The following is a 947,133-nucleotide window of genomic DNA, read 5'->3' as shown; positions in this document are numbered from 1 at the left end:
CTATTTTAATGATCCAGATAGTCTCAAGTGAATAGTATGTGTGCCTGTAATTATGATGCATAAGGTAGTATTTTTAAAAATGCCATTGCTTTGTAAATAAATCTCTTCAAGTATGGCAACACGGAAATTACAACAACAATAGATATACTTAATAGTGAAAAGATTGGGAACCACTACAGAGGTAATCCTGGAGTCTATATGAAGGTAAGTAAGGAATACAACTTTTATTCCCAGTTCACATAAGGCATTGATCTCTTATAACCAAAGCTGGGTTATTCCACATTGTAAAAAAAAATTATTTTCCACTTATCTTTCATATAATAGGACTCTTAACTTACCTTAAGGATTTAGACATATTTTATGCCATCATAGCACCAGTTCCATATTGAAAAACATCAACACCAAAAGAAAGAACTGCAATGAAAATCTTCTACCTGTGGAGGATACCTCATCACATGCTATAAAGTCCTGAATAAATAAAAATAATGGATAAGATAAAATTAAGACTGCATATCTAGACACTAATCTTTAGCCAGGGTAATTGTAAGGCCAGTTTCCTTCCTAACTCCTATTTCAGGAATTAGAATCTTGTTATAGTCTAGTGTTTAAAAACATTTGTTTCATATATTTTGTTGTCTGATTGCTTACTGCAGGAAGCTAAAGACAATTCCAGTTCTTTCCTCATGCACAGAAGTGAAGTTAGTGTTTAATATTCTTTTTGATTCCAAAGCAGTGAAACCGTTTCTAATAAACTAGAATGCATTCATCTCTCATCTGGATATTATTCCATAGTGCTGCCAATGTTCTAATTAGTTTTAGAATATTTTGGTGGGAAAAATGTAATTAAATAATGTTCAAAGTAGTCAAGAAAATCAGTCTTATCAAGTTCTGAGGAATTTTGTTTGAAGGCCAAAGAGAAGTGAGTTCCAACTGAAGTCTAAGTTTAGTGCCAATGAGTAAATCACTCGACTTACTTGGTACTGCTTTTCTCATCTGTAAAATGTGTTTGTGTGTGTGTTAGTCACTCAGTCGTGTCTGACTGTTTGCAACCCCATGGACTGTAGCCTGCCAGGCTCCTTTGTCCATGGAATTCTCTAGGCAAGAATACTAGAGTGGGTTGTCATTCTCTTCTCCAGAGGATCTTCCGGACCCAGGAATTGAACCTGGAACTCCTGCATTGCAGGCAGATTCTTTACCATCTGAGCTACCAGGGAAGCCCCAAATGGGCTATATCCTGGTCTATATGAATGGAATCAAGTACATTAGATATATTTTTAACAGAATTACTATACATTCTATACTATAGTCAGCCTTTTCACTTAATTTACCAATATTAACATAGATTTCCAGGATAATTTTTACTGGCTGAATAGAATCTTTTTTTTTTTTAAATCACTTCTATACTCAAAACAATTGAGACTTACTATAATGAAATTACTCAGAAAGCAACATTGAAAAAGGAGTTGTAAACATGTTTGGAGAACTATAAGAATCACTAGAATGAGTACAAACCTTTCAAAGCCTTCCAGTCTCCTTTGTGATCCTGCCATGTAAATGTCTCATTAGCCTTTGGTCACCTAATGACCTTGCTGAGTTTTTCTTTCATCTCAGCACAAGATTTATTCCCAACTGGCTGTAAGCCTTAGGTCTCTCATTCACCACTGATTTCCACCACATTCTTTGATATCCATTACCATGACTATTAGGGCTATTTTTAAAATTAAAGGAGAAGTATGGAGTTTGCTCAGGGAGAATAGGGCACTCTTAGAAGTCCACTTAACAGGTAAAAAAACTTTTTTTTAAATTTCAAGAATGGACTATGTACACCTGATAGTATATCCCACAATGCTTTTATTTGGCCATCCAAATGAGAACAAGCCAAATGATCTTCATGTGTATGGTCAGGGTAGAGAAAGTACAAATAGATCTCAGATATTAATTTTGCTACTACCGCTCTGCAGATATAATGGTAAGGTGCAAACTTCTCTTCTAGTGAATGTTCAAAGGATCCAAATCACTTTTTCTTTTAATCCTGCATTTAGCCAATTCATTACCCATTATACTACCAAGGACTGCTTTTGCTACAGTAACTCAAGTCTATATAAGCCCCCCAAATACCTGAGAACTCTAGATATTTTCTACTTACCTCCATTTAGGTGAGCTTTTGCCTGCTCATCTCCTGAATGTTCGGTCTCCTGAATATCACTGGCTGAAAATAAAATGTAGGGCAGTTTTATAGTCCCTTAAAAGCTGAGAGTTAGATATGGCATCTACATAAGACAAAAACTACAAAAAGTCAAGTAAAAGTTGAAGCTGCTAATCAGATTAGAGAAACTGCTCCATACTCAAAATACGGTATTCAGATTAAAAATCTATATTAAACTTTTAGTGAAAAATGAGTGCTGAAGAATTGATGCTTTTGAACTGTGGTGTTGGAGAAGACTCTTGAGAGTCCCTTGGACTACAAGGAGATCCAACCAGTCCATTCTGAAGGAGATCAGCCCTGGGATTTCTTTGGAAGGAATGATGCTAAAGCTGAAGCTCCAGTACTTTGGCCACCTCATGCGAAGAGTTGACTCATTGGAAAAGACTCTGATGCTGGGAGGGATTGGGGGCAGGAGGAGAAGGGGACGACAGAGGTGAGATGGCTGGATGGCATCACTGACTCGATGGACGTGAGTCTGAGTGAACTCTGGGAGTTGGTGATGGACAGGGAGGCCTGGCGTGCTGCAATTCATGGAGTCGCAAAGAGTCGGACATGACTGAGCGACTGAATCCAAACAAACAAATACTGAATACTGGGTGAGAAGTGTGGGAAGAATTTTTTTCTACTGCTAGGGAAGTAAACTGGCACAGTCATCTGGAGGGTGGTATGCCAACAGCATGGAAAGTAAGTGTGCACCTACCTAACAACTCGGGCATTCTCCCCTACGTACAGATCCTAAAGAAACTCTCACAGTCTGTTAATTTTTGTTGTTGTTGTTGTTATCTATTGCTGTGTAACAAATTACTTTAAACTCTGTGGCTTAAAACAATAATAAACATTTATTATTCCACAGTTGCTATGGGTCAGGAATTCAGGAGGGTATCAGGGTCTCTTGTGAAGCTGCAGTCCAAAAGCTGGCTGGGGCTCCTGTCATTTGTTTAACTGGAGCTGAAGGATCCTTCTAAGAAACTGTTGTCAAATGGGTCTCACGTTGGCATTAGTTGTTCGCTGTCCCAAAGGGCTGCTACGGTGTCCTCACAATACAGTAGATGGCTTTACCAGAAGTAAGTGATCCGAGAGAACAAGGTGGAAACAGCAGGGTATTTATGACCTAGTCTGGGAATTCACACATCACTCTGCCATATTATGTTGGTCACGCAGGTGAAACCTGATACAGCGTGGGAAGGGATTACACGAGGGCATGAATCATTTAGGACTGCCTAGTTAACAGGCCTGCACACATGGGTCCACAAAAGGCATGTATGACAACATTCACTGTAGTATTATTTGCAATGACAAGAACTGCAGGCAACTTGTGTTTTCATTCTAAGAGAAATCTTAAAGTGAAATGTGTTATATGCCTTGTGATGGAATAGCAATCAAATGTAATGAACTAGATTTATGTCTTTTTACAACTCAAAAGAAACAAAATTAGAGAAAAAAGAATGAGATGTATAGCATAATGCAACTGATACAAGTTTAAAAAACACTGTATATATTTATTTCTTTCCACATTATATATTTTTTACAGATGTGTGTGTTGCTAAATACATATAAAAAAGGCTGACTGGAAAGACATGTGGTTGCATATAGGAGAGAAGGAAATTGAAGAGGAGCTGAAGGAATAAGTAAAATCAAACAAAAGAGGGGGCTTTGCAAGAAAAATGTGAACAGTGTCTCATGAATCGAGGAGAGGAATTATCTCATTCTATGTAGTTGAGGTTTTAAAAAAATTTTTGTTAAGGTAGAGTTGTAACGTGGTTCAAGTGGGCCTAAGAGACCTAACTGAGGCAAAATCCCTAATGGGTAAGGTTCTACTAGTTTCCTTGTGTTGTATTTTTTATGTCATATTCCTGTGGAAGAAAAATTTCAATTCTCTTAAAATACCTCTCTTACCTCCTTGTTGGAATGAAATTCGCCCCCCCCCCACCCCCTTTTCTTTTGTTGGCCTTGCTGTGCAGCATTTAGGATCTTAGTTTCTCAACCAGGATCAAAGTCTTAACCACTTGGACTACCAGAGCAGTTCCTGGAATGAAATTCTCTTAACAGAACACAAACTTCTTTCATTTCTCAAATGCAAATAACCTTGAGAGATACCCTTTAACAATACAATTTATACAAAAGAGTAAGTCATTGACATCAGATTTCTTTGTTAAGGATGTGTTTCATGGGAGACTAAATGAACAGGATTTTAAATTTCTTGAAAAGGTATCGAAGTGGAGAAATGGAAAAGAGAAGGAGCACTGCTGCTGCTGCTAAGTCACTTCAGTCGTGTCGACTCTGTGGGACCCCATAGAGGGCAGCCCACCAGGCTCCCCCGTCCCTGGGATTCTCCAGGCAAGAACACTGGAGTGGGTTGCCATTTCCTCCTCCAATGCAGGCAAGTGAAAAGTGAAAGTGAAGGTGAAGTCGTGTCCAACTCTTAGCGACCCCATGGACTGCAGCCTACCAGGCTTCTCCGTCCACGGGATTTTCCAGGCAAGAGTACCTGAGTGGGTTGCCATTGCCTTCTATGAGAAGGAGCACAGAGGGTGCATTTAAGTATCGATGACAGATCAAATCCCTCATAATTTTGATTAAAACTAGTGCTTTTAACAAAGTTCCTTTTAGGATTGAAGTAAGAAAAAGAGATCACCTTCCATTTATGGTAATCTAGTTTATTTTTAGTTCAAGGTACACTGATAAATACATTTTCAATTTTGTTTAATTTTCACCATGGTTAACAACTAAATATATTAATTTACTCTCTAGGTGTTGTTTCAAACTGATGACTACTTTTGGGGTTTAGCAGTAGTGGATTGATTGGTTTATCCTTAGGATAAATCAAAATCTAAACTTGAGGGCAGGTCAGTTTTTTATCATTTATAGAGCAATCAGGACTAAAATGGAGAAGGTTCAGGTTAAAGCCTAATTTATCTTAGTGAAAGACGTGTGTACTGTAACAATTTTTCCAGAGATCAATTGTGGCCCTTTGGGGAACACAGCCACTACTGCTGGTATTACAGAACAGCTGTTTCTTCTGAGTAACAACAGAAGCTACCAGTCCAAAGTAGACAATATTCACCAAGCTTTCTTTTTTATAGGAATATCTTATTTTTAAAAGAATATTACCACTCTTGAAAAATTCTTCTTTGTGTGAGTGTATTTTATTTTTCATTTGTCCCTCGGACATCAGACGCATTAATATCAAGCCCTTATATGCCATCTAATATAAAGTAATATAAGCACATATGATCTTTAAGCATGTATGATCCCTTAGGCAAAACACTCCCATGAAGACAACTCCCCATGGAGCATCTTGGCAGCCAATTCTATAAACACAAAAACCACACACTTAATTCAAAGCCCCACCTTGTTCTGTTCCACATGGTATTTTTGATTGAGCACCAACTCCTTAAGGCATCATTGTAATATTTGGTTAACAGTAACTGACATATTTACATAATAACAGCTGATTTTCATATAAGCCTTCACAAACAATCTAGGAATTTTAGAAAATACTCTGTGGCTATGAAGCATTTTAAAGTTTAATATTTCTTCAAAACTCTTCTATTCTCCCTGCACTATTTATTAAAGGCCCTGTACTGAGGACATTATCTAAGGATCACTTCTCCGCTAGACTGTAAGCTCCATGAAAGCAGGGCCTATGCCTATCTTGTTCATTGATGATTCCTAAGACCCCAGTAAGGCATTTAATCATATTTCATAAACACTTGAACTTGTACCTCATGACTTATTAGATGAATTTATATGATCAGTTTTTCTTGACAACTGGATTGTATGTTTACAGTAGAGACATTTCACCTATCAGAACAAGACCTTAAAAAATATTCTAACCTTTTCATATGGCAAGTGTGAAATAAACAATAAAACGTGGTCCAGAGAGGTTCATAGACTAATGAAAGTCACATTACATAAGACCACCTTCCTCCACCCCACCCAATGTTCTGCTGCTCCTCCTTTATGATTCCGTAAAAAACATTACATTAACTAGTTTTTTTCAAATATTTCCAAGTTCATTAAGAAAAACTAAAAAAGCTAGTTTGTAAAAGTTTTTATTGTATCCGTGCCACACATAGTAGTGAAAAATAACACTCCTAAAAAAAAGAATGCTACCTTTTCCACAACATTTTATTTTAAATAAAACTTCAAGTACTCTTACATAGGTACAAAAAAATTCTGATCTATTTGCCTCCAACAGGCCACCACAACACACAGTAGATAAAACACAGTGGTTACAAATGTCTTGTAAATTTATTTCTGAGGCAAGGCAAATGGGAGGGAAATGTTTCTATGAAAAAATACTGTGTGTATAGGAAATTGTCACAATTTTATTCCACATGGATACAAATGATTATACTTTAATTTAGGCCCTGGTGGCTTAAAATTATATAACAAAATAGAAAAAATGGAAAACTAATATCCCCTACACCCTGTTTCAAAGGCAGGCACTACCAAGATCCAGGAGACGCCACAGTGTTGGTAGAGGATAATTACTGTACAAGCTGTATAGCTATAATTACCTTCAGACTAAAATAAAATGCTACAATCCTTCTAAGGCATAAACAATAATGTCTGCAAACAATATATACACATAATACATATTTAAAACAAGACTTAATATAAACAATAATGAACAGTATATACATGGCAATTTTTCTTCACTGTTTTGAAATACAATTTAACTACACAAGAGATGCAGCAACATATATATATATATATACGTATATATATATAAATGTACTTGTAACTCTACAGCAAAGTTTATTTTTGGTGCTTTTATAGCACATCAGTGTAAACAGTTTAACTTGGCTTTGTTTTATATTTTAAAACATTCCTTGTTGTATTTTCAAGATTTAAAGCAATTTTTCTAGTTCTTCCTTTTCACAGAAAACGAAGATTCTGGATGTGGTTTAATCATAAATAATTCATAAAATTAAATACATTCACTAAAAAATAAACTACAAAGTAAAAAAATGAAAAATAGATATTTATTGAGAGGGAAAGAACCATTTCCCATGTTAGAGCTCTGGTGTTGAATATTCAGTGCGATTTGATATATTTTAATTGCTATTGCACTATAACACCCTTTCCTTTGAAAATTCTTTGGGTGTGCTTCCCTGTTCTACCTAAATTAGCTGATAAATCACACAAACCCATAACCAAGGGCCTTGGTTGTTGTAGGAGTGAAGCCTTTAAAAATGGTATCATTCTTCTGATACTTTTTTTTTTTGTGATACTTATTTTAAGGGAAAAGAAGTCATTATGTATGTGCCTTGCACATGTGTGTAAATACAGTTCACATTGCTGGTCTCATTCATCCTTATTTAAAAGGGAAAAAAAAGAAAAGATTATTATAACTTCAGCTCACTTTGAAAGTATCTGTCCACTTTTTTTCAAAATACTTTCTCATACTGTGGCCAGCTCTGCCTATATCAGAATCATCTTCATTAAATGTTTCACAGTTGTCAAAAACAAGCCTGACATCTAGAGCAAAAGTTTCAAGGTTTGGATACCTGGAAGAAAACACACGATTAGAGATTGCTTTTGTAGGCTGGCTTCACTCTGCAGACAAAGAAAGAGGTAATAAAAGATAAAATGTAAAACTGAAAGCAAAAAGAAAAAAGTAGGGTAACTGCTTTTAAACTGTTATAAAACAAATTATACCATCTTATAAATGGGACATTTAAAAAACTGCATGTATTCTGAATGTATAGAATTTAAGCCAGGTTAAATGCAGAACAGACTTCTCTTGAAGATCACGATATATTTCAACAAACTAACATTTTTCTTACATCCAAATTCCTGTTCAACCTGTATCACAATTCTGTTACTGGATTCATTCCAACTGATGTATTAACTCTGACCAACTGTATCACGTGCAGTGCCCTACTATTCACGTTCAAAAACATTTAGCTGCAGTAAAAATAACATAAATGCTTCCGATGCACTACGAACATGACACCTGCCCGGTAGCTTTTACATGCATCTCAGGGTTGGTCCCTCTGTTTAAACCTTGCTCCTTTCCCATTTTTCTTCTCTCTTCAGATACAAAACAAGCAAAAAAAGCACGTGCTATCTCTTCACTGGAGATAACATTAGGAACTGCCTTTCAATGAAAAGCACTCAGTGCTTTCTTTGGTAGGATAACCCCAGTTCTCTTTCCCTGTAAGAACCCAGAGAAGAGAACTGAAAGGTGCATGAATATGCCTAAACTTATTAGTAAAGGAGTAGTGCCTTTCAAGCCAACCCAAGCCAAAGCAATAGTATACTAATTGGATACTAAAATAATTTACCCATTAGAAATACATATGGAGCACACACTGAAGCTCTGAGACCTGGTAAAAGTGGAATTATTTATTTGATGAAATACCTTGTACAGTCTTTTCACTTCTACCTTCTAATTAGTGCAACAATGAAAGAGAAAAATTTCTTTATCTGTAATGAGTTCACAGAGCTGTCAGCCCTATGTAACCTCATCTATTTTCCAGTTCTTCTAGGAATTATTATTTTTTAAATTGAGGTGAAATTCACATAACATCAAATTAACCATTTAAAGTAGATACTTCAGGGATTTCGCACACTCAAAACATTGTACTACCTAGGTTCCAGAACACTGTCATCGCCCCAAAAGGAACCTCTTAATACTCTATCCCTTCCTATCCCTAGACCCTGGCAACCATCAACCCTTCCTTTTGTCTCTATACATTTACCTATTCTGGATATTTTACATAAATGCAATCAGATAACATGTGTGGGAATAATTTTTATAAAATATTTTAAAGTTACCTTGAGAAATATTTCTCTCTTTATACTGTTCCTTACTATAAGAAAAGGTTAATGATTAATACTAGGGAGACATATCCAGGAGAAAATTCTAGGTGAGATTCAAGAGAAATAAGTGCAATTCCCACATCTGGGCCCTTCTTTTCTGAAAGGAAGGGGCAGCCTATGGAACCCAGAAAGATTCATTACAGTAAGGCACTTACTTCCTCCCCTCTGTTCTCTAAGTTTTTTTAGTTTAAAAATTGAAATATATATTATATGAGTTTGAGTCCCCACTCATTAATTTGGGTTTAATAAAACAACTCAAAGTTGGAAGAGCCTGCATTCTCTGAATTTTCCCTCCCTATGGCTGACATCACAAACAAGATTATAAAGAACGGCTTCTCTCTGCTTGCCTCTGCTTTGACCTCCTGCATTCACCAGGACCCATTCTCAAGAAGGAGCTTTGATTTTGCAGATCTTCTGGTAATTCTGTGTTAATATATAAGCCTATTTATTTTGAGGTTTAGGTTCATCCTCTATCCAGGAACTGGAGAATTATGGAAGGTAAAGTCAGGAATTAAACATGGGAAGGTTTTCCTGCATAAGTTTCTGTCCTGGTCATGATGACTATAAAGTCCATGCTACCCTTCTTAAAGTCTGAGTATTTTGATAGAGAAAGCAAAAGAACTAGTTCATATATAGATAGAAGTTTCTGCTATTTGGATTGTCTTAGAATCAATAGTTTTAATGTTTTCTGAGTCAGAGCTGGTCCCTTTGGAAATAAAAAAAAATAATAAAGTGAAATGGATATAATTCTTTAAAAAATGGAAAGTTCAGCCTCCAGAGAAATAAACTAGTCATTTGGTCAATCTTGTAAATAATTTGATACGTATAAGACAGTCACTGATCTTTATGAGTTAAGTTCTATGCAACTCTTCTAAATTGAGTGTAGATTATAGGCTATAGAGATTTTAACCAAAAGCACATCTAGGAAGAATATGATAATGCAATTGAATATATTTTATCGTTTTTTAAAATATAAATTTCCTTCTTTCTCCATATTTTTTAATGACTTTGCTTGAAGTGATGGGCATAGCCTATATACTAAGCTAAATTGGTATGGAGGATTAAAGGGAGCAGGCAGCATGGAGAATGTAGACGCACAGCTCCTGGCCATTGATACGAAGAGTGCTTTTGTGTGGGCTTGTTTTGCAAGTGAACAGCCTTACTCTTATGGCTCCAAAATGTCTAGAACTAGTGTCCAATGTCCAGACCAACTAAATGCCACTATCTAACAGCTGCTACTCTGGCAGAAGTCTGAGGCAATCTAGCAAAGATCATTAACTGTGGCCAGAAGTCATTTTGCTCTTTGGATAGGATCACAAAGATAACAGGGTAGAGAAGGGCAGATGATAATATTCTTCCACATTTAATAAACACATTTTCAGTGTTCTCCAACAACCCACAATAAGGCTTTTAATATTTAACATTTCCAGTGATCTTCTATCTCTCCACTGTAATAATCTGAAAATTATTACAGGGTAAATTTTCATTAAAGCCACACGAGATAGTGTCAATGTTCCACTGATATACAATACAAGCTCTAGGTAACATGTTATTTACTTTGGAGGTTTTCTTGATACTTTTCCTTACCTTCCAGGCTGGGTTTAGTGCCCTTCCAATGTCAGAAAGCTTTATTGCACAGCTTTTAAAATATTTTAATAATTTTAATTGATTTGTCTTACATACTCTGCTACCCTGCCCAAACATACATACCCCTCCAAAGGCAGAGCCTATGTCTTTGTTGTTAATTAATGTATTTTTGGCTCACTAGAAAAGTACCCAGCATATACCAAGCATTCAATGGATATTGAACTGAAATGATTTACTTACTGTCCACTACTTAATTTCTCTCTAATTGTGGAAAAATCCATAGGCTTCTTAATAACTTTCTTATAACCAGGAACAAGTTTCAAGTTTACAGGAAGTAGAAAAGGCCATGCATCCTCATGAGTTTCCATTTCAGTAAGGATCATACTAAAGAAAATAATGTCTGAAATCAGTATCTATGCTTTAGAAACATCTGTTTTTATTAAAAATTTAGCTTTCCAATCTTTCAAGTAAAAAATACAAATTAATTTCTTTAAAAATATACACTATAGACTTTGATTTCCTATTTATACAAACTGTCAAAAAGTTGTCTTACTATAGTAGGTGATTTCTAAGCAAATAAAATGGGAAGCTGCAAATATATAATACATGAGAACTGAAATAATACCTGCAAAGAGCTAGGTCCTTGGAGTCCTCTCTTTTGGGTTTCTTAACAGAAGTAAAACTTTCTTGCTGTGGTACATTAATAGAGCTGTTTTCCTCCATTTTTCTTTTTTTCAGGTCTTTGACTCCTCTTTTCAGTGAACTGCTTGTTGATGCAGAGTCTTCATCTTCAGTATCCCCTGTTAAAGTCACTTTCTTGCCTTTCTTTGACTCACTTTTTTTTCCTTTGACATGCAGTTTTTTGATTTTTAGGGTCTGACCACTTGCCTTTAATTTAAAAAATAAGGAAATGAGGTGTAAGAAAAATAACTGTTGAGAGGCCTTTTATTATTTTATGTTATGAAAGTGTGACAGGGCAAACAAAAAGAATATTATCTGATCTAGAAGGTTGATAATTTCAAGAGGATCTATGAATTTTTTTTCTCCTATGAGGCAAAAAATCTAATAAAGCATGAACAATGTATTTTAGGAGTTCGTAAAATCTGATGATGTTGATCCCATGGTAATCAATCTTTGGTACTACAGAACTTAGCACTGTTTCTTAGTCTAGGTCACTAACAGCATGACTTTAAAGATACAAAGTACTACTTTTTTGAGTACAATATAATTAACAACAAAGATGATTATAAACAAAAATACAGATCTTATTTATTAATAAGCAAGTTAAAGAGATAATTTAAAAGCTAGACCAAAACAAGGAAAATAGCTCATGAAGTGTTAAACAGAGAAGTCCTTTGTAAGTAATCAAATACACTGGAAATTGATACTTCTTTCTACTAATAGATAAAGAAAAAAGGCATTTTCTACAAGGATAGAGTTCCACAAAGTTGTGGTTACCAGGTGTGAACAAAGCAGAGGCGAAGGAGGAGAAAAAAATGTTGATATTTGAGGAAAACAATACAGAATTAGTATAAAAGAGATTATATTAGGAATCAAACAACATGAATTGTAGCTATGGCTCTGTCAGTTACTAGCTATGGAACTTCGCACAAAAATATCTTTGAGTCCCCATTGTCTCACTTGTGAAATAAAAAAGACATGCCACACAATTGGTAAAGTCATTCTAGCTCTAAAATTGTATGAAAACAAAACAAAGGTCAACATGACCTTATGCAGTCTAACCACAATTTGCAGGCAGCACACTGATATAATGATTAAGTTCCTTCCTACCCCTCAATTTAGAAATAGGGAAATAAATCTGTATTTTCAGACTTAACTGTTACAATAAATATAATAGATCATTGACGAATATTAGTGCAAAGATACTGGTAATGTATGGCTTTAGTTTTAATTTTCCAGGATAGTTTGTCCTCTTTTAGAAAACGATATCCTCTCTTAACCAGAAAATTAAGAAATCATAGACTTAAAACTTTAGATCAGATATCAATCTAGTGATAGTTCAAAGCTAGATGTATTCTTGGAATGAATTTGGCTAAAAAACATTTTTGTGGATTATTTCGTATCAATTTCTTTGAGATTTTCAGGACCTCTTCTACCATTATTTTGAAAAATAGCTTTTAATCAAGCAATTAAAAGTATCTGGTTCTCTATTGGTAAGATAAAAGTATAATTAAAGAGATATTTTAATTGGCTAAAATAATAAGACAAACCATAAATCTAACACCTTTCCCATACCATATCAAAGAATCACTACCTCTTGAAACTGGAATAAAATTAAAATGTTTTACTAAGTCTCTTCTGCATTTAGTTTATTAATTTTTATTCACTAAAATCTGATTATTTTGAGTTTTAACATTATGCCCTGAAAGTTTTCAGCACTAGAAAAACAGAACGAGAAAGCTTTAATTCATGAGGAAAAGATCTGTTTAATGAAGATTAAGTTAGACTGAGTAACTGTGTTACTTAAAAAGAGAAAAAGGTCAGGAATAATTTCTAGTTCCTATGTGAACTAAAATATTACTTGGGATCATATTCTAACAAATTAATACTCATAGTAAGAAAACATGAAATTTAAATCCACAGAAATAAAAGACTCTTGTGATGTTTTAAAAAGACAATGGAGCCTCTCTATTTCTTTGATAAATGATGTTTATCACGCTTACCTCGCTGGATTATGCACACACATATACTTTTACAAGCAGCTTTTATACAGAGCCTCTATTTACCAGATGTCTGTGTTCTTGCACAGACTCCCCACCTTCCCCACCCTTTCTATCTTATTGGAGTCCAAATCTAAAGAGAAACTTTAGTAAGTCTTAATTAATCAGAATCTATCAGATTACATACATACAAGGGCTTATTTCTGTTATGTTTGTGTAATTATATATCAGAAGTTGTGAACTGGTGGTTCACAGACTATAAACAGCCCACAGAATGTGTTGCGGTTTGGCTCATAATGCTTATATAAATTCTGAATTTGTTGCCAATATTTAATATTTGCGAGAATATGCATAAAATCCATAATCTTAAAATACTAGTCGATCCTGGAACACTGGGCCCACATGTCTACATGATAACAATTTGCCAGAGTTGAGTGATGACTGTTACATAAAAATAGGGGCACGACTTGACTTTCCTATTTGCTATAGTCCTGCCTGACGCTTTTGTGTTATTTGGCTTTTTAGGCACTGGAATTTAGAATTTCTTATTTGTGTATGTGATTGTGTATAAATACGTATATATACACATACAAGTCTCTAATTCTGTGACAGAGAGAATATATATATATATATCTTTAATATAGTGTATGTATGTGTGTGTGTATATAAATATATATACACGTTGGTATGAAAACACACATATACACAGAGTAAAAACAGTCACAATGATGTATGCAGAAATAGCTATTTGAGAGCAAATTGTATAGTATAAATAATTGAAAATAACTGAATTACTGGAAAGATTTTTAAAACCTTAACTCAAAAAATCTATCCATCTATCTATCTATCTATCTATCTATCTATCTATCTATCAATCTATATCAAAATTAAATGGTTATAGTACTTCTATTGCTATAAGAAGCATGGGCTTCCTGGTGGATCAGATGGTAAAGAATTTTTCTGGAATGCAGGAGACCTGGGTTCAATCCCTGGGTCAGGAAGATCCCATGGAGAACGGAATGGCTACTCACTCCAGTACTCTTGCCTGGAGAGTGCCATGGACAGAGGAGCCTGGCGGGGTTGCGAAGAGTTGGACATGACTGGGTGACTAACATCTAATACATCATTTTTAAAAAACAATAGCAAGGGAATTCCCTGGTGGTCCAATGGTTAAGACTGCTTTCTCTGCTGTGGGCCTGGGTGCAATCTTTGGCTGGGGAACTAAGATTCCACAAGCCTCACAGCATGGCCAAGAAACAAACAAAAAACCCCAAAGCAAAACAGGGTAGAGACTTAGAAAGCTGCATTTACATAGAAGTACTTGGATAGGATTACAGACCTCTAGTCTGGTACTGAAATGACAGACACCAGAATGCTAATTTAAGCAAACTGACAGAAAACAAAACATCCTATAGTCTACCAGATGGTACCCCCAGGCCTGAAAACACTGATTTGTTAGTAAGTCACAAAGTAGTGGAGAAACTTTCTTTAACTTGACAGTTTGAAACTAAAAGATAATTTATGTACAACCAGTGAAGATTATTATTAAACTATATTTAACTCTACATGACAAAAATGATAAAGCAATGAGAAATAAAAAAGCAATTATTAGTGAATACCATGCCATGTGAGACTTCTACTATTTTGTAAATATAAAATATATAAATATAAAATATAATAAAGTATGAATATAAATATATCACAGAATTTTTTGAAGTTATAAAAACCTTCAAACACACAAGCATATCTGATCCTCACAAATCCCCACAAAGCAGATACTATTCCATTTTATAGATATAACTTTAAAGAAAAGTAATATTTATAGATCTGGGAGGTGAGAAAAACCAGCAAAGGAGACTGAAAAGGAGCAAAGTCAGGAAGAACACCAGATGAGTATGGTATCCTAGAAGACAAGTGAAGACAGGATATCAAGGAGGAGGGAAAGTTCCACTTTATCAAATGTAAATATTAAGTTAGATGATCTGAGCGGTAGTCACTGGACTGAGCAACGTGGAAATCATTTGTGGGCACTAGAAGAGCAATTTTGGAGACGTCGTGGAGGTAAAAATATGACTGGAATGAGTTTAAGAGTAAATCGGAAGAGAGAAATTGGAGAGAACCATAACAAAACTTTTCAGCAAAGGGAAGGGGAGAAATTGGGGAAGTGGATCAAGAGAGAGGTGAGGCTAAAAGAGAGTTTTTGTTTAGCTTTTATAAGATGGGAGAAATCGTATCATGTTAGTAGTCTGATGAGAAAGAACCCAGTGCAGAAGTAGAAACTGATGATGCAGTTTCCTCATTCTCCTAAGGAGGTGAGATGGGGATGGGATCTGAAGCACAAGTTGGGTAATTGGCTTAGTTAGGGGCACAAGCAGTTCATGGCAACAGGATGGAAGGTAGAGGATGCTAGCCCAGATACAGAAAGTATGGTAGGTGTGATGGATTCTTGTGATATTTTCTCCTGATGGCTTCTATTTGCATAGTGAAATGAGAGTAACATCATCAGCTGAGACTGAAACTAGAGGAGACAGTAAATTATCAGGCACCATTAAAGGCCCTCTTAGCCTTAAATTTAAAAGGCTGGGTGTTTTCTCCAGTCACATCAAGACACCTTTGTATCTGAATATTAAGTTACTAGAGAAGTCAGAGAATTGGATTAACCAGAATGATGGTTTTACCAAGTGAGAGAGAGGAACAGAAGCTAAGGGTGGATGCTGTGATTATAGGAGCAAAAAGAAGACATGAAGTGGAGAGGGACAGTGGGAAGGTCTTAAGATAAATAAACTGAAGGTCCTGATGAGATCAAAGAATTATTGGAGTAGGAGTGCTAGAGAGAGTGAATGGGAAAGAAAGGAGGCAGTGGATAGATGGACATTTGAAACTGAGTTTATGAAGAGGTGGCAGTTACTGGTAATAATAAGTCAAGAGATTAAACATGGAAGAGAGTGAGACAAAGAAAACCTAACAGTGACTCTGGGCCTCAATACATTCTAACCCTTTCACACTTACATTGTAACTCTAAAACTCCTCTCTTTCTACTTTATCATATTGCTTCTCCTTAATCAATTAGGATGACAGTTAATAGATTTCCAATTTATATGTGACTGGAAAGTGACTTTCCAGGTGGTGCTAGTGGTAAAGAATGCCTGCCAATGCAGGAGACATAAGAGACATGGGTTCAATTCCTGGGTTGGAAAGATCCCCTGGAGGAGGGTATGGCAACCCACTCTGGTATTCTTGCCTGGAGAATCCCATGGACAGAGGAGATTGGTGGACTGCAGTCCACAGGGTCGCACAGAGTTGGACATGATTGAAGCAACTTAGCACACACACGGAAAGTGACTTAAAATACATATGCTTAATACCATATGACCAAGCAATTCTACTGTTAGGTATATAACCAAAAAAAGTGGAAACATATTCATACAAACACTTGTATATGACTATCTCTAGCAGCATTACTGATAAAAGTCAAAATGTAGAAACAATGCAAAAATCTATCAACTGAACAGATAAACAAAATGTAGTCTATCCATATAATGAAATATCATCTGACTTTAAAATGAAGTGCTGAAACATATATGAACCTTGAAGATATTATGCTAAGTGAAAGAAAAAGGCCACATATTATATGATTTAATATATCTGTAATGACCAGAATTGGCAAATTCATAGAGATAGGAAATATATTGGTTGCCAAAGGCTGATAAGGGGAATTGGAAGTGAATGCTAATGGCTATTAGGATTCTTTAAGCGGCTCATGAAGATGTTCTGGAATTTGATAGTGGTGATGATTGTACAACTTTCTGAACATATTATACATCACTGAGTTGCACACTTTAAAGTGAATGTTATCGTATATGAATTGTATCTCAAAAATCCATATAAAATGCTTCATTTTGACTGGCAGTTTAAAACTTATTAATACTACTAAAAAATACTAAAATGTATATGGAATCACAAAAGACCCAGAGTTACCAAAGCAACCCTGAGGAAAAAAGAAGAAAGCTGGAGGTATAACCTTTCCAGCCTTCAGAAAATACTATTAGATTGGTGCAAAGGTAATTGTGGTTTTGGCATTGTTGAAACTTGCTGTTTGATATTGCAGTACATCCTTAATTAATGTGGTTATGTTATATATCATTTTAATGTGCATTTCTTGCCTTTTTTTTGCTAATGACTTATTACTGTTTATATTCATTTTGGACTATGGAAATTATGCTAGACAAAAAGCAAATTTTAGCTATTTTCTTATTCGAGTTCAAAATGGGTTATAAAGCAGTGGAGACAACTTGCAACATCCGCAACACACTCAGCTCAGGAACTGCTAATGAACACAGAGTGCACTGGCAGTGCAGGAAGTTTTGCAAAAAGACAAAAGCCTCGAAGATGAGGGGTGTAATGGCCAGCTACTGGACGTTGACAATGACCAATTGAGAGCAAACATCAGAGCCGATCTGCCTACAACTACATGAGAAGTTTGCCAAAGAACTCAACCATCTACCATTCTATGGTCATTCTGCATTTGAAGCAAATTGGAAAGGTGGAAAAAGCTCAATAAGTAGGTGCCTCATGAGCTGACTGAAAATCAAAAAAATTTAAAGTGTCGTCTTCTCTTATTCTACGCAACAACAACAAACCATTTCCCCATCAGATTGTGACATGTGACAGAAAGTGCATTTTACAGGACAACCAGTGACGACAAGTTCACCAAAGAAGTCCAAAGCAAGCCCCAAAGCCAAACTTGCAACAAAAAATGGTCTTGGTCACTGGTTGGTGGTGTCTGGTTCAGTACAGCTTTCTGAATCCCGGCTAAACCATTACATCTGAGAAGTATGCTCAGCAAATCAATGAGACGCACCGAAACTGTAACGCTCGCAGCTGGCATCAGCCAACAGAAAGGGTCCATTCTTCTCCAACACAACACCCAACCACATGTCGCACAACCAACACTTCAAAAGTTGAATGGATTGGGCTACAAAGTTTTGCCTCATCTTCCATTTTCACCTGATCTCTTATCAATCAACTACTACTTCTTCAAGCATCTCTTGACAACTATTTGCAAGGTAAATGCTTCTACAACCAGCAGGAGGCAGAAAATGCTTTCCAAGAGTTTGTTGAATCGCGAAGCACAGATTTTTACACTACAGGTATAAACCAACTTATTTCTTGTTGGCAAAATGTGTTGATTGTAATGATTCCTATTTTGATGAATAAAGATGTGTTTGAACCTAGTTATAATGATTTAAAATTCACAGACAAAATGGTAATTACTTTTGCACCAACCAAATACAAAGCTACAGTAATCAAAACTGTGGTATTAGGACAAAGACATATAGACCAATGGAACAGAACAGAGAGCCTAGAAATAAACCCATATACCTACAGTCAATTAATCTCCAACAAAGGAGGCAAGGATATACAATGGAGAAAGAACAGTTTCTGCAGTAGTTTGTGTTGGAAAAGCTGGACAGCTACAAGTAATCAGAATACTCCCTCATACCATATATAAAAATTGTAAGACACGACACATTAAACTGGAAGAGAACATACACAAAACATTCTTGGACATAAATCGTAGCAACATTTTCTTAGCCCAGTTTTCCAAGGCAAAAGAAAAAAAGCAAAAATCAGTCAGTGTCACTGTCAGTCGCTCAGTCGTGTCTGACTCCTTGCGATCCCGTGGACTGTAGCCCGCCAGGCTCCTCTGTCCATGGCATTCTCCAACCAAGAACACTGGAGTGGGTTGCCATTTCCTTCTCCAGGGGATCTTCCCAACCCAAGGATCAAGCCCCACTCTCCCTTATTGCTGGCAGACTTTTTACCATCTGAGCCACCAGGGAAGCCTTAAAAGTAAAAATAAATGCGACTTAATCAAACTTAAAAGCTTTTCCACAGCAAAGGAAAACAATAACAAAACAAAAAGACCTACCAGACTGCGAGAAAATATTTGCAAACAATATTAACTGACAAGGGGTTAATAACCAAAGTACACAAACAGCTCAACTCACACATACAACTCAATATCAAAAACACAACCCAGTCAAAAAATGGGCGGAAAGACCTAAATAGATATTTTCCAAATAAGACATACATAGATGGCTAACAGGCATGTGAAAAGATGGTCAGTTTAACTAATTATTAGAAAAATGTACATCAAAACCACAATAAGGTATTACCTCATACCAGTTAGAATGGGTATCATCAAAAAGTCTACCCATAATAAGTGCTGGAGAGGGTATGGAGAAAAGGGAACCCTCTTACTCTGTTGATGAGACTGTAAATTGGTATAGCTACTATGGAAAAGAGTACGAAGGTTCCTTAAATAGAATAAAAATAGAGCTGCCATATGATCCAGCTATCCCACTCCTGGGCATAAACCTGGAAAAGATGAAAACTCTTAGCTCAGCAAGATACATGTACCCTAATGTTCATAGCAGCACTATTTACAATAGTCAAGATACAGGAACAATTCAGGTGCACATCAAACAGACAACTGGTTTGAGAGGATGTGGTATACATACATATCAGACTGTTACTCAGCCATAAGAGAGAATGAAATAGTGCCATTTGCAGCAACATGGATGGACCTAGAAATTATTATACTAAGTGAAGTCAGACAAATATTTTATCACTTATATGTGGAATCAAAAAAATAGTACAAGTGAATCTTTACATAAACAAGAAACAGACTTACAGGCATAGAAAACAAACTTATGGTTACCAAAGGGGAAAGATAGAGGGGGAAGGATAAATTAGGGGTACAGGATTAACAGATACAAACTACTATACATAAAATAGATAAGCAACAAGGATTTACTGTTTAGCAAAGGAAGTATATTCAAAATCTCCTAATAACCTACAATGGAAAGTAACTTGAAAAAAATAGATATGTAACTGAATCACTGCTGTATAATAAAAAAAATAAGTTTTAGATCAGTCTTACCTTAGCAATGCAAGCTGGACAAAACCAATCCCCATCTGGTATAGTTGTAATCTTGGGTCTATGGCAATATGTATGACAGCCTTTGTCACAGCCATCACAAAGGAGGAGTAGTTCTTCATTATCTCCCTTTCGACATATCTGGCAGTACTATAATACATGAAAAATCATTTAAAATTAAGACTCTGCTATGAATGATAGTTATTGGGATATTAAACACACCATAATTCCTAATTCATATTAGTAATGAACATTCCGCTTGCTAACAAATAAACAGTAGCCATACACATCTATGTATCTCTCGTTACACAGATATGGACCACATGACGGGGTGAGCAGTTCAGTTGGGGTAAATGCACATTTCAAGTACACTGCAAAGAACAAAGCTAGAGGTTGAATGCCTGCACACACTTCAGAAGCATGTACACATTAACATATGAAATAATTAACATGACATTAGAGCACATAAAGCAATGAATAGCCTTAATACATGGCACTTTAATTTTTTAATATATTTCATCGTTTGCTTATCTTAGCATCCTCATGATATCCTGAGAAAGAAATAAGTAAGAGTTAGAGTAATTTTTAAGGTCAAAATTAGGAAACATATTAGTATCAGAATCATAAATAATAATAATAAGATGTCCCTATATTTTGACTATGTCTAAACCAGGAAACTTCAAAAATCAACCCAAATCAAACATGTGTCACAAATGTAGAAAATGGATCCTACAAAATGATTTCTAAGGGAAAAAAACTGTTACAATAAATTAAAGAATTTAGAGGTCATTATTTACTTTCTAGGAGTAAAAATAATTTCTTCTCTATGGAAAAACTTCTAATACCATTAAGAATTTTTAAATCTATAGAGAGAAGATTTTTTTTCTCATGCACACATATTCTGTATAACAAGTTTCATAAAGGAAAGAAGGATGATTAGACAAGTAAAAACTTCAAAGATGGCTTTAAAAAACAGTAAGTACTAACATTATATTTTGACATTTAATGTTTATTTCCAGTAGCAGTAGAAAATGTCCTGTAATCAATATTCCAAATCTGAAAACATTACTATTTTTCAATTTAAAATAATTAAAACATTTAAATTATAAATCATTTATACTTATTTTATGTATTTAAATACTCTTAAAACCAAAAAAGCTTAATTATTCAAATTTAATTTGTTCAATTTCAAGAAAACATTAAATCTTAATCTGGGAAGGTCTAAAATAGTCTTTCATAACTCAACATGTACACCAATGATAGCTTAAGAATCTTACGAAAACAGCAGATACGTGTTATTCACCTTAATAAATAGCTATCAAATATATGTAATATACACATAATACTAAAATTGGCACAGGTACTAGAAGAGAAAGCAGTAGAGTTTAATATTCTGACAGTAAGTATTTTATGACCTTTCCTAATAACCACATCACTAAATACTTTAGTATGGTGCTATTTCTCCAAATCTGAGTTATTTCTTTAAAACTTCTATTATAAGAATATTCATATAATATTTTGAAATAACATTTTGAAGGCTATATTTAATTCCCTATGACAAAATTTAAAAATCAGTTTCATGAACATTAAGTAAATTCTCATGATCTTCTACAATAGAGAGGTAAAAATACTAAAAAATCCATCTTACATCTCACATTTATGATTTAAAAATTATTTTCTGACACTTTCTAAGAAAGGATAACATGTATTGAACTTATAACATTTTTGGAAAATCACAGTAATAGCTCACAATGTGTTAGAGCATTTTGGTTTTAACTACTTTGCTACTACAATAAAAACAAACCAGTGAATGCCACAGTGGATGTTGCTGCCTGCTTAACATTAATAACAACAGAAAGTAGAGAGTGGACTAAGAAGCACCTAAAGACAAATTACGGCAGTGCCTTCTTTCTTAGTATGCTTGGTTTCTGGCAAAGAGGGTGTTTCTAAAGATATTGAGCACATTAACTTTCTGATACAGCTTATTATGAGGATTCTTATAGGTCCTGTTATATTTCTAATTAAAGGTTACAAAGAGCTCATTAATCTTTGAATAAAAAACTCTGCCTTTTTTATAAAAAAGTGTTTTTTTTTAGCAAAAATCACATTATTAAACATTAAAAAAGAAATGAAAATTATGAGATTAAATAATGATGGGTGCATATTAATTTATTAATAACAATGGACAAGGAATTTGCAAAAATCTGAAATAAAACTTAAGATGGCAGAAAGTAACTATATTAATATAAAGGCAGATTTTGGTACAAGTTTTGGGTTTCTGTGTATAGGTTATATATAAATTGTAGATTCATTATTCTATGGACATTTTAGAAAGAAGTGAAAAACCATAGAAGAAATCAAATTTATTTGCATACAATGAATAAAGTCTTGAGTAGTCTATGCATAGAGGTAAAAAGGAAGGAAAGAATGCTAATTATTTAAGGATCACTTCTTTTATTTGGGAAACAACTATTTAAATAATGGAATTTTACCCTTATTCATGAAATTAAAACTCAAGTGTTTGAATTTTAAAGCTAATCAGCAATTCAAAAGCAACTGTTAAAATAATTCATAAAAGTCAACATATAAAATATATTTCTATAATAAATAAAAGGAAAAGGGACACATATATGATTTAAAATAAATATATCTCTGGGAAATATAAGAAATACAGCTTTTATTTTGAATATATAGCATTTGTTGCCTAGGACAAAGTAGAGGCCACTATGTGATAACTAACTGGGCTTGAACAAAGAAGGTAAATAGTTTTAACTTTTAGAGGAAAGACTAAAATATCTATCCTTAATGCCAGCAATATCAAACACTTTATCAAAAGTGCATAAAGGAAGAGGTCTTTGTTTATTTCATTTACTTATCTAAGTATTTTTAGCATTACAAAAAGAAAATTGATACAAATATAAAGACATTTCAGGAATGCAGTGAATGTATATAGCAGGTAATGTTAGCAACTGGAATGTTTACAAGATTGAAAGAGCCTTCAAAACATTTAGCTTAACAACTATTATGTTGACAAAATGCAGAAGACAACTTCAGTTGGAGCTACAAACAATATTCAAAGGAGAGAAAAAGAAGATCTTAAAAACAAAAGATAACATTTGATAGATTCCTTCAAAAAGCTCAAAATAAGAAGGAAAGTATCAAATTATACAGTATTTAAAAATTAAGCAAATTCTCAAGTACAGCATACATTATTTTGACAATAAAGTATAACTAAGAAATATCTGAAGATTGGAAAAAAACAGGACAAAGTAAATTAGTTATAGTATTTCTTAAATAAAAACACTTACAACTTTCATAATTGATTTTTCCCATGCTATTGATTTCTGTAACTGCTGAATGCACAGAGCTACCTGTGCAGCACTGCGAGCTTCTGATAATGCCCTTCTCCATACCCTGAGCCCTGGAGCAATATCCTCTTCAATTCTGCATTGAAATATAGAAAAATTAAGTAGGTCATGTCCACATTTATGGTTACTGAATGTGAAACAATCATCACACTGAAAGCCAAGCAATGACAAAAACATGTAACAGCCAATAAGTATAAGGTTTAAGCAACTAAATTTGATGTAGTGCACAGACTGTGGCTACGTGCCTCAAAGCTTAGTCACAACCAGGTAAATGTAAGATCACTTTGCAGGATTATCAACGCACATAACAAAAAAAAAAAATGTTTTTACAAAGCACCATGCAAGTAGCATGATCCATATGGATCACAGACATACAAGAAGATACATAGATAACAGGCAATAGAAAATAGGCTCCAATTAGCAAAGAAGCACAATAATTTTTCAAGTTAATCTCAATAACCTACCCGTCACCATCACCACTAATGGATGGTGCAGGAGCAGGGACAGTAACTGTGCCCACATTATCCAGTTTGATCTGAATGGTGGTACTTAAGGGGCTCTTCAGATACCTTCTTTCAATGTTCCGCTCCAAATCAGCCAGCCTGGTTACAGCTATATCTAGGGGGTTGTCACTCTTCCGTTCCAGTGCATGTGCACTGCTTTCTTCTTCGCCAGTAAATTCTCCATCATGCTCCTTGCACAATTTAGAAAATGACTTATGTTCAAAATATACCAAGTCCTCCCTTTCTGATGCAGGTTCTGGACACATCCAACCCTATATATCAAAAGAATAATGTTACTATGGTTTCCTCTTGAAATGCCTGATGGGTGAATTACCTTTACTTAAAATATAGCAGCAGACACCAGCAGATCTCAAGGATCTTTACTAAAAGTTTTTACCTTGTGTTTCCTAATGCTAGGTAGAAATAAGAACAACAACAAAAAAATTAAAAGAAACAATTGTGAGAGAAGTTTGAAGAGGAAAATTTAAGAACTTTTGATGTTATGAAAGGTAAAATGAAAATCAGCAAAGGATTCTGAGCAACTTTAGACTAAATGCTTATTCATTTCCTGGAACCACTTCAATGGAAATCTCTCAGTGGTCTCTGAACTTAGTTCTTCCTTTCCATTTCCTGTCCTTCTACTACTCTTCCGTATAGGTCTTTGTACTCACCATTTTTCTTTTAGCAGCAGGAGTTCACATGAGGTCTTAATATTTGTCTGTGTATAGCCTTTATCTGTTGTTCTTAACATAGGTAACCACTCATCCTGCAGCTCTCATATTAAACATCCTCAGGGAATCCTTTCCTGACCTACTTTAAGAGGTTAAGTCTCCATATTACAAGCTCACAAAGGATCCCTTCAAGAAAATTAGAGATACTAAGGGAACATTTTATGCAAAAATGGGTACAATAAAGGACAAAAATGGTATAGACCTAATAGAAGCAGAAGATATTAAGAAGATGTGGCAAGAATACACAGAAGAACTATACAAAAGCGTCTGCCTGCAATGCGGGAGACCTGGGTTTGATCCCTGGGTTGGGCAGATCCCCTGGAGAAGGAAATGGCAACCCATTCCAATATTCTTCCCCGGAGAATCCCATGGACGGAGGAGCCTGGTGGGCTACAGTCCACGGGGTCGCAAAGAGTCAGACACGACTGAGCGACTTCACTTTCATTTTCTTTCACTTCAATGACTTTGAAAACTGTGATAGTGTGATCACTCACCTAGAGCCAGACATCCTGGAATGCGAAGTCAAGTGGGCCTTAGGAAGCATGACTAGGAACAAAGTTAGTGGAGGAGTTGGAATTCCAGTTGAGCTATTTCAAATCCTAAAAAACGATGCTGTGAAAGTGCTGCACTCAATATGCCAGCGAATTTGGAAAACTCAGCAGTGGCCACAGGACTGGAAAAACGTCAGTTTTCATTCCAATCCCAAAGAAAGGTAGTGCCAAAGAATGTTCAAACTACTGCACAATTGCACTCATTTCACATGCTAGGAAAGTAATGCTCAAAATTCTCCAAGCTAGGCTTCAACAGTACATGAACTGAGAACTTCCAGATGTTCAAGCTGGATTTATAAAAGGCAGAGGAACCAGAGATCAAATTGCCAACATCTGCTGGATCATCAAAAAAGTAAGAGAGTTCCAGAAAAACATCTATTTCTGCTTCACTGACTACACTAAAGTCTTTGTGTGGATCACAATAAACTGTGGAAAATTCTTCAAGAGATGGGAATACCAGAGCATCTCACTTGCCTCCTGAGAAACCTGTATGCGGGTCAAGAAGCAACAGTTAGAACCAGACATGGAAAAATGGACTGGTTCCAAATTGGAAAAGGAATATGTCAAGGCTGTATATTGTCACCCTGCTTATTTAACTTATATGCAGAGTACATCATGTGGAATGCCGGGCTGGATGAAGCACAAGCTGGAATCAAGATTTCAGGGAGAAATATGAATAGCCCTAGATATGCAGATAACACCACTCTTATGGAAGAAAGCAAAGAAGAACTAAAGAGCCTCTTGATGAAGGTGAAAGAGGAGTGAAAAAGATGTCTTAAAACTCAACATTCAAAAAATGAAGATCATTGCATCTGGTCTCAACACTTCATGGCAAATAGATGGGGAAACAATGGAAACAGTGACAGATTTTATTTTCTTGGGACTCCAAAATCATATTGATTGCAGCCACAAAATTTAAAAATGCTTGGAGGAAAAGCTATGACAAACCTAGACAGCATATTAAAAAGTAGAGACATTACTTTGCCAACAAAGGTCTGTCTAGCCAAAACTATTCTTTTTCCATTAGTCATGTATGGATGTGAGACTTGTACCACAAAGAAGGCTGAGCACCGAAGAATTGATGCATTTGAATTGCGGTGTTGGAGAAGACTTTTGAGAGTCCCTTGGACTGCAAGGAGATCCAACCAGTCCATCCTAAAGGAAATCAGTCCTCAGTGTTCACTGGAAGGACCAATGCTGAGGCTGAAACTCCAATACTTTTGGCCACCTGATGCAAAGAGCTGATTCTTCAGAAAAGACCCTGATGCTGGGAGAGATTGAAGGCAGGAGGAGAAGGAGATGATAGAGGATGAGAAAGAGATAACAGAAGACGAGATGGTTGGATGACATCACCAACTCAATGGATATGAGATTGAGTAATCTCTGGGAGATGATTAAGGACAGGGAAGCCTGGCATGCTGCAGACCATAGTGTCACAGAGTCAGACTTGACTGAGAGACTGAACAACAGCAAGACTTGTGGTACTTGCAATTTTATACTACTGTGATTATTAATGCTTCTACCTCTAAATTCCATGAGGACAGGGACCATATCTACTTTCATATTATCTCTAGCACAGTGAAGGTAAATAGTAGGCACTCAATATTTATATGTTGGCTGAATAAATAGATGATCTTATAACTCAGCTTGCTTATACTGATCTACTTCAGAATTTCCCTACTGTTTAGCCAAGTCCACATTTTCACTAGGACATTCATGTACCTCAGTCTACCTCTTCCAGTACTGTTCTCATCACAAACCCTACACTGTAGTCAAATTCCACAATTTACAACTCCACAAGCCATGTCCCAAGCTTCTGGATCTTCGTGCTCTGCTCAGGCTGTTTACTCTTTCTAATATGGCATTCCTTGTCAAAAGCTGACTCACTTTCTCAAGCTCTATCTCAACTTCTACATGAATGTTCCCTCATCTCTTCCATGTCTCTACCAGAAGTTGTGTATTCTTTTTCTAAATTCATGCATGACTCTGTACTTCTCTATGATCAGTTTAACAGATTCTGCAGAGATGTATACATGTCTTATCTCTCTATTAAATGACAAGTTTTCTGAGGGCAGAAACCATATTTTACCCAAAATTGCGGTGCCTATTGTCTGATGTGGACTAGGCACTTAGTAAATGTATATCAAATGCAAAACAGAATAAGCATTATCCTTTTTATTACACCTTTTCAGAACTAATTATTTTATCTTATACATTACAATCAAGTCCTCTTCTTTTACTCAGTAGAAGTAAGGATAGAATTTTTACTGTCCTTTACTTTGTGAAGTAAGGATAGAATTATGAATAGTGTAAGTGCATTAGGTAGAAGTCATGTCAAATAAACCTCATTCCCAGATTTTGAAAGGGGTACTAAATTTGCCAAATCAAGGGAACCCTGTAAACATAGTATATCTGGATCTCTGCAAAGCAGTTGACAAGACAAAAAATGAAGACCAGATTAAAGAAGTCTAGAGAGTTGAAAACTGTTTCCAAAGAATGGTCATTGTCAGAACTTGGATCATTTCAGAAAAGGTCCCCAGTGCTAATGGTCAAAGGCTCTGCACTTGGTTTGTCCTGTTAATACACTAGGAGTAACTTTATTGATTGCTATTAAATCTGCAGATGATTTAAAATTAGGAAGAAAGTTTAATATTCTGTATGACAGGACCAAGATAAAAATAGTTCCAAATGCTGAAAAATAACCCAAACGAAATTTATTTAAAAAAATGATAAATGTAAATTTTAGATCTGAAGTTTAAGCAACTAATAACAGAAATACTACATGTGCTAGAACTCCCTTAAAAGCTCTTTGGAAAGAGGCCTAGGGTTTTTTTGTTTGTTTGTTTTTTGCTTTGTTGTTTCATTGTCATACTTGGCAAAGCAAGAGTATGATGTAGATGCTAAAAAGTTAGTACAAATTCAAACAGCATTAATGAAGAATAGTGCCAGATTAAGGAAAGTAACAGTCCCACGCACACATTCAGACAGTGCTATATACAGCTATGGATACAACATTTTAAGAAGGATATTGACACTGGTGTTTCTGTACATGGAATCTATTTCTGGTTGAAGGAATTAATTAACTTGTAAAAGAGAAAACTAAGAAAGAGACATAGGAGCCATCTTATGAGGAACTGGAAGAGTAGTTGTTTTGTAAACTCTCAACAGAGCTAGGACTAGAGGTCTGAAGATTCTTCTACAAAATAATAAATAATTTCCAAATTATAAGCGATATTAAAAATATATATGAACGCACCTAAGTAGTCCCACAGGCCACCTGTTTAATGTGTCTTCACAGTGGCTAGCTCCCCATGTTAAACATATAACTCTGTTTTCTTAAAAAAATCATTAAATCTTGTATAGATATTAAAATAATATTTTGCAGTTATTTTCATCATTTGTTTTTAGACTCTTCAAGAATATAATTCATTTTATCAGAATAATACAGAATATTTCAGCAATACTTATTTTAATGTGAAAACATTCCACTTGAAAAAACAAATTTTACTTTTCTTATATATTTAGAACATAGCCAAAAATGTCTAAGCAGCTAGTAATGTGATAAGGTTAATGCACAAAAATGAGTATGTCTCCAGGAAAATGTTTCAGGCCCATACCCTGACTTTAATATTAAAAACCATGAAGATGTACTTTCCCAGCCAACAGTCAATTAGAACTAGCAAATTAGATGAATGAAGTTCGAGGAAATTTGGGCAAGTAGAATCAATCAAATTTAAACCAGCAAGTAGTAGCAAGTTATCATGAGAGAGGACAGAAACAGATTATGAAAAGCAGTCATGATCGTACAAAAAGCAAAGCACACTAGGATCATTTAATGTAGGGGCCATCTTCACATTTCCCTAGGGAATCATTATCTAATAATTGGTCTTCACACTCATGATCCTGTGTCACCAAGATAATTTAAATCAAACTCTTTATTCTCAACTTAAGAAGGCAGTATAATGCATAACATAAGTGATACAACAAATATGTTTAAAAAATTATGGCACTAAATGGAATAATTTTCATTTCTCTAGAAAATTAACTTGGTAGAAGAGCTCATTTGTTAAAGATGCCAAGTAAATGAGGCATTTTTATATTTTAGTACTAGGAGGAAGATATAGTTTTTGCTAGCAAAATAGATTCAACAAATGATGAATTTTTGCCTCTCAAAGTTGGTAATTAATTAGTTGTGGCAAGAAGGGATATTAGAACTGGAAAGTGACATTTTTTGGAGAGCTTCAAAAATTTCCAAATATCACAGGATAATGTTATAGCATAAATTTCTCATCTGAATAAAACACAAAATATCAAATTACACAGAGCCTACATTAAACTTTTCCAGGTATTTCACACTTATTCATCATCTATCCATTTATTCTCAGAGACATCACCTTATTATCAATTGAGAAAACCTTTACACCCCTCTTTCCAAAACTGAAAATTCTTGCACAAAGATAAAGCCTTCCTTCTGCCTGTCCATCAGAAGCCAGTTCTGTTCATGGTAAATACTTGTGACATGGTAATGCCCAGTAGATAAATAAATTAATTTAAAATTTACACATATATGTAGGGTGTACACATGAATATGTGTATCATAGTATAATGTATATTTGGATATATATTCTCTAATTTTAAATTATATATAATGAAATTTTGACATATAACATGGCTTAGATGTAAGGAAGTTCATCTATATGAAAAAGTATAGCAGGAATTTGATAGAGCGTTATATGTATCATGGGTAAAAAGGTGAAATAATGCTTGTGGTAAAAAATTGCACACTAGAAATGACAGTTTTGAATATTATTCAGGAGCAGCAAGATTTAGTGAAAAAGAACACAGGCTCTGGAGTCAGACAGACTTGATTTGAATTCACATTTGGCCATTTACTATATGACCACTGACAGGTTACTTACTTTGAGTCTTGTTCCTTACCTGTAAGATGGGGAAAATTAATCCAGGATCATTTTGAGAATTAAATGAGATAAAGTGAAAACATTTAGCAGAGTAACTGACACATATCAGGCATGTAACAAATAATAGTTACCTTCCATCATCCTAAAAACAGATTTCATTCCAAGTCAGTTTTACCTTCACTTGCAAACTTGCTGATGCAACTCTCCTTTCTAGATCTTCTACCTGTTGAAGAATATTCAAATCCATTTCCATTGCTTGTTCTTCTATTGACCAGTTCTCCACAATGTCTCGAGTTACCTGGTTTTCTTCATTTTCATTTAATTCAATAATGGCAACTATAGTTGAAAATAAATTAATTTTAATATCTACTTTATTCTATAATAATTTCTTCTAGAAAGTGAATAAGATTCCAGGGATAACATATACATATAACTTAAAACACAAAAATGTACTTGTGTATACATAGGCAGATTATTCTTTTTATTTTTTTAAGCTGTGCCATGTGGCTTGTGGGAATTTTTAGTTCTCCAAGGGATTGATCAAACCTGGGCCCTGGCAGTGAGAGCACAGAGTACTAACCACTGGACTGCCAGGAAATTTCCAGCAGATTACTCTTAAAAGTAGGAACATCCTTTTCTAAGAAACGAAACAATAAGTCTACAGGTTGTAACAAACTATAAGAACGTAATAGCTATTTAAGGAGGTACTGTTTGTTGAGCAAATGCTTACTAGTAATAAATTAAGCATTATGATATACTAAAATGTTTTAAGACTAAAGGATTAATTATCATAACTAAGCAAGAGAACAGAAATCTCTCCTAAGTACATACCATCCTTATTCTTAATGCAAGCTTGAGTAATATAATCCAAGTGTTTCTGAATTTGCTTTTGTAATGCCTTTTCTCTTATTCCTCTGAGATGGAGCACTTTGAGCAAAGCTTTTAGGTCCTCTGGGTCAATAATTCTCCACCAACCAAACTGCATTTCTAAGTTAAAATAAATATGTAGATCTTTTTATAAATATCTTGAATATGAATTAATGGCACAATGCAAATTGAAAGATTTATAACTAAATATATAATCCTCAAAAATTCAGTTATCATGTGGAATCTATAACAATAAAATTAAGTAAGTGACTATAAACCATACCTTCTGGAATGGGTTTTGGACTAGGAAAATCTACTGGTTTTGCTACTTCAACAGCTGCAGGTTGAGTTGAAGAGATTTTTTCATTCTGTGGTACTGGAGATTCACTTTTACTTGGTGCAACATTAGGAGTCACGTATGTATTACTGTTTCCTTCTGACAATCCCAACCCTGATCCCAGATTAGGTAAAGGTGATGTGAATGGAATATTGGAAGTAAGCACGCCAGCAGGCCACCCACAAAACTGGAGTCCCATCATAGACACTCCGCTTTTCACCTGCAAGAAACAACACATTTTAGAAGTAGGGACAATCTAAGGAGTTAGGAAAAGTGTTTAGAACCAGAAATTGTTTTTAAAAAATTCTGAAAAAATATTCTTTCACATATCACAATTAGAGACAAACTAAATACAATAGTAACAATGTTAAATTTCATGTTTTGCTTGCTCCTCAAATTAATTTCTTTTTAGATAATATAGTAAGCTAAAAAGTAGTTAGATAAGTCTTGAACTTAGACATAAGTAGTTCTGATGAAGTTTGGTGATAAAAATTTTAGCTCTTCAGTTTTCAAGCCATGGCAGGGATAATATTATAAACATTCAACTGATTTCCCTTAAGAGAAAACATTTATAGGATGAAAGATTAGACAAAGCAACAAAAACATGAGTTACAGTTAACAGCACTAACCTGAAGAGGCGATAAAGCAAATGGATTTAGGCCAACAGGATTCTGAGCAGATGATCCAAGAAGCGGAGCTGGGGCGGGTGAAGGTGACTTAGACAGTGGCTGAGACTGAGGGGTCACTAAAGCAGCAGCTGACATACCGGCATGGGTAAGAGAGGTATCATCACAAGGTGTCCTTGGCAAAAGGCTAAACCACTGTCTATTCTTTTCAGTCAATGTCTTTAACAACTGGTCATTGGGGAGAGGACTATAGAACTTCCCTGGACCGCTTGAACTGGTATTGAACAGATTATTAGAGTCTGTCTTTTCCATGTTGCTTTGTGTTGCTGTTGATTGAATGCTGCCCAATGAATGTTTTCCACTGTTTTGATATGACAATGTGCACCCATTTGCACTACTATTTGGTTTGGGGGTCATTACATCTGACTCAGGAGGCATCTTAGCTACTTCTAAAAGCTTGCTTAATTTTGAAAAAGAGCCAGGTTTCTGAAGAAACAGATTTGGGTTATCTTTTTCTTTAGTATCTTCCTTTTGCTCACAGTGATCTGGATTTGAACAATTTAAAGTGTCCTCGGAAGTCTCAAATATTTCCTCTTTGATTTGGATACTTTTTGCCTTTTTTAGTTTTTCTCTTTCTTTTGCAATTTCTTCTAGTCCTAAAAAATTAAAAAAACATTATAAAACTTTACTACTCCAGATCAAACCAATACTATATAATTATATTCTTTTACTATTTATCAAGTTATATGCATAAATATTTTTAGGAAACCTTTATAGATTACATAATACTCTCCATTTTCCCCTTTTTTATAGATTAGATTTTTTGCTCATTGGAAAATTAATATAATTTTGTAACTAACAATTAGAAAAAACTAAAATATAAAAAATTTTAAAAGCCCTAATATACAGCAAAAATTACTATTAATATTTTTGAGTAACAGTTGCAGGCATTCTATATGCACATACATATACATTTAAACCTATAAATTAAAATAAAGTAAATCTTATTATATACATAATATTCTAACCCTACATGTTTTGCTCTATAAACATCCTGATATGTCAATAAATGCATGAACAAATAAGTATATAATACATACCTACATACATAATACTTAAATACATACATACATACATAACTACATAAATTTTAATGGCTATAGAATACTCAGTGGAATACATCATCAATTTAAATAATCCATCTTCTACTAATGGCTATTAATAGGGCCCAGTTATTTGCTGTTATAAATAATGCTATAAATGATGTGTATCTGTACCTTTGGTCTTACATTTTTTTAAAAATTTACTTCCTTAGGATACTTACTGAGTACTAAGATATATACTTTTCAGAGTTTTTGAAGTACGTTGTCAAACCAAAAGTTTAGATCAATACACATTCATGCTAGAAGTAAGAGCATCTGTTTGCCTACACCCTCAAGGAAACTAAATACTATCAATGTTTTTTGTTTTTGCCAATATCTGGGAGATAAAAAATGAAAACCGCCTTTTTTTCTCCTGATCTCCAGTAAGGCTGAATATCTTTTTATGAGTTTATCGACATTTCTCCTTTGTGAACTTCTGACTCATATTTTTTAAGTGTTTCAAAAATAATTTATAAGAATTATTTTAAATATATAAATTCAGTACTTTATTCAATTTGAAAAGTAACGTATGTCCAAGGTAAAATATTCAGTAATGACAGCTATAAATTAAACTGCATATGCCCTACTCCCTCAGTCCCTATTTCTATTCTTCAGAGGTAACTGTGGTTAATCAATCATATCTTTGTATCCTTCTAGAAATCTTACATGCATATATATCAATATGACTATCATTTTGTACTATTACAGAAATGAGACACTTCTGTTCACTCTTCTGCAACCTGGAATAAAATCTAAACTTCTAAGCAAGGCCTATATGGTCTGGTTCCTGAAAATTTCTACAACCTCTGACCATTCTTGTACTTGCTAAAGCTTGCTCTTTTCTCCCCTTTCTTCAGCTTCTCAAACATGCCCAGTTCTTTGCTTTCTGGGGCACTTTGCACTTAGCTGCTTCCTCTGCCTGGGATACTGTTTTGTTGACCAGGCTCCTTATCCTTCATGTCTCAGATCAAGTCATTTCCTCACAGAGGTTTTCTCTGATCAAGAAATGTTTCTCTGATCTGATAAAGGTTTTCACTTTATCTAGGGTAGAATCCCTAGCGCATTCACTTTATTTATTTTATTGACATAGAGCTGATGTACAATATTATATGTCACAGGTATATAATGTAGTGATTCACAATTTTTAAAGGTTATATTCCCTTTATAGTTATTTAAAAATACTGGCTATATTTCCTGGGTTGTGTATTATACCATTGTATCTTATTTTACCCATTAACTTTAGGTTATCATTCTATATATTTCCTTCACAGAATTTATCATTATAAACAATAACCTATTTGTTTATTTTCTCCATCTCCACCCACACACCAGAATTTAAATTAACAAGCTTTACTTAAAAGCAGAGCGATGTCTATCTTGCTTGTTATTGGATCCCAAATGCCTAACATGGTGGCTGCTATAAAATAGAAACTCAATAAATATTTCTTGAATGATAAAAGGAGGGATATTTAATTGGCCTGGGGCAGTGTTCATTTTTGTTTTTAGCTTCTCAGATGATTCTTATTACAGTTAAGGGAAAGCCACTCTGGGATATTTCTTTATTTGTTTTTTAGCTTCAACAAGGCTCTGTACCTTCAAGTGACTCAGAATTTTGTCATTTTAGATTTCTATTGATTATATGGTAGTTCTAGTTTCAACTTTTTGAGGAACCTCCATGTTGTTTTTCTTAAATCTGTTTTTAAATTATGTTTATTTTTAATTGATTGATTATTGCTTTACAATATTGGTTTCATTTCTGCCATACATCAACATGAATTAGCCATAGGTGTACATTTGTCCCCTCCTTCTTGAAACTCCCTCCACCTCCCACCCTTTCCAACCCCTCTATTGTTACAGAGCCCTGGTTTTAGTTCCCTTAGTCACTGAGCAGATTTCCATGGGCTATTTTACACATGTCAGTGTATATGCTTCCATGCTACTCTCTCCATTCATCTTAACCTCTCCTCTCCCTTCCCTGCCATAAGTTTGTTCTCTATGTCTGCATCTCCATTGCTGCCTTGTAAATAGGTTCATCAGTACCATCTTTCTAGATTCCACATATATGCATTAATATGCAGTATTTGTTTTTCTCTTTCTGACTTAATTCACTGTTTAATACGCTCTAGGTTCATCTACCTCATTAGAATTGACTCAATGTGTTCCTTTTTCTGGCTGAGTAGTATTCCATTGTATGTACCACAACTGCTTTACCCAATCATCCTGCTGATGGACATCTAGGTTGCTTCCATGTCCTAGCTATTATATATAGTGCTGCAATGAACATTGGAATACATGTGTCTTTTTCAGTTTTGGTTTTCCCAGGGTACATGCCTAGTAGTATTGCTGGGTTGTATGGTGGTTTATTTCTAGTTTTTTAAGGAATCTCCATACTCTCTTCCATAATGGCTGTATCAATTTATGTATTGTTTTCCATTGTGCCTGCACCAATTTACTTTCCCACCAACAGTGTACAGAGGTTCCTTTTTTCTCTGCATTCTCCCTCACCAGCACTTGTTATTTCTTGTCTTTTAGATAACAGCCATTCTGACAGGTGAGAGGTGTTATTTCATGATGATTTTGATTTGACTGATTTTTGATTAATGATGTTGAGCATCTTATCATGTACAATCTATGTGTCCTCTTTGGAAGAATATCTATTTAAAAACTCTGCCCATTTTAAAATCAGATTGTTTTTCTGCTGTTGAATTGTATAAGTTCTTTATACATTTTGGATGTTATAGTCCCTTATGAGATATACAATTTGCAGATATTTATCCTCATTCAGTAGGTTGCCTTTCATTGAAGATTTCCTTTGTTACATAGAAGTTTTTTAATATGATTAGTCCCACTTATTTATTTTTGTTGGTTATATTAACTTACTATTTTAATTAATTTTCCATGCCTATTTTTAAATATTTTAAGCAAACAGTTAAAAAAAAGAACCACCACACTATTAAATCAACACTGACATCAAGTTTGAAAAAGAAATAGAGTACAATTAAAGCCATCTTATACCCCTCCCTGATTCCATTTGGTAGCTACTTCTGCCCTGAGAGAAGCAGAGCATGACTTATACACATTATTCCAACACATGATTTTATATTCTTAATTCATACAATTTACATTCATAAGAAATATATTATTATGCAAACCAATAACAACACTGTTTACTATACGCCAACAATGCTTACATGCCAGCCACTATTCTAAGCACACTAAATGCATATTTCATGAACCTCCTTGTCTCCATAAGATTTTTTGGTTTTGTTTCTCCTTGTGAAATTTTTATTGTTTTTAAAATTTATTTATTTTTAATTGGAGGATAATTGCTATACAATATTGTGTTGTTTTCTGCCATATATCAACATGAATCAGTCATACAGTATATGTATGCCCCTTACATCGTGAATCTCCCTCCCACCTCTTACCCCACTCACTCCTTTAGGTGTTACAGAGCATTGGATTTGAGCTCCCTGTGTTATACAGCAAATTTCCACTGGCAATCTAATTTGACATATCAGTTCAGTTCAGTTCAGTCACTCAGTCATGTCCGACTCTGTGACCCCATGGACTGCAGCACACCAGGCCTCCCTGTCCAACACCAACTGCCGGAGTTTACTCAAACTCATGTCCATTGAGTTGGTGATGCCATCCAACCAGCTCATCCTCTGTCGTCCCCTTTCCCTCCCACCTTCAATCTTTCCTAGCGTCAGGGTTTTTTCAAATGAGTCAGCTCTTCACATCAGGTGGCCAAAGTATTGGAGTTTCAGCTTCAGCATCAGTCCTTCCAATGAATATTCAGGACTGATCTCCTTTAGGATGGACTGGTTGGATCTCCTTGCAGTCCAAGGGACTCTCAAGATTCTTCTCCAACACCACAGTTCAAAAGCATCAATTCTCCAGCACTCAGCTTTCTTTATACTCCAACTCTCACATCCATACATGACTACTGGAAAAACCATAGCTTTGACTAGATAGACCTTTGCTGGCAAAGTAATGTCTCTGCTTTTTAATATGCTGTATAGGTTGGTCATAACTTTTCTTCCAAGGAGCAAGCACCTTTTAATTTCATAGCTGCAGTCACCATCTGCAGTGATTTTGGAGCCCCAAAATTTTGACATATAGTAACATATATATATATATATTTTTAGTAATATATATGTTTTAATGCTACTCTCTCCATTTGTCCCCCACTCCTCCCCCCCCCGCCCCATGTCCTTCTCTATGAGTCTGTTCTCTATGATTCTTTACCAGCTGAGCTACCAGGGAAGCTCCACATCTCTATTGCTGCCCTGAAGTAGGTTCATAATTACCATCTTTCTAGATTCCATATATATGCATTAATATATGGTATTTGTCTTGCTCTTTCTGACTTACTTCACCCTCTGTAATAAGCTCTAGGTTCATCCACCCCCTCATTAGAACTGAGTCAAATGTGTTCCTTTTCATAGTTAATATTCTATTGTGTATATGTACCATGACTTCCTTATCCATTCATCTGTTAATGGACATCTAGATTGCTTTCGTGTCCTAACTATCTGTGATGAACGTTTGGGTACATGTGTGTTTTTCAATTTTGGTTTCCTTGGATATATTTCCAGGAGTGCAACTCTTGGCTCATACGGTAGTTTTATTCCTAGTTTTTAAAGGAATCTCCAAACCTCCATACTGTTCTCCACAGTGGCTATGTCAACTTGCATTCCCACCCTTTTTAAAAAAGTGTAGTTCCATTGCTAAACACAAAAAGTTAAAAACAACTGCTTTATATGATTTGTGTTCTAGATTTAGATGTCTATGTGATTAATCAATCTCCTCTCTTCAAAGGATTGTTAAATTTCAATGTGGTATGGATTATGCTTTATATGTCTTTCAACCTCCTGCAGTACCTAGAAATGCCTGGCATATACTAGGAATTTTTAAAAAACTGTGTTGAAAGAAGTTTTTTGCCTCCATGTGCCACCACAGGGAAATAGCTATATCCCAGAACCTATAAACACTGACAACACTTTTGGCCCCATCAGAATTTAAATATTTGGAACCATCCAGATACAAAGTTCTGAAAAGTTCAATTCAGATGGTTTACTGAGAAGATATATACATTCTATTATATGCTAGTTAATGAAACAGGAATGGAGCCAGCAAAAAATATAGTCCAAAGGTAGACTGTAGGATTGAGTGGTGATATGAAACTCAAGTAAGGAAACTTCATGGAGGAGGAGATGACCACAGGTTTCAAATATGAACAAGATTTTAAGATGAGTGACAATGGATAAGGGTCTTAGATTGAAGCAAGTTACCTCCAGGGATACTGTCAGGATGGATACTTGCTGCAAAAGTTAAAGAATAAACCACATGTTGGAAAACTTGACAATGGAAAGGAAGAAAAGTGAAGCAGCAGTTATAAAGGATAATATAGCGGAAGATCTTTGTTCACTAAATAAGAAAAAGAATAGTTTATGTTTGCTGTCAGCGAGTGGCAGAAAAAAATCCTGGAGAGAGAAGGAATATTTATCAGAGCAAGGGGCATTACAAATTCAAAAGGAATGGGAATCAAGGTTTTACAAGGTTTACCCATAATGGAAATTTGATTCTGGAAGCACAAAACATATTGAAGGAGAAACAGGGTTTTAAAAAAATATGGTTCTTTATATTACTTTGTAACAGAATAATAGTTCCTACCTTCACCACTCTCCATGCCTTCTACAAAAATCCCCCCACACTGGGGAAGAATCCAGTACCGGCGTCTGTAACGATCCTGGCCAAACATCATCGAACGTAAAGAGTGAGAAGCGTCAAAGAGCTTCCTTCTGTACTGACTCTGTTGCTGTTAAAAAATGATGCATAAAATTAAGCTCTGAGTGTTAAGTGCTGTAAAAATTAATATGTAAGTGACTTTATACTCTTATGCCTTCAATAAAGGCAGATAAATTAAATAAAAGGAGATAAATTTTACTAGTGAGTAAAGAGAGCAAAAAGAGTTAAATATTACATTCCTGACTTCAATTTCAGTAACTCTTATAATGACAGAAATCAACTTGAGGGTAAGAGGAATATTTTTGTTGTCATGGATTAAAAAGATAAGTTTTATTTTATCAAGTGTCATATAGTAAAGCATGTCTTACACTTGACAGTGAACAATAAAATGTGATCAATTATTTCACTGAACTTTGGCTTAATTTTACTTATTATAATATATAACAAATAATATTCATATACATAATTGACCATACCTGTATTTGCCTATTTTTATATTCATGCTGTAAGTCTAGGTAACATATGACTAAATTTGGGGATAAATTTGTAATATATATCCCCATGGATATAATATACAGGTATATCATAATATCAGTCTCATAATATTTTTAAAACCTCATTTTTTTAACAGAAAGTTCATCTAAAACTTTACTGATGCTACTGAAATTCAATTTTTAGTGAGAAATTCATAAATATGTATAGTGTATAAATCTAATGAAAATAAAATCTACAAACATACTAATATAAAATAAAACCATAAGATGCAGAAACTATTATTATAAAGTTCGACTGAATTTTAGAAGTAATTAATTCCAAGATATAAAACCATGTAATTGTTGGTATTTTGTATTTAAAAGAAGAGCTAAAGAATATAGGCCCTGGTTAAGTTTAGTACCATGTCTTAAGAGACAGGTTTTTAACCTTGGTGTTAACTTTTTAAGGTATAACTGTAAGAATGCTTCTAAATCTCAGTTTAATTAGTTACAAAAAGCTTGTTTTTATTTAGCAGCCAGAAAAACTAATTCCATACAAGGTGGATTTTTGAAGTGCTGCCAAAAGAGAAAAATCTGAAAAATGCTTACTTTACTCAGTTTTTCAATCTGTTTTTCTAGCTCTTCCACACTTGCTGCTTGGTCACCTTCATCCTATACATAACAAAATACAGTATCATTTACATTTTTAAGATTTATTTAGTCAATTAGCAAATATTTAGTGAAAGCCTCCTATATGCAAAGTACAAGGACAGACTCAGTTCTTGCTCTTGATAAAGCATTAACCTGGTAGGGAGACACATAAAACATTACGCTAATAAATAAAAACTGCCCAACAGCAGAAAGCTCTATGAACCTCAAGAGAGGAAGAGATTAAGAGTCATGGAGCTCAGGGAAGGGTGAGATTACTTCTAGTGGGAACCTATACCAAGGAAGGCTATATGGAAGAAGTTGTGTTTTAGCTTTGTTAGGCACTGATTTATCAGAGAAAAAAGGACATGGAGAGTTTGACATGAAGAGATAAGGAGGAAGATGAGACAAAGATGACTTTGGAGCTACACTATCTAGAGCTGTAAATGCTTGGCAATGGACAATAATATGATCCTTTGAGGGAGACTAAATATCAGAACTATGCTTTATAAAGATTAGTATGGTAATAGTTGTAAGATGGCCTGGATCAGGAAAAGGACTACAACTGGCAATCTAGTTAGTAGATAGCTGCAGTAATTCAAGAGGAAAAGAGGATGTGGGTCTTACTAGGATAAAAGGAATAGGAAAGGAGAAAAGGAAATGGATGTAAGAGATATTATATAGTTAGAACTGTTAAATTCTGGCAACTCATGCGTGTGAGGCAGAAAGGGGTGAAGGAGATGAAGGAAGGAGTAAACTATGATATTAAGGTTTTAAATCTGGGAAACTACAAAAATACTGGTACTATTAACTGAAAGAATCATTTTAAAGCAAAAAAAAAAAAGTGAGTTGTATTCTGAACACATTGAACTTTTAGAAGAATAATCTCTTCTATAAATGGTACTGATTTCATAAATAGAAATTTTGCCATTATACAAAATTTTTCATTCTAAAAAATGAATATGGGAAAGCACCACCCAAAGTATATGTTTTAGAGGGAAAGCATGAATTAAAATAAGGTATATGTACTTCAAGTGAAAGTGAAGTCGCTCAGTCATTTCCAACTCTTTGCAACCCCATGAACTATAGCCTACCAGGCTCCTCTGTCCATGGGATTTTCCAGGCAAGAATACTGGAGTGGGTTGCCATTTCCTTCTCCAGGAGATCTTCCCGACCCAGGGATTGAACCCGGGTCTCCCGCATCGTAGGCAGACACTTTACCGTCTGAGCCACCAGGAAGTCCTTATGTACTACATTGGACCTCAACTGCAACATAGGCTACATATATAGGCAAATCATTTAACTCTCCCAAAACTTTTTTCCTAATCTGTAAATTGGTAACATTATCTGTAACATGGGACTTTTGTGAGGACTAAGAACAGTTCTGGGGCTTCCCAGGCGGCTCATCGGTAAAGAATCTGCCTGCCAAGCAGGAGACGTGGGTTTGATCCCTGGGTTGGGAAGACAGCCTGGAGAAGGAAACTGGGAACTCACTCCAGTATTCTTGCTGGGAAAAAATCTCATGGACAGAGGAGCCTGGCAGGCTACAGCCCAAGGGGTCATGAAAGAGTTGGACATGACTTAGCAACTAAACAACAACAACAACAAAGAACAGATCTGAAAACAACTAGTACATTTTCTGGTACATAACATATAAATAAGGTTATATTCTTTCTTTCTGAAAGATGTACTTTAATGAGGAACTGCAGGTAAATCTCAGGTTTAAAAAATATAAGCACTTGTTTTTGGTGTTCACTTTTAACAAGGCTTTTTTAAAAGTCATAATGCCACCAACCATTCTCACAAACAGATATTTCTAAACCAGTATAGTTATCTCCCAAATAAAAGGAAGGGAAAGGAAAACTTCAATAGTTTTACCATTAGCTATCTATGCTTTACCCAAATTTATGAGACCCAATTTCCAAAGGCATTTAGGCATATTATTTATGGTAATAATAACATCATTTCTATTTATAAGAGAATAGGCCTACTGATCCTTAAATCTTGACTCTTTAATTAAATAGATACTTAATAGTTGTATGACTATGTAGTGATCTTTTGGCCAGCAGGATAAATGTTTGACAATTTGCTTATATAGAAAACAATTCAATCAACAAATATTTGAAATAAGACATCAAAGTAACTATGTATTAGATTAACTAACTACCATTTCTAAGACTTTTCTTACCAAAAAAAGAAGTAAAATATCTACTAAAGTTTTATTTAAAGGTGTTTTGGTTAATAGTCCTCATAATTTTAAGAGATATGAAGAATCTGAAAAACCAGTGAGATAGGCAATAACAACAAAATTAAGAATACAGAATCTATGCCTGCCATGCTTTCCCAATCAAAAGAGAAGGCTGTTATATGTCCCTATATGTCAAAGTTTAATTGTCCATATAACCTCCTACATACCACCTTGTGAGGTTAAAGTTCACAAAGATCTCAACAAAACCTAAGGATTAGGGAGAGTTGATATGTTGAAGGAATAAAAAGTGAAGAAGGAGGGAATCACCCTTAAGACAAAGGGCTGTGACTTAAAGGGCAGTATCTTCTAATTCAGTGGTCCCCAACCTTTTTGGCACCAGGGACTGGCTACGCGGAAGACAATTTTCCACAGACTTGGAGGGGGGATGATTTTGGGATGATTCAAGCTTATTACATTTATTGTGTACTTTATTTCTATTATTATTAAATCAGCTCCACCTCAGATCATCAGGCATTAGATCCCAGACCCCTGTTCTAACTGAAAGGGATCACATGGGTCTCACTGGAAAGGCTCCTGCAATTAGTCCTTTATGTAGTATAACAACTGACACCACCTATACTTAATCAAGAAGCCAAACCTATTTTTGGAGGAAAATCAATCAATCAGGTTCTTTAAAAAGTTAACCTTTAATTTTATTAGGAAATTGGTAAGTGGCTACAAATTCTTCACTACAAAGAACAACTCTCAAATCATGTAAAAGAAATGTTTCTTTGATCTCTTAGATCCTAAAATATTCCTTATTTTCAAACACTTTTAAGCTGTTTTCTCACATTAATAACAAGATACACATTTGCCAGGATTTTGATCAATCTAATTAACTCTATAATTCAACATTCATAAAAATAAAATACTACTTTAAAATGACACATCCAGTCTTAAAATGTCAATAATGATTTTTAAATCATTAATACTGATTTTTAAGTTGTTTTATCTCCCTTAAAGAAAACAATTTAGAGTTTGTTAATTCTCCACGTGAAAAATGCCAAGTGAAACACAATTTCTGTAAATAAATTCTAGTTTAATGAGGTGACTACCCACTAGAATACACTGATATGCGAACACAAAGTTGTCACATTTATGAGAGCTGATACTTAAAAAAAATTAAGAAGCGCTGAAAAGGTATGCTACTTCTGTTTTTTAAAAAGGTGATTAATATTGATCAAAAAAGTTTAATTTCTGCTAAACAGCTCCACTTGCCAAAGGAAGCAGACTTGTTATAAATAGTATCTTTGGGTAATTACAGTTCTGATACCCAAGTTATATACCCTTTTGTCACAGCATGAGAGTATTTGATCAAGTGATTTCAGAAGTACAACATTATTAAGTAATTCCTGCAAGGAATCTCACAGTAGTCTCCTTTTCAGCCTGCTACTCTTAAAATAAGTAAAGCTCACTCTAGCAAATAATTCTGGTTTAAAATATGTAATTTATAAAAACATTTTGCATTTATGCTATTTTTTACTTAACAGAATTGTATAGCACATGATTTTATAAATTACACTGTTCTCCAGATTAAGTAAAAATTTGATTTAGTAATATCATTGGTCTTGATCAGATATTATTTTTACATAATATATCAATAATCCATCTTCTAAGCTTTATTTCTCCAGCAATATGGAGTTGATATAAGAAAGGAAAAGTTTTCTCTAGACTTCCTTCACTAAATAATCCTGGCATTGGAGGCAGAATGGTTGGCTGTATATTGTTTTATGAATGCCATTTCTTCAACCCTATTAATATTTCTAGCATTTTTTTTTGTAAAAGGTAAACATCAACCTTTATCTCCTTTTTATACATGTCCATTTCCGTGGCTTATGGTAGCTTTCCTTAAAAACACTCCTCCATTACCTTGCCTTCTTCCCTTTAGCCTACTCTTCAAAGCTAGCCCCTCTCCCCCATCTTACCTTAACTGAATCTCTCCAATATCTCAGGGACCTTATACTATTAATTATTCTTTTATCTCTTTAATCTTCCACATTTATCTCTCATTTTACTGACTCTCCTGTCAACCAAAAATAGTCTCAAATCTTCTGCATCTGAAAAATCCCTGGTCTTTGTCTTCCTCTAGGAACTACCCTTTCTTTTGAGGTATAATGCTTGAGACAATCATGTTCACTTTCTCACTTTTCATTGTTTTCAAACAATTCTAGCCTTGCTTTGGCTCTCACCCCTCTAAAGAAATGGTGCTGGCATTGGTTACCAAACACCTCTGTGACGGCGAATAAAACAAACACATTCAGTCCTCCTCACATTACACTCCTGCTCCTTTAACATTTTTTTAAAAGATAATTGGATTTATTTATTTATTTTTGGCTGTCCTGGGTCTTTGTTGCCACGTGGGCTCTTCTATAGCTGTGGCGAGCAGGGCTTATTCCCTAGTTGTAGTGTGCGGACTTCTCATTGTGGTGGCTTCTCTTGTTGCAGAGCATGAGCTCAAGAGCATATGGGCTCAGGAGTTGTGGCTCGTGGGCCCTAGAGCACAGGCTCAGTAGTTGCGATGCACAGGCTTAGTTGCTCTGCAGCATGTGGAATCTTCCCAGATCAGGGATTGAACCCGTGTCTCTGGCACTGGCACACAGATTCTTTACCACTGAGCCATCAGGGAAGCCCTCCTTTAACACTGTTTATAACTCCCTCTTTTTAAAAACGTTTATTTTTCTTGATTCTTATTATTATTACATGGGTGGAAAAGAGTTAACATTGTAGAAAAACCTACAATGAAAGGCTGGCTTACAAAGCTAACCCTTGGCTAGCATCTGGGAACCTGAATTTTGGAGGGTTCCCCAACCCAGAGTGACAAGAATAGCTTGCTGGACCTAAACTGCACTAACAATGTGGTTTATACCAAACACCTACTTTTTTTGGAGTGGGGGAGGCTGGAGTTTTGGCACCTTCTATGCAGAGGGTGCCTATGTGGCCATCCCTGTATAAAACTCTGGGCACAGTCTGTACTGAACTTTCTTAGAACACAACATTTCAGTTGCGACACAATTTAAATGTCACAACACACTGCTAGGAAAATTAAGTCCATCCTTTGTGACCCTACTGGGAAAAGACTCTTGAAAGCTGGGACTGATTTCCTCTGGACATTGACCCATATGCCATTTCTCTTTAATGGTTTTGCTTTGGTTTTCCTTTTGCTGCAATAACTTGTAGCCATAGCATGACCAGAAGCTGAGTTCTGTGAGTCATCCTAGTGAGTCACTGACTTTGGAGGCGGTCTTGGTCTTGGCAACCCCTGACCCACTACAGAAAATTTCTACCTTTGTTCATTCTTCAACAAGAAGTCCTGAAGGCTCTTCTTAAACACTGACATTCCCTGAGGTTCCAATCTCAGTTTCCTACTCCCACTAATAAACCAATTCTCCTGTGCAAACTAATCCAACTCATTATTTAAACTATTGTCTCTGTACTAATATCCTCCAGGTCTACATTTTTAAGACTGAACTCTTCTCCAGGCTTTGGGTTTTTAAACCCAGCTGACTGCTAAACTGCTCAGGCACGTTAAATTCAACATGTTCAAAATAAAACCTAGTATCATTTCCTAACTTCAGATATTTGTTCTATATTCCCCTACTACTCTGCTCCTTCTTGATTCTTCTTTTTTTTTTTTTTTAAATGGCCAATGCAATCTTTTGTTTTGTTTTTCTTAAAGCATTATTTATTTATTTATTTTTGGCTGCACTGGGTCTTCATTGTTTTGTGTGGGCTTCCTCTAGTTGCGGGGAGAGGGGGTTACTTTTCATTGTGGTGCACAGGCTTCTCATCGTAGTGGTTTCTCCTGTTACACAGCACAAGGTCTAGGCACATGGGCTTCAGGAATTGCAGCACGTGGGCTCAGCAGTTGTGGCACATGCTCTGCAACATGTGGAATCTTCCTGGACCAGGGATGGAACCCGTGTCCCCTGCATCTGCACATGGATTCTCATCCACTGTGCCACTAGCGAAGTCCCCCCCTGAATTCTTTAGATCAGGTAGTGGCAACAAAAGCAGGTAGTCCCTACCAGAAAACTGGAATCAACCCTATCTCTCCCTCCATCAACCTACACAATCCATCTTCAAAGACTGTTCATTTTTCCTCCTCAATATTTATTGAGTCTTTTCCTTCCATTGGTCTATTTTCAGACCCATCACAATTCACCTAAACCAGAGCAGTCTCTCCTGACTGATCTTCCCACTTCTGATCTTGCTCTAGCCAAATCTATTTCTATTTTGTACAGAGTTGACATAGTGAGGCACTGAAAAATCAAGTCTGACCAGGTCCTTTCATCACTTATAACCCTTCAATGGCTTCCTATTACCATAAAACTATAAAATCCTAGTTCACAGCTGTTGTGTATGAGGCTATCTAGTATTACTGAAGCACTTACAGGGCCTGTAAAGCACATTATGGTTTCCAGGCTTCTGAGTCCTTACTCATGCTATTCTCTCTGCTTGGAAGATTTTTCCATGGATTCCTGGATTCTCTCTAGGTTAACATTTAGCCCAGCTTGTAGCCTCAGCTAATGAGTTCAGAAAGCCTTTGTGATAATTTATTCCTCAGAAAGATTCAATGTCCTTCTTTGTATCCACCTGCTGCTGCTGCTAAGTCACTTCAGTTGTGTCTGACTCTGTGCGACCCCAGAGACGGCAGCCCACCAGGCTCCCCTGTCCCTGGGATTCTCCAGGCAAGAACACTGGAGTGGGTTGCCATTTCCTTCTCCAATGCATGAAAGCAAAAAGTGAAAGGGAAGTCGCTCAGTCATGTCCGACTCTTCGTGATCCCATAGACTGCAGCCCACCAGGCTCCTCCGTCCGTGGGATTTTCCAGGCAAGAGTAATGCAGTGGGGTGCTGTCACCTTCTCCCGCCTAATACATTGTAAATACTGCTAGCAAAGCAGTTAACATTTAACACATTATTCTTTCCTACTGTAAGTCTTTCTCTGTGAAACTGTAAATTGAAAGGAGTTTCAGTGCTTTGTTCATCTTTGACTATGGTCTACACAGCGAAAAGAATCTTAAAAAAAAATAAGTAGAGTCGATGCAGAAAACAAATGTATGGTTACTAGGGGATAAGGAGAAGAAGGAGAGATAAAGTGGGAGACTGGGACTGACATATACACACTACAATGTGTAAAACAGATGACTAATAAGAACCTGCTGAATAGCATAGGGAACTCTACTCAATACTCTGTAATGGCCTATATAGAAAAAGAATCTTAAAGATGTGTGAATATATGTATATGTATAACTGATTCAACTATACTGCAATAAAAGTAAAAGTTAAAAAAAGTGTCTAGAGCCATGTACTCAATAAACTAGGATCTGAGAAATATATCAGTTTCACTACACCTGACAACATTTTGAAGGCATTAAGTATTGTACAAAATAAACATAAGATAGCACATTAATAGAATTTAAAAAATACCTAAAATTAAGAATATGAATAGTTCTTTGGAGAACTCTCAAGTTATTATACAAACAGAAAAATTTAACTTATTTTATTCAACATAAGTACCTTCTATGTGCAGAGGTTCTATTTAACATTTACCTAAGCATCACAAAAAACCTTGAGGTGAATATTATATTTAATTTTCAGATGAATAAACTGTTGAGTGTCACAATGGAATTCAAACCCAAATCCATCTGACTTCAAATTCTGTATTATTTTCAATATTTCATACAGTATTAGTCAAGTCTAAATTTGATTACCTCATCTTCACAGATCTCAGTCTTCTTTCCTTTTTTGTCTTCTTTATCTTCTTCATCTTCATCATCTTCATCAGCTTGGTCATCACTATCATCGTCATCGTCATCATCATAGTCACTGTCTCCTCCCTTCCTTCTCCTTTTGCGTCCTGGAGTGGGTGTGCCCAATGGATGCTGCTCTTCTCCAAGATCAATGCCACCTGAAGTGTCTCTTTTGCCTGTTTTCTTAGCATGAATGATTCTGAGCCTTTAAATATGAAAAAAAATGATGATATGGAAGAAAAGGCTTCCCTCTGTACTTTTTAAATATCATACTATGAGTTTTAAGCATGTGGTATTTGTCTCAAGGTAACCAATACATCAATGACAATAAAAATTAGAAGAAATATGTTCACAGAAATTATAAAATATGTTAACCTTTAAGAATTATACTGTCTATCTCTTTGGAATTAGAATACATTTTTTAAAAAACACAGAAAACTGAGATTAACTCAGGAACAGCCAAGTGATAGTTCTTGATCCTATACTATCCAACTGAGTAAATTTCAATTCAAGTCACTGCAAAGAAACCATCCTCTTAACACAGAAGTTGAATAATTTCAGCATTATATTTCCTGGCAGGAAGCTAAATGAGTTTTAATGCTGAATATATTTGGATATGTTAGACTCTGTAAAAGCAAACTGTAATTAGAAAGCAATTAAGGAAAAATGTGGTAGAATCCAAACAGATTTTATTTATGACAAAAGTAACCTGATAGAAACAACAATCTTTGAATATATGATTGCTTGACTTCTTTGAAAGATAAATTGACTTTCTTTTAACTTTGAAGCATGTGAGTTCAATGAATCTCATTATAGCTTTTGTCCACTGAAAACTCTGCCTCTGAGTTTTATTAATTTTATATCTCAGCTTAATTAAACTTTGCCTTTTCTAATTTTTAGACAAAATAAAGTTTAAATTCCATCTTTTCACCTAGTATGCTTTATTCAGAAATTTGTGAAGAAGGAAAACAATATATTAGTTTTAATAAAATAGGACTTACTTGCGGAGTTTACCTTCTACCACCCATTTATCTCTCCTTAAGTTTGACATATAATCAATGTTCTTGTCGATTTCACTGCCAATGCAAAAGTTTATTAGAAGACATAAATTAATACATAATGCAATACATTAATTTGGTAAATAAAATGATGCAGATTTTTGCTAAGTACAAATGATGATTGCCAATGAATAGCAAAAACAAACGAAAAATTATACTAATACAAAGCTAAGAGATGTACAGAAAACTTAAAATGTCCAGCAATGGTAGGAACACATGGCTCTGAAATATTTGGATTGATTCTTTCCCTAGAAAGGTAAAGGAATAAAAGTAACATAATTAAAATCTGTAAAATAATGAATAGCAAGAACAAGATGAATGAGGAATTTGTTCAGCAAATCTTCCAATATTATACTGGAGAACTTACTTTGACTCTTAAATGAGATTAAGTACTTTTTTTAAAAAGTGCAAACTAACATGCAATAAATAAATAATATTAAGATTGTATCAGCACGTGATAAAAAGAAGATGGATAATTCTACAAATGGCTTCTAGGAAAAAATGAGGTAGTCATCTGCTACCCAAGATAAAAGAAAAATTCTGAGTTCTTACAACAGTACTGGATTCTAGAGTCATAGCAACAAAAAACTGTTCACATTTCAGTATACAAATAAATAACAAAATTACCAAATAAACATATATGTCACAAGGCCTATACACAGTATGATTCAAAATTTCTTTTTAACAGGCTGAAAAGAAATACATTAAAATACCATTTGTCATCTCTGAATGGTGAGATTAGTGTAATTTTAATTTTTTTCTTTCTGGTAGTCTGTTACTTTCAAATTTTCTATAAGTAATTTATATTACTTTGTGACTAGACAAATTTAAAACAGAAAATAATCACCAGAAAAGTCCAGACATGTGCTTACCTCACCACACTCTTGCTGCATGCCAGTTCATTGATCAGGAAAGCCAGAACTGAGGCTTTCTGTGCTGGAGTGTGAGCCTGAAAAGCTTTAGTCTTCAGGCTTTCAGTAAGTTCAGTCTGTCCACAGTGTGCTTCCATAAAAATCTGCAAAATCTCTGAAACATTGTCTCGATTCACACCAACATTCAGCAAATGTTCTCCAAGAGCTGTTTTGGCCTATAAAAGTTTGGCATTTTTATCAGTATAAGGACTGATATTGACTCATAAAATATAAACAGTAAAACTTTTAAATATTGGTATTACATGATTTAGATATTACTGACAAAGGCTTTATTCACATTTTTGATGAAATGGAGATTAAAAACAGTCAGCGGATGATTGGACAAGCTTTCAAGTACTTGTAATTTTTCCATTCCTACTTCAAACTTGGCTAAAAGTTAGGTGTGGAGAAGAGTATGTAAATCTGTGGTTAAAAAATCATACCTTCTTTGACTATAGAAACTATCTGAAGGTTTTACAGGATATATCTTTCACTAGTGGTGGGGGAGGGGTTGAAGAGTATTATTATTGTGTTTTCTGGTTCTAGTGTCGTGGATTTTATCGCCTGGTATGCTGAATGAATAGGGAGATGGAGGAAAAAGTAACAGGTGTATCTGGAAACTTCTCTCTCTACAATATTATCTAGAGTAAAACTGACTGAAATGTGTACCTTAATTGGAATTAAGATAAATTTGAACTTATTGAGTATCCACGTAGCAATATAGAGTCTTAACATGCTGTTCTACAGGGGCCTTGATTAGCCTCAGTTATTCACAGTTTCAAAGAGAACACAGTATACTTTCAGAGGACACAAATAAGTTCTAACTTCTTTACAAATTTAGAATTTTCTGTTTTGCTAAATATTACTTGGGAATTTCTTAAATAAGTTTGGTTTTTGCCAAAAGCTAAAGGAAAATAAAAGTAATTTGATAATGATTTACATTCTTTAGGCTTTATGAACCAGGTTTTTCTAAGTTTGTACCAACTGTAACTGAAGCAAATCTACCTTTAACTTTGTGAGAAGCTATGTAGAAAAAATTGAGTAAGTTTATACAATCTTCTGCTAACATGCTAAAGCCAGCTATTAATGCACTGATAGTACAAATTAAAAAGATGTATTTTGTTTTTTTTTACCTTGTATCCTGTAATTAGACCTGGATCACATACAGCAGCTGAGAGGAGCCTCACAAGCAAGTCTTGTACTTCACCCATGCTGTCCCCTATATTTAGCAATCCCTCTTGAAGAACACTCAGGTTTGGAACATCAATATTCACATCAAAGCCCAAAACTTTACCAAAGTTTCGTAAGAACTGCACCACCATGAGACAGTCTGAAAATGTACTTCCAGAGAGAACAAGTCCTGGAATACGAGGCAACTCTGGCAAAGGCTGAAAATAAAAGAAAAGAAAGAAAAAATAATTTTAAAAGCCATGATTTTATACCTTCTGAAGTAAGGTAAGTTGTTATTTTTCTCTTGCCTTGTACCAATGGTTTTTCCCTCTAGATTGTAAATTCCATGAGGGCATTTCTATAACTCCCTGGTGAAAGTGAAAGTCACTTAGTCATGTCTGACTCTTTGCTACCTCGTGGACTATACAGTCCACGGAATTCTCCAGGTCAGAATGCTGGAGTGGGTAGCCTTTCCCTTCTCCAGGGGATCTTCCCAACTCAAGGACTGAATCCAGGTCTCCCGCACTGCAGGTAGATTCTTTATGTAATCATAAAATCCTGAACACGAGTAACCATTAATAAATTTTGGTTGAAATCAACATGACCTTAGATTCTACAAAAGAGAACACTCATTTTAACTTACATATTGACAAAACACAGGTTACATAACTGGAGGAAAAATCAGATAACATAAGAAATAAGTATCTCACAATTACTTTACCATGGACCAACTTAGCAGGGGACATGCAACACTTTCTTCTAACGGTGTAGACTGACTTATAACTCACACTTATGGGGAACTCAGAAACTAACCGTGTACACATCTGTGGCTTGTATGGTTGGAGAGAGAGATACCATCTTTGGCTAATGAATGTAGATAAATTACTGGATCCACGTGACAAGAACCTACGACCCTGTCAAGAAGCCAGTCAGAGGGCAACTGTCAGTCTTGAGGTTTCCTGTATATAGTGAAACACTGATTCACTATCAAAATGAGAGAGCTGTTTCTTCTTCTATTTCTGAAATATGCTCACATATTAACATTTTAATGACTAAATTATATTTTCAGCTTTCATGGACATTTTAAAAATTAAATAAGTAATCTAAAAACATTTTCATCCATGAATATGATTCAATAAATATATTTTCAGTTATGATTGGGAAAAATGTGGCTTATAAACATTTCTATTTATCTGAATTGGACCCTGAACACAAAAATGTGTCCTCTACTCTGCACCTGGTGTAATAATGAACTAAAGACTTCTTCCACTAATAGTGTGTGGAAACACAAACTATGGATAACTGCTGACATAACACAAATCTTTTGTTACATATGAAAACCATTTAATTCTGTCTTTTTTCCTGAATCATATCAGACATACATAGTTCCACATGATTCTAAAAATTTATAAAGCAAAAGCAACAAAAGTAAGTCTTAAAGTGCAAAGTGAATTGAAAGTGCAAGTAAATTGAAAGTCATGTCCAACTCTTTGTGACCCCATGGGACTATACAGTCCATCGAATTCTCCAGGCCAGGATACTGGAGTGGGTAGCCTTTCCTTCTCCAGGGGATCTTCACAACCCAGGGATCGAACCCAGGTCTCCTGCAATGCAGGCGGATTTTTTACCAGCTGAGCCACAAGGAAAGCTCAAGAATACTGGAATGGGTAGCCTATCCTTTCTCCAGCAGATCTTCCCGACCCAGGAATCAAACTGGGGTGTCCTGCATTGCAGGAGGATTCTTTACTAACTGAGCTATCAGGGAAGCCCAAGTCTTAAAATGGACTTACAAATATTTTATACGGTGCATATGGACTTAAATGAAAATAAAAAGTTATTTATGATAATTTAGGACGACTAAAGCGACTTAGCAGCAGCAGCAGGATTTAAAAAGATCATTAAGGATTAGCAAGAAAATAGTTTGTTAGGATTCAAAAAAATTGCTCAGTATGAGCTTATTAAAACATGTTAACTAACCACTATACCTATTCTGTGCTTAGGAAATTTTAAACATCCAGTTGACTAAAACTAGATTATATACAGGCTTCCCTGGTGACTCAGACTGTAAAGAATCTCCCTGCAATGCAGGAGACCCAGATTCAATCCGTGGGTCAGGAAGATCCCCTTAAGGAGGGCATGGCAACTCACTCCAGTATTCTTGCCTGGAGAATCCCATGGACAGAGGAGCCTGGCGGGCTGTAGTGTCTAGGGTTGCAAAGAGTCTGAAGCGACTTACCAACATGTGCATAATTTCATCTTTATTTAAAAGCATTTATGCTAGGTAAGAAAATAGAATATTAATAAATTTAATTTTCCATTTGGGTACTAGAAGTTTGGGCTTCCCTGTTGCCTCAGCAGTAAACAATCTGCCTGCCAATGCAGAAAACATGGGTTTGATACCTGGGTCAGAAAGATCCTCTGCAGAAGGAAATGGCAACCCATTCTAGTATTCTTGCCTAGGAAATACCATGAACAGAGGGACCTGGCTGGCTACAGTCCATGGGGTCACAAAAGAGTCCGACATAGCAACTAAACAGCAACACTAGAACTTTGCTTTAAGCACTTTGTAAAAGAGCTTGCAAAAATAAGAGATAATCATTATCTGTATGGCATATGGCATATGAGTAAATATAGATACTACTGACCAAGTATAACTATTGCATCATTGAGACACTATTTAGACATGATATGCATTGACACAATTTTCCAGGAATACTATCTTAACTATAGCCAAACATAATTGACTTCTACTCATTAGTATGTGAAATTATACCAGCTGTTACTACGCTTCTGCTCTTTCCAAGTTGCTACTTTTATGTATTTTAGCAATATTACAAATCTGTGAAGCATGATGGAAGAGAAAATACGCCTGAGGTACTTTGACAGGACACACTTCTTGGCTTTCAGGGTCATAAAGAGTATGGGCTCTGGAGTTAACAAAATGAAGGCTGAATCCAAGTTGCTACTTATAAGTTGTATAATCTCAGGAGAGTTCCTTAACCTCTCTGTGTTTCAAGTTTTCCCATCTGTAAATGGGCAAAAATACCAGTTCCACAGGATTGCGGTGAGGACCAAATGAGAAAATTCATTTCAAGCACTTAGCACTGTGCCTGGCATGAACTAAACATACTCAATAGTTAGCCACCACCACTAAAGCACTAAAAGAGGTTTTACTGCAAATCCTAATTTATTTAAATATCTATGGAAGCCGGAGGGAAGAGAGAGATTTTTCTGTTCCTAAATGCCTCAAAAAGACCAAATGAAACATAGAAATCCTATTTCTATAATTCATTTTTATAGATTTCTATAGCATATTACTTACATTAAAAAGGTTTGTGGTGCTCCATTTATATATTAAGAACTGCCATTATCAGCACAGAGCTCTAGAGAGGTTTACCTGTAGCCATCCAGGAGAGACAGATGACCTAGACTTGGAAATTCACTGCTCTAGCACCCCAGTACTAGAGTACTCTTGCCTGGAAAATCCCATGGACAGAGGAGCCTGGTGCGCTGCAGTCCATGGGGTCGCTAAGAGTCAGACATGACTGAGCTACTTCCCTTTCACTTTTCACTTTCAGGCATTGGAGAAGGAAATGGCAACCCACTCCAGTGTTCTTGCCTGGAGAATCCCAGGGATGGGAGAGCCTGGTGGGCTGCCGTCTCTGGGGTCACACACAGTCGGACACGACTGAAGCGACTTAGCAGCAGCAGCAGCTAAAAACACAATGCTTTCATAATAGCAGCTCTGGCAAAGGAATCAGATGAAAACACAGAAAAATTCAAATTTATTAATGAAATGGTTTACATGATAAATTACCTTTTGGTCTGCTAAGCACATGTCTTCATTAGGCTTCTTTAGTTCCTTTGCCATTTCTAATTCTAATCTTCGTTGCTCTAGTTTACGTTCTTTATTTAATCTTTTCTCATCACGTTTTTCTTGCTTCAATCGTTCTTTTTCCTTAAAAAGAAAACCATGTCCACATATTCTCCTTAATCACTGTGTATGTTTAAAAAACCTCCAGTTAAAATTTAAAAGGTAATCAAAGTGTTATTTCCATGAACAAAATTTCTCGTGAAATGATTAGGAATAGACTTGAAATTACAAAGAAACATTGACATTTTGCTTTTCCGTATTTCCACCCTTTGAGTTTGAAAATAACCTTATGACTGTATGTATACATATATATGTATATATATACATACTAATACAAAATTTCAGTATTAGTTTTAACCCTGATTATTTCATTATTCAAAATTTATTCAATCTTTTTCCAGATTATGAGAATAAAATATTAATACAAGCAGGTATATAAAATGAACATGGGCAAGTAAATATTTATTTTAAGAAGTTAACTAGTATTAGTGAAAATTTTTGTATAGCTCCAGGAAATAAGATTTACAGCCTTAAAATAGAAACACATTTTTGAATTTGCATAAAAAAGTAATTCAGAAGTGTATTAGCTAGTCCGAACATGTGCATCTATGATGAAATAAAAATATTATTTACCACTCTAAACAACACTTAAAAGAATATCAAATAGGTTCTGAATGCAATTCCAAAAGCATTAAAAAAATTTGGGGTAATGGCAACAATATGGAAATAATCTTGTTTCCCTTCTTGTAGAGGATGACAATCTTTTGAAAGAAGTAATTTTCCATAATACTGGTGTCATTATTTTATTGTCCTATCTCAAATACAATTCTCTTTTTAAATTGAAGTATAACTGACTTACAATACAATGTTAGTTTTAGGTGTACAATACAGTGACCTAATATTTTTACACATTATGAAATAATCACCATAAACAAATCTGGTTACTGTGTCTCCAAAGTTATTACATTATTGACTGCTCCTTATGCTGTACATTATATCCCCATGACTTATTTTATAACTTGACTTATTTCAACCATTTCCCACAACCTCCCCTCCCCTCTTTGAAATGCTAGCCTGTTTTCTGTATCTATGAGTTTGTTTCTGTTTTATGTTTGCTCGTTTTGCTTTTTAGGTTCTACATACAAGTGAAATCATATGGTGTTTGTCTTTGCAGACTTATTTCACTTAAAACAATACACTCTAGGTCCATCCACACTGTAACAAATGGTAATACTTCATTCCTTTTATGGCTGAATAATATTCCATTCACATATATACCACATATTTTTCACCCATTCATTTACTGATGAACTCTTGTGCTACTGCCATTTCTTGGCTATCATAAATAATTCTGTAGTGAGCACGGGGGTGCATGTATCTTTCTGAATTCGTGTTTTCATTTTCTTTGGATAAATACCCAGAAGTGGATTTGCTGAATCATATGGTAGTTTTCTTTTTAATTTTTTGAAAAACCTCCATATTGTTATCTACAGTGGCTGCATGAGTTTATATTCCCACCAAAAGTGCACAAGGATTTCCTTTTCTCCACAACCTTGCCAAGAGCCATTACTTATCTTTTTGATAAATTGCATTTTGACAGGCGTAAGGCTGTATGTTATTGTCCTCAGCCCAATCAATATTCTTACTTATTAGAGGAGAATAATAATAATGACTATTCTAACTTGTTATGCATCTTTCAGTTTTATTTTTACCAAAATAAAGTCTACTTACTTTTGAATCTGGACTCTCTTCTTTTCCAAACTTATCTCCTACTTTTATATTCTATGTAAATTTAGTCAAACTACTTGCTATTCCTGATAAACATATATTGTTTCCTCACTACCTTATATTTGTGACTCCAACCAGAGAGGTCATTGATCTCATCTTGCATGTCAAATTCCAATTAAGAAAACACCACCTTCTTCCTATTACCAATTTCTCATACCTAATTATAGCTCTTACCTATAATTTTAACCTAGCATTATTGCTTCCTGTAGTATGCTAGCAGTTTTGCCCATAACTTAACCATCTCCACATCAATTACCACTGGTAAGACAGCACCCTGACTGCTGTAGCAGGGCATGCCAAGGGGGAAACAGAGGAATGGAGAAGTATACTCCCAGCCAAGAGTTGAGAGAGCATGACTGGACTGTAGGTTGCATGGTGAATAGTTGCTGGGAACTGTGACACATGGAGGTCAGGTCATGAAGACTTTTTTTATAAGATATACTCAGATTACTGCTCATTTTTATACTACTTCTAACTTACTGGATTACTGATTCATGCAGACATTTGGGAAATAAATGATAAAAAAGCTTTAAAATATACACCATTAATGTGTAACAATCCCACAACACAATACAGATTTTCAAATCAAATTATCATCAGTAGAACAATTTTGTTTTCCAGAATTAGATTTCCACGTTTTAAATGCATGGGATGTTGCTCTGAGTACTTTTCTGAAGAAGAGATGACAACTTTGTGGTCACTTACCAGAATAATGAATTATAATCACTAATAGGGAAAATATATTAAATGTCTCATAAACTTCAAAGTAGCTGCTGTAAATTTTTCTATTATGTAGGACTAACCCAGAATTCTTAATGATGTTTTAATAGTAATCATAAAAAATTGAGACTTCTCCACTATTCACTAAGAACTGTTGAAAATGGCTGTAATTTTTTTCCAAAAAAAAGAAAGGAACTGTGTGACACTAATGCTCTTTTTACTACACCAACTTCACAGCAGTGGTAATCTGAGGGTATGAACACCCTCCAGCGATATGTAGACAATGAATTAGAATAAAGGTATTCCTGAATATCATTTTTACCTAGTGATATGCAGTATTTTTCAAATTAAAAAAGCAATGCATAATGTGGCATGTAAAAATGACATCTACATTTTAGGATAAAAATGGAGATTTGCAAGAAATCTTAGAAATTTATAGGACCTTCATTACTTAAAGACAAGCAGCCACTCCTCAATGGAATACTTTAAGGAAACATGGAATCTCTAAATTGAATTAATTTGTTTACCAATTTATTTAGTGACTTTTATTAGATTGTATAGGACTGACACAAATCCTGCAGTTCTGCCACAAAACGACTTTCAAGGAACCAGAGCTTCTAGGATCCCCTCAACGATCAACTAATATTTAAAATCCAGCCTCACAGAAATTCTGGTCTCACATCTTATGATTCTCAGTGTATTTCCCACACTCTAGGCTCACTGTGTGATAGACCTGTGTTGAAGAGATGTGTGACCAGTTTGAGGCATTGCTTGGATGACAATGATATCATCATGAGGAGGAGGAATAAGAAGGTGAAGAAGGAAGAGGAGAGGTGAAGGAGAAAGGGAAGAAGAGGAAGAGAAGCAACAAAGTCAAGAGAGGTATACGGTAGTGGTGGTGGTTCAGTCACTAAGTCGTGTCTGACTGTTGTGACCCCATGGACTGTAGCCTGCCAGGCTCCTCTGTCCATGGGATTTTACAGGCAAGAGTACTGGGGTGGGTTGCCATTTCCTTCTCCAGAGAGAGGTATATACACAAAGTTAAAATCCACTAACCCTCTCTTCTCACCTTTCTCCCCTTAGAACCCAGAGGTCTGTTTTACTTAATACATTGTACCTAGGTACTTGTCAGCTCCTCTGGCTGTGATGCATAGCCCTTCTTCCTTTACACACAACTAAAGCCCGTGTTTTTATTTTTCCCACAACTAGTTTAGGAGTTTTAATATTTCCCTTTTTTTGAGCTTCCACATAACTTACTATAGCATTCATTGCACTGAGTGACAACTATTTGCTTAAAGTTGATCTCTTCCTGTAGTGTGAGCTTCTAGAGGTCAGAAGAAGAAACTTATTCATCTCTTTATGGACCTACTGATTCTAAGCAGTATAATTTTCCAAAAACATTCAGGAGAGTTTTTAATGATATTATTTGTCTTTGACATTCAAGCCTGTATCAGTTCAATTTTCCTTTCCCACTGGTCTAAATATTATTTTTATTTCCAACTATAATAGTTATCATATGTCTCTAATGACATATACAATGTGCTTTAGCATATAAAAATTATTTAAACATTAACTTGCTGAATGAATAAATCTACAAATTCCACATTATTTAAATTTCAAGGCAATAACTTAATTGTCTACAAATGACTATGATATATAGCTCCTGATTCTATTTTAGATTGACTATAAATAATTACAAGCAAATTAGAGTATCTCCTTCCAATTTTTTCGACTTTCATTCTCAGCTATTCCTGTCCTTACCCAGTTTTCTAGATGCGCAGATTTATGAAATAAATATAGATCCTTGGAATATGTCTAATTTAAAATAAAACATCTTATCATCTTAATTATAGTAAAGAAATTTTCTGTATTAAAATATTACTAATATCTTAGTTAATAAGTCAGTTAAACTTCATCTCAAAATTGAAACACCTTTTGATAGCAAATACATTAAATTTAGATTATACTAAAGAGCCTAAGATACATAAGGTGACAATTTAAAAAGCAGTTTTTTACCCACATAAAAAGATTATTTTAGGGACTCTAAAAGCATAAATGAAAGTACTTCCAGAAATCCAAAGCAAAATAACAAAGGTGTGAAATAAATGTATTCTATTTTAAAATAACAGAAGTTTAAAAACTAAACAATGAGTGTGGTATGAGGATCTGCTATTATAAAGTTTTACAACTTAGTAGATTGCAAAACAGGCCATTTTTAAGAGGCCATGCTGCAAAGATGCCTATGTTTTTTGTATTTTACGATTCTACTGGGTCTCTTAGGTATTTGCTCTGGGCATAATTAGGAGAATACATTTCTTTTGACAGCAACTTGTATTTGAATTTCAAAGATATAAATATTATTTAAGAGACACAGATTTACCTCAGGGTACAAGAGGAATAAAAGTGTAAATAAGATTAATAACACAAGCCATTTATAGAAGACAGATATAAAGAATAAAACTGGTGCTATTTTATATCATATATTGAGTATGAGTAGAAAAATCAGGATAATTTTTAAGGGCCTATTTTTACCTTTAAAATATAAAAAATTTAAGTTTTAACAAATGAAAAATTATGAATCCATGATAAAAGAAATCCTTATATTTCAAATTTTAATAAAATTATACCTTATTTGTATTACATATCATTGTATTTTACAGTTATAAAATGTTATTTAAAAAAAAAATTTCCAGTTATCACATTTTCATAAAATCCACCAAAGTATCATACAAAAAGTCTGCACTTTAGATTGTTATTGTTTAGTTGATAAGTCATGTCTGACTGCTCTGTGACCCCATCCATTGTAGCCCACCAGGCTGCTCTGTCCATGGGGTTTTCCAGGCAAGAATACTGGAGTGGGTTGCCATTTCCTTCTCCAGGGATCTAACTGACCAAGGGATCAACCCCATCTTTCCTGCATTACAGGTAGAGTCTTTCACCACTGAGCTACCAGGGAAGCCCTTATTTTAGATTAAGTATTAAATATTTTTAGAGTGAAAAGTGAAAGTGCAAGTGGCATCCAACTCTTTGTGACCCCAAGGATTGTATAGTCCATGGGATTCTCCAAGCCAGAATACTGGCGTGGGTAGCTTTTCTCTTACTCCAGGGGATCTCCCCAACCCAGGGATTGAACCCAGGTCCCCCACATTGTAGGCGGATTCTTTCCCAGCTGAGCTACAAGGGAAGCCCCAAGAACACTGGAGTAGGTAGCCTATCTCTTCTCCAGCGGCTCTTCCAGACCCAGGAATAGAACCTGGGTCTCCTGCATTGCAGGCAGATTCTTTACCAAAGGAGCTATGAGGAAAGCCAGCTATTATTAAACAAATGTCTTCTAAATTAAAGTAAAAATTGCTAATAATTCTTGTTGGATAGAGATTTTAATACATCTAAATTACATTGAAAATAATTCTTTCCAAAATTGTGCATGTATCTTTTAAATGTGTATGATATATAAAATTTTTCTGAGTAGTTAAAATGAAATCTTTTTACATGTTTTTAAAGGTTAACTGAGGGGGGTGGTCCTAAGATGGCAGAGGAATAGGACAGGGAGACCACTTTCTCCCCCACAAATTCATTGAAAGATCATTTGAACGCTGAGCAAATACCACAAAACAACTTCTGGAGACTGGTAGAGGACACCAGGCACCGAGAAAGGCAGTCCATTGTCTTCAAAAGGAGGTAGGACAAGATATAAAAGATAAGAGAGACAAAAGAGTTAGGGATGGAGACCTGTCCTGGGGAGGGAGTCTTAAAAGAGAAGATTCCAAACACCAGAAGACCCTCTCACCAGCGGGTCTGTGGGAAGTTTTGGAATCTCAGAGGGCAACATAGCTGGGAGGAAAAAATAAATACATAAAACCCACAGATTACAAGCCTAACTACAGCTCCCAGCGGAGAAGTAGCCCAGATGCTTGCATCCACCACCAGCAAAGGGGGCTGAACAGGGAGGCACAGGATGCATTGCTTAGGGTCAGGACCAGGCCTGAATGCCCTAGGACAATCTGAGGGAGCTAACGTGAGATAGCAACCCAAACCATGGGATAGCCAGAGGGGCGGGGGGGAAACACACAGAGGGGAGAGAGAGAGAGAGAGAGAGAGAGAGAGAGAGAGAGAGAGAGAGAGAGAGAGAGAGAAACTTTCCCACTAAAAGCTCTAACCTAAGGCACTGCCCATCCGCTCACAGAACAAAGGATTCAGAGAATACCAGAGGAGAGATAGCCAGCTGTGGACCGGCCCACCCTACCCCAGAGGTAGGCGGGGGCCAGCCAGAGCTGGAAAGAAAGGGGCAAACTCGGCCCCAGAGAGGGCATCCCCTACCAAACTGCGAGCAGGCTCTCAGTCGCTAACCAAGTCTTCTTGGTATCCTGAACGGTTGACATCCGTCAGGAGGGTCAGAGCCACAGACCAGCTCCCCAGAAGAGATACACAGTACACCTGAGATGCTGCTGCCCACCCAGGAAACCAAGCCGCTGGGACCGGGGAGGTGCTAAGATGCACCGCACCTGGGGAGTGTGTGCTCGCCAAGCACATGGTCGCCTGAGCTGCTCGGACCTGGGAAGTGCACAAAACACGCACACAAAACACAGGCCTAACTGAGTCTGTACCCGAGAACCTGAACCTGAGCGGCATAGATATCGGAAGTGCACACAACCCACGGCCCACCTTAGACAGTTACCCAGCAGAGCAACATGGAGCCTAAGCAGTGTAGACCGGGAAAGCACACACTCCATGAGCGGGGGCAAACCCAGTGTGACCCAGTCACTGCGAGCACTCCCCACACATGCCAGTGATATTTGTTTGCAGTGTTCCTCCCTCCCCTCAGCACAACTGAACAAGTGAGCCTAGATAAATGGCCACCTTTGCCCTCTGTGTCAGGGCAGAAGTTAGATACTGAAGAGACTTGCAAACAGAGAAGCCAAAATAAATAAAGAAGAGGGAACCGCTCTGCAAGTGACAGGTGCAACAGATTAAAACCTTGTAGTTAGCACTGGCTCAAACACAAAGAACAAATAATAAAAGCAGCAAGGGGAAAACAACAATTAACCCACAAGGTATCCATAAGGATAACAGCTGATCTTTCAATAGAACCTTTTCAAGCCAGAAGGGAACAGCGGGACATACGTAAAGTGATAAAAGAGAAAAACCTACAACCCAGATTACTGTACCCAGCAAGGATCTCATTCAAATATGAAGGAGAAATCAAAAGCTTTACAGACAAGCAAAGGCTCAGAGAATTCAGCACCACCAAACCAGCTCTCCAACAAATGCTAAAGGATCTTCTCTAGCCAAGAAACACAGAAAAGGTTTATAAACTCAAACCCAAAACAACAAAGTAAATGGCAACGGGATCATACTTATCAATAATTACCTTAAATGTAAATGGGTTGAATGCCCCAGCCAAAAGATAAAGACTGGCTGAATGGATACAAAAACAAGACCCATATGCTGTCTACAAGAGAGCCACCTCAAAGCTAGGGACACATTCAGACTGAGAGTGAAGGAGTGGAAAAAGATATTTCACACAAAAAGAGACCATAAGAAAATAGGAGTAGCAATACTCAGATAAAATAGACTTTGAAATAAAGGCCATGAAAAGAGACAAAGAAGGATCAAAGGATCAATCCAAGAAGATATAACAATTATAAATAATATGCACCCAACATAGGAGCACCACAATATGTAAGACAAATGCTAACAAGTATGAAAGGGGAAATTAACAATAACACAATAATAGTGGGAGACTTTAATACCCCACTCACACCTATGGATAGATCAACTAAACAGAAAATTAACAATGCAAACTTTAAATGATAAAATGGAACAGTTAGACCTAATTTATATCTATAGGACATTTCACCCTAAAACAATAAATTTCTCCTTTTTCTTAAGTGCACATGGAACCTTCTCCAGGACAGATCACATCCTGGGCCATAAATCTAGCCTTGGTAGGTTCAAAAAAATTGAAATCATCTCAAGCATCTTTTCTGATGACAATGTGGTAAGATTAGATGTCAACTACAGGAAAAAAAACTATGAAAAATATGAACATATGGAGGCTAAACAACACACTTCTGAATAACCAACAAGTCATAGAAGAAATCAAAATATGCATAGAAATGAATGAAAATGAAAACATAACAACCCAAAACCTATGGGATTCAGTAAAAGCAGTGCTAAGGGGAAGGTTCATAGTAATACAAGCCTACCTCAAGAAACAGTAGAGAAATAAAATAAATAACCTAACTCTATACCTAAAGCAACTAGAAACGGAATAAATGAAGAACCCCAGGGTTAGTAGAAGGAAAGAAATCACAAAAATTAGAGCAGAAATAAATGCAAAAGAAACTAAAGAGACCATAGCAAAAATCAACAAAGCTAAAAGCTGGTTCTTCAAGAAGATAAATAAAATAGACAAACCATTAGCCAGACTCATCAAGAAACAAAGGGAGAAGAGTCAAATCAACAAAATTAGAATTGAAAATGGATAAATCACAACAGACAACACAGAAATACAAAGGATCATAAGAGACTACTATCAGCAACAATATGCCAATAAAATGGGCAACTTGGAAGAAATGCACAAATTCTTAGAAAAGTATAACTTTCCAAAACTGAACCAAGAAGAAATAGAAAATCTTAATAGACCCATCACAAGCATGGAAATTGAAATCATAATCAGAAATCTTCCAACAAACAAAAGCCCAGGACCAGATGGCTTCACAGCTAAATTCTACCAAAAATTTAGAGAATGGCTAACACTTATCCTACTCAAACTCTTCCAGAAAATTTCAGAGGAAGGTAAACTTTGAAAATCATTCTATGAGGTCACCATTACCCTAACACCAAAACTGAACAAAGATGCCACACACACAAAACAACAACAACTACAGGCTAATATTACTGAAGAACATAGATGCAAACATCCTTATCAAAATTCTAGCAAACAGAATCCAACAACATATTAAAAAGATCATACATCTTGACCAAGTGGCTTTATCCCAGGGATGCAAGGATTCTTCACTATTTGCAAATCAATCAATGTGATACACCATATTAACAAATTAAAAGATAAAAACCATATGATTATCTCAATAGACGCAGAGAAAGCCTTTGACAAAATTCAACATCCATTTATGACAAAAAACCTTCCAGAAAGCAAGAATAGAAAGAACATACCTGAACATAATAAAAGCTATATATATGACAAACCCACAGCAAACATTATCCTCAATGGTGAAAAATTGAAAGCATTTCCCCTAAAGTCAAGAACAAGACAAGGGTGCCCACTCTCACAACTACTATTCAACATAGTTTTGGAAGTTTTGACCACAGCAATGAGAGCAGAAAAAGAGATAAAAGGAATCCAGACTGGAAAGGAAGAAGTAAAACTCTCACTGTTTGCAGATGACATGATCCTCTACACAGAAAACCCTAAAGACTCCACCAGAAAATTACTAGAGCTAATCAATGAATATAGTAAAGTTGAAGGATATAAAATCAACACACAGAAATCCCTTGCATTCCTATACACTGATAAAACAGAAAGAGCAATTAAGGAAACAATTCCATTCACCATTGCAACGAAAAGAATAAAATACTTAGGAATATATCTACCTAAAGAAACTAAAGACCTATATATAGAAAACTATAAAATACTAGTGAAAGAAATCAAAGAGGACACAAATAGATGGACAAATATACCATGTTCATGGATTGGAAGAATCAATATAGTGAAAATGAGTATACTACCCAAAGCAATCTATAGATTCAATACAATCCCTATCAACAGTATTTTTCAGAGAATTAGAACAAACAATTTCACAATTTGTTTGGAATTACAAAAAACCTCAAATAGCCAAAGCTATCTTGAGAAAGCAGAATGGAACTGGAGGAATCAACCTGCCTGACTTCAGGCTCTACTACAAAGCTTCAGTCATCAAGACAGTATGGTACTGGCACAAACACAGAAACACAAATCAATGGAACAAAACAGAAAGCCCAGAGACAAGTCCACGCACTTATGGACACCTTATCTTTGACAAAGGAGGTAAGAATATACAATGGAGAAAAAACAATCTCTTTAACAAGTGGTGCTGGGAAAACTGGTCAACCACTTGTAAACGAATGAAACTGGAACACTTTCTAATACCATACACAAAAATAAACTAAAAATGGATTAAAGATCTAAATGTAAGACCAGAAACCAGAAAACTCCTAGAGGAAAACATAGCCAAAACACTCTCTCACATAAATCATGGCAGGACCCTCTATGACCCACCTCCCAGAGTAATGGAAATAAAAGCAAAAATAAACAAAGGGGACCTAATTAAACTTAAAAGCTTTTGTGAAGAAAACTATAAGCAAGGTGAAAAGACAGCCTTCAGAATGGGAGAAAATAATAGCAAATGAAACGACTGACAAAGAATTAATGTCAAAAATATACAAGTAGCTCCTGCAGCTCAATTCCAGAAAAATAAGCGATCCAATAAAAAAAAAAGGGCCAAAGAACTAAACAGACATTTCTCCAAAGAAGACATAGAGATGGCTAACAAACATATGAAAAGATGCTCAACATCACTCATTATCAGAGAAATGCAAATCAAAACCACAATGAGGTACCATCTCATGCCGGTCAGAATGGCTGCTATCAAAAAGTCTACAAACAATAAATGCTGGAGAGGGTGTAGAGAAAAAGGACCCCTCTTACACTGTTGGTGGGAATGCAAACTAGTACAACCACTATGGAGAGCAGTGTGGGAGATTCCTTAAAAAGCTGGAAATAGAACTGCCATACGACCTAGCAATCCCACTGCTGGGCATACACACTGAGGAAACCAGAATTGAAAGAGACACATGTACCCCAGTGTTCATCGCAGCACTGTTTATAATAGCCAGGACATGGAAGCAACCTAGATGTCCATCAGCAGATGAATGGATAAGAAAGCTGTGGTACATATACACAATGGAGTATTACTCAGCCATTAAAAAGAATACATTTGAATCAGTTCTAATGAGGTGGATGAAACTGGAGCCTATTATACAGAGTGAAGTAAGCCAGAAAGAAAAACACCAACACAGTATACTAATGCATACATATGGAATTTAGAAAGATGGTAATGATGACACTATATGCAAGACAGCAAAAGAGACACAGATGTAAAGAACAGACTGTCGGACTCCATGGGAGAAGGCGAGGGTGTGATGATGTGAGAGAATAGCATTGAAACATGTGTATTATCATATGTGAAATAGATCACCATTCCAGGTTTGATGCATGAAGCAGGGTACTCAGGGCTGGTGCACTGGGATGACCATGAGAGATGGGATGGAGAGGGAGGTGGGAGGGAGGGTCAGGATGGGGAACGCATGTACACCATGGCACATTCATTTAAAGTAATTAGCCTCCAATTAAAAAAAAAAATCACAGACTTTTAGGCAAACTTAAGAAATGGGTACATTGAAAGAAACTTTGTTTTTTGACTTCTAGGTAATATTCCAAAGTAACCATGAGGCTGTTGTATTATGATCTCCTACAAGAAATGTTATCACAGTTTATAGTTCTTTCCTTGGTATTCCCAAGGAGCAAGATGAATCAGTTCAGTTCAGTTCAGTCACTCAGTCGTGTCTGACTCTTTGGGACCCTATGAACCGCAGCATGCCAGGCCTCTCTGTCCCTTACCAACTGCCTTCGTCTACCCAAACTCATGTCTATTGAGTCGGTGATGCCATCCAACCATCTCATCCTTTGTCCTTCCCTTTTCCTCCTGCCCTCAATCTTGCACAGCATCAGGGGCTTTTTAAATGAGTCAGCTCTTCACATCAGGTGGCCAAAGTAGTGGAGTTTCAGCTTCAACATCGTCCTTCCAATGAACACCCAGGACTGATCTCCTTTAGGATGGACTGGCTGGATTTTCTTGCAGTCCAAGGGACTCTCAAGAGTCTTCTCCAGCACCACAATTCAAAAGCATCAATTCTTCGGTGTTCAGCTTTCTTTATAGTCCACTCTTAACATCCATACACAACCACTGGAAAAACCATAGCCTTGACTAGATGGACCTTTGTTGACAAAGTAACGTCTCTGCTTTTTAATGTGCTGTCTAGGTTGGTCATAACTTTCCTTCCAAGGACTAAGCATCTTTTAATTTCATGGCTGCAATCACCATCTGCAGTAATTTTGGAGCCCCCCAAAATAAAGTCAGCCACTGTTTCCACTGTTTCCCCATCTATTTGCCATGAAGTGATGGGACCAGATGCCATGATCTTCGTTTTCTGAATGTTGAGCTTTAAGCCAACTTTTTCACTCTCCTCTTTCACTTTCATCAAGAGGCTCTTTAGTTCTTCACTTTCTGCTATAAGGGTGGTGTCATCTGCATATCAGAGGTTATTGATATTTGTCCCAGAATATTGATATTTGTTCCAGCTTGTGCTTCCTCCAGGCCAGCGTTTCTCATGATGTACTCCGTATATAAGTTAAATAAGCAGGTTGACAATATACAGCCTCGACATACTCCTTTTCCTATTTGGAACCAGTCTGTTGTTCCATGTCCAGTTCTAACTGTTGCTTCCTGACCTACATACAGGTTTCTCAAGAGGCAGTTCAGGTGGTCTAGTATTCCTATCTTTCAGAATTTTCCACAGTTTATTGTGATCCACACAGTCAAAGGCTTCCAATCCCAAAGAAAGGCAATGCCAAAGAATGCTCACTACCGTACAATTGCACTTATCTCACACGCTAGTAAAGTAATGCTCAAAATTCTCCAAGCCAGCCTTCAGCAATATGTGAACCATGAACTTCCATACATTCAAGCTGGTGTTAGAAAAGGCAGAGGAACCAGAGATCAAATTGCCAACATCCTCTGGATGTTTGAAAAAGCAAGAGAGTTTCAGAAAAACACCTATTTCTGCTTTATTGACGGTGCCAAAGCCTTCAACTGTGTGGAAAGAGACAAAAATCAATGCTGAAGGATAACAGTCTCTAAATTTTTGAAATTTAAGATGTACCTGAGGGGACTTCCCTGGTGGTCCCGTGGTAAAGAATCTGCCTTGCAATGCAGAGGATGTGGGTTCGATCCCTGGTCCAGGAACTAAAATTCCACATGCCAGGGAGCAAATAAGCCTGTGTGCCACAGCTACTGAACCTATGCAACACAACTAGAGAGACGGAGTGCCACAAGGAAAGATTCCACATGACACAAGGAAGATCCCACATGTCTCAACTAACACCTGATACAGCAAAAAAAAAAAAAAAAAAAGAAAGAAAGATGGACCTGAAAAAAAGAAAAAGTATAATCAAATCTAACAGGACAGATCCTATTGCCTATGACAGAGTGATATGGTCTTGAGAGCCTATTCTTTTGTCTCTGGTGATCTAAAGATTCAGACTGAGGAAGACCTTCCTAAATCATGATCTGTATGAACTGTCTTATGTGGTTCTATAAGAATTTGGTTAAAAGAGAAGTAAATCTTGTTCTGCTGAAAAAAAAAAATAAAGGTAACTGAATTTTAAAATTAAAGTGAGTGAAGTCACTCAGTCTTGTCCGACTCTTTGTGACCACGTGGGCTGTAGCCCACCAGGCTCCTCCATGCATGGGATTCTCCAGCAAGAATACTGGAGTGGGTTGCCATTTCCTTCTCCAAGGGATCTTCCTGAGCCAAGGACTGAACCCAGGTCTACTGCATGGCAGGCATACGCTTTAACCTCTGAGCCACCAGATAAAGTACAATACAGAAGTATGTCATATAAGTACACACATCTTCAATAGAAAAATGGGTTTGCTTAAACAAAAGTATGTATATGGGCTATTCTACTTTATTTTTCACTAAGTAATGATTAATATAAATATAGGATTATAAAAATATTCTCATGACTTGAGGGGTTATACACTTTTTCTGCATACAAATTATTAGATGACGTCTGAAACCTGAACTACTCTCTTCTGTTTTATGGCTTTGTTGCTTAAAGTGCTGACATAGTTATTCTGTAATAGACGCATGTTTAACAACCTTTTGTGTTTATTGATTCTTGGGGAGATATACAAAAGACTCTTAAGACTGCTCTCATGATTATTCAGATAATATGACTAAAGTGTTCATGAATTTGTGATTGACATAGTTTGAAGTTTTTGTAAATGAAAACAGTAGATTTGGAGCTACTTTGTCACACTGCTGAAACCAACTTGAGTTTCCAATGATTAGTAATAATTAAAGCACATATATTTCATAAGACTTGAGTTACATCAGCATATAAACCTTCACAAGGCTAAAAATATTAAATATAAAAATATTTATTAACTATGATAATATATTAAAATTAATATAAGAAAAACAAATAAGGTAATTTATATGTCTATATAGTCTTATTAATTATAGGTTAAAGAAAAAATATAGAAATTACATATCTAAGCTAGAGGACTAATATAAATTTGGGGTATTTTTAGTGAAAAATATATTAACAGTAAATCAAAAAGTAGGATCAGTGTCATGTACACAAAAAAACATGAAAATGGTACCTGTGTTACCTTTTCACTTTGAAGACTATGAGGAGTTTCTTGGACTAAATTCAGATGTTACAAGAGATTTCTGATTAACAAGGTGGAAGCAATTAGTTTTTTAACATCAATTTTTTAAAGATTACCTATAACATCTTATTTTTTCTTTACAACTTAATAATTACATTCTAAAAGTATTAAAGTTTAGAATTAAAGGTTACACTAGGTCATTTCAGAATTTTGAGTTAGCCCTGCCTAAGTACTATATGGCTTTAACCTACAGTAAAATTTGTTCTTTTAACAGTTAGTAAAAGAAAAAAATGCAACTGAGCTATTAGGAGATAATAAGATGCAGAATATGAAGCCAAGATATGCCCAATATTGGCATGACACCAGTCACACCTTGGGAATGTTAAGTAACAATGAAGAAATGAACAAGTACATTTAGTAGTAATTTGTTAATATTCACCAAGGGGTAACTTTATATAAAATATATGGTGAAAGTTTAGATTATCAGTACAAATATACACCTAGTTACCACTTATACTGTAAAGTTTTATATCTCTGATATGATAAAAAAGTATCCTTAACATTTTCTGCTTTTCCTGCAGCATCTAATTTAATGCTGTGTACATAATAGTTGCAATGTACCGTGCAGAAGCGCGGAGGAGCTACCCCACACCCAAGGTCAGGGGTGGCAGCCGAGAGGAGCTACCCCACGCCTGAGGTCAGGGGTGACAGGCAAGAGGAGCTACCCCAGGTCCAAGGTCAGGGGCGGTGGCTGAGAGAAGCCACCCCATGTCCAAGGAGCGGCAGCTGCACAGGTGCAGGAGGGACAAGCGGAGCTACTCCACATTCAAGGTCAGGAGGGGCAGCCCTGAGGTGATACCCCTCCTCCAAGCTAAGGAGCAGCGACTGCAATATGCTGGAGCAGCCGTGAAGAGATACCCCACATCCAAGGTAAGAGAAACCCAAGTAAGATGGTAGGTGTTGCGAGAGGGCATCAGAGGGCAAACACACTGAAACCATAATCACAGAAAACTACTCAATCTGATCACATGGACAACAGCCTTGTCTAACTCAACGAAACTAAGTCATGCCATGTGGGGCCACCCAAGATGTGCAAGTCATGGTGGAGAGGTCTGACAGAATGTGGTCCACTGGAGAAGGGAATGGCAAACCACTTCAGTATTCTTGCTTTGAGAACCCCATGAACAGCATGAAAAGGCAAAATGATAGGATACTGAAAGAGGAACTCCCCAGGTCAGTAGGTGCCCAATATGCTACTGGAGATCAGTGGAGAAATAACCCCAGAAAGAATGAAGGGATGGAACCAAAGCAAAATACCCAGTTGTGGATGTGACTGGTGATAGAAGCAAGGTCCGATGCTATAAAGAGCAATATTACATAGGAACCTGGAATGTTAGGTCCATGAATCAAGGCAAATTGGAAGTGGTCAAACAGGAGATGCTGGGAGGGATTGGGGGCAAGAGGGGAAGGGGACAACAGAGGATGAGATGGCTGGATGGCATCACCGACTTGATGGACATGGGTTTGGGTGAACTCCAGGAGTTGGTGATGGACAGGGAAGCCTGGCATGCTGCAATTCATGGCGTTGTAAAGAGTCGGACAAGATTGAGCAACTGAACTGAACTGTATATAATAGTATTTTAAGAAATTTTAAAAAATACTTAGTTCATTACTAAAATCTATAGGTATAATTCAGTAGAGGAATGCAATTTAAAATCTGAATAACTGAGAACGTCCACGGTAGTCCCGTGGTTCCATCTCTGTGATCCCAGTGCAGGAGGTGTGGATTCAGTTCCCAGTCCGGGATCCTGAATGTCACATGGTGTGACCAAAAAAGTCTTAATAACTGCTAAAATGGTAAAATTACCTCATCCTGTTCACATGTTCATAGTTATCAGAGAATAGTAACATCTTAAGAACTTTACTCATGGGATTCTCTCAAACATTCTGATACAGGATTATTTATGACATATGTTATTGTATTATTAAATAATAATCCCTTAAGTGTAAAATTCACCATGAATAAAGTAATTTTTATTACATAAAGAACATTATATAGACAGAAACATATAATACACTTTCTTTAATGATTTTGTTTCATCCTCAACTTGTTTTCTTAGTACTTTAACTGCCACTTTCATTTCAACTCATTCATTTATTCAACAACAATTTTCTAAGCACCACTATATAGCTGGCTCTAATCACAACACTTATGATACAATGGTATGCAAGATTCCTGTCCGCATAGATCTTACAATCTGGGAGAAGATAAACTATAAATAAGTATAAAATAAGATAATGGGATAGAGTTCTAGAGGTTAGGTGTAAGAAAAGGCAAAATTAAGTGTTCTGGGAAGGCCTCTCTTATAAGTTAAAATTTGATCTATCACTGAAGAATAAATAAGATACACTTGAATATTTGGTGGAAGAACATCAAATAGGAAAAATCCTTTGTTTAGGAATAATAAAAAGCCAAAATGGCTGGAATATACTATATCAGGTACAAATTGTACGGTGGACTTCATTACAATTATAATAAGAAGCCACTGGACTGTGTTTTCTGAAAAGATCACTTAGGCTGCTCTGTGGAGAATGCGTAGAGAAAACTCAGAAAAGCAAGAATGAAAGCAGAGAAAGCCAAGTTCCTTTAGGTTACTATGCTTTAAGCTATTACTTTATGTATATATGTACATGTGCGCACACACACATAGTTTTTGGTGTAATATTTTGGCATGGTTTTCTTGACATTTCTTTTCCAGTTACTCATGTTTGATATGGGCAGCCCTATCAAGAATGTGTATTTCTCCAATACAGGTGGTTTAATCTTCCTTTAGTTTCTTCTCACTTTATGTGATAATTGTTTTTATATTCATAAGTACTTTAAATTGAAGAGTGAGTCATTTATTTGGGGGGGGGTGTTATTTTTATTTTTATTTATTTTTATTATTTTTACTTTATTTTGCTTTACAATACTGTATTGGTTTTTGTATGCTAACAATATTTGTTTTTTCTGAGAATGAAGGTAACTAGAAGAGGGAGAGCTGCACCTGGTTCTTCATATCCCTTTCCAAGTTTTACTGGAAGCACTGTACTTGATTTCACTCTATCTAATCAAGGGAATATTCTTTTCCCAAGAAAAGTGCTCTTGGTTCTTGAGGGATTCTTAGAAGATTTCATCTTAACTATCTTCATTGATCCTGTGGCTGCTACTTTCTACTCAATGCAGATTTTACTCACCTCTCTTCAGCAGCTTTCTTTACTCTCTTCCCAGGCACAGAAGCAAATATGGGAAACCAACGGAAGAGGTCACGACTTTTGGGTCTTCTGGGTGTCTCTTAACCTGAGCATCATTTCCCTTGGATGATTTCTTTTTCCCCTTGGATGGCCTTATCTTTACTATTCTCTTGGATGTCCTCTTGTACTAAAGCCCATATATCTGGAGATAATGCTCTGCCTTTCTTTAACCTTTCTTCTCCAACAGGAAAAATCAGAATGACAAGCCCTAATTTTTCTTAGTCATTCTAGTAAAAAGAACACTTACTAGGGAAGAATTTGTCTCCTGAGGAATATTCCAGGCCTTTACCCTGAGTTACTCCCTCAGTTCCCATCTCTTCAGATAGGAGAAAATTAGGTTGAGCTCTCAGGATTTTAATTAATCCCCTTCCCTACTCTTCACACCAATGCGTTCAGAAGGCAACAGAGTTCACAGCCATGTCCATTCCTGGAATCCATTACCTCTCTCTTTCACTGCCTATCATTTTTCAGAGATTATAGTTATAAATCCATGTTATGATGTTAGATGTACAGGGTGTCAGTGGTCCTGGATAATTAACACGTAAGGAAAACACCACCTATATAGTAATAAGTGACTTGTCTTAATAAGTAGGCACTATGTGTTTGGGGAGGCCTGGCATGCTGCGATTCATGGGGTTGCAAAGAGTCGGACACAACTGAGCAACTGAACTGAACTGATGTGGTACCAGGCACTGTTCCAAGAACTTTACATTTACACTCATCTAGACACACACCCATTTAATCATAACTACAAACCTGATGAAATAGGAAGTAGTGTCAACTCCATTTTACAGACCAAAAAAAAAAAAAAATTGAATCACAGAGAGGTTAAATAACTTGCCCAAAGTCATAGAGCTGGAATGTACTGAAACAAGAATTCAAATCCTGATCATTGGTTACAATGTCCAAGTTCCTAAACAACACATATACTGTGTCTTTATATCAGAAATATATAGTTTAAGCCAGAGTTGAGATCCAAAATCTGAAATATAGGGCTCTCAACTTCTAGGCCAAACTGTCTGATTTTCATTAATTATTATTTATTAAATGTTTATCCCAGTTGATAATCTTATAATCATAGGAGATACAAGAATCATTATATCAATTTTAAAAAACAAAGAACGTGAAGAGCTAAATCAAGTTGGTTTAGAGTTAGCATGTGTATCTGAGTCTCTGTTACTTCAAAGCACTGGTTATAACATTGTCATTTAGTTGCTAAGTTGTGTCTAACTCTTTTGTGACCTCATGGACTGTAGCCCACTAGGCTCCTCTGCAATGGGATTTTCCAGGCAAGAACACTGGACTGGGTTGCCATTTCCTTCTCCAGGGGATCTTTCTGATCCAGGGATCGAACCTGCCTTTCCTGCAGGTGGATTCTTTACCACTGACTCAACTGGGAAGCCTGATTATTACGGCTATACCTCTATTCAACTGTTATAATGCATTCCTTTGTAACATTTTTTCATCTTTAACTGATTTCTATTAAAATCCATATAAGCTCATTTTGACATTTCAATAATTTTCTTGTTCTGAATTATATGGTAAAAGTCTTATTTCAAGGATAGTACCCAGGCTAATTTTACACATAGAATGTTAAAGAATAATTTTGAGGGCAAAAGTCCATGACTGAGTGACGTTTGAATGAGGACATAGAGAACTTGTCTACACACGCTGTAATATAAATTTTGTGAAACTCTGGTCACAGTAAGAAATAGCTGCTGCCAAGTCACTTCAGTCATGTCCGACTCTGTGCGACCCCACAGATGGGAGCCCACCAGGCTTCTCTGTCCCTGGGATTCTCCAGGCAAGAATACTGGAGTGGGTTGCCATCTTCTCCAATGCATGCATGCATACATGCTAAGTCGCTTCAGTCATGTCCAACTCTGTGCGACCCTATGGACAGCAGCCCACCAGGCTCCTCTGTCCCTGGGATTTTCCAGGCAAGAATACTGGAATGGGTAGCCATTTTCTTCTCTGAGAAATAGCTACTTTGATCCAAATGAATGCCATTCATTGTATCTAAAAAAGGTAATTAAAATCTCAGCCAAGAAAATTAAATCATACATTGGAATCCTTCCTACATTCTTTTATGTTCTAACACTTAGTTACTATCTCTAACCTTTGGTTTGTTTATGAAAATCAGTAAACCATGACAAACCCATACTCCAAAACAATTATATTTAGAAGAGTCAATGTTTAAGAAAAATACTAATTTATGGCAAGATAATATTTTTCAAGAAATATACACTTACTTCTGCCTTTTTACGAGCTTCCATAGCTTTCATAAGCATCATATGTTGTCGCCTTCTCTCTCGTTCCTATTAAGCCAGATAAAATTAGGAATATAACTCAATCATAGTTGACAGTTTGATCTTCAAATGGAAAAACAAAACAAAACAAAAAACTCTGTATAGCATGTTTAGCATTTATAGACAAGTCACAGTAAATACTAAATATAAGACAAGAATGGCCAGTCTGTGCATGTTTTAGTTCAGGTTTAGAAAGCAAATACAAGAACAATCAAAAGCAAAAAGGTAAAGCAATGAACATGGAGACAGTGTAAACAGAAGCATACAAGATTTACTTATGGTCAGTTGTGATGCTCCTTCAAAAGCTGGCAGAACAAAAAGCATAATGGTTGGCTGGAACAGGTCAGTTACCTTACATCTGCTATTAGAAAAACCACAAATGTGTACTATAGCCAATTAAACTAAAGGTTGTGTTCTTAGATTTTTATTTAGATCAGGCTGAAATTGCTTTAAAATCACTTTTACGTCACGGTTTTAGAATTACTTTTATTTCAAATACACTATCATTTTGTAAATCCAATAATCCACCGACAAATTAGAAAGTTTTTTTTTAAAGCTTTAACACCAATTTAAACTAGTCATGGTTCATATAACACCATCAATGAAATGAGATATTCCTGTTTACTGATGTCTGCCCCTTGATGCAGTATTGAAAGCCACTAAAGCTGCACCATGGGCTCACAAGTTAAATCTAAAAGGCACAGTATGAAAATAAAGTAAGCACTAGCTTACTTTGATGGTCTCCTTTTATTTAAAAAAAAAATCACAGGTATCATGTTGAAACTGTTCTTTTTGTTTAAATATATGTGGTTCACCCAAAGGGATATTTCTAAAAATTTCTAAAATTTATATAAAACCAAAATATATTTCATATTCTCTCATCAAACTAACCCAAAATTCCCATTGTATTCAATGGCAGTTTTGCATCTAGAATGATGGGAGAATATGGGTCATAATTGTATCTAATTGTATAGTGATCCAACTTTCACTGTGACATCAGTAATGTAAACTTTTAGACAGCAGCCTATTTAAGGCTTTCATGATTCAATTACAAATCTTGGATATATACCGTATTTCTTTTATAGATAGACAAGCAGATGTATGCAATGCACTGTGCTGTAAAGCCATGCAGCAGTATGTAATATGACAGCAGCCAGTGCTACACTTTATGCATTGCTATGACAACCATATCACAACCAAATCACAATGCGGTGTTAGATGTACAAAAATAAACATACCCATACCATATCTAGTCTATGCCTCTCCAACTCCTGGTAGAAAGAGTTGGCACAACATTATGAAACAGAAATCACAGAGTCATGAAACCAATTTTTAACCCCCCAAAAGAAACCAATACCAAAGCAAGGAATTTAAGCAGGAATTACATTGGAAATTTTTAAGAAAATATTTTGAAGATTTTTCAAAAATTAGATTTAAGAAAAATTATAAAATTTACATTTCAAAATTTGTATAACTGTATGGATACAGACCTGATGCTTTAGAAGAACAGCTTGCTGTCTTCTCATTTCTTTTTCCTTAAAAATAAAAAACTTTTAATATATGATTTTTAGGAAAAATTTTAAACATGCTACAAATATTAAAAGTCCTTTTCTGAGATTCTATAGTTTTCTATTAGGTTGAATCACATGAAATTTCAAATATCTAATTTTTTTTTTACTTATAAAGTGGCATCTTCATATGGTTACCTAATACATAAAAACTGTATAATAAGAGCAAGCATCTGACTTAACAGCACACTTTAGTGGTATGTTTACAGAACTGACTAGCTAGATGGACAGAGTATATCACATACAAATGGCACTTAAAAAAAAAAAAACATAAAAAGCAACCCACATGTCTAGCTGATTAAAACTCTCTCCACTCTGAATATAAATTCCTAAAAACTCTACGATTAACAGGATCTATGTCATTTCTACACACTGTACAGGAATGAGAGTGACAAGAGACAAAGGGATAAATTTGAGATTTTTATGTCCACCTACAATTGAGGGCATTATTTCAAAAGGGTGGGGCTTAATGCACATAATTCTGTGAATCTCACCACATGAGTATTTCATAAAGCTAAAATATGAATGAAGTGAATATAAAGGGCAGTCATGAAAAGGAGTAGAAATCTAAAGAACAAAGTAAGAGAGTCTATGTAAAAAAGGTGACAAATGGTTCCCTAGCTTTATAAGATGTAATCAGTTCAGTTCAGTTCAGTTTAGTAACTCAGTCGTGTCCAAGTCTTTGCGACCCATGAACTGCAGCACGCCAGTCCTCTCTGTCTTTCACCAGCTCCCGGAGTTTACCCAAACTCATGTCCATTCAGTCAGTGATGTATTACAACCATCTCATCCTTTGTCACCCCCTTCTTCTCCTGCTTTCAATCTTGCCCAGCATCAGGGTCTTTTCAAATGAGTCAGCTCTTCGCATCAGGTAGCCAAAGTATTGGAGTTTCAACTTCAACATCAGTCCTTCCAATGAACGCTCAGGACTGATCTCCTTTAGGGTGGACTGATTGGATCTCCTTGCAGTCCAAGGGACTCTCAAGAGTCTTCTCCAACACCATAGTTCAAAAGCATAAATCCTTCGGCACTCAGCTTTCTTTATAATTCAGCTCTCACATCCATACATGACCACTGGAAAAACCATAGCTTTGACTAGAAGGACCTTTGTTGGCAAAGTAATGTCTCTGCTTTTGAATATGCTATCTAGGTTTGTCATAACTTTCCTTCCAAGGACTAAGCATCTTTTAATTTCATGGCTGCAGTTACCATCTGTAGTGATTTTGGAGCCCAAGAAAATAAAGTCTGACACTGTTTCCACTGTTTCCCCATCTATTTGTCGTGAAGTGATGGGACTGGATGCCATGATCTTTGTTTTCTGAATGTTGAGCTTTAAGCCAACTTTTTCACTCTCCTCTTTCACTTTCATCAAGAGGCTTTCAAGCTTTTTTTCGCTTTTGGCATAAGGGTGGTGTCATCTGCATATCTGAGGTTATTGATATTTCTCCCGGCCATCTTGATTCCAGCTTGTGCTTCATCCATCCTAGCATTTCTCATGATATACTCTGCGTATAAGTTAAATAAGCAGGGTGACAATACACAGACTTGACGTACTCCTTTTCCTATTTGGAACCAGTCTGTTGTTTCATGTCCAATTCTAACTGTACCTTCCTGACCTACATACAGATTTCTCAAGAGGCAGGTCAAGTGGTCTGGTATTCCCATCTCTTTCAGAATTTTCCACAGTTTATTGTGATCCACACAGTCAAAGGTTTCGGCATTGTCAATAAACGTCAATAGACGTTTTTCTGAAACTCTTGCTTTTTCTATGATCCAGCGGATATTGGCAATTTGATCTCTGATTCCTTTGCCTTTTCTAAAACCGGCTTGAACATCTGGAAGTTCACAGTTCACATACTGTTGAAGCCTGGCTTGGAGAATTTTAAGCATTACTTTACTAGCATGTGAGATGAATGCAATTGTGGGGTATTTGAGCATTATTTGGCATTGCCTTTCTTAGGGATTGGAATGAAAAATGACTTTTTCCATTCCTGTGGCCACTGCTTAGTTTTCCAAATTTGCTAGCATAATGAATGCAGCACTTTCACAGAATCAACTTTTAGGATTTGAAATAGCTCAACTGGAATTCCATCACCTCCACTAGCTTTGTTTGTAGTGATGTTTCCTAAGGCCCTCTTGACTTCTCATTCCAGGATGTTTGGCTCTAGGTGAGTGATCACACCATCAGGTAATTGAATGTAATAGTAGCAGCTATCTCTGGAATTGTTAGGCCCACTTGGCTGCTTATTTTCAGTAAAGAAGTATCAGAAAAATTGGAAGATAAGAGATGGAATGTGTGTGTGTAGGGGCAGGGGGCAGTGGTTAGAAGGGGCATGAGGGTCCAACTCTCTCATGCTTCATGCCAGAAAATCAAAACCAAAACAGCTCCAAACAACATACAAAGTTACAGTAAATAGCAATGGCTATTTTTAGTATTGGTAAGTGATAGCTGATAAAGCTAGGTTTTGTTTTTGGAAGGCTTTTCACTTTTTAATACTTACAAACAGTTGCTAGACATTGACAAAGAGAAAATTATAATCTAAGGAGAGAACTGGATTTGGAACATAAATAGCTCTGAGGAGATCTTATCCATTAAAACTATATTCAGGTATTATGTGATAGTTTGTATTTCTGATTTGATGTCTGCTATTTAAAGAGCTCAAAGTATCACACAGAACCTGTATAATAAAATATAAAAATGTATACACAATATATAAACACTAAAAACACACATTATACACATTTTATCTATGATCAACATTTTTTTCAACGAGTCATTTTGAGGAGGGCTATTTTTAATATAATCAATACTAGTATTAGTTCAGTTGAGTCGCTCAGTCATGTCTGACCCTTTGCAACCCCATGAACTGCAGCATACCAGGCCTCCCTGTCCATCACCAACTCCCAGAGTTTACCCAAATCCATGTCCATTGAGTTAGTGATAATTGATACTAGGATAATACCATATAATTTTTATTCTTAAAAAACAGATTCTCATCTAAACTAACCTTTATTCGTTTCTCAGCCTCCAATAATTTGGCATTTGCTGCTTCTTCCTTCTTTTTCTTTTTTGCCTGTGTATGGAAAACAGGTCTCAAAGTCATACAACAGTACCACTGCAACCTGAAAATAATCTATGACTTGAACACGGAGCTACATGACTCATAAGACAGAAAACAACACGTGACATATATGTAGACAATTACAGATTTTCACAGTTAATATTATATTTACAAACTAATTTTCATTTCTAATGTAAAGATTAGCATTAAAATGTAAAAAATTCTTAAAATTTCTTAGAATATGTCAGCTTTTCTTGATTTTTTCAGTTCTATTAAAAAAGTCTGAAATAATTATTTTACATTAAAACAATCACAGAAAAAGTTTTTTATATAATATTTGCTTTTTTCTGATTTTTAAAAGTAAAACATGATCACTGTATAAAATTAAGAAGATGGGGTAGATTTTTTTTTGGGGGGGTAGATTTTAAACTGTAAATATAAGCTATTTTTCTCTAGCTGTTAATTGTGATTAAATTCGAAGTTTCCAAGAAAGACAGAATGGAAACTTACAATCTTTCTTGAAGTACATTTTGAATATCAAGATCATGATGCCAAATCTGAGCTTCATAATCTTAAAGGCATTAACTATCTAGTAGTTTCATAATTATTCAGTAGTTATTAATTTACTTTAAGATATTAGTACTTTTGATTTGGATTTTTAAAATTTATTTAAAATGGGTTAGGAAATATGTGTATGTTTCTAGAAGGAAAAAGCATACAAAAGAAAGCTTCAGCTATTTGACACCCTCAGGGAATAAATCATCTCTATAGCAATAGTTTCCTGAATAGCTGGGAGGCTGTGGTGTGCTCAGTCGCTCAGTTGTGTCTGACTCTTTGTGACCCCACGAACTGTAGCCCACCAGGCTCCTCTGTCCACAAGGATTTTCCAGGCAAGAACACTGGAGTGGGTTGCCATGCACTCCTCCAGGGGATCTTCCCAACTAGGGATACAACCCATGTCTCCTGCACTACATGCGGATAAGCCAAAAGGGAACCCCAGCTGGGAGGGTACACCAATGTTAAACACTGAATATTTATTTTCACAATTTTGGATGGAAATTTTGAGATATATACTATTTATTTTTTTATTTTATTTTTTTTGAGATATATACTATTTAGACACAGTAGGAGAAGGTGATGGCACCCTACTCCAGTACTCTTGCCTGGAAAATCCCATGGACGGAGGAGTCTGGTGTGCTGCAGTCCATGGGGTAGCTAAGAGTCGGACACGACTGAGCGACTTCACTTTCACTTTCATGCATTGGAGAAGGAAATGGCAACCCATTCCAGTGTTCTTGCCTGGAGAATCCCAGGAACAGAAGAGCCTGGTGGGCTGCCATCTATGGGGTCACACAGAGTCGGACATGACTGAAGTGACTTAGCAGCAGCAGCAGCAGCATACTAACTATAATTTGGCTTTTTCTTGATGATTTGGGGCAATTATTCTGAATATCAGTTATTATACTGTACAGTTCAATAGAGTAATGCCTTTCAGTTATCAATAATAAGGTGTTAAAACTGCTAGTCAACTAAAGGATTACAGACAACCTTGTTAGGCTGTTGAATTCCTATAAACGCTGGCTGGAGTTTTCCTGTATTTTTCCCTGCTATCTTGTGGCTATTACCTTACTGATTCCAATATATGTCCTCTAGTCCTATTCCATCAGCTTCCAGGGAAGCAAGGCATATTAGAAGCCAGAAAAAACAGCGGGTTAAACTGTTCCTACATTTAAAATTTACTTTTGCAGTGTTTTATTTCTAAATTAAAAGTAAATATCTATTAGTCCTAATGATTTTTCTAGAAGTAAATAACACGACTTTGAGCCATGAACTGTATGAAACCTACACTGGTTGTTCAGGAGTTTTTCCTTTTGTCTTACTTCCCGGGTTATTAGGATAAGATGAGTTTGCTAAATAAGGTCTTACTCTATGCATTATGCTTGAAAAGAATTTCTGATGGACATACTGTAAGAGTGAGAGACTACATAGGTAAGATTTTCAATTTTGCAGACTTTAAAATATGTGACTATATTTACTTTAATCATATCACATTTAAGAATTCTACCTCTAGAATTTGCTGGGCTCGAAGCTCTTTTTCCATTCTGATTTGTTGTATCCTCTTAATTTTTTCCTGTAGAAAAAAATTATAACAATTTAAGATAATAAACTAAATATCCAGGTGGAAAGTATCTAAATAGAATCAAATAATTTAAGATATTAGTACAGAATTACTAAAGTTTCCCATAGACGATGTAAAATTTAACTGTTTAGTTTAATATCATATATGTATGTTCATGTCAAATTAATGTGATTTTATCAAGTTTCTTAAAACCATTTGTAAAATACAAATGTTACATAAGTATACAAAAACCAGGTAAACCAATATGATTAAACTCATTTAGCCTGTGGATTTTTATAAGTATTTGCAATTATAACTATTTTGAAGTAAATATAGGACAGAATAAGAGAGAAACAGTAATGAGAAACATAAGGCTAATCTGGAGTCACTGTCATTCCCTGGATAACCTTGAGCACAGAATAACTACTCTTCATAAACCAGGGAGAGGTACTTGTCCTTTCTCACTATGACATGAATAAATCGAAAATGCTTAAAAGAGTGTGCGGTGCCACGCAACTGTAATAGATTATTATTAACAATTTCCATACTATAATTTCTTATTTTAGGTGGTGAATAACATAATATTATTGATACACTGATTTTAACTACTACAGTAAGACAGATTCAGAAATAATCTGTAATATAATTTCAAAAGGATTAATTACAATGCAACATTGTAGAAAATTATTCACATGACAAAATTGTTGTTCACATTGTCTTAATTTAATGTATTAGTTATTATTTTCAAATTTAGGACCACCTAAAGTTTGATAAAACTTTACATTTTGATTTAAACATTATCTCATATGCTATAAGCACAGTGTTAACAATTTCATGTTCATAACCCCCTCTGAAAGTCCCAAATTCGCACTCATGATAATACACAGTTTCCCCCAAACACTCAAATTTTCCTACTGGCAAACTGCATTTGTTGTACTATTTCCACAGCCAACACATCTTATACTAATGAAAAATTATATTACCTGCTTCAATTTCCAGGTGCTAGTTGTATCTTTTCAAGCTACATGTCAATGTATTTTTAAACATTTCTTTTTTTTTTTCTGCACACTGATGTTACCAATCCCCTACAGGAGTCTATTGCAGGGTAATGAGAGTTCTGGAATTAGTGTTCTGATCTTAGAAGACTGTTCACATTCTATAATTTTGCTATTGGTGACCCTATCCTTCATTGGAAGGACTGACGCTAAAGCTGAAACTCCAATACTTTGGCCACTTCATGCGAAGAGTTGACTCATTGGAAAAGACTCTGATGCTGCGAGGGATTAGGGGCAGGAGGAGAAGGGGATGACAGAGGATGAGATGGCTGGATGGCATCACCAACTTGATGGACATGAATTTGAGTGAACTCCAGGAGTTGATGATGGACAGGGAGGCTTGGTGTGCTGCGATTCATGGGGTTGCAAAGAGTCGGACACAACTGAGCGACTGAACTGAACTGACCCTATGTTAGTTTTGAATACTAAATGTAGCTTGTAAAAAATAAAAGCCCTAATATATCTTTTGTTTCATTTCCAAGAGAAAGCTGTACTTGATCCATATCTGAAGTATTTATTTAGATTGGAAAATGAGACCTAAATAAAGCATGCTCTTTATTTAATTTTTCCACTTTTGTCAATCCTATAATGTGGTATGTTCCCAAGTCAGCAAAACTCATTCACTGTTCTCTTATGTACATAGATAGGTATGAAATCTTCATCTTTTTTTAATTCTTATCTTATGTACAGTCTAAAGCTTTATCCTGAAATTGAGATATATATATATATATATATATAATGCACATATATGACATATTTATGTAATATATATATATGTGTGTGTGTGTGTGTATTTGGTAGTGGTGTCATTAGCATTAGTAGAGATAAACATTTTTTATAAATTTCTTTAATATAGGTTTACCTTATAATATTGGGTATACAATACCTGAACTGAGCTCTTTACATAAAATATCTTTTTTTATCATAAAAAGAGTTGAACTTTTCTTCTTTTTACCTAATAGAAAACTAGGGACTTCCCTGGCAGTCCAGTAGTTAAAGAGTCTGTGCTCCCAGCGCCGGGTGCATGAGTTTGATCCCTAGTTGGAGGACTAAGATCCTGCATGCCACATGGTGTGGCTAAAAAAAAAAATTTCTAATAAATAAAATTTTACTAAAAGAAAACTAAAGTTCATAGAAAGTAAATATTTAAATCAAAAGGAAACTACAGAGCTCTGTATTTTATATTCCAATGCCTTTGTTCCTTCCATTTCATAATAATACTTTTGTAAGCTTCCAGAATATTTCCTTGAAAACTATCTGGTGATATTGGCTTACTAGGTAGAATAAATGATCCAGAAGCACATGCTACTATTTTATTCTAGAACTAATGCTGACTTTAAAATAGACATTATGTAATCGACTATGTTAGTAGACCTAAGCGCTACTTTGATTAACTTTGCTGGCAATGACGAATAAGTTAGATGGCATTCTGAAACTACCCTCAGGTAAATATCGTGATGAAAACTCATTGGTATTAACATTCCTGGGACATTGGAACTATGATGCTTCTTTGATGAGAAGTTAAAAACTATGTATATTTAGGTCGTAGCCACCTTAAGAGTTTAGGATAGCAAAGCTGAATTTAAAGTGCTGATAGGATTTGAAGGATCTCTAGCCATCAGGAAATAGGATAAGCTGTAAAATAGTAAAGAACAATACTACATAGGAACCTGGAATACTAGATCCATCAATCAGGGTAAAGGAAGTGGTCAAACAGGAGATGGCTAGAGTGAACATCGACATTTTAGGAATCAACGAACTAAAATGGACTGGAATGGGCAAATTTAATTGAGATGACCATTACATCTACTACTGGAGCAAGAATCCCTTAGAAGAAATGTAGTAGTCCTCATACCAACAAAAAAGTCTGAAATGCAGTACTTGGGTGCAAGCTAAAAACTGACAGAATGATCTGTTCGTTTCTAAGGCAAACCACTTAACATCACAGTAATCCAAGTCTATGCAACAACCACTAATGCTGAAGCTGAAACTCCAATACTTTGGCCACCTCATGTGAAGAGCTGACTCATTGGTAAAGACCCTGATGCTGGGAGGGATTGGGGGCAGGAGGAGAAGGGGACGACAGAGGATGAGATGGCTGGATGGCATCACTAACTAGATGGACGTCAGTCTGAGTGAACTCCGGGAGTTGGTGATGGACAGGGAGGCCTGGCATGCTGCGATTCATGGGGTCGCAAAGAGTCGGCTACGACTGAGTGACTGAACTGAACTGAACTGAATCAGTGTAGAAGACTTAGTTTTAAAATGAAGTGAATTTTAATTCATGAAAGAGAACTTTCTAATATAGATATATAGTATTACTGTGAAATATAGTTATTTCAGAAATCAAAATGAAACTAATGTACATATTTGTTGTTGTTTAGTTGTTAAATTATGTGTGACTTATTTGTGACCCCATAGACTGTAGCCCACCAGGCTTCTCTGTCCATGGGATTTTCCAAGCAAATATAATGGAAATAATGCCGTTTCCTTCTCCAGGGGATCTTCCCAACTCAGGGCTCAAACTTGTGTCTCCTGCATTGGCAGGTGAATTCTTTACCAGTGATCCACCTGGAAAGTCCAATACACATACAGAAATATACATATAGACTGCAAGACAATGCCTGTGTTTTAAAAATCAGTTCTAATCAATAAACATACCTGTTGTTTCATAATCTTTATCTGTTCTTTTTGCTTTCGCTTCTCCTCAGCAGCAATTATTGCTATGATGAAAAATCAAAGCACAGATATCATCAGAAAAGGAACAAAGAAGAGATGCCTCTTGTGAGTTACCCAACACTCACTCTTCAAGTTGATGCTACCATTTAAATCACGAACCTTGTTGTTTTTTAGCTTCTTTGGCAACCCGAGCCTGTTCCTGCTTTTGCAGTTTTCTCAAAAGCTTTATTTGTGCTGCTTGCCTGGCTATTTCTGAAAAACACAAAATTTTAAGCAATGTTATTAACTTAGTAACAACATAACTGCTCTCCTAAAAACAATAATTGTGAAACTGGTATAATCATGAAGTACATGTTTTTAGGAAAACTGCCAAACGTAACATTAGATACTCAGTAGGAAAATGGCAGGAAATGTCATCTTCATTTTCCCTAGAAAGTGCTAATTTTTCATCAAACATGAGCCTATATATAGATTAAGAACGATGCTTCTCTTAATTATCATCACAGAGGCTAATATAGAAATTTTTTTTTCACATTTCATGTAATCATCACTGAGTAGGAAAGTAGCTGCTAATATGTAAAAAAGTGATTTAGCTTCAATCTTAAAAATAATATATAGAAAAAGAAAAAGAATCCAATATAGACTAAAGTCTCCCAAACTAAGCATTTCAATTAGCTATATAAATGGCAAAGCTTCTGAATCTATTGATACTTTCACTTGTGAAGGAAAAAGATCCTCGCTCCTAAAAAAAAAAAAAAAAGAGAATGTTGATTTCTCAGGACAACCTAGTTCTCATACTTTTTAAGGACAAATGTATGAAACTGGGATAGAGTTACATAATTAATGGTCCCAGTTCTTCATCTCTCCCTCTGTCTGTGCCATTTGCAATGTGGCTTTGGGTTCCACTCATCAAGACGTGTGAGGAACATTATTTTCTTGGCCCTTGATTTTGAGTTCAGCCATGTGATCTGCTTGGGCCAATAAAATGTTAGCAATGTGATACAAGCATAAGTCTGAAAGTATACTTTAACTCTTTATATCATTACTCCTATGCCTTGCCCTTTATTGTGAGGTCATACTTAGACTAGGCTGCTGGAGATTGGGAGCTAGTTCATTCCACAAATTTTAAAAAGTCTAGTCAGGATCAGCAGAGATGTCCAACTGCCTAATGTAACACCAGCTGATTCCATCTGCACAAACAATTAACACTTAGTGTGGTATGCCACTGAGGTTTTGTCAATGGTTCTTTCCCAGCATTACTGTTGCAAGAGGTAACTGATACAGATGGTATGTAATGTCATGCTTTATTCTGCTGGCAATCTTGATCAGAATGTTTCTAATTATAAAAGTGGTGCATCATAATATCTTTCATAAAATCATTTTAGAAAATACCACTTTACATTAGACATTGTTTTCAACCACGTAGCAGATGATTAATTTTAAGAAACATATATTATATAATATATTATATATTAATTTTAAGAAACTTATATATTATATTTACCAATAATGAATATGATCAGGTAACATCTGAATTACTTGAGCTCTACTAATAACTTCTACCATTTATTGAACTATCGTATTAAATTTACATGATTTTGTTTAATCTTCAAAACAACCCTATGAGACAGTCAACATTATGCCCAGTTTATAAAATAAAACTAAGGGTCACAGAAGTTACAGAGCAGAGTTAAGATATATACCCTGGCCTTTCTGACTTCATAGTCCATGTTACTACTTCTAAAACTTAGAAGCATGTTACTACTTCTAAAACTCAGAAGTATGTTACTACTTCTAAAGCCTTTAAAGAAATTTGAGTATCTTGAGATTTTTGAAAGAAACATAACTCTATGTCTTTGTAACAGCTAAAATGAAGTTGCTTACTATGGCTGATTATCTATCATTAACACTTAAAAAAGGAGGCAAGATGTAAGAGGGTTTGATTTTATCCAGGAGACTTGAAGGATAGAAGCTGATGCTAGCATATACCTCCAACCTTTGAATAAGTTTTAATATTAAATAGTTTTGAGCATCATCAAGAATTTCTGAGTCACATAAAAAGGAGTCTCCTGTTCATGAAATACTCTTGGAAATCGGTATGTATAAACTGTGCTACAGAATTAGCAAACTCTGATAATAATACATATGAAGGACACTGCTTTCATCTAGGATAGATCCAGATAAACATTGTTTTTAACATTTAAGAATTAAAAGTTTTCACTAAACTCTGCTATAAAGACCAAAATCTGCCATAAAATGTAAAGGCGTGTTGCAAAGCATATTAGTTGCTAAGTTGTGTCCTACTCTATGCCCATGGACTGTAGCCTCCCAGACTTCTCCATCCATGGGATTTTCCAGGCAAGAATATGGAGTGGGTTGCCATTTCCTTCTCCAGGGGATCTTCCCAATCCAGGGATTGAACTTGGGTCTCCTGTATTGCAGGTGGACTCTTTACCATCTAAGCCTCCAGGGAAGCCAAGTGGTTAAAAAAATGTATTTTCTAGAAAATGTGGCATAATATGATGCTTTGTTCTCAGCTAACCTGATGCTCTCTAATAGCAGTTTGGCTTATAATAAGGAAAATTTTATCACATGTACAGGTGTATTTTTGTATATGAACGTATCATTCAATTTCAAACTCCATACATGTTCACAGTAATTTTTAAAAACTAGAAAGCTCAACTGATATTTTTTTCATTTTAGCAAGGAAGATACAATTTGGATTAATCATTTAAAATTTATGCAGCTTAACTTTTATATTACGAACAGTTAGAGAAAATATGAAAAAAAGAATAGCAAAAAAAAAAAAAAGCAGTTAATTAGGGACACTATGGGGGAAGGAGAATGAGATAGAGACCTAGAAAATTCACTCAGGTTCTGTGGAATAAACAGCTTCCAATATCTTCTTATTTATTTGGTTTATGGTTGTTGAATATATTATCTATTGTAATTAACACTTGAAATATTAATTTGAAAAATATCTTTCATGGATGAAGAATTTGTAAATTTCAAATAAAGAATTTATTTTGAAATAAAGTTTATTTTCACTTTGAATTAGGGCTATTCTACATATACCACATGTCTTTGATTCTAAGATACATTTTTAAACATGTCTAAAATCACAATGTGCCTAAAAATTGGCAGCATTTTGCTTTCTTAGTGGAACATCTGAAATAACAGGATTTTGTATAGATTAGGGCATCTTGGATTCCATAATGTATGAAATGGACAGATGTTACTAGATATCTTAGAAAATTTGAGATATGAATGGTATTGACCAATTAAGAAGCAGGTTTATTTAGACAGGTTGAAAGTTTTTTTTTATATTCAGATTTTGTCAGATTCCCATATGTATTCTCTGAGAAATTAGAAGACCTCTCATTTCACAATGCTTAAAAGTACAAAGTTTGTATTTTTTTTACTGTTTTGAATCTTTCTTCAAATTAAGTCCAGTTGTTTAGCCTAGTTGAATCCTTGTATGAAATAGAATCTTATAGAATCCCTTCAGGTAACCCCCTCAAATTGTTGATGTAGAAACCTTTTAGAAATAAAAGGGGGATAGAGATTCTTTGCTATTTTCCTTTCTTCCCAAGGAAAAAGCATGCATATTATACCACATTTACTTGTATATATTAATAATTATTTACTTACTGCTAAATATTTAACATTTATATGCATGCAAGAAAGAACATATGTACACAATAAGGTCAAACATAAAAGAATTTGCAAAACGCAACATAATACAACAAGGGAAAAACTGTAATAGAATACAGACCAATTTGAAATACTGAGGGAGAAAAAACATCTGAGTAAAAGCTGAATAATTAACTTCCAATTTGAAAAAATTTAGTTAATTTTACAAATATAAAGTTGCCATTTTGGATACTAAGTATTAATGCTACTTGTATAAGATATGCAAAACATGCATGAAGAGCCCATACTTTGGATATCATTTAATTTCAAGCTTTCTTATTTTATACACAAAAAATAATACACATTCCCCAGTGTTACACATTCTTCAGAAAAGACAGTGGTTTACTGTCAACACTAATTTAAAAAACCCATCACGTATGGCTCTATCAATTAGCATATTAACTTCCCTTTTAACCTTCACTAGCAATTTTTCAGGGGAGATAAGTCTTAAAAGGAACCAGAGTAATATGAAAAATATTTAACGAACATACTATGGCAGATAAAAACTTATACAACGTTAAGTTAAGTACCAGGCAGTTAACCTACATGCCATTGGCAGAAGCATGAATTAGTGCAATCTTTTGGAGATAATATCTGTCTATTTACCCAAAGTGAAAGTGAATATATGTTTTGATTCAGAGATTTTATCTCTAGAATTTTACACTATACATAGGCACACCTTTAGAAGGATATGAAGATACATGTAATATGTTCTTACTACAGCATTGTTTGTGATGACAAAGATCAGGAAAGAGCTACAACAGTCATCAGAAGAAGACAACTTAAATGAAGTATGATAGAATCATACATAGTATCACTTACTATTCAGCCATTAAAAGAATATGGTTGATTTTTAAGTGCTGATACAGAAAGATGTTCAAGATAAATTAACTGGAAAAAAGACAAGATGAATAGTATATACACTATAAGCCATTTATCTTAGACATCAAAAAGGATATATATGTAATTGTTGTTGTTTAGTCAATAAATCATGTCTGACTCTTGGTAACCCCGTGGACTGTAGCCCACCAGGCTCCTCTGTCCACGTGATTTCTGAGGCAATAATACTGGAGTGGGTTGCCATTTCCTTCTCCAGGGGATCTTCCCTGGGAATGAACCTGCACCTCCTGCAGTACAGGTGGGTTCTTTACTGCCACACCACCGGGGAAGACCAATATATGTAAAACAACATATTTTATGTGCATATGTACATATATGACTATTTGAAGACATGTGTGTGTAGGAGTGTATGTAAATATTACTGGATAGACTAGCGAAATAATTGTTAATGATTCCACTCATTAATATTTTTTACAGAAGCCATTCTGTTTTATGAGTTTTTGTCACAGACATTTATTTTGTAATAAAAACAAAAGGGCTACAAGGAAGTCAATATTATTGTGCTGTTTACAATAAACAAATGTCATGCTTTTCCCCTGGAGAAAACCCATAAGAAATAAAATCCTGCATGTCTTTTAAGTCAGTTCTTATTACTGAACCTTTATTTTACATTGACGTGTGTATATATATGCTTGTGAATATAAGACACCAACATGTATGCTGATGTACATTCAGATAAGCTTCACAAGAAGAGGCTTCCCAGTTGTAACTAGTAACTTAAACTCACAGCAGGACAATTCTCTTTTAATCAGCTTTTTCTGTGTCAGACATAGCCTGGGAACTTAATGTTAATAATTTATGTACAATTTTGACTCATAAGTACATCTGAGGTTATTATGAGTACTTTGTGCTTGATAGTGATACTTTCTGGTGGTCCTAAAATAAATATTTTTGAAGTAAAACTGCTACTTGGGCATTTTGAAAATGTATGTAATATGTGCACACTACAGAAGAACCCAAAGACTGGGGTTACATAACAGTAATTGGAGTCCTCTGACTGAAACTTTACTCCACAGATCCACATATCTTGGAGTTATTCCCTTGTACCACCTCAAGGAATTGGGGCTGATAAAATGAGAATTTCCAGATTCCTTTTCAGTGCAAGCCTTAAAAGCTTGGGCTTCCCTGGTAGCTCAGCTGGGAAAGAATCCTCCAGCAATGCAGATCTGAGTGGGATCCCTGGGTCAGGAAGATCACCTGGAGAAGGTTAGGCTACCCACTCCAGTATTCTTGCCTGGAGAATCCCCATGGACAGAGGAGCCTACAGTCCATGGGATCGCAGAGTCGGACATGACTGGGCAACTAAACACACAGTACTTAAAAGCTTATCACCCACCTCTGTAATTCTAAACACACAGGGTACATTGATTGTGCTTATGAGTATGGCTCTTCAAAGGAGCTTACCTAATCAAAGAACTCCAGTTACCAGTGGGACTTCTTATTTTCTCAGTTTTATTCTAACACAAATATCTTCTTTTCAGAAACTGAGAGCAGTGTCAACCATCCATAAGTTAAAAATATAAGAAATATTTATACTTTTTAATGTGATTATTACAATGTCAAATACATTATGTTTCTTACCCTGAGCTTGCAGTTTTCTTAGCAATTTGGCATCTGTGTTATCTAGAAATTCAGTGCTGCCAACATTTGGAGGCCGACCTTTCCGACGTCTCATCCTGGATTCCTCTCTTGCTCGCTGTCTATCTGGATTTGGTGGTCTTCCTCTACGACCTTCCATTGCCCTGATACGGGGAATGACATCCTCTTCTTTCAAAAGACACCACTGCATCCCCTTTTAATTAACATTTTATAGAAATAATATATTATAAGCAAAATAAACACAAGTGGCTAACATGTCAGAAATAATTCTAGGAAAATTTGCAGATATTTTGAAATTTATAGAGCTATTACAACCTTTAGAGATTTTACTTTTTAAAATAAATTTATGTTTAGAATTATTCATGGACTTGACACATTTTTTATATTTGTAATAAATTCAACTTTAAATACAGGGATTTCTATATATATGTATAAACATATAAATAGATATATATTTAAAATCACCATTTCTTAACTATAATGACCATAAAGTTGGCAGATATTTAAAAATATTAGTTGTGTGATGATACCTCTATGGATTTTTCTCATGGACTATCAGCTAAACCAAACATTAAGCTATCCAAATAACAGATGAAAGCTCTCTTTATAGAAACAATACAGTTAATACATCCAAGAAGGAATCTAAGAGTTAACGTATCAGAATTTTGTAATACTTGATGAATAAATCAAAGTATTGAACTTGAATGGTTGCCAACAACCAAAAGGAGACAACTAGACAGACATAAGTCTTCTGATGGAGATTCAATTCATCATCTATAAATTAGTCTTGCCCTCTCACAAAGGTAAATCAAATATATACTAGACTTAATTACTATGACTTCACAGGAAAAACAGGGTGAGAAGTATATGTTTAACTACACAGGAAATCCAGTCTAGGAAATTCTACAAACGTCGGCAATTTCTTCAACAAATAAATTTCAAGAAGTAAAAAAACAAAAGGATGTACCAAAAAATCCCAATGTGTAGACCTTATCTAGATATTGATTTAAACAGATAAACTGTTCAGAAAATCACAGCAATTAAAGGACAATTTAATATTTGAACAGTGACTATTATTTGAAATCAAGGAACTATAGTTTCAAAGTGTGATAATGGTACATTTGAGATTTCCCACTGTAAGCCTGCTGATGGAAACACATTTACCAGCATAATGCTAATGTATTATAGGAATAATCCTGTGCGGTGTGTAGATACCATCAGAGTCTGGTTTTCATTATCCTTTGTATGTCAATCAAAACAAATATATTATCATTTGTGATGAGCTGCTTTCCTCTTAAAAAACAACACTATTTTACCTTATTTACAGTCCAAATCAATATGTTCAGAATTAGAAAGGCACCCTTTAAAAATAGTTCTAAAATAATTCACATTACTTTTTAAAGAAATAACTCTTTTAGTGTAAAGTTTGAGAAAATGTTTTAAATGTTCCTTTTTTCTTAAAAAGAATCTCAAATCAGGAATTTAAGCTTGAACCACTGTGGGCAATTCTGCAACCAAAAGTAATAAAAAGTTCTTGAGTTATATTTTATGCCATGATATCTAAACTCGGAGCAAGGATTCTAAGAATATCTCACTCGAGAGGTACTAAAAAATATAAATATTATCCTGCTACCATAATGGGTGATGATTACATCCCACATTCCAAGCACTGTGCTTAGTTCCAGGCATTTCGATTATATTATGTTCCTTAATCTTCACAACAGTATTATCTAATACAGTGGATTTTATTGTATTTACTTTACAACTGAGAGAATTCAAGCCCACCTGAATAATTTCTTAAGGTATACAGGCAACAAGGAACCAAACTATGATTTGAACCCAATTTTCTCACTCTCAAATATGTGTTCCTAACCACCACATGTACTTTTTTAGCTGATGTTACAAAGATGTTCTTAAACCTGATAAAGGACTGAACCCAATATTCAGTCATGAAAGTATAGCCAAGATTATGGCAAAGCAGAACTGTGTCAGAAAAAAAATTAATGAACATAATCTATGTATAAAATAATATCTATACTAACCCTTTTCAGTAATTTCCTGGTAAAAATAATTTCACAAATTAATTCTGAGGAAAATAAAGATTTATTTTTGCTGAGATTTCAATGAAGTCAACAGAAACAAGAGTTGTACTAGCTCCATTTTCATACCATAAACCACTAAGAAGGAAGCCATGAAACCATTTTTATGTTCACCACAATGGGAAGCTTTTGATTAGTTCAGGTTTTCATTTTTCTGTTATGCTCTTAGGCACCAAGGCAGTGAGCATCACATAAATTCAAAAATATAAAAGTGACATTTGTGACACATGAAGCAGAAGAGAAAGATTAACAAAAGACGCTGCAAAGGAATCTGCATTCAGTTTTTAAGGTACCTTATTAATAATAAAATCAACTTTTAGCCAAGATTTAAAGGGTTTGATCTGTTTTTCTGTTTTTATCCAGGTACAATTTTACACTTATGTTTTATTCAGCTTAGTGTCAAAAAAGAAACAGAATATGCTGGCTCCCAAGCTTACCAGACAATATAGTGACATTGTCATTTACATTTTTGCCCTTGACATTTCTAAAGTAAATGCTTTCTAAGGGAGTTGCATATATTGGATTACGTATAATGCCTTTTGATTCCTGGATTTAAGAAAATAAGAAATTTGTTATTGTTAGGATTGTTAGATTGTTAGGAATCTGAAGCTTATGGTTAAATTCACTGAGTAGCCAAAACTTACTCAAAAAAAGAAAGTTATTACTTTTTTTTCTTAGCTTAAGAATAACATAAAAGTTATTTTCATGAGAAAAATAAGAATTTTGTTGGATTTCCTTACAACTAGTTCACAGTTTAGCATTATGTCTATTTGTAGCTACTTATGATATCAGAGCATTATATACCATAAGCTTTACAGTATAGGGATTCTTAATAACAAAGTTTATTAATATCATATACTGAATAGCACTTGAAAGATGTTAAAGAGCAAGAACAGTTATCTATATGTGGAGATGAGTGTCACCAATTAAAACCAGTTGAGAAAGACATGGTTTGATATAATTGTTTCCACAATGATGACGATGCTTTCCAGTTACTCATAGTATGTTACCCTCAAAGACTTAGGACTGTCAAATATCACCTTTCTACACTTGGATTCATACAGTTGGCTTTCTAGTATAGGCCCTTGCCTAGGCATCAAAAATCCTACCTGGTAGATTAGTGACATAAATTTCCAGACTTTTAGTTTTTTGGTACTGATCTCTCATGTTCTCAGTGTCCATATATGCCCACAGCTATGTTGCACTAGGTGTGACAGTTAACAGCAGAATTGAATTAGAATCCTGGTTGTTGACTAGCCATCTTTTGTTCTTATTTGAAAAATAAGTGGGTCGGAGGTGGCCTGCTGCAGGGTTGGGGGAACTGAGTGAGCAGTGGATGCATGGGACTTTTTGAAGGAGGTCACCACTATCTTCATTACCTCTGCCATGGTCTGGCCCAAGATAAATAACAGGGGGAATACAGCCCTGCTCATCAACGGAAAACTGGGCTAAAGATTTACTGAGCATGGCCCTGCCCATCAGAACAAGACCCAGTTTCCCCCTCAGTCAGTCTCTCCCAACAGGAAGCTTCCATAAGCCTCCTATCCTTCTCCATCAGCGGGCAGACAGACTGAAAACTGCAGTCTCAGAAAACTAACCAATCTGATCACATGGACCACAGCCTTGTCTAACTCAATCAAACTATGAGCTATTCCGAGTAGGGACACCCAAGACAGACAGGTCATGGTGGAGAGTTCTGACAAAACGTGGTCCATTGGAGAAGGGAATGGCAAACCACTTCAGTATTCTTGCCTTGAGAACCCCATGAACAGTGTGAAAAGGCAAAAAAACAGGACACTGAAAAATCAACTCCCCAGGTTGGTAGGTGCCCAATATGCTACCAGAGATGAGTGGAGAACTAACTTCAGGAAGAATGAAGAGATGGAGCCAAAGCAAAAACAACACCCAGCTGTGGATGTGACTGGTGATGGAAGTAAAGCCTGATGCTGTAAAGAGCAATATTGCACAGGAACCTGGAGTGTCAGGTCTATGAATCAAGGTAAATTGGAAGTGGTCAAACAGGAGATGGCAAGAGTGAACGTCAACATTTTAGGAATCTGAGCTAAAATGGACTGGAATGGGTGAATTTAACTCAGATGAACATTATATCTACTACTGTAGATATCTACTTAGTTAAAGCTATCCCTTAGAAGAAATGGAGTAGCCCTCATAGTCAACAAGAGTCCAAAATGCAGTACGTGGATGCAGTCTCAAAAACGACAGGATCTCTGTTCGTTTCCAAGGCAAATCATTCAATATCATGGTAATCCAAGTCTATGCCCTGATCAGTAATGCTAAAGAAGCTGAAGGTGAAATGTTCTTGAAGATCAATAAGACCTTCTAGAATTAACACCCCGAAAAGATGTCCTTTTCATTATAGGGGACTGGAATGACAAAGTAGGTAGTCAAGAAACACCTGGAGTAACAGGTAAATTTGGCCTTGAAGTACAGAATGAAGTAGGGCAAAGGCTAATAGAGTTTTGCCAAGAAAACACACTGGTCATAGCAAACACCCTCTTCCAACTACACAAGAGAAGACTCTACACATGGACATCACCAGATGGTCAATACCGAATTCAGACTGATTACATTCTTTGCAGCCAAAGATGGAGATCTATACAGTCAGCAAAAACAAGACTGGGGGCTGACTGTGGCTCAGACCATGAACTCCTTATTGCCAAATTCAGACTTAAACTGAAGAAAGTAGGGAAAACCACAAGACCATTCAGGTATGACTTAAATCAAATCCCTTATGATATCCACTGGAAATGACAAATAGATTCAAAAGATTAGATCTGATAGACAGAGTGCCTGAAGAACTATGGACAGAGGTCTGTGACACTGTACAGGAGGCAGGGATCAAAACCATCCCTGAGAAAAAGAAATGCAAAAAGGCAAAATGGATGTCTGAGGAGGCCTTACAAATAGCTGAGAAAAGAAGAGACGCTAAAGATGAAGGAGAAAAGGAAAGATATACCAATTTGAATGTAGAGTTCCAAAGAATATCAAGGAGAGATAAGAAAGCATTTATCAGTGATCAGTACAAAGAAATAGATGAAAACAATAGAATGGGAAAGACTAGAGATCTCTTCAAGAAAGTTAGAGATACCAAGGGGACATTTCATGCAAAGATGGGCACAATAAAGGACAGAAATGGTATGGATCTAACAGAAGCAGAATATATTAAGAAGAGGTTACAAGAATACACAGAAGAACTATGCAAAATGATCTTCATGACCCAGATAATCACAATGGTGTGATCACTCACCTAGAGCCAGACATCCTGAAATGTGAAGTCAAGTGGGCCTTAAGAAGCATCACTAAGAACAAAGCTAGTGGAGGTGATGGAATTCCAGCTGAGCTATTTCAAATTCTAAAAGATGATGCTGTGAAAGTGCTACACTCAATATGCTAGCAAATTTGGAAAACTCAGCTGTGGCCACAGGACTGGAAAGGGTCAGTTTTCATTCCAAGCTCTAAGAAAGGCAATGCCAAAAAATGCTCAAACTACTGCACAATTGCACTGATCTCACACGCTAGCAAAATAATGCTCAAAATTCTCCAAGCCAGGTTTCAACAGTATGTGAACTGTGAACTTCCAGATGTTCAAGGTGGATTTAGAAAAGGCAGAGGAACCAGAGATCAAATTGCCAACGTCCATTTGATCACTGAAAGAGCAAGACAGTTCCAGAAAAACATCTATTTCTGCTTCATTGACAAGCCAAAGCCTTTGACTGTGTGGATCACAACAAACTGTGGAAAATTCTTCAAGAGATGGGAATACCAGACCACCTGACCTACTCTTGAGAAAGTGTATGCAGGTCAGGAAGGAACAGTTAGAACTGGACATGGAACAACAGACTGGTTCCACATTGGGAAAGGAGTACGTCAAGGATGTATATTGTCACCCTGTTCATTTAACTTATATGCAGAGTACATCATGAGAAACGCTAGGGTGCTTGAAGCACAAGCTGGAATCAAGATTGCTGGGAGAAATATCAATAACCTCAGACATGCAGATGACTCCACCCGTATGGCAGAAAGTGAAGAACTTAAGAGCCTTTCTTAAAAGTGAAACAGGAGAGTGAAAAAGTTGGCTTAAAACTTAACATTTGGAAAACTAACATCATGGCATCTGGTCCCAATACTTCATGGCAAATAGATGGGGAAACAAAGGAAGACTTTATTTTGGGGGCTCCAAAATCAATGCAGATGGTGACTGCAGCCATGAAATTAAAAGATGCTTACTCCTTGGAAGGAAAGTTATGACCAATCTAGATAGTATATTGAAAAAGCAGAGACATAACTTTGCCAACAAATGTCAGTCTAGTCAAGGCTATGGTTTTTCCAGTAGTCATGTATGGATGTGAGAGCTGGAGTATAAAGAAACCTGAGCACCACAGAATTGATGCTTTTGAAGTGTATGGTGTTGGAGGAGACTTTTGAGAGTCCCTTGAACTGCAAGGAGATCCAACCAGTGCATTTTAAAGGAAATCAGTCCCAAATATTCACTAGAAGGACTGATGTTGAAGCTGAAACTCCAATACTTTGGCCACCTGATGCTAAGAACTGACTCATATAAAAAGACCCTGATGCTGGGAAAGATTGAAGGCAGGAAGAGAAGGGGATGACAGAGGATGAGATGGTTGTATGGCATCACCCACTCAATAGACATGAGTTTGGGTAAACTTTAGGAGTTGGTGATGGACAGGGAGGCCTGGCGTGCTGCAGTCCACAAGGTTGCAAAGAGTTGGACACGGCTGAGCAACTGAACTGAACTATTGGAAAAAATTAACAGCATTGTAGTCTTGCCAGTGGCCCTATGTTGCCCACTTTACTGTGAAGTCTCACCTTATTCCTTATCAACAAAACCCTGACTAGAGCTGAAGAGCATTTTGCTTAGTGTTTTATCTTTCTCAGACAATAAGCTTCTTTAAACCAGTGATCATAATTTCTATTTCTTTTATATTCTTCAGTTTCTCTATGAACATTAGTTTTTCCTGAAAGGGAAGCCTTCAAGTTTATTTCTGTACTGATATGTGTTCATACTTTCTTTATGGAAAATCCATTTAGGGAAAATATCTGCCAAAATATTAATTTATAAGAAAAAGGCTCTTTTCAATATGAATGATATTTTTCTTTTCTCAAGGAAGTAAGACATTTAAAAAAAATCTTAAAAAAAGTACATCTCAAAGATAGAAAACAACATTTTTTTCCTAAGTCACTTTTAACTTGATCCTTCTTTGCATATTTTCTTTTCTTTGCTTTTTTGGCTTGAATACAGTAGACATTCATTGACCTTTGCTAGTGAACTTCCTGGTTGAAAAAAATGAACTTAATTGTTATATTTATGCTTAAATGTTTTGTTTTCTACAATTCACAAAAATACTTTGCAATGTAGATTATCATATTTTTCAAAATAACCTTTGCCATTAACATTTTGAAACCATCATATATTTCTAATAAAAACGTGAATATTTTTTACCTTCTTACCTAACAATTGTATTAAGGTAAATACAAGAAACCCAATTTTATATTACCCAAATCTGCCTAGCTCAACCTTACTTTCTTTTATTCTGACACTCAAAAACAAAATAAAATGAAAACAATCATAGACATTAGGTTCAACCAGTCCTTACAATATGATGGAGAAGTCTCTAAGAAATATATTTACCGTTATTGCCTTTTCGAAGGAGTTTCACTGGCTAAAATAGTTAAAATAATTTCATAAAGAAGGTAGCCAGGCTAGTGTATCATGTGACTATAAAGAGTGTATGGTTCATTTTATTTCATGAAATCTATCATCTTTAAAATCACAACTTTTATAGAAGCTGGTAGGAAGTGTTTGGTATCTAAGATCAGTAGATACTAACAAGTAGCCAGTTTTACAAATCTCTCACCACATTTGTAGACTGAAATAAACAAAACTGATAATGGAAAGATTAAAGCCCCGCCTACTCAAATTTCTTGTGTCAACCCTTTCTTGTTTAATTAACGGCTTCTCTTTTTAATTTTAAAAAAGTAATCATTAGGTTGTTGTCATTAAGGATGAATTTACTAAATTTCAATAAATACGAACTCTCATGGTGTTGTTTAGTCGCTAAGTCATATCCAACCCTTTTGCAACCCCATGAAATGTATCCTGCCAGGGTCCTCTGTCCATGGGATTCTCAAGCAAGAACATTGGAGTGGGTTGCCATTTCCTTCTCCGGGGGATCTTCCTGAGCCAGGGATTGGACCTGTGTCTCCTGCATTGGCAGGCGGATTCTTTACCACTAAGCCACCAGGAAAGCCCCATGAACTCTGAGCTCTCGTTTTACTGTACTATACACAATGAATCAATACATTCAAAAAAGCTTGCTGTTGATAAATATATGTATAATCATTGTCTCAAACTCAGAAGTACTTTGTCAAAATAATTAACATAAAATAACTCTGCTTCTCTATTGCAGATATTATCTTCTAACAAAAATTACCATTTCCTAAATTTCATCTGTAAAATATAGAGTACCACTGCTGCAAGTTTTTGAAATATCTTGAACAAAATTAGAACTTATAGAACTGCTGTTGCAGTTGCTTTTTGGTTTTGGTAACAGAAAAATATGATGGAAGAAATATATTTTCCAATGCAAACATTTTATTAGGAGAGTGATTAAGAATACTAATGAATGTATAAATATAGCATTACATTTGTAATCAAACACCCAGAATAAATATATGTAGCTTGGAAAACTGTAGCAGTAACATTTAAAATCAGTATGTAAAATTTCCATGTATTTGGAAAACTGAATGTTTAGCTTTTTTGGATTATATGGGTAGATGTAATTATTTTTAAATAGGAAATTGTTTTTCACATTATAGTTGCAATACAAGCAAATTTTAGGAATTGTGAAACATGTAAGAACATAGGTAAAAATAAGATCCACTGTACCACCAACCATTACAACCATGATTAAATCTTTGACACATTTCCTTTCAGTCTTTCAATATGCATAGTTTTATTTTTCAATTTATGTACACCATCAGACCATTTATACAATTTGTATAAAGGCTGACCTATTATAAACATATACAGATCATTACTACTTGGAAACAGTGTCTTTGTCCCAAATTATATTTTATATCTTCTACAAAATTTAGGCCAATCAAAATTATTACACACTAAGATACTTTAACAAAGATATGCAATCTTTGTTCATTTTCACAGAAAATTACTATATAATTATATACATTTCTAATTAACCATATGCTTATACATACTGATCATATACTAAAAAAGTACATTTCTTTAGCTACATGCATCTCTAATGAAGTAAACTTATTTTGATTACTTACCTTTAATTGTTGTTGTCTAAAAGTATCCTGAAATAAAATCAACTTATATTTTTTAAATTGAGAGAAGTGTTCTCAAAATTGCTAATATTTTCCCTTAGCAGGCTGCTGAAATGTTGGCAGCTTATAGTCTTGAACTAATAATTCATCATATTTCCTTGATTGGAACTGATCTCTCAATAAGACAATATGCTTCGGAAAACACTGATTACATTTAATAAAAAGTGAATGGATGTCAAAGAACACTCTGCTCTGCCTAATGAGGCTTCATAGATTGAGTCTAATTACCACTGATACAAAACTAAAGTCCTTTATGTACTGGATAGCAATTAGCTTTCCTCTCTAGAATAAAATTCTATTTAACTTAAAAACATAAAGATATCATTGGCATATTTAAATGAGATAAGGTTATATTAACATGAATGAAAAGATTTAAAAATGGGAATTTTTAAATAAAATCATTATTGCCTTCTAATGTTTGTGACTTAAAAAGTGATCTGCTATATATGAAGTATATAAAATAACGCTGTAGTTCACTAAAATTCTAAGAATCTGGTAAGTTACACAGATTTTTAAGTTGAAAAAAGAAAAATCCTAGAATGTATTTCCATAAACAAGTTAAATCTCAGATGAATTTGTTTTGGCATTTTAGATTTACTAGTAAAGAAACAAGTGGATGTGGACATAACTTGTTTCATAAAAACTCATGGATGACAATGGAAAATAGGTTACAGAATGAATGTAAAAGATCACTTGTCAGAAATCTTGAGTTCAGCTAGGTTTCTACCTGGATGAGATTGTGTAATCTTGGGAAACTCCCTTAATCTTTGAGCTCTCAAAATGAATGACTCTCTTGAAGAATTAGGAAGTAATTTTTTACTTCTATAACTATAAAATTAAAGGGTAAGATAGTATGGAAAAACTTGCCCATTCACAATAGAAAATATTAATCACTAGAAGAGTATCTTTCTGGGCATTATAATGGGAAAAAAGAAAAGTTCAATCAAGAAGGAAAATACCAACTTCAGTTGGCTGAGCATTTTAACCCTTTAAAACATTTTCATCTGTATGATTTCATTTTAACCTCATCATCATCCTATGAGGCAGAAGGATAATTATGATTGTCTCTATTCTGCAGGTAAAGAAACTGAAGTAAAAGAGGGCATGATTTTGTTGTTTGAAATCATAAAACTATTTCATGGATTAACAAGAATCTAGATCTCCTCACTTCATAATTAGGACTTCTTTCAATGGAGCTAATAAAGGAAATAATAAGCACATGTAGCTGAATCTGAGTATGGAATAAAGACAAACCATTAAAGGAAACATAGGAAATGAGGTTTTATTGGTAAGTTCTTTGTGGTGATTGGTGAGGTTATGTACTTAATCCTTAAACTCAAAGACAGCTGTGGTGATATTTTCATAAATGTGTGTAATTATTTAAAAATTCAATTTCTACAAAAAGGAGAAATTTCATTCATCTACTATTATGGAATTCCCCCTAACTCCATCAAAAAATTATCACACTGGTGACAGTGGATCATGTAGTATGGCATAATAAAATGGATAAGATCCTCCCCAAAACTAAGGCATATCTATCCTCTCTTAGACTGACTCATAACAATTGTTTTTCCTATTCTAATTTTTTTTTAATGTTTACCTTTCAGGGAACTAATGTTTTCCTATATTTCTCATGAACATGCAGATACTTTTATACCTGTATAAACTATCAAAATTAATGACAGAATTAACAAACAGGGAAAAGTTTACTTAAATTTGAAAAATAAAAAATGTCAAAGCTCCTTGTTACTGAAACACAGTATATTGAGGCCTTGTGAGTGTCTACCACAAAGTTATATGTATAGCTATAAGAATTAACTAACAAAAGGCAATGCTCCAGAGTGTAGTGAAATTTACTTCATTTAGGTTATGTTACTACTTTTTGGTTCAAAGACTGTACTTTTTAAAAAGTGGATACCTGCGGTCCATCTCTGGCTTCATAGAAGTCACCCACTCTTATTTTTGCACTGAAGCTGAAATTGTCCCTTGAGATATCCATTATTCCATTTCTGCTGAGATACTGAAAAAATCACATATTTTTCCACTTCAGGTTTTAATAATTACAACCCAGCTTTTATGTATAGCTATCTTCAGGACACTATGGTTTTGTATAATCTAATAAAGGGCTATGGATTAAATTCAACACATTCATTAGTCTCACACGAGAGAATATTTTGTGTTAAAGAACTTTGAGAAAAGCATATTTTTTTTCCCACAAGCAAGCTTAATAGGCACCAAATGTGTGTTATTTGGTGAAAAGTATGTACCTTTATTACTTCAGGGTACTGCCTAAGTTTCTTTCCACATGGAGCATAATATGCTACTTCTCCTTGAAGGCGCCCTCCAAAGTTTCTTATTCTTGTCTCTCTCTGCCAGCTACACATAATAGAAATGAGGGTTATAACATACTAAGTTTTAAGAAAACTTTTAAAAATAAAAATTAAAACAATTTAAGAACACATGCTCTTTAGACAACACAAAAAATACAAAGAAAAATATAGCCAGTCATTCAATTCAGGTACATTGAAATAATTTGAGATTTTTTACTAAGTAATTTAACTAAAGTTAATCAAACTCAATTTACAAATATTAAACAAATATCAAAATTTTAAGAAATCACACTGGCATGACTTTGGGTATTTGGGCATGTTCAGTAATGTGTCAAGGTGTATTGAATTTATATTTGAAAAGCTTTAAATGAGAAGAATAAGGCAAACTTGGCTCTCTGCTCTTTGGGGATCGCGAACTTGCAGTGTGAAAATTCTCAGTTCCTATTCAACCATTTTAGCCAAATTCTGCTCAGGTCTTTCAGTTTCACCCACAGTAGCTTTCACCATCCTTTAAATCTATCTTCACAACAACTTCTGACACTCTTAACTGTGTCCCTGCTCTCTGCCAGATGATTTGCTCTTGCAGCTTTTTCAATCATATTCCCACCTGGCTGCATATGATCCCATCTCAGCTCTGCCATACCTAAACCCAGCAGATAGGCTTAATTTTAGTTTTCTGATATATCAACATCAGATATATCAGCTTTGCTCTTCTGCTTTAATAAATACTGTGCAGTATATTCACTTCTGTTAACAACAGTAGAGAATGAGAAATCAAAACATGCATAAATATGTGGGGCAAAAGCATAGAGATTGCATACCCATATTCCAAAGGAATATGCAGTTCACGTTCATCTGTTACTCTTCTCCTTTTGGAAGTGCCTTCAAGAAAATTCAACCAGTTAACATAAAAGATTAGTTTATATACATGAAAAATTTTTGATAGTTTTGAAACTTTTCTTTGAATAATGTGTCTTAATAACTTGAATTATTTAGTGTTTTTCTGCAGTTTGTACATTATTTTTAGATTATTTTCAACAAAACACATTGCATAAAGTAGAGGGTTTTTTTTCCCCTTTTGGTCTGCATGACATAATAGCTAGTATTTATTTCTCTCTAATGAAAAGACGATGAAAGTAAAAAGGTAAAGCTTTCCTCTCATCTTGTTATTAAGGAAATGGCTAAAGAAGTAGGAGGAAAATAGCAGACAGAGGTTTTGAGAAACTATGTACAGTTTTTTTCTTTGAAAATATGAGTTTTAAGATGTTGAAAAATTTCAACAGTTGGATCATACATTTAAAAATAATATAACTTCTATAGCCATATAAATGGCTACAGTCATTGTGTACAATGGCTATAGTCAAAAGCACTTTAATTAAACTACAAAGAATAGGATTATAATTATATGGAAAATTTTTCATGACAAAGATCAAGCTTCACCAATACAAATGGATACATCTTAAATAAGTTGGATATCATATTGGTTCATGGCAAACGAAAACAAAACTAGAAATTTTCAAGAAAAGAGTGACATGTGTAAAACAATATATTATTTTACAATACACACCTATTTTTTTTAGTTATTCAATTGAGAATAGAAATTTGAGAGTAATAATGCAAAACCTTTTAAAGAAGACCTCTAATAGTTTATAAAAGATCAAATAGGAAAAAAGATATGGCATGTTAATAAAATACAACTACTACTCACTAATACAAATGACATTGGTTATGTGTTGGGCAGACATGCAATTGTATCTTAAGAAAAAAAGTGAGCTCATTTTTGTAAATTACCAAAAAAAAAAAAAAGTCCAACTGTCAGTCAAATTCTAAATTCTAGAAGTATAAATTGAACATAAAAACAGGAAAGTATTTAAACTCAAGAGCTGCCATCAATCAGGTTCTTAAATTGGAAGCACAGAGAATAAAAATGGTAGTGAGTCATATCCTTTGAAAATACACGCTGACCTTCCTTAGCCTAAAATCTAGCCCTTGATTCCAATGAGATCATCCCCAGAACACTGTATAAATAAGAATTCTTGTTATGGTTTGATTTCTACTTCACAATAATAAAAATAAAGTGTAGGTACCAGAGTGTGGACTTGAAGTAAGTGTGGAAGAAGGTGTGCCAAGAAAAGCAGGTGACTGGGATTCAGAACATAAGGCAGCAGGAGCAGAGCCTGGGGCTTTTGCTATGTGGAGGTTACGAGGTGTTGAGTGAGCTGTGAGACTGATGGAAGGGCTTTTGACAGAGGAAGCTGTTTTATTCAGTTTCATTGAAGTTTTCTCTCCTTCAGTATCACTATCTGATTCATCTTGGTCTTTATCATCATCATCATCTTCTTCTGATCCTTCTGTATCTGATTCTGAATTACTATCTGATTCTGGGAAGTAAAAGAAGCATTTGTATATTATAACTAGATAATCACCAACAGTTTGCAGTTTGTATCTAAATGGAATAGTTCAGGAATCAGCATTTGTGACTGAGAACTCAAATGAGCAACTTTCCTGAAGAGTAAATGTAAAAATTACTATCTTAAAAGCTATTTGAGCACAAGGTATGTAAGCCATAAATGCTTAAAATGCTTCGTTAAAGTAACTGTTTTACTCAAATCATAAAACCTGAATCACAAAATTGTTCTTCTCACGACACTATTCACATGATGAGTTTTCAAAATTATTTTCAATTTAATAAAGAAACTAAAGTATAGAGGAAACAGAATTTTATTATTTAAATCAATAGATTTCAATAATCTGAGAAGTACACAAGGTTCAGTATGAGGAAAAGAACTCTGGAACTATCATCATTAGTTCTTCTGGGTTTTGAGGCAAAAGAAAACAATTTTGGTGGAGAGATACTTGGCTTTGGGGCTGCAGTTAATTCTACTCGTCAAGCTTCTCAGGCGTCACAAAAGATAGTATTACAGAAAAAACCGTGGGGAATAATTTAATGATTTAATAATTTAAGTTTGTGCCAGCAATGTAGTCCTATAAATTTGCATCTATTCCTATAGATATGTAAAACCTAATCACACAAATGATACTAGGCCTGTATTTTAATGGTTCCCAGAACAACAGCTTCTATGGAATTGTCTTTTTTGTGTAGAACTAGCTACCCATATCAAAGTTCATTATTAAAGTTACCTTTGAAAGCTATTAATACTATGTATCATGCAAAGTTGTATTTATGGGAACCCTAGGAAAATATATTATTAGGAAAAGTTGTTCTTACCCTGAGCAAGTAGGTTGTTTTTACCTTATAGTCATTTTTAAAATTGTATAATTGATTATATTTTCCTACTTATATTGGTAGATAGAAAATTTTAAATTGGATTTGTGGCTGACCAGGAACAAATTCAAAAACTTTTATAATATGTATCTCATCTTTGTATTTAAATTTTAAACTATCTTATATTTTATATTTTCAATCTTCTGTGGAACAAGAAAGAGAGTTAAAGGGAAATAAAACAAGAAATTAAAAAGAAAATAAATAAAATCAGGGTACTCTATATGTTATTAAATAAATTCTGTGTTGCTAAGAATTATTCAGAGAGATTTAGGCTTTGGGGTATTTTCTGAATGACTGAGTAAAATTTTGCCTTTCTTCAAAATATCCAGTGACACAATTTAACAAGTAGCAGAAGAGATGAAAAAGAAAGGACAAATGAGTGGTCATGAATTAAATGAAAATTAAGCAAGTTCCTCATGTTCTTAATTCATAAATTATTTACTATCATTTTAAAGTTATTTGTTTAGTATTAAATGAACAAGCTGGGAACTTAATTTAGGATTGTCAATCTCAATTATTCCTTTCCTTTACCACTCACTATAGAAAGGCACAGAGCTGCATCAAACAGTGAACGACAGCGATTTCAAGTCTGTGGATCTGAAGAACCTCTTTAAAATGTTTTGGTTCACATGGCATTTAGAGAAACACTTTAAACTTAAGAATAGAAAACAACCTGATTGGCTGTCATCAGAGTCATCATCTTCATCATCTTCCTCATCTTCGTCCTCATCTTCCTCTTCATCCTCATTTGAATCTTCAGAATCTTTGCTACTAAGAATGTCTGAATCTGTTCCTCTAAACTGTTCCACTAGAGACTTTGCAGGATGAGAGCGAGGCTGTGTTTTCACTGTGTTTACATTGTTGCTAACTGCTTTTTCCTTCCCTTGACTATGCAGTATGGGAGAGGGAGAGGGTATGACAGTTGTCTGATTGCCAGGGGTTCTTCTTCCACTTGTACTCAGATTTATAGGTGAGGGAAAAGGGGTGCTACTTGCAGTAGCAATGTTTTCATTAATCTTACTCTGCATTTTAGTTTTGGTAGTAAGTGCCAGAGGAGCTTCTTGAATGACACTTTGAATAACTCCATTTGGTTGGTGATTACCTAAAAGTGCATTTGTCAAGAATGGATTAGGGTTGTTGTTTTCTAATGTTTGTTTTGGATGTGCTGGTGAACTAGAGGTTGGTTTTGGATTTGACAAAGCTGCAATAACCTTCTTCAGGCTCTTAGATGACTCCTGTTTCTTTAACTGAGCTGGGAATGTCTGTTTATATTGTTCCTGTTGAAACATAAAGTAGAATACAAAATAATAATGTATCATAAGAATAAAGACTACTTTTATTTGCTTTCTGTATCTGACAACAACTAATCATATACAAATTTAAATCATGATATTTAAGTGCTACAAATGTAGTAGAAGTGATGACTAGCTGATTGCTGAACCTTGGCTAGACATATTTAAAAATTTAGTATGTCTTTCCTCTTCAAAATATGTGTTTCCTTACTGCTCTCCCCTCTTATTACTGCAGTTCCCATTTTTCTCAATGACCCAAACTTGAAACCTTAAAAAATCTTTACTTTCATTTTTTTCAAGTCAGCCACATTAATACTATGTGTTTTGAATTCTTTCATTAAAATACTGCTCAAATTTAAGACATACTATCACTTCTTCCTACCCAACTCCCAATATATGCATATGCCAAGGGCAATTTTCTCATGAAATAAGCTACATTTTATATTAGCTCTTTAGTCAAAACCTTCAGTGCCTCTTCCTCCACTGCCAACTTTATAAACCTTAAACACTTATATCTGATATTCAAATTACTTTTCAAGTAGACACTAACAAACCTCTGTAGTTCAACTGGAGTTTTGGCCATGCCCGCTGCATGTCATACAGTACTTTTACCGCCTCTACAGTTTGTTATAACCGTTTTCTTTGCCTAAAATATCTTCCTCTAATACATTTCAAGCTGATGAAATCCTGTTCATTATTCAAAATCTGACTCAAGATGCTTCCTATATTTGTCCCAGCCTAAAGCACTCATCTCTCCTATCCTTGAGCTCTTTTATGTCCCCGCTTATAGCCTATCCTGTAGTTTTCTACAGTAACCATGATTTGAAGTTAGTAGAAAGGCTGGCTTAATGTTCTGTGGAATCTATTTTGTAGTGTCTTTACCACATTAGCATTGGAAAGAACGTAGAAAACAGTTTAGAAAAAACTACACTTTTTCAGGAAAAATTCATTTGTAAACCATTAAACCATAAAATTTACATCTGTAAATAGCAACAAAAATTTGATTATCAGGATCTTCATGAAAAGAATAACATCATATGAATTTCATTAAACTTGCATAATTATAACTAAAATATAAAAAAGAAAACTGAAGTAGAATGATTAAAATATCCAAAGTTGACAGAAATAGAAGTTAAATTTTGAAAGGTAAAATTCTGCAATGAAAACGGCTGTCTTGAAATTAAAATCAACAGTATTGTCAGCACTGGACCTGGACTCTTAATACGCAAGTCAGCAAAGATTTGTGGTGGGTTATTTCTTAAATATAAATGGAGATGGAATGCCACACAGAATGACTTATTAAATATTTTAAAGTACCAGTACTAATAAGCAGTAAGCAATTCCCATATAAACTTTTTTATCTTATTTAACTTATCTTAATGGTATTTGTTTAGAAAATTAAGTTGACTTTTTGTAAACAAACACTGAAATATAGTATTTGTACATAAGGCAATGCTTCACGAAGAGAAAGGGTTTGATTGGTATTTATTCAGTGAATAAAATATGGAATATTATACTACATAATTGTTTATCTTTTTAAAAAGAATTTTATAGCAAACTTTTACATAAAATATTTTAATATACTTAATTTTACTTAATATTTATATGAAACATAAATATTGCATAGTATATGAGTGTATATATATATAATGTATTCAATACTTCATAGTTTACATACATACTGATTTAAATTTTCAGCAGAAAAATTTAGTGTATTTTCATTCCTTGGAACAAAATTTTGTCACAGTCATTTTGTATTCAATAGACAGTATTTTTAATAGGCAGATAATATTCCTTCCAAATATATAGGATCAAGAGTCATAAAATCAAAACCTTTCCCTTTACTTTTATGTTTCATATTTTAATTTTCTGAAGTTGCTTCTCATTCCATAACTCTGAAGAATTACTTCTCAAATATTGACATCTGAAAGTGTTCTAAAATAACCCAAAATGACTGTATTTTATCCCAAGACCAGCTTCAGTTACGCTTTTACAGAAAATGTGCTATCCTTTTTGATATTAGGGGTGTGACATTAAGTAAGAGGGGAGAAAAATGAGACCTGTATGGTAGCAAAAGTCTTGCTACTTCAATATACCCTTGAGCGACCGGAGTATGAGAAAAGAGAGGTGCAAAGCTTTGTCCTACCTCGAAGCTCTTGCTCCCCTAGTCTTTACCTGACTCTCTGGAGACCATAAAAAATCTTCTAGGCAAAACTCCTGGTCTTTATTACAATTAATGTATACTGACTTAAATTAAATGTCTATAGTATAAAGTTTGAAAGGATCCAATAATTAAATAACACTGAAGAAAATCATCAACTAGTGCAGAAAGCAGATACATAGACGGAAGAGTGAAATAATGGAAACTGTCATAAGAAACCAAACAAAATTCTAAATATATTAGACTGTCACATAAAGAATGAAAGCTGATGTAAGAGAAGTATTTATAAAAATACCCTTTAACTCAATGCCTGCCTGCTGCCTGCTAAGTCGCTTCAGTCATGTCCGACTCTTTGTGACCCTATGGACTATAGCTTGCCAGACTCCTCTGTCCATGGAATTCTATAGGCAAGATTACTGGAGCGGCTTGCCATGCCCTTCTTCAGGGGATCTTCCAGACCCAGAGATTGAACCCATGTTTCTTATGTCTCCTGGATTGCCAGGCAGGTTCTTTACCACTAGTGCCACCTGGTAAGCCCTTAACTCAATTCTAGATACCAATAAATAGATAAAGTCATTCACAGTTGAATCTAGTGTGAATGTGTAGTCACATAAAATATTTCCCACTAACTACCATATTATTTCAGAAACACCAAGTTATTTCACCTTTATCATGGGCTTTGAAATCAGAATGATCTTGGTTTAAAAATCTGTCTTCTCGTAACTTGTTATATGATGTTGAAAAGTGACTTAACCTCTCTGAGCCTTAGTTTCTTTACCTCACAAAATTTTGTAAGGATTAGATAAGATCACATGGGTAGAAAGCCTAGCTTGGCTATATTTATAAAGCAAATGTTTAATAAATGACTTTATAATAGATGTCACATAAAAATCTTTAAATAGGAATTTAAGAAACTCTTAAAAATTAAGAAAACTTTCAAAATGCAAGTAACTATTGATGTGGCTCTGTAAATTTATTTATCTTTAAGTGGAATATACATTCATGAAAAAAATTAAAGTAACCAGTGCAAAGTAATTTTTAACTTGCTTAGCTTTTCAAAGAGAGTCAATAATATGATGCCAATAACTCCTAACAATTGACTGGTCCATTACAAGTTGTCCTATGTGTGGTATTATGATATCACTCGTCATTCCATTCAGATTAGTGGTTCTCAAATTTGGTTGCACATCTGAATCACGTGGGATGCTTTTTAGACATGCAATATCTTAATCTCAACACAAAAGATTCTGATTTTAAATTGTTCTGAAATGGTTAGTTCTTTTTAAAAGTTTTCCAGGTGATTTTAATGGACACTTAGGCTTTAGAACTACTCATTTAGATTCTCAAAAGAGTTCTGATTTCCTCACTTTTCTTTGACCTTGTTCTTAAATTCTTCCCTGATAGCTTAGTTGGGTAAAGAATCCGCCTGCAATGCAGGAGACCCTGGTTTGATTCCTGGGTTGGGAAGATCCGCTGGAGAAGAGATACGTTACCCACTCCAGTATTCCTGGGGTTCCCTTGTGGCTCAGCTGATAAACCTACTCCAGTATTCTGGCCTGGAGAATTCTATGGACTGTATAGTCCATGGGGTCGCAAAGAGTCAGACAGGACTGAGCGACTTTCACGTCAAATTCTTCACTGTAAAAAACATACGGATACCATGGGGGGAGGGCAGGTGGGATGAACTGGGAGATTGGGATGGACACATATACATTACTATGTATAAAATAGATAACTAATGCTGCTGTTGCTGCTGCTGCTAAGTCGCTTCAGTCGTGTCCAACTCTGTGTGACCCCAGAGATGGCAGCCTACCAGGCTCCCCCATCCCTGGGATTCTCCAGCCAAGAACACTGGAGTGGGTTGCCATTTTCTTCTCCCATGAGTGAAAGTGAAAACGAAGTCGCTCAGTCATGTTCAACTCCCTGTGACCCCATGGACTGCAGCCAACCAGGCCCCTCCATCCATGGGATTCTCCAGGCAAGAGTACTGGAGTGGGTTGCCATTGCCTTCTCCGGATAACTAATGAGAACCTACTATATAGCACAGGGAACTTTATGAACCCTGTGGTAACCTAAATGGGAAGGAAATCCAAAAAAGAGGAGATATATGTATATGTGTAGCTGATTTACTTTGCTGTACAGCAGAAATTAACACAGCATTATAAATCAACTATATACTCCAATAAAAACTAGTTTAAAAAATAAAGAGTCAATTGTCAAGGACATTGTGATTTTTTTTTTTTTGAGAAAGAAAGGCAGCATATCATAGTGATTATGAACAAGGACTCTAGTGTTATAGTGTCTAAGTTTGAATTCCAGCTCCATCACCAACTAGCATGTGATCTTAGGTGAGTTAAGTCATATGAATCTCAATTTGATCACATGAATATGTACATGTACATGATATTATTAGCGGCATTTACAGATGTCGTTATCCAATAACTAAATACATATGCAGCACTTAAAATAATGAATAGTTGGCAAAACAGTAAGTCTTCCCAATGATTACGATGCCTAATGATGGTTTTTATAAATAAAAGTCAGGCGACTGTGTTCAAACAGAATATTTTTTCTCCAGTCTTGTGAGTTCAAGATTAAAAAACACTGGTCATTTAATTACTAGAATTCTTTTGAACATATGATTGTAGACTACACAATAATATAAAATTAACAGCAAGAAAATAAATACGAATTAAGTTTTCTGATGAGTGGTTCTGGTGTTTGTATAAGAAAATTTACTCAAAATATTTTGTGTTTTGTATAATACATTAAGAATGGTAAAGGAAAGCAATTCTTAGAAAGGATTTTTTTGCTTAAAATTGATAAATTACAGGACTACAGAGGTAAATTATTTAAGAGTTCATTTCTTTAAAAAAGAATATACTAATATTAGGAAAAAAAGAAATTGATTCTAAACAAAAGTAACTGTGAAGTGTCCAATGCAAATATATTTATCCTCTTACTGCTAAATTACTAAGCCTAGGAAAAGATGACAAGATTGCGTTTATAAAAGTATATTAAACAGGTGTGTAGGTAAATATAAAATCACAGAAATTTAGTTTTCTGGCGTGAATATTCTATTCGTGGTGACTAAGAAAGTATAAATTTAAGAGTAGAATTCAGTTTAAACTTAAACATTGTAAGACTATATAAGAGCTCTTTGTCTAATAAAAAATTCTTCTATAAATTATTATTAACTCACCCGTTTGGAACGCAATTCACTGGTCAAAGAACTAGATTCTTCAGAGGTATTTTTATTCCCTGCTTTAAGTACATCAGGAGAAGGAACTATGAGTTTCATGTAAGTTTCCTTTTTGGCTTGATTTACCAAAGATAAAGGTTTCACATTGGACACCAATCCCGTAGACTGTATTACACTTGTGTGTTTGTTCACAGATTCCTCCTTTGCCTGAGAGCTTTGGAAAATAAATGGAAGCTGCTGTGACAAAACCTGAGGCTGCTTCTGCTGGGATTGGAATGATGAGTGAGTCTGGGATTCAGACAGAAGAGGTAATGGCTGGTGAATTCTTTTTTCCTGGGCTTTTTCAGTTGCTTTCTGTCCTTCTGCTTTTGGGTCTGAAACACCATGTAATAGCACCTGGAAATACAAATTAAAAGACAACTTATTTAACATCTGTTAAAACAAAGAACATCAAGCAGTAAACCACGGAGGCAAAAAAGGGTATCTTAAAAAAGTGTTTCTAATGATTGATAAATATATAAAGCTCACTAAAAAATTCACAAAACGTCCCTTGAAAAATGTTTCTCTATCTCCTTTCTATTCTTGTGCAAAACGAAGAACTAAAGGCAATGATAAACTTTAAACTATATAGACTTTGAGAGTTAAGATAAGCCAGTTAATTCCTAAATATGAATAATGTGCAGATACCACCCAATAAAAGGATTTATACCTACCTGGTTGTTACTTTTCTGCTGTGCTTCAGTCTCTGAATCAGAATCATCATCTTCACTTTCTTCAATACTTTGATCTTCTTCTTCATCTTCCTCCAGGTCATCCGAATCACTGCTACTAATGCCTTCACTTGACGTGTCTGATGATGTGCCTGAATCACTATCACTGTTGCTAGAACTTTCCATAGCTTTCTTCCTTGGCTTCTGGATAAAGACAAGATTTTTTAACAAGATTTTTCTTTTTGGAAAAAATTCAAGTTTCAGTAAGAGGTATGCTCTTTTAATTCTTAAATGATATTTTCAATCTCAAAGTGTCATTCTAGAAAAAAGTAAAAAGCCACATGTTTTAAAGGTAATTATTCAAAAAACTGATCACATTAACTTATCTGACAGGAATCTCCAGTAAAAAAGTATAACATCTGTCATGTATAGAATATTGAAAACAGTATACAATGTAGTATGTATATGTGTAATATATAGATATATACTCTCATATGACTGCCACGCTTCAAAATATATGACAGATTAAAAAAAGCAATTTACAAAAAGATAATTCCAGTTATGATAAAGAAAACAACAGTTCCAGATATGTACACTGAGTTCTATATTTAGCTTTAATCTTTCTTTGTGTAGACAGTGAATCAGTAGCCAAACACACCTTTCTAGGTGCTTGACTACAATAAAGTCTATGATAGAGTCTCTGCCTTCAGAAAACTTACATTCCAGTGGTGGTGGTGGTGGTGATAGACTAGACAGATAATTATTTTAAAAGCAAATAATTCCATATAGTAAAACGTATTGTAGAAAAGATAAAATAGGCAGAAAAAGGCTTAAAGAATGGCTTTAGTTAAGTGTCAAAGAATTTAAGTTTTGTATATTTCCACATCAGAAAAGACAGAAAAATATGATAAAGAGAGAGATTAATTTCTGGAACATATAAGACTCTACAGGACAAAGAAAATTCAAAGCTGAAAAGGGACCTGAGGTCATATAAAAGGAAAGTTTTCTTTTTAAAGGACAGATAATGGTAGTGGATAAAACGAGGAAAAATAATGATATAAACTATAACTAAATAACTATACAATAGTGAAAAAGTTAAAATTCTGCCAATAGGAAGACTAAAAGGGAGAAATGTCAAAACAACAAAGCAACAAGACTGACTACAAAGTTACTTCAGAACATTTCTATAGTGTTTGCTGGTAGATAAAATACAGAAAAGTCAGCAATGAATTACAAAAGCAACGAATTACACAAGTTATGGCTTTAGAAGAAATGAAGCCTTTCATAACTACGGGGTTTGGGAATAAAAGATAACAATACACCTCTACAAGAGGAGGCCAGGTTTTGAAGCCATAGTTTCAGATGGCAAACATATATTTTCCTTTGTCTTCTGAAATTTTATTTAAATCATATAAATACATGTGTGAAGAGAGTCACTCCTGTTATATTCTGTTTGCCATGCTACTGTGTTAATTGCACCAAAGTAGCACAGGAGAAGGCAATGGCACCCCACTCCAGTACTCTTGCCTGGAAAATCCCATGGGCAGAGGAGCCTGGTAGGCTGCAGTCCATGGGGTCGTGAAGAGTCGGACATGACTGAGCGACTTCACTTTCACTTTTCACTTTCATGCATTGGAGAAGGAAATGGCAACCCGCTCCAGTGTTCTTGCCTGGAGAATCCCAGGGACGGGGGAGCCTGGTGGGCTGCCGTCTATGGGGTCGCACAGAGTTGGACACGACTGAAGTGACGCAGCAGCAGCAGCAGCAGCAGCAGCAGCAGCACAGGTATACTCTTCAATAAGCTAATAGTCTCATCATTCCCTAAGCTCTTTCCCTTACAGTAAAGCAGAAAGGGATTTGAAATAAGGGAAATCACAAGATGAGAAAGACCAAAGCAGAGATTAAAGGGAAATAATACTAATAGAGTAATGTTAAGCCTACCATTTTGGGGGCAGAGAAACAGCTCCTTCTTTGCGACCAAAATCTGTTTTGAATCTCTAAGTGTGTTTGGGCTTCGTAGGTGATGCAGTGCTCAAGAATCCTTCTAACAATGCAGGAGACTTGGGTTTGATCCCTGGATTCGGAAGATCCTCTGGAGTAGGAAATTCTATGGACAGAAGAGCTTGGTAGGCTACAGTCCACAGGACTGCAAAGAGCCAGACACGACTGAGTATATAGGCACACACACGTAGCAAGACTATGAAAATCGTAAGGAACCTAAACTGAAGTAACCACTTTCAGTTTTAGAGGAAACCAAGGAAGGAAGGAAATAAGGGAGAAACTCTGATTCAGCAGAAAAAAAACCAGCAACTCCCCTTTCATTATCCAAGCAATCTGTGTAGTTTCCATTTACAGTTGTTATGATAGATGGTCCTACACTCCTATAGATGGTAGGTTGAGAGGTGAGGGTTCTAAAGCTTCAGGGACATAAAATGTTCACTTGTAGAACTTTCTATAGCCAGCAGATTCCTGGACCCCAATTCTAAACAAGGCACAGGGATCTGCATTAACAAGCACTTATTATGATTCTAATGCAGGTGGTCTTTGCAGATCATACTCTGACAGCATGCAAAGAGTCTGTTTTATAACAAATTTAGTCCCTGCGTTAAAAAGAAAAAAGTAGATGTGATAAGATAAGTCCAGGTATTAGGGAAAGATAGAAAAGTGAGTTTCAATATCACCAATTTCATCTCCTTAGTCCCTATTAATGTATATGTGTGGGGGAGTGTTTTTTTTGAATTTTTACAATTAGGTAGTATGTCTTTTTTCTGTCATTTAAACATTTTAAAAATGAGTCTTCTTAGATTCATAAAAAATAATCAAAGGAGATTTTACTAATTATCCCCTTTCCCCCGTACAGCGACTTAGCACCAGCAGCAGCAGCCCCCTACCCATTCTAGCAAAGCTTTTCAGAAGTCTCTCCTTGAACTTTCATTTCCCTGGGTATTTATTTCTTTCAATAGCAAAACAAATACATATTCAAGGCCATTATGTAACCAGGCAGAGTTGTTCTAGTCTCTGGAGATACAAGGGTGTGACATACAGATAGCAACTCTGCTCTCATGGGAACAGGGAGAAGAGAATTAACAAACAATGCAAGAAAGGGTTTTTAGTGATAAATACCATGACTAAAACAAGATAATTGGATAGACAGTATGTGCTGGGGGTGGGATGAAGATGTAGATGTAATTGTCAGGTAAGATTCTTTTCAGTTGAGACCTAAATGGAGAGCCAGAGCCCATCCTAGAAAGATAAAAGAGCCTTTCAAGATGAGAAACAGCAAAGGAAAAAGCCATGAGCTGGAAACAAGTTTGACATGTTCAAAGAATGGCAAAGTTAGCCAGACTTGCTAGATCACAGAAACTTGGGAGAGAGCCATATGAAATAAGGCTTGATGGACTGGCAGGGGCAGACCACGCTGGGTCTTACAGGCCATGGCAAGGATTTTATTCTGAGTAAGATAGAAAACTATTACAAAGAGTGATAACATGATATTTTAAAGTGATAAAAAAAATCACTTGCATTTTTATAAGACTGTTATGTTTGCTGTGGTAACAATAACTTGTATGGCAACAAGAGTAGAACTTAACCCTGAATTGTCTTATTTTTTTCTCAACAGGCTTTATGTTTGTATATTTTAGTCTCTGTTGACTTACTTTGTTAAATTTAAAATACCTATATTTATTCTGAATATACATGTAGGCTATGTGACGGAATTGGACTTAATGATTTCAAGTGAGCATCACTGATATAAGTAACCTCGCCTTCTAGGAGGAATTATCAAAATCAGCTCAAGAACACTTTTCAAACTTCACATGAAAAGAGCTGATGAAGTAGTTCTTTTTTTAAGTTTTTAAAACTAAAAATACAGGGTAAAAAAGTATAGAATTTTCTTTTTTAGTTTCAGTTCCCTTCATCTTCATTATACTTGAACAATTCACTAACACAGATTCATTCCAGACCATGTATTATTAATACCTAAAAGTACTCTTCTGAAATCTTAAGTTCTAGTGTCCCTCACATTGATAGTCAGTCTCTCTCTAGTGATACTTCTATGTAGATATAAATAGACATCCCTGTGCTCAGTTGCTCTTTGCAACCCTATGAGACTGTAGCCCACAAATCTTTTCTGTCCATAGAATTTTCCAGGCAAGAATACTGGAGTGGGTTGTCATTTCCTACTCCAAGATATCCCTATGGTACCCAGAATTTCTTTCCTTATATCATTAAAGAGGTACCTCCGTAAGGTTTTAATAGCTGCTCCTGGAAATATTTTCTACTTTACCTTCACTTATTTTGTTTAGGAATGTCAGTGTGCTGTGCTTAGTTGCTTAGTCATGTCCGACTCTTAGAGATCCCATGGATTGCAGCCCGCCAGGCTCCTCTGTCCATAGGGATTCTCCAGGCAAGAATACTAGAGTGGGTTGCCATGCCCTCCTCCAGGGGATCTTCCTGACTCAGGGAACGAACCCAGGTTCCCCACATTGCAGGCACATTCTTTACCGTCAGAGACATCAGGGAAGCCCCAGGAATGTCAAAACAGATTCCTTACTAGAACGAAGGACAGAATCTCATACCCATTCCTCCAAAGTCTTGCCTTGCACATTGTGCAGGCACTAGATATATTAGATTTTACTAGATTTAGCACTTCTTCTAAGAGGTCTGTTGTTTTTGTTTAGTAGCTAAGTCATGTCTAACTCTTTGCAGCTCCATAGACTATAGCCTGTCTTGGTACAGTCTCTGTCCTATACCAAGGACTATCCTCTGGACTATCTCTGGATTATCCTCTGTCCTTGGTATATTGTGGGCAAGAATACCAGAGTGGGCTGCCATTTCCTTCTCTAGGGGTCTTCCCAACCTAGGGATCAAACCCACATCTTTTGCAATGACAGGTGGGCTCTTTATCATTGAGCCACCAAAGAAGCCTTCTAAGAGGTAAGGCATTTTAAGGTTTAAAAGCTTGGGTATTTAACTTTCAGAAATACATATAGATATAGAAATCCCATGATATGAGGTCTAGGACATGCTTCAAAATACCATGGGAGCAAGGAGTGTGGTTTTTCCAGTAGTCATGCATAGCGTTGGACTATAAAGAAATCTGAGTGCTGAAGAATTGATGTTTTTAAACCGTGGTGTTGGAGAAGACGCTTGAAAGTCCCCTGGACTGCAAGGAGATCCAACCAGTCATATCCAACCAATCAGATCCAACTGATTTCCTGAAATTAGTCCTGAATATTCATTGGAAGGACTGATGCTGAAGCTGAAACTCCAATACTTTGGCCACCTGTTGCAAAGAACCGACTCACTGGAAAAAACTGGGAAAGATTGAAGGCAGGAGAGGAAGAGGACAACTGAGGATGAGATGGCTGGATGGCATCATTGACTCGATGGACATGAGTTTAAGCAAGCTCTGGGAGTTGGTGAAGGACAGGGAGGCTTGACATGCTGCAGTCCTTGGGGTCGCAAAGAGCTGGACATGACTGAGCGACTGAACTGAACTGAAGGAGTAGGTGTCGTTTCAGTCAGTAAGTATCTGGTGTGCAGAGAGGCTGACAGCAGTCCAGAGATAGGCCTTTGGAGCTCATACTAATGGGAATGCCCTCAAAACGTACCATAAAGGAGAAGAGCAAAGAGTAGTTGAAGAGGAACAGGTGGAAAATATGACCCCAAAATAAGTTTGTCTTGGGGCCCAAGAAGAGTCCCATTGAGTTTCTGTGATGGGTATCATCATTCTTAGTAGCTTCAGCAGATGACCTTCCCTCAGACTCTCATATGTCTTGTTATGTTCTGGAAAACAATTATCTTCTGTTGAGATGGAACTGAAAGGTCTTGAGGAAATATTTCTATAAAATATGCTCAGCAAGAGGAAAGCAAACTTTGTTTAGTTGATCCTGGAAAATATATGGAACTTGATGCTGTCTTGAGAAAGGACAAATGGAAATATAATAAAATTGTTTCTCGGAATTAAAAGTCAGAGCCTGAGAGACATATTGTTTAAAGTTCAGATCAGTGCTCTCTGCAATCAGTCGCTACACATACCCTGCTCTTAATGTGGTGTGTCAGAAGCTTCTCTCTCAATCCCCTCATATTATAGCTGAGATAATAGAGAAAGTGATGTTACAGAATCACAAACTGTTTTTTAAAAATCAACTTATTTTTTATTGAAGGATAACTGCTTTACAGAATTTTGCTGTTTTCTGTCAAACCTCAACGTGAATCAGCCATAGGTATACATATATCCCCTCCAGTTTGAAACTCCCTCCCAATCCCACCCTTCTAGGTTAATACAGAGCCCCTGTTTGAGTTTCCTGAGCCATACAGAAAATTCCAGTTAGCTATCTATTTTACATATGGTAATGAAGTTTCCATGTTACTCTTCTATACATCTCACCCTCCCCTCCCCACTCCCCATGTCCATAAGTCTATTCTCTAAGTCTGTTTCTCCACTGTTGCCCTGTAAATAAATTCTTCAGTACCATTTTTCTAGATTCCATATATATGTGTTAGAATACGGTATTTATCTTTCTCTTTCTGACTCACTTCACTCTGTATAATAGGATCATAAACTTTTGACTCTCTGCCCTCAGAAATGTCAGGCCCTGAGAGTGGTTTTTATAAAATGTAGACAAAAAGGCAATGTTCTAGCTATTATCTGTCTTTCCAAAATGTTTGTAGTTGATGCTAGGGCTTGAACTCAGGATAAACCAGGACTTCTCACTCAAGAAGAAATTATAAATGGAAGCAGTCCAAATTCACTGATATGGTGGTACTTACTAGAAATTCTGGATATAATGTGTTGGTTCATGTAGCTGGAGGTCTCTCAGCTTACTTAGTAGGATGAATGATATTTGGACACAGTGGTGGACTATATTTAGTATAGCTGAAGTATCACAACTTCCCTAGGATGATGCGGAAGAGGAATAGTGTCCAGAATGCTGGAGTGAATTTACCATGTGCAATCTGCACAAATCACCCTATTCTTGTTACTGCTTCTATAGCAGACAAGTTTAGTCAGGAGGTTCAAGCAGGAGAATTTGTTGAAAAGGATGTGACTATTGCCCACGGCAGAGAAACTCACGAAGCATCACAGATAAACATTGGCACGCAGGAAATACCACCTGCTGGAGTGCCAGAAAAACTTGCTAGGGATCTACTAGTAGCGGTGACAGAAAAATTAGCTAGAAAACTAACCACTGGCATGCTAGCAAAACTCAGTAATAAGCTGCCTGCTGGGATGTCAGTGAAACTCACTAAATGGTGTGCACTACTGGATCTATTGAACACAAGTGGCAGGACATCTGCCAGCTGGTGAGGAAGCTATTCACTGGAGGCACAGCATAAGACCAAGAGGAGAACACCTGAACCAAGAAGAAAAGCCCTTTCCTCTTCCAGTGTTTCTCCAGGACCCTCTATTTGCAAGGTCTAATATTGTCCCAACTGACAAAGGAGAATTCAGACCTGAGAAGCATTAAATTGCTAACCTGCACAGTTGGGGTTATGATGAAATAAAATTGACTATGAGATTGTAACTGCTGAAATTGAATAATGGGTACATAGGATAATTATTCTATTTTGTCTATTGTGCATTCTGAAAATTTCCACAATAAATGGTTTCTTGTTTTGGTTTTCCTAAAGCATGGGCTGTGAAGTCAATCTGCCTGATTTCATATGCTAACCACTTAATGGCCAACTGCTTGGGGATTCTTTTTCTCGATTTCTAATAATAGTACCTACCTCATTAGGGATATAGGGAGAGCTGAAATCGATATTATATGCAAAACAATTACAGCAGAACCGGTATGTGTTAACTTCCCAATAAATGTTATCTATGAGGTCACCATTAACCCCACCACAAAGCCATGAGAACTTACACAGGGCTGGGGAATCAGACTCTTGAGGGCACAGACTCTTGCGTGCACCGGGACCCAGGAGAAAGGAGTAGTGACCCCACAAGAGACTGACCCAGACTTGCCCATGAGCCTCCTGGTGTCTCCAGCAGAGGTGTGAGTCAGCGGTTGCCTGCTGCAGGGCTGGGGGCACTAGTGGGTGCATGGGACCTTTTTGAAGGAGGTCACCATTATCTTCAATACCTCCACTAAAGTTTGGCCCCAGGTAAATAACAGGGAGGGAATACAGCCACACCCATCAACAGAAAATTAATTAAAGATTTACTGAGCATGGCCCTGGCCATCAGAACAAGACTCAGTTTCCCCCTCAGTCAGTCTCTCCCATCAGGAAGCTTCCATAAGCCTCTTATCCTTCTCCATCAGAGGGCAGACAGACTGAAAACAACAGTCACAGAAAACTAACCAATCTGATCACATGGACCACAGCCTTGTCTAACTCAATCAAACTATGAGCCATGTCGAGTAGGGCCACCCAAGATAGACAAGTCATGGCAGAGAGTTTCGACAAAACGTGGTCCACTGGAGAAGGGAATGGCAAACCACTTCAGTATTCTTGCCTTGAGAACCCCATGAACAGCATGAAAAGGCAAAAAGATAGGACACTAAAAGATGAACTCCCCAAGTCTGTAGGTGCCCAATATGCTACTGGACATTAGTGGAGAAGTGCAGATGACACCACCCTTATGGCAGAAAGTGAAGAGGAACTAAAAAGCCTCTTGATGAAAGTAAAAGAGGAGAGTGAAAAAGTTGGCCTAAAGCTCAACATTCAGAAAAGGAAGATCATGGCATCCGGTCCCATCACTTCATGGGAAATAGATGGGGAAACGGTGGAAACAGTGTCAGACTTTGTTTTTGAGCTCCAAAATCACTGTAGATGGTGACTGCAGCCATGAAATTAAAAGACGCTTACTCCTTGGAAGAAAAGTTATGACCGACCTGGATAGCATATTCAAAAGCAGACACATTACTTTGCCGACTAAGGTCCGTCTAGTCAAGGCTATGGTTTTTCCTGTGGTCATGTATGGATGTGAGAGTTGGACTGTGAAGAAAGCTGAGCGCCGAAGAATTGATGCTTTTGAACTGTGGTGTTGGAGAAGGCTCTTGAGAGTCCCTTGGACTGCAAGGAGATCCAACCAGTCCATTCTGAAGGAGATCAGCCCTGGGATTTCTTTGGAAGGAATGATGCTAAAGCTGAAACTCCAGTATATTGGGTACCTGATGTGAAGAGTTGACTCATTGGAAAAGACTCTGATGCTGGGAGGGATTGGGGGCAGGAGGAGAAGGGGATGACAGAGGATGAGATGGCTGGATGGCATCACTGACTCGATGGACGTGAGTCTGAGTGAACTCCGGGAGTTGGTGATGGACAGGGCGGCCTGGCATGTTGCGATTCATGGGGTCACAAAGAGTTGGACACGACTGAGCAACTGAACTGAACTGAACTGAACTACAGAAAGAATGAAGAGACGGAGCCAAAGCAAAAACAACACCCACTTGTGGATGTGACTGGTGATGGAAGTAAAGTCTGATGCTGTAAAGAGCAATGTTGCAATAGGAACCTGGAATGTTAGGTCCATGAACCAAGGTAAATTGGAAGTGGTCAAACAGGAGACGGTAAGAGTGAAAATCAACATTTTAGGAATCAGTGAACAATGGACTGGAATGGGTGAATTTAACTTACATGACCATAATATCTACTATGGTGGGCAGAAATCCCTTAGAAGAAATGGAATAGCCCTCATAGTCAACAAAAGAGTCTGAAATGCAGTACTTGAATGCAGTCTCAAAAACAACAGAATTATCTCTGTTCGTTTCCAAGGCAAATCAATCAATATCATGGTAATCCAAGTCTATGCCCCGACCAGTAATGCTAAAGAAGCTGAAGGTGAACGGTTCTATGAGGACCTATAAGACCTTCTAGAACTAACACCCCAAAAAGATGTCCTTCTCATTATAGGGGACTGGAATGACAAAGTAGGTAGTCAAGAAACACCTGGAGTAACAGGCAAATTTAGCCTTGGAGTACAGAATGAAGTAGGGCAAAGGCTAATAGAGTTTTGCCAATAGAACTCACTGGTCATAGCAAACACCCTCTTCCAACTACACAAGAGAAGACTCTACACATGGACATCACCAGATGGTCAATCCCGAAATCAGATTGATTACATTCTTTGCAGCCAAAGATGGAGAAGATCTATACAGTCAGCAAAAACAAGACTGGGGGCTGACTGTGGCTCAGACCATGAACTGCTTATTGCTAAATTCAGACTTAAATTAAAGAAAGTAGGGAAAACCAGTAAACCATTCAGGTGTGACTTCAATCAAATCCCTTATGATTATCCAATGGAAGTGACAAAGAGATTCAAGGGATTAGATCTGATAGACAGAATACCTGAAGAACTATGGACAGAGGTTCATGACATTGTACAGGAGGCAGGGATCAAAACCATCCTCTTGGAAAAGAAATGCAAAAAAGCAAAATGGCTGTCTGGGGAGGCCTTACAAATAGCTGAGAAAAGAAGAGAGGCTAAAGGCAAAGAAGAAAAGAAACGGTATACCCATTTGAATGCAGAGTTCCAAACAATAGCAAGAAGAGACACGAAAGCCTTCCTCAGTGGTCAATGCAAAGAAATAGAGGAAAACAACAGAATGGGAAAGATTAGAGATCTCTTGAAGAAAATCAGAGATAACAAGGGAACATTTCATGCAAAGATGGGCACAATAAAGCACAGAAATGGTATGGACCTAACAGAAGTAGAACATGTTAAGAAGAGGTGTCAAGAATACACAGAAGAACTATACAAAAAAGATCTTCGTGACCCAGAGAATCACGATGGTGTGATCGCTCACTTAGAGCCAGACATCCTGGAATGCGAATGCAAAGTCAAGTGGGCCTGTAGAAGCATGACTAAGAACAAAGCTAGTGGAGGTGATGGAATTCCAGTTGAGCTATTTCAAATCCTGAAAGATGATGCTGTGAAAGTGCTGCACTCAATACGCCAGCAAATTTGGAAAACTCAGCAGTGATCACAGGACTGGAACAGGTCAGTTTTCATTTCAATCCCAAAGAAAGGCAATGCCAAAGAATGTTCAAACTACCACATAATTGCACTCACTTCACATGCTAGCAAAGTAATGCTCAAAATTCTCCAAGCCAGGCCTCAGCAGTATGTAAACTGTGAACTTCCAGATGTTCAAGCTGGATTTAGAAAAGGCAGAGAACCAGAGATCAAATTGCCAACATCTGCTGGATCATTGAAAAAGCAACAGAGTTCCAGAAAAGCACCTACTTTTGCTTTATTGACAACGCCAATACCTTTGACTATGTGGATCACAACAAACTGTGGAAAATTCTGAAAGAGATGGGAATACCAGACCACCTGACCTGCCTCTTGAGAAAATTTATGCAGGTCAGGAAAGAACAGTTAGAACTGGACGTGAAACAACAGACTGGTTCCAAACAGGAAAAGGAGTATGTCAAGGCTGTATATTGTCACCCTGCTTATTTAACTTACATGCACAATACATTATGAGAAAAGCTGGGCTGGATGAAGCATAAGCTGGAATCAAGATTGCTGGGGGAAATATCAATAACCTCAGACATGCCAATGACACCACCCTTGTGGCAGAAAGTGAAGAGGAACTTAAGGGCCTTTGATGAAAGTGAAAGAGGAGAGTGAAAAAGTTGGCTTAAAACTCAACAGTCAGAAAACTAAGATCATGGCATCTGGTCCCATCACATTATGGCTAATAGATGGGGAAACAATGGAAACAGTGTCAGACTTTATTTTGGGGGGCTCCAAAATCACTGCAGATGGTGACTGCAGCCATGAAATGAAAAGACGTTTGCTCTTTGGACGAAAAGTTATGACCAACATAGACAGCACTTTAAAAACAAAGACATCACTTTGCCAACAAAGGTCCATCTATACAAAGCTATGGTTTTTCCAGTGGTCATGTATGGATGTGAGAGCTGGACTATAAAGAAAGCTGAGCGCTGAAGAATTGATGCTTTTAAACTGTGGTGTTGGAGAAGACTTTCGAGAGTCCCTTGGACTACAAGGAGATCCAACCAGTTCATCCTAAAGGAAATCAGTCATGAATGTTCATTGGAAGGACTGATGCTGAAGCTGAAACTCCAATACTTTGGCTACCTGATGCGAAGAACTTACTCATTTTGAAAAGACCCTGATGCTGGGAAAGACTGAAGGCAGGAGGAGAAGCAGATGACAGAGGATGAGATGGTTTGATGGTATCACTGACTCAATGGACATGAGTTTGAGTAAACTCCAGGAGTTGGTGATGGATGGGGAGTCCTGGCGTGCTGCAGTTGATGGGGTTCCAAAGAGTCAGACATGAGTGAGCAACTGAACTGAGCTGAGTGATGACTATCTGTGTTATTGATACTGGTGCTAACATTTTTTATTTTTTAAATGTTTAATAATAAAACTACTCGATAAAAATAAATATCTGTAAAAACAGGAGTTCATAAATCATAAAAAATTATTCCATAGATTCAGTCAGTTTGACCTTTAAAATACTTGTATAGATCTGTTATATTTAACCCCTGAAGGTTAACTTACCTTATCTTTGATTTTGTCAGCTCTAGCATCCAAAGGCTGGGTTTTGTTCTGTTCCTGATTACACTTTCTGTTTCCTCCACCTGAGCTTATACTTTTCGTTTGTCCCACAGAACTTGAAGCAGTAGTGGACAGTACAGATGTGTTGATACCAGATACAGATGATGTACTGTTTCCATTTACTGATCCATTTACACCTTGAAAGTTAAAATAAATACGTTTATACAAGAGAATGTTACTCAGAATAAAAATGAATGAAATAATGACATACACCACAATTGGGATGACTTAAAAACAGTATGCTAAGTGAAACAAGCCAGACACAAACTGTATGATTCCATCTCTATGAGATATTCACAACAGGTATATCTATAGAGAAAGAGGGCAAGCTAGTGGTTGCCAGAGATTGAGAGAGGAAATAACAGGGAGAAACTGGTATGAAGTTTCCTTTGGGGGTGATGAAAATGTGTTGAAACTAGATAGAGTTGGTTGTTGTACAACACTATTAGTGCCTTTAATGTCACTGAATTATTCTGTTTAAAATGGTAAATTTTACATTTATGTGAATTTTACTTCAATTAGAAAAGCTTTAGAAAAGTAATTAAATACAACTATTCCCTCTTTCAGGGCAAACTCCCAAACATCTACTTAAGTGGAAAGAAAGACAGTAACAAACCATCTAAAATGGTATTATAATTTGCAAATGTATTCTAACAACAGTTATCAACTATGAAATATTAATGAAAATGTAAAAGAAAAAAGGTGTGCTAACATACAAATTTAATGCTTAATTAGAGAAGAAGTAATATATTTTATTGAGCAACATAAGGGAGGTAATGAGATACAGAGGAAAAGCAGTGGGGTTGGGAGTTAAAACCTGGGTTAAATTCTGCTATACAGGGGCTTCCCTTATAGCTCAGTTGGGAAAGAATCTGCCTGCAATGCAGGAGACCCAGGTTTGATTCCTGGGTCGGGAAGATCCCCTGGAGAAGGAAATGGCAACCCACTCCAGTATTCTTGCCTGGAGAATCTCATGGACAGAGAAGCCTGGCGGGCTACAGTCCATGGGGTCCAAAGAGTTGGACACGACTTAGTGACTAAACCAAACCAACCATGCAATGTCAACATGTAAACAGTACTTTCTTGAATAATTTATTTAATCTTGGCTGCAAAACACGAACACTTTCAATCTCACAGAGTTATTATAAAGATTAAGCAAGACAATGTGAAAGTGTCTAGCACAATGCTTTATAACTGTTTCTAAATCTGAACTCTACTGAAAATGGATACTGAAATGAAGGATAATACTTCACTCAAGTTAACATGGATACCTTTTTCAGGACCATTTCTATTACTTTTTCCAGAAGTCCTTGAATGGAATGAAGAAGAATCATGATTCTGGGCTGGAGGAGCAAACAGTGGTGGAATTCCCAGTAATGGTGGAAAGAAGGTTGCCCCTGTACGTGTATGAACATCTGTTGTTCGCCACCATTCTGCACCTCAAAGCCAAACACCAAACAAGCAAAAATATTTGGATTAACTTCCTAGTTAATTTAACAGTGCTTTTTATATTTTATTACTGAAGAAAAATTTCAGGTTTCATCTTGGAACAGAATTGCTGAATTACACATAGTTCTGACCATCTTTCTAATTATAAGATAACTGACTAGAAGTTATACATTCATCATTCTGCTCGTTAAGACAGTATCCACGGTTCTTCACTTAGCAGCTTCTATGAATTCCAAGTTTATGAAGAACAAAGGTAGTCTATAGTTTTTAAAATAAAATGGGAAAATTGAAATTAACATTAAAGAACTGTTTAACTCTTTGATGACTTACATCATAATTTTTCTAAATTAGCAAAGAAAGAGTGTTTAAGATTATTTTAATCTATTTTAAAACTTTAGAATGTAAAGCAACCATCTACAATCTATGTTAAGAATTTCCTTAAATTACATACAAAAAAACTCTGGCTTTGATAAATCAAATGCTTTAAATAATAATACAAACGCCACTGTAATTCAGCATATCTTGAATACCTTTATGGAAGAAAACGTCTATACTCAAACAAAACAACAGAGAGAGCAAAATCAATGTCTATTTTTTGTTTGTTTTTGGTCCAAAAAACGAAAAGTGCTTCAAAGATTTCCAAAAACAAGTTGCCATATTAAACTATAAAAGACTTATATAATTTTTTTCCTTAAAGTTAATTTAAAAAGCCTGAATTTTATTTATACTTCCTCTTACAAATTACAGATAATAATGTCTTATCATTGAATGCAATTTAGCTATTCAAACAGTGGCTTTTAGTTAAAACTGTTAGAAAATGAGAGAAACCAAATTTTATAGAATACATTATTTAGGGAAAGTTTAAGATTAAGAAGAAATCTAAAATAAATCAAAGGACAGTCTTATATTGCCCCATCTAAAATCTTGGAAAGAATACTTTCCAAATGGCTAACCAGCTAGATTACCAAGTCAGTTACTATCAGTTACTACCTTTTAGGCTAATCTTCCAAGAGATATGGTACATTTTTCATAGACTTGATAATCACAAAAAATTAGAGGAAAAATCCCAATAATAGAGTATGGGAAAATTCAACATAGTCAATGTATTATATTATATGATCTTGAAAGCTTTTCTAAGAACATCTCTTCATTAAAACAAGATGTAAAGTTATGTGAACCTTCATTATCTAAAGACAAAAGTCTAGATTAAAAGAAAGTGAAATGGTCTTGGTAACTGACATTCTAATGTCTAAAAATCAGTATAAGCAGAAAACTGCAAAAGCTATTCTACTGCACTGCAGGAAGTCGCTGCTAGTGAAATGACACCAATGTATATTCAGCAGTGCCTGAATGATGGGAACTGAACCAAGAATAACTATATAAAACTATCAATCATTTATCTACTGTTAAGATGAAAGAACTGTATTTAGATAGAAAGAAAAACTATGTTTTTGGAGCTTGTAACAGCATAGCCGGAATCTATTGCTATTTATAGATTTGAAAACTTGGTTCTATTTAGCTGATAAAAAAGGAAATACCAGTTTCCTGAAATATTCATATTATTTAACATAGAGTCTATAATTAAAGCAATATAGTTGAAGGTTCAGACTTTGTAAACAACCAACAAATTGGTAAGGTAATCAACGTATAATAAGACTCAAATATTTTAAACATAATCAAACTGAGAAAAAAAACATAAAAATGTACTTTAGAATATCAATAGTAAATAAGCAAACAACAGAGATTAGAAAAAAAACACAACTGGAAAATGTACATGTTATAAATTCAAGTAAATAAGATCAAATAAAAAGATGAAAATGGTAGCACTTCTGAAAACAAGCTTCACAAATGTCTAATATTTCATGGGAAATAACAGAATTTTTGTTAAGTATGAATTATTTCTTTTTCAAATTAAGAAAAAAACAAACTACCTTGTTGATAAATGAAATTTACAAAATAAGGATTATATAAACCAGAACATGAGGAATTTCTAAATGTATTCAAAGGCAGTAACTGCATGGTAACAACATTAATCATATTCCATTGAAAAAGTCTATTATTTCAGAGGATATACTGAAACACAATTTGAACCTATAAGACAGCAGAATTTAAAAATCTCCCTGAGTTGATAGAGCCAAATACTTCACAAAAATTCATAGTAATATAAAAATATAATGACTAAAATTGTAAATATTTTAAAAGATCTTCCCATGAAATACTATTTCAATATAAAATGGAAATAATTTTATTATATAATATACATTAAGTAATTTTCACATTGATTTAATCACCTGAAATGCAGACTAGTTTAGAAGTGCATAATATTTAAAAGTAAACTATTCCCGATTTAAAATTCCTAGTGATTTCTTCTCTTTGTGTTTTTAAAATTTTGGCATTTTGGTTACCCTTTTAAATAAAACCAATTATAGACAATCTAAGTTATATAAGATGTACAGCTTAAACAAATGAGTCCTCTATAACAAAGCATATTCTCTTGGCAAGAAAGTACGCTTATACAGCCATACTGTTATTTGCCACTAAAGACTCTGTCTTATAATTTTCTATTTATCCATCTTCTAAAAACTATAAGAAACATAACATAGACAATGTTAGTGTACTCCTAAGTGCTTAGCCTAGTGCACAGAACATAGTTAGATGCTCAAAGAAGTTTGTACAATAAATGGATGAATGAATAGCTTATATGAATAGCTTATACAGATTAGGGAAGTTATCAGATTTTTTCCATACAGTGGAAATACCAACATTATTGAAGATGAGATGAGTAATTCTTACAACTGTTAACCATGTTTTCAGTACAGAAGATAATTGATTTTAATACTTCAATAATTACATTGTGGTTTAAAAATGCTCAAAAGCAATTAATGCTACATATATATCAAACTATATCAAATATAAGAAATTGTGTTAAAATAATTTTTAAAATTTAAGATACTAGCAACTATATTACTAATTTTTTATTCAGCAACCTATATTTCAGCAAGTATCTACGGATTACTCATCTTGCTAAGCAACCGTGCTCAGAACTGCCTAAATTCCTATTAGTATTTTTTAAAGCAAATGTCAAGACTTTGTTTGACTTTTAACTTTCTAGACACATTGTTCCTTTTCATCATCCCTTTTCTGAATTAAAGAAATAATATGACTCAAAAAATGAGTCATATTAAGTATATATTTAACCATCTTTTCATCAAACAAGATACTTGATTCCTTTTAAAGAAACTCTTAACAAGAGGAAGAATCATGATGGCTACCAATCATGTACTAATTATGTATGCTGAACACTGCATTCAGCACTGGACATGGATTATCTCTTTTAATCTTCACAAGAACCCTAAGAGGTAGATACTGTTATTATTATTATCATCCTCATTATTCACATGAAAAAACTGAGGCTAAGAGGTCAGATTACTTGTTCGGTCAAGGTCACACAGCTGAAAGGTAACAGGCCTGATTTAAATTCAGATCCATTTGTCTCTGAATTATGCTCTATTAGTAACACTAAATCATGTATCCTTAACTAAAATTTATTAAGATAAAATTAATCACTGGAAACACATTAAAGCTTAGACTTTCAAAATAATATAACGAGAAATTATAGCATGTTTGTCTAAGTTAAGCTTTAATTGGTGTCTTACTGAACTCCTGAATCCTCATAATCTGGGATAATTCTGGTCTCCCTCCCATGTAAGTGGTGCAAATCTGTGGTTGTTTAAGTAAAATATGAAAAAATAGAAATTTAAGAGCCAAGCTCATCTTACTTACAAACACAGAGAAATGAGAACTCAAAATAAAAGTGTATTTATTCATTACAGGAACTGGACTTTCGTTTTTCACTGAAAGTTAAATAATTTTTTTTAAGAACCAAGTAAAACTGAGAAAAATTAATCAAATTTTATACTTCTAATACATATACTTTTCTACTTCAATAAAAAGCATGATAAAAACTTGGCTTAATTATTCACTTTTGCAACAGATAGCTTAGCATTTGAATAACTAGTTAATTACACTGCCACACAGCACACACAGTGTGTTTACTATTTTGCACATGATAAAAAGGATTGCACTAATTCTTGCATGTGAGCTTTAATATACCAGGCATAAGACTATTCTTTTTGTTCAGTTTAATAAACAATTACTGCTTGCACATTTTCAAGCTTTCTTTCTTTCTTTGAACACTGTTTGTAATAGATGTTTACCTGGAAAAGACGCTAGTTGGGGATGGGCGGCTAAGGCTGTGGGTGTACCAAGTGTCCCCAAACCACCAAATTCTGAATGCCCTGAGCTGGCTGAATGTAGACCAAAGACTGGGTGGCTGACCATTGGGAAGGCACTCGACACTGTGGACAGGTTAAACGGTTGATCCCCAGCTGCTCTGAATAAATGTCCTGGGAGGGAAAAAAACACACTTAAAGTTGTATTATAAAAACAGATGAGATTTATCTGATGTCAGCATTCATAGTGTATTAAAATTTATAGTTTATCTATTAAATTTCTATTATACCTTTTTTCTTTTGCATTTCTGTTCTTTAAACCCTACAGAATAAGATGTTTTTAGAAACAAGAATAAACTCTAAAAATAAGTCAAATGAATGACATAACTTTATTTATAATTTTGAGATTGAGAATGATGCTTTAAGTAAGCAATTTTCATGAATTATATAGTTTGACCTGCAAAAGTGAGGCAAACTTTCTGCTAATACATGTACATTAATATTTTATCAGGAATTTCTACTCATAAGAAGGAAGATAAAAAAACATCCTATTAATACAAAGTTGAAAATTAATAAAATAAATCCAGAATCCGTCACAAAGTCATTACTCAAATTGTCATATACTCTAGGCAAAGAGTTCCTGATTTCCATGTGCTAGAATTTGAAGGTATAGTCTCTATCCAACATCTTTAGGTGAGGAGAGTTGATGCCAAAAAGGATTATATTTCTAGCCTGATAAAGCAATACATCCAAGAGCATAAGTATTTAATAAATAAAACTACTAATTTATTTCTAAATGCATTCAAAGGTAGTGATCAATATAAAAATCATTTTTAAACATTGTGACAGTAAGTTCATATTCAATTCAAACATGATTTTTTTCAATCTCTACATTTACTCTAAAGAGACTCTAGTACTAAATGTCATAACCCAAAGCTGCAGTGTTAAATAATCCAAAACACAATGTGTTTTTCATTCTTTGTAGGGATTTGGCAGAAGATTTGTTAATACTTGGAAATCTTCTTTTTACTTTCAGGAAATAATTAAGTTTCCTGATTTGATAGTATGAAAGCAGAATATGAAAACTCACACTCTAGGCTACCATAATTTACTGTGTGAAAACTATTGTGCTCTGTGTTAAAAAAAAAATATAAGGCTTCCTTATGATCCTGTTTATAGCAGACCTGGCTATGCATTGCAATATAGTTTGAATAAAGTATGTTTGAAGTAAATTAAAAAAATGCAACTTAAAAATAAGTATAGTTTTCGTTATCATTTAGTTATCAGCAAAATCTCTCCTCTTTGCTTTTTTATTCTCTGAAAACTAAGAGGAAGTCATCAAAGAGATCAGAGTGTACTCTCATTGACTGATATAAGCCCTAAATTCCTCATTGAAATAACACTGTATTTTCATTGAAGTAGTAAGATTTAAATAGATGATTACATCAAGTATATCTTACATCAATCAGCCTTCAAGGTAAAAAGTTCTGATTGAAGGCTGAGGTCCCACTATTACAAAGCAGTTAGTAGATCTTATAAGGAAGATACTCAAGAGTCTATACAAGTAAGGCCCACAAATAAAACTGTGAGGGAGGAGGGCAGGGAAGGACACAAACTTGGATATATTTTCTTAGTCAGCCAACCTTAGTTTCTGTTTATTAAACCCTAAACAGAAAATCTGTGAGTTTGGTACTTTTTATGTAATCAGAATTCTAGACTGCAATTAGCACTAAAATTAACTCAAAACAAAACAGAGTCTGCTATTAGAAAAAAGGGAAATTACTCAAGTATTACTATTTTTAAGAGTATTGCTATGGTATCACAAAGATTATGTAAATTTTGAGTGGGGTGGGGTTGGTGGGCAATAGAATTCTCAAAGACCCAGCTAATTTCTCTAAAAAAATGAGCCTATATATATCAGTAAGAACCATTATTTATTTTCACATGTGATTACCTATAAAATCTCCGATTCTCACTAATCAATTCAACTTCTGAAATCACGTCCTTAATCAACGGCTTATTTATAAGCATACTGTGGTCAGTTACATTTTCCTCTTTATTAGTTTTCTTGATAAACAAGATGAACTGAACATTCAGTTTGTAGATTTTAAAATCATTTTTAACATATTTTACAAAATAATAATTCTTAAATTATACTTGTCAATTGTATACATGTATTAATAGCAGTGATTTAATACAAAAAATTTTGTGAGATAAACTCAAAACTATACAATATATTATAAAAACTCAGAACAGATTGAAATTATAAGGGATCAGAAACTGATAGATATATTACTACAACAGAAGTTAATTGTTAGCCAGAACATTTTCTTATTGTGAAGAAATAAATGAGCAAGGTTTACCTTGGAGTCTCATGAACCAAAAACATGAGTAATATCTAAATGCAGTTGTCACTCTTGCAGCAATAAGTAAGAATCAATTTTAATTAAAAATCAATTTTACACAATTTGATAATAAAAAGGTTCTTTTAAAAAAATGCATTTAGTTCTTAATTGAAGGTTAACTGCTTTACAGAATTGTGTTGGTTTCTGTCAAACATCAACATCTTTTTCTAACTCTAAAAAGTGTGACAGCTAGAAAGAGCTGAATATAAGATTTCAACAAAATATGAGCTTTACTCACTGTAGATTCAAATAGGAAAAAAAGTAGTTTGTACACAGAGTTATATCTATGCTTGACAAAATTATGAAGAGGCTACCTTACTCTATTTTCTTATTCCTTTTTAGAAAACTCCTGTTGAACATAATTGAAGCATAGAAAGTACTCACGTGACAATGGAATCTATACGACCTATTTATTCCTTGTTGATAAGAAAATGTTCACTTTTGTATATAGTGGAGATCAGGCCCACATTATACTGATTATAGTGATACTATGCATTATTAGGAGCACATATCAGAGATTTTCTTTGCTATACATGGATAAAGTTATACCACTGAAGGAAAATAATTTCATACTACATTTAATAATCTCTACTAAATTTTGCCTATATAACAATATAGAAGTCAGTGATAAAAAGCATATCTTTCTGATTAAATGGCTTTGTAATTCTATATATATTAATAATTTAAATATTATTATTCCACACTTTTTATAAAAACAGGTACTAATTCCATGTAAAAACCTTCCAGAATTATTCTGTTCTTTATTCAAAAGTGTCTAGTAATTCAGACATTTCATGAACATATTAAGTTCATATTAAGTACAGGTGCTATGCTTAGTAGTTAGCATACAGGATAAATAAGACATAATCCCGAGCCTTAAGGAACTCAATGATTTGAACATAATTTAGGTAGTGTAAGACTTTGGGCTCCAAAATCACTGCAGATGGTGATTTCAGCCATGAAATTAAAAGATGCTTACTCCTTGGAAGGAAAGTTATGACCAACCTAGATAGCATATTCAAAAGCAGAGACATTACTTTGCCGACTAAGGTCCGTCTAGTCAAGGCTATGGTTTTTCCAGTGGTCATGTGTGGATGTGAGAGTTGGACTGTGAAGAAGGCTGAGAGCCGAAGAATTGAGGCTTTTGAACTGTGGTGTTGGAGAAGACTCTTGAGAGTCCCTTGGACTGCAAGGAGATCCAATCAGTCCATTCTAAAGGAGATCAGTCCTGTTCATTGGAAGGACTGATGCCAAAGCTGAAACTCCAATACTTTGGCCACCTCATGCGAAGAGTTGACTCATTGAAAAAGACCCTGATGCTGGGAGGGATTGGGGGCAGGAGGAGAAGGGGACGACAGAAGATGAGATGGCTGGATGGCATCACTGACTCAACGGACATGGGTTCGGGTGAATTCCGGGAGTTGGTGATGGACAGGGAGGCCTGGCGTACTGCAATTCATGGGGTCGCAAAGAGTCGGATATGACTGAGCGACTAAACTAAACTGAACTGAAGACTTTTTCACACCACAATGTATTAAACAAGTTAGTTAACATTATAATATTATGAACTGGTATTGTCACACACAGGAATCAGTAACAGATCCCAAATACCTAAAACAATGTCTTGTACAGAGTAGATATATAATAGGTACCTGCTGAATGAATCGATTTATTACTCATTTAATAACAGAAGGTGCACATGCATGGGACTAATTCCAAAGACTAGAAAGTTGTCTTGAATTTTCATTTAAACTTGCAAGGATTCTTCTTACTAGTTTCCTTTTGTCTTACACTTAGGCATCCTCAAGTCCTAATTTTTTAAAATTACCACTTGGCCTTTTATTTCTCCTTGATTTCATTTAGGCCACATACTGGATTCTATCACACAAAACTCTACCACTCCAAGATCTTAAACTCTTATATTTTTCTAACCACAGTTTCCACCTTTCCATTTCCACATTTCTCAGCATGCCTTTTGGTCTCTCTGTCTTCTACCCCTTGACCCCATCTATCTCTTTCCCTCTCAATTCCATCTCACCATCACTCATTAACCTTGAAAGAAAATTCTTATACTTGTATGTCTACTTCCTCCTCAGTTCTCAGAATCTTTAATACCTTGCAAAGTCTAAGTCTCCCTTCCATTTTGTCTGTAAAGGACCTTAAGTTTTCCTAACCATTAGATTTCAATAATCTCTGCTCTTCTCATTCTTAACCTGACTCTATAAATCTGGCATATGATTGCCTCTTCCTTATTAAAACCCATTTTCACCCTTAAGATCCAGGTCATGGAACTATTTTGATATTCTTATTAACTATATTTTTCAATACTACTACTGTGTGCCTTATTGGATTTTTTTCTGCAAATATAAGTAAGATTCCTTAAGATTTTGTCCAACCATCTCCTTCTTCCACTTTTATGCTTTCTTCCTCAGTCATTTCATGTACTTCCACTGTTTTAACTATCATTTCTATGCACATGAATTCTAAACTAGGATTTTAGATCCTTGAGAGTGAAAACTGGATCTCGATCATCTCAATAATCGGCAATACTTGGCATAATATGAAACACAAGTACTTAATAAATGTTTTCCATTATTATATTTTTGGTCACGTTATTTCTATAGACCCTCCACGCTTATGGAGGGTAACATGCTCTTTGACTTCTTTTGCCTTTTATAATCTTAACTATACTTTGATAATAATTTCAAGAAAATATACTCCAAGAAGTATCCCTGAATCTCCCAGATAGATACGTTTTTGGACCCTCTTTGAACATTCAATTATTCACAATGTTTTATCAGACCATCGCTAGGGTATAAGGTTGTAAAGGAATGAGCCATTTCTTTTCATTTTTACTCTCTACAAAACACTGCAGAAAACAAACTGTTAACAATTGCAAGGACAACACTTTATAATACCTGCTGTGGATAACTCCAAAAATGGTAGTTTTCAATTCTCTGTTTCTCTTTTCCTTTAAAAAGTGAGAGTAACCAGGAGTCATTCTTAAAGTGATAAAAATATACCTCACTTTCCCCCTCTGTTTCAATTATAAAAAGCATTCACGATGTTATTAAAAGCTCTTTGGGTACTTAGAAGCTGATTTAATAACATCTATGTTGTGGCTTTAATCTTCTTATACAGCAGAGGGTGCTGTTTAGATTACACCCTTGGTTTCATTGTCAGGTTTCATAGCTCAGTTGGTAAAGTAGCTGGCTGCAATGCAGGAGACCCCTGTTCAATTCCTGGGTGGGGAAGATCCTCTGGAGAAGGGATAGGCTACCCACTCCAGCATTCTTGGGCTTCCCTTGTGGTTCAGCTGGTAAAGAATGCGTTGGCAATGCGGGAGACCTGGGTTTGATCCCTGGGTTGGGAAGATCCCCTGGAGAAGGGAAAGCCTACCCACTCCAGTATTCTGGCCTGGAGAATTCCATGGACTGTATAGTCTATGGGGTCGCAAAGAGTCGGATGATTTTCACTTTCACTTTGTCATTGTCAGGACAGTGTCCTTAACCTTCTCCAACTGTCTTGAAACATCATGCGACTGTTCATAAGATTTCTAACCATAGACTGGAGAAGGCTAAGTGAACTCCGCAACTACATTTTTTAAAAAGTATATTCTGTATTAATAAATTTAAAAAAAAACAGAGCATCTTCCTATAGGAAAGAAAATTCAACACAAGTCAAACTGACTCTTAAATTTATGAGTGCAAAATAAAATTATTTGAATATTAGAATGCCTTACTTTTGGAGAAGTGATTTTTCTACATTAATAAACCTATAATCAGAAGATCCTCTGAAATAAAAACGTGGCATGATTAACTCTCAAATTTTGCTCAGAGAACACAACTGAAAACTGATAAATTACATCATAAAATGAAAATAGTTTTAGAAGACCATAATTATGCTTTTTTACAGATATTAACATTCAAGCATAGTTTCAATATTATGAATGCAACTTTTTTTTGGTTTCCATTTTAACTGATAAGTAAAAATGTGAACTTACTGCATAATGAGAATACATCTCTAATGCCTAAATTGTTTACATTATAATAAGCTGACTACTTTTTAGCACAGCTTTACAGATTTTACTAGCCAATCCATCTATAAGTGATTAAAGCAGTTACAGAAATGCCAGTGTCTCAGGAACAGTGCATGTTAACTGCAAGTGCCTTTATTAATATCAAATGAACCTCACATAACAATAAAATAAGGCCTTTTCCCCCCACAGGAACAAAATTACATGAATACCATACTAATGTCTTGAACCTATACTATGAGTGGACAAAATCTCCTACCAATCAGGAAAAGTCTAGATAACAAATTAAAACAAAATGATTATAAGGAATAAGTATGCTTAAAGCATCTAATCTTTTTTTTAAAAATTAAGGAGACCACTTATTATGATAGAATTCCACATATGCTGCTTTTTGTATGCTACAAATGTCTTTGTTATTGCTACACAAACTTGTTGCAACATGTATTCTCTTATCTCTAGTTTTTTAAACTGTTAGCACATTTTACAGCATTGCAAAATCAGTGTCTAGTATGCAACCTTCAAAATGTGTTTAATCGTCAAAAATGGTAGCACAAATAAAGGTTACAAGAGTACTTAAACACTGGTAATAACTGAATTCAATAAAGTGAAATCACTGTAAGTTAAAGAAATGCTCAAATTATTTGCCCATATATTAAAATTACTAAACATATTAACACTTAAATATTCTGAAACTCACAATGTACAAATTCTGCTAACTTAAACTTTGACTAAAGAACAAAGAATTTTATAGTTAATGGTGACAAGACAATCCCCCACCAATAATTTCCATTTTATTTCTTTATTCTTACAACTTTTTCAGTAGTTAACCTTTATATTTTAACATTTAAAAAGCATGGTATGGAAATAAAGTCATTCTTTTTAAGTATTTGTTTTAAGATTGTTTTAGACTCACAAGAGTTGTAGAAAATAGTACAGGGTTCCAACCTTCCCTTATGTTAACATTTTATATGCTAAAAACTAATTTTCAAAGCCAAGAAATTGTCCCTGATTAATTAATTTATTTATTCAGATCTCAGTTTTTCCAGTAGTGTCCTTTTTCGGTGCTAAAATCCAATCCAGGATCTCACATTGCATTTAGCTACTGTGTTTCTTAATTTTCTCTAATTTGTGACAGTTTCTCAGTCTTGTCTTTCATGACCTTGATACATTAGAGTACTAGTCAGGTACTTTGTGGATAGATCTCAGTGTGGGTTTGTCTGATGTTTTCTCATGATTAGAAGAGGTTAAACATGATAGGGAAGAGTACCCAATGTTTCCTTGTCATTGGGTCCATGATGTTTCTATGTGGGACTGCTGACATTAACTTTGACCACTTGGTTAAGTTGGTAACTGCCAGGATTCAATATAAAGTCACTAATTTCCTTTCAAACAGTCTTTTTACTAGAAAAAAAAATCATTAAAAGTCTAGGTAGCCTTGGAAACAAAAGCTAATACTTTATATAACACTGAACCTGGTGAACAAGGTTTTGATTCAGTTCACTCAGTGATGTATCAATCCCCAGGCAAATAACTATTCTTAAAAGACAAGAGTAGCTGCTCCTCTGGAAAAAAAGTATTTTTTGTTAGATCTAATGAAAGAATTTAAAGTTCACAGATTAAAACACTAAAATTATACTATATTTCTATATTCCTATATTCAAATATAGATGCACTTTATTTTTATAATGAATTATAAAAAATCTGAAAACAGGCTTACTTCTAAAATTTTATTTTACTTATGCTTCAATAAATAAGTCAGTTTTCCATTAATAAACAAAAATTACTAAAAGCAGCTTTGAAAAACACATTTCTTTCATTGCTACATTAATGAAATGTAGCAATTTCATTGCTACATGTCTTTAAATTCCTGTCTCTAGTCCTTTAAACTAGAAGCATATTTCACAGCATTGCAAAATCAGCTTCTAGTATACAACCAGCAAAGTACAGCTAACCATCAAAAACAGTAGTGCATTCATATATTAACTTGCTACGGCAGCCATAACAAAGTACCCACAAACTGAGTGGCTTAGAACAACAGATATTTATTGTCTCAGTTCTGGAGGCTACAAAATTCAAAAAACAAGGTGTGGGCAAGGCCATGTCCCTGAAGATGCTAAGGAAGAATATGTTTCTTTATTCTAGAACTTTGGAAAACTCAGGCATATTTCCTATGTCTCCAGATGGGCTTCTTTCTGTATACATCTATGTCTAACCTACCCCTATAATAAAGACACCAGTAATTTTGGTTTAGGGCATTGATGCACTTGAAACTAAGGTGGAGTTACTATTTTGAAAACAAGGTGATTTGTTCTGCTGGCTTAATGAACACTTTACTGTTACTCTTTTGCACTGAATTTTGCATATTTCTGGGAAGAGGTGAATTTGTCCCAAAATATTCCATCAGTTCAGTACAGTTCAGTCGCTCAGTCGTGTCCGACTCTTTGCACCCCATGAATTGCAGCACGCCAGGTTCCCTGTCCATCACCAACTCCCGGAGTTCAATCAGACTCACGTCCATCGAGTCACTGATGCCATCCAACCATCTCATCCTTTGTCACCCCCTTCTCCTCCTGCCCCTAATCCCTCCCAGCATCAGAGTCTTTTCCAATGAGTCAACTCTTCACATCAGGTACCCAACATACTGGAGTTTCAGCTTTAGCATCATTCCTTCCAAAGAAATCCCAGGGCTGATCTCCTTCAGAATGGACTGGTTGGATCTCCTTGCAGTCCAAGGGACTCTCAAGAGTCTTCTCCAACATCACAGTTCAAAAGCATCAATTCTTCGGCGCTCAGCCTTCTTCACGTCCAACTCTCACATCCATACATGACCACGGGAAAAACCATAGCCTTGACTAGACGGACCTTAGTCGGCAAAGTAATGTCTCTGCTTTTGAATATACTGTCTAGGTTGGTGATAACTTTTCTTTCAAGGAGTAAGCGTCTTTTAATTTCATGGCTGCAACCACCATCTGCAGTGATTTTAGAGCCCCCCAAAATAAAGTCTGACACTGTTTCCACTGTTTCCCCATCTATTTCCCATGAAGTGATGGGACCGGATGCCATGATCTTCGTTTTCTGAATGTTGAGCTTTAAGCCAACTTTTTTGCTCTTCTCTTTCACATTCATCAAAAGGCTTTTCAGTTCTTCTTCACTTTCTGCCATAAGGGTGGTGTCATCTGCATATCTGAGGTTATTGATATTTCTCCCGGCAATCTTGATTCCAGCTTGTGTTTCTTCCAGTCCAGTGTTTCTCATGATGTACTCTGCATATAAGTTAAATAAGCAGGGCGACAATATACAGCCTTGACGTACTCCTTTTCCTATTAGGAACCAGTCTGTTGTTCCATGTCCAGTTCTAACTGTTGCTTCCTGACCTGCATACAGATTTCTCAAGAGGCAGGTCAGGTGGTCTGGTATTCCCGTCTCTTTCAGAATTTTCCACAGTTTATTGTGATCCACACAGTCAAAGGCTTTGGCATAGTCAGTAAAGCAGAAATAGATGTTCTTCTGGAACTCTCTTGCTTTTTCCATGATCCAGTGAATATTGGCAATTTGATAGTTCATTGGAAAAACAGTTGTCTGTAGTATTGATGTAACAGCACTTTCTCATATGATCATGGTTTAAAGGAATATCTTGGTTAAATACATATTGGTTAGATGTGTAAATGCTCATATCATCAGCACACATTAAATGATTTTGTACACAATTTCCAGGGGTGGGTTAAGAGTAGCTTGTGAAGCAACTGGAAGTGAATGGTGACAGAGAGACTATCCAGGGAAGACTTGGTGATAAGGGTCTCTCACACAGAGAGCAAGGGAGAGAGACTGTGTAACAATTATTGTTATAGATTCATGGCATGGGGAAATATTTTCCAGAATTATGAATTAATTAACAGCCTAGAATTCTTTTTTTTTCATACTTATGAACTATATAATGAAGGACTGCAATGCATTTTGCATAGCTTTCATTTCTTTGAAATTGCTGCTTTCTAAAATTCTCTTATTTTCACATTTTGTTGGGGAACCCAACTACTGATCAGCAGCATATCACTCAAGAAATAGCAATAGTTGGACATTTCTGAATTTTTCCATATTGCTTTTTTTCTTGTTATATTTATACTTGATTTTGAAGGACTGATTATGCTTGTGTCACTGCAAGCAATCAGGACCCAGTCACTGTGTAACACATAATGATACTAACTGTACAACAAAGCCCGAGTTTTTACCAACTGTAAACCCCTAGAGTTAGGTGTCTCTTCCTAATCCATTCATTTATACCATGGCGTTTTCTCTTCACACTCAGCGGATTCATAAGGTTATTTGCCTTTAGTGATTTCACTTTCTTACAGCATGAAATGATGAAGGTTGATAAAAGGAGAGATTAGATTTTAAAAAAATAATAAAGAACAGGAAAGCAAAGCTAAAAGAAACAGCAGCTCTAATTTATTTCTCTGTGAGAGCCTCAGGTCTCCTTAAGTGTTTTCCTATTTTGGCTCTTCAAATCCAGTCTAAGCTAAAACGAAGAGGTATGGTAGATGCTGTTACACATAGGCACAGTTCCCAAAGACCGCAGTAAGGTAAAGACCAAAAGGAAGCAAAACTGAAAGAAGATAAAACAGGAGAGCTGGGTTCAATCTCTGGTTTGGGAAGATCTCCTGGAGAAGGGAATAGCAACCCACTCCACTATTCTTGCCTAGAGAATACCATGGACAGAGAGAGCCTGCTGGGCTACAGTCCATGGGATCGCAAAGAGTTGGACACAACTGAGTGACTTTTACTTACTCACTTAAGGACCCAATTTACAAAGACATCACATGCTAAAGAACAGGAGATTAGGATTCCAATATATCTTTTTCTGAGAAGAAAGAAAAAATTATATCCATAACCTCGGGTTCATTTTTAAAATTACTTAATTGATTGGAAAGTATGGCTTTTCTTTACTAATTTACTGCTAAAATTCTAATTAAAACTCCAAAGTCCTAACCATAAAAGTTATGCAAAATATATTTCAAGAATACCTGGTGCCTTGTGATCAAACCATTCATTAAATAAATCTACTGAAAGGGGGAAAAAAGCTAGATAGTGAACATTCCAGGGTCTTTATTTGTGACTTACAGATGTCTAGAATATAGACAACTGAAAAAGAAAATTGTTCTAATAGTTCATATAAGTACTCAGAGACTGAAATGAAAATCCAGCTTAATCCCCAAACCCTCAAGAACAGGCCTATCTCATTCTCTTCATGGTTCTCTACTGACAGTAAACATAAGTTCCATCTTTTAAATAAGAATTTTTAATTAACAATTTTATTTATTCAATGCCTCTTCAGTAAAGTCAATTCATCTTTTAAGATTCTTTACGCTGAGGCTTACAATGCCCGTCTCCAACTAAAATCTGCAGTTATTTGGTATCATCAGAGTAGGGCAAGCTGCTGCTGCTGCTGAGTCACTCAACTGGGTCTGACTGTTTGCAACCCCACGGACCGTAGCCCACCAGGCTCCTCTGTCCATGGGGATTCTCCAAGCAAGAATACTGGAGTGAGTTGCCATTTCTTTCTCCAGGGGATCTTCCTGACCCAAGTAGAGCATAATATAGCCTAGGAAACATTAGAGTAAATTTATCATCTAACTTACAAATCCTATTTCTGCAATTTCATCTCTCCTTCCCTCTCTTTCTTCAACAATTGTTTCTTAAGCACATATTTTGTGCCTGGCACCAACTGGATACACACTGACAAAAGAACTCTGTATGGTCCCAGCCTTTTAAATGTAGACGGGACAAACAAGTAAAACACCACCAAATCTATGATTATAAATTGCGAAGGGTACTATGGAGGAAATTACTAGGTGTAAAAACAGATAATAGAAATTACCCAGACACTATGAACTAATTAATGTTTCAGGATATTTAACCTGAGACAAAGCATGAGAATCAGCTTATGTAATTCCTCTAAGACAAAGAGAGAACAGGATTGAGATCTTGTACAGTTCCTCTAAGACAAAGAGAGAACATGTTTGAGACCTTAAGTTGGAATTAGATGGTGGAGGATGTATCAGTTTTTAATAAATTGAAATGTACAAAACAATCAACTCAAAATGCCTAAGTGAAAAGGTAAATGTATTAATTCATGTAACATAAAAGCTTTTAGAACTAACACCCAAAAAAGATGTCCTTTTCATTATAGGGGACTGGAATGCAAATATAGGAAGTCAAGAAACACCTGGAGTAACAGGCAAATTTGGCCTTGGAGTACAGAATGAAGCAGGGCAAAGACTAATAGAGTTTTGCCAAGATAATGCACTGGTAATAGCAAACACCCTCTTCCAACAACACAAGAGAAGACTCTACACATGGACATCACCAGGTGGTCAACACCAAAATCAGACTGATTATATTCTTTGCAGCAAAAGATGGAGAAGCTCTATACAGGCAACAAAAACAAGACCAGGAGCTGACTGGCTCAGATCATGAACTCCTTATTACCAAATTCAGACTTAAATTGAAGAAAGCAGGGAAAACCGCTAGACCATTCAGGTATGACCTAAATCAAATCCCTTATGATTCTACAATGGAAGTGAGAAATAGATTTAAGGGCCTAGATCTGATAGATAGAGTGCCTGATGAACTATGGAATGAGGTTCGTGACACTGTACAGGAGACAGGAATCAAGATCATCCCCATGGAAAAGAAATGCAAAATAGCAAAATGGCTGTCTGGGGAAGCCCTATAAATAGCTGTGAAAAGAAGAGAAGCGAAAAGCCAAGGAGAAAAGGAAACATATAAGCATCTGAATGCAGAGTTCCAAAGAATAGCAAGAAGAGATAAGAAAGCCTCCTTCAGCGATTAATGCAAAGAAATAGAGGAAAACAACAGAATGGGAAAGACTAGAGATCTCTTCAAGAAAATTAGGGATACCAAGGGAATATTTCATGCAAAGATGCGGTCGATAAAGGACAGAAATGGTATGGACCTAACAGAAGCAGAAGATATTAAGAAGAGGTGGCAAGAATACACAGAAGAACTGTACAAAAAGGATCTTCACGACCCAGATAATCACGATGGTGTGATCACTCATCTAGAGCCAGACATCTTGGAATGTGAAGTCAAGTGGGCCTTAGAAAGCATCACTATGAACAAAGCTAGTGGAGGTGATGGAATTCCAGTAGTGCTATTGCAAATCCTGAAAGATGATGCTGTGAAGTGCTGCACTCAATATGCCAGCAAATTTGGAAAACTCAGCAGTGGCCACAAGACTGGAAAAGGTCAGTTTTCATTCCAATTTCAAAGAAAGGCAATTTCAAAGAATGCTCAAACTACCACACAATTGCACTCATCTCACACGCTAGTAAAGTAATGCTCAAAATTCTCCAAGCTAGGTTTCAGCAACATGTGAACCGTGAACTTCCTGATGTTCAAGCTGGTTTTAGAAAAGGCAGAGGAACCAGAGATCAAATTGCCAACATCTGCTGGATCATGGAAAAAGCAAGAGAGTTCCAGAAAAACATCTATTTCTGCTTTATTGACTATGCCAAAGCCTTTCACTGGGTGGATCACAATAAACTGTGGAAAACTCTGAAAGAGATGGAAATACCAGACCACTTGACCTGCCTCTTGAGAAATCTGTATGCAGGTCAGGAAGCAACAATTAGAACTGGACATGGAACAACAGACTGCTTCCAAATAGGAAAAGGAGTACGTCAAGGCTGTATATTGTCACCCTGGTTATTTAACTTCTATGCAGAGTACATCATAAGAAATGCTGGACTGGAAGAAACACAAGCTGGAATCAAGATTGCCGGGAGAAATATCAATAACCTCAGATATGCAGATGACACCACCCTTATGGCAGAAAGTGAAGAAGAACTCAAAAGCCTCTTGATGAACGTGAAAGAGGAGGGTGAAAAAGTTGGCTTAAAGCTCAACATTCAGAAAACGAAGATCATGGCATCCAGTCCTACCAATCCATGGGAAACAGATGGAGAAACATTGGAAACAGTGTCAGACTTTATTTTTGGGGGCTCCAAAATCACTGCAGATGGTGACTGCAGCCATGAAATTAAAAGACGCTTACCCCTTGGAAGAAAAGTTATCACCAACCTAGACAGTATATTCAAAAGCAGAGACATTACTTTGCCGACTAAGGTCCGTCTGGTCAAGGCTATGGTTTTTCCCGTGGTCATGTATGGATGTGAGAGTTGGGCGTGAAGAAGGCTGAGAGCCGAAGAATTGATGCTTTTCAACTGTGGTGTTGGAGAAGACTCTGGAGAGTCCCTTGGACTGCAAGGAGATCCAACCAGTCCATTCTGAAGGAGATCAGCCCTGGGATTTCTTTGGAAGGAATGATGCTAAAGCTGAAACTCCAGTACTTTGGCCACCTCACGCGAAGAGTTGACTCATTGGAAAAGACTCTGATGCTGGGAGGGATTGGGGGCAGGAGGAGAAGGGGACGACAGAGGATGGATGGCATCACGGACTCGATGGACGTGGGTCAGAGTGAACTCCAGGAGTTGGTGATGGACAGGGTGGCCTGGCGTGCTGGGATTCATGGGGTGCAAAGAGTCAGACACGACTGAGCGACTGAACTGAACTGAACTGGGAGATGCTTTACATAAAGAAGACCGGTTGAAAGTTTACTAGGATTTAATTTCTCTTTTTTTCTCTTGGCTCTATTTACTCAGATAGGCCCTTCCTTTTAGGTTTATGGGACAAAAAGGTTATACTTCCTCACAAGTACCAATAAAAATCCTACAGTGGAATCTCTTTGCTTTTGACTAAGCTCACGTGCCTTCCTTAACCAATTACTTAACCATCATTATATGGGAAATATGATGTTTGGATTAGTTAGATTGTGTCACATATGCCATCCCAGGAGTCTAAGGTAAAACAGTTTTTTAAAAAGAAAGTGACTCATTTTGGGGGTGATAACTTCAGGTAATGAGGGAGTAATAATGAAGCGGTCACAGAAATCATCCACAGAAAATTATTACAAAAATTCGATTGAAAACAACAAAAATAAGATACTGAAAAGCAGAGAAAAGCTAGGAGAAATTTTAGTCTGGAAAAAATGGTAAAAAGAAGGAGTAAGAAGTATGACTTTGTTGCTTTCTGGTCCCATAATGCTGTCCTAACTACACAGCTTTAACTACAGAAAACAGTGGAAGATGAAACAACAGGCTTATCAACTAAAGGTGCCAGAGGTCAGACTCCAGGCTAAGAAAACATCAGGAAATCAGGAAATTTAAAGGGGAAATCTTGGCAATGTTCAAACCATAGAAAGAATGATACTCAAATTCAGAGCTTAAACTTTCCAAATGTCTAACTACAAGTACTGTGTACCGGGCACCACAAAATAGCAAGCAGAGAACGTAGAGAAAGACAGAGCTCCATACAGCAGATATGCTCAGTTTGATGTATCTCTTAATTGAGTGCATACCTTCACCATGATCAGCTTAGACAGCAGAAAGCCTGAGGTGTCAGAGAGCAGAGTCCAAAGCTGGCAGAGCAGCTGGAAATCACGGGCTAATCTTACAAGCAAGGAAACCACAAAGAGAAAGAGATGTATCTCTGCCAAGTACATGGCTGACCCAACAATTCTCACAGGCACAGAGGAGACCCACCAGGGCCAGTCTGAAAAAGTGGCAGTGGGAAGCCAAAACATAGCACAGATTATCATTAGTACGTTTTTTAACCATAATAAAACTAAAATGGACATCACTTTAAAATTATAAATGTCAAATTACTAACTTTTAAACAACAGTGAAAGAAGAAGTCACAAAGGAAAATAGAAAATAATTTCACTAGAATGATAATGAAATGAAAATATATCAAAATTTGAGGGATGCAGCTATAGTTGGAAAGGGAAAGTTTTAGCATTAAGCACATATATGAGAAAATGAGAAAAGTCTAACACAAATAATCTAAGTTTTCCCTTTAAGAAATTAGAAGAAAAAAGGAGGAAATCACACACATTTGAAAAACAAGGAAATAATAAAGGTAAAAAAATCAATGAAACATAAAAAATAATATTGAAAAAAAATCAATGAAACCAAAATTTAGTGTCAAAAAGGTTGATAAAGTTGATAAAGCTCTAAAGGAAAAAAGGCACAAATCATTAGTATCAATAATAAAAGAGAAGATATCACTACAAATCCTATAGAGTCAAGGATAAGGTACTATTTGGAACAACTCTGCACTTATAATACAACTTAGATGATATGGGCAAAATGTGAAAGACATCAACTACCAAAGGTCATCCACAAAGAAAATGATAAATCTGAATAGTTTTATACTTCTATTTTTAAAGGTGAACTCCTAGGAATTCTCTGGTGGTCCAGGAGGCAGGGCTCTATGCTCTCACTGCTGAGGGTCAGGGTTCAACTCTTGGTTGAACCAAAAAAAAAAAAAAATCCCACAAGTTGTACAGTTTGGCCAAAAAAAAAGTTGAACTCCTGATTTAATATCTTCTGATAACAACACTAGGCTTTCCAGGTGGCTCAGTGGTAAAGAATACACCTGTCAATGCAGGAGATGCAGGAGACAGGTTCAATCCTCAGGTTGGGAAGATCCCTAGAAGAGAACATTGCAACCCATTCTAATATTCTTGCCTGGAAAAATCACATGGACAGAGCAGTCTGGCGGGCTACAGTCCATGGAGTTGCAAAGAGTCCTACATGACTGACCAACCAAGCACACACACACTCAACATTAAACCAAACAAAAAATATCAATCTTCCAAGCCTAGATGACTTCAGAGTGGATTCTACCAAACTTTTAGAGAAGAAACGCTATCAATTTGATATCAATTCTTCCCTAAAAAAGGTTTTCAAGAAGCAAAGACTGGTCAATTGTGTCAATTCTTCCCAAGGGTTTAGTGAGATGAGGACAGAAAAATGGCATTGCCGTGGATTGACATACACATAAAGATGAGAAAAAGGGGAAAGCACATACAGCTATATATTTTGAGAAGTTTGGTTATAAATGCAGGCAGAAAACAGTCACAGCCAGAAGAGTGTTTGGGTGAAAGAAGGAAGAGGTTTTGGTATGTATTACTTTTTAAGATGGGAGATACTAAGTGCAGACTTTTATACTAATGGATATGATAATAAATAGAGATAAATTAATGACACTGTATAGGAGGATTCGGAGAAGGCAATGGCAACCCACCCCAGTACTATTGCCTGGGAAATCCCATGGACAGAGGAGCCTGGTAGGCTGCAGTCCATGGGGTTGCTAGGAGTCGGACACGACTGAGCAACTTCACTTTTACTTTTCACTTTCATGCACTGGAGAAGGCAATGGCACCCCACTCCAGTACTCTTGCCTGGTAAATCCCATGGATGGAGGAGCCTGGTAGGCTGCAGTCCATGGGGTCGCTAGGAGTCAGACACGACTCAGCAACTTCACTTTCACTTTGCACTTTCATGCACTGGAGAAGGCAATGGCAACCCACTCCAGTGTTCTTGCCTGGAGAATCCCAGGGACAGCGGAGCCTGGTGGGCTGCCGTCCCTGGGGTTGCACAGAGTTGGACACGACTGAAGTGACTTAGCAGCAGCAGCATAGGAGGACTGGCATCCTTGACAAGTCTTTCTGCAATTTTTATAAAGGAATTGATAAGTATTTATTATTGTGATAGTTAAGAGCCAACATACAGATACCAAGTGGGGAAGGGGGGGTGGGATGAATTGGGAGATTGAGATTGACATATATACACAACTATGTATAAAACAGATAACTAATGAGAACACACTGTATGGCACAGACTTGCACCCTTCTCGCAGTTTTCCAAGTCACGCCAGGGCTTCTCTCTCCCCTGCTCAAACACTACTTTGCCCAAATCCAGTCATTATATCCCATGACAATCTGCTTACAGTTTATCTCTGGAATCTTGTTTCTTTCTCCAGCTCCAATAATTCCTAATTTGGGGCTTTATTATTTCTCACTCATATAAATTAAGCACTTTCTAATGATCTTTGCTTCAGACCATCCTGATGCTCTATATGCTGCTAGAGCTATCATTTTCAAAGCATTAATTCTTCTACTTAATCAACTATGAATGAAAATAAAGGTTATAGTTTACTAGGCCCCTCCTCTATGATCTCATCTATCCTTATAAAATGGATAGCATATTTATTTCTTATTTGAGGTAACTGAAGTTTAGGAATGGGTGAGGAATTTATCCAAATTCACATAGCTAATAAGTAGATAAGCCAAGATTCAATTTCAGGGCCTTTCAATTGCTAAGTCTTTGCTTTTAATCAATATATCCTTCTGTCTAAACTCTTAAGCATGGTGTGTGAAGTTCTAAATGATCTGACCTGAATCTACTCCCCAGCTTGACCTCCTGTCCCTCTGTTCCACTTAACCATAGCAGATATTGGCTATCCGTTCTCTCCCTATTCCTTACTAATAACGTCTGTTTTCTTCAGGATGGCAATATGCTCAGCTAAAAACTAATTTTCCTAGTCTTCCTGGAAGCTGAGATTACCATTCACATAATTCTGACAAAAGAGATGTTAAGTGGAAATCTCTAGATGGGTTTCTGGGAAAGCTCTTTAAAAGGAGTTGAAGTAATCAGACATACAACTTTTTCCCTCTTCTACTCCATCCTCTTCCTTCCTGGAAAACAGTACTGTAGGTGGATCAGCCTTCTAACAGCCATGAGACAGATATTGAGCATGAAACTCCCATAGGTCAGAAGATAGGATATATTTAATAAAATTAGGAGCAGATCTGTGATGGTACTGCCCACCTCAGAACTGTTACCTAAAGACTAGTACATTTGTTTGACCTGTGTTCCTACTTATAGTTAATTGTCGTTAACTATGTTAATCATTGTTAACATTACTATTCACTGACACATACCCTACACTGAGGCCTTACTGATCAATTTGGAATCTCCTCAATATACCATGATTTGGCACACTTCTACAGAGGTAGGCCTGCAATTAAGATACATGTATAATTCAGTCACTAACTTTAAAAGTAGGCATACTCCAGCTTTAACGCGCGAAGTTTAAACAGTTTCTCTGTTTTCTATATTCAACATTTTACAAGTCTTTGTTTGAAGGGTTCTAACTCAAAAAATAGATTGAAATCCAGTGATCTATATAGCATAGTTTAATCACTGAAATTTCTCAAAGTTCTATGCTTTTCTTTCATTAGGCCAAATGACCATCAATATCAAACAAATCCACTCTGTAAAGTTTAATTTTGCAACTCTGCTTAAATACTATTCTTTCAGCTTTTGTTCAGAGATAATATGGGAAATAATGTTTGAATACCTATAAAACTGGCATATAGGATACTGTGTATCCCATGGTCTTTTATACAAAGGTTCTGGTGGTATATACCCCAAACCACTCAGGTGAAGTAAAGGTTTGTTTTTCTCTGAGGAACTGATACATTCACCAGCACTAGTATGTGAGCTATGTAGCCCACTATTTTTTTTTAAATTCTTAGCAGCCAGTTTTTTGTCCAATGTCTGTGGCTTCCTTCAGCTAACATTTTTATACTTTTTAAAGTCTATCTTTTGATATTTTAGTTAATTGTTTTGTTTATGGTGCCAGTGTATTTATTGAAAGCTATCCCAAATTATTGTTTAAAAGTAGGCAAGTTATTTTTTTAAATCATACTTTAAAAGGAAAAGAAATATAACTTCTGATATGACCAACAAGACCCCTATATGCAGATAGCCTTAGATTCATCAATCTTTGTTGCAGTGTAATTTTCTATCCAAGTTACTGCAAGAAAATTAAAGGTGTGTTGTGAGAGACAGTCCTTCATGGTCCCTGCATGTTGTTGCTGGGCATGCCAAGAATGCAAGGTCTTGACCACTCTTTAAAACTGGGTACTTTCTCAGGACTGCAGTGAGTAATCTTGATGGATGAGGTGACATCTCCTTCCAGAGTGGGTGTGCTTTTATTTACTACAAAAGCAGCAGGTTGCTAAACAGCATTCCTTAGCTGTGACACAAACCCACTAAATGTGTAAAATTCAACTAAGTCTCTCGGTGTTGCCCTGTGGGACTTGGGATACCTGGGGAATCAATGCCAACATGACTATTTGCTATGTCATAGTCATAAGATCTCTGACCAAGGAGTCTCAAGTCTTCTGCCAGCGTCATAACAGTAACAGGCTAACTTGTAGGTGTGTATAACCCCAGACCCTGACAAGATGTTGATTTAAAAGAAATTAGTTGATTATTCAAACTTTGAAAGCAGGTTTAAATTATTTGTAACTAACAGGAATTCCTATAGATATATCATTAATGAAGATAACAGAGAAAGGCCAATTAAAATAACCATTTAAAACAATAATGTCCTCAAAGGGACCATTAAAGAACTGGTGAGGTACTGATATTTTAAAGATGAAAATTCTGTTTTGTTGTCTCTATACATCAAGAACATAGAGGAAATTAAAATTGTTTAAGATAAATAAGGCAGGCCCATTATCACTTTATAATTTTACTTTTAAAAGGAGAGAATTATCAGACACTGAATAGGCCAAAAATAACAAACAGATAAGAGAAGACAGGAAAATTTGACAAACTGAATTATGTAGGACAACTGAGCATTTTCCATACATTATAAGGCTCTACTTTAAATATAAACCACAACACTGTGAAAGTTAAAAATAGAAAAAAATTTTTTTCTTAGAACGTGAAAAAAACTCCTGTCGTAGGTACTAAAATTATACTCTGTTGATTAATAAGTGATATATCCCAGAATAAATATAGAAATAAATTATAGCTTCATTCAATAAGAGTATCTGCACATAAAAACTCTACAAGATATTCTACTGGAAAAAGATAAAAATTAAGTCCTTTATAGATGAGGAAATTTCTAATGTTATTCAATAACTAAGCATACTCTGTCTGTCTGCAACTTCCAACTACCAGTACCAAAAAATTGCATTCAATGTGTGACTACTCAGAATTGTAAACAATTCAAATGCCACTAATTCAGAAAGCTACATGAGAAATAGCTAATAGCAAAGTGTCCAGAAAACTCAAGGCTCCGTACTCAAGGACTGAAAATTTCAACACTGAAAAAAGGACATTTCCCTAGAGACATTATATATTTTAAATATTAATTCACAAGTAAATACAAAGTAAGACAGCAGATTGGAAGAACACAATGAAAGGAGTTGACAACAAAGGAAAGGAGAAGAGTTATAAAAAAGCATGAAAGAATAATTACGAAAATATAGCTGTGTGTTATCATTTAGACAAGGAAAGTTAAGGTAAAATGCCAATTGTGGTATCACTATTTTTGAACACAGCATATCAAAGGCATTCATTATGTTACATATAGCTATCATTTTATACACAAGGGAAATGGGGAAGTTGCTAAATAAACTAGATTGTACAGGGTGCAGAACAGGAATTTTATTCATTTACGTTTCCAATGTAATGGTATATTCTTTTAGTTACTTTACAATTACTAAGATGTTAGACAATTGTTCTGATAAAATGACAAAACAAAATCCTTGTCATACCACAGACTGGAAAAAATCAGATAATTCAACAAATATATATTTGACAATTTGCAAAGGTATTTTGTCAGCAAACATTCCATATTGATGTATTTTATTCACCCAAAATTATAAACTAATTTTGAAAAAGTGAAACGTTATTTAGTTCTAATGCTTATACACATGAAATAAGATAATTATATATATAAGATTAAAAATCTTCCTAAGGATAAAGGAAAGAGTTGATCAACTTTAGGTTAAAAAAGAAAAAAGAGAATGTATTCTACTAAATATCCAAATGTGTTTGGGCAAAAAGTGATTTTGAAGGGTAAAAAATACCTTTTACATAGAACTAAAATTGAGGTCATTTTCATTTCTGAAATAAAGTTCCTTTAACAATATAACCTTTGCTCATGTTTAAGAAAAACTTGTCAAATATCTTTAAAATTTTTTCAAAATATTTAAAATTTAAAAAATAGTTTTCATCAAATAAATGATACGTTTTAGTATGTATCTTATGAATGAGGGTAACTGAGATTTGGTGAAGGTCATTTAAAATACTGGAAGCAAATTTAGGGCAAAGAGGTCCATGGCACTGAGGCCTAATCTTACCATCCAGGTTTCTTTTGTATTTCTTTACTCTCTCATGAGCCTATTGTTTTAAAAGATTTTTCATGTATTAATTTATTATTAAAATGGTCCAAGTAAGATATTATAATGAAACTGTTAAAAAGAGCTTCTAAAAATTATGAAAACACGGAATAAGCAGTGCTACTCCAGTGTGCTGATAAAATCCAGAAAAAGCAGAGACTAGAAGTTTAACCTAGCAATTGTTCAACAGGCCTGAGGAGGTAAAGAAAACATTTTATTCAAAGTTCAATAAAACAGTCTGAATGCAAACTAGTAAAAGGATGGCATGCTAGAGTTAATAAAGAGTATTCACCACATGGGTTGATTGTAGAGCTAAGCGAAGCAGCTCCAGTGGAAAGGCCGCCTTTTGAAACTGATGTAGCCACAGAAGGCATAGAGGATGAAGTTGGTGTAGTAGAGGAGGCTGTTGAGGATGGTAACCGTTCTCCAGACTCCATATCTATGGGAAGGAGGCAAACGTTAATTTTTGGAATTAAATAGTAGAATTATGCAAAATAATTAAATATATTTAAAATAAGTCAAACTTTTAGGAATACTTTTTTTAAATATGAAAATAAGTTTAGAAATATATGTTTTCAGAAAGATAAAATATAGAATAAACAAAAACAATGTAAATTAAAATTCCAGTTTATAAGGTAAGCTTAATACTAAGCATAACAAATCTAAAAAACTTGTACTCTTTTATAAAAAAATAAGTCATCTGAATACAGTAACTTCATACAACTATGTATTGCCATAATCTTAGGAAAATAAGCATATTAACTTTTCATTCTTCTTAAATCACCTCATCATTTATTCACTTACAGCATAATACTATTATCTTAATGAATCAAGAAAATATGACCAAATTATAGTGAAATGTAACCCTGTCTTCGAAATCCAAATAGCAACATACTTCTAGGTCTTAAGCATCCATGAATCTGATCGGGTAATTCCCAATACAGTGAGTCCTCCCAAAAACACAAATATATTTTACAGTTTATCCTACAGTCTAGTTTGAACTATGGTCTCAAAATGGCTTTAATATGATCCATTTATAAGGACTTGACTTCTAAGCATTTTTATTAACTTTCTTAGCGATTTTGGGTACTATTTATATAGATCTTATTATAATAGTTTATGTTGATATTAAAATCTAGAATGGAAATGAATGAAGGAGTCAAAAGTTAAGAACTTACAATTATAAAACAAATATGTGATAGGATGTAATGGACTGCATGGTGACTATTCTTAATAATATTTCATTGTACATTTGAAAGTTGCTAAGAAAACAGAGGAGAAACAACCTCAGATATGTAGATGATACCACTCTAATGGCAGAAAGCAAAGAGGAACTAAAGAGCCTCTTGATGAGAGTGAAGGAGGAGAGGGAAAGAGCTGGCTTAAAACTCAGTTTTAAAAAAACTTAGATCATGGCATCTGATCCCATTATTTGATGGCAAACAGAAAGGGAAAAGGTGAAAGCAACGACAGATTTCTTCTTCTTGGGCTCTAAAATCACTGTGGATGGCGTCGGCAGCCATGAAATCAGAAGGCGACTGCTTCACAGCAAGAAAGCTATGACAAACCTAGACAGTGTGTTGAAAAGCAGAAACATCACTCCACCAACAAAGGTCCGTATAGTCAAGTTTATGGTCTTCCCAGTGGTCACGTACGGTTGTGAGAGCTGGACGGTAAAGAGGGCAGAATACCAAAGAATTAATGCTTTTGAACTGTGGTGTTGGGGAAGATATCTGAAAGTCCCCTGGACAGCAAGGAGGTCAAACCAGTCAATCTTAGGAAAATAAACTCTGAATACTCATTGGAAGGACTGATGCTGAAGCTAAAGTTCCAGTATTTTGGTCAACAGATGCAAACAGCTGACTCATTGAAAAGTCCCTGATGCTGGGAAAAATTGACGGTAGAAGAGAAGAGGGCATCAGTGGATGACATGGCTGGATGGCATCATCGATGCAGTGGACATGAACTTGGGCAAACTCCAGGAGATGGTCAGGGACAGGGAGGGGGAGTGCTATAATCCACGGGGTCGCAAAGCATTGGCCACAACTTGGGCGACTGAACAATAGCAAGAAGAAAACAGATCTTAAAAGTCCTCATCACATGGAAAAATATTTATAACTGTGTGACAAGGATATTAACTGAACTTACCATGGTGTGCATTTCACACTAATACAAATGTTGAATCATTATATGTACACCTGAAACTAATATAATGTTATATGTCAGTTATATCTTATAATTTTTTAAAATCTAGAATAGGTTATGATCATTTTAATAGTCTGCATACACTAATACCACAATTAAGCAAGGAAACTGTGAAGTTCACAGTTGCTTAAATGAGTACACATATCTAGGAAGAGACAAAAAGAATACTATTCATATATCAACCATGAGTAAACTTTTATTATTTAAATAATTTAACCATAGAAAGATTTTTGTACGGAATTCTATAGGCGATTCACGTAATTACTACATGTTTTCTAAGAAAAACAATTTGATTTCATTTAACACTATTTCATTTTTTGATTGGGTCGTTTATTTTTCTGGAATTGAGCTGCAGGAGTTCCTTGTATATTTTTGAGATTAGTTGTTTGTCAGTTGCTTCATTTGCTATTATTTTCTCCCATTCAGAAGGCTGTCTTTTCACCTTGCTTATATTTTCATCTGTTGTGCAGAAACTTTTAATTTTAATTAGATCCCATTTGTTTATTTTTGCTTTTATTTCCAGAATTCTGGGAGGTGGATCATAGAGGATCCTGCTGTGATTTATGTCTGAGAGTATTTTGCCTATGTTCTCCTCTAGGAGTTTTATAGTTTCTGGTCTTACATTTAGATCTTTAATCCATTTTGAGTTTATTTTTGTGTGCGGTGTTAGAAAGTGATCTAGTTTCATTCTTTTACAAGTGGCTAAATAGACATTTCTCCAAAGAAGACATACGAATGGCTAACAAACACATGAAAAGATGCTCAACATCACTCATTATTAGAGAAATGCAAATCAAAACCACAATGAGGTACCACTTCACACCAGTCAGAATGGCTGCGATCCAAAAATCTGCAAGCAATAAATGCTGGAGAGGGTGTGGGGAAAAGGGAACCCTCCTACACTGTTGGTGGGAATGCAAACTAGTACAGCCACTATGGAGAACAGTGTGGAGATTCCTTAAAAAATTGCAAATAGAACTACCTTATGACCCAGCAATCCCACTGCTGGGCATACACACCGAGGAAACCAGAATTGAAAGAGACACATGTACCCCAATGTTCATCGCAGCACTGTTTATAATAGCCAGGACATGGAAACAACCTAGATGTCCATCAGCAGATGAATGGATAAGAAAGCTGTGGTACATATACACAATGGAGTATTACTCAGCCGTTAAAAAGAATTCATTTGAATCAGTTCTGATGAGATGGATGAAACTGGAGCCGATTATACAGAGTGAAGTAAGCCAGAAAGAAAAACACCAATACAGTATATTAACACATATATATGGAATTTAGGAAGATGGCAATGACGACCCTGTATGCAAGACAGGAAAAAAGACACAGATGTGTAGAGCGGACTTTTGGACTCAGAGGGAGAGGGAGAGGGTGGGATGATTTGGGAGAATGGCATTCTAACATGTATACTATCATGTAAGAATTGAATCGCCAGTCTATGTCTGACGCAGGATACAGCATGCTTGGGGCTGGTGCATGGGGATGACCCAGATAGATGTTATGGGGAGGGAGGTGGGAGGGGGGTTCATGTTTGGGAACGCATGTAAGAATTAAAGATTTTAAAATTTAAAAAATAAAAAAATTAAAAAAATTAAAAAAAACACTATTTCATTAAAACTATTTAAAACTATTGATATGTTCATATCAACATATGAAAAGATGCTCATCATTGCTAATTATTAGAGAGATGCATATCAAAACTACAATTAAGTACTACCTCACACCAGTCAGAATGACCATCATTTAAAGTCTGCAAATAACAAATGCTGGAGAGTATGTGGATAAAAGGGAACTTTCCAATATTACAGGTGGAAATGTAAATTAGTGCAGCCTCTATGGAAAACAGTACAGAGGTTATTCATACAACTGAAAATGGAGTTGCCATATCATTCCAGCAATCCCACTCCTGGATGTATATCCAGACAAAACTATAATTTGAAAAGATACAAGCACCACTATGTTCTTGTTCATACTAGCACAAAACCAACAGCCAAGACATAGAAACAACCTAAATGTCTATCAACAGGTGATTAAAGTCTTCCACACAATGGAATAAAACCCAGCCATAAAAAGAATGAAATATCCCATTTGCAGAAACATGGATGGACCTAGAGATTATCATACTAAGTGAAGTAAATCAGAGAAAGACAAATATCAGGTGATATCACCAATATGTAGACTCTAAAACATGACATACATGAACATATCTACAAAACACAAACAGACCCACAGACATAAAGAACATTCTTGTGTTTGCCACGGGTTGTGGGTGAGTGGGAAGGGTGAGTTGGGAGTTTGTGACTGGAGATACAACTATTATATAAATGCACATACATATACATAATGCAAACTATTACATATATACATACATATTATACATGTATATATACACATGTAATGGAAAAACAAGGTCCTACTGCAAAGCATAAAGAACTATATTCAATATCCTATAATAAACCACAAAGGAAAAGAACATGAAAAAGTAATACACATGTATAACTAAGTCACTTTGCTGTATAGCAGAAATTAACACGACACTGCAAATCAAGCATACTTAAATTTAGAACGGTAAAATAAAACACTGGCCAATTAAAATAATGCAAGATCAATCTTTAAATTATTGAATCCATATGGTATGTATATGATTTTTTAAAGATAGATACATAGGGTAAAAGAAATCTCAGATTGACACAACAGCATCATTAATAGAGCAATTTCAGTAAGTTTTCCAGTCATACACAATTCAAAAACTTCTCTTCATATTCTGACATTGCTGTCAATCACCTCCATAGAAAATGGTACTGCTATAACTAGCAAGTATCACTATGAACAAGGCTAGTGGATTGAGCACCTAAAAGATGATGCTGTGAAAGTGCTGCACTCAATATGCCAGCAAATTTGGAAAACTCAGCAGTGATCACAGGACTGGATAAGGTCAGTTTTCATTTCAGTCCCAAAGAAAAGCAATGCCAAAGAATGCTCAAACTACTGCACAATTGCACTCATCTCACACACTAGCAAAGTAATGCTCAAAATTCTCCAAGCCAGGTTTCAACAGTACGTGAACTGTGAACTTCCACATGTTCAAGCTAGATTTAGAAAAGGTAGAAGAACCAGAGATCAAATTGCCAACATCTGTTTGATCACTGAAAAAGCAAGAGAGTTCCAGAAAAACATCTACTTCTGCTTCACTAACTATGCAGAAGCCTTTGACTATGTAGATCATAACAAACTGTGGAAAATTCTTAAAGAGATGGGAATACCAGACCACCTGACCTGTCTCTTGAGAAATCTGTATGCAGGTCAGGAAGCAACACTTAGAAATGGACATAAAACAACAGACTAGTTCCAAATCGGGAAAGGAGTATGTCAACGCTGTTTATTGTCACCCTGCTTATTTAACTTCTATGCAAAGTACATCATAAGAAATGCTGGACTGGATGAAGCACAAGCTGGAATCAAGATTGCTGGGAGAAATATCAATAACCTCAGATATGCAGGTGACACCACCCTTACGGCAGAAAGCAAAGAACTTAAGAGCCTTTGATGGAAGTGAAAGAGAAGAGTGAAAAAGTTGGCTTAAAACTCAACATTCAGAAAATGAAGATCATGGCATCTGGTCCCATAACTTCATGGCAAATAGATGGGGAAACAGTGGAAACAGTGTCAGACTTTTATTTTGGGGGGCTCCAAAATCACTGCAGATGGTGACTGCAACCATGAAATTAAAAGACACTTATTCCTTGGAAGAAAAGCTATGACCAACCTAGACAGCTTATTAAAAAGCAGAGACATTACTTTGCCAGCAAAGGTCCATCTAGTCAAAGGTATGGTTTTTCCAGTAGGCATGTATGGATGTGAGAGTTGAACTATAAAGAAAGCTTAGTGCCAAAGAATAGATGCTTTTGAACTGCGGTGTTGGAGAAGACTTGAGAGTCCCTTGGATTGCAAGGAGATCCAACCAGTCCATCCTAAAGGAAATCAGTCCTGAATATTACTGGAAGGACTGATACTGAAGGTGAAACTCCAATACTTTGGCCACCTGATATGAAGAACTGATTCATTGAAAAGACCCTGATGCTGGGAAAGATTGAACGCAGGAGGAGAAGGAGATGACAGAGGATGAGATGGTTGCATGGTATCACTGACTCCATGGACATGAGTTTGAGTAAACTCCAGGAGTTGGTGATGGACAGGGAGCCCTTTAGTGCTGCAGTTCATGGGGTTGCAAAGAGCCGGAAATGACTGAGGAACTGGACTGAACTGACTGATAACTAGTAGGCTCATAAAGAATTTTTTTTCTCTTTATCAGCATTCAATATGGACAGGCATAGTTGGTTCTGATGGCTACATGGAACTAATGCTTAAAAGGCAAGTTTTAGGGCATCAGTTACTAATAAGCTTTGAGACATATGGCTGTTTGACAGCAAGGTACATGGCTGATAACTTCCTCTACAAACTATCTTCACCAACAAGTTTCATTTTACTAAGTATATAAAAAAAGACATTTATTTTAAAAATATGAAAATGTAGAGTTTACTGGAAAAGGCTATTTTAAAAAGTTATAGCTGGTAATCTATTGTTTCAGATAATTCTAAAATGTTCTGTTTAAATGTATTACGGAGGCTTCTCAATGATGTTTTGAAATTTTTAATTGGTGTATAATTGACCTACAACACTATGTGAATTCTAGGTATGTGACATAGTGATTCAATATTTCTATATATTACCAAATGATCACACCACAGGAAGTCTAGTTACCACCTGTCATCATATAAAGATATTATAGTATTATTGTGTATATTCCCCATGCTGTACATTTCATTCTTGTGACTCATTCATTTTGTAACTAAGTTTGTAAATGTATTATTTTAAAAAAATAATGAAAGGATTTGTTTTTAAAATTGCCTCTGTAGTCCACAGCAAAAGTAATTTGGGACATAAAATAGATAAGCATTTTAGCTGAGTACCTGGCATATATGAGCTCAATGAATAAAAGTCATTACTTGTCATAGGATAATAGCTTATGAACTCTGGGCATATATCATTCTGTTGATGTAACTTCACTCAAGACGAAAATAAGGAACACCCAGAAGGCATAATCTGCAAACTCTTACATATTGCTCATTTAGATTACTCTTCCTGAAAATATTTAATAAAATAAAAAATATACATATATTAATATTTGAATCTACCAATCCACCTTTGTGACTCTATTCTATAGAATTAAAGCACAAATAGTTTATTTCTCATAACATTGTCCAAAAATAAAACAAAATTCAAATCTGGTTGTACACAAGAGTAGAACTAGAGCTAGTAGTATCAGGCTGGGGGCTCTTTTTCAGTTTCAGTAAAAGTGCAAGTTTCTCTTTTATTCCTGTTCATTCAAGTGGGAAAAGTTTTTGTGTTCAGTTGTACAGTTGTGCCTGACTCCTTGCAACCCTATGGACCATAGCTTTGCCAAGGTCCTCTGTCCATGGGATCCTCCAGGAAAGAATACTGGAGTGGGTTGCCATTTCCTCCTCCAGGGGATCTTACTGACCCATGGATCAAACTTGAGTCTCCTACATTGACGCACAGATTCTTTTACCATTGAGTCACCAGGAAAACCCGGAAAAAATTTATCTCTTTTAAAAAAAAACATGCTTATGCAGCCATTTGCCTTAGAAGTTCTATTATATACATTATTCATGTATTATTTTATTTCAAGTGTTTTAATTTTAGATATATACTTCTAGCCAGTATGATCTCCTAGGTGGCTGAGTATTCTTCTCATATGTAAAGTACTCTTCTCTTATACTGGCTTAGGATAAAAGTTTTTTTTCTCATGTTTTAATAGGTATTTCTTAGTTTCAGTAACCCAAAATTTGGTCAACTAGTCCACGTTTATCTCATAGATACCTTTCTTTTCATTTTAAAGAAATTTAACAAATCCACTCTAGCCTTTGTTACTCTAGAGAGGATTTTAAGTTATATGCTTAAATTAACAAGGACTGGCTTTTCAAATTTTCCTTTTTAAGTTAAATATTATTGAATTCAGAGTTTATTTACTATTGTCCTCTGCTGAGCACAAGCAAAACTGAAAAGAATCCTAGCCATCAACTTGGAAGTTAAAGAGGAGGAAGGTAATATCTCTGTAATACTGAATAATCCAAAAAACAATCATTGGCCTGCCAAATTGTTAGAACAGCTCAAAGAAGAAAGTTTAAAATACATGTGCACCAAAGGATGCTAAAAGCAGTAGATAAGTCTGAAGAGAAACAAGATATTTGCATAAACTCAAAAGTATCTCCTTGAGATAGTTACTAATTAAGAAAGGGCAAAATAGTAACTTCACAGTAAAGAAACTAAATCACCAAAAATAAAACGTATCAATATCATGTATCCTCTGATGTCCTTAGAAGAGCATATCACCTCTGTGGTATTCTTGCCCAAAACATAACCTCTGTTGAATCATGAGAAAACATCAGACAAACTCAAACTGCGAGACCATATACATAATTGACCAGTATTCATCAGGTATCAGGGTGAAGGCAATGGCACCCCACTCCAGTACTCTTGCCTGGAAAATCCATGGACAGAGGAACCTGGTAGGCTGTAGTCTAGGGGGTTACTAATAGTCGGACACGACTGAGAGACTTCAAATTTCTCTTTTCACTTTCATGCATTGGAGGAGGAAATGGCAACCCACTCCAGTATTCTTGCCTGGAGAATCCCAGGAACAGGAGAGCCTGGTGGGCTGCCATCTATGGGGTCGCACAGAGTCGGACACAGCTGAAGCGACTTAGCAGCAGCAGCATCAAGTATCAAGGTCATGACAGACAAGGAAAGACTGAGGAAATGCCATAGGTTGAAGACTAAGGAGATAAAACAATAAATGTAATGTGGGATCAGACTGTTGGTTTTTTTTTTTTTTCAGATTGAATTTTAAAACAGAAAAGGACATTAACAGAAAAACTGGTAGAATTCATATAAGACATGTAGTTTATGATTAATAGTATTGTACCAATATAAATTTTCTGATTTTATAATTTTAATAATTGTACTCTAGTTATCTAAATTAATAAAATTAGGGAAAGCTGGGTAAGAAATACAGATGAACACTGTTTTTAAGTCAAATAATTTCAAAACAAAAAGTAAAGAAAACAAAGCAAAGTCTGGCATATGGCAAGTATTTAAATATATATATTATGTATAAATTATGTAACTTCAATGAACTTTTCAAATTATGTAAATTCAATGAACTTTTCTATTCCCTCATGAGCAGCATGAAGGTATAGTTGTGAGGATTAAATGAGATAATGCATGGAAAGTTCTGAATACTTAGCTTTCGATAATTGTAAACAATTGTTTTTAATAAGTGAATGTGCATATAATTATGAGTATGTGTTGCAGTAAAAGGTATTTTTAGAGTATTCATTTCTAGTAAATATTTCTGAGTCACATATATTTATATTATTATAAATAGATGGCATGTTTTACATTTAGCCAGATGATAAAAATTTAAAATAAATGCCTCACAATTGTATAACTGTATAGACAAATAGTAAGGTGTTTTAAACTTTCAAAATAAGATGAAGTACAAATATAGTTGAAAATTAACATTACTTTTCAGTTGAAAGAATTCACCCTTTGATCATGAGTTATTATTCATTATTAAAGCTACTACATAAAACTTGGTAGAAATCCATTTATTCAAACCATCTTAAAAAATATGTTCATTAAAATAAAAGTAGTATCCAAGAACCATCCGTTTCCAGATTTCAGCTGTGGCCAGAGCATCCGGATCTGATACTTATACTCCTATAATGGCCTCTCATTCTGACTCTCTGTGTTAAGAAAACTGCCTTCATCTCAAGTTCTAAACTAACACTATCCAAGCAATTCTTTGTGGCCAAAAACAGCCCAGATATAATAACAGAGTGTACTAACATGACCTCCACCACAATACGCTCACCTATGGGAGAATATCAATCAGCAGGTATGTCTTTTAGCTTAAGGCCATTGATCAGAGGATATCTTCCAATGTATAACAAAGTTAACCAGGTAGGGGAAAGATTACTACCACTGAAAATCAATGCATACACTATAGTAAAAAAAAAAAAAAAAGTTGAAGTGAACAGAGAAGAAAAAAATGCCCAGAAGATGATGAAATGATTCTAAATGATTAGATCCATCAGAGCTCTTTTCCATAGTCTAAAACAGTAGTTCCCAGGCAGAGGTGACACTGTGATACTCCTCATCTATTAGGAAACATTTGACAATGCTTAAGAGACACTTTTGGTTGTCATAATCAAGAGTGCTACTGATATCACATAGATAAGAGTCTAGGCAGGGATGCTGCTCAGTCAGTTACTCAGTTCAGTTGCTCAGTTGTGTCCAACTTTTTGCGGTCCCAGGGTCTGCAGCATGCCGGCCTACCTGTCCATCACCAACTCCCACAGTTTACTCAAACTCATGTCCATTGAGTCGGTGATGCCATCCAACCATCTCATCCTCTGTCATCCCCTTCTCCTCTGCCTTCAATTTTTCCCAGAATCAAGGCCTTTTCAAATGAGTCAGTTCTGCACATCAGGTGGCCAAAGTATTGGAGTTTCAGCTTCAACATCAGTCCTTCCAATAAATATTCAGGACTGACTTCCTTTAGGATTGACTGGTTGGATCTCCTTGCTGTTCAAGGGACTCTCAAAGGTCTTTTCCAACACCACAGTTCAAAAGCATCAATTCTTTGGTGCTCAGCTTTCTTTATTGTCCAACTTTCACATCCATACATGACTACTGGAAAAACCATAGCCTTGACTAGATGGACCTTTGTTGGCAAAGTAATGTCTCTGCTTTTTAATGTGCTGTCTAGATTGGTCATAGCTTTTCTCCCAAGGAGTAAGCATCTTTCAATTTCATGGCTGCAGTCACCATCTGCAGTGGTTTTGGAGCCCCCAAAAATAAAGTCTGCCATTGTTTCCACTGTTTCTGCTAAACATGGGATAATTCACAGGACATTCCCACACAGAGGTAATTACCTGGCCCAAAATGTTAGTAGTGCTAAGGCTGAGAAATTCTGATCTAAAGTATCAAAAACTGTATTACTTGGAAATCAATCAACCAAACTTTTTGTTAAGCAGTAATTTTTTATAATTATTATAAGATACTTCAAGCTGATGTACCATCACTACAATAAATGATAAAATTATATTCAGCCCATCTTTATCAGCATACTTCCAGTAAAGTATCCACCTGCAATGCGGGAGACCTGGGTTCAATCCTGGGGTTGGGGAAGATTACCTGGAGAAAGGAACAGCTACCGCCCCAGTACTTTGGCCTGGAGAATTCCATGGCCAGAGAATAGTCCATTGGGTTGCAAAGAGTCAGAAACAACTGAGCAACTTTCACTTCACTCACCAGAGTTTATTATTTTACATTTTGTCCTAATTGTTTAAAACTGAGGATGAATAATACATAATTAATATATATCATAATGTTCACTCACACTAGACAACTGAATTTACTATATTTTACTGAGATGATATTTACTGTAACAATCCTGAGAACAGAAAAGAATCAGAATTTCCACAATTTCTTCCCTGTACTATTTTATGCATGCCAAAAGAATTCACTGATCAGTAATAATACTGATCAAATGTTCTTTTTTTGCGTAATCATAGAGCTTATGAACATTGACAGCTGCTAGGTGTAAACCTGAACAGGTGCAAATAGGGAAGGGCAAGACAAGTTGGCCACCAAATGTAAACACGATCAGCTGCCCTGTGCTTCACCTGCGTGAAGCCTTTAACAGTATGGCTGTAGAAGAGACTGAAGACTCAGAAAGCAGACATATAAACAAACATTTCTCCTGCAAGGAGTTTTCCTAGAGCGTCTTTATCTTTACCAGAAATACCAAAAGTTCTCTATGGGAGTTCAAAGCACAAAAGTAGATTTGGTGAATCCTCCCTTTTCTTTACAATATAACCACACACGAAAAACAACAGTTAAGAAGGTATCAGGAGACAGTCACTGTGCTACTGCTTTGCTTCAGCAGGATCACTAACAGCAGTGCTGCTATCTATCAATTCTTTTCTCACAGTTCTGACAAAGGCTTTTGTATAACTGTGTAAAAAATAACTTTCAGGAAACTGAACATTTGGATAAACAATATTTCGAAATATTAAGTAGAAAAAAGAGCAACATATAAAAATTTTTTCTGTAAAAAGCTATAGAGAAATAGATGACACAGAAATACCTTATTTGACAACAAACACAATTACTTTCTGAGTATATCTGAAAGAAAATGATTCTATTTACCTACATTTTCAGAAATAGTTATTTCAAGTCATTGAGTATAATATATTGTGCTTTAAAATATGAATATATAAAAGGGATCAATTCCCTTTGCTGGAAAGAGAAGGACAAATATCTGGTATTAACACATATATATGGAATCCAGAAAAATGGTACTCATGAACCTAGCAGAGTATGGACTTATGAACAGAGTGGGGGAAGGTGAAGGTGGTATAAATTGAGAAAGTGGCGCTAACATATATACACTATCATGTGTAAAACAGATGCATGGTAGGAAATTGCTATATGACACTGAGAGCCCAGCCTGGTGCTTTGTGATGACCTAGAAGGAAGGATGGGGTGCTGGGAAGAAGACTCAAGAGGGAGGGAATATATATTTAATTATGACTGATACATATTGCTGTATGGCAGAAAATAACACAATATGGTAAAGCAATTTTCCACCAATCAAAATTTTTTAAAGGCTATGGCATTAAAAACTGAAAAAATTTCCTTTGTTGTCTGACACATTTTAACTACTATTGTAAACAGTCAAGCAATTACACCCCCAAACAAAAGTAGGGGGGCAATCAGGTACTCTGGGTACAGCCTGTGAGTTGGAGCAAGTCTCTGACAATACCTCTAAATATTTTTCTTATCAGAAAACGATGGCTTTGAATTAGACTAGATCTCAAGTCTTATCAGAGTTTTATCAACTTCACATTGCACTAAAATATTTAACAATTTAGTTTCTCATTTCCCTAAGCCTCCCTACCACTTGCCTTACTTCTATCTTTGAATATCTGCCATTCTAAATTACAGATTACTATTAAACCTTTAGAGATTAACTCTTACCTTACTTATACCTCAAGAGAATTGATGATGAGAAAATCATCCAAGAGTAAAGCACTGATTTTCACACTGCTCAGTAAATATCTATTCAGAGTATTCTTTTACTCCCAAAGGATTAAGTATTCCTTTGCAATGAGATATCCTAGAGAAAGAGGCTAAGATATTAGATACAAAAGAATATTAAAGGAATATTTGAGTCACATTTAACATATACAGATCAACTAAACTTTAGGTAGAGTCTGTGAATTTAAATATTGATGAGATTGGAGATTTCTAAAAAGGATAAAAATGTTAGAAAAATAAAAACAAAAAGAGGCAATGTCTGATTAATTGATCCTTTCACCTACAAATGCAAGGGACCCCAAAGAACAAGCAAAATGGCCTAAATCTTAGCTTAAGAAACACAACTACAATTGCCTGAAATTCCTAAGACATTTCTGTACAGTAACTGAGACAGATGAATAACAGATGGAGACAGTAGAAGAAGGGTAAAAAAGGGGAATGCAAAATATCTACAAAAACTCAGAGGCCAAGGAAAGAAAGATCCCAAGTACTACATGACTGATAAACTAGAGTAAAAATTCCCTTTCAGTGGGGAAGAAGTACAGTTAATCTAACAGGGAAAACAACCCTCATTAAAGAACAAAAGGGAAATAGTTTATGAAAATCAAGTAAAAGTATTTTTGTCTTGGTCACCCTAATTCTATTTATTAACTATTATCACTCTCCTGTTCAAAAGTCTTTAAATTTAACCATATCACATATGTAGGTAAAGATACATGTAAAGAATATTAAACATACTAACTGCAAAGACTTTTAAAAACAAAAAATTCTATTGGTAAAAAACTGATACATTATGGTACATCCCTCTAATAGGATACCATGCAACTGTTACAAAATAATGAAATAGATTCACACTAGCTAATTTGCTAAATGAAAAAAGTAAAGTGGGGAAGACTAGAAATGGCAAGATTTTGTGTGACAAAGAAATAAGGACTAAGCTGATTCATGTTGCTATACAGCAGAAACTAATACAACATTGTAAAGCAATTATCCTCCAAATAAAAATAAAGACAAAAAGAACCAAAAAATACAGGTAAATGAAACTTTCTGAAGGAAGGAAGGTCAATCAATGACACACAAACAAATGGAAATAAAATTCTGGCCCATAAAATACCCTGGGGATCAACTGCTTGGGGATTTAGAGATGATTTGGAACATCAACTGCAGTCATAATTTCCTCAACTATCTAATTTCAATTTTAACAAGTAAACTTCCATCACTTAAAAAAAGGGAGGGGGAGGTATATTTTTATGAATGTTTGCTCAGAATATTTCTGAAAAAACATATAAGAAACTGGTAACTGTGTTTCCTTCTAAGTAAAGGGACTAACAGACAAGTTTGGCTTTGGAGTACAAAATGAAGCAGGGCAAAGGCTAACAGATTTTCACCAAGAGAATGCACTGGTCATAGCAAACACCCTCTTCCAGCAACACAACAGATGACTCTACACATAGACATCACCAGATGGTCAATACCGAAATCAGACTGATTATATTCCTTGCAGCCAAAGATGGAGAAGTTCTATACAGGCAGCAAAAACAAGACCGGACTCAGACCACGAAGCCCTTACTGCAAAATACAGACTTAAATTGAAGAAAGTAGGGAAAACCACTAGAATATTCAGGTATGACCTAAATCAAAACCCTTACGATTAAACAGTGGAAGTGACAAATAGATTCAAAGGATTAGATCGGATATAGAGTTCCTGAAGAACTGTGGATGGATATTTGTGACATTGCACAGGAGGCAGGGATCAAGACCACCCCAAAGAAGAAGAAATGCAAAAAGGCAAAATGGTTGTTGATAAAGGGCTTACAAAGAGCTGAGGAAAGAAGAGAAGCAAAAGGTACAGGAGAAAAGGAAAGATATATCCCTCTAAATGCAGTTACAAAGCCTAGCAAGAAGATATAAGAAAGCCTTCTTCAGTGATCAATGCAAAGAAATAGAGAAAAACAATAGAATGGGAAAGACTAGAGATCTCTTCAAGAAAGTTAGAGATACGAAGGGGACATTTCATGCAAAGATAGGTACAATAAAGGACAGAAACGGTATGGACCTAACAGAAGCAGAAGATATATTAAGAAGAGATGTCAAGAATACACAGAAGAACTATATAAAAAAGGATCTTAACGAAACAGATAACTCACCTAGAACCAGACATTCTGGGTGCGAAGTCAAGTGGGTCTTAGGAAGCATCACTACAAACATAGATAGTGGAAGTGATGGAATTTCAGCAAAGTTATTTCAAATTCTAAAAGATGACGTTGTTAAAGCACTACACTCAATAAGCCAGCAAATTTGGAAAACTCAGCAGTGGCCACAGGACTAGTAAAGTCCAATCCCAAAGAAAGGCAATGCCAAAGAATGTTCAAACTACTGCACAATTGCATTTATCTCACACGCTAGTAAAGTAATGGTCAAATTCTCCAAGCTAGGCTTTAACAGTACGTGAACAGAGAACTTCCAGATATTCAAACTGAATTGAGAAAAGGCAAAGGAACGGGAGATCAAATTGCCAACATCTGTTAGATCATCAAAACAAGACAATTCCAAAACAACATCTACTTCTGCTTCATTGACTATGTTAAAGCCTTTGACTGTGGATCACAACAAACTGTGGAAAATTCTTAAAGAGAGGAGAATACCTTACTTCCCTTGCTTACCATCTTACTTCCCTCCTGAGAAATCTGTATGCAGGTCAAGAAACAACAGTTAGAACCACACATGGAACAACAGACTGGTTCCAAATGGGAAAGAAGTACATCAAGGATGTATATTTTTCAGTTCAGTTCAGTGCAGTCACTCAGTCATGTCCAACTCTTTGCGACCCCATGAATTGCAGCACCCCAGGCCTCCCTGTCCATCACCAACTCCTGGAGTTCACCCAGACTCGCGTCCATCGAGTCCGTGATGCCATCCAGCCATCTCATCCTCTGTCATCCCCTTCTCCTTCTGCCCCCAATCTCTCCCAGCATCAGAGTCTTTTCCAATGAGTCAACTCTTCGCATGAGGTGGCCAAAGTACTGGAGTTTCAGCTTTAGCATCATTCCTTCCAAAGAAATCCCGGGCTGATCTCCTTCTGAATGGACTGGTTGGATCTCCTTGCAGTCCAAGGGACTCTCAAGAGTCTTCTCCAACACCACAGTTGAAAAGCATCAATTCTTCAGTGCTCAGCCTTCTTCACAGTCCAACTCTCACATCCATACATGACCACAGGAAAAACCATAGCCTTGACTAGACAGACCTTAGTCAGCAAAGTAATGCCTCTGCTTTTGAATATGCTATCTAGGTTGGTCATAACTTTTCTTCCAAGGAGTAAGCGTCTTTTAATTTCATGGCTGCAATCTTACCTTGCTTATTTAACTTATACGCAGAGTACATTGTGCGAAATGCCAGGCTGCATGAAGCACATGCAGGAATCAAGATTTCAGGGAGAAATATCAATAACCTCAGATGCACATATGACACCATCCTTATGGCAGAAAGCAAAGAGGAATTGAAAAGCCTCCTGATGAAAGTGAAAGAGGAGAGTGAAAAAGCTGGCTTAGAACTCAACATTCATAAAACAGATCATGGCATCCAGTCTCATCACTCCATGCACATAGATGGGGAAACAACGCAAACAGTGACAGACTTTATTTTCTTGGGCTCCAAAATCACTGCAGATAGTGACTACAGCCGTGAAATTAAAAGACGCTTGCTCCTTGGATGAAAAGCTATAACAAATCTAGACAGCATATTAAAAAGCAGAGACATTACTTTACCAACAAATGTCCATCTAGTCAAAGCGATGGTTTTTCCAGTAGTCATGCATAGATGTGAGAGTTTAACCATAAAGAAAGCTGAGCACCAAAGAACTGATGCTTTTGAATCAGTCTTCTTTTGGAGAAGACTCTTGAGAGTACCTTCGAGAGCAGGGAGATCAAAAGAGTCCATTCTAAAGGAAATCAGTCTGGAATATTCGTTGGAAGGACTGATGCCAAAGCTGAAGCTCCAATATTTTGGGAACCTGATGTGAAGAACTGACTCATTTGAAAAGACCCTGATGCTGGAAAAGATTGAGCGCAGGAGAAGGGGATGACAGAGGAAGAGATGGTTGTATGCATCATGGACTCGATGTACATGAATTTGAGCAAGCTCCGGGAGTTGGTGAAGGATGGGAAGCCTGATGTGCTGCGGTCCATGGGGTTGCAAAGAGTCTGACACAATTGAGTGACTGACCTGAACTGAAAGTGACTAGGGAATTGTAATCTAGGATGGGAGAATTCATGTTCTCCTACATTTTTTTAACCACGTGAATGATTTACAATGTGCTAGTATTAATGATAGTTAAATTTTTTAAAAAGATTTTTACAGGCTTGTTATTGCAAGGGATTATAAATCTTTTCAAAATGTTAAACAGAAGTCTTAGTTCAAAATGGTGACATAAGAAAATCCCAAACTCATCTCCTCCCTCAGACACAGTAAGTCTACAGCTTTATACACAAGAATTTCCTGTCAAATAAGCCCCATGGCCCAGGTGAATGATGACCACACAATGGGAAAACAGGAAAACCATATCAAAGTGGGTGCAAGGGGCTGGGATGCAATCCCACCATAAACCCTACTAGTGGTGCAGCAACCCATAATGGAGAAGGAACTCAAAACCTGGAGTTTCTTCTTGAGGAGCTGAGGTTTTGAAGCCCACAGTGGGCATCCCACACACTTGAGAGATTAATCCCTAAAAAAAAAAAAAAAAAGAATCAAACTTTGAAAACCATTGGTGTTCCTATCTTGAGACCCACAAGACTGTAGAGATCTGGGAAAGCCCTCTCAAAGAGGTCATGTGCTTGAACCCCAGGGCCCAGCTAAGAGACAGTCTATGGTTTCCAGACTTAAAAAATGAAGGAGGCTTTCCTGCTTATATTAAAAGCTCAGATCTTCCCTAGTGGTACAGTAGTTGAGAATCCCCTGCCAATGCAGGGGACACAGTCCAGGAGGATTCCACATGACATGGGGCAACTGAGCCTGTGTTCCACTACTTCTGAGCCCACGTGCTCCAGCGGCTTCTGAGCCATGACTACTGAGCTTGAACGCCACAGCTCCTGAAGCCCCTGAGCCCGAGAGCCTGCACGCTGCAGCTAATGGAGCCCATGCAGCAGGAGCATGTGCCCTGCACAGGAGAAGCCGCTGCAATGGGAAGCCCACGCCCTGCAACAGCGAGCGGCCCTCGCTCGCCACGCCCAGAGAGAGCCTGTGCCCAACAATGAAGATGCCGCACAACCGAAAATAAAGAGCTAAAGAAGCCACTAAAGAATAGGTAAATAGAAACAGAAACTCAGCCTGCAGGGCAGGCATCCAATTTAACACACACATTCAGGAGAGTGCTGGAACACTAACCAAGGATGTGGTCTCCATCTTTGGACTTTCCCTTTGCTAGAGCACCAGTATCTTCAGGAAGGTGTCCCAGTCTAGTAAGGGAGTTTCATATCACTTACATCATTGGATAGATCATTGACACAGAAAAGTCATAAGGAAACACAGCCCTTAAATGACACATTAAACCAGGTGGGTTAACAAATATTTATAGAACAGTCATCCAAAAGCAACAGTATACATATGCTTAATAAATGCACATGCAACATTCTCCAAGACAGATCATACATTAGAGCACAAAATAAGTCTTAATAAATTTAAGAAGACTGAAATCATATTGTACAACTTTTCCAGCCATGATGGTATGAAACCAGAAAACACCAGAAAAATTTGAAAATTCACAAATATGAGATCAAAAAATACACTACTGACCAACCAATGCATCAAAAGAGAAATAAAAAAATATCCTGAGACAAAGGAAAATGAAAATATAACATACCAAAATTTATGGAATGCAGCAAAACTGGTTCTAAAAGGGAAATTCACAGTAATAAATGCCTGCTTCAATAAACAAGTCTCAGATAAACAACTGAATTTTACACCTGATGGAACCAGAATAAGAAGAACAAACAAAGCCCAAAGTTAGTAGAAGGAAGGAGAAAAGATTAGAGTAGAAATAAATGAAATAGAGAGTAAATAGATAAGAGGAAAGATGAATCAAAAAGTTGTTTCTTTAAAGAAGATACACAGAATGGGAATTCCTAGGTAGCCCAGTGCTTCAGTTTAGTTCAGTTCAGTCACTCAATTGTGTCTGACTCTTTGTAACCCCATGAATCGCAGCATACCACCAGTGCTTAGGACTCTGTATTTCCACTGCAGGGTGCCAGGGTTCAATCTCCGTCAAAGAACTAAGACCTCACAAGCTGTACATGTGGCCAAAAAACAAGATAAACAAAACAGTCAACCCTTTAGCTAGACTGATGCAGAGAAAAAAAGGAGAAGATTCAAACAAATACGATAGAAATGAAAGAGACACTACAACTAACACCATAGAAACACAAGGGACTAAAAGAGATTACTACAAGAATGAAACAGCAAATTGAACAACCAGTCTAGAAGAAATGAATAAGTTCCTATAAACATGCAACCTTCCCAGACTGAATTATGATAAAACAGAAAATCCATACAGACCAATTACTAGCAAGGAGACTGAATGAGTAATCAATCAAAACCCTTCCAAAAAGCAAAAGTCCAGTACCAGACAGCTTTACTGGTGAATTCTACAAAACATTCAAAGAAGAATTCACATCAAACCTTCTCAAACTCTTCTAAACCATAGAAGAAGGAACTCCTGTAAACTCATTTTCCAAGGCCAGCATTACCTTGAAACCAAAAGTAGACAAGGATCACCACAAGAAAAACAAATTATAAACCAGTAACTCTAATGAACACAGACATGAAAATCCTGAACAAAATATCAGCAAAATGAATTAAAATACATTAGAAGAATCATACACCATGAGCAAATGGCATTTATTCCAGGAATGCAAGGCTGGCTGAATATCAGCAAATCAGTCAATGTGATACAGCACAGTAACAGAATGAAAGATGAAAGTCATATGATCATATCAATTAATGCAGAAAAAGCATCTGACAAAATTCAGCATCCATTTATGACAAAAAATTCATCAAAATGGGTATGGAAAGAACCTAACAAAGACCATATTAACAAGCCCACAGCTGATATCATACTCAATAGTGGAAAGCTGAAAGTGTTTCCTCTAAGATCAAGAACATAAGGATGCCCAGTCTTACCACTTTTATTTACCATAGTGTATTGTCAGTCCTTGCCACAGCAATGAGATAAGGAAAAAAGTAAAAGGAATCTAAATTGGAAAGGAAGATATAAAACTGTTAGTATTTGCAGATGATACAATACTACATGAGAAAAACCTAAAGATTCCATTAAAAACAAACAAGGGCTTCCCAGGTGGTCCAGTGGTTAAGAATCTGCCTTGCAATACAAGAGACACCAGTTCCATCCCTGGTCCAGGAAGATCCCACATGCCAAGTGGCAATTGAGCCCACGTTCTGGAGCCCACAAGCCTCAACAACTAAAGCCAGAGTGCCAAGAGCCCATGCTCGACAATAAGAAAAGCCACCACAATAAGAAACCCTCACACCTCAACTAGAGAAAGCCCTTACACAGCAATGAAGACCCAGCAGAGTCAAACATCAGTCAATCAATAAATATTTTTTAAAAAACTGTTAGAACTAATAAATCAATTCAGTGAAGTTGCAGAATATGATTAATACACAAAAATCTGTTGTGTTTCTATAAACTAATAACAAACTATTGAAAAAAGAAATTTAAGGAAGCATTCCATATACAAGTGCATCAAAAAGCATAAAATACCTATGAATAAATTTAACCAAGGAAATGAAAGACGTGTACACTAAAACTATAAGACATTACAGAAAGAAATTAAAAAACACACACAAAAAAATGAGAAAATATTCTGTGCTCATGGATTGGAAGAATTAATATTGTTAAAATGTCCATACAAACCAAAGCAAGCTACAGATTAAATAAAACCTCTACCAAAATTTCAACAGCATTTCTCACAGAAATAGAAGAAACAACTATAAAATGGAACACAAAAGACTCTGAACAGCCATTAGCAATCTTGAGAAAGAATAAAAACGTTGGGGAGGCATCATGCTACTTGATTTCAAACTTTATTACAAAGCTACAGTAATTAAAACAACATGGTATTGCAAAAAAAAAAAAAATAGACACACTGACCAATGGAACAGAACTGACCTAGTAATAAACCCATATACCCTGCGGTCGATGAATTTATGACAGTGGAGCCAAGAATATAAAATGGGGAAAAGACACTCTCTTTAAAGTATGGTGTTGGGAAAACTAGACAGCCACATTATAGACTACCATATTATACCATGCACAAAAATTTACCCAAAACGGATTACAGATTTGAATGTAAAGTCTGAAACCATAAATCTCGAGAAGAAAATAGAGGCAGTAACCTCCTTGACACTGGCCTTGATGAATTTTAAATCTGATACCAAAAGCAAAAGGAACAAAAGCCAAAACAGGTTGGACTACCTTAAACTAACTGTCCTTCTGTACAACAATGGAAGCCTTCTACAAAATAAAATAGCAATATACTAAATGGGAGGAAATATTTGCAAATCATATATCTGATGAGGAGCTAAAACTCACATTATATAAAGAACTCAGAATTCAATAGAAAAAAGAAAAAGTTCAATTAAAAAGTGGGCATAAGATCTAAACAAACATTTTTCCAAAGACACAGATGGCCAACAGTTAGATGAAAAGATGCTCAACATCATTAATCATCAGGGAAATGCAAATTAAAACTACAATGTGATATTAAATTATCTGTTTAAATGGCTATTATCAAAAAGGCAAGAAATAATAAGTGTTGGCAAGGATATGGACTGCTGGTTGTAACGTAAATTGGAGCAATCACTATGGAAAACACTATGGAAGTTCCTCAAAAACTTAAAAATAGAAGTACCATATGATCTAGCAATCCTATTTTGGGTGCTTATCCTAAGAAAATGGAAACACTAACTTGAAAAGACATATGAACTCCCATGTTCATTGTAGCACTATTTAAAATAACCAAGATATGGGAAAATCCTAAGTGTCCATTGACAGATGAATGTATAAAGAAATATTGTAATATATAAATATATAATGGAATGCTATTTGGCCATAAGAAAAATGAAATCTGGACATTTGTAACACCATGCATAAACCTTGAGGGTATTAGGCTAAGTGAAATTAGTCAAAGAAAGCAAATACTATATTGTCTCTGTTACATGTGAAATCTCAAAAACAAAACAAAATCAAGTTCATAGATACAGACATAGACTGGTGGTTTCCAGAGGTATTGGGTGTGGTGGGGTGAAAGAAATGGGTAAAGAGGGTCAAAAGATTTTAAAAAATAATAATAAGGGATCAGACATTATAAGAGATCAAGAATATGTACATAACTGTGGGGAGTGAAAATGGAAGAGTGTAAGCCTCAGCAAAGGTTTCAGTTCCTGTGGGTATATGAAGTTAAGTTACAGGCCTGGGAGATAGAAAAAAAATGTTTTAACTGTATTTCATTCTTTTACAACAAAGAATATTTTGCTAATACTTTCAATTTAAACTTAGGACTACAAGATTTTATTGTACCTTAACAATTTTTACATTGGCATTCCATGCTTTTCATGTACTTAAAATCTTTGGTTCTTGTACCCAAAATCTCAGTCCTTGACACTTTCAGCATGCAACACAGAATTACTCATTTGACTTATGACATATAAGCAATAGCCTCAGAATAACAGTATCAAAACCACAGTAATTTTGGTCCACTAGGGATGTGCAGTCAAATTATAATATCTAAAATCACCTTAAATAGTTCTTCTGTATGTGGATATATCTTTAACTCGATTTAAAAAAATCAAGCCTTTACATTTCATTCCAATTTTTATGGACATCATTTAACTAGACAAGCAGTTTTGATAAACCAAAGACCAATGTCTCAAAGCAATGTCTAAATCTGCACGGTCCAATATGGTAGCCATTAGCTAACCACTGTGGCTACCATATTACCACAGTCCAATATAGTAGCCATTAGTCAATCACAACAATCATACTTGAATTATCTGGTGCTCCTTCACAGAAATGAAAACTTTAAAAGAACATAGGTATTTAGAATCACTAAAAACTATTCTAAATTGTGGATTAATTCTGACTCAATTTAAGGGATTTTTATAGGTGTAAGATAAATTTTTACAGGCTAAGTCTGTTTCAAGGGAAATGGAAAATTCTTTTTTAAATGTCCCCCCATCTTTTCTGGGTTTTAAATATCTAAGGCAAAATGTAGAAAACAGGGTGTCCTACAATAGTTTGGAAGTCACTAGCTATGTAGACCAGAGTTACAAGCTCTTCTAGCTTGTGTAGTTAAGGAAAAGCCTATTTGAGAAGTCTGGCTTCAAGTTTCTATTGTATCCTATTCAAGGCAAAAGTACCTGTTCCTTCCAGGCTTTATAAATTGTTTTCAAAAATGACTAAAAATGTATAGAAAAAAATTTATCCCTTCCTTACTCAGAATAACTGGTTGACAGATGAAGATTCAAATATATTGAAATTGAAATTTATTAATTTGAGCACTGGTAATGGCCAGATCCTTCTGAGTCTTAAAAGCAAAATAATTAGGTACATCTCAGATATATAAAAATTTTAGTGCCTTTGTGATTGGGATGGCTCTTAAAATTGTGTATCTAATTATGGAAAAGTTATGACCAACCTAGATAGCATATTCAAAAGCAGAGACATTACTTTGCTGACTAAGGTCCATCTAGTCAAGGCTATGGTTTTTCCAGTGGTCATGTATGGATGTGAGAGTTGGACTGTGAAGAAGGCTGAGTGCTGAAGAATTGATGCTTTTCAACTGTGGTGTTGGAGAAGACTCCTGAAAGTCCCTTGGACTGCAAGGAGATCCAACCAGTCCATTCTGAAAGAGATCAGCCCTGGGAGTTCTTTGGAAGGAATGATGCTAAAGCTGAAACTCCAGTACTTTGGCCACCTCATGCGAAGAGTTGACTCATTGGAAAAGACTCTGATGCTGGGAGGGATTGGGGGCAGGAGGAGAAGGGGACGACAGAGGATGAGATGGTTGGATGGCATCACTGACTCGATGGACGTGAGTCTGGGTGCACTCCGGGAGCTGGTGATGGACAGGGAGGCCTGGCGTGCTGCAATTCATGGGGTTGCAAAGAGTTGGACATGACTGAGCGACTGAACTGAACTGAACTGAATTATGGCACAGAATTGCCTATAAGGTCTTGAACCTGATTACAATACAGTGTATGTGTGTGTGTATATATATACACACACACATAAACTGAGGGCTTCCCTGGTGGCTCAGATGGTAAAGAATTTGCCTATAATGCAGGAGATCCGGGTTTGATACCTGGGTCGGGAAGGTCCCCTAGAGAAGGAAGTAGCAACTCACTCCTGTATTCTTGCCTGAAGAATTCCATGGCCAAAATATCCTGATGGGCTACAGTCCATGGGGTCACAAAGAGTTGGACACAACTGAGCAATTTTCACTCACTCACTCACTCAGCCAACCACACGCAGATAACTAATATTACATTAATTAAAACTAAATAAAATTTAAGTCACACTAGTTATTTCAAATGGTCAGCATATAGTACATTTTCATTATAGAAACTCCTGTTGTACAGCACTTGTCTAAATGATACTCTTCCCTCAAACACTGAAATCTAGGTTAGTAAGGTAGCCTACTTCATACTGAGTAACTACAGATGTTAAAACTTTTAAAGCATGAGTTGGCAGCTTTAGGGCAGATATTACCTCATTAGAGTTTTCTATAGGAAGGTTGGTGGGCAAGGAGTTATCTGGGTCAGCAGCTACCTCCATGAAGAAATTAAAACTATCATTATGCTATCATGGTTTCTTTAGAGAGCATATTACCAAGATATTGGAAATATCATTAAAATCACTGAGATTACTTAAAATGGAGCTGAGCTATTCATAAACTATTCGCTTAAAAGCTTGAACTATTCACTTAGAAGGTAAACTCAAATAACTCTCTTGTTACATCTTATTATTACTTCTTAAATGTCTCCATTAAAATATCCCTAACACAATTCACAAGAGTATTGTACTGTCTGCAACATTGTAGGTTCAGTTATTATTAGCAGAAGAAGACATACACATATACCTGCTAAAAGTTCCCAATGTGTTTAGTTGGACAGACAGTATTTAACAGAAAAAAAAAAAGTGGCTTCATAGAATAGGAGTAGATACAGGGTTTCTTTGCATGGGTTTGCCTTTGCCCCTCCACTGACAATGATGACACTGTATAGGTAGGGTCTTTCAAGAGTTGGAAAAGATGCTAAAGACTTGGTGAATCACTACTCTTTATAATAGACCTTATATCAGAATTTCAGAAGAACCCACTACCCCAGTGGGAGAAGAAAAGATAAATAATGCATAGGAAACACTGGCTACCAATCCTAAAATTCAAGTCATTTCTATTTACTGAATTCTTTAGTCCCAGCTGCAGCCATATTTTCAAAACTGTGGGTCATAACCCATCTAGAGGGTCATGAAATCCACACACAGGGTTGTAAAAATGAAATACTCTGGGTCATAGTCAAAGAAGCTTGAAAAACATTGATCTATTTGGCTTTCCAGTTAAGTAGGGCTTTCACAGGCAAGCACAGAAGGATATTTGAATCCCTAGTCATACTAGCTGCTATATGGGGATGATTATCACTATATATACACTACAGTGTATGCTTGTGTGTGTACTACTACACTAGCAGAATCCCTGCTTTTGGTAAACAGCCCATTAAAGTGAGAATAGTTATACAAAATTCTTAGAATTCCTTTAGGACCTAGGAATGTATATTCTTACTTTACCAGTCGATGACAAAGAAATATGGGACATTGTATTACCAGGCCCTTGGGATGTCACCTAAATACCAGTCTTCTACTCTGCATACTCAGCTAATTAAAAATAGATCAAAGTTCTTTTACCCAGATGCTATGTGACATGACATCAATTATATAAAGTTTAACCATTTATGAAAACATCCTATGTTCAACCTTTACAGACAGTACGTATTAAACCACGAAGGATGCTAGGTGTTTGGTATGTAACAAAGCAGTTAATTAGGTTAAGTAGTCTACTTCAAGGTTTTACAGTCTAATAGGTTGAAGCAAAGGCAGAAATCTAATCAAAGCTAAGTTAAACAGATTCTTACTTACAAGAAATTGAGCTATGTGACGGTCACAGTGATACCAAGTACTGAAAGATGGTATAAACTCAGGAAATGAAGTGGTCTTTTGAGGGGCCACATATTAGATGAGCGAACAGTCATATAGGAAAATAAGTTAGATATGCAGCGGAAAGATACCACATGTATTCTTTCTTTTGTTAATGATTAGGTAAAGCTATATTAAAAGCTACACATTTTCTCATATTCACAGAAATATAAAAACATTTAGTATGAAAAAGTAAAATGCTTCTGAAAATAAACTACCAGCCTAGAGTCCAATTCTAAGTACAGATTTATAACTGTTTTATTATATACAGGATGTTTCATGTGCTCAGTCATGTCCGACTCCTTGTGACCCCATGAACTGTAGCCTACCGTGCTCTTCTGTTCATGGGATTTCCCAGGCAAGAATACAGGAGAGGGTTGCCATTTCCTTCTCCAGTGGATCGTCCCAATCCAGGGATAGAACCCATATCTCCTATGTCTCCTGCATTGCAGGAGGATTATTTACCTGCTGAGCCATCAGGGAAGCCCATATATTTATATATGTTTAATTATTCTCCAGGGATTATATTTATGTTTCATCTATACTTATAAATTTTAATATTGACAGAGACTCATATTGCAGTAAAGTAGGGGAAAGAGATGAGTATCCAAAACTACATATAAATTGTAATCAAAGAAGAAATACATTAAAAATTAATACTACTGAAGTTAAAGACAATGAGAAATTTGAGAATCCTAGTAAAATTTCAAGGAATAATTATTTTACATGAAGGTTTCATCATTTGGTGCCTCTTATAAACTCGTCTACTGCTAATTCATCTAACAACTACTATTGATCATCTACTTCAAAATTGTATAATGGTGTAGTTGCTGCTGTTGCTGCTGCTGCTGCTAAGTCGCTTCAGTCGTGTCTGACTCTGTGCGACCCATAGACGGCAGCCCACCAGGCTCCCCCGTCCCTGGGATTCTCCAGGCAAGAACACTGGAGTGGGTTGCCATTTCCTTCTCCAATGCGTGAAAGTGAAGTCACTCAGTTGTGTCCGACTCCTAGTGACCCCATAGACTGCAGCCTACCAGGCTCCTCTGTCATGGGATTTTCCAGGCAAGAGTACTGGAGTGGGTTGCCAGTGCCTTCTCCGAATGGTGTAGTTGCTAGAGTATAAAAGTGAGTAAGTCATAATCTTTCCCTTGTAAGAGTTCACCATCTAATAATTTTCATTTTAAGATTTTCATTTCACACTATTCTTACCATAATTTAATCCAAATCTAAATGACTGCAAATTTTACTCTAGTAAATAAGAATATAAGTGCTCCCAATCCTGAACCGGATTCATGTTGATGCACGGCAAAACCAATACAATATTGTAAAGTAATTAGCCTCCAATTAAAATAAATAAATTTAAATTAAAAAATTTAAAGAAAGAATATAAGTGCTAACTTTACTAACTTCAGAAAATATTTTTAAAATACGGAGGAAAAAATTTTAAATCTACATTCTCACATACCACATAAAATGTCTAAGTCTTCAACCTGTGTTAGACAATAGAACATGCATTGTTTTCTGTTAACCTCAAGATAGCGGAAGACTTTTGTCCAATTCCTCCTCATCTTTATGATCAGATTAATGAAGACGTAGTGGGAAAGAAGAGCTAGGGTTATGAGAGTGGTGGGCAGGGAGAGAGTGGGGAAGCTTAAGATTTGGGAGAGATATAACATCACTGATAGACTAAATAATCAGGAAGAAAATAAGATCTTTGCCTTTAAGTAATTTTTATATGATGACAGTTTTCCACTCTTCATCCCCACCCAGGAAGTAGGAGGTCCATCCCCCACTCAGATTTCCCTGTGTTTCCCTCATGCTTCCTCTAAACAGACCATCTAATTACCAGACAGGATTTCTTGCTATTGAGGTCATCCTGATGCTCAATAGTCTGTGACCCCCATGCCTGTGGTCAAGGCTGTTTGAACCAGACATGAACCAAGGAGATAATGGCTGACTGGAAATCCATGCGCTAGATGCCTCTGAAAGATGCCATGATCTAATCAGACTCTCCCTGACATATGTATTAACTAAAAGAAGGAAGGGAACTTGTTGTTGAGTGGTAGGTCATAAAGGATGTGGCCCTAAAGATATACAAGCTAAAGAAACATGGGTTGGAAACAATGTTGAAAGAATAGATGTACAGATTGCTGAGTGGTCCTGAGAGAGGGGAGATAAGAGTATGGCCAATCTCAGGTCCTTTTCCTTAGACTGTCTTTTTGATGGTGCTATATTCCCTGAGATTTCCCTGTAGCCTTCCAAATAGGTATCCTTTTAATTGATTTTGTGTGGGTTACTGTTACTTGCAACTGAGATGGGCAGAAAACTTTGTAACAAGTGTTGTGTTGTCTTCTTTGCTCATCTTTACTTATATTATTTACATATTGTTTCCTCTTCCAACAATCTAAATACTGCTGCTACTAAGTCGCTTCAGTCGTGTGCAACTCTGTGTGACCCCACAGATGGCAGCCCACCAGGCTCTGTCATCCCTGGGATTCTCCAGGCAAGAATACTGGAGTGGGTTACAGACCCAAGAATCACTTTATCTATAAAGTTGTACAAAGCTATATCTGACTAATCTTAGGCTACAACTTCCCATCTTTGAACTACAGAGCACTTTAGCTTCTACCCAGGAAGCTGTTAATTACACAGACTTTTTACTACTCTCTATTTGCTTTATGAATTCACTATATTAATCAACACATAGCCAGTACATCTGTTGAGTCTTAGTTTCTGAATCAGTAAAATGGATTAATTACACTTACTTCAAAGAGCTATTGTAAAGAGAATGCTTAGCACACTTCCTGCCAGGTATTTTGTTCTTAAGTGTTTAGCTAAAATTCAGAGGCAAATATCTTTATTTTCTTCAGACTAAATATATAAGAGTGAGAGAACAGCTCATTGAAAGTCAATACTCTTTCATAAATTCAATGTGAGTAAAAATAAGTTTAAAATGTCAAGAGCATTTTCATTTTCAAGCAGATTTCTTTCACAAGTAAACCTGAATAGATGGCAAAGAAGTATATTAGAGTATCCCCTGTCAATCTGCCTCTCAAAAGAATGTTCTCATTGCTGTAGTTTTAAATAATACTAAAAGGGTTTTTAGAAAACAGTGACATTTTCAGGTTAGTTTTTAGATAAGCAAAATAGTAAACTGCTTTCTCCTGAGAAGATAAGGCATAACTTTTAAATTTTCATTATTTAAAAGATTAATTTTCTTAGACTATAACTCTTTTAATTAGGTAAAGATTAAGTTTTCTCCTTTATGACTGATGATCTGTAAAAGTTCACAAATCATTACAATAATTCCCTACACCATCTCTTAGCTACAAAACTTAGTCAAATTAGGCACGAACATCCTTCCAAATATAACTCTTCTATTTTCCTCTTAATTTTTTATTATTCTGAACTGTATACAATTTGTCCATTTCTTAATATACTGACAGGCCAATATATCAACATAATAATACTCTTAATTTTTCATCTGGAAGATTCAAGACCCTTTATAGTATTGCTCAGAGAGAATTTAACTACTTATTCATAATACAAGGCTCTGAGCCCATCCTGGGCTTCCCAGATGGCTCAGTGGTAAAGAATCCACCTGCCAACCAGGAGATGTGGGGTGGATCCTTGGGTTGGGAAGATCCTCTGGAGAAGGAAATGGCAACTTACTGCAGTATTCCTGCCTGGTAAGTCCTATAGACAGAGAGGCATGGTAGGTTACAGTCCATGAGGTAGCAAAAGAATCAGATACAACTTAGCAACTAAACAACACCAAATATATATCCCAAACATGACCAGTAAAAAAAAATATGAAAATATCATTTAACTGTTAAATATAATGATAAAATAAATACAAGTATAAGCCAATTTCTTGAGTGTTTCTACAAAGTAAAACAAATTACCAACTCAATAAGATCATTCTAAAAATGAACATTAAAGTCATAAAAAAATTTTTATGTATCTCCTTTATAAATAGCTTGGGCTTCCCCCATGGCTCAGTGGGTAAAGAATCTGACTACAATGCAGGAGACAGAGGAGATATAGCTTCAATTCCTGGGTCAGAAAGATCCCCTGGAGAGGGCAATGAAACCCATTACAGTATACTTACTTGGAGAATTCCATGGACAGGGTAGCCTGGTGGGCTACCATCCATCAGGTTGAAAAGAGTTGGACATGACTGAGTGACTAACACACACACACACACACACACACACACACGCACACACACACACATACACATGCACGCACACACACAAACAACTCACTGATTACTAAAATAACTGTAGTACAACGATAGAACCATATATACCTATTTAAACTACAAAACTGTCTGCACTTTAAATGCTCATCTGAGTATTCCACTTCAAATGTTCAAAAGTTTAGAATATTTAGGAGTTACCAGATGACCCAGAAATTTTTTTCCTAATTTTACACACCAGAGAAATTAAAATATTATGTCCACACAAAACCTTGTACAATAAACTGGTAAATAAAATGTGGTTTATGTATGCAACGAAACATTCAGTTCAGTTGCTCAGTCATGTCCGACTCTTTGCAACCCCATGGACTGCAGCACACCAGGCTCCCCTGTACATCACCAACACCTGGAGGTTGCTCAAATTCATGTCCACTGAGTTGATGACACCATCCAACCATCTCATCCTCTGTAGTCCCCTTCTTCTCCTGCTCTCAATTTTTCCCAGCATCAGGGTCTTTCTAAGCAGTCAGCTCTTCGCATCAGGTAGCCAAAGTACTGGAGTTTCAGCTTCAGCATCAGTCCTTCCAATGAATATTCAGGACAGATTTCTTTTAGGATGAACTGGCTGGATCTCCTTACAGTCCAAGGGACTCTCAAGAGTCTTCTCCAACACCACAAGTCAAACGCATCAATTCTTCAGTGCTCAGTCTTCTTTATGGTTCAACTCTCACATTCATATATGACTACTGGAAAAACCATAGCTTTGAATAGATAGACCTTTGTTGGCAAAGTAATGTCTCTGCTTTTTAATATGTTGTCTAGGTTGGTCATAGTTTTTCTTCCAAGGAGCCAGTGTCTTTTAATTTTATGGCTGTAGTCACCATCTGCAGTGATTTTGGAATTCAAGAAGATAAAGTCTATCACTGTTTGCATTTTTTCCCCATCTATTTGCCATGAAGTGATGGGACCGGAGAATGAAGTATTGATATGTGCTACAACATGGAAGAAGCTTGAAGATGTTACACTAAGTGAAAGAAACCAGTCATAAAGGACCACATACTGTGTGATCCCACTTATATGAAATGCCCTGGAAAGGTAAATCCATAAAGACAGAAAGTAGATTCATAGTTGCCTTGGGTTGGGAATGCTGAGGAACAATGAGAGATGACTGCTAATGGGTACTGGGTTTCTTTTGGGGGACGATGGAAATGTTTTAGTTGACTCTGATAATGGTGGCACAACCCTGTGAATACACTTAAAACAGAATTACATATTTTAAATGGGTGAATTGTATGATATATGAACTATATATCCATAAAGATGATATATTAAAAAAGCATTTGGATATCATGTTCATAAAATGCTTTTATGACTTAATATATTCTTTATTGAAATTTTAAAATCAGTGTTCTCATTGTAGTCTCTGTATTCAAGACTAAATATAGAAATGTCCCTAGTATGACCTTTCATGTTTCACAATCAAACTCAGGTATGCAACCATTTAGTTAACTTTGCATCTCTCCCTCTCTCCCCTCTATCTCACTTCTCCTCCTCACTGTCCCCTCTCTCTCCCCTTCTACAGATGTACAGATGTAGATACAGAAGGATTTTTTTTTAACTAAAATTCCTAAAGTTACATTCATTCAGTTGGGGAACCAATAGGTTTATCCAACATATAAATTCATAAGTTACCAGACTTGCTCCACAACTTAATTCCAATAGTCACATGACTAGCTAGATTTTTATAATGAAAAGCAAGTTATAGAATGAAAGTGAAGTCGCTCAGTCTTGTCTGACTCTTTGCAGCCCCATGGACTGTAGCTGACCATGCTCCTACGTCCATGGGATTTTCTAGGCAAGAGTACTGGAGTGGGTTGCCATTTCCTTCTTCAGGGGATCTTCCCAAACCAGGGATTGAACCTGGGTCTTCCGCATTGTAGGCAGACGCTTTACCATCTGAGCCACCAGGGAATTCCGAGATTTTTATAATGGAGGGATTTTATAGAGATAACTAAGCCTGAGATTCTAAACCACAAATTATATTTATTATTTTCTGCTTATTAATTCCTAAATATTTTCTCTTTATTTCCACCATCATCTTAGTATAATAATACTAAATCAGTTCTTATTGGAAATACTGCAAGAGCCTTCTATGAGCTTCCTCTGCTTCTCCAATCCTATTTATTTTAATGGTAATCTTTTAATATAAAAATCTGATCCTGCCATACTCCCATTTAAAAATCTTTCGTTATCTCCATATGAAATATATGATAAAATCCCAGGTCCTCTGTTTGGATAAAAAAGCTTTTCTTAATGAGGCCTGGGACTTCATTTTTAATCTTACTCTCTTCTCATACACCAAGTATTAATTACTAAACTTCTCACCATTTCCCCAATCCTCTATGGTTTCCCAAGCATCCGTGGCACATGGTATTTGGTTCTTGGTGTTCACTTCCCTCAAATGTTCTTCCTTTATTCCCTGTTAAACTCCTATACATATTCTAGGTCTCACCTCATATATTACCTACTATGGGGAACCATTCTAATTCAGTGAGTAAGTCTTAGGTACTTCTTTCTAGTTGCTCTCATACAGTCCCTAATTAAAGCACTGTACTATACAGCAATTTTCTGTTTTGATATACCACTTCTCACCACACTGAAATCGTTGAGAAGCAGGGACTACTGCTTATCATCTTTACAGCCTTAAAACCTGGAATGTACGACTTTACCAAAATGCTTTGAATGAAAGTGTATAATAATCATTAAAACATATATAGAACTTGATAACTGACCCAAAAAAGTATGCACATATATTTTCATTTTTACCCTAAGGACAAATCTTGAAGTAGGGAGATCCGGCATTATTATTTCAGTTTTACAGATGAGGAATTCTGCATTAATATCTATCACCAATTAGCAATCAGTTTAAAATAATGAGAAACTGAAGATTCAAAAAGTCTCTCCTTACTACTTATAAATTTTTTATGTAGGAATAACTTTTGTTAATCGGAGAAGGCAATGGCACCCACTCCAGTACTCTTGCCTGGAAAATCCCATGGCTGGGGGAGCCTGATGGGCTACAGTCCATGGGGTTGCTAAGAGTCGGACACGACTGAGTGACTTCACTTTCACGCATTGGAGAAGGAAATGGCAACCCACTTGTGTTCTTGCCTGGAGAATCCCAGCGACAGGGAGCCTGGTGGGCTGCCCGTCTATGGGGTCACACAGAGTTGGACATGACTGAAGCGACTTAGCAGCAGCAGTAACTTTTCTTAATAAGTACCTAAATTGTTTATTTCAGTTTCTAAAGAAGAAAAAGGTTGACCAATAAGGCCTACATTTCCTTTAATCTATCACTCCAAAGTCAACAACAATTATTAAGGACCCATAAGAGGGACAGACATGTAATTATGTTAGTCATGATCCGGATTTTGAACCCACTTGATTTTACTCTAAGTGCTGTCACTAATAATCAACTTTTCAATTGTCCTCATTTCTCTGATTTGATGGTTATATCTTCTAATAGTCCTCCTTAAATTTTCAATTTCACGTAGTTTTTGATCCCTTTAAATTCTTTACTTTCTTAGTAGCTCAATAATGTCACACTAAGAAAAATTTAAAATACTTTATCTAATGAATTTTCAGTATGTTTCAGTATGTTTTAAGTCTACTACAATTCTGTACCAACAGACTATTATTGTATTTTGAGTTTTAACTAAGTGGAAAATTATTTCCTAAAGGTTTCTCCCTAAGTGTAGCTTTGGTTGATAATTTAGAGATTCTACAACCTTGTTCTTGCTTCCTACTTAGGTGTGTAAAGACTCACTAAGCTCAAATCAATATTAAGGAATTTGCCTCAGAGGTTTGAACAAAGGAAATAAAATTATTCCATGAGCTATCTTGTGTCAATATTCTTAAAATTATTTCAAACTCCCTATGCATCAAATATTTACATGTATACCCTCTGATGAGAAACTACCTTTCTTATAACCTAAACAATATTCTTATCAGGATGACCAATTACATCTGGTATTACTATTTCCATGTTGAGTCCACAACTGTAGTGCACAATTGTATGTCCCCCTGTGGCTGTTACATATCATTCCTAGGGAAATTTGTAATTAGGTCAAAAAGCTTCCCTATCTCAGCACTGCTTCCCATTTCCTGGGTCATATGATCTCATCAAGTCTGTGACATAATCTTTTGGCTTAGTGGCCTCTCATTGAACTATGAAAAGATATGTAAATGTTACCTTAGTAACTCTAACTGAATTTCATAATCTATACTTTTAAGAGTCATTTTTCTAAAATGTCAACTGAAATAAATCTAGTCTTTTGTCTAAGACATAAAATATGAAACGATAGCCTATATGAGGTAAGCAAATAAAAATGACTAAATACCATCAGTCAGTCAGTCAGTTCAGTCACTCTGCTGTGTCCAGCTCTTTGCAGTCCCATGAACTGCACGACACCAGGCAACCCTGTCCATCACCAACTCCCTGAGCCTACTCAAACTCATGATCACTGAGTTGGCGATGTCATCCAACCATCTCATCCTCTGCAGTTCCCTTCTCCTCTTGCCTTCAATCTTTTCCACCGAGTCAGTTCTTTGCATCAGGTGGCCAAAGTATTGGAGTTTTAGCTTCAGCATCAGTCCTTCCAATAAATATTCAGGACTGATTTCCTTCAGGATTGACTGGTTTGATCTCCTTGCAGACCAAGGGACTCAAGAGTCTTCTCCAATGCTACAGCTCAAAAGCATCAATTCTTCAGCACTCAGCTTTCTTCATAGTCCAATTCTCATATCCATACATAACTACTGGAAAAACCATAGCTTTGACTAGATGGACCTTTGTCGGCAAAGTAATGTCTCTGCTTTTTAACATGCTATCTAGGTTGGTATTAGCTTTACTTCCAAGGAGCAAGCGTCTTTAAACTTCCTGGCTGCAGTCACCATCTGAAGTGATTTTGGAGCCCCAAAAATAAAGTCTCTCACGGTTTCCCCATCTATTTGCCATGAAGTGATGGGGACTGGATGCCATGATTGTAGTTTTCTCAGTGTTGAATTTTAAGCCATTCACTCTCCTCTTTCACTTTCATCAAGAGACTCTTTATTTCTTCTTTGCTTTCTGCCATAAGGGTGGTGTCATATGTGTATCTGAGGTTATTGATATTTCTCCTGGCATTCTTGATTCCAGCTTGTGCTTCATCCAGCCCATCATTTCGCATGATATACTGTGCATATAAGTTAAATAAGCAGGGTGACAATATACAGCCTTGACGTACGCCTTTCCCGATTTGGAACCAGTCTGTTTTTCCATGTCCAGTTCTAACTGTTGCTTCTTGATCTGCATCTCAGGAGGCAGGTCAGGTGGTCTGGTATTCCCATATCTTTCAGAATTTTCCACATTTTGTTGTGATCGACACAAAGGCTTTGCACAGTTAATGAAGCAGTCTCTTGCTTTGTCAATGATCCAGCAGATGTTAGCAATTTGATCTCTAGTTCCTCTGCCTTTTCTAAATCCAGCTTGAACATGTGGAAGTTCACAGTTTACATCGTGTTGAGGCCTGGCTTCGAGAATTTTGAGTACTACTCTGCTAGCATGTGAGATGAGTGCAACTGTTTGGTAGTCTGAACATTCTTTGGCATTGCCTTTCTTTGGGACTGAAATGAAAACTGAACTTATTCAGTCCTGTGATCACTGCTGAGTTTTCCAAATTTGCTGGCACATCGAGTGCAGCACTTTCAAAGCATCATCTTTTAGGATTTAACATAGATCAACTGGAATTCCATCACCTCCACTAGCTTTATTTGTAGTGATACTTTCTAAAGCCCACTTGACTTCACATTCTAGGATGTCTGGCTCAAGGTGAGTGATCACACCATCATGGTTATCTGGGTAATGAAGATCTTTTTTGTATAGTTCTTCTGTGTATTCTTGCCACCTCTTCTTAATATCTTCTGCTTCTTTTAGGTCCATATCATTGCTATCCTTTATTGTGCCCATCTTTACATGAAATGTTCCCTTGGTATCTCTAATTTTCTTGAAGAGATCTCTAGTCTTTCCCATTCTATTGTTTTCCTCTATTTCTTTGCATTGATCACCGAGGAAGGCTTTCTTATCTCTCCTTGCTATTCTTTAGAACTCTGCATTCAAATGAGTATATTTTTCCTATTTCCTTTGCCTTGCACATCTCGTCTTTTCTCAGCCATGTGTAAGGCCTTGTTGGACAACCATTTTTCCTTTTTGCATTTCTTTTTCTTGGGGATGGTTTTGATCCCTGTCTCCTGTACAATGTCACAAACCTCCGTCCATAGTTCATCAGGCACTCTATCAGACTAAATCTGATAGATTAATCCATTGAATCTATTTGTCACTTTCACTGTATATTCGTAAGGGATTTGATTTAGATCATACCTGAATGGTCTAGTAGTTCTCCCTACTTTCTTCAATTTAATTCTGCATTTGGCAATAAGGAGTCCATGATCTGAGCCACAGTTAGCGCCCAGTCTTGTTTTTGCTGACTGTACAGAGCTTCTCCATCTTTGGCTGCAAAGAGTGTAATCAATCTGATTTCGGTATTGACCATCTGGTGATGTCCATGTGTAGAGTCTTCTCTTGTGTAGTTGGAAGAGGGTGTTTGCTATGAGTGCGTTCTCTTGGCAAAACTCTAAGTAGCATACATTTGGAATACCTTCCAGTTAAGATATAATTAAGGGTGATTTTACTTTATAATGCAAAAAAAAGGCAACTAAAAAATAAGTATCTTAAAACTGGGCAGAAATAAATTAAATTGCACTAATTACTCATAGGAATAGCTGTACCTATCTACTTATAGCAGATGTCTTGGGACTGAGAAATAGAAATATGGTGACCATGTTTTTAAAATATTATAACAATGCTGGGATAACATACAACTGGAAGGTTTAATTCTTTTATTAAATTCACTTTACGGGTTAGCTCTTTATATAATACATACACATTTTCTCATGCATAACACATGGCTTTCTTTTTGTCCTTCTTCCTTTTAAAAAAAGTATATGGTATTTGCTGAAAACAATATTCATTCAGCCTAACTTTTTACACAGTGCATATCTACAGTATAATAAAAGAAAAACTAATGCTTGATTAGGCAATTGCTACGGAAAACAGTTTGCCAATTGTTCAAAAAGCTAAACATAAAATTTCCCACATGAACTAGCAATTCTTCTCCAAGGCACAAATATATACCAAAAAAGAAAAAATTCAAAGAAGAGACTTAAAAATCAAAAGATGAATGTACAACATATATAATATGTATATTATATATATAATATTAAATAGTTATTTACATAAATAATGAGACTGATATTAAAGAGCAATGGAGTCCTGACACATGCTATAACATGTACGGACCTTGAAAACAGTATAGTGAGTGAAAAAACTATGACACAACAGGAAAAATATGTGATTTCACCTATATGAAATACCTAGAACAGGCAAATCATCAAGAGAGAAAGGAGATTCAACTTTACCAGAGGGAGTGAGTCGGGGGAAGTGGAGAGTTAGTGTTCAACAGTTATATAGTTTCTGTTTAGAGCTATGAAAAAGATAGACAGTGGTGATGTCTACACAACATTTTGAATGTAATTAATGACAACAAATTATAGACATAAAAGGGATCAAAACTGCAACTTTATGGTATATTTTTTTACCACCACTTAAAAAAGTAATAATGTAATTTACTCAAAACTATTGGATTGGACATATTACATGGGTGAACTGCACAGTGTATAAACTATATCACAATAAAAATGTTTTCACACTTAATGTTTGACATCCTTCTTCAATGTCTGAAGAGGGCCCTTTTCCTTAAAGGTGCCTTCTCTGGTCATTCTATAATCTTCTCTACTTACCAACTAATAGTATATTTTATTTGTTTATATCATTAATTTAGCAATTAATTTCATCCTGCTTTTTAAAACAATCTCTGGTGTTTTAAAATTACTATTACACATTTAATATTTGATTATGCTTTGTTTACCAAACAAGAGTAGTTGCTCAGATTATCAAGACTCATATTTAATGCCTGTACTTTATTTTCCCCAATGAGATTAGGAGTAGCTGAAATTGTCAAATCAGAACCCCAAATCCCCCTGTTATCTTCAAATCATCAAAAAATATCTGAGTTTTACACTTGCACATATACATTACACAAGAATTTCAATAACAATTGTTAAGAGGAAAGCATTCCAGGGAAAATATAATCCAAATATTCATTCTCTGAGCATTACAATTAATCAAGGATGTAATAGTCTTAGTATTATAACTACTAAAAATAGGAAGCAGGACACTTTTAATTTATTTATTTTACTTGGAGGCTAATTACTCTAATATTGTGGTGGTTTTTGACATACATTCACCTGAATCAGCCATGGGTGTACATGTGTTCCCCATCCTGAACTCCCCTCCCATCTCCCTCCCCATCCTATTCCTCAGGGTCATCCCAGTGCACCAACCCAGAGTACCCTGCCTCATGCATCAAACCTGGACTGGGGACCTATTTCACATATGATAATATACATGTTTCAATGCTATTCTCTCAAATCATCCCACCCTTGCCTTCTCCCACAGAGTCCAAAAGTCTGTTCTGTACATCTGTGTCTCTTTTGCTGTCTCGCATTTAGGGTTATCATTACTGTCTTTCTAAATTTCATATATATGCGTTAATACACTGTATCAGTGTTTTTCTTTCTGACTTACTTTGCTCTGTACAATAGGCTGCAGTTTCATACACCTCATTAGAACTGATTCAAATGCATTGTTTTTAATAGCTGAGTAATATTCTTTTCTGTATATGTACCACAGCTTTCTTATCCATTCATCTGCTGATGGGCATCTAGGTTGCTTCCATGTCCTGGCTATTGTAAACAGTGCTGCGATGAACATTGGTGTACACGTGTCTCTTTCAATTCTGGTTTCCTTGGTGTGTATGCCCAGTAGTGGGATTGCTGGGTCATATGGCAGTTCTATTTCCAGGTTTTTTAAGAAATCTCCATGCAGGTCTCCATAGTGGCTGTACTAGTTTACATTCCCACCAACAGTGTAAGAGGGTTGCGTTTTCTCTGCACCCTCTCCAGCATTTATTGTTTGTTGACTTTTTGATAGCCATTCTGACTGGCGTGTGATGGTACCTCATCGTGGTTTTGATTTGCATTTCTCTGATAATGAGTGATGCTGAGCATATTTTCATGTTTGTTAGCGACCTGTATGTCTTTCGAGAAATGTCTGTTTAGTTCTTTGGCCCATTTTTTGATTGGGTTATTTCTTTTTCTGGAATTGAGCTGCAGGAGCTGCTTGTTTATTTTTGAGATTAATTCTTTGTCAGTTGCTTCATTTGCTATTATTTTCTCCCATTCTGAAGGCTGTCTTTTCACCTTGCTTATAGTTTCCTTTGTAGTGCAAAAGCTTTTAAGTTTGATTAGGCCCCATTTGTTTATTTTTGCTTTTATTTCCATTACTCTGGGAGGTGGGTAATAGAGGATTAGCAGGATACTTTTAACGGAATATTCTATTTCTATTTGACCAATCATTTTTCTTTTTCCCCAAATAAATTAAAGATACTATCCAAAACAAAAAATAAGATTAAAAAGGTGAGGAATATACATCTAACATCTATACAAATACATTTATGTCTAAGTAGAAATGTACAGGATATATACATTTAATCCTGAACAGAAGTAAATAAAATATGAAATTATACAGATAACTTAGTAATAACAAAAAAGGTGTTTGGGGGCCAACCAAAATTTTGTTTACCTAAAAGATCTCATTTAATGAATACAGTGATCTTCAGTTCAGTTCAGTCGCTCAGTCGTGTCCGACTCTTTGCGACCCCATGAACCGCAGCACACCAGGCCTCCCTGTCCATCACCAACTCCCGGAGTCCACCCAAACCCATGTCCATTGAGTCAGTGATGCCAGAATTTGAGGTATAATGATGAAAGAGAGGGAAGACTTTAGAGAAAGGAATAGGAAGAATGAATATATATGGTACTCCTTTGGAAAGCAGCATAAAACCTGGAGAAATACATAGCACACTTAGAATAAAATTACATATTTACAGAACATAAATACAAAGGCTAGGTGAATTTTCTACCTATGTCCTTAGTATATGTTTAAAGTGACCTTTGAGACTTACAGGCTATTTTAATCCATAGAAGGGTTTTCTTTTCTTAATTGGTACTTTAAAAAAATATGTACGTGTTTGCTAAAATGTTTCTTTCCTGTGGAATATCTGAATGATTTGCTCTTAAGTATGTCTTTAAAAATGTATTGTAAACGTAAACAGTGTTAGCTCACATAAAATTTAAGAAATAGCCTATATTTTGATCTAAAGGCAAAAGGTTTACATTTTTAAATTGTGGTATCATTACCTTAAGTGAATCTGTTTCAATGAACAATTATGTTTCTATTCACTATCAAGGTAGAACAACTGATGTTCACTTTTACAGTGAAAATACTCATTGGCATGTCAGAGAATATTGCTTTTCCAGTCAGAAATAACAGCTATTTATCAAATTCAACTCCCCAGAAAAGTCAATAAAGAGAAGGAAACAAAGATGGTTTCCATCAGACAAAATACATAAGTTAAAACTCATCCTTCATTAATCCTAGTCCTCATATCCTTACTCCAATATCCAATAGCTCCAATACTTTGGCCACCTGATGTGAAAAGCCAACTCATTAGAAAAGACCCTGAAACTGGGAAAAATTGAAGGCAGGAGGAGGAGGGGATGACAGAGGATGAGATAGTTGCATGGCATCATTGACTCAATGGATGTGAGGTTGAGCAGACTCTGGGAGATAGTGAAGGACAGTGAAGCCTGGCATGCTGCAGTCTATCGTGTTGCAAAGAGTCGGACACAACTGAGCAACCACAACAACGTACCCTTAATCTCTGAGGTTTTATAATTTACAAATGATCATACAGGCTTGGTTTGAGATTCCCAAGGTCACAGCGTACTAGGAAGAGGGATAAAGATGATGATGATGAGAGCAGCTGTAAATTTCTAAGCACATATTAAGCACTGCACATGGGAATATGGGTTAGGAATGGAGACAGTATCTGTAATAGCGTACTGAAAGCTGTATAAGAATTCAAAAAAGACCAACAACTGATTTGACTCCATGATCAAGAATCTACAAACCCTATGTCTCAAGGGTATCATGATGCTACAATACAGAATAGATCATGCTTTCAAGACAACTCCTTGAAACCTTAATCAAATGTTTAAAAATCTGCAAAGTAAAGATACCTGTTTTTAACTTAAAAATAAGAAGCATGGGAAATATAATCTGAAGACCTACATTTGAATCTAGATGCATCACCTAATATTAATGTGTCAATCTCCTTCAGACTCAGTTTCACCAAATGTAAAATGGAAATACAATTTACCTTGCAGTACAATGGTGAGAATCAATATATATAAAAGCACCCAGTACAACTCCTGAATATAGCAGCTACTGAAATATTCTGAAAACTTAACTATTTAGAATAATTTTGCTAAGATAAACAATTTTGTTACTTTTAAATGTTACTACTCTTTAGATGTTTAGATGTTACTCCAGTTTGTAAACATGTAAAGTAGAAAAAGCCAGAATTCATTTAAGTGTATAAAGAACGCTCTCATGTTCGTCATAAATCACCATCAATTCATTCTTTAGCCTCAATTTAGATGATAACTCCTCAGGAAAATCTTTCCACAATCTCCACTGGCATGTATCTATTAAACACATAGTATCTACCATGTCTAAAACCAAACTCCTGATCTTTCACTATATCACAAACTTGCTCCCTATGAAAACCATCCCCATCTCACAATTGATGGCAACACCATCCTTCTAGCAGTTCAGCAAAAAACCTTGGAGTCATCTTGCCTTCTCTTTTCCTCATATCCCACAAACAATCCATCAAAAAACCTTTTCGGGGTTTCTTAAAAACATCCAGAATTTAACTACTACCAGCCTTATCTAAGCCACTATTTTCAATCAGATTACTCTAAGAGCCTTCTAGCTGGTGGTCAGTGCCTCCCTATAGTCCATTCTCAACATAGCAACTGGAGTGATCCTTTAAAAACATAAGCCAGATTTACTGAAAGCCCTGCAATGGCTCTTTAAAGTCCCTATGGTACTCTGTAAAGCCCCAATTATCTCTGTCATATCTGCCTACTCTGGTTTCTAGCTCACTCTACTTTAGTCACACTGGGCTTTGTTCATTACTCTGAACACACCAGGCATGCTTTTGCCTTGAGCCCTCTACTTGGAAGGCTCTTAAGATATCTGCATAATTAACTTCCTTGATCTTTGCTCAAACATCACCCTACCCATCACCACCACAGCATTCTTACCCTTTTTCTTTCCTCCATAACACCTGTCACCTTCAAACATGCTATATACTTATTATGCTTACTGTTGATTCCACCTCCAATACACGTTCCCCAAGAGCACAGACCTTTTCAAGTTTTATTTATGTTTATATCCCTAGAAAAGCACCCCGAAATATATATTAAATATATAAATAAAAGGAAACATTAGATATTTCTTTATGTATACCTTTAGTATCTTGAATTTATCCCTATTATATCAGTTATCACATTGTATTGTAATAGCCTGTTATATTTTTGCCCCTTCAACTCAACTAAACTGTAAGTTTCTTGAAACAAGGGACTTATTTTGCTTTCCATTACTATCAGAGAATTTCCTTATAGTGCTTGACAGTAAGCATTCTAACATTTGATAAACTGATGAAAAAAACTTGTCTAAATCAAAGTCTTTAGCACCTTTATTATGCGCAAAATATAAACCCAATGCTTAAAGGCATGACACTGAAGACTGAGTTCTTTATGGATTCTGTTAGATTTTCTGGCCTTGCTCTGGCACTTATTAGCTGAAAGACATTGATGAAATCATTTAAATTCTCTAAAACTGTTTCTTTATCAGTAAAAATGGGGATAATGACGGTACCTATACCTCATGCAATTTTCTTGACTGTAAAATAATTTGATAATAGAATTCAGAATACGCTTCTCCAGAATACACTGCTCTGGCATTTTGACTGTTTTGAGTTAAGGCACTTGAAAAACTAGGAAATACAGAAAAACACTCTGACCTTCCTGCTTTTTCTTAAAGGCAGGAAATGAAAGTACTATATGAAAGATGTCCTTCCTATACCAGAAGGAAAGTAACACTGTCACCATCAAGGATAAAAAGTTGAGACTGAGAGAATTCTCAACAAACAGACCTTGTTAAAATAATTCTTATCTTCCTTTAGTCTCCCCACATAGTTTAGTTACTTTCCCACAACTGCCTCTCTTTGTTCAGCTTAACATGAAACCAGAATATTTCACCATTTCCTTGGTCTTCATTCCTTTTGCCGACTCTCATTTCACATAAAATTTGTATTATAAGTATGTATGCTTTTTTCTCCTGTTGATCTATCTTACACCAATTTAATTCTCAGGCCCAGTAAAATAGAACTCTAAGAGGGTAAAGGTAAAAGTTTGCCTTTCCTACCATAAATTAGTCCAGTAGTTTGCACATATTAGGCGTTCAATAAGTGACATCTATTAGTTGTTATTACAAATTAAACAGACGCACTCCTGTAAGTCCTACTTCAATAACTTGACTAAGCTAGAATAGTCATTAAATATAATCTTCAGAATTTCCTTAGAATGTACCAATAACATAAATCACCAGGTTACTTAAAATATCTAAGATATGCATTTTGCAAAAGAAGGTACCTTAATTCTCTCAACAAAAGTTAATTACATTATTTCAAAATATTTTAAAACTAGTTCTGAATATTAGGTTCTATGACCATTTTCAACAGTTGCCTTCAATGTTTAACAATTTCATAGTATTTTTTATATAATCAGGATACTTAATAATAAAGTTTAAAAATAAAACATCTTACTATTTAGATGAACTATGTACTTATAGGCCTATAAAATATAACACTTTCTTCCCTCTACTCTGAATAATCTCATTTCCAGAAATAAAACTTGAGAGAAAAAGATAAATAATTAAGTGTATTTGTGACTCTTCACTAAATCACCTCCAGGCTTTCCATTTCTCTTTCAGCCATGTATCCAACAATATGTATGTAGAATCCTCTGGTAATGTTATATTATGGATTTAACAAAAATAACAATTTTGTTGAAATTAAAAAGATAATTACATGGTATTTATTTTAAAGTTTACTTTCCACTATTTTACAATAGAAATAATTTTTCTATATTTCCTTGTGTACTATTTTCCTACTATATGCTCAGTCAGTTGTCTGTTTTATAAAATCTTATGGATAATCATTTGCTTTATAGTTTGTACTATCATAAAGAAAAAAAAAACACATTTTACTTAGCACACATATGAACAGTAGCCAAGAAAACTGAGGTAAGCAGTTTAAATAATTGTCCCAAGAACACAGATGGAGTGACTGCCAGCTTTAGGATTAAAACTAAGCAGCTCATTATTCCCTGTCTTATATTCTGAGTACTTAATATTGTTTTTACATCACAAGAATCTCATAATAAATTTTTAAATAATTTAACTTAATAATTAAAACAATTATCAATAATTCTGACAATATATTTAAATAATTTATGAAATATATTAAGTAAAAATAAATTAGTTTATCCAAATATTCCCTAAAAAAATGAATCTGATTTACTACATAAGTTGTTTTTTAAATTTTGCTTAGAGTGCCAAGAAAGTGACAGCTTAATATAATTTATCACTTCAATATCTTTTTTAAAAGCTAAATTCTTTATCCAAAATCTACAATAAGTACATGAGAAGGTTGGATTTAATACCAAACAAAAATACTTTTTCATTAAAAAAAAAAAAATCCAAACTTAAAACAGTACTTTCTACTCTAATTATAAACTTCAACTTCAGGATATATTTACAACAGATATATCTACTGAAAGACAATGATAAAAAGTAAAGAAAGCACCAAACACTATTGCTTTTACAGGAGAAAAAGACATACAGCATAACATTAACAGCTTACTGTGGAGAGTGGATTTAATCAGGAAGTAGCCATTATCCTTTCGATTCAGAGCAGTGACAGCACTCCAAAACAACAAGCCGTGATATTTTTCAGTTAAAAGGCATGAAAGAATACCTACTATTGTGTCCTAGCTTTGCTGACCCCAAAGGTCACCATATGTCTTTTATCAAAGGCTATCATGAAAACATAATCCAAGCAAGCATTTACAATGCTTTATTTGTTGAAACACCTAAAATCTACCTAACACAACCTCTCTCTCTCAGTTACTCACAAAACATGGCTGTCTTATTCAGAGATTAGCAATTATTGTAATGAGATACTGTCGGAGAGGGTCAAATAGTACTTCCTGCAGTTTACACATCTTGATTTCCTGGTAAACAAACTGAAAGGCAGGTGGAGCACTTAGATCACCAGTAAACGTGAAAGCTCACGTGACAAAACTAAGCCAGGTGAGGTTGATGTCTCAAATAATTTTTCTTTCCTTAATTTTAATTAGTGTCAAGACATAAAGAGTTCTATCTTTCTTCCTTTTTTAAAGGAGGGTTTGTTCCCGACACGCGAAGGCACAGAGTTATAAGGAATGCTTGAGAAACAAACCTGTTTAAGCAGGTTTTAAAAATTACTGCTTGGCAGGTAAATTTAAAAACAAGGCAATGCTAGCTAATAAGGTTTTCTCTTTAAAAAAAAATCAAAAAAAGCTAGGATTAAGTGTTTTAAAACCTGCTAAATAAGTTTTTAAATTTCAACTCTTTCAACAAAAAAGATAAAGTTTCTGAGTTATAATTAAAGACAAGCTCTGGCAAAGTAAAACTATAATTCTTGTAGCAGTCCAAGGAAAAAATCTCAAGATATGAATCTAAACTTTACATAACTTGAAGCTATTTCCTGCATCACTTAAAATTCATATTTTAAAAAGAAAACAAAATCTAAAATATTTACCTGTAAGTATCTTAAAATATATGTAGTGAGCTTGAAATTTGTTTCTCTGTCCTTAGTTTTTTCCCTCAAATTACTTTTTCACTCTCTGAAATTTCTAGTGTAGTTAAATGAAGACTGACTTAAATTAACTAAGAGTATAAAACAAACACACAACGCATCAAAATGATAAGCCAATTCACTAATTTAAGAATATGGAGAGTTGTTTTTTTTTTATCTACAACATTTATGTTTAAAAATACTTTGTTCTAACGCCCTCCATCTGTGTCCTAACTATTAACACAGTATTGTTTAATTTTAATGCAAAGAGACCTTAACAACTATTTCACAGTAATATAATCAAGGTATTATAGAACTTAAATCAGGGGTATATTTATTATATTTGCAAAATAAAACTTTAATGTATTGACAAATAGAAAACAAAACAAAGTGATAACAAAATCAATGACAACAATAAGATAAAACTAATAATACAAAATATGAGAATAGGTCACATTACAAACATTTAATATATATCATTTGAAAGGAGTACACATTTAATACTGAACAACATTAATGCTCAACAGTTCTAAACTAATACTAAACAACAAGTTTCTAACCACCATCTTTACTATGATGAAGCATGAAATAAATACCAAATTTTCAGAAAATTACAACTAAGAAGTTAAAAGTTTCAGCTGAATTTCCTGGGCCAATTAAATAATTCAAATATCCTGTTAACTACCTGGAACGTAAAACATAGCCCTATTTCCTTCACAGATAATTTGAGATATATTAATAATTCTTACTAAATAGGAGCTTTGACTATGAAATTCATATATGGAAACAAAAAAATTTCAAATTAGAAACTTATTATTTCAACTATTTTAAAGACCCATGACTATTTTAGTTTCCCATAATGGTTTTTCCAGTGGTCATGTATGGATGTGAGAGTTGGACTATAAAGAAAACTGAGCGCTGAAGAATTGATGCTTTTGAACTATGGTATTGGAAAAGACTCTTGAGAGTCCCTTGGACTGCAAGAAGATCCAACCTGTCCATCCTAAAGGAGATCAGTCCTGGGTGTTCATTGGAGGGACTGATGTTGAAGCTGAAACTCCAATACTTTGGCCACCTGATACGAAAACCTGACTCATTTGAAAAGACCCTGATGCTGGGAAAGATTGAGGGCAGGAGGAGAAGGGGACAACAGAGGATGAGATGGCTGGATGGCATCACTGACTCGATGGACATGGGTTTGGGTGAACTCTGGGAGCTGGTGATGGACAGGGAGGCCTGGCGTGCCGTGGTTCACGGGGTCGAAAAGAGTCAGACACGACTGAGCGACTGAACTGAATTGAATGGGTCAAATTTAAAAGAAGGACTGGCGCCAGTCCAGGTTCGATGCAGGATACAGGATGCTTGGGGCTGGTGCACTGGGATGACCCAGAGGGATGGTATGGGGAGGGAGGTGGGAGGGGGGTTCAGGATGGGGAACATGTGTACACCCGTGGTGGATTCATGTTGATGTATGGCAAAACCAATACAATATTGTAAAGTAAAAAAAAAATTTTAATGATAAAAATAAAAGGAAATTAAAATACGGAAGTAAAGAAAATAAATTTGAAATTTTGTTCCATTCAAAGCAGCTTTTATCAAATGTCAGGAAATTTTGGTGTTAACAGTTTATAATTCAGTTGAAAGGACAAGGACAAAAACCAGGGCAAACATGATACCCTTTGTGTTAGAAAAAGACCCCCTCGGAGCTACTGTGAGAAAAGGAAACCTCTTCCTCCTCTAGATATATTTCAACCCTACTTGTTCTTTCAGTCAGGCACTCTTTGTAGAGCACACTTGACACAAAGAGCTATACCTGGTAGCTCTGCACAGAGAAACATCTTCAGAAAGGACTCCCTTGCCCCTGGAAGGTCTAAGAAACCACAGAGGAGATTAGTCTTCCATGACTTAAAAAATCCATGCAAAATGAAAATGAAAGACAGGGAAGGGGACAAGAGCTCCTACTTTTACTCGCTTACATTCTACTGGCAATAAAGAAGCTTTCCATAATTATTTATATCCTATCTATTCTAAAAGAGGATGACTTACAGACATATGATGAATAAAACAGAATGCTTTCAAAAAACAAATTAATATGAAAAAAGGGAAGCAAGAAGGATGAAACACAAAGTAAAGCTGGAACACACAAATGCCTGTCATAAGGTCTTGCACAACCTTCAGATGTGGGTAGCTCAGCTCTGAGCTTCCTAGCAATCAAAGCAAAGCAGGAAACAAGATCAAATTATAAAACTCTCACTGTGTAAAAACTTCACTTTACAAATAAGCACCAAGGCTTTTCCTAGTACTTAGAATCAAGAAAAACGTCTTCATACTTTTCAGTGATGCAACACGGGACAAAACAATAATTTTCTCAAGAGCATCTTTACAGAAATTGAACAAATTTCATGACACGCCTTTAAACCTTTCTTCAGGGCAAGCTGAAATCATAACACAATGAAAAGTTACCCAGTAAAAGTGCCATCTTACTAGGAAGGTTTCTGCTATTTATCTAGGTAGAATCTTAAAAAAAAAACCCAACAATCCCTAAGATCGTTTGTTAAATTCACAGTCTGTTCTTATATTTCAAATTAATATTTTATTTTCTAAATTCAGATTTATCTGCTGGATGAGTACATAAAATGGACATGCTTGATGATGGTGGTTCTCCATCAAAGAGAAGACCTTAGTAGAAAGGTCTAGACACTTAGGGATCTCTCTTTAATTTAAACAGTTCCTTACTTCCTCTTTAGTGACCTTCTATGATCCTGTTCAATTCAACAGCCTGGGCCCCAGTCTCTGACGATTTTTATTCCTCCTCAGCTTGGTATTTGTAACTGTGGTACAGAAATCTGACTTAGTGCTTCTAGATTCCTATTTTCTCAGTTAGTCTGCATCAATCTCAATGTATTATAGAGCATGAATCTTTGTATAAATTTACAGCATTTACTTTTTCTATTATTGGTGGGGGAAGACTAAAATTAATATAAAAGCAACTTCATATTTCCCATTTTATTATACAAAATTAAACCAGTTCTACAATGGTAGCACCTCAATATATAGTATATCTGGACTGAATACTATTAAAATTTAACAAGAATACAAAAAGCACTGGGGTAAATAAGTAGGAGCAAATATATTCCATTACTTTGGGGTTGGTCTCTTCTCTGTCTTCCAAAGATGCCAAGGTATGTGCTCTTACCTACCAGTTTGTTTATGCTGTTCCCATTGCTTCCTTATCACACTATCAGCTTAGATCGCATTCCTTTCAGGACACCCTCTCACAGAGCTTAACCATCTGAGCCCAGAAAACCTTCTTTCTCCACAAGATTTAGCTATATGTTACTCTCCAATTATTTTAGGGATCGCCCTTACTAAATTTTAAAATTTCTTGTTTTATATTATCCATTGTGAACAATAAAATGCAAATATTCTAAGTAAAAACTAACTTAGGTTGATACATTGAAAACTCCTGTACATATCTGTAACAGCTCATGCTTGTCCAATATAAAGAAGATTTATTAGAATTGCATCAAGTGAGCCAGACAGTCAATTTTTACTATATCAGCAATTTCTCCCAATGATATACAATCAACTCATATTACATCAAAACTTTGGCTTTTCTATTTTCAAGCTTCACAATGGATTCTTAGTTGTGACAACTTTTGAGAACACTGCTAAAAACCAAATAGATTTTGTAAATCATCGTCAAACCTCAAAATCACTAAAATTAAATGACAGTTGTGTCCAGTACAGTTTGATCCATTTTTGAACTCATATACATAACTGCATAAGAGTCATGCAGTCTCTTCCCTGATTAAATAAACTCTTCCTATGTGGAGTCACTGAAATCTGTTATTTCTGAATTTCCTATTTTATGAAAATTTAAATCTAACTATAGAAATCTAAACATATATTTTTGGATATTGGAAAAGGTAGCAGTATGTACATTTGGCAAAACATGTACAACTTGCTTAGTATTTTTTTTTTTTTGCGATAAGAAAACCCATCCTAACATTAAAAATATGTTAGAAAGCATATGGTTAACATCATAATTAATTATCAGCTTAAGTCAATCACGATATATTCATTTAAAAAGTTATAGGATAATTTAAATGGTTACATTATTAACTGCCTCACAATTGTTTATTTCAGGGAACAAAAGTAGGAAATATATCTATATTATAAACTGAAACGCTTTGAATAATTTTGACAACAAAAGGAAGAATATAATTCAATTTTCTTTCTTTTCCTAAAGGACAAACTGAGAAGAGTAAACTGGAAAGGGTAAAAAAAAATAGGTATATATATATAGTTTTTTCATTTATTGTAACATAATAGGTACACAGAGAGCCTGTAAAAATACAATATTCATTTTGCTGCAGAAGAACAGACATTGCATAACAATGAGATTTGCTAATGAAATCAACCATCAACCTGGAATACATATGTATTAAACCAAGACCTCAGTGTCATTTTCTTTTTGCATCGTTTGTTCTTGCTTTCATTTTTCTTGACCTTGTCAGTATTTCTGTCCTTTAGATTTTGGAACTTTGGTAAAGCAAAATGAAGACTATAGTATTATACCATATTGCTTTTTATTCATCACATTTAATTTTAATGTAAATTCCAATTGTTCTGCTTCCATCAGCACTGTTAACGTATCTTCGGGGGGAAGCGAAAATCAATGGATGCTACCAGAAAAAACAAAGGAGGTTTATTTCTGTACAAAATTATTGAAGCAGGTCTGAAGAAAACTTTTATCATTTACATACATTCCATATAAAAACTTTTATAGCAATATTAGTGCTTACTTAATAAGAAATAAGAAAATGATAATATATTTTAAAGTCACTTTGGTAATAATGTAGCTTTTCCAGTAGTTCCTACTACTGACAATTCTTAAGTGAAATAATAGAAGATTAATATAATAACCATGTATTTAGACAAAAATTGTAACCTTCCCCCCAAAAGTGTTCTGCTGTTCTAGTCTACAAAGTTAATTACCAATCTCCATTCATCAAAAATATGTAATTCTAAAATTTTCTTTAAAATTTAGAATTTAAATTTATGATTTAGTTACTAACATTTTCTATAAAAGCCCAAAAACTATGGAATTATTTTGATAGTATATGTCTAAAGAAAAGCATTAATGTCCCATTCATAGCTTTTGGAGCACAAGCTATTCAACTAAATGACTATCTCTCTTATTGTTTGTTCATTTATAGAAATCAGGTTTTCAATTCATATTTACTACAGATAAAATTAGCAGCCTAACCTGCTGTGGTATATAACTGCTACTAATTCATGACAATAATGGTTTTTAATTTAAAGCAGGACTTATACCAGCTAAAACATACTTTAGCCAAACAAAATTATTTCCATTTTAATTTTTATAATAACAATATCCTGCAAAATAACAAAAGTTAGTAAGTATAACAGTTCTACTAAAAAAGTAAACCAAACACATATTCCCTATTAAATTGCTGAAAGTTGCCATTGATAGTCTAATAATTCTCAATGCTAACCATTTTAAAAATACTGAAGGATAATTTTAAACAAAGAACTACATAATCACAGAGCAATCATTAATCCACACACAAAGTATTTCCCTAAAAAAAACCCCCACAAATTTCTATTAAAAACGGCAGAGTATAAATCAGGATGTAGAGAAACAGTTAAATAAATGTCTATGGCAATACTGAAAATCTACTTTCACTAAGGCAAACGATGTAATCCTAATAAAATGTGATGCTAGGGCTTTGGAAAGTTATCAAGCTCATTGCTACTCCAACTGTAGTTCATAGACCAGCAACACAGAAACCACTTGTTAGAAATAATCTCAAGCACTAGTCCAGACCTACTGAATCAGAATCTTATGCACATTAAAATTTAAGAAGCCATGATCTAGAAAATTCTTTAGCCTACCTAGCAATTTGTACATCAAGTCTAATAACTTCTGATATTCTAATAATAAAAAATCCATATTAAAATTCAAAATATTTAGAAAATATACTATTTGTCATCGCCCATTTTCCTAATATTTGCTTAATTATTTGAAGTTTCATGTTGACATGGACTACAGATTTTTAATTTGTAGCAATACAAAATAATAAGTGGGCAGGAATCATATATTTTGCAAGATCTTAGAAAACATTAAATAAATGGATAAAAACTGAAGTATTATACATTCTTAGCAATTATTTTAAAATATTTATGGAAAAAATTCCTTTCTTAAATAAGATCTTGAAGAAGCCCTGTACAGTAAAAAAAAATAAATAAAAGAGCTGCTTCTTGGGATTCCTTGATGGCTCAGTTGGTAAAGAATCTGCCTGCAATGCAGGAGACCCCGGTTCAATCCCTGGGTTGGGAAGATCCTCTGGATAAGGGACAGGCTACCCACTCCAGTATTCTTGGGCTTCCCTTGTGGCTCAGCTGAAAAGAATCCACCCACAATATGGAAGACCTGGGTTCAATCCCTGGGTTGGGAAGATCCCCTGGAGAAGGGAAAGGCTACCCACTCCAGTATTCTGGCCTAGAGAAGTCCATGGACTGTAGAGTCCATGGGGTCTCAAAGAGTCAGACATGACTGAGCGAATTTCACTTTCCGTGGGGCAGAGGAAGCACCCAGCAGTAGGCAGGACATCTCAACAGAACCAACTTACACATTACTCAGAGTACAGTTTGAAAAACTGATTTAAGAGAATTACTTAAGGGTCTAAAAGTGAGCTGAACAACTATTATGTTAATTACAAATAAACTTTACTATTCATCAAGGCAAGCTGTAAAGATCACTTACCTTCTGTTTATTCTATACTGTTTTAAAGTAAGAATACTAGATAAAATTACATAATTCAGCATTTTTTAATGATGAAAACTGATCTTTTCCCGATTAGGTCTAAATGGTGAACTTGGATTTAACTAATATGTTATTTTCAACTAAACTATTTTAGTTAATTGTTTGCCTATATTATACAGGACATTATGTTAAGTGCTATAAGGATAATACAGATGAATGGACAAAGTACTTATTCACAATGGAAACCTAAGACAAATACATGAAATACAGTATGTGCCATAAAAGCAATATAGGAGTAAAATTAACTGAGGATACTAGAAAAACTTCATAAAAATCTAACATCTTAAGTAGGCCATGAAAAGCATGTAGGATTTTTGAAAGGAAAAGATGGCTAGGTGGAGGAATTACGGGAAAAAAGCATCCTAAGTGTAGGGAAGGGCTTCCCTGGCAGCTCAGTGGTAAAGAATCTGCCTGCCAATGCAGAAGACACGCGTTCAATTCCCGATCCAGGGAGATACCAAGGAGAAAGACATGGCAACCCATTCCAGTATTCTTGCTTGGGAAATCCCATGGACAGAGGACCCTGATGGGCTATAGTCCCTGGGGTTGAAAAGGAGTCTAGCACGACTTAGCAACTAAACAACAACAACATAGCATTACAAAAGCTTTTAATATCTATGGTTTGATGAATTAAGCAATAATAAGTGAATAATCTAGTCTGGCTAGTATATTAGGCATATATAGAAAATAGTAGATGTGGCTGAAAAGTTACTCTAGGACCTTATTAGAAACAATTGTGAATGTCACTTTAAGTGTCAAATTTCTTCAACACTGCCAAAGTAGCAAACGACTTGCATTAGAAATACTGACCTAGCAGTTTTAAGTAGGATGAGTTGCAACAGAAAGATATTTCCAAGACGGATATTAGAATATTCAGTCTGTTGAAATAGTTTAGGCAAGAATAAGGGTCTGAACTAATATTGTGGCAGTAGAGTCAGAAATATGGAGATTTGGAAAATGGAACATGAATATGAAAGATAAGATCAATCAGTTCTTTTCTTACTCCTTGACTGATCAAACAGCAAGAAACAAAAAAAGAGATGTAAATCTATTGGACTTCAAAGTAGATTCTACGTGGATGAAATGTACATAGTGGGAAGGCAAAACCTTAGGAAAATCCAAAGGCTGGGAAAAATGTAGACAAGGAAATCTCTTATCCACTTATTATGCACTTACAGTGTTAACTCATATAACCACTGTAGAAAAATATTAAGCAATACTTCATAAAATCAAAGCTGTAGGTAGTCCATGCCACGGCAATTCCACTTCCAGATATATAACCCAGAAAAATTCTCATACATAGGCATAACAAGTCATATACAAAAGTATAAACTACACTATCATTTGTGTAGTGAAACTCTAGAATACAGAAGATCATTGTGTGTTTTTATAATGAAATGTATAGTGAAGAGCCAACTCACTGGAAAAGACCCTGATGCTGGGAAAGACTGAGCACAGGAGGAGAAGGGGGTGACAGAGGATGAGATGGCTGGATGGCATCATCAACTCAAAGGACATGAGTTTGAGCAAACTCTGGGGACAGTGAAGGACAGGGAAGCCTGGCACGCTGCAGCCCGTGGGGTCACAAAGAGTCAGACGTGACTGAGTGACTGAACAACAAAATAGCAGTTAAAATAAATAAACTAGAGCTACACATGTTAACACAGATATGTATCTTTAATATACAGCCGCTTGAATGACGTAAAGATTTTCTTGGTTTGTTTAGTTCTATTTATCATTTTGGGGCTTCCCTGGTGGCTCAGAGGGTAAAGCGTCTGCCTGCAATGCGGGAGACCCAGGTTTGATTCCTGGGTCGGAAAGATCCCCTGGAGAAGGAAATGGCAATCCACTCTAGCACTCTTGCCTGGAAAATCCCATGGACGGAGGAGCCTGATAGGCTACAGTCCATGGGGTCGCAAAGAGTTGGACACGACTAAGCGACTTCAATTTCAAGAAAGAAGAAGATGGATATGTCTTATGAACGGTCAGTGAAACAAGTCTCTGGATGACACAGAAGAGGATAAAAATAAAAAAGCATTAATAAAGTCTTAGGCATAGTAAGGAAGCAAACATTTTTTCCTGTGTTTATTTTTTACCAAGATTGACTTACTTTATAACTGGAAGTCTGTACTTTTTTTACAACCCTCAACAATTTTACCCACCTCCCACCTCTGGCAACCACTAATCTGTTCTTTGTATTGTATCTATGAGTCTGGACTTATGTTTGTGTTTTTTTAGATCCCATATGTAAGTGAGATCATAGAGTATTTGTCTTTCTCTGTCCTATTTCATTTAGCATAATACCCTTAAACCATCCACAATGCTGCAAAGGACAAGATTTCCCTCTTTTATGGCTGAAAAATACTCCATTTTATAAATATATAACACACTTTCCTTATTCGTTCATTCATCAGTGGGCATTAGGCTGCTTCTATGTCTTGGCTGTTGTAAGTAATGCTGCAGAGAACATGGGGGTGCAAGGCAAACAATTTCTTTCTCAGAGATGGGTGGAAGAGTAGAAGAAAAAAGGATAATTTGTTAACTATTAATTTAAAATAACTATATATTTACAGAAAGTTGCCAAAATAGCACAGTGAGATCCCATATACTCATCACCCAGGTCCCACTAATAGTTACAACTTATATAATTAAATTTTCAATATTGAAACCAAGAAACTAACTACAGTGTATGTATAGTTCTAACTCATCTTATCCCAGGTGTAAATTCATGAAACCAGCACTGCAATCAAGATATAAACCTACTCCATCACCACAAAGATCTTCCTCATGCTACTCCTTTACAGTCACACCCACCATCCATAACCCCGTGTTACCACAAATACCACAAATTTGTTCTCCGTCTCTAGAACTTCATCTTACATAAATGGAGTTATTGAGTCGCCTTTTGAGATTGACTTTTTTTCACTAAGCTTAATGTCCTTTAGGATTTGTGTATCAACAGTTGAATTTTTTTTTTATTGCTGAGTAGTATCCATGGTATGGACACACCAACCTGTATAGGACACTTTGATAGTTTCCAACTTGGGCTATTATAAATAAAGCTTCAATGAACAAACAGGTACAGTCATTTTGCTGGGATAAATGCTCTGGAGTGCAGTTGCTGGGTCATGTATTAAGTATATATTTCGGTTTTTAGTTTTGTTTCAAAGAAACTGCCAAATATTTTTCCAGAGTGGTTTTACCATTTTACACTTCCCCTGACAATGAATAAGAAGCTCAGTTTCTCCATATTCTTGCCGGTGGTTGACACTGTCACTAATCTTTATTTTAGTTGATCCGGTAAGTGACTAATGATAGTTCATTTTTGCATTTCTCTGATGGATAACGTTGTTGAATATCTTTTCATATTCTCATTTGACATCTAGTTACCCTCTTTGGTGAAATGTTCCTTCAGGTCTTTGGCCCAGTTTTCTAATTAGACTGTTGACGTTTTTAGAGTTTTTATATAACCTAGATGGGAGTCCTCTGTCAGATTTGTGATTTTTCAGTATTTTCTTTTAGTATATGTCTTATTTTTTCATTGTCATAACAGGTGTTTTGCAAACTAAACAGTTTTAATTTTTGTAAAGTCCAATTAACTAATTTTTAAGGGTTGTCCTTTTTATGTCATGTGTAAGAATTCTTCACCAAGGTACAACTTACAGATTTCTCCTTATGTTTTCTTCTAAAAGTTTTACATTTATATCTATAATTATTCCAAACAGACTTTGAACTGGAAAAGAAGGAAACCAATAGATCTGTTTATCAGAAAGTTTTCAACTACTTAGTAGAGTTACCCATTTAAATTATGAAACACTTAAGATATAGATAAAGGTACAGGATATAGAGAGTGGAGTTTTACTTAATTGCTTTAAGTGCTTTGACAGAATTGTACATCAGTGTACCTCACTTAGCTAAGAAAAGCTTGAACGTATTCTTGGAGAACAGTATGTCTGTTCTAAACTTTTAAGAATGACTACTCACAGAGGGAAGGCTGTGCCAGGAAGAAATGATAGCACTGAACAAAAGCAAAACAGCTATACACACACTACCTGCTTTAAGAAAGTATAAATGGTTTCAAAGTTGGCAAATACTAAGTATGTGAAATTTATGCAAAATTTAGACAGGAGACAGACTGTGGAAGATTTCACATGCCCTATAAATGAGATTAAATTTTATTCTGTACTAATGGGAAGCTGTAAAGAACAGTACTGAATAGAAACCTGGAACACTAGATCCATGAATCAATGTAAATTGGACGTGGCCAAGCAGGAGACGGCAAGAGTGAACATTGACATTTTAGGAATCAGTGAACTAAAATGAAGGAGAATGGATGAATTTAATTCAGATGACTATCATATGTGCTACTGTGGGCAAGAATGCCTTGGAAGAAATGGAATACCCCTCACAGTCAACAAAAAAGTCTGAAATGCAATACTTGGAAACAATGTCAAAAACCAAAGAATGATCTCAGTTCGTTTCTAAGGCAAACCACTCAACATCACAGTAATTCAAGTCTATGCTTCAACTACTAATGCCAAAGAAGCTGAAGCTGACCAGTTCTATAAAGACCTGCAATACCTTCTAGAACTAATACCAAAAAAAGATGTCCTTTTCATCACAGGGGATGGGAATGCAAAAGGAAGAAGTCAAAAGATGCCCAGAATAATACTCAAGTTTGGCCTTGGAGTACAAAATGAAGCAGGGCAAAGGCTAAGATAGTTTTGTGAAGAGAACACTCTGGTATAGCAAACACCCTTTTTCAACAACCCAAGAGACGACTCTACACATGAACATCACCAGATGGTCAATATCAAAATTAGATTGATTATGTTCTTTGCAGCCAAAGATAGAGAAACTCTATACAGTCAGTAAAAATAAGACCTGGAACTGACTGGCTTCCTTGGCAGCTCAGACAGTAAAGAATTCATCTGCTATGCAGAAAACCAGGGTTCGATTCCTTGGTCAGGAAGATCTCTTGGAGAAGGAAACGGCTACTTACTCCAGTATTCTTGACTGGAGAATTCCAAGGATAGAGGAGCCTGGGGGGCTGCAGTCCGTGGGGTCACAAAGAGTCAGACACGACTAAGTGACTAACACACATACATTCAGTAAAAATAAGACCTGGAGCTGACTGTGGCTCAGATCATGAACTTCTGATTGCAAACTTCAGGCTTAAACTGAAGAAAGCTGGGAAAGGCACTAGGCCATTCTGGTATGACTTGAATAAAATCCTTTATGATTATACAGTTGAGGTGATGAACAGATTCAAGGGATTAGATCTGATAGAGTGCCTCAGATATGCAGATGATACCACTTTAATGGCAGAAAGTGAAGAGCAACTAAAAAGCCTCTAGATAGATGAAGGGAAAGAGAAGAGTGAAAAAGCTGGCTTGAAGCTCAGCATTCAAAAAACTAAGATCATGGCATCTGGTCCCATCAATTCACGGCAAATAGAAGGGGAAAAAGAGGAAAAAGTGACAGATTTTCCTTTCTTGGGCTCCAAAATCACTGAGACAGTGACTGCAGCCATGAACTTAAAAGACGCTTGCTCCTGGGAAGGAAAGCTATGATAAACCTAGGCAGCATATTAAGAAGCAGAAACATCATTTTGCCAACAAAATGACTATGGGTCCGTATAGTCAAAGATACTGTTTTTCCAGTAGTCATGTATGGATGTGAGAGCTGGATAATAAAGAAGGCTGAGTGCCGAAGAACTGAACTTTTTGAACTGTGGTGCTGGAGAAGACTCTTGACAGTCCCCTGGACAGCAAGATCAAATCCATCAATCCTAAAGGAAATCAGTCCTGAATATTCATTGGAAGGACTGATGCTGAAGCTGAAGTTCCAACAATTTGGTCCCCTGATGCCAAGAGCTGACTCATTAGGAAAGACTCAGATGCTGGGAAAGACCGGAAGCAAAAGGAAAAGGAGGCAGCAGAGGATGAGATGGTTACATAGCATCACTGACTTAATGGACATGAAACTGAGCGAACTACAGGAAATAGTGGAGGACAGAGGAGCCTGGTGTGCTGCAGTTCATGGAGTCGTAAAGAGTTGGACATGACTGAGTGACTGAAGTGCTGCCTGTGGCCCGGAACTGTGCTCCGGGCCAGAGAGCTTCAGCCAGCCCTCCCTGACAGCCTGCCCTTCCCATGTCAGGCTTGTCTGGCCAGCCTCCACAATGCCATTAAACAACTCCTTGCAATAAATCCCTGTCTACTTTCTACTGTACTGGTCCTCTTTCTCGCATTGGACTCTTCCTGATACAAATCTGCATCATGTTTCACAATCTCCAAGAGTAGAATATAGTTAACAACAACAAAATTTATTTATTTATTTTTGGCTCTGCAGTACTCTTGCTTGGAAACTCCCATGGATGGAGGAGCCTGGTAGGCTGCAGTCCATGGGGTTGCAAAGTCAGGCACGACTGAGCGACTTCACTTTCACTTTTCACTCTCCTGCATTGGAGAAGGAAATGGCAACCCACTCCAGTGTTCTTGCCTGGAAAATCCCAGGGGCGGGGGAGCCTGGTGGGCTGCCGTCTATGGGGTCCCACAGAGTCGGACACGACTGAAGCGACTTAGCAGCAGCAGCAGAGTGACTGAACAACAGACAACAATGGGATGCTAGAAAGGGATTCTACTGTGACAGCCCAGGTGAGGCATGATGCAAACCTATCTAAGGATTCAGGCATCATGAACAGAGAAAAAAGGATGGATTTAAGAAATATTTAAGAAAACAAAAAAGAAGTGTTTTTACTGAAAAAGCAGGCAAAGAGAAATGCTGGCTTAAAGAGCACAGAGGCTATGAAACAGCAATTGTGGAAAATCCTTTTAGTAACCAACAGTTAATCAGTGCTGTACTGTGCTTAGTCACTCAGTCATGTCCAACTCTTTGCAACGCCATGGATGAAGCCTGCCAGGCTCCTCTTTCCCTGGGGATTCTCTAGGCAAGAATACTGGAGTGGGTAGCCTAGCCCTTCTCCAGGGAATCTTCTGAACCCGGGACTCAAACCAGGGTCTCCTGCATTGCAGGCAGATTTTTCACCAGCAGAGCTACCAGGGAAGCCAGATAATCAGTAGGACTGTATAATACAGCATTGACCAAAGTACTGAAAAACACTAGCCCCTTAAGAGATTCTTTACTGGAAGGGACAGAAAGGCTGGAGATTCTCAAAACAACTTAGCCCATTAAAAGATGTGCCTGAACAGTTGGTAAGCACAAACAAAACCTTTAACCTTTAACATTAACCCCAGGTTTTGCGTTACTTGACCATGGAATCTTTTTATCAAGCAATATTCACTCTACCAAAACTACTCTGGGGATCGCTGGTTTAGCAATATGAGCTTTGGTTAAACTTACAGCATAATTTTTTTTCAACACTTTCTTTTTAAAGACAAGTCTTAAAAGTAGATCTATGTGAAATCTCTCTAGCTTCATTTATTACTCCCTTTCATCCCTCACAACATTCCAACCACACTGGTTTCCTTATTGTTACTGGAATATACCAAGTACAATCTGCCTCAATGTCTTGGCATTTGCTGTTTTCTTTGGAATAATCACCATGCAGATATATGCATGACTCGCTTCTTGGCTTTCTTAAGAACTGAAACTGTAATCTTAGAAGGGCTATGCTATAATAATGACCCTATAGTAAATACCAAACCCACAACTCATGATGCAATATGCTTGATTTGTTTTATACTGTTGATTGCCATCTAACACAGTAAATATTAGTTTATTAACTATTAATCCGGAGAAGGCAATGCACCCCACTCCAGTACTCTTGCCTGGAAAATCCCATGGACAGAGGAGCCTCGTGGGCTGCAGTCTATGGGGTTGTGAAAAGTCGGACACGACTGAGCGACTGCCTCTTCACTTTTCACTTTCATGCATTGGAAAAGGAAATGGAAACCCACTCCAGTGTTCTTGCCTGGAGAATCCCAGGGATGGGGGAGCCTGGTGGGCTGTCGTCTATGGGGTCGCAAGAGTTGGACACGACTGAAGCGACTTAGCAGCAGCAGCAGCAGCAAGTATTAATCTCTTTCACTCATAAACTGTAAGCCCCATGTGTGTAGAGTTTTGTTCACTGCCCTATCCCTAGCACTTGCATGTACTAGGCACTCAATAATTAGTTACTGAATGCTTCAGTAATCATCATGATACCTCTATTTGAGTGTATTTACTTCATATTAAATTAGATAATAGGTGAAATAGCTACCTCTCAACCACCGCATTAATAGGAATAGTATTCTCTTTTATGACATTATGGTTACTATTTTTACACCCACTTTCTATGTGTTAATAAACTAGATCTGATAGACAAAGTGCCTGATAAACTATGGATGGAGGTTCGTGACACTGTATATTAAGACCATCCCCAAGAAAAAGAAATGCAAAAAAGCAACATGGCTGTCTGAGGAGGCCTGTGGAGGCCTCTCTGAGGAGCTGTGAAAAGAAGAGAAGCGAAAAGCAAAGGAGAAAAGGAAAGATATATGCATCTGAATGCAGAGTTCCAAATAACAGCAAGGAGAAATAAGAAAGCCTTCCTTAGTGATCAATGCAAAGAAATAGAGGGAAACATTAGAATAGGAAAGACTAGAGATCTCTTCAAGAAAATTAGAGATAACCAAGGGAACATTTCATGCAAAGATGGGCTCGATAAAGGACAGAAATGGTATGGACCTAACAGAAGCAGAAGATATTAAGAAGAGGGGGCAAGAATACACAGAAGAACTATACAAAAAAGATCTTCACGACCCAGAAAATCAGGTTGGGGTGATCACTCACCTAGAGCCAGACATCCTGGAATGTGAAGTCAAGTGGGCCTTAGAAGGCATCACTATGAACAAAGCTAGTGGAGGTGATGGAATTCCAGTTGAGCTAGCTCAAATCCTGAAAGATGATGCTGTGAAAGTGCTGCACTCAATATGCCAGCAAATTTGGAAAACTCAGCAGTGGCCACAGGACTGGAAAAGGTCAGTTTTCATTCCAATCCCAAAGAAAGGCAATGCCAAAGAATGTTCGAACTACTGCATGACTGCACTCATCTTACACGCTAGTAAAGTAACGTTCAAAATTCTCCAAGCCAGGCTTCAACAATATGTGGACCGTGAACGTCCAGATGTTCAAGTTGGTTTTAGAAAAGGCAGAGGAACCAGAGATCAAATTGCCAATATCCGACTGGATTATGGAAAAAGCAAGAGAGTTCCAGGAAAACATCTACTTCTGCTTTATTGACTATGCCAAAGCCTTTGACTGTGTGGATCACAACAAACTGTGGAAAATTCTGAAAGAGATGGGAATACCAGACAACCTGACCTGCCTCTTGAGAAATCTGTATGCAGGTCAGGGAGCAACAGGTAGAATTGGACATGGAACAACAGACTGGTTCCCAAATAGGAAAAGGAGTACATCAAGGCTGTATATTGTCACCCTGCTAATTCAACTTACATGCAGAATACATCATGAGAAACACTGGGCTGGAGGAATCACAAGCTGGAATCAAGATTGCCGGGAGAAATATCAATAACCTCAGATATGCAGATGACACCACCCTCATGGCAGAAACTGAAGAACTAAAGAGCCTCTTGATGAAAGTGAAAGAGGAGAGTGAAAAAGTTGGCTTAAAGTTCAACATTCAGACAGCTAAAATCATGGCATCCAGTCCCATCACTTCATGGGAAATAGATGGGGAAATAGTGGAAACAGTGGCTGAGTTTATTTTTGGGGGCTCCAAAATCACAGCAGATGGTAACTGCAGCCATGAAATTAAAAGACGCTTACTCCTTGGAAGGAAAGTTATGGCCAACCTAGACAGCATATTCAAAAGCAGAGACATTACTTTGTCAACAAAGGTCCATCTAGTCAAGGCTATGGTTTTTCCAGTGGTCATGTATGGATGTGAGAGTTGGACTACAAAGAAAGCTGAGCACTGAAGAATTGATGCTTTTGAAATGTGGTGTTGCAGAAGACTCTTGAGAGCCCCTTGGACTGCAAGGAGATCCAACCAGTCCATCCTAAAGGAGATCAGTCCTGGGTGTTCATTGGAAGGACTGATGTTGAAGCTGAAACTCCAATATTTTGGCCACTTGATGCGAAGAGCTGACTCATTTGAAAAGACCCTGATGTTGGGAAAGATTGAAGGTGGGAAAAGGGGACAACAGAGGATGAGATGGTTGAATGTCATCACCGACATGAGTTTAGGTAAACTCCAAGAGTCGGTGATGGACAGGGAGGACTGGCGTGCTGCAGTTCATGGGGTCGCAAAGAGTCGGAAACGACTGAGTGACTAAACTGAACTGAACTGAGCTAGTTTTATCTTTCAAAAGAGAAAACAAAAGAAAAAAATTACTTTGAGCTTTTGTAAGCTTTCAGCTATAATATTTCAAAATTTTCTCCTAATCAAAAACAATTGGAATATTGTGTAATTTTACCATTAGAAAATGCATGAACACTACTTTGAATAACTGTTAAATTTCTCTTTAATTCTACTTTTTTAGACACTAGATTGAGAAAGACTACAAATTGAAGTGCTGAATACAGTAACCTTGACCTTCTAGAACAAAGGGTAGTTTTCTTCCACAATGTACAGATATTCCTTTCTATAACTTTAACAACTGTTGAATGCTTTAGTAAGTTTTAGTTGTGTAACGCTTCTTGTTTTTAATTTTAGCCATGACTTATTACTCTTCAATGTAAGTGAGCTGTTCAACTGAATACACGCCACATTGTAGTATACTCTCATGGGGATCTATTTTCCTCTAAAAACTGGATTTCTCACTAATACATGCAATAATACTTCAAAATATTGAGTATAAAATCTACAAAACCCTCAAATATTTTAATATGAAATGCTACTTCCAAAAGAAAGGGCTTTTAAAAATACACAAATAAGTCAACACAAAATATATATTTGACCCAGGTATAAACTCCTCATTCAACAAAATTTTTTCTGTACAGCAATCTGATGGTGATTAAAATGAGAAACCTGAATTCTTCCCAATAAAAATATGTGCAGTTGAACAGTAAATAAAAGTCTGAAAAATTATATATGCTCATTATGCAGCTGTCATGAATAAGTAGGTGTATTCTCTGGTATTCTAAGTTTTATTCAAAAAGACTAGTTTATTTTACCTTCATAACTAAAGCCATTTTATATATGTAACAAGTCATAATTTAAGAGTCACCTAACATTTTTCATGAACTAATTTAGTGACCTTGGTTGAATCACAGTCTATGAGACTCAGTGCCTTTAAAATGAGAAAGTTTGTCTAGGGCTTTTAACATATTTTCTAGCTTTAATATTCTGTAATTCTAAAAATACACTTTTTAAATTAAACTCTATTGTTTTTACTCTTGCAAACTAAATGAGAAAGATTGCTGATTTCAAAAAATGCATGTTCCCTTAAAAGCTTAATTTAAGAATCAGATAATAAAACATATTTATATTTCTCTATAATGAAACACCTCAATTTGTACTAAAATAAGTACTGTTTATCTATATTAGGTGAATAAAACCTGAAGACAATTTATTAGAGGAATAAGATTCCTGAATACTAGAAGGTCACAGACTGTGTGCTGAGCAGCTAGCAAAACATCTATGATACTCCAAAGCTGCCATTTTTCTTCCTTGACAAAGACTCCATCTGCCACTGAGCCATTTACAGCCTCCAAGTCAGAATATCAATGATTTCCAACCATTCTGCAAGCCTGCTTTCACCTTGACATCACCTCTAGTAATATATCTAATGCAGATGATATATATATCCTCAACTATAAGCACGAAGCCCATGCTTTATTCACCTGATAGGTATTTAAACTGTCCTATAATGTACCATTTTTATTCATGCAGAGTTGTAAAGGAATTTTAAAGTGTATATATTTGCTATAATTTTTGTTGCTTTACTTACTTGCTTTAAATCAGATATATTCATAAAATTTTAAAATGTGAAAAGACTGTATTAAGTAGTTTTCAGTAATGGCTTAGTAAGTAAGATAACAGAACTATATCATATTTTCATTTAATATACTCTGCTATAAAATTATTTCATATTAAACATTTTATTTCCTTAAAAATGGGAAACATTAAAGCAATGAACAAATGTTGATAAAGTTTCTAGTTTTGCACTCAAATCTGTGTCTTAACACTGTAAACAAGTGAAACCCAATTATTTAGCAATGAAAGAAAAATTTTCAATTACATTTTGTTATTTTCTACTATTTTTGTTTGGTGGAAATAGATGCAAACTGTTAAAAACTATTTTAAAAATCTTCTGTTTCTTTTAAACAAAAGAAGTATAATCCATTAATGTTTATAAAAATGGAAATCATAACCTTTCTCAAAATACTGCTTTTATCTGAAAGCAAAAGCAATTCTCTAGAAAACAACTAATTAAGACCTACTATGTGCAAAACATTAAGGGGAGTATCAGTTCAGTTCAGTTCAGTCGCTCAGTCGTGTCCGACTCTGCGATCCCATGAATTGCAGCACGCCAGGCCTCCCTGTCTATCACCAACTCCCAGAGTTCACTCACACTCACGTCCATCGAGTGGGTGATGCCATCCAACCATCTCATCCTCTGTCATCCCCTTCTCCTCCTGCCCCCAATCCCTCCCAGCATCAGTCTTTTCCAATGAGTCCACTCTTTGCATGAGGGGACTATAAAAAATTATAAAACAAGATTCTCGGCCTCAAGTAGAGGAAATAAAGAATACACTCCTGAAAAACCATATAAAAAGACAAGGTATTTTACAGTGAGAGGAAGTAAGTATGTTACACAAGAAGAAATTCTGGATTAAAGGTTAAGAGACAAGTCTAATTACATCTTTGCTCTGAGCCTTCCAAGTACTTAGTCATTTATCTAGAAAAAACGCTTATTCACCTGTAAAGTGAAGTGACTAGAATGAGCCATGTCTAAAGACTCTTCCTGCTCTAGCACTCTATGATAATAGGATACCATAAGTCTAGTCATTAAATGATTATAGACACTAACCCTACAGATACTACCGTAGATTTTCAAGTGGCACTCCTTTTAGGTGGATGCTAGCACTGAAAAGGCAATGTTATTTGTGTTGGGTCTTAAAGGATATGCAACATTTGAATACATATGCAGAGGTAGAAAAAGAATCTTCACAAAAGAGGGAACAGTATAAACAAAGACACGGAAAAAGAAATAATGATTTCAGTTATGTTAATATGTTGATATGACAATGCTTAATGACCAGAAGAGGAGAGGGAGGTGGGAGGGGGGGGTCATGTTTGGGAACGCATGTAAGAATTAAAGATTTTAAAATTAAAAAAATTTAAAAAAAAAAATGACCAGAAGAGGAGACATGACCCTGGAGACAAAGAAGCTGGTAAGTAAACTAATACAGTAATCTAAACACACCTAATCAGGGTGGTGGTGGAAATGACAGGACAACAAAGAAGGCAAAAATTCTGAAGCCAGAACACAGCCAGTTTTAAGTTTGGTTACCTAGAGCCAGAGAAAGGACAGTAACGCAGAATGACAATAGGGTTCATAGACTGATGTGGGAAATGGTGACACTTTTAACAGAAATAGATAAGAAATATGGTCATTTTATAAAATAATATGAAAAAATAATATATTAAAAAGAAATAAAATCATCTGATTTTCAGGAAAAAAAACTGCATTAGGAATTAGTTTCCTTATGCTAGAGTGTCTGCTATAAATTGGCTGGCAAATATTTGGTTTTCTAAAATGAGAGTACTGACTACAATAGATTTTAAGATTCTTTTCAGTTTTATATATAACAAATCATATTAATGTCTGAACAAAAGTGAAGCTGTACAGGCAATCTTTTGAAATAGTCTTAATCCTGACTGAAGATTTAACATTTTTGTACATATGAGAAGTTGAGAAATACAAAGTATTTCATCCAAAAATAATTAAAATGACTATTTTCACCTACAGACACAACCAAAACACAAGTGCCCTAAAATAAAGGGAAAAGCAGCAATTACAGAACTAACCTTGCATTTTGATCCTACACTGCTCGTTAGCTAACTTATTAAACCCCTTTTACTAGGAACTAAGGGAAAACCAAAGGGCTTCCACAGGTGGCTAAGTGGCAAAGAATCTGCCTGCTAATGTAAGAGACTCAGGAGACGTGGGTTTAATCCGTGTGTCAGGAAGGTCCCCTGGAGAAGGAAATGGCAACCCACTTCAGCATTTTTGTCAGGAAAATTCCACGGACAGAGGAGCCTGGTGGGCTATAGTCCACAGGGTCACAAAGAGTTGGATGCGACAGAGCACGCACACAAGGGAAAACCAAAAGAGAACAGTGTCCATGTTTAAGCTTATTATAATTTCATTGGTGAGATAAAATGAAGGTATGTAAAATAATATAAAAATTGCCTTTTGAGAGACTAATCCACATACAAAGAAAATCATTACCTAACGTCATTTCAAAGGGGAGATGAACCCTGAAGTGTAATTTTTAAAATGTAATGGGATATTAACTTTGGTTAAAGGAGAAAATATTATTAAAAAGTTTCTTTAAAAAGAGAAACCATATTCTCATCAAAATTTTATTCATATTTCATACTAAGTTTCATACAATAATTACTCATGATTACAAGAAAAAACTTCATATTTATTCCAATGTCATGATTAAAAATGTATGGAATATTTACAGAGTGTGCTTCTAAAGGTATGTGTAAAACAAAATAAAACATTTTTTCTAAACATTAAATTACAACTAAAATCATATTCTGAAATAATTTGTACTCTAAAATAATTTTATATTGTTATAATTTTAATTTATTTCAGAAAAAGTACTTAACAAATATACAAAAGGGAGAAATCAACTTCTAGTAAAGCCTTATACCTTTCTTCCATTAAGCATGCTTATAATAAATAATTAAAATAGCATATCAGAGTTTATTAGTATTAATTTCTCAGTACTTAATATTAACATTATATTCAACTAAAGATACAATTAAATTGGCAGGTGCTACACATGTTACAGTGTGGTAAATTTTTATTCTTTGCAAAACAATATTTCTATGCACTCACAGATCTTAATCTTCAAGAAGACTTCTTTTTTCTTAAAATATACTTTAACTTAATTTGAAGAGTATAATCACTAATAATAAACCTTCTCCAGTTTGCCTAGTAAGTCCAATATTCAGTATACAAAAATGATCACAATATAATACTTAAAATAGACAAAATAGATCAGAAATAGAATGTTTCTTGTAAAAGGGCAAGTACAACTTCAGATAATAATGAATTCAGCTTTCTTCAAAGATATAAATATCCTCTTTGAATTATTAACATTAAACTAAAATAAAATCAACTCTTTCCCCACCTCTCTAAGTGAAATCCACATTAATAATTACTGCAGTTGTCCAATAGATTCTTTAACCAATGCTGATGATATCTGTGAGGCAACGATCTAAATGAGTTACTGCTACTACAGAGATCTGATAATTAGTTTGGTCCCCAAGTCCTCATTTATGTATCCCTCTTCAAATGGTGCTTTATAAAATAAAAATTAATATAAAGTATCTGTATCACAGTTTGAGTAACATTATATACAGATTTGCTGAATGTGAGTAAATAACTATACTTACACATTTAGAAACCTACTTAATCCAACAAATACCTGGATTCTGGAAACAAGCTGGAGGACTTAAGATCCAACACCAAATAGACAAACGTGAAGAAGACAGTTTTGTCCACAAAGAGCTTATAATTCAATACTATTAAGTTAAAAGTTCTCAAGAAGTTTCATAAATTTTTTCATAGTGCTTATATTTTTAAATGAGGAAATAGTGAGCTTGTAAATCTATTTTAAATAATAGATATAATAACTTTCTCAGAAAGCAAAAAGAATAGGCAGAGAACCTGAAATGTAAAACATGAACACTAATGATATTCAATGCCTGTACGACACCTGAAAACTGGCATGGTTGCCGTGAAGATTTTCTTGTTATTTTACATTTTTTTAAGTTGTTAAACAATAGAAGCATGAGCTGCATTAACAGAGAAATGAAAGCCAATGAGGACACAAAATGACATCAGCCAAATCACCCCAAGAAGATCTTCATTGAATTACAGTTGCATTCATCTCTTCAAAGTTCTTATACAGCACCTCAAGATGTCTTTATTTTTGCAAAAAACAATGTAAATAGAAAAAACTGTAATGACAATTCTCTTTAAATGAAAAGCCAAACTGATTGAAATTATATTTTTTCTGAATTAGGACAAAATTATAAAACTAAACCAGTGTATTTGTTAATACTGTAAAAAGTACAAACAGCAAATGAAAGCAATTTTGAAGTTTTTAAATTGCTGTGATACTGTTACATTTCAACCTATGCTTAATAAACCAAATAAAATGTCATTTTAAAATGATGATATCACAATAATGAGGACATGGAAGCAACTTAAGTGTCCACTGGAAGATGAATGGATAAAGAAAATGTGGTGTATATGTGTGTAAGTGTGTGTGTGCATATCCGCACGCTAGTGCACAATTCCTCAGTCATGTCTGGCTCTTTGTGATTCCATGGGCCATAGCCCACCAAGCTCCTCTGTCCATGAGAATTTTTCAGCAAAGAATACTGGAGTGGGTCACCATCTCCTACTCTAGGGCATCTTCCGGACCCAAGGATCAAACTCGAGTCTCTGGCATCTACCTGCACTGGCAGACAGATTCTTTACTACTAGCAGCACCTGGGGAATCCCAGGGAAAGGGGAGCCTGGTGGGCTGCCATCTATGGGGTCACACAGAGTTGGACACGATTGAAGCAACAACTTAGCAGCAGCAGCAGCAGCTGAGAAGCCCACATATATATATATATATATATATATATATATATATATATATATATATATAATCAGTTCAGTTTAGTCGCTCAGTCATGTCTGACTCTATGATCCCATGGACTGCAGCATGCCAGGCTTCCCTGTCCATCACCAACTCCCGGAGCTTACTCAAACTCATGTCCATTGCATCAGTGATGCCATGCAATCATCTCATCCTCTGTCATCCCCTTCACCTCCTGCCTTCAATCTTTCCCAGCATCAAGGTCTTTCCCAATGAGTCAGTTCTTTGCATCAGGGAGCCAAAGTATTGAAGTTTCAGCTTCAGCATCAGTCCTTCCAATGAATATTCAGGACTGACTTCCTTTAAAATGGACTGGTTGGATCTCCTTGCAGTCCAAGGGACTCTCAAGAGTCTTCTCCAGCACCACAGTTCAAAAGCATCAATTCTTCGGTGCTCAGTTTTCTTTATAGTCCAACTCTCACATCTATACATGACTACTGGAAAAAACATAGCCTTGACTAGACAGACCTTTGTTGACAAACTTATGTCTCTGCTTTTTAATATGCTGTCTTGGTTGGTCATAATTTTCCTTCCAAGGAGTAAGCATCTTTTAATTTCATGGCTGCAATCACCATCTGCAGTGATTATGGAGCCAAGAAAAACAAAGTCAGCCACTGTTTTCCCAACTATTTGCCATGAAGTGATGGGACCGGATGCCCTGATCTTAGTTTTCTGAAGGCTGAGTTTTAAGCCAACTTTTTCACTCTCGTCTTTCACTTTCATCAAGAGGCTCTTTAGTCCCTCTTCACTTTCTGCCATAAGGGTGGTGTCATCTGCATATTTGAGGTGATTGATATTTCTCCCAGGAATCTTGATTTAAACCAGATGCCTGGTTTAAAAGTTGATAAAGCATGTCTTATATAATTAACACCATACACAAAAATAAACTAAAAATGGATTAAAGATCTAAACATAAAACCAGAAACAATAAAACTCCTAGAGGAGAACATAGGCAAAACGCTCTCTGACATAAATCACAGCAGGATCCTCTATGATCCACCTCCCAGAATATTGGAAATAAAAGCAAAAATAAACAAATGGGATCTAATTAAAATTAAAAGCTTCTGCACAACAAAGGAAACTATAAGCAAGGTGAAAAGACAGCCTTCGGAATGGGAGAAAATAATAGCAAATGAAGCAACTGACAAACAACTAATCTCAAAAATATACAAGCAACTCATGCAACTCAATTCCAGAAAAATAAACGACTCAATCAAAAAAATGGGCCAAAGAACTAAATAGACATTTCTCCAAAGAAGACATAAAGATGGCTAACAAACACATGAAAAGATGTTCAACATCACTCATTATCAGAAAATGCAAATAAAGACCACAATGAGGTACCATTTCACACCAGTCAGAATGGCTACAATCCAAAAGTCTACAAGCAACAAATGCTAGAGAGGGTGTGGAGAAAAGGGAACCCTCCTACACTGTTGGTGAGAATGCAAACTAGTACAGCCACTATGCAGAACAGTGTGGAGAGTCCTTAAAAAATTGCAAATAGAACTGCCATACGACCCAGCAATCCCAGTGCTGGGCATACACACCGAGGAAACCAGAATTGAAAGAGACACATGTTCCCCAATGTTCATCGCAGCACTGTTTATAATAGCCAGGACATGGAAACAACCTAGATGTCCATCAGCAGATGAATGGATAAGAAAGCTGTGGTACATATACACAATGGAGTATTACTCAGCCATTAAAAAGAATACATTTGAATCAGTTCTAATGTGGTGGATGAAACTGGAGCTGATTATACAGAGTGAAGTAACCCAGAAAGAAAAACACCAATACAGTATACTAACACATATATATGGAATTTAGAAAGACGGTAACAATAACCCTGTACGTGAGATAGCAAAAGAGACAAGGATGCATAGAACAGACTTTTGGACTCTGTGGGAGAGGCGAGGGAAAGGGTGGGATGATTTGGGAGAATGGCATTGAAACATGTATAATATCATGTAAGAAACGAATTGTCAGTCTAGGTTTGATGCAGGATACAGGATGCTTGGGGCTGGTGCACTGGGATGACCCAGAGAGATGGTACGGGGAGGGAGGTGGGAGGGGGGTTCAGGATTGGGAACTCATGTACACCCGTGGTGGATTCATGTTGATGTATGGCAAAAACAATGCAGTATTATAAAGTAAAATAAAGTAAAAAAAAAAAAAATCAAAAATAAATAAATAAATAAATAAATTGAAATTGTATCCCTTATAAAGTAGAAGAAAATTACCTTTATATATTAAAAATTATCAAATATTAAATTTAAATGAGGATATTATATTTAGATATACTTAACAAATATAGAGTTTTTAGTGAAAATAAACTTATTATATATTATACAAAAACTGATTACAGATTATGTTTTCTAAAGAGATTTATAAGATTATATATTAATATAAAACGGTTTAAAACATTTTAACAATATGAAAAATTATGTAGGCAAATAAATTTTAAATAGCAACTAAATGAAATAATAAGAGTGGTCAAAGTTTTCCATTCTAGATGGAGCATAGTGATATCTTATTCAATTTGGGAATGGAAGAAAAGGCTTACTTAGTAGGCAAGTAAGTTTTAGGAATAAATAGATGGGGACTTTCCTGGCAGTCCAGTAGCTAAAACTTTGCACTCCCAATGCACTTGGCCGGGGTTCAATCCCTGGTCAGGGAACTAGGTCTCACATGCCATAACTAAGACGTTCACATGCCACAACGAAAAGATCTTACATGCTACAACTAAGACCCAGAGCAGCCAAATAAATAAGTTAAAATATATTTTTAAAGATAAATAAATGGTTCAATATAAGAAAATCAATCAATGTAACAGACCACATTAAAATGAAGAGCGGAGGGTATCACATGAGTATGTCAACCAAAACAGATAAAAGTCTGAAAAAATACACCAAACTTTCGTGATCAAAAAACCACTCAGAAAACTAGTAATATAAGGGAACATTCTCAGTATGAGAAGGGTATTCTGGAAATCCACAGCTGATATCATAGTAAATAATGAAAGACCAAAAGTTGCCATCCTACGATCACGAAGAAGAAAAGAATGCCTGCTTTCACTACTGAAAGATCTAAGCTCCCAGCTGAGGACCTCAGAAGATGCTATCACCAGCACAGAAATAAATCAACTACCTTTTTAAAATGACACACTCTTCAAAAAATAAACAAACCAAACTTTCTATGCAGTCTTCCTTTAAAACTATTAGCATTTTATTTTCCCACCACATGTATGCTTACAAAAATAGGAGATAACAACTTAGAGAAAACAGAAGGGGGAAAAGGCAGCAGTAACAAAGAGACCCAGAATGCTTTTTCATCCTCCATTTAGAAGAGAAATTTGACTTTCCAGTGTATAAGTTAGATACCACTTATTTATTTTGCTATATTGCTAGAAGTCATAAAAACTTTGTAAAGATTTTTCTTTTTTTGCAGCATAAGCATCTCTGTTCAAATAGTGATTGATACCTCCTACTATGCTTCAAAAAGCACAATGAAAATCTTCGTAGAATGAATATTTTTGATGAGGACTTTCCCACCCCCAGGGATAATATCATCCTTTCTATATTCAGAAAAATTATACATATACCTCTATTGTGACATTTACCACATATAAAATGACTGGTTTGTGTGTATGTTCTCCAATGGGCAGTAAGTTCTCAAAGAAGAGAAGAAGGACAGTATATTTTCTTTGTTTATAACCTTGCTAAGTAATTCAAAGAATAATGTATATTCAAGAATTTCTCTTAAGGTAACAGAAACTTCTTAACTACAATAATAATGTTATTTCATTTAGGAATAAGACAGAAGAATGTCTCCAAAAACATAAATTCATACAAAACACAAAGAATTTATAATGCTTTAATGTCACCAATGTAACAGACATGGCTTCCTCCTTTAAAGCTTCCAATAGGAAACTGAATGTTGTACATTTTCAAATTAAACAAGGGATGGTAAATAAAATCAACCACTAGAAAATGGCTTCTCTTCATATTAGAGTTTCACCTACTTTCAATGACATCCGTCTACCTCAATTCGCCCCGCTCACAGTGTACTAGCCTCATTGGTACTGTGATTTCCACTTCCTCAGATCTTCATGTAGCTGGCTCCTTAGAGTGAGTCACCTCTCAACACAAGCACTGCCTCCTCACAGAGGCCGTCCCAAACTTTTCTATGTATTTTGTTCTCAAGCCCATCCTGCCCGTCGTGTACTCTATCACATTTTCCTTACTTTTCCCCTTCCTTTGGAGATCTTATTAATATTTGAAACTATGTTCCTTATTTCTTCTGCTCTCTATCGTCTCTCTAATGAGAGAAGGAGCTTTGTGTTACTGACTGTAGTATCCCCAATAGCTAGATGGTGGAAGATAAGTCAGTGCTCCATAAATGTTTATTGAATGAACAAATGAACGACTGACTGAATTTGAAGCACATAATATACAGGGGGACCAAATGAAAGACTCACAATCCCTACCTAGGGAATATTTTTCAACATTTTTGAGAACAAGCAACTTTCCATTTGACAGCATACATCATGTCTCTTTGCTTACTGAGTATCACTATTGTAACTGAAGTATACTAAAATAAAGACAGTTAAGTAAGAGAGAGAAAGGCAGTATATGATTTGTTTGAAGAATGTTCTCAGAAAATCTCCTCAACACATACCAGGTAATTCTAGAATTCTTTTCTCCCATAACTCTGCTTCTGTCATTCAATCAGCTAGCAAATATTTATTGAGCATTATGCACTTTATTCCTGAATATATATACTCAGGTCTCTTGAACACAAATTAGTTTTATATTCTTTGAATAAATTACAGTAGAAACATTACTGTCTTTAGTTAGAGAAATACAAACCTGAATCCCAGTTACAACCATAACTAATTATATCAACTTGGATACTCATTTAATTTCAATAAGTTCAAGATATAATGATACTTTGAAACTTTTGGACACATAGTCAGCATTCATTATTAATTCTCCCTTAGAGGGCAGGAATTGAAAAGTGAAAGAAATCTTAAGAATAGATCAAATATAGGACTTCCCTGGACATCTAGTAGTTAAGACTCCATGCATCCACTGCCAGGGGTTATAGGTTTGATCCCTAATCTTCCTTGTCAGGGAAGTTTCATGTGGCATGCAGTGCAACCAAAAAAAAAAACCAAAAACTGGGGGCTTCCCTGTTAGCTCAGACGGTAAAAAATCAGCCTGCAATGGAGGATACCTGGGTTCAATCCCTGGAGAAGGGAATGGCTACCCACGTCAGTATTCTTGCCTGGAGAATTGCATGGACAGAGGAGCCTGGCAGGCTACAGTCCATGGGGTCACAAAGAGTCAGACATGACAAAGTGACTTACACTTCACTTCAGATCAAAGATATGTTTCTAATAGACACTGTTGAACACTGTGGGTTCACCAGTTTACTGAGAAGCAACAGGTCACAAACAGAGGCAACAAAATTGATATAACCATGACTGCATTTAGAAAGGATAAAATCATATCCCTCAAATACAGTAAGCATTGACTTATCATCTGCTGAAATAATAAAAAACCATTTCAGGACACAGGATTTGAAGCTTATAATTTATTAAACCTTTCTTAACTTTGGTAGTCAAACATATCTCATTGACCTTAAGGTAAAGGAAAAAATTCTTATCTTATTCTACTGTGTCCTATAACTTCTGGTTGTTAACTTCAAACCATAATCTTCATTCTCTATACTCCAGTTACCCTGGCCTAGAAGTACTATGTCCTTACCCATTTACTTAGTAACCTTCACAGGAGTTCTTTATTTCTTCATGGCTTCTAGTTACTGGTCTAACGTCCTTTTATTTCAACCTAAAGAACTACCTTTATCATTTCTTGTAGAGGAGGTCTACTAGCAACAAATTCCCTGTCTTAAATATGTTTAAAATCACCAAAAGAAGCCATGGACAAGGAACAAAAGGAAACGCAGAAAATGAAATATGAACAAAATGAGAATCTACATATCTAACAAGCTCAATATACACCATGTAGGAGAAACTCTCTATGCAGCGAAAGATGGAGAAGCTCTATACAATCAACAAAAACAAGACCAGGAGCTGACTGAGGCTCAGATCATGAACTCCTTATTACCAAATTCAGACTTAAATTGAAGAAAGTAGGGAAAACCACTAGACCATTTAGGTATGACCTAAATCAAATCCCTTATGATTATACAGTGGAAGTGAGAAATAGATTTAAGGGCCTAGATCTGATAGATAGAGTGCCTGATGAACTATGGACAGAGGTTCGTGACATTGTGCAGGAGACAGGGATCAAGACCATCCCCATGGAAAAGTAATGCAAAACAGCAAAATGGCTGTCTGGGAGGCCTTACAAATAGATGTGAAGAGAAGAGAGGCGAAAAGCAAAGCAGAAAAGGAAAGATATTGGCATCTAAATGCAGAGTTCCAAGGAATAGCAAGAAGAGATAAGAAAGCCTCCTTCAGCGATCAATGCAAAGAAATAGAGGAAAACAACATATTGGGAAAGACTAGAGATCTCTTCAAGAAAATTAGAGATACAAAGGGAACATTTCATGCAAAGATGGGCTCAATAAAGGACAGAAATGGTATGGACATAACAGAAGCAGAAGATATTAAGAAGAGGTGGCAAGAATACACGGAAGAACTGCACAAAAAAGATCTTCACAACCCAGATAGTCATGATGATGTGATCACTAATCTAGAACCAGACATCTTGGAATGTGAAGTCAAGTGGGCCTTAGAAAGCATCACTACGAACAAATCTAGTGGAGGTGACAGAATTCCAATTGAGCTGTTTCAAATCCTGAAAGATGATGCTGTGAAAGTGCTGCACTCAATATGCTAGCAAATTTGAAAAACTCAGCAGTGGCCACAGGGCTGGAAAAGGTCAGTTTTCATTCCAATTCCAAAGAAAGGCAATGCCAAAGAATGCGCAAACTACCACACAATTGCACTCATCTCACATGCTAGTAAAGTAATGCTCAGAGGGAGGGAAAGATGGCGGAGGAATAGGACGGGAAGATCACGTTCTCCCTCACAAATTCCTCAAAAGAACATTTCAACGCCGAGCAAACTCCACAAAACAACTTCTGTAGGCTGGCAGAGGACATCAGGCAACCAGAAAAGCAGACCATTGTCTTCAAAAACAGGTAGGGAAAAATATAAAAGACGAAAAAGGAGACAAAGGAGGTGGGGAGGGAGCTCCGTCCCGGGAAGGGAAGCCCGTCCCGGGAAGGGAATTTTAAGAAGAGAGGTTTCCAAACACCAGGAAACACTCTCCCTGCCGAGTCTGTGGCGAGCCTTGGAAACACAGAGGGCAACATAACAGGAAGGAAAAATAGATAAATAATTAAAACCAAGAGATTACAAGCCCACCAGTAACTCCCCCAGCGGAAAAGCAGCACAGACGCCTGCATCCGCCATTGGGAAGTGGGGGCAGGGCAGGGACGCGCGGGAGGCGCGGGCTGCAGAGCTTTGTAAGAATCGGGCAGGAACGCCCCACGTGCAACCAGAACGATCTAACTTGGGCTAGCAAACCAGACTGTGGGATAGCTACCACGCGAAAAGCTCGAACATAAGACACCGCCAGGACTGAGCACAGAACAAAGGACGGAGCGGAAAAAGCCGGCTGCAGACCATTCCCCGCCGGGGACAGGCAGCCAGAGCCGTAAGGACTGGAAAGGGGCAATTGCAGACCCGGAGAGACTTTACTTACCTAACTGCAAGCAGGCTTCTTTGCTAAGACTTCTGGGGGTGTTGGACAGTCACAGTCTGCCTCACGGGGTGCGCCAGCGGTCCACCCAGAGAGCTGAGCGGCAGCGGCGGAAAAGGTGACAAGCCGCGGCGATTGCGCTTGCCAAACTCCTGAGCTACTCGGACCTGGGAAGGGCACAAAGCGCAGTCCCAGCCGCATTTGTGCCTCTGAGGGCTGCCTGAGGGCCGAACCTGAGCGGCTTGGACCAGGGAAGTGCACGCAGCCTAGGGCCGGCCCCAGACGGTTCCCGGCTGAGCATCGTAGAGCCGGAGCGGTTTGTGCGCCGCGAGAAAGGACAGGTCAAGCGGGGCAGAGATACTGTGTACACACGACAGTGCTGTTTGTTTGCAGCATCCCCCCTCCCCACAGCGCGACTGAACTAGTGAGTCTAAAAACCAGCAAACAGAAGAAGTTAAACAGAGGGAACCACCTTGGAAGTGAGCCCACACGGCCCATAACATCAGAGAAGAGCCAGATATATTTTAAATTTTTTAATATTTTTAAAATCATTCTTTTTTTTTTTTGCCTTTTGCTTTTTTTTTCTTTTTTTTCCGAGCTTTTTTTTAATTGTTAAGTCTTCTATTTCTCCTCTAATTTTTATTTCTATAACCTAGTATTACTATTTTTTTTAAAAAAAGACTTTTTTTTTTTTTAAGGCAAACACCATATATACTCTTTGGATGGTTGTTGGTGTTTTGTTTTGTTTTGTTTTGTTTGTTTGTTTTTTAATAATTCTTTTTTTTTCTTTCTTCCTTTTTCCTTCTGCTTTTCTTTAATATTGTATCTTTGAAAATCCAACCTCTACTCCAGATTTTTAATCTTTGTTGTCAATTTTGTACATTTAAAAACCCAAACTTCACTACCCAAGTTTACCTGAGAGCGAGATTACTGGCTTGTCCACTCTCTCCTCCTCTGGCCTCTCCTTTTTCTCCACCAGGTGGCCTCTGTCTCTTTTCTCCCCCATCTCTTCTCTATCCAACTCTGTGAATCTCTGTGTGTTCCAGACGGTAGAGAACACCTAAGGAACTGGTAACTGGCAGGATTTGTCTCTCTCCTACTCATTCCTCTCTCTTATCCTCCTGGTCACCTCTGCCTACTTCCTCCCTCTCCTCTTCCCCGTATAACTCTGTAAATACCTCTGAGAGGTCCAGACTATAGAGCGCACATAAGGAAGTGACTACTGGCTAGCTTGCTCTCTCCTCTCTTGATCTCACCGCATCTCATTCCAGTTACCTCTAACTACCCCCTCCATCTTCTCTTCTCCTTGTAACTCAGTGAACCTCTCTGAGTGTCCCTCAAGGTGGAGAAACTTTTCATCTTTAACCTAGATGTTTTATCATCGGTGCTGTATAGATGGAGAAGTCTAGAGGCTACTGTAAAAATAAAACTGAAAACCAGAAGCAGGAAGCTTAAACCCAAAGCCTGAAAACATTAGAGAACTCTTGAATTCAGGGAACATTAAGCAATAGGAGCTCATCAAATGCCTTCATACCTACACTGAAACCAAGCTCCACCCAAGGGCCAACAAGATCCAAAACAAGACATACCACGCAAATTCTCCAGCAACACAGGAACACTCCCCTGAGCCTCAATATACAGGCAGCTCAAAATTATCCCAAAACCTTTGATGTCTCATAACCCATTAAGTGTCACTCCACTGCACTCCAGAGAGAAGAAACCCAGCTCCACCCACCAAAACTCCAACACAAGCCTCCCTAACCAGGAAACCTTGACAAGCCACTGATAGAACCCCACCCAAAGTGAGGAAGCTCCATAATAAAGAGAACTCCACAAATTATCAGAATATAAAAAGGCCACCCCAAACGCAGCAATATAACCAAGATGAAGAGACAGAGGAATACTCAGCAGGTAAAGGAACAGGAGAGTTGCCCACCAAACCAAACAAAAGAGGAAGAAGTAGGGAATCTACCGGAGAAGGAATTCCGAATATTGATAGTGAAAATGATCCAAAATCTTGAAATCAAAATGGAAACACAGATAAATAGCCTAGAGACAAGGATTGAGAAGATGCAAGAAAGGTTTAACAAGGACCTAGAAGAAATAAAAAAGAGTCAAAATATAATGAATAACACAATAAATGAGATCAGAAACACTCTGGAGGCAACCAATAGTAGAATAACGGAGGCAGAAGATAGGATTAGTGAAATAGAAGATAGAATGGTAGAAATAAATGAATCAGAGAGGAAACAAGAAAAACGAATTAAAAGAAACGAGGACAATCTCAGAGACCTCCAGGACAATATGAAACGCTCCAACATTCGAATTATAGGAGTCCCAGAAGAAGAAGACAGAAAGAAAGATCATGAGAAAATCCTTGAGGTGATAATAGTTGAAAACTTCCCTAAAATGGGGAAGGAAATAATCACCCAAGTCCAAGAAACACAGAGAGTCCCAAATAGGATAAACCCAAGGCGAAACACCCCAAGACACATATTAATCAAATTAACAAAGATCAAACACAAAGAACAAATATTAAAAGCAGCAAGGGAAAAACAACAAATAACACACAAGGGGATTCCCATAAGGATAACAGCTGATCTGTCAATAGAAACTCTTCAGGCCAGGAGGGAATGGCAAGACATACTTAAAGTGATGAAAGACAATAACCTACAGCCCAGATTACTGTACCCAGCAAGGATCTCATTCAAATACGAAGGAGAAATCAAAAGCTTTACAGACAAGCAAAAGCTGAGAGAATTCAGCACCACCAAACCAGCTCTCCAACAAATTCTAAAGGATATCCTCTAGACAGGAAACACGAAAAGGGTGTATAAACCCGAACCCAAAACAATAAAGTAAATGGCAACGGGATCATACTTATCAATAATTACCTTAAACGTAAATGGGTTGAACGCCCCAACCAAAAGACAAAGACTGGCCGAATGGATACAAAAACAAGACCCCTCTATATGCTGCTTACAAGAGACCCACCTCAAAACAAGGGACACATACAGACTGAAAGTGAAGGGCTGGAAAAAGATATACCACGCGAATAGAGACCAAAAGAAAGCAGGAGTGGCAATACTCATATCCGATAAAATAGACTTTAAAACAAAGGCTGTGAAAAGAGACAAAGAAGGCCACTACATAATGATCAAAGGAACAATCCAAGAAGAAGATATAACAATTATAAATATATATGCACCCAATATAGGAGCACCACAATATGTAAGACAAATGCTAACAAGTATGAAAGGGGAAATCAACAATAACACAATAATAGTGGGAGACTTTAATACCCCACTCACACCTATGGACAGATCAACTAAACAGAAAATTAACAAAGAAACGCAAACTTTAAATGATACATTAGATCAGTTAGACCTAATTGATATCTATAGGACATTTCACCCCAAAACAACGAATTTCACCTTTTTTTCAAGTGCTCATGGAACCTTCTCCAGGATAGATCACATCCTGGGCCATAAATCTAAACTTGATAAATTCAAAAAAATCGAAATCATTCCAAGCATCTTTTCTGACCATAATGCATTAAGATTAGATCTCAATTACAGGAGAAAAACTATTAAAAATTCCAACATATGGAGGTTGAACAACACACTTCTGAATAACCAACAAATCACAGAAGAAATCAAAAAAGAAATCAAAATATGCATAGAAACTAATGAAAATGAAAACACAACAATCCAAAACCTGTGGGACACTATAAAAGCAGTGCTAAGAGGAAAGTTCATAGCAATACAGGCATACCTCAAGAAACAAGAAAAAAGTCAAATAAATAACCTAACTCTACAACTAAAGCAACTAGAAAAGGAAGAGTTGGAGAACCCCAGAGTTAGTAGAAGGAAAGAAATCTTAAAAATTAGGGCAGAAATAAATGCAAAAGAAACAAAAGAGACCATAGCAAAAATCAACAAAGCCAAAAGCTGGTTCTTTGAAAGGATAAATAAAATTGACAAACCATTAGCCAGACTCATCAAGAAGCAAAGAGAGAAAAATCAAATCAATAAAATTAGAAATGAAAATGGAGAGATCACAACAGACAACACAGAAATACAAAGGATCATAAGAGACTACTATCAGCAGTTGTATGCCAATAAAATGGACAACGTGGAAGAAATGTACAAATTCTTAGAAAAGTACAATTTTCCAAAACTGAACCAGGAAGAAATAGAAAATCTTAACAGACCCATCACAAGCACGGAAATTGATACTGTAATCAGAAATCTTCCAGTAAACAAAAGCCCAGGTCCAGACGGCTTCACAGCTGAATTCTACCAAAAATTTCGAGAAGAGCTAACACCTATCCTCCTCAAACTCTTCCAGAAAATTGCAGAGGAAGGTAAACTTCCAAACTCATTCTATGAGGCCACCATCACCCTAATACCAAAACCTGACAAAGATGTCACAAAAAAAGAAAACTACAGGCCAATAGCTCTGATGAACATAGATGCAAAAATCCTCAACAAAAATCTAGCAATCAGAATCCAACAACACATTAAAAAGATCATACACCATGACCAAGTGGGCTTTATCCCAGGGATGCAAGGATTCTTCAATATCCGCAAATCAATCAATGTAATTCACCACATTAACAAATTGAAAAATAAAAACCATATGATTATCTCAATAGATGCAGAGAAGGCCTTTGACAAAATTCAACATCCATTTATGATAAAAACTCTCCAGAAAGCAGGAATAGAAGGAACATACCTCAACATAATAAAAGCTATCTATGACAAACCCACAGCAAACATTATCCTCAATGGTGAAAAATTGAAAGCATTTCCCCTAAAGTCAGGAACAAGACAAGGGTGTCCACTTTCACCGCTACTATTCAACATAGTTCTGGAAGTTTTGGCCACAGCAATCAGAGCAGAAAAAGAAATAAAAGGAATCCAAATTGGAAAAGAAGAAGTAAAACTCTCACTGTTTGCAGATGACATGATCCTCTACATGGAAAACCCTAAAGACTCCACCAGAAAATTACTAGAGCTCATCAATGAATATAGTAAAGTTGCAGGATATAAAATCAACACACAGAAATCCCTTGCATTCCTATACACGAATAATGAGAAAGTAGAAAAAGAAGTTAAGGAAACAATTCCATTCACCATTGCAACGAAAAGAATAAAATACTTAGGAATATATCTACCTAAAGAAACTAAAGACCTATATATAGAAAACTATAAAACACTGATGAAAGAAATCAAAGAGGACACTAATAGATGGAGAAATATACCATGTTCATGGATTGGAAGAATCAATATAGTGAAAATGAGTATACTACCCAAAGCAATTTACAAATTCAATGCAATCCCTATCAAGCTACCAGCCACATTTTTCACAGAACTAGAACAAATCATTTCAAGATTTGTATGGAAATACAAAAAACCTCGAATAGCCAAAGCAATCTTGAGAAAGAAGAATGGAACTGGAGGAATCAACTTGCCTGACTTCAGGCTCTACTACAAAGACACAGTCATCAAGACAGTATGGTACTGGCACAAAGACAGACATATAGATCAATGGAACAAAATAGAAAGCCCAGAGATAAATCCACACACATATGGACACCTTATCTTTGACAAAGGAGGCAAGAATATACAATGGAGTAAAGACAATCTCTTTAACAAGTGGTGCTGGGAAAACTGGTCAACCACTTGTAAAAGAATGAAACTAGATCACTTTCTAACACCGCACACAAAAATAAACTCAAAATGGATTAAAGATCTAAATGTAAGACCAGAAACTATAAAACTCCTAGAGGAGAACATAGGCAAAACACTCTCAGACATAAATCACAGCAGGATCCTCTATGATCCACCTCCCAGAATTCTGGAAATAAAAGCAAAAATAAACAAATGGGATCTAATTAAAATTAAAAGCTTCTGCACAACAAAGGAAAATATAAGCAAGGTGAAACGACAGCCTTCTGAATGGGAGAAAATAATAGCAAATGAAGCAACTGACAAACAACTAATCTCAAAAATATACAAGCAACTTCTGCAGCTCAATTCCAGAAAAATAAACGACCCAATCAAAAAATGGGCCAAAGAACTAAATAGACATTTCTCCAAAGAAGACATACGGATGGCTAACAAACACATGAAAAGATGCTCAACATCACTCATTATTAGAGAAATGCAAATCAAAACCACAATGAGGTACCACTTCACACCAGTCAGAATGGCTGCGATCCAAAAATTTGCAAGCAATAAATGCTGGAGAGGGTGTGGAGAAAAGGGAACCCTCCTACACTGTTGGTGGGAATGCAAACTAGTACAGCCACTATGGAGAACAGTGTGGAGATTCCTTAAAAAATTGCAAACAGAACTACCTTATGACCCAGCAATCCCACTGCTGGGCATACACACCGAGGAAACCAGAATTGAAAGAGACACATGTACCCCAATGTTCATCGCAGCACTGCTTATAATAGCCAGGACATGGAAACAACCTAGATGTCCATCAGCAGATGAATGGATAAGAAAGCTGTGGTACATATACACAATGGAGTATTACTCAGCCGTTAAAAAGAATTCATTTGAATCAGTTCTGATGAGATGGATGAAACTGGAGCCGATTATACAGAGTGAAGTAAGCCAGAAAGAAAAACACCAATACAGTATACTAACACATATATATGGAATTTAGGAAGATGGCAATGACGACCCTGTATGCAAGACAGGGAAAGAGACACAGATGTGTATAACGGACTTTTGGACTCAGAGGGAGAGGGAGAGGGTGGGATGATTTGGGAGAATGACATTCTAACATGTATACTATCATGTGAATTGAATCGCCAGTCTATGTCTGACGCAGGATGCAGCATGCTTGGGGCTGGTGCATGGGGATGACCCAGAGGGATGTTGTGGGGAGGGAGGTGGGAGGGGGGTTCATGTTTGGGAATGCATGTAAGAATTAAAGATTTTAAAATTTAAAAAATAAAAAACTAAAAATAAGTAAATAAAAAAAAAAAAGTAATGCTCAAAATTCTCCAAGCCAGGTTTCAGCAATACATGAACCGCGAACTCCCTGACGTTCAAGCTGGTTTTAGAAAAGGCAGAGGAACCAGAGATCAAATTGCCAATATCTGCTAGATCATGGAAAAAGCAAGAGAGTTCCAAAAAAACATCTATTTCTGCTTTATTGACTATGCCAAAGCCTTTGACTGTGTGGATCACAATAAACTGTGGAAAATTCTGAAAGAGATGGAATACCAGACCACCTGACCTGCCTCTTGAGAAATCTGTATGCAGGTCAGGAAGCAACAGTTAGAACTGGACATGGAACAACAGACTGGTTCCAAATAGGAAAAGGAGTACGTCAAGGCTGTATATTGTCACCCTGCTAATTTAACTTCTATGCATAGTACATCATGAGAAACACTGGACTGGAAGAAACACAAGCTGGAATCAAGATTGCTGGGAGAAATATCAATAACCTCAGATATGCAGACGACACCACCCTTATGGCAGAAAGTGAAGAGGAGCCTAAAAGCCTCTTGATGAAAGTGAAAGAGGAGAATGAAAAAGTTGGCTTAAAGCTCAACATTCAGAAAACGAAGATCATGGCATCTGGTCCCATCACTTCATGGGAAATAGATGGGGAAACAGTGGAAACGGTGTCAGACTTTATTTTTGGGGGCTCTAGAATCACTGCAGATGGTGGTTGCAGCCATGAAATTAAAAGACGCTTACTCCTTGGAAGAAAAGTTACGACCAACCTAGATAACATATTCAAAAGCAGAGACATTAATTTCTCGACTAAGGTCTGTCTAGTCAAGGCTATGGTTTTTCCAGTGGTCACGTATGGATGTGAGAGTTGGACTGTGAAGAAGGCTGAGTGCTGAAGAATTGATGCTTTTGAACTGTGGTGTTGGAGAAGACCCTTGAGAGTCCCATGGACTGCAAGGAGATCCAACCAGTCCATTCTGAAGGAGATCAGCCCTGGAATTTCTTCGGAAGGAATGATGCTAAAGCTGAAACTCCAGTACTTTGGCCACCTCATGCGAAGAGTTGACTCATTGGAAAAGACTCTGATGCTGGGAGGGATTGGGGGCAGGAGGAGAAGGGGACGACCAAGGATGAGATGGTTGGATGGCATCACTGACTCGATGGACGCGAGTCTGAGTGAACTCCAGGAGATGGTGATGGACAGGGAGGCCTGGCGTGCTGCAATTCATGGGGTGGCAAAGAGTCGGACACGACTGAGTGACTCTACTGAACTGAGGAGAAACTCAAAGAGAATCATGCCAGATACATTACAGTTAAACTGTTAAGTGACAAAGACAGAATCTTGAAAGCATCAAGAGAGAAGGAATTTTCATGTACAAGAAGTCCTCAATAAAATTAACATCCTATTTCTTATCAGAAAGCACGGAGGCCAGAGGCAGTGGAATGACATATCTAAAGTGCAAGAACGGAAACAACTGTTAACCAAGGATTATATATCTGGCACAACTATACTTTGGAAGAGAAGAAGAAATTAAGATATACCCAAATAAATGAAATAAATATTAATAGCACCTAGCACCAGTGCAAAGAGAGAGGCAGTGTAGTATAATAAAGACATAGGCTCCTTGTCAAACTGTCTGGATTTGAACCCTGAACCTCAGTGATTAATAAACACCTGACCCTGGGCAACTTGCTTAACACCTCTGTGACTCAGTGTTTGCAAACGTAAAATGAGGATAGCTCCCTCATGAAGTTAGGAAGATGAAATAAGTTAAAACAATAAACTCAAAAAAGGGTGCCTTGTACATAATTAAGCACTTATATGTTGACTCTCACCACCACCACTATCATAATCATCATTATCACTTTTACAGAGGTTCTAGAAATGTTAGTTTCTATGAACTTTCCATATCTCTGTGAAACAAACACTGAACACTGAGAAAGTATGACACAATCGTGATCTTTTTTTGTAGGAGAATTATGGTTAGCAAAATCAAGAAATTACATTTCACTTATAATAATGGTTATTGCACTATTGTCAGTCCCTTTAGCAAATTCTCTTTTACCCAAGGTGCCAAGTTAAAAAAAAAAACAACGGTGTTTTGTGAATATACTTTTTTTTCTCAAGCTCAATCTATGACAAAGATGCATATATTTCTTGTCACAGACTTGTGCTAAATGAACAAAGAGCCCAACACCACTATCATATTTAAGATAATTTGTAACAACAATACTTAATAATAAATATTCAACCAATGTAGACATTTCTTTGTCTTATAATATTTTAAAAGTGTTTGTTTGAATCTGGACTCAAATATGATCTGTACATTAGAACTGGCTGATATTCCTTTTTAGTTCCTTTGAATCTGTAACTGTGACTACCATATATCCCCATGCCAGGCATTTTTTCCATTAATACTTTCAATTGAAGAAAATACATCTTTTGTCTTCTAGAGTTTCTCAGTTTGGACTTTCCTGACTTTATACCCCTGGTGTCATTTAGTATGTCCCTCTGTCCTTACTATTTCTTGTAAACTAGGCTCAATCATATTCAGATTTTTTCTATTTTTTAATTTGGATGGACAGTTTCATGGGTACTTTTGCTAACAAATTAATGTTTTCCTATATAAAAAATACGAATGATAAATAAAGATATTAGGGAGGTTAAATGAGTTATCACAGGTCACATGCTTGGATTAGTACCTAGCTGCTGCTGCTGCTGCTGCTAAGTCGCTTCAGTCGTGTCCGACTCTGTGCGACCCCAGAGATGGCAGCCCACCAGGCTCCCCCTCCTCCCCGGGATTCTCCAGGCAAGAACACTGGAGTGGGTTGCCATTTCCTTCTCCAATGCATGAAAGTGAAAAGTGAAAGTGAAGTCTCTCAGTTGTGCCTGACTTCGCGACCCCATGGACTGCAGTCTACCAAGCTCCTCCATCCATGGGATTTTCCAGGCAAGAGTACTGGAGTGGGGTGCTATTGCCTTCTCTGTTAGTACCTAGCATAGACCAAGAACTGCATAAACATTAGATAAACATATTATTACACTGCATACAGAGAATGAACAGAATTTGATGTCAGATTAGAAGAGCACTTCTGAAGAAGGTAACTAACATGGTTTGGTGGCTGACTAGATGTTGATATCACTGACCAACACAGGGAATATACAGAGAGGGGAAAGTTTCTGGGGAATTAGAAGAGAATGAGTCAACTTTAGATATCCTGAATTAGCGTCAGTGGGGTGGCCAGGCATCAATGTCACACCCAGAGCTGGAAATAGGGGTTCTAAAATTTAAAAAAGAGATCTGTGGACAAGAAATAAACATCAAATGTTGACAGGAAGGGAAGCTCAGTGAAGGTCACAGCTGTCATAAAAGATGACAAGACCACTTGAAGAATGAATTGGCATTGGAGAAAGAAAGGAAACAACACTTCAAAAAAGGAAATGATGTACAGGAAAAGACATGTAGACAAAATTATCATTGTATGTTGTGGCTATAGGATTGTTCTGACTAGGAAACAAACTGTGTGGAGAAATCAAAGAAAGTGAAGTTACATGGATAGAACAAGGCTAACTTTGAATGGCTTTGAAATTTAGAAATAGGTAATTCAATTTAAACAGGAAATAGGAATACCCTGAAGAAGTTAACAAGACAACTGAACTCTATGCCATGTCAACACTATACAAAAATATACCATAAAAGAATCGGGAAAGTATAAAATATACTTGGTATATTATTCTAGAAGATTTAACTTTATGCCAGTTTTACTTTGGTCTACTAAAGGGAATGTTCCCGAGGCACTGTGGTTTCGGGCCGTTACAAAAGAGGAGGGAGATACTGTCTTTAGTATCTTCTCTATTCCCCCCTCTTTTGTCTCCTCTCACCTAGGAAACCAACACTCTTAAGCTGCCCTAACTATACAAAACTATATTTTGCAATGATGCACTGTCTTGCTACCTGAAGCACTCTGGTTACATCTCCACATTCAGTTCTAGCCTGCCATGAAACCTTTATTCTGCTACTACCCTCAGATCCTTTGACTATCAAATTAAAGTGATTCATACAACACAATAAGTGACCAAAATTCTATAGGATTTTTAATTTAAAAGAAGAATTTGTTAACTTATATGAATTTTCAAACTGTTAAAATATATTTTTCCTATAGTTTTCTACATATTTATCTATTCTAGTTTAATTGAACAGATTATCAAGACTAAGAGGCATATCTGCAGAGGCCAGTTTTCTGCATAAATTTCTGTTGTGCCTCTACTGGGGACAAGGCATTGTAATTGACTCTAATGGGACTGCAAGAATGAAGGCATTGTAATGATGCTAATGGAAGTTTTGCATGCGTTGCTAAGTTGCTTCAGTCGCATCTGACTCTGTGCGACCCTACTGACTGTAGCCCACCAGACTCCTCTGTCCATGGGATTCTCCAGGCATACTGGAATGGAGTGGACTGCCACGCCCTCCTCCAGAGGATCTATCCGACCCAGGGAGAGAACCCACATCTCTTATGTCTCTAGGATTGGCAGGTGGGATCTTTACCACTAGCACCACCTGGCAAGAATGAACAAAACAGAGACTTCCCTGTGGTCCAGTGGTTAAGACTTCATCTTCCGATGCAGGGGGTATGGGTTCAATCCTTGGACTGGGAGCTAAAATCTCATGCCCCATGGCCCAAAATCCGGAACACAAAAACAAAGTAGTAATATTGTAACAAATTCAATAAAGACTTTAAAAAATGGTCCACATAAAAAAATCTTTAAAAAAAAAAACAGAATAAATTTAACATAATTTATGACTTTACTGTAAGAACTTTACAATCAAATAGGTGAAAGAGCAAAACATACAATTCATCTCAAGGGCAGATAAAGGCTCTATAAGAATGTTTATATATACCCAAGTTTCTGAAACCTGGGTATATATAAATCCTTATAAAGAGAGAAAAAATGTGTTGTGGACAGGTGTTAACAGATACATGATTACATTATTGAAATACCTGAAAAAGCAAAATTATGGATAAGGATAAATTCTTCTTGCTTTCAGGTCTTACTATAGTAAAAATAGTATCAAAACAAATCTACAAACTATGTACATAAAAGCCAGAAAACTAACAGATTACAAATTGCTCTCAATATGATATTTTTGCTCAAAAAAATCACTGTACTCAACATGAATATGGCACTGACTGCTTTTTCCCCATTATTTTCTAGTTACATTTGAGTTTGGCATGCATATCTTATCGGTGGCTCAGTGGCAGAATCTGCCTGCCAATGCAGGAGACACAGGAGACATAGCTTTGATCCCTGGGTCAGTATCCTCTGCAGGAGGAAATGGCAACCCACTCCAGTATTCTTGCTTGGGAAATTCCATGGACAGAGGAGCCTGGTAGTCTACAGTCCAGTAGGACTGCAGAGTCAGACACGACTGAGTGACTGAATACACACACACACACAAACACATATGCATACTTATAACATATATTAGTGTTCCATCAACAATTTAATATTCCCACCATTTCTTTCTACTAAAACTCTGCAAAGCTATAATTTAGTTCATTTCTATGTCAACTGGCCCTCAGTTGGTACAAATGAACCATCTGTATCTATCAAATTTATTTTTATTCTTTTCTCATTAAACTGACTTAACACATTCATAGCCCTGTAAGTCTAATGAAGTAACTGCTTATAAGGTAAGTATCCTAGATGATCCAAGAATATTTCTTTTTTATTAGGGTTGAAATTTGTAAATTCTTGTAGTAAACACTTTCTCTCCCACAGAGAGAACATGTCTATGTACTCAGGTCCAAGGACTCCCATGTTGAAGAACAATGCTATAATAGAAATAACAAACACTATACAGGCAGAAATGATGGGGAGATTAATTCCAACTGCAGAGGTTTTATGGAGGCGGTAACATTTGAGGGCAGCTGTGACATGTAAGTTTAGTGCCAAGTGTTAAAGTTTTCTATAATTTCTTTGCCATAAGATTGAAAATATGACACAAACTTGAGTAAAAAAAGACAAGAACATTCATTGGCAAAGGCAATAAAGAGAAAATGATCAATTTTATGAACAAAAGGTGAGGAGTTTTCTTCTAAGAAAGAAAATCAGATAATAAGATTCCAAGCAGCATAAAAATAAATGGCATACTTTGCATGTGGAAAAGTTTACTTATACTTACTGATGTAATGCTTTTTAAAGATACTCGCATAAGGAAAGCATCAGAAATATTTCTACTAGTTAGACTTATTTTAACATCTCCAATTTTAGGTACCCTTATGATACCCCCTTCAAGGATCACTGCCTTGTCATGGTGAAGGGGCTTGAGTAACGCAATGAAGCTATGAGCCATGCCGTGGAGGGCCACACAAGATGGACGGGTCATAGCAGAGAGTTCTGACAAATCGTGATCCTCTGGAGGATGGAATGGCAAACCACCCCAGTATACTTGCAGTGAGAACCTCATGAACTGTATAAAAGGCCAAAAAGATATGAAACCAAAAGATGAGGCCCCCAGGTCTGAAGCTGTCTAACATGCTACTGGGGAAGAGCAGAGGAGAATTACCATAGCCCAGAACGAATGAAGCGGCTAGACCAAAGTGGATACAATGCTCAGCTGTGGATGGGTCTGGTGATGAAAGTAAAATCCGATGCTGCAAAGAACAGTATTGTATAGGCACCTGGAATGTTAGGTCCATGAATCAAGTAAAACGACATGGTCAAGCAGGAGATGGTAAGAATAAACATCAACATCCTAGGAAATCGTGAACTAAAATGGAATGAGTGAATTTAACTCAAATGACCATTATATCTACTACCATGGGCAAGAATACCACAGAAGAAACAGAATAGCCCTCAATCAACACAAGAGTCTGAAATACAGTATCTGGGTGCAACTTCAAAAATGACAGAATGATCTCAGTTCATTTCCAAGGCAAGCCGTTCAACATGACAATAATCCAAGTCTATGCCCCTGCCACCTATGCTAAAGAAGCTGAAGTTGACCAGTTCTACGAAGACCTAGAAGATGTCCTAGAACTAACACCTAAAAATGACGTTCTATTCATCATTGGGGATTAGAATGCAAAAGTATGAAGTCAAGATATACCTGGGATAACAGGCAAGTTTGGCCTTGGAGAACAAAATGAAGCAGGGCAAAAACTAACTGAATTCTGCCAAGAGGATGCACTAGTCTTAGCAAATAACCTTTTTCAACAACATGAGAGATGACTTTACATATGGACATTGCCAAATGGTCAATACCAAAATCAAATTGATTATTTCCTTTGTAGACAAAGATGGAGAAGCTGTATACAGCCAATAACAACAAAAAAGACCTGGAGCTGACTGTGGCTCAGATCATCAGCTTCTCAAAACAAAATTCAGGCTTAAACTAAAGAAAATGGAAAAACACTAGGCCAGCCAGGTATGACTTAAATCAAATCCTGTATGAATTCACAGTAGAGACAATGAAGAGATTCAAGGGCCTAGATCTAGTTAACACTGTGCCTGAAGAACTATAGACAGAGGTCCAAGATATTGTACAGGAGGCAGCAAAAAAAACCATCCCAAAGAAAAAGAAAAGAAGCCAAAGTGGTTATCTGAGGAGGCTTTACAAATAGCGGAAGAACAAAGAGAAGCGAAAAGCAAGAGAGAGAGGAAAACATATATCCAATTAAACGCAGAGTTCCAAAGAATATCTAGCAGAGATAAGAAGGCCTTCTTCAATGAATAGTGCTTAACAATAGAAGAAAACAACAAAAGGAGAAAGATTAGAGATATCTTCAGGAAAACTGGAAACATCAAGGCAGCATTCCACCCAAAGACGGGCACCTTTAAAGGATAAAAATGGTAGAGACCTAGTAAACACTGAAGAGATCAAGATGAGACAGAAAGAACACATGGAAGAACTATATAAAAAAGATATCAATGAACTGGATTACTACGATGGTGTGGTTTCTCACCCAGAGACAGACGTTCTGGAGTGTGAAGTCAAGTGGGCTTTAAGAAGCACTGCTGTTAATAAAGCTAGTGGATGGAATGAAATTCCAACACAGCTATTCAAATCCCAAAAGGATGACGCCATCAAGGTTTTGCATTCACAATGTCAGCAAATCTGGAAGACCCAGAAGTGGCCACAGGACTGGAAAAGGTCAGTTCCCAATTCCTCATCCCAATTCCCACGAAGGGTAGTACTAAAGAATGTGTTAACCATCAGATAATTGCACTCATCTCCCATACTAGTAAGGTCATGCTTAAAATCTTGCATGCTAGGCTGATTCAGCATTATGCGAACCAAGAACTTCCAGATGTCCAAGTTGAGTTTAGAAAAGGAAGAGGAACTAGAGATCCAGTTGCCAATATTTGCTGGATTATAAAGAAAGCAAGGGAATTTCAGAAAAACATCTAGCTTTGTTTCATTGACTACACTAAAGCCTTTAACTGTGTGGATCATGACAAACTGTGGAAAGCTCTTAGAGAGACGGGAATACCAGACCATCTTACTTGTCTCCTGAGAAACCTGTATGTGGGTAAAGAAGCAACAATTGGAACCCTATATGGAACAACTGACTGGGTAAAGACCGAGAAAGGAGTACAATAGGGCTGTCTGCTGTCACCCTGTTTGTCTAACCTACACGCTGAGCACATCATAAGAAATGCCAGGCTGGATGAGTTACAAGCTGGAATCAAGGTAGGCAGGAGAAACATCAACACCCTCAGATATGTGGATGATACCATTCTAATGGCAGAAAGCAAAGAGGAACTACAGAGCCTCTTGATGAGGGTGAAAGAGGAAAGTGAAAGAGCCATCTTAAGACTAAATATTTTTAAAAAAGCTAAGATCCTGGCATCTGGCCCCATTATTTCCCCATTAAAGGTGAAAGTAGTGACAGATTTCCTCTTCTTGGCCTCTAAAACCACTGGATGGTGATTGCAGCCATGAAATCAGATGATTGCTTCTTTGCAGAAAAACAATGACCAACCTTGACCATGTATAGAAAAGCACAGATATTACTCTGCTGACAAAGGTCCATATAGTCAAGACTATGGTTTTCCCAGTGCTTACGTATAGTTGTGAGACCTGGACCATAAAGAAAGGAGAACACCAAAGAATTGATGCCTTCAAACTGTGGTGCTGGAGAAGACTCTTCAGAGTCCCTTGGAGAGCGAGAACAACCAGTCAATTTTAAGGGAGATCAATCCTGAATATTCACTGGAAGGTCTGAAGCTAAAGCTGGAGCTCCAGTATTTTGGTCATCTGATGTGAACAGATGACTCATTGGAAAAGTCCCTGATGCTGGGAAAGACTGAGGGTAGAAGGAGAAGAGGACATCAGAGGATGAGATGGCGGGATGACATCACCAAAACAATGAACATGAACTTAGGCAAACTGCGGGAGATAGTGAGAGACAGGGAGGCCTGATGTGCAGCAGTTAATGGAATTGCCAAAAGTCAGACACAACTGGGAGACTGAACAACAATAAATGGATGTAATACAGTAAGAATTTTTCTATTTCCATTTATATCAAAAATCTTTTTTCCTCTTCAGTTTTTCCTTTGTGTATTAGTAGAAAAAGAATGAAAGAGTCAAATATCATAATCCCATAACTCAGTCTGTAACACACTTCTGTTCATCTCTATATCAGTTTCTGTAGACTCTATTTGTATTTTATCTACTCCATGACAAACATTTCAACAAATGTATATCTCACAGGAGATCTGTGCACTGGTGTTCTAGAAGGTGTGAAAGGAAAAGAATGTATTAGTCAGATTAACTTTCAAGTCACTTTAATTCAGAAAATATTTACCTAGTAGTCTAGGTGCTAGACTCTTTGCTGATTACAATTAAAAATACCAAACCAAATTAGAAAATTATTTTTCTTTTATATTTTCTCATGCATATAATAAGGTTACTGTTTCTTTTATTTTTAGGAAGATCTATGAAATAGTAGCTGATTCAGAATTTTTACATAAGAAATAATCTTTAATCCAAGTAATCAGGGCTTCCCTGATAGCTCAGCTGGTAAAGAATCTGCCTGCAATGTGGGAGACCTGGGTTCGATCCCTGGGTTGGGAAGATCCCCTGGAGAAGGGAAAGGCTACCCACTCCAGTATTCTGGCCTGGAGAATGCCATGGACTGTGCAGTCCATGTGCTCGCAGAGTTCGACACAACTGAGCAACTTTTCACTTTCACTTTCTATCTTTAATTCAAATGAGTATGTAACATTGTACATTTTCACTTGTTGAAAGAAGTTCAGTAGGGTCTCTGCAACAGGTATCATTTCTATCTACAGGCACTAATACTAAGAACACCATGCATACTATTAGCTCCTTTAATGTTAAAACTGCAACTTTTTGGTGAGATGCAATAGGAGTAAATGGAGGTGTCTTTTACTCAAATACACAATAGCAATAGAAAATTGATCTGTATAAAGTAATTTAAATGGCTGCTATATACTAACTTTGAAGACATATTCACAATTCAGACTCTAGAAAACAAAATGCTTAAGACAGTTTATGATTTTAAGATGGTAGATTTTTAAATTTAATGTTTTAGATGTATTCATTGTCATAAAATATGGAAATTCTTTATTTCCATAAATTCTGGCTCGATAACTGTTATTATATTTTATCAAAGATATTTTAAATTTGGCTATAACTCTTTGGTATTAGAAAAGAAGAAAAATAAAAGTCATATAATACATAGCAGCTGCTGCTGTTGCTGCTAAGTCACTTCAGGCACATCCAACTCTGTGCGACCCCATAGATGGCAGCCCACCAGGCTCCCATCCCTGGGATTCTCCAGGCAAGGACACTGGAGTGGGTTGCCATTGCCTTCTCCAATGCGTGAAAGTGAAAGGGAAGTCGCTCAGTCATGTCCGACTCCTAGCGACCCCACAGACTGCAGCCCACCAGGCTCCTCTGTCCATGAGATTCTCCAGGCAAGAGTACTGGAGTGGGGTGCCATTACCTTCTCCAGTACATAGCAGACTTGTTCTTAAATGTCTGATTTTCCAAACAATGACTTAACTAGCACACTGGGAAAGACAACTTTACCCTTCTGACTCTCAGTTAATTACCTGTAAATGTAATACTATGTCTTCTAAATTTGTCAAAGGCTCAAGTAGAGATCATCTAGTATCTTAAAGAATGAATAAATAGTTTTGTTCTTCCCTCCTAAATGCTTTGTATAAAAATATATTTATTTTAAAAATATTTAATGGGAAAAACCATGAGTAATACTAAAATTATTAACATTAGAAGAAAATTCATTAGGTACTCTGCACTTACCAAACTTTTTGGTTTGTAAACTCCTATAAGATCTGACTTCTAGGCTCATTACTTCCTCAAATTTTACACTTCAACAATAATGAACCAAAATGGTTGAATGTCCCTGAATACATGTTATTTTCAATCTATATGCTTATTTTCTCTTTCTGTATTCTCTTATAACTCATACCTCAAAACTAGACTAGATGTCTACCCTCTCTTTAAAGATTTCCCTAGTCTCCTTTCCAAGACAAAGAGAATGAATCATTCTATTCTTCTCCTAAAATTCAAGCCATCAAAAAGTGACAACATCAGAATGGGAGAAAATAATAGTAAACGAAGCAATGGACAAAGAATTAATCTCAAAAATATACAAGCAACTCATGCAGCTCAATTCCAAAAAAATAAATGACCCAATCAAAAATGGCCCAAAGAACTCAACAGACATTTCTCCAAAGAAGACATACAGATGGCTAACAAACACATGAAAAGATGGTTGACATCACTCATTATCAGAGAAACACAAATCAAAACCACCATAAGATACCATTACATGCCAGTCAGAATGGTTGCTATCCAAAAGTCTATAACCAATAAATGCTGGAGAGGGTGTGGAGAAAAGGGAACCCTCTTACACGGTTGGTGAAAATGCGAACTAGTACAGCCACTATGGAGAATAGTGTGGAGATTCCTTAAAAAACTGGAAATAGAACTGCCATATGACCCAGCAATCCCACGACTGGGCATATACACCAAGGAAACCAGGACTGAAAGAGACACGTGTACCCCAGTGTTCATCACAGCATTGTTTATAATAGCCAGGACATGGAAGCAACCTAGATGTCCATCAGCAGATGAATGGATAAGAAAGTTGTGGTACATATACATAATGGAGTATTACTCAGCCATTAAAAAGAATACATTTAAATCAGTTCTAATGAGGTGGATGAAACTGGAGCCGATTATACAGAGTGAAGTAACCCAGAAAGAAAAACACCAATACAGTATACTAACACATATATATGGAATTTAGAAAGATGGTAACGATAACCCTATATGCGAGACAGCAAAAGAGACACAGATGTACAGAACAGTCTTTTGGACTCTGTGGGAGAGGGCGAGGGTCTGATGATTTGGGAGAATGGCATTGAAACATGTATATTATCTTATATAAAATGAATCACCAGGCCAGGTTTGATGCATGAGATACGGTGCTCGGGGCTGGTACACTGGGATGACCCAGAGGGATGGGATGGGGAGGGAGGTGGGAGGGGGGTTCAGGATGGGGAACACATGTACACTCGTGGTGGATTCATGTCAATGTATGGCAAAACCACTATAATATTGTAAAGTAATTAGCCTCCAATTAAAATAAATAAATTTATATCAAAAAAGGTGACAACAGACTTCAACGGAAATAAATGAAATATAAATAAATCAAAGACACTGAAACAATGGTGTAAACTCTGTTATATTATCTTGATGTAAATCAAGGTAAATTTTGGCTATGAGTGACGGCCCAAAACTGAGTGGCTTATAAGATAGAAGTTTATCCCATTCAAGTCAAGGGTATAAGCAAGTCAGAGTGGGCAAGGTGACATTCTGAAGTTATCAGGGACTTTCAATCTTACTGCTTTGCCTATTCTGAATTTGTGGTTTGCCCTCGTTGTTCACTTATCAGATCCATGTATCAGCAAGTATAGAGGAAAGGGGAAAACGAAGGCACACTCCTCTTCCTTTAAGGCTACTTTCCACACAAGTTGCACACAGTCCTACTTCTTATGTATCTCTAGTTAAAACAGTCACATGACCACATTTAGCTGTAAGTGAGACTGAAAGTGATAGTTTCATTCCAGGTAGTAATAGGCTGGGAAAAGATCAGTAGATGAGGAAAACCGATGTTAGGGTACAACAATCAATCATTGCCGGGCTTGGTTATATATTATCTGAGGTAGGTACATAACTGATATTTACTAATTAACATCAATATTTCTAGTAGTGTGTATGCTATAAAAATATATAGTAATTTCTTCTAAATTTCAATTTTTAAGTTAAATATATCTATTGGTAGAGATTAATCTCTATGAAGTTTAAATAATATTCACAGTAAAATTACCAACAGGAAAAAAAATTTCAATAAAAACAGAAAAAGCTACTTCAATTATTATAAAAGTTGCTTTGTAACAGGTTATTAAATATGAGTCAAAATGTTAAATAAGAATATTTAAAATAAAATATACCCATTGTATTAATAAAACTACGTATAAACAAAACTGCATGTAAATGAAACTGCATGAATACTCTTAGAGAAGATAGAGGATTTGGGGAGATTTGGGAAGAAAAAAGTCCATCAGTTAGTTTATTGTATCTCTTACAAATGCTGTTGAGAGATTTTTAATCAAGTAGAGTGATCACAAAACAGAAGTAAAAGTTAGAATAAAGAAAAACCAGGTTTTGACTTTCGGCAAGTAACTTTACAGATGATGATGACTATGATAAGGGGTCAAAAGAATTCACCACTTCAGTCTGGGTTTTATGCTTCTGCAGTAAGCATTTTTTTCGTTTAATATTCATAACACTCCATTAAACATTATTCCACTTTAAACAGAAAAAAAACCAAACTGGAACTTAGACTATCTAACTGACTCAAGAGCAAAACAGCTATATTAAATATCAGAGCACAAATGTAGAGGTTTTTCCGACCCAGTTCCTCTTCTTAACCATTATGCAAGCCATCTAGCTTCAAACTCTTGGATGTTGGTTTTGTCATTTGTTACATAAGGGGAATTTAGCACAACCTAAAGATCCAACCAGTCCATTCTGAAGGAGATCAGCCCTGGGATTTCTTTGGAAGGAATGCTGCTAAAGCTGAAACTCCAGTACTTTGGCCACCTCCCGCGAAGAGTTGACTCATTGGAAAAGACTCTGATGCTGGGAGGGATTGGGGGCAGGAGGAGAAGGGGACAATTGAGGATGAGATGGCTGGTTGGCATCACTGACTTGATGGACGTGAATCTGAGTGAGCTCCGGGAGTTGGTAATGGACAGGGAGGCCTGGCATGCTGCGATTCATGGGGTCGCAAAGAGTCAGATATGACTGAGCAACTGAACTGAACTGAACTGAAACTGTTCTAAAGTTAATTCTGGTCTTTCAAGATGGTATTCTAATGAGGTCTGACACCCTTCCCCCACTTCCCAAAAAATCACATAATATCAACAGATCTAATCAGCTTCTTTCGTGGATCTTATGTGAGTCAAGAAAGTTATCATTTCTATATATAAGGTAGAAAGTAAAAATCCATATATTAAAATGAATAGATGAAAAGATCACAGTGTGGAAGTCAGGTAAATTTGGATATATTCCTATTCTTCATAGTTGATGTCGCACCCCTTCTCATATCAATAAAAGAGCAAACCAAAAAGTTAAGACAGAGGAAAGGTAACTAATATTTATTTAAATCCTTTTAGATATATGCATAAATTATTTTGTGAAAATACTGAGGCACAAAGAGGCTGACTTACTAAAGGTCATATACACAGTATACATACAGTGACATCAGTACTTGCACTTGCTCTGGTTCTAAAAGTTAGGCTCTTTCCTATTTAGCTTGCATCCTATGGCTCAATTTTGGACATTCATATATTAATATCCTTGTTTCAATTTTAATGTAAGAAAACTAAAGATAATCTTTTTTCAATGATCCGATGGAACTGAGAGTTGGAATTAGAGAGTTGGACTATGCTGGAGAAGACTCTTGAGAGTCCCTTGGACAGTTGGCAATTTTATCTCTGCTTCTTCTGCCTTTTTAAAATCCAGCTTGAACATCTGGAAGTTCACTGCAGCCATGAAATTAAAAGACACTTGCTCCTTGGAAGAAAATCTATGACCAAGCTAGACAGCATATTAAAAAGCAGAAACATCACTTTACCAATAAGGGTCTGACCAGTCAAAGCTATGGTTTTTCCAGTAGTCATGTGTGGATGTGAGAGTTGGACTATAAAGAAAGCTGAGCACTGAAGAATTGATGCTTTTGAATTGTGGTGTTGGAGAAGACTCTTGAGAGTCCCTTGGACAGCAAGGAGATCCAACCAGTCCATCCTAAAGGAAATCAGTCCTGAGTATTCATTGGAAGGACTGATGCTAGCGCTCCCATACTTTGGCCACCTAATGCGAACAACTGACTCATTGGAAAAGACCCTGATGCTGGGAAAGAATGAAGGCAGGAAGAGAAGGGGACAACAGAAGATGAGATGGTTGCATGGCATCAACTCAATGGCGATGAGTTTGAGTAAACTCCGGGAGTTGGTGATGGACAGGGAGGCCTGGTGTGCTGCAGTCTATGATAGGGTTACAAAGAGTTGGACACGACTGAGCGACTGAACTGAACCGAACTGAAAGATACTCTGGCTTCCCAAGTGGTTCAGTGGTAAAGAATGCGCCTGCCACTGCAGGAGATAAAGGACACACAGGTTCAATCTCTGGGTTGGGAAGAGTCCCTGCAGAAGGAAATGGCAGACCACTTCAGTGCTCTTGTCTGGGAAATCCCATGGATGGAGGAGCCTGGCAGTCTACGGTCCTAGAGGGGGGACACAAAGTGTCAGACATGACTGAGTACACACACACACACACAAAGATACTAATTTAGTTCTTGTGGGTATTTATGACTACTAACAAAATATTTTGCTGGATACAATTAGGAAAGACATATTAAAATATGCACTTATTAAACATATTAAAATATGCAAAATACAGGGGAATATATGTTATCAGTTACATAGGAATAATAAAAACTGAGTATTACCGAACAACTAAGGAGAGAGAGTTATTTTCAATTAGGATGATTAGGGAAGGCCTCAGAGAGATGATTACATGTGTACAAGACATTCAAGAGGAGGTTTGATTTCATCAAGAGTAATAAAATCCTGAAAAAGAAAAAGAATATTCTAGGAAAAGGGAATGACATGAATGTAAGTATGGAGACAAAATGTATATTCAGGGTGGAGTATGTAGTCCACAACTGTGTGGAATGTAGGGGTCTTCTTCTTGAATAATAAGATATTTGTCTGGGAAATATGTTACAGCCAAACTGAGGAGGGGTCTTGAATACCAAGTTAGAAAGTCTGGCTTTGATTATACAAGAAACGGAAAGTCACTAAACATCTTCAAGTAGAGAAACAAAAGAGCTAGAGCATGCTTTAATAAAATTAAACTGAGGACCACATATGTATAGGCTTCAGTAGAATTACTGATGACCAGGAAGAAGAGATAGATCATTTAGAAGATAATGACATTTCAGTGGAATATACTGGGTTGGCCAAAGATGTTATGGAAAAACCTGAATAAACTTTTTGCTGAATCCAATAATACAGAGCTTAAAAACAGAAATTCTCCTGAGTTCTGAAAATTTCTGAAAAAAAAATTATACATATAAGGTGTATATTATATAATATATAAATACTTAGTACAGCTTCAGCTCTGAAAAAATCTATAATATCCCCATTTCAACCACAGTCTTATCTACCCTGACTAGTCCTTTAATCTCTCCATTTTCTTTGAATATATCAGCCTTCCCCTGGTCTCATTTTATTCCAGTCCCATGGTCAACACTTGAACTACTCTCTCAACACTTTCAGCCTGAGTCAGTGTTGAAATCTACCCACTCTTCTTGACTTAAGGGGCTAGAGAAAGCTTCACAACCTTGACATGATGAGAAAGGGTTTCTGTTATCAGGTACTTATGAAACTCTCATATGAATACTTAGTTTTTAACTTACTTAACATCTGATAATGTTAAATCTGAACACTACCTCTCTTCCTGAAATTCTTGAATTGAAACAGTTGCAATTAAATGTTCTCTTAATATTACTCTAAAAATGTACTGAGGGTCGGCATTTTTTAATTAAAAAAAAATACCTCTTTCATACGATGTCAATTTTAACTTCCTTGATTGTAAAACAAGATGCATAACAGAAGGATGCTGAAGAAAAATGATAATATTTTGCTGTAAACCATTAGGGCCATAAAGTTCTGATTAAGAAAAAACCAACAAGCAAAGAGCTACAAACCAGAGATATTTAAAATGCTCCCTTAGGAAAATGAATGAACACACCATAAAAATCTGTAGACTCTACGAGGATGATAAAGCCTTTAAAAATACAATAAAAGCTCTTTCTAGACTCTAAAAAATGTTAAATTTAACAAATGAACCAGTTTTCAAAAAAATGTTAAAACATAATTATATACAAATATATACAAATATATATACAAATATATACAAATGTTATATACAAATAACATTTCTGATAATTACTGCTTCTAATGAACAATTAAAATAGGATTAAAGAAGCAGACTCACTGAATAAATAATATACTCAATTTTTTTCCTCTGTTATTTAAAAGGCGTTTTCAAAAATGCTGTAAAATTTCATTATTGCAATTCAGATTTTATTAGTTAGAATTTTCTAATAATATAGATCAAAACCCTGGATAAAGTTTTTCTTTATGTAGCATATTTCCTTATACACAGTAGAAATTAACATTTTAAAATTAAAAAGGAAAAGTATCTGTTTCTTAAGAAAACTATCCTTTTGAACAACTCTCCATATTTGGAAGACTATACATCAATGAAAATTTTAATAAAGAAGTTTAAGAATCCTTTCAAGAATGCTGTTTTCACAGTCATTCGTAATATGTCCAAGTAATTTTATTTTTATAATCTTTTTCCTAATGTGGAGTCACCTCAAATATTTTGTACCATATTTTATAAAAATAAAACTAAATATGATGATTCAGGTTGTGATTATGATTCACACTGAAATATGTATATATAATTGGGCATATAATCTCAGTTATAAATTAAGGATAATTTTCATTTAAAGTGTTTAAAATCATTTAAAGAACTATTTAAATAAACTATAGCGTGTGAGATGTGAATTATTAAATGTAAATATTCAATTGGCTGTTGAAAGAAAGAGTAACAATTAAAAATTATAAATATTTTCTAACTTAATTCTCATTCTCAGAGAAAACGAAACATCTTTAAGAGTTTAATTATCATTTTAGTCTTACTGTGATCAGTGTGGTCAATCTTGTGACATCACTGTTGAGAAATCTGTAAGAGGAAAACAGAAATACATTCAGCTGAATCATATTTGAGTAAGTAGTTTCAAAAACTAAAAACTTTGTTTAGAATATTTGTCTGTCATGATTCCATAAGGTATTCTAAAATTATTAGGAAAAGTACAATTCAGTTCAGCTCAGTTCAGTCGCTCAGTTGTATCCGACTCTTTGAGACCCCATGAATCGCAGCACGCCAGGCCTCCCTGTCCATCACCAACTCCCGGAGTTCACTCAGACTCACGTCGATCAAGTCAGTGATGCCATCCAGCCATCTCATCCTCTGTTGTCCCCTTCTCCTCCTGCTCCCAATCCCTCCCAGCATCAGAGTCTTTTCCAATGAGTCAACTCTTCGCATAAGGTGGCCAAAGTATTAGAGTTTCAGCTTTAGCATCATTCCTTCCAAAGAAATCCCAGGGCTGATTTCCTTCAGAATGGATTGGCTGGATCTCCTTGCAGTCCAAGGGACTCTCAACAGTCTTCTCCAACACCACAGTTGAAAAGCATCAACTGTTTGGCACTCAGCCTTCTTCACAGTCCAACTCTCACATCCATACATGACCACAGGAAAAACCATAGCCTCAACTAGATGGACCTCAGTCGGCAAAGTAATTGGCATGACACAAATAAGCATAAAACACCTAGAGTTTATTTATAGGCCATTATTTCTTATTAGCATGGCAAATTATGTTTCATTTGTAATCAACAACACCCCCAGAGTAAACATATTAATAAATAAACAATAGGTCACTCAGGTTAGTTTTATTTGTTTTCAAATATTTACTAAGAAGAGAATCACAATGTCTTAAATATACTGTAAAACAAATGACAGATACGTATCCTTTTTTTTTCTATGATTAGATCAGCTGCTCAGTCTATGCCCAAAACATGATCTACTACTTATTATCAATCAACAGGAGAAACTCTGCATTGCAGGCCGATTGTTTACCAGATGAGTTACCAGGGAAGCTTAAGAATACTGGAGTTGATAGCCCAGTATCCCTTCTCCAGGGGTCTTCCTGATCCAGGAGTTGAACTGGCCTCTCCAGTACTTCAAGCAGATTCTTTACCAGCTGAGCTACCAGGGAAGTAATTTAAGGTGAGCTTTTAAATGTTTAGTGTTTAAAAGTAACACAACATTAATGGTGTTTTAAGATTCATAATTAGCTTTCATTACTATTTCATTCCCTCATAAGAATTCCTTCAAAGTGGGAAAGAGGTATTTCTCATTATACACTCAGGAAAACAGACGCTGGAGAGGATACACGACTCGCCCAAGCACACAGAACTGAGTTTCCCTTGGTTCCTTTTTCTGTCTCACACCTCCCACCCAATCCATCCTGCCAACCATTCTTCCTCATTCTGTCCTTATTACTGCTCTCTACCTCACTAGTTAAAGATATTGCTCTCTTATATCACTAGTTTACTCTACTGTCCTTAACTCAGTGACAAATGTATCAGCTCACATCACTCCCTCACTCAAAACTGTCCAATGGCTTTTCCATCAAATTAGGATATAATCTGTAATACCTACCATGGCCTATTAGTCTCTCTGTCACCTGGTTTCCTGACTACAACTTCTGTCACTCTCTCCTCACTATGTTCCAGTCACAGTGACCTTTTTGATATTCCCCAAATATACCAAACCTGTCCCTCTTCAGGGCCTTGACATTTGCTCTTCTCTCAGCCTGGAGCAATTGTTCCCTGTATCTTTACAAGACTGGCTTTCTTACTTCATTCAGTCTGATAAAAATGTCAGTTCCTCAGAGAAGCCTTCTCTTACCATCAGAGACTGTTTTTCAGCTGCCAGCTCTGTAAGAGAAGATCATGGGAACACTAGTATAATACTTGGAACCCAACAACTACTCAAGAAAGAGCTGCTGAATGAATGACTGAACAATTACTTGTTGATTTCTTACTGCATCTAGCACTATGCCCAGAGGGACATATAAATGGAAATGCTTACAATTTCTATTTAAGAAAAATATGCCATAACAACTTTGTATGCATTTTTAAAAATCACTGCAGGGAGAATTTGGGAAGTTCAAAAAAAAAAAAAATGGGCAAAGCAGAAAGTGGTGTGAAAGTGGGTACAATGAGTTACAGATGTGACATAATGACAGTCTGGACAGTGAAGATGAGTACAGACAGAATGGGAAACCCAAGCAACATCTTACATGGAGAAATAAGAGGAATTCATGCTAAACTAAGTACAGGAACAAGGACATTAGAGAATGAAAGATTATTGGGGATACAATGAAAGAAACCTGCAATGGTGGAGTAGAGTGACTTTCATGTTGGACAATAAATAAACCCAATGTTACCAAAGGCTATTCAAATGGAGACAATTCTCAACAATAGGTAGAAATTGTGACTTAGAATAGTCCAAGATTTAAAAAATGAGTCATATAAAAAAGTACAATTCAAGTCAAGAGAGTGGATGAGTTCACCAAGGAAATGAATATAAAGTAAAGACAGATCATTAAGCAGAATTTGGGGAATACTTATAAATAAGGCTTGAGATTCCCTGGTAGCGCAGCTGGTAAAGAATCTACCTATAATGCAGGAGACCCTGGTTTGATTCCTGGATCGGGAAGATCTCCAGGAGAAGGGATAGGCTACCCACTCCAGTATTCTGGGGCTTCCCTGGTGGCTGAGATGGTAAAGAATCTACCTGCAAAGCGAGAGACCTGGGTTCAATCCCTGGGTTGGGAAGATCCCCTGGAGGAGGGCATGGCAATCCACTCCAGTATTCTTGCCTGAGAATCTCCATGGACAGAGGAGCCTGGTGGGCTGCAGTCCATGGGGTTCCAAAGAGTTGGACACGACTGAGCGACTAAGCATGCATAAGTAAAGTTCATAGGAAGCAAGAGAGGTGAAAATGTCTTGTGTTTTGTCATTTTTTAAGTTCAAGAAATAGAGAAACGAAAAATACACTGAAGGCAAAAGAGGAAAGATTATCAAGATGGAGAACATGTTAGTTTTAAATTATGCATGGGTGGATAAGAGAATATAAGACAGGAAATTAATTCTCTCTGAACTACCCATGCTCCCACCATATCATATCAGATCAGAAGCATATAGATGGAACACTTTACTCTCTGAATCCAAAGACCTGCCTTCAGGGAACTTCTGTATGCTTTCAACTTCAATCAATACCAAAAAAACAAGCTTGTGATGGTAAAGAGTCAACACAAAAAGTCTTATGAAAGAACCAATGATACTTTATACAAAACTCTAAATTTAAAAAGATATTAAATATTTTTAAATAGCTACATTCAAATAATATAAGTGAATAAAAAGATAAATGTTCCATTTTATTATTTTGGAAAAAAAACCAAGATAATTAAGACTAAATATACGGTGTAAAATGCTACTTGATTTAAAATCCAAGTCCTCAAAGTATAAAAACCTAGCAGAGACATTCTTTCATCATGATAGCAATTTTTACACATAACTTACCAGGTATTTGCAAATACATGAGGAAAAAACATTTGAAATTAAAACGACACTAGAGGGTAAAGCCAGACAAAACTTCTAATAAAAACCCTGGGTGGCTTTTATAATCAAGGAAAAGGTAATTTTTTAGAAAGCATCTTAACACTAGGAAATATATTCAAATTAGACATATTATTAAAAAGTAGCAATACATTTTATGAAAACATAATTCAACTAATGTATTGGTTATGTATTTTCCCCCTACAAGCCACCATTTTAGTAAATACAGAGAAAATCTCAACTATATTTACCCTCAGAAAACATCTAATAATGTTAAAGTGTGGGAAAAGAATCTTAAGTTACAATCATGTTTCCATTAATTAGGATGAAACTATTTTTCTTCTTTCTCTGCCCCCAAATGGAAAAAGTCTTTCCTTATGTAACGAATTTTAGCTTTACCTTCACTTGATAACCCTACCTTAAGTTTCAATATACAAAAAGTCAGGATACTTATCCATACCTAACTAACCCTTATTGGAGAAGGCAATGGCACCCTACTCCAGTACTCTTGCCTGGAAAACCCCATGGATGGAGGAACCTGGTGGGCTGCAGTCCATAGGGTCGCAAAGAGTCTGACACGACTATGAGACTTCACTTTCACTTTTCACTTTCATGCACTGGAGAAGGAAATGGCAACCCACTCCAGGGTTCTTGCTTGGAGAATCCCAGGGATGGGAGAGCCTGGTGGGCTGCCATCTATGGGGTCGCACAGAGTCAGACACGACTGAAGCAATTTAGCAGCAGTAGCAGCAGCAACTAACTCTTACAGCAAAAAGTAAAGAGGAACTAAAAAGGCTCTTGAAAGTGAAAGAGGAGAGTGAAAAAGTTGGCTTAAAACTCAACATTCAGAAAACTAAGATCATGGCATTTGGTCCCATCACTTCATGGGAAATAGATGGGGAAACAGTGCAAAACAGTGTCAGACTTTATTTTGGGGGGGTCCAAAATCACTGCAGATGGTTGCAGCCATGAAATTAAAAATGCTTACTCCTTGGAAGGAAAGTTAAGACCAACCTAGAGAGCATATTCAAAAGCAGAGACATTACTTTGCCAACAACGGTCTGTCTAGTCAAGGCTATGGTTTTTCCAGTGGTCATGTATGGATGTGAGAGTTGGACTGTGAAGAAAGCTGAGTGCCAAAGAATTGATGCTTTTGAACTATGGTGTTGGAGAAGACTCTTGAGAGTCCCTTGGACTGCAAGGAGATCCAACCAGTCCATCCTAAAGGAGATCAGTCCTGGGTGTTCATTGGAAGGACTGATGCTGAAGCTGCAACTCCAATACTTTGGCCACCTCATGCGTAGAGTTGACTCATTGGAAAAGACTCTGATGCTGCGAGGGATTGGGGGCAGGAGGAGAAGGGGATGACCGAGGATGAGATGGCTGGATGGCATCACTGACTCGATCGACGTAAGTCTGAGTGAACTCCGGGAGTTGGTGATGACAGGGAGGCCTGGTGTGCTGCGATTCATGGGGTCGCAAAGAGTCGGACTCGACTGAGCGACTGAACTGAACTTACTGAAAAGATTTAAAGGAATAAATCAATTAAAAAATCTGACATTTTCTCATCCTACTCAATCTGTACACAGAAATATATGCTGCGTGTGTGCATGCTATCGCTTCTGTCATGTCCAACTCTGGGCTACCCCATGGACTGTAGCCCACCAGGGTTCTCTGTCCAAGGGATTCTCCAAAGCAAGAATATTGGAGTGGGTTGCCATGCCCTCCTCCAGGGGATCTTCCTGACCCAAGGATCAAACCCATGTCTCTTATGTCTCCTGCATTGACAGGTGGGTTCTTTACCACTGTGTTAGTTGCTGAATCGTGTCCAACTCTGCGACTCCATGGACTGTAGCCCACCAAGTTCCTCTGTCCATGGAATTCTCCAAGCAAGAATACTGGAGTGAGTTGCCATTTCTTTTTCCAGGGGATCTTCCCAACCCAGGGATTAAACCCGAGTCTCCTGCAATGCAGGCAGAGTCTTTACCATCTGAGCCAGCAAAAGTCCATCTTTACCACTAGCACCTTCATTTAAAGTATTAGTCACTGAAATATTTAATCATTCATTTATAAATCAATTTAATGTTTTCTCTGTATTCTATGTTCTTTTCAAGGTGTGGTTATATAATAAAAATTACCTCTAAAATATATAAATGAAAAGTAATCTCATAAACCATATGCTACTTGGAGGCTATTTCAGTGTTGTAAACTTGTATTACAGCATGGAAAGTCTGTGACTATCATTCATTTTTTAGAGGATCACAACTATGCAGAATTTGGCATATGTTTCTAAGGTTAATAACAAACTTTATAAAAATCTAAACATGTTTCTATCATCATCTAGCTCTTTCAAATCCTATGCATTATTGTTCTTTTCTATTACTTGGGGAAATTATTTGGTAGAAAAAAAAATCACATACTTTGATAAGCAATACTTTGGAGGGAAATGATATTATAAATAACAGGGATCTATAATCTGAGAAAACTGGTAAAAATGTGATCTACCACTAGTGGAACACAGTATCAATATCCATGGGATGTGGTCTCCATATCCTACAGATAAGAGAAAGTACTGACTGTACTATGCCACTTTATATAAGAGACTTGAGCCTCCATGGATTATGATATCCATAACAAGTCCTAGAATCAATTCCCCACTGATAACATGGGACAAAGCTGTCCAATGAAACAATGCAAAATGAAAAAGTTTAATATCTGCACTGTCCAATACCTAGCCCATAGCCAAATATGCCTGAGTACTTGTGATATGGTTAGTGACTTTTACATATTAATTTAAATTTAAATATCAACATGTAGCTACTATCATATTAAACAGCACAACTAGGCATTTCTGAAACTATACTAAGATCAAACTGTAAATGATCCTTCTAAAATATTTGAAAATTTATTTTCTTTCTTTTTTTTTTGTTAGACATAACCCTCAACCATGTAGGATAGGATATGTTCCATTCAGGGACATTGCTCCAAATTTGGAGGCAAATTATCTTCAAATAACTTTCAAGTTTATGTTGAGTGGAAAAGAAGGTCTATTTTATTGCAGAATTCTTGATGAATCATATTGCCTGTAAGAGGAAATAGTCTTGGGTTTTGGAGAGCTGAGTTTTAAATCTCTTTAAATTTAAATCTAAATCAGCTGGGTAGATGCGGTTTACTTCATTTATTCATGCACTGTTATGACTAAAACCTCAACCAAATTTAGAAAAAAAGAAATTCATTTTATTAACAATTTTAATACTCCTGATCCTGGGAACTTCTTTTGACAACAATTATTTTCCCTCTCTTATTATGTTTTAAGAAAAAAATATGAGCAAGCTTTAACAAAAAGACCCATGTAATATGGTATGCACGAAAGAAGTCTGCTGTCTAATCTAGAGTGGACATACAAATAGAAGATTTTATATAACATGAATAGAAGTTTTGTTAAGCAGTTTTGTCAAATTATGAAAACACAAATCAATTTAATACTTGAAAAGCAACAAAGCTCTGAAGTGATAGAAATCATTTCCTAGTCTGTACAAACAGTGACTATGGTGGTGTCTGGCTAAAAGTTGTTTTCCTGATTTAGTGGGGGGAATATAGCAAAGGTAGAGAAAGGAAAGAAAGCAAGCAGCTTGAACAGACAGGACCAATTCCAAGCAGTGTTTGGAGCATAATATTCACTGAATAGGCTTTCCTATTGGTTGGTTCAGTGGGAAAGAATCCGCCTGGAATGTAGGTTCAGTCCCTGGGGTGGGAAGATCCCCTGCAAAAGGAAATGGCAACTCATTCCACTATTCTTGCCTAGAAAATCCCATGGACAGAGGAGCTTGCTTGAGCTTCATTCAGTCCATCACCATGGAGTCAAAAAAGAGTCAGACATGACTTAGTGACTAAGCAATAACAACAAATTCAGTGAATGCTTTCTGTCCTCAGTTTCACCTGTAAGTGTAAACAGGGTAGTCAGTAAAATATTAGATGTCCGTCTTCCCTTAATATTCAGAGAAGCTGTGAAGGCTGGGGTTCCAATGATTTCTGCCACTGCACATTAACCCATGTACATTAATCCAGTCCCTCCTAGACACCAAGGGATGACTGTAATTCAATACCTGCTGTTGGAAATAACCAGAAGCCCACTATCTACTCTAAAGATACCAGGAAGTTCAAAGTGATAACACTATAGACTCCCAAGAGCGAAGTCTGGAAATATAGCCAATGAGAGTTTCGAATTTTTATTTATTGGCTGTGCCAGGTCTTAGTTGAGCCTCGCGAACTCCTAGCTGTGGCATGTGGGATCCAGCTCCCCTACCAGGGATTGAAACCAGGCCCCCTGAGTTGGGAGCATGGAGCCATAGTCACTGGGCTGCCAGGAAAGTCCCAGTTTCTCATTTTCCACCAAACTTTGTCATATCACAACTGAAACAAAGTGAGCTTCCCTTCTGCTCTAATTATTAAAGAAAACCAAAAGCAGAAACAAAATATGTTGTATATCTCTTCAAGGTTTTAAAGAGATGATTTACCACGGTTCTAACTTTTGTCACTCTTTCCCATACTACTTCTCTCTTCAGCTAAACAAATACTACTTTAGGTAAAACTAAACATGAACAGATGGCATTTTAAAAAGCACTTCTTGGAGAAAACTCTAGTTTGAAAAGATACACGCACCCCCATGTTCATAGCAGCATTATTTACAATGGTCAAGACATATTAGCAACCTAATGGACAGATGAATAGATAAAGATGCGGTACATACACACACAAAATGAAATACTGCTCAGCCATAAAAAGAATGAAATAATGCAATCTGCAGCAACATGGATGGACCTAGAGATTATCACAGTAAATGAAATGAGACAGACAGAAAAAGACAAATAATATATCATATCACTTCTATGTTGAATCTAAAAAAAAAAGGATGCAAATGAATTTATGGAACAGAAATAGACTCAAAACAAACTTATGGTTGTGCTGTGTGAGATGTGCTAAGTCGCTTCAGTTGTGTCCAGCTCTTTGCGACCCTATGGACAGTAGCCTTCCAGGTTCTTCTATCCTTGGAATTCTCCAGGAAAGAATACTAGAGTGGGTTGCCACTTCCTACTCCAGGGGATTGGGAAAGATGGGACATGGATATTTTAGGAGTTTGGGATTAACAGATACACACTACTATATACAAAACAAACAAATAATAAGGTTCTGCCATATAGCACAGGGCACTATATTCAATATCTTGTAATAATCTATAAAGGAAGACAATGTGAAAAAGAATATATATGGATACTTTGCTGTATACCAGAAACTATCACAATATTATACACCAATGATGCTTCAATAAAAATAAATATAAAATAAATCAAATTAAAAAGCATTTCTTGTATTATCAATGATTTTACATTTCTTATGAAATAAAATTACATTTATGGAGCTTCCTTGGCTGCCTAGTGGTTAAGATTTCATGCTCCCAGTGCAGGGGGCCCGGGTTCAATCCCTTGTCAAGGAACTAAGATCTCGTGTGCTGCATGATGTGACCAAAAAAAAAAAAAATTAACTTCCATTAATTACTAAAATAAGAGAAATAATTTTACTATCCTTACTACAAAAGCTATCACTCCCTCAATATATATCATATCCTTCACGTGCAACATTTGTCCTTAATGTTCTGTGTGACTGAAACCTCTCTAAAAGGTATAATTCTCATAGGTTAACTCACAAAACTTTAAAACAACTAACATAAGCCTTATTACAATGAAGTTTAGCTAGAGCTCAAATACTGGAGATGGAAACGGCAACCCACTCCAGAAGACAGGGGAGCCTGGTGGGCTGCCATCTATGGGGTCGCACAGAGTCAGACACAACTGAAGCAACTTAGCAGCAACAGCAGCAGCAAAGCTCAAATAGTAACTTCATAATCTTGCTGATAATAAAATCCATGAAACAAAGCACAACTGGCTATTAGATTTGGTGAATTTTTTTAAGCATATATAAAGCTGGATCTTTTTCTAAAGTTTACCACCCTATTGTTTCAACATTAATTAATACTTCTCAAAATCTTTACTCCCTAGTTCATGGGTTTCTGCTTTAGGGCCATAAATGGGCACCCAGTAGAGGAAGAAAGTGGTAAACAGGTGTTGAAATATCTTTGAGGCTAGTATATATACAATATCCAAAAATGAACTGATCACTTGGGTGAAGTAATATAATGCAGGGCTTCATTTAAGAAAAATTATATGCTGTTTTGGCTATATTTTTATTTCTCTAAGTTTTTTTTTTTTTTTAGGGAATTCAATTCAAATTTCAGCAACAGAGAGGTAAAGTTTTTGAAGGATTACTATTAACTAAAGTAAAATACATTATTTAAAATTATGGGGAAATTTTAGTTTTTATCAAAATTAGAATCCATCTTAGTCTGGTCAACAAATGCCAAATCAAAATTTTCCACTGATAAACTGCCTTGAAAAAAACCACCTCACTTGAGCAAGCCAGCATAGCTCTATAAAGGTTTCATATACTATAGCTAAAAGACTTAAATGAAACTATTCCATCCCAAACCCTTAAATATCCAATTCAAATTAAGGCTATGAAGACTTGGTACAGCAATTAAGCAATTTAACAACAATAAAAAAAAATATTAGATACAACCACCAAAGTTGCCATCACTAACAAATAACTAAATTTCAGATAACATACATTTTACTCTGTTAAAAGAACTTTGCTGTGAATACTTAGGGATATTAAGTAATCATTACTACTATTTCATTTTTTCTGAGAACTCTTAAAATGATTCCATTAAAAAGAAATCTGGTCTAATGGTGTCAACAAAATGTTACATTACCCTGGTCTACTTTTAGAATTTTGGCATACATACATAAGATAACTTAGGCAATCTCTTAGTACTTCAGTTTGCCATACCATAATTATCAACTTCATAGGGATGTTGTGAACTTTTACTTAATTGTGCTTATAAAACTTTCTGAGGTACACAGATGAAAGAGAAGTATAAGGCTCAGATGCAATTATTGCTATATACTTGATGGGGGAAAAAAACACTTAAAAGCATTTAATAGTAACAACATGGATGAGATGGAGAACACTAGGGTAGGAAAAAGGTTGGTGATGGTGGTGGTGATAGAAAGTGCAATGAGGATGTAGAAGCAGCATATATGAACAACGCTTTGAAGGAGTTTTGCTATTAAAAATTGTAGAGAAACAGCACTGTCGCTTGAGGGGGATGTGAGATCTTGAAAGGTTTTGTATTAAAATAGAGGAATACTACAGTAAATTGATATGCTGATGAGAAGGATTTAGGGAAGTAAAAATGCTGATAGGGAAAATTACAAAAGTAAAATCAATGATTACTAAGCACCTAGTAAATGTATAAATCTGTTCATACTGCTGGAAATGCAAAGACAATAAATATAAGATATGAACTAATTTAATAATTCTATGGCAACTATATTAAAAATCACAGGGGAAGACACTTTCTCCTTTCTTTTACGCTCTGTCGTGTCCGACTCTTTGCAACCCCGTGGACTGTAGCCCACCAGGCTCCTCTGTCCATGGGATTCTCCAGGCAAGAGTGCTGGAGTGGGGTGCCATTTCCTTCTCCAGGGGATCTTCCCAACCCAAGGATCGAACCCAGGTCTCCTGCATTGCAGACAGACGCTTTAACCTCTGAGCCACCAGGGGAAGACACTACATATAATTAAATTAAAACTTCTTTAGAAGCAATATTATTTGTAATAGAGGCTGTCAGGCTAAAAATATGAAAGCAATGTTGACAAATTTTATGATGTGACAGCAATGTCCTTCTAAACTAAACATGTGCAGTTTCACAGGATAGAAATAATGCCATACACAGCTCCTATTTGATTATGCACACTGAGGCTTAAATAGGATCAATATTAGACAAAAAGTAAAGCCAGCGATTTCAAAACACATATCCACTATACTTTCCTTTTTCCCTCCTCTGTATTGACCCATCTCCATTTTTGGATTTCCAGCACCACTCTATTCTATTACTTATCACTCTATTCAAAACTGAAAGCACTTCATATTATCAATCAATTATACAAATGTTTATCATTTCCAAAGTTCCATTCTTTCTGCCTATTAATTGTTGTTTTTCTTCAGTCACCAAGCTATGCTCGACTCTTCATGACACTATGGATAGCAGCATGCCCGGTCTTCCTGTCCCCCACCATCTCCTGGAGTTTGTCCATTTTCCCTTGCCTCCTTAAAAAAGTTAATTTGAAAGTTATAAAGACAGTTACTAATTATATATTAGTGTAAATTAATGTAGATAAGTTGCTCAATCACATTTGCATTTCAGGCTTTCTTCCCTCTAATCACAGCATCCTTTATCTCTGTATATTTTCATATTGTGACCTAGTCTAAAATATGAAGTAATATACTAATTAGGTACATAATATTCATTATAAAAATAAGAACTTGAGAATGAGAAAAGTTAAGACTGGGCCAAGAGGTTAGTTTCAAAACTGCAAGCCATAAGGCCCTGTACTCTTTGTTACTGAAGGACGGAACATATGTCTTTCACTTTCCTGGTAACCAATGCAAAAATAAAATGACTGTCATAAACAACTTTTGTTTGTATGTGTATATTATTCACAGTATTTATAAAGTGAAAAGAAATTATCTTAAAGAAAGCGCAGCTCTTTTTTTTTACTGTGACCTGAGGAAAGTCATTCTATTGAGCAGTCAAAAATATTCCAGCAATAAACAAAATAATGAGTTTTCAAGGACTATTTCTTTTTTTTGATTATTTATTCATGTATTTACTTTTGGTTGTGTTGGGTCTTCGTTGCTGAGTGCTAGCTTTCTCTAGTTGCAGAGAAGAGCAGGGTCTACTCTTCACTGTGGTGTGTGGGCTTCTCACTGTGGTGCCTTCTCTTGTTGCAGAGCACAGGCTCCAGGCAGGTGGGCTCAGAATTGGTGGTGTGTGAACTCCAGGGTGCATGGGCTTCCATAGTTGTGGCACAGGGGTTTAGTAGCCACATGTCACTGACTCGACTGTGGGCTCACACTTGTTGTGGCACATAGGTTTTAGTTGCTCTGCAGCATGTGGAATCATTCCAGATCAAGAATCAAACCCAGCTCCCCTGCACTGGCAGGTGGATCCCTATCTACTGTACCAGCAGAGAAGTCCCTGAAGGGCAGTTTCTTTTTACTTCCCTCAGAGACTGGCCTTTGGCATCATACGAGAAGAGCATTTAAGCACCTAAAGCAATATGGTTCAATAATGTCACACATGAGTCTAATAAGAGATGAACTATACAGAGTGATAGTCTTCATGTGTAGGGAACAAGGTATAAGGAAGGTTGAAAAGCGCTTGCAAACGAGACTCTCAACCAGGGCTGAACATTCTTGCAAATGAGACGTTCAGCTAAGAATCCTCTGTTTGTTCCCGTGGGAAAAGAACATTTCTTGCACACAAGGATGTTTCTCTGATTCCTCAAAAGGAACAGACCCAGGGACAAAACGGATACTAAGTAGATAAGGAAGTTCCCCAAAACAAAGTCTTAGCTGCAGTAAATAAGTTAAGGTAAAGGTTATCTTGCCCTGCACCTGCCCACTGTATAGTCACTAAATCACAGTGCTTGGCAACTTGCCCTGTAGATTGTTGTGCAAAAGATATAAAATAAAGCAGCTCTAAGAAGCAAGGAGTTAAAGTAAAAAGATTCAAACCACTCTGCAGTGTTGGTCTTTCATTCCGTCGCCAGCATTCATGTTTTTCTTTTCCCAAATATTAAAATTTTAGAAACCACAATGAATTTTTTGGACAGATAAAATTTACGTAACAACAAAATTTGCCATTTTAAACTATAAAATTCAGGTTTTAGTATATTCACAATCTTGTACACCCATCACCATTATTTAATTCTAGAATATTTTCATCACTCCAGAAAAGACACCATACCAATTAAGTACTCATCACCCATTTTTCTCTCCACTCTCCCTCCCAGCCTCTGGTAACCCCTGATCTGTCTCTATGAATTTGCCCATTCTGGACATCTCATACAAGTGGAATCATATAATGTATGACGTTTCCTGTTGGTCTTCTTTCATTTAGCATAATGTTTTCACAGCTCATCCATATTGTGACTTATGTCAGTACTTCATTACGTTGTGTGGCTGAATAATATCCCATTATATGCACACTTTATTTATCCATTCATCAGTTAATAAACATTTTGGTTGTTTCCACCTTGGGGCTATTATAAATAACACAATGAATATTCATGTACAAGTTTTTATGTGGATATAAATTTTCAGTTCTCTTAGATATATACCTAGAAATATAAGTTGGTCATATGGTAGCTCTCTGTTTACCTTATTAATTGAAAAACTATTTTCCAAAGTAGCTGCACTATTTTTTACATTCCCACAAACAGTATATGAGACTTCCATATACTCCAACCTCGCCAACACTTATCTTTCATTGTTTTTGTCTTTTTATAGTTCTCTTAGTAGATATGAAGTATTATCTCATTGTGTTTTGATTTGCATTTCCTGATGCTGTACACCTTTTCAAGTGCCTACTGGCGTTGTATACATTCTTTAGAGAAACGTTAAAATCTTTTGCCCTGTCTTTAATTGGTTTCTTTATCATCTCTGTTGTGGAGTTCACACTATGAACACTATTGTGTTCATAATGAAATTTTAAAGATTGTGATCTGTTACCAGTTTTTAAAATGAGTGACAAAACATAAAAGAATATAATTTGTGAAAATGAAGATTGCAGATTAAAACTATTAACACCTGGTAGCAGAAAACACATCTTGATATTATAAGGATCTACTGTATAACATACATCAATGTCAAACTAAATCCTTTAACTGCTTGCAAATTCTCTTCCTCCTCAACACCAAATGTACTACTACGTAGTTAATAAACAGTTGTTGTCCATAAAGAAGCATACTGTTTTAACATTCACAAAACCTAGCAACTGTTAAATAATCAGAAAATAAGGTGGATATTAAAACAATTTGAAAGAGTTCAAAAGAAAGTAACAAAAGAAATAGAGTTTGAAAAGTAAAAGCACATAAAACTTGCATGTTCACTGAGTTCTTATGCAGACTGAAAAGCTTAAAAAAATAAAAGTTCTCCTGGAGCTTTAAAGGCAATGTTAGTTTGATTTATCCAGCAACATTCAAAAACATGCCAATCCCTATATAACTCTGTTCTGAGTAGGTAACATTTTTCTTTAAAGTTCTAGGAACAGAATGGGCTTACCAGGTGGCATAGCAGTAAATAATTCATCTGCCAGTTCAGGAGACTCAAGTTTGATCCCTGGGTCAGGAAGATCCTCTGGAGTAGAAAATTGCAACCCACCCCAGTATTTTTGTCTGAAAACTTCCAAAGACAGAGGAGTCTGGTGGGCTACTCTGTGAAGTCACAAAGGGTCGGACATGACTGAGCACTGTGGACAGCATTATGAATAGGAAGGAATAAGTACCTTATTGATCATTAAACTAGTTAACCAGATTCAGTCACCAGTCAGAATGTATAATAAAAAGGATGGTGAAAGCAACACTTCTGAGTTACCTGATTGTGAATCTTAGGAGCTAGAATTTTAAGCAAACACTGAATTTGCTAGGAGAAGAGGAAAAGATTATGTAAAGTTGCTAAGCATCATCACTTGAATATTTTTGTTGCTGTTGTTCAGCCACTCAGTCATGTTCAACTGTTTGTGATCCCATGGACTACAGCACAGCAGGCTTCCCTGTCCTTCATCATCTCCCAGAGCTTGTTCAAATTCATGTCCATTGAGTCGTGATGCCATCCAACCATCTCATCCTGTGTCATCCCCTTCTCCTGCCTTCAATCTTTCCCAGCATCAGGGTCTTTTCCAGTGAGTCAGTTCTTCACATCAGGTGGCCAAAGTATAGGAGCTTCAATGCAGCATCAGTCCTTCTAATGAATATTCAGGACTGATTTCCTTTAGGATGGACTGGTTCGATCTCCTTGCAGTCCAAGGGACTCTCAAGAGTCTTCTCCAACACCACAGTTCAAAAGCATCAATTCTTTGGCCTTCATCCTTCTTTATGGTCCAACTCTCACATCCACAAATGACTACTGGAAAAATCATACATAGCTTTGACTATATGGACCTTTGTCGGCAAAGTGATGTCTCTACTATTGAAAGTGCCTAGGTTTATCATAGCTTTTCTTCCAAGGAGCAAGTGTCTTTTTAATTTTATTGCTATAGTCATCATCTGCAGTGATTTTGGAGCCCAAGAAAATAAAGTCTTACTATTTCCATTGTTTGCCCATCTATTTGCCATGAAGTGATGGGACTACATACCATAATCTTAGTTTTGTAAATGTTGAGTTTTAAACCAGCTTTTTCACTCTCCTCTTTCACCTTCATCAAAAGGCTCTTTAGCCCTCAATATCTAAGTTTTATTAAATATAATTTTAATTGACTACTGTCATACTAAATAAATTTTATTATGCTATTTCCTCTTTTTTCCTTACATTAGGGTTTCTATAACCTACTCCCTAATAATATTTGGAATGCCAGGCAATGTTTATCAAGTAATAATTAAATATACATCATCATAACTCATAACAAGTAAGTGGTATCTTATATCTCTAACATATATTTGTGATATTATCAGTGATACATAATTATTACATATTAATACCATTCAGCTTTGTCCTCAAAACAATTTAAAATTATGGTTTAAATGAAAAATAGATTCTTGTTCTTAAAACTGCTAGTGAATTAAAGAAACCTTAAATTGTAATATATATTTCAAATATATAGCTGCCTTTAGTTTCTAACAATTAGGAAGCTAGCTATTCAGTATGAAATGATGACTATTTTTAGAGCAATTCAGAGACTAACCACCGGCAGGCTTCCCAGGTGATGCAAGTGGTAACAACCCAACTGCCAATGTAGGAGACATAACAGAGGCCAATCGATCCCTGGGTCAGGAAGACTCCCTGGAGGAGGGCATGGCAACCCAATCCAGTATTCTTGCCTGGAGAATCCCATGGACAGAGGAGTCTGGTGGGCTAAAGTCCCTGGGGTTGCAAAGAGTTGAACACAACTGAAGCAATTTAACACATACGCATGCACAAAATATGTAGACTGTGGTCTTCCTATTCCTATAATATATCTAAGCAAATGGGCAAAGAAGCTTCAGTAAAGACACAAAACAGACAATGCTAAACTTCTGTAATCATATACTTCATTAGCAAGTTTTCTAATATAAACCAGAAATAGTATAATAAGATGCAAATAAATGCCTGCTCTTTGAAACAGCTGGATTATTTAAGAGTTTTAAAAATAAAAATATTTAAAATTCTCATGATAAAAATGTATTTTTTGATTCAAAATTTAAACATAATTTCATGTGTCTATTTGCTTTACTGTCATAATATTTTTAAAATGTATGTAATTAAAAATGTCATCATTTAAAGCAATTAATTCCTCTGGGAGATAATTTTTTGGTTATCTACCTTATTTCAAAGTAGCCAGGTGAATACATATAGATACAAAAAAGGTCCATAATAAAATAATAGGCATTACATAGTGTCTAATACACATATAGGTTTACAGTACACATCTGTTAAACTAAGTTGAGTATTTTATCTGTCTCATCTTCCTGAGGTGCAATAACCAGTTATTTGGAGGATAAAGGTACTGGCTCTTTGGTTTAAAACTTAAAATGCGCTTACTTAGAAGTCAACTTCACTTTAGAAAATGGGCAATTTCATTCCAGCATTTTAAATAAAATTTCACTGCACAGAAAAGGACAAGAGATTTAAAACAAAACAAAAAAAAAGTAGACTACTACTCTATTTGAAAATTTCCCCTATATACCACCCTAAGGGGATGGTGATTGTGTGTATGTGTGTGTGTGTGTGTGTGTGTGTGTGTGTGTGTGTGTTCTCAATCCCGTGGGATTCTCTGACCCCATGGACAGTGACACCACTTTAAATTACCTTCTTTCTGTCATTTATGCCAGCAGGACATTTCTTAATCTTTGTCTCTCTGTCTTCTTTCCTTTTGTCAAGTAAAAAGCAACTTCTTCCTGAAACCCTTTTCTAATTCTGTCACCTACCTTCAACCCCAGTTCCAACTCCCAGCACTCCTTGCAGCCTAGATGAGTACGGTAATCTTAATATCCAGAAAGACGTGGTACATATAAGTCCAAGAGATAAGACTAACTTATCTCATATTGTTAGGAATTTTTTTTTATTAGTACGTATCCTTTCACTAGAATTCAAGTTCCATATAAGCAATGGTTAGGTCTAATATACGGTCTTCTCTGGTACGTCAGTGGTAAAGAACCCACTTGCCAATGCAGGGGACATGGGTTCAATCCCTGGGTCGGAAAGATCCCCTGGAGAAGGAAATGAGAACCCACTCCAGTATTCTTGTCTGGGAAATTCCATGGACAGAGGAGCCTGTTGGGCTACATACAGTCCATGGGGATGCAAAAAGACTTGGACATGACTTAGTGACTAAACAACATCTAAAATATAATAGATGTTTGTGGTATAATAACAAATAAACATTTAGTCTATCTCTAAGAATGTCATTTATAGCTGGCATTGAAAGTGAGGGCAGTCTTACGGGACAGAAACCTCAATCTGTGGAATTTGTACTTATGAATAGTTTGTGTATAAAATAAATTAAATTCCTGGAGAACCAGTTGGTACTGGAAAATTGGAGAATGCATTGTTGTTTTTTTTTTTTTTTGCGGGGGGGTAGTTGTGGAGAAACAGGGTTTCCCTGGGGGCTCAGTGGTAGAGAATCTGTTGGGCAATGCAAGAGACACAGTATAAATCCCTGGTCCAGGAAGATCCCACGTCCTGAAGCAAATAAGGCTGCATGCCACAACTTCTCAGCCTGTAAAGTAGAGTTCACGAGCCACAACTACTGAGCCCATGTGCTGTAACTACTGAAGCCCAGATACCTAGAGCTGAACCCCACAACAAAAGAAGCCACCTCAATAAGAAGACCGTGTACCACAACAGAGAGAAGTCCCTGCTCACTGCAACTAGAGAAAGCCTGAGCAACAACGAAGAACCAGCACGGCCAAACATAAATAAATTATTAAAACAAAAAACACCAAAAATTATACTCAATACATTTCCTATGGACCAATGAAGGAGTGAAAACCAAATAAAAAGGAAGTAAATAACGCATTTATTAACATGTATAGTTATTTTGTATCACTTTTTACAGTTTAATTTTCCTTTTTTCTATTCCTTTATAACCAGTTTTTCCACGTAGACAATGCTTGCTTTTATCATTTGTTTGTTTTAATATAAGCACTTTCTTTTAAACTGATTATTACTTTCAAATTTACCAAAAGTTATACCAAAACATATTATCAAAAGCAAAAATCTGATTCTCCTTTATGAAAGAGAATTTACCATGGGTTAAGTCTGACTTACCTACCTTTTATATTATTTATCAAGAGCAACTTAAGAATAAGGATTGTGTTTCCAAGAATCTTCTTTTCCAGAGATTAACAGAGTACTGGGACAAGAAGGTTACTTACCAACTAGCTGGAAGAGAAAAAGAAATATTGTAGAAGAAAAAAGTTATGGATCTTACTACAAAACTAGGGGGGAAAAAAGAACTGGATGGGAGAGAGGAATAAGGAGTAGACTGAATTTGGCTAAAGAATATTTTAAGTAGATCTCAAGAAAGTAATTTCAGATTAAAACAAACAAACAAAAAAACCTGAAAGGTTAACAAGACCACACAGAAGTAAAACATGAAAGGAGAATCTGATGCAAGAAATCTGATAGTAAGAGACCAAGAGCTGCTAAAACAATCTTGAAAAAAAAAAGTCAGAGGGTTCACACTTTTTGCTTTCAAAACTTACTACAGATCTACACCAATCAAAGCAGTGTGATATTGCCATAATTCTGTATATTTAGATCAATGAAATGAAATTGAGAATCAAGAAGAAAATCTTTAATTTTATGACAACTGATAACTGACATCAGTACCAAAACAATTCAGTGGTGGAAAGAATGTCTTTTTCAACAAAAACTGGTGAGTAACTGGATAATCCAAGGCAAAAGACTAAAGTTGAATCCCCTAGTCACACCATTATATCTACTACTGTGGATTGTGGGCAGGAATCCCTCAGAAGAAATGGGGTAGCCACCATAAGTCAATAAGAGAGTCCAAAATGCAGTACCTGGATGCAATCTCAAAAATGACAGAATGATCTCTGTTCGTTTCCAAGGCAAACCATTCACTATCACAGTAATCCAAGTCTATGCCCCGACCAGCAATGCTGATGAACCTAAAACTGAACCGTTCTATGAAGACATACAAGACCTTCTAGAACTAACACCCAAAAAAAGATGTCCTTTTCATTACAGGGGACTGGAATGCAAAAGTACAAAGGCAAGAGATACCTGGAGTAACGGGCAAATTTGGCCTTGGAGAACAGAATGAAGCAGGGCAAAGGATAATAGAGTTTTGACAAGAGAATGCACTGGTCATAGACAATACCCGTTTCCAACAATACAAGAGAAGACTCTACACATGCACATTACCAGGTGGTCAACACCGAAATCAGACTGATTATATTCTTTGCAGCCAGAGATGGAGAAGCTCTATACAGTCAGCAAAAACAAGACCGGATTCAGATCATGAAATCCTTACTGCAATATACAGACTTAATTTGAAGAAAGTAGAGAAAACCACTAGAATATTCAGGTACGATATAAATCAAATCCCTTATGATTATACAGTGGAACTGACAAACAGATTCAAGGGATTAGATCTGATAGAGTGCCTGAAGACAGAGGTTCGTGACATTGCACAGGAGGCAGGGATCAAAACATTCCCAAGAAAAAGAAATGCAAAAAGGCAAAACGGTTGTCTCAAGGGGACTTAAAATGGCTGAGAAAAGAAGAGGAGCCATAGGCAAAGGAGAAAAGGAAAGATATACCCATTTGAATGCGAAGTTCCAACGAATAGCAAGGAGTGATAAGAAAGCTTTCCTCAGTGATCAATGCAAAGAAAATGCAAGGAAAATAACAGTTTGGGAAAGTCTAGAGATCGCTTCAAGAAAATCAGAGATACCAAGGGAACATTTCATGCAAAGATGGGCACAATAAAGGACAGAAATGGTATGGACCTAACAGAAGCAGAAGATATTAAGAAGAGGTGGCAAGAATATACAGAGGAACTATACAAAAAAGATCTTCACAATCCAGACAATCATGATGGTATGCTCAACAAACTAGAGCCAGACATTCTGGAATGTGAAGTCAAGTGGGCCTTAGGAAGCACCACTACAAACAAAACTAGTGGAAGTGATGGAATTCCAGTTGAGTTATTTCAAATCCTAAAATATGATGCTGTGAAAGTGCTGCACTCAATATGCCAGCAAATTTGGAAATCTCAGCAGTGGGAACAGGATTGGAAAAGATCTTTTCATTCCAATCCCAAAGAAAGGCAATACCAAAGAATGCTCAAACTACGACACAATTGCACTCATTTTACATGCTAGTAAAGTAATGCTCAAAACTCTCCAAGTGAGGCTTCAACAGTATGTGAACCATGAACTTCCAGATTTTCACACTGGATTTAGAAAAGGCAGAGGAACCAGAGATAAAATTGCCAACATCCATTGATCACTGACAAAGCAAGAGACTTCCAGAAAAAATCTACTTCTGCTTTATTGACTATACCAAAGCCTTTGACTGTGTGGACCACAACAAACTGTGGAAAATTCTTAAAGAGATGGGAATACCAGACCACCTGACCTGTGTCTTGAGAAATCTGTATGCAGGTCAGGAAGCAACACTTAGAAATGGACATGAAACAACAGACTGGTTCCAAATAGGGAAGGGATTATGTCAAGGCTATATATTGTCACCCTGCTTATTTATATGCAGAGTACATTATGAGGAATGATGGCTGGATGAAGCACAAGCTGGAATCAAGACTGCCGGGAGAAATATCAACAATCTCAGATATGCAGATGACACCACCCTCTTGGCAGAAAGTGAAGAACTAAAAAGCCTCTTGATGAAAGTGAAAGAGGAGACCAAAAAAGTTGGCTTAAAGCTCAACATTCAGACAGCTAAGATCATGGCATCCAGTCCCATCACTTCATGGGAAATAGATGCGGAAACAGTGACAGGCTTTATTTTGGGGGGCTCCAAAATCATGCAGATGGTGATTGCGGCCATGAAATTAAAAGACGCTTACTACTTGGAGGAAAAGCTATGAACAACCTAGACAGCATATTCAAAAGCAGAGACATTACTTTGTCAACAAAGGTCCGTCCAGTCAAAGCTATGGTTTTTCCAGTAGTCATGTATGGATGTGAGAATAGGACTACATAGAAAGCTGAGTGTAGAAGAATTGATGCTTTTGAACTGTGGTGTTGGAGAAGACTCTTGAGAGTCCGTTGGACTGCAAGGAGATCCAACCAGTCCGTCCTAAAGGAAATCAGTCCTGAATATTCATTGGAAGGACTGATGTTGAAGCTGAAACTCCAATACTTTGGCCACCTGATGTGAAGAAATGAGTCATTGGGAAAGACCCTGATGCTGGGAAAGATTGAAGGCAGTAGGAGAAGGGGATGACAGAGGATGAGATGGTTGGATGGCATCACTGACTCAATGGACATGAGTTTGAGTAAACTCTAGGAATTGGCAATGGACAGGGAGGCCTGGCATGCTGCAGACCATGGGGTAGCAAAGAGTCGGACATGACTGAGCAACCGAAGTAAACTGATGTCACACCATACATAAAAATTAACTCAAAATAGATCTATGACCCAAACATAAGAGATACAATTATTCAACTCTTTGAAGAAAATATAGGTGTAAATCTTCTCCACCTTGGATTATGCAACAGTTTCTTATATCTGACAGCAAAAGCAAAAACAATCAGTCAAAAGCACAAGCAATCAAAGGAAAGATAGATAAACTGAACTCCATCTAAATGAAAAATTTTGTACTTCAAAGGACAAGAAAGTAAAAAGACACTAATGTGAGAAAATATTTTCAAAATCATATATCTAATGAGGGAATTATATCCAAAATATACATTTAAAAATTCTTAAAACTCAATAATTAAAAATAACTGACACAATTTAAAAATGGGGAAAATATTTGATTAGACATTTATTCAAAGAAGATATAAAAATGACTGGTGAGCAAGAAAAAATGCTTAATATCATTAGCTATCAGGGAAATGCAAATCAAAACCATAATGAGATACTATTTCACACCCACTAGAATGGCACTGGAGAAGGAAATGGCAACCCACTCCAGTGTTCTTGCCTGGAGAATCCCAGGGACGGCAGAGCTTGGTGGGCTGCCGTCTACGGGGTCACACAGAGTCCGACATGACTGAAGCGACTTAGCAGCAGCAGAAGCAGAATGGCCATAATGAAAAATACAGAAAATAGCAAGTGTTGATGGAGACATAAAAAAGCTGAAAACTTTAAATATTGCTAGTTGGATCACAAAATATTGTACCACTTTGGAAAATATTCAGCAATTCCTCTGTAAATTAACCATAAAGTTATCATGTCACCCAGCAATTCCATTCCTAGGTGTATATCCAAAAAAACTGAAAGTACATGTCCACACAAAAATCTACATGTGTAGATTTTATACATGCATGTTCGTACCAGCATTATTCATAATTCTTCAGTATTTAAAATTATTCAAAAGTCAATCAGTGATAAATGGATAAACAAAATATGGTATATCCCTAGAGTAAAAGATTATTTGGCAATAAAAGTGAAGGGAAGTAGGGATATATGGTAAACATAGAAAACACGTTATTACATGAAGAAAACTAGTCACAAAGACCATGTGTTATAAGAATCCATTCATATGTTCAAAACAGGGAAATCCATGGAGATAAAAGGTAAATTACAGGGACTTCCCTGGCGATTCAGTAGCTAAGACTCTGGAATCTCAATGTATGGGAGGCCCAGGTTAGACCCCTGGTCAGGGAAATAGATCCCACATGTTGCGACTAAAATCCTGCATGCTGCAACGGAGACCTAGTGCAGTCAAATAAATAAATAATTATTTTAAAAAGTGAATTGCTGGTTACTAGGGGCTGAAGGAATAGGGAGTGACTGCTGGTTTAAATGAGATTTCTTAATGGCATGGTGAAAACACTCTAAGAGAGCTGTTCCCTGGTTGTCGAGTAGTTAGGATTCGGCCCTTTCACTGCCACGGCCCAGGTTCAGTCTCTGGTTGGGAAACTAAGATTTTGCATGCCACATGGCACAACCAATAAATTAATAAATAAAATAACAAAATTACACAGTGGTGATGGGTATACAACTCTGTGAATATATGGAAAACCACTGAATTGTATGTGTATTTGAAAGAGTGAATTTTATGGTATATGAGTTTCATCTCAATAAACCTTTTTTTTTATTAAGTTAAGATACATGTAGGCAGTATTAAGAGGCTCAGACATATAACTAAATAGGAGAGAGCCATAGAAAAGAAGTGAAGGAAATGATTGTTTTTTTAAAAAATAGTATTTGAAGATCTAATCACCAAGTGTTTCTTAGAGTCGAGGAAATATACGTTTCTAGATTGAAAATATATTTTGTGTTTCAAAAAGGATAAATAAAAATATATCCACATCTAGGTAAAATCACAAAGCATTAGGATAAATAGTGTATCATAAAAGATGTCAAGGAGAAAAACACAAATTACCTCAGAAGAAATAATGACATACTATTCTTCAGCAACAATAGAAACCGAAATACAAAACAATAGTAGCTTCAAAGTGAGAAATTTTATATAAAATACAGTTGTTGTTGTTCTGTTGATTTTAGTTGCTAAGTTGCGTCCAACTCTTGTGACCACATGGGCTGTAGCCCACTAGGCTCCTCTGTCCATAGGATCTCCCAGGCAAGAATATCGGAGTGGGCTGCCATTTCCTTCTCCAGAAGATCACCCAGGGACTGAACCCATGTCTCCTGCACTGGCAGGCAGGTCCTTTACCACTGAGCCACCAGGGGAGCCCATCCAGTATAGTTCCTTAATGACTGATTTATTTTTTATTATTTTAGGGGAAGGTAATTTTAATTGTTGATACTGTTTCTTTCTTGATTATGCATTTACTGAGGTCTTTAAAAATCCTGAAACAGGACTGCCCTGGTGGCACAGTGGATAAGAATCTGCCTGCCAGTGCAGCAGACATGGGCTGGATCCTTGGTCAGGGAAGATCCCATGCCACAGAGGTGCTGAGCCCATACACCACAACCACTGAGCCTGTGCTCTAGGTCCCACAAGCCACAACTACTGAGCCTGTGTGCTGCAACTCCTGAAGCCCACGCTTACAGAGCCTGTGCTCTGCAACGAGAAGCCGCAGTGAGAAGTCCATACGCTGCAACAAAGAGTAGCCCCCATTCACCTCAACTACATAAAACCTGCTGAAATCAACAAAGACCCACCACAGTGAAGGTGGCACTAGTGGTAAAGACCCAGCTTGCCAACAATGCAGGAGATGTAAGAACAGCAGGTTTGAACCCTTAGTGGGGAAGATCCCCTATAGTAGGAAATGGCAACCCACTCCAGCACTCTTGCCTAGAGAATCCCCTGGACAGAGGAGCCTGGAGGGCTACAGTCCATAGGGTCTCAAACAGTCAGACACGACTGAAGTGACCTGACCTAGCACACAAGCCATGCACGAAACAATTTTGCTAGGAAATTATACATTTTATATAATATTTCAGACTTACTGAGATAAAGTTGTTCATTTTAGTTGTTACTTTTTAGGCACACATAATTTTTAGGATTTTTATGTCTTGATAATCCTTGATGAAAGCAACCCTTTGTTATTAGTTTGTCAACTTTGCTTACATTCCTTGTTTTAATATCTACTTTTCTTGAAATTAATATAATCAATCCAGTTTTCTTTTCCTTAGGATTTGTAGAGTATACATTTTATACCATTTTACTTTCAATCCACCTATTTCTTTATATTTACAAAAAGTTTTCTCTGTAACAGCATAGAGTTGGGCCTTAAACACTTTTATTCAATTTGAAAATCTCTTCCTCTAAATTAGAATATTTAAGTCATTTACACTGAATATAATTATTGATAAGGCTGGATTTAAATCCAGCTTCTTGCTAGTTGTTTTCTATTAGTCCTATGTTTTTTGTTCCTTTTCCTTCTTTTCCTGCCTTGTGTTAAGCATATATTATTTAGGGGCTTCTCTGGTGGCTCGGTGGTAAAGAATTCGCCTGCCAATGTAGGAGACATGGGTTCAGTCCCTCAGTTGGGAAGATTCCCTGGAGAAGGAAACGGCAGCCAACTCCAGTATTCTTACTTGGGAAATCCTGCTGACAAAGGAGCCTGGTGGGCTACAGTCTGTGGAGTCACAAAAGAGTCAGACATGATTTAGTGACGAAACAACAACTACTGCAAAATATATTATTTATCATGAAAATGAGGAAATGATTCACTTTATAAAGCTAGTTTAATTTTAAAAGCAAAACCAAACCAAATTTTAGTTGCAAAATTCTAAATAAACTAGTAAATCAAGTCAAACAAAATATTAAAATACTATTATAACAAATCATGATTCAGTATATTTCACTCAGAATAAAATGATGAATCTGTTTTGGAAAAGCTATTAATTATAGGCACAGTATTAATGAATTAAAAAGAGAAAATCATAATATTTTCTCAAAAATGCAAAAAAAAAAGAATTCAATAAAACTTAAACTGTGATTAAAAACTCTCATCTAACTCAGTGTAACAGCAGACAATCTCTTTAAGATGATAATACATTAACAGTCACAAATGGTAAGTAAAATAAAGAAGCATTTCCAATAAAGGAAAATGGGGGGGGGGAGCTAAATGTTTGCTGTTAGCACTTTTACCTAATTCTGTAATTCCTACTCAATGAAATAAGTTAAGTGTGTAGGATTTCTGGCTGGTAACCAAGATGAAGTCCCAGTCAACAGCTAGTAACTACCAGAAGACGCCAATAAACTTCATCTCCAGCCCTCAGCAGTCAAGCCATCCCAGACTACCAGTCACTCCATCTGAGGCACATACAGCAGAAACACAACCTTGCCGTACAGTCTGTCTGAATTTCTAACACACAGGAATCAGAAGATATAACAAAATAACTCCTGTTGATTAAAGACACTAAGTTTGGGGTTCTCACTGAGTAATGAAACAACAGGGAAATTTTTTAATCATAAAATAACAAAACTTTGAAAATTAATTAAATTTTAAGCTTCTATACAACAAAGACACTTGAATCAAGTGAAAGGACAAGGTGCCAAATGAAAGAAGACATCTCCAAAACATTTAGGATATACGTACAGTAAGAAACAGACTTAATTTTTTTAAAAATGAATAAGCAATTCACAGAAAAAATCTAGATGACTCATAAACCTATGAAAATCTGAGAATTTAAAATAATAATCCCATTATTAATAACCAGTCAGATTGGCCAAAAAAAAAATTAAGTCTGCATATCAAATTCATTCAGGACCAGAAGAAATGGAAATTTGCATGCTTTTTGTCACAGCAACTTCCCTGCATGATGATGTTTTCAAAAGCCAAATACCTACTGCCAGAACAGCTGCCCCAGACCGTGTCTCCACATGCAGGAACTGGGAGCTTGGGGTCACTTGGGAACAGTGAAGGGGACAACTTGAGGGGTGGGCAGGTGTGATCCACTAGCAGTCATGAGGTGATAAATGTCCCAACTCACAATACAGACCTGTCTGTAGCCTGTGGAATGCTAATTGTACAACCATCAAAGAGAGAGTAATTTGTCAATAGCTAATCACTTCAAGGTGTAAATCCAGTCCTAGATACATACCTATCAGTACTCACAACGCTATGCTTAAGGAGACAAGAACAAGAATGTTCCTTGAGACTTTTCAGTAAAAAAATTATAAACATTCTACCTATCCAGTATTAGGCGAACAGATAATTGTATTATAGTCATACAATGAAATACTGTTCAACTATGATGATTTACAATACATGAATAAAAATGGATAAATTATTTTTTAAAAGTAGTGAAAAAAGCAGGTTGGAAATTGCTATACAGTATAATGCTACACAAGGTTTTAAAACATGCCAATAATACTGCATATTATACACATGAAGAAGTGAAGTGAAGTCACTCAGTCGTGTCTGACTCTGCAACCTCAGGGACTGTAGCCTACCAGGCTTCTCCGTCCATGGTATTCTCCAGGCAAGAATACTGGAGTGGGTTGCCATCTCCTTCTCCAGGAGATCTTCCTGACCCAGGGATTGAACCCGGGTCTCCCGCATTGTAGGCAGACGCTTTACCGTCTGAGCCACCAGGGAAGCCACGTGTGGTACAAAAATGTACAGACACTTTCATAGGAGTGATCAACATAAATCTCTCTTCTGTAGAGAGAGGGAAGAAAGAAAACAAAATTGGGTTTTCCATCATAAAAGGTTTCAAATGTATCTGTTTTTATTCATTTAAAATAATAAGCTGAAGCATATGAGGTAAAAGGCTAACTTTTATTAAATAAGATAGTATATTCAGTATACACATTTTCATTGCACCATTTTATAGTCTGTATGTTTGCAATGTTTAAAAACATTTAAGTTTTAAAAAACATTGCAAGGAACTGTAGAGGGGTTAAGAACTTGAGAAAAGTGAAAAAGATTTAATCTTGATTGTGGAGAATGTATCACATTCAGTTTATTAGAAATCAGTGATACAATTCCCAGTGAAAATACAGTAACTGGATAGCATGGAAGAAATAAATAGAAAGATTCAAAACAGGGTCTTTTTAGAAAAATAGATGTTCTCTTAATAACACATTTAATTATGTTTATTTACAAAACATCCTACTTTAATTTCTCTACCCTGGAAAACAGACAATCATATTATATAATAATAGAAAACAAATCTCTGAAACCATAATATAAATTTATACAGATACATTTTGCTTCTATTAGCAACTTTTAAGTTACTTCTATTCTAGAAAACGTATCTCTTTCAAGGATACAGTAATGAAAGTGATATGGATTCTGAATACCAATACTTGAATGATAAATGCTTTGATTTTATTACCTAACTGATACAATTTAAAGGAGATCTATGAAAACCCTCTTAGGTCTTCCAAATTCTAAACTTCAAAATTACTGTATAAAGATTCTATTGAAAATAGCTAGAATTTATTAAAACAACAATTGAGAATAAAATAAAATAAAAATTCACTTTTTGTAAAGGCCCTACACTTCACAGAACTAGAACATATACCTCATTGCTATGATCTCTGGAGTCTAATCTTACAGTAATCACCTGATTTTTCTTTTTTTTATATAAATTTATTTTAATTGGAGGTTAATTACTTTACAGTATTATATTGGTTTTGCCATACATCAACATGAATCCACAACAGGTATACACGTGTTCCCCATCCTGAACCCCTCTCCCACCTCCCTCCCCGTACCATCCCTCTGGGTCAATTGTGTGCTAGTTAAGTTGCTTCAGTCCTGTTTGACTCTTTGCAACTCTACAGACTGTAACCTGCCAGGCTCCTCTGTCCATGGGATTCTCTAGGCAGGAGTACTAGAGTAGGTTGATGTTTCCTATCTCAGGGGATCTTCCCAACCCAGGGGTCAAACCTGTGTTTCTTCTGTTTCCTGCATTGGCAGGTGGACAACTAGCACCCCCCGGGAAGCCTGATCTTTCAAGTGGTATTTGTTAATGATTCCTTCCCTACTCTTTGAGGGCAAAGAATGTGTATCTTTTGTGTATCTTTGTTTTCCCAATGAATAATCCATAGTAGATGTTCAATAAATGAAATGCATCCAGCCCTTGAACAGACACAGTCTCAAAATCTCTGCAACAGATGACAGAACCAAAGCAACCATTATGGGACATATTTATGCCTCTTCTAGCTTAAGATTCAGGAAATTATTCCTGGTGGTCCAGTGGCTGAAAGCTCACCCTGCAATGCAGAGGACAGAGGTTCAATCGCTGGTCCAGGAGGATACTACTGCTGCTGCTGCTGCTGCTGCTGCTGCTGCTAAGTCGCTTCAGTTGTGTCCAACTCTGTGCGACTACATGCCACAAAACTACTATGCCTGCGAGCCACAACTACTGAGCCTCCATGCTGCAACTACTCACTTGCATGCCTGGAGCCCGTGCTCCGTAACAAGAGAAGCCACTGCAATGAGAAGCCTGTGCACCACAACTAGAGAATAGCCCCCCACTCACTGCGAATAGAAAAGGCCTGCATGCAGCAACGAAGACCCACCACAGTCAAATAATAAAATAAATAATTTAAAAAGATTCAGGAAATTATTTGGAGTGATATCGATCCTCAGGTGCTGTACTCTTAATCCTACTTCTGTCATCTCTCACAGGCACTGGGCGAATCCTTTGGATCTACAACTTCGTTAAAGGTAAACAACAAAAGTTCTTTAAAATAATTTTTAAATATTTATGTGGGAATTCACACTTCATAAACTAATTTTGATTCAATAATAACAGTAATAATCTAGTTTAGATTTCTTATATTTCAAGACTATGTGGCTGCTTCTACTAACTGTTAATACCACAATATAGGAGCAATCTTAATAGAAAAACTTCTATATAACTATTATAAGTTAAGCTAAAAGGTACATAACTAATGATTTGAGGTTAGCATATTTCATATACATTTTGATCAGAGAGGGACATTAAGAGCTGGATAACTTCTTTATAAAGCATAGCAATGTATTAAACTAATAACTTTTATTATTTTTTTTGCTTTTTGTCCTGACACAGGAATACCAAAAACATCTTAATGCTGAAAACTAAAATTTCAAATTGCAAAGGGCAAGACAGTTGGTAAAAATCAGTATAACATCTGTATACAGTAAACAAAACAGTATACCTTCACAAGAAAAGCAAGTAACATATGGAATAAAATTTGTTCCTGTACCGTATCTACTAATTTAAATCATGATGCTAGTAACTATCAAATATCTATACTAAGTATTTTTTAAGGATGTATTATATGCATAGGACTATATTCTAGGCAACTAGTTGTTGATTGGCTTCACAAAAAATATAAAAGATACATCTACCATATATTCTTTTTTCCTTTTTACTGTGTCAAAATAAAATAAAATTTACCATTTTTAAGTGTACAATTCAATGGCATTAAATATATTCACACTGTTGTGCAACTATTACCAATATCCATCCCTATAACGCCATGTGTTCTTTTAAGAGCACACTTACATGACATCCTGATTGCGTGCAGTACAACTAGGGCAAAGCAGAAAAGAAGTCCAACGAGTTAACTGCAATGAACGGAACATAAAGGTGGTCACTAACAATGCAAGTATTCTGTAGTGTTCTGACCTGGAATGTGTAACTTGAATCTAACCACGAGGAGAAATAAGCCAATCCTAAATCAGTAGCACTCAACTGAAAAGAAAGTGGTGGGGCGGGAGGTGGTGGGGGTAGTATTTTCTTCAAATATATCAGGGTTAAAGAAACTGTAGAGAACTTACAGCTTAAAAGAAATAAAAGAGAAATGACAATCAATTGCAAAGCTTGATCCTAGAATGGATTCTGTGTAGAATGGAGGGGAAAAAATACTAAGGACAATATTCCCTCCATAAAACAGAAATATGCACTGGAGATTACAACTTTATCCTTATTCTTAAGGATTAAACACTGAAGCATTAGGGTTAAAGGGTCACCACTCAAATGATTCAGAACAACAACAAAAAAAGTAGGTGAATTTAGGAAAAGGATCAAGGCTATGTTGGGTGTTCTCCAGAATTCTTATTCTTGCAATTTTTCTGCAGTCTGAAACTATTTAAGAGTCAAAAATTTGCTCAGGTAGAAGCTACATATGAACTCTAATTCAAAACACTAAAGAATACAAGGAATTTTAACATATAGGATTCCCTCATAGCTCAATCAGTAAAGAATCTGTCTGCAGTGCAGGAGACCTGGGTTCAATTCCTGGGTCGGGAAGATCCCCTGGAGAAGGAAATGGCAACCCACTCCAGTATTCTTGCCTGGGAAATCCTATGGACAGAGGAGTCTGGGATCGCAAGTCCTTGGGGTAGCAAGAGTTGGACATGACTTAGCAACTAAACCACCACCACAGCTCTTAGAAAAGTAATTTTTAAAACTAAATGTAATTTAAAAGCACGGTCAATTTATCATACCTTATTGTGAACAATGTCAGATCCATGACTTTCATGAAACCGGGCAAATATAATGGGGTCATTTGCATAAGGGAATTCTGTACCTTGGTCAGTAATTTAGATTAAGATTCAGTACTTATGGGCAATTACCTCTAGCTATGCTTGTTTATGGGGTCGCAAAGAGTTGGACATGACTCAGTGACTGAACTGAACTGACATTTGTTTATAGTGTTACAAATGTTGAAAAAGTTTTTGTGTCACTGGATTCTGTTCTTGCTGACTAACATTTCATGGGTCAAATCAGTTTTCTGTTGACTCAGCCATAGTGGTGATTGGCAACTACAATTCAGTAATAGCAGAATGAATAAAATGTCAACTTCTGTGTCTAATACTTATGAGACTTTATAAGCAATTTATTTTTATTCTGTCCATTTAAAATATTTTATCTTACTTTTGGTTTATTTCCTTTTTTGCTGTTTCATTGTTTTAATTTTTCAGAAGCCTTTCTGTTTCTTCTTTCATTATATTTTAATCTTACTTTTCCTTTCAATTATAAGTTTTATCTTATTATTATACATTAAATCTCAGTTTATAATGATGAAAAGGAAGCATGGCTTATGATGGTTAACACAAATCATGAACACATGAGCAAAGTAGATTAGAGTGCTTTTTTCCTATCCATTTTTATGTTAACTTTCTATCAATCTGAGCCTTAGTAAATTAGAAGTCACACATTCAGACAAAACTCATTTTGACAATATTAAAGTATTTGTGTTGATATCATACACAGAGGACTGGACACTGTTGCTTTCTCACATTATATATTATTCTTGGTTTTTGCCTTACATCATCACTAGATAAGCTCCATAAAGAATATACATTACAAAAAGGTTAGTGAAACTTTATATTCATGGAAGGGTTTAATGCTCTGGTTTAACTATAGAAAAGATGTAAGTAGTAGACAGTCTTCTGATAGAACTCCAAAACTATCTCCTGGAATTGTTTTTTGGTGTCCTTGCTCTAATCTTGTCTATTGGAATGAAATTTTACACCTTATGAAAATAATTTATACATATTTGCATATTTCTTAAGCAAGTATCACTGCAGGAAAGGAAACTGAAGTGAAGAGAGAGATTAAATGATTTACCAAAATTATACAGACAGTGAAGTGAAGCTCTAAGAGAGCAGACCACAGAGGACTTACACACCAGTGTGCTCCAAACCTAAACAACTGGAAGTACTTCTCTTGATCATGCGACAGGAGCAAATGAAGGGAAACATAAAAAGAAAATGGTTATGCAGAACCAAAAACAGGATAGTGTGACTATCTTAATAGATATAAGCCATCGAGATTATCTTCTATAATATGTGCTAGATACCTTATAGAACCATAGGCACCCTGGCACTTCACTTTGTGATGCTTTGCAATAAGCAAACGTGTACTACTTCCAAAATTTCTACTATACTATAAAAACAGAATAAAAAATATAGAGAGAATATAAAAACAGACTCAGATAGTGATTTTAAAGGCTTTTTCTTTTGAGCAAGCATGGAAGAACCAACAGGAGAGCAAAGAGTAAATAATAGTGTTTCAGTTCTGACTCTCAAGATAAGCTCTTCACTGAGAAGGTTTCAACCTGAATCATTGTATTTATAACCAGAACCAAGAAAATAAAGGATCAAATTAGTTATGAACAGGAAATGAAGACAGAAGAGAGTCACTCACAGTAAAAGGCCTGTCCACATTGGGATATGCTTACTTTTGCCATTGATCAAAAGCATTCATTATTGCAGAAGCACACCTGAAAGAGAATGAATAGAGCCAGTCCTCACAGTTTACCTCTGACCTAGATTCCAAAGAGTAGTTAGGGCTTGTTCTGATTATTGGGTGTGGTTAGAGGGAGAATTTGTCAAGTTGGCAATATATAAGGAGGATACTATAGGAGAGGCAGATACCAATCTCCCTGGAGTTTTTTCGGAGCTCTAGAATAATAACGATAGAGGCTGCACTTGATAGGGATGGGAGCATGGATGGGTAAAGTCTCACCAGGTAGAGAGCTCTAAGACAGCAGGTTAAAATTTCAAACTATCTTCTTACCAAATGGGCACTCTAAAGTGGAAATGAAAACAGAACTGGGGCCTCATCCGGCATTTTTTCAAAGGTATGAGGCTAGATGTTAAAGTAATGGTTTCAAAGGAAAAATCAACAAAGTCAAAGGTCCTCCTTAACCCTCTTAGGCTACAGAATGAGGAACTAAATGACTGAATAAAGCTATATTATCAAACCCTTCTGGATATAAGACAGTATCAAGATAAACAGGGAAGGAAATCAAGAATTTACCTGCATATTCTTAAGTAAATAATAGGTCTGTATAAATCTGTCCTGAGAAAAAGGGAGATGAACAAAAATTCTGTCATTAAAAGGTATGAAACAAACACAGTATATGAAAGATTAATGAAAAAGATGTATGTCAGGAAACAAGAATGAATGACTACTCTCTATTCTCAGGACAATAATGAAAAATTCTCTCTATAAATTATAAAATGAAATAAAACAACATAATGAATTAAAATTTGTAAATTTCATCTAATCCCAATCAAAATGCAAAGGGTTATTTTCTGGAACTTGACAAAAACAGTCACAGTATACACGAAAAATATCATTAACAGAATTCTGAAATAAATGAGCAAGGATGAGAGGTTAACCTTAAGAAATACCAAAACTTTAAAAACTGGCAATTAAAAGTGAGATACTAGGGAAGAAATAAGTTGGAAAAAAACAAAGAATACAAAAACAACCCTGTGAAAAAAATAGTATATATTTTTTAAGTGGTATTTCAAATTAGTGAAAAGAAAGGATAAATGTCCCATAAATAGTATTGGGACAACTGACCAGAAATTCAAGAGAAAAATTAAATTGAATCCATAACACACAACTCCAGATTTCTAAACAGGACTAAAAAGGAAACATTTAAAAACATCAGCAGAATCACTTTAGCACAAATAATAACCTCCAGCATGGTACCTGTGTCACGGACTACTTTTTATCCCCTCTATATCCATCTCTCCTTTTTAGCCAAGTGACAGAACTCTATTCCCCAACACTACACAAAAACCCACATTTTACCTGGACACTTCACGGTCAGTTGTCAGTTTCATCTTCCAAAGCTCTCTTGTACCTGCAACTAAGTTCTGGACAAGCTGATATGAACAAAGTGCTTTGTGCAACTTCCAAGTTATATTCTTAAAATAGGCTTACTTTCCACTGCTTTCTCCCTTTGTGATGCTGGGAGAAAGCAAAGCAACAAATAGTACAGTCACTTTGGACTCGCATATAGAATTTATGTGATACGGATAAAAAAGCCATTCCTCAACCACTCCCCTCTGGCCTATTGTATGTAAAATAAATAAAGGTTTCTCTTACTTGGTAGTTTTGTTCTCTTAGCTATAGCAAGTCAGCTTATATTTTAATATCAAAGCTATAAAATATACACGGAAAAAAAGATCTTAGTCCTTACAAAATGAAAATCTCATACAAGAACAATATATACAATTAAATTGATAGTTATTTATACCAAGTTAAACAACAGTTTATAAACAACAAACTGTGAGAAATATATTTGCAACGTGGTAAAATTTTTATTTTCATGAATAAATAAAATAGGACATCACCTAAAAGAATAGTGGACAAAAATATACAGGCAGGTAATTGTAAAGAAAACATAAATACCAAAGAAAATTGATGATGATTTTCATCTAATGTTCTAAATAATTAATATTATTAATTAATATTATTTTATTAATATTATTAATATTATTTAATAATCAATATTATAATAAATAATAATATTAATCTAAATAATATATAATTTTTTCCTTATCGCATTGGAAAGGATTAAAAGGGTGGAAAAATGCATACTCTCACACAGTTAATGAAAACAGAAATTGGAACCACTTTTCTGTAAGGAAATCTGCCAAAATATATAAAATTTAATGTATACACTCTTTGATCCAATAATTCTACTTCACCTTAAGGAAATAATCAGACACAGAGAGTTCTCACAGAAACATCTTTAACAGTGAAAAAAAAAGAAACTGCTATTTCCTGATAAAGAGATTGGCTTAACCAAGAATGTATTTCTGGGTTAACCAGAAAAAGGGAGGGAATTTAGTTCAGGGAAAGGCCAAACTATGACTGATTAAGGTGACAAGATTCAACATTATTTCTATTTTAAAACATACCTAGAATTAACCAAGACTGACTAGACTCTTCCTATACATACAATAATTAGAACTGGTAACTTGAATGATCAAGACTAAGGCAAAAGAAGTAGCTAAGAAATTTACTAGACACATCCAAACTTCATACTACTTTCAAAGTAACTTAAAGTAATTGAAAGAATTATTCAACATGAGAAGGGAACTCAGTTCAGTTCAGTCGCTCAGTCGTGTCCAACTCTTTGCGACCCCATGAATCGCAGCACCCCAGGCCTCCCTGTCTATCACCAACTCCCTGAGTTCACTCAGACTCACGTCCATCAAGTCCGTGATGCCATCCAGCCATCTCATCCTCGGTCGTCCCCTTCTCCTCCTGCCCTCAATCCCTCCCAGCATCAGAGTCTTTTCCAATGAGTCAACTCTTCTCATGAGGTGGCCAAAGTACTGGAGTTTCAGCTTTAGCATCATTCCTTCCAAAGAAATCCCAGGACTAATCTCCTTTAGAATGGATTGGTTGGATCTCCTTGCAGTACAAGGGACTCTCAAGAGTCTTCTCCAACACCACAGTTCAAAAACATCAATTCTTCAGCACTCAGCCTTCTTCACAGTCCAACTCTCACATCCATACATGACCACTGGGAAAACCATAGCCTTGACTAGACGGACCTTAGTTGGCAAAGTAATGTCTCTGCTTTTGAATATGCTATCTAGGTTGGTTATAACTTTTCTTCCAAAGAGTAAGTGTCTTTTAATTTCATGGCTGCAGTCACCATCTGCAGTGATTTTGGAGCCCAAAAAAATAAAGTCTGACACTTTCCACTGTTTCCCCATATATCACCCACGAAGTGATGGGACCGGATGCCATGATCTTCATTTTCTGAATGTTGAGCTTTAAGCCAACTTTTTCACTCTCCTCTTTCACTTTCATCAAGAGGCTTTTTAGTTCCTCTTCACTTTCTGCCATAAGGGTGGTGTCATCTGCATATCTGAGGTTAGTGTATTTCTCCTGGCAATCTTGATTCCAGCTTGTATTTCTTCCAGTCCAGCGTTTCTCATGATGTACTCTGCATATAAGTTAAATAAGCAGGGGGACAATATACAGCCTTGATGTACTCCTTTTCCTATTTGACACTAGTTTGTTGTTCCATGTCCAGTTCAAACTGTTACTTCCTGACCTGCATACAGATTTCTCAAGAGGCAGGTCAGGTGATCTGGTATTCCCATCTCTTTCAGAATTTTCCACAGTTTATTGTGATCCACACAGTCAAAGGCTCTGGCATAGTCAATAAATGTGAAAAGAAGAGAGGCAAAAAACAAAGGAGAAAAGGAAAGATATAAGCATCTGAATGCAGAGTTCCAAAGAATAGCAAGAAGAGATAAGAAAGCCTTCTTCAGCAACCAATGCAAAGAAATAGAGGAAAACAACAGAATGGGAAAGACTAGAGGTCTCTTCAAGGAAATTAGAGATACCAAGGGAACATTTCATGCAAAGATGGGCTCGATAAAGGACAGAAATGGTATGGACCTAACAGAAGCAGAAGATATTAAGATGTGGCAAGAATACACGGAAGAACTGCACAAAAAAGATCTTCATGACCCAGATAATCACGATGGTGTGATCACTCATCTAGAGCCAGACACCCTGGAATGTGAAGTCAAGTGGGCCTTAGAAAGCATCACTACAAACAAATCTAGTGGAGGTGATGGAATTCCAGTTGAGCTATTTCAAGGTGGCTCAGACGGTTAAGCGTCTGTCTACAATGCAGGAGACCTGGGTTCGATCCCTGGGTCGGGAAGATCCCCTGGAGAAGGAAATGGCAATGCACTCTAGGACTATTGCCTGGAAAATCCCATGGACAGAGGAGCCTGGTAGGCTACAGTCCATGGGGTCGCAAAGAGTCGGACATGACTGAGAGACTTCACTTCACTTCAAAAGCTGATGCTGTGAAAGTGCTGCACTCAATATGCCAGCAAATTTGGAAAACTCAGCAGTGGCCACAGGACTGGAAAAGGTCAGTTTTCATTCCAATCCCAAAGAAAGGCAATGCCAAAGAATGCTCAAACTACTGCACAGTTGCACTCATCTCACACGCTACTAAAGTCATGCTCAAAATTCTCTAAGCCAGGCTTCAGCAATATGTGAACCATGAACTTCCTGATGTTCAAGCTGGTTTTAGAAAAGGCAGAGGAACCAGAGATCAAATTGCCAACATCTGCTGGAGAAAGAACTAGTAGTTCATTTATATCAGAGGACTTCAGTGATTTAAGGAAAGCTGTATTTTTCATAATTCCTTTTATCTCTAATAATGAAAAAGAGTGGGTTACACAAAGTTAAATATTTTTTCTTTTCTGCAGTAAACTGCATTAGTGAAAGTTGCTCAGTTGTGTCTCTTTGCAATCCCAGGGACTATACAGTCCATGGAATTGTCCAGGCCAGAATACTGGAGTGGGTAGCCTCTTTCCCTTCTCCAGAGGATCTTCCCAACCCAGGGATCAAACCCAGGTCTCACACATTGCAGGCAGATTCTTTACCAGCTGAGTCACCAGGGAAGCCCAAGAACACTGGAGTGGGTAGCCTATCCCTTCTCCAGTGGATTTTCAAACCCAGGAATTAAACCGGGGTTTCCTGCATTGAAGGCAGATTCTTTACCAGCTGAGCTACCAGGGAAGCCTGTACACTTCAAAGAGAAACTTGATTGAATCCTAACTTTTCCTCACCTTGCAACTAACTGCCTACCAAGACATAGCATACTGACATAAAGAAAAACCTAAAGACATACCAATGTTACCTTATCATAGTATCAACATACAAAATACATTTTCCTTATAAAAAATTCAAGTCTCTAACTTTTCTATTTGAATTCAGGAAAAAGTACTAAATGAAGATTAAATTCAAAGCAACAGGAGCAACATGGGACAAGAATTAAGAAACAAAGGGTATGGTTTCAATTTCCTACTACCTCAGTCTCAATTTCCTTACAAGTAACATAAGAAGAATGAGCACAGCTACAAATACTTTTAATAGAGAATCAGTAAAATGACATGCGCTTTGAAAGAATTACAGGCCTCATGAAAATATTGGTCATATAAGTTCAGGAAATTCTGAACATAATTTACCCTCTCTGGAGATTCATAATACACTCTACAGCAGAAAATATTTAAATTTGTATAACCTACTGTTAATTATAATTAGAGATAAACTGTCAAAAAATTATTAAAAATTAAACATCACTGTGCAATTTTACAAAGAAGACACTTTATTCATCAACATTTTAGATCTCTGTGACACAAGTTCAAAGGGATAAATTACAGGATAACTTAGACATTAACTAGCTTTTTTTTTTATTTTTTACGTATGCACTTGTCCTTCTGTATTTACAGGGAACTGGTTCCAGGACCCACAAGGATACCAAAATCTGAAAAGGCTCAAGTCCTTGATATAAAATGGCACAGTATTTGCTAATCTATGCACATCCTCCAGTATACTTTAAATCATCTCCAGATTATTTATAATACCTAACACAAAGTAAATGCTATGTAAATAGTAGTAAATACAATGTGAATGCTATGTAAATAGTTGCCAGTTCAACAAATTCAAGTTCTACTTTCTGGTACTTTTTGGAATTTCTTTTTCCTAAATATTTTCAGTCCAAGGCTGGTTGAATCCATGGATGTGGAACCCATGTATACGGACGGCCAACCATATATATACATTTATTTATATATGTGCGTTCATGCTCAGTCATGTCCCACTCTTTGTGACCCAATGGACTGTAGTCCACCAGGCTCCTCTGTCCATGGAATTTTCCAGGCAAGAATACTGGAGCAAGTTGCCATTTACTCTTCCAGGGGATCTTCCTGACCCAGGGATCAAACAGACCTCTCTTAGGTCCCCTGCATTGGAAAGTAGATTCTTTACCACTGAGTCACCTGGGATGCACCTGCTGCTGCTGCTGCTAAGTCGCTTCAGTCGTGTCTGACTCTGTGAGACCCCACAGACAGCAGCCCACCAGGCTCCCCTGTCCCTGGGATTCTCCAGGCAAGAACACTGGAGTGGGTTGCCATTTCCTTCTCCAATGCATGAAAGTGACAAGTGAAAGTGAAGTCGCTCAGTGGTGTCCAACTCTTAGCGACCCCATAGACCGCAGCCAACCAGGCTCCTTCACCCATGGGATTTTCCAGGCAAGAATACTGGAGTGGGGTGCCATTGCCTTCTCCAGGGAAGCACCTCGTCATATGCAAATAAAAAGGTCTGAAAAGATACACAGTAAACATTTTTAAGAGTGATTTTGGAAATGGCAATTGGCAGGGCCAACGGGGATACATTTACTTTATAAACTGATGGATTTGAGTTTTTCCAAATAAAAGTATATCTGTAATAAAAACAAGTAGCCAAGAAAAAATATAAATGCACTAGGGCAGTTCCCACTACTTAAAAGTGAATCTTTTCACAACAGAAATATACTGGCTATTTTATAAATGCGAATTTTCATGCATTTTTTAATAACATGTTATATTTCCAAGTTACTGAATTAAAGCCTTCCTAAACTATTAATTGAAACCTTACCTGTAATAAATACAAATTGCAAAAAACTTAAATTCTGATAATAATAAACAGTTGAGGACTAAAGATCAGCCCTAGAGAATTTTTTGCTATTGATTTTATTAATTTCTACATAGTTTCATACGAATTTTGAAAGTTAACTCAACAAAATGATAGGTACAATTATGAAGTATCCATAGCAACTAAAAACATACTTGTAAACATAAGTGAAAATTTTCCAGTGTTACTTTGTTATGATTATACTTCTGGAAAATGAGAAGCATTTTTTTTTTAAATAAATCAAACAAATATATGCAACCATGTGTGCTAAACCCTGAAGAAACAGACTGAGAAGTTGCAGCACTTGCCTATCAAGCTTATAGTCAAATGAAAGAGAGACAAGTAAATCAATTATAACAACATGACATTCATTTATTCCACGAAAAATGTACTCAGTGCCTACCAGGTGCCAATTGCTGTCTAGATACTATTTGCTAGTAAACCAAAACAAAAATAATTTTTGCCTTCTTCTGCAGAAAAACTATAATAAAAATATTTGAAGGGTGTAAGTGCCATGAGAAAAAACAGAGCATAAAAAGGGATAAAGAATAAGTGAAAGGTAAAGGGTTTCCAATTTTGGTTAGGGTATTAAAGAAAGGAGTCGCCAACCCTTTCAAGCAGTGGTTGAAAGAAATAAGAACAAGCCATAAAGTTATCTGAAAGAAAGAAAGTATAGTCGCGCAGTCATGTCACATGATGAGAAAAAGCTAAGGGGCTGTATGGATGATCAGTGGTGGTCTGGTCACTAAGTCGTGTCCGGCTCTTGTGACCCCGTGGACTGTAGCCTGCCAGGCTCCTCTGTCCATGGGATTCTCCAGGCAAGAATACTGGAGTGAACTGCCATTTTCTTTTCCGGGGGATCTTCCCAAGCCAGAAATCAAACCCAGATGATCGTGCAGGGTCTTACAGGTTATTGCAAGGATTTCCATATAGGTTGGTTTGTTTTTTAGACTTTATTTTTTTAAAGCAGTTTGTAGTTAGTATTGGAAGCTCTAGCCAGAGCTGTTAGATAAGAAACAGAAAAAAAAAAAAAAAGACATCTAAATAAAAAAGGAAGGAGTAAAACTGTCTCTACTTTCAGGTGACATATTATATACAGAAAACCATAAAAATTCTACCAAAAATAAACCAGCCACAATTGAAAAATGAGATTCAGTAAAGCTTCAGGATACAAAATCAACATGCAAAATTCTGTTGTGTTTCTATACACTAAAAGTGAACTATCAGAAAGAGAAGTTAAGACAACAAGAAGGTCCTACTGTATAGCATAGAGAACTATATTCAGTGTCCTGTGATAAACCATAATAAAAAAGAGTATAAAAAAAGTATTAAATAAAAAAGAGTATTAAAAAAAAACAACTGGTGATCCAATTGTTAAGACTCCAGGCTCCCAATGCAGAGGTCCTGGGTCCTATCCCTGACAAGGGAATTAGATTCCACACGCCACAAGCAAAGATCCTGGATGCCACAACAAAGACCTGGTGTGACCAAATTAATTAATTAACTTTTTAAAAGTTAAAATCAGAACCACTATATGCCCCAACAATTCCACGTCTGGTATTTATCCAAAGAAAATGAAAATACTAATTGGACCACATAGATGCACCCCTATGTTCACTGTAGCAATATTTACAACAGCCAAGACATAGAAACAACCTGTGTCAACTGTCTAACAATGGTTAAAGAAAAAAAAATTAAAATATATAGGTAGATAAGATTATTCAGCAATAAAAAAGAAGGAAATTCTGCCATCTGTGATGCGTATGTACCTTGAGGGAATTATGATAACTAAAATATGGCAGACAAAGATTAATGCCATTATGATCTCACTTATATATAGAATTTTAAAAAAGAAAAAATAACATATACACAATAAAAACCACCAAACTTATAGATACAGAGAACACATTGGTGGTTGCCAGAGGCAACAGATGAGGCAGGGGGTGGGGGGGGAGGGGTGCTTAAATAGATGAAGAGAATCGTATATAAACCTCATGGGATATAATGTAGAGTATGGTCAGTCAGTCATGTCAGACTCTTTGTGACCCCAAGGACTGCAGCACGCTGGGCTTCCCCTGTCCATCACCAACTCCTGGAGCTTGCTTAAACTCATATCCATTGCGTCAGTGATGTCATCCAACCATTTCATCCTCTGTCATCCCCTTCTCCTCGGGCATTCAATCTTTCCTAGCTTCATAGTCTTTCCCATTAGAAAAGACAGTCAGTTCTTCGCATCAGGTGGCCAAAGCATTGGAACTTCAGTTTCAAGATCAGTCCTTCCAAAACACCCAGGACTGATCTCCTTTAGGATGGACTGGTTGGATCTCCTTGCAGTCCAAGGGACTTGCAAGAGTCTTCTCCAACACCACAGTTCAAAAGCATCAATTCAGGACTGATTTACTTTAGGATTGACTAATTTGATCTCCTTGCAGGTCCAAGGGACTCTCAATACTACAGTTCAAAAGCATCCAGTCTTTGGCACTCAGCTTTCTTTACAGTCCAACTCTCACATCCAAACATGACTACTGGAAAAACCATAGCTTTGACTAGACAGACCTTTGTTGGCAAAGTAATGTCTCTGCTTTTAATATGCTGTCTAGGTTTGTCATAGCTTTTTTTCCAAGGAGCAAGCATCTTTTAATTTCATGGCTGCAGTCACCATCTGCAGTGATTTTGGAGCCCAAAAACACAAAGCCTGTCACTGTTTCCATTGTTCCCCCACCTATTTGCCATGAAGTGATGGGACTGGATACCATGATCTTAGATTTTTGAATGCTGAGTTTCAAGCCAGCTTTCTCACTCTCCTCTTTCACTTTCATCAAGAAGCTCTTCAATTCCTCTTCCCTTTCTACCATAAGTGTGGTGTCATCTGCATATCTGAGGTAATTGACATTTCTCCCAGTAATCTTTATTCCAGCTTGTGCTTCACCCAGCCTAGCATTTCACATGATGTACTCTGCATATAAGTTAAATAAACAAGATGACAATACACAGCCCTGATGTACTCCCTTCCCAACTTGGAACCAGTCCATTGTTCCATGTCTGGTTCTAGTGTTGCTTCTTGATCTGCATACAGATTTCTCAGGAGGCAGGAATGGTGGTCTGGTATTCCCAACTTTTGAAGAAATTTCCAGTTTGTTGTGATCCGCACAGTCAAAGGTTTTCATGTAGTCAATGAAGCACATGTTTATCTCTTGCTTTTTCTATGACCCAGTGGATGTTGGCAATTTGATCTCTGGTTCCTGTGTCTTTTCTAAATACAGCTTGTATATCTGGGAGTTTTCTGTTCACATACTGTTGAAGCCTAGCTTGAAGGATTTTGAGCATTATCTTGCTAGCATGTGAGACAGGGCAATTGTGTGGTAGTTTGAGCATTCTTTGGCATTGCCTTTCTTTGGGAATGGAATGAAAACTGACCTTTTCCAATCTGCTGAGTTTTCCAAATTTGCTGGCATATTGAGTGCAGCACAAAACGTGGCCCACTAGAGAAGGGAATGGCCAACCACTTCAGCATTCTTGCCTTGAGAACCCCATTAACAGTGAAATTTAATTATCCATATTTAAATATTCTAAATAAACCAGTTAAGATACTTTCCCTCTTCTTTTAATAAAAGTCTATCTTTCTTCTGATACTCAGAATCACCTAATGAATCCAGACACTTCCCATGTATTAGTTTTATGGCTGGAATATGGTGATGCTGTCATTAATGACTAGGACTTTGTCCCTGGGTTAAATGGCACCAGCCAGATGGCTTTGAAGTTTTCCAGCTCTCTCTTCTTATGAGAAGGCTTGTCAGCTGTACCTGCTTCTTGCCTGAATGCTTACCTAAAGTCTTACTGACCTAAATAAATGGCTTTCTTCTTTACATACCACTTATCCAACATTTTAACAAAAGTAACCTTTACATTTCTCATTAAGAAACTTTTTTAAGTATGAGGAAAGCAGATTTAATATTCAAAATTTAAATGTATTAATAAATAATTTTGCATGGCAAATATGTAATTATTACATTTACAGTAACATAGATATTTATTTCACAGTTCCAACTTTAACATTAAAAATCACATTAAGAAAGTTCTACTACATTTAACTAATAAGTTATTGAGGATCTAGAGTTTGTGGTAATTATGTTATGATCAGAAGTTACATTCAGCATAGCAAAAAAGGATTTGAGGATCTCAAAAGTAAAAGTTATTACTTGACTCTGAAAAATACCTGCTTTCATTTTGTGACTTTGTTTGGGTTTTTGTGTGGAAGGTGCCAGGCTTTACACAAATCTGCTGAGTAGAAGTAATCAAATAATCTAATTTTATATACAGCTCAGAATTTTTCTTGAGGATTATTATTAAGCTTATTGTTAAACTACCTTAAAATGTAACTAATCTTTAGTTGAACCAGTTTAGTAACTTTAGGCTTATAAATATCTTACTTAAAAAAAAATTAAGCAAAATCACTAATTATTCTCCCTGTCTGTATCCAAAAACCACTGGCATAAGTGAATTATTTTGAACATTAAAACATTTAGTCAGTTTTAAAGAATAACCAAAAATGCATTAAAAAATTAAAATTATTCAATACAAAATATAGACTAGAATAATATAACTGTGCGTGCATGCTTAGTAGGTCAGTCCTATCCAACTCTTTGCAACCCCATGGACTGCAGTCACTAGGTTCCTCTGCACATGGAATTTTTCAGGCAAGAACACTGAAGCAGGTTGCCATTTCCTACTCCAGGGTATCTTCCCAACCCAGAGATTGAACCCATGTCTCTTGCGTCTCTCACACTGGCAGGTGGATTCTTTACCACTAGCCACCTGGGAAGCCCCACTATAAACTCTAAGTAATATAAATTAAAATATAACAACTTTCCAGGTAATATTTCAATCCTACAAGGTCTTACATGTGTTAAGTTCACGTCTAAGAAATGAAAATGTCTCTCTCTTCTCCCTCTAAATCTTCCACAGTGCTGAGAGATACCTTTTTGAAACCTAAATCTAACTAAATCTAATCATATTTTCCCCCTTTCTAAATACTTGCAAGCTTCTTCAATGCTTTATTTAAGCATCATCTTCCAACATTATTTGCTGACACTTCCTACAATGCCTGAGTTCTTTTAAGACTGTCTGTGCCTTCTCTCTTTTTCTACCTGGACATACATCAATTAAATCTTCAAAATTTGATCAGGGGATTTCCCCAGAAGTCCAATGGTTAAGACTTCGCCTTCCAGTGCAGGGGGTACAGATTTGACCCATGGTTGGGGAGTTAAGATCTCACATGTCTTCCAGACAAAAAAAAAAAAGAAAACTAAAACAGAAGCAATATTATTATAGCAAATTCAATAAAGACTTAAAAAAGAGAACTTAAAAGAAATTTGCTCAGATGGTACACCCACACAAATAAATGCTAGGATATCAACTTGTTTAATCACTAATATTTATTAACTATAGTTATACTACCAAGTTTAAGGTCCAGTGCTATCTGTTGTAAATATATCACTTTTAGATGAAAAAACAAAGGCAGTCCTTTTTCTCAAAGAGTTTAACAAAATGATGACCTGCTCCCTAAACCCTTATCCCTCTCACAGCTACCTCTTTACAAGAAATCTAAGTGTTCTGATGTACTTATCATACTTCATTGTAATTATTTATATAACTCTTTCCTCCTACTGGGCTTTCTTGGTGGCTCAGATATTAAAGAATCTGCCTGCAATGCAGGAGACCTGTGTTCGACCCCTGGGTCGAAAAGATCCCCTGGAGAAGGGAATGGCAACCCACTCCAGTATTCGTGTCTGGAAAATCCCATGGACAGAGGAGCCTGATGGGCTACTGTCTATGGGGTCACAAAGAGTTGGACACAACTGAACAACTAATCTGGAGAAGGAAATGGCAACCCACTCCAGTACTCTTGCCTGGAGAATCCTGTGGACAGAGGAGCCTGGTAGGTTGCTGTCCATGGGGTTGCACAGAGTCGGACATGATTGAAGCAACTTAGCATGCATGCATGCATTGGAGAAGGAAATGGCAACCCACTCTAGTATTCCTGCCTGGAGAATCCCGGGGACAGAGGAGCCTGGTTGGCTGCCATCTATGGGGTCACACAGAGTCAGACACGACTGAAGCAACTTAGCAGCAGCAGCAGCAGCAGAGCAACTAATCTATGAATTAACTGTGAGTCTTCTTAAAACACAATAACTCTAAAATATGACTTTAGCCCTGTGTTTCACAGTTACTGCTATTATCTTAGATGGGACAATTCATTGGAGTGAGGCTGCTCCAAACCTTACAGATGGTTAACACTGCCAATAGTTCTCCTTCAGTCATTGTGAAATCAAAGCACCCTACATACTTATAAGTGCCCCCTAGATAAATGATTCTCCTCTGAGATGATAACGTCTGCTTAATTTTGTGACTTCGTTCAACTTTATTTGCAAATAAATCTACTTCATTGAAAACAGTTGCTATGCATATTTAAAACTAAAATTTAAAATACATGTAATATAAAAAGATTAATATTAAATCAAATATGAGGTACAGATTTAATATTTAGCCTCTCTAACTTAAGGAGATATACATAAGCAAAAAGACTAAACAATTTATTTAAATGCAGGAAAAATCATAGAGAGTCCAATCTGGGGGAAAATACTGGCTATCTACCAAGGAGAAGGCAATGGCACCCCACTCCAGTACTCTTGCCTGGAAAATCCCATGGTTGGAGGAGCCTGGTAGGCTGCAGCCCATGGGGTCACAAAGAGTCAGACACGACTGAGCAACTTCACTTTCACTTTCATGCACTGGAGAAGGAAATGGCAACCCACTACAGTGTTCTTGCCTGGAGAATCCCAAGGACAGGGGAGCCTGGTGGGCTGCTGTCTATGGGGTTGCACAGAGTCAGACATGACTGAAGCGACTTAGCAGCAGCACCACGGTTTTAACTGGAATATAATTTGAGAGAGATGTGCATAGACTCAGATGTGACCAGACAGCTTCAAAGAACTGCTTGGAAAATCAACTTGGTATCTTGCTTATAAGGCTCCAGGCAAAGTAATTTTTAAAATGAACTTTTATGGTCAATCATTATTCTTGCTGTACTTATTTGCAATTTGCATTATCTCTGGGGAATGATTATATCTAGGGAAAAGTGGGAGTGACTGAAGAGAGAAAAATTATCTTTGCACCTTTGTAGACTTTAGATTATAGTCCTCTTAATGTCTTTGAGCTTTTGTTTTATACATACACATATGTGTGTGTGTGTGTGTGTGTCTGTGTGTGTGTGTGTGTGTCTCTGTGTGTGTGTGTGTATAGACTGGACTATATCTGAATTCTAGTTTCCTCAACATTTGGCTAGACTTACCAAACATTTCCCATTTTCTCCCACACCTCTGATTTGGAATCACTAAGAATAAAGTCAACCTTGGGGTCCCAAACACCAACTGCTCCTAACCACTGATATTGCTATAAAATTAGAAGGTATTGAGCCTTGGGTACACAGCTGAAAAAGGGCCTACCTGATACCTGATCCTGAACAAACAATGGAGACCTACAAATTAAACTGACAAAGAGAAGTTGTTGATATCAATGTAGACTGCTTCTGCCCAAGATGCTTGATCAAGACTCCCTACTTTGGCTAAACATGAAATCTTTTCATTTTTTCTTTCTTTCCTTTATGCTGACATTGGCCTGAAAGATAACATCTTCATCTGTATCTCCCAGGCTACTGCTAAGGGAAGCAGATCTCTGGAACTTAGAATAACTTTTTATTTCAGGCTAGAAGAAAATCTAACTTCCTTCTGATTTGAACAGACAATTATGCTCTGATAGAATTTATATTTGTCTGTGATTATTCTCCTACTTGGGCTTTTGAATGCTTAGATGGCTGGTGCTCAGCTGGGGAATGCTTCTCAGGTTATTTAACTGTGTCCCTAACTGTTCTGAAAAGGAAATTTAGAAAAAACAACCTACCAGGAGGATTTTCATGATACAGGGTTTGCTTCCTTTGGCAGGGATATATTTCCCTGGTTAGGAGTAAATATGAATGAGAATATAATCAGAAATCTCTCCTTAACTCTTGAAAGTACTACAGAATTTGCTGCTGATAAAGCATTAGCTGCCCAGAAAAGATCCTAACACTCTCTGGCCAAAGTTGTTCTTGATAATATAATAGCCCTTGATTACCTTCTAGCTAAGCAAGAAAGGCATGTGTGCTATGGCCAACACCACCTGTTGTATCAGGACTGATAATTCTGGGCAAGTTAAAACACAGCTACATAAGACCACTGAGTAAGCCACTTGACTTAAAAGGGTGACTCCTTCAAGGAGGTCTTTCTTTGATTGGTTTGGGTCTTGGGAATCAGGGCTCCGAAGTACATTCCATACAGTGGCAACTATCCTGCTTACAGTAAAATCATAATAATCTCCCTGATGTTGTAGTTTCTCAAAAACTTTAAATGTGTTTTGAAGCAGCTAACTGCCAAGCAAATGATATCCCTAAGATTGGAACGTCAGAAAAGCAACCAAGAGAACGACCAACATAAAATCCATAACCTGGAAATGTGATCCATAGATGTCATGGAGATTAACCAAAAACTTTATGCCACACCAAGGATCAACGAAGCTGCAAATTCACTGAGAGTGACACTAATACATTAATTTTTACTCAAATCTCTCTATTAAGCTGAGAGTCTGATCAAAGGGGAGGGAATTATTAAAAGAGAAAACCACAGGCCCAAAATGGCATCGCTTGTGCTAAAGCCCGTAATACCAAACCTAGACTTAAGACCTGACATTGGAAGTTATACACTTCCCCAGAAATACAATCTTAACCAGTTCACAATGTTCTAGTCTGCACCAATGAGGTAATCTGTCACATGAGCCTTCTCCATCTAACACCCTCCTCAGAAGAAAAAGAAGCAATCTGCATCATAAAAAATCCCTGTCTTCCTTTGACCTCAAAAAGATGTCCTGGCCTAAAAACATTCTTTCTTTTCTCATGTTAGTTGCTTCCTTGCCCCACCCTTCTTCTTATAAAAACCGTTCATTTTGTACAACCCCTTGGAGTGCTCTTCTGGTTGCTAATGGGATGCTGCCCAATTCATGAACTGCCTAAAAAAGCCAATTAGATCTTCCCCCAAAAAGTATAATTTATTAAGGAAAAATAAGAAAAATTTGCTAAATACTAACACTAATATTTAATATACGAATTGAGACTAGAGACACCCCCGTGGGGTTGAATGTTATGCATCACATATGTTATCCAAGCTATTCTGTGGGAAGACTGAGTTGCACACGGTAGAAGAGTTCACAGTGTTATCCTTAATCATTTGGTCATCACATCACAACAGTAAACCAGATTTTACAAATTATATCATCTACAGTGGGCCCTCCATAGCCTCCAGCCCACAGGTGCATGTACGATCCATGGTTGGTTCAATCTGTGGATACAGAGGGCTAACTAAGGGACTTGAGCACCTATGGATTTTGGAACTGATGGAGGTCCTGGAAACAATCCCCACCAGATACGGCAACATGACTGTATTTTAAACCAACTGTCACAAAATAAGAGGGGCGTAAAAAGATCCCTTAAAAAAATTGATGGACTAAATAGCCATGGTCTACATGTTTGTGTTGCCACCCTCTCCAAATTTATGCCGAAATTCTAACCCACAATGTGATGGTATTTAGAGGGAGGGCCTCTGGGAGATAATTAGTTACCAGCCCAAACTGACCCTATCCTGTTTCTAAAAACATACTGAGCTGCTTTTTAAGAAAGTAAAGAACCATCAATCACACAGCTGAAGCATGTGAAGAGGAGAAAATTTGATCTCAAATTCACCAGGAACTATGAAACCAAAGGACTGGGACATGACTGGAACCTGAACACCAGAACCAGTTCAGAAGCAAAGGGTCCGTTATCCAGGAAGATCTGATGTCGAAGCCCCTTTATCATAATAGCCAGGTTCCAAAGCCCCCACATGAAAGATCCACACACCAACACTACCAGTTAACTCATAAAAGCTTGAGCAAACCCCCAGATCTAGGAGACAGATTTGAGTTGAGCCCTGCCTGCCTCCTGTCTCTTTGCCAGCTGACATCACAATAAAGCTTTTTCTTTTCTCAAAAACCTGAACCATAGTATCAGCTACTATGTGACTTGGGCAGTGACCCCATACTAGGTACCATTAGAACATGAGGCAGAGCCTTTATGAATGGGATTAGGGCCTATATGAAAAGAAACGCCAGAGAGCTCCCTTGCTCCCTCCACAACAGGAGGCCACAACAAAACAAAGATGGCCACGGTCTATGGAACCAGGGATCAGAGCTTAGAATCCACCAGCATTGCAATCTCACAGCTTCCAGAACTGTGAGAAACAAATTTCTGTTTTTTATAAGCCACCTACTCTATGGTTTTCTGTTATAGCAGGCTAAACGGACTAAGAATATAATACTAGTAAGAAAAGCATAAGAAACAACATAAAAATGCCAAAGCTGATACCCCTGTTCCAAGTTATCAGCCACATTATGAGGAAAAAACTAGGATGATCTCAGTCATAACTAACTATAAGTTTAACAATACACTATTTAAAATATAGACACTGACCATTGTTAACAACTATCCCCCTAAATGTTCAATGTACTTTGAGAAACTGGTTAATAATATAAAGTCATCATTAGCAAAATATTTCAAGAGCCTATTCATATCATCTTTATCTCCTTTTATTTTCATTTACTTTATTTAGTATATTGTATATCATATTAACTTTTGAGTCATTAACATAAATTTACATATATGGATGATTTATGCTGCAAAACATTTTTACTGATAGGGAAGCACAATCAATAATATTTCAGAGTAAGACCATTAACACAGAAGACAGGAGCCTAAAAATCATGTAGTCTAAGAAGAATTACAGCAAACCAGATTTAAAGACAATACCCAAACAAAGGTTACCCAGCAAAAAACAACTACAGTTGAACCTCAGTATCCACAGCTTCCACATCCGCAGGTCCCATATTCACAGATTCATCAACTAAGGATCAAAAAATCTTTGGGAAAAAAAAAAATTCCAGAGTTCCAAAATGAAAACTTTGAATTTGCCTCAAATCTAGCAACTATTTACATAGCAGTTATATCATATTTACAACTATTTCCATAGCATTTCCATAGCATTAGGTATTATAAGTAATCTAGAAATGATTGAAAGTATACAGAAGGATATGCATAGGCTGTATGAAAATACTATGCAATTTTACAGAAGGCATCCACAGATTCTGATATCCACAAAGGTCCTAGGAATACTGCCCAACCTAGGAACCACTGTTTTGTTAATCACCCACTCCAAGGATAATGAGGTGGAAGTTCTTCAAAACCAAACAAAAATACCACTTCTTTGAGAATAATTTAATATAAGAATTAAAATTTTTAAAGTTAATCACCAGAGGAAGGAAACTTTAATTTAGGTTTCTAATGCAAAAATGCTAAAAGGTATACAATTTGTTAATTGCCAAAAAAAGAAAAAAGGCAGGGGGAGAAAAATGAAGGAAAAAAACTTCTAGAAATCTCTGGTAATTAATCTATTCCCAATATGGACATTACCAAATGTATCTATATATTTCATGAGGAAAACAAAAAATGCAAAGAAACACTTTTTAAAAACTGCTGCTGCTGCTGCTGCTAAGTCACTTCAGTCGTGTCCGACTCTGCATGACCCCATATACGGCAGCCCACCAGGCTCCCCCATCCCTGGGATTCTCCAGGCAAGAACTCTGGAGTGGGTTGCCATTTCCTTCTCCAATGCATGAAAGTGAAAAGTGAAAGTGAAGTCGCTCAGTCGTGTCCGACTCTGTGTAGCCCCATAGAGGGCAGCCCACCAGGCTCCCCTGTCCCTGGGATTCTCCAGGCAGGAACACTGGAGTGGGTTGCCATTTCCTTCTCCAATGCATGAAGTGAAAAGTGAACGAGAAGTTGCTCAGTCGTGTCTTACTCCTAGCGACCCCATGGACTGCAGGCCACCAGGCTCCTCCATCCATGGGATTCTCCAGGCAGCTAATTAGCCTTAAAACATAACATTTTAACTTTTTTTTTTTTTTTGGCTACACCTTGTGGCTTGTGGGATCCTAGTTCCCTCAACAGGAATTGAACCCACCTCCAGAAGTGAAAGCATGGAGTCCTAACTAATCACTGGACCACCAGGGAAGTTCCTAAAATTTAACTATTTCAAAATATTTACTTATTAAAATGATAAATAACAGTCTGATTAAATTTAACAATATTTTTAATTCCTTCTTCTCAGAGCTTAAGATCTATATCTGTTTTTCAAGGTTCACTTAAATAATGCGTAAAAAAAAATTGATCATGGTAGGCTAACATCAAATAATATCAAAACTCATTCCCTAGATATCTATTATTTTAATATCTATGAAAAGCATATTATAAGCATTTTAATGTATAACTGTGTGGAGTGGAAAGTGTCTAACATTTTTACAAGAATGAAGAGCTCTTTTCCAAGTTATCAGAAAAGCTCTTTCTAGCAAATAAATCTGAAGCAAATGAGAGTTAAGTTTCTGATTTTTTCCCCACTCTGAGTCAACAGGCCTTGTGTTGCCTGCTTATTTCTATTAAAATAGGAACAGTGATGGGCCACGACAACCACAGGTGATGAGTCAAAATGCTCATTAATTTCAGTTGCTGGTTGTCTGGAAAGTTCCCTAGTCCACTTCTGTTACTATGGTAACAAAGGTAAAATTAGGAAGCAGAGCAAATAATTTAAGGTAACAGATAAGTGGGGAGAGTCAAGTATTAAATGGCATATGCAGTAATTTAAGAAAACCTAAAATGTAAAAAGGAAAAAGGAAATCCCAGTTCATACAATCTTAAAGACACTCAAAGGGAGGATCCTACTAGTCCACTATTCTTCCTTTGATTGGTTTCACTGAAAAGTATTTATACTTTACTTTTATCTTTTCTAACAATTTGACTCTACTCCCACCATGGGTGGCCAAGAAACTAAATAAATAAAACTTAGGATAACCAAGTGTGGATTCACTTTCTAGTGCAAAATTCATAGCATTCGATTTATGGGTTTTAAATATGATAGTATATTTTGTGGTCCGAAATAGAACTTCAAGACTTTTTCTTGTAAATAATAATTCTAATGCCTATTTAAGTCAGGCAAAGCAGCTATCTTCAAGAATGAAAATAAACCTTCTGCTAATACTAATATGAAGTGATATAAACATCATCACTCACTCTAGGGGAAGCAAACTGCCACATTAGAAGCAGCACTGTGGAAATGACCATGTGACAAAGAACTGAGGCCTCCTGCCAAAGCCAATAAGGAACTGAGCCCTGCAAGTAACCTGTAAGCTTGGCAGCAGATCCTACAGAACAGTTAAGACTAGAGATGACTGCCATCTCAACAGGAGACTGGACAGACACCTCAAAAGAAGACCTGAACTAAAACCACCTAAATGATCCCAGACACCTGACCCATAGAAATCAAGTTGTTGTTTTAAGCTGCTAAATCTTAGAAATTGTTTGCTAAACAGAGTTAATTAGATACTAAAGTGTCTTATTCAGATACTTTCTCCCATTGCAACTCTAAGAGTTTCTTGCTTTTAGCAAATACTTAATAAATATACTCCAAAATAAGGCACAAAAATATAATGCAGTTTGGTCAAATTCCTACCAAATGGACTTGTACAACTGCTAAGGGAAACAGAAAAGTTATAAGCCTTCAGCTCCCTGTAACAAATGGCATAATTTTTTTAATGTTCATTTATAAAACATATGATGTCTAATCTGTAAACATCAGAAAATAAAGAGTATGTCCAAAATCTATACTTCAACTCTATCTTACCACTGTTTTCCACAGTGAACATTCAAACATTTTTGCATCTTTATCTATAGATAATCTGAAATGTATCTTTCGTTTTGTGTATCCAAATCTTATCTCTCTTATAAAAATGTTCCTAAGAGGAAAACATGTGGAAGACTTTAACAAAAGCAAACCAAGATTGCTGTTATCCTATCTAGAACATCTTATCAAGCTATCTGTGCCTTCCATTATCTCTTCTTTGGTGGTAATTATATACATAACATATTATTTACCACTGTAACAATTTTTAAATGTACATTTCAGTGGCATTTAGTACATTCATAATATTGTACAGTAGCACCACCATCTATTTCTAGGCCTTTCACTGTCTTTAAACCAGATTTCTCAGAAAACAAAGAAACAGAATTTCTAATATCTTAAATGTGCATTAGAAAACAAATTTTAAAAATACTTATAAAAATAAAGTAAGAACCATTTAAGAACCCAAATTTGCATAATTAAGGCAAATCTTTGGTAAATTAATTTAATAAATTTCTTTTTTTTAAGTTATGGCTCTAACAAAATAAGTTAAAATTAATCCTATACAATGCTTGTAATTTTGAAAAATTCCTATGCTCAAATACATCAAATTATTATTATGGCAAAATGTTTTTTCAACAGTAACTACTTTGTAGCATGGCAGCTTGAAGTTAATTTTCAAGACCTTTGAAAAGTGAAAGTGAAAGTCGCTTAGTCATGTCCAACTCTTTGGGATCCCATGCACTATACAGTCCATGTAATTCTCCAGACCAGAACACTGGAGTGGGTAGCCTTTCCCTTCTCCAGGGGATCTTCCCAGCCCAGGAACTGAACTGGGGTCTCCTGCATTGCAGGCAGATTCTTTACCAACTGAGCTATGAGGGAAGCCTATGGCTGACTTTAATTAAGGATCCAAAGCCTAAGAGCCCTTGCAGAAAACCTGAACTTGTCCCTGAATTATAAGGGCTCAGCTTTGTAACTGATAAGGAAGGTCACTTCCCAGCAGACGAGGAATCTTAACAAATTCAAGGGATATTTAAGGGTACTAGGTGAAATCTAGTAGTCTCCTGGGCTTGCATTCCTAGCCTGAAGAAAGCAATTAACAGTAGCTTTTAAATGTCCTACCTGAGGTTCCCTACAAAAAGTTATAGTCAAGTTAATGTCATAGCTTTAATAGCTGTATGATAGTGTAACAGGCTCTAGATTTGCAAGAGCAAACTCGAAGCCTATGTAGTTGACACTCTTGTTGCACCTATGAAAATAATCAGCCATACGTCACGAGACCAGTTGTTATGGGATTACTATTACCACATCACTCCAAAAATCTTACCAAAATCACTACTTCTAAACAGTTCAGTTCAGTCGCTCAGCCGTGTGCGACTCTTTGCGATCCCATGGACTACAGCACACCAGCCCTCCCTGTCCATCACCAACTCCCGGAGTTTATTCAAACTCATGCCTGTTGAGTTGGTGATGCCATCCAACTATTTCATCCTCTGTCGTCCCCTTCTCCTCCTGACCTCAATCTTTCCCACCATTAGCATCTTTTCCAAGGAGTCAACTCTTTGCATCAGGTGGCCAATGTATTGGAGTTTCAGCTATAGCATCAGTCCTTCCAATGAATATTGAGGACTGATTGCCTTTAAGATGGACTGGATGGATCTACTGGACCTCCCTGCAGTCCAAGGGACTCTCAAGAGTCTTCTCCCACACCACAGTTCAAAAGCATCAATTCTTCGGCGCTCAACTTTCTTTACAGTCCAACTCTCACATCAATACATTATTACTGGAAAAACCACAGCCTTGACTAGATGGACCTTTGATGGCAAAGTAATGTCTCTGCCCTTCTAAACAATTCAAACATAAATACCATACCCCAATATATTTAGTAACATGCAATTATCTGTAACAATTAAGGATATAAAAATTTTAAGGAAATTATTCTAAGAATACAAAGAAAAAATTCCAAAGTCCAGCAGCAATCGTTTAAAATGGTATAACCTTTTCTAAGGAGAATTTTTTGGATATGTGAAAAGAGCTTTAAAATATGAATAAGTAGCATTCATTCACATAATCACTCCCAAAAATCTACCAAAAAGGATCAGAACTAGTGAGATAAATGCCATCATTAAAGATGCCAGGGAAAATATCAATATTATAACAAGATTTTTATTTTATCTATGTTCCCAGAGTGCAAGGTGCAGATTTTAGGAAGCAGTAAATGCCACCCCACTTCAGTACTCTTGCCTGGAAAATCCCATGGATGGAGGAGCCTGGTGCGCTGCAGTCTATGGGGTTGCACAGAGTCGGACACGAGTGAAGCAACTTAGCAGCAGCAGCAACAGCAAGACAGAATATTCTGAAATGTTCTAACTTATAATTTGCAGAATTAAAGTTTAGGGACTATAAGAGAAGTGGGAATCACAGAGCTTGGGACTCATGTCTGCATAGCAGAAAAACATCATGGGCTACACTTTTGACCTCAATTGTTTTAATTGTCCTCTTCCAGTCATTAGGGTTGAAAAAAAGGCAGCTTTTTGCAGGTGATGAACAAGTTTGACTAGGCAGACATAAGTAAGCACTGACTGACTCACCATAAAAAACTCATAATCCACAGTAGTAGACTGGCCATCTTCCTCTTGCTGCCACTCCCCCTCCTGTGGCCTAATCCTGAGGCAGGCTGGTCTGAAGCAGTAGAACTGCTAAAATCAAAGATTGACCCTCAAACACGGGATCACAGATACACTCACAACACACAACTCAACAGAGTCAGAGAAAAAGATCTAAGGGAAAATATATCTGAATTATGTTTTCTGTTGCTCAGGTCACCGAGTTGCTTATTTCAAATATCAAAGACCATCAGTATTTAAATCTCCAGGACAAAATAGCAAAGAAAAACACAACCAGAACACTAAGATAAATGGAGGTAGCCATGAAGAATTATGAAGCTGCTCACTCATTTAAGTAAAATTAAACTTACTGAAATTTTTAAGTCTTAATAAAATAGAAATAAGTGAATACTTGCTTAATGTGATTCCCAAACATACATATAACAAGCCAAAAGTCACCAAAAAGAGCCAAACCTAGTGAGAGAAAGGCCATCATTAAAGAAGCCAATACACAGTGTTATAGTACTCAAACCTATTCCAAAGTCAGGAAAAAATAAGGCTCAGTTCAGTTCAGTTGCTCAGTTAAGTCCGACTCTTTGCAATCCCATGAATCGCAGCACGCCAGGCCTCCCTCTCCATCACCAACTCCCGGAGTTCACTCAAACTCATGTTCATCAAGTCGGTGATGCCATCCAGGGATCTCATCCTCTGTGATCTCCTACTCCTGCCCCCAATCCTTCCCAGCGTCAGAGTCTTTTCCAATGAGTCAACTCTTCGCGTGAGGTGGCCAAAGTACTGGAGTTTCAGCTTTAGCATCATTCCTTCCAAAGAAATCCCAGGGCTGATCTCATTTAGGATAGACTGGTTGGATCCCCTTGCACTACAAACGACTCTCAAGAGTCTTCTCCAACACCGCAGTTCAAAAGCATCAATTCTTCGGTGCTCAGCCTTCTTCACAGTCCAACTCTCACATCCACACATGACTACTGGAAAAACCATAGCCTTGACAGGATGGACCTTTGTTGGCAAAGTAATGCCTCTGCTTTTGAATATGATATCTAAGTCGGGCATAATTTTCTTTCCAAGGAGTAAGTGTCTTTTAATTTCATGGCTGCAATCACCATCTGCAAAGATTTTGGAGCCCAGAAAAATAAAGTCTGACACTGTTTCCACTGTTTCCCCATCTATTTCCCATGAAGTGATGGGACCAGATGCCATGATCTTCGTTTTCTGAATGCTGAGCTTTGAGCCAACTTTTTCACTCTCCACTTTCACTTTCATCAACAGGCTTTTTAGTTCCTCTTCAATTTCTGCCATAAGGGTGGTGTCATCTGCATATCTGAGGTTATTGAGATTTCTCCTGCATACAGGTTTCTCAAGAAGCAGGTCACGTGGTCTGATATTCCTATCTCTTTCAGAATTTTCCACAGTTTATTGTGATCCACAGTCAAAGGCTTTGGCATAGTCAAAAAAAGCAGAAATAGATGTCTTTCTGGAACTCTCTTGCTTTTTCAATGATCCAGCAGATGTTGGCAATTTGATCTCTGGTTCCTCTGCCTTTTCTAAAACCAGCTTGAATATCTGGAAGCTCACAGTTCACATATTGCTGAAGCCTGGCTTGGAGAATTTTGAGTCATTTCACTTAATAGCTCATCTATAATAAAATTTAAGTGTAAAGCAAGGTAAATCTTGAAATCATAAACAAAAAGAATAAAATATTCATTTTAAGGTACTGGTATTTCTTTCTATATTGAAAACAACATAAACATAACAAAAGGAAGAAGTACGGAGAAAAGAAAAGGAAGAGGATAAAAAAAAAAAAAAAAGATTACCTAGCAGTGGTGCGCTAGAGCTTACTCATAGTAACTCACAAGAGACATCTGTTAAATTTTCAGGAACTTTGCAACCAAGGTATTAAACACAGTCACTATTAAAAATTAAATTATATTAAGTTACCATTCAGTAAATAATATTAAAAATAAGGTAATAAACACTTAAAATTTATCACTCCCTAATTACTCCCATTATTTAACTACATTTTATTATGGCCTACACTGTTGAAGTTACTTAAATTTATTGTATTACTTTTGTGCTAATACTATATAATGGTTATATGACTGCACAGCTCAAATATGTTCGGTGGTATTAAGCTGCTGGATTGAAAGAGACCACGTTTAGAGCATTTATCAAAGAAAATAGCACATAGCATCTATTAGAACTCCCTCTATCAGACACACACACCAGTTTTTAATATTTACCAGAATACCACTGTACATGTGTAAAATATTCATATGCTTCAACAAAGCAATTGAACCTTCAGGAACATAGCCTAAGGAAATAAATTAGAATACGCATAAAAACTTAAGGATGTTTGTTTCAAAACTTTGAGAATATTTTTTTAGTAAAAAATGTATTTTTAATTTTAAGAAAAGTCATGTTGTACTTCTGAAATGAATGTGGTATAATATGTCCATTATACTTCAATTTCTTAAAAAGTTAGAAAATAAACAACAAAATTCATATAAAGAAAAAAGGAAAATCAAAGGGAAATAAATATAAACTGCAAGAAGGAATAACAGTCAAATTGCAAGGCAGCATTTACAATTGACTTTTACCATAAACAAGCAAACAGTATAAATATAATGTGAAAATTTGTTTTTTAAAGGTCAAGTTAGGGACTTCCCAAAGGGTCCAGTGATTAAGAATCTGCCTTGCAATTCATGTGGCAAGGGTTTATCCCTGGTTGGAGAACTAAGATCCCCCCTGCCTCGGAGCAACTAAGCCCACGTGCTGCAAATACTGAACCTGTGCACTCTGGAGCCCACTCATGACAGACAACTAGAGAGTCTGGGTGCCGCAACGAAGACCCCACATGACCCAACAAAGATCATGCATGCCACAACTATGGGCTGACACAGCCAAATAAATAAACGTCAAGTTATATTCTCAAGTAATCTTAATTTAGGCATCTAATAAGTAACAGAATCATTTACCAGGATGACAACTTCAACTGATCAATGAAAATTTATTTTTGTATATTCAGTACTAATTAATATTTTTTAGAAAGCGTACTTCCACAAGAGGTAGAAACAGAACAATGGGGGAAAAAAACTGACAATGCATTAAAAAGCTGACTTTATTTAGTTTAGTATTCCTTATAACAGATATTTTGAGGAAATGCAGGATGGATAATAAGTATTGACGGGAAGCTGAGCCTTAATACAGGCACTAAAAGACAGTTTTACTAGGAAAAAAGAATGGGGAATAATTTATATGCCAAAAATAAAATATAGAACAAACTATTACCAGTGGTGGGGGGGCAGGTGGAAAGGAGGCAAGACAGGGAAGTGGATTAAGAGATATAAACTATTATGTACAAAATAAATAAAATCAAGGATATACTGTACAGCACAGAAAAATACGGCCTTTATTTTATAATAACTTTAGACGGAATATCACTTATACAAATACTGAATCAGTATGTTGTACATCTGAAACTAATATTGTAAATAAACTACACTTGAATACAAAAAGATGTTTTAAACCTAAGGAAAAAGAAGAAGCTTGAAAGAACAACCATTCTAAACTTCAGACAATACTACAAAGCTACAGTAATCAAAACAGTGATATTAGCACAAAAACAGACATATACATCAATGAACAGAATAGGGAATCCAGAAATAAACCAAGACACTTATAGTCAATTAATCTAAGACAAAGGAAGAAAGAACATACAAGGGAAGAAAAAAACAGTTTCTTCAGCAAGTGGTATTGGGAAAGTTAGACCACTATAATACGTGTAAATCATTGAAATTAGAACATACCCTCACACCAGACACAAAAATCAACTCAAAATGTTTTAAAGATGTAAATATAAGACAAGACACCATAAAATTCATAGAATATAGACAAAACGTCCTCTGATATAAATTGTAGCGATTTCTTCTTAAGGAATAAAAAGCAAAAATAAACAAATGGAACCTAACCAAACTTAAAAGTTTTTGCTCAACAAAGGAAATTCTAAACAAAATAGAAAGACAACCCATATACTAGGAGAAAATATTCACAAGCCATGCGACCAACAAGGGCTTAATTTCCAAAATACACAAACAGCTCACATAACTCAACATCAAAAACAAATAACCTAATCAAAATATGGGCACAAGACCTAAACAGACATTTCTCCAGAAGACATACAAATGGCTAAGAGGCATATGAAAAGATGTTCAATGTCACTATTAAAGAAATTCGAATCAAAAAACTACAATGACCTATCATTTCATACAGGTCAGAATGTGTGTGTGTGTGTGTGCGTGCGTGCGTGCGTGCGTGCGTGCGTGTGTGTGTGTGTGTGTGTGTGTGTTGTGTTAGTCACTCAGTGGTATCTGACTCTTTGCTAGCCCACTGACCGATTTTCCAGGCAAGAATACTGGACCCGGTTGCCATTTCCTTCTCCAGGGGGCCTTCCTGACACAGGGACGAACCTGGGTCTCCCACATTGCAGGCAGACTCTTTACCATCTGAGCCACCAGGGAAGCCCATACTGGTCAGATGGCCATTATCAAAAACTCTACACATGATAAAGGTTGGAGATGGTATAGAGAAAAGAGAGCGTTCCTAAACTGTTGGTGGGAATGAAAATTGGTACAGTCACTGTGGAAAACAAGTCTGGAGGCTCCTTGAAAAAAACTAAAAATAGAGTTACCATATGATCCAGCAACTCCACTCCTGGGATAAATACATTCCAGGTATATCCTGTAATGAAAACTCTTAATTCAAAAAGATATATGTACCCCAATGTTCACAACAGCACTATTTGCAACAGTCAAGACAGGGAAGCAACCCAAGTACTCATTAACAGACGACTGGTTTCAGATGTGGTACGAATATACAATGGAATATTACTCAGCCATCCAAAAGAATGAAATATTGCCATCTGCAGCAATATGGATGGACTCAGAGAATATCATATTAAGTGAAGTTAGACAAAGACAAATATTACATAATATCACTTATATGTGGAATATGAAAAATACTACAAATGAATCTATATGTAAAATAGAAACAGGTTCACAGACTTAGAAAACAAACTATAGTTACCAAATGGGAGGGGAGAGGAATAAATGAGAAGTATGCAACTAATAGATACAAACTACTATACAAAAAATAGGTAAGCACCAAAGATTTACTATATATCACAGGGAACTATATTCAACATCTTATAATAACCTATAATAAAAAATAATCCAAACATATTTATATATGTACTGAATCACTTTACTGTATATCTGAAACTAACAAAATACTATAAATCAACTATACTTCAATTTAAAAAACTCTGCTTCTCTTCAATTTAAAGAGTTATACTTTCATTGATAAAATATTCAGTTCAGTTGGTTCAGTTGCTCAGTCGTGTCTGACTTTGGATAAAATATTAGTCCTCCAAAATTTACTTTTTAAAATAATTAAATAAATAAGATAAAAATAAGAGAACTGACTATAAAAACTATGTCAAGAAGCACAATTTCAGCTTAAAACGGAAATAAAATGTTTTCAAAAATCTAAGAAATTGACAATTTAATATTTGACATTTCTATAAATTAAAACATTATAAAGCCAAATTAAGCACAGTGAATATAATAAAAACATAGTATCATTAATACTTTGTAGAATTTATAAATACTTTATAATAAACACACTGAGAAATCAGTGCAATAACAGGTAAATGTTAAAGACAAATTACAAAAGAGAAACACAATAGGTTAAGACACTGAAAAATGGTCACTCTTATTAGTCACAGAAATGCTGATTAAAGAAAGTACAATTTTGAGAATTCCCTGGTAGTCCACTGGTTAGGACTCTGCTTTCACTGCCGAGGGCTCAGGTTCAGTCCCTGGTTGGGAAACTGAGATCTTGCAAACCATGCAGCTTGGCCAAAAAAGTAAAATATAAAATAAGATACAGTTTTTTGCAAAAGCTAAAAATAATTAATATACCAAATCCAATGAAAGTGTGGTAAATATGAAAAGTTATATATTGCTACTAAAATATAAATTCATACAATCTTTGCAAAAGCTAAATTTATACTATATATATTAAGAGGCTTTAAATATTCCTAGCGCTTGATCCAACAATTGCATTTCTGGGAACTCAGACTATGAAATAATGTCAAACAACAACAAATAAAAGCATTATGAATAAAAAATGCTCACTGAACCATTATTTGAACAGGCAGGAAGGGAGGAATCTATTTGCACAGCCATGTATTCCACCATTTGCACTCAACTGGGGCACAAGAGAAGAATCAGATAATCTTGCGGGGAGGTAGAAGATTGGGAAGATTTCAGAAAAGTAACTCTTCTGAAGGATATAAGAAAATAAGCAGATTCTATCAAGCAAAAAGAGAGAAAATAATAATTAGATACAGGGAATATCATATGCAAAACCATGGAGTCATCAAAGTCTACAATCAGGGATCCATAACATATTGTACGTCTCTAATGTCTAGAACATGCTACCTCCCATCTCCCAGTTGTTTTCAGATAGTGATGTTTGGCAGTGGTATAAACACATTCGAGGCTATAAAAATAAACGCAAATGGAAAATATTAGGCTAAGTGAACTTGATTGTTCATTTATATATAATGTGATATATCAGGAGGGAAGTTGTTTAGTTGCTAAGTCTTGTCCCACTCTTTTGTGCATCTATATATAATGTGATATATCAGGAGGGAAATAGAGGGGTTTTAAAAAACAGATGAAAGTTGACCTTAAGCTAAACTCATCATGCGACTGTATGATGTATTAGAAAGAGTATCTAGCCATTCCAAGTGTTAAGCCACAGCCAATTTCTCTAGTTTCCACTTCATCATCTGAAAAGGAGGAAGTAAGTGTTCAACTACATCAAATTATTATGGTCTTACAAAATAAATTCAAATGTAAGGTAATACCATCTCCTTACATGGTAATACCTCCCCAACTAGCTCAACACCATTTCTTTAAATTATGTGAAAGTGCTCGTCACTCAGTTGTGTCTGACTCTTTTGTAGCCTGCCAGGCTCCTCTGTCCATGGAATTCTCCAGGCAAGAATACTGGAGTGGACTGCCATTTCCTTCTCCAGGGATCTTCCTGACCCAGGGATCGAACCCTGGTCTACTGCATTGCAGGCAGATTCTTTACTGTCTGAGCCACTGGGGAAGCCCCATATCAATCCTTCTGCCCATTCACATTGCTATTAGTCTAGTCATTACCACCTAACACTGGAATTTCTGTAATAAATTACCATTCTTTCTAATAGCCTCTTCTTTTCATGAATTTAACAGACTTCTTCCAAATCTTTCTAAAACAACTTTTTAATGTCACGCCTCTGCTTGAAAATTTATTAGCTTGCCCAATCCTCTTTTCTTACTTAATCTCCCATTATTTTCAAACAAATTTTAGTTGGGTAAGTGTTTCCCTCTATCCTCTTTATCTGCAGGCTGCTGTTCTAAGCTAAAATAGCTACTACTTTCTTCAAAGTCCAACTGAAGTTTCACTGTCTCCTTGAACTGTTTTATGTTTTAATTCTGGTAGGTAGTTAGAACAGGAAAAAGGAGGCCAAAACAGCGGTGGTGAAAAGACAAAGAAAGGGAAAAACCTGCGAAAATGGAACAAAAGGATATCCACAGACCGGAGTGAGAACTGCAGGTGAAACAAACACACCCCCTTCTTGGCCACCCCAATCTGCATAGGGCAGGCTCAAGGTGGGGAGAAGACAAATGAATAAAAGGAGGGAGCCAAGACTGAAGCCTCTCCTTTGCGGTTGGCCCACCCTCATGTCTTGAGGGTGTACTATCCTTTATTTGCCAAATAAAACCCTGAGCTATAAACGAGCTGTTAACACTGGTCGAGACAGAACAGAGGAAATTACACACTCTCCCGACAATTCCAAAGCAATTTTTTTTAAACATCTTGGTGACAGGAATACTTAAGCATATAAACTATCTCAAACCATGCATCAACCTTCCTATACAGTAGAAACTCATGTTATTGGTGGATTAGGGAGCGTGGTAGGTTCTATTCAGTACAATGTATTAAAATAAAATAAAAATACCATCATAAATCAACTATACTCCAATATCACTAAAATTTTAAATATATACATGTGTGTGTATACATATATGCAAAATGGACATGGACAACACTGGAGACAGATTACTGTCCCTCCTAAGTCCAACACAGCCAGTTTTACCATCAACATTAAAGTTGATGTCATTTGTGTAGTTGAACACCAGATATCCATAGCTAGCCCACATTCAGAAGCTATGATATACAAAAAAATATTTATATTAAGAATCACATTGAGTGTTAAGACGCCACACTGTAAAGTTACTCAGGAACAGAGAGCACCTGACATGTATCCCACTTGGAGAGTAAGTTCACTGAGTTAATGATGGCTACTGAAACTGTTTTTCCTTTCCTACCCCCAATCGTTTCCCTGATAAAAATAATTTCTGATATAACAATCATGAAAGACTTTATGTACATCCTTTCTAAGTATATTCTTTCCTTGAGCATATTATGGACCATGCATTTTATTTCTGGTTACCTTGAATTATTTCTAGTTATTAAAAAAGAGAAGCTGACCCAATTCTTGCTCTCAATTTAATGACCAATTTATTTAACTAATCACTGCTGCCTAATACAGAACTGTCAGCATATCACAAGAGTACTAAACATGAGAAATTAATAAGTGATTGTTTCTACAGGTAGCTATAGCTAAATATATATATATATATATATATATCTCACTTGTTAGGTGCTAAGATTACAAATATAGAAACAAACATTTATTTTTACTCAGGCACACATGCTTAATTTAGTTGTATCTCTGAACTTCAGCTGCAACATACCAAATGCTCCCTACTAAGAATAAAACATTTGCAATAAATTGCCCCAAATGACCTATTTCACAAAACATATTTCATTCTAAAATGAAAAAGGTGAAATGAAAAGGTGAAATTCAATACTATGTCATGGAACACTTTATTCAAAATAAAACAGGGAAATTCAGGTCACATTCCTAATCCTTACTTTCTTCCCCGCAGCATGACTTGTTCCTACTGTCTCATTTCACACTTCATACAAAAGCATTTACATACTCTTTAAAACAGTTCTTCTCTTTTATGAATTTTGGCAAGTACATTTCTTTCTGGAGAAGGAAGTGGAAAAAGGTTTTACCTAACTGGCCAAAGTTATTACATGTTCTCTTCCTGGACCAAATATCTTACTGTTTACACAGCCCTTCCCTAACCCTTCAACTTCCTACTTCAAATCCCCAAGGTATGATCATAGATATTTTCTCAACAAGCTACTAAAAATATCAATAATAACATACAAGAATTTAATGTTAAGATACTCAGCCCAGAATGAAGAAATTCTTGATACTTTCCAAGAGGACTCAATTACATAATAATGCTACACTCCTCCGCATCCCCATTTAAAAGCCTTCTTTAAAACTCTGCTCTTTTTGTTGTTGTTATTGCCAATCCCCAACATTTCCTTTAGCTCTGTAGTACTCCGTTTATTTTTGGCCGAACAGTGCTACATGAAGGATCTTAGTTTCCTGATCAGGGATCAAACCCGCAACCCTAGCAGCAGAAGCAGGAAGTCTTGGTCATTAGACTACCAGGGAAATCCCCTACAGCATTCTTCTTTTAAAACAGATTTGATCCACAGTCTCTGTTATTTGTCTTGCAGTACGCTACACTAACAACCCATAAAAGGAGAAATATATTATCCTATGATTTACAGGCTGCTTCCTCATTTTTTCAGATGCTCAAGATAGGCTTTGCTCCTTCCTATATCACTGTAATGGTTTTTTGTTAATAATGACCCTTTTCCCAAGGTCCAGAAGTTATGTTTCAACAATCATGGAAACCAGAAAAGGTAACAAAGTCAGATACTAGACTTTATTTCCACATTTAATTTACTCAAAACTCACCATCATCAAGATAAGAAATGACTACATAGAAATTTTTAAGTTTTCTTCTAACACGTCCCTTCAAGAAAATGTTCATCACAGTACTGCAAATAAGGGAAATGAAATGAATGTAATTATCTTAGGACAACAACAATGAAGTTAGGAAAAGTCTAATCACAGAAAATGAAGACTTTCTTTCACATTTGAGTATAAATTTTTTAATTTCTCTTTTTCATAGTCTCTACTCTTTGTGGAATTTTCTATTGTAAGTGAAATTCAGTACTGATGTAATTTAAAGTAAGGGCTTATGTTTTGTTACTTTTTGTCCTTACGAATATTCCCATTATTGACAGTGCAGCCAGTCTGTTTGGCTGTCTTCATTTATCCAAAGGAACTAAAAGAAGTAAAAGTGTTTCCTGAGTCAGAGACATCAAACCCCCTTGGAAAGCCAGTTCCTCACCACCAAATCTAAAAAAAGGAAACAGCAGTGATGTCCTCCCTTTGCTCAATGTTCTTAGCAATGTTCAATGCACTAGGTTTCAAGAAAAAACATTTATAAGAGCATAAGAAAAGAATGAGGGAGAAGAAAGCGGTTCTGGTTAATCTTACATTAAACACAATATTTGAGTAACTCTGACCAGGAAGGGCAGTTTTGTCAGTTTTAACCTTGCTTCCACAAACAACAACCCTATCACTGAAATGGATGATTTGAAACTGATTAACCCACCTTCTCCAGAGAAAGCCAAACAGTCAATTTTGAAAGCAATGGAAAAGCAGGACCCCATAACATTCTCTTTTCCTTCAAAGGTTACCCCAACACTGTTACACAACTACTCCACATGCCCAACAGACCTAGTTTGAATTAATTTGTTCCACAGGGGGCTCATGCTGTCCTATTTTAGTTAGATACTTCTTCCAGATCCCTGAACATTCAGTTTATTCATCTTCTTGGTTTAATTCAAAGCTGTCTAAACCAAATAACCTTTTCTAATGATTCCAGACAAAAGTTATCTCTATTCTGCTGCTGCTGCTGCTGCTGCTGCTAAGTCACTCAGTCATGTTCGACTCTTGTGTGACCCCACAGACGGATGCCCACCAGGCTCCCCCGTCCCTGGGATTCTCCAGGCAAGAACACTGGAGTGGGTTGCCATTTCCTTCTCCAATGCATGAAAGTGAAAAGTGAAAGTGAAGTCACTCAGTCGTGTCCGACTCTTAGCGACCCCATGGACTGCAGCCTACCAGGCTCCTCTGACCATGGGATTTTCCGGGTAAGAGTACTATGAGATTTCACAAACTTTATTCTATGGCTCACCAAAGTATGCTTGAAGGCAGCATACAGTACAGAGTTGATGAATGAAGGCAGCTGCCCTCCTTTTCTCAAATTATTAGTAGTAGAGGAATAAAAGTGCATCAAATACCTGTGATTCCCCTGTAGTTGCAGGTACTGAGTCAATTCAGTTTTCAAGTAATGTCTAAATTTTCTACTGTTTTGTTGAGCTTCCAATATTTTTAAAAATGGATCCATTACCTTTCCTTTCTTTTTATCTAAATATAATTACCTGTTATATAATGAGAATCAGAAAAGGGAGACAAAAATCCTAAACCTTCATTTTGGTGAAAATCTGAGGACTTCGCTCTATCTGATCTACCAAGAAGTGAAGAAGGAAGGGAAACTAAACTCACTTGAAATTTACTTCCTTTTACACTAACTCAGCTTACTCTTTGTTAAGCTGTGAAAGAGCAGGGAAATAACTGAAAGGTCAATAGTCAAAAGACAGAGAGAAAAAAAAGGCATAGAATAATTCACAAAATGATCAATGTAAACTCAAATAATGGCAACTTAACTATATAAAGTCATTATCCTACAAAACGCAAAACTGAAACTTAACACATCGTCCTTTAATAACCTTTCAATTTATTATTTAGAAAAAAGTGCAGCCTACTATCAGCTAGATTAAATCTAGCCATATATTCTGTTATATTACCAACATATCCAGCCATTTGTGAAGGCAAGAAAGAGTAAAATGCACTCTTAGGATTGGTACTCAACCTTGAAGTGCTGAAAGCTACTTTATCATCTCGTGTGGGGACAAACACATGCAAGCACATGCGAATCTAACACTATGTGTGTGGGAAGCTCAATATAATCACCACCATTGCAAATCACTCAGGTGTCCACTTATTTGAACATACACAAATCAAAGCAAAGCTCCCTGTGATTCCTACCAGGATATCTGAAATCACATTTAACATTTTCTCCTCCTACAGTTCTCTGTGAAAGCTTGAGATATAGTGGTTTTCTTCTCTCTTTTCAGTCACTACTAGGCAGCACATGTAGGAAACTATTAAAGCTGGACTAGCTTACACATGTCATTTCAATACTGTAATAGCACAGCTGTGCTTTATATTCCAGAAGTGACCTAAAGGCAGAAGAGACTCCTCAGTTTTTTTAGAGTTGGCATTATTCTAATCCAATTACAATGTCTTGTTGATTTTCTTTTCTATCTTGCCTCATATCACTCAAAACTAAAAGTACTATCATTTTTCTACATATAAGATGAAACTGTTTTACAGGTTAATTAATCATAACTTATTGTTTGCATTGTTTCTTAAAACTATACCTAACTAGTAAAATGTAATTAATGATATTTTCATATCAAAGATAATTTGATTATTCATCTATGGACAAAATCATAAAACATACTTTCCAAAACATACAATGTCTGTATAATCTTTGTTTGGGGCCAAAATAAGACATATGATAGGTAATGTACATTATTGACCTTTTACATTTAGTTCCTTCAAAGCTTCTTTATTTTATTCAGCATTTAGCTTAAATGAAATATTTAAAATTGAAGCTGTTCTATGTTGCAAACACAGCTAAAATGAAGAGCTGCTGTAGCAGCAGTGACCAGATTTTAAATGCAGGTAGATCAATAAAAAAAAATATCCACTAAGCACAGGCTCCATGTGTGAGTGGAATGGTTTATAATAGCTTGCAAATGACTATGTGCTTGCTGTAACCAGCTGTTCTTAAATTATGAATATGCAACCAATTCATGTTAAAGCCAAATCCCAGCACTATTTCTACAGAGAAATCCCAGTAGTTTTGCTTGTTCTACATGTTAGCTCTGTTAAGGATACAAATAGCAGTAAGCTTCCGAACAAATAGGACCAAACTATTGGCATTTCATGCACTGGGTCCATTATCACAGCAGGGGATGTCAATCATTGGTACATTCCTATAACAGCTCAGGCAATATGACAATGATCTAGCAGGAAAAAAAATCAAAATCTCTGCAGCATACTCAAAGTCCTTCTGACAACCTAATGCTTTCTGACTTCAGCCAATCAGATTGTCAGACCTGACCTACAAGAAGACTTGCATCAAGCTTGAAACATTTAAAAACATCAATCATAAAAACAAAGACAGGACATTGAATTATACAGTATTAACCTCCAGGGTTTGCATACAAAGACCTTAGATTTATTTATGTCCCAGCGAGTTAAGAGCTTCAGGACACCGTTCTTTACACCAAACTGACTGCCAATTTGATGAACCTCTCTGCCCTCAGCAGGAGTGCACCGTCCTTGATTAATGAGTGCATGCTTGTGGAAAAGTGTTAAGAGGAGAAAACAGAGGAAAAACACACAATTATGTCTACACATCACTAAAGTACAATAATCATCTATAAACAAAATGCTTCTTTTTTCTTACATACACAAGCACACATGTATACACATAAAGTCAGTAAAGGTTCTGATCTATGCATTAGCTCCATTACTATTATCTCTAACATTTAATTTTCATTTGAAAGGCATTAAAAAACCAAACTACAAGCCAAATGTCATAAGTTATAAATATAACTTTTTAAAGCATTAATTTTATTTTTTAAAAAATTAAAAACACTATCTTATAGAGTAAATTTTTAAATATGTAAGATAAAAACAGTAGTTTCATCTCATGTTCTTAAGAGCCATTCATTTTAAAAAGTTCAGTGTTTAACTTAAAAATATCAGATCTCTTAAATATTTTACATCTCAGACTACATTATAATGCCACAAATCATATCACATTTAAAACATTTGAAAGTCATGTAAATTCACTTTCATTTAAGCTCCATAGGTAATTGTAAATTAATCAAATATATTTATTGCTCATTATTCAAAGTTCACAGAGTCAACAAATAAACTTACAAAAAACTTTTTATGACTCTTCTGTTTAGAACTGCTTTCCTTTAAGAAACCCAATGCGGAAAAAACCCTACTTAAATTTGAGATGCTTATTTGCACTACAATTAAAATTGTATCATTTCTAAAAATGAGCTAAGCATTGATATTCCTTTAAAAAAGTTTACATTTAATATACAGCTCAATTTACCATTTAGTTTATATGAGTATCTGACATGATATAAATATTTTATGAGTAAATATATTTCTTAACATTTGAATCATAGGCCAAGGTAATAGAATAATTTTAAGAAACTGCATGGTGATTATATCAAAAGATTATATAAAAGTATTATTACCTGAGTATAAATTTTACCTTTAGTCTCAGTAATGTATGATCTATTTAAAAGAAAAGCATTTTCATAAACTCATGATTTCAGGAAATCATAATTCAGGAATCACTCAGCAGTGTATTTTAAGTGTTTAAATTTGTTTATATTGTCTAAGAAGGGATTTAACTCAGCAAATTATCTATTCTAATCATCAATTTCACATTTTAAGAATTTCTTTTAAAGGTAAACTATTTTAAGTATGTTAAAAATGTCATGCTCTGAAAAACTGTTAGTCTAAAGATTCTAAAATTAAAAATCAATAAATTTTGGAACTAGAAAATATCTTTTAACATAGTGATGTTACATTTTATCCTTAAACTCATCATCCTTAAGTTTACGCAAATTTTTTTAAATGTTTTTTCTTCTGTTGAGATTATCACTCTTATTCTCCCCCTCGCCTATCTCCTCTCCCTCTGAAGAAAAAAAAAAAAAAATGCAAGTAATTAGAAGAAGCTGAAAACGCCTTGGCACCAATGGGATGATCTGACACCATTTTAGTACCACAGTATGATAGTTGCAACTACCAATAAAAGTAACTAGTAAAATAAAAATATAATTTCAAATTTTAAAATCTTAAATGATTGTTAATCCATTACTGAATGTTATTTTACCTCCTCATAAAGGAAATTAAACCTTACACTGCCCTTTTTGTCAATAACTATTCTCTCTTCTGATTATCTTCTATAACAAAAGTTTAAAGAAATGTTTAATCAAACAAGTCAACAATTTAAAAGCACAATATTTTTAAAGTCTCATGATATAAAATATTTAATTAAATGGAATCAAAAATTTCTTAACTTCACAAGGTAATTAATCCCACAGAATATCAAGTTAATTCAAAATCATTAAACCTTGATAAAATTATTTCCTACAGGGATCAAAATCACCACATCACTTTGTGCTAAATCCTATCTTCCTTTGATAGTTCTAACCAGGACTAGTTCAAAAACTCACAAACTACAGCTCAAAATCTTTGATAAATCTTTACACTTAAAAGTAATCAAGTTTTATCACATACTTTGACTAATTCAAGGGATAAGACAAAAAACTAAACTTTTGTGCAACTGTAATATCCTACATCTTGTACAGTAACACAAAAGTAGCAACAAAGACATTAACAATTGCAGTTCAAGCTGGGAGTGACTGTTCTGTTTCAATTCAATGACACCACTAATGGCTTCTTAGCAGTTCCATGAAATCAACCAGCTGTCAAGTTGATGCATCAGAAGGAACAGTTATGCACTCCCATAAGAAAAAGCAACACATCAGGATGTTTGGCAAAACATCTGCTCCTTTACACTGTAGTTCTATAATAAACATGCAAACAAAGAAATGGGGAAAAGGGCAACAGAATTAAAATTCCAAGGTTTCCATTACAGTCTCATATGCATTTTAAATAAATGGCTTACAAAAATAAAAACAAATTTCTGCCTGGTTGAATAAGTTATTTTAAATCTTTTGAAAATGCAAAATATTACTCAGATTCTTCTAGAAAGACAAAACTACATATAAATTGTTCCATTTTTAAAACTGAGAGTAAACTATAGTTAACAAGTAAAATCTTATTATTTTATATACAAAACTCAAAAAGTATTACTAACATATGCCCTTCTTTCATTTAATGTGTTTAGTAACTTATGCTAACAGTATTCTAATAAATGCATTTTCAAGACTGAAGAGTCTAAAAATATTGTTCAAGAGTGTTTGAAACAGTAAATGCTGCTACAGTTCAGCCCTAGTATAACATATAACAGCAAATATACTATCCCCTGTATTTCAAAATATGTATCTACTCCTATTTCTGTCCAAACCATTATATGAATACAACATTAAGTTCTTACAAATAATTTCCTATTTTAAAGCATATAATTTTATTTTCTTTAAAAAAAGAAAGAGAAAAACTCATCATCACAGGCTTTAAATACTTTTACATTCAACCATGCATTTCAAACATTTATAAAATCTGCTTTTTTCTATCTGAAACTTACAAGAGCCTCAATGTGTGGAAGTTATTGATTATGCAGCACAGTGACAATATGTACAGTGTTTACAATAGGTGTGAGACATCAAACGTACTTAACTCCCATTTTCTTAAACTGCTTATCCTCTGTGCTTGCCATTTATAATCTGCCAAATCTTCTAGTCCTTTGTTGCATGTATAATTTAGAACCATCTGTTCTATGTGCTTTTAACTATTTAAACATTTTTCACCTACCTACGATTCACATAAATGTCAGACATTCAATTCAGTCAAGCTTTCTGTATTGCGTTTTACATAAAGCAAATCTCTAAATAAATAGCTTAGCAGATAACACCAAATAAGACTGCTACAGCGATAGAAACATACCATATACAACCTAAGTTTTTATGTGTTAGACAAATCTTTCAATGTACTTGGAATTGTTTCTATTAGCTTTTTTTTGAGTTAATGGTAGTCAATGTTTTTCTCCAACCCAGAAGACAAAGAGAATGCAAATTAAATACAGACAGTTTCATGTCCTTGTTAGAAGTAAATATGCTGACTGAAAATGACTACAGGAGATAGAATTCCACTTTCCCATTCAATTTGCATTGCCTCTTATTTATATACCAGTCAGTATATCATTAAGTTTGATCATGTGACCAACCGAACTTTAGTGAGGGGAAAAACTATTTTAGACAAGCAAATTAAAACACCACAAGTTTTTATTGTTTATCTTTTCATAATGGCTGACAAAAGAGCATATAGCTTGAGATTATAAAATATATTTTTAAATCAATGTTGCCTTTTAAACACTATATTTTCACCAATCATTTTACTTAATATTGCTACTATATTTTTAAAGTATCCAGTATCTCCAGCTTTTTTTGAAAACTGTATCTTCAAAATGCAGAGAAATATTTAAAAAAACAGAACAGTTAATTACAAGAAGGAATCTAGGTCATCTAAAATAAGTATACATAAATATTAACCAAGCTGATTAAAGAAAAATCCACAGGAGTGGAGCAAATAAAAAAGGAAACATGCAAATATTCAAATTCTTTAAAGTATACAAAACATATACACAAAAGCCTGGTGAATACCAAAGACCACTGTTTCCACCATTTTTTCGCACATAGTTTTCCACCTGTTACCAAAACATAAAATGTGCAGACACCGAGGGCTCATTTTGAGAGCAGGACACAAAAATAAGCAGAACATCCTATCGTTAACCTGTAAGTTACATGGTCCTTCACATGGTTGCTTAAAACACGGAAAAAATTAAGCGAAAATAGTAAAATTTCTTCATAAAGTTTACATGACGTCACTGAGCCCCCTGAACATTCCCTAAAGTTTGAATCTTAACCAGACACACTTTTTGACTTTCTGAGGTTCCTTCCCAGTCTTTGAAAAATTAAAATTAAAAAAAAGAGAGAGAGACTTGGGAATAAAAATTGCCCAAGATGGCGAAACGCTTGTTGTTTAGAGGGCAGAGGGAAAAAAAAATGGAGGATATTGTAATATACACAAAGGGATAAATTTCAGCAACTCGGCCAAGGACTGCAGCTGCTTCTCTCTTTATAAGGAAGCAACACACAAAAGATAAATACAGAAGGAGAGAAAAGAAGGGAAAATCTCCCAAACAGCAGGGCCAGTTCTGACTCTCCAAACATTTCCTTCCTTTCCCAAGTCCCATTTCTGGGGTTCGTGGAATTACTTTAAGAGGATAGGAGCCGCGAATGGGAAGGGAGGAGGGGAAGGGGAGCAAAAAGATTAAAAGAGCTAAGAGTTGAGAACAGGAGGCAGCTCCCGGGGAAAAACTGCTAGGAGACAGACATGACTGTAGGAAAAGCTATGCTCCTCTAATCTCTACGTACTGAAACAGACTTTCCAGGTATCCAGATCTTTTCCCAGTTCCACCTGCCCCTACTCCCACCCCACCCCACCCAGCTCACTTTCTGTAAACTCCCAAGCCCCAAGCTACTCGGGGAGAGAGCAAAAGAGACCCGAATTGGGGGTGGGGGGTGGCAGGCGCAGCTTATCAGTCCCACAGGGAAGAGGGGGCGGAGGCAGAAAAGGGCAGCAGTAGGCGGACTGGGGGGGTGGGGGGGAGGGGGTAATCTTGAAACTACCCCGGCGGGGATGGGGGGAGCAGCGGTTATTCCCGGGTAGGAACGGCGATCGCAACCGTGCCAGAGGTGATTTTTTTGAGAAGCCAAACTGTTGGCGGCGACCTGAGCGCTGGAAGCCGCAGGGAGGAAAAAGGACACGCGAAGCGCCGACGGCCGAGCAGGGAGGCCGGCACAAAGGAGGCGGACTCGCGGCGGCAGCGTCTGCCCATGCCGGGGGAGGCACGGCCCGCGGCCCTGCTAGACCGAAGTCCCGCACTGGCGGCTACGAATAAAGTTTACGTTCTCCTGAGACCGCACTCCCCACCTCCCACCCAGGATCGCGCATCTCCGCGTCCTCCTCCCCCAAACTGCAATCGGGACCCCGAGCACCACCCCAGCCTTCCAGCCAGCACAACAAAGAGACACACCGACCGGCGAGGGTAAACAGCCGCGGCCGGGCGGGCAGGGCGGGCAGGGCAAGCGCCTCCAGATAAGCAACTCCGGAGTCTAACCCACTCGCAGGAGCGCAGTTTCTTCTCTTTTTCGGTTTCAAACGGCTTTACAATATTTGGAATTTTCATCTTCACCCGCACCCCTCACACCCGAGGATTTTAAACTCACCTTTACTTTCGAACTGAGAGTTGCGGTGAATGGGATTTTTGCCTTCCCCAGATGGTTTAAGGTTACGATTTTTGTTTTGGAAACCCCACCACCTCCTTATTTCTATTATTATTTTTTGCAAGAAAAGTATAAGGAGAGTTGGAGTGGAGGTGAGATTTGTGATCGGCAAAGCCCTGGACGCCCTCCTTCTCCGTCTTCCGCCTCTCTCTCTCTGATTAGTTCCTATCCAGCAGCAGATTGAAGCAGGAGATGATTCTTCTCAAGGTTTGTTCAGCAGCTTCACTTCTAGGCGAAGGCTTCATGAACCAAGTGACGTCAACCAACAAGGCTTCTCTCTCTCTCCTCTCTCTAACAATGAAAGTTGCTGTTAACAAGGGAAAAAAGAGAGAGAATTGTTTATACCATTTCAGTTCCAATAATAAATGACCCATCAGCTCCTAAAGTAGCCAAGGGAGGGAGGGGGTGGCTTCTTCCTCCAAAGAATCCTGTAGCTTTGAGTTTGCACCGATTCTTGTTCCAGGAAAAAGTTAAGGAACTCTAATGTTTTGTTTTACTTTTAAAAGTAGAGAAGACAGAAACTAGGATTGAAAACGTAATTTAAAAAAAAAGTACACGGGCGAATAGGGAGCGTAGATTAACCATGTTCACCTAAACTTTGTGTGTAAACTCAGAATTTGGTTAAAATCTAAAAGTCAACTAAATGTAATATATTGGGAACTCAAAATAAAAAGCAAGACACAAAATGGTCCCAGGATAAAATGCTACTGCCCTAACCCGGGAAGGTTAAGCTGTTGTAATGTTTATGCACTGAGTTAAAATTTAAATAAAACGTTAAAATAATAAGTCGTTTTAAAGTTATACGTTAAAACTGCAAAAGGTAACCTCAATAGTCCCTCCCACACACACACTTCTGAGAAGGCAAAAAAGGTGGGGAGAGGATAGCTAATTGTAGGAATTAGAACACTTAAAATATCAAGTTAAGACTAGGTAACCTATTGCTCCATCTTTAAATTACGCACGAGGTATGCTATTTGTCTTCCCCACAATTTCTTCTAACTTCCTATTTTTTACCCTTCCATTTTCCTCCACCAATTTCAACATCCTGAAACCAATAAAGTTAAACTAAAGATGAAGTACAGCCCATCCCCTCCTACAGCACACCACCCTATAGTTTCCTAAAAAAAAAATTTTTTTTAAAGGCCTTATCCTTAGTAACACTTTATTACCAAAGAAGATAAATAATTAATTTTTTTTCATTGAGGTAGTGTTTTTCCCTGGAACACATTAAAAGTCCCAAAAGTTCATATAACTAAAAACTGCATAATTTAATTTTCAGGATGAAGAGTAAATGAAAGGCAACCTATAGAAAAATAATTTGACCATATATGTATATTTTGTACATGCATATGTGGATAAATGTATCTTAAAAGATGCTATTGTTTTATGTTTCCTCTTCAGCCACTGGCTGTGATTTTAATTGTGCTGGAGGATCTTCATTAGTATTAACACATGGGGAGATTTCACAAAGCTGCTTCATTAGGAAAAAAAAAAAAGCTTGGCAGACTAGGTCTTTTTGCATGCACTGAGAATGTCAGCCTTACCTCGGTCATTTGTAACATAATAAGTGCAAGTACAATGATTGCAATGCAGGAGCACTGGGGGAAGGGCAGAAATACTGCCTGTCTAATAGGGATATCTGAAAAGAAGGCTGCTCATTACATAGTAAAATGTATGCTAAAAATTAGTGAAGATGATGTCTCAGGAGACTGATGCTAAATAAATTAATGTGCTGATATGTTTTTAATTATTATTTTTGTAATAGTTTATTTCATTCTCAGGATTCACATTGAGCAGCAAAGCTGTGCTAGCACTTATTGATTTTTTTTCCCTGCCACATTCCCGGAATACAGATTTTAATCATTTCACTACACCACACTCAGTAATTTCATTAAAAACTGGAACCTTCCATCCCCAGAAAAGCATTTAATTTCAATGACATACAATTCTGGTCTTAGCAGAAAACTGTCTCCACAGTAAAAGCTGGCCTAAGGTTCAAATGCATAATTTAATCCTGAGTTTTCCATGCTCTGCATTCCTTTGAAGCTATAATTTGAGTAACTACCTAATAACTGTAATAAGGATAATAATTTCCTTATAATATATTATTAACTCATATTTAATTAACTCAAAGGCCAAGTTCTGTACATGTATGACTGGGTCAACAGTTCCACAATATCAAAATTTACTAATAATGTTAAAGAAAACTACAGATTCCAGTATAAGTGTAGAAAGCTAGCATTCAGATATTACTTTAGCAAAGTAACATGTAAAAAAGTTGATCCTTTTTATATAATAGGGGTCATTACTCAAAACAGTATTTTTAAATATTTGGAAGTAAACAGGACAATTCACTGATTTCTGTGTGTAAATAAAGTATTTTAATATTAATATTTCAACAATCCCTTTCAGACATTTTGTCTAATCATTAGCATTACTGCTGAAAATATTCAATTTTGAAAGGATAAAAAGAAATAGCTAGATTCAAATTGTTTCAATTTTCATATAAGAATTTGCTTAAAACATTTCTCTGGAAATAAAGTTGTGGCACACTTGAATAACTTAGATAACTAAGAATGTATCTTTTACTTACTTAAATACTTTTAAAATAGACTGCAAAGCATAATTCAAAATTTGGTTCCAATAAAATGCTGAAATAATAATACTGGCTTTGAAGATGGCACACTGGCTTTCCAGACAATGTTTCATAAGAATATGTAATTTACATTGCCTAGTTTTTACAAAAAATCACCTGTGGGGAAAATGTTTAACATAAGAAAACTTATTTAGTAATTAAAAATTTTAATATATGCCTAATCAATAGAAAAAATGGTACACAGATAATGAAAGTGACTAACTTACATATATATGTATAATTTCAAGTTGAAGCCATATATAACAAAGTTTTTTTTCTCTTGGTTGAATAATGAAGTAACTTAAGAGTGTCATCAAACATTGAAATAAAGGGTAAATGTGGTAATAGTAAAGAATTTGATTTTGGTGTGTTTAAAATATTTTTAAACTGTATTTTTATTATCATCAACGGCTCTTTACATAGTTTGAAAAATATTTTTTAAATACAGTTGACAAGTGAAAAACTCATAGATTGATATAATAAAATGAACTTATGTATTTTAATAAAAACATCAATTTTTATATTAAAATATATGTTTAAAATAATTTGGTGTTATTTGGTAATTCAAATATATTATTATCCAATTTAATCTATACCTTTAAGACTGATTTTAAAAATAATGAAATGTTAAAAATTTTAAACTGGATTACTCTAGTATTTGATAGCCGCTTACTAGGAAGTTATGGTTAAATTATTTTTAAATATGATTCTTTCCCTTTTTCATGTTATCACATTTGATTATTTCAAAGATGACAACATAGAGTTGGGGGGGTGGAGAAAAAATAATTATAAGTTATAAAATAATTTGGCTCCCATAGCACTTAGTCTTCTATTTAAGTTCATCATTTAAATTAGTACTTGATCATGTACAGAATTATAAAAGAATTTAATGATCAAATAGATCTTTTCCAATATAAGTAAAATCCTATATGTGATATACACCTAGACTAATTATTCATACCAATAATTATTCTACATTAGTACCATAAATTAATTATTCTTCCACTATAGACTAAATTGTACTTTTTTTATAAAGCATTATCTATTCTTAGGACCAAGACAGAACTTCATAAACAGGAAGAGATAAAGATGGACAGGTATCCTACTGTAGGTTCAGTTACATGGACCTTCACAGAGTAAGGAACTGTCACGTGCAGAGAACAAAGTCTAGGCTGACTACAAACTACAAAAAGCCAAACGAATGAGAGATCTTAATAGTAGAACCACCTGGCCACTGTCATGTCTTGTTTCTGTTTCAATCAGTACAGACTAATGAAGCTTTATCTGTTTTCATTCACTGAACAAACATTTGAGTGCTTGCTGTATGCTATGCACTCTGCTAGAGGCTAGAAAAAACATGAAAGCTCACATTCTAGCTGATGTTGAAAGTGTGAAATTTCTAGGAGATCAGAGACTTACCAAAATCACATTATAAAGATACAAATAATAAAGTTTTGCTAGAATAAAGAGGATGGATCTACTAATTCTGACTAAGAGTCTATATAAAAGCTTTATCAAAGAAAGGCCATTTGAACTGCATCTCAAATACTGAGTACCAGGCAAAGAAGACAGGAGCAAATTCTAAGTGAAAGAAAGAAACCATAAATTTACGTCATAAAAGCTACCAGGTCTGATGTCCATCGAGTAGTCAGAGATTCAGTGTAACAGGAATACTCAGTGTGAGTTGTAGAATAACAGGGACTAAGGAGGAAAAGGAGGCTGGGACCGGAGTGTAAGGCTTTACGTGCCTTGGTTGAATTTATCCTGAAAGCCAACAAAGGTCAGCAAAGAAGTAACATTATCAACATTATTTTTAGAAAAAAATTAACTGTATAGATAGTGCAGATGATAGACTATATTATGAAGAGTTATCTTAAGAGACCATGAGAAAATGGTACAAGGCAGTGGTACTGGAGGTTTAAAGCAAAGTAAATGTAGATTTTGTGACAAACACCCGTGGTGGATTCATGTCAATATATGGCAAAACCAATACAGTATTATAAAGTAAAATAAAGTAAAAATAAAAAGTTAAAAAAAAATAAAGGAAAACTAAATTTCTGGCTTAGGGAACTGGGCAAATGCTGCAGTCATTTAGTCAGGTCCAGAATACAGAATACATAAGGGAAGACAAATCATAAGGTAGTCTGGAATTAGAACTTGAATTTATGCTTTATAGGTCATTTTTAAATTGGATTATTAAAATCAACTGAACAGTTTTTTCAAAATGTACATACCCAGGTCTAATATGTAGAGACTCACTACGTCTGGGTGGGGTCAAGTGTTTATTTTCTTTTAAAAAAAACTCTTGATAGTGCTTCCAATAAACACTGCTGCAGATTCAGAACACTGTTATGGAACTTCCCTGGCAGTCCAGTGGTTAAGACCACGTTTCCACTATAGGGGGCAAAGGTTCCTCCTGGTGGAGGTGCTAAGATCTTGCAAGCCATGCAGCCAACAACAACAACAACAAAAAGAATGCTGCTACTAGTATAAATTGATTATAAAATTCATTTGGAATTAAAAAAGAGAAAAAACAAGAAAAGCCTAGAAAACCCTGAAAAAGAACATTGGGGGGGTGTCATATCAGATATTAAATATGCTATAAAGGCTTAATAATTTAATGGTAGCATTCATTGGCACATAAAAAAAAGACCAATAAAATAGAAAGTTGAGAAATTACCCAAGTACATATATATGGAAATTTAACATAGATAAAAGCTGTATCTCAAAGCAGTAAAGAAAAGATGGACTTTTTCATAAGTGGTGTTGAGATAACTGAGTAGTCATAGGAAAAAGATGAATTTGGATCTGTTCCAAGAATAAATTTCAAAAAGATCAGATATTTAAATATAAACATTTGAACCATTCAAGTACTAGGCTCAATTCCTCTGTAAGTGAAGAGTATGGAAAATGTTCCTAGCAATGGTCAAAACTAGATGAAGTGAAAATATGAAAAACATTTGTAACATATAAGAGATAATTTAATAACCCTACATATAAAGAGTATCCAAAAATGAATAAAACACCAATACCCTGAGAGAAAAATGGCAAGAGATATGAACAGACATTTCACAGAAAAAGAAATGCAAATGCCCTTCAAATAGAAACATTCTCAACCTTCTTCATAAGAGAAATGCAAATTAAAATCACTGAGATACTATGCCTCACCCAACAAATTGGCAAAAATTCAAAATTTTCACAGCACAGCCTGTTAGTAAGGCAGTTGTGGGGAAAAGGAACACTCTCAAATATTGTTAAACTGAAAAATAGAAAAAGCCCAACAAAAGAGATGTTCAAGGAATCTAGCAAAGTTACATATACATTTTATTTTTTGTCTGGCAAATCCCACTTCCAAGAATCTGACCAAAAAAGAAGTTATTCTTTGAAGCATTGTTTCTTATAGCAAAATTTTCTATGAAAATTAATACAGAAGCCTCAATAAAATGTAGTCTGAAGGTCAAAAGAAGGAGCTGTCACCCATGTTCCAGTTAAAGTCCACACAGATCCCAACACAAAGAGACATACCATGCATCTCCAGCTGGAAGTAATACAGTTTTACTGCAAATGCTAGCAAGAGGAAGACATCTCTTCCTTGCCTGGCAACAGCTCAGCCAATGGGACTGTCACAACTTGGTCAATTAAAAGCCGTTACACTTTGCACTCTCGGTTTCCTCAATGGACTTTTTATCAACATCTCTCCTGACTCTCCCATCTCCTCTATAAGAATTTTCTTTCCTTTGCTTTATTGAACTTGCTTGTGGTTCACACAGTTGCATCTCCCAAACTGCAATTCTGTGTTGCTCCCTAAGAAACCCCCTTTTGCTGGTAAAATAACTGGTTTTTCATTGTTTCAGGCTAACATATGGAAATAACCCACAAGTCCATCATAGTGAAATGGCTGAATAATTATGATACATACATACAGTGAAGTACTATGCAATTTTTAAAAGGGAATAACGAATATATGCAATATAAAGTAATTCTCTGTCAACTCCAGTATATATTGTTGAGTAAAAATATCAAAGTGGAAGAAAGCATCTATGGCATATTACCATTCATCTATCTCACTTTTTAAATTAAATGAAAAGTCAAAACCTTAAAACACACAGTGGCTCAGACGTGTCCAACTCTTTGTGACTCGATAGATTGTACCCTGCAAGGCTCCCCTGTCTATGGAATTCTCCAGGCAAGAGTACTAGACTGGGTTGCCATTCCCTTCTCCAAGGTATCTTCCCAAACCCAGGGATCAAACCCAGGTCTCCTAAATTGCAGGCAGATTCTTTAGCATCTGAGCCACCAGGGAAGCCCTTAAAAATGGTTACCTGTAAAAAAGAAGGGAACAGAGGAGCAAAGATGTAATAACAGGAAGTTTTCTCATAAAAATGTGATTTCAGAAACATAGAACATATATAAATATAATTTATAAATTATAAAACAAAAATACATTAAATTTTAAAGTGATCCCATCTAAATGAAATAAGTGAACTTAATTATATATGGAGTTGGTGGCATAACCATACAGAGAATATTCTAAGTGACTTTAAACATAGTAGTTTATCTTTTTTTTTTTTACTGGCCACACCATGCAGCATGTGTGGAGAAGGCAATAGCACCCCACTCCAGTACTCTTGCCTGGCAAATCCCATGGACAGAGGAGCCTGGTAGGCTGCAGTCCATGGGGTTGCTAGGAGTTGGACACAACTGAGCGACTTCACTTTCACTTTTCACTTTCATGCATTGGAGAAGGAAATGGCAACCCACTTCAGTGTTCTTGCCTGGAGAATCCCAGAGACAGAGGAGCCTGGTGGGCTGCCGTCTATGGGGTTGCACACAGTCGGACACGACTGAAGCGACTTAGCAGCAGCAGCAGCAGCAGCATGCAGCATGTGAGACCTTAGTTCCCTGGCCAGGGATTGAACTTGTATTCCTTGCACTGGAAGCACAGAGTCTTAACCAGTAGACCACCATGGAAGTACCAGGAATTTTTAAAAACCATATTCAAACACTTAACAGTACTTTCCTCATACGATTTAAACTAAAAAATAAACTTTAAAGCAGCAACAACAAAACAAGAACTTAAATTGTTATCATCAGCCACAGTTTTGTGGTATTAATTGGTGGTGTTATTGTAATTAGAGGCTTCCTAGGTGGCTCAAGTGGTAAAGAATACTCCTAAAATACAGGAGCCACAGCAGACACAGGTTCAATCTCCTGTGTCTACAGCAAGATCCCCTGAAGGAAGAAATGGCAACCCACTCCAGTGTTCTTGCCAGGATAATCCCAGAGATGGAGGAGCCTGGTGGACTACGGTCCATGGGGTTGCAAAGAGTCGGACCTGACTAAAGCAACTGAGCACGCACACACGAGCACATTATTGTAATTATATTGCATGCATACTCTGAGAAAAAGCAAATGGATAATTAAGTTGGTGTTTTGGGTGTGGGACAAAAAAGAACAGATGTAAAATCAGTGAGTTACATAAAAATTCTGTGATCATGAATTTGAACTGGATATATCAGAATGAACTATAATATTTTACATTTAAAAATATATGTATTTTGTAGTTCTGCCCACTGTAAAGGCCTAAAAACAGGGATTATGCAGTAGCAACAAGCACATACTTTTGTATCCAATTATTGACAGAAAACATCATTTGCCCCTGAAACAGATTCCTTGAAGCAAAGGCTAATTCTAGTTTGGGGACAGGAAACATTCAAGGTAAGTCTAAAATATCCTATCATACTATTAATCATGAAAATTATCAAAGATTACTGATTAATGTAAAAGGACTTGAGAATAAATGTAAAAAAGGCAACTTGAATTGGTTCCCACTGGCCAAAAATGAGACAATTTAAGCTTTTTAAAAATAACTAAAATGGATTCCAACATAACAAATAAAAATTAATACATAATTTCATAATGATACTTTAAAAAACTCATTATTCACCTTTGAAGAATGCTAGCGAACCAACTCATTATTTTGAAAACTGGTAAATAAAACTGGCAATTTAAGGCTTTCTTCAACATTTCATACCAAATGTACCTTTCAGTTTAGTTCAGTTCAGTTCAGTCACTCAGTCATGTCTGACCCTTTCGACCCCATGAATTGCAGCATGCCAGGCCTCCCTGTTCATCACCAACTCCCGGAGTTCACTCAAACTCATGTCCATCGAGTCTGTGATGCCGTCCAGCCATCTTAAATTCATTTATTCCTTTGAATCTTTTCAGGAAGTTCAGTTCAGGCGCTCAGTCCTGTCCTACTCTTTGCGACCCCATGAATTGCAGCACGCCAGGCCTCCCTGCCCATCACCAACTCCCAGAATTCACTCAAACTCATGTCTATCGAGTTGGTGATGCCATCCAGCCGTCTCATCCTTGGTCGTCCTCCTCCTGCCCCCAATCCCTCCCAGCATCAAAGTCTTTTCCAATGAGTCAACTCTTCGCATGAGGTGGCCAAAGTACTGGAGTTTCAGCCTCAGCATCAGTCCTTCCAATGAACACCCAGGACTGATCTCCTTTAGAATGGACTGGCTGGATCTCCTTGCAATCCAAGGAACTCTCAAGAGTCTTCTCCAACACCACGGTTCAAAAGCGTCGATTCCTTGGCACTCAGTTTTCTTCACAGTCCAACTCTCACATCCATACATGACCACAGGAAAAACCATAGCCTTGACTAGACGGACCTTTGTTGGCAAAATAATGTCTCTGCTTTTCAAAATGCTATCTAGGTTGGTCATGCCTTTCCTTCCAAGGAGTAAGCGTCTTTTAATTTCATGGCTGCAATCACCATCTGCAGTGATTTTGGAGCCCCCAAAAATAAAGTCTGACACTGTTTCCACTGTTTCCCCATCTATTTGCCATGAAGTGATGGAACCGGATGCCATGATCTTCGTTTTCTGAATGTTGAGCTTTAAGCCAACTTTTTCACTCTTCTCTTTCACTTTCATCAAGAGGCTTTTTAGTTCCTCTTCACTTTCTGCCATAAGGGTGGTGTCATCTGCATATCTGAGGTGATTGGTATTTCTCCCGGCAATCCTGATTCCAGCTTGTGCTTCTTCCAGCCCAGCATTTCTCATGATGTACTCTGCATAGAAGTTAAATAAGCAGGGTGACAATATACAGCCTTGAAAGTGAAAGAAAGTGAAAGTGGTCTCTCAGTCGTGTTCAACTCTTTGTGACCCCATGGACTGTAGCCCACCAGGCTCCTCCGTCCATGGGATTCTCCAGGCAAGAATAATGGAGTGGGTTGCCATTTCCTTCTCCAGGGAATCTTCCCAACCTAGGGATCAAACCCAGGTCTCCCACATTGCAGGCCTTAACGTACTCCTTTTCCTATTTGGAACCAGTCTGTTGTTCCATGTCCAGTTCTAACTGTTGCTTCCTGACCTGTATACAGGTTTCTCAAGAGACAGATCAGGTGGTCGGGTATTCCTAGCTCTTTCAGAATTTTCCACAGTTTATTGTGATCCACACAGTCAAAGCCTTTGGCATAGTCACAGAAGCAGAAACAGATGCTTTTCTGGAACTCTCTTGCTTTTTCGATAATCCAGCAGATGTTGGCAATTTGATCTCTGGTTCCTCTACCTTTTCTAAAACCAGTTTGAACATCTGGAAGTTCACGGTTCATGTATTGCTGAAGCCTGGCTTGGAGAATTTTGAGCATTACTTTACTAGCGTGTGAGATGAGTACAATTATGCCGTAGTTTGAGCATTCTTTGGCATTGCCTTTCTTTGGGATTGGAATGAAAACTGACCTTTTCCAGTCCTGTGGCCACTGCTGAGTTTTCCAAATGTACCTTCAGTTCAGTTCAGTCACTCAGTCATGTCCGACTCTTTGCGACCCCATGAATTGCAGCACGCCAAGCCTCCCTGTCCATCACCAACTCCCAGAGTTCACTCAGACTCACATCCATCGAGTCAGTGATGACATCCAGCCATCTCATCCTCTGTCATCCCCTTCTCCTCCTGCCCCCAATCCCTCCCAGCATCAAAGTCTTTTCCAATGAATCAACTCTTCGCATGAGGTGGCCAAAGTATTGGAGTTTCAGCTTTAGCATCATTCCTTCCTTCCAAAGAAATCCCAGGGCTGATCTCCTTCAGAATGGACTGGTTGGATCTCCTTGTGGTCCAAGGGACTCTCAAGAGTCTTTTCCAACAGCACAGTTCAAAAGCGTCAATTCTTCAGCACTCAGCCTTCTTCACAGTCCAGCTCTCACATCCATACATGACTACTGGAAAAACCATAGCCTTGACTAGACGGACCTTAGTCAGCAAAGTAATGTCTCTGCTTTTGAATATACTATCTAGGTTGGTCATAAATTTTCTTCCAAGGAGTAAGTGTACCTTAGGAAACATAATTTGAAATTGTGTTTGTATGTATCATATATATGTATAAAGGTGTGTATATGTATATATATATATATTTATGTACGTGTGTACATACATACATGTAACAAGATTTGAACGTAAGATTTAACATTTTTTTAAATGAAATGTTATTTGCCTATACTAACAGATATTGTGATCAAGCATACGATTTACCTGTGAGTTTCAAGGAAAATAAAACAAAGAGGGTTCAGGATACTATTTTTTTCTGGTAAATAAGAAAATAAGCAATTCATTAAGACAAACTTAAAACCTTGGAGTAAAATATTGAAGTTTGAACCCAATCTCATAGCCAATGGATAGACATCATCTACATGGTCTTTTTCATAGTAATAATCTGTAAAAGCCAAGGGCATGATGATGACTATAATTAAGTTCACTACATTAAATAATCAACAGGTCAGTCATATAAGACTATGTAGTTTATGCATGGGATCATTACGGGGCAGCAGCGTAATGAATCCAAATCATACAACCACATGTAGTCAAAAGTTAAATCTTTAGGAACTTTGCAAGCTACTTTTTAAGGATGAGATGGTCAGATAACATCACAAACTCAATGGACATGAGTTTGAGGAAACTCCAGGAGACAGTGAAAGACAGGGAAGCCTGGCATGCTGCAGTCCGTGGAGTCGCAAAGAGTCAAGCAAGAATGAGCAACTGCACAACTTTTTAAGCATAGCTATTACTAAAAAGTAATATCTTCAAACATATTAAAAACAAATACAACTCATCACTTATTTTATTATGCTTTACTAGTATTGATGTCCTCAAGGTTATTCACGCTCACTGTAATATGCAGAAAAAATGATACAATGGTGTGTTACTGACCATCTCTTCCCAACTCTATTACCAGTGACGTCACATTGGTAGCTTGAAATAGACCACCGTGGGAATGTTTACAATCTAGAAATCAGCAAACACTACAAATCAGGGTATAAGCTTAATGTTTTATTAATAGTGTAGACTTTAAAAAGTGATTTTAAAAAAGTTAATAAAATTTAATTTAAATTATAACACTGAAATAGCACAAAAATGGAGAAATAATTTTCTAAACCATTTAAAAACTATTAACAAATTGTGAGAGGTCACATCATTGATGAAACAAGTAAGGACTCTTTCATTTTCATCTAAGACAAAAATATCAATGACTATGTATGTTAGCACTACATGCTTCAACAACTGCACAACTATAGGCTGACTACAGATAAGGCTATACAAACAAGAATTTGGTAAAAATCAACCAAAGCATTCTGTAAGAATCAATTGGCTATATAGATTTTACAATACAGTATTGTATATGCTATTCTTTGTAAGTTGTATATATCTTTATGTCCAGAAAGATTTACCAGTACACCTTTGTTGGGGAGGACCACAGTCACTAGACCTTGAGGAGCACTCCATCCAACTAACAAATGAGAATACTCCAAAATACCTGGTATAAAGTGTTAAATACTCTAACAGAGGTATTGAAAGTGAAAGGAGTACACATTGCATGCGCCTGTGTGCTAAGGGGCTTCAGTTATGTCCAACTTTTTGTGACTCTACGGACTGTATCCTGCCAGGCTTCTCTGTTAGAAGTGGTTATTTTTTTCTGGTGGAGACGGGGGAAGGAAAATGCATATCCTGATTTGTGAAAGAATCCATCTCATAGTAATAAAAGCTTCTTTGCATTATAGTCCGTCCTAACATATTATTTTCAGCACTAAACTCTGTAATAATTTAGCTCTGAAAGACAGTTTGTAAGCTCTACAAGGTACTGACACATGCCTTGGGGCAAGCCATCTGAAATCACAGAAACAGTCTTTTTTTAGGGTCATGAAAGTTATTTTATTTTATTTTTAGCCATATGCCCTGTAGGATCTTAGTTTCACAACCAGGGACTGAACCTGGGTCAGGCAGTGAAAGTACCAGTCCTAACCACTGGACAGCCAGGGTATTCCCATGAAGGAATATTTTAATCTCATATCTGACTTCAAAACTTCACGACTACCTGCCCTCTTGATAGCTAGCCTGTTTCAAGTCGAAAAACAAGTTTTCTATTTCACAGCATTTTGAAGAATATACACTCAAGGACCAAAATTCAGTCATAAGCACAATTTTCATGATTTCCTTTAAAAACTGAATCAAGATCAAAGTCCATATTGTTTATAGACAATTGTGCTTTGGCAATAATGTACTATGAGAATTAATATTCAACAGTCAACTCTCTAACTTTTAGTGTAGTTATGTTTCTGTATTCTGCTTGTACTCTGTCAACATTGAATCCAACAAACCTTTTCCAGAAAAATCTTTGGTTCAAAAAATAATCACAAAGCAAATTTTAAAAATTTCTTCCCCTTTAAGCATGAATTGTTACTGACTAAAAATAAAAATAAACAAGAAGTTGTCTAGGACTTCTCCCTCTTCAATAATAAAAGGCTCATGTGTGCTCCTTATATAGAAGGTGTCATCCGACTATAAAGTTTCGATTAGCATGCACATGTTATAGAACAGATAGACTATGCTTTCTTATTATATATCATTGATATCATAGTATCTCAAAGTACCACATTAAAGGAATTTTGCCAATAGTTGATTCTGAGTTCTCACTAGACATAATATTTATTATTTTGCTGCTGGTTTAATAAACTTGGCACTGTATGGTTTTATATCTGCTTTTGCTCTGAGAAGTACAATACTGAATTAATACTTCCTTCGTTTTAGTGTCTTCTCCATCTTTAGAGAAAATAATACTGGAAGGCGTTATTTTGTGTTTGTGGGATGCTTTTGTTATTTCAACAGAATAGTTTACAAAAAAACAAAATGTCATTACGTTTTCTTTAAAAGAGAGTCAATGACCTTAAAATATCCTAGCCCAGAGAATTCCCTGACAGTCCAGTGGTTAGGACTCCACATTTCCACTGTAGGAGGAGGCACAGTTCACCCCTTCTTGGGGAACTAAGATCCTGCATGCTGCACAGTGTGACGTGTGTGTGTGTGTGTAGTGTGTGTAAATGGGCTCCTCTGGTGGCCCAGATGGTAAGGAATCTGCCTGCAATGTGGGAGACCTGGGTTCAAACCCTGGATTGGGAAGATCCCCTGGAGTAGGGCATGGCAACCCACTCCAGTATTCTTTCCTGGAGAATCCCCATGGACAGAGGAGCCTGGCGGGCTATAGTCCATGGAGTCAAAAAGAGTCATCCCCAACTAAGCGACTAAGCACAGCACAGCACACACACACACACATACATATATTGGCCATACTATGTATACATTTAAGTATAGATATAGATATATATGTCTGTGTATATATATATATATATATATATATATATATATATATACGTATCCCAGCCCAAGTGCATCAAAATTACTTTTTAGTACTTCTCTCCATGGCCCCTGCCCATATATTTATAACCTTACTCTCTTTTCCATTCTTGACTGAAGAAAGGCAATTGGAGAGAGAAATTATCCTCTGAGAGGCAAATCAAATGATATAAGCACCTGAAAACAATTTATGTTGAATCTTTAAAAATGACAACAAAAAAAATTTATGAACTGTGAATTATTTAGTATGGCCAAAGAATAAGAAGAGAGGAGCTTTCTTGGTAGCTTTTATATGCGGCTTTTGTTGGAGGAACTGGGTTCAGTTCTTTTCAGATTTTCTTAGGGGAAGAGCCCTTGAGATTTTGACCATTCCCTCATTTCAGGACTCCTGAAGCCTCTGCTTCTGCCAGGAAATATCCCTTATCCTCACATATCATCTTTCAGACATTTCTTCCCAGCAGCTTTTTCTATTAAAGATAGTAAAAAAAAAAAACAAAAAAAAAGAAAGAAAGAAAAATGTACGGAGATTCTATTCAGTTATTCCTCTACTACTTCATTTGTGTTAATGATAAATCTCAGGATCACAGTTAAGCTTGACATTAAGATAAGATTTGGGGAGTAAATGTGGGGCTGGATGCCATTCTAAGCTTTGGCAAATCTGTTTCTTTCCTCAATGATCATCTTTTGAAACATATGACATTGAGATTCTATCACTTCTTATTTCTGATTACTACTGATGCATGCTTTGTTTTCTTCATTCCTCTGGTTCTGCTCTTATCGTTTTTTTTTTTTAATTGTTGAAGATCATATGAATAGGTATCAGAGGGAAATTCTGTAGTTTCTTTCTACCATCTTTACACAGGAGTCTTAATTTTTTGGCCAGGTGCGGGGTAGCTCAGACGGTAAAGCGTCTGCCCGCAATGCGGGAGACCCAGCTTTGATCCCTGGGTCGGGAAGATACTCTGGAGAAGGAAATGGCAACCCACTTCAGTACTCTTGCCTAGAAAATTCCATGGATGGAGGAGCCTAGTGGGCTACAGTCCATGGGGTCACAAAGAGTCGGACACGACTGAGTGACTTCACTGGGCCACTGCAGTGAAAGCCTGGAATTCTAACCACTAGGCCACCAGGGAACTCCCCCCTACACAGGAGTCTCTTTTCTTAATTGTAATCATGTTTAATTGAAGGCATATTAATTATATTTAAATGCTAATGACACATAATAAAGTTTATAATCTTGAGGAACTTTTGTCTTTAGAGCCTAAAATCCTTTAATATATCCTCTAATAACTAGATCATATCATGTATTCTCTTCACCATTTAATTGTTCCTAGATTACTTAGTGAATACCTATTATACGCCAGATACTATTCTAGGTGCTGAAGATGAAGCAGTTAAAAAAAGAAAATAAAAACCTGCCTTCATTGGACTTACTTTCTAGTGGGGAGAGACAGGCAATAAACACACAAGCAAACACATAGTATATATCAGGATCACTAAGGGCTGATTTGTAAAGGGTCAAATAGTAAATGTTTTAGGCTTCGGAGGCCATGTGTCTCTGTTAAAATTACTCATCTTTTTCATTGTGATGAAAAATCAGTCATAGGCAACATATTAAAAAAGTGGGCATAGCTGTGTTCCATGAAACTTTATACAAAAACAGGTGGGAGCTAAATTTAGCCTACTGGCCATGGTTTGCGCATTCCTGCTATATAGAATTTTGGTAAGTATTATGGAGAAATGTAGGGGAAGCCAGATGTACAGAAGTTCTAGAAAAGGTGAAAAGGGGCCTTACTCATGAGACATCTGAGCTTAGACTTTTTTAAAAGTGAGGGAATAAGGCAATAGACATATGGGGGAAGAGCTCCTCAGGCAGAGCGGAAAAGATTTACAAATGTCCTATGGCAGGAGCATGTTAGTCTGTTTTGTTGTTAAGCTCTTAAGTCATGTCCAACTCTTTGTAACTCCATGGACTACAGCATGCCAGGCTCCTCTGTCTTCCATTATCTACCGGAGTTTGCTGAAATTCATGTTCATTGAGTTGGTGATGCTATCTAATTATCTCATCCTCTGCCACCCCCTTCTGCTACTGCCTTCAGTCTTTCCCAGCTTCAGAGTCTTTCCCAATGAGTTGGCTCTCTGCATCAGGGGGTCAAAGTATTAGAGCTTCAGCTTTAGCAACAGTCCTTCCAATTGAATATTCAGGGTTGATTTCCTTTAGAACTGACTGATTTGATCTCCCTGCAGTCCAAGGACTCTTGAAGAGTGTACCCCAGCACCACAACTCAACAAACAGTAAGTAGGCTGATGTGGTTAAGAATAAAAGCATCAAGAGTTAAGGTCAAAAGAGTGCCATTGATGGTATCATATTTTACAGGGCTCTTGAAGCCATTATACAAAATGATGAATTTTTACCCAGAGTAGGAAACCACTTTGCACAATAGCTTTGAGCAATGAAAAGACAGGATCTGACTTAACTTTGAAAACATTCTCTCTGGCTTTAGTACGAGAACAGACTGTAGTGAAACAAGAATGGAAGTTAGACTTTATAGGAGGTTGCTAAAAATTATAGCAAAACATGATCATACCAAGCTTAGAACTGCTGGTTGTGACTGAAATAGTAGAAAGTGGTCAGACTGTTTATACATGTTGAAGTTAGAGGTAAAGGATATGCTGATGGATTGCATGTGTGCTATAAAAGATTTCCAATGAATGATGACTCCACAGTAACTAGAGGCAAAAGTCCTCAGTACTTTTGTCTTCAGTAACTAGAAGGCAAAAGTCAGCATTTATGTACACAGAGAGACTTCAGAAGAGCTGCTTTGGGTGAGACAATTGCAGTTTGGTGTGGTATAAATCAGTAGGTTTGTTTAAGACTGTTAAGTTGAAGATATACTAACTAAATATCCAGGTGGAGATGTTAAGCACGGAGATAGCTATGTAAGTTTGGAGTACAGGGAAAGGTCCTGGCTGTACATACACATTTGAGAATTACATGCTTTTAGTATTTAAAATATGAAATGGTGACATCATCAAAGAGTGACTGCACACAGACTAAGGCCTGTGATACTGCAATACTTTGAAGTTGGAAATACAAGGGAAAACCACAAAAATAAATTAAGGAGCGGCCAGCGAAATGAGTATATATTTTCATCCCCTTAAGCGTATATTTTCAAGAGCAGAGTTTATTTTCCATCTTAAAAAAAAACTAACTTTTCAATTTTTACATTTATATATCCAGGTTTTGGAAATCTTAGTAGAAAATCATGAAGATTTTCTCCTTTTCTTATGTTTTGTTCTAGAAGTTTTATAGTTGAGGTTTCATTTACATTTAGGTCTATGATCCATTCTTAGATACTTTTTACATAGCATGCAAAGTATAGATGAAAATCCATTTCTGGCATATGGGTATCCAATTTTCTTAGCTCCAACTAAGGAAAGGACAATCCTTTCTCCATTAAGTTGACTTTATATCTTTATAAAAAATCACTTGTCTTTCAGCTTTTATACATCTAGAAAAAACTTCACTTTCATGTTTGAAAGATTTTTGCAGGTAAAGCATTCTGGGTTAAAAGGATGTTCTTTACTTTGAAGATGACAGTCTATGGTCTTCTTTACATTGTTTCTGATGATATCTCTGCTTAAATTCTGATATTTGTTGCTCTGTAGTCATGTGTCTCTTTTCCTCAAACTGCTTTCAAGATTTTCTCTTTATCACTGGTTTTGAACAATTTCATGATGATCTACCTTGTCGTGTTTTAGATCTTTATTACTATCATTAGGTGCACTGCTCAGCATGTGGGATCTTAGTTCCCGGGCTTGGAACTGAACTCACACCCCCTGCAGTGGAAACACAAGAGTCTTAACTACTGGACTACCAGGGAGTCCCTAGATGTTTTTTATTGTTGAAATATAATTCACTTACAATAAATTGCATCTTTTTAAAGCATACAATTCCATGTTTTTTAGTATACTCACACATTTGTGAAATCATCACTACTGTCTAATTCCAGATTTTCATCACCCTAAAAAGACATCTGATACCTATTAGCAGTCACTACCAATTCTCCTCTTCACTCAGTTCCTAGAAACCACTGATCCACTTGCTCTCTCTCTGGATTTGTTTATTCTGCACATTACATATATATGGAAGCATACAATATGTGGCCTTTTGTGATTGATTTGTTTCACACAGCATAATGTTCTTTAATTTCCACCTATACTGTAGCATATATCAGTAGTTCATTGCATCTTATTGTTGAATAATATTTCACTGTATGGATATATCACATCTTACTTTTCTGTTTGTCCAATAATGGACATTTTCATTGTCTCCAGCTTTTGGCTAGTATGAATAATACTGCTATAAACATTCATATATAGTTTTTCGCATGAACATGTATTTTCAGTGCTCTTAGGCATATACCTAGGAGTAAAACTGCCAAACTTAACTTACATTAACTTTTTGAGGAATTGCCAAACTACTGCCCAGCGTGGCTATAATGTATGTATTCCCACTAGCAACGTATGAGGTAACAATTTATCCACATCCTCACCATCATTTCCTGCTCTCTCTTTGATATTATAATCACCTCTAATAAGTGTAGAGTGTAAAGTGCTTTCTGTTTACATTTCACCATAATTGATGTTGAGTGTACAAGATGGCATTTCAACAAGCCTCCTACACTACCTCTATAACAGACGTTTAAAATTTTAACTAACAAATACCTGATAAACATTTGACATTATGGGTTTCTTAAAGATGTCATTTCTGTAAGATTTATCCTATTAAACTATTCTTGAATTTGTTTTAATGTGTAAATAATCTCAACAGTGCACTGTTGAGATAGATATTCTGTAATTCCTTTAAAAGAATATATGAAAGAGCTGGAAAGACTCACATCTTACAAGCTTTGTATCATTGTCCTTCTCACGAGAATGTAAATAGTCCTTGCTTGGCATGTTAAACGAAAACTATTTGGAACTGAATATAAAACTGAAATAGATCTTGAAGGAAACCTATATCAGCTAGTTTATATGATCTATTTTGTAATAACAAATAAAGTTCAGTGACTTCCAAAATCTTTCAGCAAGTTAATGACATATCTGTTACTAAAAGTTAGATAAGCCGATCACTATATTAGTGTTTCTTCTCATGGACTTCATTGACAAATAAGCTCAAATAATAAAAGATGTAGGGAGGACTCAAGATGGTGGAGGAATAACATGAGATGATCACCTTTCCCCAAAAAATACATCAAAAACTCATCTGCAAATGGAACAAGTCCTCCAGAATACCTTCTGCACACTGGCAGAGGACCCCAGACTTCCAAAACACCAAGCCAATCTCCTCAGAATGAGTCTGAGAGGCTCTTTGGGTATTCTTGGCTGTTAAGTGTTGTTTTACCATTAGTCTTGGGGTTTTGCCTTCTGTGCTATGTAGCCTGTGAAGTCTTGGTGCTACACTAAGAGGGTAGGCCTGAACCCCTGAGGTGGGAGACCTAAGTCCAGGACATTGGAACACCAGAGAACTCCCAATCCCATAGAACATTAATAGGTTAGAGCCCTCCCAAAGGCATCCATATCAACACCAACATCAAGCCTTACACAAAGGCCAGCAAGCTCCATTGCTGGATGGCTCACACCAAACCTTTAGCAAAACAGGAACTCAACCCTGCCCCTTAGCAGAAAGGCTGCCCAAAGCCATAACAAGCCCACAAACACCCCAAAACACACTACTGGATGTGGCACTGATCTTCAGAGAGACAAGATCCAGCTCTCTCCACCAGAACACAGGCATGAGAACCCTCAAACAGGAAATCTTCAGAAGGCACAGTTCCAAACCCACTCATGTGGGGCAGACACCACAATTAAGAGGAAATACAACCTTCCAGGTTGCAGACAAGAGAACCCAAACACAGTAAATTAAACAAAATGAAAACACAGGGAAACATACAGTACCTGAAGGAATACAGTAAAACCCCAAAAGATGAAACAAATGAAGAGGAAACAAGCCATCTACCTGAAAAAGAATTCAGAGTAATGATAGTAAACGTGATCCAAAATATTGGAAATAAAATGGAGGCACAGGTTAATAGACTGGAGACATGAATGGAGTGGATATAAGAAATGCTTAACAAGGAACTAGAAGAATTAAAGAACAGACAATCAGCAATGAACAACACAATAAATGAGATTAAAAACACATTACAGGAAACCATTAGCAGAATAACTGAAGCAGAAGAACAGATAAGTGAACTGAAAGATAGAATGCTGGAAATAACTGAATCAGATCAGAAAAAAGAATAAAAGGAAGTGAGGACAGTCTCAGAGACCTCTGGGACAATATTAAGAACACTAACATTTGAACTATAGGAGTCCCAGAAGAAGACAAAATAAAGGGTATGAGAAAACATTTGAGGAGATTATAGGTGAAAACTTTCCTAAAGTGAGAAAGGAAATAGCCACCCAAGTCTAGGAAGCCCAGAGAGTTCCATAGAGGATAAACTCAAGGAGAAACATGACAAGACATATTAATCAAACTAACAAAAATAAACACAAAGAACAAATGTTAAAAACAGCAAGGAAAAAGCAACAAATAACACGAAAGGATAACCTTAAGGCTAACAGCTGATCTTTCAACAGACATTCTGCAGGCCAGAAGAAAATGGCAGGATATACTTATAATGAAAGGAAAAAACCCTACAACCAAGATAAATCTATCCAGCAAGGATCTCACTCAGATTCAAAAGAGAAATCAGAAGCTTTTCAGAAAAGCAAAAATAAAGAGAATTCAACACCACCAAACCATTTTTACAACAAAAACTAAAGGAACTTCTCAGAAAGGAAACACAATAGAAACAAAAGGCATACAAAAACAAACACAAGACAATAAAGTACATTGCGACAGGATCATATATATCAATAATTACTTTAAATGTTAATGGACTAAATGCTCCACCCAAAAGACACAGATTGGCTAAATGGCTAATTGGCTAAAAAGAAAACCCTATATATGCTGTCTACAAGAGACCCACCTCAGACTTGGGGACATGTACAAAGTGAGGAGCTGGAAAAAGATAATCCATGTAAATGGAAATCAAAAGGAAGTGGGAGTAGCAATACCCAAATCAGATAAAAGAGACTTTAAAATAAAAACTATTACAAGAGACAATGAAGGACACTACATAATGACCAAGGGTCCAATCTAAGAGAAAGATATAACAATTATATATTCACCTTCTAAAAGCACCTCAATACATAAGGCAAATACTAACAACTATTAAAGGGAAAATTGACAATAATACAATGATAGTTGGGGATTTTCATACCCCACTCACACCAATGGACAGATCATCCACACAAAATTAATAAGGAAACACAAGGTTTAAATGATACATTGTACCAGGTAAACCTAATTGATACCTACAGAGCATTTCATTGAAGGAAAAAAAAAAAAAGATTTCATTTTTTTCTCAATTGCACATGGAATATTCCCCAGGATAGATCTCATTTTGGGTCACATATCAAACCTTGGTAAATTTTTAAAAACGGAAATAATTTCAAGTGCTTTTTCTGACAACAATGCCGAAAGATTTCTGGGGGGTTCCAAAATCACTGCAGATGGTGATTGCAGCCATGAAATTAAAAGACGCTTACTCCTTGGAAGGAAAGTTATGACCAACCTAGATAGCACATTTAAAAGCAGAGACATTACTTTGCCAACAGAGGTCCATTTAGTCAAGCTATGGTTTTTCCAGTGGTCATGTATGGATGTGAGAGTTGGACTGTGAAGAAGGCTGAGCGCCAAAGAATTGATGCATTTGAACCGTGGTGTTGGAAAAGACTCTTGAGAGTCCCTTGGACTGCAAGGAGATCCAACCAGTCCATCCTAAAACAGATCAGTCCTGGGTGTTCATTACAAGGACTGATGCTAAAGCTGAAACTCCAATACTTTGGCCACCTCATGCGAAGAGTTGACTCACTGGAAAAGACCCTGATGCTGGGAGGGATTGGGGGCAGGAGGAGAAGGGGACGACAGAGGATAAGATGGCTGGATGGCATCACTGACTGGATGGACATGAGTTTGAGTGAACTCTGGGAGTCAGTGATGGACAGGGAGGCCTGGCGTGCTGCGACTCATGGGGTCGCAAAGAGTCAGACATGACTGAGTGACTGAACTGAACTGAACAAGAAAAAAAAACTATAAAAAACAAACACATAGAGGCTAAACAACACACTTCTAAATAACCAACAGACCACTGAAGAAATCAAAAAGGAAATCAAAATATACATAGAAACAAATGACAATGAGAACATGACAATTCAAAACCTATTGAATGTAGTGAAAGCTGTGCTAAGAGGGAAGTTTATAGTAATACAAGCCTACCTCAAGAAACAAGAGAAACAACAAATAAACAACCTAACTTTACACCAAAGCAACTAGAAAAAGAAGAACAAAAGAACTCCAAAGTTAGCAGAAGAAAATAAATAATAAAGATCAGAGCAGAAATAACTGAAAAAGAAATGAAGGCATAGACAGAGCAAGGATCAATAAAGCTAAAAGCTGGTTCTTTGAGAAGATAAACAAAACTGACAAACCATCAAGACTCATCAAGACTCATCAGACTCATCAAAAAAAATGAGGCAAGACTCAAATCAGTAAAATTAGAAATGAAAGAGGAAAATTTACAACAGACAACACAGAAATATGAAGGATCATAAAAGACTACTATAAGAAACTATATGCCAATAAAATGGACAAAATGTAAGAAATGGACAAATTCTTGGAAGAGTACAACCTTCCAAAACTGAACCAGGAAGAAATAGAAAACATCAAGAGACCAATCACAAGCATGGAAATCAAAAATGTAATAAAAAATCTTATAACAAACAAAAGCCCATGGCCAGATGGCTTCACAGGCAAATGCTACAAAAAGTTTAGAAAAGAGCTAACACTTTTTCGGCTCAAACTCTTCCTGAAAATTGCAGAGGAGGGAAAACTCCCAAACTCATTCTACGAGGCCTCATCACCCTGACACCAAAATCAGACAAAGAACTACAAAAAAGGAAAATTACAGGGCAATATCACTAATGAACATAGATGCAAAAATTCTCAGCAAAATTCTACAAACTGAACACAACACATTAAAGGGATCATACATCATGAACAACAGGGCTTTATCCGAGGATTTAAGGATTCTTCAATACATGTAAATCAATCAATGTGATACACTATATTAACAAATTGAAAGATAAAAACCATATGGTCATCTCAATAGATGCAGAGAAGGCTTTTCACAAAATTCAATACACATTTATGATTTTAAAAAAAACTCTCCATAAAGTAAGCAAAGAAGGATCATACCTCAACATAATAAAGGCCATAGACAAAAAACCTATAGCAAACATTATTCCCAACAGTGAAAAAAATGAAAGCATTTACTCTAAAATCAGGAACAAATAAAGATGTCCACTCTCACCACTGTTATTCAAGGTAGTTTTGGAAGTTCTAAAAGGAATGCGGATTGGAGAAAAAAACTCTCACTGTTTTCAGATGACATGATACTTACTATACATAGAAAACCTAAGGATGCTACCAGAAAATTACTAGAGTTAATCAATGAATACAGTAAAGTTGTAGGATATAAAATTAGTACACAGAAACCCCTAACATTCCTATACACTAACAATGAAAAATCAGAAAGAAAAACTAAGGAAACAATCCCACTCACCACTGCAACAGAAAGAATAAAATGCCTAGGAATACATCTACCTAAAGAGACAAAAGAGTTGTATGCAGAAAACTGTAAAACACTGCTGAAAGAAATCATAGAAGACATAAACAAATGGAGAGATATACTGTGTTCCTGGATTAGAAGAATCAATAGTGTGAACACGACTATTCTACCTAAAGCAATCAATACATTCAATGTAATCTGTATCAAACCACCAATGATATTTTTCACAGAACTAAATAATTTCACAATTCATATGGAAACACCAAAGACCCTGAACAGCCAAAGCAATCTTGAGAAAGAAAAACAGAGCTGAAGGAATCAACCTTCCTGACTTCAGACTATACTACAAAGGTACCATCATCAAGACAGTATGGAACTGGCACAAAAACAGAAATACAGACCAATGGAACATGATAGAAAGCCCATAAATAAACCCACGCATCTAGGGGTACTTTATCTTTGACAAAGGAGACAAGAATATACAATGGAGAAAAGACAGCCTCTTCAATAAGTGGTGCTGGGAAAACTAGACAGCTACATGTAAAAGAATGAAATTAGAACACTTCCCTACACCATATAGAAAAATAAACTCAAAATGGATTAAAGACCTAAATTTAAGACCAGAAACTCTAAACCTTTTAGAGAAAACATAGGCAGAACACCCTTTAACATAAATCACAGTAAGATTCTCTCTGACCCACCTCTTAGAGTAATGGAAGTAAAAACAAAAATAAACAAATGGGACCTAATTAAATTTAAAAGCTTTTGCACAGTGAAGGAAACTATAAATAAGGAAAAGACAACCCTCAGAATGGGAGAAAATAATAGTAAATGCAACAACTGACAAAAGATTAATCTCCAAAATATATAAGCAGCTCATGAAGCTCAATACCAGAAAAACAAACAACCCAATCAAAAAGTGGGTAGAAGACCTAAACAGACATTTTTCAAAGAAGACATATAGATGGCTAATAAACACATGAAAATATGATTAACACTGCACATTATTAGAGAAAAGCAAATCAAAACTATAATGAGGTATCACCACACACCAGGAGAATGACCATCATCAAAAATCTACAAACAATAAATGGTAGAGTGGGTATGGAGAAAAGGGAAGCCTCTTGCACTTTTCGTGGGAATGTAAACTGATACAGCTACTATGGAGAACAGTATGGAGATTCCTTTAAAAACTAGGAATAAAGCCACCATACAAGGGGATGACAGAGGATGAAATGGTTGGATGGCACCACTGATTCAATGGACATGAGTTTGAGCAAACTCTGGGATATTGTGAAGGACAAGGAAGCCTGGTGTGGTGCAGTCCATGGGGTCACAAAGAGTTGGATACAACTCAACGACTGAACAACATGACCCAACAATCCAACTATTGGGCATATGCCCTGAGGAAACCATAACTGAAAAAGACACATACCCCCTGTGCTCATCACAGCACTATTTACAATAGCTAGCACCTGGAAGCAATCTAGATGTCCACCAACAGACAAATGGATAAGGAAGATGGGGTACCTAAATACAATGGAATATTACTCAGCTATAAAAAGGAACACATTTGAGTCAATTCTAAACAGGTGGATGAACCTTGAGCCTATTATATCGAAGGAAAAGTGAAAGTTGCTCAGCTGTGTCTGACTCTTGTGTCTGAATTCTCCAGACCAGGATACTGGAGTGGGTAGCCATTCCCTTCTCCAGGGATCCTGAGTGAAGTTAAGTCAGAAAGAGAAAAGCAAGTATCACATATTAACACATATACATGGAATCTAGAAAGACAGTACTGATGAACCTATTTGTAGAGCACCAAAGGAGACAAAGACATAAAGAACAGACTTGTGAAGACGCAGAGAAACTGATACCATCAGACATTGCTGGTGGTAAGGAAAAGTGGTGTAGCTGCTTTTGAACTGTTTGACAATTCATCAACAACAGATGCTGGCAAGTTGATCTCTGGTTCCTCTGCCTTCTAAATCCAGCTTGTATATATGAAAGTTCTTGGTTCATGTACTGTTGAAGCCTAGCTTGAAGGATATTAAGTATTACTTTGCTAGCATGTGAAAGGAGCGCAACAATACGGTAGCTAGAACATTCTCTGGCATTGCCTTTCTTTAGGATTGGAATGAAAACCAACCTTTTCCAGTCCTGCGGCCATTGCTCAGTTTTGTAAATTTGCTGCCATACCGAGGGCAGCACTTTCACAGAATCATCTTTTAGCATTTGAAATAGCTCAGCTGGAATTCCAAAACCTCCACTAGCTTTGTTAGTAGCAATGCTTGCTAAGACCCACATGACTTTATATTCCAGGATTTCTGGTGAGTGACCATACCAACATGGCTGCATAGGTCATTAAGACCTTTTTTGTATAGTTCTTCTGTGTATTTTTAACACTTCTTTTTAATCTCTTCTGCTTCTACTAGGTCCTTACCGTTTCTGTCCTTCGTTGTATTCATCTTTACATGAAATGTTCCCTAAGTATCTCTAATTTTCTTGAAGAGATCTCTAGTCTTCCCCACTCTATTGTTCTCTTCAATTTCTTTGCACTGTTCACTTAAGGAGGCTTTCTTGTCTTTCCTTGCTATTCTCTGGAACTCTCCTCCTTTGCCTTTTACCATGTGCTCCAGAAATTCCACCCTTGAGTATATGCCTGGGAGAATTAAAATATACATGCAAACACAAAATCTTGTGCATGAATGTTCACAGAAACACTATTTGTAATAGGCAAGAAGTAGAAACAACCTATGTCTATCAGCTGATGAACTGATTAACAAAATGGGGTGTATCTGTACAGTGGGATATTAATTGGTAATAAAAAAAGAATGACGTACCAGTACATGCTTCATCAAGGATGAAACTTGAAAGCATTATGTTTAGTGAGAGAAGCCAGTAAAAAAAAACCAATAATCCACATTTTTATGATTCCATTTATATGTACTATCTAGAATATGCAAATTTATAGACACAAAATAAATTAGAGGTTGCCTTTAGGACTGGGATGGTAGGAGTGGGGAGAGAAACAGGAATTGAGAAAGACTGCTAATGTCATTTTGGTGTTTGAAAATATTCTAAAATTAGGCAATAGTGATGGTTGGACAACTCTGAATATACTAAAAAGCACTAAACTGTACAAGTTAAGTGGATCAATTCAGTGGTATGTAAAATACATTTCAATAAAGCTATGAAAAAATACATAACCTGAAGTTAATGAGAAAACAAGGCAAATTCAATTTGATGAACTACTGGGCAAAGAAATTTGATGAACTATTGGGCTATACGGGGTTTCCCTGATAGCTCAGTTGGTAAAGAATCTGCCTGCAATGCAATAGACCCCAGTTCAATTCCTGGGTCGGGAAGATCTGCTGGAGAAGGGATAGGTGACCCACTCCAGTATTCTTGGGCTTCCCCTGTGGCTCAGCTGGTAAAAAATCCACCAGTAATGTGGGAGACCTGGGTTTGATCCCTGGGTTGGGAAGATCTGCTGGAGAAGGGAAAGGCTACTCATTCCAGTATTCTGGACTAGAGAATTCCATTGACTGTATAGTCCATAGGGGGGCAAAGAGTGGGACATGACTGAGCAACTTTCACTTGCATTGGGCTATACATTTCAAAAATGTAACCTTCATAAAAGACAAAAACTAAGGAAACATTCCAGATTATACTAATACGACATGACATTTTATGGAATATGACTATACATGTGAAAAATGATTATTATAAAGAACAACTGAGACAAAAGTAACAAAATTTTAAAGAGAACTACATATTATTAGATAGTATTGTATCAATGGTGAATTTCCTGATTTTTAAAATTATACTATAGTAATGTAACAGAATATCCTTTTTTTAATATCAGATACACATTGAATAAAGGTATGGGACTGGGTGACCGTGTGGAGATCTGGGGAGAAGGGCAGCCTGGAAAGGGCCCGCTCCTCTCAGACCTTGCCCTCTTCACCTCTCCCATGTGGCTGTTCCTGAGTTTAATCTTTTGTAATGAGCCAGAGATCAAGACTCAGTTCTAAGTGTTCTCTGGCACCGCTTGTCTCCCTGAAGACATCCAGTGATGGATTGACACGCATGTTGCTTGTTCATTTTTGTCTTTCGTGAGCTGAACTTCATTCAGTTTTTCCAAGAACTTACAGGGAGAGAAGACAGAGGCCCTTGACCCTGAGGAGAAAGTGTTTGTCTTTAATTTGTTTACTGGAAAACCTCCCATGCCTCACTGGCTGAGTCCAAGACAGACTGCAAAACAGAAAAGATCAAGCTCTGAGCCTTTGGAGTGGGAGCACTGACTCCCAGACCATAGACTACTAGAGAACTAACCCTAGGGTGTATCAAATAGTGAGAATTCACACAACTGAAACCTCTTCAACACAAGACCCAGCATCACCAAACCACTATAGCACCCTGTGTGGGAAAACAACAAACAAAACCAAAATACAAATCCAATCATCACCAGACAGGATAACCACCTCACTCAGACTTGCCCATCAGAGGAAACACAAACAAACAAACAAAAACTCAGCACAAATCTCACCCTATACAAAACTTACACAAACCACTGGACCAACCTTAGGAGGGCAGAAACCAAAAGGAAGAAAGAAGTCAACCTTCTTCAAGGAAAGAATTCAACTTTCCTTTAAACCTGGGAAAAGGAGACCTCAAACACAATAATGAAAGAAAGAAAATAATGAAAAAGAAAAAAATAATGAAAAGGCAGAGAAATACTACACAATGAAATAATAAACTATAAACACAGAAATCCAAATAAATGAAGAGGAAATAGGCAAACTATCTAAAAAAGAATTCAGAATAATGATAGCAAAAATGATCAAAATCCTTGAAAAAAATGGAGAAAGTGCAAAAATCAATTAACAAAGACCTAGAATTAAAGAATCAACATATAGAGACAAACAACACAATTACTGAAATTAAAAATACTCTAGAAGGAACCAATAACAGAATATCTGAAGCAGAAGAACAAATCAGTGAGCTGGAGATAAAATGGTGGAAATACCTTTTGAAGAGCAGAATAAAGTAAAAAGAATGAAAAGAGATGAGGACAGTTTCAGAGACCTCTGGGACAATATCAAAGGCACCAACATTCGAATTATAGGGGTCCCAGAAGAAGACCCCTATAGGCTTCTCTGGTGGCTCAGAGAGTAAAGCATCTGCCTGCAATGCTGGAGACCTGGGGTTGATCCCTGGGTGGGGAAGATCCCCTGGAGAAGGAAACGGCACCCCACTCCAGTGTTCTTGCCTGGAAAACCCCATGGATGGAGAAGCTGTAGTCCATGGGGTCGCAAAGAATCAGACACAGCTGAGCGACTTCACTTTCGACTTCACTTCAGAAGAAGAGAAAAAGAAAGGGTATGAGAAAAGTTTTGAAGAGATTATAGTTGAAAATTTCCCTGACATGGAAAAGGAAATAGTCAATCAAGTCCAAGAGGAACAAAAATTCCCATACAGGATAAATCTAAGGAGAAACACGCCAAAACACAAACTAATCAAACTAACAAAGACTGAACACAAAGAAAGTATCAAAAGCAGCAAGGGAGAAGCAACAACATACAAGGAAAACCCCACATGCTTAACAGCTGATCTTTCAGCTGTTACTCCGGAAACTCTGCAGGCCAGAAGGGAATGGCAGGATATATTTAAAGTACTGAAAGGGAAAAATCTACAACCAAGATTACTGTACCTGGCAAGGATCTCCTTCAAAATTGATGGAGAAATAAAAAGTTTTTCAGACAAGCTAAAGTTAAGAGAATTCAGTACCACCAAACCAGCTTTACAACAAATGTTAAAGGGACTTATACAGTCAAGAAATACAAGAGAAGAAAAAAGAACTACAAAATCAACCCCAAACAACTAAGAAAATGACAATAGGAACATACATATCAATAATTACTTTAAATGTAAATAGATTAAACGCTTCAACCAAAAGACACAGACTGGCTGAAGGGATACAAAAACAAGACCCATATATATGCTGTCTACAAGAAACCCACTTCAGAGCTCAAGACACATAAAGACTGAAAGTGAGAGGATGGAAAAATATACCATGCAAATGGGAAGCAAATAAAGCTGGAGCAGCATTCCTCATATAAGATAGACCTTAAAATAAAGAAGATTACAAGAGATGTGGAAGGACACTACATAATGATCAAGGGATCAATCCAAGAGGAAGACATAACAATTGTAAATGTTATGCACCTATGCTCCTATGCACCCCATATAGGAGCAGCTCAATACATAAGAGAAACACTAACGGACATAAAGGAGAAATTGACAATAACACAATAATAGTAGTAAACACCTCATTCACAGCAATGAACAGATCATCAAAACAGAAAATTAATGAAGAAACACAAGTCTTTTTTGTTGTTGTTTGTTTTTTTAAAAAGGATTTTTTTTCTTTTTTTAAATTTATTTTAATTGGAGGCTAATTACTTTACAATATTGTGGTTGTTTTTGCCATACATTCATGAATCAGCCATGGGTATACATGTGTTCCCCATCCTGACTCTCCCTCCCCCCTCCCTCCCCATCCCATCCCTCAGGGTCATCCCAGTGCACCAGCCCTGAGTACCCTGTCTGATGCATCAAATCTGGACAGGTGATCTATTTCACATATGATAATATACATGTTTCAATGCTATTCTCTCAAATCATCCCACCCCTGCCTTCTCCCACAGAGTCCAACAATTTGTTCTTTACATCTGGGTCTCTTTTGCTGTCTCACATATAGGGTCATTGTTACCATCTTTTAAAATTTCATATATATGCGAGGAAACACAAGTCTTAAATGGTACATTAAATGAGATGGATCTCACTGACATCTTCAGGATATTCCATCCAAATGCAGAATATACCTTCGTCTCAAGTGCACATGGAACATTCTCCAGGAGAGACCACATCTTGGGTCACAAATCAAACCTCAGTAAGTTTAAGAAAATTGAAAATGTTATCAAGCATCTTCTCTGACCACAATGCTATGATACTAGATACCAGTTACAAGAAAAAAACTGTAAGAAACAAAAACACGTGGAGATTAAACAACACATTTCTAAATAACTAACAGGTTACTGAAGAAATCAAAAGGGAAATCAAAAAATGTCTAGAAACAAAGGACAATGAAAACACAACTCAAAACCTATGGGATGCAGCAAAAGCTAAGAGGGAAGTTTACAGCAATAGAGCCCTACCTCAAGAAACAAGAAAAGCATCGAATAGACAACCTAACTTTACACCTAAAACAACTGGAAAATGATGAACGAAAAACTTCCAAAATTAGAAAAAAGAAAGAAATCATAAAGATCTGAGCAGAAATAAATGAAAAATGAAATGAAAAAAACAATAGTAAAGATTAATAAAAGCTGGTTCTTCAAGAAGATAAAAAAAACTGACAAACCTTTAGCCAGACCCATCAAGAAAAAAGAGAGAAGAATCAAATCAACAAAATTAGAAATGAAAAAGGAGAGCTTACAACAGACAATGCAGAAATACAAAGGATTATAAGAGACTATTATGAACAACTATATGGCAATAAAATGGATAACCTGGAAGAAATGGACAGATTCTCTTAGAAAAGTTAAATCTTCCAAGACTGAACCAGGAAGAAATAGAAATTATGAACAACCCAATCACAAGCACTGAAATTGAAGCTGTGATCAAAAATCTCCCAAGAAACAAAAGCCCAGGACCAGATGGCTTCACAGGAGAATTCTATCAAATATTTAGAGAAAAGCTAATGCCTATCCTTCTAAAACTCTTTCAAAACACTGCAGAGGAAGGAACACTTCCAAACTCCTTCTACGAGGCCACCATCACCCTGATACCAAAACCAGGAAAAGACACCACAAAAAAAGAAAACTATAGGCCAATGTCACTGAACATAGATGTAAAAGTCCTCAACAAAATTTTAGCAAACAGAATTAAGCAATACATCAAAAAGCTCATACACGATGATGAAGTTGGGTTTATTACAGGGATGCAAGGACTCTTCAATATATGCAAATCAACCAGTGTGATAGACCATATTAACAAATTGAAAGATAAAAACCATATGATAATCTCAGTAGATGCAGAAAAAGCCTTTGACAAAATTCAGCACCCACTTATGATTAAAACTCTTTAAAAAATGGGCATAGAAGGAACCTACCTCAACATAGTAAAGGCCATATATGATAAGCCTACAGCAAACATTACTCTCAATGGTGAAAAACTGAAAAATTAGGAACAAGACAAGGGTGTCCACTTTCGCCACTATGATTCAACACAGTTCTGGAAGTCCTAGCTATAGCAATCCAAGAAGAAAAAGAAATAAGAGGAATCCAGATCGCAAAAAAACTAAAGATCTCACTGTTTGCAGATGACATGATACTGTACATAGAAAACACTAAAGATAGTATCAGAAAATCATTAGAGCTAATCAGCGAATTTAGCAAAGTTGCAGGATACAAAATCAATACACAGAAATCACTTGCATTTCTATATACTAACAATGAAAAATCAAAAAGAGAAATTAAGGAATTAATCCCATTCACCATTGCAACAAAAAGAATTAAATATCTAGGAATAAGCTTACCTAAGGACATAAAAGAACTGTACAAAGAAAATTATAAGACACTGATGAAAGAAATCAAAGACAAAATAAACAGATGGAGAGATATTCCATGTTCCTGGCTAGGAAGAAACAATACTATGAAAATGACTATACTACCAAATGCAATCTACAGATTCAATGCAATCCCTATCAAATTACCAATGGGATTTTTCACAGAACTAGAACAAAAAATTTCACAATTCATATGGAAACACAAAAGACCCTGAATAGCTATAGCAGCCTTGAGAAAGAAGAATGGAGCTGGAGGGATCAACCTTCCTGACGTCAGATTATACTACAAAGTTACAGTCATCAAGACAGTATGGTACTGGCAAAAAAAAAACAGAAATATAGACCAATGGAACAAGACAGAAAGCCCAGAAATAAACTCATGCCCTATGGGTAGCTTATGTTTGGCAATGGAGGAAAGAATATACAATGGGGCAAAGACAGCCTCTTTGATAAATAGTGCTGGGAAAACTGGACAGCTACATGTAAAAGAATGAAATTAGAGCACTTCCTAACACCATGTACAAAGATAAACTCAAAATGGATTAAAGACCTAAATGTAAGACCAGAAACTATAAAACTCTTAGAGGAAAACAAAGGCAGAACACTCAATGACATAAATCAAATGAAGATCCTCTATGACCCACCTCCTAGAGTAACAGAAATAAAAACAAAACTAAACAAGTGGGATCTGATTAAACTTAAAAGCTTTTGCATAGCAAAGGAAACTATAAGGTGAAAAGGCAACCCTCAGAATGGGAGAAAATAATAGCAAATGAAACAACTGATAAAGGATTAATTTCTGAAATATACAAGCAGCTCCTACCATTTAAGACTAGGAAAACAAACAACCCAATCAAAAAGTGAGAAAAAGACCTAAACAGATATTTCTCCAAAAACATACAGATGGCTAACAAACACATGAAAAGAGGCTCAACATCACTCATTATTAGAGAAATGCAAATCAAAACTACAATGAGATATCATCTCACACCAGTCAGAATGACCATCATTAAAAAGTCTACAAACAACAAATGCTGGAGAGGGTGTGGAGAAAAGGGAAGTGTTGGTGCAAATGTAAATTGATACAGCCACTATGGAAGACGGTATGGAGATTCCTTAAAAAACTAGGAATAAAACCACCATAGGACCCAGCAATCCCACTCCTAGGCATATACCCTGAGGAAACCAAAATTGAAACATTCACATGTATCCCACTGTTCATTGCAGCACTATTTATAATAGCTAGAACATGGAAGCAACCTAGATGTCCATCGACAGATGAATGGATAAGGAAGCTGTGTTATATATACACAATGGAAAATTACTCAGCCATAAAAAGAAACATATCTGAACCAGTTCTAATGAGGTGGATGAACCTAGAAACTACTATACAGAGTGAAATAAGTCAGAAAGAGAAAGATAAATATCATATTCTAATCCATATATACAGAATCTAGAAAAATGGTACTGAAGAATTTATTTACAGGGCAACATCGGAGAAACAGACATCGAGAAGAGACTTATGGACATGGGGAGAGGGGAAGAGAGGTTGAGATATATGAAAAGAGTAACATGGAAACTTACATTACTATATGTAAAATAGATAGCCAACGGGAATTTGCTCTATGGCTCAGAAAACTCAAACAGGGGCTCTACATCAACCTAGAGGAGTGGGATGGGGTGGGAGTTGGGAGGGAGGTGTGAAAGGGAGGGGATATATGTATACCTATGACTGATTCATGTTGAGGTTTGACAGAAAACAAAATTCTGTAAAGCAATTATCCTTCAATAAAAAATACATGAAAAAAATTTAAAAATTTTAAAAAGGCATGGGATCATGATGCCTACAACTACTATTAAATATTCCATCAAAATAAAAAATAATAACAATAATAGTAACAAGGTATCTGTTATAGAAAGACAGAGAAAGCAAATATGGAAAATGTTAACAGCTACAAATTGAGGCTAGAAGTATAAAGGAGAAACCTCTATAAATTTGAAAGTTGAACTTTTTTGTTTTCAAAAAATTTGCTTTTTGAAAAACACTATTTTGTTTTTCTATAATAAATTTTATCAATTGTTTGTTTTATTATCATAAGCTATTGATTTAAAACATTTGTATAGTCAGCTTCATCAATAGTTTATTATGTTTAGAGAGATTCACTCACTCCTAGGTGGTAAATGAATTCATGCTTTCTTCTAGTACCTGTATGACTTTTCGTTGTACTTCAATTTTTCACAGTTCAGTTTTGGATTTATTCTGGTATATGGTTGAGAAATGTTTCACCTCTAGCTTTTCCTATATATGTATGTATATCTAGTTTATACCAATAATACTTGTTTAAAAGTCCTTTTCCCCATTGATTTTAGACGCTATTTTAATAGACTAGGTCTGATTACGGATTTTCTATATTAGCAAGTTGGAAACTTTGTTTCATTATGGTAGCTGTATTGTATGTTTTACAATCTTTACAAATTTTTTTGTTGAAATATAGTTGATTTACAATACTGTGTTGATTTCAGGCTACGGCAAAGTAATTCAGCTATACACGTGTGCGTTTGTGCTCAGTCACTTCAGTGGTGTCCGACTCTTTGCAACGCTATGGACTGTAGCCTGCCAGGCTCCTCTGTCCATGGGATCTCCAGGCAAGAGTATTTGAGTGGGTTTCCATGCCCTCCTCCAGGGAATTTTCCCAACCCAGGGATCCAACAAATGTCTCCTGCATCTCCTGCACTGCAGGTGGATTCTTTACTGCTGAGCCACAGGGGAAGCCCTATACATACATTATTTATATAGGTGTTTAGTTGCTGAGTCATGTCCCACTCTTTGCGACCCCATGGACTACAGCATGCCAGGCTTCCCTGTCCTTCACTATCTCCTGTAGTTTGCTCAAACTCATGGTCATTGAATCAATGATGCCATCCAACCATCTCATCCTCTGTAGCTCCCTTCTTCTGCCCTCAGTCTTTCCAGCATTAAGGTCTTGTCCAGAAGTCAGCTCTTTGCATCAGGTGCCCGAAGTACTGGAGTTTCACCTTCAGCATCAGTCCCTCCAATGAATATCAGGGCATATTCATGATAGTTAAATGATGTATCCAACAAGGAAAACTAAGCCAACTTCTGGCAAAATTGGGATGAATCATAGATTATTACATATCTGTGTAATTCTCAGGTAAAATTTCTGAATTCCTTTAGGACTGACTGGTTTGATCTCCTTGGTGTCCAAGACTCTCAAAAGTCTTCCCCAGCACCACAGTTCAAAAGCATCCATTCTTCAGCACTCAGCCTTCTTTATGGTTCAACTCTACATTCATGATATGAATCAAATATTAATTTTAGCACAGAAAGTTCTGCAAGGGTTCTGTTTACCTGTTGATCTACTGTGTATTTTCCCACTTAGCAGCACCAAAATCTGAAGCCTTTCACTAAATTATGAATCATATATAAATATCTTCTTCAGAAAATTCTAGGCATGAACAGTTAATTGTTGACACCAGTCTTAAAAATTCTCTAATGACTCTTGTTCAGAAAAATTCCTGTGGCTATGTGCGGCTTACGGTGCAAGTACTTTCTTTACTTTCTTTTTCTTTCATATAACATTGAGATTCTATCATTTCTTATTTCTGATTACTACTGATGCATGCTTTGTTTTCTTCATTCCTCTGGTTCTGCTCTTATCTTTTTTTTAATTGTTGAAGATCATATGAATAGGTACCAGAGGGAAATTCTGTAGTTTCTTTCTACCATCTTTACACAGGAGTCTTAATTTTTTGGCCAGGTGCAGGGTGGCTCAGACGGTAAAGCATCTGCTCGCAATGCGGGAGACCCAGCTTCGATCCCTGGGTGGGGAAGATACCCTGGAGAAGGAAATGGCAACCCACTCCAGTATTCTTGCCTGGAGAATCCCATGGACTGAGGAGCCTGGTGGGCTGCAGTCCACGGGGTCACAAAGAGTCGGACATGACTGAGTGACTTTACTTACTTACTTTCTTTCTTTAAGAGAGTTTCCTCTCAGAGACAGTTTCTTAAGATCAGTAAAAATATTTTTATACTATTTATTTGCTGTTTCTGTTAATATTTTTAAACACATCTTATGTACAATTAAACAAATGGAAAACAGCTAAACAAATGGAAAACAGTTAAACAAATGGAAAAACCTGTAAAATGATGTTTCAAAAATTCTGTATCCTTCTTATTCCTCTATTTTTTCTGTTATACTATTTTATTATATTTGTCACCTTGGTGTGACTAAAATGGGGACCTTAATTTATATGTATGTATGTATATACATATAAGTAGGTATGTATGTGTGTATACAGATTTCCTGATTTTTGTTTTAAGATAAAGTACATCATAATACAAAAGAAATGTAAGCTCTCTTCACCCTGAAAATACTTAGGAAATCCTAAAAATGAATAAGATGTTTAATAAACTTACAGATTTTAAGGGCTCATTTCTTTGTGATGTTTTATTGGTATTTGTGTATTTGTATATATGTAACACATAACTGTTCAGTGCTATATTTTATTCTTCTAAATGACAATAGTAGTCTCTACCACTCATCCAAGAAAAAAATTAAAAATATACAATCATATTAAAATTAAGTCATTCAAGGCAAATTCAGAGAATGAAAGTAGTTTAGAAGTTGTCATTAGCTGCATAAGAATGGGGAGTTATTGCTTAATAGTTACAGAGTTTCTGTTTGTGGTGATGAAAATGTTTTGGAAACAGCAGATGGTTGCACAACAGTGTTAATGTCTTTAATACCAGAGAACTGTACACTTAAACATGAGGAAAATGGTAAAATTCACATTATGTCTATCAACACAATTTTTTTTAACAGTTAACATGGTAAATTTTATGTTATACATATTTTAATCACAGCCTTAAAAAGTGGACAATCATTTACATGAAGGGGTATTCCCAAAAAAATTGTTACATTTACTCATCTAAGATGTAAATGTTTAATATATCATAGTCTCAGATCTCCATTTCTGGGTTAAATTTTAACCTGAGAATTTCACAGATATGTAATAATCTATCATTCATCCCAATTATCCCAGAAGCTGGCATAGTTTTCCTTGTTGGATACATCATTTAACTATTAAGAATGTGCCAAAACCTTTTCATTTTAGCTGAGACAAAATACTGAGGATGAAACACTGAACAACTAAAAACTTAAGACAGATGCATAAAAGAAAAAAGGTATTAGCCCTATTGGATAGAAGTCCTATATTGTGTTTAAAGGGAATCTTGACAGTGATGATGTATAGATACTTTCCTATATCTCAGATGGTAGAGTCTGCCTGCAATGCAGGAGACCTGGGTCCGATCCCTGGGTCAGGAAGATCCCGTGGAGAAGGAAATAGCAACCCATTCCAGTATTCTTGCCTGGGAAATCCCCTGGATAGAGGAGCATGGCAGGCTACAAGTACAAGGGGTTGCAAAGACAACTTGTCGATTAAACAACAACAATAGACATCAAAAGCTTCCCTACTGGCTTGGTCAGTAAAGAATCTGCATACAATGAAGGAGCTGCTGCTGCTGCTAAGTCACTTCAGTCATGTCCGACTCTGTGTGACCCCAGAGATGGCAGCCCACCAGGCTCCCCCGTCCCTGGGATTCTCCAGGCAAGAACACTGGAGTGGGTTGCCATTTCCTTCTCCAATGCAGGAAAGTGGAAAGTGAAAGTGAAGCCGCTCAGTCGTGTCCAACTCTCAGCGACCCCACGGACTGCAGCCCACCAGGCTCCTCTGTCCGTGAGATTTTTCAGGCAAGAGTACTGGAGTGGGTTGCCATTGCCTTCTCCGAGTAATGTTTGTATAATCATGTAGAAAACCAAAGATTACTGAAGTCATGAAATTAACATAATTTTAGATGCATATTTAAAGAGACAAATGATCACTCTTTTTTAAATCAAAAAGAGGATGGAAAAACTCAGAAGTAATTGTAATTGTTACATTTTATTTCTAATTTTATACCTATCATTAAACACGTATCAGGACAAAATACAGACATAAAACAATGAATATCACATATTGTAACCATGGAGAGTCATTCAAAGAAATTATGATTTCACAATTACTACTTGAGCACAGACGACTTTATTCTTAATTCAGAAGGTTAATTTCTCCAAAATCAGTATTACTGACATTTAGAAAGATAAAAACAAGTATTTGTATGGCTTTGTTCTTTGTTTTCTCCACTGTTTTCAGGGACTTATGCTTAGGACTTCATCCAGTTACTTCTGAGCAGAAGACAAACAACAAACAGTGTATTGTTTACATCCCCACCTAGTGGTTTTAAATTTCTGTTCTGCATAGTATTTAAAAATTGAATACTTACAAAATGAGAACTCAAAAACATATCTGGAAAACACTTAAACCAAAAATTTACAGCTAGGAAAGAGACAGATTATCTAGTCTTATGCTATTTCAACTAGAGGATATAATGTGATGTCAGGAACTATGTGAAGCTATCAGAAAAAAAAAATATGAAGAATCTCCTAGACCCTCTATTTTACTTAATGCTATATATTAAGGCAAACACATATTCTGGAGTAAAGTTCTTATTAGAAGTATTTCAGTTTAAAAAGCACAGGATCCAAACTTATTCTATAGAAAAAAAAAAAAAACCCTGGTTACCCAAGCAATTAAATGACTTGCTCAAGCTCATTCAACCAGATAGTGATAGAGTGGTATCAATAATATAGATGTCTTATACCCTTTCCATTAAGTACATACCAAACAGAAATCAAGTTCATAAGATACTAAGTAATAACCCTAATTGCCAATTATACACTGGTGGGTAGTTTGGGGGAGTTTGGAAATAAAATTTCTTAGATTTTTTTATCCTCAGAATTTTCCTTCCACTTCATACTACGGCACACTTACAACCTGAAGCTAACTCAGAGTATTAGTCTACATTCTTTTCTAAAATTTTCCTAAAATTATATTAAATTGATTTTCCTTAAGAGTAAATAGTTCTATGAATTTTAACAGATGTATAGATTCATGTTACTACCACCACAGTCAAGATACAGAGCATCTCTATAACCCTCCACCTCCTCCCACAATCCGTAGTTACCGGCAACCACTGACCTGTTTTTCTATCAATAGAGGTTTGTCTTTTCAATAATAGTTTATTAAGGGAATCATACAGACTTTAACCTCTTGAGAATGACTTCCTAATTTCCACATGTTGCCTTTGAGATTCATTCACGTTGTTTCATGTGTGCACAGTTCATTCCTTTGTTACTGCTGCAGGGTATTCTACAGTATACTATAAAATATATGGGATGGTGCATAGCACAGAATAGCATAAAGCGGAGGACCACAGTTTGTTTACACATTCAGCCATTGAATAACTTTTGGGTTGTTTCTAGTTTGGGGGTGATTATGAATAAAGAGTCCATAAATATTTGTGTCCAGGTTCTTTTCTAATTTTTAAATGTAAGTGATTTACTATTAGAAGTCTTTCATACATCAGATAATTATTCATACAGAAAATGCGACAAAAATACAACTTTCAGAAGGATAAGAATTTAAAGAAATACTTTCAATGTTTTAATTACTTCAGTATTCAGGAATTAGCATTCAGAGGACAATTATTTCTATTTGTACATGGGAAACATGAAATAGAAAGACTGGATAATCTAACTTTCTTTAAACACAGGCATATATAATTTACTTAAACACACAGGAAGGGAATGGCAAATAATGGGTCCACTATTTCCTCTTCCTCTGCTCACGGGACAGGTCAATAATTAATTAAGGCACACTTGGCTGTACAGACTTTATGTGGCCTCAGAATACTCGATACTCAGTTCTCGGTTGCCATTACTACATAATCAGAACTGGGACTCCAGGTGCAACAAATTTACCATCCCTGCTTTAGGGAAAATGATTCTCAACAAAATGTAATCTGTATAAAATTATTTTAGGGAAAAAATAATGTTCTGTAGCACTCTTAATCCTGGCTTATTACCTTCCAAATGTGTGCTTTTCCATAAATCAAAGCAAGAGAAACACAGACGGGGTAGTTCCAGGCAGCTAGTAGTAGCAAAACAAAATCTAAAGTATATAAGGGAAAGGAGTCCATTTCCTTTTTCCAAAAGAGGGTGAAAAGGAAGAAGATAAAGAAGGGGAGATGGGAAGAGAAGGAGGAGGATACGAAGAAGAAGAAGAGGGGGAGGAAAATATTATAGTTTAGAAATTGTTAAAATCTTATTTGTCATTCCATTGTATCAAGCTAATTCTCCTAGTTCTGTGTCTGGCACTTGATAATGATTCTGTGTTTTTATACCTTCATACTTCCTATTTGTTAGATATCAACGTTAGACTGTAAAAGTGGACTCCCTTCTTACATTTCAAAAATAAAAGATAAAATTTTAAGGAGAGGTTGTGGGAAAAAAAAGCAACATAGGAGAACCCAGCTTTCCCACCCGCTACCCGCAAGAAAGATCAAGGATTGAAAAACAAAATCAGCTCTGAGAAATCTCTATAGTCACTGAGAAAGTTTTAGCAAGACAATGGAACAAAATAATCACACAAGAAGAGAAAGAAGACAGCTTCATTTTGGCTGCATCATCCCATCCCCCAAGCTAGTATTATTCAGCACCAAGAAGGAACTTTCCAGATAGAATGAGTTCCTTTTGCCAGGAAAAGAAGAGCTGGCTGAATAGCCAGCTTTTCCAGACTCTTGGAGCACTCCATGAAGGTACTGCTTTGGTTTCACTTGGCCCAGACCAGCTAACCTGAGATGTATAGCGACAGCTGGGTATTAGGTAGAAAAGCAGAGGCAGTTACTAACAGACAAGCAGCAAGAGTGATCTAGACTCATAGGATCTGCTCTGTAGTCAAATTAAGCAAATTTCACTACTGACAAAGTCAATAGCCAGCATAGCTTCTGAAGACCCCTGGCAGATTTCACCAGATTTTGCCTCACAGGAATTAGCATTTGTTAAAAACAGCCCAGTGCAGCTGCACAAGTGTTAGGTCACTAGCCACCTGAGTCCCTTCCGGTCCCTGCCAGAGTCTGGTAGTCACATCTGCAGCTGGCTGGGGCTTCTACAGCTACACAAGTATAAGACGTAAGCCTAGATTCCCAGTGCTATGCTCAGAGCTAAACCCTCCACTTGTGTGCTCATGCACACCACAGGTTTGACACCCATCATCAGCCTCCACTACAGTGCACATGACCAAGGAGAGCACTCACAGAAGAGCATCCAGAAAGCCAGGGCCCTACAACTGTTGTGGGGCCAGATCAGGCCCTGTCTGCTGTCACTAGCTGGCACCACAGTGCTCACCTGTAGTGAGTGCCTTCAGCTGAGCACCTGAATGCTTCCAGCCTGACCCCGACCACAGGCATCCATTGCAATTTGCACACCTGGTATAAGAGCGGCAGTCATAGGAGAGCATGCCAACAGTCAGGGCCAACATAGCTGCCAATAAGGCCATACCTTACTGGACCTGGACCCCTGCTGCCTGCCTTGGTCTCTACATTAAAATGTCTGCAACTGTCCCCTGCCACTGTACAGGCACTTGCAGCTAACCCCCATAGCCAAATGTAAGCACACTACTGACTCTAGCTCCCACCTCTGTTTGCCCTAGTTCCTAGCTGCTGGACCTGAAAGTATTGCTAAGAACCAATAGGCCTTGATGCCACTGTAAATCATCTACAGTGCCCATGAAGGCCCACAGAGTTACTGATGCTCTCAACTCCAACGCCCTGAGTCAACAAGACAGCACGCCCTTGCTATACCTGGTACTACCACTTGATGCTCCACACCACTAGGACCAGGGTCACAACTCAGTCTACTGCATCCCCAGGTGAAAGACTTCCCTTACTGAAGTTACTCCCTAAAGTCTGAAGAGGTGACTGCTTCTTCAAACACTTGGATACCTATGAAAGGCTACAGGAATTATGAAGAATCAAGGAAACACATCTCTGCCAAAGGAATATAATAAACCTTCAATTTTGTTGTCGTCGTTTAGTTGCTAAGTCACGTCTGACTCTTTTGCAACTCCATGGACCATAGCCCGTCAGGCTCCTTTGCCCAAGGAGTTTCTCATGCCAGAATCCTGGAGTGGGTTGCCATCTCCTCTTCCAGGGGATCTTTGTGACCCTGGGATTGAATTCACAGCCTCTGCATTGGCAGGTGGGTTCTTTACCACTGAGCCATCAGAAAAGCCCCAATAAATGGCCCCAAAGAAATGGAGATGCAGGAATTGCCAAACAAAATATTCAAAATAATTTTTCTATAGATGCTTGGAGAGCTACAAGACAACACACGAAAACAATTTCATGGTATCAGGAAAACAACACACAAGTAAAAAATATCTTCAACAAGGATATAGAAAAAATAGAAAAAATTCTGGAGTTGAAGAATACAATGACTAAACTGAAGACTTCAGTGGAGAGTATCAACAGTAAACTTAAACAAGCAGAAGAAACATCTAGAAGACAGATCAACTGAAATTATCCAATCATAGGAGCAAAATGAAAAAAACGAATGAAGAAAAACTCTATAGTATGTATGGGATACCATCAAGGAAATGATATATACATCACTGCAGTCCTAGAAGAGAAAGAGACGGAGAAAGGAGTAGAAAGCTTATTTTTAAAAATAATGGATGACTCATGTCAATGTATGGCAAAAACCACCACAATATTGTAAAGTAATTAGCCTCTAATTAAAACAAATAAATTTTTAAAAATGGATGAAAATGTCCTAAATCTGGGGAAATATCTGGACATCCAAGTTCATAGGGTCATCTCAAATTTTCAATAGAAAAACAACCTTTTCTGTTTAATAAAACTCTCTAAACCTAGATTCAGAATATCTAAATAATGTATTACGTGATGTGTCAACTAATTTAGATAAAGGTTAAATGACAAAAGTATTAAATGCAACTATAGCTTCTAGAATTTGTTAAGGGACATACAATGTAAAAAGATATGAGTAGTGACATCAATAACATAAAAGGAGGGGAATAAAAGGATAGAGTTTTTGAATGTGTTCAATTGCCATCATTACATAATAGGTGGTTGTAAAGATATTTTATGTGAGCCTCATGGTAACCGCAAAGCAAAAACCCACAGTTGATACAGAAAAAGATAAAGAGAAGGGAATTAAAGTAAATCACTACAGGAAATCATTAATCCACAAAGGTAGGCAGTAACAAAGAATAAAGTAATAGTGGTGCTATAAAATAGCCAGAAAATGATAAGACAGCATTACTAAGTCCTCTCCTATTAATAATTACTGTAAATGTAATTAGATTGAATTCTCCCATCTAAAGGCATTGAATGGCTGGATGAATAAAAAAGACCCAACTGCATGCTGCCCATAAGAGACTCACTTCAGCTTTAAAGATACACATAGGCCCAAAGCAGAGGAATGGCAAAAGATATTCCACATAAGCAGAAAAGAAAAGAGAAGAGACGTAGCTATACATATTTCAGACAAAATAGACTTTAAGTCAAAAACAGTAACAAGAGACAAAGATGATCATTACATAATGATGAGGGGGTTAATTTATCAAGAAGATATAGCAATCATAAATATATAAGTACTTAACATCAGAGCACCTAATATATCAAGCAAATACTAATGGATTGAAGAGATAAATAGATAATACAAGAATAGAATGGGACTTCAATATCCCATTTTCAACAATAGATAGATCATCCAGACAGAAAATCAACATGGAAATGTTGGACTTGAACCATACTTTAGACCAAATGGAACTAACAGACATAGAGAATATTCCATCCAATAGCAGCAAAATACACATTCTTCTCAAGTTTACAAGGAACATTTTCCAGCATATATCACAAATACATCAAAAAGCAGGGCTTAGCTAAGAAGTTTTAAATCCTATCTAGCATGTCTGGTACTGTCAGTACAAGCATCTTTGCCATAGACATCTTTGCCACAAATATTTCTTCCATATAACTAATTGCCTACAGGGCAATTTTGCAATAAAATAAAAGAGGGGCATTAAAAATGACATAAATACATGATAAATTAATTAAAAATCAAAGACTTCCTTGCAAAATACAAAGTATTTGTATGTGTTTAAAATGTGTATAGATTCATGGCAATGCTATGCAAATAACTGATTTTATTTTGTGGATTGCACCTAAGCATTTGTCTTCCAAGTCTTTTGTTACAGTATTTTATATATATATATATATATATATATTTGCTTTTGATTCATCTCCTGCTTTGGCATTATATTTTTCTTTATTGCTAAATTTTTTCCCTTCATTGAAAGGTACCAATTTCCATACGCTAGACTCCATATTTGTAAAAGAGATTTGTATTGCATAGTGAAAGCCTTTTACACTATAGCTGTTCTTAGTGTATTGCATATGTCTCCTGATAGATATTCCGAAGTTCTGTGGGAAATGAGGGTTCAACTATGTGCTTTCAAGGCCTGTGCTCTTATTCTCCTTCAATACAGTGTGCTTCTAAATAAAAAAAACCAACTGTGGGGCAAATCACTGTTAGCTCAGTGAAACCATCAATAATGTTGATAACTGGAAGAAATGCTAAAATGCATTTCAACAGGCTGAAACCAAACTGTCAACCCCCAAATCGTCAACCAGTTATTTTGTCTTTCATGGGAAAACTGATTTATCGTCAATCAGTTACACTGCAGAAACGCATGCGGCAAAGATGATTATGGAAAAGCACCTAGCTGCTGCTGCTGCTAAGTCACTTCAGTTAGGTCCGATTCTGTGCGACCCCACAGACGGCAGCCCACCAGGCTCCTCTGCCCCTGGGATTCTCTACGCAAAAATACTGGAATGGGTTGCCATTTCCTTCTCCAATGCATGCATGCATGCTAAGTCGCTTCAGTCGTGTCCTACTCTGTGAGACCCCATGGACAGCAGCCCACCAGGCTCCTCTGTCCACGGGATTCTCCAGGCAAGAGTACTGGAATGGGTTGCCATGTCCTTCTCCGAAAGCAACTAGAATCCATAACAAATATCTTTCCTGACCACAGTGGTATGAAACTAGAAATCAATAACATGAGGAAAGCTGTACAACTCACAAATTGCAGACATTAACCAATATGTTCCTAAATAACCAATGAGACAAAGAATAAATCCAAACGGAAATTAAAAAATACAGACATACTTCAGAGATATAGTTGGTTTGGTTCCAGACCATCATAATAAAGCAAAAACTGCGATAAAGTGAGTCACATAAATTTTTTGGTTTCCTTGCACAAATGAAAGTTTTTACATTGTTTGTCCTCCTTGGTGCTCCAGTGGCTAAGACCCCATGCTCCCAATGCAGGGGACCCAGGTTCAACCCCTGGTCAGGGAACTAGATAACACATGCTGCAACTGAAGATCCCACATGTCACAGCTAAGACCCAGTACAGCCACATAAGTAAATTAAAATAAATTTTTAAAATGTTATGTTTACATTATACTGCAGTCTACTCTGTGTTCAAGAGCATTGTCTGAAAACACCAAGTACACACCTTAATTAAAAAATAATGCTTTTGAAAAAGTGGTGCAAATTGACTTGCTTGAGCCAGGGTTGCCACAAACCATAAGTTTGTATAAAACATAGTATGTGGAAAGCACAATAAAGTGAAGTACAATAAAACAAGGTTTGCCTGCAGATTGAAAAAAAGAATATGGAACAATGACATATCAAAACCTGTGAGATGCTGGAAAAGCAGTTCTAAGAGAGAAGTTTAAAGTGGTAAAGACCAATATTAAGAAATAAGAAAAAACTAAAAAAAAAAACCCAACTTCGCTTTATACCTTAAAGAACTAGAAAAATAACAACAAACTAAGCAGAAGGAAGGAAATAACAAAGAGTAGAGCAGAAATAAATGAAATAGAAACCAGAAAAAATAAAGATTAATAAAATTAAGCACTTTTTAAAAAAGATATAAAATTGACAAATCTTTAAACTAACACCTTGTGTGGAGAAAAAGAAACCTTGTGCACTGTTGATGGGAATATAATCAGTACAGATACTATGGAAATCAGTATGGAGGTCTCTCAAAAAAATTAAAAATAGAAGTACCATATGATCCAGCAATTCTACTACTGGGTATACATCTAAAGAAAAGGAAATAGGATCTGGAAGAGACATCTGCATGCACCCCAAAGTTCACTGTGGGCTTCTAGCCTAATAGCTCAGTTGGTAAAGAATCCGCCTGCAACGCAGGAGACCTCGCTTCAATTCCTGGGTCGGGAAGATCCCCTGGAGAAGGGAAAGGCTACCAACTCCAGAATCCTGGCCTGGAAATTCCATGGGCTGTATAGTCCATGGGGTCACAAAGAGTTGGATACAACTAAGCGACCTTCACTTTCACCGTTCATTGAAGCACTAGTCACCATACCCAAGATGTGGCAACCTGATGCCTTAAAAACACAAATTTAAAAGTCTGTAAGTCAGAAGCTTGAAATGAGTTGTTCAGATGAAAATCAAGGTATTGACAGGTCTGGTGCCTTCTGGGGACTTCAAAGAAGACTCTCTCTCTTGCTTCTTTAGGCTTCTAGAGACTGCCAGAGTCTGTGACTGCTGGCCACGTCACTCTTAATCTCTGTTTTGTTGTCCTGGTGCCACCTTCTCGATCAACCCTCTGGCCTCCCTCTTACAAAACCTCCTGTGATAATATTTAGGGTTCACCAGGATAAATGCCCCATCTCAAATCCTTTAACCTAATCATATCTGCAAGTCACTTTTGCATATAAAGCAACATTTTAGCTTCTACAAATCAAGATGTAGATATCTCTGGGGGGCAATTATTCAGTCTCAGTTTCAGTTCAGTTCAGTTCAGTTGCTCAGTCGTGTCCGACTCTTTGTGACCCCATGAGTCGCAGCACGCCAGGCCTCCCTGTCCATCACCATCTCCCGGAGTTCACTCAGACTCACATCCATCGAGTCAGTGATGCCATCCAGCCATCTCATCCTCAGTCGTCCCCTTCTCCTCCTGCCCCCAATCCCTCCCGGCATCAGAGTCTTTTCCAATGAGTCAACTCTTCGCATGAGGTGACCAAAGTACTGGAGTTTCCGCTTTAGCATCATTCCTTCCAAAGAAATCCCAGGGCTGATCTCCTTCAGAATGGATTGGTTGTATCTCCTTGCAGTCCAAGGGACCCTCAAGAGTCTTCTCCAACACCACAGTTCAAAAGCATCAATTCTTTGGTGCTCAGCTTTCTTCACAGTCCAACTCTCACATCCATACGTGACCACAGGAAAAACCATAGCCTTGACTAGACAGACCTTTAGTAGTAAACTCCTGTTCTACCCAGCTGCCAGCAACCACTGTCTCTTAGTTCTGTCTCTAGAGCTTTGCCTTTTCCAGATATCATATAAATACAATTACTACAGTACACAGCCTTTGGACTCTAGTTTCTTACCAAGATGCACATGGCTGTTGTGCAGTGGCTAAGTTGTGTCCAACTCTTTGTAACCCCATGGACTGCAGCAAGTTAGGCTTCCCTGTGTTTCACTATCTCAGAGTTTGCTCAAACTCATGTCCATTGAATCAGTGATGCCATCCAGCCATCTCACCCTCCATTGCCCCCTTCTTCTCTTGCCCTCAATTTTTCCCAGAATCAGGGTTTTTTCCAATAAGTTGGCTCTTTGCATCAGGTGGCCAAAGTATTGGAGGTTCAGCTTCAGCATAAGTACATCCAATGAACAGTCAGGGTTGATTTCCTTTAGGATTGACTGGTTTGATCTCCTTGCAGTCCAAGGGACTCTCAAGAGTCTCCTCCAGCACACAGTTTGAAAGCATCAGCACTCAGTCTTCTTTATGGTCCAACTCTCACATTTGTACATGACTACCGGAAAAACTGTAGCTTTGACTATACAGACCTTTGTTGGCAAAGTAATGTCTCTGCTTTTTAAAATGCTGTCTAGGTTTGTCATAGCTTTTCTTCCAAGGAGCAAGCATCTTGTAATTTCGTAGTCACCATTGCAGTGATTCTGGAGCACAAGAAAATAAAATCTGTCACTGTTACCACTTTTTTTCCCCATCTATTTGTCAGGAAGTGATGGGAATGGATGCCACGATCTTAGTTTTTTGAATGTTGAGTTTGAAGCCAGCTTTTTCACTCTCCTCTTTCACCCTTGTAAGATGCACATTAGATTCATTCATATTATTATACTTTTCATTAGTTCATTCCTTTGCATTGCTAAGAAGTATTCCATTGCATGGATGTACCATACTATGTTTATCCATTAACAAGTTGAGAGACTTTTGCGTTGTTTCCAGGTTTTGATAAACACTCATGTGCAGTTTTCTGTATGAACATAGTTTTCTTTTCTCTTGGGTAGATACCTAGGAATAGGACTGCCAGGTTGAATGACAAGTGAATGTTTAACTTTCTAAGAAACTGCCAAACTACGTTCCAATGTGGCTGTACTCGTTATGTCTTTTCTAAAGCACACAGTCACCCAATGAATAAACAATGAAAAAGTGTTCATAAAGAGAAAGTGGAGGAAATAGATCTTGGTTACACAACACTGTTTGCCAAAGTAATAGGATTAGTTCTCAATAGAAAAAGATACAGAAGTAAAAATAGAAAAGTATACTTAAGAGCCAGGATAGACAGTTCTACTGGAGAAGGCAATGGCACCCCATTCCAGCACTCTTGCCTCGAAAATCCCATGGATGGAGGAGCCTGGTAGGCTGCCATCCATGGGGTCGCTAAGAGTCGTACACAACTGAGTGACTTCACTTTCACTTTTCACTTTCATGCATTGGAGAAAGAAAAGGCAACCCACTCTAGTGTTCTTTCCTGGAGAATCCCAGCGATGGGGGAGCCTGCTGGGCTGCCATCTATGGGACTGCACAGAGTCGGACACGAATGAAGTGACTTAGCAGCTTAGCAGACATTTCTACAGGCTCCAATATAGAGCTAATAATAATTCTAGATATTACTTAGAAAATAATAGAGGGGCAATAATGAACAGATAATAGTTGAAAATTTTTCAGAACAGAGGAGATATTTAAATCCACAGATTGATAATGCACAGACAGAATAAACAGAGTCACAACCAGATACATTACAATTAAAATATGGAATATTAAAGATAAATAAAAATCTTAAATCTATCAGATAGTACAAATAGATTACCTTAAAGAATGAAAATAAAGACTGATAGCAGGCATTTCATCAATAGCCAAGCAATAATAAATAAATAAATAAACAGCTTTTTATGCAAAATATTAAGACCAGAAATATTTCAGAATTCAAATTTCATAGCAGAAGAGTATGCTAGAAAATTAATATGGTCCATTACTGTATATTACATAGCCAATTTAGCCAGCCCTGAGTACCAAGGCTTAAGTAGCAAGGTGAGAGGAAGAGAGATGACATTAGGTTCCAGAAGATTCTACAGCAATTATAAAGAGCTAGGGACATCACCTTAGGGAAGATGTGACAATCTATACTAATTTTGTCTGGAAACTGCAAATTAATTTGCATGATTTTGTTACCTTGTTTCTCTGTACTACTTATGCATAACAAATAAAGAAATTAAAGCCTCCAGCCCTCTTCTCCCAGAGCACTTAACTTCAAAAATCCTTCTTTTACTACCCAGAAGTCCAATCTTGAGGTCCAGTCTTAAGTGTTTTTGGTCTGCATTTCTAGAAATATTTTTCAATTACTTTTTTTGATTCACACTCAAAATAAGAAATGCATTTTACATCACAACCCAGAAATTACAACCCCCACACACATATACATTTGAAATATATGCTGCAGTAACAGTAATTACACTGTGCTAAACACTGACATTTTCCACTCTGTTTTTTTCCACTCTGTTCCTATTTGGAACCAGTCTGTTGTTCCATGTCCAAAATCATGCAACTGGAAAAAATCCTTGTTGTGACTTACTTACTAAATTGATTTCATGACACACCAACGGTAACAACCTACAAATTGACAAGGACTGAGAAATCTATGCACATATATGTAATCAGTTTCCCACAACTGATGGTTCCACATCCATGGACTCAATCAATCACGAGTAAGAAATATCTGAAAAAAAATTTCAGAAAAGTCCAAAAAGCAAAACCTGAATTTCCCAGTTGCTTCGGTTCAGTTCAGTCACTCAGTCGTGTCCGACTCTTTGCGATCCCATGAACTGCAGCACGCCAGACCTCCCTGTCCATCACCAACTCCCAGAGTTCACTCAAACTATGTCCATCGAGTCAGTGATGCCATCCAGCCATCTCATCCTCTGTTGTCCCCTTCTCTTCCTGCCCTCAATCCCTCCCATCATCAGAGTCTTTTCCAATGAGTCAACTCTTCCCATGAGGTGGCCAAAATACTGGAGTTTCAGCTTTAGCATCAGTCCTTCCAAAGAAATCCCAGGACTGATCTGTTTTAGGATGGACTGGTTGGATCTCCTTGCAGTCCAAGGGACTCTCAAGAGTCTTCTCCAACACTACAGTTCAAAAGCATCAATTCTTTGGTGCTCAGACTTCTTCACAGTCCAACTCTCACATCCATACATGACTACTGGAAAAGCCATAGCCTTGACTAGATGGACCTTAGTCAGCAAAGTAATGTCTCTGCTTTTGAATATGCTATCTAGGTTGGTCATAACTTTCCTTTCAAGGAGTAAGCGTCTTTTAATTTCATGGCTGCAATCACCATCTGTAGTGATTTTGGAGCCCCAAAATATAAAGTCTGACACTGTTTCCACTGTTTCCCATCTATTTCCCATGAAGTGATGGGACCAGATGCCATGATCTTCGTTTTCTGAATGTTGAGCTTTAAGCCAACTTTTTCACTCTCCACTTTCACTTTCAAGAGGCTTTTTAGTTCCTCTTCACTTTCTGCCATAAGGGTGGTGTCATCTGCATATCTGAGGTTATTGATATTTCTCCTGGCAATCTTGATTCCAGCTTGTGCTTCTTCTAGTCCAGTGTTACTCATGATGTAGTCTGCATAGAAGTTAAATAAGCAGGGTGACAGTATACAGCCTTGACGTACTCCTTTTCCTATTTGGAACCAGTCTGTTGTTCCATGTCCAGTTCTAACTGTTGCTTCCTGACCTCCATATAGATTTCTCAAGAGGCAGGTCAGGCGGTCTGGTATTCCCATCTCTTGAAGAATCTTCCACAGTTTATTGTGATCCACATAGTTAAAGGCTTTGGCATAGTCAATAAAGCAGAAATAGATGTTTTTCTGGAACTCTCTTGCTTTATTAGGTATTAGAAGTAATATAGAGATGATACTCCAGGATTCTTGCCTGAAGAATCCCAGGGACGGAGAAGCCTGGTGGGCTGCTGTCTATGAGGTCACACAGAGTCGGACATGACTGAAGCGACTTAGCAGCAGCAGAGATGACAAAGTATAGAGAAGGATGTTCATGCACACATTATGTGTGGGTGTGTGTGTGTGTGTGTACTCAGTTGCTCAATCATGTCTGACTCTTTCTGCTAGAATGGTATAAAACATTTTACTATTTTCCATCAAGGATGTGAGCATTTGTGGATATTGGTATTCTCAGGTGGTCTTGGAACCAATCCCCTGGGGATACCAAGAAACAACTAACGGTACATCCTTTTCATATAAAAATGAGATTATACACATTGTACCTTTTTACATTGTAACTATCCTTATTCATGTTCCTTGTTACATTAGTTGTTAATATACTCTTAGTGTCACCAAGAGTTAAAACATAGCTATATCCTCATTTAATGGTTTCCCAATAGCCCAGCAGTAAAGATTGTGGCTGCAATGCATGAGACACCGGTTCGATCCCTGGGTCTGGATGATCCCCTGATGGAGGAAATGGCAAACCACTCCAGGATTCTCACCTGGGAAATCCCATGGACAGAGGAGCCTGGCAAGCTACAGTCCATGGGGCTGCAAAAGAGTTGGACACGACTTAGTGACTAAACAACAATATCCTCATTGCGTACTTTTCTTATTCATTCTTATATTCTGGAAGAAATTATTTTCTAAAAATAACTTTTTAAGATACAAAATTAAAAGCATCTCATTTAGTAGTAACCTTCTAATATGCCATAGATAAAACAGGTATCTTAAATCCTTCCCTAAGAAATTCTACGTTTACATATACAGAATTTCCTGTCAAACAGGCCAAGTTGTCCACATCATGCTTATTCACTAATGTGGAATTTGAGGGTGGAGCTATCATTGCTTGAAAGAATTATGAGTAATGTTAAGATCTTTCTTTATGCTGCAGCTAGGCCCTTTCCTATATGCATGTTGAACTAGATTGCTCAGTAGTTTTGCAATATAAATGTTTATGAATTCAGTAACAGGATTTCATAAGAAGAGGGAAATATGACAAAGTGTTTCCACTCTATTTAAAAGGTGTAATTGAAACATACAAAAATGTTCTACTGAGGTTGTAGAATTTTTATTAATAATTTATAGACACCAAGAAAAATATAATTTAAGAATGTATATCTATGAATTTTAATATATAACATTTGATATTTGATATAATAGTTTAACTAAGGCAGAATACTTATAACAATAAACAGAATGTGTATTTTATAACTTTTAGCTCAATTTTTTTATTTTGAAATAATTTCAGACTTAAAGGAAAGTTACAAAACAGTACAACCACACAGTGCCAAAAAAGTGGTTTCTAAATATCATTTAAAAAAAAAAAAAACTAAGCGTTTGGAAGAAACACCAGATTATAGAGCTGAAGCAGGGAAAACACAAGACAAAGCAGAAGCATTTTGTACCACCAGAAAGCAAGGGAGTGCTCACAAACCAAGAGGATGGGGACATATCAAAAGGCCACAAGAGGGGCTTCACTGGTGGCTCAGTGGTAAAGAATTTGCCTGTCAATGCAGAAGATGCAGGTTTTATCCCTGGTCCAGGAAGATTCCATGTGCCACTGAGCACCGAAGCCTGTGTGCCATAACTATTGAGCCTGTGCTCTAGAGCCTGGGAGCTGCAACTACTGAGCTCACATGCAGCAGCTATCGAAGCCCACGTGCCCTAGGGCCCATGCTTTACAACAAGAGAGGCCAAAGCAATGAGAAGCTCACATACCACAACTAGAGAGTAGCTCCTGATCGCTACAACTACAGAAAAGCCTGCATGGCAATGAAGACCCAAAACAACCAAAAATAAATGAAAAAAAAAAAAGTCTATCAGAACTCCAGATAATCAAAGCTGACACAAATCAAAGTGATGCAACTAAGTGTTTATTAGAGTATAACCCCCAAGATAAAAGTAAGTGAAGCTGTACAAATATAAACCAATGATACATTAATATGTAGCAGAGAATAGTCAAATCTTCCCTACAGAGGAATTTAAATAATATACAGAAACTCTCCTATCCGGAAGGTCAGTTTTACACCTGCCCCCTGCCCCTTCCTTTGAGAGTGGGCTGGAGTTAGTGACTCCCCTACAAATCGACTGAGGGAAAAATTGGAACTTTATAGAGAAGAAACCTAGAAGGTACTTCCTTAGCTAAGGTATTAGGTTTACATCGGCAGCATTACCCTATTGATAGCATCTTCTCTCTGACAAAATGTGAGATGAGAAGGGTACTTCACCTCTGTAGTACTCTTAACAAAAATAACCCCAAAAAGAAAACCAAAATTGAAAGATATTCTAGAAATATTTCACCAAGACTCCTCAAAAACATTAAAATCATGAAGAATAAGGAACGAATGAGACTGTCACAAAACAGAGATTTGGAGAGATGATGAATTAAATGCAAGGTGGTATCCTTGACTGGATACCAGAAAAAGGACATTAAAGGAAAAATTAGTGAAATGTGATTGAAGTCTGGAGTTTGGAGGAAAATTCATGGGAAATGCATGAAATTTAAATGAAGTCTGAGGTTAACAGTGATACACCAATGTTGGTTCCTTAGTTTTGAAAAATGTACCACAGTAACTTAAAATGACATTAGAGGAAACTGAAATTGGGAAAGGGTGTACCACATTTTCAAATTTTCTGTAAATGTTAAATTATTCTAAAATAAAAGTTGGTTTCTTAAAAAGTATAAAGAATTTTCATATATACTCAGTTCAGTTCAGTTCAGTCAGCTCAATCGTGTCCGACTCTCTGTGACCCCATGAATCACAGCACGCCAGGCCTCCCTGTCCATCACCATCTCCCGGAGTTCACTCAGACTCACATCCATCGAGTCCGTGATGCCATCCAGCCATCTCATCCTTTGTCGTCCCCTTCTCCTCCTGCCCCCAATCCCTCCCAGCATAAGAGTCCTCTCCAAAGAGTCAACTCTTCGCATGAGGTGGCCAAACTACTGGAGCTTCAGCTTTACCATCATTCCTTCCAAAGAAATCCCAGGGTTGATCTCCTTCAGAATGGACTGGTTGGATCTCCTTGCAGCCCAAGGGACCCTCAAGAGTCCTCTCCAACACCACAGTTCAAAAGCATCAATTCTTTGGCGCTCAGCCTTCTTCACAGTCCAACTCTCACATCCATACATGACCACAGGAAAAACCATAGCCTTGACTAGGCGGACCTTAGTCGGTAAAGTAATGTCTCTGCTTTTGAATATACTATCTAGGTTGGTCCTAACTTCTCTTCCAAGGAGTAAGTGTCTTTTAATTTCATGGCTGTAATCACCATCTGCAGTGATTTGGGAGCCCCAAAAAATAAAGTCTGACACTGTTTCCACTGTTTCCCCATCTATTTCCCATGAAGTGATGGGACCAGATGCCATGATCTTCGTTTTCTGAATGTTGAGCTTCAAGCCAACTTTTTCACTCTCCTCTTTCACTTTCACCAAGAGGCTTTTGAGCTCCTCTTCACTTTCTGCCATAAGGGTGGTGTCATCTGCATATCTGAGGTTATTGACATTTCTCCTGGCAATCTTGATTCCAGCTTGTGTTTCTTCCAGTCCAGCGTTTCTCATGATGTACTCTGCATAGAAGTTAAATTAGCAGGGTGACAATACACAGCCTTGACGTACTCCTTTTCCTATTAGGAACCAGTCTGTTGCTCCATGTCCAGTTCTAACTGTTGCTTCCTGACCTGCATACAGATTTCTCAAGAGGCAGGTCAAGTGGTCTGGTATTCCCATCTCTCTCAGAATTTTCCAGTTTATTGTGATTCACACAGTCAAAGGCTTTGGCATAGTCAATAAAGCAGAAATAGATGTTTTTCTGGAATTCTCTTGCTTTTTCCATGATCCAGCGGATGTTGGCAATTTGATGTCTGGTTCCTCTGCCTTTTCTAAAACCAGCTTGAACATCAGGGAGTTCACGGTTCACGTATTGCTGAAGCCTGGCTTGCACAATTTTGAGCATTACTTTACTAGAGTGTGAGATGAGTGCAATTGTGCGGTAGTTTGAGCCTTCTTTTGCATTGCCTTTCTTTGGTATTGGAATGAAAACTGAGCTTTTCCAGTCCTGTGGCCACTGCTGAGTTTTCCAAACTTGCTGGCATATTGAGTGCAGCACTTTCACAGCATCATCTTTCAGGATTTGAAACAACTCAACTGGAATTCCATCACCTCCACTAGCTTTGTTCGTAGTGGTGCTTTCTAAGGCCCACTTGACTTCACATTCCAAGATGTCTGGCTCTAGATTAGTGATCACATCATCATGATTATCTGGGTCGTGAAGATCTTTTTTGGTACAGTTCTTCCGTGTATTCTTGCCACCTCTTCTTAATATCTTCTGCTTCTGTTAGGTCCATACCATTTCTGTCCTTTATCTTTGCATGAAATATTCCCTTGGTATCTCTAATTTCCTTGAAGAGATCTCTAGTCTTTCCCATTCTGTTGTTTTCCTCGATTTCTTTGCATTGATCCCTGAAGGCTTTCTTATCTCTTCTTGCTATTCTTTGGAACTCTGCATTCAGATGCTTATATCTTTCCTTTTCTCCTTTGCTTTTTCCTCTCTTCTTTTCACAGCTATTTGTAAGGCCTCCCCAGACAGCCATTTTGCTTTTTTGCATTTCTTTTCCATGGAGATGGTCTTGATCCCTGTCTCCTGTACAATGTCACGAACCTCAGTCCATACTTCATCGGGCACTCTATCAGATCTATCAGATCTAGACCGTTAAATCTATTTCTCACTTCCACTGTATAATCATAAGGGATTTTATTTAGGTCATACATGAATGGTCTAGTGGTTTTCCCTACTTTCTTCAGATTTCCCAAACTCCTTAATATTATACCACACTTGCTTTATCAGTCTCTTTCTCCTTCAGATTTTTTTCTGAATTTGTTAAGAGGCTCAAGATATCATTCCCCTTTACTGCTAAATATTTCAGTGTATTTCCTTAAAAAGTGTATTTATCAAAATAAGATAATCACCATTAATACAGTTCAGTTCAGTTGCTCAGTCGTGTCCGACTCTTTGCGACCGCATGAATCGCAGCACACCAGGCCTCCCTGTCCATCACCAACTCCCAGAGTTCACTCAGACTCACATCCATCGAGTCCGTGATGCCATCAGCCATCTCATCCTCTGTTATCCCCTTCTCCTCCTGCCTCCAATTCCTCCCAGCATCAGAGTCTTTTCCAATGAGTCAACTCTTCACATGAGGTGGCCAAAGTACTGGAGCTTCAGCTTTACCATCATTCCTTCCAAAGAAATCCCAGGGCTGATCTCCTTCAGAATAGATTGGTTGGATCTCCTTGCAGTCCAAGGGACCCTCAAGAGTCCTCTCCAACACCACAGTTCAAAAGCATCAATTCTTCGGTGCTCAGCCTTCTTCACAGTCCAACTCTCACATCCATACATGACCACAGGAGAAACCATAGCCTTGACTAGACAGACCATAGTCGCCAAAGTAACGTCTCTGCTTTTGAATATACTATCTAGCTTGGTTCTAACTTCTCTTCCAAGGAGTAAGTGTCTTTTAATTTCATGGCTGTAATCACCATCTGCAGTGATTCTGGAGCCCCAAAAATAAAGTCTGACACTGTGTCCACTGTTTCCCCATCTATTTCCCATGATGTGATGGGACCAGATGCCATGATCTTCGTTTTCTGAATGTTGAGCTTCAAGCCAACTTTTTCACCCTCCTCTTTCACTTTCATCAAGAGGATTTTTAGTTCCTCTTCACTTTCTGCCATAAGGGTGGTGTCATCTGCATATCTGAGGTTATTGACATTTCTCCTGGCAATCTTGATTCCAGCTTGTGTTTCTTCCAGTCCAGCGTTTCTCATGATGTACTCTGCATAGAAGTTAAATTAGCAGGGTGACAATACACAGCCTTGACGTACTCCTTTTCCTATTTGGAACCAGTCTCTTGTTTCATGTCCAGTTCTGTTGCTTCCTGACCTGCATACAGATTTCTCAAGAGGCAGGTCTGGTGGCGGTATTCCCATCTCTTTCAGAATTTTCCACAGTTTATTGTGATTCACACAGTCAAAGGCTTTGGCATAGTCAATAAAGCAGAAATAGATGTTTTTCTGGAACTCTCTTGCTTTTTCCATGATCCAGCGGATGTTGGCAATTTGTGTGGTTCCTCTGCCTCTTCTAAAACCATCAGGAACATCAGGAAGTTAACAGTTCATGTATTGCTGAAGCCTGGCTGGCAGAATTTTGAGCATTACTTTACTAGCGTGTGAGATGAGTGCAACTGTGTGGTAGTTTGAGCATTCTTTGGCATTGCCTTTCTTTGGGATTGAATGAAAACTGAGCTTTTCCAGTCCTGTGGCCACTGCTGAGTACAGTACTATCCAAACTACAGACCTTCATATTTTACCAATAGTTCCACTAATAATGTCCTTGATAAGAAGAATAGAATAAAATCATAAAATAAATGTTTCTGTCTTGGCCTATGATCTATTCCCAGGTAACAACTGTAGTTAATGTCATATCTCTGTAGTATTCTTTGATCTGGAACAAGTTCCTCATTCTTCATCTTTCTTGACCTTGATATTTTTGAAGAATATAGGCCATTTATTTTGTGAAATGCCCCTCAATTTGAGTTTGTCTGATATTTCACGTATGACTGATTCTTCATGTTTCAGGTTATATACTGTTGCAGGAATGCCACAGAACTGATGTTATGCTCTTTTCAGTGCATTCTATCAGGATGCATGATATCTGTTTGTCCCATTAATAACAACATTAATTCTGACAATAATAAAGGTGATATCTCCACTGTAATGTTACTGTTTTTTTCCATTAATGATTAGTAAGTACCTTGTGGGTAAGTTACTTTGACACTGCAAAAACATCCTTCTTGTCATCACCTCTTTAGGCATTAGTTGTAGGAACCATTGATGATTCTTGCCTGTAAGAATTCCTGGCTATTTTTTTGTATTTGTATTTCCATGTGAATTCTCTCTCAACTTGTCTAGTTCTATAAAAAAAAAAAAGTAGTACCTATTTTTTATATAAATTATGTGAAAATTATAAATTAGGGAGAATTGTGTTTTCATTAATTTCATCATTCAGATCAAGTTTTGTCTTTCAGAAGTGCTTCCCTGGTGGGTCAGAGGTTAAAGCGTCTGCCTGGAATGAGGGAGAACCAGGTTCGATCCCTGGGTTGGGAAGATCCCCTGGAGAAGGAAATGGCAATCCACTCCAGTACTCTTACATGGAAAATCCCATGGAAGGAGGAGCCTGGTAGCCCACAGTCCATGGGGTCGCAAAGAGTTGGACACGACTGAGCGACTTCACTTTCACTTTCACTTTCTTAGAGTTTTTCTCAAATAGTTTTTCTACATGTGTTACATTTATTCCCAAGTATTTATCTTTTTGTTATTTAACTGGGGTTTTCCCTAAAACTATAATCCTCTAACTGGTAAATATCTGCACATATAAAGAATATTGAGTTCTGAATGTTAATTTTATAGCCTGCTAGTTACTAAATTATTTTATTATTTGTGTTAATTTTATGATTAATTCTCTAGGGCATGAGTCCACAAACTTCTGTACAATATCGGATAGAATATTTTCAACTTAATGGGGCAAACCATTCTATCATACCTATAAATTCTGTCAGCATAGGGCAAAAAATGGCTACAGCCAATACACAAAATGATACAACCAGATGTGGCTGTCTGGCTACTTTGCTGATCTTTGCTCTATGGTTTTACACATATACTATCTTCGCATGTTGACATCCATTTGTTCCAGCACTATTTGTTGAAAATACTATTTTCCCCCATTGAATTGTCTTGGCATTCTTAGTAAAAATAAACTGATCATAAAGATAAGTGTTTATTAATTACTAAACCTTCAATTTTATTCCATGGATATATGTGTTTATTTGTATGCCTCTTTTGGGAATGTGGGGGTAGGTAATAGATATTTTCATCAACTAAATTCTTTTTATCCTCACTTTCCATTTTCTTTTTATATACTTTAAGTTGCTGTCAACTTCTGCATGTCTGTGAAAAGAACTGCCCATTTGGGGAAGTTTATAAGATTCCTAGTTTCAAAAATGTCCTCTACTTTAGGTAAAGTACGGTTTCTTTACTGATTAGATTCAGGGACTGGGTTCTGAGAACAATTTGTCCTCTTATTTTTAAAAATATCCTGCTGTGTTGCAGGACCCTAAATTTAACTGTTTAGTTTCCAAAAGGCATTTATCCCTTCCTTTTTAACCCTCTTCTCTCCAAAAGAGTTGACTTTCCAAAACTGTCTCTTTGAGTCCTATGCAAACTTGTAAGTCCGTTTTCTGTATTAATTCTTGTCTATCAGGATTTTTTCAGTATTTGGGCAGAAATTAATTTTCCTGGAAGTGATTTTAGATCAGCCTTAAAGCCTATAATTAGTTTCTCTCTTATCGTGTGCAATTTTTCCCAGACCACCATGGCTCTCCACCAAGGCTTGCACAGAGTGTGAATGATTTCATATTAATTTTTATACTTACAAATAATCTCATGTTCGAATATTCTCTGTGTTCTAGTTATATTAAGACCTGGGTTATATGTAGCTTTCTGTTCTTCTTTACTGTTTTTTTGAAGGATGCATGGGGAAATTCAGATTTGTGTATTTGTCATTACTTCAGTTACCCAATCAATCCTTAAATTTTTTTCCTTTTTCTAAAAAATATAAATTTATTCATTTTAATTGGAGGCTAATTACTTTACAATATTGTATTGGTTCTGTCATACATCAACATGAATCCGCTACGGGTGTACAAGTGTTCCCCATCCTGAACCCCCCTCCCTCCTCCCTCCCCATTCCACCCCTCTGGGTCATCCCAGTGCACCAGCTCTGAGCATCCTGTATCATGCATCGACCCTGGTCTGGTGATTCGTTTCACATATGACATTATCAATCAATCCTTTAATTTTTTATAAACATCTTGTTTTTTTCTGGATGAAGGACCGCTGGGTTCTTAGTGGTTTAGGTTATGTTTACTCAAGTAATATTACTTGAGGATGATATTGCAAATAGCTAATCTTCATTGACTCAACGGTCAATATACTATATGGTGAATTCTTATTAAAGATACTGCACTTCTACCATGATATTCAAACAAATAATAAATGATATGATCTAATCAGTGCTGACAATACTGGAAGAAAAAAACCTGTTAACTAAAATACAAAATAAAGCAAAAATTCTATACCCAAAAGGAGCTATATTTTTTGTTTACAGTTCTCTTTCCACCAGGAAATTTTTCCTTTAAATATTCAAGCTTAATCAATCAGTAGTTTATTATACTGTCTATATGAGAGACTATTTGATTCACAGTCTATGGTACTTTTGGCTTTTCTTGAGCTTTGCTTACCAGAGTAGAGCCCACATCAAAAACCTAATGATCATGATATTAAAAATAAAATATTAATGAAATTGCTAGAAACCAACACAATACTATAAAGCAATTATCCTTTAACTAAAACCAAATTTTTAAAAATGAAATTACTGTTGTTGTTTAGTCATTAACTCATGTCCGACTCTTTCGAACCCATGGCTGTAGCTCAACTGTCCTCAGGATTTCCCAGGTAACACTCCAGAGGGGTTGCCATTTCCTTCTCTAGGAGATCTTCCCAATCCAGGGATCAAAGCCACCCCTCCTACATCTACTGCATGGAAAGATGGATTCTTTACCACTGAGCCCATCAAATGAAATTGCTCTTTTTAAATACAAACACCTACATACATTTCTCTGTATTTAACAGAAATTAAGTTGAAACACTTATTTTAGTAAAGATATTTATCTTTTTATTATTTTGAATTAAAATCCAGTTGATTTATAATATTATGTTAGTTTACTGTATATAGCATAGTGATTTAGTATTTTTACAGATTATATCCCATTAAAAGTTATTATAAGATAATGGCTAAGGGCTTCTCTGGTGTTCCAGTGCTTAAAAAAGAAAAAACAATATGCCTGCCAATGCAGGAGACATGGATTTGATCCCTTCCCTTGTCTGGGAAGACCCCACATGCCGCAGAGCAACTAAGCCTTTGTACGGCAACTATTGATCCTTTGCTTGAGCCCACATGCCACAACTCCTGAAGCCCATGTGTCCTAGAGCTTGTCCTATGTAACAAGAGAAGCCACACAGTAAGATGCCCGTGCACCACTAGAGAGAAGCCCCCACTTGCCGCAACTAGAGAAAAGTCCGCACAGCAACGAAGACCCAGCACAGCCAAAAATAAATACAATTATTAAAAAGTAAAGATAATGGTGTAATTCCCTGTGCTGTGGTGTTGGAGAAGACTCTTAAAAGTCCCTTGGACTGCAAGGAGATTCAACCAGTCCATTCTGAAGGAGATCAACCCTGGGATTTCTTTGGAAGGAATGATGCTAAAGCTGAAACTCCAGTACTTTGGCCACCTCGTGCGAAGAGTTGACTCATTGGAAAAGACTCTGATGCTGGGAGGGATTGGAAGCAGGAGGAGAAGAGGACGACAGAGGATGAGATGGCTGGACGGCATCACTGACTCAATGGACGTGAGTCTGAGTGAACTCCAGGAGTTGGTGATGGACAGGGAGGCCTGGCGTGCTACGATTCATGGGGTCGCAAAGAGTTGGACCGACTGAGCGACTGAACTGAACTGAATCACAATATATCCTTGTTGCTTATTTGTTTTATACACTGTAGTGTATATCTCTTAATCCCACTGCCCCTCTGCTTCCCTCTCCCATAAGATAATCATTAATTTGGTTTCAATATCAGTGAATCTGCTTGTGTTTTACATGTATATTCATTTCTATAATTTTTAAATTTCAAATATAAGTAATATCACAGCATTTGTTTTTCTCTCTCTCACTTATTTCATTAAGCATAATATTCCCAAGGTCAATCCATGTTGCAAATGGCAGAATTTCATTGTTTTTTAAGACTGAGTAATAGCCTACTGTGGGCTTTGCAGGTGGCGCTAGTGGTAAAGAACCTGCCTGCCATTGCAGGAGACATGAGATGTGGGTTCAATCCCTGGGTCAAGAAGATCCTCTGGAGGAGGGTATGGCAACCCAACCTAACCAATCCCACTCCAGTGTTCTTGCCAGGAGAGTCCCATGGACAGAGGAGCCTGGTGGTCCCCAGTCCATGAGGTACAGCCCATGAGGTCACAAATTGTTGGACATCACTGAGGTGACTTAGCATAGCAAAGCACAGCAACAGTCCATTGTATACACATACCATACCTTCTTTATCCATTCGTTTATTAATGGGCGTTTGGGTTGCTTCTACATTTTGGCTACTGTAAACAGTGCTACTACAAACATTGGGGTATCTTTTCAAATTAGTGTTCCTGTTTCTTCCAGATATACACCAGAAGTGGAATTGCCTAGAGTAGTTCTATTTTTAGTTTCTTGAGGAACCTCTATATGTTTTCCAGAGTGGCTGCACCAATTTACATTCCCATTAACAGTGTAGGAGACTTCCCTTTTCTCCACATCCTCTCTAACATTTGTTATTTGTAATGATATTTCTTTAAATTGCTGTGACTTAGTATTTTTATACTTGAAACTACAATAGCATTCCTTAGGTATCACTATACTGATTTTTTTTCTTACTTTTTAAAGTACTGCCTTTATTTCATATAGAAGTTAGAACTGATTACTGAGAATTTGGGACTACTTTTCTTCCATCAGCTACATAGTATGTGATCATAAGTACTTTTGCCACTCTCAGCTTTTGCTTTTCCAATAAGATGGCTTTAATTTTATAACTATTATGAGAGGTTTTGAAAGGTTTAATTAGTATTTGTAAAATACTCTGATATATTTTTTAAAAAGATACAAAGCAAATTACCAGTAATTATAATTTTGCCTAGTACATGTTACTATGCTAACAATCACTGCAAGAGTATTCATGGTATCTTATGAAGCTAAGAGTATCTCCAAAAATCTACTATTCTCAATATAAAAATATTTTACTAAAAGGTATTCCTCTATCATATATATATAAATATTTATCCCTTTCTATCAAACACTATATATTATATAAAGTATTACAGTCTTTTTCTTCTAAATAGAAAATATTTTAATCTAAGCTATTGCTATATCACATAATAAAAATGTTTAGTCCTTCCTATCATATTTCTATATAATGGTGAGTCTACTTTTAATACTGCTGCTGCTGCTGCTGAATCACTTCAGTCGTATCCGACTCTGTGAGACCCCATAGATGGCAGCCCACCAGACTCCCCTGTCCCTGGGATTCTCCAGGCAAGAATACTGGAGTGGGCTGCCATTTCCTTCTCCAATGCATGACAAAGAAAAGTGAAAGTGAAGTCACTCAGTCGTGTCCGACTCTTAGCGACCCCATGGACTGCAGCCTGCCAGGCTCCTCCATCCATGGGATTTTCCAGGCAAGAGTACTGGAGTGGGGTGCCATTGCCTACCTTGACTCAAAGCTTTCTTTTTTAATGTTCCTGGGAATTAAAATCTGTCTATTCATTTTATAGCTGTATCTGAAGGCACTAATGATACATTTTAAAATTTCCAATGGCAATAAACATTTCTGACATAATAGTATCCTGAACTAAAGATTTTTCAGTAACAATATTTACTTTATCTGTCTAAATGTATTTAAGGCATATGTACTACTACCAGATACTTACCACTTTAAGCACCTTACAAAAAACAAAACCCCAGTATCTCCTTGTTTGCCCATTTGTTTAACATTTACTTAGTGCCTCCATCTTGCAAGGACTGACTTCTGATCAGAAGACAGAATTTTCAAATTCTATTCTTCATGGAGCTTGTAATAAATTTCAGTGGATACATATCCTTTAGTATTTTGCCACCACGTTTTGATTAATCAATCATCCCAAATGCTACTTATCACTTCTTTTTATTTGAATCTCACCTCTACTGCTAGGTGCAGTTGCAATGTCACATCCACAAAGCCTACAAATGATTTGATTCATCTTGTATTACAACACATTCTATTAACTCCTAATTGCTAGAAACTTAGCTGCTTATCTCAAACACAGAAGCCAACAGTCCAGGGACTTTTACTCATGTGGCATTACAGTGCAAACTCATTACTGGTAGAAAAAGGCCAAACAGATAATAATCTTTAGAAACTGTTCAAAATTTAAAGCTGTGAATGGGACTTCACCAGCAGTCCAGTGGTTAAGATTTCACCTTCCAGTGCAGGGGATTCAGGTTCAACCTCTGGTCTAGAGCTATGATCCCACATTGTTGCTGCATGCATGCTCAGTTATGTAAGACTCTTTGCAACCCCATGGACTGTAGCCCACCAGACTCCTCTGTCCATGGGATTTCCCAGGCAAGAATACTGGAGTGGGGTGCCATTTCCTCCTACAGGGGCTCTTCAAGACCCAGGGATCAAACCTACGGCTTACACATCTCTTGCATTGGCTGGCAGATTCTTTACCATCCCACATAACTTGTAGCTGAAAAAACAAAATATAAAACAGAATCAATATTGTAACAAATTCGATAAAGACTTTTTAAAATGGTCCATAAAAAAAATCTTTTAAAAAATGTGAAGTAATGAAAAAGTATCCACCTTCAAATTGTCTCGAGTCTGACTAATAAATGGAGAAATATACCATGTTCATGGATTGGAAGAATTAATATAGTGAAAATGAGTATACTACCCAAAGCAATTTACAAATTCAATGCAATCCCTATCAAGCTACCAGCCATATTTTTCACAGAACTAGAACAAATAATTTCAAGATTTGTATGGAAATACAAAAAACCTCGAATAGCCAAAGCAATCTTGAGAAAGAAGAATGGAACTGGAGGAATCAACTTGCCTGACTTCAGGCTCTACTACAAAGACACAGTCATCAAGACAGTATGGTACTGGCACAAAGACAGACATATAGATCAATGGAACAAAATAGAAAGCCCAGAGATAAATCCACACACATATGGACACCTTATCTTTGACAAAGGAGGCAAGAATATACAATGGAGTAAAGACAATCTCTTTAACAAGTGGTGCTGGAAAAACTGGTCAACCACTTGTAAAAGAATGAAACTAGATCACTTTCTAACACCGCACACAAAAATAAACTCAAAATGGATTAAAGATCTAAATGTAAGACCAGAAACTATAAAACTCCTAGAGGAGAACATAGGCAAAACACTCTCAGACATAAATCACAGCAGGATCCTCTATGATCCACCTCCCAGAATTCTGGAAATAAAAGCAAAAATAAACAAATGGGATCTAATTAAAGTTAAAAGCTTCTGCACAACAAAGGAAAATATAAGCAAGGTGAAAAGACAGCCTTCTGAATGGGAGAAAATAATAGCAAATGAAGCAACTGACAAACAACTAATCTCAAAAATATACGAGCAACTTATGCAGCTCAATTCCAGAAAAATAAACGACCCAATCCAAAAAATGGGCCAAAGAACTAAATAGACATTTCTCCAAAGAAGACATAGAGATGGCTAACAAACACATGAAAAGATGCTCAACATCACTCATTATTAGAGAAATGCAAATCAAAACCACAATGAGGTACCACTTCACACCAGTCAGAATGGCTGCGATCCAAAAATCTGCAAGCAATAAATGCTGGAGAGGGTGTGGAGAAAAGGGAACCCTCCTATACTGTTGGTGGGAATGCAAACTAGTACAGCCACTATGGAGAACAGTGTGGAGATTCCTTAAAAAATTGCAAACAGAACTACCTTATGACCCAGCAATCCCACTGCTGGGCATACACACCGAGGAAACCAGAATTGAAAGAGACACATGTACCCCAATGTTCATCGCAGCACTGTTTATAATAGCCAGGACATGGAAACAACCTAGATGTCCATCAGCAGATGAATGGATAAGAAAGCAGTGGTACATATACACAATGGAGTATTACTCAGCCATAAAAAAGAATTCATTTGAATCAGTTCTGATGAGATGGATGAAACTGGAGCCGATTATACAGAGTGAAGTAAGCCAGAAAGAAAACCACCAATACAGTATACTAGCACATATATATGGAATTTAGAAAGATGGCAATGACGACCCTGTATGCAAGACAGCAAAAAAGACACAGATGTGTATAACGGACTTTTGGACTCAGAGGGAGAGGGAGAGGGTGGGATGATTTGGGAGAATGGCATTCTAACATGTATACTATCATGTAAGAATCGAATTGCCAGTCTATGTCTGATGCAGGATACAGCATGCTTGGGGCTGGTGCATGGGGATGACCCAGAGAGATGTTATGGGGAGGGAGGTGGGAGGGGGGCTCATGTTTGGGAACGCATGTAAGAATTAAAGATTTTAAAATTAAAAAAAAATAAAAATAAAAATAAAGAAATAAAAATTATGTTCAGGATGAAGAATTGCTAGTGCTATAACAGAGACAGTTTCCAGAGGCTTAAAGAAATTGGAAAAGCCTTTACCTTGTTTTCTATGTTTATACAAACTGCAGTCCTCCAAGTCATTCTGAATCAAAAATGGTGTGAGCAATAAAATATTAAATTCCTCCCTTGTGATGCTTTCATCCTACAAACTGAATACTCTACCTCACTTGCCTTTTCTACCTGATGGGTATCTAGTTATATTTCCAAGTTTAATTCAAATGGACTTCTGGGATTTATCACACTGTATTGTAATGTACAGTAGTAATGTCATTGCGTTCTCTCCTCCAAAACTATAAGTTCTTTGATGGGAGACTATTTGGGAACCATGACTGATGGACCCTCCAAATACCTAGCATTTTGTGGGCATCAATAAATATTTGTCAGCTTTAAAAAAAAAAATTGTCTCGAGTCTGAAATATTTGAGCTATGAATACTATCTCTTATTATTAGTAAAAATCACTTAATCACGTTATCCCAATAAAATTTTCAAAGTATTTAAAATAGAAAACTATTTCAAAATAGTTTTAAAATATCAATGAAAAGCATACTACATACATGTTAGATTATAACGCCACAAAGGATATGGACATAAAGTTCTCAAATTCTTTATCTTGCCACCTGTCTTAAACTAAGGAATCTATCTTAAATGTATTAAACTCACCTTAAAATTATTTTAAATAATCAAAAATATAAGTAATGCTAGATAGCCAGCTGTTCACCTTTTAGATAAATGATCTTTTAAAAAGCTTTGAGAATTCGGCATTAATACTATATTTCTACATCATATTTTAAACATCTATAATAATTTTGAATAATATATAGAAAGTTTTATTCATATATTATGAAGAGTCTGCATTTTCTATTTAAAAATAAGATGTAAAAAATACATCTCTCCCAAGAAGATGCAATAGTGCATCTGAAAAAATTATAATAAAGACCTTTTTTTGGGCCGCTCAGCACAGCTTGTAGGATCTTTTAGTTCTCCAATAAGGGATCTTGGCCTGCTCCTACAGTGAAAATGCCAAGTCCTAACCACTGGACTGGGCTTCCCTGGTGGCTCAGTGGTAAAGAATCTGCCTGCAATGCAGGAGATGCCAATTTCATCCCTGGGTAGCAAAGATCCCCTGGAGAGGGAAATGGCAACCCACTCCAGTATTCTTCCAGGGAAAATCTACAGAGAAGCCTGGTGGGCTATAGTCCATAGGGTTGCAAAGAATCCCATGGACAGAAGTGCCTGGTGGGCTACAGTCCATAGGGTTGCAAAGAGTCAGACACAACTGAGCACATTGCACAACCACTGGATCACCAGGGAATTCCCAATGATGGTTATTTGAAAGAAATTGAGAGAATGAATGCATACCTTCAACTGAATCACTTAAAAATCTTTTTCAAAACAGCTATCTATAAACTTTTAAAATGTCCTTTTGCTCCTTTCAAATTACAGAAAGATACCATAAGTCAATTAATTTCTATTCATGCATGTATAATATAAAATAAATAATTGAATTGTTTTTGTTTTACTTCACTTGCTATTGACAATTTATTTGCAGATGGCAATTTCTACCCCCAAAGACTGTTAATTAAATAATGAAGTCTGGCAATTCAAAGATACTACTTTTTTCCCTGATATCGGATTTGCAATTTATAAAATAACTATAAGAGTGTGACTAATTGTAATTTCCATTTAACAGAATCTTTTTACACTATTTATTATTATTTATTCTATACTATTTTATTTAATTAGCTTGGGCTTCTAGGACAAATGGACTGGATGGCTTAAACAACAGACATCTCTTACAATTCTGGAGGCTAGAGAGTCCAGGATCAAGTTACGTGCAGATTTGGTGTCTGGTAAGGCTCCACTTTCTGGTTTGCAAACAGTTCCTTTCTCACTGTATGCTCAAATGACTCTCCTCCTCTCCTTCAGTCGCTCCTTACAGAGACACTAATTCCATTATGCGGATCCCACTGTTGTTTCTGTTCAATCCCTAAGTCATGTCTGACTCTTTGCAACCCCATGAACTACAGCATTGCCAGGCTTCCCTGTCCTCTATCTTTGAGTTTGCTCAAATTCACGTGCATTGAGTCAGTGATGCCATCCAGCCGTCTCATCCTCTGTTGCCCCCTTTTACTCTTGACCTCAATTTTCCCCAGCATCGGGGTTTTTTCAAATGAATTGGTTCTTTGCATCAGGTGGCCACATATTGAAACTTCAGCTTCAGCATCAGTCCTTCCAGTGAATATTTAGGGTTGATTTCCTTTGGGATAGACTGGTTTGATTTCCTTGCAGTCCAAGGGACTCTTGAGTCTTCCCTAGCATCACAATTTGAAAGCATCAATTTTTTGGTGCTCAGCCTTCTTTATGGTTCAAAACTCACATCTGTACTGGTAAAACCACAGCGTTGACAGCATGGACCTTTGTCAGTAAAGTGATGTCTCTGTTTTTTAACATGGTGTCTAGGTTTATCATAGCTTTCCTGCCAAGGAAAAAACATCTTTCCTGGTTGCAGTCACCATCCGCAGAGATTTTAGAGACTGAGAAAATAAAATGTCACTGTTTCCACTTTTCTCCCTTCTATTTGCCATGAAGTGATGGAACCAGATGCCATGATTGTAGTTCTTTGAATGCTGAGTTTTAAGCCAGGTTTTTCGACTCTCCTCTTTCACCTTCATTAAGAGGCTCTTTAGTTCCCCTTCACTTTCTGACAGTAGAATGACATCATCTGCATATCTGAGGTTATTGATATGTCTCCCAGCAATCTTGATTCCAGTGTGTGCTTCCTCCAGCTTGGCATTTTGCATGATGTACTCTGCATATGTTAAATAAGCAGGGTGACAATATATAGCCTTGACGTACTCCTTTCCCAATCTGGAACCAATCTGTTGTTCAATGTTCGGTTTTAACTGTTCATTCTTGTCCTGCATACAGATTTCCTAGGAAACAGGTAAGCTGGTCTGGTAGTTCTATCTCTTGAAGAATTTTTCACAGTTTGCTGTGATCCACATAGGCACAGGCTTTAGTGTAGTCAATAAAGCAGATGTTGTTTTGGAATTCTCTAGTTTTCTTTATGATCCAAAGGATGTTGCCAATTTGATCTCTGGTTCATCTGCCTTTTCTAAATCCAGCTAGTAAATCTGGAAGTTCTCACTTCACATACTGCTATAGCCTAGAGCATTACCTTGCTAGCATGTGAAATGAGCACAATTGTATGGAAGTTTGAACATTCTTTAGCATTGACATTCTTTAGTACTGAAATGAAAACTGAACTTTTCCAGTCCTGTGGCCATTCCTGAGTTTTCTAAATTTGTTCATAAGTTGAGTGCAGCACTTTCACAGCATCATCTTTTAGGATTTGAAATAGCTCACCTGGAATTTCACCACCTCCTCTAGCTTTGTTCTTAGTAATACTTCCTAAGGCCCACTTGACTTTATACTCCAGGATGCTTGGCTCTAGGTGAATGACCACACCATCATGGTTATCTGGGTCATTAAGAACTTTTTTGTATAGTTTTCTGTGTATCCTTGTCACCTCTCGTTAATCTCTTCTGCTTCTGTTAGGTCTTTGCCATTTCTTTCCTTTACTGTGCTCATCTTTGCATGAAATGTTCCCTTGGTATCTCCAGTTTCTTAAAGAGATCGCCAGTCTTTCCCATTCTATTATTTTCCTCTGTTTCTTTGCATTATTCACTCAATGTCTCTCCTTGCTATTCTCTGGAACTCTGTATTCAGTTGGGTATGTCTTTCCTTTACTCCTCTGCCTTTCACTTCTCTTCTTTTCTCAGCTATTTGTAAGGCCTCCTCAGACAACCACTTTGCCGTCTTGCATTTCTTTTCCTTGGGGATGGTTTCGGTCACCACTTCCTGTACAATGTTACAAATCTCCATCCATAGTTCCTCAGGTACCCTACCAAATCTAATTCCTTGAATATATTCATGACCTCTATTGTATAATCATAAGGGATTTGATTTAGGTCATACCTGAATGATGTAGTGGTTTTCCCTACTGTCTTCAAATTAAGCCTCAACTTTGCAATAAAGAGCTGATGATCTGAGCCACAGTCAGCTCCACGTCTTGTCTTTGCTGACTGTACAGAGCTTCTCCATCTTCAGCTACAAAGAATATAATCAATCTGATTTTTCCATGACATAATCTAAACCTAGTTATCTCCCAAAGGTACCACCTCCAAATATCATCACATTAGAGGTTTCGGGATTCAACATATGAATTTGGGGCAATATAAGCATTCAGTCTACAACTAATGGAATGATTATTATAAAGTATTCTATAAATTAAACTAACTGTTTAATTATAGTTAAACTAGACAGCTATCATAAAAGTAAATATATATATAAATTTTACAGAGCAAATATTAAAGTGGCATTTAGTTACATATATAACTGAATATATCTGACTAGTCTAGGTACACAGAATCTGCTGATTCTTAATTTTTTTCCTCTAAGTAACAAATTTTTCTGTAAGTAATGATGGTTATTCTAATACACTTCTTGATTTTAAAAAAAGACTTCATGGTTTAAGAGCAATTTTAGGATTGAAATTGAGAGGAAGGTATAAACATTTCCTATACACCAGCCACCATTCACACATGCAGAGCTTCCCCCATCACCAATCACTTTCACCAAATGGTACATCTTTCTGTTTTTTTTTTTTTAATTTAACCAAGGAAGAGCCAAGAAAGGCAATGCCAAAGAATGCTCAAACTACTGCACAATTGCACTAATCTCACACGCTAGTAAAGTAATGCTCAAAATTCTCCAGCCCAGGCTTCAGCAATATGTGAACCATGAACTTCCTGATGTTCAAGCTGGTTTTAGAAAAGGCAGAGGAACCAGAGATCAAATTGCCAACATCCGCTGGATCATGGAAAAAGCAAGAGAGTTCCAGAAAAACATCTATTTCTGCTTTATTGACTATGCCAAAGCCTTTGACTGTGTGGATCACAATAAACTGGAAAATTCTGAGAGAGATGGGCATACCAGACCACCTGACCTGCCTCTTGAGAAATCTGTATGCAGGTCAGGAAGCAACAGTTAGAACTGGACAAGGAACAACAGACTGGTTCCAAACAGGAAAAGGAGTATGTCAAGGCTGTCTATTGTCACCCTGCTTATTTAACTTCTATGCAGAGTACATCATGAGAAACGCTGGACTGGAAGAAACACAAGCTGGAATCAAGATTGCCAGGAGAAATGTCAATAACCTCAGATATGCAGATGATAGCACCCTTATGGCAGAAAGTAAAGAGGAACTAAAAAGCCTCTTGATGAAAGTGAAAGAGAGGGAAAAAGTTGGCTTAAAGCTCAACATTCAGAAAACGAAGATCATGGCATCTGGTCCCATCACTTTATGGGAAATAGATGGGGAAACCGTAGAAACAGTGTCAGGCTTTATTTTTGGGGGCTCCAAAATCACTGCAGATGGTGATTACAGCCATGAAATTAAAAGACGCTTACTCCTTGGAAGAAAAGTTATGACCAACCTAGATAGCATATTAAAAAGCAGAGACATTACTTTACCGACTAAGGTCCTTCTAGTCAAGGCTATGGTTTTTCCTGTGGTCATGTATGGATGTGAGAGTTGGACTGTGAAGAAGGCTGAACGCCGAAGAATTGATGCGTTTGAACTGTGGTGTTGCAGAAGGCTCTTGAGAGTCCCTTGGACTGCAAGGAGATCCAACCAGTCCATTCTGAAGGAGATCAACCCTGGGATTTCTTTGGAAGGAATGATGCTAAAGCTGAAGCTCCAGTACTTCAGACACCTCATGAGAAGAGTTGACTCATTGGAAAAGATTCTTATGCTGGGAGGGATTGGGGGCAGGAGGAGAAGGGGACGACCCAGGATGAGATGGCTGGATGGCATCACGAACTCGATGGACATGAGTCTGAGTGAACTCCGGGAGATGGTGATGGACAGGGAGGCGTGCTGCGATTAACGGGGTCGCAAAGAGTCCGACACAACTGTGTGACTGAACTGAATTGAACTGAAGGAAACGATCATCCAATGTAGCTGCAACATTCATTCTCACCAGCACTGTATGACAGTGACTGTGGCTCCACATACTTGCCAGCATTTGGTGGTGTCAGTATTCTAGATTTTGACCATTCTAATAGGTATATATATAGTGGTATCTTACCCTGGAGAAGGAAATGGCAACCCACTCCAGTACTCTTGCCTGGAAAATTCCATGGACTGAGGAGCCTGGTAGGCTACAGACCATGGGATCTCAAAGAGACACGACTGAGTGACTTCACTTTCACTTTCCTGGTGTTTTAATTTGCATTTCCCTGATGACATGTACAAATTCTTTCTATATGATGTGGAACATCTTTTCATATGATTGTTATCTGTATACCTTCTTGAGTGAAGTGTCTGTTAAGGACTTTGGCCCATTTTAAAAATCAAGTTGTTTCTTACTGTCAAGGTTTAAGTATTCTTTGCAGATTTTTGATAACAGATCTTCATTAAATGTCTTTTGCAATCAATTATTTTCTCCCCATCTGTGGCTTGACTTCTTATCCTCTTGTTTTTTTGTTTGTAATTAAAACAAATTTTTTTTTTTTAAATTTTGGCTGTCTGTATCTTCATTGCAACATTTGAGCCTGGACTTAGTAGTAGGGGCAGCCTGCAGCCTGCATACTCCAAGATGTCCTTTAGTTGCCCCAGGGCATGTGGGAATCTTTGTTCTCTGTCTAGGGATTGAACCCATGTCCCCTGCATTGGAAGGCAGATTCTTAACCACTGGAAGGCAGGTTCTTAACTATGGGACCACCAGGGGCATCCATCATTATCTTGTGATTGTTCTTTCATAGAGCATAAGTTTTAAATGTAAATGGAGTCCTGCTTTATCAATTATTTATTTCCTGGGTCATGTCTTTGATGTTACACCTAATAAGGCATTACCATGCTAAATATTATGTAAGTTTTCTCCTACGTTATCTTCTATAGTTTTACAATCTTGAGTTTTACATTTAGGTATGTGATCTATTTTGAGTTCATTCTTAGGTGAAGAATTCAAGTTTGTGTCAAGATTTATTTTTTTGCAAGTATTAATAGATATCCATTTGTTGAAGGGACTTTGTTCCATTGTATTGCTTTATTCCTTTGTCAAAAGGCAGTGGACTATATTTATGAAGGTATATTTCTGAGCTCTCCATTGTGTTCCATTGATCTATTTGTCTGTTCTTTCACCAATACAACACTCTCCTTATTACTGTAGCTTTAGAATAAGTTTTGAAATTGAATAGAAGCAGTCCTCCAACTTTGTTTTTCTCCTTCAATGCTGAGGTTGCTATTCTGAGTTTTTTTCCATCTTCATATAAACTTTAGAATTAGCTTGTTCACATCCCAAATAACCTGCTGTGATTTTAACTGGGATAGTATTGTATTAATAGATCAAGTTGGAAAAAACTGACTTTCTGACAATATTGACTACTTCTAACTATGGAATCTATCTCATTTAGTTTTACTTGGAATTTAATTTTTTTCCTCTAGTTTCCTAAGGTGGAAATGTTAATTTTAGATTTTTATTCTTTTCTAGTATTTGCTTTCAACACTATAAATTTCCCTCTAAGCAAAGTTTTCACTGAATCCACAAACTTTAATAACTTGTATTTTCATTTTCATTAATTTTAAAATATATGTTTAAAATTCTAAACTTTTGAGATTTCTTCTTTGATCCACATATTATATGGAAGCTTACTGCTTAATCTCCATATATTTTGGAACTTCCCAACTGTCTTTCTGTGACTGATTCCTAGTTTATTCCACTATGGTTGAGACCAAAGCACCCTATGACTTCTAGTCTTGAAAAAATTCTAAGGTGTGTTTTATGTCCCAGAAAGTGGTAGATATTCCATTTAAGCTTGAGATAAATGTAAATTCTATTGTTTTGAATGAAACAATCTATCAATGTCAATTATATCCAGTTGAGTGAAAGTGTTGTTGAGTTCAAATAGTCTTTACTGATTTTCAGCTGGCTAGATTGTTCCTTTCTGAGTGAGCTGTGTAGAAATCTTTGACTGTAACAGGGAATTAATCTATTTTTCCCTTAGTACTATCAGCATTTGCCTCGTCTGATGTTAATAGATGCATATACATTAAAAATTGTTATATCTTCTTGAAGAACTGAGCCCTTTATTATTATGCAATCCTCTTCTTTAACTTTCCTTACTTGAAGTCTGCTTTGTCTGAAATTAAAATAGCTAACTCCTGCTTTATGGTATATTTTTCTCTATCCATTTACTTCTTAAAGTAATTTTTTGTGTTTGCTTTTTTGCCTGTGCTGGGTCTTTGTTGTTTCATGGGCTTTTCTCTAGTTGTGGTAAGCTGGGACTACTCTCTAACTGCAGTTTGCAGGCTTCTCATTGTCATGACTTCTCGTTGTGGAGCACAGGATCTGGGGCACAAAAGCTTCAGTAGTTGTGGAACATGGACTCAGTAGTTGCAGTCCCCAAACTCTAGAGCATACCCTCAATAGTTGTGGTGCAAGGCCTTAATTCCTTGGCATGCAGGATTTTCCCAGATTAGGGACCAAACCCAAACCCAACTAGGGACCAACTGGCAGAAAGATTCTTTACCACTGAGCCACCAAGGAAACCCTCTATCCATTTATTTTTAATCTACATTTCATAAGTATCTTCCTGTAGACAACTTATATCTGGGTCTTATTTGTTGATCCACCATGATGATCTCTGTGTCTTTAATTTGGTGCATTTCAACCACTGACATTTAACATGGCTACTGATATATTTGGATTAATATCTACCATATCTGTTACTGTTTCATATTTGTTGCCCTTGTTCTTTGTTCCTATTTTTATCTTCCATGCCCATTTGAATGCAGAGTTCCAAAGAATAGCAAGGAGAGATAAGAAAGCCTTCGTCAGCGATCAATGGAAATAATTAGAGGAAAACAATAGATTAGGAAAGACTAGAGATCTCTACTAGAAAATCAGAGATACCAAGGGAACATTTCATCCAAAGGTGAGCAGAATAAAGGACAGAAATGGTATGGACCTAACAGAAGCAGAAGATATTAAGAAGAGGTGGCAAGAATACACAGAAGAACTATACAAAAAAGATCTTCATGACCCAGATAATCACATTGGGGTGATCACTCACCTAGAGCCAGACATCCTGGAATGTGAAGTCAAGTGGGCTTTAGGAAGCATCACTACGAACAAAGGTAGTGGAGGTGATGGCATTCCAGTTGAGCTATTTAGAATCCTAAAAGATGATGCTGTGAAAGTGCTGCACTCAACCTATAAACAAATTTGGAAAACTCAGCAGTGGCTATAGGACTGGAAAAGGTCAGTTTTCATTCCAATCCCTAAGAAAGGCAATGCCAAAGAATGCTCAAACTACCACACAATTGCACTCATCTCACATGCTAGTAATGCTCAAAATTCTCCAAGCCAGGCTTCAGCAATACGTGAACCGTGAACTTCCTGATGTTCAAGCTGGTTTTAGAAAAGGTGGAGGAACCAGAGATCAAATTGCCAATGTCCATTTGATCACTGAAAAAGCAAGAGTTCCAGAAAAACATCTATTTCTGCTTTATTGACTATGCCAAAGCCTTTGACTGTGTGGATCACAATAAACTGTGGAAAATTCTGAGAGAGATAGGAATATCAGACTACGTGACCTGCTTCTTGAGAAACCTGTATGCAGGTCAGGAAGCAACAGTTAGAACTGGACATGGAACAAAAGACTGGTTCCAAATAGGAAAAGGAGTCTGTCAAGGTTGTATATTGTCACCCTGCTTATTTAACTTATATGTAGACTAAATCATAAGAAATACTGGGCTGGAAGAAGCACAAGCTGGAATCAAGATTTCTGGGGGAAAAAAAAAGATTGCTGGGAGAAATATCAATATACCTCAGATATGCAGATGATAGCACCCTTATGGCAGAAAGTGAAGAAGAACTAAAGAACCTCTTAATGAAAGTGAAAGAAGAGAGTGAAAAAGTTGGCTTAAAGCTCAACATTCAAAAAACTAAGATCATGGCATTTGGTCCCATCACTTCATGGGAAATAGATGGGAAACAGTGGAAACAGTGAGAGCCTTTATTTTGAGGGGCTCCAAAATCACTGCGGATGGTGATTGCAGCCATGAAATTAAAAGATGCTTACTCCTTGGAAGGGAAGTTATGGCCAACCTAGATAGCATATTAAAAAGCAGAGACATTACTTTGCCAACAAAGGTCCGTCTAGTCAAGGCTATGGTTTTTCCAGTAGTCATGCGTGAATGTGAGAGTTGGATAATAAAGAAAGCTGAGCACCAAAGAATTGATGCTTTTGAACTGTGGTATTGGAGAAGACTCTTGAGAGTCCCTGGGACTGCAAGGAGATCCAACCAGTCCATTCTAAAGGAGGTCAGTCCTGGGTGGTCATTGAAAGGACTGATGTTGAAGTTGAAACTCCAATATTTTGGCCACCTCATGCAAAGAGCTGACTCATTTGAAAAGACCCTGATGTTGGAAAAGATTGAGGGCAGGAAGAGAAGGGGACAACAGAGGATGAGATGGTTGGACGGCATCACCGATTCAGTGGACGAGTTTGGGTAAACTCAAGGAGTTGGTGATGGACAGGGAGGCCTGGCATGCTGCAGTTTATGGGGTCACAAAGAGTTGGACACGACTGACTGACTGAACTGAACTCCTTTTCTGCCTTGTGTGTTTGAAGTATAGCTGATTTACAATATTTCATTAGTTTCAGATGTACAGCAAAGTGATGATTTGGAGATACACACACATATACACTCATTTTTTAATTTTAAAATTCATTTTTGCTGTATTGGGCTTTGTTGGTGCATGAGCTCTTCTCTGCCTGCAGTGAGTGTGTTACTGTTTACTGAGGTGCTACGGTTTCTCACTGTGGTTGCTTTGCTTATCATGGAGCACCAGCTCCAGGGCATGTGGGCTTCAGTAGCTGTAGCCCATGGGTTCTGTAGTTGTGGCTCTCAGGCTCTAGATCGTGGGCTCAGTAGTTGCTCTGCAGCACGTGCAATCTTCCAGGATCAGGTATCAAACCCATGTCTCCTGCACTGGTGGGCAGATTCTTTTTACTGAGCTTCCAGGGAAGCCCCTACACTGTTTTTGAAAAATTTTTTTTTATTATAGCTTATTATGATATTGCATATCATTTCCTGTGCTACACAGTAAAACTTTAATTGTCTATTTTATATAGTGTGCATATATATAGTGCGGTAGTGAGCATCTGTTAATTCCATACTCCCAATTTATTCCTCCCCTCTTCCCCTTTGGTAACCATAAATTTGTCTTCCATTTGTGAGTCTGTTCCTGTTTAGTAAATAGATCAATTTCTACTATTTTTTAGAAGCCATATATGTGATAGCATACAATATTTGTCTATATCTGACTTATTTCACTTAGCTTAATAATCTCTACATCCATCCATGTAGCTATAAATGTCAGTTTCACTCTTTTTTAAATGACTAATATTTCACTACATGTATATGTGTGTGTATATATATCACATATTCTTTATCTGTTCATCTGTTCATAGACACTTAGGTTGCTTCCATATCTTGGCTATTGTAAACAGTGCTGCTATGAACACTGGGGTGCATGTATCTTTTCCAATTAGAGTTTTTATTTCTTTCTGGATATATGCCCAGGAATGGAACTGCTGGATCATATGGTAACTTCATTTTCAGTTTTTTAATGAGCTTCCCATAGTGACTGCACCAATTTACATTCCCACCAACAAAAAAGGGTTCCCTTTTCATCACACTCTCTTCAGCATTTATTTGTAGACTTTTTGAAGATGGCCTTTCTCACTGGAGTGAGGTGATACCTCACTACAGTTTTGATCTGCATTTCTCCAATAATTAGCAATGCTGAGCATATTTTCATGTGTCTGCTAGCCATCTGTATGTCATTTGGAGAAATGTCTATTTAGGTCTTCTGCCCAATTTTTGGTTCTTTTTTTATTAGTAGTAAATTTATTTATTTTTGGTTGCACTGGGTCTTCGTTGCTTTGCATGGGCTTTCTCTAGTTGTAGCAAGTGGGTGCTACTCTTTGTTGTAGGGCATGGACTTCTCATTGCAGTGGCTGCTCTTGTTGTGGATCACCAACTCTAGACATTCAGATTTTAGTAGTTGTAGCACATGGGCTCAGTAGTTGCAGCACATGGGCTTCAGGGGACACAGGCTAGAGTAGTTATAGCTCCGGGCCTGGCAGTTGCAGCTCAGAGGCTCTAGAGCACAGGCTCAGTAGCTGTGGTGCACAGACTTAGTTGTTACCTGGCATGTGGAATCTTCCCAGACCAGGGATCAAACCCACATCCCCTGCATTGGCAGGCAGATTCTTATCCACTGTGCTACTAAGGAAGTTCCTTCTGCCCATTAAAAAAAATTTTTTCCATCAATGAGTTGTATAAACTGTTAATATATTTTGGAAATTAAGCCCTTGTGGGTTGCATTGTTTGCAAACATTTTCTCCCATTAACCGTCTTTTCGTTTATGATTTTGTTTAATGTGTAAAAATTTCTATGTTTGATTGGGTCCTATTTTATTTTTTCTTTTATTTCTATTGCTTTGGGAGACTGAGCTAAGGAAATACTGCTACAGTTTATGTAAGAGGCTATTTGCCTATGCTCTCTTCTAAGAGTTTATGGTGTCATGTCTTATATTTAAGTCTTTAAATCATTTTGAGTTTATTTTTGTGTATGCTCTGAGGGGGTGGTCTAACTTCATTGATCCACATGTGGCTGTCCAGTTTTCCCAACACCACTTGCTAAAGCGATTGTTTTTTCACCACTGTACATTCTTGCCTCCTCTGTTCATAACTAATTGACCACAGTATGTGTGGATTCTTCTCAGGGCTTTTTTTTCTGTTCAACTGATTAATACATCTGTTTTTGTCTCAATATCACACTGTTTTGATTACTGTAGCTTTGTAGTATTTTCTGAATTCTGGAAGGATTATGCCACCCGGTTTGTTCTACTTCCTCATGATTGCTTTGGCAATTACTGGTCTTTTCTGATTCCATATAAATTTTAGGATTATTTGTTCTAGCTCTATGAAAAATGTTATGGGTAATTAGATAGGGATTGCATTAAATCTGTAGATTGCTTTGGGCAGTCCAGCCATTTTAACTGTATTAATTCTTCCAATCCAAGAGCATAGATTTTTTTCATTGCCTTGAATCTTCTTAAATTTCCAATTTTTATAGTTCTAAATATGTATCTTTTACCTCCTTGATTACTACATTCACAACTATTTTCTTTTTTCATGCAATTTTAAAGAGAATTTTAACTTTCTCTTTCTGGTATTTCATTGCTAGTGTAAAGAAATGCAACAGGTTTCTATATATTACTCTTTTATCCTGCTCTCTTGATTAACTCAGTTAACAGTTCTCATAGTTTTTATGCGGAGTTTTTAGGGTTTTCTAGATGGAGTATCAGGCATCTGTATCAAATGACAAATTTTACCTCTTCCCTTCCAACTTGGATGCCTTTCATTTCTTTTTCTTCTCTGACTTATGTGGCTAGGACTTCCAATACAATGTTGAATAGTAATGGTGAGAATGGGCATCCTTGTCTTATTCTAGAATTTACCAGAAGACTTTCAGCTTTTCACCATTTGGTATTTTGTTGGCTGTGGGCTTGTCCCAAATGGCTTTTATTATGTTGAGGTATCTTCCCTCTATATTCACTTTAGGAAGAGTTTTTATCAGGAATAAATGTTGATTTTTGTTGTTGTTTAATTTTATCGAATGCTTTTTCTCCATTTGTAGAGATGATCATGGAATTTTTGTCTTTTTCTGTTAATGTGGTATATCAAATTAATTGATTTGCATATGTTGAACAATCCTGGTGACCCTGGAATGAAACTCATTTGATCACAGAGCATGATCCTTTCTATATGTTGTTGGATTGTTTGCTAAAATTTTGTTGAGGATTTTTACATCTATATTCATCAAAAATATTGACCTGTAATTTTCTTTTTTGGTAGTGTCTTTGTCTGGCTTTGGTATCAGGGTGATGGTGGCTTGACACAATGATTTTGGGAGAGCTCCCTTCTCTTCAATCTTTTGGAAGAGTTTGAGAAGAACAGATATAAGTTTTGTTTGGTGGAATTGCCCAGTGAAGCCATCCAGTCTTGGACTGTTGCTGGAATGAGTTTTTAAATTACAAATTCTACTTTAATTCTAGTGATTGGTCTGTTCAAATTATCAGTTTCATCTTGATTCAGTTTTGATGGGATGTATGCTTCTAGAAACGTGTCCATGTCTTCTAGGTTTTCCAATTTGTTGGCATATAACTGTTCACAGTATTCTCTTATCTGTCTCTTATGGTCTTGTGTGTGTGTGTGTGTGTGTGTGTGTGTGTGTGTGTGTGTGCATGCTTCTAATTTTAATTTCAAGTTCTAGTTTAATTTAATTCTAATTTCAAGTTCTTTCCAAAAACAAGGCCCCAGGAAATCCCAGGTTCAATATGCTCCTAGGCTTGGTCCACTGCTGTCTTGTATTCACAGGTAGGTGTTCATTCACCAACAGGAAAGCCCAGGATAGATGTGATAAAACAGGACTTCCTTCTTCATGGCATGAGCCCTTTGCTGGTTTCAGAGGTGGACAGTGGTTATCAGAGAAAACACACAGGAACTTTTCCTTGGAACTGAGGTGGGATGAAAAGTTTGTTGTGAACATCACTATGTTTTCCCTGACCCTTTGCCTCCAGTTTCTGAAGATATATTCTAGCAGAAAACAATCTTCCTTGAAGATACTGAGTGAAAATTTCATAAAACAGAAACACACACTTCCAGTGCACTCTGTTTTCAAGTACACTGGGTTTAGTTCAGCTGCCAGATGAGCTGATGGGTTCACCTCAATAGCCAGGTGAGCCTACTTCCTTGATGAAGCCCACTCTATTCTTTGTAGTGTGATCAGCCATTGAGAGTTGGAAAGGGTGCAGGAATCCTGCAATCACCTGGAAATTCTTCCCTGGGAAGGCAATTTCATGAATGAGGTCTTCTAAGCAAATAACATCAAACTTCCCCAGGTGCTTCTCAATTACTGTGTTGTCTGTCAGAGGAATGGTCTTGACCTTGTTTTTGACCTTGGCTTGTCCACATTTCAAGATGAGTTCCTGAACAGACTTCAGATTTGGAAATTCCCAGGTCACATAGGGTTCCACAATACAAAGCCTCTTTATGGTTGGAGGGGTCACTTTCATAAAGACATCACCAAAAATCTTATTCAGGCAAAATCTTGCAATTGTCCTCTGCACCAGAGAACTCACCCCATTAATCCTTTCAATATGTACAACAAAGGCCAAGGAATGTTTGTCTGGCACTTCCAAGCCACAAGGTTTCACTTTTAGCCATCTGAGCTGCACCCTGTCCCATAGTTGCTGCCAGGAATCATCCATGAACCACTCTAGTCACTTAAACTTGATCTCTTTTCATTTCCTCTGCTCCTTCCTTTGCAAAAGTGCCTGTTTTGCCTGGGTGGCTTTGAAGGCCTGATAAGCCTTCTTCTTCTTCATGAGAGTCTCTGGAACGAAAGAACGAAATCTTTCTTCTTGGCTCTTCCTCCACCATTTTTCCAACACTGCAGCTACTACTCATGTCTCTCTTGTGGTTTTAAATGAGCATTTTATAGGATTCCACTTTGTCTCCTTTCCTAGTCCATCAGCTATAGTTCATATTTTGATTTTTTATTGGTTTTATTAGGTTTTAATATGCAAGTCCAAATGCACTTTCAAATAACACTACTCCACTTCACATGTAGTATACCTCATAATAACAAAATAATTCTAATTTCTCCCTCCTATCCTTTGTTTCACTGCTATTATTCATTTCACTTATCTCTGGGTTTGGGAAGATCCCCAGGAGAAGGAAATAGCAACCCACTCCAGTATTCTTGCCTGGAAAATCCCATGGACAGAGAAGCCTGGAAGGCTACAGTCCATGGGGTTACAAGAGTCAGACACGACTTAAGAGACTAAAACAAAACAAACATATATGAGAATGCTGTGCTGTGCTATGCTGAGTTGTGTTTGACATTTTGTGACCCCATGAACTGAAGCTAGCCAGGCTTCTCTGTCCAAGGAATTTTCCAAGCAAGAATACTGGAGTGAGTTGTCATTTCCTATGCCAACATATGAGAATACTTAAGCATATATGCGGGCTTCCCAGGTGGTGCTAGTGATAAAGAATCCACCTGCCAATGTAGAAGATGCAAGAGATGCAAGTTGAATCCCTGGGTCAGGAAGATCCCCTGGAGTAGGAAATGGCAACCCACTCCAGTACTCTAGCCTGGAAAATTCCATGGACAGAGAAAATTGATGGTCTACAGTCCATGGGGCCACAAAGAGTTGGACATGATTGAGCAACTTAGTATACACACACACACACACACACACAAGCGTATACATATATAGATAAGACATATACATAACTGAATATATTGTTGGTATTACTATTTTTAACATGGTGCTGTGAACTCAATTAAGAATAAAGTAAATAAAAGTTATTTTATCTTCACTTTTTCCTTCTTTAATGCTCTTCCTTTATTTATGTAGATCTGAGTTTCTGAACTATATTATTTTCCTTGTCGCTAATGAATTTCTCTCTATTTTTGGCAAGGCTGATCTACAGGCCACAAACTCTCTTAATTTTTGTCAGTTTTTCCCTTCAGTTTTGAAGGTAATTTCACATAATACAGAATTCTACATTGGTGGTGTTTTTTTCTCCCAACAGTTTTGATATTCCAGTCCACACCACAGTCTTCGTGTTTATGTGGCTTCTGAGGAGATATTGGATGTAATTATTCTGTTCCTTTATAGGTAAGATTTTTTTAAATTCTGTCCTATTTCAGGTTTTCTTTTTTTAATCTTTGACTTTTTAAAATTGAAAGTGATATACCAAGGTATAGTTGTGGGGGATATTTATCCTGCTTGGTGTTCTCTGAGTTTCCTGGATCTGTGGTTTGGGGTCTAACATTAATTTGGGGGAAATTCTCAGTCATTTTTCTTTCAAATAGTTCTTATTTTCTTTCTTCTCCTTCTGATAGTCCCATTACATCCACGTTAAACCTTTTCTAGTTGTCCCACAGTCTTTGTATAAGCAGATAGGGTGGGGGTCCCTGGAGAAAGACAATGAGGCATGGCTTTCTTGACATAAGGGAAGACATTTTTTACATTAACCATTTTGTGATCTAATCCTGGCCACAATGCTTGCCTTTGAACAGGTCTCAGTAATCAATCACCTTAAAAGAGGAGGAACAAACAACTGTTATCAGGCAAGAGAAGTAACAACAGCAAACTCTCAATTTTGTTTCAGTGGTAAAAATTAGCCTAAAGTGCTCAACCATCAGATCAACAGGAACCTAAGGGATAAAGACATTGATCTTCTCTTTTTTCTTTTAATAATATAATTTATATTTTATCCCCCAGAATTTATTATCTTTATTAATAACTTTTCTTGAAATATTTTAGAAATATTGAGATAATATTACACCATTCTATTGGAAAAAGCTGCCTTAAAATGTCTTTATTTCTTGCTAATTTTTTGGTTATTCCTACAAAATTTATATGAAACTGATGCTTTCTAGGAGTAAAAGAACATTTTCAAAAATCTTTCTCATCTAGGGGACTCTACATTCTCTTTTTTAAAATTTTATTTTACATTGGAGTATAGTCAATTTCCAATGTTGTATTATACTCTGTCAACTTAACTAGTTTCCCCTGAGGTCACTGTTTGTTAAGAATGGACTGCTCTGGTGTATTTCAAACTGGTTCCTTTCTCTCTCTCCATCCCAGAAGCCTGATGGGATTCTTCTTTGATTTTTATTGTGGAAATAAACATTTATTTCAGTTTAATTAAACACAGTCTAGAAAATCTAGGATATTACATGATACAATCTGGGAATAGGCAATATTTAAGTTTAGCTAGCAAGCCCAAAATTATAAAGAAATCACAGACATATTTTACCATGTGAACATATCTATGAACACATGGCAAAATAAAATAAATGGCAAGACGCTTGCTCCTTCAAAGAAAGGCTATGACAAACCAAGACAGCATATTAAAAAGCAAAGATATCACTTTGTCAACAAAGGTTCGTATAATCAAAGCTATGGTTTTTCCAGTAGTCATATACAGATGTGAGAGTTGGACCATAAACATGGCTGAGTGCCAAAGAATTGATGCTTGCAAACTGTGGTGCTTGGACTAAGTTTGGTCCAAATTCTAGGATCGAAGGAGATCAAACCAGTCAATCCTAAAGGAAATCAACCCCAAATATTCACTGGAAGGACTGCTGCTGAAGCTGAAGATCCAATACTTCGGTAATCTAATGCAAACAGCTGACTCACTGGAAAAAATCCTGATGATGGGAAAGATTGAAGACAAAAGGAGAAGGGGGTTGGCAGAGTATGAGATGGTTAGATAGCATCACTGACTCAGTTGGCATGAGTTTGAGCAAATTCTGGGAGACAGCAGAGGAGAGGGGAGCCTAGCACGCTGCAGTCCACAGGGTTGCAAAGAAAAGGACACGACTTAGCGACTGAACAACAGACAGAAGACAGTTAAAGAAACACAGTGAAGGCAGGACAGAGTAGTAATATCTGTGACACTGAAAAGAAGTGATAGGACTTCCTGGTGGTCTAGCGGTTAAGAATCCACCTGCCAATGCAGGGGTCACAGGTTTGATCTCTGGTCCACGAAAATTCCATGTGCTGCGAGGCAACTAAGTTCATGTGCCGTAATTGTTGAGCCCTCACTCTAGAGCCCACAGCCTGCAACTTCGGAGCCCTCATGCCACAATGACTGAAGTCTGCACACCTAAAGCCTGTGATCCACAACAAGAGAAGCCATTGCAATGAGAAGCCCATGAATCACAGCAAGAGTAGCTCCCATTTGCTCACTGCAACTAGAGAAAGCCCACGTGCAACAAAGGCACAGCACAGCGATAAATAAATAAAAAGGATAATCGATATAAATAAGGATTTAGAGAAAAAGGTACCTTTGATTGCAAAATTAGATGAATATGCACATGAAATTTGATGCTATTTTATCAAATAAATGGAAAAAATATCTATGAGTATTTCTCTCTCTGCATGTGTGTTAACTATTTTTTTAATATTGTATTATGTGAATAAAAAAATGAAGAATACTAACTTTGCAAGAATGTTTATGAAATAGTAAATAGAGGTAAGAGAGCTAAATAAAACAGGTAAATAAAAAAGAGCTAAATAGAAAGGGAAGAAAAAGGGGGAAGGGAAAAAAAAAGCCTACACTAAAATAGCTAGCATGTATGACACATTGTTACAAAATTACAAACAAATGTAGACAAGAAAAAAACTAAGATTATAAAGGACATTGCAACCAACTTGCCAGAGGGCATATCCAAGGAATTCATATCACTATTTATTAATAGATGCCCTTCTGCTCGAAGTCTCACAAAATGTAGTCCAACATGGACATGAGGCAGAGTATATATAGTCTTGGTTATTATTAATCTGAAGTTGTTATGTATGTGTTCAACTTGACTGTACTAAAGGGACAGGGGTCAGTTCAATCTGGTTTTATGGTTTATTCCGGGGGTGATCAAACTCTCTACAAAAAACTAACTAGTAAATATTTCAGGCTTTCTGGGCTATATCATCTCTATCAATAACTACTTATCTCTGCCACTGTATGTAAAAACAGTCATAGACTGCAATGGTTAATTTTATGTGCTAACTTGGGGAGGCTAGAACATCAAGGCATTTAATCAAATTCTAATTCAGGCATTGTAGTGAAGATATTTTGTAATTGTGGATAGACAGATATGTATCATACACTATTGGTTCTGTTTCTATAGAGAACTCTGACTTATACACAGATAATACATAAACTAATGGGCCTGGCTGTGTTCCCATTAGACTACAGTAACAAGCAGTGAATCCAACCTTTAGAACTATCAATAATAAAAGACAGTTGCTTTTATTAAAAGCTCTATGTTTTGACACTGTGAAAGGTGTTTCATACACGGATCCAAGTGTCTGATAAACTGAGAATTATTTCTGACCAGACCAGATATTCTGGAGCAGCAATGTGAGCAGGAATAATTTTCCTAGAACCAGTGAGACCATAAGCTTAAGTTTAAGAAAGAGCTTCTCAGAGAAGGTTTCAAGATGGTATTCTTTTTTTTTGGTTTTTATATTGTTTTCTCTACTGGTTTCGGAGATCAACAAAAGTTATTGCTGCTGCTGCTAATCCAACAGAAGTCAACCAAGAGCATGTCTTGGATGCTCATTTATTAAATGCAGCAGCTTTCAATTGTTCCTGAAAACGGGAAATTCTTAATTCACTAAATCAAAGGTTTTTACTTTTGGAATAAAAAGAATTTTTTACAGCAAAGATTTAAAGCGAAGGACCTTTTAAGTAACATGTTCCTTAGAAGGAAGAATCTTCAACCTATAGACTGTTATTCAATAATAATAAGTACCGTATACTTAAGAGTTAGTTATAACTTTAAATAGTAGATCTTCAATTTGGTTGATGCCACAAGGTTCCCTTCTCCAGAATTAATAAATTTCCCACTTAAGAAGAAATTGGCATCCTTTGTTTCAACTTAGGGACACTCCCCCTCCCACCCTGAATAAGAGGATCCTAGGTATTATCTGCTGTTCCACAAAAGTTTAAGCAATGACTATATTTAAAAATAAGTTGATTTTAAAAAAGTAAATATATATAACCACATCTTTTCAAGATCACATCATTTATGCAAAGTGGAGAATATCTATAAAATTGCCCTTACCATAGAAAAGATTCTTGGAAGGTTAGGTTGTGAATGATACGGGGAAAACAGAAACTTTAAAATTCAGTATCTGAAAGAGAATTCTAACCTATCAGGTAGTTGAAGAAATATTCAAGCATAAGAGCAGAGAATTGTTATCACCATGACCAAATGATAGACAAATTTATAAAGTAAAAGGGGATAAATTAATAAAAGTAAAGACCACCACAATTTAGAGAAGAAGCCAAGTTCAAAAACGGAAATTAATGGGTTGATTTGGCAAGTGGTGAACAAAGATATTTATATACAAAAAGTTATTAGAGTTGATCATAAGGTATCAGAGTTGATCATAAGGATAAAAAGTTCAGCAAAGAAAGGTCAAAAGGGGGAAATTTGTGCAAAAAAAGACAATCATGGGGTCTAAATTGGTCAGAAAAGTCCTAATTTCAAACAATTTCCCTGTCAAAGCATTGGTCCTGATTTTAAGTTCAGAAAATATAGTCACTCTATTTGTATCTACAATCTCTATCAAATTGTCTTTAATGTAGAAAATCTCAATAATTGTTTGATAATGAGAATTATCTAGAAACTCAAATCAGAGAAAGTACATTAAAAAACAGTATCAACTAACAATTCTTAAACAAAAAAAATACTTACTAGTGGTCTTTATTTACTAGCATCAACAAGACACTAATTTGGAAGGTCTGCTTAGCCTAAGAAATTGGTGCCACACTCACCTCTTCTGATATTATCAGGGCTGGGTAGGGATGAAGTCACAGTCTGCCAAAACCTGAACCATTCTTGACAGGTTTGGGGTTTCTGTAGAGAAGTTACCTCTACCAGGTCTGACTGCCATAGCTCAGGAAAATGGTAGTCAATCCTTCTAGTGTAGAATGTACCTCAGATGTTTAAGGGACCTACGTAATAAGCCCCAGAAAGATAATATTAGTAGTGATTTAGACATGGAATGTAATAGCTAACAATTATGGAATGCTATGTTCTAGGAACTGAGGCATTATCTCATTTAATCCTTTTAAAAACACAATGGGTATTCTTCATTTTACAGACAGTAAACAATCTGCCTGCAATGCAGGAGACCTGGGTTCCATCCCTGGGTGGGGAAGATCCCTTGGAGAAGGAAATGGCAACCCACTCCAGTATTCTTATTTAGGAAATCCCATGGACAGAGGAGTCTGGCGAGCTACAGTCCATGGGATAGTAAAGAGTAGGACAGGGCTTAGTGACTAAATTAAAGATTTAAATGCTCAAGGACTTCTTTGGCAGTCCAATGGTTAAAGACTCTGCTTCCAATAGAAGAGGTGCAGGTTTGATCCTTGGTTGGGAAACTAAGATCCCACATGCCCAGCAGACCAAACAACAACAACAACAACACAGAATTGCTCAAGATCACAAAGGTGGGGCAAGGCAGGGTTGGGTTTGAACTTATGCAGTACGGTGCTTCAGGATGTGTATACCCATAACTGTAATGCTACAGGTACAAAAGAGGTTGGAGGAAGAAAAAGTTTTCTATACAAGGCAAATCAATTTTCTCAAACTTAGTCTCTGTTCACTTTATGCCACATCAGGTAGCTAATCTTCAAATCACATTTTAAAAAGTTAGACTGGCACTTATGTACCAACTTTAAACAATAATAATCTTTAATATTTTACAATTTATGTTAGTGAACCATGGACAGTCTGTTAGTCTCTAACACTAAGTGAAACAGAGATGATACTGATTAGTGCACACCCTCCAGATAAAATGACAAAGAAATACACATAAACTTCACACTTCATTTATTGAAATCATTTGTATCCAATGAATTCCTTAAGCAAACCAATAAAATAAGTCAGTTTACAAACGTCATCAGTATGTCTCCAAGTTTCAATAACTTATTTTTACCGGTGAGTAACTTACATGTTTGATACCTTATTCAAAAGCCACATATCACCTAAATCCACAGAAATGGTGGTTTTTCCCTCTAATCTACTCCCTTAGTATTCTTTTAACATCTTGGTTTACCACATTTACAGTTGTTTTTTTTAAGTTTCGTCTCATTCTCATCAGACCATTTATCACACAATTTTCCTCCCTCTTTCTAAGTGGATGCATTTTTACCACAAAATCTGTAGCTACACTACCAAAGATTAGTGCCACGATTTTAAAAGACATGACTGCAGAAATACACTACTACCAACACTGAACTACCACAAGGAACGAATGGTCTGGGACGAATCGGCTCCGACCCTTAAAGGGGAGGGCTCGCTGCCATCACATAGGGTGACAGGGAATGGGAGGAGGGGAGGTCGGAAAGGCAGTGTTTGATTCAAGTCAATAAACATTCACTGCGCCACTCACCCAGCGCAAAAGGAAAAAAAAAAAAAAGGGGGGGGCGGTATTTCAAGCAGTGGGCCCCGCAGGTTTGCCGAAGGGGCCAATATCCTGTGGCGCGGACTCGGGCGCTGGGCAGCAGCAGGGCTGGATATGAGCCCTTCACCAGCCAGGCGAGGGCGGCCAACCCGGGCCGGGCCTCCAGTGCCCCGCTCCCAATGCACGCAAACTCGCCGGCCCAGTCGCCAGCCCGCCGGCCGATCAGCCGCAGCCGCTTACCGGTGGCGCCTCGCTGCCTCCCCGGGGGCAGCCCTTCAACGGTTGCCGCAGTCAGAGCACCACCCCGCGGTGGGGTACGTCGAGCCCTCCCGCAGCTCTCGGGTCCGCGTAGCTCCACCAATCTCGCGAGAACTCGGGGGAGTCCGCGAAGTCGCGGAGAGGAGAAGGGAGGGGCATTTAACGGCGGAGGCTGGTTCTGCGCCGGATCCGGGAGCTGGGCGGACGCCATTGTGCTTCGTGGTCTGCTGTTCTGCCTCAGGTAGAGGCCTAGAACTCCGAGGAGGAAGGCGGCGGGGTGATCGCTGGGAGCGGGACTAACCCTGTTCAGTGCCAGGTCAGGGGCAGGGGTAGTAAACTGCGGACCTCGGGTTTCTGGCTCTCGGGGAGGTGGTTCCAATCGAGGCCGCGGGTGGGGGAGGGGAGGAAACGAAGTGCTGGGCTGGGGACATCGAGGCCCCTTCCTTCCTTTCAGTATCCGGGTGCGGGCGCTTGATCCGGGACCGCGGGTGCTAAGGCGAGCCGGGCGCAGGCCTTCTGTGCCGGTGGCCTTTCGTTCCGTGGTGGGGTTTGTGACGGGCGGCGGGGGCAGGCCGTGCGTCTTCCTTGTGGACGTGTGGCGGCCTAGGGGAAGGGGCTTGAGCCCTGATTTTGGCCTTTGGCAGCCTTCTCTTCGATCGGGGTACGGACGGTCCTCCGGAACCTCACGGGCAGGGAGTGTCACGAGTGAGGTATTTAATGATCGAGGTGTTAAAGGCGGGGAGATTTAGGGCTTTGCCAGACCAACCTCGAATTGAAGGAACATTGCCAGCCCTTTATGTAAGGGTAAAGATTTGCTCGTTGATCATCCCAGGTCTTGAGTATCGTGATACTTTGGGATTTCTTTAGTATTGTAGTATACTGTATGTTCTTCAAATAGAAATAGGTGGTGATATGTTTAACAACGTACCTGTTGGCGTAAGAAGTAAAAGGAAGGCACTAGTAGTTGAATACAGTACTCCCTCATTTTAAGGAAACTGCGTAGTAAAGATGAATGTGTACGCACGCCAAAAATACTGTAATTCTCTTTTCCTGCGAGCAGATGTAAATATACAAGGAACATCTCTGTCTTGGTAATACTGATAAATTGATCACAACTGGTGTCGTTTGGCGCTATTAAGAGCAAAATGCGAAGTGAAATTGCATTCCTAAGACTATTTTTTTCGATTTTGTAGGATATTTTAGGTATTTTTCATTATTAAAGGAATTTTAAAATCTCCCATTTTCTTGCGTTAATCTGTTTCTGTCCGGAACTAAGAGATGAAGTTAAATATGAATTTTAGATTTGAAAATCAAACGCTATACCGTTGTTTAAAAGGCATACATATACGTTGTTGTTGTTGTTTTTCATGAAATAAAATTGTGTTTAAGAAATGGGGTCAGTATTTCATTCACAGCTCTACAGCATTTGTGAAACAGCAGTGACACAGGAGGCATTAGGGACCGACATATGGGTTTGAGTCTCGATTTCGCCAGAATTATTTAACCTTCCTAGAGTTGAAGTGAGGATTAAATTAAGTTTAGTAGTGTGTGTAGCAGTCAACACGCTGGGGGACATAATACTTGCAGAGTGAACTTTTGATAAATGTAAACAATTGGAATTCATACCAAAGTCCAGTTTTTATTCATGGATTTTTCAAATTTTACTCTACCTGCAATATGTTCCTCATAGGGTACTGAATGCTTCTCACAATAATTATATTTATAAAAGTTCTCTACTACTAAAAGTTCTTACTTTAGATAAGAACTTTTTACAACTTTTTCTGTGCCCTAAATCATACGACAGATGTAATGTCAGCATGGTCCGTAAGTATAGTCCTGAGTCTTTGTTTTTTGAAGCTGCATGGTGGGTCAGAGGTCTGGAAAAAGGATGGTTAAAGATTCATTCCTTAAGTATAGGTAATTTCTGTTTCTACCACATTGGCAAGAGAGGTTAATATTCCCAGATAAAGCACAAAGATTCCATATATAGGCACACACATATGTTCTATGTGAAGATGTAAGATAATCAGCTTGACTATAAAAAGACATCCATGGCTCCAATTTTTAATCAGCTACATATCCATTTCACACAACTCTTCATCTGATATATGTTCAAGAGTTGCCCACTTAATTTCAGGAAAATAATTTTAAGTAGTGCAAAACTATCAAGAAATGTAAAACAATTTTTGATTGTTGTTTTTTAGCTATTAGATTCTAGATTAGGGCTTTACAAGAAGCTTGACACAGCGTCTGCCTTGCACAGCTCACAGTTGAATCATCAAACTAATGTATGAAGAAGTGAAGTCACTCAGTTGTGTCCAACTCTTTGCAACTCCATGGACTGTAGTCTGCCAGGCTCCTCTGTCCATGGGATTTTCCAGGCAAGAATACTAGAGTAGATTACCATTTCCTTCTCGAGGGGATCTTCCCGACCCAGGGATCAAACTCTGGTCTCCCACATTGCAGGCAGATTCTTTACTGTCTGAGCCATTACAAATAATTATACATTTAGACTAATGTGTAAACAATTACTATTATCTTAATATAAGTATTGAAACATGGTCCTATTGTGGGAGCACTGAGAACAGTGTTTAATCTTGGGGGAAATGTTTACAGGAAGTATTACTGGAGCTGAGATGTGAAGGATGGTTAAAAGTTTGGTAAGGAACCTGTAAGTCATGGTATCATGGTTTGTTTTAGGAATGTACAGTTTGTTCTCCATAGCTGAAACAGTTGAGTGGAAGGTTAGAGCATGACAGGAAAAGACCTGTACTGTTTTAGAAGGTTAGTGCTCTATGCTTTTGGGATTAAAGAGCTCTTGTGTCCCTAAGCCAAATAAGGAATGACTTTAAATTACTTTTCTTGATACATCCTTCTGTTACTACAAATAATTGTGTTAGTAATAAAGAACAGTGGGAAATGCATAAGTGAAATGCATAGCCTTGTAGCAATCCTCATTTTTAACCAACAAACTTAACTAGTGAACCTTTTAGCTGTTTAGTAACTGAGTCAAAAACTGATCACATTAGTATAATTACAATTTAAAATGAGTAAAGATTTTGAGTTCTTACTAAGATCTTGAATTCAATGAAGCAGGATTATAGGGAAATAGTTTATTTTCTCATAGTTGTTATTCTACAAAAAATAGTCTTAAGATGAAGCTGAAGAGGGGGAGCAGGGTAAAGTTATAATTTGAGAGTTGGCTGGGTTACTTTTCATGATCTTAATTTTTAACTTTTCTTTGGTCTGAACTCCTGATGTCAAAGCTGGTTTTTCTTGTTCTCAAAAGTATTTCTCTGGCTCTACTGGTTAGACTAGATAAGTCAAACGCCTGGTTTTGAAATTACCTACTGGTATACACCCTTTAGTCAACAGCTTTAAGAAGAGAAATCTTGAACCTTCAAAACTAGTTTTTATCTCTTTGTTATGATCATTTCACTTTAGTGTTATGTTTGCCAGTTTCAGAATAATTCTACAATAGTTTCCAGTTACTCAGTGAATGTTGAAATTTGACAAAATTAAATATAAATACACTTCAAAGGAGGACAGATTATTTCCAAGTATTGTAATGTAGACCTAACATTTTCTCATGAAGATGTTTAACTTTTTTCTAGTTATTTTTTAAGACTTAGGTGTATCTGTCTGTGTGTGTTAAATACCTGTCAGCTGAAAATCAAGAGGAATTTTTTTAAAGACCCCAAAACTTCTGTGCTTTCATAGTGTTTTCCTTGTGACTACCCCTAGATTTTATGTCTCCATGTTCACTAATATCAATAGAATGCAAATTTTCCTCGGAAGCAGATGTTTTAAACAAAGGCTATATACCATGTAGAGGTTTTTAACTATGTTTATATTTCTGGGAGACTGTTGGCTGTTGAAATACATTGGTATTTTCTGTAATAACTCTGATCTTCATGCCAGGAATTCATTGCAGAGTACTGTTGTGCTTTTGGTAATTCAATGACTGTAACTCCCCTGGATTTTAAGAAAAAGTCTTAGTTAGACCCTGAAATGATTAGATTTTTCATGAGACTAGGTGCATGATGATAATTGTAGGAAAAGGAATAAGTTACGAAGCTTTGCTGTATTGTTACATAACACACCACCTCAGAACCCTCTGGACTAAAACTAGTATTTACAGTCTTATTACAGTTCTTTGTGCCTGTTGGGTAGTTCTGTTGGTTTTGCCTGGATTCACTCATGCAAGATTTTTAAGGCCAGCAGGTCCAAGATGGCAGGTGTCCCTCACATTTCAGGCACTTGGTGTTGGTTAATGTTTAGGCTTTGCTCACTGTGGTCTTTTGTGGCATGAGGGTTCCAAAACAGCATTCGAGGAGAGTGAAAATGGGAGCTATAAGACTTCTTATAACCTTGGAAATCATACACTGTCACATTACTTCCTGGTGGCTCAGACGGTAGAGAATCTGCCTGCAGTACGCGAGTCATGGGCCCCATCCCTGGGTGCAGAAGATCCCCTGGGGAAGAGAATGGCTACCCACTCCAGTATTCTTGCCTGGAGAATTCCATGGACAGAGGAATTCAGGCAATGGGCATCCATGGGGTTGCAAAGAATCAGTCATGGATGAATGACTAATACTTAGTCAAAATAAATTTCACAAGGTAACCCACATTCAAGGGGTGGGGAAATAGATTCCATCCTCTCCCCAGGCAGATCAGCACCATTAGTGCGAAGGGCCATGGGTACTTTGTAGCCATGCTTTGTAATTTACCACAGGTGGCTTAGAATAGTTTATTGAGAACAGACATTCTTAAAGATATCATGACTGGAATTTGCTTTAAAATAGAGGATGGTGAAATAGTCAAATATTGATAATTGTTGAAGACTGTTGTTTGGCATGTGGAGGTTTATTATTGTCTTGATTTTTGTGTATGTTTGAAGTTTTCTCATAGTAAAAATAAAAATTTTTAAGGCATACTCAGATAATCTAAACTCCATTTTGCAAAGTGATTCTGACCTTATTTTCCATTTCTTATTTACCAGAATTTGCTGCTACTTTTGTGGTGTATAGATACTAAGGGGTATAAACCAGCAGTGCTGCAATTTAGAAAGGAAATTATTTTTAGGAGTTCTTTATAGATTTTATTGTAATGTAAGATAAAAAAATATCTTTTCATCTGCCAGGAACTGTTTCCCTTAATTATCAAAGTTAGAGTAAAAACATTTTGAAAAAATTAAAAGCAAAACCCTCCCAGACATAAAGTAAAATGTTAATAATATCTATTTTTTCCCCAATTTGGTATGCATTTGCTTAATATAAGTAAGGTACATAAGTTATATCCTCTGGTACCAAAATCTGAATGACTTTAAAAAATCTTTCTACTCTGTGTTAAAGACAAATTTCAAATAATGAAAAAGCTAAAGTAGTACCTGTTCAGCCCCTCAGTCATGTCTGAGTCTTTGCGACCCCATGGATCGCAGCCAGCCAGGCTCCTCTCCCCATGGGATTTTCCCAGCAAGAATTCTGGAGTGAATTGCCATTTCCTCCTCCGGGGGATCTTCCTGAGCCAGGGATCAAACCTGCATCTCCTGCATTCAGGCAGATTCTTTACCACTGAGCCCCTGGGGAGGCCCAAAGTAATGCCTACCAAAGCTGTTTATATGAAAATTTTTTACCATCTGATGGTATTGCTTAATACTAGCTACTTACTAACTATATACAGTGTGCCAGTAAAGCTCATGATACATTTGTAAAATTGGTACTATTGTTATTCCCATTTTGTAGGTGAAAAAAATAAAGCATTAGTGATATTAAGCCCAGAGTCACACCAAGTAAGGGACAGACTTCAAAGCTTGTGGTCGCAAATATTGTATTTACAAGTAGAAGTTGGTGCATATGCTGAAAATTGGGCAGTGCTTTGTTTATCTTGCTTTTATCCTGTTTACTGTTTTGAAAAAATTGCCTTTATTAATATATACATTTAAAGTAAAGAGAGTGTCTTAGGTATAGGCTGTTAGTATGAATGGAGTTGGGGCCTTTTGTTAGTCTCATCATTTGGTTTATGATTACTATGTGACTCATGACATGCTGAACAAGACTATTATTTTAATAATGGAACACAGTGATCTATAGAGTAATGGGAAAGGATGCATGTTATTTGAGAGATTCCTTTACAAGCAGATTCATCTATTAAATCAATTCAGCCAATTTCTCTTCACATTTTTTGTGCTCTAGTTCTTTTCTTCTGTAACTAACTAAAAGCACAGTAGACTTTCTTACTCTTTCCTCAGTTTCTCTTAAACCCTCTCTGGTATTTGCCATCATCTGTTTTTCCATCCTTCATTCTGGATAGTTTTCCTCTAGCCTGTTTTCCAGTTCTCTGGTTTTCTCAGTTTTGCATAGGCCACTGATAAATGCATCAGTTTCCCAGTTTGCTAACGTTAGAGCCATTTATTCATCTGGTTCTGTTGATTGATATCTCTTGATGATGAACTTTTTTCCCTTGTTTCTTAAAATTTATTTTTAATTGGAAGATAATTGTTTTACAGTTGTTGTGTTGGTTCCTTGTAGTTTTGTGTCTTATAATTTTTGATTGATGGTGAAATGTTGCAAACGAAAGAACAGTGGAGACTGAGGTCGTAATTTTTATGCCTGGATATGGACATATCTTGTCAGACTGTTAGTGTGGTAGATTGAGTTGGTTTAGTCTGTAGTGCAGCTGGGTTTGAATGTTACTACTGCTTTGTATACTTTTCAGAGTATTCTTTGACTGCTTCTGCATGGTGCTCAGTGTGAAGCTGGAGTCCTAGAGCATTTATTTCAGTATTCTTTCACTAACCTCAACTTCTATAGGCCCTGCATATCTGCGCTACAGAGAGGCCTACAACTCGAAGGCTGTTGTAACTCCCTAAACAGTAAACTGCTATACCTTCTTAGATACTTGGAGGAAAGTCCATGGGAAAGGAGGTGTTCTTAGTTTTATGCATCCTTCTTGAGTTTAGGCAGCCTCTAAGTGCCTGATCCTCAGAGGTGGGGCTGTCCCAAGATTTATGTCCTTTTCCCAGACCCCTGTCACCTCCTCTCCACCAGGGTGAACTAGAAAGAAAGAAAGAAAGTGAAGTCGCTCAGTCATGTCTGACTCTTTGCGACCCCATGGACTGTAGCCTACCAGGCTCCTCCATTCGTCCATGGGATTTTCCAGGCAAGAGTACTAGAGTGGGTTGCCATTTCCTTCTCCAAGGGAACCTCCCAACCCAGGGATTGAACCCCGGTCTTCTGCATTATTTTAAGGTGGTAGTTCTCTGGTGGCTCAGCGGTAAAGAATCCGCCTTGCTAATGTGCAGATGCAGATTCCATCCCTGGATTGGGAAGATCCAGTAGAGACGGAAACGGCATCCCACTCGAGTATTCTTGCCTGGGAAATCCCATGGACGGAGAAGCCTGCCAGGCTGCAATCCATGGGATGGCAGAAGAGTTGGACATAGTGACTTAACAACAACAGTTTGAAAGTTAAGTGGAAAAGATGGGTTAGAATTCTGGATATGGGGGTAAAGAGTTTAGACTTCATTTTTAAGGTAGTAGAGAACAGTTGAAAATCTGATTGGGGAATGGTGTCATTACTAGTAAGATGAAATAGAAGTGAGAAAATGTCTGGATTAATGACAGATTCCCTTTAGACAAGGCCTGTTGTGCTATTATTAGAGACAAACGTTGGTATACTTAGAGTAGGTCTCATTCATGTAAAGTCTTGCTGAAAAACGTAAAAATTTAGTTTAAATTTGTATTAGTATAAGTTGTGTGGTAAGTTTTCAGTTGCATTTAGCATGTGACTGAGATCTTATTAACTTGCAGGTGACTTTGGGCACACAATTTTGCATGTCAGATAATGACAGAATTCTTTGAGGCTTTTTACCTAGCCTAAAATAGTTTTTAAGATTATTTCCATAGACTAGAGTTGAATTGTACTGTTTATATGTAGGAGAAACTGTTTTTGGTCTAAAATTCTTTTATAGTGTTAAGTGAACGTCTCTCAGTTGCGTCCAACTCTGCGACCCCATGGACTATACAGTCCATGGAATTCTCCAGGCCAGAATACCTGAGTGGGTAGTCTTTCCCTTCTCCAGGGGATCTTCCCAACCCAAGAATTGAACCCAGGTCTCTGGCATTGCAGGCGGATTCTTTACCAGCTGAACCACAAAGGAAGCCCTATAATGTTAAAATCAGCCACCAAAAACATGAACTTGTTCTTAAAGAGCTCTACAGAGGTTTCCTATGAAGCCTAGCTGAATGAAATTACCTATTTAAAATATTGTCAATTTTTTTTAGTAGTAGTTAACAAGTCACAGGTTTATGAGATGACAGACTACATAAATTTTGGAGTTGGTATAAATATTTGTTTCCCACTACTGTTCCTTACGCCAGTTACTCTTTTAAAATGCTTGAAAGTAAGGGAACACTTAAAAGTCACATTAAGACTAGTTGGGTCAACTAGCAGTTAAATACCAGCTTCAGAGAATCTTACAAATTGAAAAGTTCAATACAGTAAAAAATATAAAATATTGATCATAAGATTTTTATGACTTTGTGTTTCATTCTTTCTGCATTTGAAATTGAAGCAAGTTCTGAATGAAAAATAAGACCTCTTGGAACAGTCAGTGCCTCATCTTACTCAGAGATAAATGTGTTGATAAGGAACATGAGCACCCAAGTCCAGTTGATCCAGATGCCTGGGATATGAGTGCGACTCAGAGTAAAAATTGAAGTGTGTTTGTTAATGATCGAAGCTTCATAGCAGTGAGTGCTAAATACAGATTGAGTGATGGCAGACAGGCACATACCGCTTCTGCTCAAGCTCGTGCTCCACTGTGCTATCTGACTTGACTTATAAGATACAAGTTCAAATTCTAAAGTATTAATGATTTTCAGATGTCAATAGTGGAGCTTTTAATGAAACACAGGGCCTCGTGTGTTTGCGTAAGTGGTCATACATTTGTAAAATTAGCCCTGCTGATGTTTTTGTCTTGTCACCAGAAAGAAAAAGACCTCAACTAACCAACTCTGGAATCATACTGAAAGAAATATATATTTAAAGAAACCGCATAGTGGCAAGGGCTTCCGAGGTGGCGCTGGTGGTAAAGAACCTGCTTGCCGATGCAGGAGACGTAAGAGACGCAGGTTCTGTCCCTGAGTTGGAAAGATTCCCTGGAGGAGGGCATGGCAACCCACTGAGTATTCTTTCTTGGAGAATCCCATGGACAGAGGAGCCTTGAGGGCAATAGTCCGTAGGGTTGCAAAGAAACACGACTTAGCACGCACATGTAGTGACAGAAGGAAAGTAAGAGGCCGTTATATATTGACCACTGAGGAAAGATTATACATACGCAACTTTTTGTGCTTTACTTTTTTAGTCTTGGATGAAAGCATTGAGCTTCAGGATACTTTTTTCCAGCTTGATTGGCTTATACTCTTTCTGTTAGAGCATTTATAGCTGTTTAAGTTACATCGTTATTTATGTAGTTTGTTCTCTCCTAGACCACAGCTTCTTTATATTATCTCACTAGGTTCAGTGTTGTCCCCTCTCTCCATCCCTTTGCTTAGTATTACTTTATACTAGCACGTGTACGGAGAAGACAATGGCACCCCACTCCAGTACTCTTGCCTGGAAAATCCCATGGACAGAGGAGCCTGGTAGGCTGCAGTCCATGGGGTCACTACTAGTCAGACACAACTGAGCAACTTCACTTTCACTTTTCACTTTCATGCATTGGAGAAGGAAATGGCAACCCACTCCAGTGTTCTTGCCTGGAGAATCCCAGGGATGGGGGAGCCTGGTGGGCCGCCATCTATGGGGTCACACAGAGTCGGACACGACTGAAGTGACTTAGCAGCAGCACGTGTAAGCGTGTGAAAAACTACTTGAATGAATGAATGAATGAACTTGAGAAGATGCCTCATAGTACCTTGTAAGTGGTCTGATAGAAGTTTTTCAAGGACTGCACATTTTATCTTTTACTATTTTTTGTGCTTTTGACCTACAACTTACACAATCAAATTATGTAAGTTTTCTGGTAACACCTACATTGTCAAAATTCAATCAATTTATGTAGAGGAGGTTCCAAAAATAGTTTATGCAGTATAAATTACAGCTCTCCGAGGACTCTGCCTCTTTGCCTTCTCCCAGGAGCTTTGTTTTTAGAGATTTCCTACTAGGTTAGTTTCATTCTGCAAGTAAGTATGCAAGTAAGAAGTGAGTATAGATACAATCAAAGTAAACCATGAGAAGTATGATTAAGAAGCATTATTGTTAAAGAACCAACTGTAGGCCTGTATCTTTTTAAAAACATATTTCCCGTTTAAAATCCTCAACAAATACAGTCCCTTTAATATTTTTATAGTCTTCTTGATAAAATAACAAAGTTGCTACTTGTTAAATCTTTCATGGGCTTTTGTGTGTCACTAACCATTAGTATTCTTTCTACTATTCATAATTCACTTTTTAAATACAAATATTTATATGGATATATAAAGAGTTTATAAAAAGCTAAAGGTAGGAAAGATTTACATTAGGTGACTGTATGCTTTATCATCCAAACCAGGCCACTTTTGAGAGACAACACAGGTACTATTAATAATTGCCCACGGATAATGAGCACAAACTAGGACTTTTCTTGCCATAAACTGAAACTGGTCTCAGCAAACCAGGAAATATGGTCATCCTGCTTAAAAGAAAAGCAGCAATCCTTTGCCTCACCGTTTATCTCTTTCCCAGTCCACTTTCCATAGGCAGCTATCCTTAACTTTTAGCTGTTTTAGGAATTACCTTCATATTTCTAAATGATGTGTTCATGATTTTTCAGTGTGTTATATATATATATATATACATATATATATACATATATATATATATACATATATATATATATATACATATATATATATATGTGTGTGTGTGTGTGAAGGGTGCTCAGTCATGTCCGCCTCTTTGCGATCCCATGATCTATAGCCCACCAGGCTTCTCTGTTCATGGGATTTTCCTGGTAAGAATACTAGAGTGTTGTCATTTCCTCTCCAGGGAATCTTCCCGATCCAGGGATCAAACCAGCATCTCCTGTGCCTGCTGCATTGCAGGCAGATTCTTTACCACTGAGCCATCAAAGAACCCTGTCTCCTAGGTTCTGTGTCTGATTCTTTTAATTCTTTACATGCTGGTTTTCCTAGGACCTCCTTTTCATTTAACTAACTTCCTATAGTTTTGTCTTTTGATAGTTTTTAAAAATCTGTCATGTCTGAATATTATTTTCTCCACCTCATATTTAGTTTCTAGATTGGGGTTCAGTGCAAATTTTTTTTTAGTACTACAGGCATTGTTTTATCGTCCTCAGAGTTTTTAAAGTTGTAATTAAGAAGCCATTCTGATTTCTTTTGTATTTGACCCATTTTTCCATTCTGGTAAATTATAGTATCTTAATTTCTGGTGTTCTGAAATTTCAAGATGATAAATGGTGCTTAGTGTTGGTCTTCATTCTTTGATCCTGCCAGCTTCACTTGACCGCTTTCAATGTGGAGATATATGTCCTTCAGTTCTTTTTTTAAATGTTTTGGTAATTTTTTCTTCTCCATTTTCTTTTTTTCTCTCTATAACCATGCTTACAGTCAAATGATCAGTAACTCCCCTAGACAGTTCTGTGTTTTTTGAGTTACATTTTCTGCTTTGGGAGGTGTCATCAGTTTACTCCCAATTCTTGTGTTGGATTTATTTCAGTGTGTCACATATCTGTTTTTTTTTTTTAAGTGTATAGCTTTTTTTTTTTTTTTTAAGTCTATAGCATTTTGGATTTCCATAAGCTGTTCGTTATACTGGTTGCTTTCTGAAGCATCCATTCTTACTTTATAATGAATATCTTTTGCTCCTTTTGAGAATAGTAATTTATTAGCTTCCTTCCCCAGGTTTCCTCTGAGTTCCTTTTTTTGTTGTTTATTTTGGGCTTTCTTTTTGGATACATAGTGATCCTTGGTGTTTGTCTATTAGAGGGAAGCACTAAAAAAAGTGATTAGAAATTCATGGTTACTAGTGGACTTCACTTTGGGTTGGATGGTCAAATGACAAGCTAGCTTTGTAATTTAAAGCATTCCAAATAGCAGTATCCAGAAGTGCCTAGTATTTTTGTTTGGTTTTCTGACAGCATTGTAGACAAAGCATCAGAATAGAGAGAGGTTTTGGGTCTCAACTTTGAGTATGTAGATTTTCTTTTATTCCTTATACTTAACCTTTGCAGAGGTGGTTGTACATTGGGGGAAGGGTTGGTGTTTTACAAGGGAGTTCCTTATTCTCCAAAGAATAAATACCCTATTTTTTGAAAGAATGGAGCTGTGGGAAGAACTGGAGGTTTTACTGCTTCAAGTACAGATTTTAATTTTAATGCATGCAACTCCATGCATTATCCCTTTATTATGGTATTATTATCTCCAGACAGTGATTCTTTCTAGGATGCTACGGCTTACTGCTCTGCTTCCAGTTCCTACCTTTCTGTAAAAATGCTTAGGAAATATTATCCTCTCCTGAATTATTCTACCTCTCCTCCAACTTTTTTTGATTTTCCAAATTACATTGAAATCTCTTGCTTTTTATGATCCTTTCTCCTATTCTTTCCACAGTTAAAGCTTTTGGATTCATCAACTGTCATTTTACAGGGGTTTTGGAAAAGGGGACCAAAATAGGTACATAAAGATAACCTTCTCATGTTTAACTGGGACTTCAAAACTGATCTTTTCTGATAAGCTATCTTTGATTTAATCATGTTCCAAAGTATAGCTTTTTCTCGGGTTCCTCAACTAGATATTCTTAGATGAATAATTCTAATTGATACTGGGCTTGTGTTTTTATCTTTTTCATGTGTGTTGTATATCTCCTACTGTAGTATAGACCTTTTATTTTGTTGATGTCTTAGCTCTCTTTATCCTTTTTTCCCTCATTGGTTGATACCATGTTTTTTGGCAGATAGATAGTCTTTTGTAGTAACTTTTAAGGTAGAGCCATATGATTGATCTAAAACTTAGTTGATAAGTTAGTGAATTGAAAGTGAATTAGGTATTTTTAACTTAAATGTTTAGATTTGAATGTTTTAATACAGCAGATATTACTATTTAGGCTGCATATCAGGGAAGTAAAGCACATTAATTTCAGTCCACTGCCAGAAAAACATGGGAATGATTTTTGACTTTAAAGTGGTAACTGGGACAAGTTGAAGACATTACTGTGATTTCTTTTTACTGTTACTTTCTGTTGCCCTTCTCATTTTACTGTCATGGCTGGTGTCATCTCAGTTGTTCACAGGGTGTGCGTTGTAAATGTTTTTCCAAGAAAAACTGTACAAGGTTTTTTTTCTTTTTTCACTTCATAAAATGTTTTCATAGTTGCACTTACTTGTAATAGCCTAAAACTGGAAACAATCCAGTGTTCACCCACAGTAGAAAAGACAAATAAATTGGGTGTATTGATACAGTGGAATGTTACATAAACCACAGAATGAATTAATCTCACAAATATAGTGTTAAGCAAATGAAGCCAGACAGAGAAAGAGTACATGTTGTAAGAATCCATTTATATCAGTTCAGTTCAGTGGCTCAGTCGTGTCCAACTCTTTGCGACCCTATGGACTGTAGCACGCCAGGCTTCCCTGTCCATCACCAACTCTCAGAGCTTGCTCAAACTCATTGAGTCGGTGATGCCATCCAACCATTTCTTCCTTTGTTGTCCCTTTCTCTTCCTGCTCTCAATCTTTCCCAGCATCAGGGTCTTTTTCAAGGAGTCCGTTCTTCCCATCAGGTGGCCAGAGTATTGGAATTTCAGCTTTAGCATCAGTCTTTCCAGTGAATATTCAGGACTGATTTCCTTTAGGATTGACTGGTATATCTCCTTGCAGTCCAAGGAACCCTCAAGAGTCTTCTCCAGCACAACAGTTCAAAAGCATCAAGTTTTTGGCGCTCAGCTTTCTTTATAGTCCAACTCTCCCATCCATACATGACTACTGAAAAAACCGTAGCTTGGACTAGATGGACCTTTGTTCGCAAAGTAATGTCTCAGCTTTCTAATATGCTGTCTAGGTTGGTCATAGCTTTTCTTCCAAGGAGCAAGCGTCTTTTAATTTCATGGCTGCAATCACCATCTGCAGTGATTTTGGAGGCCCCCAAAATAAAGTCTCACTGTTTCCATTGTTTCCACATCAATTTCCCATCTATTTCCCATGAAGTGATGGGACCAGATGCCATGATCTTAGTTTTCTGAATGTTGAGTTTAAAGCTAACTTTTTCACTCTCCTCTTTTCGCTTTTCATCAAGAGGCTCGTTAGTTCTTCACTTTCTGCCATAAGGGTAGTGTCATCTGTGTATCTGAGATTATTGGTATTTCTCCCGGCAATCTTAATTCTAGCTTGTGCTTGTTCCAGCCCAGTGTTTCTCATGATGTACTCTGCATGTAAGTTAAATAAGCAGGGTGACAATATATAGCCTTGACGTACTCCTTTCCTGATTTGGAACCAGTCGGTTCCATGTCCAGTTCTAACTGTTGCTTCTTGACCTGCATACAGATTTCTCAGGGGGCAGGTCAGGTGATCTGGTATTCCCATCTCTTTAATAATGTTCTACAGTTTATTGTGATCCACTCAGTCAAAGGCTTTGGCATAGTCAATAAAGCAGAAATAGATGTTTTTCTGGAACTCTCTTGCTTTTTTGATGATCCAACAAATGTTGGCAAATAAACTAACTAATGGTGACCCTTGGCATGTGTTTAGGAATGTTTAGCCTAAAAAACTTAAATTTTTCTCACTTTTGAGAAGGGGAGGCAGGAAAACAAATTACAGCATGTAGTATGATGTGTTAATAAAAGTATGTGCAAAGTAGAAGCACACTTGATCTTGTTTTAAGGCTCTGCTCAGTAATTGAATGGGGAATATATAGACTTTGCAGGCATTTACAAGGTCCTGTGAGAGCATACTGTGTTAAGGAGTGTACAAATACTACAGTATAGCTAATGCTTACAGTATGAGTATTGAACACTAATCTCACATGCAAGTAAAGTAGTCCTCAAAATTCTCCAAGCCAGGTTTCAGCAATACATGAACTGTAAACTTCCAGATGTTCAAGCTGGTTTTAGAAAAGGCAGAGGAACCAGAGATCAAATTGCCAGCATCCACTGGATCATCAAAAAAGCAAGAGAGTTCCAGAAAAACATGTACTTCTACTTTATTGACTATGTCAAAGCCTTTGACTGTGTGGATGACAATAAACTGTAGAAAATTCTTCAAGAGATGGGAATACCAGACCACCTGACCTGCCTCTTGAGCAACCTGTATGCAGGTCAGGAAGCAACAGTTAGAACCGGACATGAAACAACAGACTGGTTCCAAATAGGGAAAGGAGTACGTCAAGGCTGTATATTGTCACTCTGCCTATTTAACTTCTATGCAGAGTACATCATGAGAAACGCTGGGCTGGAGGAAGCACAAGCTGGAATCAAGATTGCCAGGAGAAATATCAATAACCTCAGATATGCAGATGATGCCACCCTTATGGCAGAAAGTGAAGATCTAGAGAGCCTCTTGATGAAAGTGAAAGAGGAAAGTGAAAAAGTTGGCTTAAAGCTCAACATTCAGAAAACTAAGATCATGGCATCTGGTCCCATCACTTCATGGCAAATAGATAGGGAAAAAGTGGCTGACTTTATTTTTTTGAGCTCCAAAATCACTGTAGATGGTGACTGCAGCCGTGAAATCAAAAGATACTTACTCCTTGGAAGGAAATTATGACAAACCTAGACAGCATATTAAAAAGCAGAGACATTACTTTGTCAACAAAGTTTCGTCTAGTCAAGGCTATGGTGTTTCCAGTGGTCGTGTATGGATGTGAGAGTTGGACTGTGAAGAAAGCTGAGCGCCAAAGAATTGATTTTGAACTGTGGTGTTGGAGAAGACTCTTGCGAGTCCCTTGGACTGCAAGGAGATCCAACCAGTCCATCCTAAAGGAGATCAGCCCTGGGTGTTCATTGGAAGGACTGATGCTAAAGCTGCAACTCCAGTACTTTGGCCACTTTCTGCGAAGAGCTGACTCATTTGGAAAGACCCTGATGCTGGGAAAGATCGAGGGCAGGAGGAGAAGGGGACAACAGAGAATGATATGGTTGGATGGCCTCACTGACTCAATGGACATGGGTTTCGGTGAACTCTGGGAGTTGGTGGTGGGCAGGGAGGCCTGGCGTGCTGCGATTCATGGGGTTGCAGAGAGTCGGACACGAATGAGCGACTGAACAGAAATAGCAAGAGTCAAAGGCTCATTCTTGTGGGATTCTATGTAGAGGTAAAATTGAGTAAGGAAAGAGTTCAGGGTTTGGAAAGAATAAGCAGAGGTTTTCCATCACCAGTTTTATCATGTTTCCTTCATTTTATGTACAGTGGGAATCTTTGATCAACTTCAGACCTCTCTACCTTGTAGGAGAGTGATGGTAGTCTCACAGTTTAACCAGATTTAGTTAATTTGCATGGTTAATTCTTGACTTTGAACTGATCTTTAAGGAGAGGATTAAGAATCAGAGGTTTGAGTGTTTTCCCAAAGGCCAGTAATCAAAATTTGCATTTCACAGGAAACCTTAAGAATGGAGTCTAAGCCTTCAAGGATTCCAAGAAGAATTTCTGTTCAACCCGCTAGCTCTTTAAGTGCTAGGTTGATGTCTGGAAGCAGAGGAAGTGGTTTAAATGATACCTATCACTCAAGGGACTCTTCCTTTAGACTGGATTCTGAATATCAGGTAACATCTTAATTTGAAATATGTGTACGTACAGTCTCATTTTCAAAGTCCTCGGAGCCGTATTATTTTCTGGATTTCAGAAAAGTAGTAGAGTATGTTTTTAACACGTCAGCTGGATCTGAGGCATCCTATAATCAAAACATTAATATATTTCTGCACACTGAGGGATTGTTCGACACTAAGTAGCAAAACCTTGATGTTTTTCAAACTTTTTGGACTTAGGAATTTTTTATAAAGAACTGTGATCATATATAAATGTTCATACTTTCTGAAGACTTGCAAACCTATTAACGTAAAAACATTTAAGTATCAATTTAAATTAACAGCCTGTTCTTTGATGAAGATACATCACTAACGTTCTTTTATATGAATTGCAGGGTTTTTACGGTTAGTAATGAGTTGATTGATTCATAATTTACATAAAGTGACATAAGTTCCTTTTCTGTAGCTAATTTTCATTAAGACTAATAGTTTTTTTAACTAGCATATTAGTGTTGTAACAATGCTGCTGCTGCTGCTAAGTCGTTTCAGTCGTGTCCGACTCTGTGCGACCCCATAGACAGCAGCCCACCAGACTTCTCTGTCTCTGGGATTCTCCAGGCAAGAATACTGGAGTGGGTTGCCATTTCCTTCTCCAGTTGTATGGTTGTAGTCTAAATGGTATAAATCTGTAGTCATGGATTATAGGTTTAATTCAGTTTATCTTGCCTGTCTATCACATTTAAGTTTATTGCATTATTGACTGAAAACCTGATTAAGTCACATACGATTTGCAAAAGTCTAATGTTTGGTAACTGACTCTGAAGAGAATCCTTTAGTGGAAATGTTTATTTATGTCTTAATATTTATATATCATGCAATATACTCTATTAACAGAAGTCACTTAGAAGCATTTTTGCATAGTAATAACACATTATACAAATGAAATAAGATAATTTCTCTAAAATGCCCATATCTACTGCCAGCTTGCTAATGTTGTGTGTACTGTTTGTTTATACTTATTTTAAATGTTGTTTTGACAATGTATTTGTTTTACTCTGTTGCTAGGCAAGAGTATTCTTGCCAGAATCACATGTTTTTCATTCTGCTGGAAATGTAGGTTAAATGGTTGTAATTTTTTTTTCAATATTTGTTTATTTGGTTGTGTCAGGTCTTAGTTGTGACATGCAGGATGTTCGTTGTATCATGTGGGATCTTGTGGCCCACAGATTCTCTAGGTGTGGTAAACGAGCTCAGTAGCTGTGGCTGGTGGGCTTAATTAGTTGCTGTATGGCATGTGGGATTTTTGTTCCCTGACCAGGGATTGAACTCACATCCCCTGCATTGCAAGGTGGATTCTTAACCACTAGACCACCAGGGGAGTCCCTCATCATCACTTAATTAAGAGCACAGAATTGGGATTTTTTTAATACAGTCTTGAGGAAATTTTGCCTGCTGATCTGTGTCCAGTTTTTCATGATTAGTGAGGAACACAGACTGTAAAACAAGACTAAAAGTCTTGAATATATTTAGAAAACTTATTGACATCCCTTTAAAATATTATTTCCAGAGTTTTCAGCTTGTTCCTAACTAATGTCATAGATTATTCCAAAAGTCTAAGCTTTCATTGTGGGAGTTAAACAAATGCAAACATTTTTTTAAAAAGTAAATGTTTTATTGACTCAATAAGATTAATCAGTTTTGTAAATTTGGGGGTTTTCCTTAATGTTTTTCAGTTATTTAAGTGGCTTTTGGTCTTTTTTTCCCCAGTGGGTTACAGGAACATTTCCAGATTGCTTTGCTATTTTAGTTTTTATTTAGAAACTGAAATTCCTGTGTTCTGAGTAAAGTAGTTTTCTGTTTCCTCTTATGTGAAATGATAATAAGGGTGGTTTTCTCATACAGTTACTGTTTTAATTGGAAGAAGTACTACATGTAAAGCACTTAGAACAACAGTGCCTGGAACCTAGTAAGAGTTCAGATGTTAACTGGTTATAATGATTGTTATTGCTGCTGTTACCATTTCCTGACTTTGCCATTGGTTTAAATGATAAATATCATTAGGGGACAGTATAATATCAGATTATATATCACATGATTTTTCAGCAAGATGTGTTTTTAATGAATGAGAGACCTTTGACTATCAAAGGGAACATTTTTGGTTAATTGTTGATATTTTCTGACTCAAAAGTGTCTGTAGCATAACACTCCCTTTCTTTACTGCACTTAGTGAACCTGAAGCTTCAGAAAGGAGGGTCAGGTGATGGCATAGTAGATCATTTATGTTATGGATCGAATGATGTGAAAATACCTTATTTGTACAGTGTTTGACATTTTGCAGAACATTTTTCATTTTTAATCTTAAATACACAAGGACAGATGGTTGTGTCATTTCATAAATAAAGATCTGAAATCTGGATAAATATGTGGTTTCTCCCAGCCACACGATTAGTATACAGTGTGCCTGAGCTGAAGAATCTAAGACTTCTGGGTGGCATTGTGTCTTTGGGAAATGTAAGTTCTAAGTTCCGAACAATTGATTTTCTAAATATCTTTTGGTTCTTGTCCATTTTTAAGCTGGGCTGTCTCTGTTATTAACCTTACTGATATTTCTGCTACTCCATGTTTAAATTTTTGTTACAATTTGAATGGTGCAAAACTATGATCATCTTCTCTCTTTGGTAACAGTAGGTAGAATTTTGTATGTTTTGGGAAAGAAAATTTAATTTACATGATGGTTAAAAGTGAAAATTTGGGAGTATTCTGGGAATATGTAATTATTTTTATTACTTTTATTTTTTTTCTGTAATTTAATTTAAGCAACCTCTAATCCCACTTTTTGCTTTGTGGAGAGATTGCTTTCTTAATATGAAATGATAAAAGAGGCATTTAATCGAAGTTCTAGGTTAGTTTTTACATCGTTTTCTAGTTTATAACTGTTGCAAAGCTCGGTACAATGGCATATTTTGCATAGTATACATTTTCAACAGTTAAAATAACCAATTGTCATTCACCTTTTTCTTTTTTTGTATGTTTTGGTTTGTTTATCTAGTACACAGTTTCCAAGGAAATACATACATACATAACGCACACAAAATCAGATAAGAAAATAAAAACAGTTTTAAATGCAATCAGGAAAATACAGATAAAATACTGAGAGTGGGTCAGAGTTAACTGTTAGATTTGTAAGCCCTTGCAGTATTCTAAAGTTAATCTACCCTTACAGCAGAAAGTGAAGAGGAACTAAAAACCCTCTTGATGAAAGTGAAAGAGGAGAGTGAAAAAGTTGGCTTAAAGCTCAACATTCAGAAAACGAAGATCATGGCATCCAGTCCCATCACTTCATGGGAAATAGATGGGAAAACAGTGGAAACTGTGTCAGACTATATTTTGGGGCTCCAAAATCACTGCAGATGGTGATTGCAGCCATGAAATTAAAAGATGCTTACACCTTGGAAGAAAAGTTATGACCAACCTAGATAGCATATTAAAAAGCAGATACATTACTTTGCCAACAAAGGTCCGTCTAGTCAAGGCTATGGCTTTTCCAGTGGTCATGTATGGATGTGAGAGTTGGACTGTGAAGAAAGCTGAGCACCAAGGAATTGATGCTTTTGAACTGTGGTGTTGGAGAAGACTCTTGAGAGTCCCATGGACTGCAAGGAGATCCAACCAGTCCATTCTGAAGGAGATCAGCCCTGGGATTTCTTTGGAAGGAATGATGCTAAAGCTGAAACTCCAGTACTTTGGCCGCCTCATGCGAAGAGTTGACTCATTGGAAAAGACTCTGATGCTGGGAGGGATTGGGGGCAGGAGGAGAAGGGGACGACAGAGGATGAGATGGCTAGATGGCATCACCGACTTGATGGACGTGAGTCTGAGTGAACTCTGGGATTTGGTGATGGACAGGGAACCTGGCGTGCTGCAATTCATGGGGTCACAAAGAGTCAGACACGACTGAGCAACTGAACTGAACTGAACTGAAAGTTAATCTTAGGCCATTGTTTGGGTGTCAGGGAGATCACAAAGAAACACAATCAAATCTATAAAGTGTTTTGTTCATATGGAAAAGGAAGCAGTGCTTGGCATTTTAGTCTAAAAGGGGGAATGGTGAGTGATAGAGAAGACAATATAAAGAAGAGGTCAGAGTTTTTAGTTGTTGATTATGGTATGAAAAATTTTCAAGGAAGGAACTGTCCGTCATCTCAGAGAAGGTATTGATTCATGGAAATGAGGAACCAAGGAAGAGCATTTTATTCTGGACTTGTACTTTCATTACTGTGCATTATATTATTTCCCATGATTAAGCATTGTCTGGTAGATAACATTCATTAAATAATAGTTTTATTGAGATATAAATCAGAAAGCATATGACTTGCCCATTTAAAGTGTACAATTTAGTGATTTTTAAGTGTACTCACAAATATTTTCTCCCATTCTGTAAGTTGTCTTTTCATGCTCTTCATCCACTTCTTAATTTCATATGAATGTCCTTAGTCTCTTGAAATAATGATTGCAAAAAGATTAGTTGGACATAACATTAAAAATTTTAGTGAGACAAGAAATGCCATATTCCATGCAAAGATGGGCAAAAATGTTTCATGCAAATATTTCATGAAAAGATGGGTTCAATAAAGGACAGAAATGGTATGGACCTAACAGAAGCAGAAGGTATTAAGAGGTGGCAGAATACACAGAGTAACTGTACAAAAAAGATCTTTGCAACCCAGATAATCAAATGGGGTGATCACTCACCTAGAGCCAGACATCCTGGAATGTAAAGTCAAGTGGGCCTTAGGAAGCACCACTACGAACAAAGCTAGTGAAGGTGATGGAATTCCCATTGAGCTATTTCAAATCCTGAAAGATGAAGCTGTGAAAGTACTGCACTCAATAGGCCAGCAAATTTGGAAAACTCAGCAGTGGCCAGTGGCCACAGGACTGGAAGAGGTCACTTTTCATTCCATTCCCAAAGAAAGGGAATGCCAAAGAATGCTCAAACTACCACACAATTGCACTCATCTCACACTCTAGTAAAGTAATGCTCAAAATTCTCTAGGCCAGGCTTCAGCAATACATGAACCATGAACTTCCAGATGTTCAAGCTGGTTTTAAACAAGGCAGAGGAACCAGAGATCAAATTGCCAACATCCACTGGATCATCAAAAAAGCAAGAGAGTTCCAGAAAAACATCTACTTTTACTTTATTGACTATGTCAAAGCCTTTGACTGTGTGGATCACAATAAACTGGAAAATTCTGAAAGACATGGGAATACCAGACCACCTAACCTGCCTCTTGACAAACCTGTATGAACTGGACATGGAACAACAGACTGGCTCCATATAGGGAAAGGAGTACGTCAAGGCTGTCTATTGTCACCTGCTTATTTAACTTATATGCAGAGTACATCATGAGAAACGCTGGACTGGAGGAAGCACAAGCTGGAATCAAGATTGCCAGGGGAGATATCAATAACCTCAGATATGCAGATGATGCCACCCTTATGGCAGAAAGTGAAGAAGGACTAAAGAGCCTCTTGATGAAAGTGAAAGAGGAGAGTGAAAAGGTTGGTTTAAAGCTCAACATTCAGAAAACGAAGATAATGCCATCCGGTCCCATCACTTCATGGGAAATAGATGTGAAAATAGTGGCTGATTTTATTTTGGGGGGCTCCAAAATCACTGCAGATGGTGACTGCAGCCATGAAATTAAAAGACGCTTACTCCTTGGAAGGAAAGTTATGACAAAGCTAGACAGCATATTAAAAAGCAGAGACATTACTTTGTCAACAAAGTTTTGTCTGGTCAAGACTGTGGTGTTTCCAGTGGTCATGTATGGATGTGAGAGTTGGACTATAAAGAAAGCTGAGCACCGAAGAATTGATGCTTTTGAACTGTGGTGTTGGAGAAAACTCTTGAGAGTCCCTTGGACTGCAAGGAGATCGAACCAGTCCATCCTAAAGGAGATCAGCCCTGGGTGTTCATTGGGAGGACTGATGTTGAAGCTGAAACTCCATTACTTTGGCCACGTCATGTGAAGAGCTGACTCATTTGGGAACAGCCTGATGCTGGGAAAGATTGAAGGCAGGAGGAGAAGGGGACGACAGAGAATGAGATGGTTGGATGGCATCACCGACTCAATGGACATGATTTTGGGTGGACTCCGGGAGTTGGTAATGGACTGGGAGGCCTGGTTGTTGCGATTCATGGGGTCGCAGAGTCGCACATGACTGAGTGACTGAACTGAACTGAAATGCCATATATCCATTTGCTTAGTCGCTCAGCTCTGTCTTTGTGACCCCGTGGACCTTAGCCTGCCAGGCTCCTTGGCCCATGGGGATTCTCCAGGCAAGAATGCTGCCCTGGATTGCCATGTCATCTTCCAGGGCATCTTCCCAACCCAGGGATCAAACCCAGGTCTCCCACATTGCAGGCAGATTCTTTATTGTCTGAGCCACCAGGAAAACCCTAGAGTACTGTACTGGGTAGCCTATCCTTTCTCCAGGGGACCTTCCTGACCCAGGAGTCTAACTGGGTTCTGCATTGCATGGATTCCTTACCAGCTGAGCTACTAGGGAAGCCCATAACAATGCCATGAAGAGTGTGAAAAGGCAACTTACAAAATGGGAGCAGTTATTTGTGAACCATATGCCATATGACAAGGAACTTGTAACCAGACTATATAAAGAACTCTTAGGTTATAACAAAAAAACAACTCAGTTTTAAATGAGCAAAGCAACTGAACAGACATTTTTTGGCAGATGTATAAGTGGCCAAGGAACACATGAGTAGATGCTCAACATCATTAAGAAATGCAAATGTACGCTCTTAATGAGACACCACTTCATACCCACTAGAATGGCTAAAATAAAACAAGTGAGACAATACTTAGAGTTGACAGTGTTGTAGAGAAATTTGAACCTTCAGCTATTTGTAAAGCTTCCTCAGACAACCACTTTGCCTTGCATTTCATTTCCTTTGGGATTGTTTTGGTCACTGTCTCCTGTACACTGTTAAAACCTCTGTACAAATCTTCAGGCCCTCTGTCTACCAGATATAACCCGTTGAATCTGTTCGTCACCTCTACTGTGTAATAAGGGATTTGACTTAGATCATATCTGAATGGGCTTGGCCTAGTGTTTTTCCCTACTTTCTTTAAGTCTGAATTTTGCAGTAAAGAGCTGATGATCTGAGCCAGTCTGTTCCAAGTCTTGTTTTGCTACTGTACAGAAACTGCTCCATCTTTGACCACAAAGAATATAATCAGTCTGATTTTGATATTGACCATTTGATGATGTCCATGTATAGAATTGTCTCGTGTTATCAGCAAAGGATGTTTGCTATGCCTGGTGTGTTCATGTTTTAGGAGCGTATAAAATGCCCATTTAAAAAGTTTGGGGATCAGGTTAGGTGATACTTGCTGTTTTAGATTTACGAGTCAGAAATAGAAGTTCTCAATCTTTGAAATTCAAAGGTCTTAAAACCATTGGCCTGCAGGATTAGGTCCCTGATAGATGATGGTGGCTCATAACATGGTTTTATTTTGAAATATTTAATGAATTTCATCTCACTTGATATTCAGTTCATTGATTGGGTCTCTGTGGATGACTTGGTAGAGAAGGCTTGTGAGACCAAGTCTGTGCTAAGCTAAGGAGTCCTACATTCAATTAACAAAATATTCCCTGGGCAAGAGTTAGAAGAAATCTTGATCTGCCCATTAGTACTTTCTCAGCTTTGTATGTTACACTTTTCCATATATGTGCATGGTTTATTCTGTAGAGTTACTATAGACTAATACAGTTTCCTGTATACATGCAGTATGCTTCTCATAATTGAAAGATAATAGAAGATCAAGTAAGTAGTGATGCTTTAGAAGAATTCCCATGGTAGGATAGTTAAAACATCTTTTTATCTTTTTGTGTTATCCACCTATAACCTCCTTCCTCATTTGCCTATTCAGTGAACTTCAGTTATCACCTTCTACTAGTTCTTCCCTTTCCTTAGACACAGTTAAGTTTTTTCTTTTCTGTAGAACTTTGAACATATTTCCTATTACAGATGCTTACTCATATGATAACCATTTGTTTATCTGTACTCTAAAACTGTTTGAGCACATTGTTTGCATACTTATGTTTGAATATTATGTTAAGATAGACTGAATTTATGGCCCATGATAACATTCCATTTTTAACCTTCTTTTGTGGAGAAATATATGGTCTTTGTGTGTATGTGTGTATTTGTACATTGTAATTTTTGTGTTATTTCACTTGGTTGTACATATAATTATATGTTTAAAGAGAAAATGTTGAGCTAAGAGTTTTAAAAATACTTAATTTTAGCTGTTTCTCTGATGAAGAAATTCCATATTTTAGTTTTGTTGTTGTTGTTAGTACCATGTATAATGTATGTGGAGAAGGCAATGGCACCCCACTCCAGTACTCTTGCCTGGAAAATCCCATAGGTGGAGGAGCCTGGTAGGCTGCAGTCCATGGGGTTGCTAAGAGTCGGACTCAACTGAAGCAACTTAGCAGCAGCAGCAGTGTTGTATGACTCTTCCTGAATGGGCATAAGATCCAGATGTGTTTTTGGTTACTTGAAAATCTTATTCTTACAGTAGAGTACTCACAATCACTTAGTGCCTTTCTTGGTGTTCTGTCTACCTATATAAGAGGAAGAAACAAGGTTCATCAATGGGTTAAGAGAACAAAATAATTACATATAAATTTTTACTCTTCAGTGTTTCCTAGCCTAGTGTATATATTCAGTTACAAAGAAGACATACCTAAATCTAGCAAAATAAGTTACCATGTAAAGGAGCAAATGGTAGAAGACAATAGAACCTACATGGTAGAAAAATTTGTGCTTGGTGAAGAATGAATGATCCTCGGCAATTTATTAGAACACTATAGATTAAATTTAATATTTCAACTTAATATTTTAAAATTTCAAGTGTTTTGTTCCTTTGTAAAATTTCATTTTAACTTACAGTCTGCATCAGCAGCTGCGTCACCATTTCAACCTACATGGTATAGTGAGTCTGAGATAACTCAGGGAGCACGCTCAAGATCACAAAACCAGCAACGGGATCATGATTCAAAAAGACCTAAACTTTCTTGTACAAACTGTACATCTACCTCAACTGGAAGAAGTATTGGCCATGGTTTAAATGCAGTATCAGGTAATAATTAAATTTATGTACGTACGAGTCACTCTATATGTATTTTGGATAAAAGCCTGTTTCCCAAGCTGTTCTGTTTTAAACAAGTAGATTGAACGTGAGACTGAGTCAGAAATAAGAGTGGATCTTCCAATATCTTAGGTTAGTGCTGGAACTGAAATTAACTCTCCATCTTGGATTTTTGTTCTAAATTTGGCAAAAATGTCTTACACAAATGGGATTTTAATGTATTTTATTTAATTAGAATAGCTGATATGTTATAGTAGCAAAGTTTGTAAAACTGACCTGTCTTCTGCTTATTATTATAGGAGATGAAGTTTTAAATTGTTACTGGGAAAGCCAGATTTACAGATAACATGTTTTAAATGTTTCTTTAGCATATTTGTAAATAATACACATTGTGCTATATGACACTTACTTTAAGAAAATGTAGAAATTCTTTAGTTGAAAAATAGTTGGTGGTATTCTACTAGAAGTTCTGTACAAGGAGTTGGAAAGCTATGATTCTAGTCTTCTAATTGCGTGACATTGGACAAATCACTCAATCACTCTGGTATGAAAGACTTAGGCATAAAGTAATTGAATGAGCATAAGCAATTCCTTTCTATTTTGTTAGGTAGGACGGCCATGAGAAAGATACTGGCCATCTGAAAGATATTAAGAGTAATGTGATCGGTAAGGGCAGACTGACCTTAACTTTGTAGACAGACATCGTTACATAGTGATACTTTTGTTCTCTTCTGCTCTGTGAAGGCTTAATATTAACCCCGGGGCTTTTCCCTTAATGAAGGGAAATTATTTGAGGAGTTTAGGACTAGGAAAGGAAGACCCAGAATTTCAAGATAAACAGTAAAGGGGGGTAAGTTTTGAGACTTAATTTTTAATTTCTTTTTAAATGAAATTATATCTAACAAAATTTAGATTATAATTGGAATGATACATTAATTCTTAGCATAAGGATGAACGAAGTATGGCAGCAATAATAGTTCCAACAAAATAATGTAACTTGCAGTATAACCTCTTTCTTTCCAAGATGGCTTTGATTTTGGCTGTTCTCATCACTTTTGCTGTAATCATTTTTACATCATGTGTATATTGTGTATTCAGATATTTCAGGGAGTGACTGAGACATTGGCATTCTAGACAAGGGGTAGATTTTAGTATTAGAGAAGAACATGTTTGAGTAGGAGTTAATTTTATGAGTGATTAGTGCATTAGTGGATTTTGCTTTTCATTGCAACTATATAACTGGATTCCTATGTGTGCATGCATGCCTGATCACTAAGAGTTGCGTCCGACTCTTTGCAACTCCATAGACTGTACCCTGCCAGGCTTCTCTGTCCATGGGATTCTCCAGGCAAGAATACTGGAATAGGTTGCCATGCCCTCCTCCAGGGGTCTTCCTGACCCAGGGATCAAACCCACGTCTCTTAAATCTCCTGCACTGGCAGGCAGTTTCTTTACCACTAGCGCCACCAATAAACCATAATTATCTCTTTGTAGTATTGAAAATTTGTTGTCATCAGAAACCGTGAAAGGTTTCTCTGAATTAAAACTTCCTCAATTATTTTAAGATTCTACTTGGAGGCATAGTCAAGTTCCCAGATCTTCATCAGTGGTACTTGGATCATTTGGAACTGACTTGATGAGAGAGAGGAGAACAGATTCCTCCATTGGTAATCTTGCGGATTATAGTCACCGAAGTGGTGATTTCACAACTTCATCATGTATGTATAAGCTATACTGTTATGCATAATTTATCTAATAATGTTACATTTTCTTCTTTGTATCATTAAAATCACAGTACAGAGGAATAAATGAAATAAATACTATGAAGATTTAGAATATAGGATAGCTTGATATATATTCTAGGACTTTGTTGTTTTACTGTAAAAATTGTAACCAATTTAAAATATGTAGACACAAGTATCCAAATTCTGTTTGCTTATAACTTTTCTACTCTTCTGAATGTATGTTTTATATATACTTGATAATTCTTATATGCTGCAATATAATTTGCCTTATGAATTAAGTAAAACATGAAATCATCATTTTAAGACATAATTTAGGATTCCTTTAGTTTAGCATGAATTTGTTTTTGTTTTCATTTAGTTGAAATAAAAACCCACACTGTTTCTGTCAGTGTATGTAAGCCTAAATTAAAAAAAATAAAGAAGTCCAATGAGTTATCCATTATGCAGTGAATCCATCTGAAAAAAAATAAGTGCAATTAAAAAAATAAAAATAAAACAATAATAGTACATAACTGAAGATAAAAGATACTAACTGAAGTTGACAGTCATAGCAGACAAAAGTGGAATTTGATTTACAAAGAAGAATATGCATTTCTATTGGACGGTTTAACTAGATTTGTTAAATGACCTTACTAGGGCAATTTTTTGCTTTATTTAAGACAAATGAAAGTGTATTATTTTCATTTGCTTGACTTTGGATGGAGGAGGTTTAGTAAACAGTGTCAGTAGCTTTTACATTTCGGAAGTATAAGTGTATGGAATAGATTCGTCCCCATTGATTCTTCCATAAGGTACCATGTGTTAGCACAGTAACAATCTAGTTCTTAAACTAGATATATGGATGAATATTTTTTATAAAGGAATGCTGTGATATTTCTCATTCCACTTGAAGGTTAGAATCATCAGCAATGTACTGTTAAAATTGTAGATGCCAGAGCTCTATTCTGACTAGGAGTTCCCGGGCAGTATTTTTTTTTTTTTTTTTAAACATAGTTATGGTTGATGAGTAATCAGAGATTAGAATCCCTGTTGTTAACTTGAAAGAAGAAGCCAAAGGTTGGAGAAAGTTTGAACTATTAGCATGGTTTGCCATAAAATTACAAGAATGATAGTATTTACATGAAATAACTTTGTACTTATTAGAGTAAGAAAAATTTCCAAAACACCACTCCCTATGAGAATTTTGCTTTTACTTGTTATGAGTCATTCACATTGAGTTTTTGACCCATTTAAAATTCCTTATCCATTTAGATGTTAGGTATTCTTCTCCCGTATCAATTTTTGATCGATAAATTCAACTGTTATACCTTCATCCGTGTTAGTAGATTGATGTTCGCCTCTTATAAAGCTATAATGCATTTCTGTTTTTAAAAATTTGTAATGATGACTTTATTCAGCAGCACTGGATTTTACCAAAAGTGTAGACAGATAGTTAAACATGTTAATTTTTTTTCTGTAATAATAGTTAGGCTATGTAGTTATAATATGCCAGTGTTCAGTTTGAATCTAGGGGTTAATTTTGGCATTAATTAGTGGTTAATAGACTTAAATTTAATAATGCACAGATAATTCATGAAATTGGTTATCTTTTCCTTTTTTAAAAAAATAGATGTTCAAGACAGAGTTCCTTCTTCATATTCACAAGGAGCAAGACCTAAAGAGAACTCATTGAGCACTTTACAACTGAGTACATCATCTACTAACCACCAAATGCCTTCTGAACATCAAACCATTCCATGTTCTAGGGACTCGGCTAGAAATTCTTTAAGATCAAATTTTTCTTCAAGAGAATTAGAATCTCCCCAAAGCAGTATGCAGCCTGGATTTTCTTATACTTCAAATAGAGGTGAACCCTCAACTATAGGCAGTTCAGATAGGATTAACTCATCTCACAGATCATTTCAAGAATCTTCTGACAATGAAGGTAGACGCACAACAAGGAGATTGCTGTCACGTATAGCTTCTAGTATGTCATCTACCTTTTTTTCACGAAGGTCTAATCAAGAATCCTTGAATACAAGGTCATTGGGTTCTGAAAATTCTTATGTTTCTCCAAGAATCTTGACAGGTTCTCAGTCTCGTGGTAATGCAGCATCAGCTTCTGATATTCCTGATAATAGGGCATCTGAAGCTTCTCAGGGATTTCGATTTCTTCGGCGAAGATGGGGTTTGTCATCTCTTAGCCAAAATCATAACTCTGAGCCAGATTCCCAAAATTTTAACCAAGAATCTGAAGGTAGAAATACAGGACCATGGTTATCTTCCTCACTTAGAAATAGATGCACACCTTTGTTCTCTAGAAGGAGGCGAGAGGGACGAGATGAATCTTCAAGGATACCTACCTCTGATATACCATCTAGATCTCATCATCTTTTTAGAAGAGAATCAAATGAAGTGGTTCACCTTGAAGCACAGAGTGATCCCCTTGGGGCTAGTGCCAACAGACCACAAGCATCTGCAGCACCAAGCAGTGTTGGTACAGGTGACTCCCCATCAGATTCAACTCGTAGTGGACGAAGTACAGGAATAACAGGGATCCTTCCTGGTTCCTTATTTCGATTTGCAGTGCCCCCAGCACTTGGAAATAATTTGACTGACAATGTTATGATCACTGTAGATATTATTCCTTCAGGGTGGAGTTCATCTGATGGAAAAAATGATAAAACTAAAAATGTACCTTCAAGAGACCCAGAAAGACTACAGAAAATAAAAGAGAGGTAAGTTTGAATACATGTCTTAAGCCTGTAAAGCAGGAACAGATTAGAGAAAGAACTGTTTGTTTCTAAAATGGTTTCTCATAAGAATGATGTCTGAAATTTTCTTCCTTTAAAATTTACATCCAGTAGGATGTTAGTATCTTGCTCAGAGGTAAAATGGATGAGAATTAATACTAGAGGTAGGTACTGGGGGTGTAAGTTGCATCGGGAAAAAAATCTAAAGGTTGTTTTTAACCAGCTTTGGACACAGATACATATGGAAACAAAAGGCCTTAATCTCTTACCCTTTGTCTTGGTAGGCTAGGGCTACATGGAATTGGTAAGTTGACCCAAGTGGTCATGTGTATCAAGACAATATTTCACCTTTTAATAAGATCATTTATTTACCATTTATTTATATTTCTGATTTCAAATCTTTTGGGGGATGAGGTAAAATCACAGATTTTTAAATTTTTTTAAAAGTCTAAATGTATGCTGAATTACAGTGACTGTTTGACAGAAATGTCAGTTTAAATTCAGAACTTAGAATCTTTTATTCATATGAAATCTTTTGTAGAGCTTAGATTGCTTAAAAATCTCTGGGGAAAGATGAAAGATCAGAGATTTTCAGTCCAACTTAATTATTTTGCTGGTTAATAATTGTTGCTTAGTTTTTCCATGTATTAAAATTACTTTTATGATGAAATGGGATAGGATAGTGCACATAAAAGATACTTGTAAGAAGAAAAGCCTTACGTAATGCTAAGGTCTTTGGGTGTTTTTGGTTTTTGTTTTTTCTTATTCATAAAGGCCCCAGTAATGAAATCGTTGGGGAGCATAGTTGTTACAGTCACTTTAGATTTTTTTTTGTTTTTAACAAGAAACAATTCAAATCTTACTCTGGGTAATAAAGGCAGCTTCATATGCTTTCTAAGATAGTGAACATAGACGAATATGTTTCCACTTTTCCTTAGAAAAAACAATTTGTACCAAGTGAAGATTCCCTTAAAATTTGCTTTTTCTCCTTTCGTAGAGAAGAATTTACTCAGCTGTGGTAGTGTTAGGTTTAATGTTACAGGAGCAGCCTCTATTTGCGAACGGTCTGCTGAGTAATATAGTAAGTAACTATATTTCTCGTGCTCAAAGTGAGATTAATTTGAGTGCAGTAGTGTAAGTAGGCAAAGCATTAGTTTACTGATTTCCAAAGAGTAACCAATTAAGCCAGCACTGCCCTGTCTGGTTAGCTAGTTCAAAAGCACATTTGTTGGGGTATTTTGACATGGAGTTTATATGTGTGTGTTCCTTTATAATGTTTTTCATTTATACATGAGGATTATAAGATACTTTACAATTAAATGAATAAAAGTGTAAAAAAAATGGACTCTCTCAAAGTAAAAACTCAAGAGCCAAGGAAAGTCACATCTAAAGGTAAAACATAAAGATTAACATTCGGGGGGCTTCCCTGGTGGCTTAGTGGTAGAGTCTGCCTGCCAGAGCAGTAGACACAGATTGGATCCCTGGTCCAGGAAAATCCCACATGCCACACAGCAACCAAGCCTGCGCGCCACAACTACTGAGCCTGTGTTCTAGAGTCCAGGAGCTGCAACTGCTGGGGCCTGCACACCCAGACCCTGTGCTCTGCAGCAGGAGAAGCCCCTCAGTGAGAAGTCGGCACACCGCAGCTAGAGAGGAGCTCCCACTCACGGCAACTAGAGCAAAGCCCATGCAGCACCAAGGACCCAGCCAAAAATAAATAAATAGAAAACCAAGATTAATACTTGAGGTTCTATCTCTGCTTAAGCCTAGGTATGGAAGTCACCTCAAAGTACATCTGTTTCTCTTTCCACAAATCTTTTGCTAAACTCATATGGAATCCATTTAATATAGTCCAGGTTGTATTTCAGTTAAAGTTTAGTTTTCTGTATCATCAATTTATTGAGTGCCTTTTTTGTGTCAGCAGTGGACTAAGGTGAGAGATTTTAACCAAAAAAATTACTTGCTCTATAGTGATCATTTCTGCATTTAAATAAGCAGTACATGTTGGCCTGTGAAATAGGATGTCGGTTAATGGGAACTGCTCCACACTTTAAAATCCTAACCTTAAAGAAATGAGAATGATTTACTAACATTACTGGGGGTGGGGAAAATGAGGAATTTTAAAATCTATTATTTTGATTGTATTAATACAAAAATTAATCAGTTTAAACATTACGTGGTTCTAACAACATGTAAATTGAAAAATCGCAAGTCAATGTTTAATTCATCAAAGTTATCTTAAAAGTTTTGAGGGGACAAAAGTAGCGGGTATATATGTACATTATCTTTACACTTCTGGAATTGAAGTAGTCTGTGATATTGCAGAAATTAAAATCTTCGCGAAACTTATAAATTATGAAAGCTGTGGAACTTAAGCTGTGGTACCAAGGACAAATTACTTTAAATTGTTTGAAGATAAGTAATAGGGTAGCCTATTTGATTTGTTTGTAAAATATTACATTTTTTACTCTTGTTGAAAGTATTTTTCTTGATAGTTGCTATTTATTATTGTTATTGTTTGCCTTTTTTCTCCCCAGAGAGACCATGATATATTTTGGGATTATGTATAACTAGAAATGACCGACTAGGATGAGTTTTGATAGCTCTGTTTAAGAAATATACCGTCTTTTCCAGCCTCCTTTTAGAGGACTCCGAAGAAGAAGAAGGTGATTTATGTAGAATTTGTCAGATGGCAGCTGCATCATCCTCTAACTTGCTGATAGAGCCATGCAAGTGCACCGGAAGTTTACAGTATGTCCACCAGGAGTGTATGAAGAAATGGTTACAGGCCAAAATTAACTCTGGTAAGATTTACCCGTGTGTGTATTTTTTTTTCACAGTTTCTTTTTAAGAAATGCATGCATGTATGCATTTTAGTTAACAATTCTGATTATAATTTACTCAAATTTATACTCTTATCAAAAGTGTCAATCATTTTTCAAGCAAAAGCATTAAAGAGCATTAGTTTTGCTTCATAAAATTTAATGTATTGTAGTGTTATATTTCATTTACTGAATAGTCTTATTTACTTCCATATGTGTATAGTTAAACTGTGATTTGTTATTGCTGGTGACCCTTATATCATGTAAGATGCTTTTGAATCAAAGAAATACTGGTACTATTTAGCAGCTATGTGTCCTTGAGAAAGATTTATTTTCTCTAATGTTATTATGCAGCAGTAGGATTACTATAGGGAGTCATTGTTTATTAAGTGCTGTTATGGACCCAGGCATCGTTCTAGATATGGGATATAGAGAAGTCAGACAAGGCAGCTTTCTCCCATGGAGGTAGTATTATGTGTTAAAGGAATGCCTTGTTGAGGTGCTGCTGCTGCTGCTGCTAAGTCACTTCAGTGGTGTCCGACCCTGTGCAACCCCATAGACGGCAGCCCACCAGGCTCCCCTGTCCCTGGGATTCTCCAGGCAAGAACACTGGAGTGGGTTGCCATTTCCTTCTCCAATCTTGTTGAGATGAGGGCATTTTAAACTTGAACAAAGAGGAGCTAGCTATTCTAGAATGAGAGGAAGAGCATTGCAACACATGGAACAGCTAGCACAGAGCCTTTAAGGTGGGAATGACTTAGGTGTGTTTGAGGAACTGAATGAAGGCCCAGTGTGGCTGTAACTTGTGGGAAGGGACAGGGGTGATAAGTTGAGATACAAGAGATGAGCAGAGGCTTGCTCATTTAGGACTTTGAAAGCTAATGTCAGAAGCTTAGATTTTCATAAGTGTTATACGAAGCCACTGAAGGTCAGGGGAGTGGAATGATCTTATTTCTATTTTGGCTGCTCTGTGAAGAGTGGATTTTATTGGGACAAGAGTAGAAGCAGGGAGCTTCTGTGACCAACTAGGAATCTGTTGTTTTGGAGGTGGTGATGGTGGTGGTAGAGACAGATGATTCCAGTATGTTTTGGAAGTAGAGTCTATGGGACTTGGAAATGGGTTGGATGTGGTGGAGTGAAGAAGGACAGTTAGAGAAGAAACTGTTTTTGCCTTGATCTACTAAGTAAATTGTGGGACCATTTACTAAAATAAAGAAGACTGAGAAAAGTGTAAATTTGGGAAAGGAAACCAAGAGTTCTGTTTTGGAAATAATTGTATATGAACTGTTTATTAAATAATGATATGGAAATGTCAGCTGGGCAGTTAACAAGACAGGCATGATGTTTCAAGGGTTTCAGTGCTGAAAATTGAAGTTTTTGGAATCATGAGCACATAAATAGTATTTTAAGCTTTGAGATTAAATGTCACTAGCACAAGGGCAGATACAAAAAAAATGAACCCGAGACAGAGCTCTGAAGCACCCACACGTTTAGTAGGAACAGAGAAGATTTGTGGAGCAGCCTCAGTCTGGTATGAAGAAAACTGAGAAAATGTAGTGTTGTGCAAGCCAAAAGAAGAACGTGTTCTAAGAGGATGTAATCAACCCTGTCAGGTACCACAAAGAAGTCAGAACAGAGAGATAAGAACAAAGAAATGACAGCTGGAATTTGGCAGCATGGATGTCCTTGGTGACTTCATTGCTGGGCAAAGTGGATGAGGTGAGGTGTCATTGTATTACTAAATTGGACTAAGACTAGGGAAACAGCAACGTAGACAGTACATGTTTTTGTTTTCAGGGTAGAAAATTTGAGGACATGTTTTTATTTTAACAAGAGATACTGTGAAGAGAAAAATTTATGAAAAGAGAAGGGGAAGATGGGATCCAGAGTACAGGTTGAATAGGTAGTTTTTAATAGGAAAAGGGTACCTGCTAGTGTAGATATGGATTATTTCTAACCAAAGTGTGTTGCTTTGGTGAGACGGTGCTTAAATTCCCATATAATTGCCTCTGTTTTCTTAATAAGGGTCTTTAGCTGATGGAGGGGATGGGTTAAGAAATTTTCGTGTGTGAGGAAAAGAACATTCTAAAATGCTTTCAGGGTTTTCTGATAGTACTAGTGTCCATAAAAATCTGTGGCCATGAATATGATTTAAAAGTGGGATTGGGATACATGTACATTTTTAAGAAGCAATTTTCAGACGCTTGGATACAGACAAGGATTTGAGTTCAGTGGGGTTGAGACCTTTGCCAGGCAAAAAATGATGAAGGGGGTTAAAGTTGGATGTGGTTGTAGTGAGCCTAGCAATTAGACAAGAAAGAGGGAGGAAGGGCATTAGGAAGTAGATAGTGAGAAGTCGGATCTGTGTCTTTTGAACCTCATTGGCATTGAAGGTAATTGCCAGAGTAGGTGAGCTAGAATAGAGAAAGCTTGTAGGTATACAGAAGAGATGCTTAACACAGAGATTTTAGGAGTAGTGCTATAAAGTGCAATGACAGGTCAAGGTTAATGACCATAAAGTGGGTGGCTGAGGTGGGGACAGGTAATATTGGAAGCAAGGATGTTGAGGAAGTCAGAATCAATTGTGGTCTTCGTTGATGTGGAAATAACCAAGAAATAAGTTGTGTAAAGAAGCTAGGTGCTAAAGTCGTTAATGAATGAGGAGGAACTTTGAGTTTCAAAACAGCAATAGGTATTAGGGACATCTGTCCCTGTTTCTTGGTCCTGAGGTGCAAATGGTTGTTGGGAGGAAGTGATTGCAGAAGAATATTTTATCAGTCTGTGAGGCCCTGTGGTTCAGTCTTGAAGCTGAACAGGGAATTCATAAAGGAAATTGGTTGAGAAGAATTTACCTGTGTTGAGCCATGAGTACCAGGAGGACCTAGTGAAATATGACTAGTAGGGTGGGAAATTAGATCATAGTGATAAATGGGCATACTTGTGTGGCAGTGATGGTCTGATGATGATAGTTGGGTGACAGAAAAATAGGTTGTGAAGTATGATGGTATTAATTTCAGTGTTAGTGATCTGTTGAAAGTTGATAAACCGTGTTCAAACTGGAGATGGTGAGTCTAGTGGAAAACTTTTCTTCCTGCAGCAAGATAGCAAAGGCCTAGTTGGGGTAGGGGGTTATTTTTTTTTTCCTAAACTAATCTGATCCCAAACCTGTGGGATGGGCCAGTCTTACCTGTAGCAGCCTCTTTTTGACTATGTGATGTTATGAAAGCCTTGTAGACTTTATTAGGCACTGCCCTGGGGTGTTATAAGTTTAAATGAATGCTCAGCATGGTTCTTGACACTTAGCAAGGGCCCAGAAATGTTAGCTATTACCAGAATTAAAAACACCTTGACTCACCTTCTATTATATTTGCAGTTGGATTCTTAGTATTGTATAGGTAGGAAAACAAGTAATACAATATATTATTTAAGAACATTGGCTTTTGAGAGTTAGACATGCTTTAGATTGGAATAATGACTCCCCAACACTTAACTATAGGATTTTGAGTAAGTCTCTTAACTTTGGTTCTCAATTCTGGTAGCTGATCAGAATTACCCATCTATGTTTTAAAACAGATTCCTTAAATCCAATTTCTAAACATTCTTGAATGTTAAGTAGGTCTGGGGCTGGCCCTCAGTTCCATCAAGAGTCAAATTGAGGAATAGTTTGTTGTTAAGATCAAATGAGATGATGTTTATGAATACTTTATCACAGGATTGGGCTCACAGTAAGTAAATAGGTTTTAAAGGTAATGATACGTATTCATGGTGATGAATGTTAAGATCTCAAGAACTGAACCTTCCCGTTAAGTTTTCACAAGGCTTTCTCATATTTACTTGAAGACCACATCTGGTAGATGATTCAGTCTGATAGAGATTTGTTTAAACATTTAAGCAGCTGCTATATGTAGACTGTTAAAAACTCTGCGGATGTTCAAAGATGAATAGAATAGTTTAATATAAGCTTAGGCAAATGTAGGCAGGGCCTACTGAGTGAGGTGGAATATGAAGGACACCTGAGGGATGTCCTGGATTAAATGAGGGGTCCTGGATTAAAGATATCAAGGATAAATAGTTCCTCCAAGCTGCATATGGCCTTTTTGAACAACTTCTTTATGTTACTTGTTCCATAAAAGAGAAACATGAAGCCTTAAGATGTGAAAGACCATTATTAAATTGCATCCAGTGTCCACATTTTATTATCATCATACTTTTCCTGCTTCTGATTCAAAGAATAAATGTCTTAATAAGAGAAAACCTTCTGAAATGTCACATTTTTTATATCCTCCATCTTGAGTGTAGTATTTTTCAGTAATATATTTTTAAAGATTAAGAAAATATTATGAATGCATTTTAATTTCAGCACTTTCAAGTATGCTTGACTGCTAAAAAGCAAATCGATACTATTCACCTACTTGATAAATAGAAATGTCTTTTGCAGTTTCACTCCACCTCATCTTGAGGTGACATAGACATGTTACTACCTCAGAATAGCACTCATTCATTTTCCTTTCAGCTGTTTTTAGAAAATGCATGTAAGTTACTACTACTGTTGTGTTAGACTTTATGTTAAATTTTTATTTAACGAATTGTTATTAAATAACACTAATTCTAAGAGTTTATGAGCTCTTCAAGACAGGCATGACTACTTTCTTAATGTTTAGAACTTCTAATATTTTGGGGGCACATAACAAGCACTCAACAAATGTTAAATTGAATCTAAATCTTTACCTTATTATGCATATGACTTATTCTAGTTTTTAGGACAGTTTTTCATTTTAAAGCCCTGTTTAAAAATGAACACAAGGAGGAAAATGGCAATATGTTTAATTAAACAAGACTGGTACTTAATTAGATACAGAAGCTTAGGAGTAACAAAATGTTGAGTGCATATAGGACAGAAGGAATTGTATTTAATTATAGTAAAAAAGTATATAACATAAAATTTGCCCTTTTAACCATTATTTAGTGTATAATTCAGTGGCATTAAGTAGATTTAAAATGTTGTGTAAGCATCACCACTATTTATTTACAAAACTTTTTTAAGTCATCCAAAACAGAAATTCTGTATCTGTTAGGCACTAACACCCTTCTCACCCTCTTCCCAAGCCCCTGGTAAATTCTGATCTACTTTCTCTCTGAATTTGCTTATTCTACATATTTCATATAAATGAAATCATAGAATATTTGGGGGCTTTTTGTATCTTACCTGTGCCTTATTTTGCTTAGCAGTTGTACCACATATCAGGACTTCATTCGTTTTATGGCCGAGGGGAGCTGTTTTTATCTGAAGAAGAATGGATCCCTTTCTTTGCCTCCTGTGTTATAGGGAAGACACATTTCTTAGACCACAGACAATCTTAGTGTATGTTATCACATCAGAGATACTGGCCTAGGTCTATGTAACTAGTTGTTTTAGATACCATGTTTTAATGGCATCCGGTCCCATCATTTCATGGCAAATAGATGAGGAGACAATGGAAACAGTGACAGACTATATTTTCTTAGAAGAAAGCAATGACCAACCTAGACAGCATATTAAAAAGCAGAGACGTTACTTTACCAACAAAGGTCCATCTAGTCAAAGCTATGGTTTTTCCAGTAGTCATGTATGGATGTGAGAGTTGGATATAAAGAAATCTGAGTGCCAAAAAATTGATGCTTTTGAACTGTGGTGTCGGAGAATATTCTTGAGAGTCCCTTGGATTGCAAGGATATCCAACCAGTTCATCCTAAAGGAAATCAGTCCTGAATATTCATTGGAAGGATTGATACTGAAGGTGAAATTCCAGTACTTTGGGTACCTGATGCAAAGAACTGACTCCTGGACAAAGACCCTGATGCTGGGAAAGATTGAAAGCAGGAAGAGAAGGGGACGACAGAGGATGAAATGGTTGGATGGCATCACTGACTCAGTGGACATGAGTTTGAGCAATCTCCAGGAGTTGGGGATGGACAGGGAAGCCTGGCGTGCTACAGTCCATAGGGTCGCAAAGAGTCAGACACAACTGAGTGACTGAACTGAACTCAACCTTTATGGCATCTTATCAAAGGACTTAAAGAGGAAGTAGGAAATACAGATAATATTCCATTGTCAGCATCCCACATCAAAATATATGAGTATCTGGGATGGAAAATAAACACAAGGTGGAGGCTTAGGTACCACAAGAATAGGACATGCACGTCAGGTGTTACTAATTGCTCTTTTAGGAGACGTTACTGGTTTATGGTAGTAGTACAGTCTCCTTGCTGTCTCTTCCTCCCTTCCTTCCTTTTAGTTTTCTATATTCTAAGCTAAAAACCCACAAGGAAAAATGTTTTGTGGAGACATAGCAAAATTAAGCTTTATTTGTGATTTTTCTTTGTTTTTTCACCAGGTTCTTCACTAGAGGCTGTAACCACCTGTGAACTCTGTAAAGAGAAGTTGCAGCTTAACCTGGAGGATTTTGATATTCATGAACTACATAGAGCTCGTGCAAATGAACAAGTTAGTATATTTTGCCTAATTTGGTAAGTGTCTATTCTGTGCATAAAGGACAACTCTTGAAGAAAAGATTAAATCATGATCTGAAAACCTACGTTAAAATAGTAACGTAATTTTCTTTTATTGCATTAAGTATAATTTTTCTTTACTTTCCTATAACTTGAAAATGAAGGGCAAAAAAAGCAAGTCACAGGTTTTAAATTATTCAGGTAAAATGTATTATATGGTTCCTAAATAAACCTGAAAATAAAGGCTTAGGAAAGTGGTCCCCAAACAGGCATGCTAACCTTACCTCCCCAGAGCTGTCTCAGTTGTGGATGCCTCAGTCCTGGAGCGTGATTGAAACACCTTGCCCTGGGTCTACATCCTCTCTCTTCTTTTAATGTTAGAAGCAGCTTTTTGTGTGTCTGTCTGGGCCCCACCCCCACCCCCCATGTTCTTCTGCTCTCCTAGTTCCCTCCAGTCTCCTTATTGCTTCCTGCAGCTTTATATAAAATACCTTATGAAATCTTTTATTCCAAGTTCACATTGTTTATAAACCTCTTTCTTTTAGTATTTGTGTCATTTTAGTCTATTTATATAATGAATAATCTCCAATCTTATTTAAAAGTTTTTCAGATATTCTCATTTCTCAGATTTTTTTTTGATGTATATTGATAACTATTCGCCTGAGAATTGACTTGGTGTCACTAATGTGTTTTTTTTGAAGCTTTAAACTTTAAAAAAATTTTGATGTGCTTATGGAGAATGAAGAACTCAGTATTTCCTCCCTTTCCCCCCTGCCAATGGAAAATTCTGGGGCAAAAAGATGTTCAAGGAGATTACAGAGTTGACTCAAGAGCCATACTATACAAGTATGCTTAGCATATTCATTATAAAAAGAGAGATGATGGTGGGAGAATGCATAAATGCTTGAAAAACACTTTTTAAATGAAGGAGTAATGGGCACTCCCTTTTTTTGATGAAGGCAAATTTCACATAAACATAAAAATCATAAGTGGAATCAAGCAACATAATCCCATATGGTACCCTTTACTTTTAAAATGTAGAAATCATGAATACCCTTTGAAAAATCTGATTAAGACCACACTCAGTAAAATTTACAGATTCACAAAATTTGTATATGATTTAAAGGATTTTCAGATCCTTTGAAGCAGATTACTTTTATCCAGGTAAAGAATCACTCAATGCAACTCTGGGCAATTGATGTAGCACAGATGCTACTCACACTAATGAGCCAGTTGTCCAAAGAGAATCCTAGTTTCAGCAAGGAATTGTCTTCAGTCTCCAAGGAATCTCTCTGGATAGCTGAGCATTGGTGTTTTAAAGAACAAGGGAAAGAGTAGGTAAAGGTAGAATGATGGAAAGAAATTTTTTTTTAATCTTCTCAAAATGAGTAGGTTTCAAAGGATAGTTTTCTCCTGCTGTCCTTCCTTCCTTTAGGTGCTCTATCATGTCTCTGAAAGGTGGTTCTTTGCATTTTATTTCAACCAGGAATGTTTTCATGGTTCTCCAAGGAGTGAATGGCCCACAATCTTAAATAATTTACAAGTGTGAGAAAATGTTAGGTGAAGTACAAAACAATGACAGTCTTGATTAAGCTTCTTCACTTTTAACTTCTTTGTTCCCTGTAAATCTTGGATTCTGGGGGCCTAACAACTGTCATTTTAAGTAACTAGTTTAATACAGTTTATTTCCTCATCCAGTGGCTTCATTTTTTTCAAGGTGATGAATTTTAAAATTAAAAAAAATTCTGGACATAAATTTCCTTGTAAGTAAAAAATAAAAGTAAGAAGTGATGATATAAAGACAGTTTTTAAATCAGTTTCAAATTTTTTGAATCCTCTGTGGAATATGAGAACAGGTAGTTGCTGAAGTTGATAACTAAGAACGTATAGCTCTTAACTTCAGATGAGTTAATTACTAAAAATAGTAAAATTTAGATAGTTTACTGTATAAAAATTACAGGATAGTTTAGATTTTTAATAACACTATATTCATGGCTTGTATTGTTAGCTTCAGAACAATAATTTTGAACCAAAGGACAGTTTTTACCCACTAGAAACTTCTATGTGAATCATCCAAGGAACAGTTACTCTGTTACCTTTATATTTATTGTTGCCTAAAAGTTAATTATATCATGTAATTTGACCCATTTGAATAGGTTTTATTTGCATATATTGATACATAGCTATACATGAAATGGTAATTTTTAGGTAAACATTTATAGCCATTTGTATTAATAGAATCTGTTAGGTGCATTATAGAATTAGATCATTCATTCTGCCCTCAAATGAGTTAAAAGCCCCACTTTTATATATAAGTCATTACATAACAGAAGACTGTAAATTAAATAAAGAGGATATTCATATACCTATTTGTATCACAGCATTAGTACAATTATGATATTATGGAGGATATTTCTTGATTTAATAGATGGTGCTATATCTCTAAGAACTGGATATGAATACATTTCCTCTAGTTATCAGTATATGAATGTCAATCTCTTGTCTATTAATTTTTCATTCTCCATATATCTTCTTTTTCTCGTTTGCTTCCCTCTTAAAGGCTGAGTATGAGTTTATCAGCTCTGGTCTCTACCTAGTTGTATTATTGCACTTGTGCGAACAAAGCTTTTCTGATATGATTGGAAATACGAATGAACCAAGCACACGTGTCCGAGTAAGTAACCTTGGAGCAGGGGGAAAGGGAGGATATGATGCAACAGTTGTTTGCAATGGAAGGCAGATTGTTTTATATGTTCACACACTTATTTCCTTTGGGAAGTTCCTATATTAAAAGCTTTCTTAAAAGTAAAGGTATTGTAGTTTTAATAGAAATTACTGTCTTTATCAAGGAGCATACGTTTTTCATAAAGCTGTTCTTAAAAAGAAGTAATTTTCTAGCTCTTGAAGTTAATTGGAATATTTGTCAGTGAGAAACAGGGACTTGGAAGTACTAAGGAAAATGCTCTTTCTAACAAGACTCAGTGTTATAACTTAGAAACCTGATACTGAACTCCAAAAACTGAGAGAGTATGGGAAATTAACTTCATTTTATTCATTACTATCCTGTAAAAGATTATCACTCTAGTAGTTTTTAAGCATCTGTATTTCAAACTACTTAAAATTTGGACTATTTGGTGTTTACTCTGTACACTATTGCCTTAGTTTAACACGTAAGAAAGTTGTTTGTTAGGTATTTTTAATTAAATGGTACTGTTATGGAAATTTATACTCTACTGCCTTGCCATTTTATGTAGCAGGGACTAGAGTCTACATGTCATTACAGTAGCATTCTGAACACGTGATTCTTGAAATGTCTTCATAAATATATCCTTCAGACAGTTTTTTATACAAATGTTCTCTTTGGTGATAAAAATTCAGTAGAGTTTATGGTGAGGTAAAACGTTTCTGTTATATTTTGAAAATTATCAAATAACAAATTCAGTGTATATGGATAGAACGTTTTTTGTAATCATGTAAACATTATTCCTACTAGCCAATTGTTAATTTTTATCATTCAGAGAAAAGAGAAGGAACTCTCAAAGGCTTTCAGAATTTGAGCAAAAATCTCTTGATTTCTAAAAAGGCAACTTGTCTCTTCAGAATAAATGAACCATATTAATTAATATCTGTTGAATTCATGCCTTTGTAAAAGGTATATACATTTAAAGTACAGAATCATATGTCATATTTTTAGGCAGGAAAATAATTGATTTATATTTTTTAGTTGACCACTAACAAATCATTTGGTTTCAAATTGCAAAGGATTAATTTTCTCCATAGTTTTTGGAGTGTTATATTTATGCAAGAACATAGTGGTATTGAATAAGATTATTGTTATCTGCTCCCAGTTTCTATATGATTAATACATAATTTCTACATAACTGATAATGATATATAAGATGTTTTTAAAAGTCATATCATTAAAAGCTTGTAATTTTTGATGTGGGGGATGAAAGATCCCCCTATTTAAAGGCTTAAAATTATGTTTGACTTTTAAGTAGAAATGAATCTCTTATACTGATTCTCTCTAGATCCATTTGCTACATTTAAACTACTGTATTTCTTTCTGCATTGTTTCTAGTTTATTAACCTTGCAAGAACTCTTCAGGCACATATGGAAGATCTCGAAAGTAGGTGGAATTTCCCCTCCCCAGACTTGTTGAATTTACTTTTGCAAATTAAACCCATAGAACAAAACCCAAGTATATATACTCTACCAAATTAGAGCTTCATTTATAGGCTTAATAATACCAGAATAATTGATTTGGGAAAGATGGGTTGGGCAACTGACATTAGTTTAATAGCATATTTTTTAATTGCATTAATTTTAATGTATAGAAGGATATTATTTTAACCATCAGTATTTTGCTTTTATATAAAATAAAAATATATTTAATCACCTTAATTTTAACACTTCTAATGTTAACACTTTTTTTAAAAAGACATGTTTAACTACTAATCAAAACACACTTCTTAATTGGCTAGATTTTTTATTTTGTGTATGAAATTTTGTTATTTAGCTTTGTTAGATCATAAAAGGTGTTCCCTGGGTTTATATACAGTTCGAGGAAAATAGTGAAAGAGTCCTAATTCTGAGTCCCTAACAGAAGCCATAGTTTTTTTTGTTTTGTTTTTTTGTTTTGTTTTGTTTTTTTGCTCCTTGTTCAGGTCCTCATGGACCTTTAATAGGCAGCCAGCTACGCCAGCAGCTCCAATCTCTTAAGATCACGTTCCAGCTTTAGGACTTCTGCCTGGGCTCCTTTGTGAAGGCACTTAATGCCCAAATCTTTACAGGCATCTGCACAGCTTACCCTCTTCTCAAAGTCCTACAATCTCCAGGGTGCTTCATACCAGGTGGGCACAGATATTGGTGGCTCTGGAACAGTTCTTGGGAATCCAAGATTACCCTACTTAGCTATTGTGCTTTTTTACCCAAGCAATTGGCACTCCCCATGATCAGATTCCAGTACACTCTTTGAAGTGTTATCCAGTTGATTATCTTCTATACTCACCTTTAAAATACTTGGACTATTATATGTAGTCTGTGTAATGTTTTACCTTTAAAGAAAATTTAGCATCCTTTGAAGTAAGGTTTCAAAAGGACCTAATCCTCCTCTTTTTAATTCCTTGAATATTCTTAGGCATGGGTTTTTGTCATTGAGTTTGTACAATTTTAAGTTTTAAAAGGATTTAGAGCTGCAGTTAGGTGATACAGTTTCACAATTTTGGTTAGTATGTGTGGAAATGGATGTAAAGGAGTCAAAATGGTATAATAAAGTGGGACTTCATTGGGTGTAAATCTTTTTTTCCTTCATACCTTCTTAGTTCAGGTCCATCGTGTTGGCTAATACAAAGATCTCTTTTTTGTAAGTTATAATTTATATTTTGTCAAATGTGATGAGAGTAATCTGTTGCAGTGTACATTTACCCGGATTGCTGTTAATTTTTTTTACTAATGTTCTTATTTAGAATTTAGTTTATTAAGCACGTGAATGAAAGGGAAAAGATGGTTGAAATATGTATATCCAGACTGAGGGTGAAAGATGTCGTGGGTGTTACTAGTTGACTCCTAAATACCAGAGTACTAATATATTCTGAAAACTGGTTTTGACTGAATTTTCTTCTGTAGAGTTAATCCAGTAGAAAACAGAAATTCTCTGAAAAACTATTTTATTTTTTAGTTTGACATTTCTCCATGATATATATAAAACTTAAGTGTAGGATTTTACTCCTTATGAGCTAATTAAGTCTATGCTTGGTATCATTTATCTAAAATTTCTGCAAGGTAAATATATGGAGACTCTAGTTTCATCTGTACATGTTGCATGATTTTTTTCTTGTTGATTGCATTTGCTGGGTGCTCTTAAATTGTCCAGTATTAAATATAAGAAGAGTGTGCATTTATCTTTTCTGCTCTTGATAATAGGGGAGATGCTGGTTAGATGTTTAGTGAATTTCCATTTTCCTTCACATACAGTTTATACAGTCTTACACTTACTATGTCCTAAGACATTCAAGTATGTTTTCTATTAAACTCTTGAGCTACTAATGACTCTAAAATAAATTGAGGTCAGAACTGTTGCAAGAGTGGTGAGTCTTTGACAACATGGAGGCATAGAAATACTCTCAACAAAAGGTTTTTACTAAATCCAATTATTTTAATTTAGGCTGTATCTATATAAAGCTTTTTTGACTAAACAGAACTTTTTCTTGGCATTCTATAGACATAGCTCTGATGTAAATTGCAAGAACATCCATAACCTATTATTCTATTTCTATGTACATTTTTTTTCATTCTCATCGGATACATCAAACATGCAGCGGTAAGCCAGATTCTCCTCAGGTGTGTGAGAGCACTTGCCTCAAGTTTACTCTTTGTCTAGTGTATTTATCATTAGCTGTTATGGACACAAACTGATCTCAGGAATGTTTTAGATGTTCTTGAACCACATTTTAAAATTTTCATTTCAATAAAAACTAACATAACAAAAAATTGTGGGGGTGGGGGTATTGTGGCTAGGCGTCACCTACAAACTACCCTAATGTAGTCATCATAATTTATCATTTTGACCAAACAGTATATAATAAATTGGGATTTTTGTTTTATAAATCATTGCTGTTCTGGCTTCATACTTACACTTCCATTCTCATCCCCCTTAAAATCATCCTTGATCATCCTGTTTTCTTTCAACAGCTTCAGAAGATGATTCTGAAGAAGATGGAGACCATAACAGAACATTTGATATTGCCTAACTGCAAATAGGACAAATGGATGATCTGTGAACAGGCGTTATTAAAACTGGCAATTACGTATGAGTGAATTTTGTGGGGAAATGTCTGTTGAATATATTATCTCTATAGAATGAATATATATATATTCATATATACACATTATGCATGTATATATATGTTCATTCTCAAGTGTTACTGAATTAAAATTCTGCTGGACCTTTAACATGGCCAGTGAATCTAATGTTTATATTAAAAGTATTTTTCTTTTAATGAGTGGGGAAAGTGTTACCCTTGTTTTAAATAAGCAATGTTGACAACCCTTTTTTGTGTTCTGATTACTGTAGTTATATTTATGAAGAAAGGTTGGTGTTTTGGTCTGTTAGTGGTAAAAGTGGGACAAAATAGGATTTCAAAATAAATTGCCAGATGGCACCTAAGTATTTTTATTTTTAAAATGCCTTACGTTGCAGTTTCAGTTTTATAATCATTTGCTTCCAGTGTTTAAAAAAAAATAGGGAGAAAGTTAAGAGCATTATATTAGGTTTCCAAATTTAATTTGAATTCTAAATTCACTTAGCAGTAAAATCTAATTTTCTAAAAAAGTATATAAAAATAAAGTGTACAAATGATGGATAAAGTTTTGTATTGATTTGGAAAATGCAGGTTATATTTGATAGACCATAGTATGTAGTATGTAGATATTCCTCTTAGGAATATTGCAGCTGTAAATTATATCAGAATTGCTAGCCAAATGCTGTTTGTTTAAAAAAAAATTATTGCAATCTCAAGTTAATGAGATACTTTTAAGGCCCACATTCAGAGTTTAAAACACTGGTTTTCAATGTGTTTTTTAGTGTTGTCACTTCTTTATAGATAAATAAGATATAAATAACCTGTTTGGATCCTGGTTGTTTTTAACTGTTCCTTGGTAATTCTAAACCTTTATTTGATGACCTAATATTTTTCACTACCTTTAGAGAAGAGATGAACATTACCTATTCACCATGACTAGATTAACACTGTGGTCCTGAGTTGTGTATACATCCATAACACTGTACATTTTCTTCATCAGCACCCTTAGGATACACTTTAAAATGCCTTCAGGTGGTTTCAGGTTAAATAAAGTCTATGTCAGACTACTTTTTCAGAATCTAAATAGAAACTATGTAATTTCCCAAATGTGAATCAACAGTTTGCTCACTTTCAGACTGTTGGTCTTAATGTAAAACTTTGGCTTGAAATAAAGTGCATACTGATTTACTTTATAGTTTGAAATGTTTCCTTTTAAACTGGTGCTCAAAGAAGCCTTCAAATATTATAGCCAAAAACCTTACAGTTTCAAATTCCATTTTATATGAAAATAACTGTTTCTAAACATTTGCTGAGCTTCTGCCTGTTATCTTTGTATTACCTTCCTTAAAGCAGATATGCAAAATTTAAGGATGCCAGTGTCAGTATCTTTACTACAGGTCTTTGCTTTGAATTCAAAGCATTTATGCATTTTAATAGAACTCAGTATGAAAATGTAATGTCTTCTTAACCTACAAAATTTTTTATTTAAAAATTTGAAGTAAATGGTAGAATACATTCCATTGACATGCATATAGTTTATTTATAGTTTTGCTAAATTAACTGCTAAATGACAGATACACAATGACTTGCTGCTGCTGCTAAGTCGCTTCAGTCGTGTCCGACTCTGTGCGACCCCAGTGACTTGAGCTTTATAGTATTCTTATAGTTTGTTAGTACTACTTAGTATTTCAATATTATATAAGCTTCTAATTACCTGTAAATGTGAATTAGAGGAAATAAGAAAAATCTTTCATTGGTTATCATTTTTTAGATTCTGAACAAAATAGAGACCATACAATACTCAAATTCCTAAGAATTTAAAAATACCAATTTCTAATAAAATGTTAAAAGTAAATGGTAAATGGTAACTAAAAGAAAGGATGGTAACAACAGCTACCAAAGCTAAGAATTACATTGTCATTATTAGATAGAATCAAGACATTTGAAGAAAAGCAGTTTATACATTCTGAGTGTAAACAGGCATGCTTATGTTATTACTAATATTAAAAATAAATACAGACTTGAATTATCCAGTTATCTGTTGAACAATGAATAGACACAAAGGCCTGTTACAGATGTTCAAATATATAAAGAGAATTAAGATTTAACACTGCATTACCAGGGCCTTTTAAGGACTTGTTTGAAATCAAACATGAAAAGTCACTTAGAACAACCATTTTGGTAGAGCTGTCATTGGGTAGAAGTTATTGAAATGAACTGAAGAAATTATGTTGTTTAGAAATGGAACGGGAGACTGGAACATCATTTTCCAGTGAAACTTTCTATCATAATGGAAATATTGCCAAATATGGTAGCTACTAACTGCATGTGATCTGAGCATTTGAAATATGGCTAGTGTTAATTGAGGAAGTGAACTTTAAGTTGCCACATGTAGCCAGTGGCTACTAAAATATATATTGTAAAGATTTGTGATAGAAAGTTTTAAGAACAGAAAGTTGGTCTTAATTCTTAAAGGATTGGTAGAATTTTAGTTAGAAAAGCAGGAAGGAATCCCAATCTAATTTTCACGATTAATAGCCCTGTTAATACTCTTAATAAAATAGACATTTCAGTCAATAACACAAAATCTCAATATTACAAAACATAATTGTGTAGTAACACCCAGTTCTTTAGTACGACAGTCACATACATTATCATCACTTTTTAGTTCACTCATGTCTTGTTAAAAAAAACTGCCATTAATTGTGATGAGGAATGATTCTGCTTCATGGTGGCCAGTGGAAACAGGTGTCACAAGCCAAGACTTTGTTGCCACTGGTTAAGCTTGAGAGAGTATCTCTACATATGAACAGTATTCCCATGAAATGACTGATGGGATATGCATTAGGGAGAGACGCACTTTCCTTGCACTTTCATGTTTCTTCATATAGTAAATACAATTTTGTTAAGTACATACCTTATCTTTTCTAATAATGTGAAGTTATAAAAGTTGCTAAAGAAAGCATTCTTGCTTCAGCTGTACTGCATTTTCACTTTTTACCACCAAATGATTCTGTCTTAAAATGTACAGTATACGTACCAGAAACTTGAACATCATCACTACAGTAGTATGCAGTTCTCTGCAGTTATTGCTTACACAGTTTTCATGTCATTGAAATACTTCACTGAGGCTTGGGGAGCATGAGATAGATAGGAACATAGGATATGGCAGCAGGAGAGAAATCCTTCAAGGGCTCTGTGCATTACCCATGTCAGCCTCCTCCACACCGTCCTGGTATGGTATGGCTGTAATTATTTTGCTTCACGAAATCTTACTGAGATCCTGACAATTTATGATCAGTGCTAAATAGTGTTAATGCTGTGGTCCAAAACAGTATTCTAAAAAGTGTTAAAATTATATAATTATATGGCATATGGGGTATTAAAATCTGTAAAATTTTCCACATCTAATACATTTAAATCCTAAAGGGAGATAGATATATTAGAGGAATTATCAGAGTAACCAGCACAAGTGATATCTAAATGAGAATCTTTTAAGGTTAGGTGTATTCTCCATATCTTATTGGTAAAGGAGCAAGACAATAGAAATTGCTAAAGATCTAGTGATTGCTAAAACTAGTGGTAAGTAGAATTTTTTTTCAACTAAGGTGATTCAACTCAGTGGAAGGAAGATAGAGGAGGTAAGACAAGTAGACTGGATTTTTACTTTTACCTGCTTTCCTTAATTCAAGTGAAAGATGCACTTGGGAGGTGGTCAAAACCATTAAATTATATCTAAGGTGGTTACTCCTTTTGTCTTTATAATGATCCTAAAGATAAATTTTGTCATGATCAGTGATTACATAGAGTAATGAATGTTACTGGAATAAGGTAATATATCATAAAAACTAATTTTCATTATCAGGTTTTACATTGAAATCATGCAGAAGAATCACTGAAAGGTATTTGATGTCTTAATCTGACATTTCCAAAATCTTAATTAAATTGAATATCATATTCATTTTCCTCTGCAACTACTAAAACACAGTCATCATTATATGGTGATTGGTGTGCAGTTGAAAAAACCGTGGTGAAACCAGAATCCAAACTTCTTTTGTACAAGAACCAAACAACTGCTCCCAAAACTGTCAAAATTACTGTGCCAGCAATCACCAAAGCTGATATTAAAATGCGGTTATCTGAAAAAGATAAAATATGGGAAATCAGGATATACAAGTTGCTAGTATTGCTTTTTGGGGCGCATTAATATTATAGTTTCATCACTTAGATATTTACCTATTTTTGAGAATTTCTCACATTGGTTATGAAAACAATGTTTATTACTATCAAGATTTATATTTCTTAGTTTGAATAACTGCCATACTTCAAAATTTGAAGTAGACTTTGCAGGTCTCCACTCTGCTTTTAAGACTCTGAAATAGAAATTATCCACACTGTTTCACTGTGTGTTTCAAATTGTGTATATCCTTTTATGTTCTCCAAACTATATATGTACGTAGTTTAAAATTTGTATTTCTACAAGGTATGTAATGAAAATACCATACTATTCCCTATTACTATTACCCTTAATTACCTTTCTAAATAATGTGTTTACACTCCTCTTTAATTTAAAACTTTTAAAATTGTGGTAAAATATGCAAAACAAAATTTACCATCTTATCCGTTTTTCAGTGTACGGTTCAGTAGCATTCAGTGCCTTCACACTGTTGTGCTGTGTCACCACCATACATCCAGAGAACTTCATCTTGCAAACCTAAACATCAACTCCCCATCCCCACTCTCCCTAGCCCCTGGTAACTGCCATTCCACCTTCTGTCTCTGAAGTTGACTACTCTGGTTATTTAATATAATTAGAGTTACACAGTGTCCTTTTGTGACGGGCCTTATTTCACTTAGCTTAGTGTCCTCCAGGTTCATACATATTGTAGAGTTGCCTTTTTAAGGCTGAATAGTATTCCATACCGTGTTTTGCTTACCCAAATCTGTCAATGAACACTTGATCTGGTTCCACCTTCCTGGCTACTGAGAATAATGCTGCTATAAACATGGTGGTTTAAATATCTGTTCAAGTCCCGCTTTCACATCTTGGGGGGACATAATGGATTGCTGGATCATATGATAATTTAATGGGAAGCATCAATGAGGAGATGTTATTGTTTTCAAAAATATTCATACATAACTTGCAGGTACATTTTTAAAGTCTTATTATTAAGCTAAGAGACCTTTCTACCTTATAAAAGTTATACTTTACATTGTTACATAGTTAATATTTAAAGAGGTCTTTAATACTATTCAGTACTTTAATATGCTAGAATCTTAATGTATTCTTACATGTGGGAAAAATTTAACAAAAGACCATACTTACCTGATAAATATTTCTTTTCATATGGGACTGGAATACAAAAGGAAATCATCATTAATTTAAATATGCCTTATTCTAAGATTGATTTTAAATACTCTAAAAGTAATTTAAAACAAACCTTTTACTAGCTTAGAATTAATATTCTTTATATTGTTTGGCAGTGTGTCTGTATTAATCTGTTTTGAACTTAGTTAAAAAAAGATGTAGAGGACTAAAAATGCATTAGTTCAAAAAGTGGGAAAACAGTAAGGAAACTCAAGAAAAAGACAATGTGATGAAGTGAGGGAAACAAGATGACTTGGGTTGGAAAGTGCAAACATAAGTAAAGAATACACCTGTGACCTTACCTCATACAGGTTTGCTGTTTATGATGTTTTGAAGTTTATTTAAAGCTGTGGCTTATATAATGAAATACTGGGCTGGATGAAGCACAAGCTGGAATTCAAGATTGCCTGAAGAAATATCAATAACCTCAGATATGCAGATGACACCACCCTTATGGCAGAAAGTGAAGAACAACTAAAGAGCCTCTTACTGAAAGTGCAAGAGGAGTGAAAAAGTTGGCTTAAATAAAGCTCAACATTCAGAAAACGAAGATCATAGCATCCAGTCCCATCACTTCATGGAAAATAAATGGGGAGACAGTGGCTGACTTTATTTTTGGGGGCTCCAAAATCACTGCAGATGGTGATTGCAGCCATGAAATTAAAAGATGCTTACTTCTTGGAAGGAAAGTCATGACCAACCTAGACAGCATATTAAAAAGACATTTAATTTGTCAACAAAGGTCTGTCTAGACAAGGCTGTGGTTTTTCCAGACTATTTTTTGGGGCTCCAAAATCACTGCAGTGATTGCAGCCATGAAATTAAAAGACGCTTACTCCTTGGAAGGAAAGTTATGACCAACCTAGACAGCATATTCAAAAGCAGAGACATTACTTTGTCAACAAAGGTCAGTCTAGTCAAGGCTATGGTTTTTCCAGTGGTCATGTATGGATGTGAGAGTTGGACTATAAAGCTGAGCATAGAAGAATGATGATTTTGAACTGTGGTGTTGGAGAAGACTCTTGAGAGTCCCTTGGATTGCAAGGAGATCCAACCAGTCCATCCTAAAGGAGAGCAGTCCTGGGGGTTCATCAGAAGGACTGATGCTGAAGCTGAAACTCCAATATTCTGGCCACCTGATGTGAACAGCTGACTCATTTGAAAAGACCCTGATGCTGGGAAAGATTGAGGGCAGGAGGAGATGGGGACAACAGAGGATGAGATGGTTGGATGGCATCACCGGCTCAATGGACATGGGTTGGGGTGGATTCTGGGAGTTGGTGATGGACAGGGAGGCCTGGCGTGCTGCAGTCCATAGGGTCGCAAAGAGTTGGACACAGCTGCGTGACTGAACTGAACTGACCTGAGGCACAGTATATGAAAAGAACCAACATTCTAAAAATCCCAACAAACTCTGGAAGTTGAATGCTAGGACCATAAAAATGTGACTAATTAGTCAAAAACCCTGCTGAGGCAAGTTAAAATTGTATGGGATTCCAGATTTAAAGAAAGGAAATAATCAGAGGCAGATGTATAGTTTTGGTTTGCAGTTCGAGTAGAAGGGGGAATATTAAGGATGCAATGTGGGGAAATGGCTGTCTTGTCTTGCTTCAAGCATCCTAAAATCATATTTTGAAATTTAAATGCCTTTAATGAGAAAACAATTCTATTTAGAAACAAAATCATCTAATGTTTAACAATAATATGAAAATATTGTGGGACCGGATAATTCTGTTCATTAGATAGCATTGTGATGCATAAGAAGAAAACTTACGTTTTAGTCCAGAATTATAAACTATGATATAATTTTTCTTTGCCTAATCAAGGAAGTCCTTGTACTGAATCAAAATTCTTTGTAAACTAACTAGAATTTTGGAATTAACCATTATTCTTCACCACTTAACACTGTTTAATCAAATCACATCAAAGAAGCTATGATAATTCCTTTGAACAGCATAAGAAAATTTTGACTTCTAACTAGCTCTAAGAATAAGCAGAGAGAATGCCTGATTCACATGGTCTGGTCCTACCTCTAATGTAATAGGATTACATGTTTGCCTTCCAAGTCTTGGGTGCAAACCAACCTAATCATCATCTGAAATCTTACTTCCTCTATTTATTGAGGCACACAACTCAAAAGTTATTTAAAAACGAGCCCTGCTTTCCCCACCCTTAGAATGGAAAAAGGCCTTCAGTTATACTTACTAGTTGCTTTACAAAGGGTTCCTTCCACAGAAGAAACTTCACAATTTCCTTTTTTCCAATCACCTGTCTTGGTGTGCAAAAAGGCACAGGTGTCAACTAGCTCCTCGCCATCTTCTTGGTCTGACCACTTATTAAATGTCATATTTGAGTTATCAAACCACTTGAAACTGGCATCTGTCAGTTAAGGAATATTTTAACATTATGACAGTATAAAATGTTAAAGCAAAGGGTCTAGCTTTATTTTTATTTTTTGATTATGGATTGTGGGATCTCCATTCCCTGACCAGGGGATTGAGCCCAGGAGCTCAGCATTGAAAGCGTGGAGTCCTAACCACTGGACCACCAGGGATTTCTTGGGTCTAGATTTAAAGGTGGGAAGTTACTAAGGTATGTTTGACCTAAACTTTTGATTGTAGGACTTAAATTGGAAGAATATATCCTATACACAGACCAGAGATTCTAGTTCAAGAAGGTTCTGAAGAAGATCCCATTTTTTATTAAACAATTTTCATGGAGAAGTAATAGGTAGAATATTAATGGTAACCTTAGTAATTGCATTTGATTTTGAAAATATATACTTTTTATTTTCAGTAGTGACAATAAATACATTTCTATAATATTACCTTGATAGTTTTCTATCCTGTTGTTAATACTACCAATATTACTCTACCATATTACAGAAATAGAGTCTAGAATCATATTTTAATCCAGATGAAAGAATCAACTTTAGCTCTCATATGGGACACACATCGAGCTGTTCAGTGAAAAGCTGTGGTACATGAGCGCATACTGAAAATACAGTACCTGGAAGCTGCAGGAAATACCAACTTGAACTAGAGACATGAAGCATCTAAAAGTTATTACTAACATTAAGAGAGAACGTAAGTGTAAATATCACTTACCATCTGTGTCAAAAAACATGCCTAATAAGATATCAGCTGGGTCTTTCCATTGCTTTTTCAAAGTATCCAGTATAAAAGCATTTTCTTCTTCATTATGTATGCTTATCATGTCTGCTCCTGAAATTATTTTAGGGAGAGGAAGTCAGCATGTTCTCCAAATCAATGAAAGTCACATGAAGCATATACAGATTATACATTACTATACCACATATACTTTTGTTATTGTCATTTGGTCGCTAAGTCGTCTCCAACCTTTTGCAACCCCATGGACTAGCCTACCAGGCTTCTCTGTCTGTGGAATTTTTGAGGCAAGAAAACTGGAAGTGAGTTGCCATTTCCTTCTTCAGGGGATATTCTCAACCCAGGGATTGAACCCACGTCTCCTGTCTCCTGCATTGCAGGCGGATTCTTTACCACTGAGCCATCTGACAAGCCCCACATATACTCTTACACCCTTAAAAAAAAAAAAATTAGCTTGGAAATGTGATGCACATTCCTGAAAAAACAATCGACTCATGAGAAAAGTAAAATGATAATATGATAAACTGAATCATACCTTTTATTTCATTCACCTAGGGTTAGTAATCTCAACATGGAAACGGAAAATCAGGGGAAGGCTTAAGCGGGAAAACATATTTCCTGCAACTCTCAACTTTTTACTATCCCTTTCTCTAGTCTTCATGGCCCCTCCTGCCCTCAATTCACATTTATAGGGAGCAGCAGTTCTGACACTACTGAAGAGAGCTGAAAAGTCCCAAGACCTAATGAAGTTCAAGTAACAGGCAGTTACTGACCTGCCTCACTTAACTGACCACTATGTGCCTGCTGCCTGAAGCCTACCCCTTCCTATATTTTCTGCTGTGGTCATCCTTAGAAAACTCCTGCTTAGGGAAAGTGATAGAGGAGGTCCTTGTTTCTTGTTCTCAATGGATAGCTGATTTTTCCTGGGAGACTCTCACCTGGTTCAAGAGCAGCAGTCATATATATATATATATATATATATAAATGTCTCATATTTTATTATTGTTTTAATCTACATTCTACATACACTATAAAATGAGCACTTCACTTTTTCCCAGATATATTTAATCATTTCTTAACCCAAGAAAGATGCTCTTACAAATTAAAAAAAACTTTCCACTGTCTTAATTGGATACTACTTAGAAAACACTAGTGGATTTAGTTTCTCTCATGATATTGTATGATTTTTTGTAAGTGAAAATCATGAAAGACATCAAAGCTTATAGCAACCAGAAATCTAGTGGGGAAGGTACATCTAACTTGGGGGAATATACATCCTTTCAGCTATACTCAGCTAAGTGAGCAATTAGCATCAAAATGTTCCTAAGAAACATGACTTTCCAGTCTCAGTAATTTTACAAGTTTAAATTTTCTTAATTTTCCAAGGAGAAGTCATTGATCTATACATTTTTAAAGTTATCGTGGAAGCTTTGGATACTACTAATTCAAATACTACATAGAGAAGGAAGTCTTTTCTACTATTGGGTTTCTTTTCTTGGGCTTCCCTACTGTAGGCTACAGTCCTTGGGGTCGCAAAGAGTTGGACACGACTGAGCGACTTCACTTTCACTTTTCTACTATTAAATTCTTCCCAAATTATCCTGACTTAAAAAAAGACTCCTGAAAACTTCAGAATGCTGTCTTGGATCAGTGGCTCTCCAACTATAAAAGTGAAAGTAACTCAGTTGCATCCATCTCTTTGGGACCCCATGGACTCTGGTCAGAATACTGGAGTGGGTAGCCTTTCCCTTCTCCAAGGGATCTTCCCAACCCAGGGATCGAACCGGGGTCTCCCACATTGCAGGCAGGTTCTTTACCAACTAAACTATCAGAAGCACAACTATAGTGTGCACCAGAATCACCTAGGGGGCTTCCCTGGTAAAGAATCTGTGTGCAAGGCAAGAGACGTGGATTTGATCCTTGGGTCAGGAAGATCCCCTGGAGAAGGGAATGGCAACCCACTCCAGTATTCTTACTTGGAGAATTCCACGCACAGAGGAGCAGGGCAGGCTGCAGTCAATGGAGTGGCAAAGTCGGACATGACTGAGCAACTAACACTTTCATTTTCAGAATCACCTACAGAGGGCTTGTTAGAAGTGTTAGGTCCTACACCAGAGTTTCTGATCTAGTTGGAGGAACATGGAGCCTGAGAATTTACATTCCAAACCAGTTCCCAGGTGGCACTGATGTTGCCACTGAGAATTATAGGAAACTTGGCTATTTATGATGACTATCAAAATTCATAATTTTTTGGTAATTAACAGATAACTGGAGATAAGAAAGTGCTTTTAGCTCATGATGTGGTAAGAGAAATGTATATCAGATGATTACTTTTACATCTTTTAAATGAAGCTTAAAAAGTAAATGTAACTATAAGAAAAAGAAAATTATAGGACTTAAAATCTCTCCCCAAACATACCATATTATGTTAAAGAAGAAAATCACAAACTAGGCAGACTAGCTTTATTAAGAATAAAAAAGGGGAAAAACATTGTCTCAGACTATTTAAAAGGCAATAGACACAAATATAGAGAACAAAACTAGTGGTTGACAGTAGGGAGAAGGAAAGGGTCACGGGCAATATAGGGGTAGGGATTAAGAGGTACTATTATGTATAAAGCTACAAGGACATACTGTACAACATTGGATATAGCTAATATTTTATAGTAACTAAAATGGAATTAAAACTTGCTTAATATTGTACATTGACTGTACTTAAAAAAAATTCATCCTCACAAAGGGAAATATACCACAATGAATGTCTGAATATGCAATTTCACTAGTAAAAGAGTGAAAATTAAAATAAGCAGTTTCAGAAGTGTCGATTAAACAGTACTGACTTAGAGTGCAGAAAGATAGGAACTCATAAATGGATAGTTGGAGAAAAATTAGTTCAAAACCTTTTTGGATACAATTTTGCAAGAAGGCCTACATAAAAGGTCTACATAAAGTATAGGGCTACATAAAGCCCTACATAAAAGTATACATCTTTGACCCAGCAATCCTGAACAATTTATGCTAAGACAATCACTGGTTCTGCTCAGATAGGCACAGTGGTTAATGTTCATCACATTTATGACACTAGAAGATTGGAAATAACCAATATTAGAGAATTAAATCAATAATGGCATATCTGAAGAATTGATGCTTTGGAACTGTGGTGTTGGAGAGACTCTTGAGAGACACTTGGACAGCAAGGAGATTAAACTAGTCAGTCCTAAAGGAAATCAATCCTGAATGTTCATTAGAAGGACTGATGCTGAAGCTGCAGCTCCAATACTTAGGCCATCTGATGTGAAGAGCTGACTCACTGGAAAAGACCCTGATGCTGGGAAAGATTGAAGGCAGGAGAAGGGAACGCCAGAGGATGAGATGGTTGGATGGCATCACTGACTCAATGGACATGAGTTTTAGCAAGCCCCAGGAGATGGTGAAGGACAGGGAAGTCTGGTGTGCTGCAATCCGTGGGGTCACAAAGAGTCAGACATGACTGAGCAACTGAACAATGGCATATCCATATAGAGAAGTATCGTGCAATTATTAGGAAATATACATTCTATATTTACTGCTATGGAAACATTTTTAAGTGAAATATAGATTATGGAACAGTTTGCTTAATATAATCCCTCTACATATATATATAGAGAGAGAGACATATATGTGCATATGTACATACACACATATGGAATGTGTATTATAGTAGTCATGTATGATGTGAGAATGGGACCATAAAGAAGGCTGAGCATCAAAGAACTGATGCTTTCAAAGTATGGTGCTGGAGAAGACTCTTGAGAGTCCCATGGACAGCAAGGATATCAAATCAGTCTATCCTAAAGGAAATCAACCCTGAATATTCATTGGAAGGACTGACGCTGAAACTGAAGCTCCAATATTTTAGCCACCTGTTACAAAAAGTTGACTCATTGGAAAAGACCCTGATGCTGGCAAAGATTGAAGGAAGGAGGAGAAGGAGGCGACAGAGGATGAGATGGTTGGGTGGCACCATCAGCTCAATGGACATGAGTTTGAGCAAGCTCTGGGAGATAGTGAAGGACAGGGAAGCCTGGCATGCTGTAGTCCATGGGGTCACAACATAGGCTTCCCAGCTGGTGCTAGTGGTAAAGAATTTGCCTGCCAATGCAAGAGATGTTAGAGATGCAGGTTTGATCCCTGGGTCAGGAAAATGACCTGGAGTAGAAAATGGTAGCCCACTCCAGCCTAGAGAACCCCATGGACAGAGAAGCCTGGCAGGCTACAGTCCATAGTGTCACAAAGAGTTGGACACGACTGAAGTGAGTTAGCACATAGATATATGTATGTATCAAACATTTACTAAAATATATCTGCCTAGGGGTTTGGAAATCTAGAAGGATACTTAGCAAAATGTTAACAGTCATTACATTTCCTTGTGTGTGTTCAGTCAGGATGGTACAATTTAGGGTAATTTTCTTTTATTTTTAAAATATTTGCTTATGTTTTTCTATATAGGGACTGTACATTTGTGTAATTAGGAAAGAATTTTTAAAAGAAAAGAAAAAATAAGACTGATCTTTAAAATACTCAGTGCTTTAGTCCAAAGCTGGAATTTAGCAAGGTTTTCTTTCTCAGTCACAGCTCCATTGTTAAAAATTCTAGGATTTTTTTTTTTTAATCAATTCTAGCTGTTATCACCTCCTGTGGTAAATGTCACGTACACTTTTAATTGGTTTTACCCTACTAGTACCAAATTTACTTGTACTGATTTAGGAAATGTAACCAAAGTGCCATTTTAGAAAAAATTCTCAAGAGAAATATTTAACTAGGTTATAGTTTAGGCCTAAGTGTTCAGAGATGAGATTTTCATTCTTTTCTCTGACCTGTGTCAGCCAATGGAACGTGAATGATTTTTTAACAGTGCAATTTAAGGAAATACTGCACAAACTTAAATTACTATGTCAGGCAAAAAAGACACACTTATTTTCTTTAACGAATGACAGCATAAGTCCCTAAAGAATGCAAAAAGAGAATTTTTTTAAAATGCATAACCAGTAATGCTACCTACTGAGATGTAATTTGGGTCTTTCATTCTTTTAATGGCTAGTAACATAGCTTATACACAAATCACAAAAAGGAAAGACTGAAAATACTTATTGGTTCTATTATAAAGAAAATAGCTAAATCAAAGGTAAATGTAAAAAAGAGTAAATGTTGCAAAATAAGAAAAATTTTAGGCTGTCACAGTTATTTTCCTATATGAATGATAACAGTACCCCAAATAAGTATAATAAAAGTAACATCAACTAAATTAGCTCAGAGCACTGGGCCTATTTCTAAATATAGCTCTCAGCAGTCCAAAAAATAACAAGCCACTTAGTTTCTATACCCCTAAATATAGGTTTAAGATAGGACTTGGTATAGTCCTACAATATGTGAAGACTTCATAAATCTAAATGTAAATATCCTTGTATTCTTCTTTTCCTTCTTCATATATAGCAAACACTGAATTCATGTTTACCTACAGTTACAAACCACCTACTGTTCTAAACACTACCCTAGGCAAAAAAAGTAATGGTAGTATTAATTTTAGCCAATTTCCTGATTTATCAATAAAATGGGTATTTCCATAGTGGAAGCAAATATAGAGGATTTATCAAATAAATGACTATCAAAAATGTATAAGAAATTTAAAAATTCACATAAGTAAGACAAACAGAATTTATAAATTTTTAACTGGGATAAAGACATTTTTATTTAGACATAAAATCAACTGTATAAGCAAATTTGTATCCAACAATTTAAAATCCCTAAATGACTACTTTGCTTTGAACAAATAGTTAACGGACTTCAAAATAAGTCATCAAAAATCAGGCCTCAAAGTTGCTGGGTGTTTTCAATTTCCTTTTGCTTCATTTACTAAAGAAAACTAGCAAAAACAATTAACTACGTTTAGTTGCCTGCAGAGGAAGTCAGTCAGCAAGTAAAAGCTATGCCTCTGGAGTGAATGTGGTTGCGTAACTGTTGAATGTAAGTATCAAAGCTGGACAATGCAATCTAATGATGGTTCATACAAACTAACAGGAGTATAGAACACATCTTGTCTTGGCTCTGAGCCTCCAACATAATCTGTTTCTTGAAATCTGTGTTTTTGTCTAAGTATATCCAATATAGCTTTTTAAAAAGAGACAGAAAATAGTTGTGGGAGAAAACATCACTTAAAAAATCTTGTAAGACCAGCAAAATTCCTATTATTCCATTTCCTTGGAGTAAAACCAAACTGGCATGTTGGAAATGTCTTGTCTTCAAAGAGCCAATGTTCAACACCATTTAGCAAGTAAGAAGAATGATAAATATGTATTGAGCGTTCCATGGCACTTCATAGGATTTAAAACTGCTATGCCTACATTTATTCCTAAGAAAAACAATAAATATGTATTGAGTGGTATTGGCATGTCTTAGGATTTAAAACTCCTTTGCTTATATTTATTCCTTCTATAATAAATGAATATGATATTAATTAAAGTACCCTAAAGCAATTTGATATTGTTCCAAAATGTTATATTGGTGGGTTGTCAGAATTGTTTTTTAGGTAAAGGGCATTTTAATTTTTTTTTTGGCCATGGCCTGCAGTATGTGGGATCTTAGTTCCCTGACCAGGGGTTGAACCTCTGTCTCCTGCATTGGGAGCACAGAGTCTTAAACACTGGACTGCTGGGGAACTCCTGGTAAAGGGTACTTTTAAATGCTGGTGTTATGAATATGCTTAAGAGAAAATTTAGTGAAATAATCAAAAGATTTTTAGATCTCACACAATAATAAAAAGCACTTTTAAATAATCAAGGACTCTCATGTCACCATCATAGGTATCTCAGTTGAAAAAGATGTTAATTGACACCATAGTTTTAGTTTGAGCTGACAAGTATCACAATTAGAGGCTCAACAAGGATGCACTTTAGGCCAAAGAGCCAAATATATAAAGAACACTCAAGCACAGCTTTTTAAAAAATGACATTTTTATTTAAAATATTTCACAATGTGAAATTATATTTCCCAGAGAATACTGAGCAAATCATGTAGCAAACAGCCTTTTTCTCATTTTTATTTAACAGTATACAGAATCCCCCTGCCAATGAAGGAGACTCAGGTTCTATCCCCGGGTCGGGAAGATCCCCTGGAGAATGAAATTGGGTCACAAAAGAGTGGGACACAACTTAGCGACTGAACGACGACAGATTCTTCCACACCACGTGTCACAATACCATGTGATCTGACTTCTGCCCACACTGCATGCCTGAAACAGTACTTTCAGGGCAGAAAGACAGAGTGATTAACACAGTTCCTAAAATCAGACAATCCCTGGTATGAATCTTGGCTCTGCCAATTGTTTCCTATTCAACCTTGAACAAATTATTGAACTAGTTTTATTCTCTTGATAAAAGAAGGCAAATAATAAACTTCCTGATAGGTTTGCTGTAATAATTAAAACCAGTGAAAGTGTATTAAGTGCTTAAGAACAGTGCCTGACACAGAGTATTCACACCAAATACACACTGCTCTTGTCACTCCGCTTTGAGCAGCGTTCTCTAGCAGCTGACTTCCAACTCAAGAGTTCACCCCCATTCCACTGCCTGTCTTGCATATTATAGAATAAAAGTTGTTACAAGGACCAAAGGTAAAAAAGTAAGACACAACAAACCATTTTTTTAAAGAAATCACTGAACATTCTTTACTGATCTGTGAAAAAAAAAAAAAATAGAATAAACTCCTTACCATGATTAGTACACTGATTTCTGACATCCTCTATGCTTTCAACTTTGATGGCTTCTTGAAGAAAAATGTAACAACTGTCTTGGAACTGAACCCAGGTGGATGAAGGGCAGTCTATGTAGAAAAAGAGAAACACTGTTAAATAACTTGAAAATGAGAATTTCATGAACAGCTAAAGATATGAGATATTAAATTATCATAGAAAAAAGTGGCTATTTCCATGAACATTTAATATAGTTATCGACACCTTTGGGTTTATATCTACCACTTCACTGTTTTCTATCTGTCCTACTTAATTTATGTTCTTTTTCTTCCCTTGTTGGATTATTAGACGATTTTATATTCTATTTTTCTTTTAGCTTATTAATTATATATTCTTTAATTTTTTCCTATAGTGGGTACCCTGAAAATTACACCATGCAATCTTGATTTATTAGTACTGAAAATAAATTAGTACTTTTACTGTTTCCTAGGATCTTACAATAGTTTAACTTCCCTCTCTTTGTGCTATTGTTCTATTACTATTTTGCATGTTCATTTAAACACATACTTACGTTCTCTGTTGCTCTTCATTCTTGTATATTTGAATTACTTATTTGAATAATTTTCTGTCTGCCTGAATAAACCCCGTTAGTGTTTCTTTAAGGGTAGATCGACTACAAATTCCCTCCTTTTGTGATTTTCTGTAAATGTCTTTATATTTTCTTCCCACTTAGATATTTTTGAAAGTAAAAAATTCTTGACAAGAAGCTTATTTTTCATTGAAGACGTAATTTTACTGTTTTGGCTTCTATCAGTCCTGTTGAGAAATCAAATGTCAGTCTGATGGCTGTTCTTTGGTAGCTGCTTTCAAGCTTTTCTTTGTCTTTGATTTTTAGTAGTTTGACAGTGGTATCGCTAGTATTTTTTTGAATCCTGCTAAGAATGCAACACAACTGTTGAATCTATGGCTTCATTTTCATTGCTCACTTTCGCAAAGCCCTCGGCCATCATCATCACTTTCAATGATGCTTTTCCACTCTCTTTCTCCTCCATTTCTGGGACTCAAAATACATATATGTTAATTTCACATGTTCAATATGTTCACTTTGTTCCTTCCTATTTTAATGCCTTTGGCACTCCCTATCCTAATCTCGTTTTTATGGTGTCCTAACCTACTCTCTGGGCTTTCCCAGTGGCTCAGTGGTGAAGAATCTGCCTGTGATGCACAAGATGCAGGAGACCCGGGTTCGATCGCTGGGTTGGGAAGATCCCTGGAGAAGGAAATGGCACCCCACTCACTGTTTTTGCCTGGGAACCCCCATGGACAGAGGAACCTGGCAGGCTACAGCCCATGGGGTCACAAGAGTCAGACACAACTTAGCGAATAAGCTGCTGCTGCTAAGTCGCTTCAGTCGTGTCCAACTCTGTGCGACCCCATAGACGGCAGCCCACCAGGCTCGCCCGTCCCTGGGATTCTCCAGGCAAGAACAGTGAGTGGGTTGCCATTTCCTTCTCCAGTGCATGAAAATGAAAGTGAAGTTGCTCAGTCGCGTCCGACTCTTAGGGACCCCGTGGACTGCAGCCCACCAGGCTCCTCCGTCCATGGGATTTTCCAGGCAGGAGCACTGGAGTGGGGTGCTACTGCCTTCTCTGAGCGACTAAGCACACACACATATACAGTCTACTTCAGTTTGTAACAAATCTGCTGTCAAACCTAACTACTGAGTTCATAATGTCAGCTATTTTTCAGTTACACAACTTCCATTTGTTTGTACTTTTATAGATTCTGACTCTCTGGTGAAATTCTCAACCTTATAAATATTCTCGAAATTATTACAGCTATTTTAAAGTTCATTTTTGAAAACTCTAATTTCTGGATTATCTATTGGGCTGTTTTTATTTATTTTCCCAGCTTTGGCCTGTTTCTTGTTATGCCTGGTAGTTTTTGTTTTCTTTTTAAAATATCAAATACCAGATACTGTGCAGGAAAAATTTCACAGTATCTGGTATTTGATATTTAAAATAAAAAAATTGCAGAGGCTCGAGATGATGTCATTCTCCCCTAGAAAGGATCCTGGCACGCAGCTGGCATACTGAAGATTATTTAAATACAATCAAGGGTTGATTCCACCTGAGGGAGCTGTTAAAATCTCTGTGAGGCCCGATATCCATGGATTCCAAGTGAAGCCTGGAGATTAGCTAGCGTCCCTCCTCTTTGGTAAGTAAAAACTCAAATTTTTGTCTCATTAATACCATGAGAATGCCAAAAACTCTGCTCTCTTCTTAGCTCCTTAAAATGTGGACAATTCTTCTAAAGGGAAAAGTAATACACAGGATAGTGGGCTCACGTCAATAAGCTGCCTAAACAGCTCTCTGATGCCTGCAAATACCATTATTACAGAATTTCATCTAGATTTTCCAGTTGTTTTTGGGGGGAGTCTTAGTGGAGTCCCACTTCACCAGAGTCAGAAGCAGAATCCCCTCTTTCACACTTCTGAGCAAGTTATTGATAGCTGTCACTACTATCACCCATCAAACAATCATTGGCTGAGCAACTCCCACGTGTCAGAGACAACAGTTAGCACCAAGGAGTAAGGATGAAAGGATTTAAGACAGTGGTCCCCAGCCTTTGGACACCAGGGACTGGTTTTGTGGAAAACAATTTTTCCACAGATTGGGGCAGACTGGGGTGGGGGTGGCGGTGAGGGGAATGGGAATGGGGGGCGGGGGGATGGTTTCAGGATGACTCAAGCGCATTATATTTATTGTGCATCTTATTTCTATTATTATTAAATCAGCTCCACCTCTCAGATCATCAGGCATTAGATCCTGGAGGTTGGGGACCTCTGATTGAAGGGGAATGAGTCCTACACTTAAAGTGTTTAGGCTGCTAGGAGAGTCAGACACATATACATATCAGAGGTATGAGAGGTTAAAGTTATGAGACTATAGAAGAAAAAAGTAACTTGCTCCCGTGGTGGCTTAGATGGTTAAGAATCTGCCTGCAATGCAGGAGACCCCGGTTCGGTGAGATCCCCTGGAGAAGGGAATGGCAATCCACTCCACTATTCTTGCGTGGGAAACCCCATGGACAAAGGAGCTTGGCAGGCTACAGTTCATGGGGTCACAAAGAGACAGATGTGGCTGAGTAAGCACACACACAGACAAAAAAAGAGTAAGGAAACATTTCAAAAAGGAGGTAATATTTGAGCTGCAATTCACAGGATAACTTTACCATGTGGAAAAGGAGAAAGATGAAGAAATCCCAGGTAGAGAGACCACCATAAAAACCACAATGAGAGGAGTCACATATTCGTTGAAAGGGTTACCTAGGCAGGTCCCTCCCACCCCACACTCCTGCCATCACATGTTTTCTGTATTAAGACACGATAGAGAAAAATAAAAAAAGCAGTCATTTCCAGAATGAAACTCAGATTGAAAGTCAGGAGGGCATATTACTCTGAATTGCAAACTTTGACTTTCATATATTTCTTCCCCTGTTTTCTTCTGGTTCCCTTTGTTGCTTTTCCTTTAGTCTTACAGAATTTTAAAAAATGGAAATAGAAACAAACTCCATTACCACATTTAATGCCACTTGAAACACCTCACATATCACCGAAAATTCTTGGACCATGGGCTGAGAAATGCTCTTGTGTATTATTTCTAGTCAAAGCTACACATAGGATTTTGTAATGATGATAAATAACTCAAGAATATAAAAATAATTTTTGAAATATTGTTTAAATGGAATAAAGCATGTCTATTAAGTATATAATATATAATTAACAACAAGTGAAGTGAAATTTATAAATTGTTTCTTTGTACACTTGTATTGGGTTGGCCAAAAAGTTGACTCAGTTTTTCCCACATGATCTTACTGAAAAAGCTGAACAAACTTTTTGGCCAACCCAGTAGTTCTTAGGCTTTATGGTTACAATGAACTCTGATTTCCACCTCATCTGTAGACTAAACTGTATTCTTTTGTTCAGTGGCAGCTCACGTGTCAATTCTCTGTGAGGCATCCCACCTTCACCTTCCTTAAACTCTGACCCCTCTGAACTTCTACAGGACTTTACACTATACACCATGTGAGAGGCCTTTCCGGTTATAAAGACTAAAGATTTGTTTTGGTTACCCCAAATGATAGAGACGTTCTGCAAGGATACACGGGATAATAAGAAATCTGAGGATAATCTCCTAGCAGTCAAACAGACCTCCTAGTGTTCTTATACCAGGTACCCTCTTGGATTGCTACCGAGCTTAAGAGTAGTCAGTCTTTGATTTAGGAAACTACCCTTATTTTGATTAATCATGGCTTGGATGGTGAGCATAATATGGCACAAGTCAAGGCCCTAGGCGCAAGAACCACAGTAGCCTATCTTCTTGGAAAGGGGGCTGTATTACCCTTTGAAGACAAACACATATTCACGTGTGCTGATCATCATAAAGGTGACATATAAAAAAGAGACCTGAAGGAGCTGAAAAAGAAAAAAAAAAAGCCAAATGCTTATCTAGGTCTCATAGGCCTCTGAGATGGGAGTATTATTGTGATAATGATACTTGACAAAGACCCTTGTTGAATAATTAAATAAACAATATGTGATAAGATTAAAAAAACACACACAAATAAAAACAAAAAGCTACAGGCAGAAAAAGTAAAAAACAAATAGTTAAATTCATATCCTTTAAACTTCCAACAGCGTTCTCCTCAGACTTATTTCAGCATTAACAGTAACTCCAGTTAATTCAGCGCTGAACCCCTCTTCTCATGCTACCAGAGTCTGTGCCCCAGAAACAAGATTTAAGCACTACTCAAAAATATTTTTACTCTAAGAAGAATTTTCACATAGAGGCTGATACCTCCTATGACAGAACTGAGGTTCACACATAGAGAAAAGCTAAACTAATTGTGTTTTGTTCTATACTTCTTAATACTGTACAGTTATAATCTTTGACAATTATTACTCAAAAATAGAAAAAAAGAAAGGTTACATTTTCAATACTAAGTGTCTTTTCTATAATCCTGTTACAATGAAAAACCTGCCTTCCAGAATACTGGCATAAGTTTTCAGTTACAGAACCTGTAATATTTTCTAGAAAATATACTTCAATAAACATACTTTGCTCAAAAGAAAAAAATATCCTGCTCACAATGCTTTCTCCAATGTGCTTCTCTGTTACTCTTGCTTTTTCACAGTTGTCCTGAAAGATACGTTGCACCTAAAGGACTCTTTGATGCTTTTGAACTGTGGTGTTGGAGAAGACTCTTGAGAATCCCTTGGACTACAAGGAGATCAAACCAGTTAATCCTAGAAGAAATCAGTCCTGAATATTCCTTGGAAGGACTGATGCTGAAGCTGAAACTCCAATATTTTGGCCACCTGATGTGAAGAACTGACTCATTGGAAAAGACCCTGATGCTGGGAAAGATTGAAGGCAGGAGGAGAAGGGGACGACAGAGGATGAGATGGTTGGATGGCATCACCGACTCTATGGACATGAGTTTGAGCAAGCTCCAGGAGTTGGTGATGGACAGGGAAGCCTGGCATGCTGCAGTCCATGGGGTCACAAAAAGTCGGACATGACTGAGCAACTAAACTGAACTGAACTGAAAGGACTCTTTATGGATTGTATAATTTTATAATTCTATTGGTTTACTGTGTTTACAGAGATTTAGGAACCTGATGAAACTTTTAAAAGCTTATACTTAACTCCAGTAAGTTTCCAAATAGATCCTCTGCTTAAAATTATCATGTGCTAAATGAATAAGATGGTATATCTACAGGAATATTTTGCATTGCCAGCGAGTTCTAATAGAACTCTCTGTTCCCTTGTAATTAATTTTTTTAAAGAACCAGGCACAGCAGAAGAGGAAGTGATCCTTGGGACACACATGTTCTGAATGTTAACAATGGAAAGGCAAGATTGTATTTTTTTTTTCCTTATCAATAAGACCTTTGTCCTTCTCCCATTAAGATACAGGTCAGTCACTTACCTTCTACAAGGGCAACTGTGGCAGAGGGAGAAACAGGCACTGGTTATTATGTTTATTATGTATGGAGGACGATACAGTATACCAGGCCCCTGGATAACCTGGAAGGCCTGGGCTGAAGATCTCTCTAAACCCTAAGGAAATTCAGCCACTCTGACACTCCGTCCCCTCTCAATGTCACCCAACCTAGCTTCCAAGATGTCAACCCCCATCTTCTCCCTTCAAATCCTTTCTCAGAAAAGCTGTCAAGACTTTTAGTCATAGAATGAGGGTGGCAGTGTTTCTCTGCACCTTTCTCATTGGGCTTTACTGGTCCATTTTCTTATTGATGCAACCTGAAGATCTGCCCTCAAAATCTAAAATAATCTTAAATACTTGATATGTATCAGAAAAAAATTGTGGATGATAACCTTGTTGCAAAACTGATTTTCAACACCTAAGTGTTAAAAAGCTTTCAACACCTAAGCTTTTAAAAGCTTCTCAATGAAAGAAGTCCTGAAATAATACCTAATTATAACTTTTTCATTGGAAGAAAAATAAACACTTTTAACATTTCAAATTTTACAATCTAAAATAATATTTGCTGAAACATCACTGTACTATCCACAATGGTCAGAATAAGTCAAATCAATAGATTAAAGTGACTTAATGCTTTGAATTCAATTATGAGATGAGCTCAAGGGCAAAAATAAAAATAATTTGAAAGAAATTGCAATCCCATGACCCGCCGCCATTCATCTAAATTTTTTGTCCTTTTATTATAAGTTAGAATACAGCATAGAGACACATTTCAAAACAAAACAAAAATCCACAATACAGTGAATTTTCTGCTGTTACAGAGCTTCCTTGGTGAGGGGAGCGACAAGCAAGAAGACAAGATTCATTCCAAGAGAAATGAGTGCTCTGAAGAGAAAACACAGGGATGTTATAGAGAAGGTGGGGTGTTCAGGAAAGGCCTGGGGAGAGGACATGTGAATAGAGATCCGAAGGACGTGGAAGGGTCCCTGCCAAGGAATGGGCAAGAAGAGGGTGGTCTGGGCAGAAGAGTCAGAAGGTGGCTGAGTCCCGCAGAGGTCAGTGTGGATAAACAGAGTGAATGGCAGGAAGGGTGGTAAGAGGTGACATCAGGGAAGGAGGCAGAGTATTGCAGGCTATGGCAATTCAAAATTAGTAACCTAGATTCTGATCCGTGTAACCACCATCAGAATGGGATTTACTCTAACATGCTTACATTCTCTTATATTAACGCTCCCCACGGGAAATCACTGACCCAAGAAACATATACGAACCCAGGTGTCCTGCATTGCAGGCAGACGCTTTACCCTCTGTGCCACAGGGAATCTCCACTGATCATTTACTACATACAAAATGTGGTGTTCCAGAAGAACTTTTTAAAAGGGATGCCATGGCACCTAACGCACGTATCTAAAGAATGTTTTGTTCATTGTGATTTTTCAAGATAATAGCTAAGTAAAACATAAGATCATTTATTCTAATAAAATCCAAAATAACAGAGAACAATAATTTCCATTTCAATATTACATTTATATTTTCTGCAACACCATAGGACCTTTCCTGTTAAGATCTTGCCATTCGGCAAATTCCACAATAACTTTCAAAAGCTCTTTTTACTTAGTTCTAAGCAAAATATTATTCCTGATCTTGTCTAGATAAATTGGTGAAGTATGATAAAACATGGACACAGGTTTTCAGCTCTGTGTTATCAACATGCATGGGAATGTGCTCAGTTACCATACACATCAACCCACATAAAGTTGCACTCATGATGTTATCTAATTGCAATAATTACCCTTCATTTCATATGAAGAGAACAAAGGGAAACCAAGATTCACAATGCCTCGAATAGGTGCTAGACATGGCATACTCCCTGAATGCCCATGATCACCCTATGGTCATAATCTCCATTTTAACTGAAATGCAATGAGTTGGGCAATTCAATCAAGACCACACAGTCTGTACCTAATGCCAAAACTCATGCACCTTCTAATTTAATCCTTAAAACCTCCTGAGAGAAATTGATAAATTCACAGCATTAATTTATTCAACATGCACTTCTTCAGCTCTTAAAAAGTCTATGTAACCTTACTGGACTTATTAAACCAAAACAAAAAAGACAAAACTTTCCAAAGACAGTTTTGAGACAGGCTGGGACCTGAGACCCTTTGCTACAGTGCTTGCACCTGGACAAATGTCTCCTCGAGCCACAGAAAACAAAGACACTATAAGAGACTACAAATAACTGCATGCATGGGCAACTGGGGCAAATTTTGAGCAACAAGATACAAAAAGATCAAAACCCAACTGCCACTTCTGAGCTTCCAGGAGCAAAAGCAGGGTACTGAGCCTGATCTCTGCACACAGCACCATCAAGCGGGTGGGCAGCCCACCTTAGCCACTTACTTCTCTGTCTGGGACTACGTCAGCCCCTACCCTCACCCCATTTAAGGGACCAGCTCACCCTACTTAGGGAGCAAGCAAGAGCACCTATTACTTGTTTTCACTCCCCTGCGCTGCAGCTCGAGTCCCAGTAAAGCCCAGCCTGAATTCCTCATCTGGTCTCACCATTTCTATTAAGAAGTGCAAGGGCCCAAATGGGTAAATGCTTGTCCTCCACTGCTGATCAAAACAGCTTCTCTGAAGAAAAGAGACATCAAAATCTAGAAATGGGCTTCTAAAGAAATCTGACAAGTTTTTTTTTTTCTTAGTCTGACATACAAAGGCACAGAAACTCAGTTGTTCAGTCACTCCAGTCGTGTCCGACTCTTGCGAATCCATGGACTGCAGCACACCAGGCTTCCGTGTACTTCACTATCTCTGAGTTTGCTCATATTCATGTCCATTGAGTCTGTGATGCTACTGAACAATCTCATCCTCTGCTGCCTTCTTCTCCTTTTGCCTGCAATCTTTCCCAGCATCAGGGTCTTTTCTAATGAGTCGATTATTCACATCAGATAAGCAAAGTATTGGAGCTCCAGCTTCAGCATCAGGCCTTTCAATGAATATTCAGGGTTGATTTCCTTTAGGATTAACTGGTTTGATCTTGCTGTCCAAGGGACTCTCAAGAATCTTCTCCAGCACCACAGTTTGAAAGCATCAACTCTTCTGGGCTCAGCAACCCAGAGGGTGGCTTAAATAGGTGTTTAAATGTAACTGGCAAACATGAGGGTGTGCATTAAGAGGGCTTGGCAGAATCTCTAGTCCAGCCTTGTTTTGGACAAACCTGATATGCTCAGTCTGAACAGAGTGAAACTCTCCCTTCTGCTCCTCCATAGGCAGCAGATGGCATAACTGGTCATAAATGCTGGTCGACAAAAGGTGTCAGGATAGGAGCTCTGAGTTTGTAAGCAAGTTCTGAGCTGCTTATGCTACTGCTGCCTCCAACACTGAGATCCTGTCAGCAGACTTCCAGCAGGAATTTATAAAACAGCAGTGAAATTCAGGGGAAAAAATGACAAATTCTTGCATAATCAATTTATTCAGACCCATGCAAGTACTCACTCTGTTTTTATTTTGCTCATTATTTCCCAGAATTGTTCAATCGATAGTGGTTTGGGATGTAAGTCTTTCCCCAGAGTTTCCCCCAACAACATTTTTGACACCGTTACAAGAGAAACTTGTTTTTAAAAAAACACAAAACATATCGAAGAGTCTATTTCCCTCGGAACTTATTTTGGAAATCACGAGTCATTTTTCAGATGAAACTTGCACAACAGCAGACTAGACTTAAAGATTTTTAAATCACACGACTTAAGTGGAATCCAAGCCTCGCCTGTTCTCTTCCCACTTCCACTCAGGGGTTATTTGGCTGAACTGTTTTCCTGTTTCAACATCTTGAACACCATCCAAATGGACAAACAACGCCGAGAGCAAAGAAGGGTCAGCTTCCTCCCACTCCCATCCCACCCCAGCTGCACGCGAGCTGGGGGAAATCGCCGCAGTCTAACTTCCCCACTTCCCCTTTCAGCCCCAAACGGCCGTGAAACTACGCTCATCCTGGCGCTTTCATAAATCTTTCTGCTCTCCTGTCAATTAGCCCCGTTTGGGGACCCTTGCCCGCGACTGGGGTCCGTGCTAAGGATGTGGACACGGTGGGAGATGAAGGGCGCTCTGGGGTCCCCGGAGATCCCCTCCCTGCGGGCTCTCGCCTCCCCAGGGGCGCTCTCACGGAGCCCACCGAACGCACAGGCGAGGGGTGACGACCAGCCTCCGGAGGCGCTTGGGGTGGGCGCGCAGGCGAACGCGACCTGCCCGTCGAGAGGCAGCCCTCGCCCGGGGAGAGGGTGGAGGGTCTGCTCCGGGCGCCCGCTCCCAGGCCGAGGAGGGGGCGCGGCCGGGGGCCAGCTTACCCGCGGCGGCGGCGGCGGCGAGGCCCAGCAGCGGCAGCAGAAGAGCGGGAGGTGCGGCTCGCGGCATGACGGCGCTGCGGGCCGCGCGCGCGCTTCTCGGAAGTGCAGAGCCGCCGTCCGACCCCTCCCACCAGCCGCCCCGGCCGGGCCGAGAGCCCGCCCGCGCTGCCTTCCGGCCGGCGCCCCGGCTCACCGTGGTTTTTAAAACTTCATCTGAACCGAAATCAATTCAGCTTCTCAAAAACGTTTCCAAAGAAGAATTTCCGTAACGCTTCTTTCTCTAAATCTTAACGTCGTACGTAACTTCAGTGCAATGGTCAAAGCCAGTATATTAACACTGATCTAATACTGTGGGCTAATCTACAGCCCTTTCATATTTCATCAGTTGTCCTTCTGATCATTTTTCTGTCCTAAAATCCAATCCGAGATCATACACTGCACTGCGATGTCACGCGTCCTCAGTCTCTGTACTGTGGGACAGTTCCTGAGTCACTGCTTGTCTGGAAACAAGTTTGAAGAGTACTGACCAGTCGCTGTGTACAACGTCCTTTCGTTTGGGTTTGTCTGATGCTTCCTCTTGAGGGAGATTGGAAGCAGAGGATTCAGGTTATATTTCTGTGGTTTGGTGGTGGTGGTGGTGGTGGTGGTTGGTTAGTGTTTGGCAAGAGTACCACAGAAGTGGCATGCCCAGCCCCGGGAAGACCACGTCATTCTGTCTTATCACTGGTAATGTTAACTTTGATCACTTGGTTAAAGTGGTGTTTGTTCTTTGAACCCAATAGCCAGAAACCTTTTCAAAGGTTCTCTCAGTGGGCTGTGGCCATCAGACAACTTCTGTCATCAGCTCTTGGATGAGGGTCTTTAAACTGTGCTTGACAGCCCTTGAAAGGAATACTTTGGACTTTGATCTTGAACATCTGGCCTCCAAAACTGTGACACAATAAATTTCTGTTGTTTAAGAAAAACAGCAGCAATCATGTTTGTTACTATACATGTGAACTATGCAACTGTAACTCGAATAGCGGGGGTCTCTGGAACCAGACAAATGAGAGTCACACAGGCTGCTTGTTTAAACTCTGACATTGCCTCATGTCATTAGCAAAAGAGTGTTTTTAAATTGAGTCTAAACTCAAGAATACAAACATAAACAACTCAATTTTAAAATTTACAAATGAGTTGAACAGACACTTCAACAAATAAGATATATAAATATAGCAAAAAGTACATGAAAACACACTCAACATCATATGTCACTAGGGAACTGCAAATTAAAACCAGATACCACTGTACACCTATTAGAATGACTTTTAAAATCCAAAACACTGACAACACCAAATGCTGAAGAAGATAGAGAACAAAATGAATTCTTATTCATTTCCAGTGAGAATGCAAAATGGTGCAGCCACTTTGGAAGACAGTTTGGCAGCTCCTCAGAAAACTAAACAGACTCTTATCGTATGATTCAGTGTTCATGCTCCTTGGTATTTATCCTTGGCTGCTGCTGCTAAGTCACTTCAGTCGTGTCCGACTCTGTGCAACCCCATAGATGGCAGCCCGCCAGGCTCCCCCATCCCTGGGATTCTCCAGGCAAGAACACTGGAGTGGGTTGCCATTTCCTTCTCCATCCTTGGTTGAAATGTTACATATTCACAAAAACTTACACATAGATATTTGAAGCAGCCCAGCTATCCTTCAGTAGGTGACTGGATAAATAGACTGTGGTACATCCACACAATGAAATATTATTTGGCACTGGAAAGAAATGAACTATCAAACCATGGAATGAACTTAAACACATATTGCTAAGTGAAAGAAGCCTGTCTGAAAAGCCCACATACCCTATTATTTCAACTTTATATTTTGGAAAGACAAAACCGTGGTATCAATTAAAAAAAAAATCAGTGGTTGTCAAGAGTTGAGGGAGGTGGTAAGGGAGACATGACTATGTGGAGCACAGAGCACTTTTAGGGCAGTAAAACTGTTCTGAGCAATACTGTAATGGTAGATACATATCATTATACATTCGTCACAACTATAGAATATACAACATAAAGAGGAATCTTAATGTAAACTCTGGACTTTAGTTAAGAATAATATATCTGAATTGGATCAATTTTACCAAATGTACCACACTAATGCAAGATGCTAATAATAAGAAAAAGGTGGCGAGACATAAGGATGTATGTGGGAACTCTGCTCAATGTTTATCCTAAGACTGCTCAAAAACGACAGTCTATTTAAAAAAAATCAAGTCTAATCTTTTCCATGCTATTGATTGTCCAACTGGAAATGGACTGACTGCACTATCTGACCAAAGGGGTCTGTAAGGAGTCTCAGAATGTCAGAGGTGGTGGGGCCATCTCTTCATTTACTGATAAAGAAACTGGGGCCCAAAGAAAGGATGTGACTTAGCCATGGGCACACAGTGGATGCTAAAAATTGAACCAGAGCCCAGGTCTTCTGCTGGACTCTCCCAACCTCTCCAGGTTCAGTCTTTGCCAAAGTATCAAGGACTTGCTCAACTGATTTATCTCCATCATTCCTCAGACTGTTCGTATACTAAACCCAAACCCAAAGCAAATCCTTTCAAATGTACACAGTGTTTAAATATTCAAACCTCCCGATTCTGGGGACTCTCATCCTGCTAACTACGAAGGGGAAATGAACAGTCATCTAACTGAATAAGTTATCTCCACCCCTACCTCAGGCACCAAAGCACACTGTATCAATGTGGATTTTTATTAAACTAATTTTCAAATAACTGATAGATTTACAATAGAAGTAGCACCTTGATGAATCAATCTACTTTAGGCAAATAATCCATTTCAGCTGTCTTTTATTTTTCAGTCATTTGAACTAAAGGAAGACATATTTTCCCCACTGTTAACTCTGGTGCACACTTCCTCATTTTTTATGCTAATATAAGACAGACTACTTACCCCCTCTGCATGGGAAAATATAGTTATTTTATCAAAATCTCTCATTATGATGTCCTACTTTCCAATTACATCTCATACTGTTTTTTCCTTCTCTCTCACTTGTTTACTTCCTCTTTGATCTCATTCTGGACTCCAATCCCTTGACTTCGTTTTACACCCAGAAGTGAGACTGCTGGATCACCTGGTAGTTCCATCTTTAATTTTTTGAGGACGGGGGCTCTATTTTCTCCTTCATATTCTCCTTTTCCTCAATTCTACAGCCGAGGGCAGGTAGAAGAAATCTATTCATTCTCCTGATGGTTGTCACTACTAATATATGGCTTTTAATTTCATGTGAGCCCAGTAAGCCTTTTCTGCAGTCTTTTATTTTGTCTTGATCATTCTCCTCTCTCATTCATTCCCCACATAGAATATTTCACTTTTTTATTATGCTCTTTAAGCTGAAACCCCATTCAATATTTATCTTTCTCTGAAAAAGACTTCACCTTCTACTCACTAGGAAAATAGAGGCCATCAGGTATAGATAAATATCTTCAAATACCTGCCTGCTCTCCCCTTCTCTTCCACACAGGTCTTTCTCTTCTGTCCTTAGAGAGGAAGGCAAGCTTCCTCCCATCCCGTCCAAACCTAGTTCCTTTATATATGGATTTAGATCTGCCCTCTCATCCCATCTTCTTCAAGATCTTCCCCTTTCTCCCCTGCATCAACTTCTCTCTGTTCATTGGTTTCCAATGATGTGTTTTGTTTTCATTCCTCTCAGCTTCTAAACCTGTAAATCTCCTCCCCTACCTCCTTTGGAAAGAAGTCTTCTTCACCTTTCCTTCTTCTCACTCTAGCTATGGCCCATCTCTACATCTCAAAAATCCATGTTCTTTGTTTCCTAATTTCCTTTCACTTTTCAGCTCACTCCCGTCTGGTGATTTTCTGCATTCCTATTGGTTAAGATCACCAATGTTTTCCTAATTCCTGGACTACAGTTTCATCTGACTTTGCCTCTTTGTTGTTTAGCCTTTGAAACAATATTGACTTGACCTTACTTTGTATTAAGAGGGTGTTGGGGAACTTCACTGGTGGTCCAGGGGCTAAATTCTGTGCGGCCAATGCAGGGGACCTGGGCTAGACCTTTGGTCAGGGAACTAGATCCCACATGCCACAACCAAGAGTTTGCATGCTGCAACTAAAGATACCATGAAGCCGAATAAAATAAACAAATCAATATTAAAAGAGAGAAAAAACAAACAAAAAAAAACCACATTTTTTAAAAAGAGTGGGCATATGGCCAGGAAACCAAAACCCTAGGACTACTCAGGACTGGCTTCAACCCCTTAAAGGTTCCTGGAGAGGGTCCTGGGCTGGGCATTGCTGAGCTCCCTTTGGACCTAAAGTACTTCAGTTCAGTTCAGTCGCTCAGTTGTGTCCGACTCTTTGCGACCCCATGAATCGCAGCATGCCAGGCCTCCCTGTCCATCACCAACTCCTGGAGTTCACTCAAACTTACATTCATTGAGTCCGTGATGCCATCCAGCCATCTCATCCTCTGTCATCCCCTTTTCCTCCTGCCACCAATCCCTCCCAGCGTCAGAGTCTTTTCCAATGAGTCAACTCTTTGCATGAGGTGGCCAAAGTATTGGAGTTTCAGCTTTACCATCAGTCCTTCCAAAGAAATCCCAGGGCTGATCTCCTTCAGAATGGATTGGTTGGATCTCCTCGCAGTCCAAGGGACTCTCAAGAGTCTTCTCCAACATCACAGTTCAAAAGCATCAATTCTTCGGCGCTCAGCCTTCTTCACAGTCCAACTCTCACATCTATACATGACCACAGGAAAAACCATAGCCTTGAGCAGACAGACCTTAGACGGCAAAGTAATGTCTCTGCTTACTTTGCCAACTAAGGTACTTAGGACTACATAAATGGAGACCAAAATAGAAGGGGAGTCCTTCTCTGTAACTCTCAGCTTCTCTAGGTTTAGGAATGGGCAAGATGGGGTGAAGGGGAAAGGCTGATGAGGAAGACCAGTGAAGAAACTCGTGCAGATAATCCAGAAAGAAAAGAGGATAAAGTTCTGAATTAAAGACAGCTGGCAATGAAGATGACCAGTCCATGAGAAGAGTGGGGAAAAACTGACAGAGTTGCTGGATTAGAGAGATGAGAAAGAGAAGATTCAAGGATGAATTCTGAGTTTCTATCCTGGGAAACAAGGGGTATGCTGTCTTCATATTAATACAAAGAGAATATAAGAATAATTGTTTGGGAGAATGGAAAAAAAGCCTCTCAGATTCTGGTCGGGCAGAACTGATTAAGTTAGCTTGGCCAAAAGGAGAAATAGACGTATACTAAATTTGTTGAGATATATTAGTGTGAGAATGTTTTAATTTAGAATATAAAGGAAATTAGAGTTTGCCGTACAGATCATTGCCATCTCTTTCAGAATTTTCCCGTTTATTGTGATCCACACAGTCAAAGGCTTTGGCATAGTCAATAAAGCAGAAATACATGTTTTCTGGAACTCTCTTGCTATTTTGACAATCCAGCGGATGTTGGCAATTTGATCTCTGGTTCCTCTGCCTTTTCTAAAACCAGCTTGAACATCTGGAAGTTCAGGGTTCACATATTGCTGAAGCCTGGCTTGCAGAATTTTGAGCATCACTTTATTAGCATGTGAGATGAGTGCAACTGTACGGTAGTTTGAGCATTCTTTGGCATTGCCTTTCTTTGGGATTGGAATGAAAACTGACCTTTTCCAGTCCTGTGGCCACTGCTGAGTTTTCCAAATTTGCTGGCATATTGAATGTGGCACTTTCACAGGATCATCTTTCAGGATTTGAAATAGCTCAACTGGAATTCTATCAGCTCCACTAGCTTTGTTCATAGTGATGCCAAGTTGACTTCGCATTCCAGAATGTCTGGCTTTAGGTGAAAGAGATGGGAATTACAGACCACCAGACCTGCCTCTTGAGAAACCTATATGCAGGTCAGGAAGCAACAGTTAGAACTGGACATGGAACAACAGACTGGTTCCAAATAGGGAAAGAAGTACATCAAGGCTGTATATTGTAACCCTGCTTATTTAACTTATATGCAGAGTACATCATGAGAAATGCTGGGCTGGAAGAAACACAAGCTGGAATCAAGACTGCCGGGAGAAATATCAATAACCTCAGATATGCAGATGACACCACCCTTATGGCAGAAAGTGAAGAGGAACTAAAAAGCCTCTTGATGAAAGTGAAAGAGGAGAGTGAAAAAGTTGGCTTAAAGCTCAACATTCAGAAAACGAAGATGATGGCATCTGGCCCCATCACTTCATGGGAAATAGATGGGGAAACAGTGGAAACAGTGTCAGACTTTATTTTGGGGGGCTCCAAAATCACTGCAGATGGTGACTGCAGCCATGAAATTAAAAGACATTTACTCCTTGGAAGGAAAGTTATGAGCAACCAAGATAGCATATCCAAAAGCAGAGATGTTACTTTGCCAACAAACGTCCATTTAGTTAAGGCTATGGTTTTTCCAGTGGTCATGTGTGGATGTGAGACTTGGACTGTGAAGAAAGCTGAGCACCGAAGAATTGATGCTTTTGAACTGTGGTGTTGGAGAAGACTCTTGAGAGTCCCTTGGACTGCAAGGAGATCCAACCAGTCCATCCTAAAGCAGATCAGTCCTGGGTGTTCATTGGAAGGACTGATGCTGAAGCTGAAACTCCAATACTTTGGCCACCTCATGCAAAGAGTTGACTCATTGGAAAAGACCCTGATGCTGGGAAGGATTGGTTGCAGGAGGAAAAGGGGATGACAGAGGATGAGATGGCTGGATGGCGTCACTGATTCGATGGACATGAGTCTGAGTGAATTCCGAGAGTTGGTGATGGACAGGGAGGCCTGGTGTACTGCGATTCATGGGGTCGCAAAGAGTCGGACATGACTGAGCGACTGAACTGAACTGTACAGATCATGAGGTATAGTTTTTTTAAAAAAATGTCTTTGACAGTCTAGATCGGTGGGATGACGTTGGGGCTGGTAGGGAGGTTCAAGATGGAGGGGATGTATGTATACTTATGGTTGATTCACATTGTTGTATGGCAGAAACAAACAGAACATTGTAAAGCAATTATCCTCAATTAAAAATAATAAAGTCTTTGAGATATACTTAAAATTTGTCTTTCTAGGTAAAAAGTTGTTGAACTTAATAGTTAAAATTTGTCTTTTTAGGTGAGTCAGTGAGCAATCAGGTCTTTGTTTCTCCAAGAGGCTTTTAGGATTAAATGAACCGAAGAGAAAGAAACCTGAATCTCTGGCTTTCCCTAGCATCAATTCAGCAGCGAGTCAGGACTGGGGTTTCCAACACTACAGCAAACATTTGCAGGGAAGATGTCCCAGGTAATGAAACATCCTGCCCTGGGATTGGGGAAGGGAGAATACTGTCAGAGGGTATTTATTGGTCACTTCTAAACTCGTCCTCTATACCTGATCCTCTGTTATTTTAGGTGCCTCGTTTTGAAAGATCAGTTTTGTCAGACCACATGTGGGGGTTGGATTAGTTAGGAAGATCGGAAAAGGCTGTCTTCAGTTCTTCTGAGAAAGGGAACACAATATGGACAGCTCTGGTCATGGTAAGAAGGACCTTCATAGAGATTGTTCAGTGGGAGTTAGAAATATGAACCTGAAACTAGATGTTTGAATTATTGACTTAGAAGTGGTTGATGAAGGCCGTGGGGTGGGAGGCAGTGTGCAGGATCTCCTGAGGGAGGCAAACAGAGAGAGAAGCAAGTGTATTATAGGTGGGACCCCTGCTGACCCAGTAGCCAGAAGAAATGCTGAGTCAGAGGAATCCAAAAAGCAGCCTAAAATCAAACACTCAGAGATGTACAAATGATTATATTTATTCTTTTAAAAGTACACACAAGATCTTGAGGCCTTGCTTAACAATAGCTGGATACTTTTTTTCTTGTCATGCTATATGCGTAACATAATAAAGCCCAATCTAGAGACTTATTTTTCAAAACAGAAAACAAATACTTTTACATAAGATCAACAATAGTTTTACCTAAATAATAAAAGAAAATGATTTTATTATGGCATCACTACTGGACTTCCCTGGTGGCTCAGAAAGTAAAGCGTCGCTTGCCTATAATGCGGGAGACCTGGGTTCAATCCCTGGGTTGGGAAGATCTCCTGGAGAAGGAAATGGCACCCCACTCCAGTATTCTTGCCTGGAAAATCCCATGGATGGAGAAGCCTGGTAGGCTACAGTTCACGGGGTCACAAAGATTTGGACACGACTGAGCAACTTCACTCACTCACTATATATACCTGTACTTGTTGCATCAAATTTGTTCAGTTCATTGAAGAAAGTCTTAACAACTAAAATTGCACAGATAATACAGTAAGAGAATTTAATAAATTCAGTATAAAATAGTTCAGGACGACCATACTACAGCGTGTTAGACCACTAAAATTGTCTTAGAAAGTTATTTACAACATTATCATAATATAAACACTAAATTTTAAAATAAATCTGTGGATTTTCTATAAAAATAAAGTACAAATGTCAATATAAGTTAAACACTGAATAAAACATTCACAATATCCAGTAGAAGCTATTATTAAGACTATATTCTAGGTGGTAAAATTCAAAACAATAACCATAAAACCATGTTTCCTAAACCATTCACATTTTAGTAGTAATCACAAGATTTAGAGTTTCATTGTAAAATTCATTTTTACAAATATACACAATTTTCACAGACCTCCTATCTCTTATGTAAAAAGGGAACAAAGAATAAAAATTTCTTAGTCAGAAGTTGCCATACTATGTTAAATATATAAACTGTGAAATTTTCAAAAAAATCTCATCCTTAGCTGATTCCCTTTAAAAAGAAAACATGTTTTATATAAAACAAAAAACACACTGCTATAAGATATCTAATCAATCTAAAAATATTTCCACACTTATAAAAACATTAAGTACTAAATCTTCTTTAAAAGCCTTTGAAAAACTATGAACAGAACAAAATTATTTGCATTTCAATAATTTTGGTATGAAATATCTTTGGAACAGTATAAGAAAATCATGCCAAGAGGCATAATTTTGCTGTTTGCATGTCTCATTATTCAATAATTTTCCCCAAATGCTACAAATGACTACTGTAAAACAATGTTGATATTATTTACTGTTTAGTTTTTATCTGGAGGTACTAATTTTGCATTTGGCTTAGATGTTCCTAAAATTAAATGTACATATGTGACCCAGTAATATGCCAATTTTATTTCCTAAGACATTTTGTTAAAATGCCATTCATATCCTAGTTACCAGCTACATTCTTACAGAGAAAACACACATTAAACTCATTACCCTATGAACAATTTGGACTTTAGTTCCAACTTTGGTATCTTTTCATGCCATTAAGTAGTTATAAACATGGCATTTTGTGGGTTAACTGTAGATACCAGCATTATAATTAAACAAAAAGAGTACCTAATACCTCAACATTGAAACAGAGTAAATACTGACATTGGGAAAATTTTAAATGGCTCATTTTTCCTAAATCATCAGTGCAAATTAGCAAACTTCTAGAAGAGCTTAGTCATGGAAAGAAGGAAGCATAATTTCATCTTCATTCCCTCCCTGTTGATACCGAACTGAAGAGAAGCCCGACCAGTGCCAACGGTTCCTTCGGAAGAAGAGCCAGACCAGCCCGCAGGTTAGAGCTAAGATACTCAGCACAGCAAGCGTGATACCTAGTCCTCTGTAATCAGGGCCTAGACCAGAGAAAGGTTTGACAGTGGAGGACAGAACAGAACAGTGACCGTCACTGATTTTATATATTAGGCTTTGTGTCACATATGTGAACACTGTACAAATTAGATACAGTAAGTGCTGACTGTCTCACAGTGTCAACACAGAATTCAAACTCATCATCAAACACTTCAGTGCTTTCTGGTCCAATTTAACTGTTTTCATTCAAATCCTCTTCACTCCTATAGCAATTTTCTTCCAAAGAAATTAGAGTGGTACCATTATTCTCACATTCCCTTCCCATCATCCTTTTGAGACCCTCATTCCCAGTATATTACCTTACTTTGACAGTAAATTGCTAAAGGCTGGTAAATGTCTGTGTTTGACTTACCTAGTGCCAAATAAAGTGTTATTTGCTTTAAAGGAAATTAACCTTTTAGGATGACCTCACTGAGTTCCTCACTATTCAAGTTTAAGCACTGTTCCAGGCCCTTATCTACATGCTGCCAAGATGGAGTCATTGCGTCCCATGGCTTTAATATCATCTCTGTGCTGACTTTCCTTCTCTCTCAGATGTCCAACTGCACACTAGACATTCCATATGGATAGCTCATCTCTACATGGATGTTCAAAATGCCAAAATGGAACTCCTGGTTTATACCATTCTAACCCTACTTCTCCCTCACCCCAAATCTACCCATTCTCTATTCCACTAAGTATAGAATCTGAACACTTGACTCAGGATTCCAAAGCCCTACCTGTCTGATACCTGTCTACTTTCCAGTTCTTCCTTAAGCCCACAGCAAGAGTTCTGTCTTGGGCTCTCTGCTCCAACTGGTACCTCTGCCTGGTATGACTCTTCCGCTGATCCCAAAGGCCTCGGCTGGCCTTTCAGATTTCAGCTTCCATATCTCCCACTCTAAGAAGCCTTCCCTGATCACCCCTGATCTAGAGTAGCGAAACCCCTAGTCTCAATACAGTTTATGTGTGTGCGTGCAAACATGCCTGCTCAGTTGTGTCTAACTCTGTACAACCCCATGGATTGCAGTCCGCCAGGCTTCTGTGTCCATGGAATTCTCCAGGCAAGAATACTGCAGTGGGTTGCCATTTCCTTCTCCAGAACTCTTTACCATTGCACCACAGAGCTTATAACTATTTGATATTTTCCTCTCTTTTAAAAATGGACCTGCTTGGTTACTCCTTAACTGTCTTCAATAGATTGTAAGCTCTGTGAGAAAAGGAATCTTACCTGTCTTCCTCATGGGTGCACCCCAGCACATAAAACAGATACTCTAAATATTTACTGAATCAATGCATAAATATGTAGATACTGATTACCTAGAGTTAAGGTTTTACTTTTAACATTGGTACACCAAAATGAACATTTTATGTTAATCTTTAAAAATGTTAATGTAAAAATTTTAGAGCTTGTTAAGATTTTTGTGGTTAATTTATGTACCAATTATGATGAAACAGAAGTTCAAAGTACAATTTCCTATAGATACTTAGGACATTGTAACTAATTAAATACAGTTTTGCATTATTGTTTATTATGAGTTGTACGGGAATAGGGAGAAAGGAAATGAAATAACTGCAGAATTAGACCTTTGAGCTTTTAATCTCTGAACTATAGAATAAAATACATTTTAACATTTTCCAAGAAGTGACCTCCCTAAAACTCTGGCAGCTCCCATTTTTCTTAGGAAAGAATTATACAAAGTTTGGACAGTTCAGTACTTTCCCCTCGGAATCCTAGACATCTTGCGCATTTACTGTCATTTGTAATTCATTTTTCTGAGGGAAAGAATCTTTCTGACTTAATCAAGTTTGTATGGATATACTCTAAGGACTAAGTACTCCGGGGCAAAGTACAAAACTTTGCGCACAGTTGAATTGTACATTTATTGCCTGACCCATTCTTCAAAAAGGTTCCATAAGGACAGGTTACATACTTACCCAAGGGAACTTTGCAGACAACTCTTCCGTAGCCACGTGAACATTCAACTTTTGCCCAAGTTTCATTTGAAGCTAACAAAATGCTACATTGTCCTCTGCCACTCTTAATTTTTTTTGTCCATTTGACAAATGTCACTTTTGATCCATCTAACCAATTCCAAGACTGATCTAAAGAAAGAAGTTTGTTTACTGTAACTAAATTACTAAGGTAAAAAGCACATGGTTCATACAATTTATTTATTTAAAACTGTACTGTGCCACTATTTTTAAAATGAAATTTATTAAAGGTGAAAATATTAAAATCAGCCCATCAGTTGCACTTGACATATTTCAAGTGTTCAACAGCCACATATGGTTAGTGACCACCACACTGGACAGCACAGACAGGAAAAATTTCATCTTTATAGAAAGTTCTATTAGACAGCACTTACTTAGAGTATAGGTGTGATAAATGAAGTACATAATGCATGCATATTTATTGTGTGATGGGCAGATTTCTAAAGATCTGTATCCATTGTCCCTTGCTTCCCACCCATGACTTCCCCCCATTAAAAGTCATTCACAACGTGCTGGTGGGAGAGGAAGAGGCCTGCAAGGTCCAAGAAGTCCTCCCCACCATGATTCCCCTTCTGGTTCCCAGCTGATGGAGCACCACCTTGTGGTGAGAGTATAAACACAACTTATACTTCCCTTAGATGGCCAACTTAGAATTCATTCACTTCTTGACACATATTTAATATTTTGGAATTCACATTTATTCACAATTATTTAGAATTCAAATTTGCATAAAATGTGAAGCCAACTTTCTATTATTCTATCAAATGTGTACTTTTAATTCATTCTTTATCAATTCTAAGTGCATGGAAACAATCTATTATTCCTTATTGAAAAATTCTTCCACAAATCTTTTTGAACCAAATCTCTGCAATTTTACTAAGGTAATATAAAAAAAAATCACCATTAAGACTTACTTTCACTCTATGGTTACCAAAAAAAAGTAAAAATGTTTCAAGAGGGAAGGAAACAAGAAGAAGAGAACTTTCTGAATTCGCTACCAGGTGATAGACACTAGAATACCATGGACAGCCAGCAATGGGTTCCTGGTGGGACACACAAGGGACACAGATACTGCCGTACGAGAAGGAAGATCCTGTTGACCCAAGTATCTTATGCCTCTAAAACAAGTCCAGTTGATTTAACCTGATTTTCTATTTCATTAGTGTTTCCATCATTACTAATAAGTCATTCGTTTATTCATCAGGAATTTATAAGCCTCTAAACCAGCAGACCTAGCTTATTCATCACCAAGAAGCGTCTGAGCTAGCCACCGCTTGACATTCTTTAGTGAGGCTGACTTGGCATTCAGGACAAGTTAGAACTCTCTTTGCACACTCTACACACAGATATTTACCAGCAGAAAGTTGAGATAATCCAAGCCAAACTCTCATGGTAATGTTATTATTTTCCCTCATTAGTCTGCTCACAAATTTATTCTCATCTTCATCCTTTATAGTAACGATAGTTGCAGAATGGGCTGTGGAAGGAAAACAAACCCTAAGTCAATTAGCTTTATGGCAACTAGGGAAGATTGAGGGCAGGAAGAGAAGGGGACAACAGAGGATGAGAAAGTTGGATGGCATCACTGACTCAATGGACATGAATTTGAGCAAACTCTGGGAGACAGTGAAGGACAGGGAAGCCTGGTGTGCTTTAGTCCATGGAATTGCAAAGAGTTGGACACAACTTAGTCATAGAACAACATCAAGATTAAGATCATGAAGATATTCAAACTTGACAGAGTGTATAGCATTAATACACAAAAGTATAGTGTTAATAGCTTCCAAAAATGTTAGAAATATTTCTAGACTGAAACTTTGTGTATATACATATCTTATGTCTCCTCAAAATGTTTACATGGTAATATTTCTGGGCCATAGAACTACTTAACCAGTGAGATCTCCCTGTATGAACAGCTAGTCATAAGAAGTGGGGTATGTGATGGCAGAAATCTGTGTTCCCCTGTAGATTTTCAACACTCCCTCCTCAACAACCAGTTCTGTATAATAAGTTAACTTTAAATGTGCTTCTGCTAAAATGAAAATAAAAGTGAATAGATTTGAGATGTTGGAGAGCATTAGCCTTCCTTTTAGTATTATTTTATACATAAGTATACATGGTCATGATTTTAGGCATCTGGTCCCATCACTTCATGGGAAATAGATGGGGAAACAGTGGAAACAGTGTCAGACTTTGTTTTGGGGGGCTCTAAAGTCACTGCAGATGGTGATTGCAGCCATGAAATTAGATGCTTACTCCTCGGAAGGAAAGTTATGACCAACCTAGACAGCATATTAAAAAGCAGAGATATTACTTTGCCAACAAAGGTCCATCTAGTCAAGGCTATGGTTTTTCCAGTGGTCAAGTATGGATGTGAGAGTTGGACTGTGAAGAAAGCTGAGTGCCAAAGAACTGATGCTTTTGAACTGTGGTGTTGGAGAAGACTCTTGAGAGTCCCTTGGACTGCAAGGAGATCCAACCAGTCCATCCTAAAGGAGATCAGTTCTGGGTGTTCTTTGGAAGGACTGATGCTGAGGCTGAAACTCCAATACTTTGGCCACCTCATGCAAAGAGTTGACTCACTGGAAAAGACCCTGATGCTGGGAAGGTATGGGGGCAGGAGGAGAAGGGGATAACAGAGGATGAGATGGCTGGATGGCATCATCGACTCGATGCACATGAGTTTTGGTGAACTCTGGGAGTTGGTGATGGACATGGGGGCCTGGCGTCCTTTGATTCATGGGGTCGCAGAATCGGACACGACTGAGCGACTGAACTGAACTGAACTAATATATGGTCATGCCATTGTATATTGTCCAAAATACAGTATGCAATTGAATGAGTGAGTATTCCTCAAGTTTGACAGGTTGCCTTAAACCCACAGAGGTAACAGTACTTTCACCAGCATCAGGCAAGGGATAGAAATAAAATAGTACCTGGACTTGGAAACTAATCCAAAATGGAATCAAATAGTCTTCAATCCAAACCAGCTTATCCATTCTTGAACTAAAGCATGTCTTTTGTGGTGTAAAGTACTAAAAGAAGGGCAAAGGAAAGCATTTTCTCCTCTACGGATCACCACAGTGTTCAGGTACTTTACCTTTTATAATACTAATCTCACATAAAAGTTTCCATCACGTAGTTAAGCAATAACAAGGAGATTTTTAAATCAGTGAAGTGTCTCCACAAGGTAGTAAAATAAATAAGATAAATGTCATCTGCCTAAATTGCTACCCAAGGATGCAGGTCTTTGAAATACTCTAGGTGGTCTCCCTAGAAGTTATTTCACAGTTTGGCTACTGTCTAAGATTCTCATGGGAGAGAATCTTTCATTTTAGTTAAATCTGAAGATTAAAAGTCCTGTCCCCTATAGTGTTCAGAGATGTGGGCCATGGGTCCATTTTGCAGAATGAACAACCCATGCTTCTTGGGCTTTGTTACCCTGGTCAGGTTAAACTTACTTGTTAATGACTAATGAAAAATCTACACTTTTGTATTTACTGCTTAATCAACTTTACAAAAAATCTGCTTCTTAATCCTTTCATCTGAGCATATCTAGCTATATTTAAAATGGTTTCATTTGTCAGTATTTTCACATAATAGTTTATTTAGCAATTTTTTATTCTATTTCTTCCCACTTACTTTTATATACCATCTACTTATTCTTATATTGATCATTTTTAATGGCTGTTCCAATATTCCATTGAGTTCATATATAATAAAATATTTAACCATTTCTGTACCACTGGGCAATTAGGTTATAATGCTATTATAATTAGTGAGTGCTTCACAAAGATTTTCAAAAACATACTATTTACTTTAAAAGGTTTCCTTAAGAAAAATCCTAATGACTAAATTATTGAGAAAAGAAAATCAACACATTCTAACTCACCAAGCTCTGAGCAAAACTGTCTGGCTTCTGAGAAACTGTGCAATGCCTGGTCGGACGTGTAACAGTGGTCCCTGTACTGAATCCACTGGGACTTGTTCCCTTTTACTCCTGGACATCTTGATGAGTAAGTATAAGAGGACACCTCTTTAGCTGTAAAAAATGTTAGACATAACTGTGAAAACACACAGAAAAACATGACTGGCTTTTAAAATCTCATTGACACCATGGTTTCTGTAAGTAAGAGGCACTCAACTTCAATACACACCAGAGAGGGCTACAGCCCACACTCTGAGACAGCAATCTCATTGGCTTTTTGGAAAACCATTTTTAAAACTGAGAATACAGAGGAAAGTACTTAACTCTCTAAGATGAATTTAGACTAAAGTAGAAACAACTGGAAAGACAGAATCGAGAAGAAAAGACAAGGCTGGGTAGGCCTGTAACAAATTTGAAGTAACAATTAAAATTCTTTCTTTCTTTGGATTCCTTTTTGTATTGATCACAAAGACCTACTTTTCCCTTGCCATGAAAAAATCATACCCACATTGAAAACTTGGTAACTTGCTTACAAAGCACAACAGATCAGCACTAAAAAATCTGTCTCAAGCCAAAAAAAAAAAAAAGCAGGTGTGGCTTCTAAGCTCTGAACAATTCCCCTGGTTTCCATGTAAACTGTTTAATTTTCAGTCGTTCTGTATAACACAAGAAGCCTGTGTAATGAAGCCTGTCCCCCTTAACACCATTGTTAATTCCAACTGAAGAGAGTATGAGAACTGGAAAGTAAATTGCCAACGTCCTGCTGAGCGGGTAACAGATTATCTGAACCAAATACCTGATCTGGTACGGCCAGTGGCATACCCACACCATTGTTCTCTGCGCATTACGCATGGGCTGCATGCCCTTCAGTCACTGAAGGCTTTCCTGCTTTTGTTCCTCATTGCAGTTTGGTAGATTTCTTCTCATTTATGATCCCTGTGATTCCAGAAGAATGGCTACTGCCCTTTTCTTCTCCACTGAGAGACTTCAGAATGGTTCTCCATTCCTTATTTTGCGTCTCAATCCTGTTTCTCCACTAGGGCTCAATCTTTTTTTGAAATCTAGCTATTTGATTGGCTTCTGCCTCCACACTTTTCACTAATGCCACTAGTTTGGGGTCTAAGTCTTCCTTCAGTTTGAAAACTGACTACTCCTGGGTAAGTTTCCTAGCTGCAGATGACCAAAAGTCATCTAAAAGTTAACCTGCGAAGTCTGTAAGACTTGTGACAGCTCTTTGTAAGGCTGTGGTGGAGGAAGATGCTACTAACAAGTGCTTGATTCTATCATACTGGGAAAACAGCATCTCTGACAAAAAGTACACTGCTGACTACTCTATCACTGCACAGGCAATGGTGCGTGTTGTTTCTTTAGATTCAAAACGTGCTGAACACTGGCTACCAACGCATGGCTAGGATAAGCGGACTTTTATGAATGGGTTGGCTTTAAAAACAATTCTTCATCTGCTGGGAACATATCGAAATGCCTTATCTTCAAAGCCTATTTGTTTCTAGTCAAAGCTGCAAATGGCCTGTCTTAGACGGCATATATTTTCTTTCCTTACTGTTCTTTAGGGAGTTTTGCTTTCAATTCTCACATTTTTTTTTTCCCTGCAAGGGCCAGCCTTGTGGTAAGTTTGTTATATTCCTGTAAAGAAGATTCCATTTTGTTTGAAAGGGGATAAAATATACATTATGTAAAATTTACCATTGTAACTATTTTTTCACTGTATAGTTCAATGGCATGAAGTATATTCACATTATCAAGCAATCATCACCACCATCCACCTGGAAACTGTTTCATCTTGCAAAACTGAAATTCTGCTCCAATTAAATAATAACACCTCATTCTTTCTTCCCTGCAGCATTCACCATTCTACTTTCTATAGTAGAAATATTTGGAAAATGTTTAGTTACAGAAAACATTTCTTTACTAGAGATTCTTTTCTATAAAAACTTTCAGAGCCATTAATATGGTAAATCACCTAAGATTTTTCTCAAATCTATATCCTGTGGAACCCTTTTTCAAAAAGGAGAATCTCACTCTTTGAAAAACACTGCTAAGTGAAATTAAAATTCACAAATTCTAGAGTAAAACTCACTGAGTAACAGAACAATTGAAAGTCTTTGAGAACAAATTCCTTGAATGGGCGTATCATATTTGTTTCTCTTCACAAAGTATCAAAATTATTTTGCAGGATTTATTAATAAACCTTATTTAATATCTATAAAAATTATTTTGCATACTTAATCAGGTACATAAAACAAATGTCATGTTTTAGTAAATATACAGCTATTTGAAATCAAGTCTTACATTCTGTAGGTTTATAACAAATAGCACCATCCTTAACAGAGTTGCAGCTTTCATGCTTCCAAATTCCTTTTGGATCCAAGACAACACAATTTCCAGCAGATTTTTTATCTTTCCATGGAATATAGTCAAAGGCACTGCCATCAGACCATTCAAAACTTGATTCACTTCCCTGTATTAAGAATAATAGTCATAATCTGAATTCATATGTATGACTTCAAAAGAACATTGAGATGAACATGCATACTTTAAGAAATATAGGAATGCAGTGTTAATTATTTGCTTATAAGTATTATAGATCTGAACATATTTGTAAAACCAGGGATTTACTTTTGATGCACTGATTTGAGACATTGCTCTGGCATATAATTTAAATAGGATTTTAGAGATAGATTTTACTACACTCTATCTCTAGATTTCTTTTTTTAAGGATGAGTTTATATAACACTAGAAATTATATGACATGGAAATGGCTTCCACTTGTCACAATTACAGGTTTACAACCCCTCATATTACTCTAAATATTGTTTTTTATGTTTTATAGCTTTGTGGTTTGTGTCCCTGGCTTGATTTTTTTCATATTACAGAAGTTATCAAGCACCAAGGGGCTGGAAGAGAAAAACAGTTCCCAAGAAATTCATATAGGAAGATTACTTTTGATTTGTCCTTAATTCTTAAATCCTAATTTGCCATCCTTTTACTTTTCCTAGTTTATTTAGATTAGACCTCCGTTCTAATCTCAACAGACTGTTTTTTTTGTATACTAAATATCATTATCAGTACATATATATATATATACACTACTTAATAGGATTCAAATAGTGGCACAAAAGGCATGTTTACCAACAGAAGATTACTTTCAAATAGTGTCAATTTCTAGGGGGAAGTGGGGAGAAAATCTACATCTATATTTTAGATGTAGTTAAAGAGTTTTACTTGGCACCTTATATAATTTTTTAAACTTTTATTTTGTATTGGGGTATAGTCAATTAACTGGAGAAGGAAATGGCAACCCACTCCATTGCTCTTGTCTGGAGAATCCCAGGGATGGCGGAGCCTGGTGGGCTGCCGTCTATGGGGTCGCACAGAGTCGGACACAACTGAAGCGACTCAGCAGCAGCATAGTCAATTAACAATGTTGTGATAGTTTCAGGTGAACAATGAAGGGACTCAGCCATATATATACAGGTATCTATTCTTACCCCAATACAAATTTTGTGCTAATAATCCTCTATTAAGGAAAATATCATCACCCCCATTTGACAGATGAGGAAATAAGCTTGCAAAGGTATAATAACTTGCTTGTGGTCACCCAACATGTAGATAGAAGACCTGCCACTCATATTGGAACTCAGATTTTTCTGATCCCAAGCCATTCCCTTTTTACCAGCTCTCCAATTGGTCTAACTGGAATAGGTCACAGTGGTGTTGCTGAGATATTAATCTACTGAGTCCTTAGGATGGCTTGGCAGTGTCTAGGGCAGCTGCGGTCCTGGCCAGTTGCCCTAATGTACTCTACAAATACAATTTTCTATCTGTTCTACATTGTGAAAAGATAGAAAGCACTATAGTATGCAAATGCAATCCCAGGACTTAATCTGATGTTATACTTGGAGTTAATATTTTATGCTCAAATTCCCGACCCTCTAACATACTTGGAAAGTTTCTGGAAAACAAAACAAGACTTACATCGTGACTTGAGAGCCCAACCCATAGCGGAAATCCATCACGCTTTACGATATCTTCCAGAAAAAGCTGGCCATTTTGGTCATGAACACTTGCCAAATGACCTCCACTTTGAGAACATGCATTTAATGCTTCATACCATGTTACCTTTTTTTGAATAACATTATAAATACCATCTTCATATGGAATAAACTGTGGCAGAGTAGTATTATATTCTTCCTTGTAGTCAACTATAATATTTAAATTAAAAGTGTTAGTGATTAAATTTAAATTATTTAAAATACATAATTTGGGTAATATTAGACATACAATCATTTCAAAAGTTAAATAAAATTGGACTATAAGAAGGTCAAATACATACTTTATCTTATTGCCACAGCTTATTTAACAGGCTCTTAACTATTACAATTGTCTTGGTGATTAAAATAAGGCACAAACACTGTCTTTCATTTAAGGAGCTCACATACTAATTGGGCACAGAAAACACCAGCACCTGAAATGAGGGCAAAACAATGAACCACTAGAACACTTGCGACTGGCTAGGAAAGGAAAGATTCATCTGGATTAAGAGAGTCAGAAAACCTGCTTAATAAATTAGGTCTCCAGATTGTGGTTAGCTGAAATTAGTTCTAAAAAGAAATATGGTAACAAGAAAGTCAACTAAAAACAATCAAACAACCACAGTAATAACAAGACCACAATTACGAGGGTATTTCAAAGGGACACAAAAGCCATGTTAAAGAGCTCCAGCAGCCAAATCTGGAAAAATTCAAGGAAAATATTAATATAGTCTATTATAGCCCAAAGTATAAAAAAATAACCATGAGCCCAAACTGATATGAATAAATGCCTAAATAAATTTTTAGATGGAAGAGAATAGACAACTCTCCTATGTAGAACTCCAAGTTATTTATATAGGTACTCCCCACTGCAGGAAGGTAGAAAATAACTCTCCATTCCCTCAGTGAGGACTGAGTATGGTAACTTCCTTACAAAGAGTACGCTATGGGAGGTGGGAAGAAGAGCAACTCTGTAGTGGAGGCAGCTAACAAACATTACCTTGACACAGGTGATCAAGGTCAAAATCCACAGTGACAAGAATAAGTTACGTTGACAGCATATATCCTTCACAGGATGTGATGAGAATGACATTTTACCTCTTTGGCTTTTTCCCTAAACCCCAAACCTATAACCCCAGTTTAACCATGAGAAAAAGATCAGCCAACCCAAACTGAGGGACATTCTACAAATCACATGACCAGTGCTGCTCAAAATTGCCAAGAGAAGTACAAAAATCTGAAAAACTATCATAGCCAAGAAGAACCTAAGCGAACGTGATGACTAAGTGTAATGTAGTACACTGGATGGATTCCTGAACAGAAAAATAACATGAAGTAAAAACTAAGAATATCTGAACAATATATGGACTTTAGGTAATAATCATCTACGAATATTGGTTTATTTGTTGTAACAAGTGTCCCATACTTAAGACAGATGTCAACAACAGGGAAATCAGGTTACGGTATATATGGGAACTCTCTGCAATCTCTGCAACTTTTCTGCAAATCTAAAACTATTCCAAAATGAAAGTTTTATTTAAAAAAGAAAAGAAAGAAGGTAGAAGACATCATCGCAGGGAAAAAATCCCATAAATAAAGGTACAAGTGAGAAAGGGTATACACTGTACATGGGCAGTTAAGAGATCAGCCTGACAGGAAAAGATCTTCACCAAACCAAAAATGGTGGGAAAAATGGAGACTGGGAGGAAGCCTAGAAATTTAGAAGAGACACTGGTTTCTAAAAAGTCTCAGAGGCTTACAGGAACTCAAAATAACTGATAGTAGGGAATTCCTGGAGATTGTTGATAGAAGTGGTACATCCGAAAGTTATTCTCCAAGAGTATGAAGGGAAAAGGTGGGCCTAGATGTGACTGTGATGGGCTCCATTTAGCAGAGGGCTTAAAGCAGAATGGCCATAATAACAGTTTTTAAGCTGTAAAAAATTTAAACCTGATATGCATTAAAAAATAGACTTATTTAAGGAATTAGGCAAAGTTGAGAAACATTCATTTTTAGCCTAGACTGTCAAAACTACCCACACATACTTTCTTATGCATAGAAATTTTATCCATCCTTCAAGCCCCAACCAAGTTTTTCCTCTTCTCTTCAATGGTTTTTAGTTTTCATTTTATCTGTTTTCACTGGTGTCTTTTGATTTCTCAATAAATGTAAGCCTGTACATACTAAATAACCTAAGACTAACCTACATAAAACAACAATAGACATTTAATGCTGTTTTCCCAACTGAATTCATTTTACTCCTTGAGATCAAGACCATGACAACAGGGAGTGTGTCCTCCTTCCTCTAAAACCTCCATAGTGCTTCTCATGATACTGAATACAGGGGAGCTACTCAAAAAATTCAATCGCATAATGCCCACTAGTGGAGCTAATGGCTTTACATTCTCTTTCGCTGGAGTAGAAACTCTGCCTTAGCATACTTACCCATTTCAATTTTACAAGCCAGAATGCTGTGCTGGTGAAAGTATAGTAAGTCTTCAACAACATTAAAGGTTTGAATATCCCAGAAGCCATCAGTACTCAAGCCAGCAATAAACTTGCCATTTTTTATAGCTGGTCTTCCTGATCTCCAGTGTGTATATGACAGCGTGGTCTTATCAGACCACCTAAGAGAATTATCTAGAAAAGAAAATTTTTTTCTATGCTTAGAGATTAAATTAAGACTTGAATTATAGTTACGAGGTTAATATCTCAAACTCAAGAAATTTTCTTTTTCCCAACATTCTAAAGGTTGTATACTTATGTGTGTTTCTCTAAAACAGCTTCCAATTTTAACAGTAAACAATGCTTATTTTTAACATAGAAAGTACAAATTATAAATATGAAAACTAAAATTTACTTACAATTCTATCATCCTGAAATAATTTAACATTTTGTTGTTACTTCATCCAATATTCATTTTTTTCTACATATATGTTTAATTGTGATGAAAATTAACATAACTATGTAAAAAGTTAACATGTTATAAAACTAGTGGTAGAAAACTGGACTTAAACTATGTACAGTTTATGTGAACTGACTCTTTAGCTGCGGGGAGGTGAATGGGGGCTACTCTCTCATTGCTATGCACGGGCTTCTCCTTGCACTGGCTTCTCTGGCTCTAGGCGCATGGGTTCAGTAGCTTTGGCACACGGGCCTCGCTGCCCAACGGCATGTGGGATCTTCCCGACCCAGGGATCAAACGAATGTCTCCTCCATTGGCAGGCAGATTCTTAATCCCTGGACCACCGCGGAAGTCCTCGATCGTTTCTGATAATATAGCTAAGAAAGTACAGCAGAGGGTACAATTGAAATTTCTAACTATATCCTGGGCCTAGTTTCTGCTGCTCCACACAGGATCACTGTTTCCTCAGTCACTTTCAGGTAAAGCTAGAATTCTTGCCTGGAGAGCCCCATGGACACAGGAGCCTGGAGGGCGACAGTCCACGGGGTTGCAAATAGTTGGACTGATGACTAACACTTCCACTTTTTTTCACTGGGAAGCTTCTACCTAGTTCCTCTCCATTTTTTCCCATCCCCAAATCTGAGTATTCAAGCATCATTAGAGAAAAGACTTGGGCAACTAAATACTATCATGATGAACTTATCTTCAGCTGGCAACCCAAGTCTTAGTCATTGCTTGATAGCTTAATTTTTGTTGACTCATCTGCAAGAAAATCTTGAGTAATTTTTAGAAAGAGACAGGTTAGATAGCAAAGAGCAGACTATTTTTAAAATGGCCAGATTTGAGTAATTTAGCTTCTTTGTCTACCCTACCTCTAGCTATCATTGTCCTGTGCCTCTCATTCAGCCCCCTCTTTGAGTAAATGTATGTTTTTGAGGCTTTATGCCCAGAGAGTGATTTTTTTCCTAATTTCAAAACTTTATGGTTTTTAGGACACCTCTTAATGAGTATCTTTCTAAACTGGTCTTACTTCTCCTATTATTAGAGTCTGTGTTTTTTAAAAAGTTTCATAGCAATTATATCTTGGGTTTGTGGCATTTACAATCTCAAATATTCTAGTCCATTGACAGACTATGTGTCTCCTTTTTCTAATGTATACCCCAAGCCAATGATACAAACGCAAAAATGCAACATTAGAAGTGTATTTCTATTCTCACTCAGGTCATATACCTAGAGATATAAAGTAAGTATTAGACTTTCCTGTGGGAGTGCAGTCATTTTTAGTTAGTTTTGTACTGCTAGGACGGAAAGTGGAAAAAGGAAATCATTTTCCACCATTAAACTCTAAGCTTGGTGGTAAAGGTATTTTAGTGGCAGGGCAGAGACACAAAACCTGTCTTGGTATCTGTGCAAGTTATGCTAAGTACATAATTATAATTTTGTATGTTGATAAATACTTTGAAAACTATACTTTTACAGTGTGATAAACAAGTAGTTCATAATGAACTATGAATATAGAAAAAAAAAACAGATTTACAACTTACTTTCATAAGTGATACCTAACATGACCCATGAAGCCATGTAATTGTAATGTAGAAGCTGCTCAAGAACAAAGTTGTTCTCGTTTTCATCTCGAATACTCAGAATATGTGATTTTGGATCTGGTAAATAAAAAAATAGCCAATAATTGAAATAATTATTTAGAACACTTTTTTTGATAGATTTAGCAGTTTTTACTTCCCAGTTTAATACACTTCAAAACAAACAACAGTAGAAAATAAGTAAGAGATATAGATTAAAACCATCTTGTACTACAATGAATAGGTTGAGAAGTTTTCAAACATTTTGATCTTAAATTTGGTCTCATAGAATAGTGGAAAACTAGAAGTTGAGTAGAGGATTTGAAACACTGATTTGCTTTTCCTCACAAGGCTTATTTTGAGTTGGTATAAATCCACATATATTAATGATACAATGTCAAAGACTATAACAAACAAAACCTCTTGAATGGGCTAAAAGTAAAAAATCTTCCTTTTCCTTAGAGATCACTGTTTTACAGGAAGGTTTTAAAAGTTTAATATTTCCCAAAGTGTGTTCCTCAGGGTTTCCTCAGAAAAGAGTTACATTGAAAAGAGCTTTACAAACATTGGTTAACCAAAGTTAAACTACTTCATTCATGCCAGTATTTCTCAAAGTACATGCTAATGTATATTTGATAATGTTTTAACAGGAAACAAAGATGTGTGACATTTCTCATCCTTGTTCTTTTACTAAGAATTTTTTTTTTTAATAGAACACCTCTTAAAAGTAGTGTTCCACAGAGCACACTTTGAGGAATAATGGTTTGATATCTTCCATAGGAATTTTCCACAAAGTTGATGCGTCCACTGTTAAAAAGTCACAAATCCTCAGTGGATCTCACAGGAAATATCTGGATAACCTTGAGAGCTAAAAGTATGCAATATGTATTTCTTTTAAGCAGAGCTGCTTCTTTACAGCTTATCTAAGCTTTCAACCACTCAAACTGACCTGTTTTCTCTTTGCCCGCAGCCTAAGTTGATTTAACATCCCATTCTCTAGTCTCAGTGTCATTTCTTCCCCTTGTAAGTAGAGTCCACTTTGTTTATACACATGAAGACAGACTAGTTCTCTAATGGATAGGTTAAAAATGAAGGAACTCCTATACTTTCCATTTTCACTAAACACAAATTTTAATACTTTGTCATTGACAATGCAGAAATGAGGAGATGGATATTTTTGAGTTCTAGTTACTACTGCTAATTAGAAATATTTATAATATACTCAGGTGAGATTCATTTAAGAGCATAATGTAACATATAATGGCTATATAACATACTTACTCAGTGTCTGGCATTTAGAATGAACTTCATCTTGTGTTGTTACTCTGTATCTATTTTCTGTTATCAAGAAATTGTAGCAAGAGTTCTGAAATGGTATCCATGGAGTACTTAGAACAGGAGATGGACACTGAAAACTGTCAACTGGTTTGACCTCTTTCTTAGTCTCATCTAGAAAAATAATTAATGGTACGAATTCTAATTACATATACAAATATTAAATCGTGTTCATAGTAATTAGACCTGATTTGTAGGAAATATTCAGAAAGCCAAGAAATAATAACTTAGTGATGCTTGTTCTGTTTATGCTTGAATAAAATGTGACCTCTTAACTGGCTTTCTGTAGGAAGGAAATTATTGAATACAATTTTCTTTCCCCGATGTAGAATGAGTAGAATAATATGGATAATGAAGTGTTATTAGGTTAAATGCAGTTTCTGTCTTCTTGCATTGCCAGACTTCAAATACAAGGGGCCACTTCAGAGAAACCATACAAACATAATAATAGGTACCTAAATATAACTTTGGGATTTCACCTTCAATTTTCTAGTTACTGACATCTTCTCTAATTTTAAAGAAATATTTATGAAATATGTGATGTTCTAAACAAGTTATTGCTCTAACCAAAGCAAATAGAAATAATTTAAAATCTGACACCTAGAAAATCTAAATTCAGCTTTTTTTTTCATTTTATGAAAAGGCTATACATTTAAAAAGATCCAAATAGAGATATGCTCTGCTTAAAGCCAATCAAACTGATTCAATATGTGGTAGAGACCATTCAGTACAGTATTTCTCCCAGTTCACAGCAACTCCCTTTGTGAATTAGTCTTTTTTTTTCTAACCACAAACCCACAAATGTGGGCCCCTGAAAGTTGTAAAACCACTTTCCTCTGACTGGGCTAGAGACTGCATATCTGACTCAGCTGAGTCTCTCAGATTCTCTCTACAGATATGAAAAGTGGGATTCAGAGACAGTCAATTCATCTCCAGTTATGGCAAAAACTGAAAGCTGCAGAGCTGCCATGTTTCACCATGTGCAGAGGAGCAGAAGGTATATGAAGATAAGAGTGCAGATCCACAGAGAGAGACAGAACAGAGAGGCAGGAGACCTCTGGCTTACAGACCCATTTTCCTCAGAAGGTGCAGCTCTATCCCCGTCTCCGAAGATCTAAATTTCTCTGAAGTGAGCTCATTACTGTTACTTGCAACCAAATAAACCTTAGCAGTGACTCATAAAACAAATGTGAAGTGTTGAAAAGAATTGCAAAAGAATGCCCACAGATGTAAGTTTTCCATAAGAACATAAACAAAAAGGTACACAAAATGAGGCTAACAAGGACTTAAAACTCAAAGGTCAATTACTATCATCTGTTGACAGAAATAAAGATAAAATACATCTAAAATAACAAGCTAATGACAAAATATTTAACATACAATAATTCTTGATTACAAATTTTCACAATAAATTTTGTTGTAAAAAGGACAAGATTATAATTGCTTTATAATTTAAAAACAAGATTTCAAATCCATTTTCCCCGAATTCCACTACTCATAAGACTGATAACAATTAAAGAGTTAAAATACTTGAAATTAGCATACTTCCTGAATAATAGCAAATAGCGCCTGGTTGATTATTATCACAATCCGATGTTTTCCAGAATCCATCAGTGTCTAATACTACACAGTCTTCAAGTTGTTCATTATTTTCAGACCAGCGACTAAATTGAAGATGTTTCCCATCTAACCAACCAAAATTGAGTTCATCCTGGAAGGAGGAGAAATATATTTTAAGTGACAATCCTTCTTCTTATTCCTATGGTTTGATTTGGACCCTTGTGGTCAATCTAAGGGCTTCCCTGGTGGCTCAGACAGTAAAGAATCCACCTGCAATGCAGGACTCCTGGGTTTGATCCCCGGGTAGGGAAGATCCCCTGGAGAAGGGAATGGCTATCCACTCCAGTATTCTTGCCTGGAGAATTCCATAGACAGAGGAACCTAATGGGCTACAGACCACAGGGTCACAAAGAGTTGGACACGACTGAGCGTGACTTTTAATTTTACCTTATATTTAGTACATATTTACAAAGCACTTACTACATATCAGGCATTGTTTTAAGTACTTTGCAAATATTATATTATCCTCACAACAACCATATGAGGCAACCAGGTACTATCATATATCCATTTTATAGATGAGGCAACTGAAGTTATGCACCATCACACAGAATGTAAAACCATAGTGAGCTGGGATTCAAATCCAGGCCATTAGACCCTGGAGTCCATGGTCTAAACCATTATGCTTTGCTGCCTCACACATAATTAGAACCATTGGTTGCTGGAAATCAGAAAGCTAAAATGGAGTGAGGACCACTGTGAGCGCTGATTAACTTAGAGATAATATGTAGTAGTGGAAAGAACATGGGTTTGGAGCTAAGACTACTAGTTTCGAATTCTGGTTCAGTCATTTGTCAGCTTTTGATTGCAATATTACCTTGCCACATTTCCACCCCCTCTTCTATTAAATGGATGTGACACTTAATCTCATGGGTTAGAATCAATGGGGTAACATGTAAGACACATAAATCAGTGGCTAGCTGGTACACAATAAGAGCTACATGGGTGTTAGTTCCCTTTTAAACTCTCAGGCCCTGTGGATCTCACACCACTCTTTTCACACTTGTCTTCGAAAAGAAACTGCCTTATTCAGTACATTCTATTGTGCGCTAGAAATCTGTGAACATCTATCCTGACAAAACCATGACCACCTGTCTTGAGAGAGGCTTTCAAGGTAGCTACAGATGTTCAGGTGATGGGTTGCGAAGTACAGGCCTGCCTGAGCTCTCCTGTGGTGCTGCCAGGGTACCAGGCCTTACACACTGACCCACTGAGGCATGCTTTCCTGAGGCCCATGGCAATTTGGCATTACTGGCTTAAGTGGAACATTGGGCAAAGGCCACATACAGTCCCCACAGTGAATGAAAAATAGCAAATGCAGTCAAACCTCAACATCACCAACTATTTTATCCAGAATTGTTCTTCACCAGCATCCCTAAAAGATGATGCTGTGAAAGTGCTGCTCAATAGGCCAGCAGATTTGGAAAACTCAGCAGTGGCCACAGGACTGGAAAAGGTCAGTTTTCATTCCAATCCCAAAGAAAGGCAGTGCCAAAGAATGCTCAAACTAATGCACAATTGTACTCTTCTCACATGCTAGTAAAGTAATGCTCAAAACTCTCCAAGCCAGGCTTCAACAGTACATGAACTCTGAACTTTCAGATGTTCAAGCTGGATTTAGAAAAGGCAGAGGAACCAGGGAAAAAATTGCCAACATTTGCTGGACCATGGAAAAAGCAAGACAGTGCCAAATAAACATCTACTACTTCTTCATGGACTATGCCAAAGCCTTTGACTGTGTGGACCACAACAAACTGTGAAAAATTCTGAAAGAGATGGGAATACCAGACCACCTGACCTGCCTGTTGAGAAATAGTATGCAATCAGGAAGCAACAGTTAGAACTGGACATGGAACAATAGACTGGTTCCAAACAGGAAAAGGAGTTACGTCAAGGCTGTATATTGTCACGCTGCTTATTTAATTTATATGCAGAGTACATCATGAGAAACACTGGGCTGGATGAAGCACAATCTGGAATTAAGATTGCTGGGAGAAATATCAATAACCTCAGATATGCAGATGATACCACTCTTATGGCAGAAAGCGAAGAAGAACTAAAGAGTCTCTTGATGAAAGTGAAAGAGGAGAGTGAAAAAATTGGCTTAAACCTCAACATTCAGAAAACGAAGCTCTTTGGCATCTGGTCCCATCACTTCATGGCAAATAGATGGGTAAACAATGGAAACAGTGACAGACTTTATTTTTTGGGCTCCAAAATCACTGCAGATGGTGACTGCAGCCATGAAATTAAAAGACACTTACTCCTTGGAAGAAAAGTTATGACCAACCTAGAAAGTATATTAAAAAGCAGAGACATTACTTTACCAATAACGGTCCATCTAGTCAAGGCTATGGTTCTTCCAGTAGTCATGTATGGATGTGAGAGTTAGACTATAAAGAAAGCTGAGCATTGAGGAACTGATGCTTTTGAATGGTGGTGTTGGAGGAGACTCTTGACAGTCTCTTGGACTGCAAGGAGATCCAACCAGTCCATGCTAGAGGAATTCAGTCCTGAATATTCATTAGAAGGACTGATGCTGAAGCTGAACCTCCAATACTTTGGCCACCTGATGCAAAGAACTGACTCATCTGAAAAGACTCTGATGCTGGAAAAGACTGAAGGCAGGAGAAGGGGATGACAGAGGACGAGATGGTGGATGGCATCAATGACTTAATGGACATGAGTTTGAGTAAACTCCAGGAGTTGGCAATGGACAGGGAGGCCTGGTGTGCTGTAGTCCATGGGGTCGCAAAGAGTTGGACACAACTGAGTGACTGAACTGAACTGAACTGAGCATTCCAGTTGTAAAGTTGTAGCCAGTTAATTTCTAAACCAAGTGGCCTCGAATGTGGCCCTTTGTCCCTGTGATGTTGCCAGTACTGGGTATTACCCTGGATTCCTTCTCCTTTGCTACACTCCCAACTAACCCAGGTCCTTGGACCTTTGGAACTTCTGTTCCTTGTAGATAAGCCATCCCACTCCCTCCATCTCTTTATTGAATACTACATCTGTTCACTAAGACTGTAAATATCTCTTCACTAAATTCTAGACCTTGATGGATCTTAATCAAAACCTGTCTTTTCTAACAGAGTAAGTTCCTTTCAGCACCCACAAGGGAAGGCTATTTGTTTTTCTTAATCTCAGATACCACGGAGCCATAAGAATGAGGTCATGGGTATTTTTACCTTCTTTAGTAATTTCCTTTGAGGTTTATGCCCTTATCACTGCAACTGCCCAGAGTCCTTGCTTCTCTCTGACATTCACTGAGATGTTGGCCCCCTGCCCATCTCTGACATTCACTAAAGAGACGCCCATGTCTTGCTCTGTCCTCCTGGTCTTACCTCTAACTTAGGGCGTCCTGTGTTCATGTGGTTGACTTGCCCCATTCCCAAACCTTCTTGACTTCCTCTTCTAGACTTTCACTTCAATGTACTAGAGTGACCTGCTGTCACAGTCACACTCCAGACTTCTATACCACAACGGCTGCGCTGCAGACAGTGTAAACACGCCTCAGTCCAGACCATCATCATTTCCTGCACTGATGTCTACAAGAAACTCTAACTGGTCTTCTGTCTCAGGACTTCTCACTTCCTTCCCCAGCTTCTCCACAGCATACTTTTTCTCAAGTCAAAATCTGATGTTGTTACTACCATGCTTAGAAACTTTCAAAACCTCCCCACTGGTTTTAGTAAACTTTCATTTCTTTACATCCTGCCATGTACCAAAGATTTAAGGCAGTTTCTGAAAATATATAATAAAGCTACATAAAATATGATGAAGAGCAAAAGGGAAAAGAGAAAAAGAGGTGAAGATTGAAAACAGAATAAGAAAGAAGACCAAAATCATCAAGGGGCGGGGGGAAAAGTCACAAAACTATATGATACCAAGTGTCTTAAAAATAAAGACATGTACACAGACAAATAACCTGAAGGATATATACTAAACATTTAAACCATGTTTATCACTAGATACTGGGGATTACAGGCAGTTTCAATTTTATTCTTTTAATTTATTCTAACTTTACGATTTTTCTCCAGTAACAACACTGCTTTTGTTTTAAAAGGTTTAATGTTATTAAAACTAGGAAATGTAATAAGTGATTACCAGTTTCACAAGAGACACAGTGATGCGTTTCACATAATGCCAAACATAAAAGAGAAAGGAAGTAAAAGCAATGCTATGAAGGAACTGATACTGTGAAGTCTAGGGAATCAGTTCAAGCTGACAATCTTGCTTGAACTAAGGGTACATTTCAAAATCCAGAGTTTTGGAGAAACTATTCATCTAGTCAAAGCTATGGTTTTTCCAGTGGTCATGTATGGATGTGAGAGTTGGACTGTGAAGAAAGCTGAGTGCCAAAGAATTGATGCTTTTGAACTGTGGTGTTGGAGAAGACTCTTGAGTCCCTGGGACTGTAAGGAGATCCAACCGGTCCACTCTAAAGGAGATCAGTCCTTGGTGTTCACTGGAAGGACTGATGCTGAGGCTGAAACTCCAATACTTTGGCCATCTCATGTCAAGAGTTGACTCATTGGAAAAGACCCTGATGCTGGGAGGGACTGGGGGCAGGAGGAGAAGGGGATGACAGAAGATGACATGGCTGGATGGCATCACTGACTCAATGCACATGAGTCTGGGTGAACTCCAGGAGTTGGTGATAGACAGAGAGGCCTGGCATGATGTGATTCATGGGGTCGCAAAGAGTTGGACACGACTGAGCGACTGAACTGAACTGATTCTTCAAGCAATTTCTGAGTACTGTTTTTTTTTTTAAAAATTAAACTTCTGACAAATGCTGTTGGTAATAAATTTAAAGTTTGTCAAAGATTATGTTCACTTCTGAGTTTAAGTTTTTCATCCACTCTCCAGTTCAACTTGGGGTTTGTGCAAGAATTGAATTGTCTTTCATCACTTTTTCTCCAGACAACACTAAAACCATCTTGGTACACTGAGGGTTATCCTACAGCCTCCATGCTTCAGGTTTGCTTCACAATGCCATGGATGCTTCTCTCCTACTCTCTCGATTAACTTCTCTCTAAGAGTGGATTAGGAATACTGGTTTAGGTGACACTTATCAAACGGGCTTTATGGGTCACTCGCTGCACAGATGCAGGAAGCAAAGTTCACATTACCATCTTTGTAAATGGTACCCCTATCAATAGACAACATATGCAGCCTTATATACCAGCCCTATATCTTAACTTTAAATTCATTTCAGCGGGCAAAGCATCAAATCATTACAAAGAAGGCTCAGAAAAGAGGCAAAAAAGGACTAAGATGCTGACAGAAATAATAGAGCTCTATTTTAAAGAAGATTCCCTATTAATTTTAGCCAAAAGACTTAGGAGCATAAATATTCCTGTTCATGCTATATGTATGTAATTCAGTGTTGGGAATTAATAGGAGACTAGCATTTGTTGTTGGGCTAAGAGATGAATGAGAAGTACCCAAGATCAGAGTTGGAGACGGGGTGAATTGCTCTTCTAATTCCTTTGTAGAGTGGCTTAATTTCACTTTGCTTATTCAGAAAGGGATAAAAAGCCTTTTAATAATGTCCATGGGCTTCCACTCACCCAACCCCCCGTGATTTTGTAACTGCCCTTCCCCTCTCCTTTTCATTGGCTGAGGAAAGATGGCAGCTCTAGATTCCAGCTCCATCTTTGATTAGAATAAATAAAAAGAAGTGCTCAGCTACATATGTCCATTGGACATTTTTCTAAAGCTAAACAATAAAGCAGCAAATCAGTGGAAAAATGACTGCCACTAAAAATTACATACTTGATGAAATTCACTCACTGGAGTAAGATTTTATGATCTCTGGTTTTTTTTAGTCTAATAGGAGAGATGCTGTGTGCAATAAAAAAATGTCACATTCCGTCACCCAATCCTGGCAATTGGGACTGAAAACTTACATCATGACTGGAGAGTCCAATCCACAAAGAAGAGTTGCGAAGGACCGCCTGCACAGTCAGGAAGGCCTGCTGGTAAGGGTCTGTGATGCTCACCAGGTGCATGTTTTCTTTCTGACACTCTCTTAGAGCATCGGTCCAAGTCAGGGTCTTCAGGATTATTTTGTACAGGTTATTTTGATACTTCATAGTCTCTGAAGTATTCTGCAAGGTCTGTCTGCTTTCAATTTCTGTGTGTAAAAGAAAAAAAAAAAACTACCCACTTGGTAAGTCATGAGATAGCTTTTGAAATTTCTCCCTATAATAATGTACTTTAGGTATTACTTATCTGTTTTAGACTTTGGGTAGGATAATTAGGTATGTTTTGCTAAAAAAAAAATTCTGTTTTAGTTGATCTGATTTGGGAAGGGGAAAAGCTGTAAATAAAACTAGAGTGCAGCAAGATTACCATTTCAGATTGGTGTCAGATTCTTTCTTTGTTTGAACTGCTTCCACAAGAGAAGGTGTTAAGTCTCCCTTTACAAGTTTTCATCTGGGAGAACTCACAAAAAATGTACGAAACCACCCCTTAGAGGATATATTTGCATTATAGATTTGCAATACTTCTCTGAATTAAGGCAGTTACTAAAAACTGTAAGACAAATGAGTAAAGATTAATTTAGCAAAAAGTTCTTCAGAAGCACATGAATTAGCTACTTGAGATTCTCATTACATGACAAAGGACTTCTTTTTTTAAAACATTTGTTAAAAACTTACTGTGATCAGTGAAAACAATAAAAAATATTTTGAAAATATAGATAATGTCTACTTTTAAGTACATATTTTATTTTTATGTGGATTATAGGATAAGGCTTAGCATGTGATCCATTTATAATGCTTCATATCCTTTTATTTTTTTGAGTGCTAAATTTAACCATGAATGTTTACACTGAGTTCAGTTACAAACATTTTTTCCTCCTCTTTTCCTCATGATAGAAAGTAAAATCTGAAAAATCCCAGAGTAAATAGAACAAAATGCAGCCATAATTTACTGTCATTAGACAACTCCTATGAACAAATTCCATTAAATACTTTATTTTGATATTTAATTATGGCAATGATCTTGAAAGAAAATCACATTCTATTCAATACTTGAGCTAATTTGACTCACATGGATGTAGCCATGCTAAAATGTTAAGGAAGCTGTATGATTACAAATATTAATTAATTTATAGGATTTTTTTGTGTGAAAACATACTGTACATCTCTAACAACATAAAGTACCGTAGTTATCTAAATAATGATCTATACCTGAGTATTTCTGACATAGAGACAGAGTATGGTGTTCACTACAGGAAGTAAAATTCCACATCCCAGTAAAAGGTGATTTTTGGAGGTTGAGCATTACAGCACAGTGGTAAGATGCCTCTTCATCAAAAATCTAAACAAAAAGGCAAATATGTATAAGCAATCATGAAACTAACAGTCTGAGGATCCCAGTAAGATAATTTTATATTTCAAATTGGATTTTTCTTCCTGTAGAAAAACCCATTAGGGAGCTGACCATGAAATCACTAAGAAAATCCTGATAAACTTTCAAAACATGGGAAAAGGGCAATTAACTTTAGAAATCACAAACCAAAATAGTAGTAATATTGATAAATACATCTTCAAAACAGATAAAGAAAACCTGTTAGAAGACAAAAGCAATTATAGTAATATTTAACACTCTGCTCTCATTCTTAACATTGCAAGTAAGCAAAAAAAGTGATGACAATTAATTTAACTTATTAGACACTTATAAACTTTTTATAATGACAAATGGTGTTCCATACAAGAGAGAACTCACCTTAAAGCTTTGATCCTATACTTGTCACTATGAAACATCCATATATAAAAGTATCTATTTAGATTTCATTTGTTGACCACAAATCAGTAACATTAGACATGAAAATTTATTCAAAGTATATTATCCCTACACTCTTCTAAATGTTTGAAACATATTACTCTTAGAAAAATAAGAAAAGTAAGCTTATCCCAAGTTGGCAACGAACAGGGAGGCCTGGCGTGCTGTGGTTCATAGGGTTGCAAAGAGTTGGACACCACTGAGTGACTGAACTGGGCCGAACTGAACTGAAGCTTATCCAAGGAGCTATAATATTTTCTTTTAAATACTACATGCATGCATACATACTAAGTTGTTTCAGCCATGTCTGACTCTTTGCGACCTGGTGGATTGTAGCCCACCAGGTTCCTGTGTCCATGGGAACCCATGTCTCTTACATCTCCTGCATTGGTAGGTGGGTTCTTTACCACTAGCACCACCTGAAAGTGAAAGCTGCTCAGTCGTGTCCAACTCTTTGCGACCCCATGGACTATACAGTCTGTGGAATTCTCCAGGCCAGAATACTGGAGTAGGTAGCCTTTCCCTCCTCCAGAGCATCTTTATAAATAAAAAACTGAGGCTTCAGAGAAGTGAACTTCCTAGGGCATACTAAATGGCTGAATGGAATTCAAATCCAGACAATCTGACTCTAGAGTTTAACCCTCAACTACTGTACCAAATCCCTGTATGATTAAAGAATGATCTTGGAACAGGATTCTAATATCACACGGTTTTGTTCCTTCAGACTTTCAGAGAAAGATAACTTCCCAGGCTGAGTCATAATCTCAAAACACAAAGGCAGAAAACTACCCAGTTCATCTTATGAAGCTGACACAATCAGAAAAAAAAATCTAACAATATGGCATTAAAAAAATTAACTCTATGAACAGAGATGAAAATATTCCCAAATAAAATTCTAACATCTAATTCAGTAGAGTAGTAAAATAATAATCCACCTTCAGTAATTAGGTTTTATTACTGAAATTAGGTTTTATTTAGGAGATAAAAATGGTTTTATCACAACATCTATCAATGGGCCACACATCCATGGGCCTAATGGGGAAAACTATATGACACAATTTTAATAGATGTTGAAAATAAATTTTATTTTATTATTTTTTTTGAAAATAAATTTTAGAAAATCTACTACTTATTCTTGAATAAAAATTTAAAATAAACTAGTTATAGAATGATATATCTTGAACAAAAAGTACACATCAAATATAAAAATGAAAGACTATAGGACAAAGATAGTCCTATTGGAGTCCAGATCAAGTGTAAGATATTATTTAATACTCCTGGTATTTACCATGGTTCTGGAAGTCTTACCACATGTAGTGAAGTGTGAACTGTTATTTGCAAATTATGATTTTCTAATTAGAAAACCCAGGAAAATCTAGTGACAAACTCGGAGAAGTAGTAAGAGTTTTTAGTAAGATGGATATCTATGAAATAAATGTACAAAAATTTCCAAACAATAGGTCTCCTACACATCAATAAGAAAATTTTAAAAAAGCTGCCATTCTTAATGGCAATAAGAAAGATAATTTCTATGAAAACATCACTGAGGAATTTAAAAGGAAGACTTGAATTAGTGGAGAGACATGTTACACCATATTCTTGAGGAAAGATTAACAAAAAGATGTCAGTTCTTCCTAAAATGTTGTCAAATTCTCACCAGATGTTTTCTATTTAATTGTTTAGAGTGGAAATTAAGTAAATAATTCTAGTTTGCCTTGAAGAATAGACATAACAGCTAAAACTTTTTAAAAGCAAATAATAAAGGATAACTAATCCTATTATATTTTTTGAAATATGGGAACATGGTAGTATTTAGAGCAGTGTGAGAGCTATACAGGAGTATGTCTCATACATAGATGCACACACACACACTTCACATATGATAAAGAAGGCATTCTATATTGATTTTAACAAATGGAAGTATATGCAACAAATGATGCTAGAAAATTGGCCAGGATTAGGGAAAAGGATTAAGTATCCATTGACAATGTATACCATATACAATGGATGTATCATGTTGTCAGAATAAAAAGGCAAGCTATAAAACAAAAAGAAGAAAATAAAGGCATATACTTAACTAACATTATAACCTTAAAAGAATAGAGGAAAAAAAAGAAACAAATAGAGTTAAACATGCAACAAAAAAAATCAAAACTTATTTCTGTAATATTTTTGGTATTTAGACTCAAAGAAAAATCCTATGAAAATATTTGCAATAAATGCAAGAAACACAGGGTTTGTACAGTTAATGTTTACACAGTCATTAAAAACAGTAAGAATTACAAGAAGACTGACAGATAAATTTTCTTTTTTTCCCTTCATTTTTCTTTCTTTCTTTTTTTTAAATTTATTTTTAATTTTACTTTATAATACTGTATTGGTTTTGCTATAAATTGACATGAATCTGCCATGGGTGTACATGAGTTCCCAATCCTGAACCCCCCTCCCATCTCTCTACCCATATCATCTCTCTGGGTCATCCCAGTGCACCAGTCCCAGGCATCCTGTATCCTGCATCAAACCTAGGCTGGTGATTCGTTTCTTACATGATAGTATACATGTTTCAATGCCATTCTCCCAAATCATCCCACCCTCTCCCTCTCCCACAGAGTCCAAAAGTCTATTCTATACATCTGTGTCTCTTTTGCTGTCTCGCATACAGGGTTATCATTACTATCTTTCTAAATTCCATATATATGTGTTAGTATTCTGTATTAGTGTTTTTCTTTCTGGCTTACTTCACTCTGTATAATCGGCTCTAGTTTCATCCACCTCATTAGAACGGATTCAAATGTATTCTTTTTAATGGCTGAGTAATAATCTATTGTGTATATGTACCACAGCTTTCTTATCCATTCATCTGCTGATGGACATCTACGTTGCTTCCATGTCCTGGCTATTATAAACAGTGCTGCGATGAGCACTGGGGTACACGTGTCTCTTTCAATTCTGGTTTCCTCGGTGTGTATACCCAGCAGTGGGATTGCTGGGTCATAAGGCAGTTCAATGTCCAGTTTTTTAAGGAATCGCCATACTGTTCTCCATAGTGGCTGTACTAGTTTGCATTCCCACCAACCTTGTAAGAGGGTTCCCTTTTCTCCACACCCTCTCCAGCATTTATTGCTTGTAGACTTTTGGATCGCAGCCATTCTGACTGGTGTGAAATGGTATCTCATTGTGGTCTTGATTTGCATTTCTCTGATAATGAGTGATGTCGAGCATCTTTTCATGTGTTTGTTAGCCATCTGTATGTCTTCTTTGGAGAAATGTCTATTTAGTTCTTTGGCCCATTTTTTGATTGGGTCGTTTATTTTTCTGGAATTGAGCTCCATAAGTTGCTTGTATATTTTTGAGATTAGTTGTTTGTCAGTTGCTTCATTTGCTATTATTTTCTCCCATTCCAAAGGCTGTCTTTTCACCTCGCTTATAGTTTCTTTTGTTGTGCAGAAGCTTTTAATTTTAGTTAGATCCCATTTGTTCATTTTTGCTTTTATTTCCAGTATTCTGGGAGGTGGATCATAGAGGATCCTGCTATGATTTATGTCAGAGAGTGTTTTGCCTATGTTCTCCTCTAGGACTTTTATAGTTTCTGGTCTTACATTTAGATCTTTAATCCATTTTGAGTTTATTTTTGTGTGTGGTGTTAGAAAGTATTCTAATTTCATTCCTTTACAAGTGGTTGACCAGTTTTCCCAGCACCACTTGTTAAAGAGATTGTCTTTTCTCCATTGTATATTCTTGCCTCCTTTGTCAAAGATAAGGTGTCCATATGTGTGTGGATTTATCTCTGGGCTTTCTATTTTGTTCCATTGATCTATATTTCTGTCTTTGTGCCAGTACCATACTGTCTTGGTGACTGTGGCTTTGTAGTAGAGCCTGAAATCAGGCAGGTTGATTCTTCCAGTTCCATTCTTCTTTCTCAAGATTGCTTTGGCTATTCGAGGTTTTTTGTATTTCCATACAAATTGTGAAATTATTTGTTCTAGCTCTGTGAAAAATACCATTGGTAGCTTGATAGGGATTGCATTGAATCTGTAGATTGCTTTGGGTCGTATACTCATTTTCACTATATTGATTCTTCCGATCCACGAACATGGTATATTTCTCCATCTATTATTGTCCTCTTTGATTTCTTTCACCAGTGTTTGATAGTTTTCTATACATAGGTCTTTAGTTTCTTTAGGTAGATATATCCCTAAGTATTTTATTCTTTTCGTTGCAATGGTGAATGGAATTGTTTCCTTAATTTCTTTTTCTACTTTCTCATTATTAGTGTATAGGAATGCAAGCGATTTCTGTGTGTTGATTTTATATACTGCAACTTTACTATATCCATTGATTAGCTCTAGTAATTTTCTGGTGGTGTCTTTAGGGTTTTCTATGTAGAGGACCATGTCATTTGCAAACAGTGAGAGTTTTAGTTCTTCTTTTCCAATTTTGATTCCTTTTATTTCTTTTTCTGCTCTGATTGCTGTTGCCAAAACTTCCGAAGAATAAAAAATTCACATTTGATGAAATTAAAATTATTACTGAATTTATATGCTTTTATTAGAAATCAGAGCAACAGAAATCTAACAAATGCTTTTACTAGAAATCAGAAAATATGGTATCACTTAAACTAACAAATTAACAAGCATTTTTAAAAGATAATGCTCCTTAGAGCACTTTAGTAGAGGCAATGTAGTAAACAAGCTAAGAATGCTACCTCTACAAGAGACTCAGATTTAAAAGCCGACTCTGCACGTATACCCTGAATGACTTCTGGCAAGTTATGTGACTCTCTGTCCCCACATTTCTAAGATAGGAGAGGCGTACTGACTGTTTCACATTTTTTGTGCAGATCAAATGAAATGATACATGTGATGCATTAGCAGAATGTATGACACAGCTGCTCAGTAAATGTTGGAAATTATTAATCTACTGGTATGAATAGCAGAGTAATCACAACATACTGCTGACAAAAAAATAAACTCCTAAACCTTTCTGGAAAGCAATTTGTTAACCAGAGTTTTGTAACTACTTATATCTTTTGATCTGGCTACCTAAATCTATCCTAAGGAGGTAACCTGAAATATATAGCAAAGATTATACACAAAGATGTTAACTGCAACTATTTAAGATTATGCAAAACTGAAAGCAATGGAAACACTCAGCATTGTATAGGTGAATGATGGCAATGTATATCAAGAAACACTGTGCAACCATCAAAATGGTTAGCAAGTATATCCTTTAATGGTATGAGAAACTATTGATACTTATATAATACTAAATGAGAAAAGTAGATACAATAGTATATAATCTTATCTAAGTCAAGAAGACAGTGTATAGAAAAGTCCTAGAAGAAAAATGCTGAAATATTCATTGTGATTCCCTCGATCAGGATTGAAATATGGTTTGAAACTCATTTAGTAGGTCATGAAATCACTTCAGGGGATCTTGATTCTTACTTGTGATAATGAAATAGAATAGGATAGAATACAGAGAATAGACTGACTATACTAGGCTAAAGCAGACTAGAATAGAAAGCAATATAAGCTCTAAGGGTAAGTATTATTACCTGAAATTTTTGTTTAAATTCAGTATTATATTTATATCTATGTGCTAAATGGTTCTTTAAATGTATTTCTTACTATGGGGCATGAATTAAAAGTTTAAAAGCTACCAGCCTAAATATAAGCAGGATGTAGGTTGATATTTTTCTTTATGTTGTTTACTCTTTTATAACTTCCAAATTTTCTATAATAACCAAGCATTATTTTGATATTTACTTTCTAATAATTACATGTTTCAGTTCCCTTTGCCATCAAAGTCAATCTTGAGCAAAGTTCCATTGCATCAGTTATATCACTAAATGTCATCTAGCATGTACTTTTAACCTCTTAATAATTTTTGTTTTCTGTGCAAAAGATGGTTTGTATCCAGCAAATAAGGAAGACAGAAGCAATGGACAGTAATATCATGATACAGGATAACTATTGTTAAAATAATGCCTTCTTCCCTTCTACAGCTTCTTTACATTTAGATCTTGGGGAAAAATGATCACCAATCACCAATTGTGTACTTTTTACTTCAGAAGACTAAATCTGACAGCTCCAAATTCCAAAATGATAAATAAAGCCTTTATATTAGCTTTTATTTGCAGCTCACTATTGATGGTTTTGGGCTTCCCTGGTGGCTCAGATGGTGAAAAATCCACCTGCAGTGTGGGAGATATGGCTTTGATCCCTGGGTCGGGAAGATCTCCTGGAGGAGGGCATGGCAGCCCACTCCAGTATTCTTGCCTGGAAATTTCCATGGACAGAGGAGCCTGGTGGGTTATAGTCCATGGGGTCGCAAAGAGTTGTACACAACTGAGTGACTAAGCACAATGAAGGTTTTACATGGTTATAAAATAAGTGCTATGGAATCTGATGCTACTATGAAAAACTAGGGCACCTACACAAAGGCTGGGGAAGCTATGTTGTTGTTCTTCTTGTGACAGCTTTCTTGATAAAACTCATAGATGGTATAATTCACCCATTTAAAGTATATACTCTATAGTTTTCAGCATATTCACAGAGTTGTGCAACCATCACCCTCAATCAATCTTAGAACACTTTCACCACCTTAGAAAGAAATCCCATATGCTTCAGCCATCACTGCCAATCCTTCTAGCCTCCTTAGTCTCTGGTAAATAGTAATTTATTTTCTATCTTTATAGATTCGCCTATTTGGATGTTTCATATAAATGGACTCATAAAATAGGCCATTGTTCTTAACCCAATAATTTGTGAAAGGCTCAGGTATTTCATAGAGCTACACACTGTACTGATTAAAAGAACAAACAAACTTACATTTGGTGGTATTCGCAGCCTCCGACCAACCAATAATGGGTGAAAGTTACTGTACGTCAGCTCTCTGTTATCCATCCATTTGTTTATCTTTTCATAAGCCGTCCAGCGCAAACCAATCCATAAAGAAGCTTCCATACCCGGAAGCAGGGATGTAATAAAATCTGTCAGAAAGATACATATTTTTTTAAAAAAGCATCTGATTTATTGAAATTAAAGGTATACTAAAAATGTCAATGAATACTTTGAGCTTATCTAACTATCAAGATAATCTTTGGTTATCACCTAACTATAAAAAGTAATTTAATAAGATTCTTTTCATATGTTAATTCCCCACATCTTGCCAACAGGAACTTGGCCCCCAGATCAGAATAAAATATGTTTACAGAAAAATTCGGCTACCTTGCTCTCTCTGGCTCAACACTGAAGGAAGGGTTCCACCATAGGTATGACAAATATCACTGGCTTCAGAAAATGTGACAGATTTGGGGTTGATCCTTAGAAAACACTACAAACAAAGAATACACACGAAGTATAAAATTTCAGACAAATGAAAGTTCATATAGGAAGTAAATGCCTTATCTTTTAGAGAGCTGCTAATTTTTTGTCTGTAAGGTACAGAAATGTGCAAAGCAGTGTCATAAGACCGCAGACCTATACTCTCAATTTAAACAACTGAAGAGCAGTCTTTGAACTATTGTTTTAAAAATTTCCAATTTACTGAGTACATCCTTGTGCTAAACACTTTGCACAGCATTATCTCATTTAATTCTCACAACAAATGGGGAAATGGAAGCACAGGGACATTAAGAAACTTTACCCATAAGTGAAATAGCCACAGCATGGTCAGCATTTAATTGCTGCTCCATTTGATTTCAAATATGTATTCTTTACCATTACCTTATATTAAAAAAACACACCACATTTTAAAAGAAATCATCCCATTGTCTCTTGGCAGGATATTTTAATTCAAAGGGGTGAAAGGGATTAAGAGATACAAACTATCAGACTAAAATAAATAATTCACAGGGATGTTATAATTTTACAATAACTTTGTATGGTATATAATCTATACAAATATCTGATCACTATATTGAATACCTGAAATTAACATACTATTTTCAGTAAACTATACTTCAATAAAACAAATAAAAACTCTACAAATTTATATCAACTATGTAAATTAATCTAGTCCTAGCACCTTGGGGGAAAAAAGATTATTTTAATTTTAAAAAGTCAAAATATACCCCTAATATTTTAAATTTACTACAGACGCTTTCAGTTGCCAGACCCATCTCTTCCTTTTTCTGTTTGATATTATAGTTATGTTACTGTGTAGTAGTATGGCCCAAATTATGTTCCTTGAAACATTCTACAAAAATTTTTTTTTCAGCCTCCTTACAGACAAGAGTGGCCAGAGAGATATAAAGTCATTGGGAGACTTCTAGAAAAGACCCCCGAACAAACACCCTGAACTTGAGCTTGGAAGCCTCAAGTTAAGGACGGTAGAGCAGAAAGACAAAGGGAAGTCTGGTTTTGAAGACCACAGAGCTTTCATACCAACCCCAGCCTGCTTATCTTCAAATTTCTTTTATCTGAGAGAATAAATGTTTTAGCATACTGTAGTAATTTCTCTTTTTAGCAGCCAGTTGCATTTCCTAAGATATATACACCAATATGAATTGTGCATCTCAAGGAGGCAAATATAGAACGTGGCACTTCCCAATCTATTTAATCATAAACCCTACTCTGGAGGCAAGATCAATGATTAATATTTTGTCAGCATATGTGTATATTCCCCAAAAGTAGTTTGGGAAATGTTGATTTAATTTGATTGATAAATGCTGCTTGGGTGTTTTCCTTAAGGAGGAAAATTTATCAGCTAGAAATTCAGTCAGTTTCCTACATACCAAAGAGATAGCCCTGACTAGTTAATGTACTATTCATTGAAAGATCAACTTCAGCAATTTAAGTGTTAGCAGCAATGGAACAGGAACACGGTATTCTAAAAGGCTGGCTGTTGCTGCTGCTGCTGCTGCTGCTGCTGCTGCTGCTGCTGCTAAGTCACTAGGAGTGACTAACTTGAGAGTAACTCCGTTTCTGAAAATGTAGAGAATCAGGTGAGATACTGAAATATGCAGAGTCTATTTTAGTGAAGTTACTTGGGATGTCATTCTGCCATGGGCCAAATAACCTTCATGAAAGCAATCATCATCTGCACAATGTAGCAATTCCCTTTTTACCTTGTTCTGAAAAGTAATCCAGTCCCCAGAGCACTGCACTTTAGCTGCAGAATCTGGACTATATTTTTCTAATGAAGATACATTGTATTTTTCACAGACAAAGGGCAACTTGGTACTACAGTCTGCAGGTTTTCGTAAATCTGAGAAGTGAAAAGCAAGATTACTGTGGTGATAATTTTCCATTCAGCACATTTTTAAAAACAATCCAGTAGTAAAGAAAGTCTTTTTAAATCAATATTTCCCAAATGGTTAAAGTATATGCTTTTTCTTCCCTAGCTATTTTTGTCTCCTATTATTATTACTCATTTCAATAGGTTGTTGCATACCAATATTGCTTATAAAAATGCACAAAATTGGTGCATTTCCTAGTGGCAGGAAACAGAGAGATAAAGGCTCTTGGGGAGGGGGATAGAGACCTAAACTATACTTTAGAACTGCTGCCTGCTCATCTATGTGAATTTGTCTATACCCTCATCAGTTAGGAAAGGGTAAGTAACTGCTTTAGCAACTGAAAGTCGCTCAGTCACATCTGACTCTTTGCGACGCCATGGACTATACAGTCCATGGAATTCTCCAGGCTAGGATACTGGAGTGGGTAGCCTGTCCCTTCACCAGGGAATCTTTCCAACCCTGGGATTGAACCCGGGTCTCCCTCATTGCAGGCGGATTCTTTTACCAGCTGAGCCACAAGGGAAGCCCACAAATATTGGAGTGGGTATCCTATCCCTTCTCCAGCAATTTTTCCCAATCCAGGAATTGAACTGGGGTCTCTTACATTGTAGGCAGATTCTTTACCAACTGAGCTATGAGGGAAGCTCAACTGCTTTAGGATAAAGGAAGTCAAAATATTCTCAGTGAAAAGCACCTTTACTTGCATTTGGAACTTGAGCTATTGTCATTAGCAATAAATCAGAACAAGATAAAGCTACCACATGTATAATCAAAAGGAAAACAAGATTAACCTAGTAATTGAACCTGAAGTTCACATATTACATAATCAACATTAAAGGATTTGGAATTAACCTTACCATTAAACCAAGTCTTGGCAGACAGGTAAAAGCATTCCTCTCCAAATAGTATAGGAAAGCGATGCCATGGGTCTCGTGAGCTGAAAGAAGACGAGAGATGTGACAGCTTGCAATGTAGCTACATGTTCCATCTTGGGCTTTACTGTAAGCAATTTTAGTTCTAAATTTAATGTTAGGCCATTATTTTATACTGCTTTTTTCTTGATGCTCATTTGCAAAAGGATTTGGTTTCTCAGTCTAGGTAGTTAAGGATTAATGCTCAAAACTAATTATAAATAACTGCTCCATTTAGTATTAAATAAAAGGGGATTTGGGACAGATTCTTTTACACGATAACTTTACAAAGGCAGCATCAAAGATGTCACATACTGTATAAAACGATGTGATATCAGCTGTTCAGTAGTTCTCACCCACCATTTCTGCTCATCACTAGATATCTGAAAAAAACAATACAAAAACAAAACAACCAAGTGAACACCCACCCTTACATGTACTAACTTTTCTAGGAGAGTTTTGATTTAAATACCCTGGCTTATCAAAATCATAAACCACTAAAATTTCTGAATATTCATTAGTTTACTAAATTACATAAACTGGGTCCTTTCACTAAAGAAAGTAATTTAGAAACTTTTTTTTATATTCACATGCCCTATTTTATATACAGAAAATATGGTCACTGTAATTGTGGACATACATTAATGGAACATATAATATTCTACTGCTACCAATTATAAATTTTCAAATATATGAATTACTTTTCCTCTAAAAAACTATTTTGCAGAGTTAGTTATGCTTAGAAATAGAATTTCAAGTTAACTACAAAGTTAAAATAACTTTTGGCGCTCATCTTATCAGTTGACATTTATAATTAATCTTGAATATTTTAAAACATTATACAGTTCTATTTAAATTTTTTCTAACATGCAGTGATGAACTTACAGGTTGTTAGGCAAACTTCACTTGAGAGTAACATTCAACTTTTGTACATTTAAAAATTTTTTAACAGAATAAATACAGTTTCCCAGGTGGCTCAGTGGTAAAGCATCTGCCTGCCAATGCAGGAGCCACAGGTTCTGGGCCCAGGTTCAGTCCTTGGGCACAGAAGATCCCCTGGAGGAGGCAATGGCAACCCACTCCAGTCTTCTTGTCTGAAGAATCCCATGGATGGAGGAAGCCGGGCCCATGGGATTGCAGAGTCAGAAACAACTGCGCACACATGCCCAACAGAATAAATATAAAAATTTAAAAATAAAATACATTCTTTTAAATTACATTTGCTATCTTGTTTTTGATGGCTCTTAGTCCTGTAAAAGATGTTAAACTAGCCAGAGAACTGTGATTACTATCACAATACAGAACAGCTTCTTCATAGCTTAAGCGGGGATCAGCAACAAACCAATATTCACTCCCTTCTATTACAACTGGAGGTCCATGAATTCCAGCACGCTCTAAAGAAGAAGAACAGCAGAGTCAGGACTGCATAAACTCAACTGCACCCTCTCAGCATGCATGAATACTCAAAACTATTTATAAATAGTAATCCATTTAGATTACTGGCTCTCTTTGCCCATGGTAGTTCTGCCTGGAAGGATTCAAGGATTTCTGAGCCAGTGAGCAGTTCTTGTACCCTCCTGTACTCGTGAAGAAGGCTAAATCCAGCCTCAGAGTCTCATCCCACACCAGCCAATCACCTTCCCTCCCTGCAGATACTTCATTGCATTTGAAGACATAATAGAGAAGAAGCTGGCACTTGGACCTGGGCTTAAATAGTTAACTAAATACACCACTGAAAAGGTAAAAGCAACTTTGGATACATTTTAGTTTTCTTCACTCACCTGGATTGTACCAGTCTGGTATTTTTAGAGTATGACCTGTATAAGAAAGCAAGTGGCTTAAGTTTAGTATTCAATTATAGACCACAGCATACTTGCAATTTTTCTGAGATTTGTTGATTTCTGGCCAAACCATCTCCTTTCATGTTATGGTCACTTCAGTCTGAATTTTGCAGGGCCTACGCTAAAGCCGTTTTTGTGGCAACCGAAAAGGCAGATTTGCTAAATATTAATACAGTATAACTAGCAGTTCTCTACCTTATATTGTGGAAGTCATAAAAGAAGACTAGATGGATAAAATATAGTTAATAATTAGGAAGGACAAATAAGTAAATGAATATATTGTATATATTACATTACATAGGAATATGCAAGATAATCATCACTGTAGGATGAGGTTGCTCAGGAACCACATCTCCATGTAATGCAATTTGAATATATTTAGGTTGGTAGAGTTTATTGTTTCCCAAATTAGCCTTTGGAAAAAATGTTCAGTGATCCAGTACTGAAACTTTTGAGGAGAGACAAAACTGGGAGGAAAATAAAATTCACTCAGCAAGGATATATGGTACCATACAAAGAATTATGGTCTTTGAAGCTGGGTGAGTCAGTGTCCAAATGCCCTGACTCTTTGCTGCTATGCTACTTGGGATCAGTTGCTTAACTCTCTGAGCCTCAACTTTCTATTTTATAAAAACAAAACTCTCCTACCTAACTCACAAAGACAGTGTGAAGATCACGTAAGATCACACTTATGGAAGCACCCCAAACAGGGCCAGGCACACAGCAGTTCCCTCAGGATGCTAGTTGCTCTTCTCTCTCTTTACATTCTGGTCATAGGCCACACTGGTTTCAAGCCAAAGACATAACTTGATGAATTTTAGAAATGATAGGGTAAAATAGCTGTTCTTCATTTTGCTATGTATCAGGGCCAACGCACGAGAAGACTCTACTCAAAGGACTGCCTACATGTCCAGCATCTGTGGTTTTTTCCTCTGACTCAGCCCTCTGTACACTGGATGATTTTCATTAACAATGCTGCAGATCAGTTAACAGTTTCTTGTTTGTAATCTCATCTGTTCATTTGTATGTTGGGAGAAAGCTATATGTTTAACCTTTACTTTCTTTACATTAGTGAGAAAAGCAAAATAAAAGGTGCCTTTTCGCACAAGACTACAAACATGTTTGTGTGTACAAAGTATCAAGAAATACAGTTCAACAAAGTTTGTTTATAGGTCATTTTCCAAAAACTTTTTTGTGAACCTTATTTTTGATGTAGTTATCTTGACTAAAAAACTACTTAAAAAGTACATATATCAATAGAATATCATTTTTAAAAATTAGGCTGTTAAATTATTTCTTTTAGAGAGGAGGGAACTAATTAGAACCAGATGGATGAGATAATAAAAAAGGCAAGCGCTAGAGAAAAGGTTGGGTGATTTGAGCTACTGAAGAGGTAAACTGCTTCAAGGAAATCAGAAAACACATTAATACAGAAGTATCTAGTTGAGCAGGTTTTGGCAGTTGTAATTACCAAGGAAATATCCACCTAGTGAATGAGACACACTGTAACTCAAATTTAGGGACTTTCAAAGGGAAGTTAACATAACATTTAAACCCTGGATCAAACCATCACTGATTGCTTCAAATGACTGAGACATCTGAAGGCTGAGAAAGGTTGAGATGGGACATTCTTCAGTTTTAAATTTTATTTCTGCATTGGACAGAGCAGGGATGCAATTATTTAAAAGATTTATTTAATTCTTTTATTACTTGATTTATGTTTTCTAAGCAAATATAAATAAAAACAAAAAATATATTAAAAAGAAAACCACAGTTTTAATAATATTTCCTGTGGTTACTGGATTGTCATTTCTAAGGTTTTCCCAGTGTAAACTCTAGGGCCTGTTTCACCACTCAAACATGAGGCAGGGGAACAGCTATCAGGAAAATAAAGAGCATACTTAACAAGCATACTTTGGAGGAAGCAAGGACACTCTCTGTGGCATGCCACATGGCAAAGAATAATAGAAGTATCATAACTAATGCTTCAAGCCAGAGACATTGTCCAAGTTAATTATATATTAGTTACTTTGCCACTTGTTTGAAAGGTGTCCAAACTGATTTTCCTCTTTCAGGTTAGTCAATGATTAGGACTAACTCAGGTATACTTTTTCCTTTAGGAAAACCCCATCAACACACACACACACACACACATACATACTTTCATTTTTATTAAGCATCCCTCAAGTCTGCCTATGTGAAAGAGACTTGCCAGATACTCTACCAGATGTTGCATCTGAAGCTTTTTTTTTTTCTTCTTTATTTGGCTGCTCCAGGCCTTAGTTGTGGCATGCAGGATCTTTAGTTTTAGCATGTGGGATTTAGTTCCCTAACCAGGGATCGAACCCAGGACCGCTGTATTGGCAGTGCAGAGTATTAGCTACTGGATCATGAGGGAAATACCTGAAGCTTCTTCAAAGGCAAGGTGGCTCCTCTTAGGAGAGAAGAACCATCTTCTAATAGGCAGTTCCATGAGATAATCTTTGGGTTCTTGGAGAACTTTTAAGAAGATATCCCTTTGTCTCAACGAGCTGTCTACATTCAGTTCAGAAATTCATTTTGGAACTTTCTGGGCATTTACCATTGTGTTAATTAATCTAATCTATCTAAAATCTGCTTAACAATAATTTGGCAGTTAAAATCTTAACATTTTCCTTAATATATCCTTGACATTTTCCTACTACAAAGTGAAGTAAAAGGATATCTATTTATTATCTTTTCTCTTTTTTGTTACCAAGGCCTCTACTATCAAGCTAACTAATATCCTGAATTTGAAGGAGATAAACTTAGTAATTTTGAGCTCATTGAAAATTGTTTTGAAACTGTAAAAAAATTTAGATTTGGGCCCTGCCCAAATTTGATTTCCTGACTTTTGCTTCATTCTTCCAAAGCTTGTCTCCATTTTACAACAAAATTATTAAAATGATTAAATGGTTCCTTTTACTTTGTCTCTTCTTTCACTTGGAATAATCTTTCATTCCAAGGCCTAATCTCCCTAAACTAGTCTTAAATGTTCTCTCCTATACAAATTCTTTCATGATAAAAGAGAAAGGTAGTACCTAATTTCCAAAAGGCAGCCTTTTACTAGGGATAGGAGAAGAGGGAGTCAGAGCATAAGATGGCTGGTTGGCCATGGACATGAACTTGGGCAAACTTCAGGAGATGGAGAGGGACAGGGAGGCCTGGCGTGCTTCAGTCCATGGGGTGGCAAAGAGTCAGACACGACTGTGTGACCAAACAACAATGACAACAGGAGTCAGGCAGAATGGAGCTTACTATATTAACTGTATAATCAAAGGCTTTCAAAACTATAATTATAGACTAAAATGCTCTCTTAGATACTCTGGATCAGCAGTCATAATATTCACATGAGAAGACTGGGAAAAGAAATAACCACTACTTACCTTTTGGAATCTGGCACACCCATTCGAGTTTTGCATCGCAAGCAAAAGGCCTTAGATTCATAAATTCTCTATCATCATAAAAATACCAGCTTCTTCGCCATGGCCTTTGAATGACCTAAAGGAGGAAGAGGATTGTAGAATATTTCCAAGTTGATGCAGCCCTTATACAACACTAAACTGTAAGTCTTATGGTCTTTAATTCTACTTTAGCTCTAGAACCTAAGATATATGTTTATGAATGAACACAGGAAAGAATGCAGTGTGTAAGCAGTAAAATTTAAACTGCATTAAGCAAGAGCTTTCAGAGGTACTAATAAAGGAAATATAGGGTCATGTTTATATCCAAAATGCAAACTACTCTTTGTTTGTTTTCTGTTTTTATTGCTATGAAATAACAGAATCTTACAACTTTAAATTTTGGAAGGACCAAGCTAGAGAAGAATATTTGGTTCAGTGATTTCTAAACACCAGGCTGTGATCATAGTGGATCTGTGAAAAGTGACATAAAAGTTGGGCATCAGGGGCCCAAGTTTGTTCTTTGGTGTTGGTTTGTGTACCTGGGGTATTGCCTTCCTCTGTGTGATCTAAGGGGCTTCCCTGGTGGCTCAGTTAGTAAAGAATCTGCCTGCAATGCAGGAGACCTGGGTTCAATCTCTGGGTAGGGAAGATCTCCTGGAGAACGGAATGGCTACCCACTCTAGTATTCTCGCCTGGAGAATTCCATGGACGGAGGAGTCCAGCAATGGCTCTCTACAATTTCCAGCCAGCAAGCAACAGGGAAAGGTAAGGGGAGGACAAGATCTGGTAGGAGCATCCACCAGGTTTTGGACTGTTTTGTCTCTTTTGAAAAAAAATTATTTATTTCTGTATTTATTTATTTTGGGACTGCGCTGGGTCTTTGCTGCTGCACACTTGCGGGCTTTCTCTAGTTGCAGTGAGCGGGGGTTATCCTTTGCTGCTGTGTGTGGGCTTCTCACTGTGGTGGCTTCTCTTAATGCAGAGCACTGGCTCTAGGCGTGCGGGCTTCCGTAGTTGCAGCACACGGGCCTCAGCAGTTGTGGCTTGAGGGCTCTGGAGCATGTAGAGCTGGGTTTCAGTAGTTGTGGCACACAGGCCTAGGTGCCTTGCAGTATGTGGAATCTTCCCAGACCAGGAATCAAACCCACACCCCCTGCACTGGCAGGTGGATTCTCAACCACTGGACCACTAAGGAAGACCTGGACTGTTTTCTCTTAAGGGCAAGATTCTAGAGGGTACTGCGGTAGGTGAGGTAAGATTCTCCTTACAGACACTGCCTTAGTTGGCCTTGTTCCTGATCAGTCTCTTCTATTTAGTTTTTTGGTAGGTTTTTCCAATCTCTTCACATATAGAGACTCAATTTATATCAAACATAGTTTATTGTATGAGTGTTCTAGAAACTTCCAAACTTCCATTGAATTTTCATTCTTTCATGTGTTAAATCAGGAATTCTATAAAAATGGCATGATACTATAGTGTTTTACTAAAAACAGTTCCTTTGAAACAGTGGTTTCCAAGGGACCTCTCAGTACTTTGTCTCAACGTTCTTGTAACATTTCTAGTCAATCATATTCTTGAATCTCTTTCTTGGGCTTATATAGCAAAGATGTTTCCTAGATGCCTCTTCCCTCTTTATCCTCTTACATTTTAAAGGAAATGGCAACCCACTCCAGTGTTCTTGCCTGGAGAATCCCAGGGACAGGGGAGCCTGGTGGGCTGCTGTCTATGGGGTCACAAAGAGTTGGACACGACTGAAGCGACTTAGCAGCAGCATCAGCAGCAGTCACCCTAAATCCACTTCTTGGACTTCTGTGCTTTCTTTGGCCACAGCGCGTGGCTTGCAAGAGCTCAGTTCCCTGACCAGGGATTGAACACAGACCATGGCAGTGAAAGCCAAGAACTCTAACCACTGGACCACAAGGGAACTCCTTTTCAATGGACATTTTTCCTTCGACTCCAGTTTCTTGATTCTAACTTACCACAGGATATTTCATACTGCAAGCTTGGATTCAAAACATCAGTTAAAGCAAAGTGTACTATTTTCTTTATAAACAAAGATCCCCTTCTGACTGTTTCTATACATGTCATAGAGCATAGCAGAGACTCAGACATCTGCATTTAAATTTCAGTTCTGTAATCATGCAAGTTACTCAGAGTTCACACTTCTTCCTCATGAGCTGGATATAGTAACAGTAACTACCTCATGTGGGTGTGTTTTAGTCGCTTAGTCATGTCCAACTCTTTGTGGCTGCATGGACTATATGGAGCTCGCTAGGCTCCTCTGTCCATGGGATTCTCCAGACAAGAATACTGGAGTGGGTAGCTATTCCCTTCTCCAGGGGATATTCCCCACCCTGGGATCAAACCCAGGTCTTCCACATTGCAGTCTCTACTGTCTGAGCCACCACGGAAGCCACCTACCCCATAGGGTTGTTTAATATCAAGTGTGATAACAGATGTGACATGACTGTGCCTGGCTCAGGAGCTCACAGATGTGAGCTGCTGCAGCATCACCACCATCACCATCGCCAGCAGCATTACTCTCCTGGAACACTTTTGTTCTTGCATAAAACTTACACTTTGTCACAGTCCCTGTAATTGCCTGTCTATTGTCTTTATCTTCTACTAGCTTATAAGTTCTCTGAAGGCACAATTATTTTATATTTTGTCATTGATGACCCCCCAGCCACCCCCACCCCCAGAGTATCACAGACTGCTTGCACATACTACCTACAGAATGAAAAACAAATGAAATCAGACTTCCCTGGTGGCCCACTGATTAAGAATCGAACATAGGTTCGATTCCTGGTCCAGGAAGATTCCACATGCTAAGGGGCAACTAAGCCCAAATGCCAAAACTACTGAGTCAGTGCTCTAGAGTCTGTGAGCCACAAATACTGAAGCCTGTGTACCTAGAGCCTGTACTCTGTAACAAGAGAAACCACCACAGCGAGAGGCCTGTGTCCAGCAACAAAGATCCAGTCTGTCAAAAATAAATATAAATAAATTTGAAAAGTTAAAAAAGAACTAATTTGTAAAAGAAACAAGGCAAAACAAAACAAACAATGAATGAAGTTTGCAAGGGAAGAGGCCTAACTGGCCTGTGTCTTCTGGTCCTATCTGTCTTTTGCATCTTGAAATCTGTCTCAAGAGGAATCTTCTCACACCCTTCTTAGGTCATGTCAAAAACCTTTAATCATGCTCTGCTGCCTACCAAAAAAATGCACAGACTCCTTAACCTGGCATCAATCTAATTTCCCACCTTTGTTTTCAACCACAGTACCAATTAAAACTTCTTGATCTGCATTCTGTTCCCCTCACTGAGAGCCACTCCCTTCCACTTCCACTTTCTTTTATGTCTTATACTCTCCTCCCTAAACAAACTCTATCCATCCTTAAAGGTCCCATTCAGCTCCCACCTCTTTTGGCTCTTTGGGGCTTCCCTAGTGGCTCAGGGGTAAAGAATCCACCTGCAATGTGGGAGACCTGGGTTTGATCCCTGGGTTGGGAAGATCCCCTGGAGAAAAGAACAGCTACCCACTCCAGTATTCTGGCCTGGAGAATTCCATGGACTGTATAGTCCATGGGGTATCAAAGAGTTGGACACAACTGAGTGACTTTCACTTCACTTCTCTTTGGAAACACCGCCATAGAAATTACTTTCTTCTGAATTTCCTTCTTCAACCCACTCCTTTGGAGCTAATTACTGCATAGTAACAAGAGTCACCTTTCTTGAATATGAATTTTATCTTCTCACATTAAGTGTAAGTTAGGTTGCTTGAGGGCTGGACCACAAGTGTACTTTTAACCTCCGACTGCACCTAATATCATGCTCCACACACAAAAGGTACTCCATGGTCTGTTGCTTGATTACATGTACTGCCAGATTTATTTTTTTTTAATATGCAGGCTTTCTAGCATTGTACTGACCTTGACAGCAGCACAGTCTCTGATATCATAATCCTGCTGAAACTCATTTGCCGTGATAATAGTAGACACCTTAAAAGACAAGAGAGGCTTGAGAATTTAAGACTGATGTATAAATATTTGCAATTTAGATGTAATTTAGGCAGCTTTAATAACTCAAGTGCGTTCATATGCCAAGGGAGGAAAACTTTTTCATTTCTTTTTTTATGTCAGGATGCTAAATCATGAAGAGGACTTATAAAATGTCATGATGTCATTGTTTCCAAACCAAGGCAGCCACAGTTTCAGAAGTGGAGGTTAATTGTGTATTAAGTTCACAGTTGGATCACAAAGAATCAGGGGCTTGCAAAATACTTCTTTTTTTGCATGTGTTGAAATGCTAGTTATTTGATTAACTCTTCTCAGATATGCTCCAATTAGAAAATGAAGTCAAGGAATTTTACATTTAGAAAGAAAACACAGTGATTTGACACAACAGCAATGTGGAGCAAATATTCAGTATTTGAGAATAATTTGTTTCTCTAAGTGTTAACTAGAGACTAACATTCCTCTCCTTAGGATAATGTAAACATTTGAGATTTAAGGACTTTTTAAGGTTCTCCCAAATTGTTCTTTCAATAAAAATTTTTTTAACATAACTCATTAATTTTAGATAATAAAAATAAAAGCTTTTCATTATGAAAAAGGAAAAAATACAAAGAAAAAGAAAAAAAATCACTTTTACTATCCCCAAATTACTGCTATATTTATATATCTATATTTTTATGCTTTGGGGCTACATATAGAGACTATACATATGGTTATTTTTTAAGTAAAAATGAAATTAGTAACATCTTTTCCCTACTTTATATATGTGAATCTATTTCCACTTCAATAAAGATACATCTAAATAGTCTTCATGGTTGTATGACTATATTAATTAACAATCAACTTACTTGTTACTGAAACAAATATTCTTTCCATATTATCCCTCACAAGAAAGATTAAACTTACTGGTGTATGATCACTCCATTGCCAGGATCCTTGTAAATCGGGGCTCCTTTTATTTAAACCTATCCAAAGCCAACGCTGGTCGCTATGTAAAAAGAAGTGTTAAGAAAAGATGAGCATAGCATTTGGCAAAAACATTTAGCATTTACATGTCTAAAATGCGTAACACAGGTAAGTTTATTCAGAAAACTTTGTCACTAACTGAGAGACACAGTTTCAAGCTATATAAAGAAGTCTTCTGAAATGAAATTGAACCGTAACTATGGCGTAGCCATCAAAAAAGTACCATTCTTTTTAAAACTAAATTTTATGTTATTTTCTTCATATGAAAGGCAAAAATTCTTCTGCTTTGAAGAACTTAAGAGTAAAAAAAAGAGTATATGATCATTTTAAAACTTTTACTGCAGAGCTTCAATATTAGATAATGTTTTCAGATGCAAAACAGCGATAGCAGGACTTCCTGGTGGTTCAGTGGTTAACACTCTGCACTTTGAAGGCAGAGTGCGTGGTTTCCATTCCTGGTCAGGAACTAAGGACCCATATGCCATGGGGTAAGGCCAAAAACAAACAAACAAAAACAACAACAGTTTTTCCTTATAGCATTTTTCTGTAACTATCAAATATCTTTTCCTTAAAGTGCAGAACAAACCACTTAGGTAACCTTTTATTAAACAAGATTTAAAAAAAATTAATTCCCAGTGCCCACTAAGTTAAAGTAAGAAAAGCATCTAAGCATCTTCTAAACACCAAACTCCATGGGTTATACTAGAACAATACAAGTAAGCAATCACTTAAGTGAATACATTTAACACTCATAACTATTATACTTTAATGTACAAATCATTGAGCTATGTGCAATGATGATACAGAAATGTACAAGACATAATATCTACCCTCAAGTGGCATATAAACTGGTCAGGGAAACAAGATGTATATGAACAGAGAAACTATAAGGCCATTTTTGAAAAAGCATCAAATGATAAAAATTGGCATATACTTTAAGTAATACAAAAATTTGAAAAAAAGTAGAAGTCATTGTGAACTGTAGGAAGTCAGGAAACATTTTATAACATTAGTAGAACAAAAGACAGTCTTCAAAGAATAGCTATTGTCTCTTTTGAGTCATAATCTGAATGTTTACCACGTGTCAATATTCAGATTGGCTGAGAGGAGAAACAATAAGAATTCCAAGGAAGAATGTACACAACAACCCACAGAGACAGGGACACACATTGTCAGTGATCCCTTTCCCTCAATTTAATGTATGCTCCAGCCAGGGAGAGACTTTCAGTATAAACAGAAAAGAAATAACCATAAAAAAATTTCTCCACCGCTAACTTTTCTTGAAAATACTCTCTAAAATGTAGTATACTTCTTAGGCCTTAATAAGTAGGTCATTTCCCATGCATTTTGGGGGAGTGGCACTGGTTACTTTCTGTATAATTTAAACTTTTGATTGTATATATCATGTACCATAAGTACATGAGTGAAAATTATAGATGCAAAATAATACATATATAAATATTAAATATGAATAGAACACATATTAGAAAAGGAGTAGAATCCAAATCCAAAATTAATCTCTATTTTCAAGCTCAGCAGAATATATGGATTGTACAGTTATAAGACTGCTGGGAAATATAGTGAGTTTGCATTTAAAAATATTTCCTAGTGAATGCAAGGCAGAAACAAACTTAATTTTAACTTCCCACTTTTTAATAATTTTCTTCATTTATTTCCTCTGTTCAACATTCCCTCATATTTTAACATTAATAAGCACATTTTTCATCTTGCCAACCTCAAGCCTTTCAACTTACTGCAATGGAATATAAGGACAGTCCCTTTTCAGTTGTTAGTTGTTACAGTGTTTCCTTTCAAAGTGAAAGATCGCCAATTTGTAGAGTTAAGATAAATCAAGTGGAGATGATTAAGTCCAGTTTGAATTTAGCAGCTAAAAAATGATTTTTCAGTTTGTGTCTTCAACTAATCAGAGATTTTTTTACAGACTTACAAATGTATCATACTTCTTGAGTGTTAGATTTCTAGATAGTTGCCAAATACATTATAAAAAAAAGACAGCTAAAATAAAGAGGTCAAGTTTGTTTCCTCATATTTCATTTCTTTCTAAACCTTGTAGATTATTTATTTAGGCCTGAAGAATTTATGCAGAATTTTGTGTTTCCCTAAAGTAAGCACTGGGCTTCTCTTGCGGCTCAGATGGTAGTAAAGATTCTGCCTGTAAAGCAGAGACTTGGGTTCCATCCCTGGGTTGGGAAGATCCCCTGGAGAAGGGAATTGCAACCCACTCTAGTATTCTTGCCTGAAGAATTCCATAGACAGAGGAGCCTGGTGGGCTACAGTCCACGGGGTCACAAAGAGTTGGACTTGACTGAACAGCTAAGACACGCACAAAGTAAGCATTAGATATTTTATCTTCTTTACACAATCAACAGTACAACCCGAAGATGATCAAAGACCATTTGCCATCTGCATTTACTCTATAGCGGTGGTCCCCAACATTTTTGGCACCAATGATTGATTTCATGGAAGACAATTTTTCCTCAGACTGGGGGCTTGGGGTAGAGAGGTGGTTTGGGGATGATTTAAATGCATTACATTTATTCTATACTTTATTTCTATTATTATTACATCAGCTCCACCATAATCAGGCATTAGATCGCAGAGGTTTGGGACCACTGCTCTATAGGCAGCTCCCACAGAAAACTCTTTAGACGTCTGTCTCCAACATTTCCACCGAGTCTGCTCTTAACTCCCTATCTTCCCTTAGAAACTTCTGCTTTCAGTCCCATTTCTGCCTCCTCTGCTGCGTCTCAGTGAGCAGCCTCCTAGACAGCAGTTTGCCACATGGTCCAAAATTTCTGATCTTTACTACTTTCTGAGATTGAACTTCATTTCAACCCAGATCTTTACAGCTTTCAGCTTTCCTTTCAAGGGATTTATTAATGTGTTATAAATACAGAAAATAGTAGCTACTTGTGGGTTTTTTTTTTTTTTGGTGTGTTAAGAAGTGAAAAATATTTCCTCATTTGTAACTTATTTGTGCTTTGGCCTGATTTATTAGGCAGATAAAGAGAAGAAGAAAATTGGAAATCACATTAATCATTGCACACCTCTAATGTAGATTAAAAAAAAAAAAGTTGAAGGAAGAAATGGGTAACTGAGGAATTAACTCTAACTGAAAATTTCTCTCTATATAAATTCTTCCACTCCAAGTACTAAGGCTATGAGGTGAAGAAGACATTGCATGAAAGGTTACTGTGTGTATCTGCGGTAAAATTTCTAACTCTCAATCAAATTTCCTGCTGTATCTAGTTCCTAAGGAAAACAGTACCTGAGCAATAACTGCTAATAAACACAATTTGAAGGGAGTGCTTAGTCTGTAAAGCCTTAGATTTATATCCAAATCCATTCATGCCACTTCACTGGAGGTAGCGTACACAACAGCAGTTGCTCTGCAAACAAAGCTTTCTTCCCTAATCCTAAAGCTATTTTTGTTTTACAATGGCTTTCCCTGGTGGGCTGCTGTTAAGAGTTGCAAAGATCTTAGAGCCTCAGTGATTTGGTGCGCCCTGAAGCCTTTTCACTGAAATACAAACAGAGATGTGGAACTCAGATTGTGAAAAGTAGAGCAGTAATCTGACTTCACTCCTTGGCAGGCAAAACACAATTTGGACAATGGACATCTTGCTGAGAAAGGTCAATCCCTGCAATAAAAAGCTAAAGGTGTTCAAGGAATAAGCTTTAGAATCACTTTCTGATATAAATGGGCTTGTTTCCTTCCTTTTCTTCAAGCCATGGTTATAATATTAAATAGGTTTTAGAATATGTTGCCTAAGTATAGCATAAACAAATGACCTCTCATTAACAGAGCATGTATTAAGCAGACATTACGGTCTGTTTAATATGGCAGTATATCAGAGACTAGGATGAATATAAATACAATATGGTCCCTATGACTGAAAAGATTATGGTAATCTGTTGTTTCTTTGTGCTCTCTGTTTTCTTTTTTTAACTTTTATTTTATACTGGGGTACAGCTGATCAACAATGTTGTGACAGTTTCAGGTGAACCACAAAGGGACTCAGCCATACATATACATGTATTCATTTTCCCCCAAACTCCCCTCCCAACCAGGCTGCCACATAACACTGAGCAGCATGCCCTGTGCTACACAGTAGGTCCTTGGTTATCCATTTTAAATATTGCACTGGACTTTATGCTTTGGTATTTTATTCCTTTATAATGTGCTATATGGGCCTTTTCACCCATCAAGTATTCGGTGGATAATATACTCTTTACCGTTTTAAAAATTTATAAAATCTGTGTTTCTGTATATAATTTCCAGGTAAAATGAGGTATTTATTATGCTTTAATTTTTAAAAACCATTTCATCTCTTTACATCCCAGTTTTTATTTATAAACAGAGTTATAAACTCTGGTATTAAGCAGAGTTAATACTGGTTTTATTAAAATATTATTGTTTCTCTTTCAGAAATTAGGATAATTTAAGATAATTTTTCAGTTACATAGATTGCATTATTTAGACTGGAGCTGTTTTTATGTTATGTATTCTTCATCCTAACTCTTTTTATTCACCTCTCAACTGGAATATGTCTTTGAAATTTTTTTCAAGTGCACTTAGTTGCTCAGTCATGTCCGATTCTTGCGACCCCATAGACTGTAGCCTGCTAGGCTCCTCTGTCCACGGGATTCCCCAGGCAAGAATACCAGACTGGGTTGCCATTTCCTGCTCAAGGGGATCTTCCCAACCTAGAGATCAAACCCACGTCTTCTGCATTGCAGTCAGACTTTACCGACTGAGCTACAAGGGAAGACCTCATTTTTTCAAGTAGAGAGCATAAACAGTATCCATTACTACCTTCACAAACGAAAAATCCACTAAATTGGGAACTAAAATCAACACAATCAAACATTTACTACCTCAAAACTTTTTAGATCTCAATTTTTAAAGTGGCTTCTTATAGTTAATGTCCTAGAGAAGGTGGCTAATTGGATTTTCTTGGTGTTTTGGTACCTGTTTTACTTTTGTTGTTGTTTTTTTCTTTTTTTGAGTCAAAATGATCAGGAAAGTATTCACTAAGATATATTCTTATATCTTAGTGATTCTTTTCCATAATTTTACCTGGTATACCCTGAATACCAGGGTGTAGATTACCTGAATATAGATTTATAAATTTCAGTCTTCTTTTCAAAGAGAGGGGGGAAAATAAATCATGAAGTAAAAGGCCTTCATACTCATGACTGCTCCAGAGCTTCAGAAAAAATTTCCTCCTATGATACCAACACTTGGCTCATATTTCTCCACATTATCCTTGAAGACATCAGGAAAATCAGTCAGGAATCCTCCTACATACCATCAAAATTACGGCGGCTTATTGACTCCATCTTTGTAACATCTCAGACTACTTCCTTTACTGTCCCAGCTTACTGCCCATCTTCAATATAGTTTTCTACCAGAGGCGTTGCAATAGCTTTAGAATTAATTATTTTGCATCTGCCCCATGTCTGTCTCTCTCACGCACACACTTTGTTTTTGTTTGAATGCTTTTTGCTTATTGACTTAAGATTTAACTCCTTCCCTAGCAAGAAAGGACATTCCAATTTCATATACAAACTCCACTTTGTGGCGATGCTATAGGCTCCCTTTCCTTCACCATATTCGCATACTCTGGTCTCAGTTCCTTTGCTCATGTTCTGTTTTCCCTGGCCCTTTCTCCCATCTTACCCTTCAAATAGTCCCTGTTTAGAAAACCCGTTATGCGTATTGATTCATTCCTGGCTGTGCGGGGTCTTCACCGCTCCCTGGGCCTTTCTCCAGTGGTGGTGAGCAGGGCTGGGGCTGCTCTAGCTGCAGTACACGGGCCTCTCACTGTAGCGGCTTCTCTTGCTGTGGAGCTCAGGCTTTACTAGTTGTGGCACACGGGCTCAGTAGTTGCAGCTCCTGGGTTCCAGAGCACTGGCTAAATAGCTGTGGCACACAGGCTTAATTGCCCCCGGCATGTGGCATTTTCTCAGGATCAGGGATCGAACCCTGCACTGGCAGGTGGATTCTTTACCACTGGGCCACCATGGAAGCCCCTGCCTTACTTTCTAAGAACCATCCTTCTTCGTAATATTTTCCCCAATTGTACCATCCAGAAACACTTCCTCCCTGCTCTAAACTCCCCTGGCCTCTCCTTATCTATGTTCTAGATTTTTCCACCATATTTTTATTACCCCCACTGTCGGACTTTATTACACTACACAAAGGGTGGTGACTCTGTCCCTCTATGCTCTGATCTCTCATAGCATCTTGCATGTAAGAATGCTTGATGTTGAATGACTGTTAAAATACTGAATGATCCTTTAGATAATAAAACATGTCAGTTCTGAATACCTGTTGTTTAGTTGCTAAGTCATGTCCTACTCTTTCACAGATCCCATGGACTGTAGCCTGCCAGGCTCCTTTGTCCATGGGATTTCCCAGGCAAGAATACTGGAGTGGGTTGCCATTTCCTTCTCCAGGGGGTTACGTAGAGGATGTCCAATTTAGGATAGAAGATCTCACTCTAAAAGATCAGAACTGCTGCCTGAACATTACCTGAACTGTTCTGTTAAAAAGTGAAGAAACTCCTTTATTTCATCCATGTGACTGAAGCTAAGAAGGTGTCCTCCAAGCGCTTGGCAGAATCGCTCAGCTTCTTCCCAGTTTCTCTTTCTTACAATTCTTTCTCTATGAAATAGCTTAACGAAATATAATGTTAATTTGTTTTCTTATATTATCATAAAGTATTTATAACTTTAAAGTCAATCACAGTGGAATGTGTGGGTCTCTGAAATGGATTCTTAGAAGTGTGGTAGACTGAGGCAAAGGCACATACACTGTGACACAGACAGGTCCTGCTCAAAGTGTCAACCAGAGGCCAGCACAGGCACCAGTCACTGTCACTGGAGGGATAACCTTCCTTAGCCAGGCTGGGGAACTGCTCTGACATGACACCATGTCCTCTTGCATTCCAAGAATCTTGAGAGAGAAAATGAAGTAAGGTTATAAAGAATACACATGAATGCTCTTAGAGTAGGTTTCTGCAAAGAAATGCGCTAATGGCAAATTTTGAACATAATATGCTGAGACCTGTATAGGTACAGGACTACTTTTGATGAAGAAGAATCAAAGGGCAGACTGCACTGGTGCGTGAACATTTACAGAAGATGGCAAAACAAAACTTGCCACTTTGGACTGTTCCTTTGGTTTGTGATGACTGATTTTATGCCAAATGAACCCCAGTCATTTCAAAAGTAGAAGAGGAGCAGATGACACAATGGTAGGTTGAATTACTGGTGCTGATTTTTCAGTCCCTGTGATACAGTTATACACTCTTGCCATCATGGCTTCCTGGTGGGCGAAGGATATGTCCCTGTGCCTTGATCTGGGGCTCAGCCATGTGACTTGCTGTGATTGATGGGATAGCAGTGAAGGAGAAGTGAGCAGAAGCCTAAAATATGCTGACCTGGGTTAGGCTTGCATTTCCGCCTCCAGTAATTCAGCATGAGAAGAACAAGCCCCTGCTAGCTGCTCCTCCTTTGGCCTGACACTAGTTTGAAGAGCAGCAGACCCCAACTGATAGCCTGGAGGCCAGCACAGCTGACCCATACCTGAAAGCAGAGCTGACTGTTAAAGCCCAAATTCAATCATTCAAACTATCTGACCCAGAGATCTGTGAACATGAGAATACGTGTTGTCATAGCCACTGAATTTTGAGACAGTACGAAATTATGAAATAATTTCTTTGTGGGGACAGTTGGCTGATACGAATTCTAAACAAATTCTTTGACTTGTAAGAAGTGACAGAACTCTTCACTTGACAACAATAATTAGAGGGATATGAGAATCATAAGCAAAGTATCACCATGGCATGTAGCTCATCCAACTTTCCAAAACAAAAGAACCCGAGGAAAGAGCCATTCTGACTCCGGCCCTGCTCCTTTGGGTAGTACATGAGTGTACATGGAAATGGGTTTTCTGACACAGAGTTCACTGATACTCTGACAAGGACTCTGTGCTCCTACACACTTTGGCAGGAGATGTATGTGTCTGTGGAGAAGCAGAGTTTGTGCAAGGACATGGACTAGGATAGGAGAGACACGACTTCACTGAGGGACTGAATGAGAATATTACTTTACCTTATAACAAGAAAGACCTGAGGGGAAACTGTGCCAGCCTTCAGGACAGGGGTCTTCAGGCTTGGGGGCTGGTTTTTCGGGCTCAGAGCGTCCACTTATTTTCTTGCAAATTGAAAGTGCCCTGAAACTTCTGCAGTCTTTTACCTCCCACTTTCCAAGAGACTTTCCAGTAGCCATAACCACACACCCTCCTGGAGAAGCTGGGGTTGAATGGAAAAGTTTCACTGAAAGTTACATTAGAACATTTAAGTACAAACACTTTCTAGTCCCTACACTCCTCATTTGATTCAAGATGGCAGAAGAGAATAGGAAAGAAAATGGAGGAAATAAATGTACTTTCACAATAATAATGATGACAGTAATACAGAGATATGCTTACTACTTGCCGGGTACTATTCTAAGAGGATTAAATGAATTGATCCTCACATAGAGAGGATTCTATTGTCAAACTGAGGTACAGTGAGGATTAGTGATGTGTCCAAGGTCACATGTGAGTAAATGGTTGACCAGGAACTGAAATCCAGGCCGTGTGTGTGCAGAGCTGAACCCTAAACCACCACGATGCTCTGTATAATCTAAATTGTTTGAATTCGCCTAACAACTTCCAACAGTTTTTGAGAAACTTAGTAACCCTCAAAACAAAACACTCCCAGATTCAAATCCAAAGGAAGAGCTGGTTCAATAAAGGTAAAAGGAGGTGTGTGGTAACACTGATCTGTTTACTATTTATGTCAGCCAGAATTGTATTTACTCACTACAACATTAAAAGATAGTTTGTATTGTCAGATCCATCTCCAGATGAAAAATGAGTGACTTGCCCACAATCATAGTTAGTGAGTGGTGAAGTCAGAACTGGGACCTGAATTTGCTAACAAGATACCACTCTCCCTTTCCCGTGACTTTACACGGCTCACAATGGGCAAAGGACAAGAAGAGCATACATTGCAAAGGAATGAGGACGACCTCCATTCCATCACACAGAGAAGCCATACAGCCTCATGTCTCATGACACAGGGACAGCACGAGGAACAAGGAATTGGAAAAAACTGGGAAAAACAACACACCTGGGTGGGTGTGCTATCTTCCGCTAGTCTATCCTCTGCCATGGCTTGCCCAGTACAGACCAAACTGGCTGAATCTGGGAGTGAGAATATAGAGAGGACTTAAAGACAGTCTTTCTGGCTACAGACTGAGATAACAGCCATTATAGCTTACTTCCTGAATACTCTTTCAACCACTGAGGCTTATCCAGGAAGAATTTGACATTGACTCTGAAATATAACAGTGTCAATAAAAGAAAGCATGTGTTTTGTAGATTAGAACATTCTAATTTAAGATGAAATTTAACCAGGATCAGCACCTGTATCCTCCATGTTCCGCAAAGTAAAAAGACAACTTTGATATTATCAATACCACTCATATTTATATTGATGATCATATATTATAAATTTTGTGGGAATTCTCTATCTCAAATATTGTGTTTAACTATACATTCACATGCTCCAAGTTTTATGTTATAAAAATGGCCTTCATGATTCACTGTACAAAACATAAGAAAATATAAATAATTCAAAGGAAGAAAAGTCGAACGCTTCATAACTGCTCTCTCAAACAAAGTCAAAATCCTTTAAAAAGCATTGGTTTAGAAATCAGATCAGGATTTTAGCAGTTCAATAATCAGGTCACCTTTGTCAAGCAAATCACCTTTCTAAGCCCCCGTTTCCTCAATTCCTAAATCCAAAGGGAATTCTGAGGCTCAAATGTCCTGATTCTATGGCTCAATATGGTTAATGCTGTAGGCTAAAGAAGGATAAACTAACTTTCAGAATAAATAATTCATGGCCTCCTTAATTACCACCCCTTGAGAAGAAAAGAAATAAACACAATTCAACTTTGGAGAAAGAAGTTAAGAAGCAGAGAGGTGAAAATGTAAAGTGCTCATGATGAGACTTTCAGGTTCTGTTTGAGGAGTTATATGGAAAAGATGCTAAACTCACACTGATGGTTCTAGTTCTGTGCCATTAGATGGTGGTTTCTGAGAACCAAATCTTCCAGCTTTTACTGGGTAATCCCTGAGGATTTCATAGGGGAGACATGGTCACTGCTTCTATTTATGGTTCTATAGAAAGACTAGTCCAGATGGTCACCATCCCCTTCACGTTTCAAAGGTAAGTGAAGAATAGATCTGGGAGGAAAGCTGTCTCTCACATCACCGTATCCTACCGCTTTAAAGGCTAAGGCACCTACCTGGCTCGAAAAAATTCCAATTGGAAAAGGTTACAGCACGCTTTACTCCACCGACACTTGCCCAGCTATACTCTCCATTTGCATTTGTATCTCTCAGGCCAGTCCAGAAGTATTTTTCTGGAGACATGGTATGCTTTTTAATCATATCATTCAGGTATTCTTGCTCAAATCTATAAAATGAAAGTCAGATCAGTAGGTGTTTTTACAGTGACAGAACTACTATATAAATTGAAGATGAACTTTGTTTTTAAGGAAGATTATTTGGCAAAGGAGCCCAGAGTTAAAAGTTCACGAGTACGTGTTTACTGATGGTCACACCTGCTAGTTATAGTCAGATTGCAGTTGGTCCCAAAGGGGACCTCATCCTTGTAAATCTTGTAACAGGTCTCTCCACGTCTCTTCCAGCCCTAAATCAGAGGAAAAATATCATCACACTGTCTTCCGGAATTGGTGACAAGCAAGGTTCTGCTACACAGGTTAACATCTTACAACTAATGGAAATTAAGGACACGGCCAGGGAATTCATATACATGATGAGGGTCAGATATAATTTCATGGATGACCTCCATAAGCTTGTGATCCCGTGTCGGACAGAAGGTATGTCTTAATTTTTTTACCCCAATGTCTTTCTCGGGCTTCCCAGGTGGCGCTAGTGGTAAAAAAAAGCCTGCCTGCCAATGCCAGAGATGTGGGTTCTATCCCTGGATTGGGAAGATCCCCTGCTGGAAGGCATGGCAACACACTCCAGTATTCTTGCCTAGAGAATCCTATGGACAGATAAGCCTGGTGGGCTACAGACCGTGAGGTTGTAAAGAGTCGAACACAACTGAAGTGACTTAGCACAGCACAATGCCTAGCTCATTTTAAGAATATAACAGTTGTTAGCTCAATTATTTTTGCACAAGAATAATATGAGTAGAAGTAAAAAAAATCAGCATTGAGAAGAGTAATCACATATATTCTTATAGAAATTCATGAATAGGTAATTCTTTTCCCTATAACTTTTTTTTTTTTCTCTTCTGTAGGAATGCTGATATACTGTGATTCACTGCCTTCTGGCTTGGTTTAATGTAAATGAACAGAAGCTAATAATTTCTTCTATTTTCCAAGTTTAAACTGTTTAAGTTCAGTTACCATCTCTAACCAAAAAGGTGTAATATTGCTTAGAAAAATTTACACAGGCATTTTACATACCTCATCTGGAGGACACATCTTATCAGATCTTGTGTCATTCAATTTTTCTCCCTTTTTCTTACACACATATTTAAGTTTTTCTTCACATGACTGGACCTTCCACTGACCGAGCTTTTAAAAAACAGAAAATCATTTCTTTCACAAGAGAAATTATTTTCCATATACTTAGAATTGGACTTATTTTAAATCAAGATAATTTTTTCTTACAACTATCAGGGAGGATGAGGGGGAGGAGGGAAAGGAGAAAAGGAAGGCAGAGAGAATGAATATAACTTAGCAATTAAACTTGAGAACATACTCCTAGAAAATGCTACCCAACAAGACTGGAAGCCTGTTACTTCAGCATCACCTCAAGGTCACAATGGGGATGCAGTTCATTTTCTTATAAGTGTAACAATAAAAACTATTAAAGGACACTTATATAGAAGTTGCAGAGAGAACCCAGCCCACAAAGACTTGCCAGTGTTCTAATCTCCTTCCAGAGGACATGGCCAAGGTTTGTCTGTGAGTTAATACCTTTGGGGCAGGTCACTTAACCTCCCTGTCTCAGTCTCCTCACGTGTAAGATGATGGTGATCAGAATAACTGCTCTCTAAGAATTTTAGAATCAAAATTTTCTTCCAACTCCACTTCAGTCCAGATGTCAAATTTCTCTATCAAATATGCTACTTAACATTTATTTTGCTTGAGTCACTTTGCTTTCCTTGAATGAAATTTTAGAAAGTCACTTGTGATACAGGCCAGTTTTGAACACCGGAAGCCATCTAGGTAAGCCACAATTTCACTGTGGCTTGTGGGACCTCATTTCAACCTTTGATACTCTTTTAAAGATATCCTGTGTATCCTTTTAAATATAGCATTAAATGTGACGTCCTTCTAAATTCAGCTTTATACCTTTCCAAAAACATCTTTTAAGATGATGCTGTGGAAGTGCTGCACTCAATATGCCAGCAAATCTGGAAAACTCAGCAGTGGCCACAGAACTGGAAAAGGTCAGTTTTCATTCCAATCCCAAAGAAAGGCAATGCCAAAGAATGCTCAAACTACCGCACAATTGTACTTATCTCACACGCTAGTAAAGTAATGCTCAAAATTCTCCAAGCCAGGCTTCAACAGTACATGAACTGTGAATCTCCAGATGTTCAAGCTGGATTTAGAAAAGGCAGAGGAACCAGAGATCAAATTGCCAATGTCCATTTGATCACTGAAAAAGCAAGAGAGTTCCAGAAAAACATCGACTTTTGCTTTATTGACTTCACCAAAACCTTTGACTGTGTGGATCATAACAAACTGGAAAATTCTTCAAGAGATGGGAGTACCAGATCACCTGACCTGTCTCCTGAGAAATCTGTGTGCAGGTCAGGAAGCAACAGTTAGAACTGGACATGGAACAATAGACTGGTTCCAAATAGGGAAAGGAGTACATCAAGGCTGTATATTGTCACCCTGCTTATTTAACTTATATGCAGAGTACATCATGCGAAATGATGGGCTGGATGAAGCACAAGCTGGAATCAAGATTGCCTGGAGAAATATCAATAACCTCAGATATGCAGATGACACCACCCTTATGGCAGAAAGTGAAGAGGAACTAAAAAGCCTCTTGATGAAAGTGAAAGAGGAGAGTGAAAAAGTTGGTTTAAAACTCAACATTCAGAAAACGAAGATCATGGCATCTGGTCCCATCACTTCATGGGAGATAGATGGGGAAACAGTGGAAACAGTGGCCGACTTTATTTTTGGGGGCTCCAAAATCACTGCAGATGGTGATTGCAGCCATGAAATTAAAAGACGCTTACTCCTTGGAAGGAAAGTTATGAGCAACCGAGATAGCATATTCAAAAGCAGAGACGTTACCAACAAAGGTCCGTCTAGTCAAGGCTATGGTTTTTCCAGTAGTCATGTATGGATGTGAGAGTTGGACTATAAGGAAAGCTGAGCACTGAAGAATTGGTGCTTTTGAACTGTGGTGTTGGAGAAGACTCTTGAGAGTCCCTTGTATTGCAAGGAGATCCAACCAGTCCATCCTAAGGAGATCAGTCCTCAATGTTTGTTGGAAGCACTGATGCTAAAGTTGAAACTCCAATACTTTGGTTACCCAATGCAAAGAACCAACTCATTGGAAAAGACCCTGATGCTGGGAAAGATTGAAGGTGGGAGGAGAAGGGGATGACAGAGAATGAGATAGTTGGATGGCATCACTGATGAGACAGACATGAGTTTGAGTAGGCTCTAGAAGTTGCTGATGGACAGGGAAGCCTGGCATGCTGCAGTCCATGGGGTTGCAAAGAGTCAGACATGACTGAGCAACTGAACTGAACTGAAAAACATCTTTTCTAGTGAAACACTTCTAAACAGCCCTACAATTTCTTGCCTTCACTTAAGTTTCTCTAGAATTTTGGGTAATATAATCAGCTTCCTAAATAGGAGTTCACAGGAAAGTGCTACAGATAAAAATATAGAGACTCTTGCATCTCTTTGGCTCAAGATTGCTTATCCTGTACATGAGACAGAGTGCTCAGGGCTGGTGCACTGGGATGACCCTGAGGGATGGGATAGGGAGGGATTGGAGGAGGGAGGGTCAGGATAGGGAACACATGTTCACAGATGGCTGACTCATGCGAATGTATGGCAAAAACCACCACAACATTGTAAAGTAATTAGCCTCCAATTAAAATTTTAAAAAAAAGATTGCTTATCCTGGACTCTTAACTGAAGCATGCTCAATAAACAGTCATGAATTCTACAGCAGTAAGATGTTTATTGAGCCTAATTTTTAATAAAACCATTTTTTTCACTTCTCAAAGTGGGACTAATATAACACTTGACCTGAACACGAGGCAATGGGATTTTCCAGGTTACATTATCTGCTAAATATTACTGAAAGAAAGAAGCTTCTCAGAAACCATTTGGCGCAAGAATCTCAGGTCCAAAAGAGATTCTCTTGATCTCTTTCACACCAGGGCAGATACTCTCAGACAGGAATCGGATTGCTTCTTTAGTAATTGCTTTATTTACCTTTTCTCAGCAGTTACTAGAAAGATAATCTACAGTGCAATTACCTTTTATTTTCTTTCCTAGCTTAAATGCAAATATTCCAACAAAAGTCACCTTATTATAAGATTATCAGGTATAACAGTAAGGATATAAATAAATCCAAGGAGGTTTCCTACCTTTCCTGAATAGGAAACGCAGTTGGGAGTCTCATTATAGGGAACACGTGGCTCATTCTCATCCCAGTAAGTTAGAGTAACTTCAGTACCATCTGACCACTGAAATAGGGCTGGTGTGTTTATATTCCTAAGGCCTGTCCACGTTTCCCCTTCGGCATCTAAAAGAAGAATGTTTTGTTTGCTTACTCAGTCACATACTTCCACATGGAAACTACTGCTGATTTTTACATTTTGATAAGGGGTGTTAGCAGCCTTGATGGTATTTCTTTTTCTTTTAATTCAGAAAAGTGGTATTCCTAATTAGCTTGTAAAAATGTTGATATGTTAGGCTGGCCTGATGACAAGGGCTTTTCAGGTCACTTATGCAGGCAGTGTATAGAGGCGGAACAGCTAGATGTACTACGATCTGTAGTCTGGGTGTTCCTGAAACCTGGTTTAGATAAACCTTGCTTTACAAGAAATAATGAAATTCTACTAAGACAGTCATACATATTCCAGTTAGAATAAGAATATTGTTCATCACTGAATGACTGTACTGCTTTTGCCAGGTAAAACAACTGGCACCACGCTGGCACAGAATATAGGTATCTGAAAGTGAAAAGTGAAAGTGAAGTCACTCAGTTGTGCTATTACTATGGGTGAATCGTAGGAGGAGATCTTAATACTGGCTCTCTGGTGTTTTGTTCATTTTTTAGCTTCCAAATAATTATAAGCGTGAGGTAATCATCACTTAGGTGTCAGGAGGGATTTAAATAGCATTTAGCTTTTGAGAAGAGGGAAATTATTCAGTCAGTGGTTGTACTGTTAGGTTGGTAGCCGATTGCTATATGCAACTATTTAAAATCGTGAATCAATTAAAATGAAATGAAAGCAAAAATTCAATTCTGTAGTCACTCTGGCTACATTTCTAGGGTTCAAAAGCCACAAGTGGTTGGTGGTTATTGAATGACAGTACAGATTTTCTGCCAGTTCCATCACGGCAGAAAATTCTTCTGGATAATACTGATGTACAGGATCAAACTGTAAGGTTTACATTCTCTCTAAGAGTTTGAAAACAGGGATACTTTAAAATGTTTTAAACCTCTTTTTAAGAGGATATCTTAAAAACTTACCCCCATTATGAAGTTTTGTGACAACTACCTCCATATCTGCTAAAGAATGAATGCTGATGAGGTCACTGCTGAAGGTTTGGCATGTCGTATGCGCCTTATCCCAGGTGTCACTTTCATTGACCAGCAGATAGCAAAAGCCATCATTTGGCACCCAGTCTGCAGCATCACAGTGGGTATCTGAGTATGTCCACACATCTGGAGGAAAAGAAGCTATTTATATTCCAGTAAAGATATATCTATTTTGAATCAATAACATTGCAAATTCTTTCCTGAATCATAAGGCTTCTGGAAAACTGAAGAATGGGATTTTAGATGGTACAGTGACATGAATTTGTGCAGTGCACAGCATCATAAGAGTGACTGCAGGGATTCAGACAATAATGTGACTTTAGAGTGATACAAATTTGCTACATGGCTGGCTATAGACTATTTATAGAGGGATTTCCCTGAGTCCTAGCAGACAGAAGAAAAGTGTGGGGTAAGTCAGTAGTTGACACATCTCTTCCTGGGTGTGGGATTTGTGACGTTCCTCCCCAGTCTCTGCCTTTGAGAGATTATAAAGTTAAGCTTCCTTTTAAGGTATGGTCAGCTTAGCGAGGGAATATACATTTGTGCTCATAGCTGACCAAACAAGGAGAGATTTAAGGAACATAATAAAACATTTATTCACTTCACATCCAAGAAATGGCATCAGTGGAGGGAAAGAGCAAAGTGCATCTCTGGACCTCTTCTTTCCTGCCCTCTACTAGTCCTACAGGCCTCATGGAATGAGGGATACTTTGTCTTGACTATAATAAAATTTAGCCAAGTGATAGTCAAAAAGATTAGAGAAAAAGAGCGAGGTATAAACCATAAAGAATACGTCAACCTCTCTTTACAGAACTAGAAAGTAGTTCAGCTATTCAGGCTTCATGGATTTGGACCATTTGGAATATCTGCTATAAGAAAACACATCTTCAAAATGTGGACAGTGTGTTTTTTACTAAAGGATAAAATCAGGTTCCACTTCTCACACTCGTAAAATAACTCGATTAACTTTAAGGTTCTGAAATAGCACTTATTATTATTATATTTTACAATTATAATAAAGGAACAGAGGGGAAAACATTCACAATTGAACTTAAAATAATTATTTTGATATTATAGTCCTTGCCTCTATGAATACATATTTTTACAAGATTACAATGATAAGTAAACATATGATTTTGTTCTGCTCTTTGTATTTTTCTGCTGGCACAGTTATTTTAATAAATGCATTTGTTCAATCATGTGGAAACATCATGATTTACTTAATAATTGCTACTAAAGGATATTTATTTGATCTATAATCAGTCACCCTGGTTTATTTTCATTGGTGCTGTCCTTTCTGCTATGCCTTTTGTTGTATGGACTAAATTTGGTTTGAATCAACTTGGAAGATGACTGTTCATTTTCCCCTATTATTTTTTAATCTTAAAAGAACAGCTTTATGCTCCTATTTGGATAAGAAATTTTATGCTTTATTCTCTTCCCTCAACATTCTTTAAAGCACAAGACAATTTAAAACCTCTTCTCCCAGTTTTAAGTACTCAATGAGGATTTAATCAAATACCGGGTATATGGTGGGCCCCCAGAAAGACAATAAGGGTATTTCTCTCCTCCATTCTTTTGAACACTTCTCAAACTTTTCTGGACCTTGGAAGTTTCAGCTGTCCTGTGTCTCTCTTACTCCCAAACTCCCTGGGAAAAAACACCTCTGTGCACATATTTTGTCCATCTACACCTCTCCTTTCTACCTCATTTGTTAGAATCAGCCTGGTAAAGCAGAGAGGTGGGTGGGCATTATAGGGCAATTCCTATGTCCATCATTTTTCACTCCCAATAGGGGCAGGTCATATATAAGACCTCTCCTTAGAGTGTGGCTCTCAAACTTAAGAGTGTATCAGAATCACCCAAAAGGCTTTTTTCCTTTTCTCAAAGCAACTTTTTTTTTTTTTTTAATCCAGAGTCTTAAAAAAAAATTCATGTATGTATTTGGCTGTGGCAGGTCTTAGTTGCAGCACATGGGACCTTCCTTGGGTAACACAGGATCTTTTGTTGGAGCGCACAGATTCTCTAGTTGTGGTGTGTGGGTTTAGCTGCTCCATGGCACGTGTGAGCTCAGTTTCCCAACCAGGGATCAAAACTGGGTCTCCTGCATTGGGAAGCAGATTCTTCACCACCCAACCACCAGGGAAGCCCCTGGAAGCACAGGTTGGGGATCCCCATCCTCAGAGTATCTCATTTAGTAAATATGGGTATGTCCTAAGAATCTGCATTTCTCACAGGTACAGGTACAGCTGATGCTCTTGGTCTGGGGAACCACTGCTCCAGAGAAAGAACAGCCACCTGTGAAGAGAACTACATTTCCTATCTAGAATACCTCTGCCTTCTTCCGGGCATATAGCAAGCTAAAGCTTTATTCCCGTATAGTTTATAATATCTAACCACAGGGTCAATATCAAATACCTTCCTGCATTGGCAGTATCAGGTGAAGGAAAGGAGGAAACAGGTATCTGAAGTGGATTTGCTTGATTTCACAAAACTAATTTTGAGACCTTTGTCGGAGGCAGTGAGAAAGGTACCTGTCAACTCCACTGTGCTATTTAACAGTTTCTCACAGACGTAGGGCAGTCGAGTCTCGCAGGAAAAACTCTGCCACAGACCTGAATCGGCATCCATTCTTGCACAGCTTGATCTGCCAATGGTAGGTGTCATCAGCACATCTGAAATGGCAAGATTTTCAGAGTTAAAAGAAGGTTAGGGCAAGGGTGGTGGTTAGAAAAAATAATTTGTATTCTTAACTTTATTTATTGGAACTCATGAAATAGTTAAAACTTTTAACTACATTGAGACGTATAAGCTGCAATAGACAATCACATGTTTATATCTTCTTAAATATAGGACACAGGAGTAGAAATATTCTGATATGTTGTAGCTAGTTTAAAAAACCAAACCCAAAACCAAACCTCTGCCCCTAACCAATCTGCCTGTCATATCCTGCGGTCAGTAGTTCTTAATTTGCTACCCTACCCAATAAAAATGCTAATTTATGATTCTACTATGCCTTTAAGGCTTTAAGATTAAATTATCTTTAAAGATTCTACTTACTGAGACAATAGAGAATTTATTTACTAAAAATTCTATTAACTGAAATGCCAATGTATTGGTATTTTATTGCACTTGTCTCGTTTTTATTATATGTATGTAGAATACTTTGGTAGTGAAGTTAGTGTTAACTTTTACATTCTACATTTATCAGAAGCATATGATTTTATTTTTTAAAAAGATATCTAAACCTTTTGGGGGGAGGGTAAAGACCTTTTGACTAACTAGGGTTTTGTTTTATTTACTATAAAATTTTCTTAAGGATATTTATTTGTATATGAAAATATAACCATTATGTTGTCAGTACTTGGGTGCTGCAGTGGAAGACTTCAGGAGTTTGAGAATGAGGAATTATTTCCACTGGATGGCATCACCAACTCAATGGACATGAGTTTAAGCATGTTCCAGGAGTAAGTGATGGACAGGGAAGCCTGGTGTGCTACAGTCCATGGGGTCTCTAAGAGTCAGACACAACTAAGCAACTGAACTGACTTATTTCCATATTAGAGTTAAGCTGCAGATGAAATGCAATATGGGTCAGTCACGGACATGTCAAGTCCTCTCAGGGTCACAGAAAGCTTCCTGGGCCATGGAGTGGGGCTCTTTCTGCTCCTACCTAAAAATTCAGGGTCACTCTAAGGATTAGGGACAAATGCTCAGTTGCCCATGGTGGGGGTCAACGTGGCTATAATGGAATCACAATAAAGAAGGGTTCAGGGAAAAAAAATTCTTCTGAGAGTTTGAAATTTGTATAAGCTCTGAGGGGGTGGGGAGGTGTTGTTTTGTTTTGTTTCGTTTTTGTTTTTGAAGTTTATGCTTTGTAAATGGAAGAGCAGGCAGTTACCTGGGTCCCAGTTGAGAAAGTTTAACGGCTTGTGGTCTGACCATTCCCAGCCTCTAGCAGAGTACAGCTGATTTAGACCAATCCAGAAAATTCTAGCAATGCCTTCTTTTCCTGTAAGAATTACACAGGTTTAAAAAGTGAAAAAATTATGTTATTAATAATCCAGACAAGTTTATACTACTAGCAAAAACATCTGCAGGTCTTGATTATAAGGCAGGATCCCTGTAGGAGACTGGGTATCCAACAAAGGCAGGTGATGCTGACAGGCAACAAAACTTCTATCTATTGAGAAACCCAAAGGCTGCTAAGTTAATCCATTCAGCTTCTCCATTAGCTTGTCCAGTTCTTCCATGGTTGTATGGGTCCATGTGTATTGAAAAAAGACAGGATGAAGATTCTGGGAAGAGGATGGTAGGAACAGAGGACCAATTATCACTCCAGTGAGAAATAAATATGAGGTTAAGAGTGAAATATAAGGATACACTGTGCTTTCCAGGAGCTTCACTGTGAAAGATAGATGATTAGAGGTCCCTGAGAAGGACATTTGACTCCCAAACAAAATCTAGTGAATATGAGCAAACCAAATCCCCCACTGGTAGGCCCCTTGTATTAGTAAAACAAAATCAAAATAAACTAATTAGGTGCAGGGCAGGCACAGAGAAGAAAGAATGCTCTTTCAGACTATGTGGGATTTATCTTCAAGAGGGATGATCCTACTTTATTTCTGTCAGCAAATTTCCTAGTCCCATCCAGCCACTAGCTACCAAACCCAGAGGTCATTTGGGAATAACATTCCCCACTATCTTTGTGTCTGTGCAACTCTTATTTCCCTGACTAGATCAAGCACTTTGATCACAAATTTCAGATTCACTTTTGTGTGTGTGTTGTGTGTTCAGTCGCTCAGTCGTGTCTGACTCTGCGACCCCATGGACCATAGCCTGCCAGGCTTCTCTGTCTGTGGAATTTTCCAGGCAAGAATACTGGAGCAGGTTGCCATTCCCTTCTCCAGGGGATCTTCCCAATCCAGGGATGAAACCCACATCTCTTGGGTCTCCTGCATTGGCAGGCAGGTTCTTTACCACTGGCACCACCTGGGAAGCCCTTTTGTGGGCCTCACTATTTCCAGTCCACTGTTTACACCTGCTAGTTTTTAGGGAAGGGACACAATATTATCAGAAATTTCAAGAAATTCTTCAGATTTGGTTACTCTGAGTTTCAGATGTCAAAGTACGCTTTCTTAGGTCTTAGGAAATCAGCAATCATAATTAGGCATATTGAGCACTCACAGTGAAAGAGAAGCTTGGAAAATTGGAAAGGACTGCACATCTGACATTACTGATAAGCAAAAAATTGTGGAGAGTATGTGGCCAGGGACACAACTGAATTCATTAACTCATTATCTCTCTTTTACTTGTTATTAAAGAAAATTGATGCATAAAGAAATCCTGCAACATTTATTCCTTCAAATGCATCATCAGACTGCTTGGATTGGTGTTGACAGTCACACTTTGACAACTTTTTCCCTCACAGAAGCCATTAGCTTCCAAATGTCAGTATTCTGGGAGACAAATTTATTGGCACTTTTAATTCTCAACAGTATTTTTTGTAAGTTTTCAGTGGGGTCTGGAATAGAATTCCATTGCCTAACAGTAGCCAAAATTTTGTTTCTTTGACAGATTTCCATTCAAGAGATCTGACTATTCAAGTTCTGAATAACACAAGAAAGGGTTAAAAGAATGAGAAAGAGATCTGAATAAAGTTTAAGCCAAAAACCATGACAGAAGACCAGCAGACTTTTTTTGTGGTTACGCTGTTTTATAACATAAGTTTCATGTGTGCAACATTATATTTCAACTTCTATATTTGGTGGTGTGGTCACCACCAAACTTTAGTTTCCATCTGTTCCTATATAGTTGACTTCTTTTAGCCACTTCACCACTTTTAGCCATTTCACCCACTTCTCTTCCTGCTTCTCATCTTATAACCATTATTCTGTTCTCTATGTTTTTGTTTTGCTTGTTTATGTATTTGTTTATTTAAATATATCACATGAGTAAAACCATACAGTACTTGTCTTTATATGTCTGACTAATTTCACACAACACAACACTCTCAAGGTCTCTCCATGATGTTTCTCATAGAAATAGAACAAAATTTTATACAAACAAGATTCATATGGAACAACAAAACACCTCAAATAAGCAAAGCAATCCTGAGAAAAAAAACAAAGCTGGAGGTAACCACTCCCTGATTTCAAATTATATCACAAAGCTAGAGTAATTAAAACAGTATAGTACTGGCAGGAAAAACAGACATACAGATCAAAAGAACATAATTGAGAGCTCAGAAATATAGCCATGCATATATGGGCAACTGATTTATAACAACGAACATACAATGGAGAAAGGACAGTCCTTTCAATAAATGGTATTGGGAAAACTGGATACTGCCATGTGCAAAAGAATGAAACCAGACCACTGTCTTGTACCATATTAAAATACACAGCTCAAAATGGATTCAAAATTTGAATCTATGACCTGAAACCATAAAGCTCCTAGGAGAAAACATAGGCAGTATGTTCTCTGACATCAGTCTTAGAATGTTTCTGGATATTTTTCCTTAGACAAAAGAAGCAAAAGCACAAGTAAACAAACTCGCCTATATAAATCCAGAATGCTTCTGCACAGCAAAGGAAACTATCAGCCCAACAAAGGAAACTACCAATGTGAGAAGATATTTGCATATCATTTATACTATAAGGGGTTAATATTCAAAATATACAAAGAACTCATACATTTCAAAAACAAAAAACCAAACAACCCAATTTAAAAGTGGGCATAGGATCTGAATTGACATTGTTCCAAAGAAGACATATAGATGGCCAACAAACATATGAAAGATTTTGACATCACTAGTTATTAGGGAAGTGCAAATCAAAACTACAATGAGACATCACCTCATGCATGTTATCAAATGGGCAAGAAACAAAAAATGTTGGAGAAGATGTAGAGAAAAGGAATGCCTCATACATGGTGGGTGGGCATGTAAAAGTCCAGTAGGTTTTTAAGGATGAAAACAAAGAAAGGTATGTAAGAGGAGTAAGTACTACAGTAATGAAGTAAGGGTTCTGGAGTTATATATATGCTGAAATTCAAATTCCAATTCTGATACTTCATAGTATCAGAAAAACACGGGTTTGAACCATGCTGGTCCACTTACATGCCGACTCTTTTCACTGAATGCACACTGCAGAACTCTACAATCTACAGTTGGTTGAATCCATGGATGTAGAACTGCATTCGTTTATTCAAATATGAAGTTTTTTACTGAGGTGATCTACTTCAACTCAACAATCTTCTCCACTCCCCAAATTCTCTCCTGGTCAATGTTCAAAGTGTTTAATGTTCACCTTTTTTCAGATCCTTTCATTTAGGCTTCGGTTAGCAGTTTAATTTTGCTACCTCACCTCGTTTTCTGAATATTTACCTCTCTTGGTCTTTATCATGAGATGCACTTTCAATGGACTGAATATTATATTCAGTATTTTTTTACTTGAGGGCTTCGGTGTTAAATCTCAGGAAAAGACAGAGAAATATAGAAGAAAACAACATACCTAGACATGAAAACAGAAGACAACACCTTTACCATCTCAGCAATTTGCTCTACCACAGCAACCAAAACCTACTTTGTTTTCTTTTTATTTTTTTATTGAAGGATAATTGCTTTACATAATTTTGTTATTTTCTGTCAAACCTCAACATGAATCAGCCATAAGTATACATATATCCCCTCTCTTTAAACCTACCTTTAAGATAAGTTAACTCAGCAGCATTGTTGATGCTCAGTAAGTCAGCTCCTTGATTCTGACATGAAACGTAAGCTTCCTTCCAAGAAAGAGTTGCCTGAATATTAAATTGGTAGCAACTTCCAATCTCTTCATTCTTTTCCCAATTATCTTCACAGCCACTTTCTGTTGATAAAAAGATATGTCAGTGATCATAAAATAAGGGCATCATGTTGTCTATTACTTAGAGTACTCACAAATACTGCCATTCAATTTGCATACTCTTAAGATATGCTAAGATTGAGGCTGTCATTGCTCTACTAGATAATATTTTGATTCTTTGGTTAGATGAAAAAACCAAACTAACAGGACAGGAAATGACTTAGACTAGTTAAAGCTTCCATGCTGCTTCTAGCTTCTACTCTCCTTTTATATAGCCCTATTGATTATAATGTCACATTTTAGCCCACACCTACCCTCTGCCTAAAAACAGGAGTCTTCAACTGTGTTCAACCCCTCAGCTCACTTGAAGATGGTATCAGACTAAAGAGGGGTTTGCCCATGTTCTGCAGTGAAACCACTGAACGTGTTTGCATATGTGTGTGTTTCCTGTTGCTACTGCTAAGTCGCTTCAGTCATGTCCGTGTGTGTGTTTAGACAATGCTTAAGTGCCTAAGATTTAATGCATCAGTTCAGTTCAGTCACTCAGTCGCGTCTGACTCTTTGCAACTCCATGAATCGCAGCACACCAGGCCTCCCTGTCTATCACCAACTCCCGGAGTTCACTCAGACTCACATCCATTGAGTCAGTGATGCTATCCAGCCATCTCATCCTCTGCCGTCCCCTTCTTCTCCTGCCCACAATCCCTCCCAGCATCAGAGTCTTTTCCAATGAGTCAACTCTTCTCATGAGGTGGCCAAAGTACTGGAGTTTCAGCTTTAGCATCATTCCTTCCAAAGAAATCCCAGGGTTGATCTCCTTCAGAATGGATTGGGTGGATCTCCTTGCAGTCCAAGGGACTCTCAAGAGTCTTCTCCAACACCACAGTTCAAAAGCATCAATTCTTTGGCGCTCAGCCTTCTTCACAGTCCAACTCTCACATCCATACCTGACTACTGGAAAAACCATAGCCTTGACTAGATGGACGTTAGTTGGCAAAGTAATATCTCTGCTTTTGAATATGCTATCTCGGTTGCTCATAACTTTTCTTCCAAGGAGTAAGTGTCTTTTAATTTCATGGCTGCAATCACCATCTGCAGTGATTTTGGAGCCCCCAAAAATAAAGTCGGCCACTGTTTCCACTGTTTCCCCATCTATTTTCCCATGGAGTGATGGGACCAGATGCCATGATCTTCAGTTTCTGAATGTTGAGCTTTAAGCCAACTTTTTCACTCTCCTCTTTCACTTTCAAGAGGCTTTTTAGTTCCTCTTCATTCTCTGCCATAAGGGTGGTGTCATCTGCATATCTGAGGTTATTGCTATTTCTCCCGGTAGTGATACCTTATTTGTGAAACTCAGTCTAGTTTCTCCTTGTATTTTAAAAGATGATGTAATATATGACTAATATTACAGAACTAACATTATATATGCACTATATGTCTATACGTACATATGTGTGCATGCGTGTGTGTGTGCTCAGTCATGTCTGACTCTTTGTGACCCCCATGGACTGTAGCCCACCAGGCTCCTCTACTCATGTAATTTTCCAGGCAAGAATACTGGAGTAGTTGCCATTTCCTCCTCCAGGGGATCTTCCCAACCAGGCGATCAAACCCATGTCTCTTGTGTCTCCTGCATTGGCAGGCAGATTCTTTACCACTAGCGCCACCTGGGAAGACTATATATATATGTATATATAAATATACATGTACAATGTGAACATCATTTTTCTTCAACAAATATCTAAAGAACATGCATAACTTCAGACAAAGAACCTTCAAGCTCTTTCCAGGACAGATATGCAGGTCTTGATACAACTAGTTCAAAAATATACTCAGGGCCTCCATGTGCTCCCAACAAGAAGGAAAACCCAACAGAGCTTACATTAAGTGTATCCCTGGCTTCACATGGGTTCTTCCAAAGGGTCTCCCATAACCAGTTATACTTATGGACCCTCAAGTGGGAAGGTCCCTTAGAGATCATTGTGTGTAATGTCTTCATTTCACAGACAGGAACAAGGATCTAGGGACATTAGCAGCAGAGCTATAACCAGAGTACAGTTGTCTAACTCTGGTGTTGTTGATCTTCTGAATGGCATACACTGCTCCTTCAGCCACTTCTGAATGTCCTAAACCACAGTAGAGGTGACATTTGGTAAAAAGAAAGTAGGTGGATTTGCAAGTGCATTACCGAAAGGTTCTTTTTTATCACTAAGGCAAAACACTTGTAATTCTGGAAGATTTCAGCAGGATGGCAATGTATCATTTGCTATAAAATACAACCTCTATGGTTTAGCAGTCCTCAGATTTGAGAAACTCACAATCTCACTTCTGTAGAAAGGGAGGCACATGAATGCACTGACAACCCGCTCTTTCATCCAAAGTAGGCTAAAGGCACCAAGACACACGTCAGTCAAGGCAGCAAGGTGGAATGGGATGGGGAATGAACAAGGTGGAACAAGGTGGAACACACTGGGAAATGAAGGTCAGAATCCTGGGAGATCTACCAGGCTCCACACAAATATGGTCTGACACTGACAGGCTATTTCATCAATCTAGGTCTGCCACTTCTTACCTGAGAAATGAGGGTTTGCTCTGAATAAGGTCTAAGCCTCTCCACAATCCCTAAAGTTTCTGATCTAGACTCTGTGCTAGGCTAAGTCGCTTCAGTCATGTCCAACTCTTTGCTAACCCTAAGAACTGTAGACCGCCAGGCTCCTCTGTCCATGATTCTCCAGACAAGAATACTGGAATGGGTGCCCTCCTCCAAGGGATCTTCCCGACCCAGGGATCAAACCTGTGTCTCCTATGGCCCCTGCATTACAGGCAGATTCTTTACCACAGAGCCGCTGGGGAAGCCCACGATCCAGACTATGGTAAGACTGAAATACAATTGGTGCCTGGTTGACCGAACCCAGCTTGTCATCAATTATAGGTGGAGTAAATATTGGCTTTTTATCTTTCAGTAAGTTCTCAGTGCTGAAAAGCCTTTGCCTCTACCCAGAAGTTCTCAGTGCTGAAAAGCCTTTGCCTCTACCCAGAAAAGTAATTCTTAAAGTGTGGTCCCCAGACTATCATCAGCATCATCTGGGAACTCACTAGACTGCAAAGTTTTGGATACCATTCAAAATCTACCAAATTACAATTTCTGGAGGTTGGTCCCAGAAATCTATATTGTAACAAACTCTCAAAATAATTCTGTTACAACCTGAAGTTTGAGAATGATTGGCTTGACATAATCTTTTCAATTTGCTTAGGACTCTACATTTTGAAGCTCAGCTTCTGTTAAGGAGAGATCAGCATTACTAATTTCATCAGACTGGCTACTGAACAAGGCAGGATAATGTAGTTGTTTGAGGCAAGGACACCAGAGCTGAATTTGAATCCTAGCTCTGAAATTTATTATCTATGTAACCTTAGGCAATTGATTTAACTCTCCTGTGCCTCACTTTGCTCACCTGTAATATGGGGACATGGGCTTCCCAGATGTCTTGGTGGTAAAGAATCCACCTGCCAATGCAGGAGAGCCAAGTTCCACCCTTGGGTCGGGAATATCAACTGGAGAAGGAAAAGCAACCAACTCCAGTACTCTTTCCTGGAAAATTCCATGAACAGAGGAACTTGGAGGGCTATAGTCTATGGGGTCACAAAACAGTCTGACAGGACTTAGCAACAACAACAAAATGAGAATAAATAATAGTACCTACCTTATAAAACTGTGTATAGAGTAAATGAGTTAATAAAAGTTAAGTACTTAGAATAGCACCTGATACTTGGCAGGGCCAAGAGATAACTATTGCTACTATAAGTAATAACCATTACTATTACTGGAGCTTTTTCCTTTCTATTTACTGTTGATGCTTTTAACTTATTGCCCATTAAAAAATATTTCTTAATTTTGAGACTGCTCTATTAAGGCCAGTAGCAATTTCCTGACTGCTCCTGGCAATAGCCAGGAAGTGGCCTGGTCTTCTTCCTGAAGTATCCGTGGTACAGCAGACTTCCTCATCATCTGCCTTCAGTGACAGCATCCTGTCTTGGTTCTCTTCCTGGCTCACTTCTAAAAGTAAGTTCTTAGCTATACACAACTTCCCTGTCTTTCCTCAAATTTACACTCCTTCTCTAGGATATCTGTTGCTGTCATTTTTGAGTAATCATGAACTCTTCCCTCTCCCCTTTTCCACATAGGAACAGTATCCTTTTCTTTCCACCTACAAAGTTTACCAGCCCATACATACCTGGTTGTAAGCAGATGCCCCACTTCTGATCATATTCATAATTTAAGGTGGTTGCACACCATGGCCCACTGCGATCTCCATCAAAAATGCACTCATGATGCCAGGTCCCATTAACTAAGAAGGGAAATTCACAAGGTCTCCCAAAAGAGTTCCCATCTCTAGTATAGATTTCTGTGGGTTGGAGAGAAAGTGGAGGAAAGAAGAGTTAAAAACTAGATAATCAGCTTTAGTTAACTACCTTCTAAAACCGTTTTGAAAGATGTTTTCATACTTATGAGAACCCAGTATCTAGGTGGGCTGCACCATGTGGCAATTCAGAGCATGGATGTTGGCTCCCTCACTGACCAACTGTGTGGCTGTGGGCAAGCTCTCCAACCTCTATCAGTCTCAGTTTCTGCATTTGAAAATTAGGAGTAATGATACCGGCTCATAGGGTTGTTCATGACATTCGGTGAGATGATCAGGTACAGCTTCATTTATTGTGATGTGATGAGGAGCTAAAAGATCCTGGCTTTATAACATAAGGATAAACTGACTACTCTGGATGGCAGAGAGTCACCAAAAGGGGTGTCTGCTTGAGAGGAAACCTAAATTCTATTTCCTTTAGTAAGAGTGAGGCCAGCAAAATGCCTTGGAATCACTGAGGCTGGGTGCGGGCTTTGAAACCAAATGTGGAGTTGGAGAGGTGCACAAACAGCTCCATTGTTGCAGACTGGTGGTGGAATCAAAGCTGAGGGTTTTGAGGAAGTAGGAGAAAAGGCTGCTGAGTTTCTCAGCAGTCTCTTGGAGAGGGATAGGACGTGGTAATTCAGGTTATGAAAGAAGAACCAGAGTCAGCAGGGCAGTCATGGAACCAGTTGGTGGCCAGCAAGGTAGCAGAACTAGCCTTTCCTGTTAACAATTTTTCCCTGGTACATGGAGAGGAACTGAAAAACAATTCCAACCTCAAATATACCTGGAAATGCTAGAAGAAGTGCTAAATACTTATGTTGGTAACAGTTCCTTTGGAGAGGTATCTTATAGAACAGCTAACCCTATAACTATTTCGGTCACCTTTTTCCATAATTTGTTTAAAACCATGGTTGATAGGTAGAGGATAATAATCAGATTTTATCATCATTTACTATGCTAGTTGGGTCCCTCAAAATGTCTCATAGATTTGCTTAAAAGGGTGTTTAAGATAGAATTTGATTCCACTTCTTTATTATTCTCAATTGCTTGTTTAACTGAAATGTGAGGCTTAACAGTTTAGAATGTATTAAGCAGCAGTACAGGAAAATAATGTAGATGTTTTTACAATCTTTTAAGGATTTTGGTTTTGTTTTCTGACATATAAATGGTTTTGAACAGTATACTTTGGTTAAAGAGCAATTTGACCTTATCTACCTTTTATTTTTAACCATAACAAAACTCCCAGTAGCACATGACTGATTTCTCTTCCCATATCACAGCACTTAAAAGGACAGCCCATGAGCACAATGACTATGATTTGTAGAATCATGAGGGTTTTTTTTTTCAAACTTGTAAAAGTGCTGTCACTTGCTCTTTCCCACAAGCCCACAAGATCAGTGGGGCAAGTATTACACTTGTTTGTGAAATCCCCATTTTTGCAGAGTCGTTAAGTGAAACATTTAGTCATTCAGCTGTGACAGGGATCAGAACTGGCTCTCTCCTTGAGTCCTTGACACATAAAGACAACGTGTGATATCAACGGCTGCCTTCTCGGGCTTCAAGTTAGTGTCATAGCTCAAAGCTGGGCTTCAGTTAAAAAGCTCTCCTGTTCACAATACATTTTGAAGAATGATAAGCATATAACAACCACCACACAGCAGCAGCTAAATTATGCTAATTATTCACTAAGACTTTTATTCTTACACATTCTTTGATGTTATTGGACCTCTTAAGTCCTAAGGATCTCCCGAGAGAGACAGGCTTTCCTAAGATACCCTTTGAATGTATGAATTTCCGATGATGACAGCCTTAAAACCACAGCTTACTCTGCAATAGGCACACATCTATGAGATGAAATGCTTACATAGAAAACTAACGTTAACCTCTTTGGTAGCAAAAGGAAAAAACAGCTTCGATATTTAAAGAGCTTGGCAGACTTCTAAGTTGCTTAGAATTCAGACACTTCTACAGGTTCCCCACCACTGACAGTCTACTTCCTCTGCGTGATTCACCAAACATTCAAAACTTGAGGCATGCTAGTGAGGCCAAGATATCTTAATGATATAAATGCATATGTGGATGCCAGTCAAGAGCAATTAATTCATCAAATTTACACAGTGAAAATTTTTTCTGAGAGGAGCATGGCTCACACAGGACGGGGGTGAGGAGAGAGGCAACCCAGAACATAATGACAGAGAAACGTTTTTATATTAGAAGTAAAAAAAAAATATATATAGCAGAAGCCAGGGAAAAGTAAAGAAGCTGTATTTGGGGAGTGTCATCCTGGTTTTTGCCGTAACAAGCTGGGTTACCTTGAACTTCGCTTTGTTGGACTCTGGTATCTTATCTTTCTTATTCTGTACAATTAGACAAGAAGGAGGGGTGGGGTCCAATATGAGAAGTTTGAGAGAGCACATCTAGAGAAAGTCTCTAACTTAAGACATCAGTCTCCAACCCAAGAACAGGAAAGGACTACAAAATTTTAAGAGTAAAACTGCCAGGACTGAACATTTGACTACATTTGACTACATTTGAATGGTGGGAGAGAAGAGCAGAGGAACTCTAGGGTGACTTGTAGACTTCTGACATGCAACTTGGATGGTACCAGTCACCTGGAGAGGAATGGAGAAGAGGCAAGTTTGGCCCTGGCGTCAGTGCAAATGAAAACTCAAGATATAGGCTGATAAGTCAGGACTACATGCATCTTGTCTTAGGAATTTCTAAGTTTCTTAGTTGGATGTTTAGTGTTTAAAATACTGTATTTGGTAAGGTCAAATACAGCCTGTGGGCTCTTGCTGGTGAGCACTGTTCAGCTTTCTCTGGGGTGATGCCCTAGGTGGGTTTTTAACCATTTTTGTGCCACTGATAACTTTGGCAGCCGTGTAAAGCATGTGAGCCCCCTTCTCAGAAAAGCATAAATGTGTAAAATAAAACACATAGGATTATAACGAAAACTAGTTATATTGAAATGAAGGCATCTGGGGGACTGAGGGAATTTATAATTACAACTGTGTCCCTCAGTTAGGAGCAGAAGACAGAAGGAGCCAGGCCAAGAAAATTATTGTTTCTGATCTTTGAACAAATATAATGAAACAAGTTAAATCCAGTTTAAAAGGCAATTTGCATGGTTCCATGTTTTCTCTTGGCTGCCAAGTGAGAGAAAGGCTTTATAGCACAAAATTTAAGCTTGCCATTTTTAAAGTGGTATCCAAAAAGCAATTGCTTTCTAAGGTTAGGAGGAAGGTGGCTAACAGAAGCAGACTTTTCAACTACTCAAGGGTCAAGGACTGAAGAAAAGGAAAACCCCATCTCTGATTCTCTGACATTTCCCATAACAGCAGAACCTGACATCTCGGAAGCTGCTGCACCCTCACTAGGAAATGGAAAGAGGTGGTTCCTCCAGGAGAAAAACCTGTTCAGGTACAAAAAAGATGGGAGGCCAAATTTAGCTTGAAAGAAGAGGAAAAAAATCTCTGTAAAGCTATGTAAATTTACAAAGAAGAGCACACATGAGATAATAATTAAGACAAAGATAATTTAATGAAACATATATAAATGTGTATAGATACCCACACATTCAACATTTGATATAATTTAGAGCAACATAATGGAAAAAGATTTGCTTGCGTGAGAGCTAATTTACATTTGGAGGTTTAAAAGATAAATCTACTCTTTCTTTTTAAACTCAAAAATTCATTATAACCGAATGTCTATTCATTATAGACTCAAAGTTGATGTCTCTAGTCTATTCATTATAGACTCAAAGTTCATGATCAGTGCACCCAAAGGCAAAGCAGACTGTTCCAGACATACGATGGTATGACATACAACTTTTTGACTTTGTGATAGTATGAAAGTGATACCTAGTCAGTGAAACTGTACTTTGAATTTTGATCTTTTCCTGGGCTACCAATACATGGTATAGTCCTCTCTCTGATGCTGGGCAGCAGCAGCCACAGCTCCCAGTCAGCCACACAGTCACGAGGGGAAACAACTGACACATAACCATTCTGTTTTTCACTTTCAGTACCGTATTCAATAAACTGCAAGAGGTATTCAACGTGTTATTATAAAATAGGCCAGGCTTGGTTTTAGGTGGCTTTTCCCAACTGTAGGCTAATATAAGCATTCTGAGCACATTTAAGGCAGGCCAGACTAAGTTATGATATTCATTACAAGTGTATTAAATGCATTTTCAACTTATGATATTTTCAATTTTTGATGGGTTTATTGGGACAAAACAATATTGTAACTAGAGGAAGATTTGTATTCATATACTTATTTTGGAGGCAACTGAGGAAAAAGTCCACTCTTATAATACTTAATCATAATTACAGTGTGATAGCCATGCCAAAATAAAAAATAAAGCCACATAATACTCTTAAAGTTTTTCCATTACATCCAAATCTGCAGACAAGAAAAAAATTCATTTCCTTTTTTTTTCCCCTCTTTCTTCTTCTTCATTTTTAACTTAGAATAGGTCAACCTTATTAGGTTATTTGACTTTTATCCTGTGTAGGGGACTTCCAGTTACTCTAACATTTTCTTTTCTCTGGAATTCAGGATATAATCATAGAAAGTACATATGCTCAGGCATCAGAGAGATTTCAAACCCCCGGGTGCTGCAGAATAGCTGTGAGACCTCTGACAAGGCATCTAATTTCTCCTACCCTTTCCTGTGAAAGTGGGCAAATAGCACTGACCTCATAGAAGCAGCTCAATGTTACTACTCAGTGCCTGGAACTAGAGGCCTGTTCACTTGACTCACCAGTGTATGACTCTAAGTGTGATCAGAGGTACACGTTCAAGGCCACTTGCACCAAATACAGCAGTAAGTCAGAGTCTCTCTCCAGTACTCACCATGGTAAGGCTGGGCACACAAGTTTTCCTCTGAGCCTCCTTTCTTCCAGACATCTGATGAATTTGTACTTGCTATGGCATGTCCACCTTTCAGAGCCAACTGGTACTGGGCAGCCCCGTAGAGAGAGTGATGCTCACATTTCCACCACAGCATGGCATTGTAGTCGCAGCTAAACATTCTCAAGGAATCTGTGGGTTTGGTAATATCTAGGCCAAGACACTTTTGGGACTGCAAATGAAAGAGCCGATGCTGGGACACCCACTTCCACAACATGTCCTTGGTTTCGTCGCAGTTCTTTGCCACTATCCAGTCATTCAGCGGCGTGATGCACTTGCCTGTGTTTTCATTGACGATGGTGAATGGATCATTACCTGAGACAAGACAGGCAGAAAAGACATTTCAGGATTCTGAATTATGTGGCCGATGTGCCTTGGCCCTGCTTGCTAAGGAGAGTGAGTCTGAGCACCCCCAGACTGTTAACATCCTCCCAGCTGTATAAACTGTAACATTCCATACAAGGTTGGAGGACAGTGGTGGCCAGAGAGGCAGTTCAGTGTAGGATTAAGAGCGTGGGCTCTGGGGCCAGTTTGCTTGGCTTTATAGTAATAGTTTGCTCTGCTATTATTGACCGTGTGATCAGGGCGTCATTTACCTGCTGTGCATCAGCTTTCTCCTTTGTAAAACAGTACTTCACAGGGTGGATGTGAGGATAAAAGGAGCTCATACATGCAAAACACTTAGAATAGTATACATATTTGTTATTGTCATTCAGTGAGATCTCCTCCTTATTTAATGAGATGAAGAAGCTCCTTAGAGCTTCTTTAGATAAGTAGCCTGTAGTCAATGAAAAATATCCTGAGCTTACAATTCTGTCCTGATTGCACTTCGGCTACTTCAGCAAGTTAACTGTTGCATGACATTAATGTGTCTGAGAGGAGACAGGGTAGAAAAGTGGGATAAAGGGATAAGAGGCAATGGAGGTCTGGGTTCTGAGTGTAGGGACCTGTGGCTAGCTCCACTGTCACCTCCAGGAAGCAACAGGAAGCCTCTGGGGAGGGGATGTGGGGACTGACCATCTGGATCACCCAGGGAGGTAAAACCTGAGCTCCAGGAGCCACCTGATTCACAGAATTCAAGACCCAGTAGGTTTGGACAAGGGAAATTCACAAGTAACCAGCATGAGCTGAGCAAAGGGTGGAATCTCCCTGAGTGTTCCCTGGGCAGTTTTGTATGAGCTGGGGAAGACCTCAGAAGTGACAGAAACTGAATTTCTGTTAACCTGGTAGAATAGGACTTCAGAATAAAATTTAACTTGATTTTATGGAAATAAAATAGTACACTGTTTCTTGCACACCTGAGTCTGTAGAGCAAGAGTCACATCTGTTATAGCAAATTACAATAGTACCATTTGGTCAGTGCTTTTACAAAGAAACATTTTGTGAAGGTATAGCACAGGACATGTCGATGACCTGAAGCAGTTGAGACAAACGTAAGCAATCTTTGTCAATGAACCAAAGGGTTTTGGAGAAGGAGCTGTAAAATTTTAGTTCCTACAAGGTACTTTCATTTTGATGCCAGCATCACATTCAGTGGTTTTACTAACACCAAACACCTTTTCTAATAATAATTCATAGGCTTGCAGAGTTAAAAATTCTTATACTAAGGACTGGAGGGGAAATTTCACTATGCAAATAACACCTATATGATTAAGTTCAATTCCAGTTTGAACTTCGGACAGAATTTTTGCTTGTTTTAAATAGCAGTAGCAGCACCAAGTGAAACAACAGGAACAGCAAGAACAAAATCGTTTAAAACTTTAAGCTATTTCCACTTTCAAGTTGCTATTTTACAATACTGCCTAGTGTTGCAGTTAGATCTGTTTGAATAGCAGCTTCCATCCCTCATTCTTCTTTGACATCACTCTGCTGTTCCCTATCTTACAGACACAGTTTGGGCAGACAGTTAGCCAAAAAAAAAAAGGAAAACATATTATCTCAGAAGATTATCAGACCGTGATGTAACTCTTTGCCAATCTATTCCCTCTCACCTCTCTTGCACTCCAAAGTATCAGGTACTGTAGCAAAAAACAAAGAAGTCGGCTTCTGCGGGAGAGTGGGCAGTGCACCCCCTCTGGATCTTCCCCTCTCCTGCTCTGTAATCTCCCTGCTCTCCTTCCTGGGCACTTTGCTCTGTGCTCTTTGACCCAAGATTTTCCAAGCTGCCTTTGCAGAATCCAGTGGATTAGCTACAGCGCTTAGAACAGTGGTGAGAGCAGAAGAATAAGGAGTTAGGGTCCTAGACTGAAGCTCTGCCTCTGTTTCTAGTTAGCTGGGACACCTGGGGGAATTCAGCTAAACTCCCCAGGGTCTTCTTATCCCCAAATGTGAGATGAAAGCAGTAGAGTATAAAAATCTTTAAGTTACTTCCAGTGCTAACACTCTATGCTTCCACTAATTCAGTTTTCCGAGCCTTGCAGGCTTTACAGGGCTCTGCTAAGTTCACTGCGTATCGTTCTTGAATAGATGTCCACAACTTTATTACATCATGCCAGGAGCATTTCAGGTCATGTGAATTCCATCTGTATTGGGCATGTGCACTTAGGTGACAGTGCTGCCTTATAAGTACTCTGGAAGAGAAAAAAATTTTACCCTTTCCCACTTGCTTCCCTGGTAACTCAACCAGTAAAGAATCCACCTGCAATGTAGGAGATCCAGGTTCAATCCCCAGGTCGGGAAGATTCCCTGGAGAAGGGAATGGCTCCCCACTCCAGTATTCGTGCCTGGAGAATTCCATGGACTACAGGAGAGGGTTCCATGAGTCAGACATGACTGAGTGACTAATACTCTCACTTTCATTTAATATACGTTTAACTTCTAGGACACCCATGAATTTAACAAGGTTGTAGAAATTCTGAAAGACTATAGGAGAGGTGTGGAGTAGCTATGTTGAAAAGGAGTTTCCAAGCTTCTAACAGCTATGATTGTAGATACTTGTCTCATTCTAAATCTATCTTATAACCACATATGTAATATCAACGCTTGACACCTATAGTGATCACTTAGCTAATACATTAATTATTGATATGATTTAAAGAAACTTGTAATTAGCCTTCATATATAATGTGTAAGCATTCATACATAATATATAACGAAGGGAGAGTCTTGTAGTCTCATGATAGTTCCTCATATCTTTCTTTACCCTTACAAAGAAGCTGTTCACTCTGCTCCAGTCTTGTGACCCTATTGGGAAAGTAGGTTGGGGTGGGGGAGGTCCGAAAAATGTGAAAATAATTTTAAAAATTTGTTAAATAAGGGTATATGAAATATATCAGAAATGTATTACACTTTGAAATGGTGATTACAGAGCAATTTATAAAACAGATTCTCTACTGATAGCCTTATATTGCATCTGATAGCCTTATATTGCATCTTATTCACGTTATACTTGCCCTAAAGGGAATTTTAATATTTACCTACAAATACAATATTGAGACAAGTCTAAAAGACAGAGGTTGATGAAAAGAAGACTCATCACCTCATCATCCCCAGAGCACTTTTTAAAATGTTTCATTTTATATAAACATTCTACTGATGTTTAAGAGGAAATAGCTACATAGCATTATCATAAATTGAAAATGAATTGTTAGACCATCACAGGAAAGCTCTTTCTTATTGTCTGATTCTTAAGTAACTCCTGAGTTACAAGACCCAAACCAAAGAGCTTTGCACATTCCGAAGGGAAACTGGACCTCAACATTTTGTAACCCACAGACACATGGAGAGGAGATGGTTTGGGAAGGCAAGAAGGATGAAGATTGCAACTTTTTAAGTTTCAGGGGAACTTCCTGAGCCCACACTGTTAAGCATTTTGTGGAGCTGCTACTATATGTGTAGAGTGTACACTAGGAGAGACCCAGAAGTCTGGATTTGCCAGTTCAAAAACAGTACTAAAGTGATGGTTGGGTCCAGAGCAATGTACTAGGAGTCAGAAAGTCATGGAGTTCAGATTGGGTGGTGTGGGCTGATGAAAACCTCAGGAGTCTCTGAAGAATTAGTGTACTTCAAGCTGCTAGTCCTCCCAGGAGGCAAAAAAGCTAACTAAGCAATTGGCATCCTCCCAAGGACACAGAAGTACTTCCTCTGCATCTGAGTATTGGAGACCGCCTGCACAAACCTAGCTGCATACATGCGATGAAGCACACACCATCACCAGCATCATGAAGCTGACATAGTGCCAAACAAGCTACCCAAATGGCTGAGCTTTCAAAATCCCAGTGCTTCCCTCAATAGGGCCACAAGTCTGACCAGAGCAGGTGCTCAAGGTGGGGAAGGATGCAGGAAAACAAACACCTTTGAGGACCTCCTGCAAGAAGAATAGCATTAAGTTAGTGATCTTTGCTCTTGGTTGATGAGAGAGGCCAGGAATTGCAGAGATTGCAGAAATTAAGAAAATCTTGAGTTCTATGGGGAGACAAAAGAGATAAAATAAGGCAAATGCACGTGGAAGCCAAGTTTAGCGATTGAAAGGCTAGTGTGTTTCCATTACAGTTAGCTGCTGCCTTGATCATTTTCTCCCTGGATTAAGGGGACAGGCAGAAGAGAGTTCTCACAGCAATAAAGGCCTTTTGGTAGTTTCCAATATGGGGGATCAAAGAAGAATGCTGCTGCTGCTGCTAAGTCACTTCAGTCGTGTCCGACTCTGCGCGACCCCATGGACGGCAGCCCACCAGGCTCCCCCGTCCCTGGGATTCTCCAGGCAAGAACACTGGAGTGGGTTGCCATTTCCTTCTCCAATGCATGAAAGTGAAAAGTGAAAGTGAAGTCGCTCAGTCCTGTCCGACTCTTAGCGACCCCATGGACTGCAGCCTACCAGGCTCCTCCGTCCATGGGATTTTCCAGGCAAGAGCACTGGAGTGGGGTGCCATTGCCTTCTCCGAAAGAAGAATGCAGAAGGGTGAATCAAAACAAGATCAGCGATAATGTTCTTAACATAGATAAGATGATGCTACTCATGATCTGAACAATCAGACAGTAACTCAGTTTAACTGCAAAGAAAGTAAATACCATAAGCAAACTGAAGGTTTTCAAAAACTCCCTTGACTATCTTCTACTTCCTCATTCTGACAAGATGACAGAAGTGGTAGGTGGGGACAGCTCACTAATTGTCTGTGAAGCAGCCAGACTAAGAAACAAAGTCCTCAGCACACCTTTGCCAAGACAGAAAGAGAGATTAAAAGCAAACTTTGGGTGCTGCCAAGGGGTGGGGGTGGGGCAGGCACTACTCAGAGCATCAGCGAAGGGTGGCTGCTCCTCTTCCTGCTTCTCAAGTGAGAGGCAAGAGGTCTCTGGGCAAGCAACCTGGGCTCCACTGGGGGAACTTCGACCTCTGGGGTGGGGGTTGGGGTGAACGTTTGGAGCCCGATAAGCCAATTAGAAGAAAGAGTCGCCGCTCGAGGCACTGCGGGAGGGCATCGTCTCAGTCTTGCCACAGTCACTGTAGGAGACATGGCTTTTTGACGGGCACCACGAGAAGACTGAAGTCAGAGACTCGGTGTTTCACTCCGGCGCTGTGGGTGGGAAGCTCCTCTTGACACTGCGTGGCCAAGACGGCAAGGGGCGCAGGAGGGCCGCGACGGCGGGATGCGGCGTGAGGTGGGTGAGGGCTGAGGGGGCTGTTGAGAAGCCCTAAACCCCAGCGAAGCAAGATTTGAGAGGAGAGGACGAGGAAGGCGCGGGAGACTCGTTCAGAAAACACCCTGGGTGCCTCCCCTACGGTGGACGCCAGGCCCCCCGCACGAGAAAAGCCCTGCGCCTCCTCGGCCCACCCCGTGCTCCTCCAGGACACAGGAGGGTAACGGAACGCCTTCTCCCCGCACCTCCCTTCCGCTCACTTGCCCAGCAGAGGTGACAGGACCCCGGCGCGCAGCCGAACCCGAATCAAGGACAGTCGGCCGACCCGGCGCCGTCGAGGTCCCTAGCCGGCCGGCCCGCGGACGCGCCCGCGGTTACCTGAGCGGTCAGAGGGCTCCACCAGCCCGAAGCCCGGAAGGAGCAGCATGAGCAGCTCCGCCGCACGGCGAGGGGCTGCCCAGCGCGTCCTCATCCTGAGCCGGCCCCGGCGCTTCAGTCGGGTCTGCGGGGGCGCGCGGCACCCAGCCCTGCGGGTGCGCCAGGTCAGCCCCTCCGCCGCCTTTGCCCCCAAGCCCCGGCCTCCCGGGGCGCCCCGGGCCCGCCCCCGCTGCGCTCGGCCAATCGGATCGGCCGGTCGTGGGTCCCAGGGCGGGGCGGGCGGGGCCCGGAGGTAGCGGGCGGGATACCGGGCGGGAGGACTGCGCGTGAAGAGCGCTGCGCGCCTGCGGTGCGCTGCCCCGCTAGGCTCGGGAGCAGAGCGCCGCGCAGACTAGCGGGCCAGGGGGAAGCCCCGCCGCGTCTTCAGTAAAGTTGAGGAGATGCGGCCCTGGCTGGGACTTGGCACCGCCCTGGTGGGTGGTCTGCCTAACGCACCTCAGTCAGGCACGGCTTCTCTTCCTTTCGCGCAGCTGGCCTGGAAAGGCACCCGCATCCCCTCGTACCCGAAAGAGCGAAATGTGCGCCCATCCTGTTGCGACTGTGATCGACCCAAAGAATTCAGTCGTCCTTGGCACCGTCCTGAGTATTTGATAGTGCAAACAAAGGTGAGGTGATGGGTCAATGAGGTTGCACCCGCACTCGTTAAAGTATTACATGCAAGAGCTATTTGAGTGACCCTATAAGACTTCCAAGGAGGACTAAGTCGTATAACTGTTTGGCCTTTACAAGTAAGCTCTTTTCTTAATAATTAAACAATTATATCCACTAGAAGTGTGGAATCCTCTAGAAGTCTGCATCCAAAACTGGTCTTTGTGAGAGGAGACTTCATACTCAGCTTGTGGGAACTGATATCATTATAAATAGGGTGATCTGAGTTGCCTGCGTGCTAAGTCACTTCAGTCGTATCTCACCCTTTGAGGTCCCATGGGCTGTAGCCCGCCAGACCCTCTGTCCACGGGGATTCTCCAGACAAGAATACTGGAGTGGGTTGCCATGCCTCCTCTGTGGAATCTTCCTGACGCAGGGATCAAACCCTAGTCTCTTACGACTCCTTCACTGGCAGGCGGGTGCTTTGCCACCAGCGCCACCTGGGAAGCCCCAAGCTCTCACTATAACAGCTATCATAAATAGGTGATCAGAGTTACCTGGGTATGAATGTCCTATATTTTTAAACCTGTATTTACTAAGTGCATGGTGTGTGCCTGGGATGACCTTCCGTCCTCCCCGCAGGGTGAATTCTTCCAGGAGGAAGTGAACAGGAAGTCTACCTTTTCTGATTCCAACCACTAAGGCTTGGCTGATGACTCCCAACTCTCCATCGGCCCTGATCTCGCCCCAGGCAGTTGCCTTTCAGTTCAGTGTGTATACTGAGCACCTGCCAGTACAGGAAACTGGGCCCATCCCAGCAGGAGATCAAAGGAGGACACCCGCCCGCTCCAGCTTAGTGAGTATTGGGGGAGACTGAGGCACGCACAGTTAACTCAGGGCAGAATGAATAGGGAGACGCCAGAAAAGCAACACCTCAGCTGGGCCTTGTTGTTTTGTCGCTAAATCATTCCCAACTCTTTGCAACCCTATGGACTGTAGCCTGCCAGGCTCCTCTGTTCATGGGATTTCCCAGGCAAGAATACTGGAGTGGGTTGCCATTTCCTTTTCCAGGGGATCTTCCCGACTCAGGGTTCGAAGCGGGGTCTCCTGCATTGAAGGCAGATTCTTTAGCATCTGAGCTACCAGGGAAGCTATGGGTAATAGGTAGGCACTTGACCAGGCACAGCTGGTGGGAGGAACATAGTGACAGAACGGAGGCAGGAAAAGGCAAAACAGTCTCAGAAGACAAAGAGTCTAGTGTGGTCGACCTGCGGGATGCAGGTGTGTGTTGACAGAAACTGTCGTTGGGACCTAAGTGGAAATGACAGCAGAAAGATGAAGTGCCTTGAACGTGATATTAATGATGTTGACTTGATTCTCTGTGGAACGGGCTGTGTAAAGTTTTGGGTAAGGCAATCTGTTGCTGCTCTGATTCCCTCCACATCCGTGACTGCTTACCTTTCTCATCCTGTCTAGCTTGGAGCTCCTTGAGAGCAGTGATCTGATCTTTTTCATTAACACTGAGCACCAGACCTGTCCCAGAGCGAGCTCTCACTAAATATTAGTTTACTTTATTAATGAATGCCTAGAGTTAGTTTCAGAGAAGGCAATGGCACCCCACTCCAGTACTCTTGCCTGGAAAATCCCATGGATGGAGGAGCCTTGTAGACTGCAGTCCATGGGGTCGCTAAGAGTCGGACACGACTGAGCAACTTCACTTTCACTTTTCACTTTCATGCATTGGAGAAGGAAATGACACCCCACTCCAGTGTTCTTGCCTGGAGAATCCCACGGACGGAGGAGCCTGGTGGGCTGGCGTCTATGGGGTCACACAGTTGGACACGACTGAAGCGACTTAGCAGCAGCAGCAGCAGCAGAGTTAGTTTAGGGCTGTGTGAGCTCCAGCTTGCACTGTCCTGCAACAGTTTCTCAGTTGACCTCGCTGCCAACCCTCAGGCAAGTGAAGTCTTCTAAACAGTTTGAAATATGCCACCTTTCCTTTACTCACATCCTTTCAGTGCTACCTGCTTATAGCAGGGATTGCTAAATGGGAGTTCAGGGGGACTGTGGTGAACCCCTGAAATTGTATGCAGCTTTATGAATACAATTTCCTTCTTTTCCTTTTTTATTTTTTGATAAAGAGGGGTCCAAGGCTTTCTTTGATTGTCTCAAAGAAAGTCATTCCTTCAAAAAAGGAAAAAAATTCCATGTAAGATAAAGCAAGCCCCTCCATGACCCAGCCCTTTGTCTTTAATTACCTCCTATATCACTCCTTGAGTCAAGCAGCCTGTCTAAATCTGTCCTGCCTTTTCCTAGCTCTATTCATATATTATATTTTCCCCTATCAGGAATGCCTGTTTTCTCCCTCCCTTGTCTTAGTTTTCCACCTCTCCAGTTAAGGCCCTGCTCAAATCTCATGTTTTATATAAAGTGTTTCTAAGACAGTCTCTAACCCTTGGGGATTCCAAACATCTGTATAAGGTACATTCTGTTCATTTGGTGCTTAAAGCGTGGCACCTCCTGTAGCTGTTTTTTTTCTGTAAGTACATGTGCATAGACATTCCACCCAGGTTATAGATCCTAAACAAATGTTTATTGTCTATGGTGACAATAGAAACAGTGTATCCTTTAAGTCTCAACTTGAATGTCATTTCTTCAAAATCTTTCTTGACTCCGCAGGCTGGTGAGCTTCCTCTATGACATCCCTCTGTGACTTTCTCAGTGCATCCCACATTCGTCTTGATAGCACTTAGCAACAGCTGGATTAAATAATTATATGCCTGCTCATTTGTTGAATGTCTGTCTCCCTCCCTAGGCCCCAAGATCCTGGATGTGGTGACTATATTTGTTTTAGTCGCTTCTATGTTCCCAAGTACTAGCCCGTGAGATGCTAGATGAATAAAAGAATAAATACCTGATAAATGCCTCATAAAGGATGAATGAATAAATAAATAAATACATGGGATACTCTGATTTCTCTTCAGCTCATATAAATGTCCTGTCTTTTTATATGATAAATGCCTCATAAATGGTTCAGACAACAGGAGGTCTAAGTATTTAAAAGAGGGAGAAATCAGCTCACATGAAAGGGAGGGTCTGCAGGCCTTGGATGAGTACCATTCAGTAGATTGTAGATAGAGGGGAACCCTCCAAGCTGATGCATGATGTGAGCAGAATAATAGACATCTGCCTTCTTCTGGGTGCCAGGCCATTTTGCAGAGCATTTCCCATGTGCTCTATTATCTAATAATCATTCTATGAAAGTGTTACTATTATCCTCACTTCACTACTGTTTATTACTATTGTCTTCACTGTGGAAACTGAAGCAACACAGACAATATCAACAACTTGGTCATGGTCGGTAGCCATAGCGAAGGTACCAAGACGACATAAATGCGTGTGATTGTCACTGCTGTTTTCTTCCCATTTACAGTTAGGGAGAGGGAGTATGAACTTTTAGGACCTCTAAAGTCATGTTTTTAACTATGAAGCATATATCATATTTAAAAAGAGTAGCTGTGCTTGTGGGCCTCCACCTCACTCCCACGTAGGAATAACACTCCTCTGAATTATTGTTCTTTACACTTTTCCATATGTGATTCATTCCTTAAACAGTATATATAACTTTGCATGTTTTTGAATTTTATGTAAATAGGATCATTTAAAGTTTTTTCCTACTTATCTTTTTGCTCAAAATTATGCCTGTGATATTCATCTGTGTTAGTGTGTGTAGGTACAGTTAATTCATTTTTATTTAGTATCCCATCATAAGAATAAAGCACACTTTATCCATTCTCCTGTTAGTAGACATTTAGGGTAGGTTGCGGTCCTTCGCAATGCTCCTATGAATGTTTTTGTACACAACTCCTGTGCACACTGCTGGATTTCCCTGGAGGGTAAGTCTTAGAAATGGGATTGCAGGAGCACAGGATATGTTCAGCACCATCATTATTAGATGATGTCAGTGTGCCTCCCAATCTGCACTTCCAGTGATATGCACACGTGTTCCCACTGCTGAACATTTCCATTGACACTTGGCTTTTTAACATTTTTGGTGTGAGGTTAAATGGTATCTGATGGTACTTTAAAGTTCCACTTCCCTAATTATTAATGTGGTTGAACATGTTTTCCTATGATTTGTTTATTTGTGTTTCCTTTTCTAGTACTTGTACAGGTTATTCATTTGTTGTCTCTAGGATCCATTCCCTGCCCTTCCCCACCTTTACTCCCAAGGGGCTGCTTGCATTGCTTGGGTTCCCTCACCCACTGCCTTCTGATGAGGTTCAGCTAATGGCAGTTGGCAAGAGATAGAAGTTTGGGATGGGGAGGCCCCGAGGTGTTTCTCCTCTCTCTGCTTGGCCACTGCATCTAGAAGTGCTACGTCTGCTCTGTGGTTCCAATTCTGGCCTAGAGGTCTCATCCTTTGTGGTCCAGTCCCCACCAGAAACCCCTGTCTTGTTTCTAGCTCCTTTTGGATGGTTCCTTCTATAAGGTTATAGCGCTATTGAATTACCTAGCATGGGTTTTGTTCTCCTTATTGGACCTTGGCAACACTGATTCAACTTACCAAAAATTGTACCTGAGACAGCATCCAAAAGTAAGTAAGAGGTAAACAAGAAAAACTCCCAATGGAGCGTATTCAACTGCATAAGGTATTGTGGAATAGGAGATCCAGCATGGGATGCATTTAAATTGATGATGCCCACAGATAGTCCCAGGTGTAGTAAGGAGGACCCAGGAGGCCAAGGCTTGGTGTAAGAATATATTTTAAACAATTCCCACTACACTTTGATAATAAAGATCCTGCACTTATTCTTGGTCATAACTAAACTCATGAGAACTAGTTGTGAACAGAGATACCACAGTACAAAGATAAGGTTGTAATTCATCCACTTAAAAAAACAAACAAAAAACAAAATTAAACAATTATTCTTGTTAAAGTAAACTGAACTTCCTTCACAGACTTTATAGAATTCTCAGATGAGGAAAGTTCTGTTAGGGTGTGTACAGAACATTGACACAAGAAACTGGACAGACCGTTGACAACCAAAGTTGACTTAGTCACTTGCTCAGCTTAACCTCATGCACAGATAGCAAGGAATTGTGGAATTACAGAGCTTGCAATGATCTTGGAGTCCATTATCTGCCCTCTCGTTTTATAGATGAGGAAACTGAGGGTTCAGAAGGTGCAGGACCACTGTGGATATGAGAAAAATTAAAGAGGTTATTTGTAGACCCCTGAGATTCATGGGAAGAGTCCAAAACATGATGAAAGCACCTTATGGCTGGTAAGCTACTTCTGATTGGGGGTAGAGGTGAAATTTGGGTGTGAGATGGTGGTGCAAGAGTGGGTCACAGGTCAAGAAGATGCTGGTGTTGGGAGGAGTTGTGTACCTGGTGGAGTGAGTGTGTTGCAAAGATCAGTGGTGTGTTTTGGATGGGGGTGCAATATCTCAAGCATGGTGGGAGTTCTCCAGGAGACATTTTCAGCAAAGATGCATGCTTTGAATAATAAGGGAATAATTGTAGTGGTACAAATGATTTTCTGGATGAGGAAAATGTGATGAAGGGCTAAGTTTTGACTTTGCCAGAGACATGTATTCCCTGTGTTTTGTCAAACAAGCAAGAACTGAGGTGATATGTTTGCTTTTGCTTATGTAATTGGAGGCTCTTTCCTCAGGTTTACTAAATCCATTGCCTAAATCTGTTCTAAGAAAACAACAGCTCCAGTGATAAATAACCAAAGCTCAAGAGTCCTTTCTCCTCAGGGAAACTGATCAGGTTTTTGTGCTTTAGAACAGTTATTTCCCCAACTTTAGCAGAAGATAAAGGAGGTCAAGTTTTTCAGCTTTGGAAATCAGAGGTGATCTGACCATATACCAAAGCTGACTTATAGCCCAGGGACAAAGTTCAGAATACCTAACCTGTTAGTTAAGGGTGAAACTAAGAATGCTGGATTACTAAGTTTTAGAAATCTTTGTGAACTGTGTCATAGTGAGAATCCTACTAAGAAATTCACGTACCAAAAGGTATGACACTATGACATTACCAATTTACCTTCTATTTGCGTTTTGCCAACTTACTTATATCTCCATAAAGAAGATGGTTCAAACTATTTCCTCTTCAGGACCCAGTTCTGTCTCCCCCTGGGCTTCCTCCATGGAGAGGAATGTGCTTCTTACTTTGCTGATAGGATTTGTTGTTGTTTAGTTGCTAATTTGTGTCTGACTTTTGCAACCCCATAGACTGTAGCCAGATTCCTCTGTCCAATGGGATTTCTCAAGCAAGAATACTAGAATGGGTTGCTATTTCCTCCTCCAGGAGATCTTCCTGACTCAGGGATCAAATCTGGGTCTCCTGCTTTACCTCTGAGCCACCGGGGAAGCCTGCTAATGGGATAGAGGTTGCTGCTGCTAGGTCTATTTTTCTTGCTGTAAACTTATCTTTTTCTCAGCCTTGGAAGAAAAGCCAGCCTCCCTTTTCTTAACATATCTGTGCTTCTAATCCTTATTCTCTCTTCTTTAGTATTTTTTGTCTCTCCCTGTCCATGAATCTGAGGAAGAGAGACTCTGAATATGTTTAAATTAAAAAAAAAGCTTTTTCCTATAGAATGTAAAAACCACACCCAAAGTAGAGACAATTCCTGTTCCCATTTCTTTCCTTTGATGTTTATCAATACATGACCAGTCTTGTTTCATCTGTGCTCTGACCCACTCTCCACTCTTCACAGATTATTTTGAATAAAATCTCAAGACATCAAATATTTCATCTGTAGATATGTTGGCACACATCTCTAAAAGGTGGCTCAGTGGGTAAAGAATCCACCTGCAGTGCATGAGATGCAGGAGACTCAGGTTCAACCCCTGGGTTGGAAGACTCCTTGGAGGAGGGCATAGCTACCCACTCAGTATTCTTGCCTGGGAAATCCATGGACAGAGGAGCCCGACAGGCAACAGTCCATGGGGTTGCAAAGAGTCAGACATGAAGGAAGTGGCTGAGCACACATGCACACACTAAAGGATCATATAAAATACCCAACCTTAGTACATTATCTCCCTAAAAACATTGACAACAATCCCATAATACTGTTAACATTTCCCCAGTTAGCTCATACATGTTTTGAAACTTAATATATTTGAAATAGTATAGTGAATGTCCATGTAACACTACTTAGGCAAAAGTGTATAATATTTCCAGAAACCCTCCAGAAACTCTCTCTGTGCCCACCCCCCTTTTTAAGTCATACACACCTCCCTCCTCTCTAGAGGTAGCCACTATTTGCATTTTCATGATAGTAATGTCCTTGATTTACTTTACAGTTAGAACTCTTACAGATAGACCCCTTTAGGTGTTGCCTGTTTCTGAACTACATACAGATGGGTTCGTGATCTATGTATTTTTTTATATCTGATTTATTTTATTCAAAACTGTATTTGTAAAATTTATTAACATTGTTGTGTGAGGCTGTGCTTTTTTTCATTTTTATTGCTATGTATGTCCCATTGTATAAATATACCACAATTTGTTTATCCATTTGATGGATGTTTCCAGTTTTTGACAAATATAAATAAAGCACTTTAAGAACTGTTGTACAAATATTCTGATGTACAAGTGTATGTGTTTGTTTTGAGTATATTGTAAAGGTGGAATTGCTTGGTCACAGGGTTTATCAGACTTTAACAGATAATTCATACTATTTTCCAAAGTTCTTTTGCCAATTTACTCTCTAACCAGCAGTGTAGAAGAGTTTAGTAGCTCTGCAGTCAAACCAACACTTATATTTTCTGACTTTTAAGTTTTGCCAGTTTGGTGTATGAGGTGGTATCTTCTTGTGATTTTAATTTGTTTTTCTGTGATGACTAATGAGATTGTACCTCTTCCATGAGTCAACTGGCTGATTAGATATCACTTTTGTGAAATATGTGTTCAAGTGTTTTGACCATTGAAAAAAATTAGTTGTCTATTTATTATTGATTGTAGAAACTCTGCATACTTTAAAAATTATTCCTTTCTCAATTATAACTCTTACAAATATCTTTCCCTATTCTGTGGTTTATGTTTTTAAGCTTTATTAAAAACATTTAAGCAAAACATTTATATTGTTTTGTTATATAACATATATGTGTGATATACAACAATACATAACTGTATATAGTTACTTTAACTTAATATGTATTCAAATACATGTATTAAATGCAGTGATTTAGTATGTAACTTAATGAATTACCACAAAATAAAAAAAACCTACATTAACCAAAAATCACCAGGAATAAGGCATGTTGATATCATGTACTTTCTGTATAATATAATGAATAAGACTCATCAGTTTCGTGGTACCTTTTTCTCAAAATCCATAACTGTAGTTAAATCATGTGAAAACCTCAGGTGAACCCATGATGAGGGATATTCAGCTAAATACTTGACCATTACTCTTCAGAAGTGCCTGGATCCTGAAAGAGAATGATCGAGGAATTGTCTCAGAGAGGAGAAAACTAAGGAGATAGGACCTACTAAATATAATGTGGTATCCTGGATTGAATTTTGGGGAAAAGATATTAGTGAAAAAACTGGGGAAATTGAAATAAAATCTATAGCTTCATTATTGGTATTGCAAAATATTAGTTTCTTAGTTTTGAGGTGGATTTTATTAGCCCTCCTTAACAGACGAGGATATTGAGACTTAGATTAAAATTTGGTTAGATGGTTAGCAAGTGGCAGATCTGTGACTCAAAGGCAGGTAAGAAATCACTGCAAGCTTTTTTTTTTTTCTGCTTTGTTAAATACATTTGTCTTATTCTTTTAGTTTCCACTGTAAGTGATAACAGTATTAGTCTTTCTCTGTTTGATTAATTTTGCAAAGCATAGTACTCTCTAGGTCCATCCACATTGTTGAAAATTGTTGCAAATAGCAGATTTGTTCTTTTTATGGCTGAGTAATATTCCATTGATATTGGAATATTACTTTATCCAATATTTATTGTCTTTATCCATTCATTTGTTGAGGGACATTTGGATTACTTCCATGTCTTGGCTATAGTAAATAATGTTGCTGTGAACAATGGGGTGCATGTGTCTTTTCAAGTTAGAGTTTTTGTTTTTGGATATATATAATCAGGAGTGGAATTGCTGGATAGTATGATGGTTTTTGTGTTTTGGTTTTTTGAAGAACATCTATAGTGGACGATTTCTATTGTGGCTGTGCCAATTTACATTCTCACAGTGTACAAGGGTTCCCTTTTCTCTGCTTCCTTGACAATGTTGTAATATATTTGTAGATCTTTTCAAATTTTATTTGGCCACACAGTATGCAAGATCTTGATTCCCTAACCAGAGATCAGATCTGTGCCCCCTGCAGTGGAAACATGGAGTCTTAACCCCTGGACAACCAGAGTGTGAAAGGTGGTCTTCTGACATGTATGAGGTGATATTTCATTGTGGTTTTGGTTTGTATGTCTCTAATAATTGTCAATGTTGGGTGCTTTTCATGTGCCTGTTAACCATCTGTTTGTCTTCTTTGGAAAAATATCCATTTAGGTTTTTTGTCCATTTTTAATTGTTTTTTTATATTGAGTTGTATGAGCTGTTTATATATTTTGGATATTAATCTCTTATTGGTCATATCATTTTCAAATATTTCTCCCATTTAGTAGGTTGTTTTATTGATGATTGCCTTTGCTGTACACAGGAGTGTCCTGCCTGTGTTCTCTTCTGGGAGTTTATGGTTTCAGGTCTTACATTTAGATCTTTAAGCTATTTGAGCTTTTTTTTGTATATGATGTGAGGAACAAAGCTTCTTTTTTAACTGTAATACTTATGAGCAGAGCAAGCTGGAGGGTTCAAAATCTTTTCCCCCACACCTTCCACAGTGCATCCCAAAAGATGGATGAGAACTAGAGAAGCTCCACACCAAAGAAAACAGTGGGGATGAATTAATAATTGATGAACACATGATGAGGAAACTGGTGGCCATGTGACTCCTTGGGTACATGCATGAAACTTTTTCTAAAATATACAGTAAATAGAGAAATTGCTAGATTAAGATTAAGGTATGTGTACTCAACTTGTTTTAATGTTGCCAATTGCTCACCAAAATTGTACCAATGTGAATTCTGTTTCCATTGTTCTACATTGTCATCAGCAGTTGATTGGATATTCTTTGTTTATTGCCTTTTGAGCCTTTCCCTTTGTGAACTGACAGTTTTGTTTCACTATCTTTCTACTGATTTGTTTGTATTTTCTTATTGGTTTTTAAGCATTCTTTATATATTCTGGATTCCAAACCGTTGTCAGTTATATGTATTACATATATCTTTTACAGATTTGATGTGTATCTTTCTTCTTTTAAGGCATCTTCCAGATGTTTTGAACTCTAACTGAATTAAATATATAAATCTTTCCCTTTATGATGAATACTTTTCACTCTTGTTTAATAAATCCTTTCCCACTCGAAGATCATAAAATTATTCTATATTTTATTGTACACACAAAAATTCCGTATAACACATTTAAATGTTTAATCCATCTGGAGGGCATTTAAATACAGGGTGATAAACTTTCCCCCCTAAATTAAATTAATTATTCCAACATTAACTTTTTCTCATTGATTCATTAGTGCCACCTCTGTCATATATAGACATTTCCATAAATTCAAAGGACAGGATCTGGGCTATGAATATTGCTTCATGTAAAAAAATTTTCCCCATCTCTGCACCAATAGTAGCACATTGCTTTTTATATATTATAACTTTAGAATAAGTCTCAATTTCTGGAAGGGAGAACATTCCACTTCTTTTACCTCTTCAGAACTATCCTGCCTATTCCTTCCCCTTTGGTCTTCCAAATGAACTTTAGAACCAGCTTGTTAAGTTTCACAAGAAACCCTATTTGGCTTTTCATTGCAACTGCACATAACACAATGTCCTCTGGACGCTGGTCTTCCTGCTTTGGGAGCATGATATTGTCCTTTCTTCATTTTGGTCTGAGAATTTGTGTTGATCTGAATGCTAAACTGAGGGATATGTACCCAATTTGGCAGTTGTTTGGGTTCCACTGAAGGGTTTTGAGTGAAAAGACTGACATGGTTAGAACCTTATTTTGAAAATATTGGTCTAAGAGTGCTAGCAATTTGATTGGAGACTAGAAATAGAGGACCCTTGCAAGAGTCAAGGGGGAACAATAATGCAAGTCTGAACTTTAGTAGCAGAAGTGGTAATAGAGACTAAGATAAATTTGAGAAACTTTTCAGAAACAAATAATTACTTCTTTTTGAAAGAAAAAGATCCACTTGGGCTTCTTGCTTCTCTTCTTAAGGACAGATGAATGAGAAGCTCTGAAAGAGAAAGAAGCTAAGTCTTAAAGGAGTTACCTGTGGTAGGGGAAAGTGGTAGTCACAGGAATGAGTCCTTGGAGTTTCCTATTTCCTGCCCCTCACCCCATGTTTTTTGGAAGTCATATCCTTCTTTTAGGGCTTCCCAGGTAGCTCTAGTGTAAAGAGCCTGCTTGCCAATGCAGGAGACTTTAGAGATGCAGGTTCAATCCCTGGGTAAGGAAGATCCCCTGGAGGAAGGCACAGCAACCCACTCCAGCATTCTTGCCAGGAAAATCCCATGGGCAGAGGAGCCTGGTGGGCTATGGTCCATAGGGTCGCAAAGAGTTGGACACAACTGAAGCAACTTAGCACAGTACGTCCCTCTCGGAAGTCTGGTTCAAATATGTAGACCTCTTCCTTGAGGCCAACCCTGATTTCATCAGCTGGAATGAGAATACATAACAAGTTTTCCTTTGTTTTATGATTATGCCCATGCTCACCATCCCCATAGGAGCAGGTACCAAGTATTAATAGCTTTTATTCCCTGCTCTCTGACACAATTCCTTTTAATTCAAAGAAAAAATCCTGTCAGGCAACAAAGAATAATAGTTCTAGAATAAAAATTAAAATCTTCATTTGTCCCCTAGAGAACACTGTTTTTTTTTCCCCTTCCTTTTGTGGGTAGAGTTTGGACTGTTGGGCTATGTGAGGTCATCATGAACAAATTTGGGTAGAGGAATGTTTGTGGATGTTTTTCCTCATTTCCTTCAAAAGCACCTTATATGTTTTGTGATTTCTTTCATTTAATGGCTGTTTTGTAGTGTTAGTTTATATTGTGATGACTGTGTGAGAGTTAGGATAAGTATCAATGGTTATTGAGTATAAAGGAATGTTTAGTGTTTTATTATTCTTACAGTTAAATGATTTAATCTGCAAATCACCTACTAGGTTGCTGTATGCAGTTTACAGAGTAAATGATAGATCCCTAACAATTCAAAGATTAAAAGCAGAATACAACCATAAATAAAGGTGTACCCTTGCTGCCTTGTAAATAGCTGTCATCAGTTTCTTCCCCATGGGTGGGCAGACTTCCCCTGTGAGTTAATGGAAAATTAAGGAGATACCATTCTCATTTAAGGTTCTTAAATGTGGTTCAACCTCTAATTGCTCTTAGTGAGAAGAGGTGGTGTGTATGTGTGTGTGTGTGTGTTTGCGTGCTCATGTGTGTGTGCTTGCACATACCTGTCGGTGTGTTTTCCCTCTTGATACTATACTCCCAAGTTTGTTTCTTTTGTCCATGTCTTTCACATTTTAAGGTACTGCTTTATGATTGCAATTGACATCGTCATTTCCATACCGCTTCCACCACTGAGAGCTCTTTGGTTTCTTCAATTTGACATACACGGTTTGCAATTTTTGCCTTTAGTTGTTATCACCTTGCCATACTTATGCCCAAGAGGCATTAGCCAAATAAATATGAAAGTGTTCTCAAGGGAGCTTTCTAGCTCTGGGATTCTGCTTCTTATCTCAGAGAGGCTTCCAAAGCCTATGGCCAAGCCCCTGATAAAGGGTGTGCGCAGATTATGATGCTCTCTGTTCCATATGACCCTGAACCCCTGATCACAGCTGAATAGATCACAGATCGGCTTCTGCCTCAAAGACAGCCAATCTCTACATGTCTTAGCAGAATGTAAAATGGCTTTTTCTTATGAACGTAAGCCAAAATCCATAAAGTAGGCTCTTAAGAAGGGCAGATTGAAAACTCCCAAGAGGAAAATATGAAATGCATTTTCTGAGACTGGCTCCCCAAAAGCAGGCCCTGGGATAATTGTGTGAAAGTGGCCTGATGAAAAGAGTCTTCAAATAGAATGTAGACTTTGTCTGCTGTCTGACCCTTGAGATACGAATTTTTCCCAGAAAAATCTAGAGCAATGGGGACATGGGACAAGGTTGAAAGGAAGACAAACAAGAGTGGGATGTCAAGCAAAATCCCACAGAAAGCAACTTGGTAACTATTCTGTAGAGAGGTTTGGAGACATAAGGATCCCATCACAGACAATCCCATCAGGGTTGAGGGAGCTGAGGTATTTATACTCCTATACTCATCAGTCATGGGCTGAGAGCTGGGACTAGGGTGGGAATATAAATGAACAGACATGGTCTGCTCTCTGTTAGATTCTATAGGCCTGATGTGAGAGGTTGCTCAGGAGGGACTATTGTGATTTGTGGAACCAATCAGATCCTCTCTCTTAGGGATCTGGGGATAACAAAACACAGAGAGTTTGCAAGAATTCAAGAGGCAGCAGGATCCAGGAGCAAGAAGCAGCAGAGAGAATTAAAAGGAATAGATGCAAAAGTGTGCAGAATTCTTTGTATGTGGGCATGTGCCCTGGTTTTACTCACTGAACTCATTCCCTTGGGGAAGTGGTCTTTTATTATTCTATCACTGCTTTCTTTTATTTAAGTAATTTTTAAAAATCTGGTCATGTTACATGGCTTGTGGGATCTCAGTTCCCCAGCCAGGGCTTGAACCCAGGCCTCTGCAGTGAAAGTGCCAAATCCTAACCACTGGACCACCAGGGAATTCCCCATCACTGCCTTTTGTAATAACAAAGGTATCTTGAGAACAAAGTAAAGATAACAGGCATGATTCCCCCAACAGAAGAACCAGATGGTCAAATCCTCGGGTTCAACTACTTTATTATTCTGCTTCTGTTTTCCCTTTTCCTCACCTGTCTATGTCACATGAGGTGTGGATTTCACCTAGAAGAACTCAATAGATTATTAGTGAACTTATTTTTCTGTGACTTTTCAATATGGGTTGTGGGTATCTCTGGTGAATTAGTATAGGGGCTAAAGGTGTTTTTGTAACACTTCTTTCCCTCACTGGCAGGGCCAGCTTCACGGTGGGCAATAGGTAGTTGCTACAAACTGTGTGACTTGGCACCAATCCTCGAACTACAAATACCCCAGCCTCTGGTCTTCCACCCAGCCACCCCACCCCTACCAACACCCTCGCCCCGCCCCACCCATTTATTATGCATTTGGGCTCAGCAAATTGGAGTGGTTAAAATGAAAATGTTTTCTGGAAACGATCCATATTGGTTAACAATCTAAGTTCATATGCTCATGTGCAGTGATGTAGCTGAAGAATTGTAAAGCCAGTTTCACAGAACAACAGTTTCTTATAATCTAGGATAACTCTCAAATCCATCTTAATAGTGAGCCTAGCTGGAGAGAGGATTTAGACCAGATAAAACTAGCATAATAACTGCTCAGTTACTGGTATTGAGGTGGGCATTTTTTTCTTCCCAGGTCTGGCAACCTTACCTCTGTGTTAGACATTTTAAGAAAATTGACAAGAAGTATTAATTTCAATGATTCACGTTGATTATGTATAGATGAAATCAGGGAAAAGGAAAATGATTTACAAAGTCATTATACAATGTGAAAGAAAAACAAAAAACAATGCAGTTAGGCTTGAAGCCCATTATATGTGGAGTTGAATTCAGAATGGCAGATAATCTGGGTCTTCCCGAACCAAATAGCCAGCCTCAGGACACTGCATGTACCCTGCTGCACCAAGATATCCACTTTCAGCTGTGATAGCTTCTGGAAGCTCTCAGGAGCAATGATGATATGACTCCATTAAATTTTTTTAAAAGTGACAACATTCATTAACATTATTGAGCACCTACTTTGTGCTTTGCTTTACTTTCTTTATCTATAAAATGGGGCTAATAAAATCACCCACTTCATATAGGGGTATTGTAAGAATTAAGTGAGGGAGGCAGATTAGCACCTGATACAGTCCTAGTGTGTAATCACTAACATTTATTATTATTGTTAGCTAGTCGTTACTATTGGAGATACAAATAATAGAGAAGACACAGTCCTCTTCAAGTGGCTCTGAGCCTAATGGGAAATGAGACATGTGAAGAAGCAGTTACAATTTAGGAGGATTCAGTGCAACAGGCTTCCCTGGTGGCTCAGACAGTAAAGCATCTGTCTGCAATGCAGGAGAGCCTGGTTCGATCCCTGGGTTGGGAAGATCCCCTGTAGAAGGAAGCCTACTTCCTCCACTGGAGTGGAGGCAGCCCACTCCAGTACTCTTGCCTAGAAAATCCCATGGATGGAGGAGCCTGGTAGGCTACAGTCCATGGGGTCGCAAAGAGTCAGACACAACTGAGCGACTTGGTTTTCATTTTTGCTTTCTAGTGCAACAGTCAGTTCAGTCAGTCAGTTCAGTCGTTCAGTCGTGTCCAACTCTTTGCAACCCCATGAATCGCAGCACGCCAGGCCTCCCTGTCCATCACCAACTCCCGGAGTTCACCCAAACTCATGTCAGTCGAGTTAGTGATGCCATCCAGCCATCTCATCCTCTGTCATCCCCTTCTCCTCCTGCCCCCAATCCCTCCCAGCATCAGGGTCTTTTCCAATGAGTCAACTCTTCGCATGAGGTGGCCAAAGTACTGGAGTTTCAGCTTTAGCATCATTCCTTCCAAAGAAACCCCAGGACTGATCTCCTTCAGAATGGACTGGTTGGATCTCCTTGCAGTCCAAGGGACTCTCAAGAGTCTTCTCCAACACCACAGTTCAAAAGCATCAATTCTTCAGCAGTCAGCTTTCTTCACAGTCCAACTCTCACATCCATACATGACCACTGGAAAAACCATAGTAGAGACATATTAACACCAGGGTCCTGGCTTAAAAGAGGGAGCAATTAATTTTGCTTAGACAGTAGTGGAAGATTTTCCAGAGTAGGAGGCTCTGGGGGCTGAGAAAGGTTGCCATATGGAGAGGGGTAAAGGGCTTTCTAGTAGTGAGACTTGTATATGCAGTGTCATAAAGACAGCACACAGTGCAGAACATCTGAATGGTTACCCAGGAGTGGAGCAAGGTCTGTTGGTACAGAAATGGCCAAATGTGATGTTGGAGGGTAAGGTGGAACTAGATCAAGAAAAAGGTGATGCTAGATGGTAAGGTGGAGCTACATCAAGAAAAGGTTCTGTATGCAACATTGCGGAACTTGGACTTTATCCTCTGGGTACTGCAGACTGTTAAAAGGGTTTGACCAAAAAAAACAACAAAGATGGGCTTCCCTGTTGGCTCCGTCTGTAATGCAGGAAACATGGGTTCAATCCTTGGGTTGGGAAGATACCTTGGAGAAGGAAATGACAACCTACTCCAGTATTCTTGCCTAGGGAATCCCATGGACAGAGGAGCCTGGTGGGCTACAGTCCATGGGGTCCCGAAAGAGCTGGACATGACTTAGTGACTAAATAACAACAACAAAACAACAAAGATATAACCAGGTTTAGATTTTTAAAAGATGACAAGATGACTCCGGCAGCTGTGGATACCTTTAAAATGGATAAGACTGAAAGAGCTGTTAGGAAAGTCCAGCAAGAGACAGGAGAGTGTTAATTGGGCAGCAACAATGGAAGCAGAGAGGAGATGAGAGATAAGGGAAATCATTCTGGGAAATAGAAAAGTCTAAGCTACCATTGAAAGGGTGAGAGATATTTTATGGTACAATCAGATTTTCCAATTTTTCTAGACAAACATTTTAATTACTATAAGTCCATGTACAATTGAGATTCTTTGCATTTCTCTTTAAACTATATACTGTGGTTTTGGATTTTGTGCTTTCCAACCAAACTTGTCTGCACTTAAACTAAATATTGGAAGAGGAGACTAAAGTTAGCAATAAACCTGCAATCATCAATGTAGCTTATTTTGTATTTACCACAGCCCCTCATTGATGAAAGGTGTTCAGTTCAGTCGCTCAGTGTTGTCCGACTCTTTGCAACCGCATGGACTGCAGCATGCTGGGCTTAAATGTCCATCACCAAATCCCAGAGCTCACTAAAACTCATGTCCATCGAGTCAGTGATAGCATCCAATCATCTCATCCTCTGTTGGCCCCTTCTCCTGCCTTCAATCTTTTCCCAGCATCAGGGTCTTTTCCAGTGAGTCAGTTCTTCACATCAGGTGGCCAAAGTACTGGAGTTTCAGCTTCAGCATCAGTCCTTCCAATGAATATTCAGGACTGATTTCCTTAAGGAGGGACTGGTTGGATCTCCTTGCAGTCCAAGGGACTCTCAAGAGTCATCTCCAACACCACAGTTCAGAAGCATCAATTCTTCAGCGCTCAGCTTTCTTTATGGTCCAACTCTCACATCCATATATGACTATTGGAAACCATAACTTTGACTAGATGGACCTTTATCAGCAAAGTAGTGTTTCTGCTTTTTAATATGCTGTCTAGGTTTTGGTCTTAGCTTTTCTTCCAAAGAGCAAGTGTCTTTCAATTTCATGGCTGCAGTCACCATCTGCAGTGATTTTGGAACCCAAGAAAATAGTCTGTCACTGTTTCCATTGTTTCCCCATCTAACTACCATGAAGTGATGGGACCAGATACCATGATCTTAGTTTTTGAAATGTTGAATTTTAAGCCAGCTTTTTCACTCTCCTCTTTCACTTTCATCAAAAGTCTCTTTAGTTCCTCTTTGCTTTCTGCCATAAAGGTGATGTCATCTGCATATCTGAGGTTATTGACAGTTCTCCCTGCAATCTTGATTCCAGCTTGTGCTTCATCCAGTCTGGTATTTTGCATGATGTACTCTGCATATAAGCTAAATAAGCAAGGTGACATTATACAACCTTGACGTACTCCTTTCCCAATTTGGAACCAGTCCATTTTTCCATGTCCAGTTCTAACTATTGCTTCTTGACCTGCATACAGGTTTTGCAGAGATGGTCTGGTATTCCCATCTCTTTAAGAGTTTTTTGTATTTTGTTGTGACCCACATAGTCAAAGGCTTTAGTGTAGTTAATGAAGCAGAAGTAGATGTTTTTATGGAATTCTCTTGCTTTTTCTATGATCCAGTGGATGTCAGCAATTTGATCTCTGGTTCTTCTGCCTTTTCTAAATCCAGATTGAACATCTGGAAGTTCTTGATTCATGTACTATTGAAGCCTAGCTTGGAGAATTTTGAGCATTTCTTTGTTAGTGTGTGAAATGAGTTCAGTTGTGCAGTAGTTTGACCATTCTTTGGCATTGCCTTCTTTTCAGAATTGGAATGAAAACTGACCTTTTTCAGCCCTGTGGCCACTGCTGAGTTTTCCAAATTTGCTGGCCTATTGAGTGCAACACTTTCACAGCATCACCTTTTAGGATTTGAATTAGCTCAGCTGGAATTCCATCACCTCCACTAGCTTTGTTCATAGTGATTCTTCCTAAGGCCCACTTGACTTCACACTCCAGGATGTCTTGCTATAGGTGAGTGATCATACCATGGTGGTTATCTGGGTCATTAGGACCTTTTTTGTACAGTTCTTCTGTGTATTCTTGCCACCTCTTCTTAATATCTTCTGCTTCTGTTAGGTTCATACTTTTTGTCCGTTATTGTGCTCATCTTTGCATGAATTGTTTCCTTGGTATCTCTCATTTTCTTGAAGAGATCTCTTGTCTTTCCCATTCTATTGTTTTCCTCTGAAAGGTGTTAGAATGAAGGATTTAGGAATTTAGTCAAGATAAAAGTGGGAAATTCTGTAACTATAAAGAAAAAATTGGATGGTAATGTATAAGGATTATACTGATATATGTTAGTGAATAGCTTTATTAGAATATCAGCACTATTTGGAAAGCTGTCAATGTCATCTCATATTTAAACGATTACGTGCATATTTAAGCTGTGCGAATCACTGCATTCATTTCATGGCTAATCAATCCAGTCTAAAATCGTTTGCCAAATAATAATGGGATTTTCTCTAACAGCCAGATACTTAAGTCACTAGACACCAAATTATGGGATAGAAAAAATCAGTTCAGCATCCCAGTTAATTATCGGCTTAAAACAATATTGTGTTGAGTTCTGGCACATACCCTTTAGCAGCAGATGTTTTTGTTTCAGACCATTTTGATTATCTCAGTAACTCTAGCATGATAAACTAATGATGCAAATTATTTTTTCATTTTAATTTTACATTGTGGATGGAAATATTGGCCTTTAATGTAACATATTTTCTGTTGTAGCCAGGGCCTAAATTAGAATGGTTACAGTGGAGAAGGAGAGCGGGTGACAGAATTGAGAGCCATTTGGAAGGTATGATATTTGAAAGTGTAAAGTGTGAGTTGAAAGAATAAATTCCAAGCTTCTAAAGTGGGCAGCTCAAATGATGGTACCCTTTGCTATGATAAAGGGAGGGGCAAATTTTAAGGGACAACAAATTCACTTTCAGAGTTGGTGAATTTGAAGTATTCATGGTATGGATGTGGAGAAATTCACTGAGTCTGGAACTCAGGAGCGATCTGTTGGAGACAGATCTGAAAGTCATCAGCCTATAGGCAGTAGATGAAGTTATAGGACTGTCTAAACAATGAAGAACTTCATGGAAGGGAAGGAAAGAGGAAGAGGAGACAGGAGGCAAGAAGACAGATGAAAAGATGGAGAAAGAAAACCTGGGCTTCCCTGGTGGCTCAGCTGGTAAATAGAAAGTGAAAAGTGAAGTCACTCAGTTGTGAAAAGTGAAGTCACTCAGATGCTTTACCCTCTGAGCTACCGGGGAATAGATTGATAAGTAATAATAAACAGTTGGTAAATAATCTACCTGCATTGCAGGAGACCTGGGTTCAATCCCTGAGTCAGGAAGATCCCCTGGAGAAGAGAATGGCAACCCACTCCAGTATTCTTGCCTGGAGAAGTCCATGGACAGATGAGCCTGTAGAAGACAATGGCTACCGACTCCAGCATTGTTGCTGGGAGAAGTCCATGGACAGAGGAAGCTGTCGGACTACAGTCCATGGAGGGTCACAAAGAATCAGACAGAACTGAATGACTAACACACACATTACTTGGAAATGGTTTAAATCAGTGGTCTTTTAACTTTTAAAATCGTGTATCCAATCAATAGGTTTTTCTTTGAACAATCTTCATAGATGTCTGTTTACTTATGGATTATATACATATAACATTTTCAATCCATAGGTAACTATTAGTAAAACTTAATTTCTCTAAGTTTTAGATATAAACTAAATATATTTTACTTAGCCAAAGATGCATATTTCCCCCATTTTAATGTCTGTCCACCAGGGAGCTGAAATGACATCAGTGTCCATACATATATGAATTCAGTCACAACAAATCATACCACCATTATGTGTACATTTAAATAAATGTATTTTGTTGTTGTTTAGTCACTAAGTAGTATCTGACTCTTTGTGACCCCATGGACTGTAGCCTACTAGGCTCCTCTGTCCATGGGATTTCCCAGGCAAGAATTCTAGACTGGATTGCCATTTCCTTCTCCAGGTGATCTTCTTGACCCAGGATCGAACCCCTGTCTCCTGTTTGGCAGGTGGATTCTTTACCACTGAGCCATCTGTGTTCCCTAAATAAATGTATGTTTGCTGTGTCGCTTCAGTCGTGTCCAACTCCGTATGACCCCATAGACGGCAGCCCACCAGGCTTCTCCGTCCCTGGGATTCTCCAGGCAAGAACACTGGAGTGGGGTGCCATTGCCTTCTCCAATGCATGAAAGTGAAAAGTGAAAGTGAAGTCGCTCAGTTGTGTCCGACTCTTAGCGACCCCATGGACTGCAGCCTGCCAGGCTCCTCCGTCCATGGGATTTTCCAGGCAAGAGTATTGGAGTGGGGTGCCATTGCCTTCTCCAAAATGTATGTTTACATGAATCTAAATGAGTTCTTATAAGAAATATTAACTAAACTTGTAAATGACAAGATCGTTATATCATATTTAATTGGCAGAGTTTTTCCTTATTACTAATATATAAAATAATGGTGGCATCTTACAGTCAATGGAAGTTGCAGTGCTTTCTTTTCCCACCCAAGTGATTCATCTTGTGTGTCCCATTTTGGAGATTGGGTTTTAATCAAGACAGGGGTACACAGTGTGGAACACCTTGACGAAATTAAATAAAATGCTATCTTTTAAAAAATGGAAAAATGTTTATCACCTTTAACAATACAGTCACTGGGAGCCTTGCTGGGGGCAGTGTCAATACTAGAAGAGGGGGCAGCCAGATCATGGAAGTTCAAGGAATAAGTAGGCCATGTGGCATTTAAAATGCACTCACTGCATGCCAGACTCTGTGCTAACTAAGCAGTTTTCATATAACCCTGAGAAGTTGTGATTACTCCTGATATAAGGTAACAATCAGAGATTTTCAGAATTTAAATAACTTGTACTAGTCACACAGTTAATTAATTGGTCCGAGCAAAACTTGAACTCTGTTGACCATCTCAGAAGCTGAACCCAATAATAATATTCTATAATATCTTCCAGTGTGAGGTTAGTGGAGGTAGAAAATGAGTGTAGACAACTACTATTCAGGTAGCCAGGTATCTTGCTACATCGCTTCAGTCGTGTCCAACTTTGTGCGACCCCACAGACAGCAGCCCACCAGGCTCCCCCATCTCTGGGATTCTCCAGGCAAGAACACTGGAGTGGGGTGCCATTTCCTTCTCCAATGCATGAAAGTGAAAAGTGAAAGTGAAGTCACTCAGTCGTGTCTGACTCTTAGCGACCCCATGGACTGCAGCCTACCAAGCTCCTCCGTCCATGGGATTTTCCAGGCAAGAGTACTGGAATGGGTTGCCATTGCCTTCTCCAGGCAGGTATCTTGCCTATGGACAAAAGCAGAAAGAATGACAAATGGCTAAGTGTATGGTTAAAAAAGGTCTTTCTTCTTTAAAGATGGGTGAGAATTGAGCATTCTTGCATGGTGAAGGAAATGAGGCAGGAAGAGAGAATTTGAGGCAACTAAGCAAGACAGATAGTAACTAATGATAAAAATCCCTGAGGATCCCATCTTGAGCAGGAGGAGGAACTTTATTTGCCTCCTCTACTAAGAGGAGGAAAGTGGTGGGAACTGGAAACAGGGACCCATAATGAAGTGAAGTGAAGTCTCTCAGTTGTGTCCGACTCTTTGCAACCTCATAGACTGGGACCTACCAGGCTCCGCTGTCCATGGGATTTTCTAGGCAATAGTACTGGAGTGGATTGCCATTTCCTTCTCCAGGGGATCTTCCCAACCCAGGGCTCGAACCCGGGTCTCCCGCATTGTAGACAGACGCTTTACCATCTGAGCCACCAGGGAAGTCCCATAATAATGGAAGCTTTTATGTGAGGAGAAGGAAGAGAACACAAGGAAATATCAGGTTTATGTTACTTATTTTCTCTGTAGACTAGGAGATAAGACCATTGCTTAGAGTGTGTGTGGGTTGGGGAAACAGATGGGGGCAGTCAGACCTGATAGGAGTGTTACTAAGCTTTAAACAGTAGCTGGAGGGAATCCGAGCTATCGCTCTCTTGGGACTGTCAAAGGCTGTAATCTACTCATGACACCGGTCTGCATGGTATAAAAGTTTTCCCCCTAATGATGTCTGCAAGCTTGAACCTAAGAACCTGACAGCTGGATTTGTACCACGTTGGGATTTTACACCGTTTTAGAGAGACAGTGGTTGAAGACAAAGGAATCAAAGATTTCAAGAAAAGAGGAAGGAGCTGGTGGAGCGGATGAAATCAAGGTATCAAAGTCTTGGAAGTTTTAATAAGGTTATTGGTTTAGCAGATGCGGAGAGAGCAGGAGAGTGATGAAGCTGAAGGAGAGAAGAGAGCATCTGAGCTTTCAGAGTTATCTCCTATCTTCTCAGTGACCATCCTTGTAAATGCTCTCCTTAATTGCAGGCTTGGAAATTTGTAAATTACACTTCTCAGATTCCCTTGCCAGTGGAGTTTCAATTTAGAATCTTCTATGAGAGACACTGGTTTGAGATTTGCAAAGGAGGAGAAGCCATTGTTCTCCAGCTGCAGGTATGCACAAGCGCGTGAGCATCCATGGATGGCAGACATCTGGGCAGATGTGCCAAGATTTCCAGGCTTCCTCCTGAGAGTCACTTACTTTGGTGCTGCAGAGGGCTGAGATTCGCAGTAGTGGTTTCTACAATATACACATTTCTAAATTTCTTGAATTCCAACAGTGGCTTCTCTGACCTTTGCTCTGACCTTTTCCCTGGACCTTCTAGAGACTGAGTGATCCTCTCACTTTCTGTGTTAAATCCCCTTTGACTTGATGTATTTAGAGAGTTTTTTGTTGTTTTTCTGACACATTTCCCCCTAATTCTACATTTAAACTGGATTATAAGCTTTTCCATGATCACATCAGTATTGGTCGGGATTCTTATCTGTTCGGATTCCACAGTTGCAAGCGAGGTAAAGAAAATACAGCCAATTTAAAAAGAAAAGAAATTTACTGAGTAAATTCAGAGAGCATGTGGAATTGCTAGGAGGGCTGGAGAACCAGACTCTGAAAATGAATCTATGCAGTGGATGGAAACTATGGATAAAATCATGTCACAGAGCCAGTGTAGTGATGGCCACTGCTACAACCAGTGGTGGGCATGCCTAATTGATGAATCTAACCCATTCCCCTCTGTCCTAGACTTAGAGGTGGCTGGGCAATTGAGGATCTGACCTTTCAAGTTTTAGAATGACAGCTCTGCCTCATAATTCAGAGGAACCTCAGACAAGAGATTCAGATACTGGGAAGTCCCACAACTGGTGCATACTATTCTAACATCCACTTTTTGTGTTTGTGCTTTTGCTCATATCTTTTGTTTTCTCTGGCAAGCCCTCCAAATGCTCATGTCGCCGCGATGTGTACTTATCCTTTACAATCCAGCTTCCTCCTGGAAACCTTCCCAGCTGCAAGTGTTTGCTTCCAGCCCTGAACTCCTACAGCAATTTGTATCCTGTTTGACCTTATTAAATTCTAACTTGCTTTTATTGATATTTTCAGTTAAATATGTTGTAGCATATTTAAGGTTGAAGCAACATGAGAGGCTATCTAATGTGGCTCATTGAAGTCGTGGCTTGCCTTATCAAGATTTGTTAATCACCTCCCCCCTCTTCCCAGCAGAGTACCTGCATATGGTAGGCATATCAGAAATATTAGTTACATTGAATTAAAGGACCCATACCAAGATTTGCTTGTCCCAATTTCCTCTCTCTCTTCCAGCCACCTCCCTCCACCACCACTTGCTTTAATTTTATCCCACCCCCTCCCACATCCTCTAGGATCTTATTTCACTCCTTTTATTCTTATGGAATTTTAAATCACCTGCTACAGATTCCTGCCTAGTGGCCTGAAATAAATTCAATTGTCCCTTGTTCTAAAATAACCATTCTCGGCTTTCTTTCCACCCCACTCTTAAAAAAGAAAGGAAAAAAAAACAAACAAAAACAACCAAACAAGTTATGTGTACCGCCTTCCTGTTACCACCTCTCCAGCTGCTCACTTCTTCTCAGAGTCTGTCTGGTTCCCCCTAAAGGTGCCGGTGACCGCAATGGGCCGATCCGGGAACCGTTAGCCCGCATCCTCTTTGGCTTCCCCGGTTGTCTACTTCTGGTGATCACGTGACCGCCGATCTCGCCGCTCCCGGACACTGCACACCTGATTCTTCCGCTGCCTTCCCAGCGCCTACGCGCCCCTCGTCCTCCCCTCCCCCACTCCGGCTGCTAGCCTGCGGGCACGTGACCTGGGCCCTGCCAGACACAGGCTCCCGCCCGGGACAGTCAGAATATTTTCTGCAGGTGATGGTAGCTCTAAGTCTGTGCGGAGCGTGCCCGGCACGCAGCGTTATGACCTCACCAAACCGTCCTGTAACCTCGCCCCAGCTCACAGCTGCTTGGTCATTGTTTTGTGGGCCTGGTTTTCCCTCTTTTCTCTCTGTAAGCTAACATCCTGTCGAGATGCTCCGTTTCTGCTTAGGTGAGCCAGAGTTGGGTTCTGTAGTTTACTCCCAAGACCTCTGGCTAGTATAATTACTTTTCTTTCTCTTTCTGACCCCTAAGTGAAGGTATTCCTCCCAGCTCTTTCCTTGCCTGTTTTTTTTTTTTTCCCCCACCCTCCACAATTTTAACACTGGCAAGCTCACCTATTTCCCAGGTATGGGTTATCACCTTTATGCTGGTTTCTCCCAAATCTTTTTCCAAGTGCCACCTCCCACCTGAGCTCTAATCTAATAGCATATTTCCATATGCACACCCAGGGCCTGTCCTGGGATGCACCCAAACCAGTAAGACTAAAACTCAGACTCACCAGTTCTCATCTTGCTAGTAAACCAACTTCTTCAAATTCATTTTTCTTGCTGAACACCCAGACTTTGGATCTTTCTCTCTACTCCATCCCTAATATCCCCAGTAGTACCAAGTTCTTTTTATTTTTTTCTGGACCACCAGGGAAGCCCTGAGCCAGCAGGAAACCCTTTCCTGGACCAATACCTCTCAAATCCTTTCTTTCTCTCATACTGTCATTACTTTGTCATTGCCTGAACAATTGTAATTTGCTCCCCATTGAGCTCCTACCTCTAGTTGTCCCTCTAAATCGATCTGACATGTGATCAGATTAAATTTCCTGAAACAAAATTCTGGACACAGTCCCGTCTCCTGCTCCCTGGTGCATCTTCTGTGCTCCAGTCTAAAGGGAAACCTGACTCTCAAGCCATCCACAGATGGATCCTAACCTACTTCGCCATTCTTTATCCTATTACATGTAGGATTTTTATTTATTAAAAAAATTTTTAGATTCTTTTCCATTACAGTCTATTATGAGATATTTATTATAGCTCCCTGTGCTATGCATTGGGCCTTGTCATTTATATATTTTACATAATACGTAGTAATTTGTATCTACGTGTTAGTCGCTCAGTCGTATCCAACTCTTTGCGACCCCATGGACTTCTCTGTCTATGGGATTCTCCAGGCCAGAATACTGGAGTGGATTACCATTTCCTTCTCCAGGGGATCTTTTGGACCCAGGAATTGAACCCAGGTCTCCCGTGTTGTAGGCAGATTCTTTACCAACTAAGCTACCAAGGAAGCCCCTGCTGACCCCAAATTCCTAATTTATCCCTCCCCCCACACTTTCCCCTTTGGTAACTATAAGTTTGTTATCTATGTCTATGAATCTGTCTCTGTTTTATAAATAAGTTCATTTTTACCATATTTTAGATTCCATATATGTATCATTATGTAATATTTGTCCTTGTCTAACTTATCTCAGTGTAATAATTTCTAGATCCATCCATGTTGCTGCAAATGGCGTTATTTCATTTTTTATGGCTGAGTAGTCTATATGTGGGCTTCCCAGGTAGTGCTAGTGGTAAAGAGCCTGCTTGCCAGTCAGTGCAGGAGACAGAAGAGACGTTGGTTTGATCCCTGGGTTGAGAAGATCCCCTGGAGAAGGGCATGGCCATCCACTCCAGTATTCTTGCCTGGAGAATCCCATGGACAGAGGAGCCTAGCAGGCTACATACAGTCCATGGGGTCGCAGAGTCAGACATGACTGAAGCGACTTAGCATGCATGCAGTCTATACGTAGGATTTTTAAAAACACTTTATGACCCATAATTGTGTTCCATATTGTCCCACTGTCCTGCATTTTCTTAGAGTGTTATTCTTTACATAGAGTCTCTCTCTCTGTGCAGCTCAACCCAAGAATCAACTTAAGTGTGAAACCAAATGCCACTTCCTCCATGAAGTCCTCCTCCTTGTCCCCTTGTAAAATGCTTTTCAACCTTTAATAGATGTATGAACCACCTGGGCATCATACTGGAATGTAGGTTTAGTAGGCCACAGGTAAGGTGGTGGATTCTGCATTTCTAACAAACTCTTCGTTAATGCTGAAGGTGCCTGGGCCACAAGTTGAGTAGCAAGGCCCTGGAGAGAAGCATGTTCTTTCACTGAACTGTGGGGCAAGATACCAGGACAGAAATTATGTATTATTTATTTGCACTACAATCTTCAAAGTACTCATTTTACCTTGTAAAAGATAGGGATTGGCACATAGTTATTTTGATTGAATACAGTAACTCATTCAAATTATTTTAATTGAATTGAATATGCTTCTGATATTGCCTTTTCTTTTCCACTCTGTGGTTACTCTCATGTCTTAGTTTAACTGGATTTCAAGTAGATAAATATGTGGGAAGAAGAGGATACTCCATACATGATCTGCTGTAGGTGAGGATGAGCCACCATTTTTAAGGTAATGCTAATTTAATCATTGTGATGGCTGGGATCCTTAAGTGCAAAAAACTGAAGTCACCCTAGCTTAAGCAGAAAAGTAGTTTCTAAAAGTATATTAGGCAGCTCACAGAATTGTTGAGAGGGTCAGAAACTACACAGTAAAAGCAAGGCATAAATTATACCAGGGGACTCCACAAATACACCTTTTGGGCATAGAATCAGCAGCTCGCTGGGTGTTTGACCATAGTTCTGCTTTGGCCGTTTCAGCTCTGTGTGTCTTCCACCACTCTTAGTACAGTGGATTCTGTGCAGGGCCTCCTTCTTCATGTTTGTATTAGTTTCCAGTTTGTAATGAATTTGCAGAAACTGAGTGGCTTAAAACAAAAATGTGCATGCATGCTTAGTTGTGTCTGACCCTTTGTGACCCCATGGACTGTAGCCTGCCAGGCTCCTCTTTCCATAGTAATCTTGCCTGGAGAGGCAAGATTACTAGAGTGGGTTGCTGTTCCCTTCCCCAGGGGATCTTCCCAATCCAGAAATTGAACCTGTGTCTCCTGTATTAGCAGGCGGATTCTTTACCACTGAGCCATGTGGGAAGCCCCCAAAGAAAAATGCGTGCTATTGTGTTAAGTTACTTCAGTTGTGTCTGACTCTGTGGCATTATGGACTGCAAGCCTCTAGCCTCCTCTGTCTAAGTATTCACTTACAGTTCTGGAGGACAGAAGTCAAGAGTCAGTATCACTGATTTGGTGGGAAGTCAGGGAAGGTATGGCCAGGGCTGTCGGCTCCTGGTGACTCTAGGAGAGAACACATTCCTTAAAAACCCTGCCAGCTTCTGATGGCATCTGGTATTACTTGGCTTGGCTGCATAGCTCTTGTCGTCAAGGTCAGGATCTTCAAACCCCTCTGCTCGGCCATCACGTTGCTGTCTCTTCCTTGTATATATCACGTCTCCCTCTGCCCTCCTTTTTTTTCCAAAAAAACTTTTTATATTCCCAACCCAGAGATCGAACCTGGGTTGTTTGCATTGCAGGCAGTTTCTTTACCATCTGAGCCACCATTTCTACAAGTAGATTGTTTTCATATTGAAGGATAACTGATTAACAATATTGTGATAGTTTCAAGTGGACAACCGTAGGTATACATGTATCCATTCTCCCCCAAATGCCCCTCCCATTCAGGCTGCCGCATAACTTTGAGCAAAGCTCTTGTGTTATACAGTAGGTCCTTGTTGGTTATCCATTTAAAATATAACAGTGTGTGCATGTTGATCCCAAACTCCCTAACTATCCCTTCCCCGCATCCTTCTCCCCTGGCATCCATGAGTTCCTTCTCTAAGTCTATGAGTCTGTTTCTGTTTTGTAAATAAGGTCATTTGTATAATTTCTTTTTCACCCTTTAAAAAAATTAATTTATTTTAATTGGAGGTTAATAACTTTACAATATTGTGGTGGTTTTCAGCATACATTGACATGAATCAGCCATAGGTATACATGTGTCCCCCCATCCCAAACTCCCTTCCCACCTCCCTCCCCATCCCATCCCCCTGGGTTGTCCCATTACACTGGCTTTGAGTGTCCTGTTTCATGCACTGAACTTGGACTAGTCATCTGTTTCACATATGGTAATACACGTGTTTCAATGCTGTTCTCTCAAATCATCCCACCCTTACCTTCTCCTACAGAGTCCAGAAGTCTGTTCTTTATATCTGTGTCTCTTTTGCTGTCTTACATATAGGATCATCATTACTATCTTTCTAAATTCCATATATATATGCGTTAATATACTGTACTGGTGTTTTTCTTTCTGACTCACTTCACTCTGTATAATAGATTCCAGTTTCATCCACCTCATTAGAACTGACTCAAAAGCGCTCTTTTTATTAGCTGAATAATATTCCATTATATATATGTACCACAATTTTCTTATCCATTCGTCGGCTGATGGACATCTAGGTTGCTTCCATGTCCTAGTAAACAGTGCTGCAGTGAACATTGGGATACACATATCTCCTTCAGTTCTGGTTTCCTTGGTGTGTGTGTCCAGCAGTGGGATTGCTGGGTTGTACGGCAGTTCCATTTCCAGGTTTTTAAGGAATCTCCACACTGTTCTCCATTGCCCTCCTTTTCTAAGGATACACGCAAGGTTATATATGGCCCACCTGGATAACACAGGTTACTCTCCCTGTCTCAATACCTTTAATTTAAACACATCTATGAAGTCTTTACCTTATAAGGTAACATTCACAGGCCCCAGGTATTGGGACCTGATATCTTTGGGGTCATCTTTCATCATCCCTGCAATGGTTTTTGCTTCTACATTGACGTCTCAATTGTGTACATCTCACTGGTAGAGCCCAGGTCACATACCTGCTGTTGAGCTGCAAGGGAAGCTAGGAAGTGAGCTTGTCAGGAAAGGCATTCAAAGATAAGAGATGGACCAAATGTCAAGTATCAACTAAAAAGTCTCCAAAGTGCCATAAAAATGAACTTGGTGCCAGATCCTTTAAACTGAGAGAAGCTAATCATTGCTGAATGTTTTGGGCACCAAATTTCAAGCCATGCAACTGTGGACAAGGAAAGTCGTCAATTTGGAAAATAAATTTCTTTGACTTGGGGAGTCAGCAGGAATGGCTTCGGGCAATGTTCCTCTTTCAATCACAGGAAAAATCTTCCCTGGGACCCTAATATGACCAATTCCGTTAAATTTTATATTTTATTAAGAATGACACTAAAATTACAATGTCATGGTAAATTCCATTTCCTATATGACCTGATGTACCTCACACCTGTGGTGCCCAGGACCGTCCAATACATTTATGGCAATAAAGACTTGGACAATGGTGGATGCACAGCTTATGTTTCTTTAACTCTGTGATATGATTTTCAAGCAAACCTCAAGGTCCTTCTGGTACTTCCCCCCTTTTTTTCAATGCATGTGTGTGCTTCCATGTCAGCAATTAATTTTTCCAGCTCCTCTTACCTGTGTCCCTGCTAGAAATAATGGGGCCAACTCTTATTTGCCTATTCAATCAGTAAAAAAAAAAAAAAAAAATCAAATAATCTGGTAAGAAATACCATGCCTTAATAGTGTTACAGTGATGGCAAGCATCTTACAGGTTGCCTAGAGTCCAAATTACTGTGGCAAGAACAGTAATTGTCCATTTTGAGGTGTCTGTGTAGATAAGAGGGAAAAGAAACCATGTGAAAGTTATTGAGATCAGCATTTATAGCAACTACATTGATGTCAATATAAATACATCTTGGGCTCTTCTGTAAAATGATCATCTGAGAACAGTGTTTTCTTGTTGATACTTTGCTGTATGTTTGTTTCTAAAACACACTTAAAAATCCAGTTTGTTCCCTTGAGCATTTGTGGGGGTGAGGAATCTGGCAGCATGACAAAAGCTTTCTGTTAGGAGGCCCAGAATCAAAGTGAGGTAAAAGTTGTAGAAAAAATTATTTTCTTTAACTTTAGCGGCTTCCGATTTCTGTGTTGAGAGATTTTATTTGGGAAGGGACTGTTATGATCTGATTGACAATGATTCCAGCTCCTCCAAACACTAACGTCTAACTCTCTCTGGCACTCCACTTCTCATTTAAGATGAGAATAACAACCATGTCATCCTCTTACTTCCAAGCAGCAGTTACTTTTTCTTTTCTTAGATATGACTGGCATTTTCAGAAAAGTGTATTTTGGAGCTCTTCTCTCCCTTGGGTTCTAGAGTGGTTCTGTGTGTATTGAACTCTCACAAAATGTCTGTCTCTGTATTGACCCCAACCTCCTATTTGATGTGACCTTTGTGATGGGTGGAGGAAGGATGAAGGAGAACTAGAGAAGTTTTTGGAAGCTTCACTCTGTGAATTAATACTTATGCTTCAGCATAATGCTGGTATTTGATCAAACATAAAAAGCTTCAAGCTTTTAAGGTCCTGCTGACACCAGTATCAACAAAGCACTGAAGCGGAAGCTTTCCGGCGGCTGATTAGAGGGAGATTTTATTTCACTAGCTTTAAGACTAAGTATACCTTTTAGTAGATTTTTCTCAAGGATAAGCTACATCATGCATTATAAATCAAATTCAAGAGCTTTAATAAAGTACCCTTGATAATTTGGTAATATATTATCACTATGTTTTGGAAAGGCAATAAATGACTTCTTTTTATAGTGTAATTTAAAATAATAATATGGATTACAGTTGTGTTCAGTCATGAAAGTATAATTTAACAGTTTGGGCTTATAATAACCTTTCTTCCCTTGACAGTGTCCACTCTTACTTTAGTCCAAGTATGGCTTACTTGGGAATGATTAGTTGTGCTTGCTTTTAGAGTCTAGTAGGGCTAAACATGTGTTTAATTGGAATTTTATGTTGTTGTCTTGGAAAAGCTTCACACAAAAATGAAATTGAAAGCTGGAGGATCAAGACTGCTAAAGTGTGAGCTATTCCAATATCAAAAGCGTGACCAAACATTTGCAAGCTTGCTGTATCCTTGGGGACCCTCCAGGAAATGGGGGAGTCATAAGAAGTGGAACTGGAAAGAATTTAATGAGGGAACCATTTATAAAGGTGTGGGAAGGTGCCAGGGAGCAACAAGGGACAGCGAAGCACCCAGGAATTCGTGCCATAGGAGAATTCACCACCCCAGGCCTCAAGAGATGAGTGGTTTTGCTGCTCCTGGATCTGGAAAAGGCAGCAGTTGTGGAAGAGGGGGCAGGATACGGGTGCTGTGGCCTCAGGGGAGGAAGGTGCGCACTATTCAGTTGCATTTAGGCGAGGAGGGGTTGGGAAGATTAAAATCACCAGCATTTTTCCCACCTTTGAAATCTCCCTGTGGAGCCTCCTATTGGGTAGACCCAACCGATGCTGGAAGTTCAAATGATCCCATCTGAGGCACAGAGCAGGCTGAAGACAGGTGGGGCGTGGATTTGGAGGGACACCCTGCACATATACCAGCCACACATGAACAAAACTGATGCTGAAGGACTGCATTTTTATCTGATATGTATGTGACCAATTAGAACCCAAACTCAAAATAGTTCCTGTTTTCTTCTGCTTTCTAGCCATTACACATAAAAAAGCCTTTTTCAAAGTTCTCTTTTTCCTGAGTTTCTGTGATTTTCAGAGCTGTTTGTTTTATATCTTTAATCAAGTTGGAATGCAATGCATTAGCTTTTAACAAGGAAACACCGTTCTCTAGGAACACAGAACAAAACAGAAATAACCCAATTTTTGCTACCATTCAGGACTATAGGAAGAAATCTTGCCATTCATAAAATCCATCATAAAAATGCAAATGGGTAACTTCACTTTTAATTGTTAAGAGCTCAAGGATTCCGTAGAGCTCTTCTGGGCCTCCCAGCTCCCCATCCTGTATCTCCTACCTTCAGCTCCCCACTCTGAGAGTCTACATGCCCTTCTTACCTGCTCCATAGACCTGTTTGGGTTCCAAAGCAGAATTGAAACTATGTCTCTGTTTATCAGGTGTCTGAGTTAGCTGGGCACCTGTTTGCCCTTCTCTGATTTTATAGCATGGCCTCTTTCATTGTCCATGGTCTACCATGCCTCACAGCCCTCTGAAACTCCACTTTTCTTGCAGTGCTCTGGGGTCAGCTGAGTTGTAGGCAACACAGACGACTGATGAGAGCTCAAAGCTGAGAATCATGAGATAGATTCTAATTCCAACTTTTAGCCAGATAGCATTCATCAGTTAAATCAAAGAATATTTTTATTACATTTTTTTAAATTTTATTTTTAACACCAAAAACATTTTGGTTTGGGGTCTAGCCAGTTAACAATTTTGTGATAGTTTCAGGTAAACAGTGAAAGGACTCAGCCATACATATACATGTATCCATTCTCCCCCAAACACCCCTCCCATCCAGGTTGGCACATAACATTGAGCAGGTCATGTACCCACTGCTATATTTAAAATGGATAACCAACAACAACCTATTGTATTGCACTTGGAACTCAAAGTATATTTCTAGGCCTTGTTTTTGCCATCTGAAAAACAGGGTGCATGAAACAGATCTGTGATCCCTCAAATACTACTGTGAAATCAATAGAATGAGAGTTGGTGGAAGAACTTAGTAGTCTTCACAGGAAATGGAGCCTAAGTGAAGATGGGTTGGACCCTGAAGATCACAATTGTATGCCAGGATTTGGGTTTTGGTTTTAATCCCAGAAAATCACTCTTGTTTGGCGCTAGGGGATGTCATGCTTGCACTCACCCTAAATCAACATCTGCAAGCTGTGACAGAGATTGTAATGCCAATTTAGGACTCTTCTGGCATCCGAGTAAGCACTGTGCCCTTGTTCTTCAATCACTGCACTAGCGCAAGTTCTTTGGGTCTAGATCCCCTTTTCAGTGAGCAACAGTCTGGACCTGCCACAACAGAATCACACAGGAGGCTGAAGTAGCTATCACAATGCCAGTGTATTCATTTACAACCAGAAATTTAAGATGAGTACTTATACAGTCAACAGCTTTTTTCTAACTGCACAGGAAAATTAATCACAATCTCAAGTCATTTCCTTTACCATAGGCAACCCCTCTCTTAGGGACCTATTATACTTAAAGTCTGGGAGGTGGTTCTCTCAATACTAGGCAAATCTATACTAAGAAGATTTTTGTTAGGCAAAATGGAACAAAGAATGTTATGTTTACAGCACAAGGTAAGATGATTAAACAATATTGAACATTCACCTCACCCAGAGATGTCTTTGGAACCCTAAAATATACTCTGCCTAATATCCTTGCTGCCAACACTGTCAAGGATGTCTGTCTCTGAGCTTGCTTCCGTGGGCCACTGATTCAGCTCCCCAGCCCCTTCCTAGGCACCTTCTTGCTTTCTTTCCTCAGACATGTTTAATCAAGTTGCAATCTAAACAGTAGATAGGTGACCTGGGAAGCTGTTTTCTCTCTCTTAGATAACTTGCTTTTATCTGTTCAGATCCATTCTGCGTAGATATCAAGTTAAGTTCTAAGGAAAATTCTCATTGCCTGTGTTTGGAGGAAACCTTAAACACTAACAGCTGAAGAAGCAGCTAAAGACTTCACTACCCTGGTGGGCCAGCCAAGTCCTCTGTGAGACATTCTGTTGAAATGAAAGCAAAGCTATATTCCCACCAATTCCTTCATACAAGTGGTTAACGTGATTGGTTGTGTTTGTTCCCAAATCTATTTATGACAATTGTACTAGGCATTGGAATTTTATACTCTAACTAAATTGTAAGAAAATATGAGTATAAAAAGAAAATTATGAAAACCAAAAGCTTTGCAATGACTCGATAAACATGAATAGCTAAAGATTCTATTTTTGAGAAAGACAATTTTAAATATTGGGGAAAATTTTTTAAAAATTAGGGCTCTGCACTCAGACTGGCTTACAGATATCTTTAAATTTGCACTCCAGTAAAGGCAATGAAACCAGAGATTGTGAACAACTGCTTTATGCACAAGACTGACAGGAAGCCATATTGAAATGAATAATACTGTCTGTATACCAAGAGATTTGTGGATAAATGTATATTTGTGTGTTCTAATAGAAATTAAAATGTTCAGGCTAAGTATGCATCTATTACCCTTTATGATCCCTTGCTTTAACTGATATTTTTGACTTCCTGACTAAAGATGCCAACTGAGTCATATAAGAGTGCCTCAAATGCGATATGAATAATGATAATAAACTTGAGGATAACTATAGTGGCTACCACCCATGCAACTACATTTATTAATAAATACAGTTGATTATTAAAATGGACATTTTAATGACATTTACTCACTAGTATGAAAACACTGCATGTGGTGACTGCAGCCATGAAACTGAAAGATGCTTACTCCTTGGAAGAAAAGCTATGACAAACCTGGATAGCGTATTAAAAAGCAGAGACATCACTTTGCCAACAAAGGTCTGTTTAGTTAAGTATATGATTTTTCCAATAGTTATGTACAGATGTGAGAATTGTACCATAAATAAGCTGAGCACTGAAGAAATGATGCTTTCGAATTATTGTGTTGGAGAAGACTCTTGAGAGTCCCTTGGACAGCAAGGTGATCAAACCAGTCAATTGTAAAGGAAATCAGTCCTGAATAATCGTTGGAAGGACTGATGCTAAAGCTGAAACTCCAATACTTCAGCCACCTGAGGCAAGGAGCTGACTCATTGGAAAAGACCCTGATGCTGGGAAAGATTGAGGGCAGAAGGAGAAGGGGGTGACAGAGGATGAGATGTTTGGATGGCATCACAGACTCAGTGGACATGAGTTTGAGCAAGCTCTGGGAGATAGTGAAGGACAGGGAAGCCTGGTGTGCTGCAGTCCATGGGGTTGCAAAGAGTTGGACACGACTTAGTGACTGAACAGCAACATGTAATTACAGATTATCTTCTATAGCAAAAGTAACCAAATTGTCCTTCTTGCTCAATATGCCTCTTTTCTCTCTAAACTTCCCTTGGGAAATAAATTGAGGTGCCAACTCCAGGGAGTTTCTATTGAGTGCCAGTGTCACCAGGCCCTCTGATCCTTCCCTGTCACCAGAAGGCACTGCTTTACTCAGATGTGGCCCCTCAGATGGGTAGTGAGCAGAGAGACTGGTTTTCCTTTGCACCTTAGGTGTCATGGGGAATGAAATGGGAATAAAACAGTTTTGTGTCCAGCTAGAGGAACCCTGGAGAAGGCAATGGCACCCCAGTACCTCCAGTACTCTTGCCTGGAAAATCCCATGGACAGAGGAGCCTGGTGGGCTGCAGTCCATGGGGTCGCTAAGAGTCGGATACAACTGAGCAACTTCACTTTCACTTTTCACTTTGATGCATTGGAGAAGGAAATGGCAACCCACTCCAGTGTTCTTGCCTGGAGAATCCCAGGGACGGGGGAGCCTGGTGGGCTGCCGTCTGTGGGGTCGCACAGAGTCGGACACGACTGAAGCGACTTAGCAGCAGCAGCAGTAGCAGCAGGGGAACCCTAACTTGAACACTGCAAGTGTTGATGGCTTGGGTCCACACTGCATCTGTTCAGGGATGCTCAATCTTGAACAGATTTCTCAGTCTCCACAGAATAGATTTTTTAATCAGACATGCCAAAACTTTTGGTGACACATGAAGGAATGCCTCTGTTAAGTCCCCATTCCTCCCTAATCCTGATGAGTTTTCATTGATTCTGTCTTCTTTTCTGGATATTCCCCTCTAACCAAAGTCCATTGGGAAGAGAATCCTGCCTACTACTTACACTTTTGCTTCTGCAAAACCCCACTGTCTGAGAAGGGGAAGAGCAAAGTTTAAACAGCCTCATGGGGACATGACCTCATAAGTTAAGACTGAAGGAACTCAATTAATAAATTATTGAGTGGAAATAATAGTAAAGTCACAATTTCAGTGTTGGGGGAAGGGTAGGAAAATATGAAAATGGTCCTTTCATAACTCACCATATTAATTTCAAAATATTTGAAAAATACCCAGGATAATATGTCTTCCCTGGTGGCTCAGAGGTTAAAGCATCTGCCTGCAATGTGGGAGACCTGGGTTCGATCCCTGGGTTGGAAAGATCCCCTGGAGAAGGAAATGGCAACCCACTCCAGTATTCTTGCCTGGAGAATCCCATGGACGGAGGAGCCTGCTGGGCTACAGTCCACAGGGTCGCAAAGAGTCAGACACGACTGAGTGACTTCACTCACTGACAGGATAATATACAATGCTTGAATTTAGTGTAAATGAAAGACTTAGGAGAAATGAGAAATAGAATAAGGCATTTTATATTAGTTAAAAAAAATCAATTTCCATTATTAAATACAAGCTCAAGAAAAGAATAGAAAATGGCATAAATCAGGATTTTTTTTTGCAATAAAAATGACATTGCTATTCATAATTACAAGAAAAGGATGACAATATTTTAAATGAGTTAACTTTGGCCCATCATGCTCACTTCATGGTGTGAAGAAAACAGTACTTCAATGATTTTTTTCCCTTAATTTGTTCTAAATTACAGTAAAGTGCTCTGCAAGAAGCAAGTGCTTGTGTTAATTAACTCTGAGGAGAGAAGGTCACTGGTATACATAGTACTAATTTTGTGACTTTAGTTATAGATTTTCTTCTGCAATTAGAATTCTTCATTAGGCATTCATTATAAGCACATGCAGATTTTCACTTTTTTGTCTAGCATTTCGGATTTAGACTCATTTGTTATTTTTTTCTAAATTTTAAAATGCAGCAATACTAATGGAATTGACTTAAGAAATAAAACATATGGTTCAAGATATTTATAAGTGTACCTGGAATATTAACCTTTTATGTAAGCCTGAATATTATTAGCTGAATTTTTAAAGCTACATTACACTATGGGCTTCCCTGGTGGTTCAGAAGGTAAAGAATCTGCCTGGAATGCAGGAGACCCAAGATCAATCCCTGGGTTGGGAAGATCCCCTGGAGTAGGAAATGGCAACTTACTCCAGTATTGTTGCCTGGAGAATTCCATGGACAAAGGAGCCTGGAGGGTTACAGTCCACAGGGTCACAAGGAGTTGAACACGACTGGGCAACTAACACACACACATACACACTTAAAATTTTACAACCTAAGAGTGAACAAATCTGAATTTTCAGTCATTTTCTATTGAATTGTAAACATTGGAAATAAAATTCAAAGTGCTATAAATTTTTGTAAACAATCCAAGACAAACAGTTTCATTAGGCTTTAGAGAACCATGAACAGCTAAGTCAATGTTCCTAAAATAGATATAACTTTTGAATGTTTATTTCTAATGTTCATTTATAAATGCTTTAGTTTTTTTCCAGTAAAAGCCATTATTCTTATACATAAGAATTGAGAGTCATAACATGTGTTAATTATTTAGCTCATATAGCACATGATATAAGATAGATTTTTAAACTGAAATTGTTTACGGAAGTAAATCTTAATGCCATGGTGTGATCAGCAATGCAGATGTACCCACCCCTTCCATTCCACCCCAGTAATAACTAGGAATAACTATAACCAAGTTGGCTTTAAATGGATTTAGCCATAGTATAAAGGTAATAATGTATGCCATTCTTGAGACTGTCTTTTTTTCTTGAGGATTCAGAAGTTAAGTATGTGTAAATTAAGTACGTCTTTTCTTTATTATTGGTCAAAAACTAAAAAGCTTTCTTTCTAACTCAAGAAGATATAAAAGAAATCTCTTTTATTTAAACTTTTCTGTTTAACGGGCATTACTCAGGAATCAAGATTGCCGGGAGAAATATCAATAACCTCAGATATGCAGATGACACCACCCTTATGGCAGAAAGTGAAGAGGAACTAAAAAGCCTCTTGATGAAAGTGAAAGAGGAGAGTGAAAAAGTTGGCCTAAAGCTCAACATTCAGAAAATGAAGATCATGGCATCCGGTCCCATCACTTCATGGGAAATAGATGGAGAAACAGTGGAAACAGTGTCAGACTTTATTTTGGGGGGCTCCAAAATCACTGCAGATGGTGATTGCAGCCATGAAATTAAAAGACGCTTACTCCTTGGAAGAAAAGTTATGACCAACCTAGATAACATATTCAAAAGCAGAGACATTACTTTGCTGACTAAGGTCTGTCTAGTCAAGGCTATGGTTTTTCCTGTGGTCATGTATGGATGTGAGACTTGGACTGTGAAGAAGGCTGAGCGCCGAAGAATTGATGCGTTTGAACTGTGGTGTTGGAGAAGACTCTTGAGAGTGCCTTGGACTGCAAGGAGATCCAACCAGTCCATTCTGAAGGAGATCAGCCCTGGGTGTTCTTTGGAAGGAATGATGCTAAAGCTGAAACTCCAGTACTTTGGCCACCTCATGCGAAGAGTTGACTCATTGGAAAAGACTCTGGTGCTGGGAGGGATTGGGGGCAGGAGGAGAAGGGGACGACCCAGGATGAGACGGCTGGATGGCATCACTGACTCGATGGATGTGAGTCTGAGTAAACTCCGGGAGTTGGTGATGGACAGGGAGGCCTGGCGTGCTGCGGTTCATGGGGTTGCAGAGTCAGACACAACTGAGCGGCTGAACTGAACTGAACTGAACTCTTTCTGTTAAGTTTCTTTCTTTACCCAACAGAATTCATCAGTGCCCTTTTTTTCTGATTCTTTTCTTTCTGTTAATATTTGTGTCACATTATATTACATTTATTATGTACATATTCTTCTTCCCCAAGACCTCGTGCACTTCATCACGGGTTTTATTTGTATTACCAGTTCTAGAACCTAGAACCCTCTCTGGGGGCGCATTGTTGTTGTTCAGTTGCTAAGTCGTGTCTGACTCCTTGTGACCCCATGAACTACTGCACGCCAGGCTTCCCTGTCCTTCACTATCTCCCACAGTTTGCTCAAACTCATGTCCATTGAATCAGTGATACTATCCAGCCATCTCATCCTCTGCTGCCCCCTTCTCCTCCTGCCCTCAATCTTTCCCAGCATCAGGGTCTTTTCCAATGAGTTGGTTCTTTGTCTGCTGGGGCACAATAGTCTCTCAATAAATGTTTCAGGCTTCTCTGATAGAGAGACATTTCTTCTTCTTCTTCTTCTTTACCAGGCTCGACTAGTAAAGAATCTGCCTGCAATACAGGAGACCCTGGTTCGATTCCTGGGTCAGGAAGATCTGCTGGAGAAGGGATAGGCTACCCACTCCAGTATTCTTGGGCTTTCCTTGTGGCTCAGCTGGTAAAGAATCCACCTGCAATGCGGGACACCTGGGTTCAATCCCTGGGTTGGGACAATCCCCTGGAGAAGGGAAAGGCTACCCACTCCAGTATTCTGGCCTGGAGAATTACATGGACTGTATAGTCCATGGGTTCGCAAAGAGTCGAACACGACTGAGTGACTTTCACATGGTTCACATGGTTCCAAATAGAAGTGGTTATCAATACACTGAAGTGCTTCTCATGTATATTATAATGCTTGTAAGACTTGCTAAAGGATGTTAGACTTTGCTTCTAGATAATTCTTTTCTAAATCAGGGGTCAGCAGACCTCTCCTGTAAAGGGTGAGAGGTAAATACCAAAGGATTCCAGGCCTTTCAGTGTATGTTGCAGCCACTCAACTCTGCTGCCCTAGCCTGGAAGCAATCATACACAGTGAGTGAATGAATGAGGATCGCTGTGTTCCCGTAATTTTATTTACAGAAACAGGCAGAAGGCTGAAATTCACCCTGCCAGTTGCTATTCTACATCGTTGTTTTGAGGGGTGGAAGAAAATGGAATAAAGATTCCAACCACGTATAGTAATAATCGTTGCAAAGTTTCATATAAATGGTGATAAGAATTTTGATGGAATGTAACATTTTGAAATGTTTCTCAATGTGAGGAAACTAAGCAAGTTTTATTTTTCCCCTTCTGTACTTTGTCTACCATGAAGAGTAAGCCATGAGGTTGTAATGGATAAACAGGAGTGAGAGAACTGGAAATGCTGATAAGACACTAGAGAAGTGAAATAAAAAGAGCACAGAAGGCAGAAAGCTGACACCAAGATATATGTTGGCCTCAATTCTGTGGACGAGCTATTAGACAGATTGAAGAAAAATTAGGCTTTGCTTGGTTCTTATTTGGGGCAGGAGAAGAGAGTGTCATATAACAATGGTCCTCAAATATTTTTGCTCACATACTCCTAAAAGAATTTTGGAAAAAAAATCCCTCCCTACATTTCTAATTTGACATTAAAAATTTTTTATAATTAGGATGCAATTTTCATCTTATTATAATGACATTTAAAAGTAAAAACATCATGTCATCCTTTCAACACATCCAGTGGAATATAATATCATAGCCTATTTTTAACTTTTTATTTTGAAATAACTTTAGATTTATAGAAAATTTCTAGCACAATGCAGTACCAGCATAGTTCAGAGAATTTCTATACACCATTCACTCAGCTTCTAATGGTATATATATACTGCTAACTACAAATTTTATTATAATTTCACGTTTTTCCACAATACCCATTTTCTGTTTCAGGATCCAATTCAGGATTTTACCTTGCATTTAGTTGTCATGGCTCCTTATTCTCCTCCAATCTGCGACATTTCCTCAATCGTTCCTTATCTTTCATGACCTGGACACTTTTGAAGTCATCAGTTACTTTGTGTAATGCTTGTCAGTTTGAATTTGTCTGATGTTTTTTATTGTTAAGTCAGGATTACTCATTATTTGGGTAGACACCAAAAAAGTCATGTGCCCTTCTTAGGGCATGATGCTAGAGGATACCAGATGCTGCTGTGGCTCATTACTGCTTATCTTAACCCTGAGGTTTCTCTTATAAAGTTAGTACTTTCCAGGTATAATGGAAGTGGAATTCCAGTTATAATTAACCGGAATTAATAGAATTCCAGTTATAATTTATGACCATTTTGGAGGCAATATATTAAGGCTATGAAAATTTCCTGTTTCTTCTTAAATGTTCACCCACGAATTTTGGAACCCACTAGCGGATCTTGCTGTAACAATTATTACTGTTGTGTTTTCCTAATGGTAATTTTTGTCTCTCTCATTCTTTCTACATTTTTAATTGGAATTCTTCTGTAGAAAAGAACTGCTGCTTCTCCTTGATTTACTTACTTATTTATTTACATTAATATGAACTCATAGATATTCTATGCTTAAAATCCAATGCTATTATTATTTTGTTACTCAGTGTTTCAATTTTGACCATTGGGAGCTCCTTCAGTTTGGTCCTGTGTCCTTTGGACATGATCTCATCTTTTTGTGAGCATTTCCTTACTTTCTGGCATTACAAGATATACCAGTTTCATCTTGTATTTTTCCTGCCCCAGACCTGAAACCAATCACTTCACCAAGAAGCCCTAATTCTTTTGATTGGTAATACCATAACAGTTTGAATTCTATCATAGTCTATTTAAAAATAGAAATACAAACTTTTAGCAGTCAAAGATTCTTGTTTCTTTCTCTGTTTAGTCTTGTATTTCCATTCCAATCCCCCTATGAATTTTATCCTAATGTAATATATTTTTATTCTTGAAACTATTTTATTAATTTCCTTGTCATATTTGCCTACAATAAAAAGATAAGTTAAAATTATTTTTTTTAAATTTCCCTGTGAACATAGGCTGTGTTAAAATTTTCTTCTGTATTGAGTTGCCATTACAATTACTATTATTACAATTATTATCTGACAGATATGAATATATTACAGTGGTTGATAAATAATTAGTATATATAAAAATAAAATGTTATATTTCATCTCTTAATGAAATGGATGTACCATAGATGAAATTAATTAATATTAATTAAAAATTGCTAGCATGAATCAAGATTCAGCCTGAATTCTATTCTCCCCAGCTCCTTTCTTTTGTAGCTATATGTGCTGAGAAAGCTGGCAGAGGTTGTTGGTGCTCACTATTGTCCATTATCCTCTCCTTCCTGAGCACACTGGGAGACCTCCCAGACTTCCCTGCAGTTACATTGGACCCTGTGACTAATTCTGGCCAATGGTACATGAGAAGATGTGCCATGTTGTGCTTCTAGACCCAGAAACTTCAGAGTTCTCTACTCCTTTTTAAAATGACTATCAGTTATGCCTATTACTCTTTCACTTATGGGCACCTTGTTTTGCCTGGCATACAAAGGTTGGGAAAAATAAAATATTGCTAATTTTATCATACTTTGGTCAATACTACTTTTCTATTAAATGTCTTTATTTTATACATGCTTTAATCTAAACACTTGATTTGCATGTATAGTTCATCCAATTTAATGAAAATTTTCATCATAAAACCTAATTGGTAAAGCCAATCTTTATTGTCAAATAAGCCAAATAAGACAATGTTCAAAAAAATTATGATTTCATTTTTCAGTTCAAATAAGCATGATAATACTCTTCCCCAAAGCTCAGTTAGAAATCTAAGATAAATAAAACACAGAGCCTTGCCATGAGCTTATAAAGTGACACTTCAGGGTCTTATCAACAGTTGCACTGTCTTTACTTTGCTTTTATGAGATATTCTCTCCAGATACAGTCTTTCATAATAGACAGGGGCTGGATGAGATAAAGTCTCAAAGGAAGGTAGTTATCACTCCTGCTGTTTATATATATGTATATGAAATGCATATTAATTTAGACTATCCCAACATGGGCAAAATAACCCATTTCTAATTTATCACTTCATCCTAACAGAAAAATGTATGAAAAGAGGGAAAGACATGAGAATATATGTAGGTTAAGAATTCCTTTATTAAAAGAAATTTCAGTGACATCATTATTTTGAAATTTTTTTCTGTCTTTGGTCCATGGAGGACTTTACCAAGATAAGGCATCATCATCATATTTTGAGTAAAAGCCATGTCTTTTTTTTTTTTCGAGGTAGAGATAGACATTTCTGCTAAAAGAGATGGGAAAGAAGAACTAGCATGACACCTTGATCTCAGGCAAGTAACTTCTAAGAAAGAATATATTTAAAGGTTAAAGAATCTGGAAACTGAGCTCCCCAGCAATATCCCTGCCCCTGTATCCCTTGGAAGTCTTTATGTACCCATAGGGTACATGTTCTCAAGTTAAAGACTGTTAATATGGAGAATGTATTTCAATAGCCCATGGAAACTACATAATTACTCAAGGAGATCTTTAGCTTCTGTGAGGCAGAGGAAAGGGACCTCTGAGGCAACCAAAGCTTTTGGAGATAGAGGTCCTACTACGGATATTTAGGAGGAGCCTGGACCCATGAATAACTGAATAGAGCAAAGTTGGTGTGGATGAGAAATAAACCTTTGTTGTACTAAGTCAATGAGATTTGGGGATTGTTTGCTATAGTATTAAGCCTCCTGACTAAGAGAGTAGCTGATGACACTACTGCAGATGTGACATGGCTTTATTGTCTAGAATTGTAATATCCAGGTAGGGAATTGAATGGGAATCACAGACAATTCTCTAGGGAGAGGCAGTGCCAGGGAAAGCCAGGATGGGGCCAAATCAAGAGGCTAGACTACACGTTATACCAAATACAGACTCCATAAAGATGCCAGCAGGACTCCCAGTCAGTTATCACCTACTCCTACTCCCCTCTCCGTGCCACAAGGACACAAGTGAAGGTGAATGTCACTCAGTTGTGTCCGACGCTTTGTGACCCTTTGGACTATACAGTCCATGGAATTCTCCAGGCTAGAATACTGGAATGGGTAGCTTTTCCCTTCTCCAGGGACTCTTCCCAACCCAGGGATTGAACCCAGATGTCCCACACTGCAGGAAGATTCTTTACCAACTGAGCTATAAGGGAAGTCCAAGAATACTGGAGTGGGTAGCCTATCCCTTCTCCAGTGGATCTTGCTGACCCAGGAATTGAACCGGGGTCTCTTGCATTGCAGGCGGATTGTTTACCAGCTGAGCTATCAGGGAAGCCCCCACTGCAAGGACACAATGAGTTTCATATATCCAATCACCATTTTGAGAAGGGAATGTCAACTCTAGAAGACTGAATGTTTATCTAATGAGACCAGGTAATGCACCCTTGATAGGAAGTGGAAATTTCAATAGAAGAAACATTTAAACTGAGACAGTTGAAATTGGAAGAACCCAAGATATCTTCAGTTGGAAAGATCTTTAAAATTTCCCATCACTTAGAGCTATAGAAAATAATTGACTCTTTTTGGAGGGGGCATATTAATTATCCAGTCCCATCACTTCATGGCAAATAGATGGGGAAACAATGGAAACAGTGACAGACTTTATTTTGGGGGGCTCCAAAATCACTGCAGATGGTGATTGCAGCTATGAAATTAAAAGATGCTTGCTCCTTGGAAGATAAGCTAAGACCAACCTAGACAGCATATTAAAAAGCAGAGACATTACTTAGTGAACAAAGGTCCATCTTGTCAAAGGTATGGTTTTTCCAGTAGTCATGTATGGATGTGAGAGTTGGACCATAAAGAAAGCTGAGCACTGAAGAATTGATGCTTTTGAACTGTGGTGTTGGAGAAGACTCTTGAGAGTCCCTTGGACTGCAAGGAGATCCAACCAGTCCATCCTAAAGGAGATCAGTCCTGAATATTCATTGGAAGTACCGATGACGAAGCTGAAGCTCCAATACTTTGGCCACCTGATGCGAAGAACTGACTCACTGGAAAAGACCCGGATGCTGGGACAGATTGAAGGCAGGAGGAGAAGGGGATGACAGAGGATGAGATGGTTGGATGGCATGACTGACTCATTGGACGTGAGTTTGAGCAAGTTCCAGGAGTTGGTGATGGACAGGGAAGCCTGGCGGGCTGCAGTCCATGCGGTCACAGTGTTGGAGATGACTGAGCGACTGAACTGAACTGAGTTTGTGACCCTGCTATTTTGTTTCTTTTCTTGTATAGCTATGAAGTCTAGCTCAGATTAAAAATAGTTGTGGAAGAAAGTTTTTTAAAGTGCACATATATGAATAAAGCAGATTATCTCAGTACTTATTTCTGTACTTTCATTAATGGTAAGTAGTGTGCGACCTGTCCATGGGGATGTGGTTTAATACTAAATATCAAAGTACAGAGCACTGATGCACAGTACAGTTTTTTCCTGCAAAATCACTTTACTAATGACATACTTTGTCAGATTTTTATGTGTGACTGACTATTCGCTTCAATATACCTTGACTGGAAGGATAGTTGATTAGCAGTTTTTAGCAAGACAACTGACAAGAACAGAACTTTAATTTCACTTGACAGATTATTAAATTGGGCTAAACATCTGGTTAGTCCAGGCCAGTTCTTTTTTTGAGTCATAAACATGCAACTGCCACATAATGTAATATCTTTAAAAAAAGTCCCTGAACAAGCAAAATTATGGAAGTAGATTGTCTCAGCATGTAATGGCACAGCAGTAGCAAACAGCTGCTTTTGGACTCTGTATGAATGTTTCAGGCCACAAAGACTTCATTCTTAGGACACATGCTTCAAATTGTGTTTCTAATGATGACAGTTTCCCATGTAGAGGCTTATTCCTACTTTCTCTTAGCTTCATCTTGTGGCTGTTTTCCACCAGTTTTGAGGCAGCTGGTTGTTAATAATGAAAACGCACACTCTAGGGAGACTCTCCCAGTTTCTCTCTATCGTAGGCCCTTACTTAGTCTTCATACCCACCTGCTATTTTATTCTGTTTCTTGACTGCTTTACTGTTGGTTTTCCTTCATTAGAAACTAAGTGCTTACCCCAGTACCTCCAGTTTCTAAAATGGCTCTTGGTTCTTAACAGGCACTTGATAAACATTTGTGTAATGAGTAAAGTTTTGAATATTGATTATGAAGTCTTTTTTGTTTATAAGAAATGAATGAAGGAAGACCAAGCCTGTGATTTTTAATTTATGGATTAGTATCATGCTTTTATTTTTTACTGACCACACTAACTAGTCCAATGCAAATGGAGGTGGTTCCCCCAAACCATCATTTACTACATAAACTCTATACAGCAAAGGTATCTAGATTACTCTGGAGAGTAATTTTTTATTACTTCTCATCACATCCTCTAGTCTCATTCTAATGAAACTGTAATTCAGATCTTTAACTTTTCCCCCTTAAATTCAAGTTGCATTTTATATCTTTTGGTTGTTAGGAGTGATATATACTTTATATCTTTAGTCTTAAATAAAGCTTATAAATTTTAAAAGTATTAAGATCTCAATATATTCCTTTGAGCTTATCTATACGGTTTTTTTAAAAACTAACTTTGTTATCATTTAGTAATTGATGATTTTAGGTCACATTGCATGGCTGCTTGTGAAAGTGTGCTACTAAAAGATTTTTACTATTTAAAGAAAGGTTATTTTTCTTTTCCTTTAGTTTGAGAAGACAGGACTAATAAAAATGAATGTCACCCTAAATATTAGTATAGAGTCCAGAACCTGTGAGTATTAAGCTGAGATATTAGTGTTTTGCAAACCCTGCTGTTAAACTGACTGAATAAAAACCAAACAAGAATCCTCTCAGAAGCTTTTTCTCTTTCTTCTACGAGTGGAGGACTTTAAAATTTGTTTTGCTTCCTGTCCCCCTCTCTTTTCATGGAATGAGTATTGGTAAACATCTGAATAGATATCAAATCAGCTTAAAAATTCCCCAGAATTTTTGGTAAAAGCATATTAATGCAAAAACCATTATTCATGTTAGTTTGAGGGGTCTCATTTGGGAGTTTCTTTTAATAGTTCTTGTTTTCTGAATAATAAGCACTGTAAAATTTCCCCTTTTAAGAATAGACCACAGTTTGAGGAAATAAATAAATGAACACCTATCTGATTTGGTTACAATTCAAAACCAGTAATCATTTTAAGAATAATGAAGATGGTGACACGCTTCACATTATAGTGGCATCTGGTCTGTAAAGGAAAATACTCTTCTTTGCTCATTCTCACCGCCGTGACGTTCTCTCACTTCATTATTATTGGTCATTCTTCTCAAGATCAGAAATGAGAATATTTTCTTCTAAATGCACTGTACTAAAGTTGGTTGAAGGATAGTAAGGATTTCTAAGCTGAGCAAGTCTGCTGAAGATAATGTTCCTGCGCTTGTGCATGCAGAAAGAAAGTGTGGAAATTGCCAGAATCACTATCAGTGTCAGTGCTACTGTAAGAGGTATAATGCTGTGACTTGGTCCTGCAAGGAGATGAAGAAAGAAAACTTCAGTGACACTGAAGTCAGATGGTTACTTTCACATGTTGCTTTCTATTTTATTTCTATGAAAAATCAAAATGTTCTCTACTGCTCCAAACCTACCTTTTCCTGGATGCTTCTTTACTGTGTGAATATCTAAAATCAAATATAAAGATATTGAGATGAAATTTTCCTTTTAATTCAGCAAAGTTATGTCATTACTTCAAAAAATGATGGCCCATGGATCAAATCTGAGCACATGTTTTTATAAGTAATGTTTGATTAGAACTCAGCCATCTTTCTGTCATCTTTGGCGGTTTTTTTTTGCTACAGTTGAAGTGTGACAGAGACCATATGGCTCCTATATCCTGAAATATTTACTATTTAATCCTTTACAAGAAAAATTTGCTGACCCCTGATTTATTTAATCATCAATATTAGTGCTCACAAAGACATATACTGCCTTTTTTAAGCTGAAGAATCCTCATTCAGTCTCAGCACTGTGCTGCAATAAAAATATGAGTAAAATATAGTCCCTGCCTACAAGGAACTCAGTTTTGTTGGGATCTGATGTGGAGCTGGTCCAGTGATGATAACCTCCCTGGCTTTTTGCAGATTTAAAAAATGAGTACCTTCTCATGTCTCAATAATCTGGGGAAATGAGTAATAGCTCTTCCATTCAAAAAGTTTGAGGGTTCCTGTTTGAGGATCTTCTACTGAAAGAATATATCTTTTCCAAGTAGACTCTATATCAGAATTTGAACTCTGCTATTTTTGATCTAGGCAAAGATCCAGAGAATTATACAGGGAATGACCCAGAGAAAGAGCAGTAAAGGACTTGTCAGTGGAGGACTACTTGGTGCACTACTTAAGACCCATGAAGAAATGTCAACATTGTTACCAGTAACAAAAACACACTTATATATATATGTATAAAATCTTGATTTTGCAATTTAAAAACAATACTGTATGATTTTACATAATATTATTGAAAATGTAGTATTGTGTATAGAAAAGTTATGGCCAACCTAGATAGCACATTCAAAAGCAGAGATATTACTTTGCCAACTAAGGTCCATCTAGTCAAGGCTATGGTTTTTCCAGTGGTCACGTATGAATGTGAGAGTTGAACTGTGAAGAAGGCTGAGCGCCGAAAAACTGATGCTTTTGAACTGTGGTGTTGGAGAAGACTCTTGAGAGTGCCTTGGACTGCAAGGAGATCCAACCAGTCCATTCTGAAGGAGATCAACCCTGGGATTTCTTTGGAAGGAATGACGCTAAAGCTGAAACTCCAGTACTTTGGCCACCTCATATGAAGAGTTGACTCATTGGAAAAGACTCTGATGCTGGGAGGGATTGGGGGCAGGAGGAGAAGGGGACGACCGAGGATGAGATGGCTGGATGGCATCACTGACTCGATGGACATAAGTCTGAGTGAACTCCGGGAGTTGGTGATGGACAGGGAGGCCTGGCGTGCTGCAATTCACGGGGTCGCAAAGAGTCGGACACAACTGAGCGACTGAACTGAACTGAACTGAAGGATACTTTTCAAAGAAAGACTGATGAATGGGTATTCATTCTCAGGATGGAGGCAGTGGGCAGGTGTAGAAGGGACACATGGAGTCAGAAAATTTGGGTACTCCTCCCTGTGGCCTCAGTTTGGACAAGTACTTTTCTCATTTGTAACATGGAAATGTTGTATCTGTTTCACTGCCTTGAAAACTTGCCATGAAGGATGAAAGAGGTGTCCTGTGTAGTACAGGAAACCTTAAAGATTTGAACAGACATGAGGTGTTTCCAATTTGTTCTTGGTAGCTGAATGCTAGTGGTTGCTTGGGCACACTATTAGATTAGCTATATTTTCCACACAGAGCCGATACCCACACTTTTGGAACCTCAAACTTTGGTTCCTATACCTACCAGTTTTTGCTTTTTCATTGCCAATATCTAATCAGTCACTAAAGACTGATGATTCTCTTTTCCATTTCCTCCCTCCATTTTTGTTCTAGTTCTAGGGCTCAAATTACAACCATCTCCCTTATATCCACTGTAGGTATCGACAGAGTACTTAGGGGTTCCGCGTGTCCTTCACCATGAAGTTCAGCTCTTTAACCCAGCACTCCCTGTGGATGGAACCTACAGAAATATGCTTTTACCCCCATCACCACCTAATGTGGACTAGCCTTAAGTTCATTCTCTATTTCTGCCTTTCGTCTTACTGAAACGTTTCTCCAGTATTCTTTCCCTTCTCTATTCTCTTTATCTTTTACTATTCGAAAGCCTCATCCCCTCTCTAAAGTCTTCTTCAGGAGCCCAGACCACATCAATCCCCTGTTCTTTATAATACTGGCATCTGGAAACTGTTGTGAATATTATAAACATCTTCCACTGTCAATAATCCTTACTGTCTTAGAAATCTGTATCATTTGCAACTGACTAGAATTTTCTGGCTTATATTTCTAAATTTTTATCACCACAAAGATGAAGTTAAAATATGATTTATAATATACTATGCCTTGCAGTAGAAAAACACATCTACTTATCCACAGTAAGGATACCTAGGCCTGAATTATATTTCCTGTGACCAAAAATGATACTTTAAAATTCCGAGTTGCAGTTGCCAGAATGAGAGTTGCTTGTTTACGTTTCCAGCTCTATTTGCTTGAGGTAAAACTGCTTTTTTGCCCATTAATATAATAGTCAGATGACACAAGAAAGTCATAGTCTTTGAGTTGATTTATAATGATTTTTCTCTGCATATGAGAGAAAGCTCGTATGTTCTGTAAATTATTTGATGTAAAACAAGACAATAATGTCAGAATCTGTTTGAATACTCGCTGAATACCTGAATTTTAAAAGTTTTAAGTATAAAGAGGTGGGTCAGCTTTAGTCAGGGTGGAATCAAATGAGGATTTACCTTTTAACTTTACCTACCTGCTTCCATTTTACATATAAATCCCTTTTTGTCTTGACACGAGGATAATTGCCACACTCCTTCAGGAATCTTCAGGGCAACACACAGATGGGGTTTGAAGTGGTCCACCTCTGGCTTCCGAATACCCCAGTTTGATTGATCTGTGGGAGTTCCATCAAACCACTTTATGGTTTCATCTGTGGAAAAAAACGCTAACTTATTATGAATTACGTGCCTGGTTATCAAACATACTAAGTGTTGAATAAACCATAGAAAGCAGCCCCTAAATTTAATGAGACTCTCCTTATCTGAAGCATTCAATTCAGTAGGTGCAATCATGAGCTCATCATCAAGAGGTAGGTGTTAGTAAAGTTGTCTTGTGAACAACTCTCTTTATGGTAGATACGAGGTTCTAATGTAGTTCATTTGAGATATCATGTTTCTTAATATAACAGTTTGAATTTTAAAAGTTCTTTATCATTATAACCAACTTAAAGAAATCATTTGAAGTCCTAACATCTATATCATTACAAAAGAGCTCACTTTTTAAAAGAATTTTACAGTGAGCTTCTTTAAAAAAGCAAGCCAGTGGTGTACCAAAGGGTGAAGATGCTGGTAGAATCTATCTGTGTGTAAGTGATAAGGAGGTGCCTTGTATGAAAAGGATTTAGAACAAGCAGTATAACTAAGCGTACGTCTGTCAGCTTTTTTATTATCACCCTGTGCTAGAAGTTTTAAGCAATATCTGTGATTGAAATACTTTTCTTTCCCAGTGCGGACCCATCCTCCACCTTGGTATACCCCTGTGACAAGTTCTCCATTCCAGTTTAAAGTAATTTTCCTTACAAGTACTTTCTTTGTTTAATTTATTTATTTTTAAGGATTATTGCTTTACAATGTTGTGTTTGTTTCTGTCATATATCAACGTGAATCAGCCACAGGTATACATACGTCCCCTTTCTTCTGATACAAGTACTTTCAATAACCATCAATAACATAAAGAAAAAAAATCATACTCTCATCTAATTACAAACTCTGGCTTTTATGAGTAGCAAATAACAATTCTATTAGCACTGTTTATCACTGGGACGTTTCCATAACTCTATTGTGCTCTTATATGACATTTGGGAACCCAGGATATTTTAAAGTAAATATGGCTTTGATGTCTTATGACTAAGTCTGTGAACACAAAGTTCCAGTCAAACATCTTCATAATGTGAGATTAAGTATAAAATAAACTTGTTGTTTGTTTTCATTTTTGGTTTTCTGGGATTATTTCAGAGACCAAGAGGGTATAAAAAAAGGTTAGCAACGCTGTCTTTGGAAGAAATGGCTTTAGGATTTATGATATTTTTTCACAGCAAATGGGCCCAAGGAGAGCTTTCTGGTTTGCAGATGTCATTTGCATCAGCCTTGACCGCTGTGTATTTATTTATGCCCTCTCCTCTTTTCTACCCATGTTACTTACTGTCACCATCAAACTGAGCATTCAGCCAAATCATCTGGACTGAAGAACGGAAAGCTAAAAGCTCTTCTAGAAGAAAAGAGTTTTCAGCTTCATCTTTGATTGTTAAAAGATTAGAGCCTATAAAAGAGACAAGTAGCAAATGAATAAGTATTTGTGTATATATGTAAATATAATTAAAATAATTCATAAACCTCAGCCTTTGACACATTTAATCAATGGTAGAGCACTCCCTCAAACACCATACACAAAAGTAAACTCAAAATGTTTTAAAGACTTGAAGGTAAGATGTAACACCACTAAACTGCTAGAGGAAAGCATAAGCAAAATATTTTCTGACATAAATCATAGCAGTATTTTCTTAGGTCAGACTCCTAAAGCAAAAGAGAAAAACGCTGTATACCAGAAACTAACACATTGTAAATCAACTATACTTCAATTTAAAAAAAGCTCAGGTTTTGAAAAGTGAAAATTTCCATTGTAAATAAGTAATTTTTGATTAAAAATTTAAAGGTAATATGACATATTAGAAGATGCAAACTGGTACTTAAAGCATAGAATGTTAATTTGGGAGAACAGTTAAGATTCATATTCAGATACATTCAAAGGAAACACTTTCTTAGGAATGTGCAGTATCCTGAGACATCACCTTGGGTTTTTCATTGTATTCTGGACATATTAGCTGTAAATTCAATAATATTTACTTTTTCAATTTTTTTTTCCCACCTTGTCACACCACCGATTGAAGCAAAACAACACAACATGCTGCCACTTCACCCAAAAGCGGTGTTTTCACTCTGCCCTTTCTTGACAGCTCAGCGGGTCATTAGCAAAAGGCCCACTGAGTGCTTTTAAAAGAGGGTACTATTTCAATTATTTTTGTTTTGCTCCTAAAGTCACTGAATTATCAGACAAATGAAGAAATGACATTGTTTACTGAAATGTCAAGAAGGAACACATTGAAAGCATTTTACCACCACAAAAGAATTACCTTTTTTTTTGCAAAATTCATGAGCAGCCTCAAAACTTGTACTGTCTAGGACTGTAGAAAAACTGTAGCAATTACTTTTGAATTTTATCCAGGGAATTGATGCTTCTGAGCACAACTCTAGGTGTCCAGACAATCTTGTTTCTATGAACAAAATCAGTTATGATTTCAGGGTGGTAACTGGGTTCATTTATTGAGATAAACATTGTATTACACTCTATGAAAGACCAAGATAAATATATGTAATGAGATTTTCATGATAATACTCTGAAAGAGTGGGTTTAATGTAAATGATCACAAAACTGAAATGGCTTATAGCATGTCTGACAGAAATAATCTTTACCTATACATAACAGGGTATATTAATGCATAGCTTCATAGGCTTAGTTTGGGTGCTATCTTTCATATTTACAATTAGGATTGGGAAAATGATTGGAAAAACTGGGGAATGAGATTCATAGAAATACTAGCAGCTGAATGAAGTTGACAGAAAGGCACTTCAAATGAACAAAATGTGTCCCATTCAGTGGTGAAGATTTAGTAAATCCTTACCTGCTAGTTAACTTATGAGAGAAAATAAATCTCAATAAAGTATCATAACATAGCACAACACATCATAATATAACATCATAACAAAGTAACATGTCATATCATAACATATCATATCATGATATAACATGACATAACATAACACCACATATAACTAAGTGGAATTTGGGATGGGCTTAGCTTCAGAGGGCAAGCATGAGAGTCAGACACATCCACGCTGAGATCCTAGGTGTGTGGCTGTGGGTATGTTACCATCTTCCCCACACTCCCACACACATAAAAGAGAGTTAACAATAACATCCTTCTTACAACTTAAGAAGTTTAGGTGGGCTAGTGTCTAACAACTTAAGCACTCAGTAAATGCAGTGTTATTGAGAAAAGAAGGATAATTTTACAGTGTTTTAGAAGGAGAATTGGCTTTCCCAATATATGTGACTATCATTTACATTTTTGTCCTGAATTGTTTTGATCTGAAGTTATGTAATATGTGTGCTATTTGACTTACAGCATCCAGAGTATAAGTAAATACATGCACACTTACTAAATGAGAGATTTAAAAAGAAACCAGTTAGTGTTAAGGAACTCTCTTTTTATATGCCAAAGCAATCAAAAGAAAAGGGCCCTGATTTAATGGGATAGATATGACATCAGAGATCAAGGAAACTTGGCTTCTACTCCAAGAAGTAGTTGTTAGACATCTATGAGATCTTCAGGAAGCTATCTAATGCTCTGAGTTTAAGTTTAATTTTTAAAGCTCACCTGGTTGGACAAGGTGACTTTTAAGTGTAATGAGATTTATTGTCATTATTACTATGTTTTATATTTGCATATAAGTATGAATATTATTACTATGATGATGATGGTTCTAGCATCTTATTAGTCTTGGACTTAAACAAGTCCTCAGTATTCAAGATCCTCCACACCCGCTCCTAATCCATGGTTCTAGCTTGATTTCTTACTTCTCTCACCATAAACCTGCCATGCAGGAAAATCCCAACACCAGCTTTACTTATACATGTCCAATCCTTTCTTCCTTCCATGTGTGCCCAGGCCTTTCTGCTCAGAGTGCCTTGCCATGCCCCAGAGTTTCCTGATTTCACCCATTCATCAAGACCAATCTCCAAAGTCATGTCCTTCAAGAAACCTTATTACTTTTCCCCAAGTGAATCTAATGTGTCCACTTTCTTGCTAACCCCCACAACGCTTGCTATGGTTCTTGTATCATTTGGTAGCCTGCCTCCTGTAACAGTTATTTGTCTGTATATCACCTACCAGACCAAATCCTTCTTGAAGGCAGAGAATCTTTCTACTTTCCCTCAAAGCTCCTGCTTAGCACAGTGCCTTGCATAGTACAGGTTCACAGCACATATTTCTTGAGTTGAATAGAACCTACTAGTGGGCACTTGACAAATGGCTCCTTGCAGATACGACTCGCAGGCTGTGCTACTCCAGCGTCCATGGGCGTCAGCAAAAACACAGTCGCCAAGGAAGGATGATTCATCATCTTTCCAAAAAGTGAAGGAGGATTTGGTACCATCTGACCAGTAAAAATTAAGACCGTTCTGTGGAGAGAAATTGGACCATCATTTCCTTGCTGTGAATGCTGGTGGCGTCGGCCAGTGCTGTCTGAGCAGCCCTCAATTCACACATGGATTTTTATTTCCACTTCTAGACATATTTTAGGAAGCCTAGGACAGCTTGTGAGTATGGCCTGACAAAAAGGACTCTCTGACACAAGCAGTATCTTTTTTAGTTTTGGGGAATCCTTGGTTCCTGTCCATCAAATTTCCCAGTAAGCAGTCAGAGTGAAGCTGTTCTATATCTTGTTTTTTATTATTGTTTAGTCGCTAAGTTGTGTCCAACTCTTTTGTGACCCCATGGACTGTAGCCCGCCAGGCTCCTCTGTCCACAAGATTTCCCAGGCAAGAATACTGAAGCGGGTTGCCATTTCCTTCTTTAGGGGATCTTCCCAACCCAGGGATCAAACACGTGTCTCTTGAATTGGCAGGTGAATTCTCTACCACTGAGCTACCAGGGAAGCCCATCTCATTCTTTACACCAAAATAAATTTAAGATTGAGCCACAGGTTCAGTCCCTGGGTCAGGAAGATCCCCTGGAGAAGGAAACAACAACCCACTCTGGTATTCTTATACAGGAAATCCCATGGACAGAGGAGCCTGGCGGGCCATAGTCCATGGGCTTGTGAAAGAGTCAGATATGACTTAGCAGCTAAACAACAACAGCATCTACAGGTTCCTACATGTAGTTGAAAACATAAAAGTGCCAAAGAAAACTTGGCTAAATAGTTTATGCTCTTAACATGGGAAAAATCTTTCCATGTCTGATAAAATAATCCAGAGACCATAAAGCAAAATTGCCTACAGAAAGTTAACACATTCTGTAATACAAAAATACGATAAGGAAAACAACAACAACAACAATAAATGCAACAAACAGCCATGAAACACCATCCTTTCAGCTATCCTACTGGCAAGGATTAAAATTTTGACATACCCAGTGTTGACAAGGATGTGAAAAACTAGATGTTATCATATACTGTTGTTAGCATGTAAATTGTCACAAACTTTTGGAGGGCAATTTGGCACCATTGCTTGTTAAAATTTAAAGTGTACTTCACTTCTGGGGATTTACCCTACTTGTACAAGGATATTTTTTGTGCCTTGTTTGGAACTGTGAGAACTGGGAAGAACCCAAAAGTCCATTCACAGGAGAATGGTTCAATAAATTGTGGCATATCAGTATATGCTGCTGTCTCAAAGACTGTATCAGACTTTTATGAGCTGACACAGAAAGCTGTACAACCTATATTAATAAAAAGGCAAGGTTAAGGACAGTATATATATAGTATAAGCTCACTTATATTTAAAAAAGAGTATACCTTTTAATATATTACATATATATATGCATACACAGAAAATTTGTAAATGACATACAAGAAACTGTTTACAGTGATTGACTTTGAGGAGTGGAACTAGAGGTCAGGATTGAATAGGTTTACTTTTCATTATTTGAGTAACCACTTTCATTTAAAAAATATTATTTTCCAAACCATATCACTAGAGGGGAAAAATAACATACATTTTAAATTACAAGTAGTACTGAATTAATTAATGACCAAATTTCTAGGCAGGAGGCATGATTCATTTTTCTTGGGGATTCTTTAATTGCAGCAAATTACCCGAATTCAGGTGTTTGAGTTCAGGATGTATTCTCGTGCACATATGAGGCAGTATCCTAAAATTTCTCAGACATCTTCAGAGAACCTTAGAAGGGTATTAATTTCCAGAAATTAGGCAAGTAGTTATTTCCTCTAAAAAGGGACACCTTTATTTTGTAGTCATATGCTGCTCATAAGGTTGGTCAATAGTTATTGTATGCTCATAGTATTAGCTGCTCAGTCATGTCCAACACTTTGTGACCCCATGGACTATAGCCTGCCAGGCTGCTCTGTCTATGGAATTCTCCAGGCAAAAATAATGGAATGGGTTGCCATTTACTTCTCCATTGTTCATAGGGTTGGTCAATAGTTATTGTATAATCCAATTACTCAAATGCTACATTTACTGTTACTTTGTGACTCTGTTTTCCTGTGGTAATGTCAGTGGCTATCTCACTAAAGAGGTAGACATGAAACTTAAGGGATTTTAGGAAACCTACATCTTCAGTGAACAGTCCAATCCAGTGGGCATATCCCACCCGGTTAAGGATAACAGTGAGGAAAGACTGGTGGTACTGGTCTGTAATGCTGGCCAGTTCTGCTCCATGCATCAGGCAGGTTTTTAGTGCTGTATACCAAGTCATATTTGCATTAATTATTTTGTAAGTTCTGTTTCCATATTCTAAGGTATTAGGGATTGGATACATATCAGATGTATTTATACTGTGTCCAGAAGCATCTAGAACAAGAACAGAAACAAAAATTATTTATAGCATCTGGATGAGAATAGGGGAGGCAAAGCTTAGCATGGATCCCAGTACAATGATCCATACTATTGTTAACATCAGAGTTTTTCTTCCCAGAACTGACTACTTCAAACTGAAGACAGTATCTGTAAGTATAGGTGGCGCTAAAGGACAAAAACACTTAGAAAATTTAATGAATGAGTTTTTAAACATATATAAACATATACTGAATCATTTCTCGATTTCCTGTTTTTGATAATCCCTTGTCAAACTGACCACTTTTTGGTGAAACTGATAGTGACCTCATTAGGCAGGTTTAATTCTAAAATATAACACTATTAAACTTTTGAGACTCATAGTTGCTATCCTGTTTAATATTAATATAATTTCTAAAGAGAAGTTAAAAATAAGTGAATAAATGTTTAGAAATACATTACAGTTCTTATAAACCATTATTATTAATGCATCACCCCCTGTCAGAGTCAAGATTTATGAATGAAAAGACTAGGTTTTCCCACACATGGTACTTGGTTCTTTGTGTTCATGAGTGGCTGTGATCAAGTGAAAACCAAGCTCGTGTGTTATACAAAGATGTTTCCTCTTTGATACACACATTTGCCATTTTGTTCTGTCCTATATTCAGGCTAAATTTAGGAATTCTAGAACACAAAGACAGCGTATTTCTGAACTGTCTGGTCTAAAGTAGCTGGGATTTCTCTCTGTATACTGGTTTTATCACATTTGGGGTGAAAAGGAGCATGGGGAGATGTAGATAGACCCAAAGCCCTGGGACTCAATCGCAGACCTGACCCTAAATGGCTTAGAGACCTTGGCCAAATTAGTCAGTCTCTCTAAACTTCAAACTTCTGGTCTGCGAGAGATTACTAAAGCCTTTGTTAGAAGTATGAGGGTAAAATTCAAGGAGATGTTTATGTAGAGCACTTGCTATAGGATGTGGAACTCAGCAGGCACTCAGTAAGTGCTACTTCTTGCTCTCCTCTCCTATTCTTGTCATACTCTCCTAAATAAAAATGGCAGAGTGGGGACTTGACTTCTCCTGACTCCGTTACCTCAGTGTAGCAGTAATACATATTGTAAAACCAAAGTGAAACAAATCTATTCACCAACTAAAATATTTTTTTACCAACTAAATTTTGATGGACCACACTTTCATCATCTGTTTTTCTTTGTAGAAGTTTGTTTACCAGCTGATGTACCAAGTCTAAACATTATTTATATAACACTAATATAACACCAAAGTAGCTATTTAATAACAGTTATTAAAACTAAAGTAACTGAAATTCTTTGTATGTGTGATTTCGTGCCATTTTAATTGACTCTCCCCACTGTCATGCACCTGTATTTTCACATATATGAATTTCTCGCTATGTTATTGATTTCATCATTTCAAAACATAAGTGATTTTGAACACTACAATATGCCATCTGCTTCCCTGAGAAAGCTAGGTCCCCTGGAAACCAAATTCAAAATTGGGGGGTCTTGATTTAGCCCTTGCCTCTCTTTTCATTTAGATATCTTTATTCTTTTGGGCAAATCAAACTCTTTAGGTTCTAAACCCAAGGCAAACACGTATTCATATGACAAATAAAGAAGAGGAGCCAGAATTTGGATAGTCAGAATTTGTAGACCACAAGAACTTAATGTAGTTGAATAGTAATATAATAAAAACAGTAATAAGGAAAACAATAACTGTTTCTTAAACATATGCTAGAACTTGCTAAACACTGTATATATGTAAAGTCCATGAAATAATTATTATTCCATTTTACAGATGCAGAAATGAAGATTCAGAGAAGATGACAAACCTTACTGACAGTTTATTTACAGAGATGGGGTAGGAACCCAGGTGGTATTTGAACTCCACCACCACTGCTCTATACTGTCTCCAAAAATCATATATATTCTTAGTTCCAGAAATATCAAAGAGAGAAAGTGGTGCAGAGAGTACTGAAAAGATCAACATTATTGTTAAATACAATGATTCTATTCCTATAATCAATATGACAATGCTATTCTTAGAATAGAAGAGAATCATTGTATTTAACCAAGAGACCTTGAATACGTTCCTTATTTTTCCTGAGCCTCAAGGTCCTCATCTGTAAAAGGGAGAGGCTTTTACCGACTTCATAGAATTGTTGTGAGGATTTTATGGCATAATACTTATAAAACGAAGGCACAGTTCCAGGTGCATCATAAGTGTGCAAGTAATGATATACTGATATTATTTTATTCCTACAAGGCTCTGCTTTTCTCATAATACTCTTCCTATAACTGATCTGATATCTTCTTTCAGTTCCTAACCACTACTATGCTTAAGTGATAACTGTGAACTAGGAAATAGGGTTTTCCTGAAACTGCTTTTATGAGGATGGTTGATACTTAGTAGCATCAAAGAGTTTGCATGTATGTAACACTAAGAGGTATGATTCACATTCCAAGTAAGCATGTATATCCTCGGCTGCCTGCAGTTCCACACAGCTCTAGACACAGACAATGGCCTTCTAGGGAAGCCTGGGACTGGGTAAAAGCAAGAGATGTGAGCTCTTGTTCATTGTTATTTTTATTGCTCAAGGTCACTTAGAGTGCATCTACACCGCTCACTGTCCCCACTGGCTGCTTGTAGCACTGTAGCTCTGGTATTTCATACCGGAAGTCACTGGGCATTCTGATAATCAGACCTAGAAAAGTGCTGCTTGCCATGTTTAGCCACAGATACCATTTTAGGATTCCTAAAAAGGAATTAGGTAGTGAGTTGGCTTATTTCCTTGACTCTTTTCCAATAATTTTTCAATGTCTTGTTAATAACTGAACAGACCCAATCCTACAGCAAGCAGTAAAACCTTTTAAAATGACCAAAATGAATGCATAAACTTGGTCATCACTCAAGTGGTCTCTGGAGTCCTTAGAACCCCACTAGCGGGCACAGCCCTGAGGTAGTGGAGATTAAATGACCGTATTTGTGTAAAGCTCAAAGAATAAGTGCTGGTGCTATTAGCTATGAAACTATCATTTATACAGTGTGTGAACAAATGTGGAAGAGAAGAGTGGGCCATGGAAATGAAAGGAATAAAAAAGCAAATATTTCTTACCCTGCATTTTTTCACAAACAAACCCATAACCTTCTCTACAGTCTTCAAAATACCATTTTCCAGTGAAATGAAAATTAGGATTACTTGACAGCAAGCCACAGAGAGGAGTGCGTTTTTGAACTTCAGTGGTGTTGTGATTTGGAATCTTCAAAAAAAAATACATGTTTAAAAATATGGTAACATATAACATTATTATAACACTGACATTTTTATTAAGAACATAATTTTAAAAATTCAAACACTATGATTCCTTTATTTGCACTTAATAAACTTGTTCACAAATCACTTTATAACCCACAAAATAAATAAATATTGTGGTGAGTAATTACATCTATGGAATGCATGAAAATTATATGAAATTACATTATTAAAAATATATTGACAACAAACTAATAAAAATAAAACTTCAGTAAATAAGGATCAAATAAGATCTCTTGCTAAAATGACTGATAAAAAATAATTCTTAAAACTTACATTTATTGTATCAAATGGAGACCAATTAGAATATGACACAGGCCTTCCATTTAGCCATTTTTCATAATCATCATTTTGTAACCCTATCCACACATTAGTGGTATGGCCAAAAAGATTCATGGTAATGAAAGCTGAAAAATAAGAATACATTAGCAAATTTAATACACATAAACCATGTGGATAATCATCACATTCTGTTTATAGCTATGATTTTATTGAAATGACAGCAAAACTTAATTACTAATCAATTGTAGGAATTCATTACTTTGTCCTTATTAAGGTAATACAGTCTCTTTCATTTTTATTCAGCTTAAATTGACAGAAATTAGCTGGCTAAACCTGGAATTTCATCATATCATTAACAAAACAATTTTCAATGTTCATTCAATGTCTTCCTAAGCAAAGGAGAGCTAATCGCTTATGCTTAAACTAAAGTATACAATTACTGCCTAAATAGCAAATAAAAGTATGTAGGGATCTAAAAGAATCTGAAAAACTATACCATGCAATTATAATAGACTTTACCTCAGATTATTTTAGCTATTTTGAAATACTGATCATAAGTATGTCTTTATTCTTTCCATTACTCCTGGTGAGACAAAAAGCTCTGAAAAATCAGCAGTTTCTGAGCAATGGAGTGTACTAACTTTTACAGATATCATGATATAAACTATATAGGTCACACTGAAAAGTTAGTGTCACCAGCAACATAATAATTAAAATGTTGGTTTGGAAAGGTTAGTATTTCAGAGAAATGTTTTAATAGACACTTCAGTAAAAACGGCGACTTTTGCCTGATTGAACATTGAGTACGCTACCTTGTTCCACCTCATTTTCAATGGCAACCAGTGTTCCCCCTTCTTCAACACAAAACTCTTGAGCAGATGTCCAGTTCTTCCAGTCACTTGGGCCTTCAGGGATTTTCAGCAAAAGGCACTATAAAAATGTCCCAAAAAGCATTCATTTCCATATTTTTCTAAGTGAATTAAAAGTTTCCTAAACACACTGAGGATCAGCTTTGAAGATTCTTTATGATTTTCTTGGACAGAAGTGACTCTTTTTTTTTTTCCCAGCTACTCCAAAGGTGTGAAAGCAAAACCAAGAGGACCAGCTTTCAGGGTGAGTCAGGCGTTCTGTGCATTTGCATCAGGTGGCCTCAGAGACAGCGATGTGTTTTGTCGTGCACGATGTCAGAACAATGTCTTCTGGTCAGTGAAAACTAGGATTCCTTCTGAAAAGAAGCCAGCCTCACTGCAGAGTTGACAGGGGAGGATTTCATCTAAAAAAAATTTCTTTCGGTGGCAGTTAATATGTTCATTTGATTTTATTTACAAATACACTCTCTCACTTTTCAGTGAGAGAGGAATCCTGGGGACGCAGACCACATCAGGTATTTAAAGTCCCTAAATACTTGGAGTCAGCCATGTGGTCCAAAAGTCAGTGAGGAAGAGTGGGAAAAGAAAAGAATGAGCCAAAGGGAAGAAAAGCAAAAGCAGGACCAAGAAAGCCTAGGAAGGAGAAACCGAAGGGAGGGGCACAACAGCGTCCAGTGGAACTCAAAAAGAAGGCTGTGGGCTCAATTCCATAAAAATAAATGACCCAATCAAAAAATGGGCCAAAGAACTAAATAGACATTTCTCCAAAGAAGACATAGAGATGGCTAACAAACACATGAAAAGATGCTCAACATCACTCATTATTAGAGAAATGCAAATCAAAACCACAATGAGGTACCACTTCACACCAGTCAGAATGGCTGCGATCCAAAAATCTGCAAGCAATAAATGCTGGAGAGGGTGTGGAGAAAAGGGAACCCTCCTACACTGTTGGTGGGAATGCAAACTAGTACAGCCACTATGGAGAACAGTGTGGAGATTCCTTAAAAAATTGCAAATAGAACTACCTTATGACCCAGCAATCCCACTGCTGGGCATACACACCGAGGAAACCAGAATTGAAAGAGACACATGTACCCCAGTGTTCATCGCAGCACTGTTTATAATAGCCAGGACATGGAAACAACCTAGATGTCCATCAGCAGATGAATGGATAAGCAAGCTGTGGTACATATACACAATGGAGTATTACTCAGCCGTTAAAAAGAATTCATTTGAATCAGTTCTGATGAGATGGATGAAACTGGAGCCGATTATACAGAGTGAAGTAAGCCAGAAAGAAAAACACCAATACAGTATACTAACACATATATATGGAATTTAGGAAGATGGCAATGACGACCCTGTACGCAAGACAGCAAAAAAGACACAGATGTGTATAACGGACTTTTGGACTCAGAGGGAGAGGGAGAGGGTGGGATGATTTGGGAGAATGGCATTGAAACATGTATACTATCATGTAAGAATCGAATCGCCAGTCTATGTCTGATGCAGGATACAGCATGCTTGGGGCTGGTGCATGGGGATGACCCAGAGAGATATTATGGGGAGGGAGGTGGGTGGGGGGTTCATGTTTGGGAACGCATGTAAGAATTAAAGATTTTAAAATTTAAAAAAAAAAAAGAAGGCTGTGGGGTTTGGCAGTGAGAGCTGCCTGTTACTCAGGAGAGAATCACGTCTGTGGCATGGCAGGGGCTACTCATTATGGAACAAGAGGTATGGAATGGTAACTGCTAGGCAGAGTAGGCAAGGTGAAGAAAAGCACCTCCTCACTGAACTCTGTGAAGTTTAACCATGATAGTCAAGCTATATGGAATCAGAGGAGAGGAGATAGAAAGGTAGAAGAGAAAGCCTTAGGCAAAGTTCCAGAGAAGTCGGGAAAGACTTTCTGCAAAAAATATTCCGTGTGGATTATTCTCTCATCAGCGAACATAGCCATCCCCGCTCAGTGACGAGTCTGAGCGTGAGATCTGCCACTGAGAAAATCCCAGCTACAACAGTATTCTAGGTTAATGTGGCACCCTGCACTTGAGAGAGCATCCTACCCCATCCTTCTTTAATATCTAAATGTATCAGCCCCTCATCCTTTCCCTACCATCATAAACTCCCTAAAAAGCAGAGACTAAATGTTGCTCCTCTTTGAACATCACAACTAAGAAGGTGGTCTTCAATAAATATTTATGGAACAAGATAAAAGCCAATAGACCCTGAAATGATTGTGAAGTGACATTCTGAAGATTCTAGATTTAATCCAGTGGTTCTCAAACAAGACCATTTTGCTCCTTAGATTATATTTTGATAATGTCTGGAAACATTTTGGATGTCATGGTTCAGATAGGGTTGGGCAGGTGGGGAGCATTGCTATTGACATCTAGTGAGTAGAGACCAAGGATGCTGCTAAACATTCCATAACGTGCTGGTCAGTGTCCTAAACTGAACTGAACTGAAGTCGCTCAGTCGTGTCCGACTCTTTGCGACCCCATAGACTTAGCTTACCAGGCTCCTCTGTCCATGGGATTCTCCAGGCAATAGTACTGTAGTGGATTGCCATTTCCTTCTCCAGGGGATCTTCCCAACCCAAGGCTCGAACCCGGGTCTCCCGCATTGTAGACAGACGCTTTACCATCTGAGCCACCAGGGAAGTCTTATCCAGACCCTAATGTCAATACTGCTCAGGTAATTCTTTTCAGAACTCAGTTCTGAACATGTCGCCCTTTAAACCCTTCAGGGATTTTCCACTGTTCTTAGGACAAAAACCAGAAACCCTGATCTAGCATGAAGTTGAGCTGCCAACCAAGACAGGAAGTACATTTCCACTTTTTCTGATCCTCTTTACCTGTTTGCTTCACAAAGAAATGGAACTGGCTTTAAAGGATTTTAATTTTATAACAACTATCCTTTTATCTATTTCCTTTCATTCTGTCTCTTTCCTCTAATTATGAATTCCAAAGAGTGGCACATACTAATTATTAGGAAGTCTTATCATTTAATGCAAATTCACCTTGTGTTCAGATAGTCACACTAATGAACCATTCATAAATACCAGTGAACCTCAGGTTCATTTAGCTCAATAAATCTCTCCAGAAAACACACACACACATACCCTCCCTCTTCCCACCCAGCCTCACCACTGCCCTGTTTGCTTCAGCCAACTGAGGCTTGACTAGCTTGACTATAGGAGTGTAGCCTCCCATTACCATAACTTCATTGTATCTAAAAATATAACATGTTTACTAACACACTTTGAAATTGTGTCATTAATAATTAAAGCAAAGTAGCAAATGAAGTACAACACCCTTAATTTTAAATTGCTTATTTACTTACTGCTTTCCAAAATGTGATCAAGTTTAATGCGTCTCTGATTATTGATGTGAAGTAAGGATATGACTGAAGTGACTTAGCAGCAGCAGCAGCAGCAGCAGCAAGGATACCTTACTGTATTCCAAACAACTTTTGTATATAAAACTTTTTTTGCTCTCCAAGTCATTTCCAGCTCAAAATGTGAAAATGGAATTCATGATCTTTCTCCCAAATGTGGTCCTTTTTCAGTGTTCTTACTGATGTTGAATAGCATAGTCAGTTATGCTTAACTGCTATAGTTTCAGTTAAGTCTAAAACCTGAGATCATCTGACTCTTTAGTCACCTCCATCACCCCTTCGGTACTACCATCTGGACATCCCATTTCTGAGTCCTTCACCGTCTCCTGTTCCCACTGCCCCACCATGATCTTAGCCCCAGGGACTTACCTCTTGTCTGGACGAGTGCAATTGCCTCCTAACAGCTCTTCCTTTCCGCCCCCTTGCCTTTCTTGGCTCTAGTTTTGGCACTGCAGCCTGAATGCGCATGTGCTCACTCAGCCATGTCACATGCTTTGGGCACTGCGCTTTGGGGTTTCCCACTGCTCTTAGGATAAAACCAGGAACTCAAACACAATAGCACCCTTGCCTGCTTCTTTTGTCTCACTTTCTATATTCTAGTTCTCTATGCTTCTTTTATTTTCTTCAATATATCACATTCCTTCTCATCACAGGTCTTTAGCACATGTTGTTTCCCTTACTTTTGATGCTTCCTGTCCTTCTGACTGCCTCAGTCAGGTCTTCCTGTTATATACTTCTATGGAACTAACTCTCCATCACTTATGCCAAAGTTATAAATTAGAGTTATTTTCCTGATTGATTTACTAATGTTTTGTCCCCTCTAGCCTATAAGCTCTAAGAGAGAAGGGACTGTATTTGTTTTCCCTCACCACTGAGTTGCCAATATGCCACACGGTTAAATGGAATGAATGAAAAAAGTGCTAGAATTTGAATAATTTAAAAAAGGAGAACATTTTCTTTAAAGGAAGAATTATGCTATGCATAAAATGAAACACTGGCTAATCTAAAACTAGGTGGTACAAAACACTGGCTAATCTAAAACTAGATGGTCTTGAATATTCATTGGAAGGACTGATGCTGAAACTGAAACTCCAATACTTTGGCCCCCTGATGTGAAGAACTGACTCATGGGAAAAGACCTTGATGTTCGGAAAGATTGAAGGCAAGAGAAGAGTATGACAGAGGATGAGATGGTTGGATGGCATCACCAACTCATTGGACATGAGTTTGAGTCAGCTCTGTGAGATGGCAATGGACAGGGAAGCCTGGCATGCTGCAGTCCGTGGGGTTGCAAAGAGTCAGACACGACTGAGCGACTGAACTGAACGACTGAACTGAGATGGTACAAAGCAGCCATCACTACTAAATCCAGGTCCTTGAATAAAACATATAAGTAGAAGCACAACAGTTAGTCTGATACACACATACACACAAAGAATGTCTTCCTCTTATACACAGCTCTGCTGTGCCAAATTTCTTACATGACTCACTCTTCCTGGGATTATCCCTGGTCAAGCCTCTTTTACATCATCAAACATGAAGAAAATAAGGTATGAGACATGAGAAAAGCCACAACTTCTGCTGTCTCAGTTTTGAAACTCTTAATGGTAAATAGCATTTTTTTCCTTAAAAATAACCAATAAGAGTTAGTCCTAGGAACTAACAAGCAAGAAGCAAAGTTTAGTGAAACATATTGATGTTTATTTAGAACTCTGAAGTGAGTAATGTCTATCATTGCTGTCTCAATTTTCCTTCTGTAGCTTTTTTGTTATTCAGAACTATCCCCACTGGGCTTTCCACTCCTCTCAACCATCAATTCTCCTCTTTCCAGCTTTTCTAATGATCTTATAAACCCATTTATTCTGAAGTGGAGGTGACAGATGAGGCAACCTCAGAAATATTTCCCATAAAAAACATAAAGGAAAGTGTTAAGGCAAAGGAATAAGACTCTAGTGGTGGGATTTTAGCCATTAATATGCTGAGGAGGGTACTGTGGGTGGGAAGACACACCTGGGGACCCTGAAACCGCATCCTGTAACAAGTCACTTCTCATGAAGCCTGCTGTGACCATATCCTTAGTAATCAAATCCTCTGAATGGTTCCAAGACTCAACTGTACAACTGTTTCATTGCTGGGGAAATTTGGCCGCACATTAGAATAACCGAGGGAGCTTTTCAAAAATGCTAATGCCTGGATCCATGCAGATCAATTAAATCAGGATCTTTAGGATGTCATCTGCTGCTGCTAAGTTGCTTTCAGTCATGTCCAACTCTGTGTGACCCCATAGACGGCAGCCCACCAGGCTCTGCCATCCCTGGGATTCTCCAAGCAAGAACGCTGGAGTGGGTTGCCATTTCCTTCTCCAATGCATGAAAGTGTAAGTGAAGTTGCTCAGTCGTGTCCGACTCTTAGCGACCCCATGGGCTGCAGCCCACCAGGCTCCTCCATCCATGGGATCTTCCAGGCAAGAGTACTGGAGTGGGGTGCCACTGCCTTCTCGGCTGTCACCTGCACCATAATCTTTTCAGAAAGCTTACCTGGTGATTCTAAGTATTCAATCAGAGCTATAAACCACGAATCTAGCTATTAGTTATCAATAAAGATTAAAAATAGCCCCTGAGCTAAACAAGGGTGTTTTAATCCTGCTCCACAGTTAGCCTCAGAAAGCCCTTCTCCCCTCATGATTGTGTTTGTGCTTTACTCATGCACCTTTATATTCTTTCAAAGGAAGCATTCAGTTATTCTTTTTGCCCTAGGTCTGCGGCACCATTACTGTACCTTGCCTGTGTGTGTATATATTCCTCATGTTTACACTCAAGGAAACATGGAATAGAGCTAATCTGTGTAGATAAGAAGTTTAGGAAAAGGACAATGGCCAAAAACTACCATTGTAAGCTTCTAAGAATTATTTCTGCAATGCCAAGTATATGACTTGTTATGATTTGCCTTAAAATATTCTTTATTTATATATGGGAGGGATTATGATTAGTAGCTAGAAGAGTTTTATTCATGCCTTGGGACTGCCCACTCTCTGGATCAAAAATGTGACTCTGAGGCAAGAAAGGCATTCCTTTGTGGTGGTTCCCTTCAGAGCACTCTACTATATACTTGTTTTAATAGTTGTTAAAAAGTTTCAGGTGTAAGAATTAACTAAAAATGGACTAAAACCTAAATGTAAAAGCTAAAACTATAAAGCTTTTAGAAGAAAGCATAAGGTAAATATTTGTGACCTTGGATTTAACAACATATCCCTTAGATATGACACCAACAGTGTGAGCAACAGAAAAAAAAATCAGATAAATTGGATTTCATTAAAATTAAAAACTTGTATACATCAAAGGACATTATCAATAAAGTAAAAAGACAACCTAAAGAATGAGAGAAAATACCTACAAAACATATATCTGATAAGAGTTTTATATCTAGATTATATAAAGATCTCTTACAACTCAACAACAAAAAAAACAACCCAAATAAAAAGTGGGCAAAAGAGTTGAACAGACATTTTTCAAAGACAATATATAAATGGTCAATAAGCACAGGAGAAGATGCCCAACATCATTAGTCATGAGGGAAATGCAAGTCAAAACAATGAGATAACACTAGACTTAGTATTGGCAGTCTATTTCTGCTTTATTGACTATGCCAAAGCCTTTGACTATGTGGATCACAATAAACTGTGGAAAATTCTGAAAGAGATGGGAATACCAGACTACCTAACCTGTCTCTCGAGAAACCTATATGTAGGTCAGGAAGCAACAGTTAGAACTGGACATAGAACAACAGACTGGTTCCAAATAGGAAAAGGAGGACGTCAAGGCTGTATATTGTCACCCTGCTTATTTAACTTCTATGCAGAGTACATCATGAGAAACGCTGGACTGGAAGAAGCACAAGCTGGACTGGAAGAAGCACAAGCTGGAATCAAGATTGCTGGGAGAAATATCAATAACCTCAGATATGCAGATGACACCACCCTTATGGCAGAAAGTGAAGAGGAATTAAAAAGCCTCTTGATGAAAGTGAAAGAGGAGAGTGAAAATGTTGGCTTAAAGCTCAACATTCAGAAAACTAAGATCATGCATCTGGTCCCATCACTTCATGGGAAATAGATGGGGAAACAGGGGAAACAGTGTCAGACTTTATTTTCCTGGGATCCAAAATCATGGCAGATGGTGATTGTAGCCATGAAATTAAAAGACGCTTACTCCTTGGAAGGAAAGTTATGACCAACCTAGATAGCATATTAAGAAGCATAGACATTATTTTGCCAACAGGTCCTTTGCCAAAGGTCCATTTAGTCAAGGCTATGGTTTTTCCAGTGGTCATGTATGGAAGTGAGAGTTGGACTGTGAAGAAAGCTGAGCACTGAAGAATTGATGCTTTTGAACTGTGGTGTTGGAGAAGACTCTTGAGATCCAACCAGTCCATTCTAAAGGAGGTCAGTCCTGGGTGTTCTTTGGAAGGAACAATGCTGAAGCTGAAACTCCAGTACTTTGGCCACCTCATGCAAAGAGTTGACTCATTGGAAAAGTCTCTGATGCTGGGAGGGACTGGGGGCAGGAGGAGAAGGGGACGACAGAGGATGAGATGGCTGGATGGCATCACCGACTCGATGGACGTGAGTTTGAGTGAACTCCGGGAGTTGGTGAGGGACAGAAAGGCCTGGCATGCTGCAATTCATGGGGTTGCAAAGAGTCGGACACGACTGAGTGACTGAACTGAACTGAACTGAGTATTGGCAGTAATCAAAAACATGGGTAATAACAAGTATTTTCAAGGATGTGGAAAAATTGTTAGCATACACTGTTGGCAGGATTATAAAATGGTTCAACCATTGTGAAAAACAGTTTGCTGGGTCTTCAAAAAGTTAAACACAGAATTAGCATATGATGTAGCAATTCCACTTCTAGGTATATACCACAAAGAAGTGAAAACAGGACTCCAGGAGATCCTTGTGTATGCCAATGTTCCTAGCAGATTTATTCATAATAGTTAAAAAGTAGAAATAACTGAAGTCCATCAACAAATGAATAGATAAACAAAATGTGATATGGAATATTAAGTCATAAAAGGAATGAAGTTCTGATGCATGCTATAACATGGGTGAACCTTGAAAGCATTATGCTAAGTTATCTAAGCCTGCCACAAAAGGGCAAACGTTGTATGAGTTCATTTATCTCAATTGTCTAGAATAGGCAAACTCATAGAGATGGAAAATAGATTAGGGCTTACTGTGGGCTGGAGGGGACTTCCGTGGTGGCTCAGATGCTAAAGAATCTGCCTGCAATGTGGGAGACCCAGGTTTGATCCCTGGGTCAGCAAGATCACCTGGAAAAGGGCATGGCAACCCACTCCAGTGTTCCTGCCTGGAGAATTCCATAGACAGAGGAGCCTGGTGGGCTGCAATCCATAGAGTCGCAAAGAGTTAGACACAACTGAGCATCTAACACTTTCTTTCACTTTATGGGCTGGAGGGGAAAGGGAATTGGGAGGCATTGCTTAGCCAGTGACAGAGTTTCTGTCTGGGATGATGATAAGCTTTGGAAACAGAAGTGATGGCTGAACAATACTGTGGATGTAATTAATGCCATGAACTGCACACTTAAAAATGGCTTAAATAGCATATTTTATATTATATATTTTACCACAATAAAATAACCTAAAAAACAATTGTCAAAGGTTTTAATAAAAAACTTAGTAATACTCAAATCCTATTGAATATTTGGTATTTTGTCATATTGAAATATATATGTAATCATAACTGGTAAAAATATTTTATAGTTTTAGAAATAAGAAGCACTGAAAGTTTCAATTATTTTTTAAAGATATTTATTTATTCATATATTTGGCTGCACTGGGTCTTAGTTGCGGTATGTGGGATCTAGTTGCCTGACCAGGGATCAAAGCCAGGCCCTCTGCGTTGGGAATGTAGAGTCAGCCATTGGACCATCAGGGAATTCTCTCGACTATTAAAAGCAGTATATCTCTATATTATATAACATTTTAGAGAACAACTATATTATTTTAGAAAATATCTCGCACTGCCACTGGACCGATTGTATCCCAGAGCTAAGGTGATTTGGTAATTCTTAAGGACTTATATGAAGTGGCAGCTGTAGGAAGGGGACAATACTCAGGGTCAGAAAATCTGAGGTTGATTCTCAGCCTGAGACTTATTTGCTGTAAGTTTCAAAAAAACCTACACAACATTATTAGCCTCAGTCTTCTCATATGTAAGATGGTATAACTGTTCTGTGTATTTTAAACATTCAATAAAATAAGATATACACACACACACATACATATATGTATGTATATATGTAATTGCCAGCAGAAGCAGCTACAGGGTGGGAGAAACTCAAATGTCCATTGATGGATAAGTGGAAAAACAAAATGTGTTATGTACATATGATGGAATATTATTCAGTCTTCAAGAGGAAGGAAATTCTGACACTTGCTACAATATGGGTGAGCGTGGAGGACACTGCTCTAAGTGAAATAAGCCAGTTACAAAAGGACAAGTACTATATGATTCCGTTCACGTCTGGTATCTGAAGCTGTCAAATTAATAAAGACAGAGTAAAGTAGTGGTGGCTAGGGGCTGTGAAGAGGGAGAGTGAGAGGCTGTTGTTTAATGGGTTTAGAGTTTCAATTTTACAAGATGAAAACGGTCTGCAGAGTCATTGCACAGCAACATGCATATGGTGGTGGTTTAAGTCTCCAAGTCGTGTCTGACTCTTGCAACCCATGGACTGTAGCCCGCCGGGCTTCCCTTCCATGGGATTTTCCAGGCAAGAATACTGGAGTGGATTGCCATTTCTTTCTCCAGGGGATCTTCCCGAACCAGGAATCGAACCCAGGTCTCCTGCATTGCAGGCAGATTCTTTACCGACTGAGCTATGAGGGAAGCATATACTTAACACTAAAAATGGTTAAGATGATACATTCTATGTTATGTGAATTTTACCACAATTAAAAATATCAGTCCCAAATACGTATGTGCTCAATAAATATGTATTAAATACACATGACCTCATAACAATGAGAGGAAGATCGCAAGGGAGAGAATGCCCTGCCAATGTAACTAAACATATAGACTGAAAATTGCCTATGCTGGAGGAGCAATTTCATATTAGTATATGAAATTATGGCACAGTTTGAGCTTTTTAATTATCAAAGAGTTAAACATTTATAATTTGAGATGCATTTTAATTACTTCCACCTAAGGCCTATAAAGTAATTTTATTTTAAAACAAGGAATGGAGGGGAAATTTTGGCCTTAATTGGAGACAGTATCAGAAATAATAAATCTGGCTTACAATATCCCCACTGGCCACTTTAAAAAATTAGAAAAAAATTCAATTCTTCATGGAAGCACCAGCTTTATGAGGCTCAAGACAAAGCTGACTGAGCTACGTTATTAGTTGGTCAATTCACAAGGCGTGTAGAGCTATATGTGGGCTCCAGGCAGAAAGACACAAAAGAAGAAAACAGCCTGGGCCCTCTGGAGTTGACGGCTCATTTGGGAACATGGCCTAGACACACACACACACACACGTGTGCATGCACGCACATCACACCTAAATGAAATAGTCATACAGCACAATGAATGACAATGTCAGTGGCAAAAACTGCGTATACAAATGGAGGGTGGTGTCAAAGCTGTTGTTGACAAAACCATCTCATTTCAAGAAATCTGTCCCTAAATAGAAAACTTCTCAAATGCCTTGAAAATTGTGACAAAAAAATTCCAGGTCCAATGGTTTTTCATAGCCAGGCCCACTTTTAATTACATTCTAAAATTAACATCTACAAAAGAAAAACAAAAGCAACTTTTTGAAAACAAGTTTACCTTATAGTCAAAATATAACCATCCTTTGGGACATGTTCCATGTTGTTTTGGAATATCTCTCTCTTTTTCTATGACCCAAACCTTTTTTCGCTTACAGATGCTAGGCATAGAAATTGAACACTCTTCACTAGCCCAGAGACCTGGAGGAGAAAATGGTTAGAAATAATAGAAAATAATGGTGATGTAGAAATTCTGTAATGGTCAATTTTTTTGTGTGACTGCTTTGGTTTACCATACTTTTTTAAATCTGGAAATTGAACTATATTTAACTACTAACTATAGAGTTCTCTGTGACAAGAGCTAACTGGGGAAAATGTCAAATCAGTAATTCTAATTTAAGAATGTAGAAATTTTGCAAATGCAAGAAAAATGCAAACAAATATTGGAAATGAAATCACAACACTGTTGAAAGTTTTAAGAACATTTGACTTGTTTAACAAAGGATATTTTTGTAGAGTAATATTTTTGTTTTACTAAGAGTGCAAGCTTTAATCAGTTGTTGCCATGTGAGACTGGGGCCTGCTATTTCCAAATCTCCTAATTTTTAATAAAAGCCAGAAAATATGAATTTTTGAAAGATTAAGATAAATAAATATTCTTTGTTTTAAAGTATTCCACTTCAAGGCAAAAAGAGGGAAAAGATTCTAAAATAACAGACGATCATTTCTACTCTAATTCTTAAAAATATAATAATTTAGAAAACATTTTTAGAAAAAAATAACCCAGGAACTTCCAAGGAAGAAGCACTTTTCAACACTGACCCTTGAACAAAACACTAGAATGTACTAATTAGAGACATGCCCTCAGGAAGATGTGTCCCAAAGTCCTCAGTCTCTTAGAAAATAATTAGAAAGTCTTTATTTTCAGAGTAAAGATTATAGAATGTATTTCATTAGCATTCAAGTCATAAGTTCCAGAACAGGACAAGGATGCACGTAAATTGCAGGGGAAGATTCTGCTTTCTAGTGTGAGGGGTATGAGCCAAAAAGATATTGGCATTTTGAAGGAGGGGCTGGAATGCTATTTTCAATTCAGATTAGCTGCTCTTCTTCCAGAATCACAAACAGCCTTTCTGTAGGCTGTTGTGACACCTGCTGGCAAAAGCAAGCTGATTAACAACATGGATTTTCCTCTCCTTTCTCTGCAGTTGCCCTTAAGCCAGAGATGGCTTTCCATAGTTTTACTTCTCCTGACTTGGGAGGATCTGTTAGGAACATCATTACCTCTTATTGGATAGAAAGCGGAATGGATATGAGTGGACGATCAACCCCAATAACACTGCACTGATGCACAGAATGAAAAAACCCAGCTTAGACATACATGTGCCTCTAAGTCCAACTGGCAGAGCGTTGGTGTTCTAAGGCAAGCAGCAATTAAGGCCAAATGTGTAAAAAGAATGAATTCAGGGAAAATTTTTCGTAAATGGAAAAAAATTTCAGAGGTTAAAATTCTGGCCAATTATACACTGGATACTACAAACAGATTTTTTTTAATGGGCCCATATTGAAATTTCATAGAGAACAGTATTAGGCAAGTTTTTGACCCATTTCAGTAGGCACATTTTTGGTAGTTTTGGTTCAAGATGAAGGACTTATCTAGATGTAAACTATTTTCAAGAACATGAATGCATGGAACAAGCTGTAGGAAACTTAAGACTGATCAAATTAAACACACGCGGTTGAAAAGCAAAATAACCAAACAGAACCTTCTCACTGAATTAATGCAATTAAAAGGAGACTTTAAGTCTTCTGAAAATTATGTGTGCATTATAAACCCCAAAATGGATTAATAAAATAACCTGTTATGGATGAAATGAAGCCACACCTCTGGCTCTCATTAAGGCCCATAGATCTTTCTTTTCCTTTGTCCCAGTTCTGATATATTACTGGTGATCCATCTCTCCAACTGCAAGAAAATTAAGAAATTAAAAGTCTTCTCTCATTCTGCACATTCAGTCTTTAAGACCATTTTTGGAGTTCTGGGGTATGAACTGGAGACATAATTATTTTATTAAATTAAAAAAAATACTCATGTCTTTAGTTAGGGAAATGAAAATTTATAAGTTAACGATAATGTTTGAAAGCTATTCAACAAATTAACCACTAAGATCTAGTCCAATCACTCTGCGAATAAAAAACCTGTCAAACAGGGTTAAATGCAAATTAATCTAGGTCCATACCGAAATTCATCATTGGCTCTTTCTTCTCGAAGTCCAATCCACCAATTTACACCATACTTTGATAGCTATTTAAAAAAGAGAGAGAATGTCAGCATTTATTCTACTTGTTTTCCCTTTACACTATTAAGATTAATGGGGTTGCTGTTAATAGCTTTCTATTCTTCAGTATTTTACCCAGTTATTTAAAGAAGAGTACACTAAGGCCAAGCATCTTGAGAAAACCTGAAACTTCGTCTTTCTAAACTACTCCCTCCTCATTATAGAAGAAAATTGGAATCAAATATTTCAAATAATTTTACTTTCATACATAACTTTGTTACAATGTTTCTTATATATGAGAAAATAAATTTTCTAACTCTCATAGTAGGGATTTATAAAGTAATATTGTCAAGTGAAATAGAATTCCTTTGTAAACTAAAAGTTTAGTGACTTATTCTCTCAATGATTTATAAAAATTTACTGCAAAACCACAATACTTGAAAAACAGTTCGAGGCATAAAGACCTCAATAGTAAAAAGAACTTGTATTTTAGGCATTAGTCTGATTGTAAGTATTAGCCCTCTCCCCCATTCAAAAGGAAACTACAGTATAGGACAAAAGAATACTGCAGTATTTCCAGTGCTTGACAACTAGAAAATTATCCTTTCTATATTTTATTAATTTATGCTGTTATTTATCACATAATCTCAATACAATAAAGAATAAACTTGAAACATCATAGACATGCATGTGAATATACACGTTAGACCAGATGTAATGCTGGACTTATGACCCAGGAAATTTCCCTCTTCAACTATAAAGGAAGAAGAGGCATTAAGGATTTCTCTAAGGCCTCTAAATCAATATTGTTTATTGTGTGTGTGCTGTGTGTGAAATGTAACTTAACTTTTTATGCTAAAACCCTGTTAACTTGAAGGCATTATACATTTAAATTTTCACTTTCATTTCTTCTGCAAAGACTTGGAGATGCATTTTAAAAACATTTTTTTTTTCCCATGTGAATTTCAAGTCATCATACAACAGAACCTAATAGCTCTCTAACATTCTGATTTATACGCGAGTATTTTTACTCCTTAACCAGTGTGGCTGTCTGCCACATCAGCAGTTTGTGAATAATGCAAGATGGAGCGACTGTAGTTTTGGCTCCCGGAGGTGCTGTTTCATGGACGTGTTCTTACACGCTGAATCTAGGCTCCTATTGTCAGCCTCTGGAATGGGTCCATGGAGACTGGCTGTGAACTCAGTGGGAGAACCACAACCATTTCATTCAATCTAAAGAGGTCTCGTGTGCAGCAATAGCGGGAATCATGGTCTGCTTGTTCATTGCCCCAATTAAGGATCTGTAAAGACAAATTACAACTACCACATCTTAAGTGGCATATTTATTACCACCTCAATTATAGCATGGTAATCCTCCACATGGTACATCACAACCTGTTGTGACATGGGACAGAACTTCATAGGTCAAGTGAGAAGACACTCAGAGTAAAAAATCCAATGTGAAAAATAGATGTTGTGGATTTCACTTTAGGTGTAAAACCACAACAATAAAAGATACTAGTATTCTTTTGTATAAAAAATGTGATACAGCCATGGACTTCATGATATCAATTTGTTTTGTTACAAGTATTCATTATAGATAGCATCATATGGGAAGAACACTTAGCATAAACAAATAACCCACAATAATATCCAATATACTAATCTACAAAGCAATGTAAGGGAGAACAACCTGTTATCTCTTAAAATGTTTCCATAAAAATAGCAAAACCAAATTATTTTAAGGATTTAAAACACCAGATTTGGGGGGATGACTAATAGATTTGATATATTTTTGTCAGAAAATTTTTTAAGTAAAATTGAAAAAATAAGAGTAAACTGCAGTTTTGAAATGCAAATATTTATTGCACAACACAGCATAACAATATTAGTTCATGTCAAACAACTCGTAAAGTGCTCATTTTTAAAATTTTTTTGGCATTGATCTGACCAATAAGATGACTCAAAAAATTTGTTCTCAAAAATTCCCCTGTGGTCTTCTGTTAGTCAAAGAGGAAATTATGCCTCATCACTTTTCCAAGATGGAAACATTCTTTTTAAAAAATTCTGCTTCAGACTTTTAAAAAACTGCATCCAGCTTTCTTTCTCAATAATTAGTTCTTCTACTCCCCCAAAGAATGATATTTTTGTCTTTCGTATTTCTGAGTCACTATTCTTTGTAGAGAAGCTATACAATACATATGTAACTTTAAAAATATTTAATTACGTCTATTCTTCCTGCAATTATAGGATGGGTGTGCTACAAAAATGAGTGGTGTGACCTCTACATGTTTAGTTCCTCATCCAGAACTTCTGGACTGACCTAAGAAATGTAGGTCACCATAAATACTATCACTATCTTGAACAAAAATTGCCTAATAGCTACAAATATGCAGGAGGAAGAACTGCTTTAGAAAGACACAGCATTCTTCTCTCTAAATTGATGCCATTCCCTTCGGTTCCCTTGCCCCATGCTGTGTCTCCCCACCCTTTACTCTCTGTGGCACACTGTGGTGTTGGATCAGTCAGCCGCTCACCTGTGACACTGAAAGAACATTCTGTATCAACCGGGTCATAGGCTGGGTAACACTTTTACCATCTAAGACACCACAGGGTTTGTCTGGCTTGGGATCACTAGATCGAATCCTCAACTCTAGATCATGGCACTGGCTATGCCTTCTTAAATGGTAAGCCCATGGGGTTTTACTATTCCATTCCATGAGAGGTATTAACTCTGCCATTCCCACTGGCTTCCCAACCACCGAAGACTGAGAGAGTGAATTACGGAAAAGGTGAAGAGAAAAGGGTACAGAGGTTCTCCAAAGACCTAAGCTCTGCTGGAAGGATCAAAGAAGCCCTTCACTGTTCATGTCTGAGACAGAGCTGGCAGCTATCATTTGGGGAGGGACTTTATATTATTTTATTTTTAATTAATTAAAAAATTGAGGTATAGTTCATTTACAATATTATATTAGTTTCATGTGTATAACATAGCGATTCAAAATCTTTTACAGATTATACTCCACTAAATTTATTGTAAAATAATGGCTATATTTCCCTGTGCTGTATAATATATCCTTGAAGCTTATTTATTTTATACATAGTAGGTTATACTTCTTAATCCTCTACCCTTATCTTGCCCCTCCCCTTTTCTTCTCCCCACTGATGATCACTAGTTCATTTTCTGTATCTATGAGCTTGTTTCTGTTTTGTTATATTCATCATTTGTTTTATTTTTTAAGATTCCACATATAAGTGATAATGCACAGTATTTATCTTTCTCTGACTTACTTCATGAAGCACAATACCCTCTTGGTCCATACATGGTGTTGCAAATGGCCAACTTTCATTCTTTTTATGACTAATATTCCACTGCATATATATGACACATCTTTATCCATTTATCTATTGATGGACACTTAGATTATTTTCCTATCTGGGCTATTGACAAAACGTGGTCCCCCGGAGAAGGGAATGGCAAACCACTTCAGTATTCTTGCCTTGAGAACCCCATGAACAATATAAAAAGGCGAAAAGATGTCACACTGAAAGAAGAACTCCCCAGGTTGGTAGGTGCTCAATATGCTGCTGGAGAAGGGCTCAGTAAAGAATGAAGAGGCTGAGCTAAAGTAAAATCAACACCCAGCTGTGGATGTGATTGATGACAGAAGTAAAGTCCGATGCTGTAAAGAACAATATTGCATAGGAACCTGGAATGTTAGGTCCATGAATCAAGATAAAGTGGAAGTGGTTAAACAGGAGATGGCAAGAGCAAACATCAACAGTTTGGGAATCAGTGAACTAAAACGGACTGGAATGGGCAAATTTAATTCAGATGACCATTACATCTACTACTGTGGGCACGAATCCCTTGGGAGGAATGTAGGAGGACTTGTAGTCAACAAAAGAGTCCAAAATGCAGTACTTGGGTGCAGTCTCAAAAATGACAGAATGATCTCTGTTTGTTTCCAAGGCAAACCATTCAATATCACAGTAATCCAAGTCTATGCCTCAATCACTGATGCCAAAGAAGCTGAAGTTGAATGGTTCTATAAAGATCTACAAGACCTTCTAGAACCAACACCAAAAAAAAGATGTCCTTTTCATCATAGGGGACTGGAATGCAAAAGTACATAGTCAAGAGATACCTGGAGTAACAAGCTAGTTTGGCCTTGGAGTACAAAATTAAGCAGGGCAAAGACTAACAGAATTTTGCCAAGAAAACATACTGGTCATAGCAAATTACCCTCTTCCAACAACACAAGAGAAGACTTTACACATGGACATTACCAGATTGGTCAATACCAAAGTCAGATTGATTATCTGCTTTTCAGCCAAAGATGGAGAAGCTATATATAGTCAGCAAAAACAAGACAGGGAGCTGACTGTGGCTCAGATCATGAACTCCTTATTGCCAAATTCAGACTTAAATTGATGAAAGTAGGGAAAACCACTAGACAATTCAGGTATGACCTAAATCAAATCCCTTACGATTATACACTGGAAGTGACAAATAGATTCAAGGGATTAGACCTGATAGAGAGTCTGAAGAACTATGGATGGAGGTTCATAACATTGTATAGGAAACTGTGATCAAAACCATCCCCAAGAAAAAGAAATGCAAAAAGGCAAAATAGTTGTCTGAGGAGGCCTTACAAACAGCTGAGAAAAGAAGAGAATTAAAGGGCCAAGGAGAAAAGGAGAGATATATCCGTTTGAATGCAGAGTTCCAAAGAATAGCAAGGAGAGGTAAGAAAGCCTTCCTAAGTGACCAGTGCAAAGAAACAGGAAAGCAACAGAATGGGAAAGACTAGAGATCTCTTCAAGAACATTAGAGATACCAAGGGAACATTTCATACAAAGATGGGCACAGTAAAAGACAGAAATTGTATGGACCTAACAGAAGCTGAAGATATTCAGAAGAGGTGGCAAGAATACACAGAAGAACTGTACAAAAAGATCTTAATGACCCAGATAACTATGATGCTGTGATCACTCACCTAGAGCCAGACATCCTGGAGTGTGAGTCAAGTGGGTCTTAGGAAGCATCACTATGAACAAAGCTAGTGGAGGTGATGGAATTCCAGCTGAGCTATTTCAAATCCTAAAAGACAATGCTGTGAAAGTGCTGCCCTCAATACACCAGCAAATTTGGAAAACTCAGCAGTGGCCACAGGACTGGAAAAGTTAGTTTTCATTACAATTACAAAGAAAGGCAATGCCGAAGAATGTTCAAGCTGCTGCACAATTGCACTCATCTCACACGCTAGCAAAATAATGCTCAAAATTCTCCAAGCCAGGCTTCAACAGTATGTGAACTGAGAGCTTCCAGATGTTCAAGCTGGATTTAGAAAAGTCAGAGCAACCAGAGATCAAATTGCCAACATCTGCTGGATCATAGAAAAAGCAAGAGAATTTCAGAAAAACATCTATTTCTGCTTTATTGACTATGCTAAAGCTTTTGACTGTGTGAATCACAACAAACTAGAAAATTCTAAAAGAGATGGGAATATCAGATCACCTGACCTGCCTCCAGAGAAATCTGTATGCAGGTCAAGAAGCAACAGTTAGAACTGGACATGGAACAACGGACTGGTTCTAAATTGGGAAAAGGAAATGTCAAGGCTGCATATTGTCACCCTGCTTATTTAACTTCTATGCAGAGTACATCATGCAAAATGCCAGGCTGGATGAAGCACAAGCTGGAATCAAGACTGCCGGGACAAATATCAATAACCTCAGATATGCAGATGACACCACCCGTATGGCAGAGAGCGAAAAGGAACAAAAGAACCTCTTGATGAAAGTGAAAGAGGAGAGTGAAAAAGCTGGCTTAAAATTCAACATTCACAAATCTAGATCATGGCATCCGGTCACATCACTTCATGGCAAATAGATGGGAAAACAATGGAAGCAGTGACAGACTTAATTTTCTTGGGCTCCAAAATCACTGCAGATGGTGACTGCAGCCGTGAAATTAAAAGACGCTTGCTCCTTGGAAGAAAAGCTATGACTAACCTAGACAGCACATTAAAAAGCAGAGACATTTACTTTACCCCCAAAGGTCCATCTAGTCAAAGCTATGGTTTTTCTAGTAGTCATGTATGGATGTGAGAGTTGGACCATAAAGAAAGCTGAGCACCGAAGAACTGATGCTTTTGAACTGTGGTGTTGGAGAAGACTCTTGAGAGTCCCTTAGACTGCAAGGAGATCCAACCGGTCAATCCTAAAGGAAATCAATCCTAAATATTCATTGGAAGGACTGATGCTGAAGCTGAAACTCCAATACTTTGGCCAATTGATGTGAAGAACTGACTCATTTGAAAAGAACCTGATGATGGGACAGATTGAAGGCAGGAGGAGAAGGGGATAACAGAGGATGAGATGGTTGGATGGCCTCAGCGACTCAATGGACAGGAGTTTGAACAAGCTTCGGGAGTTGGTGATGGACAGGAAAGCCTGGCGTGCTGCAGGCCGTGGGGTAGCAAAGAGTCGGACAGAACCGAGCAACTGAACTGAGCTGACTGCTGAACATTGGGGCGCATGTATCTTTTAAAATTAGTGTATTTATTTTTTCCAGATATATACCTAGGAGTGGAATTGCTGGATTCTTTGAGGAATCTTTGTGTTGTTTTCCATAGTAGCTGCACCAATTTACATTCTCACCAACAATATACAAGGGCTGCCTTTTGGAGGATGGATTGTTTTAATATAATGCACATGCTGTTCTGCTGCCCACAGCGGTTTTTGAAAATGACCTTGTAAGTCAGATGACTTGGGTTCACTTTCAAATTCCACTGCCAAGCTGCTGTGTAACAAAGTTGTTTCACCCATTTAAAGGCTTCGCTTCCTCATCTGTAAGATCTGCTGCTGACAGACTCCCCACAGAGAGTTCTTAGAAAGATTGAATGCCATTAAACACTAGTGCTTCACAGCGCTTGACACTGTGACAAGTAAGTATTGGCCAATCATCACTTCCTTTTGGGATGTGCCCTTTACATCTTGATAGATTGGTTTTCAGCCATTCACCTGGTCTCTTATTACTGCCACTTGGGGCAAGGAGTCTGCCTCTGCCATCTAGCTAAAGAAACAAATGCATTTTCTGAGGTCGTGATATATAACTCGTTGATACTTAATGTTCTGGTTTTGACTTACGTGTTCCGTTTGTAGGAGATGAAAAGCAGTGATGCAATGCATGAACTGATACTAGGGGATAGCCTGTTCTCCTGGGTGGTCTGCCACTGTGTCTCTGTGGGGCAGCGTAGTTGTCACCTAACCCCTCTGGTTCTTGGGTTTTCCATCAAAAGCCAGTAGTGGACCCAACCTGCATCCTCCTCACTGTATGTGTTCAAAGAGAATTACAGAGACAGGAAAGCCCTATGAGATGTGAGGGAAGACATTTCTCTTACAAGTCAAGGGTGCTTTAACATAGAACTTCATTTTAACAGTTAACTTACAAACATATGAAAAGATGATAGAGCAATAAAGGATTCCTGGAGACCATGAAATAATGTTAAATTATGGAAAAAGAAAAAAGGCTCTCTCTTACCTTTAACAGTTTCCTAGAGAAAATTAGGAATGAGGTTGTTCCTCCCTGGTGCCCCCTTGGTAATTTGTACAGACTGCTCTCTTTTCTTTTACTACATTGTGTTATTTCCAGCTTTTTAAAGACGCTGACTGTATCTCATTTTTGTGTCCTTGACATTTTTGTGTCCTTGACAAATACCACAGTGCCTGAGACAAAGCTAATGCTCAATAAATGCTTACTGAAGAAATACACGGAAAACCTGACACTATTCCTTGGTAGTCTATTTCGTATTTAATAGATTTTCCATGCTCCTTTCTAATTAGCCTAGCTTCTCAAAGGATTAAGTCCAGTCTTTATCTGAAGTTGAAATGTAGAACCACTTCTTACCATTTTCTGTATAGAGTCTAAAAAATATTGCACTCTTATAAGTAAAATTTGGAATTTTAAAACAGCATGCACCTCCCAGTAGTCCTTGTCCCTCATCAGTGCTTAATCTTCCTGCATGCATCTATCCACTTATCTTTTTCTAAAATACTACGTAGTTCTATTTACTTGTATTGCTTGCAGTTTTCCTTCCTAGACTAGACTAGAAGCTCCAGGTGGGCAGGGATTTTGGTCTATTGGAAGCACTGATAAAACCTCAGCCCCTAGAATAGTAGATGCAGAATAAATAAGCTTTGAATGATGGAATGAACCTCACAAAACAATAAAATTCTACTCACTCATCTTTGTCGCTAAAAAAAGCATGAGAAGTGAAAGAACCGACGAACATAGTAAACCTGTGTTTCCATTATTTTCTCTAAATCTTTGCAACAGGAAGAAAAACAATTCTTAAAAATCTAAGACTTTCAATGAAACAAATTAATGTCTGAAGTCTTTTGAAAACAAAACCCCTCAAGGACTGAGGAAGGAGTTAAACTCTGAGTTTCTCATAGTTAATCAAATTTAAGTACCGCTCTTATTTTGCTGTGGATGAATTCTTGTTCATGTGCAGAATGAATAGTGAGAATATCACTGCGCAGCCAGCCACAGACAAACTCAAAGGAGGACCATTCCGAGGCATAAATATGAAAAAGGTACTCTGCATCCTGATAAAAGAGCCAGGGTGCATCTGGAAGAGAAATAAGCAATGGAAGTGATACAACAATTATTGAGCAATGTAATGCAAATGTAAATAGGGTGTGCTATGATTGACCTCACATGTGTAATTTAGTCACTCAAAGTTAAGAAAATGTGTGTGAATACACCTACTCCCACACATACATAAGTATACAGTTTATTTTCACTGGTCTCTTTCATATATGAAACATGAAGTCTGGGCTAGATGCATATTTTAAAATCATGTGCCATAAAAATGGAGTTAAGCTATGATATTACTCTTTAGTAACATTTAATGACATTTTGATTTTTAAAAATATGTATTTATTTATTTGGCTACACTGGGTCTTAGTTGTGGCATGCGGGATCTTCCATCTTTGTTGTGGCATGCGGGATCATTAGTTGTGGCATGAGGAATCTAGCTCCCTGACCAGGGATGAAACCAGGGCCTCTTGTATTGGGAGTGTTGAGTCTTACTCACTGGCCCACAAAAGAAGTCCCTAGTTTGATTATTTATTAATGGTTAATTTGAACAAATTAGTTCTCAATCAACACAAGAAAAGAGTAACTCCATTGGTGCTATGTAACAACAGAGTAATGGTATAAAGTAGCATAACGTTAGTAATTCAGGAATAGTTCTTACCATACTGATACCAGGGTGGAACCTTGGGTCTCACATCTGTAAAGTAAAAGCAAGCCAGTGTGAGTGATGTTTATTTACAGATGTACTATCTCTGAATTACTTCAGGCCTAAACACAATATTTTGGACTTTGGTTTTTAAAAGATTATTGAGAACCAGATGTTGCTTGGAAAGTGATCAGTTCTCCTACTTAAGAGGAGGCTCAAGAGGGAAATCTGGTTAAAGAAAAAAGGTTGTGAACACTTATTGAGAGCCTACTGTGTATTGCACACTATGCTGGTGCTGTCACTTAATCTGATAAGTAATTTTGTTTGTAATGTCACAATGACATTTCTTCCAGGTTGTACTTGCAAAATACAATACTCCAGAACATGGGGAGTTATCTTCATTTCCCACTAACTTAGCATATTGCACTGGTGTCATTTTTTCTCATTCCACCATGATACACATTTTTTTTTTTTGCTAAAATGGTGCAATCTGGTTCATCATGAAGGTTGTTGGTACTGTGGTCCAGGCTGCTTAAATTTTAGACCTCTGTAACTGTTGCCTTGGGAAAATGCTATAGATGGTTAGAAAGCAAACAAACAGTAAAAATCTTAATATTTTTACCTCTTGGAATTTTGCATATCCATTCACGTTTGGAACCACAGTATGAGGGTAGCAACGTTTTATTTGCCTTATAAACAGCACAATTTCTTGCATCTTCTCCAAAATAAGAATTGTCTAAAAATGAAGAGACAACCTGCAGCAGATGAAGTTCATTATTCCTTAATACTGATTCTCCACAAAAGGTTTCAAATGATCAAAAAGGCATCCCTGTAGAAAATCACAATAGACTTCTGGAGGAAGCAAGTTACGATGCCAGTTAAAGGTGGTTCCGCATTTGTGGAAAGCAAGCTAATGAAAACTTTAGCATTTTTTCTTGAAGATTCTTTTTCTGTTTTTTTAAAAAGAGGCATGCTACTCCTTTCTCCAGAAGGAATAAGTCAGATGAAGTTGCACTGTTTTCTCACTTAAGGTTAGGCTAGCTTTGGGATCTTGGGTTAACTTTTTAGTGGCTCAAGGATCTTTCAGAATTGAATCTCATCTTTAATGTAGATTCTTTTGCTTTTAGTCTCTAATACTAAGTCAACCCTAGCTTTAATCAAGAAACTATCTATTTCTATGAATGAACACACAACAGGAGTATTGACTAGAGATTCAAACTTCTCAACGATTTAGTGACTGCTCAGCTCAGTTGCTTCAGTCGTGTCTGACTCTGTGCGACCCCATAAATGGCAGTCCACCAGGCTCCCCCGTCCCTGGGATTCTCCAGGCAAGAACACTGGAGTGGTTTGCCATTTCCTTCTCCAATGCATGAAAGTAAAAAGTGAAAGTGAAGTCGCTCAGTCGTGTCCGACCCTGCACGACCCCATGGACTGCAGCCCACCAGGCTCCTCCGTCCATGGGATTTTCCAGGCAAGAGTACTGGAGTGGGGTGCCATCGCCTTCTCCGACTTAGTGACTGCTTGATAGAAATGTGGATTGACCATGAGTAAGACTCAGGTAAAAACCTGAAAAAAAAAGAGAGGGTTTTGAAACGATTTATGCTTCCCTGGTAGCTTAGGGGTGAAGAATCTGCCTGCAATGCAGGAGACACAGGTTCGATCTCTGGGTTGCGAAGAGCCCCGGGAGAAGCAAATGGCAACCCACTCCAGTATTCTTGCCTGGGAAATGCTATGGACAGAGGAGCTTGGCAGGCTATATAGTCCACGAGGTCACAATAGTTGGACACGACTTAGCTATTAAACCACCACCACATACTCACCTTCAAATATGTACAAAGTCATGCAATAATTCATCTAATTTATATATATATATATAAATAAAGTTCAGATTCAGAGAATGGCATGCGTTTGATATCTATTCTATCCAGAGGGAAGTGGTGAGGGACTCAGTCCACTGCTTCATGGCTTTATCTCATTGACTCTGAACCAAACTGTCTATGCCTCTCCAATTACTAATAAGTTTGTTTGTTTTACTGAAAGACATTGTTGACCTCTATGCACCACATTTTATTTTCCAAGCGCCATATTGACGTTAACCTCCCAACTGTGCTATGTGTTGGCTGCCATGAATGGGGCAGGCCAACCCTGCTTTATGCTCCTTCCACTCTCTGGGCCTTGGCTTCTTCATCAGCAGAGTAGATGGATGAGGCTAGGTCATCTCCAAGATCTCTTCCTGACCTCTGGTCCTGATGCCTTTTTCAAAGAAGCAGTACTGGCGTGGTATTTTTTTTTTTCCAACTAGCACACTCATTATTTTTATTCCCACTTAAGCATATAGTTTTTCTGCAAACCATTTCCTTGCTACAGATTTGAACACCATCTATGTATCAGGTCTAAAGATCCCTTTTCTCTTTTGATCTTTACTATGTCAAAATTTGGCTGCTGCTATTTTGCCAACGAGGAGACTTTATGACATTGTGGCTTTGGAGGCAGACAACCTGTATACAAATGCTGTCTCTCTTATGTATTATTTTAGGCAAACTACTTAATCATTTTAATACCCACTATGTTGAATCACTGTAGTGATGAAAAGAGATCATGCAAGGTTGCACTCAACTCAGTGCTCAGAACTTAACTGGGGCTCAATGAATAGGAGCTGTATTAAATGCTCACTGCAGGCTGTTGCTAACCCCAGTTCACTGGTGAAACTAAATAATTTGATTTTTCTTGTGCCTTCAGATGGATCTCATTTTAATCTGGGTTACTGCCTCTGTTTTTTTTTTTTCCCTATCATGAGGAAGGTCTCAGAAGTCCTCACTGTGCCTGAAAAAAAATGTAATTGTGAGTTCCTTTTTTCCTTCATGAGGTTTTTACACATGTGAGGCTGAATGAGAAACAATTATTTTTTTTCCTCCCAAATAATTTTCTTTGACTGCAAAGGAGGTGCAGCTTCTTAAACCTGGCATTTCTGTTCTTTTAAAGTGAGAGAAACTGAAGATATTTCTTTTCACTGTGACATAGACAAGGGTCTCACCCTCACATGATCAGGTGCTATGCAGGAGAGGGAGGGTGGGGCAAAGGAAGCATGCTGCTGCTGCTGCTGCTAAGTCGCTTCAGTCGTGTCTGACTCTGTGCGACCCCATAGATGGCAGCCCACCAGGCTCCCCCGCCCCTGGGATTCTCCAGGCAAGAACACTGGAGCGGGTTGCCATTTCCTTCTCCAATGCGTGAAAGTGAAAAGTGAAAGTGAAGTCGCTCAGTTGTGTCTGAGTCTTTGTGACCCCATGGACTGCAGCCCACCAAGCTCCCCTATCCCTGGGATTCTCCAGGCAAGAACAGTGGAGTGGGTTGCCATTTTCTTCTCCAATGCATGAAAGTGAAAGTGAAGTCGCTCAGTCGCATCCGACTCTCAGGGACCCCGTGGACTGCAGCCCACCAGGCTCCTCCGTCCATGGGATTTTCCAGGCAGGAGTACTGGAGTGGGGGTGCCATCACCTTCTCCGAAAGGAATCATGGTATTATTTTAAAGAATAGTTGCGTTTCTGCTGGAGATTCTTCACATGGGAGATGGTTTTCAGGGCTTTTTCAGTGATTTTTATTTCCTTTTAGAATGAGATTTTTTAGCCAGCTTCGGAAGTATCTGGCTAGCAAAGGTTTCTCAAGACCTTGCTGAAATGACTCTTTTGATACCAAGATCTGGGGCAGTTTTTGATTTAGGTCTGAGTCATAGGGAACATGGCTGTTCTTTCTAGGTTCTCTTGGTTGGTTTACCAAGTGGTTCAAGAGCCACCTGCTTTAAATTCATCTCCTTTTCTCCAACTTGGAAAGACTTACAGGAGTTCCATCAGACCATTCCCAAGAACCAGCATTCAGTGGGTTTCTTTTATTAAATCCAATCCAGAACTGTCTTTCTTCTGTCCTGTGAAGAGAAGAAACTAAAACTTGGCCCTTTTCATTGAATTCACAATATTATGTAACAGGTTCAAAAATTCTTTGAAGTATTTAGTTACGTAGGAAACAGCTGACATGACTAGCAGAATTGATCAAGTGAGCAAGCATTTATTGACCATTTCCTGTAAGCAAAACCAGAGCTATAAAATAAACTGAGCAAGGATTAATCTCACTTCCTACCTCTCTTGGTTTGTATGGTGTGCTCACTGGGGATGGGCAGCTGGGAGAAAAGTCTATCCATATTGAGAACATGGCTTTCTCATGGTCGTTAGGAATGGTAAGACCTTTCAGTTAGGACAAGAATACATGAAAGTGAGTTGGTAAGGAATTTGGGAACATCTTTTCCCTATTTATTTACTACTTTACTGCATATTTATATTGCTTTTCTATGTTTGTTGTTCTTTTGTCAAATGTTCATGTATTCTCTGAGGATTAATCACCACTATCACCATTTAATAAAAGGTTTACAGCAGGTTTGGTTCCTCCAACTATATCCCAGTGTAAATAATTCCACTGTGAATCAGTCTGAGGCATGGTAGATTAACTTCAGCCATCACCACTGGTTAGACTTCATGAGAAGCCCCACAGAGAACCATCTTCCCTCCTGTTAGGTGGTGGACGAATACGTTAAACCACAGAGTATTCAATACAGCAAGCAATAAAGGCTAACAGTACAATGAACCATCTCACTAAGATAATTTTCTGAGGATAATTTTGAAGAATTAAAGATTTAAAGGATTGAGAAGTCATGACAGATGCTTTATTTTCCTGAGTGCACAGAAGCAATCCTATTGTGAAGTGTCTCCTTCTCAGATGTTTGAGCTCTTTTTCTTGAATGATACAAATGAATGTAAAATATGACTTAGAAAATTCCAGCATCACTGAGACCCATTGGTCACTACCATGATTATAACTTACATTTAAGGTTGTGGGAAGGTGAGAATGCTGCCTTAAGCTTAAGCTAGGCAGACTCATCTCAGTGACCAGGCTGAAGACCCACATCACTCTTCCTGTGTTGAGAAGTTTTTATTCTTTTTCTCACTGAATTCAGAGTTCTACATTTTTCCTGCCGTATACTCACTCCTAGAATATGAACTGGTATTTATTTTCTCTCCAGCAATTTCCTAAAGTTGTATAATTTTAACTAGTTACTATATGATAAAAATAAAAAATAGAAAAATGATGCCATAGGAAGAAGAAGAAGCACTATGCTAACGATGAGAATTTGTTTATTTGGTATAATTAAGCATGAGATTTGGCTGAACTCCCTGGCAGTCTTGGACAAAAAGTAGAATATACATTATATAGCTTTTGTGATTAGGTGCTAAATATCAATAATTTGATAGATACTTGACACTGAATTCTGTGAGACATTCCAAGTGTGAGAATTTATATAAACAGAAGTGATATAATGAAACTTGATGTTACAGCAAACTTGGAGGCAGTTTGCATGTATTGTTTCATAGGGTAGACCTTACAATACACAAGTGTGAAAGGATGTTTTACAAGGGGCTGAGCCTTTGATTGTGTGGACCACAACAAACTCTGGAAAATTCTTAAAGAGATGGGAATACCAGACCAACTGACTTGCCTCTTGAGAAATCTGTATGCAGGTCAGGAAGCGGCAGTTAGAACTGGACATGAAACAACAGACTGGTTCCAAATAGAAAAAGGGGTACATCAAGGCTGTATATTGTCACCCTGCTTATTTAACTTACATGCAGAGTACATCTGAGAAATGCCGGGCTGGAAGAAGCACAAGCTTGAATCAAGATTGCTGAGACAAATATCAGTAACCTCAGATATGCAGATGATACCACCCTTGTGGCAGAGAGCGAAGAGGAACTAAAGAGCCTCTTGATAAAAGTGAAAGAGGAGAATGAAAAAGTTGGTTTAATACTCAACATTCAGAAACTAAGATCATGGCATCTGGTCCCATCACTTCATGGCAAATAGATGGGGAAACAGTGGAAACAGTGTCAGACTTTATTTTCTTGGGCTCCAAAATCACTGCAGATGGTGACTGCAGCCACGAAATTAAAAGATGCTTGCTCCTTGGAAGAAAAGTTATGATCAAAAAGTTATGACCAACCTAGACAGCATATTAAAAAGCAGAGATATTACTTTGCCAACAAAGGTCCGTCTAGTCAAAGCTATGGTTTTTCCAGTAGTCATGTATGGATGTGAGAGTTGGACTATAAAGAAAGAGTGCCGAAGAATTGATGCTTTTGAACTGTGGTGTTGGACAAGACTCTTGAGAGTCCCTTGGACTGTAAGGAGATCCAACCAGTCCATCCTAAAGGAAATCAGTCCTGAATATTCATTGGAAGGACTGATGTTGAAGCTGAAACTCCAAAACTTTGGCTACCTGATGCAAAGAACTGATTCAATGGAAAAGACCCTGATGCTGGGAAAGATTGAAGGCAGGAGGAGAAGGGGACAACAGAGGATGAGATGGTTGGATGGCATCAAAAACTCAATGGACACGAGTCTGAGCAAACTCCGGGAGTTGGTGATGGACAGGGAGGCCTGGCGTGCTGCAGTCCATGGGGTCGCAAAAAGTCGGACACGACTGAGTGACTGAACTGAACTGAGGTCATGAAGCCAAGTTACAACAGTGGAGATGATCACATTTCCCTTGGATCTGAGGCCCCATACCTGACTAGCAATCCAATAAACCAGGAAGCTTCTTGAACTTTTCCTCAGCCTCAGAGAATCTGACTCAGCAGCCCTGGCATGAGACTAGAGGGCACCTTGTCATCAAGTTTCCCGAGTGAGTGTGAGAATCAGCCAAGTTTGGGAACCATGGTCTCAGGACAGCATTTCCTGCAGGGCCTATCAGTTCTATGGGATTTTAGATAAGTGGTATCAAAAAAATAAAAAAGTTTTGTGGTCAAAGAAAGTGCTTCCTTCTAGAAGCCTTTACAATAGCCTTGGAAATATGGCAAATTTCCAAGATAGCACCTTGTTTTGCAAACATATTTGACCACAGAATCCCCCTATTTCCCCTGGAGTACTCCATGAGACACACATTGGGAGATACTACCACCTTTAAGGTCATTTTTATAGATGCTAGAGGTGAATAATTTGATGGTGTTACATATTATCCTTCTTAGGGGAGGGTCCTAAAAGACATTTATGGGGTAGGCCAGGATTTTCCTCAAAAAGTAGTTCTGGATTTTCTCAGAGATTCAGATAAGTGTTTCACTGAGACTTCAGATTTCCAGAGCTTGGAACACAGTACTCAGCATTATATTTGTTTGTGTTAAAATAAACGTATGAACGTGTGCCCCCCTCCTCCCCTTAGACCACAGCATCCTCAGGGGCAGGATTTTATGTCACATCTGTCGCATCTTCCAGCCACCCATGCATCTCTGGTGGCTCAGATGGTAAAGAATCGCCTGCAGTGCAGGAGACCTGGGTTTGATCCCTGGGTTGGGAAGAATCCCCTGGAGGAGGGCATGGCAACGCACTCCAATATTCTTGCCTGCAGAATCGCATGGACAGAGGAGCCTGGCAGGCTACAGTCCACAGGGTCACAAAGAGTCAGACACAACTGAGTGATTTCACTTTCACTTTCATGCACATAGTAGTGTCCCTTTCACAGAAGACATTCCCAAAATACATGCTAACTGACCAGAACATTCTACAGTAAGAGGCCAAGGAATGAGAAATCTCGCTAAAAGAGAACATGATGGCTGTTTTCAAATATTTGAAAATTGAGTAGACTTGATCTGTATTGCTCTGACTTACTACAAAGCTGATCTTTGAAACTAGCCTCCAACAATGGAATGGATTATAGCCCAAGTAAGGAACACCTTGAAACTGAACAGAATTATGTAGACAGTAGATGGCCATAGGCATTTGGTAGAAGAAATTCCCATACTGGACTGGAGGTAACACAAGACCTCTTATGTTTCTTCAAATTTAAATTTGATTGATTTTCTAACATCACAGAATTGAAGATTCTCTAAACTTGCCAGATGGGTGCAAATAAGTGAATGCCTGTTTTCTCAAATGTAAAACTAGAAGATTGGATTGGAATTTTTAAAAAAATTAGTGAGACTTTCTTTTTTTCAAACAAAATATCACATGGATCCCTTATGTATACAAAACACCTAGAAGTTAAGTTGGTTGGACCTACTCTGGTGACTCAAGTCAGCAAACAAGAGACTTCCTACTTGACCTCTCCTGCTCTGGGGGGTTCAGGACCCTCCAGACCCTCAGATAGCACTTGGAAAATCACTGGGCGAGATAATTTCTGAACTTGGCAGAAAAACTCTAAAATTCTGTTATGAGACACACAGAAAAGATTTCAAGTATCCAAACAATCATCACTATGTTCATTGTTTTATGGAATGAGAACTTAGTGCAATGTAAATATAAAACTATAAGTATGTATTTTGCTCTCACAACTAGTTGCTTGTTGGTTTTAAACTTAAACACTTGAGGTTTTGAATGTCCAAAACACTCCAAATATTTGAAATACTCATCCCTAAGAAGTCATCACTGGGAGACAAAATATTTGACTGCAATTTTTCAAAATTAACAAGTATTTACCGATTAAATTTTGAATGTAAGAGCTCATTCACAAAATTCTCTTCCTCAATATGGGCGAAGCTTGCAAGATGAGCTCCAAATTCTTCACAAAATTCTTCAGCTTCTCTCCATGTTCTTTTCATCAGGACTTTTTCACTATGAAATACCTGTACAGAAAAAGGGAAAAAGGTTGACACAGTCATAAATAACATAAGGCTGTTTAATTCTAGACAAAAGGATTTACAGTAATATAATTGTTGTCATTATTCTACATTAAAGGATTGATAGAGAAGGGAGAAATAACATTTATTGAACTAAAATGTATCTACTTGTCTAAAAACTATTATCTCATTTTATTCTCAAAACAAAGACATGCGGAGGATATGATGAGGACTCTTTTCCTCCATAAGAGTTTTTTTGTCCCCCTCCTAAATATCCTATGACTGGCATACGCTTGTCCCTTAGTGAAATGTTTGTCAAGAGATGAGGAGAGTCAGGCTAAGAGAAATTTACAATTTCAGGTCAACAAATTTCAGGTCAAAACAGCCACAGACTAGCAGAGCTAGGATTAGACCCAGTATTCCGTGGCTGAAGGAATCTGGCTGACTCAGGGGAAGAGATGAGAAATGAGACCTGAAACCTAAGGCAGGTATATGTCTGGGTTCTTTGAGTCTTGTGTGCTCTTTTTATGCTCAGTCATGTCCAACTCTTTGTGACCCCATGGACCATAGCCCACCAGGCTCCTCTGTCCATGGGACTCTCCGGGCAAGAACACTGGAGTGGGTTGCCATACTCTCCTGCAGGATATCTTCCTGACCCAGGGATCGAGCCTGCATCTCTCATGTCTCCTGCATTGGCAGGCAGGTTCTTTACCACTAGTGCCACCTATATTTCTAGGCTCTTTGAGTCTTGCTGCTGCTGCTGCTGCTAAGTCGCTTCCGTCATGTCCAAATCTGTGCGACCCCATAGACAGCAGCCCACCAGGCTCCCCCGTCCCTGGGATTCTCCAGGCAAGAACACTGGATTGGGTTGCCATTTCCTTAGCTGTACCTAAATTGTTGTTTCTCAGCTGTTCTCACAGTGGCATGAAGAAGTCAGTCAAATGGAAAGTATGCTTTTGACTTTATTTAAGGTCAAGTGTGAGGAACCAATGACTCAGAGCTTCAGATCCCAGACCTCTATACTTTCCTCATTTTTAACTGCCTGATGCTATACTTAAGTCTCTGATGCCAGGCGGGCACCCTGTAGCCAGGCTTCACCAGCCTCTAATTTGCTGAGACCAGAATGAATGACCTTCCCGGTTCCATGAACTACAGCACAGCCTTTCCGTCTTTTAAATTATATGTCAAAACTCACCTCCTCTGGGAACCTTTTTTCGAATCACTTTAAATTCATAAGTCCTACTGCTACGCCTATCAAACACACCATATATTTGTTGATGTATCAGGGTAATGTGTAGTAGGAAAAGCACTGGACTGGTAGTTCCAAGACCAGGAATCTATTCTAACTCTGTCGATAAATAATTGTGATCTTGGGTAAATCACCCCATCTTACTGCATGCTGCAGTTTACTCATTTCCAAGGTTTAACTTATTGCTCTGTGAGGTTACTCCTGGGCCCATTATTCCATGAATTTAATGCAGGATTAGACATGTGTTCATGTAAATTGAGTGCATTCACAAGCCATTTATGAGACTGCAATATTTCTAGAGACAGAGGCTGTCTCCATTCTGCTCTCCATGTGCCCATGTGCCAGAGAAGAACCTTTTCCCAGAATTTTAGAAATCTCTTTTTATATGATGAGCCAAAGATAAAGCCACCAAACAAGAACATCATTATTTCAAAAATATATTTCTGAGATGAGACACTGACTTAAATCTAGAATCTGAAGATGATTTGCAAAAAGACATTTCTTCACACAAAACATATATACGTAAACTTTTGATCATCAAAAGCTGCCAACGCTATTCTTGGCAGCAGAATGGCATTATTCCATAATAAGGACTTTATTCATTGGCTTACAGACAATATGGAATATTTCCATACCTAGTGAGTGTCTGCCTTGTCCAGTGTAGGCAATAAGAATAATATTGACTAGAGCCTTAATATCAGTCCTCATGAGGAGGCCTCAGTGTCACCAGGATCTGTCAACATTTTGACCTAAAAATTATTTTGGAATATAACTGAGGGGATAGAGACAGCCAACAAATATTAATTGTCTGCTGTCTTCCAGGCACTGTTCTGGAATAAAGGAATTCAGGATACACGGACAAAGTTGAAATAATGTTGGTTCCATTGAGAATGCCCATATAACTTCCACATTACCTTGAAGCAACTGGCCAGGCCAGGCTCTGACTCCCAATCCAAATAGCAGGGGTGAAAGGGCCATCCTTCTTCTTGCTTGGTTTTCTCCCAGTTTTCCACTGGTTGCTTGCACAGGGACATCGCCTTAAAGTGTCTACAGTCCTTCACTTCCCAGCGGCCAGGGTGATTCCTCCCTCGCATGACAACACAGCCACCACTGTAGCCTAAAAGCAGAAAATAACACTGTACTGCCAGGCCACGAGAACATTTTGTGCTTGGAAGACAGCTCTTTGGAGTGTTGGGTAATTGACATCTTGTAATGAAGCACCCAGACAAGAACAATAAAGATGAAAAAGGATGCTTTAGCTGCATGATCATCTCATTTCTCTTCATCTCTGGAGAAAAGAATAGTAGATCGAAAAGTGAGAGAAGAGAGAATACGGAGCCTGAAATTTGGGCATTCTGAGTTCAGATGGCAAATGATGGGCAATTCGGCGCTGTTCCAATGTGGGACTGAAAATATCCCTCATATCTCATCAAATGCCAACATGCCTCTACTTTGAATTACTGAGCTTTTTAACTGTGCAGAAGAAATCTTAACTTGCAATTTATTGAGCAGCTACCTTGTACACTGTGCTTTCAAACACTACTATGAAAAATTAGCAATGAGAAATGCATGGTGCTGATCCTCTAAGAAATTGATTCAGCAGGAAAAACACATCGATGATGGAGTCAGGCAGTGTGTGAGGTACACAACAGGGAACCTCACTATGGCAGAATGAAGTATATTCCAAATGGGGTGAAATTCTGGGGGCGACAGTGGGAGCAGACATTAGGGAAAACCACCTTGTTATGGGCAAGCCCCATTTCATTCTTTTGTGTATGTTTGAACATACACAAAATGAAGTATATTTCCCCATAAAAACAATTTCTATGTTAAGATTCTCAAGTTTGTCATCAAATGTATACAACTCATATGGTAGCTGAAAAATACACTTCAAATTTCAGTGAATAGTAGAAAATCTCTTCCAAAAATAGAACAAAAATCGAGTAAAAATGAGGCTTTTTTTTCTTGAGTCCGTAGTGCTCATTCAATAAACTAAATCAACATTCAGCAACAACAGCAAAATTGTTTACTTATATATACATACCAGTGATGGTTTAGTCACTAAGTCACTCTTATGACCCTGCGGACTACAGTCTGCCAGGCTCCTCTGTCCATGGGATTTCTCAGGCAAGAATACTGGAGTGGGTTGCCATTTCCTTCTCCAGAGGATCTTCCCAATCCAGGTATTGAACCCATGTCTCCCGCATCACAGGTGGATTCTTTACTGACTGAGCCACCTGAAAATACCAGACTTGGCTGTGTATTATTAGCTGATTGAGATAGAAGGACAAAACAAAACCCAACTCTTATAGTTGAGTGTGGGACACAAACAAAGGATTAACTGTAGCAGACATACTGTGTGAAGTGCTATAGTAACGGTGTGTGTTAAAATTTCTGTGGGGAGACCTCAGAAAGGGTGATGGAGTCTGCCTCAGGACATCAGGAAAGTATTTGCAGGTAGAGACATTTGAGCTGCATTTTGGAGGATGTTAAAAGGAGAAAAGAGCTTTCAAGGGGTGCTTGTAAAAAAGTAAATGATTATAGATGAAGCATATGAAGACTTGTGATGATTCTTGAGCTAAAGGCACTTTTAAAAGTATAGTTACTTGGTACTAGATATTTGTCTTGCTGAATTTCCCTTCAGAAGTAATGGCTTCAATTTCTGTAGATACAGGGTAATTGGCATTATCCTTGCCAACCATGTATGTGTTGTTTTATGCTGATAGAAGGGCTTCTCCAGTGGCTCAGCAATAACGAATCTGCTTGCAGAGATAAAGGGTTTGATCCCTGGGTTGGGAAGATCCCCTGGAGAATGGAATGGCAACCCACTCCAATATTCTTGCCTGGGAAATCCCATGGACAGAGGAGCCTAATGGGCTATAGTCCATGGGGTCGCAGAGTTGGAGACGACTGAAGCGACTTAGCACACACATGCACACTAATAAAAAGACTGCTGCTGCTGCTAAGTTGCTTCAGTCGTGTCCGACCCTGTGCAACCTCATGGACTGCAGCCTACCAGGCTCCTCCGTCCGTGGGATTTTCCCGGCAGGAGTACTGGAGTGGGGTGCCATTGCCTCTCCAAATAAAAAAGACTAAACAGAGGGATAATGAAAAGTGGAATGAGAAGGAAGAAGACAGAGGAAGATGTACAAAGAGCACCTCCTAGAGAAGTGGGAAGGTGTTTGTGAAAGAGAGGGAAGAGCAAGGAAGCTAAAGCATGAGTGTTTATGTCTTCAGTCATACCTGGGTGCACACCCTGTGTTAGGCCCCTGCAGGAAGCTCATAGTCTTACGTATGTACACATGGTGATGGTCAAAGAAACCCACAAAGGTGAAAATGACCAGCCATAAACAAGGAAACACGATTGTATGACAAGTAGAAGAAACTGAAGTCAAGAGAGAGAGTTGGTCCATATAAAGGCCATCAGTTGACTTCACTGGCCAGAGGAACTAGTTAGTGTTCAGGATGGAGGGTGGGGGGGGGCCAGGCAGGGGACAGAGCATAGCATACTGCCCCTGTCATGACTGGAGCATCGGAGGCCTGTTGAGCGTAATTTGGGAATGCAGCTCACAGTTTAGCTGAGTCATGAACAATAGCGGAGATGCTGCCTGCTCTGTGCAATGAAATTCTAATGAAATTGAATTGTGGAAATCCACATAAAAGCTGAAAACCTAATATGTCTATGGAGAGAATTGCTCTAGTTGAAAGAGCAGGAGAAACACACACTCTCACCTGACTCCTCCATCCTTCCTTCTCAGCAGCCTTTGACTTGGGGCCTAAAGTCTGGGATTCTAGTCCCAGCACAAATATTTAGTAATTCAAACCTCAAACTGATTAATTAAACACAAAAGGCTGTGTCTAAAACACGAGGGCAATAATTCCTTTTCTTCTTATGGATTTTCATAAATATAAAATAAAATAATGTATTAAGAAGCCCTGTGAGAGATATAAAGGACTAAAACCATTCCTCGGATGTTGCCTCTATTTTTATTTTGACTGTTTTCATTACAAAAGCTGGAATTTTTGTGGCACAAGTTCTGCCTGAGTCTTCAAAGAATTTTTAAAAGCTCAAATCAGCAAGTTTAAAATGCAATATACTTTTTTGTTGGTCTTGCATTTTGTCTTACTTTCCCACATCAGACAGTGATTAAATAGCTTTGGCTTTAGACACTAGATATTCAACTTTTCTTCATTAGTGAAGAAGGAGATGTTTGCAAACTGCTATGAGGATAAAAAGTACTGCCAGGGTTTTATTGGTATTCTAAAATAGTTAACTTAATGGAACATTTGACCTAAATTTTAGAGTCTCAGTCCCAAAGAAGCAATGAAGTGGTATAATAAGGGGAGACTGGGCTAAGAACTGGCATCTGGTCCCATCACTTCATGGGAAATAGATGGAGAAACAGTGGAAACAGTGTCAGACTTTATTTTGGGGGGCTCCAAAATCACTGCAGATGTTGACTGCAGCCATGAAATTAAAAGACGCTTACTCCTTGGAAGAAGAGTTATGACCAACCTAGATAGTATATTCAAAAGCAGAGACATTACTTTGCCAGCAAAGGTCCGTCTAGTCAAGGCTATGCTTTTCCAGTGGTCATGTATGGATGTGAGGGCTGGACTGTGAAGAAGGCTGAGCGCTGAAGAATTGACGCTTTTGAACTGTGGTGTTGGAGAAGACTCTCGAGAGTCCCTTGGACTGCAAGGAGATCCAACTAGTCCATTCTGAAGGAGATCAATCCTGGGATTTCTTTGGAAGGAATGATGCTAAAGCTGAAACTCCAGTACTTTGGCCACCTCATGTGAAGAGTTGACTCACTGGAAAAGACTCTGGTAGTGGGAGGGATTGGGGGCAGGAGGAGAAGGGGGCGACAGAGGATGAGATGGCTGGATGGCATCACTGACTCGATGGATGTGACTTTGAGTGTACTCTGGGAGTTGGTGATGGACAAGGAGGCCTGGCATGCTGCAATTCATGGGGTCGCAAAGAGTCGGACATGACTGAGCGACTGAACTGAACTGGGCTAAGAAAGAGATAAACCAAATTTATAATCTCATGTTGTGAGGATGCTTGTAAAGCCAAATAACAAGGGTAGGGTGCGGGAAAGAGCACAGGTGTTTCTTCTCCCAGACTAATTGTTCTCAGATTTGGTAACTCATCTCCCATTGGGCAAGAGCAACATTCCTTCTGTCCCTTAGTGGTGAATCTCACATTTGAGCTGATTCTCCTTACTTGCCTTAGCCTCCCTCTACCTGCTTTTACTCTCTCCATCAAACATAAATGGGAACACTTTCAGTCAATTGAGAAATTCCAATTCACTATTCTTGTCTCTTCAAATTGGCAAAGTTATCTAGCTTTATAGCAAATTGAACCAACCTGGGAAAAGTTCCATCTTTCACCTCTCTGGCCAAATACCCGAAAACAAACAAACCGAATCTATGTGCGGCCTCGGGGCAGGAGGGAACCCTAACTGGGCCTTTAGACAATCATTTCACTTGTGCCTCTCTGCTTATTTCCCCTTGCCTGCAGCAACACTTTAACATCCTTAATCTCAAGTCTTCTGTTCTGCCTTCTTCCATCTCTCTCTTCCCCTTTTCCATGGAGAAAAGTGAAGCTTTTGGGTCAGGAAAGGTGAGCTTTCATGGAGTTCTGCTTATCTGCCTGAGACCACATTAGACATTTTATGTGGTCTTTTCCCTATTTAACTTGAAAAACCTCTTTGAGGTGGATATTAGTGTCTACAGTTAGCTAATGGAAAAACCAAGGCTCAGAAGTGTAGTATCTTGTCTCAGTTCAGTTCAGTTCAGTTGCTCAGTCATGTCTGACTCTTTGCGACCCCAGGAATCGCAGCACACCAGGCCTCCCTGTTCATCATCATCTCCCGGAGTTCACCCAAACTCGTGTGCATCGAGTCAGTGATGCCATCCAGCCATCTCATCCACGGTCGTCCCCTTCTCCTCCTGCCCCCAATCCCTCCCAGTATCACAGTCTTTTCCAATGAGTCAACTCTTCGCATGAGGTAGCCAAAATACTGGAGTTTCAGCTTTAGCATCATTCCTTCCAAAGAAATCCCAGGATTGATCTCCTTCAGAATGGACTGGTTGGATCTCCTTGCAGTCCAAGGGACTCACAAGAGTCTTCTCCAACACCACAGTTCAAACGCATCAATTCTTCAGCGCTCAGCCTTCTTCACACTCCAACTCTCACATCCATACATGACCACAGGAAAAACCATAGCCTTGACTAGACAGACCTTAGTCGGCAAAGTAATGTCTCTGCTTTTGAATATACTATCTAGGTTGGTCATAAGTTTTCTTCCAAGGAGTAAGCGTCTTTTAATTTCATGGCTGCAGTCACCATCTGCGGTGATTTTGGAGCCCGAAAAATAAAGTCTGACACTGTTTCCACTGTTTCTCCATCTATTTCCCATGAAGTGATGGGACCAGATGCCATGATCTTCGTTTTCTGAATGTTGAGCTCTAGGCCAGCTTTTTCGCTCTCCTCTTTCACTTTCATCAAGAGGCTTTTTAGCTCCTCTTCACTTTCTGCCATAAGGGTGGTGTCATCTGCATATCTAAGGTGACTGATATTTCTCCCGGCAATGTATCTTGTCTAGGGCCACATAATACTTCAATAGGGTTGATCTGGAATTTGAAACCAGATTTAACTGAGTCTACCATGAAATAATGTCAAGGTGCAGAGGAGGTGGACATTCGGTAAATAACCGTTGAATGAATAACTGAAACTTCCCCTCCAATTATGCTCCTCCATTTCCATGGAGTCTTCTCTTTCCCCTGGTCATACTTCTCTCCTTTGTGCACACAAAGTATTTCCTTGAGATCTAGTATCACATTTTAGTGTGTATGACAGTTACTGATATATTTATAAAAAGATACGGAAATACCAAAAGTGTACTCAGAAATTAGGTTGTTCATTCTCATTTAGGTGTTGGTTCATTTCAGGATTCTGATGAGACTTAAAGTGGATAATTATCTATCTGTTGGATGGATAGGGTCCCCCTTGCCATGTATAGGGCACTTTCAAGCAACTAGATCTGACCTGCCCTACTGCAATCCCATTCTCCTTATCACTGACAGAAGATTTCCATTGACTTGAGACAGTTGGGGGCAATACTTTGGAGTTATCCTGTGAGTGAAGCACTCCTTCTTGCAGTGGTATCTAGAAATAGAAACAACTTTTTTCACAGAGCCTGAGTTATGGATGGATGCAAAATTGTGATTTCTGTTTATTTTTTTTTCTATAAAACACCTGTGAAACTCTAATAGTATTTGAAAAGCTTTTTTGAATACCTTAAAGGATAGATTAACGTGCTTCCTTTCATCATTTATAGCAACCTCCATATATATTGAATCATTAATATAAATACAAGGTACATTTAGGTTTCTAATGCATTAGCTTCTCCCTAAATGAGAAAGGCCCTATTTATCATCTTTCTCTTTAATCAGTGGTACTAGTTAGTATGGATCAAAACTGTTTTTACCTGAATGGTTACTTCTCTTAATATACAGAATGCCATAGTCACTTTGTTGTGGTTATTTTAGTAAAGATAGCAAGAAATTATTTCTTAATAGAAATATCCCAGCTATGAAGAAGCCCCTAATGAATCAATTGATTCACTGATGCATCAATCATATGGCTTCTAACTTGCAAATAGTGAGAAAATGAAATGGTCTTTCTAAAAAAATAAGAATCTATGATTTGGATCAGGTCTCTAACTTTTTAAAAATAAAAATGTTAGTTTTATGAGAAATGAATAGAGTAACACATTTTCAGTGCGTTATGGGGATACAATCAAAAAAGCCCAGACTGTAGGAAACTACAGGACAAGCAACACATTGGCATCAACAAATAAAATTTTTAAAAATGACAGGGGGCAAGGAAGAGGGAAACCTAGAGAGCAAAACAGACTTTAGGAGATCTATCTGCTAATTACAATGTGTGCCCCTTTTTTTGATCTTGATTCAAACAAGCCATAATATACTTTATATATGTATATTGTTATGAATCATTTAGAAACTCAAGCATTAACTGAAGATTTATGATGCTATGAAATTATAGTTAATTACTTTTAGCTGTGATAATTGTATTATGTTTTATGATTATGTATTATGTTTCTAAAAAAGGAGTCTTTATCTTTTAGAGTTAATACTGAAATATTTATGGGTGAAATGATATGATATCTGGGATTTCTATGAAAAAATATGGGAAATGGGAGGAGTGGGTGAGAATATAGATGAAACAAGATTGACCGTGGGTTGATAATTGATGACACTGGGTCATGGGTATAGAGGGTGGTTCATTATGCTATTTGGTGGGCATAATACAAGGTTGATAAAATGGCAGAACTATGATTCCACCACAAATCGAATATTCTGATGATATGACATAAGGACAGAGTCTTCGTTGAGTTTATAAAAAGCTGCAGGCTTCCTGTTCAGTGGTCAATTTATATAGACAGTCTGGGCTGGATTAAGATTCTGACATGAGGACCAAGCTAATGGATTCTTTTGTGACAGGTGGAGAAAAAAATGTGATTTAGGATGGTGTTTCTGCAAATAGCAATTTAAAAGAAAAAAAAGAAACACAGGGCTTTTACATTGCTATTTTCTTCAAAAAAAGATTTACATTTTCATCTTATTCAGAGACAATTTACTCAATGTCAATCAGACTGAGCAGCCAAACTGAGCATCACGATATTATTTTTGCTTCAGGGAAAAGAGAAAAAGAGTAGTGCCACTCAAATAAATTACAGCAGAAACTTATGAATGACAAGGAGTTCTGCTTCAATTCCAAATTTTAGACATCCAAATATGCCCCAAGGAAGATAACATTAAAAACTAAGAATTTTGTCTGCTCAAAATGTATTAATTTATTTTGACAGGTATAGACATTCCTAACAAAATTCCAAGGTATATTAGAAATGATACCTGTTTTTTTTTCCAATAATAGTGTGACATGGAACTTTACTATTCTCTGTATTTTAAAAAACATTCATAAGTTTGTAGAATGAGAAGTTTGTTTATTGAATGAATTGTGATGTTTCTTGTGTCGAGCTATGCAGTCACCAGTGTCTATACAAATTTCCTAAAGTGATGTTATACACAAGAATCTAATTTGTCTTACCTTCACTTCACATGACTATTTTAAAAGTATAATTTAAAAATATAAACTATATTTTTAGAGCATTTTAAGGTCACAGAAAATTTTAGTGGAAAGTAAAGACTTCTCTTATACCCCATGCTCCATATATCCTACCTACTATTACCCTCACACACCAGAATGGTACGTTTGTTAAAATCTACATTGACACATCGTTATCACCCGAAGTCCATGGTTTACATTGGGGTTCACTCTTGTTGTATGTTCTCTGGATTTGGACAAATGTATGACATATGTCCACCAGTGTGGTATAATATAGAATGGTTTCACTGACCACTCCCACCACCCCCATCACAAATCCTCTGTGCTCTGCCTATAAACTCCTCCTTCCCCAAGCCTCTGGAAACCACTAATCTTTTTACTGTCTCCATAGTTTTGCCTTTTCCAGAATGTCATATGGTTGTAATCACACAGTATGCAGCCTTTACAGACTGGCTTCTTTCACTTAGTGATGTGCATTTAAGTTTTCTCCATGTCTTTTCATGACTTGACAGCTCCTTTCTTTTTATCACTGAATAATATTCCATTGTCTGCATGTAATACAATTTATTTATTCACTCATCTACTAAAGGACATCTTGATGGCTTGAAAGCTTTGCCAAGTATGAATAAAGCTTCTATTAAAAAAAAATCTGTATGCAAGTTTTTTGTGCTAACATCAGTTTTCAATTCATTTGGATAAACACCAAGGAGTGTAAAAGTATGTTTACTTTTTAAGCAATTGGCAACCTGTCTTTGAAAGTGGCTATACCATTTTGCATTCCTGCCAGCAATGTATGAGCGCTTCTGTGGCTCCAAATCCCTACCAGCATTTGGTATCATCAGTGTTTTGGATTTTGGTCATTCTAGTAAGTGTGAAGGGGCTTCCCTGATGGCTCAGTGGTAAAGAACTCACCTGCCAATGCAGGATACATGGGTTCAATCCCTGGATGGGGAAGATCCCCTGGAGAAGGAAATGGCAACCCACTCCAGTATTCTTGCCTGGGAAATCCCATGGACCGAGGAGCCTGGCGGGCTGCAGTCCATGGGGTTGCAAAAGAGCTGGACATTACTTAGCAACTAAACAACAACAAACAAAAAGTGTGTAGCAGTATCTCATTGTTGTTTTAATTTGCAGTTTCCTATTGATATATATCTCTGGGTTGGGAAGATCCCCTGGAGAAGGAAATGGCAACCCACTCCAGTATTCTTGCCTGGAGAATCCCATGGACAGAGGAGCCTGGCGGGCTACAGTCCACGGGGTCGCAAAGAGTCGGACACGACTGAGGGACTTCACTTTCACTTTATTGATATATAATGTTGAACATATTTTTATTTGCTTACGTTTGATCTATATAACTTCTTTGTTTAAGATCTCTTGTCCCATTTTACATTGGGTTTTTTGTTTATTGTTGAGTTTTAAGAGTACTTTGTATATTTTGTATAACAATCCTTTATCAGATGTGATTTTTTTTACAAATATTTTCTCCCAGTCTATGGCTTGTCTTCTCATTCTCTTCACATTATCTTTCTCACAGCACAAGTTTTACTGAAGTTTTAGTTTTAATGAATCTAGCTCATCAATTATTTATTTCATAGATTTTTGCTTTTGGTGTTGTATCTAAAAAGTCATACCATACCTAAGGTCATGTAGGTTTTCTATTTTGTTATCATCTGGGAGTGTAAAAGTTTTATGTTTTACATTTAGATCTATGATCTATTTTGAGTTAATTTTTGTTAAGGGTGTAAGCTCTGTGTCTAGATGTTTTCTTTTTTTTTTGACATGTGAATATCCAACTGCCTAAGCACCATTTGTCAAAAAGAGTTTTTCCCATTGTGTTGTTTTTGCTTCTTTTTCAAAGATCAGTTGACTATTCTGTGTCAGTCTATTTCTGAATTCTTTATCCTGTTTTATTGATTTACATTTCTTTTTTTGCCACACTATATTGTGTTAATTGGGCTTTCCAGGTGGCTCAGATGGTAAAGAACATGCCTGCGGTGCAGGAGACCTGGGTTTGATCTCTGGGTCAGGAAGCTCCCCTAGAGAAGACAATGGCTACCCACTCCAGTATTCTTGCTTGGAGACTCTCATGGACAGAGGAGCAACAGTTCATGGGGTCTCAAAGAGTTGGACATGACTCAGTGACTAAACATACACACACACATTGTCTTAATTATTATAGATTTATAATAACTTTTGAAGTCAGATAGTGTCAATTGTTTGACTTTGTTCTCCTTCAATACTGAATTGGCTATTCCATATAAACTTTAGAACCAGTTTGTCAGTACCCACAAAATAACTTGCTGGTTTTTTGATTGGAATGGCCTTGAGTCTATAGGTCAATTTGTGTAGAACCGACATCGTGACAATATTGAGCCTTTCTGTTTATGAACATGGACTGTCTATTTACTAATTTCTTTTTGATTTCTGTCATTAAGTTTGTAGTTTTCCTCTATAGATCTTATACATATTGTTAGATTTATACCTAGAAATTTCATTTTGAAATTTAATGTAAACAATGTAATATGTTTTTAATTTAAAATTCCTCTTTTCACTGCTGCTATACAGAAAAGCAATTGACTTTTGTATGTTAATCCTGTATCCTGCAATCTTGCTATAATTGATTATTAGCTAGAGGAATTTTTTATCCTAATTTTCTACATAAACAATCATGTCATCTGTAAACAAAGTTTTATTTCCTTCTTTCCGGTCTGTATACTTTCATTTGCTTTTCTTGTCTTATTGCATTAGTTAGAACTTCTAGTACAATGTTTAAAAGAGAGTTGATAAGGGACATCTTTGCCTTGTTCTTGATCTTAGTAGGGAAGCTTCTAGTTTTTCACCATTAAGTATGATATCTGGGTTTTCTGTAGATGTTCTTTATCAAGTTGGAGAAGTTCCCATCAATTCCTTGTTTGCTAATAGTTTTTAACGTGAATGGGTATTGAATTTTTTCAGATGCTTTTTTTGCATCTGTTGATATGATCATGTGATTTTTCTTTTGTTGATGCAATGGAAAACATTAATAGGTTTTTAAATGTTGAACCATCTATGTATACCTGGGATAAATTCCACTTGATTGAAGTATATAAATTCTCTTTATGCATTTTTAAGTCAATTTGTTAATATTTGGTTATGGATTTTTGTGTTTACATTCATGAGATATATTGGTCTGTAGTTTTCTTGTAGTGTCTTTTTCTGACTTTGGTGTAGGGTAATGTTGCCCTCATACAATGAGTTATAGAGTAGTCTTTCTGCTTCTAACTTCTAGAAGAGGTTGTAGAGAACTGGTATAATTTCTCACTTAAAATGTTTGGTAGAATTCACTAGCTGAACCCATATGAGCCTGCTGCTTTTTGTTTTGGAAGTTTATGAATTACTGATTCAATTTCTTAATAGATATAGTCTTATTCAGATAGTCCATTTCTTCTTTTGTGGGTTTTGGCAGGTTATATCTTTAAAAGAATTGGTAAATTTCACCTAAGTTGTCAAATTTATGGATATAGTTGCTCATAACATTCCTTTCTAAAATCCTTTTAATGTCTGTGGGATCTATAGTGATGTCCCTTTATTCATTTATGACATTAGTAATTTGTGTATCCTCTCGCTTAGTGAAACTGGTTAGAGGCTTATTAATTTCACTGTTATTTTCAAAGAATCAGGTTTCTTTGATTTTCTTTATTGATTTTCTGTATTCAATTTCATTGATTTCTGCTCTAACTCTTATTTTTCTGTTCTTCTACTTTGGATTTAATATGCTCTTTTTCTGTAGTTTCCTAAGGTGGAAAATCAGGTTACTGATTTTAAATATTTCTTCTTTTCTGATATATTCATTCAGTGTTATGAATTTCTCTCTAAGCCCTGCTTTCTCTGCATCTCACAAATGTATTTTCATTTAATTAAGTGTTGCTTAATCTCCAAATATTTTGGAATTTTCTCAGATACCTTTCTGTTATTTGTTTATAGTTTAATTTCATGTGAACTAAGAGACATTGTACAACTTCTATTCTTTTAAATTTGTTAAGGTGTGTTTTATGGCCTAGAATGCAGTCTGTCTTAGCAAACATTCCATGTCAGTTTAAGAAGAATGTGTAATCTCCTGTTGCTGTTGTTGGATGAAGCAGTCTATAGATATCAATCATATCTAGGTGATTGCTGGTGCTGTTCATTTCAACTTTGTCCTTACTGATTTTCTGTCTGTTGGATCCATCCATTTCTAACAGAGGGGTGCTAACATATCCAACTATAATAGTAGAGTCACCTATTTCTCCTTACAGTTTCATCAGTTTTCCCTCATATATTTTGCTATTCTATTGTTAAGTACATACACATTAAGGACTGTTATGTCTTCTTTAGTGCTGACTCCTTTATCTTTATGTAGTGTCCATTTTTATCCCTGGAAAATTTTCTTGTTCTGAAGTCTGCTCTGTGTTAAATTAATATAGCTATTTTTACTTTCTTTCGATTAATGTTAGCATAATATCTTTATCCCTTTACTTTTAATCTACATGTGTCTTTATATTTAAAGTGGGATTTTTGTAGACAACATACTTGGATCTTAGTTTTTGAACCACTCTAAAAATATTGTTTAATTAGTATTTAGTCCTCTGACTAATTTTTGTTACATATTTGATATATAATAGCAATTATTATAATATTATAATAATAGTTATCTTTCCTCAGGGAAGAGCTTGAGGCCTTTAACTCATTTCCTCCAGATACAGATTTGAAGGTAACCTATTGCCTGTTGTCTGGGGTAGGCTTGTTGGAGATCCACGGGCAAGAAAGGGAGCAAGGCATCCAAACGGCTCACACTGAGATAAAGGTGTGTTGGATCTAGGTTGGTGGCCTAAGATTAACACAGTGACCTAAAAGCTTGGTCTGCAGGGGCTGATTCTAGTGTAGATTGTGGCTAAAACCATTAGCTTCTCTGGTACAGTTTCATACTTTGGGATCCAGAGCTGACCATAAGAAAGTGAAGAATTAATAGACCTGTAACTGAAATCCCAGCTCAGGTACCACAGAAATCCATGGAGGAGATGGACTAGCAAGAATGTTACCTAACTAACATTTCACAGCAAAGTCACCTGGCATTGACTGTGAATGTATTAGATGTGCTCAAATGTGCCCATTCACTCTGTTTGAAGTATAAAGGACTTTTCTGGATTGATTAAGCCCCTAGGATTCTTAGACAATGAGGGCGGATGGGGAAGAGATTTTAGGAGGGAGAAACTGGACTTCTGCTAATAAAGGCATGTGTGATCTTGAGCAATGAATTTATACCTTGAACTTGTCAAATGACTCATATGGATTATACTTCTAAAAATGATCAGCCATATATCACCCCCTGAGAACCTGTGGTAATTGTTTTAGTTGATTTATGCCTTAAGAAAACACTAAGGAAGACTCAAAGGAGGTGGACCACACAGTGGATGGAATCCGGGGGTAAAGAAAACAGGAGGGAAAAGTGGTGTGACGGTGCCCTCTACTCACGGGGCTGACGTGTGTTCCAGTGTGTGTACTTGACCGGCTCCAACTTCTGCCCTGCCATCTTCCAAGTATATTCTCCTGTATTATTTTGATCTTGAAGAGCGATCCAAAAATAAGTGTCCTTCGTTTTTACCACACTACTGATCAAACTGGTAATAAAAGCCTGTTCAAACCTTAAAGGGGGAAAAGGAAATGATTATAGTAAGTTTCTGGGCAATAAAAAATGTCATTAAAACATAATGAGGTGCACAGAATGGCACCAGAGTAAGCATTTCTCATGAATTCTTTAGAATATGGGACAGAAAAATACTCAAAGACCCCGAACATGGCTAATAAATGCCAAACAGAAGTGCAATTCCCAGAAATATATGAGTGAGGAGAATCTGATCCTCAAAGCTGGTGCTCAGTTCTTTCAAGGAACAGAGTCCAGTTCCAGCTTCATAGTGTGGCTTGTGAAGGCCAGAATGCTAGCAATGCATTTCTTGGTGCAACCTGTGCCCTGTGGTGTAATTAGGCCACACAGCACACACCATACTGTAAATGTGCATGAGGTGGGGAGCTGGCTCCGGGGGGTTGGGGGAGAAGGAAGAATATTCTGCTCTTCTGAATGAGCATCTGCTGATAGAGTTCACTTGCACCCACTCACCACACTTGCCTGGTAAGAATGGAACAGAAATTGGAGTAGCAATTACGTCTCCCAAATCCGTTTGTGCACAGGCGCATGGAGTCATTGGCTTATTCAAATGTGTTCAGATGTGCTTATTCACTGAAGAAAAATTTAAAACACTAGGAACTAATCCAGAGAAGTACACCCACTATATTTCCCCAAACAGCTGAATGAATTAGTGTTCACTGACTGATGGCACCGCTCCCTCCTCACCACGAAGGCATCAAAAGAGGGAATCTAGAAAATTTGTATACATGCTTGACAGAAACATGGATTAAAATTTAACCAGCATTGAAATTTTAAGCTAAGTTGGAAACCAGCTTGAAAACTTTACTTTAAATACACATATTGTTTTGAAGAAACACCTTTCAAACAATGGTAACTTTCGGCCAGACCCGCCAAGTCATTGGGAGAGGAAAGGCCTGATGAAATTACCAAAGGAGAGAGCAAAGGAGAAGAGCAAAATTAGGCTTTTTCATCCAATTTTGGATTTTTTTTTATTATGGTGCATCTTTATCTTGCTAAGGGAAGTTAATGGGGTCATTCAGGAATAAAGGAGTCTCAAGGGAAATAACGGGAGGGAAAGAGAAAAGAACACAGAGAAGCAAACTTTTTAACTGCCTTATAAGCATCACCAGCAACAGAGATTCAAGCATCCATGACACTCATCTTGCAAACCGTATCCTTTAGTATTTTCTGCAGCTACTCTATTGATAATCTAAAAGGCATACACTTGAATTTATTGAAGTTATTTTTTAAATCAGATTGCAGTGGCAGAAACTTACATAAAATACGCTTCAAAAAGAAGGTATATAAAAGTAAATACTATCTAGATGCTGTTGTAATTTTTCCTAGACTTTCAGTAGTTAATGCTCTCATAACATAAGATCTGCTTTTCCTTCTCCCTTCCAAGGGAGACTAGCATTACTATCATGCCAGATGGTGCCTGAAACTGCAATGCTAGGAGGCCAGAAGGGCTCTGCACCATGGAGGCTACGGTCAGGACCACTAGTCACTGTGCTGGTCCTAAACCCAGGGAATATTGCTGCTGCTTCTATTACCTTGTACCACAGCATTTATCAGATAATGGAGAGAGAGAGAGAGTGGTGTCTGCGAGCTTGGCCTCTGGTATCATTATTGATGACAACACTTTACTTTGGTCCCCTGTTTTAGATTCATTTAGTCTACTCTGATTTGCTATTTTACAACAATTTATCATTGCTCAGAGCAATACAAATTTGCTTTTTAAATTGGCAGATATACCATTTAAGCAGTTACATATACTACTCATATATTAAATCCTATAGTAGTGTTATTTGCTCAGTTGTGTCTGGCTCTTTGTGACCCCATGGACTGTAGCCTATCAGGCTCCTCTAACTATGGAATTATCCAGGCAAAAGTACTGGAGTGGGTTGCCATTTCCTTCTACAGGGGATCTTCCTGACCCAGGGATCGAACCCAGGTCTCCCACATTACAGGCAAAGGCTTTTCCCATCTGAGCCACCAGGGAAGAGCCAAGGTAAAAAGGAGCTGGGCTCGATACCCTGATGCAGGGTCCTCAGGACAGAAAGCTCTAGAAGCCAGTGGGTGTGAGAACATTCAAGTCCCGGGGTTTGAGATTGTGGGCCTGTGGCAGCTGTGTTGTCCCTTCTATCACTGGGATATCCATCTTGGGCGGCTTGAAAGTTGCTGGCTCCTTGACCCTTTGGGTGGCTTGTGTGCGCATCACTTCCATTGGCCTCTGGAAGGATCTTGGTCCAAAGAGGCTCCATTTATTGGCTGAGCCTCTGTCCTTACCCCCGCTTCCAGAATCCATGGTGCTAAGACTGGGGCCAGGTAAGGCTGTGGAAGAACCAGAAGTGACCCAAGGATCAAAGCCAGGTCTCCTGCATTGCAGGTAGATTCTTCACCATCTGAGCCACCATAACCTTCAGATAAAAACAGGAATCTAGTTTTCTGGTCCAATTTAGAAAATGGGATTATTAATAGGGAAATTCAGCAACTATATCTTTTTCCTAAACCATGTACTCTAAGAAATTAACCCTGAAAAATAGCATGCAGTCTCTTGAGTGTCTGTTTCCAACTGATAAAGAAACAGAGATCATTTTACATTCTTTATCACTCACTGTTTGGTTTCAAACACTTATAGGGTTGTGAAAACTCTAGCTTTAGGTAATAGAGTGGATGACCTTTCAAAGTCTTTTCTGGCCCTTTCTTTCAGAATTCTTCATTTGAGAATATTCCAAGGATTAATAACATTTGGACTTTTTATCTGGTTTCACTGAGGTTAACTCAAATATTATGATTTAAGAAAAAAATAACCACATGCACATATTTTTATATATTTTTTGAACTAGTTATCTTTAGAGTATTCAGTAAAAATTATTATTCTTTAGAAAGACAATGATAAAATATTTTGCTTATGTATATACCTAATTATAAAATCAAGTTTTGTAGGCAAATACTTCTTAAAATCAGAACAAAATTTCACCATCAACCCCTTAAAAAAGCAAGAAATCAAATGTTTATTTCCAATGAAAATGAGAAAAAAAAAAGGTATATCTTAAATTTCCATCACCTTGAGAAGAATCTGTTGTTCATGGTGCTGAACATTAAATTTTAATTTAAAAATGCAATGAGAATGTTTCTACTGTGTAATTTAAAAAATAGTCACAAAAATGTGTTTTTTAAAAGAAATTGAACTGCATTCTACCAAAAAGAAAACTGTTAAATTAATCAATGAATTCAGCAAGTTGCAGGATACAAAGTCAACACACAAAAATCAGTTGCATTTTTATTTATTGATACTAACAGTGAAAAATATGGAAAGGAGAACAATTCCATTTATAACAGCATCAAAAATAATAAAACATTTGGGAATGAACTTGACTAAGGAGGCAAAAGACTTGTACACTGAAAATGATAAAATTAAAGAAGACACAAATAAATGGAAAGACATTCCATCTTCGTGGTTTGGAAGACTTATTGTTAAAATGGCCATTCTACCCAAGGTGACCTATAGATTGAATGCAATCCTGTCAAAATCCTGATTTATCTTTTACAGAAGTAGAAAATCTATCTTAAAATTCATACAGAATCTCAAACACAGTCTCTTCTAATAGCAAAAACAAACATGAAAAAGAAGAACAAAGTTGGAGACCTTATACTTCTTGATTTCAAAACTTACTAAAAAGTACAGTAATCAAAACAGTGTGATACTGGCATAAAGATAGACATATAGAGCAATGGAACAGAATAGAGAATCTGGGAATAAACAATTGCATGTATGGTCAAATGATTTTCCACAAGGTTGCCAAGACCATTCATTGAGGAAAGGACAGTCTTTTCAATAACAATGTTAGGAAAAGTGGGTATCCACCTACAAAATAATGTACCTGGACTCAGCCTACACCATTTACATAGCAGATCAAAGACCTAAAGATACGAGCTAAAACTAAAATTCTTAGAAGAAAACATAGGGGAAATTTTTTCATGACAGGGAGTATAGCAGTAATTTCTTGGATAAAACACTGAAAAGCACAGGCCACTAAATAAGAAAGAATAAATTGGACTTAGTCAAAATTTAAACTTTTGCATATGAAAGGACAATTCAACAGAATAAAAGGCAACCCACAAATAGGAGAAAGTATTTGCAAATTATGTATCTGATAAGCAATTAATATCCAGAGTATATAAAGAACTACAAATCAGTGACAGAAAACAAACACTCTAATTCAAAAACTAATAAAAGACTTGAATAGATGGTTCTCCAAAGGAGATATAAACTGTCAGTAAGCACATGAAAAGATGCTCAGCATCACTAATCATTAGGAAAATGCAAATCAAAACCACAATGAGATACTACTTCACACTCATTAGGATGACTATTATGTAAAAACAGAAAACAAGTTTTTGTCAGGATGTAGAGGAACTGGAATTCTTGTGCATTGCTGGTGGGAATGTAAAATGAAGCTCCCATGGAAAACAGTATGGGTATTCCTCAAAAACTTAAACATAGAATTATTACATGATCCAGAAGTCCCACTTCTGGGTGTATCACCCAAAGTAATTGAAGGCAGGGACTTAGGTGATACTTGGACATCCATAGTCACAGCAGCGTTGTTGACAGTAGTCAAAAATAGAAGCATCTCTTCTCTATCAGTGGTTGGACGGGCAAACAAAATGTAGAATATACATGCTATAGAATGTTTTCAGCCTTCGAAAAGAAAACAACTCTGACACGCGCTGTAATATGGAGCAACCTAGCAGCCATTATGGGTTTCCCTAGTGGCTCAGCGGTTAAGAATCTGCCTGCAATGCAGAAGATGTGGGTTTGATCCCTGAGTTGAGAAGATGCCCCGGAGAAGGAAATGTCAACCCACTCCTACCTCTGTCTGGGAAATCCTATGGACAGAGGAGCCTGGTGGGCTACAGTCCATGGAGTTACTAAATCAGACACAGCTTAGCAACTAAACAACAACAGGGGACATTAGGCTAAGCGAAATAACTGCTGTGTGGTTCCAGTTATGAGGTAACTAGAGCAGTCAACTTCATAGATATGGAAAGTGGAATGGTGGTTGCTAAAGGCTGGGGTAGGGGAAATGGGGAGTTAGTATTTAGTGAATACAAAATTTCAGTTTGGGAAGATGAAAAATATTCTGGAGCTGGATGGTGGTGATGATTCTGTAATAAAATGAATGTACTTAACGCTACTGAGCCATACACTTAAAATGGTTAAATTGATAAAGCTTTATATTATGTATATTTTGCCACACACAAAAGTTAACTGTAAAAGTGTTTGGAGGATATTGTGGTTGCAAGAATATGGCAGGACTGTAAAAATGCTTGCAAATAATGCATATTTAATTGTAGGAGAAAATGAGATATTGCAGCATTTCTCACTTTGGGCAAAATTCTCAAAATCGAATGTGTTTTGGATTATTTTGTACAAATATTCCATGGCTGATGGATTCAAGGTTTAGATATATATGCATTTAGACAATTATCCAAGGTAACTTTGGAACTCAAGTTTTGCATCTGTGGTCTGTCTGAAAGCAAAGTGGCCAGGCCTCAAAAATTTTTCTAACAGCAAGCAAATAAAATTCTGTTATTCATCAGTAAGGATTCATTTTTCTTCCCCTCTCTATTCTACAAAGTGTTAAAAGTCCTAAACCAGGAGCAGTTGCCTCGATAACAAAAGAAATACGTAATTTGTAGCAGGTGGTTCTAATTGTGCCCATCAAATCTGTCGCTCAATTGTGCAGAAGAGTGGAAAATCAATTAGCAACTACAAGCTTGGGTACCGGTGAGTGACAGGAGTGTCTTAACTCAAACAGGAAATCAGCAACGGAAGAAAATGATTACCCAGGCTGCCAGAGGGTACTCAGAGGAGACAGTCCATCTACTGCCCAACCTTCTCAGACAAAACATGCTGTTGAAAAATATTCAAAGGTGTATTGTTATTCAAAGAACAGTATGGTGGACTTCCCTGGTGGTTCAGTGGATGAGTCTGTGTTCCAGTGCAGGAGACACAAAGTTTGATCCTTGATCCAGGAATATCCTACAGGCCGCAGGGCAACTAAGCCCGTGCATCACAACTACTGAGCCAGCACTCTAGAGCCCGAGAGCACACCGCAGCTAGAGTGACCCCAGCCATCTGCAGCGAGAGAAAGCCCGCCAGCCACGAAGACTCAGCAACAACACTAAAGAATGGTGTGGCGTGGGTCTTCATTTCTTAACTGATAAGGTCTCAGTGGGTAAAAATCAAGAGCATGAGGCCCTCCTTTCCTCTCCTCAACTCCCGTGTCCCATGTTGGAGTCACTGCTTTGGATATAGACATGTTTGCAGGGCAGTGTACATGCACGCAAGCTACCTGGGAGGCCTGGCTCATTGGAATGAACATGTAGTACATGGTGGGGCGGACTGGTGACTGAGTGGCATGCCAGTGAAAGGTCACCTGAGGGGCCTAAGAGGTCGAGGAGGGGATGGAAATAAATGCATCCAAATCTGAATCTGCTCTAGGGTTGGACTATAGATTAGCTTTGGCTATTCAATACAGTTTATCAAAGAAAAAATTTATAGTATTCACAGCATACCCTTGTATCCAGATTTGGAGGAAATGAAACAGAGTATGTTTTTTTCCCAGACACTTTCTGCCCTTTGCATGAGGTCCCCAAAAGGTTCAATTCAAAATGAAGTGTTTGAATTCTAACAGATTTCTGCCTTACTTGGTCTACTTTAGCACTGCGAGTTATCGGTAATGTCACTTTGAGTTTATCCATTTATTGTGTTACTTCACCTTCTTCTCTTGTTTCAGGCATCTATGTTCAAACTCTTTAGCTGCTGGCCTGCAAGTGGTGCCTTTTATTTTTACTTATTTTTTTGTATAGCATGCTGGTGTTTAATATAGACAGTCAATAAGTAATTTTCTAATAAACTCTTGACTGTTGACTTTTTGCATGGTCAGATAACATATGAAAAGTAATTAACACAGTGCCAGGTGTGTGAAAGATACAAAAATGGAAGAATAAGATATAAAAAGAGGTGAAAGAATTAGACCTTTTTCTTCAGTGAAAAGCATTTGACTATAATTATTGAAAGAGCATAACTTCATTGGTCAGGCTCCTGAATAAAGCCCAGTGCTGACCTACTGGCTGGAGGACTTTCAGCCCAAGGCTCTCTCATAAACTTGTGGGTGGATTGAACAAGGCTAAGGATAAAGACTTCATTCTGCCTTGGTAGCTATTCTGGGAAGGAGAAAAGCAGAACTAAAAACAACACTGAGATACATCAGAGGTGGTGCTGTACCCCATAAAAGGGTCTCCTGAGTATCAGATGTTTCACCAGGCAATTTTGCCAAATGCAGTCAGTCTGTTCCTGTGTGTGTGTGTGTGTGTGTGTGTGTCTGCACTCTTGTGCATTTGTTTGGAGGGAAGACTGGGAAAGAAGGTAAGAGGTGAGAGGAGAAAGGACTTCCTTGGTGGGTCCAGTAGCTAAGACTGTGCTGTCAATGCAGGGGGGCTGGATTTGATCCCTAATCAGGAAACTAGATCCCACATGCTGCAACTAAGACCCAGTGCAGTCAAATAAATAAATAAATATTTAAGACAAAAAAAAAAAAGACTAATGGCTTTGAATGTTGACTTCCCATGTGGGGTGAACAGAGAAAGCACCTAGAATTCCTCCTACAGTTTAGACCTGCATATGAAGGGTCTCTAGATAAAACCAGAGCATCAGTTGTTCTGTTTCCTGGTCTCCAACAGATATTTTTAAAGGCAATGACCTCAGTAGAAAAGCAAGTTAACTAGCTTGGTGGGTATAGTTTCCCGTGGAACCACTGAAGAGTTCTGCCTTGCTTCTGTCTTCTGCCTGGAGGAGTCAGTCTCCCAGCTCTCACTGTCCTCCTGGCATTGATAGTGACACTGAGGTCACTTCTGATGTCGGTACTTTTATCTCCTGCTACTCTTCTGCAGCATGTTGCAAACTGTATGGAGTGTGAAAAGGGCACAGTGTCTCTCTGCACAGACATCTGTGCACAGAGAAATCCAAATCTAAGCAAACGCAGACCAGAGAAGCAATGGAGAAGCATTTGAAAATCCTCTACAGTTTTACTTACTTTTGTTATTAAAAAAAAAAACTCCACATGATACATATATTATGTTAAAAAATACTTCATATTTAAATAACAGATTTCTTGCCTATTATAGGGACTTAGATAAAATATACATACAACTGAATATATTAGCAAAGCTAGATAATAAATCTTCATGGAAAGATTTGTTCCTCAAAAATCAATGTAAGAATAACATTGTATGGTTTAAATTCATCTAAATCAATAATTTAAATAATTTAATATTCTATTGCATGGTACCTTTTAGATTTTCACAAGTTACTGATTGTGATTACATTCTATCATTCCAAGAGCCCTTATGTCAAAAAAGCAGTATGCTTCTGATAGAAAATTTCAATTTTACCTGTTTGTAATGGTTATAAGCGCAGGAGGACAGTAGTAACCACTGGAGGCATGGTCAAAGCTTCGAAGGACTGTGTCAATTTTGTAACAGAATTTACCGTGTCTCTCCCATCCCTTAAACAAGAAAAAGGAAAATTAAAGACACAACTGATTTAGTTGAAAAGTAAAATATTTTTCAGTGTATTCTCATTTACCTCTTTTTTCTCTGACCCTCTCAAAACTTAAGACTTGAATGTTTGTCTTGATGTCTTTGATATCTTTCTAATGGTAATGCCATTAGCTACAGCCACTTTTATATTTATTTAATTAATTCATAAAGCCTAATGAACTGATTTAAAATCTTTATGCCCAAAACCTTAAAAGCAAATGGAAATAAAAGGATGTTCACGTGAGATCTCTCTCTAACACACACACACACATACACACACACACACATGCACGCGCACACACAGTCTGTTCAGACTTATAGGATTTCATGTAATTATTTCCTGAGGCATGGTAAAAGCCGGAAGTGTTGGCTTTGAGGACAAAATGCATAGATTTGAATTCTGGTTGCACCACCATGTGGCCTTATTTAATCTCTCCATGTCTCAGTTTTTCCCTCTATGAATAGGGATAATAATAGTATCCATGGAGGTGTTCTGAGAATCAAAGGAAGACACAGTCAGCAGAAACCCTAGAATAGGGCCAGGAGCTCAGTATGAGCAAAGAGGACATATGATCTATATAAGAGTATACTGTATTTTTTTTTAAGTTTCTTGCATATTGCTTATTTTATGTTATCCGACTGAGATTCACTGAGATTAGGGACTCAAACAAAGTCAGACTAATGGATAAGCTGGTTTGGAATCTAATTTTGGTGCAATCCAGGACGGTCTTATCTGGGTCATCAAGCTTCCAAATAGATATTGGCTAAAATACTTTTTTGGTGAAGATTATTCCTAAATCAATTGGCTATCCATTTACAGAGAAAGCAAACAAGCTTTTCACCCAGACAAAAATGACAAAGGTGTATGGCTCAGTCCTGGGAGTGAAGAAGGGTGGCTTATTCTTTAAAAGCATATGATACAGGAGACACATTGTCATTAGTCTTCTATATTTCAACCAAGCTATTTTAGTTATTTTCTTCCAATATTATAAAATCACATCCCTTCTATCAATCTATTTTTATGTATTCACCAGTTTTAAAATACACTTCATTCTGCGTCACACCAATGCTTGCCAGATATTAACCACATATAAAATGATTTCTGCCATACTACTTGGTAAAGGTCTCGATCTTGCATTAAATGAGGGAAAAATCTTACTTTAGAAATAAGCTATTTTAGTTCAAAACATTATTAAATGAGGTATGGATCAGACAGCAGTGCCACATCTAGCCGGCCAGGTTGTGCTCAGAACTCATTCCCTTAACTTCTCAGTCTTATCCGTGTGAGTAATTGACAGCGTCAGCCAGAACCCCTCCATGGATCACTCCAGTCGGGGCAGGGAGGTTAGACTGCTTTTGTATTTGGAAGGACAGGAGGAGGAAGGCTGACAATTTGACCTTTCTGACAAAGTACTCCTTATTCATTAGTGGTTTTTAGATCACAGGCTGCTTAGCAAAATAAACAAACCAAAATACAACCAAGAACTGAACAGCCTCTAAGAAAATGAGAGGGGGGTGGAATGTGGCATAATAATAACCAGAAAAACAAAGACTCTTTGCCACAAGCCTTTGTCCACACAATAAAAGTGGGAAGAATAATTGATTGTATTTGTGAATATCCTTTGTCCATGAGGTGGCATTTTATTTTAAATGAAATGATGATGTTGCCAGTACTGAAACAATTGCTCTTATTACCAAGTCCCCTAAAAGTAACTCAGAAGGGAATAAAAATCTCGTTAAATTTCTGCTCTGAAATTATCGAGACTTATTTTATGAGTGATTTTGCATGTGCAGACTGTTGAAAGAATTGCATTAAAGCAATTAGCTAAAAGAAAAGAACTTTCAAAACTATATTTGTAGGTAGGTACATAAAGAAATTAATTAAATTTTGCCATAAAATTAAAAAACTGGCTCTGAACTCAGAATCCTTAAATATTGGTAACATTGGTCAGAAAGAGGAAAGCAGTGTATGAAAGTTTAAATAGAACATCAATTGTTTCTGCCGGGTAAGAAGTTAATTACTCTTTCAACACAAATTAAACAGTTGAGTTGCCTTGAAAGCCATTGTAAAACAGATTTTTTTTCAATATTTCTAATCAGATAGAGATTAGAGATCAGCTATAACTAATTCAGGAATTGTAGTCATTAGGACAAATGTTTGGTCACATGTCAGCTATGGCACATGTGTTGTTCAGCTAATGTATGAAGAGTGATTAATATACTTATACATTGATTAATGAATCAAATGTAGTTTCTGGAGAGATGGGTCATCATTTAATTAGAATTGGATTAGAAGAGAAAATAATTAGAAGAGAACTGCATAAGAACCATATTTGTGAACATTTTGAGATTCACGGAATAAAAATTTCCAATAGTTAAATTTAGAATTTTTAGGTGTGTGTGCATGTGAGAGAGAGACAGAGATACAGAGAGACACACGAAGAGAGAACACATGTGCTAAGGACACTGATAGGTAAATTTTTGGTACCTTACTACAGAATATTGAATGTACTTTAAGAAATTTAGAACAGTTTAAACATTTATTTTCTGTCTTTAAAGTTTAAACCTAAAGTATTAAGTATGTTTTTATTCTTTAAGTACTGAAAACAGTTCAAATACCAAAAATAGCTTATTACTTAAAATAATAAAGTATTTTTTACCTTTTTCCTAAATAATATACCGGCGGGGTGGGGGGGCTTCCCAAGTGGCACAGTGTTAAAGAACACACCTGCCAATGTAGGAGACGCAAGAGACATGAGTTTGAGCCCTGGGTGGAAGATCCCCTTGAGTAGGAAATGGCAACCCACTCCAGTATTCTTGCCTGGAAGATTCCATGGACAGAGGAGCCTGGCGAGCTACAGTTCATGGGATTGCAAAAAGTTGGACACGACTGAGCACACACATAAATAATAATAAATGTATTCTATTATATATTAATAAATATGTTAATATTTGTTAATAAATAGCTATTATTTGTAATGTTTATGAATATTATATTTTATAGTAAATAATATATTTTAATAATATAATGTGATGTATAATATTATAATAATAATTGCAAACATACATTTCTCTTTGTTATTGTATTTTATTCAATTATTCAAGTTTAAGAAAAGTGAAAAAGAAGGCTGGACTCTGAGTGCAGAAGGTCACTCTGACTTAAAGGAATGCTTTTGCTTTCACTCTGATAGTCTTCATTGGAAGACAATGAAAGCCACGTGTGAGTCAGGGCATCCCATGACAGCATTGTTTGTAAAGATGGTAGAACAAGATCATTTCCATTTCTTATCTCAAAAGAAAATTTGTCTTGGGTGGAAGAGGATGCTAAGACAATCCTTCACAGAGCTGTAAATCTTTTGAGTGGTTCTAGCTGATAATTGTCTGATTTGTTGCAATAGCCCATTCAGAAAAAAAGGAGGGAAGAAAAGCAGGAAGGAAGGGAGAGAGGGGAAAGAGGAAAAAGGTAGCCAAGGCAGGAAAAAGAGATTTACTTTAATTTGATGGTGGATAAATCATTCTAGTTATGAAGTCCCTGCAGTGTTCACAGCTCTTACCTTTTGACAGCCAGATTCAGTGTCAGAAAGGACAAGGCCTGCTTTCTTACAAAGGTAAAAAAGTGTTTCTTCGCAATTTTTAACTTTCCAGTGTCCCTCCTAGGGGGAAAACGATACAGGATGAATGAATGCACTCCATTACTGATGATGATAGTCAGTGTTAATTATTTTGGATTAAAAGATGATTAATGCGTGTTTCAGCATGGCATAATGTGTTAGGATCTTGGGTTGATTCCCGACATGTGAGAGAGAGGTTTGGCTTTTACATTAAGCTGATCTCAGTTTTTGTTTTTAAAAGATGGGATAGGTAGTGATTCTCAGTCTTTAGTGTGCACCAAAATTACCTGGGTTATTAAAACACAGATGACTGGGATCCGTGTGTCTCATTCAGTAAGTTAGGTGGGACCTGAGAATCTGCATTTCTAACAGGTTTTTTGGTGATATTGATGCTGCTGGTCTGGGGGCCACACTTTGAGAACCACTTGGATGAAACTATTTCCCTGACCAACTGATAGTACTGCTGCTTCTCTCTGATCACTTCTAGGTGTTAAACTGAATGCTTTGGGGCTTCCCTGATGCTGGGGAAATGCCTGGAAGGCACCATGAATCACTTTAGAGACCATTATCATAGCTGAACTTCATGTTCAACCCCGGACACCCTTCTTCATGAATTTCCCAAAGCCCAACTCCATTTCCTCTTTTAGTAATAGCCTGCTGCCTGCATGTCTTTTCTTAGTTCTACTGAAGGCTGTTCTCATATCCTTCATTAATAATGAAATACAATAACTGCTAACTGATTAAAATTTTATTCTGTCAAGAGATTTTTTATTTTAACACCAATCAGACCTTTAGACTAAAACCACACAGTTGAAATTTTAGTGTCTCAGGCATGCAAGGATTTAGGTGAATAGACACCTCTTCCATGACCCTCAGAAACACACCACGTAGGAAGGTGACACCTTAACTCATAAGAGCAGCTTTGTAGCTCATTCCCATGGAGTCTCCAGCAAACCATTCAGTTCTAAGATGGTGTCAGGCACACTGTAGTTGCTTAATAACTGTTTCAGGGACAGATGAATGAATTGTTTCCTAGGCTCTCAGATTCAAATTGAGGTATCAGCCATGTTTAGTAACTAGTTAATTATAATAATTACATTCATATTGAGCTCAACTTCAAAGAAATGAATGTTACTTTTTATGTATCTACTATTTTAGCAGCTACTGAGTTGCTAAAACGGGGCCACAAAATACCACACTTACAGCAGCATGGTCCTGACACATCCAGTGATGTTAGAACCTATCTTTTCTCTCTTAAGAATAATTTCTCTGTCCAAATGGGCTCCTGTTCTGTGAATATGCTAAGTGAAATACTCACGTCTGTCAAATGAAAAAGGAGAATGTCAATAGGAAATTAAGGTCACCTTTAATTATATCAAAACTAATAAACCAGTAAAACCTCAAATACTATAGTGGCTTTCAGGAGAGTTAGACCCAAGACAAGCATTTAGAGAGGTCATCGCCTCCGCCAGGCGTGACCCTGAAGCGCTGCCTGAGTACTATCATTGTAACTGCATGTATCTGTGGCAGCCTTGAAAGTAAAAACAATGGACTGTGCCATAAGAATAAGTGCTTAGGCATTTCCTGTGTTTGGCTGGCACAGTCACTTTGTCAAGCTACTTAAGTAACATTTAATAAACTGCTCAGATCCCAGTTACCTCCCAAAACTCCACCAGTGAGTTCAGCAGCCATCTGGTTAAAGAGATTAAGTCTATTCTAAACATACTTTGAAAAACACCATCAAATAGCTTGAGATTAAATGAATTCTGTATAATCAGAGGTTTTAGATAAATGAGAGACTAGAGTAAGGATAAGCGTGATGTTAAGGTCACTGGGACCATTTCATTCATGTTGAGGAAAAGAGCAAGATTTTTCCATCAATTCACAGTTTTCAAAGAGGTTACACACAGTGTTGAAACCCTTTTATGTTAAGAAGATAATGGAGTTTAAAAACCATCAGAGTAATTTCCTGGCTCCCTGGTTCTTCCCTTCATCTTCACCCAGTGGTCAATGGTGCTACCATCCACCAAAACAGTGGGTACTCAAGCCAAAAACCTACCTCTCTCTCACCTCTACGTCTATTCTAGCAACAATCCCTGTCTTACAGAGGATCCTTGAATCTGTCTTCTTGTCTCCACATTCACTACCCTAATTCAACCACAAGAAGAGCATCCAAACCAGCCTTTCTTCTTCCCTTTTGTCTTTCTCCGATCAGTTCTCTGGGGCTTCCCTGGTAGCTCCGACGGTAAAGAAACTGCAGTGCAGGAGACCCGGTTCAATCCCTGGGTCAGGAAGATCTCTTGGAGAAGGAAATGGAAACCCACTGCAGTATTCTTGCCTGGAGAACTCCATGGACAGAGGAACCTGACAGGCTACAGTCCACGGGGTCGCAAGTCGGACACGACTTAGTGGCTAAACCACCAATCAGTTCTCTGTGGAGCAGCCACAGTTACTCTTAAAATGTAAACAGTTGGGGGGGAGGTGGGAGGGGGGTTCAGGATGGGGAACACATGTATACCCATGCCAGATTCGTATCAATGTATGGCAAAGCCAATACAATATTGTAAAGTAAAAAATAAATAAAACTGAAAAAAAAAAAGAGTGTGATGTCAACTGAGGTGAATCCTCAAGCCAAAAAAAATAATAATAATAAATATATATATATATGTATGATACTTCAAACCAAAGACTGCAAAGACAGGGCTTAGGTATAAGCCACTAAGTAAAATCAGTTATTTGTGAAATATTGTCATGAATCTACACTTATTTTAAATGTATTCAAATATTTGTATTTTGCAATAAAGTCTTTTTAATTTTGTAAAAAAAGAAAAAAATGTAAATCAGATCACGCCTTCATCTCCGTGCAGCCCTTTAGTGGGTCCCAGGCCTATAAGCCTCACATTTTCTCATTCTTCCTGCTCCATCTCCTACCACCTTTCACCATTCATGCCGCCGTACTACCCAGGTCTCTGTTTGGATTACCAGACAAGGCAAGCCTTGGCCTGCCTTCGGGGTCCCCTGCCTGAAATGTTCTCCTGCTCTTCAAGAGACTTTTTTGTTCTTCAGGTCCTATATTAAATGCCACCTCTTCAGAGAACTTTTGTTGACTGTCCTGTCTGAAGAAGCTGTCCCAACCCACATTTCTCATTCTCTTGAACATATGTCCTCAGAGCTATCATCACAACTACAGCCAGCATGTGTTCTCAGTGTGTGTGTGTTTTACTGCCTAGTGTGGAAGCCCCAGGAGGAGGAGGCGTTGTGTCTCTGTTCATCTCTGCCACAGCCCACGTGCCTGGCCCAGGTGGCTCTCAATACAAGTTCAGCGAAGTGAGCATTGAACAACGAATCAACTTACAGATTGCTCTGCTGAGACACACAATTGGCTTCTATTTGCAAAAATGTGGGGCTCAAGTGTGTGCCAGTTAGTAAAGGTGACCGAGGAGCCATTAGACCATTCAAAGGAAACTGGAATTTTATGGCTGCTCAAACCAATCCATGTTTCTGATGCATTTTCTGCAAGAGATTAACGTAAATTACTTACAAGAATCCTAGTATCTGCAAAGGCAGTAACACAGAGGGGCTGTTACCAGTATATACCACTTTGCATGTGATTGCTCCTTTGTTTCTTCATGGAAAGAAACCTGTTTAAAGTTTTGCTATAAAACACCTGCTTAAACTTTTCTCCCATTCATCTATCCATATCTGCTCAATATAGGTTTATGAGCAAGGCAGACTGACAGTGAAAGTCGTGCAAGGACAAAGCTTAAGCTAGTCAGATTCCTGGAACACTAGTTAGTTTGTGCTACAGTATGGAAAGTAAGTCTGAAAAGTCTTGTAAAAAAAAACTTTTAATAATGTCTAGCTTTACTTTTTTTTTTTCCTTTTGACTAGGAAAAAAAAAAAGCAGAAACTCTTAGAAGCATTGAATGGGAGAAATGGGGTGTCTGGAAAAGTAAATAAAATAAAGCTTGCCAGTCTAGGTGGGTTGAAAAGACCACTGGTGGCTGGGAGAGTGTCCAGTGACTTGTTGAGATGGAGGCAGCCACAGGATTCTTTCATCCCAGTGCAGAGTGAGGAAAAATGACAAGGAGTTTGGTTTTCACTCCAAACTAAAACCTAACATTAAAGGGCCATATAAGTAGATGCTGAGGATTCTTTCCGCTAAAAACAATTTACTCAATGATTTCAGTGATTTTGTTAGGAACTTCCTTTATTGCTTGGATTACGTGGCCACGGCACATTACTGCTCTCTAGTACCCACTATACTAAGTTACAGGTTCAAGTTTTTTAAATTAGAAGTTTCAGGAAATTACCTTTCCTCTTTAAAGAAAACCCCCAAACCCCTAAATCAAATTTATCTGGCATATGTGAGATATTACAAAGTTTATTAATATGTATTATGTAAAAATTCAATGAATTTGCATGCCTGTATATTATTTGGAAATTTCAGATGTATGTGTCATAAAGAATCACTTTAAAATAGTTTAATTTCTTGTCAACTTTACTAATAAAGAGAGTTACTATGTATATACCTCTTAAACCAAAGACACTCGGCACTCACCATCTCCAAGGAGGGTTACAAGAAACTCCACTTCTGCTAACGAAGTTATGTCTATTAATGCACTGTTGTTGGACTGGCAAGACTGCAAAGCCTCATTCCAGGTCTTTTTTTCTTTCTGAAGTTTATAGCAATTACGATTGTGGGGATTCCAGCCAGGCTCACAGTGAGTAGCATAGTATTTCCAAGCATCATTTTCTTTTTGAACCAACAAAAAACAAGGTCACTTTCCACAATTATTTTGACATTACTTATTACCCACAATATAAATCACCATCAATATGTGATTATTTTTTAAACTTGAAAAACAGAAGCATATGATACAATAACATATAAACCATATCCTTCTAGGTCTTCAGACTTGAGAGCGATCCCAACTGTGATCTAGATCTAGGGTCTAATAGAGCTCAGTGCTTCATTTTCCAGATGAGCTAAGGCACAAAGAGGTTAAGCAGACTTGGTAAGATATTACAACCTAAGCGAGAGTCAGAATACCCTGACTCGTTTAGGTTGTATGATAAATATCATATTCTAACACATATATATGGAATCTGGAAAAATGGTACTGAAGAACTTATTTATATGGCAGCAGTGGAGAAACAGACATAGAAAACAGACCTATGGACATGGGGAGAGGGAAGGAGAGGGTGAGATGTATGGAAAGAGTAACACGGAAACTTACATTACTATAAAATAGATAAAATAAAATAGATAGCCAAGGAGAACTTGCTGTATGGCTCAGGAAACTCAAACAGGGACTCTGTATCAACCAAGAGGGGTGGGATAGGGAGGGAGATGGGAGGAAGATTCAAAACGGAGGGGATATATGTGTACCTATGGCTGATTCATGCTGAGGTTTGATAGAAAACAACAAAATTCTGTAAAGCAATTATCCTTCAATAAGAAAAAATAATTAAATTAAAAATATATAAAATTTAGCAGTTGGAGCTGCCATTTAAGTCTTTTTACACTGAAAGAGGAGCATTATGAAACACAAATGGTTTTTAAAGGATTTTATATACAGTATTAGGTGCGGTAATAGACATTTATTCTCAGTTGAAGAGAATTCAAAATTCTCTGGCCACTTTCTCTAGAGCAGAGATAACAGCTTTCATTTTGAGGGTCAGTCTGAGTGCCTCTGGGGTCTCTCTGGGCTCAGATGGACTCTGGGTTTGACTTACAGGAGAACAATGCCACGGTGCTTTGACACTGGCAGGGAAGGCAGCTGTGTGTGTGCACATTGTGACTGTCTTGTTCCAGGAGCTTGCCCCCAGGCTGATGACGGCATTTTTACTGAATTTTATTACCTACAACTACTTCCTTTGTGGCTCAGCAGGTAAAGAATCTGCCCGCAATGTGGGAGACCTGAGTTTGACCCCTGGGTTGGGAAGACACCCTGGAGAAAAGAAAGGCTACACATTCCAGTAGTCTGGCCTGGAAAATTCCATGGACTGTACAGTCCATGGGGTTGCAAAGAGTCGGACACGACTGAATGACTTTCACCTCACATTACCTACAACTGGGTGCTTCCCTTCAGCACTAACTTGGAAACAACTTCACTGCTAATTTAGGAAACAAGACATTCTTTCAAAATTGCTTCTAGGTCTCTAACAGAGATTAGAAGCACAGTGGAAGAATGTTAGAACATTTAGGTAGATCAATAATATCAACCTAAAAACATAATCACAGAACCCCCTTAAAAAAATGAACCTAAATTTCACTCTAAAAGGAAGATAAAAACATGGGGACTTCTCTGATTGATGCAAAGGTGGAGACAAGTAAGGAACCAGAGGACCTTGGATACACAGTCTGAAGATACTAGATGAGATCATCAAAAGTATTTGTTGGACTTGAAACAGCACCAAATAATCCAGACAAACTTAGCTTAACTTTTAAGCCATTATTTCTGGTCTTCTGACCTCAATTAATAGATCAGGAGAGCAAATAAAATAGAAGAAAAGATGGAGAGCAGCAGAATGTGCAGGAGGGCATAAGAAAAAGAAAAATCAAGGCAGAAGAAATTGAGGCAAGAAAATGAAAGGAAAAGAGGGGGGGACAGGCTGATAATAGCCATAGCAATGTCAGCACATTTTTGACATGATGAAAAAAATCTCTAGAGAAAAAAATGATGAAGTGTTTCTTCTGCCCACCCCTATATTCCATAATATCTTTAGATTTAGCTACTTGAAGGAAAATAAAAGTTAAAGCTTAATTGTAAGGAGGTGTAGAGAAGAAGGAACACTTCCACACTGTTGGTGGGAATGTAAATGGTGCAGCCACTATGGAGAACATCGTGGAGGTTCCTTACAAAACTAAAAACAGAACTACCACTTGATCCAGTAATCCCACTCCTGGACATATATACAAAAAAGACAAAAGCTCTAATTAAGAAGGATACGTGCATCCCAATGTTCATAGCAGCACTATTTACAATAGCCAGGACATGGAAGAAGCCTAAATGTCCATCAACAGATGAGTGGATAAAGAAGATGTGGTATGTATGTGTATATATATGGTGATGGCATATGATAATGGAATACTACTCAGCCATAAACATGAATGAACTGATGCCATTTGTGGCAACACGGATGGACCTAGAGATTACCATACTAAGTCAGGTAAGTCAGGTAAAGACAAGTATCATGTGATATCACTTACATGTGGAACCTAAAAAAATGGTGCAAATGAACTTACTGACAACAGACTCACAGACATTGTAAACAAACTTATGATTACTAAAGGGGGAAAAGGGGATAAATTAGAAATTTGGGATTAACGGATACACACTACTATATATAAAGTAGATAAAGAACAAGGACCTACTGTATAAAACAGGGAACTATATTCAGTATTTTGTCATGACCTATAATGGAAAAGAATCTGAAAAAGAACTGTTGTTTCTAAAGACAAAAAAATTTTTTTTTAAGAGTTGTTTCTAATTATGCTGGTAATGATTCTTTTAAAAATGGTTATATTTTTAGCTCTACTTACTGAGTTAAGGCATTAATTCCATAAAATTAAAAAGAAGTAATAGATCTTAAGAATGGAAGTAACTGGGCTTCAGATACTAGATTGTAATTATGTGGTATTTGAGTCTTAGGTACACCTAAAAGCTTTGTTATTTTGAGGAGGAAATATTACTAATAAGAGATACAGAATATGATAGGAGATCGATGAAGTAAAGAATTTTATAGAACTATATTCTAATTTATATGTTTAATTTGTAGGGTAATCATAAATAAAACTCAACTAGAATAGAAAAGGAAGCATATCTCGTTTTTCTAAGCAGAATGAGGAAGAATGCCAATTTTTTAAAAAGAGAGGGAGAAGATATTTTCTATATTTAGGTTATTTGCTTTAGTTTTTAGTAAAAACCTAAATGCATTTGTTAAATTTATGGTGCCTTGGGAATAACAGATCTTATGTCATTACATATTTTTATTTGTATAAAGACTAGTTTTAGCTAAGTTTAAATTATAAATTATTAGCAAAAAATAGAGGAATTTGAATATATTGAGAGGATAAGCAAACAACTCAAAAACAACATAGAAACACTCACCAACTACTCCATGATCAGTGGGATTTAGATGTTTTTTACACACGTAGGGCAAGGTAGACTCACAATCCCGACTTTTCCAGGCCTTTGGCATAAATGCATTAAATGTTCCACAGTGATATTCAACAAATGGCTCAAAATTTATTTCTGAAAACACAATGTTTGTGTACTTACTATTAGAAGCAAAAGCAGTTTAATATATACTGAAATGTAGGTTTAGCATCAAGGAAACAACCTTTCTCTTTGGCATATGTAGTAAATTCTGTAAGAGAGTATATTTATGAGTTTGCAGTTGAAGTCCAGGCATGACAATGAAATGATTTCCCAAAGATAGAAACAGCTGATTTTATTGTTTTAAGGTAGAGAAAGATTTTTCAATCTGTTGCTATTTTTAAAACAGTTGACTAGAATCTTGGCTTTGACCCAAATCCTTCTGAAACCTTGGCTAAATGGCTTACCTTCTTGGTCTCCATTTCTTGTTCAGAAAAGCATGCCTTATAGAAATTCAATCAGGCTTTAAAAAACACTTATAAGCCACTTCACAATAACATGTTGTATATGTACATGGGAAATATTGCTATTTAGGCTGTGGGATGAGTCCTCAGTCAAAGGTATACAAAACACTTCAGGTACCTGGGTTCCAGTTCAGATAGTTGAGTGGTGTTCTGTCAGACCACTGCCAACCAGCATCTTCATCCAGCTGATTCAGACCCATCCATACTTCCACTGCTTCACTGCCTAAGTGGTCTGAAATAAGAGAAATACGGAATTTCAAAAACAAAATCAACATTACACTTATTTCTTGTTTTCCTGTTCCTGGAGCATGGATTCATAAATTAACTCCATCAGTGTTAGAAAGGGGTTTGAGTGCTACTAAATCCCACCCTGGTGGTTCAGAGTAAAAAAGCCAGCCTAAGAAACACGGCAGTTTCCTAAAGGCTCACGGAAGCAGCTGTGAAGTGCTTAATCTAGGCCCCCAGGAATGCTGCCTCTCAGTGGTCATCAATCCATCGAGTTCATGGTTACAAATTTGACACCATCCGACTCAGGTGCTTGAGGGTTCTAGAGCGTGAAGGAGAAAGTGCCCAGGGCCAGTCCTAGAAAGTGCCCCTCTGTCTTCCTTCTTTGGCTATGTGTGTCTGGCGGCCTCAGTCTGGAGGCTCAGGACTCTAGTATGCTGAGGCCACCTCAGGCCTTGAACAAGAGGAATAGGAAGAAATGCTATTAAATCTGTATAATGGGTATGTGTGTATACAGACATGAGTTTTCCACTTTTCATAATTTTTGCACTCTTGAAACATTTCACAGTTAAAAAATTGAACAATTTAGGGGACCTTTTTTGTTTTTTAGGGATCTGGCAAGGGAGAGGAAAGCAGATTAAGTATTATTAGTTTTGGGAGGCCAGTCTTCAAATTTAAGGTATGCTGAACGAGATCAGCCCTGGGACTTCTTTGGAAGGAATGATGCTAAAGCTGAAACTCCAGTACTTTAGCCACCTCATGCGAAGAGTTGACTCATTGGAAAAGACCCTGATGCTGGGAGGGATTGGGGGCAGGAGGAGAAGGGGACAACAGAGGATGAGATGGCTGGATGGCATCACTGACTTGATGGACATGAGTCTGAGTGAACTCCGGGAGTTGGTGATGGACAGGGAGGCCTGGCGTGCTGCGATTCATGGGGTCACAAAGAGTCGGACACGACTGAGCGACTGAACTGAACTGAACTGAACTGAGCTGAACTGAAGCAAGCAGGGAGATGGCTCCCCAGTTAAGAAGTGGGAGCTGTCTGGCCAAGAGGAGAGTATCATCCCAGGGACCATGGTATCCAGAGCAATCAGCAGCAGGTAGGGCCATGAGCTGTGCAAATACTTCTTCAGCTGGAGGTGGGAGAATGTCTCCTTGGCAGGCCAACCCTGTGGCCTCTGCTCCTAACTACTGTGCCACAGCTCCTCCTTTTTAATTCAATGCCGTTTTTGTTATAAACGCTACATTGAAACATGTGCATTGACATGCCTGTCTAGAAAAATATGGTTATCAAAATTACAGAACTAGAGGAAATTTTTCTTTGATTTTTTTCTTCCTGTGTATGTGAACTTTGAAAATTATTCTAGAATAAATAAGTGCTACTTGTGCTATAAAATTTGGGGTTAAAAAAACTAGTGTCAGAAGCTTTAATGAAAGTAACTAATTTTGCAACACTTTTAAATGTTGCCATTTAATCTTTTCATCTGTAAAGCAGGGCATTGATCCCTTATGATTATCTGCTTCAGAACTCAATTTCTTCTGAGCCAGATGCAGGGGCCCTGCCTGAGGCTGAGACCCTGACAGATAAGAGTTATAAATAGGGTGCCTGTCTGTCCCAGTTTGCCTGGGAAACTTATGGCTTATGCTGGTAGTTCCAGAATAAGTATTAATGGCAGCCCCCTTTACTCTCGAAAGGGTCTCATTTGGGATGAGCAATTGCATAGTCACCCAGGTTGCAAAGATTAGTGCATTCACATCACAAGGCTGCAGAGCCTTCTGTGACAGGGCATCTCAATACAACAGTGGGAAACCAGAACCGAAACCTTTAAGGAAAGAGAAAACGGTGTTTTATCACTGGTGATCCCCTAAATCACTGCACAGCATAACATTCATGGCTCTGCCCTTCCAAGATTCTGTGGCATAAACATGAGTCTCTTCTTAAAGTCTTTGGCTCGTCCTTCCAATAGCCTTGTTGTTGTTGTTTAGTTGCTAAGTCATGTCTGACTCTTTGCTGCCCTGTGGAAATAGCCCGCCAGGATCCTCTGTTCATGGGGTTTCCCAGGCAAAAATACTGGAGTGGGTTGCCATTTCCTTCTCCAAGGGATCTTTCCAACTCATGGATTAAACCTGAGTCTCCTGCTTTGCAGGCGGATTCTTTACCACTGAGCCACCTGGGAAGACCACCATTTGATTAAATCATCTGCTGTCATCATAACATGAGGGAAAATGGAAGATGGATTGATAAGATAGAGACATTTCCACATTTCATATTGGGGCAAGTGCCAAGTGATGCTTTCAAGTAACCTACTTAAAATATTTAAGCATTAATTATTCTTATCTTAGAGTTATTTTGAATAACCTCTCTGTTTTAACAATACATAGAAAATCATTGTGTAATTTATAAGCTGTGTTTAGAAGTACAAAAATAGTCTATTTAGCTTCACAAGTAAATGGGCTCACAATTCTATAATAATAAATTCAAATTTAAATTTCTTTGGCTATTTCTTGGCGTTTGTGGCAGCTTGAATAATTCCTTGTAACATGGCTAATGTTCATCAGCAATTAACAAGAAACAGTAGACTATTCTCATCATTAAAAAATACCTTAGTCAAAACAAGCTTCCATCTTTATGAGAAGACTTCTGTTTTCCCAAACAATCTCCAAAATCTAATCATAAAATTGTGGTATTTAAATCAAAGTCTCTGACATATCTTATTTATTTCATCTTTATTCAAGTTTGATGAGGAAGTCCAAACCCTCTTATTAGATATCCCAGCAATTAAAATAGATAACAATTATCATTCATAAATAGTGCACAAAGTTTTCTATGAATACCATTAAAAGCTGATATTGATACTGGAAATGGGTATTTTCCTGCAATGACTCACTCAAGCTGAGTTTCAGTGATAATTTCCCACTTTTGCATGTCTGTGGGGAAAGCGGCCGATATATACTGTTCACACACATCTGTAACAATTCTTCTGGAAGGTATTAATGACTTTCAAAAGCCTTAAAATATGCTTCCCCTTCCACCCAGTGAAGCCACTACTACAAACTTACAGAGAAATAACTAGGGATCTATGCACAAAGGTATGTGCAGGGATGGTTTTCAATAGTGATAAAGAAATAAATACAAACAAGGAATTTTATCCACCTATCCCTATCTAACACTGGAGATTAGCTGAATATATTATCACTAACTTGAATAACTATGTAACCACTGAAGCTTATAATGTAGCTCTTTATTTCTAGACATGGACAGATGTTCATTATACACATAAATTACATAAGCATTTGTACCCATAGTTGCTGTTCGGTGGTCAGTACACACTGAGCGTTCGTTGTGTGTGCCAGATACTTTTCTAAAAATTCACCTGCACTATAACATGTACTCCACACTGCCAAAAAGTAGGCATTGTTATTATTTTCATTTGATAGAGGGGAGAAGTTGAGGCACAGAGAGGTTAAGTTATCTCTTTAGCCCTGCTAGTAAGTGATGGAGGTGGGATTCAGACCCACACAGGTGGCTCTTTGGTCTGAGCTCCCAACCTCTGCACAACTGCCTCATGTTTTTATTCAATATCATTTTCCATAGATACTGTGGATGTATGCATACCTGCATTTATGTGAGTTTTTGCGGGAAAAAAAAAACATGGCTATCTTTGGATTGTGGAACTATGAGAGATTTTTCTTTTGTTTTTCTTTCGTATACTTGAACTTTTAAAATTATCCTAGAATAATTTTGTTATTGTTATTCTAGAATAAATATGTGCAATATAATTTGAAAAACGTCAGAAACTTTTAATGAAAGTGGCTAATTTTGTGACACTTTCAAATGTTTCCCAAAAAATTGAAATTGCTCTATGTAAATATCTAGAAACATTTAACCTATAAAAGAGAAATAAGAAGAGAGTTTCGGTGAGAGGTTAAAAAAAACAAGACCCAACTTATTAGCGCTCTTTTGACAGTTTATGTCATTATTTTATAGTGTTAGTTAACATGTGTGTACCTTTGCTTTTCCAATCAAATTTTAAGTTCTTTGGCATCCACTGGAAAGCCTACTACATACTGCACATAGGGACAGACAGGTAAGATTTTGTTTAATTAGTAAACAGCCTGTATTTATTAAAGGAAACAGAATGGCTAAGATAATCACCAAAGGAGGAATTCAGACTTAACTTCAGAAGTCTCCCATAGTCACTTGTTAGAGCTGCAGATTCTCCTAGGTCCCTTGCTGTGAGCTCAACTTGTCTTTTCAGAGGTGGAGAACACGAGAGAGAAATGGTCAGGTGTCACATGGAATGGCCCAGGGTTCAGGGTAAACTTCTGGGTATGACTTTGGACCATGTTAATAAAAGAATGTTTTCCAAGGGACTTTTTTTTTTCCAGAAGACATCTTGGCATACATGGACATAACTGTAAACAACATCATTTTAATTGTACCAACATCAATGTGCATTATACACCTACTTACTCCTTATGAAATTTTCTTCAGTTTCATCTGCAATACTTAATAAAGCACCTCCTTGCATCTGGCATGAAGAATGAGCCTCGCTCCAGGACAGGGAGGAAAGCAGGTTGAATTGGTAGCAAATGCGTGAATGGAGATCCTTCTCCCAGACCGCATCGCAGCCCACCTCTGTGGATGCTGAAAACAAAATCCATTAGAACTTTATAACCTTATTTTATCTATACAGTGATATACTTCTGAGATTAATTTGAATGGCATGATTCCAACTTGTAATTCCTAAAACTTCAGTGCCCTTATCTATTCTTGACTAGGTTTTTATGACAAAAATCTGTGTTGTTTTCCCACTGGCACTTTATGGTAAAACTTGTTCAAGATTTAAAGGAAATTCAATAAATTATCAATACAGAAGCTCTGACCCTTTCTGGGAAAATGATAGTAGCCATTTTTAAGAGAAGTAAATATAAGTGAAGTATTTGTGAAAATAACATCTGAATTCTTTAAAAAGCAGACAGAACTTTATACTGAAAACTGTATGAATCGAAATATTTATTTAAGATAGATGCAAATAGTCTTTCAGGAGGCTTTTCCCCACAAATACCAAAACACTAGACAGACTAAAAGGGATAAAGTAGAAACAGGAGTCTCTAATGAACAGAAGTTTTCAAATAAGCACTGAAAACAGGAACATTGCTATTTAGTTTTAGAAAGTTCTTTCACTGTAAATCAACTTCTGTGGTTGTTCAGTCGCAAGTGGTGTCCGAGTCTTTGCGACACCATGGACTGCCAGGCTCCTCTGTTCTCTACTAATAATTCAATTTAAAAAATGTTTTAAAATTCGTTCAATCAAAAGAAGGAGAAACAAAATCCCCTTGCAAAACACTGGCCAAGCGTTGAGTAGTTTGCTTAAAAGTAAATTTAATAAAGTATGAAACATGGATCTGAAATCTGAAGTTTCTTAAAATGACAGAAAATAAAAGTAAAAGTACTTTAGATGAAATTTTAAATCAAAGCCAAAGGTGAACCTAAGCAGTCATAGTAATTACCTGAAATCAAACTTGGCCAAAAATTTTCAGAATGTAGATAGTGTGAACCATGCAACAGCAAGAGAGTAATTTATGGTCAGGCAATCTGCTAAAATCTAGAACAATCTTTCCCCAAATGCAATCCATAGAGTATCACAATTTCAAGAGCTCCCCAAGAGAAGCTGGGATGTAGTACATACGTAACCTCCTCTGGGGAATTCATAGTGTACACTAGCGTATTAAAGGCGCTGAGAAGTTCTCTAGTAAATAAAAGGCTTGCTTTTAATTCACTATACTTCAAACTTATTTGACAATATGAAATCTTTTTTGTTTGCTTTCTTTTTGACACAGTGCTTAGTTAGATGGCTCCCTTGGGAATGCAGAAGTTTGTTTTCATGTCTGGTTGCAATGTGCCTTCCCCAGTACTGAGTTAGTGAATGAGAAGTTATTAAACATAAATATATTAAATCTGAGATTGTCTACCGAGTTCCGTGACCTACACATGTATTTATAGAAGAATCCAAGACTGAAGGAGGGCAGAAGACAAGTCTATATCACCAAGGAAAATGTGTAGGAAAGGAGGAGAAGGGAAGGAGGATGCTTCTAGTAATCATCTTGCTCTGATGTTTGAAATTTCCACATTGAGCCTGAGTCCTTAGAGACCATTTCCAGTTAAAAAGCTACACGATCTGTGAGATGGGACAACATGCTAAGCATTATCAGACTTCATTTTAGCCCTATTAATCCTGTGTAAGAGCTGAGTCCATGAGAGAGGAGCAGGCGGGTGCTTCATTGTGCATGAAAATCATTTAGCAGACTTCTGAAAAAACACAGATTCCTGGTTCTCGTTCTCAGAGATTCTGAATGGGTAGGTCTGGGGTGGGATTCAAAAAACTGACTTTCAAACATATTCCTCATGCAGATGGCCACATTCTAATGCAGACGGACCACAATGCAAATACTGGGAAACACAGGCTTGAAAGAAAACATCTGAAGCACTTCCTAAGAAGAGCAGGTACAAATAGTCCCTGGCTACCAGAGGATGATAGGAGGTCAGAAGACGAGACTGGAGAGAACGTCAAAGGAGAGATCTGGGTACACAGTACCTGCCTCTTGTCTCCTGCCTTGGGGAAAGATTCGATAACGAGTCCTAACTATAAGCCTCCAGGATAAGCCATGACAGGATAAGAAAAGGCCTGATGACACTTCAGTCCATCTTGTTCCCATTTTTGCCGAAAACTGGCAAGGAAAGGTCCTACCCTTTCAACAGCACATGGATTGAGCTACATAAACACAGCCTTTGGCAGAAACCCGAATTCTGTACAGCAACGCCTGAATTCAATACCTTAAACAGTTAAGATAAAAGGCTTGCAGGTGATCCTGTCTGTGCCAGAAATTGCACAGCTCAGGTTTGTTAGTTTTTCCTTGGCTTGGTATTATCTGTGCTAATTCTTAAGGTTAATCAAAAGGAATGTCTCAAATGTTTGCAACAAACACCCCCAATCCTCTAACAAGTCAGTCCATTTGTCATTGAAATTTGGTTTGAACTAAATATAAGCATGTATACTTCTATGCAGTCAGTCCTCTCTCTGCTCCTCTGGATGGCTTGCGTATCACTCCACAAATCTTATTTGAGGATCTTATGGCAACAAATGGAGTGAAAGTGCCACCCTGGGCCTGGGCACTGTGACGTGCTCTTCTGATCTCCCTTCAGGACCAAGCTTTATTTCCCTACCTGCCAGCAGACACCTCTCCTTCAACGATCGCCTTGGCTGACGAGGCTCATTGCCCTGTGTCACTCTCCCTTCTCAGGAGCAGCTTGCAAACCATGGTGGTCACCACAGAGCTATAAGACCCCTACTCTCCCCCCAACCAGGGCCAAATACAGCTTGAGAACTCCTTGCGGGTCGATGTAGGGGCCGCCAGTCCTGCATCACAGGCCCTGAGCAATCCTGCTTTCTTCCTTTCCTTTCCATATGCGTCCAGCCTGAGACTACTCCCCAGGAGACCTCCTGCAGGCTCATCTTGGCCTCTGAGACTACTTCCCAGAGGTTCCCATCCTGGCATGAGACATCTGCATGTGCTTACTCTTAATCCTCTTGCTTTCTTCATAACTAATTTTTATTTTCAAGCCACTGAGAAAACAAGATTGAAGGCTGGTATTCTTACTTTTTCTCCAAAAATTCTAATGTAAACCATCATATTTCTTTGCATCTTTGGTTGTCTTTATAACATCTCTTCTGTCACTAAATTATGAGCTCCTTGGAAGAAACAACTGTCATATATATCTTTGTATCTCCTATTAATTGAAGAAAGATGGCCAAAAGTCTTTTTTGCAAGATGCTCTAGATAGGTGATTTTTCCCCTTTTCAAAACACACCTCTCTTCTAATGAGCTGAAGTGTATTCAAGTCAATACTGATTTTATTATAGATTATGACTGAGATGCAGCCATTTCTCCTTCTCTACTAGTATGGCTTTTTTTTGTCTTCCCTAAGGATACAGCTTTGTCATTGTCCCAGGTGTACGCTTTCTTGCCACTTTAAAAAATGGTTGAATTCTTACAAAGCAAACAAACAAACAAACAAAAAACACATACTATTAGAGCAACTCCAAGCTACAAAGCTACTATTTTCTCTCTCTTTGGTCCTTCATATACTCAGCATGTAGTTACTGAATATCTGTTCCCTGCAAAGTGTGTTGGTGGTAAATCTCCTGTAAAGGGGACACGGAACCAAGTCAGGACTTCCTGCTCCCAGTGCCTTACATGCTCCTTGGTAGCCCTGATCACAGTTGAAATTAAATGATGCATTATGTGATTGCTTATTGATTGTTTTTCCTGATAAAAGTAAGTATCAGGAAAGCAAGTACCATGTTCCATCTTTTTCATGTTATTCCCCATCAGTGCCTAAAGATAGTTGGGTAAGGAGACTATGATATCAAAGGAAGATGAGAAGCGGTGGCCACAAAAGAAAGAAGAAAACTAGTAGGCATGGGCCCCAGAAACCCAAGGAAAGAGATGATGTCAGTTTTGTTACTTATTGTCGAATCTTGGAGTACAGTGAGAACTAAGTCATTAGTGACTTTCTGGAGCCTGTTTCAGCAGATTAACCCAATCATTTGCCTGCTCTGTGCCTGCATCCAACTGATGAGCAGTGCCAAGAAAAGTCATCTGATTGATTAATTATCAACCACCCCTGATACTTCCCGGAGACGTGACCAGTTTTCTCTAGTAAGCTTGCTCTCCCAGCAGCCACTGTGTTCATTTCATACCTTTCCTGTTGTCCGAACTTCTCATGCCTTCTTCCAAGTCCGCAGCTCTGGACTGGTTACTCCTCATATTCCCCATCACTTAATCCATCAACCTTCTTGGACCTGTACTATCTTTCTTCTCTCCTACGGAGAAGCTGTTTTTACATCCATAAAAGGCTAGTCCATCCATCCAGGACCTGGACCCTACTTCCTTCTGCCTTCTGAGAGACCATGTTTATTTCACCAATTGTTTCACTTTCCTGCATCTTCAACCTGTTCCTCTTTGATCATTTCCAGATGCACTCAAAGACGACTTAGTGTCTGTCACCCTTAAAAAACAAGCAACAAAAAAACTCCTTCCCTTGGCTGCCCCATCCCAGTCTCTGCCTTTTCTCTACCCCTGTTAATCACATAGTTTCATACACATGCTGTCTCCAATTTCTCATCTCCCATTTACTCTTAAAAAAAAAAAAAGTTTTGCTGAGATACAATTAACATAGTATATAGTTCAATGGTTTTTAGTATCTTCAAAGCATTGTGCAGCCATCACCACAATCAAGTTTAGAACACTTTTGTAGAAACCCAGTCTCCATTAGCAATCACTCCCCACTTTTCCCTCGGTCCTCACCCCTACTCCCAGCCCGAGACAACCACTAAACTAGTTTCTGTCTCTATAGACTGGTGTATTCTGAAAATTTCACATAAATGGAATTATACTGTGGTCTTTCTGTGACTGGGTTCTTAGCGTAATGTGTCCAAGGGCCATCCATGTTTTAGCATGTACCAGTACTTCATTTCTTTATATAGCCCAATAATATCCCATTGTATGGGTATATTATGTGTTATTAATGTATTCATCAGTAGATAGACATGGGGTTGTGTCTATTTTTTGGCTATTAAAAATAATGTTGTTATAAGCATTTGTGTGCAAGTTTTTGTGTGGGCATGTGTTTTCATTTCTCCTGGATAATTAGCTAGGAGAATTGCAGGTCATATGGTAACCCAATATTTACCCTTTTAAGGAACTGACAGACTGTTTTCCAAAACAGCTGCATCCTTTTACAGTCCTCCCAGCAGTGTATGAAAGTTCCAATTTCTCTGCATCCTTATCAGCACTTGTTCCTTTAGCCTGTCTTTTTTATTGTAGCCATCCTGTGAGATGTAAAGTGGTATCTCACTGTGGTTTTTGTTTTAATTTCCCTAATAGCTCATGATACTGAGTGCTTTTCATTGGTTATTGGCCATTTGTCAATCTTTTTTTTTTTTTGAGAAATGTCTATTCAGACAATTTTACTCATTTTAAATTGACACTTCTGTCTTTTTATTGAGTTATAAGCTTTCTTTATATATTCTAGATATAGGTCCTTTATTAGATATCTGATTTGCAAATATTTTATCCTATTTTGTGGGTTGTCTTTTCACATTCTTGATTGTGTCCTTTGAAATACAGAATTTTTAATTTTGATGAAGTTCAGTTTATCTACTTTTTTCTTTTGTTGCTTTCATTTTGATGTCATATCTAAGAATTCATGAAAATTTCCCCATGTATTCTAAGAAGAATGAGTTTTAGTAAGCTCCAGGAGTTGGTGATGGACAGGGAAGCCTAGCGTGCTGCAGTCAATGGGGTCGTAAAGAGTCAGACATGACTGAACTGACTGACCGATTCTTCTAACAGTTTTGTAGTCTAATCTCTTCCATATAAGTTTTCAAAATCTATCTTGAGTTAGTTTTTTATATGGTGATAGACAAGTTCAATTTTATTCTTTTGAATGTGAATATCCAGTTTCCCTGTACCATCTTTTGAAAAGACTATTCTCTCCCCATTGAATTGTCTTGGGATCCTTGTCAGAAATCAATTAATCATAAGTGTGGGTCTCTCAGTTTTATTGCATTTTGACAGTTGTCTTGATTGTCTTGATTAGTGTTGCTTTCCATAAGTTTTGAAATTGAGAAATCTAAGTCCTCCAACTTTTTTCTTCTTTTTCATGATTATTTTGGCTCCTCTAGGTCCTCTGAATTACCATATGAATTTTAGGAAGAGAGTGTCAATTTCTGCAAAGGAGTCAGCTAGGATTTGATAGAGATTGCTGTAGTAGTGCCATCTTACCAATAAAAAGCCTTCTGATCACATGAACATGGGATGTCTTTCCATTTATTTAATTTTCTTTAATTTCTTTCAATGTTTTGTAGTTTTTAGATGTAAGTTTTTCATGTCATTTGTTAAATTTTTCCTAAGTATTTTATTCTTTTGGATGTTAGGATAAATGGACTTCTTTCTCTTTTTTTTATTTGGTTTCTTAATCTAATTTATGGATTGTCCATCGCTATGTATTAAAGTACAATTGACTTTTGTATATAGCTCTTATATCCTGTGAATGAGTTTATTAGTTATAGTAGTTTTTTAGTGGATTCTTTGGAATTTTATATATCCAAGATCACGACATCTGCAAAGAGAGATAGTGTTACATCTCCCTGTCCAATCTGGAACAGGGACCATGCTTTAAGAAACACTGAGATAAAGTTGGAGAAGACTGGATGGGGGGCTCCAGAGTCCAGGTGGGGAGATTCACCCTCAGTAGGAGGAGGACCACTATTGCTTGGGAGGGAGAAAATAGAGATGGATCCAAACCACGGTAGGCTTAAAGAGCAGGCCTGTGAGCAGGAAGTTGTCAAAACTTCCCCTCTGAGGGATCCTATTTTCTTTGAAATTGGCCCTTAAGGGTTTGGAAGGAGAATGTAGGGCAAGGTTAGAAAGTCAGGGGAGAAAAAAGATTTATATGGCCCTTTGGGGAGTGAGATAGAAGCTTGAGAAGAGAGATATAATAATACTGCTGATGAAGCAGAGGTTGGAAGTCGTACATCTAAATTGGTACCAATCTGCTCTATGACTCAAATTACTGATAAAAACTGTATCAGGTGAATGAGGTTCCAGAGCAATGAGCCTGCCAGGCTCCTCCATCCATGGGATTTTCCAGACAAGAATACTGGAGTGGGTTGCCATTTCCTCCTCCAGGGGATCTTCCTGACCCAGGGGTCAAACTCGTGTTTCCTGTGTCTCCTGCACTGCAGGCAGATTCTTAAATGCTGAGCCACTGGGGAAGCCTTCACCCAAAGGCTGGTATCCTAAAAATATCTCAAACTAACTAAGCCTGACTCTCCAGCTGTGTAAGATATACAATCAGGACAGATATAGTATGACTCAGAATCACCTCTAAATAAAACCAGAGAGATTCCTTTATGTCATCCTTGTTCCTGAAGATCTATAGCAACAGAAATTTTATCACATCCCTCCCTGCTCATGTGTTTTAGTATGTGTTTATTGGGACTAAATTTACACTATGTTCACTTACAATCAACTTTTTAAAAATAAAGGCATTATTCTACATTGAGATAGTAAAAAATTTCTGAATAAGAAAGATGAGATACAGTAGTATGAATCTTTGCTTTAATCTCTCTGTCCTGTCCACTTCCTGACCCCATGGAAAAAGCAATCAGCGTGCTCAGATTCCAGTCTCTGGCACATCATTTTGTGTTACGCTGGCCACCAGGAACCAAAAGTAAAAGAAAGGAAGAAAACTGGAACTGTAATTTAGCACTGTACAAATAAACATTCTCTCTGCAATCTGGCAGGCTGTCAAGTGGAGGATGTTTCTGAACTGTAGGAAGCTGAACAAATAGATAGTCCAGGGATCTAAAAGCCCTGGGCACCACTAAACCCAGGCTTCCACATGGGAAACCATAATTGGCTAAAAGTGACAGAGGATGGTGACAGCGCTCTTTGGAGAATCTCAAGGAGACTGCTGCTGCTGCTAAGTCGCATCAGTCCTATCCGACTCTGTGCAACCCTATAGACGGCAGCTCACCAGGCTCCTCTGTGCCTGGGAGTCTCCAGGCAAGAACACTGGAGTGGGTTGCCATTTCCTTCTCCAATGCATGCAAGTGAGAAGTGAAAATGAAGTCGCTCAGTCGTGTCCAACTCTTCGTGACCCCATGGACTGCAGCCTACCAGGTTCCTCTGTCCATGGGATTTTCCAGGCAAGAGTACTGCAGTGGGGTGCCATTTCCTTCTCCATCAAGGAGACTAGTATAGTTTAAAAAATAGTATTAGGGCTATGTGAAATACATCTTACTTTTATTAATATTTGCTTATTTCCTAAAAAATTTTTGTTGTAAGATGTTTGAGTTACAATATTGTGCTGGTTTCTGCCATACATCAACATAGATCAGTCATACGTATACATATATCCCCTCCCTCTTGAGCCTTCTTCCCGCTAATGGAGAGAGTAGCGTGGAAACAGATACACTAACGTATCTAAAACAGAGAGCCAGTGGGAATTTGCTGTATGACTCAGGAAACTCAAACCAGGGCTCTGTTTATTTACTTTTAATAGTGACATCTATTGGAGATGGAAATGGAAAGAGAAGATGATGTAAAGAATGTGACATCAGACTCAAGGATCTAAGGAGTATAGGGATTACACGCACATATTCCTCCACACAGACATTCAGACTCAGATACAGAAGGCTCGTGATCTGACAGTTAATAAATAATGAAATACTTTCATGCTGATTGCTGAAGAGCTGCTCTCCTGAGCTCGTCAAGTGCCTCTTGCTGCCTCAGCATCCCCTCACATTACAGCAGATAAGGGGCTAATACCAGTAGTGGGTGTCCAGGGCTCCAAGCCCCCACATCAAGGTCTCCACTTGAATTGGCCAATAGCCCATTCCAAACTGGTTGCTAAATGTCTTAATATCACCCCTGTATATAGATGTTATGTGGAATTACTTGCATGTTGTGAATTGTCTGATGAAGAATTATGGGCCACAGGATCACCTGGGCCATTTGTCAAAAATGCAAATACTCATTGCATCTCCAGGACCGGACAAGGATCTACATTTTAAACTATATGATGCTACAGCGTCCTATCAAATGTAGTCTGCATTTCCAGGCATGGAACAAATCAGTCTGTCCTATATTCCATCTGGGCCAAGTTCTTTGGAGAGAGGGATCTAGGTCCTAACACTACGCTTAATTTAGTGCTGGTGACAAAGACGATAAAGAGGGAGGATCATTGATTCAGAAGCACATGTTGAGAGGATGTTAGACCTAATGGGACATGATGGTGGTGGTGATCCTGGTGAGCACCAGGTACTATGATAAGTAGCTTAGATGCATGATCTAATGAAACTGATCACATGGACCACAGCCTTGTCTAACTCAGTGAAACTGTGAGCCATGCCATGCGGGGCCACTCAAAACGGACAGGTCATGGTGGAGAGTTCTGACAAAACGTGGCCCACTGGAGAAGGAAATGGCAAACCACGTCAGTATTCTTGCCTTGAGAACTACATGAACAGTTACGAAAAGGCAAAAAGACAGGACACTGAAAGATGAACTCCCCAGGTTGGTAGGTGCCCAATATGCTACTGGAGAAGAGTGGGGAAATAATTCCAGAAAGAGTGAAGAGATGGAGCCAAAGCGAAAACAACACCCAGTTGTGGATGTGACTGGTAATGGAAGTAAAGTCTGATGCTATAAAGAACAATATTGCATAGGGATGGAATGTTAGGTCCATCAGTTCAGTTCAGTTCAGTCACTCAGTCGTGTCCGACTCTGTGACCCCATGAACTGCAGCACACCAGGCCTCCCTGTCCATCACCAACTCCCGGGGTTTACCTAAACTCATGTCCATTGAGTCGGTAATCCCATCCAACCATCTCATCCTCTGTTGTCACTGTCTCCTCCTGCCCTCAATCTTTCCCAGCATCAGGGTCTTTTCAAATGAGTCAGCTCTTCGCATGAGGTGGCCAAAGTATTGGAGTTTCAGCTTCAACATCAGTTCTTTCAATGAACACCCAGGACTGATCTCCCTTAGGATGGACTGGTTGGATCTCCTTGCAGTCCAAGGGACTGTCAAGAGTCTTCTCCAACACCATGAATCAAGGTAAATTGGAAGTGGTCAAACAGGAGATGGCAAGAGTGAATGTCAACATGTCAGGAATCAGTGAACTAAAATGGACTAGAATGGGTGAATTTAACTCAGATGACCATTATATCTACTATTGTGGGCAAGAATCCCTTAGAAGAAATGGAGTAGCCCTCATAGTCAACAAAAGAGTCCAAAATGCAGTGCTTGGATGCAATCTCAAAAACGATGAATGATCTCTTCATTTCCAAGGCAAACTATTCAATATCACAGTAATCCAAGTCTATGCCCCAACCAGTAATGCTGAAGAAGCTGAACAGTTCTATGAAGACCTACAAGACCTTCTAGAACTAACACCCAAAAAAGATGTCCTTTTCATTATAGGGGACTGGAATGCAAAAGTAGGAAGTCAAGAAATACCTGGAGTAACAGGGGAATTTGGCCTTGGGGTACAAAATGAAGTTGGACAAAGGCTAACAGAGTTTTGCCAAGAGAACACACTGGTCATAGCAAGCACCCTATTCCAACAACATGAGAGAAGACTCTGTACATGGACATCACCAGATGATCAATACCAAAATCAGATCAATTATATTCTTTGCAGCCAAAGATGGAGAAGCTCTATACAGTCAGCAAAAACAAGCTGACTTGTCTGTGGCTCAGATCATGAACTCCTTATTGCAAAATTCAGACTTAAATTGAAGAAAGTAGGGGAAATTACTAGACCATTCAGGTATGACCTAAATAAAATTCCTTATGATTATACAGTGGAAGTGACAAATAGATTCAAGAGATTAGATCTGATAGACAGAGTGCCTGAAGAACTATGGATGGAGGTTCGTGACATTGTACAGGAGACAGTGATCAAGATCATTCCCAAGAAAAAGAAATGCAAAAGGCAAAATGGTTGTCTGAGGGGGCCTTACAAATAGCTGAGAAAAGAAGAGAAGCTAAAGGCAAAGGAGAAAAGGAAAGATATACCCATTTGAATGCAGAGTTCCAAAGAACAGCAAGGAGAGATTAGAAAGCCTTCCTCAGTGATCAATGCAAAGAAATAGAGGAAAACAATAGAATGGGAAAGACTAGAAATCTCTTCAAGAAAATGAGAGATACCAAGGGAATATTTCATGCACAATAGGCACAATAAAGGACAGAAATTGTATGGACCTAACAGAAGAAGAAGGTATTAAGAAGAGGTGACAAGAATACACAGAAGAACTGTACAAAAAAGACCTTAATGACCCAGATAACCATGATGATGTGATCACTCACCTAGAGCCAGACATCCTGAAATGTGAAGTCAAGTGGGCCTTAGGAAGCATCACTATCAACAAAGCTAGTGGAGGTGATGGAATTCTAGCTGAGCTATTTCAAATCCTAAAAGATGTTGCTGTGAAAGTACTGCACTCAATATGCCAACAAATTTGGAAAATGCAGCAGTGGCCACAGGACTGGAAAAGGTCAATTTTCATTCCAATCCCAATGAAAGGCAATGCCAAAGAATGCTCAAACTACCACTCAATTGCACTCATCTCACATGCTAGCAAAGTAATGCTCAAAATTCTCCAAGCCAGGCTTCAATAGTACGTGAACCATAAACTTCTAGATGTTCAAGCTGGATTTAGAAAGGCAGTGGAACCAGAGGTCAAATTGTCAATATCCACTGGATCATCTAAAAAGCAAGAGAGTTCCAGAAAAACATCTACTTCTGCTTTATTAACTATACCAAAGCCTTTGACTGTGTGGATCACAACAAACTGTGGAAAATTCTTCAAGAGATGGGAATACCAGACCACCTTGCCTGCCTCCAGAGAAATCTGTATGCAGGTCAGGAAGCAACAGAACCGGACAGGGAACAACATACTGATTCTAAATCGGGAAAGGAGTATGTCAAGGCTGTATACTGTCACCCTGCTTATTTATATACAGAGAACATCATGCGGAATGCTGGGCTAGATGAAGCAAAAGCTGGAATCAAGATTGCCAGAAGTACCAATAACCTCAGATACGCAGATGACACCATCCTTATGGCAGAAAGCGAAGAACTACAGAGCTTCTTGATGAAAGTGAAACAGAGTGAAAAAGAAAAGTCCTTGCAGCAACGAAGACTCAGCAGAGCCGAAAATCAATAAATAAGAAAGAAAATAGAAGATATATATAAACATTCCCCAGTACTTAAGAACCATTGGCAACTTTTAAGCTAAAGTAAAATACAGTAAAATAATAAAGTACTTACTGACAAAATATTTAGAACATTGAAGCTATTACTGCACCTTGAAAATCAGGTTAAGTAGAGAAAAAGGTTTTAAATTTATAGCTAGAGACTGAGTAATAAGGAAAGGGAATCAAGACAACTCACTGTTGAGAAATACTGGGAGGGCAACTGTGATTTTAAAAAGATCATCAAGGGCCAGCTGATGTTTGGACTTGACAATGAGCAGGACAAGCAATCAGGACATGGACAGGTGAAGGAGCTCATAAGAAGGAGTGGAATGGAAGCATAACAAAACTTCATATGCATTCAGTTTTGCTTTGAAATATCCTGCCTGGAAGCTGGGATTAACGAGATCACAGAGTATTAAAATTTGATTCCAGTTAAAGCATACTTATGCACTGAACTTAGTGAGGAATGACTAATTAATATCTTTGAACTTAGGGGAGGAAAAGCAATATACATCAGAATTGTCTTTTCAAGGCAAAAACAAACAAAATCAAAATCTGGTTAAATGGATTCAGCAAGCTTATTCAGACTTCAGTAGATCAATCTCAGTGCTTTTCTTTGGATACGATAACTTTCTAATCATCCTTGATTCATTCGTGACATATAGGGAAGACTAGATTTTATTCTTACTAGGATCTGGGCAAAATCCCCACTTCTCGTCTCTTTCGTATCGGCTGGTAGTGGCACACCACAGTAAGTTGTCTTCCCGCCCTTCCCGGGTACATTCGTGATGCCACTGCTGATTGTACTGGAAGGGGAACATGCACGGAGTCCCGTGGGCATTCCCTTTGATTGTGTACAAATCTAAGAGAAAAAAGAGGACAAAGTCAAATAAGTGGTATGGCAACTTTATCTCTGGAAACTGTCAGAGTGCGAATGCATTTTTTATTGACCGAAAATCTACACTCGGCAAGGCCCTTACTTTACCCCGGTTAACCCTTAAGACCTCAACGTCTAGTGTGTGGAAAAGTACAAGGCTGAGTGCTGCGTTCAGGGAAGCGCTGATAAGCGGTTTGTTTTGCATAGTTATCTCCTTGTTTGTTTACTATGGTGCACTGTTTCAGTGTTTCCGTGATGGCTCAGGCGGTAAAGAATCCTGTAATGCAGGAGACACGGGTTTGATCCGTGGGTCAGGAAGATCCCTTCTGAAGAAGGGAATGGCAACCCACTCCAGTATCTTCACCTGGAGAATCCCATGGACAGAAGAGCCCGGCGGGCTACAATCCATGGGGTTGCAAGGAGTCAGACATGACTGATTGACCAACACTGCTTCAGTAGCATACATATTTGTGAATGGATAAGAAGAAAAAAAGTATTTATTATTATTATTTGTATTTAAGTATAATTGCTTTGTAGTATTGTCTTAGTTTCAGGTATATAGCTTCAGATCTTTTTTCAGTATAGGCTATTAGAAGATACTGAATATAGTTGAAGATTTCACTTTAAAATATCTTCCAGTCCCCAAGTGTATCAGTCAGCAGCATCTGAATCTTGAGTTTCATAAGTATTTATCATTTATTCACTCAACAGATATCTGTTGAGCATTTAATGTGCTCAGAACTGGGTATTATGATGTAAATGAGTAAGTTTCCCTCTCATATGGAGCATCTGTTTGAGGGGGGGGAGAAAACAAAGATATAGATAAACTTGTAATTTCAAGTAGTGAGAAGTAACCATGAAGAAAAATAACATAGGATAAGAACAGAATGACTGGGTGTATGTGGTGGGGTTGTGGTTTAGCCACTAAGTCATGTCCGACTCTATGCAACCCCATGGACTGTAGGTTGCCAGGCTCCTCTGTCCATGGAATTCTCCAGGCAAGAATACAGGAGTGGGTTGCCATTCCCTTCTCCAAGTGAGGGTTGAAGGGGCACTATTTTCGATAAAATGGTCAGTGAAGGCTTCTCTGAATAAGAATTTGGGAAAGTGAGGTTCGGGCCTCTGGACAAGAGTTGTTTTGGCAGAAGGAACAGCAGGAATGCGGGACCTGCATCAAGAACCATGTGGGGTCAACAGGGGAGAGCAGGGAAGCCCAGTGGGCAGGGAACCAGGGAGGCACTGGAGTGTCGGCTCACAGAGGGCCAGCTCTGCCAAGACATGGACTTCGGCTTTTACTCTGAAGGCAATGGGCAGTCATCAGAGGGTATTGCATGGGAAATCACATGATCAGATTTCCATTTTTAAAGACACACACGGTGCAATGTGGCAAACTGATTGTACACAGAGGGCAAAGTGGATGCCCGGCTATTGGCCCCCAGGGAGGGGGTCTAGGAGAGATGGCCATGCTGAGCGGCCTGCTGGCTGCTTTCTCAGCGTATTCCAATCATCATTGGTCATCCTTGGCCTTAAGCTGCTCCTGCTAAGTCACTTCAGTAGTGTCCGACTCTGTGCAACCCCATAGACAGCAGCCCACCAGGCTCCCCCGTCCCTGGGATTCTCCAGGCAAGAACACTGGAGTGGGTTGCCATTGGCCTTAAGCAGGAGGCAACAATTTTTCATGAATCAACTGGGACTTTCTATAGTGAAGGGGGTCAGTGTGTATGTGCTTAGTTGCTTCAGTCGTGTCCAACTCTTTGCGACTCATAGACTGTAGCCCTCCAGGGTCCTCTGTCCATGGGAGTCTTCCTCCAAGAATGCTGGAGTGGGTTACTATGCCACCTTCCAGGGGATCTTCCCAACCCAGGGATTCAACTCACGTCTCTTATGTCCCCTGCATTGGCAGGCAGGTTCTTTCTCTTTTTTTGGCATTTGACTTGTTTCCCTTAATTTTTTTTAATATTTCTTTTCTTAAAAATTAATTTATTTATTTTAATTGGAGGCTAATTACTTTACAATATTGTGGTGGTTTCTGCCATACATTGACATGAATCAGCCATGGGTATACATGTGTTACCCATCCTGAACCCATCCCGTCCCTCAGGGTTGTCCCAAAGCACCAGCTTTGAGTGCCCTGTTTCATGCACTGAACTTGGGCTGGTGATCTATTTCACATATGGCAATATACATGTTTCAGTGCTATTCTCTCCAATCATCCCACCCTTGCCTTCTCCCACAGAGTCCAAAAATCTGTTCTTTATTTACATCTGTGTCTCTTTTGTTGTCTCGCATACAGGGTCATCGTTACCGTCTTTCTAAATTCCATATATATGAGTCAATGTACTGTATTGGTGTTTTTCTTTCTGACTTACTTCACTTTGTATAATAGGCTCCAGTTTCATCCACCTCATTAGAACTGATTCAAAGGAGGTTCTTTACCATGAGAAGGGGATCAAGGCACTGTCAATTAAGTCAGTGGGTCCTGGAGTGAAAGGGCTGACTGTAGAGATTCCCACCCTCTCTCACAATTGGAAGGGGTAGGGGTGGGTGATATAGATTGGGGCGTGGCACTAGCCTGAGCTCACCCCATATCGCTAGTCCTAGAGGTTTGAGCTGTTTGGAAACTGCTGGTATTTCAGGACACATCCTCTGCCTTCTACCTAGTCTTCCCCTGCATGCATTGTGAGTGTGGGTATATGGCTGAAAAGTTCACATGAAGCAAAAAGCCAAATTCTTCCTTAGAACTGGAGATTATCCAGAGTGCCGGTTTGCAGCACTTGCTTTATTTTAGTGAGTCCTGAAAAATGGCTTACTCTTGTCTCTGTCTCTTTACTCATTTCTCAAGTCTTGTTTTAGATTTTAGGAGCTCCTTTCTCTGCTTCCTACAGTTTTTAGAAATCAAAGCTCTTATTGAGGCATTTTTCTACAAAGTACCAGAAGGACAGGGACCATTCCGGTCTCGCTGGCCTTTGTAAATCAGATGCCAGCCCAGAAATAGTCCGTGTTCCATGAGTGTGTGAAGGCTGGTGAGTGGATGATTGAACGGCTGAACAGAGCTGCATCACAAAACCTGACTAACAGGTCTGAGGTTTTAGAATTTCAGAACTAAGCTGCTTTCTTTGTCTGTTTTAAAATCCCAGATATCACAGAGCTATGGAAAATGAAAACACCTCCACTTACCTGCCAGCAAACCATGCTTCCCTCCTCCCTTGTTTGTTGTTGATGTTGTTTAGTCACTCAGTGGTGTCTGACTCTTTGCGACCCCACGGACTGTATGTAGCCTGCCAGGCTCCTCTGTTCACGGGATTTCCAGGCAAGAATACTGGAGTGGGTTGCCATTTCCTTCTCCAGAGGATCTTCCCAACCCAGGGATCAAACCTGTGTCTCTTGCATCTCCTGTGTTAACATGTGGATTCATTACCACTGAGCCACCCAGGAAACCCCTCCCACCCCTGACAGACAGCAAATAACGTCTGACAACAGTCTGCCTTTAATGCCTTGTAACATGTCCACCACACAGATGCCAGCCTGGTCTTAGGAGACACTGAGGTGCCCTGCACACATGCTTCATGCATGGAACTGACTTTCTATAATAAAAGAAATGTTGGCCTGAGAGGCTCTTATTATATTTATCCTGACAAGGCTTTTAACTTCAAAAATCTTTTCCTTCTACTTTGATTTTTCTCTCTCCCTCATCTTTTTGTTCTCTCTCCTTTCCACCGATTCCCAAAGTTATTTAAGTGTTTTCTCCCTTAATACCTTTAAATTCAAAGTTCTGCTTCTTTAGCAGAATTTAGCAAATCTGTTCTAAGACTCTGGCAATCTTTTTACAATAAGCATGTAAACAACTCAAACCTATTTAGCAGAAGTCCCGTGAGGTCCCAGGTGCTGTGTACCTCTTTCATATATTTTACAAATCTTTATTTATGGGCAACCTTTCTAAATATATCACTTCATGTGTACTTTGGTTGAAATTATTTTTTACCTTTGTGCAGATAGTCACAAATGCCTCCACCACCAGACATATAGGAAGCCCACTTATGGAGATATTTCCTTGAGGCCACAAGCGTGTTGTCCTGCTTCACCTGGACCATGTACTGGAGTGGGCCTGTGATCGTCTTCTTGTTACAGTGCCACTTCAAGGAAACATGGGTGGAATCACACTCATATATGCTCAGCGGCTGCTCTGGACTAGACACATTCAGGCCCAGGCAGCCACTGCCTCCGATGTTAAATAGGTGGTGGTTTGAAACCCACTTCCACAGCATGTACTTGTTGGGTGGTTTGCAGTTCTCCAGGGTCAGTGTAGATTTGCTGGCTTGAATACATTTCTCGAGGTTCTCACTTTGGATAATGAAGATTCCTTTATCTGAAACAGCAAAGTAGAAGAGAATCTCAGGGGGATCCCAATGTGCATGTCTGAGCTGTGACATGTCACACCAACAGCTATTGCATCTCAAACAGGTCTGAAGTTGAATGGGCAGGGCCCACAACAAGGGCTTGATTTGTACAAATCAAAGGAGTTTCTTGGGAGGCATACATGGACTTGCTGGAGCTAATGGCAAACCTCTGTTCTAAGACTGGATTGGCCCCCTCCCTGGCCCAGTAACAAGGGCTGCTTGTGGACCCACTTGGGAACAGCACTGATAGAAAAGGAGCTTGCCACAGCTGGAGGGAGAGGACTGCTAACAATACTCAGGGCTACAGGAGAGACACACTGGGTGCCCAGGGGTATGGTGACTTTTTTTTTTTTTTCAGACAAGTGCCTGAATGTTAAGAATATGGCAGCTCAATCAAGAGCCGCTGAAATTAACACTTTCCCCATCAAATTTCTGCAGGACACCCAAAGGATAGAATTCAAGGGCTTCTTTGTGTTTTGATAGGAGACCCAGTGCTTGTGAGTAAAAATGCTTCCCCACATTTGTTTTCCGTGCTGGGCCCATCAGAAGTAGAAAGACGGGGACATTTACTCTGGGGTCAGCCTCCTCGTGAGAGAGTCCTTGTTGGGTGGGACTGGCAGCAGCACACAGATGCCCAGGACACCAGCTGAGGTTCCTCACCTAGCCACGCGAGAAGATACAAGGGCACGGGACGGAGACCACGCAGGCCACCGGGGGCGTGGAGCGAGTAGGCATTTCGTGATACACCCCTGAGCCTCCAGCCCCAGGGAGCCAGAAGAGAGGATCTGGATGAGTTTCCTGTGGACAAGCTGCCTGGACCCAGACAGGGCTTATGGGGTATCTCTCTACTCATTACTTGGCTTTACTTCAAGTTGTCAGCCTGGAAGGCACCTATCACGCAGTAACTATGAATACGTCTTCCCACAGGTTTTTTGAAGATGGAAATCACATTTGATTTCTTCAGTGTAAGTTCAGAGTGTCCTGAGCACATTGTCGAAGTTCAGTAAATGTTTGATGTTGATTGAACACACTTGCGGGTACTGCTTACCCAGGCTCATGGTTGCTGGGTTACTTAGCTCCGACCGTCTGGGCAGGTCCAAGAGTTCTTTTGTACTCCTGTTCGCTAGGCTCTGCTCTTAAACATCTTACTTCCTGTCCATTCTTCAAAAATCTAAAGGGATATTATCAGGTTCCCTTAAAACAACTGTGGTTTAGGGCCAGGCATGTCCTGCGGCAGCGGCATAGGGAACACAGGCAGAGCATTCTAGAGATTTCAAACAGTGTAGAATGAAGCTTCTTATGTATTGGTACGTGAGAACAATGCTTCATTTTGATAAAAGTTCTTTTGGCTTTTCTAAAGTTGCTCAGGTCAAGAAGAACTGATTTACAGTAATCAAAATCACTTAAGAAACTGTTAAAAAAAGATTGTCAATGTATTAATGGAAGCTATACTTCATTTAATAATTGATAGTGTTATTTATAACCATATGTTTGAGGAGTTGAATTAGTTGTCAGAAAATTGCTTTGATCACCATACATCAGAGCAAAAGAGAAGGGGGTGGAGGCAGAGAATAAATGGTTTTAGGGAGATTTCATTTAGATCAGGAAATTTGTTTTCCTAATGAAGCCCTTGTCTGTGTGGTTATTAGTAATAGTCATTCAAGATCAAATCTACCTCTCGCCAATTCGATGTAGACTCTGATAATTATTAACATTCTCTCCAACTCTCCTATTCACCTTTTCATGCCTGGGTAAAATGTTAACCTTAATTTCTGTTATAATCTACTAACTAGCTAGCCCAAAGTTCCATTAAATTTTCACAAAAGGATAATTATTTCACTATAATTGTTCTATAGCTTCTATCTAATATGTACGTTCAAATATATCCAGCTCTGCAATTTACTAGCTGTACCATAGCCCTCTGGGCCTCAGTTCATGCACCTAAGATAGGTGGGTAGACTGCCTGATTGGGCGTTAAGAGCTGTGGAATCAGGTAGACCCACCACAGACCAGCCTTGTAACTCTGAGCAAATTTCCTGATCTCTGTGAGTCTTGCCTTTCCTCTTTGAACTGGGAATATGTATGCCACTGACCTCATAGGGATGTTAAAAGTATTTCATTAAATAGCTCATGCAGAGTATATCACACACTACCTCCGCACGGGAGGACCTCAGTAAATGTAGGTTGTTATTATTGTCATTATTCTCCTTCTGGCTTCTTGGTCTGCAGATCCAGCTGTAGGTTTGGTTGAACACTTGTAGAATACTAATGTAAGCATGCCACCCAAGACTTCTAACATTATCACAAAAGTCCAGCTTAGTTTGCTTCTGTAACACATGGTGGGCACAGAGTTTTTAAACAATCCTGAAATACCATGTTATCAACTTTTATGAAGGAAAAAGTCTCCTCAAGCAGCCAGATGACAAAATCTTTGTCTCAGTTGTTTAAATGCATGTGTCATTATGAACTGAGTCTTCATCTGTTCATCTTCCACACTATCTAACTGTAAAGTCTATATTGCAACTCTGTGACAAGAAAGACAAAAATACTTGATGTTGACGAGCAGTATATGGATGGGTCAATGAGTGGTCTGTAAGTACGTGGACATAAAAATTATATATCACTAAAATCTTAGAGGAATAATGTTTTAAAATATCCAAATTATGAAGTGTTAAGAGGAAAGGAGAGAGAGAATTAGAACTCAGTCCCACCAGTGATCATAAAAATACCTTTCCAAAGCAGAAGATATTAGACAATCCTAGATGATGACTGCAGCCATGAAATTAAAAGATGCTTACTCCTTGGAAGAAAAGTTATGACCAACCTAGATAGTATATTCAAAAGCAGAGACATTACTTTGCCGACTAAGGTCCGTCTAGTCAAGGCTATGGTTTTTCCTGTGGTCATGTATGGATGTGAGAGTTGGACTGTGAAGAAAGCTGAGTGCCAAAGAATTGATGCTTTTGAACTGTGGTGTTGGAGAAGACTCTTGAGAGTCCCTTGGACTGCAAGGAGATCCGACCAGCCCATTCTGAAGGAGATCATCCCTGGGATTTCTTTGGAAGGAATGATGCTAAAGCTGAAGCTCTAGTACTTTGGCCACCTCATGCGAAGAGTTGACTCACTGGAAAAGACTCTGATGCTGGGAGGGATTGGGGGCAGGAGGAGAAGGAGAAGACCGAGGATGAGATGGCTGGATGGCATCATGGACTCGATGGATGTGAGTCTGAGTGAACTCCGGGAGATGGTGATGGACAGGGAGGCCTGGCATGCTGCGATTCATGGGGTCGCAAAGAGTCAGACACGACTGAGTGACTGAACTGAACTGAACTCCATGCTGCTCAGTTTTAGGGTGCTATCACATTTCTACACCCAGCTGCCTTTAGGATGTGGCTTTGGAAAAGTTCTTCAGAATGTATCATAAACAAGTAGCTCTGGCTTACTAATAACAATAAACATGCCATCTCCAAAAGAATAGTATGTCACACGAAGCTAAAAAATGGCCCAATCCCATTTTCCCATTAAGCTATAATGGAATCTGGTGCTAGCCCCATTAATCTCCATAAATTCACTGGAGAGAAAGCAACTGTTTTCAAATAGACTACTAGGAGACCCAATATAGGTAGCAATATTCTGATTATTATCATATGTGCATAAGAGTCATCTCTAACAAAAACATGATGTGAAAATAAGCCACCAGTCCTTAGTGTCTGTAGACAGATTTCAAAAAGGATGAAGATCAAATGTGGGAGGAATCAAGATTGATTATAGATGTCAAGGACATCAGTTCTGCTTGAACACTGATTAAGTGATTAATGAACTACTGCCAGAATTACTAAATCTCTTTGCAGTAAAATGCTATTGTACATCCCTTCATAATTATAAGTTTAGGAAGAGAAAAAGGATTGATTTACTAGAAGTAACTTATAAACTAATTTTCATCCTTAAAAAAATAAAATCCATTGAAACTAGTGTTTCTACTTCCTACTTCTGAGTTCCTCTGGAAAGGAGATCATTTTAGATCCACCCTTTGGTCCCACAGGATGACATGTACTTTTCTAAGGAATGGAAGGAGAATTTCTTTATTCATTCATTTCTTCATTCAACAAGCATTCCCTAGGTGCTGACTATGTGGAAGACACTGTGTAGGGTACCAGAGATAGACAGAAGAATCATTTGCTTGAGTGATATAAAACTAAAACTATATCTATTTGTTCTGGAATCATGCACATTCTCCCAGTTAATGAAAAGAAGGGAGTTTCATCAGTTCCAAAGAAAACATTATAAAATTAACCTTTAAAAACAAATGATGAAAAATAAGAAAAAGGAAAGGACTAGAATTTAAAACACTTTACTGGATCTTCAAGTGATGACATGAGTGAGGTGGACATGGCTCCCCCATCAGACCTTTCTAGATGGAGAGTGTGTGTGTACATGTACTGGCCCATTTTCCAGGGAGGAGACAGCAGAACAGCACTGGAAGGGAGATAGACATGGCAGAAACTAACTAACTATGCATAAACCCAGAGCATGAACTTCAGCGCTGGATGAGACCATAAAGCTCATTTAATTGAATCATCCTTATGTTATTATTGTTTCCCCAAATGCTATTTTTTTCTTAGAAGTTCTATATTCATATACTTAGGGAGAACCATGTGTCTAGCTGTATTTACATGCATTTATTTGTAACTTAGACAGAAAAAAATGAACTGCTGTAAATTATTGCCAAATAACTTGAAGTGGTGTCATCTGAGGTTATTGATATTTCTTCTGGCAATCTTGATTCCAGCTTGTGCTTCATCCAGCCCGGCATTTTGCATGATGTACTCTGCATATAAGTTAAATAAGCAGGATGACAATATACAGCCTTATACAGATGACACCACCCTTATGGCAGAAAACAAAGAGGAGCTCAAGAGCCTCTTGATGAGGGTAAAAGAGGAGAGTGAAAAAGCTGACTTAAAACTCAACATTCAAAGAACAAAGATGATGGCATCCAGTCCCATCACTTCATGGCAAATAGATGGGGAAACAATGGAAACAGTGACAGACTTTTATTTTGGGGGGCTCCAAAATCACTGCAGATGGTGACTGTAGCCATGAAATTGAAAGACGTTTGCTCTTTGGAAGGAAAGCTATGACTAATCTAGACAGCATGCTAAAAAGCAAAGACATTACTTTACCGACAAAGGTCCGTCTAGTCAAAGCTATAGTTTTTCCAGTAGTCATGTACAGATGTGAGAGCTGGACCATACAGAAGGCTGAATGCCAAAGATTTGAAGCTTTTGAGTTGTGGTTTGGAGAAGACTCTTGAGAGTCCCTTGGACAGCAAGGAGACCAAACCAGTAAATCCTGAAGGAAATCAATACTGAATATTCATTAGAAGGACGGATGCTGAAACTGAAGCTCTAATACTTTGGCCACCTGATATGAAGAGCTGACTCATTAGAAAAGACCCTGATGCTGGAGAAGGAGATGACAGAGGGCAAGATGGTTGGATGGCATCACTGACTCAGTGGACATGAATTGAGCTAGCTCTGGGAGATGGTGAAGAACAGGGAAGCCTGGCATAATGCAGGCCCATGGGGTTGCAAAGAGTCGGATGCGGCTGAGCGACAGAACACCAACTGGAAGTGGGAGACTTGAGATTTCAAACAGACATTAATGGAGGGTCTAATGTGGCGTGTGCTGGGAGCCCTGCTGATGGACAGGAAGGCCTGGTGTGCTGCGGTCCACGGGGCCGCAAAGAGTCGGCCACGACTGTGCGACTGAACTGAACTGAGGAGCCCTGCAGATAGGATACATATATCAGTGTTTGCACTCAAGAAACTGATGTTCTCCCTGGGAGTGCATCATGAAATGTACAGGAAGAACTACAACTTAATGCCAAAATATATTTTGACATAAAAGGTATAATCACAATAGGAGGAAACCAGGATCTCAAAGGTGTCAGTTTGGTCTAGAAGATCAGAAAAGTCAATCAATCTCACAAGAACACACACACAGAAGAGGCATTTTCATTCAACATTTATTAGGGACCCAATATGTGTTGCATATGGGGGTACACTGGTGAACTAGACCAGCATGGGTGCCTATCCTCATTACAGAGACAGAGTTCAGGTAGTAGAGAAAGTATAGATGGAGAGGTGAAGGGTCACACCAGGGAAACTGGACGGAGCAAAAGTTACCAGAGCTCAGAGACGATGAAAATAATCAGCTCTAAGGGTGATGAGAGCCTCACTATATAAAAGTGTTTGGTGGTTGTAGAATATGAAGTTGGAAAGAGGTGATTTGGGACCATTTTATGAGGAACTTAAATTTTATTCAAAAATCTGTATTTTATTCAGATGAAAAGGAGCTTTTGGAACAAGAGAAGGCATGACTGAGGCTATAGTGTGGAATGTGAATCATTTGATAAAAACATTTATTGAGCACTTTTTGTGTGCTCAGAATTGTTTTAGGAGAGTGTAGGTGTGAGACAAATGTCCAAGCTCCTGCCCTGGAGTTCTCACTTAGCTGGGATGAGCCCATGTGCAGGATGGAGAACATTCTGAAGACTTCTGCTTTGATCCGGTGAGAGAGACAGAGCCATCAGTTCAACTGGTGGTGATGAGAAAGAAAGAGACTGATTAGACTCTAGTCTCTTGAGAGACAATTCAAGGAGGGAAGAAATGACAGGATATGGTGATTGACAGAACCGGAGAAGGGAGTTGCAATGACTTGTTTTCTGGCTTCAGCTACATGTTAAGCTGTCAGTTGCCTGCCAATTCCTACCATACCATGAGGTTGGGGTCTAAAGCCTCAGGCTGTAATTAGTGTTGGAAAAGTGCCAGCTGGGGGTTCCTGCAGGAAGTTCCTCTTGAGGCCCTTCCACTTCATGCTCAGCACCCCTTCTGCCCACCTCCACCTGCCTTTTAGTGTCCCCTTCTACTTGGCTCAGAGGTTAAAGCATCTGCCTGCTTCTGCCTGCAATGCGGGAGAGCTGGGTTCAATCCCTGGGTCGGGAACATCCCCTGGAGAAGGAAACGGCAACCCACTCCAGTATTCTTGCTTGGAGAATCCCATGGACAGAGGAGCCTGGTGGGCTACAGTCCACAGGGTCGCAAAGAGTCAGACATGACTAAGCAACTTCACTTTCACTTTCTACTTTAAGCAGCTCCTCTTAGAACAGGCTGAGGTATGAAGTGTTACATAAATATGATTTGAAATGGTAAGCCTTAGTGAGATGTATGTTCTTTCAATTAAAAAAAAAACACCTTAAAACAATGAAACAATTCATTGAAAAAAAAATCCTCCTTTTATGGTGGATTTTAGGCAAGCAAAGGGTTTTCTGGTGTTTAATAAATAACACCATGACAGTGGCACCTAAGCCAATTGATGTATAAGCTGGCCATGTTAAGGGAAGTGGAAGGAGAAGTTCAGATGCGTGGTTCACGTCAAGTGCTATGCTTAAGACAAGCTATTCGGAAGCCACTGCTTGCCAACTGCAATCCAAAGAAAGCTAAGCGCCGAAGAATTGATGCTTTTGAACTGTGGTGTTGGAGAAGACTCTTGAGAGTCCCTTGGACTTCAAGGAGATCCAACCAGTCCATTCTAAAGGAGATCAGTCCTGGGATTTCTTTAGAAGGACTGATGCTAAAGCTGAAACTCCAGGACTCTGGCCACCTCATGCGAGGAGTTGACTCATTGGAAAAGACCCTGATGCTGGAAGGGATTGGGGGCAGGAGGAGAAGGAGACGACAGAGGATGAGATGGCTGGATGGCATCACCGACTCGATGGACGTGAGTCTGAGTGAACTCCAGGAGTTGGTGATGGACAGGGAGGCCTGGTGTGCTGCAATTCATGGGGTCGCAAAGAGTCGGACACGACTGAGCGACTTAACTGAACTGACTGAACTGACCCCATTCCCCTGGGTTTAACTCTCTTCCAATCCATCTGCCCACACAGCTCACACACTTCCTGCCCCAGGATCAGCTCTTAAATCTGTCCAGTTCTTTGCTGTTCTGACACTATCTCAATTTTAGCATGAAAAGGGTCTGGGAGATATTCGGGGCAGGGAGATCACTGCCCTGAAACCAATCTAAAGGTGAGCAATTTCTCTCTTGAGATGTATCAACATTTCCCAGCTACAAAAATTCAGGTTTGTCCTGTCCAGTCAGTCAGATTCAGATGTGATTGTTTCCCTTACTCAGATGACTGTAGCAGGAAGGGATGCTGTGTGTGAGTGAATCAAGTCCCGTTCATGGCTGAACGATGCAGGGAAGCTGAATTCTTAGTATGTCTTTCCAAACCAGTAAGCAAGGAATTTCTGATGTTTGCAGCCTGTGCATTGTACTTGAAAGACAAAATCAAGGGAAAATGTGTCTGTCCTTCCTGGCCCTCTCTGCATGAATATTTGCATTTTATCAAGATCATCTGAGATGTGGTGTTTATCTCTTGACAATCTGATAGCGCTTAACAAAGCAAGCGGCTTCCTATCAACTGGTTTCTGTTGGGCTGGCCAAAAAGTTCATTTGGATTTTTCCATAATATGTAACAGGAAAACCCGAGTGAACTTTGGGGTCAACCTAATAAAATGAGCTAAAAAGCTGAGCACGTTTTAAAATATCCCCTTGTCCTGTCTGAGAACTTCCTTCTCTTTTCCTGCCCTGGCATCGTCCTTGACGTTGAGCCTTCTTTATTCTCCTGAAGCTTCTGAACCTGGGTAATCATCACCTCCACAGGCCTGTGGGACCCCTCTTGCTAAACCTTTTTACGTGTTCTGTTCCCCTTTCTTTCTGATCTCCCCAAATCGTCACTCAGTTCCACAAGGCATACAATACTCTTTCTCACATGCAGGAGATATGAAACCTGGCTTCATGAGCTTTGTCATGCTCCAGCTTTGTCAGGACTCAAACTGCCTTTCACCAACCTCTGTGTGAAGTGGATTAACCCTTCCAGACTGTCCCTGCGACATGGCCACTCTCATTGCCTCCCTCCTGCTCCCGTTCCATCCATCTCATCTTTAGCAGTAGCTGACCCTCACAGAAAATCTTCTCTCTTTCAAAGTTCTTCACTGTGTCTGTGTATCTTACAGGTAAAAAATTTTTTTTTAATTTTTATTGTTACTTTATTTTGCTTTACAATACTGTATTGGTTTTGCCATACATTGACATGAATCAGCCACGGGTGAACATGAGTTCCCAATCCTGAACCCCCCTCCCACCTCCTATCCCGTATCATCTGTCTGGATCATCCCCGTGCACCAGCCCCAAGCATCCTGTATCTACAGGTAAAATTTTCAGCTGAGTTGAAAACATTTCCTTTGAGCTTTTCATCTATTCCTCCATTTTTCCTGTCTTTATTCAGCTCTGAAGTCTCTAACAGACATTGCTTATGTAAAAATCACTATTCACAGCGGCTCCATTATCATCTTATAGACTGTGGTGAAAATATACCATCTCAGTCACCAGGGAGCCTTGTTACAAAAACGCATGTTATGGCAAGAAATAGTAAAACAGGACAAGTAAGACATAAACTTCCCTCAACAATGTCTTTGTGTTGAAACCCTGGGAGGATGCGATTCAAAGGCTAGGTCACCAAAACAAAGGGAAAAAGAAAACTCCACCAACACCAGAACGGCCCTGGAATGATGTGACGCTACTGAAAGCGAAAGTGTTTATGTTGGGCTTCCCTGGTGGCTCAGACAGTAAACAATCTGCCTGCAATGTGGGAGACCTTGGCTTTGATCCCTGGGTCCAGAAGATCCCCTGGGGAAGGCAATGGCTACCCGCTCTAGTATTCTAGCCTGGAGAATCCCATGGACAGAGGAGCCTTGTGGGCTACAGTCCATGGGGTCACAAAGAGTAAGACATGACTGAGCAACTAACACTTTCACTTTCTCCATTTTATCTGCTTTGCTTTGAGAATTTGCCCACTGAACAGAGATACAGATTTCCTTAAGTGAAAGACAGAAATGAAAACAAAACCAAATCCAGACTTCGAACGGTAGACATAATGTTAGTCCTTGGATTTGTTTGCTAAGGCTACCGTCACAAAGTGTCACCGACTAAGTGACTTACACAGATACAGACTGTGTTATAGATTTGGAGATTACGTGTCGAAAATCAAGGTGTCAGCTGGGTTGGCTCCTTGGAGGCCTGTGAGGGAAAGGTCTGTTCCAGGCCTCTTTCCTTGCTTGAAGATGTCTGTCTTCTCCCGGTGTCTCTTCCTATCATATACTCTTTATTCATATTTCTGGGTCCAAATCTCTTCTTATGAAGACATCAGTTAAATTAGGGCTCACCCTAATCACCTCGTTATAACTTGATTATATCTGTAATGACCTTGTCTCCAAACAAGGTCTCATTCTGAGGTATTTGGGGGTTAGAACTTAAACATAGTTTTGAGAGGGACACAGTTCACCCCAAAACAGTCCCCATGCTTCTTACTCAGCTACCTAATTTGCAGAGCCCAGAGTTAAATGAAAAGGTGGGGCCCTGGCAGGGACAGGGAGGTCCAGTCAGGCTCCACTTCCTGTAGGCCCACAAGGGGCTGCAACCTCTGAGGTAGAAATCACTGGGAATGTACTCAGTCCCTGGACTGTGGAAAGACGATAGGTCCCCACTCAGTCCCCATGGAACCTGCAGTGGAGCTGCCACTCAGGGGACAGCAGCCTTGTCCTGTCACTGGGGAACACTGGCCGCCCACTTCCAGGCCCTGGGCCTCTGGTTCCCCAGTCCCAGTGCAACCCGGTTGCCATGATGGGCAGAGGACAGAAGAGTGGATGAGGAGGCTGAAAACCACCCCAGTTTGGTGAGGAATATGGAGTCCTATCCCAACAGGTGCAAAGCTTCATACTAAGGCCACAGATATGGAGGCCAGCACCAAGGTCATCTCTGGGAACTGGCTGATCCCCATTGTAATTGTTGCCCAAAGCCCCCTGATCCTTACCAGCCGTGTGAGGTAAGGATCCTTGCCAGCCATGTGAGGTAAGGATCCTTGCCCATGTGAGGTAAAAATACCCACTCCAGTATTCACTCTAGAGTGCCCTAAACAATAACCTAATGACACCTTTCTAGCAGGAATTTTCTTTGTTATGAGGCTACAGACATTGGCTTCTAACCCACAAAAAGCATTGGCTCTCCCTTGAGGTGACCCACTATTCTAACAGGGTCTGGTGGGCTCTCCCCGGTCTGCTGCATTCGCTGCTGCTGCTGCTGCTGCGTCACCTCAGTTGTGTCCGACTCTGGTGGGCCCCACAGACGGTGGCCCACCAGGCTCCCGTCCCTGGGATTCTCCAGGCAAGAACACTGGAGTGGGTTGCCATTTCCTTCTCCAGTGCATGAAACTGAAAAGTGAAAGGGAAGTCGTTCAGTCGTGTCAGACTCTTTGCGACCCCATGGACTGTAGCCTACCAGGCTCCAGCATCCATGGGATTTCCCAGGCAAGAGTACTGGAGCAGGTTGCCATTGCAGCGCCCTCATTATCTCTCCTTCTTGCTCTTTGTAAACCTCTCTTCTGAAATACTCTGTGCCTGGAAATGCTTTTCCAAATCTAGCACAGACCACAACAAGCAGGTGACACGAAATGGGGCTGAGCTTGGTGACTCAGTACAGAATCTGTCTGCAGTGTGGGAGACCCAGGTTCAAACCTTGGATCGGGTAGATCACTAGAGAAGGTAACGGCAACCCACTCCAGTATTCTTGCCTGGAGAATCCCATGGACAGAGGAGCCTGGTGGGCTACAGTCCATGGGGTCACAAAGAGTGGGACATGACAGTGACTAACACTTTCATTTTAAACTCCTGGCTTGTGCTCCATTGTTCCACAGGATTTCATGCCCAAAGAACAAATTCAGAAATAAAAGTTACTAAGAATTCCAAGACCCCAAGCCAGAGAGAATTAAACCGCAAGGACAATGCCTTGCTGAATGTGGAGTCCTATGAGACTGTTCTGGTCACATGCCCATATGCCCTGTTAACTGACCAAGGCTAACACTGTGGGAAAAAGACCCTGGCAAACCACTGAGCACTTCTTTTAGGGTAGAAATGCTTGGACTTAAGAGTATCTGCCTTGGTTTCTCCATCTGCGCAATGATCTTAATAGTGCTGTCCTCATGGCATCCTGGTAAGGATTACCTCAGTCACTATGGCCCCTTTATAAATGATAATAACAGAAAAACAAATACTAACTTTGGACATGGATAGTGAAAAATAGCAGCAAAATAAGACAGCAATGTTTATAGTTAAATAATTACTTCGAATTTTCTGTTTATATTTTCATAATTGAAAGGGAAAGTTCTCAAGATAAGATGTGAAGAGCCAGAAATAATGAAGCCTTTTATTAGCATATTTCTTTGGAACTGCAGTAATCTGGGAAGTATCATAAATTAACAAGTCATATGGCCACATATGAAAACTCTTATCCATTTTGTTTAGCTCTGTATCACATAACCCAACTTATAGAAATTCTAATGTTGTTCCTCCAGGTTTTCTTGAGTGACTTTATAAAATATTCTACCCTAACTGGCTTACTATAGTGTTTATAAGGTGTTCTTGTGTTTGTTTCTTTTACGAGCTATAATATTTCTTTTCACACTGATCAATTAAAAAATATAATTTATGTTCCTAGCTTTGTTTTGGAACATCTCATAAAAGGATTTCAAGGATAATTTCTAAAAGAAAATGGAGACAAGAGTCTATAAATGTCTCTGATACATTACTTTGATGGATCATATGAAGATTCATCACATAGGGATGGATTCAGAAGAGGCAGAACAAAGGGACTGTTTCTTCAGAAACCCTGGTATAAATAAGCAAATTGTTAGCTCAAAGGAGGGAAGCCGAGGGCACCACCAAGCTCTGTGTGTCTCAGTCTTTCTGGTAATTGGCTTGAAATCGATGCTGTGTAGTATCAGTTACTGCGACAACCAACAATAGGAAAAGAGGTTAGGAACTTAATGAGGAAGAGTAAAAAGGACCAGAAAAACTGGGAGTCTCTGCTGACTCTCAAAGACATGGGAGGAAAGGAGCCAGTTAGAGAAACTGGGATGAGAAAAGTATAAAGTGGAAGAGATTCTGAAAGATGATAGATGGAGATGGAAGAAACAGAGCCTGAGGGCTGGAGTGGCTGACGACCAGGCAGGGTGGCTAAACCAGGATCTGATCATACTTTTACTTAAATTCCAGATCTCCAGATTAGCAGAATAGCTCAAGGCTATAAAAAATTGCCTAGAGAAAAAAAAAAAATCAATGGCTTTGCACATTTCTGCTTTGTGAAAATATTCACTCCTACATGTGTTCATACAGGTTAGAAAAGGGGGAGTTGAAGAGAGCAAGAGGCTGGCCTCCTGATCCTCCAGTCACGAAATCAAGTTGCATCTCCCAGCGAACAGCAGGACACAGAATGGGCTATTTTATCAGGTTGCAAAACTCTCCAGGGGTCTTTTGCATTTGAATCTCTACAAGTTCCTGTAAGTGCAAGTTATTTAACCCTTCTTCTGTAAAAGAAGAGTGTGTATTAACAGAGCCTGCCTGATTAGCCTGGGGGACATTTTGACCTTTGTATTAGAAATGAAAGCTAAGGGGAAAATCTCAAGGTCATGGCTTCTCCCCACTGCTGCCTCCAGGTGGTGGTTCCTGTCACCCTCTTTCAAAAGCCTCTTCTATGTGGCACCCTCTCTTCATTCCTTGATATCGGGGTGCATCACCTGGGACTTCTTCCTTGCACGCGCTATGTGACTCCAGCAGTACTCCATCAGCCTCCCCACCTCAAGGCCTCTACCTTCCGTACAGATGACCTAACACTCTGGCCCAGTGTTTCATCTAACTCAAGTTGTGGCCCATTAAAAGTGACAAAATAAATTTAGTGCGTCCCAACCAGCATTGCAAAACAGCATGGAATGAAACAGAGGAGAAAAGTGGCGGTGCAGCATATTAGGTAAGGGTGCCTTTTAATGATAAAAAGTGGCATCTGTATCAATATATGTCTGCCCTGCTCAGGACGCCCAGTTCCTTGATCTCCTCTGCCCTGAGAACCTTCGTTCACCTGTTCTCAGTTTAGTGACCACTCTTGCAACCATATCTTGGACCTGGTCTCTACTGAGAACAGATCTACCTCCAAAATTCATCATTTCCTTGTATGATCACTACCTTCCTATTCTGCCATTTCTCTCATCTTACTTTCACTACCTGTTATTTTATTGTCCTTTTTAACTCCTATTTCTTGAATCTACATTTTCTGCTCCTTAATATTCCTATTAGAACTGACTTAGCTCAGGTCATCAGCCTCTTCCCTTATGGGCAATTGCTTGAATCTTCTAGTTGGTTTCTTGGCTGCCCTTCAGAATTCCTCTCTTCAAATCCCAAACTGACTATGGCAGTCCTAAACTTCGAAGTGTGATCTGGTTCTGGTTCCCCTTTTCCAAACTCACAAGACCCTTCTTAGCAGTACCCACTTTACTCAACCAGAGTTTTTCTTCCCTTGAGCAGAGTGTCTGTGAACAAACTCATTTCCTCATCTTCCATATGCTTCTAAATATAGATGTGCCAGTGTCTTGTCCTGCCACGACTCTGTTCTGGGATCTACTCCTTCCACAGCCCCCAGTGAGACCGCATCCCTGTGTGTACCTCCCACCCCTACCTTGGCCTCCTAGCCGTGGGAAGGCCTCTGATTCATGGGCAGAGCACAGGGACCAGCCAGTCTGCTGCGACCAGTGTGGCCAGATTCCTCTCTTAGGAAACTGAGAGACTCTTCTGAGGATGCTGTGGGAGCTATCTATGAAAGATCCTACAAGTAGAAGCAGAAGAAACCAGTCCATAGAAAGAGAGCCAAACAGGGACCACCCACCAGCCCCTGAGATACAGAGAAGTTGCTTCATCTCAGGGGCCAGGTCTCTGTTTCCAGGAGGCCCGGTGGCACAGGACCTGTCCATGGGGCCCCTTGAGATCCTGCTGCCCTTCCCTCCAGGCCCGCATTTGCCTGTGACCTTCAGTGGCTCTCTTTCCTCCATCCTAAAGAGCCCAGATCAGAACTCCCAGCCCACTGGACTCTGTTGCCCAATACGTGACTCTGCCTTTGCACACATTCTGTGCTTTCCGCAAATGCTCTTGCTTCCATGGGGCAACTGCCTACTTCTTCAGGAAAACAGTCTGGTTCCAGGGTGCATTAACTTAACTACTGTATGACACTGTATCTACTAATTTTTTAATACAAATTCATTGATAAATGGGGCTTCCCAGGTGGCTCAGTGGTAAAGAATCCGCCTGCCAATGCAGGAGAGACAGGAGAGGTGGGTTTGATCCCTGGGTTGGGAAGATCCCCTGGAATAGGAAATGACAACCCACTCAGTCTGCCTGGGAAATCCCATAGACGGGGGAGCCTGGGGGGCTACATACTAGAGTGTTGCAAAGAGGTGGACATGACTGAACATCTGAGCAGTCACCACAATACCAGCCATCATCTGTCTCTCAAGGCTGGGATGCTTACAATAAATAAGAAATCAATCAGTAATACATATCAAATAAAATTTCAGATTAAAAATAGAACATGTATAAACTGCCTTGTATTATTCTGCATGCTAAATCACTTCAGTTGTGTCTGACTCTGTGCGACCCTATGGACTGCAGCCTGCCAGGCTTCTCTGTCTGTGGGATTCTCCAGGCAAGAGTACTGCGGTGGGTGGCCGTGCCCTCCTCTGGGGGATCTTTCCGACCTAGGAATGGAACCTGCATCTCTTAGGTCTGACCTGCATTGGCAGGTGGTTTCTTTACCACTAGTACCACCTGGGAAGCCCCACTTTGTACTATTACATATTCCTTATTAGTGGATATGAAACTGACACAGGTGCATATTCTCTCCTGGTTGCTCTGGCGATGTCAATCATGGCTAAAAGTAAGTCAGTATACGACAGTGAACACAGTGGTAAACCTCAGCACCCAAACAACTGAAAAAAAGCAGCCATATTTCATCTTCTATGTCTGAAAAACGTATGGCTGGAGTAGACAATGTCTCAGGTCCCTTCCAATGTGAAGATTTTGTTTCTCCATCTTTGGACAAACAGGAAAAACTTGATTTAAACTCATCTAGATTATACTTGAAATTCCACTGATATGAGTGCTTGAAGTCAAGAAGGGGAGCCTGGGTGACTATTGGAGCATTCAGTGCCCCACAGTCCCTGTGCTTTTAGAAATCAGCAGCAACATTTTCATATTTGAAGACTCTCTGTGCCAACTATGAGTGTACAAGAGGTCGTGGACGATTCTAACTTCATAGTGTCCTTGACTATTAAAAAGAAGGCACTGATTAGAAACAATCTCAGCCGGGATTTGTATCTGCTACATATAGGAGGGATTAGCCCATCTGTGCTAACCCTGGCTCAGGGAATCACCAACGCATTCTCTCTGTGTGGTTACTTTCCAACTTCTCCTCTGGGCTGCTGCCCTGTTCTAGCTAGACATGAGCGCTCAGGCAAGATCCACATTTTAAGATGTAAAAGAATAAGCTCGGCACAGTCACTGCTAGCGGAGTTGGGTCACCCACCAGATCACATGCCCATCTGCAGGAACATTTTCACTGAACATTTCACTGAAGAAATAAGAGGTCTCTGACCTTTGGCCGCTTCAGGATAAGAACTGCTCAGTCAGTCCTTGGGAAAGCCTCCTAGGAATGCAGGAGGACACAGTCCAGACACAGACATGCAGAGAAGGGAACCAGACACTGGCGACACCTTGTCTTACCCTTTCTGTTCAAGCTTCTCCCCAAAGGCTGAGAGGATGGAGGCTGCCTGGAGGCGCCTCCTGGTATATTTAGTTTTCCACCTGCCACCTTCCTCCCCTCACACCTGGGCTTGCGCTTTTGGATGCTGGCTGCTTTGCCCCTGAGGCAGCCCATACAGTTATTCACGAACGCAGGCAATCTCTCTTTCTGTCTCTGTGTGTGTGTGAGTGCTCAGCGGCTTCAGTTGTGTCTGACTCTTTGAGACCCTGTGAGCCTGACTAGCCCGCCAGGCTCCTCTGTCCATGAGGATTCTCCAGGCAAGAGAACTGGAGTGGGTTGTCACGTCCTTCTCCAGGGGATTTTCCTGACCCAGGGATTCAAACCAGCCTCTTGTGTCTCCTGCACGGGCAGGCTGGCTCTTTACCACTAGCGCCACCTGGGAAGCCCTTCTATCTCTGTACCTGTCCCTTTATGAATCTTATGTATAGTAGGTGCTCAATAAATATTTGATGAACTGAGCCGTGAGTACACGTGTATACTGCGGCAGTAACCTCCCCAAACTCCCCACTCACTGGCATGCTGCGTGCCTTGCAAGGGGTCACATTTTGTGATCAGTGTCCTATGGCTGTCACAGCCCCTCTATTTTAAAGTGTTAAGAAGCTGAAGAGCAGAGAGCTGATTTTGCTCCAGCTCACAAGTTCATTAGGGCCACAGAGGCTCCTCTTCCCGATCTGGCCGGAGAGGCGTTAATAAAGGTTGTTTTCTTTTCCGACGGCGTGGAACGCAGAAGCCGGGCTTGGGGACACTCCACGGGTGGCAGCGTGCACCAAGAGCGCTTGCTTTGGGGAAGAACAAGATGGGACATCTTTTGGCCATCATTTTCCCCAGAGATGGTCGTCCCAAATACACCACTCCCGAAAAGTTTACGTTTTGAAATATCTACCCGCCTACGCTCAGCGCGCCCCCGGCTACAGTTGAGTCAAACGGCCCGCGAGCCCAGGTGCCAAGCCCTCGCCGCGCTCCCGACGCGGACCACGGTCTAATCCCGGCTGCTTCGCCCCTTTCTCCTCTGGGTCACCACCGCCCCCGACGTGCCCGCTGGTCTCTCTGGCCCCGGGGGACACTCACCTTGCCACTCGCGGAGCCGCTCGGGGGTGACTGCCCCCGCCGCGGTCTCGGCGGAGCCCGCCGGTACCTGCAGCAGCAGCAGGAGCAGCGGCAGCAGCGGCATCGCTAACCGCTTGGCCCGCGGGTCTCCGGGTGCAGCGCCCGCGGGGGGCCAGCGCCGCAGCCCCAGCGCCCAGCCCTGCGGTGCGTGGGGCGGGGGAGCGCAGGACCGCAGCCTCCCCCGCGCTCCACCCCTCCCCGGGGGCCTCGCCGCCCCTGCGGCCCCGAGGCCCACTTCGTCAGTCACCCCTGTCGCCACGGTGGGGGGACACTGGCTGGAAGACGGAAAGTCGCGGAAGTTCTCCCTTTGCGGCTCGGAGCAGCAGGAGGAAGAGGGGGTGGACAGTCTGCCCGTCCCAGAAATTCCTGCCTTCAGGGTGGAGAGGGAGGGGGGAGGCTGCCCCGGGCTAGCTCCTCCTGCTTCCAGCCTTCTCTCTCCTTCCTGGGGGAGGCCGAATAGGAGTTGGGGGTGAGCGAGTTGAAAATCTCTGGGACAGGAAGTCTGACATCTGGGTTTGTACACCACCCGGGTTCTGGAAAACACTGCGGGTTTGGCGGCAGGCAGCTTAGAGGAAACCAAGCTGCTCCGAGGACCCAGGCGCACTGGGAACGCTCTGAACCCCCTCTCCCCTGGAATGTGGAGTCCAGAGGTCCCTGGGGGTGCGCCAGGGTCCCCGCCCTACTCACTCCAGAGAACCCTGAAGCTTCTTCCCTTGCTGAGCTCCTTTCCCCTTTACAAACTACCCACCACCCCCCCCCCCTTCCATCTCCTCAGATTCTCCTAACCCAGCAGAATAGCTGGCTTATCCCTGTCACAGCTGTTACCTTCTTGTCCCACTTTATCCCCCGCCCCCAAAAGGTCCAGAAAAGCAAAGTGATTTGCTCTAGGAGGTTACGCTTTAAGTTGGCAAAAGTTCCTCCCTAAACTAGGAAAACTGTGACCAGAATGTAGTCTTTCAGGTAACTAGCCAACTGTGTGTGTGTGTGTGAGTTGCTCAGTTGTGTCCGACTCTTTGCGGCCCCATGGACTGTAGCCCGCCAGGCTCATCTGTCCGTGGAATTCTCCAGGCAAGAATACTGGAGTGGGTTGCCATTCCTTTCTCCAGGGTATCTTCCTCAGGCAGGGATTGAACCTCAGTCTCTCACACTGCAGGCAGATTGACAGATTCTTTACCATCTGCCCACTAGCAGGGCAGCCTACTAGAAATGTTTAATATTCATGAGAACAGGCTAGTATAGTATCTTTCCTAGTCATTAAAAACATTGTTTATGATGCTAGCCATTAAAACATAAAAGGAGGGAAGAGAGCAAAATGGAGCTTTAAAAAATAAAAGGAAGGTGGTGGAATCTTGGAGAAGCTTGCTTTCTTTGGCTGCCTATTGACCCAAACCAATTATTTTTTGGCAGGGTGTGTTTGGGGGGGTGGTGGTGGGGGTGGGGGGCCCTACTGCCACGCTACCCCATGTGGGATCCTTCTCCCTCCACCAGGGATTGAACCCATGCTCCCTGCATTGGCAGCCAGGAGTCTTAACTGCTGAACTGCCAGGGAAGCTCCCTCAACCAATAATTCAGAATGATTCTGTCAGCTATAGACTGAATTGTGTCCCCAGTACCCCAGTCATTTGTTAAAGTCCTAACCGTTCCCCCCGCCCCAAGTTGTGTTTGGATATAGGGATTTTAGGAGTTAATTAAGTTTAAATGGAGTCTAAAGGCTGGGGTCCTAGATAAGGTCGACCTGATAAGGTCGACCTTATAAGGAGAGGAAGAGAGAGATCTTTCCATCCAGGCACCAAGGACAGGCCATGTGAGGACACACAGCCAGAAGGTAGCCATCTACGAAACAGGCAGAGAACTCAGCAAACCCCCAGATCTTCAGGAACTTGATTTTGGACTCTCCAGCCTCCAAAACTGAGAAATATGTTTCCATTGTTTGAGTCAGCCCAAGTGGATTCATACTGTCTTAGCCCAGATCCCCTGGAAGCAGAGCCTGGGATGAGATTCCTGGCAGGGAGTGGAATTGGAGATCAGAGTGAAATAGGGAAGCAGGGACAGCCCTGGGGCAGGCAGCAACAGGTGCATGGCATGGGCAGAGGTGAGGTGCTGTGACCTTGCCCCGGAGGGAAGCTGTGTAGGGCTGGCTGTTGCTGGAGTGAAAAAAAAAAAAAAAAAACAGATGGGGCTGAGAAAATGCGAACATTTCCACTAACTGAGTCAATAAATATTCTTTTATGGAGAAGTCAGCATCCCTGCCTGAAACATGTAGAAAAGGGATGTTTTCAGCATACAGGAGTATATAGACCTCAGGCATGATGTATTTATCAGTCTCTTCTGTGGCCTCAGAACTACATTGCATGCTATGGGAAAACCCCAAAGTAGATGATTCAGCCCTGTCTGAGTGGGCTGGCATCTATTGTGATAGCTGAGTGTAATCCAAGTGGGACAATTAACCACAGAAGTGCAATCCTGATGTTAATCCTTGGTGAGGTGCAGTACAGTGGGAGTAAAAGTGGGAGAGGCCAGGAGGTGCTAGAGTGACTGTGCAGGGTTAGATGTGCTGTGATCGAGTGAAGAATATTTGGGAGGAAGAGGCTGTTTTAGGATGGGAAGAAGCTGTGCCAAAAAATACAGAAGTTGGCGTGAGAACTGCTTATATGGGAGAGAGTGAGTGGGCAGACCTGCTGGAGCAAAGGGCAGCTACTGGGGCGGCCTGACAAGCACGGTCAGTCACTGGGACACTCGGCTACCTCCCACTGGCTGTGGGATCTGGGTGATACATACACCTGCTGTGGCTTCAGTTTTATCCTCTATGTAATGAGGGGAAAAAACCTTCCCTGACCCACAGCAGATAATATTGCAAAGGAGCAGAGCTATGAATATGAGCAGGATAAAGAGGGAAACAAGCCATATTTCATCTTCAAAGCAATTAGTGTAACGAAGAATGGTAATGACAGCTTCCTGGCCTCCTGACACCAAATTTCCTATTCAATGATTAGAAGACTCCTAAAGAGCTAGTTTTCATCTCTTTCTGAAAGCATTGCATGTGTCTTTGAGGTGGGAAATGTGGCAAAGAGCTTTTAAGCCTTTGAGAAAATGATCCTTCCCCATCTCACGGTCTTGCCTGTGTTTCAGATTTGTGAGGCAGGGTAGTGTGATGGTTAGAGTAAGAGCTTTGTCACCTATCAGCTGGTTACTCAGTCTCCTTAGCCCCAGTTTCCTCACCCCACCCCCCTTTTCTAAACTTATATATTTGGCTACACCAGGTCTTAGTTACAGTACTAGGGATCTAGTTCTCTGACCAGGGATGGAACCTAGGTCCCCTGCATTGGAAGCGTGGAGTCTTAGCCACTAGACCACCAGGGAAGTCTCTGGAAGTTCCTTCTGTATAAAATGCGGGTAGATGGTACTATTTGCTTCATAGTGCTGCTGTATTAAATGAAATAGTGCTTGGCACAAAGTCTGGCATATTTTCAGTGTCCTTTTATGGGAACTTTGGAAGTGGGAGGAGGGAGTGGGGCTGCAAAAAGAGGAGCAAAGGGAACTCAGGAGGGAACCCCGAAGAGCTCTGTTGTGCTGAACTGATGTCTCCTCCTCACCCCTGCACCCCACACACCTGGAACGCCTGCGCCTGCATGCCTTGTACATCTTCCATCTCTCAGTTTATAACTTTGAATTAGAATTATTGCTTTATGTATATCTTTCACGTGAATGTAAATTTCTTGAAGGGCCCACTACCTTTTCCTTCTCTTAGAATCTCCAGGGTGGCGCCGTTCTGACACTTAGTAAATTCTCAGGATGTCCTGCTGAATGAGTGAATGAAGGAGGGAAAGAGGTAGAAAGGGATATAGTGCTTGGAGTCATTTGAAACTGGGAAAACAATTAGAAACCTGAACTATGTTGAGTGAAAATGGTGAAGAAAATTCATTATATGCTTGCAGTCTCTACCCACATCATCACATGGATTTCTTCCCTTTATATCTCTTTTATAAAAACATCAGTATTGCATTTAGCAACCTGTGATCCAATATGACCTGATTTTAATAATCACCTATTTCCAAATAAAGTCTTATTCTGAGGTTCCACGTGGATGTGATTTAAGGGGGACACTTTCCAATCTAATGTAACAACCATATGATCCAGACATTCCACTCTTAAGTATTTATCCAAGAATGCCCATATAAGGTTTGTTCACGAATGTTCATAGCAGCTTTATTGTTATAGCTCCAAACTGGAAACAACTCAGATACCCATCGAGGAATGAATAGATAGATTTAGGTCTATCTATGCAATGGAATACTACTCAGCAATGAAAAGAAATGAATGACTGATGCATAGAACAGCATGGCTGCATCTTGAAACAATTATGCTGAGTGAAAGAAGCCAGACAAAAAAGAGTATATGCTTTGTGATACAATTTCTATACAATTCTAGAAAATGTAACTTAAGCTGTGGTACAAAAAGTGAGTGAGTTGTTGCCTGGAAATGTGAACGGGAATGCAGGGCTGATGGGATAGGAGAGACAACTGAGCTAACAGGGAGTGGGAAAATGTACCGGACAGAAGGAATAGAGGCAAGGGTAGACATCAGATGCTTGAGAAGTTCTTTGAGCAGGGAGACTAGAAATTGAGGTGGGAGGTTTTGGGAACATGACGTCTGAATAGGAAAGGCTTAAGCTAGGTCCAAAATCATGTTTAAAATCTTTGTGCTAAAGCCAAGGGGAGGCCATTAAGAAGTTTCACTGTGACCAGACTTATGTGCTATGTTTTAAAAAGAACTTTCCTGCCATATTTTGCAGAACGGATTGGAGGTAAGCAATTCCTAAGGGTTACAAGGCTGCAGCAGGATCTTGAATAAAGAGATGGTTTTTGTCTGGACTAGAAAGGAGTTGAGGAGAGGTGATGAGACTGGCTCTGATGTCCTCAGAGCTACTGGGGAAATGTGGCCAGACATCTGGGCAACACCAAGGGCTCAGATGTGATCAGGGACCATGATTTCATAGTAGATGGTCTTTTCTTAATGATACATAATAGCCCAGGTACATGCAGGGAGAAGGTGGACACTGGGCTTCATCCAGATTGATGTCACCCAGTCAAATGACAGCAAACTGAAGACAAGAAAGAAGCTGATGATTGATGGTGATGGAATCTCACAGGACTCAACTGCATTATCACAGGTCGGCAAGTGGAGGCAACCAGAGGAGGCCCTGGGGCCAGACTGCCAGTTCCAGACCCTGGGTTTGTCATTCGCTAGCTCTGTGACTGGAGTGGGTTGCTTTACCTCCACTGCCTTAGTTGTTTCATCTGCAAAACTGCAATAATAATAATAGTGCCGTTTCATTGGCCTGTTGTTAAGATTTAAAGAGTTTATACCTGAAAGGGGCTTAGAACAGTGACTGACACAGAGTAAACACTCTACCACGGTAGTTTTAATTGTTATTACTTAAATAAAGAAAATATTTGGGGGGCAAACAAAGAATGAGAGGTGATTTGGTTTCTTGCTGGGTGGAGAGAAAAGCCGTCCTGGTTTCTTCTCAGGAGCTGCCATGCCTGGAGTGCTGGCTGTATCAACACCATGGTGGTGAAGAGGTAAGGCAGCCTGGGTTGGAGTCTGCTTTATGATCTATGCCAAGTCATAGCACCTCACCCAGCCTCAGCTTTCTTTCTGTAAAATGGAACACTACAAGTGTCCACACCATGTTGGAACATGTGGAAAACACCCATAACTGGCCAGGAGTGAGCACTCGGGAGATGTGACCACAATTATTAGATAATACCCGCATTGGTTATTCTGTGAAGTAGGTCTCATTACAGTCATTAGATGCTGATGAGGACACTGAGAGCTTAATGACGTATTGTTAAAGCCCTGCCCTGAGCTACCCATTAGCTTCATGTAATAAGCTGTCTCATTAAGAGGAAATCGTACCTTAGATAAAAGAGAATATTGGTTTATGTAAGACAGGAATTTTCTAACCTATTTAATATGTATTTTCAGCAGCTTTCCCCAAGCCATTTATTAAACACTCCTGAGTGTGTTCAGAATATTGCTTTATGTTGTGCTCGAGCCACAGTGTGGTATTTTAACTAATAACACCCACAGTGGCTGGAGTACTAAGGGGTGAAAATAACTGAAAGTTCATTGGGCTAAAGGCCAGTTTCAGTACTGAGTTAATGAACTAGTTTTTCACCTCTGCCTAGGCAGGGATTTGTATCAATTCAATTCAATTAATGGCTCTCCCAGTATGCAGTATTTAGCCAGAAATTTCCACTCACTTGGGAGTTTCAGCCTAGCCTCTGTCTTGACTGGTCTTCATGCTGCTGCTGCTGCTAAGTTGCTTCAGTCGTGTCCGACTCTGTGCGACCCCATAGACGGCAGCCCACCAGGCTCCTCTGTCCCTGGGATTCTCCAGGCAAGAACACTGGAGTGGGTTGCCATTTCCTTCTCCAATGCATGCATGCATGCTAAGTCGCTTCAGTTCATATCTGACTCTGTGTGATCCTGTGGACAGCAGCCCACCAGGCTCCTCTGTCCATGGAATTCTCCAGGCAGTAATACTGGAGTGGGTTTCCATTTCCTTCTGACTGGTCTTCATAGGGTATCTTAAGTCTCCCCTGCCAGCGCGTGATCTCATTTCTGCACACTCATGTTCTCCTTCCGTTTTCCACATGTAGCCTTGCAGAGGATGTGCAGACGAAGTAGGCAAAGGGGCACACATCTGGAGAAGAAACAGGAACCCCTCTGGGGAGCATGACCACCAGCAACACGTGTTGTCTGAAACCTAGCTGGTCCAGCAGTGCTCAGCCCTCACCATGGTCAAAGTCCCCGGAACAGCTTTTAAAAACCACCAACACAGAGGCCCCAACTCCCAGTGATTCTGGTTCAGATGATCGGGAGTGGGACCCAGGTGTCAGTATGTTTTTTTTTTAAGCTCCTAAAGTGATTGTAATGTGCAGCTGGGGTGGAGAATTTCTGGTTTCTCCCATGAACCTCTCTTGGGTTCTGAGTAGGTAGGGGCAGAAGGTAATGTCTGGCACTTGAAAAGGAAAGGAAACCTACAAGAAACCTCTTAGTTCAAGGAGAGAGGCTGGTTTTAGAAGTAAAATTTCCCACTGCTGTGTTAACACAGGGAGAGGGGAGCCAGGTGTGGGCAGCAGGCGGGGAAGCCTGGCATGGCTGGCAGGGGCGAACGGCGCCGCCTGGCTCTAGGGGCCCCATTTAGGAACTTGCACTGTGAGAGAGCCTTCTCCAGCCCTGCATCTCCTGTTGTTACCCTGCAGGCTATAACTTTCCAGAACTTAATGGGAACCCTGGGGAACAATCAATATTTATTTTAACATTTGTCATTTTCTAGTAATTTAGATATTCTATTCCATTTAGTATTGAGGAAAGTGCATAAGATAGTTTTTTTTTTTTTTAATCACCAGTGCTGTTTTTAAAATAAAAACAATAACCAAATAGAGGGGTGGTTGCACCTTTTGATTTCACCTAAAGAAATTCTGGTGAATCAAAACAGGTTCTGTGGGCATGTTTGCATCTTGAAGGATTAGGTGAAAGGAGGAGGAGAAGAAAGAGAGCAGGGTAGAGTTGATGGGTTAAAAATCCTTCTTCCTTCATTTCTTAGCTGTGTTACTTTGGTCAAATTACATAATCTTGCTGAGTTTCCTCTCTGTTTGTAGAACAAAAACCTACCATGCAGGTTGTTATAAAATGAGAAATAATGTTGAGTCAAATGCTATGCTCTAGCAGGGCCTCCTCCATGCTCTGGGACCCAAAGCCATTCTGTGGGAGGGAAAATGATCCTGATGGATCAGGGGCAGACAGCCTGTGGTGTGTTCATACTTGTCTTCTCACATGTGCCCAGAGGGTTGGAGACTTGTCAAGTCTCATTCCTGAGACAATTCAAAATGTTAAAGCTCAGGGTGGAAGATAAAAAGAGGATTAGACATGAGCTAGTCATGGGGCTATGGAAAAAAACTTGCAGACAAAGAGCTTCATCTGCCCTTCTCAGGTTAAATGGGTTAAGTATTAAAGTTCAGTGTAGCTTTCTGAGAAGCAGGTGTGCAAAGATAAGTGAATAGAGCGCTAATAAGTTGGCAATCCTGTTTTATTTTGCTTGGTCTTCTAGAATCTTCCAAGGAAGGCTGCTTAGTTTTTCCACACCTTAACAACTTTTCTAAGCTGAAACAGAAATCACAGCATTATTGAAAGTATGGGTTTTGTAAAAGGAGATGATATTTGTAGTCAGATGACCAGGACTTCGTCAATTTAACTTAATTTTTCCTGTATTATGTTTATAAATCAACATGTAGTTTTGTTCCTGAATAATGGCTTCATTTTCATTTTACTACTAGAAAAAAGCAATTTGTTGGCCAGAAACCTCAGCCTTTAAGAATGATAGGTGAAATAACATTCTTAATACATTCCTAGTGAATCCAGTGGATTAGAAAATTATAGAAGACCTTTGCTGTATATTAAAAAATTTTTTACTTTCTTGGGCTCAGAGCATGCAGGATAGTGGTAGTTTCTCAGCTAGGGATCAAACCCACATCCCCTGCGGTGGAAGGACCGTGTCTTAGCCGCTGGACCACCAGGGAAGTCCCCCGGGTGTTGTAGCTTAATTGAGATGAAATTGACAAACAGTAAACTACCTAGGTGTAAAATATACAGTTTAAAATTTTTTGACAAATCTATACACCCTTGAAACTGTTATCGTAATCAAAAGAGTGAACATATCTATCCTCCTTACTAATTCCACTGTGTTCCTTGGAAAGCCCCTCTTCCATTATTCCCTATCCCAGACCCCAGTCAACTACAGATCTGCTTTCTGTCACTATAGATTAGTTTGAGATTTCCAGAATTTCATATAAATGAAATTATATAGCATATGCTTTTTTGGGGGGTTCTGGTTTCTTTCATTCAGTATTGTTATTTGGAAATACAGCCATGTCATTGCATACATTAAAATTTTAATTATTTTTATTTCTGAATGATTTTTCCATTGTATGGATGTACCACAATCTCTTTATCCATTTACCTACTGATAGATATTTGGGTTGTTTCTAGTACTGTGCTATTATAAATAAAGTTGCAAAGAACATTCATGTATAAATGCTTATGTGGACACATATCCTTTCATTTTTCTTGAGTGAATAACTATAAGAAGAATAACTGGGTAAAAGAGTAGTTATGCATTTAATTTTTTCAAAAGCTACCAAATTGTTTTCCAAAGTGGTTGTACCATTTTATCCTCCCACCAGTAGTATGTAAATTTCAGTTCCTCCATATCCTAGCTGTTGTGGGTTGAGTTCTATCCTCACTAAAGATGTTAAAGTCCTGACCCTCAGTACTTGTGGCCTAATTTGGAAATGAAGTCATTACATGTGATAAAGTTAAGATGAGGTCATCATGACATTTGGACACCAAGACAGGCATGCATACAGGGAAAACACCACGTGAAGATGAAGGCAGAGATTGCTGTGATACATCTACAAGCTAAGAGATGCCAAAGAATGCCAGCAAATCCTCAGAAGCTAGGAAAAGGACATGGTAGGAAAAGGGCATGGCAGGAAAAGGGCATGGAACAGGTCTTTCTTTCACAGCCTTCAGAAGGAACCAACCTTCTGACACTTTTTTGGGTTTCTAGCCTTCAGAAACGTGAGAAAATAAATCTTGTTTCTTAAACCACCTTCTTTGTAGTACTTTTGTTATGGCAGCCCTTGGAATCTAATATTCTTAATATTGAGTATGGTCAGTTTTTAAAATTTTAGCTATTCTAATAGAAGTCCAGTGGTATTTCATTGTGGTTTAAATTTGCATTTCTCATACAGCATGGTGCTGTATGTCATTAATAAGGTTATGTATTGCTATGTATTGAAATTTGCTGAGAGTAGATCTTGTGTCCTCACCAAAAAAATGGAAACTCAGGGAGATGATGGATATGATAGTCAACTAGATCATGGTAATCATTTCACATTGTATATGCATGTTGTATACTTTAATTGGATGCAGTTTTATTTTTCAATTCTACCTCATTTAAAAACAAATAAATTTGCATTTCTCTAATGACTAATGTTGAAAATATTTCATATACTTATTTGATATCCATATATCTTCTTTGATAGAGTATCTGCTCAAATATTTTGCTCATTTTTTGTTTTCTTATTACTGGGATTTGAGAGTTTTTTACAATTTGTAGATAGAAGTTCTTTATCAATGTACACTGTAATTTGTAAATATTTTTCCCAGTCTGTAGCTTATTTTTTTATTCTCTTAATATTATCTTTTGAAGAGCAGAAATGTTAGATTTTGGTAAAGTTCACTTTATCAGTTCATTCTTTTATGGATCACACTTTTGAAATCTAGGTATCTTTGCCTAATCCAAGGTCACAATGATGTTCTGTACTTCTTCTAAATGCTTTATATTTTAAGACTTTAATTTTAGATCTTTGGTCCATTTTGAGTTAATATTTTTTTGTGTAGAGAAGTTTATTTGTTTACATGTGAATAAGCCCCATTTAATTTTGAATATTGTTGGATTCAGTTTGCTAACATTATGTTTAGAATTTTTTCCATCTGTGCTCGTGAGGGGTATTGGTCTTTAGTTCTCCTTTCTTGTAATGTTTTGTCTGACTTGGTACCAGATTAATGCTGGCCTCAAAGAATGTGTGTCGGTAAGTATTCACTTCAGTTTTCTGGAAGAGTTTGTGTAGAATTGGTAGGTATTTTTTCTTCTTTAAGCATTTGGTAGAATTCATCTGTAATGCTGTCTGGGCCTGGTGTTTTCTTTGTGAGAAGATTTTCAATTGCAATTTCAATTTTTTTTGGAGATCTAGGAAAGTCAAGTTACCTACTTTTTTCCTTGAACAAACTTTGGTAGTTCTTGTCTTTCATTCTTCCATTTTATATAAACTTTCAAATTTATAAAGTTTGTTCATAATGCGCGAATTCTAAGTTGCTTCAGTCGTGTCTGACTCTTTGTAACCCTTTGGACTGTAGCCTACCAGGCTGCTCTGTCCATGGAATTCTCCAGGCAAGAATATGGAGTGGATTGCCATGCCCTCCTCCAGGGGATCTTCCTGACCCAGGGATCCATCCCACATCTCTCAGATCTCTTAGGTGGGCTCTTTACCACTAGCACCACCTTGAAGCCCTTGTTTATAATAGTTCCTTATTTATGCACTTAATATCTGTGTAATCTAAAGTGATGTCACCAGTCTCTTTTCTGATATTGCTGCTGCTGCTGCTGCTGCTGCTGCTGCTGCGTTGCTTCAGTCGTGTCCGACTCTTAGCAACTCCATGGATTTCAGTCTACCAGGCTCCTCCGTCCATGGCATTTTCCAGCCAAAAGTACTGGAGTGGGGTCCCATTGCCTTCTCCCTTCTGATATTGGTAACTTGTGTTTTCTCTTTTTCTTTTCCTCATCAATCTGGCTAAAAGTTTTCCCATTTTATTTATCTTAAAGAAACTTTTGGTGTCATTGATTTGCTCTATCGCTTTCCTATTTTCTATTTCAGTTTCATCTTTATTATTTCTTTCCTTCTGCTTACTTGGATTTTATTTTCTTCTTCTTTTCAGTGTCTTGAAGTAGAAGGGTGAGGCTGAGATCTTTCTTGTTTTCTAATACACTTTTGCTACATACTCCCTTTACTACTCTGGTGGCATCTTAAATATTCTGGTATATTGTACTTTCATTCAGTTCAAAATGTTTTCTAACTCTCATTCCAAGTTCTTTAACCCATGGGTTAAACACTTAGTAGTGTTACTTTCCAAATACTTGAGAATTGTCCAGATATCTTTTTGCTATTGATTTCTAATGAATTTCTTTGGTCGAAGAACACATTTTGTATGACATAAGTCCTTTTAAATTTATTGAGATTTGTTTTACGGACTGGAGGAGTGTGGTTTACTATGCTAAATATTTTTTTTGAAAGTCATAGTATCTTGTTTATTTATATCATACCAGTTGTAAGCATCTGTGCTGAGTGGTTAGTCATCAGTCATGGCTGACTCTTCGGGACCCCTGTAGCCTCCCAGGCTCCTCTGTCCTTGCGATTTTCCAGGCAAGAATACTAGAGTTGGTTGCCATTTCCTATTCCAGGGGAATGCTTCCTAGGTGTCACTAGTGGTAAAGAACCCATCTGTCAGTGCAGGAGACATAAGAGACACAGGTGCAATCCCTGGGTCGGGAAGATCCCCTGGAGAAGGGCATGACAACCCAGTCCAGTATTCTTGCCTGGAGAATTCCATGGACAGAGGAGCCTGGCAGGCTACAATCCACAGGTTTGCAGAGTCGGACACAACTGAAGTGACAGCGCACACACTCCAGGGGCTCTTCCTGACCCAGGAATCAAGCCAGTGTCTCCTGTGCCTCACGCGTTGCTCACCTGCTGAGCCACTGGGGAAGTCCCTCACTTTTAAAGCAGTTTTTATTGGAGTGTGGTTGATTTACAATGCTATGTTCATTTCTACTCTACAGCAAAGTGAGTCAGTTACACTTGTACATACGTCTGCTTTTATAGGGGCTTTTCCCATGCAGGTCATTGCAGAGCATTGCATAGAGTTTCCTGTGCCCTACTGTAGGTTCTTATTGGTTATCTATATAGTAGTGTGTATATGTCAATCCCAAGCTCCCAACCCCCTTTCTCTCTTGGTAACCGTGTTTGTTTTCTAATCGATGACTCTATTTCCATTTTGTAAATAAGTTCATTTGTCCCTTTTTTTTTAGATTCTACATAAAAGTGATATGATATGATATTCGTCTTTCTCTGTCTGACTCCACTCAGTATGACAGTCTCTAAGTCCATATGTGTACTAAGTATTTCATATGTGCTTAAAAAGGTCACATTTTCTTCTGTTTTGGGGTAGAGTGTTCTACAAATGCCAATTAGGTAAGTCGGGAGAACTGCAGGCCTGTAACTTCAGGCCACCCAAGATGGCCGTTCTCTTGCTCTTCACACATCCCCTGCCTTACCTACACCCTGACTGTCCTTTTCCATTCAGTCTTAGAGTCTAATCAGTAACTGCCTGCATACTTGAGAGCTCTCTCTACTATGACGGTTTATCAAAGGGTCAGTGAGAGGCATGCTCCCCTGTTGGTCTGTCTGAGCCAACCTGGTGTCAATTTCCCTCTCCCTGGGGTAGCAAAGACTGCCTCCTCATCTTGTCCACCTTCTGATGCACTTGTTGAGGGTGTTGCTCCAAGACCTTGCTTCAGACATGTCAGACTCCTCCCATCGATTAAACCACTGATGTCTCTGTCATTAACCCAGGCTCTTTCTTTGGTCTAGAGGTAGGCAAATACAGAGATTGCAAACTCAACAATGACTCACCTTGCTTGTTTCCTATCTCTCAGGGATAACTATCCTTTAATGCCCAGGGTCCATTGCCTTGAAAATCAAGTTTCATATATATATATATATATATATATATATATATATATATATATATATATATATATATATATATTTTGGCAGGAGGGAAGGTAAATCTGGTTTGCTCCCGTTAGTCCATCTTTTTTGAAAGTAAAAGAAAAAAAATTTAAGGGATATTTTTTCTCACATTTACATTTGACCTCCAAATTGGCTTTCAGTTCAGTTCAGTTGCTCAGTCATGTCTGACTCTGCAACCCCATGAATCGTAACACGGCAGGCCTCTCTGTCCATCACCAACTCTTGGAGTTCACTCAAACTCATGTGTATCGAGTCAGTGATGCCATCCAGCCATCTCATCCTCTGTCATCCCCTTTTCCTCCTGCCCCCAATCCCTCCCAGCATCAGAGTCCTTTCCGATGAGTGAACTCTTCACATGAGGTGGCCAAAGTACTGGAGTTTCAGCCTCAGCATCAGTCCTTCTAATGAACACCCAGGACTGGTCTCCTTTAGGATGGACTGGTTAGATCTCCTTGCAGTCCAAGGGACTCGCAAGTCTTCTCTAGCACCATAGTTCAAAGGCATCAATTCTTTGGTGCTCAGCTTTTTTCACAGTCCAAATCTCACATCCATACATGACCACTGGAAAAACCATAGCCTTGACTAGATGGACCTTTGTTGGCAGAATAATATCTCTGCTTTTGAATATGCTATCTAGGTTGGTCATAACTTTCCTTCCAAGGAGTAAGCGTCTTTTAATTTCATGGCTGCAGTCACCATCTGCAGTGATTTTGGAGCCCCAAAAAATAAAGTCTGACACTGTTTCCACTGTTTCCCCATCTATTTCCCATGAAGTGATGGGACCAGATGCCATGATCTTCGTTTTCTGAATGTTGAGCTTTACTTTTTCGCTCTCCTCTTTCACTTTCATCAGGAGGCTCTTTAGTCCCTCTTCACTTTCTAAATTGGCTTTAGAGGAGGAGAAAGAGGAGACAGGAAAAAAAGACTAGCAGAAGAATTCTAGAAATTTGTATGTAACATTTTTTTTCATTGGCTCATAACTCTGCTTGGCTTTTTCCCAAGGAGTATTGGTTGTGTATGTGTGCTTGTGATTAGTATATAATGTATTTCACACTTAGCTAAAATGAGTAGATTTCAAAACCAATGAATAAACTTAGAAAACACCAACCAATCAAATCTGAGCAGCCAAGTTAGATGTAAAATCTTAGAAGCATATTACTGTGCCTGGGCTAAACTATCTGTTTTTAAGGGTACAAATGAACTTCTTTACAAAACAGAAGTGAGTCACAGATGTGGAGGACAGGGTTTTGTTTACCAGGGGATGAATTTGGAGACTGGGGTTGACATATACACACTACCATATATAGAACAGATAACTGATGAGAACTTGCTGTATAGCACAGGGAACCCCACTCAGTACTCTGTAATAGCCTTTATGGGAAAAGAATCTTTTAAAAGAGAGTGAATACATATGCATATGTATCACTGATTCACTTTGCTATATACCTGAGGCTAACACAACGTTGTGAATCAACTACACTCCAATAACAAATTTAAAGAAAAACCAATGTCTGTGTTTTATTTAAGAAGAATACTTCAGACTGATAGTCTTATTTTATGAATGATTCTGACATTGGGATATCGGATTTTCATCCAGTTTCACAGTAATGCTATTTGAAGGACAAGGGGCTGCACTAGGCATTCATCCTAAGAAGCCCGATGAGTGGCCCCTGCACTCCTGCAGTCACCCCTCTTCAGGCCATGCATGCCTGTGCCCACCACTTCTGGTCCATCCATCCATCTTAGGCAGTACAGGAGAAACACAGGTGCAGGGCTACCCTTCACCCTTCTTTCCTAGTCTTCATGAAGGCCGTTTGCCTTCCATCCGCATTGCTTAGACCATGGAATAGAAAGTACCATCACCGTCTTGAACCAGTTACTAATTTTATCTGTGAATGTCTACATTTTCCTGAGTCACTTACTCAAATATGGTCTCTTGGGTGATTTCTACAGGAGGTTAATCATCATTTGTGCAGACTTTTGCTAGTTTCACTTCCAGAGTAATTTAACTTCCACCTCTGGGGATGGCACAGTTGCCCTCTGCTGTGTTAAAGGATATCAGTTGTTAGATAAAGGGATGCTGTGCTTAAACCAAATCAGCCAGGTAGCTTGACTGTACTTTCTATACAGTTCCACTCCCTCCAGCGTGATGAAATACTCTGCCTTCTGGTTTTTCTCTGGTCCTCTGCCTGTAACTGTACTCCCTGAGGGGGTTGTGTGACTCATCTAGGTGAGCCATAGAAAATTTGCATCTCTTTTCACCTCATCTTTCTTTCTATGTTTTGACTTGTGCTTTCTATTCAGGCAAATTCCTGTTTATTAGTAAGAGCAATTATTTTTCAAGAAAGGTTAAACCCAGATCTGAACTGGTCCTGGCTTGTTAGCTTGAGTTTCTTAAAAAAAAAAAAAAAAATAAAATCTGAAAATCTGTCACTTGTGGTCGTTGTTTATCATAAATAGTTGTGACCTTGTTATTTCTATTAGCATTCTTAATTTTGCCTGCAAGGCCTCATGACCTACATTATTCCTCTTCTCCCAACCCCCTCCATCTTCCCCACAGCCTCCTTTTTTCTCAGAAAAGCCTGCAATTTGTTTTCTGGGCTGTCCCTCTTTGGGGACTGGCTAGGGAAAGGACTACCTCACTGTGAAATTATTTTTAGAACTAAGCGATGACCTCTAAGGGTATGCAGTGTTAATCTGAGAAATGTTGCTTGAAATTGTTTTCCATTTTCTCCCTTCATAGCAGATATGTCAGTCCTTTGAGTCCCAAACCTTGCAAGTGTCAGCACCCAGTGGGTTATGAGTAAAGTCTTCTTAACATTCAGACCCGAATTTCATAGGTGCTATTCTTCACCATGGTGTCTGGAAGACTAACGGGACCTCTTCTGAGGCTCATATTCACTTCTAGTATCTAGGGATCCTCGGGGGAGGGGGGCACCTTGCATGCCCCATGGCAGCTTAGTGGGGCTCCTTCTGGCAATTGCCTGCAGGGTACCACACCCAGGCCTGGAACACTGCCCCAGCTCGACCCCCTGAGCTGGGTATGAGCCTCCAGACCCCCCCCCCCTGCCCCCCACCCCAGGCTTTCATCACCCCCTGCACTCCCTCCTGCAGCCAGGCTCCAGGCTCTGCTCTCTGCCCCAGCCCTGACCGAGACCGTTTCACTGCATCCACTCACCTCTGCGCCACAGCTGGATGCTCTGCCTTCCCAACCAACAGGGCCCGTCTTTCTTTTGGCATTTGGAGGCTGCTCCTGTGATCTTCTCCTCTCTAAGGGCCCCCCCTCAATAGACCTCAGGGTTTAGCAGGCCAGACTTCAGCTTACACAGAATTCTTTCAAGAGCTGGCTTAAGAAGCTGCCCCGTCATGTACCTAGAACCAGCATTCTCTGGTTACAATCTGATACTTGCTTTGCGTTATCTAGCTCGTGGTATCAGAGACTTTTCTATGTTATTCTTTTTCACGTGCTTCATGTGTTTTTCCTGGAAACTTGCTGTCTGTTTTGCCTCCTCCCTTCCTCAGTTCCCTAATTATACCTGGACTTCGGCCTTGGCTATTCTGCTCTTTTTGACAGAAAGTAATGATTGGAGGCACTCAGTGACTGAATCCAGCTATCATTTACTGCACATTTATTGAGTGTCTATGTCAACTACTTTAATGTATTGTTTCAGTTAATTCTCACAACAACTCCAGGAAATAGGTAAGAATACACGTAGTGGTGATAAACAGAAGCGGGGTGAGGACAGGAGTACCTGTCAGATCGTTGTCTCTTCCCTGTGGACTCGAAGTGTGTGAGGTTAAACACAATTAAATGTTCACATCCCATTACTGCCTACATCTAAGTATAAGATAGTAAATGGTAACACTGAGTGCCTAGAAAGTTGTTTTGCAACTGCGACATAAAAATTACTGTGTATCCTTTCCTGTGTCCATCTGGAACTGAAATCATTTTCAAGTTTTTGAATGAATCATGGAATTTTAGTAAGGCATAAGTTGGTTATCTCTTAAAATGAAAACTAGATTTGGATAAGCCAAACAATGAACATGACCAAGAAAGCTTCAGAGAGAAAAGCTTTGTGTATTTTTCTTGCCTCTATGACAGATTCATATCTTGTATTATGCCCAGTACTTTTAATTTTCTTTTATTTCTATTTTTCTTCTCCAAGTCTATCTTCTTAGTAGAAGAGTTTGCAAAATCTGACACACTTCTTGAAATCCATGAAGTAGATGTTTAATATACCAAAACTATGCAAGATACGTTTAATAGCTAGTCTGCTTAATTTAAAATTTCATTTCCCACTGCAGTGTTTATAAAACTAGTAATATTCTGTAGAGAACGTGGGAGAATCCCATGGAGCCTGGAGGGTGACAGTCCATAGGGTTGCAGAGTTAGACGCGACTGAAGCGGCTTAGCATGCACACACAGAGAACATAGGAGAATATTGTCATTTATTACGAAAGGAGATAAATAAACAAAGACAAAAAGACATAGTTCTTATTTTTAAAAAGTATTAAACAATAATTATTCATCACACAGTAAAATTATGAAATAACTGTTAAGTTTATTAATAGTGTTAAAGTGTTTTTTGTAAGACATTTCATAAAGGTGATTACAACTTGAATTCTAGCACTTTAAACGGTGTAACCTAAGAAGAACTCTTAAAAGAAATTTTAAGCAAATGGTAGTTATCATTTTTAATATTTAAAAGATTAATCACAACATGTATCACTCCTTGCTTCTTTAAAACAAAACAAAATAAAAGCCAAGAGCTTCAGAATTACCCATACTGGAGAGTCGCAGGCATTGTTATTTTCTGGCTACTTCTGCCACCTCTACCACCCCATCTCCACCTCTGCCTCTCCTTTGGAACTAATTAGCTAGCAAAGGGAGGCACTGGCCACTTTCGCCTCCAAGTCTCTGTCTCCTCCAGGAGGCAGGACCCTTGGGGATGCTGGACAAGGGCTCTGAAGGTGCTGACTTCTTCCAGCACAGCCCCGAGGGCAGCGGGGCCAATGAGAACAGCAGTGCGTGCGCTCAGCGAGGACTTGGAGGAAGACGGGGCCCTCCCGTCAGACAAGCAAGTCCGCCTACGCCACGTGGAGCACCGGCATTCTCAGAGAACACACCTGCGGACGCGGAAGTCTTGGCTGCTGACAGAAGTTTCCTTGCCATGCTAAGACCCCTCCTCCAAGACCTAAACTTTCCCTCCAGAACTCCTGATGTGGATGCCACCTCCGTGTGCACAGCGGCAGACCTCTGAGGCATCTGACTTAAAAGGTGGCAGGCAGGGCTCTGGAAGGAGAACTGAGCTCTATGTGCTTCACACTGACACTCAGCCTTGCTAACTTCGCTGGTTAGAGCCCCATGCCCAAGAAGGTGCTTTACTTTGCAGCTAGGTTTATCATCACCCTGTAGGTAAGCCTACGTAGTTCAGTGAAAATCCATGATTACATCTGGGAAAGCAACTCTAAGACCTATCCTACCAGGCTTGGATTAGTAGCTGTGACTTACTGGGAGGACCGAGGAGTGGGCTGAGCCCAAGGTAAGCACTGTCAGTGACCTTCAGGATTGTATGGTGTTTTAAGACTGAAGCTTTGGAGTGAGATGGCCTCAGGTCCAAACACTGCCCTGAGCATTTATAAATTTAGTAACCCCGGGCAATCCTCAGTTTTCTGAACAGCTGTTTCTCTCTTAGTAAAGTGGAGAAAACAATACAACCTCTCAGGAACTAGACACAGTAAGATGCAAAATATGCTTTACATAATGCTGGTTATAGTAAATAATCAATGAATGACGATTTTATTGTTGTTATGTCCTTATGGGATTGGTAAGACAGGAATGCATGATTCCAAATCCAGAGTTCAAATTCTGGCTTCAAAGCTTGCTAAGTTCATGACCTGGGCAATTTACTTACTATCTGCAATAAAGGAGATACTAGTAATACCATTCCATAGGATGATTGTGGGCTCTGAATGTGTTAGCCTATGTAAAACTTTCGGAACAGTAGGTATTACCTATTTTTAATAACAATACAAATTATGTAACGCTAGTAAGTTACATCTATTAAAATAAGAAATAAACAATACCTCAATTAAAATAATAGATGTTTCTGGTAAGATGTGCCTGCGTGTGTGTGCTCAGCTGCTTCAGTTGTGTCTGATTCTTTGCGACCCTATGGATTGTAGCCCACCAGGCTCCTCTGTCCATGTGATTCTCCAGGCAAGAATACTGGAGTGGGTTGCCGTGCTTTCCTCCAGGGGATTTTCCCACTCCAGGGATTGAACCCATGTCTTCTAAGTCTCCTGCACTATAAGTGGATTCTTTACTGCTGAACCACCAGGGAAGCCTTGTAAGCCAGGTAAGGTACATGTATTAAAATAAAGAAGAAATATATATGTATGTATGCTGCTGCTAAGTCACTTCAGTGGTGTCTGACTCTGTGCGACCCCATAGACGGCAGCCCACCAGGCTCCCCTATCCCTGGGATTCTCCAGGCAAGAACACTGGAGTGGGTTGCCATTTCCTTCTCCAGTGCATGAAAGTGAAAAGTGAAAGGGAAGTCGTTCAGTCGTGTCCGAGTCTTCGTGACCCCATGGACTGCAGCCTACCAGGCTCCTCCGTCCATGGGATTTTCTAGGCACGTGCATCAGTAGTAGGTCTAGTGAAGCCAGCTGAAAAAAAGAAAAATACATAGTGACTTTTTCCCCAGTCAGTTATTGACAGACAGTGGAGTTTCATGATGCACTGTCTTTTGTTGTTGAGTTGGAACTAGGTTGGCTACGACACAAGGATCATGAATGTAAACACATTTCAGGCTGAGAAAGCATATCCTTTTTGAGCAGTCAGTCTCCTCTTTAAATGTGTACTTAGAAATCACAAGGAATAGATTGAAATTTCAAACTGACTTTGGTGGGATTTGTAAAGCCAATGACACCAAAGAGTGTGTGTGAGTCACATTTGTGCCTCCCAGGGTCTGGCTCCAGGACAAGCTAAAGGGAGGAAAAATTTACGATTTGCTTATGCTGCTCTGTCATTGGTTGTGCAGCCAAGTGGGGGAGAACTGAAGATCAGATATTCGACCTTCACTCAGCCTAGAGCGATTCACATTTGAATGCCTCCCAAGCACAAGAAAGGCAGCATTTAACAGCCCACAGTCCACAGCTCAGAAGAATTTATGTCTTGGTCCAGGTAGCAGGACTATCAACCACTGCCCACTATTCTGACTACTGAAGCCTCATACAAAACTTCACTCATTTAGTACCAGGGCATCCTAGCCCAGCTGACCTAGTAAAAGAGGTCCCAGCCACTTAAGTTTCCTTGATTTTCAGCTGTGTTGAATCTGCTGCTGTACAGTGAAATTTAATAAGACTTTCTATTTACCATGTTTCATTCAATTCCTATTTCTTATTCCTTCTGAATAAGGAGTTTTAGATTTCCATAAAATGAGGATGATATGAAATCATTATGAATGAGCAATATTTAAATATACTTACCCTTTGGAGAGATCAACTTACTCCCTCGGTTAAAGACTAATATTGGCGAGATTGCTTCTCTAGTATCTTGTCCCTTCAAGAAGTTCTGCAAGAAATGGATATGGAGAGGCAAAGAAGAGAGCAACTCAGAAGACTCTTGGTTGCTTTGGGGGATTCGGAGTCTTCCATTTGGTGGGTTTCACAGGAGTATTTTGGGGCATGATTGTTTCTGGTGTTGACAAGGGGAAACATGGGCCAGATTTACGTACCATGCGAACTCCGCTGAGATTCTCATGGAGCTGGGCCTTCTTGCTCCTGCCTTGGAGCCCTGCAGGCTGCCTTCATCAAGAGAGCAGCAGGCCCAAAAGGACGAATACTTTTAAAGGTTGTTGTTGGCAGAAACCGATACAACTGTGCAAAGCAATTTCCCTCCAATTAAAAAAGAATATCCAACTTCTCCCACCCCCATGTACCTCATTCTCAATATTGCCCAGACATAGTCACTTTCCACAAAGACTTTTTTGTCTCTCTTTCCCAAAATTTCCTGCCACTTCCTCAAACCCAGCCGGGAAAGCATGCTCTCTCCCTTCCCCTTAACAGCTCAGTTCAGATCGACCAACTATTGCATTCTTTTAATGTTTCTGTTTTCTCTCCCAGGTCCAGCTGCCACTCTGGACTTGGGCACAAGACTTGCTGTGGCTCTTGACCCCTGGTGAGTTAGTGGAAAACTGTGGCTCTACCCCCAAGAGGACTGTGTGGGTTGGTGCTGGGGCGACTCTCAGCTTAGACGTGGGGGGCCAGGTAGAGCCAAGTGGCTCTGGGGTGTACATAAACTGGATCAGTACCCTGATAGTGTATATTTACTTGTTTGGGATAAAGAAATACATATATTTGTTTATATTTTTTCCTCTATGCTTCCTGACTTGGGAGCATAGAGACTGGTTATTTTGTTAATTGCTGAATCCATAATCATAAGAAATATGTCTGGCATACATTAGGTACTCAACAAAACTGACTGAATGAGTTCACTGAGCCCCTACTGTGTATCAGAGATTGTTATAGGTGCTAGAAGAGACAGGCACTGCTACCATTTTACAGATGGGAAAAACTAAGCAGAAAAGTGACTTTCTCAGGACTATTCAAAATGGGAACAGTTTCCAGATTTCCAGAAATCTGGCCTTTAGTCTACAAGAAGCATTTTGTTTCTGAATATTAGCATGCTTAGCTTGAGTTCCCTTGTCTTTTTGTAAAGAAGGGGTCTTTTTTCCGAGAGAAAGGACTTTTTCTAAGCTGACTTCCTTTGTGAGCATTTGGTCCCTCTCTGCTTAATTTTTCTGATTTGAGAAATGAGCATCACACCACGAAGTCTACAGATGGATGCTCTGGAAGACAGCACTACCTGACTGTTTGTTAGTTTGCTGGGTCTGCCATAACAAAGTACCACAGACTGGGGAGCCTAAAGAGAAGAAATTTTCTCACAATTCTGGAGGCTAGAAGTTCAAGAGCAAGCTGTTGGCAGGTTCTTCCAAGGCCTCTCTCCTGAGCGCCATGGTGGCTCAGATGGTAAAGCGTCTGCCTACAATGAGAGAGACCTGGGTTCAATCCCTGGGTCGGGAAGATCTCCTGGAGAAAGAAATGGTAACCCACTCCAGTATCCTTGCCTGGAGAATCCCATGGATGGAGCAGCCTGGTGGGCTACAGTCCATGGGGTCACAGAGTTGGACATGACTTCACCTTCGCTTTCCCCTTGTCTTTCCATGGTCTTCTCTTTGTGCATCTGTGTGACCTAATCTCTTCTTATAAGGACACCAATCATATCAGCTTAGAGTGACCTCATTTTAACTCAGCTCTTTACATTTCTTAGCTCCAAGTGCAGCCATATTCTGATTAAGACTTCAGATTGTAAATTTGGGGGCGAGAATCACAATTCAGCACACACACTTACCCTAAAGAACTTGATTTTACACAATGTGGGGTAATGTCCAGACCTGCTTAAAAACCTTGTGATGTCAGTATTATAAACTTGCAGCAGATTACAGCCGACACTCTGCTGTCTCCTGCCTTCAGTGGCTGCCTCTTTCTGCTCTTCTCCTTGGCTGAGACCAGCAAAGCGGTCAGAACAGGTCACCCAGGAATACAGAAATCCAAGAAGAGGGTTTTGTGCCAGGTAAAGAAAAGGAATTATCATTCATCTAAGGTTCATTGTTTAAATTATGATGTTTATTTATGTCAATGCAAAATACAATAAAGCAACTTACAAAAAAAAAAAAAAACACCATTGTATCTTCATGTAACATAACTCTTCAGTGAACAGAAGTACTACTGTTAATGTTTTGACCTCTGCAAGGTCCAGCCTTGGGTCAAAACAAGATGCAGAGAAATAGCAGATTTTTTTCTACCTTCCCCAATATACACACAAAGGAAATTTATATATCCTAAAATCCCATTCTAGTAGTGATACAAAAATATCACACGTAGAGATGAATACCACTGTTGTGTCATTGGAACTGCAACTTCCTTATTGCTTGAGATTTCCCACCAACCCTGGGCTTCAGTCAGGAATGCATGGGTACATCAGCCCTTCAGGTTTCCCAAGTGATTGTTTAGTAATTCTTTTAGTATAACTGTATATTCCCGAAGTGTCTAATTTACCTGAGTTATTTAGAAACCTGGAAAAAAAAAAGTCTCTAAGTGAGCAAATTGTGTACCAAACTCTCTGACAGAATGGAAGAGACTTATCATAGATTATTCTGTGCCAGTTCAGTGGAGAAACATGAAGCCTCCATTACCTAATGAACTACTCACCTAGTAAAAGGCTTCACATTACAGTTTTCTCAAAGGTAATAAACATTGCACAAAAGTACAAGACCTCATCTACATTCCAGTAGTTTAAGTGCTATTTGTCTAGCCACTACATTTTCAAACAAATGGCAATTATCACTTAACTAACAAAATCTTTCTATCATTTCACTGATAAGAGTCAGTCTCACACTGTGGAAAGAAGCAGCAGCTTGGAGCTAGAAGATCTCAATTCCAGACCAGTTCCACCCACTCTCTGAGGCTTAGTTTCCTTCTGAGGATCAATGAGATGAAAGTGCTTTGTGAAGCAGTATTAACTATAAGGAATAATATTCTACAGAGTTCATCTTTTCAATTAACCTGTGGATCCCTAATTACCCACATGTATTTTGCAAGTAAAATCCAACTTTTTCAAGTAGCATATTCACCATATGCAACTGAAATATGCAAGCTGGGTTATGCAAATGGAAAAAGAATACAGATTTAAGTAAGCCTATTACTCACAGGAGACTTGTGTATTCTTGATATGTTTGGTTTAAACCATTAAAAATTTTATTCTGTTTAACGCATGGTCCTTTTGTGTTATTGGAGCTCAATTTGAATAAGCTATCTCACTATTTAAAATTTTTGACAAGAAATTAAAACTTTCATATGAAATTTACAGGGTTTACATGACTGTGAAACTGAGTTAAATGGGTTGAGAAATACAGAAGGAGTAAGTCTGAAAACTCAGGGTCAATAGGGAAACTGAATGTAGAAGTTTATTTTTCAGGCCATTAAACATAATCTAATGATAGGCCTGTTATTTTTGTTTTTTACTGGTGACTACCTAATCTATAAATTACTTTTTCTTCATCTGTAAAACAAAAAAAATTTGACTTTTAGGGACATTCAAATCTGTAGAAATTATTAATATTTCATTTTCATTCTTACATGAGGAGCATCTTTAGGAGAACTATATCCTATAGCTTAAGTAAAAGTCAGTATCTCATTTTTTCATTGGTTAAGAAAAAAATCTTCCTTCAGGAAAGGGCAGATTTACTAAAAGTTTAGAATTCGTTGGCAAATTTGACTATATAATGTGGCATATGGATTTGTGACTTTGCTGAGACAAAGACTTCAGGTAGCTGTATTTCTGTAATAAATGAGATTCTAATTTCAAACATTTTTCAAATGCAAATCAGGCCTTCACAAATCATTCTGATGATTTTTTGAGGCATTAATGCAACAGAGTTAGCATTTTTGAAATGATCCCCAAAGTCACCCCATGCTAAGGATATCTCTCTTCTTATTTTGAAACTGTCAACATCGTCTCTAACCTTCACACAGAAAATGACTGATCTCCCAATGACCTATTATTATCTTAAACCAACCTTAAAACAACAAAGAGAGAAAAATTAAATAGTGCAATAACATTTCATATCAGTGAAACAAAATTTGTCTGTGCATAAAGTAGTTCTATCCATCCGTGGAAAGATCAACCTTTTGTTTTTCCTTGTGTTTATAGGTTACATTTTTAAAAGTACTGGTGGAGCCTCTGTACAGTGGATTTGTTCCCTAAAAAAGAAAAAAAAATGGTTCAAATAAAAGTATGTGTATATTTTGTTACTACACAGTTTTAATATATCTAAATAATTTTGGTGTACATTACAGATTAGAAAAAGAAAGTTAGGCTTAATCTTGGAAGATATTTGAATAATTTTGATTAATTTGATATGTCATACTTTTAGCATTTAAAAATATATACTTCATTGTTTTTTATTATGAAAAATAATTCTGTATCCTAAGAATCTTACCCTTTTTGGAAATGCACTAAATCCTGGATTTTCGGAAATGCACAAGGAACAAAAAATGGCTGCTTTGTTTTCTGCTGTTTTACCAGAGCTGAAAACAGTTCAACTAGCCCACAGCAGGCACTCAGAATTTGTCAAATGAAGAGAATGAACCAACAGGTGACCCAAAAGTAAAATGTGAAAGATAAAAATGGGAAAAGTGAACTGCTAGAAGCATACAAAGATGAATGACATACGCACTGAGTGAAGTCAGACAGAGAAAGAGAAATATCGTATGATCTCCCTAATATGCTGAATCTAGGAAGAAATGATACAAATGAACTTGTTTACCAAACAGAAACAGACTCACAGACTTAGAGAACCAATTTATGATTACTGGGGGGAGGGTTGGGGTAAGGGATAGTCCGGAGTTTGGGATGGGCAAGCATACACTGCTATATTTAAAATGGATAACCAACAAGGACCTACTGTATAGCACAGGGTACTCCGCTCAAGGTTATGTAACAGCCTGAACAGGAAGGGGTTTGAGGGAGAATCGATATATGTATATGCATGGCTGAGTTCCTTTGCTGTGCACCTGAAACTATCCCAACATTGTTAATCGGCTACAATCCGATACAAAATAAAAAGGTAAAAAGAAATAAAAGTATCCACCTTTAAGAAATGGACATAGTATCCACCTTTAAGAAATACATTGAGATGATGAGAAGCATCAAACTAGGGCACAAATAATCTTGCTAAAGTGAAACCAAAATTCAGAAGGAGTTACAACTAGCTTCTTGGGACAGCAAACACCTGCTGCTGCTGCTGTTGTTGCTGCTGCTGCTGTTGTTGCTGCTGCTGCTAAGTCGCTTCAGCTGTGTCCGACTCTGCGACCCCATAGACGGCAGCCCACCAGGCTCCCCAATCTCTGGGATTCTCTAGGCAAGAATACTGGAGTGGGTTGCCATTTCCTTCTCCAACGCATGAAAGTGAAAAGTCAAAGTGAAGGCGCTCAGTCGTGTCTGACTCTTCGCGACCCCATGAACTGCAGCCTACCAGGCTCCTCTGTCCATGGGATTTTCCAGGCAACACCTGCTAGTTCACAGTAAAAAGAATTTGGTGGCTTTCCCTTGCTAGAGAATAACAATGTGGGAAGGAGAGAGTCACAAGAGCTGGGTATGTGGGATGCCGGGCTCATGACAGAGTACTGGTCCCCAGGAGGATTGGGCAAAACAGCATTGCCCCCAGGGCAGTAGAAAGGTTGTGTGCAAAGCCTGGATAATTCAGTTGCTCTGTCTGGACTGTAGATGTGTGCCCAGGGGCCAACACTGGGACCAGACAGCCCAAAGCTCTCTAGGTGTTTGAATAAATGCTCAACTTGAGCCTCCAACTTCTCTCCTTCAGTTTCATTGTTCCATGCAGGCACGCAATGTCTGGATAAGGAACATTTCCTTCCCTCCCATTCCCCAAGGTTGGTCATGCAGACTTTAGCTTCAGAAAGCCTCAGTTCTAACCCCGCTCTACCATGTAACCTTACTTAAGCAGTTCTGAATCTTGGCATTCTCGTCCATAAGAGGGATTACTAAAGTGCCCACCTGGTCCATGAGGACCGTACTTCAGCAGGTACCTGGCACATAGTAAATGCTCAAAAAATTCTGCTTCTCATCAGTTCAATTCAGTTGCTCAATCGTGTCTGACTCTTTGTGACCCCAGGGACTGCAGCACACCAGGCTTCCCTGTCCATCACCAACTCCCAGAACTTGCTCAAACTCATGTCCATCAAGTCAGTGATGCCATCCAACCATCCATCGTCCCCTTCTCCTCCTGCCTTCAGTCTTTCCCAGCACCAGGGTCTTTTCCAAGGAGTCAGTTCTTCCCATCAGGTGGCCAAAGTATTGGAGCTTTAGCTTCAGCATCAGTTCTACTTACATATAACTTATTTGCATTTGGAATTTCCTTTTTTTAAGGTCCTGGATAGGGTGCTAAAAATATGCCCCATTTCTGGGCTTTGGGAATCAGCACAGCATTTCCAAATCCATTTTTGAGTATGTATGGAGTCTGGGTGCCACCTCTGACCCTCCAAATTATCATACTTTGGTCTCCTTATCCCCCGAATGGCAGAGATGGTAGCATTTTCTAGGCATAGATTTGAAAAAAACAAAAACAAAAACCAACAACAATGCAATTGTATTTGCTTTCTCAGTACATTTCTCTCAGCTCTCAGAAGAACTGAATAAAATTGAAAACCATTCTCTGGCCTCTCCCTCTTGTTTCCCTTGGATGCACTGCAGTATCTTCATTGTGAAGAGGAATCATACCTGCACCTGTTTCTGTGCTGCCCAGAGCCAGTGGCCTACCTCTGACTGAGCAACATGTTACCTTTGTCCATGTGCCTTTGCAGAGAGATGCTATCTCAGTAATGAGGGCAAATAAAGAAGAGGTTTCCTGGTGGTGGGTGACGAGTGAAGGCCAAGTAACTATATTGCTTCTACTCCTGAGGTCAGCTTGGATAATCATGAGAACTCTCCAGTCCTTATTTAGTCCTGCTGCAATAAGAACTTGAGATTTGGAGGGTATATGGCAGATGGATGTGGTCTTAGATGCAAGCAGAGCCTTGTTCACAAACAAAATTCATGTGTGGAATTCTATTAAATTTAAGAGATTAATTTAATTGCAAACTAGTAAGTTTAAGTTGGGTACAGAAGAATAAGGGACTTGACTGAAGAGGAAAGATGGGAAAAAATGAGATGTGAAGGCTGGGAATAATGGGTGGGGCACTGTCCTGGAGGAATTGAGGGACTTAGGAAACCAGACGCTGTGTAAGAGGAAACAAGCTGTGAGTAGGGCCAGGGCAGAGCTTGTAGGACTAGGAGCTCTTTTGTGGATCCCACCCCAGATCATGTCAGGCATCCCACATCTCACACTAAACACAGCTGATATGCACAACAAAGGAGGTGACTTGAGTTGCAATTGACTGGATACACAATGCTATTTGGCAGATATTTTGTTGAATGTTTCATTTCGATTGAGCAATTTTCTTTCTACGTTTTGAAGCAACTTTGTTTATTAAAGTTTACAATATTTGGCGGGGGCGGGTGGGGGGAGGTCTCTTGCAAAGGTAGTCATAGGGTCTGGGCATGCTAACAGGGGTGGTGGACGAAGCAGATCCCAACATAGTATGAGGGTAAGGTGGAAGCTTAAAGCTAGGGTAAAAGCAAGTACATTTGATGCGGGCCAGTAGAGTTTTTGCTGGCTGCAGCTGATGATCAGAACTCAGAAGGATGAGTTCAAATAAAATGTTGTTGGCAGGAGGAAGTGGGGTGATGCCCAGCACTGCCTCCTTTAGTGCCGTGCCAGTGGCAGCCTCTCTGCCTAGGATTTCCAGCTGAGACATGGGTTTGTGTCTGGCTCCATTTCCAGTGGATCTGCCCTCCTGTACTGTTTAAACAAGGTCAGGTTTCCTCCAACCCTCTGGAGTCACTAGGCTGACTCCCCCAGGAGTTCTGGGTGGTGCTAATTTAGGCTGTGGATTTTACAAATGTAATGGCACTTTTTTTAAGCTTGAAAAAGTGGTAATAAGAAAGCTCTCTGTCATGACCCACAGCTGCCTTAATGACTGCCTAACTGCCAAATGTAGACCTGATTTGCTTAGCACAGTGCAAAATCAATCCGTGACTATAACGAATGTCAGACCGAACGTTCTTCGCCTTTAGTTAATGACTTGTCATCCTAGGAAAAAATGTCTAATCAAAAATGGATTTAAATATCTTCCCTTTGTGTTTTCATAAAGACTATGGATGGGGGGCATTTCTAAAAGTGTAATAAGAGGTAACCTTTCTTTATAGTTGATGAATGAAATATTTTAGGAGGCAAGAACAAAGCTCTTTCTTATCCAGAGCTCTATCACCTTTAGAGTCTAATGGGGGCCTAGGGGTTGGAAGATCCCACTGTTGTCCCTTGACATCCCCTGGGCTTGAAGACCAAATTCAGTTCTTCAAGAGGCAAAAGGTCTTAGATAAAAACAAAATCAAATCAAAACACCCCAAAATGGATGCACGGAGCAGCATTCTTCTTCTTTTTTTTTTTTCAAATAGGACATATTAGTGAAATTTGAATTGAATAATTTGAATTAAACCTCTTTTGCATCCAAGTGAATAATTATGACCTAGTCATTATCTAGTCAAGAACATCAAACATTTGTTATTCAAAGAAACTCATTTTAACAGGGAATAATACTTTTCATTTATGCTTTTATCTGTTTAATGCATATTTTAATTCCACTTTCTGTGAAGAGACAACAAAAATTCAGCATTTGAATTTCAGTCATGTTCTACATCCTAAGGGAAAACAATTCATGTTTTGGGGGAAATTAACTGTTAATTAAAATGTTATTTTAAAGATATTAATCATTTGTCAGGATTCATGCCTTTGTAGGAGAACATGAAAAAGTGCTGGTTAGTAGATACACATCATATAATTGCCCAAGTGCTTGTTTTCAGAACACCTGCCTATTATTTCTAGGACAGTCAAGGCTGTGCTTGGAAGAAAAGGCTGCAATTAGGATTTCAGCTCCATCATAAAGCAGCAATTTGGGAAATCTCTTATCCTTTCTGAGCCTCAATTTTCTTACATTCAAAAATGGGAGTATCAAGACTACTGCCTGGGGCTCGTGGTCTTTCAACTAACTACTGCTGTTGCATTTTGTACTAACTTAATCACACTCTTGTTTGCTTCTTTTCCAAAAATTTTTCCAGTTTAGGTTATTACAGAATACTGAATCGAGTTCCCTGTGCTATATGCAGTAGGTCCTTGTTGATTACCTGTTTTACAATAGTAGTGTGTATGAACCTATGGTGACCGCGGAAATGGGTTGGGTGGGTAAGGGATGGATTGGGGGTTTGAGATTGACATGAACACACTAGTCACATCGTTTAACCCAATTGCCTTCTGATCCCTTCCAGCCATTTTCTTGACAGTTGGTGAGAGTTAAAAACAACATTTATGGCCAGGGAGTCAGGTGAAGTTAATTGCTTCAGTACCTCGGCTTCATAGTACTGGGCTCTAAGTCACCAAACTAACTTGTCAGATTACATTTTTACCTCATTAGAGATAGAAACATTATATCCTCATTGCAAATCCTCATTTTACATTACTAAGGATTTTGTTTAATTAGGAAAAGTCCACACATACACAAAAGAAGAGGAAAGTCATATCATGAACCTCTGTAGACCCATCACCCAGATTCAGGGGTTATCAGGATTTTGCCACAGTTACTTCAACTATTCCTCTCTCTCTCTTTTGGCTGAATTATTGAAGGGCAAACCCAGTTTTCACTTCTTTTTTACTGTAAACCTTAATTATTTTCTATCAAAGCCTCATGCCATTATCCTACCTAACTGAATTAACCATAATTTCTTGCTATCGGTCTAATACCCAGGTCTATACTTTTTTCCAGTTGTCAAAAAATATATATTAGAGTGCTCAAATCAAGATCTAAACAAGATCCATACATTACATTTGGTTGTTGCGTCTAAAGGTATTTTTAATGGGAAGATAAAGCAGATAAAATTTTCATGGTCTATTGCCCTGCACCATATATTATATTTATTTCAAAATAACTGCACAAGATATAACATCCCTTATTAGGATAAATGTACCTAAAACAGAAAATTCCATTTGCTTTAGGTACGGAAGATATCATTACAGAACTAGAGAAAAAAGCGTTAACATCAATTGTTTGGGGAGATGAACCCAAAGGAGTATTGAATTTGCCTGTATTTTCTCCAGTGATATCATGGTTTTAAGAATCAGCAGTGTAAGGTAATTGCTATCAGATAGCTGGACACACCATTAGAGAGAGAGAGATGAAATTAAAACCATGAAATTGTTTCTATGGGCCTCTAGAAATGTAATTATCTCTCCTGTGGAAAAGAAACATGGAAAATTGGAGTCCTGTTTTGTGTTTGCCCACTGTGAAGAGAAGACACATAAATTATATCTACTGAGTACATATATTTAAAAGTCGATACTTTGGAGGGATTCCCCCCCTCCCCCTCAGGTAGCTGTTTAAAATGGATGCTATTCAGAAAAGCTAACTGGATGGTATTTTAAAAGTCTTCTTGCTTTACTTTTTTAGCCTATTATGAGTAATGAGTATTTCCACGGAAATTGGCATGAACTGTCATACTACTCCTGAACATTATTCCATTAGCTCTAACAGCAGATTTATGGACATGTTTAGATGTAGCATGTATGCTTGTCAAATGGGGCCTGCAGGAACCTTCTGGTGGTAAAGAATAAAATGTGTTGCCTTGATGTTCCTAAGTAGCTAACAGTATAAGCAGTTTCATGAGACTCTTTAGGGGAAATCTTCATTGCAATGAGAGACAAATGAATGCTGTGAGGACTGAGTTCCAGATAATGGACAGAGGTCCCTTTGTCCCCAAAGCAGAACAGAAACCAGCTGTTGGGGACGTGGTGAGAGGAGCAGAGAAAGAATGTGACAGTTTAACTCTTAGTGCAGAAGAAATCCAACACCCCTTCTTTCCCTCAGGACAAGGAGCAGCTAGCCCCTAGGTGTGCGCATACCGTTTGCCACTTGGCCTTTGACCTTTCTGCTTCAAATTTGGCAACTTCTTTCCTATCATGAAAAGACACCAGGAGCTTCCAAATGCACAGTAGGGCGACTCCAATAAGAAGAATAGCCAGCGAAACCCCCAACATGATCATGGGAATATTTGGAGGTTTTGGACAGTCTGTGAAAACAAAGAAAATTACATTAAGGAGATTGTTCAATTAATGTTCTGATGCAGAGAAAACACTTCTCATTAAATTTTCAAACCATACTTTTTCTCCAGTAGAGGAAAGATAATAATCTCTTTTGTTTTGCTGAATTTTTAAAAAACGAGTTACTTGTTGAAGGATAGCCCTATTTCTTCAAAGAAAACAAAAGATAGAGTAAGAACTTGATTATTCAAAGCAAATGGATATATACTTGAACGACTGACTCAAAAAGAATTAAAATTCAAAAGAGTGACAATTAATACACATGGAGTATTTAAAGGATCAGTGAAAAGACTGTAGTTTACTAAAGATGACCTCTTCTGAGTATAAGACAAACTAGAAATGGAATGTGTACACACATATACACTTTTTCATGGATTTTCTTGATCGTATAGGAGATTACACTCAAAATTAAATACAACCTACCCCCGAGAAGTACACTACTTGTTCTTCCTTTTAAAATATATAGACAGAAAATAATCATGATTTTCAGTTTTATTTTCACTCTAATGCAGTGCCCTGATGTCTTGGAAAATTCCTGAATTGGGTTCAGGAGAGGTGGGTTCCATTCCCATATGATGGACAGTACCTGCCTGAAATCCATTAAATCTCTCCATCTCTCTGAGCCCCAGTGCCCTTGTCTGTAAAACCAAGGTGTGGGGCTTCAGTGTTCCCTTACCTTCCTGATAAGATTAAGCCCAGGTGCTCATGCTTATTAAACCCACCTCTGAAATTCCTAGACCCATCCCCTGAGATTCTGATTCAGTTGGTTTGGATGAAGCCACAGACTCTTTATTATTAAAAAATCCCAAGTGATTCTTATCTCCAGGGAAGTTTGAGAAATCAGGTGTTCTGTATAGTCCTTTCTACTCAAACATTCTATGAAATGTTATTTTGACTCTATTGATGATACTGATACAATTTTGTAATTATACAGTACCTTCTCTCATTGACAGCAGAATGACTAATAATACTTGCAATAAGCCTGGGAGATGATACATTTCTTAATGAAGCATTATAATTAAGCTCTCCCTCTGCTACCATGGGAAAAAAATCCCCATAAAAATTATCATTAAATATCTGCCTCCCTCTGCAAGAAGTGAGGCAAATTCATGGCATCTCAGGAGGAAACAAATCATGCTTAGTTTATCCTAACTCTTATTGCTTTTAGATATTTAATAAGGAGAGTTATACACACAGGACGAGTCATGCTGCTTTCAAGGTAAGATCTATAGCTGATCTGAATTTGAGCGGGACTAATGACCCTCTAACAGCATGACGCCTGGCTTTACACAGTTTTGTTCTTTAGCCAAAAAGCCATGTAAGGTGATTAGGCAGAAAGAAGTAGAGGAGTTAATGAAATAGCTACTACAGTACGAAGATCTAAAGACGGTTTCTAGAATAGCAAATGAACCATGGCTGCTTCTAATAGGTTAGCAACACTCCTGCAAAGAAAGTGGCAAGCCTGTGTCCATGAGAATATATACTGGCTACATCTTTGACTATGAAATGTCTGGGGTGGAGCATAGAACATTCTTGCTCGAAGCAAAATGAAGCTCACTGAGACCCTGAAGCCAGAACATGAATTAGGAGGGCTCTCTGGTAGGCAATAAATATAGGAGGAGTGGGCATGGCCTGGTGGAGATAATCATTTTAAGCATTTAGAGTCACTGGGAATTAAACATTTCTCAAGCGAGGATTTTGGCCCAGCCTCCAGAGCAGGTATTACACAGAAGAAATCTCCACTTTCCATACTCTCTTTGGTATCTCTTGAGATGCTTATACTGAAGACATGTTGTAGGTAGGAGGAAAGGCTTTCTCTATCACTGTGTGCCATCCAGGCTTGTCTGTTGAGTCCAGATCAGTGCGGCACCTAATTCTAAGGTGCTGAATTTCTAATACTGCCAATCTGGTAGCCCAGGCACGTGTGGCTATAGCTCAATAGTCACTAGAAATGTGATTTTTCAGAATTAGACTTTGTGTTAAGTGTGAAATGCACAGTGATTTTGAAAACTTGATAAGAAAAAAAAAGTACAATATCTCATTAACAATTTTATATTGACTGTACACTGACATAAGATTTTGGATGTAATGGATTAAATAAAACATACTATTAAAATTAATTTATTGTATACTTTTTATGGGAGGCAGGAGGATGGCTCCAAGAGGAAGGGGATATAGACAAAATTATGGCTGGTTCGTGTTGTATGGCAGAAAGCAACACAACATTATAAAGCAATTATCCTCTAGTTAAAAATTATACAAAGGTTAACTAGAAATTTTAACAATACAATGTGGTTTGCATAACATTTCTATGGGAGAGGATTCAGATTTCTTTATGCTCATTCAGCCAGTGGGAGGCACTATAGCACAGTAATTAAGAGCACGGGTGCCCAGCCAGACTGCCGGAGATCCCAACCAGCGCTAGGATTTAATTGCTGCAGGACCTAGCAAATTATTAACGTCTCGATTTCCTTACCCATAAGATGGAAATGACAGCAACACCTGCTTTACATGGTTGTTGAGAATGTTAAATTAATACACGTAGAACATACAGGATAACACGTGACAGGGTGTTAATAAGGGCTCGGTGAATGGCAGCTGCCATTATTGTTAGTAGCAGTAATAGTAGTGTCACAACAAAGGCCCTTCTCCCTTCCTGTCCTCACGACCTCAAGGCTTGGAATCTCCAAGGTGGAACCTGTTGGGTGTCAGATCTACACTCATATCTGTGCCAGGAAGCCTCCCCAGCTGTCATTCACCGTGGTTCTCACGGATGCGGCTCTTGTCTGCTGAAAGTGTCTCTGGAAAATCCATGAGTGAAGATTCACACACACACTGATGGTGACTCTTCACTTGGCTATCTTTTTCTATCTGGTTGGAGAACCCTGGGACTCCTTAACTTTCACATCCTCCTCTCTCATTTTGCCTCTTTTCTCCGGGTGCCTCCATCCAGCTGCCCTGGGGCTCTCTGGTCTTAAAGCTGTGAGAGGGAACAACAGACTGCAGGGCCCCCGGAAGTTCTGCTCTATCTGGGAACATTTACCAGGAAAGGAGCATCCTTCAAGCTGTCAGGGGACTCCTGTTAAACCTTAGGGAGGTCATTTCCCCCTCACTTTTTCCTGCTACAAAAGCAGAGAGGGAATAAAAAGCCTTAATAAAGAGACATCAGGGCAGCTGAGGGCTTCTCTGAAAGATGGCATGTTGACGTGCCACCCCTATTGTGTGGACAAAAGAAGAAAAACCCAACAGTTCAGTAATGAGGAAGCATTTAGCAACCAAAGGCAAGTTTCACAACAGAGAGAGAAAAAAAAGAAAATCTACTAGATACAAAAGTCCTTGAATTAAAAACAGAACCTATTCTGGAAAGTTTCATTTTTGCTTGAAACTTGCTTTTCCAATGGAGTTAATAGTATAAGGAGCGGCTTTGATTTCAGGAGAACTAGTTCAAGCCATTACCATGGTCACAGAGGGCAGGGGTGTAGGTAAAGAATTTGCCTTTAGAAAACAGATAATGAGGAGGCAGGTGTTTGTACTATAAAGTATTTCTTCTTGGTACAGCAGGAATCCCCTTAAATTTCCTTAACTAATGGCCTCTACAGTGCCCTTTATGTATGCATTTCAGACGAGATCGGGTGTGTTCAGGGTGGTATGGCCATAGACAATATGTATGCATTTCAAAGAAGCTGATTTACGGGAGCTATGCAAGAGCAAGTCTCCAGGAGTGCTCTGCCCATCTGAGCGGCAAGGTCACCATCAGACAGCTGCATTTTGCATTGTGCTGACCTCTACCTCTCCCTGACCCTGAGCACTGCAATGTGGTGCTTTTCTAATCTTGTTTTCTTGGTGAGTTCACAGTGTTTTGAGCTTACTTCTTGATAATGGTATCATTGCTTTTCACACTCTCAAGCGATGGCAGTTTGGTGCTCTTGGGTTCACATTCAGGACTCAATGCTTCGTCAGCCCATTGATAGACCAGCACACACAACACAACACCTCGGCTTTCTAGCCTGCCTTGCTGCTATTTTCTGGGCCAGAAGTTGGGCTCCAGGCTTTTGGGGGAAAGGAGAGGAGGCTGATGACAAGAGCCAGAGGTCTGATTTCACGCAGCTTTCGTTCTGCTGCAAAGGTCTAGGGGCACATGATTAACCGAAGACAGAAAAGGGGAGGCACCTGTGAGTGTCCAAGCAGGCAGGCAGGCCTGTGAGGGTCAGAGTCGCCCAGAAGAGGCCTAGAAGCCAGCTGTATCAGAGTTGCCTGCAGAAGTGTTAAAATGCAGAGTCCTGGGCCATATCTGGCTCGCTGACTCAGGACACGGGCAGTCTAACAAGCTCCCCAGGTGAAACTCACTAAAACTTAAGAAGGTCGCAACAAAAGTGCTTTTCTCACTATTTTCTTCTCCCCTGGCTATACGCTTCTCTCTCTCCTTCACTGAAAATGAAGCTGACTCCATGAATTGGTACGGAGGAAAACTCATAAGAAGCGATGGACTCTGACTTCCTGTAGAGATTACTTCCTTCCTTCTTTGTCACTCATGCCTTTTCTGACTCAGCTGTCATTTAATGACCCATTGGGTAAGTTATTAACCAGTACATGTTTTACGTGCATTTTTTTCACTTAATCCTTGACTCAACCCTTAGAAGAAAGTACTGTTGTTTTTCCCATTTTACAGATGAGGAAATAGGGACGTGCAGAGCAAGTATCTTCCAAAACGTCACTGAAGTGGTGGAGCAGGATCTGAGCCCAAGGTCTGCCTGATTCAAAGCTTGCTCTCTTAGACTGTTGTATTCCTCTTCCCTGTTAGTCTTTCCTAAAACCATACCTTTCGCTGACATCTAATTGGTCCACCTTTCTATAATTCATCAGCCACCTTCTTGGATTGAAACAATCTTCTCTTGTATTTGGTCTTAATAAGAGACATTGGAACACACCAAACCTTTCAATAGGTATCTTTCAGTCATTGGGAAATCAAAAATTTGGAAATGTCTTTCCTGGCAAGCTACCCAGAGTATCTTTCTGGTTGTTTTCTCCTTTCCCATGTAGTATCTCTTATCACTGACAAGGGAAGGCAAGCCACCCACCTTTCTCGATGCTGTGAATGACGGTTTTCCCTTCATTATCTGTAGTTAGTAGGAATGTAATAAGGCATTCATTTTCCCCTTGTAGAGAACAGGAAACAGAGCTATCCTTTGAGAAATCTGTAGATAAAGAAGTCATTCATTAGGTTAAATGAGTTTCCAAAAGATTTTTTTTTTTTAAAGCAAAGTAGTATTGAGTTTTATTATGCAAATAGGAATTTCCAACATTGCAGAATAGGAATAGGAAAGGCGGGATTTTCCTCCACCCACTGAGGGTTTAATTTCTACTCCTGTTCCAGAAGAACAGTTCCAGGTGTGGTCAATCAGGACTGACCATCAGATGCACCCATCAGTCTGAGAGGTGCACAGTTTCAATGGAGTGAAGTGCTTCAAGGCAGGTACTGTATTGGGAATAGAATGGCTCAGATTATGCCAGTGAGGAGGCCATATGGTTTCTTTGGCTCAGAGTACTGGGAAGAAGCCTAGATTATGTTTCAGAGAGAGACTACACAGTTCAAACATAGTGGTATTTCTAAAGGGGCCTTTTCCACAATGTCCTAGTCAGATTGCTGGACATGTATGCTCACAACAGTAAATATAAGTCAATACGAGTTAACAGAGATTGAAGTGTTATATACATAGGGACCAACAGGATAAAGGTAAATCTCAGAATGAAAGGAGACTAGGAAACTTGCCTGCCAGTGCAGGAGACTTAAGAAATGTGGGTTTGATCCCTGGGTTGGGAAGATCCCCTGGAGAAGGAAATGGCAACCTACTCCAGTATTCTTGCCTAGAGAATCCCATTGACAGAGGAGCCTACCTAGCTACAGTCCATACAGTTGCAGAGAATCGGACATGACTGAAACAGTTTAACACAAACACACACACAGGACGTCCACTGGCCTACCACTCATATAGCCCTTTTCTCAATTAAAAAAAATTTCAATATTCCTCAAATCTTTTTCAAATAAAAAAAAAATTTGAGGTTATTCAAGAACCAGAGAATGAATGCCATGACAGAAATTGATAATACAGTAAAATGGTCAATAATGTCAATACTATGTATCAGACACTTTAGTGGTCTGGCACCTATGCCAAAATTATGTAAGGTCTTTCTAATTAAAAAAAAACTTACTTAAAATTCTCCTGTAAGTTAGAGACTTTTTAATGATACTGTTACACTTTTTTTTTTTGGTAAACCTGTAAATAGAATGACTGTTTGCTTTTATCTTCAAATTTTAAGACATGATCCAAGTGAAAGTCGCTCAGTTGTGTCCGACTCTGTGACCCCATAGACTATACAGTTCATGGAATTCTCGGGGCCAGAATACTGGAGTGGGGAGCCTTTCTCTTCTCCAGTGGATCTTCCCAACCCAGGTCTCCCACATTGCAAGCGGATTCTTCGCCAAGCGAGCCACAAGGGAAGCCCAAGGATACTGGAGTGGGTAGCCTGTCCCTTCTTCAGTGGATCTTCCTCATCCAGGAATCCAACTAGGGGTCTCCTGCATTGCAGGCGAATTCTTGACCAACTGAGCTATCAGGGGAGTCTATATGATCCAAAGCGAGTGTCTTACAATACCATGGGTCAGAATCTACAGCTGGGATTGTCTGTCTCTGATAATCTTGGACGTAGTCTTGTTAGATCTGTAACTTTTCTCATTAGCTTCAGCATAAAATTCTCTTCAATAAAACAGAATCTAGCTATGTTCCTCTGACTCTAATGAAGAAAAATTAAACAATAATCTGTTTTTGGTTTCACAATGCCATAGCCATAGAAAGACAGAAATTTCTTTTTTTTTGCCTTTAATTTATAAAATTAAACACCTCATGCCAAAGTCTTATAAGAGGTGTGCCTGTATATCCATAACAACTGAGACTGGTAAAACATTTGACAGTGAAAGTTGCTCAGTTGTGTCCAACTCTCTGCCACCCCAGTGGACTATACAGTTCATGGAATTCTCCAGGCCAGAATACTGGAGTGGGTAGCCTACCCCTTCTCCAGTGGATCTTCCCCACCCAGAAATCAAACCGGGATCTTCTGCATTGCAGGCAGATTCTTTACCAACTGAGTTATCAGGGAAGCCTTTAGCATTATTAATAAGATTTCAGAGGATAAATTTAAGTGAACAAACTGTTTCTGAATCCATTTGTTGCTGCTGTTTAATCACTAAGTTGTGTCTGTTTTACGACCCCATGGACTGTAGCCCCCCAGGCTCCTCTGTCCATGGGATTTTCCAGGCAAGAATACTGGAGTGGGTGGCTATTTTCTTCTCTAGGGGATCTTCCCCACCTAGAGATCAAACCTGTATATCCTGCATTGGCAGGTGGATTCTTTACCACTGAGCCACCTGGGAAGCCCCTTCGAATCCATTAAAAGCATCTTATTTACATAGGAATATTAAGAAATCTAATTATAAATTATTCTCATCTGGTCATTCCCAACAGTTTACCATCATCTAAATCACCTGGGAGGTTTCCCAGGCAGCACTAGTGGTAAAGAACCCGCCTGCCAAGGCAGGAGACATAGGAGACACTGGTTCAATCCCTGGATCCAGAAGATCCTCTGGAGGAAGGCATGGCAACCCACTCCAGTATTTTTGCCTGGAGAATCAGACACGACTCAAGCGACTTAGCATGCCCACATGGAAATCACCTAGGAGTTTTGAAATGATGGATTCCAGGGACTCACCCTGGTTATTCGGATTTGAGAAGACTGTGGACAGGAGCTTGCATATTCGTGAATTGTTAATAGTATCTTTAAAGAGGTGATTCTGATGAAGAGGTTTGGGCACCTCCAGGCAACAGCTGATTAGTGAAATGTGTTGTTTCATGTGTTTGACAGCAACAACACTACATATATAATTCATACTCTGTCATTTTCAGATGACCTCCACCACACATTCTCCTACCAAACCGTTCCAGTTAGCTAGGACTCGTGGAATCTTGTGGACTATGCTTTTTCTTGCTGGAGTGTTTTTTCCCTTCCATTCCTGCTTTGCCATGACAGTGCACACCTGCCCTGCTCTTCTAGAACTTACTTAATGGAACGTTTTATTCTCAGGTAGAAAATATGTGGACAGCTTATAATACTGCTTTCAGTAATATTAATCCTGCTTTTTTATTTCCTCTTAAATAGCTACAATGAAGCACAGGGAGGCTTAATTTACTTGGCCAGGATTTTTAAAGTTTTAATGGAACTGCTAACATGACCTTTGAGTCATGACTCCCTTCTTGCTCTAATTACTTCACCACTCCTTTTCATGACTGTTATGACTCTGGATTTCGCCTGTTTTGTAGTGTTTGGGTATTAAAATGGCATTATTGAATGTGCAGTGAAAAGGTCCAGCTTGGGCTGGAGATTTACATAATTAGCTGCTAAGGTTTTCTTTTGTTGTTCATTAGAAATGGACCTCTCTGTTTTACCCACTTGTATGAGTGCTAGCAGCACTGTTTTAGAATAATAGAATGAAAATAAGATCTCAGGCAGTCCATGAAATCATACAGAGAAAAGGGAGAAATGTGAGAATGGAGGTGAAGAGGCCGGGGTCTGGGAAGGTCTGAGAAGGATGTGGAAAATATAAACCCTCTGCACCATTGACTCAAAATAACCATGTATTTGAGACCTTCCCTTTGGGGGATAGACAGTACTTCTCAGAGAAAACAGTTTCCCAGGAATGGGGAAAAAAAGGGTTCTGGGGTCAAATAAGTTTGGGAATCCATCCCTACTCTAATTTTTCCTTTTGCCTCACCTGAAGCTTCACAATGCACACTTAATTTAATGTACATGACAGCTCTCAGTCTTGCAAAGCAAACAAAAAGCTTAATTTCCCACTTGCAAAATTCATATGCCCATTGGTGCTTTTGTCCATGTGACATTTTCAGGACTAGGGTTCCATGGAACATACTTTGAGTAACAATGCTCTGAGTACATGAATGTTGGGTAAATTCAAGACTTCTATTTCAGCAAAAAGGAATATGAAAGTTAAGCCACATGGCCTTAGAAATGCTCACACAAGTCATCATAGCACATTTGAGGAATAATTTATTTAGATCATGAAGTTTATGCTTACTTTACTCTTCATGTCCTTGTGAGGGGAAGGATGAGCTGATAAAAGATCCCATGGAAGAGCAATTATGCAGTGATAATTTCAAGATGATATGATCAATAACATGACCGGGTGAGTAATTTGAAACAGGACTTATTTTTACAAGGACCATTAGAAGATACATACGCTTGTGGCACTCGTGGTAAAAGAATCTGCCTGCCAATGCAGGAGACACAAGAGACATAGTTTCGATCCCTGGGTCAGGAAGATCCTTTGGAGTAGAAAATGGCAACCCACTCCAGTACTCTTGCCTGGAAAATCCCATGGACAGAGGAACCTGGCGGGCTACAGTCCATGGGGCCGCAGAGTTGGATGGGACTTAGCAACTTAATAACAGCAAGAACAACAACCCATTAGAAGAGTGACTTTTAAATTCTCAGGCTGACAAAGATATTTTTTCTTTCAAGTGCATCACGATTACTGCTTTAAATGGTATTAGTCAACCAATCACTTTGATTTCTGAATTAGAAATAGTTATATTCCCCTATTTGGAAGATAATTTAGTCAATTATACCATAAGAATAATGAAACAATTTATAGGCTACTTGAGAAGATAATTTTCCTCTCAAATCCAGGCATTTATGATCATCTATACTCAGAAAGGCATTTCCACGGTGGCTCAGATGATAAAGAATCTGCCCATGATGCGGGAGACCCGGGTTTGGTCTCTGGGTCAGTAAGAGTCCCTGGAGAAGGAAATGGCAACCCACTCCAGTACTCTTGCCTGGAGAATCCCATGGACGAGGGAATATGGCAGGCTACCATCTATGGGGGCTCAAAGAGTCAGACATGGTTGAGCAACTAACACTAACTAACCATACTCAGAAAACTCCATATATACACTCCCTATTTGTGATTTACGTGTTTCCAAGGTTGATTTCTTTTTCCCCTCAGCACATTAGATATCCCATGCTGTTAGTTAATTTGGTTCCAGTCATTTGCAGGGCATTTTCTGCAATTTTTAGTCATTTCTTTGAAATACATGGTAAATATACCAACTGTTTGCTGTGAAATGAAGCCAGAAGGATATGCTGAGATTGTGGACTTGTTACTAATGTGGACAGGCCACAAGGCCATCTTTCTTAGTGCTTTTACCACATCTCATCTTCAGTATGAGTGTAAGGTACATACCATCTTGTCCAATTTATGGCTATTTGGCATATTTATCTTAAGGCACCAGAAACGCACAGGCAAGGGGTTTCATGAGCACTAAACCCACCCTTCCATATAGGGTCATTTAACTGTGCACAGTCAGAAACCTCAATTTTAAAACAATGTTGGTAATTTTCAAAACAATAGAAATATCATTAACATATCACTTTGGAAATGGATTAATTTCTGTATTCTAGTTTTATTATTCAAGACGCATATGCTAGATTGTCATAAATTATCGTCTTGGTTATTTCACTCCACCCAAAACACATCGGAGCTGCACCTCTAAGGCGTATGAGCAGCGGTTCCTACCTCATGGCGGGTTTGTGATGATGGGAGAACAAATCCCCGCAGACAGTCCCTTTAGGAGGGGCAGTCATCAGTTTTCTTTTAAAGATCACAAATTATTTTTTAAATGCCTTCTCAGCTAAAATACAACCTATTTACATATCTGAGATAACCTTTTGCCATTGTTAGGAGGAATCTGATTTTAAGTAAGTCACTTCAAAAATGGCAGACGGAAGCAAGAGCAGAGTTTGCTTAGCAGTTAAAGGTAACAAGGCTTCCCAGGTGGCACAGTGGTAAAGAATCTGCCTGCCAATGCAGGAGATGCAAGAGATGCAGGTTCAGTTCCTGGGCCGGGAAGTTCCCCTGGAGGAGGAAACAGCAACCCACTCCAGTATTCTCACCTAGGAAATCCCATGGCCAGAGGAGCCTGATGGGCTGTAGTCCATAGCGTCATAAAGAGTGGGACATGACTGAGGTACTAAGCAAGCACCGCCCAAAGGTAACAGGCCTTTGTTGGAGTTTGGGACTGAGGGCACAGGGGATTAATGATGACCATGTGAGGGGGCAGGGTGAGAGGGAAGTCCGTGACACGGAGGGGGGATACATGCTTACACATGGCTGAATCATTTCATTGCACAGCAGAAACTAAATATTGTAGAGCAACTGTACTTCAATTAGAAAAAAAAACGACGACGTAATGTCCATGTTTGGAAAGTTGGGAGTGAAAACACTGAGGGAAGGGGAGGAAAAATGGCCATTAACCAGAAACTGCCGGATGCCTGAGTGCTGCTGTCAAAAAACCACTTGACACCTCACTTCTTCCTATCATGAAATAAGGCAGGCAGACGACAGAGGATGATTTCAAGTTAGGGGGCTAATATTTTGTTCTTTCTTCAATTTTCCTCTTTTCTAATTCAAAAAAAATTTACAGCATTCTGGAATTCTCTCCAGCTGCATGAGTTTAGCAGAGATGAATCTGCCAACAGAGCTAAGTCAAACAGAAACCTGGGACTTTAAATTGCTTGTATCCCAAACCATCAAGTCTTTAGCCTTCTGGAATGGATTTACTCTTAAAAATGAACGCGAGTGAACTAACCCCCCAGCACAAATGAGGTTGAGCTACTGAAAAGCCCTCCACAGAGTTTCTGCCTCTCTAAAACTGTGCAAAGGAAAGGAAAGCAATTTAAGACAAGTAGAACCTTCTTCTTCATTGATGGTCGCACCAGCTAGCTTGCATTTATCAACACATTCTTCTTGGGCCTGGCCATCTGCAGACAGGTAGCATTCAATGCAGCTCCTGTGAACATTAGTCAATAGAGTTAATCAGTTTTGTGATGGTGTAAAAATGGATATGCAATTGGGATATTGCTTTCATGCTTTTACTGTAATTCTAGCTATAGAAATGTCTCAGAGAGGATGTCGTGTTTTGTTACTTTCAAAAAGATGGTTGGGTGATATCCAAGAGGAAACTGCTTTAGTTTGAATTCCACTCAGTAATCAATGCTCCCTACTCCAGTATTCTTGCCTGGAGAATCCCAGAGACGGCGGAGCCTGGTGGGCTGCCGTCTATGGGGTCGCACAGAGTTGGACACGACTGAAGCGACTTAGCAGTGGCAGCAGCAGCAAGCCAGCCTTGATAATAGCTGCTATCCTCATTATCGTTAATGATTGCTTCTGACTGGCTAGATTAAAAAAAAATTTTCCCCAACAAAAAAAAATCCCAATTATTTTGGTTTTTAATTTAGCTATATTTTCATGATACATTTTCCTGGGAAGGGTTTATGCTGCTAAAATAAGATTAGAGACTAGATGAAGTGTGAATTTCTTAACAGAAATGGTCTGTATTTTAACAAGAATTCCAAAAATTCTCATATGTCATGAACGACTGTTTCAAAGATTCGCTTTTCTGTAACTCTTTTGAATGAGTTCAAACCTTGATAAGAGTATTTTCAAAAGCCGAGGATTACAGCCTGAATCCTCATTAATGCAGATTTTTAAATAAAGGATTGCTACTTATTTAAAAGTGTATTTCCAAGAACATAACCCAGGAATTAAGCTACCCTAGGAAGAAACACAAGCTGGAATCAAGATTGCTGGGAGAAATATCAATAACCTCAGATATGCAGATGACACCACTCTTATGGCAGAAAGTGAAGAGGAACTAAAAAGCCTCTTGATGAAAGTGAAAGAGGAGAGTGAAAAAGTTGGCTTAAAGCTCACCATTCAGAAAACAAAGATCATGGCATTTGGTCCCATCACTTCATGGGAAATAGATGGGGAAACAGTGGAAACAGTGTCAGACTTCATTTTTTGGGGCTCCAAAATCACTGCAGATGGTGATTGCAGCCATGAAATTAAAAGACACTTACTCCTTGGAAGAAAAGTTATGACCAACCTAGACAGCGTATTGAAAAGCAGAGACATTACTTTGCCGACTAAGGTCCGTCTAGTCAAGGCTATGGTTTTTCCTGTGGTCATGTATGGATGTGAGAGTTGGACTGTGAAGAAGGCTGAGCGCCAAAGAATTGATGCTTTTGAACTGTGGTGTTGGAGAAGACTCTTGAGAGTCCCTTGGACTGCAAGGAGATCCAACCAGTCCATTCTGAAGGAGATCAGCCCTGGGATTTCTTTGGAAGGGATGATGCTAAAGCTGAAACTCCAGTACTTTGGCCACCTCATGCGAAGAGTTGACTCATTGGAAAAGACTCTGATGCTGGGAGGGATTGGGGGCAGGAGGAGAAGGGGATGGCAGAGGATGAGATGGCTGGATGGCATCACTGACTCGATGAATGCGAGTCTGAGTGAACTCCGGGAGTTGGTGATGGACAGGGAGGCGTGGCGTGCTGCGATTCATGGGGTCGCAGAGTCGGACACAACTGAGCGACTGAACTGAACTGAGTGAGGGCTATACAGCAAAAGTAAAACTTAGATTCTGAATTAATCTTGTGTTGAAAATCACTTTACAAACAGACAGTGTTTGGGGTAATCCAAAGCTGCAAAAGTTTTCTTACTGTGGGCACTCATCATACCACCTCTCTCTTACTCTGGCCCAGGAAAGGTACCCTCTTCTAAGCACTGGAAACACTCCCCATTCCCACTCATGCCTTATCACCTCTCAGCCGAAACCACACTTCCTTAGGTACGCTTTCCTAGCCCTTATCAGTTCCCTTGCAGTGGAAGCCTCTGAATTCCTCTGCTGGAAGGTCTTAGGAGCAGCACTCTCTGCCGAGTGGGGATAGGAATCTTATCTGGAAGTTGCTTTTGCACGGCAAGCACACTGCACTTATCAAGGTTATATATTTACTTGGGGTGGTTTTGTAGGAGGCTGCTGAAGATTGTGGAAGCCTTAAAACCGCTATCTCTTTGTGTACCCCATTGACAGCTGCCCAAGCTAGCCTGGTAGCTTTATCTCCTGCCAGAGAATTCTATTGTTCCCTCTTTATCCCCTATTATAACTGTCAGCCCAGATATCATTATAATTACTTTTTAAACGTTCTGTCTTTCCCAATAAATGCTTAGCACCTGTGACAGCAGGAACTATAGCTGTTTCACTATCACTATATGCTATGACTTAACATGATTTTGGCCTGTAAGTAGGTATTTAACACCTATTTAATAAACAAGTGCATGAAAGAATAAATGGAAGAATGGAGTCACCTCAAAACTAACAAATACCAAGTGGATCACTCTACTCAGTTTCTCAAATTGAAACTACTTTGACCATTAATTTCATACCTCATAAACCAGATCTAAGATCAAAACATGTCTGATGAAACAAATCTCTGGTTACCAAAGGGGAAAGGGGAGAGGGTGGGGATAAATGAGGAAGTTGGAATTAACATGCACATAGTACTGTATATAAAATAAACAAGAATTTACTGTATAGCGCATGGAACTATATTCAATATCTTATAATAACCTATAAGGAAAAAGACTCTGAAGCAGAACATCTAAAACTAACACAATATTGTAAATCAACCATAGTTAAATAAAGTTTATTTTTCAAAAGAGATTAAACCAGGTTTACAGAGAAGATAAAATAGAAAAATAATGGAAGAAATACTTTCAAATAACATTTAATACTAAATTGTATTCAAGATTGCCAGAAGAAATATCAATAACCTCAGATATGCAGATGACACCACCCTTACGGCAGAAAATGAAGAGGAACTAAAAAGCCTCTTGATGAAAGTGAAAGAGGAGAGTGAAAAAGTTGGCTTAAAGCTCACCATTCAGAAAACGAAGATCATGGCATTCGGTCCCATCACTTCATGGGAAATAGATGGGGAAACAATGGAAACAGTGTCAGGCTTCATTTTTTTGGGCTCCAAAATCACTGCAGATGGTGATTGCAGCCATGAAATTAAAAGACACTTACTCCTTGGAAGAAAAGTTATGACCAACCTAGATAGCATATTCAAAAGCAGAGACATTACTTTGCTGACTAAGGTCTGTCTAGTCAAGGCTATGGTTTTTCCTGTGGTCATGTATGGATGTGAGAGTTGGACTGTGAAGAAGGCTGAGCGCCGAAGAATTGATGCTTTTGAACTGTGGTGTTGGAGAAGACTCTTGTGAGTCCCTTGGACTGCAAGGAGATCCAACCAGTCCATTCTGAAGGAGACCAGCCCTGGGATTTCTTTGGAAGGAATGATGCTAAAGCTGAAACTCCAGAACTTTGGCCACCTCGTGTGAAGAGTTGACTCATTGGAAAAGACTCTGATGCTGGGAGGGATTGGGGGCAGGAGGAGAAGGGGACGACCGAGGATGAGATGGCTGGATGGCATCACGGACTCGATGGACATGAGTCTGAGTGAACTCCGGGAGTTGGTGATGGACAGGGAGGCGTGGCATGCTGCGATTCATGGGGTCGCAAAGAGTCAGACATGACTGAGCGACTGAACTGAACTGAATTCAACTGAAGCCTAACTTTGGGCTTCCCAGGTCGTGTGCTAGTGGTAAAGAACCCGCCTGCCAATGCAGGTTAGACGTAAGAGACACAAGTTCGACCCCTGGTTTGGGAAGATCCCCTGGAGGAGGGCATGGCAGCCCACTCCAGTAATCTTGCCTGGAAAATCCCACGGACACAGGAGTCTGGCAGGGTGAAGTCCTTAGGGCCTCACAAAGTCGGACACAACTGAAGCAACTTAGCGTGCACAGACACAAGCCTAGCTTTGTGCCAGTGCTTCTCTTGGCATCTGTTCAGGCACAGTGACAGGGAGATTTTGACACCTGAATAGTGAGTAAGCACTGAGTGAATATTGGTAATATTGATTTTCTTACTTTGTTAGCATTGGATATGCACATGTCCCCATTGTGGGTACCAAAGTTAATGAAAATATGAACTGCTGAAGCACATTTGCTGTATAATACATTAAACCTGCAATGTCATAACACAGCCAGTTTGGAGATTTGCTTTTCTTGACCTCAATTTTTCATTAAGAAGTTAGCTGCCAAGCTAAGAAGAATTTTTTTTTTTACTGGGGGAAAAAAAAAAAGATTGCTTTTTGTTGTTGTTCAATGATAAAAAGAAAGTAATTCACAATAGCTCTGTAGAATGGCAACCAAAGAAAGTCGCCAAAGAGCATGAGTGGTAAGAAAGAGGGGAGGAATTGAGAGCCAAGATCATCTTTCTGCTTCTTTGCCTTTTTGAGCTGTAGATGGGAATGAATCAGTAAGATCAGGCTATAAACTCGATAAGAAGCTCCTCTGTTTCCCTGTAAAAAGTACTGAAAGTGAGTGTCAGTCCCCCCCGCCAGGGCGCTCCTGATGTGTGGCTGGTATTGTAAGGGAGAGGCTATCTGATGTTATCAGTGTGGGACCTCAGCTTAGCTTCCTCGATAGGCTCTCATAGAAATGTGACTTTGTGGTCCCGGATAATCAGCATTGGGAGGTAATGGAGAGGCGATGTTCCAGGCTGATGATCACAGGGGCCCTTTGGGTTTGTGTGTTTTGATGGATGCTTGGAGACCAAAGCCAGCAAGAACAGTCTGAGGTCTGAGTTTATAAAATGTCGTTATAACTTTGATCATCATGAAACCTAGGGACAAAGAGACATTTTTGTTAGATGGTAGATACATTACCGTTTAGAGTTACAGGGATCGCTGCAGGTGGGACAACGTTCACAGGCGGGTCCCGAGGCTCCAGGATTCGTGCAGATGCACTTGCCGCACACACAGTCCCCTCGGCCACTGCAGAGGATCCCGTCTTCGGAGACACAGGGGTCCGTGCTGGTGGTGCAGTTACAGTACTCACCTGTCCAGCCGCTTCTGCACACGCACTCGCCACAGTCACAGTCGCCGTTATCTGCAAAACAAAGTTCTGGGTTTCTTAGGGCTAAAACCACTTCCGGGTTTGGTAGACCATCTCTTTTCTTTGCCTTTAAACACCATCAAAAAGACTGAAGGGAAAAAAGAGGGAAAAAAGTGAGTGCTGTGCAGGGGTGGGAAGGAGTATAGATAGGAGTGTGTTTTGCTAATGGTGTGTATTTATTGACTTGGTCTCTTAACTGAAGATCAACTAGGTTGCCTGATGTTATATCAAATAGAATTTATGGACTGGCTTCCCAGGTGGCACAGTGGTAAAGAATCTGCCTGCCAGTGCAAGAGACTCAAGAGATGAGGATTCAATCCCTGAGTTGGGAAGATCCCCTGGAGAAGAAAATGGCAACCCACTCTAGTATTCTTGCCTGGAGAATCCCCATGGACAGAGGAGCCTGGCAGGTTCCATGGGGTTGCAAAGAGTTGGACACCCCTGAGTGACTAACTGTATTTATCGATACTGTAAGTTTACTAGATGAATCATCTGGCAGTACCTACATCAAAATCATCTTATAATACTGTAGATATTAGGCAAATTACTAACACTAGATAGCAAAATTGAAAAGATAATGTGAAAAAGAAATTCATGTTTATTTACAGATATAGCTATCGATGCATTGATAAAAGCAGAGACATTACTATGCCGACTAAGGTCCATCTAGTCAAGGCTATGGTTTTTCCTGTGGTCATGTATGGATGTGAGAGTTGGACTGTGAAGAAGGCTGAGCGCCAAAGAATTGATGCTTTTGAACTGTGGTGTTGGAGAAGACTCTTGTGAGTCCCTTGGACTGCAAGGAGATCCAACCAGTCCATTCTGAAGGAGACCAGCCCTGGGATTTCTTTGGAAGGAATGATGCTAAAGCTGAAACTCCAGTACTTTGGCCACCTCGTGTGAAGAGTTGACTCATTGGAAAAGACTCTGATGCTGGGAGGGATTGGGGGCAGGAGGAGAAGGGGACGACCGAGGATGAGATGGCTGGACGGCATCACGGACTCGATGGACATGAGTCTGAGTGAACTCCGAGAGTTGGTGATGGACAGGGAGGCCTGGCATGCTGCAATTCATGGGGTCGCAAAGAGTCAGATATGACTGAGCGACTGAACTGAACTGAACTGAACTGACTGAAGAGACAATGATGTGATTACTTTATGGCAGCCCAGTGTAATTGGTATCACTACTTCAGAGTAGCCTAGCCTATACACCAATGAATGTATTGTTAAAATATTTATGGCTATAGTACTATGGACATATTCATATTACAAACATGATTCCCTTTTCTTAAAAACCACTTACCTTTAATAGTAGGCTGATATACAGTTTCTCCAATTATGAGAGAGGCATACTAGACAGTAATATAATGCTTTGAAAGCAAAGTCATCAAACAGTAAGAAAACTAACACATTATTAATTTTACATTAAATATAACTTACTTTATGCTTATGTAAGAATAGAGCAACATCTATATATACTTTATGCATTTACAACATACATAAATTTTCTTTTTTGGTATCTCTGTCTGGCTACATACTTCATCTGTGAATATTTTCAAATTGTTGCAAGTCTCCAAAAGTATTTCCAATATATTTATTGAAAAAATCTGCATATAAGTGGATCCATGCACTTCAAACCTGTGTTGTTTAAGGATCAACTGTGTGCATGTGTTTATATATTATTTTTCTCCCAGAAATAGAGATAAGAAACTGTGAGTCCTGAGAAGTGTCTGTGGGCTTGGAGAGGAAAAGGGATGAAATTCAAGGCATGAGATGCCCAGGGAAGAGGGGGAGGGAGAGAGAGGATGGAATTCTTCAGATGACCAGACTGGGCTGCTAGCTGGATGGGGCATCTTTTTACTGCCCTCGAATGGAAGTAACTCATGTGGTGCCTTTTCCCCAGTGCCTGGCATAGAAAGTTTCTAATTTTTAAGTGAATAGATTGCTCTGAAGGAGAGGGGGAAGAGCAGCTTAGGACAGGGAAGACAATGAGTTCATTTTTGGTTCTGTGGAGTTTGAAAGACCTGTGGGTGGTTGGATACGTATATACAGCCCTGAAGTTTGGGTTTTGTAATCCACTGGGGATAAGTGGCAGTTGAAGCTGATGGGGATGAGATTATCTGGGGCAAGCAGATAGAGTGAGTAAGTCCCTGGAGAGTATCAACATTTATAATGTAACCAGAGATCGTCATAGAAGAGCCAGAGGAGTAAGAGAGGTTCCTGAATAGCTGGCCAGAGGAGTGTATGAACTACTACAAAATGGTAAATACAGTGTTTCAGAGAATGGGCCTGTGTCTTCTTGCATAGTATGTTTTGGTTGCCTACCTTGCCCAAGATTCTAAGCTGGCATTTGATGATCCAAACAAGCAACTCTTACTTGCAAATTTTGTAACATACTTTTCTTCAGAAAAAGAAGTGTGCCCCAGGTATTGCCTCTCAAGTTTTGCTCCTTGGCCATATTCCAAAGACACATGGGCGTGGTGGTGGCTCACGGGTACATAGTGTGCGAGTGCATGGACATAGACGCTGATGGCACAGGTTTGGATCCTGGCTCTGGTACTTCTGGCTGGGCAAAGTTGGGGAAATTACTCAACCCCTCTGTGCCTCAGTTTCCTCATTGGTAAGGAGGAATTATTAATAGCACTACTTCATAGGACTGTTATGAAGATTACCTAAGATAAGACATAACAGTGTTTAGAACAGTGCCTGGCCCATAAATAAGCAGGGTGGGCTGTGCTGTGCTGTGCTAAGTCGCTTCAGTGGTGTCCGACTCTTTGTGACCCACTGGACTGCAGCCTGGCAGGCTCCTCTGTGCATGGGATTCTCCAGGCAAGCATACTTGAGTGGGTTGCCATGCCCTCCTCCAGGGGATCCTCCCAACCCGGGGGTCAGACCCACATCTCTTACGTTTGCTGCGCTGGCAGTTGGGCTCTTTACCACTAGTGCCCCCTGGGAAACACGAGTAGTGTGTAAACGTAAGTTATTATCATGATTCCTAAATACTATCCAGCAGGAAGAATTTGATAGCAAAGTTATCCAGCAGTATTAAAACTCTGGTAATTATACCGAAAACCAAACAGATGTGAAAGAAATCCCAAATGAGGCAGGTTTCCATTTTTTGGAGATGCTGCCATATTCATTACAGAAAGAAGGATTCTGATTTTTCTCTTGTAAACTTTGGTCCAGTAGGTGGTTACTTTTCTGTCTTCATGACTCGGCCTTAAGAGGCATGGAATAAGTAATCCCAGAACAAATGATTAACCACAAAGATTTTGAAGCTAGATTCTGACTGCTCCTGGTGTGTGTGTGTATGTATGTGTGTATGTACACATATGTACGGAGAAAGACAAAGAAAATATAACATACACTTTTCTAATGAAAGATGAGTTGAAATTTATCTGGATCCATGACATCAGTGCTGCATTTCATAACCTATTTAATTCATAATTGAACTAGTTAATTTAAAGCTAAGAATAGTTAGCTGATTTAGGCCAAAACCATTCAGTTCCTTTTTATATGTAAACTGTCATCTAAACTTCAATGGCTTTTTGTTTATTCCTTATCAAAGGGGGAAACTTACTTTCATGATAGGGAGAGATTTCTATACTAAAGTTTATTCTGAAAAATACATATAGTGTATAAATATTGTCAAATGAAATGAGCATTTTGAAAGGCTTTGAGAAAGCCCAAGTGTATCACTCCATATAAAAATTACTTGGCAGAAATTTTAGAAACCCTTCTAAGAGCTCCTTGCAGAATTTGGAAACTCTCCTTTCTTTGGGACTTCAGAACCATTAACTGAGTCACAAAAGTTGTTAATTGATATCCACAAACAACTTCTTATCTAAAGCACCTGTAATAATAGCTTTATAATGTCTTCATGTAGAAACAAGATGATAATCAAAGATCAAGGAAAAATTATTAGGCTTTTTTGATAGAGATAGATCTTTCTGGAATGTGACTGATAATTAAGAGCACAATGGTAGGAAGTTTTTTCTATAATGCTATTTGTCTGTAGGAGTTTCCAGTGTCTTAGAATCAATATTTTAAAGACTAATGGAATTTGGACAAGGGAAAAAAAAAATCAGTGGAGCCCTATAGCTTGCAGACAGATGGAAGAAAGTGTATGGGAAGAACATCATGATAATAGCCCTTTGGAAAAGCAACACACTGCAGAGTCTATTTGTTATAAAATAAGTAGATTTACTTGAGAAGTGGGGGCTTCCCAGCTGGGTCTAGTGGTAAAGAACCCAGCTGCTAATGCAGAAGACTAAGAGATATAGATTCATTTCCTGGGTTGGGAAGATCCCCTAAAGGAGGAAATGGCAATTCACTCCAGCATTCTTATCTGGAGAATCCCATGGACAGAGGAGCTTGCTGGGCTACAGTCCATGGGATTACAAAGAGTCAGACATGACTGAAGCAACTTAGCACGCACACACGCACATGAGAAGTGAGGCTGTAGTATAGTCAGGCTGCCGTTGGAAACAACAGCATCAAGAGCACGTGTGTTCGCAGGCCAGGATCAATTTTACCCCCACACTAAGCACAATGCCAGGCACATAGTACATATTCCATGACTCTTTCTCGAATTGAAAGCTAAGAATAGTTAGGTGATTAAGGCCAAAACTATTCATTTACTTTTGTACTTGATTGTGCTTTTACAAGAGAAAGTTACAGAGTGACATCATTTGAGATGTTACTAAACACAAGATTGCTTTTGAGAAACAGTCATAGTTGAGGATGGGGAAATACTCCAATAGATGAAGGAAAAAGGCATTGGTAAAGTTTTCTGAGTCCAATTGCAGAAATGATTATATTTTCTATATAGAATTTCTTTAGTGATCACTGTATCTGATACAAAAAGAGGCAGTATTGTCAGACTGTCTGAACTACAAATGGACAGATCAAATTGACTCTTTGAATTTATATCTGTCTGCACGCATGACATAAAAGAAAATGAAAGACCATCAAACCTTGGGACGAACTGTGTTGTTGAACACAATCCAGGATTTCTACAGCCTTAGATCTCTATGACTTCAGATTTAAAGGGTAAGATATAGGTGGGGTCAGTATTGCTGTTATGCTGTATTTGATTACATTTCAGATTTTTTTTTAAAGGCAATTTCAAACGTCTTGAGCACATATTTTATTAAAGATTTCTATTAGAACTGCAATCTAAGGTCCTGCTGAATAGATTCTTCCTGAGATGCGGTGATGGTCTCTGGCTTCAGGCTGTGTTCTGGCTACATCTTGTGAAAAGAGGGCCAATGTGGGTTTGGAAACACACCCATTAGATAAGGAAAAACACCTTTGAATGAAAGGGGTGAGAAATGTGTCTCAGTCTGGACAGACACTAAACTTTTCACTCTCCAAGGGGAAAGAAAGAAGGCAGCCTCAGAGGAATCTGTTGCAGCAGCAGAAGCCAAGAAATGAAACGGGGGTGCCCTTCTAAGGGTATCAGATGGTTTTCAAAGAGCTTGGGATTCTCTGAGGCTTCTTTTCTCAGGCCTTTTCTTCTGAAAATCAGTCTCTTTTATATGTTCCTGACACTGTGGTTGAAAAACATAACTTGCTTGGTTTTTTCTAAAGGTAATGGCTTTCTGTTTTGAAAAGCTATCTGTTCACACACTGTGGGAAAAAAAAAAAAAGATGTGAGGGCTTAAATTTAGCAGTCAGTTACTGTTTAAATTGTAACACAAATCTGTATCATTTAAAAGTGTATGAACACATTTGTATTTCTTGTCTAACTAGACTGTACTTAACTATATATGTGTATCTCTCAATGGTTTTATCATAGTAATTTAATAGGTAATATATTCTTAAACTACAGTGATTTCACATCTAGAAGGGATACTAGAATGTAGATTTTTCTGCTATTTATAGTTTTTCTCAATCTCAAAAAATTCAAGAAATTTTTCATTTTTACCCTTTCCATAGCCTTTTTCACATATGTCCTTATTCATCTTGTTATGCATGCCTGCATGCCAAGCTGCTTCAGTTATGTCCAACTCTTTGCAACCCTGTGGACTGTAGCCCACATGTAACTCTCCGTCCATGGAGTTCTCCAGGCAAGAATACAGGAGTGGATTGCCATGCTTTTCTCCAGGGGCTCTTCCCAACTCAGGGGTTGAACCTGTGTCTCTTATGTCTCCTGCATTGGCAGGCAGGCTCTTTACCACTAGCACCACCTGGGAAGTCCGAATGAGCTTATTATACCCAGTGCCTAACCTAGTATATCACATAACATGTGTGTGGTGTGAACAAAGGTCCTGAAAGACCATTTAGTATTTTTGTTTCCCTTGTCCTTTGCTGTGTGTCCCTTAAGCAGCCTGGCTTCTTATCTTCCCAAAGTAATAGGCATTTAAGAGTTGGGTCACTGAACTAGAATAGTCTGGAAGATAATGGAATTGGATTACATGCAGTTTTGTGGCATCTGAGTAATAACCAAAAAGAAGCAATCTTTTATCCCCAGGGAAATAATAATAGAGATGTAAGTTCAGTTGGCAGAGATCTCACCCCTAGGAAATGTCAGAGCCAGAAGAAACATAAGTGAAGATCGGTTACCTTAGTCTAAAGGTGAACACGTTCAGTTGATCAGCAAACATTTATTGAGCACCTATTACGTCCAGGCGGCTGTGGCGGGGGCCAAGGATGCAAAGCTCCTCCTTGACACCTGCACAGTCTCCCAGGAAGGTGGATTTGGACATAGCCTACCTCCGCAGAGCAGCCCCTTGTGTCTCACGCAGGAGAAGTTGTCACACTGGCAGTAAGGCCCGTAAATGTTTCCGTAGGGGGACAGGTGGCAGACACACTGCCCGCAGTAGCAGTCGCCTCTCCCGCTGCACGAGGGGAGCTCCGGGGCCTCTTTGCAGGACTCGGTGCTCAGCGTGTCCTCCCCGCACTCACAGTGGTGACCCACGTGGCCAGGGTTGCAGGCACACACCCCGCACTGGAAGGACCCGTTGCCGTTGCTGCACTTGGAGCTGTTCACCTCCACTTCTTTCTGGCAGTCACAGCTGCATTCTGGGCTGACGAGGATTTCCAAAGCATCCCCCAGCCCCACAGGCTTTAGGATAACGTGCCTGCTCCTTCTCTCACAGTTTGGTAAACTCACAGTCACGTTGAATGAAGCCTGGAAAAGAAAATACTAATTATCTTCTTCTAATCACCAAAATAATGGCAACCCACTCCAGTGTTCTTGCCTGGAGAATCCCAGGGACGGGGGAGCCTGGTGGGCTGCCATCTATGGGGTCGCACAGAGTCAGACACGACTGAAGTGACTTAGCAGCAGCAGCAGCAGCAGCAGCAGTCAGCAAAATGATCTTCCCTCGTGGCTCAATGGCAAAGAATCTGCCTGCTAATGCAGGAGATGTGGGCTCAATCCCTGGGTCAGGAAGATCCTCTGGAGAAAGAAATGGCAATTCACTCCAGTATTCTTGCCAGGCAACCCCATGGACAGAGAAACCTGGTGGGCTATAGTCCACGGGTCACCAAAGAGTCAGATATGACTCAGTGACTAAACGACAAGAGCAACAAGCCATCAAAATGCACTGGAGTATACAGACCCCATGGGGATCAGCTTTCCTGGAAGCATTTATTAGGAACTCTTTGAAAACTGCTTTTGAAATTCTTGAAAGGAAAAGCCCAGCTTTACTGCACTAAGATAGCTTCTGAGAGATCGTCTGAATGACTTTTCAGATGCCCTGTTGATTTCTGCTTACCGTGTCTCCCACCTTCATGTGAGAGCATTTCTTTTGGTGTGGAAAGGGGACCCCGCTGTTACAGATGGCTGTGAATGACAGGTTTAGTCCTTCCGTGTCTCCCAACACTTCCAGCTCCACCTCAGACCGCAGTTCCTTTAGACGAGACATAAAGAGTTGAACAAGATCACAGCCAAAAAACAGAGCCAGAAGAGAAGAATCTGTGATCATGTTCATTACACAGCAAATGAATAAAATTCAGTTTGGTCTTAAAGAAATTTACCAGATGACCAGTCAAGCAAGAAAGCGAGTAATACATACACACACACAAGCATATTTTCTCAAATCTAAGGTGCCGTCCATTACAAGATTCACCATTATTTTATGACAATTAAACTATGATAAAATACTTCGAGATTGTTCAGCACTACATATGAATTAAGCCTGTCAGTTCATCATTGATTTAAAAATTATTTTATTCATCTTGAGGGTTTGGCAAATTTCTCTAGTCCTGAATTGCAAGGACTAGATTACAGTCCAGTCTTATGAATCATAGTCCAAGCATGGCATATAAAAGGCAAATCTTTTGCTTATATCTCAGTAGCAAAATATAACAATAGCTTCCTTTACCTGTCTCCTAAGTATCATCATTTTTTAGGTCCATAAATCAGCTGGTTGTTACTCTGAAAGGCATACAGATCATTCCTCCAAAAATGAATACTTGCTTTGGATATCAGTATTTGCTCCCCTGTTATTCAATTTTGGTACATTTCCACATAGATAATAAATTTTCAATATCAAATCATAGTGAAAACTTGGAAGATATTTAAAAATTGTGATTGTCCTCAACACTTACAGTACCAACAGTGCACATAATGAGTTGAAGTGACAACACATTCAATTACTGCCAAGTTATACACGTGCAGGCAATGAACACGACATCGTGACTTTCATTCTACTGAAAGCATCGGTAAGATATGACCAATCAAAATGCATCCTAATGTTAGAGATGCTAAAATGTGAGAGAAAATGTGCCTTGAAATCAATACGAATTTATAGAGTCCCTTTTGTACATTTAGTATAGAGCCAGGTCTGGGGGAATGCATATAAGATAGGATTTCTGCCATCAAGATGATCATCTTGCTGAAAAAAAATAAGATGCAATCAAGTGAAGCAGTTAGCATACAGTGTCAGTCAATGTACCATTAAATTAGGAAAAAAAAAAATGTGTAATACATAAGGGTTTGGGAGACTTCAGAAAAGAGGGTAGTCAGTGAAGGCCGAAGTGTTAGAAGACTGGACCTTAATGGCTATGTTGGATTTAGATTGCTGGAGGGGATGACAATGGTATTTCAGGTGAGGGGGCCAGAAAAGAGAAAACTCTGTGCCAGGAGTGGTTCAGAATGGAGACAAGAGGGGCTCAGCCCAAGCCTACACCCCAGCTGTCTGGGGAGATACCCAACCACAGAAAGCCCTGTAGTTTGGAGAGATGAGTTAAGACCTGTGGGAAACATTTCCTGAAGCTTTAAAACAGGGGCCTGATTTACTGAAAATACCACTGCAGGGAGGCTGTCTGGAAGGTGTGTGCAGGACAGGCTAGAGGAGAGGATAGGAAAATTTGAGTCAAGGAAGCTGACATGTGGCTGCATTCACCCCTGCCTGAGGCATGATGAGGAATGGGATTGTTGACTACAAAGGCAAAGGAGAGGACTAGATAAAAGTTAAAAGATTCCTCTTTCTTTCGTAAAAGAGAAGTCTGTATTTGGGGGACAAAAATAAATTATTTTTTAAAAACAGAATAAAAACAAATTGTAAAATACTATGAATTAAGTCATACCTCCTCTAAAAGGAATGGAGTTCCTATGCACAGTCCATTGATAGAATTTTAAAGGCATGTTCAGATTCAAACTTTCCTGAAGTATACTTTGTTGACTGCATGTTAAGAGGACCCCGCCTTCCTTGTAATTCTAAATTGCTTACTGTAAATTCTAAGTCCCTCCTCTTCCCTGCTTTGTTATTTGTTCCACATGATCGCTCCTTCCACTGACAGACACAGGCCGACTATTTAGAATGTAGTCTTTGTCAGAGATTAAAGTGTCATTTCTCAGTCCTAAAGATTATTCACGTCATGTCTTAAGATTTCAAATTCTGCCAATTTAGCATTAAAATGAACCCTGCAAATCTGTTTTATCTTAGCTAGTTACATTTCCAATTTATTCACTCAGAAAATATTTATTGAGTGGCCACTATGTACTGGGCACTGTTCTATAAAACCTCTAAAATAGCTGATCCCTTGACTGAGTTTATACTTCAGTGTGGGAGGACAGAAAGGAAACCACACAATACATAAGAAAATTATGTAGCGCCGGAAGGCAATAAATGCTACAGGAAAAAGTTAGGGTGGGATAATGAAGATTAAGATAGTGTGGGCAGGGGGTATAGGCTGTGATCTTTTAAAAGTGGTCAGGGTGGGATTTGTTAAGAAGGTGATGTTTCAAGAAAGTGAGAGAAAATTAGCCATGTGTATTTATGTGAGAAAATGTGTTTCAGGAAGAGGGTGCAGCTAGTGTGAAGGCCCAAAGACAGGATGATGTCTGGAAGCAGAACAGCAAGGAGGGCAGAGTTACTGTCCTAGAGCAGAGAGCTAGAGTTAACAGAAGGTGAGTTCAGAGGTAATGGGTGGAGGGGACCAGACCTGGTAGGGTACTCATGGAATGTTATAAAGACTTCAACTTTTACTCTACGTAAATGAGAAAACAATTGGGGTTACCTATAGATGATGATGGTGATGGTAACCTGCCTGCCAGTGCAGGAGATGTAAGAGAGGCAAGTTTGATCCCTGAGTCAGGAAGATCCCCCGGAGAAGGGCATGGCAACCCACTCCAGTGTTCTTGCCTGGAGAATTCCATAGACAGAGGAGCCTGGTGGGCTATGGTCCATGGGGTCACAAGGAGTCAGACACAACTGAAGCAACTTGGCAGGCATGCAGGCATGCACAGAGAAAAGTGATAGGAGTTAATATTTTTAATGAAAATTCTAGCTGTTTTGTTGAAAGCAAGATGCAGGAAAACAGAAGTAGAAACAGGACATGGCATTTAGGAAATTTTGCAATAATTCAGGTGAATGAGGAGGGTGGCTCCAACCAGGATGACAGTGATTGGACCAAATTCTAAATAAATCTGAGGGTAGAGTCTGCAAGATTTCCTGATGGATTAAATATAAAGTGTAAGAGAAAGAGAGGAGTCAGGATCATTTCAAGCATTTTGTCTCTAGCAATGTGAAGAATGGAATTACCATTAGTTGAGGAGGAGAAAACTATTGGTGAAGTGTGTTTGGGAAAGTCCAGCTTATTCTGCTGGATAACCTAGACTAACATATCAACTGACTCCTAGATATCTCCATTTGGATGTTTAATAGAAACATATATCCTGGTTGCCAGGCAGCATGGAGGGCCTGCTTGAGGTCCATGATCATGAATTTAAAGTGAGACCAGGTAGCATGACTGTATGTTTTTCCCACTTCCATTCAGCTGTGCAGAGTGACTGGATTTGACCAGGACTACAGCTGGCCAGAAACCTCAAAGGAGCAATAAGGTTCAGGGAAGTTGAGAGTATATCTAAGGAGTGGCCAGAATAATTGAATTTAAACTGGAGAACCAGGTGGGAGAACTGTACAGAGAAGATATGGTCAATTAATTAGAGATCCTAGTGGGGCTGGAAAAAACATTAGGGGAATTAGCAAGAATAAGGTGAAAAGATTAGAAATGGTGAGTGGACAACTGATTGCACACAATTGATATTATGGAGGTGTTTATTGGCAAGGATAAGGTTTAAGGTATGACAGGAGAGTGAAGATATGAAGAAGTAATTAAGTGGGAAGGGAACAAGGTCATTTCAGAATCAGAGTTCAAGAAACTGAGAGCCCATGATATGGGAAGGACCATATATATGGGCTGAAATCATCAAAAAAATAAGATAGGAGTAGCACTGGAGATAGAGGCACAGTGAACTAAATGAGAAATGAGGGATATAACCTGAAAGTTTGTAGATTACAGCAGTTAGGGGTAGTGAGTAACATAATCTAGCCAAAATGAAGGAAATCTCAGCATTGATATAATACATCCTATTGCAGATTTCACCAGGAATATTTGAATATGAATTTGCCAAAGCAAGGACATAAATATATGTCTGTAGGTTTCATCTTTTCATTCACTCATTTTTTGAGCGTCTACTATGAGTTAGACAAAACAAAACAAGTCACTTCTCTTCTAGAACTTAAATGCCAACCGGGGAGCTTACCCTTGGGAGCATTAATATTTCAACAGTTTTATTATGTGATTGGAGAAGAAAAGAGAGTAATAAATGATGGCCAGATGAATACACATCTGGTATTTAAGGTTTTTTTTTTTTTAATGTCTGTGTAAAATACTGAGCTGAAGTTTGTAGTCACTGGGTATAAACACAAATTGTTTGCCCCCGCCCCACTACAAGTCAGAAGCGTTTTATGTTTTCTCTCAGTATGGTCTCTTTCCTTCTCTCTCTTTTTCTAGGTTGGGAAGAAATCCAGTCCATGGGTCCCCATGTTTTAAAATCCTTTTCAGTTCAGTTCGGTTCAGTCGCTCAGTCATGTCCTTTCTGGATACATTTAAAAATTACACAATAGAAAACAAGGTGAACTAGTGCCAAGATTTGCTGCATGCCTCATAGTGACTCATCGAGTTTCAGCCATAACTCCAGAGCAGAATTGTTTGATTTAAGAATAATAGACCCTTCATAATTTTGAGACAGTAAAATAAAACACAAGATTCACTTCAAATGTTTGATGTCTTGATTTCAACTACTCTGTAAGTTATGTGACTGGGGACATAGAGTGAGACATAAACTCTGACAGAGCAAGCAGGGGGCCCGGACAGGGCTGGTCAGACGGGAGGGGAAATATTTTTGACAATTCACTGTTTTATAATTTGCTTACCTCCTGTGAAGATGCTAGTAGCCAGCATTTTTGAGAGTCCTGAATTAAAGAAAATTGAGCGTGTTCTAACACAGTGAAGGTTTGCCACGTGATTTTATTTGATTCTACACATTAAAACTTTATTGCTTGAGAGGGAGGAAGGTTTTTATAGTATTTTGTTGACAAGCTTTCCTGTCTGGAAGAATTTCAAGCATGAACTAACATGGTGATTAATTTTTGATGTGAGCTAAGAAAACTGAAGTTTCTGAGGATATGAATTAAAAACACCCTCATCTCATAACTTTAATGAACCATCTGTGTTTTATTCTTTGAGAAAAAATACCTTGCTTTCCCCGGTTAGAGTCTCAAAATTGGTGGGGTGATGTAAAAAAAAAACTGGGGTGGGGAGTTTCTTAAAATATGTCACTCTTCCTCCCCTTAAAGTTCTCCTAAGACATTTGTGAAAGGAATCTAGACACACCTATTTTAAAAAAAACATTCCAGGTGATTCTGAAATGTCAGGGAACACAGGTTCTGTATATGCTAAGTATTGTTATACAGTGCATGTGTATCACTTATTTGTAGTTTTAAAACATCAAAAATTAGCATTTTATTCATTTGTTATTATGCAACTGACATTTGGAGCAAAAATGAGAGATTTACTGCTTTATAAAATGTCATTTTTTTCATTCCTGTCCTAATGTAGAATTTCATCTTTTTGTCTGTATGTGTGTTTCTTTGTAAGGAAAAGCAAAAGAGGGGCTGATAGTGATATTTAGGAACCAAAGTAAAAAGAGTTGGCAACAGGCCACCCACTGTTGATTGGGTTATGAAATGGAGACAGAGAAAACAGAGCAACACTGTAGGTATGTGTCTTATTTTAAGGGAAGAATTCTGTCCTCAGGCACTAATTTACACAGACAAGGCAAAAAAAGAAAGAAAGTTAAAAATGTATGTATATGATATAACACTAATGGAAAATTTCCCTGATTCCTCAAAGCAGGGAATCTACAAAGCGGTGTTCGTGATGTGCTTTGCTGTGTTTTCCCCTGAGTTATGATGGAGTCTCATTAAGCCTGTGGAGTTAGTTCTCATAGCTGTTATTCATTGGCAGTTTAAACAATTTTTTTTTTTTTAGGCAGAGAAGAGGAAAGCTTAATTGTATGACTCATGAAGCCTTTTCAGTAGAATTAAAATTCTGCAGGTGACAATGCCGCTGTTGGTTATTACTATAAAAACAACCTTAACTTTATGATCAGGTTTATGAGTTTTCTACCTTCTGCCCCACCTTCTGGGAAAAATATCTGCAAGTAAAGTGAACAAAATTTACATTTTGGCTGCATTAATGCAGAGAGATTTTCTACCAACTATCTCTACCAACAAAGGAGAGTGCATTTAACTGCCTAAAACGTAGTTTTTAAACATCAAATAAATGCAAAAAGACCCCAACAGTAAAATATCATACTTCATAAGCTGAGATGATCAGCTGGAGAATGTTTCCAGAGTCCTTCTGAAGTACCCCTACTGTAGCTCCAGGAATGAGTTTTGCATAATTCTGTAAACAAACAAACAAAATAAGTCAATCTTTGCTCACTGTAACTGAGAAGCATTAAGCGTGGGGTTCAACCCATGGTTGAGATCACCTCTATTTAACTGGCCGGGAGAAACAGGTTCCTGATGATAAACAGTGTTTGTCCTGAAACTCTAGTTGTGCCTCGTGCTGCTTCCTGAGCTCAAGCAGGAAATGAATGGCCAGAGCTGCTGCCGGGGAAATCTAATGTCTGTGGCGGCCTTAGTCTAGGGCTGTAATTGACATCACAACAGGAGTTAAGTCTCAAATAGAAATAACATGTATATAATGTTTTTGATTTGGGGAACATCCTTTTTCTAGAAAGCTCTGAGCTCACTACCAGGAACTGTCTTCCTTTTTTTTTTTTTCTGTAGCATTGCAGAAACTAAGGTTGGGGTCACTTGAGTCCCTCACTGCCATCATACCACCCCTCAGGTCAATCAGCCCAGAGGTCTTCCTTCTCAGTCATTGTCAGTTGCTCGGTAGAGCAAAGGAGTGAATTTTTGAATGCTTGCTGTTAACTCCTTCTTTCCTAGCAGTAATGAGTACTCCCTTAGGGATGTCAGCACCGTACTGGAGTGGGTTGGAATCGCTCCTCACACATCAGGATTGTGTGAATCAGCACTTAGCTCTAAATCATCTGCATTCTCCATGTACATTCCTTCCCCTGAGATGTCATTCCCACCAGAGGAGAATTCACTGTATTAGTTCAACCCTTCAGGTATCAAACATGGCTAAGGAGTGAAGCATTGCAAAGAAAGCAATTTTCTAGACTGCTGAAAATTAGCCCTTTCTTAAGTTTCTGCTTTAAAACTATTTTCAAACAAAAATTTTCTTAAAATATATAGGACAGATTTCTGTCTTCTTAAATCAAGACATTCAAGCATACCTTGACACTTTTCTTGACTAACTAGTCATACTTATAATATTAATTATAATTCTATAATCATCAAAGACTTCTAAAATTTAGAGATGGATCACACCCTTAACAAATGGACCCCACTCTCTGTGCTTTTGTTTCTTTCGTTTTTAAATAGTTTCTGTCTTCTTGTTAAGCTGTAAGGTATCACTTGCCTACCAAGTTATCTATTCATTTTCTATTGCATTCAGCAATATCTATTAAGTAGGCTTAATACGCTGTGCTACATCAAGAAGAAACATTTTGTCAGCTGTTCTCTTCTGAAGTATTTGTGTGCTGTGAAATTAAATGACTGAATTTATTATAATTGTAGGGAAAAAAGAGAAATAAGCTTTGAGTGAAGAATTTAGGGCATTTCCTATGGTTCAAACATAGTAACACCCTACCTCATTTAAGTAGTTTTAAAAATGCACGAAACTAAATTAGAATTGGGGCTTCCCCAGTGGCTCAGCAGTAAAGAATCTGGTGCAGTGCAGAAGACACAGAAGACATGGGTTTGATTCCTGGATTAAGAAGATCCCCTGGAGGAGGGCATGGCAACCCATGCCAGTATTCTTGCCTGGAAAATCCCATGAATGGAGAAGCCTGGTGGGCTATGTAGTCCATAGGGTCGCAAAGAGTTGGACACAAGTGAAGTAACTGAGCACAAATTACATTAATTTTTATTATTAATTATAATCATGATGCTAAATAAATCAATCAAGACAAAGGGAATCAAAGAGAGGAACAAATGAAGCCTAGCTGATGTTGGAACACCAAGGAGTGCTGGGAGGTCTCCCACTAGAGGCGGGCACCCAGGTTGAATCCAAACCTTCTACTCCATGTATACAGGAAAATGAGCTTTTGTTTTAATTTGTGGGTTTTGTCATGTCCTACTAATTTCACCATTTGTGATTGTGTTTAAGTTTGAAGTGGATGGAAATCTGAACTCTTAAAAGAGTATCAGTTGTCCGTCTGTTTTGATCTGCATTTTATTATTGAGGCAGCTGTGGGTAGTCATCCAGGTAAGTTGGGTCTCTCCATCACTGCTTGTTGAATGGGGCCCCCTTTGGTTTCCCCAAGTCAGGTAGAACTTGTCAAATATGAGGAAGGCACTGGTTCATCGACTTACCTTTTCAAATAAACACATGTCAAAAGGGCCATGAAGCATGAGAACTGTGGTTAGCAGAAAATACCTAAATGGGAACTTGGATTTCACTCAAGTGGAGCTGGAATGTGTGTAAATTTGACTGGTCCCAGAAGAGAAGGTGGAGGGAATCTTTAGAGCTTGTCAAAGAAAGGTTTAGAGCCATTTGACAAAGAATTCCAAGGCCTTTAGCTCTGCATGAAGCTGTTATCCTTGAAAAATGTCCTGGCATCCCCAAGGCCAATATATAATGAATATTTTCTAGAAGCACTAGTTTAAGTGGCCTCCAGATTTGGAGTTAATTCTTGGTTAACAAAGACAAATCCATCCACTTCCTAAAGCATAATTATGATCCTGCCTGTGGATGACATTTGACTTTTGGCTGTTAGGACAAGTGGTTTAACGTTAATAGCATTTGCTGATTGCCACCAGAGAGAGGGTACAAAGGAGCTGGCAGCTAGTAGTACCCAGGGATGACACTGATCATTGTGGAGAGGAAGACCATTAATTAATTTCTGGATGCTGATTCCCTGTAAAAGCAGTGCAAATAACTAACTAAGGATGTGGGCAATTTGGCTTTCTGATCTAACACTGTAAAAAAAATTACACTTTAAATCTTGTAGTATTATGATTACTGTAAATATCATGTGTCAAATGCCTCTCTTTTACTAAGACTCTAAAGTGCTATTATAAATTGTCCTGATTAAACATGTTTAATGCTAGAAAAAGGGTGACTTTGCATGCCTGGATGTGAAAAATTATAGCAGTGTGATTGGGAAAGAGAACTCTTGGATATTAGAAATGGTGAACTCTGAAAACACAAGGTTGTATGAGCTTATCAAGACTTCTCTGCTTGGGCCTGATTTCCTGGGCTTGTGATCCCTGTTATCTGTCCATGGATTTTCCTAACTATGGATTTCCCCCCCTTCCTCACCACCATGCCACCCACGAGTTCCTGAGGTTGCTTTTCTCACTTGTGTTTGCAAGGTTGGCTTCTTCTGCTCACCTTCATTTTCTTGACTTCCTTCATCAAGCCCTACTTTTTCCTTTTTGGCTTACTTTGCCCCCATCTCAGAAAAAAATTTTTTTGTCCAACAGTCTCCATTTGCTCCCTGGAAATCGCCTGTCTGTCAAGGGTAGAGGATAAGACAAGGACAAGGGTGATTTAGCTGGCAGGCATCAAAGCCTTCAGAGGACCGTGCCTGAGTTCACACCTGCACAGATCGGAATACTCTCAGAGAGCGTCTTTAAGTTCAGGGCCTCTGGGTGTCTGACTGCCAGAACTGGCCATCAGGTGCGGTCTTGTGGTTGCCCGAGGGCAGAGGAACCACAGATCCACACACCTGCTGCCCCAGGTCACCATGGATAGGCCATCGGGTTGTTATTCTCCTCGGAGACTTGGGCTGAGGACTTGGCTGCCCCTTGGCTGCGTTTGACGCTCTCTTGCTGTCCTCTCCTTGGGAGAGGCGGCTCCCGAAGGGACTGCCGCTACCGCTTTGATGGCACTTCCTGTTGGGTTAACGCTCATCTTCAGGTTCAGAGCCTGGCTCTGTTCTTCGATATGGTTTATTATTAGCTCTATCCTTGCTGGACATCGTGATGGGTTTTTGCCTTTGGTGGTGACTCTCCTGGACCCGTATATCCTTCTCTTGTGACATTTCTGCTCTTGTGTCCTGGGTTCCTCACCACCTCAGACTCATCTGCACCATTTTGTACAGACCACACTATAATATTCCTTAGCGGAGGAAAGGGGCTTCCTCACTGGTGCTAGTGAACCCTCTGCCAATGTAGGAGGCAGAAGAGATGCAGGTTCGATTCCTGGGTTGGGAAGATCCCCTGGAGGAAGTCATGGCAACCCACTTCAGTATTCTCGCCTGGAGAATCCCATGGACAGAGGAGCCTGGCAGTCTACAGTCCATGGGGTCGCAAAGAATTGGACACGACTGAAGTAACTTAGCATGCACATAGCAGAGGATGAGAAGCCAGAAGTCAACTTGCCATCTATCTGCTAGTAGCATTTAAAAAAAGAATTTGTAAAACCAAATATTTAGAGCAACCTGCTGCTTCTCTTCAGGCTTGCTTAACTCTTTCTGTGGAGCCTCATTAATACGGAGGGATTTTACACTCAGCCCTGTTTATTTTCAACATTATAGGATTAACCAATGCCACTGTTCTCATTCTTTAACTATACCTACTAAATGTTTTCCTGCTAAAATATATTTATTACAAGGTCGGCTTATAAGATTAAGAATCTATGAGCTTATATATACTGTTTACAAATATTTTCTCTAGTCTTTCACTGTAATTTTTTTGGTCATTATCTTAAAATCTCTTTCTGTTCGTGAATTTTCTGTTTGTGCAAAATCTCTGTTGTACATTTTCTCTCTCCTCTCACAACTTTAGTAGCAGTATAATATATATGCAACATACAAGGAATAAGTATATAGTTCACTGAATAGTTAAAAAGTAAACAAGCAAGTGTAACTACCAAGATCAAGAAATAGAACACAATCAGCCCCTAGAATCCTCCCTTGTAGTAACTACCTCCCAGTCATTGTGAAAAAAAAAAAAAAAAAGAATGCAACAGTGTTAGTCGCTCTTTGTGACCCTATGGACTGTGGCCCACCAGGCTCCTCTCTCCATGGGATTTTCCAGCAAGAATACTGGAGTGGGTTGCCAATCCTTTCTCTAAGGGATCTTCCTGATCCAGGGATCAAACCCACATCTCTTGCATTGCAGGCAGATTCTTTACCATCTGAGCCATCAGCTCATTACTCCTCCTCTAAAAGCCTACCCAGTGTTTTGACTTTTCTCACTATAGATAGAAGTCAGGGGAGATAACTTCATGCCCTACACCAAAGCATAAAGGAAAAGATAAATAAATTAAAGAATTTCTGCTCTGAAAAGATGCCTTTACGGGAATGAGAAGAAACCGCTGAGTGGGAGAAAGTATCTATAACACATGAATCTGATTTGGTACCAGAATGTCCGAACAACTCCTATACACCAGCAAGGAAAAGACTTCTTTTAGTTTAAACAAACAAACAACAACAACAAAATATATATATATAATATATATATGTGTGTGTGTGTGTGTGTGTGTAAGAGGCAAAAGAATATGTGAAAAGTGTTCAGTATCATTAATCATTAGATAAATATAAATGGGGGCTTCCCTGGTGGCTCAGTGGGTACAGTGTCTGCCTACAAATGGAAACCACAATGAGATGCCAGGGTGCACGCACCACAATGCTACAATTAAAAAAAGTGACAGTGCCCGCACGTGCTTCCCACAGGAGCCTAAACGGGTGCCATCACTTTGGAAACTGGCAGTAGTTACTATGGCTGAACTTGACCTAGCAGTTCTGCTCTTAGGTACATCCACACAGCAGAAACAAACCCACAGTATATGGGTGTTCTGAGATGAGAAAATGCGCAGAGAGGTGGACATTCTGTTGTCAAGACGATGCTTCTCGGTGGTCATCAACGCATGCATGCTAAGTCACTTCAGTCGCATCTGACTCTTTGTGACCCTATGAGCCATAGCCCGCCAGGCTCCTCTGTCCATGGGATTTCTCACACAAGAATACTGGAGCGGGTTGCCCTGCTCCCCTCCAAGTGATCTTCGCGACCCAGGGATCGAATTTGGCACCTTTCATGTCTCCTGCATTGGCAGGCAGGTTCTATACCACTGGCGCCACCTGGGAAGCAAGATGTCACCTAAACTGGAGAAAATGCCAGTAATTCTGAAGTAGTCTCAGACCTTTCGGGTGTTGGCCACAGGGAATAATTATCTCCTACCAGGATTCCTTCTGCCTGGGGGGTGGACCTAAGGGAGGGGTCCACTGCGCAAACTCCTCGGCATTCACAGAACAGCCTGACTTGCTTGTTAACCTCACACCTTTCACAGAAGTTGGTTTCAGGACGGAGTCCTCCTGAGCTGCAGTTACCAATTCAGGGGGCCTCGCGAAAGGATGGAGCAGTCCTAGCTAGCTTCCAGACATCTCCAAGCACCTCCTGCTTTTTGGCACCTGCATCTTCAGAAACTCAAGACTCCTGGAGAATCTGTTGTTTTGAGGACTCTGGATGGGCCTCAGGGAAGTTGCAGGAGTGCTGAGGAGGGGATCCTATTGTTTGTCTCCTCAGTTCCATCCACATGGCTCACTGGTCTGGAGTGATGAGCATACAGTGCTGAGGGGGATAAAGGAACCAGAATTTGCCTGATCCACTGAACTACTATGATCTGAGATAGAATAAGTGGCCTTGACGTTCCTACCTGACAGTGTTGTCTATTTAGATTTCCACAGAAGCTCTATTACTGTACTTAGATACCATTATTATCTGTAATAATATCCATTATTATACCAAGATAGTGAGGCCCAGAGAGTATAGTTAACTTGGCCAAGGTCAACCAGCCAGGAAGTAGTCAAGTTAGACCCACCTGTCATGCTCTGCCCTGGAGTTAGCTCTCTTGACCAGACCACTGACAGTATGTGCCTGGAAATGGTTCTCCTGGTCTAGAGACATCATTGGTGAGCCAGAGAGAAGTTAATGAATAAGTCTAAATTAGCTGGATGCATTCTCTTCCTGGGGCTGCTGTCACTAAGTAGCACTAACTTGGTGACTTACAACAAACAAAAATTGTTCCACAGTTCTAGAGGCCAGATGTCTGAGAGTAAGTGCCTCATGCTGCCCCTGTAACCAGTTGGGGAGAATCTTATCCTTGCCTCTTTCTAGCTCCTGGTGGTTGTTGATAGTTCATGGCTTTCCTTGACTTATAGATTGTTACTCCAAATCTGCCTCCATTGTCTCTTGGTGCTTGCTCTTCTGTGTCTTTCTAAGATCACCAGTCTTACTGGATCCATCCTGCTCAGGTATAGCCTCATCTTAACTAATTACACCCACAAGGCCCTATTTCCAAACAAGGTCACATTGAGGTACTAGATATCAGGACTTTAACATATTTTGGGAGTTGGGGGTAGGGCCTAATTCAACCCATAACATTCTGCTAGGGCTCTTTTGATTTCTTTAACCTTTGAAGATTTTAAGCCTTCATTTTAGCTGGAGAAGTGGGTACCTTGCCTGGTCACAGAACTAATACATGGTAGAAACGGCTCTTGACTTCAAAGCCATTGCTTGCTTGGCTCCCCTTGCTCACTGTGCAAATGCCAACAGCCATGAAGGGGCTGTCTCATTAGAAAGTTAAGACAATAATGGCTGGTACTTATATATATATATATATATATGGGCTTAGAGATTATAGAACACTTTCTTGCTCAAAGTAGAGGGAAAGGAAGAGAAAGGGTTGTGGCTGTAATACCTTTCAAATTGAAGGCTACATCTTGAAAGAAACGTAGGAAGTCATGAAACCATAGAGGCAAAAAACATGTTTTTTCCCTGTAGACTGTACTGCGCTATTTATCTGGTCAAAGGAAAACAGCTCTTTGTGGATGGAGGCTTGCTTTTGTCAGGCAGTGTGCTTCTCCCAGAGCTAGGGGCCAGCTGGTTTGACTGAAATAAGGCCTTGTGAAGGTAATCAGAAGGATTTCTTCCCAAGAGGTCTTTCATCCTTGTGAGATTTTATTTTTCTGTTATAAACACAGGGCTCCCAGTTTTATGCAAAAGTTTACCCTGAGGCTCGACTGTGTTACTAGGACACCCAAGATTCCAAAAAGAATATGTAATTCGTTCTGGCACAAGGTAGCATGAATGTCTATCTCTGAGTTGCGCGATACCTGTTTTGCCTTTAGGCTTTTAATTGTCAGCTTTCCACAATCTGGCGGGCAGGGATGGGGGTGTGCTAATTAGATCAGGTGCTTGATCTTGAAGTCTGCACCAGCAATGACTAGGTAGTTGGCTTCGGAACTTTTGAGTACTCCCACTCTTTCTCCCTGTCTGCCCAGGAATGTAATTATCTTGTCAGCCGAGAAGCTGCAGTGCACAGCTGAATGAGTGCTAGGCAGCAGTCACAGAGCGATAAGGGGAGACGAATGGGCCCACCATGCGTGACTGTTCTGAGACAAACACACGCACAGAGAGCCACTGGAGAATGGAGGCGGGGAGAACAAAGGGGCGCACTGAGTGTTTGTTCCTGAGGATGCTTCAGACCTTCTCTTAATAAGATGGCCTGCTTTTTGGAGGGATTGCACATGCAAATCCCAAAGCTTTGGAAAGCTTCTTTTAAAGCTGGAAGACACGTTGGGCTCAGTAGCTAGCAGCCTATGTGCTTTGCAGACCAAAGAGCAGGTAATAGAACTTGAAGGATGGCTGGTAGGAACACAATGAAGGGACCAGAAAATAGAAAGCAGGTGTCTGGGTAGATGAGGACTGCTAAAAACCTAACGGCCCTCTCTCCTCAAAGAGGGGGGTTGGGGTAGACCAGTAGCATCGGAAGCTTCTGAGAGATGCAAAATCTCATTTCTTAAAAAACTTTTGGGCAAAACTCCATACCTTTTTCCATCGTGGCTGCACCAGTTTACATTCTCCCCAACAGTGCACAGGGGTTCCCTTTTCTCCATCTCCTCACCAATACTTATTTCTTGTCTTTTTAATGTTAGCTATTTCTAACAGGTGTGAGGTAATATCTTATTATTGTTTAGATTTGCATTTTCCTGATAATTTGCATTTCCTGATGTTGAGTATCTTATCATGTGCCTGTTGGCCATATCTTCTTTGGAAATGTATGTATTCAAGCCCCCTGTCCATTTTAAAATCAGATTTTAAAAAAAACTATTGAATTGTATGAGTTTTTAAAATATATTTTGGATATTAACCCTTTATCGGGAATATGGTTTGCAGATACTTTTCCTCAATTCTTCGGTTGCCTTTCATTTTGCTGATGGTTTCCATTGCTATGTAGACGCCTTTTAGTGGATGTAGTACCGCTTTTGCTTTTGTTGCTTTCACTTTTCGTTGCTTTCACTTTTGCTTTCGTTGCCTTTACTTTTGAAGTCAGGTCCAAGTGATTACTGCCAAGACTAATCTCAAGAGTAGCTTACTGCCTATGTTTTCTTCTAGGAGTTTTACAGTTTTAGGTCTTCACGTTCAAGTCTTTCCTCCATCTTCAGTTAATTTTTGTGTATAGTAGAAGATAATGGTCTACTTTAATTCTTTCATATGTGGACATCCTGTTTTCCCAGAACCATTTATTGAAGAGACTGTCCTTTTCCCATTGCATACGCTTGCCTCCTTCATCATAGATTGATTGACCACACATGCATGGAGTTATTTCTACCATATGATCTAGCAATTCCACTTATGGGTATTTATCCAAAGATAATAAAAACACTAATTTGAAAAGATACATGCACCTCACGTTCACTGCAGCATTATTACAATAGTTAAGATATGGAAGCAGCCTAAGTGCCCATCAATGAATGAATGGATAAAGAAGATGTTGTATACATATACAATGGAATACTACTCGGCAATTAAAAAAAAAAGAAGCTTGCCATTTGCTACATGAATGGACCTTGAGGGCATTATGCTAAGTTAAACAAGTCAGAAAAAGACAAATACCATATGATTTCATTTACAAATATGGAATCTAAAACAAACACACAAATCAAATCAAAACAAACAAAAAAGCCAGAGTCATAGATTCAGAGACAGGCTGGTGGTTGCCAGAGGAAGAAGGAGGGGGTGTGGGTGAAATAGATGAAGGAATCAAAAGTTAGAAATGTTCAGTTATCAAATAAATAAGTGATGGGATGTAAGAAATGGTGTGGTAACTATTGTTAATAATACTGTATTGCATACTTGGGGTTTCCCTGGTGGCTCAGATGGTAAAGAATCCTCCTGCACTGTAGGAGACCTGGGTTAGATCCCTGGGTTGGGAAGATTCCCCTGGAGAAGGGAACGGCTACCCACTTGAGTATTCTGGCCTGGAGAATTCCATGGACTGTATAGTTAATGGGGTTGCAAAGAGTCGGACATGACTGAACAACTTTCATTTCACATTGCATATTTGAAAGTTGCTAAGAGAATAAATGTTAAACGTTCCCGTCATGGGAGTGGAGTTTGGAGAATAGATACGTGTATGTGTATGGCTGAGTCCATTTGCTGTTCACCTAAAACTATCACAACATTGTTAATTGGCTATAAGTTCAGTTCACTCACTCAGTCATGTCTGACTCTTTGCGACCCCATGGACTGCAGCACGCCAGGCCTCCCTGTCCATCACCAACTCCTGGACTTTACTCAGACTCACGTCCATCGAGTCAGTGATGCCATCCAGCCATCTCATCCTCTGTCATCCCCTTCTCTTCCTGCCTTCAATCTATCCCAGCATCAGGGTCTTTTCAAATAAGTCAGTTCTTCCAATCAGGTGGCCAAAGTATTGGAGCTCCAGCCTCAACATCAGTCCTTCCAATGAATATTCAGGACTGATGTCCTTTAGGATGGACTGGTTGGATCTCTTTGCAGTCCAAGGGACTCTCAAGAGTCTTCTCCAACACCACAGTTCCAAAGCATCAATTATTCGGCTCTCAGCTTTCTTTATAGTCCAACTCTCACATCCATACATGACTACTAGAAAAACCATAACTTTGACTAGACAGACCTTTGTTGGCAAAGTAATGTCTCTGCTTTTGAATATGCTATCTAGGTTCGTCATAATTTTCCTTCCAAGGAGTAAGCGTCTTTGAAGTTCATGGCTGCAATCACCATCTGCAGTGATTTTGGAGCCCTGAAAAATAAAGTCAGCCACTGTTTCCACTGTTTCCCCATCTATTTGCTATGAAGTGATGGGACCGGATGCCATGACCTTAGTTTGAATGTTGAGCTTTAAGCCAACTTTTTCACTTTCCTCTTTCACCTTCATCAAGAGGCTCTTCAGTTCTTCCTCACTTTCTGCCATAAGGGTGGTGTCATCTGCATGTTTGAGGTTATTCATATTTCTCCTGCAATCTTGATTCCAGCTTGTGCTTCCTCCAGCCCAGCGTTTCTCATGATGTACTCTGCATATAAGTTAAATAAGCAGGGTGACAATATACAGCCTTGACATACTCCTTTTTCCTATTTGGAACCAGTCAGTTATTCCATGTCAAGTTCTAACTGTTGCTTCCTGATCTGCATACAGATTTCTCAAGAGGCAGGTAGTCTGGTATTCTATCTTTTTCAGAATTTTCCACAGTTTGTGATCCACAAAGTCAAAGGTTTTGGCATACTCAATAAAGCAGAAGTAGATGTTTTTCTGGAACTCTCTTGCTTTTTTGATGATCCAACAGATGTTGGCAATTTGATCTCTGGTTCCTCTGCCTTTTCTAAATCCAGCTTAAACATCTGGAAGTTCACAGTTCACATATTATTGAAGCTTAGCTCGGAGAATGTTGAGCATTACTTTGCTAGCACGTGAGACGACTGCAATTGTTCGGTAGTTTGAGCATTCTTTGGCATTGCCTTTCTTTGCGATTGGAATGAAAACTGACCTTTTCTAGTCCTGTGGCCACTGCTGAGTTTCCCAAATTTGCTGGCATATTGACTGCAGCACTTTCACAGCATCATCTTTTAGAATTTGAAGTAACTCAGCTGGAATTCCATCACCTCCACTAGCTTTGTAGTGATGCTTCCTAAGGCCCACTTGACTTCACATTTCAGGATGTCTGGCTCTAGGTGAGTGATCACATCATCATGATTATCTCGGTTGTGGAGATCTTTCTTGTACAGTTCTTCCATGTATTCTTGCCACCTCTTCTTAATATCTTCTGCTTATGTTAAGTCCGTACCATTTCTGTCCTTTATTGAGCCTATCCTTGCATGAAATGTTCCCTTGGTATCTCTAATTTTCTTGAAGATATCTCTAGCCTTTCACATTCTATTGTTTTCCTCTATTTCTTTGCACTGATCAGTGAGGAAGTCTTTCTTATCTCTACTTGCTATTCTTAAGAACTCTGCATTCAAATGGGTATATTTTTCCTTTTCTCCTTTGCTTTTTGCTTCTCTTCTTTTCACAGCTATTTGTAAGTCCTCCTCAGACAGCCATTTTGCTCTTTTGCATTTCTTTTTCTTGGGGATGGTCTTGATCCCTGTCTCCTGTACAATATCACGAACCTTTGTTCATAGTTCATCACGCACTGTATCAGATCTAACCCCTTGAATCTATTTCTCATTTCCACTGTATAATCGTAAGGGATTTGATTTAGGTCATACCTGAATGGTCTAGTAGTTTTCCCTACTTTCTTCAATTTAAATCTGAATTTAGCAATAAGGAGTTCATGCTCTGAGCCAGTCAGCTCCTGGTCTTGTTTTTGTTGACTGTATAGAGCTTCTCCATCTTTGGCTGCAAAGAATATAATCAATCTGATTTCAATGTTGACCATCTGGGAATGTCCATGTGTAGAGTCTTCTCTTGTGTTGTTGGAAGAGGGTGTTTGCTATGACCAGTGCATTCTCTTGGCAAAACTCTATTAGCCTTTGCTCTGCTTCATTCTGTACTCCACGGCCAAATTTTCCTGTTACTCCAAGTGTTTCTTGACTTCCTACTTTTGCATCCCAGTCCCCTATAATGAAAACGATATCTATGTTGGATGTTAGTTCTAGAAGGTCTTCTAAGTCTTCATAGAACCATTCAGCTTCAGCTTCTTCAGCATTACTCATTGGGGCATAGACTTGGAGTACTGTGATATTGAATGGTTTGCCTTGGAAATGAACAGAGATCTGTTCATTTTTGACAGAGCTGGCTATTCTCCAATACAAAACAGAAAGTTTAAAAAACAAAAAAGTTTCCATCATAAGAAAAAAAAAAAACTAGTAACTATGTATGGTGACAGGTGTTAACTACACTTATTGTGGTGAACCCTGTGGACAGTGTATACAAATACTGAATTATGTCACACATCTGAAACTAATATAATGTTATGTGTCAGTTATATGCCATTTATTTTAAGGAAACAAAAGAATGCAAAATCTTAAGTCCCAGCCAAAATTCTATATTTTAACAGACTCTCTGGGTGACTGGAGATACCAAGAGAGACTTTAAAAAATACTGATGCTTGGGTCTCCTAAGATACTGATTTAATTGGATCACAGTGTGGCCCAGACCTTGGGTTTTGAGAAAGTTTTTAGGTGATTCTAATGAGAGCTAAAGTTTAAGAATGCCTGGTATAGAATGGCCTGTCCATATCATTCTTGTTGTCAGGAGAAGGTTTCCAGGAAGTGCTTTGGCAATTTGGAAAATAAAGGTGCCATGATTTTAAAACTGTACACACATAATCCATATGGGATTCTCAATCTAACATATACCTGTGACATCTATTTTCTGCTCAACAACAAAAGTGGTGTTTTCGAATGCCTCCTACCCATGGAATAACACTATGCTTACTCTCCTTGGCTTTCAAGACTGAGGAGTTAGGCTTTAGCCTACCTTTCCCACTCCATCCCCTTCTACCCCAGCTCACATCAGGTTGTGAGCTTGTATACACAATCCTTCAGGTTGCTGCTTTATTTGTAATCATTTCTTAAAAAGGATATTCCCTGAAGATCCTACAGAAGTAAGGTTCCACACTCTTCCATTATTCCCCAATGCTGTACATAATTCTCCATTTTTCTTTTAGTAATTCTTCCAAAACTTTTAGTATGTAGCCCAGATATTGCATGGAACATACTAAAACATAAAAAATTATTTGTTGTTTATTTGAAATTCCAATTTGATTGGACATCCTGTATTTTTATGTGTGAAAGAGTATGCCAACCCCTGAATTAGTAAATAAAATGCATCCAAACTGTTCAAGCTCAACAAAATTTTCTGTTTTAAAAATTTTCTGTTTACATTTTGAAGATTCAAGTCTGTAAGGGCAACAAAACACTGAACTATGTTGTAACAAATAGTGGCCACTTTGTAGCAAAGTTTGGGCTCTTTCAGATAATCAGCCATAATGTTAAAAATATATAATACTATCAAACTTTTCTTATGCCTGGGAGATATCAATTTAATTTGTCCCTTGCGCCTTAAAGTCCTCTATAATTGTGTAAAAGGCTGTGTCATGAGAGTATCAGTTCAGTTCAGTCAGTTCAGTTACTCAGTCATGTCTGAGTCTGCAAAACACAGGTGCAATTAAAATCTGCATGGTGATGCAAGCCAGGGTGAGCTTCCTTTCAGCATAACTATAGTTTGGGCCAGCCCCACAGACACAGGGGCTTCTCTGGCGGCTCAGCAGTAAAGAATCCACCTGCAATGCAGGAGATGCATAAGACATGGGTTTGATCCCTGGGTCGGGAAAATCCCCTGAAGGAGGGCATGGCAACTCACTCCAGTGTTCTTGCCTGGAAAATTCCATGGACAGAGGAGCCTGGTGGTCTACAGTCCATAGAGTCACAAAGAGCTGGACACATCTGAAGCAACTGAGCACATGAGCACAGACAGGGTGGCCACCTGCAGCTATAGAAAAGGCTACAGGAGATAGATAGGTAACTGAGTTCCTGCATGCTGTGGGCCTTCCTAGAAATGGAAGGGTAGTCACGCAGCCAAGGGTAGGCACTTGGCAGTCTGGAGATGAGCCTATGAAGAAACTGAGTTTGTTCACAGATGTCCTCATTGATAGGGCACTTTCAGGGATAAGAAAACAGGTACTAGAAATAATGTGCTCTTCCTATTAAAGATGTTGCATGAATGTTCAATGAAGTAACCAAGTATCATTTGAATTCAAAGTAGAAGAGGGGGGCAGAGGATGAGATGGTTAGATAGCCTCACAGACTCAATGGACATGAGTTTGAGCAAACTCTGGGAAATGGTGAAGGACAGGAAAGCCTGGCATGCTGTAGTCCATGAGGTCACAAAGAGTCAGACATGACTTAGTAACTGAACAACAGCAATAATCATTTGAATATGTAAAAACATATTCTGTAGGTAAAAGTGTAGTAACTGTGGACCTTCTGGAGCTGCTAGGGGTGGGGAGCAAGTTTGTTTTTATTTGAAAACATACACCCTTTAAACCTGGCAGTCACTGATTCAAAATCTTGTAGAATTACCTTTATTTCATCTAATGTTATTCTTATTAATAAAAGCAGTTGTTTGATACAACTAAGTGCAGTCTAATTTTTATAAGACTGTAAATATACAAATGCATTCTAAAAATTTGAACATAATGTATACAGTCTTATGCCAATTATGTTAAAGCACGTAAATGTATGTAAAGACAAAAGAGAGGACTTATTCTAAAATGTCAAGAATGGTTAGCTGTGTCCGAGTGGTGAGTTTATGGGTGATCTTTAGTTTCTTCATTGTGCTTTTCTCTATGCCCTTCTTTTAAAAAAACAACATATTAATTTTATCATCAAAAAAACAGTAATTTAATGTGTGTCTTTTTCTTTTTTCTGTTTCTTTTCCCCCTACACTCCCACATTGTTAGGCTTTCCCTGGTGGTTTAGATAGTAAAGAATCTGCCTGCAATGCAGGAGACCCAGGTTCTATCCTTGGGTTAGGAAGATCCCCTGGGGAAGGCAATAGCAACCCAATGCAGTATTCTTGCCTGGAGAAGCCCATGGACAGAGGAGCCTGGTGGGCTATAATCCATGGGGTCACAAAGACTCAGACATGACTGCGCAACTAACAGTTCTACTTCCTATGTTGCTGGCAGGAGAGTAGCTGATAAACCACTTGGAAAACAACTTGTATACACCCAGGAGGGTTGAGGATGCCCCTCCCCTGTGACCCAGGGGCTTCGCTTTCAGAGGTTCATCCTCAACAGAGAACATGCCCATAAGGGTGTCTGTGGCTGCAGCAAGTGTAACACTTTTGCTGGACTAGAAATGATCTGAAGCCCTCAGCTGCAAATGAACATATTGCAGTAAATACACACAGTGGAATATATAAAACGGTAGAACAGAATAAACAAGAGCTTCTAGTGTCTCCATGAATAAGCCTCAAAAAGTAACATTGAGCATCACAATGTAAATGTACTTAATGCCGTAGAACTATATACTCAGTCCATAAGAAGGTAAATTTTATGTTGTGTATGTTTTACCATAATTAAAAAAACCAAAGCATAACACTGAATCAAAAGGCAAACTGTAGAAATAATATACAGATGAAATTTAACTTGTGAGCCCAAACTATGTAATTAGTTACGGGTAGACATATGTTTTTAATAGTACTCAAAATAAACATGGAAATGATAAACACTAAGTTTAGGATACTGGAGACTCCTGTGGAAGGAAAGAGGGAGGTGGCATCAGAGTTAGTAATTACACAGCAGGCAACTGGGTCTGGAATGTTTTGTATGTGTGCACTCAGGGGCCCAGTCTTGTCTGATTCTTTGTGACCCCATGGATCCCATGGACAGAGGATTTCCCAGGCAAGAATACTGCAGTGGGTTGCTGTTTCCTCCTTCAGGGGATCTTCCTGACCCAGGGATCGAACCTGCATCTCCTGTGTCTCCTACACTGGCAGGCAGATTCTTTACCACTGTGTAACCTGGGAAGCCCCCTGGAATGTTTTATTTCTGTAAGATATCTGAAGCAAATATAGTGGCAAAATGTCAAGATTGAAGAAGGTTGGCCAGTAGGTATGTGGGTGTTCATTGCGTTACTGTTTCCATATACTTGAAGGGTATCGTCATAACAGACCTACAGCCTGTGTCAGACCATGCGTCTGCTTTTCCCCATCAGGCCAGGACCTTGATGGTGGTCACCTTAGAGACTAGGTGTTTTGGGTGGGGTGGCCAATGGCATAAACTCTCTAGCTGTGGGATCCATTCTTATTGCTCAGAGCTTAAATAACACACAAGGCAGAATCCAAATGTGTCTCTGTTTTCAAGCCCACTCATCTGCAGATTGCTCTATTTGTCTAAGTTAACAGCAGCAGTAAATAAAATCCAAAGTTCCCTGGCCTTGAAGATCTCTGCTGTTTGCAGGAAATGCTCTGCCGTCTCCTTGTGCTCTGTGCTATTACAGTTCAGTGACTTTCAAAGTCGTTTACTGTGGGAAACGGCTGCTCCTCTCCTGGCCTGATAGCTAGGAATGGGTGTGTTCTTTCACTGCAAAAACCCAGGTTCAATTGTGACTTACCTCAGTGGTTGAGGCTGACTCAGATTCTCTGGGTTCAAATCCTGACTCTCACATGCAACTTGCTTTTGAATTATTTTGGGTACTATAGCAGTAAAAAGGGATTTCCTAGGTAGCTCAGCTGGTAAAGAATCCACCTGCAATTCAGGAGACCCTGGTTTGATTCCTGGGTCAAGAAGTTCCCCTGAAGAAGGGATAGGCTACCCACTCTAGTATTCTTGGGTTTCCCTGGTGGCTCAGGCAGTAAAGAACCCGCCTGCAATTTGGGAGACCTGGGTTTGATCCCTGGGTTGGGAAGATACCCTGGAGGAGGGATGGCAACCCACTTCCATGTTCTTGCTTAGAGAATCCTATGGACAGAGGAGCCTGGTGGGCTAGAGTCCACAGGGTTGCAAAGAGTCAGATGTGACTGAGTGACAAGGCACAGTACACAGAACATAGCAGTAAAAAGGAGATTAAATAATAAAGTGAGTTAAAATACTTAACCACTGCTGCTGCTGCTAAGTTGCTTCAGTCGTGTCCAACTCTGTGCGACCCCATAGATGGCAGCCCTCCAGGCTCCCCCATCCCTGGGATTCTCCAGGCAAGAACACTGGAGTGGGTTGCCATTTCCTTCTCCAATGCATGAAAGTGACCCACAGCAGCCACCTAATACGCCCTCAGCAAACCTTCTCATTTATTCTCATGGTCATAGTTACTGATCCTCTCTGGCCCTCAGTTCCAATGGTACCCTTAACATCAAAGGTCGTTTTATGTTTGCCAATCAATTTGCTGTCCCTCCTAACAAAAACGGTGACTAGGAAAGAGTTAAAAACATTGACTGATGTGAAACTCTGCCCCCTCAGAAAAACTCTCCCTTGGGGGTCTCTAAAATGTTGTGCTCTTTGGGTAAATCATTGGCTATGAGTTTGTTAATGCTCTATAGGGCTTTTTGAGGCAGGCATTGTGTCTTTTTCTTTCTAGTCACCAGCCCTGGCCTGGCTCCTGGATGTTTGATGAATGAATGAATGACTATGGTAAATAGCATGTTGGTTCTCTCAATGTTAGACATTCTGGGTATTGTGTACTTTTAATATATTTAGGTCTTGTATTGATGAAATTCCATATTTCTATATGGATGGGCCTAAGAGGGCATCTCATTAAAATCTTGGTTTTCAATCTGTATCTCTTTTTCTGTGTGTGTGTGGTTTTTTTTCTGGATTATAAGTCTTTGAGCTCTTCAGAAGAAAATTATGTAATCTAGGGGGTGACTACTGATGATTTTTCATGTTTCTATCTTATTAATTAATCTGTAAAATACTTCTATCCAATTTACCCTGATCCAAGGACATGAGTTTTTATTTCCAAATATTCCCTCTCTGAGAGGGTGTTAATTAATGAGGAAAGTGTGGGCAACTGGCTCTCCTTTGTCTTTATTCCCAGGTACCTTCAAACAAGGGCTAGTTGTGCTAGTGATGAAGAACCCAGCTGCTAATGCAGGAGACCAGGGTTAGGTTTTTGGGTCGGGAAGATCCCCTGGAGAAGGGCATGGTAACCCACTCCAGTATTCCTGCCTGGAGAATCCCGTGTACAGAGGAGCCTGGAAGGCTATAGACCACAGGGTCATAAAGAGTCAGACACAACTGAAGTGACCGAGCATGCATGCACCATTGAACAAAGAGAAATCAAGACCCTTTTCTATTACCCTTGAATTAAGAGCAAATTATCAACTCATAATTCAGAAAGTCATCTTTTTAATTCCTAGATGATTATATTTTTACTAAAAGCATGAACTTGGAATACCCCACTACAGGATGGGGTTGATTGATAGATAAAGAACAATGTTTTAGACCATTCCCTGAAATTAGCCATGTTACAATTAGCTGTCCTTTATCTGTGTGTAAATCATTGGAATTTGTAGTGATCCCCCCACCTCCAGGTGCAGGGTCATTGACTGCCAAAGCTGGAGGTCATCTGGTCCAGTCTTTTTATTTAGTTAAAACTGAGGCTAGTGATATAGGGATTTTCATTGGAGTAAATTTGTTTCGATCTTTTTCAGCAGAGGATATTATGAAACCAAACAATGATAGAACAGGCTAACAAATGGCAAAGGGTCAATTTTTGTTTTCTCTCCCTCCCTAATTTCTCTGCCTTCTTTCAACTCCCTTACTGTGGTGAAACACTCAAAAGATGAGGGAAAAGAAGAAAGAAAGAGTGAAATTAAAACTGGGTTTTTGGTTCCTGACAAACTGAAGCTTGTGTATGTTTCAAAAGCCATAGTTCTGAAATATCAGGCTCATAGCATACTGCAGCACCTTTCATGCTTGTTTCTAGAATAGTGACTATCAAGTGGTTAATCACTCAGGGGGTTTCCTTTCACAGACTAGTAAAGAAGCTGGGGGATGGGGGTGGGTCTTCCCAGGTGGTACTAGTGGTAAAGATTCCACCCGCCAATGCAAGAGATATAAGAGACTCGAGTTCAATTCCTGGGTCGGGAAGATCCCCTGGAGAAGAAAATGGCAACCCACTCCACTATTCTTGCCTGGAGAATCTCATGGACAGAGGAGCCTGGTGGGCTGCAGTCCGTGGAATCATAGAGTCAGACACAACTGATGTGACTTAGCACACACACAAGAAGGCTCTGGAGCTTATTCTACAAGGTGGTCCCAAGACTGACAGAGTGTTCCTTCCCCTCTCTGGTACCATCTGGATCCAAAGTGGAAGGATGGAGAAAGAATAGCCAGAGCCGCAGATGACCACAGTGATGGGTCAGGCACTCCCACCTGCTCTTGTACAGGGGTTCCCTTGACCTTGACAGACATTTGTCACACAAAACTCCACATCCCTATTTAGAAATTTTGACCCTATTTGAGATAATATGAAGTGCTTGCATTGCAGTTTTTTTAAAAAAGAAATTCATTCGACAAATATTTACTGAGAATCTACTTTGTATTGAGAATTGGCCTAAACAGAAAGATGGGTAAGATCCATTCTGCTCTTTACAGAGCTGATTATAGAAGGCTTTTTTACCTGCAGAGGGAAGGGCCTTTTTGTGGTAAAACAACCTGTTTGGGTCCCTGTTCTCATGCTTTAGACACATCATGTATGCTTAGCCATTCAGTCGTGTCCAACTCTTTGCCACCCCATGGACAGAGATGGGAATACCAGACCACCTAACCTGCCTCTTGAGAAATCTGTATGCAGATCAGGAAGCAACAGTTAGAACTGGACATGAAACAACAGACTGGTTCCAAATAGGAAAAGGAGTACATCAAGGCTGGATATTGTCGCCCTGCTTATTTAACTTCTATGCAGAGTACATCATGAGAAATGCTGAGCTGGAAGAAGCACAAGCTGGAATCAAGATTGCCGGGAGAAATATCAATCACCTCAGATATGCAGATGACACCACCCTTATGGCAGAAAGTGAAGAGGAACTAAAAAGCCTCTTCATGAAAGTGAAAGAGGAGAGCGAAAAAGTTGGCTTAAAGCTCAACATTCAGAAAACGAAGATCATGGCATCCGGTCCCATCACTTCATGGGAAATAGATGGGGAAACACTGGAAACAGTGTCAGACTTTATTTTTTGGGGCTCCAAAATTACTGCAGATGGTGACTGCAGCCATGAAATTAAAAGACACTTACTCCTTGGAAGAAAAGTTATGACCAACCTAGATAGTATATTCAAAAGCAGAGACATTACTTTGCTGACTAAGGTCCATCTAGTCAAGACTATGGTTTTTCCTGTGGTCATGTATGGATGTGAGAGTTGGACTATGAAGAAGGCTGACTGTCAAAGAATTGATGCTTTTGAACTGTGGTGTTGGAGAAGACTCTTAAGAGTCCCTTAGACTGCAAGGAGATCCGACCAGCCCATTCTGAAGGAGATCAACCCTGGGATTTCTTTGGAAGGAATGATGCTAAAGCTGAAGCTCCAGTACTTTGGCCACCTCATGCAAAGAGTTGACTCATTGGGAAAGAGTCTGATGCTGGGAGGGACTGGGGGCAGGAGGAGAAGGGGACGACTGAGGATAAGATGGCTGGATGGCATCATGGACTTGATGGACGTGAGTCTGAGCGAACTCCGGGAGTTGGTGATGGACAGGGAGGCCTGGCGTGCTGTGATTCATGGGGTCGCAAAGAGTCAGACACGACTGAGCGACTGAACTGAACTGAACTGAACTGAACATGGACTGTAGCCTGCCAGGCTCCTCTGTTCATGGGATTCTCCACACAAGAATACTGGAGTGGGTTGCCATTTCCTTCTCCAGGGAATCTTCCAGGGTTTGAACCCACATCTCCTGCATTGCAGGTGGATTGCTTACTGCTGAGCCATTGGGAAGGCCCTTTAAACACATCACTCTGTCCTAATAACCACAAGGACGTCAATAACTGGCCTCAGATATTAGCGGGTGAACTGAAAGTGTCTTTTACCAATACATCTTATTTACTTTCTAACTGCTTTTTCAACATTACATCATAAATACCAGGTCATATAGTTATATATAATGAAAATTAGCACTATAAAACTCATCTTCTCCAGTCAGAGGTAGATGTTTTGAAAGATAATGGGACATTTTAAAGTCTTGCAAATAATTCTACGTGATTAATAACAGGATTTGATGATGTAGTCAAAAATGCTAATTTAATTGCTTTTCTCTCAATATCTCATTAGGAAGGAAAGACTAGTCAAATTAGGTAGTTGGAGTTTAGTAGCCTGATGCTAAATTGATGTAAATTAACAGTAAATATTTGAAAACAACAGAGGCGGTAAAAAAAATTTTTTTTAAAGCTTGAGTGATTGAATCCCGATTCAAAATGGTATTTAGCAGTAGAATGTAATATACTACCTACTGCTCAGTCTATTATCTATCATTATCTTTTGAACCCTGTAATTGGACAAACAGAAAACTATTCATAATAATAAGTTTGTTCAAAATCATCTGTTTGCTGGAGTCTGGGTGCACACTGCAGTCATACTGATCTGAAGACAGAACTGCTTACTACACTTTCCCACAGTTTGCTCATCACTATTCCCACAAAGCACAGTGATACTACACACCTGGGCAGTCCAAAGCATCTTACACAAATCATCGAAAAAATAGCCATTTTTGCCCCTGCATTCCATGAATAGGCGACACAAATCTTTATTTTCTGCAAGACGGGTGCCATTGAACCTGACCCAGCCCCTTCCTGGGGTGTATGTGCACACAACTATGCTGAACACAACAAGGGCAAACAGATTGCCTCCTGGAATTTTCATTAGACCCAACCACTTAGCTCTTTTATTTATCCTATCTCTGGTTTTATTTTTCCATGATTCTTTGGTAGTTACGTTGCCACTATCACAGCTATCCAAACATTAGGTCACGCAGGGCTCCTGCACACACAGGGCTCCTTCTAAGAGATTTAAATGGAAAGGCAACCCAAGTCATTATTGGTCTATTCTGTATTCATTATCAATAAAACAAGAGATCAGCATTTTCATGCTGTGTGAAGCCTTCAGGGAAGTGCAGGGTTGCTGTCATTATCTTTAGATCAGGCTGCAGCCTACTACCTGAAGAGGAAATGATGAGTCCATCAAAATAAAAATAAAATAATGAAAGGGTTAGAGTCACAAAATGGGCTGCTGACTGTCCCCTGCATGGCTCCCTGAAAATGTCCCTCTGAATTTAGTGGAGCCTAGATGGTAAAAAACACAGATCACAATGGAACATAAATTCACCTCGTAATGAGATTAGTAGGCAGGCGAATAAACGTCCTGCTGTTACATTAGAGGCAGGCTCTAATCGGGTGTTTTCCTTGGAAATGATCATTTCCTTTGCAACTGGGGAATGGTGGATGCAACCTGTTTAAATCCGACAGATTCTGTTTTGCCACCGTTATTTTTCATCTTGCTGGGTCTTTTTAATGGCAGTCTTGAGGAGGCATTTAAATGAGTTGTGAGTCTTAAAGACTCACAAAAGTGAGTTATGGGGGTCTGTCCTCATGATTATCAGTTGTGTTTCCCAGATCCCCCTTTTAAGAACATGGTGCAATTCCCCCTCCTCTTTCTAAACAGAAGCTCAACTTTAGAAAAGGTGTGGTGACCCCCAGAGTCCTCTCACTCTAGCTTTAGGAATCAAAGGTAGAATAGACTCACTATTGTATTTGGAGTTAAAAAAAAAAAACTTTTACTGCAACTTTACTACTTAAAACCACTGAAAACAAGTATCGCATACTAAAAAGCCTTAAGAAAATGCCCAGATCAGGTGAACCCATATAGTCTTTGAGTAGAACAAAGCCCTCGGGTATGTAGCTTGATTGCAAGGGACTTCCTTGGTTTTCAGCAGAAGGCAGTCTCACCTGGTGTACAAAGCCCTCTTCTCATTAAAAATGCAAGATGGGATCTCCTCGTGGAGCCTTTCTACAGAACCTGCTGGAAGTTGGCTGCATCGTCCTTAGCAGTGAGTGGCATTTAATCAAAGCCTCTGTGAAATAATCTCAGCATTTCCTGAGCTCTGTGAAGTTATCAAGCAAGTTAAGAGGTCCTTTCAAAGGAATGGGAGATCAGACTTTGAATTTAGGAGTATTTGAAGCTTCTGCATAGAAGGTACAAGCAATGTAACAGACACCTATTTTCTCTACTTTTTCTAGGACTCAGACTAAAGATGTTCCTGCTTCTCAGTGAAACTGTGCATTAGGAATAAATCATTTGCTAGTACCCCAATTCATGGCATTTGGGCATATTATTTTCCTAAGGCTAGAAAGAGATCACAAAAAACACTTGCATTTTGTAGTTTGTGTTTTACTGTGGATGCAGTGGTTTATGAACATTTTTCTCACCTAGTGAAACAATTCCTTTTCTGCCATTGGTGTTTCCATTTGAACTGCAAATCCAGATACTTTAAAGGAGAAATTATTTGGGGGCCCAGTTTAACAAGCTTTTTCTTTCAACTTTGCATGTCTCAATAGTTTAACTTATATCTCTCCATTTGCGTATTTTCTATACATTGAATTTGCAAAGGTCAGAGTTTAAGTAAATTCTCCTCCCATTCTCATAATTTTCTCTGCCTTCTGTTAACTCTTTCCTCATCAGATGAAAAGTTCAAGGAAAGATAGGTTGATTTTCCATTAGATAGGTAATCCTATTTAACTATGCTAATTCGTACTGTCTTCCAACTTTTCATTTCTATAACTCTCCCTTCCCCTTCCCTTTGTATCTGTCCCCCACTCCTTGCTGTACCTCTGTGTTTATAATTTAAATTGCAAACAGTATCTGAATCCACTTTGCCAGTGTCCAGTATATCTGGTATGTGTTAATAATTATCTAATGGTCTCCCATGTATTAAACTCAGAGTTAAAGTTTCATGTCAAATAATCTCCCTGAAGGAATTTCCCCAATGATGTTTGCTTACCTCATACAAGTGAACCTGTTCTTGGGTTACAGCAAAGATCAGTAACACGTTATTTTGCACCAGTTTATCAATGAGTTGTCCAATTGTTGGATATTCCTAAAATTTAACACATAGATTTTAAGTATCTTAACAAAAGTATACGAAATAAAGGGATATTTCTTTCAGAAATATCTTACTGAGTTTGGCATTTGAATATTTCTTTCAGAAATTTCTTACTGAGTTTGGCATTTCAGTTCTCACGGGCGTTATTGTGTTCATCACGCCAAGTAAACAAACACACAATTAGCATTACTCTCTTAATTGGCTTAGTGGCTGTTTCTCAGATCTTGTAAGTCCCTTTAATTCCTCAGAGTCAGTGCCTGTCAGTGTGGAGCATTATGCTCTGTCACTTCCAAGGAGATCACTAACTTTATTTAAAGACTTATAGTGTGTCATCTTTTCAAGGGTAGAGATGCATGTCTTCTTCTAAGTGCCACTTGCCGGCAGGTTGACATTGTTGGGGAGGTTAGAACCGAGGGAGGAGCTGTTAGACTATGACGAATGTGACCACGGGGACTCTTGCAGCTCTGGCTGGAACTGGATGGGCCGGAATGAGGGTTGAGCAAGGGCGAGCCTGCTGAGGAAAGACACACTGCAGCTCCTAAATCCCTCTGACTTGAGATGTTCTGTGCACTTCTCTGGTTTGCTCTTCCTGCCTTTTTAATGTCATGAACTGGTTTTATGGGATGCTGCTATTATTTTTACAGGACAGTTGAAAGGACATTGCATTCAGTTTACTTCTGTTTCATTGAGGCATTCATTCATGAGTGATATGAGCATTTACAAAAATAAAGTCACTCATTATCATATTGGCAGATGACCTTTACTTTCCAAGACTAGAAAATATGAAGCCCGTTTGCCTGGCCTGACTCCAAATATGGATAATATACAAAAGGGAAACTCACATTAGAGAGTGGTCTGCAAGCAAGTCAACTAAGAATACCATGTCGGTTATGACTGCAGACAGCTCATGTACAGGAACACTGACAAATAGGCCTTCTTGTACGTGAATGTGCTCACTGCATATATTCTCAGCACTTCAGGAATATTTTTCTAATGTGTTCTTCATTCAAGTTGAGAGAAAAGTATAATTTTGCCTAAGATATTCAGGTCAATTACCTAACTGCAGATCTGGCTATGTAATTCACACTTTCTATCCCATTTGGATTTTTTTTAAATTACAGGATATCAGTAGAATCCAGATAGTATAAAGCTTGTGAGTCTGACATTCTCAGCCTCCTCTGAGTTTCAATTGCCCAAACATTAAGTATCCTTCACCCTTAAGCCTGAATTCCTCTGGTGCTGGCTTCTCCTTATCTCCATACGTTCTTCAACCATCCAACTGCTGTGCCTGTGTAGCCAGGACGGCACCATGTAGCCCTCAATAGGCAGGTGAATATGATTTTCTATTTGGTCCAGATATGCTGGTTTAACTCCCACAGATACATTGTAAGTTCCTCAAGACCCGGGATCATGTCCTGTTATTTTGAGGCCCCAGGAGGCTGGCCCGGCGTTGAGTGCATAGGAGGTGCTCAAAGGCCCTGGGGACTATGTTACAGGCAAGGAACTAGCCCACGGCTCTGTGCACTGTAGCAGCTTACTCAGCAAAAATGACTTGAACAGGTATTAGAGGAGAAGGTCATATCAGGTAACAGGCACTATTTGCTTCTGTGATCCTGTGTTTTCTGAGATGTCTATTATGGGGCATTTGAAGATTTGCAAGAAAAAAAATAACAAGAAAAGTATCCATTTCTCAGTTTCTTCCCCTCATTGGCCAAAATACAAAAATGTGGCTATCCTCGCTTATAATATGGAAGGACAACCTACATGATTAAAACATATATAAATTTGATGAACGTTACTTACTGATCAAAATTTGGGCTTCCCTAGTGACTCAGATGGTAAAGAAACTGCCTCAAATGTGGGAGACCCGGGTTCAGTCCCTGGGTTGGGAAGATCCCCTGGAGGGAGGGCATAGCAACCCACTCCAGGATTCTTGCTTGGAGAATCCCCATGGACAGAGGAGCTTGGTGGGCTACAGTCCATGCTGTCGCAAAGAGTCAGACATGACTGAGAGACTAAGCGCATTGATCAAACGTTAGGTAGAAACATCCATGTTGAAATTTAGAGATTTAGGTCAAGAAACGGTAGCAGGTAATTTATGAACCATTCAGTTCAGTTCAGTTCAGTTCAGTCGCTCAGTCATGTCCAACTCTTTGCGACCCCATGAACAGCAGCACGCCAGGCCTCCCTGTTCATCACCAACTCCCGGAATTTACACAAACTCATGTCCATTGAGTCGGTGATATCATCCAACCATCTCATCCTCTGTTGTCCCCTTCTCCTTCTGCCCTCAATCTTTCCCAGCATCAGGAGCTTTTCAAATGAGTCAGCTCTTCATATCATGTGGCCAAAGTATTGGAGTTTCAGATTCAACATCAGTCCTTCCAATGAACACTAAAGGACTGATCTCCTTTAGGATGGACTGGTTGGATCTCCTTGCAGTCCAAGGGATTCTCAAGAGTCTTCTTCAACAGCACAGTTCCAAAGCATCAATTCTTCGGCTCTCAGCTCTCTTTATAGTCCAACTCTCACATCCATACATGACCACTGGAAAAACCATAGCCTTGACTAGACAGACCTTTGTTGACAAAGTAATGTCTGTACTTTTTAATATACTATCTCGGTTGGTCATAACTTTCCTTCCAAGGAATAAGCGTCTTTTAATTTTATGGCTGCAGTCACCATCCACAGTGATTTTGGAGCCCCCCAAAATAAAGTCAGCCACTATTTCCACTGTTTCCCCATTTATTTGCCATGAAGTGATGGGACTGGATGCCATGATCTTATTTTTCTGAATGCTGAGCTTTAAGCCAAATGAACCATCAGATTTTTAAAAACTAATTGCCAATACTATAGTAAGCATTTCTATACATTATCTCACTAAAAGTTTTTTAGAAAATGGTTTTTCCAATCTGATATTAAAATTCTGCATTCTCTTTCCTTTTTCTTTCTATGTCCTACATACACCTCTGTAGCATTGTCATTTAAAGAAGTCACTTAAATTCTCTGTACAATTTAATACCAAGTATTACATGAGGATAGTATAACCTTTTCCAGGTTACTACTCCATAATTCAATTGTATTTTAGCATGTTCTAAGCACCGTGCTATCAGGAAACAGGGATAGTAAACCAATTCTGGCACTGAGGATGCGTGCTAAAGGCAAACAGATACCAGCAAACACACTTCCATCTAGCGATGGCCAAGAAGCCCTCTGTGTACAAGACCTTGGGAGAGATGATTGCTTTGGGGCCCAGCAGAAGTCAAACAAGAGAAGTCATGATGGAGCTGGGTTTTAACAGATCACTAAGAGTTTCTCAGCAGCCTTGGAGGAAAGGGCATTTCAGACAGGGAATAACATGCAGCAGCATGACAGGCTCATGGTCTGTTCAAGGGAAGCAATTAGACACTCAAGGTTCTAGTGAGGATCAAATCAGATCATATACACCAAAAGAGCTCTGAAATTTTTACCTTGTATTGCAAAAGTCAAGTTTTTTTTTTTTTCTTTGAATGTCACCAGAATTTTTTAAGTGATAAAAATAAGCCAAATTTAATAAGCACCGGTCAAGCAGCACCTGATTAGTGATTTCCCAAGGAGCCCCAGGGTCCATGAAAACATGGAATTACTGAGGGAACATGACTCTGGGACCATCACTCCTAGGGTTAGCCTGAGCCTTCCTTTCTAGGGCTGTGGTTCAAACAGAATGAACTGACGGTATTGCATTTTGCTGCCCTCTGGCTCTTTGAAAAATCGGGGAGGTTCTGGGATCATTCGTGTTATAGCAAATCTGGACTTATCACATATCCCCACTGCCCCCCTGCGCTCCTATGGGAACCTCTCAGGACGAGGAGAATTGAGAAAGGCCAATCTGTTAACCTCAAATCAGAAAAGGCACACTACTTCTACTAAGTGTGGGTCACTCTACTGTGTGTTACAGCAATTGTTGCTTCATTCGCCTACTTGCAGCCCTGAAAACAGTGTATGTAGAGTACAGGTTACACACCAAGATTGTTGACATGGAGTATTCATTCTTGCTGTCCAAGTGACAGAGCCCATCGTTAGGAATGACAATGCCTGCCAGTTTGCTGTCCATTCCAAAATGAGAGTCGGCATCACTCACAAAGACCAGGAGATGGAGGGAATCATTCCGCCAGCCAATTTTTTCCTACAATGATAAAAAGCATTTGGCTTGTATGGAAAAGAGGCAGGTATTTATTGAGAGTGAATCACTTATGCTTGGACACATTCAGATTATCAAAAAATATATTGCTAGTCAGTCTATTTTAGACTTTTTTATCTATTGTGAGTTGGTAGTATTAATGTATTAAAAATGAAATTATGCGACATTTGTTTTATCCTGGATTACATTTTCAGATGATTTAGGCTTCAGAAAAAAATAGTTTCACTACAATCAGTATCCAGTTGATCTTGATTTTTACATAGTTAATTATTTTTACTGTCCAGCTTTTAATTTACCAGAAAAATGAGAGAAGGGAGTGAGGGAGGCTGTAGATTATCCCAAATCCAAGCTGAAGCAAAACTAGTTAAGAGTGCAATACAGAATGGACTTGAAGTAAGCCTATTTTACTAAGATTTCACCCAACCTGTAGACATATTTCTATGAAAAAGAAATATTTCTCTTTTCGAGTAAAAAAGACATATTTCTCTTTTTACTGTTACCATCCAAAAATTATCAGCATAATACAAGGATGAGAATTGCTTATCAAAGTACGACTGCAGAGCACTGTAACTGCTAATTAAGTTGGTCTGTTTTCTGTTTCTTCATACAGCTCTCCCTTTAATTAAGATTTGTCCAAGAACTAGTCAGCTTCTCTGGTGTCTCGGCAGTAAAGAATCAGCCAGCAATGCAGGAGGCGCAGGTTCAATCCCTGGGTCAGGAAAATCCCCTGGAGGAGAAAGCGGCAACCCACTCCAGTATTCTTGCCTGGAGAATCTCATGGACAGAGGATCCTGGTGGGCTATAGTCCACCGGGGTCACAAGAGTCAGACATGACTTAGTGACTAAACTACACCCACCACCATTGCATCAGAAACTAGTAGGACAAAGTTCATTGTAGTTATCCCCCTGTACCTTATCTTTTTCCTTCCTTCCCTAATTCCTTGGCCTCCTATGTTCCAGGACCCTCAGTCCTATCTGTTTCCTGATATTTTCCATGAAAGTCATCTGAAAACAGAAGAGTTGTTCCCATGGATATGTGTCTGATTGTCAAGGAGGAGAGGTATTCAAGCATTATTGTAGAGACACTGTGGCTTTTGATGTTTATTTTGTTGGTTCAAAACAATAGCTAGCTCATCATATGTAGAAGTTTATTCTGAATCAGAGCTGCTGCTGCTAAGTCGCTTCAGTCACATCCGACTCTGTGCGACCCCATAGCTGGCAGGCTCCGCCGTCCCTGGGATTCTGCAGGCAAGAACACTGAAGTGGGTTGCTATTTCCTTCTCCAATGCATGAAAGTGAAAAGTGAAAGTGAAGTCACACAGTCATGTCCGACTCTTAGCGACCCCATGGACTGCAGCCCACCAGGCTCCTCCGTCCATGGGATTTTCCAGGCAAGAGTACTGAAGTTGGGTGCCATTGCCTTCTCCGTGAATCAGAGCATTTTTACTTTTTTCATTAATTGCTACATTTGATTTTTTTTTTCACCTTGGTTAGTTCAAAAACTAACGAATACAACCTACATCTTTGTTATTTTTCTGGCTGCACCACACAGTATGCGGGATCTTAGTTCCACAATCAGGGATCGAACACACACCCGCTGCAGTGGGAACACAGCCTCAGCTACTAGAATGCCTGGGAAATTCCTGATCTCGATCTTTGAGAATTATTTATATATGACTTCTTTTAGCCAATTTTCCCCAACAGTATTATAATTTTATTAGATGATTTGAACATGAGGCATAAAAATTATCCTCATTTCAACAAGACGGAATAAATGGTGTGTTTTAAGAAAAGTATCTGTTGTAGAAATATGATGGCTAAAGGAAAGATAAAGTTAGCTAAGCTTTTCAAAGATTTGTTCACAAGAGATGAAATTTGGGTTAACAGAATGAAACACTGCTCAACCTCAGCATACCTTACACACAGCAGCTTGCATAATTGCATCAAATCCACCTTCTGGAGTGTCAATATTAGCAGAAATTTTCTGATTCTTCACAATTTCGTTGAATCTTTCAGCATCATTTGTCAACGGCAAAATGTGCTTGAATCCAAATGTAGGCAAACAAAAGTATGGAATACTACTGCAAAAGGAAGATGTGAAATATTCTTGATGAAATATGATAGAACACACAATGAATGGGTTTAATAGCCTAACAGCATTTCCTTCCATGAAGATGCATTTCCTAAAGTGCCTGGCTCTATAACTTGGCTCTGCGTCTCACTGTTAAGGTTGTTTTATCATCTCCTACCCACCCCTTCCAAATGGGTCACATTAGCTAACACAAAGAGCTTGCTGTGTGTCTTGCATTGGTTCACAGAAAACAGATAATCAGGTGATCAGATGCTCCTTGGATGTAGTTACTACCTTCTATTGTCTCTCCACCAAAGCCCGCCATTAAGTTTACCTGATGACAACAATTCTTTTGTATTCTGATAGCTTAAATTGTCATCAAGGATGTCATCCTGTAGCAAGACTAAGAGAGAAATCTGCCTTCTTCCGCTCAGTCCTGCCTGCCCAGGGCCTGAAAATCAGAGACTAAGTCTCTTGATTCTGGAGCCCAACTTTATTGTGATAGAACAGACCATGTGGGCCAGTCTGGGGGTAAAGCCACTACTAAAGACAGTTTACATTTGGGGAAAATGCCATGTTTGGATGAGATGTGCCCTAAAGACATCACAGTAGAACAGAAATTGCTGATCCTAAATTCAGTAACATTTTATTCTGAAAGCCAGCTAGTAGTTGTACATGAGATTTTGAGCAAATACTCAACCCTTCTGAGCTTTGGGTTTTCCTTTGTGAAGTGGAGCTAATAATATAGAGCAGCTTCTCAAAGTGTGGTCCTTGGACTAGCAGCATGAGCATCACATGGAAACTTGCTATAAATGCAGAATCTGGGGTGTGACTACAGACCTGCTAAGTCAGAACTAGTAGGAGTGGGTTGAGAGACCTGGGTTGAACCAAGTCTTCCTGATGCATTCCAAAGTTTGAGAAACACTGGTGGAGAAGCTCAGAGACAAAAAGAAGTAGCCACCAATGAGGTTGCGGTGTGCTGCCTGGGAAGAGCTGGTTGACTTACATGAGCATCTTGGCAAGTTCAAGAGCCTGCCTTGTCAGCATACAAAGCTGATGCAGCTTTCAGGATTCGGCTCTTCTTCACCAAATTTATCTGTCTGAGGTATAGAGTCAATTCTCATTATTCACAGATTCCATATCTTTGAAAATTCATATTGCTAAAATGTATTTGCGACCCCCAAATCAATCCTTTGGGAACTTCTTCAATCATTCATGTACATGAATGAGTATACGAAAAAATTGAGTCACGTGACATGCATGTTTCCAGGGGAGGTCAAATACGACTCTGACTTCTTGCTTTATCACCCATACTGTAAAGAAATATTCTTTTCAGGGTCTATTTGGTGACATGTGTATTTGCTTTTTTGTGCTTTTGGATGATTTTGTTGTTTAGAGTTGCCCCCCAGTGTAGTGCTGAAAGGCTGTCTGGTATTCCTAAGTGCAGGAAGACTGTGATGTGTCTTATGGGGAAAATACATGTGTGAGCCTTGTTCTGACATGAGTTACAGTGCTCTTGGTTGTGATTTCAATGCTAAAAAATCAGCAATATTTATTAAATAAGACATCTTTAAACAGGAACATGCAGAAAACAAAAGTTATTGCTCAGTGGTGAAAAAGTGACCAGAGATTCGCAGGAACCTAACCCTGTGTTTCCCCTAGGAGCAATACTCAGCATTCTCCAATGCAGGGTGTGAGGAGACTTTACAGAACAAGACTTCTGTAAATGTTGACAATCAACTAGGTAGACAAGTCAAAATGATTACAGACTTACTTACACTGAGAAATGGAGCTCTGCCAGAACCAGAATGCTGGTGTCTGCACGGATAATCATCTACTTCCTGTCAGTAGACTTTCACAAAAAGCAAGCCATGAGCTGATGTATTCTCAGGCTTCAGTACAAGGGGAGTTTGAGTTCCGTAGCATCGAATGGTACAGTCTGAGATGTCCCATTTCCTTAATGAGGTATTTTTAAAATTTTCTAATGATTGTAAGAACTCTATCTCTCAAAAATATGAAATTTTTTCTTGGTAGTTGTAAAATTCAGTTTACAATGTTCTTGGATATATATACCTTAAAACCTTTTATGTAGTCAAGTTTTTCCCACCTTCAAATAGGAAATGTATTTTAAAATGTGAAATGAAGAATTTTTAAAAAGTTAAGCTACAAAATGATAATAATTTAGCATTTTTATTAATTGCCTCTGTAATATTTAAAGTAGCTATGCTGCTGCTGCTAAGTCACTTCAGTCGTGTCTGACTCTGTTCAATCCCAGAGATGGCAGCCCACCAGGCCCCTCCATCCCTGGGATTCTCCAGGCAAGAACACTGGAGTGGGTTGCCATTTCCTTCTCCAATGCATGAAAGTGGACAGTGAAAGTGAAGCCACTCAGTCATGTCTGACTCTTCGCGACCCTGTAGCCTACCAGGCACCTCTGTCCATGGGATTTTCCAGGCAAGAGTACTGGAGTGGGGTGCCATTGCCTTCTCCAAAAGTAGCTATAGAGTAGAAGAAAATGTGTAGATTTAGAATAAAAAGACTGAATAGTTATCTATCCTTGGACCTCAGTGTCCTCATCTATAAAATGAGGGTGCTAATAATAGCTACTTCTAAAGTTGCTGTGAAAATTACATTAAAAATATTTTATAAAAAGTATATAACTGTGTTTTGAGGTTTACATTGTCCCTGGAGTCCAACTAGTCTTGAAAGTGAAAGTGTTAGTTGCTCAGTTCTGTCCTACCCTTTGTGACCCTATGAACTGTAGCCCTCCAGGTTCCTCTGTCTATGGAATTCTCCAGGTAAGAATACAACAGTGGGTAGCCATTCCCTTCTCCAGGGGATCTTCCCAACCCAGGGATCGAATCCTGGTCCCCTGCATTACAGACAGATTCTTTACTGTCTGAGCCACCAGGGAAGCTAGTTTTGAAAACTGTTTAATATTTTATAGGGGGCCGTTGGTTCATACTGTATCAAAATGGCATTAAAGCCTCTTCTGCAGTCAGAGAACTAGAATTCCGATTGTCTGGTCGGAAATTTGTATCTTTGTTCTTTAGAATTATTTGCTATGTAGTTCTTACTAGAACTCTAATCTTCTGAAAAGGAGAATACATTTTTTATTAATTCAAGAAACATATTCATGTGCTGGGAGATGAATGTAACTTAAGCAAAGTATAATGTCAGAGCTGGGTCACATCAGGAAATTTTGAGTGGAGACTGCCCATTTTGGCCAGAGTTCCTCCTATAAAGAATGTTTATATTTAGTTGTTATTTTCTTAGATAGCAATTGAAGGAATTACTTGTTGCTGACTATAAAGATATATAACAAAAGGTTAACACCATCATTTTTAGTGGACTTAAAAATGATTTCCATTTTTTTCTTTATGTCTGCATTTTCACATGGTCTTACTACCTTTGAAATTTAAAATTATATACTCATTTTTTTGTGTGTACATATAGGAAATCTAAACATTCATGTCGAGTTTTCTTCTTTTCAAAACTGCAATGAATTCCTCATGGTTCAAGTCTTCAAAACAAAACACCAAATTAAATGTGAAATGATGTTTAAAAAAAAATCCCTCAAAATATTTGATGGAGAAAATTTTCTTTGTCCTGTTAAATATTTTTAAGTGTATATTATAATTCATTACAAATATAGAAAATATGATTTTTATTGCTGTGTCTTAGACAATAGCATAAGGGGAACTTCTTTCAAAAATGTAAACCATTCAGGCTTCCTACATGGTGAAATTTTTAGTGACCTTCAATGGCAACCCACTCCAGTACTCTTGCCTGGAGAATCTCATGGAAGGAGGAGCCTGGTAGGCTACAGTCCATGCGGTTGCAAAGAGTCGGACACAACTGAGCGACTTTACTTACTTATTTTACTTCCATCTGATGAAGGTAGAGAAAGCAAGCTACTGCAAAAAGCACTAGAGATTAGATTAAAAGTTTTAAAAGTGTGGTGTGCAGACCCACAGAGGTCCCTGAGACCATTTAAGAGAGTTTTTCAGATCACACATTCTTCATAATAATAAGAGATAATATTTGTCTTCTTCACTGTTGACATTTTCACTGATGATGCCAAGTAAGAGTAAGTAAAACTGCTGGTGTCTTAGCACAGGTCAAGGCAATGGCTCCAAACTGCCTGGCATTCCTTATATTTTTTACCATCAAACATACGTCATAATAAAAAAAAAGGTGCTACTTTCACTTGATTACCCTTTTTTTGTTTGTTTTCTTTTCTTTTTTTTAATAGAAATTTATTAATTTTAATTGGAGGCTAATTACTTTACAATATTGTATTGGTTTTGCCATACATCAACATGAATCTGCCACGGGTGTACACGTGTTCCCCATCCTGAACCCCCCTCCCACCTCTTTCCCATACCATCCCTCTGGGTCGTCCCAGTGCACTAGCTCTGAGCATCCTGTATCATGAATCGAACCTGGACTGGCGATTCGTTTCACATACGATAATATACGTTTCAATGCCATTCTCCCAAATCATCTCCCCTTCTCCCTCTCCCACAGAGTCCATAAGATTGTTCTATACATCTGTGTCTCTTTTGCTGTCTCACATGCAGGGTTATCGTTACCATCTTTCTAAATTCCATATATATGTGTTAGTATACTGTATTGGTGTTTTTCATTCCAACTTACTTCACCCTGTATAACAGGCTCCAGTTTCATCCACCTCATTAGAACTGATTCAAATGTATTCTTTTTAATGGCCGAGTAATACTCCATTGTGTATATGTACCACAGCTTTCTTATCCATTCATCTGCTGATGGACATCTAGGTTGCTTCCATGTCTTGGCTATTATAAACAGTGCTGCGATGAACATTGGGGTACATGTGTCTCTTTCAATTCTGGTTTCCTCAGTGTGTATGCCCAGCAGTGGGATTGCTGGGTCATATGGCAGTTCTATTTCCAGTTTTTTAAGGAATCTCCACACTGTTCTCCATAGTGGCTGAACTAGTTTGCATTCCCACCAACAATGTAAGAGGGTTCCCTTTTCTCCACACCCTCTCCAGCATTTATTGCTTGTAGACTTTTGGGTTGCAGCCATTCTGACTGGTGTGAAATGGTACCTCATTGTGGTTTTGATTTGCATTTCTCTGATAATGAGTGATGTCAAACATCTTTTCATACTTGATTGCCTTTGATGAAGCTGTGTGTGTTAGTCACTCGGTTGTGTCCAACTCTTTGTGACCCCATGGACTGTAGATCACCAGGCTCCTCTGTCCATGGGATTTTCCAGGCAAGAATACTGGAGTGGGTTGCAGTAATTTTATTAAGCCTATGCCCTTGGATATGTGTTTTTTAAAAATTATTCCTGTGTGACCACATAGGAAACATGCATACAGTGTTACTGCTGTACACTGAAGTACATGTTTACAGTGGAAAAGCACTTTCATAGTTGTTTGAACTGTTGTTTATGGAACAAGCATTTTACCTGAAAAAATGCTTGACAACCAAGCCATCATTTCAACTTAAGTTTTTGGCAGATATCTTGATTAAAATGAAGAAAGTAAGTCTATCAAGATTTGTTGCCAATGATGAAATTTGACATAACTAGAAAATTCGAATTTCACAGAACTTTAATCTGCCACCCATTAACAGCTTCTAAGTACTTCAAGACTTATCTGATGGGATTAATGATAATATTAACAAATATAATTTTTTAGATATTCTATCATGAAATTTAAAGATCTATGTAACTCACTGAAACTTCGTTTTCCAAATGACCAAAGCGTTATATTACAAAACCACATGCACACACACACGAATGAAAGAACCATTCAGGCTCTTTCCTGGTGGTCCAGTAGGTAAAGAATCTGCTTGCCAAAGCAGGGGACCCAGGTTCAAGCCCTGCTCCAGGAAGATCCCATATGCCACAGTGCAGCTAAGCCTGTGCGTCACAGCTACTTGAGTCTGCACCCGAGATAGAGCCTGTGTTCTACAGCAAAGGCAGCACAGCAAGAAGCCCACACACCTCAGCCAGAGAGCTACCCTGCTCTCTGCAACTAGAGAAAGCCTGCATGCAGCAGCAAAGACCCAACAGAGCCAAAATAATAACAAAAGCCATTCAAAGTTCAAAACAGATCAATGGTTTTTAATGTAACAAAAATAGGAAGTTCACTGATATGTTTTTCAAATTCCACACTGAAACGTAATTTACCTCTTGTCCAGTTTGAATATAATATCAAAGAAGAAAGTCTACAGTCATTGGAAAAATCTATGAACTGCTTTCTCCTTTTTCAACTATATATCTAATGAGGTTTGACTTCCTTCATGGAATTCAACCAAAATACTACCAGAGATTAAATGAAGAAGCAGATGTGAAAATTCAGTTGGCTTCTTTTAAATTAGATATTTTAAGAGATTTATAAAAATTAAAATATTACCACTTTTCTTGTTAACTGTTGTTCTATTTTGGAAAATGTAGTTATTTCTTCTAAAGGTGTGTTATTACAGTAACATGTAGTGTGTTTTTAATTGTAATTATCAAATAAATTGACTACTAATTATTTTAATATTTTCTTAGTTTTATGCTCTAAGACACTGAATATTGGCATTTTGAGGATCTTAATTTTTAGGAGTGTAAGAAGTTCTGAGATCTAAAAGTTTTAGGACCGTTAGATTAAAATAATTAGAGAAAATTAGCATTAATGAGAGGAAGGACATTAAAACTGGTTTGAATGTCTATTATGTTCCAGCCTACTCAGTTCTCATGATAGCCCAGGAAGTGAATATTATTATCCCCATTTATAAATAAAGAGACTGGCATTCCAAGGTTATGATTTAAGCCCAGGTCTGGAAAACTCCATGTTTTTCCCTTTCACTTCTCTTAGCCTTCTTACTAAAGAACATTTTATTTCTTAATTATAGGGTTTGGAGTGATCAAAGGATTGACTTTTGAGTTTGGTGTTTGAATTCTTGGTGTGTAAATGTATAGGGAGTAGAATCTGGACAGAGAAACTTGGAGAATTAAGGACATGATTAAAAAAGAAAAAATTTAATGTTGCAGCAAAATTTTTTCATTATTTATAACTTTAGCTAGTGGTAAATTTTGCCAATAAGAATAAGAGAAACACCTCTGGAAAACAGGAAAACATTGACCTTTCAAGTGCTCAAATATGTGGTCCTCATTAAGGCTCCTATTCACTGTAATTTGCGCAGGGCTCTGGCCTCACTTCCAGTAGTCATGTATGGATGTGGGAGTTGGATCATGAAGAAGGCCAAGTGCTGAAGAATTAATGCTTTTGAACTGTGGTGCTGGAGAAGACTCTTGAGAGTCCCTTGGACTGCAAGATCAAACCAGTCAATCCTAAAGGAAATCAACCCTGAATATTCATTGGAAGGACTGATGATGGAAGCTGAAACTCCAATACTTTGGCCACCTGATGCAAAGAACCAACTCATTGGAAAAGACCCTGATGCTGGGAAAGATTGAAGGCAGGAGGAGAAGGGGACAACAGAGGATGAGATGGTTGGATGGCATCACCAGCTGAAAGGACATGAGTCTGAGCAAGCTCCGGGAGATGGTAAAGGACAGGGAAGTCTGGGGTGCTTCAGTTCATGGGGTTGCAAAGAGCGTACATGACTGAGGGACTGAACAACAACAACTAGGCCTCCCTTTACCCACTCTACTGGTGTTGATAGTAGCTACCACCCCCTGAGAGCTTCATGGTCAAGCTCAGTATCAAACATTTCCTTTCATTATCTTACACACTCCTTACAACCCCCTCGGTGTGATCGGTATTGTCATTCCAAACTAAAGTCTGGAGAAGTGAGTGGTTCCCCTAAGGTGACATTATGAGTGAGTACATGCTTACATGAGTATATTTAATGAATCAATGGTTTAGAACAGAATGTCCAGAATTAGACACACATACAGATAATTGCTTTCTAAGAAAAACATCAAGATATTTCAATGGGGAAAGGAGAAACTTGCTTAACAAATAGTGCTAAAACAATTGGATAGTTGCATGTAAACAAAAGATAAACCTAGACTTTTCCTCATTCCAAACAGAAACACTAATTTGAGATCATAGACCTAAATGCAAGTGCTTCAATCACAAAGCTTCTAGAAGAAAACAGGAATCTTTGAGACATTAGGATAAACAAAGATGTCTTAGGACCAAAAAAATACACTAATCATACAATTAAAAATTGGGCTTCATCAAAATAAAAAGAAATCATACAATTTAGCAATTCTAATTCTAGATATCTATCCAAGAGAAATAAAAATATACATCCACAAAGAGACTTATATGCAAGTGATCATAGCAATATTTCTTCATGATGGCCAGAAATTTGGAAACAACCCAAATGTCCATCAATGGACAGATACAGTATAATAAATCTGTACAAGGGACTATTACTTAGGACAAAAGGGAAGAAATTGCTGATAAACATGAAATCAGGGATAAATCTCAAAAACATGATGTTGAGCAAAGAAGCTAGATACAGAAGGTGTATTTTCCATTCATGTGAAATCCAAGGGTAGGAAAAATCAATTTAACTCATAAAAATCAGAAAACAGTTGCCTCTGGGAAAGCAGAACTGACTATGAAGGGGCATAAGGAAACTTTCTGAGGTGACAGAATTGGTCTATGTCATGTTTTAAGTGGTGGTCACATCGGTATATTCAACTGTCAAAACTCATGAAATTGAACATTTCTGCTGTGTGTATTTCAGTACATGTCAATTATGCCTTGAGAAGTGGGGGATTGGGGACAAATATTATCTCTGATATCTACAGCTGAACACAATTCTTGAGTTGCAATCAGTGATGAATTCTTTTCACGGTCAAAACACTTTTGGCCATCAGATTCTCGTTTGGAACCACAATGAAATGTCTTAAAATGATACTGCAAAAACTGTTTTACAGAGACTAATTTGTTGGTGTAAACTAGTGTTAAAAGTCAATATATGTTTGGAAAGCCATTTCATCTATACTAGATTCAGAGTAGTAAAAGGCTTGGTTTTGGACCAACCCAGATCTTGGTATATCACTGATTAGTCATGCTGCCACAGGTAAATTACTAACTTCTCCCAGCCTTTGTTACTTCCTGTCAGTATAGAGATGATGAAACCTGCTTTGACCTGGAGTTATTATGAAGACTGAATGAGGTCATGCACTAAAACCTTCAGCATAGGGTCTGGCACAGAGCAAATGGAAGTTCTTTTTCAAAAGAAGGATATCAAATACTTTTATTTTGACCATGTCATTGACATGCAGAGGTAAGCTATCAAAAAGCAACTTACCTTTGACCATCACCCAGATAATGCATGGTTTTAGTAACTGATTAGAGCATATTACAATGGATCCATTGCCTCATTTCCTACTGAATTTGATAGCAGTAAAGGCTACAAAGCCATTTTCCAAGCAGTAAGAGAAAGTCACATTTCCCAAAGTACATTAGAAATCACTCCAAAAGCTATTATTTTGGCAGCAGTCATTGTAGTGGAGATAGATACTCTTGAGAAAATGTGACTTGCTGTCAATAGCCTCAGAGAGTGGTGGTCATTGAGGATAGAAAGCCTCTGAGGGGCTGAGGATGGGCTCAGGCCAATGGAACCTACAGTAAAAGATTCTGTCCCTGGGTCTGCAGAGTACAAATACAAATTTGTCACAGCCTGACTTCCAAAGCGGAGAAGGCAATGGCAACCTACTCCAGTACTCTTGCCTGGAGAATCCCACAGATAGAGGAGCCTGGTAGGCTGCAGTCCATGGGGTCTCAAAGAGTCAGACATGACCGAGTGACTTCACTTTCACTTTTCACTTTCATGCATTGGAGAAGGAAATGGCAACCCACTCCAGTGCTGCCTGGAGAATCCCGGGGACGGCAGAGCCTGGTGGGCTGCCGTCTATGGGGTCGCACAGAGTCGGACACGACTGAAGTGACTTAGCAGCAGCAGCAGCCTTCCAAAGGGAGGCAAATATGGCAAATGCTGTTAAGACCCGAGCTAGAACTGGATACAGTAAATCCTGTACATACAAACCTTCAAGTTGTGAACTTTTGAAGATGCAAACATGCCCCTGTATGCCCACTTTTTACTGTACTACTGTACTTTTCAAGGTACTTTACTATAAGATTAAAAATGTTTATTTTGTGTATTAGTTTTTTATGGGTTGTTTGTGTGAAAGGTTTTATATACCTATTACAGTACAGTACTAGATAGATGATTGTGTTAGTTGGGTACCTAGACTAACTTTGTTGGACTTACAAAGTGAACTTACGAATGCACTCTCAAAACAGAACTTGTTTGTTTGTAGGGGACATATGTATTACAGTGGTGTCTGCTTGAGAATGGAAACATGTATATGTATGGTTGAGTCCCTTTGCTGTCCACCTGAAACTATCACAGCATTGTTAATGTGGCTTTACTCCAGTACAAAATAAATGAACTTTTAAGTAAACATAATAGTTTACTTAAAACAAAAAGGGCGACATCCCTTTAGTTCTGAACAATCTGGGCAACTGAGAGCTGCTGACATCCAATCAGATGGGAGGGAACTGCCAGGAACCAGCAAGCTCCTGCCAAGCTCAGCTCAGAGCAAGCCTATCTCTATAGGAAATCAGTGTTTGAAGATCCCGGAAAATCATTTACTTACCTGCAAGGGTTGGCGATTTCCTCTGGTGTTGTTTTCATAAAAGGGGAGATGGGTTTCTCCACAAAAGAGCCGAAGCCCAGTCTAAAGTTGCTGGTTAATTTAGACATCTCCTTGGAGAGCAGGGAGCCCAGCTCTTTGATGGTGTTGAGGTCATCGTCCATGGAGGCCGAGAGGTCCATGAGGTAATACAAGTCTACAGGGTAATCCTCGGTCTGGCGAACTTGAACTTGCAGGGTCTGTTCAAGGCCTGTAACACCCTCGCAAGAAAAGATGATCCATAAAAACCCATGGAGCCTTAGTTGTGACTAGACTGTCACTAGCTATTTCATTTCAATAAGAACTTACCAAAGATACTTGCAATTCATATACTGCGTGGCAAAGTTTATAAAGGAATCAACCCATGAAAATCTTTCACCCAAGAATTTAGAGCAACTGAAGGAGGTGAAAGTTGGGATATTTTATATCTCCTGGGGAGAATTAGCATCCATTTAGATGGAAGATAAGCTGATTTTTTTCTGTATGTGGGTTTAGAAAAGAAGAAAATAAAGAGGCAATTAAAGCTACATTACGACCCTTGAAGAAATGTGAGGTTAGCCTTAACAACATTTGAGTAATTCAAACGGTTACTATTAGATGAGGCTTTTTTTGGTAACACATTTGAAGTACAAAGTGACCAATGTGAATAAAGAAAAGTGTTAGCCTAGCAATTCTCTATTTCCATAAGAATGGGGAATCTGAGTAGTAATAAACAAGGACATGTAATATGGTGCAAGATGTATTCATGGAATAGCTGTATTATTATGTGTGACATTCCTGGAGGAGGGCATGGTGACCCACTCCAGTATTCTTGCCTGGAGAATCCCCATGAACAGAGGAGCCTGGTGGGCTGCAGTCCATGGGGCCACAAGGAGTTGGACATGACTGAGTGACTAAGCACAGCACAGCACAGCATATATATGACATTCGATTTACTTAGATGAGCCAGTGACTGTGTAAATCCTAACATACCTGGCCTCAGTTTAAGAGCCAAGCTTTGAGGTGAAATCTGAACGATGTTGGAGCTATTTTTCTGTCTGCCTATGCTGAGAGGCTTATTTGTAAGTATTTCAACTTGGGAGACAGGGTTTTCGATGAAAGTTAGTTGACATCCTTTAGCTAAAAGATTTGCTGGGGTATCACATCTTTCTCCAACTCCAGATAGGTGCGTAAAATTCTAAAAGAGAAAAAAAACAATAAAGAGAGAAAGACAACAATAAAAAAGAAAAAGAAGACATTTTTTATAAGATTATTTTTTGCATATTTGCTAGTTATCTTCCCTTGATATATTACACCCCCACATGCCTGACATTGATTGTAGGTCTAAAGTTATAGCAAAATAACCAGAGAATTCTGCCAGTAAAATTCTGAGTAAAAGTGGAGTTTCTTTTTAATTGTATTCAAGTGAATTCACTTGACTTATTTTTTCCTTTTTTCCCTTTTCTTTCATTTTTCTTTTTAATGCTCACTTTTTAAAAGCTTCTCCTGCGCTGTGAGCAGATCTTTGAAATAACTGGGTCACAGAGCTGGCATCATCAAGTGAATTATCATTGAGGATAACGTGCAGGTATATGCAATCCTGGGACTGTCCAAATTCTCAGTGTGTCTGTTGCTAAATCCAGTGACAAAGAGTCTTTTCCATGGCTTCCCAAAGGTCAAAGTTTGTGATATTGCCCTATCTATTCTCTGTCCTGGTTTAATTTATGGATGTATTACTCTTATATTACAGTATTACTTCACCAAACTTGACCTCTTGGGGACGTTATTCTAGTTTAAGATCTTTTAGAAATTTCTCCAACATTGGCATGTGGGGAAGGAAAATGAAAGAGAAATGGTGTAAGAGATTGCTTTCCTGCTTAGGACTCAGGAGTTTCCCAATTCCCCTCTGATTCACCTGAGTTTCCAGAGGAAGGGAGATGGGTGTTCCCAGGCAGAGATACAGCCATCCAACCCTGGAACACTCCAAACAGAAAGACTTAGTCAAGAGATAAACACCCATCTTTCCCACCAGCCAAGGCTGCTCTTGAGCTGGTGAGGCTCTAGGCAAGGTTGAACTTCAGGCCTGTTGTCTCTCAGACTTGGAGAGAAACAAACCAAGTTCATACTGTTTTCCTTCATTCACTGAAATTCTAAACCACTCCTGCTGTTTCACCAACTAAGAAAGCTACATTTTTCCCGAAGTTGACTTTTGAGAATATAATTTGTTATCTTTCAGCCAGGCCTGTGTGCATTTGAGTCCCTACTGAGGGGTAACAAATTCTGTAATTTCCTATGATTTATCCAAAGCACAAGGTGGCTTAACAAGCCCTCAGAATCCTTCTTAACACTGTGTCTCTGATACAACCTATAATCACTATGTCTGCCACAAGATCAGAGGTGGTGTTAACCCTGGAACCATTTTTCTGTCTGCTCTAAGCAGAAGCCTAATTTACTTTTGGCTCCAACTGTCTCTATTGATAATAATAATTCTACTATTAGTTATATCAGTGAGTGATCTCTCAGAATAATCTGGCCTTTTGACTAGATTTGGCTACAGAGTATTAGCCACAGAAAACCTATCAGGTGTAACTTAAGAGGCTCTCTTCAATGGGTGCAAAGAAAAATTTTTTATATGAAAATTCTAGAGGTGGGCACTTTGTTAGACTGATCTGTTGTTTTATGTCTCTGGCATGAAACTAACATTGTCTTCTTCAGGGAGTCAATGTCAAAAAATGTGGGCTTTCCCTCTCTGTATATTCCCAAACCTGCATTGATATATGAGCCCAAAGTCACTGCTCTTCTGCCTGACCCTCTCAGTAGAGGTCAGGGAGTGAATTGGGTTTGTGCTCTGCTCTGCGAGCCCTCCCTCCATGGACACAGGTAACTGAAATGTGGGGTTTTAATAGCCACAGCCTGGTTTTGAATTGGGCAACCAGGTTCTTTCCCCTTGAACATGCTACTCAGTTCTTGCTGAATTTGGCAAGAATCTGAGAGGTTGATTTGTGTTGAGATTCTCTTTATGAGACTTAGTAAAGAACTGTTTTCAATCCAGAAAGAGCTAATACAGGTCTTTCTTACCAGGAATCATTTGCAGATTCCTCTGTAGTGTCGCTGGAAGCCGTGATTCAGGATGGCTTGTTACACATTCCCCAATCCCCCCTGCTACTTTCACATAGTGTTCAGTTTGATCAGATAGGGGTGTCTGCTTCAGGTTTTGTCATCATTGTGGTACACAGTCACCCAGCGGATGTAATTTTTAAAAGAATTGGATAATGTTTGAACAGTAAAGTTTACCCCAAGCCTTCTCTTGGATCCTGCTAGTGATTCAGAAAGGATGCTGGTCTCCAGATGGAATAGAACTATGATACTGAAATTTAATGTATGTTTAACTTGAGAAAAAAATCACCTCCATGAGCTCTGGTTGCCCAGAGCCTCAACATTTTACGTGTGAGCAGGAAGAAATGGCCTTAAAATAAGAGGAGGCATCAGGTCAAAGAAAGAATCTTGAGTTCATATATTTCAAAATAATTTGACATTCACTCCTTTCTCAAATTGCTTTTGAACGTAATCACATGAAGAACACTTGGCATCCCTAATGTTTATGTTTTCCCTTCCTGATTTGTGTCACTCCTGTAACACCATGGAAAGCGGGACACTGTGAGAAGAGTCACAGACGAATTACCATGTAAGTGCACTTTTTACAAACACGCTGCGGTTGTTTGTTTTACCTCCTGAGAACACCAGGCACACTGAGGTCCAATGAGTAAGCAGTCCTCACAGGTCTCCGCACCCCCCATAGCACAGCCACCTGTGTTCAAACCCAGCAAGACACAAGGGATTCAGCACACTCTCAGCCACTCCACTCGTGAGACCTACAGCTCTTAAAGCACTTGAACAAGACAGTATCAAAGTTCATTTTTCAGGCTTCGGAGATCAGTCCTCAAAATGTTAGCAAGCCACAGTGAAGTTCGTATTTCACATCTATGACATTAAGAATATGCATGTCTTAGCAGCCAAAAATAAGCAGTCTCTCTCTGTTTTTCTTTCTTAAAATGTGAAAGTATCTCAGCGTTCACAAATACAGGATCATCATACTTATCACCCTCATTCAGCATCACCCCCCTTCAATTTTTCAAAATTATTCACAGCCACTAAAGAATGCTTCTCTTTCAAATGTGCTATAGCTGTATTTTAAAAGATAGATCCCTTTTCTGTCTCAAGGTTATCACACTCTCAAGTGGAAGGCCTTGTTGTACAATAAGACAGCTAGAAAAGTTACCAAAATGGTTGTCACAAGGGTATTAAGAAATCCTCTTGCGCATAGTGCTGTTTAATTCTCTCATTAAGGTGCCCATGCAACCTTTGTATTTATTTACCTGAAGCCCGGAGCATTCGCTGTGGGAACAGTCCTGCGTCTGCCTATAATTTGTTAAAGTGTTCGTTCAGTGGTAAAGAGCAATTGAACAGCTCAAGTAAAAAATGACTTCAGATCTAGTTCCTGAGCCACATGACAGGTTTGTCAAGCGTACCACAAAAGCAATATATCGGAGAAAGTAAAAGTCTTACCTTGTACGTGATCATTCCTTCCTAGAAATAGAAAGAACAGGCAAAGCAGTTCAATCCCCATCCGTTTCAGTTCTCGCTGTGCAGACAGATTAAAAAATGAATTACCTTCAACATTACAGGACCAAAGCTGAACACTGTTAAAAGTCTTTCTTTCTTGAAGTGTAAAGATGTGAATACTACTTACGCTGCTTTGAAAAGAAACTTGAGATGTAAATAAAAAAGTTTTCATTAAGACTGAAATGAAAACAGAAGCTACCTGGACAGGTAAAGAAGAAAAGCTGTGTTTAAGAGCAACTCCAACATGATTTACTTCCTTGTTCTCCTTATAAGGAAGGCAGGTGTACAATCACCAAGAAGGTGGGGAAATTCATTCAGCAGAAATTTTTGTGTAGGTTCTATTAGCCTCTCTGCATCCTAGAGGAAGTTGATACCTTTAGTAAAATAATGACTGATGAAATGTCAAAAGAATAATTGAAATATGATCTAAAGTTGTTTCTAAAATAGTTATAATTTAATGTAAACAGTAAAGATGATAAATAAAAGCATGAATATGTCCGTTATGTATCAGGAGGGTTTAAAAAATGAGCTAAAGGCAAATACCTGAGATTTTTATGTTCCATTGTTAAGTCCTCTCAGAGAATTGAGATGAACTCTGAAAAATAAAAATCACTATTTTACAATTTGTAATAGAAGGCAGGCTAGGGAAAGCAAAATACTATGTTCCATTGTTTTTTAAATTGGATGAAAGATATTTCTCCCCATAAATATCAAATTTCTATTTAAATCTATTATTAGAAAAAGATAATATATTAAAATTAAATTAGAACAAAATTAGTCTCAACCAACAATGGAAACAGAAAATAGTGGTGCCTAAGCTTTTGATCCCCTCCTTCCAGATGGTGACCAAATTCTCTCTCTTGTGTACCATCCCTGCTTCCAACTTACTACTTGGCACACAGAAGATGTTTATTTGTTGGGCAAAAGAGAGATTTAAATATACATATAATCTATCACCAGTTTCAAGAGTCTGATTATGAATGTTTCCACATGTATTCAAGATAGTGTTTGGGGTATATAGATATTGCAAACAAATATTCATTTTGTAAGTCTCCAAACTGCTTAACCTTAGACCAGCTTCTTTGTGGCCGGAGTTATGTCCTGGGAGACTATCTTTTAAAAGTGTATTTCTAGGCAAGTGTGTGAAACCTGTGTGAAGAGAGGAAAACTAATTATAGACTGCTCAGGTTCTTCTCAGAAGGCTTTGTTCAATTTTGAATTCACAGGAATCTGGAGAGAACATGGCAAGAAGCCTGCAGAAAGAAGCCAGGTTCCTCTGTCCTCCATTATCTCTCAGAGTTTGCTCAAATTCATGTCCCTTGAGTGGGTGATGCTGTCTAACTATTCATCCTCTGCTGCCCCCTTCTTCTTTTGTGCATCAGGGTCTTTTCCAGTGAGTTGGCTCTTGGCATCAGGTACCAAAGTATTGGAGCTTCAGCTTTAGGATCAGTCCTTCCAATGAATATTCGGAGTTGATTTCCTTTAGGATTGACTGGTTTGATCCCTTTGCTGTCCCAGGGACTCTCAAGAGTCTTCTCCAGCACCACAATTTGAAAGCATCCAATCTTTGGCCCTCAGCCTGCTCTGTGGTCCAACTCTCACATTTGTACATGACTACTGGAAAAACTATAGCTTTGATGATATGGATCTTTGTTGGCAAAGTGATGTCTCTGCTTTTTAATACACCCTGCCTCTGGATAATACTTGTATCCCATCTTAGCCATCATTCATTGGTTTATTTATCCATTTATTCAACAAATATTCATTGAGCATCTACTTTGTGTTGAGCATCGTTCTAAAAGCAGAAGATATGTCAGTGAACAAAGCCAAGCTCTTGGCCTGTAAGGTGTATGTTCCAGGCTGGGGAGACAGACTCTTAAAATCAGGCCGTCCTAAGGGGCTATGAAAAATGATAATAAATCTGGGTAGGAGGAAAGAGGAGTAGGAAGGGTGTGTTATTTTCCTATCCTCTGTGCAGACTTCCACCCTGCCCCTAAAGTCCTAATTGCACAGCTTTATTTACCATCTGTCCCCAGTCGCAGCCTCTCTGATCTTCAGTCCTCCCCCACCTCCAAGCCTCTGCACATGCCATTTGCGCTGCCGGGAGGCACGGGCCTCCTCCTCATTCCTCTCGTTTGGCTGATTCAGCTCACTGTCCACGTCTCCCACAGACATCAGTGCCCATAGAGAGACATTTTGAGTCTCACCAGGATGGCCCTTTCCAATCTTCTTATAATTGCTGAAATCCTTGCATCTCTCCCCCAGTAGACTGTGAAGCTCTTTAAGGCATTGATCTATTCAACAAGTATTTATTGAATTCTTTACTATGTATCAGGCAGTGACTGTGTCTCAGTGACCTTTATATTCCCAGCAAGTAGCATAAAGCCAGATACTTTGTAAGTAGTCAATATTTATCAATAAATGGATAATTTTTAGCTTGTCATTATCTAGTATTTTACCTGTGACAAAGCTGGTACTCCACGAACAGTGAGTAAATAAACAAATAAATGGTTTTAGAAGGCACAGCATGCCGTTAGAAGTGGGGAAAGGCGTTCCCTGCTTGGGCTGTGAAAGGGCTTAAAATGCAGGGTGGAGAAAAGGGGCAGAATTTAAGAGAAAATATAAAGAACAATGCTACAAGAAAAGCTCCATCCACTCTGGATGATTCATCATAGGGAGAATATTCTTGCTTCCTGAAGATCTGGTGCATGGAGGCCTCACCTGAAAAGTACCTAACCATGGCTGTGGGGATGCAAGGAGTTCTAGCTGCTCCCTGAACTTGCTTCCCTGGTGGCTCAGCAGTAAAGAATCGGCCTGCCAATGCAGGAGACAGGGGTCTGACCCCTGGCTCGGAAAGATCCCCTGCAGAAGGAAATGGCAACCCACTCCAGTTTTCTTGCCTGGAGAATCCCAGGGACAGGGGAGCCTGGTGGGCTGCCATCTATGGGGTTGCACAGAGTCAGACACGACTGAAATGACTTAGCAGCAGCAGCTGTATATACATAGAACTTAAACTGGGAAATACAGGCTAAAAAAATCAGGGCTTCGATAATGGAAGCTGAAACTGGCAGAGAGAGGACATCAGGTTGCATCAGGAAAAGATGTTTCAGGAGTGTTGGGAGAAATCGGCAGCTCTGAGGAGACAGATGAGGGAGGCAGACGAGAACTCTAATAAGTCAACAAGAGGACAGGTTGCAAATGTCACTAGTAAAAACAGCTGAGGAGGGTGCCTGAGTCACGTGAATGGAAAACAGCAGAGTTAGACCCCCACACTCACTTTGTCAAGGGGAAGGAACATGGCCCAGGCCATGATCCCAAATGCCCTTTCAGACTGGCTCTTTCTCAGGCACAGCCCTTCCTGAGTTTCCCCAGGATCTTATCTCTTTTAGCACAATGTGCATCCCTTCAGTAAATTCCCATTGCTTAGAGGTGATTGAGAGTGTCTCCATATTCCTTAAGATCCAGAGATCCTAAGTCACATCATCTAGATTTTCAGATATGCTGCTTGGCCCATAGGATAGAAGCCTACCATCCCAAGTGCTCAGACTCCCAGCCTAGGACTCTGGGGGTCTGACCCTCTTCAAGAGACCTGAGCCCAGGTGTGGGTAGAGTCGCAGGGCATCACACAGCCCAAGGAAACAATGACCCCTGCACCCCACTCCTTCACGGCCTTTGCTTCTGAGACTGTCTTCAGTGGAATCCTGACCTCAGGAAGTCACGTGAGCTCCTCTGACTCACTCTGTTTGGCTTGGATCTTGCCTGGACCCAGCCCCTCATTCACATCAGACAATAACAATCTGGGGCCGGCTAGGCCAGCCCTGGGGCGCCTCAAAACACTCCTGGGGGAACAGACACTGAGTAAACCTGGCTGGGAGCCAAACTGAACTCTAGAGACCTAGTAATGACTGCCAGCGCTTGGGATGGGATGGCCTCTCTGTGTTATCAGCTTTATTTCAAGGACAAGAGACAGATCTCCCTCCAGTAGTCTTTCTATGAAACTGTTTCACAGTGAACAGCTGAACGGAGACAGTGGAAGTGGAGACTTTGCTCTTGGGTCTGGTGCTGGTGTAACTGTGGGTGTGACGCACAGCCTGGTGGGCTGTTGACAGAAGGTTGTGGCTGACCTGCAGGTGTGTGTAACCTGGGGAGCACAGAATCTGAAAGTGCTGATGCTCAGTCACTTAGTCGTGTCCCACCCTTTGTGACCCCATGGCCTATAACCTGCCAGGCTCCTCTGTCCATGGGATTCTCCAGGCAAGCATACTGGAGTGGGTTGCCATGCTCTCCTCCAGGGGATCTTTCCGATCAGGGATTGAACTTGTATCTCCTGCACTGGTAGGTGGGTTCTCTACCACTGAGCCACCAGGGAAGCCTGAAATTGGAAGTGGATACCTTCATTTCAAATTTCAAGACCTTCAGAAAAATTATTTTAAAGGAGGATTTGTAGCAGTTTCCTGTCACCTTTGTGTGCAATGCCCAAAACATGCTAAGTGCTAGAGAAAATGTTGTGGCCTAGGTCTTACCTTCTAGTACAGAGTTTCCTTTTTCAATTTGGTAAAATGTACATAACATAAAATTTACCGTTATACCTGTCTTCAAGTGTGTCATTATTGGCATCAGGAGTATCTATACTGACATGCAACCTTCACAACTACCCATCTCCACAAAATGTTCACCATTCCAAACCAAAGCTCTGTACCCATTAAGCGATAATTCATATTTCCCCCTCCCTTTAGCCCCTAGAGGCTACCATTCCTCTATGAATTTGAGTGTTCTAGGTACCTTGTATAAGTGGAATCATACAATAAAGCCTTTTGTGTCTGGCTTATTTCACTTAGCAAAATGTTTTCCAGGTTCATCTACATTATAGTGTGTATCCGAATTCCATTTCTTTGTAAGTCTAAACAATATTCCATTGTGTGTGTAGACCACATTTTATGTATCCATTCATCTGTCCCTGGACATTTGGGGTGTTTCCACCTTTTGGCTATCTTGGATAATGCTGTTATGAATATTGGTGTAAACAAGTATCTGAATCTGGTCCTACTGTATTCCTTGGGAATAGCATTTATCTCTCAGGATTTTAGTTTCCAGACTGTGAGATAGTGACAATATCCACTTTTCAAGATTATGGTAAATATTTAATTATATTATTCTGGGATGAATCTAGATTTTGTGGGGCCTGAAGATTATATAATATAGGGGGCACTTTTTAAGAAAAGGAATGTAAATAAGAAATAAATTGGAAATGAATGTGTATTGCTTTAAAAATGAGAAAGAGAGAGAAACACGACAACAAACTACTGAAGCCTTAAAGATTCCAAGCCCTTTCTTCTTGAAATTACTTTAGACAATCAACTGGAAATGTTTACCTAGAAATGCTTCCTGATGGTCATCTGGTTTCCCACTCCCCTGGAGTCACCTGCAGCTCTCAGCCCTTCCACCTGGGTGAGCCAGGGGCTGGGCCTGAGGCTTCATCTATCTATGGTAAATCCCCATCTGACTTCTTTCAGGATTTGTGTTTATTGTAAACCGCTTTATTGGGCACTACCTATATGTCACGTACTGTTCAATATTTTATTAGTATTGTCCTATTTCATTCTCACAGTTCCCCTTTGAAGTAGTAACTATTTTATCTCCATTTACCAGATGAGGAAACAGGCAGGAGTAGCTACATAACTTGCCCACTGTTTCAACTCACTCAGGCAGCAAGCCCTGGAGACAGATTTCTTCCCCCAGCCTGAAGTCTGCATCACCGTGCAAACTGCCTCTTAGTAGATATGAGATGTTCAGAGAATGCTAAAGCAGCTGTCAGCAAGAAATGTAATTCTCCAGGGGACCTTTCAAAAAGTCTCTTTCTCCGTCTCAGACCCCTTGTTCCAGCGCTAGCTCTCTTTCCAGGTGTCTCCTTTCTGGTTTGTTTGTTGTTCATCCTGTGGATCATTTGTCACCAAAAGTGAGACAGAAAGGTGGTCCTGGATTATACAACCTTTTCTTTATTCCTCCTTAGACTTAAATCCCATACGATCACTTAAAAGCAAAGGAAACAAGACACATTGCCCTTCAAGGGAATGTGACAGAGCCGAGCCTGACACCCTGTCCAGGAGAGGGCGGTCACTGGCATTTCCTGTGGGCTGGAGATGACTCAGGATTAATTAACTCCTGGGGCTCTGTCACAGCCGCCTTGAACCTTACCCAGGAGCTCAGGAGTCAGTCCCCTACTAGTGACAGGAAGACAGTTCTTACTTGGCAAGTCTGATGCCAGTCTTGTATGTTAGATCTGCTTGAGAAAATCACTTTCCTTGGGTTAGGGAAATTATTTGAAGTCATAAAAGAACTGAGCTCCTTCTGTTTCCTGCCTGTAGAATAAATCCAAAGATGGGATTTTCCATGAAATAACAGTGAATATAAATTTAATCTAATTTGACTCTCAGAATGACTCTTTAAATTAATTTTTTTGATGTGGACCATTTTTTAAAAGTCTTTACATTTGAATTTGTTATAATTTTGTTTCTGATTTTGCCCTGAGACATGTGGGATCTTAGCTCGCTGACCAGGGATGGAACCCACACCCCCTGCATTGAAAGGCAAAGCCTTGACCACTGGACCACCATGAAATTCCCTCAGAACAACTCTCTCTTCATGCCCCTATTTCCCATCTGTGAAGCCGATGGTAAGGAGGGCAAGAAGTCCACATGAACAGACAGAAACTTTGACTGCAGAGTAATTCACTCATTCATGTCTTGCAAAACTGCTGAGCATTCTTTTTCCTTTTAAAAGATAACTCAAGCAGTCTAACCCAAGGTTAGGATTCCTTGGTTTTAAACAATTTTTTTCTTTTCCCCTGATGAGCTCCATCTCTTCTGAGGCTGCAATGGGCTGGGCATTATTAGTAAAAATAAACTCTGATTCATTCACTCGCTCATTCAAGGAAGTATCTACTGAGATCCTATGTGCTAGGTACTGTTTTAGAAACACTGTGTTGATTAAAACTAACAAAGTTTCTGCTTCATGGAGCTTGTGTTCCTGTGGGAGAGAAAGGCAATAAACACCCAAACAAATAAAGATGTGAGATGGTGATAAATGCTGGAATGAAGAAAGAATGGTAAGAGGTCAGAGAGTGAGCAGGGTGGGGTGGCCAGGGAAGCCTCTGATAAGGTGACATTAGTACAACCCCCTCCCCTGCCGGCAGGAGTGTCTGGGGACAGGCAAGTCAGGATGACTGGTGACACTGGAGTGGAGAGTAGGGCAGGGGAGGGGAGCACAAGGAGGTACTGGGGGACAGGCCATAGAGGCGGGGGGGACGGTGGAGAGCTGTTGGGAGAGCCCCAGAGCCAAAGGCAGAACTCTGGCTTTGCATTCTGAGTGTGAGGGAGTTTTTACGGAGTTCTAGAGGATTAGGATGTAGCTTATGTTTTAAAAGGACCACTCTGAGCAGACTACAAAGGCAGCAAGGAGGAAGCAGGGAGACCTAACAGAGGCCATTTCTGCTTTGGAGGCCAAATGTGAAAGGAAGATTCTGAATTCTGGATGTCCTTCTAGAGGAAGACAGGGGTTACAAATGGATTGCTTGTAGCAAAGGAGCAAGATCAAGGGCTCCAGGATGACCCCAAGAGCAGTGGAGACACCTACGTGGCAACTCCACCATCACCACAAACAGGTTTCTCAGGAACGTGTTATCTAGCACGTACCCGTGGTGAGAGTCACAGTGAGCTCTAGGTGACTCTCAAGTAACCTGGGAATTCAAAACTGTGCAAAAGGCGCTCTGTGGCTGAATAGGAAAGGCCAGGACTATGCAGGCAACGCTCTGCGGTGAGACCATCTACGTGCTTGTGCCGTCAGCATTCCTCAGGCCCAGTGAAAGTACGATGAGCTGGCATCTTCTGTTCTGGAATTCACCATGACTTGCTTTGAGGGAGCAAACAAAACCCTGCAATATCCCCATGGTTCTGCAGCCGTCTCTAGCAAATGCGGAGACTACTGGGATCAGCTTCAGTAAGGACTTCCCTGGCGGTTCAGACGGTAAAGGATCTGCCTACAATGCGGGAGACCTGGATTCAGTCCCTGAGTTGGGAAGATCTTCTGGAGAAGGAAATGGCAACTCACTCCGGTACTCTTGCCTGGAAAATCCCATGGATGGAAGAGCCAAGTAGGCTACAATCCATTGGGTTGCAAAGAATTGGACACGATTGCGTGACTTCACTTTCATTTCACTTTCAGTAGCAAAAGAGTCTGCCCCAACAGATGTTTAAAAAGCATATTCTTTATTAGGCCACTATAGGAAGACAGGTGAGATGAACATATTTTACTTAAAAAAAAACTTTCAAAGTAAGATTTCAGACTCCTTTTCATCTTAAAGGTGCAATTTAAACAGCTACAACATCAAAGAAGATGGTTATTCTTTAAAAAGCTGGGGGAAATGGTGACCAATGATTATGTTTGACGAATATACTTAAGGAGGTCCATGGAGGATTTATTTCAACTGCACTTTAGGAACCTCCCTGATGGTTGCTGATGCCCACTCATTGAATCAGGTCAGTATGTTTATACATGCAGCCAGCACCTCTAGGATCATAGAAAAAGCAAGGGAATTCCAGAAAAATATCTACATCTGTTTCATTGACTACCCTAAGCCTTTGACTGTATGGATCACAACAAACTGTGGAAAATCCTTAATGAGATGGGAATACCAGACCACCTTACCTATCTCTTGAAACACCTGTATGCAGGTCAAGAAGCTACAGTTAGAACTGGACATGGAAAAAAAAAAAAGAACTGGACATGGGACAATGGACTGGTTCAAAATTAGGAAAGGAGTGTGTCAAGGCTGTTTATTATTACCCTGCTTATTTAACTTCTATGCAGAGTACATCATGCAAAATGCTGGATGAAGCACAAGCTGGAATCCAGATTCCCAGGAAAAATATCAACAGCCTCAGGTATGCAGACAATACCACCCTAATGGCAGAAAGCAAAGAGGAACTAAAGAGCCTCTTGACGAAGATGAAAGAGGAGAGTGAAAAAGTTGGCTTAAAGCTCAACATTAAAAAAAAAAAAAAAAAGGCAAATGGCATCATTCAAATGGCATCCAGTCCTATCACTTCATGGCAAATAGATGGGGGAAAAGAGGAAACAGTAGCAGAGTTTATTTTCTTGGGCTCCAAAATCACTGAAGATGGTGACTGTAGCCATGAAATTAAAAGACGCTTGCACATTGAAAGGAAACCTATGACAAACCTAAAGAATATAGTAAAAAGCAGAGACTTTACTTTGCTGACAAAGGTCCACATAATCAAAGCTATGGTTTTTCCAGTAGTCATATATGGATGTGAGAGTTGGACCATAAAGAAAGCTGAGCACTGAAGAACTGATGCTTTTGAATTGTGGTGGAGAAGACTCTTGAGAGTCCATTGGACTGCAAGGAGATCAATCCAGTCAATCCTCAAGGAAATGAACCCTGAATATTTATTGGAATGACTGATGCTGAAGCTGAAGCTCCAATATTTTGACCACCTGATGCCAAGAGCCTACTCATTGGAAAAGACCCTGATGCTGGGAAAGACTGAGGGCAGCAGGAGAAGGGGGCAGAGAGGATGAGATGGTTGGATGGCATTACTGACTCGATGGACATGAATTTGAGCAAACTGCAGGAGATAGCAAAAGGCAGGGAAGTCTGGCATGCTGCAGTCCATGGAGTCACAAAGAGTCGGACAGGCCTTGGTAATTGAACAACAACAACATTTACACAAAGTCAAATAGGGAAAAGGACTGAGTGTGATGCAAAGAACCTAATCATTAAAAAGGCTAAACAATAAATCATTCTAAAAATCTGTTCAAAATTAACTGGGTGATGTCTCAAGGATTAGAAGAGGAGAAAGAAGAAAAGCCTTTAAAAGCAAACTCTGCTGCTGCTGCTAAATCACTTCAGTCATGTCCGACTCTGTGCGACCCCATAGACGGAAGCCCACCAGGCTCCCCCGTCCCTGGGATTCTCCAGGCAAGAACACTGAGTGGGTTGCCATTTCCTTCTCCAATGCATGAAAGTGAAAAGTGAAAGTGAAGTCGCTCAGTCGTGTCCAACTCTTAGCGACCCCATGGACTGCAGCCCACCAGGCTTTTCCGTCCATGGGATTCTCTAGGCAAGAGTACTGGAGTGGGGTGCTATTGCCTTCTCTGAAGCAAACTCTGCTGGTATCTGATTGAAAGTATGTTGAGTTTTTAAACAGAAGTGGTGAAGCTATATATTATTGGGCCTGATTACTTTCAGACAAAAGTGGCTTCAATGAGCTGTCAGGTGTGAGAGGTTTGTTTGATAGCCACCTGTTTGTCTTGCAACTTGTCTCAGCATCACTCTGGGTGATGCTGTGCTTCCAGAGGCCCCTTCCCAAATCCAGGTAGCTGATGGCAGAGTGACAGGAGGTCAAGCCATCCCTGGTACAGGGAGACACTCAAGCAGAGTTTCAACATTTATTAATAATTTTCTTCATATCAAGTTCAAAATTTTGAAGTTCCAGCCTAAACATATATAGTGAAAAATTTCTGATAGAAGAAAATTGCTGTTAGTTGCAAATATTTTGGGAGGTTTTAAGGGGCAAATATTCCTTACACATGTATGAAACTATGCTGTCTTGAACATCCATAACTGTGCTGTGCTTAGTCACCCAGTCACGTCTGACTCTTTGTGACCCCTGTGACTGTAGCCCGCCAGATTCCTCTGTCCATGGAGATTCTCTAGGCAAGAATACTGGAGTGGGGTGCCATGCCCTGCTCCAAGTGATCTTTCCAACCCAGGGATTGAACCCAGCTCTCCACTGCAGATGGATTCTTTACCGTCTGAGCCACCAGGGAAGCCTGGACATCAATACAGTCATGCCCAATAGCATGGAAAATGCACCTGTCAGCCCCGGTCTCAGTCCAGACCTTAGTGGATTATTGGCCAGTTGTTGCATCGTGTAATCTATTGGAATGGTTTGGAGACTAAACTTTAGGCAATCAAGGGTGAGGAAGACAGGACCGAAATGTTAACCGACAGAATGCTTTGTTTTCATGTATGTCTCTGGGGGTAGAACACTGAATAGAGTATGGGCAATGTATGTGTGTGCTCATTCGTGTCTGACTCGTTGAGACCCACGGACTGCAGCCCGCCAGGCTCCTCTGTCCATGGGATTTTCCAGGCAAGAGTCCTGGAGTGGGCTGCCATTTCCTCCTGCAGCGGGTCTTCCCAGTCCAGGGATTGAACCCACGTCTCTAGCATCTCCTGCACTAGCAGATGGATTCTTTACCAACAGCGCCACCTGGGAAGCCTTAAAGTATGGACTTTAGATAATAACCAGGTATCAATATTATTTCACAAACTGTATTCTGAAGAAAGCTGTTAATCTTTGCCCTGAAAATAAAATGTTCCTAGAGTTCAGTTAATATAGACTATTAAATCTCCCCTATTAGAAATTGCCAATACACACTACACTATTAAACACCCTAAGAAGCCCCACAGTGAAGAAAATTGCTTACCTTTGTTTAACAATTAAACAGAAAGTGTTTGAGAAAAAGCCTTCCCACCGCCCCCCCCCCCGCCCCGCTCCATCTACTTATTAATATTCCCATCTACTATAGTTTCAGAGGTGCTTGAAGAGAGCACAGATGTGATGAAAGTTTTATGGTATTTTACCCTCCTGCTGTCAAGGAGACCCAGAAGCAAATTTAAAAATGGTTGCCAGATTTCTGAAGAAAACTCTGATGTGAATTCATTCTTTTTCTGCTGCACTTCGAATGTATTATTTAATTCAAAGACTTCTCAAGATGGATTTTCTTGAAGATAATTCCCTTTGCTGAGGGAAGTCTAGAGGGCAGGTCCATTTAGATGATGGTTCAGATAAAGTACTTGGAACAATAATGACTCATTCCTACACTGAGACCTAGGCCCTGACCGTGGTTACTTAAAATGGCCAAATGTTACAGTCAAGCTAGGCTAGTTTTCCTTGTGAAATGGATTCCAAGCACTGCTGTATGTTGCTGTCTTCTGATGATTCTTGAAACCATATTCTTTAGACTGAGACGTGAACCCACAGTCTTTTAACTGAGATCACACACCTGGTTTCAGGACTTCATGATGCTCAGATTCTTGATGTCTAATTAAAGAAAGAATTAAATGAGAACCAAAGTGATACAAAAGAAGTGGATTTATTTAGAGGGAAACACACTCCACAGGCAGAGTGTGAGCCCTCTCAGAAGGTGAAAGAGTGGTCTCGGACTATGGCATGGTTAATTTTAATGGGCTGGGTAATTTCATGGACTAATGTGGGGGAGGATTATTCAAACTATGTGGGGGGAGGGGTGGAGACTTCCAAGCATTGGGCCCCTACTCACATTTTGCTGTTTGATGGTCAATCTTGGAGTTGTCATGGAGCCTATGGGAGTGTCATTTAGCTCACTGATGTGTTCCAATGAGCATATACCGAGAGGTTCAAGGTCTAGTGGAAGTCAGCTTATCCACCAGCTCAGACCCATATGGTTCTAATCAGTTTATGTAGTGCCCTTGGGTTAGGCCATTCTTTCAAAGGTTGTCCCCTGCCCCCTTCCTCCTGTTTCACTCTCAGCTGGGTGCAGGACTCCCCCTGCTGCTTGAGTCTGCCCTGTGCCTGCTTCTTTTTGGTCCAACAGCTCATCTTCAAGCTCTCCATCTTTCAATCAACCCAACTTGCTTGTAGAAGAGTACTTTCTTTAAGACAACAGCATTCTCTTTTTGGTAGGAACCATCCCTTTAGGTAAATCCATGGTTTTTCCTGTATTCATGTACAGATGTGAGAGTGGGACCAAAAGGAAGGCTGAGTGCCAAAGGATCGATGCTTTTGAATTGTGGTGTTGAAGGCTTTTGAGAATCCCTTGGACAGCAAGGAGATCAAACCAGTCAATCCTAAAGGAAATCAACCCTGAAACTCATTGGAAAGACTGATGCTGAAGCTGAAGCTCCAATATTTTGGCCACCTGAGGTGAAGAGGTGATTCATTGGAAAGGACCCTGATGCTGGGAAAGATTGAGGGCAGGAGGAGAAGGAGGGGAAGATGAGATGGTTGGGTGCCATCACTGACTTAGTTGACATGAGTTTGAGCAATCTCTGGGAGACGGTGAAGGACAGGAAAGCCTGGAGTGCTGCAGTCCATGGGGTTGCAAGGAGTCGGACACAACTTAGCAACTGAACAACAAATCTCTTTAATTGTCAAAATGCAGCAGTTTGTTATAAATTTGTTTCTGTTTCTGCTTTCTCAAGCCCTTAGGACAGGCTCAAGGAGGGGACGATCCCTTGCCTCTGGATCTCTGCTCCTGACAGCATCACCCTCCTGAAAATCCTGGCTTCTTACAATGGTTAGCTTTATGTCCTTCTTTAACAGTAAATGTGTTCTTCTTTCACTGAGCTGGGAACCCAAGTGAATATATAAGAAACACTTAATTTGTCTGCCTTGTGGGTTGTCAAAAATAGTAGCCGTTGTAACTCATTCTGCTTGATTTTCCAAAAAAAAGAAGGTGAAATACAGTGTAGGTGTTTTTAAAAAGTTGAATCTAGTAGCAGAGTTTGGAAAACTTTACACTAAAAATAATAGCATCATCTTACTTTAAAAAAATTATTTAGCTTATTTCATGGAAAATTTCAAATACTATTGATAATTCCTTGATCTTGATACTAGCTGTAAAATAGCAATTGCTCTTACAATGTGCCAGGCACTGTTTCACATTTTTATCACACTGTGAGATGAGATACTAAAATTTTACCTTTTTAAAAATATTTAATTTAATATTTTAGAATAGTTTTAGATTAGTATAGAGAGTTCCCATATGTCTCGCACTTAGCCTTGCCCAAGTTTCTCTATTAGTAACATCTTACATTAGTATAGCACATTTCTTACAGTTAATAAACCAATATTGATACATTATTATTATCCAAAGTCTAAACTTTATCCAAATTTCCTTAGTTTTCACTTAATGTCCTTTTTTGATTCAAAAATTCCATCCAGGCATAAACAACAGGGACCTACTGTATTTACTGTATGGCACCAGGAACTATACTCAATATCTTGTAACAATCTGTAATGGAAAAAGATTCTGGAAAAAAAAAAAAAAAAGAATCCCATCCAGGAAACCATGATACAACTGTGGTCATGTCTCCTCAGGCTCCTCTTGAGTTCTCTCCATCACACAAAAGGAAAAAATGTGGCCCAGAGAGAGGCTGAAAAACCTGCCCACAGTCTCATATTTACTAAGCGGAAAAATGGGCCTCAAATCCAGGCAGTCTGATTCCAGGCATTGGTTAACCTTTGTCTGTTGTTACCCTAGTAGTAGTATTTCAACCTGAATTTCTTTAAGTTATTTGTCAGTTCAGGCAGCAGAGAAATGAGCAAAGCTGACCCAAATGACCCCTGTCAGGGATTGGCCATAGTCAGGCGGACATTTTCAGTAACAGAACCACAGCTCCCCTGATTCTCAGTGCCTCGAGTGGATAGAACTCAGAGGAAGCCAGGTGGCTTAAAACAACTGAAATGGATGCTCTCACAGCTCAAAAGGCCGGCAGTCCAGAGTCAAGGTGATGGCAGGGTTAGTTTACTCTAGAGGTTCTGGCGGAGGAGAACCTATTCCATGCCCCTCTCCTCGCTGCTGGCAGCTGCTGGCAACCCTTGGCATTCCTTGGCTATAGACTCTGCACTCCAATGCCTTGTCTCCACATGGCCTCCTCTCTGTGTTCTGCTTCTCTGTCTGGGTCTTTTCTCCTTTGATGAAGACACTTGTCATTAGATTTAGATCCCACCCAAATAATCCAAGACAATCTCATCTCAAGATCCTTCACTTAATTATATCTGCAAAGACCTTTTCTGAATAAGATCACATTCATAGATTCTGGGTGCACATGTCTTTTGATGGAACCACCATTCAATTCACTATAGAAGTTGGTAATACACACCAGGTTGTTGTGAGGATGAAATTAGACAAAATTACACTAGGTATACCTTATGCTGGCTTAGACATGTTTTCAAAAATGACTACCATTTTTATTATTACTCTTTTGTACAATATGAGGACCCCCAGTACAGAAGTGTTGACTTGGGTAATAAATTCATTCATCAATGTCTAGTTTATATGACTATTATTATCCTTATTAATTGCTTCATACTATGGGCTTCTTAATGGGATTCCCTGGTGGCTCAGTGGTAAAGAATCTACCTCTTCATGCAGAAGACTCAGGTTCAATCCCTGGGTGGGGAAGACCCCCTGGAGAAGGAAATGGCAACGCACTCCAGTATTCTTGTGTAGAGATTTCCATGGACAGAGGAGCCTGGTGGGCTACAGTCTGTGAGATCGCAAAAGGGTTGGAGATGACTGAATGACTTAACAGCAACAACATCAACAACAATGGTCTTCTTAGTTGGTAGCACATAGTCCTGCCAGGAACATCTCTGGGTTGAATTCAGCCTTTCTTATTCCTTTTCTAGGTGTTAAGGGCTGAAGGGAATCCTCAGTCAACACTTTCAGCTATGACACTTGTCAGAAACGCAAAAGGACTTCAACCCTATCAGTGATCTTCTCTTCAAGAGAGTTATGAGCCAGGCACCGGATGAGTGAACTTCCTGTCTGTTGCCCAGGCTGATAGACATGCAACCGAAGAAGCAGCTGGGCAGCCTCAGCTGTTTCTCTGGTCTTTGGTTGCCCTCTGTGGTCACTGGATGCAGCAACCCCTCTTTCTTTATCTCTCTGGGGACAGAGTTACGAGTCAGTGCTGAGCTTTCAACCCCCGCCCTGCTCCACCCCCATCTCATTGCATTGCCCCCTCCCCTGCCATCCCCGCCGACACTGTCTCCTGCGGTCACTTCCTGGCAGCCACAGGATTCCATGAGCTGGCTTCACTGAATTCCTTCTGCATTTGTCAGACAGACATAGAGCCTCAGAATGTTACGGCAGCAGGAAGGGCCTTTACAGAGCCAAGTCTAACCCACTGCATTGTCTCTCCAACGCTTTCTTCAGTCAATCAGTGCATTTGCACTGAGCATCTACCCTGAGTAAGGCATGATGCAAGGGGTTAGTTACAGAGCAGCTTCCCAGAGTGACAGTGGGTCACCTCTACATTCCTGAGTAGGTATCTAAACAATCTCCCATGAGCACTGACAGCTTATGTTTCATGTGCTTCGCTGCTCAGTCGTGTCCGACTCTTTGCGACTCCATGGACTGTAGCCTGCCAGGCTCCTCTGTCCATGGAATTCTCCAGGCAAGAATGCTGGCCTGGGTAGCCATTCCCTTCTCCAGGGGATCTGCCCAACCCAGGGATTGAACCTGGTCTCCTACATGGCAGGCAGATTGTTTACCATCTGAACTACCTATGTTTTACTTAGAAATAATTCTTTAATGTATGTGTTCTTCACCTGAGCTCTATCAACAGCACCTGTGGGCAGGGAAGGCAGTCCATGTCCTTGGAAGGGGAAATAAATTGTATATTCATTTGCACTATCCCAGACTGAAATTAGACATTTCCTTTCATTATAAATGTAGACAACAAACCAGGACTAGCAGTACCTGTAATTCTCACCAAGAGGAATTACACATACACTTTATAGATTTTGCCAAGACCTCAAAATGTTGTCAACACTGACAATTGTGTGCAAATCATAGTAGTCATTAGACCCGTCACTGGGCCTTGATAAAGTGTTAATAAAGAAGTCTGTGCATGCGTGCTCAATAGCTCAGTCGTGTCCAACTCTTCTGCGACCCCATGGACACCAGGCTCCTCTGTCTGTGGGATTTCCCAGGCAAGAATACTGGAGTGGGTTGCCCCTTCCCTCTCCAGGGGATCTTCCCGACCCAGGGATCAAACCTGCGTCTCCTGCATTGGCAGGCAGGTTCTGTACCTCTGAGCCACCAGGGAAGCCCTTACTTAACTTTACATTGTCTTTAAGTAATCTCTCATTTCCCAGTCCTTTTTCCTCCCTTCATATATTACACAACTATCTGAAACACTACATTTATAAGTCAACTATCTTGCTTTCAAAGCCTTCCATAACTTTGCTCCAATCTATTTTTAGAACTTATTGTCCATGACTCTCCTATGAAAATGATGGTTTCTGCCAAATAGGTTTCCCCCTATTTCTGAGCAAGCCATTCCTACTGATTTCTGCTTAATCCCTTATCCTTTTGTAAATGCTTGCACTCATCCACCCTATCTGCTTAGATCACATGTATCCTGTACACCCATAATTGCCAAGCTCAAGTGCAATTTCTTTCTTAGTACCTTGGCCACAATGCCTGCTTGACATGAATTTCCATAGTCTTGAATATATTACTCATTTGAGATTTGTTAACCTCAACTATATTGAGATTGTGGTATTTATTTTTTAAGTAAATTGTGTTTCTTTCTTTTTTTTTTTTTTTTTGGAGTGAGAACTGGACAATATGAAGATACTAAGAGGCAGGGAGACCCAAAAAGATCTGTGGGAATACTTTTATTTTTTAGTGTTTTCTTATTGTGTTAAAAGTCACATAATATAAAGCATATTATTTTAACCATATTTTAACTGTACAGTTCAGTGGCAGTAAGTACATTTACCTTGTTCTGCAATGCTCACCATTATTGACCTCCCGAATTTTTCACCTCCCTAAACTGAAACTCTATCTCCATTAAACTCGAAGTCCCTGTTCTCTCTCCCCACCACCCACCCCTCCACCCCCAGCTGCATACTTTCTGTCTCTATGAATCTGACTCTTCCAGGTTCTCTCTCTCTTTCTCTAAGTGGAGTCAAGCAGTGTTTGTCCGCACTTACTGTATATTGGAATATATTGCAGAAATGCATTACAGAGACGTAGAGAACAAATGTATTGACAACAGAGAGTGGATGGGATAAAACGGATAACTAATGAGAACCTACTAAATAGCACAGGGGAAAAAAAGAGAAAGAACTACGTCTTGGTAGGACATATATTAAGTTAACCTTAAAAAATTCATCCCCTCGGATTTAATAATTCAGGTGTGAGGTGACAGGATCCTTGACTAGGATGGTGTGGTAGATTTAAATATATATATATGATTATTTATTTGACTTGCTGGATCTTTATTGCTTTGAGTACTTCTCTCTAGTTGCTGTATGCTAGCTTCTCGTTGTTGTGGCTTCTCTTGTTGCAGAGCATGGGCTCTGGGGCCTGTGGGCTTTAGTAGTTGTATAACAAGGGCTCAGTAATTGGGGCGCCCGGGCTCTAAGGTACAGGTTCAACAGTTGTGACTCACAGGCTTAGTTGCTCTGCAAAATGTGGGATCTTTCTGCACCAGGGATCAAACCCATGTCTATTGCACTGGCAGGCAGATTCTTTAGCCACCAGGGAAGCCCCAGATTTATTTAAATCAAAATATCCATTTTATGCATTCATGACCACTGATGTCAAGCTTAGCCATATGCTTTGCAGTGCAACTTATTTAATGAGTGCCATACATCTCTTTGCACTGAACTCAGGAGAAGCCATGTGGCTTTCTTTGACTAATAAAATATGAGTGGAAGTGATGAATGTTACTTCCAAGCAGAAGCTTTAAGAGCTCAGTATGAGGTCCCACTAGCCTTGCTTTTCCCTCTGCCATGAAACTAGGAACATTCCTCATAGGACCTGGTCCATCGGCCTAGATTGCTGCTGTTACCGCAGCTTATTTTAGCCTCAGCTGAGGCTGCAAGGAGATCCAACCAGTTCATTCTAAAGGAGATCAGCCCTGGGATTTCTTTGGAAGGAATGATGCTAAAGCTGAAACTCCAGTACTTTGGCCACCTCATGTGAAGAGTTGACTCATTGGAAAAGACTCTGATGCTGGGAGGGATTGAGGGCAGGAGGAGAAGGGGACGACAGAGGATGAGATGGCTGGATGGCATCACCAACTCGATGGACGTGAGTCTGAGTGAACTCCGGGAGTCGGTGATGGACAGGGAGGCCTGGCGTGCTGCGATTCATGGGGTCGCAAAGAGTCGGACTCGACTGAGTGACTGAACTGAACTGAACTGAACTGAGGATATAGGAAACAGAGAAGGCTCCATTAAAGAGAATGCAGGGAGAAGGGAGTTTTGAATTTAATGAGGGAGAAGAGAGCAGCCCCTCACGAGCTCTGGGTGTTAGGATGTCAGCTCAGCCATGACAAGGAGCTTACTAAAATTGTCCTGCTCTGCCATTCTGAATTAGGGCACCCAGAGGGAGATTCCTCAGGCGTCAGGCCTAGCCTGACTCCCTTCCCACTCCTTACTTTTCTAATTTGACCCTGATATGGGGAGGGCAGTGCTAGATCCAACGGAAAGCAGCATTTCTGGGGCTCCTACACTGGATCATTGAATGTGTCATATGTCAACACAGGAATCTGGCCTTCCATCTGCAGGCAATGGGACTCTCATGAGTTAACAGCAGTGCAGTAGGAAGGACCACTGGGCCCATGGCCATGATTGAGATGGACCTGAGGTGGGAGAAGGGCATTAATGAATCTGGGCAAGAGGCTTAGGAAATATGATCTAGTTCAGAGAACTGTGAGCGAAGAGGAACGGGCATTTTAGAGATCTGAAGATCTAAGTCTAATTTCCAGACTTCCTACTATTTGATATCACTTGTGTCCTTACACTTCACCTGAAATCAGTGAACCTTTTAAAAAGGAATCCAAAATTATCTCCACTCTCACAATCAGCCTCTCACAAGTGTCTGCCTTATCTTCTATCTAATTGCCAAGCCCACTTATCCATCATCATCACAATAATGATAATAGTAGTGATTTAGCATCTGCTATGCCTGGTCTTGTGCTAAACATCTTGTGTACAGTAGCCCTCCTTATCCACAGCGGATATGTTTCAAGACCGCCAGTGGATGCCTGCAACCACGGATAGTACTGAACCCTATATAGACACTGTTTTTTCATAGACATACATACCTGTGATAAAGTTTAATTTATAATTAGACAGTAAGAATTAACAACAATAACTAATAATAAGTAGAACAATTATAACAACATACTATAGTAAAAGTTGTGTGAATATGGTCTCTCTCTCAAAATATCTTGTACAAATATAATGCCTTTTCTGACTTGACTAAGCACTGTGGCCATAACTTTTGCAGTTTAAAGTGAGACAATAAAACAAGAGCAGTTTTGTTTTTCTTCTTCTCCACAACTTCATGGATAGAAGATTCCTTTTTATCATAGATCTTAGCTACCTCGGGCAATGACTTTTTTTATCTCCTTATTAAGTTGGGAGCTTTCACCTTTTCACTTAAAGGAAGCATTTTACAGTTTCTCTTTGGTTTTTGTGAATTGCCAGCATCACTACTCCTGAGTTTTGGGGGCCATTAGTGAGTAAAATAAGCGTTACTTGAACACAAGCACTGGGATCCCTCAACAGCTGATCTGGTCTGATAATCAAGATGACTAGGAAAAGACTAGCAGCTGGGATGCTCTGGACAAAGGGGCGATTCACATCCCAGATGGGATAGAGTGGGACAGAGTGAGATTTGATCACACTCCTCAGAACAGTGCACAGTTTAAAACTTAGGAATTGCTTAATTCTGAAATTTACGTTTAATAGTTTGGACTGAGGTTGACAGCAGGTCAAAGCTGCGGAAAGCAAAACTGAGAATAAGGGGGGATGACTGTACATATTTTAAATTTAATCCTAACTGTGAATGGGCCACTTGGTAGAATGTCTCTGAGTTCCAGACTTAGCCCTCTAGACCCTGCTCTGCAATGCTGAATCCGGGACTCTGCAAACCACAGTTCTGCTTTGCCAGCTGCTTCATGTTAGGTTCTGTCAACAGGGGCCGTGGAGGGAGGCGGCAAGGCAGAGGGAGGGAGAGGGACCTGCCGGTGCTTGTCTGATTCCTGTTCCAGAGTCTCCGCAGCCGCCCTGGCAGTGGAGTTCACTGGAGTCATGGCAGTCTGATCCAGTTTGCTGTTTTTCCAGCACTCACAGCGCCAGCCTCCTCATGCTCACTCAGAGACCCCAGTGCCAGCCCGGCAACACCCCTCCTCAGATCTCCGAGTCTTGGCCCTGTGAGAATCCTCCTTAAATTTCTAAATTAATAATTCCAGATCCCTCCCCCTTTTTTCCCCAGTCCTAAGGGTGGTAGACGCTTCCTGCAGTTGCTACCTCAGTGACACCAGAATATCTCTTTACCCTTTCAGATGTCTAGGTAGAAATTTTGTACACAGTCAACAATTTCTTATAATGAATTCTTTCTGTTGAAATAACTCGTGTAGTTTCTGTCTCCTATTGGGATCCCTCCTGGTACAGTGAGGTGAATAGTCTTCTTTCCATTTCATGAATAAGGTAACTGAGGCTTGGCCAAGAGCCATTAAGTAACTTGCCCAATGTCAAGCTGATAGTAATTGAATTCATATAAGGATTCAGACCCCCCTTTTAGCTCCAGAGCCCAGGTCACAGCTTGTCCCATCTCTGCCTCATTTTGGGCCTCACTCTCTCACTCACTTTTTGAGCACTTCTCTCCGTTGCATCCCTGTGTGCCCTCACTAGGCAGGCTGCTCTTTTCTTATTCCCTGGCCGCTCTGGGTGCAGGGTGGCAGGCCCAGGGAGTGGGTGGTGCAGCCCAGTCTGGGACCAGAGAGATGGTCCGTCCAGCTGCTGCTGGTGCCCACACCTGCCACGTCAAGGGTTCAGGACCTGGCGTCCCAGGAAGCTCTCGGCCCCCCTGCCTGAGAGTTCTCTCTGCTGCGTGTGAAGAGAAGTGGAGCACCAGAGTGTACTGCCAGGACAGCCGGGTGCCCTGAGGGAAGAGGGGTGCTCACCTAGTGGGGGTGAGCAGGCAGTGGGATCTGCTAGGGGCTCCCCAGTGTTTGGCCTGTGTGTTTGAGAAGGAAGCTGAGACTTTAAATCTCAGTCCTCCATGAATTAAGCCAGCCCTGGGTGATGTGGTTTGGCTTAGTTCCATAGCTGGAATGCCCTTCTTCAAACCAAATGAGCAGAACAATGAGAATAGTCATTCCTCCCAGCTTCCAGCTTCCAGGCCTGGGGTCTGACATAGAGGCCTGTGCTGTGGGTGAGGCTGGGCCTAGCGGGATGGGGGAGGAGGAGAGCCTCAGTCCTGTGGCCCCCTCCCAGAGCCTGGAGGAGAGGGAAGACACCAGTCTTAGCACCTGGCCAAACCCGGCCTACCCTGCACCTTGAGCCTTTACCTTCTACTCCATGTGTATGGCCAGGTTAACATCTGGAAGGTAGCTGAAGATGGTCTGGGAGGCAGGCAGGACTCTCACACCCCTCACAATGTCCTTGCTCCCATTTCACAGATGGAGAGAGGGAGGCTGGGAGGATCAGTCATCTGCAGATGACCGAGAACTGTGGGAAGGGCCAGGTCGTTGCCTGTACTCTGATGTCGTTGGACACGAATAATCGCAGACTCCAAAGGTTGCCTACAGTGTTTCAGGCCCTGGATGAAGGTGCCTGCTTAATTCAGATAACCTGAATAGTGGGGCAGTGAGGAAGCACAGTTCACTTGTTGACATTGTAGATTTGTCTATTTAACATGATCATTTTCTAAGAGATAGACATAAAGTGTCTTGAGGAAGGGTTATCTTATTTTCTAACTCGAATAAAGCCACCAGTTGGGTATTATTTGTCTCCGCAGATCACCCCCGTCTTGACACACATGTCCCGCTCTCGATTTCTGTTTGTGTCTATTGGTGGCTATAAACAGCAGACGCACAGACCTCTTTTCTTCCTTCTTGGGGAGGGAAATTGGAGAAGAAGCTGCTGGAGGTGGGAAAGGGTTCATTCCTTACCCTCATCCTGATTGGAGGACTCTGAACTCTGGTCATGGGGCAGATGGCCCAAGTAGACAAAGCCTGCTCAGGAAGCCTTAGGGGGTGAGGTGTGGTCAGTGAACGACCTCAGGTCCAGGGACAGCAGCTGGGAGAGACCCACTCCTCTTTGCCTGGTGCCCAGGACTCTCCTGGCCTCTGAGGTCTGCAGGCCTCAGGACTGGGTGGTGGCTCTACCCTTGACAGGAACCCTGCCCATTCCAGGATAGGTGGTGGCAGAAAGGTTGCCCATAGCTTGTGAGCAAGGAACAATGACAGGGGGAGAGAGGTGCTCTGTTTGTGGCCATAACTACACACCTCACAGATTTAGAAGTCACTCCCCCTGGCCATAGCTGGGAGACCTTTGGGTGAGTCTGAGATGCTGTTTTTCATTCATCAAATGTTCAGGGAGTGTTGGGGAGGTTTCATTGGTTATTTTATCCAGCTTGGTCAGGGTAGTCCTCTCTATGAAAGTGACATTGTATCTTAGTATTTGTTTGTTTATTTTTAAAAAATGTGTTTTTTGGCTGCACACGCAGCCTGTGGGATCTTACTTCCCTGACCGGGGATCAAATCTGCACCCCCTGCGCTGGAAGCACAGAATCTTAACCACTGGATCGCCAGGGAAGTCCTGACATTGTCTGGACTTAAATGACTTAAATGACTCTAGAGGAGGAGTGTACAGGGGGTAGGGGCCATTTCAGGGGGAATGAACAAGTTCGAAGTTCTTGAGACTGCAGCATGTTGTTGCTCTGTGCCAGGGCCATAGGGTGGTCTGGGGCCATGGGTTTGGGGAGAGTGAAGGAGGTGGAGGCAGAGAGCTAGCAGGGGGCTGACCTTGAAGGTTCTAGAGTGCACTTGAGTTTTCCTCTTAATGAGCTGGAAAGCATTAGAGGGTTTTGAGCAGAAGAGTGATGTGTGGTTTGATGTACGCAGATGAGGCTTTTAGATCAGCAGCCCTTTGAGGTTTGCTTACAGCGACGGTTGATGGAAGTATTTGGGGTCTGAACCCAAGCAGAGTGAGCCATGCGTTTCCTCACCAATGGCTTCTGCCTCTCCACTGCTGAAAAGCTCGTTAGGCTATAAGAGCCTTCTCCTCCTAGCCTGGTAGTAGATGTGACAGCACCTTCCATGCCTGCCAAGTCCTTTCTGACCTCCCAGGAATTTATTTCACTGCAATCATCCTTCCCACTTACTGGAACGCCCACCTGTCTGCCTTCTCTAGGGGCCACAAATGCCTCTGGGCTAAGGATCTTATCTCAGTTTATTGCAAGACCCTTTAGGATGCCAGAAATCTAGTCCCATTAAAGCCTGCACATTTAAAACAAGTCCAAATGCTGAGGCTTGGGAGATTGCCTGCCTGGTAATACAAATCTATAAATCCCAGTTCCTGCTGCTTCCAGGCTGACTGTAAATACCCTGAAAATTCAGCTTCGGTGGAAATGTGTTGACCGTTCTGCGTCTGGCTCAATGGGCTGTAATAAATAAATATGAAAAGCGGTGGGGGAAGCACTGGATCACTTTTATTTAAATCCTAACATGGCTTGGCTTGGGGAAAGGGTGGCTGAGGATGGCAGGCTTGTTCCTGTCGTGACAGACTCGCTCTTCTCATTCCTAAACCCAGGCCCTCAGGGTCTGGACAGCCACCTCCAGCCTCTGTAATGATTCACCTTCAGCTCTGAAGGCAATGGAGACAGATGAGTCACCGTTATTTCAAAAAGAACAGTTGATGGAAAGAACCTCTGTTTTCCTCTCTGACTAGGACAGTTATACATTCCCAACCCGCGGGAGGCACCAGCATATACAAGGGCTACCGAGCCTGCAAAGAAGCAGGATATCAGAGGCTGGGGGTAATCTAGGAAACCTGGATGTTTGGCTGAACTATGTCATATGAATTTGAAGTCAGGGTCTGGGGGCAGCCTGAATTCTCTAAAATAGGGGGCTACCCTATAGGACTGATATATTCCTAAAGCAAACTTGCCCTTCTGGTAACAGCAGCTGAGTGAAGCAACAGCAATGGTTGTGTGTGTGCTCAGTTGCCCAGCCATGTCCGACTCTGCGCATACCCCAGACGGTAGCCCCCCAGGCTCCTCTGCCCATTCTCCAGGCAAGAATATTGGAACCGGTTGCCATTTTCTCCTCCAGGAGATCTTCCCGACCCAGGGATTGAACCCGTGTCTCTTGCCTCTCCTGCCTTGGCAGGCAGATTCTCGACCACTGTGCCACCTGGGAAGCCAGCAGTAACGGCTGCAGTGCACCACGTAGCCCCGAGATGCTGCAGTCCCAAGGCCTTCACCCGGCAGTGCCAGGGAGATCCATTTGTGAAGTGAGCTCTGACACAGGCAGAGCACTGATGGCTCCCAGAGCTGGTGGCCACGCTGCCTGGGTTCCCCGTGGGGCCGTGTGACCAGCTGGTCTACTGAGCACCCCCAGGGGGCCCAGCTAAGCAGGGTAAATGAGACGTAGCTGTGCCCTCCTTACTCTGCCGCAGCAGACATCTCCGACTCTATGACGTGGTCGCCTCGTTGGTCACAATGATCAGCCCTCCCCTCTACCCCGTCCTGACCCAGCGCTTTCTTTTCTGACCATTCAAAGGTCCCTGGGCTACTTAATCACAGTAACAGCCCATTGCTTTCAGGTTAGCTTTTCAAAAAAAGGATCCTTTTGCTTATTTATTTATTTATTTTTGGCTGTGCCGGGTCTTCACTGCTTCACGGGCTTTTCGTTAGCTGTGGTCATCAGGGGCTTCTCTCTAGCTATGGAATGGGCTTCTCGTTGTGGTGGCTCCTCTCGTTGCAGAGCGTGGGCCTAGGGCGCCAGGGTGTTGGCAGTTGTGGCGCGTGGGCTCAGGTATTGCCGCACAGGCTCTAGAGCAGAGGGTGCATGGGTGCTGCACGGGTTTAGTTGTTCCAGGGCATGGGGGTCTTCCCTGACCAGGAATCAAATCCACGTCTCCGGCATTGGCAGGCGGATTCTTTACCACTGAGCCACCAGGGAAGCCTTAGCCTAGCTTTTAAGTCTCCATGCTGCCCACTGATGGTCTTAGTGGCATTGGCAAGGCTCACCACTGCGGCTGCAGACTGTGTTGACTTCTGGCCTCTGTTAACACACAAACACGCAGAGGCGCACACTCCCCACAGGCCATATCCATGACACACGCTCAGAGGCTCCCCATCCGTGGTGTGAAACCAAAATGTGGGACTCTTTTCTAGAGTGGGGGCGTCTAGATCACCACAAAAGGTAGAGTTCTTGCCCTAACTTCTTGTTTTACTTACAGTTCAGCTGTTTAAGTAGCACTGTTCCCTTTTTCCTGGGGTGTTGATGGGAAAGGACCTAGTTCTGACTGTGTCATTAGGAACATGCCTCCTGCATTGGACACTCCAGGGCTTTACCTCTGGAGGTGAGCTTCCAATTCCATTCTTACTGGCATTTGCTTCTATCGTGTGACAGGTGCTCAGATAACTAACAAGAACCTACTGTATAGCACAGGGAATTCTGCTCCACTTTCCATAATAAACCAAAAGGAAAAAGAATATGTATAAATGTATATATATATATATATATATATATATATATATATATATATATATATATATATATTCTGAATCACTTTGCTGTGCACCTGAAACCGACACGTTGTTCATCTATACTTCAATATGAAATTAAAATTTCAATAAATAAGTAAAAAGGCACAAGTTCCCACCTCTGCCCTCAAAGAAGAAAACTGAGTTTCTTTGTTAGTGAGGTAGAAGACAGTCACGTAATTTATAGTTAACCCCTTAATAGATAACTTCACAGGCCCAACCCGAACGGAACTCTTGGACAATCTGGGGCACTTCCTGTGGGAGTCACAGTTTCCTGCAGGGCAGGAAACTCTTCCCATAGTTTGTAAACTTAGGCAGAATGTGGCCCTAGGGCAGAAGTGATTATGATTAGCTCCTGTTAATTAATTATGCTATTTAGGTGCCGAAGCAGAGCCACCCACGGAGGGCCGGGTGCCACAGCAGGACTGTTGTTCAGCCCATCCTTGCTTCTGGCTCCTCCTTGCCCTGGCTCCCCCTTGGCCCTGGTACTTAATTGCCTCCCAACTGAGTAGATCTGAACCTGTTTACTGAGCCTCCCTGGCAGGGATGTAACCAAATGTCCTCAGGCCTCATCAACCTGTGGGGGCCAATTAAGTCACATTTTCACTCCAATTTTGCTAGCTGAGTGCTCCGCCTTCAGAATGCCAGCCCTCCATGCCTCCCCTTTCTCAAAATCTCTGCTTGTTTGGATAGAATCCACAGGATGTATCAAGTATGCTTAAAAGCATGTTACAGCTTGTGGATGGTCCCGGCTCGTTGGTCACTGGAAACTGCCACTCTGCTACTTCCCTGTGTGCCAACCCCTCTGCCAGGGGTCCAAGTCTCCCTTCGGCCTCACCTATCCTAGGGGCTGAGTTGCTGGGGCAGGGAGGGCTCCCTGAGCTTTGGGGCTGAGGCTGTGCAGACCTTATTGGTGTCTTGGGGAGGTGTTTAGTGGACTTTGGACTCTGGTGCTGTCCAGAGCGGAGCACCAGTGATGTTGCCCATGGAGATGCTCCTGGGGTGCTGCCCTCCCCACTGGTCTTCCAGCACCTCAAAGATGCAGCTTGGCCTCTGCCCTACCTGCAAAGCATCCCTGGGTCTGTGTCTCCTGTGAGCCCTCCTCAAGCAATGCTACACTCCTTGCAGAAGTAGGGAAAACAGCCTCACCTCGTCCCGTGTGGTTTTTCATATTTTGAGTCCCAGAGCTGCTTTGAGCATCCCAACTGCCTGGCTTTCCTGGTGATTCAGATGGAAAAGAATCCACCTGCAATGCAGGAGACCTGGGTTCCATCCCTGGCTCCGGAAGATCCCCTGGAACAGGGCATAGCAAACCACTCCAGTATCCTTGCCTGGGAAATCCCATGGCCAGGGGAGCCTAGCAGGCATCCAAACCTCTCCTGCAAACAGCTCCCAAGCTTCTGGCTCTGGCCTCACCCTTCCCCAGGGATCAAACCCTGCTAAACCTCCTTCCTTCCCTCCTCTCACCTCGTGTACCCTCCCTCTTCCTCCCACTTCTCCCTCAGCACCCATCCCTCATTCATTAAAATCTTACCTGCTCCCTAAGCTAAGAAACAAGATAATATAGCTCAACCATGCAAATAAAAGCTTGGACACTGTGTGGGTCCTGGTCTACCTGCCTGATCTCCACGTAGGCTCAGCCAGCCCTGAGGGGCACAAGCCAAGCACCGGCCTCTAACATGCCTATTCCTTTTTCTGGCATTAGAAAGCAGCTTATAGCTCCTTGGCACCAAGGTCCTGTGATTCCTTTTCATTAATTTCCTCACAGTGTCCCACAAGGATCAAATGAGATAATGTGGAGAAGTGAAGTGAAAGTCACTCAGTCTTGTCCGACTCTTTGCGACTCCATGGACTATACAGTCCACGGAATTCTCCAGGCCAGAATACTGGAGTGGGTAGCCTATCCCTTCTCCAGAGGATCTTCCCGACCCAGGGATCGAACCAGGATCTCCTGCACTGCAGGCAGATTCTTTACCAACTGAGCTATCAGGGAAGCCAGGCAGTGGAAAAAGTTATCCCTAAATTGCAACTGGCCACATCAGTGTAATTTAAGGTTACAACCTTGCCTGCTGGAGATGCTCAATAGATACCAGTACGGAGTGGCTACTGGGGCCATGACACTAGCTATTTATCTAGTCATTCATTTAAAAAAAATGTATTTTAAGCACCTGCTCTGTGACAGGCTCTTTTCTAGACACTAGAGATCTAAAGGTAAGTAAGAGAAAATATCCTAATGGAGAAAGATAAATAAACAGTTAAAAAAAAAAGAAATAAATAATTAACAGTAAATAAATCTGAGAGAATAAATAAGAAAATATCAGATTGTGATAGGTGCTCTGCAGAGCATTGCTTTGGGATGACATGGTAGAGGGTGACTAAGCGCTTCTGTTACAGTGGACACCAGACCTCCCTGAGGAGGCGACAGTAAATTGAGATGAAAGTGAAGGATGAATCATCAGTGTGGAGATCAGTGGAAGGAGGACTCCAGGCAGAGCAACAGCAAAGGCAAGTGGTGGAGGCGAGCTCAGTGGGCTCTGGTGATGGAAGAACCTAGGCAGTGGACGTACTGCCAGAAGAGGCTGGTCCTGTGTGCACTAGGGGATCCAGATGGCAGACGGCTCTGCAATGCAGGAGAGACATTCGTATTTTGCTTTAAGCAAAATGGGAAAAATTACAGTTCGAAACAGGGGAGCCACATAATCTGATTATTCTAAAGGGATCACGTAGGCTGCTGAGGGAGCAGCAGGGGTCTGCTGTATTTTAGGGGAACAAGAAGGGTCTGATGCGGAGGACAGACAGGATCAGACAGTGATCCAGTGACTGACCCAGAGTCAGAGAGCAGTCACCTTGGGATCTTTGGAAGCAGAGCTGACAGGACAGGCTGATGGTCTGGATGGAGAGAGGGAGGAAAACAGGAATACAAGAAGGATCCCTAGACTGATAAAGAAAGCCCCTCACCAGTATGGAGTGTGGAGAGATAGGACTAAGGTTGTTGTCAAAGGGTCTGGAGGGTGGCTGGTGCTACTAGAGGACAGAGGGGAACCAGCAAACTCCACCCTCTCTCTCCCACTTTCTCTGACATGCACAGGTTCTGAAGAAACATGAAGAGAACCTACTAGAAGAAATCACTTGGTGTTTCGTTTTGTTTTTTTGAAAGCAAACCAAATACCCAATTCCACCGGCTGGAAAGTCAAACAACTTTAACACAGCCCAAGGCTGGTAGAGTGCATTCAAGTAGCCAGTGGTTTTGTTTACCTGTTGAAATATCCATGGTGGCAAGAGGGAGAGTTCAGGAGCTGGGCTGGGCTTAGGGACTGCTGATAACAGTCTTAGCATTGGAATTTAATTTGTGTTACTCAAAAGGTAAACCCGAGTGCCTGTTCTCAGGAAGGCTGCCAACTCGGTCTATTCTCCAAGGACCTGAAAACCCAGACCCGAAAGGAACTTTCAGCTTTACTCTGTGTGTATTTGCTGACTTCACAACACAGCCTAATGAAAATGTGAAAAGCCCCATGAAAGGGTAAGTGAAATAAGGGCCCCCTGCACCTCAAGGAACTGACAGATCCCTGAATTTTATCACTGTCCTTATTTTTCAATTAGAGACAGGAAGTCTTCCTTACAGGCTCCTACTGACAAATAGGAACACTGATGTCACTAAAGCCTCTGATAAAATCCTTTTTCCCAGAACCGGAAGAATCCAGTTATCTAGCTGGTCAGGGGAACTTTGTTTCTTTCCCAAGTTCTGAGACTTTCTCCTGATTCTGTCTTAGTCACACACAGTTACTCATTACCTGGAAAGGCATTAAGAGTTTATCCATGGCCACTGTACATTCTGTGCTGCTTTGTAAAACCAGGGAAAATGCAGACGGTTGAGTCATAGTTTTCAATTAGTTTTTCCGCTTCACCTGGAGCAAAGTTTTTCTGTGTCCATACCAGTTTTATTGCTTTCCATGTTACTCTGATCATACACTTCACTAGATAATTCAGATTTCCTGGAGGATATTACTAACACATACTGTAAGTGGGGAGTAGCATTATCAAAGTACACTTAAATAGATGTAAAAAATGGAAATACGGCAAGGTTTAGTAACTCACATTCAAGAGATGGGCAGAGAGGGAAGGAGAATGAGACAATTAAGAACCTCGAAATCATAGCAGAGCTTTGTAACCACTGGAAGAACTCATTATTCTACGTGGTTTTCAAATCTAAAATTTATGTAATTCAACAGATCTTACATATCTTTTTATAAGCCCAGCACCATTATACAGAATATGTATATTCAGAGGGTTAGTAAATAAAATATTTCAGGTGCTGCTGAAGTGTAAAACACCATAAATACGAGTGGCCTGTCTTCAAAGAATCTTTATTTCATTGGGTAAAAACACACACACGAACTAGTTCAATGACAAAGCGCAGTGGAGCATGAGATAAGCTAAAATGAGAGGTGCAGACAATCTGTGCTTGGAAGCGAAAGACGCAGGAACGACGCAGCCAGAGACCATCAGATTGCTGACCTCAGCTGAGTGCACCTTGAAGGACAAACCTGATTTGGATGGGAGAGACCGAAGGACGAGGCACACCAGGCAGTGGGCGCGTGTATCCCGGGGGACTGCACTGGGAGAGATCAGCGTGTGGGAGCAGGAGCGGGAGGACCCACCTGGTGAAGTGTGGTGGGGACACAATGGGAAAAAAAAGGAAACCAACTCCAGTCGTGTCCTTTGCTGTGATGAAACCAGTATCGTTTTGGAGGTAATAATGCCTCAGTTCACACTGAGTCTGTGCAATTGTGGAGGAAGTGCATCCCAAGTGATCTTTCTTATCAATGTTTGCATGAGTCAGGCTGGAGCTGGAAATGTTGATGATGAATCATTTCATTACAGAAGTAGTAAAATGGATATTGTTGAAGTTACTTGAGCAAAGAAGGGGCAGAATCATCAGAAGGAAATGAATTTACCTGCTGGGCCTGTGCATTCATTTCCTCCAGTGAAGAGGTTCCACCTCAAAGGGTTAGCTCTTCACTTAAACATAATCTCAATAATCAGGAGAGTCCTTTGGCTCAGAGAATTCAACGGACTTAAAAACCAGAATGACAACTCCAGAGACTGTCCAGTTCTAAATTACCAGGGATATTAATTTGCTATGTGTGTCATCTGAATATAAAGTCCCAGTTTCTTCACCTTTAAAACACTTACCAAAGTTCTCAGAAAGTGATAGGAAGTTTCATTCTCTCTCTCACCACTCGCTCTTTAACTAGACTAAAGCCACGAGTATAAGCCAGCATATTTTCAAAGCCGTGGTTGGTTCTGCCACTCACTACATGTGTGACTTTGCACAGGCACTTAATTTCTACAAGCTTTAGCTTCTTCCTTTTAAACTATGCCTAACAATTTCATTTGATAAAGGTATTATAAAGATTAAGATGTTGTGCAAAGTATTAGCACAGAGGCTAGCATTCAATAAAATATAGGTATTTTTCTTATTAAACCTATACACTTTAGTGAAGCATTTTGTGAATTTTTATATCATCTTTTAAGGTAAACACAATTATTACCAACTTTAGGGATGAGAAAACTGAAGCTAAAAAATACTAAGTCTGGGGACATGCAATGGTAGGAGATGTTAGGTAGATGTTAGGGTAGATGTTAGGTAGGAGTACCAGTTATAATACCACTTCAGTGATATTTGCCCTGGGGTCCGGACTGTAGCCCGCCAGGCTTCTCTGTCCATGTGATTCTCCAGGCAAGAATACGGGAGTGGGTTGTCATTTCCTTCTTCAGGGGATCTTCCCAACCCAGGAATCAAACCCAGGTCTCCTGCATTGCAGGCAGATTCTTTACCAGCTGAGCTACAAGGGAAGCCCCCAACTGATATTTGTCCTGGGTCTAGCTTCCATTTTTTAGTGAAACAAACAGACCAAAGGAAAGCAAACTGTGTTAGTATTTTGTATACTGCATAGTGAGCCCTACATAAATGAGGTTCCTTTTTGAATCGCATTTGGTAGCTAGCAATAGCGCTGGGCAGCACTGGAAAGGGGGTTCCCTGCTGCGGTGCTGTTCCCTCTGGTGGCCACTCCTGCATGTGGCTGTAGAGCACTTGGAATGTGGCTAGACTGAATGGAGAAGTAGTACAAGAATAAAATATGCACTGGGCTGCACGGACGTAGTGTGAAAAATATGTAAAATATCTCATTAATAATTTTTAATTGAAGTATAGCTAATTTACTTGTTGCATTAGTTTCAAGTATATAGAAAAGTGATTCAGCTATACGTATATATATATATATACACACACATATATATACACACATATATATATACACACATATATATATACACACACATATATATATATACACACACATATATATATGTATATACACATATATATTCTTTTCAGGATGCTTTCCCAATATAGGTTATTATAAATTATTGAGTATAGTTTCCTGTACTATACAGTAAGTTCTTCTCATTAATAATTTAAAAATTGATTACATGATGCAATGGAAATACTTTGGGTATATTCAGTAAAATGTTTCACCTATTTCTTCTTACTTCCTCCTAATGTGGCTACTAGAAACTTTTCAGTTCAGTTGAATATCTGGCTTGCATTTGTGGCTTACATGATACTTCTGTTGTACAGAGCTGCTCTGACTAATGCTCTGCCCTTTCCAAGATTTGCCTCCGACAAAAGACCTTGATGAGCTGAAACACTCTCCCAGATGTGTAAGTGAGCCTTCGAGCTTTTGCTCAAAGACGCCATACCTATACTGGTCTCTGGCTGGCTAGGGAATGGTCCAAATGGCTCATGTTCCCATGATGTGCTCTCATAAGTCGTAGCGGTTATTCTGCAAGGACACGCACTGACCATTTACCCAGAGTGAACCGAAATCCCCAAACAACTCAGTGGAGAAAAATCATCACCATGCTGAATAATCCTGTTATGTATGAGCAAGTATACATTCTAAACACCTGAGTCAGGCCCCAGGGGGGAGAAAGACTCCTTAATCTGCAGTTGACACAGGAAGATTTCCACCTAGGCCATATTTTAAATGCTTACGCCCTCTTCCCAGTTCTGAAGTGGGAATGGCCCAACCCAATTAGTAGAAAAAAATCAGGTGTGAAATTTAGCATTCATTCAACACAACGTTTGTTCTTCCTGGTCTCTCCTTTCGCAAATACATTTTATGGCATTAAGACTTAAACTGCTTGTTTGTGTTATTGATAATGGTTCCAAAACAAAGATCAGATTCTGAGTAATTTCAACCCTTCTTTCTTAAAACCTGGGACTTTCCTGCTGCTGCTGCTGCTAAGTGGCATCAGTCATGTCCAATGTTGTGCAACCCCATAGGTGGTAGCCTACCAGGCTTCCCTGTCCCTGGGATTCTCCAGGCAAGAACACTGGGGTAGGTTACCATTTCCTTCTCCAGTGCATGAAAGTGAAGTTGCTTAGTCGTGTCTGACTCATAGTGACCCCATGGACTGCAGCCTACCAGTGTCCTCCGTCCACGGGATTTTCCAGGCAAGAGTACTGGAATGGGGTGCCATTGCCTTCTCCAGGGACTTTCCTGGGTGAGGTGAAAAGACCGAGACTTTCCAAATTTCCCAGCTTATCTTATCATTGCAGACATGGCCAGGGTTAACTTTTTGATAATTTATAGGGCCATGACTTCTAGGGCTTTTAAGTCTTAAGAGAAATTTTGTTTCTACTGGGCTATGTATTCCTGTTAACAGTCTAATGAGATCAGAAGCACAGATTTACAGCCTACATTTTAAAGATGAGGAAACGGAGTCCTAGGAAACTGACTCAGTGACTCACCGAGATAGTGACAGGACTAGCTGTCTCCTGGTTCCTGTGTAAGTTTCTTTCTGAGAGCAGAAGCAGTGAGGACCTAAGACATCTTTAGCTTTCCTACCTGAGAAGAGCCATCACAATTCAGTACGTTATTATATTGCTTTGGACATTCTGCAGGTGAAATGTAGACCTTCACACTCATATTGATTCTATCCCCTGATCTAAGGCATAGAGATTATTTGTAATATTGATTAATTAATGCAAAAATTGGTATCAATTTTTAATTTTCTGAAGTGGATCATTTTTAAAGTCTCTTATTAAATTTGTTACAATACTGCTTCTGGTTTTTTTATGTTTTGGGTTTTTTTTGGTCGAGATACACCTAGGGTCTTATCTCACCAACCAGGGATCAAACCTGCATTCTCTGCACTGGAAGGCAAAGTCTTAGCCACTGGACCACCAGGAAAGTCCCCTATAATATTAATTTAAAAAGCAAATCAAAGAAACAAAAAACAACAACAAAAGACTGCCAGTGTATTGAATTTGCTACAGTTCTTGAAGAACATGGGATGATTTTGTTTTCTCTCTTTCTCTCTAGAAATACAGATGAAAGTCCACATCTTTCCAAATAGGTGGTCTTGATAGGCTTTCTTCCTGTGGCCCTTTTTCTATCTCAGGGTGGGGGGGAAAGGAGGTGATTTTGCAAGGTCATATGTTCAATAAAGTGGGGGGAGAGGCATCAGGCGTTAGAGAAGACAGAGTAGATAAAGATGTACATAACCAGCACAAGGGAAGGGGAAAGAAAAGACCGAGGAAAAGTCAAGAGAAGGGACGAATAGGGTGAAAAGGGGCACTGGCTCAGGATGAGACATTAAATGTGAGGTCACCAAATTAAAATCCTGAGTTCAGCTTCCCTTGAGGAAGCCAAAGGTTTTTTTTTTTTTCAACATCTTCGAATGCTTTTCTTAACTGTGGCCACCTAATGTACATAACAACACACTTTCTAACTCCATTTATAGTTTTTTCTGTTATCCAACAATATTCTTTTCTATAGTTTTTCATCTTGAATTTATGGTTTATCAAATCCATTATTCCTTTTAAAAAAATTATTTATCTTTGGCTGCACAGGCCCAGTTACCCTGCAGTCTGTGGGATCCTAGTTCCCCAACCAGGGATTGAACACGAGTCTCCTGCATTGGCAGGCAGATTTTTAACCATTAGACCACCAGGGAAGTCCAGCATTATTCTTTAATGTGCTTTGTAGCCCAGCCGAGCCTGAGAAACTCTTCCTATGTTCCCCAGGGAACAGAAGACAGTGTATTCCAAGTTCCATCAGCTGAATTTAAAATGAGTCTTAAGAACACAACCTGTTTGTCAGTTGGAAGTTGTAAGTACAGTGATTCTGTGGGAGTGAATTGCGGACTTAGGTTACGCATTTTAGAATTGCTTTAAGAAACTGCATTTTTTACCAAATTCACTCATCACTGCACCCCAGTGCCAAGCATGGTACTGGCCACTGGGAATTTCTGGGGAAGCATTTATCAAAAGAAGTATCACATCCTTATGTGGACTAATGTACCCCTTGTTTAGCATGGGTTTCATGTTTTTAGCAAATCAGGGAATAAATAATCATTTTCAGATCACCACATGACTTACAATAAATGTGCTTTGCTGCTTTAAATAAATATACATTTACACACATATACACGACTTGATGGACGTGAATTTGAGTGAACTCCAAGAGTTGGTGATGGACAGGGAGGCCTGGTGTGCTGCAATTCATGGGGTTGCAAAGTCAGACATGACTGAGTGACTGAACTGAACTGAACATGTACACATATTTATATGCAACAAATCCTTTGTACTAAATTACTTAACTGGCCCTAGACCCTGTGATAGTTACTCATACAAGGAAAATATCCTTTGTCCACTCCATAAGTCTCTATGAAGCCTCTATTATGCCAAACACCACTGTTGGCCTTGGGGACATGAAATAGGCAGAGGTCCCTGCTCTCATAAAGCTTCTATCCTAAATGAGAGGAAACAGACAATAACTGATATTGAGAAATTGAAATATAGAGTTCATTAGATAGTAACAAGTGCAAAGAAATAAAGAAAACAAAGAAGGAAGGGAGCTAGGAACTGTCAAGGAGGCAGCGTGGACATGAAAACCCTCACTGAGAGGAGATGTTTGAGTGAAACCGGAGGCAGTGAAGGCTCACCATGCAGATACCTGATGTGGAGCATCCAAGGCAGAAAGAACAGTAGATGCATTTGTCTTACGTGGGGAGAGGGAAGAAGAGTTCATTCCAAACATCTGACAGTATCCTGCCATCAGGTAGAAATTACTCAGAAGTTTTTTCTCATCTCTATGCAGACCACTTATCCAGAAAAAACACATCCCTGCTTAATCCTAAAGATGGTCATCTGGGGACTTCCCTGGTGGTCCAGTGGTTAAGAATCTGCCTTCCAATGCAGGAGATGCAAGTTTGATCCCTGGCTGGGGAACTGTTAATGAGACCCCACATGCCATGAAGCGAGTAAGCCTGTCAAGCTAGAGCTCTATACCACAGAGATGAGCCTGAGGGCAGCCACCACGGCCTGCCGCAGCCAACTAAGTAAACAGCATTAGAGGAAGGTGGCCACCCCTTCGGCATGTGCGAAAGAGAGCTCTCCCTTGGCATATCTCTGAAACATGCTTCTCTCTTTCTGGCGCACAGCATACACAGCTCCTTAGCCTAGAGGGTAAGTGGAACAGACCAGATCTGCTTCTTCAGTTCTGCCCCATTTCTACTCCCCTTACCCCAGCCTAAGCTCCCAGCCTCTCTCCTCTGGCTTTCCCTGGCCCAGCCGCCTCACTGATATTGAGTCCTGAGGGTCCCTCAGCGTCCCTGAGGACGGCAAGGGGAGCGACACCCTGAGACAAAGCAGGCTGTAGCTCAGAACAAGTAGAATATAAAACTAAGGGGGAACAAGAAGGCTATGTTAGCTACCATTTCATTCTTTCTCCTAATGCTGAAGTATGTACTATACCCCCCACACACTGTCTTTGACAGGAATGCCCCACATGCCCGGGAGGGCTGCACACTCACTAATGGGGCCAGCAGCAGGAAGACAGGGCTCTATGGGAAAAGCAGAGGATGAAGACCTTCAGGGGCTTGGCAGGGGACATGCTCCTGGCAGGGGCTGGAGAAAGGCCTCCAAGAGGATGTTCTTTGAGCTGAGTCTTTAAAAATGCTTATTACGTTAGATGGAAATGATTAGAGGGGTGTTTTGGTATAAGAGGTCCTTTAAGCAAAAAGGAAACAGTATTGGTTAGAGCTGGGGACAGATGAACCGCAAACTTGGTTAGGGTGTATGGGGACAGGGCAGGGACAGCCACAAGTCCAGACAAGACTGTGGAGAGCCAAGAAGGCCATGCCTACGTGCGCCATCCTTTCATTCAACAAACATTTACTGAGCACTGATTATGCGCCTGGCATCATACTAAGTGCTTAGGGATAGGGCAGGGACAGAACAAAGCTCCTGTTCTCATAAAGCTTATAATCCTGGCATAGAGAAAAGCAGTAAACAAATAAATGTATATCACAGTATCAGGTAGCAATAGGTGCTATAAAGCAAAGTAAAGCAGGGCTGGGAAATAGAGACTGAATGGGGTGCTATTTTAGATGGGGTGGCCAGGGGTGACTAAAAAGAGATAACACTTGAACAGAAAGCTGACTCAGTTCCTGAATAAAATGAGGGGGTCAGCCAAGCAAACAAGCAGAGAAATTATGTTCCCAGCAGAGGGGACAGTCAGCCTGGAGGTCTGGGGTGGTATGTACGTGGAGGGTTCTGGAGTGGGCTGTGGGAGGGGACAGGAGGGAAGGACATCTCTGAGGCCAGATGGGTTGCTGCAAGAACCCTGCATTTTATTCGAGGTGTAATGGGATCTGGGGGCTTATTTTGCTGGCGACCAGGGTATTGAAGGTCTTGGAGCAAAATGGTAACTGAGCAATACGATGTGGGCTGATGTGTCAGGTCAGTGGTTTTCCAGTTTGAGGGGCAAGAAGCAATCTGACCCAGAGATGTCATACTACAGTCTGAAGGCAAGGGAGTCCACAGGCAAGCCCCTCCCACATGGGAGTCCACAGCCCCAGCCCTTCCCTGCCTCCACGTACATACCACCCCAGACCTCCAGGCTGACTGTCCCCTCTGCTGGGAACATAATTTCTCTGCTTGTTTGCTTGGCTGACCCCCTCATTTTATTCAGGAACTGAGTCAGCTTTCTGTTCAAGTGTTATCTCTTTTTAGTCACCCCTGGCCACCCCATCTAAAATAGCACCCCATTCAGTCTCTATTTCCCAGCCCTGCTTTACTTTGCTTTATAGCACCTATTGCTACCTGATACTGTGATATACATTTATTTGTTTACTGCTTTTCTCTACGCCAGGATTATAAGCTTTATGAGAACAGGAGCTTTGTTCTGTCCCTGCCCTATCCCTAAGCACTTAGTATGATGCCTGGCGCATAATCAGTGCTCAGTAAATGTTTGTTGAATGAAAGGATGGCGCACGTAGGCATGGCCTTCTTGGCTCTCCACAGTCTTGTCTGGACTTGTGGCTGTCCCTGCCCTGTCCCCATACACCCTAACCAAGTTTGCGGTTCATCTGTCCCCAGCTCTAACCAATACTGTTTCCTTTTTGCTTAAAGGACCTCTTATACCAAAACACCCCTCTAATCATTTCCATCTAACGTAATAAGCATTTTTAAAGACTCAGCTCAAAGAACATCCTCTTGGAGGCCTTTCTCCAGCCCCTGCCAGGAGCATGTCCCCTGCCAAGCCCCTGAAGGTCTTCATCCTCTGCTTTTCCCATAGAGCCCTGTCTTCCTGCTGCTGGCCCCATTAGTGAGTGTGCAGCCCTCCCGGGCATGTGGGGCATTCCTGTCAAAGACAGTGTGTGGGGGGTATAGTATATACTTCAGCATTAGGAGAAAGAATGAAATGGTAGCTAACATAGCCTTCTTGTTCCCCCTTAGTTTTATATTCTACTTGTTCTGAGCTACAGCCTGCCTTGTCTCAGGGGTGTCGCTAACTCCCAGCAATGTAACTTTCATCCTTCCCAGGCTAGTCCTGCTGAGTTCCTGCCAGCCTGGCTGTTCCTGACTCTTCAACTCTGCTATTCCTGCCAGCACTGTTCATATGCTCCTCTCTGCAATTCTGATAGCCAGAGAGGCTTAGTGACTTATTTTTTACCTGATTCTAGGCCAGCACTTCCCAGACCTGGGAGGGACTATAGGGGGAAAAGGCTTCTGCCTGCAGTGTGTTCAGCATGTTAAATGTCCTGTGAAATCCTGCAGTAAAAATACCTGTTTAGCATCATTAAGCCAAGGAATCACATATTTCTTTGCTGAACCTTTCTTTCCCCACAAAGCACCTATTAATACCCTGGAAAATTAAATCCTGCAGTGCAGAATTTTATGATGTTACCCTGGATGCGAGCAAGAATATTTGTGAAATAAATTAAGGAGTGAGCTGCGATGGCGTGGCGACTCGCCCACATGCAGAAATGGAATAATCAACAGTAGCATAGTAACAGGGCTTCCCAGGGGGTGCTAGGGAAGAACACGCCGGCCAGTGCCGGAGATGTAAGAGACACGGGTTCGACCCATGTGTCGAGAAGATCTCCTGGAGGAGGAAATGGCAACCCACTCCTGGTTGCCTGGGAAATCCCATGGACGGAGGAGCTTTGCGTCCATGGGGTCGCAAAGAGTCAGACACAACTGAAGCGAGTTAGCATAGGCATAGCATAATAGCATAGCATAATAACCATCAACATATGTGTGTATACTCCTTCCACACCTGGCACTGCTCTAGGATTCACTTAATCCTCAGAAAAAGTCCTGTGAGAAAAGCTTTCTCATCAACAGCCCCATCTCACAGGTAGGGGAACACAGAGGTGGAGAGATCTATTGAACCCATACAGCCATGAAGCGGCAGACGAGGGCTTCAAGCCCAGGGTCCTGTTTCCAGGGTCCCTGCTTTTAGCCCTCACTCTGGTGATGCATGTCACACGGGCCTCTCTGTGTCTCACCTTTACACGAAACGTTTCTAAGCGTGAAATCAGCGCTCATTTTGTGCTCACTGTGCCCCAAGCACTTCATCTGCTTCATCTCATTAAAAGTCCTCAAGAAACGTTATGAAGCAGGAATTGATCGACATCTCAAATCATCTCCAATCGCCCAGTTAGGGAGCCATTCACTTCCCTGTTGCCTTCCCGTTTGTGAGGATGTTCAAAAATGATACCAGAAAAAAAAAAAAAAATGATACCAGGACCCGTGAGCGCTGTCCCAGCCACTTGTGAAGGCTTCCATATGGCTTACTCCTTTGCAGCGATTCCTTCAGAAGCCTGGGGGACAAGGCCCCTCCTGGGAATGAGTTGTAAGCACAGAAAACAGCCTTGTGTATTTGGAGAGAGAAGGCGGCAGCATTTTGCCAAGGGCACGCACATGCATCCAGGTAGCTTTCCTTTTCCTCACAAGCCTGTCAGGCCAGGAATAGAAGACAGAAAGTGTCTGTCAGACAATATGAGAAAGAACTGTGGTAGCCAGAGCCTCAGCAGGAAAGAGGAAAGGGTTTGGTGTCTGACCAGCCTGCAGGACCCCAGAAAGGGACCCCTTAACCCGGAGTCAAGTCTTCCTCAAGCTGTGCTAGGCCTCCTCCTCCAGCCCAAACCACCAAAGTGGGCATTGTACCAGAGTGTGGGATCAGAAGCAGGTGAGCACCCTGTTTCTCTCTCAACATGATAATTAACGGTGGCAGAGTCCAGGCAGATCAAGCCAAGGCTGAGAGGAGGGTGTCTCTGGGCCTGTGTGTCCTCAGCACTGAGGCCACTGGAGGCAAGAGGAGTCTGAGTGGCCTGTCTACAGCCAGAGCCGGGGTCAGGAGCATGACTCACCCACCACTTGCATCCCTGGGATGAACCCAAGAGAGAGAGTGGAGTGGGGACACCCAGTCTCCCCCTCATCCTTCTAGGCTTCACCCTGGACTGATGTGGTGCCATCAAAATTAGCAGCATCTTTTTCAGCTAAGGAAGTGTTAAATTTCTTGAGAGTCTTAGATGAATAACTATGCTGGGAAGATAGAAGAAGCACTTGCAAACAAGAGTCAGATGATTGTGGGAACCTAGAAAATTCTCCCACAAGTTGCCAGGCAGGTAGCTCTGCCAGCTTCAGGGAAAGCCAGGAGGATTAAGTTTTCTTTAGGGGGAGATCTGGGCTCACAGAGGCCTCTCTGTTAAATTGGGCAAGACCACAAGGCAGCAGCTCCCTGAGATAAAGGAAACCGCAACAGCTTGAGGCTGGCACTCCCAAGAGGAAGCCCAGATAGTCCCAGGGCCACGAGAAAGGTTGTGTCTTGCAGAACTCCAAGGACGACATTTCAGTCCCCTTCATCGTGCTGTGCTTAGTCGCTCAGTTGTGTCTGACCCTTTGTGACCCCATGGACTGTAGCTCACCAGCTTCCTCTGTCCATGGGGATTCTCCAGGCAAGAATAGTGGAGTGGGTTGCCATGCTTTCCTCTAGGGGATCTTTCCAACCCAGGGATCGAACGCAGGTCTATGGCATTGCAGGCAATTTCTTTACCACCTGAGCCACCAGGCGAGCCCATAGCTTCATCGTGGAGATGTATATTGATGAAGACCATTTTATGGCAGACAGCAGTCAAGTGTCTTGAGAAAGGTGACATTTTTTTTCTCATCTGTAAACAATGCCATGTGGGCTTACCAGTACTGCCTGAACCCTGAACTGCTCACAGGGGCAGGGACACGTAATCCGAGGTTTCCCCTTCACTTCTTGCTACCACCTGCTAGGAAGAGGAAGGAAAATGTGCCATATTCTCTCTGCAGAGAAAACTCTGGGGCTGGCAGGGTGTATACCTGGCCAGGGCAGGACCTGGCTTCACAAAACGTTATCATACCTCTGATGACCTTCTCTTTGGACCTTCTGGCTGGTGCTCATACTGCCTTCTCCTACATCTTCCCACTGAGACTTACAAAGATCAGCATTGTCTCGTCAAGCTCATTGAAATGGTGCCACTCTTGGAGAAACTGCAAAGAGCCAAGGCTCTTCCTGCTCTTCGCCGTGCCCCCACCACCTAGCTGCTTCTCTGGGCCAAAGGTGTGATGACAGAGCCTGAAGCCAGCCCTTCTGGAAGCTTCTGGGCTGATGAGAAATCCTCAGGGCTCCTGGAGAGGAAGTGAGGTCATGGTGAGGTCATCCTACCACACCAGGAAAGGAAATTGTTGGCAATTGGTGTCTGCAAGAAGGAAAGTTTTTCCAGCCTCAAGATTGCATGTGGCAAGAAAATCCACCCTGAACATCTCTCCATCTCCCAAGCTTGGTGTCTTTTCTTTTTTTCCTTTTTGGCCCTAGATGTCTGGGAAAATGCGTTTTGTTCCTTCTTGGCTCTGTGCCAGCCCAGGCTGGCCCTGCCCCAGGCCATGGCGGCGGCAGGTGATTCACTGTCTGAGTATAGTTCCTGCAAATTTTAGACTGGCTGTGTTTCTTTAGGAAACCTCCAATATGACCCTGGACTTGCCTTAAAGGAGGCCATTCTTTGAGATTTAGGGCTAGGACTGAGCACAACACCTGGTGTGTGGCAGGCACTCAAAAACTACCTGTTGAGTGACCCAAATTAAAAAGCAGACAAATAAATGAGTAGATAGAAGAATCAGTAGATAGATAAATGGTGTATTTTACATAAATTTTTGCACATTATGTATATCAGTCAGAGTTCTCTGGAGAAACAACAGAAGATTTATTTATTTATATAAAGGTACTCATTTTAAGGAAGTAACTCACACAGTTGTTCAGTTGCTCTGCTGCTGCTGCTGCTAAGTCGCTTCAGTCATGTCCGACTCTGTGCGAACCCATAGACAGCAGCCCACCAGGCTCCCCTGTCCCTGGGATTCTCCTGGCAAGAACACTGGAGTGGGTTACCATTTCCTTCTCCAATGCATGAAAGTGAAAAGTCAAAGTGAAGTCGCTCAGTTGTGTCCAACCCTCAGCTACCCCATGGCCTGCAGCCTTCCAGGATCATCCATCCATGGGATTTTCCAGGCAAGAATACTGGAGTGGGTTGCCATTGCCTTCTCCAGTTCAGTTGCTCAGTTGTGTCCAACTCTTTGTGACCTCATAGACTGCAGCATAGCAGGCTTCCCTGTCATTTACTAGCTACTGGAGTTTGCTCAAACTCATGTTCATTGAGTTGGTGATGTCGTTCAGCTATCTCATCCTTTCTTGCCCTCTTCTCCTCCTGTCCTCAGTCCTTTCCGGCATCAGGGTCTTTTCCAATGAGTCAGCTCTTCCCATCAAGTGGTCAGTGTACTGGAGCTTCAGCTTCAGCATCATCCTTCCAATGAATAGTCAGGGCTGATTTCCTTTAAGATTGGTTTGATCTCCTTACAGTCCAAGGGACTCTCAAGAGTCTTCAGCACCACACTGTTGTGGAGGCTGGAAAATCCAAATGCATAGGGCAGGCTGGCAGCCTGGAAACTCAGGCAGAGCTGGATGCTTGAGTCAGTCTTTCTTCTCCAGAAAATCTCAGTTTTACTCTTAAGACTGGCTGATCAGGCCTATCCACACTATTGGAAGTAATTTCTTTTATTTAAAATCAACTGGTTGTTTTCCAAATACATGAGGTTTTTTAAGTATCTTTGATATTAATTTCTCATTTTGAAATGAATTTCTCATTTAAATGCTTACTTCTCTGCAATAACTCTGTGTCTTTCCTCAGTCTTCTAACTTTATTGAGGCTTTCAATGGCTAAGTCAAAGATTTCTCTTAGTAAATGTCACACTGCACTTGAAAATATGTGGGTTATTTTTAAATATCTTTTGATATTGATTTCTAACATAATTACACAGTGGTAAGAGAACAGACTCTGTATGATTTCAATTTCTTTAGGTCATGATAATTTTGTACCTTGTTTTATGTCCCTGGGTATTTTCCAGTAGTCAAGGCTATTGTTTTTCCAGTGGTCATGTATGGATGTGAGAGTTGGACTGTGAAGAAAGCTGAGCACCAAAGAATTGATGCTTTTGAACTGCGGTATTGGAGAAGACTCTTGACAGTCCCTTGGACTGCAAGGAGATCCAATCAGTCTATCCTAAAGGAGACCAGTCCTGGGTGTTCATTGGAAAGACTGATGCTAAAGCTGAAACTCCAGTACTTTGGCCGCCTCTTGCAAGAGTTGACTCATTGGAAAAGACCCTGATGCTGGGAGGGATTGGGGGCAGGAGGAGAAGGGGACGACAAAGGATGAGATGGCTGGATGGCATCACTGACTTGATGGACATGGGTTTGAGTGAACTCTGGGAGTTGGTGATGGACAGGGAGCCCTGGTGATTCATGGGGTCGCAAAGAGTCAGACACGACTGAGCGACTGAACTGAACTGAGCTGATGTTCCAGTGTCTCCTAGTTTATAGTTTCTGGGAACTTGAATAGAATTTGTATCCTGCTGTTGTGTGAAAATTGTGTATATCTTAATTATGTTGAATTGGTTCACAGTGCTTTTCAGGTCTGCTATATCCTTCTACTTCTCTGTATATTCATTCCATTAATTTTTGAGAGCTTGATGTTGAAACACCAACTAAAAATCTTAACTTATCTACTTAAAAATAATTATAATATATAGCAGAACTATATGTAACTTTTTCTGTATTTTCCAAGTCTCCTGTAAATGTGTTATCATGTGTGTGTTAGTAGCTCAGTCATGTCCAACTCTTTGCAATCCCATAGACTGTAGCCCACCAGGCATACGTTCATAATTTAAAAAAAAAAAACAGAAAGAGAATAAAAAAGTCAACTGGTTGTAAAGGATAATCCCACCTACCAAATATCTTCATAGAAATACTTTGACTAGTGTCTAATTAAACCACTGGGTACTGCAGTGTAGCAAGTTGATCTACAAAACTGACCATCCTGTGTCAAGTTATGTACATTGAAACAGCCACGGCCACCACCAAAAAACCTGTCAACAAACAAACAAACAAATACTGTATAATAAAAGCCCAGTAAAACAGGATTGGCCTGAAACCTGTATCCCATGTCCAGCTAGGAGGTGGCAGCACCAAGACGCTTAAAACACATTCATTGCCCTAAGGAGGTAACTCTCTAGTTGGGGAGCCAGTCAAGTAGCCAAATAATTACAATGGAGTGTAATAAATGCTGTAATCAAGATGTGGACAAAACTTGCTACTGCTCTTTAAAGTTGGCTAACCTCTAAGTGTTCAGAATAACCTTGGTAACCCGAGAGAGGGTCTGATGTCAGCCAGGCTAATATTATAACCTTAACTGTTCTGCAGAGAGAGTTTCAAATACCTTAAATAAATGGACTGTGAAACAGCCAAAGGATCTTAATGCCAGTAAATGTCAAACCACCCAAGGCAAACTGGGTATTTGGGGCAAGGCCTGCCAGGCAGGCACTCTCATCTCGCCACTCATGGCACTTCCTGAATGCCAATCAGACACTCAAGGCTCTGTTCAGTTTGAGATCTGAAGTCCTCTGGATAAACCTCCCCCAAGAAATTGATGCCTGAAAGGGCAGATTAGAGATGAGGCTCTGCCTTCTGCCTTACTGAGGGAACAGGAGGCCCTGGGCTAACTTTAGCTGCATTTCTATTTCTGGAACAGCGGTACTGCGTCCTGTTTCCCCTCCCCCAGGGCATGGCAACCCACTCCAGTATTCTTACCTGGAGAATCCCGTGGACAGAGGAGTAGGGCTAGAGTCCATAGGGTTGCAAAGAGTCAGACACGACTGAAGCGACTTAGCATTCATGCACACGCTTCTACATAGCTTGAATTTCATATGAAGGATGTATATTACTTTTGTAAATAAAAAATTAAGAACAATTCAAGTTGTTTTTTAAAAAGAGAATCGATTATTCAACTCTGTAACAACAATGGTAACAGCAGCAACAACCCAAGTACACCAACTGACCTTGATGCAAACTGCTGTCAACCCACCCCTCCAACATGTACTTTGTAGGGACAGGTTGTAGGTAACTTCGATCTTATGTTTCTGGATGTGGATTTAAAAGTACTACCTCTCCAGGGTAATCCATTTAGAACAGTGTCAGCCTCCTGTGGTCCCTGTGTCAGGAAGTCACATGACCCCATCTAAACCTGAGGGGTGGAGGATGGTAGTGGCCAACGGAGGGTTTATTTACCCATCCAGATTGAGGTTAGGACTGACACGCAGTTTAATTATCATGCAGAGCTGCAGCTGGAGGCGGCTGGAGTGAGTTGGCATCTGCTTTTGCAGAGCACAATTTCTGCAAATAATTAACCACCAGAACTCTTGATTCTCTCTAATTAATGAAGAGGAAGCCTAGAATCTTCAAAGTCCACGAATGTCATGCTGCCATTGTGTCAGAATTGATCTCCTTTGTTCTAAACCGAAGAGCATGCCTCTCCTGCCTCTCCTAATTCTTTATAAATTGAATTTTTCTATTACTAGTTGTGACAGCTAAGTAACATGACTTCAGAAATTCACCCGCAGTTCATGCCGGTATTAGAAGCCTGAATAATAATAATTTTTTAAAAAGAGCTATAATGGAACAAGCTTTCTGTCTCTGACCCAGAATTAATCATCGTGAAGAGACACCTCCTGAAAAGAGGGTCGTTAATTAGCTCTAATGGATCTCGCTAGGTGGAGTTGGAATTATTGAGAAGTTGGCAAACAGAGGGGGAAGAGAAAATTCCTCCCTTTCTTTGTCCATCTCCACGTGATGCTGGGATGGAAGAGGCCAAGACTATGCTTCCTGGGGGTGTGGACTCATGATGGAGGATGTGGGAAAGTTCTGTTCAGTGGGGGATGCTGTTGTGTGTCAGTATGGAAATCCACCAACTTGGAACATCTTTGAGGAAAACAAGTAAAAGTGTACGAGGCCCTATCCCTGTGGCCTTAACTGAGCATTTAACAGACACTGCACAGCAGCCAGAGTGGGCTCCTATCAAAACCCAAGGCAGGCGGTGTTATACTCCTGCTCCAAAGGCAGCAGCGCTTCCATCTCTCTAAAGGAAAGCAAAGCTTGTGTATGAGCCTACAGAGTTCCACCCGGGCTTCCCTGTGGCTCCGATGGTAAAGAGTCCATCCACCAATGCAAGAGACCCAGGTTCAATCTCTGGGTTGGGAAGCTCCCTTGGAGAAGGAAATACTTCTCCAAGGCAACCCACTCCAGTATTCTTGCCTGGGAAATCCCATGAACAGAGGAGCTCAGCAGGCTAGTCCATGAGATCGCAAAGAGCTGGACACGAGTGACTAACACACATAGAGTTCCACTTATCTGTCCACTGTTTCCTCTGTGACCTCATTTCCTCTCTTCTATTTCACACCCGCTCCATTCCAGACATAGCAGCTTCTTTAATGCTCCACCAACATTCTAGCTCCTACCTCAGGATCTTTGCGCTGGCTGCTCTGTGTATAGCCTTGCTTTCCAGATAATCCACTTGGCTACATTCTTCTTTTCCTTTCGGTCTCTGTTTAAAGTTTATCCTCTTATTAATGTCAACATTGACTGCCCCATGTAGAACAGGACCCCAACAATCCCCATTCCTCTTATCCTACTATATTTTTTCCTCACCTCCTAACATACTATATCATTTCCTTATTTATTGTGTTGTTACATGTTTGCCTCCTTTCCAGCATTTATTATTTGTAGACTTTTTGCTGACGGTCATTCTGGTCAATGTGAGGTAATACCTCACTGTAGTTTTGATTTGCATTTCTCTAATCATTAGCAATGTTGAGAATCTTTTCACCTGCCTATTGGCCACCTGTATGTCTACAAATAATAAACGCTAAAGAGGGTGAAGAGAAAAAAGAACCTTCTAACACTGTTGGTGGGAATGTAAGTTGATGTGGCCAATATAGGAAACAATATTGCAGTCCCTTAAGAAAGTGAAAATAGAGCTACCATTTCATCTAGCAATCCCACTCCCAGGCATATATACAGAAAAAATAAAAATTCTAATTTGAAAAGACACATGCACTCCAATATTCATACCAGAACTATTTACAATAGCCAAGACATGGAAACAACCTAAATGTCCATCAGAAGATGAATGGATAAAGAAGACATGGTATAAATATACAGTGGAATATTTGTTGTTATTTAGTCATTTAGTCATGTCCACCTCTTTGGGACCCCATGACTGCCAGGCTCCACTGTCCATGAGATTTCCCAGGCAAGAATAGTGGAGTGGGTTGCTGTTTCCTTCTCCAGAGGATCTTCCCGACACAGGGATCGAACCCACGTCTCCTGCACTAGCAGGCAGATTCTTTACTACTGAGCCACCTGGGAAGCCCCCACAATGAAATATTACTCATCCATAAAAAAGAATAAAATGATGCCATTTCCAGCAATGTGGATGGACCTAGAGATTATCACACTAAATGAAGTTAGACAGAGAAAGACATCTATCCTATGATATCAGTTATATGTGGAATCTAAAAAATTAATACAAATGAACTAATTTACAAAACAGAAATAGACTCACAGACTTAGAAAACAAACGTATGATTATCAAAAGGGAAAGGTAGGGGGTGAAGGATTAATTTGGGGTAAGCTCCAGTACTTTGGCCACATGATACAAAGAGCTGACTCATTGGAAAAGACCCTGCTGCTGGGAAAGGAGGAGAAAGGGATGACAGAGGATGAAATGGTTAGATGGCATCACTGACTCAACGGACACGCGTTTGAGCAAGTTCTAGAAGATGAAGGACAGGGCAGCCTGGCGTGCTGCAGTCCGTGGGGTTGCAAAGAGTTGGGCACAACCGAGCAACTACACAACAACAATGGGATTGATAGATGGCCATTATTGTGTATAAAGTAGATAAAGAATAAGAATCTATAGCGCAAGGAGCTATATCCAATATATTCAGTATCTTATAGAATCTTGTATATTTTGTAATAAAAGAATCTGAAAAGGAATATATGTATATATACATACACATACATGGGCTTCCCAGTGGCTCAGTGGTGGAAAATCCTCGTGCCAAAGCAGAAGACACAAGTTTGATCCCTGGGTTGGGACGATCCCCTGGAGAAGGAAATGGCAACCCACTCCAGTATTCTTGCCTGGGAAATTCCATGGACAGAAGAGCCTGGCAGGCCACAGTCCATGGGGTGCAAAGACTCAGACATGACTTAGCTACTAAACAATAACAATATACATATGTATATATGTGTGTGTGTGTATACATAAATATATTATATGTACATATCACTTTGCTATAATACCTGAAACTAATACAGTATTGTAAACAACTATAATTCAAAAAAAAAAAAAAGCCTCGTCTACCTCTCACTAGAATATAAGCTCCACAAGAACAGGGATTCTTGTCTAATTGTTCTCTGGTGTATTCCTAGCACCTGGAAGTGTGTGGAGTTCAATAAATATTTGCAGAGTGAATGAACCCATCATCCCACTTTGGAGCATTTGCTGCTATGTGTGGAGGCTGCATGTGCTCATTCAAAGTGATTGCTCAAGCAGCTTATAAAGATCAGGGTATGAGAAGCTCCTTTTTCCTTCTTCAGTGTCTGGATGAAGTGCTATTGTTTGCTTCCTTTGGCTGCCAAATGTTAATAATTAGAACAGTGGGCTCAGAGTTAAGTATTACTTGAGGTGTTCTTACTTTCTCAGTGGTTTCCATAAGAAGCTAGAGAGGGTCTGGCCAAGAATGATGCTTTTCTGGGAGGGGTCTGTGTTTTGTCTCCAGGGATCTCAGTTTTCCTTTTATCTCCACAGAGAGTGGGGGCTCTTTAGAGACTGAGTGCAGCAGGGGAGAGATGTGTTTTGTGTGATTCAGTAGTGACCTGACTGAGGGGGAGCACTCATAGGCACACAAGGAAGAGGCAACTCTCCTGAGGATACAGGGCCCCGGCCAGGACAGGAGGTTTAGGCGGAGAGCTGCAATGGAGCCCAAATCTATGGATTGTAGCTCTTTGTACGGATTGTTTCCGAGTCCCCTCCTCACTCCTGCTCCCCAGCCACGGGGTCGTCATAGATATTCCTGCACTAAATTCTTTCCAGTAAGGAATGCCTGCTGAGTCCTGCGTGTGTCTGTGACTTGCCAGGGGGTAGGTAAACCTGGCAGGAGTTGTAGTCTGCATGGATGAGGGTCCCCGGAATTGGGTAAATCTGATTTCTTATGCTCTACTTAATTTGTGTCTCATATCAATCCTTCCTTAGCTCAGAGGGACTGACTTCAGAAGGAAACATGTCTGCATTCAGTTAACAAACCAGCTGCTGCCAGGCTGAGTTCTGGGTCATGAAACATAGACTCCAATCTTGATTCTGCAGCTGCTAGTGGGGTGATTTGAGCCATTCATCTCCCTGCACTACGGTGGCTAACTCCACTTTCTTAATACTTTAAAAAAAAAAAAAATGCTCAGTGGCTCAGCGGCAAAGAATCTACCTGCTAACGCAGGAGATGTGGGTTCAATTCTCAGTCCGGGAAGATCCCACATGTGGAGCAACTAAGCCCGTGCACCACAACCACTGCACCTGTGCTCTGGAACCTGGCGCTGCGACCACTGAAGCCCCAGCGTCCTAGAGCCCACGCGCTGCAGCAAGGGAAGCCACTGCCAAGCGAAGCCCGTGCTCAGCAACCAGAGAGTAGCCCCCACTCGCCGCAGCCGCAGGAAAGCCCACGCAGCAGTGAAGACCCAGCACAGCCTCAAACAGTAAATAAAATTATTTTAAAAGATGCTCTCTCATTTATTCCTTGAATAACTTTGTCTCTTAATTTAAGATATAAAGAAGGAAAGGCCCAGAGAGGCCCAGGTACTTGCCTAAAATCACACTGTTACTCATAAGTAAGACCAAAAACCTTAAAAATCAAATTACCATACAATTCAGCAATCCCACTTCTGGACATTTATCCAAAGGAAAAGAAAACTGCACGTAAAAAAGATATTTGCATGCCTGTGTTCACATGAGCATTATCCACAATAGCTAGTATTGTGGAAACATCCCAAGTGTCTATCGATAGATAAACAGACAAAGAAGATGTGTTCCATGTAAACACTATAATATTATTCAGCCATGAGAAAGGGAGAACCCCTGCCACTGGCCACACCATGGGTGGACCTTGAGGGTATTATGCTAAGTGAAATAAGCTAGACAGAAAGACAAGTTCTGCAAGGTATCTCTTATCTACGGAATCATAGAAAACAAAACAAAACAAAAACAACTCATAGAAACAGAGAGTAGAAATGTGTCTGCCAGGGGACTTTGGGTGGAGGAGGAAGAAAACAGCTAGAGTCTGGAGAGAGAGGGCCAGGACCTGAATTCTCCCTACAAATTCAGTTTCAGTTCATAATGCCCATCGGATCACAAAAACACCCACCCTGTTGTCCTCTTGGAGCTATGAATAAAACTTGTTCTTATGACTAAAAAGGGACCATAGCAACGCAAAATGGATTATTATTAAAGTGGCCTCCTGAATTTAGAGGATGGCTCAGAGGTCAGAACTGAGAACCTGAACTAAGTCACATGGGGGTAAAAGCATGAATTGCTGTATTTTATTAGATATTCTAAATTCAGATTCCAAGACCGACATTTAGAGCATCCCTTCAAAGCCAAGTTTGGCATAGTGCTCTGATTCTAAATAGCAAAACTGACCTTCCCTCTTAGACTCGTGTTCTAAATTATTCTGAAGATTCCTCTCCCTACACTGCTCACAACAACCAACCTGAAGCAGCCTCCAGGACACTCTGGCTGATTTACAACTGCAATCTTGCTAAAAGGAATGGGAAAAAGCCAAGATGAGTTTCTGTTAGACAGAATTACTGGTATGAAATACTAACATCGCTACAACGTGGCATAGAACTGACTGGCTGACTGCATGGCTGCCCTCCCTTTCTTATTTCACTGAAATAGGTCATTTGTTATAAAAGGGAAGGAGCCTTGTTCCTCATTCCCCTCACTCCCAAAGGATGATGGGAGAAGACTGCTCAGTGTGTGCCTGCATGTGGCTCCCCAACGCCAACACTGGGCCAGCAAGCCTATTCTTATTAAGTGCCCACGTCAGTTGCTTGTCTTTGATGAGCCTGCTATGTGCAGAGTCCTGCTGTTTCCTGCCTTTAGTGAAGGAATAAAGACTGGGGAGGCTGCAGGCAGTAAGCTCCAGCTGTCCCCTGCTTAAAATACAACGATGAGATAGGAATTGGCCATTGGGGTTTGACAGAAAATTCTCTAAATGAGGAAGGGGGGACCTTTCCTTCACATTTATTTTTTGTGCAGAAACTTGACCCATCCTGTCAATTAGCCAATCAAATATTTGCTGGCAGCACTCACCAGTCCCCATCTTTTACAAAAGGTGGGAGGCAACAAGAAGTAAAACCCTACAAGCTAAAGACTTAGCTTGGAAGAGTGGAAAATTCAAATGAGACCAGATCCAGGCAGGCAACATGAAAGAATGAATGAACAAAGCTGCACAGTAATAGCATCTTAAGATACTTAAAAATATATAAATATTTTCCTTGTGTATTTAATATATAAAAATATTCTCTCCTCCACAAAGTCAGAGCCTTGTTGGTCTGTCTTCAATTTTCACATTTTTGATTGAGACAGGGGTATCTTTCTCAGCTCTTCTATAAGTCAGTGGTGGTGGTTTAGTGCCTAAGTCACGTTTGACTCTTGTGACCCCATGCACTGTAGCCCTTCAGGCTCCTCTGACCATGGGATTTCCCAGGCAAGAATACTGGAGTGGGCTGCCATTTCCTTCCCCAGGCCATCTTCCCGACCGAGGGATTGAACCCTGTCACCTGCATTGCAGGCATATTCCCTCCCACGGAGTCACCAGGAAAGCCCTAGGATGACGATAGGGTAAATGCCAATTTGCATGCTACAAGGCAGTGTCAAGGCCGTGTTCAGCTGGAGCTTGTGGGTTATTACAAGGGAGCAGCTGCTTACTAAGGGCTTTGTTGCCTTACTGCTGAGTGAAAATGGGAGCCCAGGATATATCTTCAAATTCTTCTAAAGTGTTGTTCTTCCCTATACCTGTCATGGAGTATGTTGCCATTTCTCTCCTGTGGATTTCTTCAGATCTGTCTTGTCCTTCCATTTCCCTTGAGCAGAGGGGAGTCTCCCCAGTGAAGACCAAGCATTTTCCCTGTCTACTCACAAGGATAATCTGAGTTCTCTGCACTAGAGAAACGGTGAGATAATATTCATAAATATTTGTTGTTTTAAGCCCCTCACTTTGGTATGATTTGCTGTGTGGCAAGAGATAATCAATACATCTTGATTCTGTGATTGGATATCACTCTTAACCAGCTTCACTTTGTTTACACAAGGAGTAAGCATGTGCTTTCTATGTATAGCAAAACCTCCAATTGATACAATATATAGGTATGACAGAGGCTTTGGTGGTACTTCTAGAAGCCTCCTTACGATCAGCATTGGTTTTGTACACAGCATCCTTAGATATGGTCCTTTAACCAATTCATAACCTATATCACTGTAAGAGAAAGGCTTGGCAAGAAGACTTGAATGACGTCCTGATGAATTACAAGGACTCACACAAGCCCAGAGGGATGGCAGGTGGGACCGTATTCAATGCAGACAGACAGAATCCTGTATAAAGGTTGATTCAAGGGACAATGGAGAGATGGTTGAACTGCAGGCTTTGTGGAGGGAGTGATTATGTTTGTCTTGTTCACTGTCTCCACCCCTGGTCTGGCAAATAATATCTGGGAACACAAAAATCAATAATGTAACTTTCCTATATTAAAAGCCTCATAGTCTAACTGGAGAGTCCCAAGTGTGAAGTGTGTGTGTGTGTGTGTGTGTGTGTGTGTGTAGTGATACAAGAAGAAAGAGTAAACAACCACCTGCAGAGAATCAAGGGACTAACTACATATGTTTGTGTGTGTGAGCTGTGTAAGGAGTTTTGGAAGAGTGTCAGGGAAAGCTCCATCGAAAAGGTGATGGTCAAACTGAATCCTAATGGGAGAAAACTAGAAATTCACTAGGTAGATAAGATCACTAGGCAGCTCTAGAGACATGAAAGAGTATGGTGGGCTTAGGGGAGAGTAAGTAATTAATTTGGTCAAAGCATAGATTACATTTATGTGATGAAAGCAGAGATGGAAAGACAGCATAAAGGAAATGATAAGGGATGAACTGGAAAAGTAGGCAAGACTCTCTGGATCTTGAAGGATGCTGGTGTAGTGAGGTCAAAATTTATCTCATAGGTGATGGAGAAACATGGAAGGATTTAAAACAGAAGAGTTATACATTCTGATTTATAATTCTACCATAAGCTACCATATAGCTCATGGTAGAATATTGGTGATTGGAGGCAGGAAGATTGACTGGGAGGCTACTACAGAAGTCGAAGCAAACGTGGGTAAACTGTAATGCCAGGAAGCATGGAAGGGGAGAGGATCAACAACAGATCTTTGGGAATCTGAACAGGCCTGCAAGAGATGGGAGGTGGTGGATGGCTATGGAAATGAAAGAGGCTAAGTTAGTCTGAAGTTTCTCGCTCAGGCACTTGGTTGAAATAATTTTATATGTAATAGAGCTATGTATATATAAGTTTCCCCAATGGTTCAGTGGTAAAGAATCTGCCTGCAGTGCAAGAGACATGGGAGACATTTGATCCCTGGGTCAGGAAGATTCCCCTGGAGGAGGAAATGGCAACCCGCTCCAGTATCCTTGCTTGGTAAATACATTCCGTGGACAGGGCAGTCTGGTAGGCTCTGGGGTCACAAAGAGACACAACTGAGTGACTGGGCACAGCACAGCAGCAGAGCTGTATGCGTGATGAGCTTTGTGCTGTTTAAGCAAAAGATCAGTGTTAATATTAAGTTTAGATGTATCTATCAAGCTGCTATACAGGTCTCAAAAGAGGGTGTGAAGAAGAGATCAGATAATGGTTGAGAATAGTTAAGTATGAAGCTGGACGCTGGTGGCGTGAAGGAGAGTCCAGGGTCTTCTTGTGGGAAGGCCAACTGAAAATAGCTCTCTGGGCTGTTCTGGCTGTACTGGCAGGCCACATGCTCTGGCGAGCTGCGGGTGCCATCCCTGTGAAGAGGGTGCAGCCCCAGATGACCTTGGTCTATAGTTAGCTCACACAATCAGCTGTGGCTGGCTTCCAAAGTAGCAGCGACAGCAGCTGACAGGTTTGGAAATATATTTTCTTCTCTGTCAAGAAAAAGTGCTCATAAGGAATACGTTTCCCAAATGGCTGCTCTTTCTTGTTTGACCTAAGGGGTTCTATGGCAGAAAATACGCCCATGGTTTCTGTAAAGCCATTTAAAAAATTAATCACTTTTCTCTTGAGTCAAAAATACCTTGAACCTCTTGAGTAACTTAGGAGAATTCAGTGTAAATTCTACCCCTGGAAAATAGGTCAGAGAAATGCTTGCTGGCATGCTTTAGTTCTTACTGAACACCTCCCTGCTCTGCATAGCACAATAAATATAAATTAGAATACAAGAAGTCTAAGGGAAGGAATCTAAGCTTAACAGAGTAGAAGTCAATGTCCTCTTTTGGGATCTGAAGTTGGATTACAAGAATCTAGCTTTGAGATTCTCAGCTGAAAAACTTTGGCAATCACTTAAAGTTCATGTCAAAACATCTGGTGGTAAGTTTGCTTTAGTGTATGGTAACTGGGGATAATATTTCAAGACTGCAATAATGTTTTTTGTTTGTAAATTGAGCTTTAGTTTCTGTATTTCAGCCAGGAAACACTAGAGGGTGTACATCAGATAGAGGAAAACAGCTGCCTTGGGAATGAACAGGACTGAAGAGGAGAGATGGCTTGGGAAGCAAGATATTTCTACATTTCACTGAGGCACAGAATTTTACTTCGGTAGACACTTATCTTTATACTATCAAAAAGCGACTTGATATTTGAAACCCAGACTCGAAAACTTTAATGATGATCTGCTGAGCCTGTTCAGAATCCAAAACTGTAAGGAACCGCCATTACTCTCTGACCAGAATGTATATTCTGTTCATTTTGGACATCTTGAAAGCCAATATGATACAGCTCTATCTGTGAGTCTTTAATTTTAGAGGACACGCTATTTGGATTTTCACAGATACTGGATTTTTTTTTACAGCACTGATACTCATATTCCCAAGTGCTTGAAGTGAATAGTAACCGATACAAAAGTGAATAGTAATGACACCAGGCATTTTCAGGCACTTGTGGGAATACAATGTGCTCTTTGAAGATATGCTAGATTGGAGGCTTTCCCCCCTTCATTTCATCCATAGTTTTCATGAATTAGCTCTACATGTAAACACCATTTTATAATGCTGAAACATTGAAGTTAACTTGCTGCCAAGATGTGGTGCACGTGTCAATAAGAACTGCTATTTTCTTGCTTAGATTTCCAGTTCCATATTTCCTTTGTACCTCTTGCAGATGCCAAAAGAGCTAGTGAGGCTAGAGTCAAATCACCTATTTTAAAAACAATGTTAACAACTAATTACTCTAATCAGAAACAAATATCTTAAGCTTCTGAAGAGACAAATCAACTGAATGTTATAATATTTTAATGAATGATGAACTGATAATTCTATGAAATATCATCCTTAAACCATCGCAGACTCCTGAAGCACAACTGTTAAAAAGCGTGTGTGAATTCCAATATAAGAAACATCACAATAAAGCATGCTAAGTTAAGAAGGACCTTCCCTTTAACAAACCATGGGGTCAGCCTTACCTGGACATTAATATCAAGAGAATAGAAATAACATTATGAACTTTCTAAGGCAGCGTCTGCTCAAAACGATCAAGTACACTGACAAGGACAGTTTAGCTCCGGGATTTGGCTTTTGTTAGTCATGCATTATCCTACTTACCTCTGAGGACAGACCTTTAAATTTCAGAAAGTGTTGAGATGCATTACTGTACCCGTTATCAAAAGTCTTTGGCAGAAATATCATTTATCCTTGTGGTAATGAACAGATTTATAACATTCTGGTGTCACCATTTCTGAAAAAGCACATTGATTTGAATGCTTCTTCCACAAACATAGTGAATAGTTCACGAAGGCACATGGGTGTAGAATACTATGGAGAGATATTGCTGGTGAATGACAGAACGTCTGCTTGATTTACAGGAAACCCCAAGTGCGCGTATGAATAGGTTAGGTTTAGATTGACGAGCAAATGTGTAACCAGACTTCTGGCTGACAAATGGTAGAGCTATGCCAGCACATTAGCCACTCTGGAGAGAGACCAAAAGTAAGGCAGGAGGATCAAGTTCATTCCATAAAGGATATTCAAACCTCATGGATGGCAGGGTGGCTGGGATACTAAGCACATATAGATTTTAATGCCCCAAAATAGAACTGGGCAAATTTGGAGTTGAACTGGCACCCAAGCTGAAGACCAAACTCCTATCAAATTTCCCTGTATTGACTCACAGACATAGAGGCCAGACGTGTGGTTGCTAAGGCGGTAGGCAGATGGAGGAGGAGAGGACTGGAAGTTTGGGGTTAGCAGATGCAATCTATTACATATGGAACAGAGAAACAATAAGGTTCTACTATATACCACAGGGAGCTGTATTCAATATCCTGTAATAATCCATAATGGAAAATGAAAAAGAATATATAAATCACTTTTCTGTACACCAGAAGATAACACAGCATTGTAAATCCACTATGCTTCAATACAAAATAAACTAAAATTTTTTTTTCTATATTGTGTATATTTATATTTACACTGCTTCAGAAAGATTGTGGTATTTTTCAAGATGAGTCGTATTTTATTGGCAGGCTTAGTTTAAAGTCGCTAGCCTCTAGAAATGGCTGGTTTGGGTAAACTAGAAAATAAAAACTGATGAATTAGTATCACAAATGGTGCCAAGCACCAAATGGTTTAGATTGGATTTGATTTATTCTGGTTGGGCACAAAAGAGTTCAAACACAGCCATACAGCTCTTGTGAAGAAGGATGACGCATCTGGACCACATTCTTCCTCCCTAGCTGAGCTGACTATTCAGGGCTTTGGGTATGCCTTCAAGAACAGCAGTAGGATTGTAGGGGCAGATCCTGTTCATCGAGTCCCTGTGGCCTGTCCAACACTTTTGAGGTCATTATATCATTTAATTCTTCCCACCCCACTGTGGGGCTGGGGTTATGACCTGGCTTTATAGATGACCCTGACGTTCAGAGAGGTGACTAGCCCAGGGTCACACACTAGCCAGCGACAGTTCAGATTTAGACTCTGGTCTGACTCCAAAGCACTTACCATCATGCTACACTACTTCCTGAACGTCTGAAGAACAGTCCTGGTGGCGGTCCGGCAGATCACAAGCCCTGTCATATTTGTGTAGAAGCCAGATGAAATGGACACGAACTTGGGAAAACTCCTGGAAGTGGTGAGGGAAAGGGAAGTCTGGTGTGCTGTAGTCCATGTGGTTGCGAAGAGTTGGACATGACCTGGCAACCGAAGAACAACAGAGCTGCAGAGAGCCAGGGGACTTGGGGCCGAATTCTGACTGCATTATTTCCTGGCTGTGTGACCTCAAAAAAGATCCTAACCTCTCTGAACTGTCTCCTGTGTATATCTTGTGGGTGGTACTGTTCATTTCTAACTCTCTGTGATCCCATGAGCCTTCAAGGGGCTTTTCCTTCCCTATAATTCAGGTCAATGTTCATTCTTTTGCTCTTTAGGCGAGCTCAGGTGTGAGGAAACATTTTTCTATTTGAAATTCAAGGAGTGAGTTAATTTCTGCCCTAGAGATGTTATTCCTTCTCTGCAAAAGTCATTTCCTCTGTGGGTTGCCCCAACACAGGCTAGCATCCATTTCCCGAGTGGACAACTCCACTGTATGCTGAGCGTGGTGCTCTGTTTCCAAGTGAGGCATAGAAAGGCCTGTAGGACATGCTGCTGCTAAGTCGCTTCAGTCGTGTCTGACTCTGTGTGACCCCATAGATGGCAGCCAGGCTCCCCCGTCCCTGGGATTCTCCAGGCAAGACATGCTAGAAACCCAAAATGATATTTTGTAATGTTATTACAAAGGAAAACCACTAAAGATGTCTCTCATCTGAAGGCAATAAATATTTCTTCCTGTGGGTCAGAGAACCAAATATTCATGGAATTGCCTCTTTTGGATGCTTTTCTTCAATTTCTATAAATTAACGAGGTTTTATTTATTGTATCCCCTCCTTATGCTTAACTCACAATGGTAATGCTGATGAACTTTCACTGAAATCTTTTTTCTACAATGAAAACGTCCCTGCACACTCCTTGTTGGGCTTGCCACCCATTTTCCTGTTGATAGAAACATACGCACTAGCTCCCCTGCCATGAGCAGTCAACACTCGCTGCTCACTGCTTGGCATTCTTCAGGATCAAGTGACATAAGCCCGGCTGTATGTGGGGAGCAGTGCTGGAAAATTCCTTTGATGTTGTGCCTTGTGACACTCAATGACTAAATCTAAGCTTTTGCTATTTGACCAAATGCCAAATGTGGTAGATCCTGAATATCTATGATCTTACAGATGGCTGGGTGAAAAAATAAGAATAGACCATCAGAAAAAAGTATTTCAAACTATTTTGCAGTGCTACTTAAGGTGAACTTTGATTAATTGGAGAGTTGGTTGAAACAAGTATTCTAGGTAATTAGGAGCTAAGGCATAAGTCTTAAGAAATTCACTTACTATATACAGTGTCATATATGTATAAGGTATTAGGAATGCAAAAAGGGGCAAACGTTCATATAGTGGTTTTATTCAAAGCATCTTCTGGTTTTATTATACCCATCATTGTTGGAAATCTTGTCCTATTTCTTTCCAGTCCTTTTTAATGCTTATTTTTCTTGGTACAAACGATTCTGCATATAGTCACACAAAATGTTTATTTTGAATCCATTTCTATTCATTTAACACTATAAGAATTTAAGCATCTTCTAAGCATCTAAATTTCATTATTTACTTAAAATTTAGATTGTTTCCACTTGCTTTCCATGACAAAAATATACTATGAAAAAATACCTTTACACATGAAGATTCTCCCCCCCTCTTTTTTTTATATTTTCAATGACAAACTCATATGTGGAATAATTGGATCAAAGAAAATAGTATTATCTACTCAGTGTTATCAGTATGCATTGCACCTACTTTCCAAAGGAGCTATACCAATCTATGCTTGCATATACCAATCAATGCTTGCATTGTTTGACTTTAAGTCTCTCCTTACTACCTCCATAATTATTGGGTTTCTATTTGTTCACATTTTTTGCCTTTATAACAGGAAAAATACTTTTGAATAAAAAATAAATGTAACACCCATTACGTACTGAATTCACATAACAACCTTGCAAAGTCAACAACCTGCAGATGAGCAGATACCAGGAAAGATTAAATGGCTTGCCAAGTGGGTGCAATATTATCAGAGCTGGAACTTGATCTTGCCTCTTTTGAGTATAGACCTACTGTGTGCTTCATTCTACTACAACTGTCCCTTAAATAACCAGGTAGGTCTGGGCTAATGCGACCTCCAAGAGAAGCTTGGAGAGGCTCCGTGGTTGGTGTGTATAATGATGGAATTGATTCCAAATGGCTTTGTTCCCTTAAAAACAAAACATTATCTGAAACAGAGTGAGGTTTTGATTAATTTCTGCGTGCTGTTTCACCCTCCCACATGCACATTAAAGAGATTAAACAAGAAGAAGAATGTTTTCAATAGTGCCCAAGTGCTGGAATATTTTGCCTAAACTCAGATATACACGAGTAACCCAGTCGAAGTTGTTCATGTGTATATGAGACAGAATGTGGCCTTTTGACTTCAGTCTATTAAACACAAGGACATTCGTAGTTAAAATTCCACTCTTAGCTCTCCAGGCAAGATATGTATGGCCCTGGCCACAAAACATGAAGGGCAAGGCTGCCACAAGGCCCAGGAATCTGTTTGCATCATAGAGCAGGGCAGGCAAATCTCAGTAAATCAAGGTCTCACCTTCATTCTTCAAAAAGCCCTCTGGATGAAAGTGTGTGCTTCATCCTTTAATGTGAGAAATCTGGTTTTGCTGGAGCATGATGCGTGGAGAAAATGACAAATGCTTCCTGGTAGGAGGGAGTTTGGATGCCCCAGGTACCCATTGGGAAAGTCACCTGAGAAAAATAATTTGGGATCATGTGGCCTTTTTATTCTTTGCAGGAGTGAAAAGAAGGAAAACCTAGTTGGGAGGCCATGGTCATGGAACATGGCGGCGTCTGTCAGCCTTGCTTGGCCCCACCGAGTGTGGCTCTGGGCAGAGTACTTGCCTTTTGATTCAGCCAGAGGTTCCTGGGTTTAGAAGGTCCCCTGTGAGTGGAGCAGGAGGCTGAACAGTGAAGTTTAGCAAAACTCAGGAATGAGCTCACCTTACTTAGATTACAAAATCCCATTAATTCCTACTCAGACCACAACTGAATGTACTTTAAAAACAAAGCTCAGGAACTTCCCCAGTGGTCTAGTGGTTGGACTTCACTTTCCAATGCAGGGGACGTGGGTTTGACCCTTGGTCAGGGAACTAAGACCCCACATACTAGAGGGCAACAAGAGAAGCCCCTGGGCCACAATGAAGACCCAGCGCAGTATAAAAAAAAATTTTTTTTTAATAAACTAAAAATAAAAATATACATTTAAAAAATGACAGCAAATCCCCAGTATCTAAGTCACAAAGCTAACAACTCTGAATGTGGGTAGCAGAGAGAATATCTTGTCACCCTCACAGACTCCTTTGGATAATTGCGAAGAAGGATGGCTTCTTCAAGCATTCAGATAATCTCTCCTCTAGGGGCTTCTCTAGGGAGATGAAGCTGGTTGGTTCATCCTTCAGTGCTGAGAAAGCGATTTAGAATCACAGCTGGTAAAGAATCTGCCTGCAATGCAGGAGACTTCAATTCCTGGGTCAGGAAGATCCCTGGAGAAGGCAACGGCTGCCCACTCCAGTATTCTGGCCTGGAGAATTCCACCCAGTATTCTGGCCTGGAGAATCCCACCCAGTATTCTGGCCTGGAGAATCCCATGGACAGAGGAGCCTGCAGACTACAGTCCTTAAGGCCTCAAAGAGTCCGATACGACTGAGCGATTTGCACTCAGTGTCTTTAAGGAGAAAAGCTGGGAACAGCAGGATGCCTTTGTAGGAATGCAGAGAAATGAACAGCTCTCCGGGTCCCAGGTTCCGTAGTGAGGAATCCTGAAAAAACAAACAATAACAGAAAACAGCTGGGAAGCAGCATTGATTTCAAAGTCATAACAGTGACATTCACTCCATCAACGTATTTTCATAGCCCCTGCCTGAAAGACCAGGTAATAAATATGCATATCGCCCCGAGCTCTGCCTGGAGCTGGGTTCTTGTTTTGTTGGTGGCATTTAAGAGAAGGCGTGCTGAGCTGAGTGCCAGGGGCATTTTCCTGTAGTCTAGTCTAAACGGCTATTTTCTCTGACATGACTAGGATGTTTTCTGTCACCTCCAAATATTAAACAGTATGATAGCATTGTTTCCGAGGTTTGTGGCCTCTGTGACAGTCAAGCGTGCAGGAAGATGCAGGCGGAGGTTGGAGGGGAGGATTGACTGCTTCCGCCCCGGGCCAGGCCAGAAGGCGGAGCCGGAGAGGAGCCACTCTCCTCCTGTCTCCTGTTTTATTTGGAAGGCTTTCCTCTGCGTTTTTACTACTGGGTGGTCCTTGGGCCTCCCACAACATTCCAAATATTTCCAGCCTCTCTGAGAGGTGGCAGCTCTTCCTCAGCAGCCGACCCCCTGGCTCGGGCGGGAGGCTGGGTGGCATTGGCGGGCCCTCGGGCACAGCATTCCTCTTTTGTGCTCTCCCCCTTGTCTGGCTTTGAAGTCAGCTGGAACAAGAGAGAATTGTGAGCCTGAAGTTCTAAGATTTCGGGTACAGTGGGTTTTTCTTTTGCAGCCCTTTATGCTGGAATGCTCAGTGGTCTCCAACTTTTTGGATGACTCACCTGGATCAGTACAAGACATTAAGCAGATTCTCCCAATACTGTTATTTATTTATGGCTAGGCATGTACCATTGAACTAATACCCTGTTTCTTAAAAACGTACAGAGAATGCTTCTTAAGTTCTTTGTTTTCTTGATGGCACAAAAATCCTTTTTCCCCTTCCTTTGCTATTAATAGGCTTCTCAGGTGGCACTAGTGGGAAAGAACACATCTGCCAACACTGGAGAGGTAACAGAGGTGGGTTCAATCCCTGGGCCGGGAAGATCTCCTGGAGGAGGGCATGGCAACCCACTCCAGTATTCTTGCCTGGAGAATCCCATGGACAGAGGAACCTGGCAGGCTACAGTCCCCGGGCTCACAAGAGTCCGACATGACTGAAGCAACTTAGTACATATGCATGCTGTTAACGTTGTCTGCTGATTCTATATTTCTATTCCTCACTTGAGAAGCTTATGTTACCACTTGGTGATTTGATTCACATCATCTAAGCACAGTTTATTCTGATACTTGGTTAGTGACTATTGTGTCTAAAAGCAGTGCATCACTGTGCAAGGAGTGAATTGTCTGTAATTACTCCATCCTGACAGGTTTGGGGGCACATCTACAAACTAGGCGAAGATTCTGTTAGAGGTTTATCAAAAATTTTCCATCTTTTTTTTTTTTTTGGCTTCAACCAATTGCTCTCATAATCTAGTGAAAAAGTACTCTATCCTGACAGGTTTGGGGGCACATCTACAAACTAGGCAAAGATTCTGTTGGAAGTTTATCAAAAATTTTCCATCTTTTTTTTTTTTTTGGCTTCAAGCAATTGCTCTTATAATCTAGTGGAAAAGTACTCTCCATTGCCCAAACCCAGAGAAAGTGAAAAGGCAAGGAAGCCTTGTCGAAGCACTATTTTTGTAGATAGATCTATCAATAGATAGAGATATGTTCAAAGGTCTCTAAAATTATAATTTAAAATGTTTTTAAATTATTTTTTAACTCCCACTTCCAAGTTTTGAAAATGGGTATTTATCAGAATTTTTAACAGAGAAAACATGGTTTTCAGAAATGATTTATACAATGATGGAATATTGTATATATAAATATAAATATTCATTTCCAGCATGTTCTCTCCAAAGCATGAATTTCTTTTTCTGAGCAGTCACTTTCTTATTCCTTGGTAGGAGGGTATCAGTGTTTCCTGGGCTCCACAGATTTGGGGTCTTCATTTAGGCAGACCTCACCACTAGGCTGCATATTCCAACAGCTTCTTGTCACCAAAGGAAGTTTCAGAAAATGTCTTTCACACAGTAAGATGGCAGGATGAACTGTCCTGGTCTGTGTCTGTTGGGTGACATTGTGTTTTAGGAGCAAACCATGCAAACCGCTGGGAACAAGTGGATCGGTCTGAGCTCCTAGTAGTAACTGCTGGTGCACGTGAATGGAGTAATTGAAGTGAGTTTAATAAAGATAATCTCTTATATTTATTATGTTATGTTCCAATATAATAAAAGCAAAAGGAAACCAGCAGCAACAGCAGGGAGCCCTTTCTCTGTTCCCCTAAGCCTGGAGTCCGGGGAGGGAGCAGTGACGCAAGCCAGGGAGAGAACTTCGGCTCTCGCACAGGGAGTGGTGGTCTGCACTGTGATTTCGGTTGACGGACTGTATTAGTTTGCCCAGAATGCCCTAACAAAGGAATACAGTGGAGCAGTTTAAACAATGGAAGTTAATTTTCTGACAATTCTAGAGCCTAGAAGTCTGAGATCAAGATGCTGGCAGGCCTGGCTTTTCTGAGGCATCTCTCCTTGGTTTATAGATGGCTCTCTTCTCCCCATGTCTTCACATCGTCTTCCCTTTGTGCACATATCTGTGTGTCCAAATCTTGTCTTCTTATAAGGACATCAGTCATATTTGACTAGGGCCCACCCTATGACATCCCAAGTCGCTTCAGTCATGTCTGACTCTTTGCGACCCCATGCACTGTAGCCCACCAGGCTCCTCTGTCCATGGGATTCTCCAGGTAAGAATGCTGGAGTGGCTTGTCATTTCCTCCTGCAGGGGATCTTCCTGACCCAGGAATCAAACCCATTTCTCTTGTATTGGCAGGTGGGTTATTTACCATCCTCTTTTTAATTTAATTGTCTCTTGAGGAGTGGTTTAGTCACTTGAGTTGTGGTCAGCTCTTTGTGACCCCATGAACTATATAGCCCGTCAGGCTCCTCTGCCCCTAGGATTTTCTAGGCAAGAATACTAGAGTGGGTTGCCATTTCTTTCTCCAGGGGATCTTCCCCATTCAGGGAACGAACCTGGGTCTCCTACATTGCAGGTGGATTCTTTACCAACTGGGCCACCAGGAAAGCCCCAGTTACTTCTCTAAAGGCCATATTTGTAAATATTTGCTGAGGTCCTGGGGCTCAAGCCTTCAAGTTTGGATTTAGGTGGGTACATAATTCAACCCCTACATCAGGATATGGCAACACACTTCAGTATTCTTGCCTGGAGAATCCCATGGACAGAGGAGCCTGGCAGGCTACAGTTCATAGGGTCGCATGGAATAGGACATGACTGAAGCAACTTAGCATGCACACATGCACAATTCTACCCATGATGCTGACACTGTCAATCTGTGGGCCGCCAGGAAGAAGCATGCGCAACAAAACTTGACCAGTCTTCCCTCCAGCCCACTGGATGCAGGTGGCTCACCCTGGCCAACCCCAGATAGAAGCTGGAAGCAAGGGAGACTGTGTGATGCCACCCTGAAGGTCAGTCTCATAAAATACAGAGAGTTACAAAGAGTAATCTGGAGGCGCAAACAGTGCTGAACTTAGAACACAGATTTCATTGATCTATAGAGTTATAAATAATTTAACAAAGAAGCAAAGAAGCTAGACAAATCAGTGTCTTTGACTTTGTGGATTGCAAAAGAGATGTTGGTTTCAGAGAACGGCTATTAAGAGGTTTGGCTTTGTGGAAATAGTTTGAAAATCTTGCATAGCACTAGTCCTCATGAGAATTAGAAAAAGACATCCCTGTGGGCAGACACATTGGAGGAAAAAAGACTTCAACTGGATTGAGTGGTTGTTTTGGTGAGCTTGTCATTTACCCTCCTCAGTCAAACACTCCCTGCATGGCTCTGTGCAGCCACCCTTACCACGGACTCTGATTCAGAGCCTATGTGCCCTGGGCCCCTCATTCCAGCTCTTCATCATGAAGAACTGGACGGATGAATTTTGATGTCACCTCTTGCTACACCCTGCAAAGTAGCATCCTTCTAGTTCACATGGGAAGAATCATTAAGCTATAGAAAAAATTCAAATCTATCCACTGGCTGTTTTATTAAATCAAGTCCCCTTTGCTGGCAGTTTCTGGCTGACTTGAACTTATTTGGTGGATGTTCCATCTAATGGGAGCCTTTAGTGTCATTTAGATAATTGTTCCTTGGTAGCATACTGGTCACCCGATTTTAAGAGTTTGGGATTACTAATAAACATGAAACTTGCATATAATCATTGGATTTTATTACCCATAAGGCAGAATATGGTGTACAATGAAAAAGCTGTGCTCTGCACAACTCCAGGGGGTGCCATCCACATAGTCACTGTAGATTTATATGGTCATTTTGACAGTTTTCTGGCAGATGATGGTACAGAGTTCTAAGAACTGGGTGCCTCCTGCATCTCCAGTTGTTACAGAGTTGCTGGTTGGGTAAGAGGCAGATTAGGTAGCTGGGTGTAGGGACTCCACTGGGCACTGGAGAGGGGTGGGGAAAGGGAAGGACCCAGTGAAGACCAAGATGTGGTCCACACTTTTCCATACAGTGAAGAGGAGGAAACCTGGGTGCCCCCCTCAGCCTCAGCTGTAGAATAATGCCCAGACGTACCACCTCCACCTCCACTGCTCCCCCTCACCCCCACTGCCCACTCGCCTCCCTCTCAAATGCTGTCTGTGATTGAGGAGTGAAAGGTGTGGAAAAAGAGCACGCCACACCCCACACAGGTGGTGGCACATGAGACTTCTGCAGCCTTTCTTTGTGCTGGAAGGGCTGAGACTTGGAGAGAACTGTGAGAGCCACTGGCCAGCCAGGACAGGAGGAGAATTGCTGAGGCTGAGGAGAGGGAGCCAGTGGGAACTGGGGTGGAGGGTGACGAGGGCTGGCCCAGCAGCAGCCTGGTGCATTTCACAGTTCCCATGGACGTCTGTGGATGCCACAGGAACATCCGAGGCACTGGGATACCCTAAGGAGGAATGACATCCTTGCTTAGTTAAGCCTTGTTCCTTCTTTTCGAGACAAAGGAGGGGAGCTATTTTTTAGTGTTCGCAGCTGAGAAGCAAACACAGCTCTACATGGGGGGCTATAGTGGTTCCGTCTTGACCCTCACCTTCCAAGCCCTGTGAGGGCTAGACCCCTTGGCAGTGGGTCCTCATCCTCCCTGACCTTTGCCAGTGCTCACCTCTCACCCCCTGGACTCTTACTCGAAGTTCTTGCTTTTTGTCTTGTTTTATTTTAAATCTCAAGTAGAAGTATTCTTTGCATGAAAGACAGCTATTTCATCTAATCTCAGGGTCAGTGATGACCACTTTGGAAACATTTTGGCATTATCCTGTAAGGCTGAAGCTAGGCATAACCCATGATCCAGCAACTCTACTCCTGGGCATATATGCGTTTAGTAGCTCAGTGGTGTCCACCTCTTTGTGACTGTTTGGACAGTAGCCCACTAGGCTCTTCAGTCCATGGGATTTTTCAGGCAACAATACTAGATTGGGTTGCCATTTCCTCCTTCAGGGGATTGTCCTGACCCAGGGATCAAACCTGCGTCTCCTGTGTCTTCTGCATTGCAGGCAGATTCTTTACCCACTGAGCCATCAGGGAAGCTGGGCATTTATCTTGCAGAGAACAGGCACAGATGCACTGAGCATTTTCATCATAGCATGTTCAGAATAGCCAAGCGCTCCCATGTCTATCAAAAATAAAATACTCTGGTATATTTATACAATGAAATACTATGTAATGATAAAAATAAACAAATTACAGCTAAGCAAAAATGCATGATTAAATCTTCAAGATATACCATTGAGCAAACATGTCAGATACAACAAAATATTGAATGTACAATTCCATTTATACACAATTCAAATAAACACAAAACTAAACATTTTAGGGAAGCATATTTAGGTGATATAATCATAAAGAAAACTGAGGACATGAACAATATAGTCTGTGTAGGGTTACCTGGGCTTCCCAGGTGGTTCAGTGGTAAAGAACCCCCTTGCCAATGCAGGAGATGTGGGTTCAATCCCTGGGTTGGGAAGATCCACTGGAGAAGGAGATGGCAAACCACCCCAGGATTCTTGCCTAGGAAATCCCATGGACAGAGGAGCCTGCTGGGCTACAGTCCATGGGGTCCCAGAGTTGGACACAACTTAGCAACTAACCAACAAGTGTTACCCGATGAGCTGAAGGAGGGTTTGATGACTGTCAGGAGGCACCATGGTGGGGGCGGCCAAGGGAAGGGGATGAGTTCTGTTTCTCAGGCCGAGTGGTGGTTGAGGGCACTCATTTTGCTATGAGAGTTTGAGCTGTACATCTATGGCTTTGCACTTCTCTTTGCTTATGTCACAGTTGTAAAATAGTCCAAAAGAAGGCAGTTATTTATTGCCTAATTATTCTCAGGGAGTTTAGGTACTGAGTTGAATAAAGGCAAAATAGAAGTTATCCTTACTCCTTAGAAGAAAAGTTATGACCAACCTAGATAGCATATTCAAAAGCAGAGACATTACTTTGCCAACTAAGGTCCGTCTAGTCAAGGCTATGGTTTTTCCAGTAGTCTTGTATGGACGTGAGAGTTGGACTGTGAAGAAGGCTGAGCGCCGAAGAATTGATGCTTTTGAACTGTGGTGCTGAAGAAGACTCTTGCGAGTCCCTTGGACTGCAAGGAGATCCAACCAGTCCATTCTGAAGGAGATCAGTCCTGGGATTTCTTTGGAAGGAATGATGCTGAGGCTGAAACTCCAGTACTTTGGCCACCTCATGCGAAGAGTTGACTCATTGGAAAAGACTTTGATGCTGGGAGGGATTGGGGGCAGAAGAAGGGGATGACCGAGGATGAGATGGCTGGATGGCATCACCAACTCGATGGACGTGAGTCTGAGTGAACTCTGGGAGTTGGTGATGGACAGGGAGGCCTGGCGTGCTGTGATTCATGGGGTCTCAAAGAGTTGGACATGATTGAGCGACTGAACTGAACTGAACTGAGAAATTATTCAGGTTGGGGAGGCCATCCTAGGAGTGAGAGGAGAAGGGGTAAAGGTGCAGAGTACAGAAAGCTTCTGAGATTTTAAAGTTCAAGTTGGGAGTGTGGCTGGAGGTGAGACCCCAGGGATGGTGGAAATGAGGTTGTGCGGGAGCCAGGCATTTCGACTTGGTGGGCTGTGGAAGAATCTCAAGCAGAAGAGTGAAATTTCAAGAAGAGGAGGCCTGTCAACGGTGCTAAGTGCAGGCAGGATCATTCAGATCAGGATTGAAAGTCCTCTGACTCCTATCCCACTGGGATGAGAACAGTGCAGCGGAGAGCTGGGGCAGACCCCAGGCCACAGTAGGATGAGGTGGGAGCCGAGACTGGAGGTAGAGACCATCACCCTGGCCAATGCTGCTGGAAGGGCCAACTGGAGAAAAAGAAATGAGATGGTTTAGACTGGTGAATTCACTCTTTCTCCATGACCATAAAAGGTGGTAGTTCTTCTTTTCGTTCTCAAAAACTCAAAAGTATTTGTTTCAGAGACTTCAGAATTAACTCATGGGTAATGAGATGATTCACCTTTAAGAAATTATTCTGGTGGTTTGTGACGTTGGACTGGATTCACTATTGAAGCGCTGGAAAATGCCTGGGGAAATCAGGGGGTTGCTGCACTGGAGTTTCTGCAGGATGGTGGATTTGGGGCCTCAGAGATGCCAACTCAGTGTGGGCATCTTAGAAGTCTCTCTCTCCCACAATGTACTGTACACCGAATTTGGTGGCTGAGAGCTTGTGAGAAACCAGCTGTTCACCAACCAGGTCCTCAGGGACAGCTTAGAGGTCAGTAATGTCAATCACTGGAATTCATCTTATCTTCCTTTTTTCTCCTCTGGTCAAACTGTCTAATATTAGTTTTCCTACCTAAGACCCTTTCTTTTTTTTTTCTTTTAAACTGATTTTCTGGTTGGTAGGTAGATTATTATGATTTTTAAAAATTATTTATTTTAATTGGAGGATAATTGCTCTATAATATTGTGTTGGTTTCTGTCACACATTAACCCTGAGTCACGATTTTCTTCTTCCTCTCTCTCTTCTTTCTGCCATCCTCTCGTGTCTCTCTGTATGTCTCTTTGTGGCTTTTCCACTGGCGTGCTGCAGTCCATGGGGTGGCAAAGAGTCAGACACAACTTGGGGACTAAACAGCTACAACAAAAACAACTTTCCTGCTCTTCAACTTTCTGTTTCAAGCCTTTTACCATGTTCCATCTGACAGCGGGAGGAAAGCAGATGTCCCTGGGGCAAATTTAGGGCATCACAGAGACCCCCTTCCCCTGGAGAGCACTCACCCTCTATGGCAGAATGACAATGCCTGTCCCCCCGACGTGGGTTCTTTCTCCCTCTGGGCAGAGTAGAAGAACCAACTGCCTTCCCACCACCGACTCCCAGGCAGAGGGAGGTGTGGCAGCCTGAGCAGGAGGGCAAGGCTGAGGCACCTGTCTGGCCGAGAGGGTGTCAGAGACGGGAGGTTGGTCACACACTGGGGATCTGATCGGATGAGTACGTGTATCAAGGAGTTGGAAGCCAGGTTCCTTGATGTCAGAAAAGAGCCTTACAAATAAGGGAAAATGAATGCTGTCATGTTGGATTAGACTTGGAGGTCTGGATGTGCAGATGTATGTTTTTCCATATGTAGAGATTATGGAGTAAATGCAGATGTAAATGTGTGTTGCACACCTACACACACACACACATACTCTTTAACCCTATTCACTGATGCAGCTGGAGAACACTGACATATCAGTAGCAAACAGAATATCTAGCACCCGAATCTTACCTTTCAAACACCATTCTCTGCTAAAAGGAACTGGGAGTCTTTGGAAAAATGGCTGAATCCAGGACTGGAACAGGGAGAGTTCAAGGTGAACCTGGAACATCTGGTGGAGCCAGCAAGCAAGAAAATGCTTAAAGAATCATGGGGACCCATCTTAAAAAAAAAAATAAGCTGGCTTGCAGGAGTTAGAGTTCCCACTTGCCAAGTTAGGGACAATTTGAGCATCAAAATGAGGGATGATTGTAATGGATTAGAACTCACTGAACAAAAAGAAAACCCTGAGTCCATACTTAGAGAAATAAATCAATGAATAAATTCAAGTTTGAGGAAGTTTAGCATATTGACATGTTTCAAAATATCTCCCCACAAACTAATTATTAATTGCAAAGTGGGAAGTAGTAACTTTACAGGGGAGACACCTGGGAGACACCACTTTAACTAAGCGATCAAAGGGAACATCATCAATAAAGAGACAAATTGAAATCATGCACCTCCCAGAGGGACGCAGTGAGGAGAGCACAGCTCCATTTTGGTGATATTTCTGCCGAAGGGGAAGAACCACACAGAACAGTCCAGCAAACCAATCTGAGGACACTCTGCAAAATAACCCACCTGGGATCTTCAATTGGTCAACTAAAGACTGAGGAGATATTTCAGACGGAAGGAAACTAAAGGAACACAGATGACTAAAGTCAATGCATGATTTCACATGGGATCTTTTTACTACACAGGCATTACTGGAATACTTAGTGATGTATCAGCAAGACTTTCCTTATTTTGCTGGTTGTACTGTGATCATGCAGGAGAATATCCTTGTGTGTAGAGGGTCATGGAGCATTGGGTTGATAATTTGCTTTTTTTAAAAAAATGTTTATTTATTTATAAGTAGACATTTCTCCAAAGAAGACATATGGATGGCTAACAAACACATGAAAAGATGCTCAACATCTCTCATTATCAGAGAAATGCAAATCAAGACCACAATGAGGTACCATTTCATACCAGTCAGAATGGCTGCAATTTAAAAGTCTACAAACAATAAATGCTGGAGAGGGTGTGGAGAAAAGGGAACCCTCTTACACTGTTGGTGGGAATGCAAACTAGTACAGCTACTATGGAGAACAGTGTGGAGATTCTTTAAAA

The 947,133-nt window shown here is 38.5% G+C and overlaps 5 protein-coding genes, 1 long non-coding RNA gene, 3 other non-coding genes and 1 pseudogene across 78 annotated transcripts; 2 read left to right on the top strand and 8 right to left on the bottom strand.

The window, feature by feature from the left end:
- Positions 1–5,336: 5,336 nt before the first annotated feature.
- On the bottom strand, positions 5,337–426,616 carry BAZ2B (bromodomain adjacent to zinc finger domain 2B). 40 transcript variants are annotated; one of them, XM_069577353.1, is made up of 40 exons: positions 426,478–426,612; positions 424,604–424,783; positions 335,633–335,996; positions 259,430–259,472; positions 156,044–156,190; positions 133,173–133,361; positions 128,778–128,945; positions 127,450–127,643; positions 114,963–115,163; positions 114,250–114,645; positions 108,268–108,871; positions 106,396–106,689; positions 105,130–105,190; positions 104,246–104,354; positions 103,897–103,998; positions 92,470–92,680; positions 86,455–86,547; positions 86,278–86,339; positions 82,508–82,573; positions 80,389–80,454; positions 77,303–77,347; positions 77,051–77,083; positions 75,756–75,821; positions 55,127–55,267; positions 51,273–51,527; positions 50,101–50,315; positions 49,172–49,246; positions 48,132–48,375; positions 40,132–40,194; positions 38,975–39,119; positions 32,157–32,809; positions 31,474–31,747; positions 31,155–31,310; positions 30,499–30,659; positions 24,084–24,394; positions 23,560–23,695; positions 20,255–20,401; positions 11,253–11,515; positions 10,868–11,011; positions 5,337–7,722 (listed from the first exon to the last, which is right to left on the bottom strand). In XM_069577353.1, the coding sequence occupies exons 5-40, from the start codon at positions 156,186–156,188 to the stop codon at positions 7,569–7,571; spliced, it is 6,642 nt and encodes a 2,213-aa protein (XP_069433454.1). In that variant the 5' UTR covers positions 156,189–156,190; positions 259,430–259,472; positions 335,633–335,996; positions 424,604–424,783; positions 426,478–426,612; the 3' UTR covers positions 5,337–7,568. The 40 variants fall into 40 exon arrangements, with proteins under 40 accessions (XP_069433454.1, XP_069433453.1, XP_069433462.1 ...); XM_069577352.1 differs by lacking the exon at positions 424,604–424,783; XM_069577361.1 differs by lacking the exon at positions 424,604–424,783 and having other exon boundaries at positions 24,189–24,394.
- On the bottom strand, positions 188,523–188,594 carry TRNAC-ACA (transfer RNA cysteine (anticodon ACA)). The gene has a single exon. It is a non-coding gene; the product is annotated as a tRNA-Cys (tRNA).
- On the bottom strand, positions 417,937–418,681 carry LOC138432427 (large ribosomal subunit protein uL30-like; annotated as a pseudogene).
- Positions 426,613–474,205, top strand: MARCHF7 (membrane associated ring-CH-type finger 7). Of its 21 annotated transcripts, none has more exons than XR_011254515.1 (11): positions 426,613–426,736; positions 443,089–443,253; positions 452,222–452,411; positions 453,986–454,138; positions 455,775–456,882; positions 459,532–459,701; positions 466,094–466,203; positions 468,769–468,882; positions 470,290–470,338; positions 470,877–471,062; positions 472,903–474,205. XR_011254515.1 is itself a non-coding variant. In XM_069577410.1 (11 exons), the coding sequence occupies exons 2-11, from the start codon at positions 443,101–443,103 to the stop codon at positions 472,959–472,961; spliced, it is 2,166 nt and encodes a 721-aa protein (XP_069433511.1). In that variant the 5' UTR covers positions 426,636–426,811; positions 443,089–443,100; the 3' UTR covers positions 472,962–474,205. The 21 variants fall into 21 exon arrangements, 12 of the variants coding, with proteins under 12 accessions (XP_069433513.1, XP_069433510.1, XP_069433517.1 ...); XR_011254519.1 differs by having other exon boundaries at positions 466,094–466,226; XR_011254514.1 differs by having other exon boundaries at positions 426,636–426,811.
- A 264-nt stretch (positions 474,206–474,469) lies between these two features.
- On the bottom strand, positions 474,470–594,378 carry LY75 (lymphocyte antigen 75). Of its 3 annotated transcripts, XM_069577406.1 has the most exons (39): positions 593,954–594,378; positions 587,945–588,316; positions 582,914–583,084; positions 578,538–578,702; positions 574,733–574,843; positions 573,366–573,506; positions 570,763–570,957; positions 569,651–569,808; positions 566,478–566,588; positions 565,602–565,690; positions 565,284–565,453; positions 563,037–563,236; positions 561,454–561,596; positions 554,835–554,916; positions 553,845–553,913; positions 549,897–550,011; positions 546,433–546,468; positions 545,870–546,045; positions 544,967–545,034; positions 544,598–544,677; positions 543,570–543,709; positions 541,729–541,834; positions 541,330–541,490; positions 533,902–534,031; positions 532,615–532,841; positions 526,625–526,790; positions 525,026–525,193; positions 523,709–523,825; positions 521,705–521,899; positions 519,204–519,430; positions 517,518–517,686; positions 515,172–515,321; positions 512,634–512,756; positions 511,223–511,390; positions 489,255–489,365; positions 481,488–481,604; positions 480,586–480,759; positions 478,339–478,365; positions 474,470–477,151 (listed from the first exon to the last, which is right to left on the bottom strand). In XM_069577406.1, the coding sequence occupies exons 1-39, from the start codon at positions 594,045–594,047 to the stop codon at positions 476,949–476,951; spliced, it is 5,625 nt and encodes a 1,874-aa protein (XP_069433507.1). In that variant the 5' UTR covers positions 594,048–594,378; the 3' UTR covers positions 474,470–476,948. The 3 variants fall into 3 exon arrangements, with proteins under 3 accessions (XP_069433507.1, XP_069433505.1, XP_069433506.1); XM_069577404.1 differs by lacking the exons at positions 474,470–477,151; positions 478,339–478,365; positions 480,586–480,759; positions 481,488–481,604; positions 489,255–489,365 and adding an exon at positions 507,395–509,289; XM_069577405.1 differs by lacking the exons at positions 474,470–477,151; positions 478,339–478,365; positions 480,586–480,759; positions 481,488–481,604; positions 489,255–489,365 and adding an exon at positions 507,395–509,289 and having other exon boundaries at positions 532,708–532,841.
- Positions 478,091–495,940, top strand: LOC138433925 (uncharacterized). The gene is made up of 3 exons (XR_011254524.1): positions 478,091–481,466; positions 491,300–491,451; positions 494,431–495,940. It is a non-coding gene; the product is annotated as an uncharacterized lncRNA (long non-coding RNA).
- A 14,042-nt stretch (positions 594,379–608,420) lies between the features above and the next one.
- On the bottom strand, positions 608,421–608,492 carry TRNAE-UUC (transfer RNA glutamic acid (anticodon UUC)). Its single transcript has one exon. It is a non-coding gene; the product is annotated as a tRNA-Glu (tRNA).
- A 31,136-nt stretch (positions 608,493–639,628) lies between these two features.
- Positions 639,629–766,133, bottom strand: PLA2R1 (phospholipase A2 receptor 1). Its single transcript, XM_069577407.1, is given in 31 exon segments — positions 639,629–642,331; positions 642,333–642,538; positions 642,659–642,691; positions 645,470–645,646; positions 646,918–647,034; positions 647,906–648,046; positions 649,845–650,013; positions 652,130–652,368; positions 655,486–655,630; positions 655,960–656,090; positions 656,778–656,895; positions 668,089–668,228; positions 669,887–669,993; positions 670,268–670,332; positions 678,788–678,945; positions 679,576–679,611; positions 680,183–680,315; positions 683,395–683,479; positions 688,072–688,217; positions 690,375–690,577; positions 704,111–704,280; positions 712,749–712,861; positions 716,450–716,548; positions 719,862–720,019; positions 721,068–721,262; positions 724,624–724,767; positions 725,254–725,367; positions 729,838–730,011; positions 742,886–743,059; positions 747,057–747,440; positions 765,298–766,133. Coding segments are annotated over 31 exon segments (4,464 nt in total). The 5' UTR covers positions 765,401–766,133; the 3' UTR covers positions 639,629–642,244.
- LOC138434899 (small nucleolar RNA SNORA21) lies at positions 647,640–647,775 on the bottom strand. Its single transcript, XR_011254957.1, has one exon. It is a non-coding gene; the product is annotated as a small nucleolar RNA SNORA21 (small nucleolar RNA).
- Positions 766,134–788,449: 22,316 nt separating the features above from the next.
- Positions 788,450–932,116, bottom strand: ITGB6 (integrin subunit beta 6). Of its 9 annotated transcripts, none has more exons than XM_069574366.1 (18): positions 931,841–932,116; positions 875,342–875,393; positions 874,998–875,155; positions 874,742–874,817; positions 873,904–873,983; positions 871,169–871,373; positions 870,161–870,407; positions 859,379–859,544; positions 857,287–857,448; positions 853,182–853,277; positions 828,659–828,748; positions 822,265–822,399; positions 821,258–821,675; positions 814,313–814,535; positions 809,432–809,529; positions 802,690–802,806; positions 797,414–797,580; positions 788,450–790,607 (listed from the first exon to the last, which is right to left on the bottom strand). In XM_069574366.1, the coding sequence occupies exons 4-18, from the start codon at positions 874,800–874,802 to the stop codon at positions 790,509–790,511; spliced, it is 2,364 nt and encodes a 787-aa protein (XP_069430467.1). In that variant the 5' UTR covers positions 874,803–874,817; positions 874,998–875,155; positions 875,342–875,393; positions 931,841–932,116; the 3' UTR covers positions 788,450–790,508. The 9 variants fall into 9 exon arrangements, 7 of the variants coding, with proteins under 7 accessions (XP_069430467.1, XP_069430465.1, XP_069430470.1 ...); XM_069574364.1 differs by having other exon boundaries at positions 874,926–875,155; positions 931,841–932,114; XM_069574369.1 differs by lacking the exon at positions 853,182–853,277.
- Between the last annotated feature and the right edge of the window lie 15,017 nt (positions 932,117–947,133).

Source organism: Ovis canadensis, chromosome 2 (genome assembly GCF_042477335.2).
Source record: "Ovis canadensis isolate MfBH-ARS-UI-01 breed Bighorn chromosome 2, ARS-UI_OviCan_v2, whole genome shotgun sequence".
NCBI classification, from domain to species: domain Eukaryota; kingdom Metazoa; phylum Chordata; class Mammalia; order Artiodactyla; family Bovidae; genus Ovis; species Ovis canadensis.
This window is presented reverse-complemented; position numbering and strand designations above follow the sequence as displayed.

Excerpts from the sequence above, each read along its gene's own strand:
- BAZ2B (XM_069577353.1), bottom strand. The coding sequence starts at position 156,188 with ATGGAGTCTGGAGAACGGTTACCATCCTCAACAGCCTCCTCTACTACA. Across the intron at positions 40,195-48,131 it reads CTGAGATCTGTGAAGATGAG|GATGAAGGTGACCAAGCAGC; the intron begins GTAATCAAATTT and ends TGTTATGTATAG. Across the intron at positions 31,748-32,156 it reads TTGCTTTATCGCCTCTTCAG|GTGAAAAGCGGAGTGTCTAT; the intron begins GTTAGTGCTGTT and ends TGTTTCTTGCAG.
- MARCHF7 (XM_069577409.1), top strand. The coding sequence starts at position 443,101 with ATGGAGTCTAAGCCTTCAAGGATTCCAAGAAGAATTTCTGTTCAACCC. Across the intron at positions 454,139-455,774 it reads TGATTTCACAACTTCATCAT|ATGTTCAAGACAGAGTTCCT; the intron begins GTATGTATAAGC and ends TTAAAAAAATAG. Across the intron at positions 466,204-468,768 it reads GAGCTCGTGCAAATGAACAA|GCTGAGTATGAGTTTATCAG; the intron begins GTTAGTATATTT and ends TCCCTCTTAAAG.
- LY75 (XM_069577406.1), bottom strand. The coding sequence starts at position 594,047 with ATGAGGACGCGCTGGGCAGCCCCTCGCCGTGCGGCGGAGCTGCTCATG. Across the intron at positions 583,085-587,944 it reads GTGTGCCCAGCCTTACCATG|AAATCTATACTAGAGATGGG; the intron begins GTGAGTACTGGA and ends TCCAACCCACAG. Across the intron at positions 544,678-544,966 it reads ATATCACATCGTTTTATACA|CTCACGAGACCCATGGCATC; the intron begins GTATGTGACATC and ends GTCTTCTTTCAG.
- ITGB6 (XM_069574364.1), bottom strand. The coding sequence starts at position 874,970 with ATGAAAACTTTTTTATTTACATCTCAAGTTTCTTTTCAAAGCAGC. Across the intron at positions 859,545-870,160 it reads GAAATCGCCAACCCTTGCAG|TAGTATTCCATACTTTTGTT; the intron begins GTAAGTAAATGA and ends TTCCTTTTGCAG. Across the intron at positions 814,536-821,257 it reads CAAGGGGCTGCTCTGCGGAG|ATAACGGCGACTGTGACTGT; the intron begins GTAGGCTATGTC and ends TTTGTTTTGCAG.